At 45.9% G+C, this 1,117,531-nt stretch overlaps 26 protein-coding genes, 5 long non-coding RNA genes, 3 other non-coding genes and 2 pseudogenes across 71 annotated transcripts; 19 read left to right on the forward strand and 17 right to left on the reverse strand.

The window, feature by feature from the left end:
- Positions 1-4,099: 4,099 nt before the first annotated feature.
- Positions 4,100-83,450, reverse strand: PAFAH1B1 (platelet activating factor acetylhydrolase 1b regulatory subunit 1). 3 transcript variants are annotated; one of them, XM_086686326.1, is made up of 12 exons: positions 83,313-83,440; positions 47,902-47,985; positions 44,195-44,415; positions 28,704-28,788; positions 28,379-28,453; positions 26,927-27,133; positions 20,494-20,662; positions 17,728-17,830; positions 16,747-16,975; positions 13,118-13,219; positions 8,926-9,082; positions 4,100-8,066 (listed from the first exon to the last, which is right to left on the reverse strand). In XM_086686326.1, the coding sequence occupies exons 3-12, from the start codon at positions 44,224-44,226 to the stop codon at positions 7,993-7,995; spliced, it is 1,233 nt and encodes a 410-aa protein (XP_086542452.1). In that variant the 5' UTR covers positions 44,227-44,415; positions 47,902-47,985; positions 83,313-83,440; the 3' UTR covers positions 4,100-7,992. The 3 variants fall into 3 exon arrangements, with proteins under 3 accessions (XP_086542452.1, XP_025775025.1, XP_086542453.1); XM_025919240.2 differs by lacking the exon at positions 47,902-47,985 and having other exon boundaries at positions 83,313-83,450; XM_086686327.1 differs by lacking the exons at positions 44,195-44,415; positions 47,902-47,985; positions 83,313-83,440 and adding an exon at positions 30,231-30,386.
- An 11,318-nt stretch (positions 83,451-94,768) lies between these two features.
- LOC147574134 (uncharacterized) lies at positions 94,769-95,775 on the reverse strand. Its single transcript, XR_015243709.1, has 2 exons — positions 95,702-95,775; positions 94,769-95,149 (listed from the first exon to the last, which is right to left on the reverse strand). It is a non-coding gene; the product is annotated as an uncharacterized LOC147574134 (long non-coding RNA).
- An 8,669-nt stretch (positions 95,776-104,444) lies between these two features.
- On the reverse strand, positions 104,445-160,696 carry LOC147574135 (uncharacterized). Of its 2 annotated transcripts, none has more exons than XR_015243929.1 (4): positions 160,362-160,696; positions 118,271-118,451; positions 114,979-116,171; positions 104,445-104,723 (listed from the first exon to the last, which is right to left on the reverse strand). It is a non-coding gene; the product is annotated as an uncharacterized LOC147574135 (long non-coding RNA). The 2 variants fall into 2 exon arrangements; XR_015243930.1 differs by lacking the exon at positions 160,362-160,696 and adding an exon at positions 156,491-156,781.
- Positions 160,697-166,351: 5,655 nt separating this feature from the next.
- On the forward strand, positions 166,352-249,631 carry METTL16 (methyltransferase 16, RNA N6-adenosine). Of its 2 annotated transcripts, XM_086686355.1 has the most exons (11): positions 166,352-166,497; positions 167,374-167,462; positions 174,040-174,167; positions 197,344-197,543; positions 203,215-203,355; positions 205,251-205,366; positions 207,290-207,432; positions 226,848-226,917; positions 227,990-228,079; positions 237,683-237,856; positions 237,979-249,631. In XM_086686355.1, the coding sequence occupies exons 3-11, from the start codon at positions 174,040-174,042 to the stop codon at positions 238,600-238,602; spliced, it is 1,686 nt and encodes a 561-aa protein (XP_086542481.1). In that variant the 5' UTR covers positions 166,352-166,497; positions 167,374-167,462; the 3' UTR covers positions 238,603-249,631. The 2 variants fall into 2 exon arrangements, with proteins under 2 accessions (XP_086542481.1, XP_025773404.1); XM_025917619.2 differs by lacking the exon at positions 167,374-167,462.
- A 4,000-nt stretch (positions 249,632-253,631) lies between these two features.
- Positions 253,632-270,069, forward strand: MNT (MAX network transcriptional repressor). Its single transcript, XM_086686349.1, has 6 exons — positions 253,632-254,111; positions 259,409-259,988; positions 260,602-260,643; positions 260,789-260,900; positions 266,186-266,378; positions 266,516-270,069. Exons 1-6 carry the CDS (start codon positions 254,039-254,041, stop codon positions 267,271-267,273), a joined length of 1,758 nt encoding a protein of 585 aa, XP_086542475.1. The 5' UTR covers positions 253,632-254,038; the 3' UTR covers positions 267,274-270,069.
- Positions 269,915-308,319, reverse strand: SGSM2 (small G protein signaling modulator 2). 9 transcript variants are annotated; one of them, XM_086686335.1, is made up of 24 exons: positions 308,058-308,318; positions 304,542-304,617; positions 290,165-290,327; positions 289,732-289,893; positions 289,351-289,418; positions 289,107-289,252; positions 288,636-288,770; positions 287,987-288,111; positions 287,519-287,586; positions 287,151-287,311; positions 286,854-286,980; positions 285,128-285,262; positions 281,368-281,521; positions 280,502-280,566; positions 280,270-280,415; positions 279,655-279,783; positions 279,263-279,445; positions 276,875-277,264; positions 276,496-276,620; positions 275,964-276,046; positions 275,642-275,751; positions 275,133-275,229; positions 274,445-274,612; positions 269,915-270,666 (listed from the first exon to the last, which is right to left on the reverse strand). In XM_086686335.1, exons 1-24 carry the CDS (start codon positions 308,112-308,114, stop codon positions 270,653-270,655), a joined length of 3,087 nt encoding a protein of 1,028 aa, XP_086542461.1. In that variant the 5' UTR covers positions 308,115-308,318; the 3' UTR covers positions 269,915-270,652. The 9 variants fall into 9 exon arrangements, with proteins under 9 accessions (XP_086542461.1, XP_086542460.1, XP_086542459.1 ...); XM_086686334.1 differs by lacking the exon at positions 269,915-270,666 and adding an exon at positions 272,634-274,224; XM_086686333.1 differs by lacking the exon at positions 269,915-270,666 and adding an exon at positions 272,634-274,239.
- Positions 308,320-309,385: 1,066 nt separating this feature from the next.
- Positions 309,386-320,775, forward strand: TSR1 (TSR1 ribosome maturation factor). The gene is made up of 15 exons (XM_086686344.1): positions 309,386-309,532; positions 309,950-310,053; positions 310,378-310,597; positions 310,714-310,848; positions 311,242-311,663; positions 312,668-312,827; positions 313,736-313,890; positions 314,149-314,345; positions 315,014-315,176; positions 315,519-315,629; positions 316,341-316,473; positions 317,811-317,927; positions 318,582-318,722; positions 318,827-318,901; positions 319,031-320,775. Exons 1-15 carry the CDS (start codon positions 309,436-309,438, stop codon positions 319,207-319,209), a joined length of 2,409 nt encoding a protein of 802 aa, XP_086542470.1. The 5' UTR covers positions 309,386-309,435; the 3' UTR covers positions 319,210-320,775.
- LOC112855948 (small nucleolar RNA SNORD91 family) lies at positions 315,772-315,861 on the forward strand. Its single transcript, XR_003223068.1, has one exon. It is a non-coding gene; the product is annotated as a small nucleolar RNA SNORD91 family (small nucleolar RNA).
- LOC112855942 (small nucleolar RNA SNORD91 family) lies at positions 316,612-316,706 on the forward strand. Its single transcript, XR_003223067.1, has one exon. It is a non-coding gene; the product is annotated as a small nucleolar RNA SNORD91 family (small nucleolar RNA).
- On the reverse strand, positions 319,443-336,596 carry SRR (serine racemase). 3 transcript variants are annotated; one of them, XM_025917449.2, is made up of 8 exons: positions 336,349-336,449; positions 325,463-325,634; positions 323,081-323,207; positions 322,783-322,886; positions 321,268-321,387; positions 321,070-321,144; positions 320,105-320,314; positions 319,443-319,764 (listed from the first exon to the last, which is right to left on the reverse strand). In XM_025917449.2, the coding sequence occupies exons 2-8, from the start codon at positions 325,628-325,630 to the stop codon at positions 319,549-319,551; spliced, it is 1,020 nt and encodes a 339-aa protein (XP_025773234.1). In that variant the 5' UTR covers positions 325,631-325,634; positions 336,349-336,449; the 3' UTR covers positions 319,443-319,548. The 3 variants fall into 3 exon arrangements, 2 of the variants coding, with proteins under 2 accessions (XP_025773234.1, XP_086542482.1); XM_086686356.1 differs by lacking the exons at positions 322,783-322,886; positions 323,081-323,207; XR_015243932.1 differs by lacking the exons at positions 319,443-319,764; positions 320,105-320,314; positions 321,070-321,144; ... (2 more) ...; positions 323,081-323,207; positions 325,463-325,634 and adding an exon at positions 331,509-331,834 and having other exon boundaries at positions 336,349-336,596.
- On the forward strand, positions 336,527-567,355 carry SMG6 (SMG6 nonsense mediated mRNA decay factor). Of its 3 annotated transcripts, none has more exons than XM_025916024.2 (19): positions 336,527-336,712; positions 338,853-340,593; positions 341,099-341,291; positions 341,969-342,079; positions 345,264-345,370; positions 345,625-345,703; positions 353,563-353,673; positions 354,045-354,257; positions 386,630-386,691; positions 393,653-393,798; positions 439,426-439,542; positions 441,140-441,308; positions 452,874-453,075; positions 544,463-544,639; positions 548,428-548,574; positions 558,589-558,742; positions 561,690-561,901; positions 562,210-562,291; positions 565,505-567,355. In XM_025916024.2, exons 1-19 carry the CDS (start codon positions 336,625-336,627, stop codon positions 565,633-565,635), a joined length of 4,242 nt encoding a protein of 1,413 aa, XP_025771809.1. In that variant the 5' UTR covers positions 336,527-336,624; the 3' UTR covers positions 565,636-567,355. The 3 variants fall into 3 exon arrangements, with proteins under 3 accessions (XP_025771809.1, XP_086542456.1, XP_086542457.1); XM_086686330.1 differs by lacking the exon at positions 336,527-336,712 and adding an exon at positions 336,814-336,968; XM_086686331.1 differs by lacking the exon at positions 336,527-336,712 and adding an exon at positions 337,020-337,568.
- On the reverse strand, positions 380,623-381,317 carry LOC112852532 (ubiquitin-ribosomal protein eL40 fusion protein pseudogene; annotated as a pseudogene).
- LOC112855780 (U6 spliceosomal RNA) lies at positions 469,417-469,522 on the reverse strand. Its single transcript, XR_003223050.1, has one exon. It is a non-coding gene; the product is annotated as a U6 spliceosomal RNA (small nuclear RNA).
- LOC112852539 (dolichyl-diphosphooligosaccharide--protein glycosyltransferase subunit 4) lies at positions 480,104-480,396 on the reverse strand. Its single transcript, XM_025916049.2, is given in 2 exon segments — positions 480,104-480,323; positions 480,325-480,396. Coding segments are annotated over 2 exon segments (108 nt in total). The 3' UTR covers positions 480,104-480,287.
- A 144-nt stretch (positions 567,356-567,499) lies between the features above and the next one.
- Positions 567,500-572,129, reverse strand: HIC1 (HIC ZBTB transcriptional repressor 1). Of its 2 annotated transcripts, none has more exons than XM_086686346.1 (2): positions 571,972-572,129; positions 567,500-570,504 (listed from the first exon to the last, which is right to left on the reverse strand). In XM_086686346.1, exon 2 carries the CDS (start codon positions 570,482-570,484, stop codon positions 568,343-568,345), a length of 2,142 nt encoding a protein of 713 aa, XP_086542472.1. In that variant the 5' UTR covers positions 570,485-570,504; positions 571,972-572,129; the 3' UTR covers positions 567,500-568,342. The 2 variants fall into 2 exon arrangements, with proteins under 2 accessions (XP_086542472.1, XP_086542471.1); XM_086686345.1 differs by lacking the exon at positions 571,972-572,129 and adding an exon at positions 570,855-571,129.
- An 8,550-nt stretch (positions 572,130-580,679) lies between these two features.
- On the reverse strand, positions 580,680-582,200 carry OVCA2 (OVCA2 serine hydrolase domain containing). The gene is made up of 2 exons (XM_025917178.2): positions 581,852-582,200; positions 580,680-581,511 (listed from the first exon to the last, which is right to left on the reverse strand). The coding sequence occupies exons 1-2, from the start codon at positions 582,051-582,053 to the stop codon at positions 581,012-581,014; spliced, it is 702 nt and encodes a 233-aa protein (XP_025772963.1). The 5' UTR covers positions 582,054-582,200; the 3' UTR covers positions 580,680-581,011.
- On the reverse strand, positions 581,382-591,583 carry DPH1 (diphthamide biosynthesis 1). Its single transcript, XM_086686328.1, has 14 exons — positions 591,566-591,583; positions 590,975-591,071; positions 588,743-588,895; positions 588,556-588,619; positions 586,774-586,895; positions 586,198-586,355; positions 585,948-586,069; positions 584,297-584,365; positions 583,737-583,893; positions 583,504-583,604; positions 582,921-582,999; positions 582,502-582,642; positions 582,224-582,330; positions 581,382-581,511 (listed from the first exon to the last, which is right to left on the reverse strand). Exons 2-13 carry the CDS (start codon positions 591,033-591,035, stop codon positions 582,241-582,243), a joined length of 1,317 nt encoding a protein of 438 aa, XP_086542454.1. The 5' UTR covers positions 591,036-591,071; positions 591,566-591,583; the 3' UTR covers positions 581,382-581,511; positions 582,224-582,240.
- Positions 591,584-595,232: 3,649 nt separating this feature from the next.
- On the forward strand, positions 595,233-668,368 carry RTN4RL1 (reticulon 4 receptor like 1). The gene is made up of 2 exons (XM_086686329.1): positions 595,233-595,748; positions 665,256-668,368. The coding sequence occupies exons 1-2, from the start codon at positions 595,736-595,738 to the stop codon at positions 666,578-666,580; spliced, it is 1,338 nt and encodes a 445-aa protein (XP_086542455.1). The 5' UTR covers positions 595,233-595,735; the 3' UTR covers positions 666,581-668,368.
- Positions 595,755-604,234, forward strand: LOC147574137 (uncharacterized). Its single transcript, XR_015243931.1, has 2 exons — positions 595,755-597,022; positions 598,481-604,234. It is a non-coding gene; the product is annotated as an uncharacterized LOC147574137 (long non-coding RNA).
- Positions 660,764-664,480, forward strand: LOC147574138 (uncharacterized; annotated as a pseudogene).
- Positions 668,369-694,945: 26,577 nt separating the features above from the next.
- RPA1 (replication protein A1) lies at positions 694,946-769,291 on the reverse strand. 2 transcript variants are annotated; one of them, XM_086686348.1, is made up of 18 exons: positions 769,134-769,237; positions 758,254-758,427; positions 752,291-752,341; positions 750,707-750,785; positions 749,937-750,045; positions 740,027-740,115; positions 717,858-717,950; positions 714,701-714,836; positions 712,992-713,094; positions 710,582-710,650; positions 710,250-710,442; positions 709,952-710,091; positions 708,844-708,992; positions 706,523-706,655; positions 703,355-703,531; positions 701,067-701,174; positions 697,478-697,564; positions 694,946-695,961 (listed from the first exon to the last, which is right to left on the reverse strand). In XM_086686348.1, the coding sequence occupies exons 3-18, from the start codon at positions 752,333-752,335 to the stop codon at positions 695,854-695,856; spliced, it is 1,818 nt and encodes a 605-aa protein (XP_086542474.1). In that variant the 5' UTR covers positions 752,336-752,341; positions 758,254-758,427; positions 769,134-769,237; the 3' UTR covers positions 694,946-695,853. The 2 variants fall into 2 exon arrangements, with proteins under 2 accessions (XP_086542474.1, XP_086542473.1); XM_086686347.1 differs by lacking the exon at positions 758,254-758,427 and having other exon boundaries at positions 769,134-769,291.
- A 131-nt stretch (positions 769,292-769,422) lies between these two features.
- Positions 769,423-838,808, forward strand: SMYD4 (SET and MYND domain containing 4). Of its 3 annotated transcripts, none has more exons than XM_086686343.1 (11): positions 769,423-769,671; positions 771,035-771,180; positions 788,168-788,312; positions 795,714-795,803; positions 797,300-798,434; positions 810,936-811,118; positions 812,031-812,194; positions 814,138-814,270; positions 815,107-815,223; positions 815,414-815,537; positions 838,435-838,808. In XM_086686343.1, the coding sequence occupies exons 2-11, from the start codon at positions 771,047-771,049 to the stop codon at positions 838,592-838,594; spliced, it is 2,385 nt and encodes a 794-aa protein (XP_086542469.1). In that variant the 5' UTR covers positions 769,423-769,671; positions 771,035-771,046; the 3' UTR covers positions 838,595-838,808. The 3 variants fall into 3 exon arrangements, with proteins under 3 accessions (XP_086542469.1, XP_086542468.1, XP_025773213.1); XM_086686342.1 differs by lacking the exon at positions 838,435-838,808 and adding an exon at positions 830,560-830,783; XM_025917428.2 differs by lacking the exon at positions 838,435-838,808 and adding an exon at positions 816,637-817,327 and having other exon boundaries at positions 769,427-769,671.
- SERPINF1 (serpin family F member 1) lies at positions 818,943-829,866 on the reverse strand. The gene is made up of 8 exons (XM_025916279.2): positions 829,732-829,866; positions 825,736-825,824; positions 823,953-824,151; positions 823,134-823,289; positions 822,522-822,725; positions 821,311-821,453; positions 819,774-819,984; positions 818,943-819,330 (listed from the first exon to the last, which is right to left on the reverse strand). The coding sequence occupies exons 2-8, from the start codon at positions 825,814-825,816 to the stop codon at positions 819,071-819,073; spliced, it is 1,254 nt and encodes a 417-aa protein (XP_025772064.1). The 5' UTR covers positions 825,817-825,824; positions 829,732-829,866; the 3' UTR covers positions 818,943-819,070.
- On the reverse strand, positions 835,321-843,049 carry SERPINF2 (serpin family F member 2). Of its 4 annotated transcripts, none has more exons than XM_086686352.1 (11): positions 842,917-843,021; positions 842,345-842,553; positions 841,658-841,727; positions 841,446-841,484; positions 841,264-841,326; positions 840,766-840,967; positions 840,136-840,279; positions 839,818-840,021; positions 839,183-839,325; positions 837,084-837,288; positions 835,321-836,447 (listed from the first exon to the last, which is right to left on the reverse strand). In XM_086686352.1, the coding sequence occupies exons 3-11, from the start codon at positions 841,721-841,723 to the stop codon at positions 836,035-836,037; spliced, it is 1,479 nt and encodes a 492-aa protein (XP_086542478.1). In that variant the 5' UTR covers positions 841,724-841,727; positions 842,345-842,553; positions 842,917-843,021; the 3' UTR covers positions 835,321-836,034. The 4 variants fall into 4 exon arrangements, with proteins under 4 accessions (XP_086542478.1, XP_086542477.1, XP_086542476.1 ...); XM_086686351.1 differs by lacking the exon at positions 842,917-843,021 and adding an exon at positions 842,870-842,885; XM_086686350.1 differs by lacking the exon at positions 842,345-842,553 and having other exon boundaries at positions 842,917-843,049.
- A 755-nt stretch (positions 843,050-843,804) lies between these two features.
- On the reverse strand, positions 843,805-857,940 carry WDR81 (WD repeat domain 81). Its single transcript, XM_025917254.2, has 10 exons — positions 854,132-857,940; positions 850,215-850,322; positions 849,764-849,954; positions 849,455-849,645; positions 848,978-849,143; positions 848,724-848,889; positions 847,366-848,052; positions 846,550-846,695; positions 846,090-846,269; positions 843,805-845,043 (listed from the first exon to the last, which is right to left on the reverse strand). The coding sequence occupies exons 1-10, from the start codon at positions 857,805-857,807 to the stop codon at positions 844,723-844,725; spliced, it is 5,832 nt and encodes a 1,943-aa protein (XP_025773039.2). The 5' UTR covers positions 857,808-857,940; the 3' UTR covers positions 843,805-844,722.
- A 4,757-nt stretch (positions 857,941-862,697) lies between these two features.
- Positions 862,698-876,349, forward strand: TLCD2 (TLC domain containing 2). Its single transcript, XM_025918109.2, has 5 exons — positions 862,698-863,761; positions 865,800-869,884; positions 870,344-870,426; positions 870,631-870,713; positions 871,278-876,349. The coding sequence occupies exons 2-5, from the start codon at positions 869,715-869,717 to the stop codon at positions 871,728-871,730; spliced, it is 789 nt and encodes a 262-aa protein (XP_025773894.1). The 5' UTR covers positions 862,698-863,761; positions 865,800-869,714; the 3' UTR covers positions 871,731-876,349.
- A 14,793-nt stretch (positions 876,350-891,142) lies between these two features.
- On the forward strand, positions 891,143-923,904 carry PRPF8 (pre-mRNA processing factor 8). The gene is made up of 43 exons (XM_025915840.2): positions 891,143-891,263; positions 891,454-891,564; positions 892,060-892,228; positions 893,595-893,759; positions 893,838-894,056; positions 894,184-894,396; positions 894,523-894,648; positions 894,729-894,834; positions 895,729-895,919; positions 896,049-896,168; positions 896,259-896,448; positions 896,584-896,703; positions 896,813-896,947; positions 897,305-897,434; positions 897,826-898,022; positions 898,540-898,746; positions 898,871-899,034; positions 899,187-899,313; positions 899,442-899,634; positions 899,910-900,097; positions 900,263-900,501; positions 900,736-900,882; positions 901,073-901,283; positions 901,486-901,602; positions 913,851-914,098; positions 914,200-914,379; positions 914,574-914,709; positions 914,829-914,998; positions 915,144-915,273; positions 915,398-915,544; positions 916,033-916,193; positions 916,382-916,573; positions 916,878-917,115; positions 917,247-917,375; positions 918,495-918,608; positions 918,688-918,861; positions 919,150-919,343; positions 920,065-920,304; positions 920,399-920,540; positions 922,700-922,840; positions 922,977-923,116; positions 923,221-923,423; positions 923,568-923,904. The coding sequence occupies exons 2-43, from the start codon at positions 891,465-891,467 to the stop codon at positions 923,720-923,722; spliced, it is 7,008 nt and encodes a 2,335-aa protein (XP_025771625.1). The 5' UTR covers positions 891,143-891,263; positions 891,454-891,464; the 3' UTR covers positions 923,723-923,904.
- A 725-nt stretch (positions 923,905-924,629) lies between these two features.
- Positions 924,630-928,291, forward strand: RILP (Rab interacting lysosomal protein). Its single transcript, XM_086686360.1, has 8 exons — positions 924,630-925,123; positions 925,198-925,291; positions 925,376-925,482; positions 925,574-925,819; positions 926,124-926,251; positions 926,632-926,754; positions 927,436-927,519; positions 927,794-928,291. The coding sequence occupies exons 1-8, from the start codon at positions 924,896-924,898 to the stop codon at positions 927,936-927,938; spliced, it is 1,155 nt and encodes a 384-aa protein (XP_086542486.1). The 5' UTR covers positions 924,630-924,895; the 3' UTR covers positions 927,939-928,291.
- Positions 928,292-928,419: 128 nt separating this feature from the next.
- SCARF1 (scavenger receptor class F member 1) lies at positions 928,420-939,886 on the forward strand. 3 transcript variants are annotated; one of them, XM_086686357.1, is made up of 11 exons: positions 928,420-928,863; positions 929,185-929,246; positions 929,505-929,606; positions 930,481-931,006; positions 932,974-933,192; positions 933,600-933,728; positions 934,540-934,643; positions 935,138-935,258; positions 936,523-936,644; positions 936,729-936,875; positions 937,525-939,886. In XM_086686357.1, exons 1-11 carry the CDS (start codon positions 928,646-928,648, stop codon positions 938,382-938,384), a joined length of 2,610 nt encoding a protein of 869 aa, XP_086542483.1. In that variant the 5' UTR covers positions 928,420-928,645; the 3' UTR covers positions 938,385-939,886. The 3 variants fall into 3 exon arrangements, with proteins under 3 accessions (XP_086542483.1, XP_086542485.1, XP_086542484.1); XM_086686359.1 differs by having other exon boundaries at positions 936,766-936,875; positions 937,525-937,782; XM_086686358.1 differs by having other exon boundaries at positions 928,725-928,863; positions 929,078-929,246.
- Positions 939,887-946,501: 6,615 nt separating this feature from the next.
- On the forward strand, positions 946,502-984,160 carry SLC43A2 (solute carrier family 43 member 2). 4 transcript variants are annotated; one of them, XM_086686363.1, is made up of 14 exons: positions 946,502-946,648; positions 947,520-947,717; positions 956,445-956,652; positions 957,956-958,011; positions 959,160-959,236; positions 970,808-970,900; positions 972,298-972,431; positions 972,515-972,717; positions 973,180-973,349; positions 976,466-976,593; positions 977,893-978,022; positions 980,062-980,135; positions 981,435-981,558; positions 982,073-984,160. In XM_086686363.1, the coding sequence occupies exons 2-14, from the start codon at positions 947,558-947,560 to the stop codon at positions 982,232-982,234; spliced, it is 1,719 nt and encodes a 572-aa protein (XP_086542489.1). In that variant the 5' UTR covers positions 946,502-946,648; positions 947,520-947,557; the 3' UTR covers positions 982,235-984,160. The 4 variants fall into 4 exon arrangements, with proteins under 4 accessions (XP_086542489.1, XP_086542487.1, XP_025774785.2 ...); XM_086686361.1 differs by lacking the exon at positions 946,502-946,648 and adding an exon at positions 946,738-947,128; XM_025919000.2 differs by lacking the exon at positions 946,502-946,648 and adding an exon at positions 946,742-947,128 and having other exon boundaries at positions 973,180-973,326; positions 976,455-976,593.
- A 10,723-nt stretch (positions 984,161-994,883) lies between these two features.
- On the forward strand, positions 994,884-1,035,282 carry PITPNA (phosphatidylinositol transfer protein alpha). The gene is made up of 12 exons (XM_025915829.2): positions 994,884-995,131; positions 998,816-998,846; positions 1,003,657-1,003,802; positions 1,007,844-1,007,935; positions 1,012,001-1,012,008; positions 1,013,065-1,013,139; positions 1,015,290-1,015,373; positions 1,017,274-1,017,351; positions 1,017,502-1,017,612; positions 1,018,395-1,018,517; positions 1,031,553-1,031,621; positions 1,032,672-1,035,282. The coding sequence occupies exons 1-11, from the start codon at positions 995,112-995,114 to the stop codon at positions 1,031,595-1,031,597; spliced, it is 813 nt and encodes a 270-aa protein (XP_025771614.1). The 5' UTR covers positions 994,884-995,111; the 3' UTR covers positions 1,031,598-1,031,621; positions 1,032,672-1,035,282.
- On the reverse strand, positions 1,035,171-1,036,466 carry LOC147574139 (uncharacterized). The gene is made up of 2 exons (XR_015243936.1): positions 1,035,965-1,036,466; positions 1,035,171-1,035,422 (listed from the first exon to the last, which is right to left on the reverse strand). It is a non-coding gene; the product is annotated as an uncharacterized LOC147574139 (long non-coding RNA).
- On the forward strand, positions 1,036,335-1,055,284 carry INPP5K (inositol polyphosphate-5-phosphatase K). 4 transcript variants are annotated; one of them, XM_025916440.2, is made up of 12 exons: positions 1,036,344-1,036,630; positions 1,038,444-1,038,551; positions 1,038,867-1,038,975; positions 1,042,874-1,042,990; positions 1,043,306-1,043,481; positions 1,043,996-1,044,107; positions 1,044,761-1,044,870; positions 1,051,980-1,052,166; positions 1,053,038-1,053,175; positions 1,053,439-1,053,522; positions 1,053,691-1,053,795; positions 1,053,992-1,055,284. In XM_025916440.2, the coding sequence occupies exons 1-12, from the start codon at positions 1,036,578-1,036,580 to the stop codon at positions 1,054,049-1,054,051; spliced, it is 1,359 nt and encodes a 452-aa protein (XP_025772225.2). In that variant the 5' UTR covers positions 1,036,344-1,036,577; the 3' UTR covers positions 1,054,052-1,055,284. The 4 variants fall into 4 exon arrangements, with proteins under 4 accessions (XP_086542495.1, XP_025772225.2, XP_025772241.1 ...); XM_025916456.2 differs by having other exon boundaries at positions 1,036,480-1,036,630; positions 1,038,874-1,038,975; XM_025916433.2 differs by lacking the exon at positions 1,036,344-1,036,630 and adding an exon at positions 1,038,175-1,038,311.
- Positions 1,055,285-1,057,283: 1,999 nt separating this feature from the next.
- Positions 1,057,284-1,080,695, forward strand: MYO1C (myosin IC). Of its 5 annotated transcripts, none has more exons than XM_086686364.1 (32): positions 1,057,284-1,057,526; positions 1,064,512-1,064,667; positions 1,064,784-1,064,899; positions 1,065,465-1,065,663; positions 1,065,744-1,065,824; positions 1,067,222-1,067,401; positions 1,067,483-1,067,581; positions 1,067,783-1,067,896; positions 1,067,983-1,068,054; positions 1,068,339-1,068,458; positions 1,068,582-1,068,664; positions 1,068,886-1,068,991; positions 1,069,109-1,069,189; positions 1,069,492-1,069,583; positions 1,071,726-1,071,820; positions 1,071,901-1,071,947; positions 1,072,056-1,072,136; positions 1,074,373-1,074,478; positions 1,074,587-1,074,704; positions 1,075,797-1,075,910; positions 1,075,990-1,076,066; positions 1,076,418-1,076,486; positions 1,076,585-1,076,669; positions 1,076,765-1,076,924; positions 1,077,207-1,077,290; positions 1,078,018-1,078,111; positions 1,078,206-1,078,261; positions 1,078,388-1,078,523; positions 1,078,601-1,078,671; positions 1,078,761-1,078,858; positions 1,078,933-1,079,032; positions 1,079,485-1,080,695. In XM_086686364.1, exons 1-32 carry the CDS (start codon positions 1,057,452-1,057,454, stop codon positions 1,079,509-1,079,511), a joined length of 3,192 nt encoding a protein of 1,063 aa, XP_086542490.1. In that variant the 5' UTR covers positions 1,057,284-1,057,451; the 3' UTR covers positions 1,079,512-1,080,695. The 5 variants fall into 5 exon arrangements, with proteins under 5 accessions (XP_086542490.1, XP_086542492.1, XP_086542494.1 ...); XM_086686366.1 differs by lacking the exon at positions 1,057,284-1,057,526 and adding an exon at positions 1,058,332-1,058,487; XM_086686368.1 differs by lacking the exon at positions 1,057,284-1,057,526 and adding an exon at positions 1,061,794-1,061,817.
- A 436-nt stretch (positions 1,080,696-1,081,131) lies between these two features.
- Positions 1,081,132-1,087,075, reverse strand: LOC147574140 (uncharacterized). Of its 3 annotated transcripts, none has more exons than XR_015243934.1 (3): positions 1,086,281-1,087,075; positions 1,081,802-1,082,975; positions 1,081,132-1,081,575 (listed from the first exon to the last, which is right to left on the reverse strand). It is a non-coding gene; the product is annotated as an uncharacterized LOC147574140 (long non-coding RNA). The 3 variants fall into 3 exon arrangements; XR_015243935.1 differs by lacking the exon at positions 1,086,281-1,087,075 and adding an exon at positions 1,084,637-1,085,139; XR_015243933.1 differs by lacking the exon at positions 1,086,281-1,087,075 and having other exon boundaries at positions 1,081,802-1,083,752.
- Positions 1,087,006-1,113,667, forward strand: CRK (CRK proto-oncogene, adaptor protein). Its single transcript, XM_025917673.2, has 3 exons — positions 1,087,006-1,087,396; positions 1,097,628-1,098,163; positions 1,110,079-1,113,667. The coding sequence occupies exons 1-3, from the start codon at positions 1,087,156-1,087,158 to the stop codon at positions 1,110,214-1,110,216; spliced, it is 915 nt and encodes a 304-aa protein (XP_025773458.1). The 5' UTR covers positions 1,087,006-1,087,155; the 3' UTR covers positions 1,110,217-1,113,667.
- The last annotated feature ends 3,864 nt before the right edge of the window (positions 1,113,668-1,117,531 follow it).

A 1,117,531-nucleotide genomic window follows, 5' to 3' on the forward strand; every position in this document is an offset into this window, starting at 1 on the left:
GTGCTGTGGGGTGGGGGCCCAGGCCCTGTGCCTGCTGGCCCAGATGGGTTGCTGAACACCAGATTTGTGGCATCTACTCTTGTCCCTTCGTCGGAGTCAGGAGAACTGGGAGCACCCCCCAAGGGACTAGGAGCCCTGGAACGGAGGGGGGCCTGAGGGTTGCCACCCTAGGGTTAAGTTTCAGGTCAGCCAGGTCTCAGGGGAAGGGGTTACCATGTAGGTGGGCTCGAGGGGCAGGGCCTCGGAGATGGGAGGGTGCCTGTGAGGGGCCTGCTGCCAAGAAGAGGGGAGGTCTCCTAACTGGCGGCTGCTTTTGGCCAGCTTGAGCGGGTGGGCTCAGCAACATGCATACTTCAGTATCTTTTTGAATTCTTGGAGAGTTTGTGTGTGTGTGTGTGTGTGTGTGTGTGTGTGTCTCTGATATTCTCTGAAAGAAAAATGAAGTTCTAACATCTGTTCCTTTTCCTGAGCCAACTGAAGACATTCTTGACCTTGAGGTGTTTTTAAATTTTTTTAAGACGTTTTATTTTGAGAGAGAGCAAAAGTGTAAGTGGGGGAGAGACAGGGGAGAGGACAGAGAATCCCAGGCGGGGTCCACGCTGTCAACACAGAGCCCGATGTGGGGCTCGAACTCACAAAAATCATGAGATCACGACCTGAGCCTAGATCAAGAGTCGGACGCTTAACCAACTGAGCCACCCAGGCGCCTCCGACCTTGAAATTTTCTAAGCAATGCCATCGAGTCACCGTTGATGCTTGATGTTTGCTTGCTCCCCACACCCCCCACCACTTTCCTTGACAGTCTCAAGGTCGTGTTCTGAACATTCCTTCCTATAGCCTTTATCCTGTGAACACCAGCCATGTGTTTCATGGCACTTCTCGAATGGGGGCATCGTCTTGGAAACCTGAGGAATGGATCGGGCTTAATTACCACTGTACCTACCAGTCACCTGAGAGGACTGTTTTCATGGTTGATCCCTCACGTGTATTAGTGCTGTCTGCTACCTTTGACAACCCAGATGACAAGGGACTGTTTAAAGGAAACAAAAGCCTCTAAATGTGAAATCCACCCTTTTCCCTTATCTTAGTTGACAGATTATAATTTTTTTTTTTTTTTTTTTTTTTTAAAAAGGGTGAAGAATGGTGTCCAGAAAGGGTTAGCGTGAGAACTAGCATTTTGGGTCCTGGTCTGTGTTGATGGGCAGCTGTTCAGGATCTGAAATTAATTTGCGTGAGCCACAACTCCCCTCTCTCACGGATGCCATGCTAGCCTTTCGCTTTCCAAAACTCTGTATTTGGGTTTTTTTAACATATGCACGTTACTTTTCCAAGTTAAATATCTTAAAAAACAAAAACAAAAAAACTATTATCACCAAGTTAAGCTTTTAAGGTTGTATCTGTCTCCACTCCTGCCCTCCAAACTGCCATTGTGAAATGAGTATTAGGAGAACTTGGACTTCACCAAGGAATTCCTATATATCCTGAAGCTGAGAATAAGTGGATTTCCACATTCCTGCTGCCAGAGTCTAAACTGTCAAATCAAACAAGGCAGGCATAATCAGGACACCTACAGAGGACAAGTGGCCCTCCTCAGATGCAAACTGAAATACCCCCACTAAATAGGCAAACCCATTGCTTAGAAAAGACACTAAAAAAATACCGAGATGCAGACCATGCAGGACCCAATTATCCTAATAAAGTCACCTCATATAGAATGGCTTAGGAGCTTTCCTTTAAAAAAAAAAAAAAAATCTTCCATGTTTATTTTTGAGAAGGAGAGAATGGGTAGGGGAGGGGCAGAGAGAGAGAAACCCAAGCAGGCTTCAAGCTGCCAGCACAGAGCCCAACACGAGACTTGAGCTTGTGACCTGAGCTGAAACCCAGAGTCGGGTGCTTAACCGACTGAGGCACCCAGGCGCCCCAGGAGTTTTTCCTAAATTACAAGTGTAAGCAAGGATAATCCTTGCTTACCGATTCCCAAGCTCCACCACTTCCTAATGGCCCTCCCACATGGTGCCAGTGGTAGAGGGCCTCAGGGATGGGATGAGGGTCATTCCTGCATTACTGAAGGTTAACAAGTTGAATGAAAGATGTCACAAGGTCCTTACACTTAGCTAATAAGATGCTTAACACGGGCAGAACCAGATAAAGGAAAGAACATATGCATTTGGGTTTGAGTCCCAACTCTCTAGATTAGCTTAATACCCTTGCTCTATGTCCTCACCTCAAGGGAACCTGTTTTCTTGCCCATAGAAATGTACTACTGTCCACCAGCAGGGAGAGTAAGTGTGTTGAAAATAAGGGTGTTGGCACCTAAGCATTCAAAATGTTAGGTTATTTTCCCTCCCCTAGACCCTCCACCTCCACTTTTTGTCTGGGGCAGAGAATCCCAAGCAGGCTCTGCACCATCAGCACTTGGGGTTTGAACCCACAACTGTGAGACCATGACCTGAGCCGAAATCGAGTCGGACGCTTAACCGACTGAGCCACCCAGGTGCCCCTGCACTTTTATTTTTAAATTTTTTAAAGTAAACTCTATGCCCAACATGGAGCTGGAACTCACGACCGCAAGAGTCACATGCTTCTCCAACTGAGCCAGCCCCTCCACTTCTATTGAAAGGCTAGCGACCCAAGTAGGAATGATCATACAGAATATTCACAAAGGCAAAACTCCACGTGTCAAAGTGATGGCGATCAAGAGTTCACATCATAGCTGTGGGGCCACTCGTCCCAATTTCTTATTCAAGGAGAAGTTGCTTGAATTAGTGGTTTTCAAGCTTGAACCTGCATCAGAATCATTTGGGTGGCTGGTTAAAACAGATTTTTCAGATAGATGTTTCAGATAGAGTATGTCTGAGCTGGAGCTCAAGAGCTTGCATTTCTAATGAGTTCCCAAGTGCTGCTGCTGGCCTGCTGGGAAACACTGAGAGTCATTTTCCTAGAGAATTCTGGTAGGTCTCTCAGCAGTAAAAAATTGCACGCAAACCAAAGCCGAAACAGCGACAGAGCTGCCACATCTAGGATGCAGCACCATTTCTCCACCAAGTCTTCCATTGCCTATCCCTCATCCTACCTCGGGGACACACCCAACCATGAATGTTGGAAGCTTGATGTGATAGACCAGTGAGTTAGTTTTGAATAGCTACCTGCATTTCAGAATCATGACACTACAGCTAGGATTCCCTACCCCTAGGGAAAGTGGTCAGGCTCACCTTCTGCATCTTAAGCTGGGGGTAAAGAGGAACCTGCGGGGAAAGGGAAAAGCTGCAAAAGCCAGAAAACTCGAACTAAGCAAATTACTTTTGTTGCTCTTGGCCCAGCTCCCCATGTGGGGGTGGGGAGGTAGGGGAGAGGCTACTCCCAACAGAAGGCAAGAAAACAACTGGGCTGGAAGTAAAGAGCCACCACATCATTCAACTTGTCCTTAAAGGCTAGAGACTTCATGGCCACTACAGGTGCCGAGCGGTAGTAGGGGACGGAAGGTAGGTCATAGGCAACATGTATAAAGCAGAGGGAAAGCCATGGGGCATCTGGGGCAAGAGTGAAGAGGATTTTGACATTTCAACCCAAATTTAAAATACTTAGAATCTTCCAAGAATCCAAGACCACTGGCCAGAACAAGAGGTTCATTCATTAATAGAACAAAGGGGACAGGACCCTTATCTCTGGGCCCTGACCACAAGAGGGGCAAGTCTTCTTGGGGGGAGACTTTTTTTGCGGCTTACAACAGGTCATTCCTGGCATCATCAGCTCTCCGGTGCCTGGGCAGAGGAGTCCCTGTCGGAAAGGGCTGCTGGAGGGGAGGGTGGTGCCTCAGAGAACAGTCTGAACTCTGCAAGTCCACCACCATGGCAAGAGCTCCTGCAGCCACCGCTCCTCGCTCCTGATCTCCTAATAAGGTGAAGGAAGCAGACAGTAAAGGCAGTGCCACCGCTGCCCTAGAGAAAAAGACTTCCATCAAGGCCCTGCCACCAATTTGCATCTTACTCTACGACAGGTGTTGAACACAGCCCCATCTGCAATGAGGACTCCACTAAAAAGCTTTAAGTCTCTGCACAGGGACACCAAAAAAAAAAAAAAAAAAAAAAAAAATCACATCTAGTTTTATAGGCATTTAATAGTTTACCAATTGGTACAATAGGATTTTTTAATATGCAGAAAACATGAATAAATTTTGTTTTACACAGTCTGAGAGCAACAAATCTTACTGTAAAACACAAGAGCAATATTATATACATTCCTTTACTGATTTTTTTTTTTTAATTGTGTCAATATCTTCAAGTTAACTCTTACAATCTGGGAAGTGTTTTCTCCAATCACCACCACCTCTGCAACATTCATATGAAATCAATGCTTGCCTTCATGTCAGTGTCAGATCAACTTCTAACTCGAAGATTTTGTGTTTGTTTCTATCTTCAGAGTGAGCTTTAGGGATGCCTGAAGGATAGGCAGGACAAGAAAGCAGCTACTTACATGATAGAGTGGAAAGATAAAAAGGCCAGTCCAGTCCAGTTGTGACTTGTAAATCCAGCTTGCCCTCCCCCCCACCCTACTGAAAAGAAAAAAAAAAAAAAAAAAAAACCCAAAACCTTTTTCACCAATTTTGTACATGTCGCTTCTCTACCAGGAGATTCTTCTTTGCATCATCTAGATTAATTAACACATTGGACTTATATACAGCTGGACAGAAAGAGTAACCATTTTAAGTGCCTTTTCCTTCAACAATTTTAACTTCAGTTGCTTAAGGATTATCAAGCCACCACTGTCAACAAAACAAAATATCCTTTACTTTTAAATAGTTTTTCTTTAAGTGAATTTAAAAGAAAACTATTTAATGCGTGATTTTACCTGGAAGTTCACACAGAAACAGAAAGAGGCAAACAGGAGAGCAGGGCACTGACAGTAAGGAGACCGGGCTTGGTGATCTAGAGCCAAAGCTTCCGAAGACTACAGCGAGCGCTCCACAGCCTGGACGACTTGCTAACACTAGTGATTTTTAGAGCAGTGCTCTGGGCACACCATTGGTCACACCACACATAGACAAAACAGGACGGTCTTAGTCTCCTAAAGTGCAAGATGCCATGTCAAAAAGCAACTATTCTCCAAGCAACGTCTAAAACCACAGTTTCTGTGGCTCGCACTTCCAAGAGTGCAGCTAGGACTTCTTGGGCACATTATATCAGGGTGGCACTGGAATGTCTTTTCACACACACAAAGTCAAATAATCATCTGAGGATGCAATTCTACCAGCTTTTTATTTCTTAAATTAAGTGACCAATTTGATTGAGAAAGTGACAAAGCAGCAGTGAACCTCTAAACCAGTTAATAAATTCCTCTACTTACAATCCAAACCAGTAACCTCATCATTGTACTTATCCCAGGCAAGGCACAGGGTTAGACAGCAGACAGAGAAAACGGAGGAAACGGGAAGAAAGGGCATCAACAGGGCAGCGTCAAACAACAGTGCAGGAAACCGCTGCACATCCGATTCCGGACTATGGATGGATCCACTCTCCCCCACCCCCCTTCATTATTCAAACAGGGCTCGTTACATTTGGATCCAGTTGAGGACCATCCCTGAGATTCAATGTTTGCTGCTTCTTAAACGGAGGATGTCTGGTAACTCAACTAAGCAGCAGGCTGTGGCAATCTCCCAAGTAAGGATAACTTTGTTTACAGAGTAATATTGTTTCTCCTCCTTTGTCAATGAAAGTCACTGTGTGCTGCAGGGGGGAAAACCCAGTGGACAGCAGCTTTGTTTCCTCCTAAATCGGTACCATTTTTTTCCTTTATTGTTCGTATCTATGAGTGATTTCTAGATGTTGTGGCTTACCCTTGAACAATTCGTGTTGCTACATGCTAAAAATGAATTAAAATACAAGACATTTATACATGTACAAACAAATGTTAAGATGCACCATTTCTATGTATTTATATTTCTTAAAATAGGACAGGAAATAGCAGCAAACGAGAACAAAGATATCTTCCATAGCATTTGTAGAAAAATCCAGTCAGAACAGCTAAAAAGAAACAAACAAACAAACAAACAAACAAACAAAAAAGACTTCTCAATGTGAGCAGGGTTGTGAGGCAATATTGTCCTGAAAGTTATTCTACTGTATGTAAGGAATTAGCTTAAGTTGTAATTTTTGTCTTCAAAAGTAGCCATTAGTTCTCAAAACACTTTTCCTTCCAGAGACGTCTCTCAGGAATTATTAAAAACAAAGCAAACAAACAAAAAGACACAAGTTAGACGTAAAGCTGCTTCTAGTAAACGTAAGGCCTAGTCTCTGTGTGTGTATCTACAGGACATTAACTCTAACCCTTTGTCTTTTTCAAGAACCAAATTTCCATTAAATACTAAAAAGGGACATTTTAAAAATCACATATTATGCAAATGAATAAAATGCAATTCAGAGTAAGTTTCTTTGTTAAACTGTCTTTGTTATTTCACTGTTCTGTTAACTTTTCAAATGACCTTAAAAAAAAGCTGTTGGTTAGCTAAGCAATAGAATTATTTAATAATCTGCAATGAAATATTGTTTCCAAAGTCATAGATAAAAATTCTCTTAAGCCTACTTGTAGTAACTTTGGATCACAATATACAATATATCAAGGATGCATAAAATGCTGAACAGCCAAATGGGGCGGGGGGGGGGGGGGGGTGCTTTTCCTTTTAGCTGGGAACAATTCCCACAGAGTCAGACCTAGTTTTCAGAAGCATTAGGATCAAAAAGGGTTTGTTCTAAAGCATGGTACTCCACGGCAAAATTTATTCTACTTGTACATTTTAGCACTTCTTCGAAAGCCCAGGACCCAAGGATATGGAGGTTGTATGTGTGTGATATACATATACAGACTTATCCACTTACAGATAGGCCCATATAACATTTATATATAAACAAAAGGTGAAAACACAGTACATTTTTATGCATGCTCCATTAAACCCTGTCTTGTTTTCAACTTGTAAGTTAAATACAGTTCAAATCAGTATCAGATTTGTGTTGAAGAACAAACTGCTGTATTTCTCCCACTCCCTTCAGATGGGCAAACATAACCTTTTCCGTATTTGTCATTATGTAATGCACATTGCACATCCCTAAAGAACATCGAAAACAAATAGTGATTTGTACCATGACACACTCAACGGGAAGATTAAATTCTACTTGGGAGTCACGTCACTGCACAGTCTAACAGTATGGAGAAGACAACTACAAGTGTGTCTAGTGTGAAAAATAGAAGCTTAGAGAATTACAGTGTTTTTCAACCTGTTTACAAAGCATTAGGACCCAAATGAAAGAAATGATTTGCTATTAGCTGCTGAGATTTTTCTTATTTGGAGATTTACAGTCATTTCCGTACATAAATATACCACTAGCCTCTGCCTGATAGGCTGCCAAAACAAATGTGTCCTATTGATTTGGCAAATGTGTCACGACAAAAATTCCAATGTGTAATCCCTATTAATTACATAGATGGTTCAGAAGATTTTGAATTGTAGCCTTATCATCTAACATCCTTAAAGAAGATTTATTAAGCACACTTAAGTGATGTTACATAGATACACATTTCAGAAAAAGCCCTAATAATCACCACTTTTCCCCAAATGAGGCCATCAAGTCAGGCACCAACAGATAGCAGAAAGAAAAACAGGAATTAATAATCCAACATAAAATGACACTGTCAACTATTCAGTTTAGTGCCCTAGTTCAATTTATTCAACTTCTGCCCTCTTAGGCCTGGTGTGACCAATGCCAGCCCAGGTTTTTAAACCCTATGGTACTTCTAGACAACGTATGTAAATTTACAGTATACAATTTGGATTCACCATGCATGAATACTTTGTGTGTAACATTTAATAAGCTCAATCTACATCCAGAATAATTTACATGAAAGGACAATATTTATTTAAACAGAGCTCAATGGGGTAACCATGGTATCATCAGAGTGCATCCAGAGGAAAAATGGGAGGAGGGGCCAAATGAGACTCAATCAACGGCACTCCCACACCTTTACTGTTTGATCTACACTGCCAGTAACCACATATGGTGCCGTCTTATGGAAATCTGAAAGAAAAAGAAAAGGCTTATTTTAAACCCAGATAAAATTTTTAACAAGCCACAAAATAAGCAAGTCCACGTGCCAGGAATGCTCATTTTTTTCTATACACACCCACACATACACCCCTGGGTTAGCGAAGCTGAGACTTAATGATTAAATCCTATATTAACACTTCAATAAAAATACCTACGCCCATTACCCCCATCCCAACTAAGGCTGAATGTTTCACTCGAATCTAACAACAAGGGTAGCTCTAATGTATCTACTTACTTAACTTACTATGTTCCAGGCTTAGTACTAATGCATTATATTCATGTTTAATTCTTTTAACAATCCTATGAGGTAGGCGTTGGCCCTATTCTACTGAGGCTTTATTTTTATCATTAGATCCATCATACCCTGGGTGTATTATATTTTTAATGTATTCACTATCTTATATTCTAGATTTAGGTCTAGATGACACTGAGGCTGTTTATTAGACTTAATTCAGTGAGTCCCCTGCCGGAGGGAAAAAGGCTGAGTAAGATTTCCTTTGAGAAACTTACAAACTAGTAGGGGAAGAAAATTACCCATCAGAGTGGTTAGTAAGCATCCTCTTCACAATCCTAGTTTCCAAAACCAATGTTGTGCAATGGAGAAAGTAATTTTTTTTTATTATAAGGCTGATGATGGAAAGAGAGAGTTAAGGAAAGGAGAATTTAAAACAAATGGTAGGAATCCACAAAGTTTTTAAACTGTCTTCTCTAGTCTGTCCTGAAAGCACAGGTCATTTCTTACCTGGAAAATTCCTCATGATTACATAAAACTGTTTGTGTCTCGCACTCCAAAATCTACTTGTTAAGAAATCTCCTTACTCGTACATACCCAAGGAGGTAACAAAGTGTTCATGCGCATTGAGGGTCTTCATGCATCGCTTGTTCTTGTAATCCCACACACGGAGGGTCTTGTCATCAGCACAACTCAAAATAAACTTCCCCCCAGAATGGAACAGAACTCCACGTACCCAGTTATCATGACCCACCTTAAAAACAAAAGGTGTTCAACTTAATAAAGGGATAAAATATTTAAACGGCATCTAAGAAAATAGTTCAGTCATTACTCAAAGCAGTGAAGCTACATGTACCCAAAACATCAATGCCAAAAAAGAACCCCACATCCCCCCAAAAAAGTGTAGGGAATTTTTCTAGATTAAAGGAAACTGGAAACTAATAAGGCATGACCAGTAAATATTATGTGTGATGCTTGACTGGCTCCTGGGTGGTGGCTACAATACAGTTATAAAGGGCACTAGTGGATAACTAGAGAAAATGTGAATATGTAGTATTAATGGTAAGTTTCTTTTCTTTTTTTTTAATCATGTTTTTAATGTCTACGCCCAATGTGGGTCTCAAACTCATGACCCCAAGATCAAGAGTCACGTGCTCTACCGACTGCGTCAGTCAGGCACCCCAATGTTGTTTCTTGAGTATAATCATTTTATTGTGGTTATATAGAACACCTTTATTCTTAGGAGACATATGTTAAAATATTTGGAGCCAAATATATATCCACCATATTCCTCTACATAGAAATTTAAGACAATGGCTTGGTGCTGAACAGTCCAACAGGGTAGCCATTTAGTCACATGTAGTTTTTAAAATATAAACTAAAATATTAATACTATCAGCAATTGAGTCCTCAGTCTCATTAGCCACATTTCAAGAGCTCAACAGCTGCATGTGGCTAGTAGCTATAATGATGGATAGTACAGATACAGAACATCATCACAGAGAGTTCTACTGGACAACCGTAGACTAAAAAAAGAAAACTTGGTAGGGGAGCCTAGGTGATTCAGTCAATGGTTTACGTGTCTGATTTCGGCTCAGGTCATGATCTCATGGTTCATGAGTTTGAGTTCCACGTTGGGCTCTGTGCTGACAGCTCGGAGCCTGGAGCCTGCTTTGGATTCTCTCTTTCAAAAATAAATAAACATTAAAAAAAAAGCAGGTGGGGGGTTGGGGGGAGGGGCATCTGGGTGGCTCAGTCAGTTAAGTGGCCAACTTCACAGCTCAGGTCATGATTTCGCACTCTGAGTTTGAGCCCCACACCAGGCTCTATGCTGATAGTTCAGAGCCTGGAGCCTGCTTCAGATTCTGTGTCTCCCTCTCTCTCTGCCCCTCCCCTGCCTGTACTCCGTCTCCCTCTCAAACATAAAAAAAATTAATTTAAAAAAAAAAAGAAAAGAGGGGCACCTGGATGGTTCAGTTAGTTAAGTTTCTGACATTGCCCAGGTCATGATCTCACGGTTGGTGAGTTTGAGCCCTGCATTGGGCTCTCTACTGTCAGCACAGAGTCCGCTTCAGATCCTTTGTCTCCTTCTCTCTCTGCCCCTACCCTGCTTGCTCCCTCTCTCAAAATAAGTAAATAAACTTAAACAAACTTGGTAGGTTTTATTAGGTATGACAGAGCTGTATATGGGTGATTTTTATTTTCTTCTTTTAGCTTTTCTGTATATTTCTAATTTTTCTATAATGTAAATAACCATACTGCTTTTATAAAAGAACCCAAGGGGAGTTTAAAAAAAAAAAAAAAAAGAAAGAAGAAAGAAAAACAAAAAAAGACAGATGACCAACATAACATATTCTTTGACCAGGGTGCCTGGATGGCTCAGTCGGGTAAGCATCCAACTCTTGGTTTCAGCCCAGGTCATGAGCTCACAGTTCGTGGGATCCAGGCCCACATCAGGCTCTGCACAGTGTGGAGCCTGCTTGGGATTCTTCCACTCTCTCTGTGCCCTTGCCCTGCACCCACTTTCTCTCAAAATAAACTTAAATAAATAAATAAAATACCTTGTTCTACTGTAGTGACCTATAAAAGTCACCAATGATGAGAGGTAGAAGTCTCAACAAAAGTTAAGTACAAAATCTATTTAAAACAATTTTTTTTTAATGTTTATTTATTTTTGAGGGAGAGAGAGAGAGACAGTGTCAGCAGGGGAGGGACAGAGAGAGAGGGGGAGAGGGAGAGAGAGAGAGAGAGAGAGAGAGAGAGAGAGAGAGAGAGAGAGGTACAGAATCAGAAGCAGGCTGTGAGCTGTCAGCACAAAGCCTGATGCAGGGCTCAAACTCATGAACTGAGAGATCGTGACCTGAGTCAAAGTTGGATGGTTAACTGACTGAGCCACCCAGGCACCCCAATACAAAATGTATTTTAAAAGTAAAATACAGGGGCGCCTGGGTGGCGCAGTTGGTTAAACGTCCGACTTCAGCCAGGTCACGATCTCGCGGTCCGTGGGTTCGAGCCCCGCGTCGGGCTCTGGGCTGATGGCTCAGAGCCTGGAGCCTGTTTCCGATTCTGTGTCTCCCTCTCTCTCTGCCCCTCCCCCGTTCATGCTCTGTCTCTCTCTGTCCCAAAAATAAACGTTGGAAAAAAAAAAAAGTAAAATACAAAATCACATTTCCGTGACCAAAATAAAGCAGTAAAAAGTACTATCCTTCAGGTGAAAAACAGGAGCCAGAAACCTCGGGAGAAATTAAGGTGACCTCTGTTCTTACAGGGGAGGAGAGCACATGCTTCCCTTTTCTTTAAGATTTTATTTTAAATATTCATTTTTGAAAGAGAGTCAGAGAGAGAGGGAGACAGAGGATCCGAAATGGGTTCTGTGCTGACAGCAGAGAACCTGATGCAGGGCTCAAATTCACAAATCGTGAGATCATGACCTGGGCCAAAGTGAGACACTCAAAGTCAGACCAAGCCACCCAGGTCCCCTAAGATTTTATTTTTAAGCAATCTCTACACCCAATGTGGGTCCCAAACACATAATCCTGAGGTCAAGAGCCGCATGCTCTACCAACTGAGCCAGCCAGGTAGCTCTGCAGATCACCTTTTTAAATAGTGATACAGTGTATCTGAACTCAGCTCAGAATACTGTTAGAGGAGAGTTTAATTTTCTAGTCAATTCTTGATGATACTTCCAAAGTGTCTACCATATCTTACAGAGACCATCACTTCAAGGTATGGTTAGTACCTAAAACGTCTCTAAAACAAACGGATGCCAAATTACAAAAATTGTTAATAAAAATTGTTAATGCCCACAGATCCCCTTATTGCTCCCTTAGGCAAATAAAAATGCCCACAATCTTGTACTATCATTTATATATCCTAATATTAAATTCTGGCACTCCTGAAATGAAATAAACATTTCTAAGCCGTGAAGCTAGGTAACAACATTAACGTCACAATGGTAAAATAAAACAAAGAAGACCATATGAACAAATATGTCAATAGGATTCATATTAAAATTAAATACAGTGATGGGTGGCGCAGTCGGTTAAGCGTCCGACTTCAGCTCAGGTCACGATCTCGCGGTCCGGGAGTTCGAGCCCCGCGTCAGGCTCTGGGCTGATGGCTCAGAGCCTGGAGCCTGTTTCCGATTCTGTGTCTCCCTCTCTCTCTGCCCCTCCCCCGTTCATGCTCTGTCTCTCTCTGTCCCAAAAATAAATAAACGTTGAAAAAAAAAATTAAAAAAAAAATTAAATACAGTGAAATACAGAATCAAACACTTTAAAAAATGAATGGGTCTGTAATAATACTATTTTTCCCCATAGGAGATATAGAATTTTTAAAGAAAAAGTGAGCTAGGATCTCCCTCCTAGCATTAATGGCTTTGTAGATCCTTTTTATAACATGACATTCTACAGGAGTAATTTTCTTTTATCTTTTTAAGTGTTTATTTTTGAAAGAAAGAGTGCAAGTGGGGAAGGAGCAGAGAGAGGGACCGAGGATCCGAAGCAGAGAGCCTGATGCGGGACTCAAACTTATGAAATGTGAGATCATGACCTGAGCCAAAGTTGGAAGCTTAACCTACTGAGCCATCCAAGCATCCCTACAGGAATAACTTTCATTTCACTGTTAACAATGGAATTACAAAAGTTTAAGAAAAATTATCTTTATAAAGAAGTTATTTTAAAGCCTGGACTAATTCAGATTATTTAGTAAGATATCACAAGGCATCTAACCCCCCAAAATATAAACATAGTAAGCTTCAAAAGAAGCAGTTAATATTATGCAAACTTACTAGGGTCATAAGGCACATGCCAGTACTGACGTCCCACATCTTAATAGTCTTGTCTCTGGATCCAGACAGTAAGAATGGCCCAGGCTTGCCACTTTTTTTAGTCTATAGAAAACATACAAAAATTAAGTTTCCCATGTAAGAAGTTAAGTGAAGACTTTAGATGACTTCTAACAATGATCTATATTTTCAATTTTACAGAAATGCAATTTTGGGAGACAAATAAATATTGTGTATGTTTACTATACACAATTTGATACTGAGATACATATACATGGTAAAATGATCATCATAATCAGGTTAGTTAACATATCCATTGCCTCGTATAACCATCCCCCGCTTTAGAGCTACCCTTTTAGCAAATTTCACATATACACAACACAGTATTGTTAACTATAGTCACCAAGCTGTACAATTAGATCTCCAGGACTTACTCATTTTATTTTCCTCTATCGAAATACAGAAGTCTTTTTTGACATATGTAGGCTACACAGGAAGGACCCAGATAATATGAAAATAGAAAATCTCCATTTAGGTTAAGACTCAGTTTCTATGATACTAACAGATGATAAATTTATTGCTCAAGACTTCTGGAATCAAGAAAAAAATTGAAAACTAATTCAGTCTTTATATAACATCCAAGCCAGAATCAACTTTATGACATGGTAAGTAACCACCACCAGAGGGCAGTAAAAAGAATTTGAAAATGCAACCAAACAGCCAGCCAAAATTTAAGAGATTACTACAGAAGTTTCATTTCAGAAAAATAATTTTGGGGGGTGAAGGGTGGGGGTAGGGGAAGAAGATTCTTTTCATTCATTTATTAAAATATAATTAAAATATCCACGATAGGACTGTCTCTATAAAAAAGGAACATGGTCAATTTTGGCTCATATAATTTATTCAAAGAAACAATAGTCTGTAATTTATTAAGTTATTAATCATAAAAATTGAAATCATGAAAAGTAAAAGTTAAGAACCATGACGAAATATAAAACTCCTGAGTAGAAAGCCCAAAAGACTCCACCAAAAAATTTCTAGAACTGATAAGCAAATTCAGTAAAGTTGCAGGATACCAAAAAAAAAAAAAAAAGTACAGAAATCTGTTGCATTTCTAAAAGCCAATAATGAAGCAGCAGAAAGACAAATTAAGAAAACAATCCCATTTACAATGGCACCAAAAAATAATAAGATACCTAGGAATAAACCTAACCAAAGAGGTGAAAGATCTGTACTCTGAAAACCAGAAAACGGTGAAAGAAATTGAAGACAACACAAAGAAATGGAATGACATTCCATGTTCACGGACTGAGCACATATTGTTAAAATGTCTAAAAAGACCCCAAACAGCCAAAGCAATCCCGAAAAAGAACAGCAAAGCTGGGGAGGCATCACAATTCCAGACTTCAAGTTTTATCACAAAGTTGTAGTAAGCAAAACACTATGGTACTGGCACAAAAATAGACATACAGATCAATGGAAAAGAATAGAAAATCCAGAAACAAACCCACAATTATATGGCCAATTAATCTCTGACAAAGCTGGAAAGAATACCCAAAGGGAAATATAGTCTCTTCAACAAATGGTGTTGGGAAAACTGGACAGCAGCATGCAAAAGAATGAAACTGGGCCACTTTCTTATACCACACACAAAAATAAATTCAAAATGGATTAAAGACCTAAATATGAGATCTGAAATCATAAAAATTGTAGAAGAAAACATAGGCAGTAATTTCTCTGACACTGGCTGTATCACCTTTTTTCTAAATAGGTCCCCTGAGGCAAAGAAAAAGAAACAAAAGCAAAAATAAATTACTGGGACTATATATCAAAATAAAAAGCTCCTGCACAGCAAAGGAAACAATAAAACAAAAAGGCAACCTACCGAATGGGAGAAGGTATCTGCAAAATGACATATCTGATACAGAGTTAGTACCCCCAAAATATAAAGAACTTCTATAACTCAACACCCCAAAAAACAAATCCAGTTAAAAAATGAGGTGACACGAACAGACACTTCTCCAAAGAAGACATACAGTTGGCCAACACACGTATGAAAAGATGCTCACCATCACTATCATTAGGGGAATGCAAATCAAAACTACAATGAGGTATCCCCTCACACCTGTCAGAATGGCTAAAATAAAAGACACAAGAAACAACAGGTGTTGGCAAGGACATAGAGAAAGGGGAACCCTCTTGCACTATTGGTGGGAATGCAAACTGGTGCAGCCACTCTGGAAAACAGTATGGAAGTTCCTCAAAAAGTATAAAATAGAACAACTTATGATCCAGTAATTGTAAATTGTACTACTGGGTATTTACCCAAAGAATAGAAAGAAAAGAAAAGAAAAGAAAAGAAAAGAAAAGAAAAGAAAAGAAAAGAAAAGAAAAGGAAAGAAGGAAGGAAGGAAGGAAGGAAGGAAGGAAGGAAGGAAGGAAGGAAGAAAGAAAAGAAAGAAAAAAGAAAGAAAAAAAAATTCCACTAATTCAAAGGGACATACATGCACCCTTACAGCAGCATTGTTTATAATAGCCAAGATATGGAAGCAACCCAAGTGTACATCAACTGATGAATGGATAAAGAAGATATATATACATACATACACACACAATGGAATATTATTCATCCACAAAAAAGAATGAAATCTTGCCATTTGCAATGACATGGATGGAGCTAGAGAGTATAATACTAAGTGAAATAAGTCAGAGAAAAACAAATACCGTAAGATTTCACTTGCATGTGGAATTTAAATGAGCAAAGGAGGGGAAAAAAGAGAGCAACAAACCAAGAAACAGATTCTTTTTTTTTTTTTTTTTTTAATTTTTTTTTTCAACGTTTATTTTATTTTTGGGACAGAGAGAGACATAGCATGAACGGGGGAGGGGCAGAGAGAGAGGGAGACACAGAATCGGAAACAGGCTCCAGGCTCTGAGCTATCAGCCCAGAGCCCGACGCGGGGCTCGAACTCACGGACCGCGAGATCGTGACCTGGCTGAAGTCGGACGCTTAACCGACTGCGCCACCCAGGCGCCCCAAGAAACAGATTCTTAACTACAGAGAACAAACTGATGGCTACCAGAGGGGAGATGGGTGGAGGATGGGTGATTCAAATAAAAACTTAAAACACACAAATAAATAAAACTCCAGACAGATTCAGCTAGTGCTTCTAGTGATCAAGAGTATCAAGAGGCCTTCATATGAAATATTCTGTTTAAAATAAATATTTAAATACTGAACTGCATTCCACCATAAATTTATAAATAATTACGCTCATTAAAGAAGGCTATTCTTCTAAAAGATAACTTTTAACTTCTCCCGTAAGTTTTATTTTGCACCAGCTGCTATACTCTTATAACAATGACATTTCTTATAAATTTAATGACCACTTTTACTCTTCAGGCGGGTCCACCATCCCCAGCCCAAATCACGGGTCAGCTGACAGCAATAATAATCACTAGTTAAAAAATATAAACATTTCTGCAAGTTCAAAAGAGTAAAGAGTTTCAAGATTCAGAATTCTGGGATACAGATTTTTCAATGCATTAACTGCCCTGAAACTGAGAATCAGAAGTTATCTAAGATTCTGATACCAGCAATCAAATCATGAAATGATATATAAATCACATACCTCAGATCCTGTTGCTTCAGAGATGGAAGAATATGAGCTTTCTGGAGCCCAGGAAATACATTCTACCACATGCTCATGTTCTCGAAGCTCAGCCTTGCATTCCTTTGTTGCTACGACCCATACGCGCACGGTCTGATCATTTGAACAGCTGGCTATCAGAGTGCCATCCTGATTTGGCCGCACCATACGTACCCATTCTCTGTGTCCTGTGAATGTCTTCACACAGTAGCTGTCAAAATAAATAATAATCTACATGATGAATGGCAATCACTGGGATACTTCCCAGGAGCAATATAAAACTAGCTACGTATGTACTGGAATAAAGAGGACGGCACCATGTTAGGGTAATCATATGTGAGTCAGCACAATAAATGTACATTCATGGTTAATGAAAGATGGGGACAGGTCGGAAAATCAAACATCAGTCAAAATAAGCTGATGGAAGTATCATTAAGGAGCTAACCAATCAACACATTCTAGAAGGTAAAATATAGAGAGAAATAAAATCTTCTAAAACTAAACACACACAATAAACCTAACAAAAATATTTATAGCTTTGTTGAGACAAAGGCATACTCTACTAATCTGGGTAAAACTACTTAGTAGTAGGTTAAGATTTTATTATAACAATCATGTGTGATTCTAAGCACAACCAAATTAAGCCTAACAGGGGCCTACCTGCACAAATGTTATTTACATTTTATTTCAACCCATAGAGAAATCACCTAAAAGAAGACCACAGAGATAATAAGCCATTGCATAGAAAATGGCTCTCGAGGACACGAAATTTTTTTTTTTTGTTAATAATTTCTCTATTCCTTTTTGGGAAACATTTAGAGATTCAAACCTCATTTTACAGTATATAACACAACGAGCACCATAATTATTTTGGGTTAAAGTCAAAATAACTGGTTCAGAACACATTTCGTTTGGTTGTTTAATATCTCTTTAGCTGACACCATTTCAACCAAACCTACTTACCCAGTTTGCACCTCCCACATTTTTATAGTTTTATCCCTTGAGGCAGACACTATATGATCTCCATTGGGCATGATGGCTACTGAAGAGACATTGTGGTCATGGCCTAAAACATAACACAGCAATGTATTAAGTGATCTATAGCATAATTAAATCTCAGTTTACCATGAGATTTCACCATGGGATTTCAAATACCACAGCAACTTTAAATACACTGGATTTTAATAAATTTGATAAGAAACTTTGGATTTACACACAAAAAAGTTTAGGAATTAGCAACTTAATAAAATAATCCACAATGAAATAGCAGCTAGCTATTAAAATAATAGCTTATTAAAATAATCCACAATGAAAAGCAGCTAGCTCAATTTAGGACCACAAAACTGTTTTAACATCAGTGTCATTAGCATTTGGATATATTAATATGCTGAATGTTTATATATGAACAGTAGAAAAACACAAAAATTTCCATGGTTGATATCCTAAGATATAAATTGGAGATAAGATTTACAAAGCTAAACAGAAGAATAAGAAAAATGGAGATTTGGTTTCATATTTAAATTTTTTAAAAATGTTTTTATTTATTTTTGAGACAGAAAGAGAGCATGAGCAGGGGAGGGGCAGAGAGAGAGGGAGACACAAAATCCGAAGCAGGCTCCACGCTCTGAGCTGTCAGCACAGAGCCTGATGCAGGGCTCGAACTCCCAGACTGTGAGATCATGACCTGAGCCAAAGGCGGACGCTGAACCAACTAAGCCACCCAGGTGCCCCACATTTGGTTCCATATTTAAAATAGTGGTCCAAGGCATCTGGGTGGCCTAGTGGGTTAAGTGTTTGACTCTTGATTTTGGCTCAGGTCATGATCTCATGGTTCGTGGGATTGAGCCTTACGATGGGCTCCTCTCTCCCTCTCTCTCTGCCCCTCCTCCACTCACTCTCTCTTCTCCCTCAAAATAGGTAAACATTTCCCCAAAAAATAGTGTTTGAAAAATTTTGTTGATGTCAATGGGGGTAAAAAAGAAATGCATTATTCTATATGCATTATTCCTAATTAGTTATCCTTTGTGGAAAAAGCCCTAGAGAATCCTCATAAATATCATTATTTTAAGGAACATATACAATGGTTAGAAAGAACTCTTTTTTTTTTTTTAATGTTTATTTATTTTTGAGAGAGACAGAGTGCTAGCAGGGGATGAGCAGAGAGAGAGGGAGACACAGAATGTGAAGCAGGCTCCAGGCTCTGAGCTGTCAGCACAAAGCCCCACGCGGGGCTTAAACTCACAAAGTATGAGATCATGACCTGAGCCAAAGTCAGATGTTTAACTGACTGAGCCACTCAGGCACCCCAAGAACTCTTCTTAAAAAAAAAAATTGGGGGCGCCTGGGTGGCGCAGTCGGTTAAGCGTCCGACTTCAGCCAGGTCACGATCTCGCGGTCCGTGAGTTCGAGCCCCGCGTCAGGCTCTGGGCGGATGGCTCGGAGCCTGGAGCCTGTTTCCGATTCTGTGTCTCCCTCTCTCTCTGCCCCTCCCCCGTTCATGCTCTGTCTCTCTCTGTCCCAAAAATAAATAAACGTTGAAAAAAAATTAAAAAAAAAAATTGTTTTTGAGTATAGTTGACACATAATGTTACATTAGTTTCAGTTGAGAAGTTTATACATTATGCTATGTTCATCACAAGCGTAGCTGCCATCTGTCACTATACATTATTACAGTGTCTTTAACTATATTCCTCATACTGTGCCTTTTATTCCCTTGACTTACTCATTCCGTAACAGGAGGCCTCTATCTCCTACTTTCTTTCTTCATTAAGTCAGAGCAACAAGACACAGGCTACTTAAAGAAACATAAACACTAGTTTTTATGAAAGGATTCAACAGAATTCCTTTAACTGGTAAGCTTCCCCATTTAATATGGGGGGAAACACACCCTTCAAATTACACTTTCTATGTAAACACATAGCTTACATCACTGAATTATCTATTAAAAAAAAAAACAAAAAATTTTATTACCAACACAGAATGTATTCCTTATACAAAATCCAGACGTTCAAATTTTATCATGGTCAACGAAACAAAAATCCTTATTTAGTGAGCACCCCTAATGTGCCAGATACTAAACCAAGATGATTTATGTATATGATCTCATTTTATCCTCACAACAATCCTATGACAGGTATTATTACCTCTACCTTGCATATGAAAGAAGCTGAAATTTCCTAATGCCACAAGTAAACAAGTAGGGATCTGAACCCAGATATCTGATTCTAAAGCCCATGTTCTTCCCACAAAGCCCAAGTGCCTCAGAGAATAGTCTCTATGACAAGAACCAGGAAAGCAAGCTCACATTCTACAGTGTATGTACAACATTATAAAGTGAGCAAGAAATGCTAGGTTCCAGCTTTTACTGTATCTACTTTCTATGAACTTGTTTCCCAGGTGAGAAAATGAAAAGCAAAACAAAAAATTCCCCAATAACTTCATTTTTCTTTTTTTCTTGAAGACAGATGTCCCAGCAGTTTTTCTTATCCAAAAATATTCCTGAAAGCGAATTAACTATTTTATATAAACCACTAAGAGATACTTAAAACCTTATAACTGAAACAACTCTCAACTACTGTGGTTTATCCACGGGCTACACATCATATGCTCTTCCACCGATACAATTAAGAATCAAATGTAGTGAACCCGCACACTATCAGAAAACAATATTCTTTTCTCTGGAATGTCACATTACAAATCACTATCAAAATATTATCCTCTACCCCTTACCGTGCATGGTTCTGATGCATTCAAAGCCCTGAAAATCCCATAGTTTAATGGTCATATCTGCAGAACAGGAAGCCAGAAGCTTGCCACTGTGGTCAAACGAAATATCCTGTACAGAGTCTGTATGCCCCTTAAGGGTTCGCTCAAAATCTCCAGTCTCATAATCCCACACCTGTCAAATAATCAGAAAGTTAGTTAACATCAACCCATCCCTTCTTTCTTGTTTCACATTAGCACTCAGCAGGCCAGTATGAGCAAGTGACAAAGGGTAACTATCTTAGAAATAGCAATCTTCAAGTGTAAATTGGTCTTTTCTCTATAGAGAAACTGAAGTTGTAATTACTAAAACACACTTCTAGTACATCATCTATCATATACCTAATAATACTAGCAGGTAGGTATATAAAGCCAAAAGACAAAGTTCATTCCCAGTCTGACAGGAGACAACAGACATGTAAACAAATAAATTTAAGGACTTAAGTTCTGGGGGGTGGTTATGAGAGGCATCTATATGTAGAATATTCGGGGACAATAAAAAGTGTTCAATTCTTTTTTTTTTTTAAATGTATGTTTATTTTTGAGAGGGACAGTGCAAGTGAGGGAGGGGTCAGGACAGAGCCCAACATGGGGCTCAAACTCCAACAGCGAGATCATGACCTGAGCTGACGCTGGACGCTTAACTGACTGAGCCACCTAGGTGCCCCAAGATTGCTCAATTCTAATACACAGCAGAACTCAGACATCTAAGAGGCAAAGGAAAGACTTCACAAGATGTTACTGCCAATGAATAAGTAAATTAACAAATGCATTATGTCATTTTGATGCAAAAATGGGAAGCCACTGCCACATCTTTTAAAGTTAGTTTTTTCTAAGATAATGGAAATAATGAGCTATCAAGAGTAAGTATTAGAAACAGACCTCAAGAACATACTAAACTTTCATTCTGGTGGCCAAATGTAGTCAATCTTTACCCAACACCAATTACATGCTCTAAAATCAAATGATTGATTCCATTCTTCCTATAATTTATTTATCATTAAACCTATTATAGGTTCAAATTTATCAGTAGTAGGATATATACCAACCAATTTAAAGAAACTTAGAAAATGCATTTTGAAGACTTGGAAACAATCTATCCAACATTAGGGGAATGGCCAAGCAGATACAAGATTTGCAATCATAAGGAACTTATGACACACACGTAATATAATAAAGTAAAAAAGAATACAAAAACCTCACCTAAGAAAAACCATCTTCTAAAACCCATTTCTTTTACAGAAAAATGTACATACTCTTCTTAATATAAACAGAGTTTTTGACCATATATTCAAGTACTTCTACACAGAAATGATTTCTAATTTTGCACATATTTTGTTACATTCATCCTTAGGTATTTTGGGGCTTTTTTGATGCGACTGTGTGACATTTTCAATTTTTAATTTTCAAATTATTCATTGCTACTTTATAGATATACAATTACCACTTGAATATTAACCCTGCATCCAGTGATTCTGTTAAATTCAGCCATAGTTCTAAGTAGCTTTTTTGTAGATTCTTTGGGTTTTCTACATAGAAGATCATGTTGTCTACAAATAAACAGTTTCATTTCTTCCTTCCCAATCTGTATGCTTTTTATTTTTCTTCCTTACTGCACTGGCAAGGCACTCTTGTACAAACATGAATATACGTGTGTTTGACACTGAACACCCTGGCCTTGGTTCCCAATAGGGGGAGGGAACATTCAGTTTTCCACCAATCCTGCACTCTGGGATAAACCCTACTTGGGTCATATTAATTAACCTTTTTATAAATTGCTGGATTTATGGGGCGCCTGGGTGGCTCAGTCGGTTAAGCGTCCGACTTCAACTCAGGTCACGATCTCGAGGTCCGTGGGTTCGAGCCCCGCATCGGGCTCTGGGCTGATGGCTCAGAGCCTGGAGCCTGCTTCCGATTCTGTGTCTCCCTCTCTCTCTGCCCCTCCCCCGTTCATGCTCTGTCTCTCTCTGTCTCAAAAATAAATAACCGTTAAAAAAAACAATTAAAAAAAAATAAATTGCTGGATTTAACTTGTAATTTGTTAAGGATTTTGCATATGTGTTCATGAATGATACTATACTGGTCAATAATTTTTTTTGTAAGATTTTTGTCCCATTTAGTTTAATTTTGACACTAAGAATTCAGTGAATACCTGACATGCTAAAAATAAATAAGGTGGGATCAGTTAACTTTCCTTCCATGCATTTGTCAAATAACACTAGAGCATTTTCTCTAAAATAAATATATCCATAAAATGAACTGGGTCTCTTCATAAATGGTGAGCAAACAAGGCATTTTAGTTATAGTTTGTAAATATCAAGAATTAGTAAGAATTAATTTTATTTTTCCTTTACTTGATATTTACCTTTTGTATGATCATAAAATAAATGCTCATGATAAACCATTTATAATGTACTTACATAAAGGCAATAAAAAATATCCATTATCCTACCCAAGGCATGGTTTTTCCATTCTTTCTACATTATTTTTAAGCATAATGACGGTGTTGTACTTCATTATCCCATTTTCCCTTTGCTTCCCACCATGAGGATTTTTCCATACAATTAAAAACTTGACAAACATCTTTTTTTTTTAAGATTTAAAAAAAAATTTTTTTTTTTAATGTTTATTTATTTTTGAGACAGAGAGAAACAGAGCATGAGCAGGGGAGGGGCAGAGAGAGAGGGAGACACAGAATCTGAAGCAGGCTCCAGGCTCTGAGCTGTTAGCACAGAGCCCGATGAGGTGCTCGAACTCACAAACTGTGAGATCATGACCTGAGCCGAAGTCAAACGCTTAACTGACTGAGCCACCCAGGCGCCCCTTAAGATTTTATTTTTAAGTAATCTCTACACCATTGTGGGGCTCAAACGCACAACCCCAAGATCCAGAGTCGCAGGCTTCGCCTAATGAGCCAGCCAGACGCTGCACCCCCACTTTTGGGGCAAACACCTTTTTTTTTTTTTAATTTTTTTTTTTTCAACATTTATTTATTTTTGGGACAGAGAGAGACAGAGCATGAATGGGGGAGGGGCAGAGAGAGAGGGAGACACAGAATCGGAAACAGGCTCCAGGCTCTGAGCCATCAGCCCAGAGCCTGACGCGGGGCTCGAACTCACGGACCGCGAGATCGTGACCTGGCTGAAGTCGGACGCTTAACCGACTGCGCCACCCAGGCGCCCCAAGGGCAAACACCTTTTTTAAAGGAATTCCTGTTGCTGGCTAAAAATTTTCATTATCACAGAAAACATTCTGTAAGCGAAAATCTGGTGAAAAAGAATTTTGGGTCAAAAAATATAAACTTAAAAAAAAAGTATCAACTTTTTAGGGGTGCCTAGGTAGGTCCAGTCAGCTGAATGTGCAACTCTCAATCTCGGGATTGGACCCCATGTTGGGTGTGAAGATTACTTAAAAATGAAATTAAAATAAATAAATAAATGACCTTTCAGAAATTTAAATGATGAAATTGAAAATACTATTATGAATTATTCCAAGTATCTATCCTCCATTTTCCCTAAAGTTTAAAGGTTGGTGATGTAAATGAATTACTCTGAAACAAAAACAAAAATAAACAACAACAAGAAAAAAACCCCCAAAAAAAGCCCACACCAAACCGTTGTGTTTACCAAATGTACAAGGGACTTAATATAAGATTTTTTTTTTTAATGTTAATTTATTTTTGAGAGAGACAGAGATAGAATGCAAGTGGGTTAGGGACAAAGAGAGAGAGAGAGAGAGAGAGAGAGAGAGAGAGAGAGAGAGAGACACAGAAGCAGAAGCAGGCTCCAGGCTCTGAGCTGTCAGCACAGAGCCCGACGTGGGGCTTGAACTCATGGACCACAAGATCATGACCTGAGCCAAAGTCAGACACCCAACCAACTGAGCCACCCAGGCACCCCTAATAAAAGATTTTTGTCGGGGTGTCTGGGTGGCTCAGTTGGTTGAGCGTCTGACTCTCGATTTCGGCTCAGGTCATGATCTCATGGTACGGAGATCAAACCCCTAGTTGGGCTCTACACTGCGTGTGGAACCTGTTTAAGATTCTCTCTCCCTCTCCCTCTGCCCTTCCCCCATGCACTTGAATGATCCCTCTCTCTCTCTCTCTCTCAAAACTAAACATTAAAAAAAAAAGCACCTTAAAACTTCCATTTGTAAATTTTATTTTTTTAAGTAGGCTCCATACTTGACATGGGGCTTGAACTCAGGACGCTGAGATCAAGAGTCACACATTATACAGAGCCTGAGCCAGCCAGGCACCCCAATTTGTAACAGGTTCATTCAATATATATATATATTTTTAATGTTTACTTATTTTTTAAAGAGAGAGAGCATGAGTGGGGGAGGGGCAGAGAGAGAGGGAGACACAGAATCCGAAGCAGGCTCTAGGCTCTGAGCTGTCAACACAGAGCCCGACACAGGGCTCGAACTCACAGACCGAGAGATCATGGACCTGAGCTGAAGTCGGACACTCAACCGACTGAGCCACCCAGGCGCCCCTCAATAGATGTATTTTAAGATGGCACGTTAACAATTTTGTTTATACTTTTATACCACTGCTACAAAATTCACCCTTACGCCTCATGACAGCAGTATAGTTTTATAGTACACAAGACTATCATGAAATCAGTAATTTAAATTCATGTCTACTTATATTGGAAAAATAGCAATAGGTTACTGTATTAAGTATTTTCAGCCTACACCATATACATGTGATTTTAAGACTCTTTTCCAGTTACTCTGCCATCCACAGCATGGATCACCAACCCACAGGATGGAAGGAAGCCATGGATTTAGAAACTAAAGCAACCACATAAGGAAAACATAAAACAATGTTTAATTTGAAGAACAAATTAAATATAGTCACGTTTAAGTCATTCCTGTATTTTATGCTGGGCTGCTGCTAAGTGACATATGTCTAGTCTTAACAAACTGATACTCGTTAAAAAAAAAAAAACACAAAACCTGATATTCATGTTTTCTTAGTTATACCTCTATAAATGAAACTTCTTAAAATCTAGAACTTAATCTGAAATAAGCCTTAAAACAGAGAAATCTACAGGCCCCTGAGTGACTCAGTCAGTTGAGCGTCTGACTCTTGATTTTGGCTCAGGTCGTGATCTCACCATCTGTGGGAATGAGCCCCGTGTCAGACTCTGCACTGACAGCACAGGACCTGCTTGGACTTCTCTCTCCCTCTACCCCGCTTCAGTGCTCTCTCTCTCCAAAATAAACAAATAAAATTAAATGAATGAATGAATAAATTAATTTACCCAAACCTTTCAACTATATTTTACTTAGCTTTCTGCAGATAGTTTATACAACTGTCACTGCACTATGTCTGAATCAAAGGGAATTATAAAAACGTTTTTCTGGACAAAAAGATAAAACATTAGGAGCACTTGTGTGACTCAGTCGTTAAGTGGCCAAGTCTTGATTTTAGCTCAGGTAATGATCTCACCGCTCATGAGTTTGAGCCCTGCATTGGGCTCTGTGCTGACACTGTGTAGTCTACTTGGGCTTCTCTGTCTCCCTTACTCTCTGACCCTCCCTCTCTCTCAAAAATAAATAAAAAACATTAAAAAAAATTAGTACCAACACTGGATTAAAAAAAAAAAAAAAGAACACTGAAATGTGTACACTTCCTGTAAAAAAAATAGAAAAATGAGAGAAATATATAACTTACAAAGTGAAAACCTCCCATATTCCCACACCCCTGAAGAGAACAAAGCCAGTATTTAAAATACATCAAGAAGAGGGGCGCCTGGGTGTTTCAGTCAGTCAAGTGTCCAACTTTGGCTTAGGTCATGATCTCATGGTTTGTGAGTTCAAGCCTTGCATCGGGGCTCACTGTTTTGAGTGTGGAGCCCGCTTTGGATCCTCTGTCCTCCTCTCTCTGCCCCTCCTCCACTCGTGCTCTCTCTCTCAAATTAAATAAATAAATAGATAGATAGATAGATAAAACACAACAAGGAGAGTCCAATTTAAATAAGTAAATTCTTTTGCACAATATATTCACCCTCTGAAGAACTAATTTTGTAACCTTGTATTTTCATCTATCATCTCTGCTTAAAAGCAAGGCACATGTATATCTTCATTCTCCAAAAACAAAAATTATTACTCACATACTAGGTGACTTATGCAACACTAAACTAGTGACACCCAATTTTCTCAAATTCATCAGTGAACTTAGTTGGCAGCTTGCCTCTCAGGAGCTATAATGAAATTTTATTCTAATTCTGTCTAAGGCTTAGAACCAATCACAGTTTTGAAGAGTCCTTCCTCTCTTTCCTGTCCTATACAGGTCTTCATCTTCAGGATCGTTTTATTTCTTTTACCCAATTAATGTTAATCTGCTTTTAATAATTATCCTATTGTACATCTTTAATTTTGAAAAAGTTACCTTAATTGTAGCATCCTCTGAAGCAGAGACCATAACACTGAACACAGGATGGAAAATTACTCGAGTGACTGGACTCCTATGACCACTCAATGCGTATTTTTCTGGTGGACGGGGAATCCATTCTTTTGGGTCTCGTTTCTGACCAAGCGGTCCACCCGACGTAAATTCTTCTTTTGCTTCATTTAGTTTTGATTCTAGTTCCATAACCTTAAGAAGGAACACATAGTTATATACAGATAGATTCTGATAAAAAGAAGATATTTGATATTTTTAAAAAATCAGTTTGCAGGATTCTTGAAAAAATTCTGGTAATTTACAAAGCATTCATCAATTTTAACTGAAAATGATCTATATGATATGCTACCAAAATTTTAGTAGTGTGATACAACTGAAACTTGAGAAAAATTCACTCCAATTGTGTCAAATATTTAACTGAAAAAAAATATTTTTCAATTTATATCTACCAATTAAAGGAAGGACAGTGCACCTTTATAAAAGCTAACATGCATCTATGTGTTGGCTACTTTTCTAAGAGCATTTTCTGGATTAACTCATGTTATAAAAATGGTATTTATTTATTCTAACTTCGCCCACTAAGGGTATAAATTTTAGGACAAGAATATTATTTGCTGCCTTCACTTTACAGATAAAAATAAAAGCTCAGCAGGGTGTCCAACTCCAGCTCAGGTCATGTTCTCACAGTTCATGAGTTCAATCCCCACATTGGGCTCTGTGCTGAAAGCTTCAGATCCTGTCTCCTCTCTTTACCCCTCCCCTGCTCACTCCCTCTTCTTTCTCAACAATAAACATTAAAAAAAACACACAAATAAATAAAAAAATAAAAGCTCTGGGGCGCCTGGGTGGCGCAGTTGGTTAAGCGTCCGACTTCAGCCAGGTCACGATCTTGCGGTCCGTGGGTTCGAGCCCCGCGTCAGGCTCTGGCTCTGGGCTGATGGCTCAGAGCCTGGAGCCTGTTTCCGATTCTGTGTCTCCCTCTCTCTCTGCCCCTCCCCCGTTCATGCTCTGTCTCTCTCTGTCCCACAAATAAACGTTGAAAAAAAAAAAAAATTAAAAATAAATAAATAAATAAAAGCTCAGAGATGAAAATGACTTGTCTAAGAGCACACTTTAGTGTTCTTTCCCCAACATCATGTTGGCTACATGCTTTCTTCCCTTCTAAGTGCACAAATGAGTTCTTTTTGGTATCAATTCCCTGAAGTCAGGGTTGTGTAGATTACATGGAGCCAATACCTGGGATGCATGATTTAGCATGTATCAGCAATGACCTGCCTAGGTCAAAGTTTTTAATGAATAAAAATGTATTTTCATTTACCTTTCAAGATTAAATATAATTATTAATTAATGCAGAATAACTGATGTTAATATTTTCAGAAAGTTTATATAGTTAACACTCCGAATACAAGTGACTTTAAAGAAAGAAGATACAGATACCTTCTTTTGTAATCTAATGACGGATGTCCACTTTTTTTCCAAAAGACCAGCATATTTCTTATCTAATTCTTCATTCTAGAGAAAAAAATGAGAACCTTTTGAAAAATGGCTCACCTACAATAGTTCAAACCATACAGACCATTCATCTAAGCCCAAATGTTAATAAATATCTGATTATACCAAAAAGGGGGGGTGAAAACCTAGTACCAAAGTAAACCACAATAACAAAAGATTTATGAACAGCTGAGGTGACTGTTAACCTCTAATACTTGAGTAAAAATCCACCTATTAAATACTATATGAATAATTGTAAGGTCAAACATACCATATCTAATTCAGCTTCCTTTTTAAAAACTGAATATGCCTCTTCATAGCCATTTGAACGAAGATAATCTGCTATAGCTCGATTTCTGAAAGAAAACAAATTCAAATTTTTACTTCTACCAAATCTGATTTCCATGTTAAAGAAATATTTCATTTAAAATCTCATAAATCTTATGACATTCTTTTAAGAGTATTCCCTTCCAAATCCAAGTCTTTCACAAAAAAGGAACCTTCCCCAAAAGCCTCTAAAACATTTAGCCCTGCCATAGTACGTCCAAAATACTGTAACATTATTCCTGAGCTTTTAGTTGTAAGTTTCTAATGTACTGCTTACCTTACAAGATGTGGGCATTCTATGGATCAAGATATGGCTTATATAACAGCTATCAATTTGTGACAGTAATCATCAATTTTTTTCATGTTTACATTTAGCCTTCCTTTACTACTTGTTATGTTTAGCAGATGCTCAAGGACTAGCAAATGAAATTTAGTTGTACACAGAATTGTTCTGATAAATTATAATTAATATGCATTTAATATTAGAGATAACTTTAAACCATTAGAGTGGACAAAAAAGGTGGCACAGGCTATAAACTTAGTACAATATCACAGTATGAGACATTCATTTAGAATTAGAAAGAACTCAAAGGTTAGAAAAGCTGAATTAGCAGATGCCTCTTTACGCTCTCCTTATAATTTTTCAAAGAGAAAATCAACTACCTCCCTCCTAAAGCAACCTATTCCAATGTCTCTCAACTTTTTTGAGCCCTAACTACCACTGTAACAAATAGTTGTTTGTTAGAGATTTCCTGTAAAACATTTTCATTTAAATAATTTGAAAGTTAATATGTATGCAAGGTTAAACAAAATTTAAACATATAAGTACACAATAAAATATCCTTTCCACCACTGACCTCCCTAAGGTAACCACTTTATTAGTGTTTTGCAAGTACACAATAAAATATCCTTTCCACCAATGACCTCCCTGAGGTAACCACTTTATTAGTGTTTTGCATATTCAGAGACAATCTACCTATACACACACATTCCTGCATATTCTTCTAGAGGTAATCGATATTTGTTTTTTAAAACAGAATGCAATACACTATATACAAAAGTCTTACACACAATATCCCATACACCCACTTAATCTTAACCATCATTCTTTATCAGCAGATATAAATCTGCCTTTTAAAAAAATATTGTATTCCATTATAGAGACATATGCTTTTACTACCACAAACAATGATGCTATGACTACCCTTTCAAAGCCACTGCCCACCTAATGCTTTAGGAAATAAAAACACTCTAGTAGTATTGTAGAATTGGTGGAATCCAGTTTTAATTCAATGGCATGCTAAAAATAAAGCAAACAGTAGAGAAAGATAATAGGGAGTTATATCAAACACTTTATATATTCCAGGTAATTATTAGCATACCAAAAATTAAAGCATTAATAACTAGTGGAAGATAGGGTCAAGCACATCACATTCATGAACACAGGGGCTGAGGAAAGGTAAATTCTTACTATTACTGTGAGTCTGTGTCTGTGTGCTGCTCATATCATAGCCTGTACCTTCTGGCCTGTTCTACTAATGGATAACTTGATTCGTAAGAAGTGTCTTCTTTACATGGAGCTGAAATCTACTTCGTTTTAATTTCCACCACGTAGTTCTACTTGGGCCTTCCGAAAGAATACAAAATAGGAAGGCAGTGGATCTCTCAAAATATTCCATCAAATATTGTGTTGTCAAAGCCTGTGTTACAAACCTTCAACAAAAGTAAATTTCCCTTTGGTTAGAATATCCCAAATAATAAGGGAAACAAAGAAGTTAAAAGACATACCTATTTCTTAGCTTTATTTTCTTCTTAAAAAATGTCAAGGGTAAACAAATAATATATAGAACTTGTAAATACTTAATGTTCCTACCTAGCTCTTACCTCAGGGTCAAGCCCTAATTCCTGAAACTGCCCAAACATACTGCACACAGCTTACAACCTTGAAGTTCATAAAACATGTAATATGCACATGTAATACATGGCACAAATTATAACAATTATGATCTTAATGAGCTTATTTTTTTTGTAAAGATACATAAATGGTGGTACTTTTCAGGTAAGAATAGTAAAAGGAGAAAAATGCAAAACGACTATTCCTTTTCCTTATTAAAAAAAAAAAAGTCCCAACATTTTCAGATTACCACTGCTAACCCTTCATTCAGTATAGTCTTCTCATACCATGTTCTCTGCCCATACATTCACATCACCATGGATACGTATGTATGGCTTTTAATTAAATAAATTATCTGTTAATTTTGTTCACGTCATGAAAATCTTAACCTTGTCAGTAAATGTTCATCCATGACATCCTAGTTATTTAATACTCAAACACAATACTCCATGATGTAGATGGACCAAATTTTATTCAAGCAATTACCTATTGCTGGACTTTCAAGGCTATTTCTAATTTTTCATCATCATAAGCAATGTTGTAAACAAACACTCATATAAAGCCTTTCTCACATCTTTACATTTGAGTCAAATGATGCTACAAATTGAATGCTATGTGTGTTATCCTCCTATATCCACCTACCCCAATTCTTACACTTAAACCTAATATTTGGGGACGGGACTTTTGGAGGTGCTTAGGTCATGAGAGCAGAGCCCTCATGAATGAGATTAATGCCCTTATAAAAAAAAGACTATGAACCAGGAAGCAAAAGACTATGAACCAGGAAGCAAGCATCACCAGACACTAAATCTGCCAAGTGCCTTGATCTTGGACTTTCCAGACTCTAGAACTGTAAGAAATAAATCTCTATTGTTTATAAGCCTCCTAGTTTACAGTATTTTATTACAGTAGCCTAGACAAAGACAAAAATTATATACATTTTTAGGACATTTTGATAGCTACTTTCAAATTGCTCTCCATAGTTGTACCAATTTATGTTCCTAACAGCAGTTATGAATGTCATCCCTTCACCATCTTTACTTTTCAAATATTTGGTTTAGCCTTTACTGATTAAAAAACAAAACAAAACAGTTTTGGGGTGCCTGGGTGGCTCAGTCGGTTAAGGGTCCAGCTCTTGATTTCGGCTCGGGTCATGATCTCACGGTTCTTGAGTTCAAGCCTCACATCTGGCTCCGTGCTCACAGTGTGGAGCCTGCTTGGGATTCTCTCTCTTGCTTCCTCTCTCTCTCAAAATAAATAAATAAACTTTAGAAACAAACAAAAAACCAACAGTTTTTATCCTTTGATTCTGTTTATGTAACTTTTATAAAAAGTGAATTAAATGTTAAATTTTTAAAACTTGTGCAACATTTTTCTAAGGTCTGTGTGGCTTAACCCAAAATTTGCATTTTAAAAAGTTATGTGGCGGGGCGCCTGGGTGGCGCAGTCGGTTAAGCGCCGACTTCAGCCAGGTCACGATCTCACGGTCTGTGAGTTCGAGCCCCGCGTCAGGCTCTGGGCTGATGGCTCAGAGCCTGGAGCCTGTTTCCGATTCTGTGTCTCCCTCTCTCTCTGCCCCTCCCCCATTCATGCTCTGTCTCTCTCTGTCCCAAAAAATAAAATAAAACGTTGAAAAAAAAAATAAAAAGTTATGTGGGAAATGTAATCAATTAGAATTTGTAGATGACTCCAAATATGCATAAAGCAGCACCTCATTATAGTTGTATGTCACACTTACAGGTTTTGTTTTTTTTTTTAATTTTTTTTTAAACATTTATTTATTTTTGAGACAGAGAGAGACAGAGCATGAGCAGGGGAGGGTCAGAGAGAGAGGGAGACACAGAATCTGAAACAGGCTCCAGGCTCTGAGCTGTCAGCACAGAGCCCGACGCGGGGCTTGAACTCACGGACCGTGAGATCACGACCTGAGCCAAAGTCGGACGCTTAACTGACTGAGCCACCCAGGCGCCCCTACAGGTTTTTGTTTTTTTTTTTTTTTAAAGTAGGCTCCACATCCAGCACAGTGACCAACATGGGCCCCAAACTCAGAACTCTCAGATCAAGACCTGAGGTGAGATCAAGATTCAGAAGCTTAACTGACTGAACCACCCAGGCACCACCACATTTATACTTTTTAAAAAATGTTAAATCCTGTTTAAAAACATTCGCTGTCTCTTTTGATCCTAAAAAAATTCTACTAAAGTAGGTACAAAAGCATATTACCCCTGAATTATATATTGGTAGACTGATTTATCTAAGGCCACAAAACTAGCATGTAGTGAAATAATTTAGGATAATAATTCTAAAAAACATTTACTGAGTGGATGGGGAAGAAACTAGCTAAGCAGGTGGAGCTCTGCACCTCCCTCCTTTAACTGGAGCTGTCCCATATTTATATACTTCCATATATTGTATTTTTCATAAGTGCTTTAAAAATGGACTTACACTGCTCTTTAAAAAGCCCTACACCCAAATCCTGGAAACCAAAAATGACTCACACTCTTAACCACTAGGCTTTTGTTTTGGTAACTGACTAGATGTGAGAGACAGGAGAACACAGTTGATTCATAAGTTTCTAGTGAATTGTAGTACCACTCACTTGGACAGACAGGGGAAAAAGAGAACGAAGAAAAAGAGGCAGGCATATGACAAGTTCAGTTTTAAACCTTCTTACTTGAAGTAGCTATAAGATATTTAAGTAAAGATACATGATATAAGAGGTAACTAGACGTACAGGTGACATGTTTGAGAAAGAGACCTGACATAAGAAGAGGACTGGGAAAATCAGCAAACAGGCAGCAGTGATTTGAACAATGTAAGTGGTGACAGACAATTCAGAAGAAGGTATATATTGGGGGGCGGAGGGGAGGACTAGAATGTAACTGATGGAACTTTGACAGATACCAACATTCAAGAAGTAAGACAATTAAGAGATGTCAGCAAGCCAATGAAGATGGAAGTTTCAAAGAAATGGAGATGTGTAACAGTGACAAAGATCTGAGAGAGGTCATCCAGAGTCTAAAAAGTGTCCAAGTAATCTGGCTACTAAGATGTCCCTGCCTGTCTACTTTACCAAGTACAGTGTCACAACCTAAGTGGCCTCAGTATTCCATTCTACACTAAGGTTTCAAATGAGCACTGGAGTCAGGGAGCAGCAATGAGTTGAGAATATCAGGGATGGGTTCTCTTTTTATTGTTAAAGGTTTCATTAATACTACGATATCTACGAAAGTTTGGAAAGAGAGATCACATAGCATTACTAATATAACAAAGAACCACCAAAGAGCAAGATACATATACGAAAATATAGCAAACAAATTAGAACCTAAGTTTAAATGAGTCTGACGCCATTAGGGATAGCTGAACCCAGTGAATGTGGAACCTCTGTCAGGGAAGGTGTATCACAATCACTTAACCTAAGAATAAATTAAGACAGACGAATCTCTAGGTTCTAACAGCCTAATGGTGCTTCCAGAGTTTCAGGTGTTGATCTAGAGTTGATTTTCAGCAGTTTTATTAAGGTTGGAAGACTGGACATCGAGGCACAAGTTTATAATCATCTCTCCAACAAACTCCATATACATGATTTAAATTAATCTATTAAGTCTCAAGAGATGCAGAAAAACAACTAATCACTAGAATCAAAGCAGGATTCATGCAGAACATAAAAGGTAATTCTGAGTAGATCCAAACCAGTAACCTCATATACAAATCAGAGAAAATGGTTAAAATCAAAGGGAAGAACTGAGATGAAGGACTTTTATCCATGAACGAACAGAATGGCTACACAGAGCTTAGCTTACATATGGAAATACTCTAGTGAAACTATCACAAGTGAGATCTGTGTGTGCTTTCTACTTTTTTTTTAATGTTTATTTATTTCTGAGACAGAGAGAGACAGAGCATGAGTGGGGGAGGGGCAGAGAGCAAGGGAGACACAGAATCTGAAGCAGGCTCCAGGCTCTGAGCTGTCAGCACAGAGCCCGATGCGGGGCTGGAACTCACAAACCGTGAGATCATGACTTGAGCTGAAGTCGGTCGCTCAACCAACTGAGCCACCCAGGCTCAAAGCCACCCAGGACAAAGTCCTTTCCTACCAAAGGCTGTACTTTTTTCTACCACTTTTATATTGTTACTTTAACACTTGGGCTTTCACATCCTTTGGATTCAAGTTTTATTTAGTACAACTTACGGTACTATTTGCTGAACAGTACTTTTTCCTATCGATGTGAAATGCCATGTAACATATACTAAATTTCCATACATAAAATGAGCTTGTCTCTGAATATTATTTGTTCCCCTAACCTATGAGCCTATTACAAAAATATTTTACTTACTACTTTTACAGCAATGTTTGGGTATCTGGTACAATTAGTTCCTTTCTCACTAATCCTTTAAATTTTTCCTTAACTATTTTTCTGCATTTTCCTCCTCCAGATGAACTTCAGAATCAATCTGGTCAAATTCAGAAAAATTCTGTTTAGATTTTAATTGGGATTGTATTTGATTTTATTAATAATTTGGGAGCTCTGACATCTTTCCACTATTCATTTATTTTCACTAGAAACAGGGCAAAGAAGTCTTTTCTACAACATTACCCCAAAACAAAAACGACTTAATTCTAACTACTGATTTTTTAATTTTTTTTTAACGTAATCTCTATACCCAACATGGGCCTTGAACTCACAACCTCAAGGTCAAGAGTTGCATGCTCTACCAACTGAGCTAGCCAAGTGCCCTTCCTCTGAGTTCATTTTATGTTGCCTTTTTTGTTACTGTACTGTTCATTTATGTCTTTTCTCTTTATTCATCAGTTTTATTTTATGCTCTTTGTTTCTTTAATTTATATTTTATTTTATGGTCTTTCTTAAAAGATAGTTTTTAATTTTGCCAATCAAGTTTACCAGGTTATATTTTCTATTTTATTAATTTCTGCTTTTAAAAAAATTAATTCTTTCCCTCTGCTTCCGTTGGGCTTATTTTATTGTCTTATTCTTGAACTGAATGTGTGGTTCATTTCTGACCTTTGTTTTTTTTAAAATATTCATTAGACTATCTAATTTTCTGTATGCTCTGTTGGCTACACCCTACAGGTTTTTATTGTAAGTACGCTCATTATTATCAATGTCTTCATTTATTAAGTTACATGCTGTTCTTTGAACTTCAAGTATTTAGAAGTACATTTTAAAAAAATATTTAGAGAGAGAGAAGGGGGGGAGAGGGAGAGAGAGAGAGAGAATGAATCCCAAGCAGGCTCCATGCTGTCAGTACAGAGCCCAACGTGGGGCTTGAACTCATGAATTGTGAGATCATAACCTGAGCCAAAATTAAGAGTCAGATGCTTAACCAACTAAGCTACCCAGCTGTCCCTAGAAGTACATTTTAACATTTTTTTAAAGTTCATTTATTTATTTTGAGAGAGAGAGAGAGAGAGCATACAATCAGAGAGAGGGAGAGGGAGAGGGAGAGGGAGAGGGAGAGGGGGAGAGGGAGAGAGAGAGAGAGAGAGAGAGAGAGAGAGAGAGAGAATCCCAAACAGACTCTGCATCACCAGCACAGAGCCCAATGCAGGGCTGGAACTCATGAACTTTGAGATCATAACCTGAGCTGAAGTTGGATGCTTAAACGACTGAGCCACTCAGGTGCCCCTAGAATTACATTTTAAAACATCCACATGGATAGATTTCTCTTAGCTCTCCTTTTCCTACTAATTTTCATTTTATTTCATTACAGTCAGCAAATGAGTCCTATGAGATTTCTGCATTTTTGGAATTTGAGATTTTTCTTTGCAGTCCTATCCATGGGAACTTTTTCCTTAGTATCTGTAACTCTAAGTGGGAAAAGTGTGTAACTTAAGAACTGTTCATTCAACTTTTACTTGCCATTCACTTATGGAAGAAAAAAAAAAAATTAACCCCTAACATGTAAAAAAGGCTCACAGAAATCCATTTAGGAGCCCATCTTGAAAAAGGTATGTAATGACAAAATCCACCCAACTAACACAGTAATCAAAAGAAGAATAGGAAAATGTTCTAAACTTGGGGCGCCTGGGTGGCTCGGTCGGTTAAGCGTCCAACTTTGGATCAGGTCATGATCTCATGGCTTAGGAGTTCAAGCCCCGCATCAGGTTCTGTGCCCACAGCTCAGAACCTAGAACCTGCTTCAGATTCTGTGTCTCCCCCTGCCCCCAGCTCCTCTCCCACCCACGGTCTATCTCTCAAAAATAAATAAACATTAAAAAAAAAAATTAGCAAAATGTTTCAAACTCAACAAATGGCATACATTAAATATGTACAGTTCTTTGTGTCAATTATACTACAATATAGCTGTTAACCAAAAAAGGAATGCAAGAATGGGAAAGTTGTGGAAAAAAAGAATTAGGGGTGAGCAACAAATCAAACAAAGTACAAATATTATCAACCAGGACAACCTAAAACAAAACAAAACAGACTTTCTTCATCTTTCATGGAGAAAGATCAATGGGTAAAATCTCATACAAAAATAGAGGTGTAAGCTTATTTTGTTAAGAGTTAACTATGAGATGAACCAACAGGTAATATCATTTCCAAATTCACAGAGTGACAAAAAATACTAAAAAGAGATTGTAAAGTATAATTCTATTTTACAAATCTTAAGAAAAAAAGATGCTCATGAAATTTTTGCAAATACTTGAAAAATATCTGAAAAGACTATAATATACAGGCAATGGGGGCCACCATTGGAAAATGGGACTGAAAAACTGAGGAGGGAGCAATGTTTGCATTTTGACACATGTTAATTCTGGTGATAGAACTGTGTTTAATGAATAGTGAACTTAAAATTAGGAAACTCATTCTGACTCTAATACTAGTCATGAAACTGGTAATTTTAATTTCTCCCATCCTCAATTTATCTGTAAAAGAAAGATATTTGTCATATCCACATAAATGTTTTTGTTATTATTCAATATTTGTATGCCCCAGAGTGGTAAAAACAAAGAAGGCAGGCAATATACATTTGCTGAGTTGAGTCACACTTATTAGTAACGATCAAATTATTGTTTTCCAGTACATCAAAATTCTTTTCATTTTTTACCCCCAAAATACCTCATCCTGTTAATTTTTTAAAATTTATTTATTTTGAGAGAGAGAGAGAGAGAGAGAGAGAGCGCACACGTGCACAGGGTAGGGGCAGAGAGAAAGGAGGAGAGAAGATCTCAAGCAGGCTCTGCACTACCAGCAGAGCCTGATGCGGGGCTTGAACTCACAAACTCTGACGACATGACCTGAGCCGAAACCAAGAGTCCGATGCTTAACTGACTGGACACCACCCAAGCAACTCCAACTTACTTATTCTTTTTAAAAAACGTTTATTATTTATTTTGAGAGAGGGCGGGAGAGACAGAGAGGGAGAAACATGAGCAGGGGAGGGATAGAGAGAGAGAATCCTAAGCAGGCTCCACAGCATCAGCACAGAACCTGATGCAGGGCTCAATCTCAGGAACCATGATATCACGATCTGAGCCGAAATCAAGAGTCAGATGCTTAACTGACTGAGGCACCCAGGCAGGCGCCTCTATTTATTCTTTTTAAAGTTTACTTATTTACTTTTGAGAGGGGTAGGCAGAGAGAGGAAAGAGGGAGGGTCCCAAGCAGGCCCTGCACTGTCAGAGCAGAACTTGATGTGGGGCTTGAAACCAGGAACCATGAATCACAACCTGAGCCGAAATCAAGAATCATAAAGAGTCAGACCCTTAACCAACTGAGCCACCCAGGTGCCCCTCCAAGAATTTTAAAAGCTAATTGGTGCTGGACTTCAAGCTGTATTACAAAGCTGTAGTCATCAAGACAGTATGGTACTGGCACAGGAACAGACACTTAGATCAATGGAACAGAACAGAGAATCCCAAAACGGACCCACAAATGTATGGCCAACTAATCTTTGACAGAGCAGGAAAGAATATCCAATGGAATAAAGACAGTCTCTTCAGCAAGTGGTGCTGGGAAAACTGGACAGTGACATGCAGAAAAATGAACCTGCACCACTTTCTTACACCATACACAAAAATAACCTCAAAATGGATGGAAGACCTAAATTTAAGACAGGAAGCCATCAAAATCCTCGAGGAGAAAGCAAGCAAAAACCGCTCTGATCTTGGCCGCAGCAACTTCTTACTCAACACGTCTCCGGAGGCAAGGAAACAAAAGCAAAAATGAACTATTGGGACCTCATCAAATTAAAAAACCTTCTGCACAGTGAAGCAAACAATCAGCAAAACTGAAAGGCAACCGATAGAATGGGAGAAGATATTTGCAAACGACATATCAGATAAAGGGTTAGTATCCAAAATCTATAAACAACTTATCAAACTCAACACCCAAAAAACAAATAATCCAGTGACAAAATGGGCACAAGACATGAATAGACACTTCTCCAAAGAAGACATCCAGATGCCCAACCGACACATGAAAACATGCTCAACATCACTCATCATCAGGGAAATACAAATCAAAACCACAATGAGATACCACCTCACACCTGTCAGAATGGCAAACATTAACAACTCAGGCAACAACAGATGTTGGCGAGGATGCGGAGAGACAGAATCTCTTTTGTGCTGCTGGTGGGAATGTAAGCTGGTGCAGCCACTCTGGAAAACCGTATGGAGGTGCCTCAAAAAATTAAAAATAGAACTACCCTACGACCCAGCAATTGCACTACTAGGCATTTATCCACGGGATACAGAAGGGGCACATGCACCCCAATGTTTTTAGCAACACTATCAACAATAGCCAAAGTATGGAAAGAGCCTAAATGTCCACTGGTGGATGAATGGATAAAGAAGATGTGGTATACATCTACAACGGAGTATTACTCGGCAACTAAAGAATGAAATTTTGCCATTTGCAACTACATGGATGGAACTAGAAGGTATTATCCTAAGCAAAATTAGAGAAAGACAAACATCATATGACTTCATTCATATGAGGACTTTAAGATACAAAACAGATGAACATAAGGGAAGGGAAAGGAAGTAAAAATAATATAAAAATGGGGAGGGGGACAAAAACATTAGAGCCTCTTAAATATGGAGAACAAACAGAGGGTTACAGGAAGGGTTGTGGGAGGAGGGATGGGCTAAATGGGTAAGGGGCATTAAGGAATCTACTCCTGAAATCATTGTTGCACTACATGCTAACTTGAATGTAAATTGAAAAAATAAATACGGGCACCTGGGTGGCTTAGTCGGTTAAGCGTCCAACTTCGGCTCAGGTCATGATCTCACGACTCGTGAGTTCGAGCCCCATGTCAGGCTCTGCTGACACCTCAGAGTTTGGAGCCTGCTTTGGATTCTGTGTCTCCCTCTCCCTGCCCCTCCCCTCTTCGTTCTTTGTCTCTCTCAAAATTAATTAATACTACTCAAAATTAATTAATACTAATTGGTATCCAACCTGTTAGAAATGCTAAAATGTTACAAAGGCAAACTGAATTCCAAAATGTATCTTACTTGTAAGAAGTATATAAACATTTGTTTCTGCCTCTCATAATATATATTCCATAATACTTGCTAAAATGGTAGAAAAAGCAAAAACCATTTTATTTCCTTACTAAAAACTCCAAGATTTTTTCTATTCCCCAAATTCCTAAATGTAAATTCCCTAAATTTACATTTATATCTAAGACAAATATTCTTTGCTTAATGAGCACTTTTAGGTCAATTCTTCCCTAAAATTCTCTACAAATTTAGCCACCTGAAATTAGGTTCTCTCATCAATTGATTTTTATTCAAATTAAAATCCTTATTTTTGGCCATAATGTTTAAATATTAATCTTGATTATGAGGGTAATAAGGCACACACAAGGCATCTAGAAGAAAAAAGTCTGAACTGACTTAGAAACAAGAATGACTAAAAACCAGACATACCTTCAATAACACAAAAGTACATATGCAGATTTATTACTTATAATATTTCTAATTACAAAATAGTGGAAACTACCTAAATGTTCAAATATGGGCGAATGGTTGAAAAAACTATGGTATATACAGAGTAGAGTACTATCTAGCTGTTAAAAGGGGAAAAAAAAAAAAAAAGAGGATCTCTATGAACTGATACAGAGTGAGTTGCAGGAGATACTGCTAACTGAAAAAAAGCCAAGTGCAAAAGAGCACTTATAGTATGCTACCTATTGCTTAAGAAAGGAGAAACAAGAAAACATACATGTATCTCTCTTATTTTTATTAAACAATGCATGAAGTTGGTTCCTACATGGGGCAAGGAGGGAGGAACTTAGAAGGGATTCAGAAGAGTAATACTTCTGAGTATACATTTTTGTGCAGATAATGTTCTAAATATCCAAAATATTAAATTAACAAGGATGGGAAGGCAGAGGAAATGCAAAACACACAAAGCTAAAAAAACTAGAACCTATGAACCCAACTACATTTCAAATGAATAACAAAACCATGGGAAGAGGGAGAGAAACCAGGGTGAGTTTCCAACTAATCCAAGTAATTTACAAACACAGCAGAGTGGAATGGGGGGGGGGGGCGGGCAGTGGGGAGAAAAAAAACTACATACAAATTCTAAACCCTTTCCAGGATGTGTAGTGAGAGTGTAACAACTCTGAAACTATTTTGGACTTACTACAGGATTGAGCAAATGAGTCAAAGCCTTGCTATTGCTGGCAGACAGGGTCTTGCTACAGAAGAAAGATACAAATATGGTAGGGAGGAAAACAAGAAACAACATAGTGAGAATAGACTGAAAATTAGAAGTATCAGGATAGCCTAATGATTTCTAAAATAAGTATGTGTACATGCCTTTGTGTATCAGTGGTTCTCAACTGGGGGAGATTTTGCCCTCCCCCGCCAAGAGGAGAGTTGGCAATGTCTGGAGACATTTTTATTGTGGCATTTAGTAGAGGCATCCTTGGGTAGAGGCCAAGGATGTTGCTAAACAACCAGCAGTGTACAGGACAGATCCCACACCAAGGAATTATTCAGCCCAACACGTTAACAATGCCAAGAGTGAGAAACCTTAATACACATGTGTACCAAGGTACCTGTATATGTGTTTACAAATACATATTTCTTGGTTCTGTCTACTTTAAGGACCAAGAAGCAAACACCCCAGTAGCAGTAAGTATACTTAGTACCCATATCTTGATGTCTAATACCATTCTCCACTAAGAGAAACCAAGGCTTATTGGAGCAATGACTGATTCTAGGATTAATGCAGGATGGGTGCACAATAAGCCTGGAACACCTTGTGATGCTAGAAAGTAAGAAAGTGACCACAGACAGGGCCATATATAAGAGCCAACTGAAGGGGCTCCTATGGAAGTCTGGAATATCCAAACAGCAAAAGTATAAGAAAAGTAATGAATGATAAGAGCTACTGAAAATTTAGAGGAGTTCATACCAATAATGAATGAACAAGTAAATAAAAAGGAGTAGAAGAAAAGTCCCTTGATTACAGTAAAATGCAGAGTGATGACTAGTAAATGTGGAATGAGTGGTTGTGTAAAGAATATCATCACTTTGCAACCACTATAGTAAAGAATGGTTCAGGCAAGAACTATCCATGCATGTTAAATCTAGTGGGGGAATATGTGATGGAAATAAGAATGTTTTGCATGGTCTGCTTATATTTATGGAAAAGTAAATAATAGTAACTATACACTATACAGTGGAGAAATCAGGCATCTTGACTAAGGGATCAAAATTAGCATCACTACAGAGGGGCAGATAGACATGATGCGTCTCTAGACATGATATCCTAAAAAGACAAATTACTTATGTAGTTTTCTGGCCAAGAATATATACCCTGAATCTAATCATGAAGAAACATTAGATACAAAATGAGAAACACGCTATTAAAAAAACCCAAAAAACAAAAACTATTCTTCAAAACTATTAACGTCCTCAACAACAAAGAAAGGTTGAGGAAATGTTCCAGATTAAATAAGACTAAAGAGTGGGGCACCTGGGTGGCTCAGTCAGTTAAGCATCTGACTTCGGCTCAAGTCATGATCTCACAGTCCATGAGTTCGAGACCCGCATCGGGCTCTGTGCTGACAGCTCAGAGCCTGGAGCCTGCTTCGGATTCTGTGTCTCCCTCTCTCTCTGCCCCTCCCCTGCTCATGCTCTGTCTCTCTCTGTCTCAAAAATAAATAAAAAAACATTAAAAAAAAAAAAGACTAAGGAGATATTCAAATAAATGTCTAAATACATTACCTAACCCTGGACTGGGTTACTAGAGAATATACTAGAGAGAAAAGAGGTGGGGGGTGAGAGGGAAACTTTGCCATAACGACATTATTGGGTCAACTGACAAAACTGGAATATGCAAAGCAGATTAAATCAATAAATGTATCAATGTTAAATTTACACAAATGGCTAACTGTCCTGTGGTTTTATAGAATATCCTTAGTCTTAGGAACTGCACACCCAAGTATCTGGAATAAAGACCTTTTTTTTTTTTTTAAGTTTATTTATTGAGAGAGAGAGAGAGAGAGAGAGAGAGAGAGCGAGCATGCAAGCATGGGAGGGGGAGTGAGAGAGACAGAGAATCCCAGGCAGGCTCTGCACTGCCAGCATGGGGCTCAAAGTCACCAAGTGTGAGATCATGACCTGAGCCTAAATCAAGAGTCGGATACTTTGCCGACTGAGCCACCCAGGTGCCCCTGGGGTAAAGATCCTTAATGTATGCAACCTACTCCCAAATGGTTTAAGAAAAAACACTGCACATGTACACACACACACACACACACACACACACACACACACACACACACACACGGGTGCAGATTGCAAATGATAAAACAAATGTTACAAAAATGGTACAAAACAACAAGTGAAATGGATAAAATGTAATTAAGTATTCTTTGTACCAATCTTACAACTTACCTCTAAATTTGAAATTATTTCCAACTAAAGTTTTATAAAAAGCCACAGAAAATTTTTTTTAAAAATTTAGAACATGAAGCTAAAGTACTCCTCTATATTCTTTACCTTATAAAAATAGAATGCTATAAAATATGGGATGCTATAAGATACTATAAAATAGCAGTGGTCAAATCATCTTATGCCTCTCATTAATGCATTTGCATTAATACTATGTTATCCACCTCATAAAGATCAAATTCTCTAATAGCCACTGGCTGATAAAAGATAAAAAATACAAGAAGGCAAAGGAAAGGCATTAGCCACAACAAAAAAAGCTTTCATTTTCCGAATACACAGATTCTAGACAAAAAAAAATTTAGAAGAGCTTTGAATCCTCTATCTTCCTACTGAACATATTTAAGACAAGCTTAGGATAAAACTTATCCCAAGTAACTTACTTGTCTGTTCTGCTTTAAACTTCTACACAACAAAGTCGTAAGGGTAAATAACACTATTTCAAATTAAGACCCAGTTTTTTCTGCCCAAACCAGTATCTGAACACTAACAATACTTTAGGAATCTAAGAATAGATCTCCCAAATCTGTTATTTTAACTAACTACTTTGTCTTTTATGAAAGGAGTTTTTTAAAAAACACAAAACAGAGAGACTTACAGTTCATCTCGTTGTCTCTGGGACAGCACCATTTTGGCTGTAATATCAAGCTTCTTTGATATAGTGGTATGTCCCTCCTTTGGGAAATCAAAAAGCGTTGTGATCCCTGGATTTATAATTAAATATGCCACTAAGTGGCGTCCACACAGGAGAAGACGATTCTTTTACAAGTGAATCCAACCAGTAATCAGGAGACAGTCAACAAATAGGGTTCATTCCACCTAAGGAGAAAAAGAGAGAAAGAGAGAAGATAATTTCTTTCACTTAGAATTTAAATTATTTCTGCATTACTATTTGCAGTTTATACTTTCAAAGACGATTTACTGTGATGCTAATGAATGGCAGGGGACGTTTTGTTATGATCATATTAGTACATATTTTAAACTATCTTTTTACTGGGCTTAAACAGCACTATTTTCAAATTTACCCATTCCCAACGATGTCACCAGCCAGATAATATAGATATCAATTTTGTTAAAATTCAAATATTAACATATAACTTCTCTAGGCTATAATTCTCCCTCAAAGTAAAAAAATCAGGGTGTGTGGTGGAACATGTGACTCTTAATCTTGGGGTTATAGGTTCAAGCCCAATGTTGGGTGTAGAGATTACTTAAAAATAAAATCTTAAAAAAGACAAAAAAATACAAATTCTGGGGCGCCTGGGTGGCTCAGTCGGTTGAGCATCCGACTTCAGCTCAGGTCACGATCTCGCGGTCCGTGAGTTCGAGCCCCGCGTCAGGCTCTGGGCTGATGGCTCAGAGCCTGGAGCCTGCTTCCGATTCTGTGTCTCCCTCTCTCTCTGCCCCTCCCCCATTCATGCTCTGTCTCTCTCTGTCTCAAAAATAAATAAATGTTAAAAAAAAAATTAAAAAAAATACAAATTCTAATTTACAAAAAACACATAATCTGAAAAAAGGAGGATTTCAATGTCCACAAGCCAAAGAAGTTAACCGTAACTGATAATCTTCAAGACTGAGTATTAGTCACTAATAATCTTAGTTGATATTATTTATAATGTAAATTACTTAGCAATCACATGCCCTCTTAACTAATGCATTTAATGGAAGAAACAATTTAATTTTATTTCAACTTACTTTGTGTTCTTTAGAGGCATGTGTTTTAGGGGCACCTGGATGGCTCAGTCAGTTAAGCATCTGACTCTTGGTTTCGGCTCAGGAGTTCAAGCCCTGCATTGGGCTCTGCGCTGGTGGGGCGGAGCCTGCTTAGGATTCATTCTCCTTCTCTCTACCCCTCTCCCACTTGGGCTGTCTCTCAAATAAATAAATAAACTTAAAAAACAAGGAACAACAAAAACCTTAATGGACTACCCCCTAGAGTCTATGTACTCACATAGTAATTCAATTTCTCTAACCTAGTTTTTGGATAATATTACCCAATATTTCAGAGTCTTTCCTTTATATTTGTAACAAAATAAAATCAATTTCTACTTAACATCTAAAAAGTATTGTAATCAGTTCAATCAGAGTAAATGTAGGTGAAAGTTAAGAAAACTCAAAGAATTACTTCTTAAAAAATTATTCTTCAAGTTTCCTATTTTACAAAACAAGTTTTGTTTGCTTTATCACACTGTACAAAAATATATTTGAGGGGCGCCTGGTTGGCTCAGATGGTTAAGCGTCCAACTTTGGCTCAGGTCATGATCTCACAGTTCGTGGGTTTGAGCCCAGCATCTGGCTCTCTGTTGACAGCTCGGAGCCTGGAGCCTGCTTCATTCAGATTCTGTGTTTCCCTCTCTCTCTGCCTTCCCCCGCTGGCACTCAGTCTCTCTCTCAAAAAATAAACATTAAAAAAAATTTTTTTTTAAAGAAACAAGAAATCAGGGGCGCCTGGGTGGCTCAGTTGGTTGGGCGTCCAACTTTGGCTCAGGTCATGATCTCGTGGCTCGTGAGTTCATGCCCCGCGTCGGGCTCTGTGCTGACAGCTCAGAGCCTGGAGGCTGCTTCATGTTCTATGTTTCCCTCTCTCTCTCTGCCCTTCCCCCGCTCATGCTGTCTCTCAAAAATAAATAAACATTAAAAACAATTAAAGAAAAAAGAAACAGGAGATCATCCTCTAAATAAAATGAAATTAACATCTAATGAAAGGCCTGCGGGACCACCTATCAAGAGACAAATCATGGGCAGAAGAGACCATTTCTTGAGTACCTTTTTCATACCATGCCAGCCACACTATTCCATGCGCAGGGGATATACATAGTGGCAAATAAGCCAGTCAAGGAGGAAAAATGAGAACAAACCCTGGTTTTAAATACAAGCCCCGAGTCAAAAAGTGAGTGCTCAGATGTTCCCAATGGTAGCTACTGACTTTGATGAAGGTCCTTCTCTGTTTAGCAATTCTAGTATATATAATCTGGAATTTATTTTATCATCTTTAATGATTCTTCCAACCTAGAGATTAGCTGGCTAAAATGACAGCTGAAAACCACCACATCTGTTTAAATCCAGAAAAAATATGACTAATGTCAGCAATAAGTAGTGGAATGAGAACCAAACACAATGGACAACCCAGAAAACTATCTCTCTTTGGTATTTAACAACTTCTAACTATTTAAGCCTCACTTTTCTAAGTATTAACCCTCACCAAGCCAAGCTATCTAGGAACTCATGTTAGGGTGAGGCTTATCTGATGGTGGCGAGTATCTGAACTGCCTACAGGCTTCTATTATCTGGGACAATGGTAACCCACAGGTCCACTTTAATGATGGAGAGACCACCTCTAGCCAATAAACCTTATCAATGTACATGAATAACAATACTTCTGGAATACTAGGATGATCTAATAACAATAAAACCAAGGCACAAACAAATCACTGAACGTGTAATTGTGCCCTGCACAACTTATTAATTCAACATTTGCCAAACACTTACTATGTACCAGGCACCAGGTTTAATAAGGTAAAATACTTGGTCTTTACCCTCAAGAAGTTCACAGTCTACTGGAACAGTCAGCCAAGATACAGGCAGCTGACATAGTAAAAAAGCAGAACAAGTATTACCACATAGGGAGAGATGATTCAGGATGAAGCTGAGAAGGTAAGCAGGGTGTATATCACAAAACAAGCTCAGGTCTTCTTTACATTTATCCTCAGGGCAATGGACAGCTTTTAAAAAAAATTTTAATGTTTATTTATCTTTGCAAGAGAGACAGACACAGAGAGACAGAGAGACAGAGAGCGTGAGCATGGGAGGGACAGAGAGAGATAGAGACACAGAATCCAAAGCAGGCTCCAGGCTCTGAGCTGTCAGCATAGAGCCCGACATGGGGCTCGAACTCAATGGACCGCAAGATCATGGCCTGAGCTGAAGTCAAAGGCTTAACCAATTGAGTCACCCAGGCGCCCCACAATGGGGTACCTTTAGGTAAGTTTTTCATAAAAACTATTCTTGCTTATATAGTGAAGAATGGACCAAAAAGACAGGAAAGGAAGAGACCAGACAGGAGACTTACAGTAATGAAGGTGACAGATGATGGAGATTCACAGTAGCATAGCAGTAGTGAATGAAGAGAATTAGATGGATTTAAATCATTTACCAGGTCTTACAGGATTGGTGACTAGATGTGGGTAGCAAGAAGGTGAGAAAGATCAGGCAAGGAGTCAAGGATAACTTCCAGAGATTTCTGGCTTAGAACTAAGTTGAACAGGAAATTCCTGTGTGTGAGGGGATGAGGAAAGTAGGACTTACTCCATTTTCGGTATGTTGATTCCAAGGTGCCTGAGATTTTTAGTAGGGAGTAGTACAAACAAGTCTGCCCTGAAGAGAACTGACCTACAAAAAAAAAAAAAAAAAAAAAAAAAAGGTCTGGTACTTATCAGCTTAGGGATGGTATAACTGAAGCCCATGACAATGGAGGACCCACGGAGAACGCATAGAGCTAGATGAGCAGAGGGACTAGTAGAGCCAGGCAGAACAACACCAACACTTAAAAAAAAAAAAAAAAAAAAGTCTACAACCGAGGCTAAGAGAAGGAGTCAAAGAGGAAAAAATAAAAACAGGAGCGAGTATGTCACAGAAGCCAAGGGAGTATTTCATGAAGAAGAGGCAATCAACAGTATCCAAAAGTATCCAACTATTAAGCAAAATAAGGTCTGAAATGGGTCTGCTCCATTCAGACTAGAGCTCTGATAACCTTGACGAGAATGGTTTCAATAAAATGATAAGGATATGGTTTAACATGCAGAAACCATGTTTAAATTAGCTGATGAGGGAGATGAAGTAAAGATAGTACCATAAATAAATATCTTAGAAATAGCTGGAAATGCTGAAAAGGAGTTTTTCTCAAGCAAATGAGATGCTTAAATGCTACTGGTGGAGGAAAAAAAGACACAGGAGAAATGAAGAAGGGAATGAAGAATTTTAATATCAATATTTTCACCCCCTAATCAACCAAAGGCAAACAGACAACCAGACACGATGTATCCCTTGACAAAATAACACTAAACCACCTATAAAATATTCTTGCTTCAAATCAAATCTGAATCTGTTTAAGTCTCTGGCTCCAACCATCTATTTGCAAGAAGTACAGAGGAAAGAGGAATATGTTAAAGACATCATGGGGATATAACCACCAATACCTGTGAAGCTTTATAAAATACTGTAAAAAGTCTTATAAAATAAATGACCCAGTTTTCTCAAATTCCAAGGAAAGGAAGAAAAAAAAGTCAGAAAGGGAAACCTACAGATTAAAAGACACAAGTGACATATCAACCAAGTGCAATTTACAGACCTTATTTATATCTGGATTTAAAAAAAACTGAAGAGTAAGCAACTGCTGGGGTGCCTGGGTAGTGGAGTCAGTTAAGTATCCAACCCTTGATCTTGGGTCAGGTCATGATCTCACAGTTTGTGAGTTCGAGTCCTGCATTAGGTTCTGCGCTGATGGCGCAGAGCCTGCTTGGGATTCTGTCTCCCTCTCTCTCTGCCCTTTCCCCGCTTGTGCTCACTCGCTCTCTCAAATAAATGATAAACTTAAAAAAAACCTGCAAATCAATGAACAAAACTTGGGGGACAATGAACACTGGATGGATGTCTGATGATATTAAAGAATAATTATGAATTTTTCAAGAGTCAATGTGGTATTGTGCTTATTTTAAAAAATCTTTTGGAAATATACAACAAAAAATTTATCAATAAAATGTTATGTCTGGAATATGCATGAAAAAATGTGAGTGGTGGGGCACCTAGCTTGCTTATTAGTCAGTGGAGCATGTGGCTCTTAATCTCGAGGTTGTGAGTTTGAGCCCCACACTGGGTGTAGAGATTACTTAAAAATAAAATCTTAAAAAAAAAAAAAAAAAAACTGGGGTGGAAAGAGTGTGCATGGAAGATACAGGGAACACGACTGATCTTGGTTGGTAACTGTTGAAGCTGGGTAATGGTACAAAGAGGATTCATTACAGTATTCTCTAACTTTATTTATGTACTGACATGTTCTGTAATAAAGTCTGTTTTTAAAACCAGAAGAGGGAAATACTTAATGAAACAAGGAACTAAGGGAAGAGGATGAGAAAGGAATGAGATCCCACAAGGAGAAGTCTTACACATACAGATAGGTCGCCTCTTCCACTGTGTCAGAAAGAAAGGAGCGGCACCTGGGTGGCTCAGTTGGTCAAGGGTTCGACTTCAGCTCAGGTCATGATCTCACAGTTGGTGAGTTCAAGCCCCGCGTGAGGCTTTGTGCTGACAGTTCAGAGCCTGGAGCCTGCTTCGGATTCCGTGTCTCCCTCTCTCTCTGCCCCTCCCCTGCTCACACTTTCTCTCAAAAATAGATGCAAATATGTTTCATTATATTTTGAGTAAATAGGAAGTAAGGTCATTTGCTGAGTAGGGAGAGTAAGAAAGAAAGCATTAAGTTTAGAGACTTGAAACAGCTGCTGTGAAGAATGAGGACAAAGAAATGGAATAGAAAGTACATTTTTTTAGATTGGAGACTGAATTTTTAGTGGTCCTCATCTACAAAGATATGTGATTCTTGTTTAGCAAATATATAAGCTCTGCCTGAAGACACAAAATCACACATTTAGAGATCCAGGGTTGGGCTGAGGGTCTGCAAGGTTTGTGCGATGAATGGATGATGAGAGTCAAAATAATGGATCTAAGAGCTTAAACTGCATTGTACAGAAACTGAAAACAGGAAAGGCAAATTGAGAGTAGAGGGATCAAGAAAGCAGAGGTCTCTATATTCTGGGAGAACACCCTAAGACTGTAATCAGAGAATACAAAATAGGATGATTAAATCTAAGACTTCCTAATTTGTTATTAGCTATTATTATCTTCATGTTATTATTAACTATATGTTAATAACGCTTTTATCACAAGGTAAGTATTGATGACAAATGGTAAAGAGAGACAATGAATATGATGAGCACTAGATGCATATTAAGAAGATGCGGGTTTAAGTCTGTCATCAACTCTATAACCCTGAGTAATTCATCTAACATTCCCAGAAAGTAGATAACATCTACTTATTTCATCCTCTATCAATTTCCTACATATATAATATATGGCTATCAGAAATCACAAGTATGTAATTGAGCTATTATACCTAAGAATATAATGTAAAGTATTTCTGATTTACCTTCTGTTAACTTTTAGCGTAATATTTTAATATATAATTGCAAAATACCACATGACAACACAAATAAATGGTTTTCAAATGGAGCAAAACAGATAGTTTAGAATATGTTGCAATGAACAATCCATACTTATAACCAACAGTATAAATAAACCAAGCAATATTTTCATACCACCTGGTAAAAGAATTCTTAATCTTTTTTTTTTTTTTTGGAGGGGAGGGAGTGTCAATAAAGTCAAGACCTCTTCCCTCAAAGAAGCACATATAAACTATTACTATGCATTTTAAGGCAGTTTACAAATCCTTCTAAAAGTCAACATAATGAATGAAAAGACTTAACATTTTGAAATGTATTTTGGCAGCACTTCAATAATCCCTTCTAAGCTACTTGTATATATTACAAACATATTTCAAAGAGGAGTCTCATTTATTCATTTGCATGTCAATATCCAGACGTTCTTAGAGATGGGATCTGTGTTGCCTAAGCACTAGAAACTGAAGCTTCAGTAGGTTTTTTGGAATGAAGAATTCTTAACCATTGTATATTCTAATGTTACACCTGCTTATCTACTACACAAATGCAACTCTCCTAGGCAAAAATGTTTACTGCCTGTGTTAAGTACCTCACCAAAGAAAGAGGAAAGGGGGAGGGGCACCTGGGTGGCTCAACTGGTTAAGCTCTTGGTTTCAACTCAGGTCACGATCTCATGGTTCCTGGGTTCGAGCCCAGGCTTGCACTGTCAATGCAGTCTGTCACTCTCTCTGCCCCCTTCCCAGCTCGCTCTCTCTGCCTCTCTCTCAACATAACTTTCAAAATTTAAAAATAAACAAACATTTAAAAAATACATTATTTTCTTTTTCAGTTTCCATGTGTTAACAACATAGGTTTCACACTTATCTAAACAAGCTTTATGACATATTTCATTAAGAATTTATTTTGTACATTGTTACCTACCAACCCTGAGTTTAGGAAAATACAGAAAAGAAAGGATGTGTGTAAGGGAAAACATAAAAATAACAGTACACATTAACATAAAAAGTAGAAATCATCAGATTTATTTATTATTATATGTAGATCTAAGAGTTTAGGAGAGCCACCAAAAAGGGGCACCTGGGTGGCCCACTCGGTTAAGCATCCAATTCTTGATTTCAGCTCAGGTCATGATCTCACAGTTCTTGAGTTCAAGCCCTGCATCAGGCTTTGTGCTGGCAGTATGGAGCCTGCTTAGGATTCTCTCTCTGTCCCTCTCTCTACCCCTCCGCAGCTCTCTCTCTCAAAGTAAGTAAACTTAAAAAAAAAAAAAAAAAGGAGAGCCACCAAAGTCATATACTACAGTAACTGGAGTATGGCTCCAGCTGGCTCCAATGGCTCCTGCTCTCATGAAATTGTCACTTGACAATGCTTTATTTAAAAAGGGTTAGCAGATTATCTACCTTGCTTGAATAGCACATATTAAATTATAGCTCTTAATCCTAACCCAAACAATATTGTCCACATACAGCAATGAAGCAAGGCAGAAACTACTGTCAATCAAGATTTACTGAGTACCTTTGCACAACAGTTAATTTTCAGAAGTTCAATAAAATTTGTTGTTTCCCAATTAACTGCATGCTACATGGTACTCTACAAATCATTAGGTTTATAGCAAAGTAACAAAAAATAGAATTTTTCTCAAAGTCAATAATGGGACGTAAGATATTTTATTAAACTGCGTTACTATTTCATATTACAAATATGCCCGTCTTGATACTTACAACTATTTTTATCATTTTATCCTAATATCCTCACATAGATTTCATACACAATAATCCAATTAAGCAAAATAAAGCTAACCTTTTTTTTTTTTTTACAAGGTGGTAAAAAAGGATGAAAAAATTATTGTCTATAATTTAATGAATTAAGATCTCAATTTGACTTAGAAAACTAAAAGCTACTTTCTTAGTTATGCTGGCCACGCATTATGTTTCAAAAGAATTGGACCAAGGTTTTTTTAAAGAGCACAGATAACCGGCATCCAACAAAAAAAGACATCAAGTCGTCTATTCATGTTGTATGTCATAATGTTCCTACTTAATAAACTGGTTTTTAAATTTTTTTTAAATTTTATTTTAGAGAGACAGAGCAGGGGAGAGGGACAGAAGGGGAGAGGAAGGGTGGGGGGAGAGAGAAGGTGGGGAGGGAGGGAGGGAAAGAGAGAGAGAGAGAGAGAGAGAGAGAGAGAGAGAGAGAGAGAATGAATACCTTAAGCAGGCTCCATGCTCAGTGTGGAGCCCGACACAGGGCTAGATCCCACCAAGCTGGGATCACGACCTGAGCCAAAACCAGGAGTCAGACACCCAACCAACTGAGCCACCCAGGTGCCCCATGACACAAGCTTTCTTATCAAAGTTCTTGTTACTTAATTTTTGACAATTTTATATAGTATAATGAAGAATGTGTATGATCTGGTTAGTGCCACATGACTGATGTTCTATAAATTCTGAGAAATGAAAACTGAAACAATCCTCTCCCAAAACACACACGGTCTTGCCCTCTGGAAAAGAATTTTTTTTTCACTTGTGCCATGTTCTTTTCCCCTCGCTGTCTCTGAACTGTCTGCACCATCCAAATCATTCTGATCTATGCGTAACTAACCTATCAGAACATACATATGTGTTTTGATTTGCACAGTTCCCATGGTATGGGCTAAAAGAAGGAACATCTCTCACTTAAATAACTAGTGGTGGGTATTTTGAGTGTTCCTGAAAATTATCACTTTATCATGATGATGCTCCTTAACACGACATCAGACTTAATACCAGATTATATGTTTCTTTAAATTCTCAATATTTGAGTCTGAGTATTATTCTAGGTAAAAATACTTAAAATTGCATCATTAGTGCTATACACAATGCAAATAATGAAAAAAGAAATAAACTTATCTATGAAGTCAGTGCACTGAATATGCTGAAAAATACCCCAGTATATAGTTTAAATCCATGAGATCACATATAAAAAGGACCTAAGAGGACCTTCATTTCCTTAAATTAATCTTTATAATTTCCTTACTTTCCCATCTACAGAGATAAGTTTCTAGAGTTCTGAAATCATTTTCTAATAAAAATGAAGGTGGTAAAATTAACCAAAATTTTAATTCCTTGCAGTATCTTGTGCTCTGTGTGAAAAATTAAGTATAAAGCTTCTCCCATGCCCACAATTTGAAAATATTAGATCACTGATTGTTTTTAATCAAACATCTGGGCTTTAATGTCTACTTGTTCTTACTCTGCTTCAGCCTGGAGGCCCATGATTCATTGGGACTTAGTGTTGGCAGGCAATAACAAAAACAAGACTAGGTTGATTCATCACTGAGGGACAGACTAAGCTCAGGCACACAGTTCACTGAAAAAGTAAAAGTCTTCAAACAGCTACACCACCTCCTCACTTCCTATCAGTTACAGCCAACAACTACATCTCAATTTGAAAGATTTAAATCACTCATCAGATAAGTATCTGGGTACATATAAAATATCTTGCATTTTTCAGTTAGCCTTTGGCCAATAATTAAGATACCACTTTTTCACTGAAAATTATTCCTACCAATCTCAACCCTAGTAACTCTAATATTAAAGGCAAGTGTTGCAAATAGATGCTCCATAGCTAGATTATGAATCTAAAGAAACAAAGCAGAAATAGTTTTTGAACTTTGAAATCCAACAGACTTAGATTTAAGTAACACAATATAAATCATATCTAGATGCCCATCTTAGGATCAATCTTTTTTGCCTTTGTTTTTTGCTTGTCACTACAAGACTGAAATCATGCTATGAGATGGTTTCTATTATACCTCCCATGATGGTTAATTTTATGTGTCAACTTGGCCAGGCCACAGTACCCAGATATTTGGTCAAGCACTTGTTTAGATATTGCTATGAAGGCATTTTTTTAGACGAGATTAACATTTAAATCAGCTGATTTTGAGTAAAGCAGATTACCCACTCCCCCCAACCTCATAATGTAGATGGGTTTCATCCAAGCAGTTGAACACCTGAGGAGAAAAGACCTACATTACCCGAGGAAGAGGGAATTTTGACAGCAGACTGTCTTTGGACTCTAGATGCAACTGAACTTTTCCCTGGATCTCCATCCAGGCAGCCTACCCTGTAAATTCTGGACTTGCCAACCTTCACAATCATGTAAGCCAATTCCTTAAAATCTAACCAACCCCCACCCCCCCCCCCCCACCCCCGCCAAGAGTCAGAGACCGAGAGACAGAGACACACAGAGAGAGATTGTTACTTCTTCCTTTTAAACATATATATAACGTTCTGTTGGTTCTCTTTCTCTGGAGTACCCTAATATATCCCCATATCCTCAGTTCTGTTGTAATATAGCAGCCTTTATTATTATAGACTTGGTCAATGAACTCTACTTGAATGAATACTCTTCACCCCTCACAGTGCTCAAACTCTACACCCTGGATACCCTCCAGGCAAATTAAAGCCTTCAAGGGTTACCAAAAGTAAAAAACTGCTTCCAACCTACATCAAACAAGAAAGATATCCAAATAAGGGCTACTGACATGCAAAATAGGTAACTGAGAACTCATCCTACCCCCTCTTTATTTTCATCATACTCTCCACGAAGTTTTTGATATTCACTACCATTAGAATTTATAAGCACCATCTCATTACTGCTGATGTTTCCTCTTTTTTTTCCTCCCGGTTTCTTCTTTCTTGGCTTGTCTCCCTCACCATTTCTTAGTTCTCCCTTTATGGACATTGATCAGGATGCATCTTCACATTCCCATGGCACACCCATCAAACACGCTAGATATAACCTTCATCAGAGCAGTATTCACTTGTTGATGAGTGCTCTAATACTGCTTCTTCACAGATTAAAAAAAAGTTTCCAGAGCACCTGGGTGGCTCAGTCGGTTACGTGTCCAACTTTGACTCAGGTCATGATCTCACGGTTCATGGGTTTGAGCCCCACATCGGGCTCTGTGCTGACAGCCCAGAGCCTGGAGCCTGTTTCAGATTCTGTGTCTTCCTCTCTCTCTGCCCCTCCCTGGCTTTGCTGGTACTCCCTCTCTCTCTCTCTAATAAATAAGCATTTAAATAAATAAACAAATAAAGGTTTCCTTCTCTTCTTTGACTTAAGGCATGTAGCCACTTTGAACAGCTGAAGGTTCCAAAGAAACAAATTCTGATTTACTTGGATTTTATTGTATATAGTTTCCAGTGCTTTTTATCGCAAACCAGCTGTTCTGTATGGTACAACTGTGCATGCCTATCAACAGTAAAAGGGAATGTGAAAAAAGACAAACATTTCTTGTTTTAATATGATTTTAGAGATTTGTGGGTCATTTTTTTTCTTGTAAATTTACTTAAATGAAAACAAAAACATCTATTTATATGGCTATTTTACAGACACACAGCCTGATAAGAACACTGACAAAACAAAATGGTTCTCAAATATAAATAAATTATTCCTCCTAAAAATGTTTGTTTCCTGTAAGTTGTGTTTTACTTTATCAAATTCATTATTTCCAGATTCTCTGGGATTCCATGACGCCAAATAAATATCTTATAAAAATGAAGAATACTGAATTATACTTCTTGCTCTCTAATATAAATATCTTTCAACTTGCATTCTATTACATGATTAAGTAACATCAAAAGAAAATGAATTCAACAAATGGATGCCACTGACCTCTGCAAGTTTGTACCAATTTAGACAATGATTCTTTAGATTGAAAAACATCTATGGGAAACAGAACAATAAATGTCACACACATATTTTTGTCAAATTGGACTTATTAAAATAGTTGAAGAAGGAAGTAACCAGGAGTGTACATTAGAACCACTTGAAGAATTTCCTAAAGATAATTATGGTAAAGGGCCTTATCCAGAGATTCTGAAGAGGCATCTAAATTTTTTAAATGTCTCCAAGTGATTCTGATGCACATCCTCAGTAGAGAACCATACCCTCAACAGTATAAACCACATCCAGTCCTAGAGGGTCAAAAGCAAAATTATGAATATTTCATCAAGAAATCATCAGTGTCAGAAAATGGCATCTGGGCTCTAAAGTCAAAAATCAAATTACAAGGTCCAGGTACTCAGATTTAATTGATAATTCCAACTGCCACTCAAATTCAAAAAAATATTTACAAGGGGCGCCTGGGTGGTTCAGTCTGTTAAGCATCTAACTCTTGATTTCGGCTCACGTCATGATCTCAGTCTTGAGATGGATTCCTGCATTGGGCTTCACCCTGGGCATGGAACCTGCTTAAGATTCTCTTTCTTCCTCTGCCCCTCCCCTCCACATGCGCGCGAGCACACACACATGCACTTTCTTTCTCTCTCAAAAAAAACCAAAAACAAATAACATAATATACATATTTACAAGACTCCTCAGATATACCTTGAAGAGATATTAACAGGAAAAAGACATCAGTCCAACATTTTGAAATAAGCAAGCATTTTTCATTACAGTTAAGCTTCTGTTGAAGATTTCTAAAAAATTTTTCAATAAGAAAATACAGCTGACTTATTCATTATATAACTAGTCTTCCTGGTATGTTCTAATAAAGACACATTCTTTTGCATCTATATTAATTTTATTACCTTTTATTTTTAAACAATTTGTTTTAAGTTTATTGATTTATTTTGAGAGAGACAGAGATGGTATGGGGGCGGGAGGAGGCACAGAGAGTGGGAGAGAATCCCAAGCAGGCTCCCACACTGTCAGCGCAGAGCCAATGGAGTGCTCAAACTCAAGGACTGTGAGACAGATCATGACCTGAGCCAAAACCAGGAGTTGGACACTTAACCAAGTGAGCCACCCAGGCGCCCCACCTTTTATTTTAATCGTATCTTCTCCCCTATTTACCTAGACCAGGGGGTAAGCAAACTTTCTGTAATGAGCCAGAAAGTAAATATTTTAGGTTTTGCTAACCTTAGAGTTTCTGTAGCAAGAAAACAACAATAAACAATATGTAAAAGCCATTTGCAAGGACACAGATGAAGCTAGAGAGTATTATGCTAAGTGAAATAAGTCAAAGAAAGACAAATACTGTACAATTTCACTCATATGTGGAATTTAAGAAACAAATGAGCAAAGGGGGAAAAAGAGAGAGGCAAACCAAGAAACAGGTTTGTGGTTAAATAGGTGATGGAGATTAAGGAGTGTACTTGTGATAAGCACAGGGTATGTATTTAAGTGTTGAATCACTATACTGTACACCTGAAACTAGTATTACACTGTATGTTAACTGGAATTTTTAAATAAAAACTTAAAAAAAAAGATGATTAAAAAAACCCAATGTGAAAAGAAATAGGTTGTTTCTGTTCCTAAAACTTTACGGACATTGAATTTCATGCAATCTTTTAAAATAAAATTTTACAAAATATTCTTTTGCTTTTTCAACCATTAAAAATTGTAAAAACCATGCTCAGCTCAGCTCACAGGCTGTACAAAAATAAGTAGCAGAGGCAGGATTTGGTTTGCCAGCCACAGTTTGCAAACTCCCTTAGCCAAACAAATTAAGTTAACTGATACAGGCTACTTTTACTAATAGTATCTCTTTCACAGAACTGTCAGACAGATTAAAAGAGTTGATTACATGTAAAGTGCTTACAACACTGATTGGTATACAGTAAGTGTTATATGATTTTATGTATCTATACCTTAATTTCTTTCTATATCTCCCCCACTTTAATACTCCTTCAATGTATTTGTCTATCACACTGAAATGTTTTGTCTAAAATCTGATTGTTATAGGTACACCTGGATGGCTCAGTCGGTTGAACATCCAACTCTTGATTTTGGCTCAGTCAGAATCCCAGAGTTGATTGAGCCTCCTGTCGGGCTCTGCACTGAGCACGGAGCCTGCTTGGGATTCTCTCTCTCTCTCTCTCTCTCTCTCTCTCTCTCTGTGCCTCCCCCCCCCATACCATCTCTGTCTCTCTCAAAATAAATCTCTTTCTCTCTCTCCACTTCAACCCCCCACTCTCCCTGGCTTGTGCGTGCTCTCTCCAAAACCTAAAAATAAAAAAATAAACAAGATATAAATTAAAAACAAATAATAAAATCGGATTTATATAAAAAAAAAATCCTTCATTGCTGAGGTAGAAAAAAGTATCCAATCATGATTCACTAAGAGCGCCTGGGTGGCTCAGTCAATTAAGCTTCCAACTTCAGCTAAGTGAGTTTGAGCCCTGCATTGGGCTCTCTGCTCTCAGCACAGAGCCCACTTTGGATCCTCTGTCCGCCCCCGTCTCTCTGCCCCTTCCCTGCTCACATTCTCTCTCTCTCTCTCTCTCTCTCTCTCTCTCTCTCTCTCTCTCTCTGTCAAAAATAAATAACACAAGGGGCGCCTGGGTGGCGCAGTCGGTTAAGCGTCCGACTTCAGCCAGGTCACGATCTCGCGGTCCGTGAGTTCGAGCCCCGCGTCGGGCTCTGGGCTGATGGCTCGGAGCCTGGAGCCTGTTTCCGATTCTGTGTCTCCCTCTCTCTCTGCCCCTCCCCCGTTCATGCTCTGTCTCTCTCTGTCCCAAAAATAAATAAACGTTGAAAAAAATAAATAAATAAATAAATAAATAAATAACACAAAATAATAATAATAATAATGATTCAATAGTTTTTCCTAGAAACTAACATTCTAGCTCTCTTTCCAAAAAATCTAAAGCAAATATCTACCTGCAATTTATCCATAGCAGCAGTCCCATTAACTGCAATCTCAGGCAAAAAACAACCCTTACCTACATACTAAGACCTCAGAGGAGGACATAAAGATTCCTAATTCCCAACACACTAATGCAATTACATTTAGGAAGGACTTGCCTATGGGGTGCCTGGGTGGCTCAGTCAGTTGAGCATCTGACTCAGTTTTCGCTTAGGTCACGCTCTCACGGTTTGTGAGTTCGAGCCCCATGTCTGGCTCTGTGCTGACAGCACAGAGACTGCTTGGGATTTCTCTCCCTCTCTCTCTCTGACCTTCCCCAGCTTGTTCTCTCTCTCTCTCAAAAAATGAATAAAAATTTTTTTAAAAAAGGACTTCCCTGTAAATGCACCATTACATTATAACCAAGGCATGGTTTACAAATTCAGGTTTAGGGTACTTTTTTTCCTTTAGTTAAGTAATCAGTTTAACTAGCTAGCTAAAGAAAGTTAGTGATTCTTACTCTGGCCTGGCCCGGCCCAGACTAATACTAAAATGTGAGTCAAAGAATGTAAGGAAATGCTACCTAGAACACAGGTGAGGTCATTATCTCCAAAAAGGTGTAATGAGGCAGATTCCACATGTCCAAGTCTTCATTAAAATGTTTTATTTGGGGTACACACCCTTTACCATGTTTTGCAATTTTCCTCCCCTTCAAGATTCAGCCTGAAAGCAGTATATCACTACCTCTGTGAGGCCTTCCCTGGCTAACCCACCCCCCTTGTCAGAAGTAGGTTTCTTCTTTTTTAAAGTCTCACCGTGCCATCTATGTTATAATCCTAATTACCGTTTACTGACATGACATGCTACGCCTCTTTCCTAAAATGTTTAATTCCTACAATACCCAGCAAAAAAACTAATATCCTCGTTCAACAGATAAAGAAGTCATGTATCCAAGGTTAAACAGGTGGATAGTGGCAGGGCCAGGATTCAAGCCAGGTTTGCTTTGGACTCCCACAGCAATGGTTTCAAACAGCAGGAATGTGAACAGAGAGGAGGCCAGGTAGGCAAAATTCTCTTTTTATCTGCTTATATATTGAGTTTCTGCATAAGAGATTTTTGGGGGAAAGTTCCCACTGTTAAGATAAATTTGAAAAATCACTGATGCTACCTTGTGCTGCCTCTCACATTCTTTTTAAGTAACTATATACATGCTGTCTCTAGTACCACACTGACCTCTTTAGGCAAACACTGAACTGATTTCTTTGCCTCTCTAGAACCAGGCATAGGGTCTTAGCACTCAACAAATGTTTGTAAGGAATCAAGCTTTGAAAGCAAAACTTTCCAAATTAATTAACTGTATTTCCACAGTCATAAGCAATTATAAAATAATTTATAATTGCATAGCAATTTATACTTAATGAAATTCTTTCATATATTTTCTTTTTTTTTTTTAAGTTTATTTATTTTGAGAAACAGAGTACCTGAGCAGGGAAGGGGCTGAGAGAGAAGGTGGGGGAGAGAGAGAATCCCAAGCAGGCTCCGTGTAGTGCACTGTCACAGCACAGAGCCCAATGTGGGGCTCAAACTCATGGAACATGAGATGCATGACCTGAGCCAAAGTCAACACTTAACTGACCAAGCCACACAGGCACCCCCATATATAATATAATATCTTCTTAAAAAGAGAAACCAAGCTGGAGTTTTTAAAATGTTTTCCAAAATGGCATTTATTCAATAGTCAAGGCTTTATTTTAACAGAATATCAATTATTCAACAACTATCAAACAGTATTGGCAAAAGCCATTAACCATGTTTTAACTGCCATACCAAAATACTATTAGGGTTAAACCATATTAAATCGCCAATAATGGCAATTACACAGGTTCAACCTAGTACTTATTAAGGGTATTTAAAGAGCATCAGGGGGGCGCCTGGGTGGCTCAGTCGGTTGGGCGGCCGACTTCGGCTCAGGTCATGATCTCACGGTCCGTGGGTTCTAGCCCCGTGTCGGGCTCTGTGCTGACAGCTCAGAGCCTGGAGCCTGTTTCAGATTCTGTGTCTCCCTCTCTCTGACCCTCCCCCGTTCATGCTCTGTCTCTCTCTCTGTCTCAAAAATAAATAAATGTTTTAAAAAAAAAAAAATTTAAAGAGCATCAGGGGCGCCTGGGTGGCGCAGTCGGTTAAGCGTCCGACTTCAGCCAGGTCATGATCTCGCAGTCCGTGAGTTCGAGCCCCGCGTCAGGCTCTGGGCTGATGGCTCGGAGCCTGGAGCCTGTTTCCGATTCTGTGTCTCCCTCTCTCTCTGCCCCTCCCCCGTTCATGCTCTGTCTCTCTCTGTCCCAAAAATAAATTAAAAAAACGTTGAAAAAAAAATTAAAAAAAAAAAATAATAATAATAAAGAGCATTAGCAGGGCGCCTGGGTGACTCAGTCGGTTAAGCATCCAACTTTTGATTTCGGCTCAGGTTGTGATCTCATGGTTCGTGGGCTTGAGCCCCAAGTCTGGGTCTGTGCTGACAGCACAGAGCCTGCTTGGGGTTCTTACTCTCCCTCTCTCTCTGCCCATCCCTTGCTCACGCTCTCTCTCCAAATAAATAAACAAACATTAAAAAAAAAGAACATTAGCAAAGTTACAGTAGCTAGCATAAATAGCAGAACTTGAGGAATTTATTTACAGTTTTAACCAAAAACTTAAGCAGAGTAACTCCCTCTTCTGTGATTTCATAGTTATGCATACACATAGTTAACAATTCTCACACTACACTGTAATCATCTGCCTTGATGTTTCCTCAACAATACTCCTCCAAAGCCCCAACCTTGACATATTCCTCATTGTTATCTCTATCAAATATCACGGTAATTGACACACAATTGGTATCTAATATATGTTTCTAAATGACTTCTACAGGTATCGTAGTAAAACAGATTAAAATCTACTGTGTTCAGGGAAGTAAAGGTGCACTGTATCACTTTACTCTCATCCTTCTTTTTTAAAATTCCAAACAATTTAAATTCTGAAATATGGGCAAAAGTCAAAGTCCAGCTCCCTGGGGCTGGTTTCCATATAATTTTTTTCTTTTTAAAGGCTGAACACTGATGGGGCGCCTGGGTGGCGCCGTCGGTTGAGCGTCCGACTTCAGCCAGGTCACGATCTCGCGGTCCGTGAGTTCGAGCCCCGCGTCGGGCTCTGGGCTGATGGCTCACAGCCTGGAGCCTGTTTCCGATTCTGTGTCTCCCTCTCTCTCTGCCCCTCCCCCGTTCATGCTCTGTCTCTCTCTGTCCCAAAAATAAATAAACGTTGAAAAAAAAAAAAAAAAAAGAAAAAAAAGAAAAAAAAGAAAGGCTGAACACTGATTAATATTTATCAGATAAAGTACATCAATTTTAAAATCCTATAGAAAATCAATTGGCTGTCTCAACTTTATACTAAAACTTTAAAAATTAAAGACCTTTTTACATTCTAACATGCATATTTTCTGGTTTCTGCTTACAAATGCTAATCAGGGAACAATTAAGCAAGCACAGCTACAACAGTTTTTAAGTTAAAACTAAGTCACACACACAAAAAATCCAAATCCATTGCTGTAACACAAGAAAACAGTTTTCTAATACTTCCAGTCATACAAATAATAGAAGACTCACTGTGCTATGTGCCATTTTTTTTTTTTTTTTTAGCATAAGATCTGGTGAATCCTAATGCAGATAGCCCGAAGGAATTTTGACAATGCAGAAAACACTGCAATTTTTCAAAAAATGTTTATTTTTGAGAGAGAGCACAAGCAGAGGAGGACAGAGAGAGAGGGAGACACAGAATCTGAAGCAGGCTCCAGGCTCTAAGCTGTCAGCACAGAGCCTGATGTGGGGCTCAAACCATGAACTGTGAGATCATGACCTGAGCCGAAGTCGAACACTTAATCAACTGAGCCACCCAGGTGCCCCGAAAACACTGCAATTCTTAAGCAAAGGAACAATGTTCTAAAATTGGTATTTCACGGTGATTGTTTTGGAGATAATACATAAGACATATTAAAGCAAGGGAAAGCTGAAAGTAGAAGATGACAGAGGCCTGGACTGGGATGGAAGCAATGGGAATTTTTTTTTTTTTAATGTTTTTTTACTTTGAAAGAGAGAGAGAGAGGCAGATAGAGAGGGACAGAGAGAGAATCCCGAGCAGGCTCTGTACTGTCAGCGAGGAGCCCAACTCAGGGCTAGATACCAGGAACCATGAAATCATGACCTAAACCTAAATCAAGAGTTGGACACTTAACCGACTGAGCCACCAATGGGAATGATTTTTTTTTAAAAAGAGCTTTATGGTCAAACTGCAATTAAGCAAAAGTGGAATTTTTTTTTTTTTTTTGGACACGGTCCATTATTTGCTCTTGGTCTTGAAGAGGACCTTCTCTGGTCCTAAAAGCAGATCCCCTGTTTACATCCAAGGACAACTGCCCAGGTGTTATGACAACACACTGGAAAACCTGCAGTGTCTCTCAACTGATTTCCAGTTTACTATTATCCACAGCAATGTTTATCTCTGCTGAAACGGATACATGAGAACTATATTCTTGGGTATCAATTATTCAATTTGTTTACCGAGGATCTACCAAGTACCCAGTATTCAAACCCAACAATACATATCTGTGTCCCATGTAGCTCACCACACAGGAGTTACATGTGACATAAAAGCAATGTTAAGAAATAGTTCCTGCCCATAAGAAACCTATATAAATGGAATATAATTAGAAGACGTGAGCTATACATATCCTTTAACTCATTCATTAACCATTATGTTAGGCTCAGTGCTATGAGGTTTTAAGATGACAGATGAAAGAAATGCAATCCATCCTTAAATGAATGTACAATCTATTAAAAATAAAGTGGGAAGGAGGGGACAGGAAAGAAGGTGATAAAGAGAATATAACATGAGCTAAAGACTAAGTTAGCTTTATAAACTGAAAGACTAAAAAAATGGAAGTGACTGGAAATTTTTTGAGGCAGGGTTTGGAAGAAGGAAAAATAATGTTAAATAAAATAGGACAATAAAATATCCAAAGGCAAAATTATTTTAAGCAGTTGGAAAATACAATATTGCTGAAAGCTGAGGCTAAAGATGGCAAACTGAGAAATACAAAGGGCACTCATCAGAAAATAGGTTTTGACCCTGAATTCAAAAGATTCAGTAGTGAAGGTAACAAGATACAGAACTGCAGTTCTACTACAGCTGAAGGAAAAAAAATCTTTTTAAGGGGCAAAGCCATATAGTATATTTCTTGAGGGTAGAGACCATATATATTACAAACATAAATAAAAATACCTCCTTACATTTAATCTATGCAAAAACTATCATGAGTCCTGATCCATTAGAATGGTCTTCTGCTGGGGCACTTGGGTGGCTCAGTTAGTTAAGCGTCTGACTTTGGCTCAGGTCATGATCTCGCACTTAGTGGTTCCCATGTTGGGCTCTGTGCCGACAGCTCCAAGCCTTGAGCCTACTTCAGATTCTGTGTCTCCCTCACTCTCTCCCCCTCCCCCAGTCACACTCTGTTGTCTCTCTCTCAAAAAAATAAAATAGGGGCGCCTGGGTGGCTCAGTCGGTTGAGCATCCAACTTTGGCTCAGGTCATGATCTTGCCATTTGTGAGTTCGAGCCCCACGTTGGGTCTGTGCTGACAGCTCAGAGCCTGGAGCCTGCTTCGGATTCTGTGTCCCCCCCGTCTCTGCCCCTCCCCGACTCACACTCTGTCTCTCTCTCCTTCAAAAATAAAAAAACATTAAAAAAAAAATTAAAAAAATAAAAATAAAAATAAAATAAAATAAAATAAAAGTAAAAAATGGTCTGCTGAGTCAATTTCCAGCAGCATAAAATAGGGTTGTGTACTGTCCCCTTTTTTCTTTAATGATTTTCTTAATGATTTTACCATTTGGAGATACTCTGGAAGAATACTGCTTTGTGTACCTTCAAACAAGAGAGTTGTGTAGCAGATTTAAAATTTCTAAGAAAAACCTTAAGCTTCAAGCATTCACACAAATTCTATCTGGGTAAAACTTAGTTTTCACAAAAACATTTAAATCCTACATATATAGGGGTGTCTGGATGGCTCAGTTGGTTAAGCATCCAACTCTTAGTTTTGGCTCAGGTCATGATCTCATGGTTCGTGGGATCCAGCCCTATGTCAGACTCCTCACTGACAGCATGCAGCCTGCTTGGTATTCTTTCTCCCTCTCTCTGTGCCCCTCCCCCACTCATGCACACACGCTCTCGCTCTCTCTCAAAATAAATAAATAAACTTAAAAAAAGATAAATCTTACATTATAAATGGTCTGTATTTGATGTATGCAACATCTGCACTCTAGGTACATGCCAATGATTTACAATCTCAATATGTATCAAAACCTGGGTTAAGAGAAATTATATCCATTGGTCAGACACCAAAGGACAATCTACACACTTTTTCAGACTGACTCTCACATGATCGGGTTGGTCTTTCCATATTATTATTAAATACTAAACATCCATCTACCTTAGAGATGTTGATGAGGGTAATGAAAACAGTACATGATCCTCATTATGAAGACCCTTATGAGAAATTCTAATCTGATAGTGCCAAGTGGTTAGTTATCCTTTTGAATTAACTAGCTTACTTTTACTGTAAGAACATTGTGAAAATAACCTTAACAGTTTTTTTTTTCTCCTGCTAGCTCACAGAAAGCTAAGACTTAAATTTGTGCTCTGCCTGTAGCAAGAACATTGTAATATACCTTTTTGCCCTAGATTCTGATTACATTTTATCCTTACCCTTTATTTTTGTTTCTTCTTTCTCTTTACTTTTAATAATCTGTGGTATTTTGCAGTTTGTGCATCTTTATCAACTGCCTTAAAGGATTACAAATCAAATACAGAGAATAGGTAAAAGTGCAAATCAGCTAAAAATAAGACAACAGTGATAGAACTGGGTTTTTAATATAAGTTTAATTAAAAATAAAATGACTGAGGGGCACCTGGGTGGCTCACTTGGTGTGCATCCAACTCTTGATTTTAGCTCAGGTCATGATTCCAGGGTTGTGGGAACAAGCCCCGCATTGGGCTTTGCACTGAGCATGGTGCCTACTTGGGATTCTCTCTCTCCCACTCTGCTACTCCCCCATGCTCACACTCTCTAAAAAAGAAATAATAATAATTTTAAAAAATAATAGAAGACTGAGCAGACGAAACATGTTTGTGATCCAAACCCTGGATCTAGGGTGCCTGGCTGGCTTGGTTGGTGGAGTTTGTGACTCAATCTTAGGGTTGCGAGTTCAAGCCCTGTGTTGGGTGTAGAGATTACTTTAAAAAAAAAAAAAAATCCTAAAAAAAGAAAACTCTGGACCATCCACTTGTAGCCTCTGGATAAGGTACTTAATAAATATACTTGGTAAAAGGTAGGATCGTTGAGGACATTAAACCAGTTTTCAACCCCTGTTGTTTAAAACCTTTCTAGAACAAGGGTATATATAACACAGGTTAAAAAAACAAACAAAACAGGTATATATCTTGCATTTATTTGCACAGAACTTCATGATTTATAAACTGTCTTCATATCTTTTTGATCTTCACCTGCACCGTGCAGCAGTTCTCACAGCTACTTACACAAAAATGCAGAGATCACAAGCACATGTCTACAGAGAACAATGCAGGTGATATAAATGATAGCAAGATTATAATCTTTCCATACAAGACTCATTTTGTTTGCATATAAATCATATTACAATATATTCACTTTCCAGAGATATATGCTCTATTCTACTTTTCTTGACTATTGCAGTCATCCCACTATACTTTTTTTTTTTTTTTCATCCCACTATACTTTTTTCCATTTTTAAAAATATTTATTTTGTAAGCACACACGTGCGGGGTACGTGCAGAGAGAGAGACAGAGAGACAGAATCCCAAGAAGGGATTCAACACAGGGCTCAATCTCACAAACCATGAGATCATGACCTGAGCCAAAATCAAGAGTTGATCACTTAACTGACTGAGCCATCCAGGTGCCCCATTTTTTCCCATGTTTTATAGAAACACCAACAGAGAAGTATTTCTTCACCATAAAAAACAGTGCAAGGGCAATAATAAACAGTAATAAATGGTAGGAACTTGTTTCACTGGCGAGCTTATGCCCATCTAAAGGAGGGCAGTTTGATGCAGCTTAGGCCAAATGTTGTCACGGGAAAATGTGGGCCTCACAGTTGCAAGAGCTTTTAATTTTTCAGGATAATCCAAAAATAGAGACTTTATGCAAAATAGCTAATTTTTAAATGTTAACTTAAAATAATTTTTTTAACAACGCAAGGCAAAGAGAAATGCATTTACAGATTTCATTCTGCCTAAAGGCAGCCAACCAATGTGCAAATCCCCAGCTCAGTACTGATTTGATATGGTTTTTGAACAGTTGAAGAGACTGAAGTAGAACAGGATTTAGGAATTTATGCTTAAAAAAAAAAAAAAATGCCAACAATACAATCTGTTCTATTTATTCAATTAAAAGCATAAAAATTATGGAAGAACAAATATTTATTTAACCTTAGGATAAATTCTGTAATGCAAAACCAAATAAAAAGCTATTTTATCATGTTATCCACAGACACTTTCACGTTTACTGAAGCACTATCTGTAACAGGAAAAATTTAGAAACAACCTAAATGCCTATTTCTGTAGTATAAAGAAACTACAGTATAAGCGTATATAATAAATTATACAACAAAATAAGTTAGATCTACATATACTAATAACACATCTAGAAAACATTTTGTTAGGTTAAAAACATCGAGTTGTACAATAATATTTACATTTACATATAACATTCATGCAAATTTTAAGCATCATTATATATAGTTTATGGATACATATATGTGTAGTAAAAGTATAAAGACAGATCAAAGGATATATATACAAACTTTAAGAGAACTTTACCACTGTGAAGAGCAAGGGAGGGGAAAGGGATTAGAAAGAGGTATAAAAGGGACATCAACTGTGACTATCATAATGCATTCTTTTTTCTTTTAAGTTTGTTTTTCAGAGAGAGAGAGAGAAAAAAAACGCAAGTGGAGGAGGGGCAGAGAGAGAGGGGGAAAGAACGAGAATCCCAAGCAGGCTCCATGCTGTCAGTGTGGAGCCCGATGCAGGGCTCAAACCCACCAACTGTGAGAAGTACTAAACAGAACCTGAACTGAAGTCAGACGTTTAACCAACTGAGCCACGCAGGTGCCCCAATAATGCTTTATTTCTTAAACTACAGCAAATATGACAAAAACATTAACATCTGTCAATTCTGATAGTAGTTTGTGTGGATTTTTTTTTTTACATTACTACAGGTACTTTTCCTGCATGTTTGATATATTCCATAATTAAACTGGAAATATGTGAAAGAAAAAACAAAAAGCACTTTTCTGACTATACGTCCCATGATAGGCCCTCTGATTATGTAAATGATATGAAAGTACTGAAGGAATAAATCCTACACTTTTGAGGTCCCACTGTGCAGTATTTTGGAGTCAAATAGTGGAGGTTCAAATATCAACTTGGCCAGTTATAAACTATGTGAACTTGGGCAAATTTTCAAATTTCCTAAGCCTATTTGATTATTTATAAAAGAAGCTCTACTACCCACATCAAAGAGTTGTGGCAAAGCGTAATGAGATAATCAGTGTTAAGGACTTGTCTACCATTTCAGCTACCTCAACAGAGCTCAGGAATAGTGAAGATAGAGGTAATTTCACCTTGAAGACGACAATATGATGCAGTACTTTTGCACTTTTACATACATAAGCAAAGTAAAAGAGACACTGCTTTCCTAGTGTCCAAGACAAGAATAAATCAGTTTTGCCATCACAAGATGGCAGAAAGTAAAGGTGGACTGCCCTATTACTATTATTAACTCATCTAAATCATCTTCATCATCACCATAATAACAATGACCAACATTTACTGTCTAGTGAGTACTAGGCACCATTCTAGGCTTTTTAAATGCATTAGCTCATTTGATACATCAGATAAACTTTGACGTAAGCTAGAACAAGAGAAAAAGTAACACATGCCATAAGATGATGAACTCAAAGGAAAACAAAATTTCTTTCAGGTGAAAAAAATTAGGGAAAGTTGCCTGGAAAAGGACAATCTGGTATATGCACACTTTCAAAAGATAGGCAGAGGATACAGAGAGGAAAAGAGAAAAGGAGTGGTAAAGAGTGAAAACACCTTAAGCAACGAAGTATCTTCATAAGGCTGAATCACAGGATACATGGCAGGCAATAAGAAAAAGGATGAGACGATGAGCCAGAACACAAGAAAAGTCCTTTAGCACCTACTTGGGATTAAGCTGATATCTATTAAATGCCATGTGTCCAGCAATGTGTGCTTTGCATTTTCATGTTTTTGATCACTAAAGACAGTAAAAAGCTGGGTTTGGGCCAAGTATTTCAGAACTATGGTTCAGGAAAATTAATCTGGCTGCTTTAACATCCCACATAATTCCTCCTCTTATTCTCTATGGCTAGCAACACCCAGTTTCTCAATTTTACCCAGACACCCAAGCTACAAATCTGAGATGTCTTCTGATACTTCCCTCTCCCCATCACACTACTCATTCACAATTCTTCCTCCTAAACCTTTCTACCATCAGTAACCTTCACTGTCATGATCTTATTTCAAGCACTAATCATTCTTTCCTGAGAAAGCCTCCCAAGTGACCTTCAAACTCCAATCTATATCCCTCACTCCACCCACATAAACTATCTAAAATACACATCTGATCATAATGCTCATCTTTGCTTGGAACTGTTTGTTGACTTCCAAATTGCCTACAATGTATGTATATAGAATACAATTTTACACAGTCTATCAATCTGACTCATGTACCTTTCCAGCCTCATATCTATACATACCCTACAAATCCCCTCTACCAAACTACTTTCCAGAATACACATCATCTTTTTTCATGCTTTTGTACCTGTGTATGTTGCTGTTCCCTCTACCTAAAATGTTCCATGTCCACTCCAATTATTCATTCAAGAGTCAGTTTAAATATCATTTTTCTCAACTCTCTTTAGCGGGGAGATTTGATGGGCCTGCAACACCCTAAGGGACAGATACTCTATAATCCAGGACCCAGATTTAAAATACTACATAAAGGAGTAAAAAAAAAAAAAAAAAACTACATAAGGATACTAAATTTCCTATAATTTAATTATTTCACTAATAATCTAGAGAAAATTCAAATCCAAAAGTTCTAATTTCAATCAAGTTCCCCCCCGCCACTTTATATAAAAACGGGCCAAAAAAAAAAAAAAAAAGCCATTCTTAAAATCTGACAAATCGTTACATTTGAAACTAATACTGGGGGCACCTGGGTGGCTCAGTCAGTTGGGCGTCTGACTTCAGCTCAGGTCACGATCTCGTGGTCCATGAGTTCGAGCCCCGCGTCGGGCTCTGGGCTGATGGCTCAGAGCCTGGAGCCTGCTTCCGACTCTGTGTCTCCCTCTCTCTCTGCCCCTTCCCTGTTCATGCTCTGTCTCTCTCTCTCTGTCTCAAAAATAAATAAACGTTAAAAAAAAGTTTAAAAAAAAAAAAGAAACATACTGTAGGTTAACTATACTGGAATTAAAATTAATATGGGGCGCCTGGGTGGCGCAGTCGGTTAAGCGTCCGACTTCAGCCAGGTCACAATCTCGCGGTCCGTGAGTTCGAGCCCCGCGTCAGGCTCTGGGCTGATGGCTCAGAGCCTGGAGCCTGTTTCCGATTCTGTGTCTCCCTCTCTCTCTGCCCCTCCCCCGTTCATGCTCTGTCTCTCTCTGTCCCAAAAATAAATAAACGTTGAAAAAAAAATTTAAAATTAATAATAATAAAAAATAAAATACCCCCCTCCCCAAACCTAACAAATCTAGAAATAGGGAGGCAAGCTAAGATTTACCCAAGAAATGAATGTGATTAAATATTCTGGCTATCAAAGTTTATTTATCAAAAAAAGCTTATTTATCACGTGAATAAACAATGAAAAAATTGGATGTAATAGAACTAACAAATTTTAATGGTATTTTTAATGTTTATTTATTTATTTTTAGGAGAGAGAGAGAGAGAGAGCGAGCGAGCACGCAGGAGAGGGGCAGAGGGAAAGAATCCCAAGCAGACTCTGCACTGTCAGCCCAGGGCCTGATGCAGGGCTCAAATTTATAAATCATGAGATCGTGACCTGAGCTGAAATCAAGAGTTGGACATTTTAAACTGACTGAACCATCCAGGGACCTCAAATTTTAATCTTTTTTTTAAAGTGTATGTATTTGAGAGAGAAAGTGTGAGTGGGGGAGGGGCAGAGAGAAAGAGAGAGAATCCCAAACAGGCTCTGCACTGTGAGCACGAAGCCCAGCGCAGAGCTTGAACTCTCGAATTGTGAGATCATGACCTGAGCTGAAGTCAGATGCTTAACCAACTGAGCCATCCAAGCGTCCCCCAAATTGTAATGTTTTCAAAGACTGAACAGTACTTCAAATTTTTAAAGTATTACACCATGGTGCTATTATCTTTATAATCACAAATCTCAACATAAAGAGAACACAGAAAATATATAATAATATTATTCAAGATTTCCGGCTCTTTGGACTTGACCTAAGTAAAGTAAGTTTTCTGCCTAACAGTATATTCTTTAAGAAAAATTTATCTCTATTGACTAAGAAGAAAACAAAAGCCTATTAATTTACAGAAATTAAAAAATATGACCACTCATTTTTTTAAAAGTTTATTTGTTTTGAGAGAGAGTGAGCAGGGGAGGGGCAGGGAGAGAGGGAGACAGAATCTGAAGTAAGCTTCACACTGCCAGTGCAGAGCCCGATGCGGGGCTTGAACCCACAAACGGTGAGATCATGACCTGAGCTGAAATCAAGAGTTGGATGCTTAAATGACTGAGCCACTCAGGCACCCCATTAGTTCTCATTTTTTTTTTTTAATTTTTTTTTTCAACGTTTATTTATTTTTGGGACAGAGAGAGACAGAGCATGAACGGGGGAGGGGCAGAGACAGAGGGAGACACAGAATCCGAAGCAGGCTCCAAGCTCTGAGCCATCAGCCCAGAGCCTGACGCGGGGCTCGAACTCACGGACCGTGAGATCGTAACCTGGCTGAAGTCGGACGCTCAACCGACTGCGCCACCCAGGCGCCCCTAGTTCTCATTTTTATGGAAGCTTACAACATACCCCCAAAGCTTCAAATACCACTAGTACAGAGAATAGCTAAGATCCAAGGTACTTTAAAAAGTATCCCTTGGGGCACCTGGGTGGCTCAGTCGGTTAAGCGGCCGACTTCGGCTCAGGTCATGATCTCACGGTCAGTGAGTTCAAGCCCCACGTCGGGCTCTGTGCTGACAGCTCAGAGCCTGGAGCCTGTTTCAGATTCTGTGTCTCCCTCTCTCTGACCCTCCCCCGTTCATGCTCTGTCTCTCTCTGTCTCAAAAATAAATAAACGTTAAAAAAAAATTTTTTTTTAAAAAGCTATAAAAAAAAAGTATCCCTTTAGAAATGTTAGAAATAATACTTTATATGGCAGTCAACCTTAACTCTTTTATTTCTTCCTCTATAACCAACTACCTTGATCTGTCAAATTTACCTCCTCAATATTTGTTGAGTTATCCTGTCTATCCTTACCACTACTACCATAGTTCATACCATCACCTCTCACTTGGACTAATTTCAACAGGTCTACCTAAATCCAGTCTTGGCCTGTTAACATCTATCTTCTATAGAGCTCCCAAAGCCATCTATTTAAAGTACAATCTGACCATATCACTTCTCTACTTAAAAACAAACCTTCATAGGCTCCCTATTTTTTATTTACATAGCACTCACTATATGCTAGTCACTGCTTTAAGTTATTTTACAAGTGTTCATCTACTTCTCACAACTACCTATGAGAATTTAAATAACTAGCTTTTATTTAGTGTGCATGTGTGTGTACACACACACGTGTAAAATATAAATAACACGGCTATGTAAGCAGCAGAGCTGAAAGTTGAACCCAGCATCTGGGCTCCATAATCAGGCCTCTTAATCACTGAACTATGCTGCCTCCCTACTTCCTAAAGTCTACATGCTTTAAAACAGTTTATAAGGCCTTCGATTAGTAGCTGGTCCCTGCCCACATTTCAAGTCTCATTTCTAATCAAGCCCCACTTTGCTCACACACTGACCATCATGAAATGTAGGTCTTCCTTCTCCCCACATTGTGACCTTTATGATTCTACTTCTGCTGTCCCCTGTCTGGAGCACCTTCTAGTACCTCAGCATGGTTCCTACAACAGAGTACACTGAATACATTCCGATTAGAGAATCAATTTTTTAATGCCTCATAACGTTGTAAGCAATAAAAAACAAAAATTCTCTATTATTAATTACACTGGTAAACATATGAAACACAAAAACACCAAAGGTTTTAGAACTCAAGTCTCCAGTACACCTAACGGTTACCCAGTTAAAACACACACAAGCAACCATAACAAAAAAACCTTCCTCAACCTAGATCCTCTCTCAACTCTTCCTTGTTCCTTCTTGACATTCTCTCAATAGCCCAAATCAAAACAAAATACTTCAATTCTTCACTTCCCTCATCTTCCTCACTTCCCATTATCTAACTGGTTACTAATATTAAACAGACTGAATCTCTCAAATCTACTCTTTCAATCTGCACTACCACTTAAACTGTCTCCTCACAGGTCTGTCTGCCTCCATCCACTCCACAGTTGCATCTTACACATTGCTGACAGCAGCTTTTCTTAAAGAAAGGCACTTAGGGGTGCCTGGGTGGCTCAGTTGGTTAAGCGGCCGACTTTGGCTCAGGTCATGATCTCGCGGTCCGTGAGTTCGAGCCCCCCGTCAGGCTCTGTGCTGATAGCTCAGAGCCTGGAGCCTGCTTCGGATTCTGTGTCTTCCTCTCTCTCTGACCCTCTCCTGCTCGCACTCTTGTCTCTCTCCCTCAAAAATAAATAAACATTAAAAAAAAAATTTTTTTTAAAGAAAGGCACTTACCATAACAAAATCCTCCACTGGCAGTTCAAGAGCAGAAACAGTGGTTCTCAATCAACTAGGAAGCTTACTGAAAATCCAAATTAAAAAGAAAAAGAAAAAAGAAAATGCTGATACCCCAGGTGCTCCCCATGGAATTTTTATTGCTTAAGTCTACGATGGAGCCTGGAAATTTCCATTTTTAATAGATAAAAACCTACATCTGATGAAGACGGTCCATGTAACACCCTACTTTATAGGCCAGATCAATGTCATCAGGCCAGATCAACTCCTTTATACTAACCCATCACTCCAGCCATACTTAACTACTTGGGACCTTTCCTCACCAACCAAGGTATACTCATGAGACTGGGCACAAATCACTTCCTCTGCCTGGAACCCCAAACAATGTGACAAGGTTTCTTCAAATATGTTCATCATCTGGCCAACAGGCACATGAAAAGATGTTCAGTGTCGCTCCTTATCAGGGAAATACAAATCAAAACCACACTCAGGTATCACCTCACGCCAGTCAGAGTGGCCCAAATGAACAAATCAGGAGACTATAGATGCTGGAGAGGATGTGGAGAAACGGGAACCCTCTTGCACTGTTGGTGGGAATGCAAATTGGTGCAGCCGCTCTGGAAAGCAGTGTGGAGGTTCCTCAGAAAATTAAAAATAGACCTACCCTATGACCCAGCAATAGCACTGCTAGGAATTTATCCAAGGGATACAGGAGTACTGATGCATAGGGGCACTTGTACCCCAATGTTCATAGCAGCACTCTCAACAATAGCCAAATTATGGAAAGAGCCTAGATGTCCATCAACTGATGAATGGATAAAGAAATTGTGGTTTATATACACAATGGAATACTACGTGGCAATGAGAAAAAATGAAATATGGCCTTTTGTAGCAACGTGGATGGAACTGGAGAGTGTGATGCTAAGTGAAATAAGCCATACAGAGAAAGGCAGATACCATATGGTTTCACTCTTATGTGGATCCTGAGAAACTTAACAGGAACCCATGGGGGAGGGGGAGGAAAAAAGAAAAAAAAAAAAAAAAAAGAGGTTAGAGTGGGAGAAAGCCAAAGCATAAGAGACTGTTAAAAACTGAGAACAAACTGAGGGTTGATGGGGGGTGGGAGGGAGGAGAGGGTGAGTGATGGGTATTGAGGAGGGCACCTTTTGGGATGAGCACTGGGTGTTGTATGGAAACCAATTTGACAATAAATTTCATGTATTTTAAAAAAAAAATGTTCATCATCTTTGTGAAGACTTCCTTGAAAATTCTGGACTCTCATTGCACCAAGTACATATTTTGGTTATAGCACTATTGTGCTACCTTTGCATATTAAATATATATTTATATACTTTAAGATCTTTGAGGGCAGGGACTGACAATCATGTTTGTATCCTCAGCACCTGGGATACAATATAGATAAATGTTTGCTGGACAGAAAAATTGATAAACATTTAGAAGAAAAAGATATGTAATGGTGCTGGATACTTTTTAAATAGAAACCCAAGGACACCTGAGTGGCTCAGTTGGTTAAGTGTCTGTCTGATTTCAGCTCAAGTCATGATCTCGCGGTTTGTAAGTTCACAGCCTGGAGCCTGCTTTGAATTCTGTCCCCCTCTTTCTCTCTGCCCCTCCCCCAATTGCACTGTCTCTCTCTCTCTCTCTCAATAAATAGACATTAAAAAAAAAAAAGGAAACCAGGCAAAATTTAGGATTAATATTTAAAATCCTAAACAAAATTTTTCTGATAGTCAAAGATGTAAATTTTTTAATAAATGGAGAAGAGGAGATGAAGAATTTCAATTAACATATGTAAACGCTGCTCACCCTCTACATGGAATTTGGCTAGCTTCCAAAGGATAAAGTAAGAAAAAGAAAAAACAGTAAGTTTAGGGTACAGAAAATGGGCACACACTACATTAACCAAATGATGAAGGTTAACACCACCAGTGATGTTTAGTGAGTATCATGTAGCCTTTGACATGATGTGATGAGAAGTGACATTTACCTCCGTGGTATTTCTTCCAAAAACCTATAGCCCCAGTCTAATAAAAAAACACCAGACAAACCCAGCTTGGGAGACATTTTACTGGATACCTGACCAGAACTACTCAAGACTGTCAAGATAGTACTGGAAAACAAGGAACCACTGAGAAACTGTCACAGACCAGAAGAGACTGGAGTGACATAATCAAATGCAATTTGGTACCCTGGGTTGGATCTGGAGCAGAAAGAGTACATTAATGGAAAAACTAGTCAAATCCACATAAAGTCTGGAGTGTAGCCAATGGTAATTACCAAGATTGACAAATGTACCTCAAAAACGTAAGGTATTAACAATGGGGAAAACCGGGCTCAGGGATATATGAACTCTCTGCACTATCTTTACAACTTGTCTGTAGATCTAAAATTATTCCAAAATAAAAACTTTGTTAAAAAAAAAAAAATAGGAAAAATGTGGGATTATTTAAATTAATAATACTTAACAGTACAAACAAAAATATTGATTGTTAAAATAGATTGTAAACCATATTTCAGTTTAAATAAAATGCTCATTTGCAACATGCTTTTTACATTTAAAAAAAAGTATTCCACTTAGCATTGATTTACATAGCACTCTTTACCTATTATGAAACTCTGAAGCCATTACAGGATTCAGATACACATAATGGATACCAAAGAAGGGGAAAAAAAACCCAATACTAATTCTTAAGAAATATACTTACAACTATAAAACCTACTATATTAATATATTAATGACTGTTTACTTGATTAAACTGTATGTTATATTCTCTTTCTTAAAAAAAGGTCTCCAACAATAAAAATAGTTATGAAGGGTTTACAGGCCATTCATCATTCAACAGTAGCCATTATTTTGTGAGTTAGATACTGTCAATATTATCCATTTATAGAAAAGGAAATCGAAGCTTCTACTCAAAGCACATAGCTGGCAAATTGTGGAGTTAGGACTACTAAAATATTCATATATGGTTTAGTCAACACCTTAATTTATTTTCTGTGATAATACTAAATGTACAGAACTTTCCCCACCCTTAAAAAATAAAAATTAACCAAAAAAGGTAAATAATCAATAACACTGATTCATCTTCACCTTCCCTTCTTTTGCAGTCAGCATAATTTTTCTTAAAGTTTTTATTTTATTTACTAATTTAAGTAATCTCTACACCCAATGTGGGGCTCGAACTCACGAGCCCAAGATCAAGAGTCACACACTCTTCCAACTGAGCCAACCAGGTGTCCTGCAGTCAGCATATTTTTGATAAAATAAAAACAAATACAGAAAGATGAATAGACAAAATATATGCCTTATGCATACAGAGCAATAAAAATCATAAAACATATCCTTCTATCTTTGCCAGAGACTAAAAGTGGATTAAACAATATGCAAAATCTTAATAAACACGAAACTTTTGTATGGTTTTAAAAATTAAAGTCTTTGGGGGGCGCCTGGGTGGCGCAGTCGGTTAAGCGTCCGACTTCAGCCAGGTCACGATCTCACGGTCCGTGAGTTCGAGCCCCGCATCAGGCTCTGGGCTGATGGCTCGGAGCCTGGAGCCTGTTTCCGATTCTGTATCTCCCTCTCTCTCTGCTCCTCCCCCGTTCATGCTCTGTCTCTCTCTGTCCCAAAAATAAATAAACGTTGAAAAAAAAAATTTTTTTTTAAATAAAAAAAAAAATTAAAGTCTTTGGAAATTTCCCAGATTCTTACTTAATTTTATGACTATCAAAAGACAGTCTCTCAGAAAATTTGTTATTAACAGCCTTAGTTAACTGGCAATAACTCTTGTCAACACATAAGAGCTCAAAGATAATCAAAATGCAAAGAACAAGTAACTACAAGATGCAAATGTAAGGTACCCAGGTGGGTTAATTCACTAAGTTGAGAATTTTGTGGCCCTGATACAAGTATGTCAGGAACATGTCTCTGTTCCGTGGGACACATGAAATTTCTGTAAAGGAAGGATAAACACCTCTCCCACCTTCACTTCAATTCCTGAAAGATCGCTGGAAGTTAGCTATTACAAAGAACTACAACACAGCACATTTCCTTTCACATAATCCTGCATTCAATCTATTGCAACAAGAATTTATTTACTTATTAATACTACTTATGTATTTACTTAAATATTTAATATTAAATATTATTTAATTAACATTTGCTTATTAATACTACCTGCATGTATGCACCAAGTATTTATTTACTTATTAATACTACTGTAAAGCTGTAGTAGACAATTTCTGGGAGTCCCTACTCAAATGCCTAAAGCCTTATGCAAGCAAAATAGTTAACAAGACTGAAAGTTAATAAATGCAAATTTATATGATGCAGACAATAAATGCTACGGATTTTCACCATTTTCAAAAAGAAAGAAATTCACAAACACATAAGAAGGGTCCGTTTTGTCAAAGGAATAAGGAATGTTTCTTTGATCACGCAAGGCAATAAATACCCAAGTGGTTCAGTGCTTATATTTACTTCATTCTAGCTGCTAACCCAACAGGTGACCTTAGGGAAAGACATTCTCTAAATTTTAGTTCTCTCATCCATAAAAATACCAATCTGCCCAAAAGTAGCTGACAGAACAAATGAAAATAAGTACTACATTCAATATATTTACAAAGTTCGAGGGAAATGTTTATGGCAATGTTAAATGACAGTAACTTTAGAGGATACCTTTCCAGAAGTATCCTTAATGAATACACACATCAATGTTAACTAGGTATGTTTCAACCAAAAGCCACCATCTTTTAAAGAGAAAGCAATAAATCTAAATAATAAGCACTTATGATGCCCACATCCAATGAGTATAAAGCATTTCACAAATATCAATTAACTCTAACTGCCATGGCAAAGTTAAAAATTATACACATAGCATTTATACACATAAAACACAGTTCTATTTAATAACTACCCGAAAGTGTCATGCCAAACCAGCAACAAAGCTAAAGTAATCCAAAAAGCCTTCACTGCAGTTAACTATTAGGCTTATATTATAGTATCTTTCTTCATGAAGTACAGATTTCTCAAAACACTTGGCCTTCAGCAACTAGGATTCACTTTACAGCTTAATATCTTCAGCATAGGTTTTCCTTTATCTTTTCAGAACTCACTGCATACCATTAGTTTTATTTTAAATAGAGCAACATTTTAGGTAAAAACAAAACAATTACAGTCCTATTGTAGAAGACTTAAGAACAGTGGCAAAGAATTTCCATTTCAATTTAACTATTTCTCTTTTTCCAACATATATGATACGAAAACAGGTTACCTGTCATGATATATTCAAAACAGAGACTTAAAAGCAAATTAAAAAATCTCTCTTAGGACCACAGAAGACATGGCTAGCTCAGTTCAAAACCAACTGGGCCTTAAGTCTCTTTGGCAAAACAGTGTGTGACTCACTGCCGCAGAATTCAATGGAAAGAATTGGAAAATTCATTCTGATTGCCCTAAGATTTCGCCCAGAGTTTTTTAAAGATACATCCATACTAATGTTGTCAACTTCCATATAGTTTCTATCACTTGTTTAAGATGACAAGATGTGAATAAGGGGAGCCACATGTGAACAAAAAGTAAGGTCCTATTTTTTTCTGGGTACCTACGATATGAGCCATACGGCGTATATGCATGTTATCTATGTATGTGTATTATTGAGTACATAGGAGGGAAACATTTACATTGAAAAAAAAAATACAACGAAACATGGATGTTCTAGCTATAAAATGAAAAATTGTGATACTGATTTTTCCCTTCCAGAAACATCTCCAAATTTCTTATGTAGTAAAGTTATCTCATCTGGAAAATAGATACCAAATAATTCTACAAAAAAAAGAAAAAAGAAAAAAGAAATCTATCCCAATCTCATAAAAGTTTTATAAATACAGGATTATGAAGAATTTTAAAAATTGATCTCTAAATTAAGCTAAAGATCCTATCACATGTATCAAAAACATTCATATATTCATAGATATATATTTGGAGCTACAGCTCTCTTATTTAAGTTAAATTATTTTACGCTCTTGAGTAATTAATAGTCTACTGAAAAATCACCACTCTTAGTGCGCTTTTATACCTTAAAATACTAGGATGGGAATATGTCACATAACATAGTGAATTACCATCCTTAACCTTACCCATCCTTCACCATATGAATCCTTCTACCTTCTAATCACATTAAAAATAACAAAAGTGTAAAAATATATCATACAGTCTTAAGGCTCATCAAAATCATATTTACCACATGAATGTGACATTCTTTGAAGATGTCTATTCACATGAATGCCCAATGCAAGATGTTAAAGTGACCTACCCTCTCTTATGGTAGTACCTTACAAAAGGTCCCTTTCAAGGGACAACACAAGAAGAAAGCCTTTATAAATACGCTTTAACACAAATTATCTTATCCCTTTTTACTCAGTGATGTTATTTGAAAAATCATAGATTTAATGTTTCAGTGCAAACTAAAGTAAAAGAAGACATATACAGTATTCTCATTTAGATTTTTGCCGTATTTTCTACCACTATTTCTCACCAAATATTTCTGGCATTCATTAACTTACACTTACTTTACTAAAAGAATAAAAAACATTAACAAGGGTTGTATGTGTGTGTGTATACACACAAATACAGAGAGACAATAAGTGTCTGCTTAAGAGTAGGGGCATTGCTTTTTACCCCAATCGTTCAACACTCACCTTGCAAAAATGGTCAAAACTAAAAACAACAGATTTTAAGATTTACCACAGAGAAATGCCTTTGTTGTAGCACCAATTAGTATCAAATAACCTTACAAAACATAAGCAAGAGAAAAATGCTATGAAAGGGCAATCTAGCATTTCACAGCTTCTGCTCTTACTCCACCCAGTCTCCTCAGCTCAATGGCTGTTCACAGCATCCACAAATATTAGTCCATTTTTAAAAGGGGAGGGAGTGGGTACCAAAACAGGGCAATCTTTCTCAAAATTAATACACACAGAAATATTTTGTGAGAAATTGTGTTCCTTCCTTTGATTTATAAAAAATAACAGGTTCAGATTTGTTTTCAGAGATCCTCCCCTTCTGAACAGTTCAAACAATGATCATTTATAATAGAACAAGAATAAATCACCCTAAATACAGATTACACTTCTGCTTTAATAAAAACTGCAATTTGCAATTGCCAGTTATTTTGCAAAATTGTGTCCTGAAAGATACCCATGAGAGATTAAAAGCTAGCTAATATCTTGGAACCAAATCAGAATTTTTTAAGTAAAAGCTTTTTATACAGTCAATATTATATCACTGCCGACATAACCCAGGCAGGAAATTTTCTTGAATAAGAGGCTGAACCCTGCAGCAATCAAGCCCTGCTGCAGAAAAGAGGAAAAAAAAAAAAAAAAAAGGATAAAAAGAAAGAAGAAAAAAATTTTAAGTAAATACTACTGAGGCAAAAGGAGATGGATGACATTACTGGTATTAAAGGCCCAAGCTCTGTCTCCTCCGCCCTACACTCAAAATGAAATTCACACAAAACAACCCACCTACCAACAAAAATAGAATTTCCAAAAATGGCCCAAATTTGTTTACCCTTTAAAACGTTATGAATGTCGAGGGCTACGTGTTAAAGTAGAGGTCAGAACAACAGTAATATCTTTATTCTCTCCCGATTGCCTCTTAAGGAAAGGGGGGGGGGGGGGGACCTTGGCATGACATCGCCCATTGAGAATGAAACCACAAATCTGGTTCTTCTCTTCAAAAGTACAAATTCTTAACCAAAGGATTGATGTAATCTGGACTCAAACCCCAACCCCAAAAGAAAATCTCCTGCCCTCCTCCCAGGGAGTTTCTTGCTAAGTCACTGAAGAAAAGCAGAAAAACAAATAAAGCCAAGGCACCCTGCTCTCTCTTATCTAAGACACTGAAAACCTCTTTCTCTTCTCTAATGTTGAGAGAGAGAGTTAAAATCTGCCCACCACCTCAAAGACATTCTCTATTTTCTCAGCTGGGAGACTAAAGAAGACACTGCGTTTCCTAAAGGAGTGGGGAGATAGATGAAGGGGAATGGCTGAGGGCCTCGAAGCTGTGTTACAACGTCAAAAGGCAACTCCCGTTTCAGGAGCCAGTGGCAGAAAAGAAAATCCTGCCTGATTTGGTGGGTGGACGCTGCGGATGGTTCGGTGGGTCGGCCGCTCCTCTTTAGTGGATGTAGAGCCTGGACCACCGCACAGAGGGACCAGAGAAGGGCTGGGCCAGCCTCCTTAGGTCAATCCCATCCTAAGGACAGGTGGGGGACGGAACGCCTGAAGGCCTATGGGTGCCGAGGCCGCGCGGGGCTGAGCCCGGTCCCCAAGCCGCCAACCACGGGTGGGGTGGGGACTGCGGTGCTCGCCTTCCGCGGCCAGGGAGAGGAGGGCCGAACCCTTTCCCCAAGATCAGAGAGCGACCTGCTCTCCACGCCCTTCCTACCCAAGAATACTTTTCTTGCTAAGTCACTGAGGGAGGAGGGCGATCTCCTCCCGGGGAGGGCCGCGGGTGGAGTCGGGGCAGCCCCGGCACCCCCCGAACCCGGGCCGGGGAGGAGGGGAGCGAGGACAGCGCCCTCCCCGGCCTGTCCCCCCTCCTCCCGTGTCTCTCACTCAACGGCCGTCGCGGCCGCCATTTTGAGAGCGAGGAGAGGAGAAGAAGAAGGAGGAGGCGGCGGCAGGGGGAGGGGAGAATGGGAGGGAGGGGACCGGCGCAGCCACCTCGTCAGGCCGCCCGGCCCGGCCCGCAGCAGCCCGAGCGCGGAGGAGAAGACAGAGGGGAGAGCGCAGACCCTCGCCGCCTTACCGGAGCGCTGCACCGCCGCCTCCGCAGGGCCTCTTCCGTCCTTCACTCCCATCCACCGGCGGGGGAGGGGGAGAGGGAGAGGGAAGGGAGGAAGGAGGGAGGGAGGGAAGGAGGGAGGGGGAGGATGGCGCGCTGGGCCCGGTCCCGGGGAGGGGGAGGGGAGGGGAGCGGGCGGGCTCCTCAGCCGTTCCGGGGCTCGAGCCCAAGCCTGGCGCTCGCGGTCCCTCTCGCTCGCGCCCGAGCGCTCCTCCTTCTCTTTCTCGCTTCTTGAGCCCCGGGATCGCTGCTCGTTCGCTCGCTCACTCGCTATCTCAGCCGCCGGACTCCGCCGCCGCCCCGCCGCTCCAGCTCCGTCTGTCACAGGAGCTGCCCCAACGCCCTGACGTCACCGCGCCGCCGCCGCCGCCGCCCCAGACCCGCCGGGATGAGGGAGGGAGGGGGGCCGGGAGAGGAGAGGAGCTGCGGCGCATGCGCAGGCCTGGGCCGAGCCCTGAGCCGCGCTGCCTTCCGCTTAGCGGGCGCGCTGGCTCTGCGGTTTGGCGGTACCGAGTGGCGGGAGGGCTAGCTTGCTCCCCTTCTCGCGCTCTGCTTGCCTCTGGAACCTTGGTCTCCCATTACCTAGACCCTCGTTTGCCTATTCAGGCATCTCATGAACTCCGGCTCTGTTCACCTCCCCGCCCTGCTCTTGTCCACAAACGGAGCTCTCCCCGCTTCTCCCGGCCAACAGCGGGGACCCGTTGGTACCCATGGATTCCGGGCCCCGATAGGTTTCAGAATAAAGTGGAGCCCCGGCCAGGCTGAGGCCCCTTCTACCTCCGGCCTTCGGATTTATTTCCCAGTTTGGTGGGGGCAAAGAGGAGGGAAGTAGGTTGGGTTGGCTTGGAGACAAGAGCTGTCGAGGGTAAAAGGCTGATGGGATGGAATGCCTAATTGTCTCTCTCTCTCTCTTTTTTTTTTTTTTTTTTTTTTTATAGATTTTTAATTGGGAGGATTCGCTTTTAGCAGTGATTCAGCTATTCTTTTCCTTAGTCACACACACATTTGAGATGCTTGAAGTCTGGAAACTGACGCCCAAAGAAAGACCTGGAACTTTATCCTCACAAGGTGTTCGCGCGCGCGCGCCTGTGTGTGCGCGCCCGCTTGCTAAATTATGAGTTGATCTACTGATGACAAAGAAGTCTTGGGGATTTGTAGTCTCTTTATTCCGCACCGGGATATTTGATTTAAAACAGGCCAGATTTGAGGTTCTGAATCTTTCAATATGGAATATACTCTTAATAAGAGGTATCTGGTGTGATTATCTAATTATTAATTTATATTGTACAAGGAAACTCTTTTCCTAAAACATAGGTTTAAGCTTACGTTTACTGATTTTATTACTTCCCATTATGTAGGTAAATGTAAACGCTGCCTTTGAGAGGCAGCTGAGTTAATGAAAGAGATAACTTGGGTGTATGTATCTTGGATCAGCCACTTAGCAGAAGTGTGACCTTGACTAAATTACTCTCTGGCCTGAGTTTCTCTATAAAACAGACCTAATAAATAGCTAATTCATAAGGCTTCTGTGAGAAATGGAGAGGTGACGCTGCATGTGTAAGATATTGCCGTGGTGAGGAACGTAAGTATCTCATGTCACCATTACTGTTGCTTGATACCAAAGCAAAGTTTCCTTTTGTAAAGAAAGGTTGTCTCTATCCTTGAGGTGTTCAGGAAGAGCATGAGTGGGGTTGGTTGCCTGGAGGGTTTGGGTTTTTCTTCTTCATGAAGCCAGGGAGGGATATCAAAGGGTCTCTGGAAGGTCTTTTCCAGGTTTACAGCTTTGGAATTCTCAAATTGGACAAGGACAGCAAGAGGAGGCACAGGGGTTTGGTTTGTGCTATGTCCAGTAACAGTCAGTAAACATGAAATAGATTAACCTCTCTTGTTCGAAGAATCCACTTTTGGTTCATTTTTACCTTTTAAAATATTTATTATTGTGTGATATCACACTGCTTAATATTTAATCAGCTGAGTAAATCAGTTATTTTTAAAATGAATATTTCAAAAGCCAACAAAATTGCCCAGAAATCAGAATCACATTGATAAACACTGATTTAATACAAATAGGTAGTACTAACTGCTATAAACCTTGAGCTCATAGACTCCTGTATTTAGAATCTTTAAAATCTGTTATTATGTAATTACACACTAAATTGAGATCAAGTTTTATTTCTGTAGCAATCCTTTAAAATACAGACTCCCTTGGGAGGAATGTATAAAAACTTTTCTTGAGTTATAATTTTTCCAAACAGAAATAAAACCGTGTTATGTGCTTAACTTGATGTGGAGTGATGTGTTATGGTTCTATGCACTTTCTTTTCAGTTGCTGAAATGATAGATCCGTCTTAATAAACACTTGTCTTTTGAGAATGGAGAATTAGGATATCTATGCTATCAATCATAATCCATGAAGACTTATATAGAACCTGCTACATCCATCCAGGAAACTTTTAATAATGAATTTTTTGGATGATGTTTCTTGAAAAAAAAATTTAAGTATAAACATCCATTTTACTTACCACAATGTAACAACCTCCCCATTCATTTGAATTGCAGATCTTTATTTTTTCCAGCATTTTCAAAATGGAAACATTTGTTTCAATTGCTACAGTAAAATTAGTGTTAGTTTAAACAATTCTGCAAATAAGCTGACTGGAAGAACCACTCCAAAAATACTGCTATTGGGAAAAGGACAAAATGTCTTCTAAAATCTGTTCACAATGAGCATAATTTTTTTCTTTTTAAAATATTACTTTTTAATTTTATTTTAATTCCAGCATAGTTAATATACAGTGTTATATTAGTTTTAGGTGTGACAATCACCACACACGTTAAAACTTTATTTTGAGAATTAAAGTGTCCTCTGTTTATAGGCAAATGCACATTGCTATATGTTCATATTTGATAGGAAGCAATTAGCAAATGGTGACAAGAGTGCTTTCAGGTATATAAGTTATGTGAATCAAAGCCCCATTTGAAAGAGAACCATGACCCAACTGGCAAGAGACGCACTGTAGGAGATTTTAGCTGATTAATTTGTGTACCTGCATTTCCCCAAAGCATGGACATGTCAATGAGGGCAAGTCCCACTAAACCAGTCATTCTTCATCTCAGCATCATGACATCCTCATGTGTCATGAATGCTGGGAGGCCATAGAAACAAAGACTATTAAAAAAGGTGAAACTCTCAACCTGGACGTAGAAAACATGTTTAGAAGCAGCACTTCGTAATCTGAAACCTTTTAAAATTTAGATAGAAAAATAATTTGCAAAATGTTAACATAAAGAAACAATACAGGGCACCTAGGTGCCGCAGTCAGTTAGGCATCTGACTCTTGATTTTGGCTCAGGTCATGGTCTCATGGTTCAAGAGATTGAGCCCCGCACCAGGGCTCAATCAGTGCAGAGTCTGCTTGGGATTCTCTGTCTCCCTCACTCTCCGCTCCTCCCCAGCTTGCGCTCGCTCACTCTCTCTCTCGAAATAAATAAACAAAAAAGAAAAGAAAAAATACAAAAGGACATACCAGATTTATTCTAGATGTCACTACAATAGACCATGAGAAAAGTAAAACAGGCCAGCTTCCCCTTTATGTCTGTTTGTAAACCTAGTAGAGTAAAAAGATTCTCACCAAGAGGACTCAAAGAAGGCTTTATGATGGAGGTGATTTAAAGCAGGCCTTAAAAAAGGCTAGAATTATAATTCATTCAGCAAATATTTATTGAGTGCCTTCTATGTACCAGACACAATGACCAGGACAAACAATCCCTGAGATCATGGAGTTTGTATTCTGGTAAAAGACACAGAAAAAAGGTGACAAAGCTCTGAGAGCAATAAAAGTATTGAGATGGTTAAAATATGAATGACTATATTAGTGAGGGTGGTAAGGGAAAACATTTCTGAGGAATGAATGACATTTAAGCTAAGATTTGGGTAGCCAAGGGACTCCAGATTAAGGAATAACTGCAAAGGCCCTGAGGCAGGAAAATGCTTGCTGTGTCCCAGGAAATGAAAGAAGGTCCAGGCAGACAGAGTGAAATGGTGAGGAGGAAGGCAGCTTCTAGACTACACTGGTCTAGGGGACACCATTCGCATTTTATTCTCTGAATAGCCCAGAAGAGGAAAGAAGTAGACAAGATCAGAAAGACAAGTAGGAATCAGACCAGGACCTTGAGAACACAGGAGAGAACTTGGATTTCATTTTTGTAGCTGTGGATAAAGACAAAAAACAAACACATTTTGACCCTGACTTTTGATTTCAAAGACTTAAAAAAAAATTATGTTGGGGCACCTGGGTGGCTCGTTGGTTAAGCATCTGACTCTTGTTTTCAGGTCAGGTCATGATCTCACAGTTTGTGAAATCGAGCACCATGTGGGGCTCTGTGCTGACAGCATGGAACCTGCTTGGGATTCTATCTCTCTCTCTGCCCCCCCCCCCTACTTGCACTTTCTCTGTCTCTGAAAATAAATAAATAAACTTTAAAAAAATAATTGTTATTATTTTACCTTTTCAATATGTAAAATTTCAGATATATATAAAAGTAGCATGATATAATGAACCCTCATAAACCCATCACCAGGTTTGACAATTATAAACTCATGGCCAATCTTGTTTCATATATAATGCCATTCATTCCCATATATATATATATATATATATATATATATATATATATATATATATATATATGTTGGGGTTTTTTTTAAGTAAACTCTATGCCCAACATGGGGTCTGAACTCATGATCCCGAGATCATGGCACCAGCCAGGTGCCCTGCCATATTATTTTGAAGTGCATTCTAGATATCACATTATTTCACTCATTAATAGTTTAGTATCTCTAGGGGCCCTTGAGTGGCTCAATCAGTTAAGCTTCTGACTTTGGCTCAGCTCATGATCTCCCCGTTCATGAGTTCAAGCCCCACATCAGGCTCACTGCTGTCAGTGCAGTGCCAGCTTTGGGTCCTCTGTCCCCCTCTCCCTGATCCTCCCCCATTTGTACTCTCTCAAAAATAAATAAACATTAAAATTTAAAAAAAATAGTATGTCTAGAAGAAAAAAACCTTAATCCTGATACCATTATTATGCTTAAAAGAATAATAACAATCATTCCTTAAGGATATTTTGACCCTGTCCTTTGATCTTTGCCTCACCAAAACCATGGAGTGATCAGAAGTTACAGAGAAATTGGACAAGCAATTCAGTTAAGCAATCTTGGACAAAAGAACTATCCTAGGGGGGCACGTAGGTAGCTCAGTCGGTTAGGTGTCTGATTCTTAATTTCAGCTCAGGTCATGATCTCACAGTTCTGAGTTTGAGCCCCACGTCAGGGTCTGCACTAACAGTTTGGAGCCTGCTTGGGATTCTCTGTCTCCCCTCTTTCTCTGCCTCTCTCTCTGTCAAAAATAAATACTAAATTAAAAAAAATTTTTTTAAAGGAACTATCCTCGATCACTTGAGATCTACCCACAACTTTCCATGGATTACTTTAAAAATTCGTGCGAATGATTGGTCTTATATCCAATTAAAATGAATATTACTATAGAAGTGATTTGCACAGCATGTAAGTGGCAATGGCTAAAATAGCAAACAGTAAAAAAAAACTTTTAATGTTTCTTTAATTTTGAGAGAGAGAGAGAGAGGGAGAGAGAGAGAGAACTAGTGGAGAAGGAGCAGAGAGAAAGGGGGAGACAGAGAATCCGAAGCAGGCTTTTCAATAAGCAGGCTCCACGCTATCATCGCAAAGCCAGACATGGGGCTCGAACTCATGAACCTGAGCTGAAGTCGGACACTCAACAGACTGAGCCACCCAGGAGCTGGAGTAAATTTTTTGTCTATAAAATTTGACCCAGGAAAATTGCATATGATCAAAATCATGACCACAAAAGGATATTCACAGTAATAGAAAACATAAAAAAAAGAGACTATAAAAAAACCTTGACAAGTCAAATTTCCTTTGTAAAATTATTAGAAGAAAGAACCGATGCCAATGAAAATAATTTCATTAAAATAAAAATGAAAATAGAAAAATTGGAGATGGTTTAACTCTGCTAAATAGAGAATTGATCAAATAATTACATTGCTTAAGTAGAGTGTGTTCTGATAAATATACTTTCCCTGAAAATTTCCTGAAGATGGTATAATTCTGATTAAATCACTTGGATTTGCAAATGCTGAGGTATCATGTTCTTAAGGTCAATATATAAGGGTCAAAACTTTCTGGGTCTAGGGTAGCACTGTCTGATAGATATATAATATAAACCATAAGTGTAAATTTAAATTCTGTGGTAGCCACGTTTTTAAAAGTAAAAAGAGGGGCGCCTGGGTGGCTCAGTCGGCTGAGTGGCCGACTTCAGCTCAGGTCACGATCTCGCGGTCCGTGGGTTCGAGCCCCGCGTCGGGCTCTGGGCTGATAGCTCGGAGCCTGGAGCCTGCTTCCGATTCTGTGTCTCCCTCTCTCTCTGCCCCTCCCCCGTTCATGCTCTGTCTCTCTCTGTCTCAAAAATAAATAAAATGTTAAAAAAAAAAAAGTAAAAAGAGATGGAATTCATTTTCTCTTTTTTCATACTCTGAAATCTGTTGTATACTTACATCTATAGCATATCTCAATCCACACTAGCCACATTTCAAGTTTTTAATATCCCATACTAGACAGTACAGTCTAGGTAGAAAGAAGGACTCGAACAAGGATATGGAGCTATAAATGTGGAAGGCAAGTTCTGGGAACAAAAAATGGCTCTGGTGTAGCTGAAAAGGAATTTGGTGCATGTGAGAGAGGCATGGAAGGCAGATGGAGGGTTGGAGAGGGAAGAAGGGAGAAATACATGGGTTGTAAGACTGGAAAGGTAATGTGGACTGCAAGGTCTTGAGTATCTTGATGGCTAGAGTGTCCTGTTGGCTATTGGGCTACTTATATTGTTTTTGTGTAAGATCATAAACCAATAGCCTTCATCTTCCAAAGAGAACTTTCCTGACTCCCTTCAATAGTATACTTTTTCTCTCTCAGTTGCTATTTCTACTGTCTCTCCTTCCCCTATTGACTGTGCAGAAAAAGGAAGGACTGAATTTTGAGTCTCCAAATGATGGTCCAGAAAAACCACTAATGCTAAGTTATAACCCTAAATCATGGTTTTTGTACTTTCTTTTTCTCCAAAGCTTATTTTTTCTTTTTTTATGTTTATTTATTTTGAGAGAAGGAAAGAGAGGGGGGAGGGGCAGAGAGAGAGGAAGAGAGAGAATACCAACTCGGGGCTTGATCCCACGATCATGACCTGAGCTGAAATCAAGTCAGACATTCAACTGACCAAGCCCCCCACGTGCCGCAAGGCTTATTTTTTCAAACAAAGTATTATATAGAATGTCTGTATATATAAAAATAAACAAAAAACAGAGCTTCCCTGTTTGAAGTAGGGGTTTAGGGACACAAACTGACACCCCCTCCATCATACTACACCAACAGAGGGAAGTTTCTATCATCTCACTGTGTATCTTTGACAACATTGACAACTCACACCACATTCATTTCTTCATTAAAAAAAAATTAGTACACTAACTCAATCCTTTTTTAAAGGTGAGTAGGTTATGACTACATATCTAGAATTTATTATTTCTTCCTGGATTCCAGTGTACAATACTTAAAATAATATTATTTTCCTTACAATCCCTTTGGACACATCTATATTTGAAAGCAGGTAAAATTTTGGGGTGCACGGCTGGCTCAGTCAGTAGAGCATGCAATTCTTGATCTCGGGTTTGTAAGTTCAAGCCCCACATTGGGTATAGAGATTACTTAAAATAAAATATTAAATAAATACAGATCAAAAGCATGTAAAATTTTGTCCCAGACTTCTTCCTTGTAAAATTGGAGTGTTTTGTTTTTTTTTTTAAGGTTGTATTACTGTTTTTCACAGGACCACTATTGGCATTTTGGATGGGACAGTTCTCTATTTTTATATTTTTAATTAAAGTTTTTATTTTCAGATATAGATTGACACACAGTTGTAAAAAATAACAGAGAGATCCCTTATACCCCACCCCAGTTGTGATATTGTACTATAATTTTGGTAACATCCTACAAAATTATAGTATAGTATCACAACTAGGGTATTGACATTGATACAATCAAGATACAGAACATTTCCATCAGCAGGAGAATCCCTCCTGTTACCCTTATATAGTTCCCACCCATCCCACCCCCTTTCCTAACCTTTGACAACCACAAATCTGTTCTTCATTTCTAGAATTTTGTTCACTTAAGAATGTTTTATAAATGGGACTCAATAGTATATAAGCCATTTTTTTTGAGATTGGCTTTTGTTTCACTCAGCATAATTCTCTGGAGATTAATCTAGACTGCTGTGCATATTCGGTAGTTCATTCCTTTTTATTGCTGAGTGTTACTCCCACTGTATGGATATAATAACACAGTTTAACAACTCACCTGTCAAAGACCATCTGGTTGTTTTCAGTTTGGTACCATTATGAGTTAAGCAACTCTGGGGTGCCTGGGTGGCTCAGTTGGTTATGCATCCGACTCTGGATTTCAGCTCAGATCATGATCTCACAGTTTGTGAGTTCAAGCCCTGAATCTGGTTCTGCACTAACAGTGCAGAGCCTGCTTGGGATTCTCTTTCTCTGCCCCTCCCCTGCTCGTGCTTGGTCTCTCTCTCTTTCAGAATAAATAAATGAACTTTAAAAAAAAGGAGTTAAGCAGCTCTGAAATTTGTGTGAAGTTTTTGTTTGAACATTTTCATTTCTCTTAATTTTCATTAAGTTTTCATTTCTCTGGGAGTGCTTGAGTGGCTCAGTTGGTTAAGCATCCGACTTCTTCCCAGGTTGAGCCCCACGTGAGGCTCTGTGCTGAGAGCTCAGAGCCTGAAGCCTGCTTCGGAATCTGTCTCCCTCTCTCTCTGCCCCTCCCCGACTCGGTCACTCGCACCCGCACGCTCGCGCACGCTCTCTCTCTCTCTCTCTCTCTCTCTCTCTCTGTCTTTCAAAAATAAATAAACATAAAAAAAATCTTAATTTTTTTTTTTCATTTTTCTAGGACAAATGTCCAGGAGTGCAATTGCTGGATCACATGATAGTTGCATGCTTCGTTTAAAAAAAAAAAAAAAAATTGGTTCTTCAGTATTCAGTACTGTATGAACCAATTTAGTACATTGGTTCTTCATGTATTTTGCCCACTTTCTAATTGGTTTGTATTTTACAGTTAAATTTAAGACTTCTTTATATATTCTAGATACTAGTCCTCTGATACGTGGTTTGCAAATACTTTATCAGAGTTAGTAACTTCTCTTTTCATGTTCCCACGGTGTTTCAAAGAGCAAAAGATTTTAACGTTGATGAAATCCAATTTATCAATCTTCCCTTTTATAAACTGTGTTATTTGGCGTCAAGCTTAAGACCTCTGCCTAGCCCTAGGTCGGAAGGATTTTCTCTTATTTTTTTTTCCCCTGGAATTACTATAGTTTTATATTTAAGTTTGTGACCCATTTTAAGTTACTTTTTGCATAAAGTGTGAGAATTAGGTTGATGCCCCTTTTTTCTTTCTTTTTTTTTTTTTTTTTTTTTGACAAATGTTCAATAGCTCTAGCCCCATTTATTGAAAAGACTATCTTTTCTCTACTGAATTGTTTCTTATACCTTTGTCAAAAATCAGTTGTGTGAGTCTATTTCTTGGTTCTTTATTGATCTACATAGACCAGTCCATCAATACTACGCAGTCTTGATTATGTAGCTACATGATAAAACTTAATGTTGAGGGGCGCCTGGGTGACTCAGTCAATTAAGCATCCAACTCTTGATTTCAGCTTAGGTCATGATCTCAGTTTGTGAGTTCAAGCCTCACATCTGGTTCCATGCTGACAGTGTGGAACCTGCTTGGGATTCTCTCTCTCCTCCCCTCCCTCTCCTTTCCTCTCTCTTTCTCTGTCTCTCTCAAAATAAATAGATAAACAAAAAAAAAAACCCAAAAAACAAAAACAAAAGCAAAATTTAACATTGAGACAAGTGATTCCTCTTACTTTATTCTACTTTTTCAAGATTGTTTTAGCTCTTCTAGCTCCTCTGCCTTTCCATATTAATTATAGAAGAATCTTATCTGTATCTACAAAAAAAAAAAAAAAGAATCTTGTTGGGATTTTAGTAGTAATTGCATTAAACCTGTATATCAATTTGGAGAGAATGGACATCTTTACTTTGAGTCTTCCAATTCATGAACATCATATGTCTTTCCTTTTCTTTATGTCCTTTTTCCTTCAGCAGTTTGTAGTTTTTAGTATATAAGTCCTGTACACATTTTGTTAGACTTACACTTATGTAATTCACGTTTTTGGAGTGATTATAAATGCACTGTATTTTTAATTTTGGTAACTACTGTTGCTAGTATACATAAATGCAACTGATCTTTGTATGTTTATCTTTTATTCTCAAACTTTGCTGAAGTCATTGATTAGTCTGGATGTTTTCTTTGGAGATTCCTTGGGATTTCTATGCAGACAATTATGTTATATGAAATAGAGACATTTTTATTTCTTCCTTCATGATTTTTTGCTTTCTATTTCTTTTTCATGCCTGTTGCATTTACAGAACTACGTTGATTAAGAGTGATAAAAGCAGACATCTTCACTTGTTCCCAGTCTTTGGAGGAAAGCATTTAGGCTTTCTGTAGGTTTCTTCATCAATTGAGGAAGTTCTCCTCTATTCCTATTTTTGTGATTTTAATCATGAGTATTGTATTTTTTCAAATGATTTTTCTGCACTAATTATTATGATCGTGTGATTTTTCTTCTTTAACCTGTTAATATAGTAGATTATATTCATTTCATATATTGAGACAGCCTTGCATTCCTGGGATAAATCCCACTTGGTCATGATGTATAATTATTTTTATATGTTCCTGAATTCTATTTGCTAATATTTTGTTAAAGGTTTTTGGGTTTGTATTCATGAGGGATATTGGTGTATAGTTTTTTTGTTTTTGGTGTTTTTTTTTTGTTTTTATATATACTGTCTCTTCTGGTTTGGGGACAAGGATAATACTTGCTTCATAAAATGAAATAGGAAGTGTTCCCTTCTACTTCCTAGAATAGATTATGGAGGACTGATGTTAATTTTTCTTTAAAAGTTTGATTTCCATTTGGGCCTGGAAATATATTTTTGGAAGTCTTAAAGTTATAATAAAGTGAGAAGACACAATTTACCAATATCAGAAATGAAAAAAGGGATATAATTACAGACTCTGAAGACACCAAAGAGATAATAAGGGAATATTATGAAAGATTCTATGCACATAAATTTGACAGCTTAGATGAAACGGACCAGTTCCTCTAAAAGCAGAAACTACCCCAATTCACCCAATGTGAAATAGACAATTCAAATAGCCCTACTAGGGATATTGAATTTATAATTTACAAACGTCAAGTCCAAAATGGTCTTTGATTTATTTTGAGATAATTTGTGTATATGGTGTAAGGTAAGGGTCCAATTTAATTCTTTTGTACACGGATGTTCAGTTTTCCCACCACTATTTGTTGAAAAGACTGTACCTTCAACATTGCAGGATCATGGCACCCCACTGAAGATCAACTGATCGTATATGCATCAGTTTCTGGGTTCTTTCTTCTGTTTCATTGATCTACGTGTCTTTCCTTCTGCCAGTTTCACAGGGTTTTGATTACTGTGGCTTTGTAGTAAATTTTGACATTATGAAGTGCAAGTCCTCCAATTTTGCTCTTGTTTTTTGTCTATTTGGGGTTCCTTATGATGCCACATGGATTTTAGGATGGATTTTTCTATGTCTGCAAAAATAGTAAAGAAGCATATAAAAAGATAGTCGACATAACTAATCATGAGAAATGCAGATCAAAACCACAGTGAGGTATCATCGCACATTTATTAGGATGGCTGCTATCAAAAAAATAGGGAAATAAGTGTTGGCAAAAATGTGGAGAAATTGGAAAGTGGAACCCTTACACACTGTTGGTGACAGGTTGTAAAATGGTGCAACCACTGTGGAAAACAGTGCAGTGGGTCCTTAAAAAATTAAAAATAGGGGCGCCTGGGTGGCGCAGTCGGTTAAGCGTCCGACTTCAGCCAGGTCACGATCTCGCGGTCCATGAGTTCGAGCCCCGCATCGGGCTCTGGGCTGATGGCTCAGAGCCTGGAGCCTGTTTCCGATTCTGTGTCTCCCTCTCTCTCTGCCCCTCCCCCGTTCATGCTCTGTCTCTCTCTGTCCCAAAAAAAAAAAAAAAGTTGAAAAAAAAATTAAAAATAGATCTTCTATGTGATCCAGTAATCCTACTTTTGGGTGTCCAAAAGAATTGAAAGCAGGGTCTTGGAGAGATATTTACCATGTTCATAGCAGCACTGCTCACAATAGCTGAGAGGCGGAAGCAACCGAAATGTCCATGGATGGATGAAAGAATAAAGAAACTGTAATATATACATACAAAGACATATTATTCAGGCTGAAAACGGGAAGGAAATGCCATCACATACTACAACATGGATGAACCTTGAGAACATTGTGCTAAGTAAAATAAACCAATCCCAAGAACACAAATACTGTATGATTCCACTTTATGAGCTATCTAAAGCAGCCAAATTTATAGAAACAGAAAGTAGAATGGTGGTTACCAGAGGCTGGGGAGAAGGAGAAAAGGAGAATAGTTCTTTAATGGGTATATCAGTTTTGCAAGATGAAAAGTTCTGGAGATCTATTTCACAACATGAATATACTTAACACTTCTCAACTGTTTGCTTAAAAATGGTTATGTTGTGTATTTTTAGCATATCAAATATTATCATATCAATATTAGCATATCAAATTTATCAAGTACCTTAAAAATAATAACACTATCACCAACAATTATTTATTCTATAGGATTGTTTCACATTTGAAAATGTAGTAATATAATTCATAATACTATTTTACCTTAAGGAGAAAACTACATGATCACCATGATGGATGACAAGAAAAAATCCTTAATAAAACTCAATAAATGTATCCAATAAAAATCTCCTACTTGAATAAGAATAGCAGGGTACTGGGGAGCCTGGGTGGCTCAGTTAAGTGTCCAACTTCAGCTCAGGTCGTGATCCACAGTTCGTGGGTTCGAGCCTGGAGTCAGGCTCTGTGCGGACAGCTCAGAGCCTGGAGCCTGCTTCGGATTCTGTGTCTCCCTCTCTCTCTGCCCCTCCCCCGCTCATGCTCTGTCTCTCTCTCTCTCTCTCTCTGTCAAAAATAAATAAACATTAAAAAAATTAAAAAATAAAATTGGGATCATAATATATTATTATCCTGCAATATATTTTCTAAACTTAACAAAATAACATGGATTGAGTTCCAGTTTGCTACTAGAGATTTACCTTATTCTTTTTTAATGACTGCACAGTATTTCTTTTTTTTTTTTTTTAATGTTTATTTATTTTTGAGAGAGAGAGAGAGAGAGTGCAAGCAGGGGAGGGGCAGAGGGAGAAGGAGACAGAATCTGAAGCAGGCTTCAGTCTCTGAGCTGTCATTACAGAGCCAGACGCTGGGCTCAAACTCACAAACTGTGAGATCATGACCTGAGGCAAAGTCAGACACTTAACCTACTGAGCCACCCAGGTGCCCCATGGTTACACAGTATATCATAGCATAAATGTACTATAATTCACCTAACTATATTCTACTAATGAGTTTTAAGTTGTTTTAGTTTTTTTACTATTAAAAAAGTGCTTCAATGAAACCTTTATACATACATCTTTGTTCACTGTGAAAGATAGCCTTTTCGAATTGAAATTGCTAGGTCAAAGGATATGCAATTTAACATTTTTCACAGATACTCTCAATTTATCCTTTAAAAATTCTTCCCAGTTATAGGGTTTGAAAGCATCCATCTATCCATATTCTCATCAACAAAGATATATTATAAAATCTTGCAGCTTTTGCCCATCTGGCAGATACAGGAAAAAACAAAGTCATGGATGTGAGGGCGATCTTGGCTGTGACATCTGTCACCCCATTGATCGCCAGGGTTAATTCAAGTGATCTGGCTGGCTAGATGTGTGTCCCCTTCCTCCCTCACTGTTTCATGTGCGTCCCTCTAGAAGCTGCACTTTTGGTTGAAGAGGATGACCTTTCCCAACGGATGAGGACTGTTTGCTAGTCAAGAGTATATATACGCTGCTGCGCTCCCCTGCTAGAACCTCCAAACAAGCTCTCAAGGTCTATTTGTAGGAGAACGTAGGGTATTCAAGCTTCCAAGACTCGAGACACATCCAAACGAGGTGCTGCATGTGGCAGTCTGCCTTCTAAAAAAGAAAAAAAAAATTCATTATTTGCATTATTTGTAGATTATATGATCACTTACCTGGAAAAAAAAATTACCTGAGTGATGTTTAGACCAGATTGCTGGGTGTGTTTGAAGGAAAACACTCTCATACCTGGAGGAAGTATATATTATACTCTAGAAGGCAGTATTTCAGTATGAGTCAAAAACACTAAAAATATGCATCACATCTGATCGAGCAATCAAAATCCAGGATTTCTTTCCAAGGGAAATAAGGAAATATACAAAGATTTAGCTACAATAATTTTGTTTTTAATTTTTTTTTTCAACGTTTATTTATTTTTGGGACAGAGAGAGACAGAGCATGAACGGGGGAGGGGCAGAGAGAGAGGGAGACACAGAATCGGAAACAGGCTCCAGACTCTGAGCCATCAGCCCAGAGCCTGACGCGGGGCTCGAACTCACGGACCGCGAGATCGTGACCTAGCTGAAGTGGGACGCTTAACCGACTGCGCCACCCAGGCGCCCCTAGCTACAATAATTTTTACTGAAGCATGGTTTATAGCTATGAAAAACTGAAAACAACCTAAATGTCCAACAAGGGACTAGTTATATAAATGATGGTTCATTCATACAGTCATACACAACACATCTATTAGTAGTTATATTGTAGATTAAAGTTTGTTGACAATTTCATATTTTCATATTATACTGCTCAATGAAAAATATCATAAAACTGCATATCAATATGATACCAATATAAACATAGATTCTTCTAAATTACCCATCAATTTATTTTGTTCAAAGTTTGTCTAAAGGTAAATCATTTATTTTTTAACATTTTTATGTATTTTTGGGAGACAGAGAAGTAGTGGGAGAGGGGCAGAGAGAGAGGGAGACACAGAATCCGAAGCAGGTTCCAGGCTCTGAGACGTCAGCGCAGAGCCTGATGGGGGCTAGCACTCATGAACTGTGAGATCACGACCTGAGCTTAATCGACTGAGCTTACCTTAATAATCAAGGTAAATTATTTTTGAAGGCCAACCCAAAACATCAATCCAATGTAAGCTTAGCACCTGACATCCCAGCTAAGTTACCAGGAGTGAATGCAAATATAAAACTTGGAGATAATCCTGACATAAAAATAAATGCCTGCGGGGCGCCTGGGTGGCGCAGTCGGTTGAGCGTCCGACTTCAGCTCAGGTCACGATCTCGCGGTCCGTGAGTTCGAGCCCCCCGTCGGGCTCTGGGCTGATGGCTCAGAGCCTGGAGCCTGTTTCCGATTCTGTGTCTCCCTCTCTCTCTGCCCCTCCCCCGTTCATGCTCTGTCTCTCTCTGTCCCAAATAAATAAATAAACGTTGAAAAAAAAATTTTTTTTTAATAAAAATAAAAATAAATGCCTGTTTGGGGAACTTACAGTGAGACTTCTTAATGAAATTAAGGGCTATTTGAATAACCTCTCTCTATCTGTTCACAAAGATCACAAGCTCTGCCAGGGTATCTCAGGATTGTTTTAGGTGCCCCTGGGGACTCTGGGAACCCTGGGAACCCCATATTGTGCCTGTCATTTAGATGCTTATCCACTGGTTGGAAGAATCCAAACAAGATGCTTTCAGCCAAACATTGCAGTGTCCCCAGCAAAAAGGAGGGCCAGTGTTTCCTCTGTGACAATTCCCTGTTTTCCCAAACCATGAATCAGCCTCATTGTCCCACCCGTTTCTTTGCATCATTTATTTTGTTCATCAAAGTTAATGGCAAAGGCAGGAACATGGCAAAAAAAAAAAAAAAAAAAAACCCACACAACAACAAAAAACTGAGACTCTGGGCAAAGAGGAGAACACAAGGCCACAGTATTTAGTTCTGCCTGTAAAGAAAGAGTCAGGATCTCACAGAGGCTGCTTCAGAAAAATGGCTGGAAATGTGTCAGAAGGCTAATTTCACAGAGAGCATCTAATTTACAAAATAATACTTGGCAGTTGATCAGCATTTTTCATCCAAAGGTAAAGGGGTCTCCAAATGTAAATGTATAAAACCTTTCTGGGCACTACATCATGTCAGACTTTTCTTTCCTTCCTCCACTCACTGCCTTCCCTCCCACCCTACTTTTTTTCTTCCTCCTCCTCCCTACTCCTTCCCAGTGGGAAACAAATGATAATTCGACCTGGATAACACTCTCCATTTCCTCATTGTATAAGCTGATGCTCACTCAGTTGGCCCAAACCTTTCATGCAATTTATATTATAAAGAATAAAGGGTGGGGGGATTTTTTTTCTCCCAGTTATAGCACCCATTGTCCCAAAAGTCAGCTCTGTTTTTAGACGCCCATTAACCAGTTCAAGGTCATATCTTCCTACTCCCTGATAATTTACCACTGTTGTACTAGTTAGGATTCTTTGGTTATAAGTAGCTTAAGAAAAAAAGGAGCAACTTTTAAAGGATAGGGAGAGGTGCTTTCACAGCACCAAAGGACAGGTGTGCAGTGAAGCCACCAAGATAGTCTGAAATCAGAAACAGTAAAGCTGGGTAAACCCTACTTCTCCTCCTAAAGAAGTAAACCCTACTTCTCCCTCCCTACTTCATTCCTTTTCTCTCTGTGTATCTGTTTTTCTCTCTGCGTATCTGCCTTAATTTCTTCTCTGATTCACGTGACAGACGGACTATGGCTGCAGTGCATCTCCCAGTGCATAAGTTAAAATCCCAGCCAACAGCAGGCTGATGATCTGTTTCTCAGTCCAATCCTAAATTCTCCAAAGAAACAATCTAATTATCACCCTGAGCGACATGTCCACCCCTGGTACAAACAGCCCTGGGCACAAAGACAGAATCAGGTGGTAGCACAATGGCTCCCAAGAGCCCATGCCAATGATGTGATGTGTGAGTATGCTTCCCAAAGAGAGGGGGATGGTAGGGGGCTGAAGAAATGACCAAAACATGAACCAATTGGACTATTTGGCTACAAATTGTTTCTTGATGAAGCTCAGTAATATTTTAAAGAAAAGATTTCTGATTGCATTTTTATAGAATAAAGTTTGCATGACTATGGCCAGTTCACAAAGCAGGGTTGAGATATGTGACCCCTCCTTATGGGTGGTCCAAATGACCATCCTTACACCAAATATCTTAGCCTTTCCAGTTTTCAAAGACTGATAAACTCAAAATTAAGCAATGGGTAGTGACTTTTGCTTCCAGTGTTCCTGAGTAACTGGGAAGAGCTGTGGGAATACCTTGGATCTTGGAAAAGGCAGCTCAGTGTTTATGGATGGTTGATAATGTTTTGAACGTAGCACCAAAAGCTTTGTCATCTCGGTCAAACACAGTTTCTCTGGGCCTCTTCATTGTAATTGTTGATTGTGGTTCAAAATGAGGTCATAGAATCGAAAGCACTGTGTAAGCTGTGAAGAATAGTACAAGTATCACCTGTATATCTCCAAGCCTCATCAGATTTTGGTACAAATGAGAAGAGATTTATTACAACATAATATGGTAGTTAAGAACAGGTTGGTTTCAGGGTATCTGGGTGGCTCACCTGGTTAAGCATCCGACTCTTGATTTTGGATCAGGTCATGATGTTATGGTCATGGGATCAAGCCCTTGTGGGGCTTCATGCAGAGCTTGGAGCCTGCTTGGAACTCTCTCTCTCCCTTTCTCTCTGCCCTGCCCCCTGCTCATGCTTGCTCTCTCTCTCTTTCTCTGTCTCTTTCAAACAAACAAATAAATAGGTTGATTTCAATAAATTGTGCAAAAAAAAAAAAAAAAAAAAAAGAACCTTGATACATACCTTATACCATATACAAAAATGAACTTGAAATAAATCATAGACCTAAATGTAAACCTAAAACAATAAGCCTTCTGGAATAAAATAGAGGAGAAAATATTTGTGGTTTAAAGTTAGGCAAAACTTCATAAATAAGAAACAAAAAGCACCGGGGCACCTGGGTGGCTCAGTCTGTTAAGCGTACAACTGGCTCAGGTCATGATGTCATGGTTCGTGAGTTCAAGCCCAACACTGGGCTCTCTGCTGTCAGGGCAGAACCTGCTTTGGATCCTCTGATCCCTCACTCTCTGCCCTTCCCCTGCTCATGCTCTCTCTCAAAAATAAATAAACACTAAAAAAAAGAAACAAAAGGCATGAACTATAAAAGAAAAAATGGTAAGTTAGATTTATTAAAATGAAAACTTCTGCTCTTAAAGAGACACTTAAGAAAATGAAAAGACAAGACACAGAATGGAAAAACATATTTGCAAAACACACATCTGATAAAAAGATATGTATACGGAATATATAAAGAACTTCAGTACTCAACAATATGGAAACAACCCAACTCAAAAATGGGAAAAAGATTTGAATAGACACTTCACCAAGTAAGATGGTAAGTAAGTAGCATATAGAAAAAATTTTAACATCATTAGCCATTAGAGATATGAAGGATGAAAGCTATAATGAAATACCACATCACATACCTATTAAAATGGCTAAAATGAAAGTAAATTAACACTACCAAATGTCATAGTGGATACAGAACAAGTGAAACTCTCATACATGCTGGTGGGAATGCAAAGCTGGTAGTTTCTCACAAAACAGATAGGCAGTTTAAAGTAGTTAAGCATACACTTGCCATACAACCCAGAAATCCTGCTCTGACTTATTTATTTGGAGAAATTAGAGCACAGGTGTGCAAAGTGAACTACGGGAAAATATCTCCAGCAGCATGATTCATTATTGCCATAAACTAAAGACAAACCAAATATCCATCTACTGGTGAATTGGATAAACACATGTGGTACATCCATACAAGAGAGTACTGTTGCCTATTAAAAGGAGCGAATTTTGGGAGCACCTGGGGGGCTCAGTCGGTTGAGCCTCCGACTCTTGATTTTGACAGCACAGAGCCTGCTTAAGATTATCCCTCTCCCTCTGGCCTTTTCTCCCACTTGCACTCTTTCTCTCTAAAACTTAAAAAAAATTTTTTTTAATTAAAAAAAAAATAAAAGGAGCAAATTATTGATACACCAACATAGATGACTCTCAGATCAACTGTGCTCAATGAAAGAAGCCAGGCTCCAATGATTCCATTTGTATGACATTCTGGGAAAGTCAAAGTATAGGAAAAGAAATTAGATCAGCAGCTGACAGGTGTATGAGCTTGGTATAGACTACAGAGGGATCTTTTTGGGGTAATGGTACTGTTCTATCCCTTGATGTGGTGGTAGTTACACGATTCATGTGTTGGAAAATGCTCATAAAATTGTACACCTAAAAATTGAATTTTACTGAGTGTAAATTATTCCTTAATAAACCTGACTTTTTTTTTAATGTTTATTTATTTTGAGAGAGACAGAGAGAAAGAGAGAATGCATGCAAGTGGGGGTGGGGCAGAGAGAGAGAGAATCCCAAGGATGCTCTGTGTTGTCAGCACAGAGCCCAACTCAGGGCTCATTCTCATGACCCTGGGATCATGACCTGAGTCAAAATCAACAGTTGGATGCTGAACCAACTGAGCCACCCAAGTGCCCCTAAAACTTGACTTTTATAAATGGAACAAGAGGGCGCCTGGGTGGCTCCGTTGATTGAGCTGCACTTCGGCTCCAATCATGATCTCACAGTTCAGTGCCAGAGTTTGAGCTCCGAATCTAGCTCTTTGCTGTGCTATCAGCACAGAGCCTGCTTCAGATCCTGTCCCTACCTCTCTCTGCCCTTCCCCTGCTTGCGTTTTCTCTCTCTCTCTCAAAAATAAATAAACTTTTCTCTTGTAAATCAAGTTTGTTAGGGCGCCTGGGTGGCTCAGTAGGTTAAGTGTCTGACTCTTGATCTCAGCTCAGGTCATGATCTCCCAGTTGGTGAGTTGGAGCCTTGCGTCAGGCTCTACTCCGAAGGTGCAGAGTCTGCTTGGGATTCTGTCTCTCCTTCTCTCTGTCCTTCCCCTGCTTGTGTGCTCTCTTTCTCTCGCGCGCAAAATAAGCAATAAATAAACATTAAAAAATAAAAACATTTAAAAAAAATAAATAAAAATCAAGTTCGTTAAAAAAAAAAAAAAAAAAAAACAGTTAACCGTAGAATTAGCATATGGTCTAGTGGTTCTGCCTCTAGGTACATACCCAACAGGAGTGAAAGCAGGGACTCAGACATAGCAGCATTACTCACATTAGCCAAAAGGCAGAAACAATCCAGATGTCCATCAAAAGATAAATGGATCGACAAAATGTGGTGTTTACATACAATGGCATATCATTCAACCATAAAAAGGAAGGAAATTCTGATACAAGCCACTATACAACATGGGTGAGCCTTGAAAACATGCTAAGTAAAGTAAGCTACATGCAAAAAGGACAAATATTGTATGATTCTATTTACATGAGTTACCTAGAATGGGCAAACTGATAGAGACAGGAAGTAGAGTAGTGGTCACGGGGTGGGGGGAGGGGTAGGGAAAGAGGAATGGGAGTTATTGTTTACTGGGTACATAGTTTCTTTTTGGTGTGATGAAAAAGTTCTGGAAGTGAAAAGTGGCGATGGTTGTACAACATTGTGAATGTACTTCGTGCCACTGAATTGTTCACTTAAAAACGGTTTAAATGGTAAATTTTATGTTATCTATATTTTACTACCTCTAAAAAAGAGCACAGGTGGAGCTGGGTTTGAATTTGGGCTTTGCCATGTACCAGCTGTGATTCCTTGGGTAAGTTATGCAAACCCACTTGGATATGTTAGAGTAGCCAGGTTGTGCTACAGCTAAAACCAAAGCAACAAAACAAAACACCAAAATATTGGTAGCACAATAAAGATTTCTTTCTTATTTACATTGTATATCTGATATGCAATACGGATGGTGGAAGACATGGGGGGCTCTGCTCTGAAATACTCTCAAAGTACCAGGTTGATGGAAGCTCCACCACCCTGTGCATTACCTCATCTGGACACCACCCTTCTAGGCACCATGCAGGGAAGGAGAAGAGTGGGAGAATCATGCACAGGCTTTACTTTGCCAGCACCTCCGGTCCCACCCAACTGCAAGGGGCTGGGGCATGCGGGAGAGCAGGTAGAACTTTGGATGAGCAATGCTGTCTCGGTCATACTTCTCAGTGCTTCGATTTCCGCATCTAGAAAATAAGCATAGGAATTTAAAAAATTACGGTATAATTGGCACATAACATTATATTAATTCCAGGTGCAACAACATAATGATACAATATTTGCATAACTACAGGAAAATTTTAATCTCAGGTTGTTTTGATAAAATGATATGATATATGTAAAGCACTTAGTATACATAGTGAACATTCATTAAGATATTATGTTTCAAGGGGAGCCTGGGTGGTTCTGTCGGTGGTTAAGCGTCTGACTTTGGCTCAGGTCATGATCTCCTGGTTCGTGGGTTCGAGCCCCACATCGGACTCTGTGCTGACAGCTCAGAGCCTGGAGCCTGCTTCGGATTCTGTGTCTCCCTCTCTCTCTGCCCCTCCCCCACTCATTCTCTCTCTCTCTCTCTCTCTCTCTCTCTCTCTCTCTCAAAAATAAACATGAAAAAAATTTTTTAACAGTTATGTTACAAAAAAACTAAAAATAGGACTACCATACAACCCAGCAATCTCATTTCATACCCAGAATGAAATGAAAGCAGATGATTGAAAAGATATCTGCACACCTATGTTCATTGCAGCATTATTCACAATAGCCAAGATTTGCAAACAACCTAAGTGTCCATCAAAGATGAATGGATAAAGATGTGGTTCATATATACACAATGACATACTATTCACCATAAGAGAGAAGGAAATCCTGCTAGTTGCAACATGCAGAGAGCTTGAGAACATTATGCTGAATGAGATAAGACAGAGGAAGACAAATACCGCATGATATCCTACATTTGTGAAATGTTAAACAACAACAAAAAGCCTCAGAAAAAGAGTGGAATGGTGTTTACTAGACACTGAGGGGTAGGGGAAAGGGCAAGATGTTGTTCAAGGGTACATGCTTGCAACTAGCAGATAAATAAATCCCAGAGATCGAATACACAGTATGATACACAAAGCTGTATTATCAATGTTAAATTTGCTAAGAGCCTAGATCTTAATGTCCCCACCACTAGAAGAAACACTTATGTGACGCAATAGAGGTTATTAGCTGAGAACGGCAATCATTGCAATTTCAACTATGAAATCGGTATGTTGTGTACCTTAAACTTACACAATATTATATGCCAATCGTATCTCAATTTAAAAAGTGTTATGTTCTGGGGAGCCTGGGTGGCTCAGTCGGTTAAGCGTCTGATTCTTGATTTCAGCTCAGGTCTCAATCTCACGAATCCCAGGCTCTGCCTGGGACTCTCTCTCCCTCTCTCTCCTCCTCCTCCACTCACCGAGCACAAGCTGTCTCTTTCTCAAAATAAATAAATAAACTTAAAAAAAGGAAAAAAGGGTTATGTTCCATCCAGCTCCATAATTTTATCCTGAGGATCGGGATCTGCTTTGAAAGTGTCTGCTATTGGCCTCCAGATATACGTAAGCAACCATTTGCCTTTGTCTCAGCAACGCTGTGTTTTAGTCAGAGCTCTTTTGGGTTTTCAGAACATCTCCCCCTCTGTTTATTTGTAATCTCTTTTTTTGCTTGTTTATTTGTAATCTCTTTTTTGCTTGTTTATTTGTTAATATTCTTGGTGCATTTTTCTACTGCTGTATCTACCTTTTCCTTGTTGATCAGTAACAGATTATTAACCATTGGTCTATTGCATATGTTGCAAATATTTCTCCCAGTTTGTCATTTGTATATTAACTTTGAATGTGGTGAGATTTGGCATAAAGACATTTTTATGTTTGGGGTTATTTTTGTTTGTTTGTTTGTTTTTTTGTAGTCTGAACTATTATCTTTTCCTTCATGTTTTCCACCCTTAGGGTCATATTTAGAAAGTCTTCCTGCTCCCCCAGATTATAATAATACTCAATTTATTTTCTTTCTGGAATGTTTATGGTTTCATTTTGCACATTACTTTGCATGTGGTATGGGGTAGAAATAATAACAGCTAACATTTATGAGGCACATTTTATGTGACAGGCACCATGTTTTTATTTTTCAACACCTATTACTTTTTTTAATCCTCACAATGATGTACTTGCTTTTATTACTTTGTTTTTAAATCTGGGCAAAATGAAGTTTAGGGAGGTTAAGTATCTTGTCTGCAGTTACACAGCTAAACAGTGGCAAAACTGGCATTCAAACCCTACGTCTATCTAGTTACACATCTTAATTATCACGGTATATATTTTCTACACTTGATTTTAGCCAAAAGGCCGAGAAGCAATTATCGCTGTATCTATTTTCTAATTCCCTCCCCCAAAATCATTAGCCAATTTTGCAAACACATTTTGCTGTGAAATTCAGCATCTCCCTCACCGATGGGAATGCCACTCTTACCATCAAGTTTTTGCTAAGTTCTTGGGTCTATTTCCTCCCTTTATGTCCTTTCTATTGATTGTCCTGTCCATCCTTGTGCCAGTAACATACTCTTATGGTGACTGCTGCATTATTTATACATTGTACTATCTGGGAGGCCAACTCATCACTAGATGCTCTTCTTTCCCAAGGTTTTCTGATCTTTTCTTCACTACTTATTCTTTTGGAAAAATTTTAGAATTATGTCGCCAAGTCCGCAAGAAATTCCACTGAGAGTTTTGCTGAAAATAGCGGGGGCTGGGGAGGCCTTGCATGATGAGAGTAGAGTTCATCAGATTCCTCAGTTCATAGTACACATGGTCTGTGTAAGGCATGTTAGCCCTCCCTTATTCTTAACATTAACCCACAGTTATGTGTTTGAAATGCGCCTCTGGATGTGTTAATGTATGTATATGTTCTCGTAAAATACATACGGCTGTTTTGTGCAGATGTTTAAATTGACAGAATAGTAATGGTCTAAGGATGGTTTTATTTCTTTGCCCAATACTGTTTTTATGACCTGCTCATGCTGCTGCATGTACAGCTAGTTCACAGGTCCACGGCTGAAGAGCACAGGACGCACCCCAGTATTTCAGTAGTGACAGACACCTTGGATGTCCCCAAATCCTCCTTTTCACAACAGAGCTGCAGCGAATATCCTTGTATGTGATCCCTTATAGACCTGGAAACTCTCTGAAGTACATACCCTGGATTGGGACTGCTGGTTGTTGATTCTGCATCTTTGATGTCCTCAATTCTGCCAGATTTCCTTCCAGAATATCTGTACCAGTTTGTACTCCCATAATGACACGGGAGGATTTTCATTTCTCTGATTCTCCCCATCACTTGCTGTTTTTTAACTCTCCAATTTTTGCCCCTGATAGGTATAAAATGATATCTCATTGTTTTAACTTGCATTTCATTGATTACCAAGGGAGTTTGAACATCTCTTCTTATTCTTGTGAATTATTTGCATTTCCCCATCTGTGAGGTACCCATTACTCTAGTAACCCATTACTTTAGTGGGTTTCCTGTCTGTGTGTCTGTGTGTGTGTGCGTGTTAACTGTTTTTTATTTTAAGGACAATTACTCCTCAATGTGGGGCTTGAACTCATGACCCCAAGATCAAGAGTCACACACTGTACTGACCAAGCCAGCCAGGCACCCTTTTCGTGTTCTTTTAGCTGTCACATATAGATATTCAATTCCCTGGAGTAGTAGGTAATAGGAATCATACTTTATTTTTCTCCAAATACTGAGACAGTTTTCCTGATAACATCTACTGGGAAATTCATCCTTTCCATATTGACTTGTGGTGTCGTCTTTATCTGATATCAAATTCTTATAGATATATGGGTCTGTTTCTGAGCTCTCAACTCTGTTGCTCTGGTTGATCCATCCATTCCTGTAGCATTGCCATTCTGGTTTTACGACTATTATAGTATATCATAAAATGTGATTGAGACAATCCCCCCTTGTTGCTTTGTCTCTAAAATTAATTTAGGTATTCTAGCAAGAATACATTTGTTCAATTTCTCAAAAAATTCAGATGGAATTTTGGTTTGGTTGGAATTGCATTTAATTTATAGGTAAATTTTGGGAGAATTGACTTTTAAAGTAGTAAAAGTCCATAAATTTTAAAATAAAATAAAACTAGGGGCTCTGACTGGCTCAGTCAGAGGAGTGTGTGACTCTTGATTGCAGAGTCATGAGTTCAAGCCCCACATGGGATGTAGAGACTACTTAAATAAAACTTAAAAGATAAAATAAAATAAAATAAAATAAAATAAAATAAAATAAAGGGGTGCCTGGGTGGCTCCGTCAGTTGAGTGTCCTATTTTTGATTTTTCTCAGGTCATGATCTCACAGTTCGTGGGATTGAGCCCCGTGTCTGGCTCAGCCCTAACAGCACAGAGCCTGCTTGGGATTCTTTCTCTTCTTTGTGTGTCCTTCCCCCTGCTCTCTCTCTTTCTCTCTCTCCCTCAAAATAAATAAACTAAACTGAACTAAAATAAAATGAAAATAAAATAAAATAATAAGGTTCATAATAAAGTTCAGCTGTTCCTCGCTCTATCCCTCCCTGACCCTAAGTTCCATTCCCCAGAAACTACCACTTGTATCTTCTTAGCTCCTTCTTCTGCTATGTCTCTCTATACCTCTAAAGAAGATATTTACACTGTCATTTTTAAGTATTCCTATTTAAAAAAATTTTTCTAATGTTTATTTATTTTTGAGAGAGAGAGACAGACAGACCATGAGTGGGGTAAGGGCAGAGAGAGAGAGGGAGACACAGAATCCAAAGAAGGCTCCAGGCTCCATGCTGTCAGCACAGAGCCTGATGCAGGGCTCGAACTCACAAACTGTGAGATTGTGACCTGAGCCAAAGTCAGACACTTAACCGACTGAGCCACCAAGGCGCCTCTTAAGTATTCCTATTTTAGATGTTACCTACTGACCCCTTACTATAGAAATAAAATTTTGCTCCATTTTATAGCTGATAGAGACGTGCAGATACACACTCACATACACATCTTCCCAATATAGTTTTATTACCATTTTAAAAATTGGCACTCAGTGCTTATCTTGTTATAACCATGTAATGTTGTTCACAGCTGAGCCGTATTGTATGCTATGTCTTTTCTTTGACAACTTCGTATTTTACCTGGCATTAAAAATGACCTCACTTAGTTTGTTTTTCTAGGTACCTATCACATGCTCCAAGTCTGCAGAATACCTCTAAAACTGCTCTCCATCTAAGTGAAACACAGGTGTCTTGGTAATGCTACCACTGAAAGTTTCCATCCTCCTGCTCCAACATAGATCAGTTACTTTGAAGACCTCCTGCACTATTATCCCGGACTTCCTCACATGTCCACCCTTGGTCCCTAATGTATGCTGGACATAACATCACTCTGCCCCTCTTTTTCTCTTTCACTTACAAGTACTCTTGTGATTACATTGACCCACCCAGATGATCCAAGATACTCTCATCTCAAACTCCTCAAAGTAATCACATCTGCAAAGTCCCTTTTGGCATGAAAGGCAACAGTCATAAATTCTGGGGACTAGGGCATGGACATCTTTGGGAGCTATCATTCTATCTACCACACCTTCAAATCCTTATACTTCTAATTTTCAAATTTTTCCTGTTTTGTTGGTAAAGACACAAATTGTTGACCACCAATAGCATTAGTAGGTACCCTTGTTTTATTCATGATCTTAAAAGGAATGTTATCTAAAGTTTCTCTGTTATGTATTATGTTTGTACATTGTAGATGTTTGATGGATAAGCAAAGTTATGGAAGTTCTGTTCTAAGATTTCTGGGAATTCTTGTGATAAACAGGTATTGAAGTTTATCGAATTATTTTCTGCATTTATTTAGATAATCCCATGCTTTACTTTATTTAGTTTGTTAATGAATTACCTTGCTAGGTTTTCTAATGCCATATCATCTTTATATTCCTAATTGATCATGATGTATTATTACTTCTACATACAACTGGATTTTGTTAGTTAATATTTTATTTAAGAGTTTCATATTTATGTTCCTAAGTGACATAGATCTTAGTTTTTTTGTGGTGTGTGTGTGTGTGTGTGTGTGTGTGTGTGTGTGTGTGTTTTAATTGTCATCATCTGAATTAGAAACATAGTGTAGGAGCCTGGGTGACTCAATAGAGCATGTGACTCTTGACCTTGGGACCGTGAGTTTGAGCTCCACATTGGGTGTAGAACTTACTTTAAAACAAACAAACAAACAAACAAACAAACAAACGTAATGATATTAAGCCCTAAGATGAGTTAAAAAGTTTTCAGTCTATTTTCTAATTTCTGGAACAACTTGTTTCTATTTTGTTTATTTTATCTTATTACTTTTATTTAGTTTTATTCTTGTATCTATTATTTTAATACTTGATGGAACTCACCTGCAAAACTGTTGGAATCTGGATTGCTTCAGGTGGATAAAAGTAGGTAGAGGTGTTTTATTACCTGTTTTTGTTTTTGTTTTTTTTTACTGATGCTTATTCTACTCAAGTTTTCTATTTTTCTTATAACAATTTTATCATTTTAGATTTTGCCAGAAATGTATTTACTTTTATCTAGTTATAAAATTTATCAGCACACATTTATTTATAATATTCTTTAATTATTTGTAAAATATTTATTGTGGCTGTATTATTTTCCCTTTTATGTTTTTATTTTATCTGTATCATCTCTTTCATGAGCAGCCTAAGCAGAGATTTTGTAGTATTAAAAAAAACTTTTTTTAACATCTTTTATTTTAGGGGGTAGGCGTCGAGGGAGAAAGGGAGAGAATCTTAAGTAGGCTCCGTGCCATCAGTGCAGAGCCTGATGTGGGGCTTGACCTCACTACCATGAGATCACGACCTGAGTAAAATCAAGAGTCAGACACTTAACTGAGCCACCCAGGCGCCCCTATTATTTTTTCTTAGGTAGGCTCCACGCCCAGCACAGAGCCCAATACAGGGCTTACTCATGACCCTGAGATCAAGACCTGAGGCTGAGATCAAGAGTTGAGACCTAACAGACTGAGCCACCCAGGTACCCCTAGTATTCATATGTTTTGAAAAACCATCATTTGTTTTTTTATTAATCTTCTCTCTTGTGATAACCCGTTTTATTAATCTATTATCTTTGCGTTCCTTCTTTCTTGTTCCTTTGGGTTTACTCTGTTACTTTTTTCTAACATCTTACTTTTATTTTTTTAATTTTTTAAAAATTTTATTTATTTTGAGATAGAGAGTATGTGTGTGCACATACAAGTGGTGGAGGGGCAGAGAGAGAGAGAGAGAGAATCCCAGGCAGGCTCTGCTCTGCTGATGTGGGGCTCAAACTCACAAACCATGAGATCCTGACCCGAGATGAAGTCAAACGCTTAACCGACTGAGCCACCCAGATGCTCCTTAGCTTATTTACTTTCTAATAAATGTACATAAAACTAAAAGGCTACATATTTTCCTCTATTTATTTAACTATGTTCTGTATATTTTGATGTATATTGTTTTGTCATTCAAATCTAAGTATTTCATAAATACAAATTACAATTTTCCTTTTGACACAAGATGCATTTAGTGGTATAAATTTTAGTTTTCAGACATGAGCATCTTTTATGTTATCTTTTTACTGATTTTTCTTTTTATTGCATTCTGGCCAGAAATCTTAGTATATGTGATATTGAGGTTTTCTTAAAGACATGATACCTTATTAGTGTTGCCAACATTCCTAGTGTGCTTAAAAAGATTGTATACTTTTGAGGGTGTTATTTTGGGGAGAGGCATGTACATATAATACATATATTACCATATTTATTTATTTATACACATATACTAGTTTGAGTTGATTAATTACTTTATCCAAATCATCTGTATCCTTACTTATTTTTTTCTGCTTGAATTACGAGTTCCTAAGTGGTGCTGATGTATCTGTTAGTGATTGTAGTTCTGCCAGTTATTACTTTATAGAATTTGAGGCTATATAATTAGGTGCATGTATGTTAGTAGTTATTATACCTTCTTGATCTATTGTCTCTTTCTGTTCTTGTTTGCCTCTTACTATCATTTTTTTTCCCTTGAACTCTGTTTTGTCTATTTTATTTTATTTTTTTTTTTTAATTTTTTTTTTCAACATTTATTTATTTTTTGGGACAGAGAGAGACAGAGCATGAACGGGGGAGGGGCAGAGAGAGAGGGAGACACAGAATCGGAAACAGGCTCCAGGCTCTGAGCCATCAGCCCAGAGCCCGACGCGGGGCTTGAACTCACGGACCGCGAGATCGTGACCTGGCTGAAGTCGGATGCTTAACCGACTGCGCCACCCAGGTGCCCCTGTTTTGTCTATTTTAATATTAAAATTGTTACCATGGCTTCCCTTTGTTTCATATTTCTACGTTTAACTTTTTTTATTCTTGTACTTTCAACTTTACAGTATTATTAAAAAAAAAAAAAAAACAAAAAACTTTGGGGCACCTGGGTGGCTCAGTCAGTTAAGCCTCTAACTTCAGCTCAGGTCACGATCTCATGGTTTGTGAGTCCAAGCCCCACATTGGGTGAGCCCCCTTTGGGCTGCATGCTCTCTCCCCTTCTTTCTCCCCCTCTCTCTCTCTGTCCCTCGTGGAATTTTCTCTTTCCCTCTCTCTCTGCCTCTTATTTACTTGTGCTCTCTTTCTCTCAAAAATAAACAAATAAATAAATAATAAAAAAATAAGTCTTTTGTGGATAGCACTTGCTTGATTTGTTTGATTTAATACAACTTGAGTTAATACAGCTACAATCTCTTTTGATAGATGAGTTCAATACATTTATAGTTATTACAAATAAATATTTATATTATAAATAAATTATTTCTGCCTCTTAATTTGTATTTTCTTTTTTTTTTTTAATGTTTATTTATTTATTTTGAGAGAGAGAGAGAGTGAGCAGGGAAGGGGCAGAGAGAGGAGAGAGAGAGAATTCCAAGAAGGCTCTGCACTGTTAATGCAAAGCTCAATGGGGGGGTTCGATCTCAAGAACCTTGAGATCATGACCTGAGCAGAAATCAAGAGTTGGATGCTTAACCTACTGAGTCACCCAGGTGCCCTTTAATTTGTGTTTTCTACTTATCATATTTCTTTTTTTCTTCTTATTGTTAGTGCCTTATGTTGTATAGACTAAATTCTCTATTGTTGATTTAGAAGATACATCTATTGGGGCAATTGGGTGACTCAGTCAGTTAAGCATCCTACTTTGGCTCAGGTCATGATCTCACTGTTCAGTGGGTTTGAGCTCCGCATCAGGCTCTGTGCTGACAGCTCAGAACCTGGAGCCTGCTTCAGATTCCGTGTCTCCCTCTCTCTCTGCCCCTTCCCCGCTCCCACTCTGTCTCTCTCTCTCTCTGTCTCAAAAATTAAAATAAATAAATAAATAAATAAATAAATAAATAAATAAATGATACATCTATTTTTATTTTCCTTGTGGTTACCCTTAAATAGCACAGTGCTAGCAAATCTTTTCTAGTTGGTTCTTGGGGGTGGGAAGGATGCCCTGATTTGTAGTGTTTTCCAATTTCTACGGTATAAATACTCCCATCATGGCCAATTTGAGGCTTCCAAAATGACATCACTGAACATGGAGTTGGGAAGAGTGGTACAACAGCACACCATTATATATTTAATATATGATTAATAATATAATAACATTATATTATATCCCACAAGCTAGATGAGCCAGTCCAGCACACCTGTGCACCTAAAATAGTAAAATCAAAGCTTATATTTATTTTCCCTGACAAATTTTGAGTTTTATTGAGATATAAGTGACATACAAATAAGATGCACATATTTAAAGTACACAGTTTTGTAAGTTTTGACATGTGTGTGTGTATGTGTGTGTGCATGTGTGCGTGTGAAAATATTACCACCATAGGGGTGCCTGGGTGGCTCGGTCAGTTAAACAGCTGACTCTTGGTTTCGGCTCAGGTCATGATCTCCTGGTTTGTGAGTTTGAGCCCAGTGTCGAGCTCTCTGCTGACAGCTCAGAGCCTGGAGCTTGCTTCGGATTCTGTGTCTCCCTCTCTCTGCCCCTCCCTCATTTGCACTCTGACTTTCTCTCTCTCTCTCTCAAAAATGAATAAACAAACATTTTTTAAAAAAAAGAAAAATTACCACCATTAAGCCTATCAAAATTTTAGGCTGGAAAGAAAATCAAAATGTCTACTACACTTTGATACAGAATTTTCGTTTCTAAGAATTTTTGCCACTGAAAATATCTACTTGCTGCTACAAGAAGAAAGTGAATAGTCTGGGCAGCAAAACCAAGAGGTAGCCACTAAAGGTCAAGTAGGAAGAGAAACCGTACAAAGGAAGAATCGCTTATAAAATTGCTTCAATGGCAGGTATCTATTGCTGCATTGTAAACCACCCCTAAACTTACTGGCTTGTTCATGATTCCGTGGGTCAGCGACTCGGGCTGGTATCATCTGGGCTGTTCTTCTGCTGGTCTTGTCTGGAGTCATTCATCTGTCTGTAGTCATCTGGGATCTTAAATGGGGCTGATGGTCGAAGGTGGCCTCACCCACTTGTCCACAGTTGGCCAGTTGGATACAGGCGGCCTGCTGTCCGGCGTGCTTAGTTCTCCTGCATATGGCCTCTGTGGAACTTGCTCGGGTTTGTTCACATCCCAGTCTCAGGGTTACGGACACAGACGAAAAGGGGCCAGCCCTTTTGTGCAAGCGGCTCTTAAGCTTCCGCTTGCATCACATTTGCTAACGTCCATTGGCCGAGCCCAGATTCAAGGAGTGAAGGACTAACTCCCACCCCTCGACGGGGAGTGCAGAGTCACCGCAGATGGACTGGCGGGTAGGATGGGAAAAATTATTGCAGCCATCTTTGTAAACAAATGACCACCCCTACCACCTACTCAATATGTTTTTTATTTAGTAAATATCATGTGCCATATGCTAGGACCTAGTGAGAAGACAAAACATTTTCTGTCCTCAAGAAGGTCTAATGTAGGGAAGAACACACAGACAGCTAAGCTAACAGCACAATGCGGTGCAATTGGAGCCACAACAACGTTTAGAGGACACCATGCAAGCAGGTGGGGGACGCATGAGGCACAGTGGGTGACAAACATAGGCAAAACTGCCTGGTGGAAGTGACTGCCAAGGAGTCTTGCGACCCTCTCTACTGTGGCTTCTCAATGGGTAGAAAGGGAGGGGGAGGATGAGGGGAACGCTGAGAAACGAAGTCAAAGACCTACCAACTTCAATCGGCTTTCAAATTCCAATCAGCTTCCTTTCACGCATTAAACATGGAATCACAAAATCAAGACAGAACTCTGAAGTCGAGCAGAACAAAAGAAATATGACAAGGCCATTTTTCCTGAGGCTCCCCAGTCTCCCAGATCACATTCTTCATAAAAGATCACATTCCCAGTCTCATCAGATCACATTCTTCATAAAAGATCCTTTGTGGAAGTGATTTTCCCAGATTGAGGTTGTGGACAGAGTGCCTACTGCTCACAGCTTTGGGTCTGGAGCACAGTCTTTTTCATTCATTCTCAGGAATGCCACCTGTCACGTGTTTCCGGAAGAAGGCCATGATCAGCATCATGGCCAAAACGCCCTAGAAGACAACAGAAGAACGGCATTGAAAATGTAACAATGAGGGGCGCCTGGGTGGCACAGTCGGTTAAGCGTCCGACTTCAGCCAGGTCACGATCTCGCGCTCCGTGAGTTCGAGCCCCGCGTCGGGCTCTGGGCTGATGGCTCGGAGCCTGGAGCCTGTTTCCGATTCTGTGTCTCCCTCTCTCTCTGCCCCTCCCCCGTTCATGCTCTGTCTCTCTCTGTCCCAAAAATAAATAAACATTGAAAAAAAAAATTTTTTTTAAATAAAAAAAAAAGAAAATGTAACAATGAGGGGCGCCTGGGTGGCTCGACCAGTTAAGTGTCCGACTTCCACTCAGGTCATGATCTCACGGTTCATGTGAATTCCAGCCCAGCATTGAACTCTCTGCTGTCACGGTGGAGCCCACTTCAAATTCTCTGTCCCCTTCTCTCTCTGCCCCTCCTCTGCTCATGCTCTCTCTCCCTGTCTCTCTCTCAGAAATAAATTAAAAAACATTAAAAAAATTTTTAAATGTAATGATACAAAGTACATGGTTGGTGCTCAATGAATGATTCAAAATTTTTAAAAATGGGGGGCGCGCCTGGGTGGCTCAATTGGTTAAGCCTCTGACTTCATGTCAGGACATTATCTCGTGGTCCGTGGGTTGGAGCCCCGTGTTGGGCTCTGTGTGGACAGCTCAGAGCCTGCAGCCTGCTTCGGATTCTGTATCTCTCTCTATCTCTGCCCCTCCCCCACCCTCAAAAATGAATGAGTTAAAAAAGTTTTTGGTTTTTTTTTTTTTAAATGCTTAGAAGTGGGGCGCCTGGGTGGCGCAGTCAGTTAAGCGTCCGACTTCAGCCAGGTCACGATCTCGCGGTCCGTGAGTTCGAGCCCCGCGTCAGGCTCTGGGCTGATGGCTCAGAGCCTGGAGCCTGTTTCCGATTCTGTGTCTCCCTCTCTCTCTGCCCCTCCCCCGTTCGTGCTCTGTCTCTCTCTGTCCCAAAAATAAATAAACGTTGAAAAAAAAATTTTTTTAAAAATAAATAAATAAATAAATAAATGCTTAGAAGAAAGGACATACACCTAACAGTAATCTGTGTTTATCTCTGGTCTAGTCACTGGAATGTAACGGGGACAGTTGCTTTCATTTCCAATATTTACTTCCATATTGTTTGAATGTTCTACCATCAGCAGATAGGACTGCTAGTGCCGTAAGTTTAAAAATGAAAAAAGAGCCAAAGGTCTGAAGCATTTCCATCTGATGCTACCACTACTACCAATAATGAAAACTCTCAGTGAGGGCCACCTGGGTGGCTCCGCCAGTTAAGCACCTGACCCCGGATTTCAGCTCGGATCGTGATCTCATGGTTGGTGGAGTTCGAGCTCCCCATCTGGCTCTGCACTGACAGCACAGAGCCTACTTAGAATTCTCTCTCCCTCCCTCTCTCTCTGCCCTTCCCTTGCTCGCGTTCACTCTCTCTCTCTCTCAAAATAAATAAATAAACTTAAAAAAAAAAACACCTCTTATTGACTACTTTGTATGTGCTAAGCATTTTTTTAAGTATTTAACACATAACGAACTCTATGAGTTAGGTACAATCATTTTTCTTGTTTTATAGATTAGGAAACGGAGACTCAGCCAGGTTATATAATTTGCCCAAGATGACATAGCTAAGCAATGTCAGAGCAAGAGTCTGATTCTGGGCTGTTTGGTTTGAGAGGTTTATTTATAATCACTATGTTATGCTCAAATACCACTGTTAGCAGGGGAACGGGACAAATATCCCTGGAAACCTGAGAGTAAGACCCCAAGCAGACCCCAAGTACAATCTCATAAAAGCTTTATATTTTATCTTTTTTTTTTTAATGTTTATTTTTGAGACAGAAAGAGAGAGACAGAGTGTGAACAGAGGAGGGGCAGAGAGAGAGGGGGAGACACAGAACCCGAAGCAGGATCCAAGCTGTGAGTTGTCAGCACAGAGCCCAACACGGGGCTCGAACTCACAACCTGTAAAACTATGAACTGAGCGGAAGTCGGACGCTTCACCGACTCAGCCACCCCGGCGCCCCTATATTTTACCTTCTAACTTCATAACATACTTTCTGTCTCCAAATACCTATACATTTATTTGAAAATGAAAGCAAGCCAACTGTTTCCCATCACGTCCATCCTGGGGCTTTGTGTGTCGGGGTCGCGCCACTGTGAATGTCCAGAGAACGGTGTCGCGCACAAAATCCGTTCTTCGCGTCTCTCGCATTCTCTGGTAGATCAACCAGCGAGCGATGTTTTCCTAAGACCTTGGAAGAGACCAAACATCAGTTAACTTCAGTTTCTACCCTGGTTCCCGTTCAGGAGATGCATTCTTTCTGCCTATTAAGTAAAATATACCAGATGACCTGTCTGGTGACCCTGACTGATCGGCAGTGCCGCTGACCCAGGGCGTGACATTCCTCAGACTGGCCCCAGCTGTCTCTGACGTGGTCGTCTCCTCCACACGTCCCACAGTCTACTTTCTAGGAATTTGTACACAATCTCGGCTACAATGATTCGGTTCAAGCCAAGACAACAGTTGGTAAATGATTACTAAGTGCAAAAGGTCATTCACAAAAAAAAAAAAAAAAAAAAAAAGGAAATAGATAGTAGAAATGGTTGCACAACATGGTGTATGTTATTAAAGCCACTGAATCGCACACTTAAAATAGCTACAGTGACAAATGTTATCTTCTATATTTTACCACAACAATGAAATAGCTCAAAAAGAAAGAGCAAACAAACAAATTTATTCACAATATTTGGTCCCGGCCTCAAGGATGTTCTGGGGCTGGGGGATGCTAACTGTGTTCCTGGTGTTTGCAACCACTAGCCTCAGGGAGAGCAAGTCTGACCCCGCAACCCCTCGCTGAAACCCCTTCTGTGGCTTCCCATTACTCTTGGAATAAAGACAAAAGCCTTAGCAGACTGACTGGGCCTTATGTGGTCATTTTTCTGACCTCATTTTGTGCCACTTCCCTCCTTGCTTTTTTTGTCCCAACCATCCTGGCCTTCCTCCTCTTCCTTCCAATGCGCCCAAGCTCTTTTCCACTTCAGGGTCTTTGCATGGGACTTTCTCTTTGCTTGAAAACCTTTTGCATCCCACTCCCTTTTGGGCTAACTCAACTCAAGCATCACCTCCTCAGAGAAGCCCTCCAGTATGGGTCAGGTTCCATGTTATACACGCTTAAAACCACCTATCGTCCCTTACTGCGGCATATCACGGAAAAACGCCAAATACAATGGCTTAAACGAAACCAAAGCTCATTTCTCTCTTGCATTCAGAAATCTTGGGCTCCATAGTGCCCTTCTATCTTGTTACTCCACTACCCATGACTTTCATTCCCAAGGTCCCCTATTGACCCAGGAGAACAGCTGGAGCTCCAGCCATTACATCCACATTCTCACAAGCAGGAAGAAGAAAGAGCGGAAAACGCAAGCATCCAGCGTTTAAAAACATTTCCTGGAAGTAATACCCACCACTTCTGCTTACATCCCATTGATTGGAATTTACCACATGACCACACCTAGTTGCAAGAGGGCTGGTAAATGCAGTCTTTATTCTAGGTAACTATATGTCCACCTGGAAATGGAGAGTTCTATTACTCATCAAGAAGAGCAGAGTGGGTATTGAGGGACTACTAGAGTCTCTGCTGCAGTAGCCTTTATCTTGTTTTGTAATCATACTCTCAAATTTAAGGTGATCATTCAGCTAAAATCTTCCCTCTCACTAGATTAGAAACTCCATGAGAGCTGGCCCTTGTCTGATTTTGTTCATCACTGTGTCTCCTGTGCCTAGTGTGGTGCTTTCCGCAAGGATTTGTGGACCAAGTGTGGAAAGGAGGCTGTCTTAGGTCAGGCTGCTATGACAAAATACCACAGGCTGAGAACATTAATAGACATTTAATTCTCACAGTCCTGGAGGCTGGGAAGTCCAAGATGAAGGTGCCAGCAGATTCACCTTCTGGTGAGAGCTCGCTTCCTGGTTCACAGACGGCCATCTTTATACCACAGCCTCACATTGTGGAAGGGGTGAGGGGTCTTTCTGGAATCTTTTATAATGGCACTAATCTCATTTATGAGGGCTAATGACCCTCATGACCTAATCACTTCCCAAGGCTCCACCCCTTAATATCATCACCTTGGGGTTAGGATTCAACCTATGAATTTTGGAGGGACACCGACATTCAGACCACAGCAGGGGCCTTGGTGCCATTTGGGCGGACCTAAAAACTATAGCGCTTCCTGGCCAGAGTTAACAGAAACAAATGACATGTACTGAGTACCCGCTGTGTTCTAGGCATTGTCACCTAAACCTTAGAACTGCTCTAGAAGGGAGGTTTCAGGTTATCCGTTTGTTTAGAGGAGGAGGCTGCGGTGCAAAGAGGCTGACGTCTTGCTCCAGGTCACAGGCTGGGAGAAAGCAGAATGAGGACTTGAACCGGGCTCTGGCACAGAAATCAGAGCTGCCAGCCATCACTCAAGCCCCTTTCGGGACTGGGCTGCAAAGTGGCAAATTCTACCTCCTCTACTCCTCCTGCCCGCCCGTCCCCGGTCAGCCCAGCACCCCCCAGTGCAGGCTGGGCACCTCAGACCGCCTCAGACCACTGCAGCCTAATTCAACCCACAGTCTTTCGTTATAACTAAGCCACTCCTAGAACAAGTAGGAAGGGATAGTGAAAAAAAATCAGTGCTCGCACCCACTGGGATGGCTATTTTTAAAACCAAACCAAACCCCCCGAAACAGACACCAGTGTTGGCAAGGGTGTGGAGAAATCGGGACTTTCGTTCATGGCTGGTGGGAACGCGGAATGATGCACCCACCATGAAAACCAGTATGGCAATGCCTCGAAAATCGAACACAAATTACCATATGATCCAGCAACTCCATTTCTGGGAAAATACTCAAAAGGGGTGAAAGCAGGACAGGAAACAGATACACCTGTGTTAACGGCAGCATTATTCGCAAGAGCCAAAAAGTGGAAGTAAGCCAACCGCCCATGGAAAGATGGAACAAAATGTGGTATATGCCCATAATGGGACGTTACCCAGTCTTGCAAAGGAAAGACATTCTGACAGGCGCTGCACCGCGGGTGAACCTTGGAGAGATGATGCCGAGTGAAAGAAGCCGGATACGAAAGGACAAAGGCAGTGGGATTCCACTTACACGAGTTTCCTAGAGTAACTTCATAGAAACAGAAAGCAGAATGCTATTTGCCGGGGGTTTGGGGAAGGGGAGAACGGGCGGTTATTGTTTAATGGATATAGAGTTTCGGTTTGAGAGGATGAACACGTTCTGGAGAAGGATGGTAATGATGGTGGCACAACAATATGGAGGCACCTAATGCCACAGACGTGCACACTTAAGAAGGATTACGATGCTTCATTGTATGTTATACATACTTTGTGACACACACATACCAAAAAAAAAAAAAAAAAGTGTTTTCCGGCAGGACTCCTAGGCTGGGCTTCCGGGGGTGGAGAAAGTGAAAAAGCAGGAAGAGAAGATCTGTCCAGGCAGCTTGTCTTGTCTTCCTTAGGCACTCTGCCTCCAGTGAGGTTGGGTGAGGAGAAGGGACTGGATCATCCAGGGAGGACGTGGTGAATTTGCCCTGGTCTCTGGATTCTTCATCAGGGGGAGCAGACACGCACTAGATCCTGTCTGTTGCCCTGTCTGGGCCCCAGTGAGGTGTGCAGGGCCTGGAGAGTTAGCTGACAGAACTATACCTGGGCTTCTTCCTTCCTCTACATTCCTGCCACTGTCCTCTGGCCGTAGGGTTCCTCCCGAGAGTGACAGTCCTGCTGCTATATAAGCCGTAGCAATTTGATCGTCTTGTGGAAAAGCCCTCTGCAGGGAGTGTGGCTGCCTGAGCAAGACAAGACTCAGAACCCAAGGCATGCGTGTGGGGAAGTCCTTTCCCGCCCTCTTAGTCAGTCAACCTGCGTGGGTGAGGTGTCCCATCCTGGTCACCATCCCTGACAAAAATGTGACCCAACCAGGACTAGAGCAGGAAGCAGGGATCCATTTGACATCACCAGAAGAGAAAGCCAAGGTAGTGCCACACCTGTTTTCTGGTCATGGAAGGGATTTTTTTTTTTTTTAATTCCGCTAAAATTTTTTTATCTTTCATAAAATAATATGGGTACAGAGAGTTAAAAAGCGAAAAAGTCAAATAGAAGAAAAAGGCTTAAAGGAAAAACAGCAGCCTTGTGCTCTCTCACTCCCACCTCAAGTCCAGCAGGTCAGATCCAGCCACTTTTAATTCCTTATTAGCTGTTTCTTCTGGCTTTACACACATAACCTCTAGTAACAAGCTTATTTCTGAAAATTTCATTTGCAGAATGGGCTCCCTGTTAAGGACTTGAAGGATTTAACTCTCCACCTCTTCCTCTCCCTTCTCAATGTCTTTTAACACAATTTCAGTTAAAGCCATACATCCTGGCTTCACTATTAGAACGGTAAATATCGACGATGACAGACTGAAGTACATTTCTCTTTTGTTTTCCCTGGAGTTAATTCTCTTTTTGTCACACGCTCAGCTTTGTTTGAATCTGTGAGTCTTCCCAGATCCTCCAAGGACTCCGTAAAGCCCTCTCAATCCAATTTTCTGCACAGTCAAACTTGTCGGATAATCCCTCAATTCCACTCACCCCCACCACTCCCGGTGCACCCCTCTTGCAGCCCCTCCCCCCACCTGGACAGTTTGCAAAGCTCCTTTCCTGAGTCTTTCCTTTGCTGACCTCAAATTCTGAAGAGAATTGTTCTATAACTATTTTATATGATTCCACAAGTCTGACTTGCTCATTGTGGAAAAATGTAAAAGGCGTAAGAAAGAAAATAAAGGTGATATATAATTCTCCTACCTAAACATCACCGTTAACACTTTGCTATATATCTTCTTGATCTTTTTTGTGCATGCATAGCAATATACATCAAAGAGAGGAAAATACGATCCAGGAAACAAAGGCTGGGACAGCTACATTTCTGCCCCTAGGAGAGTAGCATGACTCCCGTCTGAGCGGTGATTCTTTCGTGGAAGAAAACGGTTTGCTGGGCCCCATGAGTGAGAGGATGAATACCAACTGTCACTCCACTCCTCTGCCTGCCTCCACCCCTGTCCCTGCAGAACATGGTTTGAAGACAAGGAAAGTGTTTTTGAAAAAGCAAAAACAAAACAAACAAACAAACAAAAAAACAAAGAAAATGAGGACAAAGTGGTAGAAATTAAGGCATTGAAACATTAAATTTAAAAATCAAGGGATTGAAAAAACTGATAGTTTGAGAGAGAAGGGTCTAGTGCCACACTGATCAATATGCTAGGCACTAGCCATAGGAGGCTCTTAAAATTTATTTATTTATTTATTTATTTACTTATTTATTTTTTTTTTTGAGGCTCTTAAAATTTAATGAAATCAAAAATTCAGTTCCTCAGTTGCACCAGCCCCATTTCAAGTACTCAACAAGATACATGTGGCTGGGACTACCGTACTGGACAGCACACACCAGAACATTCCATCATCGTAGAAGACTGTTGGATTGCACTGGGCTCTAACGAAGATCAAAACTTGCAAAGCATGGGCGAAATTTAGTACATAGTGGCAAAGCATGATGTTTAAGAGGTAGTCTCTAGAGCCAGATGCCCAAGTTCAAATCTCGCTTCTGCCACTTATTATCCATATGACTTTGGGCAACTTAATCTCTCTGCCTCATTTTTTTTTTTTATGTCTAAAGTACAGATAATGATAGTAACCACCTCATAGGTGTTATAAAGACCAAATAATTAATATCTCTAAGGTGCTTAAGGAAGTAAGTGCATTAGTGACATATAGTGAGTACTTAATAAATACTTTTTAAAAAATCAATAGTTTGATTTGCCTATTAGTTATTAATAAATGGAGTTTGAAATGAAAACCTAGGTTTCTGGCTTTTTTTTTTTCTTCTGCAAAGCCTGGCAACGCTACCTTGCATTTCTACAGTGCTACAATTGGCCAGAATGGAGTAGCAGCTGCCCAGGTAAGTTGGAGTATAAACTCTCCAGTCGCCCACACGTTCTTGCCCACACACGTTCGTTTTGGGCCGGTGTTACCTCAACCCCACTCAGAGGAGGCATCTTTTTCTAATTGGCATGAAGTCACCATGTAGGCTAGTGGGCAGGCGTGGGGAAAATGGCAAACACACGGACATCAAGAAATGCCTTCAGCTGGGGGAATGGCAGGTGGCTCTCTAGGGCACTGGTGTCTAATGCTCAATTCTGAGCCGGAACCCAGACTGTAAAGTGTTGCGATTCTTACCTCAAATCTTCAGTAAAGTCTGCTGCACACAGAGTTTTTGGCATACAGTGTTTTTGGTGAAATGAAAGAATGAAGGTGTTCAGCAAGGCACAAAAATGATGATGGTGAAAATTGAGAATTTTGCAGCATCCTGGAGAAGAGCAAGCCCCTTGAACAAATGTAGGAGCTTTTCTTTTTAATTCTTTTAATGTTTGTTTATTTTTGAGAGAGACAGAGTGTGAGTGGGGGAGAGGCAGAGAGAGAGAGAGAGAGAGAGAGAGAGAGGGAGAGAGAGAGACACATGGAATCTGAAGCAGGCTCCAGGCTCTGAGCTGTCAGCACAGACCAGCGTGGGGCTTGAACTCCGAGATCATGACCTGAGCTGAAGTCCCATGCTTAACTGACTGAGCCACCCAGGTGCCCCAGGATGTGATATCATTTCTCTGGAGACATCAAGAAGGGAGGGGACAGTCATTTATTTTGGACTGTTAAGACATTTACCAGCCTAGAAGCTGGGAACAGAGTATTGATTCATTGTCATTTTCTGCTCTAACATTTGGCAATTGTCTGGCCTGGATGATACAGATAAACAAATCATTCACAGGTATCTTTCAGAATTGCAAACTATCTACAAAGAAGACAATGCTGATTTCAAAATATTCTGCCCTTTAATAAAATGAAACATTAGACCTCAGTCTTAATATTTTATTTGGAAAATGTGGTCACCATAACACCCTCAAACTCAGCCTAAATTTTCCTCCTAACACACACACACACACACACACACACACACACACACACACACACATCCTAGCTTTAGCTCTACCTCTCACTTACTCGTTCATAGGTGAGATGTTTATTCTTTAACACCAACATCCACAGATGCTGGGTCACTCATCTTTCCAGGAATTGAACACAAGAACAGTCAGTTAAAAGAAAGACAACAGAGGGGCAGAGAGTAGTTATCTGCTGAAGGAGTTCCTGGTGACTATGTACACCTGGAGACATAGAACTGCTTTCCATGGTTCTCAGTCCTTGTTGGCTAAGAATCTGGGGAGTCAGTAATAGAAATAGCTGTGGATAAACCAGAGATGTGGCTCTGAAACTGGACAGCCAAGTGACTCTGGGTAATCTCTCTGGGCCTCAGTTTCTCATTTGTAAAATAGGTTAGATCCATTTATTTTCTAGTTTTGATGGCTTACAGTCATCAGAGTAAGATGACACAAAGCATAAGACAGTTTGCTTTAGAAATGCTCCATTTGTGGGGTGCCTGGGTGGCTCAGTCGGTTAAGCATCTGACTCTGGATTTCAGCTCAGGTCATGATCTCTCAGTTCGGGAGTTTGAGCTCCGCATCAGACTCCGCGCTGACAGCAGGAAGCCTACCTGGGATTCTCTCTCTCTCTCTCTCTCTCTCCCCCTCTGTGTCTCTGCTTCTCCCCAGCTCACTTGTGCATGTGTGCGCGTGCTCTCTCCCTCAAAATGAATAAATAAACACTTTTTTAAAGATTATAAAAAAGAAATATCCCATTTGTGAATAAGATAAATGGAATTATACTAACGCAAGAGCTCTTGAGATGTGAGCTAGGAGATGTGAAATCTGGGCTCTGTACGTGCTGCATCATAAACTGAGCATCACTGGGCAGGTCACCCTGCTTCTCTGTGCTGTAAAGGGAGAGGCTTGGAGAAGATGATGTCTGATGGCCTTTCCAGTGCTGAGGTCCTATATGAGCCTACGATCCAAAGTCACCACGAAGGCGTCAGCCCTATTTTTCTGGAGAAGTAAATCAGAAGGGAAAGCGAATGCCCTCAGTGGGTGAAGGGGCTGCATCTGAGAGGTTTGATCCCCTCCTGTATTCACAGGAGGTGTCCCTCCTAGTTGTCCCGCCCTCACTCCCAGGTTCCGGGTTTAAGGGCAGGAGCTGGCACATCTGACGCCCAAAGCCAGCTGAATGAGCAGAACCTTGAGTTCTGCTGAGTCCTCCCATGGCCGGAGTCCAAGGGTTGAAGACCAACTTTCCTACCAGCTTATCAGGGCCCATTACTGGCCCAGCCCAGGTGACTACTTGGCAGTGGACTTTGGTTATTTCTCCTCCTCCCCAAAAGGGCCACTTTGGCTGGTAGACTTGTCCATGCCAGGCACACTGCAGGGGACTTGTGACTTCCAAGTCTGGCTGCAGTGAAGGTCAGTAAAGGGCAACGATCCTTGGAGATTTCCCAGGCTGAGCCACTTCAGAGTGGTGTCACAAGAGGGCAAGGCCCACTTTCCAAAAGAATGTGGACTAAGGAAGGCTGGCTGGAATAGAACAGGGGCTCCTGTATGGAAGGAGGCAGAGGCAAGGAAGGGACAAGAGTAGAGAACTCTGGAGTTAGCTCAAAGGAAGACCAGGGCTTGAGCTGCATAAAGTGAAAAGAGGCATAGAGTCCAAGAACTCTATTTCAGTGCAGGTAGAATTTTGTGTGAATAACAGATTAGAAGGTATAAAATAACATATTCCAAGTAGCCTAATTACATATGCTACCTTTCTGTGTTCCCTCCCCTCCCCCACTCTAGGTTTAAAAAGTAAGGTGCCTCGTTAGCGCAGTAGGTAGCACTCAGTCTCATAAAAAGTAATGTAAGGCAAAAAATATGGAAAAGAGTAAATAAGAAAAGAGAAATCAGCATAATCCTACCACCTACTGATAACCACCATCAATACGTTGATATATTTCTTTCTGGTTTTTTATTTTATGCATATGTACACTATATAATTTTTTAAGTTTGTTTATTTTTGAGAGATAGACCACAAGATGGGGAGGGGGAGAGAGAGAGTCCCAGGTAGGCTCCATATTGTCAGCACAGAGCCCCACACGGGACTTGAACTCATGAAGCGTGAGGTCATCACCTGAGCTGAAACCAAGAGTCAGAAGCTTAACCAACTGAGCCACAGGGGCTCCTACGCTATATAATTTTTTGAAAGATAATACTGTACATGCTTTTTTCTAATCTGCTCTTTTCACTGAGCATTATATTATGAATATTTTTTCTTCTCAGTCAATATTATTATCATTTTTAAATGTTTATTTATTTTTAATTTTTTAATGTTTATTTATTTTTGAGAAAGAGAGACAGAGTGCTAGCAGGGGAGGGGCAGAGACAGAGGGAGACACAGAATGTGAAGCAGGCTCCAGGCTCTGAGCTGTCAGCACAGAGCCCGATGCGGGGCTTGAACCCACGAACTGTGAGATGATGACCTGAGCTGAAGTTGGACGCTTAACCGACTGAGCCACCCAGGTGCCCCTAATGTTTATCTATTTTTGAGAGAGAGAGAGAGAGAGCACAAGCAGGGAAGGGGCAGAGAGAGAAGGAGACACAGAATCCAAAGCAGGCTCCAGGCTCTGGGCTGTCAGCACAGAGCCCGATGTGGGGGTTGGACTCACAAGCCATGAGATCATGACCTGAGCCAAAGTTGGACATTTAATCGACTGAGTCACTCAGGCACCCCATTTTCTTATCATCATTTTTAATGATGGCATGTTCTTCGTTCATGTGGATGTACTATTTTTATGCAACAACCCTTTATTAACTATTTGAATAATGTCTATTTTTTAACTGTTATAAACATGCTTCTTTGAACATCCTAGCACATACATCCTTCCTTCCAATAAATTTCCCAGAGTGGAGGTGCTAGGTCAAATAGTGGTATATATTGACATATTGACAAATTTCCCTGCAGAAAGATTGTACCAATTAAATCTCTGTACCAATGTCTGATGCTTGATCACCCTTTGTTTTTGTTTTTGTTTTTAATTTTTTTAATGTTTTAAAATTTATTATTATTATTTTGAGACAGAGAGAGACAGAGCGCGAGCAGGGGAGGGGCAGAGAGAGAGGGAGACACAGAATCCAAAGCAGGCTCCAGGCTCTGAGCTGTCAGCACAGAGCCCGATGCGGGGCTCGAACTCACAGACTGCGAGATCATGACCTGAGCCGAAGTCAGACGCCCAACCAACTGAGCCACCCAGGCACCCTTTGTTTTGTTTGTTTGTTTGTTTTCTTTTTTTTTTTTATCACCTTTTGGGATTTAACAGCTTTGGCATTTTTTGTACTAAGACCATATATTAAGCCACATACCATGGCTGTCCATCTCTTCTTTAACATCAAAATTATACAAGCTTTCTCCTTTGACTCAGTACTTCCACTCTTGGGAAATATTTAAAGAAAGGGTCTAAACTACACACATATAAAAAGTATGTGTTGATAGGTAGATAAATAATAGGTAGGTACACAACAGATTTTGGGAATCGGGGGCTGTGTGAGTAAACCAATTGCTTTGGACAATTGCTTTGAAGATCCTCACTGTCCCTGTGCGTTGGGAAGGGCATTCTTGTGTTAGGGCCTTCTGTCCTTGCTCAAAGGGAGGAGGGGCAGGGGATTCCTCATCATACCTAGGACAGTGCCGCCAATGTTCAAAGGATGGACCCCCTGCTTTTGCCACTCTGTGTACCCTCAGCCTCCAGAACCTCCCCTACCTTCCTCGATGACATGAGGCTTTAGTTCATACACAGTTGTCTGCCCCGCTCTTTCAAAGGTCGCTGGTGACATGTGCCCATTTGCAGCATTGTTTATTAGGAAGGATAATGATCTGATGATAACTGGTGTTTTCTTTCCCTTTCCCCAAATTCTTTTTAATCCAATACCACCACCCTCCCTTTTAGTTTGTAAGGCTTGACGCCATGTAAAGAATTTGCAGAACAGAACCCCAGAAGAAATTCAGCAACATTTCAGCCTTTAAACTCAAAGCCATGTGTTTAAATGTGAGACCAAGAGACGTAGGAAGAGACCTGTCAAAACATGTCCAAACCCCACCTCCACTCCAGAGAAGATAAGACCTTATTACAGAATAAGACAGGTGGAGAGTTGGAAGCGGAAGCAAAACTAACGGGGGCTATGCACCCGGCCCCATCTGGAGTTTGGCACACCACTTTCATTGGGGATTGAAAAGACCTTGATTCTGGGGCAAGGCCTTGTCAGGCAGTAAGCCTTCTCTACAAATCTCCCAGCATTATGGCACAGATTCCACATGGAACTGAAATGAGAGCTTGGCCTGGCAAGGCTTGAGATCAGGAACAGATTCCCCTAGATTTTCCTCCTCGTGGGAGGAAGGGCTGGAGGGGTTCCCGGATGGGTTAGGAGGATGCCACATGGACAGATGAGGAGGTGGCTATATATCAGCAGATTGTCAGCATAGAGGAGGGACGCTTCCCAACTCCCACTGCCACACCACCACCACTGTGGCCTGTCCACGAGCAGGACAGGGGTGGCTTGCCTGCTCCATTGAAACAGGAGGCCGCCATGGGACAAAGCAGATGAAAATCAAGAGGTTGTCCCCTCCCCATTTACTTCTTGGTGACATTTCCTTACGTGTCTCAGTAATCGAGAGGTAAAGAGCTGAGAGGAGCAGAAAGATTCTGAGTATGACTGAGTTTACCTGGAAGTAACCTACCTAGATTTTTTGTTTCTAGAGACTGGGAGCTTAAGAAGGAAATTTGTTCAGGGGCGCCTGGGTGGCTCAGTCGTTTGGGTGACTGACTTTGGCTCAGGTCATGATCTCACGGTTTGTGGGTTCAGGCCCTGCATCAGGCTCTGTGCTGACAGCTCAGAGCCTGGAGCCTGCTTCGGATTCTGTGTCTCCTTCTCTCTCTGCCCCTCCCCCACTCGTGCTCTGTCTCTCAAAAATAAATAAATGTTAAAAAAAATTTTTTTTAAAAAGAAGGAAACTTGTTCAGTTATAAGAAATAAAGTTAGGGGCACCTGGGTGGCTCCGTTGGTTAAGTGTCCGACTTCAGCTCAGGCCACGATCTAGCGGTTCACAAGTTCAAGTCCCATGTCCGGCTCTGTGCTGACCGCTCAGAGCCTGGAGCCTGCTTCACCCTCTGTGTCTCCCTCTCTCTTTGCCCTCACCTGCTCCCACTGTCTCCCTCTCAAAAGTAAATAAACATTAAAAATTAAAAAAAAAAAAAAAAGAAAAAAGTTCTGTTTTTCCTCACCTGATTTCTTGTAACTGTGAAGTTTGGACCTCCTTTTACAATAGTGAAAAATTAAGAAAACTGGAACATTAAGAGGGGAACTTTGCAGAGTTATGCAATCATTTGATTTTTTCTAATTTTTTTTTAAGGGAGAGAGAGAGAGAACCTAAGTGGAGGGTGGTAGAGGGAGAGAGAGGGAGAGCGAGAGAGAGAGAGAGAGAGAGAGAGAGAGAATCCCAAGGAGGCTCCACACCCAGTGCAGAGTCCCACAAGGGGCTGGGACTGGAAGATCATGACCTGAACCAGAATCAAGAGTCAAACACTTAACTGTTCCACTCACTACCACCCAGACTCCCCTAATGTTTACAAATACTATATAATAATATAAAAATATTTATGATATAATGTTAAGTGAAAAAGCAGTATACAAAAATGTGTGTCCTTTTTTTTTTTTTTTTTAAATTTTTTTTTCAACGTTTTTTTTTTTTTTATTTATTTTTGGGACAGAGAGAGACAGAGCATGAACAGGGGAGGGGCAGAGAGAGAGGGAGACACAGAATCAGAAACAGGCTCCAGGCTCCGAGCCATCAGCCCAGAGCCCGACGCGGGGCTCGAACTCACGGACCGCGAGATCGTGACCTGGCTGAAGTCGGACGCTTAACCGACTGCGCCACCCAGGCGCCCCAAAAATGTGTGTCCTTTTTGATAACAACAGTGTTTTAAAGAAAAACCTCAGGGCGCCTGGTGGCTCAGTTAGTTGGTTGGGCGTCTGACTTCTGCTCAGGTCATGATCTCCCGGTTCATGAGTTTGAGCCCGGCGTCAGCCTCTGTGCTAACAGCTCAGAGCCTGGAGTCTGCTTTGGATTCCGTGTCTCCCACTCTCTCTGCCCTTCCCCTGCTCGTGCTCTCTCTCTCTCCCTCAAAATGAATAAAACACTTAAAAAAGAAAAAAGAAAAACCTCCAAACATACAGTTAAAATAAAATTCAAAAAGTCAATATACAAAAATATTAAGTGAGTATCTTTGGGTGGGAAAACCGTGGGTGATTAAATTTTTTTTTCCTCTTTCTACTTTTTCTTAATTCTCCTCCATGAGCACAATTTTCTGTACAATGAAATTTATGTATTTAAATATGTATGTGTGTGCATTAGTTTAAGCATGGCTTGATCCATGGCCTAGAGCTTTTTTTAAATTGAAGTGTAGTTGACTTATTTGTTATTTATTCTTAGTTTTTTTATTACAATGGCCTAGAGCTTTGAAAAGGTTGGAGACAAGGGGGAGGAAGGTAAAGGGGATTTTCTGGGCCCTGTTTAACTGTACTGCTGAGTGGCTAAGTTGGTCATCACTTGTCTTCTTCTTCTTGCCGGGTAAGTCAGTGTTGGGTGATGTCACGGGCAGAATGAGCCAAGAAATGACAGGTTAAGATGAATGGGAGCCTCTGTTCAAGGGAAACACAGGAAGGCCCATATAGTTGAAATCTGAAGTCAGTGGTTCTCAAAGTGTGATCCTCAGATCAGCAAAGTCAGCATTGCTTATTAGAAATGCAACCTGTCTGGCCCCACCCCAGACCAACTGAATCACTACTCTGGGAGCAGGGCCCAGCGAGGTGTATTTTAACAAGGCCTCCAGGGGATTCTGATGCCTGCTACAGTTTGAGAACCACTTCCTTTTTTAACGTTTTATTTATTTTATTTTTTTAAGTAGGCAGGGCTTGAATCCACGACCCTGAGATCGAGACCCAAGCCTAGATCAAGAGTTGGATGCTTTCACCGACTGAGCCACCCAAGTGCCCCAAGTTTTATTTTAATTTATTTTTAAGATTGGGTTTTTTAAATATTTTGTTTAGCACTTTCAGTTTTGCAGAAAACTTGTGAAGATAGTACAAAGAGTTCCCCTTCCCCCCCCACCCCCCAGTTTCCCCTATTATCAACATCTTACATTAATATGATCTATTTGGAGAACTGATCTATTTGGAGAACCACTTTTCTTTTTTCTTAATTTTTGTTTTAATGTTTATTTATTATTGAGAGACAGAGCATGAGCATTGGAGAGGCAGAGAGAGGGGGGAGACACAGAAACACAGGCAAGCTCCAGGCTCTGTGCAAGCTGTCAGCACAGAGCCCGATGCGGGGCTCGAACCCGCAAACTGCGAGATCATGCCCTGAGCCGAAGTTGGTCGCTTAACCCGCTGAGCCACCCAGGTGCCCCCTGGAGAACCACTTTTCTAATGGATAATCACTGAAGAGCTCGCATAAGATTGGTTACCACGGGGCAGGTATCAGCCCTGAGGCTGGAAGGAGCTAAGAGAGGAGTTTATCATCACCATCACCAATATTCACATTTGAATAAGACTTTAAGATGGGTCATTTCATTGGATTCTTAATAGAAGCCTTTGAAATGAGCCAAGGAAGTTATCCCCACTTTACAGATGAAGAAGAAAAAAAAAACAAAACTGGGGATCAAAAAGATGAAAGGATTTTTCCCATGATCACACAACTGATAATAATTCATATTTATTGAGCTTTCCCCATGGGCTAAATCTTGTTGATAATGTATCAACAAGATATATTATGTATCAACAATATTATATATATTGATATTATCGATATTATATATATACCATTTTATTGATATATAATATATAATGTCAATATTGATAGGTATACATAACATACTGATATACAGTATCAACAGCTAACATATACTATCTCATTTAAACCTCACACAAATCTAAGGTAAGTCCTATTTTCATTTTATAGACAAGGAAACTGAGGCACAAAAAGACTAAGTAACTTACTCTTGGACGCACAGCTTGAGTTAAAGGAACTGTGATTCAAAGCTGGGAAATCGGACTTCCAGGACATGTGTTCATAACCATTAAGGTATAGAGTTAAGTTTGACGGCTTGGCTAGGCTGAATTACATTTCCCAGAATTCCCCTTCCAGTCTGTTTCCAATTAGCATGGGCCACAAGAGCGATTCTTGTTGGAGCTTCAGAGGGCGGAAGTGAAGCAGCAGCCATTTTGTGGCTGACACATGTTGCCAATTAACTGCTGTCTCATCTCATTAGCATGGGGCAGTGGGCATGCATGTAACTGCTTTGCCTTCTCCTGAATCTTCCTTCACCTTCTCCGACTCCTGGGCCAGGTGTGGGTGATTAGCTCCGTGCAGAGAGCCCTGGCTTCTGTAGCACACCCACACCATCAACACTAGAGGCAACAAGAACTGATGTGGGCTTCAGCCGGTCCTCATGGGCCTCAGCTCACACTTGGCGAGTAACAGTTTATTCGTGGTCTCCTCCACTTTATATCCATTGTCCATTCTCAAATGCCTGCCCTTTAGATTTCAAGCTGCATCAGATGTGAAGACAACAGCTTTCCAGAAACTGCTTAACCAGCTAACAATTAAATAAGGTCAAATCTCTGTAATAAATATATACAGGCAGTCTTTGCTTTGCATGGTAATGCAGGACTGTAAAAAGGACAGTGCAAGCTGAAACCTTTCAAAGCCATCTGAATAGTCAGTGAGAAAAAGTAGGATTGTTCTATGACCTTTAAATATTTTGGTCAAAACATTAAAAACTACTGTTAAAAGTATATTAGGAAAATGAAAAAAGAAAAGTTAATATTTATTTAGCACACAGTTGTTTAGAAACATTGAAAAATTAAAATGTTTTATTTCTTTGTAAAAAACAACAGTGCTTGCCTTCTAATCATGTAACTTATAGAGCAAGCATCTTCTCTATGGCTTATTGAACTGTCAGATTCCTTTCTAAGTTTGGGTCTGTTTCCAACACTTTATCCTCTGAGCTTTCAGTGTCATGAAATCTCTCTGAGAGCTCCCTTAACATTCACTCTTTTTTGCCAACATCATTTCCTCGATGACATATTCATGTTTTTGTCACAACTACCTGCCTTGGAATCGGGGTGCAAATTTCACAGCAGCACCCTTCTCTGAACTAGTAGTCTCACCAGTTTAGCTTAATATTAATTCATACTGATTTCTGAAATGGTAGAACCAGCCATTACCAGCAGTCGAGGGTTTTTCTTCAGTCTCCTTGCAATGATCGTTTTCTTCCAGTGTGGCTATTAACTTCAATGCTCTGGCCTGAACGCTAGCCAAACTGATTCAGAAAAAATTATTATGTTCTTCAATCGAAAGTGCAAATAGGGGCACTTGGGTGGCTTAGTCGGTTAAGCATCCGACTTCAGCTCAGGTCATGATCTCTCAGTTGGAGGGTTCGAGTCCCATGTCAGGCTCTGTGTTGGCAGCTCAGAACCTGGAGCGTGCTTTGGATTCTGTGTCTCCCTCTCTCTCTACCCCTCCCCTACTCATGCTCTGTTTCTCTCTCAAAAATTAATAAACATCAAAAAAAGTGCAAATAAATGGCTTTCTGTTTCTTGTGCTATTTATTTATTTAGAGGGAGAGAGAACACACGTGCACATGGGGAAGGGCAGAGGGAGAATCAGGTTTTTTTTTTTTTTATGTTTATTTTTGAGGGGGGGACAGAGAGACAGGGTCAGAGAGAGAGAGAGAGACAGAATCTGAGCCAGGTTCCAGGCTCTGAGCTGTCAGCACAGAGCCCGATGCAGGGCTCAAACCCATGAACCATGAGATCATGACCTGAGCCAAAGTCAGATGCTTAACCAACTGAGCCACCCAGGTGCCTCCGTTTCTTGTGCAGTTTAAACTAAAAGCTGTTAAAGTGCCTTTACCTGTTTTTTTCATGTTCATCAAGATTTTTTCAGTCTGATTTGCAGTATAGCTTCATACAGGTCTAGGTCTCGTTCTATCTTTGCTTTGCTGTCACTATCTTCAAATCTAATCACATCCTGGGGCGCCTGGGTGGCGCAGTTGGTTAAGCGTCCGACTTCAGCCAGGTCACGATCTCGCGGTCCGTGAGTTCGAGCCCCGCGTCGGGCTCTGGGCTGATGGCTCAGAGCCTGGAGCCTGTTTCCGATTCTGTGTCTCCCTCTCTCTCTGCCCCTCCCCCGTTCATGCTCTGTCTCTCTCTGTCCCAAAAATAAATAAACGTTGAAAAAAAATTAAAAAAAAAAAAATCTAATCACATCCAGTTTCACTGCTAACATTTTCATTTCTAGTTTCTTTGTTTCACTTTCATTTTGTTGGCCAATTCTCTCTTTCGATTTTCCATTTTTGTAAAAACATCGTACATGTTTGTCCCTGGGAGACAAGGAGGAAACACAGGTACAGGTTTTGCTGGCTGTGAGTGAATTGAATAACAGATATACAATGACCAGTCACCAACAGATTTTGAAAGAAGTGACAGGACTAGTCACTGATCATGATGTGCACCTTATTCACATGGTGATTTATGGACTAAATCACTAGCAGTGAAGTTTGTACTTTATACAATTAATTACTCACCAGTAATAAACTGTGGCAAGTAAAATTAGAACTATGTTGTTGAGGCACCGGTATTATTTAATTAAACCATGGTAACTGAAATTCATGCATGTTGGAACTGTGTAGGGTGAGGATCAGCTGTGTGTGTGTGTGTGTTTGCATACGTGTAGTCTTGGTAGCAATCTCATAGAATAACCGTTCCTTCTCCACAGTCTCAGCAAAATCCCAAGGTAAAGATTATCTAGAGAAGACTTGTGGATATAGCTTTTGTCTAAGGGAGTGAAATTCCAATAATAGATCAATAATAGACCCACAAAAAAATTTAAATTATTATATTGGCAGAAATACTGCCAGTTTGGACTGAATGGGACCAAGACCACATAAAATGAAAAGAGGCCTGTGGGCAACCCCTCCCCACCCAAATCTACTAGCAGTAAGAAAGGGGAAAAAACTATTCCGTTAAAAATACAATCTATCTTTCGTGGATGAAAAAGGATGACTTAGATGGCAGAAACAAGAGTTTAGTGGAGCCAGGAATCATGCAGGATTATTCTGAGACCTTAAGTCCTAATCAAGGAGCTACCAGCTTGTGCCCAGCTGAATTTCAGAATTTGTATGGTCCATCGACTCCTGGGTGCCTCCTGTTTCTCCCCCTTTCTGAATGGGAGAGTCTGTAGCAATTACCCTCTGACGCCGTATGTTGAATCTTTGGAGGCCTATCTCTTTACTCCACAGGCTTTCCAATGGAGAGGAGCTATACTTGAGAAGCCAGACCCAAGGAGCTTTATGTGCACTGGATCTAATTTAAATGATGACAGTCTTGACCTGGAATTGATGCTGTAACAGGTTGAGACTTTGGGGGACCATAGAAGAGTAAATGCATTTTGCATGTATGAGAAATATAAATAATTGATGACCAGAGGGATGGCAGTGGTTTTCAGATATATCCACACTCTTTTTGACTGCTTCTCCTTTCAAAAGGTGGAGCCTAATTTCCTTTGTCTTAAGTGACTTAGTGACTCGCTTCTAATTAACATATATAATTGGAGGTGATAGTCTGTGACTCCTGAGAGCAGATCATGAAAGACCACACACATGTTTCCTTGCTTTCTCTCTTGGGTTATTCACTCTGGGAGAGTGCCAGAGTGCCAGCTGCCATGTTGTGAGGACACTCAAACAGTCCCCTGGAAAGGAAGTGAGGCCTCCTGCCAACAGCCATGTGACTGAGATATCACAGAAGTGAATCCTTCTGTTCTAGTCAAGTCTTCAGGTGATTGTAGCCTTCACCGATATCTTGACTGAAACCTCATGAGAATTCTTGACACACAGAAACTGTGTGGGACAAGAAATGTTTATTGCGGTCGAAGTCATTAAATTTGGGGGTAATTTGTAATGCAGCAATAGGTAATAATTAGTAATTATAATTAGGCTAAATACTCCAATTAAAAGAAAAAGATTCTCCAACTAGATTTTTTAAAAAGTTTTATTATTTATTTAATTTTTTTTGAGGGGGGGAGAGTGCAAGTGAATGAGGGGCAGAGAGGGGGGACAGAGGATCTGAAGCAGGCTCTGTGCTGATAGGCTGACAGCAGCGAACCCAATGTGGCTCAAACTCATGAACCTCGAAATCATGACCTGAGCCAAAGTCGGATGCTCAACCGACTGAGCCACCCAGGTGCCCCTAAAAAAGTTTTATTTATTTTTAAGTAATATCTATACTCAGTGTGGGGCTTGAACTTGTGACCTCAAGGTCAAGAGTCACTTGCTCTTTCAACTCAGCCAGCCAGGCGCCCCTCAAACTAGATTTTTTAAAAAGCTTATGCTTCTTACAAAAGGCACACCTTAAATATAAAGGTACAGAAAGGATGGAAATAAAAGAATGCAAAAACCATGCACTCAGCAACAGCAACAATAACAAAACAAACAATCCAATTTAAAAATAAGCAAAGGCTCAAATAGACATTTGTCCAGATAAAATATACAAATGGCCAAAAAGCAAACAAAAATATATGCAATGTCGTAATCACTAGGGAAAGGCAAATCAAAACCACAATGATATAATACCTCACACCCATTAGGATGGCTACTCTTAAAAAAACTCAAAACAGAAAACAAGTGTTGGCAAGGATGTAGAGAAATTGGAATTCTTGTGTATCATTTGTAGGAATAGAAAATGGTGGAGAGCAGTATGGTGGTTCCTCAAAATATTAAGAATAGAATTACCATGTGATCCAGCAATTCCACTTCTGAGTATATATATCCTGAAGAATTAAAAGCAGGGCCTCAAAGGGATATTTGTACACCCATATTCACAGCAGCGTTATTCACAATAGCTGAAAGGTGGAAGCAACCCAAGTGTTCATCAACCGATGAATGGAAAAGCAAAATGTGGTAAAAATGTGGTATGTACACACACACACACACACACACACACACACACACACAGGAATATTACTGAACCTTAAAAAGGGATGAAATTCTGGGCTGCCTGGGTGTCTCAGTCGGCTCAGGTCATGATCTTACAGTTCATGAGTTTGAGCCCCGCATTAGGCTCTGTGCTGACAGCTCAGAGCCTGGAGCCTGCTTTGGATTCTATGTCCCCTTCTCTCTCTACCTCTCTCCCCTTCTCCCTCTTTCAAAAATAAATAAACATAAAATTTTTTAAAAAGGGAGGAAATTCTGACATATTCTACTACATGAATGAACCTAGAGGACACTATGCTAGGTGAAATGAATCAGTCACAAAAATACAAATAGTGTATGATTCCTCTTATGTGAGATACCTAGAATAGTCAAATTCATAGAGATAGAAGTAGAATGGTTGTTGTTAGGGGCTGGGGGGAGGAAGAAGGGGCAGTACTGGGTAAAGAGTTTCAGTTTATAAGGTAAAAAGAGTTCTCAAGATTGGTTTCACAATAATGTGAATGTACTTAATGTCATTGAATTGTACACTTAAAAATGGTTAAGATGACTCTTCTGGGGATGGTGTCCATAGGCATTGATATGGTCCAGCATATGATAGACCATCGTAGTCTGTCCTACGATAGAGCCTCTAGCAAAGCTAGGCTGTCCTGAATCCTTGGTAATAAAATCGTGTACCTTTATATCAAGAAGTGTGGGACAGCACCCAAATCCACATGTGGTGTGTGGAGTTCACGACTTAGGGGAGTTCATGCTCTGACATGAGCTTATGAGGCTGTCTAAAATGAAGCACACATCAGCAGGGCCTATGGTGGTTCCATGTGTGCTAAGTGTGTTTGTGGCAGGATTAAATGTGCTTTCCTTACTGAGAAACGGAAAATCATTGTGAAAGTGTTCAAGGCATAAGCACAGAGTCCGAAAACTAAATTTAAAAATGAAGCTTTTTTAAGAAAAAAAATAAAAAAATCTTCCTCTGTTAAAAAAAAAATCGGTTAAGATGAAAACTATAAAACATTGAGAAAGACATTGAAGAAGACATAAACAAATGGAAAGATATTCCATCCTCATGGAATGGAAGAACCAATACTGTTAAAGCACCCATACATCCCAAAACAATCTACAGATTTAATGCAATCCTTATCAAAAAATCAACAACGTTTTTCACCAAACCCAAAATTTGTATAGAACCATAAAAGACCCAAAAAAGTCAAAGCAATCTTGAAAAAGAAGAACAATGCTGAAGGTATCACAATCCCAAATCCTAGGATATACTAAAAGGTGTAGTAATCAAAACAGTATGGTACTGGCACAAAATAGACATGTAGATCAATGGAACAGAATAGAGAATCCAGAAATAAATCCATGCATTTATGGTCAATTAATTAATGACAAAGAGGCGAGAATGTACAATGGAAAAAAGAATCTCTTCAACAAATGGTGTTGGGAAAACTGGACAGCTACATGCAAAAGAATAAAACTGGGCCACTTTCCTACACCAAACATAAAGATAAACTAAAAATGGCCTAAAGACTTAAATATGAGACATGAAACCATAAAATTCCGAGAAGAAAACATAGGCAGTAATTTCTTTGGCGTTACCAGTAGAAACTTTTTAAAAAATGTTTATTTATTTATTTTGAGAGACAGAGTGAGAGAAAGGGAGCATGAGTGGGGGGCGGGGCAGACAGAGAGGTGAGAGAGAATCCCAAGTAGGTTCCATGCTGTCAGTGCAGAGCCCAGTGCAGGGCTCGATTCCATGAACCATGAGATCAAGACCTGAGCCTAAATCAAGAGTCAGACACTCAATGAACTGAGCCCCCCAGGACCCCTGGAAACTTTTTTTAAGTGGGCTCCATGTCCAACGTGGAGCCCAATGTGGAGCTTGAGCTCATGACCCTGAGATCAAGATCTGAGTTGAGATCAAGAGTCGGATGCTTAACTAACTGAACCACCCAGGCAACCCAGAAACATTTTTCTAAATATGTGTCATAAGGTAAAGATAACAAAAGCAAAATTAAACTATTGGAACTACACCAAAATAGAAAGCTTTTGCACAGCAAAGGAAACCATCAATAAAACAAAAAGGCAACCAACTGAATGAGAGAAGATATTTGTAAATGATATATCCAATAGGAGTTAATATCCAAAATACATAAAAAATTTATACAACTCAACACCAAAAACCAAATAATCCAATTTTAAAAATGGGCAGAAGACATGAACAGACCAAAGAAGGCATAGAGATAGTCAACAGACACATGAAAAGATGCTTAGCATCACTGATCATCAGGGAAATGCAAATCAAAACCATAATAAGCTATCACTTCACACCTGTCAGAATGGCTAAAACAAAAACAAAAATAAAAACAAACAAACAAAAAACACTAGAAATAACAAATGTTGGCAAGGATGTGGAGAAAAAGTAACTCTCCTGCACTATTGGTGGGAATATAAATTGGTGCAGACACTGTGGAAAACAGTACAGAGGTTCCTCAAAAAATTAAAAATAGAATTACCATCTGACCCAGTAATTCCACTACTGTGTATTTACCCAAAGAAAACAGAAACACTAATTCAAAAAGATGTGTGCACCCCTATGTTTATTGCAGTATATGAAAGCAACCCAAGTGTCCATTGATAGATAAATAAGGAATATGTGTGTATGTATACACAACAGAATGTTACTCATCCATAGAAAAGAATGAAATCTTGTCATTTGTAATGACATGGATGGAGCTATAATTATATAATTATTTATTTATAATTATTTCACTTAGCTATAATGCTACATATTATTAGCTATAATGTTAAGTGAAACAAATCAGAGAGAGACAAATACTATTTGGTTTCACTCACATGTGGAAGTTCAGAAACAAAACAAATGAACAAATGAAAAAAGAGACAGACAGAAAACAGACTCTTAAATACAGAGAAACATATTTGTTTCAAACAAGTTGCCAGAGGGGAGGTGGGGGGGGGGGGATGAGTGAAATAGGTAAATGGGATTTAAGAGTACACTTATCTTGAGCGCTGAGAAATGTATAGAATTGTTGAACCATTATATTGTACACCTGAAATGAAAATAACACTGTACGCTAATTATACTTGAGTTTAAAAAATATATATAGGGGTACCCGGGTGGTGCAGTTAGTTAAACGTCAGACTCTTGATCTCGGCTTGGGTCACGATTTTGGGGTTCTTGAGTTCCAGCACATCAGGCTGTGTGCTGATGGCATGGAGCCTGCTTGGGATTCTGTCTCTCCTTTTCTCTGCTCCTCCCCCACTTGTGCGTATGCTTTCTCTCTCTCTCTCTCTCTCTCTCTCTCTCTTTCTCAAAATAAATAAACTTTAAAAACACTTTTAAAAATGACTATAAGTTACAATATATATATTAAGATTATAAATTACTATATATTAATATATATTTATTATATATTATATTAATTATATTAATTAATTAATTATATTAATATAATATATAATACCTTATAGTATATAAGCCTATAACTTATATATATATACTATATATAAGCTATATATATAAACTATATATAATAACTATATATAATAACTATATATAATATAATATAATATAATATAATATAATATAATATAATATAATATATATTATACCTTATAGTATATAAGCCTATAGCTTATATGTATACTAGATATATATATATCTTTTTTAAAAAATTTTTTTTTTCAACGTTTATTTATTTTTGGGACAGAGAGAGACAGAGCATGAACGGGGGAGGGTCAGAGAGAGAGGGAGACACAGAATCGGAAACAGGCTCCAGGCTCCGAGCCATCAGCCCAGAGCCCGACGCGGGGCTCGAACTCACGGAGCGCGAGATCGTGACCTGGCTGAAGTCGGACGCTTAACCGACTGCGCCACCCAGGCGCCCCTAGATATATATATATCTTAGGCGCCTGGGTGGCTCAGTTGGTTGAGTGCCTGACTTTTAATTTCAGCTCAGTTCATGATCCCAGGGCTTTGGGATACAGCTCCGCATTGGACTCCATGCTGAGCATGGACCCTGCTTGGGATTTTCTCTTTCTCCCTCTGCCCCTCTTCCCTGCTCAAGCACTCTCTCTCTCTCTCTCTCTCTCTCAAATAAAAAATGAAAAAAATTAAAATATATATATAAGTTAAAAAATAAAGGTGATGAAACAAAGGTAAAAAACGGTTAAGATGGCAAAATCTGTGTTATATGTATTTTACCACAATAAAAAATTTAAAAAAATTTATTTTATTTTTTTAAGTAGGCTACATGCCCAGGATGGAGCCCAATGCTGGGATCAAACCCATGACCCTAAGATTAATGGTGAGTCGCTCAACTGACTGACCCACCCAGGAACCCCAAAATAGAAAAAAAATTTTTTTTTTAATTTTTTTTTTTCAACGTTTATTTATTTTTGGGACAGAGAGAGACACAGCATGAACGGGGGAGGGGCAGAGAGAGAGGGAGACACAGAATCAGAAACAGGCTCCAGGCTCTGAGCCATCAGCCCAGAGCCCGACGCGGGGCTCGAACCCACGGACCGCGAGATCGTGACCTGGCTGAAGTCGGACGCTCAACCGACTGCGCCACCCAGGCGCCCCTAGAAAATTTTTAAAAGAAGAAAAGCAGGACCACCTGGCTGGCTCAGTTGGTGGAGTGTGCCTCTTTTTTTCTTTATAGTATTTATTTATTTTTATTCAAATCAAATAGTAAATAATGTGCTGCTGAGTGTGTGACTCTTTTTTTTTTTAATTTTTTTTTAACGTTTATTTACTTTTGAGACAGAGAGAGACAGAGCATGAACGGGGGAGGGTCAGAGAGAGAGGGAGACACAGAATCGGAAGCAGGCTCCAGGCTCTGAGCTGTCAGCACAGAGCCCGACGCGGAGCTCGAACTCACAGACGGCGAGATCGCTCATGACCTGAGCCGAAGTCATACGCTTAACCGACTGAGCCACCCAGGCGCCCCTGAGTGTGTGACTCTTGATGTTGAGGTCTTGAGTTTGAGCCCCACGTTGAGTATGGAAATTACTTAAAAATAAAATCTTTAGAAAGAAGAAAGAAAGAAAGAAAGAAAGAAAGAAAGAAAGAAAGAAAGAAAGAAAGAAAGAAAAAGAGGTAAATAGACCACCAAAAATTAAAAATGGGAGGGGAGCCTGGGTGACTCAGTAGGTTAAGCATCAGACTCTTGATTTAGGCTCAAGTCATACGAAAGCCCCGCATCGGGCTCTACGCGGAGTGTGAGCCAGGAGCCTCTTGGCATTCTCTCTCTGTCCCTCCCCTGCTTGTGCTCTCGTGCTCTCTCTCTCTCCCAAAATAAATAAATAAACATTTTATTTTATTTTTAATTTTTTAAATGTTTACTTATTATTTTGAGAGAGATACAGCACAAGCAGGGGAGGGGCAGACAGAGAAGGAGACACAGAATCCAAAGCAGGCTCCAGGCTCTGCACGTCAGCACAGAGCCCGGCATGGGGTTCAAACTCACGTAACCTGAGTTGAAGTCAGGGGCTTGAGGGACTGAGCCACCCAGGTGCCCCTAAATAAATATTTTACAAAGAGAGAGAGAGATAAAAATTAAAAATGGAAAATGTCTTTAATTGTTATCTATTTTTAACTTGCTAATTGGATCACATAATGAATTTAAATGTTTAAAAAGGAAAGTGAAATTGTGCACTTCAAATAAAAAAAAAGATACAACATGCAGATGTCAACAAGAACCATAAAATCTGGTGTAGCTATCTTACTATCAGACAAAGGAGACTTTAAGGCAAAAAGCATCACTGGAGATAAATAAGGACGTTTCAAATAATGAAATATTCAACTATCTGGACAATGTAACAATTCTAAATTTCCGTGCTCTTAATAACATAGTCTCAAAATACAGCAAACAAAAATTAATGCACCAAAAAGCAAAAATTGATAAATCTACACTCATAATTGGAAGTTTTAATACCCCCTCTTAGTAACTAAAGAAGAAGCAAATGAGAAAATCAGATATAAAAGTTATAAAAGATTTCAAAAACCAATTTAAAAACTTGCTTTCTTTAACACATGTAGAATACTCAACAATTGGAGAATACAAATTACTATATATTAGGCAGATGAAACATTTACCAAATTGAATAAATTGGCAATATTTGTATCAACAAATTTTAAAATATTTAAATCATTTAGAGTATTTTCACTGAGCACAGTGTAATTAAACTCAAAATGAATAACAGAAAGTTTAATGAGGAAATCTCTGTATGCTTAAATATTTTTAAATACACTTCTAAATAATCTATAGGTCAAAGAAGAACTCTCAATGGAAATGAGAAATAATTTCAATTAAATGATAATATAAATATGACATACCAAAGCTTGTGGGATGTAACTGTGCTAACAGAAAGTGTATAGCCTGAGTACATATGTTAGAAAGGAAGAAAGACTAAGAATCAATGTTTGAAGCAGTCATGTCAAAAAGTATTTTTCTTTTTTTCTTTTTTCCTATTTATTTATTTATTTATTTATTTATTTATTCATTCATTCATATGTTTGTTTATTTAATTTTACAGGGAGAGTGTGTGAACAAGGGAGAGGAGCGGGGGTGGGGGAAGAGAGAGAGAGAGACAGAGAGAGACAGAGAGAGAGAGAGAGAGAGAGAGAATCTTAAGCAGGCTCCATGCTCAGCACAGATCTGGACACAGGGCTCGATCCCCCAACCCTGGGATCATGACTTGAGCCGAAATCAAGAGTCAACTGACTGAGCCACCCAGGTGCCCCAAGAAGTATTTTTAAATGACAGATTAAACCCACAGAAAACGGGGGGGCGCCTGGGTGGCTCAGTTGGTTAAGCATCCAACTTCAGCTCAGGTCATGATCTCACGGTTTATGGGTTGGAGCCCCGTGTCCGGCTCTGTGCTGAAAGCTCAGAGCCTGGAGCCTGTCTCAGATTCTGTGTCGCCCTCTCTCTCTCTCTGCCCCTCCCCTGTTCGCACTCTGTCTCTGTCTCAAAAATAAATAAATATAAAAAAAAATTTTAAACCCACAGAAAACAGAAGAAACAATTATTAAGAGCAGAACTTAATGCAGAAGGCAAACATACAACAGAGAATATTAATAATGACAAATGTTAGTGTTTTGAAAGGACTAATTGCTAAACCCTTGGTACAACTGATCAAGAAAGAGAAGAGAAAATGTTTATTTATTTTATTGTTTTGAAGTTTTACTTACTTATTTTGAGAGAGAAAGTGTGTGTGAGCAAGGGAAGGGGAAAGAGAGAGGGAGAGAGAGAGTCCTGAGCAGGTCCAACGTAGGGCTCTATCCCACAAACTGTGAGATCATGACCTGAGCCGAAATCAAGAATCAGACACTTAACCGACTGAGCCACCCAGGTGCCCCAAGAAGAGAAACTGTTTAAATAGCGATTATCGGGAATTTAAAAAATGCACATCACTATAGAGTTGACAAATTTTTTTTAAATGATATTACAAACAACTTTATTCCAGTAATTTCTACATTTCGTTGAAATGGGCAGATTATGAGAAAAAAATAAGACTTACAAAATGGACACAAGAAGAAATGGAAAATTTTTAATTCTACACTTATGATTTAAAAAACATTCCCATAAGTCACTCCAGGCCCAGATGGCTTTATCATTGAATTCTACCAACATCATTGAGGAAGAAACAATGCTGATTTTACACTAACTTCATCTCCTGGGCCTTAGTTTCCTCGTCCGTAATAGGCAGGTGTTGAACCAGCCAACCTCAGAAGTGTCTTCCAGTGTGAGTCCTTATTCACTCTCTTGATGCTCCCTCTGGCAGGCCCGGGTCAAGAGGGAAGTTGAGGATGTTTGGCTTTGATGAGAAAAGATTTCAGAATTCTGAGGTTTAGGACTCCCTGACCACCACCAGATGGGTGGGAGTCAACTGGACTCCGTTCTCCATGCTCTACAACTTGCTATTGATGTGGCTATCTGAACTGAGATGGGTTCTCCTCCAGTGGTCCCAACATCCACTCCCCTTGCCCTTTACTCCCAGAGGAGTAATTTTTATTTTAATTATCTTGCCTGTTTTAATCATCTTGTTGGAAATCATGCTAAATATTCTACATCCTTCTTCCTAAGTATAGGTTAACAAGCATGCATTATTTAGTTTTTTCTTCAGAATATAGGGTCATAGAGATGAATATCAGTTATTATGTAATCTCAAAGAGGCAATTAAGGAAATTAAAGTACATATAGTTATTTGCTTCTATACCAACTAAATCCTTCCAATTTTCCATAGTTTTTGAATTCTTGTCTCCCTTAAAAAAATCCCCCTATATTTCAGGCTGTTCGCAGTCTACTTAGGTATCATAAGTGTGTTTTCTTAGCAGCTACAATCTCTTTTTCTTTTTAAAATATCTTTAATGTGTATTTATTTTTGAGAGAGAGAGAGAAAGAAAGAGCATGATCATGGGAGAAGGAAAGAAAGAGGGAGACACAGAATCCAAAGTAGGCTTCAGGCTCTGAGCTGTCAGCACAGAGCCCAATGCAGGGCTCAAAACTGACAAATTGTTGAGATCATGACCCTTAACCGAAGTCAGACGCTCAACCGACTGAGCCACCCAGGCGCCCCTACGATCCCTTTTTCTAATGTACTGCTTCTATTTTTTTGTGAGGTAATTAAAGAGATTATCAGACATAATAGGATTGTACGTAAACTGGGAGAAAATAAACCCCAGTGAAGGTAAAATGGGAAAGTTTCCCTGAGATATTAACCTTGCACGACTCTTCCCCTTCGTTCAAGCAGATAATAGGTCTTGTGCTACTGGTCTCAGGAATCGTTCGTGGCTTCTATTGAAGAAATAGGGATTGAGAAGGGATGGATTTCTTCTGACAAGGGTTTCTTATGACCTGAGGCCCTTGAACTTGGGTGGGAAAAAAATTACATCTTTATTTTCACCAATGTGTACCTGAAATGTAATATTTCCTTCAATTATGTATGCAGGCGACAAACCACTGTTGTGCTAACGGTACCTGCGCATTTGTCATCAGCCGAAATCAACAATTTTCATATCCTATTTATGGTTGCTGCGATATGTTCAAATATCGTCTATGTTTGTCACTGCTTCAAAAGTATAAAGTTATTATATCCATCACTAGATCTTGGTATTTAATGTACTTTAAAAAAAATCCATACCTTATTATGTCAGAGGCCTGGTTTTAAAATATTTTGATAATCCTACATCCGTGTTTCCCCCCAGGCTAATGAAAGGAAAGAAAGAAAGAGCAGAGGGCTGAGAGTCTGTGATACCTCTGGGAGGGCGTGGCTGCTCCCTGCACCGGGAGACAGAGTCCCATGTCGCCCTGTTGGGAATGGAAACAGGTGCCAGAACCGCTGTGACCTGTGGGGACCACTGCTTGCAAGCCCAATGGAGGCCCCAACAAAAAATCCTCCCCAAACAGTATATAATTCATGGGACCCCCCCCAAAAAAAACACCTAACTAAGCTCTCTTTCTTATACAACTGAGTTTGAAGGCTGAAGTTTGTGGCAATTACAAAGGCTCCTCTAGTGACTGAAAAGCAAGGCCTCAATTACAGAACTTCTGTCCATTGGAGACAGAAACAACGTGGAAAAGTTGAAATACCTGTGTTCAGATTGTAAGATCTAGCCCAGACTTGCTGTATATATTGCAGTATTAAGTGAAAAAAACTCCCTTTTGTATTACAGTCATGTGTATGACCGTTAAATAATTTTTTTAAGTCTAACTGCTCAGGGGCCTTTGATGGAATTCCTGAATAATAGCTATGTTTCAGATGGGGGCTGAAGTGTGGCAGTCTGTGTGCGTGTCAGGGCTGTGAGAGGTCATGTGTAGTCCCGGCCTCATCGTTTGCTGCCTCACAGGTCAGGGGACCAAATTGGGACCCCAGACATCTTCGCACTGAGTCAGTCTCCACTGCCTCCATTAGATTCTACACTGGCAGCCTCCTGTGCCAACTCAGCTCCTCTGTCTCACCTCCCATTTCTCCATTTCATAGACGAACTCTCAACCCATGAGCTGAAGGAAGGAGCAAGCCAAAAGCTTCTTCCTCCTCCTTTCTACCTTGTCCATAAATTCTCTTCCCAAAATAGAAGACCCCTTTGACGGTGAGGAGGAGGACTAGCCCCGCTCCCCTTCAACTCTTGCAGAGAGCTTGCTTCCCCACCCCTGCTTCTCTTTGGGCCTCTCTTACCCTCAATGTACCCCAGCCCCTGTGGGGAGGGCGGGTAGGGTCTGAGAGAGAGGTACAGGTAGTGCCCGATTTTTTAGTATTCTCTGCACCCTGACCTTTCCTCTCTACAGCTGGGCCTTACGTGGGAAGAGCCTCAGGTCTCAGCTTGCCAGATTATGCAATGGACCAGCTGATAGGTGAGGCAGGCTCCTTCCGCCCCCAGATCGTGTCAGCCTCATTAGCAGTTTCAAAAGCAACATCTTCTAAGAGTTGAGTGTCTTGGCCTTGGATGGAGCTGGGACAGGACTAAGTTAAGTGGCTGCATGTCCTCCTCCCTCACCTTTATGCCTCAGCAAGCCACAGGGAGACAAGATAATGGAAAGACAGGAGGCCTGGCTTCTACTCTAATATCTGCCATTAAATCATTCCTAGCCCATCCAGGTCTCTTCCCCAACTTACCCTTAGTTTTTCTTTAAGACGAGTGGGTTAAACTAGATGAACTTTAAGTTCTTTTCCACTTCTTAGTGGTCCTGGCACATTATCAACATCCCAAAAGACAATGTTCTCCGTCTCTTAGGCAAACGATAGGCTCCCTGGGAATGAGGCACCCACCCCAAGTCACACAATCAGGAGGCAAGTGGAGGGGGGGGTTGGAACTTGCCTATTTAGAATTCCTAATCCATTCAACTGCATTAGTCAAGGAAAAACCTCACCTCAGGAGCTCTGCCTCTCTTCCAAAGGCTCAGTGGTCTTTGAATTAGGAAACATGGCAGAGGGAGAACCGTCAAGGCCCAGGAGACCCCAAGGCCTGCTGCTGAGCTCAGAGGCCATGAGGAAGGGAGTGGAAGACGACCATCACTGGAGATTCAAAAGGAAGCTTGATGACCCAGCCGGATGTGAGACTGGTGAATGGAAAAGAGTGGGTGCTAGCGATGCATTAAGATAAGAAAAAGGAAGTGCTAAGATGCCTTGCTTGTTCAGAAAACGATGTCCCAAGCACAGTACTATTGTCACAGAGAAATGCCATACTAGCTAAATATGCGATCATATTTGGCTGCATATTTGGCTGGGAAAAGAGGCCTTTACTTAGTGACAGGTATGGTCTATGAGAAACAGACTGAGATGGGGCAGAAGAGGTGAATAGGTCTCTGAATGGTGAGATGGAGGTAGATTTTTGCAAGCTTGTATTGGCCTCTTCAGGCTTGATATCTTACTTCCTGGTCCACAGTGCCTGTTGGAGGAGAAATGGGGTGGGTACAAAGGATAAATCACTTTGAGAGACCACAGTAGTGGCCAGGGGATTTCAAATTTCTTTCTATTTTTTATAGTTTAAAATATTTGATATAGCCAAAAGAATGTTATATACATATACAGTCATGTGCATAATAATAAAACAAACACCTGTGAGCCCACCCCCCCAGTTAACTAGAACAGTACCAGTGCTCAAATGTTTCATCCCCTGCCTGACCCAGAGGTGACCACTCTTCTGAATTTGTCCCACAATATTTTACTTTTCTTTCTATTTTTTTTCACACACAAGTCTCCAAGCAATATAATGTTTATTTTTATTTTTTGTTTTATTTTATTTTATCTTATTGATTTTGAGAGAGAGAGAGAGAGCATGCACACTCAAGCAGGGGAGGGACAGAGAGAGAAGGAAAGAGAGAGAATCCCAAGCAGGCTCTGCACTGTCAGCACAGAGCCGGGTGGGGGGCTTGAACTCACGAACTGTGAGATCATGACCTGAGCTGAAATCAAGAGTCAGTCACTCAACAACTGAGCCACCCAGGTGCCCCTAGTTTTATTTTAAATTTAACAGGAATGTATTTATTCTATGAATTACTTTTTCACATATTATTGTTCTGAGATTCATCCATGCTGATGTGTATACAGTTTGTTCATTTGTACTATGTACAGTATTCCATCGTGTGAATACACTACAATGAATTTAGCTATTCTTTTATCCAAGGGCATTTGGATTCTTTCCAGTTTTTTGCTGTTTTCAACAATGCTGCTAAAAACTCCTGGATGTTTATGTTTCCTGCAGCCCAAGTGTAAGAGTTTCTCTGGGGTATATACCCTGGAGTGGAATCACTGAGTCAAACTGTTTTTCAGAGTGGTTGGACCAATTTATGTTCCACTTCTGAGTGTTGTTGTTGCACGACATCCTCGCCAAGACTTGGTGTTGTTCTTTTGTCTCTCAAAAATGAATAAACGTTAAAAAAAATAAAAAAAGAAAGAAAGAAAGAAAAGGGGCACCTAGGTGACTCAGTCGGTTGAGCGTCCTACTTCGGCTCAGGTCAGGATCTTGCAGTTTGTGAGTTCGAGCCCCGTGTCGGGCTCTGTGCTGACAGCTCAAAGCCTGGAGCCTATTTTGGATTCTGTGTCTCCCTCTCCCTGCCCCTTCCCCGCTCATGCTCTGTCTCTCTCTGCCTCTCAAAAACGAATAAATGTTAAAAAATAAAAGTAAAAAAAAAAAAAGGCTTGGTGTTGTTCTCCCACTTTCCAGCAGCATCCCTAACCTTGGTTATCTCTGCTGATGACCTGGGGTGGCCCCCACCTTTCCCAGCCAGAGCTCCAGGAGGGAGGGGGAACATGCTAAGATGTTTCTATGTACTCCTGTATTCTTAACTGAATAACATTGACCACAAGGGAGGGGAGGAAAGTTTAGGGGTAGACTAGGGAACTTGAGGTCTGTCTACATGACTATCAGAATCACTGGATCCTTTTAGAGAACAAAGGCCAGCTGGTGAAGTTAGTTCTGCCCTAACCCAAAGCACACTGGAGACTGATCTCCTGGGATGACCAAAGATGCTTAATTAATTATCCTCCCTATCAGCCCCCACAGCCCCTCCTGTTCCTCGGTGAACGCTATTTACCTCTCCGCACTTTTCCCTCTGTCAATATTTCTCCAAGTGTGGCCATCTACATCAGAATCGGCTGTGGTGCTTGTTTAAAATGAAAATTCTCGGGGCGCCTGGGTGGCGCAGTCGGTTAAGCGTCCGACTTCAGCCAGGTCACGATCTCGCGGTCTGTGAGTTCGAGCCCCGCGTCGGGCTCTGGGCTGATGGCTCAGAGCCTGGAGCCTGTTTCCAATTCTGTGTCTCCCTCTCTCTCTGCCCCTCCCCCGTTCATGCTCTGCCTCTCTCTGTCCCAAAAATAAATAAACGTTGAAAAAAAAAAAAAAAAAAAATTTAAAAAAAAAAAATGAAAATTCTCAGAACTCTCTTCAGACTGAATCAGACTCTCTGAGGTGTAGCTTGGGAAGCAAGTTTCTCAGATGATCCATGTACACATTGAGGTTTGTGAACTGCTGCTCTAAGCACTGCCATTAGGGAGGTCAGGCCAAGGTCATCTCTGGGCAGGTTCAGACAGTCTCCAAACAGCTTCTCCTTGAGAGCCAAGTTGAATCTCATCTTCCCAAGACCCTTCCCCTACCTCCACTGTCCCTGAGGGCAGCAGAGGTAAGGAGACCACTTTAACTGAAGCATCTGTGTGTACAAGACATGCACCCCAGCATCATTTACGGTTAAGAGAAACCAAAAATCACTGCCTGCTAGTAGAGGCCTGGTCAAATTCATAATGGCACAGCTTTTTGATGGAATGCTAAGCAACTATTAAAAGCGACTTTAGGGGTGCCTGGGTGGCTCAGTGGGTTGAGCGTCTGACTTCAGCTCAGGTCATGATCTCATAGCTCGTGAGTTCGAGCCCCACATTGGGCTCTGTGCTGACGGCTCAGAGCCTGGAGCCTGCTTCGGATTCTGTGTCTCCCTCTCCCTCTGCCCCTCCCCCATTCACACACACTCTCTCTCTGTTTCAAAAAGTAAATAAACATTAAAAATTAAAACAAAAAAGTGACTTTAGGGGTGCCTGGGTGGCTCAGTCAGTTAAGTGTCCGACTTCAGCTCAGGTCATGATCTTGCAGTTTGTGAGTTCGAGCCCTGAGTCAGTCGCTGTGACACTTCAGAGACTGGAGCCTGCTTCTGATCCTGTGTCTCCCTCTCTCTCTGTCCCTCCCCCACTCATGCTCTTTCTCTCTCACAATAAAATCAACATTAAAAAAATTTTTTAAAGTGACTTTATGTTTTTATTATTGCAGTTCCACTTTCATCAAATCTTTAAAAAGTATGTTAAATTTTATAGCTTCCAGTATTGTTTGAGTTTTCTACATAAGTGTGCATTTATCTTTATAATCAGAAAAGCACAACAAAACACAAAACACAGAAACATCCAGAAGCATTTGCTGGATATTATTTATAAAAAATTCTTTTAACATTTATTTATTTTTGAGAGACAGAGAGACACAGAAAGAGGGAGACACGGAATCCAAAGCAGGCTCCAGGCTCTGAGTTGTCAGCACAGAGCCCAACGTGGGGCTCGAACTCACAAACCATGAGATCCTGACCTGAGCCGAAGTCGGACGCTCAAACCGACTGAGCCACCCAGGTGTCCCTCTTTTGCTGGATATTTATGAAGGAGCTGGTTTAGATTATTCCACAAACCCTGATAACAAGAATCTCTTTAAATTATCAAAGGAGATACTATAGGAAATACTTCCATAGCTGACAAACCTGGGATTCTAGACTGAAAGAGTTCACCAAGAGGCACAACAAACTGTTGTTTAATGACTTTGTTTAATGATGCAGGTATTTGTCCTCACCACGGATAAATTTTTGTTAACTTTTATTATTTTATTATTTTTATTTCAGAACACCAAGAATGAAGATGAAGAGATCCTAAAAGCTTCGAAAGAGAAAAAAGGAAAAACAGGCCAAAGATAAGAAAGATAAGAAATGAGAGTGGCGGGGCGCCTGGGTGGCTCAGTCGGTTAAGCATCCGACTTCGGCTCAGGTCATGATCTCATGGTCCGTGAGTTCGAGCCCCACGTCAGGCTCTGTGCTGACAGCTCAGAGCCTGGAGCCTGCTTCAGATTCTGTGTCTCCCTCTCTCTCTGACCTTCCCCCATTCATGCTCTGTCTCAAAAATAAATAAACATTTAAAAAAATTAAAAAAAAAAAAAGAAATGAGAGTGGCATTGGGCTTCCTCAGAGGCGTTGGGTATTAGAAGACCATGAAGCTTTGCTTTGGAAACAATGGTGGTCCCTGGCAGAGTCGGTAGAGGATGCAACTCTCGGCATTGTGAGTTAGAGCCCCACATTGGCATAGAGATGACTTCAAAAGAAGAAAAGAAAATCCAAAATAATCAGGAGAAAAATGATTTCTGTATCTATTCTAAACTGCTTAGCATGTGTACTAGTAGAATAAAGACTTTCTGGGACATACAAGGGTTCCAATATTTAATTTCCCAAACAATCTTAGCATACTCCTGGAGGATGCATTTTAGCAAAATGAGGATATACAACATGAAAGAGAAAGCTATGGACCCTGCAAGCTGAAGAGCCAACCCAGGACGCTGGTGAGGGTAGGTCCAGCAGGGCCAAGGTGTGTTCAGGCCCTAGGTGGGCACAGCTAGTCCAAACTGGGGAAGGAGCAGGGGGCTCAGGGATAGATGCCTCCAGAATAAAAAATGCAAATGAAATCAACAAAGGCTTCAAACTGTGTCTGAGTATATAGCAAAATTATTGACAGTCATGTGACAGACTCTTTTTGGGGCATTTGTGGAGAAGCTGTGAAATAGAGACAGGCACATAGAAAACTAAGCAGATGAAAACATGGAAACCGATAATTTCAGGAAAACCAAAGAGTTGTAGAAGGAAGAAAACACAGAGTACTGTAAGTCACCATAATGTTTAAAATTGATAAACTGTGAAACTGTAACATGATGCGTATTATTTTAAAATATGGAGAAAAACGAGGCAAAGGAACAGTTAAAAGAGTTGGAAGTGTCGGTCTCTTGGGAATGAGACAGGGGATTAGGTAAACACAGTTGTGTTTTGCCATAAGCCTGCTAGCAACAGTTTTTTAAACTAGGCATACTGATTATTTTCATAATAACATTGGGAACACTCATACGCTGCTGATTGAATGCAAAAGGATGCAGCCATTTTAAACACATTTTAAACTTTAAAAAGTTAAACACAGAGTTACCCCATGACCTAACATTTCCACTCCTGAGAATATACTCGAGATTTGCAACCAGGCCTTCAAACAAAAATTTGTACAGGACTCGTTCAGCATTATTCACAACAGCCAAAACAGTGGTAAATGTCCACAAACTAATGAATGGCTAAGAAAAATGTGACATATCTATATAAAATATGATTCAGCCATAAAAAAGGAAGTACTGATACATGCTACCACAAGGATGAACCTTGAAAGCATTACCCTAAGTGAAAGAAGCCAGTTACAAAAGGTCACATATTGTATGATTCCATTTATATGAAATGTTCAGAAAAGGCAAATCCATAGAAGCAGAAACGAGATTGATTAGTGGTTCCCTGGGGCTAGTGGGAGGGGAGAAGAGGAGTGATTGTTCAATGGGTATGGAGTTTCTTCTGCGGGGGAGACGAAATGTTCTGCTGATGGTTGCCCAACATTGTGAATAGATGAAGAACCACTGAATTGTACACTTTAACATGATCAAATGGCGAATTTTATCTTATGTAAATTTTGTCTCAATGAAGATACATTTGGTTGTAACAGAACACCCAATTCAAGCTGCCTTAAACAATAAGATTTGTTCTGAGTTGAAACTGTTTTGTTTTGTTTGTTTGTTTAAACCACCACCCAGTGTACCTATTTTCCCTTCACTCTTCCAGGGCCTAAGATCCACTTGGCCCCAAGACCCCTGCACAGAGGACCTGCAGAGGTGCTGGGGCGGACAGTACATTGTAGCGGTAAATGGGCGCCTGAGAGCCAGGCAGTCGGGGTTAGAGTTCTGGTTCCTCCACTGACTTGCTGCCAGACCTTAAGCAAAATTAATTTTTCTTCTTCTTTTATTTAATCTTTGTTTTTGAGAGAGGGAGAGAGACAGAGAGACAGAGCATGAGTGGTGGAGGGACACAGAGAGAGGAGACACAGAATCCTAAGCAAGCTCCAGGCTCTGAGCTGTCAGTTCAGAGCCCAATGTCAATCCGGGGGGTGGTGGTAGGGGTGGGGAGGTGGGGGGTGGGGGTGTGGGGGGGAGGTGGAGGGAGGTGGAGGGAGGTGGGGGGGGGGGGGCTCGAACTCACAGCGTGCGATCGTGACCCGAGCCGCAGTCCGATACCTAACCGACTGAGCCACCTAGGAGCCCCCAGAATTAATTCTTAATCTAAGTGTTTGTTTCCTCAACACTAAAATGGGCAGATAACGGTCCCTATCTTATCCGGCGCTTGTGAAAATTAGAGATAACGTTTTTAAAGCCCCGGCACAGTGCCAGGCCTATAGTAAACCTTCAGATGAGCTATTTGGGGGGAACGTTCTCCTTCCAGGATGAGCAGTTTCATTAAGCAGGTGGCAGGAGAGGATTTCAGGAAAAAACAATACTATCTAATATGGATTGAGCGCCTACTCGGCGGCAGACCCTGTTCCAAGGCCTTTCTGAGCATTAGCTCGCCTCCCTAGCGCACCCGGGCCGGCCCGCCGACCCCTGCCAGGGAGCGGTGCCCGCGGGGCCTGAGCTGCGGGCGGCCGCGACCGCGCCCCAGCGACAGGAAGGAGGCAAGCTGGCGCCCGGGCGACAGGGCCTGCTGCGCTCTGCGGCCCTCGTCCTGCAGCCTCAGCTGGGCCGGCGCTCGGGGCCGGGGAGCACCAGCCTGCTTCGCCCTGCGCAGCGCGGCCCGCGGGGAAGACCTACACGGACTTGGGTGCTGGCGAGGAGTCGGGATACGGGGATCCGAGACCCGAGGCCGGAGCCGGGCGCCGGCGGCACGGAGGCCGGAGGAGGCGGGAATCTGGGGATTCGAGGGCTGTGGGGGCGTGGAGGCCAAAGGGTGCTGAGACCTGAGGGTGCAGAGGGCGCGGGGGTACCTGGAGGAACCCGGGATGCTGTAGGCGTCTCAGGAACCAAAGGGGGCCGGGAAACAGCCCCTGACCGCGCCCTGCCCCCTTCGTTTAGAGGGCAACATTCGGCTCCGCGCTAACCCATCTGTTCCCAGTGGTAGGTTTACTCACTTGTCTTCTCCACTAGTCTGAAATTGCGTGCGAAGTTGCTTTTTCTTCGTTTGAAACAGTGGACAAAGGATCCAAACTGTGTCCCTCTCTGTGAGGTCCTTGAAGGCAGGGCTTGGTCTATTGTCTGTGTATCCCCACTGCCTGGCACATGATAGGCTCTCAGTAGATGGTGGTTGGATACATATGAAATGGCTGTGTGATTAAACTGCCTTCCTGGAGATACAGATCTCACTCATGGGACTCTAGTAGCAGAAGTGGAGGGCTGTGGTAGGATCCCTGGGACTAACAGCTAGTGTAATCCCCCGTATGGGTATGTTGATGGACAATGTGAAAGCACACTCATTGCTTTTTTTTTTTTTTTTTTCCTGAGCCTCACACTATCCTTGGAAAGTAGAAGTGGCTAATGCTATTATTTTCATTTTACCGATGAGGAAACCAAGATTCAGAGGAGTAGTCCAGCTATATGTTATGCAAAATCCAGTCTTGCCTGCTTTCTGGGGCCCGGCTTCCTGGAGTTCCTGCACCAGGCTTGTAGCTATGGATACCCATAGGGCTGATATTTCTCCTGATTTTCCTTTGCCCACTGAAGCATCCAGGCTGCAGAGTGCAAAGGGAGGGTCCTGGGCTGATGACTATGGCCAATAGTAGGTTGTATGGTTGTAAGAGTATTAAAATAGGGAAAGTAACATTGCCATTTAATACCAGTCCTGGTTTGATCAATGTACGTATACTTACCAAATCTTTACTGGGCTATGTACTTGGGGAGGCATGTAATGATAAATCAGACACAGGTCTTGCACTCAAGGAACCAAAACTTGGTAGGACCATAGCCACATATATATGATATTCAGGAATTCATGAAGTTTAACTAAAAACAGTGGTTTGCAGAGTTTCAAAGCATACCTGTGGAGAATTTTAAGTATACACATGCAAAATATTGATGTCAGAGCCCCACCTCAGGCCTACCGAGTCAGAATTTCTTGAAAGGGGATGAAAGCAAGTGGTCTTTAAAAAAGCTTTCCCTGGATTCTAATGGGCCCTCTTCATTGAAACCTGTTGCTCTAATGCATAACTGTTGATTGTGGACCAATAAGAGAACAACACAAATAACAAGAGAGAGAAAATTGGGGTGGGCACCTTAATAAAGTAACACACTTTTTTTTACCCCTATGGAGTTTCAAGTCACATGTGGATGAAGGAATCAGGAAGTATTAGGGTGATATGGCAATTTGTGATGGGACATAAAGTATGTGTAGGATGTGGACCAGGGGTGCCTGGGTGGCTCTGTCGGTTAAGTGTCCCACTTCAGCTCAGGTCATGATTTCACAGTTTATGAGTTCAAGCCCTGAGTTGGGCTCTGTGCTGTCAGCTCAGAGCCTAGAGCCTGCTTCCAATTCTGTGTTTCCCTTGATCTCTGCCCCTCCCCCGCTCACACTCTATCTCTCTCTCAAAAATAAACATTAAAAAAAATTATTTAAAAAAAGGATGTGGACCAGTAGAAATTATGAGGAGGAGAAGAGGAGGACATTTCAGGATGAGAGACCAGGCAGAGAGGCAGAAAAGAAAGAAAGAGAGGCAGAAAAGAACATGAAGCATTAAATGTGTTTGGGGACCCGATCACAGTGAGTTTGACTGGAAGGAGACTAAACGTGGCCGAGAAAGGAAGGATGGGACTCTGCTGCAAATGGTCTTGTATGCTAGTATGAAGTCTTATTAAATATAAGTGCAAGAGGGGCACCTGAGAGGCTCAGTCAGTTCAGCATCTGACTCTTGATCTCAGCTCAGGTCTTGATCTCAGGGTCGTGAGTTCAAGCCCTGCATTGGGCTCCGCACTGGGCATGCAGTCTACTTAAAACAGAACAAAACAAAAAAACAAATGGAAGAGTCAATATTGTGGAGATGCTAATCTTCTCAAAATTGATCTGTATATTTAATGTAATGACAATAAAAACCAAAAAACTAAAAAAATTAAAAAAAGGATTTTTGTAGAAAATTTAACAAAATGGTTCTAGAGTTTATCTGGAAGCATAAACATGTGAGAAAAGTTAGAAAATAGAAAGCTGCAATAATTAAAACAAATGTGTACGTGTATAGAAGTAGGCAGACAGATCAAGAAAACAAGTCTAGAAATAAACTGAAGCATATGTGGGGACTACATGAATTACCAAAAGGACAAATCAGTGGATTAAAAATGATATTCAAATGAGATAAGCCAGTCACAAAAAGACAAATACTATATGATTCCACTTATATAAACTTTCTAAAATAGTCAAAGTCATAGAAACAGAAAGTAGAATGGTGGTTACCAAGGCCTGGAGGGAGGAGGAAAAGGGGAGTTGTTGTTTAATGGATATAGGGTTTTAGTTTTGCAAGTTGAAAAAGTTCCAGATCTGTTTCACAGCCATGGTCAAGGTTAATGCTACTTTTATTTTTTTAAGGAAAATTTGACTTTAAAAAAAAAAAAAAAGTTTATTTATTTATTTTGAGAGAGAGAGACCCCATGCATGGGGCGGGAAGGGCACACAGAAAGGGAGAAAGAGAATCCCAAGCAGGCTCTGCACTGTCAGCACAGAACCCTACTTGGGGCAAGATATCACAAAGTGTGAGATCATGACCTGAGCCAAAATCGAGTCAGATACTTAACTGACTGAGCCACCAAGTCTCTCTAACTCTACTTACTTTATTATTTTGGAAACACTTCCAAATTCATTCTATGAGGCCAGCAATAACCTGATACCCAAATTAAAGATACTACAAAACAGGGGCGCCTGGGTGGCGCAGTCGGTTGGCGTCCGACTTCAGCCAGGTCACGATCTCGTGGTCCATGAGTTCGAGCCCCACGTCGGGCTCTGGGCTGATGGCTCAGAGCCTGGAGCCTGTTTCCGATTCTGTGTCTCCCTCTCTCTCTGCCCCTCCCCCGTTCATGCTCTGTCTCTCTCTGTCCCAAAAATAAATAAACGTTGAAAAAAAAATTAAAAAAAAAAAAGATACTACAAAACAAAAACAAACAAAAACCCCACAGATCAATGTCTTTTATTTTATTTTAATTTTTAAATTTTTTAAAGAGAGAGACAGAGACAGAGTACAAGTGGGGGAGGGGCAGAGAGAGGGGGAGACACAGAATCGGAAGTAGGCTCCAGGCTCTGAGCTGTCAGCACAGAGCCCGACGCGGGGCTCAAACTCACAAACTGCGAGATCATGACCTGAGCTGAAGACGGATGCTTAACCAACTGAGCCACCCAGGCGCCCCAGATCAATGTCTTTTATAAATACCAATGCCAACATCCTCAACCAAATACAAGCAAATTGAATTCAATAGCATATGAAAAGGATTATACACCATGACCAAGTGGGTCTATTCCTGGAAAGCAGGGATGGTTTAACATGAAAGTCAATCAATTAATACACCACATCAACAGAATGAAGGGGAAAAAAACCCACATCATCTCAACCGGTACAGGAAAAGCACTTGACAAATGTTGACACCCATTCTTGACAAAAACCCTCAACAAACTAAAAATAGAAGGAAATTATCTCAACATAACAAAGGCTATGTATGAAAAGCCCACAACTAATGTCATACTCAATGGTTAAAGACCAAATGCTTTCCTTTAAGATTAACAAGACAAAAGTGCCTGCTTTTACACACAGGCATGCCTGTTTATCACACAAAAATCAGTTGCATTTTTGTATATTAACAACGAACAATCTGAAAAGGAAATTAAGAAAACAATTCCATTTACAATAGCAACAAAAAGGATAAAATACTTAATAATAAATGTAACCAAGTAGGCTGTATTCCTTAGCTAGGGTTGCTCTAACAAAATACTAACGCAGACTAAGTGGCCTATTAACAACAAAATTTTCTCACAATTCTGGAGGCTAGAAGTCCAAGATCAAAGTGTTGGCAGATTTTGTTTCTTCTGAGGCCTCTCTCCTTGGTTCATAAATGGCTGCCTTTTTGCTGTGTCCTTATATGGTTGCTCCTCTGTGTTGTCTGTGATCTAATCTCCTCTCCTTATAAGGACATCAGTCACATTGGACTAGAGTCCATACTAACAACTTGACATGGTGTGGGTCTTTTAAAATTCATTCAGTTTAGGGGCTCCTGGGTGGCTCAGTCCGTTGAGCGTCCGACTTCAGCTCAGGTCATGATCTCACAGTTCATGAGTTCGAGACCCTCACCAGGCTCTGTGCTGACAGCTCAGAGCCTGGAGCCTGCTTCGAATTCTGTGTCTCCCTCGCTCTCTGCCCCTCCCCGACTCACACTCTGTCTCCCTTTGTCTCACAAATAAACATTTTTTAAAAATTTAAAATTCATTCAGTTTAGTACCAGTGAACTCTTTCAATCTGAAGACTTCTATCATTCTCAGCTTTAGGAAATTTTCTTCCATTATTCTTCCCCCCCCCCCCCCCCCCATGATTCTTTCATTTTCTGTGTTCTCACCTTCTAGAACTCCTACTAAACAGAGTTAGAGCTTCTGGATATATCTTCTAATTAAATTTTTTTTTAATTTTTAATGTTTATTTTTGAGAGAGAGAGAGAGAGCGAGCGCGCACAAGTGGGAGAGGGGCAGAGACACAGGATCTGAAACAGGTTCCAGGCTCTGAGCTGTCAGCACAGAGCCCGATGCAGGGCTCAAACCCACAGAATGTGAGATCATGACCTGAGTTGAAGTTGAAAGCTTACCCGACTGAGCCACCCAGGCACCCCTGGATATGTCTACTAAATGTCTTTATTTTTTATTTGAGAGAGAGAGAGAGAGAGAGAGAGAGAGAGAGAGAGAGAGAGCGCACATGCATGTGAACAGGGGAGAGGGGCAGAGGGAAAGAGAGAGAGAGAATCTCAAAATCTTAAGCAGGCTCCACCCTCAGTGTGGAGCCCAACATGGGGCTAGATCCCAAGACCCTGGGATCATGACTTGAGCTGAAATCAAGAGTCAGATGCTCAACTGACTAAGCCACCCAGACGCCCCTCTTCTAAATCTCTTTCATCTCATGGGCACCTGGGTGGCTCAGTTGGTTAAGTGTTGTACTTTGGCTCAGGTCATGATCTCGAGTTCATGGGTTCCAGCCCCATGTCGGGCTCTGTGCTGACAGCTCAGAGCCTGGAGCCTGCTTCAGATTCTCTCTCTCCCTCTCTCTCTGACCCTCCTCAGCTTGCACTCTTTTTGTCTCTCTCAAAAATAAATAAAACATTAAAAAAATAAAAATAAAAAAGTAAATTCTTTAAATAAAAGAAATAAATCTCTTTTATCTCTTATTAGATAAACATTCTTGGAATGTTGCTGCCATGTGAGTAAACCCAGTCTATGCTACTGGAGGGTGAGAAACCATGTGAAGCAGAGACAAGCACTCCCAGCTTAGGCCTCCTAACCAGGGGTTGGCAACCTTTTTCTGTATAGGGCCACATGAGAAATATTTTCAGCTTTGTGGGCTATATGGCCTTTCTTGCAACTACTCAACTCTGCTGTTTCCGTAAACCGTATGTAAATAAATTGGTGTGGCCAGATTTGGCCCACTGGCAGTAGTTTCCTGACCCTGACCCTACACCAACCAGCCTCCTAACTGCCAGACATGTAAGGTCATCTCAGATCATCCAAGCCTCAGCTTAACATCTAGAAAACTGCAGATATCAGTGAACCTCAATAACTACTCAGCTGATATACAGAATTGTAATAATTAATGCCTGTTGTTTTAAGCCACTAAGTTTTAGGATGGCTTGTTACACAGCAAAAACTAACTAACACACTAACCTTTGCCATGGTTGGACATTATCAATATTTTTTATTTTTATTAATATGATGTGTTCAAAGTGGTACTTACAGTTATTTAACTCTACCTTTGTATGATTATTTATGCATTTGAGAACTTTTAATATATTTTCATAGGTCAACTACATATGGTCTTTTGTGAATTTCTTTTTCGTATAGATCAATCATTTTAACATTGGATTATTGATTTGATGTTGTTTGAGAACGTATCTTAGATATTAACTCTGTTATATATATCACAAATATTTTCTGTTTATTGTCAATTATTTGTAGTATCTTTTGTTATATTGAATTTTTTAATTAAAAAAAAATTTTTTTTAACGTTTATTTATTTTTGAGACAGAGAGAGACAGAGGATGAACAGGGGAGGGTCAGAGAGAGGAAGACACAGAATCCGAAACAGGCTCCAGGCTCTGAGCTGTCAGCACAGAGCCCGAAGCGGGGCTCGAACTCACGGACCGCGAGATCATGACCTGAGCCGAAGTCGGCCGCTCAACTGACTGAGCCACCCAGGCGCCCCTGAATTTTTTAATTTTTATGTAACCAAATTTAGCAACCTTTATGGTTGTTGAGCTTTGTGTCTTTAGGAGACCCTCCCTATTCTTTTTATAAAAACATTTTTCTGCATTCTTCTAACACTTCTATAGTTAATTTTGTTTTTATGATTGTTTTATTATCCATATGGGGTTCATTTTATGTGTGGTATAATTTTTTCCAAGTGGAAAACACTATTATTAGCTATTGTTGCACATTTTGTTTTCCAGATATATTTCAAAATCATCTGCATTTCCCTATAAAAAACGCCTTGGCATTTTAGTTGTTATTCCTATCCGTGTCCTGGTTTTTCAGAATATCCCCAATTTTCTGATCCGTCAATGGCGTTATTTCTGGTTTTCAGTCCTATTTGGAATTTATTGTTTTTAAATTAATATATTCTGTTTTATGCAACTTTGAACAGGAAGTAGTCAAATGTACATTTAGATCCAGTTCTTCTTCCAGCTATTAATTTTTGAAATTTACTTTTCGAGTCTTCAAAGAATTCAACATTTATAAAAATGAAAAATATGGTGTCCTAAATATAAAGCATCACTTGAGCAGCTCTCTCAGTTATGTAAATGTAAGGCTGAGAAACAGTCATTGTTTTGGGATAAGGGCATAGTTCTTACGACTTAATTAAGGTGGCCATTAGATTTTTGAAATATTAACTTGGTCCCTAAAAAGGAGCTGAATACATTGACATAAGGAGGCCATGGTCTTCTGGGAATTGACATTCAATCATTACTCCCTAAGACACGAAGTTAGGGAGATGTGTGGATGTTGACTGTCTAGTCCTGGCCAAAGGAGAGTGGCAGGGTAGAGTAACTAGGTCTTGGAAATAATTAACTTCAGTAAAATGGGAATTCAGGATGATGCCCTCAAGGGTTGACTTCAGCCCAGGAGATGGCTGATGCTGAAAGCAGATCTGGTACCAAATATGTAAAATTTCAGAATTAGCAGCATTACCCACTAAATGTGCAGAATCAATTTCCTACTACAAAGAGGCAGCAAAAAGCAAAGAATGTAATAGACTAATTGAACTCCTATACTGTGTTGAAGTTGGACAGACTTCTCTTACAAGATTAAATTCCTGGGAATTTGAGGGTAAGTCAGAGAGATAAGCCATAGGAATCTGATGTTGAGTATGTTATTAATCAATTTTGTGGAGTCTCTAGACAATTTTAACATAAAAAAAAGTTTTAAAGGAGATGTAGTCATCATTGTATCATAAGAGCAGGCCAATCTATGTTCACCTATAGGGAAAATAGTTTCAAAAAATTGTGGCACATCCATAAAATGGAATACTATGGACCCATCGCATTAATATAGAACTATATTAATTGAGGTAGGAGAACCTCCAAGATTTATATCTGAGAAAAAATATATAAAAATTGTTTAGTTATATATCCTTATGAAAACAGAGGTCTGGAAGTAAGGTTATCAACTTCTGGTAATTGGCTCTAGGTGGTGAGATTTTTAGATACTTTTTGCTTTCTTTCTCATATTTTCCTGTATTATTTAAAATTTTTACAAATTTTCTATAGTGAACATGTTTTATCATTATTAAATAATTTTTTTAAATTTTTCAATGTTTTTATTTATTTTTGACAGAGAGAGAGAGAGACAGAGCATGAGCGGGGGAGGGGCAGAGAGAGAGGGAGACTCAGAATCCGAAGCAGGCTCCAGGCTCTGAGCTGTCAGCACAGAGCCTGATGCGGGGCTTGAACCCACAAACTGTGAGATCATGACCTGAGCTGAAGTTGAACACTTAACCGACTGAGCCACCCAGGCGCCCCTGAAATAATTTTTTAAAAATGGAAACTGACAAAGAAATTATAAGGAATAATAATAGTAATAATGATAACTTACTATGTGCTAGAAACTATCCTACTTTATATGCATTATCTGATTTAATTCTCACAACAACCATATGAGATTACTACCCTGTTTGGCAATATTGAGAAAACTCAGGCTTGGATATTGTAAGTAAATTGTCCATCATCATGGGGTTAGTAAGTGATCGGGGGCATGATTTAAACCCCATAAAGCTAGGATCTCTCTGCTCTGACCCACAGGGGAATCAGATCTCTGTTTGGAGCTAACAGAGAAATTCACCAGCATCTTACAACCCTACCAGTCATACCTCCCAAACCATTTTCTCTTTCACCTTTCCAGAAGCCAGCACTAAATACTGTAAAAATAACCAGTACCAAAGTCACTACAACTAAAGAGAAAACTTTCTGTGGTTTTCTATTCATTGGTAGATCAGCAAACCACAGCTTCCAGTATTGAGAGTATAACCTGGAACTCCAGGATACCTTCCTCTTGAATCTGGCTGGCCCTTTGATCTGCTTTAACAAATAGAATTTAGTGAATAATGAAAGCACCGGTTCTGGGCCTAAGCCTCAAGAAGGCCCAGAAGCTTACACTTTTGCCTTTTTGGGATCTCTGAGCTAATATGTAAGAAGTCTGGCTACTCTGCTGGAGAAATTATATGGAAAGGTCACATGGAGAGGGAGAAAATTTGAGACTACAGGGAGAGGGGGGCCCAGTCACTCCAGCTGAACCAGCCACCAGCTGATGCTACCATGAACAGCAAGGACAGAACAAGAACAGATGGACTAATTCCAGCCTAGACTGAAGAACAGTGAGTAAATAAAACTGTTGTTTTAAGCTATATATTTTAAGGTGGTGTGTTTGAGAGCACCTCCTCACCTTTCCTTGGGTGACTGCCTATACACTTTGTTCTGCATAAAGCTGAAGTCTCCATTTCTTAGCCTCTGTCTCTCAATTTTACAGCAGCACTTTGCCAGAAGCTTTCATATTAATTACTAGGACTCAGGCAATCTTTAATGGAAAAAGTTACTACGTGAGGGCCCAGAGGATGACTTTAGTCCTAGCTTAAGTTGTATACCTTTTTAAAGTGGTTTATCTTTTTGTCTCCATTATGAAATGAGACTAATGCTTACTCTACATACCAGAGGGTGAAAGTATAACCGAGTTGAAAAGAAAAATGAAAAGCATTTAATAGAGCTTCCAGCTCAAGTGGCAGGTGAGGAGACAAAGAACACGGACTTAGTGTCATCCGATGTGAGATCTTGAACAAACGACTTAATATTTCTGACCCCCAGTTTTGAGGCTGTAAATGCGATTACGCCTTCCCACACCACAGGTTCATCAGTCATGATTAAATGAGGCAACATACGAAGAGAGAGACCTGTTGCACAATAAACGACGCTAACTGCTCGCCATCAAATCCTAAAGTCCCCTCCCCCCGCCGTTCTCATATTCCTGCCCAACCCCCGAGAGTGATTTAGGAAGTCTGAAGTGGGACCCAGAAAGCTACATTTTTAAAAATCTACATTAAAAAACAGACAAACGAAAAACAAGTTCTCAAACCGATTTTACGCCAGGTACCCCCACGCAAAAACACCCCGCTTGCTACCACGCCCCTTCCTTGTGTCAGGAGCCTCAAACTCCAGATATCGCGACGGTTCTTTCTTTCTTCAGACTCTGCTACAGGTCGCGCGAGAGTGCTTCGTCCAATCACGAGGCTAAATGGCTGCCCAACATGGCGGCGCACTTGGAGCGTAACATCTGCGTTTCTAGGCGCTTCGCTCTGCGGGTGGTTTAAGACTCTAGGGTTAAAGAGGCCTACTCCAGACTGGTCTTCTTGAAGAAACGTTGACTTCAGATGTGAGTCATTTAATATTTCTTGGGCGGGAGGAGAGGTCATTTAACCAATGTACGGCCCGAGTTCCTTATTCTCGGGTCCTGGGCTGGTGAGTTGCTGACTTCGGGCCTGGGGAGACAGACCCGATGGGTGTATGTATGTGTGTGTGTGTTTGCGTGCGCGCGCGCGGATTCTGCACCTGTGAGGTACTGACTTTGGGTCTAGGGGGACAGACCACATGGGTGAGTGAACGGTTTGGGTGGGTGGGTGCGCGCGCGCGCGCACGTGGAGGGGGTAATGGTGGTGGGGCGGCTGGGAGGAGTTGGCGTATAGAATGGAGGCTAGGATTGAAGTGAGAGAGGTCCCAGGGGCTGAGGACGTTTAGAGAGATCCGAAACTGAGGCTGGAAGACTGGGTGGATAAGATGAATGTGTGGGAGGAGTGGAGGAGATAGAGAACTGGCAATGGCGGAACTAGAGGAAAAAGAGTTATGAATGAAGGAAGGCAAAGTGAGAAAACGGAGATTGGGGTTGAACTGGGAGAAATTTATGCAGAAGAAATTTCGAGTTGGAAGCGGAAATTTGAATTCGAAGCGGAATTTAGATTCTTTTGTGTTAAGATAAACGGTAGTTTAAGACTGTTATTAAGAGGGTTAGGAGAAACCAAGGAAACAGCATGGAGATGGCAAAGATCAAAGAAAAGCGAAGCCTCAGTGTCAAGGGTGTGCTCCTTTGGCTTTCTGGACTGACCCGGGTAACCCACAAGAGACATCCTTTTTGAGTGTCCAGTTGAGGGCTGTTCTACAAAGAATGAGAGTGCTGTGTTTTAGTGTTCTGGGACAGTGAAGAGTTTCGTCGTGTGTTCAGTCAACAAATACTTACGAGTGTCTACTCTCCCAGGCCCTAATTTAGGCGCGGGGATATCACAGTGAACAAGATAGACAAAATATTTTCCCACATGAAGTTTACTGGCAGGGCAGTTTTGAAAAGTAAGTAAATGCTGTGTATGGAATATCGGATGGGTAAGTTCTATGTAGAGTACCGAAACTATTAAGGGAGTGGAGTGTGTTAACTCACTGCACTGAGGAAAGGCATCAGGGGCGCCTTGGCTGGCTCAGTTGATAGAGCATGCTACTTTTGATAGAGGGGTGGTTACTTCAGACCCCACGTTGGGCATGGAGCATACTTTAAAAAATAATAATTTTTAAAAAGTGGGAAAGGCATCAGTGAGAAGGTGAGGTTTTGTCAAAGGCCTGAAAAAGGTGAGGCACCTTATATGTATGTATTTCTGGGGGAAGAGCAGTCTATACAGACCAAGTACAAAAGCCCTGAGTCAGGAGTGTGCCAGATTTGATTAAAAAACAAACAAACAAACAAGGAGGGCAGTGTGACTGGATAAGAATGAGCCAGGAAGAGAAAGATTAAGTTAGGGAGAAGTGGGAAGTGACAATGTTTATTCCAGCTAAGTGTTGATACTCAGAAGAATAAGATTTAGCTAAGACCCCATTGCCTGCGTTAGGAGATTGGTTAGCAAAAGGGTGGCTTTATTGATTTTTTCTGTATGTATTCTAATCAGAAGGGTTGATTAATGTAGGACATGAATTGAATTTGCTGTATCTGTAATTTAATTTGTTCCACATATGTTCAGAGTGTCGTGTGTACACTGATGTCATGCATGCAGTCTTTAGAATCTTAAATGTGTTGCAGAGCCTTACATACCAATGTCTCTTGAAATTACTGTTAGGGTACTTTTCTTTTGTTGCTTGCCAGAATCACAAGAAAGGAGAACATTTTCCTTTTTTTTTAAATTAAATTTAATTTGTTTATTAAAAATATTTTTGGGGGGCGCCTGGGTGGCTCAGTCGGTTGAGCGTCCGACTCCGCTCAGGTCACGATCTCACGGTCCGTGAGTTCGAGCCCTGCATCAGGCTCTGTGCTGACAGCTCAGAGCCTGGAGCCTGCTTCAGATTCTGTGTCTCCCTCTCTCTCTGGCCCTCCCCCTGTTCATGCTCTGTCTCTCTCTGTCTCAAAAATAAATAAATGTTAAAAAAAAAATTTTTTTTTTTAAATATTTTTTGATGTTTATTTACTCTTTTTGAAAAAATTTTTTTAATGTTTTATTTATATTTGAGAAAGAGACAGAGCATGAGTGGGGAAGGGGCAGAGAGAGACGGAGACAGAATCTGAAGCAAGCTCCAGGCTCTGAGCTGTCAGCACAGAGCCCGATGTGGGTCTTGAACTCATGAACCACGAGATCATGACCTGAGCTGAAGTCAGACGCTTAACCTACTGAGCCACCCAGGCGCCCCTGATGTTTATTTACTCTTGAAGGAGAGAGATAGAACATGAGTGGGGGAGGGGCAGAGAGAGAGGGAGACACAGAATCCAAAGCAGGCTTCAGGCTCTGAGCTGTCAGCACAGAGCCGGATGAGGGGCTCAAACTCATGATCTGTGAGATCATGACCTGGGTGGAGTTGGTTGCCCAACAGACTGAGCCACCCAGGCGCCCCTTAATTTTATTATTTATTTATTTACTTTATTTTATTTTTTTAATTAAAAAAAATTTTTTACAATTCTTTTAATCTTTTTTAAATTTTATTTTTAAGTAATCTTTACACCCAACATAGGGCTTGAACTTACAACCCCAAGATCAAGAGTCACATGTTGTACTGACTGAGCCAGCCAGGTGCCCCTTATATAACTTTTTCATGGGGACGGGTTCTTGTCCTAGTTTTATGCTCCCCTCTTTCTTGATAGTCTGTAAGGGCATATTAATGTTAGGAAATTAAAACTTGTATGTAGTGAGTTTCTGTGATAATGTTAGGGGCAAGAGGTGGTAGTTTAGTATGCTGAAAAGCTTTCAGGTGACTATTAATTCCCCTGAATTCTGAATTATTCATTGACGTAACAAATATTTATTGTATGCCAGTTGCTGGTGGATGGAATAAACAATAAGATGGACATGGTTGCAGCTTGGGAGGTGGGGTGGGGGATAGGACAGACAAATGTAAACTAAAGAACTTTGAGGGAAAAGCCTAGAATGCTTTGAAAGTTGGGGTGCCTGGGTATCTCAGTTGGTTAAGTGTCTGACTTCGGCTCAGGTCATGATCTCACGGTTCGTGGGTTTGAGCCCCATGTCGGGCTCTGTGCTCACAGCTCAGAGCCTGGATCCTGCTTTGGATTCTGTGTCTCCCTCTTTCTCTGCCCCTCCCCCGGCTTGCACATGTCTCTCTCAAAAATAAATAAACACTAAAAATTTTTTTAAAAGGTATATATTTTTAAAAAGGTGTATATATACATGATGGAATATTACTCAGCTATTAAAAAGGATGAAATCTTGGGGCACCTGGGTGGCTCAGTTGGTTAAACATCCAACTTCCACTCAGGTCATGGTCTTTTGGTGGTTCACGTGTTTAAGCCCTGCATCGGGCTTTGTACTGACAGCACAGAACCTGGAGCTTGCTTCGGATTCTGTGTCTCCCTCCCTCTGTCTCTCTCTCTCTCTCTCTCTCTCTTTCTCTCTTTCTCTCTCTTTCTCTCTCCCTCCCTCCCCCACACTCCCACTCGCACTTGGTCTCTGTCTCTCAAAAGTAAATAAAAACATTAAAAAAATTTAAAAAAGAATGAAATCTTGCCATTTGCAACAACATGGGTGGACCTAGAGGATATAGTGCTAAGTGAGATAAGTCAAAGAAAGACAAATACCATATGATTTCACTCATGTGGAATTTAAAGAAACAAAAAAAAGGGAGATGAGCAAAAAAAGACTCTTTTCTTTTAGATGTTTATTTTTGAGAGAGAGAGAGAGAGAGAGAGCACGCGCGAGTGCGCGTGCATGTCTGTAGAGGAGGGGGTGGGGAGAGACAATTCCAAGCAGGCTCCACGTTCAGCTCAGCTCAGAGCCTGGCTTAGGGCTCTATCCCACGACTATGAGATCAGGACCTGAGCTGAAATCAGGAGTTGGACGCTTAACAGACTGAACCACCCAAGTGCCTCCCAAAAAACAGACTCTTAAATGCAAACAACAAACTGGTGGTTGCCAGAGGGGAGGTGGGGAGGTGGGTGGGGGGGATTAAGAATACACTTACTTTGGGGCGCCTGGGTGGCTCAGTTGGTTAAGCGGCTGACTTCGGCTCAGGTCTGGTCTCGCGGTCCGTGAGTTCGAGCCCCGTGTCGGGCTCTGTGCTGACAGCTCAGAGCCTGGAGCCTGTTTCAGATTCGGTGTCCCCCTCTCTCTCTGACCCTCCCCCATTCATGCTCTGTCTCAAAAATAAATAAACGTTAAAAATAAAATTAAAAAAAAAAAAAGAGTACACTTACTTTGATGAGCCCAGGGGAATATTTATAATTGTTGAACCATTATATCATACACCTGAAACTAATATAACATTATGCTAATTATACTTGAATTAAAAAATTAACAATTTTTTTTCAGTGTAGAAAGCTGTCAAAAACCTGAAATAGAGTGTTAGATCCATTACTGTGTAAAGTTACATCTCTAATAAGCCTACAAAGGAAAGGTGCTTGTTGCCAGGAGACACTATAATAAGGGAATATGATTTAACTAGTGAGATTAGGGAAGAAACACTTTCCTGAAGGAGAGATGTTTGAACTGTAAGAGTAAAAATGAGTAGGAGGGGCGCCTGGGTGGCTCAATCTATTAAGCGTCTGACTCTTGATATCCGTTCCGGTCATGATCTCGCAGTTGGGTTAGAGAATTGCAGCCTCACATCAGGCTCTGTGCTGACAGTGTGGAGCCTGCTTAGGATTCTTGTTTTCTCTGTCCCTCTCCCACTTGCTGGCTGCACTCTGGCTGTGCTCTCTCTCAAAAATAAATAAATAAAAACTTAAAGGATAAGTAGGAATTCAGTAGGTGAAGAGGAGGAAAGAACATTACAAAGGGAATAAACTGTGTAAAGACCCTGTTGCCAGAGTGGAGGGACAGAAAGAAGAGCAAGGATAGGTGTGACATAAACTGATGGTGAAAAACTAGGAAAGGCCGTGCTGTACTGGGCCTAATATGTATGCTAAAGTGATGAGTTTGAGATAGCAAGCCTGTGCGAAGGGGTGGGGGGTGGGGGCAGAGGAAGAGAGAATCTTAAGCAGCCTTCCTGACTGGAGCTGAAATCAAGATATCAAGAGTCAGAGGCTTAACTTTAACCAACTGAGCCACCCAGGCACCCTAGTGGTTTTTGTTTTTAATCCTCTGAGTAAAGATTTGAACAGGTGAGCATAGGAGAAGACATAATGAGATTTGTGTTTAGGAGATGATCTCTGCAAGGTGGAAAAGGAAAATTGTAAGAGTTGATTTCGTGTGGCCAAGTAGGAGGTTGTTAATTTGTACTGGGCTGATACCTGTGAAGATAGGGAGGAATAGATGGATTTGAGAGGTATTTAGCAGGTAAAAATCCTCATGACTGTTGATTTTGGGGGATATGAGAGGAGTATAGAACTAGCAAGTGATGCCTAAGATTCTGACTTACATAATTTTGTTTAGGTGAATGCGCCTTATAAAAAACAATGGAAAATACAGAGTGATAAAAAGAAAATACAAATCAGTTGCCACTGAGATATACACTAAAATATTTTTTTAGGGACGCCTGGGTGGCTCGGTAAGCGTCCGACTTCGGCTCAGGCCATGATCTCTCAGTTCGTGGGTTTGAGCCCCATGTCGGGCTCCGTGCTGACAGCTCAGAGCCTGGAGCCTGCTTTGGATTCTGTGTCTCCCTCTGTCTCTGTCCTTCCCCCACTCATGCTCTGTCTTTGTCTTTCAAAAATAAACAAGCATAAAAAAATTATTTTTTCAAATTACCAACTGCACAATTTACTAAACCACTACAATGGCTTTTCTTCCAGTGTTTGTCTTGCAATATAAATGCATTAACTTTTTTTCCCTTTTTGTAATCTGGAAGAAGACAAAATTGTTTGTTTTCATTTGGTTTTTAGCTACCTAGGACTGACAAGACTGAAATCTATAAAATAGAAAGTGTATTTTGAAACATTAGTGACTTTATGGTGTACTACCAAATATTCAGTCCATACAAGAACACTGTAAAAAGTACCTCTGACTATTACTTCTTGGCTGTAGATTATACTGCCTTCTACCCCTTTGATGCTTTCAAAAGAATAGTTTCCGGTTTTCTTACCATGGTTTAAAAAAAAAAAAAAATCATATGTTGCATACATTTTTCAAACTGTGATAAAATATACATAACATAAAAGTTAACCATTTTAACCATTTTTAAGTGTACTATTCAGTGGCATTAAGTGCATTCAGTGTTGTGTAACCATCACCACTGTCCATTTCTAGAAGTTTTTCCTCATCCTAAACAGAAACCGTGTACCCATTAAGTAATAATTCAACATTCCTACCTCCCTCCCAAACCCTGGTAACCTCTATTCTGCTCTCTATATGAATTTGCCTATTCTTGCTACTATAAGTGGGAAAATACAACGTTTGTCTTTTTTGAAATTTTTTTTTTCAACGTTTATTTATTTTTGGGACAGAGAGAGACAGAGCATGAACGGGGGAGGGGCAGAGAGAGAGGGAGACACAGAATCGGAAACAGGCTCCAGGCTCCGAGCCATCAGCCCAGAGCCTGACGCGGGGCTCGAACTCATGGACCGCGAGATCGTGACCTGGCTGAAGTCGGACGCTTAACTGACTGCGCCACCCAGGCGCCCCCGTTTGTCTTTTTTGTACGTGGCTTGTTTCCCTTACATAATGTTTTTAAGGTTCATCCATGTTGTAGGGTGTATCAGAAATTTATTCCTTTTTATGACTGAATAATATTCCATTGTATGTATGTACCACATTTGGTTTATCCATTTATGGACATTTGGGATTGTTTCTACCTTTCGGCTGTTATGAATAATGCTGCTGTGAACACTGATGTGCAAATATCTCTTTGAATCCATGCTTTCACTTTTCTTGGGTATATGAGGAGGGGAGTTGCTGGATCATGTGGCAATTCTACTTTTTAAAGAACCGCCAAACTTTCCACAGCAGTTGTACACATTCCTCCCTGCAGTGCGTGAAGGCTCCAGTTTCCTAACATCCTCACCAACGTTTATCTTTTTTTTTCTTTTTTTTTTTTAACTTTTTAAAATGTTTATTTATTTTAGAGAGTGCGAGCAGGGGAGGGTCAGAGAGAGAGAGAGGGGGACACAGAATCTGAAGCAGGTTCCAAGCTGTTAGCACAGAGCCTGATGTGGGGCTTGAACTCATGAACCATGAGGTCGTGACCTGAGCCAAAGTCCAACGCTTAACTAACTGAGCCACCCAGGCACCCCTCTTTTTTTTCCTTTTTAATAATAGTCATCCTAATGGGTATGAAGTGATACTGTGGTTTTGATTTGCATTTCCCTAATGATTCATGGTGATGTTAAGCATCTTTTCATATGCTTATTTGCTGTGTACATTTAAAAAATGTAACTCTACTTTCTCAGTTGATTAGCAGAAATATATTGGCTATAACTGTTGACTTGGCAACCACAGCTTTTTCCCACTAATTTTTTTTAAACTAAAATATGCTGACTTTTTTCCTTTTTTTTTTCTTTTTAAAGATGGCTCTGAGTAAATCAATGCATGCAAGGAATAGATACAAGGACAAACCTCCTGACTTTGCGTATCTGGCATCCAAATATCCAGATTTTAAGCAGCATGTTCAGATAAATCTGAATGGAAGAGTGAGGTAGGTAACAGATGAAGAATTCTTGATAACTGTATTATTCTAGTGTAATCTGAAAGGACACAAGTGTAGTGGAAAGCATACTGGGCCAATACTATACCTGAATGCTAATCCTAGACTTTTCCTTAAATTTCTCATCTGATCTTGGACAAATCACTTAACCTGTCTGGGTTGCATCTTTTTAAACTGTAAAATGAGAGGATTGGACCAAATACTTTCAAGTTTCTTTCTGGCTTTAAGAAAACTTGATCTCCGAATTATTGCTTACCCAACAGAGATTTCAGAGTAAGTGCAGAAACCTTGAGATTGTGCTCTAAAACTTGGTGCTGATGAGGGTCTAGAGTCCTTATTTTAAGTGTATGTTTATTTTGATGTAGTAGGAAAATCATCAGGCATCAAAACTGATTTCACAGATACTTAGGATGTCGTCAGATTTAAAGTTAAATTTGGTAAAAATGTTGATTTTTAAAATTAAGGAAATAATAATATGAGTACTTAGGGAAATAGCAAAATTATGGTGATGGTTTGGGAATAACTGATGTGTATGTTATACCTTTGAGAAGGAAATATTTCACTGCATTCCTAAACTCTATGGGAGTTATAGACTAGAAATTCCAAGCCTTCTTGGGGACAGGTGTGGTGATTCAACTGGGGAGGAGGAGGAGCAGGATTGTGGAGAAAAGGGAAGGTAAGGAATAATAGGATAATAGGGCCTGAGACATTTTGATGACCTCTTCTACTAGCAGTCTCTTTATGGCTTTAAAAATGGAAGCCCTAGGGCAGGACTTAACCTGAAGGCCGAGATACCCTAGAAATCTTATAAAAGTTTAAAAATAATGTATATTTATGCTCATTTTTCTGGGAGATAATTCTTAGTTTCTATCAGATTCTGAAAGCGATCAAGGCCCCCTTCAACAATACACAAAGGTTGAGATCAAATACCCTAGAACTATGGTTTCCAAGCTTTTTTTGTCACTCAGTTAAAAGTTGAGGACCACCCCATATATGAATGCTTGTACAATTCACTGTGTTACTATATTAAGCACATTAGATGCCATAATATGAAATAGAAATAAAAAGCATTTAAATAAGAGTTCCAGTATTTTCTTTACATGCTCTAAAGAATTATTTTTGGCATCTTACTGTGGAGATGGTCTAGAGAGATTGAGTTAGTATTTCTCTTGGTGTAGATCATCTCTACCATCGTGCTTAAATCTTCATTTCATAGTTATATATGTGGATGTTTTATTTGTCCATGTAGCTTTAGGACAGATACAGTTTTTTTATTCTTGGTTTCCTGTGTGTTCCTATCATTGTACTTAATTACTTAACAAAATGTCTGTTGATTAACCATTTTGTGCTAAATTCTTGGAAAAGCCATAATAAAGAAGAAAGACAGTGACTTCGCATTTGGAGTTTACATGCTAGTAGGGGAAGTGGACAAATAAACACATTTGGTGTGGCAGAATCTGTGGGATGTATGGTAGAATCACATAGAAGGGAGACCCAACTGTGACTTTGGGACTTAGAGAATGATTTGAAACAAAAGTGGTGTCATGGTTGTGCTGAAGAATGACTAGGAGTTAGCCGGATAGAAGAGTGTTACAAGTAGAGGGAACAGTATGTGCAGAGCACTGAGCAGTAGGGGAACTGGAAAAGCAGAGTGTGCCTGAGATATAGTGGACAGATGAGTCTGGAGATGATTATGCTGGTAGTACTTTACAAGACCCACTTAGGAGTTTGGAATTTATTTTAAGGACATGCATCAAGGGTTCTTGTATCTTCAGAGCTACCCACCCCCATCCTTATCCACTAACATTTAAAAGTAGAGGAATAACATGTTCAGAATTGTGTTTAGACAGAAGTAGTCTAGGAGCATTGTGGAGGATAGGTTGCAGGGGAAATTAAGATTGGAGGTATAGGGAGGTAAGTAGGAAATGGTTTCAGTAATCCAGATTAGACATTGGTGGCCTAACTAGGTAGAGGCAGGAGGGATAGAAATCACTGATGAATTTGAGAAAAATTCATGAATAGAATGAGCAGAACGTGGTAGAAATTAAGGAGTGTGAGCCAGGTGTGGTGCTTTGGATTCTAATTTAGCAAGAGTCTAGGTGGTAGCACCTGGTTTATTGAGTTAGGGATCAAGGGGGAATGAGCTTGTTTTTGGGGAGATGAGATTTTCGGTTTGGGTTATATGCAATCTGAGAAAGCTGTGGGATATTCGAGTACGGTTATTTAGTAGGCAATTGAAAATGGAAGTCAGAAGAGCAGGACAAAGCAGTGATACGGGGTGATGTTAGTAGAGGCCTTGGGTCTTTGAACTGAATCCTGAAGACTGAATAGAAGGGGGAAGGAGGGGCACCTGGGTGGCTCAGTCAGTTGAGTGTCTGACTTCGGTTAACTGTCTGAGTTTGAGCCCTGCATCAGGCTCTGTGCTGACAGCTCAGAGCCTAAAGCCTGCTTTGGATTCTGTGTCTCCCTCTCTTTGTCCCTCCCCCATTTGTGCTCTGTCTTAAAAATAAACAAACATTAAAAAAAAAAAAAAAGGGTGGGGGAAAGAATTCCAAGTACAGAGAACAGAATTTTGTGAAGGGTGTGGAAAGTTTGGAGAATTGCACGTAGGTGGGGCTGAAGTGGACATAGGATAGCAGGTTGGGGAGTAACAAGATGAAAAAAAGAACAGGTCATGAAGAGCCTGTCATAGCATGCAAATTAACTTGGTTGCTCAGACACAGAGGAACCAGAGGAGGATTTTTAAGATGGCTTAAGATTTATATTTTTTAAAGTAATAGCTCAGAGAAGACCAGACAGATTTGTTATTACAGCATATCTGAATGTATTAAAGGTGCCTGGCAAGTAATAGACATGCAAAAAATGTATTGAATTCACGAGAGTTAATTCCTCTGTAAACTCTAACTCTGTGCCATTTACAAATGGCAAACTTACTTTTTCTCTAAGTTTGTATTTAAATTCCATCTAGTTAACATACAGTGGAATATTAGTTTCAGCTGTAGAATTTAGTGATTTATCATTTACATACACCTGGTGCTCATCACAAGTGCCTTCCTTACTACCCATCACCTGTTTTTTGTTATTGTTTTTGGTGCAGATAGATGATTTTATTAAAGCACAGGGACAGACCTATGGACAGAAAGAGCTGCCTACTCATCACCTGTCTAACCCATTGCCTACCCCTCCTCCTCCCCCTGTCCACCTCACAAGTGACCTACTTAAATTATGGATTAATGGAAAATTAAAGGGATGAACAAAAATTTTCTAGGCAAATGAGAGTTCCCCCAAATTAGAAAAAGTAAAATAGAAGATAAGAAAGCATCAAATTGGAAAAAAAAGGACTAGTTTATGTTAATAAAAACAATAATTTTCATTGAAAGTTAAAAAAAATGAAGGTCACCTGGGTGGCTCAGTTGGTTAAGCATCCAACTTTGGCTCACATCATGATGTCATGGTTTGTGGGTTTGAGCTTCACATTGGGCTCTGTGCTGACAGCTCAGAGCCTGGAGCCTGCTTCGAATTCTGTGTCTCCCTCTCTCTCTGCTCCTCCCCCACTCATTCTCTCTCTCTCTCTCTCTCTCTCTCTCTCTCTTTCTCAAAAATAAACAAAGGCTTCAGCATTTTGAAAAATATAACAGAAATATCTTTTAATAAGTGTTTAACATGGGGCACCTGGGTGACTGTCAGTTGAGCATCCAACTCGATTTCAGCTCAGGGCATGATCCCAGCGTCGTGGGACTGAGCCCCAAATTGAGCTCCATGCTGCGCATGGATCCTGCTTGAGATTCATTCTCTCTCTCTCCCCCTCCCTCTCTCCCTTTCTCTCTCTCCCTCCCCCCCTACTTGTGAGCTGTGAGAGCGCTCTCTAAAAAAATTAAAAAGTGTTTAACATAATTTGGAGACACTTTTCCTTGTATTTCTAACCAAGTAGACAAAAGTAAACAGGGAAATAACCTTAGGGACTTTCAGAGGATTCACAAATGCCTTGAAAACAATTAGATAAAAATACTTGAGTTGGAGGCACGTCTGGCTGGCTCAGTCTCTAGGCTATTGATCTTAGGGTCATGAGTGGAAGTCCCATGGTGGCCATAGAGCTTACTTTAAAAAACAAACAAAAAAAAAATGGTATATTTTTTTTCTTGAGGAGATAGGGTTCAAAACTTTGACCTGTAATTTAGAACTTCACTTTTAAAAAGGGTCATTGACCCAAAAACCATTAAGTACTGCTGATAGGAAGTCTAAACAATACATTCAATAAATTTGATTTAATTATATGTTTCGAACTTTTAAAAATTTTTTTATTAAAAAAATTTTTTTAACACTTATTCATTATTGAGAGACAGAGGGAGACAGAGCATGAGCAGGGGAGGGGCAGAGAATGGGGGAGACACAGAATCTGAAGCAGGCTCCAGGCTCTGAGCTGTCAGCACAGAGCCCGACACGGGGCTTGAACTCTCAAATCGAGAGATCATGAGCTGAGCTGAAGTTGGACACTCAACTGACTGAGCCACCCAGGCACCCCTGTTTTGAACTTTTAAAAAACTATTTTTATTTATTTTTGAGAGAGTATAAACGGGGGAGGGGTAGAGAGAGAGGGACAGATGATCAGAAAAGCAGGCTCTGCACTGACAGCGGTGAGCCCAATGTGGGGCTCGAACTCAACGAACTGTGAGATCATGACCTGAGCCGAAGTCGGACACTCAGCCAACTGAGGCACCCAAGTGCCCTTATGTTTTGAATTTTTAACCTATAAACATGAATGCGTGTTTTTTTTCTTTTAAGTTTTATATATTCAAGTAATCTCTACACCCCACGAAGAGCTCAAACTCATGACCCTGAGATCAAAATTTGCAAGGTCTACTGACTGAGCCAGTGAGGCACCCCATATTTGCTCACCTCTTAAGCAGGGTGTGTGTGGTATGGAGAGGGGGTATTTCTGAGTCAGTCACTCTAAGGACTGGTCTTGAGGTGCCACTTAGCAGCTCTGGAGGTTTTAGATAATTAACTTCACGGAGACTGAATTTCCTCATCTAAAGAACACAGGGATAAAAAGACATATTTTGGTATTTGTCATAAGGGTTAGTGATAATGCATGTGAAGTGACACATTATAAACACTTAGCAAATGATAGGTACCCTTATTTTTGTTACGCTTGGTGTAATTGATAAGGTGACGAGGATTTCTAGTGTAATCTCCCTTTCTATTTTTCTTCTCTGCATCCATCACTGCCTTGTTGTAATCATGTCTGACCTTTGCAATTAGATTTTAGTTTGTACTTTTTCACAGTAACCAGCCCCTTGGGGATATGCAACTGAGTTGAGCCCTGTCAGTTGAGTTTGGTTAGAGTGTGACACTTAACTGATTTGTTTTTAAGCCAAAGAGCCAGCATTGAAGGGTTTTGTCATACTTTATAACAGTACATATTTAAAAAAAAATTTTTTTTTTAACATGTATTTATTTTTGAGACAGAGACAGAGCATGAATGGGGGAGGGGCAGAGAGAGAGGGAGACACAGAATCGGAAACAGGCTCCAGGCTCTGAGCCATCAGCCCAGAGCCTGACGCGGGGCTTGAACTCCCGGACCGCGAGATTGTGACCTGAGCTGAAGTCGGACGCTCAACCGACTGAGCCACCCAGGCGCCCCTATAACAGTACATATTTAACCTCTTGGTGAAGATCTAATGAATAGAAACCAAGTCAGAAAATTAGGTTGGGGGGCTTTAGCCTTTGTTGTTGTTACATGAGGTTCAGTCCTACAGTGTTAGAATGATTGTTATTTCAACCATTGGTCACAGAATGTATCCTTCCAAACTCCATCTATAATGGTAATATTGTATTCATTAGTAGCAGAGCAGGAGTTATTCTGGGGAAATCGGACATGGACTTGCTGACAATAGGCTATTTTGTGAAGCTGGATGTGTTAAACAACAAAGACTGATCGAATAAATTACTAATTTCCACGTGAGAGCTAATTTTAGTTCTTGTGATCTCAGAAACGAGAATGAAAAAAGATCTTGCCTGTGTTCAGGAATTTTTAATGTCCCAGGGTGCTACAGTGACCTACATATTTAACCAGTAAAGCTGAATGACTAGACTTTGTCCTACAAAAGGATTTCTAACCCTCAGAGTAGTGTCTGTGTTTTCTTAGAGGTAAGAGAATGAACACTTGTCTTGCTAACAAAGTGTAAGAATCAGCTCTTTGTTGTTTTTTTCCGTTTCTTTAATTAGAATAACCTCTGCTTGATATCTTGTACATTTTGGTGATTAGGATGTAATTTCTTATTAATAAATTATATACTCTAGTCCATCAAGGTGAATATATGTATATTTTTTAATAACAAGAATTGTTGATATAAATAACAACTCTGTTTGAAGGCACTAAGAAAACATTAATTATAATGCTGTTTCCCTTGCTCCGAGTGTTTTATAAAGCTATGTAATTAATGCTTCAGCTGTAGTACTGTCTTTTGTGATTGCTGTCACCGTGGGAAATAATCCTAGTTTGGTTTCCAACAGAATTGTCCCTCTTTCATGGAAAAGTATTCTGAAACCATGGGCCTGTTTTCCTTTTTTGAAAAGAGGATTTTGTTTTTTATTTTTTTATTTGTTAAAAAAATTTTTTTTAATGTTTGTGTGTGTGACAGAGAGAGTGAGCAAGCAAGCAGCAGAGGGGCAGAGAGAGACAGAGACACAGAATCCAAAGCAGTCTCCAGGCTCTGAGCTGTCAGCACAGAGCCTGATGCAGGGCTAGAACTCATGAGCTGTGAAATCAAGACCTGAGCTGAAGTCAGATGCTCAACCTACTCAGCTACCCAGGCACCCCTGGTTTTTGTTTTTGTTTTTAATTATACAGACATTATAGAACGCTTAATGGAAAATTATAGAAATATATCCTTCGTAACTACATTTATGATGGTAATGTTGCAAACATAAAATAAAAAGTCACAGTTTTTACACCCCCAGAAGATGTAAGTACTTTATGTGTCTTTCTAAGTCTTTGTCCTTATACATACATAGTATTTTTTGTGATTGTAATTTTGATAGATACAATAATAGGACTTTTTTTTTTTACCCCCACTTGACATTATAAGCATTTTGCATATAGTTAGAAAACACTGCTGTGAAAATTATTTTATGTAAAACGTATTCAGATAAAAGAAAAATAATGAAGAGAATGAAGGTGTGTGTCTACCCTATTCACCCCACCCACCATTTCCACATCCAGGAGTGGCTTTTACACTTCCAGAGTTTTCTATGCATATACATACATGGGATCTTTTTTGTTTGGTTTTTGTCTTTTATACAAGAATGCGGTCATAATGTACATATGTGATTTTATTCAAAGTTGTGCTTTTTTTTTTTTTAAATATATCAAGGAACCCTCTTCATAAAAGCACAGCCCATTCTTCTTTAATGATTACAGAGTATTCTCTTGTGTGGAGGTATTATAGTTTATTCATCCAACTCCTTAATGATTACTTTTAGATTGTTCCTAAATTCTGTAATACAAAACAAATTTATTTAAGGGTCTCTTACTACTGACTTTTTTTAAGTTTATTTATTTTGAGAGAAAGGGTGGGGGAGGGGCAGAGAGAGGGAGAGAATCCCAAGCAGGCTTCATGCTGTCAGCACAGAGCTTGATGCAGGGCTCCATCTCGCGAACTGTGAGATCATGACCTGAGCTGGTACGAAGAGTTGGACGCTGAACCAACTGAGCCACCCAGATGCCCCTTACTACTGAATTTTTTAAAAGCTTTTTTTTTTTTTTCTTTAAGTGAATTTAGGGTAAGTCACTGGGGTTTGCTTAGAAAATTGCAATACTTTTAACGGTACTTGGAAGGCCAGAGAGGTGTTTGGATGACTGGATTTTTCTTTCGTGTCATCTGCTTCTTGGCTAGCACAGAGATCTGCATTTAAGAGATCAATATGAGGGGCGCCTGGGTGACTCAGTGGTTTGAGCGTGAGTGTCTGACTTCAGCTCAGGTCATGATCTCACAGTTTGTGAGTTTGAGCCCCACATCAGACTGTCTGCTGTCTGTCACACAGAGCCCGCTTTAGAGCCTTTGTCCCCCATGCTCTCTGCCCTTGCCCCACTCACGCCCTCTCTCTCAAAAATGAATAAACATTTAATAAAAAAAAAAAGAGAGGTCAATTTGATCAGGGTAGTTTCTTAACATTTTGCAAGTAGGATTTGGGTTCTTTGGTTAGCCTAAGGTTGTCAGTAATGGTCATTTCCACTGTTTCAGGATCTTTATTTTTTTATGTTACTGTCTAATTGCTTATTTGACCCATGAGATGTTAAAATAAAAAAATTAAATCAGTTGTGGATAACTGTGAATTGGTGGAAAACACAGCAAAAGACCATGGGTCTGCTTTTGGTTTTGTTGGACAAATGTTGTTATTCATGATTCTATTACTATTATTATTACTATATTCTAATCAGAGCTGTCCTTTGGATCCCATACTCTCCTCTCATCCCAGGAACCTCAGTCTGGTTTTCCTTTTCCTAATGACTTAATCTCTGTCACCTAGCTTCTTCTCTTTAACTTTTTGGAAATTTGAGATATCATTCACATACTATAAAATCATTTTAAAATGTATGGTTGTGTTGTTCTTAGTATGTTCGCAGGGTTGTGCAAGCATCACCACTAGTTCCAGAACATTTTTGTCATCCCCGAAATAAACCTATTCAGCAGTCACTCCCAACTCCTTTCTCTCTTCAGCCCTTGGCAACCACTAATCTCCTTTCTTTCTCTACATATTTGCATCTTTTGGACATTTCATATAAATGGAATCATAATATGTGGTCTTTGTGACTTTCCATTGACTTTTAAACATGTTTAAATCTTTAATTTAAAAATTATTAATAAAATCTCTCCATCAACCCTCTCACTTCCACTGCCCTATCTCACTTCTCCCTTGCACAACTCACTTGTATTTTGCACAACTCACCTTCTTGAAGAATTGTCTGATTTTACAGTCTTCATTTTTTCCACACTATACTTAACCTTCAGCTTGTTCTATGGTGGTTTCTGATTCCACCACTACCAAAGCAGCTCTTGAAAAGGTCTCCATTGATCTGTTGTCATTAAATGCAGTTTTGGTTTTCAGTTGACTTCTGAGAAGCAGGTTACTCCGCCCATGCTGTCCTTCATGGACACCCTCTTTCCTTGGCTTCCTGGGCACCACACTTTATTCCACCCTTTCTGTATCCTTGCATAGCTTCCTTTGTAATGATTATATCTACAACCATTAAAGGGGACTTCAAGGCTTAATGCAGCGTTCTCTTTGCTTCTGATTTTCCCCTTAAGAATTCTCATCACTCATCTCTCACTTGTTTGTGTGCATTTCACTTATTCTTTTGTTTCCCCAGACCAATTTTCTGGGCTCTGTACCTGGAGATCACTGCTTACTCACTATCTCTGCTTAGATGTCTCAGATTCAGCTCAGATTTATGATATTTCTCCTAAAAGTCATTCTCTGTCAGAGTTCACAGTTTTAGAGAATGGCACTGTCTGTCCTGTTAACAAGCCAGAACCTGAGAGGACATCTATGAATACTTGTCCATCACCAAATCTTTTTAAGTTTCCCCTTTTGAAAATATCTTCATTCTTTTCACTTTCCCCAAGCTTTGCCACTGCCACCTTTATCCAGCCTCTTAAGTCGGATAAAGGAATCACTTTCTAACTGGTGTCTCTGCTTCCACTTTGGTCTGTCTGTGTTTCATACCAGACGTAAGTCCTTAGCATAGGTTATAATTTTCTTGGTGTGATGAATAGGTTTTAGTGTTGCTTTCAGTAGAGTCCCAGATTAGATGATAAAATGATATTGTTGCCCTAATTATAAGGCCCTGCATAATCTGGTTCCTATCTTCCTGTTTAGCCTCATCTGAAACTATACATGCTTACCTTGCCCTCCCCATTCTAGACACCGTGGCTGTCTCAGTATCTGGAATGCCCCATGAATTCAGAAAGAAGCTTTTAATTTTGATGAGGTCCCAGTAGTCCATTTTTGCTTTTGTTTCCCTCGCCTCTGGAGACATGTTGAGTAAGAAGTTGCTGCGGCCAAGGTCAAAGTGGTTTTTGCCTGCTTTCTCCTCGAGGATTTTGATGGCTTCCTGTCTTAAATTTAGGTCTTTCATCCATTTTGAGTTTCTTTTTGTGTATGGTGTAAGAAAGTGGTCCAGGTTCATTCTTTTGCATGTTGCTGTCCAGTTTTCCCAGCACTGCTTGCTGAAGAGACTGTCTTTATTCCATTGGATATTCTTTCCTGCTTTGTCAAAGATTAGTTGGGCATATGTTTGTGGGTCCATTTCTGGGTTCTCTGTTCTGTTCCATTGATCTGAGTGTCTGTTCTTGTGCCAGTACCATACTGCTTTATGATTACAGCTTTGTAATACAGCTTGAAGTCTGGGATTGTGATGCCTCCTGCATTGGTTTTCTTTTTCAAGATTGCTTTGGCTATTCGGGGTCTTTTCTGGTTCCATACAAATTTTAGGATTGTTTGTTCTAGCTCTGTGAAGAATGCTGGTGTTATTTTGATAGGGATTGCATTGAATATGTAGATTGCTTTGGGTAATATTGACATTTTAACAATATTTGTTCTTCCTATCCAGGAGCCTAGAATATTTTTCCATTTTTTTGTGTCTTCAATTTCTTTCATAAGCTTTCTATAGTTTTCAGTGTATAGATTTTTCACTTTTTTGGTTAGATTTATTCCTAGGTATTTTATGGTTTTTGGTGCAATTGTAAATGGGATCGATTCCTTCACTTCTCTTTCTGTTGCTTCATTGTTGGTTTGTAGGAATGCAACCGATTTCTGTGCATTGATTTTATATCCTGCAACTTTGCCGAATTCATGAATCAGTTCTAGAAGTTTTCTGGTGGACTTTTCTGACCTTTCTAAGGTTCCACTAATTACACAGGTTCCTCAGCACCTTGTACCTATCTTTTACAGCATTTGTCACAGTGACAATTTTACATGTGTTTGGGTGCTTCTTGGATGAATACCTACCCTTTACCACACTATCACCTTCATGAAGGGAGAGATCATGTCTGTATTTGCAAGTCTCTGGCATTTTGTGCAATGCCTACTACATAGTTGATACATGATAAATATCTGTTGAATGAATAAAGGAATGAATCCCCACTGTCACAACTTCTTAAAAATTCTAACCTATTTCTTATAAGTTAGCTGAGCAAAGTAGTGCTCAAAGAAAGTGAAACTTTTTTTTTGAAGATTTTAAGTAATCTTTAAACCCAGTGTGTGGGTCAAATTCACATCCCTGAGATTGAGAGTCCCACGCCTCACTGACTGGGGTAGTCAGGCACCCTGAGAGTGAAACTTTTTTTTTTAATGTTTATTTATTTTGAGAGACAGAGAGAGAGAGAGAGAGAGAGAGAGCACGAGCAGGGGAGGGGCAGAGAGAATCCCAAGCAGACTCTGCACTGCACCATCAGTGCAGAGCCTGACATGGGGCTTGATCTCATGAAGTACGAGATCATGACCTGAGCCGAAATCAAGAGCTGGACACTCAACCAACTTAGCCACCCAGAGAGTGAAACATTTTTATACTTCATCTTTAAAAGTATAAGGTGGGGGTGCCTGGATGGTTCAGTCAGTTGAGCATCTGACTTCAACTCGGGTCATGATCTCGCGGTTCATGGGTTCAGGCCCCACATCAGGCTTGCTGCTGTCAGTGCAGATTCTCTGTCCTTCTCCCACTTGTACTCTCTTCCTCTCTCTCAAAACAAAAAATGAAGAAACAAAAAACATTAAAAGTATAAGGTAACCAAGTATTTCAGCTATTTTTTTTTCTTTTTTTTTTTTTATAATTCCACTGTTTACAGTATGGGGTGCAACCTGTCAGCCTGTGAATTTTGTAAGGCTTGCAGTTGTTTCTTGCCCACATAGATTTTAAGAATCAGGAAAACTTCATATAAAATTATGGGTTATTGGTTTCCTTTGGAAATTTTAGAGATCTGGCAAAACTGGACTGACAAACTTGACATTAATTACCTGGAACTACATGGTAATCATACCCTTTGAATTGGCCTTTTGTGTCATCTGGTGTAATGCTACTAAAAGGGTGGTTATTGAACTAGCTGCTCAGCCACAAACTATTTGCCACAAACAGAGATAAGCTACAAACAGAGATAAGCACCTTATGCTACATGTCTGTTTAGCAGACATTTCTTTGGTTGAATGACTTTCTTCAGTATACTGATTTTCAGGCATGCACAGGCTCCATATCTTGTTAGGGACTGGCATTTTGAGTAGCACCTTGTAAGTATTTGAGTTTGCAATCCCTGATTTTCATAATTTTATTTAAAGTGCCAGTGCAAAGTAACACTCAGAAGTTGTAGGGTAGTAACTATGTCAGGATGTACTTCACTTCTGTTAACACTGTTCAAGGTAATACTGTTCCAAGTTTATTTTTTTTTTAATGTTTTTTTTTTTTAATGTTTACTTTTGAGAGAGAGGGAGTGAGTGAGTGAATGCAGGGCAGAGAGAGGGAGGCACAGAATCCAAAGCAGGCTCCATGCTTTGAGCTGTCAGCACAGAGCCCGATGCAGGACTCAAACTCACAAACCACGAGATCATGACCTGAGCCAAAGTTGGACACTTAACCGACTGAGCCACCCAGGTGCCCCGTTCCAAGTTTATTTATAAGGTATCTAGGCTATTAAGTTTCTTTGATAGAAAAATTGGAAGTTTTACATTTCAGATTTTTAGGCTTTGAACATAGATATTATATTGGGATATAATTCTGTTTGTGTGTTTAGCAGTGAAGCCTGATAGATTGGGCTACTGTTATAGAATAAAGAATATGAATTCATTTGAATGCCTTAGTCTGGTACTCAGATGTGAACATCTTTCCATGTGTAAAAAATTAAAAAAATTTTAATGTTTATTTTTGAGAGAGAGAGAGACAGCGTGAGCAGGGAAGGGACAGAGAGAGGTAGACACAGAATCCAAAGCAAGCTGCAGGCTCTGAGCTGCCAGCACAGAGCCCGACACGGGGCTCGAACGCACAAACCGTGAGATCATGATCTAAGCCAAAGTCAGATGCTTAATTGACTGAGCCACGCAGGCACCCCACCCACGTGTAAAAATTCGATTCCCATTCTGTTACTGAGGGAAATGGAGTTGGCCCGTCTTTTCACACACTTGATGGGTTTCACAGGAGTAAAATCCAATATTCTTTTTAGAATTAAAAGTAAAGTTTTTATAGATTTAATACCCCCTTTTTTATGCTACATCATTTATCTTGTTGAACTTGAGATTGTACTGCTTTTATTTGAAGAAATACAAAGGTAATGAAAGTTCTTTTTTAACGAATTAATTTTCTTAGTAATCTCTGTATCTCTGCACCCAGTTTAGGGCTTGAACTCACAACCTTGAGATCAAGAGTCTACCATCTGAGCCAGCCCAGAACCCCCATTGTGTGTGTGTGTGTGTGTGTGTGTGTGTGTGTGTGTGTGTGTGTGTGTGTTAATGTTGTGTGATTGAGTGAAGCAGAAATGTGTTCATCATCGCTTTCTTATAGATTCTCTTTTATCGGCCCCACAAATTACAAAACTAATATATATCTATTTAGATTTCTAGGAATAGACTTAATACTTAATTCCCCTTTAAATGCACGTAATATATTTTAATGACACTTTTTTTGCTTGCATATATTTATACAATAAACTTCTACTTCCACTGTTTTGTGGAAACTGGTTTTTAAAATCTCAAAAATCCCCACCTAAATGTGAAGGGGTAATTATTTTTTGAATTAGTATCCGCTTGGGATGCTTGGCTGGCTGTCAGCAAAGCATGCAGACTTTTGATCTTGGTGTTGTCAGTTTGAGCCCCAAGTTGGAGTAGAGTTTACTTTAAAAAGGCAGGGGACAGGAGGTAGAAATTAGCCATCCTCCCAACTTTGCTGTGGCATTTTGTATTTTTGACGGTTCCTGCACAGTCACTGCTGTTTCTCATTCAGTGCTTTTTATCCTTCTAAATTGATGGTGATCTAGTGTAAGGTAATACCTGCTGTTTTCTCTTTTACTTTCACTTAAACTTTTACTTTCAATCTTTGGATCACTATGTTTGTTTGTTTTTTTTTTAATGTTTGTTTATTTTTGAGAGACAGAGTGCAAGTGGGGGAGGGGCAGAGAGAGAGAGAGGGAGACACAGAATCTTAAACAGGCTCCAGGTTCTGAGCTGGCAGCACAGAGCCAGATGCGTGGCTTGAACTCACGAACTGTGAGATCATGACCCGAGCCGAAGTCAGATGCTTAACCGACTGAGACACCCATGTGCCCCTGGATCACTATGTTTTGGCATAGTCTTTGTTTACAGCATAGTTTTTTGGTTTTGTCTTTGTGATCTAACCTGAGAGTTTTAGAATAGATTTGACCATTTACATTTATTTTATATTGTGCTTTGTTTTGGTTGCTTCTTTTTTTTTCCTTTACTCTGTGTGATTTGGCTTTCATCTCCCTTTTCTTTACCACTTGATTTTATTCGATTATATTGTTTCTCTTAATTTTTCTAGTGTTTATATTCTTAAATGTATACCTTATATCTCTGCTACCTACTTTATCAGTTTTGGATGAAATCTTCTGACCCACGTTGAGGAAATAATGTACTTAATTACCTCTTCCTTTTCCCCTCCTTAATTTTAATTGTGTGTACGCTATTAATGGTTTACAAACATTTATATCCTGTTGTGTGGCCACAGTTCACAGGTGTTTTAATCTTTTCTCCAGTTAAAATAGCTTCACTGCTCACTGCTAGTCTATTGCTATAGTTTGTTTCTTGGTTGTTGAATTTTTCCATTAGGGATTTTTTGTTTGTTTGTTTTTTCACAAAGGGATCGTGGAAACCTATGTTCCTTGAGTTGTTATATGCTTAAAAACATTTATCTGTTGTCATTATACTTGAAATACAATTTTGCTGAGTATAAAATTGTTAGGTAACATTCTTTTCCTCTAAGGGCTTTGTAGTCTGTGTCCTTCTGTTTTCTGCTATTAAATAGTGCTGTTGCGTGGAAGTCTGAAGTCAGTCTTTTTTTTTTTAAGATTTTATTTTGGGGCATCTGGGTGGCTCAGTCACTTAAGCATCTGACTCTTGGTTTTGGCTCAGGTCATGATCTTGCGGTTTGTGAGTTTGAGACCCTGTCGGGGTCTGCTTGGGATTCTCTGTCTCCCTCTCTCTCTGCTCCTTCTGTGCTCTCGTCATCCTCCCAAAGTAAATAAACTTTTTAAAAAGATTTTATTTTATTTTTTAAATATTTATTATTTTTGAGAGAGAGAAAATGTGCAAGCAAGGGAGGGGCAGAGAGAGAGGGAGATAAAGGATCTGAAGCAGGCTCTGTACTGACAGCAGAGAGACCAGTGTAGGGCTCAGACTCGTGAACTGCGAGATCATGACCTGAGCTGAAGTTGGATGCTTAAGCGACTGAGCCACCCAGGTGCCCCTATTTATTTTTGAGAGAGAGAGAGAGGGGAGGGAGGGAGAGAGGGAGAGAGAGAATCCCAAGCAGGCTCTGTGGTGTCAGTGCAGAGCCAGACTCAGGGCTTAATGTAATGAACTGCAAGATCATAACTCAACCTGAAACCAAGAGTTGGACACTTAACTGACTGAGCCACCCAGGTGCCCCTACTTATTAATTTTTTAAGTTCATTTATTTATTTTGAGAGAAAGAGGGAGAGAACACATGTGTGCAAGTGTGGGAGGGGCATTCATAGAAAGAGGGAGAGAGAGAATCCCAAGCAGGCTCCACACCTGTAGCACAAAAGCCTGACACAGGACTCAAAACTCACAAACCGTGAGATCATGACCTGAGCCCAAAACCAAGAGTCGGACTCTTTTTTTTTTTTTTAATTTTTTTTTCAACGTTTATTTATTTTTGGGACAGAGAGAGACAGAGCATGAACGGGGGAGGGGCAGAGAGAGAGAGGGAGACACAGAATCTGAAACAGGCTCCAGGCTCTGAGCCATCAGCCCAGAGCCTGACGCGGGGCTCGAACTCACGGACCGCGAGATCGTGACCTGGCTGAAGTCGGACGCTTAACCGACTGCGCCACCCAGGCGCCCCCCAAGAGTCGGACTCTTAACCAACTGAGCCATCCAGGTGCCCCTAAAGATTTTATTTTTTAGTAATCTTTATGTCCATTGTGGGCTCAAACTTAAGAAATCTGAGATCAAGAGTCGCATGTGTCACCAACTGTACCAGCCAGGTGTTCCCTGAAGCCATTTTTTTCTTTTTACCCTGTTGCCCCTCTTCCCCCAGTAGGTGGTTTAACTTTTTTGCCAAGGTGTAAAAACGATTTTTTTCTTTTAATCCTTAAAGTCTAGTAACTTTTTTGGTACATGTGTTAGTATTGCTAATTCTGAATTGGTTTTTCAGTATTGCTAATTCTGAATTGCTAATTCACTGAAGATTCAGTGAATCTTCTTGTGGGGGCAGGGGATTATTTTGAATAATTTCTTTGTTTTCCTCCTTTGGTTTTCTTATTCAGGAAGACCAATTAAGTGTATGAGGGGTCTCTGTTATCTGCTTCTCCCATATTTTTTTTTTTCTAATTTTTTAACTTCTTGTTCATTTCATTTGTTCTGATATAGTTAACTACTGTAAAATTCCCCCTCTGTACTGTATAAATCAGTGGTTTTTAGTTTTTAGTTGTGGACAGTATTGTGTCATCATCCCCACAATCTCATTCCTCAATTCCATTTCATTTTTGCGTGCTTTTTTAAGTCTTGTTTTCTTTGTCCTGTTTTGTCCTTATGCATCACTGAAGCCTATGATGTTAACTTTGATCACTTGTTTAAGGTGGTATCCATCAGATTTCGTCATTACAGAGTTACTGTTTTCTCCTTTGTAATTGATAATTTGTGGGGAAGTACCTTGAGACCATGTAAATATTCTGTTTCTCATTGAACTTTGTACTATTTTTAGCATCCATTGATGATTTAAAAAAAATTTTTTTTTAATGTTTATTTTTGAGAGAGAGAGAGAGAGGCAGAGTTGACTGGGGGAGTGGTAGAGAAAGGGGGAGAAAGAATCTGAAGCAGGCTCTAGGCTCTGAGCTGTCAGCACAGAGTCTGATGTGGGGCTTGAACACACGAATGGTGAGACCATGACCTGAGCGCTCCCCCCGGCTTCTTAAAAAATTTTTTAACGTTATTTTTTTGAGAGAGAGCATGGGTCGGGGAGGAGCATAGAGAGAGAGGGAGTCACAGAATCTGAAGCAGGCTCCAGGCTCTGAGCTGTCAGCACAGAGCCTGATGCAGGGCTCAAACCCACAAATGGTGAGATCGTGACCTGAGCCGAAGTCAGACGTCTGACCGACTGAGCCACCCAAGTGCTCTGAGCCCCCCTCTCCCCACTTCAAAAAAAAAATTTTTTTTTTTATTTAAAATTTTTTTTTCAACGTTTTTTATTTATTTTTTGGGGGACAGAGAGAGAGCATGAACGGGGGAGGGTCAGAGAGAGAGGGAGACACAGAATCGGAAACAGGCTCCAGGCTCCGAGCCATCAGCCCAGAGCTTGACGCGGGGCTCGAACTCCCAGACCCCGAGATCGTGACCTGGCTGAAGTCGGACGCTTAACCGACTGCGCCACCCAGGCGCCCCCCAAAAAATTTTTTTTTCTTTTTTTTTTAACGTTTTTATTTATTTTTGAGACAGAGAGAGACAGAGCATGAATGGGGGAGGGGCAGAGAGAGAGGGAGACACAGAATCGGAAGCAGGCTCCAGGCTCTGAGCCGTCAGCCCAGAGCCCGACGCGGGGCTTGAACTCGCGGACCGCGAGATCGTGACCTGAGCTGAAGTCGGACGCTTAACCGACTGAGCCACCCAGGCGCCCCCCAAAAAAATTTTTTAATGTTTGTTTACTTTTGAGAGAGACAGAATGTGAGTACGGGAGGGGCAGAGAGAGGGAGCCACTGATGATTCTTAATTGAAACATTAGCATTGTGATTGCCAAGTATAATTTTCTACTCCTTCGTTACTTCTACACATTTGGTAATTATTCTATTGTAAATAAAAGCTGTCCTTTCTCCCCCATTTATTTATCTATTTGTGTAAGTATAGACTCATGTATATTTTTCTTTTACTCTGGGGATATAATCCCTTGATGGCATTCTTCATTCAGATTGTCCCAGATTTGGTCAGTGGGTGCCCCCTTAACTGGCCCACGTCCTTGTGACTTTCCTCATCTTTGAGTATGTCCTATTTTCTGATACAACGAAATGTTCTAGGTTTATCTTATACTTTCTCCTACTTCAAACCTGGAATAGCCATTCAACTAAGGAACTCTGATTCATTTTAGTGGGAATGGTATTTGGAAACTAAGATGTGGAACACTAGTTATGCTCATTGCTTCTAGGTTCTGATTATATCTCTTGAGATTCCCCTATAGCCATCTTCTTTAGATTATATTAAAGTTCCATTTCTTTAAATTGAGGTATAATTGACATATACCCGTTTTAGGTATATAATCTAATGATTCAATATTTGTATATGTTAAAAATGAACACATTGGAGTGCCTGGGTGGCTCAGTTAAACGTTGTACCCTTGGTTGTGGCTCATGTCATGATCTCGCGGTGTATGAGTTTGAGCCCCGCGTGGGGCTCTGCACTGACAGTGGGGAGCCTGCTTGGAATTCTCTCTCTCCCCCCACACCCTGCCCCTACCCTCCTTCCTCTTTCAAACAAATAAATAAACTTAAATTTTTTTTTTTTTCCAACGTTTATTTATTTTTAGGACAGAGAGAGACAGAGCATGAACGGGGGAGGGGCAGAGAGAGAGGGAGACACAGAATCGGAAACAGGCTCCAGGCTCTGAGCCATCAGCCCAGGGCCTGACGCGGGGCTCGAACTCCCGGACCGCGAGATCGTGACCTGGCTGAAGTCGGACGCTTAACCGACTGCGCCACCCAGGCGCCCCGACTTAAATTTTTTTTAATGAACACATTAAGTCTGCTTAATATCTGTCATCATATAGTCACATTTGTTTTCTTGTGATGAGAATTTTTTTTTTAAGTTTACTTATTTTTGAGAGAAAGGCAGAGAGAGTGAGTGAGAGGAGGAGGGGCAGAGAGAGAGAGGGAGAAAGAGAATCTCTAGCAGGCTCCATATTGTCAGCACGGAGTCCGATGTGGGTCTTGAACTCACAAGCCATGAGATCATGACCTGAGCTGAAACAGAGTTGGATGCTTATCTGACTGAGCCACCCAGGTGCCCCCATTTTGTGATGAGAACTTTTAAGATTCTCTTAGCAACTTTAAAATTTGCAATATGGTATTATTTACTATAGCTACCATGCTGTACATTACATCTCCATAACTTCCTTATTTTATAACTGAAAATGTATACATTTTGGCCCCCTTCACCCCTTCACTGTTGTTACAAATGACAGGTTTTTATTTTCTTTTTTTTTAATGTTTATTTTAATTTTTTTTTATTTCTAAGAATATTTTTATTATTAATTTATTTATTTATTCTTTTTTACATAACAATATTTCCTTTATTCCGGACTCTGATACCACTTTCCTGATTCTTTCAGCTTTCACAAACAGGTACTGCTCTTTCCCACCGGGTCCCAAAGTCAATGTAACATGTTTAAAAAAAATTTTTTTTATAACTTGTTTTATTTTTTATTTTTTTTAATTTACATCCAAATTAGCGTATAGTGCAACAATTATTTCAGGAGTAGATTCCTTAGTGCCCCTTACCCATTTAGCCCATCCCCCCTCCCACAACCCCTCCAGCAACCCCCTGTTTGTTCTCCACATTTATGAGTCTCTTCTGTTTTGTCTCCCTCCCTGTTTTTATATTACTTTTGTTTCCCTTCCCTTATGTTCATCTGTTTTGTCTCTTAAAATCCTCATATGAATGAAGTCATATGATTTTTGTCTTTCTCTGACTAATTTCACTTGGCATAATACCTCCAGTTCCATCCACGTAGTTGCAAATGGCAAGATTTCATTATTTTTGATTGCCGAGTAATACTCCATCGTATATGTATACCACATCTTCTTTATCCATTCATCAGTCAATGGACATTTGGGCTCCTTCCATACTTTGGCTATCGTTGATAGTGCTGCTATAAACATTGGAGTGCATGTGCCCCTTCGAAAACAGCACACCTGTATCCTGTGGATAAATGCCTAATAATGCAATTGCTGGGTCGTAGGGTAGTTCTATTTTTAATTTTTTGAGGAACCTGCATACTGTTTTCCAGAGTGGCTGCCCCAATTTGCATTCCCACCAGCAGTGCCAGAGAGATCCTCTTTCTCCACTTCCCTGCCAACGTCTATTGTTGCTTGAGTTGTTAATGTGAGCCATTCTGACAGGTGTAAGGTGGTATCTCATTGTGGTTTTGATTTGTATTTCCCTGATGATAAGTGACGTTGAGATGTTTATTTATTTTTGAGAGATAGCAAGAGCCAACGTGAGTCAGGAGGGGCAGAGAGAGAGGGAGACCGAGGATTTGAAGCGGACTCTGTGCTGACAGCAGACAGCCCGATGCAGGGCTGGAACCCAGTGAACTGTGAGATCACGACCTGAGCCAAAGTCAGATGCTTAACTGACTGATCCACCCAGGTGCCCCAGATTTTTTTCATTTTTATGGCTGAGTAATATTCTTCTGGGTGCGTGCGTGCGTATGTGTGAGATTTCACATTTTGAGTTAATGTTTTCATTTTCTTTGAATAAATACTCAAGTGGAATTGCTAGACCATATGGTAGTTGTATTTTTTTTTTAATTCGTGTGTAGTTAACATACAATGTTATATTAGTTTCAGGTGTACTATAATAGTGATTCAGCAGTTCTATACCTATTCAGAGCACATCATGTCAAGTGCATTACTTAATCCCTATCACCTATTTCACCCCTCCCCTCTGGTAACCATCAGTTTGTTCTCTGTAGTTAAGAGTCTGTTTCTTGGTTTATCTCTCTGTGTCTCCCTTTCAGTAGTTCTATTTTTAATCTTTTGAGGCACCACCATTACTGTTTTCCATAGTGGCTGCACCAGTTTACACTTTCAGTGAAAGCTTTGTTCTTAATCTCATTTTTTCCTACAAACTAGTACGCTAAAACATTTTTTTTTTTAATTAATCTTTATTTTTGAGAGAGAGAGAGACAGAGCTTGAGCAGGGGAGGGACAGAGAGAGGGAGACACAGAATCCAAAGTAGGCTCCAGGCTCTGAGCTGTCAATGCAGAGCCCGACGTGGGGCTCGAACTTACGAGCCGTGAGATCATGACCTGAGTCAAAGTCAGACACTTAACCGATTGAGCCACCCAGGTGTTTCCCCCCACCCGCCCCCCAAAGCATTCTTAAAGGTATAAGAAATAGTTATATTCAACTATATTGTGCAGTTTTTGTATAGATAACAAACAGACCTGTATTCCTAAAATCTAATCCTGCCCATCATCACTCTTTGTAAATTCTTTTACTATTAAAATTGTGTTTGGGGTGTCGGGTGGCTCAGTTGGTTAAGCATCTGACTCTTGATTTCGGCTCAGGTCATGATCTTGTGGTTCTTGAGTTCAGGCCCTGTGTCAGGCCCTGCAGTGTCAGCACAGAACCTGCTTGGAAGTCTCCTCCTCTCTGCCCCTACCCTGTGTGCTCACTCTTTTTCTCAAAATAAATAAATAAACTTAAAAAAAAACTAAAGTTGTGTTTTTTTAACAGTTGTTTGTTTTTGGTTTGTTTATTTTGAGAGAGTGAGAGCAAGCAAGCAGAGGAGGGCAGAGGGACAGGGAGAGACAGAATCCCAAGTGGGGCTCTGTGCTGACAGCATGGAGCCTGCTTGGGATTCCATTCTACAGCTCTGGGGTCATGACCTGAGCTGAAATCAAGAGTTGGACGCTTAACGGACAGAGCCACCCAGGTGTCTCTCTGAACAGTTTTTCTTTTAATTTTTTTTTTAATGTTTATTTAGTTTTTTGAGACAGAGAGAGACAGAGCATGAACGGGGGAGGGTCAGGGAGAGAGGGAGACACAGAATCTGAAGCAGGCTCCAAGCTCTGAGCTGTCGGCACAGAGCCCGACGCGGGGCTCGAACTCACAGACTGTGAGATCATGACCTGAGCCGAAGTCAGATGTTCAACCGACTGAGCCACCCAGGCGCCCCTGAACAGTTTTTTTTTAAAAGTAGATCATGTCATCTTTAACCGCTGATTGTATATTCCTCAATATGTGTTCAATAGTGTTACTGTATGCTTAGTATCACAGAGCAGAATAAAGAATTTGTTAGGTGTCAGACTGGAAGATAATGGAAATGTTTACTGTTGCTTGGTTATTCTGTGTCTTCAATAATTGTCTTGATTGTTCATGCCTCTATAATTTGCTCTACAAATATTTGAGTACTATTGTACTTAATTCATAGTATGCTTCATAAACCCTTAAAATTTTACCTGGAACGACCCATAGATTTTGTATTTTTTTATTAGAGAGAGGAGGCGGAGGGGGGGGAGAGAGAGAGGGAGGGAGGGAGGGAGAATCCCAAGCAGCCTCCATGCTCAGCAAGAAGCCTGACGCTGGGCTCAGTCCCACCACCCTGGTATTATGACCTGAGCTGAAATCAAGAGTTGGATGCTTATTTGACGGAGGCACCCAGGTGCCCCTCTAATCCTGTTTTCATTATCAAGCATTTTATATTGCTTTCTGCTTTTAAACATGATTTTCAAAAAGTGCTAATGTCAAATGATGTTAATAATAGTAAAAACAGGCTAGGGTTTGTAAAATAGTTACTATGTACTGGGCATGATGCTAACTACTTTTCTCAGTTTATCTCACAGCAAAACTATGATATAGATGCTGTTATCCCCATAGCTGAGGAAACAGTCTCATGGAGGTGAGATAACTTGTCCAAAGTCACATAACTAAGTAAGGAGATAATCAGGCAGGAATTGGAACAGAGGCACTCTTGTCCTCTATGCTCCTTGTATGAAAATGCAATACTTTTGGTGGAAATTTATACTGCCTTTCATAAACTGTAATTGTATTAAACACCCATATATGTATGCCACTGTGAATGTTCCGCATAGTTATTTATGTGTGATCTAGAAAATTCAAATGGGTGTTTGGTATTGTGTGGCTGACATAGAACTTGTATAGCATAGTAAATCTTCCTAATCAGTTTTGTTTCTTTTTCTCCACTCCTCAGTCTTAATTTTAAAGACCCCGAAGCAGTCAGAGCTCTGACTTGTACTCTTCTAAAGGAAGATTTTGGACTTTCCATTGATATTCCATTGGAAAGACTGATTCCTACAGTTCCCTTGAGACTCAACTACATTCATTGGGTAGAAGATCTGATTGGTCATCAGGACTCTGACAAAAGTACTCTCCGAAGAGGAATTGACATAGGTATGTATATATGGTTTTAAATTCTTTTTTAGCTGAACATAAGTTTCATAAATTTTGCAATGTCCGTTTCTTTGTAAACTTCTCTTCTGGGTATTTGTGTGTGAAAGAAGCTGGCTACAGATATTACTGTTCTTTTTTGCTACACTTGGGGTTTTCTGCCATTTATTTCTCTTGAGAAGGGATTTTCAGCACCAAACAGGGAGCAGGGGTATAACAGTGCAGAACGCAAGTGAGGCTCTTGTTTTCTTACCTTTTCAGATTACCGTATTGATGTCTGTGTCTTTGGGGCATTATTTTTACTCTGAATTATTTGGTGTTAATGCAGTAGTCCCCATATTGGGATACTGTGTGATAGCCATTTAATAAAAGATCATGTGGGCTGAATACTTTAAGGAATCTCTCTCTCTTTTAGAGAGAGTGCAAGAGCAGTGAAGGGGCAGAGAGAGAGGGAGACACAGAATCTGAAGCAGGCTTCAGGCTCTGAGCTGTCAGCAGAGAGCCCGATGCGGGGCTAGAACCCACAAACCGTGAGATCATGACCTGAGCCAAAGGCGGAGGCTTAACCGAACTGAGCCACCCAGGTGCCCCAGGAATCTCTTTATTAATAGAGGACATTTAATCCAAAATCAAAGAGAGGGGAAAAAGTCATCGATTTAAATTAAGATGTTCTCTTAGTTGTAAACTTGTAACAGTGGAAAGGACTATCTGTTCATTTGGGAGATTAAGTGGAAATACAGAAGGAAATAAAGCCAGGGTATGTTTTGCAATTATAAGTGTATTGTATGTTTATCATAGCCAGTGTTTTATTTTATGGGGGGGGGGGGGCACCAGTGAGCAAGGGGCAGAGAGAGAGAGAGAGAGAAAGAAAGAAACAAACAGGGAGGGGCTTGTGGTTTACCCGAAGTGGGGCTTGTGCTCACCTGTTGTGGAACTCAAACTGGGGAACTGTGAGATCATGACCTGAGCCAAAGTCAGATGCTTAATGGCTGAGCTACCCAGGTGCCATATCATAGCCAATGTTTTAATTTGATAGGGTTAAGAAAATTATTTAATTCATAGCGCCTGGATGGCTTTGTTGGTTAAGCGTCCTTTTGATTTTAGCTCAGGTCAAGATCTCTTTGTTGTGAGGTCGAGCCCTGCATCAGGCTCTCTGCTCTCTGCTGGGAGTGGAGCCTGCTTAAGATTCTCTCTCTCTCCTCCCTCTGCCCCTCCCCTCCCCAGATAAAAAGTAAAGGAAAAAAAAATTGTTTTAATGTTTTACTTTATATTTGAGAGAGGGAGAGGGAGATGGAATCTGAAGCAGGCTACAGGCTCCAAGCTGTCATCACAGAGCTTGATGTGGGGTTTGAGCAGTGAGATCATGATCTGAGCCAAAGTCAGACACTTAACTGACTGAGCCACCCAGACACCCCCAGAAAAATAAAGAATAAATTTTAATCCTTTGGCCTTTACTAGTCCTTTATGGGAGCAAAGCTCTGTGGCCCTATTTCAAACTATAGTTAATAGGAAACATACTTTCTAGATAGTAGTAGATGTTTAACTTTGACTTTTTTTTTTTTAACTTTGACTTTTGTATGCATTTTCAGCGAACATTTTCAGTCTTCCTCATACATGACCTTTTTAGGTCATTTATTGACTCCTCCATTCTCCTTTATGCATGTTCCTCCATGGGCTTCCTCTGGTTTTCCTCTTTCCCTTCTAGTCACTCTTCTCCCCTTTTAGGCTTGCTTTCCTCTGTGTGGCCATTAGATGTTGAGAATCCTTAGAGCTCAATCTTTAGCCCTTTTCCTATTGAGCATCCTACTTCTGGGCAATTTCACCCACATCTGTGACTGTTTCCCACCTCCAATCAAATAACCCACAAATTTATATATTCTGCCAACTTGGATTATCTTGAGCTGTAGTCTCTTATGTCGGCAATACAGATTTCTCAAGAACATCTCAGACTTTGCCATGTCCAAGACCAGACTCATTGTCTTTTCTTGCTCATCTTGGTCCTTTTTCTTCATTCCTTATTTTCAGTGGATCCACCACAATCCACTTTCTTTTTTTTTTTTTTTAATTTATTGTCAAATTGGTTTCCATACAACACCCAGTGCTCACCCCAAAAGATGCCCTCCTCAATACCCATCACCCACCCTCCCCTCCCTCCCACCCCGCCATCAACCCTCAGTTTGTTCTCAGTTTTTAAGAGTCTCTTATGCTTTGGCTCTCTCCCACTCTAACCTCTTTGTTTTTTCCTTCCCCTCCCCCATGGGTTTCTGTTAAGTTTCTCAGGATCCACTTAAGAGTGAAAACATATGGTATCTGTCTTTCTCTGTATGGCTTATTTCACTTAGCATCACACTCTCCAGTTCCATCCACGTTGCTACAAAGGGCCATATTTCATTCTTTCTCATTGCCACGTAGTACTCCATTGTGTATATAAACCACAATTTCTTTATCCATTCATCAGTTGATGGACATTTAGGTTCTTTCATAATTTGGCTATTGTTGAGAGTGCTGCTATAAACATTGGGGTACAAGTGCCCCTATGCATCAGTACTCCTGTATCCCTTGGGTAAATTCCTAGCAGTGCTACTGCTGGGTCATAGGGTAGGTCTATTTTTAATTTTTTGAGGAACCTCCACACTGTTTTCCAGAGTGGCTGCACCAATTTGCATTCCCACCAACAGTGCAAGAGGGTTCCCGTTTCTCCACATCCTCTCCAGCATCTATAGTCTCCTGATCACAATCCACTTTCATCCTTGATATTCTTTGATAGGTCTCTCCATTCTCACCGAGAATGTGTATCATTTCCTGTTGGTTTTGTTTCTTTTTTTTTTTTTTTTTTTTTTTTAATTTTTTTTTTCAACGTTTATTTATTTTTTGGGACAGAGAGAGACAGAGCATGAACGGGGGAGGGGCAGAGAGAGAGGGAGACACAGAATCGGAAACAGGCTCCAGGCTCCGAGCCATCAGCCCAGAGCCCGACGCGGGGCTCGAACTCACGGACCGCGAGATCGTGACCTGGCTGAAGTCGGATGCTTAACCGACTGCGCCACCCAGGCGCCCCGGTTTTGTTTCTTAAATATTTCTTCAATTATCTACTTTCTCCATTTCCGCTGCAGCCATCTCAGTCCAAGTCACTGTTCTGTCCCCTGGTCTACAGATTACTTTTTAACTATTCTTCTCATCTACTCTGTTGCCTCTCCATTTCATTCTCCAGAAAGTATGTATAAATCCATACATACTTGGTCACATCTTTATGGCTTTAATGGCTTCTTATTGCTTCTGTGATAAACACCCAATATCCTGACTTAGGCTGTTAAAACATCCATTGTCTGTTCCCTACCCTCTTCTCTGGGCCTCTCTAAGTCTCATCCAGTGTGGTTTTCTTCCTTATTTTCTACAGTTTTGGTCTTTAGTCCTTCTAATAAGGCACCGTGAATGTACACGTTGTTCCCTCTACCTGGAACTTCCCCATCGTCACCTTGTTAGAATCTCACATATACTGTAGTTGTCAACTCCAGCCTTATTTTCTCAAGAAAGCCTTCTCTGACCTTCTAGCATGAGACAAGTTCCTTGATTATAAGCTTTAGAAAACCATGTTTCTTCCTTCAGGGTATTTGTTGTAATTTTTAACACACTTTGACTTGTCTGAATAATGTCTTTCTTGGTCACTAGATTGCAAAGTGCAGAACCTGTTAACTTTTTTTGCTTACTATACTATCCCAAGGCCTAACAAAGTTTCTAGCTTTCTAGTAGGTGTCTGATAATAATTCGTTGAATGTTCATAGATAAATACATCATTCTTTCAACATTCAAAATTCTGAACATCCCATATGAGCTAAGCAGTATGTAAAAATGAGGGGTTTAGCTAATGCTCTGCCCTTTTATGTTCATGGCAGAAGATTGGTTGATGGGTTATAGAAAACTCAAGAGCCTACTTGGTACTAATTTATTTTAATTATGCCCCAAACTGTCTAAAATAACACTTGGGGATATAGGAGGTTAATGGATTTTAGCTCTTCACAAGGGGCGCTCTAGCTGAAATCACATTCATTCTAATTAGGGTTTTATATAAATTCTTCCCCCAGACTCCATCAGTTTGCTCTAATTTTATGATTATACACTTTCCATTTTTATTTATAATTACAAGTGTTATTATCCATTAAAAAATGTCATTCAGCTTTCTGAGGAGACTAGGATGTTAGAATTCAAGTTTTTTAGTCTTAAGAATTGAGCAACTTAATTTTTTTTTGGGGGGGGGTGCAAAAAACAGGTCTTTACCTGTGTTTATTATCCTGGAGGTAGCTGAAGGAAAGTGTACTTTCTTCTTTTTGCTCTTCGCTTTTGAATGAATTGAAGTGTGAAGAGAGAGGCTGTTGTGTGAGAATCAAGGGCCTGGTATCTGGTCCAGATATTTTTTCCTACGGAGCTTCTTAAATTTCCTTACTGTGAATGATTCTGACTTACCAGAATGGCTAGCAGGGACTCAGTAATTGTGGCCTCTGAGAGGAGCATGAGTTCCCTTCACCACCCCTTCCTTTGCTACCTCATACATTCCCAAGGGGGTGTTTGCCCAGTAGCACCAGGGCCAGGATGCTGTTAGGTAAACATGATAGAAAGTATAGCAATCATGGTGACTGTCAAAGGGCTGTTAGTTATGGTCGTGTCTTTTATCAGTCTGTTAGAATACTTCATGAGGAAGCAGTAAGAGACCCTGGGTTGCCTCTGGGTGAGAGGTATCCCTAGCCCCATCTCTTCTGGCCACATCCTTAGAAGACTAGACTGGCACCTAGATGTAGTCCGAGGAAAGCAGGCCTGGAGTGGCCTGGTAGAGGCTGACTGCTATAGGCCTTCAAGATAAACACTGGCTTTTCTTCTCTTGAACATGTGCTTTTGGATCTTACTGGCCAAGATTAGTCAGTGGTCATAAAACAGTATTTGTGGTTAGTATATACATAGTTCAGTTCATGGTTAGGGGATCTACATACAAGTTGAGGACCAAACCCTAGTTGTCTTTGCCTGGAACATTTGCCTTTGAATATCTCCCTTGAAACTGTAGCAGGGGAAGGCAATGATTGGTGTTTTACATCTAGATCAAATGTCTTTCCATGTCATCGCATCTAAGAGATCTAGTTTTTTGTTGTTGTTGTTGTTGTTTGTTTGTTTTTAACTTCTGATTTCCTTCAAGTAACAGCTTACAGATATTTGAGCATTGGTCATTTAAATAATCATAAGAATACCCTGTGTATTTTTTTTTCTGCTTTTGGGGAGTGGGATGTACATTGATTTCTTTTAAGCATTGATTTTAAGAAAATCAAGTTTTGTGTGAGATTTAAAATGAAAAATTGTATAAAGTAAATGAACTTATTTTGACCATTTTTAGTTTATAAGTTTTGTAGTCCTTGATCACCAGCCAGTTGTGTGCACTTCATTACATACAACACACAAAAGAGCAAGGTTTCTGTCCTCCAGGAAATTTGAATCCAATTATGAGGTAAGACTGACACCTGAAATGACTAAAGACCCCAGCAGCTACCGTTTGTGTACGATCAGGTACCAGCTTGGGATTTACACTGTTAAGGTTATAAGAATTCTAAGAAGGGGAAGAATGGTGTTTGGCTTGTTGTTCTCACCTCTGTCTCTGGTGTGTGCAATGTGTTTTGAATTTTCATTATACTAGGTACAGGGGCATCCTGCATTTACCCTTTACTTGGAACAACCTTAAATGGCTGGTATTTCCTTGCAACGGAAGTGGATGATATGTGCTTCAACTATGCAAAGAAAAACGTGGAACAGAATAATTTATCTGATCTTATAAAAGGTTAGCTCTACAGAATAAATACCTCTTTCAAGCACTTGTGTTAACCTGTCTTTATAATTTAATACATCTAATTTTTTGCTTTAACATACAGACTTTGGGGTGCCTGGGTGGCTCAGTTAGTTAAGTGTCCGACTTCAGCTCAGTTTGTGAGTTCGAGACCTACATCGGGCTCTGTGCTGACAGCTCGGATCCTGGAGCCTGTTTCAGTGTCTGTCTTGCTGTCTGTCTCTCTCTCTCTCTGCCCCTACCCCTGCTCATGCTCTCTTTCTCTCTCGAATATTAATAAATGTTAAAAAAATATATTTTTTAATATATAGACTTCGGTAATTCTTAAAAATATGGTACAAAACATTGTAATGGAGTTTACAGCTTTGTTATCAGTATTAATGCAGAAGGAAATATGGTAAATACAGTTGATCCTGTATACACAAAATCCATAATTTTGTGGATTTTATATTTGTGAATTTGCCTGTTTGCTAAATTTGCATACTTGGCGTTATATTTAACCCCCAGATCAATACCTCTGGTACTTTTTATGGTCATTCACAGATCTGTGCAGAGTGGCAAAAATTTTGAGTCACCCAACATACATGTTTCCAGCAGAAGTTGTACAGGGTGCTGATCTGTCTTCTTGTTTCAGCTCTCTGCTGTAAACAGGTGTCATTTTCATAGTCTATGTAGTGCCACATTTTTGGCATTATTGTGTTTTTTTCTTGGCGACTTTGCTGTTTAAACATAGTGTTAAATGCAATCTAGTTGTTATTTAAATACAAGAAGACTGTGATGCACCTTTCAGGAAATACGTGTATTAGATTAAGTCTCATCAGACATGAGTTCTAGTGTTGCGGGCGTGATTTCAGTGTAAATGAATCAGCAGTATATATTAAATAAGGTGTTTTTAAACAGAAACACAAAACAACATTGTATGTTGAGTAGTTGATGAGACTGTTTGACCAGAGGCTTGTTCACAGTTACCTAACCCTAGATATTTCTCTCAGGAGCCATTTGTTCCAATTCAGTATTCACGTTGACTTTATAGACCGTAACTACCATGAATGTTGGGTATCAACTATATATGAAGTGACCTAATCACCAGGATTTTAGAAGAGAAACCCTGCTGTTGATTAAAGTATATCATTTTTTAATTTCAGAATATGGAACTGTGCTACCAATAATCAAGTCCCCTTAGTGACCAGTTACTTTTTAATATTTGTGCTTACTATATATTTAAAGAGCTGTTCATTTTTTCTTTTTTTAATTGAAGAGAATTTATGTCACTTCCTGGAAGAACTAGACTTTTCTCACTAGTGTTAAACATATTATTCTAAGGGGAGATACTAATAATGTGTTCTTCATTTACCCATTCCTGTAGTACACATTACTCCAAAATCTAGCAACTTTAAAACAGTAAATATTTATGTCATGGTTCGTACGGGCCGAAAATTTGGGCATGGCCTAGTTAGGTGGTTCTGTTTCAGTCTTTCATGAGGTTGTAGTCATCTGAAGGATTCACTGGGAGTAGAGATTTGCTTCCAAAAGCCATTCGCTTACATGGCTGTTGATAGGAAGCCTTGGTTCGTTCATGTGGATCTTTCCTCTAGGCCAGTTGACTATCCTTATGGCATATCAGCTGGCTTCTCTTAGTGCAGGTAATTCAAGAAATAGGGCAAGAAAAAGGGCAATTTTTCTTTTATGACATAGCCTCAGGAGTGACACCTTATCACTTCATCACATTCATTTTATTCAATAAAAGTGAGTCACTGGGTGCAGCCTATACTCAAGGAGAGGGATATTAAACTCCACCTCTTAAAGGAACTAGTGTCATAGAATCTGTGGTCATATTTGAAAACTGCCAGTGCATTAAGAGTAGTTAACAGTTCTATATTTTCTCCTAGTGGTAAAAGTACCACAGAAGACGCTCCTGATGGATGCTCTTAAAGAAGAATCTGAGATAATCTATGATTTTTGCATGTGCAACCCACCCTTTTTTGCAAATCAGTTGGAAGCCAAGGTAAAATATCTCCTGCTTTAAAACAATTGAATATTTATCTAAGTTGTTGATGTTTGCAAAGATAAGAGCAAAGAACAACTTTTATTTTGGAGGCTGTATCAGGATGCTTCTGGTATCAAGCACCTGAAGAGTCAATTCAGATTGACTTAATAAAGGAAGTTTATTGGCTTACATATCTGAGAAATCAGTATATTTATGTATATATGAACGTATATATGTTTATATACGTATTATATATATACATAACATATACAAGTATGCATGCCGTAAGTGTAAATTGGATTTTCCAAAGTGAACACTCCTATGGAACCAGCATCCAGATGAAGAAATAGAGTACGACTACCACTACAACTAAATTTCTTTTTATAACAGTTTTATTGATATAATTCACATGCCATACAATTCACTCACTTAAAGGGTAGAATTTAATTATTCTTAGTATATTCACAGAGTTTTGCAGCTATCACTGCAGTCAATTTTAGAACATTTTCCTCACTCCCCAACTCCTCCCTCTGCCACTAAGAAAAACCCCTCTCCATTAGTTACTGTCAGTTTCCCACAGCTCCTACAGTCCTAGGTAACTACCAGTGGACTTCCTGTTTTTATGGATTTGCCTGCTTTGGACATTTCATGTAAATGGAATCATATAATATGTGACTGATTCTTTTCACTAAGCATAATATATTTTCAAGTTTCATCCATATTGTGGCATGTGTCAGTACTTAATTTCTTTTTATTGCCAAATAATATTTCATTGTATGGAAATACCATATTTTCCTTATCTATTGATGGACATTTGGGTTGTCTCTGCTTTTTGGTTGTTACGAATAATGCTACTGTGAGCATGCATGTACAAATGTTTGTGTAGGAGTGGAATTACTGGGTCATATGATCACTGTGTTTAGTTGTTTGAGGAACTGCCAGACTTGTTTTCCAAAGTGGCTGCGCCATTTTACATTCCACCAGCTCCAGTGTGTGAGGCTTCCAATTTCCAGTTTCTCCACGTCCTTGTCAACACTTTTGTCATATGTCCTCTTGATTATAGCCATCATAGTGGGTATGAAGTGGTATAAAGTGATATCCCATCTTGGTTTTGATGTTTATTTTCCCGGTGGCTAATTATGTTGAACATCTTTTCACATGTTTATTGATAACTTGTATATCTTCTTGGGAGAAATGCCAATTCAGATCCTTTACCCATTTAAAAATTGGATTATTTTTTAAATTATTATTGTAAGAATTCTTTATGTATTCTAATCACAAGTCCCTTATTAGATTTATTGTTTGCAGACATTTTCTCCTATTTTGTGGGATGTCTTTTCACTTTCTTGTTGGAATCCTTTGCAGCTCAGAAGTTTAATTTTGAGGAGTCCACTTTCTCTAAGAAACCATTGTGTAGGCCAAGGCCATGAAGATATACTCCTATGTTTTCTTCAAAGAGTTTTATAATTACACCTTTTATATTTAGATCTTTGATCTGTTTGAGTTAATTTTTCAATTTGGTTTGTGGTAGGAGTGGATTAAATATTTAAATTTAAAAAATGAAACCCTAAGAGTACTAGAAGAAAACATGGTAAATATTTATATAATCTTTGGGTGGAATATTTTCTGTGCATGGTACCAAGACAAAACGTAAAAAGTGACAGATTAGGCTATGTAAGAGGGGTAAAATTTTTGTTCGTTTAATCACAAAGATGGAAGGTAAAAGACCTTGGGGAAGAATATTAGTGTGAATGCAGTTGTTTAAGATGTAATATTACAATTACTTTATGATTTTTAAATCCTAGATCTACCGTGATGATTTGGAAACTAAAATTACATCTAAGCATTCTTATTTAGAACTAGATTACAGTCAAAGAGTTAGTCTTATGGTGTAAAAATTTTTCACCAGTTGTTGTTGTTGTTGTTCTTGTTCTTGTGCAGGGAGTAAACTCTCGAAATCCTCGGAGACCTCCACCTAGTTCTGTAAATACAGGAGGTATCACAGAAATCATGGCAGAAGGAGGTGAATTAGAGTTTGTTAAAAGGATCATCCATGACAGTTTACAACTTAAAAAAAGATTAAGGTAAGTTAGTTATTACAACATGGGACTATTTTTTCCCTATGTAATTCTGAAAGAAACAACCTCACTTAGAGGAAATGTAATCACAGTAGCCTGAAGAATAAATAGATAAAAATGGAAATGGTTGCAGATCCTACAATCCGCAAAGACCCTGTTTCTGAGGATGCTCTCGTGGCCTTAATTGATTTGTGTTTCTTGTAATCATCTGCACTACATGGATAGAAAGGAAAATATCGTATGATTGTATTGCTCCCATTGGTACGATACTGTGGTGGAACAAAACTGATTCAAATATGGCTTTTGATTAGAAAACAGATGGGTTCAGATCTGTCCCATGAACCAGAATAAATTTGTTGCCTAGTCCTTGAAGCAATTTATGTTCTTGGAATCAGTCTCCCAAACAATGACAGATGTGAGGACATTGAGCTGTCAAGAACTTAATGAAGGGAAACTGAGATCACTAACCAGTGCCAGAGGAGAGTTAAAGCTGTTCCTTTTTAAAAGCTAATTATTTCGGACAACACGCCTGTCATTAAGCAACATAAGGTACTCGAAAAGTGCTATTTGTCTCGCTTGACTTCTCACTCTGCCAAGTGTTGTTGAAATGATGGATAATGTGGTAGTTCAAAAGTAAAAGGTCTTTTAACCCTAGCATTTAGCTTTGGGATGTAGAGATGATTTTTTAAATTGTGATAAAATATGTATGACATACAATTTATAGGTATAGGTTTTGGTTTTTGTGTGTGTGTGTGTGTTTTTTTTTTTTTTTTTTTAGAGCAAAAGAGAGCTTGTGCAAGTGGGGGAGGTGCAGAGGGAGGAAAAGAATCTTAGTAGATTCCACGCTCAGCGTGGAGCCCAATGTGGGGCTCAGTCCCACCACCCTGTAATCATGACCTGAGCTGAAATCAAGATTCAGATGCTCAACTGACTGAGCCACCCAGACACCCCCAAAACTTACATTTTAACATAAAACTATACATTTTAAAGTGTATAGTTTAGGGGTACCTGGGTGGCTCAGTGGATTGAGAGTCCGACTTGGCTAATGTCATGATCTCAACTCATGGGTTTGAGCTCCACATCAGGCTCTGTTCTGGAACCTGCTTTGGATTTTTGTCTTCCCCCTCTCTCTGCCCCTCCATCACTTGCGCTCTGTCTCTCTCTCTCAAAAATAAACATTAAAAAAAATAAAGTGTATAGTTTAGTAGTGTTAAGTACATTTATATTGTAATGCAGCTAATCTCCAGAACTCTTTCTTGTAAAACTGAAACTCCCTACCCATTAAACTAAACAACAATCCCTCTTTCCCCGCCTTTCACCCCAGTCTCTGGCAAACAGCATTCTTTGTCTCTATGAATTTGACTATTGTAGGGACTTTGTATAGTATTTGTCCTTTTGTGACTGGCTTCTTTCACTTAGCATAATGTCCTCAATGTTCATCCATGTTATAGCATGTGTCACAATTTCCTTCCTTTTTAAGGCTGAATAATATTGATATTCCATTGTATAGTGTATATACCACATTGTTTTTTTTTTTTTAATTTTTTTTTTTAACGTTTATTTATTTTTGAGACAGAGAGAAACAGAGCATGAATGGGGGAGGGTCAGAGAGAGGGAGACACAGAATCCGAAACAGGCTCCAGGCTCTGAGCTGTCAGCACAGAGCCCGACGCGGGGCTCGAACCCACGGACCGTGAGATCATGACCTGAGCCGAAGTCGGCCGCTTAACCGACTGAGCCAGCCAGGCGCCCCTATACCACATTGTTTATTCATTTATCTGGTGATGGGCACTTGGGTTGTTTCTCTCTTTTATCTATTGTGAATAATGACGGTATGAACACAGGTGTGCAAGTATCTCGTAAGACCCTGCTTATAATTCTTTTGGGTATAAACCCAGAGTGAAATTGCTGAATAAGGAAGACTTTTTTTCTCCTTCTTTTGGATTTATATGTGTTTAATGCTGCTTATCTTAGTAAAAGGCCAATTCCAAAACCAATGGATATCTTAATTTTTTAAATGTGAGTTTATAGATTTGTGGAAAGCGACTGGATTTTTGGGTGGTCTGCCTCTCAGAGGATTTATTTATACCTTGTTGAAGCCAAAGGTTAATAAGTTTCTGCTTTAAATTGATTTGTTCAAAGACAGATTAGGGTATAAAGAAGAAAGTGACTTAAGTTACACTGAGCATTGGGAAGAGTCTGAATGAGTAAAGTAAACTTAAGGTAACAGAGCACTGAAACTTATGAAAAGAGGTACACAGGGCCATGTAGCCATTTCAGAATCTGTCAGCTTTTGAGGGGATGGGAGCCAACCAGGAAAATGAGGAAAGTTGTTTTCAGTAGGTCTGTTACTGAAGTCCCACGTGAACTACAAAAATATGTTTTATAGGAACACCATTCTAAGAGAAATTGATCAATATGTTCCAGATCTGCCTATACCTGGTTCTGGCTGCCCCCCGATTGAATGAAAGGTACACATTTGCTAAGAAGGATAAATTGCAAGAGTTCATCATACTTCTGGAGAGCTGACCATTTTGAGCTTGGTATCACAGATGGGAAACATTACCCATTTATGATTGATTTGAAAATAGGGTTCAGCAATCCTGTCCACTCTGTTAGGATTCATGCAGATTGAGAGGGATAATTAGGAAGAGAAGAACTCATTTTTACTGAAAAGAGAATAAAGCAGTATGTTTTGAGAGTATTGCTCATAAATCTTGTTTATAATATCACATTGTTCCATTTTGACTTTTCATTTGTACATAGTACCAGTTCATGTCCTCCTACATATTTTTATAGTTGACATAATGTTTAAACCACTATGCAACTCTGAAAACTGTACGCACATATACCTTGGATATACTGTGGGTTCAGTTCTAGACCACCGCAGTGAAGTGAATATCGTGATATTAAGCAAGTCAAATGAATTGTTTGGTTTCCTGGTACATATAAAAGTTACATGCATGTACAGCTATACTACAGTAAATGTTCAGCAGCATTATATTATATATTTTAAAAATGTATATACCTTAATTAAAAAATACTTGAATGCTAAAAAATGCTGACTATGTGGGCATTTTCCCTCAACATCAGTGAGTTGTAATGTCTCTGCTGGTGGGGGCGATCTCAGTGTTGATGGCCACTGACTGTTGGTGGCTGAAGCTGGGGTGCTGTGTCAATTTCTTTAAATAAGAACAATGAAGTTTGCTGCATCAACTGACTCTTTCAAACAGTTTCTCTGTAGCATGTGATGCTGTCTGAAAACATTCCACTCACAGCAGACTTCTAAAATTGGAGTCAGTTCTCTCAAACCCTACTTCTGCTTACATACTAAGTTTATGGAATATTCTAAATCCTTTGTTGTCATTTCAACAGTCTTCACAGCATCTTCCCCAGAAGTAGATTCCATCTCAAGAAACTACTTTCTTTACTCATCCACAAGAAGCATCTCCTCATCCATTCAAGGGTCATTTATGAGATTGCAGCAACTGAGTCCCATCTTCAAGTTCTACTTCTAATTCTGGTTCTTTTGCTGTTTCCACCACAACTTTGGCTACTTTCTCCACTGAAGTCTGGAACTCCTTAAAGTCATTCATGCAGGATGGAATCAACTTCTTTCCAAACTTCTGTTAATGTTGATATTGCGACCTCTTCCCGTGAATCCCAAATGTTCTTAGTGGCATCTGGAATGGTGAATCCTTTCCAGAAGGTTTTCTTTCTTTAAAAAAAAAAAAAAAATTTAAGTTTATTAATTTTGAGAGAGACAAAGCAAATGAGTGGGGGAGGAGCAGAGGGAGAAACCCAAGCAGGCTCTGCACTTGTCAGCACAGAGCCTGATGCAGGGCTTGAACTCATGAAATGCGAGATCATGACCTGAGCCGAAACCAAGAGTCAGATCCTTAACCAACTGAGCCACCCAGGCTCCCCCAGAAGGTTTTCAATATACTTTGCCCAGCTCCATGAGAGGAATCACTGTCTGTGGCAGCTATAGCCTTATGAAAGGTATTTTCTTAAATGTAAGGTTTGAAAGTCCTTAATACTTCTTGGTCCATGGGCTCCAGAATGGATGTTATGTTAGTAGGCATGAAAACATTTATCTCATTGTGTGTCTCCATCAGGGCTCTTGGATGATGAGGTGCATTGTCAGTGAGCAGCAGGATTTTGAAAGGAATCTTTTTTTTCTGAGCAGTAGGTCTCAACAGTGGGGTTAAAATAGTAAACTATGTTATAAACATTGTGCCGTCATCCAGGCTTTGGTCCATTTATAGAGCTCAAACAGGATAAATTTAGCATAATTCTTAAGGGCCGTAGGATTTTCTGAATGTTCAGTGAGCATTGGCTTCAACTTAAATCACCAGCTGCATTAGCCCCTGACAAGAGGATCAGCCTGTCCTTTAAAGCTCTCTAGCTATGAAAGTCCTAGATGATATCTTGTTTCAATATAAGGCTGTTTCATCTACATGGAAATCTGTTGTCTAATGTAGCCACCTTCATTCATTATGTTAGCTAGATCTTCAGGATAACTTGCTGCCGCTTCTGCATCAACACTTGGCTGCTTCACCTTACAGTTGTGTGTTATGGGGATGGCTTCTTTCCTTAAACCTCGTGAAGGAGCCTCTGCTAGCTTCAGGCTTTGCTTCTGCAGCTTCATTACCTTTCTCAACCTTCATAGAATTGAAGAGAAATTCTGGATTAGTTCTGGATTAGCCTTTGGCTTAGGGGAATGTTGCGGCTGGTGTGATCTTCTGTCCCGACCACTAAAACTCTCTCTCTGTCAGCAGTAACACTGTTTGCTTTCTTATTATTCATGAGTTCACTTGAGTAGCACTTCTGGTTTCCTTCAAGAACTTGTTTTTACAACTTGGCTGACAGTCACAGAAGGCCTAGCTTTTGGCCTGTCTTGGCTTTCGACAGGCTTTCTTCACTAAGCTTAATCATCTCTAGCTTTTGATTTACAGTGAGAGATGTGGACCCTCCTTTCACTGGAACACTTAGAGACCCTTGTTAGGGTTATTAATTAGCCTAATTTCGATATCGTAGTGTCTCAGGGAATAGGAAGGAGAGGGAAAGAGACAGGGGAACAGTGGTTGGTGGAACAGTCAGAGCACACACAAGTTACTGGTTAAGTTCACCATCTTACATGGGTGCGACTCGTGGCACCTCAGAACAGTTACAGTAGTACCAACACAGATCATCATGGCAAATACTGTAATAATGAAAAAGTTTGAAATATTGGGAGAACTCCCAAAAAGTGACAGAGAGACACAAAATGAGCGCTGGTGGTTGAAAAAATGATGCCAATAGAGTTGCTCAATGCAGGATTGCCACAAACTTCAATTTGTAAAAAAAAAAAAAAAACACAGTTGTCTATGAAGTGCAGTAAAGGGAGGCATGCTAAAATGAGGTGTACTTGTATTTTGAAGCTCTGAAAAATAAGGGATTAAAAACAAGTATTTTAACCCTACCATCTGCTTCTTACCCATCTAGAATTTTTTTCTTATTCCTGAAAAAGTGTAGGAACTCAGCAGGGTTTTTAACATTATGGAGTTAAATTTGTTGCACTCATCTCCGTGATGGCACTCAAGATGCCTCACCTCCCTGTTACGATTCATGCCTCACCTAAGTCATGCACAGCAGCACCTGCATGCATGTGTTTTATTTTGTATCTTAAAGGATTTTGCAGCTGGGATGCCTTTGGGAGGTAAAGGTATCCAGTATCTTAGTTTTACAGATTAGAAACTTGGGACCCAGATATCCTGATTTCTAGTCTAGTAGCCTGCAACATATGCAGTCCTAGCGTACAGTTGGACTTCTAAGTAGACAGCCTTTTTGTTGTTGATGAAGTTGCAAATGCTTTTCAGCCTTACCTTTCATTTTTGTGCCTGTGACTTAAGCTTACTTAATACCATTGTCTTTTGGGGGTGCCTGCGTGGCTCAGTTGGCTAAGTGGCCACTTCAGCTGAGGCCATGATGTCTCGGTTCGTGAGTTTAGGCCCTGCGTTGGGCTCTGTGCTGACAGCTCAGAGCCTGGAGCCTCCTTCGGATTCTGTTTCCCTCTTTCTCTACCCCTCTCCCACTTGCTCTGTCTCTCAAAAATAAATGAAACGTTAAAAAGAAAATTAAAAAAAAAGAGCACTGTCTTTTTTAGAGACTCACCCAACCTTCTAAATAGATCAGTCGATATATTTGCAGATCTATTTATAATCAGTTTCACTTAATCAAACTCCTTATGACCTGAATTTCAGTCTTGTAATTCATTGCTTATTAGGTCTGTAGTTCATTCCTTTTATGGCAATTATTTTATGATTTTTCAGGAGTCAGAGATCTGTATCTCACAAAGTTCCAACTTAATACTGGTTTCACCACTTTTCCTCTTCATGCTTTTTCCTTTCTGTTCCCTACTCCCTGCCAGATGATGGATACTTCCTGGGTTTGTATATACAGTCCGTATATTTGGTGATGGGCAACAAATTGAATAATCTGTGCCTTTTTTTTTTTTTTAAGTTTATTTATTTATTTTGAGAGAGAAAGAATGTGAGGTGGGGATAGGCGGAGAGAGGGGGAGAGAATCTTAAGCAGCCTCCATGCTGCGGCACAGAGTCCGACGCAGTGCCCGAACCCATGAAACTGTGAGACCATGACCTGAGCTCTTATCAGGAGTCAGATGCCCAACCACTTGAGCCACCCAGGCACCCCTGTGCCTTTTGAATGTGATTCTTTAATCACATTCTTAATCACCAAACGTAAACTTCGTTTTTTATTGGTAAATGGGATAATAATAGCTACTTTAGATCTCATATTAAATAGGATCATTTTAACTCGACTGTTCCAGGAGTTCAGTAGATTTACATGCTGGTCCACTATGTTGAAAGAAAATGTTACAAATAACTTTGTTACGTTTTTTTAATAAAAAGCCCCTCCCCGTCCCCTTCTTTTTTTTTTTTTAAAGTAGATGCTAGTATAGTTATGGGGTACTATAAATAATAATTGCAGGGTACAATTGTAGATTTTATCCCTGAGCCTTTAGTTAATTCTCCAGCTGAAAGACTCCCAACTTTGGAGATAATACCTCCTATAGCTGTTCAGAGAATGAAGAGAAATTACATATGAATATACATGTAGACTGAAGTGCTATCTAAATGTTAGATGTTCCTATTATTTGTGATTTTATCTCTTAAACAATATAATCACACAGAAAATTAGCAAATGGAGAAAACATTGATCTCAGCACTTTGATGCAACTATTAGCTTATTTTGGGTGCATTTCCTACCAGTTCCCCCTTTTTTTTATTCCCGTGGTTATAATCATAAATACCACTAATTTTGTTTTCTGCTCTTGATTTTTTTTCATTCCTGTGTTTCTTTGTGGCTAATGGTATGTGCATAGCAGTAATTTTAAATAGCTTGACAACAGTCCACAATTAACTAATTCCTTATTATTGGGCACTATATTCTTTTTTTCAGTGTTACAAAGAACATACCACTTCTCATTTGTTACTGAACCTCCACAGATACATCTAATGAATCTGTAACGTGGGTGGCTATCTTTGACCTCTGATTTCATCTTTGATTAGGACCCATCATAGGGTTGCCGATCAGTAAAAGGGTTTCTTGGGTGTCATTAGAAAGAAATGTACCCCTTGCTCCAGTGTACCAACTCACTACACAGATAAAGAATGTAGGGATGTATTGGGGATCAGATAATATACCAGCCTGTTCTCCGGTAGAAGACGATTTTCTCAGTTAAAAACCTAAAATGTATGTCTTAGTTTTGAGCTCCACAGGAAGTAGGTACTGGTATTTTGATTTTTTACTTCCTGCTAAAGTAAGAAGATAGAGAATTAAGCAGCCTGAAAGATAAGGGGCTACTTTTTTTTAATGAATTAGATTATGTGCTTCTCATAACCTTAGTTTAGGTATCATGCATACATGCGTAGTTACATTCTCTTTCAAGTTTTAAGGGGGCAGAGCCTCATTGATTGGTGACTACTCTAAGGTCTTAGGGAGAAAAGGTTGAATCCAGTGGTTCATGCTGTGACAAGCTAGCTGTGTCAGCTTTCATAGCATATCTACCTATAATAGGTAGACACTGCTTAGTGCTTAGTGCTACTTTCAGTAGTCGAAGTAGAGAGTTGTTAAAATCAACAAGCATGTATTTTTAGTACATCAGGCAGTTATAAAAAGGAATACCAAAGAATGAAAAGCCTTGGTCCCACTACCTTGGAGAATCTTATTGCAGTGTTTCTTGTACTTGTAAAAATGTATGTGAATCATTAAAGCTACTTTTTAAGAAGAACGGAAGATAAAAGTTTATTTTTAGTCATGTAGATTTGTAATGTGTGGTAGTTTAAATGATAAATTTTGAGATCAGGTGGACATTAGGGCTGTTCTGCATGTCGAGGGGCATTTATTCTGGTAATTCAATATAGGCAGCGAAATGTTAGGTTCCACAACTAGGGAAATTTTTAGACTATGCTCATGTCCACTTTACATGCCAAACTTCTGCTTCTGTCTGTTTTTCTGTATTACGCTTTAGTTTAAGCTTTGGTGTTTTAAAAAGGTTTTTTTTTGTTTTTTTTTGTTTTTTTAATTTTTTTTTTTCAACGTTTATTTATTTTTGGGACAGAGAGAGACAGAGCATGAACGGGGGAGGGGCAGAGAGAGAGGGAGACACAGAATCGGAAACAGGCTCCAGGCTCTGAGCCATCAGCCCAGAGCCTGACGCGGGGCTCGAACTCACGGAGCGCGAGATCGTGACCTGGCTGAAGTCGGACGCTTAACCGACTGCGCCACCCAGGCGCCCCTAAAAAGTTTTAAAATAACCAGTCCCCACTAAAAAGAACCAGTAGGGGCGCCTGGGTGGTTCAGTTGGTTCAGCATCTGACTTCAGCTCAGGTCGTGATCTCATGATTTGTGAGTTCAAGCCCTGCATCAGGCTGTGTGTTGACAGTTCAGGGCATGGAGCCCCTGCCTTGGATTCTGTGTCTCCCTCTCTCTCTGCCCCTCCCCATTCATGTTCGCTCACACAGTCTCTCCCTCTCTCTCTCTCTCTCTCTCTCTCTCTCAAAAGTAAATAAACATTAAAAAAATGTTTTTAGGGGCGCCTGGGTGGCGCAGTCGGTTAGGCGTCCGACTTCAGCCAGGTCACGATCTCGCAGTCCGTGAGTTCGAGCCCTGCGTCAGGCTCTGGGCTGATGGCTCAGAGCCTGGAGCCTGTTTCCGATTCTGTGTCTCCCTCTCTCTCTGCCCCTCCCCCGTTCATGCTCTGTCTCTCTCTGTCCCAAAAATAAATAAACGTTGAAAAAAAAAAATTAAAAAAAAAATGTTTTTAACAAAAAACATAAATAAAAAGAACCAGGCGCCTTGGAGAAATGGGTGATTCCACTGCTAGGTAAGTATAAGTTTAAGAAGAGCCTGGAATATTTTATGGTATCAAAAAGTAAGGGAGTGTTCAAAAAATGACCTGTCAGAAGCATACAAGAGGTAGCCCAAGCCAAATCTGAGACAATATGATTTCAAAATAAATAATGATAATAATTGATTTTAACCTATTAAATAAAATAAGCAAATGAAATACATAAAGGGGATAGAGGAAAAGTTCTTTGTCACAGTATCCCAACTAGTACATGCAGAAGGAACAATAAAGTGAGAAAAATCACCATTTTGTCATCATTATTATAATAATTGATTCATGGAAAATCAACAATGGAAAATTTGAGGAGGGACAGGATGTTAACAATTTCAGAGTATCTCCCCACAGATGACTTAACAATCACAAAGAAATAACGGTAACATTATAGTAGAGAAGCCTGGGGGACCCCGCCTTAAGCAGGTAATCACCTTCTGATGTGCTGCACCCAGGACACTACAGCACCCTGTGTTCTTCATGCCCAGCGTGTATAACTTGAACCTAACTCTGAGGAAACTCCAGACAAACCAATTGGAGGGGTTTTGTAAAACATTTCTTCAGAAATAGAAGGGTCATGAAAGTTACAAAAACAAACAAAAAAAGGGCTGAGGAACTGTTGCGGATTGAAGGAGACTAAAGAGACTTGACACGTAAATGAAATGCAGATCTTAGATCTTGCATCAGGGGAGAAAATTGCCATGAAGGACATTATTGGGATAATTGGTGAAATTTGAAAATGGACTGTATTCCAGATAATAGTATTGTATGAGTGTTAAATTTTCTCAATTTGATAATTGTTCTGTAGTTATGAAGGAGAAGGTCCTTGTTTTTAAAATGTGCATGCCAAAATATTAAGGGTTAAAGGGGCATGATGATGACTGTAGCCAACACTCAAATATTGAAAACAAAACTAAACACACATACAGAACAAGCAAATGGAGGAAATGTTGATTGATGAATCTGGGTGAAGAGTATACTGGAATCATTTGTACTAATTTTGCAACTCTTCTGTATGTTTGAAATTATTTCAGAATACTTTTTCTTGAAGCTGCTATCTCAGAGGAATTACTAAATGTTGTAATGAGTACAGTGTTACTTGCATCATTAAAATAGTATAATGGGTTCAAAGTCTCCTGGGTAGCTAGATCTTCCTTTTGTTCATCTTTTTTCTACTTGCATTTTGATTAGTTGTCACAAGATGTTTGTGAGAGTAGCTAGGATCTGATGGGTAGGCATTTCTTAAAGTGAAGTCAGCTTAGAATTTTTTTTAATACATGCTATAACTTTGTCCTATAAGAAATATAAGTGTTTCAGGAAACAGTTAAGTATACTGATGAGATTAAATCTTAGATTCACAAGTCTAGTATTCAGTTTACAGCAAGGGTTAAAAGAAATATGTACTTTGCCAAGTGTATGTTAACTACCGATGACATATTTAACCATAACAAGCCTTACTTATCTAAATATTTGCTTCCCTTCATCTCCTGAGGAAATTTAGAATATCTTTGATTTGTCTCTGTTCTGGACTGTTTCTTGGTTTCTGGTGACTCTGATCTACAGGAATGGTAACCTTAAAGGAAAGGTCTTCACCTATTTTATACTGTTACTATTTGAGCACTAATTGCTCTTAATTTCTTTTTTTGTATCTTGTTCCTAAAATACCAAAGGCTTTTAATTCCTGGTTAATGATTTCTCCATTTATATACTGTCTTCTTAAAGGGAGCATATTGTTTTTATCCTAAACATTTTAAATTTTTTTTTCAACGTTTATTTATTTTTGGGACAGAGAGAGACAGAGCATGAACGGGGGAGGGGCAGAGAGAGAGGGAGACACAGAATCGGAAACAGGCCAGGCTCTGAGCCATCAGCCCAGAGCCCGACGCGGGGCTCGAACTCACGGAGCGCGAGATCGTGACCTGGCTGAAGTCGGACGCTTAACCGACTGCGCCACCCAGGCGCCCCGTGTCCTAAACATTTTAAAACCACCAAATGGAATTGATTGTGCTTTAAGTAAATTTACCCAGGTTTGTTTAAAGTGGTTTAGGTAAAACAATTATTTCTTTGTATTTTCAAAGGGGAAAATGATTGACTAAACAAAATAGGGGCAGTCACCTGTTGTTGAGCCCACAAATAATGAAAACAAAATAGTAGTGCATACTATTTCTAGAGCAGTATAATGGTATTTCTCATACTTCTGTAAACATTAAGATTTTCATTTATATTATTTAATGTATTAAGTTGGAACCATATGAAATGGCCACTGTATTTATGATACAAACCCGGATACAAAAACATTCTGTGCCTGCATTTATATCAAAGTCTAAAGAGGCAAAATTATTAAGACAGAATGACCAGGGGTCACTGGAGGCTGGGGTAGGATGGGAGAAGACTGCAAAGGGGCACAAGGGGACTATTTAGGGTGCTGTAAATGTTCTATATCTTTTTTTAAAAAAATTTTATGTTTATTCATTTTTGAAAGACAGAGAGAGACAGAGCACAAGCAGGGGTGGGGTGGAGAGAGAAGGAGACACAGAATCTGAAACAGGCTCCAGGCTCTGAGCTGTCAGCACAGAGCCTGACACGGGGCTCGAACTCACAAACCGCGAGATCAAGACCTGAGCTGAAGTCAGACGCTCAACTGACTGAGCCACCCAGGCGCCCCTAAATGTTCTATATCTTGATTGTGATGGTGGTATTATACGCATTTGTCAAAATTCACTGAACTACATACTTAAAATTAGATTTTAAAAAAGGCGTGCCTGTGGGAATGCAAGCTGGTGCAGCCACTCTGGAAAAGTTTGGAGGTTCCTCAAAAAATTAATAATAGAACTATCCTAGACCCAGCAATTACACTACTAGGTATTTATCCAAGGGATACAGGTGTGCTGTTTTGAAGGGACATATGCACCCCAGTGTTTATAGCAGCACTATCAACAATAGCCAAAGTATGGAAAGAGCCCAAATGTCCATCGATGGATGAATGGATAAAGAAGATGTGGTGTGTGTGTGTGTGTGTGTGTGTGTGTGTGTGTGTGTGTGTGTACACACACAATGGAGTATTACTTGGCAATCAAAAAGAATGAAATCTTGCTATTTGCAACTACGTGGATGGAATTGGAGGGTATTACGCAAAGTGAAATTAGTCAGAGAAAGACAAAAATCATATGACTTCACTCATGAGGATTTTAAGTGACAAAACAGATGAACATAAGGGAAGGGAAACAAAAATAATATAAAAACAGGGAGAGGGATGAAACAGAAGAGACTCTTAAATATGGAAAACAAAGAGGCTTACTGGAGGGGGTGTGGGAGGGGAGATGGGCTAAATGGGTAAGGGGCACTAAGGAATCTACTCCTGAAATCATTGTTGCACTATATGCTAATTTGGATGTAAATTTAAAAAAAAATAGGGGTGCCTGGGTGGCGCAGTCGGTTAAGCGTCCGACTTCAGCCAGGTCACGATCTCGCGGTCTGTGAGTTTGAGCCCCGCGTCAGGCTCTGGGCTGATGGCTCGGAGCCTGGATCCTGTTTCCGATTCTGTGTCTCCCTCTCTCTCTGCCCCTCCCCCGTTCATGCTCTGTCTCTCTCTGTCCCAAAAATAAATAAACGTTGAAAAAAAAAATTAAAAAAAAATAAATAATCTAGCACACAGAAAAAAGGGGGGGGTGCCTGGGTGGCTCAGTCAAGTGTCCAACTCTTGATCTCAGCTCAGGTCTTGCTCTCAGGGTCATGAGTTGAAGCCCCACATTGGGCTCTGCACTGGGCATGAAACCTACTTAAGAAAAAAATAAAATAGGGGCACCTAGGTGGCTCAGTCAGTTAGGTGGCTGACTTCAGCTCAGGTCATGATCTCCCGGTCCATGGGTTCGAGCCCCGCACTGGGCTCTGTACTGACAGCTCAAAGCCTGGAGCCTGCTTCCGATTCTGTGTCTCCCTCTCTCTCTGCCCCTCCCCTGCTTGCAGTCTGCCTCTCTGTCTCTCAAAAATAAATAAAAACATTTAAAAAATAAAATAAAATAGCAAAATTTTACTGTATACAAGTTAAATCCCAATAAAGCTGATGTAAATGTAAAAATTCCCCTCGTGTCCCTTCTATTTTTGTTGTCATTCATTTATACGTATGCATATTCATAAGCATACATAATCAAATATGTTGTTGGTGATTTTTTTTAAATGTTTATTTCTTTATTTTGAGAGAGAGGGAGAGAGAGAATCCCAAGCAGGCTCCACACTGTCAGCACAGAGCCCAGTGCGGGGCTGGATCCCACTAACCACGAGATCATGACCTGAGCCAAAATCGAGTTGGATGCTTAATCGACTAAGCCACCCAGGTGCCCATGGTATTATTTTTAACAAACTGTTACCTGTGGCTTAATTAAGAATTTTAAAAGTTTTAGGGTATCTGCATGGCTCAGTCGGTTAAGCATCTAACTCTTGATTTTGGCTCAAGTCATGATCTCACAGTTTGTGGAATCAAGCCCTACTTCGGGCTCTATGCAGACAGTGTGGAGCCTGCTTGAGATTCTCCCTCCCTGTCTCTGCCCCTCCCCTGCTTGTGTGTGCTCGCTATAAACAAACAAACAAACAAACAAACAAACAAAAAATTTTAGAAAAAGAATTTTTAAAGTTTTGATTTTTTTGTTTTTTCAACTTCCACTTATTTTTTTCTCCCTTGTTCTTCATTTTATATAGATCTGAGTTTCTGACTGATATAATTATCCTTCTTGTAAGGCCTTGCAAATGTTAAAGAGAAGTTCTCTAGAAAAGGAACTGGCAATAAATTCCCTCAATTTCTGTTTGTCTGAGAAAGTCTTATTTCACCTTCACTTTTGAAGGATAATGTTGCAGAGTACAGAATTCTAGCTAGGTTGGTGGGTTTTTTCCTCTCAACATTTTAAACATTTCACTCTACTCTCGCATGGCTCCTTTTTTTTCTTTCTTTTTTTTCTTTTCTTAAGTTTCTTTATTTATTTTGAGAGAGAGCTGGTGTGGGGAAGCAGAGAGAGAGAGGAAAGAGAATCACAAGCAGACTCCGTGCTGTCAGTGCAGAGCCCAGTGTAGGGCTCCATCTCACAAACCTGAGAGCCCCACACTGGGCTCCATCTCACAGACTGTGAGATCATGACCTGAGCTGAAACCAGCAGTCAGATGCTTAACTGACTGAGCCACTCAGGTGCCCCCCTGTGTTGTTTCTTAAGATGAGTTTGATGTAATTCTTTCTTTGTTCCTCTATAGATAATGTGGCTTTTTCCCTTTGGCTTCTTTTAGAATTTTTTTCTTTATCTTTGGTTTTCCATATTTTGGAAATCTCATGCCTTAGTTGTAAATTGTGTGTGTGTGTGTGTGTGTGTGTGTGTGTGTGTGTTTCCTGTTCAGTGATCTCTTACCTTCCCAAATCTGTGGTTTCGTGTCTGGCATTAATTTGGGGGAAATTCCCGGTCGTTAGTGTTTCAAATGATTTTTCTGTGCCTTTCTGTCTTTTCTTTTTGGAATTCCAATTATACATATTTTACACCTTTTGTAGTTGTCCCACAGTTCCTGGATATTGTATTCTGTTTCCCTGCCCAGTGCTTTTTCTCTTTACTTTTCAGTTTTGGCAGTTTTGCTGAGCTATCCTCACACTCAGAGATTCTTTCTTCATCTGTGTCCAGTCTCCTGATGAGCCCATCAAAGGCATTCTTCTTTCCATTACAGAGGTTTTGACTTGTAGCATTTCTTTTTCATTTTCTTAGGATTTCCATTTCTGCTTACATTGCCCATCTGTTCTTACATGCTGTCTGTTTTATCCATTAGAGCCCTTAGTATCTTAATCATGGTTGTTTTAAATTCCTGGTCTCATAACTCCCACATTCTTGCCATATGTGGTTCTGATGCTTGCTCTGTGTCTTCAAACTGTTTTTTGCCTTTTAGTATGTTTTGTTAGTTTTCTTAATAGAAACACATAATATACTGCGTAAAAGGAACTGCTGTAAATAGACCTTTAGTAATGTGTTGGGTGAGGTATGGAGAGAGGGGAGATATTCTGTAGTGTGAATAGATCAGTCTTTTAGTGAGCCTGTCCCTCTGGACTGTGAACTTCACACTTGCTTCTCAGTCCCTCCTTATTCTCTTCCCCTCCATCCTGGTGGGACAGGATGGCTAGAGTAGGCTGGAGTTGGATGATGCCATTCCTGTATGTCAGTTAGGCTCTGATAATACCTTAACAGGTTAAGATCTGGTTAACTAGTTTCTCTTGAGGGCAGGCCTCGTTAAGAACAGGATGCTCTAGAGGATTACTCCTTTTCCCTTTTCCCTGCTGGAAGCACAGAGAATTTTTCTCCCATATTCACTGTTGAGAACCTGGTCAAGCTCTTGGATGTAAAATTGATAAAAGTTTTGGGGTCCTGATGACAGAGTCCTCCTGGGTTTTTTCTCTCTCAGACCTGTCCCTGCTGAGTCTCCAGCAATTTGTCAGCTGCAGTTCAGTTTCCCTACCTCAGCACTGATTCCCATGGAGGTTTTGCTCCGGGATTTTTGTTCTGGTGAGTTGTGATTCTTTGTATTCACCTGTTGGTTTCTCTAATTTTAGAGTCCGTGGTTTCCCCTGTGAATAGTTGCTTCTGTGATGGATATAGGAAGAGTTAATTTTTTAGTTGGTTCAGCCTTTTACTTAAACAGTGTGGCAACTTCCAGCTTCTTAACATGTTGGACTAGAAACTAGAAGTCTCCCTATATATTTTTATCTGTTTATTAATCTTAACTGAGTTGTAGGAGTTCCTTATATAATGTTGAATACAAGTCTTTTATAGGATGTATTTTGCAAGTATTTCCTCCCTGTCTGTGGTCTGCCTTTTTATTTTTATAACCATGTGTTTTGAAGAGCAAGCCTTGGGTACCTTTGTTTAATCACCTGCTCATAGGGCACTCCTGGGTGGCTCAGTCAGTTAAGCATCTAACTTTAGCTTAGGTCATGATCTCGCGGTTTGTGAGTTCGAGCCCTGCATCGGGCTCTGTGCTGACGGCTTGGAGCCTGGATCTTGCTTTGGATTCTAAGTCTCCTTCTCTCTCTTCCCCTCCCCTGCTCTCTCTCTGTCTTGCAAAAATAAATAAAATGTTAAAAAAAAAAAAAAGTTTTTTTAAAAATCACCTGATCATATAAGCGAGTCTGTTTCTGGACTATATTCCATTGTCTTGATCTGTATGTCTATATTTATGCCATTACCATATTGTCTTGATTATCGGAGCTTTATACTAAGTCTTGAATTCAGGTGGTGTAAGCCCTCCAGTTTTGTTCTTTTCCAAAAAAAAATTGTTTTGGATATTTGAATTCTTTTCTCTTTTTTTTAAAGAAAAAAGTTTTTTAAAGTTTTTTCATTTATTTACTTTGAGAGAGAGTGCATGAGCATATACCAGGGAGGGACGGAGAGGAGGGGTAGAGAATCCCAAGCAGGCTCTGCTGTCAGCACAGAGCCTGATGCAGTGCTCAATCCCATGAACCATGAGATCATGACCTGAAAACTATGATTCTCTTACTGTTTTCTAGTCTAATTAGTTATTACAGCCTGAGACCATATTTTGTATTATTCTAATCCTTTAAAAGTGTTCTAAGACTTGTGGGTCCTGGCTGGCTTAGTCAGTAAGGCTGTGGCTTTTGATCCCAGGGTTGTAAGTTTGAACCCCATGTTGCATGAAGAGATAGATTACTTAAAAATAAAATCTTTTTTTACAGAAGTGTCTCCAGCCTCTCTGTACTTTTAAGATTTTCTCTTTATCTCTGATTTTCAGTAATTTAAATATTTTTTTTAATATTTATTTACTTTTGAGAGAAAGAGGGAGAGAGAGCATGTATGTGTGTGAGTAGGGGAAGGGCAGAGAGAGAGAGGGAGACATAGAATCCAAAGCAGGTTCCAGGCTCTGAGCTGTCTGCAAAGAGCCCAACTCAGGGCTCGAACTCATGAACCGTGAGATCATGACCTGAGCCAAAGTCCGTTGCTTAACAGACTGAGCCACCCAGGCTCCCCTGATTTTCAGTGATTTAATTGTGAGGTACCCTGATAGCATTTTCCTTATGTTTCTTTGTGGGGTTCATTAGACTTTGTGTGTGTAGACTTATAATTTTTTTCAATTTTGGAAGAAATTGGCCCTTTTTTCAAATATTTTTTGTCTCTTCTTCCCTTTTCTGAAATGCCACTTATGTGTATTGCTTGATACTGTCCCACAGGTCATAGGTGCTATGTGTATTTTTTTTCCCCATGTGTTTTATTTTGGGTAGTTTCTGTTGGTATGTATTCAGGTTCACAGGTCTTTTGCAGAATCTCATATGTTGTTAATCCTGTCCAGTGAAATTTTAATTCTAGGTATCATAATTTTCATGTCTAGAAGTTCCATTTGGTTGGTTTTGATATCTTCCTTTATACTCCGTACTATGTCCATGTTTTGTCTTGGAGCATATTTCTAAGAGCTGTTTTAATGTCATCATCTGCTAACTTCATCATCTCTCTTTTCTTGATCTGTTTCTAATAATTGATTTTTTTTTTTTTTTATCCTGGTTGTAAGTCATTTTCCTGCCCCCCCCCCCTTTTTTTTTTCTGCCTGTTTTAATGTCTGGTCATTTTTGGTTGGATGCTACATATTGCAAATCTTATGTTTTGGGGTGCTGCATTTCATTGTGTTCCTTTAAAGAGTGTTGGATTGGGTCGCCTGGGTGGCGCAGTCGGTTAAGCGTCCGACTTCAGCCAGGTCACGATCTCGTGGTCCGTGAGTTCGAGCCCCGCGTCGGGCTCTGGGCTGATGGCTCAGAGCCTGGAGCCTGTTTCCGATTCTGTGTCTCCCTCTCTCTCTGCCCCTCCCCTGTTCATGCTCTGTCTCTCTCTGTCCCAAAAAAATGAATAAACGTTAAAAAAAAAAAAATTAAAAAAAAATAAAGAGTGTTGGATTTTGTACTGATGTTTACTTAAGTTATCTGTGATCACTTTGGTCCTTTTGAGTCTTGCTTTTAATTTTAAGCTTCATTAGGGTAAAGATAGACTAGCCTCTAGCCCCATTACAAAGCAGCATCCTTTCTAGGACTCTGCCAGATGCCCCTTTATTAACAAGGGTTTTTTGCTTTGGCCAGTAGAACTACAAACTAGTCCAGCTCTGTCTGGACTCTAGGAATTGTTCAGCTGACTGCTTTCTGGGAATTCTTTCCCTAGCCTCACAGAGTTCCACCTCACACACATGCAGATCATTATTCTGCAGAATATTCCAGGGAACTCTTCTGCAGATGGCCATAATTCTCTATGCACCTCCTTCCTTTCTTGTATTTTGCCCTTCAGATTCTTACTGTGTGGGTTTCTGAAATCCATCTCTCCCTCATTAATTCAGCAAGATTATTGGGATCTGTTTGCATGACCTTTCCCTGCATTGCTGCTTGGAAAATTTCCTTCAGGCAGTAAGCTCTGGCAATTATGGGGCTCACCTCATCTGTCTGAGATCATAGGTCTTCACTGTAGTCCAATGTCTGAAAAACAGTTGTTACGTATATTTTGTCAAGTTTCCTAGTTGCTTGTGATGGAAAGCATAGTAGTTAATCCTTCATAGGCTAAATTCTATTCTTTTACCTTTTAACCAGTTCACTCCATCTTCTCCCCACTCCTTCTTCTAGATTTGTATTTTCTATAGAAGAAATTGACTTCGTGTTCTTTTGAAACACTAATATAATATCCTTTAATTATTTGCAGGTTAAGCCATCTCAAAATACAGGTTCATGCCAGATTTTATAATTTCTGTTAAAATGGTATAGGTGGTGTTTTGGAGAGGCTAAGTGGGTTTTGTTTTTTGGGTTTTTTTTTTTTTTTGCTTTGGGCTTGTTTTCATTTGTTAGGTTTGTTTTTTTCCTAAATACATGATGTATAATTTTTGCTATTGTCACTTGGAACTTAACTCAGAATTTTTTATGTCTGTTCTCATTTTGTTCGCTTGAGAAATACTTAATTAAAAAATGTAACCATATGAAACAGTGTTTTACTTCTGCTTTTTTTTTTCCCCCTAGGTGGTACAGCTGTATGCTGGGGAAAAAATGCAGCTTGGCTCCTCTAAAGGAAGAACTTCGCATACAAGGGGTAAGGCTTTATCATTGCTGTTCTGGTGTATCTACTTGTGATGGCAGAGTGTAGAATTTGCTTTTATACTTTAAAACTCTAAATTTGTTTTTTTGTTTGTTTATTTTTGAATTTTGTAATTCTGGGGCTAAAAGAGGCTTTTTATAAATTATTTTTATAAGGCCTTCTTTGACAATTATAACAGGAAAGATGGGGAAAACAGGATGAGAGCTCCCAGAAATGAAAAAAACCTGGTGCCATCTGCCACCGACGCCACATCGGATTCCTTTGTAATTACAGAAACTGAAGTCTACATAAGTTAAGGGGCTTGTTCTAGGTCACATGCCTAGTTATCAAAGATCAGCTATAACTAGAATGGTCTTCAATCAAGTGTGGTTCCCTTTATGGTACAATCCACATGAGTTCAGACCCTTGCTTCTGTTTTGAAAAGCAGGTGGCAAATTAATACTGCCCCCTGACTTCTCTCCCAGTTTATGAAGTTTTGGCACAAGTAAGCATGAGCCAGGTGAGTTTTCAGAGAAGGGGGTCAGATGTGTGATCAGTGGCAGAAACCAAGGTTCTGATTTCTGGTTTCTCTCTGACATTGTACTCATCCTGTTTTCCCTATCACACCTTTTCTTTGTTAAAGTTGTAACAGCTGCAAAGTAATTTCATTTTTTTCCCATAAAATCCAATAGATAAAAGGGAGACTACATAGCTGTATCTAGCCAGGCTTTGGTGGCTCTCTTTCCTTAAAAAAGAAAGAAAAGATAACAACAACAACAACAAAAATATTTGAATCATTTACCAGTGGTTTTCTGAAGGAGTTGTGTTATTTTGGGTGTTTTGTATATTTGGACCTTCAAGCCAGAACTGTAAATTCTCTATAATGTTTTAGGAGAGGAAAACATCCACAACTTTGTTGAGAGATAATTTATTCATTGATTGTTAGATAACTGTGCATAACTGGGGATAGTAGTGTTTGTTAACTGATAAAAAGAAAAACCAACACATAATTAACATGAGGCAGGAGCCAAAAACATATTGGTAGAATGACTTCAGTTTGATGAGATGACATGTTTCTTGGTTTCAGGTTCCTAAAGTCACCTACACTGAATTCTGTCAAGGCCGGACAATGAGATGGGCTTTAGCTTGGAGTTTTTATGATGATGTTACAGTGCCCGTAAGTAGAGACTTTGTTATAGCTTTTTCAAATGCCAGCACATGGTGGGTTTCAGTAGGTCATAAATAAATCTGTACTGTCTTGTTTCCCTCAAGTTTGCCCTAGATGCTTATGTCAGAATGGGAAGTGTTACAAAATAAGGCACAGTCCTATAAGGCTGACTGGTGACCATGGAGCCTTTCTCTGTGGGTTTGGGCAGCACCGTGAATCTTGTTTAGCAAATATAAATGAATTAGAAATGCGTCTTTTGGGAATTAAAAATTTAGATCATATAACCTGTAGAAATACCTTGCAGGTATAATTATTCTGTTGGCTATTCCTTTAGAATTGAAATTGAAGTCTGTTTATTTTTCTTTATTATTGATATGCTTTCTTTCATAGGGTAGCTGTCTCTTGGGGTTATGGGTGAATACAGAAATTGCCATTTTGTGTTGCAGGCTTTTGATGTGTAACACTTAGGGATTATTCCAGTAAAGGGTTCTGTCTTAGCTTTAAGATTACCACTAGAATATTGATCAGTTTTGAAGCTGGGTATAGGTTATTATCCTAGTCTCTCTACTTTGCATATGCCTAAGCTTGAACATTTTCTGGAATAGAACGTTTTAACAAATGATTTGTTCCACAAATTTCTCTGTCCTTTGTGCTATTATATGTAAAGGAACAATACTTCTGAAGTGGTTAGACTGAGTAATTTTTCTGGGCTGTACTGAGAGGTGATAATAGGAAAGCATCTGTTCTCACATTTCCTTCACAAGAGTGATCAGCCTTGTCACCTGGAGTCTCCTGTCTTAAGTTTATGCACACATTGCTGGGCACTGTGCCCCTTCTTCCCATAGTAATTATGGAGGCCTAGTACCTGGTCCTTCAGGTCTGTGATCCCCTATCCATACAATAGGCTTATTATGGGTGCTCCTTTCCCAAAGTCTTGATTGCTCTTGGTCTTTCAAGTCTTAAATGTTGCTGTGTCTGTGAGCCTCTTCCCCTTCTCTCCTAGGACAGAGGAGTACAGGGGACAATTTGCAGATGTTTCTGTATACATGGGCTCAGATTTAAAACTGAGCCTGTCCTCCATGTACTCTGCTACTAGGTGCGCTGCTGGGTTGAAATAAGTGTCCCAGTCAAGTTTGAATGGCCTATCCTGTGGAAGCCTATGCCTCCCTCTGTACAATGCAATATAGAGAGACTAGAGGTCAGTGTTTGAAATGTTCACTGTTTTGTTTTTGTTTAAGTTTATTTATTTTGAGAGAGAGAGAGTGTGTGTGTGTGTGTGTGTGTGTGTGTGTGTGTGTGTGTGTGTGTATGCGCACGAGCTGGGGAGGGGCAGAGAGAGAGGGAGAAAGAATCCCAAGCAGGCTCTGAGCTGCTCAGAGAAATCAAGAGTCAGACGCTTAACTGAGCCACCTAGGTGCCCCTGAAATGTTCACTGTTTATTATTATTTATTTTCTAATGTTTATGTTTGAGAGAGAGAGAGCACATGTGCGCATGAGTGGAGGAGGGGCAGAGAGAGAGGGAGACAGAGAATTGGAAGCAGGCCCCAGGCTCTGAGCTGTCAGCACAGAGCTTGACGTGGGGCTCAAACTCACAAACTGTAAGATCATGACCTGAGCTGAAATCAGATGCTTAACCAACTGAGCCACCCAGGCGCCCCAAAATGTTCACTATTTAAAAAGATGTTTCTGGGTTTTTGTTTTTTTTTTTTACTTTCCTGACAGATTATTCTTTCTGTCATTTTCTAGAATATTGGGGCTTTCACACCAAATGGTTAAAATCATTAGTAATGCCCTAGATTGTCCCTGCACAGACACTGGGTTATCCCTGTGCAGATATTAACAGTTGCAGGAAGGTGGAACTGTATCTGTTTCCAAATGATTTCTCTTTAACCTGCTTCCCACATTTGTTGGCACCACAGGTGGAAGAGCTTATAATGGGCTCTGGGCACATTCCATGCCATCTCAGAACCCAGAGTCCCCTTTGCCCTCTTGGATTAGTAGCTGTCTCAGATGAAAATATCAAAGGGCACTATGTTTCTGTGTTAGCAAAATCAGCTTATTTTGAAAAGGATCCTTCTCCCTCCCTTTTAGGCCATCCTTGAGCTCTGTTCATAGCTTCAACCATCAAAGAATGCCTTTTGCAAAGGGCCTCAGGTTCTCCCATACCAGAATACTCCTCCCACCCCACCGCTCTCCTCAATCCAAAGCTGTTAATAACATGTTCCCAAGTGTTCCATTAGGTGCACTTAAACCACTACAGGGAAAATGGCAATTTCTGATTTGCAGTAACCCAGCAACAGTTTCTTAGCACTGGTGCCCTTGATCAGCAACTGCTTTCCCAGGGGTGGTCCCAGGGCACTGGCAAGGTTTTCAGTGAGCTGTCTTCTTGGTTCTCCTTTCATCTACCTGGACCTCTTCCCACCTCTTGCATTTTGAAATGCTCACCTGGCTTTCTCCCTCTTGCTCCTGTTAGGGGTGGGTAGGTAGGAGGATGCTGCTTTCGATGAGGAGAGGAAGCCAAGGACTAGAGCTAGTTAAGTAGAAATATTGACCTACTTCCCCACCCCACCCCCACTCCTGCCTTTTTAGGGTAAATGTGCAAGTTACTATGGCAACTTCTATTTTCACTTATCTCGGGCCCACTAACTCGTTGCTGTTGGTGCTGAATGCTAAAAAAAATTCTGATTCAAGTGCCTACACTAAGTCCATTGCTCTTAGCTGGATTTATTTTAGCAACAAAAGGATGAGTCCTGGTGTTGATAGAATTTTTGTACAATCATTCCTGACTGATGATGTATATAAGGAAGCATATTGTGAGGACTGTTCTTTACGGATTTAACAAGCCACTTAGAATGCCTCTTTGTCCCAGCTTCTCGTCTAATTGCTCAGGATGTTATTTTAGCTTTGCTTTGCTTTCAGAAGTTTAACACTTGTCAAAACAAGAAGGACAGGGGCGCCTGGGTGGCGCAGTCGGTTAAGCGTCCGACTTCAGCCAGGTCACGATCTCGCGGTCCGGGAGTTCGAGCCCCGCGTCGGGCTCTGGGCTGATGGCTCAGAGCCTGGAGCCTGTTTCCGATTCTGTGTCTCCCTCTCTCTCTGCCCCTCCCCCGTTCATGCTCTGTCTCTCTCTGTCCCAAAAATAAATAAACGTTGAAAAAAAAAAATTTTTTTTTTAAATAATAAAAGTAAAAAAAAAAAAACAAGAAGGACAAATAGTGTGGCCCCAGCAAGTTGTGCACTCTTAGTTATGACCATTGCCCTGGAATTCTGGTTAAAAAAAAAATTATCCCTCTGCATACAAGACATTTCTTTCCTGTCTAAGGAAGTAAAGCTAGAAGGCTTTTGGAAAGCAGATGGAGGGAAGGGGTCAAATTAATCAGGTAACCTTGTTAGTGTCACAGCTGGGGTCTCCTGACAGTGCTCTCTTTACTACTGCATAGGTTTGCAAACTGGTTCTAGATAGGTTAGGGATTCTGTGTAGGGTGCCACAGGGAGATGACAGCTGGGGCAGATGTCAGGTTGGAACTTCAGGCTTTGCTGTCATTTTAACCAGAGATGATCTGATTACATCAATATTACTTACTGACTTTATTTCTTGAAGAGATTCTGCTATTAAATGGCTTGAAAACCAGCACTGTACCAGGCTATACAGCAGGCTGTAAAACAGATTGGATTAAGGAACTGAGCTTTTGAGCAAAATCAGAGCTAAGGACCCTTTGCTTAGTTACTTATCTTATTAAGTATGATCTTCATTGTGATAACACCAAAGAAAGAAGACACCATTTTCTATCCTTATGGTGATTAGTCTTATGGGAGGGAAACGCACACACAGCATTGCTACAGAATTATGTCTGAGTAAGTGCTGAAATGAATGGTCAGGAGTTAGGGAGCTCCTAAAATGAAAGCAGTTCCGGCTGGCTAGTCAGAGCTGACTTCATGGAGGAGTTGTTATGTGAATCATCACACATGTTATGTCATTTTATTTAAACTTAACAAGTGAAGTATTGTCCCCACTTGCTAGATGAGGAAATTGGGGGCTCTAAAAAGTCAGCCTAATCCTCAACCATGCTAACATAATTATTCATTTGTTTTGACCCACAGTTCACCACAACAGTCTCAGGATTAACATCATCAACAAAATGACTTGTGAAAGTAACTATTTTGTCGTTTTTTCATTTCTTTTGTCCGTGGGGACTGTCTCGTGATAGATTTTAAAGTCATTTGGAATGTTTCCTCTTTGCGGGTTTATGCCACCAAGCCCATTCATTTCATTTCTTAGGGATTCCTTTTTGTGTGTTATTCAATTTTGTAATTGTGAAAAATACATGATTTCAAAATCATATCTCATATATATATATACACACACACACACACTTAGTAATCTAGCTTGTCTTGTGTGTTTGAAACCTCACTGCTGCATGGGTCGCTATTTACACAGTTTTATAATTTATCCTTCCATTGTTTGTTTTTTTAGAGTAAGGAAATACAGATGTAGGGTTAAAACCACCCCTTCTTGGGATACCTGGTTGGCTCAGTTGGTAGAGCATGCGACTCTTGATCTTGGGTTAGTGAGTTTGAGCCCCACAGTGGGTGTAGAAATTACTTAAAAATAAAATCATTTTTTTTAAAAAAAGAGGCACATGTTCTACCTACTCAGCCAGCCAGGCACCCCAATTTCAGGACATTTTAAAGAGTAACCTGTCAGATTAAGATAGCAATAGAAATGCCCACTGAACTGTTAATAGGAAAGCTGCACTCTTGGACAACAAAATATTCAGTCCACTTCATGGCAGCAGAGCTGATACACATTTAAATAAGGCATAGTTGGTGAGGTAATCTGGCTGTCCTTCCCAGCACACCTCCTGTCTGTATTCTAGTCAGGCGTCAGTGTTGGCCCCTTGGCTCTGTTTCTCCAGATAATGATAGTCTGTGCAGAATAATAGCTCACAGGCATTCTGCTGGTTTCTGGAGGACTTAGGGCAGCAGCCATTCAGAGCGCAGCAGAACAGCAAAGCCTCCACTGCAGTGGCCGAGAGCAAGAAGAGCCCTCCTTTCCCCTCAGGACCAGTCTGGAGCTTGTTCTGTCAAAACGAGGAGGCTGTGGCTACCTGCTCAGCACATCTGTAGTGAATGACTCCCTTCTTTTCCTGCAGATACTGGGGAGAACTTAATGGTTTCCTGTAGCCTGTGGCTTCTTTGACACAGTTTTTGCCTTAGCCATAGTTAACAACAGAGCTTTGGCAGCATAGCAGATGCTACATGGATTTGTGTCACGTTACACCTCATTTGAAAGTCTCTTGACTGATTGCACCACTGAGATGTAGAAATGAAAGTAAGAGTGAGGATTTAAGAAATTTATCTACAGCCCTGTTAGGTAAAGCATATTTTAAAATTTAAGAACTGTTTTTAGGGGCACCTGGGTGGCTCAGTGGGTTGGGCACCGACTTCGGCTCAGGTCACGATCTCACGGTTTGTGAGTTTGAGCCCGCATCGGGCTCTGTGCCGACAGCTTGGAGGCTGGAGCCTGTTTCAGAATCTGTGTTCCCTCTCTCTCTCTCTCTGCCCCTCTCCCACTCATACTCTGTCTGTCTGTCTCTCTCTCTTTCAAAAATAAATAAACATTAAAAAAAAATTTTTTTTTAAAAACTGTTTTTGTTCAGGGGCGCCTGGGTGGCTCAGTCAGTTAAGGTTCCGACTTTGGCTCAGGTCATGATCACAGTTCATGGGCTCGAGCCCCGTGTCGGGCTCTGTGCTGACAGCTAGGAGCCTGGAGCCTGCTTCAGATTCTGTCTCCCTCTCCTTCTGCCCATCACCCGCTCATGCTTTGTCTCTGTCTCTCAAAAATAAATAATAAACATTAAAAAAGAACTGTTTTTCTATTTATATTTTCAATCCAATGTATTCTTTTTTAAAAATTTTTTTTCTTTTACATTTATTTATTTATTTATTTTATTTTATTTTTTGAGAGAGAGACAGAGCACAAGTGGGGGAGGGGCAGAGAGAGAGAAGGAGACACAGAATCCCAAGCAGGCTCCAGGCTCCAAGCTGACAGCACAGAGCCTGACGTGGGGCTCGAACTCACAAACCGTGAGCTCATGACCTGAGCCGAGGTCTCAACCCAACCCACTGAGCCACCCAGGTGCCCCTCAATCTAATGTATTCTTAAATGCTGCAACAAAATAACATTCGAGGTCCCACCCCCTGTTGATTGTTATTCATTAAATCCTTGCAATTCAAAAAATACAAAACTAGTATCCCCTATGGAGTTTACAGTTCCTCACCAAACTTCTTTCACATTGTCCTTTCAGCTGGGGAATATAGTAGTATATTTTCTAATGCAAAATCAGTTGTAAATTCACTTTCTGGTTCTTCACATTAAACTGAATAAACCATGGTAAATAAGTGATTTTGTTTTACATTTTAAAATGTTAAATTATTGATGTTATTTTGCCGCTTAAACTAGATGATGACAGTTTGAGTGTGGCACCCTTTGTTGAAAACACTTGTGATTTGAGATTATAAGCATATTTGCAATAAGTTATCTCTGTTGGGGGAAAACAGCTTCTAGTGTTGTGGCAGGGTATAAGATTACCTGCTGTTGGGGACCTATGGGGTTGAGTTTAGTTACTAATTTCTCAAGGCCTGCTCCTGTATTTTACTCTAGCCCTGCCTGCTAAGAAATTTCAGTACAGGGGCACCTGGGTGGCTTACTCAGTTGAGCGTCCGACTTGGGCTTAGGTCATGATCTCATGGTTCACGAGTTCAGACCTCACATGGGGCTCATTGCTGTCAGCTCACAGCCCACTTTGGATCCTCTGTCCCCTCCTCCGCTTGCACATGCGCACTCTCTCTCTCTCAAAAATAAAACATTAAAAAAAAAAAAAATTTCAAGGGCACCTGGGTGCCTCAGTCACTTGAGCAGCCAACTTTGGCTCAGGTAATGTTTTCACAGTTTGTGGGTTCAAGCCCCACATCAGGCTCTCTGCTGTCAGTGTGAAGCCAGTTTCCAGATCTTCTCTGCTCCCCTCCCTCTGCCCTTCCCCCACTCTCATTCTCTCAAAAATAAATTTTTTTTTTAACGCTTATTTATTTTTGAGACAGAGAGAGACAGAGCATGAACAGGGGAGGGGCAGAGAGAGAGGGAGACACAGAATCTGAAACAGGCTCCAGGCTCTGAGCTGTCAGCACAGAGCCTGACGCGGGGCTCGAACTCACGGACTGTGAGATCGTGACCTGAGCCGAAGTTGGACGCCTCACCGACCGAGCCACCTAGGCGCCCCAAAAATAAACTTATAAAAAAGAAGGTAGGGGGGGATAAAAAGGAATATCAGTACAAATAAGAGGGGGAAAGGAATGATTGCTGTAAGCCAAGCCTATGTTAGACTTTAATCATTTAAAACCCTAAGAATTTCTGGACTATAAATTATCTGTCTTTTGAGTGCCTAGTTTCTATAATAGAGTAAAACTAAAACAGTCTTGGGAGGACTGTGTATGTGTATGTGTGTATTAAAGTAATTCACTAAGAATATTCAGAAATACCAGATTTATCAGTTGGCCATTACATATGGAAAACTGGGACCAGAATGTAAGGTAAAGGAACCATATTTGAGAGGCAGAAGTTTTCATTTTCATCCTGGGGTAATAGGGTAATAAATTGTCTATTTTGTTATTTCTGATTCCCTCGGAACTTGGAAAGTGGATCCTTGATAGAGGTCTTGTTAGGTTCGGTGAGGACACATTTCTCTCCTTTAATTTCTAGAAATGATGGTGAGTCCATTCTTTCTTTTGGAGAAAGAGTATTGTAGGCCAGCTCCAGCATGACCAATCGAGAAACGGCAAAATCTTCACTTTGCTGGTTTGAATTTGTAAACACAAATGATTACCATCTCTGTCAGAAGAGATAGCAGGCACTGTCCTTTTAGCCATATTTCTGGGTGACCTTTAGTGTGCTGGGTGGGCTGTCAGGGATGCTCCTGTTACAGTGAACTGTCCATAGTAACAGCCTTGGATGCTGGGAAGTGGAATGGGGAATCTGGTTCTTCTCTCCCATTCCCCCCCTACACACCATTATCTTTCTTCCTCCACAGCTTAATCGTCATGTTTTAAACTCCTTAATGGAAAGTGTTAGGCTCTCGGTAGACTATAGAAAATATGTTTCTTAGGCTGGGTGATTGATTAATAGCAATACTACTGTGTGAATATCAATATGAATTTGTCTCATCTTGTCTGAGACATTAATTGAACAAGTTCAGACTTAGAGCTTGGAGTCCATGATTTGTTTTTCAAGAGCAGGTTCTTACTCATATATGTACCCTTTGTTTTTGGTCCTTTTCTTCTAAACTTGTTTTCTAGTGTTCTCTAATTCCGCCCCCCCCCCTTTTTTTTTAAATGTCTTGGTATAAAGGGAAAATATAGATTGTTTCTTAGAAATACGATCTAGAAGTTTTCTAGCATGGAATAAACTGGCTGTTTTGTTGTGTGCATGTGGGATGTGGAGTTGCTGATTATTCCTTACAAGACCTCACCCAGGAAGTGGACCTGACAGTGTGTATATGCATGTGCTCTGTCACCATTGCCAGGCAGAATTGCAGTTAACGGCAACACCACTATCGGCGACTGCTTTTTGCAGGAAAGGGGCTTTCAACCTGACTAAAGTGTTTTCTCTTTATGAGCCTTTCTCCTTATAATCTCCACCTGCTCACTTTGACCCTGACCCTTAGAATTATCTTAATTTTTTAAAGTTTTGATAAATTTTGTTAACAGGTAGAAGTCTGCCTCTTAAAGTGTTCATAATATATCTAGCCTGAACTAAGAATCATTTAAAAAATTTAGTAAATATTTAAAGAAACAAATTTTAAATATATGTCATTTAGTTTTTAAAATGGAACTTGAGTCCCTCTAGTGGGTAGAGTACAATTCACTTTCTAAGCTTGAAATAGAAAGATGAGAGTCTTGAATTGTGTGGAACCAACTTTCAAATCCACTCTTCTCATCACCACTGGTATCTCTTCTTCCAGCAGAGAGGCAGTGCACAGCTAGCCATTGGCTTGGTCCCAACATTAGCCAAGATGCAGCAGGCCTCCTTCTCTGCCCATGTGATCCTAGTTGACCCTGGTCATTCCTCACATGTGATCTTCAAGCCTCAACAAGTATAAAGTTGGACTACAAGTAGGCAATTTTAAACCATGCAGTTCTTATTTTTTTAATTTTAATTTTTTAACTAAGCTTCATGCCCAGCCTGGGGCTTGAACTCACAACCCTGAGACCAAGAGTCACATGCTCTACCAACTGAGCCAGCCAGACGCCCCCATGCAGTTCTTGATAGAATAGAACACAGAGTCCCCAGGGTCCTTGAGTTGCTATGAAATAAATAATCATACAGGTGTGTGCTGGGCACAACACATAGATGAGGGACATTCAGTAATTGGAGGCTGTTATATGCTGATAGCCTGACCATAGGCAGCATGGTATGGCATGCAAAGGTCTTTGCATTTTTTAGTGCTCTACATTTGGTAGTAGAAGTCATGGAAATGTCCCTAGCTGAGTTCATTATAATACATGAAATTTCATTAGTTGGATAACTTCTTCCCCCATGCCTTCTTTTTCTTTCAGTCACCACCCAGTAAGCGAAGAAAATTAGAGAAGTCAAGGAAACCCATCACGTTCGTGGTGTTAGAGTCTGTGATGAAAGAATTATCCCTCAAAGCATCATCTTTGGGCTCTGAGACAGTGGAAGGCATAGTAGTTGTGACAACGTGGATTGAAAAAATCCTCACCGATCTGAAGGTACTTTGTTAAGCACATTGATGACTTCCTTAACAATAATCTTTTTTCTTTTCTTTTCTTTTTTGTTTTTGAAGTTTTGAGAAAAGTGATTTTCTATCAAATTCTGTTTTTCCTCCGAATAGGTTCAGCATAAACGAGTCCCCTGTGGAAAGGAAGAGGTTAGCCTTTTCCTAACAGCAATAGAAAACTCCTGGATTCATTTAAGGAGAAAGAAACGGGAGCGAGTGAGACAGTTGAGAGAAGTTCCGCGAGCTCCTGAGGACGTCATCCAAGCTTTGGAAGAGAAGAAGTCTACCCCGAGAGAGTCTGGCAGTAGCCAGGATTTGGCCCAGGGCCCCCGGGAGGGCGCCCTGTGTGGGCCTGCTGCACAGGAAGGCGAATCCTCCACTCTTGAGGGCCATTCCTCAAACCAGGATCTGCTTTCCCAGGATGAAAACCCAGAACCTGTGGAGGATGAAAGGAGTGAGGAAAAGGGAGGGATGGAGGCTTCAGAAAATTGTAAAGGCTCTAGCAATGGGGCCCAGGACCGAGAGGCATCTGAGCAGTTCAGCAGCCCGGTGTCTGAAAAAGGAAGCCATCTCCAAGGAGTGGCTGGACATTACCTATTCAAGTGTTTGATAAATGTAAAGAAGGAGGTAGATGATGCTTTAGTTGAAATGCATTGGGTTGAGGGCCAGAATAGGGATTTGATGAACCAGCTTTGTACCTATATACGTAACCAAATTTTCAGGCTTGTTGCTAGTTAAATTCTTGCACAGCTGGGAAGTTTCTATAAAGTAGCTTGCCTTGGTGTGCCAAGAGGTATTCCACCATAGGCCCATTGGTCATTACGTGCAGTTTTCTTAAAAAAAAAAAAAAAAAAAAGAAAGAAAGAAAGAAAAGAAACAAATTAATCTATTTTTAACCCCTGCCCAATCCCCCTTATTAAAGTCACTGGGCATTAGTATGGTAATTCATGAGGATAAATTGTGGTTACCAGCATCAATAAAAAGCCATCAGTAAATTCAGGAGGGATTTAAACCTGACTTAAGCTGATCACCTTAGCTTAGCCGAGGCCAAAAGGATTGTTTTTGGAGTCTGGTCTGGGTCAGAACTACAGAGCATCATGCTGTCTCTGTCATCCATAGTTGCTTTTTGAGGAGGGGTGGCTTTCTCATTCTCTGAATAGAGGCAGTACAGCGGGCAGATAGGCCCTGTGCCCACTTCTGGAGTCACCTGCAAGACTTCTCTGGGTACATAGGCTTGATGACCCCTGTATCAGTCCTGAGGAAGGAACTGGCCTAGTGTTAGGTGGGGGGGGAGAAAGCTTAGTGATGCCAAGAAGAAGGGCTGACCTGGGAGGGCTCCTGGAAACGTCACATTCCTGATTCATAGCTGTTTTGATGCTGCTTATTTCAGAAATAATTAGGTAAGCAAAACTCCCAGATGTGACTGAGATACAACAGAATGAAGCCATAACCCTACCTCCAAACTATTTGAAAGTAGTGTTTTGTAGTAGTTTTACTGATATATGGTTTGAGTTTGTTTTGTTTTTTTGACATACAAAGTGGAGCTTTGTTTTATTTTTAATGTAACAGTATTCAGAATTGAAATCTGTCCATCCTGTTTGAATCCTGCGATTGGGGGAAATATTTTCATTGCTTTGAATGGAGAAATGATTGATGATAGAAATAAGAAATTGGGGGGGTGGAGCGCCTGGGTGGCTCAGTCGGTTGAGCATCCGACTCTTGATTTGAGCTCAGGTCATGATCCCAGGGTCATGGGATCGAGCCCTGCATTGGGCTCTGCACTGAGTGTAGAGCCTACTTAAGATTCTCTCTCTCTCAAGTAAAAAATAAAAAAGTAAAAACAAATAAATGGAGCGAGATAGTTATGAGCAGTATGTTGCTTAAGAAAGTCTCATCTATTGGCAGAGAATTTGTAGTTGATCAAATAATGTTTTTTGTGGGTCCCCTTGTAATCCCTTCTGTGCTTACCTGTTTGCCTTAGAGAATTCTGAGGCCAGGGTAACCATGTTCTTAAAACATGTTTCTCACTGGAATGTCAGGGTTCAGCAGGAATGCCTCTGGAAAAAGAGTATTTTTGTTGTTGTTGTTCTCTTGGTGTCTCAGTTACCCTCTGCTGTACTTAAACTTTCACACCTTGATTTTGATTCTACACCAGTAGTCTCATATTCTGTTTAGACTGAACTTGTTGTATGGTGCTCCTTCCTATCTGCAAAGCAAATGGGGGCTGAGCAGTTAAGCCATGCTTTTGAAAGGTGGCTAGGGGCTCCTGGGTGGGTCTAAAAGTTGAGCATCCGACTTCAGCTCAGGTCATGATCTCATGGTTTGTGAGTTTGAGTCCCGCGCTGGGCTGTCTGCTATCAGCACAGAGCCTGCTTCAGATCCGCTGTCCTCCCCCACCCTTCTCTCTGCCCCTCTCCCGCTCATGTGCGCACTCTCTCAAAAATAAACATTAAAAAGTTTTTTCTTGAAAAGTGGCTGTTGGTTAGGGCAAAAAACTGATGACCTTGGCATATTTTGGCAACACCTAGACCCAGCCCTCAGCAAAGATTCAAGAAATGAAAATAGGACCATATTATACTTCCCTCTGTCATTGGAGACAGAGCTGCAGAAGAGAACAGATTAACCAGTGTTCTTGACCCGGTCCAAGGACCTCTAGAGAGTCCATAAAACTCCTGGATTATTTCTAAAAGCTCTGTGAACACCCACCACCACCACCACTTCTCCGGAAATAAGGATCTCTGACTTAGAGGGGTCAGTGAGCCACTGAGGATTAGGAAGCACTGGCCCAACCTCTCATTTGACAGGATGAGGAAATCAATACCCAGGTTCACACAGAGCCAAGATTGAATTCATGCCCTTGAATTCCTCTGGTTCAGTAATCTTCTCTTGTGCCTCCTCCCCCCGCCCCCCCCCCCCCCACCAAACCTCCCCGTCCTGACACATTTAAATCCTATGCAGGCCCCAAACCTTGTGTCTTATCTTGATAGAATTTTAGGATAATTGAATTAGGTTGTAATTATTCATTTGATAAATGGTCAATACGTATTGTTTGCATATTTGCTTCATTGTAAAAGAGTAGCGTGTACTCATTAAAGATTTGGAAAATCAAAGTCAAAAACAGCAACAAAATCACCCCAGTCACATTCTTCTCAGTTATGACCACTGTTGGTGTTTAATGTTTTCCTTCTAGTCTGTCGATGGGAGGTGCATGAGTGTGTGGGTTTAACTTTGTACTCATGCTGTATATTTAATTTTATATTACGCTTCTCTTCATTTAACGTCTTGTATTTTTCTGTGTTAGATGAGTGGTATGTTTACATACACTCCTTGCCCGTGCACTTTGGGCACAGTATTAGCCTTCATTTGAGTCTGGTACCAAGGTGTGACCGGAGGCACAAAAGATGTGTCTTGCGTCTCTGTGTGTTGCAGTGCCCCAGGTTTAAGGCTCGGTGTCCTGGAGGAGGTTTTATAGGTGGTCAGCTCACCCTTTTAGAATTTAAAAACTGTATGATGAGGGAAGCTTCCAGCTAGAGCTCTGAGTGCCTTCTTTGCACTTGGTTGTCTTCGTTTTCTTCTCTGAGAAGAAAAGTTTATTTCTGTCTAATGAGAGAACATTGAAAACGTTTTTTTAAAACATCTAAAAATTATTTTCATTATGCGTATATTTTATAATTGTGTGATGTGTGATACATACACCTCTGGTATAAGGGAAAAGGGAATTTTGTCTTTAAAGAAATAGGTTATTAACCCATGTATGATAAGGTTGAGTGGTGCTTGCCTTAAGGGTCTGGAGGTCAAGTTCATGTTGACGGATTGTATGGACTTAAATCTTTGTGGTATTATCTTATTTTCTTTTTTGGTCCCTGGCATTGGCTTCTGTTCTCTTGATAACTAAGGTAGAAACAGAAGCTGAACTTGTTTTCCAAGAGGGACTAAAGCTGCTTTTGTTCTTTGGAATCTGCTTTGCTTCCAACAACTGGGTTCTTTCACCCCCCCCATCCTTGCCCTGCTCTTCACACACCAGGGCGCTGCTGTGAGTCCTACAAGGTTCATGTCACCGTGGTGGAGTTTCAGCCGATCTTAAGGGTTGGTGTTGATTACTTAAAGTTTTAGTGTGTATTTTTCGAAATACGAAACCTCTCTTCTCTTGATGGACATGATGTGAGAACACCAGCCTCAAGCTTTGACAAGTAATAAAATTGCAAGTTGTGGAAAAGATGCAAAAGCCCATGGAAAATCCAAGGCCTCTTAAAGAAGGGAGTGTGTGTCCCTTCCATCTTTCTTAAACCACAGCATTTTCCTTTCTAGCCACATGGGGGCATCTTTGGCCCTTTTATCAACTTAACTTTGCTGTGAATGAATAAAATTGTGCCCTTGGTATTTTCTTGAAATATCCCTTTACTACGCAGAGAGTATTTTTTATGTAAACAAGTACATTTTCACATAAATAAAATTTGAAAAATAAAAGTAGAAAAATAGAAAAACCTAGTACTCCATGATCTTTTTTATGGATTTTCAACCTTTTTATGTTTCTTTATGGTCCCAATTGACTGTTTTATTTCCATGTGTCCTGCTACTCTAAAATATATACAGGCTGGGTCAGTCCTTTGGATTAACTTTTTATTAGTATCTAGTTAATGGGGGTACTGTAGGGGAATGTTTAGTTACCTTAAACAGTAATTTTTCAGAAGTCTTATGTTCCAGGTAGAGTTAACATAGAGAGTTCTAAGAAACATTTCACTGTTCCTTTGTCTTTTAATTCTTGTTTTGGTTTATCTGGCTGGTGGACCAGCATGCATGTAGTATGTTGTTTACATCAAAAGTTGACACAGTTGGCTCTGTGTTATATATATTTTATAGGTTAGCTGGGCCTTGTTTCCCATACAGGATGTTTCTGTGTAGAACATACGTATTACTAACTCGGGTCTGTGTTGGTTCACAGAAAAGTTCCATCTATTATGGCACAGGGATCAGAGGTGATGGGCCCAGCAGATCTGCACAGTAGGAGGAAAAGGGTCCAGCTTGGTAGTCAGGAGCCCACTGGGAGAAGGAAAGTCTCAAAGGTGCATCACATTTATAGCCACCCAGGAGGTGCCCTTAGGAAAGGGATGTGACCTCATCTTTAGAGAAGTTGGTGCCTAGGAGATTTGGTTTGCTGAATGGGCACTAACCCCAGTAACACCCAGAAGAGGTTTACTAGTGAGAAAGAATTGGCTTTTGCCTTCTGGAGTAGAGCATTGATGGTCTTGAACCTTTCTAAATGCTCCCAAGTACAAAGTCTGGGTGCTCGTGCCAGCACAATATTAGAAAGCCCTGCGTGGAGCTCACCCCACTAGCAGCAGGGCCTCACACGCATACCAGAGAGTTCCCACTCTGCTCTGGAAAGACATTGAGATCCTCTGCTGTGACTCACCCAAATGACTAAAACATCAGTTTATTTTTTTAATTACTGGTTGGAACAGCTAATGCTCCCTTTTGGAACAGCTAATGCTGCCTTTTGGAGGCTGTGCTTTTACTGCAGGGGGCCGTGTTGTGACTGAGCAAAGGCCTTGCACCTCTGCATGCCCTTTGAGGTGTGGCCTATCTGTCTGTCTCTGTCCAAGCAGAAACTTTAGGGACTCCAGGCTCTCCATGGGGAAGTGGAGGGTCATGGGTGCTCATTATGAGCCAAGAAGCTGAGGTAAGATGGAGTAGACCAGAATCTGCAGTTGGGCTTGGCAGAATTGGCTTGTATATGATGTTCCCAGGAGGTCAAAGGATCTATAAATCCCAGAGGCTTCTCCAGCCTCCCTAGGGGAATGAAAAGCAGAAAAGAGACTTTGCAGTCATCAGACCTGGGTTTATGTTCCAGTTCCACTAGAGGGGTAAATCTGTTTCACTAAGCCTTGGCATCCTCACACAAATGATGAAGGATTCTTGCTTCACAACAGCAGCCGTTAGGTGAAAGTATGAAAGTGAGAGCGGTACTAAGACACCTGGAGGAGTGCATGAGCATAGTGGGCTTCTCAACTTGCTCTTCTATTTGTATTCTTTGAGTTGTCCATTTCTGGTCAGAAAATCTACCAGTAGACTCCCGTCAAAGGTCCAAGACCTCAAGTATATAACTGCAGGTGTGGAGTTCCACTTGACCAAAAACAAAGCCCATGCTTCCATGTACCAGAGTGACAAACAGGGAACCAGATTGATTGGCCATCTTCTGACATAAATTGTCTCCTTAAATAACCCAGCACAGTGGTGTATGTCCCTCTGTTGATAGCTTAAAGAAACGGAAGCTCAGAGAGCTTAAGTGACTTGCCCTAAGGTCATTCACAGAGCTAAGTCACTGAGATATGGGGGTCGAACTCAGGCGCAGAGATCTGAGACTAGGTTCTTGTACCAGATCTGAAGATTCGTAACAAATGCTACACTTAATATGGAAATGGACTTTTGGGCTCATTTGACCTGCCTCTAGGGAAGAGAGAAAAAGCCTCTCTCACCGAGCTTCACAGTTGAAGGTAACATTATTCTCCAGCCTATGATCAATGAGTAAGATTTGATAAATGAAATTGCTTATAATTAGTTCTTAATTTATGCTACCAAATCTTCATAGAATTTTGTATTTGGCAGGAGTGCAGATAATTAAGTAGTTAGGGAAACCACATAATAAAATGTCTAGTACAAGCACATGTTGGATCAGAATCAATGTAAAATAACTGATAATTAGGTAATGACTCTTTGACAATACATAATTGTATAATAATGGAAGAAGGGTTTTACTTTTTTTATAGTTTAATAGGCAGCTCCAAATATTTCACTCACAGAATTGATGTGCTTTTTGATCTTACTGGAGAAGGTAGCAGTCGTCAGAAAAACGGCAAGTCCTCTTCCCCAGGTAGGGTGAATGAACTCGTGTAAATCGGGAGGAAAGAAAAAGGCTGCCTGCCATCTGGTGGACCCATTCAGGGAGTGTGGCCCAAGAGTCTAGAAACTAGAGCCAGGAAATTCCCAGCTAGGGGACTTGGCTGGCTTTAGCAGCCAATCAGCCCCCAGGGAAATGGCAGCTTGTGCTACTGCTGTCCAAAAAGAGAAGACTATGCAGAGAGCACTGTGGGGCCAGGCCCTTCCTGGGAGAGTGGATGAGGCATGGGCCTGCCCCTGTAGATTTTGCGAGTCAAGAGATTTGATGTCTCTTGCTGGGAAAGGGGGGTTCCCAGTCTGCTCTGGCAAAGGATCCTTCATTCAGCTATGTTTGTCCCAGGATTTCTGCCTTCAGGGTCAAGTGTGGAGCTTTATGAACCAAACTCTAGCCTGTATTTCTCTGAACTCTAGGTGAGCACCAATAGGACTTTATTCATTCACAAAGGGAATCATGTTTTCTCATCCTCTACGGCAAGGGCCAGACAAGATGGAATAGCTCATGTTCTGACTAAAAGGGAGTAGCTTTTATTCGATCCCTGTTGGTTGTTGCCATGCAAAAATGGTGTTTGTTGGATGTTCTGAATTTTTGCAGGAAGCCAGAAATCCAGATTTGTGAGAAGTTTACTTGGTTGTAAATCCTGACAGTTAATTCAGTATTCTGTCAAAACCTGGTAGACCGTCAGTTCGTGACCTCTTCCACCACCAGGGGGTGGAACTGTTTACATATTTACTGCCTCCACTTCCCTAAGTCTCATTTACCTCAGCTCCTCAAGTCGGCTTCCTGCCTGCCCCCGCTTTTTTAGAGTGTTTCTCATCTCTTAAGAGAGAATCCCGAAGATTCTGTCCAAGTTCCTCGTTTGCTCTTTGCTCCTAGCACTTCAGGCTGGCCGCATCCATTCCCATGACTTCAACTGCTGCTCACCTATAGATTCATCATTCCTGAGTCTAGACCTTTCTTGAACTTTCAACACCCACATACCTAACCACCTGTTGGACATCTCCCCCAGGACCATGGTAGTGTCAAACTCAATCTATACCTGGTTCTCTCCTATCTTCTTGGTCACAGTCCATCCAGCTGTCCAGATGAGACATTTCTGTTCCTCTCTCTCCTTTGCCACCAGAGACTAAAATCTTTCATCTTTACAAATACCTCCCCAATCAGCCCACCCTCTCCATCCTGAGTGCCACCACCTTAGTGCTCTTCCTCATCTCTCACCTGGATTGGAAGGGTCGCCTGAACCATTTCTGGGGAACTTGCGAGCTGAGCAGCAGAAAGAGATTTAGATAGGTTTGGTGGTGAGGAGGGAGATGAAGAAACCCACTTTGGGGGGTGAAACAGGAGCGCTTTCAGAAGAAGGACCAGGATGGAAAGTAGATCCGTAGGAACAGGTCACAGTTGAGATCAAGAGAGAGGAGTCCTTTCCTGAGAAAGCACAGGAGAACTTTTTTCCCCTTTAACAATTTCATAATAGTTACAAAAGTAATGCATTTTCACTATAAGAATTTAGAAAATAATAAAACTTTATACTTCCACTACTCAAATGGAGTTATTTTACATGTCGTTATCTTAGTATTTTTATATGCATATATATTTTTTAATAACAAATGTGGGATCATGTTGTATATGACTGTTTTATACTTTTCATGTAGCAATATATTGTGATAACCTTCTGATTATAAAACTAGTGTCTGTCGGAAGACTTATAAAAAGTTAAAATAACCAGATAGCACACTGTCCAGAGACAGCCACTTATATTTTGGGTTTATTAACAGCGTGTTTTCTTTACATGTCATCTTGAGAGTGTTCCTTCACTAAACCAGTTGTTCCTTGCTGGAAATTTTCTATTTTTCACTATTGTAAATAATGCTTTCATGGACATGTTTGTATAAAAATCCTCATGTGTCGCCTGGCTGGCTCGGTCAGTAGAGCATGCCACTCTTAATCTTGAGGGTCGTGAGTTCAGGCCCACATTAGGTATAGAATTTAGTTTAAAAAATCTGATGTGTTTTCTTACTGCTTTAGGATAAACTTCTGTAAGAATTACTGAAGCAGGGGTGCCCGGGTAGCTCACTCGGTTGAGCATCTGACTTGATTTCGGCTCAGGTCATGATCTCACGGTTTGTGGGTTCGAGGGCTGCATCGGGCTCTGCGCTGACAGCACAGAACCTGCTTAGGATTCTGTCTCCCTCTGTCTCTGCACCTCCACTGCTCACACTCTGTCTCAAAATAAATAAACATTAAAATTACTGAAGGCAGAGGATATGACCTTTTTAAAGGCTCTTTGTGTATATTGCCAATTTGGTCACTAACAAGATTGTGCTAGTTTACATTTCCATACATGCCAGTTTTAACCACTCCTTTGATAGCTCTACAGGGCTGATTTTTTTAATCCTTTATTGGGGTGCCTGGCTGGCTGGTAGAGTGTATAGCTTTTGATCTCGGGGTTGTAGGTTTGAGCCCCACGTTGGGTATAGAGATTACTTAAAATCTTTAAAAAAAAAATCCTTTATCAATTGATAGACAAAAATATTTTCATTGTTTTAATTTTGTAGTATTAGCGAGACCAGACATTTTCGTATACGTATACATATTTCTGTTATATATTTATCTCCTATATTTTATAAAATTTAAATTATGTTCTGTGTTCATTTTTCCATAACGTGTTATTTTTGTTACTGAACTGCAAGGACACATTTGCCAATATTTACCTCCATTTTGTCCTATACCTTTTTATTTGTGGTGATTTTGTTTCGGTGTTACAGTTAGTGGCTTGTAGAGGGTTTATGTAATCAAATCTGTCATTCTCTGCCTTTATATTTTCTTTGTTTCCTTTAAGGGTAGAAATCTCTTTCACCACCCGTGGAGCAGAAAAAATGTTTGCCTGTATTTTATTATGGCTCTTTTTGGCATTATTTTTTACATGTAACACTTGAATTTGTATTGGTGTATGATCTGCAGTTTAAGAACCTAACTGTGTTAAACGAATGGTTCCAAGTTATCACAGAGTAACTGTTCAGAGAGATGACTGGTAAGCTCCAGCACTGCCAACTGAGGTGATGGGAAAGGTACTCAAGCCCGCTGGGGGTTGAGGATGGGCTCATGTACTGGTATCATCAGTCCCCAGCCTAGAAGTGGGAAGAGAGGCACAGGCTAGTATGTGGCTCCTAGAGTGTCCCCACCACTGGCCAGTACACACTCTCCCAGTGAGCCCTGGGGCTTTAGAAAGAAGTCCAGTTGTGAGAGTGGACGGAGCCCTGGATCTAGGCACTCCAGCCAGTGACAGGCCACTACTCCACTCCTTACGTACTATTCTGAGAAGGCATCGGTTCAGGGCACAGGTAGCTGGTCTCTCTTGGGTTTTACAGTCTTGATTCTGCAGCCTGCGTCTTAGGTGTGAGCCTGGTTTGCTGGGACAGTAGACCTCTGTCTTTTCTGTGGGGCATCACAGCCCAGCCCCTCTGCCCTGGGGGGCCTCCCCTGTCATGGACACCCCCTGCCTCCACTTGACCCAGCTGGCTCTTGACTCACATTACAAGACTACCCCTCGTTCTGTTCACAGCCTTGCCCAGTCTCACTCCCATTGACCTGAATTCATTTTCTCTCATAAAGACACTTTTTTTTCTTTAGAGGAATAGCTGAAGTTCTCATCCTTTCCCTCATGCCTTTCCAGTTTGATCAGCTTCCTCCTCCAAGTCCTCTATAGCCCCCATCTCTAGCTGTAGCCTTTAGCTAGCTTGGTTTCTCAGAAAAGCTCAAAGTGCGTGGCTCCTCCCTTTTTGCTTCCGAGCTGCATTTCTTTCCTTATTACTCAGTGTCCACACCCAGGGCGGTTGCCTGGATAAAAATCTGCCCCCTTTCCCCCAGTCACCTTTTCAGCCTGGACACAAACACCAGTGAGGAATGGCTATCTACCTAGGGCCAGTTAGAAGCTCTTAATTCCTCAGTGGCCTGACGCAGTTCAGTATCCTCAGGCCATCTGAGCCTCTGGATCCTCAGTCTGATTCTCTTTCCTTGCCTTCTCACTCACCTGCTAAGCTTGTTTATTGGGCACCACTAAGCAAAGTTAATGATTATCCCTGTCTGTAGCCAAAAGGGGTGAAGTTATCTATCATCACCCATTTCTGTGAGGTTTTCAAGGACTCTGGACGCACTTCCCCAGGCTTGCCTGTCCCATGGAGTCAAGGGAGAACCAGGCCACTTACTCATGCCAGCTGACACTAAGCAGCTTTGTGACCTTGGATAAGACACCTTCTCTTGGGAGGTTTGGCTAGATAATCTCAACTCTTCCAGCTGTGAGGTCATGTGAGGCAAGGAAGAGGGGGAAGTACATGACTTGGTTTTACCTGTTCTGTAGGTTCAGGAGGAGTCCTTTACTCAGTGGGAGTGGAGGAAGGTAGGTGAGGACTTCGGTGGAAACTTACAGCTCCGAGGAGCCTGCTTCATTGATGACTGAATGAGTACCACATTGGATACATCTCTATCCGAGCAATTCAGAATCCTGCTCATCAGTCAGACTGGGCTCATCAGTCAGTCAGGAATCAGGTTCAGTCCACTTAAGTGGACCAAATTAAAGTCCATTTAATTGCTTCTTACACCTTCTTAGAAAAGTATGATTATCTGGGAACCTAGCCTAAAAGAGTACATCAGCATTCTTAGGAGTCTTTGTGTGGTCATATGATCTCTTGAGCTATATCCAGCATGGTGGTAGAGGGCAAAGCTAACCTTTTCCAGGTATTACTGTGGAGTTGAGTTCTGCTCTGACCTTTTACCCCACCCTGGCTTTCCAAATGTCAGCTGGCCTTGGCTACAAGGATACCTAGCCCCGTGCCTGGCACATGTCAGGCACACAATAAATATTTGTTAAACGAATGTTGTCTGCTGTGTCCCTGAGTGTCTTACTCTTCATCCTGACTATCTCCCTTTGGTCTTGGTTTAATTGTGATATGTGAAAAACTTCCTAAAACCACTTGCAAAATTTGAGAAGTTGGGCCTGAACAATTAGGACATCTTCCGGGATCTAATGTAAATACCTGTACTTTGGCTTTGTTTTTGCCGTTATTATGTATGCATCGTAGGGGTCAGGAAACTGATTTTAATAGCTCTTAGGGTTGCATATGTATGTAATGCTTTGTTGGGGTGGGGGCGGTATGGGTGGAAGATAGCCTCATCAAAGGAATGTCTCTATCTCAGCATATTAAAAAATGGAGGGATTTAAATTGGGCATCAGGATGCACAAGATTTGAGGAGGAAGGCTGAAAACAGAAGTCCTTTAAAGGTACACAATGATTGGGGTACCTGGGTGGTTCAGTTGGTTAAGCGTCCAACTCTTGATTTTGGCTCAGGTCATGATCTCACGGTTCGTGAGTTCAAGCCCTGCATCGGGCTCTGTGCTGGCAGCACGGAGCCTGCTTGGGATTCTCTCTCTTCCTTTCTCTCTGCCCCTCCCCACCTTGCTCTCCCTCCCTCTGTCCCTCTCTCAAAATAAATGAATGAACTTAAAAAAAAAAAAAAAAGCTAAAAGTACACAATGATGGGTGGCCCAAGTGTCCTGCTCCAAAGGTACTAAGCACGTAGAAGCCATTAAAAAAAACTTGAGCAACTTTTTGGAAATGGCTGGGCTTTGGATCATTGCCACAGAGTGCTCACCTTTCTGGTGAAACATCAGAAAACTTTTCTCTTTCCTTTGAATGAATACAGTTGCCAGCTTTTACCCCAGTTCCATCCCTTTGGAGCAGGAAGCTGGGGCTAAAATGTTAAATGGCTCTTCTATCCATTCCCCTCTTCTTTTATACCCTGCTTGTAGGTTATCTCCCCCAACTGTCCATTCCCCAACTGGGGAAACCCTGGCTGATGAGAAATTCTGTTTAGCCATTTTCAGGCTGCTGTAGGCAACAGCAGGCTCAGAAAAAGCCTCCTTTCTAAACCCTTGCTTTTGCCTAACATCCCCTGGCTGCTGTCCCCACATGACCCAAATAAACAGATGATCATGTGAAGCCAGTAAGGCTGTTTGTTTTAAATAGCAAGCATCTCCACTAAGCTCTGGAGCAGATGGGATATTGGGGGCAAGGGAGAGGCCGGCATTTGACTCTGTTCACCCCACTTCTCTCTCTCCCACCCCTGAAGGAAAAGGCGTCTTCAGTATGTTCCTTTTCAAAAGGGTGCTGCTTTCATGGGATAGAGCTCATTCCTGACAAGAAAAGTCAAAAGTTGGACTTCAGCCTCTACAAGAGACTTCAGGGCTACATGAGTGCTATGAGCACCTGAGAAAGGCGGAAGGTACAGCTGGATGGAGCTCTCTGAGCATCTTGGGCCACTGGACAGAATGGTAGTGCTGACCCCAAACAAAACAAGAAGTTGGTCAACATTATTTTAGGTCACTATTATGTGTATTATATATATTGTTTAGCACCCCACCCCATCACACACAGCTATGTATTGTCTTTTTTTTTTTTTTAAATGTCTTATTTATTTGAGAGACAGAGTGCAAGCGTGGTGGGGGCGGGGGCAGGCAGAGAGACAGACACAGAATCTGAAGCAGGCTCCAGGTTGTAAGCTGTCAACACAGAGCCCAATGCTGGGCTCTAACTCATGATCATGACCTGAGCCTTTGGACATTTAACTGACTGAGCCACCCAGGTGCCCCTATGTATTGCCTTTAAACTTACCATTTTCTTTGGTTGTACAAGTGAGCCAGGCCCAACCACACTAGTAGCAGGTGGCAGACACCTGAAAGGAAGCAATGTCAGGACCCACACAGATCTCACCCTCCCAGGAAAAGGGCATTCAAGCATTCATCTCCGGGCGGAGGGACAACTGGGCTGAGTTGTCCCCACCCCTTCCCCACTACCTTCCTTTCCAGCTCCATCATAAGCAAAGCTAGTGACACCTGAAGTGTGTGATGGCCTCTATGCTCAGCTACAGACACTGCGTAAAGATCAGAGCCCTTATGTAGACTGCTGTTGGCAAACACCCCCCCTTCCTTCTGTTGGTTCTTGATTTCCAGGATCTGTGCAGATTTTCTTAGTATGCATTATGCCCCTGCCGGCTTTCTGTACAAATTTGGGGCCTTTTTTAGACCTCAAAATAGGAACATAACCCTCTAAGGGCACAGTGGGGATGGGATGGGATGGGACGAGATGAATTGGCAGGGTGGTCTGCCACTCAGCCGTCCTCATTAAGGTTTGCTTTGTGGTTCTGTATAATGGCGAAGCCCAGGCTGCAGGATCCTGAACCCAACTGACATTGCCCCCCTCTGTTCGAACCGGTAGCAAAGAAAGGAATCTGAGACTAGGACCTGGGGGCCGTAGGACTGCTGGCTTTGAGGCATTGGAGCAGCAGAGCTGTACATGGTCCAGGGTGCTGCAAAAGTGCCTTCAGCCGGGCTTTGTATTGCTACCAACTGTACCATTGGGGTTTGTGTGGCCCGAACCAAAGAAGCAGAACAGCAGGGTTTCAGGTGAAGATTTTGGAGGCCCCGATTACCATATATTAAGTGGGCAGACCACTTCCCATGCGGGCAGTTTGATATTCCTCCATGATTTTTTTCGAATTCGGTACCCTGCCCCAGAACTGCCTTCACAAAAGAGTCGTCCACGGGGTCAGGGATAAATGCTCCTCCCTATGGGGGGTGAATAGTGAGTGACTTTCGACAAGTCCTTTCTCATCTCTGGGCCTCAGTTTCCTTATCTGCAAAATGAGAGGTTTGGGGTAAATTGACAAAGTCTAACTTTCTGATTGTACCCGGAGGCTCCTCCAAACCGGAGCTTTAGAAGAGGCGGCAGCAAGCGCCAGCCGGGGGTCCCGCCCTCTGGGTGAGCTCGGTCGAGGCCGGGCGTTGCGTCCGGACCCCGAGCCCCGCCAGCGGTCTCACTAGCCCAGCGGCTGGCAGGGCCAGGCTTCCGCCCTCCACGTTGTTGTTCCCGATTTGAGCCACGCCCCCTTAGTCTGGGCTGTGGACGCCTTGCCTTAACTGCCCCCGCCCCGGCCCCAGTTCAAAGGGTGGCCTGTGGGTGGCACAGTTCGACACGCGTGGACAAAGACAAGAATTTAGGGGAAGAAAAGAGAGAGACTTGGTTTTAAAGGGAAGGTGGTGAAAAGTAAAGGGTCGGCCAGGGCACAACTGCGGAATTTCCCTCTCAGCGTCCCACCCTCCGTTCTTACAGTGGACCCATCCGCACCCACGAATGTGACCGTGTTAGACACTGGCCCTTTAAACGGAAGGCTGGCGGCGCGGGGTGTCCATGTGGAGCTGCTCCATGCCGTGTTGTCCTGCCCGCCCATTGGCCCGCGGCCCGGTGACGTCGCCTAATAGGATGCGAACGCACTGCGGGGGGAGGAACGGAGACAAAACGCGGAACCGGATCGCCACTCCGCTCCCTCCGGCTGTTCTCTGGCAGAGTCCTGCCGTCAGCTCCGCCCACGGGCGGATCCCGGGGGAATTGCGACAGCCGGATGGTTGCAGGAATTAGGTCACGTGTGGGTAGGGAGCGGAGACCCTGGGGTCAGGCCAGTCTGTACCATCCTAAGGTTTCCCTGACCTGGAATATCCTTATTTGAGCTAACTTAAGTCTTAAATTCTCCACCCTTCCTTTCCTCCAGCAGGACAAATTTCGTTGTGAAAGACCGCAACACGCAGCCCTTGCTCAACTTGTGGCTTGCCATCGGGGCGGGGCGAGGAGAGAAAGCGGAAATGCAGGGCGCGAACGAGGCTGGAGATTCTCCCACCCCCACCCCGGCCACGTGTGCGCGCGCCGTCTGTAGTGGGCGGGGCCAGCTCGCTCGGGACCCCGCCCCTCCCTTCCTGAGACGCCGCGGCCCTGCGGGCGGGGGCTCCGGTCCGGGCTTTGGCTGCGGCCCCGGTGTAGTAGCGGGGGCGGCGGCCGGGGGCAGCGCGGCTCCTTCCCTTGTTGTGTGTGTCGGTGCCTCCTCGCCATCTTGTTGCAAAGCCTTTTCTTGTCGGCGGGACTCCCGGGGGCCGCGGGGCGGGAGGCATCTGAAGGGAAGAAGAGAGGGAGGGGAAGGAGGGAGGCAGTGCTGCCTTTTGTTTTTTTGCATCAAAATTTTTAAAATTTGCAAATTATATTTTGCAAATATTTTGGGAAACATTAATTTTTGTCTCCGTGCTCTCCCGTTCTTCCCTGCGGAGTGCGCTGCGCCGCCCAGCCCTGTCGCCCCCCGGAGGTGATCCCTCCCTCCTGCCTGCCCGCCAGCCTGACCTGTGCCCGGCTCGCGGGCCGCAGTCTCGGCCCCGGCGCGCCCCCGGCAGCTCTCGGCGCGATGAGCATAGAGACGCTACTGGAGGCGGCCCGCTTCCTGGAATGGCAAGCGCAGCAACAACAGAGAGCACGTGGTGAGCGGCCGGGTTGGGCCCCTGGGGCACCGGGGAAGGGGAGACGAGCGACCCTGGTCTCCGAGCCCACGCGAAACCGCGGACACGACCCCCTCCCGAGCGGCCCGCGAAGCCGGGCAGCGCAAGGTTCGCACAAGAGCCGCCGCCTGGAGAGGAGTGTTGGGGGCAGTAAAATTAATTAATGAATACATTAACATTCAGTGAGGGACCCGGCTCCTGTGGGCGCCACCTCAGCTGCCTGCCACCCGGTGTGCACCTTTCGTGGGGGCTTCTTTCGCGTGGGCCAGGGGCGCCCTCGGTAGAGCTGAGGATGTGTGAGCCGGTGGGGGGTGGGGTGCGGAATGGTGTTGCGTGGGGGTGGCAGACCCGCGTGTGCGTGCGTGTGTGCAGAGGGGATTGTGATGTGAGCCTCGAGGAGAGCGGATGAACGGACGTGTACACGGGCGAGTGTATAGTGCACACGAGTGGGCGTGTGTGTAACGGAGTGGGGGGTGGGAATTACTCTACGCCGAGCGGCTCCCCGGCTTCCCTGGCCCTGTGGGAAGGGTGCGGGGGGCGCTTCTGGACGATCTACGCGCCGCTTGGGGCGGAGGCGGCCTTTGCAGAATGAAATGACATCGCGTGTCTTATGATCCAGGCCAGCCCCGCCTGACCCCGCCTCCCAGAGCTGGGCTGGGTCGCGCTTCAGGGATTTGGGTGAGAGCCGGGCTGATTGGGTGTCTGCGAAAAGGCCTGCAGGTCGCTGGGGGCAGTCCCCGGGCCCCCCTTGCTGCGCCCCACTTTAGCCGGTGTGGAATGTGGCGTGTCTGCGCGTTCCAAACCCGCTCTCGGCTGGAATGTTGCGTGTGCCTGCGTTCCAAGCCCGTTGGTTACACCGGGTGGTGACGTGGACAGGCCCCGCCTCCGACCACGTGCACGGGGGACACTCCCGCTGGGGACGGAGCGGCCCGGCCCCTCCCGGCTGCCTCGCGCTGGGCCGGGGGCGGGGCCTGGGCGGGGCTGGCGAGTGGCCTTGCGCCGGGTTGGGCCCTGGCTCCGGCCGCCGGGCACCTCCCCGGGAGAGCCTGTGCGCTGGAAGGAGGAGCCGCCGAACTCACCTGTCCATTCTCTCCCTAACCTCCTGTTTTTGATCCTGGGGCAAGGGAAACCCTCAGACTTGCAAGGCGACAGGACATTTAGAGCTCACATATTCCCACTGACGTTTGGGGGAACGTTCTCACCAGGACCTCCTGACAATACCCCTGGCCACATTGTGGAGTGAACCAGGCTTGAGAAGGGGCAAACTTTGACGTTCCCTCGACAGGAAAGGAAGATTTCAGATGCTTTCCGTCCCACCCGCCCTGTCGGTGGTCCCAGGCTTCAGGGTCAGGAATAGGGGTTGGAGGTAAACACCTCCGTTTTCCGGACCATTGCGAGGGCCTCGGACCCGGATCGGTGTGTGTGCAGTATCCGGGGACTCCTGTCCCCTCCACCTCCCCTCCCCAACCCTTCTGCCGAGTTGGTTGTGGTAGAGAGAGTGCTTCGCCCTCCTTTCCTTTCTCTCTGCCTATTGTTGCTTCAATGATGAGTCATGCAGGAGGTAGTAGTGTGTGTTGTGTGCGCGCGCGCCCTGCAGCTAGCTTGTGCCGCGGCAGCGGCGGAGGGGGTGGGGTGGGGGGAGCAGCAGCGGGCCAGGGGCGGGGGAGCAGCGGGTCCGCCCGGCCAACCCGGCCGACAGGCCTCTCAAGGTCAGGAGCCACTCGAGATATGTGAGACTGACATGCTTGGATTTTGCGGAATTGATGGGCCAGGACATCAGCCCACGTGCCCCTCCCCCTTGTTTTCGGGGTCCTGAGCAGGGCCAGGCCCTGACAGTACTGGTGGTGGCCGAGAATGTCCTGCTTTCAAGCCCAGCGACTGGGCGTGGAGGGGAGGGCAGCGTGCACAAGAATTGGAGAGACTTGAGTCACCTGCTGCCACCATCAACACAGTGCAATTCAGGAGTACCTATTGTGTCCTTGCCGCGCATCAGGCACTGTGCTAGAGGTGAACAGGGTTGACCCTGCTGTTGCCCCAAGGGAACACTCACATCACCTTCGTTTTACCTTCAGGCTGATTGGCCTTCTGGGGAAGGGGAGAAGACCCTGTGCCCTCTTCTCTTCCACCCTTTCCCAAATAATAAGGCCAGAGCTGGCTGTAAGAAGGACAGTGATGAGAGAGAGAGAGAGAGAGAGACAGCGCGGGCGCGCGCGCGAGAGAGCGCCCCTCCCCCACGTGGTGAGAACTGAGGGCAGGGAGCTGAGTAGAGGCCTAGTTTAACTGACCAGTCACAGGTCCTTCTTCGCGTGGCAGGAGGTCTTAGGGGATGGATGGTGCAAAGCCACATCTACTCCAAAAGCTCACATACAGATGGCTAGACCTGGCCACAGTGGTTAATCTCAAATTCATATTTTTTTTCTCCTCCTTGAGGTTCTGTCCTCTGACTTGGGGTGGGAAAAATGGGAGCAAAGGGGTGGTGTGTGGACCTGCTGACCAGAACTGCTTTCCTGGGTATGTACCTGATGAGCAGCTCTGAACAGGGATCCTGTTGTCCATGCCCTGGTTCAATCTCAAGGGTGGATTTCCTGACCTAGACCAGCCAGATTGCTCACGTGATGAACCTGAGGATGTGTGTGCACATGTGTGTGTGAGAGGAAAGAGAGGCCATCCTGGTGGTCAGGTGGGGGGGGAGGGGGTCTGGTCATTTCCAGCATTCATGGAGGTAGCTCAAATGGGAGCCTCTTCTACCTGACCTACTTACACCCTGGGAGGGGAGGGGGGGCTGCCTTATGTATTTAGCTCCCTATTAGCATGAAGAAGGGGAGGACTCCTGAACAATGGGGGCTACCTAGTGTAGATTCCTCAGGTCCCAGCCCTGAGCCTGCTGTGGCCCCTGAATCAACCCAGAACGGTCAGGCTAACTTCCCTGGGGCCAGCCTCTGGGCAGAGCCCAGGGAGGGTGTCAGAGTGCATTCATGTTTGGGAGTGCTGCATAGGTGCATTATTTTAAAGAGTCTAAACCTGTATTCTTGAGGGAGGCCCTTGAGTGACTGCCACTTTGCTGTCCCCACTGGGTTTCCCCCTCCCCAGGGCATAGGAGGAGGGTTGCTGCTGGTGGGGAGGAGGCAGGAAGCTTTGGTGGGCTGGATCTGGCTTGGGACACCCCCTCTTCTTCGCCACCAGTCAAGATTTCTCATGCCAATCCAGGTGTGATAGAGTTTGGACATTCACCTGGGTCCTTCCTGGTACCTGCCTGGCTCTGGAAGAGAGGGTAGGTGAGAAGGAGGTTGCCATCTCCTGGACCAGCTGTGTGGAGTTACTTTAAAATATGGGGAATGAGTTTTACTTTCAGGCTGAGTTCCCAGGACACCTGTCTTTGGGGCTTGGGGTCCCCTCTGTCCCACTGCTAATGGGAGAATGGAACACCGACCCCCACACCTGTGAAAGTTTGGGCCCTGGCTCAAAGGAATGAAGGTGGGCTGTGTTGGGCCCTGACCTCCAGGGCCTTGCCTTGGGGATGGGTGGGGGGTGGACTGGGTAGGTGGTAGGTGGAACTCTTTGCCAGTGTAGTCTCTGGGAAGCTGGAGAGCAGAGAGCTGGCTTTCCCCGGAGCTGTAATATTAACCAGGGCCTTTGGAAGGCCTGGGAGACCAATGCCTCCCCTCATTGGAGCAGGCCCACACCGGCCTGGCAGCTCCCCTTCCAGAAGGGCAGGGGAGATACGGAAGAGGCCCCGTGCTGCTGGGAAACCGCCGAGTGCTTCCCCTCTCACAACACTCTCTACTTCCTCCTTCGCCTCTTCTCCCCTGCGGGAGGGAGGGGCCTGGAGCAGGCCTGGCTCACACTCAAATTGTTGGTTGGCCAAAGGGCCCTGAGGCCTCAGGTTTTCTGGGGCCCTGAGCCCCAAAGGCCAGTGTGGGGTTGATGCCCTCCTCCACAAGGGGCTCTTAGCCAACCTTGTTCCCCACCCCCAACCCCACCCACCGTGGGGTGGTGTGTTTGGGGCGTGTCTGCCCGCTACTGCTGTCAGCTCAGTCAGTCAGCAGTGTGGCCAATCCGGGATGGGCAGGAGGGCTGGTGGACCAGCCTGCTCCCTGGCCTGGGGGCTACAGCTGCTCCCCAGAGATCCTGCCCAGCCCTGTAGCCAGGGAACCTGAATGGTGGGGCCCAGAGAGCATGGGGCTGGGTGGAGATGGAGAGGTGCTTCTGGATCAGGAAGGGTGTTCTCAGCCAGCTCCTGAGCAGGCCTCACCTGGCAGCAGGTCTTTCAGCAGAGATGCTGAACTGACCGGTGCGAGGCTGCCCTTCTTTCCCGCCTGCCTCTTTGCTTCCTGGTTGTCCCGCTGGTGGTGGGGACAAGAGGGATGTGGGAACGATGAGTTCTAGCACCACAAAGGGCAGAGAAGGTCTCTGAGGAAATCAGACACTGGGACCTGGCCTGGGAGTCCTGGGCCTGATTTCCTCATGTGTGAACTGAAGCTGATGTCCCTGCCCTGCCTGTGGTGTGGACTCTTGTGAGGATCCACAGGTGTGTGTGTGTGTACAGACACCTAGTGAGCAGATGCTGACACAGCAAGTATAGGTATACGCCGGGTGTCTGGATTCCTGGCTGGGTGTAGTTTCAGTAATACCTGTGACTTGCTGTGTGGTCCTCAACAAATCACTTTGCCTCTCTGAGCTAATTTATTTCATCTGTGAAGTGGAGGTGCCGCCTGCCCTCTGGAAAGTACTTGGTAAATACTTTCGAAGGCCTTCCCCAGAAGCTATGATCCACCTACCTCCCGCCCCCCCATTCTTCTCTGGTAGCCTGTGAGGTCTTTGCTGACTGGCCTCTGCCCACCTTATCTATCACCCCATTCCCCTCAGCCTTGTTCCTGAACTTTCCTGCTCATCACCAGCCTAACCTCTGAACTTTCAGGTTGCCAGACCTCCAGCATCCTCTCTGACAGCCCCTGCTCTGTCTTTCCACAGCCCCTCTCCTCTCTCAGCCTGGGTTGTTATCCTCTGTAACTTGTCCTTCCCCTCAACGCCTCTAGGCCTTGAGCTCCCCAACGCAGAGACTAGGTCTGTTTTAATTGTTCGCCGCTGTGTCCCCAGCACTTAACCCCAGTGCCTGTCTGGTTGTGGATGGGGATTTGTGGTGTCTCAGGCTGAGCGGGGGTGTCACTGAGCACTAACTGGGACAGGGTCAGAGGATGTGTTATGGTTGGAAGACTTCAGAAGCTGGGACCCAGGACTGCTGGCCCACTGAGAAAACCCCTTGTGTTCTCTCTGCGTAGAGGAGCAGGAGCGGCTTCGCTTGGAGCGGGAGAGGGAGCAGGAGCAGAAGAAGGCCAGCAGCCTGGCCAGGCTGGCCCATGCCCTGCCCGTGGAGGAGCCCCGCATTGAAGCACCACCCCTACCTCTGTCCCCTCCGGCACCCCCGCCAGCACCCCCACCCCCACTTGCCACCCCCACCCCACTGACTGTCATTCCTATTCCAGTAGTGACCAACTCTCCTCAACCTCTGCCCCCACCCCCACCACTGCCTCCTGCAGCCCAGCCTCTGCCCCTGGCGCCCCGCCAGCCAGCCCTGGTTAGCACCCCTGGACTCAGCATTAAGGAGGCTGCCCCCCTGCCCACCAGGCCACAGGTGCCCACCCCTGCTCCCCTGCTGCCGGACTCCAAGACCACCCTTCCGCCCACTGGCAGCCCTAAGCCTCTGCAGCCCCTCCCCACCCCTATCCTGACCATAGCACCACACCCTGGAGTCCAGCCCCAGCTGGCCCCCCAGCAGCCACCCCCACCTACTCTTGGGACCCTGAAGTTGGCACCAGCAGAAGAAGTCAAATCCAGCGAACAGAAGAAGAGGCCTGGGGGGTGAGTGAGGTGTGGCAGAGTCTGGGCTGGTGGGGTGGAGAACTGCCCGAATCCTGGGCTGTGTGTGGAAGAGAAAGTACCCCCCCCCCCCCCCCCGCCCTCTCCTGAGCCAGTCCTTCAAAGCTATGTCCTACCTCCCTATCTGAGAAGCACGGTATTTTATTTGGACAGTTTGCACTGTGCCTGTGCCTGTCCCCACCCTGGGAGTGGGGAATGGCCATTGCCCTCTGTTTTCTCAGGCTTCTGTGTCCTCTGACCCCCTCAAGGATGGGCCGATGGCATTTCCAAGCCTTTGGACAGAGTATTGGATTGGGGAACTCTTGGGTGAGGGCTGGGGTCAACTGGCTATTTCTCTGAGCCCCAGGAGACCTTATATCTCCTCTTAGGTGGAAGGGGCAGGATGGAGGGTTAATGGGTTGTGAATTACGAGCATACGTGTGCCCTCCAGGGAGTATAAGCACATCTGAACAGGGTGAACATCTCCCATTGCTGCTTTTTGTACAGAGAATGTGGGGGGCAAGATGCCTGTGACATTTGGGGAGTGGGGGCAGGGGGCGGGAAGGCCACCTAATTGGGCCCTCCTCCCTAAGCCTCCTGTCTGTCTGGGTTTCAGGATCGGAACCAGAGAAGTCCACAACAAATTGGAGAAGAACAGGTGTGTGTGCGTGCGTGTGTGTCTCTGGGCTCCCCCTGCCCGCTCCGGGGACAGGTCCCACCCTTGTTTTCCTGGGGCCTTCCCTCCCCGCCCTGGCCCCCGGCCCCCCAGGCGCTGGCTAACTGGCGCCTCTCCCTCTCCCCAGGAGGGCCCATCTGAAAGAATGCTTTGAGACCCTGAAGCGCAACATCCCCAACGTGGACGACAAGAAGACGTCGAATCTGAGTGTGCTGCGGACGGCGCTGCGGTACATCCAGGTACGGGGGAGGGAAGCGCGGCGGAGAGGACGGCGGGCGGCGGCCTCTGCGCCAGCTTCCTCCTCACTCCTCCCGCCCTCTTCCCCTCGCCGCGGCCCCGCCCCGCCCTCGCTCCCTCTCCCGCTCCCCCGCCCGCCTCCACGCGGGCGCTGAGCACATGGCCCGGCTGACGTCAGCGGGGCTCCCCGCCCGCGAGGGGGCGGGAGGACGGGCGCGCGTGCGCGGGGGAGGGCGGCCGCGGCGTTCCCTTCTCCGCCCCCCCCCTTTTCCCGTTCGGCCGCCCCGCGGAGCCCCGCCATCTGCGCCGTCTCCGCAGCTCGGTTTTCAGACCCGGTGCCCGGGCCCGCGTTACAGCCTGGCGCTCTTAGTGCCCCCGCGGGTGAGAAGGGCGTGGAGCCGCCCCGGCGCCTCCAGCCCGCCCGCAGTGCCTGGGCGGGAACCCGGATTTAGCCCGAGAATCTGTCGCTCGTGATGGGGTGGGGAGTCCCCTGGGCGTGGCTCCTTGCACGCGGCGGCGCGCCGGTGAGGCCCCACCCCGTTTTACCCCCAAAGGGTTAAGAGCCTTCCAGTGAGCGCATTGAGGTGCCACGACTCAATTTTGGGGGTTAATCCTGGAGGCTGTGGAAATGTCTGAGTAACCAGTCCTCGGGTCGCCGAACCTTCAAAAATTAGGCTCTCCTCATGCCTGGGATTTTAAAAACCCCTTTTCAAGGGGCCCTCCTGTCTGTGTGGACCTCCCCTCTTTGGACATTGGCTTCCCTCTGCAGTACGGGGTGGGGGGCGCCCTCCAGATAAGACAGTTGCCATGACGGCCCCGTGTTTCGGTTTCCTTGGAAACCGGCCGAGGGTTCCGCGTGCCGGAAAGGAGGCTGTGGGGGTGGGGCGCGCGGCCACGCTCGGCTGCCGCGGAGACGGAGTCCGAATGGAGCCGTTGGGGAGTGGGAGGGACTTAGGGCTCCCTGCCTGGCGGGGGCGGGGGCAGCTTGCGGTCCCCCTATCGGCGCGCTTCGACAGCTGGGGGGTCGGGCAGCATTAAGGTTCCTGTGGGAAGGGTAGCAAAGAGGATCTGACCGAGCTTTGAGCCGGGGCCGGGCGCCACCCCTCCCCCGGCCAGTACTGCGGGGTCACAGCCCTGAGGTAACCGGAGCCTGACTTGTTCAGGGGGCGGAGGCGCTGCTTCGCGACTGCTCCCAGCCGTCTGCTCCCTCCCAAGCTCCCGCGAACGCGCGCCCTTCCGCCCGCCCTGCGGGTGAGGGGGAGGGGCTGGCGCGCCTCCAGGCCGCTTCCCGGCACCCTGGAGGGGAGGGGTCGGGCTCGAAGATTGGTGGAAACGGGGTGGGGGCGGGGCTTCCGTGCTCCGAGGGGAGGGTGCAGCCGGCAGGGAGTGACGCTGCAAGGCCGGGTCCGCGTGGGTGCGCGCGTGCTCTGGGAGGGGCGGGGCCTCGCTGTTGGCCTGACTGGCTTAGAAAGAGGAGAGGCCCGAGGGGGTCGGCTTCGGAGGGTCTCCAGGAGGCCTACTTCTGACATATTTTTGCAGAACTTGGGCTTGAGAATGTTCCCGGTCCTTCAGTCATAGGCAATTATGTGTCCTGGAAGCAAATCCTTGTCCAAATGCTGTGACGTTTTTTATGACTCTCAGTTTCTTTTGTACTGCCATTTTGCTAAATGGGAAGAAATAGTAGCATCTTCATCATAGGAATGTTCAGATTGGTCCTCTATAAACACCAACTTAATAATTCTTGAGAAGTAGAAAGAATAGGATGGCACATTCCACTTTATAGACACATACTTAGGAAAGCCTTGCTTGCAATGATACCTGGATTTGAAAATAAATCAGAAATAGAGACTTAGTAGAACCAGCAGACATGAGCCTGGGCTGAGGAGGCAGCGAGGTGTGAGGTGTACCCAGGCTGTTCATAAGAGAAATTTGTCCTGGGGCTGGTAATGGAAGCAGAAACAAAAGTTACAAGGCTATCTCAATCCTCAGTCTCATTCGTTTATTCACTCAGGTACTTTGGACAGCTCTGTGTCTGATTCTGAGGATGAAGCAGGGACCAAAGAAATAAGCGTGGGTCTGTCTTCATAGGTTTGGTCTTGGTGGCAGATTATAAATACTGTGCCATGAGAATGTAATAGGGACAGGGATCAGAGGATCTGTTTTGAGGAGTGCCGGAGGTTGTTGCTGAGGAAGGGGCATCTGAACTGAGACCTGAAGGTTCCAGGGTGACCTGGGCAAAGCAGAGGGCAGAAAGCCCAGCTCAGGCTGAAATTTCTCCAGCAAGAGGGAGCAGGATTCAGTTTTGGAACTTAAAGGTGGCCGTGGGGGTTACCACGTGGAGAGTAGAGATGGGCCAGGGGCTGGGGGGGGGGGGCAGCAGGGCACTAGATAGGAGTCAAAATGGAATAGTAGAGAGACCAATAAGGTGTGTAGACTGAAAGCATTCGTTGTTTGCTGAGGGGGGAAGGCTGTAGCTCCCAGCCAGACTCAGAGTGGCGTGGAAGATTTTAAGAAAGCCACAGTGAGGTGGACAAAAACAGGAAGAGGAATAGGCAGGTACCAAACTATGCATCCAAGCAGTTTTAGGAAGTATGTTTAAAATGAAGCAATGTGGACAAAAGCTGGACCCTGGAGAAACTTTCCGGGGGCCTCTAGGCCTGTGGATAACTGAGCTGGGTAAGAAAAAGAGGTTTTGGCCTCTGAGTTTCTCCCTAAGTCAGAAATCTACTCTTCCTGCTGGTAGGTAGAGTTCAGGACACCACTTCCAGCCCCCAGCAGCCAGGTTCAAGTGAGAGCTGACTCACCACAGGCCCCATCATTGATATGGCCTCATCTGATGTCATGTCCAGCACTGGCCTCTCAGGGTAGAGCCAGGTGAGAAGCCAGCTGTGTGTGTGTGTGTGTGTGTGTGAGGGAGGGATCTTTCTGGCAGAAATATAGAGGGAAACAGGTTAAATCTCAAAACCAGGATAGAGAAGGCTGTGTGTGGCCTGGGACTGCTAGCAGAATTGTAAAACTACCAGGTTTCAGGCCAGAACATTGCATGGTTGTGTCTGGGTTATGTGTTGGCAGGTACTAGTGGTTTGAGGCATTTCTTACTGGTGAGGTCAGAAACACAGGAGTTTGGGGCTGCACGAGGAAGCGTAGGGAAATTGGGCCTAGTTTAGTGGGCGAACTTGAAGACATTGCCATGCCCAAGAGGGACAAGTGAACAGTCAGGAAGGCTGCTATAAAACTGCTTGTAGAAATAGAGTCAGGGGAAACTTATGTCTAATGTGACTGTGATTCTGTGATACAGCAGAGAGACAGGATAGAGGTGGGAACCAACATGCTCACATCCTCACAGATCCTTCCCCTGGAGCTAAGATGTGCATAATTCTGTCCTGGACACTGGTTGGGTCAGGGGATAAAGCTGATAATAAAACAGTCCTTGCCTTTACTCACAGCGTTGGACAAGGAACAGTGTGTATGGAGGTAGAAGGACAAAATACGAAGCTTTTAGGGATAATATGAGCTAGTGTCTGATTAAGTACTACCCGACAGTCTTATTAAATGCTCAAGAGTGTTGTGCGGTGCCAAGAAGGGCTCAAGGTCAAGAAGATGCACTGGTCAGGGCATGAGATGGGATGGGTGGTGGGAGTCGGATGTGGTCTCGGAGCACAAGCACATATGATGTAGAGGGATGAGAAGGGACCATCTGTGTGTGAGACCGGGTTCAGAGAGGAAAACTAAGACAAGCTGGATAGTTTGGTGTAGGAAGAGTCGGTGGGTTCTGTACCTGGCCGTAACCGGCCAGCCTTAGAAGCCAGGAGCTCAGGAATAGTTCAGGTTAAGAGACTCAGGATGCAGCAGGGCAAAAGTATCCATGTTTGGTGGACCCAGCACTCCTGACATGTCTGGGCCAAAGAGAAACTGGCAACAGGGAGGTCTCCAAGACTTAGAGGAGTCAGTTTTAATAAAGTGTCAGCTTCAGGAGGTCATGGAGGATAGGAGCTGAGGCATAGGACACAAGCTGGCCTTTTGGGGATATAAAACACTTTTTTTTTTTTTTTTTTTTAGAGAGAAAGTACATATGCCAACTGGGGGAGAGAGGCGGAGGGAGAGAGAGGATGTTGAGCCAGCTCTGTGCTGAGCGGTTGATCCCACGACCCTGGGATCCTGACCTGAGCTGACATTAAGAGTTGGACGCTCAACCGACTGAGCCACCCACATGCCCCTCGAGACACTTCTGATAGGGGAGCAGTGCCACAGTCTGGGAGGCATGGCATCCAGCACCAACATGAGTGGTGAACCTAAGAGGCTGTGGGCCTGGAGGAGTTGAGGCAGGGATGGCTCTGTGGACAAGGGAACTCCCTGTTGGTGTTCTTAGTGAGGTGGGTGGCATCAGTGTCATGGGGGCAGGAGCAATGTGGAACCTGTGGTGAAGGACAGAAGTGTCTCCAGCGGTGCTCCATGTCAGAGGTGCCATTGAGCCATTTCTCCTTGGTCAGTGCAGCTCAGCTACAGGTGTGGAAGGAGGGGCACGTTCCAGGGCTTAGGGATCGATCATTCAGCAGCCTGGGGAATCTGGAGGGCTCTGGGCAGGGTGAAAATGGAGAGTGTGGTTGAGAGGCAGCACAGGTAGGTGCCACGGAGAGTAGCCCAGGTCAGAGCAGAGGGCAGAGCCAACAGCTGCTGGGGATGAGATGGAGGCAGGTCAAGAAGAAATTCAGGGGGTTGGAGGCCATGCCACAAAGTCTGAGAGGCATCCTCAGGGACATTGAAGTTAAGACTAGTGAATGATGCTGTGGAGCAAAGGGCAGGATTGTTTGGGGTTCTTTGGGGAATGAGTTCCAAGGAGGGTAGCCTGTGGCATGGTGACTGACAGCATGGTATGAGTGGTGGCGGGGCCTTGAGCGTCACGGAGAAGTCTGTTACCCTTCTGTCCTCTGCAGAATGGAGGCAGGTGGCTGCCAGGAGGGTGGATAGAGCCAGAGGCCATGAAGCCCCTCAGGACACAGTTGATGTGGGGGTGGGGGAAGGCTTTCATCCTAGAGTGGGGCTGGCCTGGATCTGTGCTTTTTTTCAATGGTGCCTGCTGGAGAGCCCACAGTCCCCAGGATGCAGGGCCTCACAGGACAAAGCCATGGACCAGCAGTGGGTGTGGTCCCCCGCGGCCCCATCACTGCAGACTGCCCCTGGGTGCTAAGTGACCTGGAGGCCAGGGTGGCAGCGGGAAGGGATTGCGGTACTGGGGACCCTGTGGCCTCTGCTCAGGGTATCCTTCCGTCTCTTGGCTGTTGTCCAGTCTCTGAAGAGGAAGGAGAAGGAATACGAGCATGAGATGGAGCGGCTGGCACGGGAGAAGATCGCCACACAGCAGCGGCTGGCGGAGCTCAAGCATGAGCTGAGCCAGTGGATGGACGTGCTGGAGATCGACCGTGTGCTTCGGCAGACTGGCCAGCCGGAGGACGACCAGGCCTCCACCTCTACGGCCTCTGGTGAGCCCCACCTGCCCCTCCCTGGTCAGGCCCTTGCCCCCCAGCTCCATGCCCCCAGACCCCAGGGGCATCTACTACTCCAGCCTCTTGTTTCGCGAGCCTTTCTGACCTGTCCCTGTCCCCGTGTCCCCCCACAGAGGGTGAGGACAACATAGACGAGGATATGGAGGAGGATCAGGCCGGCCTGGGCCCACCTAAACTGAGCCATCGCCCCCACCCGGAGCTGCCGAAGCCACCGCCCAGCACCGCCCCCGCACCTCTGCCTCCCCATCCACACCCCCACTCCCAGCCTGTGGCCCTGTCTCCTGTCCACCTGCCTGGGCAGCAGCCGCCACCACAGCAGAAGACACCTCTGCCAGCCCCTCCTCCCCCACCGGCTGCCCCTGCCCAGACGCTGGTGCCCGCTCCAGCCCATCTGGTGGCTGCAGCTGGTGGAGGTTCCACGGTCATCGCCCACACGGCCACCACCCACGCCTCAGTCATCCAGACTGTGAACCACGTTCTACAGGGGCCGGGCGGCAAGCACATCGCCCACATTGCCCCCTCGGCCCCCAGCCCTGCTGTGCAGCTGGCACCTGCCACACCCCCCATTGGCCACATCACAGTGCACCCTGCCACCCTCAACCATGTGGCCCACCTCGGCTCCCAGCTGCCCCTGTATCCACAGCCCGTGGCAGTGAGCCAGCCCGTGGCGGTGAGCCACATTGCCCACACCCTCTCACACCAGCAAGTGAATGGCACAGCGGGGCTGGGACCCCCAGCCACTGTCATGGCAAAGCCAGCTGTGGGGGCTCAGGTGGTGCACCACCCCCAGCTGGTGGGCCAGACAGTGCTCAACCCCGTGACCATGGTCACCATGCCCTCCTTCCCGGTCAGCACACTCAAGCTGGCTTGAGGATGAGGCCACTCAGAGGCCCCCAGTGGGGGCAGGGAGGGGGACCTGTCCCCCACTCTCCCACCCACCAGCTCCACACATTCCAGCCAGGCCAAGGCCCGCCCCACCCACACCCACCCCCAGGCCTCCTAGGGGAAGGGGGTGCAGAGACTCTGAGCCAGGGGAGGGAGGGCCCCCCCCCAGGGAGCTGGGCACAGGGCAGGGGGTTACCCCACTGCACTAGGACTTGATAAATTGATGAGACACTCTGGTGAATGTGCCACTCGTCCGGCCTGGTGCCAGCTCCAGTGCCGTTCCCGCCTCCCCACCTTGTCCCCTGCAACCAGTGAGAAGTGGGTGTTGTGTTCTCCGGCTTCCCCGACCCTGCCTGCCTTCCTGTGCTGCTGCTGCTATTGCTGTCTGATGAGGTGGCTGAGTGCCGGGTCCTCTGTCCTGAGCCTCGGCCTTCTCTCCCCAGGCCTTTGGAGGGGACGGGGAGAGGGAGCAGAACTGAAGCAACTTGGCCCAGAAAGCTGGGTACCGTGGGGTGAGGGGGTGCTCTGCTCTGAGTCACGTGACAGATCCTAAGACGTGGCTGCTCTGCAGTCCCACCCACACAGGTGGGCGCCAGCCTACGGTTCAACCCAGCTGCGGTCACTGGCTCGTCACAGCAGAAGCTAGTTAAGAGGAGTCTCTATCAACAACTGAACCCGTGCTGTTGCTAAGTTCCCTGAGCGCCCCAATCCTTGCCACTGGGCTCCTGACCTCAGGAGGGTAGGCTGAAGGTGGGTGGGGACTGGGAAGGAAGGGCTTAGCGGTCCTGCCCCTCCCCCCCTCCCGCCAGCCTGGGTACGGATGGGGAGAGAGCTTCTCTGGACCCGTCAGTCCCCATCCCTGGTTCCCTGGCCTCTGCTCAGTGCTGTGCACTCCCGAGGGATGGGTGTGCCTGAGTGCCTCCCGCAGCCTCAGAGAAGTGGATTAATAGCTATCTGGTCTGGGTTCCAGGTGCCTGAAGCCACACTGCTGAGGAAGTTAAAAATCCAGGGCCTGGGCCCAACCAAGCTCCTTCCCTGCTGCTCTGGGGACCTGTAGAGAAGGGAGGAGGGCTGCTACTCCTGCCCCAACTCCTGTCTCTGCCATCATCTCTCTCTTTCCCCCTGAACATCCACTTTTTCCCAGTGGGCTGTTCTGAGTGTATACTCGGTGGAGGCTGCTGCGTGCCACAACTTTCCTCTGAGGAAGGTCCTTGGTCGGACCTCGGGCAGGGCTGAGCTTGGGGTGGGGAGTCAGGGAGGGGGCCTGTGTGTGTGGTGGTGGGGGGGCATGCTTCTTTCTCTGCCTCGGCAGACCGCTTTGGCTTCTCTTTTTATGTGGGTATTTATTACAAGTGGCCTTGTGTCAGACACACTCAGTTGTGCACTCGGCTCCCCACCTGGACACAAGATGGCCTTTCAGTGTGGGGAGAGGAAGCCAGTGTCCCTAGGTGTGAAGTTTGCTTTGACAGGCTGGGGGCAGGAGGAGTGGCCTGCAGTGTTCTGAGGAGGCTGGCAAAGGTCTTGAACAGGTTTGGACACCTAAGAACCCCCTTTCAGTCCCTTCCTGGTCCTGGAGACTTCCCAGGGGACTGCTCTCCTTTGTCTCTCCTGGGGTGGGGAAAGGGAGGGCCTGTGGACACCCTAGAGGCCTCTAAGAGGGAGCCCCACACCCATCCCGGCACAGCACTCACACCTCACAAGCTCGCTGCCTTCCTGCCCCTGCAGCCACCACCTGCCACCCTGGTTCTTGGGGAGACCAGTTTCCACTCTTCCTTGAGTGATTAGAACCGAAAGAGCAGAGGGAGCCCGATCAGCCTGGCGCCCAGGGAACAGAGAAACGTTGGGGAACCTGCCCTCCCTCTCAAGCTCTGTTCACCTCCCTGCATCCTGAGGCCATTCCAGAAAGTGTGTCAACCAGTGGCCTCTCGGGCCTGCACAGATACCTCATCCGCCTGTTCACCGCCCCTGCCCCTCCCCACCCCTAGCAGTGGGGGCCTTCGAATCTAGTGCCGAATGACTATGTCCAGATTGGTGACGATGGGTGTTGTTGCTGTTGTTTTTGTTGTTTGTGAACGCTGTGATGCCGTGTGCCCGAGAGGGCAGCCGCCGCCCAGCCCTTCCTTGGGCATCTCCCCTCTGAGAGCTGTCAGGACCATATCTGTCCTCACCCTGTGGGACCGCCTGCCCCTCCCCTCCCTAGCCTTTCCAGCCTGGGGGACGCGTGCGTGTGCGCACACATACACACACACATACACACACACACACACCTTACCTCTCATGCGTGTTTTACTTTTTGATGTTAAGAGTGGTTCACTGGCTGGGAGCCTTTACCTCGGGGAGAGGGGGAGGTTGGTTCCTTGGGGGGCCAAAGAAGGGCAGGGAGTGCCTGGAGGGGAATTAGGGGTCACCATACCCCTGCTCTCCAGGAACAGCTTCTCCCCCATCCCAGGGTTCCATCCCCATCCCCTAAAGAGGTGGCCCTTGTTTACAGTGAGGACTCGGTCACTGTGTCTCCGTTTCCTGAAATATAAACCGTAGCGACCCCAGACTGTAGAGATTTTTATGTGTTTGGATACATCTGCTGTGTGGGAAAAAAAAAAAAAAAAAAAAAAACCCTACAAAAACCCTAATTTTGTACATATTGTATTTTTACTATTGAACTGTATTCTAGTGGCTGTTCATGCTCCAAGACTTTAGGTATTGAGACATGAATACTATCCATGTAATAAGCACTTGCCTGGAATAAAATATAAAACTGAAATAAACCTGCACTGAAACCAGAGATGGGGCTGTCAGGCTGCAGCATCTGGGTCACTTTGTTGCAACAGGAGGCAGAGCCTTTTAGGGAAAGTCCTCTAGCAAGCATCGGGGTTCTTAACCCTGTGGACATTTGAGGGGCATGGGTCCTCGAGCAGCTTCGGTGCTGGTCAGTTTTAGAAGATTTGGGGCCTTCCAGTTCTGATGCCAGTGTTCGATCCTAAACGGGCTCTGAGGACTGCAATTCTGGTCTTCCTTATACTTTTGCAATACTTCATACTTCCTCAAAACCATTTTTACAAACACTATCTTGTTTCATCTCTTAAAAGCATGGCGGAGTAAACGAGCCAAGAACTAGCCCTGTTCTGGCAGATAAGGAAACAGGTTCGAGGTGGCTTGGTATGGCCACACAGCTAGCCTGCAGTCCAATCTGTCAACTCCATGCAGAGTTCCCCAACATGTGCCACCCTGCCCTGGGCCTGCTGTAGAGTTGTGAATCCTGAACTTTATCAAGTTCCAGTAGGAAAGGTGGAGGGGAACCGCCTCAAGACCTGTGCGCAGAAGGGTGAGAGGCTTTCTTAGAGGGCAATGCACTTCTGAAGTTGTAGTTAGGACGGGTCATCTGGGGAATCCATAAGGGAAAGGAACAAAAAGAGGAAGAAGTTTGAAGGTCAGGACTCAAAGAACCATGTTCTAAGATGGGCCCGGAAGACCCTTGTCCCTATAACGACATCTCTCCCAGTTTAGGGGAAACCAGCCCTTTGGCAGGCTGTCTCAGGAGGAAGTGGGGAGGTAAGGAAGAGGCCCAACTATAGACCAGGCAGGCTGCCTTGTCGAATGCCCCAGCGACACGTTCCCCACTCCCAGCCCCAGCCAGAGGAATGGACTCCACTTCTCTTCCTGGGGTGGGCTATCCTTAGGGAAGGAAGTGGTCACCAATGTCTTGGGTCCCATTCTCTTGAAGAAGCACCAGCTCAATAAAGGCCAGGCCCAGTGTCCCTCTGTGCTATAATCCTGCCAGTCCTTTCACTTGCGAGATGCTGGCTCCCCCTGCTGGTAGCTCCAGGAAGAGATGAGTCCCCTGACCTTAGGGAAGGCTTTAGGGTTAGGACTAGTATTTCCTATGTGCCTATTCAGTGTCAGACACTGTCAAACACTGGGGACAAAGATGAAGACTCTGCCCCTGGTAGTGATGACCCAGTATCATCTCGGGGATATCACTATCTTTAAAAAAAAAAAATTTATGAAAGAGAGAGGGTGTGAGCAGGGGAGGGGCGGAGAGAGAGGGACACAGAATCTGAAGCAGGCTCCAGGCTCCGAACTGTCAGCATAGAGCCCGATGTGGGGCTCAAACTCACGAGCCTCGAGATCATGACCTGAGCTGAAGTAGGATGCTTAACCGACTTGAGCGCCCGGGGCTAGCACTGTATATTAAGGGTAGGCAGAAACTCCCCCAGCTCAGCTGGAGCCTGCAAGAGGGGGCCTGTGATCAGAGTAACAGAAAACAAAAATCCCGATTTAGGAATCCAGGTGCTTCCATTCAGCAGCTCTGTGTGAGAGGAAGACTTCAGGGGTTGGAGGGTTCCCTGAGGTGGGGTTCCTACTCGCGCTTCTTGCTCTTACTCTGCACGTGGCATTGCCCTCCGTGGACCCATCACTTTGGCTGCTGGCCTCTGGTCCTAGAAGCCGACCCAGGAGGATGGGGAGTGCCCACACTTCTGGGTGGAGAGGAAGGTGGGAGTATGTAAAGGAACCAGACCACTCCCAGGCTAGTTTATATGGAGCCTTGGTGAAGTCACAGCACCGGGAATTCAGACTGCTCCAGGCAACAGTGGGGGAAGTGTTGCCTTGAGGGGTTTATAAGGTTCCCTGGACCCAGATTTCCCTGTGCCAACTAGTTTCCTTGCCTTGGCAGCTCTGAGTTGATAACAGGCCCTGATGCCAGAAAGCCTGTGTCCTCTAGACCAGAGCACATGCTGATGGCCGGAGCCCTCTCCCAGGAGCCGTTGATGATGGCGGCAGTGGCCCTCTAGGGTGGGGGAAGACAGGTGGGAACCTACTATTCCAGTGGGGCCCTCAGCAGGTCTGATCCCTCCTGACACTTTCCTCATGCCCCATCCTGGAGCAGGCATCGCAGAGTGCTCCGTGGCCAGGAGCCAGGGCCAGAGGGGCTGGGTCCTTCCCCACCAGCTGGAGGGGCCGGGAAGCTCCTGCAGATTCCAATTCAGGCTCCAACTCATCATTATAGCTGGTCAAGAGGGCAGGCAGGCTGGGGAAGCGGTGGGACAGGGACCTATACTCATCCAGAGGCTGGTCAAGTCATTGGTTGGTCTGAGATAGGAACACTGGCTCTGGGGTGAAGTCGCCCCACTGAGTATTCGGGGTCTAGCTATCCCCTGCTCCTGACCAGCCCACAGCTGAGGTCCCTCTCTCCTGGAAACTTTGGTTCTCTTTTTTCACCGTCCTTGCCTTGTGGGGCTGGCCCTCTGTACAGTTCAATTGTGGAGCTTCCAGAATTTGCCAGTACACAAAGTCACTTACTGTCCAGTGAGTGTCCACTGCCCACTCAGCAGCCCCCAGAGCCACAAGGATTGCCAAATGCTGTGTTTATTGGTCTGTTAACAACACTGAAGAGTATAGTTTCTGAACCAAAAAACATATACACTCTGCTTCTCACAAAACCAGAGTCACTAAGGCAGGCACACAATGGCCACCATGCTTGGTGGAGGCTGAGGATTCACGGACAAGGGTAGGCAATGGGGCAGCTGGCCCTCAGACAGGCCATGCAGTGCCCAGGACAGGGGTGGGTTGAGGAGACTGCAGGATGCCCAAGGACCGCTGGGCCCTTTTCATGTTTCTCAAAGGCAGGGAGTCTCCAGACCTAAGTGACTGCTGGACAGGCCCCTGTGGCAGAATGGCCCCAGGGCAGAGCCTTAGCCTTATGTGTTTAGGGGTGGGGGGGCAAGTAGGGATGACAGAGCAAGCAGTGTGCTTAGGCCTGGGATCAGGAGCTGGGCCCTTCCCGACATCTCTATGAGTGAGGCTCCTCCAGGGGGCTTCGGGTCTCCAGGCTTCTTGGCATCCTGAGGAGCATGGGGCAGGCAGGGCTGGCCTTGCTCCTCACCAGGGACAAACAGGGATGACCCAAGCATCCTCCCCTCCCCCCCCACCCCCCACCAGACTGAGGGACCCAGTGGGTGCCTGAGACAGGCGATGGGCTGTCCCAAAGCTCTGGGGCCTGTCCCTGAGAGGAGGCTATCACAGGATTTCCTCCCTAAAGAATCACCCTGGGATTCCTCTCAAGGGCAATGCTCCCACTGCGTTTCCAGGTCATCCAGTGGGCAAAAGTGTCATTTTTCAGGGGGGCATCTAATGCATAAAGCAAGAACTAGGTGGCGAGAGTGAAACTGTACAGGTACACGTAGGTGCCCTGTACGGGCTGGGGAGCGCACAGGGTCACCCCAGGTGGCCAAAGGCAGTGGCAGTGCTGCTGAGGTGGGCTTCTCCCACTGGGCCCGCATCTTCTGACTGCCTCAAGGTCTCCTGCACCCAGAACGCATGCCCGAACCGGCAGCTGTTCTGGCTGCCCCCACTGGGGCTGCGCTGGGCATATGCACTATGCCTGCAAGAGGACTCGAAGAAGAGATACAGCACAGAGTCCCTTTGCCCACACGACCCATGCCAGGTGGGGCCAGGCAACTACGGCCCGTTATATCTATACGGCCCCAGGCTGACCTAGGAGAGGCCAGGAGGAGCAGTCTGGGCTGAGGCTGCAGGTGACAGTGGGGCTATTTCCAGGTGTTTGAGAGGGGAGCAGAGTAGGTGTCCCCCAGGGGAGCCACTCCCTGAGGCCAACCTCTCCCATCCCATCCCTGGCCTGAGGGCATCCAGGCCCCTGACTTGCCCTGCAGGGCCAGCACTGCCTAGAGTCCGATCCCAGGCTCACAAACGCTTTGTTAGGAACACGGGTGGGCAGGCAGGGTTGGCTGGGGCTCGGGCAGTCTCCGCTGCACTGCCCTGCGCCTCTGCCCGCGGGGGCCGGGGGCCCGGAGTCCAGGCTCCAGTCAGCTGCCGCTTCCTGGCCACAGCCCTCACTTGTTCTCTATGAGCATCTGCACCTTGTGGACGAGGTCCCGGGCAATCTGCAGGATCTCCTGGGCATCGTGATGCTCAGCCCGTTCTGGGGGAGACAGAACTGTGGGGATGCTGGGGCAGGGGCAGTAGTCTGCGAGGAGCCCTGTGGTGGCCCACCCTGCTGTTTCCACCTGCTGGACTCGGGACATCTGCCTACGGGGAAGGGACTGGAGATTTCTGAGAGCCCCTCCAACCCTTCCTGGGCCAGAAGTGGAGCCTCCCAAACCCCTGCAGGGGGCAGCCGGGATGGCTGGAGCGGCTCCTACCATTGAAGAACTTGATGATGTCGGTGAAGTCCATGTTGTTGTCCCGGATAATCTCACGGTAGGCCTCTACCAGGGCCAGGGCAATGAACAGGACAAAGTGCTCTGATGAGATGTGCCGGGCCGCCCAGATCACCTCCCACACGGCAAACACGTCCTCGTACAGCAGCTCTGGGGACAGTTAGGGGCTAAGGCTGAGCCTGGCTCCCCATGGGCCTCTAGGTAGAGCCAAATGCAGAGACAGAACTCCAGAGGCCTAGGTCCTGGGGTTCTCCCTGTTCCACAGAGCCCTGTCCAAGCAGAGGGTTCCAAGCCCCAGGTCGAGACCCTGCCCTTCTCCTTGGTGATTCCCGCACACTGGACTTGGGCAGCCTTCACACCTGTGCTCTTGTCAGCTGCTCTTTATAAGCCTTGCTGCTTGAGAAGATTTGGTTTGGAAACAGTCCCCAAAACCACTGGCTTAGGGTAACTGCTGGCGGCACTTTGGAATCACGTAAGGAGCTTTTAAAATTGTGGATGCCCAGGCAGCCACACTTCATTAAGTCTGGGGCTGGGTGAGCCCGTGACGCTGGCATGTCTAAAAGGCTCCCTGGTGGTTCCAAAGTGCAATTAGGGTTAGGAACCACTGACTTTGGGGGAGAAGGATCTCCCACTGCCTTGACCCTAGTCCCACCATCAACCCATCTCTTACCTCTCTTAAAATCCAGGAGGAACCAGCGGTAACAGAAGTAAAAGTGGGTGTAGTCTCCATTCTGATGCATCAGCTCAAACAGCTCTGAGTCCAGGATCTTGCAGAAGTAGAGAAAAGGAGGCCAACTGAGCTGATGCTGCCTCTCCCAGCCTCCCCTGCCCACTGTGCGGGCTGCTGGCATTGCTCCCGAGACCCTCCGGTCTCCTTGGGTGGAGGCTGCCCTCTGCTGCCCCATCCGTCTCTCTGGGAGTTGCTCTCTTTGCAATTATACCACTTTCTGGGTGTTTGATTCACTGTCACCTGTACTACTCACCAACACTTTCACGGGCACAGTATTCCCATACTGACATCCCCCTCAATTTGCAACACTGAAAACAATGATTTCTCAAGTGATAGAAATTAAGCTTATACATAAAGGACATTTCTGGAATGCTCCCTGGCCTCCCTGTGGATTATGGACGAGCCTGGAGGTGCCTGGTCACGAGCCCACAGGCAGCTGCACACCTCACCTGGATGAGGGAACGCATGTTGGCAAAGTGGGTGTCCATGGCGCCCCCGTTGGGGAAGTTCTGGCTCATCCTCTTCATGAGGTGGCTGAAACAGCTGTAGGCCAGCTGATCTGAGGGGAGATGGGGAGTGAGGCCGGCAAGGCAGCAGACCCCAATGCCTCATCTCACAGGAGGTGTCCTGTGGTCCGGACGACAGGGTTGACCTACATTCCCACCCTTCTAGAACTAGTGGTCTTCTTTTCCTTTCTCCAGCTGATCTCAGCCCAATCCCAATACCATTCTGGGAATACTCTCAACCCCCACCCCCGGCCCAGTCCCTCACCATCATCGAGGATGACCAGGAGAGGTGCCAGCAGGTCGCACATGCCCTGCACATAGCCCACGTCCAGGTGCTCCCACACGTAGCTGAAATGACGGGGAGAGAGCCACTGTGGTTGTGTGCCATCCTCTGCTCCCCGCAGGGACCCCTAGGGAGATGGTCCCTAGAGCGGCCTGCTACCCAGAAGTCAGCCTTTCCATGACCCTAAAGTTCAGGGAGTATAGTGGTAACCCACAGTCTCTGTCCTCAAGGCACCCAGGGGCTCAGGGAAAGACAATAAACGGCTTTCACCGCTCGGTTTGCTCGGGTGAGGGCAATCAGCTAGGCTTCCTGGAGAAGTATGGCCGAGGCTGAGATCTGAAAGACCCCTAAGAAAGAAGAGGGGTGGGGTGGGGGGCACAGCGGGGAAGTGTTCCAGATGGAGAGAGCTGAGTGTGCTTCAGTGCAGGGCAGAGGAGCAGGGCACCTGCCAGACCTAACCTTCCACAGAGCAGGGTCCCTGCCTCCCTCCCTGAACCCTGCCCCACAGTGGCACCTGCACATGACGTCTCTGAGCCTCTCCAGGTTGGGGGGTGTGAAGTACCAGTAATTGCGGTCACATCGCTGCACATCCTTGTCTATGCGGTGCAGATTTAAGGCCATAGTATCCAGTAATTCTATCTGAAAGAGTGGGGGGCCCTCAGGAATGAGTTGGGGGCCAGAAGTGGTGCCTACATAAAGGGATGCAGCAAAGGCAGGAACCAAGAGACTCTGAAAACAGAGCCCCCAGGGATGCTGAGAGATGAGCTCAGCACCCCCTGCAGGACAGTGAGGGTAGCCCCACCTTCCACCCACCAGCCCGTCCCCACGCCTCAGGGATGTCAGGAGGGCCTCTGGGGCTGGCTGAGAACAGTCCCTGGGGAATGTCCACATACAGTGTAGGCAGCAGCGCACACGGCCGCAAGCTCCTCCCCTGCCTCCAGCTCGCGAGCCCGCGAGGCCTTCTCCTGGCTGGGATCTTGGGGCTCGGAGAAAACACGGGCTGCCAGGACCGGCCCGTCGGAGCCTTCCTCCCCACCGCCATCGTCCTCCTCCTCGAAGCCCATGCTCTGCCCCTCGTCTATGCTCGACTGGATGCCCGAGGCCACGGAGTAATTGCGAGAGGATGGCAGTCCCGAGTCTGGAGAGTCAAACTCCACTGACTGCTGCTGTTCCACCATGGTGGTGCCGGGGGGCCCTGCTCCCGGCTCCTGCTCAGGCTCGGGTCTGGGATCTTCAGTGCCTGGGGGCTTTGGGGGCTCCAGGTCATCCACAGAGAGAAATACCTGGTAGGGGTGAAGAGATGGTGGGGCTCACACCTATACTCCAGCACCTTCCCTCAGCTCACCGTTTCCTTCCTGGGGTCCGAACAAGAGGGATGGAGAATTCTACAACTCCATGGCCTCCACACTGCCTCACCCACCACCCCCAGGTTGCCAAGCCTCCCCTCTGACCCACACAATCAGGGGGAGAGCAATCAGGCTCCGCGCAAACACGGAGACACCATCTTTTAGCCCCATCCAGTCCCCCTCCTCAGGCCTCTCTCTGGGGCCTGAGAAAAAGTGTGAAGCACTGCAGGACTACCTGTGGCTGCTGCAGGGAAGGGGAACTAGAAGCTTAGACACCTGATGGCGGATGTGAGTTACATGTAACTCTACTAACGCCTGAAGACGTGAGGCTGCCTCCAGTTAAGAGAGCTTGGTACTGGGGCGCCTGGGTGGCGCAGTCGGTTAAGCGTCCGACTTCAACCAGGTCACGATCTCGCGGTCCGGGAGTTCGAGCCCCGCGTCAGGCTCTGGGCTGATGGCTCAGAGCCTGGAGCCTGTTTCCGATTCTGTGTCTCCCTCTCTCTCTGCCCCTCCCCCGTTCATGCTCTGTCTCTCACTGTCCCAAAAATAAATAAACGTTGAAAAAAAAAAAAAATTAAAAAAAAAAAAAAAAAAAAAAGAGAGCTTGGTACTAATGAAGGCTGGCACTAGACTTGGTGTGGCTGCTAGGGCAGCCTGGTGGGCGGCAGGCTGGGGGTGTTAGGAAAACAAGTTCTCCCTTATTTTCCATTGACTGGCAGAACAAGACAGGAAACTTCTCTAGCAAGTGCCTAATCAGTTATATTAGTTTCACACACATGCTCAGGAGGGGACAACTGGCAAGGTAACCTGTTCTGCTGATTAGAAACAGTCCACCTCTGTGGACAACTCCCAGAGAGAATCAAAGAGACATATACGGATTTTCTTTTTCTATTTGGGCTATGTAGGGAAAGGGATACTAAAAGGAGTTTTCACTTTGGCAAGAAGCATGAAGTGTTGGGTTAGAATCAGGCAAGGCCATGATTCTAAGGCGACACAGAGCCTCAGATTAGTGCCAGCAAAGGAAAGCTACTGCTGTTCATGTGCTAAGCATCTGGGGCGCTGGTTCAGACTCAGGACTGTACAAAACCCAAAGCCAGAGAGAAAGAGAATACGCTCATGAATAGGGGAGTAAGAACAAAGCACATGGAAAGGAGCACAAAGTTATATTTCTCCAGCTTCAGTTTTCTGTTAACGCTGGTAAGCATTTAGTAAAGTGACAAGAATGTATGTTATCAAGAGAGACAATTTTAGAGAAAAAAAAAAACCATGTAAGTTAATAAAAGGATATCCCTAAAACGGAAACTTATCCTTTCTGTTTCAGCCAGCAAGCCACGTTTTGTCACCTGCTGTTCATCTAAAGGCAGGGGTGATGCCAGAAGAACTACACAGGCTCTGAACTAGCTTTGCCTGGTTAATTCCACTAGGGGATGGAAAACACCACAGAGGGAGGGAGATCTCCAGACACCAATGGGACCTGAGAGCTGTTCTGGTCTCTGACCAGTAGCTCTTGGTGAAATCTCCACAGTCAGAGGCGACAGGGGACACCAAGGCCCAAAGAAAAGAAGTTACTCAGCTTGTTGGCAGCGGACCTGGGACTCGAACCCAGGCTGCCTGTCCCTAGCCTTGAGATGTCTCTACAAGGATGGAGGGCTTCCCTAAATCCTGATATACCCTTCTTTCCCTTCTTGTCCATTAAAACAGAACATAGTTCACTATCTCATTTTATTCCTGCAACACTCAGAGAAATGGGCAGCAGGGGGACAGTCACCCGGTTTTTCAGTAGAAGAAAATGAGACACAGACACATTAAGCCATTCTCCCAGGGCACCGGTGCCAGTGACTACTAGAGGTCGGGCTGGTGCTCAGGACTCCATGTTACTCCTATAAAACGCCGGTGGCCCCTGCCCCTGGCTGCCCCGGGTCCCGTCAGGCTCACGTCATTGCTGATGGTGGAATCTCGGTGGATGAGGCGCTGCACATGGCTGTCAATGCTGCTGCCCGAGGAGAACTTGGTGAGTGTGGCTGGCTGCGCGTCCCTCTCCCGCTGCCTCACTGCCACCTCGCAGGCCTTCCACTCTGCCAGCACCCGCTTGTACCTTGCTGCCACTGCTGAGTCCACCTGTCTCAGAGCATACCGTGACCATGGAGGGAGGGGTGTCCTGGGACAGCAGGGGTGAAGACTGCGGGGCTGCTCTCTGCTAACATCTTCCTGTGCCATGTTCCTTTCTGTCTGGGAAGGGGCCAAGGCTTCAGGGGTCCCTCCCTGGGGTCCCCTGGCTCAGCTCATCTCCCTATCCCCACGGGAGGTGGGGGGGGGGGTCCCCTTACCTGCTCCATCTCCTTCTTGCTCATGCCAAACTTGTAGTGGCCAAGCAGAAAGGGCCAGACATCCTTACGGATCTCGTGCTGCACACCTCCATAGTAAACTTGCCGTAGCAGCTCCAACTCCTTGTAGTTCTGTGGGACCCAGGAGGTAAAGGTCATATAGCCCCCATGGTAACTGCGGCCCAGCTGGGTGGCCCTATCTCCATCCATCCCATGGAGAGCTAGGGCCGGGGCAGTGATTCAGTCACTCTGCTGAAGCCCAGACAGACTCTGCTTTGGGAGGGTCACATCCTCCCTGCCCCAGACTACAGCTGGATGAGATCCAGTTCAACCTCTCTTCCTTCCAGGATAGGCAACGGAGCAGAGAGGCAGAGATTTGTCCAAGATTTCAGAATAATGTGGAAGCAGACAAGAACCAGTCCAGTCCCCTTCCTATGGAGACCCACAGACCCAGCTGTCTGACCTGGGCCACTCCAAGGCCATTGGTCCTGGCCCTACTACGTTTTACCTGAATGCCCATCTGGTCTATGCAAGCTGCTCCCAGAGCAGGCTGCTCTGCACTCACTGCTGCTCCCCACCCCACCCCGGCCCCTAGCCCTGGCATCCCAGAGTGTGCACCTTTTCATCCTTCTGATACTTGCTCCACACGTCCTTGGTGAGGCCCCCGGAGGCTCCTGGGGGCCGGGCAGGCGGGATGATGCTGTGACGCACGAGCGCTGACAGATGCGTCCTCACCGTGGACAGGTGGCGGCAGTAAGCCAGCCCTGTGGGGGCAGGGGAGCCAGAACACCGTCAAGTGGTGCCTCCCACAGCCCCCACCCCTCACGACCCCACCTCACCCTGCACTCACAGCCGTAGAAGGCCCGGGACACGATTTGCCTCTTCATGCTCTCACACAGCAGCCTGAGGGGCAACCTGTGGAAATAACTTGGTTCAGAGAGGAGGGGCTACGGCCCCTCTGGTTGGGGGAGGTTGAGAGAGAAGGACATCCTGTGTGGGGGACAGGTAAGGTGCTCGGGCAGTACGAGGAGCAGGATCCACAGCCCAGCGACACGTCTGTGGGTTCCCTGTGTCTGGCAGCCACCCTAGGTGGTGCTGCTGGGGACCCAGCCTGGCCCCAACCACCCAAGGGACCTTGAGCAACTAACTTCACTTCATGTTAGTGAATCTGGGTTTCCTCATGTGAAAATGGAGAGAACCACCTCAGGTCATTAGGAGTAACAGGTAAAAGAGAGCACCTTGCAAAAGCATCAAGTGCTGGCAATGTGACCTGCACACAAATGCCATTCACGCACCATTCCTGGCACCTGGCAGATGCCCAGATATCTGGTGTGTCCTCAGATGTACAGCCTGATGGCAGAATCTGCATCCACATTAGGAAGGGGAGCTCGCAAGTACTGCGTACCTACCGTGGTGCCAGGCACAGCTCTGGGCACTCGTATGAGTCATACACCTCATTTAATCCTTACAGGTACCTTACGAACCAGGTGGTATTATTCCCATTTTACAGATGAGGAAACAGAGGCTCAGAAATGTAGAGGCCCACAGAGACTCAATAACTTGCCAAAGTCACATAGGTAGCAGAAGTGAAATTCGAACCCAGGTCTGTCCAACTTGAGGCCACCCTGTCAGACAAGTGACATAGCCCTGAAGGGCAGAATGCCCACACACAGACACACCCACAGGGAGCTGGTGTTCTGGGCCCTGCCCACTCACCGGTCAGGGACACGGCTGCAATGGCTGGGGGCTGCATATGGGGAGCTGCTGGTGGAGCAGGAGAGGCAGGAGGGGCCCTGGCGGCACAGGGCCTCCAGGTGCCAGGTTGGCAGGCCGGGCCCAAAGCCCTGCATTTCAATCATGTCACCAGCATCTGAGGACAGGAAGGGGGCCCTGGTCAGGGCCTGGCAGGCCTCGTCCCCCAAGCACCCTGAAGCACGCCCACCTCTGTGCCCAGAGCTGCAGCACGGAGTCACCCGTTGGTAGCAAATCCATAGGGTGGTGCCTGCCTGGTGCGGAGCCCAGAGATGGAAATGGTGGAGTGCCTGACATTTCCTGCCCTCCACCTAGTCTTTCTGCATGTGGGTAAGTGTGTCTGTTCTCTCCAACTTGCTAGCAGCAACGGAACGAACGCTTGCTTTTCTAGAGGGAGAAGAAAAAAGAGAAGGAACGAAAGCCTAAGCTCTCTAAAACACTGCTAGCTGGCTTGGCTTTTGAGGATTCAGCCTGGTTCTCTTGGACAAACTCTGAGATGCGCAGGAAGGTGCCTGCAATCCTGCATACTTTGAACCTCTCCACACCTGGAGTCTCCCCTGATCAAAGCTCCTAAGGATCCCGGAGCCACTTGTCCTGGTCCCCAGACCTCACCCCTCCGAGGATTCTAGATCTTGTGGTTAAGGAGGAGCAGTGCTCCCCTCCAGGCCAGGTGCCCCCACTGCCAGCTCACATGGGTTCGTCCTGAGTTCTCCATCCTCGCCTTGCCTGAATTTAGCATGGTGGCCTCCTCCAAATACACAGGTGAGCCGGCAGGAAGAGCAAAATTCCCGGGGCTGCCAGGCCACTGAGGAGGTGGTGGCTGGGCACACAGTTCCACTGTCCAGAAGAATGTGCCAGGTGCAGCCTCAGAAGATGGTTCCTTGGACGCATCTACACCGCCAGCAGATTGGGCCAGCTCAGCTGGTCTGAATCAGAACTCAAGACCCTTCAGAGCTCCCAGGGCCTGAGTGGGGCAGAATACCGCTCATAAGGGGTCTCTGGCAGGTCCAGTGAGTCACAAAGATGAAGCAAAGTGAGGGCAGAAAGTGTAAGGACCAGGAGATGACGCCAGGAGGGAGGGGGAGAGCACAGAAGAGGGAAGAGGAGGAAAGAGAGACATGTGAAGAGACTTTTCAAGTAGCTTTTTTTCCTACGAATCACAGCCTGGGCCCTGGCCCTGCCAGGAGTCTGGAGCAGACCTAGGACTGGTTTTTGCAGGAGCCGGACTCCAGCTCTGGGTGTGCCTTGGTGGGGAGGGCTGAGCTGAGCCCTCTCCACTCCCCTCAAAGGATGCCCTGTCTTGGCCTGAGGCTCTCTTCCCAGACCCACAGCTGGGATTTTTGTAGATATTTGGCCCTTCAGCTCCACCAGGAGGCAAATTAAGGGAACATATTTGGTATAGGGGGGCTGCGGCTCTGGGAGTGAGGAGTTGCAAGCCATGCCCAAAAGTGGGAAGAGGGAGGGGATAAATGCAGGTGGGATGGGGCAGGAGCCCAGCTCATGCCCCTGCAGCAGGCAGGAGAGAGGCCGATCGTGGGAGGGGGGCAGGAGCGGGCCCAGCCAGGCAGGCAGCAGGCAACAGGCGGGAAGGTGGGGGCGCCACAGGTGCAGAGGATGAAGGGGGGGGGCACACAGGGAAACAAGCTCATGCCCAGAAAGTAGGGCCCAACCAAGGCAAGACTCCTGGGTCAATGCTCTTCACCTTAATTCTCCAGGAAGGAGCTGAACCAGCCAGCATTGAACACCACATCTCTGAATTAACCCAGTGCAGACAGCTGGAGCTCTGGAGTGACTGGGTGAGGGGCAGCAGGCTGGACATTGGGTGGGGGGAGGGGTCTGCTGGGCCAGCTTTGACTCTGACTCTCTCCTCTGAGCATGAGGAAAGTTTGAAGCAAAAACAATCAGGGTGGTTGAACCCCACAGCCCCTAAGACTCCGAGTGAAAGGTGCCTGGCCTGGAGCAGAATTAGAGTGAACAGCATCTCTGCTCTGTGGGGAGGCAGCAGGAAAAGGAGGAGAGGTGGGGGAGAGGGAGGAGAGTCTGGACACCCGCCACTTGAATCACATGCACAAGTCAAGCATGTCGCAGGCCTGAGAAGCAACGGCTAGTAGAACGGACTCAACAGTGTTGTCATTATGGACTGGGGTGGAGGTGGGGGCTCCCACGTCAAATCCCCAACCACCTGCCAATTCTCCTCTCATGCCTCCTCCCCTTTCCCAAGTACTGGGGCCCAGGAGCTGCCTACTGGGTTGGTCTGGCTCCTGAGTTCCCCAAGAGGAAGCCCTGACAAGCCCTGAGGCCTCGGGTCCCCATGTACATGGAGGCTTCTCTGACCCTGGAGGCCCTAAGACTAGTCGGGGACAGGCTTCCTGGTGCCAAGTCTGCCAGGACAGGGCCTCTGCTGGGACCCCCAGCCTAAGCCTGACATCAGTTCCTGGGGATCCCTGTCCTTCTTGGCTCAGCCTTCCCAAACTGCTCAAAGTCCATTATCCCATAAATAAGCATCAGCCCCAAGCCCAGGTTTGCAAGGGGCCAGACGGCAGTCTGTCTGGCTCCCCTGCACTCCTGCCCGGGCTGGTCTGTGGGTCCTACCAGGAGGGCTGGCAGGGAGGTGCAAGGGCAGGCATGTGGTGGGTAGGGGGCAGCTGGTAGGGCTGTGCTAAGGGTGTGCTAAATGTGTGCTAGGCCATGGACTTGGTTTCCCAGGAAGGGGGGAGACCCATGGCTGCTTTGGTGGCTGGGGTGTCACATATTCTTAGATACATTCTGTAGGGAAGGGAAAGGGGAGAAGAAGTAAATTCTGTGGCATGGGAATGGGTGGGGACAGGGAAGTTCCCCTAAACTCCAAGAGAGCTGGCCCTTCATAACCAATTTTCCCTTGAGCATCCCGGCCTAGCCTTCTCAGGTCCCCTGGCCAGTCACTTTCTAAAAAAAGAGCAGGATTCCCTCTCTACCAGCCTAGCTCTGTGCTAAGAAAGATGGGTGGTACACAGAGGAACAAATGCTGAGGGGCCATGGGCACTGTGCTGTGTCATTTACAACGAAGGGACCTCTGTACCTGTGGATTCCGGGCTCTGTGAAGGCAGGAAACACCTATCTTATATCCCTGGCACATTTATTTCCAGATTTCATGCTGAAGCACCAGGCAGTACCTGCCGGAGCCCTCAGCCCTGCTGGGTAAACCCACCCCTAGGTCCCTTCCCGTGGTGGCTCCAGCACCTCATCCTGAGCCACAGGACTCATTCGTGTGAGCTATCCAGCCTCCACCCCCCCCCCCCCAAGAAGGGGCCTGGTGCCCCTATCCTGTTTCTGTCAAGTCAGGGACCAGAGGTCCAGGGCTGAGGGTCCAGCCTTCCCTGCCAGCAGGGCACAAAGAGACACTGCCTCAGGTTTGCCAGCATGACCCCCTGGAGTGGGAACAGTGCTCGGAGAGCCATTCAGGGCTCCCAATAGTCAGACCTTCCTAGCAGACGATCCTCCCTCTCAGGCATGAAGCCCTCTCCTTACACTACACCAAGTGGGGAGCCCAGAGCCACCTGCTCTTTGTACCATCCCCTCTTTTTAACGGCACCTCTTTCCACCCTCCCTGACCTGCCTCCTGATGGGGGACCGCCCTGGGTACCAGTCCCATAATGCCAACACTGCCGTCCGAGCCCCTGCGGTGGGTGGCAGGTGGGCCAGGGGGTGGGGCGGGGCAGGGCAGGAGAGGGGCAGGGATAAAAACCTTTCATCGGATTGGGAGCTGTGAGGTTCCGCGAGCAGATCATTGAGAGCATCGCGTGCAGTTTATCCTCCTCTTCCTCATCATCGTCCACCGAGGCCGCGCGGCTGGCCGCTAGGTGGTGGTAGTTAATAGTGACTGCTCAAAGAGAACAGCGAGAGAGGCAGAGGCATGAGGACCCTGGTCCAGGCAGGAGGGACCAGACTCCCTCCTTATGGGGAGGGAGCAGAGTCTGGGTCACCTGGAATCTGCCTGGCACGGAGAAGGGGATGTGGGATGGAAAGCTCTCTGGACCATTTATTGGGGACAGTATGGAAGAAAGTGAGGGAAAGCGGCAGCTCCAGAGCTCCACTGGAGACCCTCTCTAGGAAGAACAGAAGACAGAACTGATGGGGGAGCAAGGGTAGTGAAAGACAGGGACCAGTTGGGACAGGCAGGCGGCTCAGGAGCTCCCCAGCCCTGGCCAAGGCTGGGTACGACTGTCGGCAGATGGATCCTGATCATTCTTTAGCTCGCATCACGGTCAGGCTAGACCAAATTTGAAGATTACCCAAACCCCCTCTTCAGACTGTAAATCCAAAGTTCTCCAAGGTTTGCCCTGAGCTGCTCTTGAGGAGCCTGAGTCACTCGGCTGGGTTTCAGCTCCTGGGGCCCTGGCTTGCCCTTTGGGGAAGCAGTCCTTGAAGCAAAGTGACCAGAATTGGGAAATGCCAAGGCTTAAAGAGGGGAAGCGGAGACTAAGTAATCTAAGCCGAGCAACAGCCCAAGATTAAATGCCAGGTTTGCAAACACATTCTAACACAAGACATGACTCCTAGTTAGGTACCTCTGGAAGGGGAATCCCCCCGTCTTGTACCCTTCAAGCCTGTTGGGGCTGGTTGTGCCATGGCTGTGTGTTAGCAGGCTGGGTAATCTGTCCACTAATACAGAAACAACTTGCTCACAACTTATTGGCACAAGTTGGGAAATTCAGGGAGCAGGTGGTCCAGCTGGCAGCAAATGCTCCACACTGGTAAATTCTCTGACCTTATCCCCACGATTGGCGAGTCTGGCCTATAGGGCGTACCAGCACTCAGACCAGAAAAGAAACTCTGGTGTCACCAGATACCTATGCACAGGCCCCATGGGCCCAAAGGTGTGCAGGCAGGGCAGGACCCATGAGCGCCAAGCCACCTTTTCAGCCCCCAAGTCCCCAAGGTCCCCCAGGCAGCTCCAAGTTTCACCTTCTTCAGATGCATCCCTACTCCAGTTAAAGCTCTTCTCATCAGTAGCTAGTTTGAGAAGGGCTCTGGCTCTGGAGGAGTCAGTGAACAATTTGCACCGTCCATAAAGAAGCACTGATTCTGCACCCAGGCTGCCTTGTGGAGGTCAGGTTGTGGGCCAAGGAGGAATGTAGAGTTCTCCATCTTCTATTTCTGGTCTCACCACATTTTTTTTCCCTTGGGGCAGGGAAGGAAAGGCTAAGAGGATACTGTACAATATCGGCTGAGCCAAGAATCTTGGGGTAACGAGGCGGAGGAAGACAGCTAGGGGAAGAGACAGGCAGCTTCTCAGAGGGATGATGTGCAAGGGATGGTCTGGGGAGAGGCTGAGTAATGAACCCCTCCTCTCAACCTGGCCTGGTCAGTGAGTGGACCCTGCCTGTAGCCCCTCCTGGGTCTCACTGTACTCCCCTACCTCCCTGAGCATCTTTCTCCCTTCCTCCACGGATGAGGCCTGGGATACTCACTGTGCTCGTGCCTGTGGCCGGGGTAAATGATCCGGAACACGTAGTCTGTGGCCCTCCCGGTGCCCATCTCCTCCACATCCACAGTCCGCATGCTGCTGCGTTTCCGTAGCTTGGGGAACACTTTCCCCTGCGGAGGGAAGGGTGGGTGGTCAGCCTGTGCAGAGCAGAGTCTGATCCAAGGTCCCACCCAAGGCAGCCTCTAAATTGGAGAGGCTTTCCTGGAGAAAGGAAGGAAGGTGAGCAGAGAACCCCCCTCACACATCCCTTTACTCCAGAGTGTTCCAAGCCCTGAGGTACCTTCCCCTGCTGGGTCCAGAGCGGGGGCTCTAGCTGTCCTCGGGGCAGAAGTCCATTCTCCAGGCAGGACAGAAAGGACAGCAGGTGTCCTCCCTGTGGGAAGTGCAGTGGTGGCCTCTGGATGCCATCCTGGCTCACCAGCACGAGTGTGCCGCCGCTCTCTGTGGGGTGTATGTGGGCGAGTGAGGCTGGGCCTCCCTGAGACCTCTTGGCCATCACCACAGCCCAGTCAGCCAGGCCTCCCGGTTAGGTGAAGCACGGGGATGACAGGAGGAGGATAGGATATCCAATGGGCCATGCACAGCATGTGGCTGGGAGAAGGCGGTCTTTTTCCCCTCAACCCTGTACCCAGGACAAGGGAGGCTCACTTTGCTGGTGGCAGTGGATGCAGACAATCTGACTGAAGGGCACAACCAGGGCATAGTCCCAGTAAACGCTGGAAATGAACCAGATTGGTGTCACTGTGTCCCAAGACCTGTCATCCCGCTTTTTTCATCTCCCACCACCAATACCTGTGAAACTACCCTGAAGACAGGAGGACCATAGCCGAGAAGTGACCTCAGCCAGCCATGTCCCTCTGGGCCCCGTGCTGTCATGGCACAGAGCCCGGCAGTCTCAGCTGCCTAGAGCTTGGCTCAGGCAAACCTCTTCATGCCAGGCCTGGCTTGATCTTAGAGAGCTCTCTCCAGGCAGCCTATTCCTGCAGTTCTTGGCATCAGGATAAGGAGTGAGACCTGCCTCCTGGAGTAAGCTGAGTATGTCCACCCACCTTTCCCCCCAGGCAGGCCCCCCCCAACCCTTCCCTGGCTTCTGGGAGGGAGTCCCAGAGCCCCCACCTTTTCTCCAGCTCGGAGTCCCCCAAAGTCCCGTTCATGAGTTGGTTGGGAGTCCATTTCAGAGTTAGGCTCTCTGCGGACTGGTGCAGGGAGAGGTAGCCAGGGACAGCCTCCATGTCCTCCTTCTAGGGGGAGGAGACACAGCAGAAGGGAGAGGTGATAAGGGGTCAAGGCTCCCAAGGGAGGCCTATGGGAAATAAGCTCCAGGCGGGAGCTGGGGAGGCTGATCTAGCATAGTCACAGGATCCTGGAATGGAGGCCAGGAGGAAGTAGGGGAGAATACAAGTGACATGTAGATGTGGGCACCTCCTCTCCCTGGCTGGCCTGGTGCTGCTACTGGTTCTGTCTTGTTAGTCTCCTGGATGCCAGGTACATCCTGGGCCAGCCATCCTGTTCGTCCTGTCTTCTGGCTGCCATTCCCACTTTTGGATAGCCTGGTTCTCAGTTATCCAGGGCAGATGACATTCCTGCCTCCTGCCAACTCAAGGCTGGGCACAAGGCTTGTGAAACTGTGAAGTGGGGGGCAGGGCCCTTTCTCCCCCTTCTCGCTAGTCAAACCCCTGAAGAACGGGACAAACGTGACTGGAAGGTTCCAATCCTGGGGCCTTCAGGAGAGGGAAAGGACGGGTGGGCATTAAAGTTTTCTTACTGGCTGCACTAGCACGTTGTTCTTGCCGTAGAGCAACCGTGTTCTTGAATTCTGGTGCAGGGACTCCACATACTCGCGGGCACAGGCAGCTAGCCTGTCCTCTGATGCATTGCCACTTGAGTGCCGCTTCCGAATCTGTGCAGAAAGGCACGGCTCAGCCCCCAGCCCTGGGAATCAGCCTCAGGGAATGTTAAGATTCCACACAGACCCTCTAGCTGACCCAGGGGTCCACTCTGTCCTGGGTCTGCTCTTGGCCGCCCTCTTCTCTCCAGCCATGGACCATTGGTGCTCCTGGCATTTATATGTTAAGTGCCAGTGTGGATAAAAGGCTCTCCTGAGGTAACCAGTACCTTGGTGCATCTCCAAGGCCCAGATTGCGTCTGCAAAGAATATGGAGGCCAAACTGCCCTTCCATACAGGCTCATGGGCATAGCCTGGATAAGTATGAGGGGTGGGGAGAGGGATACCTACTCCTAGGGCTGGGCGCTTTGCAGGGGAGTCCTGGCGATTAGGGGGACCCCGGATACGGTGCCTCTGGACTAGCTCATCAGCAGAGGGGTCAGTCCAGTAGTGATCAGCAGTCTTGAGCTTGGTGTACTCCAAGGCACAAGGTCCCACTGTGAAGACAGGGACAGTCAGCTCACACGGTGCCCCTTTAGCACCTGTCCCTCAGCCCCCACTAGCCCAGCACCAGCCTCTCTGCTCTTAGGCTCACCTAGAAGAGAGGCCAAGATGGGGCCAAATACAGGATCTGCCAGTAACGCTTCCTTCTCGTAGTACTTGCTGCCAGGGGGAGAGACAGACAGCAGGACTCATTCCAGGGCAGTCAAACTTACCAAGCAGGGACATCTCCACAAAGACCACATTCATGTGAATCACTAAGAAGTGAGTACATAAGGACTGAGCTCTTTGTGGGGTGCCTGGTGTGGTCTACCCAGGTGGGGTGCCTGGTGTAGCACCCTTTGGGGTGCTAGAGGGGAAGACGGGGCAAGTCTATAGACTATTGTGAACAATCAAGCCTGCTGAGGCGTAGGGGTGCAGGGCTGCTCAGGAGGTGGGCCCCAAGGAGGGGCTGCCTGGGGGATGGGGCAGTCACCTGCAGTTTTCCACGAGGTACTGCATGACCCTGTCCAACACTTTCTCGATGAGCGCTGTGCGTACCCATATGTGTTTTAAGGCCTGTAGGCTGAGAGCCGGGGCCTTCCCGCTGGCAGAGCCCTGTCTCCGCAGGGCATCCTGGTTGCCCGCTGAGGGTTTCCTGCAAAGAAAGTGTGAGGGCTTGGGGGTAGGCCCTGGACTGGTGGCATTGGGAGCAGAGTTTGGTGCCACAAGAACCCAGAGGACTAAAATGAGGGGTTGAAGTGGGGGACAGCGCATTGTGTCTAAAAGGAGCCAACCCCCACCCTTAGGCTGGTCTTTCACCCAAGGGGCCCGGCAAGAGATGAGCCCAGGAAGCCAACCTGGGAAGTAGCAAATGCCAAGTTCAAAAAGCAGAAGAGAGGGATGGGAGGAGCTGGCCTGGGGCTCACCTGCCCTCTACTTGTTGCTGTAGCTCCTGTACCTTGTGGCAAATCTCCCCAGCCACTGGGCATGTCTTCCCCACCTTGGTGAACAGGGCTGCCATCTTGTCACTGCGCAGGAAGCCGGCAGCACGGCGTCTCAGCTGATGTAGCAGGCAAGCCTCCACTGCACCTGAGCCACAGAGGGAACGAGCACCTGAGCCCAGGTGAGAGGGGGAAAGGGAGAAACACTCCTCTTCCTCATACCGATGGAGAGCAGAGGGGCAAGGGCGGGCTCTGACCCATGCAGGGATGAGGGGGAGGGGTTTCAGTCTGAGGCAAGCCATGGAGACATACCCTGACCGCCTTCCAAAATTCCCCTCCCAGTCTCTCTGCCCCTGGCCAGGGTGGACCTGCAGGGGCTGACATGCCATACCGTCCCTCTCCCTGTCCCTCGCCTGGTGTGTCCATGCCTCCTGTATGCAGCATCGCCCCTGGGACTGTGAGGCCCAAAGCTGCCAGTCCGAGTGGCTCCTCACCTGCCCACGAGGGCAAGCACGGACTGCACCTATACAACAGGGACTGCAGGGAGCACAAAGCCCAGCAGCCCTCCTGGAAAGCATGGATGATGTGGTTGCTAAGGAACAGAGCTCTGGGAAGGAGCTGAAATATTGATGAGGCCACTGCAGAGATCAGACCCAACATCAGCCCCTGAATTATTGATGAGCCCTGCAGCCAAGAGTGAGAGGTTTCTATTTCCCATGCTGGGAGGATTTCCCTTCACTCATTCATGTTTTTAGGGGCTAGTTTTATTCTCTCCATCTGTATCCTGTAGGAAGGGCTTGGTGGGAAAGGGCGGGGAGTTGCCCTGGTATATATAGAGCCTACAAAGATTAGTATGTGAGGGGGCGGTGCTTGGCCATTATCAAGGAGGGAAAGCCCTAGAAAGGGGAAGGGATTTGACTGTAGTCACACAGTGGCAGAGCCAGGACCATGACCCAGGACCCCAAATCCTAGCCCAGACCCTTTCACCTTCTCCAGGTATGTTGGGGGTGCCACAGGTGTGAGGAGGGCTCCCCTCATGTCACAGGTGCTCTTTCTGCATGGATTGACAAGTGCTGTGCTGGAGGGGGGAGTCAGAACAGGGTCTGGAGCTTAGCATGGCCACTCGCTACCCCTAGGAAACGTGGGTGATAATGCTCTGGGCCCACTGTCATCTGTGAAATGGGGCTACTTAGGATTGGCGTGAAACGTTACATGAGATGAAGGGCATAAAGCCCTTGCACAAGTCTGGCACACGGGAGGCACTCGGTCTTTGCCGGTGCCTGAGCCCTCAGCCCTTTTTGGCAAGATCCTATTCCACAGTTAAGCTGCAAGGGCTGGGTTTTTACAAGACCTCTCCCTGGCAGGAAGGGGAGAGGGCACATTAGAGAGAGGGCCGCAGGCTGTCCAGAGGTGGGTGGAGATGCTATTCTCTCAGGAACAGGGGAACTGAGGCCCCTCAAGTCGACTGTGACTAGTGCTGTTAGAATATGAAGCCTGAGCTTAGGAAACGACCAGTGACCCTGGGCTCTCACCTGGTTTTCGTCTTCATTTTTAGTAACTGGAAGGCAGTCACTGCTGTGCTATAAGGGCTTTGTCTGGCCTGCTCCTGTACTGAAGTCAAGAAGTTGGAGAGAGTCCCTGGGACCAACCTGCAGGCCAGACCCAGTGAGAACACCCCAAGGGAGGGGAAACAAAACAGGACCCTCCTCCTACTTGTTTCCTTCTGGGCTCTTCCCTGGTTGGGCCTCAGAGGACTTTATTTTACAAGGCACAGCCTTTCCTTCACAGCACGTTCATACACGTATGTGCACATGTGTATACAGACGTATCTACATATTTACTTGTATGGGGCATGTGAGGGAATCTCTGCTTAAATGTCCACATACTCTACTCCATGGCTGTCCCCTTGGTCTCTGGAGGTCCTGTGTGGCCCTGTGGTACACAGGTGAATGAGTCCCAGTCTCTTGGTCCTGGGGCTGCAGCGCCTGTAGGAAAGTGGTGACCGTTTCCCGGGATTGTATGCCCCATTCAGAGTGCTCTGGAGAGAAGCGGCACTGAACACAGCCAGAGTGGCAGCTGGTGGCACCAGTCCTGCAAGGAATCATGTGCCTCAGTGATGTGACTAATTGCTGGCATAATGAGACATTAGCCTTCCCACCTTCCCCAGGAGACAGCAAATGCAGCCAGGCTGGGGAGCCTGGGAATGGCAGGGAGCAGCACTCCCATCCCGCCTGGCCTCACCCACCCTCTCAGGCAGCCTCTGAACACAGGCATTAGGGCTCTCTGGGGTGAGTGGAGGCATTCCTCAGCAATTACTGCAGGTAGAGAAGCCCAAACATCACGCCTAGTACCCTCCTGCTCACCCCACAGCCCATACGTTCCTTCTGTGAAATGCAGGCAAGATGCCAGGCAATGTCTGGGGAGGGAGAAATCCCTCTCAACTCTCTACTTTCCAAGCAAAGTAAATGATCCTCTATGCCAGGTATATCCTAATCCAGTTCCATGGGCTCCTTGGCCAGTGGCTGTTCAAACTACACTTGTTCTTTCCCATTCCCACAGGGCTGTCCACCGCAGAAAGTCAGCACGCGCAATGAAAAATACTGTGTGCAGCATATAGGCAAGACAGTAATATGATGATAGTAACACTAACAATGATCGAGAATTGAGGGTTTGTGGGTGGGCTTCTGGGCCTTCCAAAGACCCCCAAATATTGCATACAAAATTGTTGGTGTGCTCCAGTATGACTAGGTGAGTGCTCTTTGTCTGGATAAAGGATCCAAGATTTTTAGCTTCTAAAAGGAATACATGACCCCCAAAAGTTCTAGAATCCCTGCTCTAAGACTTTTGGGTTGCGCTGAACCACAGATGGTTCCACTGGTCGAAACTCAGAGATGCAAGAATACTCTCCCTGCCCCACAATGTACAGTGCAACACCACTCAGAACTCGGTTGCAGAGCCATCAGCCACAAGGCCCAACTCTCCTGCTGCCCTCAGTCTCCAGAGAGGGCCTCTCACAGACTGTCAAGCACCCTTTCCCAGCAGAAACCAGCCAGAGGCCCATGTCTCTCCTCTCCTGACTGAAAGCCCAGAGCACCAGGCAGAACTCCAGCTCCTTATTCAGCTTTCTGTCCCAGACTGCCACCATGACCATTCCCTAGGGTGGAGGCCTGTGGCAGGAGATGCCAATCATGGCTCAAGCACCAAGTCAGCTGAACCTCTCCTCCTCCTAAGTGAAGGTTCAGGAGCCCCTGTCCCACTGGGTCCTGGTACCACCCACAGCCACTCTGGATCCGCCAGAAGAGGGGTGAGATATCCCTGACAATATCCAGCTCAGTGTACTAATTAATAAAAATCAACACTGGTTTTGGTCATTGGTTGGGGTGGAAAGGTTTGGGTAAATGAATTGAAACAGAGAAACAGACATGATTCAACAAGCATAACCCTCTCACCCCTCACCTTGCTCTTGGAACTTTGGAGTCATGGTGCCCTCTCTACTCTGTCATCCCATACGACTGACAAGAAGGCCCAGGGAACTGCAAGAACTTTGCTGTGGACATTTCCTCTCCCAAAAGGTCTGGTACTATCTACCAAGGGAAAAGCTGGGAATTACAAGCCCAGACTAGCCCTGGAACTTTCCCTCACCAGCCTCTGATGTGCCAATAAAGTCTGTTAAGCTATGGGGCTTAACAAAGGCTAAATGGGCTGGAGAGCCCAAGTGCTAACAGAATCCTAAAGGGCCCCTCCCACAACTCCTTACATACCAATTTAACCATTCCCAGGAGTCCAATTTAGAACAGAGAAGACACGGGTAGATAGAGATGGCAGGGACCCAGGAAGTTACTAAATCTTCTCAGACCGTACTGGGAGGAGAGCTGACTGGCACCACTCCGGTGGAGGTAGGGTGGCACTGTCTATCACCATTGCAAATAACCTCTGACCTTCTTCTGAGAATCTAGCTTACAGATGTAACTGCAAGAGTACTTAAGTTACAACAGCAAAAGACTGGAAACTATCCTCATGTCCATCAATGTGGACAGGTTAAGTATACATGGGGCATTCATACAACAGATTATTAAACAACTCTGCAAAAGAATGAGGATGTTTTCTAGGAGCTAACAATGAAAAGTCTCCGAAAGCAAGATGCAGAACACTATGACTGGATACCTTTTCATTACAAAAAGGGTACGTGGGCAGTAAACAAAGAATGTAATTTCTTTTATTAGGATAAAAAACTCTGGAAGGATATATAAGAAACAAAAGTGGTAGTGGTTACCTGTGTGGGAACAGGTAAGTGGGGGGCAAGTGGGTAAATGGCGGCAGGAAAAGGAGTCAACTTTTCACTGTATCTCTTCGGTACAGTTTTGATAAAAAAAAATTTTTTTTTACATTTATTTATTTTTTGAGAGACATAGAGACACAGAGCACAAATTGGGGAGGGGCAGAGAGAGAAGGAGACACAGACTCCAAAGCAGCCTCCAGGCTCCGAGCTGTCAGCACAGAGCCTGACGTGGGGCTTGAACTCACAAACCATGAGATCATGACCTGAGCCAAAGTCGGACGCCCAACTGACTGAGCCACCCAGGTGCACCTGTACAGTTTTGATTTTTGAACCAGGTAACACGTTACCAATTCAGAATAATAACAAACAGGTGACCATCCAACCCAGATACCATGATTCTATCATGAGACGATGTTAGAGACTTTTTCTAGCCTGCGAAATCAAAACTCACAAAACTCAGAAAGGCTGGGTCTGTCCATGGGCACCCAGTCCTTCACCAGTTCCCGCAGCATTCCTCCCAATTGGCTTGGTTCCCCACCCCCACAGGAATACCTGGGCTCTGCTTAGGGAAGCCACAAGTGATCTGAGCTGGGCAAGGACCAGAGAAACAATTCAGTGGGCTAGCACAAGCTGAGATGTCACAAGAATGGACTAAAACTGGGGTGCTTAGGTGGCTCAGTTGGTTGAGCGTCCGACTCTTGATTTTGGCTCCGGTTGCGATCTCATGGTTTGTGAGTTCAAGCCCGCATCATCAGGCTTTGTGCTAACAGCACAGAGCCTGCTTGAGATTCTCTCTCCACCTCCCACTGAAAATAAATAAAACATTTAAAAAATTTTTAAAAATGGACTAAAACTATGGCTGTGCAGCACACACAGCAGTGATTGTTGAAGGGTCCTCAGCCAGCCTAGGGAGCCTCAGCAGCAACCCTGGCTATCACATACATACCTATGTTGAAAGTTGTGCTCAGCAGCCCAGAGGCCTGGTAATAGGGGGAGCCACTGAATGGCCTTCAGAGAACTAGGCCAGTTGGCTGAGATATAGGGACACTATATCCAGAGTTAGCACAGCCTAACAGGAAGGCTAAGCCCAAGGCACTGAGCCAAGAAGGGATGGTAATGGGAGGAGCAGGTGTGGAAAGTAACTCCTGCTCCCCCACCTCTGCCGTCTGCCATCTGTGCAACGGGGGAGTTCGGTTGTAGTTGCCATAGAGAACCTAAGCGAGGAAAGTGCAGGGTGGAGCAGCTAGACAGGTGGCTGCTTTGGGTCCTGGAGTTTTGAGGATACTACTTAGAGCAGAATTTTTATTTTTATTTTTTTTTATTATTTTTATTTAAAACAACTTTTTAAAAGTAATCTCTAGGGGCGCCTGGGTGGCTCAGTCGGTTGGGCGGCCGACTTCAGCTCAGGTCATGATCTCACGGTCCGTGGGTTCGAGCCCTGCGTCGGGCTCTGTGCTGACAGCTCAGAGCCTGGAGCCTGCTTCAGATTCTGTGTCTCCCTCTCTCTCTGTCCCTCCCCCTCCCCCACTCACACTCACTCTTTCTCAAAAATAAATAAACATTAAAAAAAAATTTTTAGTAGGAACTTCTTCCAACTGCTAATGGGAGAAGTCAGTGTATTGTATGTAGCAGATGAAGTGGGAAGGGCAAAAAGGAGAGGCAAGGCATCATCCACCGCTCTCCTTCCCACTTCCCTGGCTGGCTATTTCACCCATGGATTTGTAACAGTTGCTTCTACCTGGAATGAGCATTTGTATGGTAACTAGAGTACATTTTCTCTCAAACTGCATTAGTGACGCTGACTGTTTGCTTCAGCTTTTGAGGGCAGTCAGCCTTGTTCAATGCCCTGAAACAAGAAAGCAACTCTCCCCTCCAGACTTTCATTAGGAGGAGAAGGCACTGCTCTGATATTCCAGAAAGCAGCAGGTGAGGGAAATGAAATTCCTAACACATACACCTTTCTTCTTTGCCCTGATGGAGATGCAGGGCAGAATCTGAGTGTATAGTGCTCACAATGGCTTCCCACGGACCAGGCCAGCGTTGGCCTCACTCAGTTCAGCAAGGGGTTCACTGTCTCCCGGAGTATCTCTGGCCACCAGGAGTCCACTGTTTGGTGACGTGAGCTACATCTCCATAAGGGCCAACTGTTCCTCAATACCTCACACCACAAGGCTCCTCTCCTAGGTAGGCTACACAGATAGACCCATTCCTGGGCAGCACAGGCTTTGGAGCAAGACACATGTGGGTTCAAACTCTGGCTCCTTTCCCTATCTATTTGACTTGGTCCAAACCACTAAATCTCTCTGAGCTTCAGCAGCAACTGGGAAAAGAACAGGTCCCATCTCAGTAGGTTTTGAGTGACTACAAGCCACAGGCTATGCAGAGGTGCAAAAGGCTCCTTGCTTTCTTCTCGAGTACACTGAAGGTGATCATGAACATTGGTGCTTTCTTCTCTGCACCTCATGCCCATCCCCTGCCTTCTCTTCTGTCTCTCCAGATGGGCTGGCTATGTTCCTAAGGCCACCTACACACTGGGTTCCAGCCCCTTTTACCTCTCAAGGACATCATTCCAACAAACATCACTTCTCTTCCCTGTATCTTTAATATTTCCCTATTAGATACTACCCATTTGTACATAAACATAAAAAAAAAAAAACCCACCTACGACCAATACCACCTCCCTTGGTCCTATATCCCCCATTCAGGTATTGAACCATTTAGCTAGTCCCCTTTATGTAAAATTTCTCAGGACAGTTGTCTATACTCACTTTATCTCTTCCTCTTCCCATCCGCTCCCCCTGGTTTTCCAACTTTCTTTTCTTTTCTTTTCTTTTCTTTTTTTTTTAAGTAGGCTTCGCGCCCTTCACACCCAGCATGGAGCCCAACACAAGGCTTAAACTCACGACCCTGAGATCAAAACCTGAGCTGATATCAAGAGTCAGACGCTCAACCAACTGACTGAGCCACCGAGGCACCCCTCCTCCTTTAAAAAAATCATTATGGGGCACCTGGGTAGCTTAGTGGGTTAAGCATCTGACTACAGCTCAGGTCATGATTTCATGGTTCATGAGTTCGAGCCCTGCATCAGGCTCTCTGCTGTAAGCACAGAGCCACTTAGGATCCTCTGCCCCCTCTATCTGTCCTGCTCATGTGCTCTCTCTCTCTCTCAAAAATAAATAAACATTAAAAAATAATCATTATGGAAAATTCCAAACATATACAAAAGTAAAGAGGACGAAAGAATTAACCCCATGTACCCATCACCTAACCCAAACAATGGTCAAGTCATGACCCATCTTGTTTCAGCTGTATCACCTCCAACCACTTTTTCACTTATCCCCAGATTATTTTGAAGTGAATTTTAAATATTATATATTTTTATCTATAAATATTTCAGTAGGTATCTGTAAAAGATGACTCTTTGAAAAAGATGTATATAATACCTTGATTGTACCTACAAGATTAATAAAAATTTCCTAATATTATAAAGGTTCCCTGATTGAGTTCCTAGAGTTCAAATTTCTCTAATTATCTAGATACTCCTCACAGAATCATGGATTCTCAGATGAAATCCTGGAGAAGGTTCTAGGAGACTTGATGGGGAAGGTTTTAGGGTCACTTTTTTTTTTAAGTTTATTTATTTTGAGAGAGAGAAAGAGAGAGAACAAATGGGAGAGGAGCAGAGAGAGAATCCCAAGCATGCTCTGCACTGCCAGGACAGAGCCAGACTTGAGGCTCGAACCCACAAACTATGAGATCATAACCAGAGCAAAGATCAAGAGTTGGTTGGATGCTTAACCGACTGAGCCAGGCATCACTTTTTTTTACAAAAATTCAAGTGTAATATATTTTAGTTTCAGGTGTGCAACACAATGATTCAACATTACTCAGTGCTCAGGATGGTAAGCGTACTCTTAATCCCCTTCACCAAATTCACCCATCCCTGCTCCCTGTAGGATCACTTTCAAGTACAAAGAAGAAAGTTTCTGTGGGTCATTGTGGTGGTGATGGCAACATTTATTGAGCACCTGCTGGCTCCATGCTGTGTGCTTTACCTGTGTCACTCCTTTAGTCCTTACACCAATCTTCCGGGGTAGGTTCAGAGTTCTTTGGGGCTGCTGTGGCCATGGTCACACACTTAGTGTCTCAGCTACCGATCACCACCATATGCCCTCAGCTTTGCTCCAAGACAGGGTGAGAGGAGCCACTTCCCCAGAGGGCCTTCCTTCCTACTGGATTGTTTCCAGATGGAAGGCAGAAGGCAGATATCCTGAGAGTGAGCTGTTGATTCAGTATGGGTGGGAAGAAGAGAAAAGGAATCCCTTTCACTGAAAAGAGACAGACCAAAAACTGCCTGGAGCCTGAATCTCAGAATGTGCCGAAAGTATCTCTGGCTGCAACATCTCAGGTGAAACGCAAATCTTTCCACAGCACCTGTTTCTCACCCAGCTCATTAGCATCTCCTTGCCATACCCCAGAGGAGCTCACCGCAGCCACAGCCGACCTTCCAGGCTAACGAAAGCTGCTTAGCAACAGGGAGCGGGTGGTTAATAAAGCCCTGATGCCGTTCCCAGCTCCATAGGCCCCACCCCTGTCTCCCATTTACAGCTCATCTTTAGCCTGAAGCAACAACCCTCAGGTTGAGGATCTAAAGACCGGTGTGGGGAGAGCTAGGAACTGGGAGACTGAGGGGCAGGGCTGACTTCCCCCTGGGCTCTGATCCCAATGCCTTCTGAGGAGAGGAGACATTGAGAGTCTGAGAACCTGCTGTGCCAGGAACCTCTCTGTAAACCTGCTCTACCCACCAAACTTTAAAATCCAAACTCAGGGGGCGCCTGGGTGGCGCAGTCGGTTAAGCGTCCGACTTCAGCCAGGTCACGATCTCGCGGTCCGTGAGTTCGAGCCCCGCGTCAGGCTCTGGGCTGATGGCTCAGAGCCTGGAGCCTGTTTCAGATTCTGTGTCTCCCTCTCTCTCTGCCCCTCCCCCGTTCATGCTCTGTCTCTCTCTGTCCCAAAAATAAATAAACGTTGAAAAAAAAAAATTTTTAAATCCAAACTCAGCACCCAATCAGAATAGAGCACACAGAAATACTGTGGAGGCAGCCACACCCAGACATGAAAGAAGGGCAGGTCCAGAGAAATGGTGGCTTCTCTGGTGCTCCAGGGTTGATGCCTGAATTACTTCAGGAAGAGAGCGAATGAGTTCTCTTAAAGCATGTGTATTATTATTTTGAATGCAAAGTTGAAAGGCTAAAGCTGGGACAGTTTGTTTACTTTAACCTTGAGTTTCCCACAAACAAAAGTTAAAAGCACCTTGCCCTTGGGGAGAGGGGGTGGCAGGAGATATCAGACTATACCTGGAGGTTTAAGAAGCCACAAGGAAAACAAGGAGAATTTGATTCAAAAGTCTTTACATTTAAATAAAAATTTCAGGGGCGCCTAGGTGGCTCAGTCGATTTAGCATCTAACTCTTGATTTTGGCTCAGATCATGATCTCGTGGTTCATGGGATCGAGCCCCACGTCAGGCTCCTCACTGATGGACATGGAGCCTGCTTGGGATTCTCTCTCTCTGTCCACTCCCTCGCAATGCATGCTCTCTCTCTTTCTCAAAATAAATAAACTTAAAAATAATAATAATAAAAGTTTCAAAGACCATATCATGGAACAAAATGCAAACTTGACAAGACTTTTTAAAGACAAAAAGGTGGTATCAGTGGTAGGTTTGGGTTTACTCTCCAAGCCTCAGCCTCTGCCTGTGGGAGTGGGCAGTCACATAGGCCAGATCCTCTGACAGCCATGCTCTGTGGTTGGAGAACAGCACACAGAGAACCACTCCCTGCCAACCAGGGGTTGCCAGCAAAGCTTCCACACAAGATTTCCTCACAAGGTTTCTACCTATAGGAGCCTGACCAGCTTCTGGACAAACAGGTTTAGGAACAACCACAACACACACACGTGCACACGCAAGACACATTTCTTACCAGTCCTGGGAGTCTCCCTCCTCCTGTGGATAATAGGAACAGGGGTCTGGTGCAACTTTCCTGGGTTTGCCCAGGGTCAGGACTCAACTCAGGGATTCTTCAATTCCCTTTCTAAGGCTCTCCAGGAAGATTCTGTTTCCAGTTCAAATGTCTCTATTCTAAGGAAGCTCAGAGGAGCTCATCTTGCCGAGGCCTTGCCCTCCTCTGCCAAGAACAGAGGGGCCAGGGCAGAGTAGAGGGGCCCAGGGCCTCAGTACTGTCCAAACTCCAGGAAATGTGGCTATTCTGTGGTTGATCCAGCCTCCACAACCTCTGCTCTGCTCACCTCTCTCCTCATCTTCCCTGCACTCCAATTCCTTCCAGAACAAAGCTGGATTCTGAACAAGGCCAGGACAATAGCACAACCCAGTCAGTATAAGACTGGATCTACTTTAGACTAGAAATTCATTTCAGAGCATTTGCCCAGGGGTGAAGGAGACCGACATATTAGAATCTCCAAAATGCCAGAGGGGTGGAGTTTTCCATCAATACTTACCTATTCTTCCCTGCCTCTTCCCAAGAATCCCTGATTACCATTCTACTGTGTGATGCATGTAAACGGCTTGCAGACAGGAACAAAGTTTGATAATCACTGCTTTAAACGTATCTTATTTTGAACCCAAACTGGGATTTACCTCACCACCGAATACCAATTTTGACGAAGCCTAAGGATTCCTTTTCCCTGTGGGCTTGACTTAGCTTTATACAGCTTTATACTTAGCTTCACAGCCCCTACTGCTAGCATTCTCCTCAGTGTATGCACCGAGCCCAAGGCAGGGGCAGCCGACTGGCAGAGGCTCAGAGATGCCTTTTGTTTGGCCCACAGATTTTTTAAAAATGGGAATTAGTTGGGGCATCTGGGTGGCTCAGTTGGTTAAGCGTCTGGCTTCAGTTCGGGTCATGATCTCAAGGTTTGTGGGTTCAAGCCCCACATCAGGCTCCATGCTGGCAGTGTGGAGCTGCTTGGGAGTCTCTCTGTGTCCCTCTCTTTCTGTCCCTCCCTCACACGCGCTTTCTCTCTCTCTCAAAATAAATAAATAAACATAAAGTATATAAAAATGGGAAATAGTTGGGGTACCTGGGTGGCTCAGTCGGTTAAATGTCTGACTTCGGCTCAGGTCATGATCTCACAGTTCGTGGCTTCGAACCCTGCGTCGGGCTCTGTGCTGACAGCTCAGAGTCTGGAGCCTGCTTGGGATTCTGTGTGTGTGTGTGTGTGTGTCTCTCTCTCTGCCCTTCTCCCACTCACGCTCTGTCTCTCAAAAATAAATAAACATTAAAAAAATTATTTTAATGGGAATTAGTTATTAGCCTTTAAAAATTGGGGAATTTCAGAGGTGCCTGGGTAGCTCATTTGGTTAGGCAACCAACTTTGGCTCAGGTCATGATCTCGTGTTTCGTGAATTCAAGCCCCACACTGGGCTCTGCAGTAACAGTTCAGAGTCTGGAGCCTGCTTTGGATCCTGTGTCTCCCTCTCTCTCTGCACCACCCTGACTTGTGTTTCTCTTTCTCTCAAAGATAAATAAATAAACATTAAAAAAATAAAAATTGGGAAATTTCATATAAAAACCCAGACTTCTGTCTTCTCTTAAGAAAAAAACAAAGGCCATGGCAAGCCTGGGCTGGCATTCCTGCAGGAGCTGAATAGTGGCAAGCAATATTCAGTCCATCCCAGTCCCCACCACCACTGCCTGCAGCGTCACACCCAGACAGCTTCTTGTGTGGACCTTTTCCATCTGACTGTAGACATTATTTAAGTTTGTGCTAGCAGACCTAAAGCACCTCCTGAGATCCAGCAGAACGGGGCTCCTCTTGCTCCTGGGCTGACTTTACAATCCTGGAGACTTGGGTTTATTTCATAGACCCTTGCTCGGTTTCAGCAACCAAAACTGGCTGAAAGGAGAAGCAGCATTCCTTTTGAGGGTAATATTCCTGCTTGCTGGGAAGAGCCCGGGGAGGGGGGGTGGGGGGTGGGGGGGCTTCTAGGCAAGAGACAAAAGCAAAGCGAAAGCTCCATTGCTTCCTGGGGGCCTCTGCAATCAATGATCACAGGAGAGCTGACAGTTTCTTCTCATCCCAATTGGCCTGAATGTGAGATACCCACAACTTTTCTCTCTGCCTCTCTTTCCCCTATTCCCCCTTGGCCACCCACGTGTGGCGCCCATGCACAAGCTGTTTGCACTATTTTGTTCTGTTTTCTGTTTGTTGAATGTGCTCTGGATAAGGAATTAAGCCATGCATAATTGGGCCACCAGCAAAGCCCTTCTGGTGACAACAACAAATAGTGGCTAATGTTAGGAGCACACAACACAGGTGGAAAGGAGTAGGGGTCTAATATTCTTCAAAGCCACTTACTGAAAGACTACCATGCTTCTCCCCTAACATAGGTTCTGCCTGAGAAAAGGTGAGATGAGATTGTTCCTTGTAACCCTGAGAATCATAACATATCTTAAAGAACCAGGAAACACCCAAAGGGAGGTGTTGGGAACTGAAATCCTGCAAACCTAGTTTCATCCTCAACATCCAAAGGAGAAGGAAAGACAGACATTTCCTGAGCTCTTCCAATGCTAGAAATGTTCTCATGCATCATCTCAATCCCTCCAAAAATTCCTAGAGGTAGGAATCACCACCCTTTTTTAGGAGAGCAAACTAAGGGTGATGGAAGCTAAGAAACTTGTCCAAGATAACTTAGCAGAGCACCAAGATTCACTTGCATCAGTGTGTCACTCAGGCTGGGTCCACAGGCCATCTCTTCCCGATAGCTGTCCCTTATCTCTCAGCTTTTATTTTCTCCACACCTTTACCATACAGGATATATTTATGTGTGCACGTGTCTCCTGTCCCCAAAGAATGTAAGCCCTTGGGGGCAGAGACTCTGTCCATCTTGTGACTGCTATTTCCCTATGCAGAAACAGGATCTAGCACATGGTGGACCCACAGCATTTGTTGCTGGACTGATGGCAGGCAGCTTTATATGCCTCACCATGCTACTGTCTGCTCCTCTCACTCCAAAACACACAGCCTCTCTTCACAAATTCCCAACACCAATCTCAGAAGCCAAGGAAAACAACACAGAGATGGCAAACTGTTCTTTAGAAAGGGAGTTGAAAGGAAGATAAAAGTCCTGGAAATCCAAGAAAACTCTATTGTGTATAGAGACTAGCTTGCCCCTGTAAAGGCAGAAGTCTTCAGGAGAGGAGGAAGTGATGGTTTATTACCAACGTTCTCCCTTTTAAGGTGGGAAGGCTTTGGGTTTCCCTCCTGTTGTAGCTCATGCTGTTTTGCCCCCAATCCAGGGTCTGGAGAACTGAGAATGCCAGAGCAACACAAGTGGGATTAGTTAGAAAGTTGAGGGGCGCCTGGGTGGCTCAGTCGGTTGAGCGTCCGACTTCAGCTCAGGTCATGATCTCGCAGTTTGTGAGTTGGAGCCTGCATTAGGCTCTGTGCTGACAGCTCAGAGCCTGGAGCCTGCTTCGGATTCTGTGTCTCCCTCTCTCTCTGTCCCTCTCCCCCTCACGTTCTCTTTCTCTCAAAAATAAATAAACGTTAAAAAACTTTTTTTTAAATAAAAAAGAAAGTAGATGTGGCACAGAAAGCATCCCAAAACACAAACCCTTCCCCAAAGTTAAACATAAACCAGAGCAGCAGTTCCCAGACCAGAATCACCTAGGTCAGTGGTTCTCAAGGCGTGGTCCCTGGACCAGCAGCTCAGAACCATGTGTGAACTTGTCAGAAATGCCAATTCTCAGGCCCACCCCAGACCTATCAGAATCAGAAATTCCAGGGTTGGGACCCAGGAATCTGTGTTTTAACAAGTTCTTTGGGTGACTCACATGCATACCAAAGACCAAGGGAACTAAATACATATACAAATCCTTTGGCCCTGGAGATCCTAATTCAGTAGGTTGGGGACAGGGCCCAGGGAGAGCACAAGTACTTCACAGCTGATTCTAATTTGTAGCCACATTTGAAAACTACTAAACCTGAGCACTCCTCTTTCCCTGGCCCCAGGACAGTGTCCTCAGTTCTAAACCCTCTTCCCACTGCCCCCAGTCACTCACCACACAGAGCAATGATGTGGCTGCTATCTTCATGCACAAACTTCCTGGTGACAGCTTCCTCCATGATTTGCTTCACCTGTGGACAAACGGGCAGCATCTTACTGATTTTTCTGATCAAAGGGTTGTGGGCAAGTAAATAGCTTGGCTCCGCTCTCCTGGTCTATCTCCTACTCTACTTGCAGATTAGATAGTAAATAGGGATGGGAGCGGTGGGGAAGCTAAGCGTCTTCTTGGAAAGGCAACCAGGAAGAGAGATGTCATCCACCAAGCAATCAGTGCAGATGTTCCAGTCCAGGAGGAAGTGCCTTGCTGTGGAGAAGATGGACAGGATGCCATTTGCTCATGTGTACTTAGCTGGAGAAGAGCTTTTGGGCAGACAAACTGTCCGTTAGGAACAAACTAGCTCATTATAGGCTGTAGATAAACAACCTGCCCCTCATTTACTTCTTCAATGTTCACCCAGGCCTCAGAGACACTCTCCACACGCTTGCAAGCCCAGACTTCTTTCTGTCTAGATAGAACCCTGATGTTTTGGGTTCCTACATGGATATAAAAGTTTCCAAGTACCTTGTAAGATGAGCAGTTACATCTGTCTTTAAGAAAGCCCTTTTTAAAAAGCACATACACACAACTTTTTTATTGATGTACATAAAACTACAGAAAAGGGTATATGTCATAATTACACAGCCTGATGGATTTTCACAAGCTGAATCCACCTGTGAAACCAGCATCCAGATGAAGAGACAGAACATGTGACCAGCATCCCTGAACACCTCCCACTGTCATGTTTCCTTCCACTCACTACTCTCCTCAGGGACATGTGCTATCCTGACTTCTAACAGCATAGAGTCTCTTTATGGGTTTTCATACTGTTGATAGATAAAATCACTGTGTGTAGTGTTTTGTGACTGGATTTCTTTCTGTTATAAGATGTGTTCACATTGTATGTACTTGTGGATTGTTCATTCTCCATTATGTTAACACACAATGAACTGTGTGTAGGTAGTTTCCAATTTGGGGCTGTCATGAATAGTGCTACGATGAACATTAAAAATATGTTTTTTAGTAAACATAGGTGCTCATTTTTTGCATTTATATTTCCAGACAAGGCATTTCTGATATGTATATTCCGCTTCACTAGATTTTGCCAAATAGCTCTCCAAAGTGGTTGTACCAATTTACACTCCCATCAGCAATGTATGAGGTTTTAGTTGCTCCCAACATAGAAGTCAAGCACTTTTGATGTCCTGGGGGGATTTGCCAAGAAACAGATACTAATACTGGAGATTAGAGAGATGGATTACCTCAACCCCACTGTAAAATCTTATATGAAGTAAGCTCTGGGCAGAGCGTGTCTTTGTCATTCTCTGGACAAGGCATACAGTGTTCCGATGCTGCCCTTGCAGTTTGGAGAGTGGTAAAGCTTCTAAAGCCTGCAGAGGAGGTAGGGAGGACCTGGAGGCTTCTCCCTATTGAAACTGCTCACAGTGAGCAGTTAAGTAGAGGGGAATCAGATTGATCCTGCACTCTAAATTGTTAAAAGCTTCCTAGGTTACTTGCCAAGCGGTGTTTGTATTAAACAGAGCATAAAGTCACAGTTTAAAGACCTGCGGGCATCTGAAACAGGCCGGTGGGGCAGATTTGGGGGTTAGAAGGACATACAGAGGACTCTAGAATTGTATCAGAAATTCTGTATTGAAAGTCCAGCCTTGCCTACAATTATCCCCACTTCCTCTACTTGTGGAAGAGGAAGGATATATTTCTCTCTAAATCAAGTGCTGAAGGGAGAAGGGAACTAAGAATTCAGAGCAGGTTAAACTTTGTCAGGTAATATACATAGCTGTGGCATATTTTGGGCATTTCTCATATTTGTTTAGGAATCATTCTTAGAGCAGTATAAAAAGCCTTCTAAGTATTGAAAAAAAGAATCATGGTATCAGAAATCTTTCCTACGTCCCTGACCAACTCTAAATTTGGAGCACAGCAACAATCCTGGCACATCCATCCATGGTTTAGGTATGGCTACTTTTTTCTTCTTGTTTATACTGTTCATATGAGCCTCTGTCACTAGACTGCTTGTTTCCCGAGGATAATCACTATGACTTGGGATTTCCCTTTTGCTTGGGGAGACCAGGGTTTAGTTGAAATGCTGATTTGATGTACTCCTGACCTAAAATGCTTTCTTGGCCACTTCACACAAAAGTGGTGAGGCAGCTTCTCACACACAGCTGGAAAGGTGAGGACTTTGACTACTTTGCCAACAAGAGGGAAGGGCACAAATAAATGTTAGGTAGGGCACAGTAGCCAGGCCACACTTAATGCAGGAGAACCATCTAGGGCCTTCCAGGAGTTTATGAGAACACATAGTCTTCTCCAATCCTGAAATTCTAGGAAGAGGTAAAGGAACCATTATGGCACACTTTAATATATGAGATACATATCATCATCCTTCTTTCAGAGATGAATAAAATAAGACTCAGGTTAAGTAACTTCTTCAAGTCACACAGAGTTAGGTCCAGAGTATTCCAAGGTTACACATCCCTACAGATCTTGCAGTCTCTAAAATCAGTAGATTTATTTACCAAATACTCATTGAATGTCTACTGTGTGCCAGGTCCTGGATACAGAATAGTGGACAAAACAGACTGGTTTCCTGCCCTCATGGAGTTTGCACATCTGGTAGAAGACAGCCACAAAGGTAGTTGCAAGGAGTTCATGGTTCCCGAGGCCTAATCCATTCTAATCCATACTGCAGGTTTGAGCTCTCCAGCTCTCATGTGCGGTGAGTCATTCATATGGGTACCCGCCCCCCCCCCCCCAACACGATGAAACTGAAATGGGCTTTAGGGCAGGGTCAAGGTGAAGGACGTTAGTAGAGGGGAGAGCTTTTTTCTCTTTCTGACATTTGGGGTGGGGCGGGAATCCTTAAACGGGGAAAAAAATCTTGAGTCTTAAAAAAAGCATTCTTAACCTCCCCCCCCCCCCCCCCATGGTCTCTGGGTAGGGAGGTGGGCGTGGAGAAGCAGCGAGGTGTGCGACGAACCTCCTGCAGCCGCGATTCAGTTCCCAGAGGGATCCCTGAATCTTGGGTGTAGGGCAAACCAAAGCTAAGCCCCCAAACCACGCGTTTAGCGCTGAGGCCCTCGCGGGGCCCCGCCCCTGCCCATTCGGCTTGGGCAATGAAAGGGCAGCACCACTTCTCCAGAAATCGCCACCACCCCTCCCCCGACCTTGGTCTCCCAGCGCTGTTGCCGTCACAGGGCGGGGAACTGCGGGATCGCGGAGCAAACAAGCGCCGGAGCGCCGGCCTGGCTCCTCGGACGGAGGGGTGCTGCCCCAGATCCGGGAGAGAGCCGGTAGCCGCAGCCAGTCCAGGACCCCGCCCCCGCCCGGCCCAGGCCCGCGGGCGCTGGTGCCGGCGGGGGGGGGGGGGGGGGTACGGACCTTTCCGCGTCCCCCCCGCCGGGCAGCGCGGGCAGGGACGTGAGTCTCCGGGGGTCTTTGCTCCTACTTTACCTCCTTCTTTACGTTCCACAGCAGTTTCTCTTTGACTGCGTCCTCCGCGCTGCCCATGGTGTGGCGGGTGGCAGAGAGGCAACGCCGAGCTGTTCCCCAAGCCCCCCGTGCGCTCTCGCTTCCTCCGCGCCTCTCCGCTCAGCGCCCCACGCGCAAGGCGGAGCCCCCGTCCGCCGCGCTCCCCGCCCGCCGCCACCACCGCCGCCGCAGCCACTGCCCCGTGCTGGGCTCCGCAGCCATCTTCCGAGCCCCGCACAGACGTCAGGAGGCTGGCCCGGCCCCTTCCCACAGTCGGGGGCGGGAGGGGGGGGTGCGCTCAGCGACGGGGGGGTCGGGGCGGGGGTGAGGCTGCGCGCGCCCGGGGGCGGTGGGCCCCCGGGCGCGCGCCTAGCCGGCCGCTGTCATGGCAACGCGCCCGCTCCCGCCCCGAGGGCGCGAACCCTCATTGTGAGCTCCCGCAGCCAGTTCCGCGCCGCACTGCGCGCGGTAGCTGGCGCGCTCTGGACCCCGTGGCTGAGGGAAAGTCACTCGCATCGGAGCTGGCCTCAACCCAGCTAGACGCTCCCTGATTTCTACCCACTCGTTTTCCCGACGGGAAGGGCTGGGCCATTCGCTCCTCGAGTCTGGCTCTCTAGGAAACTAGCGTTAGTCTCCTGGCTGAAAGGCCAGAGCTCCATCATTCCTCTAAATCCCCCTGCCAGCCGGTGGCCCTCAGTTGCAAGACTTGTGGGAAGAGGAGCTGGAGCACAGTCACCCCGAGATTGAAGAGGCTGAGTTGCCTGTGAGGGCTCGCCTGTCAAGGCCAGTTCTCCCTGTCTGGTACCGTCCTGCCTTCAGCTCTGCTGGAGCGGGGGGCGCGGGTTGGGATAACGGTGATCAGCGGGAACTTGTACGGAGCCTTCCACGCGATTTTCCCTCTAGACCTCAGCAGGCCATAAGAGGAAGAAAAGATTGCTCAAAGTGGTAACACCTGCTGCTGCAAACTGAGGCGTGGAGTGCACAAATCTAGGTGACAGGAAGGGCTTAGCCCTCTTCCACACGAATGGAAAAACTTCAACAGCTGCCTAAGGTGATGCAACTAGATAGCGCAAAAAATGAAAATACAGGTAGCAAAAAAAGCCCTCCGGGGCTGAGAGGCTAAACCTCGAGTCTACATCCAGCTTTTTAAACCCCCCAGCCGTAGACCGCCGCGTGGGAAAAGTTTACTCCGCGGTTTTGCTGAGACGCCGGAGTCTTATTTCTGAGCCTGGTTGGAAGGACTCTCGCGAGAGGACGCGGTGAGCCCCGCCCCGCCACGGGGAGGGAGGGGCAAGGAGGGGGCCGGAAGCGCTCCGTCCGGCCCGGAAGTAGTGCTGACTAGGTACACGTGAGCGGCGGCATGGCGGCCCACCGTTCTGGCCCTCTTAAGCAGAAGAATAAAGCTCATAAAGGCGGGCGGCATCGGGGTCGGGGATCCGCGCAGCGGGACGGCAAGGGTGAGAAGATAGGGTTGGAGGAAGAAGGGTTATTTTAGATGTTAGCTGCTTTTCTTTGTGTGCAGACAGTTCCTATCTCCGGCCTGGACCGCGCGCAAAAGGCTCTAAGATGGGCGGAGAGGGTCCCCTTTCTGGACTCTCTGGTACCTTGCATAAGAGCCCTTTTTTTTTTTTTTTAATTTTTTTTTTCACGTTTATTTATTTTTGGGACAGAGAGAGACAGAGCATGAACGGGGGAGGGGCAGAGAGAGAGGGAGACACAGAATCGGAAACAGGCTCCAGGCTCTGAGCCATCAGCCCAGAGCCCGACGCGGGGCTCGAACTCACGGACCGCGAGATCATGACCTGGCTGAAGTCGGACGCTTAACCGACTGCGCCACCCAGGCGCCCCCATAAGAGCCCTTTTTAATCTTCTAGGCCGTCTAGCACTGAAGGTCCTAAGCAGGAAAGTGAGAAAAGAGCTCAGCAGAGTAGACCAGAGGCATCGCGCCAGCCAGCTCCGAAAGCAGAAGAAGGAGGCGGTGAGAGGAGCAGGGATTGGGGAGTGGTGTGGTTTCACAGCTGTTCTAGGCGGTAATGCCTCGAACTGAAAAATGTGACCCTGGGAAGGGGCCGGAGATGGAAAAATAATTCTCGGGCACAGGTCAGGCATGCAGATCTAGATTCATGCTAGGACATTCTTTGTTTTGGTGCAGGCTTCTGCCCACTCTCCCGGCCTACGTGCCTTTTACAAGAAAGATGCGGTGGACTGGGAGTGGGGAGTGGGGGGTAAGGAAGGGGCGTCCATACTATGGGAAATGCAATACTGAAATGAAGTACTGGAACATTGATCTTTCTATTCTCAGGTTCTGTCAGAGAAAAGACAGCTGGGCAGCAAGGATGGTCCTCCTCATCAGGTGCTGGTAGTGCCTCTGCATGACAGGATTTCCTTGCCAGAGGCCTTTAGGCTGCTTCAGGATAAGGACACTGGAACAGTACACTTGAATGAGTGGGGAAGCACCCATAGCTTTGTGCTGTTATGCCCCCGCTTGAAACATCGGTGGTATTTCACATCTGCAAGGCCAGGTTGGAGCATACAACAGTGTTTTCTATTGTTGTATTCTGAGTAGTAGTAATATTCTTTTAGTATGATGTGCTGGTGCCAAACACCTCTTCCCACTAACTTTGTCTTTTATCTCCAGGGGATCTGCACGCTGTGTTAGATATGGCTAAAGTGGCGGATACCATCCTTTTTCTCCTTGATCCACTAGAAGGCTGGGACAGCACTGGGGATTACTGCCTTTCCTGCCTTTTTGCCCAGGGCCTTCCTACCTATAGTAAGTGAGTTAGGAGTATTAGAGGTAACGGGGGGAAGTGAATTAGCATTTATTATGCATCTATAATTTTCCAGGCACTCTGTCTGACACTTGATACAGGAACACAACTGGTGGGTTGTATTTGGCTGGTGGCGAGTTGTACATGTATGGCTTAAGTTGGTCCATCATTTAGAAATTATCTATCAAGCTGCTTTTTATTTCTGGACTACTCTTTGCCCAGAGGAAGAAGAGTATGAACTTTGGTTTCACTATGAAAATTTTTTAGGGTAGTTCAGTGTTCAGTTTCTCAGTGATCTCTGGTCTCACAACTGAACTGTTAGCTTGTTTGTGAACTACGGTGGGGATTTACATGTGGTAAAGTAAGTAACAAAGCCCTTTCTCTCTTGCTCACAGCACTAGCTGTCCAGGGGATTTCTGGCCTCCCACCAAGGAAACAAATAGATGCCAGAAAGAAGCTAAGTAAAGCAGTGGAGAAGCGCTTTCCTGATGACAAACTTCTCCTGTTAGACACACAACAGGAGGCACAGATGCTGCTCAGGCAGTTGGCTAACCAAAAGCAACGACATCTTGCCTTTCGAGATCGACGGGCCTACATGTTTGCTCATGCTGCTGACTTTGTGCCTAGTGAAGAAAATAACTTGGTGGGCACCTTGAAAATCTCAGGCTATATTCGTGGACAGACTTTGAATGTAAATAGCTTGCTGCATATCATTGGACAGGGTGATTTCCAGATGAAACAGATAGATGCTCCTATAGACCCTTTCCTTTTAAATCCTAGAGTGGTCAAATCACAGGACTCTGGAGCTGCAATGGAGGTAAGAGTGATGTTCTTAAAAACTATGTGTTGTAGGGGTGCGTGGGTGGCTCAGTCGCTTAAGCGTCTGACTCTTGATTTCGGCTCAGCTCACGATCTCACGATTTGTGAGCTCGAGCCCTGTGTCAGGCTCAACGCTGATGGCACAGAGCCAGCTTGGGATTTTCTCTCTCTCCCTCTATCTTTGCCCCTTCCCCACTCGTTCTCTCTCTCTCTCTCCTTCTCTCTCTCTCTCAAAATAAGTAAACATTAAATGTTTTTTAAACGACTTGTAGATTTATGTGTAAACTGGTGTAGGATGTGAATAACATCAGAGGAGGTAGTCTGCACTCTTAGACAACTATACTAGCTTCTGGAGGTGACTGCTAGTTTGAAGTAAGACAGTAGTCAACTGAATATGTTGATATCCTGTATTCAGCACTTTATAGGTACCTCACATAGCAATTGGCTTTGAGTGTATAAAAGACACAAGATGCAGTCTCTTTCCTTGGACAGCCTAATTACATCAGAAAAAATGGCAAACATCAAAGATTGAAAAAGTGTGGTTGAGGGATAGAGACCTGCTGTGTAAGTTGAGAAAGTAGACTAGCAAGCTTCACAGAAGAGCTCAGACTTGAGCCAGGTGTTGAGATGGATGAATATGACTTATGAGATGAAGAGAGATGAAACTGTCGAAGAAGATAGAGACAACATGAATTTAGTCCCAGGGATAGATCAGATGGTTTCTTTGAAGAAATCAGCTTAATGGGAGTAAGGTAGGTAATAAATGTGTAGGAGTGAGAGCAGATTATGAAAGGCCTCAAAAGCAAGTAGAGGTATGGACTAAAATGCTAGGAAATTGAAATGGTTGAAAGATTTGACCAGTTGGGCTCACTGTTTCATTCTGTTTTTATTTTATTTTATTTATTTATTTTGAGGACTGTGTTATTTCTGAATCTTTTTGGTTACCATGTTAGATTTAGTAGATTTTGGGTAACGTTTGGTGTCAACTATTCTGGTTTTCAGATTTGTGCTATGGATGCTGTGGTTGATATGGAGGAAGACCTTAAGGTCCTAATGAAGGCAGACCCTGAAAGACAAGAATCTTTGCAAACAGAGGTTATCCCAGATCCAATGGAGGGGGAGCAAACCTGGCCCACAGAGGAGGAACTGAATGAGGCAAATGGTTGGTATTGGCAAACTTGTTTGTATTTCATATGGCCTAGAATTGTGCATTTTCTCTAGCTGCGCACAGGGTAGGGTGGGATGAGATGTATTTGGAGGTTAGTTTTCCCCTCTATCTCTAAAGGCTGTATGTTTGCACCAAGCAAACATTGGACATAGCTTTGCTCCATTTTTCAAAATTACTTGTGTTGTTGTTTTCTCATAAACAGATAAACAACTTTGATTTGTTGCAAAGCTTATTGGGCTGTGTAAGTGTCGCTAGTTCTGAGGCAGCTGAATTAAATTTGGAAGTAGTCTGTTCTACTCATAGTGTCTGCTAGAGTTTCTGGTGTTGGTAGCAATGTCTGGTATCATCTTGCCTAGGTGAGAATACGGGAGTAATAGGGGAAAGGTGTGTATGTGTACGTATGTGTATACACGTGTGTGCGTATATGTAAGTATATGTATGTATATACTTTTTAAATTTTTTTTTTTTTCAACGTTTATTTATTTTTGGGACAGAGAGAGACAGAGCATGAATGGGGGAGGGGCAGAGAGAGAGGGAGACACAGAATCTGAAACAGGCTCCAGGCTCTGAGCCATCAGCCCAGAGCCTGACGCGGGGCTCGAACTCACGGACCGCGAGATCGTGACCTGGCTGAAGTCGGACGCTTAACCGACTGCGCCACCCAGGCACCCCTGTATGTATATACTTTTTTAAGAGAGTGCGTAAGAGGGGTGGAGGGGAAAAGGGAAAGAGAGAGAAACTTAGGCAGTCTCTATGTTCAGTGCTGAACCCGACGCAGGGCTCAATCTCACAACCCTGGGATCATGACCTGAGCCAAAATCAAGAGTCAGATGCTCACCTGACTGAGCCACCCAGGTTCCCAGAGGTATATAATTTAACTTAACTCATTTGGGCTTCTACAGACTGCTTGAAGGAAAGTTCCAAGGTGGTAAAGAAGGTTCCCAAAGGGACATCCAGTTACCAAGCTGAATGGATTTTGGATGAGGATGGTGAAAGTGGTGGGGAAGATGAATATGATGATACAGAACATGAGGATTTTATTGAAGAGGAATCTCAGGTAAAGATATGAATCCTTAGGCCACTTCTGCGTACAGCCCCAAATGCAAGGCAAAGTGCAATCCTGACCTTGAGGGTTGTGTGTGATCAGTTTCCTAGGAATGACTTAGAGCTGCCAGAAGTGAGACTTTCTTTTATAACTTAATCTCTATTAGAATTGATACTGATTTTGACTAGGTGTCTAGTAAAACTAATTTACTTATAGTTTAATGGTCTTTAGGGTAGAGACGGGTGTGAAACTGTAATCTTTATTCTATAGGATGAGAGCAGTGAAAAGGAAGAGGAGGAAGAATGTGAAACTATGACTATAGGAGAGTCTGTGCATGATGATCTGTATGATGAGAATGTGGATGAAGAGGCTGAAGAAAAAATGTTGGAGAAATATAAACAAGAAAGACTGCAAGAGATGTTTCCAGATGAAGTAGATACCCCCCGTGATGTGGCTGCAAGAATTCGGTTAGTCAACAAGTCTAAAATCAGTGTTTTTATTTAAAATTCACGTGGCTCAGAAGTGTGTCAGTGTGATAAAAAAAAAACACAACACATTGTCCCCGTTTCTGAAGGGCTAACATTCTATATGGGAAGGTAAGACATACATACAGAAACAGTAATATGTAATCAAGTTCCAGACTGTGTGGTGCAGACTAACAATGTCACAGTACTTTAACGAAGGGGAAATACTAAGGTTAATCGGCAAGTGCTTCCTATAGGAGCTAATACTGAAAGTATAAAACATTTTGGGGATTTGAGGGAGTTTGGGCAAGAATAAAAGCGTGAAGATGTAGATGATGTCTTCCCTGGAGATGAGTCTAATTAAAGCCAGAGGGTTTACATTGGATATTAGGGATGTAATATTTTTGTCAAGGACCTTGTTTGCCAGGTTAAAGAGCCACTCCCTGAAGGAGCCACTCTAAGTACTTTGTCCTTTATCAGTGAGGGGCTGGGGTTTGGTTCTGAAATACTTGTTATGAGTTGTTTTGGAGTGTGGTTTTAGGCTGTTAAATTATTTTGAGAGATAGTGGGAGAATTTTTTTAAGTTAGAGTCTTAGCCATTTTAGAAGTGACTTGAGTGAAAAAGTAGCACCATATAAATTTGACTATTTTTTAAAATCTTCTTTATCTAGATTTCAGAAATACAGAGGCCTCAAGAGCTTCCGGACATCTCCATGGGATCCTAAGGAAAACCTTCCTCAAGATTATGCTCGGATCTTTCAGTTTCAGAACTTTACTAATACTAGGAAACGCATTTTTAAAGAAATTGAAGAAAAAGAGGTTGAAGGAGCTGAGGTATCTGCCTTACTTTGTCCATCCCTGTAATTTGCTGTTTGCCAAGGTGCCCTCTCCTTTATTCCTCCTCTTGGCATGAGTACCTTATTTAGTTTTGTGCTGCCCATAGCTGAATTAGAGGAGCCACTGAGTCACTGGTGAGAGTGATATTGAGAACAAAGAGGTATCAGATGTTAACTGAAAAGTTTAATCTGTGTAGTTGAGGCATCTGTGAAAGGCAGTTTTAAAGGGTGAGGATGGGCTTTAGGGTAGTTTAAGAGACTTCTGACATATTTGGAGAAATGCTTCATCATTGTCGAGACCTTAAGGGTAAATGATTATTTTCTACTTTCTTTTTGGCAGGTTGGCTGGTATGTCACACTTCATGTCTCTGAAGTCCCTATCTCAGTGATTGAATACTTTAAGCGAGGGGCACCCTTGATTGTATTTTCTTTACTACCTCATGAACAGAAGGTGAGTTAGTATTTTGTGGGAAATGGGGACTTGAGAAACTTTCCAACCAGTTTTGTATGATAGTCTGAAATTTTATGTGACCGACATTTTACTCATTGGGATGTAAACAATCTGCCTTTGGATGAAGAATCAGAGAATATGATGGTGAAGTCAATGATGGAGTTACACAACATGTCTGAACCTGTCTGAAGCATCTCAGTGATGCACTCTGAGTTCTGAGACTTCTCTGTCAGATTAGATTTTAAACCAAGGGTTGGCAGCCTTAAGTGGGGGGTGGGGGGGGGTGCGGGAAGGAGTGGTTGGGCCACGCGTAGGTCTCTTTCTTGATGGCCAGTACTCGTGTGTATTGCGTGTATGCGAGAGCTCTGGCCTTTGGTCAGTGGAAGAGTTTGGGAGGTAACTGTCCTGAATGAGTAGTTTTGAGGTGTGTGGTGAGTTGAGTGACTTGAAGGCACTGCATTTGTGGCAGATGTTGAGCTTCTGCATTGTTAGACACGGGAAGGTTAGCTAACACAGAAGGCTGCGTGAAAGCCCCAAAAACCAGCCTATATGTAACTTGAATGCCAGTTGTTGGTAAAGGTAAAAGGTAAATCTTATTTACTGTAAATGAGTATTAGAGCGAATTTGGATCTGCTAGTTTAGTTTGTCTTCTTTCAGTTTAGGCTGCTCTATTCCAGATAGGAAGGTCTGTTTTTCTTATGTGGTTCCCAGATGTCAGTACTGAATATGGTGGTGAGCCGGCACCCTGGCAACACTGAGCCTGTGAAAGCTAAGGAGGAGCTGATCTTCCACTGTGGGTTCAGGCGCTTCCGAGCCTCACCTTTGTTCTCTCAGCACACTGCAGGTAAAGCAGTGGGAAAGATTCTGGGTTCTTGTCCATCTTAATGTCTTTTGGGGGGACTATTGATTTTTAGTGCGGGTGTGTAGAATACACAATTTCAAACTCTGGGTTTCTGGGTTAAGGGTATTTTCACTACTCTGGTCTAGGAGCCAATGATGTTTTTATTCACGATGTCTGAACCTGTCTGAAGCATCCCAGTGATGCAACCTCTGTGTGGTGCTGAGGCTTCTCTGCCATGAGTATTTGTTCCAAAGTGGTTTTGAATGGGAGTTGGTGGCTCTATAAAATGGTGTCACAAAGTGTAGAACCCTTGGCATCTGATGGCCGGTGGCAGTGTGGGTGAAGGATAGGGGTGGCCCACAGTTGGGTAAAACAAGTATGTGGCTTCTGAGATGTTGGGATAAGATGTTGAAGAGTGGTGACCAGGGACACTTTTATGGCAAAAATGATTGGACTCCTATACATTAGGAGTGGGAAGATATTTGGAGGCTTCTGAACATTACCACACACACTCAGCTTTCAGCAGTGGCTGGAGGAAGATGATGAAGGCAGTATTAATGGGTACTCTGGATAATTTCTGTTCTTACTAGCCATATGTTAATCAGCTATGCTATCTAAATGAGGAATTATCTTCTCTTTCCCTTAAAATATTTTATTTCTCTGTAAATTCAGTATTAAGCAGGAGGGAGAGTTGCATTGAAGATAAAAGCAGAAGCTCAGGTAGTCCTCAAGATCAGAGATCAGCTAAGTATGGCCCTTAGGCCAGATCTGCCCCACTGCTTGTTTTTGTTAAATAAAATTTTGTTGGAACACAGTTGTGGGTTGTTGGGGTTTTTTTTTTCCTTCTTTTTTCCCCCTTTTTTTCTCATGTGTTGTCTGTGGCTGCTTTTTTGCTATAGTGGCATAGCTGAGTAGTAGTTGGAACAGAAAGACTGTATGGCCACAGGCCTAAAATACTATCTTGCCCTTTATAGAAAATATTTGCCAATTCTTGCTCATGACTACAGGCTTTTGATTTAGTGGAGGTGTTTTCTGTAAAGCATTGCTTCCTAAACAAGGTAGGGATAATGAGTGTCAGAATCACCTGGAGAACTTTTTCAAACCCCAAATATAGTCCAAGCTCCAAGATTCTGCCTCCCTGTTGAAAAATCACTGTGAAGGACTGAGTTGTATCTCACAGTTGTATTGAAGTAGGAAAATATTTTGAGAACTAGTGGGGCAAAGAAACATAAGTTGCCTTAGATTTGAGTTGCAATGATACAGCTTTTCACAGGCTTCTGGATTACCTATGGCTTCTCAAAATGTTTTTACTTTTTATTTTTTAACCCTTATTATCACAGCGGATAAACATAAATTTCAGAGATTCCTGACTGCTGATGTGGCCTTGGTAGCGACAGTATATGGCCCAATCACGTTTCCTCCTGCATCTGTACTGCTTTTTAAACAGAATAGCAATGGTAAGTTAAGTTCACAGAGGTGAACAGACCTGTAGGTCCTTAATAGGTTTTTTAAAATTTTTTTTTTTTTTTTCAACGTTTTATTTTATTTTTGGGACAGAGAGAGACAGAGCATGAACAGGGGAGGGGCAGAGAGAGAGGGAGACACAGAATCGGAAACAGGCTCCAGGCTCTGAGCCATCAGCCCAGAGCCTGACGCGGGGCTCGAACTCACGGACCGCGAGATCGTGACCTGGCTGAAGTCGGACGCTTAACCGACTGCGCCACCCAGGCGCCCCAATAGGTTTAAAACTATTTCCTGTATTTAGATTTGAGAGTCATATGGTATGAAGAACGTAATAATAGTTTTCAAAATATCCCAATCTCAGCCTCAGACTGGGTCTGAGACAAGGATGACAAACGGAACTTTATCTTGCTTATAAACCATAGCCAGTTGATAGGTGCTGCTCAGACTGCTGTATTTAGGATAGGTTCTCACAACAGGCGTAGAGGGAATATCATTTAATGATCTTTGCATGGACCCAGGAGGGCAGCATAATATATCCTTACTTTAAGGTTTCTCTAAAAAGATCTTGTTTGGGTCTTTAAGTGGACGGGGGCAATCAGTGAAGGCTTTGGCTTGTAGACTCCTGTTGCTCTGCTTTTGCTGCATAGGAATGCACAGCCTCATTGCCACAGGCCATCTGTTGTCAGTGGATCCAGACAGAATGGTCATCAAGAGAGTTGTTTTGAGTGGTCATCCTTTCAAAATTTTTACTAAGATGGCAGTAGTGCGCTACATGTTCTTCAACAGAGGTGGGTGTGAAGGATGGGATCAGATTGCCTTTGTGGGGTGAGGGTTGAGTTTACCCTTTGTGGGTACATGTTTCATCTTGGTCTTCTCTTTGTTTCTTTCTAAGAGGATGTGTTGTGGTTTAAACCAGTGGAACTGAGAACAAAGTGGGGCCGCAGGGGACACATCAAGGAGCCTTTAGGTAAGAGAATGTGGGATTTGGTACCTTGTCTAGGTTTCTCCAGTGCTACTAAATGACTGTTGGGTTAGAAGACTACTGCTTTAACGTTTTCTATTTTAATTTGACCAACTTGCTCTGTTTTCTTTCTAGGTACTCATGGCCACATGAAGTGCAGTTTTGATGGGAAGCTAAAATCTCAGGACACAGTACTGATGAACCTCTATAAACGAGTTTTCCCCAAATGGACTTATGATCCATATGTACCAGAACCAGTACCATGGATGAAAAGTGAGATCTCTTCAACAGTGCCTGAGGTGGATATGGAGTAATGGATTCACTGGGATTCTGTCTCATTGCTGCTAGTTAGCACTCTAGGGATGGGATCCTACAGGTTGTAATTGGACAAAGTTTGTTTTCTACTTTAGCCTAGAGGTCTGCTGCCAGTTTTGGCAAAAGGCTTTTCTTGGCCCTGATAAGTTGTCTCAGTAAACTATGGATGTTTTTCTCTTGCTACTTACTTAGTAAACAAAACAAAACTATTACTGAAACATCCACTTTCCAGTAGGATTTTGAAAGCTGTTTAAGAGGGGAAGATAGGAAGTTAAAGTAACCAAGAAACAAAATTTCCAAGTATCTCAAGACACTGAATCCCATCTCTTTTGCATAAACTAAACAGAAACAGATTGATAAGGAGCTGGCCTTTCAGCCTGCTTCACCCAAGTTAGGGAGGTTAAGTCTACATTTCCGCCACTGAGTACAATACAAATGTTCTTCACTTCTGGGGAAACTGTTTGAAAATGCTGAGACAGCACAGCGGCCACTCCAACACCAGCTGTAGGTTCAATAAGCAGTTTCATCCTCTCCCACACCAGCTGGGTTGCATACTGTTGGTATGAAAAGGAGTAAGAATTAGTGAAATGGGAGAAGGAGAAAGAGCCTCGTTGGTTGGCCTTTACAGTTAAAGGCCAGATGGGGTTATATGCCCAGTCTGAATTTTCTTCTTGGCCATATGTATATGCTTGCCAGGGAAGGGCAGGGCTTTTTTCCCATCCTTACTCTGCTTCTGTTGAGAGGATTGTCTAGTACATCTGGGGCACCCTCCTACATGTCATGAAGTCATCTAGTCAAGTCCCCAGGGAGTCAGTTTCTACTTAAAACAGAAGATTCTTTTGCCTAAGAAGTTGATCCATTGTTTTATATTTTCCTTTTCTATTGGAGCCTCACCTTAATTTCATCCTCTGTGACCGTGAAGACATCATCCACGAGGTCCCTTATAATAGGCCAGGTGTTTAAGCCAATGCTGGATTTGACACCATCTGCTATGGTTTCTGGAGGATAGGGATTGGGGGTCAGTTCCCCTTTCAGCTTGGACTGGTAGCAGTCATCTGCATTCAAGGGTTCAGCAGCATATACCTTCACGCTAGGTCTCAGAGCCTGGGAAGAGGAATATTAGATATTTTACAACTAGCCACAGCATTTTGCTTTGCATGCGTGCAGTAAAATAGGCAACATAGGTAACACATTTCTGTTAAGTAAGAGCCTTTCCTTTGATTGATGTAATGAAAATAGACCTTTAAGCATTTTAAATTGTATCCCTAATACTGGCCTTAAGTTGCTTAGATCATATCTGGTTCCATTGATAACTTGGGGAAAGAGTAGCCCCTGGATAGTGGGTTGTTGAGGTGGAATTCAGGGAAAGAACTATGAGGGTGTCACTCATTGTAACTGCTTTTGTGCTGTCCAGTTGTTATGGACTAAGAACAAGGTAGTGAGGCAGAGAAGAGCCTTCCATTTCAAGTGCCAAGGGATGATGGGAAGGAATAGCAATTGGGAGGAATGTTGAACCAAGTATCCATAGTGTAGTATGATGTAAAATAAAATTTGCTATGCCTGAAGTGGGGAGTCCTCCAGAAGCTATTTTCTTTCTTTCTTTTTTTTTTTTTGAAGCTATTTTTCTTTCTTTTTTTTTTTTTAGGGTTTATTTATTTTTGAGAGACAGAGACAGAGCATGAGCAGGGAGGGCAGTGGGAGAGGGAGACACAGAATCTGAAGCAGACTCCAGGCTCTAAACTGTCAGCATAGAGCCCAGTGTGGGGTTCAAACTCATGAACTGTGAGATCATGACCTGAGCGGAAGTTGGATGTTGAACCAACTGAGCACCGAGGCACCCCCAGAAGCTGTTTTCTTACCTTAACTGTAATTGCTATTCCAGCAACCATTCCTCCTCCTCCTACAGGAACCACCAGTGCATCTATCAAGGGTATCTTTAGTGAAAAGAACGTAAAGTATAAATAGGTCTATCAATAACCAGTTTTATATATATGTAAAATAGACTACAGCCAGATATCAGCTTTACCAGTGGTTAAACAAGAATTAACAGCTCTCACCTGGTTTAGCACTTCCATGGCAATCGTCCCTTGCCCAGCTATCACTGCAGGCTCCTGGTTGGGATGTACCATGATGCCTTCTGTTTCTTCCAAAATTCTTCTTGTAACATTTTCTCTGGACTGAAAGAGTACATTAATGTAGCTCACTCCATTTATACTGAATAGAGTTCCCAACAAGTTAGATTCAGTCATTTAACATTTTATTGGCCATCCTTATTTCAGACTATTTTTGGGCACTGGGGATATAACCGTGAACAAAATGATCATTGTGCTCAGTGGATTTATGTTCCAATATGGTGGGAAGGGGTGCATATAAGTAAATATATGGTATGTCTAACTGCTATGGAGAAAAGTAAGTTTGTTTTCGATAGGGTGCTCAGGAAGGGCCTCTGGTCATGTGACATTTTAATAGGTTTGAACAAGTCTTGTGAATCTCCAGAATATTCCAGGAAGAGAGTAATCGCAAGTGCAAAGACTACAAAACAGAAGTGCTTGGCCTTTCTGAGAAAAGGCTAATAAGTTAGTTTGGTTGGTGTGGAGTGTTTGGGGGACAGTAATAGTGGGAGATGATGTCAGATATGATTGGAATGGGCCATTTCATCCAGGTGTTAGATAATTGTGTGAATTTTGGTTACTACTGTGTGTGAGAGAAACCACTGGAGGATTTTCAGCTGACAAGAGACAAGTTCTAACTTATTAAATGGATAGTTCTGCTTGGTCTCTAGAAAACAGACTAGTGGGGCAAGGGTGGAAGAAGTAGAGAAACCAGTTAGGATACTGTATCTAGTTGAGAACTGATGTTGGTTTGAATCAGGGTGTTGATGGTAGAGGCTGTTAGAAGTAGTTGGATAATGGAAATGATTTGAAAGTAGGACTAAGATTTGGATGTAGGGTGTGGGAGAGTTCTCAAAGATGACTTCATTTACTTTGAACACCTAGAAGGATACAAGTTGTCATTTATTGAGATAGAGAAGACTGGAAGAGGAGCAGTTTTGGGGAGGAAGTTCAGGAATTTTTTTTTTTTTTTTTAATGTTTATTTTTGAGAGAGAGAGAGCGAACAGGGGAGGGACAGAGAGAGGGAGACGGGAGACAAAGAATCCCAAGCAGGCTCCTCGCTGTCAGCACAGAGCAGGGGTCAAACTCATGAACCGCAAGATCACTTGAGACGAAATCAAGAGTCAGACACTTAACTGACTGAGCCACCCAGCTTCCCCAGGAGTTTGGTTTTAGAGTACATTTGAGATGCCTATTAAGACATTCCGAGTGGGAATATCAGGTAATTGTTGGATATACAAGTCTGGGTTAAGGGCAAAGATCAGGACTGGAGTTAAGAGTATAAGTGATATTTTAAACTCGTAGATTAATGATGTCACCTGAGTGAGTATAGAGAAAAAGTTGGGCATGTTAACATTGAGAGATGAAGAGGAAACATAGGAGACAGAATAGCCAGTAAGCTAGGATGAGAAGTTTCATTTGACAGTCAAGGTGACACTGAGCACTGCCCTCTTCTTTACCTCATCACTGTGTTCACTGTATACTATGGAGGCTCCATAGGCTTGTATTGCCAATTTTTTACAGTTGGGAGCTGTTTGGGGCACCACAATGTAAGCAGGAATCCCTGGGAGAGAGAACCATGTGTAGTTAGTACAAATCAGAATTTAGAATAGAAACTTCTGTCAGTTTGCTTATATAATCAGATAGGAACTTGGAAATATCCTTCCCACAATTATCACCAGTCTCACTGGGAGTAAGAATACTTTTCCACTCTTATCTGATGATCCTACCCAGTACCCTGAGAAGTTAATCAAATACCTTCCAATTTGGCAGCATAAGCAAGAGCCTGGCCATGGTTTCCACTGCTGTGAGTAACCACAGCTTTGGGCTTCTCTTCTGAGGTGGCAGGAATCAAGCCTTTGATTGCATTAAGGGCACCACGAATCTGGAAAAGGATGGTGAATCCATGGATTTGATGGAAAAGTTTCTTTTTAAAACACCAAAGAGCTTTCATGAGTTTTCTCTTCCTAACACCACACATCCATTCCATCACGAAATCTCACTGATTCTACCTCAGAAATATCTCATGTGTCTTTGCCACTACCTTGGTGAAGCTTCATTTCTCAACTTGCATTGTATCAAACCTCAACTGATCCTCCAAGGCTCATTCTCTAATATTTCCACTAGATTATGAAATTGGCCTTTTTAAAATTAGTTTTTTGTTTTTTTGTTTTTAATTTTCAGAGAGCTTGAGCAGGTGAGAGGGGCAAGGGAGAGGGGGCGGAGAGAGAATTCCAGTCAGGCTCCACACCTAGCACTGAGCCCGATGAGCGTCTCGATCCCACGACCCTGGAATCATGACATGAGCTGAGATCAGGAGTCGTTGAGCAACTGATTGAGCCACCCAGGTGCCCCTGAAAGTGACCTTTTAAAAACAAATGTTGGGGCGCCTGGGTGGCGCAGTCGGTTAAGCGTCCGACTTCAGCCAGGTCACGATCTCGCGGTCCGTGAGTTTGAGCCCCGCGTCAGGCTCTGGGCTGATGGCTCAGAGCCTGGAGCCTGTTTCCGATTCTGTGTCTCCCTCTCTCTCTGCCCCTCCCCCGTTCATGCTCTGTCTCTCTCTGTCCCAAAAATAAATAAACGTTGAATAAAAACAAATGTTACCTTTTTTCATTGACTGGCTATTTTGTAAGAAGTACAGATTCCTTGTAAGTTGTGGTCTTTCTAAAACATATTTCCTGCTTTCGTCACTGTTCTAGCCATCCTAAATTGCTTCCAGTTTCCCTCCTACCAGGTTAGCCCATACCCCCGTACCTCTCAGCATGCTGGTACCCCTAAGTCTAGTTCTTTTCCTTCATTCCTTGATCTGGCTAAAAGTGCTCACCTGTAAGACTTGGGTCAAACAGCATTTGGTTCAACTTATTGATCTCCCAGGCAGAATTAGGCATTTCAATCCATGGCGTTTTATTTGTATCTGTCTTACATTACTTGTCATTAACCTGTTTGTTGACTAGCTTGTCTTCCCTTGTAAGTGTGGATAATAGCACAAGACCTACTGTATATATGTGTGTATGTGTATATATATGTTCCTAGTAAGTGAAAATAAGTGTTTGATGTCTAATGAATAAAAAATAAAACCATAGCAGAAGCAAAGGGCAAAAGAGAATAGTGTTTTGTTTAACATAAAAGTGCTCATTAATGGGTGGGGAAAAAGGTCCTAAAGCTACCACTTAATGGGTACTAATACCTGTCAGGCATAGGGCTAAATGCGGCTTTCAGATTTTTAACTGAAAGGATCTTAAAGAAGCTCAACTGTCAGAAATTATAGTAGCGAATCAACACAGAAGTTTAACTTTTTAAAAAAATTTTTTTAAGTTTTTAAAAATTTAATCTCTACACCCATGGGGCTCAATCTCACAACCCCCAAATCGAGTTAGTTGCATGCTCTTCTGACTGAGCCAGCCAGATGCCCCCAAAAGTCTATCTTTTATGCAAAGGGAAGGCTCTGACATATTTTATAGAAAAAGATCTTATTGTGTGAAGGTTTAGCCGGGTTTAGATCTTTTATATTCACAATAAGGTATCAAGGAATAACAAGCTGACACACAGCGAATGCCTAAACTAGGTTATATACACAGTGATCACCCTTGCCCATTTTGCCTTGCAATAATCCAGGTTAATGTCTGTTGTCTGGGTTTAATCCCGAGTTACCCCTTCTCAAATACGCTCTAGTTTGGACAGTAAAATATATGATCACCCCAATTATAAGAAAATTTGAGATTGGGGAGCCTTGGTGGCTCAGTCGGTTAAGCATCTGACTTTGGCTCAGGTCATGATCTCCGGATATGTGGGTTCAAGCCCCACATGGGACTTGGTGCTGACAGTTTAGAGCCTGGAGCCTGCTTCGGATTCTGTGTCTGCCTCTCTTTCTGCCCCTCCCCTGGTCATGCTCTTTCTTCTCTCTCAAAAATAAACATTAAAAAAAATAAAGAAAATTTGAGATTAAGTAAATGTTCAAGTGGCTTGTAAACACTGATGCTAAGTAACCAGGACTTGATCAAAGGAAAATTTCTACAACCCTTTTTCTTCAGCTATAAAAATAGTTCTACCTGTTTTACTGGGTGGTCAGGAGGATCAAATAAATGTATATGCAAAAGGGGTTTGAGAAGATAATGATACACTAGCAAAAGGGATTGTTACCTTAAAAGATCCAGTTTTCTGGAAGAGTTCACATTTGAAGAAAAGATTGCGCCCTGTTACTTGATTCAAAATGAAGCTTGTTAGCACTGGTGTGAGGTGGATAAAATCTTGAATGTTGACACGAGCTTTCTCAACATCAGCAAAGGAGATGCAGTACTGAGCACACATGGTTCTGAAATCCAGGAATCAAAAAGAGGTTAAAGCCTGAGACAGTGTTTAATGAGAAGATTTTGAAAATGGCTTACAGACCCATAGAATGTGTAACAGCAAGAGTGAACCATAGTGTAAACCATGGACTTTGGGTGGTAATGATGGGTAATACAGGTTCAATTGTAACACCACCACTCTGGTGGGGGATGTTGGTAATGGGGGGAAGGGGCTCTGCTTTTGTGGGGGACATGGGATATATAGGAAGTCTCTAATTTCCCATCAATCTTGCTGTGAACCTTAAATTACTCTTAAAAAAATCTCAAAAAAGAGGGAGGAAAAAAGAAAATGTACAATACAGGAAAATATACCTGGGGCCTGTGATGTTAATGGAACTGTTTCCAGTACTGGGGCTCCAGAATCTCTATAGAAAACTTGTCTTGAAGCTGACTTAACTTTCTTTTATTTTTTAAAAATATTTTTCTACATTATCTGACTTTATTTATTTTTAATTATTTTTAGTTTTTTTTAATTTACATCCAAGTTAGTTAGTGCGATAATGATTTCAGGAGTAGATTCCAGTGATTCATCCCCTATGTATAATACCCAGTGCTCATCCCAACAAGTGTCTTCCTTAATACCTCTTACCCACTTAGCCCTTCCCTCCACCCATAGCCCTCAGTTTGTTCTCTATATTTAAGAGTGTCTTATGTTTTGTCCCCCTCCCTGTTTTTATATTATTTTTGTGTTCACCGGTTTTGTATTTTAAGTTCTCATATGAGTGAAGTGATACGATATTTCTTTCTCTAATTTCGCTTAGCATAATACCTTCTAGTTCCATCCACGTAGTTGCAAATGGCATTGAAGCCGACTTTCTTAGTAAATGTGTTAAGGTTTTATTTATTTATTTTTGTTCTGTTGTTTTCTGGTGAAGCTTTATAGGAAATAATTGGTGGTGATTTTTGAAGGCTTAAAGCTCACCCCTCATACACACCATCCGTTTCTTGGCACTGTCATTGGTCTCTACATTTTCATAATTGTGAAGTTTGAATGAACTGTGTTCAAAATGCTATAAATTTTTATTTAAAAAATATTTAAGGAGAAAAATTGCTTGCAATCTTACCATTTTGATAAATTATGTTCATTTTCCAGCTCCTGTTTTTTCAATATACATACATTATATGACAGCTAAAAGCATAGATAACATTTTGTTTACCCCTATTCCAGTTGGCTCAATTTCTTTAAAGTTTCTTTAGTTACTACTTTAAAGTTACTTTAGTTACTTCAATAACTTATGCTTCCATTTTTCACTATTTTTATTGTAGCATTTAAACATTAAGTTTCTTATTTTTCCTTATTAACAAAAGCAATGCATGTCCAGTGTAAAAAACAGAATTTGATCTGTTTCCTCCTCAAAGACAATTGCTATCTAACTTCTGGGATTTATCTTTCCAGGCCCACACACCTATATAAACAAAACTTTTTTGACAGATTTGATAACTTGCCTTTTCTTTTTCACTTTCTTTTTTTTTAATGTTCATTCATTTGAGAGAGTGAGTGGGGAGGGGCAGAGAGAGGGGGAGAGAGAAACCAAAGCAGGCTCCATGATGTCAGTGCAGAGCCTGATACAGGCACGAACCGTAAGATGATGACCTGAGCTGAAACCGAGTCCAGATAGATATTTAACCAACTGGGCCACCCAGGTGCCCCTCTTTTTTCTATTCTTTTTTTTTTTTTTTTTAAGATTTTATTTTTAACCTCTATACCCAGCGTGGGGCTTGAATTCATGATCCTGAAATCAAAAGTCCTATGATCTGAGCCAGCCAGATGCCCCTAGCTTGCTTTTTCTGAGACAATATGTGAATCTTTGCTTATCAATAGATATACAACATTTTAGATGGCTACTTCTTTTCACATAAATACCATAAAGTTTTTTTTGATGGGGGGGGGGGGTGGAATCTATATTAATGTAACAAAGAGACCTGTTGCAAGATCTTTTTGTCTGTATTTGTGTTTTGGGTAGATTGTGCCAAATGTATTTTGCATCAAAAGGCATGCACACTTATAAGACATTTGATACCCATTGCCAAACTGACTTCCAGAGGAGTTGTAGATTATATCAGTTTACATTCCCAACAGCAGTTTCTAAGGAATGCCCTTCTTCCTTCACCCAGTTGTGTCATTTTTAATCTGTCAATTTTTAAAATTTATTTTTGGGGGAGAGAGAAAGCAGGAGGGGGCAGAGAGAAAGGGAGACAGAGAATCCTAAGCAGGCACCATGCTGTCAGCACAGAGCCCTGCACATGGCTCAAACCCACAAACCGTGACAGCTGAAATCAAGAGCTGGACACTTAATTGACTGAGCCACCAAGGTGCCCCTTAGTCTGTCAATTTAATGAAATATGTCTAGTAGTTTGAATTTATATTTGTTAGTGATTGGACACTTTTTCTGTATATATTTATTGGCTACATTCTCTTGTGACCCTAACACACCACTTACCCAATCAATTTCCTCTGAAATGCCATGTTTATCAAAGATTAAATTTCTATTAACACTTGGGAGCTTTCCTGGACTTTGTATTTTGTTCCACTAATCAGACTGCCAATTCTTTTTCCAGTTCACTGTATTAATACGTTCTTCCATGATTATGCCAAAATGTATTGGCTTTTCTGGTTAAACCTCTGACCTTTTTTTTAAAAATATTTATTTATTTTGGGGAGACAGCATGTGAGGGGGAGGGGCAGAGGGAGAAGAGAACAGAAGATCTGAAGCAGGCTCTGTGCTGACAGCAGGGAGTCCAATGCGGGGCTTGAACCCATGAACTGTGAGATCATGATCTGAGCCAAAGTCAGATGCTTAACTGACTGAGCCACCCAGGCACCCCAAACCTCTGTCTGACTCTTGATTTCAGCTCAGGTCATGGAGATAGAGCCCCCAGTTGGGGGCTCTAAGTAGACAGCACAAAGCTTGCTTGGGATTCTCTCCCTCTCTCTCTGCCCCTCCCCTGCTTGTGCACATGTGGGCTCTCTCCCTCTCAGAGGAAAAAAAAAAATGTATTGGCTTTTCTCACACATTTCTTCCATAAACTTTCAAAATCCTTTATCAAGGTTGCCAGAAAATCCAGTTTAAGATATACAAATGAAGGGTATCTGAATGGCTCAGTCGCTTAAGTGACCAACTCTTGATTTGGGCTTGGGTAATGATCTCACAGTTTTAGTTTGAGCCCTGCATTAGGCTCTGCACTGACAGGGTAGAGCCTGCTTGGGATTCTGTCTCCCTCGCTCTCTGCCCCTCCCTCACTCGCACATGCTGTCTCAAAAATAAACATTTTTTAAGAATATGCAAATGAAGTGGGGGCATAATTGACATTTAAAAATACTGAGTCTTGGGGTGCCTGGGTGGCTCAGTGGGTTAAGTGTCTGACTTTGGCTCAGGTCATGATCTCACGGTTCGTGGGTTCTAGCCCTGTGTCGGGCTCAGTGCTGTTGGCTTGGAGCCTGGAGCGTGCTTCAGATTCTATGTCTCTCTCTCTCTCTGCCCCTCCCTCACTCATGCTCTGTCTCTTTCAAAAATAAATAAATATTAAAAAAAAATTTTTTTTTAAATAAAAATACTGAGTCTTCCTATCCATGAGCATGGGTGTCCTTCAATTTAGTAAAGCCTTTGTTTTAGGTTTCTAAGTAAGATTTTCATTATTTATGTCCTGTGTAGATCTGATTAAATTTATGCTTAAATAGAAAATATTTTTGTTGCTTTTGAAATAAGGTATTTTTTAATATTTTTTTGATTGCTTACTGATGATATATATGAAAGGTAATAATTTCTGTATATTTATCATGTAATAGGATACTTAGATTACCTTGTTAGATATAATAGTTTTATAGTTTATTCTCCAAACGACCATGCTATCTGTAAATAAAGATGATTTGTCTTTACCTTATAAGCATACCTCTGGTAACTTTTTCAGTAACTTCACAGCTAATTGGTTTATCTGGGTTTGCTGCTTTCTCCTGAATTTCAGTAATTTATATTTTTTGGGGGGAAATCATCTAATTTAAAATTTCAAATGGGTTAGTATAACGTTGAACATATTGATATTTCTGAGCATTTTTCCTATCTGGTATTCATTTATTCATCCAATCAAATATTGAGCACCTCTCTGTGTCAGATATTTGATCTGGGGATACAGTGTTAGAAAAATAGACTTGTCATTGCTCTTAAAATTTATAATCTAGTGGAGAGATATTTACAAATATTGATAGGTGGTATTAGGGAAGTGTGTTATGATAGGATACTACTATAATGGGAAGTTATGTAGATCAAGGATGAAGGAGATTAAGGAAGGTCCTGTATGGAGAAGTGAAATTTAAGTTATGACCCATAAGGTGAATGGGGAGAGTAGAGGGAAAAGTGTCTCAGGTGGAGGGAATATGTGTGAAGGCTTCAAGGAGGAAAATAACTTGGCATATTCCAGAAACTAAAAGAAGGCCAATGTATCTGAAAATAGTGATCAAAGGGGAGTGTGATAAGAAAGAAAGAGTGAAGGTGGCAAGGTCTACATCATAAGTGACCATGGCTCATGGATTTTTTTCTGAAGAGCAACAGAATGCCTTTGGATAATTCTGAGCAGGTAAGTGACATGTCAGAATTTGTATTTTCAGAAATTCACTCTGGCTCCATTGTGGTGAATGAAAAGGAAAGAAAGAAGATTGGAATCAGTCCATTTAGGAAGTACTGTTGTCTACATGAAAATCCACAGGTGCTTGGATGGTGCAAGTGAGGGTAGAAAAAATAATCATTCAAGATGTATTTTGGAAAGACAAATCTGATTTTAAAATGGGAAAAGGACTTGAATGGACATTTCTCCAAAGAAGATATAGAAATGGCCACAAGCACATGAAAAGTTGCTCAACATCACTAATCACTAGGGAAATTCAGATGAAAATCACAATGAGATACCACCTTACACCTATTAGGATGATTACTATTAAAATACAAACAAGTTGGGGCGCCTGGGTGGCGCAGTCGGTTAAGCGTCCGACTTCAGCCAGGTCACGATCTCGCGGTCCGTGAGTTCGAGCCCCGCGTCAGGCTCTGGGCTGATGGCTCGGAGCCTGGAGCCTGTTTCCGATTCTGTGTCTTCCTCTCTCTCTGCCCCTCCCCCGTTCATGCTCTGTCTCTCTCTGTCCCAAAATAAATAAAAAACGTTGGAAAAAAAAACTACAAGTATTGGGCAGGATATGGAGACACTGGAGCTTTAGTGTACTGTTGCTGTTCGTGGAAATATAAAATGGTGCAGCTGCTATGAAAAACAGTATGGTAGTTACTCAAAAAGTTAAACATAGAATTACCATATGATCCAGCAATTCCTCTTCTGGGTATATACCCAAAAGAATTCAGAGTGTTTCAAAGACGTATTTGTATACCTATGTTAGGAGCAGTAGGATTCATAATAGTCAAAAGGTAGGAGCAACCTAAGTATCTATCAACAGATGAATGAGTAAACAACATGTGGCATATACATACAATGGAATATCATTCAGCCTTAAAAAGGAAGGAAATTCTGACATGTTACATGGATGAATTTTGGGATATTATGCTAAGTGAAATAAGCCAGTCACAAACAAATATATGATTACATTTATGTGAGGTACCTAGAGTAGTCAGATGCACAGAAACTAAAATGGTGGTCGCCAGAGGCTGGGGGGAATTGGAAGTTGTTAAATGGATATAGTTTCAGTTTTGCAAGATAAGAAGAGTTCTGGAGATTGGTTGCACAACGTCAATGCACTTAACACTACTGAACTGTACACTTAAAAATGGTTACGATGGTATATTTCATGTAATGTGTACTTTACCACAATTAAAAAAAAACCACACACACACACACAAAAGAGATACATTTTGGAGATTATAATTAGGACTCTTGGTTGCAAGTCACAGAATCCCAATATGAATTGGCTTAGGCACAAGGTGGAGGTGACAGCATTTACTGGCTCACGGAATCCAAGAAGAGTTGAAACATGGGAAGGGCAGGAATATGGAGCTTCAGGAACAACTGGAACCAGGGACTTGAGATTTTTCCAGGACTTTCTCATTGTTTCTCACGTCTGCTGTTTTCTGCATGTTGGCTTCATTCTTTTTCATTGCAGACCAGCTGGTTCCACATGGCAGGACATTTGGCTGCTGACAGCTCCTGTGTTTTACATTTTATGGTTTCCACACTGGAAAGGGATTTTTTCCTTAGTTTCAGTTCAAAAATTCTGGGTAAGGATTCTGATTGCCACATCTTGGCCCAGGACCAGCAGTCAAGGGTGTGAAGTCATTTAAGATAATACTATGCAACAGTCAGAAGAAATTACAGAAACATGAAGAAGAAACAATGATTTCTATGACACAGTATCAATTATGCACATTTAAGACATGCACATGAAACTATTCAAAGATACATGTATATTCAAAGACATATATCAAACACATTAGACTGGCTACCTAAGAAGGGGGGAAGGAACATAAGTAACTGGTTTGAAGGGAAAAAAGATAAAATGAGAAAGGACTTGTTGATGACAAGGTGGACGAATAGCATGATTGCCTCAAATCTCTGCACCTGAGGGAAAAATAGCAAATGAAATAAGAAAAAAAGGAAAGACAAAAAGAAAAGGTACTTCCAAGTGAGAAGGGGGGGGGGGCACTTTTCAAGAGAAAAGGTGAGAATGTTGGGGTAATTAATTCCATAGCTGTCCACTGCAGAAATAAAAGAGACATGTCCTGATATTGGATTAAATGTGGGGAGTGGGGGAGGGGTAGGTATTAAGGGTAACTCCTGGGTTTTGACTTAGATGATGGCATAATTTACTGATATAAGACTGGTGAAGAAACAATCCCGAGATCAAGAGTTGCATGCTCTACCGACTGAGTCAGCCAGATGCTCCTGAAGTGTGTCTATTTTTTTTAAGTTTATTTATTTTGAGAGAGTGAGAGAGAACAAGGAGCAGAGAGGGAACAGAGAGAGGGAGAGAGAGAGAATCTCAAGCAGGCTTTGCACTGTGAGCGAGGAGCCCGATGCAGGGCTTGAACTCACAAACTGTGAGATCATGACCTGAGCCAAAATCAAGAGTAGGACACTTAAACAACTGAGCCACACAGGCACCTGGAAATGTGTCTATTTTTAATGTCTGTTTTATTTCTGAAGAATGAACTCTCCCATTTATTTATCAAGTGCTATTCTTTTTCTTTTATTAATCTCTGATTTCATCTTTATTTCTTCCATTTTCTACTCTTGTTTAATGCTTAGCATATTATTGTTCTTTAAAAATCTTAAGTTCTTAAAAGTTTTTATTTAAATGAAGTTTTTAATTTTAATTTCAGTGTAATTAACATAGCGTTATATTAGTTTCAGGTGTACAATATAGCGACTCAACAATTCTATACATTACTCAGTGCTCATCAGTATAAGTATACTCCTTAATCCTTCTTCATCACCTATTTCACCCATTCTCCCACCCACCTCCCCTCTAGTAACCATCAGTATGTTCTCTACAGTTATGAGTCTGCTTGGCCTCTTTTTTTTTTTTTCCATTTGCTCATTAGTTTCTTGAATTCCACATATAAATGAAATCATGTTATTTGTCTTTCTCTGACTTATTTCATTTAGCCTTATACTCTCTAGCTCCAACTATGTTGTTGCAAATGGCAAGATTTCATTCTTTATGGCTGAATAATATTCTATTATGTATTTACACACATATACATACACATATACGTGTGTGTGTATACACACACGCACGCGCACACACACACAATATCACATCTTTCTTCTCCATCTATCGATGGACACTTGGGCGGCTTCCATAGTTTGGTGATTGTAAATAATGCTGCAATAAACACAGGGATGGTGCATGTATCCCTTTTGAATTAGTCTTTTTGTATTTTTTGGGTAAATACCCAGTAGGGCATTTACTGGATTGCATCCTTTTAAAATTAGTAAGGGGCGCCTGGGTAGCTCAGTTAAACGTCCAACTTCAGCACAGGTTGTGATCTCGCAGCTCAGGAGTTCCAGCCCCTCGTAGGGCTCTGTGCTGACAGCTCAGAGCCTGGAGCCTAATTCAGATTCTGTTTCCCTCTCTCTCTCTCTCTCTCTCTCTGCCCCTCCCCTGCTCGCATTCTGTCTCTCTCAAATATAAATAAACATTAAAAAACAATTTTAATTAGTAATAAAAGCACTCAGGCTATAAATTTTCCTCTGAGTACTGCTTTAATGATACATTTTATTATGCAATATTTTCATTAATTTTAATTTTTAAAGAATCCACACTCGTAGCTTTATTTTTTTGACCTAGGAATTATTTAAAATTTATGTTTTAAGAAAATTCTAAGTGGGGCGCCTGGGTGGCGCAGTCGGTTAAGCGTCTGACTTCAGCCAGGTCACGATCTCGCGCTCCGTGAGTTCGAGCCCCGCGTCAGGCCCTGGGCTGATGGCTCAGAGCCTGGAGCCTGTTTCTGATTCTGTGTCTCCCTCTCTCTCTGCCCCTCCTCCGTTCATGCTCTGTCTCTCTCTGTCCCAAAAATAAATAAAAAACGTTGAAAAAAAAAAGAAAATTCTAAGTAGAATTTTGCTTAATTTGTGGTTATTTACTTCTAGTTTTACTACTTTGTGCTCAGCAAACGTGACCTGTAAAATTTTTGGTTTTAGAAATTGAATTCCTCCCTTTCCCATTATCCAAATGTTTTTTGTTTTTTGGATTACCCATATGTGACCAAATTCCTACTATAAGAATTAAAAACATAGAACTATAAAGATGTTTCAATCTCTCCCATTAAATCTACTCTCTTCTACAAAGACAACCACTATAATTAAAGTTTTGTTATGTACATAGTTCCATACCTTTTTGGATGTATTTATAGAGAAATATACATATGAAAAAATTTTTTTTGCTGCAACCCGATAAAACCATACTCTATATATTGTTCTGCAACTAGCTTAAAATTTTTTTAAATTATACATCTTGCTGTTACATGTCAAACACATTTGAATTTTTTAAACTCAGAAGCTTTCAGGGCGCCTGGGTGGCGCAGTCGGTTAAAGCGTCCGACTTCAGCCAGGTCACGATCTCGCGCTCCGTGAGTTCGAGCCCCGCGTCGGGCTCTGGGCTGATGGTTCAGAGCCTGGAGCCTGTTTCTGATTCTGTGTCTCCCTCTCTCTCTGCCCCTCCCCCGTTCATGCTCTGTCTCTCTCTGTCCCAAAAATAAATAAACGTTGAAAAAAAAATTAAAAAAAAAATAAAAATAAACTCAGAAGCTTTCATTGTAATACAGGTCTAACTATGATTGTTCATTTATTTTTACCTTGGTATTTCATGAATGCTTTAAATCTGAGGGCTAAATTTAAGTCTTAAATTCAAATTTTTTCATCAACTTAGTAAATTTTCTTCTATTATTTCTTTGATAACTGATCCTTCTCAGTCAGTTCCATTATGACCTTCCGGAACTTGTATTTATTATTAGTTTTCTGGATCCATTCTCCATGTCTTCTATTCTTGTTTCTTATAGTTTTATGTTCTACTTCCCTTCTGAGTTCTGGTAAATTCTCTTGAGTTGTTTAAACTTTTGGCATATCTCCTCTGCGGTACACTGTTGCATTAATTTGGCAATCATGTTTTTCCTCTCTAAGAAAGTATTGTTCAGATTGGTTTTCCATTTTTTGAAAAAAATTGATGCAATGTCCTAACTCCAATGTTAAAATGGCTAGGTTTTAATATTTTTTTCTTATTTTGTTCCTGTTTTAAAGATTGCCATTTGCTCTGACCACTCAAATCAATTTCCTTCTTTTGAATCATTGAATCTCTTCACATATCTTTTACCTTTCTCCACCTGCTTAACCTTCTGGTGGCTAAATCTGTGTCACATAATAGGGACTGAATTAGTTCTATCAGAGATTGTTCAAATCTTTTAGGCCCAGTCTAAGGAATAAGAATGTGTAACTATTCTTTGATGGTGTAGAGGTCCAACAGACTGTGTGGGACTGGTAAAGAGCAACAGGTGGAGGGAGTTTCACCACAGTTCTGAATAGGGGCTCAGGAACAAGAAGTTAAAGTACCAGTCTTCTGATCCAGTTACATTTTAAAGATGAAAAAAACAAAACAAAACAAAAACCCCAAAAAACAAAAACAAAGCAAAACAACAACCACAACCACAGAACCAGGGAAGTCAGCTAATTCTCCCAAAAATCCACAATGATACAGAACTTCCCAAATCAACTTACAATACCTCGATTTACTTCCACACAATCCCTTCCCTCAGCAGAAGCCAACTATACTGTATTTTTAAAAAGTCAGGAGGAAAAAAAGAAAAAAAGTCAGGGGTCTCGGGGAGGTAGTCCGCCATAAAGGAAAAGACATAAATGAAAAGACTTGATACTCTGGTAGCTAACCATTGTGTCACCCTGGTCAATTTGCTACGGTTCTCTAGGATTCAGTTTTCTCATCTACAAAAAAGGAGGGCGGGGTGCAGATAATAACTGCTCTTACAAGAGCTTAAGGTCCCCAAGTAAAAGACTGGGGCGCTAGTCCAGGCCTGTGGCGGGAGACCCTGGCCTAGGATGACTGGAGGCCGGATTGTGGGTGTCTCCGTCAGCCCAAAGTCCCGGTGTCCTCGATGGCCACCACAGCTGCAACAGCAGCCACTGCCACGAACGCCCGCCTGGCCTGGCCTGGTTTGGCCCGGTCTGGCCTCTCCTCACCTCACAGGCGCCGCGCTCCCAACTCCAGCCTCAGCTCACCTTCCCGACCACACCTCTGCGCACGCGCAGCGCCCGCCTCCCCAGCCCTCTGGAGTGGCTGAACTGGCGTTCAGAGCTTTTCCTCCCTGTGCGGCCACCGTCGTTAGGGGAGGAGGGCGGGAGGGGGCGGGGACACGGGTGGGAGGTGGGTAAGCGCGCGCACCGCCCGTCCGTCGTGGTTTCCTGGCTGCGCGCGGCGGTGGCGGAGTGGCTGCAGCTGTAGCAGCAGCCGCGAAGATGGCGGAGGGGTTGGAGCGTGTCCGGATCTCGGCGTCGGAGCTGCGAGGGATCCTGGCCGCTCTGGCTCCGCAGGCCGGGAGCAGAGGTGAGTCGCACCGCCCAGCTCCTGGGCTGGGCCTGCCCGCCCCGCCTCCCTCTCCTCCTCTGCCTCCTCCCTGCTCTGTCCGCGGCGCTCCGGAGCCCCCGCCCCTTCCCCCGGCAGTGGGGGCGGGGGCCGAGGGCGGTCCCGTGGCCGCCCCACCATCCCGGAGGCCGGTGTGGAGTCCGGCTCCGCCAGCTCCGGCCCCTTTCGGGAGAGCTCGACCTGAGTTCCTGCCTCCGCCCCCTTTCTCACCGCGAAGGTGACTGTTCCCCAATGCCCCAGCCTTCTCAGACCAGTCTGGATTTCCCAGCCGTCAGGAGATGCGGAGAGGAGTGGGCGCTGGGGTCTGGTGGAGGCCCCAGGGTGTATCGTTCCTAGAGGAAATCATCTGCATGCCTGCCCTGTCATCTCTTTATAGTTGGAGAGAAGGAACTGGGGAAATCGAGGAGAAAGATGGGACAGCTTGGGACTTCCTTGTTGAACTTTTTCCCCCAAGGAAGGCTGCGCCGCTGGAGGGATCCAGGACCTCCAGTAGAGAGCTGACTCTACTCTGGTTTGCCCTTGGCATGTGTAGGAGCAGTTTTTATCAGAGAGAATGCCCATCTTGCAAATTAAAGTCTCCATCCATAATAGGAAAGCTCCAAGGAAGATTCTAGTATCTCATCTCTCGTTTGTTAGGCAGTGGAGTTGTGTTAGAGTTGTGCTTCTCATGCTTGTGGCCAGAGTCCGTGAAATTGGTTTTCGTTGGTCATCTGAATGGGATTATTCAGGTCGTTTTCTCCCTCTGCTCTGAAAAGTAGTAGTAGCTCTTCTCATTCCTCTTCCCCACCTCTCACCTAAGTTACAAAGGCTGCTGAGGGTGAGTTATTCTGGAGGTAAACCGCTTTACCTTTATCTGTACTTGATGAAGTAGTGTTTTAAACTTTTGAAAATACTGTAGCAATATCTTACACTTCAGGGGTTTTTGTTTCTTTCTGCTTTGTTATACCCATGAGATGAAATGCTGGAGGGTGTTCCCTATCCCTGTTATGGGCTTGTTTGCATTGATGTTTATAGAACAATATGGGGATTTTATGTAGCATTCTGTTTTGAGTCCTCTGTAATCTCACTAATTCCTGTCAGTTTCCCATTGAAAAGTTTAGTGTCTATTTGTAGTAATCTCTCCCCTTAATAGATAAAGTGACAGATACAAAAAATAGATACTTGCCTATCTGTCATTCATTAAGTTTTTGGAGCCTGGAGAGGAGTTTCTAAAGTCCTGTACTGTTATTCTTGAGTGCTGCAGACCTGGGTATTTTGCGAGCATGTGACAATACTTCCGTTATCCTCCAGAGGAAGCTCCTTTATGGAACTTTTTCCTTCTCATATTCCACATCATAGTAGCAGTTAGTCCCAGTATTCTAATGATGATAGTCTAAGCAGTATTTCCTTAGAATGACTGCTAGCTGCTGTTAGAGAGTTGGTAAGCATGAGTGCAGTTGAAGAATGTGAAAGGAACTGCTTCCTGTTTGCTTCAACAGGAGGTACATGTTTGGGCAATTGGTATCCTAAAAGAAGAGGATTGTCCTGGCCAAGTTCAGAGACTGGAGTTGCAAATTTTTTCTTCAGAGATGTCCAGAACTGTGGATTGTTATGCATACCCCTCTTTTTCTCCTTTCCCATAAACTACTCCTATGTTAAAAAGGACTTAGCCACCCTGGAAAAATGTTGGAGGCACTAGAAGAAAAGATTCAGATGGATCCAAGGGCTCCATAGCAGAGAACAGTCTGATGCTTAAATGATCAGAGATCTTTTATTCTGGCAGTGAGGTAGTTTGGGGTCTTGGGGATCTGGATATGACTTGGGTAACACAAAAGAGTATGATTTTTTTTTTTTTTCCTGTTTCCCTAACCCAAGTGTAGGTAGCTCCAACATAATGAAGTTCTTAGCCTTGCCAGTTGCTGGATAAATATTGTACATCTAGTAGAATTTCTGCTTCTTTAGAAATTTCCTTTCATGTCCACCAGTATTAACATTTTCATGTGTAATTCTTGCTAGGCTTTTCTGTTACTTGACCGGAATGACAGTGTTTTTTTTTCCCTTCCCTCCCCTTTTATTCTTTTCTTCTACCTGTTCCTCCCCAACACTCTCTCCAACATTGCAGAAAACATGAAGGAGCCCAGGCAGCGCAAAGATAACAGGCGCCCAGATCTGGAAATCTATAAGCCTGGTCTTTCCCGGCTAAGGAACAAACCTAAAATCAAGGAACCTTCTGGGAGTGATGAATTTAAGGATGAAATTGTTAATGACAGAGATTGTTCTGCTGTTGGAAATGGTACACAGCTCATTAAAGATGTCTGCAAGGAACTGGATAATCAACACCAAAATGGTCCTGTAGATCCAGAAAATACTCGGGCACAGGAGTCCTTTCCTAGGACTTCTGGACAAGAGGATCGAAGTCTAAGAATTATCAAGAGAACAAAGAAACCTGACATGCAGATCTACCAGCCTGGAAGGCGTTTGCAGACTGTTACCAAAGAATCAACTAGCAGGGTGGGTGAGGAAGAAATCCTCAACCAGGTAGAACAACTGAGAGTAGAAGAAGATGAATATAGGGGAAATGTGAAAGAGGAGGTTGTGAATAAACCAGATAAAGATGAGGCAGAAAAGAGCCTCAATGGTGACAGAGTAAGGGTTGCAAAGGGAGAAAAAGGAAGGAGGATTGAAAAGGGGGAGGGGGTAAAGAAAGTGAATGATGACCCGGCACAGGGGAAGCCAGGTTCTGCAAAGCGCTACTCCCGCTCAGACAAACGGAGGAACCGATACCGCACTTGCAGTACCAGCTCAGCTGGCAGCAACAACAGTGCTGAGGGGGCTGGCCTGACTGATAACGCGTGTCGTCGCCGCCGACAGGATCGGACCAAGGAGAGACCACGACTGAAGAAGCAAGTATCTATGTCCTCAACTGATTCTTTAGACGAGGACAGAATTGATGAGTCTGATGGACCCAGGAGGAGCTCGGAAAGGAAGAAACATTTAGAAAGAAGCTGGTCTGGCCGGGGGGAGGGAGAGCAGAAAAGCAACGGCAAAGAAAACCGAGGCACACTTCATGTCACTTTTGATGCAGAAACCATGAACAAAGATTCCCCCATGGTGAGATCATCCAGGGAGGATGTGGATAGGATAAAGCCTGACAAAGGCTTGAGCAGTGGGGGCAAAGGCTCTGAGAAGCAAGAGTCCAAAAACCTGAAGCAAGAACTTCGGGGTCGGGGACGAGGCATTCTGATTCTGCCTGCCCATACCACCCTATCTGTCAATTCAGTCGGTTCTCCAGAATCTGCACCTTTGGGACCTCGGCTTTTATTTGGGTCTGGTAGTAAGGGATCTCGGAGTTGGGGCCGAGGAGGCACCACTCGACGATTATGGGACCCAAACAATCCTGATCAGAAACCTGCTCTAAAGAGCCAGACGCCCCAGCTACATTTCTTGGACACTGATGATGAAGTTAGCCCTACTTCTTGGGGTGACTCCCGCCAGGCCCAAGCATCTTACTATAAGTTTCAAAACTCTGACAACCCCTATTATTACCCCCGGACACCAGGTCCTGCCTCCCAGTATCCTTATACAGGCTATAGCCCTCTGCAGTACCCAGTGGGCCCTACGAATGGTGTGTACCCTGGGCCTTACTACCCGGGCTACCCGACTCCAGCAGGACAGTATGTTTGTGGCCCTCTTCCTGCCAGCACCATGAGTCCTGAGGAGATGGAACAGCATATGAGGAACATGCAGCAGCAGGAGCTGCATAGGCTTCTCCGGGTGGCTGACAACCAGGAACTGCAGCTCAGCAACCTGCTCTCCAGGGACCGCATCAGTCCGGAGGGCCTGGAGAAGATGGCTCAGCTCAGGTATGGTGTGTTCCATCCCGGCTAGAGGGGAATGGAGATAAGCTGGAGGCATATGGGCTCCTGTGGCTGAGGAAGGTAGAAACTTTTTAGGCAGGTCACTGGGTGAGTTGTATATGGAAGGGGCAGTTTCTAGTCTTAGAGATGATTATGCTTCCCACTTTTTCTTTAAGAAAAAAAAAAAAATCTTTAAGAGAACCTGGAATCTGGAAATGGAAAAGGAAACTTTCCAGAATGCCAAGAAGTGAACAGCATATAACTTGTGGTGGAGATCTTATTTCAGCTGTTAAATTTAGGTAGAGGCATATGGGGAAAAACTACTTTCCTAGACATAACTGTCTTTAGAATGACATTCTGCTGCAGAGTGGAAAGTCAAATGAGTACTGTACCTGGTGGCATTTTGGATTTCCTGCCAAGGAAGGTGTTTAATTTGCAAGAAGCTCAACTCTTGGGTCTAGCCTTTCCTGTGGTGTATTTGGAGCTAGAAGTTGCATGTATTTTATTCCAGAGCTGAACTGCTGCAGCTATATGAGCGCTGTATCCTATTAGATATTGAGTTCTCTGATAATCAGAATGTGGATCAGATCCTGTGGAAGAATGCTTTCTATCAGGTGATTGAGAAGTTCAGGCAGCTTCTCAAGGATCCGAATGTTGAGAACCCAGAGCAGATTCGGAACAGACTTTTGGAGCTCTTGGATGAGGTAAACCATCATCTTTTTGCCCTCAGGATAAAGGCTTCAGCATTCTGTAGTTGTGATGGGTTTTTATCACCGGAAATATGATTTATGGCGGAACATTGACGAAATACTTTATGCTCTTTTCATGGGTTTAGGCCTACCCTACCCTGTTGCTTCCTTGGGATCATAACTAACTGGCAGTTGGAGTTAGTTCTGAGCTTGGAAATTTTCTGAATGTCTTGTTTGGAGGGCGGGTGGCTGTTGGGAGAGAAAGCGTGTGTGTGTGTTTCATATTTTTCAACGTTTATTTTTGGGACAGAGAGAGACAGAGCATGAACGGGGGAGGGGCAGAGAGAGAGGGAGACACAGAATCGGAAACAGGCTCCAGGCTCTGAGCCATCAGCCCAAAGCCCGACGCGGGGCTCGAACTCACGGACCACGAGATCGTGACCTGGCTGAAGTCGGACGCTTAACCGACTGCGCCACCCAGGCGCCCCTCATATTTTTAAAACCATGGAGGGCTTATGCTATGGATTTGTCTTGTGTTTAGTTGGTGACCAGTAAATACTGTGTGTGCCTCTATTTACATGGGATGATTGAACATTAGCAGAACTGTGGACAGGTTACCTAACCCAGTTCCTGGTGGGTAGATTGGATCAGAACAGCCTGATTCAGCTGTTTCTTGTTTTTTGTCTTTATAGGGTAGTGACTTCTTTGATAGTTTGCTTCAGAAGCTGCAGGTTACTTACAAGTTCAAACTGGAGGACTACATGGATGGTCTTGCCATTCGCAGCAAGCCATTACGCAAGACAGTAAGCCAGCTTCTATATCTTAAATTTATTCATCCATTTAGTAAGCATTTATCCAGTGTTAGTTATGTGCTAAGCACTGTGCTGGGTGTTGAGGGTACAGAATGAAAGATACAGTCCAACGGGGGAACAGACTGATTAAACCAACAATTCTAATGTAATAAGTACTAATGTAATGTTATATATACAGTGTTGAAGGGGCACAGAGTGGAGTGGCTCTAATTCAGACTCGTGGGGTCAAGGAAAACTTCTGCGAGACTGTCAAGTCTTTTTAAAATTTTTTTTTTTTCAACGTTTTTTTTATTTATTTTTGGGACAGAGAGAGACAGAGCATGAACGGGGGAGGGGCAGAGAGAGAGGGAGACACAGAATCGGAAACAGGCTCCAGGCTCCGAGCCATCAGCCCAGAGCCCGACACGGGGCTCGAACTCACGGAGCGCGAGATCGTGACCTGGCTGAAGTCGGACGCTTAACCGACTGCACCACCCAGGCGCCCCAAGACTGTCAAGTCTTGAAACATGACCGGGAGTGGAAGGGGCAGTACAAGGTACAGCAAGAGAGAATTAGGCCTTGTTAGAAAGTGCAAGAAGTTCAGTATGCTGGTTTTTGTAATGTGGAGTCGGGCTGTTGTAGAAGGTAAAGCAAATGAAGTAGAAAGGGATAGATCAAAGACTTTTGTATGCCATAGTGAAGAGTTTGGACTTCATTTTGGAAAGCGGTGAGGAACCATTGATTGAACTTCAGTAAATGGATTTCTTCTTAGAACCAGTCACTCTGGCAAATGGATGAGTTTGGGCAAGAATGGAGGTAGGAGAGTCAGGTTGTGGGCCTGAACTAAGGTAGAAGTAATGGAGGTGGAAAAGAGGAAACAAATTGGAAAGATCTAAGGGAAATATAATTAACTCGCTGGCAGATTTGATGTGAGTGATGAGACAGGAGGCATAAAGAGTGTAGATCATTTTCCAGTTTGTGGCCTAGGAGAGTGGCTGGGAAGGAAGAGGTTAATAGTTCAGTTTTGGCTGTGTTTAAGTGGGAAAACTTAAAAATGCACAAAGAAGTATTCTGGTCTGTTTGAAGCTCAGGAGAAAGAGCTAAGCATGTGATATAGATTCAGAAGTCATCAATGTATAAGTGATAGTTGAAGGAGAAGTTGGGATGCTGGGATATATTGGCCAGTCAGCCAGAGAATAGGGGCGGATCAAATTTCTAGGTGGTAGTGGATAAAATTGGTAAAGTGCTGTAGAGTCATTGAATGTTAAGATTACTAAAAGTGTCCATTGGATGACTTTATTACAATTTATTTTCGTTGGAGAGGATAGAAGCCAGAGTATAGTGAATAAGAGGTGGGACAGTAGATAACAACGAAGGGAGGAATATGGACCATTCTTTTAAGAATCTTGGCTGCAAAGGCAAGGAGGGAAGATAGTAGTTAAAGGAGAACACAGTGTCAAGAGAAGTTTGTCTTTAACCTGGAAGAGGCTTAAGCATATTTGTATATTGGGAGGAAAGAGCCAAAAGAAAGGAAGAGGTTAAAGATTCATTAGAGAAAGGCATATGAATTATGGAGCACAGACTTCCTCTTGTTTTTCTATTTCTTCTGATGATTGCGGTGTACAAACTCTGTCATTAATCAACAAGTATTTGTTGAGTTCTTCCTACATGCCATGTGCCTTTCTAGGCACACATGATTCATTGTGGAACAAGAAAGCCATGATCCCAGCTCCTGGAGTTTAGAGTTTGATTAGGGGTGAGTACGGATGTTGGATTAGTAATTGCAGATGCAGTGACTTCGGCAGAGGATGTATGGTGTGGGTCTAATGTAAAGGGGTTTAGAGGATCCTAGAAGACTGAGGAAGTTGCGCTTAAGCTGGGGCTGAAGACCTGGGTTGTTAGCCAGATGAAGGTGTATGTGAAGATGCTAGAACATTCTCTGGAGAGGAAGTAGTATATATGCAGGTCCTGAAGTGGGAAAGAGCATGGTGTGTTAGGAAAACTGAGAGAAGTCTAATCTGACTGAGGCCCAGAGAGAGGCGGGAAGTGGTGTTGAAGAGATGAACAGAAGCTCAATTGTCTGGGACTTCATCCTAAGGAGAGCCTTTGCTGGAATTTGGTCTCCCCCCCCACCCCCACCCCTGTTGAGATGGCAGAGTGCTACATTATGGAAACAGAATTGGTTTTTTTGGTGTTTTATCAGTTAACTACCGAGGGTTCTTGGTGTTCATTCATAGAATGTGCAGAATAGTGAGGACTCTGAAGGTATGTGACATGTAGTGGTATGTAACTTTGCTGAGGCACGCATTTGTTATGTATTAGGAGGCTGATGTGCTGCAGCTAGTTATTGAGCTCGTGGATGAGCCTTGCTAAGGCATCAGAATCTACCTCTTCTTGAAGCTTTGTTCTTTACTTGTGATGTGTTAATTTCTTGTGTGTGGTGAAGCGGAGTGGAATTGTATGTTACAAAGTGATGCTCCTTAGGTTTTTTGGTTGGACATATGTCTTGGGATTGAGAAAACTCTTGTTTTCTCACTGAGTGACAGATTCCAAGCCCATTAGTGAGAAAACATACACGGAGAGGGAGAGAGAACTACAACTATGTTGTAGGTGTTTGGTAAAGGCTAACTATATTATTAGTTCTAGGGGATATTACTGTTTTTTGCAAAGTGAGTGTAAGGCAGTAACACAGTACAGTGATACTAATAGTTTGAGGAGAGAGAGACTATAATGATGACAGGAAAATAAAAGAATAAATAGTTATCTTACTATTTGTATATCACTTTATAATTTATGGAGTATTTAACACTTATTCTCTCCACTTACCCTGTGGAATATGTATTTCTACATTCAGATGAAGAAACTTGAGTCCTCCAAACAGTCCCAAAGACCTATGTAAAATCATACAACTCTGACATAGGTTTCCTGACTCCTAGTTTCAAAATGTTTTCTTCTTTTTACTTGGGACTTGAAATAAGAATGACACCCTCTTGTTTCTGCCATTCTTTCTCATTAAATTTTGCATCATGTTGTTGGCTGTTTTTTAGTAGCCAAGTTTAGACTGAAAATTTTTACTTTGTTCAGGACTACTAGTGCCTTATTAATGCTGCTCTTGTCACTTTGATCCCATCCCTGTCCTTTGGGGTTGAAGTTACAGTTTCTTGGGTACACTACTAACTGATCATTTTTTCTGAAGGTAAAATATGCTTTGATCAGTGCCCAGCGATGTATGATTTGCCAAGGAGATATCGCTAGGTATCGGGAACAAGCCAATGACACAGCAAACTACGGGAAAGCACGCAGGTACTTTTGCCTCTTGTTCATTGCTTCTCTTTCCTTGTGGCGTTAGGCTAAGCCCTATTAAGAGCAATGGGCCACCTGAGCTGCCTCCCATATGGAAGTCCTACAGTTGTCCCTATTGGTCTCTGTTACCAGGCTTTACCACTCCAGCGTTACATCTAACACTCCAGCTATGTCTTAAGCAGTAAGGGCTGTCAAGTGATGAAATGGAAAGAGTTGATGTGGAGCTAGCATTTTTCACTGTTTTTCTATTCCAGTTGGTACCTAAAGGCCCAGCATATTGCTCCCAAGAATGGGCGCCCCTATAACCAGTTGGCTCTGCTGGCAGTGTACACGGTAAGCAATCTTATGGACAGGGGAAGTGTTTCCAGGCAGTATCTTAGAAAGAATGGATTTTGATAGTATCAGCTCCTGGAGCTGGAATTCATCTGAACACTAAACCCAAAGAATATCCTTTGCTGCCTCCCATCCTCACCTTCCTTTTGTTCCTCTCAGAGGTAAGTTGTCAGTGATCCTTACTTCGGTTGAATCTGTACTTGATCCACTTTCATCGCCCTTCAGTTCCTAAGGGAGTGCTCATGCCCCAGCCAAACACCACTCTTTGTTTTTGACCAAGGCTTCTGCTCTGAATCTTAATCTTGTTGCTTCCCTTCCCTGTCCTGTTGAATGAGGTTACTCATTTCTAGAAGGAAAATAAGAATCCTTTTCACTTTTCCTTAAAGTCCTCACCTATCCTTAAGTAGTCAGATCCTTCTTTTCCGCAGATATTCCTCTTAGTTTTCCACCTAAGGAGCCCCCTTAGCAGAAGCACTTAGTTCCAAATTGTATCTTCCTAGATCTTACCAGACTTCTCTAAATGTACCTCTAACAGAGAGTCTTGGGAGCTGATAATGGCCCCTAGTAAGGAAGCTGAATTGAAGGGGGGGAAGGTCAGTGGTAGGTATCAAAGATTTAAGTGTAAAGTAGCTAACATGTCATTTAGCAGGTAGCGTTTTCATAATTTTGTAAAATTCATTGCCCAAATAAACAATGTTTGAATTAAAAAATTTTTTTTTGAATTAAAAATTTTTATTCCCCTTTACTCTACAAAAGATTCCAAAAAATTCCTACTATTTAATTATGGATTGAAATTATTGATTAAATAACGTGGTTTACAGATACACTTCCTTCAAAATCTATTGAATATCTTCACTCACTTTTTATTGTCTTTAGTACATTAACAGTATTGTGCAACCATCAACTCTGTCTAGTTCCAAGACATTTTCTTCACCCCAAAAGGAAACCCCATACCCATTACTCTCCATTCCTTCCACTTCTCAGCCTCTGGCAATCATTAGTTTATTTCTGTCTCAGGATCTATCTATTGAATGTTTCATGTAAATGGAATCATAGTATGTGACCTTTTATATCTGGCTTCTTTCATTTACCATAAAGTTTTTGAGGTTCATTTATGTTGTAGGATGTCTCAGCACTTCACTTGTATGGCCAAGTAATACTCTCATTGCATCGATATACCATACTTATTCATTAGTTGATGGACGTTTTGGTTGTTTTCAACTTTCATCTTTTGTGAATAGTGCTTTGTCAAGTACAGGTATTTGTTTGAATATCTGTTTTCAGTTCTTTTGAGTCTGTACCTAGGAATGGAGGAGCACCTGGGTGCCTTAGTCAGTTAAGCGTGTGACTGTTGGTTTCGGCTCAGGTCATGATCTCATGGTTCATGGGTTCGAGCCCCATGTTGAGCTGACAGTGCAGAGCCTGCTTGGGATTCTCTCTTTCTCCCTTTCCTTCTGCTCTTCCCCTGCCCATGTGCTCGCTCTCTCTCTCTCTTTCCCACTCTCTAAAAAAACAAAAAAACAAAACAAAACAAAAAAACAAAGAAACAAGCTAGGAGTGGAATTGCTGGGTTGTATGGTAATTCTGTGTTTAACTTTTTTTTTTTTTAATTTTTTTTTAACGTTTTATTTATTTTTGAGACAGAGAGAGACAGAGCATGAATGGGGGAGGGGCAGAGAGAGAGGGAGACACAGAATCGGAAACAGGCTCCAGGCTCTGAGCCATCAGCCCAGAGCCCGATGCGGGACTCGAACTCATGGACCGCGAGATCGTGATCTGAGCTGAAGTCGGACGCTTAACCGACTGAGCCACCCAGGCGCCCCTGTGTTTAACTTTTTTTTTTCAACGTTTATTTATTTTTGGGACAGAGAGAGACAGAGCATGAACGGGGGAGGGGCAGAGAGAGAGGGAGACACAGAATCGGAAACAGGCTCTAGGCTCTGAGCCATCAGCCCAGAGCCTGACGCGGGGCTCGAACTCACGGACCGCGAGATCGTGACCTGGCTGAAGTCGGACGCTTAACTGACTGCGCCACCCAGGCGCCCCTGTGTTTAACTTTTTAAGGGACCACCAAACTTCTTCATAGAGGCTGCACCATTTTACATTCCCACCAGCAATGTACAAGGGTTCCAGTTCCTCCACGTTCTCACCAACATTTGTTATTTTTCATTTTTTTGATTATGACCAGCCTAGTGAGTGTGAAGGGATATCTCTTTAATATTTTTTTTCTTATTTTTTAAATTTTTTGGTCAGTTTTAGGTTTGTAGAGAAGTAAGCAGAAAGTACAGAGTTCCTATATATTCCCTCAACTCTCCTCTCCTCCATTTTCCCAGTCATTAACATCTTGCATTAGTATAATACATTTGTTTGTAATTGATGAGACAGCACTGATACGTTATCACTAACTAAAGTCCATAGTGTACATTAGGTTTCACTTTTATATTTTGTGTACATTTTGTGGATTTGAACAAATCTGTAATGACATGTATCCATCATTGTAGTGTCATACAGAGTAAGTTCACTGTCCTAAAAATACCCTGTGTTCCACCTTCCACCCGTTCATCCCCCCTCACTCCCTGAACCTCTAGCAATCTTAATTTTTACTGTCTCTGTAGTTTTGCTTTTTCTTGAATGTCATATAGTTGGAACCATACAGTATGTAGACTTTTCAGCTTTGCCTCTTTCACTTGGTAATATGCATTTAGGTTTATTTTTGTGGCTTGATAGCTCTTTTCTTTTTATTGTTGAGTAATAGTACTCCATTGTATGGATGTACCGCAGTTGGTTTATCCATTCCCCTATGGAAAGACATCTTGGTTGCTTACGAGTTTTGGCAATTATGAATAAAAATGCTATAAATATTTGTGTGCAGGGCTTTGTGTGTACATAAGTTTTCATTTCATTTGAGTAAATACCAAAGGGTGTGATTGCTGGATTGTATGGTAAGAGCGGATGTAGTTTTGGAAGAAACTGCCAAATTGTCTTCTGAAGTGGCTGTGCCATTTTGCATTCCCGCTGGCCGTGGGTGAGAGTTCCCGTTGCTCTGCATCCTCATAAGCATTTAGTGTTATCAGTGTTTTGGATTTTGGTCATTCTGATGGGTGTGTAGTGTTATCTCATTTTACTTTGCAGTTCCCTAATGATATATGATGTGAGCATCTTTTCGTATGCTTATTTGCCATCTGTGTGCATCTTCTTTGTGAGGTGTGTTGATCTTTTGCCCATTTTTAAATTGGGTTGTTTTTTTTCTTACTGTTAAGTTTTAAGAGTATATTTTCGGGGTGACTGGGTGGCTCAGTCGGTTGAGCGTCTGACTTCAGCCCAGGTCATGATCCCGTGCTTTGTGGGTTCAAGCCCCGCGTTGGGCTCTGTGCTGACAGGCTCAGAGCCTGGAGCCTGCTTTGGATTCTGTGTCTCCCTCTCTCTCTCCCCCTCCCCCACTCTATCTCCCAAAAATAAATAAATATTAAAAAAATTATTTAAAGAGTATATTTTGAATTTTTTTTTAATTTTTCTTTTTTTTTTTTTTTTTTTTTTTTACATTTATTTATTTTTGAGAAACAGAGTGAGACAAAGCATGAGCAGGGGAGGGGCAGAGAGAGAAGGAGACACAGAATCTGAAGCAGGCTCCAGGCTCTGAGCAACTGGTCAGCACAGAGCCTGATGCAGGGCTCGAACCCACAAACTGTGAGGTCATGACCTGAGCCGAAGACCTGCTCAACCGACTGAGACACACAGGCACCCCTATTTTGAAATTTTTTTAATGTTTATTTATTCTTGAGAAAGAGAGGCAGAGCGTGAGTTGGGGAGGGGCAGAGAGAGAGGGAGACACAGAATCCAAAGCAGGCTCCAGGCTCTGAGCTGTCAGCACAGAGCCTGATGCCGGGCTCGAACTCATGAACCAAAAGATCATCACCTGAGCCCAAGTCAGATGCTTAACCAACTGAGCCACCCAGGCGCCCCCAAGAGTATATTTTGAATACCACTCTTTTATCAGATACGTGTTTTGCGAATGTTTTCTCTGTGTGTGGTTTATCTTTTCATTTTCTTTCTTTTTATTTTTTAATTAAAAAAATTTTTTTTAAGTTTATTTATTTATTTTTGAGAGAGAGACGGGGAGAGTGAGCGGGGGAGGGACAGAGAGAGAGAGAGAAAGAGAGAGAGAGCGAGAAAGAATCCCAAGCAGGCTCTGCACTGTCAGCATGGAGCCTGACATGGGGCTTGAACTCACAAACCATGAGATCATGACTTGAGCTGAAACCAAGAGCTGGACGCTTAACTGACTGAGCCACCCAGGTGCCCCATATCTTTTCATTTTCTCAGCACAGAATAAGATTTTTAATTTTAATGAAATCCATCTTATCAACTTTTTCTTTTGTGGATTGTGCTTATGATTTAATATCTAAGAACTCTTCACCAAACCCAAGGTTACCTAGATTTTCTCCTGTGTTATCTTCTAGGAGTTGTGTAGTTTTGCATTTTACATCTAGGTTCTGTGATCCATTTTGAGTTAATTGTTATGAAAGTTTTAAGGTCTGTGCAAGATCCATTGTTTTGCATGTAGATGTCCAGTTGTTTCAACTCCATTTGTTGAAAAGGTGATCCCTTCTCCATTGAATTGCCTTTCCTCCTCTGTCAAAGATCAGCTGACTATAACTGTGTGGGTCTCTTTCTGGGTTTTCTATTACATTCCATTGATCTATTTGGCTGTTCTTGGGCATACCGTTGTCTTGATTACTGTAGCTTTATAGTAAGTCTTGAAGTGAGGGAGTTTGGTCTTCTGACCATGTTCTTCTTTGTCAGTATTGTGTAGGCTATTCTGGATTTGCTTTTCTGTATTAGCTTTAGAATCAGTTTGTTGCTAACCTACAAATCTATTGATTTTGAAGTAGTATTTCATTGTGGTTTTTATTTGCATTTTCCTAATGACTAACGCTATTGAGCTGTACTTACTGGCCATTTGGAGAAATGTCTGTTCAAATCCTTTGCCCATTTTTTTCTTTAAAAAAATTTTTTTTTAAGTTTATAAACTTAGAGAGAGAGGAGCAAGGGAGGGGCAGAAAGAGAGGGAGAGAAAGAATCATAAGCAAGCTCTGCACTGACAGTGCAGAGCCCATTGTGGGGCTCAAACTCAGAAACTGTGAGATCATGACCTGAGCTGGAGTCAAGAGTCAGATGCTTAACCAACTGAACCACCCTGGTGCCCCTGTCTTTTCACTTTCTTGATAATGTCTTCTGATGCCCAAAAGTTTTAAATTTTGATGAAGTCCAATTTATTTATCTTTTCTTTTGTTGCTTGTGCTTTTGTGTCATAGCTTTGAAACTATTATCAAATTCAGAGTTAAGCTATGTTTTCTTCTAGGAGTTTTTATAGTTATGGCTTCTGTGTTTAGATCTTTGATCCATTTTTCATTAATTTTTGTAGTTGGTGTGAAATAGAGTCCAACTTCTGTCTTTTGCATATAGATATCAATCGTTCCAGTACCATTTGTTGAATGTTCTTTCCCTATTGCCTAGTCTTGGAATCCTTGTTCAAAATCATTTGGTGCATGGTTTATTTCTGGACTCTTAGTTCTCTTCCATGGACCCATATGTCCACCCTTATGCCAGCAATGCCAGCATTCTTTTAATTACTGTAGCTTTGTGGTCAGTTTTGAAATCAGGATATATGAGTTTTCCACCTTTATTCTTCTTTTTCAATATTATTTTTGCTATTTGGGGTTTCTTGTAATTCCATATGGATTTTCGGATCAGTTTTTTCATTTCTGCAAAAAGAGTCATTGGGATTTTCATAAGAATTATGTTGACCGTGTAGTTGCTTTGGGGAGTATTTACACAGATGTTTTTGATTTATTTAGATCTTCTTTAATTTCTTTCAGACACATTTTATAATCTTCAGTATATAAGTTTTACACGTTTACACTTGGTTATTAAATTCATTCCTAAGTATGTTATTCTTTTTGATGCTATTGTAAATGGAATTATTTTCTTAATTTCTCTTAAAGGTTGTTTATTACTAATGTATAGAAATATAATTGATTTTTGAGCATTGATCTTAGCCTTACAGCTTTACTGAATTCCCTCAATGGCTTTTTCCCATTCTGATTAAATTGGTATATTTTTCTTTCATAAATCTCTGACCTAAATTAGTAGTCCTTTCAAGTTCTTTTCCTCTGTCCCTCTTTTTCTGTCTGTCTTTTATCCTACTTGTCTTTTAGTGTCACTTTCTCAGTTTTCTATCAGTATTTCAGTGAATCTCAAGAATTCAATGAGAACATGCTTGTGCATAGTGCTTTGCTAGGTACTCTGAATGATGAATATGTGATATGATCTGAACAAAAGTATTGAAAAGACAAGTGAGGTGTGTAGACAGTGATACAAATTAGACTTCATGAAATGTGATGCGTTGATTGTTAAATGCACTGTTATTTTCTGGACCACTAAGAAAGAATATGTGAGTTATTGTAAATGAGATATAATGGTAGATATTGATTGTAAATCAATTTCAGAGATGTTAAAATATGAAAAAATCATTGTAGAATTGACAAAACAGCCTAAAATCAAGTGAGTGGTATAGACTGAGATTAGTATGGAATAGAATAATATTAAAAATAGCCCCCATTGGAGGCACCTGGCTGGCTCAGTCAGTAGAGCATGCAACTCTTGACCTAGGGGTTGTGAGTTTGAGCCCCACATTGGGTGTACTAGAGATTACTTAAACATAAAATCTTAAAAAAACAAATAGTCCCCATTGAACTGACTGTAATAGTATGTCAGATATACTGTTAAAGTGTATGCATTATATGAATTTTAATCTTTTTGGGAGCCATATGTGTGTAAACATCTCCATTTTACAGATAAGGAAACCTCTAGGTTGATTTCTTTTGAGTTATACCTAATAAATGGCAGGACCAGTTCAAACTCAGGCAGTTGACCTTAGAATGTGTATCTTTAACCATGCTAGCAGAATACAAGATGTAAGGTTTTTTGTTATTGTTGTTTGTTTGTTTAAAATGCAAGTTTTGAGGAATGAGTTACTGGGGAGAGAGAGAAGTTAGTATTCTAGATGCATTTTGAGACAGAAAAAAAGGGAAAAGTGTATATGAACTTGAAGAGAGAAAGGGTTTTTGACATTCCTTCTCCCTTTATTTCAGTGTTTTCTTTTTTTTTCTCCTTTCTGGCCTCTCTGTTTTACTTCTTTTCCTTATTAACTGGTTGTAAAACTGACTTGAAGTATTTATTTGCTGAATTCATTGGATAGTAGTTTGTATTTCCCTTCCTCAGTAGAGTCAGTGTGGTATAGTGAAAACGTGAACGTAGGAACCAGACAGTCCAAGGTTCATATATTGGCTTACCCGGGATTTGGCTTGGAGACCTTGTTGGACAACTTAGGTTGTTGGACAGCAATCTCTTTGAGCTTCCTTTTCCTCATTTCTAAAATGGGAATAATAATGCCTGTGGGGCAGTGTCCTTAGGCTTAGAGGTAAAATCTATAAATTGATGGTCACTTGTCTCACTATATTTAATCAGTGATGTTGCCATTGTTTATAATTTTTAAAATACTAATTAGTGAGCTGAACCTTGTATTTTTCTAAAACCAAAAGGTAACTGGATTTTATATTTCATGAGGCTCTTCATTCTTTTTCTCCCCCTTGTGAGCACTTGGCTCATAAGATACAGTACTGTGCAAGAAGAGCTCTCTGATGTAGTTGCCATGGCTTCTTCCGTGGATAGCATTCTGATTTTCTTATTGGAATTCCTCACAGCCTGGGAGAGATAGTAATTTTCTAGGTCAGCTGACTCGGGCTGGAGTCAGAAAAAGAATTGGTTGACTCGATGTCTTTGGCCTCTTTCTGCAGAGGAGGAAGCTTGATGCTGTCTATTACTATATGCGCAGTTTAGCTGCCAGCAACCCTATCCTGACTGCCAAGGAGAGTCTCATGAGCTTGTTTGAAGAGACCAAACGAAAGGTGAGTGGGGATGCAGGCAGACTCATTCCTTCCTAACAGAATGTGTTTCTCTTAGTGCCTCTGTGTCCTCAGGGGAATGACTTATGATGGCCTCAAGGGGTCCCACTGGGCTGTGCTGATGGAGTCAGTCAGCCTCTATGCAGAACCAAACTCATGTTTAGGAAAGTTCTCCAGGGCCCTTGGGTGTGCATCTTGTTTATGGAATTAACAACGCCTATGAGACAAAGCAGATGATACTTTGCTACTTTGGGACTATAGCAAAGTCTTTACTTTTTATAGCCCCTAGGCAACAAACTCAGGTGAGGTGAGTGCCTCTTTTTATTAGCTGAATTCCAGGAGAGTCTGAGCTTATGTGTTTGTATATTGTACAGGCAGAACAGATGGAAAAAAAGCAACATGAGGAGTTGGAACTGAGCCCTGACCAATGGCGGAAAGGAAAGAAGTCTACTTTCCGGCATGTTGGAGATGACACCACTCGCTTAGAGATCTGGATCCACCCATCACATCCTCGGTCCTCCCAGGGCACTGAATCTGGGAAGGATTCTGAGCAGGAGAATGGGCTGGGCAGCCTGAGCCCAAGTGATGTAAGTTGCTGAGGGTGATCTAATGAGCAAGACTAAGTAAACATGGGTGCCCCAGTACATGCAACTGGGAATCAGTGCACAGACATTTACCATTAATCACAGGGAAGGTAAATCACTTCAGGCTCTCTGATGTCATCTCTCACTTCCAGCTACACTTCTTTCACTTTATTATATGCTTCCCTCTCTCACCACTATGTGGCACTGTAGAATTTAGTAAAACTAGTTTTTCTAGAGGAAGATTTACTTAGTATAGGATGAGAATTTTTTGCTGCTTTGGATTTGGAGTCACCAATATGATGCTTTCGAATTCCGTTGTGATTTTGTGAAGCTAGAGAGAGAGCATAGTTGGAAAACTGCAAATGGCTGGTTCATTGTGCCTTGAGAGTAAAATTCATAGTGGAGTGAATGATGGTGTGATCTTACCCTTCTCCTGTCTACCCTTCTAATCTTACCCTTCTCCAAACTTTTCACAAAGCAGCCAGAGTTATATCTCTAAAATGTGTATCTGACAAATTACTTCTTAGAAATAAGAATGAGAGTTTGCTACAATAATCCAAGTAAGATGTGAAAAAGATCTGAACCAGGAAATAGCTCCGGAGATGGGGAGAAGTGAACAGATATACGATATATATTAATGAGGTAGAATCCAAAGGACCTGATTGGACATGGGGAGCTGAAGGACAAGAGGAAGTAAAAAGTAATACCTATTTAGGTGTTTCTGGCTTGGAAACCGGGTGAGTACTGGTCTATTCCTTGAGATAGGGAATAGAGGTAGAATTGGTTTTAGGAGAAAAACAGTGAGTTTAGTTTTGGACATGCTGGAATTTCTGTAGGACATGAAAAGAGATTTAAAGGCTAACATATCAAAAGTGGGGAGAGTGTTCTAAGTTAGAGATGAACATATTTGAAGGCATCCCCTTATAGATGGAATTGAAGTCATGAGAGTAGATTTAGTCACTTGAGGAGAAAACAGTGATAAATAGGCTGAAGGTCTAAGAGAGTAAGGAGATAGATGGCAGGGAGACGTCCTTGCAGAGGATTGGAAGGGAGTAGAATCTGGAGCACAAGTGCAGAGATTAGCCTGACTGAAGGTGAGAGATCCTTCTTACACTTGAGGGAGATGGGGGCAGGTAATTGGGGATCAGGTAAGTTTGTGGGTATTAGAGGAGAAAGATGTTTACTTTTTTCTCTTTGAAGTTGGAGACATTGTTGTCTGCTAAGAATGAATCAAAAGTAGTAGAATAGGAGGACTTCTTTGTGGTTTAATTTAAAATTGCCATTTTCTCTTTTTAGGTCCTTCTTTAGCTCTTTTCTGCATGACTTGGAAAGTAGACATTGCTTATGAATGAAACTTCCAGTTTGCTATGTGCCATGATTTGCATGGGGTGCTTCAGGGGAGACTGAAGGTAGACTGTCTCACTGTTGCCCTTTTCTAGTTTGGATATTGCAGCCCCAAATTGGAAGCCTGTATGAATAAGAGAGGAGTCATTCTATTGGGTTAGCTCCACTGTCTGTCTTTAAAATGAAAGCAGGGGGGTGTCTGGGTGGCTGTCGGTTAAGCATCCCACTTTGGCTCAGGTCACGATCTCACAGTTTCTGGGTTCGAGCCCTTTGTCGGGCTCTGTGCTGACAGCTCAGAGTCTGGAACCTGGAGCCTGCTTTGGATTCTGTGTCTCCCTCTCTCTCTGCCCTTCCCCTGCTTGTGCTGTATCTCTCTCTAAAAAAATAAATAAACGTTTAAATAAATAAATAAATAAATAAATAAATAAATAAATAAATAAATAAAATGAAAGCAGCAACAGCAATTTGAGAAAGCATTTTATGGCTTTCTTTGACCTTGGCCTCAAGGTTGGGGAGTATCCTGTGTAAAGGTTAAGGTTGTAACTAATACTCTATAGATCTCACTCTCCCATTGTGCCTCATTGATTTTTAAGTACTGTGTTTATAAGTTTATGTTTTTATTCTTTTTTTTTTTTTAATGTTTATTCAGTTTTGAAAGACAGAGAGAGACAGAGCACAAGCAGGGGTGGGGCGGAGAGAGAGGGGCACACAGAATCTGAAGCAGGCTCCAGGCTCTGAGCTGTTAGCACAGAGCCCGATGTGGGGCTCAAACTCACGAACCGGGAGATCATGCCCTGAGCCGAAGTCAGACGCTCAACCGACTCAGCTACCCAGGCGCCCCATTTATGTTTCTATTCTTGTTTGCATCTCAGAGAAGGCATTTTCAGTTTATGGGCTGTCATTAGGTGTATTAAGTTTTATTAATTATTTTATTTTTAATTTTACTAATAATATATGAATGTAAGTTTAGTAGAAATTTCAAATGATTAAAGATATAAGCGGAGTGAAGTGGTCATTTCTTTCGTAACTATTCATGTTGTTTATGTATTTTCAGCTTACTTATTCTTGGGTAATTACTTTCCTTAATTTCTCTTAAATTTACATCTGTGAGGTTGGGCTTTTAGTTTGAGACTGCCAGCACCAGGGGAAGAAGTCTGCAGTTTCATAGCTCTTCATTTATCCAGCCAGGAAACCTCCCTTCCTTTTTCACCTGCTTTCTCAGACCCTAAGTCTGCTTCCCATATTTTCTTTTTTAGAGAAGGCCCCAAGAACTTGGCTTGTTCTCTCCATTCCTTGGAACCTATAGTTGACAAGAAGTGGGGATTTAGTCACAGACATTTTAGTGATTAGGCATTGGGGATACAGATAGAGATTAAAACAACCAAAAACAACCAAAAATGATCTTTGACCTCAGGGAGCACTCAGTCATGTGGGGAAGACCAAAACATACATATGTGATTATAGTGCAGTGTGCCAAGTGCTATGATAAAGGGGAGCATGAGAGGCTACAGGAGAACAGGGTCAGGGCATCTAATTTGGGCAGGGTTTTGGAAGGGTTAGGCATTTTGCAGCTGAAGGATGATGTAAGGGCATTTCCTCTCTCAGACCTGAGGCTTGGGAACGGCAGTATGGCCGGAGGCTATACTATATATATACTTTTCTCGATTTCCACTACCACCATCCTAGTCCAAGCTCTCATCGGTAATCCACAGACTTTTGAAAAAGTTCCTAATGGTCTTTTCACATTTATTCTTGGTCCTCCTTTGACATTTATTTTTCTTTTTATCTTTTATTATTATTTTTTAATTAAAAAAATTTTTTTTAGAATTTTTTTTTTTTTTTTTTTTGAGAGTGAGCAAGGGAGAGGCAGGGAGAGAGAGAGAGGAGAGAGAGAATCCCAAGCAGGCTCTGCGCTGTCAGAGGAGAGCCCAACGTAGGGCTCAAACCCATGAACTATTAGATTATGACCTGAGCTGAAACCAACAGTCGGACACTTAACCTACTGAGCCACCCAGGTACCCCTTATTTTACTATTTTTTAATGTTTATTTATTTATTTTGATTGAGTGCATATGTGTGTGCACAAGCAAGAGTCAGGGGCAGAGAGATAGGAGAGAGAGAGAATTCCAAGCAGGCTCTGCGCTGTGAGTGCGAGACTTGATCCCATGGACCCTGAGATCATGACCTGAGCCAGAATCAAGAGTTGGACGCTTAACTGAATGAGCCACCAGGCACCCCAGGCTTTTTTTTAGATAGTAACCTAAGTGAGCTTCCAGATACACATTTTTGATTGAAAGTCTTCAGTTGTTTCTGTTTGTTCTCAGAGTCATGTCCAAAATCTGTACTGTAGTATACTGGGCCCCACATGATTTGGCCCCTGCAACTTCTGACCATACCTTCTCACCATACTTCTCTTCCGCCCTCCCACCCCCAGCCCTCTTGTACCGGTTTCTTCGTGAAGGGCCCAAGTTCTTTTCTGACCCTTGGCTATCACACATTCTCTCTTTCTGCAGTGCTCTTCTCTATCAGTCCCATTCTTATCCTTAAATTCTCAGTCTAAATATCATTTCCCTTTTCCAGGGAAGCTTTTTCTGATCCCTGAGCCTGGATGTTACCCCTTTGTAACCACATTTTTAATTAAGTACTTTTGGGTACAGTTTTGTTGTCGTTGGTTAAAATGTTTCCCTTGCTGGATTCATGGCTCTGTGAGAGGTCCATATCTAGTTGTTCACTTACTTTATCCCCAGTGCCCACATTTACAGGAATTTAAATAAATCTTAGTTGAATATATAAATGATGGAAGAAACTGAGGAATGAGGCTGGAGACGGTAGAGGGGAGCAGATCCTTCATAAATACTGAGGAATTTGGATATCAGGTATTAAGGATTTTAAGCAGTAGGATTTTAAGCTGGGACATAATCAGATTGTGTGATGATCCTCTTTTCAGTACTTCTCTTAGAACAGATTTATTTTTTTTAAAGGGGATTTTTTTTTTTAATTGCAGAAGTAATACCAATACGGATAGCACTGTATCTAAATCAGTGTCCATGAAGTTTAAAATGAGAGTCCCTTGTATTCTTGCCTTCAGAGACACCACTATTAACTATTTGATGGAGGCCCTTCCAGACCTTTTTTCCAAGCATTTATAAGTGTGTACACGTACACACATACCTGTAGACACATGGAATATATTTTTAACAAAAATGGGATTATCCTATGCACATGTCCCCTGCTATCTGAAAATAGAGCATTACTATGAAATGTTTTGTAAGCCAAAATGGCATAAAGCAAAGAAACCATTGCCATTAATTTGTATGGAAAATTTTTTCGACGTTCCCAGACCCCCAGAATACCCTCTTTTAGGCTGTTCTTTTCTTGTTATTTTTTTTTTTTTAATTTTTTTTTTCAACGTTTATTTATTTTTGAGACAGAGAGAGACAGAGCATGAACGGGGGAGGGGCAGAGAGAGAGGGAGACACAGAATCGGAAACCGGCTCCAGGCTCCGAGCCATCAGCCCAGAGCCTGACGCGGGGCTCGAACTCACGGACCGCGAGATCGTGACCTGGCTGAAGTCGGACGCTTAACCGACTGCGCCACCCAGGCGCCCCTCAGCTTTTTTATAAAAGCCAAAATCCCCTTTGGATTTCTTTCAGTTAACAAAAGTGGTACTATTGTAGGTCTTTCGTAAAAATAAAATGATACAGCATGAACTTTTGAAAAGCAAGGGATAACTGTATATACTAATGTATAGTTTGGTTTTTTAAATTATCAGCTGGACATAAAATCGGTTCTGTTATAATGTAACATACTTCCTAAAATTCCCTGTACTATGTAAAATCACACAGTAAAAACCACAGAGCTTATGGGGAAGATGGGGATGGGGCACAATACTCAAAAACTTCCTCAGTGATGTATTAAAAAAAAAGATATGAACCTAATAAGGCAGTTGTGCAATTTTATACATTATGCATTGATTAAGAAATAAAAAGATACTAGGGTGCCTGCATGGCTCAGTCAGTTGAGCATCAGACTTCGGCTCAGGTCATGATCTCGTGGTCCACAGTCCGTGGGTTCGAGCTCCACGTCAGGCTCTGTGCTGACGGGTTGGAGCCTTGGACCCTGCTTCGGATTCTGTGTCTCCTTCTTTCTCTGCCCCTCCCCCACTCATGCTCTGTGTCTGTCTCAAAATAATAAACATTAGAAAAAATTTAGAAGTACAAAAATACTATTTTGAAAAAGAAATGAACTTTGCCTACAGAAATGGGCTTCAGAAGGACTAAAGCTTCCCGTTCCACTTTTTTTTTTTTTTTTTTTTGGTGAGAGAGAGGGTGTGCGAGTGAGTGAGAAGCAGAGAGGGAATCCTGAAGCGGGGCTCAAGCTCACCCAATACAGGGCGGGCTCGAACTCACAAACTGTGAGACCTGCGCTGAAGACGCATGCTTAACCAACTGAGCCACCTGGGTGCCCCGTTACACTCTTTTTTAAAGAGAAGGATGATAGCTTATGGATTCTTGTGAAGTGATGGAGGGAAGGTTATTTGGAATTGTACGAGTAGGTATAACATCACAGGTGGGTAGGTTTAGCTTCTATGAATTCACATGGTGAACTGCAGTAGCTGGTAGATATTTGGAGAGAGAGAGCAAGTGAGCGTGTGAGCGTGTGAGCGTGTGAGCGTGTGAGCGTGTGTGTGTGTGTGTTTTATATTCCTGTGTAGCTGGGTTCAGCTGAGTGCAGTTTCCTATGTTCACCCAGTGTTTCTCATGAACAGAATCATGCATAAGGAGATGCAAAATTTGTGTTCTACTCAAAATGTTCCCTAATATATTTATCACAATGGAACAAACATATATTTTCAAAACAAGGATTATAGCAAAACAGACTCTATTTCTACTTGCCCAAGAGTATCTTTTCTTAGTATGTTCTTAGTGTGGCTGAATATTTCATTATGAAGGTATGTGTCATTTGCTTAACTTATCTGTGTAATTTAAATATTTGCTGAGCATTGCTTGTTCATTTTAGTTGTCTTTTTTGGATGATTAGCCTTAGTAAGAATTACTCCTTTGACAATTCCCATTTCTAGCACAAACTACTAAAATTTACATCCATGAATAAGAAACAGAAAGTTTGTAGTTTCAAGTAGTTGTTAGTAATGATAGTAGAGTCCCCACTAGTTTGTTCTCTCTCTGCCAAGCACAGGTTTTGGATCTCTCTCTGAGTGGCTGCAGGAGGTTAGCTTGTGGGTTGTTGGTTTTTAGCCTTGAGATGTGGTTTGGGTTGAACATGCTACCTGGGGAGGGACTGCCAACCTCAACTGTAAATGGCATCCTTTTAAACTAATTGAGACTTCTATTTAAACTCTACCCCTGACAGCTAGGCTACTCAAAATCGTTGTCACGAGGGTCCCAAGCATTCTTTATTTAGTGGGTGTGCCTTCTGCTATGCCTCAGGTCCCTTTGGAAATCAGAAAAAGGTACTGCTTAGCAAACAAGTTGTTGCAGACAGTGAGTTAATTAAGGAGATTATAGGATCAGAGACCGTTTTCACACTGAAAGGCCAGGGAACTGCTCTGTTTGTGTCTTGAATCCAATGTAACTTGTGTCTGTTGACTGGGGAAGAATGAGCAAGTGAGAATGGGAGTCGTTAACAGATGTTTGTCTCTCCAACTTCATTGAGTTCTCGTGTTTTGGCACGATTTGATTTCCTTTTCCCAGCTGACTGTGGTTACTGTATAACTTGTTTGGTGCCATGTGTGGAAAATGGCTTTAGGTAATGAAATGTCATTGTGTATTTGGCCAAACTCTTGACAAGCCTTCCTTCCTTTTGGCCCTTCAGAATGGTTTTGGGGTTCAGTCTGGACTGTACTTCAGTAGCTCCTAATAGCAATCATTTGGCCTTTCCTTATTTGAATCTCATATCCTATTTCATCCACCAAATGATATTGTTTGCCTTGTTTTTTTTTCCTTTTGTTCCTGTTCCTTCTGTCACATTCCAATATTTATTTTATTTCTTTGCATAGTTCCCCCCCCCCCCCAGGACTTGTTCATGTCCAGTCCAGAATTTACTGCAGTTATTCTTGAGATTTTGGAGCCTTCTGGGTCCAGTGTTTAACCAGACTAAAGGTTAGTTTACCTGTCCTATTGTGCCTCTGTTCTAGGGTTGTAAAGATGAATACAACATTGTTACTACCTCAAAGAGTTTACAGTCTAGTGCATGGGTCAGCAAGCCTTTCCTGTAAAAGACCATATAGTCAATATTTGAGGCTTTACAGGTCCTATGGTCTCTTTTACAACTACTCACCTCTGCAGTTGTAGTGCTAAAATAGCCATAGACGGTACCTAACTGAATGAGCATGGCTGTGTTCCAGTAAAACTTTATTTACAAAGACTGGTGGCAGCCTGCCTTTGGCCTGTGGGCCTCGTTTGCCAGCTTCTGATCTGCTGGAAGTAATGGCTATGTAAACAGAATGTTTCAGCATACAGTTGGTTATTGTCATTTGCAGTAGTTATGTGCTATAAAGTCACCACAGACACTGAATTAGTGAATACTGAACCATTGCTTCTAAAGGAAAAATAGAATTAGGTTTCTGTGAGCCTCTGGTTGTAAGAATTTCATCAGGTGATTAGTACATAATCTTGTTTTATGTAGGTTTCTGTTTAAAGTCACTTTATTTAATATATATTGGTGACTCCTGGCCGGCAGCACTATAACTTGTGCCTGAACAGATACACACATTTTCTCTGTAAGGCACATCCCAGCCTTCTTGCACTTAGGAACACTAGACAGCATTTCAAGCACTATGCTTGGAGGCCATTTTAAAGTGAAATCACCAACAAAAAGCACACAAATGTGAAAGGCATGGCACTAATAGACTATGAAAAGGGCCCTTGTTTAAAGTATGAGAACTTGAACAAAAAGGCAGAGAGTCACCTTGTTGGACCTCAGCTGGGAACAGGTGTATCAGGGAACTTGAATTTTTTGCCACTCTGTGTGTGTCCATGAGTGTCTGCAGAAACACCATGGGGATTGATTTTGGTGTTACTAATAAGTTTTAGCAAGTAGCTGAATTCACAAATATGAAGTCTACAAATAATGATGACCACGTATATTGTGGTAATGAGGGTCATGAGGGAGGTGTGCGTTGGGTACCGTCGAAGCATGGGGAAGGGCTACTTGGTTCAGTCCAGGTGGAAGCATGGGTTGTAGTGAGGAAAAGGGGAGTCACTTTGGAAGACTTCTTGGAAAAGTTAACTAGGCCAGGTGAGAAGAGAGTGTTCCAAGTAGAAGGGACAGCATGGGCAAAGGCAGAGGAGGTGTGGCACAGCAGAGGGTTTGCAGGTATCTAAACATACGGTAATTTGGAGGATCATGTGAGAAAGTTGGAGTAGGAGAGAGACTGAGCCTTCTGCAGGAACACTTTCTTGTTTGGTGCTGTGGTATATGTATGGGTAATGGTCAGTGGGCTGGGCCCAAATAATGTACTTCTGGATGCTGGAAATAATTTGTTTCTGGAATTTCTCATTGTTTACTTGCAATGTCTGTGTTGTTAATTCAACAAAAGCAGTACTGTTTCATTCACTAAATTAGGTAGGATGGAAATTGACTGAATTTTTTGTCCTGCAGTTTGTTGATTAAAATTTGAGGGCTACTCTTTTAGACGGTGCTTTAGGCATTGTGAACTCAAACATGCAGAAGATACTAGTGATGTTTCTTTGCGTCTTGGTTGTTGGAGGAAATTGCCAATGGCTTTAAGTAGGGCAAACCTCTTTTTCTTTTCATTTTGGTATTTTTATTGCCTTTAAAAAGTTACAAAGCCAACACATCCTTACTGTAAAAAATTTGAAAGTGCAGACAAACAATGTGTTTGTACCATCTAGTGTTGACCACTACTAACATCTTAGGGTTTGCTTTTCCTGCATGTTTAATGTTTATTTTTGACAGAGGGAGAGAGATGGAGCGTGAGCAGAGGGCGGGGGTGCAGAGAGAGAGGGAGACACAGAATCCGATGCAGGCTCCAGGCTCTGAGCTGTCAGCATAGAGCCTGACACAGGGCTCAAACCCACGAACTGTGAGAGCATGACCTGAGCAGAAGTCAGACGCTCAACCGACTGAGCCACCCAGGCGCCCCTCCTGCATGTTTATATAGGGCATAGCACATAGATTGGAAATGTCTAACACCCATTAACCTGGGGAGTCAAAAGAGAAAAATCCATGCCTAATTATCAACTCAGAACTGGGTTGGAAAAGTGGTATTCTAATTTCAGAAGTCAAACACAGATACCTGTATCTTGCTATTTATCCAAGTAGCACAGTGAGTGACACCATAATGTTCTCCCTTTCCTGTGTAAAGAGGAACTTCTCAAGCTACATCAATAAAGAAGAACAAGTTCAAGAAAGATTAGACATCTAATAGGACTCATTCTAGTTTTGAGAGATTGAGTATAAAAGGGTCCGTTTCATGAGGAAGCATCTTGAACTGGTAATAAATTGGGGCATGAGGGCTAATTTGAGGCCCTGTGGGCATAGAAGCTTTGTGACTTTGTTTGAAAAGCTGGGTTCTAGTTGGAAAAGTTTCTAGGTTGTGGTGTTGGGGGTGGCTTCTAGGTCAGTGGGAATAGAGATAAAAAGATCTAGCAGAGGAATAATTGCCTTTTCAAATATTTTAAAGCAATATTTAAAAAATTTTTTTTTTTCAATGTTTATTTATTTTTGGGACAGAGAGAGACAGAGCATGAACGGGGGAGGGGCAGAGAGAGAGGGAGACACAGAATCGGAAACAGGCTCCAGGCTCTGAGCCATCAGCCCAGAGCCTGACGCGGGGCACGAACCCACGGACCACGAGATCGTGACCTGGCTGAAGTTGGACGCTTAACCGACTGCGCCATCCAGGCGCCCCTAAAGCAATATTTTTAAATAGGTAAAACGTGTGTGTGTGTGTGTGTGTACATATAAACATGGTTCTCTCCCTTTTCTTACATTGTTAGGGCATGTCGTACATACTGTTATTCACCTTTGGTTGTTTTTCCCCCTTCATATTACTGTTGGACTTGGGAAATCCTTCCATGAGTGCTTGCCTACAAGTCCTTGTATCTCTCTTAGAGGCTGGCAGCGTGATAGATTTCATTAATTTTGTCCAGCATCTGATATGTCAGAGGCAGGATAGTGCAGAGGTTAACAGCTTGGGCTTTGGGAAGTCCTAAGTTCAAGTCCTAGTTTTATCAGTTATCAGCAGTGAGGCTTCGGGCATGAGCTGCAGTTTCTTCATCTGTAAGACGGTGATACTGATAGACTAAATGAGATAATGCATGTGAAGCACAATGAGTAGCATATGGTAACTTCTCATGTATTGTTGGTGGTAGTTCTTAATTACATACTTACATTTTTGTTATGATCTTTTAAGCTGTTAGGTTTATTTTTGCCTTTTTTACTGTTTCTAATTAAAGTGAACAGTGAAGCTTAATAGTTCACAAACTGGCTGTCTAAATGCAGACCTGTTTTGTTTGATGTGAAGAGTTTTATTTAATGATGACAAATTTCAAATACACACAAGACAAAATAATAAAATGAACCCCCATATTGTCACTGGTATTCAACAATTATCAAGACTTTCCCACATTTGTTTTAGCTTTCCCTCCTGCATGCTCCGCCCCTCCCCTGCCTCGGTTGAAGTATTTTAAAACAAACCCTAGATGTCACATCACTGCATCCCTACATATTTCACTTAAGTACACACCTTGTAAAAAATAATGGACTTTTTTGGGGGCACCTGGGTGGCTCAGTTGATTGAGCATCTGGCTCTTGATTTTGGCTCAGGTCATGAACCCAGGGTCGTGGGATCGAGCCCAGTGTCAGGCTCCGTGTTGAGTGTGGAGCTTGCTCTCTCTCCTTCTCCTGCCCCTCTCCTCTCTCTCTCTCTATTTCTTTTTTTTTTTTTAATTTTTTTTCAACGTTTTTAATTTATTTTTGGGACAGAGAGAGACAGAGCATGAACGGGGGAGGGGCAGAGAGAGAGGGAGACACAGAATCGGAAACAGGCTCCAGGCTCCGAGCCATCAGCCCAGAGCCTGACGCGGGGCTCGAACTCACGGACCGCGAGATCGTGACCTGGCTGAAGTCGGATGCTCAACCGACTGCGCCACCCAGGCGCCCCTCTCTCTCTCTATTTCCAAAATAAAGAGAAAAAAAAAGGTTTTTAAAGGACTTTTTTAATATGCCACGGTACCATTGCCATGTCTGTCTGTGGCATTCTGTATCTGATCCATAACTTCATTTCCCACATTATCTATCAAATGGCTTCTTAGATTTGGTTTGTTGAAATCAAGACCTACATGTTATGTTTGATTGTCTCGTCTTCTAAGTTTCTTTTAATCAAGAACAATTCTGCCTTCCCTTTGAAAGATGTTCTTCATGTTATAAGCTTGTTAAAGAAGCAGGTTAGTTGTGCTATAGAATTCCCACACTCTCAATTTGTCTGTCTCCTTGTGGTATCATTCAGCCTTTCCCTCTGTCCCCCATATTCCTATAAATGAGAATTAGCTCTAGAAACTTGGTTAGATTCAGGTTCACAGGTGAGCTGTGTGCCTCATTGTGCACTGCATTAGGAAGTGTCTGGTTATCTCACTTTTAGTGATGCTAAGGCTGATCAGATGGTTCAGGTGAGACAAATGGCGGGGTTTTGTTTGTTTTGTTTTAACATTTCAATCAGTTGCCAGCTAATTTACAAAAAAAAAATCAAGATCTGGCAACAGTTTGCCAGAGCCAAGTAGCAGCTACCCCCTTTTAATTGGGCTTGTGTTCTCCAATTTGCCACCGACCCCCCAACTCTCCTGGACTTACACACAGCCACTTTTGTCACCTGCCTTGCCTCTGTAGGCATTTGATTTTGTGATTAGTGCTTTAAGAGTGCCACCAACGTGGGTTATTGCATTCTAGGTTTTTAAGTTGTTTCTCAGAGATTCTGTTTAGGACGGGCAAGTCCCCCCAGACAGGCCTGATTTTGATTACGGTTTGGAAATGTCTTAATCATTGGACCATAAGTGTTGTTTTGTTTTCTCTTTTTTTAGGGAGGAGCGTAAGTGTTTTGCATGTGTTCACATGATATTGTCATTGGTGTTGACCCAGAAACTAGTTAGCTATGTGCCCTGCCACCAGGCTGGTTTACTCTTTGTGTATAGTCTAGTACTAGTGAGCCTAAGGAACCTGGAGGTATCACTTCTGTTTCCTAATGAAATTTGTACCTCTGGGAATGGAGGCCTACGTACAGAGCTCTGGGACAGTTCTTTCCTCAACATCCTGTTGCAGCCAAACTTGGTGAAAAGCAAGAAGTTATTCTTCCTCAGTGTGTGAACTGACAAGCTTCAGGCTGTGTTCTAGTAGAGTCTGAATGCCACCCATCAAACTGGTTGATTAAAAATAAACTTTTCTTGTCTCATGTAATTTTCCCTAACCCCAGGCTTTTTCATTGATCTGAGATCTCTGGCAGAGTGAGAACCTCGTTTCTCTAGGCTTGGAAATCATAGTTTTGGCCTGACACTTTGCCTGCTGCCCCTGCCCGAATCTCATGTGTCCATGTTTCCACGTTTTTAGTTTAGTTTTTTTTTTTGTTTTTTTTTTTCCTTAGAGGTGCTTTCATAAGTTGAGAATGATGATTTTCTTTCGTCTGAATGCATGGCTCTACGAGGCTGGGTAGTACATGTGTATATTTTTTTTCCTGCATTGAATCAAGTGTGTCCAGCAAAGTAAACACTGGCCCGCAAAGGAGCACAGCTTCACTGTGAGAAACCTGGGTCAGGTGGTCCAGAGCGCGAGCTTTCACATGCTCAACTTGTTACAGTTGTTTGAAGGCTTTCTTAATTTTTTTTTTTTAACCATATTTTGCAGGTGGCATTTTCTTCAGACCATTTGTCTTGCTTTTCAGTGCCCCTTTGCATAGTTTGTGCACCTGAGCTACTGCTGCTGCCACCACCACTGCCACTGCTGTGGTGAAAAGAAAGCTGTGGTGTGTGGGTGGCACACATCTAATAGCTCCACCTTCCCCTCACCCCCGCTGCCCCTGAACATGGCTGTAGTTCAGAGCTCGGTTTTAGAAGGCCTGCTTTCTTAGGCAAGATGTCTGGTCTCGTATTGGAGTGTTTTAATTCTTAGAGTAGTATTGTGAGCCTTTAGGTTGGCACTTCCAGAACTAGTGCCACGAAAAAGCTTTTGCCTGATTTTCCCTGGATGGCATAAGCACTGATTTAATCTACAGTGAGAGAAGCATTGAGGCTCTGTGCTAATAGGCAAATGTTTTCTGTCTGGTAACTCAATTATTTCATTACCCCGTATTTATCAAAGTTTGCTTAGCTTTTTGGCCTTATAAATACAAAGATGTCCTATCAGTAGGGGGGGTAGTATACAGTTATGCAGGGTTACTTTGGGGGTTCCATTAACATCACGTCATTCAGGTAGCTGTTTACTTTTGTAAAGTAGTGTGCAGCGTATTCCTCCACCCTGGAAGCTGTTTGGCCACGTAGGATGACAGGTGTTCCTGAGACCTTTTTCTTTTAGGAAGGGGCTACAGGTTGGCTCTCTTTTTCTTAGGCCATGAGGAACAGAACTTGGTGACGGTACTTCAGAGGTGGAACCAGGACTGGGTTTTTCAGATATTGATAATGTGAAGTGTTCTTTGAGATGCAGCCCCTAGCAGGCGGGGACTGGAGCCTGGACCACTGCTGGACTCTCGGACTGCTGTCTTTCTTTGTCTCTTTGTGGTTGGCAGTGAGTGGAAGTTTCTCAAAGTAAATTGGCCCTACCTACAAACCCTTAACGCCCTGTATGACCTCGGTCACCAAACCACTTCAGGGCTTTATTTTTATCCTAGCCGTTTCGTTTCAAGATGTGAGGTTGGTTTCTTTCCTCTAACAGAGCAAAGTTCTCTGGGGGAAGAAACAGAGTGCCAGGGTGCAGTTGAGGCTGGTTAAACACCAAAACCACACTCTTCATCTTTCTGGGCTTGAGACGTGACATAAGCCATGCTGCAAACACCAGCTTCCACACTGAAGAAACCTTGTCAGATACTGACTTCATTTCTTTTTTGTGTTTGTTTTGTTTGTATTTTTAGAGAAGTAGAAGGTGGGGGAAAAGAGGTGTTACCTGCCCATTCTGCTTTAGCCAGAAATCTAATTCTAAGAATGGACATTTTGTTGCAATCCAGTATTTCCGAGCTTAGGGCTTTTCATCTTCCCCACCAGTGTTGATGAGAACTCTCACAACTCACCAGGTCTCAGGAAACCGGATTACCAACATATCCTGTTCGCGTGCATGTGTGTATTCTGTGTTACCCACAGGCCACTTTCCACCCCACGTGACCTTTAGCTACCATCCGGAAAGTCAGGACCCAGATACCAGTCAGAATTTCCAGGCTTTGGTTTGGTTTAGACATTTCAGAAAATGTTAATAGTAGTAATTTTAAAGAGACTTACTGAGTGGCACACATACTGAATAGGAAGTAATGCATCCTGAGGAGAGGGGGAAAGGCAGGACCGGGGCTCTTTGAGAAACGTGTTTGAAAATAAACATTCAGGAGAAGACTTGCACAGCAGAGGAGGAGAGGACAGGGGGGAACTGTTTGATTAATTAGAAGTGAATAATGGTCCTATTTTTAGGTTTTAAGGCTCAATTCTGAAGCTCTCTTTACATTCGTTAAAATTGTAGTACACGTTATTAAAGTTGTTTACAACACACTTCATTGCATTTTATTTTAATCAGCATGTCTCAGTGTGAACAGACTGTGATGAGTCAGGTAACACACTGGAACAGGGGTAGATAAAAGACTGCCAGTGGCCTGCACGCCAAGAGTGGTTTATAGCATTCTTATGTAAGGACTTGTTTAAAAAGGAGACAGCATGTGACAGAGATGTATGTGGCCCACAAGGCCTAAACTATTTACTGTCTGGACCTTTACAGAAAATACTTGCCCACCACTGCTCTAGAAGCTGGGAAGGGCGAAGGCAGTTAATACAGTGGCGGCCCTTCATTTAGGACACTGATTGTTAATAAGGGTGTTACTGCCTTTTTGGGGGACAGTTCTTCGTTTTGTGGGACTGTCACTGCAGGATGTTTAGCATTCCTGGACCTGCCCACCAGATGCCAGTGGTGGCCCCCACACATTTCCAGGCACTCCCTGGAAGCAGTGGTACCGTTTTGGTTGGGAATCACCAATACAGGAGCTTGGTGACACCAGAAACACCTTGTTAAGGTTTCCTCCTCTTTCATTTCCTCTCAGTCAGAGAAACAGATTTGGGATTTGGCTGTTCATGGCATAAGGACCAACCATAGTGTGAGAGACAATGTGAGTAACTGGTGGAATGGGGAGAGTTCTCAGTAGGGTGTAATAAAGAGGTTTTAAGGAGGCCGTTTAATGAGTATGTTGCATGTTCACCCTTAAAAGGATTGTTGAGATTCATATATAGTTTACGAAAGCTTTGTTTTGATGTTGCCCGTGCTTTCAGAAGCATGTTGCTCTCTGTGTGAGAGGAAGAGTAGCCATCTTTGGCCTTAATGTCCAGATCGCTATGAGATCTGTGGGAATCTGTATGGTGTACTTGAGAGACTTGTTCAGAGCCAATGTAAGGACGTAGTTTTGGCATCTTGTGAATAACCTGATATGCAGACTTAAGCCAGAACTCTGGGGTTGGAGAATTTTCCAGCCTGGGAGAGTTGACTGAGAAAAGTCCTCCTTTGGCTCTTTACCAAGTTAGACAAGGGAGCAATCAGCTGCTGAGTTCTAGCCAACTGGAATGTATGTGAGGGTGTACTATATAAATCGTCCCTTAGGATCCAGCTCCTAGTCTGTGAAGAGCCTTCCAAATAAGAATGAGACCCTTACACAGGATCCTTGTCACTCTGCAGCTGCTTGAGGAAGGAATAGAGTAGTGATTTGATGTTACTGTGGGAGCAGCTCACTTTATATAGTAACATACTGCCTGTTGGTTGGGGTAAGAGATTGCAGTGACCTTTTTGTTTTCCCCCTGTTGCCTTTCTCACCAATTTCCTGTACTGTTTTTTATTTCTGACCATACTCTTGGGGAGATGTATCTGCAGTTCTATCATTCTGTAATCCCTCTCTACTCTTAAAGGTTCCAGAGATTCATCTGTCTACTCTGCTTTCACTGTCTTGGATGTGATGTTTGGGCTGAGATAGAGAATATGAAAAAGTTGTTTTCTTGGCTGGCGATCTTCTCCCAGTCGGCAGACTATTTGTTGGGCTTCAGGGGGAAACTCCAGGTTTTTCCCCCTCTTGGAAGCCGTTCACGTTACTCATAAATATTTAATATTGAAATTGCTGCTCAGTTTTATTTTTCCAAGTATTACTATATAGACATTAGACCAGAAGGAACTTAAGATACCATGGAGACTCTTTCTAATGCTTTGGTCTCTATAAAATGTATCTGCCACACATTTTTATTTTTGAGGGCTTCAGTGATATTTCTGGTTGTCTTCCCTCTGTCCACTGATCCAAAACTTTATTATCTCTGATGGAAATCACCAGGCATCTCCTACTTTTGTTCTTGCCATGTCATTCGTGCCTAGAACCATCTGAGAAGTGTGTACCTAGGTGACATACTGGTCTCTAGTAGCATTGCTTTGACTGAATTGTACTTTGGTGTAAGGTCAGCAGCCTATATTAAGACAAATAATAATACGGAGGTCTAGGGAATCATTGCCGTTTGCATCACGTGGTATCTTCTTTCTGGAAACCCATGGGAGAAATTTCTGCTTTTAGTGTCAGAGATAGTTGTGCTGTGTGGGCTTTTTTTTTTTTTTTTTTTAATTTAAATTCATGCACATTTATGAATTTGTTTTTAAGAATGATTCTGTCTTCATTGTTTCAGAGGTTAGCACTAAACTTGTAACTTCCTTTAGTAAATGTGAAGGACTTTCTGGCATGCATCTTGTGTCATGTCCTTACTACTAGTGACCTCTGATCTTTTTCTCTTTCATTTCTCTTTCTTGTTTTCAATTTATTTTATGCTGCAGTTCAGTATATGCCTTTGTATGTTGCCTTAAATAACGGGCTTTACGGTTTTATATGCACATTTTTTTCTTTTTCTCTTGATTATTCAGTTGTAAAACCTCTTTCTCAGGTCAGCTAGTCATTTCTGAGGGGATCAAGGTTTTTACTATCCCCATTCAAGTCTTTCCCATAAATATTTAGTGAGTACCTTTGTACATTAGTTATTATTCTAGGCACTGCACACAGAAAGGTAAATGATATTAATCTTTCCTTCAAAGATACAGTCTAGTAGGAAAAATGGATATGTAAATAAATACTTGTAATAAAGTGTTACAAAATAGAAATGTGTACATTGTACAGGGGTAACACAGAGGAGAAAAACATTAACTGATGATGAACAAGGAAAGCTACCAAGAAGGGTGATCTGTCCTTAATTTTGAAGGATAAAAGAAGTTCTTTAGGTAGATGTGAGTAGCCAACTTTTCTGGCAGAAGCAACAACATAGATAAAAATGTGGTATGGTTGGAAACTAAGTGGTTGCTTCTGGGATTCCTAGCCAAGAGTCTGTAATTAGAATATCTTAGGCCACAGTACAGACGTCCACATTGATGTTGTTTAATCAGTCAGCTGGAGCTGAAGATTCATCACAAAGTAGATATGTTGGGCTTTTGATTTGGCTGAAGCTTAGAAGTGGATCCTTCAGATAGTTCTTCTCTGCTTTATTTTATGCATTAGCAAAAGTTGAGTCATCCTAAAGTCATGCCTTCCATCATTCTGGGAAGCTTTCTGAGCCAGCGCTGGTTTGGCTTAGGAATAAGTTATGCTTTATGTGGTAACCATTGGCAATAAAAGTTCTGTTCTTGCCCTGCACACGCACAGTAGGACTGCAACTGCTGAACATGTGGGAATGAGGAGTTGGGATGATACCGTCTATGGATTTGCATTTTTCTGGGGTGTTTCTTGGTAAGGATGCTGCAACTTTACTCTGTCTAATGAGATTTTGAGCTGAATTGTGCCACAGATGTCTGAGATACTAGGTCCTAATTTGTAAAGCAAACTATGTGTAAGTCGGTTGACATTCTCTCTGAGGAATTTTTTTTTTGGCAGATTTTCCTTTAGACTTCTGGACAGATCGGTAAAACAGTATGGCTTTTAAAATACTTCAAAGTGACATATTGGTCACTTTGGTTGATTAAGGTACTAATAGATGCATGCCCTTGGCATCCCCAGTAAGCTGTCCCTTGTGGCTAATGGAGACTAGGAGTTACATCTTCTGGATACATTCCTAAATTGTTTTTTTATTTCTGAGAACACATTTTTTAATCTCTTTCTTTGTTTCTACATCTGTAAAACAAATATATCTACGCCATCAGCTGATCTGGTCTTTAACACCAGTGTAGCTTTCTGCACTTAGATGGAGCCCCAAACTTTTAGCACAGTCACCTTCATTTCTGCCACCTCAGAGTTAGAATCTTGGTGTGGGGGTTAGGACTTTTGGGGCAAAGGGTATTGGCTATGGAATAAAGGCTTTTTGTGGAACAGCAGAAAAAGTTGCGGTGATTTTTAAAAAATCTCATTATAATATACATACAGAAAAGTGTACATATCAAAGCCATACATTTGGGGCACCTAGGTGGTTTAGTCGGTCAAGTGTCAACTTCAGCTCAGGTCACGATCTCACAGTTTGTGAGTTTGAGCCCCACATCGGGCTTGGTGCTGGAGCCTGCTTCAGATTCTGTGTCTCCTTCTTTCTCTGCCCCTCTCCCACTTGTGCTCTCTCTCCCTCAAAAATAAATAAACATTAAAAAAAAAAAAAAAGAAGCCATACAGTTTGATAAATTGTCACAAACTAAGCATATACTTTTGTAACCAGCAGAGTAATTGCTTTTTGACTCATGTCACTTTTGTTCTTTTCTTCCTTTTTAACTCTAAACTCAGATTTTCCCCATACATTTAGCAGGAATAGTGACAGGGATAGAGCATTGTAAATAAGTGAGGAAGAAGTTAATGCTTATGTTTTCCCTTGCTAATGCTTTCTGGTATGCATAAGAATGTTTTTTTGTTTTGTTTTGTTTTGAGAGGAAAGGAGAATTGGAGTAAAGATCAGAGATTTTGAAGGTGTTTGCCCTATCGTTTGAACTAGATATTTTGGGTCTTGGGAACAAGTCCAAAAGGGACATGACTGACAAAAAACCAGATGGAAGCAGGCCTTGCCTCCAGTCACAGTGAAACTGAGTCTCTCACCAAAAGTGCTGTGGTTTGGCCTTAATGTCGAACTATCTGGCTGTTGGGGGGGTGGGGGGGGGGGAGTGACATCATGGCCTGCCTGCTTCTGGAGACGCTTGGATCCAGCTGGGATGTGGCGCCCCAGAAGTCCTGTGCTGCCATGTTCATAGCCTTGTCTTTGGCGTCCAGGTAAGTGCCAGGCTGTACCAGTTCACGTTGTCTGAGTGTAACCCATTTGTATTCTCTTTTTGCTAGCTAGACAAACCCAGTTTTCTTCTCTTTTTGCTGCTAGCTGACAGTGAGGTAGAGGTGCCTCTGTTGATAAAGAACAGATACAGAAGTTTGCATCCAAACCTGAATAACCATTTTTAACTTGAAACACTTTTCCTACGAGTTGACGCACCAGAATCCTTCCCTTATTTGGTGCCCTGCTTAAATCTGAAGCTTGCATGAGGTTGCCAGAGCTCCCTGTGTGCTGATTATTTGCTTTTTGGTACCCACAGCAGAGTGGTTTGTGAAACCTTCTTTGTGACCACATCTTTCTTAAACTGAAGCTTTGTTCTCCTTTGGGTTCTTAGATTAGTTCGTGCTCCTCCCTTTCCTGAGAGATTCGGGGGTTTTCCTGTATTGTGGTAGGTGGGTGGGCAGGAGAGTATGTTTTCAGATATTTTTTCTGGATTATGCACCGTCCCTTGATGATGGTGTGTGAATGTACATATGTTCTCTGACTCTTGAAGAACTATTTCTCTGTTAACCAGGCAGATTGTGGATCTGTCTAGAGAAAATGTTAGGGTTTTTGTTTTACTAGTTTTATTACTGCTGTTTTACTGTTATGGAAAGCAAGCTCTTACCTACTTTTCTCTTTTCTCTCTTTGGCCAGCGTTATCCTGGGGTGCATTTGTTAAGGGCTTCCACTGACTTGCAGGATAGGATCTGGACTGGAAGTATCTATTTCCCTTAATCTGTAAGACTTTGAACTAGTGGTCTCAGTGAGTGATAGCTGGAACCATTGGTGGGTTTTTGCTTGGGGTTGCTTTAGCTTTTGGCCTTTGTAAACATCCTTGGTGTCTGTCTTGTTTCTGCCCAAAAGGTTGCTTTCTGTGAGGCGCCTGGGTGGCTCAGATAGTTGGTCAGGCGTCCGACTTCGGCTCTGGTCATGATCTCACTGTTCATGGGTTTGAGCCCTGCATCAGGCTCCATGCGGACAGTGTGGAGCCTGCTTGCGATTCTCTCTGTCTCCCTCTCTCTCTCTGCCCCTTCCCCACTCATGCTCTCCCTGAAAATAAGAAAACGTAAAAGACAGAAAAAAGGTTGCCTGTTTTAAAGGCGAAAGATGGAAGAGCTCAGAGTCTGGAGTCAGACTGCCCGGGTTAACTTTGGGCAAGTCACGTAACCTCTCTGTGCTCTATTTTCTCATCCGTAATATAGAATTTATAGTATTACTAAACTCACAGGATTGTTGTAAGGTTAAATACATTAATAGACAAGGTGCTTAGAATAGTGCCATACGTATAGAAGGTGTTGTAGAAGTTTGGATTATTATTGTTAAGGTGCTTGGGTGTGTCACACTTGTTTTGTTCAGTTAGAAAACTTGAGTTCTTACTGTCTAAATTGTGTTTGAGTAGCTTGGGATACTTTTTTTTTTTTTTTTTCAACGTTTATTTATTTTTGGGACAGAGAGAGACAGAGCATGAACGGGGGAGGGGCAGAGAGAGAGGGAGACACAGAATCGGAAACAGGCTCCAGGCTCTGAGCCATCAGCCCAGAGCCCGACGCGGGGCTCGAACTCACGGACCGCGAGATCGTGACCTGGCTGAAGTCGGACGCTTAACCGACTGCGCCACCCAGGCACCCTGCTTGGGATACTTTTAACTCCTAAAGCACAGAGTGTGAATTCAACCTGTCCTCAGTTGGGGACTGTCCCTGAGCTTCTGAAAGGTACAGTCCAATTAGGTGTTAGGCCACACTCCCCCCACCCCACCCTTGCCCCCCATCGTGTGGGTTATAAGCTGGGTAGAATACTGGATAGGTTCTTTCAATTCTTTGTTCTCATTGGCTGAGCCTTATTTATGCTTCAAAGTATGTCTTTTGCTCCTATTACATGACAAGCCAGAAATTGTAAAAGTATGAGTGTTATGATCTTCAGAACCAACTCTCTCACGTCCATCCATCTATTTACCTGTCCATCACTATTGATAATTTCTGTGTCCTGGATTATAGAAGTGAATCATGAACTAAAGGATGCCATGGTCTAGAGCTGTGCTGACAGTACGGTAGTAGCCATACTGGCTATTTAGATTAATTAAAGTGAAACACAGTTAAAATTTTAGTTTCTTAGTCACACTAGCCACCTTTCAGATACTTATTACCCATATGTGGCTAGTGGCCGCTGTATTGGTCTGTGAAGATAAGGAACATATCTGTCATCCTGGACAGGAAGTTCTATGGACAGAGCTGGTCTAAAGACAGACACGGATGTATGTAAGATGTACTGTGGCGAATGAAATACTCTCTGAGGCTGCAGGATAAGGTGTAAGGTTCAGCCTGGAGGTAGAGGACAGGCAGAGCAAGGAAAAGTAGGACTGTACTAGATATAGAAAGTACATGAGAAGGGTTTAGATAGAGATTGGGGTAGACAGAAGGAACATGGTGAGTTTTGGGCACCACAAATAATTCTTTGTTGCTGAAAGGTAGGCCGTATTAGCAAGGATAGAGGCGGGAGGAACAGCCAAAGGCCAGACTAGAAAGGCTATTTATTCGCCAAGTATATTTATTGATTACCTTTTTTAAGCCCACTGTTGTGAACCAAGTACACAGAATCCTCCTCACTGTCATGGTGTGTGTGTGTGTAAATTGGTGATAAGTACTATAAAAACAGGATAAGCTTGAGCAGGGCTGCTCAAACTTTACTGCACAGTATAATCGCCTGGGGAGTTTTTAAAAATCCCAATGCTCAGGTCACACCCCAAGGTGTCACTGTGGGAATTAAATCAGTGTCTGGGGATGGAGGCCAGGCATCTGTATTTTTAAAAGATTTGCACGCCATCCCATTATGCTATAAAGTTTAGGAACCCTTGGACTAGGGACACAACTGGAAGCGTGCTTGGCACATTCAAGGGATAGGAGGCAACAGGAGTGGAGAGTGAGTATTATATAGGCCTTTTATAGGAGACTGTAAGGACTATGGCTTTTTTTGTGTGTTCAGATTTTATTTTTTATTTTTATTAAAAAAATTTTTTTAAGTTTATTTATTTTGAGGGGGGGAGCAAGCAGGGCAGGGGCAGAGAGAGGGGGAGAGAGAGAGAATCCCAAGCAGGCTCTGCACTGCACTCTGTGCTGCACACAGGTCAGCACAGAGCCCGATGCAGGGCTCAAACTCACGAACCATGAGATCATGAGTCGAAACCAAGACTTGGGTGCTTAACTGACTGAGTCCCAAATGTGGGACTTGAACTTACAACCCTGAAATCAAGAGTCATGTGCTCCACCAACTGAGCCAGCTGGGTGCCCTGAACTTTGACTTTTATTCTGATGTTAACTGTGGTCTCTTTTTGTCCCGTCTCTTGGGCTGGAATGTAGCAGATGGAACTGCTGTTACTCAGGATCATATTCCTTAATTGCTGATAGAACTCTGATTTTCTTTGACTACTTTTGTTTGGGTTTTGTCATATTACCCTCCAAAAAGAAATAGATTTAAATTCTCATAAATAGTGATGAACATGTTATTTCCCTACAGCATTAATATTAGTACTGCACTGTTTTTCTTGAGAGTTTTTTATATGTAGTACCTGGATAACCTATTTAATCACTATTAAATCTCTGTGTTTTATATGTTCTTCATTCAGCAACCACTTACTGAATATGTAATAAGGTACCAAATACCATGCTAGGCCATTTAAAAATATTGAAAGGAAATAAAAATATCCAAATTATCTCTAAAAGTGAAATCAGTGTTTCATTTAGTTTGGGACTTTTTCTAAAGACTCATGCTTGGTTCTGGGCCACTGCTGGTCTCTATAGATTGAGTTCTTTAGAACTAGAACCCCTGGGACTTAGGGATGGGATCATGATTGTCGATGAGTGTGGAATGACTACTTCCTTTACCTTCCCTTTCTTTTCCATCTCCCTTACCATTGAGGAGTGATTGCAGCAGCTTCTTAAGGGGTCTCCTGGCCTCCGCACATTTGACCCTGGCCAGTTACCCCTTAGAAAACTAAAATTTCTAAACCATAGCCAGAATGTCTTTTCAAAAATGGAGGTTTGTTCATGTCGCTTCCCTGCTCAACACTTTTCAGTAGCTTGATTAAGATCAGGCTGTTTAGTAAGGAGTACAACTTGTGCAGTTTGGCTCAGCTTGTATCTCCAGCCTCATTCTTGCAAAATCACCCACCTGGCCATGCCACTCTACCACATACCGCTCTTGGGACCAGCATACATGTTGTTCCATTTGCTTATGTCACATAGACAAGATACCCTACCTGCTCCAAAACTGTTTACTCAGCCATCAGGTTTCAACTCAAGGATCTCTTCCTCTGAGGTCTCTAATGCTCCTGCTGTGGAGGTACAGAGCATCCTGTACATCCCTAATCATGGTACTTTATAATTGTGTCACCCACAGAGCAGGGATCATCCCTGCCTTTGTTCATAGTTTGGGCAGAGCAGGGATCATGCCTGCCTTTGTTCATAGTTTGGGCAGTGTCATGTTCACAGAAGGTGGCAAGTAAGTTTTTGTCGAATGAATAGATGACCTTACCACTCTCACACTCTGTTGGCCTGTGAATTTCTAAGATGGGTTTGAGCTTGCGTATCTGCCTTTAGTGAACTGTTTTTCTCGTTGCCCACCTGATCACTGAGTGGGAGATTCAGCCGTTTCCTCTTCTCTCTTACTTTACGCAGTGCAGACACAAGGTGTCCCAGCTCACCTACTTTTCGGGTGGATGGGCATGAGAGTTCCCAGGCGCTGAGAGAGATGAGTCAGAAAGAAGAGTCATTCAGAAAGTAGTCCAGTCAGAGCAACAGTGCTGCCCTTTGGCTGAACTTTCTCTCTCTGTATACCTTGGGATGTCAAGCTGGTGGCACTTTTGAGCTGGTTGTTACAGATCGTCAGACCACAACACATGGATTCATAAACCTTAATCTGGCACTTTCCCTCGATTACGGATGTTTTGGGAAGTGTCCAAGGGCCCTCTGGCCTAAGAAAAACTTGATTGGCTTTGGGGGTGTTCTGTTTCCACTTGGTCACTTAGCCCCATAGTGGCATTGAAGGTGAAAACATGGAGGGCCCCATTTATATTTCTTTGAAGCCTTTGGGGCATTTGAGTTCAAAAGTTTTGAGAACAGATGTCTTTGGGCATTTGGTGGTTTGTTTGTTTGTTTGTTTGTTTGTTTGTTTGTTTTGGGGGGGTCCTGTCATCAAATGGGATGGTGCTTACTCAAAATTAAGAGAGGTTAGATTTAGTTAGAATGATACATTTGTGGGCTTTTAGAATTGGCAGGAACACTGTAGGTTGGTGGTTCCCCTGAGGTGGTAGGAGGTAAGTAGGTATCAGAGTATCCTGGGAGGTGGAGATTCTCTTAAACCACACTCCTCCTCACTACCCTTCTTCACCTCTCAGCCCATGAGAAACGTTACTGTTTCCAGTAGATGTGTGTGGTAGCTCTCAAGTGTTGTGCAGGTAGAAAAACTTTTGAGACCGCAGTGTTCTAGATCTAGCCCAGGGATCAGCAAACTTTTTTTCTGTAAAGGGCCAGATGATAAATACTATAGGTCTTGGGGCCATACACTCTCTGCCGAAGCTATTCACCTTGTCCTTTGTAGGGGGGTAACCACAGACAAGATATAAACAAGTGAGTGTGGCTGTATTTCAATAGAACTTTATTTGTGGATGCTGAAATTTAAATTTCTTTTTTTTTTTTTTTTCAACGTTTATTTTATTTTTGGGACAGAGAGAGACAGAGCATGAACGGGGGAGGGGCAGAGAGAGAGGGAGACACAGAATCGGAAACAGGCTCCAGGCTCTGAGCCATCAGCCCAGAGCCCGACGCGGGGCTCAAACTCACGGACCGCGAGATCGTGACCTGGCTGAAGTCGGACGCTTAACCGACTGCGCCACCCAGGCGCCCCTGAAATTTAAATTTCATATAATTTTCGTGTGTCATGAAATATTCTTTTGAATTTTGTTCAACCATGAAAACAGTATAAAAAACATTCTTAGCTCATGGTCCACATAGAAACAGGTGGCATTCTATCTGTTGACCTTCGGGCTGTAGTTTGCTGACCCCTGATCTAGCCCAGTGGTTCGTAAGTCTGGCTGCCTTTCAGAATTACGTGGAGACCTTTTAAAAATGCTGATTCGCAGTGACCTTCTCCCCTCCCCGAGGATTCTGATTCTGTAGGACTGGGGAATCTGTTTTTTAACAAAAGCTTTTCTTGTGATGCACACACACTCAGGGTTGTAGAATTACCATCACTGATCTCACTCAGCCTTCTCATTTTATAGTTGAAGAAACAGCCTTAGAAAGTTGATCTGACTACTCAGCAGTTATATAGCAAATAAATGGCACAACCAGAGTTTGAACCCAGGTCTTTAATTCTAAGATTAGTGGTCTCTGTTCATATCATTCTGTACTCATCTCTTTCCCCAATAAACAAACGAGCAGTAAATGTAGAATAGTCACAAACTCAGGGTTCCTTCTCCCCCCCCCCCTTTTTTTTTCCATGAAAGGGAAACTTTATTACAGTCCCAGGGCTTTGGGGCTCAGGCAGGAGGCCTCCCTGGGGACAAAGGAAGAGCCAGTGGAGGGGCTTCACTTGACCTTCTTGGAGCTCAGGTTGTTGGTGTGGCCGCACATCTTGCAGCAGTGACAGCGCAGGGGTGCAGGTGAGCCTAACTCTCGCGGCAGATTGTCTTGTTGCAGTTGTGTTTCTGGGCCAGCTGGTGAGGGAAGGCTCGGAGATGCCACCTCGCAGACAAAGCACCAAGTGCAGGCTCGACTCTTTCTGGATATTGTAACCTGAGAGAGTGCAGCCATCGTCCGGCTGTTTGCCCACAAAAGTAAGATGCTGTTGGTCACGCGAGATGCCCTCTTTTGTTTTGGATTTTGGCTCTGACATTCTCAGTGGTGTCACTGGGCTCGACCTCACGGGTGGTGGTCTTGCCCGTCAGGGTCTTCACAAAGGGCTGCATGTCTGCATCTGCGTCTGCCACGAGGCCACTGCCACCAAACCGCTCCGCCATCTCATCGACGAGGAAGAGCGGGGTTCCTTCTTATGCCTAGTGCCACTCTCCCTCCTGAGAGCCGAGCGGGGACTCTAAGTTCTGCTGTCCCTCTGTTTGTTGGCTGGGTTTTCTGGAGCTGACTCCTGATTTGACATTTAGCCTAATTTCCCTCCGGTCTGCTGGCTTTCAGGAGAGATAATGAAGTAATAGCAAGTAAATTGCTTTAATGTAAGACCGTGTTGAGGCGGCACTAAGCTGCAGTGTGAGGATGAGAGCCGTTGTTTCAAGGGGTGCATTTCTTGGAAGAGGTGGTTTTAAGAGGCACGTTTCACACTTGAATTCACATGGCTCAGATCCAGCTGTCTAAGTAGGACATCTCTACATGGAACTTGTTCTTAATTAGAGCTAATTGAGCTGTCATTTTGCCCAGAACGGTTCAGGAGTGGAGAAACTAAAGGTGAGGAGTAATCACTGTCCCTGCTGTGCCTCAGCCCTGGTGTGGCTCTTTGGTCCAAGTAAGAAATGGGAGCATGATTTTGATTTGCTCTGTCTTCCTATGAGGCATTTGAGTCATGTTACTTGGCTTGCCTGTACTTCTTTCTTTATATGTATCCTGGAAGGAGAAATACTGAAAGTCCTAAATGAATAATTTTTACCTTTATTAAATGATTACTGCATTACTGACTTACTGATAGGTTTCCACACTTGTGTTCCAGGCCCCCCTTCCTCACTTTCTGTATCATCTCCCTAGATCTCACTTCCTCCAAAGACTTTCCTGGCTGAGGTATAGTAACAAGGAGGGAAATAGAGTGCTTCCAGACACCTTCATAGCCGGTAGGCCTTGTCTTAGAATTTGGAGCATAAATGGGGAATTGGCAAGTTGGTATGCTATTTGTTTATCTTTTGCTCTTGGACTGCAAGTTCCTTGGCAGTGGGGACCCTGTCTTGTTGGTTTCTGCCTGATTGTGCCTGGCATAGGAGGAGCACAGGGATGAAAGTGGACAGCATCACTTCGGCGCTCACATTTTCCAGCACCCTGTGATCTTGGTGCTTTAGGGAGGCGGTAAATGGGCTTTGGTTGCATGCTCTGAAAGTCCTGGACATTTACTGACAGGTAATATTGAAATTTGGGTTTCCACCCATGTTGGCTCCTATTTAAGAGGACAGAGCCCCCCACTTTTTAAAACCTAATAAAGTTGTTGTTAATACTTGGCATATCTATAGAGGTGCTCCAGATGTTTAAGAGAATGATAATTTATGCTCCCCACAACCCTATAAAAATGCACATTGGAATTTCTTTTAATACTGAGTACTCTTACTGTTCTTAAAATAATTCACTTTTCAGAAATTCAGTTTTCCACACAGCTGTTCAGAAGAAGGAGCAACTATTTAGGAATTGAAATTGGGCAGATTTCAGACTTCTCTCCTGTGTTGTATTGCTGCTTCTGAGCACCTTTCTCCTTCCTTGCTCCATAGTTCACAGAGCACTTAGGCAGTTCTGAGTGACAGTTGCCAGGGCTTGTATCAAACATTTACACCTCAGAATGCTTTAATTTGTATTATTTCATTTTATCCTTTCAGCTCTGAGTTAGGTGGTGTCAGTGGTGGAAATTCCATTTTATAGTTGAGGAACAACCCAAACTATTTTACTCACAATTCCATAGTTAATGGCAGGACAGACTTCATTGTGAGGGTCCAGGAACCTACCCATTAATGGCTGCCGCCATTAATGCCTCTTTGGTCATTGCTTTTCGATGGTTTATAAGAGGCTCAGGAGTCCATAGTGAATTGGTTTTGAACTTGAACTGAAGAGCAAGAGCCCTTTAATAATTCTAACGTCCTCTTAGGGCTATACCCAAGAAGCATTTTTAGTTTTTGATGAACAGTATGTAAATATGTGAGGAAGACCTGGAAGCAGATACACTCACTGTTCAAAGAGTAACTTTTCTTTCTGTACCTGAGTGAGACCTGAGTGTATTCAGAATCAGAAAGTTGCCAAAATGGAAACCAGTACAGGGTGCTGTTTGGAGAAGGAGGAAGTTCAGACTAAGACTTTCCTACCTACTATGGACTTAGTATCAGTTAAGTTTCCCAAAAATTTTGCAGGAGTACTAGCTGACTTCATATTGTTACATGCAGTGTTGCTTAGGCCCAGTTGATCAACATGTAACAAATCTATTTCCTCAATATAACATGCCTTACCTCTCTCTAGAACACATCTGCTTTTTTAGCTTTTTTATGACTTGAAGTATTGTTGGTGACTATAGAGAGAAACTGTGTTTAGGGTGACAGATACTTCTAGACTAAAAATAAAGCAGTGGTTCTCATTAACCAAGCTCAGGGAGAATGTGTGTGCAGTTTGAAAAAGTTCCCTAAGATTCGCTTCACTCTCACTTGAAGCACAATGCGTTGAGATCTACTTTTTACTAGGTACAGTTGAAATATGATAATGGCAAGCATGAATTGTGGTCTTAAGTGGGCTTCATCTACTATCCTAAGTGAAGGATCTTTGGGAAGTATTACATAGAACCACAATATTAACAAAGCCTCTTGGTGCTCTCATTTTAATCTAGGAGGTATTATGGGCCATACAGTATGACTTTTCTACCTAATCGGAAACCTTAAAAGTAAAACTGAAGTGCTTTTAGTTACTCTTACTCCCTTATCATCCCTTCCTTTATGAATAAGCTCATCCATTCTTTTCCTGAGCTACTTGCATTATAAGGGAAGGAGAACTTAAAAAAAAAAATTTTTTTTTTTTTTTTTTTTTTACATTTATTCATTTTTGAAAGACCAAGAAAGACAGAGTACAAATGGGGAAGGGCTAGAGAGAGAGGGAGACACAGAATCCGAAGCAGGCGCCAGGCTCCGAGCTGTTAGCACAGAGCCTGACGTGGGGCTCGAACTCACAGACTGCGAGATCATGACCTGAGCTGAAGTCGGCTGCTTAACCGACTGAGCCACCCAGGCACCACCCCCCCTCTTTTTTTTGGAATCAGAAGACCTGAGTTCAAGTTCTAATTCTGCCATTTGCTGGCTTAAGTTGGTTAAATTTCTGAGCTGCCTTGGGGCTTTGGGGATGGTAATTGGCTTGAATGAGAGGAATTAATCTCATTCTGTGCCTACCAAAGTATGCTGTATGTATAAATATAACCAGTTATAAAGGATTCTTCCTGGTTATGGGTGAGTTAACTAGATTATGATTGATAGCTGTGGGAAAAGGGATAATTGAGTTAAAATTCGAATATATAGAGAGAATTTACATATTTTGCCTTTTTATTTTGAAATAATTTTATATCTGTAGAAAAGTTGTAAGAATAATCCAAAGAACTCTGTATATCCGTCACCCAGATTCTTCAGTTGTTCACATTTTACCACTTGCTTTATCATTCATTGGGAGAGAATGTTCAGCTAAAAGCTGAGTTTACAACATGTCGAGCATGCTTTTACTTGCCTTATCTCATGTGCCATTCTGTTAACATATGGGTACTGTTACCTACATTGTGTAGAAAGAAAAACTCAGAGAGGTTAGATCAGTTGCCTGGGATTCCACAGCAGGTAAATGGCAGAGGTTTGTTGTAGATCTAGAGATTTGCATTCTAGCCCAGGTTTTGCCACTAGCAGTGGTATAACCACTGGCAGTTTATTTTATAGCACTTCCTTTGTTTTCTAGCAGTTTCCCTTCATTTCATGGTACCCAGTGTCCCTGGCCCTGACTCACCTCACTATAGAGATAGGTTACTATTTATGAAGTATCTTGAGCTTTTTAGCTATATTAATCAGTGTTTGATCTAGCATTGCTGATTAAATATACTTTGTTTAAGCAAAAATAAAGACAAGGCCTTGTTTTAACAGTATTTTATTATTTTTTATTTTATTTTATTTTATTTTATTTTATTTTATTTTATTTTATTTTCAGGAATAGAATTTAGTGATTCATCACTTACATATAACATCCAGTGCTCATCCCAACAAGTGCCCCTCTTAGTGCCCATTACCCATTCAGCCCATCCCCCCACTTATCTCCCTTCCAGCAACCCTCAGTTAGTTCTCTGTATTTAGGAGTCTCTTATGGGGGTGCCTGGGTGGCTCAGTCGGTTGGGCATCCAACTTCAGCTGAGGTCATGATCTCATGGTTCGTGGGTTCTAGCCCCACGTCGGGCTCTGTGCTGACAGCTAGGAGCCTGGAGCCTGCTTCAGATTCTGTGTCTCCCCCTTTCTCTGCCCCTCCCCTGCTCATGCTCTCTCTCTCTCAATAATGAATAAGCGTTTTTTGTTTGTTTTTTTTTAAAAGATTCTCTTATGGTTTGCCTCCCTCTTGGTTTTCATCTTATTTTTGCTTCCCTTCCCCTATGTTCGTCTATTTTGTTTCTTAAATTTCACATATGAGTGAAATCATATGATATTTGTAAATACAAAACCTTGTATGCAGAGTTTGGTGTTGAAGTCATTGGTGACGTATGAGTATCCTCCTTTTCCCACATCTAGCTTCCATATGAGGTAGATGGAACTGCCATGATTTGAGGATAAACCAGAAGAGTTTTTCCTGTTAGGCGAAGTATCCAGGGGTGCTGGACTATTCCTTGTCCTGAGCACCCCCTTGACATCAGATTCTTGACCCTTCTTTCTGTCTGGCTACAGGGCCCTAAGCATTTTGGTTCTGTAAGACCAGGAAAAGTGACAACAAGGTTTGGTTTTCAGATTATCTCCACTTTCTTTGAGTTCCTCTCCCTCACCTCCTTCGTTTGATCAGAGGAATCTTTCTCCTCAGTTTTGATAGAAGTAGATTTTCTGGAACCTTGAACTGAAGACTATAAATTTGGTAGCTCCTGGGCCAGATGGGACCGGCAAATGTATGTTTTGACTTGCCTAACGTGTAAATTTTTTTCATTAGTAGCCAACATTTAAAAGCCAGAAGGTTTCATATAAAAACCAGCTTTTAACTTTTCCTTAAAAGGGGGCAGGTGGGGAGGGGGGGAAGAAATTATAAAACTGGGCCTACAAAGAGCAGACCTGGACTGGAACAGCCATAGAGCACTACTGTCCCCACCAGCCTGTTTTGTACCTGGCCCCTGTAGACAACTTGAATTTTCAGTTCCAGACCTAGAACTTGAATTTTTGTTTTAAAAGCTGGGCTTTTAAATGAGTTAGTTAGTTACCTTATCCTTGGTTACAAAAGAATCCTGCTTTCTTGGGTAGGTAGAAAAATAGCTTACAAATAAGATTAGGGCCTTACCAAAATCAGAGTATTTCCCCTGCCTTTTCACTGTTTCATTTCCATCATTGTGGGGCCAGATTGGCTCCTAGATCTCAGAGAGCTGCAGTCATCACTTCATTCCCTGCACAGAGGCACCACTGCCAGCAGAGGGTGCTGTCGGCTCACCGAGCCTGCTGTCATGTTGGCTCAGCTGATCAGCAGCTGTTGGGCATGTGCCCTGGGTCTGTTTGAGACATTGGGCATGTTCATTTGGTTCCCATCCCTAGTGCCCACCCCTTAGACCCTGGCCAGGTTATTGTGTCACTAGGGACTCTGTTCAGTAACAGGAAACTGGGGAAAGTTTAATTGTTTTCTCCTCTCTCTTTTTCCCATGCAGCTGAACAAAAGGTTCATCCTCAGTTTTCTCCATGCCCATGGGAAGCTGTTTACCCGGATTGGGTAAGTGTGCAGGATGTTTATTTTATTTTCCTACATTACAAGTCATTTTGGAATTTAATATTGTTAGCAACTAGACTGTGTTTGTAACTGAGGGCACAGGGTGTGAATTCTTAGAGGGCTCCACCTTCTCTTCCCTTCACTCACTCTGCTCATGAAGTTTGGGAAATATTATTCTGCATCCGTCTGTCTCTTCTTTCTCTACCTTTACTAAAGCCCCCTTTAAACACCCATCCCCCACTGCTAGTCCCTCTGGTTTCTCTTTCCTTTGCCTTTCAGCCCAGCCCCTAGTGATCTCCTTAAGGAAGTCATACTCAATCCCAGGGGTCCTCCTTAGGGAGACTAGTGTCCATTAATTTTCCCTTAAAGAGGAGGGTAACATTTGCTTTCCTCTAACATTTTCTCTTCCTTCTGAACCATACCCCTTTCTTGTCTGCTCAGGCTCCTGCCCCATATTGCTGATCCCTGTAAATGCCGAGATTTTTCTATGGTTTTCCCATCCGCCATGGTTTTACATATAAATCTCAGGGAAAGTGGTGTGTGCAAAACCCCTGTTACTTCACGCATTAAGTCCCTGGAAAGAGATTAGGTTTTGAGTATTCCTTTGGTGGATCAGAGTTTTTCCTTGCTGTATAAAACTAGGGATCCTAAAGTCTGATGTATGCCTGCATACCAGAATTGAGGTGTGCTGAGGGCCCTTATAGTCGAGGAGAGGAATAAGTGGCAGTGCTCTCTGATCAGTCTTCTACTGCGTTTTAGTATTTTCTGAATTGGAGGTTTTATTAGGAGCTACCTTTGAGGTGATATCTTTTGGATTATAGATCCCCCAGGTTGTTGTTAGTATTTCCCTCTCACTTTCTGCCATAACCTTCTATCTATGATGCTCTAGAACATTTTCCTAGTGGGAGAAGCTGAAAGGCTTTGTCCCGTTTTAAGAAACACTATTCCATGGATGGTGAACTAGAAAGTGTGCTTATTACATACTCATTTGTCACCAACCTGGGCAAGAGTGACAGTGATGGCCAGCACAGGGGGTACTCTTGATTTTGAAATCACTTGGGAAACCTAGAGCAGTGCTAATAGATGCATCTCTAGTAGGAGAACTAAGTGTGAAGTAATTCACTCGTGAAAAGGAAATCAGGTGTGTCAGTAGCTCCTCCCCACCCCCCCTCCCCCCCACCTTGTAAGCTCTACTCTGGCAGTTTTTACTCAACACTGTTGTATCCCTAGTGCCTGGCATATGGTACCTACAGCACATATTTACTGAATGAATGAGTAAATCTTTACAAGAAATGGATAGGTTGTGAAAGACTAGAGAGAAGGTTCCTAGTGTTCTAGGAGGTAATAGTAGACCCAGTCCAATCACCAGTGAGTCATGTAAAGCTACAGTTACAAGGTAGGCAAGATGATACCAATATCGTTTCATAAAATTAACCCATCATAGCAGGAAATACTGTTATGCTGCACCTAAAATCGGAACTATGGTTCCTTATCTCTTTGTTATCTTTTTTAGTTATCATTTTATTTATTTATTTTTTTTTAATTTTTTTTTCAACGTTTATTTATTTTTGGGACAGAGAGAGACAGAGCATGAACGGGGGAGGGGCAGAGAGAGAGGAAGACACAGAATCAGAAACAGGCTCCAGGCTGTGAGCCATCAGCCCAGAGCCTGACGCGGGGCTCGAACTCACGGACCGCGAGATCGTGACCTGGCTGAAGTCGGACGCTTAACCGACTGCGCCACCCAGGCGCCCCTTTAATTATCATTTTAAAAATCTTTCATTCCCTTACTACCTTTCCACTCCATATTTCTCTCCTTCTCTCATTTTCCTGTGTTTTTTCTTTAAATGTTCATGTACCGTGTTGTTCCAAGTCAGTATTTTTCAACCTTCATACCGTTGATATTTTGAGCCTTAGAATTCTCTGTTGTTGGAGGCTGTCCTGTGCATCGTTACGATGCACATCTTATGATGGTTTAACAGCATCCCAGACTTCTACCCACTCCATGCCAATAGTGTCCCTTCCTCTTCTCACCAGTCATGATACTTATAAATGTCGCCAGACAATGCCACATGTTCCCTCCGGGGAAAAAAAATTGCTCCTGGTTGGGAACCACTGTTCTGTTAGAGATTTTGGCTAAAGAAGTTATAAATCTTGGTCCAGAACGTAGAAATATTTAGGATATATTTTTGTCAGGTTTAAGTATTAGGTAGAACTTTACTTTTGTTGTCTTTAAAAATTCTCATAGATATTTTGGAGGATGTCAGGGAAAGAACCACAATAATGATTTAAAAGCTAGAAAATAATTTCTGAGAGGAGAAATTAATCTTAAGAAAATTAAGGTAAGGGGTGCCTGGCTGGCTCAGTCAGTGGAGCATGTGACTCTTGATCTCAGGGTTGTGGGTTCGAGCCCCATAGTAGGAGGAGAGATTGCTTAAAAATAAAATCTTAAAAAAATTAAGGTAAAAAAAAAGGTCTAGAGACAGCTGTGGGGTACCCTAACTGTATTTAAATATAAAAGAGTCATAACCAGATAGTTTTGATTCCTGTGGGATGACAGCAAGAGAAAATAGGCTTATGTTACAGCTGAAGAGACTTGGTTTAGGTGTAAGACAATTTCACAGAGAGAAGATGTTTGGGAATTTTCTTCTCGGGAAGCCTTTGAAAAAGAATAGATTATCTCATTTGTCAGAGGTGGTTTGTTGTGGTCCAGATTATTTTTCAGGACCTCTTCCATTTTTGCACGTAACACATTCTGTTGGCAAAAAGATAAGTCCAGTCTAGTTTCACCTTCATAAAAAATGAGTTACAGTCGTGTTCGCATAAGGAAAATATATGTAAATTACAGGCAGTCCAGCCCCCTTGATGAGTATTCTTCTTGTGCAGACCTAGAGGTAAAAGAATTGAGCCCCATATTTATTCTGGAAGGCAGAAACAGAAGTAACTTCTATTGGGGGAAAAAAGAAGTATAGTAGTCTGTAAGACTAGAAAAGCAGGGAGCCCAAACCACACACAACAACATGGACTGGTGCCTAATTACCAAGAAGATGTGAAATGTGGGAGGCGTTGAAAACGAATTAAGAGTGAGGAGATTGTAATGGGGAGCAGCTGAAGACACATCCACTGTCCCGCCTGCCTTTTGAGAAAAGCCCCGGGTTACGTTGCTCTCCGGGCCTGTGTCTTCTCTGTGCCAGGTGTCCCAAATGGCATCCATATCTGCTTGAGTGCCTACTGTGTGCATCATGGCCCTCCTTCCTCAGTGTCCAGGGGAAAAGAGCATTAGATGGCCTCAGGTGCCAACAAGAGTTTTTGTTTTGTTTTGTTTTGTTTTGTTTTGTTTTGTTTTGTTTTGTTTTGTTTTTGTTTTTGTTTTTTACCACTGACTAAATACAAGACCTCGAGAGGGAACAAGTCAAAGCCTCCTTGGACTTCAGTTTCCTTATCAGTAGTTCAAATAGATGATGTCCAAGGTCCACTCCAGTCCTTATGTTCTACAGCACTATGAAATTTTTTTTTCTCTCGTTTTTACCCTGTCACATGGCTTAGTTTTGTTTGTTTTTGTTTTGCTACTGGATTGCTCCTTATCTTGTTTAGTTTTTAAAAATTAAGAAGTTGAGAAAAGTTAAGGAGCTTGATTCTTTTCTGCAGAGAGTGTCATCTAGCCCCTCTGTGTTCCTCAGCATTGGAGAGGTTGGGTCCTGCCCAGTTAGTCACTGTCTGAGTCACTCCCGATTTAGGTCCCAGTGTTGTCTGCAAGACAACTTTCTTGAAACGGCCATTCAAATGAGACAAGGTGTCTCTAGAGATCATTTCAGAAAGCAGTCTGTAAACACTCATCCTGAAATTTATTGTATCTTCTGTAGTTTTTAAGGATAGGGACCGAATCCTTTCAGGCGCAGGAGAGGGATTGAGTCAGGGATCCCATATGGTTCCTCACAGACACTTGCTTTCCTGGTGAGAGGCTGATCAGACCTGCATCTTGACTCCCCTGAGAGAGGTTGGGAAGCCGGCAGCCTGTGGACTTTTGATTTGTGACAAATAGAATGATTTTGCCTCCCATTATTGCCTTGGTTAAAGTTACCACTTTAACTTTTACTTACTTGCCTAGTCACGCTGTTTGCACAACTTCAAGGTCTCTTGGAATTCAAAGCCTGATATATTTATTTTGGTCTTTGAATTGTGAAAAATGCAATGTTTATGTCTTGATTTATTTTTAAAATTATAAATGTTTTATATACAAAGGCCAGACACATTCATTGTAGGGAAAATCTATTTACTGCCTATAGTGCTCGGTGTAAAATACTAAGAAAGCCCAACAAGAGAAGAAATAAAAAATTGCCCATATTCTCACTATCCAGAGATAACTCTCCATCCTTAACACTTGGCATATATTTTTATATTTTTTTCTATACATATCCCCCCCACATTTATTTTTTTTTTTTTACAAATATGCTTAACAAGGGATATTAAACTACTTTAAAACTGTTTTCATTTAATATATATTGAACTTACCCCCACATGATTAAAAAATGTAATACAACTTTTAAAAAATAGAATTCAGTTATATGGATGTGCCATCTTAATAATCGGCTATTGTTGGGCATTTTAGGCTGTTTCCAATTTTTTGCCGTTATAAATTACCATCTTATGCTTTCTGTCTTCCTCCTCTGCTGCTACTGTTGCTGCTGCTTTTATAATTTTATAAAACTTTAAACATAAATTGTATGTTGTATTTATCTCCACTTTAATATAATTTTTGTTCTGTGATATGGGTGGAGCAAAGAGAAACATAAAACTGCTTACAGGTAGTTTGAGGCCAAAATCAGCAATTTAGTGACAAAATTGGGAACTAGAAACCCTGTGATTGAGTCCAGAGGAAAGATCTTTTATCTGTGCATCCCTCAGTTACTGCCTGAGCTGATGTAGTCTGAGTGGATTCATCTTCCTTCTTGTAGCTCAGAATTGAAGTATTCTAATTTATATCCTTATGTATTTGATGTTTACTTTTGTTTTAATCATGTTGAACTAGTTGAAAGGCAAAGGGAGGATTTTATTGTAATTAAAAAAAAAAAAAAAGATGTGGACATTTGACCTGGTGCTCGTTTGAGATTCCAGTCTGACCTAGGGAGTTAATGGATCTGTTTCAATTTCCACCCCAGGGAAGAGGCTTCCTCAGACACAGCTTCGAAGCAGGACTGTCCCACGTGACACTTCTGTCATGTCATTCCGTGCTGGCTCTCTACTGCTTTTCAACACGGAGACACATGGCTCTGAAACTTGCCCATTGTGGCTGCTTTTCAAGCAGAGTGAACACTGCTATTCTCGTAATGAGAAGTGCTAGCCCCCTCCCCACCTCCAACCAGAAAGAGTGCTGCACAGTGTCAAGATTTAAAATGAAACCTTTGTTATAGCCCATGGGGAAAAATGGATCCATTCCAGCCCCAAACATATCACTCTCTGCCATTCCAAACCTACCAAGAGTTTTAATGGTTCTGAAACTTCTGGAAGGAAAAACAAGGTTCTTTTTTTTCCCCTCTTGTTTTTTGGGGAGGAGGGGCACTGAAATGGCACGTTGGGGAAAAAAGCAAATACATGGCATGTTTTGTGCCAATGAAAATGAGGACAGCTCAGCAGAGAAGGGAACTGAAGTATAAACTGTAATTGACCCATAGCTGTGGCATGACTCCTGGGTACCAGGAGGTCAGTAATAGGAGTTGCCATCCAAGGGCAAGGAATGAAGATTGCTAAAATGCCAGAAAGCTCTGGAGCTTCTTTCCTAACCCATGGAGGCTACTATTCAGTGGGGAAAGGGCCAAGGTTCAGGTGAAACCAGGAGCACCTTTCTCTAGGACCTGAAACTGTTGTATCTTTTGAGAAGGATTCCCTTCCCTGTGGCTTTCCAGAAGCTATTTATTAATCCCTCCTGGAGCTATTCCTCACCCCCACCCCCCTACCCCAGTGTACCACAAGGAGTTTGTTTGTTTGGGGGGGGGTGGGGGTTGAGGATGGATAAAAGATACTTTGCTGACCACGAATTGTTCGGCATGGCTCTAAGGCCCATGTGCCTGGTTTCTCTCTCTAGCACCAAGTCTGAATTTGCTTTTTATTTTCTGAGGACTTGGGCTGTGGTTTGTTCGTGTTGCCAAAGGAGCTCCAGGCATGCACCACTGTTTGGGATCCAGTGGCCACATTTGGCAAGCAGTGGTTTGAATGACCTCTCTTTAGGAGCCCTAGGTCACTGGCTGGATTTCTACCTCCCTACATTACAGGCTCTTCCTGTATTGGGAGTGGCAGTTGGCCAGGGCATTATATTTCCACTGGCCTGAAAACATACAGACCCTGATGAGCAGAGGCTTGTGAGAGGGAGGAGGACAGCAACACAGGAAAGACTGAAACACATCATTAGGGCCCTTGGGCTAGGGATTCTTCAAGGGGAAGTTTGGGATCCTTAGGTGGAGCAGTTAGTGCGATAGTACCTGAAACACAGCAGCAGAGCTCGGTCTGGTTTCCTGAAGCGAAGCCTCGAGTGAGGACTCGCTAGATTCATGAACCTCTTTTTATAGAATAGTTTTCATACCAGAGAGTTTGGGGAATATGTAGGTTTTAGAGCTTAAAGAAAATTCGTTCACTGTTCACAAAAACCGATTGTTTCACAGAGAAACTTTGACTTCAGCTTGAATCCACTTACTGCCAGGGGTTAGGAAATAGCATACCAGAGCATAATAACTCAGAGCAACTTATTCAGAGGTTGAGTTGTTTCCATCCCTGATCAATTCTTTCTCTTAAATGTGGTCGCCACCTTAGGATACCAGGAAGGTTTGTGAAAGAAAACGTCCTAGGCATTAGTTGTCTGCTTTCAGAGAGACACCGTGGGATGGGACGGGGGGGCCGATTTTGTGTGTGCGCGTACACGCCAACTGCTGTTGGGCACATACCTCCCTGAATGAGCTGGCTGTGTTTGTAGGATGGAGACATTCCCTGCGGTAGCTGAGAAGGTCCTCAAGGAGTTCCAGGTGTTGCTGCAGCATAGCCCCTCTCCTATTGGAAGTACCCGCATGCTGCAGCTTATGACCATCAACATGTTCGCTGTGCACAACTCTCAGTTGAAAGGTAAGGAAAGTCTCGTTTCTTTATCTACACAGGTAAAGATTAATCTAGCTTCTTTCCTATGGTACCATATCACTCCATTCACCTGATACACACACACACACACACACTTCTCTATCAGTGTCTCTCCGATTTTCAATCTACTCTCTGAAATCTGTATGACTCTCTAGTGCTTGGGTGGGATGAAAGGAGGGAATCATGGGTATGGAGCTTAATTTGCAAACCCAGAGATGCTGTTGCACATCTGGCCATGCTGAAGGCAGCAGCAAGGCCTCTTGGAGGCTGCAGACCCAGAGCCTCTCCCAGGGGAGAGGCATTGCTGAAATGTTTCATTGCAGAGACCATACGCTTGGCAGGGATTGGGAATAGCTGTTTCTGGACTCATGTACCCTGTTTGTTCGATATGGAAAAGTCTAGTTCCCTATGGGCTATCCCTTGTGGGAGCCTGCCAGGGAGTACGAACAGTGAATTGATGAGCTTTGGTGACTCAAGCTGGAAGCACAAAAATCACCAGGCCCAGAATTTGGCTATCATACTGGTGTGCATTCTGAAATGCTTTTCTGAACACTGGGGTTTTTAACACTGGGGAGGGAGGGGCTGATTGGCAGGAGTTTTAAATGTTCTGAGGACCAGGTCACAGTTGAAGGATGTTACCAGGATCCCTCCCCTCCACCCCACTTAGGTAAGGATGATGTGGTTTGACTTGACGGAGCTATGCAGCGCGAGGGTGACATTGTTTTGTGTGTTTATTTGGTCCATGCTGCCAAAGAACCGTTTCGGAGCATTGACAGAGACAGTTTGGTCTCAGCGCTTGTTATCGGAAATGCCAAGAAGTGGGATTTGTCCCGTGCAGACTCTGCTGTAAAACAGACCTGGCCTTTCTGGACAGAGTGTTGCCAGTTCTCTTGTTATATCTCTTCTTAGTGCTTTCTCCCTCTGAGGTGGATTTACTTCCCTTCCCATTTGTGTTTGGGGGTTATGCTTCAGCTCGCTGGTGTTTGGGGGGGGGGGAGTGGATTTCTCCCCAGATGAGAATGTATGCCACACTTGCCCTCAACACTTGGCTCCTCCTGGGACACTCTGCAAGGTCCTCTGCTGCTCCGCCTGCGTTTTCAGTCATATCTGAATCTTAGAGGATTTTCTCATCTCGTGCTGCCTGCTACAGCATTTAGAATTCCCAGCAGAAGTCGAGATGCAGAGGCTTGGGTGCCTTTTGGAGGCTGGCTCGTTATTTCTGAGAACACCTCTGAGGAAGCACGCACTCCTGAGGAGGCAGCGGGAGTTTCCAGGAAGGAGGAAATAAAGTTTGTGAAGTGCTGTCATCGTGAGGCTTGAAGTCCAGAGGGGAGGGGGATTGATTCCTTCACCGTTGCTCTGCTGGTTCTGTCGAGTGGGAGGCTCACCAGACTCGGGAGATGCCCTCCTGTTTATTTTCCTGCTTCCCTCCAGCAGCAACACGGAGTTCAGGGAGTTGCCTGTCACAGAACTGCAGCCTCTGCCAAGGTGTGGTTCCGGCCTCAGGTGACCTGTGGTCTCAGGAGGTGTGAATGTAAAGGACCTGCAACTCTTGCCTGTGAAGCATCTGTTGTCAGCAGCTTCTGCTCCATGAAAAGGAATGCCTTGGCCTTTTCATAGGCCACGAGTGAGTCCTTTTCTTGTAGCTGCTATTACATAAAGGTTAAGAAAATATGGGTGAAAGGAAGGTGAGATGGTGAGAACGGAGAAAGAAGAAAATAGGTGGTTCTCCCATTTGAGGCCAAGGTTCTTTTTTTTAGGACTCTTCCATCCGTGGTCAGTCATAATGAGGACCCGCTAGCCAAGAAGGACATGTCAAAGCCTGTGCTTGACTTGAGACCCTTCTCGTTTCTGGCCTCGTCCTGACGCTTACCTCCATGAGGCAGCTGGGGCCAAGGGGAGTAGGAGCTGAGGTGGTCAGAAGCTCCAAGAGCGTTTCAGGGAAAAACAGCCCGGGCCACAGGATATAACACTCAGCTGGGACAGAGAGCTCTGCGGACGTGCTGCCAAGTACCCGGTGTGCAGTTGAGGCGGCCGTCCAGACCCCACTGTGTGGGCTGCCATTGGGAGAGGGGTGAGCAGAGCACTCAGCGGGGCTGGTTGGTGGGAAGATGCACTTTTCCATTTCCCAGCACATGAGTCATCTTCTCTGGGCCCCTGTGCTGTGCTTGCACGGACAGTGGCAAGAAGGGGGTGTTGTGGCTGAGTAGCAGCATCTGTGCCGGGGGTGGAGAGGGAAGGGGGTTGGGGACAGGGTAAAGATTTAAATCCTTCACTAATCAGCAGCAGTTTGAATCACATTTTTATGAGTAAGGAAGTGATAAATCAGCCCTGAGTGTTCAGCCCGCAAGTCCTGTCAGCTGGTGCCCTTCTAAAGGCTTCTCTCCAGGCCAGTCTGCTTGCTGTCAGAGTCGCCACCCAGACACGGAACCCTGACTGTCTGAGACCGGGAAGCAAGGGCCTGATGCTGCTTGGCCCTCCCAGGTGCTTGGGGTCTTGGTGATTTGGCAGTCACTGCAAGTTACAGAACATCTGGGCCATCATTTTTCTTTCCATTCCTTCTTGGACATGTCCTTCTGGGTGGGTGTTTGCGTATGTCAGTTCCTGGACTCTGTGGAGAAGGAACATTCCAGCCTGAAGCAGAGGTGATCTGTGGCCCCCAAGGCAGTCGCGATCCTTTCAGTCTGTGCCTGGGCCTTCCTTGTAGATGTGGTACCTTAGGAGTGTGATTTGAAGAGCAACAGGGACGTCCTTACTAAAAAGTATGTTCTTTGTTAATGCCTCTAATTCATTTTGTGTGTCTGTGTATGTGTGTTCAGTGCCACCCTTGTATTGCTCTCCTCTTTTCAAAATACCAATAGTTGAGGGATAGAAATGATACTGTTACTAACTCTGTAGTGTGATCACTTTTTAAATGTGCTTTCCTTGTGGTCAAGAGAGACACAAAACTGTTGAAAAGCTTTGGATGCCTCCCCAGTTAAAATGGAGGCGAAAAACTTAGCAAGTGGTGAGTTAAAGGCATCTTTCCCCTTTTCCTAGGTTATAGTTTACCCTGGCGCTCAGGAAGGTGGAGGATGAAGGTCAGATTTGCCCTCTTTGCACAGGGGAAAATAAATTGAGTTTTGGCACATCATTTAAAATCCATCTAAACTTTCCGATCTCCGCATTGATCTTCAAATTCGCGGGTTGAGGGATGCCTGGCTGGCTCAGTAGGTGGAGCACGCAGCTCTTGATCTCAGGGCTGTGAGTTCGAGTCCCATGTTGAGTATAGAGATAACTTAAAAATAAGATCTTAAAAAAAAAAAATGCATGGGTTGAGGGCCATTGGTGGGGGGAGACCTTTATCTCCTCCTCTCATATGGACCTTTGCAAAAATTCTGCCTCAGTGGAACTATAGAGTCTAGAATCCTGCACAGAAGTGATTGGGGACAGATGAATTTGAAGGATGTTTGGGGGCTCTTAGCAAAGTGCCTGCTATTTATTAGGCACTAAGCCTTTGTTGAATGCATAGATGAAGGCGGCCATAGTTCTGGGCAAGCCAGCTCTCATTGAACAGTGTGTTCCTTACTTGGCCCATGTCCAAAATTGTCCTTTGGCGAGTGATGGGTGGTGGTGAGATAGGTGGTTCCCAGAGTGATGTCACAATTGGTAATGTCTCTACAGCATTCTTGAGCCTGAAGGGAGAAATGGGGCTTCTCCACGTGCCTCAGCATTTAACACTTCAGTGGCCATCTGACTGACTGACGTGATGCTGGAGGGTGAACTGTTGATCTAAACCACAAACACTCCAAGAATTTTAATTTTTTTAAAATTTTGTAATTTAAGGAAATAAACTGGAGTTTCTTGAAGAGGAATAATTGAAGCAACGTTTGTGGTAGGGCATCACTGAAACCCATTGCATCCCCCCATCTGTGCCCAATTTGGTCCAATCTGGCCTTCCCCCCCCCCCTTCCTTTTTTTTTTTTTTCACCCCCTCTTGGTCTCTCTGTTTTTAAAAAAAAATATGTTTTATAATTCCTGGAATCAAAACCATCTCAGGCACACACTGTTTTATTTTACTGTATTATTGGATTATACTTCCTATAAATCATTGGATGTTATTCATTGGCCACCACTGGAATAACTTCCCTTTTCTGTGCCCTGGCCCCCTCTTTTTCCTCCTCCTTTTCCTCCTCTGCCAGTTCGTAGACTAGGCCTCCATTTCAGCCCTGCAGAAATGGTGCTCTGGTGGCAGCAAGAGGGCACCCAAGAGACACTTCTTGTGTGTGCCGTCGGTGCTCCCTGCTTTTAGGGAACATGTAGGGGCTGGGATTGAGGTAGGGCTGGACTGGCGTTATCATTTATGCTTGCTCTTATGGTTTGTTAGGAATCCTAAATTGGAGGCGGTAGAGGGAGTGCCACATGTGTGTCTCCAAAGGGATGGAGAGTCACAGCTAGGACCGATAGTGGCTAACCTAGGTGTTGGGATGCTTGAGGTGGAGACCCACCCCTTCAGGCTGCTGTTGTGTATGCAGATTGAGTCTAGTTGAGAAGTTTGCTTCACAACCAAAGTTCCTTTGATTTCCAGCTACATCCACCTTACAGCCCTTGAGTACAGCAGTCTGCTCCTCTGTGGCAGTTCACTTCTGTCTGAGTCTCTTACCAAAGCAAAATGTATGAAGTGCCTAATCCTCTGCTTGTCAGAACAGTTGTACAGGAAATCCACCTTTCATAAGGGGTTAGGCTTGAGTTTAGCTGTACAAACTGTCCCTCTCATTTCTCCTTCTATATCTCTAGTGCTAGAAGCCCTTGGGCTTTTTCTCCTAAAGGATCTATGGGTAGATTTCTCCACGTAATCAGCACTGCCTGACCTTCACTTTCCGAACTGCTCAGTTTAGAGTAAATTAACAAAGAGAGAGCCAGCTTAGCCAACAAATTTTTGTGAGAAATAGATTTGGAGGTCAGAAGAGGCTAGGCTTTAGAAGGCAGGCCAGAGGAGGACACGTCCTTCAGCTATGCCCTCTATCCCTCTGGGGGAGATATAACTATCAACAGGTTGCTTAGCACAGCCTTCTTCCCTTAGAATTCCCTGGAAAAGAGGAAAAGTTAAAGAAGTGAGTATGTCAAGGGACCTCCCTATCTTTCTTGACTCTGATTTCCAGGGTCCTTGTTTTTAGAACGACTGTTACTTTAGGCTGGGAAAGAGAAACAGTTATGAAAAGCTAAAGAAATGAGAAAATTCAGTCATATCAACAAAAGTAAGCCTCTTATGTGTCAGTTGAAGAAATGATTTCTGTGTTTGCCCCAGTGTGACACTGTGGGTTGGTGTCTTTGGTTCTTTGGTTTGGAGTGCTGACGTGTAACATCCCATCATAACCCGGGAGCTGAAATGGGCCAGATAGCTCATCTCTCCTGCCGTTTTACAGCTTCCCAATTTGATTTTCTTTTGCTCCATGAAGAACTTGTTCTGAAAGGAAGACATTACTGACCGGAATGTTGGCAGCAGGACTCCCAGCTGCCTTTCCTGAGTTCTCTTTAAGCTTTTCCTGGGGAGAAAAATTCTAAATGGGTAGGTTACAGGGGACTCGGGCCAGATAGGTACTATGTGTTGAAGACACAGGGGAAGTAGGTGTGTTCTGGGGATGCGGTTAGAGGGAGTAAGTTGTACTTTGTATCCTAATCAACTAGATGATGGTCTGAGGAAGAATTGTGGCTTTCAGAGGTAGTGACCAATAACGGCAACAACAAAACGGCACCGCGTTAATACTTGATGACATTTTATAGTTACTATGTATGTATTTTCATTTGATTTCTCCTATCAGCTGTCTGAGACAGGTGGGACAGATATTTTGTATCTTACTTTATAGATGACCTGAAAGGGAACAGAAAGTTTTAGTAACTTAATCAAGGTTGCATGGCTAGTAAATTACATAAATTACACCCAGGTCTTAAGTGTCCAGCCTTCCCTATCAGAAGACAGAAAAACTTCCCTGGACTTATTTGAGACAGTTAAACAATGAAAGCATCCCCTGATACCCCACCAGAATCTGAGCAGCTGCTGTTCTTTGATGCAAAAAGTGGTCCTGGAGTCTGATTTGAGACTGAAGAGGAGCAAGTAGAGATGAAGGAGTTGGGGGGTCAGAATTCTCCTAGGCTACTTGAGCCTCTAGTGGGACCACGGATAATAAGCTGGCAGAAGGATATGGTTTAGGGATATCAAGATTGTTGTTGAGGTTCCATATTTACTACTCTCATGGATAAGAGGGAATCTCCCTCTCACAATGGAAAGCATTAAAAAATTTTTCTTTAACGTTTATTTCTTTTTGAGAGAGAGAGAGACAGAGTGAGAGCAGGGGAGGGGCAGAGAGAGAGGGAGACACAGAGTCTGAAGCAGGCTCCAGGCTCTGAGCTGTCAGCACAGAGCCTGATGTGGGACTCGAACTCACAAACCACAAGATCATGACCTGAGCCGAAGTCACACACTCAACCCACTGAGCCACTAGACGCCCCTGGAAAGCATTGTTAATGACCGATTGGTAAAAGTAATTTTCTGTCTTTCTCTTGTTTTGAGAAATGTAGTGCCTGTGTTTCTATCTCTGTCTTTTAAAGGACTTTTTAGGAGCATTGTTTCTTACTGTCACAATCTTTTCTAATATCCCTCTTGCTTTTAAAATAGAGGCTTTTCAGAGCGCCTGGGTGGCTCACTCAGTTAAGCGGCCAACTCTTGGTTTCAGCTCAGGTCATGATCTCACGGTTTGTGATTTTGAGCCCCATGTCAGGCTCTGCACTGACAAGCAGAGTCTGCTTGGGATTCTCTCTCTCACCCTTTCTCTCTGCCTCTCCTGCACTCTCTCTCTCAAATAAATAAAACTTAAAAAATTAAAATAAATTCAAAAGAGGCTTTTCAACATGCCATTCTCTTTTTTTTTTTTAAGTTTTTTAATGTTTATTTATTTTAGAGAGAGACAGTACGAGCAGAGGAGGGGCAGAGAAAAAGAGGGAGACACAGAATCTGAGGCAGGCTCCAGTCTCCAGGCTCTGAACTGTCAGCACAGAGCCCTATGTGGGGCTCGAACTCACGTAACCCTGAGATCATGACCTGAGCAGAAGTCAGACACTTAACCGACTGAGGAGCCCCTCACATGCCATTCTTAGAAGAGACTGTGATTCTTATTTTTGGCCTAGGGAAAAATGGATATATTGTTCATGCAGAAAAGAGGATGAGAGAATAAAGCATTTGAAAGGATGATAAAGTGAATACACATGGAACCCCTACCTAGATTAAGAAATAAAATCTTGTTAGCACCTCAGAAATTCCCTGTTGTGTTTTGTGTGCACCCTTCCAGGTAATTGTCCCTCACCCTTCCAGGTAATCGTCAACCTGACCTGTGGAGTTCATCCCCTTACTTTTCTTTATAGTGTTGTTATAAGTACGTCCTCTTAAACAAAACATAGTTTGGTTTTGCTTGCGTATAAATGGAATCATGCTTAATCATGTTATTTACATTCTTTTTTTCTCTGGCTTATTTTGTTCCATACAATGTTTGTGAATTCTGTCCATGTTGATGTGTGTGGTTGTAGTTTATCCATTTTCATTGCTACAATACTACATTTTATTCATTTATTACAGTTTACCCATTCTTATGTTTAAGGGCATTTGAGTTTTCTCTTTGGGGTTGTTATGAACACTGAATCCGTTGACAGTTATTGTAATTATTAGAGTATTTGGATTTATATATACTGTCTATTTCTTTTTTTAAGTTTATTTATTTTGAGAGAGAGAAAGAGAGAGAGGGACTGGGGTAGGGGCACAGTGTGAGGGGAGAGAGAGAATTCCAAGCAGGCTCCACACTGTTAGTGCAGAGCTGGACACGGGGCTTGAACTCACAAACTGTGAGATCATGACCTGAGCTGAAACCAAGAGTCAGACGCCCAACTGAGTGAGCCACTCAGGCACCCCTATACGGTCTTATTTTTTAAAAATAAGCTTTTACTGAGGTAAAGTATATACACAATAAAATGAACCCATGTTAAGAATGTATTTAAATGAGTTTGACCCATTTATATACCTAGGTAACTAATGTTCACAATCAAAATACAGAACATTCCATCATCCTGAAAAGTTTTCTTTGTGCTCATGCCAGTTGACCTCCGTTCCTACCCCTGGCCCCAGGCAGACTACCGACCCGCTTTCTGTCACCATACACTGGATGTGCCTTTTCTAGAGTTTCATATAAATGGAATCAGTGTGTACTCTTTCGTGTTTTGCTCAGCTTCACGTGTCTGAGATTTATTCATGTTGTTTCTGTGTATCAGTACTGCATTCCCTTATATTACTGAATAGTATTCTACTGTGAGGGTATAATACCATTTTGTTTATCTAGTTACCTGTTGATAAATGTTTGGGTTGTTTCTACTGTTGGGCTATTATGAACAAAACTGCCACGAATGTTTGTATGAAAGCCTTTTTGTAAACGTATATTTTAATCACTTGGGTAAATACCCTGGAGTAGATGTTCTGGGTCATACAGTAAAGTATATGTTTAACTTCATAAGAAACTGCTAAATTGTTTTCCAAAGTAGTTGAGCCATTTTACATTCCTTGCAGCAAGGTGTAGGAGCTCCAATTTCTTTGCATCCTTGCCAATATTGGGTATTGTCAGTCTTCTTTACTTAGTGGTTCTGGTGGGTATGTGGTGCCATTTCATTTTGGTTTTAATTTCGTTTTGTGTTTCCCTGATGACTGAGGATGATGAGTGAGTTTTCATGTACTTATTTACTATTTGTATATCTTCTTTGGTAAGTATCTACTTAAATCGTTTGCCCATTGAAAAATCAAGTTGTTTGCCTTTATTATTAAGTTTCAACATTTCTCTCTGTGATCTGAATATAAGCCCCTTATCAGATATATATTTTGCAGATATTTTCCCCTAATGCTTTCCCATTCTTATACCCATTTTGTTCCCTTTTTTCTTCTTTCTTACTTTCTTTTGGATTTTTTTCCCCACTCTTTCTTCTCCTTTCCCTACTAGTTTCTCTTTATTTTATTAGTGATTAACCCTAGGAATGAGAGCATATACACTTACCTTGCCAAAAGTCAGGTTATTCAGTATTTTCATTCTCTTCCGAAATAATACAAGGGCCATGGAATACTTAAATTCTATACTGTATCTCTCCAGTTTATAAGCTGCTTTGTCATGTATTTGAATTGTCTTTTTCCTTTCAAACCCTATAAGACAAATTGTTGCTGTTTGTTGTTGTTGTTGTTATTATGTTGTTGGTAAATGCTTGTTTAGATCCACTCATATTTACTATGAGTAAATTTTTCTTTTCATTCTTTTTTGCATTTCATAACCTCCACCTGGGATCATTTTCTTTCTGCCTCAAGTATATTCTTTAGAATTTATTTAGTGAAGTTCTTTTGATGACAGATTTTTTCGGTTTTTATTTGTCTACAAGGCTTTATTTTCCTTATTCCTTTCTTAATAAATAAATTATTAACTTAATTTTTTTAAGTTTATTTATTTATTTTGAGAACGATGGAGAGCATGGGTGGGGTAGGGGCAGAGAGAGCAGGAAAAAGAATTCTAAGCTGACTCCACGCTGACACAGTGTGGAGCCCAGCGTGGGGTTGGAACTCAGGAACGGTGAGACCGTGATCTGAGCCGAAACCAAGGGTTGGTTGCTTAACTGACTGAGCCACCCAGGCACCCCTATTTTCCTTATTCCTGAAGGATCTATATTCACTGGTAATAGGGTTCTAGGTTAATAGCTATTGTTCTTCAGTCCCCATTTAAGATAATTTATTGTCTCTGGGCTTTCACCGTTGCTGATTGAAAGCCAACCATCAGTCAAATTGTTTCTCTTTTAAAAATAATCTGTTCTTTCTGGTTGCTTTCCAGGTCTTTTAAAAATTACAAAAAAAAATTTTTTTTAATTATTTGATGTTTTGCAGTTCTAATGATTTGTCTAAGCTTGGATTTATTTTTTATTCTTCCTGCTAGAGATTTGTTGGGCTTCACATATCTGTGAGTTGATTTCAGCAGTTTTGGAAAATTCTTAGCTGCTCTTTTTTATTTAAATGTTTATTATTGAGAGACAGAGAGAGAGAGAGAGACAGAACATGAACACGGGAGGGGCAGAGACAGGAGGAAATGCAGAATCCGAAGCAGGCTCCAGGCTCCAAGCTGTCCGCACAGAGCCCGACGCGGGGCTCGAACTCACAAACTGCGAGATCATGACCTGAGCTGAAGTCGGATGCTTAACTGACTGAGCCACCCAGGCGCCCCTTTTAGCTGCTTTTAAAAAATATGACATCAGCCCATGCTTTCTCTTCCCCTTCTGTGACTCTAGTTAGTCAGAGGTTAGACCTTACTCTATGTCTTTAGTCTTAAACCTCTTTCAGTTTTATGACTTTTTGTGTTGTGCTCTGCATTCCAGATCATTTCCTTAACTCTGTCTTTCAGTTCACGAATCTTTCCTTAGCTGTATCTAATCTGCTAAATATGCCCCACTGAGTTTTTTGTTTACTTCAGTTATATGCTTTTATTTCCAGATATATTTTGTTCAAATCTACTCTTTTTTTTTTTTTTTTGTAGTTTCTTGTTCCCTGGACGTATTTGTGAGCTTGTCTTTTATTTCTTTAAAATATACTAAACATGGTTATTTAAAACTCTATGAATAAGGGGTCCTTTTAGATAACTTTCTGCTAAACTCTTATTTTTGCTGGTTGTCATTCCTGTGCCTTGTTTCCTGTGCAATTAAATTTTTTTTCTTATTTTCTTTGGAATTCATTATTGGGAGTGCTTGGAAATCTGGGATGAAAATTGGGAAAAGGACTTGAGTTTGCTTTTGTCCACAGCCCATTGTGGGCAATCTAAAATAATCACTCTAAATTAAAATACCTGCTTGAGGGTTTACAGACCACTCAGGTTATGTGAATTCAGGCTGCATACTCCTGTGAGGGCTAGGGCATGGTCCATATTTTCAGTGTAATATTTTTCCTCTTCTATTCAGCCCTACGGTTTAACATAGTCAGTTTTCCAACTGTCTTATCAAGGGGCCATGGGTTAGTTCTTTTTTTTTTTTTTAATGTTTATTTATTTTTGAGAGAGAGGCACACAGAGAGTGCAAGCAGGGGAGGCGCAGAGAGAGAGGGAGACACAGAATCTGAAGCAGGCTCCAGGCTCTGAGCTGTCGGCACAGAGCCCGACGCAGGGCTAGAGCTCACGAACTGCGAGATCACATATGACTTGAGCTGAAGTCGGACGACCAGCTGACTGAGCCACCCGGGTGCCCCATGGGGCCGAGGGTTATTTCTGATTCACTCTCACACCTTGGATGTAGTGCTCTAGGATCCCAGCTTAATGGCAGAGATTTTGGGCACCCTCTTAGGCTAGCTGTACCCATGAAGCTTTGGAAACCAAAGCTCAAGTTCATCAGGTGGCAAATGGTCTTAGGGTAAAGTCTGCCTGTATTGCATGCACACTTTTATCTCTAGTTTCCCATCTTTACACAATCTCTGACCAGAAGATTCCGTTTTAATTTCCTAACTCGTGTATGCTTTCTAAAAAGATTTTTAAAATACCTTTTCCAGGATAATTAGTTGTTTCCTTGGGAGAGTAGATCAAGGTACCTAATCTGCCGGGCATGTTACTAGAGAAAATGCTGCGACACCTTTTTTCTTTTTACCATCAGACTTGAGCATTTGTTTAGCTCTGCCTGGAGCAGTGTGACGGGGGCACCCATATTCAGGGTGGCAAGGGCATGTGGGCTGCTTTCCAAAGAGTAGCTCTTTTTCCAGCTCCTACAGTCTAATTTTATGGCAGATGGTGTTACTGGGTTCACATTTTAAAATTTTTCCAAGGGGTGTTCAAGGTGTAGACTACTGGGAAGACTACTTGGGTGGGGAAGGAAGGTAAAGAGAGGCTTGCAGCTGAAATGATAGAAACCATTTATTACCAAAAGGGTCTGAACTAGAGATCTGGAAAAGAGTGCTCTCTAGTTTCAGCCACATTACATTACATATCTGGTGAACCCTTGTTGGCCCATAAAATCTTTTCCATTAGTCAGGGTGCTCTGTGCTTTTGTTCTTGACTTCTGCTGTTCTTAGAGCTGTTTTGTTGGCTTGTATGTCTCAGTTTAGAAGTCAGATTGTCACATATTTAGAATTTTATTTACTGTAATTGCAGTTTTCTGGCTTCTTTAGGCCCTCTTCAGATACAGGACTCCCATCTTGAAGCTTATTTCAGAAAATGCCCCTGTGATCCCTTGCCCCAAGTGCCAACAGCAGATGCAACAGTTGACACGCGGAAGGGAATTTCCAACTGCTGGGCAGGTTTCTGAAATCCAGACACGTGCTGTTCACACTTTGGCTTCTGAGGCAGGGATCAGTGGTTGAAGAGGGGAGGGGCTGGCAGGGGACTGGAGGGAGAAAGATCTTACAGTGCCTGCCCAAGGCTTATGGCTGTGTCAGCTTTCTTCATCCCTTCTCCAGCTGGCGTTGGCAGGGTAGAGTAAATCACTGTAGAGTGGTTATGAGCCGAACTCACTGGGGGCTTCTTTGAGGCACACCTGTGACGTCAGCCTGTTATCACTGCTTGTTCTGCATAACCTCTTTTCACCTCTCCCTTGAGAAAGGGTGATGCCCAGAACTCGTGTCAGGGCAGTGAGTAGAGAGAAATGTTTGGTAATCATTATTTTGAGATGCCTGCTAAGACACAATTGCAGGCCATTGACACATTCAAGATTCCACATTGGAAGAGAAAATCCTGTTTGTAAACATGGCCTGCATACCTCATAAACTTCTTTTTAAACATGAAGGAAAAGACAATCCAGAAAGACTTGAAACTCCTAAGTGGTCTCTCTTGATCCCCCTCTAAACACACACACACACACACACACACACACACACACACACACACACACACACACTCAGACACACTTAGACACACACACACACTGCTCTCTATACGGCAGTGATTCTTTCAGAAACATCAGATCATGTCACTGTGTTCGGAATCCTCCACTGGCTTCCCATTTCAGTCAGAGCAAAGCCATAGTCTCTACAAGAAAACTCCCCCTCCTCCCCACCCTCCCACATCGCCTCTCTCTGACCTCATTTGCCGCTACTGTTCTCCCCCTGGCTTGCTTACTCTGCTTCAGCCACACTGGCCTTCTTGCAGGTCCTCTGATAAGCCAGGGATTCTTCCACCTTTGAACTTTTGCATTAGCAGTTTTCTCTACTTGGAATGCTCTGCTGCCAGCTGTCTGCATGGCAGATCCCTCACCTCCTGCAGGTCTGCTGAAATGATATCACCGTGAGGCCTGCCCCAATCATCTTATCAACAGTGCTGCACTCCCACCCTGTACCCCTTGATTACCTCTGATCCTGCTTGATTTTCTTTTTTCACAGCTTATATTCTCAATACTAGGAAACTCGTTTTGGAGGCATATGTTTATTACTCATTTTCTCCTACTGCTCCTCTTCAAGAACATAAACTGCCTGCAGTTAGGGATCCTTACCCTGCTTTATTCACTGATGCATTATGAACCTCTAGAATAGTGCCTGGTGTGCTATAAGTTGTCAATAAACGTGTTCAACAAGTCAGTCTGGGCAATGCAGATTGAAAGGTAAGGCCTGGGTATCTGTTATCTGGGGTCATTGTTGATAATCTTACTGTCTTCCGTGTTTTTTCTTTTTTCCTTGTTTTTTTCTGACACCTCAGAAAATGTAATTTCCAAATACATATTTTGTATCCTGGCGTTAAATTAAAATACATTAAATGTGTTTTGGTATTTACTGTTAATCCTGGAATCTATGTCTTTGGGGCTCTGGAAAGCAAAATTTCTTGGAGAACAGCATAAGTTCTGTCCTTTCTCATCTCCTAAATCTTCCATCATTTATTCTCTGTCCTTTCTTCCTGCACATAATGTTCTTTTAGTTCTCCTTTACTGTATTTTCATTCTCATTTAACTAGAGCAATTTGTCCTCTTTATGTAAACTAATTTTTTAACTTAATTAATTTTGAGAGAGAGAGAGAGAGGTCGGGAGGGACAGAAAGGGAGAGAGAGAGAATCCCAAGCAGGGTCTGCACTGTCAGCGCAGAGGCCAATGCGGGGCTCGAACTCACAAACCATGAGATCATGGCCTGAGCTGAAACCAGGAGTTGTATGCTTAACCAACTGAGACACCCAGGCACCCCTACATATTTTTTAAAAAAGATTTAACATTTTTGTTTTTGTTGAGAGTACTAAAAAAATAGGAAAAAAGCTGGAAGCCACCTGTAAACTTCCCAGCAATGACATTCATTCCTACATGTATATATGAATATTCAAGCTTTTCATAACACAGTTGAAAAAATACTGAATATAAAGACGTTTGATTCTACTGTTTTCACTTAGAGGTATTCAAAGTTATAAAATCCTTTATAATCCTGTTTAATGGCTGAATATCATTCTCATACGAATATGTTAAAATTCACTTAATCCGTATCCTGGTTTTGGACATTTTCCCCCACTTTTCTAGTATTGTGAATAATGCTATAATTAACATCTTTGTACATAAAACCGTTGTCTGCATTTCATATTGTTTTGTTAGAACATATTTTTAGAAGCTCAGATTTTGAGTTAAAGAGTTTGAAGTCTTTTAATGCTTTTGATACATGATGCTGGATTACTTATTAAGAAGTTGTGCCAGCTTACACTCTTTAACAGGAGTGTTTGAGAATGCCCAGCTACCACCTCTTACTGGCATTAAAGTATTTTTAATGTTTTATAGTTCTTGGCATAATGTAAACATTCATGTATTTGTTGAGTAAATGATAGATGAAAACCCATCTTTTTTTTTTTTTTTAATAGACTTTGATTTTTAGAGAAGTTTTAGGTTCATAGCAAAATTGATCAGGAAGACCAGAGAGTTCCCATATATCTCCTGCCCCCAAAACATGCACCATCTCCTCCACTATCAACACTGGGAACCAGAGTGGTACAGTGGTTACGATTGATGAACATATATTGATAAATCATTATCAGCTCTAGCCCATAGTTTACATTAAGGGTCTACTTTTGATCTTGTACATTCTGTGCGTTTTGAGAAATGTGTACTGACATGTATCCAGCATTATAGTATCATACAGAGTAAGTTCATTGCCCTAAAACTCCTCTGTGCTCTGCCTGTTCATCTCTTCCTCTCCCTAACTTCTGGTAACCACTGATCTTTTTACTGTCTCCATAGTTTTGCCTTTTCCAGACTGTCATATAGTTGGAATCATGTAGTGGGTAGCCTTTTCAAATTGACTTCTTTCATTTACTAATATACATTTAAGGTTCCTCCACATCTTTTCAGGGCTTGATAGCTCATTCCTTTTGAGTATTGAATGATCTCCATTGTCTGAATATACCACAGTTTATTTGCCAGTTAGCCTACTGAAGGACATCTTGGTTGCTCTAAGTTTTGGCAGTTATGAATAAAGCTACTATAAACATCTGTGCAGGTTTTTGGGTGGACATAGTTTTCAGCTCATTTGGGTAAATACCAAGCAATGAGATTACTAGATCATATGGTAAGACTGTGTTTAGTTTTGTAAGAAACTGCTAAACTGTTTTCCAACTTATCTTGTTTTAAATTGCATTTCTTTGATTACTGATGAGAATGGGCATTTTTTTCTGTTTTATTGTTTATAGTTCTGTTTGTAGTCTCTGCTCATTTTTCCATTCCAACCTAGTATCTTTCGTGTCAATTTATTTGAGCTTTATTTTTACATTTATTTATTTAATCTGTATGTTAGAAGGAGACACAGAGAGAGCATGAGTGGAGAAGGGGGCAGAGGGAGAGAGAGAGACAGAGAGAGAGAAAGAATATCCCAAGCAGGCTCCACGTTCACGAGGCGGAGCTTGATGCAGGGCTCAGTCTCATAACCGTGAGATCATGACCTGAGCCGAGGTCAAGGGTCGGCCGCTTAACCAGCTGAGCCACCCAGGTACCCCTATTGGAGCTTTGGAGATGGTAAATATAATGAGTCCTTTCTGTGTTCACTGGTAATTTTCTTATTTGTGTGTGATTTTTTAAGTATGTTTATGGTTTTTTAAATGTACAAAAGTTTTAAATTTTTATTTAGTTAAAAATGTCATTCTTTTTCCTTTGTAATTTATTCCATTGTTCTTAAGCTTTATTAGGGCTTTCTACTGGAGAAGTTTTTTTTTTACTAGATCTGCAAATATATTTTCATTTCTATCAGCTGGAGGGAATTCTAGCACTATTTGTCAGGTAATTTCATTCAGTTGGTAAGAGATGTGAGGAACCCTACATCCTTACTAATGTGATAGCAACATTGTCAAACTAGATCTTTTGCATCATATAAAGTTCCTAACCAGCAGATAAGCCTGGTGTATATATTACTTTGACTGAGGTAAGGTTGGAGTCATCATGAACTGCATTGTCAGGGTCAGACCTTTTACTGCACCTCACCTCACCAGGTGAAAACTTGTCAGCTGGGAATAGTTTAAGCTTGGAAAGTTAGCATGGGTATGTCAGTGAGTAGTCTTGTCTTGCCATTTCAGGGAGGAAAGAATTTGGTTGCCTTTTGTGGCTCTCCCACTTTTCACTAACTAATAATTCATCTGTACATTAATAGACTATTTCTACTGAGGAAGTACATCTTTCTTTTGGAGTAAAAACTCTTGAAATAAACCATGTTTTGAGTTGAGTATTAAGGGAGTAAGGCTGTGCCAGTTGGGGCCCTCAACACTGGCTCATGGGACCATACTCAGCCAGAGACATTTGCATACAGATGTTTCCCGTAATCTCTGGTGGCCCTTTTCATTGGTTAGTCTTGGCTTTGGAAGCATTATGAAAGGTGTATTTAGGGCAGCATTTCTGCTGAGCAAGTCAGTGCCCCTGACTGTCCTGGGCCCAGGGATGTGCAGGCAGAGAGTCGTAGTAATGAGATATTTCTGAAATTTCTTTGGCTTAAGGAATTCAGAGAGAGGTATAGGGGTGGAGCAGATGTATGCTGCCCAGTATGGAGAGTCAGGTCATGACATTTGTATTTTCTGGGTGATAGATCTTGGGCGTGGGGTCATCTGCCAAAAATGTGATCTCTCTTTCTCTGAAAGTCATGTGATCTCATGGTTATGAACTTTGCAATTAATCACATTTTGTAAAATTATACATATTATACATATGTTTACTTAAAAAGACTGGTGGATGTACCTCAGAACTTAATCATAATTCTCTAGGATGGTGGAATTAATGAGTGTTTTAAATTTTCTTTTGCTTTCTCTGTTTTTTTGTTTGTTTTTAGTTTTTTGTCACGATCACATTTTTGTCATAGAAGTGTGTTCTTAGAAATTGTAATGACAAAAATATTTGAAGTTAAATAAAACTAGGTTCTAATTCTGACTGTGTCTTTTGCTATATCGTCCAAATTACTTAGCCACTTCTCTGTTTCTACACCTAGTATCTTGTGCATAGAAGACGTTTAAGAAGTATTAAACGAATTAAACCTCCTTGCTGTATATAGTATGTTTGCCACTGATTTGCCATTATTTGTCGCCTTCCCTTAAGGGGAGATTATTTTCTCTTTTGAACTTTGAATTTCAAACAAAGCAACTTTGGTTTTGAGGGTTTACCAACTGTATTGTTTCCTTTGACATTGCTGATTCTTCAAACTCTCTTCATTCATTCCAGAGGAACCAACATCCTGATAGGTGAACTAGAGAATATTCACCTAATTCTAGAAAGTGCAATCATTTTGGCTTCATAAAGTGCATAGGTCACTCAACTAGAGTATATACTCCATGAGGACAAAAGACTATAAGGTATTTTATCAAATCCCTAACAGTGTTCAAGGCAGATTTCAAAATTAGGCACTTAATTAATAATGGTTGGTTGATTGATTATCAGGGTCTGGAGTTGTGTAAAATGAGTTTCAGCATATAAGAAATTATATTTAAGTTATACCTGTATATCTGAGTTTATATATAATGAGTTTAGGCATATTAAAATTATATTTACATTCTTTTAAACTGCCTTATGCAAAGCTCCATGCTGATAAAGCCATCAGAGAACTCTCTTTGAGATGGTAATGCTCCAGGAGACTGCTTTGAGAAAGCAAGATTAGAATCTGTGATATACTTTTGCCCCTTTTTTCTAGCTCCAGACTATGGGAATCTCTCCCTCTGAAGACATTAGGAAGCCAAATTGATAAAGAAATTCATATTAATTAACTAATGCTCTTTAGCTACTCACTGATGCTCCTTTGCAAAGGAGACTGAAGCAGTTCATTCAGCTGCCTGGTACCTGCCTTCCGAGTTTCACCCTTACTTTGAGGCCCTTAAAGGCAAAGAGAGTCCTCTTAGGAAGTGGTGGAAGTGCCTCCACATATGTGTGCTATTTCTTTAAAAGAAAGTCTAACGGAAGTGATGCTGTAGGGAACATCTGCACTTGGGGCTGAGTGGAGAGAGCGAGATGCGCTGCAGCTGGTGTAAGGCCCTGGCAGGCTGAGGCGCTGCTGTCTATTGGGGTTTACTTCTGTCTACATTGAAACATGGCTTGGGAGGGGGTTGGTGGCCTGCTGCCAGCCTCAGTTAGCCTGCCCTTCTCTTTCCTCTTTCCTCCTCACCACCAACCCCCCCCCCCAACTCCCCTCCCTCATGCTTTAAAGTCACATTTCCAGGCCAGACGTAGAATTAATCTCTGGGCACTTCACATTGCTGGCAGCTGAAAGCAGGATGTGGGATCTTTTTTTTTTTTCTCTCTTTCTCTCTCTCTGCGTCTTGGCTGACTTTTTTACCTCTCGAAGAATTTGGAAGGCCGTGAGATCCCCCCCCCCCAAGTACTGTGGAGTTTTTCAGCACGCTGATCACCCTGCTGCGGCTTCACCCTAATAGACTTCATATGTTGATGCAGTTGACATCAGTATCAAACTATTTTACATGTGATCTGGTGTATTTCCTGAGGAAATCTGCAAGATATTTATTAAGAACTAATAAAATAAACCTCTCCATGAGTTTTTAGGTAGTTTTCAATTTTTCATGTCTCTCTCGTTTCCTCTTATCAATGAGTTGCTATTTTCTCTCTACTCTGACCATCACAAAAGGAAACAAAAATAAATGTTTTAAACTGTTCCTGAAGGGACAGAGAGAGAATAGTTCTGCCATGATGTATCAGCCGGGGCTATATTTTTAGTGCCGCATTGTAGAAACTAAAAATATCCTGTTATAGTGGATCCTTTTTATAGGTCTGTGTGTGTGTGTGTATGTGTGTGTTTATAATGTTGTACGCACAAGTGCCTTTGTGCATCGGCAGCCGCTCTCCCCATTACAGCTGGACTCCATTAGTCCTTGAAAATTAATGTAATCCCAGTTAAGAAAAAAATTAATTACTCTACCAGAGCTGCATTTTATCCAAAGCTAGTGTTAGCTCCTTAGCTGGCAGCTTAGTTTTTGAGAGGCTCCAGGGGCCCGTGGAGTTGTGGCTATGGTATCACAGCATTTGCTGCTGTGTTTTTCCTGTTGAGAGCAAGCATTCCTCAGTTCTTTAGGGTTGGACACGTGGCATGCAGAGAGTAACTGCAGACCCCTCTGCCTCAGTGAAATACCATGTTCCATTCTGGTCATCCCCCACAGCGTTGTCTGCCACAGGTTTAACTCACCTGCCATAGCAGCTTTTCTTATCAGGATTTTGTTAAAAAGAGATTCTTTGGCAGTGGCTGATTCTTTTAGTGTTCTCTGGAGGAGAAATACCGTTTATTAAAGTCCAGGAGATGCATGGGATTTGCCTAGGAGGGTTCTTTGTGGACAATTAAGAATGAAGGTCATGTTTTGTCCTTACTTTTTGTCTGAAGTTGGACTGGTCTGTTTAATACACACCTCTTATTATAAATGAGTGTGTCAGAGTTGACTGCTGGCTTCTAGTAAGACTTCTCAGCACCAGCCTGGATGAGGGGCTTCCTGGCTCAGCGTGTGAGTAACGTCTCCAGCTCTGTAATCAGTGTTCTGGGATGAGGTGCAGGGCACAGCCCAGAAGTTGCTGCAGTCCGCCTCGTTTCGTGATACAGCTCTTGTGCAATTGCCTGCATTTGTTGTTGTTGTTTTGTTTGTTTTTCCTCTTTGGGGGCCTGGGTTGGGGTGGAAGGGTAGAGTGATGGATAGGTGGGAAGGACGGTTGTTTGTTTCCTTACGGGTCAGACTCCCCAGACTCTCTGCTGAGAGCCCGGCCACGGTCCATCTGTGTTGGATTGCAGTTCTCTTTTTGAACTGAGCTGGGGCGTGGGCAGCATAGGCCTGTGTACCTCGTGACAGGCCTTCCCAAATCCCATGATGGCATGGATCCTCACGATGCTGTTCAGAACAAAAACAGGGTTAGTGCCCTTTTGTTTCTTTTTGGGCATGGGTTCGGAGGCGCGTCTGTGGACCTCATGTTCTCTCCTGCTGGTGACTCCAGGTCCTCTCCTGATCCCCTCCCCGTCATCCCCTAGCTGACAACTAGTTGAGCCCTTGGCTTCCTGTACTTGATCCCCAGGCAGTGTAGTTCAGTAAAAGTAGTAATTAGGCCTTTTACAAATTTATTTTATTAGTGAAGAGAGTTGGTAGGTAATGGGCTGTAACTCTAACACAGCCAGTTTGGAGATTAATAAAAAATTTAAAAAGAGCAGTTTTTACCAGAGGCAGCGGGCCTGTTACTTCGAGTCCTCAGCTGAGCCGAAATCAGAGCGGCGTGGGACCCATGGCAGACTGGCTGCTGAGAGATGCAGAGCCACGTTCCTTGTTGTTACAGTCTGTGCAGTGCCCGTCCTTGAGGGTGTTTTACGCTGGCATTGGAAAAAAGGAAACCTTGTTTTCCAAGAACTCTGCTCTCTCTCAGCTTGATAAGCATTTAAAAATAAAAGCTGCACAATTGAAATTGGCAGTGCATCCTCATTCTTTTGTCTCTCTGTTTATTTTTTTCCCTCATCCCTCAACATGTGTGCTACAGCCCATGGTTATTACACCCTCAAGAATGATGGCCTGGAACTCAGCAAACTTGCACCAGGGTCTGCCCGCCCTCCATTCGGCTGTTTGAAGCTGGCTGAGGCACCAGGACCCGGCACTGAGCGGTCTGGTGGATCAGCCTCAACAGCTCCATCTGTGGCACATTTCCCTTTTCCCCTGAAGCTGCCGCCTGGAATTTTTAGCTTCTCCAGAATCCTGATTGTCAGCTCGATCTTTCTTGTTAGTTTTTGCAGTTAACTTAATTGATTTGTTTACCTCTCCATTGGAGGAGCTCCGAAAGAAAGTGCTTTGGCACTAATCAGGAGCAGTCCTGGCTTTTTAAAAAGACTCTTGTGAGCTAAAATCTTACAACACTGACCCGGGGAGAAAAAAAGCTCCTATGGTTTGGGCGAGGGTGACAGTAAGCCCTGGTTTGCCCAGACATAGACCCTGTTTAGGAATTATTTAGCAGCACACCATTTAGATCTCACAAATATCCCAGTTTAGGAGATAAATTTTAGCATCACCCTAGCTTAGATGAATTTAGCAAAGAACAAACAAACAAAATAAGTCACTTGCTACAAACTGTTAAGACTTTGTCTAGAAATGTAATGGATTGTAAGTCAGTGCCAAACCCTGCCCTAAGCATTGCATGCAGATTCCACTGGAGTCATGCACATGTGACCTCAGAAAGAATTGCTATATCTCTGGCTCTGTGAGTGAGGACTGGCCTTCCTTCTGCTTGAGTAGGTCCTGGTAAAGCCAACTTTGAAACACCATGTCACTTGTTTTAGCACTTCTGGTTATCATTGCCTAGTTGGTTGAGTCAGAACCTGGAGTTCGTTTTTTCGTGGGGTGTGGTTTCAGGTTTGCAGACTTCCTGGTTGATGCCTGTGAAGGGTTGGTGCCTGATGTAACTAAATAGGGTGTTACTTCAGGTTAGTAGTCCTTGTTTTTGCTTGGCTGGTTGGGCTGAACCTGGTATTACCGTTTCCCAAAGAATATTTTTGGTTTGAAAACTGAAGGTCAGCAGTTCGCAAGTGCCGAACTGAAAGCCAACTCTGTGGTTTGTCTTGTGCCACTGGGCCAGCAGCACTGCAGCCCTGATCGATTGATCTGCAACAGTATGAGACCACGAACAGCAACTGCCAGACAAAACTCCATTTCACCCCATTTCCCTGTCCAACCTGTGTCTCTGCCCAGATCCCCTTTCTTTTTCCTTGTATGTCTGTCTCACTCTTGGTTATGTAGTTCACTTTTTTGAGTCTATCTTTTTCCATCTCCCTGTCTCTTTCCATAACAGTTTTTAATAATGTTTTAGTTAGTTCCAGCCTTTTCCCTGAATGGATCCCATTGGAAAATGCATTTGAAAGGAAACAGTTATACACTTCCCTTCCTTTGAAAGTCTGTTGGCACCTTTTCCAGTGCAGTAAACCATACAACATGTATTTTCAGAGTTTCCAAACACAGACATGCTGGCGTTAAATTTATGAAAAAATATTTTATTCAGCTGTATGGTAACTGTGACTTTTAGAGATGCTGATCAGATTTGAAATTGGTACTGACTTTTGGGACGCTAACAGGTTTATAGATCTCTGCAGGATATATAGCTACACTGGCTCCTGGGGAGTCCATGATGCATTGTGCCATGGCCTTTGATTGCAGGTTGGGCAGGAGGAGCTGGGGCAAGAGATGTAGATGTGGGGTTCCCCCCAGCCACACCCAGAGAAAAACAGAGAAAGTCAGTGAGTCACTGATGAATATTGCATAGCGTTGTTGTGCACAGAAGCAGAAGGTAAATTCCTTCTATTCATAGAAGGTAAGTCTTTTTCTTTTTATTACTCCAGCCACGGACTGGAGGTCAAATAACACCTGTTTGTGTGGTATGTTATTTACTTTAGAATGCTTTGTATTCAAAGCAGTGATGATATTTCTAATGTCTATGAGTGATTATGTCACTCCTCCCTTTTTATACCTTTAGGCCAGTGCCAAAAAAAAAAGTTAGAACCAGTCCTCTGTATTTAAACATCTGTGGGTTTGACTGAGGTTTGAATTTGGTCCATAAGGACAGTGGCCCTTCTCAAGGATCCTGGCTGTTTGTTCAGAAGATCGCTGGGAATGCTATTCAAAGAAGCCTTTCAGATAGGGGTTTCTTCCAAATTGCTCAAGCATCTCAACTTTGTATTGGCTCACTTAGATTTATGCACTATGACGTTTCAACTTTCCTTTGCTTGTCAGCCTAACAGGGGGCCTGCTGCAGGGTGTTCAGGTGGATTCTGTGCCTGCCGCCATAGGACAGAGGCTGCCAAAGACAACCCGACAAAAAGCTGAGCATCCTTCAGGCTGCATGTCCCACTCAATTCAGTTAACAAGGGTTTGTTAAGCATCCATTCTGTGTCTCATTCTTCTTAGCTTTTTTGGTGGCATTTGCCTTTGTTGACTGCAGACTTTCCAGAAAGGCTTTCAGTGATCATAACAATATTCTCTGTGTTCTCCTATTCCTCTTCACCTGTTTCTTGGGTCTTCCCTTTCTAATCCAGCATCCTAAATGTCAGCACTGACTAAAGATATCCCCTTGGCTCTCCTCTCTGTAGTCTTTTCCCTATTTGGTGTATTGTAAAATCTCATGGTTGTAACTGTCACCTCTCGGTGGATTGCTCCCGAATCTCTTTTCTGCCAGATCTTTTTCCTGAGCTTTAGCCCACATTTCTACCCTCTGGGACATTATCACCAGGAATCTCAAGCTTATTAAAAAATTACGCATCCTCTGGGGCACTTGGATGGCTCAGTCAATGAAGCCTCCGACTTCGGCTCAGGTCATGATCTCGCAGTTCATGAGTTCAAGCCCCGCGTTGGGCTCTGTGCTGACAGCTCAGAGCCTGGAGCCTGCTTCGGATTCTGTGACTCCCTCTCTCTCTGCCCCTCCCCCGCTCATGCTCTCTCTGTCTCTCAAAAAATAAATAAACTTAAACAAAAATTGTACATCCTGTTTTTCATGTGTTGTAAGTCAGGCTTCCCAGGAAGCAAACTCTTGAGGTGTAGATTTGCATCCCCCGGAAGCTGATTGGGGAATGCTCTCAGGGTCAGTACCTGCGAGGACATGGAAAAAGCAGGATGAGGCGCAGGGAGAAGTCGAACTGCACTGCAGCTGTTACAGAGGCGTTCCTATAGGGATCTCTTCAGAATAGTCCCAATTGGACCAAAGGGGCTAGACCTTTATGCCCTTTTATACCCCCTCCATCAATCAGCGAGTGGATAAGAGTTACCCCTGGGAAGGGGGGAGATTCACATTTCTTTAGCTGAGAGTGAGCCGGGGAGAAGGATCATCTGAGATTTGCTGCCAACACTCTTGGTAGTGGGAGAATGAGTGCTGTAGTCCTGGGCAGTGCACCAAACCATCTCCTGCCCCACCAGAACCATTCTCCCATGCACGATCCTTCTGTTCTTCCTCCCCACGTCCTCCATATTCTCAGGCTGTCTCAGCCTCACTGTTTCTACTACGTTGAGGTGTAATTCACGCAGAACAATAATGCACAGATTTTAAGTGTTCAGTTTGATGGGTTTTTACAAATGCCAACCCCACTTTTTATTCTTTTTCTCCTTTACCCTGTATGTTAGGAGTGTTTGAAAATAACAAGAACCATCTTGAAATAGCTTAAACAAGAAAGGAAATGTATTGTGAAGAATACATTCAAGTGAAGAACTTGAGGACAAGGATATAGCTAGGCCTGTCGAAGGGTTTGGAACCAGGAAAGCTTTTTCTTCTCCTCTGCTTCCTTCTGCGTATTTCTTGCTGTTGTACTTCCTCCCCTTCCTGGCATATTAATTATTACATCATTTTTGTGTAATGCATTTTTACAAATAAAGTTATTTCACCCTTTTCAATGGTTCTCTCTTCCATTGTATGTATGTCCTATAATTAATTAATTTTTAAAATGTTTATTCATTTATTTTGAGAGAGAAACAGAGAGCACGCACATGAGCAGGGGAGGGGCAGAGAGAGAGAAGGGGGAGAGAGAATCCCAGGCAGGCTCTGCATTGTCAATGCAGAGCCCAACACGGGGCTCGATCCCATGAACTGTGAGATCGTGACCTGAGCCAAAATCAAGAGTCGGACACTTAACTGACTGAGTCACCAAGGTGCCCCTGTCCTGTATTTATTTAAGAAATCCTCTATTCATGGACATCTAGGTTGTTTGCAGGCTTTTCTTGTCCAAACTGTAGTAGTGAATTTCCTCATTCATATCATTTCATACATTATCTTTACACCTAAAGATATTTTTCACTTTCTTTTTTGATTTATGGTTAGCTACTTGTGTGAATCCTGTTAGACTCCAACTCCTTGGGGGTCCAGTTCATATCTGATTCATCTTTGAAAGCAAAATGCCTAACACAGGGCCTTGCATATAGTAGCCACTTAGTAAAGGCTGACTGTGTGAATAAGGAATTGAACCGATCCAGTACTTAGTGAAGTACCACCCAGAACAGATCATCTCAGTGACTAGGCCCTGTGGCAAGTAAGTGTTTGGGAGTTCCTGGAGTCTGTATCCTGCCTCAGTGGGTTGTTGAGCCTAGTGAGGGAGGCTTGATGGATTGTGAATCCTGTTCTAGGACAGCTTTGAGCCATGTGCCCACTGTGTGTTGTAGAGAGAATAGGAGCCCTACCAGGCGGCCCAGTACAGGTTTCTTTTTAGGGGTCGAGGGGGGGAATTTTGTGTTTATTTTTTCAGAAAGCCGTATAAGGAGCACCAGAACATATAACTGGCTCCAGGACCCCTTTACTGGACACTAATTCAAAGGTAGACTCCGGATGTCCTCTGACTCTGAGAACCAACTGAATTGCATTTCTCTAGACTCCTGACTTGGCCCAAAGGAGGGATAAGTGGAGTGAAGAGAGAAGATGGTGACGATGTGAGAGGGAACAGAGATGGCAGGGGAGGGGCTAATGGTGGCATGGATGACAGGGAAAGGCTAAAAAGATGCTTATGGAGGACTTGTGTCCTATAGGTGGACTGGAAAGCTTCTCGTGGAAGGTCAGGGCAGGTCAGGGATCACCTGCACACTCTGAAGACAGATGGAAATAGTTTGGGGATGGGCTCCATGGCTCTGACTGATGCAGTGGTTTCCATACCTCCACATTAGCCCTGGCCTTCTTCAAAAAACACCAAGTGTCACCTGGTTGAAGATGAACTCCATTCCCTCCTTCTGCTGGCCGACAGTCTTCAGAAGCTCAGCTGGGCTCTGAAGGAGACTCTCTTGTTTGGATAGTTTGGTTCTTAGCTCCAGAATTTCCCTTTTCATGAAATCTCCCTTTTAGTTCCTGATCTTTAGGACCTGGGGGACTGAGAAGGCAGAATGATATTTGGGACAGAACCAGTGAGGGATTGTGTCTCTCACCTTGTCCCCAGGCAGCACAGGGCTGTGAGTACAGCAAGGCTGAGTTGCAGGGAGAGGGAGGAGGAGTGGTTAACACAAAATGTCTGGAGAGAAGATGGAGGACGCTGAGAGGGAGAAAGAACTTAAAGAAAGGACTTAGATAATGAGGAGGGAACAGGCGGGGTTTGGAGAATAAGGGTGGGAGAATGCCATTTGGGGCCACAGAGGCAGGTTTGCCGTTTTATTTCTTGGCTCTTGTCATTCCCTATCTTTTGGTGTGCCTCCCCTTTCTAATTTTTTTCCCGGTTTTATTGAGAAATAATTGACATACATTACTGTATAAGTTTAAAGTGTACAACGTGATGGTCTGATTTACATATATTGCAAAATGATTACCACAGTAGGTTCAGCTAACATAAACATAAAATAAGAAAAGAATTAAGGAAAAATAAAATTTATTCTTGTGATGAGAACTCTTAGGATTTATGCTCTTAACAACTTTCCTGTAAGTCATACAGCAGTGTTAGTTATTGTCATCAGGTTGTACATAGCTTCCTAGTACTTATTTATCTTACCATACGAAGTTTGTACCTTTTCACCACCTTCTCCAATCTCCCCACCCCTCAAACCCTCACCTGGAGTAACCACAAGTTTGATCTTTTTTCTATGAGCTTGTTGTGGCATTTTTGTTGTTGTTTCTTTTTTTGTTGTTGTTTTTGCTTTAGATTCTACATATAAGTGAAATTGTACAGTATTTGTCCTTCTCTGATTTATTTCACTTAGCATAATTCCTTTCTAGGTCCATCCATGTTGCAAGTGGTAGGATTCCCTATTTCCATTTTCTTATGCTGAATATTATTCCTGTGTGTGTGTGTGTGTGTGTGTGTGTGTGTGTGTGTGTATATACTACTTTATTCATTCATCTATCGATGAACACTTAGGTTGTTTCTATGTCTTGACTGTTGTAAATAATGTTGTTTTGAACATGGGGATGCAGGTATCTTTTTGAGTTAGTGTTTTCATTACCTTTGGATATACGATATTTCCAGAAAGGAATTGCTGGGTCATATGGTAGTTTATTTTTAATTTTTTGAGGATCCTCCATACTGGTTTCCACAGTGCACCAAGGGTTCCCTTTCTTCCACATCCACATCAGCATTTGTTATATCTGGTCTTTTGGATGTTGGCCATTCTAACAGGTGTGAGGTGATATCTCATTGTGGTTTTATTTGTATTTCCGTAATGACTAGTGATGTAGAGCAATTTCCATGGACCTATTGGCCTTTCTTATATCTTCTTCAGCGAAATGTCTATTTAGGTCATTTGCCCATTTTTTTATTATTTATTTATTTTTATTCTGATGCCATAAAGATTTTTAATTTAATTAATTAATTTTTAAATTTATATTAAATTTACATCCGAGTTAGTTAGCATAGAGTAGAATAATTATTTCAGGACTAGATTCCAGTGATTCATCCCATATGTATAACATCCAGTGCTCATCCCAACAAGTGTCTTCCTTAATTTTCTTTACCCATTTAGCCCAACCCCTACCCACTATACCTATTTTTTAATTGTTTTATTTGGTTTTTTGCTGTTGGGTGATATGAGTTTTTAATTTTTATTTTATTTATTTTTGTATGGGTTTTTTATATGTTTTAGATATTAACCCATTATGAGATATATGGTTTATTTTTCATTCCTTAAGTTGTCTTTTCAGTTTGTGGATGATTTCTTTTGCTGTGCAGCAGTTTTTTATTTTTTATTTAAATTTTTTTTTTTAAAAACTTTAACGTTTATTCATTTTTGAGAGACACAGAGAGACAGAGCATGAGTGGTGGAGGGGTAGAGAGAGAGGGAGGCACAGAATCTGAAGCAGGCTCCAGGCTCTGAGCTGTCAGCACAGACCTGATGCAGGGCTTGAACTCACAAATTGTGAGATCATGACCTGAGCCTAAGTTGGAAACTTAATTGACTGAGCCACCCATTTGCCCCTGTGCAGAAGCTTTTTAATTTGATGTAATCCTTCTTGTTTGTTTTTGCTTCTGTTGCTTGTACTTTAGGTGTCATATCCAAAAAATTACCAAACTCCATGTCAAGGAGCTTTGTACCTGTGTTTTCTTCCAGGAGTTTCATAGTTTCAGGTCTTACATTTAAGTCTTTGACCCATTTTCTTTTCTTTTCTTTTCTTTTCTTGTTTCGTTTCATTTCTTTCTTTCTTTCTTTCTTTCTTTCTTTCTTTCTTTCTTTCTTTCTTTTTTTCTTTCTTTCTTTCTTTCTTTATGGCTTTAATCCATTTGAGGTAATTTTTGTGAGTGGTGTAAGATATGGGTCCAGTTTCATTCCTTTACAGGTGAATATTCAGTTACTTCAGCACCATTATTGAAGAGACTTTTTTCCATTGGGTATTTTTGGCTTTGTCAAATGTTAGTTGACTGTATATGCTTGGGTATATTTCTGGGCTCTCGATTCTGTTCCATTGGCCCATTTATCTGTTTTTATGCCAATACCACACTGTTTTGATGACTCTAATTTTATAATACACTTAAAATCAGGAAGTGTGATAATCCTACTTTGTTCTTTTTCTTCTCTGGATTTCTTTGGCAATTTGGGGTCTTTTGTGGTTCCATATAAATTTTTTTTTTCCTACTATAAAAAATGCCATTGGAATCTTGATAAGGATTGCATTGAATCTATAGATGGCTTTTGGTAGTAGTGACTTTTTAACAATATTAATTCTTCCAGTACATGAACACAGGATACCTTTTCCATTTTTTGTGTCTTCTTTTATTTTTTTATCATTTTCTTAAGTTTCCAGTGTAGAGATCTTTCACTTCTTTAGTTAAATTTATTCCTAAGTATTTTATTGTTTTTCATGCTATTATAAATGGGATCATTTTTTTTATTTTTCAGAAATTTTGTTGTTTGTATATAGAATGCTATTGGGTTTTGTATGTTAACTTTACTGAATTTATTAATTTTATCTAACAGTTTTTTATTGAGTCACTAGGATTTTCTCTATATAAAATCACGTTGTCTACAAATAGAGACGCTTTTACTTCTTCTTTCCAATTTTGATACCTTTTATTTCTTTTTCTTACCTAATTGCTCTAGCTAGGATATCCAGCACTATATGAAATAGGAGTGATGAGAGTGGGCACCCTCATCTTGTTCTTGATCTTAGAGGAAGAGCTTTCATCCTTTTAGCACTGAGTATGATGTTAGCTGTGGACTTGTCATGTATGGCCTTTACTATGTTGAGATATGTCCTTCTGTGCCTAATTATTAAGAATTTTTATCATGACTGGATATTGAATTTTGTTGAATGCTTTTTCTACATCTGTTGAAATAATCATATGATTCTTTCATTTTATTAATGTGATGTATGGCATTGCTTGATTTGCATATGTTGAACCATCCTTGCATCCTGAGGATAAATCCCACCTGATCATGGTGAATGATCCGTTTAATGTGCTGCTGAATTCGGTTTGCTAGTATTTTATTGAGAGTTTTTGCATCTATATTCATTAGGGATATTGGCCTATAGTTTTATTTTCAGTAGTCTTCTTTTCTGGTTTTGCTATCGGGATGATACTGGCCTCATAAAATGAGTTTGGAAGTATTCCCTCCTCTTTGGTTTTTTGGAACAGTTTGAAGAAGGATTGGTGTTAATTCTCCTTCAAATGTTTGGTAAAATTCACAAGTGAAGTGATGTAGTCCTGGGCTTTTCTTTGCTGGGAGATTTTTGATTACCGATTCAGTCTCCTTGCTAGTAATTGGTCTAGTCAGCTTTTCTGTTTCTTCCTGATTCAGTCTTGGTAAGTTGTAGGTTTCTAAGAATTTTTCCATTTCTTCTAAGTTGCCCAATTTGTTGGTGGATAGCCTCTCACAATCCTTTGAATTTCTGTGTTATCATTGTAATGTCTCTTTTTCATTTATAATTTTATTGATTTAGATCCTTTCTCTTTTTTCTTTGATTAGTTTAGCTAAGAAGAGTGTGCCAATTTTATCTTTTCAAAGAAACAACTCTACAGTGTCCCTTCCCCATTTAGCCCATCCCCCCTCCCACAACCCCTCCAGTAACCCTCTGTTTGTTCTCCATATTTAAGAGTCTCTTCTGTTTTGTCCCCCTCCCTGTTTTTATATTATTTTTGCTTCCCTTCCCTTATGTTCATGTGTTCTGTGTCTTAAAGTCCTCATGAGTGAAGTCATATGATATTTGTCTTTCTCTGACTGACTAATTTCGCTTAGCATAATACCCTCTAGTTCCATCCACATAGTTGCAAATGACAAGATTTCATTCTTTTTAATTGCTGAGTAATACTCCAATGTATATATGTACCACATCTTCTTTATCCATTCATCCATTGATGGACATTTGGACTCTTTCCATACTTTGGCTATTGTTGATAGTGCTGCTGAAAACATTGGGATGCATGTGTCCCTTTGAAACAGCCTTTTAGTAAGTCCTTCTTAAGAAATAGGACAAGGCCGTGTAATACATGTTAGGTCTTTTGAACTAGGCAGAAGCAGGTCAATTCTGTCCTCCAAGTGTGGGAAATCTCACCAAGAAAATGAATGAATTGGTGTTTAAAAACTGTCTATTTGGTAGGGAGTGCTAATCCCAAAATTATATAGCTTTGTTCTCTGTACCAATGTTCAAATATTAAGTTTAGCTTTTAAATCTGTTTGCTTCATAGCATGCTGTTGAACTTTCTGTTTTGAAAATACCCCAAAATGTACATAAATCTAATTTTACAGATTTGACAATTTCCCTTTTATATCTGTTTGTATATATATAATTATATATATTTATATTATAAATTAAATTGTTTATATTTTTATTATATGTACATTTATTTTTAATAGCACATATATTTTAATATGTCACTTGGTCCTTTAAAACAAGAATCTTTTATAGCATATGTCACTTTCTCATTCGTAGGGATTTTCTTTTAAGATTTTAGAATACTTCAGTCTTTAGTCATCATATAGCATATGCACTTGGGCTTCTCTGATTGTCACAGACTTAATGTTGGGCAAACAAATGCATTGGGCATCCTGGGTCTCTGTGCTTCAAGAATCTACACAGATTCTTTTGAAATAAGAATCATCATCTCAAATTGAATTGTTATTTCAACTTAGTTTTAAAGATTTTCTTAAAGCACTATATACCTATCAGTATGTAAAATATTCCTATATCTATGTTTTTGGAAAAACATTCTTAGATTGTGATACTTACATATCTTGTCTCCCCATACAGATAACTTCATGATAATTTTTCTTGGGTATCTTTTAACAGTATGCAGTATAAGGCCATAGGCTGTAAAGACCTTTTAAGATTATTCTTCATTTTTTTCACACAGTATCCCTTGCAGAGAGTCCAGTTAAAAAAATGATTTTAGGACTCAGTGCTGAGAAAAGATTTGTTTTTCCCAAAGAACTGATACATATATTCCTTTCCAATAATGACAGCTGTATAATTGTTGGTGTTTCCCTTTTTGCTTTGGCTGCCAGAAAAATCAGAGGCAAATTTAAAGTTCATTCGTGGCACATGATCGACATGTTAGTATTTTTATTTTTCTAGGTCCTAATTTTCTACATCTACTTTAATGTTATTTAATTGTAGGTGATTTTGCCCTAAGCTGTCACAAGTCTTTTGTGGAATGAGGTATAAAACAATAATTATAAACAAAACAATTTAAATTTAGTTTAAAATAATGTTTATAGGTTTTAGTTTGTATTGTTGGCAAATTAGCCAGTCAGCCAACTGATTACAAATCTGGAAGGGCTGTTACTAAAGGAGATGTTCTTTGTAGAGCCTCTACGTCAGAGGTCTAGCTGATGCCTCATTGGATTTCCAGTCACCTTCATTGAGTCCTACCTTCCTTGGCATAATTGCTTTATTTAGCTGTTATCCTGCTGATCTCCTTTCTACTTTAAAACTACATGATCCACAGTGGATGGGGCTGGATGAAGTCATTGCTTACTCGATCTAGTTTGGGCATTGATCTTGGATTATAAAGCTTTGAGGAACTTTTTTTTTTTTTTTTAATTTTTTTTTTTCAACGTTTATTTATTTTTGGGACAGAGAGAGACAGAGCATGAACGGGGGAGGGGCAGAGAGAGAGGGAGACACAGAATCGGAAACAGGCTCCAGGCTCTGAGCCATCAGCCCAGAGCCCGACGCGGGGCTCGAACTCACGGACCATGAGATCGTGACCTGGCTGAAGTCGGACGCTTAACCGACTGCGCCACCCAGGCGCCCCAAGGAACTTTTTTAAAAGAGTGAGTTGCTGGAGCAGAGCAGGATGTGAATGTGCTGATTTGGATATTCACAAGGAATCCACACAAGAATTATGTCTTATCACTGGCCTCTTTTTTAGTACTGACTCTTCAAGATTTGTTTGATGGCTCTAATCTTTGCATTCTGGAAGCTTCTCAGGAGTCCAAGAGATCCTTCCTGTCCTGGGTACCTCTGTGCCCTCCCTATCTCAGAATTTTCTTATTTTAGCATTGTTTACAAACTGTCATACTATTTTAAAAATGCTTCAGGGGGTTGCCAGGGTGGCTCAGTCGGTTAAGCATCTGACTTCGGCTCAGGTCATGATCTCACGGTTCATGAGTTCGAGCCCCAAGTCAGGCTCTCTGCTGGCCAGCACAGAGCTCGCTTCATATCCTCTGTCCCCCTCTTTCTCTGCCCTTCCCCTGCTTGCATGTGCATGCTCTCTCTCTCTCAAGATAAATAAATAAACTTAAAAAAAAAAAAAAAGCAGAGTGTCCTTTAAAAAAACGCTTTAGGAAGGCATAAAATGAAAAGAAATTGAGTTAATCTGTTAAAAGAGAAGCTGAGCACTTCTCTCTGCCCTCTGCCTGCCATATCAGAGGAGCTTTCTCTGGATCAGGTTGTCTGCAGACATTATCTCTCATTAACTTTAGTCTCACAGTGCTCCTGAAGCTTCATACCAACAGAGACAGGGTTCAAGCTGTTTGTCTAAATCAGCTGCCAGACCTGCATACTCTGTCAGAAGGGATGTAGCTGTGTTAATGCCTTCTCACTGTTGCAGCAAAAGTTTCCTTCTAGGTTGGCTAATGGGTATGACTTTGAGCAAGCCTCCTTCACTTCTCTTCTCCTCCACAACCCTAAATAATTTCTGACACAAGTCACCCTAGTTCTCCTGGTAAGATTCCATAGGGACACTTACCTGGCTGATGTAATTAAGAAGCTGCTACTCTTTTTTTTTTTTTTTTTTTTTACTCCTCCTTTGCTCTCCCCAAATATTGTGAGAGAAGCAAGGCTTGCAAAACCTCTAGTAAGCAGTGTAGAAACAGAAACTCTGCCCCTCAAGACTTACTTGTAATTCTTCCAGATGAGATGTTGGAATGGCAGGCCCACTTATGCTGGGCCCCATCCCTGAGGGACTTGGCTGGTGCCAGCATGCCATTCTGCTTGCAGCAGTCTTCTTGCCCAGGAGGGAACATGTATTTGAATAACCCTGGAATCAGGCAGGAAATTCTGAGTGACAAAAATATCAATCCAGAGACATAGCTAAATTGGAAATGGCCAGAGTGTGTTTTCACTGGTTGCCCATTCACCCTCCCTTCTTCTCTCTCTCTCCCCCCCCCCCTTCCCTGCCCTTCCTTCCCATCCTTCCATCCATCCATCCATGGGTATAATCTGGAAAGAGCTAAGCACTCATTTAGGAGTTGTTTTCATTTTTCCTTGTAGAGAGTAGAAATGGTTTGCTGTCTGTCTTGCCAAGATGTTTTGATAGAGCCCCCAGGACATTTCCTGGCCCTAGAGCTCCATATAAAGGAGGAGGATAAGCCAAGCTGTCTTCTGGAGAAGGCCCAGCACTTCTGGAGATCATTTTCTCACCTTTAGAAGGTAGCAGTTGTATTGTAATGGCATAAAGAAAGAGCTTTGGAATCATCCAGATCAAAGATCTGAACTCTCTTCTCAGCCATTTACCAGCTGTTTGACCTTGATGAAGAAAATTAACTTATCCTCTCTGAGGCTTAGTTTCCTTGTCTGTAATCTGTGAATATTGGTGCTAGTTTGCAAGGTTTTTCTGAGCGTCAAATTATGTATTAGGCACTCAGTAGATGTCCAGCTTTATCAAATCAGCCTCTAAGTTATGAATTCCTAGTCTTAAAATGATGAGTCAGACTAATGGCCTTTTAATGTGATTCCCCTGTTTTTTAAAAAAAAAGTCTTTTTAACAGTTTTATTGAGACCCAGTTGATGTATTTTAGACTATACATATAGTAGAGTGTACAATTTGATGGATTTTGACATATGTATGCATTTGTGAAACCATCACCATAATCAAGATGGGGAACATATCCTTCACTCACAGAAGTTTCCTTGTGCCCCTTTTCTAATCCATTCTTCTCTAACCTTTCCTCCCAGTCCCCAGGCAACCACTGATCTGCTTTCTGTCACTGTAGATTAGTTTGCATTTTCTAGAATTTGACAGTATTTTCTCTTTCTCTGTCTCTCTGTCTTTTGGCTGGTCTTTTTTTACTCCACATGGATCATTTTGACATTTATCCGTGTTGCTGAACGATTCAGTAGTTTGTTCCTTTTTGTCGCTAGTAGTCTCCCATTGTATGGATATACCACAGTTTGTTTTTTCCAGTTTTTAGCTGTTGTGAATAAAACTGCTGTGGACATTCGAGTGTAAATCTTTGTGTGGACATATGCTTTCATTACCTTAAATAAATTCCTAGGAGTGGTATAGCTAGGTCATTTTGTACATGAGTACGAAACCTTTAAAAATGCTTTTTTTTTTTTTTTTTGAGAGTGAAAGAAAGAGAGAAGTTGAGAGAGAGAATCCCAAGCAGGCTCCACTGTGGACTACGAGATCATAACCTGAGCGAAAATCAAGAGTTGGACGCTTAACCGACTGAGCCATCCAGGCGCCCCTGTTTAAAAAAATTTTTTTTAATTTTTTTTAACATTTATTTATTATTGAGAGACAGAGAGACACAGAGCATGAGCAGGGGAGGGATAGGGAGAGGGGAGACACAGAATCTGAAGTAGGCTCCAGGCTACTCACGAACTGTAAGATCATGACCTGAGCCGAAGTCGGTCACCTAACCAACTGAGCCACCCAGGCGGCCCTAAAAAAAATTTTTTTTTTTTTTAATGTTTGTTTATTTTTGAGAGACAGAGTGCAAGGGGTGGGGTGGGCAGTGAGAGAGGAAGACAGATTCCAAAGCAGGCTCCAGGCTATGAGCTGTCAGCACAGAGCCCAACGCGGGTCTCTAACCCACAGACTGTGAGATCATGACCTGAGCTGAAGTCAGAGATTTAACCAACTGAGCCAGGGTGCCCCCAGACGCCCCTGTTTTAACTTTTTAAGAAACTCCCCAGCTGTTTGCCAAAGCGGTTATAATCATTTTATATTCCCAAAGCAGTACATGAGAGTTCCAGTTTCTCCATGGCCTCACCAGCACTTGTTTATTTTCTTTTTGTTGCAGCATCCTGGTGGGTATAGAGTATTTGTGGTTTTGATTTCCATAAAGATAATAACTTTGAGCATTTTATCATAAGAAGATGTTGAGCATGCACTTATTTGCCATCCATAGATCTTCTTTGTTCCTTTTTTTTTTGTTTACTATTAAGTTGAAAGAGTCCTTTATATTTTCTAGATATGAGTCCTTTTGTCAGGTATGTGTTTTGCAAATATTTTCTCCCAGTGAGAAAATTCTCTCTGTGGCTTCTGTCTTCATTTTTGTCTTTTGAAGACAAGTGTGTGTGTGTGTTTTGATGAAGTTTTTTTTTAAGGTTTGGTCTACAGATTGATTCACAAAGACAGTTTATCATGGTATTGAAGCTGATAACTGCCAATTAAAAGTAAACTTCTGTCTGTTTGATGGTCCAGAGCATCGCACACTGAAAATGCACAAGCAGCTTCATTTATGAAGAAAACAGTGCCAAGCAACACGTTTTAAGTAACTTTTCCCTCCTACTGTCCTTCTTTGAAGATTGCACATACCACTGATTGAGATTTATACCTTTCCTTATTTTTTGAGCAGCAAGAACATGTTTAAACAGCTCATTTAGCTTCTGCAATTTGTTCTTCTTGTCATCTTTCTTCGCTTTCTCATCACCTTCACTTTGTGCTGCTTGACATGGATTTTACTGATCCAATGAGTCATAGCCTTGAAAATGAAGTTCTCTTGCTTTACTCCTTATTCCTTAGACAGAAGTTCTGTCTTCAGTGAACTTTCCCTTCTTTCTTCTTATTTTCTTTTTGGTTGCCCCTGGCAATTTCTTGCTCAGTCCAGATAAGAAGCCACAGTAGCCTCCAGTAGCTCAGGCCAGGCAGCACAAGATGAGAACGAGGGACTGCAGCATCTGCACAGAGTAATCAGCTAATTGGGAAAATGTCCCCCAAATGGCTAAGCAGCCCTGTTCTCTGTAAAAGAGAAATGTTTCTGGAATCCTAGGTTAGATCTTGGGGTTTTGTTTACTTGTTTTACAGTGCATAGTTTGAAAGAAGTATAGACTTACAGGAAATTGTAAAAAAAAAAAAAATGTGCAGAGAGGTCCTGTGCACCCTTCATCCCTCCTTCCCTAATGTTAGCATCTTGTAGAACTGTAGTGCAGTGTTAATGCCATGAAATTGACATTGGTACAATCCACAGACTCAGATTTCACCAGTTCTACATTTATACAATTACACATTCACCAGCTATACATTTGTGATTGTGTGTATGTATAGTTCTGTGCAATTTTATCACACAAGTAGCTTCATGTACCTGCTATACAATCAAGGTGCAGAACTGTTCCATCACTGCAGAGCTCCCTCAGGCTACTTCTTTAGAAACACTTCTGTCCCCTTCCATCCCCAGATTTTAACCCCTGTTTTCCCATCTCTATACTTACATTATTCCAAGAATATTCTATAAATAGGATCATACCGTATGTAACCTTTTGAAATTGGCTTTTTTCACTCCACATAATTCCCTGATGGTCTATCTAAGTTGTTGTGTGCATCACTTTTCTTTTTATGGCTGAGTAGTATTCTGTGCTATGGATGTTCCACAGCCTGTTTAACTGTTCATCCATTGAAGGACATTTGGGCTGTTTCCAGATTTAGGCTGTTATGAATAAAGCTGCTCTGGACATTTGTGTACAGATTTTTGTGCAAACATAAGTTTTCATTTCTCTGTGATAAATGCCCAAGATAATTGCTGGATCATATCATAAGTACATTTTTAGTTTCAGAAGAAACTGCCAAACTATTTTCCAGAATGGCTGTACCATTTTTACATTCCAGTCAGCTAGGAATGTGTGATCCCAATTCCTCCACATCCTCACCAGCTTTTTGGTGTTGTTACTATTTTTTTATTTTAGCCATTCTGATCGGTGTTTAGTGATGTCTCATTGTAGTTTTATGTTTCATTTTCCTAGTGGCTAATGATATTGAATATCTTTTCATGTGCTTATATTTCATCTGTATCCCCTTTTTTGGTGAAATGTCTGCTCATGTGTTTTGTCCATTTTCTAATTAGATTGTTTGTTTTCTTACTGTTGAGTTTTGAGAGTTCTTTATATAATCTAGATACCAGCCCTTTGTATGATACATAGTTTGCGAATATATTTTCTCAGTCTGTAACCAGCCTTTTCATCCTCTTACAGGTTTTTTTGCAGAACAAAAGTGTTTAATTTTTATGAGGTTCAGTATATCAATTTTCTTTTTATAGATTGTGCTTTTGGCATTAGGTCCAAGAATTCTTCACTTAGTCCTAGGTCCTGAAGATTTTCTTCAATTTTTTCTACAAGTTTTATGGTCTTATGTTTAAGTCTAAGTCTTTGATCCATTTTCAGTTATTTTTTTGTATTAGGTGTGGGACTTAGGTCAGTGTTCAGTTTTGGGCCTGTGGATGTCTAATTGGTCTAGCACCATTTGTTGCAAAGGCTAACCTTCTTTGACTTTACATTGGCAAGATGATCCCTCCCATTTTGTTCTTTAGCTATCCTAAGTCCTTTGCTTTTCCATGTAAATTTTAGGATAAGGTTGTCTTTGTCTATAAGAAACTTTGCTGAGATTTTGATTGTAGTTGCATTAAATCTGTAGATCTGTGTGGGGAGATTTGACGTCTCTGCAATGTTGAGTCTTCCAATTTATGAACGTGGTAAATCTCTCCAGTTATTTAGATCTTCTGTGATTCTTTCATTTTTTTTGTAATTTTCAGCAAAAGAGATCCTGTATATATTTTGTTAAATTTAATATTTAAAATATCTAATATTTTATATTTAAGTATTTTGTGTCCTTTGGTGTTATTATAAGTGGGATAGTGTATTTTATTTTATTCCACATAGTTGTTATCTCAGAGCTTTTTGTGCAGAACTTATGGAGTACTCTGAGGTTTTCACATTCATAGAAAGGGGAGAGGAAGAGTTGAAATTTGTGGCTTGAATCACAGGCATTGTGAAAACCAGGTATGGAAATAGTGTGAGTACAAAAGCAGACAGACTCCAATTTAAGTCCCACTTCTGACACTACTGGCTTTTTGTGACTTTGGGCAAGTCATTTAACTTCTCTGACTCTGTTTCTTCAATTGTCAGAGGGAAAATAATACCTCCTGTGCAAATCTTTTGTAAAGCTTTGAGATTGTGTGTGTGTGTGTGTGTGTGTGTGTGTGTGTGTGTGTGTTTGTGTGTGTCTGCGCGCACGCCAAACACCGGTCTCAATATAACTTTGTTCAGGCTACAGTGGAATCGTGTAGTTTATGGTTAGGATTCACAAATGAGAGGCAAAGTGTACCTACTGTTGTGAACAGTCTTAAACCCTTCATGGTGCTAATTTTCAAGGATGTGAAGTCTTGACATAACTCTTGTCCTCAAGGGGCTTATAATTTTGTTGAGGAAGCATGCTGTGTGTATAAAAATTCCAGGACAGGGTATCACTTGTGAGTTCAAAATGTATGGGGCAGACAGTGGGTGCATCAGAAAACTTTGTCTTCCTGGGTTTTGTTTGCTCTTTTGTACCCTGTTCAGTGAGGTAGCTTTGGGATGTTGTTGATGAGAGAGTGTGGGGGTGGGAGGGGGTGTGTACAGATTTAGGGGAAGGGATTCATGTGGGAATATGTAATTAATTTTTATACTTTCCCCAGTAAACCATCGACCCTTTTTATGATGTCATGAGGGATTCCTTAATTTTGCAGCTGCTTCCTGATTACGTCAGAGAGGAGCCTCTCACCCCACAGCCTGGAGCTGCACTCATACAAGAATTGGAAACAAATGAAGTGCTGAATATCTAATGGCTTCCACAGGGAGAGCCAGTTCAGACTTCCCAGGCCTCCTTTTGCAAGGTCTTCCTCAAGTATTTCTGACCCCCTGAAGTGTCTTTGTTCTGGAAAGACAGAACTGGCTGAGAGCCAAGTGGGCAGGAGCTTGGGGACTCCTTGATGCAGACCTCAGTCCCTCCAGGTGTTCTGCAATCCCGAACTGCTGCCCCTTTCCTGGGTCTCCTTTGGTAGGTGTTACCCTTTTCGAGGCCCCAGGATCCTCTGGAATCTGCCGAGATTATTAGTGAGAGAGAGTCCTTGGCCTGTTCAGTGAATCCCTTCCCTCCCACACATCATCTCCACCTTCTTTTGATTTTCTCTCTGCAGCATTTCTCATATCCGTGCACTCCTGTCCATTCCCTCTTCTAGCTCCTATAAGAAAGATGTTACGTTTACTTGGCATTAAAAAGTTTACGAAGTGCACTACATAGAATTTCTCTCAGTTCAAACAAGTTCATGCCCTGTTGGCTTCCCAGCCAGTCTCCCTTCCTGTTCTATTTTTCCAGCTACCCGAATCTGTCCTAAATGTTTTAACTAGATTATCCTTCATGAAACACTCACCCGTGCTTCATTCAGAAACCATGAGTGAGTGCTAGGGGTGCCTGGGTGGCTCAGTTGGTTAAGCGACCGACTTCGGCTCAGGTCATGATCTCTCAGTTTGTGAGTTCGAGCCCTGCGTCGGGCTCTGTGCTGACAGCTCAGAGCCTGGAGCCTGCTTCAGATTCTGTGTGTCTCTCTCTCTCTGCCCCTCCCATGCTCACACTCTGTGTCTCTCTGTCCCTTAATAATAAATAAACGTTAAAAAAAAATTAAAAAGAATGAAAGAAACCTTGAGTGAGTGCTCTTCTCACTGCCTGCCAAATCAGGTCTGTGTTCCTTGCTGTGGCATCTCAGACCCTCTGCTTTGTGGTCCCTGTCACAAAGTGTGGCACCCTAGTGCATTGCTTTGCTTGTCTTGTGGGAGTCTGCCTGATGTACCCCTATCTGCACGCCTCCTTAACAACACTCCCATCTCTCCTTCATCCCCCAATTCCATCTTTGTTCATTTTTTGCAGCCTTGCTCATAAGTGCTCTCTTCCATGAAACCTTTTCTGATATATTCTAGCTGGAAGTGATTTTCTCTCCCTCTGGTCAAAGAAAGCATCTTACTTCCATCTTCCTTGAATTATAGTTATTTGGGTCTGTGTATCCTTCCTGTCTTCCTCGTTAGATTATCATCTTCTTACGGATGGATCCCATTTTCCTTTGTATCTTCCACCGTTGGGATGAATAAATAACTTTGGAACCAGTGGGAGAGGTCACTTTGTTAAGAGGTTTGGATTTCCTTTGCCCTCATAAGTACCCACTAAAAGAAGTTTTACAGAGTTTTACAATCCTAGAAAATCCCAAAAAAGTAGCGGGTATGACAGGAGGGGCTCTTAGGGAGGAAACACTGGCTTCCACGTTCCTCTGTCTTTTCGCAGCTCTACCCTGTTTGGGGATATGTCATTCATGACCGGCCTTCAGTCAGCCTAACTGTTCTGCCATTATGCTTGAATAATTTGCTTGGGTGTATTAGTGCCTGACTTTTCTGATTCATTTATTTTATTTCTCAGGGAATAAAGTGATGCCCTGATGGCATGGACATCTCTGCTTTTGCTCTGAGATTTTATCTGGTTTCTCTACAATGGCTGCCTCTTCCACACACACCCCTCCAACCCCACCCCTCCAGTCAGCAACTGCCACAGGGAACTCTGTAGCCCAAACAGCAACAGTCGCAAGATGCTCTCACTGCCCACTTCCTGTACACTAGGAGGTTTTGGTGGGCTGCTCAGGAACTGTGCCAGCCCTGTGTCTGACTGGTGACTGACTCATGAGAAAAGCAGCCTTATGTCTGAAAGATAAGAGCCAGCAAATCGCCTCCAGGTGGTGTTAGTTTGGAGGTGACTGACCATTCATTTCCTGTCTTTGGGAGGAGCCGGTGGGGAGGGAGTCTGTGAATAAGTGGTCTTGCCTGCATTTTTCTCCAGCTATTAGTGAAGCAGCCGAGCAAATAGTTGGTTCTCCCTCCCGAAACGGCTAGTGGACCCCAGTGCCTGCCGAATCCGTCCGTTGCTCTCAGGGTACCAGAGCTCTGTGTCATCCGTCCTGTGCCTCCCCGTCAGCGCTCTTCTCATCGTCTTGCCAGGAAGCTGGCTGTGCGCATCAGGGAAACTCTGCTGGTCTCAGTGCTGCCAGATTTTTCTGTGACCAGCCAAACCTCATCCCTCCCGGTACTAGTTTCCTCCAGATCTCTCCCTGACCTAGGAGTTGATCAGAAGTGATGGTTCTGAACCACTGTCCCTTGGCTGGGCGTGGAGGGTCCCGGCAGGTGGGCCTGCCTCTCCCCCACTCCCCTCCCCTCTCCCCCTCCTCCTGCCTCATTCCCATTTCCTGCAGGAGGATGCTTTGCCATCCTGGAGCCGTCAAGCACAGCTTTGCTTTGGCAGCACCGTCGCGCACACACTGGTGGGAGAGGGGACGTGTTTATCACTTTTCCTGGAGATTATCTGTTTAAGCACTTCTCTGACAGTTACAATAACAAGGGCAGTGTGTTGTGTTTCCCAGCAGAAGGACACTTGCTGTTGAAAGATGTATAGCACTAATTAGAAATACATAACATCCGGCCACATGGCAGCCTTCTCCCGGCCGCTCCATTTCCTGATTTCATACAACTTTGACGACAGTTGGTTTATGTTTTCCATGAATATGTTCTGAGAAAAATGAGAAAGTCTCCCTGTTACACAGGAGTGAGAAGACTATTTCTGCCTGAGCAGGTATTTGGGCACAGGAATAGTGGGAGCTGTGGTCACCTGCCCGTCCAAGAGCATGTGGGAAGAAGGGGCAGAATCAAGTTCAGACCTCAGGTGACTTTCTTGGTAAGAAACATTTCTGTCTGACTTGCGTAGCCAAAACCATCCCCCTAAACCCTTGAGCAAGCCTGCTTTTGGAAAGAAGGGGAAAGGCTGTTTCACAGTGTTAATGAGTTCCTCAGCTCATGTCAGCCTCCTGCTACCTGACACCGAGCCAGAGGAACCCAGGCAAATACCAAGGCAAACAATGCTCTTTCCTTCCCCACCCCACATCATTTGTCGGTCTGGCCCAGCCCAACTCTGGGGATATGTGTGGGTATCTGTCAAGCCTCGGGCCAGTTCCCTAGCTCTAGCCCCAGATTGGTGGGCTCTGGGAATCTGGCTACTGTTTTCCCTACTCAGTTGTATGAGAATCAGTACTTCTCAAGGAGTGGCATCTTAGGGCTTCTAGCCTGCAAAAGCCTAAGTAAAGCAAAGAGTATCTCCGAAGATGCCATAACACTCAATGTATTTCTCACTGGAGGCACTGGGTCTGCATTGCCATGGTTACTTAGGTAAATAGCAGTTTTTTTTTTTCCCCACCCAACTGAAAGTTCCTAAGGTTGCAGGGACTGTGTTTTATTTGTGGCTGTGTTCTCCACAATACACAGCACAGGGTAAAGCTCACCATAGATGCTCAGTGTGTGCTTGTGGTACCATAGAGCCGTGGAGGAGGACAGGCCTTCCAAAAAGTGCTCTCTGTGACGTGGCCAGAAGACTGACTGAGACCTAGGCATTCTGACCCCCATAGAGCTGTGATATCATCACCTGCCTGATCAGAGCAGAACAGCTTCCTGGTTTGTAACTCCCAGACCACTGCAGGAAGTACTGACAGGCCCTTTATGGAGAGGCGGGAAGAGGTAAAGGTTTAAGGTGCCATAACCATGGCTAAGAACAGAGCATTCATGAAGCTACCTTTTCAGCTGCTGCTCTGAGAGGTAGTTGAGCCCTTCTGCACTCACAGCAAAGACGCTCCCGTTGTTGCTACCCTGCATGGTCTCCAGACCTTATTGCAGGAGGCTTAAAAAGGGAGCCAACCTGGACTCCCCAGAGGCCACAAATGTCATTGTTTTTAAGCAGTTCGTTCTCCCCCTTTGAGCCCTAGTCCAAACTTTCGCTCGAGAAATAGCCTAGCCTGAGATTGCCATTTGTCCTAAAAATAGAAATGGGCTTGGTGAAAGTAATCTCCCTTTGCCCATCTTAACCTTATCCGGGCTAATGAGAGTATCTTATTGTAGTCTTGGGCTTCTCAAGATGCCAGTCTCTTTGAGCTAAGACACCCCCTTTCATGCCTTTTAAGGACCTTCTGTGTGCAGGTAACTTCTGCCTAAGATGCCCAGTTGATAAGGGGACACTAATGTCAGCTACCAAGATGTGGCCTCCCCTTCTCCTGTTCTAGCTTCCTCTGTTCTGTACTTACTGCCCCAGTCTGGGCTGGCCTCGTTGCTAATTAGAGGCAGGCTGCTGGCAGTGCCTGGCAAGCCCTTAGGCTCAGCTGGGGCGGTACAGACAGTGCTGCTGCCCCTGGTTAGGGGTGGAGGGGAGAAGTTGGCAAGGTTTTTTTAGGATGGCTTGCACATCTTCCCCTTCCCTGATTTCTACACTCTCTCCCCTTGGTTGTTGGATGCTTGCATCTTGGTCTCTCTAGCAGAGGTTTGGGGTCTTACCAGAAGAAGAATCAGAGTGGTGACCTATTCTAATCGCATGGACTCTTACCACTTCCTTACTGCCTGCCGCAGTTGGGTTGGAAAGTTAGAGGGTGACATTTGGGACCAGTGGGCATCTGGAGGGATGGCAGGAAAGCCACAATAGATGAATACTTTGCTACACTGATGCTATTCATATGTTGGGATCTTCTGAGCAGCAGCCTGTTCCTTCTCACTCCCAGGGTTCTCTAAAGTGGTTTGGGGCTGGCTTTGTATACTCCAATCATGTTTGCTCCTGTGGCTAGGGCGGTTTTGGAATAACTGTGGTTGTGTAGCATCTCCTGGAGTAAAGACTTCAATTAGGCCCCATTGACAAGACTAGTGTCAATGAGGAGAAAGTCAAGAGGGCTTTCCTCTGGCTACTGAGGTTAAAATGCAGGCAGGCACAGAGATCAAACATGTGGCTAATTATCCTTTTAACACTTGGAGATTCAGAGAGTTCTCATGTATTACAGAGGGAATTAACAGATTAGTTGCTGCCAGAGCAAGTGACCGGGCACCCGATTTCATCTCGTGTGTGTATTCGGTGTCTCCTCCTCTGAGGCTGCAGGTTGGACTTTTGCCTTCTGTTTGTCTCCGATTCCTTTCAGGTCTGGGTGAAGTGGCTATCAGGGCAGTCCACTGACAAGCAAGAGGTACAGACAACGGTTTGAGAGTGTGTCTGTCGCCTCTGCCAAAGAATGGCTCTAGCCACCATGAAGGTGGCTCCTTTCACTGAGACCTGCAGCTAGAAGGAAGTTAACCAGGCTGAGAAAGTGAGGGGCAGAAGGTGCTGGTATTGGGAGCCAGATTTATTGTTTAGCCCTAGGGGAAAGAATTTGTGAAAGAAAAAAGAAAGTACTTCTGGCTGAGTGCTTATTATATGCCCATTTTCCTATGTAAAATGAACTCATTCAGTGAAAATAGGTTATTTGTAAGTGGAGGATTAACAGGAGGTAAGGATGGAACCAAAGTTGGTGATTCAAGAAGATAATTTAAATTTGTATTTTTCTTCTCTTAATTGATGTTTGTACTCCTGCTATCTATACATTAGAGAGACTGAGTTCATTAAATATGACTTCTTGTTACTATAGCTTCACATTATTAGTAGGCTACTAAGTACAGTGACGTGCAGCTCTGGCTCAGACTGTCCACCCTGGGGCCCCTGGTCTTGGGGAAGTGATGCAGAATTTGCACAGGGGGTCCCTATAATAAGGTTATCAAGCGCTTACCCATACACCAGCCATCGCAGTAATGATTTTATTTAACCTTATAGCTATCCTTCGAGGGAGGAAATATTGCTGGCCCTAGTCTCAGATGAGGAAAGGGAGCCGAGTGACGTGACCGAGTATGTGCACCTAGTGAGGTAGGGAAGAGTAGCCCTTGGCCCCCAGGGCACTGATGGAGTGTCATTTGCCTCTCCTCAGACTGCTTCTCAGAGGAGTGTCGCTCTGTGATCCAGGAGCAAGCGGCAGCGCTGGGCCTGGCCATGTTTTCTCTCCTGGTGCGGCGCTGCACCTGCTTACTTAAGGAGTCTGCCAAAGGTAAGGAGATGAGGGGCCCCCTGACTGATGGCCTTTCCCCTGCCTGGGCCCTGTCCAGACAAGTTCAGGATGCTACGCTGCCTTCCAGCGTCTCCTCCCTCTACTTGACATTCTTCCTCCTCCCAGCAATCCCCTTCCTTCTGCCCACCTAACTAGTCCTGCCTCCTTTTGCATTCTGTGTACCTCTGTGGCCCTCTGTCCTTGGGGGAACTATCCCCTCCCCCCTTTCTCTAGTAGTTAAGATTTTCACTGTACCTAAAAGCTGCTGCGGGTTCCTGCAGCTTTAGAAAACCAGCAAAGAGCGTTTCCTTTTTTGTTCATAATTGATGTTTTAGTTTCCCCCCTCTATCTCTATGTCCCTCTTTGTCTGGTACTGGTGATTGCTATAACCACTGTGGACCAGCCACCTTGTGAGACTCACTGAACCAGAGCAGGGGCTATTTTTAGCCCTTGCATTGAGCAGTGTCCCCATATCCATTAAGGCTGCCCTTAGAAATCTAAGCCTGATTGCTGAGCCGTATAAGGTAGGGCTGAAGGTTGCCCCTTTCTCTCAGCTCCTGGATCAGTATTGGTGTGTATTGAGGCCATGCTGTTGTCCCTCTGCCACTTCAACTTTGTGGGTGCCTCCAGACCCTGGAGCTGCTTTTTTTTTGGAGGGAGGGTTGGGGTATCTTTTTATTTTGAAACAATCTCAAATATATAGAAAAGTTGCAAGGATAATACAAAGAATTCTTACATACGCTTCACACAGATTCCCCATTTGTTTACATTTTACCATAGTTGCCTTTTAAGTTCTCTCTCTTTCTATACACATGCAAATATTTATGCTTATTATTATTTTTGTCCTGAACCATTTGATTGTAAGTTGTAGACATGTTAGCCCTTTACCCCCAAATACTTGACTAAATATTTCCAAATAACAAGGACATTCCCTTACATGACAGTGCAGTTATCAAAATCAGGAAGCCAACAATGATATACTACTGTTGTTGAATCTACAGACCGTATTGAGTTTGTATCAGTGTCCTAAAAAAAAAAAAAAAAAAGTCATTTTCTGGTATAGGACCCACTCCAGGATCACACATTGCAATTTAGATGTCGTGTCCGTTTTAGTTTCCTTCAATCTGGAATTGAATGGTTTCTTTAATGCTTTCTCAGTCTTCCTTTGTTTTTCATGACCTTGACATTTTTGAAGTGTGCAGGCCACTTTGTCGAATGTCCCACAGTTCGGTTTGTCTGATATTTCCTCATGGTCAAGTTCAGGTTATGCCGTTTTGGCAGGATCCCTGGTGCCATGTCAGAGCTGTGCTGAAGGAAAGCTAAAAGGGGGGGGCTAGAGGCCAGAGTGGCGACTTCAGCCAGGCCACAGGTGGAGCAGAAACAGCTGTCTGCAGGGGCAGACCCAGTGCACTGGTTCTCTCTTTGTCCTGCTTTTCAGAATCCTCTTAGGTGCTGGCACTTGTCCTCCGCTTCTGGGCCCAGCTTTCCTGTGGACTTGGTCTCCCTTCCCTAAGAGCTTGCTGCCGTCCCAGCGCCCCAGGCCTCACTCGTGGGCCACAGCAGACCTAGGCCCAGTTCTCACCCTTTGCCTCTGCAGCTCAGTTGTCCTCTCCTGAGGACGAGGATGACCAAGATGACATCAAGGTGTCTTCCTTCGTCCCGGACCTGAAGGAACTGCTCCCCAGTGTGAAAGTCTGGTCAGACTGGATGCTCGGCTACCCAGACACCTGGAACCCTCCGCCCACGTCCCTGGACCTGCCCTCACAGTGAGTCGGCCCGCTCGTTTCTCGGCACTGCTGACCTCGGCCCGCCTGTGCTCCCACGGCTCCCCTCCTGGTCCTCCGTGTGTCCTCCCACCCGCCACCTGTTTGTTCGTCTCGTCCCTCCTCATCTGAACTTTACTTTTCCCCTTCCTTGAACACCTTCCTTGTCCCCTGATGTTTTAGGCTGTTTTCCCTTGTTCTCGGGCCCGTTCCTCCTCCTCAGTCTGCCCTCCTCTCTCACTCCGAAGTTGCTGTTTTGTTCTCTGTCTTTGCCCTTGCTCTCTCGCTCTCACTTCATGTTGTTCATGCCCACCGTCTCTGTAGCGGCCTCTCGAGTCTGGCCGTGTGTCGGTGGCGTGAGGAGAGGCCTTATCTCTTCCTCTCTCTTCTAGTTTGTCTCCACGCATCCGTCGTGCTCTCGTCCTGCTGCTGCTTTTGCTGTCTTACGCATGCTGCTGCTCGGGCCTTCCTCTCACACGTTGTGATGTATGAGGAGGGTGACTGCACACACCTCTCTCTTTTGTTTACGTCACTTCCCATCTCCTTGTTTCTGGGTGTCAGTGTGCTGTCTGTCAGAGCATTTGTCGCTGTGAGGTGTGTCGGTCTGGGGAGTGGATGTGTCTGTGTGACTTTTTTCCTTCTTTTTAAAAGCTGTGGTAAAGCATATGTAACAAAATTTTTCATCTTAACCATTTTTAAGTATACAATTCAGTGCTATATTATATTTACATAGTTATGTAGCCATGCATGGCTGTTTCTTACGTCCGTATCTGTGTGTGGGTTCTATCTCTGTATGTGCCTCTTTGGCTCTGGTTGTCTGTGTGTGTCTGAGTGTGAGGGCCTTTGTCTGTCTAGGGGTCTGTCTAAGGGTCTTTGGTGTACCCGTCCATGTCTGTCCATGTATACGTGTCCATATGTTTCTCTGCGTTGTGTCCGTATCTGTGTCTGTGTCTCTCTGTTCTTGGGGATGGGGGGGTGGTCTCTTTGCAGGGCTCGTGCGCCTCCACGAAGGGGCTCTTTCAGTGTGTGTCTCTGTCCATCTCCATGTCTCTCTGTGTCTCTCTCTGATTGTAGGTCCGTGTCAGTGCATGTGTGCTGTAGTCCTGTCCATGTGTCTGTGTGTGTGACTGTGTCCTGTGGGAGTGTCTGTATGTGTTCCTGAATATCTGTGTTCAAGACTGCGTGTGTCTGCGTCTCTGCTTGTCCGTGACTGTGCCTCTGCGCGTAGGTCTGCATCTGTCTGTCGGAAAGCAAATCTCTGTGTATGAGGGTCTGCCTGTATCTACCTGCCTCTGCCTGCCTCGCCTGTGTCTCCCTACCCGCTTCACCTATTGCCTGCCCGTCTCTGCTTGTCTTGGCTTGTTCCTGCCTGCTTGCCTCTGTTTATCTGCCTCTGGGGTTTGTGTGTGTCTGTATCAGGGGTCAGCAAACTATGGCCCATGAGCTAAGAACGGTTTACACTTTTAAATGGCTGAAAAAAAAATCAAAAGACTACTATTTCATGACTTGTGAAAATTGTTAGAAAAGTCAAATCTCCGTGTCCATGAAGTTGTACTGGAACACAGCCATGCTTGTTTGTTTACACTTTGTCTATGGGTGCTTTCACACTGCAGCAGTTGAGCTGAGGAGTCACAGCAGAGGCGTTATAGTCTGCAAAGCCTAAAATGTTTACTCTAGCTGTTTACAGAAAGTTTGCCGGCTCTTGGTGTATATCTATGTTCCCATGCGTCCCGTTCTTTTCTTGTGTTAGCGTCACTGCGTGTGCTCACGTTTGCACAGTAGTTTTTTAACGCGTGTGCATATTGATGCCTGTTTCTGGTCAGCTCTGTTGATTGTCCATCTCTCTCTCTCTTCCTGTCTCTGCCTCTGCCTCTCTGTTTCTCTTTTCCTCTCTCTTTCTCTCGCCCTCCTGCCCCGTGCTGTCTTGTGGTCTCTGGCAGGTGCGGCATACTCAGAGCTCTGGGTGCTGCGCTGGGGGAGGGTGTGTGTTTGGGTGCGAGCGTCCTTAGCCAACACACCACCATTCTTCTCCACTGCTCTTCTCTGGGAAGGTCACACACTGGAGGGTAGAGTATGGAGACCTAGGCTGCTGCCGATGGCACTTCTGGGAATGGAGAGGGGCACTTCTCTGGGCTGGGTGCTGCCCACATGAGTCCCTCTAGACTCATGGGTGATCCACAGAGGGAAGGCTGCAGCAGAGGTTTCTGGCCAGTAGTTATTGACCTTTCTGTGTGGACTGTCTGCCTCTTTCCCCCCTTTTCTTCCTCAAATTTCTTCCCTGTTCCTCACATCAGGAAGCACCCCTGGACTGTCAGGCCCTCTCTCCCCAGTTCCCTTCCAGCTCTGGCTCTGTAACTGTGTGAGTGATGCTCACAACATCAGACAGTTCTCTGCATTCTCCTGTGAACCTTCCTAGGTTCCCAACATGTATCCCAGGCTGACGCCTTCTGAGCCAGGGTTGAGACCTGAGTGGGGCAGCTGGGGCCACGCAAAGGAATGGACTGATCTGCTGACCAGGGGTAGCTGTTTCCCAGCAGTGTTCCCTAAAGAGTTAACATGTACAGCCTCAGACTTTTCAGGCTGTTAATCTATAATGCCGACTAGGCAATTTGCAGTTTTGGAAAGAAACTGACAAGGAAGGGCTCAGCTCTCCAAGTATCTGAAGCCACTGCTTCTGAGCATGCACAGGGGTCACAGAGTGTTCCTCCCTTCCTCTCGGGGGGTGGGGAGGCAGACCATCTGTCCCTGGAGCTTGGGCCTTCTCTGGGTCACCTCACCTCACAACCACAGGTCCCTTAGATATGGTCCACCCAGCCCCTGTTTATCCATATCCCAGCCATCAGTCCTGTTAACGCTCTTCTGTGACCCGTCTCCCTTTATCCCTCCTCCCTCTGTCACTCCCTTTGGCTTTTGTTTGGCTGAGGAAATAGAAAGCTCACGCAGGAAGTGCTGGGCCTCATTTGCTTGAGGTGCCGAGTCTGTTTTCTCTTTGGATGCTGTAGCAAATGGCCCGTTGCCGGCATATGCAAGCTGCTGCCCATCTTTGGGCAAGGGCTCAATCTGCAGCTGGGCACGTGGTCCAAGCTACAGCCGTCCCCAGCTAGGCCTCACCTCTAAGGCCACAGAGAGGCAGAGGGGGTTGGGACACTTGAACAAATTTGCTTTTTCTTTTCAGACCGTTCTTCACAGGGAGAGCAGATTTGACCAAATAATAAATATTGAATCTGATTGCCTAGTAAACAAGTTCCTGGAGCAGTGGGCACCACTGATGAATCCAGTCTAGGCTGGAGCAGCCAGTGTGGTAGAGAATGGAGTCCCCTTCTGCACTGTCTCTGCAACCAGGATTAGCAGCTGGTTGTCTCTGGAATGCAAGTTTAAGCATAAAGGAGGAGCTCTTGCTGTCCTGGGGCCTGGCCACAAGGCATGGTGGTTTGAGGGCTGGGGCCTCTGTTGGACAGCGCAAACCTGGCCTGCCCACTACTGAGGGTAGTCCCACCTCATAGCTGTCAGGTGCTGGAAAAGTGGAATGAGAGTTTACTTCCCTCCTGTCCAGTTTCTCCTATAGCTGGCTAACACTCACTGAGTAAATACCATGGTGGAGAGATTGGCAAGGTATGGTGGTTCTCTTATGCTCACTGATCTTTCATACTCTGGAGCCTTTTCTTTTAAGGCCCTAGGGAATAACACACTCCAGATAGTTCTGCAGATGTCAGAACAGTAATCCCTGTGGCACTCTTAAGGTCCAGGTGCTGATCTTCATTTTGGAGGTTTTAGAAATGCACTCAAGAGACTAGGAAGGAAATGGGTTCTACCTGACATCTCTCCTTTGCATGTTTTCCTTGGTTTTTGCCTGTATTTGTTCTCTACAAAGACAGATCCATCCTTGATCCTAACATAAGGTGATCAGATAGCCTACATTTCAGTTTGCCTCTCCTCCAGAAACCCTCACTCCCAAATTATCTCCCTGACCCACTTGAACCTTTAATTAATCTAGCTCCCTTTGTTCCCTCCCTTTCTTTTCGTTGCCTTCCTTCCTTGTACAGTTAGAGAATCATTCCAAAGCTTTCTTTGGGGAATTCCAAAGCTCATCATAAGTCTCCTTGGTTCTCTCCTTTTTTGCCCATATTCCTCTTCTTTCCAGTCACATCTGCTTTCCCTAGGCAGTAGCCACCTAGCACGTATGGAACACCTCGGCTGGTGATGACACTGCAGAGTGATAAGGGCAGGATCTCAGGGCCACTTGTGCCTTCCCGCACAGTGGCATTAGTAGGTATGTGTGTTGGAGTCAGCATGTAAGTAGGTTGACTTCCCATTTGTACCTGTTAGGAGTTGTGATAGGATGGCTTTACATCCCAAGAGATTTTGGTGCAGAGGATTGTAGCCGAGTGTGGAAATTTGCCTTGGGTTGCTGTAAAAGACAGTGTAGGGTGCTTTGGTCTGTTTAGAACAGACCACAGTGTTTGGAGGGACCATCTACTTGTGGGGTGTGGGGGAGGAGTGGGGAACGTGGTTTCTGCACTAGGCCTCTTGTTAGCAGGGAGAGGTAGCTGCTCCCCGCTTTACCAAGTGAGCGTGAAGTAAGCCATGACTGTCAGGTGATGGAGAGGAGCAGAGCAGCAGGCTTTCACGAGCCTAAGCATAGTGACCCCTCACATCCCAAGACCTTTGGCAAGCTAGGGCAGCGGGACAGCCTACCTCATTTCATAGTCTCTGCCGAAGCCAAATCTTCCCTCATCTTGATCTCTAGTTCTCAGTAAGTGAAAGAGTCAGGGGACTTTGAGAACATCCAAACCTAGCCCAGCTGTGGCAGTTGGTTTATTGCTTTCAGCTGGTACTTGAACCCAGGTCCTGGTCTTGGAGGCTTTCCCAGGTTTAATCCCCAGAGCTTTCTCTGCAGCTGTATGACACTGCGCTGACCCCGAATGAGGATAGGAAAATAGAACCAGTGCCAAGCCAGAGTCTCTTTTTCATTTGGAGTCTGGCTGTCTGCCCATGACCAGGGTTACATAATGGGAAACATAGCTGGGGCTCTGGAGAGCCCGCGTTTCACCAGGCTGCCCAGACCTTCGCATTCTGATGCTATATATCTTCCTAATTGTAGCTCCGATGCATTTATCACACTGTTGGATTGGAGTACTGTTAAAAAAAAAAAAAAAAAAAAAAACCCTCCAGAAATTCCTGGACTTGCTACTTTCCATGCCTTGTCTTGTATAGTCTACAGAGCATGCTGGAAAAGGCTTGTAGGGAGCCCTGTGAGTGCTGTCACATAGGGAGACGTGGGGATGTGTAGGGAGTATGCAGTAAGCTGATTTCCTCAGGGAGCCTACATGTGTTGACCCTGTAGATGAGATAGACATTCTTGAGTTGAAAAACAGCTAGTTCACTCACCCTCACAGGGCAGGTCTGGAATAAGAACTAATCCCAAGTCTAATCGGCACCCCTTCAAGGACGCTTAATACGTCTTCCCAAAAGGGCATTTTAGGAGGTCACTAAGTAATGGTCCATCAGCACTTCCCTGAAGGAAGTGGTGGTGACTGTGGGAAGCCCCTTTGCTACCCTGGCTCCCCACCCAGTCTCCCTGGCTCCGGGTTGGGGCGTCAGCACTACAGCCTGGCACCAGGGGGTTCCTCTTCCTCCAAGTGCTGAGTGTGAGACACACGTGATCTCTCCCACGACAGGAGTCTTTGTCCCCTCCCAACTCCTCTCACAGGACTTGTGAGAGGAAGGGGTGTTGGCCTAAGGCTCCAGTCTGACCCCAACAGGGTACAGCAGCTGACCCCAGGGAGAGTACTTTCCAGCTCTGGGCTGAGGTTATTTGGGTCCAGTGTGTGCTAAACTAAGAAGACGTGTTGGAGTGGTTACAGCTAAAAATTTAAGAGAGGCAGGAACCGTGAGAATCCGCACCAGGGAGGCCACCAAGGGCTCCACTCATGCCGTGGAGATGCTGAGGTCCCCCGGGGGCTGCTCTTTCCCAAACACACAGTGCTGATGGGTTTAACACACCATAGTGATGCAACAGAGGCTATACGTGTTGAACGTAGCTTGGGAAAAGTGCAATCAAACAAGGCACTGACCTAGATAGAAGCTGAGGGAGACACAGTAGAGGTACTTGAGAAATCCTGGAATGAGGTTACTGTGACCTGTCGTTGGCCATAGGGCTCCAGCTGCACTGCTTAGAACATGAAGAAGTTTGTATTCTTGGAGTAGTGCAGGGTGACTGGGCTTCAGAATTCAATTTGCCCTATTGGGCAGACTTCATTTAAGTTGGACAGTCTCCCAGGGGCCCAAGTCGACTTGTTTGTATAAAGTAGAAAGGCAGAAGGGATTATCTTTTACTGAGTCTTCTATTCTTTAGTGGTCACCTAATAAACAGCTGTTATTCTCGGAGGATGACATCTTGCTGCCCATGTCTTACCTGCTAAAACAGTGATCTCTGACAGCCTTGTCTCCTCTTCATACTGTGGTGGCATCGAAAATACACTCTAGTTCCTAATCTCAGAGAGCTGCATAGATTCCCACCACCCTCACCTCCACCTCATCCCTGAACCTGTTGAGCTACTTTAGCATTGATACCAGACAAGATCCTCAGCCCACTGAAAACAGAGTTGGCCTGACATCTCAGCTTTTAAGGGCTTCCTATGCTATTTAAGCCCAGGTACTATCCTTTTGACTCTGCCAGCCCTGTTGGATTCCTTCAGGTCCATTTCTGCTATTAGCTGCTCACCGCCTGCAGTTTTCTCTGGTTGGGTGGGAAGTCCTTGGGGCTACAATGGTCTCATGTTTGCCATTGAACCCCCTGTGGAGAGTTGTGGGCTGGAACATAATGGTCCATAGGCAAACAGGTTTTTAAAGGTACATATTGCATATCTTATGAGCATGTCTCCTGTTGTGGCCTTTTGTCTTTCCCCTTTGTCTCTGTAGCCCACAGGCTTTGTCTTTTTCAGCTTCCTTGTGTCTAGTTTCTGTGCCACCTTGGCTACATCTCCAGAGCTCCTCATCCCAGGAACCAAAAGACCCAACTTGTTTCCCATCTGTACCACAACTCTGATCTTCCATAGCTCTGAAACACAATGCAGGGCTTCTTCTCACTCAACTCTTTCCGGGTTTGTTCTGCAGCTGTGGAGTTTGAATGTTAGTGTTTAAACAAGCTGGTATTACACAGGAAATGGCCACCTCCACAGGCCCCTGCAGGCTTGTAACATGGGGTCATTGTACTTGATATTAATCACCAGTCAGCCTGTTCCCCCAGTAAAAATATGAAGGGGTGTGTGAGGGCTCCGTCCTCCTTAGACTTGCCAGAAGGATGGCCTGAGCCCTGGTTGGACCTTAGCACTCCACTCTCCAAACTCTCCTTCCCTTGGCCCCGCCCCGGATGGAACTTGCAAAAAAGTTCTCACCTGACCTCTTCCCTATAAAGCTGGCAGATCTGCCTTGCTTTCTGAGTTCTAGGAAGGAGATATATTGTGGTATAACTTGCTCACCTATCTCACACCTTAACCTTTCAGGTGTTGAATGACACCTTGTGTGCCATTCAAAACTCCAAAAGCTCAAGAACACAGAAACCTATTAGTCTGTCTGACACCAGGGCTTCTCAGTTCCTTGGACTGAAGCTGCTTTTCTAGGGCTGTATGCAGAAAACAACTTCAGCCTGAAGGGTTAATATGATTCCCCAAGTCAATATCCCCCAAACAAGCAGCCAAGAGTGTGTGTTGGTTCATTTCTGTGAAATGTGTTTCCCCAGTCACCTGGGCTGGCCTGGGCTGCATTGTATCGGCCAGCAGCTGCACTGCACTCAAACTGACAGCTACATTAAACCTTGGAATTCTGAGGCAATAAAAAGTAAATTAACTCTTATTTTTTTCCTTTCCTGGTGGAGTAAGTGAATGCATGTCTGTAGGGAAGTGAGTGAGCCTTGGTCCTGAGTACATACCTCTAACTAGCCACTGCTGGTCTGTCCCAAGCTAGGATCTGGTGTTCAGACTCCAGCCAGGGGTCTGCTTTCCTGGTGTGTGGTGTTTCTGTGGGGTTGGGCCAGTGGGTCACCCAGCAACTGCTGATCCTTGCTCACTAATCACATTACAGCTGCTTGAGAGGTTCCCTTGCCACCATTCTGAGAGCCATAAACGGACTTGTTGGACACAGTTTCATATTCTCTGGCTGCTTTGTATCTGCTTGGTAAAGAATGCATCCTAACTTTCGTAGGATTTTGTGGGCTCTTGGAGCTTCCCCAAAATATGAGCTGGGACCAGAACAAGCCAGAGGCACTTGCCCAGGCTCATAGCATTCTAGAGGGTCTGTTCAGAACCAAAGGTTATTTGAGATTGTCTGAAAAACCTTTTGGAGAGTCATTTCCCCAGTGTTTCTAGAAGATTGGGAAAAAGCTTCTCGTAGCCACCAGAGTTTAACTTTGGGCTCCTCGGTCCAGGCTAACGTTGAACCCTTAGAACCCAAGGCATGAAGGTTGTGAGGCACTCCTAACTGGGGATAACGAGCTAGAGCAGGAAAAAGCCAAGCTTTTCCCCTTCTATTCATACAGGAAACCCTATGTTCACCCACAGAACTGACCTCTCAGCCTAGAGGCCTGGTTGAGGGTAAGCTGAGGTGATGATGCCCAGGTTCCAGGAATTACCTCATCCTTTTGCAAATATCTTAGCTTTTGAGCTCAGGCATCTCACCTAGTTTTTCTAAGTACCTCTCCCTTTTAGAACTAGTTTTCCTGCCACTCCCCTTCCCCTCCCTCTGTGGAGAGTCACCGGATGATACATGGGTGCCTAGTCAGTGTGTTCATGTCCATGGTTCTCAGTTGAGAGAGGAGATAACCAGTGATGAAATGTGAAGTGATCTCGGGCAATCCCACTGAGATACCAGAAGAAAGCAGCTACTCAGAATCAGAGTCCAAACACAAGACCGGTCTGAATGGATCGGGACAGAAATGACCTTTCATTGAAGCATTTTGTGTATTCCCTTGGTTCTGCTTAGTCTAGCGTGGCCCTTGGGCCCCTTTTTCGTTCTGAGTTGGGAACTCAGGACACTTCCTATGTCTTTTGGCACCAGCTGCTATCTTACAAACCAGCACTGGGGTAGGAACTCTCCTCCACTTCATTTTTGCAGTGAGCCTTAAGGTCTTGGCACAAGGTGGGTGGTAATGGGCAAAAGGCAGCTGTGGGCAGGGGTCCCTTGTGGTGGCCAGCAGTCTCTGGGAGGAGTCAGTTTTGGTTTATCTGAGCCTTAGGGGACAGGGGAGCATGGTAATGAGAACCACATGGTACCACATATTTCTTCGTCTTGGATCCAAGATGGTAGGGGTGGGAGGATGAGAGAGGGATGTGGGGCCTCCCACTGTGGCAGCCGTGGGTAATTTTCTTCTGCCTCTCCCTGACTGGGGATGCTGCTGCCCACACCTCCCTACCCCCCAACTATGTCCTGAAGCAGTCGGGTCCTTGACCTGCACAGCACCAACCAAGGCCCCCAAGCCAAGAATTCAGCTGGGAGACTTTTCACCTTCTTCCTTCTCACTGTCGTCTTTCCTGTTTATTTTCCAAATTGCTGCTCTGCAGCCGAGCAGTGCCTGTTGGCCAGAGCTCACGAGCGCTGTGGGATTGGACTCAGGCAGTGGGCTCAAGTGGCCAGCAGGGCACTGGGGGAGGAAGTGGGGAGCTGGAAGAGCCTCCCTGTGCGTCTCCCATGGGCAGCGCTAACCTCGGAGGCGGCCCTGAGCAGCCCTATCACATCCGGTGCTTGTCTCTGCAGCCGGGACCGGAGGATAAACTATCAGAGCTGTGGGGCAGTGCATCATTCCTCTTATTATTTTCTTCTCTGCAGATGGGGTCGTGGAGAGTTCAGTTCCTTTTAACCCTCCAAGTTCTGTTTATTCTACAGCTGGTAGCCTCAATGCCGCGTTTCCCATTACATCACAAAGGGGCTCAGGCAGATCTCTGCACAGAAACGTGTTGCAACTGTTTATTTTTTTCCATATTTAAACATTTCTGACAGCCAAACTCAGCTGAGCCAAAAGATGGAGCTTTGTGAATGAGTCTGGTTGTCGGTGTCTGTGCAGAGAGAAGGCTTTAGAAAACTCTTGTCCCTCCAGTGATTCTTCCCAAACATGTTCTTTTTCCTGGGCAAAGCCTGTGAAGCAAGTTACTTCTGCAGTACACGTGTGTTGATTATGTGCCGTTGTGTGATTAATGGGGCTGTGTTCCGCCTGGTTCCCAGGACACTCTTGAAAACAAGATGTTTCATTTCATTGCCTTTTCCTAGTGCAGTGATTACAGTAAATAAACCAGTGCAGGCTCCTTCCACCTGGAGCCAGTCAGGGAGTCCCCACACCCTACTCCACTTTCTCCCCCAGCATCACCTTCAGTGGCATGTCCCTTGCATGCCCTCTTTTCTGCCATCTCCCAAAGGCTCCTAGTCTCCAGGAGAAACAAATTGCTTAAGGCTGAGGCCCCTCCCTAGCAGATTTGGCTCATGCGCAGTAACTCCTCTGGGAAGATTCCAGGATGTAGCTCATTCGTAGTTCTCTTTGCTTCTCGCCTCTTGCCACCCCACCTCTTGACCCTAATTGTAAAGCCTTTCATTATAATTCTCCTATGCAACTCACTCCTTTTGAAGTACAACTTAGCATCCACAGGGTGTGAAAACTGGGACAGTCCCAGGCAAACCAGAATGGTTGGTCATCCTGTGTCTAACCTTCCACAAATGAGAGAAGGGGGTGGGGGGTTGTGGGATGGCCAAGACAGCACTGATACTGGTTCGTCTGCTGGGATGCATGGGAAGCTTTACTGTCCTGGGATGCTCTTGGCAGGCCAGGAATGAGGTTTTTGTTGGGGTGTGTGTGTGTGTGTGTGTGTGTGTGTGTGTGTGTGTGTGTATGTGTGTATGTGTTTAATTCCAATATAATTAATATACAGTGTTAGATTAGTTTCAAGTATACAATATAGTGATTCAACAATTGTATACATTACATAGCTCTCATCAAGATAAGTGTACTCTTAATCCCCTTCACCTATTTGTGTTTGTGTGTTTGTTTGTTTTCCTGCTTATATATAGGAAGAGATTTCTAAAGCATTATAAGTGGGGGGTGGGGGGGGAACACACGTGACTCTTCCCATGGCGTGACTGGCCCCTCTGGCTGTATGGGAGGAGGGGAGATTGGCGCTCTGTTACTGTCTTGTGGCATATACTTGGCTGGACAGAAGTGGGGGAATTCTGGGAGCTGCCTCAGGCCCTGGGTGTCTAGAGTGTTTGAGTAAGTGTCTCAGGCACACTGTCTGGAAAGGTGACAGGACCTGCATTAGGCAACTGATTCTCTCAATTCTTTTTCCTCTCTGGTTAGGATTTAAAAACTCCCCCTAATCAATTTCAACTTTGCATAGATGGACACTTGCCCACCAGATTGCTGCCATGGATGCAATTTTGTGCCCTAGCTTTTTGGGTAAGATTTCCTGGCAGATGCCAGCCATAGACAGCATTTGCCACCAGTACCTCTGTTCTCAGCAGTGCTTAAAATACTTTAACTGGTCCCTCTTTACAGCTGTTCTTCTTTTCTTACCTTATTTCTCACAGGGTTGCTATGGATGTGTGGTCGATGCTGGCTGATTTCTGTAACATATTGACTGCGGTGAATCAGTCTGAGGTGCCACTGTACAAGGACCCGGACGATGACCTCACCCTTCTTATCCTGGAAGAGGATCGGCTTCTCTCGGGCTTTGTCCCCTTGCTGGCTGCCCCTCAGGACCCCTGCTACGTGGAGAAAACCTCGGATAAGGTCAGCCCCAGGCCAAACATCCCTCCCCATTCACCCCTCCTCTTAATTCTCCAGACTTTTTTATTCTTGGGAAGTTTTCTGTGCAAACGGAACATGATTAAGTCATTGAGAAGGGTGTTAAGGGAAAATATCGACCTTTTAGCCGCTGACATCCAGCTCTGTGTCCTGAAAAAAAAAAGCCCTCTCGACTTCCTTTGGTGTGTGTGTGTGCTCGCTGGCATGTTGTATATACGATCATTTCCTCACTTGTTTAAATAGTGCAGCTTGTGTTGGCAGTGCTCTCACTCGGCTCCAAATGGTTTGCATCATGCTTAAAGCACCCTCCTTCCTCCCCCCTCTCCTCCTTCCCCCCAGCCACAAAACTCTGCACTAGGAAAACAGCCAGGGCTTTTTCCCTTCTCTAAGGAGGAGAGTGATAAATAGGTGACTAGAGAGAAGCAGACACCATGTGTTAACTTACAAAAAAAGCTTTTAGGAATATGAAGCATTCCCCGCTGCCTGGTTTCTATTTTTCTTCCTCTAAAGACTGTGTTTTAACCTGAACTTTTTTCTGGTCTGTTTATAGAAAACAAAGCTCGTTGCCTGTTGCCCTGGTGGGGACTGTGGAACTCTTAGTCTCTGCTTAACAGTTGGGTCTTTGGCCAGGTGTGGAGAGTAGGGCAGTCTGCTCTGCTTCGCATTCCCACGTAGCAGTTGCCAGGCTGGGGGAGTAGCACCCGCACACCCTGGGAGCAGAGTCTCCTGTGCTGAGCCGGGGAACCCTGTATCTGACCTCGTCACATCCTGGGGGAGAGGCCCTTGGGGAAGAGTCCTCAAACGGCTTTTTAGGTGGAAGCCTTCTGACCTAGATGAAGTATAGAGACGTAGGTAAGCGTTTTCTCAGAAAATGCCAGACAGTAAAAACTAAATCCCAACCATAAACTGCGAATATGAGAGATATTGTATTGAATATAAAATATTGCTGTATTGAATATTTTAAATGTTTAAACATGTGCTTAGTAGAAAAGAGTATATGTTCATTGTAAATAAGTAAAAAAAAAAAAAACAAAAAGGGAAAAAGGAAAATTTATCTGCAGTCCTTTTACCCAGTGCTAACATCACTGTTAATTTTTGCTAATCATAATCATATTTAACTTCTAGTGTACACACATACACGACTTTTTTTGTACAAAGCTAGGGGTCATTATACATACTGTTTGTAATCTGATTTTTTCCCTTTTTTAAAAAATTTTTTCTAATGTTTATTTATTTTTGAGAGAGAGGGAGACAGAGTGCGAGTGGAAGAGGGACAGTGAGAGGGAGAGATACAGAATCGGAAGCAGACTCCAGGCCCGGAGCTGTCAGCACAGAGCCCGATGCAGGGCTCGAAATCACAAGCTGGGAGATCATGACCTGAGCCGAAGTCAGACGCTTAACCTACTGAGCCACCCAGGCGCCCCTGTAATCTGGTTTTTTTCACTCAATATTTTTTAATGTATTCTTACATGGAATCATTTTTGATGATCACTTAGTATTCCTTTATATGCCAAGATTTCTTTAGCCAGTCTTTGCTTTATTGAACCAAGGGACTATTCTCAACTTCTGCCTTACTGCAAACAGTGACGTGGTTCCTTATAGCAGAATTGTTGCATAGATTGCCTTTGGTTGAATATATTGACGAATCAAAAACCCATACTTTGGGTGTGTTGGGTGACTGATAGGGATCTTGGGAATGTAGGAGCCTCTCTTTCTCAAGAAGAATACTCATTTTATGCTTTTCCAATGAAAAGTTGGAGTGAAATCCTGCTCTTCCGGTTTCAGAAGGGGGTGATGATGGGGAGTTGTAGTATGTGAGGCTGAGGACAGCTAACACAATGTTTACACTTTGTGGAAGATGGTAAGTTAGAAGAGAAACTGGGTAAGCATGGCTTGGGCAGTGGGATCCTAGTATTATTGTTCTGTGATCACAAGATGAGCTGGACTCTGGAGGGTACTTTTGGGAGTCAGCTGTTGGGTTAGCTGTTTTTGGTGCAGATCAAGGAAGGAGTCCTAACCAGCTGCAGCCGTACTGACCCTTCTCTTCTCATCAACTCTCCCAGTGGTAATGTCAGTATATGATACAGCATATGATACATTGCAACATATGATAAGTATATGATCTGGCCAGAGAAGACTACAGAACTAGCAGTCCGTGCTCTCAGCCTATAGTGGTGATTTACAGGCTACCCCAGGGCAGTTGCAGCTCATGGCAGCTCGAGACTAAGATAGTCTCCACCCCAAGGACTGTGAAATAGGTATGTCAGACATAACATCTCTTTTTTTTTTTTTTTTTTTAATTTTTTTTTTTCAACGTTTATTTATTTTTGGGACAGAGACAGAGCATGAACGGGGGAGGGGCAGAGAGAGAGGGAGACACAGAATCGGAAACAGGCCCCAGGCTCTGAGCCATCAGCCCAGAGCCCGACGCGGGGCTCGAACTCACGGACCGCGAGATCGTGACCTGGCTGAAGTCAGACGCTTAACCGACTGCGCCACCCAGGCGCCCCAGACATAACATCTCTAAATCCATACTCTCCCCTAAATCTGGTCTTTCTTTATTCTTCTCATCTTGGTAAATGGCAGCTTTGACTTTTGGGTAGCTTGTGTCAAAATTCTTGGGGTTATCCTTGACTCCTTTTTCTCACACCTCCATAGCTAGTTCATCAGCAGCTCATGTCTTCTTTACCTTCAAAATAAATGCAGATACAACTCTTTCTTACCACCACACTCTAGGCTAACTCGTTACAATGCCTTCTGACTAATTTCTCGAGTTCCTCCTTCCTCCTGCTCCCCAGTCTGTTTTCAGCACCACAATTGGAATGATCTTTTTAAAACATCAGTGAGGTCATGTCACTTCTTTGTTTAAAACCTTCTGATGGCTGCTGCTCTCACTGAGAGTAAAAGCCAAAGCTTTAACAACATCCTGCAACGCTCTGAATGATCTGAGACCAACTCCATCCCCCTTAACTCTGACTGCAGCTCCTGCTGCTCTCCTCCTACCTGATACACTCTAGTCACATTGGTATCCTTGCTGTTCCTCACACAAGCCAAGCACTCATGTCTAAGGGTCTTTGCGCTTGCTTTCCTCTTAACGTGTAGCACTGTGTCTGCAGAGCGCTGTGTGGCTGTAAGGGTGACACTCCCTTCTAAGTGTCACCTTGTTAGAGGGTCTTCCCTAGCTACTTTGTATAAGATGTTCCCTTCCTTTGTTTACTTTTCACTCCGCCTTATTCTCCATTGCAGGGAAAAATAACAACTCTTGGATATCTAGCATGTATTGGTCCCTGGAGTAGGTACTTGTATATAGTATTTCATGAAGTTCTCACAATAAGCCTGCCAAGTAGGTATTACCCCCTTTGATTTTTTTAAAAGAGGTGACTGAGGCTCAAGAGAAGATTGAAAACTGATGATAAACTCATACGAGGCATCTCCATGGCTGACCTAGAATATTAGTATATGGATGTGTCATCAGAGAGAATCTGTAGGAACTTTGACCATTTAGAAACCCTAAAAGATAGAGATTTTCTCCAGCTTCTAGTGGTCAATACTAAGAAACATAAAACGTCTCAAGGACTTGTCAGTAGCAGCAACATGTGCAATTTCATTGCTGGTCCAGATTGGTCACGTGTTCGGCCCCTCCTTGATGCCCATTCACCAGATACTTACTGAACATGTCTGTATTATACTGTCTTGCACACACAACAAGAAAGATCCAGACTTGTAAGGCAAACGTCCTAGTTTGGGAGGCAGTTTGTGGCGTGTACGAAGACGTGAGAAGCAACATAAGTTAATTTGAACCTTGTAATTAAGGAGGAACTCTTGAAATTTTGTTGAGCTGGTAGCATTCCAGTGAAGGCAGTGCTTCAGGAGCGCTGACTTAGCATTAACATATTATATTTCCTAAGCATGTCGTATGGAACTCTAGTTTTATAGGTTCTTAGTTGTTAGGTAAAAGAAAAAGAGTTTCATAATCATTTAAGTTATGGTAAAGCAATGTTAGAATCCAATACTGCAAGACTTATTGAAGCTTTTACTATAGTGTACACTGTGAGAATAGCCTTCACAGTCTTTCCCGAACTTTCTTCACCCTTAATCTTTTTTGATTTATTGAATATCTTGCAGGATATATTCAGTATTCAGCCATTAAAAAAAAAAAAGGTAAAAAACCTGGGTGTGGGATGAGCAAGAGGTTAGAAGACAGTTGCTATTGGGATTATCCAGAAGTAAAATAAAGAGTACAGATGAGGGTAAAAGCAGTAGAGTAGAGCTGGTTACATTTTGAGAGAAACATCGTAGACGTTGAAACCAACTAGAGCCAACCGGGGCAAAGAAGGTGATCTTAGATCACTTGTGTGGCTGCTAGGTGCCTAAATTCAGAAGGTTAAGTAATTTATTTACCCAAGGTCGTGGAGCTAGTAAAGCAGTGGAAGATTAGAGCCCTTCCTTTTCTTTTTTTTTAACATTTATTTATTTTTGAGACAGAGAGAGACAAAGCATGAACGGGGGAGGGTCAGAGTGAGGGAGACACAGAATCTGAAACAGGCTCCAGGCTCTGAGCTGTCAGCACAGAGCCCGACGCGGGGCTCGAACTCACAGACCGCGAGATCGTTACCTGAGCCGAAGTCGGACGCTTAACCGACTGAGCCACCCAGGCGCCCCGAGCCCTTCCTTTTCTGTTGGACTTTAAAACTTCATGTTCTGGGGTGCCTGGCTGGCTCAGTCGGTGGAGTATGCAACTCTTGATCTCAGGGTCGTGAGTTCGAATCCCACGCTGGGCATAGTGTTTACTTAAGAAAAATAAATTTAAAGAGGTGCCTGGGTAGCTCAGTAAGTTAAGCATCCATCTCTTGATTTCAGCTCAGGTCATGATCTAATGGTTCGTGAGTTTGGGCTCTGCACTGACAGTGTCTTCTGACTGACACTGACCGCCCTCCCTCTCAAAATAAGTAAATAAACTTAAAAAAAAAAGGAATTAAAACAAATTAAAAAAAAAAACCCTCATGTTCTAATGAATGGTTTGATGTCTAGGATTTGCTTCAAAATAATTTGTGGATAGGGGCACCTGGGTGGCTCACTTAAGTGTCCGACTCTTGATTTAGGCTCAGGTCATTATCCTAGGGTCGTGGGACCGAGCCTTATGTCAGGCTCCTTGCTGATCGAAGAGCCTGCTTAAGATTTTCTGTCTCTCTGTCTCTCTGTCTCTCTCTCTCTGCCCCTCTCCCCTGCTCGTGTTCTCTCTCTGTCTAAAATAAAATAAAATAAAATAAAATAAAATAAAATAAAATAAAATAAAATTTGTGGATAGAAGTATAAATGAAAAAAAGAGGCCAAATACTGATTATTAAATCTGAGTAATGGATTCATTGAATTCATTATAGTATTCTACTTTTGTATATGCATGAAATTTTCTATAGTAAGTTGTGGTTAAAGGAGTAATAAATAGTCATCCTGAAAGGAAGCAAAACAAAATTCTGTGTCCTTTCTGCTGCATTATAGTGCCTAAATGATTGGAAAATAACTGAACTATAGTATTTATGAAGTTAAGCTCTTGTAGGCACTAACCATTTTCCAGGCACTGTGCTAAGCTCTTTACTTGCATTTTCTCATTGAAACCCCAATAAACCTATATGCAGATTGGGGAAATGATGAAAAGGAAAGATGTTGAGTTCATGTTATGGCTTAGTGTAAAAAAAAGCTTAATTATCATCTTCAAAATACATGTGTGTGACTGTATAGCTCTAGGTAATACTAACCAAGGATCTGTTTAGCAACAGGTCCTCTCTTTCCTTAGACTCTAAAGAGCTTTCCTAAAGCTCTAATTAGTTAATGGTACCAAGCATTTATGTCATAAATAGATGTAAGCAGTGCTTATTCTGGCATCCCCAGGTAGATTAAGCTTTGTGATCTTCTTTGTCTTCCTCCCCATGTTGTCTGACCAAGAACTAAGTGAAGAACTTTTCAACAAGCTACCGCTGGAGCCACTCTGGCTTGACTGGGGAATGAATTATTGTAAGTCACATTATAAAGTCAGTGTTTTAAGTCTCACGTCACATCCCATTCATCCTTCCAGGCATCTTTACTTTCTTTCTGGATGTAGGAGCCTAGGAAACTTCATCATTCATAAAATAGGTTGTTGAGATTAAAGATGGGGCTTAAATTGTCCAGCTTTTGGAACTGCTGGCTTTTGTCTCCTTGTTTATTTGTTCAATGACATCTTTGGAGTGATGTTTATTGTATACATAATTGCCCCAAAATGTTTTAAATGGAAAATATAGAAAAGCACAAGAGAGTAAAAATCACCTGCAAACTACCACCTAAAATTAAATAGTGTTAATAGTTTAGTTTATATCCTTCCAGTCTTTTTCCCCCTTGTGCTTATATATCTGTACTTACTCTTTTCTTTTCATAAAATTGGGACTGTACGGTATATGCTTTGTTCCTTTTTAATGTTTTTTATATACTCTTTGTGTGTGTGTGTGTGTGTGTGTGTGTGTGTGTGTGTGTGTGTGTATACATGTATACCCACGTACATGCACACACATCTACATAGTTTTCGGGGAAATATTGCCTTTGTTGTTTGGTTGTCTTGAAAATATTTATTTTCAGGGCTACCAGTCACTAATTTATTGAAAAGCATACTTGATCTTCTATTTTCAAAGTATCAACATGAGGAATTTTTGAAAAGCCAAAACTATTGACCTATACTTAAGACGTAGAAATTAGGACTGCTTACCAATATGTATTTTCTTTTTCACACAATTGTATTTTATTTCTAAATTTACAATAATTATTAAGAATTAATTTTATATTAAGTGTTTTCAGTGCTCACCATCAGTCCTTTTACTCTATGGCTTTTCCATTCTTACTATGTTCTTTGATTCATCTGTTATTATTATTTTTTTAATGTTTATTTATTTATTTTTTTTTTTTTTTCAACGTTTATTTATTTTTGGGACAGAGAGAGACAGAGCATGAACGGGCGAGGGGCAGAGAGAGAGGGAGACACAGAATCGGAAACAGGCTCCAGGCTCTGAGCCATCAGCCCAGAGCCCGACGCGGGGCTCGAACTCACGGACCGCGAGATCGTGACCTGGCTGAAGTCAGACGCTTAACCGACTGCGCCACCCAGGCGCCCCTGTTCATTTATTTTTGAGAGAGAGACAGCATGCGAGCAGGTGAGGGGCAGAGAGAGAGGGAAACACAGAATCGGAAGCAGGCTCCAGGCTCTGAGCTGTCAGCACAGAGCCCGACGTGGGGCTCGAACTCACAAACTGTGAGATCATGACCTAAGCCAAAAATCAGATGCCTAACCGACTGAGCCACCCAGGTGTCCTGATTCACCTGTTATTCAAATGTTATTCATTTGAGGAATGTTTTCATCAAAGATGACGTGGATGCTTTTTAAAATTTTTTTTTTAACGTTTATTTATTTATTTTTGGGACAGAGAGACACAGAGCATGAACGGGGGAGGGGCAGAGAGAGAGGGAGACACAGAATCGGAAACAGGCTCCGAGCCATCAGCCCAGAGCCCGACGCGGGGCTCGAACTCACGGACCGCAAGATCGTGACCTGGCTGAAGTCGGACGCTCAACCGACTGCGCCACCCAGGCGCCCCAACGTGGATGCTTTTTAAACATTAAGGTGACTTTTATAAAATGTAGTAGTAATACACATACTTATGCAAAGGAATCAGATGATTCACAAAAATATTTAAAGTCAAAGACTACACTCCAGGGATAACTGCTGTTAACAATTTGGTATTTACCTTTTTCTTTATTTTTTTAAGTTAATTGTTTTATTTTGAGGGGGAGAGAGAGAGCATGTGCAAGCAGGGGAGGGGCAGAGAGAGAGGGAGAGAGAGAATCCCAAGCAGGCTTCATGCTCAGCCTGGGAGCCTGAGGTGGGGTTCGATCTTACAACCATGAGATCATGACCTGAGCTGATATCAAGAGTCGGACATTTAACCAACCTAGCCACCCAGACACCCCCAAAACAAGCTTTTGTTTTTTTTTAATGTTTTAATGTTTATTTTTGAGAGAGAGAGAGAGAAAGCGAAAGCATGAGCAGGGGAGGGATGGCAGAGAGAAAGGGAGACACCGAATCTGAAGCAGGCTCCAGGGTCTGAGCTGTCAGCACAGAGCCCCACGTGGGGCTCGAACTCACAAACCATGAGATCGTGACCTGAGCCGAAGTCAGAAGCTTAACTGACTGAGCCACCCAGGTGCCCCAAAACGAGCTTTTTAATAAGCAGATACAGTTCTGTCTTTGGACTAGAAAAGTTTTCATTTCTTGTGTCCTTATTTGCTAATATTATGTTTATTATTTTCTTCGTTGTCTTCTACATCTCTTTTTCTGTCATCATTGTAATCTCATTTTGCTTTGCCGCTGCATCCCCAAAGAGCTTCTCAAGTTTATCCTTTCTGTAATTGATTCGGATTTTTATAATGCTGATTCTACTTTTCACTGCTTCTAATTTGGTTTTTAAGACTGCTATTGCATTATATGTTCTTTTACATTATTTCCCCGTCTTATCCTATAACCTTTATATTTTTGCCTGCCTTTTCTCCAGGTCCCTTTAACTTTGGTTTGTCATTTTTCTTTTATCATACTTCACAATGTCTATGATTTTAAACATCAGATATAAGAATATCTTTTTCATTTTACATTACCTCCCACAAACTGTGGTACACTCCTTTCATAGACCCCAACTTGGATTTCTACAGTCTGATTCTGGCCATTTATATTTCTTTGAACAAAGAAAGGTTTCTTCAGATCTCATATTTGCTCCAAAATAGGTTATGTTGATTCTTTTTTTTTTTTTAATTTTTTTTTTTTAATGTTTATTTTTGAGACAGAGAGAGACAGAGCGTGAATGGGGGAGGGGCAGAGAGAGAGGGAGACACAGAATCGGAAGCAGGCTCCAGGCTCTGAGCCATCAGCCCAGAGCCCGACGCGGGGCTCGAACTCACAGACCGTGAGATCGTGACCTGAGCTGAAGTCGGGCGCTCAACTGACTGAGCCACCCAGGCGCCCCAGATTATGTTGATTCTTATGTGACTCCTTCTTTGTCTACAAATACTCTTTAGAATCTCCTTCTCAAGTCTACAACTGCTTGATAGAAGTTTATATTACCGAGTCACCACCCTGAAGAGAGTGGGGAGGAAGTCAGGTGGTATGCAATCTTAACAAATGAATTTATTTTCTACATTTTCTATTCTGTATAAAGTGGAGCTACTATACCAGAGCTGTTTCCTGTGTCTGATTTCTGTTTCACATAAATGATATGGCAGTTTCTGACCTCCTCCTTGGAGCTGTAGCCTACCATGTCAAGAAGAAATTCTACTCTCTGGTCACTTCCCATTTAGTATGGTAGTTTCCCTTGAGCTTGTCTGAACTGCTGATTGTGAGTGGTACTGATTTATAGTGGTGAAAAAGCTGCCAAGTGGCATTCTGCCTCTGCCCCCATGTCCTCACACTTTGTGGTAGACAGAATAATGGCCCCTTAAAGATGGTCCACGTCTTAATTCCTGAAACCTGTTCAATGTTACCTTACAAGGCAAAAATGCCTTTGCAGGTGTGATTAAGTGTCTTGAGGTGGGAAGATGATCCTAGGTTTCCGAGGTTGATTAATGTAATCATAAAAGTCCTTATAAGGAGGCAGGGGTGTCAAGAGTCAGAAAAAGGAGATGTGATGATGGAACTAGTGGTCTAGAGAGAGGGATTTGGAGACAGTATACTGCTGGCCTTGAACATGGGGGAAGGGACTGTGAGCCAAGGAATGCAGGTGGCCTCTAGATGCTAGAAAAGGCAGGGAAGCATATTCTCCTGCAGAGCCTCCAGAAAGAACACTGTCAACACGTCGACTGACAAAACTGACAACACCCTGTGAACACCTTGATGTTAGGATCTCTGACCTTTAGAACTGTAAGGTAATACATTGTATTGCAGCAATAGGAAACTAACATACCCTTCCATACTGGAGAATTTTGCCAGTCTCTTCATTGTTTACTTCTCCCGCTACTTTCTTTTTCTTTTTGAACCTTTTTAATTATGCAAGATACATGTGGAAATACATTAAACAAAAAGAATTCGAAGTGAGGAACTATATAACCACCAAGCCGGTCTAGAAATAGAACAACACAAGGGTAGTAATTATCAGTTACATTCAGTTTATGTTGGAGGTCCTAGCCAGTACAGGAAGGCAGGAAAAGGAAAGTATTAAAAAGGTGATTGGAAAGGGAAAAAAAAGTTGTCTTTATTTGCAAATAATGTGATGAATACTTAGAAAATCTGAAAGAAAATAAGGATAAATTAATAGGATTAAGTGAATTTAGCAAAGTTGATTGATCATAAAGTCAGTATACAAAAATCAGTTCCAGGGGCGCCTGAGTGGCTCACTCAGTGAAGCGTCCAGCTCTTGACTTTGGCTCCAGTCATGATCTTGTGGTTCCTGAGATCAAGCCTCGTGTCAGACTCCATGCTGACAGCATGGAGCCTGCTTGGGATTCTCTCTCTCTGTCTCTCTCTGCCTGCTCTCTCTCCCTGCTCACATGCACACACATTCTAAACAAACAAACCAGCACCTTAAAAAATCAATTCCATATCTACATACTGACATCAAATGAATTTTTTTTAAGTTGATTTCTTAAAAAATAGAAAATAAAAGTGGATTTGTTAGGAATGCAGGCTGTCAATTGGCTCTTAATGACCTGCTTCCAATTGTCTTCTATCCATCTGGCAGTAATTCTTTATGATTTATGGGAGATGGATGGCATTTTCTCATTTAAGAGCTATTGACTGTCTGCCATGCATCAGGCACCATTCTGGATACCACAACCATAGCAGCAAACACAGTAGACAAAGGAGGGATCACAAGGCATATGGAGGAGCTATTCTGTGTATTCAGTTTGGGCACTTCAGTTGAGATATTGGAAGTAGAATTATTTAACTCTGAGGTCTATAGTTTTTAAGTGTTTTGTTTTTTTTACAAAAATAACCTCTCGGGGCGCCTGGGTGGCGCAGTCGGTTAAGCGTCCGACTTCAGCCAGGTCACGATCTCGCGGTCCGTGAGTTCGAGCCCCGCGTCGGGCTCTGGGCTGATGGCTCAGAGCCTGGAGCCTGTTTCCGATTCTGTGTCTCCCTCTCTCTCTGCCCCTCCCCCATTCATGCTCTGTCTCTCTCTCTGTCCCAAAAATAAACGTTGAAAAAAAAAAAATTAAAAAAAAAAAATAACCTCTCTTTGTATTATAAAATAGGTGTTCATCTTAGAAATACTAGAAAAATCAAGATTATCAATAAGGGAAAGAAAAGACTCTGTGATCCTTCTGGTTGGATGGATGGACAGACAGACAGACATGTGAACTCTTTTTGCTTTTTAGCAGAAATAGGATCAAACCATATATATACTGTTTTGTAATCCACTTTGTTCACTTAGCAATAAATATATTCTGCATATGTTTCCATGTTCACCTATAACATGAATTTTAATGGCTGTGTTATATTAACTGGCATGGACATACCATAATATTTGCTGAGTCCTCAACCATTAGGCATTTTGGGAAGTTACTGACTTTTCAGTTTTATAAATGATGCCTTCTCAGGCAGAAGTCTTTATATACACCTTTTGTTCATTTTTGAAGTACAATTACTAGGTCAAGGAGGGTATGCAGATTTTAAGACTTTTGATAGATAATGCTACATTGCCCTCCAAAAAAAGATTGTATGCCATGTAAACTGCAGAATATAAGAGTATTTATTTTCTAGCTTCCTCATCAAGGTTGAATGATTTAATTTTTCCCGACTTTGCCAGAGATGGGCAAAAAACGATATTTCATTGTTTTGATTTTCCTTCTTTGATTACCAATAGGGTAATTATGCTTGGGGCGCCTGGGTGGCGCAGTCGGTTAAGCGTCCGACTTCAGCCAGGTCACGATCTCGCGGTCCGTGAGTTTGAGCCCCGCGTCGGGCTCTGGGCTGATGGCTCAGAGCCTGGAGCCTGTTTCCGATTCTGTGTCTCCCTCTCTCTCTGCCCCTCCCCCGTTCATGCTCTGTCTCTCTCTGTCCCAAAAATAAAAATTTAAAAAAAAAAAAAAAAAGTTGAAAAAAAATAAAAGTATTATGCTTATTGGTTATATAATTGGTATTATATTTCTTATAAACTGCCTTATGTTCTTTGCCCATTTTACTATTAGAATACTCACCCATTTTTTCTTTTTTCTTTTTTTTTTTTAATGTTTATTTATTAGAGAGAGAGAGAGAGAGAGAGAGAGAGCGCATGAGCATGGGAGGGGCAGAGAAAGGAGAAGACGCAGAATCTGAATCAGGCTCCAGGCTCTAGGCTCTGAGCTGTCAGCACAGTAGGGCTCAAACCCACAAACCGCGAGATCATGACCTGAGCCGATGTCAGACGCTCAACCGACTGAGCCACCCAGGCACCCCATCACCCATTTTTTTCTTAATGTTTTGCAGTAGCTGTATACGAATAACTTTTGAACTTTTCTTTGGTTACCCTTGTACAGGAGGTGTTTTCTCTGTATATTGAATGAGATGAGAACTTTTGGATACTTGGAGAGGCACAGCATTCTATTTTTTAGGTAATAAGAACATGGATGTCCCTTTGTCACACCATGCTAGATTAGATCTTTTGTTTGTTTTCACCCTTTGAGTCAGTTTCTCCTCATACTTCCCTATCAGTCCATAGACATCTAAAGAAAAATCATGTCCAGCCAGATATTTAGAATAAACTGTGAACTGTATCTACTTCCTTTTCTGTTTTGCCTATTTAATTGAAGGAGCCCTTGAGATGGGTATAAACTAGGTAAAATTGTATGGTGTTTTGAGAAGTCCTCTGGTTTCTATCTAGCAAATGTTGTAAAACTTTTTCCCCTTCTCACTGTAAGTGCAGTAAATACCTCGATGGCTTACTTTATTTGATGATTCATTCCACCAGTGGCCCCTTGGCACTAACTGTTTGTATCATGTATATCTCTGCCTACCTCATTTTTGCCCTCCCTCACCTTTTTTGTGCTCTCTCTCACCTCTTTACTAATTGCTTTTAAATTTGTAGAATTACTGATTACTACTTCCATTTACTCCAGTACTTTCAGATTTATTAGTTACTCCCTAATTTACAAATTACAAATCTCATTCCCCAAACGGGCTCTGTTGAACTCGGCTACCTTACGTTCATGCTGTGGATAGGTCATGAGTAGGTGTTCTTTTCTGTAATTCTTAAACTTTAGCATTCATCACAATCACCTGAAGGGCTTGTTAAAATACGCAGTTGCTGGACCCAATCCCCAGTGTTTTTTTGATTGTTTGAGAGGAAAAAAGGTAGAAAAATTGCATTTCTAACAAGTTCCCAGGTGATGCCGATGGTTTGGGTTCCACACTTTGAGAACCACTGGTTTTTAGGAACTTGGTAGCTTCCAAGGTTGTAGTTATCAGGCAAAGATTTGGGCCCAGGTAAAAATAATAAAGATTTCTGTTATAAATAGTCTTCCTCGGGGCACCTGGGTGGCTCAGTCAGTTGAGCGTCTGGCTTCGTTCAGGTCATGATCTCACAGTTGGTGGGTTTGAGCCCCGCGTCGGGCTCTGTGCTTGACAGCTCAGAGCCTGGAGCCTGTTTCAGATTCTGTGTCTCACTCTCTCTCTGCCCCTCCCCTGTTCACACTCTGTCTCTGTCTCAAGAATAAATAAACATTAAAAAAAATTAAAAAAAAAATAGTCTTCCTCATTCTATCTTTAACTTTGGAATGTAGGGCATATTACCTAAGAGTGCATATACTTTGCCTCCATATTGCCAGACAGCTTTCTGAGCTCTTCAGAAAGAAGTTATATTCAGAATGCTATAAATATGTTTTTCCTGAGTATATATGAAGAGTCACATGTCTGGATTTCTTTTCCCAAGAGGACCCTGAGGGAACCATCTGACTTTTAAGGAGTGTCTCTCATGTGCTAGATACTGTTTTAATGCTTTACATTATCTCATTTAAATGTCACAAAAGCCCCATGGGAATTTGAACTTTATGAAAGAACTTGCCCAGGATGACACAGGTAAGAATGAAGGAATCAAATCCAAGCAAGTCACACACACTCTTAATTGAATAAAAATGCAGTAATACACTGGTTGAACAAACAGTTGTTAGTACCTTCAGTTCTCTTCATAACTTTGACAGTTCTTTTATTTTCACTTGGAACTTGACTCCTCACCATGAGCTTGGGAATTTTTTACCTGGTTTAGGGATATTACCTGATCTCCCATAATAGTTCTTCAAAATGAACAAAGAAGGAAAAGTTCACAGGAGAATGGATGTTCAGAATGAATTTATCTACTTCTTTCTCTCTGTGTTGGATGTTCTTCAAATCTTGGAATGCCCTGGAGTCCAAAAGTACCTTAGTGTCTAGAATATGAGTCTTTGGAGAGAGAACTTGATTTATTTTTGGCAAACCCTTGAGTGTTCTCTAAGAGGGACTGAATATATGCAAAGGATGATCTACATCATTTTGGAAGGGTGTCCGAGGACAAAAAAAAATCTAAGAGTAGTGATAGTGCAACTTGTAAGGACCAAAAAATTGGAACAACGTCCTGGGCTACAAACTTTGCCGCCAGGATTGTTTGTAGATGAACAGGGATTCATGGATTTGGCTGATGGGGGTAACTGATGCATAAAAACCTGAAGGTCAGCAATGGAAGTTTGCCTACCTATCTATATGCATACATATAAACCATCTTTGGCTCAAGACTTAATGAATATGGGCCATAATAAAAAATAACTTTGAAACGGGTAAGAAGAAAAAGTATGATACCTAGAGAGAGGACTTTGCTATTGACATAAACTTCTGCCTCTATACTTCCTGCCCCACCCTTTATTTTCTTTAATGTACTTCTCATATATGTAAAAGAATATTGTTTTTACTTCATAATTTTAGATATCTGAAAAAAGTAATCTTTATTGGTAATACTTTTACTTTTATTAGTCAACTTGTTTATGTATAATTTACATACAATAAAATCATACATTCGAATGTATTGATAGTATATATATCCCTGTGTAATGACCACCCCAATCAAAATACAGAATGTCTCCATCCCCCAAAATGTTCCTTAAGTGCCCCTTTACAGTTAATCTCCTCAGTCCAACTCCCCATCCTAGGCAACCACTGATCTAATTATTCTTATTAAAGATTAGTTTTGCCTATTTTAGAATTTCATATAAGTGGAATCATAAAGTATATGCTTTTATGTCTTTGTTCTTTCACTCAGCATATCTATGAGATTCATCCATGTTGTGTTCTTCTAGCAATTCATTCCCTTTATTGAGGAGTAGTATTCCATTATATGGATATATCACATTCTGTTTATTCATTCACTTTGGGCTCAGACACATTTGGGTTTTTATTTTTTGGCTGTTATGAATAAAGATGCTGTGAACAAATGTACAAGTCTTTTTGTGGACATAATGTTTTCATTTCTCTGGGGGCAAATAGCTAGAAGTAGAATTGCTCAAATGATTAAGTATATTGTAAACTTCAAGGAAACTACCAAACTGTTTTCCAACGTGATTGTACCACGTTATACTCTCACTAGCCATGCCTGAGAATTCCAGTTGTTTCAGATCCTTGCCAACATTTGGTATTTCTGGTCTTTAGAGTTTTAGCCATTCTAGTAAAGTGTGACAGGGTCTTATGCTAGTTTTGTTGGCATTTGTGTAATTAATGATGAGCATCTTTTCATGTGGTTTGTTAGTACTTCATCCTCATTTGAGAAATGGCCAAATCTATAGCCCATTTTTAAAGTTTGGGATATTGATGTTTTCTTAGAGAGTGGTAAAAGTTCCTTGTGTATTCTGTGCACAAGTCCTTGTCAGATAGGTGTCCTGTGAATATTTTTTTCACTGTGTATGGCTAGCCTTTTTTTTTTTTTTAAGACAGAATCTTGGAAAGCAAATGTTTTTAATTTTGATAAAATTCAGTTTTTTAAGATTTTCCTTTAAGGATTATCACCTTTTCTGTTTTTTTGTTTTGTTTTTGTTTTAATTTTAATGTTTATTTATTTTTGAAAGAGAGAAAGCGAGAGAGACAGTGCACGAGCGGGGGGAAGGGCAGAGAGAGAGGGAGACACAGAATCTGAAGCAGGCTCCAGGCTCTGCTTTATCAGAGAGCCTCTGAAGGCACCTGGTTTCTGTTGAATATTTTTAAAAAGGCAGTAAAATGGCAACTGTAAGGTTGCATGATGGGTAGCAATAAGGCAGGGGGTGCAGGGGAGATTCATGGAGATGTTTGGGGAGGAGACACATGGGGAGAAGTGGGTATGGAAATATAAAAATATGGAACGCTTCACGAATTGTGTGTAATCCTTGCGCAGGGGCCATGCCGGTCTTCTCTGTTTCGTTCCAGTATTAGTACATGTGCTGTGGAAACAAGCACAGTATTGTACCTTTTTACACTTCACACCTACACACCTGTTCTTCTTGTTTCCTGCTTTGCACTTTACAAATGTAGCAATCTTGGGGCGGCTGGGTGGCTCAGTTGGTTGAGCATCTGACTTCAGCCCAGGGCACGATCTCACAGTTCGTGGGTTCGCACCCTGCATTGGGCTCTGTGCTGACAGCTCAGAACCTGGAGCCTGCTTTGGATTCTGTGTCTCCTTCTCTCTCTGTCCCTCCCCTGCTTGTGCACTCTCTCTCTCTCTCTCTCTCTCTCTCTAAAATAAATAAACATTAAAAAATTAAAAAAACAAAAACAAATGTAGCAATCTTTAAACAGTATAATTCCATTTACCCATTCCCTCTTGGTTAGTGTGATTGTCTTCTGTTTGACTTTTCATATGGTATGAATCCTACCATACCCTATTATTATTTTTACTTAAATAGTTTTCTTTTAAGTAAATTACAAACAAAAAGAAAATACAGACTTTTCTATTTATCTACTTATTTACTGGTGCTCTTCATTCTTTTCAGTAGATCCGAGTTTCCAGCTGATAATTATTTCTCTTGAGCCTATAGGACACAAGCAGGTGGCTGGTGACAAATTCCTGTAGCTTTTGTTTAGCTAAAAATGCCTCTCTCTCTCTCTCTCTCTCTTTTTTATCTTTGGTTCTGAAGGATTTTTTAAAAAACTGGATATAGAATTCTGGATTGAAGTTTTTTTCTTTCAGCATCTTTGAAATGTGGTTCTCTTATTACCTGGCACCCACTGTTTTCTCGTGAGAAATCAGCATTCATATGTCTCTTTGTATAATGTATCTTGTGGGGGGAGGCTGCTTTGAATATTTTCTTTTTATCTTTGGTTTTCAGAAGTTTGGTTGAGATGTGCACAGGTGTAGTTCTTTTTACATGAATCCTCCTTAATGTTCAGTGACCTTTTTGGATCTGTAAGTTGGTGTTTTTCATCAAATTCAGGGTATCTTCCAGTCATTATTCTTTTTTCTGCCCTACTTACCCTGTCTTCTCTTTCTGGAATTCCTATTATGTATATGTTAGAAATTTTTAGATAGTCTCACACATTTGTGAGGCTCTATCTTTTTTTTAATTTCAAAAAATGTTTATCTTTGAGAGAGAGAGCGCGCTAGTGGGAGAGGGCAGAGAGAGAGGGAGACAGAATCCGAAGCGGGCTCCAGGCTCTGAGCTGTCAGCACAGAGACCAACGCGGGACTTGAACCCATGGACCACGAGATCATGACCTGAGCTGATGTTGGACACTTAACCGACTGAGCCACCCAGGGGCCCCTTAAATTTTTGATGTTTATTTTTGAGAGAGAGAGAGACAGAGCGTGAGAGATGGAGGGGCAGAGAGAGAGGGAGACACAGAATCCGAAGCAGGCTCCAGGCTCTGAGTTGTCACCACAGAGCCCTCTGTGACGCTGAAACCCATGAACCGGGAGATCATGACCTGGAGGCTCTATTTATCTTTAGTGTTTTTTCTCTCTAGTCTTCCAATTACTTAGTTTCTATTGATCTGTCTTTTTAAGTTAATGGACTGTTCCTTTTCCATTTTCAATATAATGTAAAACTTATCGAGTGAACTCTTTATTTCACTACTTTTCAGTTTAAGAATTTCTACTTGGTTCTTTTTGATAATTACTTTTCTTGGCTGACATTTTCTATTGGTTTACTCATTAAGGCCATATTTCCCTTTAATTCTTTGAACATCTTATTAATACTTTGGACTTGTTTATAATTAGCTGTTTTAGTCTTTGCCTATCAATTCCAACATGTAGGCCATCTCACATTCAATTTCTGTTGAATGTAGATTGCATTTACCTGTTTCTTTGTGTCTAGTGGGTTTTGTTTATAGTCATTGGCACTGGCTAATTTGTTAGATTCTGGATCTTGTTACCTTCTTCTGGAGAGTATTGGTTTTTTGGGCGGGAGGGTTTTTTTTTTTGTTCGTTTGTTTTTCCTTAAAAAGGCAATTACATCACTGCTTGATCATCTTGAACTTCTGTATGCTTGGTTTTTTTACATATTATTAGGGCAGCTACTTAGGAACCTAGGATGTCCCCAAGCCCCAGCAATGTGGTGATAGTCAACCTCCAAGCCCTGTCTTCCCTGCAGATTTTGTTTTAGTCTGGGTTTTAGGATCTAATTAATGCAAATTTAGATTAACTCCCACTCTAGGGTGTGGCCTCTCTGGAGATTCAGCTGGTTGCCAGGGCATGTTAACAAGGTGTTAAAACCTCTCTACTCTGGCAGTTTTGGAACTCCCAACTCCTCCGTCCTAAGGCAGTGCTATTTCTACACTGTTGGATCTCTAACATCTTTCTGTACCACTCTCAACCCTGTAGCAGCTGCCTTCTGGTCAGCCCCTGGTGGTCTTGGCTGCATAGGTACAGTCCAGCCTTCACCCCATTATTCACTGAAGATTCTCACATGTGTTTCATGCTCTTTCTTTGTATAACTTCTTCCTGTCCATTTCCCTACTTGCTGATTCCGGCCCCTTCAGCTACCTCAAATTCTGCCTCTGCCTCCTCAACTCAACAGGACCACCATAATTTCCTTGGGATTCAGCTTTCTGTATCATGGTTGGAAAATTATTCCCAAGCAGAGGACTAAGTGATCAAGAGATCATTTTGTGAGTTTTTCTTCTCTCAGAGGTCACAGCCTTTTTTTCCCCCCTCATGAAAGGGGAACAGACTTTAATCATAAAAAAATATTTCTAGTATTTTTTCTCCCCGTTTATTGAGAACTAATTGACGTACATCATTGTACATGTTTAAGGTATGCAGCACGATGGTTTGATTTGCGTATATTTTAAAATGATTACCACAGTGAGTTTAGTTAATATCCATGCTCTCCTACAGACACAATGAAAAGCAAAGAAGAAAAATTTCTCCTTGTGATGTATCATACGGCAGTGTTAGCTGTAGTCATTGTGCTGTACGTTATATCCCTACTACTTGTCTTATAACTGGAAGTTGGTACCTTTTGGCCACCTCCCTCTAGTCACCCTCTCCCTACCCCTACCTCTGATAACCACAGATCTGAACTCTTTCTCCATGGGTTTGGTGTTTTAGGGATCACCGTTTTGCACTGCCTGTTGTTCACTGCCTACAAACAGCTGCCTCAGATATTGTATAGTTGTTTATGGTGGGAGGACTAGTCCAGTACCACCTACTTCATCTCATGCTGAGAAACAGAAGGCAGACTGTCCTTACTTGTTAATTACAGAAGTAATCCATGCTCTCTGAAATAATATTAAAATCATATAGAACTGTAGAAAATGAGAATACCAGCCCCTCTTTCCCTTCCAGAAACGATTGCTAATAACGGTGTGGTAACCATTCTTGCGAACATACATACACAGAATATTAACTTTTCTCATACAAATGCATGTTGTGATACATTACTCTTTTTTTGCTTAATATTCATACCTTGTAACTGCTTCTGAATCACGGTGTATAAATCTACATTCTTTTTCAAGTTGCATCATGTTCCATTGTGTAGATACAATTTATACATCTTATTTTATTGAAGTATAATTGACATACAGTGTTCTGTTAGTTTCAGGTGTACATCAAAGTGATTTGATATTTTTATACATTGTGAAATCCCATGATAAGTCTAGTTCATTTGTCACCACACAGTTATTACAATATTATTGACTATATGCCCTACGCTGTACTTTTCATCCCTGTGACTTACTTATTTTATAACTGGAAGTTTGTACCTCTTAATCCCATTTACCTGTTTCGTCCGCCTCCCTCCTCAACCCCTCGCCTCTCTGGTAACCAGCAATTTGTTTTCTGTATCTTTGAGTTGGTTTCTGTTTTGATTGTTCATTTGTTTTGTTTTTTACATTACCCATATAAGTGAAATCATCCACTATTTGTCTTTCTCTGACTCATTTCACTATAGCAGGATTTCATTACTTATGGCTGGATGGTAATCCATTGTATACATACATCACATCTTCTTTATCCATTTCCGTATCAATGGACACTTAGGTTGTTTCCATATCTTAGCTGTTGGAAATAATGCTGCAGTGCACATAGGAGTGCTTATATTTCTTCAGATTGGTGTTTTCATTTTCTTCAGATAAACACCCAGAAGTGAAATTGCTGGATCGTAGGGTAGTTCTATTTTTAATTGTTTGAGGAACCTCCATAGTGGTTTCCATATTGGCTGCACCAGTATACATTCCCACCATCTGTCTTTTAGGTGATAACTGAGTTATGTCCCTTTTTTGTCATCACATACAGTGCTAAAATGAACTTCTTCATACTTAAATCCTTGTATGTTTATAAGACTGTTGTTTTAGAATAGATTCCTACAAGTGAAATTGCTTTGTCAAAAGATATATAAATTTTACTGTTTTTACAAATACTGCCAAAGTGCCCCCAAAATGATCATACCAATTTACACTCCCATTAGCAGTATACAAGTGTCTGTTTTTTCATACTTTTACAAATACTGTGTATTTGTAAAAATTACAGCAATATTTTAATTTCTGCTAATTTTCTGGGTTAAAAAGTGCATCTCACTTTAGCTTGCATTTGTTTACTAGTGGAATAAAGGATCTTTCTGTATATTTACTGTCTGTTTATATTTTTCCATTCTGACTTGCATATTTATGGCCCTGCTCGTTTTTATATTGTTATTTGTGATTGATATGCAGAGTTCTTATACACTGTAGATAGTTATATTTTATTTTATATGTTGCAAATATTATCTCCCGGTTTGTAGCTTGTTTTATAATCTTCTTTATATTTTTTACAGTGTACAGCTTAAAATTTTTATGAAGTCAAATCTATCTTTTCCTGCATGACCTCTGGGTTTTCTTGTCATGCTTTCCTCATCTTTGTATACACCTGTTATTGTTCTTGCTGATCGCTTAACAAGATTTCTCTCAAAAGAAAGGTTTGTAGTTAATAAAATACACTTTGATATACCCAGGCTGCTGTTGGAATTTTGGCTGTAAAGTAGGGACTGCTACTTTTAAGTACTCCAAATATTCCAGAATGGCAACCATTTGGAACAAAGGATTTTGAAGGTCTAATGTTTTCATGGACAATTTTTTGTGATATCATTATTGTCAGTGACAGGAAAAAATGAATCTTTAGCTGTCCAAGAGTAAATCCAAATGTTTCCTAACTCCCAGTAAACTCAGAAACAACCAGATGAAATAATGTAAAACCTCATTTGTAGTGAATGCTTATCTAGCAATAGATATTTTTTTTTCCTTGTGCACATAGACCCCCTAAAGTGAAGAAGAGAAAAATCAGAAACTGTTCTTAATTCTAGAATGCAGTGGAAAACGTGGTTTGCATATGTGCAGCAAAAAGCTTTGGAGGGTTGGAATTGCACAATGAGTGAAGGCTGAGCAATTGCTTAATAAGGCGTCCACATTGGGGGGTGTCCTTTGCTCTTGTGCAATTAGGGAACTCCAGAGCTGCCTGAATAGGGGATTTCCTTTTGTTTCTTACATGCCATTTTAAAAATTCACTTTTTCCCTTCTTTTCAGTGTTCATTCTTTTTTTCTTTAATTGTTGCTTTGAATTCTTATTTGTAGTTTTCTTCTTTTTTCTAAGGAAGAGATGAATTAGCCGTACATCCACATGTCCCTACCTCTGTGACTGATTAGAAATGAACCTGGGCCAGGTTCTACAGACAGTTGCTGATGGTTTAAAGATTTCTGGTTCAGCTTCTTCTCACAGTTGCAATACTCAGCTGGTTCTGAGTGTTTGAAATATGGGTTCCTGATCAGCCAGCATTCGTTTTTCAGTACTGGAATTTTGCACATTTTGTAATGAGTTTTCTGAGGTTTTTGCCTGTTTTGCTTTAATGGCGACCGACACCTCCTGATGGAGCTCAGCTGCAGACTTACTAGAAGGTAAAGCCAAACTTTAAGCTGAAAGCATAGGAGCCAACCAGTAAGAGCTGGAGCCTTACAGTACTTATTTCTCTCTTGGCCAAGGAAACGTCCTTGTTTTCTCCCTCTTCCCTCTAGCTTGCTCAATGATACTCGTGTTAGATAGTACTTACTTAGTAAGCATGCTTCTGATTCTGATTCTGTTCCCCTTACCTTTGTGCTGGGGGTACTACTCTTTTCTCTCAATTTTGCTCTGTTCCAGGGGAACAGGAGAGGTAGTTGGGTCTGAGTGCCAGAAAAGCAGAAGTTAAGTATGTGGATTTCATAGCCGCATGTATGAGTGTTTGTGGGGCAGGGAACTTCTAATGGAAAACATTTGTGTTGCATCGAAAACAGAGCAAGGCCTGGTTAGAGTCTGTCTGCTCTGTCTGTCAGTCTGTTCCCCACCAGCACTAGTCATTGTTCTCCTGGGAGTCTCAGGCGTATTGTGGTTTCTTCTGCTCTTGCTATCCTCTAATCTTGCCAGAGTTTTTGTGTCACGGGTGGCCCCTTTCGCAGTTTGGAGCAAGGCTGCAAGGGTGGTGACTAATGGCTTTGAAGACACTCAAGCCCACATACTGGCTTGGAGACCCTTTCTAGGGTGACCCTCAGGAGAGGGAAGGGTCTCCAGCACAGACGGTGGGACAAATGTGCTTGGACTCACTCAGATGGCGTTTTTAGTCCCTGATTTTAGTTCTAGCAAAGCACAAACCAGAAGAACGGAGACCAGAGGCAAAGGCTTACGTTTGGGCTTGCCATTTCATTTGTAAATGCTCCGTAAGGGATGCACCTGGATGCCCAAGCTTGTCTCTGAAGGGCTGATATCAATCAGGTTGTGTGGCTGGATCTCCTTTGGGAAATAGAGAAGAGAAAGTACTAATTTCCCTGAGGATAGTGTCACTCCAAGATACGAGGGCCCTGTAACTTGAGCTGTTTCTTTTTTCCCCCTCCAGACCCTCTGAAATTCACATTTGTTCATCATTTTAAAAGAAAGAAAAAAAGAAAGAAAACAATAAAAAAAGCAGCAGCTCAGAGTTTTCTGGGTCCCCAAGAAGGCACTTTACCAATGTGGTTTTCACATTTTCAGGTTTTTGGCTGGTGAATAAGATTGAGCAGAAATGCTTCTTCCCCTGATAACAATACATTCAGATGCAGGATCAGGAGCGTGTGGATTAAAACCAGACGGTGGATGATTAATATTTTTGCTTATAGAGGTGGACATGGCAGCTTCCTCCATTTAAATGAAAAAGCTCCTTCTCTGCATTTGTATGTGTGCCTATCCTTACATGCTTGGGCTCTTCGGAGGCGGGAGCTAAGAGTTTCTAGTTCAGTTATAGTTTCCAAGTACCCTTTCCTTCCTCTCACTTGAAGCACCCAAGAAGTAGTACTAAGGATTAAGCTGTGAAGCAGAGGTGTGAAGATAAGCTACTAAGACAAGAGCAGGAATGTGCTCTCTTTTCCAAGCTGACTGCTTTCACGGCTCTCCAGGTACTGATGGAACACACATCTTTAGCCACTCAACCTTGTCGCTCCCTGTGGACCTGTGACCACATTATAAGAGGTATAATTTTCCTTTGAAAATATTGCCCCTTTGGAGGTGCCCATCCCCATCATTTCACTATTAGATAATGATATGAAAGGAAACTTTATTATTACAGGTATACTTTGTATTTTGACCTCACTCAGTGGCAACACAACAGAGATTTCGTGGAGAATACTTTTAATTAGAGCTTGACAGGTGTTTATTATTTTTAAAAAATGTTTCAGGATTTAGTTTTTTGTTAGGTTCTGTGCACCTTAACCTGTTCAGACCAAGAGGCCTCCAGTTAGCCTAGATCTCTGCTTTCTCCCACAACCTTTAAACTTGAGTCTACTTTGCCCTCTGTAGAAACAGAGATCTCTGCCCAAATGAAACAGGAAATGAAAGGGGAGGAGGAAAACCAGGCCGGGACTTGGTATCTTTTTATCTGCGTTAAAGAAGATTGCATTGTCCCAGCAACAATGAAAAGTGTTGGGGACAAAGAGTATATAAAGTTCTTTTTATGCCAACAGAAATCTGGGTCTGTGTTAATGTCGCCTCTAATTTCAGGGTGAAAATGGGCTCTGTGTCCAGCCCTGTCACACTTTAACTGCATGCGTTCCCAGTTGTCCCTGATCACAGAGTGCGGCGATGTGTCCCTAGTTCATTCCCATCCCCAGAGACCCAAATATGTTTGTTTACACACATTAAAATCCACTCTTTGTGGGGCGCCTGGGTGGCTCGATTAGTTAAGAATCTGACTTCGGGGGCGCCTGGGTGGCGCAGTCGGTTGAGCGTCCGACTTCAGCCAGGTCACGATCTCGCGGTCCGTGAGTTCGAGCCCCGCGTCAGGCTCTGGGCTGATGGCTCAGAGCCTGGAGCCTGTTTCCGATTCTGTGTCTCCCTCTCTCTCTGCCCCTCCCCCGTTCATGCTCTGTCTCTCTCTGTCCCAAAAATAAATAAATGTTGAAAAAAAAAAAAAATTAAAAAAAAAAAAAAAAAAAAAGAATCTGACTTCGGCTCAGGTCAGGTCATGATCTCACAGTTCGTGAGCTCGAGCCCTGCGTCGGGCTCTGTGCTGACAGCTCAGAGCCTGGAGCTTGTTTTGGATTCTGTGTCTCCCTCTCTTTCTGCCCCAACCCTCCCCGCCTTCAAAAACAAATAAACATTAAAAACATTTTTTTTTTTAATTTTTTTTTTCAACGTTTTATTTTTATTTTTGGGACAGAGAGAGACAGAGCATGAACGGGCGAGGGGCAGAGAGAGAGGGAGACACAGAATCGGAAACAGGCTCCAGGCTCTGAGCCATCAGCCCAGAGCCCGACGTGGGGCTCGAACTCACGGACCGCGAGATCGTGACCTGGCTGAAGTCGGACGCTTTAACCGACTGCGCCACCCAGGCGCCCCTAAAAACATTTTTTTTTAATCGATTCTTTGTTACACAGTTTCTGACATACAGTCATGTAACTGTCACCACAATTAAGATACAGAGCATTTCTGTCATCCACAAAAACCCCCTCATGCAACCAACCCCTTCACCCCTAGTCACCTCTGATCTTTTTTTCTGTCATAGGGATGACTTTGCCTTTTCCAGAATGTCATATACATTAAACCGGAGAGTAGTTAGCTTTCGAGGCTTCATTCACTTAGCATAATGCATATGAGATTCATCCATGCTGTTGCCTAGATCAGTAATCCGTTCCTTTTTTGTTTCAGAGTAGTATTCCATTATATGAATAGACCACAATTTGCTTATCCATTCACCAGTTGATGAACATTTGGGTTGTTTGCAGTTTAGGCGATTATGAATGAACTACTACAAACATTCATGTATAGGTTTTTATGGGAACTTAAGTTTTCATTGCACTTGGGTAAATAGCTAGGAATGAATGTGTGCGTCAGTTGGTAAGTGTATGTTTAATTTTGTTACAAACTGCCAAACTTTTCCAAGGTGGCTGTACCATTTCACATTCCCACCAGGCGTGTATGAGAATTCCAGTTCGTCCACAGCCTTGCCAGCACTTGATTCCACATTTTATGTGTGTGTGTATGTGTTTAAGTCATTCTACTAGATATCTCATTGTGGTTTTAATTTGCATCTCTCTGATGGCTAATGATGTTGAGCATCTCTTCGTGTGTTTATTTGCCCTCTGTATATCTTTGGTAAAGTATCTTCAGATCTTTTGCCTATTTTTAAATTGTATTGTTTGTTTTCTGACTGAGTTTTGAGAGGTCTTTATATAATCTGGATGCAAGTCCTTCATCTGCTATATATGTGTCATAAATATTCTCTTGGTCTAGCTTGTCTTTTCACTTAGAGACTAGGTTTTGACTGATTAAATGCTGAGAGCTAGAGGTTTCAGGCTCTCTTGGTAGAGGAAAGTAAGGAAATCGAGACCTTAGTCAGCAGAAAGATGTGAGGACCACCCCTTTTGAAGCTGTTTATTTAAAATAAAAGAAGGGGGAGACGGGTGGGCCAAGATGGAATTGTGCAGACAGATGTCTGAAGCTTTTTAAAATCCCTTCTCTCTCTCCTGTCCCTACCTACGATGTGGATTTGGGGCTCTTGCCTTCAACTGGGTTCTTCAGTTTCTGCCATCACTCCAAATCCAGCTCTGCACACTCCAGTGGAACGCCCAAGAGGGCAGACCAGCTGCCTCCCCAGAATGTATTCCAGACTGAAGGCGGTTTTGATAAGTAATCATTCCCAAGCCCTAAAGTGATAGCCTCCGAGGAGTCACCCACTTTGAAGAGCTTCTTTCATCTCCAGCTGGACTCTTTTCCAAACAAGCATCGGCAGAGCCTAGTCAGGGCTCTGCCACACAGGGTTCTGCCATGAGAAGCAAATTGGCAGCAACAGGCAGCCCCCTGAGGCAGTGGAATTCAGTTCTTAGAACATGCATTAAATGTGGACGAGATATTTATTTATCATGGGACTCTTTCATGTTGCATGGAATTCTTTCCACAAGGCAGCCCACTTAGGTACAGGGGAGGAGATATGTCATGCCCCATTGGACAAAAGACAAGAAAAGGTAGTATTTGTAATCTCGTCCCTTTTGGAAAAAGTATATCTATATTTTTATACTGCAGAGAGGGAGTAGAAAAGAAAGCCTCTATACAGGACCTTACTTGGCGGCAGCTTCTTGTTCTGTAGGGTTCAGGAAGACTTTGAGGAAATGCAGGTTGTTTGGAAAGATCCAGTTATAGCTGCTTTGTATATTGTGATGGGTGGAGGGATGAAGTGAAGTGTGAAGGCCCCTCCCACCCTCCATCTTGCCTCAGACTACGTCCTGGAGCCCCAGGGCAGAGAAGCCACTTTCATTCCTATTTCTTGGGATTGTTGACAGCCACGTAGTGATAAGAGAACAACCAGCAGGATGAGCAACACACCCAGCACGTTGGCGAAAAAGGCGAGCTGCACTTCTGTGATCATCCTGATCGGCTGGGCTTGCTCCCGGACTCTTGCCACTTTTTAATTGCTGACACTTTTTTTTTTTTTAATTTTTATTTTTAAGTAATCTCTACACCCACCGTGGGGCTCGAACCCACAACCCCGAGATCAAGAGTCGCCTGTTCCACTGACTGAACCAGTCAGGTGGCCCCTAATTGCTGACACTCTTAAAGTCTTTATTTTTCTTAAAGAGCATTTGCCACTGACTAGACGCTAGCAGAGTTTCTTTCCTTTCTGCACATGACATGGGTCACACTGCATGTGATGGTCAGAGAAAGCCTGCTTTAGCTCTAGAGGTCTGTCCAGTTCTCCAGGATAATGTAGTCTGGTCAAGGCTTTGTGGCTTTTGACCCCAAGAGGAGTGATGTATAGAGAGAGAAGAATTTCTGACCCGTTACTAATCTCAGTTATTTATTCAAATACATTTATTCAAATGTCTTTTTGTAAACAAAACATCTTTTAATCAGGCTTACAACTGTTTCTGCTCACGTAGGTACAAATTTCTCACTTTACTAAGGACAAATAAATTCAATTAAAGATAAAATTGTACTGTAGAATAACAGTTCAGGCTTTAAAAACAAAGGGAGGGGTTAAAAACAAGTTCTGCAATAAATCTGCAAGTGTGGAATCTAAGGGAAATGATCCCATCTGGAAAACTCTACCAGTGGTGCCGCGGCTGGTTTGTGGAGCAGTGCGGATCGCAGAGTGAAAAAAGACCCTGCAGTCTTGAAAGATGACAGGCTTCTTAATTGATGTCCATTTCAGCTGGTGCTGTGCCAGCTTATGTTGGCCCCAGTCCAGCGTTCCTGTAATTTGGGAGCCAGGTGTGAAGCATTTTTGTTCCATCTTGTTCCCCAGCATCTACAGAAGCCTCACGCATCTCACTTGAGGCAGCAGCACTCTGTAGGAAACAGATGTACAGGTAGAGATGGAAGGAAGTGTCACAGCTGGGTTATGGATATTAAAAAAAAAAAAAAAAATCCTCCTCCACACTCCAGTGAGATCTGGGCTTGCAAGTTAGGGGAAAGAGTATTTCACCACCTCAGTATGAGGTGTAACTACCAAGTATAGCCTGATTACGCCAATACTCATTTTTGATTTTTTAAAAACATGTCTTACTACCTTAGAGTTAAATTTCGTATAGGCAGAGATCTGTAGTGATTTGCCTTCTCACTCTAGGAACAGCGTATAAAGAATATCTCGAGATGGCCATCAGAGTTGGGTCTGATCACTTCCATAGCATCTAGGAGTCAAGAGAACAAAACCTTCTGAACGACTAGCTACTCCTGACTAGGTGGGGACACAGCTGTGTTCTTTTGGGGGATCTTGATGAACACAATAAAAAGTTCTAACATCATCTGTCTGATGCATTGATACTAGGCCCTCGATGCTCAAGAGTATGGAAGGGTTGTCCCCCACCCCCCAAGAACTCATCTCAGAATTCAGTCTATGTCCTTTCTAGCCCTTGGGTTAAACTTAACATAAAAGAACAGGCATTTCTGCCTTTCAGAATTACCAACATGAGCAGGACCCTCCCTGTGAGAATGTTAAAGTCCTGTGGACATGGAACTTAAATATTGGAATTAGTGTTTTGCCACTGGCTTACATTTTGATATAAGGTAAGTTTTAGCCTTTGAGAACTAAGAGTCAGCTCTGTTTCCTGGAGGGCCCAACTCATAAGCAGATGACTGAAGAGAGGCTTTGTCGTTCCTTCCTTTAACTCGGAATTTCACACAGACAAGAGTCGAAGATCGTTTTTGGCCTTGAGAATCAGACCATGAAGTCAAAGAGTAACTACAAGCCTGCATAGGTTGCTTTTTTGCTCCAAATATGCCAGGGTCATAGGGCAGTTGTTGGTTCACTGATAGCTTTAGTCTGTTCTTCCTTACGTTGTCAATGCCAGGAGCTGGAAAATGGCTATACCAGACATTTCAAGAGGGTGAGGAACTAGGAAGGAAGGTTTTCCTTTAATCAAAGTTTTATTTAAAGCAAGCTCATTTTGGGGCACTTGGGTGGTTCAGTTCATTGAATGTTCAACTCTTGATTTCGGCTCAGGTCACGATCCCAGGGTCATGGGATCAAGCCTCATGTCGGGGCTCAGTGTGGAGCCTGCTTAAGATTCTCTCTCTCTCGGGGCACCTGGGTGGCTCAGTCGGTTAAGTGGCCGACTTTGGCTCAGGTCTTGATCTCACAGTTTGTGAGTTCAAGCCCCGCGTCAGGCTCTGTGCTGATAGCTCAGAGCCTGGAGCCTACTTCAGATTCTGTGTCTCCCCCTCTCTCTGCCCCTCCTCTGTGTCTCTCTGTCTCTCAATAATAAATAAACGTTTAAAAAAAAAAAAAAGATTCTCTCTCTCTCTCTCTCTCTCTCTCTCTCTGTACCTGGGTGGCTCAATGGCTTAAGCATCCGACTTTGGCCTCAGGTCATGATCTCGCAGTGTGTGAGTTTGAGCCTCGTGTCGGGCTCTGTGCTGACAGCTCAGAGCCTGAAGCCTGCTTCAGATTTCTATGTCTCCCTCTCTCCCAGCCCCTCCCCTGCTCATGCTCTGTTTCTCTCTCTCTCTCCCTCTCCCTCTCTCCCCTGCTCGTCTCTCTCTCTCTCCCTCTCCCCTGCTCATATAAACGTGCTGTCTCTCTCTCAAAAAAAAAAAAAGACAGTTATTCCATTTTTAAAATTGTAATTGTTAAAATATACATAATACACAATTTACCATTTTTAAGTGTACAGTTCTGTGGCATTAAATATATTCATGTTGTTTTGCAACCACCACCACCATCCATCTCCAGGATTTTTTCATTTTCCCCAGCTGAAACTATACCCATTAAACACCAACTCCCCATTTCCTCCCTCTCCCAGCCTCTGGCAACCATCATTTTATTTCTGCTCTGAATTTGACTACAAACCTCATATAAGTGAAATCATTCAATATTTGTCTTTTCGTGACTGGCTTATTTTACTTAGCATAACATCTTTAAGGTTCATCCTGTTGTGGTACATGTCAAAATTTCTGCCTTTTTTAAGGCTGAGTAATATTCCCTTGTGTATATACACTATATTTTGTATCTGTTCCATGGGATGGACGTTTGGGTTGCTTCTACCTTTTGGCAATTGTGAATAATGTTGCTGTGAACATGGCCAGCATACAAATAACCTGTTCCAGCCCTTGCTTTCACATCTTTCGGATGTGTACACAGAAGTGGAATAGCCAGATCATATGGTGCTTCTGTGTTGAGTTGGAGGACTTGCCATAACTGCTTTCCACGGGTCTGCACCATTTAAATTCCTACCAGCAGTACACAAGGATTCCAGTTTTTCCACATCTTCACCAACACTTTATTTTCTGGTTTTTTGATAATAGCCATCCTAATGGGTGTGAAGTGATATCCCTGTGTGGCTTTGACGTGCGTTTCCTTAATGACTAATAATGTTGAATGTCTTTATTATGTGCTTACTTAATTGTATACATTTAAAAAATACAGTTTCTACTTTCTCACTTGATTGCCTGTGGGATACCTTAGCATTAGTTTTTTCCCTCTGAGCCAAAGGAAGGCAAAGTAGAATAAAAGAAAGTGTCAAATGTGAGCTCTGATCCTGACTGCTATAGGCTGATTGTGTGGTCTTGGACAATTTATATAACCTCTCTGGGCTTTTGTCTTTTTGAATAAAACTAGGAAACCTTTAACTACCTTACCGATCTCAAAGAGGATAAAAAGGGATGATAAGGTCTGTGAAAGTATTTTGTAAAGATTTTATAAAAGTGGGGAAATGTGTATTCAGATAGTTTGCCCATTTTAAAAATTGCATTGTCTTTTATTGTTGAGTTGTAGGAGTTCTTTTTATATTCTGGATAAAGTCCATTATCAGACATATGATTTGCAAATATTTTTTCCCTTTCAATGGGCTGATTGTCTTTTCACTTTGTTGAAAATTTTTAAATTTTTAAATTTTGATGAGATCTATTTTATTTAGTTTTTCTTATGTTGCACTTTGGTGTTACAAAGACTTTTTCTTTAATGTTTATTTTTGAGAGAGAGAGAGAGAGAGAGAGTGAGAGCACATGCATGTGCAGGTAGGGGTGGGGCAGAGAGCGAGGGAGAGAGAATCACAAGCAAGGCTCTGTGCTATCAGCACAGAGTCTGACATGGGGCATGGCCTGAGCTGAAATCAAGAGTCATGTGTTCAACCGACTGAGCCACCCAGGCTTTAATACTGACACGTCTTAGCAAATGTGAAATTCCCCTTAAGTTTTCTCTTCTTTGGGCTAAACATTCACCAGAGAAATCAAATAGATCCTTTTTTTTTTATTATTATTATTTATTTAAGTAATCTCTATACCCAATATGGGGCTCAAACTCATGACCCTGAGATCAAGAGTTGTACACTCTTCCGACTGAGCCAGGTGCCCCAAAATCAAATAGATTCTTGACCAACACTATCCCATAGAACTGTGATAATAGAACTGATCTGTTTCCACAGTATCCTATCCTATATGGTAACCACTAGACACTTGTGACTCTTGAGTACTTGAAATGTGACTAGTGCAGCTGACAAACAGAGATTTGAATTAAATTGAAATATCCACATGTGGCTAGTGGCTAGTGTATTGGACATTTCAATTCTAGATTGAAATTCTCTTGGCCACATTCCTCTATACCACTGGTTCTCAAATTGTAGTACTAGGACCAGCAGCATGAGATCCCCCTGAGAACATGTTAAATGTGTAATGTTTTAGAGCCGTGAATCAGAAACTCTGACAGGGGAGCCCAGCAATCACTTTCAACAAGTTTCTTCTGGTGATTCCAGTGCAATGACACTTGAAAGCTAATTCTAGTTCTTCAGAGTTCCTTTTGAAAGCAACACTCAGACATGGTCTGACGTGCGTGGATTTCACCTGAAGAATGTTTCAGTGGCTTAAAAAATACTTTGAATACTATTACCTAGATAGCACATTGACTGGTATGTTGTAAAATAAATAAAACATGGTTATGCAGAATTTTTTTTTTTAAATAAAGTACCAGCTGCGATTCAAAAGAAGAACAGTTAATGAGAACTTTCCTATAAATCTCACACACAGTCTTATATAGTGCTGGAATTAGAACCCGGAGCTTCTGATTATCAGCCTGGTATGCTTTCCACCTATCAGGCCGGGGTTCATGAAATAGGCCCCACTGTTGGTTGGGTTTGGTGTCTGTCTCCCAGAAGAGAAAAAGCTCATTCCTCAGCATGTATTTCACCCTACCCCCTTTGGGGGGCGTTCCTGCCTGCTCTTGTACCACTTCCCTTTTGTTAGGGTGCCTCCGTAGTCACAACTGATGCCTTGGAAACTTCTCCCCTCTTCAGGGTTTAACAGACTTCACCTATATAGTTATCTTCTTTTAATATGATTTCTGTCCTCTTATACTTAAACCCTAGAAGAGGAGCTGGCTTGTTCTGTTGCTGGCCTTGAGCCAGATGTCATAACTTCAGGCAGTGCCACGCTGCATATCTCCAGCAGTTTGAAATGGAGAACGGAGTTAGAGATAAGATCAGCAGCTTTAGGTGATGGCATTGTTTCAAATAAACCATGCATGACCCAAAGCTTCCACTTCAAATGGGGAATGAAATTGCTTCATCCTTTGACAGCTTGCTCCATGAAAGAAATTTATCTTCACTTAATTGCTTTAGATCCCAAGAGGCTACATACAGTAATTTCTAGGAGATAATTATATCAATTTTTAAAAATACGTGACTGTGAACGTGAATATGCAACTGCAGCGGACAAGGAGGGAAAGCATTGGAGGACCACAGGTCCTGGTGCACTTTGCTGGTGGGGTTCTGTTCTCATTCTTGGAGTCCCCTTGGGTCTCAGTCCACTCTCTGAATCTACTGATTGAGATGCGGGGGCCTAGGTATAGCTCCGTGCCGCTAGGGTTAAACTATCTTGCCTACTACTCATAGCCGGGTAGCATTTTGCTCAAACCCCTCCCAAGGCTGGGAGGGGTTGGGCTGGCTGGCTGACTTCCGGCTACATGTCTTCATCTAGTCCGGCTGGGCACAGTCTGTCTACACTGTGGGCCAGAGCCACTGGGGGTTCCGGTCAGTGGCAGCTGAAAACCAGCAAACTTGTTGATTTTAAAACATGACTATTTAGATGTTAGGGATAAACTTCCTGTAGATGGGACGGGCTCCTTAATCTAGGCATGTTTCAATTTCCAGGCCTCCTCCTTTCACTGGCCTTTATATTTGAGAGTCTAAAACTTCCACTCTGTCATTTTCATTAATCCCAACTACTACCTGCCTTTACTCCACATTTTTTTCCTCTCATTTCTCAAATTCCAGGGTTTCCCACTACCTCCTACTTAATAACTGTTTCCGTGTTGTGGTACAACAACTCCTAGAAAGATCAGCGGTATTTTCTGAGTGTGGACACAGTTCTTCTGGGTCCCCTCTCACCCCTTTCTGCCTGCATCTGCCTTTAAGACTACAAACAGAACATTAAGTTGCGAGTTCCTTGAAACTGCTCTCTCATAGACATCCCTGAGTGTCTAGTGTGGTGCTACAGATCTCAGGAGGGCTTGATAAATATTTTCTATGTGAGTAAGAGCCAGTGTGGCATAACTGGATGACATGGTTTACAGGCACTCCTGCCCTAAATACCAGGGAGAGCTCGCTTAGAGGTCTAGGGGACTTTTGGATTCTGTACGAAGATCAACGAATACCTGAGCTAACTTAGGAGGGGGAGGGGTTGCCAAAATCAAGTTGGTCCAACTCAAGCAAGAATCTGCAAAGCCACAGATTTCCATTTCTTATCAAGTTCTGTCCCAACCAGTCCTGTGGACTTTTCTCACAGGGGTCATTCTCCGGGTGTCCTTTGTCCCTCCTCACTTAGTCCAGGTTCACCATACTCTTCAGATCAGAGCATAGTGATGTCTTTTCTTTAAACTCCTCCCCAAGAAACCTGACAGCTAATTTGCATTTGAAAAAGGTCATACTGGTATGCCTCCAAGGGAAATCTGCAGCAAGTACTGTCACATCATTTCTTGGATTCACATCAAGGAGTTTTTGAAGGAATTACACTTTTGCTCACATCTAAAACATGAGCACCTGAGTAGCAGCCTGGAGGGGTCATCAGGGTCAGGGTATTTGTTCTAGTGTGTGTTTTTGAAACTAGAAAGACATTTGTCTGTATTATCACCACCTCTGGGACCCTCTTCCTCTGGAGCTTCTTCTCTGTCTTGCCCATCAGATTAATAGTAGACACTTAAGAGAATTTTCCTAGTCCTAAAATGAAACATATCGATCTTACTTAGAAATGCCTAGAGTTGTCCAGGCAGACAGAGCAAGCCAGTAAATTGTTGAGTTTTACTTCATGAGACTGAATTTGCATTGTTGAGAGGTACCAGTCCTTCATAGGAACTTAAATTACCTGCACTATGATTTTAGCCAACCTCCCATCCCCCATCACGAAGATACTAATTCCTCAACTTGACAGATTGCTTATTTTGACAGCTTTATTTACTATACCAAGCCTTCCATGGTCAGTAACATTGCTTCAGGCCATTTCTTTTAGTTTGATCTTCTCTGAGGAGCAGAGAAGCTCTGCTCTGATCTGCTCTGAGGAGCAGGAGAAACAGGTGCCTGTTTCTCCACCTGTTTTAATTTAAAAACATACTAGACGTATATTGGATATATAAGGACTTATCAAGAAGGGTAATTGAACTTCTGATGTCTTTAGACCACAGAGCCAGGGGTGCCTGGGTGGCTCAGTTAGTTGAGCATCTGACTCTTGATTTTTTTCAGCTCAGGTCATGATCCCAAGGTCGTGGGATTGAGCCCCATGTCAGGCTCTGCACTGAGCTTCTCTCTCTCTCTCTCTCTGTCTCTCTCTCTCTCTCTCCTTCCCTCTCCCCCCCACCCTTCCACTATTCTCCTCCCCGCTCCCCAACTTGTGCATTCTCTCTTAAATAAATTAAATAATAAATAGACCACAGAGCCTAAAAAGAGTCTATCCTTTTCAGGGAAGTAATCCTCTTTTGTACATTTTTTGGTGGATTCACTGAATCCAGTCATTCTGGCATGTTTGATAAAGCTTTCCGGAAGGACGTTTGTCTCACTCAGGACTGTGTGTGTGTGTGTGTGTGTGTGTGTGTGTGTGTGTGTGTGTGCGCGCGCGCGCGCGTGCGTATTGGACAAATGTGCTTATCCCTCTGAAAAGAAGGTAATAATTACCCAAATCCCAAATAGGGAAATTGGGACTCTCCAAGGATTTAGGGCCATCAGGAATAGGCTAAGAAAAAGCTTTTTAGCATAGGTATTGTGAAGAAATGAGATCAAATAGGAATGAGGAAATGACACAATTTCCTTCTCTTTCCTAGAGCTTTCTCTGCAGACTGCACTCTCCAGAAACAGTAGCCACTTAGCCATGTGAGTCTATTTAAATTTAAATTACTTAAAATTAAATAAAATTCAAAATTTAGTTCTTCAGTCACACTAGCCACATTTCAAGTGGTTGATAGCAACGTGTGACTAATGGCTACCATATTGTTGAGAGCAGGCATAGAAAATTTTTATCATTGGTAGAAAGTTTTGTTAGACAGCTCTGCTTTGTGATAAAGTCAAGAAGTATGACTTGATTGTTAAGATTGGGGGTAATGACAGGAAGAATATAGAAAGGGAGACACTGGGATTTGAAGGGCAAAATTCATCTAATTAGGAATGATTCAGGATCACAGATAGTGGACTCCAAAGAATGGTAGATAACGAGATTCCTATTGAGATAATTTAATAATGTATTTTATAGGATGCAGGATACAGGTTATTTCTCCTGAGTGATCAGCTTTCATGATCTTCTGTAAGAACTTTTCATAGTCAAATAAGCACAATGTCTATTCCTGGACTTTTTCTAATCCTTTTCTTTTTTTTTTTTTTTTTTTTAAATTTTTTTTTTCAACGTTTATTTATTTTTTTTGAGACAGAGAGAGACAGAGCATGAACGGGGGAGGGGCAGAGAGAGAGGGAGACACAGAATCGGAAACAGGCTCCAGGCTCTGAGCCATCAGCCCAGAGCCTGACGCGGGGCTCGAACTCACAGACCGCGAGATCGTGACCTGGCTGAAGTCGGACGCTTAACCGACTGCGCCACCCAGGCGCCCCTCTAATCCTTTTCTAAGTCTGTATCTTTGTGTTTCCCATCTATCATTATCATACCTGGTTTCCTTTTTGAGTGTCTCTCTTGTTTCCATTGATAACAATTACATTATCCATTTACATAGTGTTATTATGATGTGTTGTTTCGCTTGATTTCCACTACTCTATAAAGTATTATCCACATTTTATAGGAGAGAAAACTAAGACCAGTTTATCTACAAGTGTATTATAGTAATAGGTCAGAACCGAGATATATCATTAAGTTTGAATGTGTGTGGGACTCCAAAGTCCTACACACATAAAATTTTATTCTCTCACATGAGTCCAGAACTAGGCAGTCCAAGGCTAGTGTGAAGGCTCCACCAAGTTGGGAGATGCTGAGGCCTCTTGCAGCTCACTACGCCAATATCCTAGGATGTGGCCTCATCCCAGGATGGCTGCTAGGGCATCAGTGGGCAGCACAATGGAGGAAGAGGACAAGTTCTTTTACTAAAGAGGAGGAGACTGGGTATTGGGAGTTAACTGGCAATCTCTGCCCTAACAGGCATTTTGAATTTTGGTCTAGTGCTTTTGCACTGTTTCCTGTTGCCTCTGTTTCATTAGCTAATGATTTAGTCATCCAAGTCTCCAGGGCAAGCAGTTCTTCCAAAGAATTAAACATAAGGCCCCTCTCTTCCAGATGAACAATTACAATAAAAGCTACCATTTATTGAGGGTTTGCTATTCTGAGAGCTTTACATGCATGAAAACATTTCATCCTCACAACCCTATGCAGTAGGTACCTTTATTAGCCACCATTTTACTTAAGGAGACTGAAGTATAGAACCATTAATTGGCTTGCCCAAGGTTGCACAGGTAGAAAATGGCAGAGTTAGAATTCAAGCCCAAGAACTCTAACCCCAGAGCCCATTTGAACCACTGCTACTGTACGGAGCTTCTGGAGGAGGTGCCGTAATTGCCTAAAGGTGGATGGTGGCCCCCATCACAGCCCAGGGGAAGAGCTTTTCCAGACACATCCTACAGGCATGCCATTCTCCTCCTTGGGATTATTCGGAAGCTGTGCTAATAAAAGCAATACATTTGATGTGTCTTCTTGTTTTTTCATTCCCTGTTCCCTTTCCTCTTCTGTTCTTCTCCAAAACCGGAGCCTGGAAAAAGAGATTAAGTGGCATGCTTTATTTAGGTTTTTAGAAAGTTCATATCCCTGAACTCATGTTGGAACTTGCATGAGAAGATTGTGCTGGGAAATTAATTAGGTGTCTGTAGAGAATCCAGAGGCTTGAAGTTTCTATATCTTGTTACTAGAAATTTTGTTTCCAAATTTACATTTGTATTTTCTCTTCACTCTCAAGCCCCCTGTTTCAGTGTTCTAGTTGTGACTGTGGCTGGACTCTTCCCATGGACCCCCCAGAGAGATTGGTGCTTGAACTTACAGTCCATATTTAACCTGGGCTTCTGCGCAAGGGCTGGACATCTCCCCTTAACATACTCTGGTAGTCTTGACTCCTGACATTAATTGAACATAAGATATTTATTGAGCACTTACTGTTTGCCAGGCACTATTCATAGTACTAGGAATTCTGTAGTGAATGAGACAGATACTGTCTCTTACCTCATGGATCTTATGTCCTAAAGGGAGACAGGCAAAATCTAGTAAAGAAATAAGCCAAATATTTTCTTTTTATTTTTTTTTAACGTTTATTTATTTTTGAGACAGAGAGAGACAGAGCATGAATGGGGGAGGGTCACAGAGAGGGAGACACAGAATCTGAAACAGGCTCCAGACTCTGAGCTGTCAGCACAGAGCCCGATGCGGGGCTCGAACTCACGGACCGCGAGATCATGACCTGAGCCGAAGTCGGCCACTTAACCGACTGAGCCACCTAGGCACCCCGAAATAAGCCAAATAAATTCAGCTTATGTTAAATACCATGGAGGAAATAAAATGGGGAAATTTGATGAAAGACTGACTGGGGGAGTGGATTGAATCTGTCACATAACCTGTTCCACATAACCTACTACTTTGAGCTACTGTTTTACCACCCTTAGAGTAGAAGAGCTGATGGTGAATGGTGATCACAAGCAGAGGCTGACCTCCATCCACCTTGGTGCAACTTAGAACTATCTTGGTAACAGTCGTGATCTCTACTCAGTTGTTTGGGATTTTTTTTTTTGTTTTGGTTTGGTTTTGGTTTTTTGGTTTTTTGTTTTTTTAAGCAATTCTTACGTAAAGAAAAAACAGAATAGTTAACAAACACCTGGGTACATTCCACTCATTTTTAAAAGAAATAATACATTATAGATACAGTTAAAACTCCTTCTTTATCCCTCTAGGATCCCATTTCTCTTTCTCCTTCCCTAAAGGTAGCCACCATCCTGAATTCATTGTATCTGTATATCTTTTATATTTATATATATAAATATATATATCCATAAACAATATAGTATGATTTTTGCATGTTTAGACTTTATACACATGACCTACTGTGATTATCATCTACTTTGCTTTTCTTACTCAGCATTACAACTTCTAGATTTATTTATGTTGATGTGCGTCGTTCTGTTTCTTTCATTTTAACTGATGTATACTAATCCATTGTATGAATATACCACAACTTATTGAACTGTATTACAGATGCATGATTTTTTAGAACTGCCAACAATACTGCAGTCTCTTGGTATAATATAGGAGCTTCTCTAAAAAATGTATCTGGAAGCAGAGCTGCCACGTTGTAAGGCATGCTCACCATCAGCTTTGCTAGCCATTGCCAGATTGCTTTTCAAGGTGATCATACCACTTCACACTACCTAGAAAAGCAGATGAGTTCCAACTCTTCTACATTCTCACCAAAACTAGGCATTTTCCAAACTTAATTTTTGCCAATTTGATGGTTTTAAAACCTGTCATGCTTTATTTTTTGTTTTCCTTATTACTAGAGGGGTTAAACATTTCTTCATTTATTAATTAGCGATTTGAATTCCCTTGTTAAATTCCATTTTCACAGGGTGCCTGGGTGGCTTAGTCAGCTAAGCATCCTTCTTTCGATTTCAGCTCAGGTCATGATGTCACGGTTTCCTGAGTTCAAGCCCTGCGTCAGGCTCTGTGCACTGGCCCTGGGGAGTCTGCTTGGGATTCTCTCTCCTCTCCTTCTGACCTCTTCCCCCACACACACTGTCTCTGTCTCTCTCAAAATAAATAAACAAACTTAAAAAAAATTCCATGTTTATATTTTCTACCCATTTTTCTCTACTTAAATTTTCTGATTGGTTCTTACTGATTTGCAGGTATGGATATGAATCCTCTGTCAGCTAAGTGCATTGCAAATCTTCCAACCTATAGTTTATCTTTTAAATTCACCTATTTTCATTTGTATGGAAATTCCTTTTCTGACAAATTTGTCAATTAGTTCCTTTATGCTTTATGTCTTATTTAAAAAATTCTTCCCAGGGGCGCCTGGGTGGCGCAGTCGGTTAAGCGTCCGACTTCAGCCAGGTCACGATCTCGCGGTCCGTGAGTTCGAGCCCCGCGTCAGGCTCTGGGCTGATGGCTCGGAGCCTGGAGCCTGTTTCCTATTCTGTGTCTCCCTCTCTCTCTGCCCCTCCCCCGTTCATGCTCTGTCTCTCTCTGTCCCAAAAATGAATAAACGTTGAAAAAAAAAAAATTTTAAAAATTCTTCCCAGATATACATACAGTATTGTCCATGTGTTGCTAATTGAGGCTGGGTAGTGGTCATCAGATTTACTTATTATAATAGTTCCCACTTTTGTATATGTTTGAAATACTCCAAAATTAAAAAATTTAGAATAAGTCCGCCGGAATGCATTTAGTAGCAAATGTGCTTTAAGTTTTATCGTATAGAAAAATCAGTTGCCCTGCTAATAAGCCAAATTTTGTAATTTGGTGAGGTAAAAGGGTTACTTTGATCTCTGTATAAAATTTGTCACTTGATCTTTTTTTTTAAAAATCACTTTGTTGTTAGGTTAAATTGTCGACAAGAAGAATTGCAATTCTACCTGAAAAAAAAAGTAAAAAGAAAGAAAGAAAGCCTTATCCACCCTGCAGTCACAAGAAACATATATGTACATTTTTTTCTCCTTTAAGTTTTATTTTACTTTATACATTTACATCTTTGATCTGTCTGGAATTTATATTTGTAAATCAGGTTTCTCTATATGTGGGTCACTTTCATGGTTCTCTGTTCGTTTTTTTTGTTTTTTTTTTTAATGTTTATTTATTTATTTTGAGAGAGAGAGAGAGCGCGCACATGCAGGGTAGGGGCAGAGAGAGAGGGAGAAAGAAAATCCCAAGCAGTCTCTACACTGTCAGCACAGAGCCCAATGTGGGACTCAAACCCATAAACCACAAGATTGTGACCTGAGCTAAAATCAAGAGTCGGATGCTTAACCGACTGGGCTACCCAGGCACCCTGTCTCTGTTCTGATTCATTGAGCCAGTGGGCCAGTCAATACCACCATTCTGGTTTATAAGTCTTTAAAACTACAAGGACAAGTCTTCCCACTTTTTTCTTGTTTTACAGAAATGTCTGGACTTCCTAGTTCTTCTTCCAGATGAGATCAACTTTTCAGATTCCTCCAAAAACTCTGTAGGGATTTTGTTTGTAATTGCACTGCATTAAAAAATTAATTTGGGGAGACTTGCCATATTTATAGTATTAAGTCTTTCCATCCATGAACATGATATGCTATCGATTTAATTCAGATCTTTGAGGATGTTTTGTGATCTTTTCCATAAAAACCCTGCACAGCTTTTGTTACTAATTTGAATATTATATTTTCCAGTTGACTATTAATGGTATAAATGTGAGTGCTATTTTTTCTGTTGATCTTCTGTCCACCAACTCTACTATAATTTGTTCTAATAATAGTTGCCATTAGAGAAATTTTTTACTTTGTTTCTGACCATAATAGCAATGCTTCTAAAGTTGTGTCATTAAATCTGCGTTTGCCATGGGTTTCTGATAAATATCTTTTATCAGTTTAAGGATATTCTCTTCGGGGGCGCCTGGGTGGCTCAGTCGGTTGAGCGTCCAACTTCGGCTCAGGTCATGATCTCACAGTTCATGAGTTCGAGCCCCGCATCGGGCTCTGTGCTGACAGCTCAGAGCCTGGAGCCTGCTTCTGATTCTGTGTCTCCCTCTCTCTCTGCCCCTTCTCCACTCGCACTCTGTCTATCTCAAAAATAAATTAAAACATTAAAAAAAAAAAAAAAAAGGATATTCCCTTCTATTCCTGGTTTGCTGAAGTTTTTTTTTTTTTTGAAGTTATTTTTAATTTTAAATGAATGAGGGTTAAATTTTATTAAATATTTTTCTTCATCTATTGATGATCATGTGGTCTTCCTTTTTGACCTATTACTATGGGGATATAAATTAATAAGTTTCTAATACATAACTATCATTTCCTTCCTAAAATAGTGTGTTCTCCTTATTCTCCCATCCCCCAAAAGAACATATTCTTGGGGCGCCTGGGTGGCTCAGTCGGTTAAGTGTCTGACTTCAGCTCAGGTCATGATCTCGCGGTCCGTGAGTTCAAGCCCCGCATCGGGCTCTGTGCTGACAGCTCAGAGCCTGGAGCCTGTTTCAGATTCTGTGTCTCCCTCTCTGTGACCCTCCCCCGTTCATGCTCTGTCTCTCTCTGTCTCAAAAATAAATAAAAGTTAAAAAAAAATTTTTTAAAAAAAGAACATATTTTTTACCATACTTTTTTCATAGGTGATAAATCTTTTCATTTATTTTCTTAGGTGTTTTATTCTGTCTGCCTGCCATTTATTCTTTCTGTCCATATTATTTGAGCGACAACTATATGTTTATACCATTCATTGTGCTAAGGGAATAGAAGAGAAGAAACCTGAATCAAATAGGGGTATGCTACAGTTAAAGGACAACCTTAGCTTAGTGAGGATTTGTGGGAAATCAATTTTATTATTTTTTTAATTGTTTTTAATGTTTATTTTTGAGACAGAGACAGACAGAGCATGAACAGGGGAGGGTCAGAGAGAGGGAGACACAGAATCCGAAGCAGGCTCCAGGCTCTGAGCTGTCAGCACAGAGCCCGACGTGGGGCTCGAACTCACGAACTGTGAGATCATGACCTGAGCCAAAGCCGGACGCTCAACCGACTGAGCCACCCAGGCGCCCCGGGAAATCAATTTTAAAGGTATAAAAAAAGAGGGGCACCTGGGTGGTTCAGTCAGTTGAGCATCTGACTCTTGATTTTGGCTCAGGTCATGATCTCACAGTTTGTGAGATTGAGCCCCCGCGTTGGGCTCTGCACTGACAGCACGGAGCCTGCTTGCAATTCTCTCTCTCCCCTCCCCCACTCTCATGCACACGTGTGTGCTCACACACTCTCTCTCTCAAAATAAATACTTTTTAAAAAGTGTTAAAAAAATACTTTAGGGGTGCCTGGCTGGCTCATTCGGTAGAGCATGTGAGTCTTGACCTGAGAGTCATGAGCTCAAGCCCTACCTTGGGCATGGAGCCTACTTAAGAACAACAAGTTTATCCTTAAAAAATATTTGTATATAAAAACAAATGTTGGGGAATAGCATGACAGAATTGGAGATACAGAGGACTAATCTGGTGGCAATATTTAGAAGGGGAGGAACAGTACAAGCAAGAAGCCAGTTAGCAGTGTAAGGTCTAGGATTATGGTGACAACAGTCTAGCTCAGACTAGCATCCATAGTAACAAAAGGTAGGGGATGGATGTGAGGGCTGCATTACAGTATAACTTGGTACTTGTTTAAATATAAATAGGATAAGGGAGGAGAGTAGTGAATATTTTCACAAAATTTTGAGGCTAAATAGCTAGAAAATTTGAGCCACTGTTGTTGATTAAAATGGGGAAGTTGGAAAAGGAAGCCTTTGGGGATACATGTTTGAGGTTGGATACTCCTAAGTTGATGATGATCACCTCTGTACAGCCTCCAGGATATTCTCATAGCAGCTCAGTGAATGCTTTTTGGTAATGTCAGCATGATGAAAACAACAAATCCCTCTGAGAGGCAGTGCGATGTGGAGGTAGAAAGAACACAAAATTCAAAATCAAGAGTTTGAATCCCAACCACACTTACAAAACTATGGACCTTAGTTTTTATATCTAGGAAAAAGTAGTACCACCACCACCACCAGTCAGTTGTTTTGAATATTAAGTGAAATGGCATTTGGGAAATAATATTGTAAACTTTCAAATTTACAATATTAAGGGAGTTTACAGTGGTTAAAGAGGCTGCTAGACGAGTAGGCAGGATAGTGGTGTGCTGGAACGAGGGACAAGGCAGCTAGAGGTAGTACGTAGGGTGGTGCTTCTGAAAACAGGATCAGATGGTCTTTAAGATAGTTCTTGAGCAGCACCTTCCAATAGGACTTTCTGCAGTGATGGGAATAAGTTACTCCATATTGTCCAATATGGTAGCTACTAGCTACATGTAGCTGTTGAGCACTTGAAATGTGGCTGGCGCCACCTGAGGAAATGGTTTAAATTTTTTTTTTAATTGTGGTGAAATATACATAACATAAAACTTACCGTTTTAACCATCTTTAAATGTACAATATGTGACATTAAGTGTTGCACAGTGCTCACCGCTGTCCATTTCCAGAACCTTTTCATCATTCCAACAAAAACTCTGTATGCATTAAACAAGAACCTCATTCTTCCCTCTCCCGAGCCTCTGGTAGCATCTAGTCTACTTTCTGTCTTTATGAATTTGCCTGTTGAAAGTACCTTATACAAGTGGAATCATATAGGGGCGCCTGGGTGGCTCAGTCGTTAGGCATCTGACTTTAGCTCAGGTCATGATCTCGCTGTTCTGTGGGTTCGAGCTCCATGTCAGGCTCTGTGCTGACAGCTCAGAGTCTGGAGCCTGCTTCAGATTCTGTGTCTCCCTCTCTCTCTACCCCTCCCGCCTCATACTCTGTCTGTCTCTCTCTCAAAAATAAATAAACATTAAAAAATTAAAAAAAAAAAAACGTAGAATCATATAATATCCTTTTGTGTTGTTCATATTTCTTCTTTTTTTAATGTTTATTTATGAGAGAGAAAGAGCAAGCGAGCAGAGGAGGGGCAGAGAGAGGGAGACACAGAATCCAAAGCAGGCTCCAGGCTCTGTCAGCACAGAGCCCGATGCGGGGCTCGAAGTTACGAACTCTGAGATCATGACTGGAGCTGAAGTCAGACACTTAACCGACTGAGCCACCCAGGCACCCCTTGCTGTGCATATGTCAACCGACCATAATGTTTTCAAAGCTCATCCATATGTCAGAATTCAGCTCCTTTCTTTTTTTTTTTTACGTTTATTTATTTTGAAAGAATGAGAGTGTGTGCGTGCGTGAGGTAGAAGCAGAGAGAGAGGAAGAGAGAGAATCCCCTGCCGGCTCCAAGCTGCCAGTGCAGAGCCCAATGCGGGATTCTGTCCCCCGAACTGCCAAGATCATGACCTCAGCTGAAACCAAGAGTCCAATGCTTAACCAACTGAGCCACCCAGGCACCCTGAATTTAGCTCCTTCTTATGATTGAGTAATAATCAAATGTATGTATATACCACATTTTGTTTCCTCATTTATATGTTGATGGACACTTGGGTTGCCTTTATGTTGGCTATTGTGAATGGTGCTCCTATGAATGGTGCTCCTCGTGATGTCCAGTATTTTGGGGGGTATATGCCTAAAAGTGGAATCGCTGAATCATATGGTAATTCTGTGTTTAAATTGTTTTTTAAGTTTATTTATTTATTTATTGAGAGAGAGTGTGCACACAAGCAGAGGAGAGGGAGATCAAGAATCCCAAGCACAGAACCCGACACGGCGCTCAATCCCACAAATTGTGAGCCAAAATCAAGAGTCAGATGTTCAACTGACTGAGCCACCAGCACCTTCTATGTTTAAATTTTTGAGAAACCACCAAACTATTTTCCACAGCAGCTGCATCAGTTTACATTTCCACCAGCAACATACAAGGCTTCCAGTTTCTCTGTGTTCTCTCCAAAACTCAGTATTTTTTGGTTTTCTTCATAATAGACATCCTAATGGCTGTGAAGTGATATCTCATTGTGTTTTGAGTTTGCATTTTCCTAATGACTAATGATGTTGAACATCTTTTTACATACTTATGCCATGTGCCTGTTTTATTTGGAAAAAAGTCTTTTCTAGTCCTTTGCCTATTTTTGAATCAGATTGTTTTTGTTGTTGTGGTGGTGGTGGTTGTTGTTTAGTTGTAGGAGTTCTTTATATATTTTGGACATCAGTCCCTTAGCAGCTACTTGGTTTGCAAATATTTTCTCCCATTCAGTGGGTTGTCTTTCCACTCTGTTGTTAGTGTGCTTTGATATACAAATGTTTTTAATTTTGGTAAGTCTTTTTTAATTTGTTATCTCCTAAAAATTAAGAAAAAAATTTTATTGAAGTATAGTTGATATACAATGTTACATTAATTTTGGGTGTACAACATAGTGATTCAGCAGCTCTATACAGTATGCTGTGCTCATCACAAGTGTAGCTTTCATCAGTCACTACAATACTATTACAACACCACTAACTATATTCCCCATGTTGTTCCTTTCATCCCCATGACTTATTTATTCCATAACTGGAAGGAAACCTATACCTTCCCCTCCCTTTCACCCCTTTTAGCCTATCTTCCTAGCCCCTTCCCTCTGGCAACCACCAGTTTGTTCTCTGTATTTATGAGTCTACTTTTTAAATTTATTTTTTCGATTCCACATATAAGTGAAATCATATGGTATTTGTCTTTCTCTGTTTGACTTATTTCACTTAGCGTAATACCCTCTAGATCCATCCATGTTGTCTCATATGGCAAGATCTCATTCTTTTTTATGGCTGAGTCATGTTCCATTGAATATGTATGCCATATCTTCTGTATCCATTCATCTCTCGATGGACACTTGGGCTGCTTCCATATCTTGGCTGTTGTAAATAATGCTGAAATAAACATAGGAGAGCATATATCTTTTCAAATTGGTGTTTTTGTTTTCTTTGGGTAAATGCCCCATAGTGGAATTACTGGATCATATGGTATTTCTATTTTGAATGTTTTGAAGAACCTCTGTGCTGTTTTCCACAATGGCTGCACCAATTTACATTCCCACCAGCAGTGCATGAGAGTTCCTTTTTTTCTACATCCTCACCAACACTTGTAATTCCTTATCTTTTTGATACTTGCCATTCTGAGAGGTGTAAGGTGATATTTCATTGTATTTTTGATCTGTATTTCCCTGATTAGTGATGTTAAGCATCTTTTCATATATCTGTTTGCCACCTGTATGTCTTCTTTGGAAAATGTCTGTTCAGGTCCTCTGTTCATTTTTTAATCAGATTATATTTTTGGTGTTGAGTTGTGTACATTCTTTATATGTTTTGGATATTAACCCCTTATTGATTACACAATTTTCAAATATCTTCTGCCATTCAGTAGGTTGCCTTTTCATTTTGCTAATGGTTTTCTTCACTATCCAAAAGCTTTTTTTTTTTTTTTTTGGTGTAGTCCCAATAGTTTTTTTTTTTTTTTTTTTTTTTTTTTTGCTATTGCTTTCCTTGCCTCAAGAGGATGAATCTGTTTTATTTATTTTTTATTTTGTTGCCTATGCTTTTAGTGTTAGATCCAAGACATTGCCAAATCCAGTGTAATGAAGATTTCCCCTGTGTATTCTTTTAATAATATTCTGGTTTTAGGGGCATCTGGGTAGCTCAGTCAGTTAAGCATCCAGCTCTTGGTTTCAGCTCAGATCATGATCTCGCAGTTTGTGGATTCGAGCCCCACATCATGCTCTGCGCTGTCAGTGTGGAGCCTGCTTGGGATTCTCTCTCTCTCCCTCTCTCTCTGTCCCTCCCCTGCTCACGCTGTCTCTCAAAATAAATAAATACACTTTAAAAAAAATCCTGGTTTTAGCTGTTACATTTAGGTCTTTGATCCATTTCGAATTAATTTTTAATATGGTGTAAGGAAAGGGTCCAACTTCATTCTTTTGCATAGGAATATCCAGCTTTACCAACAGTATTTGTTGACAGCTGTCCTTTCCCCATTGAATGGCTTTGGCACCTTTGTCAAAAATCTATTGACCGTATAAGTGAAAGTTTATTTCTGGGTTCTCTATTCTGTTTAGTCTGTATGTCCTTATGACAGTACCACACTGTTTGGATTGCTGTAGCTTTGTAGTAGGTTTTGAAATCGAGAAATGTGAGTTCTCTAATTTTTATTCTTCTTTTCCAAAATTGTTTTGGTTACTTGGGGTCCCTTGAAATTCCGTATGAATTTTAGTATCTGTTTTTTCTGTTTCTGCAAATAATGCCACTGGGATTTTGATGGGGATTGCATTAAATCTGTAGATCACTTTGGGTAGTATTGTTATCATAACAACATTGAGTCTTTCAATCCATGAACATGGGATATCTTTCTGTTTATTGAAACAGAATTTTTAGTTACATTTAATTTTAGGTAATTTAAATTTAAGTTTATAAAAAGCCCCATGTGGCTAATGGCTACCATATTGGATAGCATGGCTCTAGAGACTCATCTTCAGATTTACTTTTCTTTCTAAAACATTGAACTACAGTAACATCTGCAGAGACTTTGTAGTACATGAATCATCATTGGTCTCAGGATAACTGCACCATATGGAAAGCATGGTTAGAGAGACCTGGAGATCTGAGATGGCCACAAGTCACACTGCACCAGACTCTGTCTCTTCCTCTGTTTTCCTTTTGAAAAATCTGCCTTCCTCCAGAAGCAGAGAACCTATTGCTTTCAAAAGAAATTAGCAGAAAGACAAACTCTACCTGTGGCAGAAATGGAATTTCTTGTGCCTTTTCCTACTTCCGTATAAGCAGAGACCATGTACCCTAAATGGGGTATTTTAAAAGAAATTCCTGCTCTAAATGAGCATGATGATTATATTAAAGCACATACACTTTGTTCATCATTCTGCTGCTGTTCTTATGGGAACAACAACAAAAGAACGCCTTTAGGCATTGTGCATCCAATTCCATTTTCAGAAGATAGACACTTTAGTTCGTACCTTTGTTAAACTGAGAAACCTCCTTGCCCTGTTTCTTTTTCCTGCCAGGTAAGAAGTAATATGAAGTTACAGAACAGCTAGGTCCTTAGTACTCTTCACAGCAGTCTCCCTGCCGCCCCCTCTGTAGTGTCGCTCTAAAGACTCCCTAGGGAGATCTGTAGACCTTCTTGAAGTAAACAGGAAAACTCAATAAATAAAATCGGGAGTCTTAAAACCTAAAGGCTGTCAGACACAGCTCTCTAGGAAGAAGATGCCTTTGGCCTTGGACAGTCAGGAACAGTAGGTTTGTGGTGTTTTGTATAAACATTCTGTCATGACTCTGTTGCAGAGGAGTCCTGCAATCAGTTCTTAGACCAAAAATGGAACTTACATGTCCTGGCCTGCCCATAACCACTCTGCATCAGCTTCTCCTGCAAAGAGGCTGGAACATCCCTGTGTATGCAGCATTAGACTAGCTCAGCAAGCACCCAGTTCTCTAAAAATGATTTCTCCACCTTATTGTCCTATAGTCTACACCCCACCCTCATTCTCACCCCTCTCCTTGTACAGAGATAAAGCTCTTTATTACAGCGTTTGGGTTTTCCCACACTGGAATTAATCTATCACCACTCTACCAAAATGCCTATGCTAACCACTTGGGTGTTCTGGTATCAGAACGTAGAAGTGTCCCAAGTGTCCCACCCAGCCTCCTCAGCTCTCTTCCCTCTCCTGGGTTGTTATGCTGGAATGATATTCCTCTTGGATTTCAGTATGTGCAGTCTTACTTGGGTGGAGCCTTGAGCTGTTCACAGGAGTGCTGGTAATGTCTGGCCTTCAGCGCTGCCAAAGGCAAAAAGCTGGCCTCGCCTCAGTTTAAAGCACATAGTTGGATTACTGGGCCAGTGTTAGATGGAGGGCGGGGTGAGCAAATACCACTGTCTTCCTACTGTGTCTTCAGGAAATGATTATAAAGCAGCTATAAGTGCAAATGAAATAAAAAAAAATGGATTGGCGCACGCGTGAGGGCGCGCGCACACACACACACACACACACACACACACTCCTACACTCCTTTAAGTTCCATCCCAGGTCCACACCCTTATTGTTCCGCTGGACTTAACTTTGCTGCTATTTCAGAGCAAAGAACCTTTGTTAAACTATCTCCATTCTCTTCCCTGGAAGAGAATTTAGCCATAGCCTGCTGAATGAGGGCTGAACTTCCCTTTAGGCAAACTGGGGGTTCCACTTCCCTGTCTTCTTCCTTTCCAAGAGGAGTGTGGGCAGAAGCATATAGATGGGAGGAATAGCCAATGCCAAGATTTAATCTCTCTGTTAGGGAGTGGGGTTTTCAGAACTGGTAGTAAAATTGTTTGCGGAGACGGTTGTCAGTGAAAGGAATCTCTGTCCCATCAACATACTTCATTCCTTCCTTCCAGCTGCTTCTTTTCCTTTCACCTGGTACCTTCGTCGGGTTTTAGCCATATGGCTCTTAATGAATCTTGTCTGGAGTGTCTGAAAGTGGCAGATTGTGCTGCGCAGAGCACAGTACCCCTGGGTCTGCCTCTCCCCTCTCAGCAGCTGTTTGCCACTGACCAAGGTGGCGACTGAGCCTGTGTGTGTGGCCAGAGTCAGTGATGAGACTCCCACCCAGGCCTGGGGAAACCCTCAGCCAGTGTGGTTCCTGTGGGAGCAGCCAAATACGCCAGAGCTCTTCATACCTTCAGGCTGTGGTGTAACAGCCAGCTTTATGCGGTGGCATTGTTTAGTGTTGGTTGACTTGACTTCTCTGTCCCCACCCTCTGTTTAAGGGAATCTGGCCATGGCTCAGTAGAGAAGAAGCTGGCATTAGCAGAGTGGCTTCCTGCTGCCTCTCTTGTAGACTAGGAGCCAGGACCACCTTCCATCGCTGCCTCCCTACCCGTGTGGCAATGGCAAAGGGCCTCTGTGTTCAGCCTCCCGTTGTGGGGTTTCAAGTTGCCTAAGATCAGAACACGGCTATCTGCCAGGTTATCTGCCCAGATAAACATTTATTGTTTACAGGGACGTGTTTCAGCTGCTCTGGCTGATCCCACTGGTGAGATCTTCGAGTTTCTGGAGGTTTTTAAGCCAGTATGTGGGGCTGACATCCAGACACAGAACTGCTGGAGAAGTGACCAGCCACTTCTAGCCTAGCTTAGCTGTTGCCTCCTCCCTACCCAAGGCTAGAGCCAAATTTATATCTCTCAATTCCCAGTCCTGCCTCAGGATATTGTAACTGCCTCTTCATTTTCAACATTTCTGGCCTTTAGAATTTGGAGATTTATATAAGAGCCAATGTTATGACACAAACAGCTGAAGACTTCTTTTAGGTGGCAAAACCAGCATTCTGACACTTGTGTTTTCTTTAATAGCTAGTGAGGCCAATGTTTGGGAAAGGCGACAGGGATAAAGAGATTTTCTTTAATCCAAACAGCCATGTCCTCTGCATCCAAATGTATGTTGTCTTTTTATTTTTTAGTGATATAACAGATTTCTAACATTTTATTATACTACAAAGTTGAAAGAATTTTACAGTGAACTCACTTACTCTTAGCATCTAGATTCTGTCATTCTCATTATTTCACTATACTTGCTTTGTCATATATCTATACATCTCCCTCTCCATCCACCATCAGTGCCTTTTTTTCTTTAAGTAATCTCTACACTCAACGTGGGCTCAAACTCACAGCCCAAGATTAAGAGTAATATGCTCTACCAACTAAGCCAGCCATGCGCCCCTTTCGTCAATTACCCTTTTATTTATGTCATCAATACATTTTCTCTAAATCCTTCAGCATGCATATAGATCATTAACTAGAGTTCAGTATTTGCTTATGGCTTTTTCTTTTGAGGTACAATTTACATAAAATGAAATGCACAAATATCAAGTGTACCATTGCTAAGTTCTGACAAATGCATGTAATCCAAAACCTATCAAAATATAGAATCTTCTGGGGCGCCTGGGTGGCGCAGTCGGTTGAGCGTCCGACTTCAGCCAGGTCACGATCTCGCGGTCCGGGAGTTCGAGCCCCGCGTCGGGCTCTGGGCTGATGGCTCAGAGCCTGGAGCCTGTTTCCGATTCTGCGTCTCCCTCTCTCTCTGCCCCTCCCCCGTTCATGCTCTGTCTCTCTCTGTCCCAAAAATAAATAAATGTTGAAAAAAAAATTAAAAAAAAAATATATAGAATCTTCCTATCATGATCCCTTGTGTCTGCCTAAATCCCCAGAGGCAGGCTCTATTCTAATGTTTTCCACCATAGCTTAGATTTGCTTTTTTTAGAATTTCATATAAATGGAATCATACGGCATATAATCTATTTAGAAGGGCTTCTTTTGTTTATTGTACAGTTTGTGAGATTCTTCCGTGTTTTTACATTTATTGGTAGTTTATTTGTTTCTATTGCTGAGTGGTGTTCCATTTTATGAATATGTCACAGTTTATCCATTCTCTAACTGATGGATTGCTTGATGGACATCTAGCCTATTTCCATTTGAGGACTATTAAGAATAAAGTTGCTATGAATAGTTAGACACAAATCTTTTTGTGGACATGTGTGTTCTCTTGGGTATATGCCTAGGATTAGAATTGCTGAGTCAAAGGATAGATGTATGGTTTTTCGGGGGGGTTTTTTGTTTGTTTGTTTGTTTGTTTGGGTTTTTTGGGGTTTTTTTATTGGAGATTGCTAGCCCTTTTTCCAAAGGTGATTGCACCATATTACACACCAGCAGTGTGTAAGAGTTCCTGTTGCTCTATATCCCCGTGGTAGTTGCTGGGGCTGGGGGGGTTGATAATATCATTTCAGCTTTAATTTACATTTCCCTGGTGACTAATATGGAAGCTGCATATTTTTTCATCACCTTATTGGCCATTTGTGTATCTTTGTGTAGGGTCTGTTCATATCTTTTGCCCATTTTCTTTAATTGAGTTGTTTCGTTGTTACTGAGTTATAAGATATCTTTATATATTCTGGAAACAAGTATTTTGTCAGATATATCTTTTGTGAATATTTTCACTCAGTCCATGGCTTATCTGTTTCTTTCTTTCCTTTTTTTTTAATCCAGAGTAGGCAGTTGTCTTTTTTTTTTTTTTTTAATGTTTATTTATTTTTGAGAGACAGAGAGAGAGACAGCACAGGCAGAGGAGAGACAGAGAGAGAGATAGAGACACAGAATCCAAAGCAGGCTCCAGGCTCTGAGCCGTCAGCACAGAGCCTGACACAGGGCTCGAACCCATGAACTGCAAGATCATGACCTGAGCTGAAGTTGGACCCTTAACCAAATGAGCCACCCAGCGCCACTTCTTTTTTATTTTTTTTTTAATGTTTAATTTTTTTGAGAGAGGGAGAAGCAGAGTGAGAGGGAGAGAGAGAATCTCAAGCAGGCTCCATGCTGTCAGCACAGAGCGGGACTGAATCCCACCAACTGCAGGATCATGACCTGAGCCGAGATCAAGAGTCTGGATGCTTGACTGAGCTACCCCCTGTTTATTTTCTTAAAACGTTGCCTTGGTGAACAGAAATTGTTCATTTTTATGAAATCGAGGTTTTTTTTTAATGTTTATTTATTTTTTAGAGAACGCAAGTGGGGAAAGTACAGAGGGTGGGAGAGTACAGAGGATCTGAAGTAAGCTCTGCCCTGACAACAGAGAGACTGATGCGGGGCTCAAACTCACGAGACATGAGATCACGATCTGAGCTGAAGTCGAAGTTGGGCACTAACCAACCAAGCCATCCAGGCTCCCCTTGATGAAATCTAGTTTATCATGTTTTTCTTTTAGGGCTATTACTTTGTGAGAGCTAAAAGACTCAAATCATAGACACTCTCTCCCCTGCCACACCCCCCTCCCCCTCCCCAACAGTTTCTACTATTAATAGCATCTTGCATTAGTGTGGTGCATCTGTTACAACTGGTGAGTGGATATTGATACATTATTATTAACTGAAGTTCATAGTTTACATCAGGGTTCATTCTTTGTGTTTTGTGAGTTCTGTGGGTTTTGATAAATGTATAATGACATGTATCCACCATTACAGTATCAATACAGAATAGTTTCACTGCCCTAAATACCCTGTGCTCTCCCCATCCATTCCTTCCCTCCATCATCTCCAGCCCCTAGTAGCCACTCATCTTAACTACTGTCTCTGTAGTTTTGCCTTTTCAAGAATGCCATATAATTAGAATCCTAGAGTATGTAGTCTTTTCAGATTGACTTCTTTCACTAAGTGATATGCATTTAAGGTTAGCTCATTTCTTTTTATTTCTGAATAATATTCCACTGTATGGATGAACCAGTTTTTTATTCATTCACCTATTGAAAGAAGTCTTGATTGCTCCCAAATTTTGGCAGTTATGAATAAAGCTGCTGTAAATTATGAATCAAGCTGCTCTTTTTATGTGCAGAATTTTGTGTGAATATGTTTTCAACTCATTTGGGTAAATACCTAATTTTACCCAAATCTACCAATTGCTAGATCATATAGTAAAAATATGTTTAGCTTCGTAAGAAACTGCCAAACTGCCTTTAAAGTAGCTGTACCATTTTGCATCCTACCAGCAATGAATGAAAGTTCCTATTCCTCCACATCCTTAACTAGCATTTGGTGTTGTCTGTGTTTTGGATTTTAGCTGTTTAGATAGCTGTACAGTGGTATCTTGTGTTTGTTTTAAGTTGCAATTCCTTAATGGCTTATGATATTGAGCATCTTCTCATATGCTTATTTGTCATCTGTATATCTAGTTCTGTGAGGTGTCTGTTCAGGTCTTTTGCCCATTTAATTGTGTTGGTTGTTTTCCCAAAATTAAGTTTTAGGAGTCAGTGATGGATTTTTAAAATTTTTTTTAATGTTTGTTTATTTTTGAGAGAGAGACAGAACACAAGCAGGGGAGGGGCAGAGACCCAACCATATGTTGTCAATAAGAGACGTATTTTATTTATTTAATTTTTAATTTTTATTTATTTTAATGTTTAATCATTTTTGGGAGAGAGAGAGATACACAGTGTGAGTGCGGGAGAGGCAGAGAGAGAGGGAGACACAGAATAGCTCAAAGCAGGCTCCAGGCTCTGAGCTAGCAGCACAGAGCCCAACGCGGGGCTCAGACTCACAAACCGTGAGATCATGACCTGAGCTGAAGTTGGATGTTCAACTGAGCCACCCAGGTGCCCCTGGGTTTTTAAATGTTTAAACAACCTTGGCTTATTTGAATAAACCCTATTTGCTACATTGGATTTGCCAGCATTTTTGGTAAGGATCTTTGTGTTCATGAGAGATTTTTATAATTTTGTTGTTGTTAAACCTTGTCAGGTTTTGGCATTAGAGTTATGCTGACCTCATTAAATGACTTGGAAGTATAACTTCTAGCTTCTCCATTTTCTGAGTTTATGTAATATTGGTGTTAATTCTTCCTTAAATATTTGATAGAATTTACTGCTAAAACCTCCTTGATCTAGAGTTCCTGTAATGGATACAGGATAATTTGATAATGAATTCCATCCATTTATTTAATGTATGTAAATATTCATATTTTCTGTTTTATCTTGTATAAAAACCTTAGATAAGTTGAAGGTTTCAAGGAATTTGTCCATTTCATCTAAGTTGTCAAATTGTTGGTATAAATGATTCATAATAATTCCTTGCTGTCATTTTGATGTCTGTAGGATCTATAGTGACATGTTCATTTTTAGAAGTGTGTTACTTCATTTCTAGATATTTGGGGGTTTCCTGGGTATCTTGGTGTTACTGATTCCTGATTTAATTCCACTGTGATCAGAGAACATACTCTTCATTATTCAGTTCCCTAAAAACTATTGAGACTTGTTTTATGGGACAGTACATTTGTGTCTTGAAGAACATAGTATATGTATATGAAAAGAATGTATTCCATAATTACTGGGTGTAGTGATTTAGAAATACCAGTTAGAACAAGGTAGTTGATAGTGGTCAGATCCTCTATGTCTTTACTAATATTTTATCTAGGTGCTCTATTAATTTCTGAGAGAGGAGTGTCAACATCTCCAAATATGATTGTAGATATTTTTCTTTTTTTAGTTCTGTCAATTTTTGCTTCCTATATTTTGGTGTTCTGTTACTAGGCACATACACAATTATGATAGTTTTAGCTTCCTGATAAATTGATTGTTTTATAATTGTGAAATATCTTTCTTTTTTCTCTGGTAATACTTTGCCTTGAAATCTTTTTTTTTTTTTTCTTTTTTCTTTTTGGGTATTAACATAGCCACTCTAGCCTTCTTAAGTTTATTATTTGCATGGTGTATCTTTTCCCATCCATGTGCTTTTAACCAGTCTGTGTCTTTATATATAAAATGTGTCTCTTTTTTTTTTTTTAATTTTTTTAATGTTTATTTATCTTTGAGAGAAAGAGACAGAGCGTGAGTGGGAGATGGAGAGAGAGGGAGACACAGAATCCAAAGCCGGCTCCAGGCTCTGAGCTGTCAGCACAGAACCAGACGTGAGGCTTGAACCTGTGAACAGCAAGATCATGACCTGAGCCGAAGTTGGATGCTCAATCGACTGAGCCACCCAGGTGCCCCTATAAAATACATCTCTTATTGGGGTTCCTGTAAAAAGCGTTCCAGTAAAGCGTCCAACTTCAGCTTAGGGCATGATCTCGCAGTCTATGAGTTCAAGCCCCACGTCGGGCTCCGTGCTGACAGCTCAGAGCCTGGAGCCTGCTTTGGATTCTGTGTCTCCCTCTCTCTCTGCCTCTCCCCCACTCACACTGTGTATCTCTCTCTCTTCCAAAAATGAATAAACATTAAAATAAATAAAAATTAAAAATTAAATAAATAAAATATGTCTCTTATTGACAACATATGGTTGGGTCTTACTTTTTAATCCATCCTGACAATCTCTTCTTTTTAATTGGGGTATTTAGTTTTTAACATTTGATACAATTATCCTTGTGATTGAGTTTAGACTTACAGTTTTGTTATCTGTTTTGTTTGTCCCTTCTGATTTTTGTTCTCTCTCTTTTTTTTTAATGTTTATTTATTTATTTTTGAGAGAGTGCATAGTGCACTCTCTCAAAAGGGGAGGGGCAGAGAGAGAGGGATACAGAGAATCCGAAGCAGGCTCTGCACTGACAGCTTGGAACCCTACACAGGGCTCAAACTCACAAACCGTGAGATCATGACCTGAGCAGAAGTCAGACACTTAACCAACTAAGCCACCCAGGCACCCCATTGTTCCTCCGTTTTGTACCATTTTTACCTCCTTTCCTAACTTCTTTTAGATTATTTGAATTGTTTTTTAGGATTCCACTTTAACTTACTCACTGGCTTTTAGCTATATCTCTTTACAATTTGTTTAGTTGTGGGTCTGTAGATCATAGCAGACATCCTTAACTTTTCAGTCTACTTAGAGATACTGTTGTACCACTGCACATAACACATAAAAACCTTGTAACCATACAGTTCCAGTTAGCACCTGCTCTGTATTTTATTATTATGGTTGCTGTATAGTATATACCAGAACATACATATGTATACAACATATACATTATAAACCCCACATGACAGTGTCAGGAAGTTGTTTTGTTGTTTTTGTTTCAAAGACATGCAAACTTTATTCCCACTAATTTAAAATTAGAAAATGTGTTAAATAACACTAAAGCCCATGCTGATAAGGTTGTTTGTGGTAAAATATACATAACATAAAATTTACCATTTTATGTTTTTTCCTTTGTTGTGTGTGCTTTTGGTGTCATATGTAATAAATCATTGCCAAATCCAGTGTCATGAAGATTTTCCCCTATGTTTTAGGAGTTTTGTAGTTTTGGTTCATAAGTTTAGATCTTTGATCCTTTTTTTATTTTTTTTTTTAGATCTTTGATCCATTTTGAGTTCACATTTGTATTTGGTGTTATGTAGGGATCCAACTGAGTTCTTTAGCATGTGGATATCCAGTTTTCTCAGCACCATTTGTAACATGTTATAATTTTGTTTTAAACATATCTATATATCTTTTGTAGGGGCGCCAGGTGGCTCAGTTGGTTGAGCATCTGACTCTTGATTTCGGCTCGGGTCATGATCTCACAGTTCCTGGTTTCGAGCACCACATTGGGCTCTGTGCTAACAGCACAGAGCCTGCTTGGGATTCTCTCTCACTCTCTCTGCCCCTCCCCCCACTCATGCGGTCTCTCCCTCTCTCAAAATCAACAAATAAACTTTTAAAAAAATAATAAACATACCTATATATCTCTTTTAATTTAAGAGAATGGAAAAATTGTTGTCTTTGTGAAGAGCCAAGTATCCAAGTGATATCACTTTCCTCTGGTTTGAAAAGCTTTTAACTTTTCATATAGGGCACGTCTGCTGGCAACAAATTCTCTTAGTGTACTTTTATCAGAAAATGTCTTTATTTCACTTCTTAAAAGGTGTCTTCACTCAATATAGAAATTTTTCAATACTTTACACATGTCTGTCCATTGTCTTATGACGTGTGTGTATGTGTGTAATGGAATATTGCTCGGCAATCAAAAAAATATATATATAGGGGTGCCTGAGTGGCTCAGTCGGTTGAGCATCCAACTTCAGCTCAGGTCATGATCTCACAGTCCGTAAGTTCAAGCCCCGCATCAGGCTCTGTGCTGATAGCTCAGAGCCTGGAGCCTGCTTCGGATTCTGTGTCTCCCTTTCTCTCTGCCCCTCCACTGCCTCTGTCTCTCTCTGTCTCAAAAATAAATTTAAAAAAACATTAAAAAAATATACATACACACACACACACACACACACACCACATCTTTATCCATTCATCAGTCAATAGACATTTGGGCTCTTTCCATAATTTGGCTATTGTTGATAGCACTGCTATAAATATTGGAATATATGTGCCCCTTCGAATCAGCATTTTTGTATCCTTTGGATAAATACCTAGTAATGCAATTGCTGGGTCATGGGGTTAGCTCTATTTATAATTTTTTGAGGAACCTCCATACTGTTTTCCAGAGTGGCTGCACCAGTTTGCATTCCCACCAGCAGTGCAAAAGTGTTTTTCTTTCTCCACATCCTCACCATCGTCTGTTGTTTCTTGAGTTAATTTTAACCATTCTGACAGGTGTGAGGTGGTATCTCATTATGGGTTTGCATTGTATTTCCCTGATGATGAGTGATGTTGAGCTTCTTTTCATGTGTCTGTTAGCCATTTGGATGTCGTCTTTGGAAAAGTGTCTATTCGTGTCTTCTGCCCATTTCTTGCTGGATTGTTTGTTTTTTGGGTGTCGTTGTAGTTGTATTTTAATGGTCTGCTAAATTTGATTTGCTGTTATTTTATTCAGGTTATTTACATCCATTTCCATAGTGGGCCTGGTCTCTTCTTTCTATGTTTGCTCTCATTTGAGTATTAGGTTGTGCTGACTTTATAAAAAGAATGGGAAGCAGCTTTGCTTTTTCTGTGACCTGGAAGGTGCACATTACTTTGAGAGTCATTCTTGACTCTTTCTCTCAGATTCTGCCTCAGGCTTTTAGCAGGTAACATTCTACCTATCATTCTACCTTAACAGGTATCATTCCACCTTTAAAATACATGCAGAATCCATTTCCACCAGCACCACCCTGGTCTAAAATGTTCCTTTCTCTTATTACAAGAAGCTTGTTCTGATCTTTGCCCCCTTCCATTGAGTCACAACACAGCAGCCACAGTGATCTTTTAAGATGTAAGTTGGATTATTTAACACCACTGTTCCAAGCCCCTCCAGAGGGTTCCTCTCACTCAAAGAGAAATATCAAGTACTGACTGGGGCCTACTTCCTTTCTGACCTCACCTCCTACCACTCTTTCGCAGACTCCTCTCTGGCCAAACCCGCCTACTCATTCTTCAGTCATGCCAAACAAGTCACGCTCCGGGCCTTTGCACTTCTGCTGAATTCACTGCTATCCCACTGCGTAGTTTACTTTCTGTGCCCTTCAGGTCTCTGTTCAGGAGTCAGCCTTATCAAAAAGTTCTTTACCCGTGATCTATAGAAATGAACACTCTACCCCAGGCACTCTCTGTCCCCTACTTCATTTCTTAGCACTTAACATCACCTGACAGCAGGCTTTGTTTTTGCTTTTGCTTTGCTTATCTTTTGTCCCCCAGTAGGATGTAAAAACTTTATTTTTATTTACTGTATTCACCTCCCGTGCTTAAAATAGTTCCTGGAGACTAGACCCCTTCCTATACCACTAATAAATATTTATTGACTGAACACATGAATGAATTGAAGGAACTCAGCCTGTAGTAGTTTTGGAAAGAAAAACTTTGACACCTTCCTCCTTTTTCTGTTTTTTCCCTTATTCTTTCAAAAGGTTTTTTTAGTTCTTGTGTCAAATGTTTAGGCAGAATTATTGAGATACAACAAACACATAGAATAAGTAACTCACTAGCTTTTTAAAAATGTTTATTTACTTTGTGAGAGAGAGAGAAGGGGACAGAGGATCCAAAGGGGTCTCTGTGCTGACAGCAGACAGCCTGATGTGGGGCTCAAACTCACAAACTGTGAGATCATGACCTGAGCCACCCAGATGCCCCAGTAATTCACTAGCTTTAAAATATTCAATTGGATCCATTTGCAACTGTGTGGATGGAACTAGAGGGTATTATGCTAAGTGTAATTAGAGAAAGATAAATATCATATGACTTCACTCATATGAGGACTTTAAGACACAGAAGAGATGAACATAAGGGAAGGAAAGCAAAAATAATATAAAAACAGTGAGAGGGACAAAACAAACCCTCTATGGAGAATAAACAGAGGGTTACTGGAGGGGGTGTGGGAGGGGGGATGGGCTAAATGGGGAAGGGGCACTAAGGAATCTACTTCTGAAATCATTGTTGCACTATATGCTAACTAATTTGGATGTAAATTTAAAAAATTAAAATAATATAAAATAAAACAGTACAAAAAAAATAAGTAAATAAAATGTTCAATTGGATGAGTCTGGCAAAAATATACATTAGTGTAAATGCCACCACAATCGTGATATGGAACATTGTCATCACTTCTTGTATCAATTTTGTTAACCTACTTTATTCAGAAAATCATCCATTTGTCTAAGATCTTCACATTTTTTTAATGTCCTTACTAACAACAACAAAAAAAATTAAGGCTACATTGTGATATCCACGTTCCATTGCTAATTTATGTTCTTTCGTTTTTTTCTTAAATTCGTTAGCAGTATGCATTTCTTAGTTTTCAAAAACTAGCTCTTATATTTATTATTCTGTAATTTTTATTTTTATCTTTATTTTCTTTTATTTGTCTTAGACATGGTTCTATTTTGTTGAATCTTTTTGTTTTTTATTAGTTTACTTAAAAACTTTATGGCTTTGAATATACCATTACTAATACTTTGGCCACATTCTAATCCATTTAGATGTGTAGTATTCTAATGATTGTTTTCTAAATAGGCTTTATCATTTTGATTTTTTTGTCTCTTTGATTCTAAAGTTATTTGGGAAAATTTTATGGATTTTTTTTCAGTTAGATTTCTTAAACTTTTTTTTTATTAATTTCTACTTGGGGATGTTTTTAAAAATTTCTGTGGGGGCATCTGGGTGGCTCAGTCAGTTAAGCGTCCGACTTCAGCTCAGGTCATGATCTCGCGGTTTGTGGGTTCAAGCCCCGCATCGGGCTCTGTGCTGACATCTTAGAGCCTGATGCCTGCTCCAGATTGTTTCTCCCTCTCTTCCTCCCCCTCTCCCGTGCTTGCTCTCTCTCTCTCTCTCTCTCTCTCTCTCGCTCTCTCTCTCTCTCAAAAATAAACATTAAAAAAATTAAAAATTTCTGTGACTCATTTGTGGGTTCAAGCCCCGCATCAGGTCCTGTACTGACAACTCAGAGCCTGGAGCCTGCTTCAGATTCTGTATCTCCCTCTCTCTCTCTGCCCCTCCCCTGCTCATGCTCTGTCTGTCTCTCTCAAAAATAAATAAACACTTAAAAAATTTTTTTTTAATTTCTGTGACACAGTAGGTAATACTTTTTTTTCTTTGAAGTTTTATGTATTTTGAGAAGAATATATTTTTGTAGCATACAAAATTCAGTATATAGCTATTGAATTATCATTAATTACACTATTCTAATTGTCTGTATTATTTTTACCTGGTTGATATGTTAAAGAATGAAAGTAATTAGTCTACCACTACAATTGTGTTTTTGTCAGTTTCTTCTTGTATTTCAAAGGTTTTTTTTGTTTTCATTTCAGTTCATTCTAACCTTGAATCCTACTTTGGTGTTTTGTTTTGTTTTGGTATTTGTCTTTGCCTGATAGATTTTGTCCTATCTTCCCCTTCACCCCCTTTTGTCTAAATCTCATTGTTGTTTTTTAAGTTTATTTGTTTTGAGAGAGAGAGAGTGAGCGGGGTGGGGGGGGGAGAGAGAGAAGAGAGGGAGGGAGGGAGGGAGAATCACAAGCAGGCTCTGCACTGCCAGTGCAGAGCCCAATGTAGGGCTTGATCTCATGAACCATGAGACTAAGACCTGAGCCGAAATCAGGAGTCAGACACTTAACCAACTGAGCCACTGAGGCGCCCCTCTAAATTTCATTGTTTAGGTATGTCTCTTCTAAACTGTATTTACAACATTGCATTAAAAAAATTATTAAGATGAACTTCATATATTCATATAACATAAAACTAGCCACTTAAATGAATAATTCACTGACATTTAGAACATTTATGGTTTTGTGCAACCACTATCTCTATAGTCATTGCATTTTAATTCCCTTCATTTAGCTTTAATTTTTAAAATACTACAATGCTTTAAATAATTTTTTCCTACTTACTAAGTAGAAGAATTAAGCAGGATATAACAGTCTCTCATTTTAGTGAGGATTATGTTCAGCTGCAAGAAACAGAAAATTCCAAAATACAGTAATAGTAACTTAAATAAGATAGTAGATTTTCCCCTCAAGTGAAAGAAGCCCAGAGGTTTTCTGGCTTGGCACTTCCTGGTGTCATGGACCAAGGCTCTTTCTATTTTGTTCCTCTGCTGTATATGGCTTTCATTTCCAAGGGCCCCTGAAGTCTCAGATGGCTATTGGAATGCCAGCCATTTCATCTGCATACAATCCTGTGGGAAGTAGAAACAGTTAAAAGGAGGAATGTAATTGTAAAAAAAAAAAAATTTTTTAAGATGCCTCTCCTTTTAAGTACCTATCCTGAGAGCATACTCACTTCTGCCTAATTCTGTTGGCCAGAACTGAGTCACATGGCCAAACCTAGTTGCAGTGTTGACTGGGAAATAGTTTTATTCTAGGCAACTGTATGCATAACTGAAAAATCAAGAGTCCAATTACAGAGAAAGAGTAGCAGAAAAAATCATAGGAAACAACTTGCTGTTTCTGTCACACCTCCCTTGCATATGTGTAGGACTTCCTCGGGGCACCTGAGTGGCTTAGTCGGTTAAAGGACCTACTCTCGATTTCAGCTCAGGTCATGATCTTGAAGTTGTGAGATGGAGCCACATTGGGTTGAGTATGGTGCTGGGCATGGAGCCTGCCTAGGATGCTCTCTGTCCCTCCCCTGCTCGCGCTCTCTCTCTCTCTCTCTCTCTCAATAAATAAAATATTTTAAAATAAAATAAAATAAATATCCCCCTTCTCTCACCACTCCTCCACTTCCTAATTTTTATAGATGTCAGTGAGATTTTACATAATAGTAGCTATTTATTTAGGCTTACATTGTGTCAGTATTTAATCTTCACAACAGTGGTAAGTACTGTTATAGCTCCCATTTTAAAGTTAAAGAAGCTAAGACTCAGATTAAGCACTTTACCTAAGGGCATACATCTAGTAATTCAAACCCATGCTGTAGTGTTCAGATTACCCATTTTACACACTCAACTCTATTGTCCTTAAATGTTTTTATACTGTGTGTACATTGTGTATCATCTCTTTAAAGTTTGTACTCTTTAACACTTGTACTATTTTTAGAATCCTGTTAATATCGCTAATATAGAATGAAATTTTTTTACTTTTTTTGGGTTTTGTTTTCTGTTGGGTTTTGTTGTTGAAATTTTCATACATACAAGACATACAAGAAAGTAGAGAGACATACAAGAAAAGTAGAGAGAATAATATAATGAATCATCATGTAGCTTGAGCAGGTGTCAACATTTTGCCAGTATTTTCAATCATTCTCCTTGTCCCCCTGCCAAATTTTTATTCTTGGAATTTTTTTTTTAACCATTTATTCACTTTTGAGAGATGGAGAGAGACAGAGCATGAGTGGCAGAGGGGCAGAGAGAGAGGGAGACACAGAATCTGAAGCAGGCTCCAGGCTTTGAGCTGTCAGCATAGAGCCCGATGCAGGGCTCGAACCCACAGACTGCAAGATCATGACCTGGCCGAAGTTGTACGCTCAACCAGTCGGATGCCTGAGCCACCCAGGCGCGCGCCCCTTATTCTTGGAAGTTTTAAATCAAACCCCATTCATTTAAAATACTTGAGTAGCTATCTTATAAGGCTATAAGGCTTTTTTTTCCCTAACATAACTTCTATAATATGGTTATACATGTCAAAATTAATTTTAAGTCCATTTTCAGATTCTCCAGATTATCTCAAAAATGCCATTTCACTGGCTAAAATAAAAAAGACAAGAAACATGTGTTGGTGAGGATGTGGAGAAACAGGAACGCTTGTGCACTGTTGGTGAAAATGCAAACTGGAGAAGCCACTCTGGAAAACAGTATGGAGGTTCCTCAAAAAATTAAAAATAAAACTACCATATGATCCAGTAATTTCACTCCTGAGTATTTACCCAAAGAATATGAAAACACTAATTAGAAAAGATACATCCACCCCTATGTTTGTAGCAGCATTATTTACAATAGCTAGATTATGGAAGCAACTCAGGTGTCCATTGATAGATGAAGGCTAGATAAAGAAGAGGTTATATATATGTGTGTGTATACACACACACACACACACACACTGGAATATTTCTCAGCCATAAAAAATGAAACCTTGCCATTTAAAACAACGTGGGTGGATATATAGAATGAGTGAAATAAGTCAAAGACAAATGCTAAAAGATTTTATTTACTTGTATGTGGAATTTAAAAAACAAAACAAAACAAGAGACAAACCAAAAAAAAAACCTCTTAACTGTAGAGAACAAACTGATGATTACCAGAGGGGAGGTGGAGACGGGGATGGGTGAAATAGGGGAAGGGGATTAAGAGTGCACCTGTCACATTGAGCAATGAGAAATAGAACTGTTGAGTCACTATATTGTACACCTGAATTAATATAACACTGAATATTAACTATACTGGAATTAAACTTTTTTTTAGTGCCATTTCACAGTAGCTTCATCAGAATTAAGATCTGATAGGCAAGCTCCATACCTTTGTATTTGGGTGATAGGATATCAAGGCCCTTTTAATGTGTAAGTTTCCCCGCCTTCCTTTTTAAAATGCCATTTAATGCTATTTGTTGAAGATATTCTTGATTTCTTTTTCAACAATGTTCTTGGGTTTTTACTGATATCTTGTTTTAGTGGTATACATTATTTAAGTAAGATTTTTTTCTGAAAGAAAAATGTTTATTATCTCTCTAAATCTTAGTTTATCTGAGAATGCTTTTTCTTTTGCCCTCTACATGCATGGCTAACTAGCATTTGGGCAGAAAAGTCTGAGGCCAATCAGGTTTGTGTGTGTGCTCTTTTTTTTTTTTTAATACTTATAGGATTATCTTTTTCTCATTATCCTTGGAAATTAAAGACTGAACCAAGATATGTCTGGCAGATGGCTAATAGGTGTCCTTTCATTCCATGCCAACGATACAGGCATTACAAATTGATCCCAGCACTCTTTCCCAGCTGAACACAAACGGAAGCTGCAGATTTGCCACCCTTTATGAAGGTGTTGGTCTCTTATTAAGTTTCTTAACATGCCCTTAGGATGTTCAGGCTCTAAATCTTTCACTCAGAAGTTCCTTCTCTCTCTCTCTTTTAACCCTTTCTCATTTTTCACATCATTTTTTTTAATATTTTTTTTCAACTTTTTTTTTTTTAATTTATTTTTGGGACAGAGAGAGACAGAGAATGAATGGGGGAGGGGCAGAGAGAGAGGGAGACACAGAATCGGAAACAGGCTTCAGGCTCCGAGCCATCAGCCCAGAGCCTGACGCGGGGCTCGAACTCACGGACCGCGAGATTGTGACCTGGCTGAAGTCGGACGCTTAACCGACTGCGCCACCCAGGCGCCCCACATCATTTTTTTTTAATGTTTGTTTTTGAGAGAGCGCACACAAGCAGGCGAGGGGCAGAGAGAGGGAGGGTACGGAGGATTCGAAGAGCGCTCCATGCTGACAGCAGAAAGCCCTATGCGGGGCTCGAACTCATGGACCGTGAGATCATGACCTGAGCCGAAGTCAGATGCTTAACCAACTGAGCCACTCAGGTGCCCCTTCTTTCTCTTTTGAGATTATGCTCTTTTCCTGTCTTGATCTCTCTGGAGTAGCTTTTTTTTTTTTTTTTTTTTGGAGAGAGAGTGCAGGGGAGGGGCAGAGGAAGAGGGAGAAGAGAGAATCTAAACAGGCTCCCAGCCCAGAGCAGAGCCGACATGAGCTCCATCTCATGAACTGCAAGATCATGACCTGAGCTGAAATTAAGAGACGCTTAACCGACTTAACCACCAGCTAGCTGCCCCTCTCTGGATTGTCTTTTAAAGATAAGGGATCTGGGGCACCTAGGTGACTCAGTCAAGTAAGTGTCAACTCGATCTCAGCTCAGTTCTTGATCTCAGGGTCATGAGTTCAAGCCCTGTGTTGGGCTCCATGCTGGGCATGAAGCCTACTTAAAACGTAAAAAAATATGGAACACTTGGGTAGCTTAGCCAGTTAAGTGTCTGACTTCGGCTCAGGTCATGATCTCACGGTTTGTGGGTCCGAGCCCCGTGTCAGGCTCTGTGCTGACAGCTCAGAGCCTGGAGCCTGCTTCAGATTCTGTGTCTCCCTCTCTCTCTGCCCCTCCCCTGCTCACACTCTGTCTCTTGTTATCAAAAATAAATATTAAAGTTTCTTTTTATAAATAAATAAATAAATAAATAAATACATACATACATACATACATACATACATACATACATACATACGATTAGGGATCTGTCTCCACATTACTTGACTTTCATCTCTAATTCTGTGTTGTAGGAGAGGCTCAAGCAAGTGTTCTGTTTTGTTGTTTTTGGTTTTCTGTTATATTTAACTGCTACTTACTGCCTTACCTGTAATTTTTCCTGATCATTTTCACATGACTAATGCAATTTAGTATGTGTGGTTTTTTTGACTTTTTTAATTGAGATTTAACCTTCATAAAGTAATGTACACTCCTCTTAAGGGTTTCTTTTTTTTTTAAGTTATTTTGAGAGAGAGAGCAAAAGTGGGGAGGGGCAGAGAGAGAGGGAGAGAGAGAGAAAATCCCAAGCAGGCTCTGCACTGTCAGCACAGAGCCAAATGCAGACTTGAACTCCCAAACCCTGAGATCACAACCTGAGCTGAAGTCGGATGCTTAACCGACTAAGCCACCTAGATGCCCCACACTATTCTTAAGTTCAGTACATTTTTATATGTGCTTCTATCATGCTAACTGCCACCTAGATCAAGATTTAGAATATTTCTGGCATCCTAGTAGGTTCCTTTATGCCCCCTCTTATGAATACTCTCCTTCATACAGGTAACCATCATTCTGAGCAGTTTGTTTTGCCTGTTTTGAACTGTATATAAATGGAATCATATAGTACATAGCATTTGTGTCCAGCTTCTTTTGTTCAACACAGCCCCTGTGAAAGATTCATTCATATTGCTGCCTATAAGTAGTTCATTCTTCATGATTGCTATGTAGTATATTTTTTGTATGAATATACCACAATTTGTTTATTCTTTTTTTTTATATAATTTATTGTCAAGTTAGCTAATACACAATGTATATAGTATGCTCTTGGCTTCGGGAGTAGATTCCTATGATTCATCACTTACATGCAACAACCAGTGTGCATCCCAACAAGTGCCCTCCTCAGTGCCCATCACCTGTTTTCCCTGCCCACCCCCCTTCCAACCTCAGTTTGTTCTCTGTATTTAAAAGTCTCTTATGGTTTGCCTCCCTTTCTGTAACTAATTTTTTTTTCTTTCCCTTCCCCCCATGGCCTTCTGTTAAGTTTCTCAACTTCCACATATGAGTGAAAACATAAGATACCTGTCTTTCTCTGACTGACTTATTTCACTTAGCATAATACCCTCCAGTTCCATCCACGTTGTTGCAAATGGCCAGGTTTCATTCTTTTTCATTGCCGAGTAGTATTCCATTGTATATACATACATACATCTTCTTTATCCATTCATCAGTTGATGGACATTTGGGCTCTTTTCATAATTTGGCTATTATTGATAGTGCTACTGTAAACATTGGGGTATATGTGCTCCTATGAATCAGCACTCCTATATCCTTTACATAAATTCCTAGTAGTGTTATTGCTGGGTCGTAGGGTAATTCTATCTTTAATTTTTTGAGGAACTTCCACACTGTTTTTCAGAGTGTCTGCACCAGTTTGCATGCCCACCAACAATGCAAGAGTTCCCTTTCTCCACATCCTCACCAACATCTGTTGTTTCCTGAGCTCTTAATTTTAGCCACTCTGACCAGTGTGAGGTAGTATCTCAATGTAATTTGATTTGTATCTCCCTGATGATGAGTGATGTTGAGTGTCTTTTCATATGTCTGTTAGCCATTTGGTGTCTTCTTTGGAAAAATGTCTATTCATGTCTTCTGCGCATTTCTTCACTGGCTTGTTTTTCTGGTGTTGAGTTTGTTAAGTTCTTTATAGATTTTGGTTACTAACCCTTTATCCAATATGTCACTTGCAAATATCTTCTCCCATTCTGTCGGTTGCCTTTTAGTTTTGTTGATTGTTTCCTTTGCTGTGCAGAAGCTTTTTATCTTGATGAGGTCCCAGTAGTTCATTTTTGCTTTTATTTCCCTTGCCTTCGGAGACGTGTCAAATAAGAAGTTGCTGTGGCCAAAGTCAAAGAGGTTGTTGCCTGTTTTCTCTTCTAGGATTTTGATGGTTTCCTGTCTTCACATTTAGGTCTTTCATCTATTTTGAATTCATTTTTGTGTATGTGTAAGAGAGTGGTCCAGTTTCATTCTTCTGCATGTTGCTATCCAGTTCTCCCACCACCATTTGGTAAAGAGACTGTCTTTCTTCCATTGGATACTCTTTCTGGCTTTGTCAAAGGTTAGTTGGCTATACATTTGTGGGTCCAGTTCCGGGTTCTCTATTCTATTCCATTGGTCTGTGTGTCTGTTTTTGTGTCAATACCATACTGTCTTGATGATTACAGCTTTATAGTATTCTACTGTTTTTTTTAATGTTTATTTTGAGAGAGAGAGAGACAGAACATGAGTGGGGGAGGGGCAGAGAGAAAGGGAGACGCAGATCGGAAGCAGGCTCCAGGCGCTGAGCTGTCAGCACAGCTGCAGATGGGACTGCAGATGGGCTCTGACAGCTCAGAGCCCAACGCGGGGCTCGAACTGACAAATCGTGAGATCATGACCTGAGCCGAAGTTGGACACTTAACCAACTAAGCCACCTAGGCATCCCTATTTATTCTACTATTGATGAAAATGTGTTTCTTTTACCAGTCTTGGCTATTATGACTAAAGCTACCATGAACATTTTTATGTGTCTTTTGGTGGACTTACACTCTTTATTTATTTCTCTTTGATATATACCTAACAATGGGATTGTTCGGGCATAAGGTAGGTGTATGTTACTTTAGTAGATACCGCCTAACAGATTTCCGGTGTGGTTGTAGCAATACACAGGACCATCAACAGTGTATGAGAGTTTCAGTTATTCTGCATCTTTGGCAACACTTGTTTGGTTTTGGTTATTTTAGCCATTCTGGTGGATATGTAGAAATATCTCATTGTAATTTTTTTTTCTCATTGTAATTTTATTTTTTTTTCAACGTTTTTTTATTTATTTTTGGGACAGAGAGAGACAGAGCATGAACGGGGGGGGGGGGGGGGGGGGGAGGGGCAGAGAGAGAGGGAGACACAGAATCGGAAACAGGCTCCAGGCTCCGAGCCATCAGCCCAGAGCCTGACGCGGGGCTCGAACTCACGGACATGCGAGATCGTGACCTGGCTGAAGTCGGACGCTTAACCGACTGCCCCACCCAGGCGCCCCTTCTCATTGTAATTTTAATTTGCATTTCGCTGGTGAATAATGATGCTGAGTACCTTTTCTTCTGCTGTAGGCCATTTGGATATCCTCTTCTATGGAGTACCTGTTCTTGCCTTTTACCCATTTTTTTCTGTGGGTGGTTTGTCTTTTTATTGATTTGTAGGATTATTTTTTTAATATTCTGAATATTAAGTCCTATGTTGGTTGTATATATTGAAAATATCTCATGGAGCACCCGGGTGGCTCAGTTGGTTAAGCATCCAACTCTTGATTTAGGCTCAGGTCATGATCTCATGGTTAGTGAAATTGAGCCCCACCTCAGGCTCTGCACTGACAGCATATTGCCTTCTTGAGATTCACTCTCTCTGTCTTTTTCTGTCTCTCTCTCTCTCTCTCTCAAAAAATAAAATAAACAAACTTAAAAAAATATCTTCTCTTAGTCTGTGGCTCATATTTTTACTCTCAGTGGTGTCTTTTGATGAACACAAGTTCTTAATTTAAATGAAGTCAAATTTTTTTCTTTTGTGGTTGTGCTTTTTATGTCTTTTTTTTTTTAAGTTTATTTATTTATTTGAGAGAGACAGAGACAGCATGAGTGAGGAAGGGGCAGAGAGAATCCCAAGCAGGCTCCATGCTGCCAACACAGAACCTAATAATGGGGCTTGAACTCGCAAAACCATGAGATCATGACCTGAGCTAAAACCAAGAGTCAGACGCTTAACCCACTGAGCCACCCAGGTGCTCCTTTTTTTATGTCCTATTTAAGAAATGTTTGCCTACTCCAAGATCATGAAGATATTCTGTATTTTCTTCTATAAGCTATTTTATCTTTAACATTTAGGTCTGTAGTCTATGTCAAATTTTTGTTTAAGGCATGAGGTAGAAGGAAGGTTACTTTTTCCCAGATGCCTGGTTGATCCAGCACCATTTATTGAAAGTTCCATTTTCTCCACCAAACTGCAGTAGTGTTTTGTCATAAGTTGGGTGATTGTGTATGTTTGGGTCTTTTTCTAACTTTCTGTTCTGCTTCAATGGTCTGTTTATCTGTCTTTGTGCAATTACTGTTAACTCTTAATTAGTATTAATTTAAAAGTCTGCAAAATTTTCACAGTGACTCTGCTAGAGAGATATTTACTTCTTACTTTTGTATCCTTCTGTTCAATTGTAATACCTTTTCTTTCTTTCTTTTTTTTTCTTTTCTTTAAGTAATCTCTACACCCAGTGTGGGGCTCAAACTCACAACCCTGAGATCAAGAGTCACATGCTGTACCGACTAAGCCAGCCAGGCGCCCCCAACTGTAACACCTTTTCATATGTTAGGTGGTTGGGCTTTTTTTGTGGTTTGTTTGTTTGTTTGTTTGTTTGTTTCATCCTTATTGGAGCAGTCCCTTGGGAATTTTGACGGGTCTCTTCAAGATTTTCAGGTACAGATAAAGAGAAACATTTTCTGGTGGAGTAGAGAAGGGAAACTAGAGGCAGAGATAGTTATAGCTGAGAGCAAAAAACCCTTGTTTTCTGTGGTAGACAAGGTCTCTTAACTTAGCGTTCTTGTTTTGGGTTGTTGGCCTCTTTTAGAAAGAAGCCAACCTCAGCTTTGTCTTTCTTCTGCCTCACGTGGGCACCCACACCAGTTATAAGCCAGCAACTGCTAAGTTCTTCTGATACCCTGGTAGGATCCAGTTGTGCCCTTCTAAGTGTACCATGACCCATCTTGGCTCTTGTCCTAGTTGCTCCAAGATGAGGGCATTTAACGGGGCACTGCTGCCAAGGTCTCATCTCCGTACTTATCAAACAGGCAGAGGATTGAACATCAGTTATGCTTTTCTACATTCCAGTCCCATCTGCATTTTGTCTTGCAGAAAATTCCTTATACTTTCTGGTATGTGATTGCCTAGGTCTGATATATTCATGTCAGTGGAAAACTGGAAGGATGGACAAAATATTTAGAAGCATGTGCTTAAAGCCATTCTAATTACAAGCCAGTGCTAGTTTTGTTTTGTTTTTTAATAAGTTTTTGGCCTTCCAAGCTGAAGACTTTGAAAGTCATGTTCATTTTATTAAGGTGAGCGTTGTTCTTAAAACGTACTTGCGTGTATTTATGTGTGTGTGACCTAATACTTCATAGCAAGTAGCTGTACTACTCTCCTGTAAAATGCAGGAAGAAACAATCCAGTGGTTCATGAAGATGTCTCTTAAGTCTTTCTGTGTTGGGACCCAAGTCTCTTGGCCTGCATGTGAGTAGCCCAAAGATTCAGTAAGCTGCACTGAGAAAGACGAAGGCAATGTCAGGTATCCAGAATGGGGTAGGAATGGTTGTTTTGAAACTCAAGAGTTTCAGATGATGTGCCTGTGTGCCTTTATTTGATCCTGCGTGGATCTCTTGCCAGCTGGGTGAAAGACACTGGCCCTGGGATGAGGGATAACCCAGAATTCTGCGTTCTTGCGGAGCCAGAGCCCTTGCTCAAGCCAGCTAGTGGAGATGCAGCTGGGGAGAAAAGTCACTCTGTAACTCTTGCACTGGTTGTAATTCTTAGGAATTGGTATGTAAATAAGGACGTACATCTAGAAGCTTGGAGCTCATTACACCTGGCTTCTTTTGTTTATTCATGTTGCTTTTTAATGTGGGAAGAGTATGTAGATAGTTACTAAGTTTTGTTTTTTATCCTCTAGTGGGGGGAAACACAGAAGTTTTTTAATTTTTACATTGTAATTCAAATACAAGAACTCAGAACTGACCCTCCAGTGATGTTTTTTGAGGAGGAAAGCAGTAATAGGATATTTAATTAGGAAGACCCTATACTTCAGTTGTAAAGATATCTTCTTTCTCCAAGAATTAGGCCTGATTAGGGCTCGCATTCAGTAATACAGAGTGAGAGGGGGTAAATCACAACTAAAAACCTTGGCACTTCTATAAGAAATTTAAATAACAGGCAGACATATAGAGATTCGTAAATATGTGCTTGGTGCCAGCTAAACCGCAGAGAAGATACTGCATTTGTGGTCCAGGGAAGTTAAATATTTGTGGTCAACTTAAAATTCAACATAAAACTCTCATCTGTGATGGAAACTATCCAGAAACTGCATGGAGGGCGTGCAAGTTGCATAAACTCACAAAGGCCTCTCCTCTCTCACGCAGCTGGGCTAGAAGAGCCTGTTCTCCCTTTACCCTGTGTGGCTGGCAAGCCCTTCTAAGGCTGTCTCTGCCTAGTGGCTCACCCCTTCACGTCTGCTCTAATGGCACTTTTTCCGGAAGCCTTTCCCTGCTCATCTTCTATAAAATAGCAGTCCTCTCCCCACCCTGTTACTCTCTGGCCCTCTTCCCCTACTTAATTTTTTCCATAGGACTTCCCACTTGTCCTGTGTTTATTTGCTTATTTGTTTCTCAGTCTCACAAGAACAGTAAGCTTTACGGACAGCAGGAATATTGTTATATTCATTGCTCTATTCCTTATGTCTTGAATAAGGCTGGCACACATAGCAGGTACTTAATTAATATTTATTGAATGAATTCAGTGGAATATCTTAAAATGTAGCAAAAAGTTACAGCCTGCCCTAGTAGAGGGTACTTTTACACAGTGGAACCTCAGACTGTGAGACCAGCCTGAAACACCTCAAATATCTTACTTTCTGTTCAGTAGTAGCTTCATATTGTCCCTAACTGAGACTAGTACTTGCAGGCGATGCCTGAGCCTTCAGATGTACAAGTGCTTCTTGCCATAACATCTGGGTTACACTTAGAGATGAAATTAACACAATTTACTGTTTCAGTAAAAAATGTTACAGTGTTTGTTTCTGGCCTTCACATTTGATGAAGACCCTCCTGATGTTGATTTACTCTGGTAAAGTAAGCTAGAGAAAATCAGGGGCGCCTGGGTGGCTCGGTCATTTAAACGTTTAAACGTCCGACTCTTCGTTTAAATGTCCGACTCTGTTTCAGCTTAGCTCATGATTTGGCGGCTTGTGAGTTCAAGCCCTGTGTTGGGCTCTGCCCTGACCATGGAGCCTGTTTGAAATCCTCTCTCTGCCCCTCCAGTGCTTGCATGCTCACTTGCTCTCTCTCTCTCTCTCTCTCTCTCTCTCTCAAAATAAATGAACTTAAGAAAAAATCATAAGGGAAGAGAAAGTACACTTACAATACTGTATACTGTATTTATTAGAAAAAATCTGCATATAAGTGGACCTATGTTGCTCAAACCTGTATTTTTCAAGGATTATAGTTGATGATTGTTTGCATGTCTATGTGTGTGCTTCAGAAAAAGCACTGTTTCTGGGCAGCATGCAGACTGGAGCACATACATACACTTCATAATCTTTTGTGATATGTAAATGCAGCTTCTTTGGCCCAACCTCTTTGTCATTTGAGACCATGCCGGGTTGTGGGGTCTCTTGTTACTGACCACTCCCAGACCTGATGGACTTGACTAACAAACAGCTATTTTCTCCAGTCTGCTTTGTTTTGCTTCCTTTTCTAGGTTTTTTAGTCCTCCCAACACAGAGAAACTCTGTTGCAATAAACATGTTAAGTTTTCTGGATGTGTTCCAGAACTTTATTGTTGATGATCTTTAGCATTTGGTATGAAATGTGTTTCACAAATGATGTTGATGATCTCTAAGATATGCTGTTAAGTTTTTAAACATGGCAAAGTACATAACCATTTATATCAATATATTTATAAGAAGTATAGGGAGAGCCCACAGTTCATCATGTATGGCAGTATATGCATATATCTCTGAGGGACACGACAGAAGCTGGCACAGGGCTGGGGAACAGAGGGTCTAGAAATCAGAATGAGAAGATTTTGTTTTTAAAATTCAGCCTTTTGTACTATTTGTTTGTTTTTACCATGTGCCATGTGTTTACACATCACTAAGCAGCTTCAGTTTGGCCTGTAGGTGCCACCGTATCTTCAGTGGAAGAAGCCACTTTGGAAGCCGAGATGCCACCATATCTTCAGTGCCTCCTAGAAGATGCTCTCATTGAGCTTCTCTTCTGCTTTGTCAGCAGCAAGAGTGGCTTTAGTCTAAATAGCAGAATTCATTGATAGCTTTTAATTCTGTGTTGTCAGTTTTAAAAAAGGTGAGGCTGTGTGGGGCTTCCCTAGTACACGCTGGTACAGAAATTTTGTCTGTCTTACCAGTGTGAAGCAGTGAAACTGTACCACAAAGTTCAGTTGACCATTGAACAACACAGGCCTTAGGGCTGCTGACCCCCTGCACAGTTGAAAATATGCATAAAACTTGGCTCGCCAGGGGCGCCTGGGTGGCTCAGTTGGCTAAGCGTCTGACTTTGGCTCAGGTCATGATCTCACCGTTTGTGGGCTCGAGCCCTGCGTCAGGCTCTGCGCTGACAGCTCAGAGCCTGGAGCCTGCTTCAGATTCTGTGTCTCCTCTCTCTCTGACCCTCCCTGCTTATGCTCTGTCTCTTTCTCAAAAATAAACAAACATTAAAAAAGAAAAAATCTTGGTTCCCCCCCAAACTTTACTAATAGCCCACTGTTGATCAGAAGCCTTACCAGTAATATAAACAGTCGATTAACACGTATTTTGTATGTTATGTGTATTCTATATTGTATTCTGACAATAAAGTAAGCTAGAGAAGAAAATGTTAAGAAAATCATAAGGAACCATATATACCATATATGTTAACTAACTAGAATTTAAATAAAAACTTGAAATAAGGGGAAAAAAAACATAAGAGAAAATACAGTACTATACTGTATTTATCAGAAAAAATCTGCATATAAGTGGACCCCACGCAATTCAAACCTGTGTTGTTCAAGGGTCAGCTGCAGTCTGTGATTGTTTGCATGTATTTCTGTGTATGTGCTTTAGAAGTAGGATACACAGCATTCATAGTTACTGGCTTGCTACCTCCAAGCCTGTTCTTAGTCCAATGACCTGGAGTTATTTAGTAAAGAACCGGAAATATATTCTGACAACAGCTTTTTGGACTCTTTTGCAAATCCTATGAGGATATACTACATAGGCTTGGTGATCAGAAATGGGTCAGGTGAGATACCATCAAGTCCAGTGTTGTTTTGCCAGAACGACCTGCAGAAAAATAAATCTCCCTGAATTAGATGGAAGTCACAGTCTTCATTCTGTTCTGTTTTGGTCATAAGAAAACTCCATGTAAGTTATTTATTTTGTCTGGGCTTAAGTTTACTCTCTATAAAATAGAGGGTGAAAGTAGTCTGTCCCATCATGATAGCTCATTAAGAATTAAATGAGATATTATAAGTGAAAATGTCTAGATTTTGAAAATAAAAGTCTCTCGATTTATATGTTCTTCATAGTGAGTGGAGAGGCAGTTAAGAAGACTCTAAACAAATAACCAGTTACAGTTTAGTCCCACACCAGATTCCCATATCTCTTCCAGATCATCCTGCAGTCTCTGTTGCTGTTTTCTGTAATTCATAAAGATTTCCTCAGACCTTCCACCGTCTCCGTTTTCTACCCTTTCAGCCGTTGCCATTATCTTGTGGCTTTGGATGTAGAAAACCTGTTGGATTTACCTTTGAAGCTAGGATTCAGGCCCAGTGTGAAATTAGGCAGGATTCAGAAGGCAAGGCAGGTGTGCTTACACTTGCGTTATCCCAGGACCCTCCTATAATGGTAACCCTCAAGTGAGGGTATGTGAGCCCTTCAGAGAACAACAAAACACTTTGAAAAGAAAATCGTGCTGTCCTGGGTGTTCCAGAGCTTCCCATACTGGCCCCCTTCCGGCACCATTCCTTTCTGCAATCCCACCCCACTGTCAGCCCTGGCACGTAGTCTCACGAACATGCCACCTGCCTTTCTCTCTCTCTCTCTGGCCCCATCCTTTGGCTGCTCAGTTTATTTTTTCCACATCCTCACCCTCTTCCAGTTCCAAGCTAAATAACCCTCACAGATGGCTTGTTCCATCAGAGCTGTTTAAGAACACAGGACAGTGAACTGGGGTCCAGAAGGAGCTGCCAAAGCCCAAGGCTGCCCTTCCTACAGAGGTCCAAGACAACTTTGTCATCAGCTCTTTAGAAGTCCATGGACAGTGAGCAGAAAGGCTGGCAGGTTGGGTGGTGGAATATCTCTTTAACAGTATAATCCTCTAGCAGCTAGCAACTAGTTCTCACTTAGATTTACAAGTCAGAACCTGGAGCCGGATACATTGCATACTCCATTTTCCACAGAAGACAGAGCACTTTGTAGTTGGCATTTCTCCCCCACTTTTTTACAGCATGGAAACCCAACAGGAAATGGCAGTCCCATTTGTGTTTTGGATCGTGGTTTGAGTCCTTACTGAACCTCTTTGTGAACTCCTGGAGAGGTCTAGACCCCTGCCCTGCCTGACCTGAAGGGCAGTATTCCCAGCTGTCAGCACATCCTTGGGAAGAGGGTGAACTTCAGACGCCTATTAGAAATCCTGCAGATGAGAGGAGACCCAGAATTTCACTATTTCTTTCCTGTCAGCAAGGACATGTAAGTTTCCTGTCTGCCTTGTCATCAGCTTTGGAACACTTTTCTCCTACATCCCTTCGTGCATGCAATGGTCTGTAAGCTTCTGCCCCCATTCATTATCCCAGCACCCTCCTTCCCTCTGTCCTAATCAGATGGGTCTGGTTAATTTTGCCCTCATGACAAGACAGCCTTTTCCTCATCCTCACAGTTATTCCTGTGGGACATAAAACCTCTCTGATCATGGTCTCCCTCTCTTTTCCCTTCCTTCTCTGTCCCCCTCTAACTGTACCCTTTGTAAGTCAGTTCCTCTGAGGTCACTGAGGAAGGGCAGTCTGTGCCATTTGCCACTATAGGAGTCTCTTTTTCCTCGGTAAGCAGAGTTCCCTTGAGAGACCCCTTCCCTTCCTCTGCTGAAAGCCATGTTGGCGGCTTCTCTGCCTGAACTCAGGCATAACGGGGCAGGGAACAATGGCATGTGTGTAGCGTCCTGGCTAGACAAAGGGAAGTTAACTCTTAGCCAGAGAGAGCAGACAGTTGAGGAGGCTTCCCCCGAAAAGAAGAGAGAAGGCAAGGAAAGACAAAATTCTGTGGCAGGGCGGTACTCCCGGAGAACTCGGGCAGAAATCAGCATCTCCTCCCTAAGCCTGATCTTTCGACTGAGAACCAAATTATTGCTCTGTCTCTTCTCTGCCTTCACGTCTTGCTCCAAGACCAAGAGCTGCCAGATGAACAACACACCCTGTTGCTTGCACAGTGAAAGTGTCTCAGGCCAATGGATTCGTGGAGCCTTGGGGTGCCAGGTGGAAGGAGACGACTTTGATTTCCTTTTTCTTGTCCCCATGCTCCCTGGTGGACTTGCCTCTTTACAGTACATCCAGAGTTCAAGACTGTGTAGTACAGAGAACTTGGGGGCACTCATATGTAGGTCTTAAGTTGGCACCCAGCAGTGACTAGTTTCCCATATCCATTCATTTCATCAACTGACCGGCTAAGGTCTTGCCCCTACTGTGTCCAGAGAAATGGAATTAATCTGAAGGATGTAACTCCTTTTAAGACGGGTACGCTGAGAAATGTTAAATTGCATTACCTTTATTCTTGCCTATGGCTTAACCAAGCATCCGTTTGGTTTGTGTTCATCTGAACGCAGCCTCATCAGAACTGTTTATTTTGTCCTGGGATTGGGCCTTTGGGCTGCTGCTGAGCGGGGCTGGGGGTGGGAGGCATCCCTTAGTGAAAAGGACTTGAACTTAAGTCCTCTTCCCCAAAAGTACCATTTCCTTCTAAGAGGCTACAAAGTATAATGAACACAGACTTTGGAATAACACGAATCTGGGTTCAAATCCCAGCTTCACCACTTACTAGATGTTCGTTTCCTCTGAGCTTCAGTTTCCTCTTCCTCTTTCTGTCTCAAAGGATTACTGTGATAGTCAAATGAAATAACATAATGCCTGGCAACCAGCAGTTACCAGTTCATCTCCACCGCAGCTTTCCCAGTACAATGGGATATTTCAGCCACTGGGAAGCTGTGGGCAGTGAAAATTGCAGAGGAAGTAAAATGCCGACTTGTTCTACATGTTGCTACCCTGAACCTCCCTGATGGGTTTCTTGCATGCTCATGAGTTTTTGCTTCTAGAATGTGCCCTACCCTGAGTTTGTATTCTGATCTCCAGAGACCACTTCTTACCTCTTTGCCCCTTGACTTTTCTTAAAGGGCCCTTCTTGGCTTTGGATCTGGCGAGAAGTTAGCCAGAAAGCTTGCCCTCCGCCTCCCGTGGGGAGGCTCGTAGTTTTGGCTCATACCCTCCAAGTGGCCTGGAGAGAGTTACAGGGTGTCGGAGATGGCCATGGGAAAGAAATGGCTCACAAAAAGATGACGGTGTGTGAGCCAGCAGCTCCCCACTGCCTGCTGGAGCAAAAGCTCAGTGAGGCCGCCGACAAGAGTCTTCAGAACACTAAACAGGTGATTAAAACATCAGTATGAGTCTTTCCAAACTTCACAGAAAGCCAAAAACTTAGTTTGGACACCAACAGAAATTTTCCGCTCTGGAGCTTTATAAACTGGTCTGCTGTTTCTTCCTCTGCTCTGTGGCCAGAGGGGAGCTCTGTGCTAATGATTCCATAAAACCCTCCAAGTCTTCCTGAGTGGCTTATCATATGAGAAGAGCCGATACCACCTTTTTCCATCATGAGTTGTCTCTAGCCTCTCACTGTTAGTTCAGATTCTGAAGCTTCAGCCCTTCTGAGAAGGCCAAGCCCAACTCTTGGCACTGACCCCTGTGACAGAGCTGAACTCCAGCATCAAGGTCAGTGGCAGAACTGTCTTTCCTCTCCTCCTTTCCAAGATGACTGCCCAGAATCATAGAAACGTTTAAGAATGGAAAGAGACCTTCAGAATCATCTGCATTTTGCAAACAAGCTTCAGTAAGTTAGCCAAGATCACATGAGTTAGGAAAGCATGAAGTGAACTTTCCTCTAGACCCTGCTCTCCCCAGACTCATGCCATGTCAGCCGCCTGTGGGAAGAGTGCCTCACCCAAAGGAGGTCAGTCTTCAAGCAGTGAGCATGAAGAGACTGCCCGCTCTGAGTTCCTGTACGAAATCAGACTTTTCCCCTTGCGGGGATTGTGAGAATCTCTGCCTGAAGCACAGGTAGACCTTCTGGGTTCATAGAGAGCTGCGGGCAGTTGGAACGCTGGTTACGAGCAGAGGCACACGGGTGGGTGCGGAGCAAATAGGGGATGCGGATTAAAGAGTACACTTACCATGAGGAGCCCTGAATAACATACACGGTATTGTTGAATTACTGTACTATACACCTAAACTAATGTAACACTGTGTTAACTATAGGGTAATTAAAATTAAAACCTTGATTACAAAAAAAGAGCAGAGGCACATTTTAGCTCCTCCATTTACTAGTTGTATAGCCTTGAGCAAGTTACTTCTCTGTGCCTTGGTTTCCTCGTCTGTAAAATTGACATGATGACAGCACCTGCTTCATGGGGCCGTGGGGATTAGAGGAGTTGTGTATGGACCGTATCTGGCACGGTGCCTGGCATGTAGCAGCCGTTCACTAAGCGTTAGCTGTAGCTGTCAGGGTGAAGGAAGCACGCAGCGGATTTTGTTGTTATGGCTAAAGCCCTGTGGCATAAAGCTGTCCCGGGAAGTGGCTCTGGTGAGGGGGCATGAACACAAGGCTAGGAACTCCTTTCATCTGGCTTCACATCTCATTTAATTTACTCAAGTTTCAGTTTCTTCTTCTCTATAATCAGTACCTGAATGTAATAGTAGCTGCTTCAGAGTCACCTGGCTGGCTCAGTCAGAGGAGCGTGCAGCTCTTGATCCTGGGGTTGTGAGTGTAGAGATTACTTGAAAGTAGAACCTTTAAATAATAACAATAACAACAACAACAACTGCTTCCGGGGCACCTGGAGGCTCGGTCAGTTAAGCATCCAACTCGACTCTGGCTCAGGTCATGATCTCATGGTCCATGGGGACTTCCTGTAGTCTTCCACCCTTTAAAGCACTGACTCTCAAACTTCAGTGTTCGCTTATTTAGAGTACACATTCCAAGCCCCTATCCCTAGAAACACTAATTTAGTGCAAAGTGGAATCCAGGAGTATGCATTTTTAACAGACTCACTATGTGATTTTGATGCAGGTGGTGGTTTTGTTTTGGGGTTTTTGTTGTTTTTTTTTTTAATGTTTATTTTTGAGAGAGAGACAGAGCAAGAGCTGGGGAGGGGCAGAGAGAGGGAGACGCAGGATCCGAAGCACATTCTAGGCTCCGGGCTATCAGCACAGAGCCCAACACAGGGCTCGAACCCACAAACTGCAGGATCATGACCTGAGCTTGTCAGACCCTTAACCGACTGAGCCACCCAGGCGCCCAAGATGCAGGTGGTTTTTAAAAACGCTTTTAGTGTTGGGTGCCTGGGTGGCTCAGTTGATTAAGGCTCTGACCACCTCAGGTCATGATCTCACAGTTCATGAGTTCGAGTCTCACATCAAGTGAGCTCTAGCCCTGCTTTGGGTGAGCCCCACTTCTCCCTCTTTCTCTCACTTTCCCTCTCTCTCTCTGACCCTCACTCACTTGCGCTCTCTCTCTCTCTGTCTCTCAAAAAAAATGCTTTTTAGTGTTTAGAGGTATAGAAAAGGGAACTGATATTTATTGAATTTCTTCTGCATCCCAGACATTTACCTTACTTACACCTTATCTCAAACTATGGATGGACTTTAGTTAGTTAGCTTTAGTTAGCCACGCTTGAGGCATGGGCCATGTGTAAGATTCAGGACTCTGGGTGTAGAATCTGAAAATACAACTTAAAGTGGCTTTCTACCTCAGCCCTAATCTCAGAATTTCTGTGTGCCATATTTTTAATATGCCATGAGGATTCTTGAGATATGGCTGCAGTTTTTTTTCTCAGAGCACCACATTGGTGCTTTGAAGAACTTAGGTCTTACCCCTTGCTGAGGTGTGTTATACCCTGTCCAGGGGCAACAGCCTCTAGTTAAGACAAGGCAAAACGTGCCCAGAGCTTGGCTTGTTGTGGTATCTTATTTCAAACCCAAAACTCAGTAGGCAACCTGTCAAAAGAGAGTACCTGTGTTTTATTGAGCCCAAACCTCCACAGGGAGCACTATCCAAAGCAGAGAGTAGCATCTCTGAGTTTATCCAGGGTGTCTGTGTTGCACAACACAGAGTATGACTCACATATTGTACAGTGTGGCTGTCTCCCATCTGTGATCATGTCATCCACACTATCCACGTACTCAGTGTGTGTTAGATGCTACAGATAGATTTTTCTTTAAATGTGTGTGTGTGTGTGTGTGTGTGTGTGTGTGTGTGTGTGTGTGTGTGTACAAATTATGGTGCCTACCTTCAGGAATCTTACTTAGGGGAGAAAACAGGACAGACTGATGGGAGAAAGATACTGAGAAGCATTAACAAATCAACAGATCAGATTTGTAGATGTCATGAATTTGAGAGGGAACACATTCTCAGGTGACAAATGTAGGATCCAAATAAAACTTGATAGGTTACAATGAAAGAAGTAAATAACAAGATGAAATCAACTAGGAATAAAGGTAGAATCCTACCTTATCCAAAAAGTCAGCTGCACATAGCAAGTAGCACGCAGCGCAATCATAAGTAAACGGGGTTTTTTTAATAGCATGGGGAGGCCTCAGTGAAGGAATGTTTAAAAGGGAACAGTGGAGGACTTGCACTTAGTGGGGGGAGAGATTATTTAGCCATTTATGTGGAAACACTTTGGGGATTTGTTGATTAAAAAGCTCACAATGTGTCCTTAGTACAAGGTGGTGAACAAGAAAACCAGTACAGTTTTGGCCTCAATTCATAGGACGGAGGTATCCAGAATGGAACAAGGAGGAGATGTTCCGTCTGTTTTCAGCTGCCGGCTCACACGTGGGCACTCGCTCTCAAAGACACATTAGTCTCAGTGAAAGTCTTGGTGAAAGAATAAGCAGGATGTTGAGACAGTTGAAGTGAAGAGCAGTTGAAGGAAGTGGGGCTGTTCAGCCTAGGGAAGGTATAATACAATCGACTTCAAACCATCCGAGGCCAGTCAGGTAGAAGCAGAATTTGGGGGTTTTTATGTGGCCCCCGGGAACAGAATTAGAAGCACCAGGAGGCAAATTTGGGCTTAAAAGAGATAGACGTTTCTACCAATTAGAAAAGTCCAAAAATGGAATGGGCTCCCTGGTAGAAAATGAACCCCCTTGTAGAGTCAGAATAGTAACAGACCTCTCATACAGCGTCGTCAATACTGGAAGATAACAGGAAAAACAAAGAAATCCATTAAGTAGGTAACAATAAAAATTACTCCCACGTTTCTTAAGCATTTGATGGTTTTAAATCCACAGTCTTGAATCCTCCCCACTTGAAATATTCAGGAAAGGGTTGGATCACTGGGAGATGATATGGAGGAGGTTCCGGTTGTGGCAGCGTGGCTCTGAAAGACAGGCGACTCTTCGTGGAAGCAGTACACATGCTGAGGGCTGCTAGTGAGGTCAGAGAAGGTGAATGAAGTGTTGGCCTAGGCTACAGGTGCTGAAGGGACCACCTGTGGACTTGGGAGAGTTAGCATAGGTTGCTGTGGAATCCCTCTCTAGTTGAAAGTTCTGTGAGGTCAAGGATGGCGTCTGCCTTGTTCTCCCTTATGTGCCCAAAATGTCTAACACATAGTAGAGCCTTAGGAAAAATGTGTGGGCGGTGGGCTGGCACATTGAGTAAGACTTCTTAAGAAAGACTTTGTATCAAACATAAAGGAAGACGAGGGAATGAACTGATTGAATAACAGCAAAACCTCAGAGGTGCAAAAGGGAGCCAACAGCATATGGGGGGATATCAAACAGGGTTGCCTGGGGCCTTGAATTGAGGATTAGGGAATAATAGCAAGAAGGGAGAGTGGTGATACACAGTGGGGAGGGGACGGTGGGTGGCAGAGGGCTCAGACAAGTCAGGGAAAGCGTTAAGAGAGATCGGGATTTCATCTAGTAGTGAGGCTGAGCCCGAGGGAATTAATTCTCCATCCTGACTTCCTGAGGACCCGTCACCTAAAAGGGATAAAGGAGCGCTGTGCCAGGTCTCCTGGGGCTGTTTCTTCCTCCTCCTTGAGGGAAGAGGAATGAGGATTCTGCCACCCTGCGTGCTGCAGGTCATAAGGCCAGGGTGACGGATTTCTCTCTTAGGACAGAGGCAGAGAGTCTTCCATATACCTGATCTGAATGTGACCCACCACCCACTGGAGCCACCGGGGACTTTGTTTTCTACTGAATCCTCAGGGCCTGGAACAGTGCCTAATGCACACAGTAGGCATTTAGAAAATATTTGTTGAATTGACTGTTGACTAAGTGTGTCGAGTGCTGCAGATATCTCAGAGAGGGTATTCTCCCCCACACACGTGAAGTAAAACTAGGAACAAATTTGGTGAAGGAACCTGAACACAAACCTAAAGGGTGGTCTCCTGATCCTGGCCATCTGGAAGCAAATAAGAATGTAGCTCAGCGTAACTGGAGCCCAAGATAAGTGCTCCTAGCCCAGAACTAACTGGCAATGTAGAAACAGACTGCATGCGGGTATTTGCAGACTGAGACAGACATGAGGACTTTCATCCCCAGGGGCTGAGCTTGTAGCCTCCCCTGCTGGTTCAGTAAGTGAGGGCCCCAGCGCCTGTGTTCCAGGTTTCAGACCAGCTGAAGCCAGCCAGACCTGAAAGGCTTGTGTTGGCAGTGCCAGTATCCGCCCCTGACTCCTGCCGATGTGGGTGGCTGCTCTCAGAGCACTCTGCAGGGGAAGCGGATTGGACTGCAGCCCAAGCTACTGCTGCCTATAGTTTGCTCTCTGCAACGGGCTCATGTTGAGAATGCACCTTGCTCGTACAGCCGGAGCTCAGAGCTCTAGAAAAGAATAGTTTCTTTCCACGAGGGAACCGTTGGAGAAGAGCAAGCTGTACTTTACACAGGAAAATCCAGACTCCTCTCTCTGGCTTTGTTCAGAATTCCAAGCTCAGGAAATTCAGGTGGGTAGAAAATGCCACATTGGGGATTTTCTCATCATTTCTTTTGTATTGAGGAACCTGGAGCAAGGATCCAGCTGGGTCTCATTTAAGGAGGATAGTGCTAAAAAGACAAAGCCACCACACAACCCCAGTATGAAGTAGCTAGATGGACAAGGCAGTCTTGATATTCAGTACAGGATTTTAGTTCTGTTGTGTGCACTAATGCCTTGTTTATCCTAAAGCCCAGGTCCTCGAGGCCTCTCTAGAGTCCCACAGAATGCGTGTCTGTGGTTAGGCCTAAGAATCTCTGTGGAGATTAGGAGGAGGGACAGCTAGAGAGAGGCCAGGCCTTGCTTCCACCAAGTGGCCTACCCAGCAGCCTGGATCCAGCACCTTAGTTCTGAGTAAGATATTCCAGCAGCCTCAACAGCCAGGTGAACATTCCAGAGGAGTGCCAGCCCCATGTTTCCTTCTTCATTACCTCTGAGTCTGGCTTCCACGCACGTCTGAGCAGAGTGAGGCAGCAAGGAAGAAGAAAAAAGAACAGCCATTCATTAATTGAGCACTTGGCCCGGGCACCTTGCTGAATGTTTGATAATGCATTATCTCTTTTAAACCTCAGAACAACTTGAGCAAACAGAGGCTCAGAGATGCTAAGTAACTTGTCTGTAGACACACAGCTAGGAAGTCGTAGTTAAGACAAGTCTCGCAAGTCTCTCTGACTGTGAAGCCCACGCTCTTGATCAACCCCGTTTATTGCCTCAACTTGCCTCTTTCCAGAATGGACCCGTTGTTTCTACTGTATTTATCTTCTCAGTGCCAGGGTATGCTCCACAATTCTGTTCCCTCGACTCTCCCTCCAGGGTGAACATAATCTGCCTCCCAGTAGCCAGGTACCTGCACCTTTTGGAATATAGCCAGGGTATGCTCCACAATTCTGTTCCCTCGACTCTCCCTCCAGGGTGAACATAATCTGCCTCCCAGTAGCCAGGTACCTGCACCTTTTGGAATATACAGTAAGACTATTAGGGTAGCCTCTTCCCTGTCCCTGAAGTCTTCTACCTAACCATTTTCCAGTTCCCACCCATCCCTCTCTAGGAGACTTCAGGGCAGTGCAGGGGTGCAACTGCACACACGCACACACACGCACACACACACAGTAGAGGTGGGTGTGGCGAGCGGCTGCCATACCACTCTGAACAGGCATCTGCGTGTTGTCAGCCGATGGGTAGCGCCCCCCATTGCCTCCACTGTGAAAAAAACACAGCTGTTGGGACCAGACATGTGGAATGGGGTGACTGCTGTGGGCTGGTCGACGATGTTAACATCTCATTTTGTGATTCATTGACCTCTCAACTAACACAGACTAACCATATAGGACTAAGGAGTGCTGGGTCTGGACATTGGGATCGAAAGTGACTGCAAGAGAGGCCTGCATTTAGCTGCGTTGCATAGAAATGGGGCCCCGCTGCAGCAGGGATAGGGAAATGGTGAAGTGCTGAGTGACTCCCTTGACAGTGTGCCCAGGGCTTTTCAGGTTATGTGTCTAGCACAGGGACCCGTGCCTCTTCTCCCTCTGCCCCCTTTGTCATTCAGCACCTGCACAGGTTCTTCCTTTCTTTCCCCTCTGACCCGCCACCATCTCTCATAGTCCAGTACCAATTCACTCTGATTCAGGTAGGCTGCGAATGTCTGTCTCCCCATCGTAAGCTACTCCCTGTGTCTTCAGAGTGAATGTGCATCCTTATGGCCAGCTCCCTCCTGCCTCTGGAGTCCGCTCCCTGCCTGGAAACCCCTCCCTCTAGGAATGTGAATGAACCACTTCCTCTGTCCTCCCAGCTCCAGAGGATTCCCTGTGTCTGAACTTTCATTGGCAGGCCTCTTTGTAGGCTGACCCACCCTTGGCCACTACAGAATTGTCCTTCCCACCCTGTAGTCTCCTGTGAGGGTGAGTCGTGAATAACCAGAGGTTCCCAGTTTGTGAAAACGCTTTAGTCTGACTTTAGCTTCTTGTAGCCAATCTGTAGGCTTGGCTTATTAAAGATGATAATTAACCCATTGCTAATTGACCTCAGAAGCCAGCCAAACAGCCTATATTCACCAGCCTTGGTGGTGGATTTGCAGGCTATTTTAAGCTTTCTTAATAATCTCCGCAAGACTTCACTTTCTGTCTGCATCTTATTTGCTCTAAGGACATTCTGTAAAATTAACAAGCTATAAAATTTGATTGAAGGTTTCAACAAATGTGAGAATAATTGGCTCCATTTAGAGAAACAAGAAAAACAACCTGTAAACTTCAGTTTGTAGAGGAAAACCCATGTGATTTTTTCTCTTTAACCAGAGGAGCAGTAGCAAGCAGGACTTTTTAAGACCAGAAAAAAATAGAGAACTGGCTGATAGTACAGGTTTAAATTCTGGTTCCCCCAAACCAAGAGTTCAGAAAAAAGAAACTACAAAATCAAACCAGCCCCTGTTGTGCTTGTGCCTTCCAAGAGGCCCGTTTGGAGATAACAGGGACCCCAATAAAGATGGAGTGAGTGCCTCATTCCCTAGAACTTGCATCCAGAGGCCTGGTTCTCAGAGCTCTCTTGGCTACACGGGCGCAGGGAAGGGAGGAGTGTTCTCCTTTCTCTGTGGCAGCTCTGAGGTGTTGAGTCTTGCAACTCAGAGGACATCAGTCAGTCTGTGGTACCTGGTGCTCAGTTCCTTTTCTCTGTCTGTCGCCCTCCCCCACAGTCCATAAGACAGATCTCTTTTTCTGTTCCTTCCAGGGCATCTCTGCCCAGGCCGGGCTTGTCTCCTGCCAAGTGGCTGTAGAACACTCCATTCCTTGCTTATCAACCCCACCTAAGGTACCCCAGACCAGTAGCTCGGTCTGCCTTCCCTCTTCTCTCTTGACCTAGAGGTTTCTTCCTGCTTTCCACAAGACCTAACTTTCCACATAGCTCCAAGCTCCACTTACCCCATGCATGCTCTCATTATACCTCTAAGGAACTGAGCCTGTGACAGGACAGACTCCTGTGTGGCCTTGCCACATCTTGCTTTCAGTCCTCCTTTCTGCTTGGTTCTTTGCGTGTGGACCTGATCCAGTGATAACCGGAGCCCTGAAGCTAGAGGTTTCAGTTCCCACTGGTGGGGCACGCTGCCTCAGATGGTTTTCAGGGGAACGGAAAGGGGCTTTCTCTGGGCGCCTTTCTTTTAGCTCTTCCCTGACCTAAAACCCCAGTTTTCTTTTCAAAGCTGACTAGAGTGATTTGTGTGAGACACTTTGTCCATCAGTGTTGGAGTTCCTGGTAATCTCCTACACAGTGAGTCTCCCTCCAGAAGGGCCAGAACTGCTACTGAGAAGGTGCTGGGTCCCAGGTTCCCTGGGGTAGTCCCTGGCCAGCAGCCCTTTTACTTACCTCTAGCCTGTTAACAGCCCATGACAGAGGCCTCCCCTGCCCAGCTCTGTCTCCTCTAGAGAATCTAGAGTTTGCCCAGAGCTGCAATGTACAGGCCGCTTACATTCTGTGTTTTTCATTGATATAGAACGGAAAAATGTACTCATGAACAGAGCTGTTGTGAGGATTATGTCATAGACTTCAGCTGGACTCCTTCCTCTCCAAGCAGGGAGCCCAGCTTTAACCCCTGTCCTACCAGGAAGTCCTTCTTGGCCAGCCAAAGAGCATCTTGGAGTTGGCTCTTTATGGGTGGTTCGAAGGGCTTCTTCCATCACGGTGTCCCTTATTAACCACATTTAAACTTTTTCCCCAACTCAAGTGCTGGCGTCTTTGTCTGGGAGAATATTCCCATAACCCTCTTGTAAACTACAGGACCAAGAGAACTGTGGTCCTCATTCTGCTGGGCTCATTCCTCTGGCCTTAAAGTGGAATGCTTTACCAGATAGGCCAGAAGGCTGGAGACAGAAGTTTCTCTATGCCCCTGGGCAAGCCCTAGACTTTCTCTCTCAGTTCCCCCATCTACTATATAACTAGAAGCCCATTTCTCACTCACTTTGGAAACCTAAGGAGACAGCACAACCTTGGCTGTCCTCCCTGCTAGTTGGATTGCAAAGGAGGGAGTTTGCAATTCCAAAAGGCTGGGTAGCTTGTCTCTCTGCAGACACCTAGAATTCTCTTTAGATCTTTTAGTGGCATCTCAGAGATCCCAGTGGATCGAAACCCTTGAGAATCATCCAGGAGTGCCCTCGCCCTAGGGAAGGAACTAACTGGCCATAGCAGACAAAATCCCCAAAGAAACCTTGTTCCTTCTAAACATTAGAGGGACAATCAAAAAAGGGGGTGGGGGGGACACGACACGTCTTTTTGCTTTTGTGTCCGTGTGAATGACAATCCCCACTGATCCCCTAAGGATGTGCTGCAGGCAGACTCAGGATGTCTGCATCCTTGGGGCCCCCCTGCTGTGCCCTGGAAATCCCCATCTCAGGAGTCCCACGTCCATAATGTGCCCTTTCTCCCTCTTGGCCACTAATCACACTTTCTTCCTGAGCCTTTGAGCATGCCACCAAGCCCATGCTGTAAACAGCAGGAACTCTTCTCACTGCCTATCAGCGGGCACACACAGCCATGGACATGCTCTGCTCTTCTGGGCACATTTCTGCTGCATATTCAGCAAGAGTCCTGGCATACTTCTTACCATCCAGGTGATGCCAAGGACCATGGCAAGCTTTTCCTCTGTCTTCCTCTCACCCCTTAACCCCCACCTCCTCTCCATTCACTGGTAGCAGCCTCACACTGAAAAAGGAAAGTCCTGGACCCATTACATAATTCTCCATAGTGCAAGCAGTAGCTGGGGCATAAGGTCAGAGGTCATAGTGGGGTCAGGTGGCTGACACACACTGTAACGACAAGGTGGTTAAAATTAGACCACAGAGAGGAAACTGGCAGTCTTGTGGAAATGCAGAAGTTTCCTCTGCAAGTGAGAGGCTGGGGATGCAGGGAGGCCACTGTGCGTGCTGCCTGCCAGGCCATTACTCACTGCAGCTCTGTTCTTTAATGCTTTTTAGCCCCTGCTTCTGTATTCCTAGCCTTTCTCATGACATGTTTGAACAAACACACGCAGTGGAACCTATGGCTACCTGCCCTGGCCCAAGTCCAGGACCTGGCACCCCAAGTTCAAGATGGCTGTCCTTTCCTAAGCTTTCTCTGGGTAGCTGAGCACCTGTTAAGTCAGCTTCTCAGGTGGAGGTGGTCGAGACTTAGCCTGAGATTCAGGCCTATAACGCTACCAGGGCCATTGGTGAGGGTGAGCAGGGGGCACTCATAGGCAGGGAGAATAGCAGGTTTGGCTGGGAGAGGCAGCAAAGGATAGAGTCACAGAGTTGGAGTCACAGCTGACTGGTGCATCCTGCACTTGCCCTGGCCAGCCAGCTGGCACAGTAGCGCTCAGCTCCACAGTGTCCTAGAAGACTTGGATCACACCTGCCTCATGTTCCCCTGTGCCTGTCGGTCCTTACTGCGAGCCTCCTGTGTGCCCCACTTGCCCTTAGCACCCCCTGGTAGAGAAGCACAAAAAGTGCAAGATGTATCCCTTTGCTACCAGTGGGGTTATTGTCCAGGTGAGGGGCATATGCACCTGTAAAACAAGGAACAAACAAGCAAAGCCAGTCTCCAAGTTTGTACTTTACTATGTGATACAGACGTAGAGGTCCCTTTCGTGGTCTGGAATGGGAAAGCATGGTGGAGGGCACTCTCCAGGGGCTAAGGTTAGTGCTGATGAAGCAGTGATGGCCTTCACCAGTTTCCAAGCTCCAGATCAAGCACTTCCTTGGTACATGCCCTGCCAGTAAGGAGGAAAGGACCCCAGAGGCCAGAGATGAAGAGCAGGGCATGCGAGGGTGCCAGCAATGCAGACGGGTTTACAGGTGAGGACACACCTGTGTGGTCTCACAGGAGAAGGACCCCAGACAGAGTGACTATGGAAACTTCCTCTAAGACACTTACAAATTTGACAATTGCTCAAGATATTGAATTTCATTTCAGCTAAATCAGCCCCAGTTTCTCTGACAGCACTGGCTTGTGTGCTGATGTGGCCACATGGGAGCAGGATGGCGTGGACCCCTGGAGGAGCAGAGCTTTGGTGAAACACCCCCTACCTGCTTTGCCTGTCTCCCTTCTCCTGACAACAATTTCCTGCCTGGCCCCAGTCTCTTGAGCACGAGAAGCTCTTAGGTGGAGCAGGAACCTGTCAGGGGAAGCCTGAAGTGATCTAGCTGAAATGAAACAGCCAAGAAAGCCCTCATCATTCATTTTGCACTCAGGCCAGAAGGGCTCCTCTTGGGAACCGAGAGAGAGGGGAGCCGGGAGGAGAATGGAGTGGCCGTGAGGGTACCAGGAAGCTGTATTCTCTGTGAAAGCCAGTGTTCTGTGCTCCCTCCTTCCTTCTATCAATTAAATGCTAAACTTAGAAGAATCTAGTGTATTCTTTTTTTATATCAGGACCTCAGTAGAAGAAAGGCAAAGCCCAGAGGGCCTTGATCGTGGGGTTGTCTGCTCCCCAGAGATGACCTAAGAGAGGTAGTGGTGCTCTCTTCCTCCAGAGGACCTTGACCTCAACCCCCTTGCCCTGGCCCTCCTTCACAGTCTCACACACGCTCAAACTCCCGCTCGTTCACCCCACAGCCTTGTCGGGTAACTTTGACACACTTGTCACGTGCCCCTCTGCCAGCAAACAGTGCCTGTCATCTTCATCTTCCCTTTCAAAAAATGCTGTTTTGCTTCTCTCCCTCTCGCCCTGTAGGTTATTGCAGCCGACTGCAAAAGGGTCACAGTGCTGAAGTATTTTCTGGAAGCCCTTTGTGGACAAGAAGAGCCTCTGCTGGCATTCAAGGGTGGAAAATATGTGTCAGTGGCACCCGTCCCAGACACCATGGGAAAGGAAATGGGAAGCCAAGAGGGAAAACAACTGGAAGATGAGGTACTATGCGGGGAGAGCCCGCTGTGGCAGAGGGAAGGCTCCCCTCCCCGCCCCCAACCGTGCTCTGCCCATGGCTGCTGCTCTTACCCTGGTTATTTATAACCGCTCACAGCAGTATGGATGTGGACGTGACCAGCCAACTTCTCAAGAGTGCACTCTGCTGGTGCCCCTTCCTGCCAGTCCCACCCCAGTGTCTCCATCTCACTCTGCTACGAGTTCCAGATGCTTCTTTTTAATGTTGCATTGGAGGAGAAGGGAGGGAAAGAAAGAGTTTAATAATGTGCAGCTCGGGAGGCTTAGGAAAGGGAGTTGGGGGTGGGGGGTGTTAGGGTTCAGGCTGAGGATCAAGTTTATAGATGTGTGGAGCTCAGCGCAGCACAGGCCTGAACTCCAGCCTCCAGCACACATACAGGAAGAGCTGACATTGCTGGCCCCGTGTGGAAAATCACCCCCTCCCCCGGCCTACTCTCCCTCCCTCGCTCACTCGCTCCCTCCCTCCCTCCTGCACATCCTGATGTGATTAAGGAATTCTCCTCTTGTTTGTTTGCCCTTGGTTGTTCCTGTAGCCCTTGCTTCACTCCAGACCATGTGTATATGTGTGTGTGTATGCGCGTGCGCACGAGACCGTGTACACACCCCTGCTAAGCCCCACCACCGGTTGCCCTCCTGTCCACGTATGTGTCTTCTTGAGGGGGATTGTTGTCACAGGTCTGTGTGTGCTGGGTTTGTGTGTTAGTTGAAACAGAACTCTGCCGCCGGCTGCCCTGCTGGCTGTGGGTTCTGAGTAAATGTGAGTGTGTGGTGATGCCGGCACATGCATGCGTTTCCTATAGCTGCCAGCTGCCCTGCTGTCTGTCTGGGTGTGGGTAGCTCTGTCTGGGTGTATACACACACACAGTTCACTTATGCCTGAAGGTTGACTCTCCTTTTTTCCTCTGCAGCGTTAAAGACAGAGGAGACTTAGGTGGGAAGGAACGTGGGACTTCAAGAAGGGACGGAAGTGATTGTAGCCAGAGGCCAGGTCACCCGTAGGCCAACACAGTCATTTGGCCCACAGCAGTCTCAAGCGCCTGGTGGAGCAGGGTGGGGTGCAGGGATGAAATCAGCAACAGGCCAGGGAAGCCAGATGTCAGCTGGAAGCTGTCGTTTGTGATCTGAAGCAGTGATAGAGTGGCCACCTTTGGTTCAGAGTCTTCAGAGCAGCAGAGTCTTGGACTGGCTTCATTAGAATAGCTGGAGAACCCCACCCCACCCCTGATGACACAGGGCTCAGCTTCCAGGACAGAGGTGGTTCCAGGGATAAAGCTGAGCCCATGATTCCAGACTCCAGATGAAACCTGGGCAGGGAATAACGGGAAAGAATGAGCTGTCAGTATGGGAGGAGGCGGTGGGTTGCTAAAGCCATCGGGGTGTCCAGGCTTGAGGTGGGACGGAGCATGCCACCCAAGCCCTGGGTGCTGTGCAGGGAAGCATGGGTGGGGCAGCGCCTCAGCCAGCTGTCTCACCCACACTTCAAGGCTGAGGCAGACAGTGGAAAGTAAGCAAGGCCAGCATCCAGGACTGCTGTGAGAGATGTCCTCTGGCCGGTGGAGCCCACAGTACCAAATCCGGTACCAAATCTCACCTCAAGTGAGGCCCGGAGAGAAGGGCACAATGTAAATGCCAAGGGGGGCCTCCTCCACTCTTAGGAGGATCAGACCAGCTCTCCAGGCCCAGAGTTTGGCTGTGCCACTCTCTCTCTCCTTCTAAGGCTTATTGACCAAACAAAGGTTATGACCCACACCATGCTGCCCACTTCTTCCTTTTCCCACGAGCCTCCTGGGTTCCTTTATGTTAGTGGCCCCTGGGAAACCCTGCTTACCCTGGTCTTTGTAATTTCATAACCCCACACTTCCTCGTTTGCTGTGAGAGCTGAGTGAACCTCAGACAAGCCTCACTGACCCCCTTTTGACCTCAGTCAAGCTTACTCCAAGCCCCGTGATAACCCTGTGGATCTCTGATCAGAGCAGGCAGAGGCAGTGTTCCCCCAACAGGTTAGTTAGCCATCCTGTCCCACTGACTCTGGTCCAGGTTAACCTCACGAACAAGGAAGCAAATGTGTAGACCGAGTCTTCCTCCTCATGGCCTGGGCCTCCCAGAAATGAATAGTCTGTGGGTCGTCAGATGCATGGTGACTGTGGACAGCGTCCCAGACCCCTGAGACTTCTTGGATAGTGACAGTTCTAACCCCATCCTGAGACCCCCATCTCTCCCTAAACTGAAAGACTGGATCACTGAAGCTGGTTGGGGGAGGAAGAAGGAGACGGTGATTCTTTGTTTCCTCAGGCATCATTCTTCATGAGCAGAAGAGAGTCCCATTCCTTAGAGATGCTACCAAAACACCTGTCTTCCTGCCCCTAGATTTTGCTCCCAAGACAAAAGTATCACCTATGCACCCACACACTATACCAACCACTTTCAGCCCAAAGAATCCTTCAGAATATCATCTTGAGATGGACAGTTAGAGGAGAGAGCAAGACTCTAATGAACAGGTCCCGGGTGGGCTTAGTGGAAGCCTGAGCCATTCAGGGCTGGTCTGGCCTTACTGTCTAGATTCAAGACCCCAGCCTTGTTGGTAAGAGCACATACTTTGGAGTCTGTCCCACTGGAATTTGAATCCCTGATCTGCCACTTATTACCTTTGACCTTGAGCAAACTGTTTAACTCTCTAAACCTCAGTGTACTCATTTATAAAGAAGGGATGATAGTGACACCTATTTCACAGACCATCGTGAGTATTAAATGAGTTGATACGTGAAAAACACTTAGCCTAGTTATCTGACCAACAATAAGCATTCAGTAAATGGTAGCTGTTATTGTCATAATCATTGTCATTATTATCATCATCTAGTTAGAAACACAGGAATCTTCTCCTACTAAATCACTCCCTGTTACCCATGCTAATGCTGTCCCTCAGAGGACACTGTCTTGGGCAGCTGCATGTTCTCTGCTGACCAAGGTCAGAAGTGAGAGAGTGAGGAATGGAGCCTGGGACCACCCGGGGAGTGGGGGCTTCTGAGAGCTGAGGCTGCAGGCGGGGAGGGGCCATCCCTGGGGAAGGCTCCACCAGCCTGGCAGGAGGCTCCTGAAGCTAGCCAGCCATCTCCTAGCCTGCCCAGACCCGAGAGGGCAGCCGAGCAAGGTCATGTCATGTGAATTCCTGTAATGGGGCTCAGCAGCCCCCACACCGCCAGGCTGTGGTCTTAAAAAGAAACCAGGGCAAGGTCTGCTGAGCTACAGCATCTGCTCCCTGAAGCTATCTCGGGGGCAGGGGAGCTTCCACGCCTAACTCACAGCTCTTGGCCAGAATTGATTCCTATCAGATCGTTAGCAGGAATTAGGTCTAAATTGAGTGGTTCAGCTTTCTCTGTTGTTTTCCCCTTTGGTGATTTCAAAAGGAAAATATGTTCTAAGCAAGACTTGGTGAGTGTGTGCAAAGGAGAATGGAGAGCTGTGTGTATAAGCATGGAAGTATATGTGTGTGTGAGTCACTTCTCCTGTGGACATATGACTCTCCAAGAGGAAAGAGCCTGGAGTGCAAAAGGGAGCAGTTGCTGTAGGGCAAGGTGGCAGCTTCTGTCGACTCCCTCTCTGCCTGAGTTGAAGGAAGCACACACCTTGGGGTCCTTTGTAAGGAAAGGCCATTCTTTCCATGGAGTTGGGAGTGCTAGGAGGACAGAAGGGTGGGGCTGGGAAGGGCCATGGGCTCACAGTCTCCTCTCTCCCCTGGTCTGCTCCACCGCCCAAAGGAGGAGGACGTGGTGATTGAAGACTTTGAGGAAGATTCAGAGGCCGAAGGCAGCGGGGGTGAGGATGACATCAGGGAACTTCGGGCCAAGAAGCTGGCTTTGGCCAGGAAGATAGCCGAGCAGCAGCGTCGCCAAGAAAAGATCCAGGTGGGGCCTGCCTGGGGAGGGTGGTTCCCATCAGGGTGGTGGCTGTGTAGGGCATGGGGGGGGGGGGGGGGAGTGTGAGTCACAAGTAGAGATAAGAAGGACCCTCTCAGGAAGAGACGGTCTTGCAGTGTCCTTACTGGTCCCACCCATTTTCTTTCTCCATCACCAAATTCTGGTAGCATTTTTGGTGCCTGGAGTCTCCCTTCTCGTGGACTCCAAGGCAGAAGCAGGTTCTTCTCAGAGAATCTGCTGAAAGCTTCTTCTCCAGTGATGATCTGTGAATACACACCTACACATATACAGTCTTCCACACAATTTCAGGGTTTCAGAGTCCCCTTAAACCTTATCCAGGCACTCCTGGAGAGGTCATAGGTGCTCTGTTGAGAACACCACTTCTCAGGGAAGAGAATGTCATAGCCACAGTCTGCTTATCTGGATTCCCAGTGTAATGGCTGAGCCCCTCTGGACAGGACACACTAAACCCTCCTGGAGAGAAACCACTTCATCTCCACACACGGTTCCTCCACCATCAGCTCTGCTGTGGACCCATACCTGCACTTGCGGCAAGTTTTTCTCTATGGCTCTCCCAAGTCTGTCCTTTTACACTGTGTAAGCTCACTTCCTCTTATCTGGGGCTCAGGGCAGACAGAGAAGAGCCAGTCGTGTTCCTCCCTTTAAAGACTTTAAAGACCGTAAGCATGGGGAAGCATCGGGCCTCTTTAGGAATGTCTTGTTTCTAGTCCTCGCTTCAGCCGCCCCTTGCCTTTGGCACAGGGCTTAATGTTCTGTGGTCAGGCAGACCTGATCACATTCTGGGCTCCACCACTTACTGGTTTTGTGACTTCGGGGACATTAACTTCTCAGAGCCCGTTTCCCCATCTGTAAGATGTAAGTGGTAGTAGCGCCTGCCTCCTAGAATTGCCGTGAGGCCTACAGGAACCAGTGCGTGTAAAGCGCATAACACAATGAATGGCACAAGGTGTGTGCTCCGTAAGTGGTCACTGTGGCCTGATACTTGTCTAAACACTGACCAGAACTCTGCCCCGGGAAGGGGAATGAATACCATTTGGGATCCGTTGCTCTTGACGTATTCGTGTCCCTTGGCTGCTTGAAATCAAGTGTGTGGTACCTCCTACCAGGTCACTGTCACGGTGTGGCTGCCTCCTCAGCCCTTCTGGGGTCTGTGTGTAACCCTCTGTTGTGGCCTGCAAGGCAGCTTCATCCTCAGGCTGTCTTTCTTCCTGTCCTGTGGTTATTTTCTTCCTCACCGTCAGTCTTCCCAAAGGTTCTGTCTATACTCGCCGCCTCCATGTCCTGACCCTCAACCCAGCAGTTATGGGAACCGTGGTGTCAGAAGTCACCAAGTACCTGTCTTCATCGAGTCTCGATCCCCGTCATACTTGATGTCCCTGTAGCTTTAGGCCCTGAAGCCCCCTTCCTGCAGCCGCAGTCGAGCACAAGCAAGCCCTCTGTTGGCCACACCTCCCTCCTAGGCTTCCTCACCACCATTCTCTTCTTGGCCTCCTCCTTCCTGTCACTTCTTAGTCTCAGTGTGCAGAGTTGGCGCTCAGCAGATATTTGTTCAGTGACTTAATAGACAGTAGCAACTAGACAATCCTCTTAAATTCCTCACTGGCTTTTAACCCCTTCTGCTCATTTATTCCCTTCTCTCCTGTCTGTTCCCATTGCCACAGCTGCTGCTCTAGGCCATGTACTGACTTGGATTAGAGCAGTCAGAGCCCACGCATTGCACAACTCCAGGGGGTGCTGTTTACTCGGTAGTCTGCGAACGTGCCGTCCGCACACCAGGATCCTCGCTGCCTCCAGGGCACCTTACGTGTGGTCATCCTTCTCTTCCCAAAAGAACTGCTCCCCTGCTCAGAAATCATCTGTGCCTCTGCTTCACTAGTAAAATCTAATTCCTTCCTATGGCATTTAAGGTTTTCTTGTCTGTTCCCAGTGTTTTCTCAGCCTCTTCTTCTCTCGCCCGTGAGCCTTACGGGCTGTGTGGCATTGGGCAAATTATTTAACTTCTCTAAAACTGTTTCCTCATCTATGAAACGAAAGTGGTAACAGCACCTACCTCAGAATGACAGTGCGTGTAAAGTGCCTGTCCAGACACTAGTGCCCTTCTGCCCGGACCACAACACTAACCGTCCTCTCCTCTCACTGTCCCCTGACGTGCTCTACCCTGTCCCACTCTCGGGTCTCAGTCCATGCTGTTCCCTCAGACCAGAATACCCTTTTCCTGCTCCACATTTCCTATTACCTGTTGAAACTCTAGTCTTCCTTCAGTCCTCAGATGAAACTTCATCTCCCCAGTGAAGCCTTCCCTGATACCCCTCAGGAGGAATTCATCCCTCTCTGCTCAGTGTTCCTGTGGCACTGATTTATGCTTCATTTCTGAAACTTGTATCATGTCTCGTATTACAGTTATTTCTGGACTTGTTCCCCACCCACCCCACCCCCACTGTTGTACTGTGAACTCCTTAGAAGCAAGTACCATGTCTCCATCTCAGTGTGTAATAAGTGGTAGTGGAGCATCTGCTAGGCTAGGGGTCGGGGGACACAGGACCGAACCAAAGAAGTCCTGCCGCAGAAGGTGCAGGGTGTACAGTGAATGGAGGAGCCAGTGATTTGAGGCGTCAGCGTGCACTGTGGCCAAAGGGAAGTACAGGATGCTGTGGGAGCACATGCCACGGGGACATGGCCTCGTCAAGAGCGCCTTGCTCAGCTTGGCCTCTCCAGCAACAGGCAGTACATTGCAAACCGGAGGTCTTGTATGAATCTTGCTTGACGTCTGGTGCCTGGGGCTGCCCCTGCTCGGGAGCTTTGTTCCCCTGTCACCTCCTTCAGAGCAGGCTGCTCGGGCCTGGGCACCACAGGCCTGCTATGGGCCAGCTGGGGTTTGGGTTGCTGTGGCCCCTTTAAGAACAGGCCCCACATGCACCACTGCTGGCGGCCCTGCCTCCTGTCAGCCTTCTTCCTCCAGCCTCACAGCCACAGGAGGATTTCTCAGCAGAGGAAAAATTCCCCCCTTCCTTCACCCCCCCTTTTAATGCCCGGGGCCCTTCACTTCCATAATTCTTCATTTTCCAGCCTTGAACGTAAGCCAGACACATCTGTCTGGCCATATGCGTGAACCCTGGAGTCTGTGCCGAGGTGGCTGTAAAACAGGGCCGGTGAAGGCCCTTCTGGGAGAGCACACACATGTGTGTGCCCTCGGGCCATTGGCTCCCTGCCCAGAACCACGGGGCTGCAGCACTCCAAACCCATGTTAACCTTTTCTTATTTTTCCTCTTTTTGTTTAATTTAAGGGGGGAAAATCCCAAGGAAAAGGTATAAATTGTCCTGGGAGTGGGGGAGAGGCTCCTAGCTGGAGAGGCCATTATTGTTGGCAGGTACCTGGGTCACACTAATACAATAAGGAAGAGAGGAGCATCGGGTGAATTAAGATTGGAGAGATGGGCTGTAAATTACACTGCTCTGAACTCCATCAGTCTCCAGGGGTGTTAACCGAGAGGTGTAAGGCAAGTCCCCAGCTCCCGGCGCCTTTTACAGATGCAGCAAAACAGGAACCACACATGTTTGGGGAAGGGGATATGAAGATGGAGTTGAAAAAATCCTCCTGGCCCCCATGATGGCTATAAAGTCCAACTGAGATCTGGGGCTGTAGCCACACCCCCACTTCCCTTCTCCCACCTAGACCCCTGGGCCCAAGCTCATCTGTGGGATGGGGGAGGTGAGGCCTAGCCTCCCTCTGCAGCCTGTCCCTCCCCGCTTCCGGCCTTGCACAGAGGCTGGTGAGTGGGGCCGACTGGAGGTCAGAAAAGGGGTGTGGGCAGCTCTCCGGGCCTGTGCAGCTGGAGCCACGGCACCCAGGCAAGTCCCTGAATACTGAGGGGCCAAGACCGCCCACCTGGGACTTTGAGGCCATGCTCTCTGGCTCACCCCAGGCTTTGCCTGTTGCCTGAGACACCTCTTCACATTAGGTCGGTTCTGCCCACCTGGATGCTTTCTGACCGAGTCCTTTTCATTCCCGTTGCCATTCTTGGGAGGTGTCTGGAGACCAGAGTGCCAGGTACATGGTTTGTCTGGGCAATTGGTCTGAGGTGTTTCAGTCCTAATCAGGCCCCTAGGGCTAAGCAGTCACTGAAAATCCGCCTCTAGGCATGAGGCGTGGCCTCTTGGCACCTCATCCTGGCCCTGTGAATCCCCCCCCCCCCCCCCCCGCCCCCCTGCTTCCACGAGGCTTTGCTGTGATTTGTGCTGCTGTCGGGCGGGGTCGGGTTTCCTGAGCAGTTGCAAACATCCCACCTGAAACATAACAGGCTCTTCCTCTGGCCACAGCTATTGTTTCCCTCGGCATTATGGCCACAGTCTTGCTCTGTAGCCAGCAATGACATGTGTTCTGAAAATAGCTTGGCTCCCCTGTCCCCTTCCCGCCCACCCACCCTCCTGAAGATGCAGTCACTCCTTTGTGGTGGCCCCAGGAGTTTCACTCTAAATATAGCTGCGGCCCATTCACACTGCCACCCAGCTGGGGGAGGGTGGTGCTGTGGAACAATGGGGCACACACAGAGCCCCCCACACCTGTATGGAAGCTAGCGGAAGGCAGACACTCAGCCCTGGCTCCTAGCTGTCGGAGGCAGGGTGGGAGCCACTGCACTACCAGGCCAGGGGCACGTTCACGCCAAGGCAGGAAAGCACATCAGCCTGCAGAGCCGGGCAGCCACCCGCCCTACTCAAGCCATTCCAGAGCCCGCTCCAGCTTCTCCACAAGCCGTGGCGCTGGGTCTCCAGTTTGCTGCAGCCACTCTCGCCTCCCTGGCTCCTGCAGCATCCACAAGGTCCCGACCTCCTACAGAATGAACCCATGGGCTGTTGGCTGGAGCAGCACCCTTAGGCTAGTACTGCTTGGAGCAAGCCCAGAGGTGTCATGCTCACCCTGCCACTCCCTCTCCGTCAGGAAAAGGCACACCTCCTGGGCATTCTCAGAACAAGAGAGTTATCAGATAAAATTCAAGTCGGATTAGCCATAAGATGCCCTCCAGCTCTGAGATTCTGTGATTGAGCTCGTGGAGCGAGGTATTGTTGAAGAAACTATAGGAAAAGAAGACCATTCTCTTTGAGCTCTTTACAGTCTAGTTTGAAAATAAAATCAGTCCTCATAAAACTATAAGAAGCAGCAAGCAACTCATCCTGATCATAACTTTTTTGGGTGGTTTTTGGTTTTTGTTTTGGTTTTTTTGTTTGGTTTTTGTTTGGTTTTTGTTTTTTCTGATTGTAACTTTTGAAAAGAAAGCAGGCACACGTTAAGTTCTGTGGCACTGACTGAACATCCAGAGAAGGGATCCTAAACGGAGACTTCCCCATGAGCACCCACCCTACATGACGATGTTTATCATGCCAGGGGTTTACCAGCCCCTGGTGCTGCCTGCTCTCTTTTGATAGCAAATGCAATATCTGCTCCCTTTGGTTTCTGTGGCTCGAGAAGGAACTGCCTGCCTGCACTGTCAGTGGTTATCTCACCAACTATTCCTATTTTTTATTTCATTTCCATTTTTCCATTTTTCATTTTTAAAAAAGCTTTCTATGTCATTAAAGAAAAAAAAGACAATAAGAGTACCATGAGTCTTATCATCTTATCACAGAAGTTAACAACCCTGTCTCGGGGCGCCTGGGTGGCGCAGTCGGTTAAGCGTCCGACTTCAGCCAGGTCACGATCTCGCGGTCCGTGAGTTCGAGCCCCACGTCAGGCGCTGGGCTGATGGCTCAGAGCCTGGAGCCTGTTTCCGATTCTGTGTCTCCCTCTCTCTCTGCCCCTCCCCCGTTCATGCTCTGTCTCTCTCTGTCCCAAAAATAAATGTTGAAAAAAAAATTTTTTTTTTTAATAAAAAAAAAAATAAAAAAAAACAACCCTGTCTCTCTCCCCTCCCCATCTCCAGCTCTGCTCCCGAGTGGTTTCCCCAGATAGTTACCCTCCTGGATAATCTAAGAGGTGAAAAATGGAGCTGGTCAGGAGGAAGGGAAACTGACACTTGTGAGGTTATTAATTCATGTATCAGGCAGTTTCCTAGACACTTTCACATACAAAATGAGCACAGAAATTTGCTGTGGCACAGAACTTCTTGTTTCTGGTGAAGACATTGCTCTGGCCAGAGAGGCCCAGGGATAAATGATTCCATCACCCAGTAGAGGGACGGGAGCAGCCACACTCCCTGTGGAGTCCTAAGCGGAAGGAAGACTTAAGAGGGCCTTCTCTCAATGTGGCTCTGCTTCGTGACTTGGGTTCTTCAAGTTCCACAGCTCCTGTGTGAGCTAATTGCAATACCTTTTATTTGTAATTCTCAGTGTCCCAATTTTCAGTGGGTCAGCATCCCCAAAACATCCCCACAGTCTAGAAGGAACTTAACCTATAAAGAGCCCTTCTCCCAAGCCTGTTAGCTTCCTCATTAGATGTTACTGTGGATTATCTCTTTCCCAGATCCCCACTGCCTTGCTCAAGGATGCTCTCATACCTCAGAGAAAGTTGGCTACTTAGCACCTTCCAGAAACAGAATTGAGTTCTTTTTTTCCTTCCACACTTGATGACAACTCGGTTCCTACTACCACTGGTGTGATTCAAAGTGTCCGTGCTTTCCTTGGGTTCCCAGTTCATTATCCAGGGACCATCGTGGCCCAACCTTAGCTGCAACGAGAAGGGTTCCTGTGGACCTCTCCTTCCGGGTCAGCACACTTGACTCCAGGCCAGGGCCAGTCTGTCTGAATCACAGCATTCCAGTTGAGCCCCCCTCACCCCCACCAGAGGCTTCTGCAGCTTTTTACTCATACAAACAAAAATAAATCTCACTACCGGCCTCTGAACTCCACAGCAGCTTGCTTCCCCCGTCTCCCCAAGCGTCCCATGGCTGTGAGTGGGGACTTGGCACTCTCCCCACCGACATCACTTTTTCACTCCCTGCGCATCCTGTGTCCTTCTCTCACCGTGCGACCCAGAGATCGGAATGGGACGTGACGGCCGGCACAGGCGCCGTGCACAGCTGCCAGGAATCTGACGGGTAAAATCTGGAAAAGTTAGGAGGGCAAATGCTAAACACACACACACACACACACACACACACACACACACAGCACCACTCAGAGAGGGCCGGAAACACAGACACCCGCAGAAGAGGGCCTGCAGACTCCCGGTCCCTCTTCCGTCTGCCATTCTTTTGAAAGGTACTGGGCCAGTCTCATGACCCAGGTATGACACCCCCCAGAGGCCCACAGGTACCCCAGGAGAAGGGGGAGCAGCTTCATTTAACCTCCTGAGACTCCGTGAGGGCATGTGGGGAACAGGAAGCAGTTGTGTGGTGACTCACTAGGCAGAGCCAGGTTAAGGGAAGTTGTCTGCGGGCGTCCCTGGGACCGGATGATGGCAGCACAGCTCCAACCACCCTCATACAGCTTGACCCCACCCCACCCCTGGGGAACCAACAAGGTTGCCACCTCCCTGAGAGCCCGCACGGCCTTTGTTCACCTTTCTGGCCCTGAGCCAGAGGTCTGAGAACTCAGACAGTTAGAGCTTCCCTGTACCCTGCTCCTAGGTGTTTCTTCCGTCCTGTCATCAGAACACACAAGCAGGCTGTTAGCCCTCGGCCTCCCTTGGTCACCTGGCTTAAAAAGGCCAGCTTTCTAAAGGTGGGATGGTTCAGGGTCTCAGGAGCTCATTATTGTTCACTCAGGGTGAGGAATGGCAGCCAGGTCCTCTTCTTTAGAGTCAGAGCAGAGCTGGCCTATCATTTCTGCAGGCAGGAAAACTAAGATGTGAAGAGTCTCGGTGGGGCGGTGGCAGAGATCTAGTGCTCAGGTCCCTGAGCCCCTGTCCTCTTCCCAGCCAGGTCTCTGTTCTGTTCCTTCTCCCCCAGAAACACAGAGATTTGGGGGCTTGTGATACCAGGAAGAATGTTCCTGGCAGTGGAAAAGCTGGATAGAGAACAGCAAGATCTGGGGAAATGAACAGCTGGAATGCCACCGCTCCCCATGAGGAGGAAGAGTAGAGCCCCTGTTCTTCTTCTTTCTTTAATTTTTTTTTTTTTTTTAACATTTATTCAGTTTTGAGAGAGCACAAGCGGGGTAGGGGCAGAGAGGGAGACACAGAATCCTAAGCAGGCCCCAGGGTCTGAGCTGTCAGCACAGAGCCCGATGTGGGCCTCAAACTCACAAACTGCGAGATCATGACCTGAGCCGAAGTAGAATACCCAACCAACTGAACCACCCAGGCGCCCCCATTAGAGTGCCTGTTCTTACAGAACACCCGTGCCGCTAAATAGTGGCCTATGTTAATTCGATATGAAGAAAAAATAAAATTTTAAAAAAATGCCACAAGGGGAGTTTAGTGGACTGGGTATCATCGTGCAATTGGTCACCCCACAGGGAGGGACTGCCACCCGAATCCCCCGAGAAGATGGCCGGCAGCGGGGGTGCTTTCCCCTGCTGAGGCGACAGCAGCAGGATGACTTCGTCAGACTGGGCCTCTCAGCTGCGTTTCTCATGCCTGCCTGTGGCCTGTGGCCTGTGCCTTCCACCAGCTGTGGTGGCAGTGGCAGCAACGACTTACTCATAGGAAGAGGTCCCCAGTAGGTCACAGAGAAGCCACCCCCAGCATTCAGAGGCATGCCCTTTCAGTTTTACTGTCGTTGCCAGTGAAACCTGAGCGCCTTCCTCCCTGACTGTTAGCGGCCGGGGCCAGCACTGTGGGACCCGTCTCGGTTGGCACGCACACCAGTCCCCCTGCTCTGAGCCTGTGTCTGTGTCCTTGCTGGTTGGCGTGTGGCAGAAGATCAGGAGAGGGCGGGACAGGGCCGGGACCTGCTGGCCTGGTCCCTGCCAGATTTGTGTCGGTGCCCTCCTGCTGTGCACCCAGGGAGCACACCGTCTGGGCAGATGCCAGCAAATCATTTTGCTTCTTGGCCATGGTCGCCACAAGAGGAAGCAGCACAATAGTGACCATGTTCTGTAGTGACAGACCCAGGGCCTATCTCAGAGGGCCGCTGCCACTCCGGGCTGTGTCAGACTTGAGAAAGTCAGGCTTTCACAGATGTGCGTGGAGCGTCCCTGAAAGATGTGAACGTCCATCAGACAGACAAGCCTCCAGGCCATGTGGTCTTCGAGGGGTGGTGCCCAGACCACTGGTGCTGAGTGAGTTGGTTTTTTAGCGGCGCACAGGAGATGCTTTGGCTTTTTATTGTGCAAGTATAGCTTGCACTAGTAAGCTTAAGAAGAGGCTAAGCCAAAAATAGTTGCCTTAAAGTCAGTTTCATGAAAAAACACCAAGTAAATAATCATACAGGTTGTGCAGAGCAGCGGCAAAGGAGCACAGGTAGAACACAGGACTGATGTTGAGGAAACACTGCTGCTGGGCGGGGGGGCGGCTGATCTCATCAGCCTGGGTGTTGCTCTCTGTGAGCATGTGAGTTGGGTCCAAATCCATCACACCGTATGGACTCCTGCTGCTGTGGGCATTAATAATTCGTTGTCAGCATCACTGTTTTTATATTGCCTTTGAGCATAACCTTTGTTTTCTGGCCATCCAATGAAGTAAACTGAAATAACAAATGCACTCTATATACAGTGTTCACGCTGAGCAGTACCCCTCTATATGCTGCCTAGGTAATGTGTGTGAAACCACTTTCCTATCCAGGGAAGCTGACTCCCCCTTGGTGATTTTTAGCCCAGGGTCTGTCTTTCAGAAACCTGTAACTTTTAATACCATCGGGGCTTTCTCTGGCCGAGGCAGGGTTTTAGTCACACGCTGTTCCTCAGGCCATCTAGTCTGTGTTGATTGTTATTCCAGTACTTTGCCCAGTCCTTGGGCCCGTCCCTCAGGCCTGACAGGGACTGGCTGTCCCTCTGGAGCGGGGAGAGTTTCAGGAGGCAGGATGCTGACACACTGTGTAGTCAGGGCCCTGGCTCGTCCACCCACTTGCCTACTCACTCTGGCTCACTCACCGTTCTGTGTCCCTGTAGGCTGTCCTGGAGGACCAGAGTCAGATGAGGCAGATGGAGCTCGAGATCAGACCCTTGTTCCTTGTACCAGACACCAACGGCTTCATTGACCACCTGGCCAGTCTGGCACGGCTGCTGGAGAGCAGGAAGTACATCCTGGTGGTGCCCCTCATCGGTGAGTCAGGCCTGAGCAACCCTGCACGTGCGCAGCAGGCCCCTCTACACACATGCCCCACGGCCCAGGGGGCTACACAGGCAAGGGAGCCCCGCGGCGTGCGTATGACAGGATTTGCAGGGAAGTAGGGTGTGCGTGGGGCAAGGAAAATTGTTTAATAATCAGAGCAGTTCAAATTATTATGGCTGATCCATGGCTTAAACTGCTTGAGCAAATGGACTCCTGTGTCCCAGCAACCAGAGGCTGCATGAGCCCAGCCCTTGTTTTTATCCTTATAAAGCTTGCAGTAAAACAGCAAAGCTGGTTCCCGTTATTGGTAAACACTCAGCCCTGGCAGATAACGGCAGTGCTGCTGGGTGGTCTGGCAGGGAGGCTGGGAGGATTTTGAAGTGGTTAGATGCCTTTGGTCTGATTGTCTTGTAGCTTTTCATGATCATTCTGTTGGTTCGAGGTAGCATTCTTCTGGCCGGTGTCACCCTAAGGCCAGGCTGATGGAAACCCTCCAGAGCAAGCCCTTGGCTCATGCCTGTGGATTCCTGCCACTTGGGCCCTTACCGCTGTCTGGTCACTGGTGCTGGTGCAGGGTCAGCATCTCAGGACCCAGCTAGCTTGCTTCCACCCTCAGGCCAGAAGAGCCCAGCTGGGCTGTCTCCAAGGGACTGTCTAGGCACTGTCTTAGTTCTTGGAGCTCTATGGTGGGTCAGCCTGAGGATGGGCTGTGGGCTCTGGGCGCCTGGTATCCCTAATAGAGCTCATATAGCTTATGGCCATCCTGTGGAGGGAGAGGGCCTGGAAGGTGACTGGCTTTTCAGTGTCCCCTTCTCAGCAGCTGCTGGGAGCCAGTTCGGGATCCTTGTCCTCTGGAAAAGCTGCCAGACTGGCAGTCTGCCTGCCAAGCCACCTCTGACATCCATGCCAAGATGTTCCATTGGGCCTCCCCTCCTAGTCCCAAGTGTCTTAGTGCCAGATGAGGGTGGAAACAAAGGGCAGGAAACATCCGCCCCTGCAGAGGCTATAGAACCCTGGGGGGTTGTGGGAAACACGTTAGCACCACCTGAGAATGTTGGCACTGAAGCAGCCCTCGTCCCGCCTCCACCCTCCCTGTCTTCCTTCCCCCTCCCCATGTGGCCTGGCCAGAACCTCTAAAACCCAGGCCTTTAGACCTAAGGGAAGGCTTTCTGTTCTTCAAAAGTAGAGCAGCAAGACCATCAAGTTTTTCCAGCTTTCCCTCTTTCCTCACAGCGTCCTGGGGTGGGGCGGCTATCAGGATAACATGTCTTCGTGCTTTCCTATCCAGGAGAGTTTTAGGGGGAAGAAAGTGAGTAAGTGGTCATTTGTTTTGCTAATGGTCAGGAAATGGTATAAACTGACAGAGGTTGACATCTCAGGAGCCCCCCTAAGACTTGGAAGGAGACTCAGACACCATCCGAGGCTAGCAGGGGTTTTGGTCACCAGCACCATCTGTGCCCCTACGGTGTGCTCAGGCTCCTTGTCCCTGAGGGATCTCACGGAAGGCAGAGCTTCAAGACCTTGGCCTTGAGGAGCTTGTGGTTCAGTAGGGAAAGCCAGATATGGTAGGGAGGGAGCAAATATATGAGAAAACCCATAGGAGAGGGACACATGTAGAATAAATTGATGGCCCCCGTTGTTGCTGGGAAATGACAGCGCCACTACAGCAGTGAGGGCCAGCCTCTTTGAACCTTCTTCAGCTGGGCAGGGCCCTCGAATCTCAGGAGCTGTAAAGAGCACTCCTGTTCAGTGAGGCTCCCTCAGTGGATTCCCGCCCCGTGTCCAGAGCACAAAGGGTTAAGCAGACAGCTTTCCCTGCTTGTTTCTTGTGCTCTTTAACCTGCTCCTGCTCCTTAGGCCTGACCCTAGCATCAAGAAGCCCCGCCTGGTGCAGAAGCACAAACAAGCTTCCCCTTTGAAGCCTGTTTAGTTTGGAAGCAGGAAAGGAGATTTTGGGATGGAATACCAGTTTTTCGTGTTTGATGTTCTGTTTGCCGTACCATACACCCGTCCACCACCACTTCCCAGCCTCAACCATACATTGTGTGGACATGTAGCAGCCTCAAGTTGCTGAAAGCGTGGGCATTGTGTGTGTGTGTGTGTGTGTGTGTGTGTGTGTGTGTGCATTCCCACATGGGCCCTTTCCAGAAAGTGTCTCTGAATACCCAGACAGTGAGTGCCAGGCTCACCATGGAACAGCATGCTCATGCCGACTCCCCGAGCCATGAATCATTGCACTGAGGAGAGGCCTCAGACCCCAAACTCTCCCGGAGCCCCCAAGGAGTGCATATTTCCCACTTGACCTCAGGCTTTTGGCTGGAATTTTGGAAAGAATCTTCACCAGAAAATGAAGCCGTGTCCCAGACACATAGGCAGGCAGACACATACACACACACACACATACACACACACAAACACGTGCAGTATCAGCAGAGTGTCTGTGCCAAGGGCATGGTTTGAGGGAATACCACGGCCCCTGCAAGTAAGGCCGTGACTGTTGCTTCCCACTTGGTGACCTGCCTGCACTGTGCCAGGGGATAGTGTGTAGAACTCTGCCCCTTGTGAACTTCTGTGGTTGGGGGTCCAGGTTGATGAGGGGGCTGCCTCTTGTCTTGTAGCAGCTACCCTTGCCTCTCTTGAGAAACTCTTTCAATTTGATCCTATAACTAAGGAATGTGATGGAGGGGCCAGGTTTCTTCTTCTGAATACAGCAGCTCCAGAAAATCCGTGTAAGTTCCTTCTTGGAGGAGGGCGGGGCCCGGGGGAAGGCACAGAAAGATAGAACTCTGTGTAAAGTCTGGGACACTTCTTGCCTCCCAAGTTCTCCTAAGCATCATTGGAAGACTCCTTTGGGCAAGATGGATTCTGTGGTCTGGGAAGGGGCTGGCTGGGAGTGAGCCTAGGGAGCTGATAAACTTGTGGAACTATGTCTCATCAGTGATCAATGAGCTGGATGGCCTGGCCAAGGGGCAGGAGACAGACCACCGGGCTGGGGGCTATGCCCGTGTGGTGCAGGAAAAGGCCCGGAAGTCCATCGAGTTCCTCGAGCGGCGATTTGAGAGTCGGGACTCTTGTCTGCGGGCCCTGACCAGCCGTGGCAATGAACTGGAATCCATCGCCTTCCGCAGCGAGGACATTACTGGCCAACTGGTAAGACCTGTGGCAGAAAGGGAGAGCCCACAGTCTACCTCAGAACAGGGTCTCCGGGAAGTCAGGCAGCTCAGGCAGCCTAGGCAGCTGAGGGGGGCAGCCACCATTGAGGCCCAGGAGGGGCAGTTCTGTGTCCCCTAGATCACTCTTGGCACAGTTGGACCCAACCAAGCAGGGCCTGACGTGTATGGGAGGGACTCCGGGATGTGATCCTCCCCAGGAACCCCAGAGGCAAAAAGTATACCTGTGCCGCCTCCGAATGGCGCCCCCTCCTGCCCAATGGCCCTTCTCACACTTTCTTCCTCCAGGGTAACAACGATGACCTGATCCTCTCCTGCTGCCTCCACTACTGCAAAGACAAGGCTAAGGACTTCATGCCCACCAACAAAGGTACAGCTTTGCCTCTGCCTCGGGATCATCCACCCCCATGCCCTACCATCCTCAGCCCTAGGAAAGGGTTCCTCCACCACCAACTCTGGCCTGGGAAGTTTGATAAATCAGAGGTCAGGTTTGATGCAAGCCTGAGGCCAGACTCTGGAAATCCAACTTCCCTGTCACAGCTTCCCCCACTCCCCGGTGGACCCTGAGCCAACTAGGGGTGGACCTAGCCCAGGAAGCAAGGCTCTAGGCAGGGAGCTTTCCCACTCGGCATGGATCCATTTCCTTTCTTGGGTCCTCAGTGAGTTCTCTGACAGCAAGAATGTCTTTATGATTCAGTGTAGCTTATTCTGGCCATGGTCTCCTGAGCCCAGCCCTCTGCAGCTCTGAGAGGACAGTCCCCAGTGGTCCCTGGGGCCCAGCTCCCTTTTCTTGGCCGTGTTCACACTCTCAGTTCATCCCTGAATGTTTGCCCTCTGTCAGGCCGGTGACGGAGGTACTTCCCTAGTGAGTAGTGGGCCTTCTCTTCCTGTCTCGGTGTCATATGCCATCACACTTTGGGGGCAGGTGACAGCTTGAGGACTGAGCCCTCAGCCCAATTTTCAAGACCTCTTTGGTGACTGGAGTCCTGTCTTTGGCCCAAAGACCCACCTTGGGATGCTTTTCCAGGGGCTTGAGCACCTCATTCTCAACCCAGAATGCTTTCCTGCATGGCCCCTCGGAGTCAGCAAGGCTCAGGTGTTTTCTGCTCCTGGCTTCCAGGGGTCTGATGTTTCCTCCTAGGATGTCCTAGCTCCATGTCGTCTACAGACTTGGTCATTCTTACCACTTGGTCTCTGTCTATGTATAGGTAACTACATCCTGTCCTTTTCCTTTAGCCGTTGTTGCTCATCTCCCTTCCCTGCTCAGTTTCCTACCCTGGCTTCCAGACTAGTCAGGGCACTGTCTTCTCCCCTGCTGCCCCTACCCGAGTCTCTGCACCAGGGGCTGGTAATGAACCCACAGGTGCTGTTCAGAGGGGTCCTGCCATGTGGCTTGTACATTCTGGCCCTCAGAGCCAGACCTGGAGCAGTGAAGTGATAAAAAGGAGTCCTGGCTGAACCAAACGGGGGAGCTTGTGTTCTGCTCCCAGGCAGCTTCCTAGAGGGGCACCTTCTGAGAGAGAGGTAGGCAGGACTGCAGGCCTTGTTGGGAAGTGTAGTTCAGATACTGCTGCGGCCCCACCCAGCCTCAGAGCTGTTTCTTTCTCAGCAGAGACAAATTTTGGCTTTCACCCTACTAGTCTCTCCACCCCCCACACACACTTCACCCTAAACAGCCTACAGGAACCCATTGCCATCCTGGGGACCGCCCCTATCAGAATTACATCAGCAACGGCTAGTGTAATCAAACCCCATTTGTCAGTGTGAATTCTTAGCAGATTAACTTGTCAGATTCACAGAGAAACCGTCACTAAATGTTTATGTGTAAACGATGTTGAATTTTAAAATCATGTGGATTATGGCGGATGGGGCCTGACAAGATGACAGTCTCTGGTTTCTAACAAAGTGAAGTTACCAGTGTCAAAACAGAGGATGTTTATTGTTAAAAATGTCTGAAAGTATCCACAGAAACCCCTGCAGACCCCTGCCGGCAACGCAGGGCCTTAGTCAACTGACCTAAGGTCTGGGACTCTCTTGGTCCGAGCCCCAGGGCAGGAGCGGTGGGGCTGCCTTGAGCAGCCAGCTGGGAACCCCACATTAGCACAGGCCAGCACCACCACGCCAGAGGGCCCAGGCCCAGGCAGTTGAGCTCCAGCTCCAGGCCTCCTCTCTGCTCAGGCGGCCATCCTCTCCCCATCTGCCCACCGCAGCCCCTCACCTCCCACCCCTCCTCCTTCCACCTCTCCCCTCTGCTCCCCACCCCTCCTCCTTCCACCTCTCCCCTCTGCTCACCAGCGTCCTCAGCCTCTCCCTCCCTCTTCCCCCAAACTCCTCCCAGGCTGACGGCCAGTTCTCAGCCTCCCTGCCTGGAGCTGGCAAGCCTGAAACCGTTCAGGTCTGACCTGGACATTTGCGATTGCCCAGCCCCGCCAGCCCCCCGCAGTCAGCAAGCCCCGCAGGACATTTCCTGTGCCTCACTGTCTGCCGGACCTCCGTCAGGAAATACCCAGCCTGGGACTGAGGGGTGGGCCTGCCACCAAGCGGCCTGCCCAGGGGTGGGGATGTCACTTGTGTGGGTACTTGGCCCTGGTTGAATCTCCCCAGTACATTAAGAGGTTAGGAAATTAGGGGAAGAGAGGTAGTGGAAGACATCTTGCTAAGAGGTCATCTAAAAAGAACAAAGGCTGCCTGTGCTGATATAGAAAGAGCTTTAAAATATGTAAAATTTGAATAAAGTAAATATGGCTAGTATGATTATAATGTAGGAAAAAAGCTTATGTAACAAGTATACGTACTCACATGTGCATAAAGAAATCCGAAAGCACGCACAGATCGAGCCCTCGGGAGCAAGACAGAGACACATGAAGGGAGACAGCTGGATGGATGACTGTGACTTTTCCTTTCCTTTGTTGTCCTCTTCTCTACTGTTCAAGGTTCTCACCATTTACGTGGATTACTTTCATGTAATGGAGGAAATCATTGGACTCTAGTTCAGGGCCACCTTGGCCGCGGCTCTGCCAGGGACCCTGGCCCTCCTTTCCTTAGAGCTCTCCTAAACTAACCCCTCTTCTCACATCTGGGAGCCTGGATACACTGTGGATTCCATCTTGAGCTTTCTACCTCTTAATACGTAAAGCATTGGCCCGCTAGCCTCGGAGGGAGAGGATGTGCAAAAAGAGAGTAGTAATTGTGAGTCCAGGACCAGCCATACAGTCAGAAGGAGTAGAAGGAAAGGGGCTCCTTCTACCCCTTCAGTTCAGCATCCTGGGAGAAGGGTCTGTGGAGACCAGTGGCTCAGGCAGATCTCTAGGCAGGAGGCAACACAGCCCTGTGCTGGAGGCGGGGGTCTGAAGCACAAGGCCAGCGCTGGCCCAGCATGGTCCTCTCTAAGCCGATAGGGGAGGGGTACCCTCAGCCGATTGCGTGAGGGAAAGACTTACAGAAGGGCCAGGAAATGACCGTCCCTGACCCCTACGGGACCACATCCCCCCGCCCCCCACCCCAACCTCCAGAGAGAGGAGAGGCAGCCTGTGCCTCTGCCTCCTGCCCTCATTGAAGTCCTTCTGCTCTCTCCTGCCTACAGAGGAGCCAATCCGGCTACTGCGGGAGGTGGTGCTGTTGACGGATGACCGCAACCTGCGTGTGAAGGCACTGACGAGGAATGTGCCTGTGCGGGACATCCCGGCCTTCCTCACGTGGGCCCAGGTGGGCTGAGAGGGCCGCATCGGGGTCTCCCCCCGGAACCATTCCTGAGAGGCCACCAGGCGCCCAGTGTAGCAACGAAGATGCCCACGTGCCTGAGCCACCAATCCACCCAGACAATAAACCATCCTCTTCCAACCCACGCCGTGGCCGTGCTGTGGGGGAGCTGCTCCTCACAGAGCCCCTCCTGAGGGTCAGGCGGAAGCTGCTGGGACCCTCCTGGGCTGCCAAGATTTAGCAGGGAGGTGGCTGGCTGCAGTGACAGCAGGTGGGTGAGCCAGATAGGCCACCCATGGTCTCAGCCTTTCTCCCTCCCCCTGTCTAGTTCAAGGGCTGGGGGAAGGCCTTCTCAGCACAGGGACTCAGACACTTTCTCAGCTGGAGATAGGGTAGGGGTTGCATTTCCATCAGGTGCAGGCGAAATGATGGGTCCCTTCAATCTTCAGAACCCCTGTCCTGAATGTGTCCCACGAGGCTTTGGTCATGCCATGAAGAGAGTGCCCAGGGTGTGTGTCTCTCTCGGAGGCCTGGATTCCCCTAGGGACCCAGGTTGGGTTCTGGACACTAGATCCCAAACAGCAGCCCTAGGCCCCACCTTTCCTACCCCCTACCCCCAAACACACATCCATCCTGCTGCTCTTCCTGTCCTTATCCATCGGAGTCCGTTACACTTTGCCACTCGTTTCCCCTTGGATGGTCATGGGTCTAGAGGGAGGGGACATATGGTCTCAGGCTCATGCTTCCTGGGTGGCCTTTGCCTGCTCCTCTCCCTCATTGGCCTTCCTTTTGTTCTAGTTCCCATTTCATGAAGTTTCTTCAGACTTTTCTCAGTCCCTCCCCCCCTCCTCTCTCTCTCTCTCTCTCTCTCTCTCTCTCTCTCTCTCTCTCTCTCTTTCCCCCTCTCTCTCCTGAATCCTCCCCTTGCCCCCCTTCCCTTTCTGGTGATGCCTCTCACCTCCCTGATCCCCTCAAGTTCTTCACCTCAGGTCCTTGCCATGGGGGTTCCCACTCTGAATCTTCCTCCTCTGGTACCTCCTCTGATACCTCTTCCTTCTCTGTGGCAGGACCCTAATAAAGTGTTCCTGCCCAAACCTTTCTCAGGCCCCTGTGCTCTGAGAAACTTCCAGGCTCCTGCAGCACCACGTGAGGGTAGGATGGGCCAGTGCCTGAGAGGGGCATTGCCAAGCCTGGAGTTTTCACCCTTTCTAGCTTTGCCCTAGAAGAACTTGACACAGGGGCCTTTTGGCCTTTGAGGTTTTTGTTGCCTCTTAAGCTGGCACCTGTGTCCAAAGCCTCACTCGAGAGGCTTCCTACTGGGAATGGGTTCTCCCAAGCCAGGGACAGGGATGAGAGGAACTTGGAGGAAGACAGGGCCTTGAGGAGGAGCCAGGAGTAAATTTTGATGGGACCAGAGGGGGAATCCCCCAAAGCTCCCTGTCTGGACTGTACAGCCTGGCCAGAGGATGGGAATGAAGCTGTACCCTCCCTGAGGCCCCAAGATTATACCTGAATAAGGGGGTACTATGCAGGAGAGCCACCAGTGGTTCAGGGGGATGAGTGCCCCAGAGCCTCAGAAGACGGACTCTTTGGGGTACAGGGTCCCAGCCTCTCCTTTGAGATCCTCTCCCCTGGATGAAGGCCAATGACTGGGTGGGTGGGAGACCTGTCTCTCCTTTCTGCCCCATTTGCAGCACTGGTTTTGTTTCCCTTAATAAATTTTTAGTTATGAACATGCCTGACCTCTTGCCCATCTGTCTCTGGGATCGGGGAGGGAAGAAGGCGCAAGTTTCTCTCTGCACCTGTATGAGGGGTGTGTCTGGCCCCTCCACCCACCCAGGTCCTTATGCAGGGCAGAAGAGAGGAGCCGGGTCCAGGGTCCTTGGTTACTGCTTTATTGCTGTTTGGTTCGAGTATAGAAAATGGAAGCGGCTCTGGAAGAGCCTGTGTACAAGGTAGGAAATATACAAACTGGGGAGGAGGGAGCTAAAGAGACCACGTTCCAGCCCAGCCCAGCCTGGGCTCGAGGTGGGGGGCCGCCCGGGGCGCATGCAATAAATATGGTCCGGGGCCCCAGGGGAGGGGGGAGGACACCGCGGGAGTGGGAGACCGGTAGGCCAGGGCTGTCTCAGCCCTCGGACTCCAGAGGGAGGGAAGGGTTGGCCCTGGGGCTAGTGCCACTTGTGCAAAATGAGGAACTTCACATTATCAGTCCCGGGGCGGGCGGGAGCGGGGGGCGGAGGGGGGGCCCTCCGGCCGGCTCAGTCCCCTCCCCACTCCCCAACTCTGCCCGACGCTCCGACCCCAGCAGGGAGATTCACAGTGAGAATGGGTGTGGTCGCAAGGGCCGGAGGTAGGGCTGGGAGCGCCCCATCAGTGACACCCCTCCCTCCAAGAGCAGCGCGGAGCCAGGGGAGGGGGCCAACGAACCACAGGAAGAGGCGGAGAAGGGCCGGGGGTCTCCTTTGGTCAAAGCTGATATCAAAAATATAAATCTCCCTTCCCCATCCCACCCCCGTCCCGGGGTTTCACCCCCCACCCCAACCCCCGGGCTAAGGCACAAAGCAGTGAGGCCAGGTGGGGCCGCCGCCACCGCGGCGACGCTGCCGCTGCTACTACAGTTGTCCGGCGCGGTGTGCCTGCTCGCGGCTGCCGCCACCGCTCCCTAGGGCCACGGGCCGGGGCCACGCGGCGGCGGCAAGTCGGGCCGGCATGAGGCGCTCTAGGTCGGGGAAAAACGGTCGATGGTCCGGCCGTCGGGTCCGGCGGCCAGGTGCGCTCCCTGGCTCAGCACCTCGGCCGCCTTGTCGGGGCTGAGGCCCAGCTCCGCGGTGAACTTAGCCAGCGGGTAGAGGCTCTCCAGCGCCACCTTGGGGTCGTGCAGGAAGTGCGTGGTCTGCGCCAGCAGCTCGGCCGCGGCTGCCTTGTCCTGCTGCTTCAGGCTCAGCTGTTCGGCCGTGAGGCGGGCCACAGCAAAGACTCCCTCGGGAAAGTCGAGCTTGCCCTTGCCGTCGGGGCCGGGGACGCCGGGTAGCCCCCCCAGACCCGCCAGCGCCCCGGCTGCGCCTGCCGCGCCACCCACGGCGTGCATTTTCATGTGGCTGATGAGGTTGCGTTGCTGTGCGAACTTGCCGCCGCACACCTGGCACTCGTAAGGCTTCTCGCCCGAGTGGATGCGCATGTGCTCTGTCAGGCGGTACTGGCGCGTGAAGCGCATGCCGCACGCGTCGCACGCGAAGGGTTTGAGGCCCAGGTGGCTGCGCATGTGGCGCGTCATGGTCCCGCGCTGCGTGAACTTCTTCCCGCAGATGGTGCACGGATAGGGCCGGGTCAGCCAGTGCGTCTTCTCGTGCTGCCGCAGCGTGGCCGGGTCCTTGTAGCTCTTGTCGCACGACGCGCAGCGGTAAGGCCGCAGCAGCTCTCCCAGGCCGCCCGGAGCCCCAGCGACCTTGTCCCCACTGCCTCCAAAAGGGGGCCCCAAGCCGGCGGCCCCCGCCGCTACCTCAGCCGCCTCGGCCCTGCCGTACAGCGCTTCCTCCTCCTCCACGTGAGCTTCCACGTGCGCATTTAGCTGCTCCGAGCTGGGGAAGCCCTTGCCGCACGGAATGCACACGTACAGGTTGTCACCGAAGCTCTCAGGCTCGCCATAGGCCAGGTGCGGGCATGGGTAGCCCTCGAGGTGGCCGCCGGGCGGGCTGGGGTCCTCGCTGCTGCCCGTCTCCTCGCTGCTGCTCTTGTAGTCGTCGCCGTCGCCGCCCGCGCCTGGCCCGTCCAAGCTGCCCTGGTAGCGCGGCGGCGCCAGGCCCAGTGGGGGTACCCCGGGCGAAGCGGCCGGGTCCCCGCCGCGCTCCTCGCAGCGCTCGCTGGGGGAGCCGCGCTCCCGGCCCAGCTCGTCGCCGTAGCTGCCCAGGCCTGGCTCGTGCTTCATCCAGCGATAGAGAAGGCTGGGTCCGTCGGGGCGGCCCGGGGGCTCGGGTCCCGGGCTGCCGCCGCCGCCACGGAACGGGTCCGGAGGCGGTACAGCCTCCTCCAGCTTCTGGAAGGGCAGCGGCGGCAGCGGTGGCAGGGCGAGCGGTGGCTCTTTGTAGGCTGCGGGGCCGGCGCTGGGAGGACTGTCTGGGCGCGGGGGCAGTTCGCGCTCGCCCGGCGGCCGCTCTGGAGGCGCGGAGCCCGGCGGGCTTTTCTTGGACAGGTCCAGGCCGCAGAGCGGGGAGCAGCGGCGCTCCGGAGCGCAGAGCGCCGAGGCCGGGCCGGGGCCCGAGGCGTACAGCTCTGCGCAGTGCGTGTTCACTGCGGCCTCGGGGCCCGAAGACGGCTCGGCGGCGGGTGGCGGCGGAGGCCCGGCTGGGGACGAGTAGCAGGCCTGGATGACGGGCGTGGCGGCCCGAAGGCCACGGCCCGGCCTCCCGTAGGGTGCATAACCGCCGCCGCCGCCCCCGCCGCCCCGCAGGTGGCAGTACTTGCCGTGGCGCTTGAGGCGCTTTTTGCACAACGCCACGAGGTCGGGGATCTGCAGGTAGCTGGCGGCGGCCAGCACGGCGCCCAGGCTCGGCTCAGCCCCCGGGGCCACGGCCGCTGCCGCCGCTGCCTCTGCGCCATCAGCCAGGCGGCCGGTGTAGATGAAGTCCAGCACCAGACGGAACACCGCCGGGCTCACCATGTCATGGTCCAGGTTGAGCAGGTTGTCATGCACCACCAGGGACTTGAGGTAGGCGCTGCTGGCCGCCAGCACGTTCTTGTGCGCGCGGAAGAGGGCGTTCTGCACCACGATGATCACGTCGCACAAGAAGCCCTTGGTGCGCTGGTTGTTGAGCTGCAGCAGCAGCTGCCTCGAGTGGCCCGGCGCCTCCATCGTGTCCAGCATCGTCTGCCCAGCACACTCTCCTGCAGGGACACACAGCAGCCGGGTCAGAGCCTCACGGAGCCCCCGCTGCCTGTATCCAGCTGGGCACTTCTCCCCCACCCCCCACCCACTTCCCCTTCCCCGTCCCCTCAGCTAGGCAGGGGCATCGAGCACCGCGGCCTGGGCATTAGCAGAGGATCGGCGGCCTCCTAGTGTGGAAGCCTGGGCCGGTGGCCTGGACCAGAAGAAGGCGTAGGAGAGTGGCTGGTGGAGAGGGGGCCAGACTGGCCTGCACGCCCAGGCCCGGAGGCCACCGGGCCCAGGGGCTGGGTCCTGGGGACTTCCGAGGAGAAAACTGTTTGGGGGAAGTGACCCCTTCGGAGACAGTTACCCGATTTGAGGAAAATGTCCGCTTCAGGAAAAGTCATTCAGGGCCGAGAAGTTTGCCCAACTGGGATATTAGGGAGCCGAGTAAAAAGCGCCTCCCGCCTCGGGAGAAGTTGCCCCAGCTGGGGGAAGTGATCCAGTGGAGGGGAGCGCGGTGCCCGCCGTGGCGCCGCCCTGCCTGGGGGCTGTCAGGCCCTCAGTTGGGGCCGGGGCGCGGCCGCCGCGCGGGGATCGGAGGCAGAGGCTGCCGTGGCGGGCAGAGCACGAAGGCCGGCCCCGGCGCGGGGAGGGCGTTATATCGGGGCAGGAGGCTGAGGCAGGAAGCAGGTGGGGGGGAGGGGGGAGCCACGCAGCTCCCAGGGGAGGGAGGGGGCAGCGCCCCGGGCGGGCACGGCGCACAGCCGGCTGCGGCCCTGACCCCGGCCTGCGCCCCACCCGCATCCCGGCCCCGGCCTCGGCCTCAGCTCTGCATTCGCGGGCCCGCGCCTCCCTCCCCAGCTCCCTTCGGCCCCTTCTCCGCGGGAACTCCGCCGCCCCAAACTTGGGGAAAAGTTTCCTAACTTCAGACAGGCCGGGAGAAGCGCGCCAGCCCCAGTCCCTCGACTCTCAGCTTTTCCTCTCGGCCCCCAATTTCGGCAGCCAGGCGGCCCTGGGGCCTGGGCCGAGCCCTGAACTCCCCTGCCCGCTCGTTCGTCTGCCCACCCTGTTCCCCGCCTGGCCCGCAGGGCCTCGCGGCCCGTTACCTGCGGCCGCTGCCCGACCCGGCTTCCCTCCCCGTGGCGGTGGCAGCTCCTAGCCGGCGCCCCACCCGCCCCGCTGCCAGGCGCCGAGCTGTGCCAGGGCAGCGCCCCTGCCAGCCCCGCCCGCCAGCTCCCCTTCCCTTCCCTTCGCCTCTCCAGCCCATGTGCGGGCAGAGTCGGCCCCGGGCCGCTGACCCCGCCGTGAACCCGGCGCAGAGCAGCAGCCCGGCAGTCCTGAGTCCTCTAGGGGCGACACCCGGAGTCCTGAACGCCAGCCGCGTTGGGGCTCCCGCGCCGGAGGATGCGCCCGAGGCGGCCAGCGCGTGAGGACCGGGCTGTCCGGGTCCCCTGTCCCTCCCGGTCCCGAGTCTGAGGACCCACCTGGGGGGCATGTCGGAAGCCCCGGGCCCGGCTGCCGGCGGATCCAGGGGGGACGTGGCTGCGCTGCGCTGCCCTCCGCCCGCCGGGCCCCCGGTCGGTCTGTCCTGATGGTCCGTCCTCCCCGCGTCCTGGTCGCGTCTCAGCCCCGCCGCGCTTTCCGCACACTCTTATCTGGAGCGGCCCGGGCCAGCTCGCGCTGCTGCAGCTATGGCGCCACCTCGCGGCCGTGCGAGGCTCTGCACGACACAGCCGCCACCTCCCTCCCGTGCACCTGGGTTGCGAAGCTGTACCGGGGAATGAGGTCTACTCGCAGGTTCACCCCCCAGATGTGCCCACGTGAGAACCCAGGCTCCAGAACTTAGAGCCCCCACAAACTCTGGGGTTTTGAGCTAAACGCTCCCATGTACATTGCCTCGGCTTGGAGAAGTCCTGCCCACATGGAGGGGACACTGGTGACAGTAGATGGGGGGGGGGGGGGGGGGGAGGAGGGCGCGGTTATAGAAGTCCTAAGACAAAAGAAGGTAGACAAGATCTTCGGAGGTTCTCCTGACACATTCCTGGATGGGACTGTCCATTTATACCCACCCCACCCCCCAACACACCCAGCTTCACTCAGCCACATGAGTTAGGTACACACAGACAGAATAAACCTATTTGCACCCAGACCCTCTCCAGGCACTGACACCTGCGGGCACGCATGTTGGCACAAACACACACCTGCCCCCTTCTTAAGTTCAAGTCCTGGCTCTCTGGGATACTCAGGAGGCCGTCACATAGGGCCCTCCACGAGCCTGGGTAGAGCTAATCAGCCCCCCCTGAACTTGTAGGTTTCTGGAGAGACCCCAGGATATCCGACTGGGAATAGCTGGACAGCGCCTCTTGGTGGTCCCGCAGAATCGACCCCAGCCCATAGATTCCCCGTGTGAGCCATTTTGAGGGACCTGCTTGCACTTGTCTCCAACACACTAACCCCAAACGTGACAGCAGGGCCGGCAACCGGGGATCCCCGGGCAAAGTTCTGCACCCCACCGAGAAGGCCCGGTTCTTGAGGTGATGCCCCTTCTGGGAGGGAGGAGATCCCGCACTGGCGCGTGGGCACTCGCACGGCTACTCCGGAAGTGGCCCCGCGTGGCCCCGCCGCCGCACCGGGCCTGTGAGTGAGTGCCAGGTCTCCACGGCCGCTGCTACGCCTCCTCCCCGCACCTTCTGACCCCTGCCCACACGTGGGGGGTGGGGGGGTGGGTAGTGGGTCCCGGAGAACGCCTGCAGCTTCTGATTGGCTGCGCCTCTCTCAGCTGTCGCGAGCGAGAGGCTGGGACGCAGAGTTACCATAGTAACCGATGAGGTTCGCCCAGATCGCGTCTCTCTAAGGCCTTGGAGAGCTTAGCAACCGCCTAGGGCCGCTGGGCGGGTGGGTGCCGCGCTTGCCGCCCCTCGCGCGGTCCTCCACCCCCACGCCCCCGCCAGAGTAGTAGCTGAGTCACTCACTGAGGGGCCGCTGGCGCGGCCACTCGCGGTCCCTGACAGACACTAAGGTCTCGGGCGCCCCCAAGAGGCTCTCTTTCCTTCGCTGCCATCTTCACGGCCTCGGGGCCATGGTCCCCGCCGGTCCTAAAGACTCCCACTGCGTTCTGACTCTGCCCTCACCCTGTTTCTACTCCGTGTTCTGGATTCATTTTAGTCCAGTCCTTTCCTCCATCTCCCCACGGTCCCCTCGCTAGGGTTGCAGTGAGCTTCCAAGAATGAAAACGGTAGGTTCCGGAGCTGCCGCCTCTAGGGGAGATGGCCCCCAACATGTTGGCCGAGGGATGGATGTGTTCTGCACTGAGGTGGGGGGAAAAATAAAAAGGTGTATGGAGTGCTGGAGAAAGGCAGAAAGGCTCCTCAGAAAACCACTCTTTAAAGATGGGCTTTGATGGATGAATAGGAGTTCTCCCCCCAGGTAGAAAGGCAGTCCTGGAGAAGAGAACCACAGGGACAAAGGTTGGAGGCAAAAAAAAAAAAAAAAAAAAAAACCAAAAAACAAAAAACAAAAAACAGGGGGCGGGGTGGGCGGGGATTCCAGGAGGCTAGATTCCAAAGGTTGTGCAGGACCTCTCCTGTAATCTTGAGGGGACCAGATCCTAGCCCCAAAAGGAGCCCCTCAGCCCAGTGTCTCTTTTGTGCAGTGTCCATTGTGCCCACTGTCTTTGATTTTCTTCAACACTCTCCAGGGATCCCCACTCCCTAAGTCGACTCATTGGCTCCATCCCTACCCTCAAGCTGTCCTTACATCTGTATGGGAGGATTTTACAGCCCTGCCACTAGCTTTGCTGTCTTCCTGTGGCCTTCACTCTTCTTCAGTCTTTGACCTTTCCCTCCCTCCCTAGTTTTTACCTACCCTACTAGCCTGGCACTGCTCCCCCGGCCCCCAATCCATCTCCTCCCTCTGAACACATTCACCCTCCAACATTTAGAACTTCCCTCAACTGATGGAGCCAGGATCATACATTTCCCTGTTCTTGTTCAGGGGAATTCTGCCCCACATGGCATAGGCCCTTCCTGTCAACTCATACCTCCAGAAATTCTAACTCCTCCGGGAAGTGGTCTTGCCCCTCCACCCTCTGGAGACCTCTCTCTGCCCTCCAAGCTGCTGAGCCCTTGGTCTCCCTCACTCATTATAACCCTCATATGAGCTCTGCCAGTGCCCACAAACGGGTCCTAAATGGGGTCTGCTCGGGGCCAGGCTCTGAAACTGACACCTCCAACCTGCCTTCCTCCCCTTCATTTGCTGAGGCTTCCTCTTCCACTCACCCCCGTCTGCCACCTTTCCCACAGATCCCCCATGGAGGAACCCCTTGCTCAATTTCTGGGGGGTCCAAGCCACTTTCCTCAACTTTTGTGGGATCTCCAGCTCCCGACTGGTACCTGGACAACCCCCCCGCCCCCCCCCCCCCCAATAGGCCTTCCTTTCTAGGCCCAGACTCCTTCTAAAAGCTTCTGAAAGCCCTGGGCTCCTCCACTCTTCTTCCCTCATCTCCCCGACGCCACAGTTCTACATGCTGCCTTAGCCCCTCCTCGGATGTAGCTTCCTCTCCTGTACCTCCTGCCCCAAGGTGACGGCACTGCAGTGGCCATGCGGGGTATAACGCCGCCGAGGGTCATCTTGCGACGCCACAGAGCCGTCGGGTTCAGGAACTGAGGAGTGGGAATGGGGGCTACCCGGAAGGCAGGGCGCTAGGTGGGATTGCACCTCCAGGTGTCCCTGAGTGAATAAAGGAGTAACGGACCGTGCGCCCTCCCTGCACCATCCTCCAGCCGGCCCCCAGCCCGCAGTTCCGGAAAGTTAACCCTTTGTAGGCTGGCACAGGGGCCCGGGCGCCCCCTCCCTGTTCCTGCTTCCGTGCGCCTTCCTCCCCCTCCCAGCTCCCCGTCGCCTTGGTCCCCCCCCCCAACCCCCCGCCTTGCCACTATAAATAGCCCCTCTTCCCGTTTCCTAAATTCCCTGCTGACGTCTGCAGCGCGTCAGTGTGTAGGAGCCGCGGCCGCATGAATGAGCCGCCGCACGAGTACTACGCGCGCCTATAAAAGCGGCGGCGCCAGCCCGGCTGCAGGAGGCGAGCGGGAGCGGGCGCGACGCGGCCCGACAGGTAAGTGGGACTGACCGGCCGACGGGCTACCGATGGACCGATGTACGGACACGGACGGGAGGGCAATGAGGAGACCGGCAGGCGACAGGTTGGAGGCCCCCTACGGGGTGGGGTTGGGAGCAGGGTGGGGAACGAGGATCCCCACGCAGCTGGTGGAGCCGGCCGGAGGCGTACCCAGAACCCCGTGCAGCAACCTGCCCGCGCCCGGATGAAGACGCAGCCACTTCGGAGGAGCATCGAAGAGAGGACGGACCCCAGAGTCCCCGCGACATTTCCTGGGGCTCCTGCGCCATCCTCCCAAGAAAGTGGGGCGAAGGTGCTGACGCCCCAGGCGAGGCGCCCCCTCCTCCCCCTCCCCGCAGCGCGGTGACTCAGCCTTGCTGCCCCCGGCCGGCTGAGCCGGGCCGCCGGCAAAAGACAGACGCCCACCTTCCCGCCGACCCAGCCACGGCTCTCTCGGGACCCCCACCCCGCATCCAGCCGGGCACCCCCTCCCCGTCCCATCCCGTCGGGCTAGTCCCTTAGCGCCCCCGAATTCCCGCCTCTGCGCGAGGAGCTGTCCTCTCAGGACCAGGCGGGGGCGGGGCCTCAGACGGACTGCCCCGCTCCACCCCCACTGACCCCTCCCCCGCCGCCGGAAGTGCCTCTCCGCAGGGACATATTTGACGTCACAGGGCTTTGACGTCAAGGGCCGCGTGCCTGTCTGCAAGCGCTGGGCCGAGAAAGGCGGGAGACGCGGGGGAGGAAGAGCAGCAGCGCCCCCAGCTGTGGGCGACGGAGGCACCCCCGCCCGGGCAGCGCGCCGGCACCTTGGCTCTAGACTGCTTACTGCCCGGGCCGCCCTCAGTAACAGTCTCCAGTCACGGCCACCGACGCCTGGCCCCGCCCCAGGACCGCGGACCCGGCCACCTGCCGCGCCCCCGGCCCCTCTGTCCCCCAGGGTCCCTCAGCTCTGCGCGCGCTGCCCGCGCCGCCGCTGTCCGCGGTGCTGATCCAGCGCAGGGGCTACGATCCTGCCGTCAGGTCCCTGGTCACCAGAGGCTGCGAGGGCCGGCCGGCTTACACGCACATCGCACAGCCCCCGAGCCAGGTCCCCGTCGCGCGCGCTACCCCCGCTCCCCCCTTCCCCAAAATTCTCTGCCCTGACGACTGCCTAACGGGAGCTGCCGCGGTGCCGTCAGCAGCGCGCGCCCCGCCCCCGCGTCTCCAGGGCAACCGTGGCTTTCGATTGTTACTGTGGGAACCGGAGGTAACAGTCTACAGCCATGGTCGCCCCGCAGCACGCCCACGCGCCGCACCGCGCTGGGATCTGCCAGCCCCGGAGGGGGGAGACCAGGAGGAGCAGGAGGAAGCGGGGGCGGCAAGTCAAGATCGGATGTATCTGCCGGGGCGGAGGGAGGTGCGGTTCTGCGGGGCGGGCTACCGTGGGGTCTGACTGCTTGCGCATCTACCAAGGCAGAGAAGGCACGGTCTGGGGCGTATGTCTGACCGTCCGCCTCAGTGACCATCCTGTTTTCTTAGCCAAGAGGGTTGCAGCCAGGGGATGGCGAGAGAAGGGGTAGCTCTGAGATTTGTGTTCTTTTTATCTCCTCGGTGGGAGGGAGACTACTGGGACCTGAAGGCCTGGGGACTGAATGGAATAGACGGAGGAAAGTTTTTCTAAATATGCCACAACTTCATTCTTCCAGGACCCCCTCGCTGGGTAGGCAGAAAGCAAGACTAATCCTTGAACTCATTTCCTGATGGAGTCACAGCCTTCCCTCACTCTTCTCCCCACTCGTTCTTCCTCTATTCCGTGTAGGATGATAAGGATTCCCAAGCCTCAGGAAGCCAGTGTGCTTGTAAAGGTAACCCGGTCAGTAAAGCATTGTCTGAATGTATCAGCAGCCTCACCTCAATCTGTGCTGGATTCCAATTTGAGATAGTGACTCAAATTAGCCCTAAAGTGGGGGAGCGAATGTGAGAAGGGCTGAAGTCCTATTGGTCCGGGGAAGTGTGAGGAACGACTTCTTCAAAACCATGCTTATGTCATCTGCCACCACCATCACCACCCACTGCAGGGGTTGACTGATGGGTATTGGGTGCTGGACCTCCCTAGGGACAGTGCTGGGGAGTGGTTAGTGCAACCTAGTCCTGCCGCTCATTAATCAATTTTTTGTTACTTCTCCATACCCCCTCCTTTGCTAAACTACTTTTAAGACAATTGGTGCTGGTCTCATAGCTAGTCAATGCCCACATGCTTCCTTCCTCCCACTCGAGGACCCTGGTCTTAGATTAAAGGTACTTGATTCTGGAATCCAGTGGACATCTGTGGGCAGACTGTAGTGTATGCAGATATGAGTAGTGCACTGGGAAATAGGAGGTCCAACCTGGCTTCATCACCAACTGGTTATTATTTAAGGGGCCATGTTGTTTCTGAGCCTTGTGCAACATGGGATAATGATCCTTCCTTCTTGGCAGACTTGTGAGGATCAAATAGGATCAGGTGAGTAAAAGCCTTTGGAAACCGCAGAATGCAATTTCAACCTAAAGTATTCTACTGGGCTGCTATGTCTTTGTGAGGGTGTGGTGGCACTGGCAAGACCCCAACACTGGGCACTTAGGCAGAATAACGGGAGGGGAGCACACCTTTCTGAGCAGATCTGGGACTGGGGCTGTTGAGGGGTTCTTTGCTCAGGGACTCTCTCAAGAGCTTTAGGTATCTAAGATGGAGTGAGAGGTAGAAAAGAGAAATGGTAGGGATATTCTGAAAATACCAAGTTGATTGCAATTCTAACCTATCTGGAGAAGATGGTCAGGGGAGGAGAAACCAGACGACTGATAGTACAGTTTTTTAGTATCTTAGAACTCATCGAGTGCACCCCACCCCCAACCTATTTTATGGTAGGAAGGTGAGACCCAGACCACATATAGCCCAACAGTAGTGAGTGGTGGGTGCCCTCTGTTCATCTTCTATGGTGCAGGATAGAAAAACAATGACTAGCAAAGGTCAGGAAATGTGAGTTCTGGATCTGAATCCAAGATTGGGTAAGTTACTTAGCTTCTGTGCCTGTTTACTCAGTTGTAAAATTAATAACAGTATCCACCTCAGGAAGTTGTGAGATTAAATTGGGCAACTCAGAAGATTGTGCTTATCACAGTATCTGGCCAGTTAGCACTCAATAAATGGTATTCCCTTTTCTGTCCTCTGGACATTTCCCTTAGTTATAAATTGAAACTATTAGAATAATTCTTACCTGGAGAGCTTTCTCTCCCTCCCTAGTAGAGTGCATGACAATCACGTGGGTTCCTCCCCCCTCCACCAATAGCACATATTTACCAGGCTTTTATTCTAAGGCAGTGGTTTTCAAAAGTTGTGTTGCATGGTAATATCCAGAGAGTTTGCCAAAGTGCAGATTCCTGGGTCCCAGTGATTGACTCAGTAGGTCAGGAGCTGGCCCCAGGAATCTAAGTTTTGACATGATTCTGACACAAGTGGTCCACAGAATGTGTGTGTGGTGGGGGGCAATAACCCCTAACAGACTCCGTTGTTCCTGAAGGACATGACAGGACAGGATGTATCTCATTTGTTTGGGACCAGGGGACATTTTCTGTTCTTGAAGCAGGAGGTGAGGGAAGGAGAATTCTCCTCACACCGAACATGAAGACTTCCGCCCCACCTAATACTGTTCTCTACTGTCATCCTTCTAATTTTAAGCCCTGACTAAAAATTCATTCCCCACTATTACCTTGCCCTCTCTCCCTTAGTCCTCAAAATAATTCAAAGTAGCAACTGCTGTGGTAGCAATTGTCATCATTTTCATACCTCAGGACGTTGCTAAAAGGGGCAGCCCACGACTGCCATGGGGGCATGTGAGCTCTGAACTGCAGATCCATTGTATTCCATTCTGAACTGCTTATTTCCAGAGAAGCCAGGAATCTGATTTGTGTGGGTGAAATTCTGAAAACCTTAAGTATCAAAAATTGAGTATTTTTAAAAATCCAATAGGCCAAATCCAACAGGTCTGTAGGAGCAATTCAGTTCATTTCTGAGTCTCCTTTTTTTTTTTTTTTTTGCCAAAAAAGGGATCCCTTTAAACACCAAGAGCAAGGCAGAGTTAGACTGTAGCAAGGGAGAACTATCCTCCCATCCTGTTTCTGCTGTAAAGGTCCTAAATCCAGTAAGCTGGGTGCCTGGTGGTGACTGGGGGGAAGGGGGGTTGGTAACTCCAGCTTTTTCATCTTAGACAAGTGCTATGTGTAGTGAAGAACTCAGGATTAGGGGCAATTTAAGGGATGTTAGTCTGATTGGCTCAGGGCAGGCTGGAGTATTTGTGCTGTATCCCCTAATCCTAATTCCTACTCAATTACTAACCTCCCTGGGGGCAACCGTGCATGAGGGTTAGACCAGGGCCTCCTGTAATCTTTCAGAAAAGGAACAGGTTGGTGAACCTGCAGAGGCAGGGCTGAAATCAGTGCAGGGTGGGCCACAGGTGGAGGCACCAGAAGTAGGGCAAATAGCAAAAGTGGACCTAGTGACAGCTTAGGAACAACTAACTGTACTCAAAAACTGGAGGGGCTCCTTAGGCCTTGGCTGGATCCTTGTGGAGTAACATCAACCCCAGAAACTCTGTAGATGAGGTCAGGGCTGTAATAGGGTTTCTTCTGTGCAGGCTTGGGCCTCTACCCAAGGTTGAGCATCATCCCACCCTTCAAGCTGGTAGTTCAGAGGGTCTACAGCAGTTCTGGAGGAGAAAGCAGAGAACCCAAGACACCAGAGTCTGACAGGAGACTAGCACACAACCCTCAGGGATCAGGACGGAGAACCCTAACTCTGTAGCCCAGGCAGAACCATGCCAGGGGACCTCTTCCCAAAACTTCTCAGATGTAAACTCTTCCAACTCAGCCACCAAGGCCTCCTTCCCTTCAGCTTGGGACTTAAGACTTCTACCAAACGTGTGCACTCACAAGCTTGTCCTGGAGACTCACAACTGCAAACACTTCCCTGTTTGGTGCTTCCCTGGAGGTTGTATGGAAGGCCAGAAATCCAGACTTCGGTTTCAAAATGGGTTTTTCTGTATAAGGAAAAGATGCTCAAAATCCAAATCACCACTTTATTATGTGGCAGTCACAGTGCCAGCCCCTGCTTTTCCCATGCCACCCTCCACTCATCCAGGGGTCCACTGGCCTTTTTCACATTTGAGTATCAGATGTCATGTTTGAGTATCCTGCTCCCTTTTTTCTTGAGTGCAGAGCTGGGCTTATAATAATTTGAGTCTAAAAAACTGATATGTCTCTTAATTGGTGATAGTGAGGAACACTACAGCACTTGAGCTCCCAGAACAGGGGAAAGACGGGGAGGCTGGAGTCCAGAGGCTGCCCCAAGGTCATGTGGGGGTAGGGGATGTAGGGGCAGAGCCCCTGTTCATCTTTCACTCTGCAAACTGGTCCAAGAACTTGAGGTAGACCTGGCGCTGGGCTGCAGCTGCTGGAATGAAATGGCCACCGGAGTGGGTGAGGTTGATGGCTCCAGTGAATCGGCTAGCCAGTTGCATACTTTCCTCAGGGGGGATGACACAGTCAGTGTCCCCGAAAACATGGAGGGAAGGCAGCGACAAGGGGCCCTGCAGGATGGGTTCTTTGAGTCCAAGGCCCCGGGGACAGAAACCAGACACCAGGATGATAAACCTTGGCAAGGGAAAGCGAGGATCTCCCGCTTGGCCAAGGGCGCACACAAGGGCTGCTAGCGCGGCCCCCTGGCTGAAACCAAGGAGCCCATCAAAAGGCCCCAGTTTCTTCAGTGCCTGTGCCACGGTTCCCAAGGCTTCCTCCAGACCTCTGCACACTGTGGGATGGCTCAGGGCGTTGAAAACGTCTGCTTCCTGTTCTGAAAACCACCAGCCTCGAGGCTGCTCCTCCGGAAGGCAGGGCTCTAAAGTGATATAGGGGAAAGGATGGGGTTAGAGCAAGCGGGTATCTAGGGGAGAAGAAATGAAAAAGAGAGGCACAGAGGATTTGGGAGTGACAGGAAAGAGAGGCGGCTGAGGGGAAGGGAGAAAGTCTGGGGGAAATGAGGTGGAGAACAGGGTGGCACGGAGAAAGGGGGATGGCACATCAAGGCGGAAGCCTGTGAGGCTGGGAAGGAAGAAATGAAGGGTACGGGCAGAGGGAAGGAATGAGGCGAGGATACAGCGTGGGGGTATGCCAAAGGGTGTCGTGGAGACGACGCTAGATAAAAGACTCCGTGCTTTTCTTGGGCAGGGCCGTCTCACCGGGCAGGGCCGTCTCGCCGGAGGCTGGCCCGACGCTCTCGGGGCCCGCGGCATTCGCGACCAGGTGCGGGCCGCTGAGGCACACGAGCTCGGCGCGGCCCCGCAGCGCCTTCCTCAGGGCTCCCGTCTTCTCGCGGAAGGCCCGCTCGCTCTGTCGGAAGCCCGCCAGCCCCAACACCCGCAGCGGCCGCCGCGCCGCCATCTTGCCGGGCAACGCGCCAGGGGCCGGAAGCAGACTTTCCCCGAGCGGAAGTCGAATATGTAAGGGGCGGGATCAAATGCTGGCACCACCCCGAAGGCGGGCCATAGAGCGAGCGGGCGTTCCCAGAACAACCCGGAGGGGAAAGGTGTGGCCGGAGGAGGGGTGGATACCTGAGACCAAGGAGGGTCTACGGAATGAGGGGCGCTCCCTTTTCTTCTCGGCAGCTGCAATCGTCGCAGGCCGCTGCTGGAGTAGGGCGCGTGGGCTCCTCCTGCATCTGAGGTCCCAGACTTTGGTCAGGGTCTCAATTCTGCGACGTCCTCCACCCTGCTCCCGTGCATTCTCCGCAGCGGCCGCACGGCGGCGGCCTCGGCTCGCGTCGCTAGGGAGGCGGCCAGTGCGAGGCCGCGCCTTTGGTCTGTCCTCCTTGCTTGCAGTCCCTGCCTACCTTCGTCAGCGACGGCCGGCCCAGGGCCTGGGGGGGGCGGTTCCGTCCGTGGTTCACTGTCCACGGCCCCAAGGAACTGCCGGCGTAGAAGTCCATGGGGTAGGGTTGCTGCCAGGAAATGTCCCTCAGGGCCACCACTGCCTAGTGGGGGACAACAGGACAATAACATTTGCTGACTTTTTCTGGGCAGGATTTCTTAATTCAGTCTTCACGAAGGCCTATGAAGGTCCTATTATCCCCATGCCACAGAAAGGAAATGTGAGGCTCAGAGGGGTTAAAGGACTTGCCCAAAGCCACATAGCTAGGAAGTGACTCAGCTGTAACTAAGTGCTGTTCACCCACCCCACTCCAGATCCCTCCCTTGACAGAACCAGTGCAAAGCCCACTCTACCTCAGGGATTTTCACAACTTGGTGTTACCTCATAGGGTGTCAGCAGTGGCTTGGGGAAGGCTGTGCCCCAGTCAATGGAAAGGCGTGGACATGCCACCTGCACCCACCTGGAAAGGGAAGTCAGGTCAAACCCAAGGAGGGGAGTGCTCTCCTTCTCCTGGGCAGCAGGATGAAAAACATGACTGTGTCCCCAGCACACCCAATGAATGCTTACTATTCATTCTAAAGTAAAGATTGTCACCTAATGCTGTTTAGAATAACACTCCAGCATTGCTTGTTTTCTCCTGTTTCCTCCAGTGACTATGAGCTTTCTGAGGGCAGGGCCTGGGCAGCTCATCTGTGATAATATCCCCAGAATCAAATTCTGCAGGTGCCAACCACTCCTCAAACTCATCTCGCACGTTATAATTGCAGCTACCTGTGAGCCCCCACGCTAGAGTGGGGTGACCCATAGCCAAGGGTAGCCCCTGCTGAGTGAGTGCTCTGTAAACATTAAAATTTCACGGAAGCAATTCCCATTCACTCCAGCCTTCAATGTGTGCTGGGCAGGACTCAGATCTAAGCTTTCTTAGCCAGAGTCATAGCTAGAGAGGTAAGGGGAAGAAACTTACACATCCACCTCAGGAAACAGGCTAAGCTTGCTGGGGAAGATCTCAGAGAGCAGCAGCCTCATGAACGGAAGTCCCAAGGCTTGGAGCCGAGATTCCAGGTGCTGTTGGAAGAGGGAGGCCAAGCTCAGGTCACCATAATCAAGCAGCCAAGTCTAAATTTGTTAGCCTACTCATTTTCCCAGCTGGGTTTCTAGTCAGTTCCCTCTTCTAGAGGCCATCCCAAACCCTCTGACCTCCAGAATCTTGGGGCTGCCCTGGCGGCCCAAAGTGCCCAGGATAAGGCCCCAGGATTTAGCTGAGCGGGCTGTGGTTATGGCTTCTTGGCGGTTGGCCTGCATGCGCTGGTGGTCATAGTGCTCTCTGGATAAGACTTTGCTGTATGGGTCATATCTGGAAAAGAAGTTATCAGGGTCACAGTGACAGCCATTCACAGTACATGTTGTACACATAGCTCCCTGGCCCAGCTCCTTGGTCTGCTGAACCTTCAGGCTCCATGCAGGTAATTAGGAACAGAGGCAAGAGCAGAGACGGTCATTGGAAAGATCAGTCCCATAGCTGGAACAGGCAAAGGTGGGAGAGGGGTTTACGATCTCATTGTAAATACCAGGGGATGGGTGGGTACTGGGGAGCAGCAGCCCGGGTCCGACCCCCAGATTCAGAACCCAAGTACCTTAGATCCTTAGGGCTGCTGGCTGTGAAGTGCCAGAGAATGAGGAAGTTTTGGCCAATTGAGGACCTCAGTGGCAGGGAGTCCCACCCCCTCCCTAGTGGGTCATCCCAGCTCAGCCCATACCGGTAAGCGGGGACACTAGGGTTAGCAATCATGACAGACTCCAGATGGAAGCGGCCATCTCCAAGATATCTGCAATGGGTAGAAAGGGGATGGTAAGCGTGGAGTGGAAAGGAAGGCATTGGCTTGGAGGTCCAGACTGAGTTCTTGGCCAGCTGTGCTGGTGTGTGTGTGTGTGTGTGTGTGAGAGAGAGACAGAGGGAACTGGCATTTATTTCACCTCCCGTGAGGCCTTGGTTTCCTCACATGCAAAATAAGGAGTTTAAATCAGAGGAGTGTAAGGCCCCTCTAGTTATGTAATGCAGAATCTAAGAACTGCTCCCCACTGCTCAACCTTATGGAGGAAGGGTAGAGGGGCAGCCAGGACCATGGGAAGGCCAGTCAGGGGTCCAGAGATCCTAACTTGGAGGTGGTAGGACAGGTTCTCCCTCACCTAGCTCAACACAAACCTGGCAAGTAGTGTTCAGGGTATCAATGATGCTGTAAACATGGTTTCAGGGTAGACATTGGGTCTCTCCGCCCAAACTGGCTCTCAGGTCCTGTTACTGAGTTGTAACAACTACCGTATTGGATTTGTGCCTTGTGCACACCAGGCCTGGGCTAAGCACTTGACATGTAGGACTTCACTCAGTCTTATCAAATAATCCTCCAAGCTACCTATAGTGTCTCTCTCCATTTTACAAGAGATACAACGGATGTTCAGGGATGTTAAGAAACTTGCCCAAAGTCACACAGCTATTAAGCAGTCTATTTGGACTTGATTCTAGGTTTAACCACCAGGATGTATTCAAGCATGCCCTGAGAGATACTGTCCTTAAAAGTAGCTTCCCAGGCCATGGAGAAGCCAGAGACAAAGGACAATCTGCCATGGCAGCTCCTTCTTTCTTGGAGAGCACACTGAATTGTGATGAATGGCCAACACTCAAGAGTGTCCCTCCCTCCAACACACACCTTGAAGCCCCCAAGGGTAGGTGTCTATGAGCTCAGAATTATGCGGGCACAGGCACAGGGGGAATGCCCCTGGGGAGTAGGGCTGCAAGGTCTGGGCTGGGGAAGGCCCTGATGTGGGCCTGTCTAGGGGCAGGAGTGTTCTGTGTGGGAGCAGCAAGGCCTGTGGGGCCAGCATCTGCAGCCCCAGAGGTGGGGCTGAGTCAGGGGAGTGCCCCTCCCTGTTTCATTCCATTAGCCAGGAATGGGGCTCCCCTCCCCAGTCCCAGCCGGGGGAGCTGTCGGCTCTGAGGCTGGCTGCATTCACACAACATTAAGCATTTCCATTACCTAAAATAATTAGGCAGCAGGAGACATGCTGCTCCTGCTTGTTAGCTGTCCGGATGCTAAATTAATGGGGCTGCAGCCTGGGCGTGCCCATCTATCTTCTCCAATTATATTCCCACCATTTCTAGCCCACCTTCAGCCCCTGCTGTGAGGCCCCCTGACTCCTGCCCACTCTGGGCCTAGCCTCCTAGATGGACAGAGCACCTGAGAGGGAGACAGGAAACCTGAAACCCTATGTGGTCCCCATTTTATATGGTGACCTTGAGCAAACAGTTAAGGAGCTTTAGACTCCGTTTTCTTTCCTATATGATGAACATCAGGCTCCCTTCTAGGGTACACTTCTTATGTCTCTATAACTGGCCCCCCATTTTTCACTTACACAACAGCCTCCACCTCTTTGGGCAGGTAGGAGGACGTACAGCCCAGAATCTCCCCAGGAGATAGGGGCTTGCACTGTGGGACACTCACACGATACTCAGCTTTCAGCTCCTGGGCAGCTGCCTGTAGGGATAATGACAGAAGGGAAGCAAGTGGGTGAGGGGAGAGAGCCAGAGCCAGATGACCAGCCTGGAGCACCTCACATGGGACCCCAGGAATAGCCTGGAGGATGGTGCTATCTGTCCACTTACCTGCAAGGTTGACACAAACTGAATGGTGCTGACCAAGGCAAGGGAACTGGCTGGGGGGAAGGTGAGGCGGATAGAATCCAGGAGGTGGGTAGTATCTATCCGGATGTCCACAAAGACGTACAGCACCCGGAAGTCTTGGACCGAGGTGTCCATGGGAACTGGGAGGAGGGTAGAGATCAGGAGACTATTTTGGAAAGCCAGAGGGGCAGAGGGCCTGCCAGGGCCAAAGCCTCTGTGCAGCCAGGACCAGTGGCTTCAGCCTAGGGATAAAAGGAGGGGGTGTGAGGGGGGTGGCGGTCACAGGTCCCTCAGAAGCTCCTTCTCTGTCACTCGGCCAGGGGCCCAGCCTGCTCTACCACCAACAGCCTTTCAAACACCCACATCTGGGACAGCAACACTGTTTCCAAGGCAACCAAATCCAAAGGAAAGATCCACCTGCAGAGCAGGAAGGCCAAGGCCATCCCAGAAACTGGGAGGGACCTCCTGCCTGCAAGCAAGACAAGAAGGCACTGTGATGGAGGATTAGCATGCAGTTCTGCCCCTCTGCCTCCCTGCCAAGATCCTGGCCCACCGTACCCAGGCAGCTGTGGCCATAGTGCACCAGGAAGTCAGCTCCCAGGGCCCTTGCAGTAAAGTCATCCACACAGCAGGCCCCATACGTCACATCACCCATCACCATCGCTTCGGCCTCTGTGAACCTGTGGGGGGGACGGGGTGGGGTGGGGGGAGTGGAGCCAGGGGGAACAATGAAATGGTGACACAAGGGTGAGGTGGGAGAGAGACCTACCCCTGTGGGGTATCTCAGGGCCCAGCTCCTCTCTCCCTACCCCCCACAATCACTTGGGCTGGCAGCTGCCACTTCTGCCAACAAAGAGTAGGAGGAACCCAGCTGCCACATCCCCCAGTCCTGGCAGCAGCTCCTGGAACTGTGTAGCTCTATGAGGATGGTCTCTGTAGCACCCAGTTCCTCTGTCCAAGCTCAGATTGCAGAAAGGACCCCCACCCCTCAGCTGGGCATACACGGGGTCAAATACAGACCTCTGATGCCCCGATCATCCCACCCAGAGCAATGAGTGCGTATACACATGCAAAGGCACCCACTCCCAGGCCTTGACACTGTGGTGTGCGCGGGCAGGCACGTATGGGTACACACAGCCTCCCTGTCACCCAGACCCCCTGCTACAGGCTGGGATCCCCACCCTTAGTTAGGGCCCTCTGTGCCCAGGATGGGGGGACCCATGAACAGCTCCCCCACAGCACATGGCACCACCCACATACCTCGTGCGTCAGAAAGAGTGGGCTCTGGCCAACACATTGCCATAAGATCTGCTGCCAGGCCTGAATCACTAGGGGACAGGGGTGGGTGGGGAAGACCCCACACTCCCCAAATTCACCATGGTAATGCAACTGGAGGACCAGTTCTTCCCTGAGAGACCCACCCCTGGGGCGTGGGGCCTGGCTTGGTGACCAGAGTCTCCCCATTCCTCTCCTGGGGGGTGTGGTGGGGAAAGCTGAGCTACTGTCAGTCAGCATCCGCCCCTCCTCCCCCTTCCCCAAATCAGTCTGTGCACAGAAGCAGATTATTCAACTCCTTAAAATGCAGCCCAGGCATCTGAGTCAGCCAGAGCACTTAATTTTTTATAGATTAAAATGTATGCAAATTGGCCTGAGCCCCAGAGAGCATCCCCAAGGGGCAAGAGGGTGGGAGCTGGGAAGTGAGTCTGTGGCAGCAGGATGAGAAGCAGGGTGGGGGAGGGCAGCAGCAGGGAAGTGGGAGGTTCCCATCACGAGATGACCTCCCCTTTCTCCATTCCCCCTCCCTGTTCCAGTGCTGGTTCCAGATGGCTGAGCACTCTCCACCCCCGACCCCCAAGGATGTCTCATTGTAATGAAGAAACTTAGAGGCAAGAGGAACTGAATACCATCTCCTAGACATTTCTCCCGCACCAAGCCCCTCTTTGCCCTACTCCCGCAAGTGTGCCAGAGAAAAAAGTTCACCCTGGCTAGACCTGATGCTGACAACTGAGCTCATTCTGGGTCAGCACCAAGGATTCTTAGGTTCCTCTTCAGACCCCACCACCTGCTCTGGACTCAGCTTTGAAGATACTGGAATTGACTCATTCCTCCCCCCTAAATATTTTAGGGAAAGAGAGTTATATGGACAAAACCAAGCAGGACAGGCTGGGATCTCAGCAGGCTGGGAGTTTAGTTTTGGCTTTTTCCCTTTGTGTGTGTATGGTTATGGGAGGGGATAGGGTAAGGTCAAGGTCCAGAAGGAAAAAAATGTCAACAGGCAGAGCTGTAACAGGCATGGGGAAAACCTTGGCTCAGCTTCTTCTCCAGTGCCCCAGGCCTCACCTTTCCAAGATATCCACAATGGTGCAGGCAAAAAGGAGAAGGCCTTCAGGCATTTGCAAGGCCACTGAAAGACAAGAGCAGAGACATGAGAGCCGAGGGCTGGAAAAATGCTGGGATGGGGCTACTACCCCTGACTGAGCCAAGCAACCTCACCACCCCTACCCCATCTCAAAGCTTGAGGGCTCACCCTTCTTGGCCTGAGCCTGTTGAATCCTCCAGATGGTCTTGGGAATCTCAAAGTTATAGTTGGAAGGCAAGACTTGAATGGCTGCCTGCAGGTGGGGGTTGTTCAGGATCTCAGGGGGGATCTGATTGGCCAAGCGTCCCCGAGGTGCTCGACCTAGGACAACGCAAGGCCTGAGTTGGCTCCTGGCCTAAAACAGAGCCAGACCCAGCTAAGCTGTTAACACCACCCAAGTTTCAAGCCCAGATCCCAGATGCCAAGGGGCTTGGCCCAGCCTTCTTCCCCACTGAATTCATTCTGAAGCTGGAAAGAGAATCCATTAAGCAAGGAAGACAGCTGCATAATTAGTTTCCAGGTTGAGAGATTACTGGCATCAGAAACTTAAGCCCATGAATGGGGCATAGTTCATACCTTACCTCTGGAGAACAGAAATGATACCAGGAGACTGTACTGAGGACAAACAGAAAAAAGTCCACACAACTGCTCCTTGATAAAGAACAACTCTGAGGGAAAGCCTAGCCACCCTAGCACCCTGGGAAAATGTCTCTCTTCCCTTAGTCCCTGAGAACACCTTGAAGTTCTGAGGTCCTAAATATGAGATGTATAAGCCAACTGTTACAAGTACTACAAGTACTATTTTAAAAGACTACCCTCTTTTATTTTTTTAAGTTTATTTATTTATTTTGAGAGAGAGCTCACAAGCCAGCAGAATCCCAAGGCGCCCCAAAAGACTGCTCTCTTTACTCATGTCCCACTGACTAGGTCTACACGGATGAATTCCTACACTCTTCCCTCTCCTCATTTAAAAGAGAAATAAATGGGGCGCCTGGGGGGCTCAATCAGTTGAGTATCCGATTCTTGATTTTGGTTCAGGTCATAATCCCAGGATTGTGGGATTGAGCCCCACATCTGGCTCAGCGATGAGCATGGGGCCTGCTTAGGATTCTCTTTCTCCCTCTGCCCCTCTTTGCACTCTCTAAAAAAAATGAAATAAAGTTAATAATAATGATAATTAAATTAGATTAAATTTTTTAAAAAAGGGAAACAAACAACAAACATTTAACTGACTTAACAAGTTCCCTAGTCCCATAGTTCCACCCCAGGAAAGATGGAAAGAACACACTCTAATTAGGACTGGGGGCAAACAGGTAAAGACAGAGAAGTGATTTTGCCCTTTAGGGGCTGGTAGTCTAGTGGGAGCAAATGCAGGTATGCAAATTACAACCCTTTGATTAAAGAAAACAGTGTAGCCCATAGCAAAACTGCAGCCCTTAATTTGCATCCTACTCTCCACAGTTCAGTTTAGCTCAACCCCTATTATATCTTTAGGAACCAGATAGTTTGGGAATGTGACAAGGAAGGCAAGAAATGTATTGAATGAATATTTACTGAACCTGTAGTTTGTGCCAGAACTTCTGCTAGGGCCCTTGACTACTATGGGAGGGTTGCTCCTAGACATGACCCTTCACCCTCTGCCTGTGGATGGATGGTGGTAGTGATGATGGTGCAGTGGAGAATTAGCATGGCAGGCTGGGATCCTGAGACCAGAGGTGAATGTTACCCCTGCCATCGTTTTTGTTCAGTTGTTTCGAAGGCCTTCGAACAACCAGCTCAGAACCCTGGGCCCCTCACAAAAGCTCCTCTGACAGGGCCAAGTCCTTTGTGGTCTTGGGGGTGTGGGAGCTGCTGGCCTTAGTAGCTCAATTAGTCCCCAGGACCAGTAGGCTCCTCCTCCTTTATCACGTGCCTGTAATCTTATGTTTACATCAGCATTCTCCGGTAGACAGAGGTCCTGGAGGGCAGGACTGTCGTCTAGTCCCTCCATCCAGTAGAGGCCTGGCATTCAGTGGGCCCTCAGTAAGTGCCTGGTGAATGAAACCCGCTTCTTTCCTGAAAGCACTGCCTGAGGGCCCACTTGTTCTTTTCCTCCCGGTCGGGTCCGCCTTATCCGTGAGTCCTCCTGAGCCTGTCTGCCCGCCAAGGCAGGAGGGCAGCGTTTCCGGCGTGAGCACTACAGGCTCCTAGGAAGGGCTGCTCCCGATCGAGCCCGAAGACTGCAAAAAGGAAGACCGGTCCCTCTGGGCTCCAGCGAAAGCCGCGGTACCCAGTGACCGCGGGGCCCTCGGGGTCCGGTGGAGAAAGGCCGCCGCTGTTAGAGGGGGCTGGTTCTGTCCCTAACTTGAGGGCCCTAACCTGCGATGTGAGGTCTTGCGGCCGCAGAATGGTAGTACTTACCTCTGCCAGGGCCGCTTCGACCGCCGGACTCTGCAGCCACCGACTCCACCAGCGCCGCCATCACTGGCCTGCCCACGTGGAGATCAAAAAGGCAGCGCTAGAAGAACGCGGAGAGCTCAGACATTGCGATCAACCGCCGATCGCTAGCGAGGGGCGGGAATTTGCTGGGCGGGGACCAGGAAGGAGATGATAGGGGCGGGGCTATCGCAAGTCCCTCTTAGCCCGGAAGGACGGGGCTCTCCCAAGCCTCCAGAACACAGCAGTTACGCTCTCCTGGCTGCCCAGGCTCCTCCGCTCAGCTCCCGGCCCGCCCGACCTGGCATTCCCAGGCCAGTGCTCCTCTATTTGCCGACTCCTTGCCCGAATTCTACAGTCTGTCTTGTGAATGGTGACACCCCCCCCCCCCCCCCAAGTCTCCCTTCTGCTCCTCTCCCAGTATCCCCTCCTGGTAAGCAGTGGAGGCCATGTAGGTAGGCCACATTCTCTAACTCAGAGGACCCCACTGCCCAAACAAGACAGAACTCAGCTCCACTCAGCCCAGCTCCAAATTGAGTCCTGGTGCTGATTTCAGGAGCACCAGAGGGCTCTTACCTTTAGAACCAAGTGTGGAAGGTTCCCATATGAAAAACTACCAATTTGGGAAGACCCCAGATCTGAGGGTGCTTTCCTGGGGCAGGGAGACGGTCCAAGGATTTGAACAGCCTAAACTGTTTGGATTCTGGCCAACATAGCTCTGCCTAGGCTGCCCCACAAGCCTAGATAGTCTTTCTCTGGCTTGGGCCTGGGCTCCTGTGATCCCAAAGAGAAGGCAGAGTGGCCAGTGAGGCAGCCTTGACGTTTGGAAGAGCAGAGTACCTGCAGGACTGGCCCTCAACAAGGTCTGCCCTAGAGAGCAAAGGTCCCCCAGGGCTGTTTGCCCATCCAGCCCTCTGGCACCATCTTCCTCTTTTGGTGGTGGTGATGTGAGCACTGCTGGCCCTTTAAGGTAGCTCTGTGGCCTCAGGCTCCCCTGGAGGCCCTCCTTGCTTGGAAACTCCTAATTAAAGTGCATGGAGAAGTGAAAAACAAGCAGCCAGGGACAGGGCCTGCCTGGGAGGCTGCCCAGAGAAGAGGGATATATGGGCTGGCTGAGAGTGAGCAGCCAAGAGGAGGGCCAGAAAGGGTCGATGCTCTGCCCCTCAGGCCACTGACCGATGCTCTTAGGACAGTTACAACTTTGGACTGAACTGTGGCCAACATCGGTCTCAGGAACACCCCTCTTGCCTTGATAAGAGTGCAGCCCGGAATGTCCCTGGTTCTTTGGACCCCGAGGGTGCAAGATCTCAATTCCAGGGATCCCCTGAGTCCAGCCCTTCCCCCTTCAGGACACGAAGTCCCAGCCAACGGGCAGCTTTAGTTCGGGCTGCAGCTGTGAGTTTGGCAAGGGGGTGGGTGGGGATTGACTCTAGCAGAGTAGTGGCTTCTCCCTAGCAAGCACACCACCCCTTAGGGTCTTTCCCTAGGCAGAGGTGGGGCCTGTTGATGATGGAAGGCCCCCATCCTCATAACATTGCCCTACAGCCTCTGTGCTGAATGAGCTGTTCTTGCACCCATTAGGAAACCAGGTGAGGTCTAGAAGAACTAACATGTCCCCCAAGATACTGCAGTGAAGGACATTGAGGGCTGCCATTCAACTTGGGCTGAGAACACCTCCATCTGTTTGTGGGGGGTCTCCCTGCCTGAGTTACTCAGCAGTCTGAGTAATTACTGCCTGACAAGAAGGCAGGCACAGTGCACCCCCACGTTACACCACAACACCCGCCTACAGTCACCCCCACCCCCTGGCTGGACTCCAAAGCAGCATCCAGCCCTCCTGAGGCCTGAAATAACTCTGCTTCTCACACTCACGCCCAGCCCCAGCCAACTTTGCCTAAGATGCTAGAGTTTGTGGGGCAAGGGGGTTATGGGGAGGCAGCTCATGGAGTTGGAAGGAGGATTAGCATACCCTGATTCAGGCCTACACTTTGGCACTGATCTGCTCTGTGACATTGAGCAAGTTGTTCAGACTCCCTGAGCCTCAGTTAACTCATGGAGAGCCTCTGCAGTGCCCAGTGCCTTAAGTTCAGCTTTAATGTCTGCCTGGCAGGGCTCAGGCAGGGTGTGAGGTCAGTCCAGCCCTGCAGCTGGTCAAAGCTAAGAGAATGCCTCACCTTCAGTTCATCCCAAGATGGACCAATCTTTTTTTATTTTTTTATTTTTATTTATTTTATTTTATTTTATTTTAATTTTTTCATGTTTTATTTCTGAGAGACAAAGAGAGCGAGCACAAGTAGGGGAGGGCAGAGAGGAGGAGACAGGATCTGAGGCAGGCTCTGTGCTGAGAGCAGAGAAGCCAATGTGGGGCTTGAACTCACGAACCATGAGATCATGACCTGAGGGCAAGTCAGACGCTTAACCGGCTGAGCCACCCAGGCGCCCCTTTTTTTATTTTTTTAAAGTTTATTTTGAGAGCGAGAGAGAGCAAGAGACAGCACATGTGAGCAGAGGAGGGGCCAAAAGAGAGGGAGAGAGACTCCCAAGCAGGTTCCACACTGTCAGTGTGGAGCCCAACATGGGGCTCGAACTCATGAACTGTGAGATCATGACCTGAGCTGAAGCCAAGAGTCAGACGCTTAACCGACTGAGCCACCCAGGCACCCCCATGATGGACCAATCTTCTTAATCTTCAGAACAGAGTTACTTTTTCCACTACCAAGCATTTGCACATTCTCTTCTGCCTGGAATGTCCTTTTTCCTTCTCCGCCCTCAAGACCCAACCTAAATGGCATCTCTTTAGTGAAGATTTCCTTGATGGTCCTTCACCCCCTTACAAAGCTAGCAGAGCCCCCTCCCACACTTGATGTCTCCTCGTCATATTCTAAGATGGCTTGTGGGTCTTTCTTCCTAAACTATGCCATAAGCTTCTGGAAGTCCGTATCTATGTAGTTAGCTCAAATACAGAGCCTGGGTGCCATTGAATGCACGTGTGAATGAATGATACTGGCCTTCTTTTGAACCTTCCTATCATACCAAGTTTTTCTCCATGGAATCACAACTCATTCTCACTTCAGTTAGCTCTCTTAGACATCACCTGCTCAAAGCAGCACTCCCTGACCCCCTCATATCAACTCTGTACTATATCCTGCTTTTCTTCCAAGCACTGCCTGATCTCGACTTTTTTCATTTGCTCTCTATTAACTATAAACTCCAAAAAGGCAGAGACCTTGTCTTTTCCATTGGCTGAATCCCTAGGAATAGTAGTGTCCCACAGGATAGACCCTCAATAAATGTGTATTGAATGAGTGACTTAGCCCACTTTTTCCTTTCCTAGGACCCCTCTTATCCCAGGCCAGTAGGGGGTGCCGCCTCCACCCAGGATCTCTCCAGGCCTGAACCTTCTCAGCTCAACTCAACTGGCCCCCCATGGGGCCAGCTTTCTAGGCGGTGCCTCCACCATCTTTCAGGAAGCCCCGGGCGGGGTCTGTGTAGACTGAAGGAGACCAGGGAACCCCCTAGGCGGGGATAGCCTACTTGAGCCCCACTTTGGTTCTTCTCTTTCTCTAGGATTTACAACTGGGCCTCACTGAATGCTTGCTGAATGGACTAGACCAGCCTGGGCGTTCGCCACACCTCCCCCCGCCAAAAGAATAGTATCGGGGGACGGTGGATGTGAAGCGGCTGGGTCCGCGGAAGCTGTCCTGGGCGAGGAGGAGCCGTCGAGCCTCCGAGAAGCAAGCGGAGCCGGCTAGAGAGGATATGGGCAGGGGTGCTGACTTGTGACTGGGGTCTCATGGCGGTTGTCTTCCTGCCCCAGCTGGTGGGCAGAGCGCACGCTTCCAGCCGCCTGTCTCGGTGACCTCCAGCCGGGAAGGGCGAGCGGGCGGGGGTTGGGCTGCGGGTGCGAGCTCCGGGAAGCCCGAGGGGCCCGGGAGGGGCTTTCGAGTGACCCGACGGCCGGCCCGGGGCTGGGGCAGGTACTTGGACCAACGCGGGCCAAAGATCGTCCCCGGGGGCGGGCGCCGCGAAAACACCTTGGGAGGCGGCGCCGTGCGGCTGAGCGCCGCTGCCCTGGGAATAGGACGGCGCTCGGCACCGCGAGCTGAGAGCACTTTCATAAATTTTGTATGGGAGGCGCTCCGTGAGCGGGGGCGGGGAGCGGAGCGAGAGGGAGGGAGCTAGCGAGCGAGCGAGGGAAGGAGGGAGGGAGGAGGAAAGGTGGGGGAAGCCGGGGGGTTGGGGGGAGGAAGGGAGGCGCCCCGCTCCGCCGATCACCGGGTCCTGCAAACGCGCGCCGGGCGCTTTCCCCGGAGCTCGGCGGTGCGTGCGAGCGCCCTTTTGCAGCAGCCGCGGCGGCGGCGGCCCGAGGGGGCGGAAAGGAGGGGGCCGCAGCCCGGCGGCCGGGCGGCCGGGGGGCGGCGTCCCCTCTCAAAACCGCCTGCAAAGAGCTCGGGGCTGCAGAGGCAGGCCGCCGGCTCCGCGGAGCAAGCCGCTTGTCCCGGGGCTGAACGAGCGCGCCGGGCTGCCAGGCAGCGCCGCGGTTGCTAGTGGGCGCCGGTGCCCTCGGCGCGGGGCTCGGGCTCACCATGCCCCTGAGGGGCCTGGCTGCCGGGCACAAGCGGATCCCCGGCTTGCCCCCGCCTCGACGCGCTCGGATTAGCTGCAGCCGGCGCCCAAGGATTTGAATCCGGACTCCGGGAGGGAGCGCGCCTAGGCCGACCTCGGAGTGGCGGCCCCACGGCCAACATGCTTCGCAAAGGTGAGTTGGAGCTGAAGGGGCAAGTTGGAGTTGAGTGTGCACGGGACAGAGCCGCGAGGCTGGGAGCCGCCTGAGAGCTGCCCGGCGCCGGGGCTCCTGGCCGGGGAAGCAGCCCCTGGCGGGCTGGCGGGCTTTGCGGGGACGCACCTGCGGAGGGGTTGCTGCTGGAGCTCAAGCCCCTGTCGGTGACCAGTTGCGAGACACGGGATTTGCTCCGTGGATCTAGCGGCCAGGCCTAGGGATCTGGCTCGGCGAGGTCATTTAGAGACCACAGTGAGCTGCCCATGATGGAAGGGGAGGTGGCCTTCTGGGACCTTTGCTTTGCCATTATAAAGTTTTGCAGTTGCAGGCTCCATCCCCTGCGCGGGCACATGCTGCCAGTTCTGCCGCTTTGACCGTGCCGGGTGTAGCCCGCGCTCCAGTGCGGCCAGCGGTCAGTGACCGCGGGCCCGGGCGCTCACTGCGCGCCCTCGCTTCTCAGGCGGGGCCCGGACACGGGCACCTTTCCTGCAGTCTGCTTTGGTCCTCAGGGACGGGCTCTGGGTACCCAGCAGCCGAGGGAAGGTGGCCAGCGCCTGATGTCCGGTTCTTCAAAGTTTCCTCTCTGACTGGAGCAGAAAAAAGCGAAGGCGGGGGGCAGCGCGGGTTGCGTGCGCGGCAGGTGCCAGGCTCAACTTGAGGGGAGCTGGCCCCGCGCGACCACCTAACCACGACCCTCCTTCTCCCTCCGCCGCCCGGCTCATTGCAGAGCGTTGCAAAGTTGGCGCGGGTGCTGGGGAAGTCCCGCCGCGCCCCCACGTGGCTGCCGCGCGGGGAGCTGTCCCCAGGGCCCAGGGAGGGCAGGTGACCACGCCGTGAGCCCGCAAGCCCCGTCTCCAGCTACCCCGGCCTCTGCGTCTGCCTCCCTCCCTTTCCAGGTCCGGGCGAACTGCGGCGCTCCGCCGGGACCCTCCCGTCCCTGGACCCGGCCGGGTGGCCGGCGAGTCTCGGCGCCTGTGTCTGGCGACCCGGGCCCTGCGGGAGCCGGTTGAGGCGAGAGCTCAGGTAGCTGAGGGGCCTGATCCCTGCGCTCAGCGCTCCTGCCTTAATCCGCCCCTGTTTCCATGGCAACAGACCGAGGTGTCGTAAGCACAGGATTCTGACCTCACAGTAGGATAGGGAAGGAGAAAACGGGCAGGGGGAGGTGGCGGAGGAATGGGAAGCGAAGCCTCAAGATGGGCGGAGAGGAGCAGGCGTGGGGGTCACGGAGGAGACCCCACTAGCAGGTGGGACAGGTGGGTGAAGAAACCACACCTTCGCTGGACGCAGTAAAGGCTCTGTGGTGGTCCAGGCTTGCTCAGGCCTACCGGGAAGCCTTGGTTGCCCCATCGTGTCAATAGTCACAAACTTGTGTGTGACTTGTGTCTTCCACGTGGGCCTGGGCAGTGCGGGGGAAACGCTGGCTGCCTTTTACCGTGGTGTGGGAAAAGTCCCTGCGGCTGTTTGGAGAAACCACTTCACGGATACACCCAGTTCCTTTTCTCTGCAGAAAGAGACTAAAAGTCCTTTCAGCAGCTAGCGGTGCTGGCCTGAGTGCACACAGAAGGGGCTTTTTACAGAACTGAGCAGAAGCCCAGGTCTGAGAAGCTTCGGCCTGGAGTGTGTAGACTTGCCCTGGTGCGTAAGGCTTCCCAGGCAGTTTTAAAAAGCCGCCATGTCTGGGTTGCCTCGTCTGTGATGGAGATAATAGAGGGAAACTGACATCTCATTTTCCTTTTGGTCTGTGTTGTCTTTTGGCAGTTTCTAGTTTAAAGTGAGCCACAAAGCAGCCCATGCACTTCATTTATATGGCTTAGGTGCCCAGGGAGGCTTGAGTAACCTCCAGGAGCCTGTCTTTCCCATCCAGAGACCCAACCTGGAATGAGCCCAGTGCATCCTGGGGGCTGCTCCCCTTGGAGGAGACTCACTTACCCTGCTCAAGAGGTGGCTGCTGGAGGCTTGGCAGTCATATGTGTTCACCACTTGGGCTATTTTTCCCTTCCTTCATGGCTTGGTTGATGAGAGAGTTTCTTCCAGCAGAGAGTTTCTTCCAGCAAAGAGGTTTCCACCTGGATTGACCAGGGGAAAACAGAGCAGAAAAACCTTTTGCTGGGCTATGCTCGACTCCAGTGGCCTGCAGCCTTCTGCTGGGACATTGTGTGGGCAAAGTACTTTTATTTTGGTCCTTTGCTGGACACTCTTCTCTCTCTGTCCCTGATTGTGATCACCAGGACTTGTTTCTTTTGCACACATGTACAAGACACTTGGATTCTCCGTGTGGATTCTAGGTATGTGCTGAAAGCCAAAGGTATGCCTGAGGCCAATGCCAAGGGAGGTGGCCATTGAAGTGTTTGCTTCTCGGATTGTTCCCCAAAGCTCCAAGCAAAATGTTACAGGGTGGGTTCAGACAATTGTTGCAGTTTCCCTGCCTATCAGCTGCAGGGCCCTGCATGGGGTCCTAGACCGGAGGGAGTTTTATAGTCCAGCTTTGGAAGAGGGTTTGAAAAAAGAAAGAGCTGCCATTCCTAGATCCTGGGAGCAGGGTGGAAGAGAAAAACCCTCTTTTCTGTAAAGGGTTGGGCTCGTGGGCTTGACAATGGAGTGCTTTGTGGATTTAGGAGGCTCAATGTCTGAAGCCCCAGAGGAGGAAGGCAGTGAGCGTAGGCATTCGGTCATGAGGGTCATTGCTCTGATTTCTGGTTGTCCTGTTACAGCAAGCTGGGTCCTGTCTTCTGGCAGGACATTTTAGGAATTGCGTGCGCTGCATCCCTTCAGGAAAGGACTCTACTGGCCACAGCCCCACCTCTGTGAACCAGAACAGCCTGAGTCGTCAGTGGATCCTGCTGCTGACAGTGCTAGTAGCTGAAGGCTTCAGCTGCTGCCTGCCCTCTTTTCCATCTCCTGGCCTACCCTGGCAGAACCAGGGATATAAAAAGCAAGCCTCTGGTCAGAGATGAGAGGCAGGCAGAGCAAGCCAGGCCCCGAGCCACCCAGCACCATCCAGGAAGAAAGAGCAGCCCTGTTGGGGGTTTTGCTTTGCCAGAAGTGGCCTGCTTAAGGTCAGGATCTATGGTTTTCATTTTTAGAGCTATAAAAACAGAATGCAAATCAACAGCCTCTGGGCTAATAAAGAACCTGTCCTTAAAGTTTTTGTCTTGTTAAGCAAGGAAATAGAGTGCCAAATAGGCTTTGTTAAGTGGCAGTCTAATTAATAATTTAAAATCTTGTAGCTGTCTTTCATTAGAATTTATCTGTACATCAACCACAAAATCAGTCAAACACACTCATTTATAAGTTAATGCCATCTTTGAATAATTCAGCAAGAGCTAGATGAAGGTCTGCAATCCAGTAAGATGCATTTTGTTCTTTTGGTTTCCATAGCCAGATGGGCTGGCCTGGTGGCTGGATTGGGTCTCCTTTGTGTAAAGAAGGAGGGGAGGCCGAGGGAGGAAGGGACCATGGGGTTGTCAGTGCTTCGTCCATTTGATCCCTGAGGTTCCCTAGGTGACCTGAGAGTCTCCGTGTGGCCAGGGGTGAGCAGGCTCCATCTCCTGGAGCTATCCATAACATGGCCCTCTTTAGCTCTGATGGAGAGGAGAAGGGAGGAGTGTTCCACCAACAGCCAAGACACTTCTCTTTCCGCTGCAGAGGAAGTGTAGAGCGGAAACACAAGAGCCCTGCTGGAGAGGGTTGAGATATGAGGCTTTTGTATCCCAAACCCCGGTGCAGAAGTGGAATTTCGGTCTTCCCAGCCTAATTCTGTCCCGCTCAGGGAATGCAGCCTGGTGGAACCAATGTCACCAAAACAGCTTCTATCATTGGGAGCCTCTGGGCTGCTTCTTTCCTCAAAGTTCCTCGTCCTTGTGCCGGGAAAGAGAAGCCAAGAGGAGGAGTTTTAGGGGAGCACCGGGACACAACCAACAGAAGAAGAGAGGCAGAGCGGGTTGCTAAATAAAGCCCATGCATGCATTTTCTCATCAGGAGCCAGAATAAAAGCAAGGAAGGCAGCGTATTGTTTCCCTTGTGAGCTCAGACCACACAGAAAATGTGTTTTGGTTCGATTCCTGTCATGCCAATACGTGGCCAAATCCTCATTGCAGCTCTCAGGTCCATTTTTGACAGACAAGCTGTTCCAGACCCAAACTCCGAGCATGGGCACACAGGCTCCTGCACTGCAGGAAGGAATCCCGGAGTTTGTGGTCTCCATCTCGGGCTGCTGCTCCTGAGCCCTCTAGAGGGTTCAAGGGCACTATTTATGGACACCAGGTAGATAACTGGAGCAGACGGTGGACTTGACACCAGCAGAGGTTCTTGGCCAGGTTCGAAAAGGGGAAGTCTTGTTAGGAAGAGGAAAATGCAGGTGTCTGTCCCCTGACCTGTGGCATAGTTGACAGCAGATGAGGCTGAGGAGGGAGGCTTGTGGGGTGAATTCAACTCTGAGCTTTGGAGTCACAGCCTGAAAAAGGACACAGCAGAAGTTCCCTTGCTGGAGATGAGAAGGAGGGGGCAGGCATCATGAAGGATGTCAAGAACGGATCTGTTTGGTACCATCTGCAGCAAAGTAGTGGTTAAGGTTAAAACAGAGAGGAGATGACAGGGAGAGAACAGATGGCCAAGGAAGCAAAATAGCTGGTGAAACAGGAACAGAGCCTCCAGGGACAGCAGAAGGCAGGACCTCCGCGCAGAGTGCCGGAAGCAGCCCTTTCTCGGGTGCGCTGGCCAGGCCACCCTGAGTAGAAGTGAGTCGGAGAGAAGAGTGGGACAGGGACTTCAGGGTGAGGGTTTCCTCAAGGCCTGGGAGAAGACCCAGGGAGACATTAGCTCCAAGGTTAAGGGGCCCAGAGCAGGGACTTCCTTGGATGCCTTTGAATTGGGGAGAGGAGGCACGCTGACTTGGTTGGTGTCCATCACCACAGCAAGGCAAAGCCACCTTGGGTCTTAGAGCATGCATGGTTGAACCCACTGGGAGGAGGTATGCATGCTGGCTGGAAACAGGGGCAGCAAAGATCCACTTGTGCCCATCCGTGTCCATGCAGTGGCAATAGCTGCTTGTAATTACTGATGGGCCGGGCTAAGTGACGCCACACCTTATGTCACGTGATCTCCATAATCACCCTTTGAGGTCAGTCTGTACTTGCCCCTGCTATACAGATATGGAAACTGAGGCATGACAAATGAAGTCCCTTGTCCTGGGTCACTCAGCTGGCACACTGTTGAGTCAGAATGCAATCCCAGATCTGTCTGCCACCACACTCTTTCACTTGTTCTCTTGACCCCTAAACTCCACTGTCTCACGTGCCCATCTGCCTTGAATTCCTATGACATTTGTTTTGCGGGATGCTGGACACTGATGAATCATTTGTATCTTGTTACAGAGCTCCCTGGTAGTTCCCAGGCACTCCCCTTCTGGTCTACCCCCAGGAGCATCTCCGGCTGGGGCCTGGGGCTCGAGGACCCTGAGTCATTGTCCCACCTGTCCTCTTCTTCCCTGCCCCTCTTTGTATTTGGGCAGATACGCCCTCACCTACTGCCTTCTGCTGTGGTTTCTTCATGACACAGATGGGACAGTGGGCCAGCACCATCCTGCCTGCTTTCCTGCCCTTGAGAAAGGCCGGGACGTGGTTTATTTGGGGGCTGGATCTTGCCACTATGTTGCTCTTCCTGGCTAACCTCGTAGACCTGTGAACAGCCACCCTCCAGACTGGCTGGTGCTTGTGTGGAGAGCAACGGCCCCAGGATGTGGCTCAGGTGGATGGTAGTGGCAGGTCCCTCCACCTGTATCTGCCCCCCACCTCTGGGGTTCTCCCTCCCTCCTGGGGTGGCACTCCCATGGCCCAGCCCTAGTCTGTTAGCTGGTCTGTAATACAGAGCTCAGAGTGGTCTTCTAGAAGGGACTTCTCCTGCCCCCTTCAGAACATGTTTGAATCCTCTGAGTGAGAGCTCTCATCCACCATGGTGAGGCAAGGTGTCTGATCTCACAGATAGGCTGGTGCTTCTGAGCCTGTGATTATTGTCTAATCAGTCAGCGAAGTTGGGATCCAAAACAGCAAACAGCTCTGCTATCTGATTCAGAAGAGTTGCCCTGGAGGCCTCCGTGTTGGCACAATACTGTGTGTGTGTGTGTGTGTGTGTGTGTGTGTGTGTGCGCGCAGAAACACACCTGGCAAGTGTGCAACAAGCTCCGGACGTGTGCGAGCCAGAAGTGTGCTGAGTGCATGTGCCCGACCTACTGGCCCTGGAGCCTATGTCAGCACCCGCACCTTGGGTCCGCCGGTGCCTCGTTGGTGCCGTTGGTGAGCTGGCGAACTGCTCAGTGGGGGACTCCAGGGGTGAGTGGGCCAGTGCTCCGTGCACTGCACGTCGGTGACCAGGCTCGGGGAGCAGGTATGTGGCTCCCCTGCACGGCTGGGGGCGCCAAGTGGCTTCTAGGGGACAGACCTCCGCAGGCCCTGGACCTGGGCCTCTTGGCGGCTCCCTGGGCTGATCCCAGAGGGCCGTGGCAGCATAGTCAGGGTGCGTCCACGGGAAATGGAGGAAGAGCCTTCTTCACGTCAGAGAAAAGCTGGGCTCCCGGCTCTCAGCCCACTGAGGTGGTATGAAAGTTTGCTTCTGCCTCTAAAATTGCCCTCGCAGAGCCTGCCATCTCTCTCCGGGCTCTTGTGCCAACACATAGTGAAGGGGGCCTTTACATATGCTTGTATAGAGAGATTCATGAGGCCCTGGGGGGAAAGTTGGCATTCTTCTCAGAATGATTTATTTATAGGGCGATTGGATGATGGGGATATGGAGGCTAAGGTGCCTCCATTAGCGAGAAGCACACAAGGCAGGAAGGCTTGCTCTGTATTTGACATTTAGTGGGGCGACTCCTACCAGGGAGCTGCTTTCTCTTTTAGAAGGTTTTGCCTTTAATGTTCTATTCATGGGCTTGTCTGAGCAGGCTGGGAGAAGGAAGGAGCGTGCAGGGCAGTGGGTTGCCCGGCTGAGGCTGGCCAGCCTAGGGGGCGGCAGGGCCCGGTAGGTCACGCTGTGGCCGATGTGGGGCAGGCTGGGCAGGCCTGACGCTGGGGGCCAGCGGCTCTGTTCCCGCGCCAAGGGCCACCTCGTTGGTATGTGCTGTGCTCAGTGTGTCATTTGGTGTTTCCTCTCCTGTCTGTCTCTATTTTCACCGGCCCCCAGGCTCTGCCTCGAACAGCGGCTCTGTGTGACCCCGGCTTCGGCTTGGCCGTGGCCCTTTTCTTCCTAGGGACTGTGGGGTTGTAGAAAGAATACCAAAGTTGGAGTCCCAGGGCTGTGTTAGGTTCCATCTCTGTGGCTGACTCCCTAGGACCCTGGGTACGTTTCTTCCTCTCTGGGCCTCCGTTTCCCCATCTGTAACCTGACTAGATTGATGACTTTTCAAGTGTTTTTTGGAAGTAGAGCAGTTTCCTCGAATGATAGCCACTGACAGAGCCCAGAGTATAAAACAGATAAGCGTATGTGGCCCTGATCAGAGCTGGGGACAGGGGCCTCCAGCTCTGGCCTCCCTGCCATCCCAACAGCCCCTCCAGGAGATCAGGGAGTCTCCTGTGGTCCCGTTTGGCAAGGCAGCGCCCACAGGAAGGCCACTGGGTGTGCTGTGTGTTGCGTGTTAACAAAGGGACCCAACACTGCCTGCAGGACCGGAGGCCCAGCGCTCTCCTGCGTGGGAGGGGTTGTTTCCCCGCTCTCCTTTTGGACCCGCTGTGACTCTGAGAGGCGCTGTCTACACGTGGTGTCTCCTTGCCCTCACCTCCCTCTTACTCCTCCACCCAGACTTCCGCTGTGTCCTCTGTCACTCGACTGTGGCTTGATGCTGACCCTACCAGACATTTTCCTGGGCTCATCTGACCTTCTGGTGGCATTTGACTCTGTTGGCCACAGTTTCCCCTTGGCTTCCCTGATGGCAGCTCCCCTGGTCTTTCCCTACTTTGCTCGCCCACAGAGCAGGCTGCTCCTTCTCAGCCTACTTTGCCAACCCCACTACTTCCTGCCATCCTCAAGCGTGGCGCCTCCCCAAGCATCGCCCTGGGCGCTGTCTCACCCCCTCTCTCACCTCTGGGGGGACTTCTGCATGCCCATGGCCGCAGCTCCTGCTTGCTAACTCCCGCACATCCATCTCAGCCGAGGTGTTGCTTCTGCTGTCCGGGGCCATCCATTCCACCGCGCCCACCCCCCTGCGCCCAGCGCTGCTTCCGCTGGCAGCCGCACAGACCCCTCCTACTCAACGTGTTTGAAACTCTCCTCCTACTTCTACCTGAGCTCGCAGCAAACCCACTCCTTCCCCACATACCCCCACCATCTTGGCATCTGGCACCATCAACCTCCCAGGCACCCTCAGCTCAAGAACCGGGCCCACGATGATGACCCCTCTCACCTCACCCCTTCCCATCAGTCCGTCTCAAAGTGCCACCCTTCCCCCCTCAGCAGCCTTCACACCTGCCCCTCTCCCTGCCTCCACCCTAGCCCAGACTGCCTTCTTCTCCCTGACCTTATGGGCAGCTCCCTGCCACCTCTCTTGCCTTCACCCAATCCAGGTTTTACGCTGTGGCCACATTCTACAATGCCACCTGCTCTCATCCCCTCCCATGCTTAAACACCTTCAGGGATTTCTTTTCCTTCGGGGGATGGTCCAGACTTTTCAGTTGGGCGTCCTATCATTTTCTGTGCTTCCTAGTCATTGTACTCAACCTATTTGATTACAATTGCTTTTACATTATCTGCCCTCCTCATTGGAAGGTAAGTTCAGTGAGGAGACCGGTTACTCTTTACCCCCTGGCCCTCCAGATCTGCTCTCTGTCGCAGGAGGTTGGCCTGTCCAACGTCAGCAAATGAGCTCCCACCCTCTCGCTTCCAGTTGGGTTCAACCCATGGTGAGTCACTGTGAGCTCTAATGTCCCTCCATCATCCCCCAAAGATTTTCCCAGAAGCGCAGCCTGAGAAGAGGATTCAAGTTTAAGATGTATATTTGGGAGGCATCCTAGAAAATGCCAGTAGGCGAGTCGGAAGTGTGACAGAGAAGGGAAGAAGCCAATAATGGGCCTGTGGTTGAGCAAATTAACACTGTGGGCAACCAGAACTCAAGCCCACCGGGGAATTTGGGGATACAGTCTTAGAACACGCACCTCAAAGTTCCCTCCACACAAGGGAGGGAGGGAGTAGGGGTGTTTATACGCGGCTCCTATCCATCATTGGCTGAGTGTTGTTCCTGGTGTAGGGATTCATTCCCCCCTCACTGTTGGCCTGCTCTGTGGGTGAGCACAGCCAGCCCCACTGCTAGAAAAAGCCCTCCGGCAAAGAAATGCAGGTTCTGCTAGTTGGAAGTCAGGCTGGTGCGTGCTGAAATGCTGAAAGCCAGGGATAGGCAGGCCTTCACAGCATCTGCTACACAGCTCCTGCCAGGGAGGCTCCAGGTCCAAGAGAGCCTCCTCCCCTCAGCCCCAGGGTGGGGTGGAGGTGGGGCGAATGGCATTATCTCTTGGGGTTTCCCTACCCAGGTTCTCTGACTACTATGCACTCATCTAATTAATCTGAGCATGCGCTCTGCTGTTCCTATCAGGACGCGATTAAAACAGCATCGGGCACAAAATAAAATGTAGCACATAGTGACACTTGGTGAATAGTGTTGAATCAGTAACTAATGTCATGTCTTCATGAATTGTTTGGAAATGTTGATTCAAGGGAGCCTGGGTGGCTCAGTCAGCTGAGCGTCTGACTCTTGATTTCAGCTCAGGTCATGATCCTGGGGTTGTGGGATCGAGCCTCTGCTGCTTAGGATTCTCTCTCTCCCTCTGCTCCTTTCCCCCGCTCACACACTCTCTCTCTCTCTCTCTGCCCCTCTCCCCCACTATCACATACACACTCTCTCTTTCTCAAATTAAAAAAAAAGAAAGAAAGAAAAAGAAAGAAAGAAAGAAAGAAATGTTGATTCAATATTGTACACATAAGTTGGAACCCAAAAAACTTAGTACTAAAACCTAACTTTTAAGTTGTTTTAAAACCTAATTTTTAGGGGCGCCTGGGTGGCTCAGTTGACTAAGCGTCTGATTCAGCTCAGGTCATGATCTCACAGTTTGTGGTTTTGAGCCCCGCGTCGGGCTCTGTGCTGACAGCTCAGAGCCTGGAGCCTGCTTCAGATTCTGTGTCTCCCTCTCTCTCTCTGCCCCTCCCTGACTCATGCTCTGTCTGTCTCTCAAAAATAAACATTAAAAAAAATTTTTTTAAACCTAATTTTTAAATTGTTCTGTAACCATAAAAAAATCAAACCATGATAATCTGGAGCTTAAAAAATAGAAAAAGAGGGACACATGGATGGCTCAGTTGGTTAAGCATCCAACTCTTGATTTTAGCTCAGGTCATGATCTCATGGTTTGTGAGATAAAGCCCTGTGTCAGGCTCTGTGCAGAGCCTGTTTGGGATATTCTCTCTCTCTCTCTCTCTCTCTCTGCCCCTACCCTGCTCATGCTCTCTCTCTCTCTCTCTCTCTCAAAATAAAAACATAAATATTTAAAAAGAAAGAAAAGAAAAAAGAACAGAGACTAAGTAAGGTGAGGGAGAGCTCTTTGCAGCTATCCAAGCTGCTTCTACTTTGGAAGAGCTCTCCAGGCAGAGGGAACAGCAAGTGCAAAGGCCCTGAGGCAGGAGCATTTTTTGATACAATACCTGACTGCTTCTGGGCTACGGCTTTAGTACCAGCAACCAAGAAGACACACATTTTTTTCTCCCCAAGTCTTACAGCTTTCCCTGTTCAGTGACTCATTAAAAAAATTTTTTTAACGTTTATTTATTTTGAAAGAGAGAGAGAGAGAGAGAGAGAGAGAAAATGGTGGTGGGGGGAGGGGCAGAGAGAGGGAGACAGAATCCAAAGCAGGCTCCAGGCTCCGAGCTGTCAGCACAGAGCCCAACGTGGGGATGGAACCCACGAGCTGTGAGATCACGACATGAGCCAAAGTGCTCAACTGACTGAGCCACCCAGGTGCCCCCGCAGTGCCTCGTTAAAAGCAGAAAAGGCAGGGCAGGTCCTACTGGCCCCAGGTTACAGATGAGGACACTGAGTCTCAGAGGGGCTACATGGCTGGTCCAGGGCCCAGGGTTGCTGCTGCCTCACCCCAGCCCAGCTCTGTTCCTCTGTGGCCCCAGGAAGCAAGGAGGTACAGAAAGACGGGCCAGCTGGACCACAGAGGACATCTAACAGGACTGGAGCTGTGTTGGGAAAAGAAATAGCACTCTCACTCTGAAAAGTTTAAGGTTGTACTTGGCAGATTTTTATAGAACAAAATTTGCACTATTGATTCTGTGGCAAATAAAAACCTCTTGTGGACGCTCTGGGCTTCAGAGATCTGAAATGTTTAAATGAGACTGGCCGAACACGAGGAGATAAGCCCAGCTCAGGTGGTGCCTGGGGTGAGGAGCCGGCCTCTTTTGTCTTCTCTCCCATCTGTGAAAATGACTTGTTACTTTGAACTGCTTCTTCTCCTCGAAGGGAGGGAGGGCTCCCAGGTTGTTGTCCAGGCCCCAGGCCTGCAATCTAAATAAAACCTCTGAGCAGAGGGAGAGGCCAAGGCAGTTCACGGGGCCACACTTAGGAGAATGCACCAGGCAAGGGGGACATTGTGCCACCAAATCGTGGGCCCTGGGGCTGCCTCGAGGTAGCGGCGGGTTCGCATCTTCCTGTAATTGGCCCACCGCCCCTGGTGGGCTGCTATTTCTGCTCCCTCCAGTGGACAGATCTGATTGCAGGGGTTCAAGGTAGCTGGCTGGAAATGGGAGGTTATTGCAAGGAGATGAGAGAGTGGGACTCCAGAAGCCTCCAGGAAAGGGAGGAGCTCTAGGAGGCCGCGGCCTCTCTGTGGTGCCTCTCCTTCCCCCCAGCCCAGCTGCCCCGGCTTCTGCCCCACTGTCTGCACCCATGACTTGTCACCTTGGACAAAGCCCAATATGGTCTCCCAGGGCTGCTTGCTCTTTAAGATGGCCTTTTACCTCCTCCCGCTGCTAATCGCCTCACATTCTTTGTATCCCAGAAGGAAGACCCCAGTTGAGCCAGCCACGTTTACCATGTTATAGATCCCAGTCACCTATGAATTGTCTATCTATCCAGGGAGGTGCTGGCTGTCTTTTATCCTGCCAGCCAAGAGGAGTATGGGAGGGTCTCTCCATTGACAAACATTTAACAGCCATTGAGTACCTCCCTACTGCTGGCGTGGCTCTAAGGATGAATAAAACCAAGTCTTCTCTTCTTATTGAGCCTCCTGGTGGGGGGAGAGAGAGACAATGAATGGCTTTTTTCTGTCAAGTAGGGATAGGTGCTTAGGAGAAAAGCCTGTTAGGGGCGCTTGGGTGGCTCAGTGGATCAAGCGTCCAACTCTTGATTTGGGCTCAGGTCCTGATCTCATGAACCATGGGATTGAACCCCGCAGCCTGCTTGGGATTCGCTCTCTCTCCCTCTCTCTCTGCTCCTACCCTGCTCGCACTATCTCTTTCCCTCAAAACAAGTAAACAAACATTAAAAAAAAAAAAAAAGAAAGAAAAGAAAAGCCTGTTAGAGGGTTAATTAAGGAACAGAGCGTGACCAGAGAGGTATTTTAGAATGACTGGGAATCTTTTCTGATAAAGGCGACATTTGAACAGAGGCCCAAGTAAAGTGAGGGAGGGCTCTCTGCAGCTATCTGAGCTCCTTCTGCTTGGGAAGAGCTCTCCAGGCAGAGGGAACCGCAAGTGCAAGGCCCTGAGGTGGGAGTGTTCTTGATACAATACCTGGCTGCCTTGGGCTGGGGCTGGGGCTGGGGCTGGGGCTGGGGCTGGGGCTGGGGCTGTAGGCAGGGCTGGCATTCGGGTATAGCCCGGGGAGTAGTTTCAAGTTCCTTTGGAGAGGACTAGAGCTTGGTGTCAGTTCCAAGTCCGTTAGCCACTTGGCTAGGGGGAGGAGCCAAAGCACAAACCAAAGCAACATTATGGCAGGAAGAGGAGTGGTGGGTCTAAGGCGTCCCTCTTTCTCACTGAGATCAGACACCTCTCCTTATCGGCCGTTAACGCGGCCCAGTCTGCAGCCTGAGTACAAGGTCACAGATCAGTTCCCATAAGCTCTTCCCTTTTATTCCAAAGCATGAAACACAGAACTTAATTCTGTGTATGGTCTTGTCTTTTTCATTTTATACATCAGCCTTTTCTCCCCAATTAGACCCTCATCTCAGACCAGGCCTGAGCCCCTGTGCTCTCTTGTATTTGTTTCCTAAATAACCAAACTCTCACTCTGGACCAGGTACTGTGGGGAGTGAGCGACCCATCCCCACTCAGGAAATCTACCATCTGATGGGAGAGAGAAGCCACACACCGGAAGTGAAAGGCCAGGGTAGGGTGACAGAGAAGGTGTTTTCAAGCCCGTGAGGCAGGTGGCTCAAAGGCTTTGTGGGCAGAGGAGGGCCCGGAAGGAATTGGCAGGTTGGAAAGATTGGAGAGCGAGGGACAAGTGTACATAGACCATGATGGCTGTTCGTGGCATGGGGCGGTGGCCTCTCAGTTGTAGAACAGAATGGGGGAGCCCGATTGTTGCAGAAACCTAAGAACCAGGGAGGAGGAGGGTCGGTTGACTCATCAGCCACTGAGTAGAATTTTTGAACTCCCCAAATAATGCATACCCATGACAGAAAACATTGGATTGGCAAAAGGAAGAAAATCACTGTAATCCCACACCCCGAGAATGAAGTGTGGGGTATCCTGTGCCGCTTCCCCACATTCATGCAAATGGGCCCTGTCTTGTTGAATCTACAGTGTATCTCAAACATTAGGGTGAGTAATTTCCAGGTTGGTAATTCTCTCTCTCTCTCTTTTTTATTTAAAAATTTTTTTAATGTTTATTTCTGAGACAGAGAAAGACAGAGCATGAGTGGGGGAGGGGCAGAGAAAGAGAGAGACACAGAATCCGAAGCAGGCTCCAGGCTCTGAGCTGTCAGCACAGAGCCCGACACGGGGCTCGAACTCACAAACTACGAGATCGTGACCTGAGCCGAAGTCAGTCGCTCAACCAACTGAGCCACCCAGGTGCCCCAGCTCTTTTTTTTTTTTTTTTTTTTCAAGTTTTATTTATTTAAGTAACCTCTACACCCAACGTGGGGCTCGAACTTACAACCCCGAGACTGAGTCGCACACCCTTCCAACTGAGCCAGCCAGGCGCCCCTCTAGGTTGGTAATTCTAAACCTATTTTAATGGCTGCAAAATGTTCCATTGTATGACTGCCCATCCCCTCAGGTTGTGCACAGAGGCTGTTTCCAGCTTTTTGCTGTTAGAGGTGTTAGCCAACACCTGTGCCCATGCCTTAGTCCATGTATGGACTGCTGAGCTGGAGAAGGAAAGAAGGGTGAGAGGTCAAGGTCTTTACAGACAGCCAGGTGTGTGGAGGCCATCGAGCAGTGTCAGTGACACCTGTTAGGTGGGCAGGCTTGATACTACCCCAAGTAGCAGCCAGCTAGACCTGAAGCCTTCTGGCTATTTGCAGAGGAGGAAGGTCCGTGTGTGTGTGTGTGTGTGTGTGTGTTTGTGTGTGTACACGTGTGTTGTGGCCATGAACATGGCCTAGGTCTCTAGTGAAACAGGCTTTGGGTGAACCAGAGGGGAAGATGTATAGAGGCTTTAGTTTTCCTTGGGTTTGGGGTAGAACCAAAAACTCCTGAGGATGGACTTTGAGGAAGAGCATTCTCTTTGCTCCTGATTTGGACCAGGGGATTTGTGTGGTTTTGACAGTTTTGTAGGCCTTTTCATATTTGGTGCTGGAAGGGACCTTATATAGCTCAGCTGAGGAGACCAAAGCCCAGAGAATGGCTGTGGCTTGCCCAACATCGTACAACATTAGGAGTGGTTGGCTGATGAGTACTCCAGAATGTCCAAAGCAGGCTGCTTGCTGGCCGGTAACATTAGTAACGTGCCCCATATCTATCCAGGACCCTGTCCCCAGTCTCTTCCTGCTCCTGTAACCCAGCGGAGGACACAGTGCTAGTGGCTCTCCTTGCTTAGTGGAGGCCAGTAGGGAGGGCTCGTTGCAGGGGTCAGTGGACAAGCCCTTCCCTTCCTAGTGGGTTGGCTAGGCACACAGGATCTGGCCAGACCCAGTTCAAGTCCTGGGAATGACCTGATTTCTCTGAACTTAAGTTTTTCCAAAATGGGACAACTGATAAGATACCTGCCTTGTTGGGGCACCTGGGTGGCTCAGTCGATTGAGCGTCCGACTTTGGCTCAGGTCATGATCTCGCGGTCTGTAGAGTTTGAGCCCCGCGTCGGGCTCTGTGCTGCTCTGTGCGTCAGGCCTGGAGCCTGCTTCGGATTCTGTGTCTCCCTCTCTCTCTGCCCCTCCCCCACTTGTGCTCTGTCTCTCTCTGTCAAGAATAAAAAAAAAGAGTACCTGCCTTGTAAGGTGGTAAAGATGAAACAAGCTAATCCTGATAAAGTTCTTGGCACTTGACTGAGACAGGGGCTCAGCAAATGCCCTCAATGTTAGTAGTAACATTGTGTCATCCTGTGTCATCCTTCCTGCAGACCAGATCTCAATACCCTGTGAAGTTTTGCCTCTTTGTGACCAGAGCTGAGTCAGAGTGGTCAGGCTGACACAGGCCAGCCGTGGCCAGGAGCAAGAGTCTCAGGACCAGAGGGGATGGCTCACCTTGGGCAGAGAGGGCTACTCTGTCGGGGGAGGACTGACTCTGTCCTGACCTCCCTGACCCCTCTGCCTAGGGTCAGGAGAAGGCCCCTGAGACAATGCAGGGGGAACAATGGAAAGCATCACCCAGCAACCACCTGCCTAAGCCCTCACCTCTACTCAGTGGCTTCTTCCTTCTCTTCCAAACAAGGTCTCCCCAGTCAGAGAGGAAAACCCAGTCCCAGCCCAGGGCCTTCATCTCCGGATCTGTGAAATAGTCACTGTTTTTTGCCTGGTTCCTCTGGAACTTATTTCTGGTCTTCCCAGGCTTCCTTGCTGTCTCTGTATCTTGAGCTAAGTAGATGAGACCAAGAGCTGTGGAGTAGGACAAGTGGGAACCAGGGCCCTGCTCTGCCACTTAACCAGCTGCCTGACCTTGCCTGACCAAATGCTTTTAATCCTGCGGGCCTCAGTTTCATCATCTGAAATATGGGGCTAATGCGACCTGCCTCTTGGGGTTCTGAGAATTCTTTTTTTTTTTTTTTTTTTTTTTTTAAATTTTTTTTTTCAACGTTTATTTATTTTTGGGACAGAGAGAGACAGAGCATGAACGGGGGAGGAGCAGAGAGAGAGGGAGACACAGAATCGGAAACAGGCTCCAGGCTCTGAGCCATCAGCCCAGAGCCTGATGCGGGGCTCGAACTCACGGACCGCGAGATCATGACCTGGCTGAAGTCGGACGCTTAACCGACTGCGCCACCCAGGCGCCCCATGAGAATTCTTGACAAATGGTTGTAAAGTGCCTTCCAGGCATGTAGCAAGGCCTCAGTGAGACAATGCTGTTGTTCTGTCTTTATCATCCAATGCCTCTTATTCAATAGCCATATGCCAGGGCCTACTGTGTGCCAGGCTCTGTGGGGACGCTGAGAACCGAAACGAATGCTATAGTCCTCTTCTCATGGCCTTTTTCCTCATTGTAGATCCCTCTCTGCTTGCTTCTAGGCCCCACCTAGGAAGATGGGGGTGTTAACCTCTTGGGTATCAGGCCTTAGGGGGCCCTGGTACTGCCGGATGCCTCTGTATCTTTGCACTAGGCTGACCACCTGACCCCTTTTCAACAGGCTGATACAATCATGGGAGGAGAAGGGTGTGTCTGGGGAGCTGGCCCTGCTTGAAGCCCGCAGAAGCTCCAGGGCGAGTTCTGTCACCTCCCCTAGGAAGGAGCCCAGAATGGATTTCTCTCTCTGGCTACTTCCTTAAAAAGAACGGGAACACTGAGAGCAGTGGAGGGAGAGAAAGAGCTAAGGACACCTGCCTGCCACGGGTCCAGCCTATGCAGCCCAAAATGGGACACACCGACCCCTCCCACCCCACCCCCTCCCTCCACTGCGATAAAGCGTGGGCTCTTCCCTGTACCTGGGGTGTAGAGGTTCTGCTCACCTGTCTAGTACCACAGCCTTCTTCCACCCACTGGAAACTGGCCAGGGTGGTTTTCCTAACAGGCTAGCCACATTACAATCTCAACACAATTAACCAAAAAAAAAAAAAAAAAAAAAAAAATAGAGGGAGAGAGAAAAGAGAAAGAAAAGAAAATAGTCCTTGTGCAAATACTGCTGCAGTGTCTGTCAGGACCTAAGATCTGGTACTATCTATTTTTTAATAATTGAGGGTAATAAATATGTATTTCTTTCTCCTCGCCACCCCCCCTCCATCCTCCACAGCTTGTCAGCTCCCTGCGTCTCTCCTCTGATCAGACCAAGTCTTCCCCAAGCAAAAAAAAAAATCCTTTAAGCAAAAAGGATTAAAGCCTTGAAAGTAGGTCTGCCTGAGCTCTCCCCCACCCTCTCCCTTCCCCTTCCCCAGGGCTGGTGGAGAAAGGCCCCTCTGGGGAGCTAGGGACAGGGGGGGAGGGGGGAGGGAGGAGGCGGTGGGTGGATGCAGCAAGTGGGGTGGGGGGAGGGATGGGGGCCGGTGGGGGCCTCTGGAACTGGGGACCATGCCACACTCCCTCCCTGCAGCCATCCAGTTCCAGTCTCTGGCTAGCCTGGGAGAAGCAGCCCCACCCACCCTCCTCTGCCCAGAGGACCAGGGTCCCCCAGTCCCCCAGAGTATCGGACGCAGGAAAGAGGGTTTTAGTCTCAGACAGCCCCAGCTTGGCTCTGCAACCTGGCTTTGTACTTTAGGGGCCTGTGTGACCTGGGGGCAAGCAACTGAATCTCAGTCGCTCAATCTGTAAAATGGAAATATAAGCTAGCTACCTAACAGGATCAAATAAGCCAGCCCAGTGCCTAGCACATGGTAAATACCAAATAAACGAAATAAGTTATCATGGTTACTTTGATCAGTAATCTCCCCCATCCCATGGTGCTCCACCGTTCCCAAGGGCCTGCCAGGCACACCTATTGTTCACGCAGCATTGCCCACACCATGTGCAGAGGGGGTTGAACCCAAGGCTGGGTGGTGTGTTAGGAGCCCTGCTCGAGGATGTTGGGGCTGGTAGGTGACAGAACTGGAACTTAAAATGGGACTTGTATCCCCTCCTCCACTTCCTGTCCTGATATGCTTTCCTCCACCCTGTGAGGCTTCCTGCCACCCAGTTTCCCCCACTCTGGGCCCAAGAACGAAACCAGGAACCAATCTAGGGAAGGTCTGGCCTGGCTGGGAAGACCAAGACCAGGGCAGGCGTGGCCGTGGCCGATGCTTGGTGGACCCGCCTTCCTCTCCCTGCAGCTGCCAGCCTTCCAGTTCTGCTGAGGCAGCAGCCCAGGCCCAAGTCGGCCTTCCTCCCTCCGAGCTGGGCACATGCACACAGGGCTGGCTGCAGACGGGGGGGCCCAGTGTCCCTGCACCCACCCAGGCCCAGAGCCCCTGGCCTGCTCCAGTAGTCAGTGCTTGGCCACATGGCCTCTAGGGCCCCACTGCCAGCCCCCGGGGACAGCCCTGCCCTCGCTGCTGTGGGCTTGAGCTGGGAGAGGAGAGGCAAGGCCGGGAGGCCGGAGGGCAGGAAAAGCTGGGAGGGAGGTGGCTATTTATAGCCAGCTTTGCTTTTGTTCCTTTTCCAGCAATGCTTCTCTTTAAATAGGAGCAGGGCTGAAGGCTGCAGCTCTTCCCCAGCCGCCTGTAGTCAGAGCGCATGCGTGCTGTGTGTGTGTGTGTGTGTGTGTGTGTGTGTGTGTGTGTGCGCGCGCGCGTGCTCACGTCTGTGCGTGCACAGGGGTGTCACACATGTATAGGGATGGAGTGGGGGTGGACACTTTGGTGCACGTGTGTGAGTGTGTGCCGGGATGAGGGAATGGTCCGCTCTGTGTGCATGTTATGCCAGCATGTACAGAGGTACAGATGGGTGTTCTTTGGGTGTAAATGTGTGTGTGCTGGCATATACACATGCACGTATAGGGGATGGGGCAGCTCTTAGTATGTATGCACGTGAGCGTGTTTATAAGGTGGGCACACGCGAGACAGTCGGGCGGCCTCTCCTTAATTGATGTGTGCGTGTGTGTATGCATATGTACCCATATGTGTATAGAGGGGTGGTGTGGACAAGTGTGTGTCTCCATGTGTAGAATGTGGTGTAAGCAGCTCTTTACGGGAGTGTACATCCATGTAATAGGATTGTGGGAGGGTGGTCATGCCCTTGTGTGTGCATGGGAGTTAGTGTGGTAGTGTATGTGGGAGTGGAGGGACCAGAAGGGCAGCTCTTACTGTGTGTATTCTCACTGCGCTGGGGGAGGGCACGGCTGTGTTCTCCACCTCCCATGGGCCTATTCCATGTGTGGAATAGTAAATGGGTGACTAGCAGGTGTGTGTGTGCCCACGTAAAGGGACTCCGGGGTCCTATCTGGCTGCCGAAGGAGGGTGTCAAACCCGCCCCCCCGGCAGGCAGTTTCGGAGCACTCCCAGAGCCACCCCCTCCCCGTTGGGTCCCTGCCAGGCTAGACCACTTGCTTTCTCACTCCCTGCTTCCAAGCCTGCCAGGCCGGTGGGCAGAGCGTGGGGTGAGCCAGATGAGGAAACCATCGGGCCTTGGGGTGGACCTGGGTGCCCAGTCTGGCTCCGCATCGACCCTTCCCTACCTCGATTTCACATCTGTAGAATGGGAGAGTGGAGCCCTCTGGGGGCTGCTGTTGGGCTAGGAGAGATCGCACTAGTGGTGCGGTTTAGCATAGCTTGGGCTCTGGGGACCGTGGCCTGTCGGGGCGGGTCGCGTGGGGCCGGGGCCGGGTTCCCAAGTCCGCCGGCAGGACCTTCGGGCGGGCGGCGGCGGGGTTAGCAGAGCGCGGGGCGTCGCTCGCGGCCCTCGCCCGGCCTTGGCGCCCGAGAGGTGGGAATCGTTTCCAGGGCGGGCGGCGGCTCCCCGCGCGGTAACCCAGATCTGTCAGCGCGGACCGGCGGCTCGGCAGTGAGCGATCCTCGCCCCGGGAGGGGTCGGGCCCGGGCCCGGGGGCGCTCTCTGCCCGGCCCGCCCCGGGGAGGCTCCGGGGGCTCGGGGCCTGGGCTCCGCCCTCGCCTCCAGCCCGGCCGGGCCTCGCCCGCAGCTCGGGATCGATGAGACCGCCCTCCCCGCCCCTCCCCCAAAGGCCAAACAAAACATAGTAAATATTTAATCCGGGCCAGGGAGCCAAGGAGGCCTCCCCACCCCCTCCGCAGCCGTCTGGCTCCTCTGCCAGCCCCGGCAGCTCTCTTCGGCAATAAGGCCGGAGTGGCAGGGATCGATCGCGTCCCGGGTGTGTGGGGGTGAGGGTGGGGGACCTGTGCCCTCGGGTGGCATCGCTGTCCACCCCAGGCCCCGGACCCGGGAGGCCCGAGCAGACCAATGCCCATGCTTTTCCAGGAAGGCCTTAGGAGGGCTTAGGATCCAGAGCCCCCCCACCAGCCGCCTCTGCCCACCCCCATTCTAGAGTCCTTGTTTGCGCTTGTTGGGGGAGCGGAGGCGGAGAGGAAGAGGCAGCCCTGGGGAAGGGAGCCGTGAAAGCGGAAGGACATCCCAGTTCCCAGGCCAGACCTGGCCTCCCGAGGCCCAGAACCCAAAGCCTGCAAGGGGCCTCCCGTGAGGTGGAAGCGGGGTAGCCAGGGAGGCCAAATAGAGGGGCTGGCAAGGTATTTCTGCCGCGGTGTGCTCCAGGCCTCCTGGGCGTTGCCCTGGAAGGTCAGACATCTTGTTGTTCTTTCATGCAGCGGTTAATTATTGAGCACCTATTATGTGCCGGTCATAGGCTGTACCCAAGGAGGCCCACAAGTCTGGGTCTGCAGAGAGATTACATTCCAAACAGCTAATAAGTGAGCACATAAGGTGATTTCAGAGAGTGGCTGAACTTCGTGCAGACAAGGAACTGTATTATGATCGTGTGTTTGGCTAGGGAGGACAGCAACACTAACTGGCGTGGTCTGAGAGCTGAACCATGACAGTGGGTTGAGGCCAGAGCATCCCAGGCAGTTTACGGGGAGTGCAAAGGCCCAGAGACAGAAAAGAGACGGGTGTTCTAGGTCTGGGGAGAAGGCCGGGGAGGCAGTAGCGAGTGGGGGAGAACTAAGCAGTGGCTTATCCCCGAGGGTTCTGTAGGCCACGGGAGGAGTTCAGATTTTATTCTAAGTGCAGTACGAAGGCATTAGAGGTTTTAAGCAAAGGAATGGCATGATCTGATTTACATTTTTAAAAGCTTCCGCTGGCTGCAGTATGGAGAATAGAAGGTAGGGAGTTAAGGGTGGAGGCAGAGAGGCCAAGTTTGGTGGGGGGAGGTGTAACAGCAGTGGTGTATGAGAGGGAGAGTGGGCCCTGCCTGGCTTGGGCAGTGCCTATTAAGTGGCCACTTAAGCTTCTACAAATAACAGGGCCCCCCAGCAGCAGGAACAGCTTGCTCCTGAGCCTCTGGGCTCCTGACTTGGAAAGTCCCATGGGGCCTGAGCAGAGGCCAAGACCAGAGTCGCCTCCATCCTATCTCCCAGACCCAGACTCCACAGTGGGCAGCCCAGGAAGTTTTTTGAGGAGCATTAGAAAATGTTGACATGTTTTTTGAAACAATTTCAGATCTGATATCTCCGCCAGATTGAGTTTGTAACCAGCTTTATTGTTTAAGCCTGCTGGGATTTCATCAAAGGCGGCTGCTGTTTACCCAGAACCATTTCATTGGAGAAAACAGCAAACAGACCTGCATTTCTATCTGATTTCACTTTTTCCCTTTTCTCATGAATTTAAGTGCTTGTGAAAAGCAAGGCTGATAAGGCAAAGCGGTGAGGATCAAACCCCAAAGAGGGGGCTCAGAAGGATCTCAGCTGAGGTTTATTAATAGAGCAGAGGAAAGTTCGGGGTGGCTGGCCACCACTCTGGAGGGTGAGAGGCACTCCTGGCCAGCAGCTAGCCCTCCACAGGGTGGCACTGGGGAGTGAGGGCAGGTTGGGAGGGCTGCTCTCCACCCCCACCCTGGCCAAGACTTCTAGGCCATCTCCTGGTGTGTGTTGTCTTTACCAGTCTCCAGACCGTTTCAGACACTGGCAACAACAAAAGGCTGAACGTCAGCTCCCACCTGGAAAGCAGCGGTCACCCAGCCTCAGAGATGGGTTCAGTGAGATAGAGCCGAGCTTTCCTGGGGAAAGGCCGAGTGAGGAAACAGATCGAAAGGCAATGTAAGCCAGATCATGAGAGTGCCGGGAAGAGTGCCTTCCTGTACGTCTTCTGCCAGCACTTGGGACGCAGTCCCTTCTCCTGCCAGGCGGCCTGAACCAGGGCAGGGCAAGGCCTAGGGACTCTGGTCACAGGCTCTGTGCTCCCTCTGCTTCCCCAAGGAGTCTACACTAGGCTTATCACCACCCGCCTGATAGGATCCGATGCCTTCAAGCAGGCCTGTTGACCCAGCAAATGCTTTAGCCCAATGGGGGAAACGCTGGTTCGGCAGCCTATCAGGGAAGGTGTTCTGAGAAATTTGGGTTAATGTGCCTTGTTCAGTCGCTTGAGCGACAGCTAGTTAAGTGCACGGGTTGCTCAGCATACAGGCCACCCCATTGTACATTAGACCCACTTATAAGGTCAATCGATTTGAACCAATTAGCAAGAGGATAAGGACTTGTTTATCTTTAATAGACTGTAGATCTTGCAGCAAACCATCTAAGCGGGATGATACAGACACAGAGGTGTTTTTTCAGGGCTGAGTACGGGGCATAACCATTGTGCCCTACTGCTTTCTGGAAGATGTACTTCCCATCGACAGCAAGAGTCGAGCCCCCTCATGTCTGGGATGAGCCTACCGGGAGGTGAGCTGGGGAAGGCCAAAGGTCTTGTGTTCACAGAGCCAGTTCTGTGCTCTCCTTGTGGAGGCTCCCCTCCCCTGCCCTCCTTTCGCAGAGCCCAGTGGGCTGCTGGGACCTTGGTGGCTCGTTTCGTCCCTGTCAGCTCAGAGCATGGTCCCAGGCTTCCTGTGAGAGGGAGGAGCCACACACTGCAGGTACCGGGCCTGCATCCAAGGGCCTCGGGGGTATTTGCTGCCATGGGTGGAGGGCATGCATCATCTCATTTAATCTTTATAAGCCCCTTCCTGACAGCCACCCCCAACCCGAGTAGGTATTATGTCCTTCCCTAGATGAGAAAACAGGCCTGGAGGTGGGAGGCCGCAGACCCTACTTGTGCCACCCGAGCGATCTGCACACAGACCGACATGGCTGCTCCGGAGTTCAGTGTCTTTTCGCTTGGCTGTGCTGCCTGCGGCCTTCTACAGGTTAGCCAGGGGCAGGGGCTGTTTGCACATTGTGGGTTTGGGAGCCCGTGAGCCGGCAACGAGAGGATGCAGTGAGTGGGTCCTTTGGCATTTTCTGGCCTGAGACTATCTGGGGATGAAGCTGAGGAAACGCAGAACACAGGAGATGTTTGCCCTGCCTTTGCCCTAGGAGGGGCCAAGAGGGTCTCTGGCTGTTGGTGGGGCTGTTGTAACAAAGTGGGTGTGGGCACAGGGGAGATGCCGTTCTCTGCTCCCTGAAGCATCCCATCTCCAACCCAGAATCCCTGGCTCCTTAGTCAGTATCCCCTTAAAGATGGAGGGGAGGCCACTCCATCCCCTCAAACTCTTGCCCGCCACTTCCCTCTCAATGCCTTCTCCTCACACCCAGTGTCTCCGACTGCCACCCGAGCCCATACTTCAGAGGCAGCAACATCTGCTTTTACCCCAGAGACAGGGCAATGTGAGCCACAGAGGGGGGCCAGGGAGCAGGGAGCTGGTTCTTCCTACAAAGAGGTTTCCGACTGTAAGTGTCCCAAGGAAGGGGCCGGTTCAAAGTAGTCGGGAGCGGGTGGAGAGCTTCGCTCTTACTCCAGTTCTGCTGCGCCAGCTCAAAACAGTTGACGAGTCCTTCCTGGGAAATTGCTTCAGATCTCACAACATTTTCCTCTTAATAGCCTCGGTGGTGGCGAATCCTTGACCTTTGAGGGTCGGTTTGATTTTTTGGAAAAGGCCAAAAGTAATTTGAAGCTGTGTGTTGTGAATAAAAGGAATGAGCAATTTGCAGAGTGTGGTTTGTTTTGTTGTTGGGATTCATTTTTTTTTTTTTTTTAAGGTTTTAAAACAAGATGGGACTCAAGTATTTAGCTAGTTTTCTCACAAGGACGTTCCAGAAGTGTTTCCAGTGATGGCAGCACCCTGAAACGGGGGGCTTGGATCCGAAAGTGACCACTTTGCTAGAAGCTCAGGGGAAGGGAACTGATGCCTTATTGAGCCGCTACTATGTGCCAGACACTTTACATACATTATCTCAACTGCCTGAAATCATTTTTGGAATAAGGCCAGTCTATAAAAAAAATCATAAATAATCCATTATCTTGTTTACTCTTCACAGTAATCCTATTAGAACAAGCACTTTAGCCCATTTCACAGGTGAGGAAATGAAGGCCCAAAGAAGTTAAACACCTTTCCAAGGCCACAGGGCTTGTAAGTGGCAGAACTGGGATTTGAACCCAGGTCTGACTGGCTCCACACTCAAGGCCAATTCTTTTTTTGGGGTGTATAGAGTTCTGGTATACCTTCCACACTCCTCCTTGCCCTCGATAACACACACATTTAGTTTCATTATGTCACGGCGACATCATTCGGGCTGTATTCACCCCTTAAAAAAGAAAGCGGGTCATAAAGGAGCCATGTGCCAAGGCGAAATGCTGACTGTGTGCCGTGGCAGACGTCAGCAGGCGTCGGGGGATGCGTGGGTGACAATGGCAAGGAATGAAGTATGGTGTTTATTAGGTACTCTGGCAAAGGCCTGGGAATTCTGGATGCCAAGCAGTGATGAGTGGAACGGGCTGGCTCAGCTCTCACCCAGCCCCAAATGCTGGGCAGGTTCTGGTTTGGTGCTTTGAGTCTACTGGACTGTTGAACAGACAAACTCTGGGAGCTTACCTGACCACTGACAAGACAAGGCTCCTTCTGGATGATGATGATGATGATGATAATGGTACCAGTAGAAGCTCACGCTGATGGAGCATTGTGTTAAATGTCTTACCATTAAGCTTTGATCCCTTTACACACTCTTGGCCCCTGACTGGAGGGGGTCTGCATACTCTTAGTTCCCACTGGGTCCCCAGCCACACAGGTTGGTTCTCTCAGAATCCAGAGAGGGGCTCTTTCCCTGGATGCCGTGGCTGCATGTGACAGGCTCGTGTGTACTAGAAGGCTGGTGGTTTGAGGCTCTGTACATACCCTCTCCTCTCCTGGAGAGACAACAGCTCCAACAGGACTCCTCAACCACAATCCCAGACACAGCTGTCTAAATACAGCAATTCCACATCCAGGCATTTATTCTACGGATACCCTTGCACCTGTGGGCAGAAACACATATACAAGAGCAGGCATGTTATCATTGACTATAATAGCAGAAACTGGAAACAACCTAAATGTCCATCGGTAGGGGAGCGATCGGGTAGATTACAATACCCCCACACAACGGGATTCCGTGCTCCAAAGAATGGATGACTTTGTATGCACTGATATGGGACGGATGCCAACATGTATTGCTAAGTGAAAAAGCAGTGGTAATATACTGCACTACCGTTTGCTTTTAAAAAGAAAGATATACTTGTACGTGATAGAAATTTTCTGGAAAGACACAAAAGAAACTGTTAACAGTAGGATGCCTCTGAAGAAAGGTACGAGGGACTGGAGGTCTGGGAGAGGAAAGGAGACTTATTTTTCATTGTATACCCTTTTGTGCTCTTTGAAAAAAAAATTTTTTTTTTACTATGTGCATACATTATCTTTTCGATTAAAAAGGAGGTAGGGGGAGGTTTAGAAAAAAAGAAATCTCCAGGCTTTATCTGGCTTTTCAGTCTGCATGCCTTCCCTGTCTGCAGCCAGGTCCTGCCGCCCTGACTTCGGGGCCATTTCTCAGCTCCTTTCCCTCGGCCCCAGCCCATGGCCACCACTCCCCAAGGCATCCATTACCGCCTCTTACAAGTACTTAAAACCTGCCCTTTACCTTGAAATACAAATAACTCTAATATGGAGACAAGGCTGAGCTTCGTTGCACTTCTAGAACAGACAGGAATCGGTTGGCGCTGAGAGGCTTGATAAATGTTTGCTGAATTGAATTGAATCTGTGACTCGGTTGGTTACACCGAGCAAGGTACTAATTGGCCAAGGTCAGACATCCAAATCCCATATAGGTTGGCTCTTTCTTAGGTTGCTCCCATGGGCACTGTCGTGAGGGAAGGAGTGCCCCCATGTGCAAGGATGGAGGGTGAGTGCGGGATAAGGTGGGGACACCCTCTCATTTCCTGGAGACACAACTCAGAGTGACTTTAGGAGGCAGTACTGAACACGGTGTGATAGGCAGGAAGGCCCAGCTCTGGAAAGATTCGCCTCAGAAGAACATCTGTGGTGAGGTCCAAAAGCTCCACGATGGCTTAAAAAAAAAAAAAAAAAAAAAAATTAGCCTGTGTGATATTACCCAGTTTATTCTAAGAACTTTCTAATAGAGATACAAAAGATGGAATCCACTAAGCATGGTAGTGAATTGTCTGTTGTGGTGGTTGTTCAACCATAGGCCGGAAGACAGCCAGCTGACAGGCATTTTGTGGGAGAAATGAAAGCATGAGGTACTTGATTATTTCAATGGACTATAAGGTTCTTTTTAATTATATACTTTGTTATACATAACGCCAAATTTACCATTTAAACTTGAGGGAGAAAGAGAGAATCCCAAGCAGGCTCCATGCCCAGCACAGAGCCTGGTATGGGGCTTGATCCCATGACCCTGGGATCATGACCTGAGCCGAAATTTAAGAGTCGACGCTCAACCAACTGAGCCACCCAGGTGCCCCCTATTTAAACCATTTTTTATTTTTTTTATTTTTTTTATTTAAAAAAAATTTTTTTTTTCAACGTTTTTATTTATTTTTGGGACAGAGAGAGACAGAGCATGAACGGGGGAGGGGCAGAGAGAGAGGGAGACACAGAATCAGAAACAGGCTCCAGGCTCTGAGCCATCAGCCCAGAGCCCGACGCGGGGCTCGAACTCACGAGCCGTGAGATCGTGACCTGGCTGAAGTCGGACGCTTAACCGACTGCGCCACCCAGGCGCCCCCCCTATTTAAACCATTTTTAAGTGTCCAGTTCTCTGGCATAAAGTACAGTCACATTGTTGTGCAACCCGTGATGATCAGTTATAATGGTGCCACTAGCAAAGTTGTTAATAGGGAAAGCCTGAGAAATGCCTCTGTGGCCTTTGATTTCTGCCTAAGGAGGGTATCCTTGCTCAGACTTGGCCAGCGTTCCACTTACATCTTCCACACGCCAGCTTTTGGAACCTCCACCTCAATGAATTCCTTCTCTGGCGTCTGGAATCATGGAGTGCATTGGCAGTCCGGTAGAACATGGGTAGTGGTCATGGAAACCTCTAGAAGCAGAGATCTAGGTAGTATAGCGTGGTGACATTTCTCCTACTATTTCTTTTTTCTCATGTCAAATATTCACTAGCCTGGAGGAAGTGAGAGAGTGTATATCTCTTGCCCATGACTATTTTTCATTCTTGAAATGAAATTCCCCCAGTGGTTCTCTGGCCTCAGCCAGAGTGTGATGTCCTGGCACCTTTCTCTCCAGGCTGTGATCCAGCAGCTCCCCACGGCCCCGGGACCCAACCAGCTCACTCACAGCAAAGACTTCTTGTCCTGTAAGGGTTATTATGATGAGAAAGCATTTGCCTGCAGGCACAGTGAGTCAGAAAGTTTGATGTGCCTTCCAAAAACAACCCCCACCTCCCCCACCCCCCACCAAAACATCATCTATAATCTTTGGTCACATTAATAGAAGCGTTCAAATCCGGGACGTGAAGGACTTGCTTCCCTCTCTGCTGAGCACCCAGTGAGTCATCCTCTCTTGCCATCTTCTACCAATCCAGTCCGTCACCACCACGATCCTTAAATTCATCCCCTGCTCTCCATTTCCCCTGCCTCTACCATCTCAAACCCGGGTCCCACATCTCTTGCTTAGACTGTTGCAGTAGCCTCCTGATGGTGCTCTAGCTTCTTGCCTTCAGGCTCCATGCTGCAGACAGGTGATGTTAGGGAACATAATCTAATCATATCATTCTGATTTCTTAAACTCCTTCAGGCTTCTCACAACTTTGGCAGTAAAGGCCTGATTTTTTTCTTTTAAATATTTTATTTTACTCATTTTTTAATGTTTGTTTATTTTTGAGAGAGAGAGAGACAGGGTGCGTGTGCGTGCGTGCACAGGCAGGGGAAGGGCAGAGAGAGGGGGAGAGAAAATCCCCAGCAGGCTCTGTGCTGATAGCAGAGAGCCCGATGTGGGGCTCAAACTCAAGAAACGTGAGATCATGACCCAAGCCAAAGTCAGGTGCCCCTGACTGAGCCAGCCAGGTGCCCCTAGACACCCGATTTTTAACAGGGTTTTCGAGGCCTCATGTCTGCAGGGCCCCTGCTAGCCCTTTGACATCACCTCACACCACTTGTTTCCTTGGAGCTCACACCCCTGTAGCAGTGGAGAGGGGGCCAAGTCATGGACGAGAAAGCAAAGGTAGGGCTGATGAAGACCAGGGAGGTGGGGGCACAGACAGTGAGGGAGGGAGTTTGGGACAGTGTGCTCAAGGAAGCCTCATGAGGAGATGACATTGATCAGAGACCTGGTGAGATGAAGGAAGGAGCCTATGGAGGCCGGGCCAAGAGAGGAGCGGGGCTGAGGAGATAACCGGTTAGCGCAAAGCCCCTGAGAGCGTGTGTGCTTGGTGCGTCCCAGCAAGACAGCCCCCAGGGGCTGGGAGGGGAGCAAGGAAGGCGGCAGTGTGGTCGGTGTGGTCAGATCCTGCAGATTGATGCTCAGTATGATGGGGAGCCATAGAAAAGGCTGGTTTACATTTTCATATTTTTGGAAGACCACCCTGACTGCCAAGTAGGAAAGAGACTCTGAGGAGGAAGAATGGAAGAGAACAGAAAAGTTAGGCGACTACAGGGACTACAGTGTCCCTGAGGAGAGTGGTCATTCGGACCAGCAGCCACTTGGTGGTATCTATTTAGTGCTATAATTAGTCATGCACACCTCTGGACTGTGAGCTGTGTGTGGACGGGGGTTATATCCGCTTATGTATTTTGTATCCCTAGCTCTCGCCTGGGCCTGGCATGTATTAAGTGCTCAGTAAATACCTGTTGAATGGCCTGGGTTATCTTAGGAACTCCCGAAGGAGCCGAGTAAGTGCTTGCCCTGAAGAAGACACGTGGGGGCCACCATCTTCAGAGGCATAAAGGAGCTAAACTCAAGGGCACCTGGCTGGCTCAGTTGGTAGAGCATGTGACTCTTGATTTCAGGGTTGTGGGTTCAAGCCCCATGTTGAGTGTAGAGCTTACTTTAAAAAAAATTTTTTTGTGGGGGGCACCTGGGTGGCTCAGTCAGTTATGCATCCTTTTTCGGCTCAAGTCTTGATGTTGCCGTTTAGGAGTTCGAGCCCCACATCGGGCTCTGTGCTGACAACTCAAAGCCTGGAGCCTACTTCATATCTGTGTCTCCTTCTCTCTCTTCTCCTCCCCCACTCGCTCGTGTGTGTGTGTGTGTGTGTGTGTGTGTGTGTGTGCGCGTGCGCATGCACGTGTGCACTTTCTCTGTCTCTCTCAAAAATAAATAAACGTTAAAAAAAAAAAAAAACTTCCATAAACTTAAAAAAAAAAGGAGCTAGGCACAGAGGCTCCTGGGTATTACCTCGAAGACTCCAAGAAGAGTTTGGTCAGGCGTGATCTGGACCCCAGGTGACCAGGAGCCTCCTAAGAGGGCTGTCAAGAAGTGCAGGCTTCATGATCTCTTGTCAGAGATGCTGGGGGGAATCGTGTGTGGAAAGGACACATGTCCGTGCATGCCTGTGAGCTCACACACAACCCACAATCCACAGGTATGGATTGCAGGCACTGCAGATTTTTCTGGCCCTGAAATCACACACTTCACAGCTAGAAAGACGCTTGGAAATGGGCATGACTGGTAACCTGAGGTTTGGGAGTCTCTGGTTACAAATGACAGAAACCCAGAACTGTTGGGACAAACAAGGGATCTTACAAGCTCCTGAAACTAAAAAGATTCACCTTCAGGTGCAACCTGATCGCGCAGTATCACCAGGACCTGGTCCCTTCTTCTCAGCTTCTTGGCGTGACTTCCCCTGATTTGACATCATACTCAGAAGGTTCCAGAAGCTCTGTGTTCACATTTCCCTCCCCTCAGAAAGAGAGAGCTTCTTCCCGCCCCCCCCCCCAACACTGAGAACATATTTGTGGGCCCGTTGTCATCGGCCCACAAACCAGTCCTGAGGCCTGGGAGCCTGTGCTGACTGGGTGCCTGCCTGGAAGGTGGGTGCCGAGATCAGCTCCTGGGTGGAAAGTTGAGGAGAACCAGTTCCCCGAAGGTAAAATCAGGGTGCTGCATCCAGAAAGAGGGGAATATACCGTGGGCGGCCAGAAACCCACACAAATTGTAGGCTTTAGGTGGTTTGCTAAGTGCTTTCTTTGTACCCGTCTTCCTCAGAACTCCATTTGTCCTGTTGCTCTGGAAGCCCCTGAGGCACCCCACTTTTGCTGTCGAACCCCTTCATTCTGCAGATGAACAGACTGAGGCTTAACAACTTTCTCAAGGCCCTACAGCTCGATTGCGGTGGAGACAGGACTGGCACCCAGGTCCTGGGGCCTGGCAGCATCGCCTGGCGGGACAGACCTGAGTCTGGGGTCAGCCTGCCAGATCTGAATCCTCTGGCATTGCTGTTTGTTGTCTGGGAGGCTGGATTCATTTCCTAGGGCTGCCGTAACAAATTGCCACAAATTTAGGGGCTTAAGAGAGCAGAAATTTATTTATTTATTTATTTATAAAAATTTTTTTAAATCTTTATTTATTTTTGAGACAGTGAGAGAAAGACAGAGTGAGAGCAGGGGAGGAACAGAGAGAGAGGGAGACACAGAATCGGAAGCAGGCTCCAGGCTCCCAGCTGTCAGCACAGAGTCCGACGCGGGGCTTGAACTCACCAACTGTGAGATCGTGACCTGAGCTGAAGTCAGATGCTTAACCAACTGAGCCACCCAGGCACCTTATTTATTTATTTATTTATTTATTTATTTATTTATTTTAAAGTTTACTTTATTTTGAGAGAGAGGGAAAAAGCACGAGTGGGGGAGAGGCAGAGAGAGAGAGAGAGAGAAGCCCAAGCAGGCTCTGGGCTATCAGTGCAGGACCTGATGTGGGGATTAATTCCACGACCGTGAGATCATGACCTGAGCTGAAGTCAGATGCTTAACCGACTGAGCCACCCAGGTGCCCCCCCAAAACAGCAGAAATTTATACCCTCACAGTTCTGGAGGCCAGAAATCCGAAATCTAGGTGCTGGCAGGGCCGTGTTCCCTTCAAAGGCTCCACTCCTTGCTGTTCCCAGCTTCCCGTGGTGGTTGGCACTTCCTGTGGCCACGTCACTCCAATCTCTGCCTCCGTCTTCCCGAGGCTTCACTCTGTCTTCTTTTCTGTCTCTATAAGGACATTTGTCATTAAATTTGGGCCCCGTGTAGGTAATCAAGGATGATCTCATCTCAAGATCCTTAACTGCATCTGCAAAGACTCTTTTTCCCAAATAAGCTAACAGTTTATTTCGCAGGTTCCAGTGGACATACTTTTTTGGAGGCCACCATCCAACACATTCCAGGAACCTTGGGGAAGTCACTTAACCTCCTCAAACCTCAGTTTGTCAGCTATAATGTGGGGATGATATCAGTGCCTACTTCATAAGGTTATTGTGTGGGATCATCCTTGTTGAGTCCTTCACCGAAGGCCGGGCACTTAGTAAGTGCTCAGTAAATGTTAGCTGTTGTTATAGTCTTCAGACTCCAGGTCCAGCCTGCTCTTCCTTCTCCGAGGTGCCTTTCTTTACACGTAGGCTTACCTCCCCTCAGCTAGTAGTTGTGGAGACAAGACAGGGAGTTGACATCTTGGTGGAGACAGAGCTGTCAAGGTTAAGCTGGTGTCCTTAGGCTTGCTTCCTCCGTGAGGCCTGTTGTCTGAGCAGACCCTGTTCCCCAGGCTTGAGGCTGGGAGGCGGGGCAGCCTGAGGAGGCCTCCTGCCAATCAACCTCTCACCCTGGCCAGGCTAGCTTGGGAACCCTAGGATTTAGAGCGATAGATGTAAATTGCAGATTCCACGCTTCTGTTGCTTCCGTGTGTTGGGCTGAGATCCCATCAGCATCTCATTCCCCTTACCTTGGGGCCCCTCCAGGTCTCATTCGGTAGATTCTGTCGGCAGAGCACCTCCTCGGCGACCACGACGGCTTGCTACCTACATCTATCACACCTGCACTGTGACAGTGTAATTTTTATCTCTGGTTGTTTATTTCTCCGATGGAACTACTTGTAAATTCCAAGAAGAAAATATATCCGTGTGTGTGACAGAACCAGCCCAGGGAGATTAATCTGGGCTTTTAAGCTGGGGATGCAAACCAGGCTGATGCTGCTCTGTGCCTAAGTGTCCAGTAATCAACCCCCAGCCGTCAATTGTCCCCCAAGGAAGCAAAGGCCTGGGAGGAGTCAGGCTCAGTAGGGTTTGATCCAGCTGGGAGGGAATGGGGTCCTCGTTTCTTCCAGGTAGCTAGCAGGCCCTGAGGACAGAAAGTGGGAGGCAGGTGACTTGAAGCCAAGAAGTGCAAGAGGTAGACAGAAAGCCCCATATTTCAATGCAGAGTTGACAGTGGTGTGAGAAGGAGGGGACCAAAGGGGTTGGTTGTGGCCACTGGTATAGGCACAGGCTTGTGCAGTTCAAGACACCCAGTATCGTTTTTTTTTTGTTTTTTTTTTTTTATGTTTATTTTTGAGAGAGAGCAAGCTGGGGAGGGACAGAGGGAAGGGGATAGAGGATCCCAAGCAGGCTCTGTGCTGACAGCTTGAACTCACAAACTGCAAGGTCATGACCTGCGCCGAACAAAGTTGGATGCTCAACCAACTAAGCCACCCAGGAGCCCCGAGACCCAGTTTCACATCCGAGCCCCACCACTCGCCACACACCTTGGGGGGAGTTCCTTTACCCCACATGCAGACAGAGGGATCTCTTGATCTACAAATTGGAGCAAAGGATATTTGTTCCACAGAGTGATTGAGAGAATTAAATGAGCAGTGTATGAAAAATGCTTGTTGCGTATATCATGGAAATCGGAATTCTAGAATTGGGAGGAATTTAGGGAACACTTATTTTTTTTTTTTTAATTTTTTTTAACGTTTATTTATTTTTGAGACAGAGAGAGACAGAGCATGAATGGGGGAGGGTCAGAGAGAGGGAGACACAGAATCTGAAACAGGCTCCAGGCTCTGAGCTGTCAGCACAGAGCCCGACGCGGGGCTCGAACTCACGGACCGCGAGATCATGACCTGAGCTGAAGTCAGCCGCTTAACCGACTGAGCCACCCAGGCGCCCCGAATTTAGGGAACACTTAATGCAAAGCCCAGTGGAGGTTTGGGGAAGTGAAGGAACTTAGAAGCCGGGATGGAGCCCACATCACCCATTGTCCATGGTCATATCATGCTGTCTCCATAGCAGGGGCCCGGCCCGGCCTTCTCCAATTCCTAGAGACTCAACTGATGGTCCTCAGGCATCCATAACCCCCGAAAATGATAAGTACTGTTTCATGTGCGGGTACGTCTTAGAGCATCAGGGCTTTCATTCTCAAGAAGGTCCCCCACTCGAGACGATTAAGAACCCACTGGACTCTGATAATGTGACTACATGAGGGTCTGTATTGGTGGATACATGGCCTCAATTATGACTGAGACCTGACTGTCACTGGGCTTCAGGGCCCCCACCAACCCTTGTCATTAGGGCGTGGTTTTCAATTTCTTTCCCTGGGAAGGCTGGCGAACCCGTGCCAGCACGGAGCAGGGTGTGGGCCTCGTTACAGGCAGAGGGAGTTTCCAGCTTTAGGCATCCTGAGCCAGATCCAGATTTCATGAAGCCTGAAGCTTAGACAATTCAGGGGCCCCTTCTATGAAAAAGCACAAGTAAGTCATGAATACAGAATTAGGTTGCATGGCCTTGGGAGGGGCTGTGGCTGCTGTTAGCATTGGCCTTCACTGGTGCCATTAGCTGGACAAGTGTCCTCAGAAGAATGTGGGATATCAGCATAGCTCACCCACCAGATGGCCCCTTGTTGGCCCCCAGAGGCATTTATCCAGTTTTCTGGTTGCTGCCCCCCCCCCACCAATCTCCCCCCCCCCCCCCCCGCCCCGCGTACTTGAGATTGAATTGTGAAAAGACCAGCCTTGCCTTCAAGAAGCTCCCAGTAAAGGGAGACCCAGTTTACCAGTAAACAATGACTTACCAGCCATTACTCCTCTGCTTTCACTTTGCTGCCCGCTGAGCCTCCCCCTTCCACATTCCCCTAGTTCAGCAAGTTGCTGGCCTCCCTCACTCCACTCTCAGCAGACTGGTGATACGGGGGAGCCCTGGCAGCCTACCTCTGAGCAAGAAGAGGCGAGGGCTTCCTGCCGGGCATCCACGGAAGGGTCTCCGTGTTTGTGCTTAACCCCCTTCCATTCATCTCTGTTGGGATTGAGCACAGTATGGCTGTTTGTCCAAGCCCAGGCTTTGGGCGGGTCCACTGGAAGGTGGAAGGTTGGGGCGTAGAAACCGTGGGCTGCCTCCGTCCCTGCCTTGTTCAGTCTCCTCACGTTCGTGAGCAAGAGGGTGACCCCAGAGAATCTGGCTTTGGCTCTTGCTCTTCCACTTTCTACCTGTGGGTATTACAGCAGCCTCTGATTCTCTTTGAGCTCCAAGTTTGTCATCTAGAAGACAAACAATAACACCCACCTTGCTGGGGTATTGGGAAGTTAAGGATTTCACATACATAGGGCTGAGCCCAGTGCCTGTCCTACAGTTATTTTGGAAGAGCTGAGAAGTTTACACCCTTTCCTCTCTAGCATCCTGGTAAGTCTCCTTTTCTGTAGGGTCCCAGAGCTTCCTGGGTCAAGGCTCATCAAGGCTGGTCAAGGCTGGTATCTCCTGGGGCAGCGTCTTAGGCAGCATTAGCCGCATCAGGCTGGAGGCAGGCTGAGCTGGGAAGGAGCAGAGACCTGTGTGGAGTGGCTCAGGACAGACAGATGAGGCAGCTTCAGGGATGAGAGAGGGATACCCCCAGCAGCAGCCCATTTCCCTAACGTCCCTGGAGAGACAGGGCTGAGCAAAGGGAAATAGCAGGATGGAGTCAGCTTCATTTCTAGGCCTCATAAGAGGGCAGTTTCTGGCTGGTGACCTGGGCAGGTGACTCCCAGGAAACTGCTGACCTCTTGCCACCCACTGTGACCACAGCCATTCCTGCTGGGGTCAGATCAAGGCTCATCTGGAGCACTTTGTCCCATCAGGGCCTCCCTGCCCTTCCTGCCCCGTGTGGCTCCAGGAAGCATCCCAGAGCCAGGAACTGGGACTGGTTCTGACCCCCTGGGGAAACCCTGCTACATTTCCAATAAGGATTTGAACAGGTTGCTGAGCGGGCCCAGTAATTAATCTTTTGTTTTTGTTTGTTTATTTTGACTACAAAAGTAAAACATGCCATCTGTGGAACATTTGAAAAGTACAGAAAACGATAGAGGCAGGGAGGAGAAGCCCATACACCCAAGCAGAGTCAAGCACAACTGTTAACATGTTAATATGTTGGCTTCCCACTGAAAAGCAGAAGCTTTTAGAAACCCCATGTAAACATCAATGTCAAAGACTGCCTGGGATTCCATGGATTAATCTTTTTAAGAAAACACATCTGAGCCAAGTGGATCTGGAGTTCAGGGATTTGGAGGCACCCCTAGGCAGGGGAGTGCGGGACAAAGTCTGGGTCTTCAGCCCCTGGGGTTCAGCAAGGCTTCCCCGGAGACTCCAGAAGGTTGGATGAGGTTGGCCTCAGTCACTGATTTCCTTCTCCACGCACTTCCCGGCAGGAGCGCTTTCACACTTGGCCTGCCTGCGTGCCTGCCTGTCAGCAAGTGGAAGGCAGTAAAGGGTAGAAGTTGGAAGGAAGAGCGTGGGGGAGGCAGTCTCCAGAGAGAAGTGCCCCACCTGGCAAAGGATGGGAGTGGGCTTGTGTTCCCTTTTCTCTCCTGAAGGGGTGTGTGTGTGTATGTGTTGGGGGAAAGTGGCCGGTCCTGCTGAATTGCATGTAAGCAGCCTCTGCAGAGGGAAGGAGCGTCATTAGTGCAGGTTGATGAGGACCCCGTGGAGCTTGCCACCTTGGAGAGAGAAAAGGCAGGGCCAGGAGAGGGTGGAGCGAGTCAGGCAGAAATCTCGAGGGCCCACACCCACTGCCCCCTCATTTAGCATTTCTATAGGAGGCAGCCAATGCGGGGGCCCTGACTTCTGCTGCCTGGGCTTGGTCACCACATGGGGAGCAGAGTGACCCATTGTCCTTCACTGGGCCCCACCACTGAGAAGCCACCTGCAGAAGTGACTAGAAGAGGGGGTGGGGTGGGAGTCTCCCCAGCAACTCCGTGACTTGTTCCTGGTGGCAATGGCTTCCAGGCCCTAATGGAACCATTTTTCTGAAAATGAGGACTAAGAATTTGCCAAGCACCATGCTTAATGTTCTGTATGTATAACTTAATCTGCACAGCAGCCCTGTAAGGTCTGTTCCTCCCCCCCCCCCCCCGCCACCCCCCCATTTTACCGGTGAGCAAACTGAGAGGTTACATGGCTTGCTTAAGGTTACTTAGCCGGTCAGCGCCTAGCTGGAATCCGAATGCAGGCCTAATTTCAAGCCAGCTCTCTTGGCCACCATTTCTAGCTGTTGGTGCTGGGAGGCAAGCTGCAGAACCACCTGGATGCTTCTGCAGGAGTCCACCAGATCACCCCTCCGAAGGCTTCTGCTCCATAAGCACTTTCTCTGGGGACGGAGGGAAGTGTATCTATGTGCTAAACGAGAGTCCAGATCCCAGAGAGGGAGGTGTCGCCTGTCCCCATTCTTGGGTTTCTCTGAAATGCGTGGTTTGGGCTCAAGTGTGTGTGCAGGGGGCGGGCAGGAGGCCGCCTTGCACCAGGTCAGGGCTCCTGGCTTTTGATCCTGAAGCCGGTGTGACCCAACACCGGCTACAGGCGGCAGTGGAGACAGGAACACGGGTGCCGGGGCCTGGCAGCCGCCCCAACCTCGGCCGCCGGAGGCAACGGCAGCGCCTCCCTCTCGGAGGGGGCAGGAGGAGGGGCAGCAGAAGGGTGGCGGGGTGCCGCGGGCGGCTGCGGCTGCGGGCCCCTCCCCCCACCGGCCCCCACCTGGGCAGGCCCGGCCGGCGCCGGTTGGCTCCCCGGGAGCGCCGCTCGCCCTATCACACACCTGCGCGGTTGCCAGGCAACCGAGACTGAGTTGTAACACCTCGGTGGCGAGAGCCAGGATGGTGTTTTATTTCCTAGCTGCTCCAAGTCTCTCCTTAGAAGTTGTAGAAGGATGGCATTTGGTTTCCCTCCTGAAAGGGACCGCATCCCGCACACTCCCCCTGTCCTCAATCCCCAGACCAGCGGTCTCTGGCCAGACTCGCCTCAAGATCCGTGATTCACTCCTGGAGCCCAGGCCCCCCAAGAGACAGTCAGGCAAGGGGCCCCTTGGCGGCTCTTCACTGATGCCCTCATTTTGAGAAAGTCATCCTCAGGGAAGCTGGGGACTTCCACCTGGACGAGATGGTCTGTCCAAAGAAGGGGAGGAAGGGGAGACTCCAAGGTCCCCCGCCTCTGAACAACCTCGGGATGGCCATGGGGTAGACGTGGGGTACAGCTTGGGCCTCGCTTCTGGCTTTACACGCAGGTTATTTTCTTGGGGTTTCTCAGACTTCAGCCTCTGCCGCACACCTTCCCAGCGTCTCACCCATCTTTGCACCACGGGGCACTATTTTTTCACTCTTTTTCCTTCTCTATGTTGACCCACTTTAGCTTAAATGAATGTGTTTAAAAAGGAAAGGATAACACTTCTATAAATGGAAACTCAGTATCACTTGCCATAAATAGAAACTAACTACAAAAATAAATACAAGGAAACAATGTTATTAAATTTTAGTACATTAAGTCTGATCTGGAAGGGCCATAATGATAACAGAAGAACTGCTTCTTAAGCATCTATGCTGTGTCAGGCAGGAGCTAAGCACTTTGCATGAATTAGCTCATTTGATTTGGTACCACATATTAACATTCCCATTTCACAGATGGGAAAACTGAGGGTCACAGAAGCTAAGGGTCATGGGGCATATAGAGACTGAATGATGAGCTGAGATTCAAAGCGGAGTCCCATCCAAAACCTGGGCTTTCAGCCATGGCCTGTGCTATTTTCTGCATAGTGGCCATCTCTGGCTCCCTGCCCTGGTGATTGGGTGGTGGCCCTTTCCAGGAGCGGGGTGATGATTTGAGAGTCCCAGCTGCAGTGGTTTTTGCCTGTCCTCGGGGAGTATAACCCTTTAGGTGCTCTAACAGATAAACCACACTTTCTCCCCAAAGCCCTGTCAAGTGTCTCATTCTACGGCTTAGAGGCCTGAAGCTCAGTGAGGCCAAGCCACCTGCCCAAAGTCACACTGTTGCAGAGTGGCAAGTCTGGAACATGTGTCCTGTCTCCCTCTGCAGCGCTCAGAGGGAGTGCGCTTTGCACCTCTTTGTACCTCATTCAACCTCGTATAGAAAGAGGAATCTTTTGGGGCCCCTAGGTGGCTCAGTCTGTTGAGCCTCCGACTTCAGCTTAGGTCATCATCTCACGTTTTGGGAGTTCAAGCCCCACATCAGGCTCGCTGTGGTCAGCCTGTCAGCACAGAGCCCGCTTCAGATCCTCTTTCCCCCTCTCTCTGCCCCTCCCCTGCTTGTGCTCTTCCAAAAGTAAATAAATATTTTTTTAAAAAAGAAAAAGAGGGGCGCCTGGGTGGCTCAGTCGGTTAAGCGTCCGACTTCAACTCAGGTCATTATCTCGCGGTCCGTGAGTTCGAGCCCCGCGTCGGGCTCTGGGCTGACGGCTCAGAGCCTGGAGCCTGCTTCGGATTCTGTGTCTTCCTCTCTCTCTCTGCCCCTCCCCTGTTCATGCTCTGTCTCTCTCTGTCTCAAAGATAAATAAACGTTAAAAAAAAATTAAAGAAACTCTGCAGCTTTAAAAAATAATAATAAAAAATAAAAAGAAAAAAAGAAAAGAAAAAGGAATCTTTTATTCTGAGCAAACCTGACAGCGAACAAGCCTCCCCCTCCTCCTCGCAGGGGATCAGATATACCCTGAGAGAGGTGGGCATTTGTTGAACTCAGCCTTGGCTGTGGATAGACACCTCCTCAGAGCCAGGTCTGCTGGCTGGCATTGTGGCCTTTTGTGGGTCAGGGAAGGTCCCGGGGGGGCCAGCCCCCAGTACGTGGGCCTCCCCACACCCAGCAAGCCTCCTGCACCAGTGGGCAGGGATGTTTGTTTGGCTTTCTTATCTGCCTTCCTGGAAACATAGTCCATCATCCACTATCAAAATGAGCAAATTTCTCACTCCAGAGCTGGCTCATTCTTACCTGGAAGAGAAAGAACAAGGGGGCCTTTGGAGAGGGAGGAAAATCATATGTTATTTTTAAAAGGCATTTTGAGTGAGTGCTGAATAGGGTTCAAGAAAATTGCCTTAAAGACCTGCTCTCCGCAGGGATGGTGTTTCTCTTGGCTCCCAAGTATTTGGAAACTTAATTGCACGTTTGTATGGGCTACTGTTTTTATTTCTTTCTGGTCTCAGAGGTGGGCTTTGAAGGTTGCGGGCTCTCTCTGTAATGGTTTTCTTTATCTCAAATAAATTTTGCACACCTGCAAGGTAGAAGTGCTTGAAAGAAACCGTGTCAGAATTGGCTCTCGATTTAATAAATCTGCAAATGGAATGGGGTGCTGTGAGATGATGTGGCGTTAGGTCACCCCGAGCTTCCTGTCACAGGGGTGCAGCCTAACCCTGCCCCTGAAGGGGTTGTGCCATGTGCTCGTTCTCTGAACTGCAGAGCCTCAGCCCACACCTGTGCCGAAACCCTTTCTCTACCCCAAGCTGGAAGCCAGTCAGGGTGGGGGAGACCCAGTTCTGTGTGGGTGTCCGGGCCCTTTTAGGCCAAGATGCTAACAAAAGGCTTTTAGGTTAATTGTAGAAGCGCAGCTCCCCTCTGCTGGGGACTTCCTCAAACCTCCCACACCACATCTTCTCAAAGCACTAGAAAGTCCGCTTTGGGGCAGTGAGGGCCCTCAGACTTGTGTGCACCCCCCTTGGGCCTCTCTGGCTTCCAGCCCATGGAAATATGGCAGTGGAAGGGTTAAATATTTGGCCTTGGCAGGCAGTCAAGTCTTCGTGGCCGTCTCTGCCACTTCCCAGTTGGTGCAGGTGCTACAGGATTCCACTTGCCCCCTCCCTATGGCCAGGGGCTGACCTGTACATATATATTTGATGTTTTATTTATTTTTGAGGCAGCACAAGCCAGGGAGGGGCAGAGAGAGATGGGGACAGAGGGTCTGAAGCAGGCTCTGAGCTGACAGTGTCAGCGAGCCCGATGTGGGGCTTGAACTCATGATCCGCAAGATCGTGACCTGAGCCGAAGTTGGATGCTCAACCAACTAAGCCATCCAGGCGCCCCGGGGCTGGCCTGTGTATCAACACCTGTGGGCTCCTGCCCTCTGACTTCCCATTCAGGAGGCACTGGCAGGTGATCAGAGGGAGGAAGGAGAGTGGTTGCTGGGTATTTATCCCCCTCCCTACAGGCTGCTCTCAGCTCTTGTCAAGGGGTGCTCTCCACACAGCTTCTCTGTTCTGGGTTCTGATTGCCAGTCCCCTCCCTCCCCACGCCAGGCTAAGGGGTGGTGACACTCACCGGTGCTTTCTTGCCTGTTATCTGTTATCCCCGTGGATTCCCTAGGCCCTGCCTACACCTTTGTCAATTATCTCTATTAAACTGTCCTCAGAGCACCTAATGACACTCGACTAAAACAGCGGTCCTGGGCAAGTCATTTACTTAGAGCTTTGTGGCCCTCACCTACAAAATGCATTTTACTATTAAAACTGTTTGCTTGTGTTGTTGTAATGAGTACAGCGTGATTGACCCATGGCCTGGAAAATAGTAACCTTAACCTCCAGGCTGATCATGAGGGGCAGGGGCCAGCCCACAAGGACAGAAATGGTGTATATGAGGTGTAGGAATTGTGTGTGGGGGGGTGTCAGTCACCTCTGTCCTTGGGTCTCCGGTAGTCTTACACTCTGCTCTCTGCTTTCCGTCCATGAACTCGGCACAGCTGAGCACCGCTGACCCACTGTGGGTGGAGGGTGCCATACGAACAGAATCTCATGGGATTCTGGAAGCTGGTGTTTCTTTTGTCTTGTGATCTCTCCTAGAAGCTGTCCGTCTGACCAACATGGGCACACTCTTTTCCATCTGTATTCATTCTTATCGGGAAATCCACGTTGCACGGATTTCCTGCAACATGCTGTCCCCTGAGAATGCAAAAGAAAGAAACAGATGCCACGAGATATCCCTGCTGGAGTGACCAAGCAGGGATGGGGCCCTGGCTAGGTTCCAAAACTGCATTTCAGCTGTTGCTTCTCTGCTGAAAGGAGACACATCCTTTCTCTGGCCTGGTCCACTCTGGGGTCTCATTCAGCTCTGGGGTTTGAGGATCCAGAAACCAAAAAGAACAGAGAAAATAGGCCTGGGGGGAGTCTGTGAGCAGTTAGTGTTTACATGAGTGTCTGTCTAGGAAGGCGAGAAAGATGGGAGGAGGGTGGGTCTCTGATCTCAAGGTGATCACAACTAGGTTGGGAAGTTAGCACTTATTCAGGAAATGATAAGAACCCCCAAGCAGATGAGGGAATAAGTCTGGGGCAGACTATCAGGGAAAGCATCAGAAGAAGACAGCCTCAACTTTTGGGTGATGACCAAGAGGAGAGAGAGCATTTCAGAGGAGGGGCCAGGAGGGGAGGAGGGTCAGGTGGCCAGGCTGAAGGCAGCACTAGGTATGCTCAGAGTAGCCAGCCAGCCAGTGGGAAGCAAAGTGTGGGGTTGGCTTATTTAGGGTCTTGAGGCCAGGTAGGATACTTCAGTCAGGAAGTAAGACTCTGGGGCCACCTGGGTGGCTCAGTCGGTTAAGCGTCCGACTCTTGGTTTTGGCCCGGGTCATGCTCTCACGGTTCCTGAGTTCAAGCCCCGCATCAGGCTCTGCACTGACAGTGTGGAGCCTGCTTGGGATTCTTTCTCCCTCTCTGCCCCTCCCCTGCTCACTCTTTATCTCTCTCTCTCAAAAAAAAAAAAAAAAAAGAAAAGAAAAACAAAAAAGGAAGTAAGACTCTAGGAACTCTTAGAGAGGAGTTCTTAATCCGAGGTTCACAGCTGGCCTTCAGAGCATCCTGGAACCCCCTGAAACTATAAGGTGCACTGCTGGGGTGCGTCGGGGCTTTGGGGTCAGAACTGCCTGCTCTGAGTCCCAGGGCCACTTTTTACTTATTCCTTGACATTTTTTTTTTTTTTAATTTTTTTTTTTCAACGTTTATTTATTTTGGGGACAGAGAGAGACAGAGCATGAACGGGGGAGGGGCAGAGAGAGAGGGAGACACAGAATTGGAAACAGGCTCCAGGCTCTGAGCCATCAGCCCAGAGCCTGACGCGGGGCTCGAACTCACGGACCGCGAGATCGTGACCTGGCTGAAGTCGGACGCTTAACCGACTGCGCCACCCAGGCGCCCCGACATTTTTTTTTAATGTTTATTTATTTTTGAGAGAGAACATGAGCAGGGGAGGGGTAGGGAGGGGTGGGGGTGGGGGTGGGGGAGGCACAGAGGATCCCAAGCAGGCTTTGTGCTGACAGCAGAGAGCCCGATGTGGGGCTCTAACTCACAAACCGTGAGATCGTGAATTGAGTCAAAGTCAGGCACTTACCCACTGAGCCACCCAGGCGCCCCATTCCTTAACCTTTTTGAGCCTCGGCTTTCTCATCTATAAAATGGAACGAAATGGTAGGATCCACCTTGCAGCACGTTTGGGGCGAGAAGCCCAGGTAACAGTCACGCCGCACTGCACATCGTCGCTGGCAGCACGCGGTAAAGATCTCAGAGACGCGCAGCTGTCATTAGTGTGCTGCAGAAGTGTGAGGGATTTTATGGAGGCGCTCTTCTCTAGGGAGAGGGTCTCCCGCAGCTTTCATGAGATTCCCTAAGGGGTCCTGATGCAAAAAATGTTAAGCACTACTCACTGCTTGAGAGGTTTAAAAATAGAGGAGAATTAAGCAGCAGAGAGCAGTGTTTATGTGAAGGAAACGTGGCGGTGTGGGCCGGGGGGCAGGGAAGCCAGTATGAGGCCTCTCTGTCCATCTACCGGCCCACCATCCTTCCATCCATTCACTGGGTCATTCAGCCTTGCTGAGCACTGACTCAGTCTGGCCCCCAGCTCGATGCCGAGGGCCCAGAGACCAAGAACAGTGTCAGTCCCCGAGCTCCGGGCTATTGTGTCCTTGTGAGGGTCCCTCCCCACAAGGAATCGGGCTGGCCTGCGTCTTGATGTAGCCAGTGGGAGGCAATAGAGTGGAGGCTGTGCCATTTGCGGGCCTCAGCCCGAAGCGAGCCAGCAGCCTCGTTTCTGTGGTCTTGGGAGATCGAGCCACCACGGAAGACGTAGGGCTGCTCTGCTAGAAAGGTCACATGCAGGAACCGCACTGAGCGAACTCTCGGGATCACTCGGAGCCGGGGAGAGGCTAAGGTGTCCCAGCATCTTAGTTCAGGTGACCCCAGTGCTTGCAACCATCTGACTGCAGCCACGTGAGAAACCCCAAGTGAGAACAATAGAAGAAGCATCCTGTGGAACCCATGGCCCACGGAGCCATGAGGTCATAAAATGGTTTTATTTTAAGCCGTCAAATCTAGAATGGTTTGTTACACATATGGAAATAAACGGAGACCTACCGAATGAGAACAGGGAAAGGCTATTTATTCAGAGCATGCTATTCTTCCAAGGGAGTCAGCCACCGTCACTTACATCCTGGCAGAGGCTCAAAGTCAGGCAGAGGAGTGGAAAAGTTTTCGTGTGAAAGAGAAAAGTCGCCGGGTGTGTCCTGATTGGACGGGTGTCGTGATGGGGAAAACTGGACCCGGGAGAAGGGGGAGTGAGGCATTCTCACTGACTGGTTAGGGGACCACGTTTGGCTTTCTCTTCTTGGTTGGTCCTGAGTTGGAAGTGGGGACAAAAATTAGGGAAGCTTATCGAGTCCTGGACATTTTGGATTGATTGCCACAGGAGTGACCGTGGTCCTATTAGAGATGTGGTCCAATGTCCTACGGATCTGATTTCCAACAAGGAGTAGGCTGGCTTCCTGGGCTGGTTACTACAGATAATGGGATGGTGTCTTGGGCTGGTTATCGTAGATTGGGAGTCAGAGTTCTGCTGATATATGTGGTCTGACATTTGTATATTCACTCTTCTATACAACAAGAGATACCTACATGCAAACTGACAATGTTGAGGCCCTGTTGAGTGAACACAGTGATCTAGGTAAGCCCAAAGTGGGGAGAACCCCCCTGGCCAAGTGAGAATTAGCAGGCAGGTGAAGGAACGAGGGACGTCCCAGGCAGAGGGACCCAAGCATGACCCAAGGCCTATGAACGGAAGAGAATGCAGTGTATTCAAGAGACTACAGCAGGTCAACATGGCTGGGCTCCTGACCAGAGGGGAATGTGGGCTTAGGACCTGGGACAGTAGACAAAGAGTTAGACACCCTCCTGAAAGAAGGGTCACAGACATTCGGAGTGATGCAATCAGAGCCAAGTTTAAGAAAAGCTCTTCAGACGGAGGAAGACAGCACAGGGCAAGGGTAAGGCAGGAGATTAGCCAGAGGTAGCTGCCCCATCCAGAGAGAGCTCCCAAGGCAGAAGCTGTAAGACCTGGCGAGCTGAACCCAAGGGAGAAGGAGAAGGCAGAATCCAGGTGTTTTGCAAACTGAGGAGGTAGTGGCCCCCAAGAAGGCGACCCGGGATAGAGGAGAGGAAGCTTGGAGAGTCATGTCTATTTTGTGAATACCTAGGAGCAAGAGTCTGGGAGATCCAGGGAGCATGTTCAGGGAGGCATTGGAGACTGAGATTTGGAGCCCAGAGAGAGCCAAGCACGGATGAAGTTGCCTGGGTCATGGTGGCCCCCGGGGACTGTGGATACAATGAGAAGGGGAAGAGGTGGCCAGGACAGGGGCTGAGAAAGAATGGCCAGAGTGGCCCACGTCGGAGTGCACCCAGGAGAGAGCTATGTCAAGGAAATCGGGGCGGGAGAAGATTTGAAGGGGCGCTTTGGCCCCAGGAGCAGTTGAGGCAAGCAGGGGACTGGAAGCTTGGATTTGGGCACAAGCTGGGAGTTTGTGTGCGAGAAGGGGTGAAATGCCAGGTGCCGGGGCTTGAGAGAGAGAGACAGGAGAGGAAGGGGGCCCACTGCACTGCGGTTTGCCTGGGATGGAGGGAAGTGGTAGCTGGGTAGCTGCAGGAAGATTCTGGTTAGGCTGGAAGTGGGAGAGACCTGAGCGAGTCTGTAGGCAGAGAGGGAGCAGCATGGCTGGGGACTGAAGAGTCAGGGAGTGGGGCCCGGGACTGGGAGGCAGCTATCAGAAAGCCTGGCTCAGGGGCAATCAGGCTGTAAGAGTTGTGTTTGTTTTGTTCTTTGTTTTGTTGTATTTGCTGCCAGCCGATTGGCCGATTGTATTTTTTTAAAAAAAGGAAAAAAAAAAAAAAAAAAAGCCTGATTTCCAGCCTCTGGCAAAATCAAAAGACCTAATAACCCAGGGCCTCCCTTCTTTCAGGGCAACGCTTGGCCAGAGCCTGGGGCCCTCGAGATAAGCCTGGCTTCCAGATTGCCACCTGAGCCTGTACCCTTTCTGTAGAGGTAGGGTCTATCTCTACCCTTTTCTGTTTCCTGCTTGGCCCCGGTAGGTATTTGAATTGAAACCTTGGGATGGGGATGGTAAGAGGGCAGGGCCAGAGCCAGCCTCAGGCAGGAGGCCTGAGGACTTCAGGCCTGAGGCTGGATGTCTGAGGGTTCTGTGAAGGTGAGGGGTCAGGCAGGGAGGTCAAGGGTAGGGATTCAAGGAGAGAAGGGAAGGTTTGCAATGGCCACAGAGGGGGGCAGGACAGAAAGCTGTGAAGACCACATAGAACGAGGCCGATGCAGCTGGACCCTTAGCTGAGTCTGGTTAAGATTGTGAGCCTGGGCCCTGCAGAGGCTCCGACTCACATCGTGGGTGATGGAACAAAGGCTGGAGGGAGAGGAGGGGCCGGGGAGCGTGCCCCGTCCTCCAGGAGCTTCCATAGTGTCCCGTGGCTCTGTTGGTGGGGGTGGGCAGTGCCTGAGACTCAGAGCCACACCGGGCTCCAGAAGACAGCCTGTCCTCTCCCATCCCAGGGACTCTGCCAGGCTGGGAACACGCTGAGAGACTGCACTTGGCATGGGGAAGGAATCAATCCAAGGGAGCCCTGCATTAAGTTGGAATACTCCTGAGATTCCTGATCAGAATCCTGTCCCATTCCTTGTTACAGGCTCTCAGGAAACACACATACCCCACCCCACAGCTTCCCTCCCTTTGAAGTCTCTCCCGTCTGTCCCTGTCTGGCCTCAGGGCTAGTTCTGGCCATCACCCTGGAATGAGGCTTGCCCTTGACCTAGAGGAGGGTGTCATCCCAGGGCCTTCCCAGGAAACAGCTCTCAGCGCACACTTCAAGATTAAAACATTGCTGTTCGCACCTCTGCAGGAACACTCTCCTCGCGGTCTTATTGGGAATTGTGTGTGTGGCTTGGACACATGTCACTGTATCACGTAGAGCTGGAATGTAATTAGGCGGTGTTGGGGAAAAATTCCGTCTGTCTCCTGGGAATACTGGAATAATGAGCCATCACAAGAGGACCAGGGAGGCTGGTGGGGGACTGCTGACCTGAGCCAAAGGCTCAGATCATTCATTAGCTCTGGAGGTGCTCCTGATTTGTTCCTCATCCTGGCTGCATGAACTGAGCTGGCCCTGTTCTGGAGCAGGAAGCGGGGGCTTTGGTGGAGAGCCTAACAGGGCGCTGTGGGCTTTGAAGCAGGAAAGAGAGCAAGTTGTCCCTTTCTGGGGTCGGGGGAAGACAGAAGCCACAGTCCTCCACGGTGGCATGTGTCCATGAGGCCTGGGGCAAGGGCACAGAAGGTCCAGAGGTCTTCACCAGGAGAGGCCCCAGGCCAGCTCTGCCCTGAACATCTGGGAGGGTCAGCCAGATCTACTCTGAAGTGTTCCCAACCCACCTTCCTCCTCCCTGAGGGCTCCTGGGACACATGGAGAAGGAGGCAACCAAGAGGCCAGCCTCCCCAGCCTGGCCTGCCCCAGGGGTCCCATTACAGCCCCTCCTTCTCATCAAGCCCCCGCACCCCACCCCACTCATCCCCACATGGTGCCACCCACGTCTCCCAGTTTTATCGAGAATGGTGTTACCCCTGGCAGCCTCCTACCACCCCACCGCCCTCGCTGTTCCCATGCAAAAGCAAGCCTCCAGTCAGCTTCTTCGGCCCCGTTCTGGGCATTCTGTCACCACCACTCAGACCTTGGAACCAAAGCGGTTCTCCGCACCAGAGCCACACCCCTCATGGGCATCTCTCCCTCTCTCCTCTCCTTCTTCTATCTTTATTTCCCCTTCCTCTTCTCTCTTTCTCCCTCTCCTCTTTCCCTTCTCAGGTCTGTGGCATTCCAGCTTGGGGATCTGCCATGCCAACTTTCCCAGAGAGTTCTGTTTGCTCTCTCTGCTCAGAGCCACCTCCTGGGGCTCTCCAATTCCTGGGTGCACCCCTGCCGCTGCCCCTCCCCCCAGGGGCCACAGGGAGCCACCTGTGGGTCTGCCGCCCCACGACAGCGTGAGCCACCCCAAGGGTCTGTGCTGCCCACAGCTGCATCTGCAGTGCCCGGGCAGCACCTGGCACCAGGTAGGTGCTGAAGAGGTGCCGTGCTAGAGGAACAGCGAGGGACAGCCAAGGCCTTCCCCTGCTGCCCGCCCCAGGCCACGCCCCTTCCTGGGGGCCGTCCTTCAGCGGTCCTCCAGCTGTGCTCCTTTAGGGGAGCCCTTTGAGTGGGTGTCAGGACTGGTTTCCTCCAAGCAGGTCCACGGTTTGGATGGCCCTGCTCGGGCCCTCTTCCTGTTGTCCCCCTCCCCAAAGGGCAAGGAGTCCGTGGAGATGTGCCCACCTGGAGCCCGTGCCCATCACTCAAGAGCAGTGCTGACAGAAATGCAAGCCACGGGTACTGTAAGTCTTCTACCAGCTACATGAAAAAAGGAAAAAGCAACAAGTGAACTTCATTTAAGATATTTTTATTTTTATTTAACCCAATATATTTAAAGTAGTATCGTTTCAACACGCAATCAATATAGCAAGCCTTTTTTGAACTAAGCCTGTGAGATAGCCACATTTCAAGTGCTCAGAAGCCACACGTAGGTAGCAGCCACTGCATTGGACAGCTGGCTCTAAACCACACTCTACGTGTTTGAGACTTCAGAGTTCTCCGCTCAGATGGCCCCAGCCTGCGTCCAGGGCCTCTTTCCCATTAGGACTTCTATTTATTTATTTATTTTTATTTTTATTTTTTAACATATATTTTTACTTTTGAGAGACAGGACGAGACGCAGAGCGTGAGTGGGAGAGGGGCAGAGAGAGAGAGGGAGACACAGCATCCGAAGCAGGCACCAGGCTGTGAGCCGTCAGCACAGAGCCTGACGTGGGGCTTGAACCCACGAACCAGAAGATCATGACTTGAGCCGAAGTTGGACGCTTAACTGACTGAGCCACCCAGGTGCCCCCATGAGGACTTCTAGGGGCAGATTATACTCAGAAGTTTGAGGGGTGGGAAGGCAAAGAGTCTGGCTTGTCTTTGAGGAGGGGCTGAATTCCTCATAGTCTGGCTTTCCTCCTCAGCTCAAAATCCACTCTGACCCTAGAGGCAGGGGTGATGGGAGCTATGGGACACTGAGGGACAGAGGAGACTGGGAACAGACCAGGGGCAGCAGGGGGCCCTTGGGATGGCGGGAGGCTGGAATGTGGCAGAGGCAGCCTGGACAGGCCGGCTGACAGAGGGGAGAGGGAGTGGGAGCATCAAAGTCCACAGACAGGTTAATGGCTCCTGCCTTGCACACAATTGAATTTGCCCTCCTGAGCCTACTAGCTTTGGGGAAGGGCCTCTCCTCCTGGGAGCTCAGCTGGACTCCCAGAGCCACAGGGCCTGGGTCAGCTGGGCCTGATTCGATCAGGAGAAATAAAAGACACAGGGCTCTCAGACAGCCCAGTACCCAGAGGGGACAGTGGCCTAGTCCAGAAAGATTAGGGCAGTGAGGAGGGCACCCGTGGGGGTGCTACAGGTCCACCCTAGCTCTGCCTCCCTCCTGAGAGGCCCCCCCGTCCTCAAAACACAGTTGACAATGTATAATATACATCATCGAGTTCTCCCACCTTTCCATCTCTCTCTCTTTTTAAAAAATATTTTATTTATCTATTTAAAATATATTTATTTTTTTTCAAAGAGACAAGCAAGGAAGGGGCAGAGAGAGAGGGAGACACAGAATCTGAAGCAGGCTCAGGCTCTGAGCGATCAGCACAGAGCCCGACGCGGGGCTGGAGCTCACGAACTGCGAGATCATGACCTGAGCCGAGGTCAGACGCTTAACCGACTGAGCCACCCAGGTGCCCCAAAGATTTCTTTCTTTTTATTTTTTTTAATGCTTATTAATTTTGAGAGAGAGAGACAGAATGTGAGCAGTGGAGGGGCTGAGAGAGAGGGAGACACAGAATCCAAAGCAGGCTCCAGGCTGCCGACCAACACAGAGCCCGACACGGGACTTGAACTCACAAACCTCAAGATCATGACCTGAGCTGAAGTTGGACGCTTAGCCGACTGAGCCACCCGCGCGCCCCTTAAAGATTTTATTTTTAACTAATCTCTTACCCTTAGTGTGGGCCTCGAACTCACAACCTGAGATTAAGAGGCGCATGCTCTCACAACTGAGCCAGCCGGGTGCCCCTTTCCGTCTCTCTTAAAGGTGGTTGCAGGGTGACTCCAAAATCAGAAAACCTGGAACCAGTCTGTTTTCTTTTGTGTCTGTGAGGGTGTCCCGCACATGCTGAAACCAGGGTGGGAGAAACAAATGAAACAGACTCCACCCTTTCTTCCCTGCCAGGACCTCACATCTTGTATCAAAACCAACACCCAGCCGTATATGATGTCTTCTCTGCGGGAGGCTGGGAAGCAATCAGGGGACAAATTGCAAACTAGAGAAGATAGCACAGGCCTCCAAACTGGACATGTTCTCTCGTGCCTCCAGGCCTTTGACCGTGCAGTTCCTTCTACCAGAATGTCCTACCCCTTCCGCCACCCCCCACCCCCCAATGCCCTTGGAGGTTGCCTTCCCGCTGGGACTCCACTCAGGGCTGCACTGCTTGCTTTCTTCCTCATCCACGTTTCCATAGCATTGTAGACACTCCATCACAGGACCGGTAGTGCCCTGGTTCATTCAATCCACAGATAATTGCCCCGAAAGCGCCTCTTGGGTGCCCGGCACTGTCCTGGAGGCTGGGGACATCACAGCGAACAGGCAGGCAAGGGGGAAGACGATAAACATGTAAACAAATAATTAAACAAGACGCTCGCAGTGAGTGTTATGCCCTAAGAGGGAAATAGAGCAGGGTACTTATGTAATCAAGAGGGACTAGGAGAAAAAAAAAAAAAAGAGGGACCAGAGCTGATAGGGGCATCTGCATTAAACTGAGAGGTGATGTTTGAGCTGAGGCCTGAATGTGAAGAAGAAGGAGGTGGTCCTGCAAGGGCCTGGGGGCCTTGTTTGGAAGGGAACAGTCAGTGCTCACACTCCCAGACAAACATATTGTATCACTCCATTTGTATGAAGTATCCAGAAGAGGTAAATCCACAGAGACAGAAAGCAGATTAATGGTTGCCAGGGGCCGGGGGGAGGAAGAATGGGGAGTGACTGCTAATGGGTATGGGATTTCTCTTTGGGATGATGAAAATGTTCTAGAACTACATAGTGGTGATGTTTGCACAACACTGTGAATGTACTAAATGCCTCAGAATCATACGCTTTAAGACGGTTAAAATGGTACATTTTATGTTATGTGTACTTTACCATAAAATAAAGCAAAAGAATGAGCTTGCCGTGGTCTAGGAACAGGAAGGCTAGTGCAGCCAGTGATGGCGAGAATGGTGCAGGGTGGGGCTGGAGAAGTGGTGGGGGCCGGTCAGGAGGATGCTCTGGGTTGGTAGGGAGTTTGCATTTTGTTTGGTGCAGTGGAAAGCCACTGGGAGACTTCAGGCAGGAAAGTAACATGATAGCTCTTACTGTTTTCAAAGATCCTCGTGGCTGTGATGTGGGCTGTGGGTGGTGATGGAGCTGAGATAAAAGCAGGGAGACCAGCTAGCAAGACCACTGTAGCGGTCCAGGGGAGAGAGGATGGCGGCTTGGGATGGGGCGCCGGCAGTGGGGGTCTAGTGATGTGGACAGATTTGGGAGATGTTTCAAGACTAGAACAAACGGGACTTGATGGATTAAAGGAAAAGAGAACAGAGGAAAAGGAGGAACATGGAATCATGTTCATCCTGAGCAACCAGAAGGATGGGGTTGTCAGTTACTAAGATGGGGAAGCCTGTGTGGGAAACACCTTCAGGGCACGTCGGGTGGAGCTGCCTGTCAGATATCCACGTGGTAATGTCACCTGGGCTGGTCTGGGGTTCCGGACTGAGACGTGTATCTTGGCCTTCGTCCCCCTGGAGATTGTACTTAACACCTGGGCCTGGGTGAGCACCCCGATTGATGCTAGGGATAGATGTGGACCCTTGGAAGGTCCAAGTGCTGAGTGCTGGGGAATCGGGATATGCAGAGACCAGGCAGGGGAGGGACGGCCAGCAGAGCAGACCGAGAAGAGCCGCCAGCCAGGTAGGAGAAGAAAGGGCAGAGCCCTGTCTCTGACGTAAAGAGAAGACAGTGCTTCCAAAAGGGAGGGCCAGCTGTGTCCAGTGCTCTCAAGAGTGTGAGTGGATGAGGAGTGACGAAAGGTCACTATTGGATTCAGCAATATGACCGTTGATCGGCCTGTGTGGTGCATCTGTGCTCCCGTGTTGACACTTGTTAAAGGCTGAGGACTTGAGGCGATCATGCTGTGTAGCATGCGGCATAGACTGCCCAGAGCATAGGGGTTTGAGCAAGAAACCAGGTGTCACGGGGAAGTAACCGAGGGACTTGGACCAGCCAGCAACCATTGCCAAGGGGAGGCTGGGGGAGGCTGGGGGAGCCCAAAGCAGCACACAAGTGCAGTTCACCCACCAGCACATTTTAAAAGGGCCTTCCCTCGGCTGCTTTTCCCTTTTTCCTCTCAGGAGAGGTGATTCATATTTCAATATATTCCAGCTGAAAAAGGATCAGATTTTGAGCAGGTGGTAAGTCAGTACACGGAAATTTGATATATTTTGACTAATGCAGTTTGAAATTTGAAAACTGCAGACGATTTTATTCAAGATCCATTTTTATACCAACTCATTATTGGGGGGGGAAAGGCAAGATTCCAGGTTTCCGGGGGAGGACATGTGAACCCAAGCCTGTCACCACCCAGCCCCGTTAAGCAGGCTTGACCCAGCCGGCCGGCCAGCATGCTACCCGCTGCTGCCTCAGCCACTAGCATTCCTGCTGGAAACGCTTTCTTTAGCAACCTCTTTCAAGTATCCCCCTGGGGTTACTAGTCCAATTTAATCTGACCTTCAGCCCCACCTCTGTTGCACCAACTCCAGCAAATCCCTGGGGCTGGCACTTAAGACAAGTTTTGTGATACAGATGATGGTATTACACAGAATTTCCACTTCCTTCCCCATCTGCCTCGTCCATTTTCCCAGCCTCATGAGTGTGAAGCACCAGGAGAAAAAATAAATAATGAAGACGGGGGCAGGAATGAAGTTATTGGCAAGGGAGCAAGCACACAGTTCATGGGAGGTAGGGGGGCTGCCTGTTGGGTGCTGGAGGGAAAGAGGCTGGTGGAGGGCCTGGGAGAGAGCAGTGGCCTTAAAAGAGAGATCTTGGTTTGAATCCCGGCTCCACCATCTTGGGCGAATGCCCACATTTTATCGAGCCTTATTTTTCTTGACTGTAAAATGGGGATATTAATACTTTTTTTTAAATGTTTGTTTATTTTTGAGAAGGGGAGGCAGAGAGAGAGAGGAAGACAGAGAATCCCAAGCAGGCTCTCACTGTCAGCTCAGAGCCTGAAGCGGGTCTCGAACTCACAGACCACGAGATCGTGACCTGAGCCGAAACCAAGAGTCAGATGCTTAACCAACTGAGCCACCCAGGTGCCCCAGGTACTAATACTTTCGTAATAAGTTCTTGGGGGAAGATTCAATGAATGTATGTTGTGCCCCCAGTTATGGGTGGGTCTGACCAACACAGGAGGGATTCAACACACATTTCTGACCTTTGCTTCCCCACCCCAGAGATCTCTTCTCCATATGAACCACACAGCTCTTGTCTCTTCTGAGTAGTTCAGTCTAGTTGGGAAGGCAAATGGGGAAGTGTGGGGTCCCTGAAAGTCCCCAAGGCTGGTGGTCTTCTGGGTATAGGACTTAAGGCTCTGTGAGCAAAACTGTCCGGAAGGTGACTTAAGAGACTTTGGCCCAATGAATATGATTTAGGGAAAGGCTGAAAAATTCAGACAAAGCTTTATACACAAAGATGTTCACTCCAACATTATTTACTTTAACTGACTCTTAAAAGAATCAATAAATACATTCACATGGCAATAAACCAAACGTTCCTGACAGGTATACAGTGAAGTTCCCCTCTCCCTAGTCCTTGAGCTTCTTCTTTTTTTTTTTTTTTTTAACTTTTTTTTTGAGAGAGAGAGAGCACGTGTGTGTATGCGCACAAGTTGGGGAGGGGCAGAGAGAGGGAGACAGAGGATCCAAAGCAGGCTCGGGTGTGTGAGCACAGAGCCCAATGTGGGACTTGAACCCACGAACTGTGAGACCATAACCTGAGCCAAAATCAAGAGTCGGCTGCCTAAGCAACTGAGCCCTGCAGGTGCCCCTAGTCCCCGAGCTTATGATAGCCCTCCCAGGAGGCAACTAATGTTACCAATTTTGCCATGATAAGTTATAACCATGAAAAATGAGAAATGCTCTAAATGTTCCACAGATAAATAAATTATGGTCTGTCCATACAGAAGGATACTCCGCAGCCCCTACAAATCATGCCTGTTACCACACCGTTCTTCTGTTACTTAAACTGTGTTTTCTCTGGCCTCGGGCCTTCAGCACATGCTGTTCCCTCTGCCTGGAATCCTGCTCCCCGCCCCCCAGTGGAGTCCTTCTCAATCTTGAGAGTCTTCTAGCCTTCCCCCTCCCACTGACAAGGGGGGCCCCCACATTCCTCATAGCTCCTCAGACCTCTCTCTCTGTACTTCTCCTTTTGGAGTGTGATAATATGTGTATGTGGCCATTTGATGAGTATCTGTTTCAGACTGTACTCTCCTGGAGGGTGGGGTCACTCTGCCTGCTGAGCACCCCGTGGCTGCCTTAGTGTAGAGCCTCACAGAGGAAGGCACCTGGCGAGCTGCTGAATGGATGAATGATCTAAGTTAAGCAGAAAACGCAGAGAACAGAGCTCATATATAGCATGATCCCAATTTTATTGCTTTAAATAAAATTTTTATTTAAATTTTATATATCCCTACATAAATGAAGGAAGTACAGGAAGAAGGCACAGCAAGGCACTCTCGATGGTTGTCAAAGCTAATGGGGTTGTGATGATTTTTCTTCCTTTTTACTTCCCCACTTTCCACATTTTCCACAGTTGGCAAGTATTATTTTTAAATTAAAATAAATGACGAAGAGTGGCTTAAAAAAAAAAAAAGAACCGGGGCGCCTGGGTGGCTCAGTCGGTTAAGCGGCCGACTTTGGCTCAGGTCATGATCTCGCGGTCCGTGAGTTCGAGCCCCGCATCGGGTTCTGTGCTGACAGCTCAGAGCCTGGACCCTGTTTCAGATTCTGTGTCTCCCTCTCTCTGACCCTCCCCCATTCATGCTCTGTCTCTCTCTGTCTCATAAATAAATAAATGTTAAAAAAAATTTAAAAAACAAAAAAAACAAAAAAACCTTATGGGGCACCTGGGTGGCTCAGTCGGTTGAGCATCCAACTTTGGCTCAGGCAGTGATCTCAGGGTTCGTGAGTTCAAGCCCCACCCACATCGGTCTTGCTGCTGTCAGCACAGAGCCTGCTTCGGGTCCTCTGTCCCCCTTTCTCTCTGTCCCTCCCCCACTCACACTCTGTCTATCTCAAAAAAAAACAAAAACAAAAAAAACCCATAAAAAAGAAAACCCAAAAACTTAGGATGCCTGGGTGCCTCAGTCGGTTAAGCATCCAACTTCGGCTCAGGTCATGATCTCGCAGTCTGTGAGTTCAAGCCCCGCGTCGGGCTCTGTGCTGACAGCTCAGAGCCTGGAGCCTGCTTCAGATTCTATGTCTCCCTCTCTGCCCCTCCCCCACTTGTGCTCTGTCTCTCAAAAATGAATAAATGTTAAAAAAAAAAAAAAAAAAAAAAACTTATGGGGAAAAATAGTTCCTGGGGTCCACACCAGGAAGCCTGTGCCTCCTCTACCTGGGTCAAAGCTCCCCGGCCTGGGGTTAGAGGCTGAAATGTGTAAGTGGCCAGCTGGAGGTAGGCCCCTGGAGAAAGTGCGGGACTCAAGACAGCAGGGAGGAGGCAAGTCAAGGCCTGGCACCTAAGATTCTTAGCTAGACTCTGCAAGGTGTCTTTTTTTTTTTTTTTCCTCTATGATGTATTTCTTTTATTAAATATTAAATGCATGCATCAAAATATAGTATGTTTAAGGTATAGAGGATAAGAAAACTAACATCCCTGAGTCTACTGCTCAGATTAAGACACAGAACACCACAAATACACTTGAAGCATTCCCTGCAGGGTGTCTTAAGTGGCCGATCAGGAGGCACTCTGCAGAGGGGTCAAAAGGGAAAAGCCTGTGAGGCAAGGCCTGAGATGCCCCGTAAACTCATTTATCCTCTTAGGTATGAGGCGCCTGGGATCCTATGGCTGCTAAAACTTATTGTATATCTACATCTACCCAAAATAAAGCTGCTTCAGCTAACGAAGGCACCTGGTTTCTTTGGCTTTTGGTGAGAATTACATCAGCTAAATCATGCATTCGTTCACTTTCCAGACACATATGGATGAGTTCCATGTATCCGTTGGGCACCCCAGCAGTGCCACACCTCCAGTGCTGGAGGCAGGTGACTTTAAGACACTGGTGAGTGCCTTGAAAGGAGGCAGCTCTGAGGAGGGTGGAGGGTCTAACGAGGCTTCCTGGAAGAGGTCCCATGTGAGCCAAGTCATGTGCGTGACAGGTACACAAGTTAGACTTCTTTGGTTGCAAGCAAGAGAAATCTGACTAAGCAAAAGAGGAACCCATTGGAAGGTGTTTTGGGGCTGTAATTGAAAACCCACCTCAAAACGGCTAAAACAAGGGGCACCTGGATGGCTCTGTGGGTTGAGCTTCTGACTTCGGCTCATGGTTCGTGAGTTAGAGCCCCACACCGGGCACGCTGCTGTCAGCGCAGAGCCTGCTTTGGATCCTCTGTCTCCCTCTTTCTCTGTCCTTTCTCTCTCTCTCTCAAAAATAAATAAACATTAAAATTTAAAAAATGACTAAAACAAGATTTATTATGTCTTATCAGAAGTTTGGAGGGGCTCCTGGGTTGAGCGTCTGACTCTTGGTTTCTGCTCAGGTCAGATCTCACACTTCATGAGATTGAGCACCACAGCTGTCCAGCTATGCACTGACAATGCGGAGCCTAAGCTTGGGATGTTCTCTCTCCTCTCTCTCTGCCCCTCGCCCAGCTCATGCTCTTCCTCTCTCTCAAAATAAATAAATAGACTTAAACAAAAAAAATTTTAATTAAAGAAAATGGTTGGAAATCCCAGTATTGGTTGACTCATTGACTTAAGAAAGTCATTACGATTCAGGTTCTCTCCATCTTTTTGCTCCATAGTCTTTGGTAAACTGGTTTGGTCTTTAGGTAGTCCCCTCATGGCCAAAAGATAGCGTGTCAGCACCAGGCATTTCACCCACTCACACTCAGAGGCAGGAAAGAGAACGCCCCTTCCTCGTGTCCCTTCTCAGGAGGAAAAAGACACGTACACACCCCTCCTCCCCAAATCCTTCACTTGACTTTCTTTGTGTCTCATTGGTCAGAATGGAGTCACATGCTCCTATCTCAACCAGTCACTGACAATGGAGTAGCCTAATAAAGTAGACTCCCTCCCTCCATACCCAGCTCCTCTAGAGTACATGGCTACCTGGTAGCTGAATGAAATCTGGATCCCGATAGCCAAGAAGAGGGATGTTAGGTGGACCACTGCAGAAAGAAAATGGGACCCAAAGAAGAAGCTGAACAACCCAGGTCTGGGAAGGGCAAGAACCACGGTGGCTCTGGAAGTCTTGGTGGAAAAACTACTAGGCAGTATCCCCCGGATGGACCCACCTGGGTGAAACAGCTCAAGCTGAGTCACTTGGCTTCAAGTTCAGGTTGAAATTCCTAGAAGACAGTCTAATTTGTCTGAGCCTGGCCACTTGACTGAATCCTGAATTCACTTGCAGTGGGGAAGGGATGGTCTCCCAAGGGAACTTGGGGAGCTGCTTCCCCAAGAAGGCAGGGAGAGGGGAGCAGAAAGCCTATGGGCTGAGATGAGGGGGCAGAGCGGGAATGAGAGGAGCAGAGCCAGACCATGGATGGACTTGTAAGCCATGCTCAGCTGGAGGGACCTCACATCAGTGAGGATTCTTATTTGCAAGCAACAGACATCCAGCCTTGACTAATTTAAATAAAAAGCCCATCTATTTAAAAGTAACCCACAGACTCTCCCAGAGGGTTGGGGACTCCGCAGACAGGAGCAATGCCCCAAACAAAGACAGACACCTCCAGCTTGTATTTCCAATATTCCTATCATAGCCGCTGCCCCACTGGCTCTGTCATTGCCACTGCCTCTGTCCTTGTAGGTCCATGCTTATTTGCATCGCTAACTCCCACTTCAAAGTCTGGGTTACTGGCCTTGCCCAATCTTCCAGGAAGGATGGGAAAGTGAGGACTTGACCTTTCTAGTTTCCAGAGGGAGGGAAGGACTCATCTATATAAATTGGGAGATCTCCCAAATTCAGGAAGAGGCTTAAGCAGTTGGGTGGCCAAGAGGAGTGACAGATGTCCACAACATACTATCCTGAAGGCACCTGGGGGAAGACTGCCAGCTCCTGGGAACCAGGAACTGGGTCTTTTGTCCCCAGTGCCCTCCTGGCATGCTGCCTGGCCCGTAGGAAGGGGTGGAGTGAATGTTTGCTGAACTAATGCATGGTCTGTCAGCCAGGGAGTGACGTGAGCAGACTTCATCAGAGGAGCCAATCGCCCCCAAGTCCAGCAGGAGGTGAGGGGGACTTGGGCTGAGGCCAAGGGAGCGGGCACTGGAGAGCTGTGTTTGCAAACACCTACCTCCTCGTCCCCCACAAACCTCTCATGTGACTGGGGGAGCTTGGTTTCCCACCAAATGGAATCCTGCCTCCTTCTGACTTCTTTCTCTTCAAATTCCCACCCTCCTCCCTACCTTCGCTCTCAGCTAATGACTCCCTTTTACTTCAGGGAGAAAAGAAACCTGGGAGGCTAACTCCATCATCTTGTCATTTGAACATATGGGATTCCCTCCTGTTGCGGCCTGAGAGGTAGTCCTTCAGCGCTGCTCTGGGTCTGTTGCTTTGGCCCCCTCACTCCTATTGCTTCCGTTTTTGTTCCTCTCTCTCCTCCTGAATCATGCCTACAAGCATGCAAACAGGCTCTAGTTTCTTCTGTCTTCAAAAAACAAACACCTGGGGCACCTGGGTGGCTCAGTCTGTTGAGCATCCGACTTTGGCTCAGGTCATGATCTTACGGTTTGTCGGTTCGAGCCCTGCGTCAGGCTCTGCGCTGACAGCTTTGAGTCTGCTTGGGATTCTCTCTCCCTCTCTCTCTGCCCCTCCCTCCCCCTCATTCAAAATAAACAATAAGTTTTAGGGGCACCTGGGTGGTTCAGTCAGCTGGGCGTCAGACTTTGGCTCAGGTCATGATCGCACCATTTGTGAGTTTGAGCCCCACGTCGGGTTCTCTGCTGTCAGCACAGAGCCTGCTTCTGATTCTCTCTCCGCCTCCCCCTTTCTGTCCCTCCCCCACTCGTGCTCCCCCCTCCCCCGCCAAATCAATAAACTTTAAACAACAACAGCTTCCCAGGACTCCACGCCCCTCCAGGTGCTGCCCTGCTTCTCTGCCCCCTTCATAGCCAAGTTTCTGAATGAGTGGCCTCTGGGTGCTCCCTGACATCCCCACCCCACCCCAGTATTCTTCCCTATCCATCTGAGGACAGGCTGGGCCATGTGACTGATGTGAGTAGGAGTGCTATGTCCTGCTTGAAACAAAAGGCAGTAGTTGGCCATGTCCTCTGTCCCCTCTGCCACGAGACAGGCAGGGTTCTGGGCAGACGATGTGTTCTCTGCCCAGATCCCTGAGCAGAGCCCCTGCTGTCCCACCTGAGCAAGAAACCAGCCTCTGTCGTGAGCCACTGAGACCCCCCCCCAAGGGCCACTTGTGTCCTAACTTGTCCTGACTGACACAGTGCAGTCTCCCCATAGATTCCTCCCACTCTAGTATGCACTCTGTCCCGAACTTTCTCCCAGAAAGGAACTTTCTGGCATTACCAATCACCTCCATGTTGCCAGAGGACCGCACCTCTCTGTCCTCACGTAAACCCTCACAGCCTTCCTCTCAGCAGAGGCCACCTTTCTTCTTGAAACACTCTCGGCTTCGGTCACACCGCATGCCCTGGCTTTCCTTTGACGCCACGGGCCATGCCTTCTTTACATTCTAGAACCGTGTTCCCGGAGGCTGCCATCCTGTATCTCCTCTCTTGACTCTCACAGGTGACCTCATCCATTCCCACAGATTTGAATACCATCTCTAGGCTCATGAGTCCCAAGTATACTTCTCGCCTCTGGGCTCCAGTTGGACAGCCAGCTGCCACCAGCTGAATATCTCTGTAAGTCTCCTCAGACTTTGTGTATCCTCAATGGAGCTCCTGTTGGCCCCTACCCCTGCTTTCCCAGGCTCCTCCAGTCTCACTGTACCCTCATCCTCTGGAACCACTCACTGTCCCTCACACTGGTCCCCCGTGTGTCCGGCCAGTTCTGCATCCTAGACATTTCTCCTTCTGTCCACTGCTCTGTGACTCCATGGCCTCGCCCCCTTCAGGCCCCCCCCCATCTCTCACAGATGACAACCGCAGGCTTCTCTGCCCCTCCTCTGGCTCCCCTCTAATCCATGCTCCAACAGCAGCCCCCCCCCCCCCCCGCCCAAGTTCTATCATATTGCTCCCACTTCAGGCTCTTCAGTGGCTGCTTGCCACACCCAGAATTAGATCCAAACTCTTCAACTGAAGCTTTCAAGGCCCTCCAAAGCCTGCCTGTTGCCTTTCTAACGGCATCTCCTGCCCTTCCCTTCTTCTCTCATCTATACCAAGTTTGGTCCTGTCCCAGGGCCTTTGCACCTGCTGTTCCCTCTGTTCTTTGGCTCCTTCCTTTCCTTTAGGTTTCAGCTCAGGTGTCCCTGCTCAGGGAGGCCCTTCATGAGCACACAAGCGAATGTCAGTCTCCTTCCCTCCCATTTGTCTCCGTCTTAACTCCCTCATTGTGTCCACAGTGTCAACTACCCTGTGTCCGTTTGGGCTTGTCTGTTTCCTTTTGCTTAATCATCTCCCAGCTAGAACGTGTAGGTTCCATGAGGGAAAGGGCTGGATCCTACTATTGCAGCACCAAGCACAGAGCTGTTGTCAAATGAATGAAAGAGTCAGGGGGCAGATCCAGAACAGGGTGATCCACAGCCCGGATGTGCATTCTGAATGCCTTTCTTTCACTGGCAGCGAGGAAAGGGTGGCTGTTCCGGGAACTAGGAACGAGGGCTCCTGGAAGAGACTTCGGCACCTGCTTTGCAAAGGCTGGGTCCCATCTCCTGTTTTGTGTCACCCAGTGCCAGGGCCTTCAGGATTTGGTAGATCCCCACCCCTACTCTCTCTCCCTCACCTCCCTTCAATGTCCCCCAGGCAGGCAATAGACACTTGCCCCTGAGGACAGTCCCATCCCCACAGAAGTTCACCTGCCCCACCAAATACACCTAAGATACCACTCCAGTTTCGGTGAGCCTGTCTGGTGCAGGTGGGTCCACAGTTTGCTGTGGTTTGGGAGGGAAGGACGGTAGCCTCCAGGGTTTGGAGGGAGGAGGCAGGATGCAGACCCTCCTCAAAACCTCCTGGGAAAAGCTGGCTCTCAGAGGCCCTTGGCCTTCAGCCTTGAGCTGCCACTGCCCAGATTCTGGGGCTCCCAAACTGAGGAGCAAATCTGAGTAACAGGACACATTTTATGAGCCCCAGAGGGACTTCCCGAGGTAAAGGCAGAACCTACATATCCTGGGCATTCTGCACAGAGCTGGCAGCTCCAGCTGGGGAGGGATGGACTGGGAGAAAGGCCAAAGTAGAGGGGTCAAGATCCCATCCCCACCCGCTGTGTCCTGGGGACAGCCAAGGCCTGGCAGGGAACTTGAACCTGGGTCTGAGCCTCGACTCAGTGTCCCATCTCGCAGGTCCCTCTGCCAGGCTTCTGGGGCCCAAGAGCACCAGGGTGGGTGTGGTGAAGGCCAGAGTCCGCTGGGGGTTGGGGAGAGCACACAGTCCTCCCCCTCATGAATGCCTCCTCTACAGCTCCCCCTGGGCTACAGTTCAGGGGCACAGCCTACCCGAGTGTTTCCAACACCCAATAAAGCAGGTGCTCTGCCTCCCAGTTCCCGGACTAAGAAACTGAGGCTTTGGAAGCTTAGTGATCTGTCCGAGGTGGCCCAGCTGAAATGTCTCTCGGTGGGGCTGCTCCAGAGGCCAGACAGTACCAGGGTACCCCCCCCAGGGAGGCACCCCACATCGAGAAGGTGGCAAACACAGCAAAGCAAAGATGGGGAGCCTGGTTGCTCCAGTGAGGCCTCCTGAGAGCACGGCAGCCCAGTTAGCGTGGCATCCCGGCCAGGCCTGTGCAGGGGGCTAGCCACGGCAGATGGAAGCCAAGGACTGTTCCAGTAAGGGGCCGCCCGCTTCCCAGCCAGGAGTGATCCCGGAGTAAGGATGTAATGCAGCACATCAGGAAGAGAGCAGGAGCTAAAAGCAAAGCAAGAGTGAGTGCCGAGATAAGACGCGGATATCACAGACCCGGGCCCTCTCTCTGGGCCGGAGCTCAGGGATGCTGCAGGATGAAAGGACCCAGGCTGCCAGCCCGTTGGTGGCATCCAGAGACAAATATGTGCTTGCATACACACATGTGCCTACGCAGATGCTGTGAACACGTGCACACCTGGCCGTGTACACACACAGGTAAACGCACAGAAGCACACATGTGCATAGGCATGCCCAGACCCATGTGCACACATATACGCATGCTCTGTCTAGGCCCAGGCCTGCCTCCGGGGCTGCAGGCACTAGACCTGAGGTGTGGGTGTGGGTGCCTAGAGAACATTCCTGCTTCATGCCTGCCTGCTTGTCCCCTCCCCTGCCTGTGCCCAGAGATTTTTTGTGTGTGTTTGGGGGGGGGGGGTGCAATTTGGCCCTAGGTAGGGTGACTGACTTGTGCTGGTTTGTTTGGGACTTTACGGTTTTAGCACTGAAAATCCGGAGTCCTGGGCAAAGCCACATTGATCACCTGCCCCACGTGTTGGACAGGCCTGATGTGTATGTGCCCCTGCAGAGTGCTCCTCACCATCTGTCCCCTTGTGATGGCCCAGGGGCCCTCCAGAGAAAGCCAAGGCCCAATCTACTCTTATTAGAGACCTCAGTACTAATGAGAACCACTATGTTTATTGAGCACCTACTATGAGCCAGGCCCTTGGCCTAGGGTTTTCTTCTTCTTCTTCTTCTTTTTAATGTTTACTGATTTTTGAGAGAGACAGAGAAGGACAGGCAGAGAGAGAGGGAGATACAGAATCCAAAGGAGGCTCCAGGCTCTGAGCTGTCAGCACAGAGTCCTACACGGGGCTTGAACTCACAGATGGTGAGATCCTGACCTGAGCGAACTCTGACCCCCAACCGACTGAGCCACCCAGGAGCCCCGTAGGGTTTTCTTCTTAAAAGAAACACATAGCAAGCTCCTGGGTGGTTCAGTTGGCTAAGCATCCGACTTTGGCTCGGGTCATGATCTCAAGGTCTGTGGGTTCAAGCCCTGTGTCGGGCTCTGTGCTGACAGCTCAGACCCTGGAGCCTGTTTCAGATTCTGTGTCTCCCCCTCTCCCTTTCTGCCCCTCCCCTGCTCACTCTCTGTCTCTCTCAAAAATAAATAAGTAAATTAATAAATAAACAAACGTACATGAAAGAAAGAAAGAAAGAAAGAAAGAAAGAAAGAAAGAAAGAAAGAAAAACATGACTGTGTTCTAGGCACCGTTTTAGGCCCTAGGGCACAGCAGGGAACATACCAGACAAAATCACCGTCAGTGGGAAGGGACAGAAAAGGAACAAGAGAAATAAATAAGTGATGTACTTTATTAGAAGAGCATAAATATTAGGGAGGAAAATTAAACTGAAGGAGACCATTTAAAATAGGCTGCTGGGGATGTGCCTGGGTGGCTCAGTCAGCTGAGCAATCGACTTGATTTCACCTTGGGTGGTGATCCCAGGGTCGTGGGATCAAGCCCCGTATCGGGCTCCAGGCTGAGCATGGAACCTGCTTGGGATTCTCTCTCTTCCTCTCTCTCTCTCTCCCTCTATCCTTCTCCCCCTCTCCCCAGCTTGTGGTGTCTCTCTCTAAAAAAATGTAAAAAATAAATAAGACAGGCTGCTAAGGAAGGCCTGACTGAGAAAGTGACTCTGTGAGAGACCCCAATGTTGGGGTGAGGGCAGGGGCCCCACAGGTATCCTGGAGCATGGGCAGTGCTCCAGAAGGAGAGAGCAGCAAAAGGCTGGAGGCAGGACGCGCCCAGCACGTGAAAAGAGGGAGAAGAAAAGGCTGGGGGAGGGAGGAGAGGCGGCGGCCAGGGCCCTAGTGACGACTAGAAGGTCTTACTGAGCACGATGGGGCCAAGGGGGTTTGATCAGAGGCGCCACGTGCTCTGACTCAGACTTCTGCTGCTGTGTCAGTGGAGATGTAGGGGCAAGGGTGGGAGCCCGGGGACCACGCAGGAGACTATGGCGATGGGCCAGGCAAGAGATGATGGCGGCCCAGGCTGGGGTGGTGGCCGGGAGACAAGGGTGGGTTCTGGGTATGTCCTGAAGCTGAGCCCACAGGGCTCCCGGCAGACTGGGTATGAGGTGAGAGAGAGGAGTCGGCGTGACTCTGAGGTTCTCACCCCAGCTGCCAGAATGAAGGAGCCGCCTTCACCTGAGACGGAGAAGATGCGTGTGGAGGAGGCCTGGGGGGCCGGGGAACGGCGGCTCACCTTCGGACAGATTGCGTGGGATGGACGGAGAGATGGGGAGGCAGGTGGATTACAGGCATCTGCAGCGGGGGCCCGCGGAGGGAAGCCCTGCTCTGCCCAGGCTGGCTGCCTCGTCTCCGGGGCTGGGCCGGGCGGGGGCGCTATAGGAAGTGGCCTGCACTTGGGTGTGGCGTGCAGGGACAGTGCCAAGTGGCCTGGGGCGCCAGTCGCTCTGTGAGCACAGCCAGCCTGGCCCGAGGCTGTTATCTGACCGGCAGAGCCATTTGGTTAGCATCGATTGGCTTAGAGAGGAGCAGCTGGCAAGGCCCGGGCAGGAGGGAGGGGATGCCTGGCCCTGTGCAGAGGGAGGGCGGGCTGTGGAGCCGGAAGGATAGGCCACATGGCTGACAAGTCTCTGAGGCTCAGAGAGCCCCTAGGGACCTGCCTGGGGGCCTTGGGGGGATTCCAGTCCATGGGGCTGTCCCTGCGGGGGTGTCGACAGAGGTGGCCGCTTTGGTGCCAGCAGGTGGCAGACTCAGGTCAGGGGGAGGTCTGATGAGGTCTGACTCAGGTCAGATGAGGCTGCCCTGCCTGCCCCATGCAACTTGGAGCTCCTGGATTTGAGGTCAGGGGCGTGAGGCCTGCTCTCCCACCCTCTTCACCAGCTGTGTGGCCACTTCTCTGCGGGTGCCTCATTTCCTCTGCAGTGGTGTGGTAGTATGGGGCTTCCATGTAAAGAACCTGGTGCATGTTTAGGAGTGGGTCCTCATTGGTTAGCTCCCTTCCTGGGGGGAAGCTGAGGACCCCTGCCATTCTAGACATTTCTAAACATCTGGCCTGGGACGGGAGCAGGGGTCCTGTCAGTGCTGGTTCCAATGGGGACCTTTCTGGCCTCCCCAGGCCTGGGTTTCCCCAGCCTAGCAGGGCTGGTGTTACAGCTTCTTTGGGATCTCTGGCTACTTGGGGGCTGATTGAGGGGGACTGGGGTAAGATGTGGGCACACTGCCGGTTTCCATACTTCAGTGCCTTTGTACACACTGTGCCTTCTTCCTGTTATGCCTTTCCCACCCACCCCGCTAGGTCCAGCCCCACAGGGACATGCATAAGCACATCTGGGGCTGCCGAATAGACTGGGTGAGGTGCTGACCATGCTCAGGCCACTCACCCGCTGCCCAGCGGGTGAAGGGTTTTGGGGTTTGGAGGAAGGAGAACTTGCATACAATAGAATCTGTACTGTGTATCCTCTATACTGGCAGGGGAGCAGAGGGCTTAGTGGAGGAGGTGGTGTAGGGGTGGCAGGGATGTTTCCTGAGCTTCTTACACACACACACACACACACACACACACACACACACACCCATTAGCACCTGCTCTGGGCCCCGGCACCTGGTCAGACTGCCTGGTATTGTGAGACCTCCTATCTGCTAATGAACCCAGGAGGACTCACCCTGGCTCATCCCTGGGCTCCTCCTTGCCCTATCACATTGGACATTCTAGGACTTGAGGCAAATATTGAATGGAGGAAGGAATGAATGAGGCAGAGGAGCCTCAGGTGAGCTCAGATGGGGGGGGGGGCAGGAGCTTGGGAGTCCGGGTGCATGCCCCTGGAGGAGAGCTGAAGGAGGAGAGCCTGAGGAAGGGGGAGCCCAGCCTGGCTTTCTTCAGCCCCCTCAGGCAGAGCAACCCCTGCCGCACCCAGGAGGGGGCTGAGGAAGCAGATGGGAGGGGGCGCAAGGCTCCTCCTCAGAGACTTACATGGCTGCTAATTTGCAGTCTTAAAATGCACGGCAAAGGCACCGGCCTCGGTGTTAGTACATTAATCAGGCAATCAGTGGGTTGGGGCTCCCACCAGCACACGGAGGGGGCACAGGAGAAGCTGTAGCTACTGCCTGGAAAGAAACCCAGCAGGTTTCCAGACCCGGGGCACCCGCCGGCTCAGGCAGGGGTGCCAGAGGTGGGTGAGCTTGTCTGGGAGGGCTAGTCTGGGGCCTTGGAGATGTGACCAGCTTCCGGGGTGGAGAAGCAGACTCAGCTGAGACCCACCCCAGCACCCAGTGGAAGGGGGCAGGGGTAGTGCAAGGGCAGCTTCCCTGGCCTGGGTCCCTGGCATCTGGGCAGTACTGAAGGACAGAGAGCAGCTCCAAGCATTGGCCGGGGCCCCTGCCTCCTTCTGGGACCCTCTGGGAGGAAGGGAATGGGTGGCTCCTGCCCTGGGTCTTGCATTTACCCAACACACCTGCCAAAGTGTGTTCACAAGCTGGCCGCTCTGCCCCGACCTGGATTTTTGGGCATTTGGCTTTTCCCCGAAATGGGGATCTCCGCCTAGTTTCCCTGTACCCCAACATTCCCTGGGGCACCTGTCTAAGGAAAGGGTGTGGCTCTCCATGGGGTCCCCCAGCTTTTCTGGGGACATTTGAGAGAACCCCAGCCCAGGGGCCTCACAGAGACATAGCCACAACAGCAGGGAGAAGGGTCGTCTGCCCCCATCAGGTCAGGGGGCAGGAGAACCCCCTACGACCACACAGTAATTCTGAGGATCAGAGCATCGCGAGCAGAAGCACTTTGTAAACTTCATAAGCTGCACAAATGTCGAGCGGTATTAGTGCTAAGCCTGCCACAGCTTACCCCTGCCCCCACAGTGAGTGTCCCTCTGCTGCCAGACTTCAGGAAAAGCCTCTTTCTTTGCAGTCCCACCCCCCGCCCCCAGGGTCTGGTGTGGCACTGTGTGTCCCACAACCACAGGTGCGTGGCCGTGGCCTGGTCCCTTTCAGCACAGTGAGCACTGTGATCGCCCCACCGAGCGGCAGAGCAGGGGCCGCTTCCCGGGGGCAGGGACCCTGGGAGACAGCAGCCTGGCCAGGGGTAAGGAGTGCGAGCTGAGAGTAGGGAAAGGGAGTGTCAGTCTCTGTGGAAGGTGCAGACAGTGTGAGTTGGGCCTTCATCCCAGCCCTGGCTTTTGGTGGCTCGAGGCATCGGGCAGGCTCCCCGAGAGTCAGCTGAAGCTTGGGGTCCAGGCTCCTGTCCCCCCCTGTCCACACTCTTGCTTCCCCCTGCGGGGCTGGGACCCCCCCCCCCACCAGACCAAGGTGGGGAGTGGGGGGGCCTGGAGGTCAGACCCGAGCCTCCACGTGGGGCAGGCTAGCATAGCGATCATCTCCTACCCACGTTACAGAGAGGGAAACTGAGGCTGCGGAGGCACCAGCCTCAGGCTTAGCCTGCAGGCTGTGCAATGGTCGTGGTGACTGAAGACACTGCAGGAGCCACATGGAGCGCAGGAGCCCAGCCCAGGAAGGTTCCTCACAGCTGCACTGCCACCGCCACCACTGCCACCGAGGTCATAATTGCTCTGAAATCGCAACCGAACCCAATTATGCAAAAACAAAATTATATGCGATGATTTTTATGTTGGAAACGTTTGGTGGAAGCCGGGTGATTACAGGGGGACGGGAAGCAGCTGCCACTCTCTGGGAGCCCATAACTCCCAACAGCTGGGAACTGTCACTTATTTACGATGCCATTTCTGCCAGGAACGAGGGGGTGGTGGCTAGGCCTGCCTGAGCCTGACCATCAGACTAGGGCAGCAGCAGGGCCTCAGAGCCTGGCCCAGTGGCCCCTCTGAGGCTGGGAGTGGGGCGGGTCTGAGATCGGCCGGGAGGGTAGGTTCTTTCTACATGCTCTGGGCATCGCTGACGGCAGCGAGACTCGGCTGAGCTGCCGGCAGCCCTGACCTCTCCCCAGAGGCCCGGCTGGCCAAGCTGGAAGGGACGGGCAAGAGGCCAACCCAGGCGGGGATGAGGTGGCTGCCGGGCCCTGCGGGGTGGGGCTCTACCAGCCTGGAGCCTGTCTTTCCCACGCCGGCGCGCCTGCCGGGCAGCCTGGGGCAGCTGCGACCCTGGAAAAAGGCAGGTAATGATGATCGTCCATAATGAGGCTGCTCCGATAATGAGCACGGGGCTATTATCCGACCACAGGCTGGACACATCCGAAAATAAATTATTTTAAGGATCCATTAACGAATGCCTAATTAATGCCCAATTAGAGGGAAGCTACAGAGGAAATGCTCGGGACAGTCGAGAGGCGAGGCCTGGTTTGCAGCCACAGCCTGGGAGTTTAGGTGGGGAGAGGGGAGAGGCCAGAAGGTGGACCTGATGGGGGGCAGCAGCTAGCTCCTGGTTGGGGGGGAGTGGGGGTGGTGCAGAGCCTGGCCACCCTGATGCCTCCCCCAGTCCACACACATGGGTCCTCTTAGTACATCCTCACGGCACTGGAGGGGACAACTAGTATTATTTAGAAACTGAGGCCCAGAGAGTTTGTCACATATTTGAGGATGCGGGAGGCATGGTAAATGAGACCTCTTTTGAGATGAACTTTGGTATCGTGCATGCATGCTTGCCTTGTTATTGAGAATAAATACAGAGACTCCTCAGGCCTCCGTATGTTTACTTTGCTAGACCCGGAGTCTGCCCCACTATCTGTTCATGTGGATAACAGCGAGTGAGTGACAGAGCTGGAACAGGAACCAGAGGCTGGCTTCTGTGGCCTGGGGTTGTGACCCCCACCCCCCACCCCCCGCAGGGCTGACAGAGCCTGAGGGGGCAGGACTAAGGATGGCGGGCAGCCCAGGCTGGGGAATAGAACCCCCAGTACAGGTGCAGGGCCCCAGTGTTATCTCACGCCAGGTGCGGGCCTGGCTTGGGCTTGAGCCCTGCCTTCCTCCCATCTGGAGCCTCCCCCAGGGGACTGCCGTCCCAGACTGCCGAGTTCGGCGCAGGCCAGGACAGAGCCTGGCCTGGGAGGGTGGCACACCCACCAGCCCCGCACTCCGTCTGTCCCCCGCGTCCCCCCGCCGACCCTGACCTGGCTGTGCTCTGTCTCCCCGCCAGGGTGCTGTGTGGAACTGTTGCTGCTGCTGCTAGCCGGGGAGCTGCCCCTGGGCGGCGGCTGCCCGCGGGACTGCGTGTGCTACCCGGCACCCATGACGGTCAGCTGCCAGGCGCACAACTTTGCCGCCATCCCCGAGGGCATCCCGGAGGATAGCGAACGCATCTTCCTGCAGAACAATCGCATCACCCTCCTCCAGCAGGGCCACTTCAGCCCCGCTATGGTCACCCTGTGGATCTACTCCAACAACATCACCTACATTGACCCCAACACCTTCGAGGGCTTCGTGCACCTGGAGGAGCTGGACCTTGGCGACAACCGGCAGCTGCGGACGCTGGCCCCGGAGACCTTCCAGGGCCTGGTGAAGCTCCACGCCCTCTACCTCTATAAGTGCGGGCTCAGTGCCCTGCCGGCAGGCATATTCAGTGGCCTGCACAGCCTGCAGTACCTCTACCTGCAGGACAATCACATCGAGTACCTCCAGGACGACATCTTTGTGGACCTGGTCAACCTCAGCCACCTGTTTCTCCATGGCAACAAGCTGTGGAGCCTGGGCCAGGACACCTTCCGGGGGCTGGTGAACCTGGACCGGCTCCTGCTGCACGAGAACCAGCTGCGGTGGGTCCACCACAAGGCTTTCCACGACCTCCGCAGGCTGACCACCCTCTTTCTCTTCAACAACAGTCTCTCCGAGCTGCAGGGCGACTGCTTGGCGCCCCTGGCTGCCCTGGAGTTCCTCCGCCTCAACGGGAATGCTTGGGACTGCGGCTGCCGGGCGCACTCCCTGTGGGAATGGCTGCGGAGGTTCCGCGGCTCCAGCTCTGCTGTCCCCTGTGTGTCCCCCGAGTCACGGCAAGGCCAGGACCTGAAGCTGCTGAGGGCCGAGGACTTCCGGAACTGCACGGGGCCGGCGTCCCCGCACCAGATCAAGTCACACACGCTCACCACCACCGACAGGGCCGCCCGCAAGGAACACTACCCGCCCCACGGCCCCGCCAGGGACAAGGGTCACCCGCACGGCCATCTGCCGGGCTCCCGGCCGGGCTACAGGAAGCCCGGCAAGAACTGCACCAGCCACAGGAATCGCAACCAGGTGTCCAAGGCAGGCGCCGGGAAGCAGACCCCCGAGCTGCAGGACTACGCCCCCGACTACCAGCACAAGTTCAGCTTTGACATCATGCCCACGGCGCGGCCCAAGCGGAAGGGCAAGTGTGCCCGCAGGACCCCCATCCGTGCCCCCAGCGGGGTGCAGCAGGCCTCCTCGGGCCGTGCCCTGGGAGCCTCGCTCCTGGCCTGGATACTGGGGCTGGTGGTCACTCTCCGCTGAGGACCTGCGGCCCCAGCACCCAGCACTGCCAATGTCCACCAAGGAACAGAATTTCTTTTCTTTTTTTTAACAAGCGGAGGATCTGCTGGGTTTCAGGCAAAGGCTGGTAAAGCCTTTGGCTGCTGTCTGGGCCCTGCCCGGTGGATTATAAACCCACAGTGTACAGCCCCAAGTGGGAAGGGATTAGCGCATCACATCCTGCTGTCCCGGCCAGGCCCTGCCGAGCACCCATGGACAGCACCCATCCAGCAAGGCGGTTAAAGCACGCAAAGTGAATCCTTCATTAGCAACCATGGGACGGTGCCCCACAGGAGCTGGGCTCTGTGGAATCCCGGTCGTTGGAGAGGTCTGAAGGGCCCCCCGCCACTCCTGGAGGAAGCAGGACTCAGGAGAACAGACGAGGCTCACCCAAAAGGCTGGCTCCACCAGCCACCTGGGAGCACAGGAGCAGGTAGCATTTTGGCTCTTGCCTGAGGCCACGTAGTCAGCCTGCCCTAAATCCAACCCTCAGTCCCTCCCTCGGGGGTAAGGCCTCATTCCTGACGTCTCAGGCTACCCTGGCAGACCCAGGCCTAGCTGCTGGGCTCCAAGAACCAGTTACCAAAGGAAAGATCATCAGAGGCTGAAATTTAGAACTGCGTCAAGTGCAGTGAGGCTCTCACAGGAGGTGCAGTTTTATAACTACGTCCACTTATATATATACACACTCTCTACATATATATACACACAAATGCACAGCACCGCCCCCCCCCCCCGCCCCACTCCCCTACCGGACTGTATGTCTTCTCATGTTTATAAACTATACGGAAAACTATTATCTGTTGAACTAAGGATTGTACTGGTGATTTCTAGCAAGAAAAGAGTCACAGGATTTTTTGTCTAGAATCCCAACCTGGCAACAACAGTCACCCTGTAACCTGGGCTTGCCAGGGCCTAGGGCAAAGGGTCAGTGGGAGGGGTCAGGGAGAAGGGGAGGCAGCAAGAATCACTTCAGGGGACCAATCTTCTTAGATGTTCAGAGCATCACCTTGTTTTTATATGCAACACGAGTCCGGCTGCCGCCCCAGAGCATCCCATAACCCCCACCGTACTAGCTAGCTGTTGTCGTCAGGGCGAGAAGTGAGAAGCAGCTCATTGGACATCAGGGAGCCAGGCCCGGGGGCCGGGCTTGACGGAGAAGGGGAAGGAAGGGACTTTGGGTCTCTTTTGCTGACGGGCAGGAAGCATCCACAGTGTTAGCCCAACAGGCTGGACAGTGTCGTCAGCCTAGCGCTTTGCCAGCAACGGTCTGGACAGGCCAGGGAGACTCTGGGCATGAGCCCAGGCCTCCAACATGGCTCAGCTGCTGAATTTTTCCTTGAGGCTCTTTGATGGCCATCCCAGCAAGGGTCCTGTATAGGTGGCAGGAGGGAAAGCATCAGGTGGCCTTAGCAGAAGGGGGACAAGAGGGCATTTCAAGAACCATCTCAGGCACTTCTGCATTAACGGAGGCCCCATCCCTCCTGGCCCTTCTGAAGATGCCCAGAGACGGGCAGAGGTTGGGGGGGGCCAGACTCAGGGGTCAGGAATGGGGACGTGCAGGGAGTGGGCAGGCAAGCCCAAATAGGGGACAGCGGCTCTGGTCAAGTCTGGCCATGCTGCCGGCCAGGGCCCCTGGAGACACAATCTCCTTTGAGCTTTCCACAAACCTGAACTCCCCACCAGAGAGGATGTGTGTGAGGAACAAGAAAACACTGAATCCAATTAAGAGAGAAAAATAATAATAATAAAATTTCTCTTGGACAAGAACCCTGTTTCTCATTTCCTAACCCTGCATTCCTGAAATGGTGGCAGATCCCAGATTTTGGTGGGGTGGGCGAGGCTGGCCGGGCACAGCACGTTTGTTGGTGGGAGGAGCCGTGTGGGGCAGAGGCACACTGACTCACTGGGATGCACACGTGCACACGCGTGCGAGCACGCACACACACACACACACACACACACACACGCTTGTTCTCTGTTCCATGGTCCTTCCCTCGCCCTCACAGACATGACTCACTTCCTACACTCTGGCTGCGCTGGGTCAGCCCAATCTCCGTGGCTCTCCCTGGAGCAGGCCGGTCCTGGATCCTTCCTGGCCTGTGCCCAAGAGCCTCACCTGCGGCACCTGAGCTGTTGACTGTTCGGGGGCTCAGGAGTGCCTGGAAGGGAGCTGCCAGTTCCCGGGGCCCACTGGGGTTTCCAGGAGGCTAGGGACCAACCCAGACGGCAGCAGACGGGGTCTGGAGGCTGTCCCTGCCTCTCTTGCTTCAGAGAAAGGAGGCAGTTCTCCAGATAAAGAGGGGAGGGCTGTGTTTTCAGGCCTGGCTGAACAAATCTTTCTCAGTCCAAAGCTGGAAACATGCACTAAAGGGAGTTCGGTGACGGCAGAACAAATCGTCCGCTCTCCGGTGGCCTGCCTGCTCTTACCCAGGCGGGTGTCAGGGCCCAGCTGTCCCTTGGAACCCGAGGATGTTGTTATTTTGTTGACTTCATTTCCAACTTTAGACAGCAAGGCCCTCAGTGGGAAAATCGAGTCCGAGCACTTTATTAATTTTTTTTTTTAAAGACTTAGTCCTGTAATATGAAAGTGAAATGTCAGTACGAGAAATGCTAATGTTTTTTAAATGATCCACTTCTGTCAAGTGCAGCACGGTCTCTGGTTGCCGACTGTTGTTAGAGGCAAGGCAGAGGGGCCCAGGACGCCAGGTATATTTTTAGCAGCTCTCTCCTCTAAGAGGTAGAGGGAATAAAAGCAGCTCTATTGTGGATGACATCACTTGTCACTCAGAGGCTCACACGCTACGCAGTTACGATGACACCATTGCCCAGAGCGCCAGAGCAAGTTGACAAGCCAAGGGCTGGACGCAGCGTCCCTCCTGGGTGGTTCACGGAAGGGCGATGTGGGTTCTTGCCCCTGGGAATCCTGTCCTCCTCCGAGGGGCTGAGGCCACCCCTTCATCGTTCCCCATGGGGCCAGCCCCTCCACCATCTTCGCTCAGCACATTCCCTGCGCCCTGGAAGAGAGCCATCTCCCCTCCTCCCTCTCTCCCCTCCTGCCACACAGTCCTCCACTTTAGGGAGTGGCCTGGGAGAGGGGCTGGGTGGCCACTGGTGGTCTTAGTGGCTCTCCATGGAAGCTCTTCCCTTGACCCCAGAGCTCAGTTGGTTCCTTACCTTTCATTCAACAAGTGCTGATCAAGGGCCTACATGTGCCAGCCATTGGCCTAGGCTCTGGGGACATAAAAGTGGGAAGATGTGACTCTCCTATTAGGAGCACAGGGTCTGGATGTGGAAACAGGTATGAGACTGGTGCCTCTGTTAGCACCCCGAATCATGAGAAAGTCAACTGAGGACAGTCTAGGAGGACTTCAAGGAGGAGGTGACACCCCGTGGCTCTCAGAGGATGAGGAGGTGGCCAAAGAAGAGTGTGGGGAGTATTTCAGGCAGAGGGCTGGAGGGCCACAGCAGCCCCATGCTGGTTTGGGGTATCAGCAAAGAGCTGTGAGTCAAGGGCTGGAAACCCTGGGTGGGGGGGCATGGGAGGCAAGACTGGCAATGGGAAGGCTGGGGGGAATCCTACTCAGGGACTTGGATTTGCTCGGCAGTGGAGGTGTGGCCCCCTCTGCAGTCCTCTTCCCTACCCCCCCCCACCCCCCAGCGTTTCTCCAGGCACGCGGTCCCCACTCGTGGCATGCTTGCCAATGTTCCTCAACAGTGGGTTTCATCATCCCAACTTGCCTCTTCTGCTCAGCCAGATCCTTCCCTCGTGCCAGCAAGCTGGAGCGCTCCCTGGAAATCTGCCTGGGCCGGAGTCCCATTCCCAGACACCTGCTGCTTCCAAGCTCAGAAAGTATCCCGCAGCCGCTTCATCTCCCGTGCCCCCCCCTTTCCCATCCATGAGGGGCTCAGCCCTCAGCCCCTCCCTTGCTTCCAGGCGTGGCCACCCAACACCCCCGCGGCCACGTCTATCTGTGCCTGCTTTGGCTGACCGTCAGCAATCCCTAGAACCACCCCCCCCAACCTCACCCCAGACTGCATCTTCCCTTTTCTCTCCTGGTAGGTGCTGTTCATTACCAGGGAGCCAAGAATCCCATTAAGCAAATGTTAACTTGTCACCTAACTAATCACCCAGCACTCTGCCACCATGGCAAATGCAGTTCCAGAAGGCCTGCGGGCGAGTTCGAGAGGGCCGGCGGGGGTGGCCAGGAAAGCTTCTCAGAGGATGAGATGTAGGGCTGGGGGTTGGAGAGGACACGTTTGCTGGGAGGGCTCCCTGGAGGCAGCAGCAAATCTTTCGTCATATTTTCACCACCACCACTCCCAAGGTTGTCCCTGCTGGTCCCTTCTGGGACCCAGCTCCGCAGGGCCCTACTCCACACTGACCCAGGGGATGCCAGCCTTTCTCTGTCCATATTCTTTGATTGACTGAGGTGAGTGCCCATTTTGGTGGTGTCCAGGCCAACATCTATTGTTGAACCTCTTGACCTGGCTGTGCCTACATTCTGGCTCATGTCCTCCCAGTCTGCTCTCTGGGCTCACCTTCCTCTACGTAGGACTTTAGCCCGTTCCTCCACCCCATGTCACCAATCCCCCACTATCAGCTTGTAATCGGCCAATTTTCTTATACCTTCTGTCGACTTGGAAAATATCTCAAGAACTCTTTGTGCATTAAAATATCCTTTACAGCTCCATGCTCGATATCTCTTTCTGCTCCCCTAATTGTCCCTTTTAACTCACTGCACTTTTGGAATAAATCTCATGGTCTCCCCTTTGCAGGCTGTGAATAAACATAGGCTCTAAGAAAACATACATAAACATCTATTGTTGGCTGAAGAACTCCCCACACCATCAAAAAGGCAGGAACAAAAGGGAGGCTCAACACAAGGCATGGCCACCTGTACCTTTTCCCTCAGACTGTCCTCACCTGTCTCGTTCAAAGGGACCGCTGGACCCAGGGAGGCTTATGGCCCTAAAATGTTCCCTGGGCGAAGGGACCAAGGATGCCCCAGGGGAAAGCGAAGTCAGTAGCCGTGTGCCCTGTTGACAGGGCTCCCTCCCAGAGCAGCGAGGGAGAGGTGAGAACAAAGAGACCCCTGTGCAGGCAGCAGTGGCTAATTCAAGTGGCATTTCAGTGGGCTGGTCCACAAGGCCCCTTACCTCCAAAAGAAGTGGGTCAGCCTCCTCCAAGAGCAGCAGCAGCCTGCTCTGATGCGGCCTGCCCCCTATCTCTCTCATTTCAGCTCTCATTGCTCATTAGAGCTGTTAGTTTCTAAGCACCGGCAGGGTGGGGAAGGCTGTGCCTTTTGTGTCGCGGATTACTGTGTGGCAGTGTGCACGCTAATGGCATGCCCGAATGGCAGAATTTGACATTAGTGCTGCAAAATGTGCTTGGGTCACAGTGCTTTCCAAATTGGCTGAGACTCCACGCCACCCCCTCCTCCTTCACCCAGGCATCCCAGGGGGACCCTGCCAGCCGCAGCTTCTGCTGCTTCCTCTCAGGGCCTCAGAAAAGAGAGAGGAAGCGAGAGATGTAGGAAACTCTTCAAGCTCTGTAAGTACCATTTCCCAGGAGGCGGGCTGTAAGGAAGAAGGACACGCAGGTGCCCCGGGTCTAAACAGGTGGGAGGCCTCTGAGGCCCCCGGCTCCACATCATGAGACCTCCCCCACCCAGGCTCGGGCACGATCACCGGCAAGACAGCGATGCCCTCCGAGTGGCAGCTGACTGGACATTGAGATGTGAAGCCCCCAAGTGGCCACTAACCTTCCAGCCAGAGAGAGGGGACAGGACAGGGTTAGTCACCAAGGAAGACCTTCGTGGTGAGGAGGGGTCAGCAGGACAAGTCCAGAGAGGGACCCGTGGGGACAGGGGAAGGGGTCGGGCGTGGACTGGACGGGCAAGGGAAGGTGGAATCTGAGCGAGACCCCAAAGGGTGCACACATAGTGTCACTAGGAGACATGAAGAAGCACAGCGCTAGGGGGCAGTCATGTCACCAGTGGGTCAGAGGCAGAGAAAGATGCAGACAGGACGGTGCAGAGACATTTTGCACACGCAGGCACACGCACATCGCGTGGCCACCACGTCCTGTCCCTGTCCCTTGTGTAGCTGAGCGTGGGACCTTCACCCCGTCCACGGGTCTGATCTCCAACCACGTGCAAGGCCCAGACAGGCCCTGAAATGCCAGGAACAAGAATGCCCATCTACGAGGGGCTTGCCTTCTGGCTGATAGCCCCTTTTATTTGATTACACAGGGGGTGATCAGGAGAGGGGCAGAGGGCCGCCTCTCCCCACCCACTGGTGACCATCCATCAGGGATGAGGGAGCAGATTCTGGTCTGAGCCATGGGGCCTCCACATTTCCCATTGGGCCTTGACCCTGAAGGGTTTTGTCCAGCTCCCAGCACCACGGAGGTTCTGAAGAGGCCGAGAGCCCTTAATCTCCGACCCTGTGCCTGTCCAGCACGTGCCTCTGAGCTCTGAGCTCCCGGCCAGCTGGGCTGCATTGACATTCTCCCCCCACACTCAGGTCACAGGGGTCTCCAAGGTGTTTTTATTCTTTATCCTGGCGTCTGAGCCTCAGAGGCCCAGTTCCCTGACCCCTCGTCTCGCCTGCCACCCGGAGAGTCTCACACTTTTTATCTGTAGCATTTAAAGTGCCACCAAGCGTCTGGCACTTTGCAAGCCTAAGACACAGGCTTTTCTAAATTTCGACACCAGCCCCCTTTCCAGAAGCTCCCGCAGGCTCGCCTCCTCACCTGTGTCCCTGCCAGCCGTGACCTGAGTTCACGGGAAAGAGGCTCACACCCACCCTGGGTGGGCCCCACTTTGCTCCCAGCTCCATGCCCACAGAAGGGGGACGGGTGGGGACTGGCTTCTGCCGGAAGTCGCCATGGGTGCAGCTGCCGTGACCACCACGTCTCCGAGCTGCCCCTAATCCCAGATCTGTCCCCCTGTCCTTCCGTCTCTGCTCCACCGCCCCACAGAACGACCCTCCTGGCCTCACAGGCGGTGCATGCGGGGCATTGGGATCCAGCTCCTATGGATCCCAGCTTCACACTGGGTTCAGCACTGGCAGCGGCCTCCCCAGGGCCCGGTCAGGAGCTGCCTCCTTTGCTCCCCCCCCCACACACACACTGGCCTTCTCACTCACAGATGCTTCATCCCTCGGTCTCTGACCCACTTCAGCTGCTGACATGGCTCCTGCCAGGCCACAGCCCTGTCTTCCTGCAGATCTTTCCTCCTCAGGAACTGGGTAGTATTTCTGATTTTTTTAAAGCCCCCTGGGAGACACAACCTCATTACTAACTGGGAAGTGTCACCTCTGAGGAGGTTTGATTGGAACCCCCATTTTACAGATGGAGAAGTGGCCCTCCTGGTTATTCAAACCTGTGCTTCTAAGTCCAAGGCAGGGGCTCTTCTCCAGCACGGTCCCGTGCTGCCTTCTCCCACCAGTGGAAGATCCCACCCCATGTGACCCATGGCTAAGAGTGGGATCACTCTGGGGGGGGGGCATCACGTCCTTCCCACCCCCAGGAACTTCAAGCTCAGAAGAATTGATTTGCAAAAGTCCTGGAGAAGAAGTCAGAAGTTTTTCCTAGCAGTTCTCTGCTCTCCTGAGCCCTTAAACTTTCCCAAACTAGGTCACTGGTCAGGCCATCTGCAGTGGCAGAAAACTCCCACGATGGCCTGAGTGGTGTCAACCGTTCCCTTCTTTCTTCCTTTCCTTCTCTCTTTCTTTATGAGTTGTTTTTTTTTTTTTTTTTTTTTTTTGAGAGAGAGAGAGAGAGAGAGAGAGGGAGGGAGGGAGGGAGGGGCAGAGAGAAAGGGAGACAGACAATCCCAAGCAGGTTCTGCGCTATCAGAGCTGAGCCCCATGTGGGGCTCAATTCCACGAACCGCGAGATCATGACCTGAGCCGAGATCAAGAGTTGGACCCTCAACTGACTGAGCCACCCAGGTGCCCCTAAAGATTTTATTTTTAAATAATCTCTACATCCGATATGGGGCTTGAACTCACAGCCCTGAGATCAAGAGTGGCTTTCCCCACCAACTGAGCCAGCCAGACGCCCTCAACAGTTTCTTGACAGCTGTAGCTGGGTCCCTGTTTCTGAAAGGACCCATAAAGTGCAGTGGACTCCAATAGTGAGAGCGGAGACAGAAGACCTGGCCCCATGGTCCTTCCCCCTGCAGGCGCCATGCTGGGGGGCAAAAGGAAGACAGTGGGCAAAGGGATACTGGAAGCTGACAATCTTCCCCTTGGGCGTTCCTGTGTATAAACAGAAAGCAGGTAGCTACCTGGTGGGCCCCCTCAAGTGGTTGCATTTTTTACAACTGTTTGTGCTTCAAGCATTTTTGATCATTGATTTCCAGCCTCGACTCATAGTTTGTTGTGAGCCTTAAGTCTGTTCTGGGAATCCGTGTTTTCTTTCCATTGTTCTCATTCATTTGGAAAATTAATTTAAAATCGTCATAATAATTTTCCGTCAAATATGTCTGCTTTGCTTGTTTGGAATATTTTCATGAATTTTAAAATTTTGTATCCAATTCTAAACTAGTAGGAAATTGGCTGAAGAAATGAACAGGCAACCACTGGTTCATATATTAATTTATCCTAGGTGATATTATAACTTTTTACAATTTATTTTCGGAAAACTCTTTTCCTTCCTTTTTTATTTATTTTTTTTTAAGTAGGCTGCACACCCAGTGTGGGGCTTGAACTCACCAGCCTGAGATCGAGAGTCGCATGCTATACAGACTGGGCCAGCCAGGCGTCCCAACTCTATTCCATTAAAAAAAAAATTTTATTTGGAAATAATTTTAGGTGCATAGGAAGTTGTCCCCCCACCAAAAAAAGATACAGGGAAGTTCCATATATCTTCACCTTGTTTTCCCCAATGGTAACTTCGTGTATAACATCATGTTATTTTGTCTTTTCCATTCTAAATTTATTTAGCTAATGATATTTACTTTACCTATTTAGGTGGACTTTTCTTTTTCTTTTTTTTTTTTTTTAATGTTTATTTATTTTTGAGAGAGAGACAGCATGAGCGGGGGAGAGGCAGAGAGAGAGGGAGACACAAAATCCAAAGCAGGCTCCAGGCTCTGAGCTGTCAGCACAGAGCCTGACCCGGGGCTCAAACTCACGAACCGTGAGATCATGACCTGAGTTGAAGTTGGATGCTTAACCGACTGAGCCACCCAGGCACCCCATCTTTTTTTAATGTTTACTTATTTGAGAGAGAGAGAGAGAGAGAGAGAGAGAGAGAGACCTAGAATCCGAAGCAGGCTCCAGGCTCTGAGCTGTCAGCACGGAGCCCAATGCAGGGCTCAAACTCGTGAACTCCGAGATCATGACCTGAGCCAAAGTTGGATGCTTAACTGACTGAGCCACCCAGATGCCCCTAGAGAGAGCTTTTCATCAGACTCTGGGAAAGGTTACAGACTTGGGGCTTAGACACTGCCTAAGCACACCTTCAGGTAGTCCTCGGCGTCACTGCAGCTTCCCACCCTGACCCACAGGTGGCGCTCTGCCTTTGGGATGATGTCACTGGCTGCAAGGGCAACCTGGGCCCGAAAAGCCACGAAGGCTGTGGTGGAAATACTCGTTCTTTTCTTTTTTTCTTTTTTAATGTTTATTTATTTTTGAGAGACAGAGAATGAGAAGGGGAGGGGCAGAGAGGGAGGGAGACACAGAATCCGCAGCAGGCTCCAGGCTCCGAGATGTCAGCACAGAGCTCCATGCGGGGCTCGAACTCAAGAGCGGTGAGATCATGGCCTGAGCCGAAGTCAGCCGCTTGACAGACTGAGCCACCCAGGGGCCCTGGAAATAGTCATTCTTTTTTTTTTTTTTTTTTTAATTTTTTTTTTCAACGTTTTATTTATTTTTGGGACAGAGAGAGACAGAGCATGAACGGGGGAGGGGCAGAGAGAGAGGGAGACACAGAATCGGAAACAGGCTCCAGGCTCCGAGCCATCAGCCCAGAGCCTGACGCGGGGCTCGAACTCACGGACCGCGAGATCGTGACCTGGCTGAAGTCGGACGCTTAACCGACTGCGCCACCCAGGCGCCCCTGGAAATAGTCATTCTTGACTAATTTGTCCTTTCAACTCATTTGGCTCTGACCAAATTGTCTACTTCCCCACTCTCTCTCATATACACAAGGGAAAGGGGGTGAAACCTGGAAGAAGATGGCAACAGCATTTTAAACCCCGGCCCTCTGCTTCCTCTTTATTCCGAAGAGCTGCGGCCACAGGGCAGAAGCGGCAGCGGGTGGTTTCCAGACGCCAGTTGGAAGACCAGAGGGGCCTGGGATCCCGATTCTACCGATCTGCAATGAAATATTAATGTAGTGAGCTTTTCATTAAGCCAAATTTATTCAATCTAAAGATAATCCTTTATTCTGAAACTGTGTCCCTGTTTTTGGGTGAGAGAGGGAGGGGGTGTCCTAAAAAGAGATTTCTTTCATAAACTAATGTTTGGTGCATAACAGTTTGCCGCTTCTCAGTGTCTCCAGTTGGCCAAATAAACGTTGTCCACCCCAGGTAGGCCCTCCAAATTCTTTCTGCAGGCTCACTGCTTTGGGAAACTCTGGGAATGGTGGCTTTGGAGGAGCCAGAAGTGCAGTCCTTGCCTTAAACTCTCCGCCCCAACCTCGCCCCACTCAGGGCATGGAGCCTGCTTACCAGTGTGAGCCTCTTTGAACAGCCCCCTTCCTCTTTCTTACCTGCCTCTCCATTATCTGCAGACACTTATCTGCCAAAAATAACCAGTTACCCGTAAAGACAGTTTTACTTTTCCATCAGCAAACACTGATGTTCTTTTCTCGGGTCTTTTGATGAATGCAATATTGAGGAGACGCTTATTGACATAAAGCCAAATGGTTCCCTTTGAGGAGGGTTTGGGTTCAACATTAAAGCTGGCAAATCTTGGGGCGCCTGGGTGGCTCAGTCGGTTAGGCGTCCAGCTTCAGCTCAGGTCGTGATTGTCACGGTTCGTGGGTTCGAGCCCCACATCCGACTCTGTGCCGACAACTCAGAGCCTGGAGCCTGCTTCGGATTCTGTGTCTCCCTCTCTCTCTTCCCCTTCCCCAGCTTGTGCTCTCTCTCTCTCTCAAAAATAAACATTAAAAACAAAAGTTTACAAATCTTGACTGGGGCTGGGGGCTGGGGCTGATGGTCAGAAATGGAGTCGGGAGGACTTTTTCCCTTTTGAAACAAGAGGTGCTGCTCTAAAAGGCAAGGCGCCCAGGGGGCCTAGTACAGCGTGCCCCTGCTGCTGCCCACGGTAATGAGATCTAAAAGTATCCGTGCGAAGAGCTCAGCCCCGCCAGTGAAATCATTCAGAAGTGCGATCCTCGTTCTGTGCCTGCCTCTCACTGACCACAGCTTAACCCCCTCAAGCCCCCAGCCACCTCTGGGGACCTCCAGAGCTAATCGCTTCAGGGAGCTTGATTGAAATGTGCTCCTCAGCCTCGGCTGCTCATAAAAGCTTTATCCCCGGCAAAGGCTGACCCAGAATGAATGGAGGCGTCCTCCGAGTCAGGAGACCAGAGGGGCTGGCCGAGGCAGGATCTAGGCTTGCAGAGATAACTCCTTTAGGGTTGTTGTATTAGAAAGGGGGGAGAGCTGCAATTTTGTCTCCTCACAAGTGCCCCTTTCTTTATGGTTCAGACCATACCTTGTGGCTATTTGTACTTGACTCATTCTCGCGGGCAAAACAATAGCAAAATGCAGTTTCCTTCCAAGTCAGAAAAAAAAAACAACCTTAAAGTCTGCTCCTGCTGGGTTTATAAAGAGCTGTTTTCTTCCTGAGCTCTATGGCTTGGTGGCTCTAATCTGAAATTTCCTTTTAATCACAGCAGGAGTCCCAATTAGCGTGTTGGGTAATCTTTCAAGTAGAACTGGGAGCTCCGTGACCATAGAGAGCAGAGGAAATATTACATGTGAAGCCCCCGAGGAACAGGTCAGAGAAGGCAGAGCTGCCGGGCCTGTGCACATACATGCATGGAAATAAACCTGGCTATCTGCAGGCTGGCCTCCCGCTCACAAGACCAGGTGTGTGTACCTCGGGTCCCTTAAATCCCAACACTGGGACCAGGACAGAGTAGAGTGTTGCCCTGAGTACAGGAACCCCAGCCTTGCTCCATTCGTGGAGCAGGTGTGCAAGCACACACTACACGTGCACATACCTACCCTTCCACCTAAGAACACAGGGTGGGGACCAACTCCACCTGCAAGGCAGCCGGCACAAAGTTTGGGGCGTCCCTCTTCGGTCCATGAGACGGGCACACCCCTGACTCAGCTGACACCAGGGCGCAGCTCCGACCTGGAACTGCCAGTGACCTACTTTCCTTTGTTGTTGTTTTTGGAAGTGCTGATGTCAATGCAGAATTCAGCAGAGAGGCGAGCGCGAGGAAAACACGAGAGAGCGAAGATGGGAAGGAGTGGAAGAGGGGAGCGGGAGCGGGTGCACGTCAGATAGCTATAATGGTGGCGAGTACCCGCCACAGCGCTAAGCGCGTACCATTACGTCCCCACAGGGCCTGCCCGATATAGCCGGGATCAGTCTGGGCCCTGCTGCTTTGGGCTAAGTAAGCAGGGGTGAGGCTTGCAACAGCTTCCTCTCCCCTTCATGGACACACAAGGGGTGGAAGTGATGGCCCGGCGGGCGTGCCCAGGTGTGTCTTCCTTCGGGCGCCTGGGGGTGCTGGTTTGCACCCATCTGCCATGCCATCGGTGAGGCGCCGAGCCACAGCCACCCTGACGCGTGGCACTTGGTGCTGGCTGCACACTTGCTGGTGCTGGAGGACATTGGCCTTCGGGGACGTGGCAGGCAGTTTCCTCTGTTCAACTGCTCCTTGGTAACGCACATGACGGAGCTTCCACCCGCAACCCGTCTGCTCTCACCTCCTGTTCCCGGGCACCCAGGAGAGCTAGGGGGCTGCCGAGAGTCCTGGACGGTCCAGTACAGGCAACAGAGCTGCAGAGAATTATTCCCACGCGCCGCCCCTCCTGTGTCCGAATCTCCTCCTCTCCTCACTTCCTGGCTTTCCCAAGCTACGGTCAGTCGGTCGGTTGAACTCCAGGCCTGGGATGACAAAGACTCAGGCACTTCCCACCCATTTGCAAACCCCAGCTGCTGCTGTCCCACTGCCTCAGCAGGGCTGCTGAGCAGAACCCACGGGCCAGGCCGAAGCATCTGGCTACCTCTCCCCGGCTCAGCCCTTCCTCACGACACTTGGTCAACATATTCCTAATGAGAAAACAATTTCGGATCCGTATTTTCATGAAACCCCAGGCCATAAGCCTCAGGATTCCGCCTATAGAATGCATTTCCCCTTTCAAGTGTTCATCCACGTGGGGCTGGGGGCTGACGGTTGGCGGGGTGGGGGTGGGGGGTCAGATCCTCCTGCTCTCTCTCGCTTGAACCCTCCTTTCCCAGACAAGCTTGGCGCATGGTTAGCATCGTCCTTTCCCTCTCCATAAACTCATACATTTTTCAGGCAAAGAAATATACGGAGGAGACAAAGTCCTCATATGCTGAAATTAGCCCCCGAAAAATAGGTTACCTGACAATTACTTGCTTCTAAGTGGAGCATGATCTAGTGGCGGAGACACGCGATGTGCGGCTGGGACTGCCGTCTTCCACTCCCCACTCACTGCCTCTTAGCCTCTCTCGGCCCCTCGCTTTAGAGAAAGGATAATAACTCTCCCACCTCCGCCCTCCATGGGCGCTGGACGGCGTAATGAATCAACGTCTGAAGGGCCCTGAAGAGGCCAGGCTCGAGACGCTGTGTAAGTACACAGCATCACCAGCCACCTCTCGAATCTACATCGGGCTGATTTATTTACTTCCCGTGAAAGAGACAACAATCATCATATTTACACTTCGTGCCGTAGTTTCCTGCCTCTCCCTCCAGCGCCCCTCCCTCTGCCACGGCTGAGGACTCCATTAAAGATGCTTCTGTCCAGGGCAGGAGACTGCCTCTCTCCCAGCATCTCTCCCGCCCCGGGGATCACAACCCTCGCCCCCAAATCACAATCTGTTGCCACAAAATGTGTCACCCCTCTGTGTGAGGCCACAGCACGTGCACAGGGTCGGGGGTGGGGGAGGGGGTGGGGGTAATGGGTTCCATGGGCCAAAGAGGCCTCCTTGGAAGTCAAACGCTGCCAATAATTAAGAAGTGAAGCAGAGGTGTGTGAAAGGGACATGGAAGCAGTTTAAACGTTGCATTATTTGGGGAGTACCCTGGTGCCCACACTCCTCACCACCACACAGGGCTGTGGATCGGTGGCATTTGGGCTGGCACAGGCCCTCCGTCCCGCAGAGTGGTGGGGACAGGTCACGACGCACCTTTCAGCCGTGGCGGCTGGGGGTGACTTTGATTTTTCCCTTCCTTTCTGACTTTTTGACAGCTCCCTTCATTTTTAGCAGCATTCAGTGCTTGGTGCTTTCACACAGACAGAAAAGAATATTAAAAGGGAAGAAAAAAAAAAAAAAAAAGAGCAAAAGGTTTGAAAGGTTCATATTAGTCCCGAGAATGAGAAAGGCCGCTACTCCTCAGACATCGGAGCCTGGCTGGGAGAATCCGCAACAACCAGAGTGTTTGACATTCTGTAGCGACAGGGTCCAACGCAGGAGCTCCTTGGGTACCACCTGCCAGGAGACGGGATGAATGTATCCTCTCTCCTCAGAGCACAGCCCAGGGACTGATTCCCCAATACTGATGTGTGAAGGAGATGTCAACAGAGGTCCCCTAAAGAATGATGTCTCTATTTCCATGCTAATCCCGGGCTGCACATAGAAGAAACGCGTCTTCTGCCGAAGCAGGATGGGCCACCATAGCTCAAAGAAGCACACCCAGGGGTTCTGGTGCTCTCTCCAGGAGAAAGCAGGAGCGAGGGTGGGGGCTGCGGTGGGTGGGAGGGGAGAGCCCAGCGTCCCCACCCCTGCTGCGGGGCTGCCTCCAGACCCCTGGCGGGCGGATCTGCAGCTCCTGGAAAACAGTGTTGGCTCTGTTAGTCTCCAAAGGAATGTCACTGCCGGGCCTTCCAGCTTATGTCCCTAGTGTTTTCGAGATCAAAACCCCCAAACTCGTTAGCTAAAAACTTTGCTGAGAGAACAATACCCACCAAGGCATAGGACGACGTGGTGCCAACTCTCTCATTAAAGTGTCTTTCCACATGGAAACTCACTGCCAATGACAATGGGCACTTGGCCGCTGCCAGTTCACAAGAAGACGCCGAAGAAAAGAGAGGGAAACAGCTGTGTCCAGGTCAAAACAGATTAAATTTGTGGCTGGCAGACTGTGGCTGAAAGCTGTTTATTGCGTGCTCGGTGCCACTTTTTTATTTTTTTAGGTGATTTTCAAAAATGTTCTTCTGGTTGGGGATGTGCCTTTTTTTGCATGGGGCACAGGCCTTGTGCTAATGGCCCCGTGTTCCCTCATGCTGTGGCTCAGACATCATTAAGCAATAAAACCCCAGCCGTTAACAATACAACAGCATTGTACCTGGTGTGGAAGAAAGCGGATACCAGGAAGTATTTGGGGACAGAGAAGAGGGAGCACTGAGCTGAGGAGACTAACTGAACAGCCCCAGGAACGACGGATCACAGTTGGTCCCAGAATACGATGGAAATGAGGGCCCCACAGCGCCACTCGCTGACCCAGCCGAAAGGGCGTGAGAGAATTCAAGATGGCAGAACAACAGCTGTATTGGTTTCCTAGGGCTGTGGGGCAAACGACACAAACTGGCTGGCTACAGACAACAGCAATTTATTCTGTCCGGTCTGGAGGCCAGAAGTCTGAAATCCAGGTGTCAGTAAGGTTGTTTCCTTCCTGAGGCTCTGAGGGAGATCTGTTCCGTGCCTCTCTCTGTTTCTGGTGGCGGCCAGCTGTCCTCGGTGCTCCTTGGCTTGTAGACACATACAGATTGTAGCTACAATCTCTGCTCTGTCTTCACATCCCCGTCTCTGTCGGCCTTCTCTCCTCTTCTAAGGACAAATGTCATCAGATTTCATGTCCACCCGTATACACAGGAAGATGTCACCTAGAGACCCCTAACACATTACATCGGAAAAGACCTTTTTTTTCTTAATTTTTTATTTTATTTTGAGAGAGAGAGTGTGTGCCCAAGCAGGGGAGGAGCAGAGAGAGAGAGAGGGAGACAGAATCCCAAGGAGGCTCCTCACTGTCAGTGCAGAGCCTGATGCGGGCCTTGAAGTCACAAACTTCGAGATCATGACCTGAGCCAAAATCAAGAGTCTGATGTTTAACCGACTGAGCCACCCAGGAGCCCCGAGACCCTTTTTCCAATGAGGTCACATTCGCAGTTTCCTTTAGACGTATCTTTTGGGGAGCTGTCATTCAACCCACCATGACAGCCAACGCCATCTGGAGAGCTGCTCCCAGGACAAAGCCATCTCTCGAGGACCAGGCCACCTCCCACTGGACCCTCTGCCTACCCTTGAGATGCCTGCAATTTGGGCTCTGTAACAAAGCCACAGGGATACCGAGCCTCTCCTCAAAGCCAGGCCTCTCTTCTCAAAACCATTTCCTGTCTCAGAGTGCCACTTGGCCCCGAAAGCCTTGTGAGGCAGTTTCTACAATGGCAGACCACGGCAGAGCTTTGTGCCCACAAGGCATCCCAGGGGACCAGAAGGGGAGTGCTGGGCCAAACGCTGTAGCCAGGATGTCCCTGCTCGCTGTCGGTCCATGGCCCGAAGCCTTGAGTTGCAAGGGCCAAGCACTGGGCTCCTCTCCTACAGGGGCTCTGCAAATGTTTAACAGCCGTCCCTTAGTGGAAAAGGGATGGAAGTTCATTATATCCTAGAGTGACCTATTATGTCATTGGTCGGCTCTAATAATGAGAAAACACTTTCTTTTTTTTTTTTAATTTTTTTAAAATATTTAACTGTGAGATCATGACCTGAGCCGAAGTCGGACGCTCAACCGACTGAGCCACCCAGGCGCCCCGAGAAAACACTTTCCTTCGGTTGAGTCAAGACTGACCTACCCGTGATGCCATCCACACCCAGTGTCCCAGATTTGCCTTCAGGAACTCTAGACATGAAGGTCACCAAGCTGCCTCATTCTCATCAGCTGAGGGGATGAAAATATCCCCCCAGAGGTCACAGAGCGCCGGCAGCGGGGCCAGACCAAGCGGAGGAATTGCAGTGCTTCCACAAGCCTGGGGGGCAACTAGCCCTGCAGGCTTTGAATTTAGTCCCCTATATGCTAGGGGCTTTATGTATATTATTTCTACTTGTCACAACAGGCCTGAAAGGCACGCATTGTTCTCAACCTTGTCTTGTAGGCAAGGGAATGAATTCTGAGGTCCGGTAGGTAGAAGACGTGGGATTTGAACCCAGATCCGTCTGACCACATGTTGTGTCCCCAGCACCTGCCATGCCACCTGTCCTCACACATGAAAGGACAGTCCTATGCCTGGGGGCTGGAGAGGGGGGAAAGGACTAAAGACCTCAGAGGAGGGTTAAAATGAAGCAGAAACTTCAGTTTCACATCTAAACCAAACAATAATGTTTTATTTCAATTTCCCTGAACATACAGTTCAGTTACCCTTGGTTTAAAAAAAAAAAAAAAAAAAAAAAAGGCACAACCAGCGCCGGAGAAATGTCAAGTATTACATTTCAGCGGACGTGTACAGAACAATCAAAATGTTGAACATCCCCAAACAGGTGCAAACCTTCACCAAAGTTATCTTGCAGAGGCACATCACCGAGGTTTGAAAAGAGCAGTCATGTTGCCAGCCCAGCTGATTTTTCTAGAGTAGGCGCTCCCTACCTCCAAAGTCTGGATCACCCAGAGGAGAAAATATAATAATAATTATTGTTGTGTCTTTTAAAAATTCTTTAATGTTTATTTTGAGACAGAGAGAGAGAGAGAGAGAGCTGACCTGAACCGAAATCAAGAGTCGGCCACTTAACCAATTATTGTTGTATCTTTATGGAATGTTTTATGCTTTCTCTTTCCCACAAACCATCGCATTTGATCATCACTTCCGCCCTATGAGGCAGGAGCGGGGGCAGATGTTGCCCTCACTGCCAAGGTAGGGACACCAGGAGTCTGCCCAACAGGGAATCTCGGGGCAAGGCAGGCTTGTAACCAAGGCGCCTCTTTCTCTGCGCCCCTCTTTGCAGGAATTCCACCGTCCCTTTGCAAGCTTCAGAGTCCTAGGAAAGATGTGACAGGTGGAGATCCCACCAATGAGTGGGTGTAGGAAGAGACGGGAGAGGGAACAGAAGGTCCGAGGCAAGACCCAGGAAGAGGGGCCGTGGCCGCTAAAGCTGTGGCAGGTCAGGTCAGAGACCTGACTACAGCTTCTGCCAGGGCCAAGGGAGGTGAACACAACGGCCGTGCTCCTTCAAGGAGGTGGAACCAGGAGTCTTTGGAAATTAAATGTTCTGCCCACTTATGAGACCTTTTCCTCGGGACCGTGAGCTTGCCCTCGACAATGACAACGCCTGCTCCAGACGTATCTGGAAGGCTCCAGACAGAGCTCCAAGGCTGGCAGCAATTAGTCCCCTCTGGTGTGTCTGTGGTCAGAAGAGATCTTAGATGCAGGTGCTTCTCTGAGGTCATACTGTCTAATGAATTAAGGTTAACAGCCGAACAGCGAAAGAAAGGGCACTGAACTTGACTCTGCTACCACTTTGCTTCTAAGAAAATACTTCAGGGATTGCCTCACTTAGTCATCAAATGCCAGTATTTCCACCGAACAAGTTGATGGCAGCCGATAGGCCTTCAGAATATGTGAGCGGAACCATCCTTCCTTGAGAGGGTCAGACTGGTCTTTGCCTTATGCAAAACCTAAAGACACAGAAAAGGTGAACAGCCACACTTAAAAAATTCTGTTGGCTTAATAATTTCCACCAAGAAGGGCACTGGCTCCCACAGCAATGGACCCCTAGAACTCGGCCCCTTCCCCTGGTGACCCGAGAGAGCCTTCCCTGCAGAAGAATTCCCCATAGCCCACACTTCTATTTTGGGGGGGCCACTCTGCCCTGGTGCGTGCAAAAAGGAAGAGTTGAGGTTTGCATGGTCATTTTTGTTATAGTAATGAAAGCCTTGAAATGATCACAAAAGGAAAAGAGGGAAATATGCCTCCTAAAAAGAGCTGAGGCAAATTATTATAGCAACCGAATCCTAAAAGGAATTTTCAAGTAAAAATATGGCTCATGTGAAGTTGTTATGGCAACTGACATTTAAAAGTAACTGGATTTGGGCAAGTTTCTTCCTCCACCCTCTCTGCAAAGTCTTGCAGGAACTTCATGCTAAAATTATGCTTTAATTTTAATTAGCCGAATAGGTCATAAATATAGCTTATTCCCAAATCTTTACAATTTCTACCCTGCAAGCAGCCGATCTAATAATGAGAAAATATTTCTACAAAAACCCACTTACCATTAAAACATCCTATCCAATATTTTTCTAATACAATTTATCAATTTAAACACATTGCATAATGTGATATTCTGTAGCGTTCCATTAAAATGATAAATAGCAGTGTGTGGGGTGGGTGGGGGGCACCAAGAGATTAAACATATTGCAAGCGGTGTAACTGTATTTAAATAACCTGGGCCATACCGAGAAAAGCACACTGCTCTCATCCTCAAACACAATCTAAACTCAGCTGCAGATTCCTGACTGTAAGGGTATTAATAGGACAGAAGAAGGGGGGCAATAAGAAATGACAGGCAACTTCAGAAGAAATAAAATTTCTATTAGGCTTTGTTATAAGATTACATCAAAGCAATTCATATGTTTTAATCTGGGGAGAGAAAAAGCAACTACTTGGGGTTTGTGCCTGGGGGCTGCCTCTGTGTGTTGAACCAGACAGTTTGCATAATGAACAATTTTCATTCAATCAGGATCTCAGCAGAGATAGCTCCCACTCAAAGGTCCTAGGCACTGGCTCAGAGTTTCTATTCTCCCAGCTCCCCCTGCTGGAGAAACAACATTTGGCAGGAAAGAAAGGATGCGGGGCAGCTTTTCCAAGCTATTACTCTACATTCAGGTTCATAAAGTTAAAGAGTTCGCTTTAAACTCCCAGAGCCCGAAGAGCCTCGAAGGAGCCTCTGTAAGATGCTGGAGGGCGCCCCCTTTAACAATGACTTGTAGGAGGAGGGAGGCTCCAGGGCTGTGGCATGAAAACCTTTGCCTTTTCCACCCTCTGCTGACTTGGGGATTTTAGAAATTGCTGTTTACATTCCGGGCCAAACATCAGGGAGACTGAAGTTGCGGGAAGGGAGTTTGCCCTGAATGACTGGGGAACACGTTCACCCGTTTAAAATACCACACGTGGTTCTTACCTGGCTAGTCATCTTTCAAGTCTCCCCACTGTCCAGCTTCATAAAATAAAAGAAAGAAAGAAAAAAAAAACAAACAAACCCAAACCAAAGAAACACACACACACACACACACACACACACACACACACACCCCAAATGGAATTGCCTTTTCATGCACAATGGAAAACTTAAAGGCTGAACAAATCGTTTTTGAAAAACTGGCACAGACAACATTGGCGCGGATGAAGGAAAGTCCTGGGCAAGCTGGCTGAGCCGGGACCCGGGGCTGCAGCCTAATCCCCCTTTATCCAAGGCTTTAGCGCGCCCCCGCCGTCCCTCTCTGGGCGCACAAGCCGCAGAGCTATGCTCCGCCAGGCTCCATCTCGAGCGCGGCCGCCCGGCTGCCTTCCCGGGGTGGGGGGAGGGGGAGCGACGCGAATTCGCGTGAAAACTGTTTTCAAAAACCTGGATGATCATTTAAATGTTTAAAATATGCACATGGTAATTCAAAACTAATTACCCTGAGCACATTTGAAACATTTATGCTATCATCTCTGGATCCTGCGTCCTGATTGTGCGCCACAGCTCACTCCGGTGTTTCTATAAACCGCTCCAGCGATTTCAACTTCCAGGCTAAATCAGGCAGTGGCAGGCCCTGCCTTCCGCCCCTGGTTGGTGGAGAGACCCCTTCCCGGACTTCCAGGAGAGGAGGTTGAGCCCCGTTTCCCAGGAGAGCCATTAGTCATGGTCTTGTGTAGTTCCGGCTGCCCAATCATTGCCCTCGTTGCCGTTGCCGTTCGTAATTGTCATTCCCGTTATTTAATTTGGGTTAACAATAACCTCTTTCCCACCTATGCCTTTTTTTCTCCTAGTCCCTCCCCTTTTCCCCTGCCTCTGCCTCGGCATGTGGCTTCCACTTGCCTAATTAACGTACACCAAAAAGTTGCCTTGACAGTGACCTGCCTACTTCTCCATTTGGGGGTGACTAGGAGACATTTTCAGTTATGAAAAGGGTTTTAAGGGGGCCACGTCCACCAGCTCTCTTGAGAGCAGGGCTGAAGTGGGCCAGCGTGAAGGAACAGCAGCCATTGCTGCGCACATCTTCTTGTGGCCAAGGGCACCCACGCTCACGTGCCACACGCACGTGCACACGCACACCATACATGTGCACACACGCCTCAGACACGGAGCAAGGCCTGCTTACAGACTGGACTCGTTAGACCTAGGCAGGTCCTGAAGCAAATTCATTTCCCCATTTTCCAGAATAAAAGGAGTAGCTCTTCCACTGGGGGCGTTAAACCAGCATGCCAGCAGCAAGAGACGGCCAAGGGGGAGGCTGTAGCCGAAATGACTTGGACTTCCCAAGTTTATCCGAGGAGACTGACCTTGGGCTGGGGAGCTGGAACGGGAAGACGCACCATTCTAGAGTCAGGAAATGAGCACTGCCTTCCACATATGCTCCAGGAAACAGCCGAGAGCCGGCCAGCTCCTTATTAGCACTCTGAAGATGCCAGTGGCGTGTTTTAGACGTTTATGAATACGAATCTGGGTTAGATTCCCACAGCCGGCTGAAGGTTGATAGAGCGATATTACCAGGTTTAACTAGAGCCATTAAGAGACTCTTCATTATCCCCACAGCACCGCCACCAAAGTTATCACATGAGCCATAACGCAAGAGAGAATTTTCATTCCATCAACAAGAGAGGGAGCCAGTCTATCTTTGTCCAGAGAAAATGAGCAGCCCAGCATGAAGCCTGTGAGGAATGGAGTGCACAACACTCCAATAACAGCCCCTGCAGGATTTCTTCAGCCCTTTAGTTGGCTAAGCAGACAGGCTGCACCAGAGCAATCTTCCCTTGTACCTGGCTTGCCAGAACACGGGCTCTCGGAGCAACTCAAAGGGCAATTAAAGACAAAGGACACTCGCTGAGACCTGCATTCCAAAGGGCTTAAGCATTAAGCTCCAAGAAAATCGAGGTCCAGGCTGCGCTCCTGATGTTCCGGCCATCTCCTTTTTTATTTCTCGACCAAAGTCTACCCCTGGAACCAAACTAATTTCCTGGGGATCACCCACGCCAGGTTCACGTTCTCCTACTCCCGTGCCTGTGCCGTGTGCCATTCCTCCACCCTGAGGAGTCCCTCTGCTTTCTCCCTGCCGGGCCATTCTTGGCACCTTTACAATGACAACTCAGAAGTTTTGTGACTGCCTCTACCAGATTCCGTTTCCTCCTCTCCAACACCGTGTACTCAGTCTGCTCTGTGTGATTTTGCTTGTTTATAAAAAGCGTGCTTCCATTTTGTGGGGTTTCCCGTCATGGATTAAAATTTAGAAATTTAAAATTTAATTAAAATTAAAATGGACCAGCTCTTCCATTTCCTTTGCATTTCTTGTGGCATCTCAGATGTAGGGTTTTCACATTAGAGACACCCATGCTGGACATACCGACTCACCTAGTGGTTTTATAGCTGGAGTCAGAAGACCTGTAAGATGACCCAGCATACCCCCCCGCACACCAAGCAAAAATTGCACCCCTCATTCAGATGTTCTCGGCATCCTACAACTTGCCCAAAGCCAGATTTATTGCTCCCGCTGTAAAGTGTATCTTCTCTAAGCCTCACTTAAAAGCTACCACTTGGCAGAAGATCAAGTTAGAAGTGCAGGATAGCAGGTGATGGTGAGGGTAGGAGGGGGCGGGGAGGGCGGGGTGGAGGAAATAATTGAAGCTCTGAGAACTACCAGCTCAATATTTAACCTAACTGGTAATTTGCTGTGACAATTATGCCACGAACGGAGCACAACTACTATGCGAGAATGTCGCTCTCTAATTAAGAGGGCTCTGCTTTTCCTAGCCACCCGCAATTTAATCACACACACAAAATGAGACTTGGCTCCAGAAGCCGAAGGTTCTATTAGGAGGCATGTGCGGCATGCACACCAGGCCGTGAGCGGTGCGGCCGGGTAAGCCTGCTAACACCTTCAATTCCCCCTCGGACAGAGGGGAGAGCCGTGCAGGCCTCTCACCACCCGAGACCCATCTGACTGACAGGCATCTTCCCTGAAAGCCTGCGCGTGCCTCCACTGCAAATCGACGCACATCCCCACAGCACCACTCTCCAACCAGGAAGGCTCGGCGTGGGTTTGATCCTGAAAGAGTAACTTTAATAAGGATTTTCATAAAAATGAGGGTCCACAGAAACGGGTCTTCCTCTCAAAAATGGAGAGCAAGACAGGAACAGGGACACACCCGCCCACACAGACCCTAACCACTGGCGGAGAGACAGAACAGTGTTCTTAAAAATCATAGCTATAAAGAAGGATGTTGCCATCTTCTAAACTGACTGCTAGATTCATGGAACGTGGCTAAGCAAGACAAACCGTTTTCTGCTTAATTAGTGGCTCCTTTATGGAAGGTCTGCTGCCTGGAGAGGACCCATTACAGGAGGAGAGCTCATTTACAGGGATGCACCTCCTAAAGCTATTCAAATTTTAAATAAATAGCGGAGAAGGAAATGGTGGTGGTGGGAGAAGGGATGCTATGGAGACGGCAAGCCTCCTGCAGAAGACAGGCTTTGCATTTCAAGCCTAAGTGCTGGGGAGATCAGCTTTCCCAGGCAAACATATAAGCCTCTAAAATTTTAGGCCAATAGAAATGACCTCTGCACCATGGCTGACTGAAGATATAAATAAACTTCGACATGAACAGCAGTGTCAACTGTGAGAGGAAAGAGGAGAGTCCAATTGGGGCTTATTTTTGAAAAGTCCTGGTTGTTCTGACTCCTCTCGGGGCAGGGCATTCACGAGCTCGCTCCCTGCGGCGAGCTCCCCTGCTCTCCCAGGCACCAGCCCCGGGTTACCTAACCATGGAAAGGAAGCTGCCCCCCACACAAGATAAATATAGGCTGAGTTATCTGCATTTTACAAGCACCAAGAATGTTATCTGAGGAAGCTGTCATTTTTAATGACAGCACAAACTTCCAATTACCAACTGGGTAATACACTAGGGAGCAGGTATGGTTTTATAAGAATGGCTCACAATTATTAAAAGTTTACATGATAACTTTTGAATAGGATATAAATACTTCTCACAAGGCAGGTGGGATTAAGTTTCTCATGTGGTCTGCAGTCAAGGCTGGAAAAAAAGAAAACTGTTTTCTTGAAGATTATACCTTTTGAGGTTTATCAACAGCTAAGAAGCAGGGGGGTGCAAGGGGATAGTCATCAAGAGCCTCGCAAAGCCGAAAGGCTGCGAAAATGGCCCGTTGGTTGGTTCAAAGTCTCAAGTACACCCACGAGTTCACTGGCAAATCACAAACTCTGACAGGTCAGATGCAAGAGTTAGGGAGCCGGCAATAGAAAACGTTAGTCCCTTCCACCGCCACGGGTCAAACATTATTCACAGAAGGAACTCCGAGGCCAGCTACCTTTAGTGGCATCTACACGCTTCATCTGCCGTCACACAGAACCACCACTGCCAGGTGCGACACGTGCTCCTCCACGTAGATTGGACAGCCCCTGATCTAGAAGAAGGCTACGATCTGTGAGTCTGAAATCACCCAATTCTTTGTGAAGTCCTTCCTGAAGACTCCAGTCTCCAGTGATCTCTCCATTTACTGAAAAAAATTTTTTTATTCCCTTAAGTAATCTCTATGCCCGACGTGGGGCTTGAACTCACCGCCCGGAAATCAAGAGTCACATGCTCTACTGACTGAGCCAGCCGGACACCCCTCCACTTACTGAATTTTAATTTGACTTGTGATATTACTACTTAGCCCCAAGCCTTGCTCCAGACAGACCAGGGTTCCTGGGGACAAGGTGTCTTGATTTCAAATCACTTATAAGGCAATCAATGAAGACAAGTGCTACATACTCTCCTTAACAACAAAGCCGTCGTCACAAATATAATTAAAAGATTTAAAAATCATTAACTAATAGCTGTGGGTGAAGAATCATTGATATATACTGATTTACGAAGCAAGTCAAATGTGTTCTCAAGCGGCCATTTCTGCCACACTGGCAGAACACTGGAGGATCTGGGGCCTCTTCACAGCCGCCACCCATGGAGGGAGGGTAGAGCTGCCTATGGCTTCGGAGCCTTCCTTTCCCCTCCCGTCCCTACATTAATCTACCTGCTTTTGCTCCAGAGGATTCTAGGGCTTGCTCAAATTACCTGCCAGTCTTTGATGGTACACAGGGTTAGAGGAGTTATCATTGGAATAAGACACGGAGAAAGCCATCAGGAAAGCTAACACAACAAGAAGGCATACATTTTCATAGTGCCACAAAGGATAAATGTTCCTGCCCATCAAAAGCTAAGTTTATGATAGCAATTAGGAAGTATATGTAACTCTAAGATGAACACATGTTATATGCCAGTCATATCTTTAAAAAAATTTTTTTTAAATATTTATTTATTTTAGAGAGAGGCAGAGCACACGCAGGGGAGGGGCAGAGAGAGGGAGACGCAGAATCCAAAGCTGGCTCCAGGCTCCGGGCTGTCAGCACAGAGCCCGACACGGGGATGCGGGTCTCAAATCCATGAACCCCGCAAGATCATGATCTGAGCCGAAGTTGGCCGCTTAACTGACTGAGCCACCCAGGCGCTCCTATGCCAATCATATCTTAACAAAAATAAAGTTTAAAAATAATCGGAAAGTATAAGCATCCAGCAAGTGAATTGGCTCAATAAATTTATACTTCCACATAGCCAAATACCAGTTAAAATTATGCAGATCTATTTTTATTGAAATAGCAAAGATGTCCATCCTATCATGCTAGGGGAAAAGCGTTACAGAATAGTATGCATAGTGTAATCCTATTTCAATTAAAACCACATTTCTATGCACATATGCATCGAAAAATCAGTTCTACAAGTGGCTACTGCTGATTTGTGGGATTATGGGTAATTTTGTTTTTTCTTATCTATAAGTTATTTTTCTCTAACAAACACAGATTACTTACATAAGAGATAATGGTCCAAAGAGTCCCCATTCCTTTCCTTTTCAACAGACATTAACAACACTTCTCAGCTTAATAACAATATACTTAGTTGAGGTTTTTCTCAATGAAAATAAAACATCTATACTCTAACCTTTTTGAGAAAAGCTGATTATTTCCAAAAGTGTTTAATAAAAACCAGAACTCCACCAATAAAGAGTGGATTATAAGACTAAGAGCTAACAAACCACATAAAAAGGTGGGGGGGGGTGGGGTGGGGGAGAGAAATCCTCTCTGAGATAAGGAAACAATCAATTGACTAGGGGAGCAGTGGCCTTCTAACAAGTGAAAAGGAAAGGAGACTCAACAACCTGTTTCATTTTCTATAAATAAAACCTTAGAAGGCATATTGCCAAAGAAACACAAGTCAATATAAACCTTTATACACTGGGCTGCCAAACTTCACTTTTAGACAGTATATTAATTATGTAGTCAATAACCACGGGTTTCATTAGTGTATTAAATACCACGATCAATATTATTTATACTTTTCCAAGACAGGCCACTCAGGAAAAAAAAAAAAAAAAAAAAAAAAGCAGGGGAAGGGGAAATTTTGACCCTGCAGTTCAAAAAAGAATAGCACACTAGAGATTAGCAAGGCTTTAATGGAAGGCATAAAACACTGAAAATATGGACAGAAATCAGATTATTATCCTTTTATTTATTTTTTTTTGTCTCTCACAGTGATACTGGAGGGAATCCAAGAACCATTTAAAATGAAGGCAAATGATTAGATTTTCCCTAATTGCTTAACGCTGATGTCATGGTGTACGCAAAATAAACATTGATCTCGGAGCGAAGAGAAATAGAACATGAACAGCCTTTCGAGGTAAACCATATCCAAGAGAATTCCAAGAACCGTGGGCCAGAATCTATTTAGGAAATCCTCAGGGACCCACTTCTCTTAACAGCGTAACCGTGGAGCCAATTTCTGATGCTCCTCTACTGGTGATCTGATTTTTAGAAGGAGAATCTGCTAAGCATCCTCCCTCCAGGAGGCTGCCCTTCCCCAGAGCACCTCCATGGATTTGCTGGTTTGATCACGTGGTCACGGAGATGGAGCGAGCGGCAACTGATACAATGGTGTCGAGTCAGGGCAAGGTGGGAGGTCAGCGCTCTTCACGGGCAGGGCCCGTGAGCAGAGGGCAGGGCGCCCGGCACTGGTAGATGGGAGACTGGTTACTGGGCTGAACGCTAGATGACCACCTCCAACCCACAATTTGTCAATCCAGAATCGTGCTGAAGACTGTAATTTTCTAGTCCGTGCTTTATAAGCAAGGTCAGACAGAAAAGAGCTTCCATAAAAATGGTTGAGGCCCCAGCCAAAAAGGGAAGTACAGCCCGACGACCGTCCTCTGAGACCAGAATGTGTCCAAACAGTCAGTGGGCCTGAGAAAGGCCCTCTCTGTCTGTGCTGAGGAACAGGAGTCATCTCGCCTAGAGCTGGCCGCTTCCTCCCAAAAGAGGACAGGTAAAGATGAGACCCACAGGACAGCCTCATTCTCCACCTCCACAGAGGGCCGCCATACGCCTCACCGGCACGAATCAAAAACCAGGTCCTCCCGCTGCAGGCTGCCTGCAACACTGCCTGGGTGCTCGGGGAGGGATGTGCAGCAAATGCCAAGTGGTGGGTCGCGGCAACCGGATAGATAATTAATATGATTAGGAACACACAGAGCAAGCATGCTCTCGCTGACTGAAAAGCTCAGTCGCATAATTACTGTTTTCTTACTGGCTCACTGTCTGTACACATTTCAAAGCCTGGTTGGTGTTAGACTGCTGTGTAAACATCAATAAAATCCCAAAGTGCCAGATCATCGGCATTCCTGGGTACAATGGCTTTTTGTTTCTAGTTTTTTCACTCTTTTAAAGATGCATCTTAGGGTTGCAAACATTAGGAAGAATGATCTCTACGCTTTGGACTAATCTGTGAGTCTGTAATGAGTTAACATCTCCCCCAAGTGAACACTTATTATGAAGGCTAATTAATTGCTTTCCAGTTACAAGAACCTTTGCATTCAAAGAAAGTAGGATTCACACACAGAGAAGCTTCTGTTTATTAAAACAAAGCAGGGGAAACAAAGAGCTTCTTCCTTCAAAATCCCTTCTATTTAACATAGCTTTAATCAAGAAATGAAACCTACAAATGCAAAAAATATGTACAGGTAGAAAAAGTATACGTTCGCCAACCAAAATGCAACATTAATTGAAGTAAAAACTAAAGCAATGCTTTGTAGTTGCCTGGATGTCCCTGGGGGACAGCAAGTCAATGCTTATCAGCCTTCCTCAGAAGAGACAATTTTGATTAATATCAGACCCATCTGACTCAGTCTATTAAACCCTGAAGGAAGGATATTCTTCAGATATAAAAGACATCTCTTTGATTAATAATTCTACCCTATTGCCATTCCAAGCATTAACAACTCTGTGGCATCTCTAGAAAGGAAAGCCTTTGAATTCTAGAAAGACACACTAAAATACAGGTTCCGCACAGCCCCTTTTCGGTTCTCCCTCCGGAGAAGGAACCCAAGTTGTGAAGGTGTCACCACTGGAGAGGCGGAAACCCGAGCTACATAATTTATTTCACTGTCTGCAGATTTAGGGTCAATTACTTCTGACATAATTCCTGCTTGAAGATAATGAAATCTTAGTATCACTGACAAAAGCCTGAAGACAGAGGGACTGGCACTACACCTCCCGCCAGCTGACCCGCTAGGTCGGACACAGTTTACACCTCAGCCACCTGAGCACACTGTCCTTTGCCTACCAATGGGTTCCAAGATGTGCCTGAGAGAGGAAGCGCCTAGTCCGCCGCAGAGAGGCTCTATGCACTGGGGACCTAATGTGGAATTGTCACAAGGGGGGGTTGGGGGGGGGGCTGCGGGCAGGAGTCTGTTTCATTTCAACTCTGCTTTTTCAAACTTCTGCCCAATCAGCACTGCTCTGCTCACATCATCAGTGCGTTTCTCTTGATGTTCATGATCAGCCTTTTGCCATATTCTCTGTAGTCCACGGGCTTCACGTCCATCACAGTGGCCTTAATTCGAGACTCATCCTTTGAGAAGAGAAAAGCAGTTCGTAAACAAAGGAAAGCCCGTGGCATGGAGCAGTGGTGATAACTCCCTTTGCTTTAGAGGTTTCAATGATCCCGGCAGGAGAAAACACAAAGGCATGCTGGATTTAGTAGTGTTCAGTAATTCCAATACAGAAAAAGTCACAAGTGAGAGCCAAGTCCAGAATTCTGGGGCTGGGAGAGTGGGGAGAAGCCCCTCTCCTTCCCTCATCCTTCCCTCATGCTCCCGAGCACTCAGAAACCTAGAATCCAAATGGGATGGACCTAAGCGGGCTTATCAAGGCCGATTTATTTTCTTTGCCAAGGTGGAAACAGGAGCCCCGAGACGATGAGTGATGCGCTTAAAGCTACACAGTTAGTTCTGCAAGCGGTGTGAAAGCAAAGGCACCTGAGGCAGAGGAGGGACACCTGGCCTGGGTCCCATCTCGGCTCTGCAACAGACCACCTCTCTGTGCCTCACCTTCCCGTCCATACCATGAGAGGCTGAATGACCCTTCAAATGGCCCCTGGATCTCACCTCAGACACTCTATCAGACATTTGCCTTCCTACTCATTTAATGCCCATAGAAATGAACACATCTGTTAGCAGAATACATCCATCAGGGTTAAGGTCTAATAGTGAAAAAGAATGGGGAAACCCCAAAATAAGCAGAGATGTTTTCAGAAGCCTCCCTCCTCACTCGTTCATCAGGACTGTGCAGTGTCTTTAGAGGAAGCATGATGTGATACCCAGAAAGGATACACGGTGTAGTGCAGGGGCTCACACGCTCGAGTGTGTGTGCTCAGTAATCACTAGTCCGATTTATAAGCACGGTTAAGAACAAAGCTCTGAAGCTGGGGGCTGGAATCTTAGTTCTGCCACGTGCTGGCACAGGACTTGGGCAAATGACTTGTTCTCTGTAAGCCTACAGTTTCTCAGTGGTAAAACAGGGATAACAATAGTTCCTATACGTCCAGGTTACTGGCAGGACCAAGTGAGATGATATATACAGTAAAAGGTGTAGAACAGTAACTGGCAGATAATAAGTGCCCAATAAATGCTGTTATATTATGACTATACAATTACATGATGTTACAGGCAACTTAAAGGAATTTTCAAGGTAATTTTAACTATGTGTGTTCTTTGTTTCATACACTAACTTTGGAGCTTAAACCTCATGGAAGATGTGAACCCACTAAACACCTTACCATTCTTTGTCAATACACAAACAAAAAACCCCAGGTTTTAACTGAAAAGACCATAAGCATTTTCTCCCCAGATGCTAGACACTGGACAAAACACTCAACCTCTCTAAGTTAGGTTATTCCTCTGAAAATGGAGATAATAACAGTACCTCAGTGCTGGGCAGACTCGAGGAGTGATAAACGCAGGGCACTTAGTACTAAGTCTGGCACACAGCAAGCAATGATGTGACAGCTGTCACTGCACTGTTGTTGTGGGTGACAAACAGTAGCATCCCACTGCTAGCCCTCCTGCATCCCAGGTGACCTCACTTACATTGTAGGTCTCTAGTTTCACCCTGATCTTGAATATGAAAGTTCGGAAGTTGGCATTCTGGAAAACTTCCTCAAATGCTTGCTCATTCTGCAAAAACAAATGTAAAACTTTAGGCATGGAAGCTACCAGACCATTTGAAAATATCTATTAAGATTTTTGAAGGGGCGCCTGGCTGGCTCAGTCGGAAGAGCGTGTGACTCCTGATCTTGGGGTTGTAGGTTCAAGCCCCACATTAGGTGTAGAGATTACTTAAAATCTTTAGGATTTTGTTTTTAAAAAAGAGTTTTGAAAAGACTTTTGAGAAAAATCTCTCTCAAAAAAAAAAAGTACCCCCAGTGGTTTGAATAGGAATGACTACTCTAAAGGCGATATTTCATTACATAAAACTGTTTGGGTAGAATTTTATTAAAAAAATTAAGGGGCGCCTGGGTGGCGCAGTCGGTTAAGCGTCCGACTTCAGCCAGGTCACGATCTCGCGGTCCGTGAGTTCGAGCCCCGTGTCAGGCTCTGGACTGATGGCTCGGAGCCTGGAGCCTGTTTCCGATTCTGTGTCTCCCTCTCTCTCTGCCCCTCCCCCGTTCATGCTCTGTCTCTCTCTGTCCCAAAAATAAATAAAAAACGTTGAAAAAAAAAAAAGAAAAAAAAATTAAAATACTCTACCTACAGTAGTCAAATTAATAGAGACAGAAAGTAGAATGGCTGCCGGTAGGGAGTGGGGGGACGCCTGGGTGGCTCAGTCTGTTAAGTGTCTGACTTCAGCTCAGGTCATGATCTCACGGCTCATGAGTTTGAGCCCCACATCAGGCTCTCTGCTGTCAGCACAGAGCCCACTTCAGATCCTCTGTCAGATCCTCAAAAATAAACAAACATTAAAAAAAAAAAAAAAAAGGAAGAATGGTTGCCAGGGGCTGGGGGAAGGGGAAATGGAGTTACTATTTAATGCATGCACTGAACTTACACTTAAAAATGGTAAATTTTAGGTTATGCATATTTCAACATAATATAACAAAACGAAACCCAAAAAACACTTAGAATTTTTTTTAAATGTTTATTTATTTTTGAGAGAGAGAGAGAGACAGAGAGACATAATGTGAGCTGGGGAGGGGCAGAGAGAGGGAGACACAGAATCAGAAGCAGACTCCAGGCTCTGAGCTGTCAGCACAGAGCCTGACGCGGGGCTCGAACCCACAAACTGAGAGATCATGACCTGAGCAGAAGTCAGACACTTAACCAACTGAACCACCTAGGCGCCCCCCAAAAATCACACTTCTAAACTTTAAAAGTTTGTGATGGAATAGGGGCACCTGGGTGGCTCAGTTCATTGAGCGTCTGACTCTTGATTTCAGCTCAGGTCATAATCTCAGGGTTGGTGGGTTCGAGCCCTGCCTCAGGTTCTGTTCTGAGTGTGGAGCCTGCTTGGGATTCTTTCTCTCCCTCTGCCCTCCATCCCTCAAAATAAATAAATAAACTTAAAAAAAAAAAAAGTTTGTGATGAAATACATCTGAGGCTCAGCATGTTCATCGTAAATTAAGAATGGGGGGTGCACAGTAAGAAAAAAGCTCAAGTTGTTATACATGGTTTAAACCTCTACATTTACAGTGATTTGTGAGCAAATGAAGCCAGGGAGGTGGGGTGGGTAAAGACTAGGGAAAGTATGAAAAACAGTTCTCTCCTTCTTTATCTTACCCGTCAAATACTATTTAAACTTTTGTACCTTTAAAAAAAATTTTATTTATTTATTTTGAGAGAGAGAGAGAGAGAGAGAGAGAGAGAGAGAGAGGGAGGGAGGGAGGGAGGGAGGTGGGTGGAGAAAGGGAGAGAGAGAATCCCAGGCAGGCTCCATGCTAACAGCATGGAGTCCGATGCCGGGCTCGATCTCATGAGTCACAACCTGACCTGAAATCAAGGGTCAGACACATAACCAGCTGAGCCACCCAGGTGCCCCTCCCTTTTTTGTTTTTTAAAATATTTTTTTAATGTTTATTTTTGAGCAAGAGTATGAGTTGGGGCGGGGGGGAGGGAAGGACACAGAATCTGAAGCAGGCTCCATGCTCTGAGCTGTCAGTACAGAGCTCAACGTGGGGCTCGAACTCATGAACCATGAGATCATGACCTGAGCTGAAGTCAGACTCTTAACCAATTGAGCCGCCCAGGCACCACTGCCCACCCCTCCCCCTGCCTTTTTTTTAAAGCAATCTCTACACACAATGTGGGGCTTGAACTCACAACCCCAAAGATCAAGAGTCACAGGCTCCACCAGACTGGGCCAGCCAGGTGCCCACTAATTACACTTATTTAAAGAAAAAAAAAAAAAAAAAGTCTGGGAAACAGAGAGGGATCACAGAAAGCATTTAATGTATATAAATATGCATAAAATAAATTTGCAGTCCTCTGGGCCTTCAGATATATAAATAAAACAATGTGTTAAATCTTAAGAAAATTATATCAGCTGTCATTATTCTTCTAAGATTAGGGAAAGGCTGGAGTGCATACTCCAAGAATATCATGGTTCCTGAGGGAAGAGTTTCTTCTGTATGTCCTCATTCACCAGCAGTAAAAACAGTCAAATGTAATAAGCTCATAAAAAACCCTGAAAAGCTGCCTCAAGCCTTAAAATCTGATATGAAAATAAAGAACCAGGCAAAACAGATAAAAGACACCATCATATTTTAAAGTCAATTCCAGTTATTTCTATAAAAGGGCTTGTTGGCATTATTTTCAGAGATCTCACAAACAATTTAAAAAAGAGGTGTGTAGGGGGGAGCCGAATGGACAGAACTGAAGATAGGAAAGAATAAGAGAAAAATGTGCCAAAACAAATGACAAATCTTTATTCTTAGTGGTTTTTACAAGTATTCTACCCAATCTGGACGAAGTCGGAGAAAAATACACAGATAGATGCTAATTTGTGTGGCCCAGAAAACACAGCTTTCATTGGTCATCTTTATACATTTTATCTAAGTATCTTTCCTACATTTAGCATAATTAGTAATCTATTCCCTACATTAAATAAACCAAATATGTGAAAATAAGCATTTATCAAAATAAAACATAAAGTTACCTTATGAAAGTAAGTTACTTCATAAAATTCCATCTGAAGACCTAAAGTAGCAAGTACCTTCTATCTGAATTTAAACCAGGATTTGACTCAACTTTTCAGGATGGTGTATGTTAAAAGGGCACATCTGTACTTCAGGTTTCTTCAGAAGATGTCAAGTGACTGAGGGCACACCAACTTTTGTGTGCTAACAGTAACAGGAGAAATAAGTGGTTTACACTTGTAAAATGCTGCTTTTAAAGCACTTATTTTTTAATTTTTTTTTTTTAAAGTAGGCTCCACACCCAACATGGGGCTTGAACTCACAATCCTAAGCCAGCCAGGCACCCTTAAAACACTTTTATATACATTGCCTGATTACCTCATTGTTAGTACACCCAAAGTGGACAAATTTGACAGAATTAGATGAGTTTCAAATAATCATCAGACTGAGAAACTATATACAACACCCAAGAGAAATTTAAAAAAACTTAAAGAGCAAAAGGGTGTTATTGGCAACTGTTACACTAATAATAAAAGAGGGGGCCAACCTTCTCTTTTAACTCCCCAATATAAGCAGTGGTTTGTCCAATGATGGCCTCCGCAGACTCCTGGAAACAGGTGACCCACTGATTCTCTTGAAAATCAGCAATATTTGCCTAAAAAACACATTACATATTAATTTAGCAAAGAAATAATAAAAGGAAGACACACTCAGGAGACTAGAAGATTAACTTTTTCCATTCATTAAAATAATTCCCAGGGGGAAAAAACCCCATTACTACCACATATGCTATATTCTTTCCAAAGAGTGTGAAAAATATCAAAGAAAGAATTTAAAATGTAAGTCTGGATCACAGCAGGAACACGATATGCTGTGGGTATGTGATTTCAGATCTCAGTGGAGATAACAACCCAACTAAACTCTCCTTCAGACATGGAATCCAGGCACCCTGGACTTAGTTCCTTCCCCTCCAGCCGCAATGGCCTCTGGACTAAAGGTTCTGAATGAGCCTCCAATGAGTGAGGGCAGGTTCTCTGCATTTCAAGCTGTACATCCTTCAGTCACTAGTTCTATAAGGCAATTCTCAGTCACTGCTGAGCACCCCAGACTATTTAAAAGCCTGAGTCAGGGGCCTTCCTCCAGTGGCCAAACTTACCTAGCAAAAGAAAGGAGCTTGGATCAACTGTCTCCAATTGGACCACGATGTAAAATTAAATAGGGGAGAGTCAAGGAAGAAAGTGGATCACAAAGAATCCATTTGCTGAAGTAAAAGTCTTAGTAGAAATAAGAAAGCACAGTTTTTTTTTTAAGGTGTCATTTGATGAGTCTACATTTTCACTTGGCATATACATAGAGCTTTAATATCAAAGTTATGATGGAAAAGTAAGGGGACAAGAAAAGTTACAAACACTCACATACACAAGAGAATGTGTCTCATCCCAGTTCACACCTATAGTCTGCTTACCGTGTGCCAATATCCTAGAGGCAGAGCAGCCTCAACAGGGTTGAGAATGGCACAATGAAGGGAACACGCTGGGTCCGCACCTTGTGAAACCAGGGCCCTGGGGTTCCACTATCTACAAGCCTCACAGAAAGGCTGATCAGCCATCTAGACAACCTTCTCCATTCTGGTTTGATGGAGTTTATGGTTTACAGGAATATAAAGCTTAAATGTAGAACTTTCCTGCTGAACTAACATTTTGAGGGGCAATTAGAATATAGAAAGGACAAGTAAAATCTTTTTTTTTTTTTATCTGAAAAGATTAAAAAAAATTTTTTTCTATCACAAGAGTTTTCACTGCAGGGGGAAAAAAAAAAGGAAAATGCAGAAGAAACTAGAAATCAACCAGAAATAACCTCTATCAACAGTATGGTATTTGCCCGCTCAAGTCTGTTTTCTGTGTGTGTACATACCTCAAGACTATATCAAACATATGATTTAAAATTTGCCATTTTCAATTAATAACCTGAACATTTATTCATGTCATCTTCAAATACTTTAACTGTGGAAAACTGTCAAACAAATGGCAAATTCTGATGCCTGCGTGGTATTCCACTCCACAGATAAAATAACGGAATTAACCACTATAATATTAAGGAAGTTAAGTTGTATTGAACTTTTCAACATAACAGAGTAACAGATAACTTTACACAACTGTAACAACTCTGATGATTTCTTGGAAGAAATTCTCTCCAAGTGTTTAATGTGCCAGAAAACATCCTGATATGTTACTGCCAAATCACCTTCTAGAAAAATAGGAGGATGCCTATTTTTCTTATACCTTTATTATCATTCAGTATTATCATTTTTTTAAAGCACACCCTTCACTTTAAAGGTTTTAAAACCGAAAGAAACAATTCTTACAATGCAAAAAAGCCACACTCCCACATCAGCACACAGTCACATTCCCGAGAAGTCAGCTCTACCGAGGGCTAAGAGGAATAGATTATCTACAAGAAAAATAACTAAATACACGCATTGGCTGTATAATTACTGCTCTCCAGAAATGCCATTTCAAATTAATTTATCTTCATAACAGTTAGCAGGAGAGTGTCACCAATGCTGTAACTGTACTACATGCACAGCAACTGAAATCAGCTGGGCATCTAAATGCAACTCTCTGGTATGAAAAAAAGCTTTTAGTAGGAGAAAACAGACTGCTATTCAGTTGAGCGAAAGGCCCCTTACTTTTGTTCTTGTAGAATAAGAAGCTCTTTAGCACTTACTCGTCTGCAGGCTTCCTACCACAAGAGATCTTGTTTTGGCCCTCGTCTCTACTGTGGCGGGCGGGCACGTGGTAGGGACTCGCGAAACACTAGTGTTTTTTTACTTACTGACAGGATCATGCGGTACTTGAAGCTGGGAAATTCACTATCACACTTCTCACAGCGGTACAATCCATTCTGTTGATCAATCACTTTCTTAAAGCAGTCCTGAGCTGGGCAGGCTTGATACATACAGTTCTCTTTGCGAAGAAACACAACTGTCGCCACACAGCTAAAATAGTCGGCCTTGAGGAGAAAAGAGTGACATGAGAGACCTGGAACACAGGGCCTACGTTCAAGAGGGACTCAGGGGCAGCCCAAGCTTGCCCTGACATATAAGTGGTAAGTGTTCACATATATGAATCCTTAAGATCACAATGTGATTACAGGGAACGATTCATGCTATAGTTTCTGAAGTCACTTGTGCGGACTGCAAAACCTACAAAGGTAATAAACTAAGCTTTAAAGCAGATTATTCCTAGGGTGACTAGGCTCAGTCCGACTTCGGCTTGCGTCAAAATCTCCAGGTTTGTGAGTTTGAGCCCCGCCCGCAATCAGTCTCTGTGCTGACAGTTCAGAGCCTGGGCCTGCTTTGGATTCTGTGTCTCCCTCTCTCTCTGCCCTCCCCAGCTCACGCTCTCTCTCTCAAAATTAGACATTAAAATAATAATAATAATAATAATAATAATAATAATAATAATAATAATAAAGCACATTATTCCTTAACGAGAAAAGTGAATCCTAAAGTAGACTAAATTAATTAAAAACAGAAAAAGACTATATGAAAAATAAAGATGTCAGGAGACACAGATTTGTTTCTCCCATTCCTCTGACCCTCCAAAGGTTAACATCTAGGAAATACAGCGCAAGGCAGGAAAATCTAGTGCAGCGACGTTCAACCATCCTCCCACATTAAGAACAATAGTAGTGGTTTCTGGGGCCTGGAGTCACCTTCATCTTTGTCTAGGTCACAGTGGCAAACGTTTTCTGTAGAAAGCCAGACGGGAAATACTTTAGGCTTTACGAGCCTTTTGGTCAGAGTCCCTGTTGCAGCTACTCAACTCTGCTGCTGTGGCACAGAAGCATCCACAGACAATATGCAAATGAGCGCATGCGGCTGTGTGTCAACCCCTGGTCTAAGCCATCCGGGTGGAGAAATCACTGATAAGTAAATGTAGCAAAGGACTAAGTCATGTGCTTGGACTTTATGTTGTTGTTATTGGTTTTGCTTTTTAACTCTCACAGAAAGGATACAGGGTAAATAATTTTGAGGGGTGAGCAGTTCCCTCTGGGTGTACTCTGAATTCGGAGCCAGGTCAGCAATCTCTGGGGCTTCCCAATGTCTTAGAACAAAGAAGGCAAAGCCCAATAATATGGATATTTAAAGAGATTTGTTGAGCCCTCTATCTAGAAGGCTCTAGAGAAAATAAGTCTCCTAGGAGAATGCCTATAGAATTTTCTGTATTTTTAGATAAGGTCCAGATTCAATTCATGACTTTATTTATTTATTTTTTTAATTTTTTTTTTTTTTTAACGTTTATTTATTTTTGAGACAGAGAGAGACAGAGCATGAACGGGGGAGGGACAGAGAGAGAGGGAGACACAGAATATGAAACAGGCTCCGGGGTCTGAGCAGTCAGCACAGGGCCCGGTGCGGGGCTCGAACTCACGGACCGCGAGATCGTGACCTGAGCCAAAGTCGGACGCTTAACCGACTGAGCCACCCAGGTGCCCCAATTCATGACTTTAAAGTACAGGTACAGGGGCGCCTGGGTGGCTCAGTCGGTTAAGCGTCCGACTTTGGCTCAGGTCACGATCTCGCGGTCCGTGAGTTCGAGCCCCGCACCGGGCCCTGTGCTGACTGCTCAGACCCCGGAGCCTGTTTCATATTCTGTGTCTCCCTCTCTCTCTGTCCCTCCTCTGCTCGCACTCTCTCTCTCTCAAAAATAAACATTAAAAAAAAAATTAAAAAAATAAAGTTTAGGTACAAATGGGTACTCTCCAGGCATGATTTTTCTTTTCTTCTTCCTCTTCTTCTTTTTAATGTTTACTTACTGGGAGGAAGGGAGGGAGGGAGGGAGGGAGAGAGAGGCAGAGAGAGAGGGAGGGGCAGAGAGGGAAGGAGAGAGAGAGAATCCCAAGCAGGTTATGTGCTATGAGCACAGAGCGCAACGTGGGCTCAGTCCCACAACCGTAAGATCATGACCTGAGCTGATATCAAGAATCAGATGCTTAACTGACCGAGCCACCCAAGCATCCCTGATTTCTTTTTCTTTCTTTTTTTTTTAAAGTAATCTCTACACCCAATGTAGGACCCAAGATCAAGAGTCACCTGCTCTTCTGATTGAGCCAGCCAGGTGCCCACAGGCCTGATTTATTACACACAGTCTACCTGTAGATCTAAGAAGAAAATTGGGAAAAGAGAACCTGAAGAGTGGCTGTTCCTATGACAAGACAATACCTATCTGTCTAATGTTTAAGTCTCAAGATGCCATATGACAGCATCATCAGATGCTGTTGACGACAATGAGGGATAAGGGAGTATAGTGAAACGAGGGGGAAAGGAATAAAAACTGTATTATATAATATGAAAACAATAAAAGTAGGAATTGCTCTTTTGGGGAGCATAAAGGAGAAATAAATGACTTAAATAATGAACTGCTGGCAGAATACAGGTTTAGATCAAGACAGGAAGAGAGTCATTACATACAAACATTGAAAGGAAGCTGCAACTGAAGTCAAATACCAGAGCCGATTCCCATCAGAGAACAGTGGCAAAATCTCAGCCCGTGAGAGTTTAATACTGTACAGCCAGTGAGGGCACGTGTGAACTGCCTGATGTCTGACCCTGAGCCTGACTAATGCTCAGTGTTAGCTATAACCTCAAAACCTACCTTCTTGGTGTGTGGGCACTTCAACTTGCAGGAACAATCAGCAAAAACAAACATAGACCCGAAGTTATTACCACTTCATCAGGATCCCTCTAAGAATTAACTCTCTAAGTCAGTTTCTAATGTTTTTCTGCCACAGGATATCTGAGGGATATGACATAGCCTATTAGTAAGCACGACTCCCTCACTCTGGTGATTCTCAACTGTCATGCCATGCTCTGGTCAGACCTCCAGGTAAGAATCACAGCTCTGAATGAACGTCTGACAGGTGGTACCAGAAATCAGGTTGGAAAACTCATCCTTCTGCACACTCTATATGCTTTTGTGAAGACAGTTAGGAATGTACCTTGTCACCATGGCCTAGGTTCTCTGATTTAACCTCATACAGAGTTTTCCAGTTGGTGTTGCTACCTCCTGTTCCTCCACTCTTTAGATCAGAGATGGAAACACCATCTAAGGCTTGTCCTTCAGAGTCAAACCTGAAAAATAAACAAAGAACAACAGGTACTTTATTATACTTATTGAATATGCTACTTGTTTCTAGACATCAGAGGCTATTCACTAGCCCCCCCACCTGTCCTACATTCATAGGTCGTGGTCACATGGGCTGAAATGATTATGTTCCTCCTTGTATCTTAAGCCAACTGCAGGAAGTGAATGACCTCTTTTCATCTCAATTGCTCTGATGCCCCCCAGTGGTCAAGAAAGACAGTGCCAGAATATCACAGAACCTTTTCTTAAATTAGCATCTGTTATACACAGTTCTTTAGGCTACTGATGCTCATTCTCAGCAAGTAGCCACATTTTTATCATCACTGAACTGTATCAGTATAGAAAGTGACAGTCAGCATATTGACTGTCACGTTTTTTGTGGCAAAAAAAAAAATTTCATGGTAAAAGATCTTATAAGCCTGACAGAGAATCTAAAGATTACGTAACCCGAAGTAATTTAAGATATTATCTATTTTCTCGTAGATTTATCTTAGTGAGGTTCTACCTATGCCAATATTAAAATTAACATTAATTTGTGTTGCATTATGATTAAAACTGATTATATTTCCTGAACACATATCAGCTGACATGAAGGAAAACAGCTCAGAAACATACTTGGGGGAGGGAGGAGTCAGTCTGAGATTAAAAACATGCCAATGTCATCTAAAAGGAGGATAAGTGAAAGATAACCACAGAGAGAGCAGGCTCCTTAAAAAGGGACCATGTCACAGAATGGGTGCTGCCCTAAGCTGCAGACAATTGCCTTCACATTCTGTCAGGGAAGCGGCTAAATCCGTCACAGAAGCACAGCAAGGTCCATAAATCCGTTTCACCACTATCTACACCAGTTTACGGTTTCAAAAACTCCAAGGAGACATTTGCCACCAAAGATAGCTCATCAGGAATCAACAGAGCAAAGACTGAAGCAGCCCTTCTTACAATAAAAAAATTCCACATTGGAAAAAAAAAAAAGAAAACAACAAAAACCCTTCCACATTGTTACAACCAAGATCAAACCTCTCCAACCCATGCCTAGGTGGGGTGTGTGCAGTGAACTTCTCTTTGATCAACGGCAGGTTATTTTATTCTGGAGACAGCCATGTCTTTTTATGTTGACCAGGATCACTGTTACTGACAAGTAAAATATGAAGACCTTAATGTGGGCATGCCATTAACCTGGGGTCAAGCTCTAGAGCCTGAAAGAAAATCAAGCGAGAAGGACAGACCACAGCTGTGGTTATTTCTGGTCAGACTATGAGCGGGACCTGCCTTATAATGCAATGCCAGCTACCAGATTAGTTAAATATAGATACGTGTGGACCATACTCAGGAGGCTGGCTTAAGTGTCACGAACACTCTAGTAGATGTTTCATGAAACTACTCAAACACTAGTGCTACTACTGGTTCACATTACACTCAAAATAAAAGTGAGAAGTATGTCACAGGAGCGAATTCTTTAATCACTAAAACGCTAAGACATAGGTGGAAACCGATACAATCCCCTGGGACTACAGCTACACAAATTATTTAAGCTCAAGCTAAAGTGTTTTTCCCTAACCACATCAATTCTTGCAAACTATGTTTCAGTTTGAAGTGCTCTTTAAAGGCAGAGTTTTAACACCCTAAAACGCCAGATATAGTGCGATCTTAACAGGCTCTCATCCAAGTGCCTGGGAATAACAATGCAGTGCCAACAAGAGCCCACTGTTTCCATTGCACTTTATCAGAGTCCAGTGAACACACCGGAAGATGTGCTCAGCACCAACAACTGGACAGAACAGGGAAGTACACTCTATGCCCACACCACAGAAGCCCACAGCTTTAAACCTAGGAAAGAAAGCTGGCTCTAGCTTACGGTCCCTCGGGTCCCGGCTGGAACAGCCTGGCCCCACCCTACTTTGGCAGGATAAAGGTCAGCATGTGGCACATAAATGCTAACTGCCTCCTCCGGAATCTCTGGGTTTGTCATGGGATTACAGGCTTGTCAGTTTAAGGGCTTTAAAGCCATCCTCTCAGAAGGCATAACGCCTCCGAGAAATATAGGAACTGCTCCATTCGGTAACACAGCCCTCTGTTCTGCAGACAGCTCACATACTGATCATAAGAACCAAAAGAGCCACTTCTTCTCAAAGGCCAGGCTCAAATGACCCCTTGGTTTAGCCCCCAAATACCTACCATCCACGAAGCTTATAGGCCTCCGGGATGTCAGGATTCACAATGACCGTGCTTGAAGACAGTACAGAGAGGCTCCGTCCACCAAAATCAGAAACTCTGGCTCCTTTGATAGCCATCACAGGTTGTCTAGAACCATCAAATCTATCAGCCTGGGTAACAACAAAAACACCAATCAAATACAGTGAACAGGTGTCACTGTCAGGAAGAACACACAGAACATTTTTATAGAAAACAAGGAACACAGTCAATAGTAGAATAAATGCAATAAAATAGTACATGGAATCTATCCAAGTTAACCTCACTCACAGGAATCTGTTCAAAGATACATTAAAACTAATCTAGGATTAGAAGTAAGATCACCTCTCTGTATAAAACTTGAATCATAGCATACCTCACAAAAGTAAATCAAATAAAGAATTTCAAATATTCCCTAGACAGCTCAATCCTTCATTAGGAAGGGCCTACATGGCCAAGGCCCCACAACTCTTTTTTTTTTTTTATTTTATTTTTTTAAATTTACATCCAAATTAGTTAGCGTATGGTGCAACAATGATTTCAGGAGTAGATTCCTTAGTGCCCCTTCCCCATTTAGCCCATCCCCCCTCCCACAACCCCTCCAGTAACCCTCTGTTTTCCATATTTAAGAGTCTCTTCTGTTTTTGTCCCCCTCCCTGTTTTTATATTATTTTTGTTTCCCTTCCCTTATGTTCATCTGTTTTGTCTCTTAAAATCCTCATATGAGTGGGGCGCCTGGGTGGCTCAGTCGGTTAAGCGTCCGACTTCAGCCCAGGTCACGATCTCGCGGTCCGTGAGTTCAAGCCCCGCGTCGGGCTCTGGGCTGATGGCTCAGAGCCTGGAGCCTGCTTCCGATTCTGTGTCTCCCTCTCTCTCTGACCCTCCCCCATTCATGCTCTGTCTCTCTCTGTCTCAAAAATAAATAAACGTTAAAAAAAAAAAAAAAAAATCCTCATATGAGTGAAATCATATGATATTTGTCTTCCTCTAATTTCTCTTAGCATAACCCACAACTCTTAAGACAAGACAGCCACCCAGCTCTCTACATCTCTGACTTCTGCACACGCTCTGACTGCTCAGTACAAATGCTTACATCTTCTCCCCACAGAGTAGCGGTCACCACTTTCCCTGACATGTCCATCAAATAGATGTCTCTCTTCGAAACTTCTCTGTTGTTAGATTTCACTGTGATTTTGGTGGCATCTTCATAGCTCTTGCAGATCCCAATTATGTCTAAAATACAGGCACAATGTGTTAGCAAAAAACGGTCAAAGCTCCATTACAGCATGATCCAAGGTTGAATGGCGAGCACTTAAGTCTTACATTTCCCTTACATGTTGCAAACAAAAACTAATAATCCCAACTCTCTTTGCTCTCATTTGCAGACTTACCTATCAGAGAATCTTTAGACTTATTCTCCAGGTCACCAATCGCTGTGAAATCAAACTGAACTGTTGGTAAATGATGACCATCTTCACAGGGCATGACGGAAGTCTCATTATTGAAGGTCATCTCATAGTCATTTTTAACAGCTGTGAACTGTTTGTTAGCAATCTTCAGGGTGCCTTTAGAGATGTAATAGACCTGCAAAAGAGGCAAGCTGTGGAACATGGGTAGTCTATCAGATTAAACCACAAATTCCTTACCACTACGCAGTTCTCTGAAGGACGAGAGTCCCCCATGCCACTCAACTGTTTCAGTTCTCAACGCGACACCACCATACCTTGTTCATGTCAATAAGGGGAAAAAACTTGTCCACTTGCTCGTTGAAAGCAGTAGCTCTGATTTCACCCTGCAGAAACAAGCAAGAACCGGTTAGAATTGTGTCCATCAAGTTTTACCACTGAAAAGCAGGACACCGTGGTGTCAAAATGACATCTTTAAGCAGTAACACAAGCACAAATGGGATGTGTGAGAGGTCTACAGATGCCCCAGGAACACGTATTTTGTGGTCACACATTCAAGCTATTAACCCCAGCCAACAACTTGGGTTTAACTAGCTGATCCTGTTACGGTGCTTTATGAACCTCAAATTAGAACCCTAAAAACAAGGCAAAACAAAAAAACCCACAATGAACCTAGTGATTTTAATATTCTGACAACAGAAATAAAAACAAATTTTGAACACTGACACGAATGAAGCCCATAAGGAAGCGTGATGAGCCAAATGAATCACCAGCTGCCCTCACGTTGGCGCCAAGCGAGGGATGGATATATTCGGGAGTCACTGTCAAAATGTTACAATAAGTCACGTTTTCAAGTTGCTTGTGATTTGATTTTCACTTTACTTTTCCGTCAGTCAAAATACTGTAGATGGGGACACCCAGCTGGCTCGTTGGTGGAGCACATGACTCTTGATCTCGGGGTTATGAATTTAAGCCCCACGCTGGGTGTAGAGATTACTTAAAAATAAAATCTTCACTTAAAAAACAAAAACAAACTATAGATGGATAAGAAACTTAAAAAAGGCTCAAATTTTTGCCAACTGACAGATCAGACCAATAATTTGGTAAAAAATTAGGTTCTGGGGGCGCCTGGGTGGCGCAGTCGGTTAAGCGTCCGACTTCAGCCAGGTCACGATCTCGCGGTCCGCGAGTTCGAGCCCCGCGTCAGGCTCTGGGCTGATGGCTCGGAGCCTGGAGCCTGTTTCCGATTCTGTGTCTCCCTCTCTCTCTGCCCCTCCCCCGTTCATGCTCTGTCTCTCTCTGTCCCAAAAATAAATAAACGTTGAAAAAAAAAAAAAATTAAAAAAAAAAAAAAAATTAGGTTCTGATACTGATTCTGCCATCACACAGTCAATACATTTGGGATATCACTCCATCTTCCAAAAACTAAAAACCCAAAACAAACCACCAATTTTTCCCCCGCCCTTGCAGAAGTTTGAACCAATAGGAAATAGGCAGCAGTTTGAAAACAATGTGTGAAGTACATACTAGGAATTATAAATAAAACTAACAAACAGCTAACGAGACTGTCAAGAGATTCCACAACTTGGATGTTTTGTCTCTTCATCATGCTTTGGTTTTGTTTAAGTATAGAGTTTGCACAGCCAGAATCCATCTCCCACAAAACCACTCACTTTTCTTTAAAAAAAAAAAAATTTTTTTTAACGTTTATTTATTTTTGAGACAGAGAGCGAGCGAGCATGAACGGGGGAGGGTCAGAGAGAGAGGGAGACACAGAATCCCAAACAGGCTCCAGGCTCTGAGCGGTCAGCACAGAGCCTGACGTGGGGCTCAAACTCACGGACCGTGAGATCATGACCTGAGCCGAAGTCGGCCGCTTAACCGACTGAGCCACCCAGGCGCCCCAACCACTCACTTTTCAAGGTGGCTGCTGTATGCCTTCTGCTGTGGCCCAAAGCAACACTTTGCTCATAATCAGACATCACCTCTCAGGGCTTCAACTTAGCCTGCTAACAAGTCAGACAGAGTGTCTCTGCTTTCTACTGCTCATGAGGCTGCTTATACATTTAAAAAACTAATTATTGGGCACCCTGGGTGGCTCAGTTGTTAAGCATCTGACTTCAGCTCAGGTCATGTTCTCACGGTTCGTGAGTTCAAGTCCAACATTGGTTGAGCACGAGCCCCGCTTCTCTCTCTCTCAGCCCCTTGCTCACCTGCCTCCACCCCCAAACAAACAAACAAATAAATTTCTACAAATGCTTTCCTTTAAAATCAAGGATTTTAGAAGTGCCTGGTTGGTTCAGTTGGTACAGCACGTGGCTTTTTTTTTTTAAGTAATCTCATCTCTACACCCAACATGGGGCTCAAACTCACTACACCGAGATCAAGAGTCACATGCTCCATCGAATGAGTCAGCTGGGTTCCCCGAGCATGTGACTCTTGATCTCAGGGTCATGAATTCCAGGCCCCTGTTGGGTGTGAAGCCTATCTAAAAACAATAATTAAAAAAAATTGCTTTTCAATAAAGTAAAATAAAACGAAGGATTTTATTTAAGACCTTTAACCCTTTGCACACAGAGAGCCAGCAAAAGAATACAGACAGGAAAAACCACAATAACAATCATGTTTATTTTTGGCCTACTACTGTTCCTCATCTCATAGGCCTGCACAGAGATGAGCCCTCTGTTTCTTAGGCTCCTCCTATTTCCCCACTTGACAAATACTCACACTTTCATCAACCAGTTCTAGGGAGAAGAGCTTCCCTTCCCCCCGGGAATTACTCCAGGTACGGATCTGACTTTTGTTGGTAACTCGAGCACAGATAGTCCACCTAGAAACCAAACAGATTATGTTAGTGCTCAGTCTTACGTGGGAAATGTCTAAAAGGGTGCCCTATTATCTTCCTATAGTCTTTCTTATCTTATGCATATTCCATTTTTCAATATAAGCTGTATTTTAATCCAGCTAATTAAAACCCCAAGAGGACATACAGGTTTGACAGTTTATAGAATAAGCAAGTAGTAAAACATACGAGATGATTTAACACTAACTCATTCTCCTGTCAAAGTAGTAAATTTATAAACCCTCTCCCTTCTCCAAAAAGCATCACCAAGGCAACGGTATCCCCTTAATGAAAGAAAATGCAGAATACCAGCAATTATATTTTGCCACTATTTTCAATTATGGGAACTGATAAAACTAGTGTCAAACTTCTGTCTCCATTCTAACACACACTGAATATAAATACAAAATTATGGAACACGGTATTGGTGAGCTACCAAAGGAAAACACACCGAAGTAGTATGACCTCAGACAGAGGCCACTAAAAAAAGGAGGCACAAGATTCAATCAATATCCAGTCTTGGTGCCTATCCTGGTTGACACGTGTTGGGCACATTAGTTACCTTACTCCTTACCCCTGCACTGCAAAGAATTGAAGAATGAATAAAAACATAGCTGAAAGAACTCTGAAAAGAGAATTCACTCATTCTCAACTGCTAAAATCAAATGGAAAAGAATTATATATAAGAAATATCCAGGGGTGCCTGAGTGGCTCAGTTGGTTAAGCGTCTGACTTTGACTCAGGTCATGATCTCATGGTTCGTGAGTTCGAGCCCTGTGTCGGGCTCTGTGCTGACAGCTCAGAGCCTGGAGCCCACTTTGGATTCTGTGTCTCCCTCTCTCTCTGCCCCTCCCCCGCTCATGAGCTGGCTGTCTCTCTCTCTCTCTCTCTCCCCTTCAAAAATAAATACACATTAAAAAAAAAAAGAAATATCCATTCAGGGTATAGTAATGCAGTTATACTAATAGTACAGATTTTTTTAGTCACCTAAACCATACTAACAATTTTTAGACTAAAAGTCACTTATTTATATGATGAGAAGATGAAATGTCTTCTGAATTACAACAAATATTTATTTTTTACTCCTGATGATAAATGGATTCTTTAAGGCATTAAATATTTTTCAAATCAAATTCTTTCAAAATTAATGAAACCCCATAATCTACAGTAGATTGCTTTTCTTGCCTTTTTTTTTTTTTTAACATTTATTTATTTTTGAGAAAGAGTAAGCCGGGGAGAGGCAAGACAGAGAAGGAGATACAGAATCTGAAGCAAGCTCCAGACTCTGAGCTGTCAGCACAGAGCCCAACGTGGGGCTCGAACTCACAGAGCGTGAGATCATGACCTGAGCTGAAGCCGGATGCTTAACCGACTAAGCCACCCAGGAGCCCCATTCTTGCCATTCTTTCATGATAAGAGAGTTAATGGTTGCCACAATTTGTACCCTCTTCCCCCTCTGGAGGGAAAAAAAGAGATGAAACTTACTTTATGTATGATAGCCCTGAAGTTCGCATACACATAATGCAAGAGCCCATAATAACCCCTAGCATCATACTGTAAGTACATTCTGAACGTACTCTATGGAAAAACTCACTTGGATTGGTAAGGGGTGAGGCTGGCGATGGGTACCACTTTGACCTGTGTTCCTCCAGAACCTGTGTTCGCTAGGTTGGTAGCTCCAGCTTTTCCAAATGTCTTTGAGGCACCATAAGTCTTAGATGCAGTGGAACCTTTAAAAACAAACACAAAGAAGGGCAATCATTGTTCTACATAAATTTTATGTGAGTTTTGTACAACTCTCAATTACTGAGGTGTTGCTCATGAAATCATACAAAATTAGAGGCCACGAGTTTTTCCTTTTTATCAATCAAGAGATATGGACATCGGAGACCAAAACAGGCAGCTAGAAAAGAGATGGAGAATGAAGGCTGGGCACACAGAAGCTTACTACTTTATTTGCTGACTTAAGCTATGACTGAGGTCAATAGTGAGTCCAGACACTGCTCTTTCAGAGGCCTGTCCTTTTTAACTTTTTTTTTTTTTTCAACGTTTATTTATTTTTGGGACAGAGAGAGACAGAGCATGAACGGGGGAGGGGCAGAGAGAGAGGGAGACACAGAATCGGAAACAGGCTCCAGGCTCTGAGCCATCAGCCCAGAGCCCGACGCGGGGCTCGAACTCACGGACCGCGAGATCGTGACCTGGCTGAAGTCGGACGCTTAACCGACTGCGCCACCCAGGCGCCCCTTAACTTTTTTTAAAAATTTATTTTGGGAGAGAGAGAGAGAGAGAGAGAGACAGACAGACAATCCCAAGAAGGCTCCACACTGCCAATGCAGAGCCCGACACAGGGCTCAAACCCACAAACTGTAAGATCAAGAATCGAAATCAAGAGTTGGATGCTCAACTGACTGAGCTGAGACTCATCCTTCTTAAACTATCTTATTGTATCAACGGGAGAGATAATGGGTCAGAGAAAGAAAATCAACCAACATCCTTGACTGGTCAAACCAACGGCAAGTCACTGCATGTATAAGAAAAAAAAAAACAGAAGCGGGGCGCCTGGGTGACTCAGTTAAGTGTCCGACTTCAGCTCAGATCATGATCTCACCATTCATGAGTCTGAGCCCCGCATCGGGCTCTGTGCTGAGAGCTCAGCCTGGGGTTGCTTTGGATTCTGTGTGTGTGTCTCTCTTTCCGCCCCACCTCTGCTCGGTCTCTCTCTCAAAAATAAACATTAAGAAAAAAAAGCAGAAGAAAAGGTTAGGAGGTGAAGGACACAGTAGATGAACCATCTGAGGTGAAGGACACCAATACCTATCACAAATATTTTACCTCAAAACATCTTCAGAAAACTCACTGTTCTCAACTGGTCTATAGGACTGAAAGGTCTACACTGAAGTCTATGTGACTGGGTTTAGTTGGGGGCAAAGGGCAACAATCAGTTTTTGGTTCAAGACAACCAGGTGGCTGGGAACCAAGATCCCTTCTGCCTCTTTACCCAAGCCTAAGCAGCTACTGTGCACTTGGAAAAAAACAGGTAATTAAAGCTTATAAACACAGGAATTCCTTTATATGCACAGTTTCTATAAAGTTTCAACCTCCAAATTCAGAAAATGTAATTTAGTCCAATTACTTCAAATCTTCTCTATCAAAACATTTCTTTAGAATGGAATTTTGCTAGAGATGTAAACCTACCATTTTCAGCATTTATTTACTGAGTTTGTACAACCTGTAAGACATTATTCTAGGTATTTGTAGCATTAAAAAAAAAAATTTTTTTTTTTTAATTTTAGAGAGAGCATGTGCGTGAGCCAGGGAGTGAGAAGAGAAATAACCTTAAGCAGGCTGCACGCTCAGCCTGAAATCCGATGAAGGGCTCCTTCCCACAACGCTGGGATCACGACCTGAGCCAAAATTAAGAGATAGACACAACTGACTGAGCCACTCAGGTGCCCCAGTATTTGCAGCATTTAATAAAAACCATACAGACTGTCCTAGATCTTAACATTTCCTATTCTAACTGAGGAGTCAAGAGAGAACTACACATACAACAGTAATAATTGTGTCAAGATTATGCAAAGAAGCAAGTGCACTTCGCAGAATGCATGTGTATATGCATACCTAATATCATCAAGAAGATAGTTATACAAAACATGCTTCCCCTCAATACACACCCAGTCTTTTTTTCTTTCACCACCCAGTTGATGTGTGTTTAAAAAGCATTAACTGACTTTTAAAAATAAATGTTAATACAAGCCAAAGACAGACAACTGGGAAAATAAATCTGTGAGAAGGAAAGGAACAATATACGATTTGCATTTCAGGCTTAAGGAAGTGACTTTTACATTATTTACCATGTTAGTATATCTATGCCACTACCTCCTTCAACAGAACATAATTTGAGAGTTGTGTATAAATAGATACACGTATACAGGGGAGCTAGATGGAAGGTAGATTGACAGATATTGCAAGATAGATAAAAACATCAAAGAACAATGAAGTCCCATGTCCTGAAAGTTTCACAGCCACCTTAGTGATGCCTTAACCTTGTTTTTCTTAAAATCTCAGCATTTAAAATTAGCAATTAATAGTTGAGAGGAAGAGAGGAGGGGGTGTATGAGACACTGTGACAGAAAAAAAGGACCTCTAAAAACAAATCCAACCAAATTCCACACATCATCATTCTCAATAGTAGTTCCTAAAGTGAAGGCCAGAAAGTAAACAAAATGATTCCATTATAGCCTCTCAGGACCTACTGCAGAGAGTTAAAGGAAGAAATGATTTCTCATCCATGAGACTGAGAAGCAGAACCTATGACCGGTATAAATGATACCGTCTTCACATTAAGATAAATACCCGTGAGGGCCCCAAATGGGAAACTTGGAGAGAGACAAGCGAAATTCAGTTAAGTGGATTCCAAATAGTTAAAAGGTGCAAATTTAAAAGATATGTAAATTCACAAGTCAAGAGAGTGCAAAACGTAAGATGTGAGAAACCACCAGATAAACTATTAACAGAGAACAGTGTATCATTCTGATTAAAACAGGCATATGAAGTATCTTTAAAAGGCTATCTTTAATCATTTTTTCAATCACATACTTTACTGTAAGAATTCGAACTATCCTTTGCAAGAAGCAAATATCATGAATGACATTTTGAAAACTCCCTTTAGTCCCAGATTAAATTTCTAAACACTACTCAGAGGCCTGATACATATAATCAGCACGTGTCCTCACACAGTAGCTTACCCATCCCTGAGCTCCCATTCTGTTGCTGGGGCTTGCTGGCTGGTGGGTTGGCTGCTGAGGCCGGAGAAGGAACTACCTGCTGCTGCCCGTGTCCTGGGAACCCCAAAAAAGACAACTTTAGTGCAAATAATTCAGCTTAAAAGATTTCAACTTAAGCAGAAGAAATACTCCAAGAAAGTGTAATTTTTTTATTTCGTTAAAGACTCTCATGGGTCAGAATTCATGCTGTTGCATTCAACTGCATGCAGTCAATTTGCTAGGGGTTCACTTTTGTTTTCATTATATGAAAGGTTGGCTCCATTCACCTTTCACCTGTTTATAATTGATAGCTTTCAGTTTTAATGAGGTTCTCCCCTAAGGCCTTGCCCATTTCTCCTGCCTGAACCTGAAGTCAAGTCACTGGGCTGAATCTGTGACATTACCACTATTTCCATAGCAACAAATCGATGTCATCAACAGAACTGTGTTCACGGCAGGATCTATCAGAAGCAAAAGCTGGGTGGTAAGAAAAACCTAAAAGCAGTTCAATTGTCTCTGAAGTGCTCCTGCTTCAAAGGAAAAGGAGACATTCAGAAAGGATTCTACCCTTTCCCTCCCAAACAAAGCCACCTTATTTTGAAACCGACAGTTGGTGGAAAATAAGAGTTGAAAGAAGCTTAGGTACCGTGAAGTGCTAGTGAACTGTCACAGCAGGGAGAGATGAGATGGGGTTCAGAAGCAGGTGTGTCAAGGAAACAGGAAGATTAAAAGGAAAGGAGGGGAAACGAACATGTCTCTCAAGCAGAAAATAAGAAATACCATACCACGAGAGTATTTATTTGCCCTTCACCCTTTCTACAAATGCTTTAGGAGTTGAAAAATGTTAAAACTGCAAAATATACCTAATGTAAAAAAAATAATAGATTTATGGAATTTGATTTTGCCTTTGTGGCGGGCACTAATTTAGGCTGTTCACACAAATACAGCTCAAAAAGATTTCCTAGAAAGTCCTACAAACAAACATGGTGAGCGCTGCTGAAAAGGCTCCCCACCCACCACCTTGTCTCTGCCTTCTCCAATCACTAGGCTTATTCCTGCTGGGCTTCCCAAGGCTGTACCTCGAACGGGCCTATTACACCCTGACTTCATTTCCTTCTGCCAATATTCTCTTAACTAGTATAACGAAGAGTTAACCGTGCCATTTGAGTAAAATAAATTTAGCATAAAATTAAAAAGGTTAAAACAATTTCTTATTCTTTACTTCTTCCTACGGAGAGAAACATTGAGACCTTGCTTATTTCTTTTCTTTAATCCCAATTACCTATTTCACTCATTCCCCCCTCCACCTCCTTTCTGGTCACCATCAATTTGTTCTCTGTGGTTGAATCTATTTCTTGTTCTCTTTTTTTTATTTTTCTTTCTTAAATTCTACACATGAATGATATAATATGGTGTTTGTCTTTCTCCTACTCAGTTCACTTAGCATTATACTCTCTAGCTCACTCCATGTCGTTGTGAATGACAAGATTTCAATCTTTCCATAGCTGAATAACATTCCATCGTACATATGTGCATACACACACACACCCCACATCTTCTTTATCCATTTATCTATCAATGGACACTTGGGCTGCTTCCATAACTTGGCTACTGTAAATAATACGGCAATAAACACAGGGGTGCTTGTATCCTTCTGAATGTTTTTGTATTTCTTTGGATAATACCTAGTAGTGCTATTACTGGATCCCAAGGTAGTTCTATTTTTAACTTCTTGAGGGAACCGCCATAAGGTTTTCCACAGTAGCTGCCCAGTTTGCATTCCCACCAACAGGGCAAGACAGTTCCTTTTACTCCTCATCCTTGCCAACACTTGTTTCTTGTGTTGTTGGTTTTAGCCATTCTGACACGGTATGAGGTGATACCTCATTGTAGTTTTGATTTGCATTTCCCTGATGATGAGTGATGTTGAGCATCTTTTCATGTGTTGGCCATCTGTACGTCTCTTTTGGAGAAATGTCTGTTTATATCTTCTGCCTGTTTTTTGGCTGTTGAGTTCTTTATATAGTTTGGATACTACGCCTTTCTTGGGTATATCATTTGCAAATATCTTCTCTCATTCCCTAGATTGTTTTTTAGTTTTCTTGACTATTTCCTTCAGTATGCCAAAGCTTTTTATTTATAAACTGTAGTCCTAACAGTTTATTTTTGTTTTTATTTCCCTTGTCTCAGGAGACACATTTAGAAAAATGTTGCTATGGCCAATGTCAAAGAAATTCCTGCTTATGCTCTCTTCAGGTCTCACAACAGGTCTTTAATCCATTTTGAGTTTATTTTCATGTATGGTGTAAGAAAGTGGTCCAGTTTTCCCAACACCATTTGTTGGAGAGACTGTCTTTTTTCCATTGTATAGTCTTTCCTCCTTTGTTGAAGATTAACTGATCACATACTTATGGGTTTATTTGTGGGTTTTCTTTTCTGCTCCACTGATCTGTGTGCCCATCTTTGTGCCAGTACTATACTGTTTTGATTACTACAATTTGTAGTATAACTTGAAGTCTGAAATCATGATACCTCCAGTTTTTTCTCTTTCAAGGCTGCTTTAGTTATTCAGAGTCTTTTGTAAACATTCCACACAGATTTGAGGATTATTTGTTCTAGTTCTATGAAAATTGCTACTGGTATTTCGACAAGGATTGCATTAAATCTGTAGATTGCTTTGGGTGGTATAGACATTTTAACAATATTTGTTCTCCTAATCCATGAACATGGAATGCCTTTGCATTTCTCTGTGTCATCTTCAATTTCTTTCATCAGGGTTTTATAGTTTTCAGGATCCGGGTCTTTCACCTCTTTCATTCAGTCTATCCTAGGTATTTTATTATTTTTGGTGCAATTGTAAATGGGGTTGTTTTCTTAATTTCTCTTTCTGCTGCTTCATTATTAGTGTATACAGATTTCTGTACAATGATTTTGTATCCTGTGACTTCACCAAATTCATGTATCAATGCTAGCAGTTTTTGGTGGAGTCTTTAGGAAAGTTTTATTTCTTCCTTACCAATCTGGATGCCTTTTATTTCTTTTTGTTCTGAGAGACCTTACTTACATAGAAAAAAAGAGCCTAGATTTTTTTTTTTTTTTTAAGTAGACTTCACACAGGGCTTGAACCTCATGACCTTGAGATCAAGACCTGAGCTGAGATCAAGAGTTGGATGCTTAACTGACTGAGCCACCCAGGTTCCCCAAGAGACTAGATTATTGATAATGAGTTTTTGTGATACTTTTTAGTTTTTCCATCATCTCTGAATTTACCAAGTGTCATATGAAATTGCATGGGAAAACTGCCCTTCTTTGACAATGTATCTAGTAATGGAACATTTTGAAATTTTAAAGTAAACTGTTTCTTAAATCGGTAGGGAACAATAACTGGAAAAAATAAAACTATACTTACTGGGGCTAAGTAACTGGAAAAAATAAAACTATACTTATGTGCTTCAAGAAATATATTCGAAAGAATCAAAAGATTTAAATATTTAAAGATGGAGCCATGTGCTTCAAGAAATATATTCGAAAGAATCAAAAGATTTAAATATTTAAAGATGGAGCCATAAAAATATACAAACTCCACTCCACCTAGTTCCACTGTTTCAAACCCATCTCAAGTCCCTTCTTCAGTATCATGCCTGCTTCTTCCAGTATCTTGCGGAATAGGACATGGTCATGGGATCATGCTGATCTCTTAACATTTAATTTCTATCACAACATAACCAACCTTTATGAGGTAACTAGAGTGATCAACTTACAGTGACAGAAAACACAACAGTGTTTAGTAGGGACTGGCAGGAGTAGGGAATGGGGGATTATGGTTTAATGGTTAGAGTTTCAGCTTGAGATGATGACTGAAAAAGTTCTGTAGGGGTGCCTGGCTAGTCAGTCCTGTCAGTGGAGCATGTGACTCTTGATCTCAGGGTTGTGAGATGGGGCCCCATGCTGGGTGTAGAGATTACTTAAAATAAAATGTTAAAAAAAAGTTCTGGAGATGGATGGTGGCGATACTTGCACAACTATGAATGCACTGAATGCCACCAAACTGCACTTAAAAGATGTAAATTTTTTTCTGAGTATTTTACCATAATTTTCAATAATATAACTTGCCTATTTACCTATTCTAGGTTGTACTTTTTTAGATATTTTAACATATGAGTTAAAGCATTATTTTTTTTTCATGCTAGGGATTTTTAAAAATGTTAATTCATTGGGGCGCCTGGGTGGCGCAGTCGGTTAAGCGTCCGACTTCAGCCAGGTCACGATCTCGCGGTCCGTGAGTTCGAGCCCCGCGTCGGGCTCTGGGCTGATGGCTCAGAGCCTGGAGCCTGTTTCCAATTCTGTGTCTCCCTCTCTCTCTGCCCCTCCCCCGTTCATGCTCTGTCTCTCTCTGTCCCAAAAAATAAATAAATGTTGAAAAAAAAAATTAAAAAAAAAAATGTTAATTCATTTTCGGGGTGCCTGGGTGGCTCAGTCAGTTGAGCATCCGACTTCGGCTCAGGTCATGATCTCATAGTTTGTGAGTTTGAGCCCCATGTAGGGCTCTGTGGTGACAGCTCAGAGTTTGAAGCCTGTGTGTGTGTGTGTGTGTGTGTGTGTGTCTGCCCCTCCCCCACTAGTGCCCTGTCTCTCAAAAATAAATGTAAAAAAACCTTTTTTAAAAATGTTTATTTTTGAGAGAGAGCACGCGCATGAATGGGGGAGGGGCAAAGAGACAGAAGAGGACAGAGGATCTGAAGTGGGCTCTGGGCTGACAGCAGGGAGTCCAATGTTTTCCCCTCTTATTTCAACTATTTGGAAATATTTTATATTTGGGTAAGTTGTCTAGCTATATACTTTGCATTTCTCTATTTTTTTCTTATCCTTACTGGAAATGGGGGTGAACAACTTAAATACCAAACTGGTATTTGAAAGGAGAGTGTATAAGGCATATGGTAAAAAGTGGGGTTGGGAGAGAGAAGATTTGATAGATTATTAGCAACTGCAAATGAAATACATATATTTTTTAATTATCTAAATTTAGACTGGCAGACATTTAAACGTGGATGACTAGGATTTTTATGTGTGTTCAGCGGGAGCTTCTGAACAAAGACCAGCTGAGTCCCTCCCAGTACTCTGGTAGCTGTTTCTCCAGCAGCCGTGACTCTAGTTTAGCTGGTTTACTGTAATCAACAGTATTTTGTGGGTTTTTTTTAAGTTTATTTATTTTGAGAGAGACAGCATGAGCAGGGAAGGGGCAGAGGTGGGGGCGGGGGAGAGAGAGAATTCCAAGCAGGCTCCACGCTGCCAGCTGTGGAGCCTGACACGGGGCTTGAACCCATAAACCACCAGATCATGACCAGAGCCAAAACCAAGAGCCAGACACTTAACCAACTGAGCCACCCAGGCACCCCATATTTTGTGTAATTTTGTTTGCTTATTAAAAATCCCCAACACCAAAGAACGCCTGCCTGGGTGGCTCAGTTGGTTAAGCGGCTGACTTCAGCTCGGGTCACGATCTCACAGTTCGTGGGTTTGAGCCCCGCACTGGGCTCTGTGCTGACCGCTCAGAGCCTGGAGCCTGCTTCGGATTCTGTGTCTCCCTCTCTCCCTGCCCTTCCCTCGCTCATACTCTGTTTCTCCCTCTCTCAAAAAATAAATAAACATTTTTAAAAAAGTGTAATGAATGTCTTGTGTGTGTTTACAGGTACTAAATCTGACGCCACACAGAACTACAGTATACAAGAAGCTACAGCAGTTATGCTAGCACATCAAAGTGGTTTTTTTTTTCTTTTTATTTAAGTTTACTTATTTTGAGAGAGCAGGAGAGAGTGCAAGCGGGGAAGGGGCAGAGAGAGAGAGCCAGAATCCCAAGCGGGCTCCGAGCTATCAGCACAGAACCTGATGTGGGGCTCAAACTCAGATCATGACCTGAACCAAGAGCAAGAGTCAGATGCTTAACTGACTGGGCCACCCAGGTGCCCCTAATGCCTTTTTTTCTTTTTAAGTTTATTTATTTATTTTGAGAGAGAGTGGGAAAGAGAGCGCATGTGCACAAGCTTGGGAAGGGCAAAGAGGGAGGAAAAGAGAGAATCCCAAGCAGGCTCCACTCTGTCAGCACAGAGCTCAATCCCCTGAACCGTGAGATCATGACCTGAACTGAAATCAAAAGTTGGACACAAAAGTGACGGAGCCACCCAGGCACCCCACTTTTTCTTTTTTTCAAGTAAGCTCCAGGCCTTGAGCTTGGGCTTGAACTCAGGACCCCAAGATCAAGAGTCGCGTGGTCCACCAACTGAGCCAGCCAGGTGACCCCAAAGCATATTTCTTTCAATAAAAAATTGACAGAATGTACTTTTTACATTTTAAGGGAGATTAGTAAGGAAGCAGATACAAAACAATTCCATGGGAGCTAAAAAGGATGGCTGATTTGAACTTGATGAGGTTGAGAACCAGAGGAGAGTATAAAGGGTGGGAAGCAAGGGATTTGTCAGGATTCAAAACGACAAGGTGATCAATCCCAAAGGCAAACTGCAGATCCCAGATAAAATCCAATAGGCGATCTAACTGTTATAATTTCTTATCAGTATATAATTTACTGGTACAGTCAATTACACTCATTGGATTCTCAGACTCAATAAAGCACAGTGTTTTTAACAAGACACCAATTAAGCTATATTAATAACAGCTATAATCTTTGAGTGCTTACTATGCACCAGGTACATGGTTAATCTTCAGGACTATGACAAAGGCACTATTACTATCTTCATTTAACAGATGAAAAAACTGGGTTAAAGAGGGCAAGTGACTTGCCCAAAGTCACACAGAGCTAGGAGGAGGCAGAATCCAGTCCTGATCCACGTTTGTCTGACCAGATCCACCCACTTCACCACCATCCAGTTAATTTTTAATTGTAAGCAACCTATTCTGGCAGCCCAAACTCTAGTTATATAGAACATAACTAATAACGGAAACATCTAAGTCACCAATCTTGTTAGGGCAATCTTAAACTCCTGCATTGGCCCACACTTGCAAATCTGGCACAGGAGACAAGAGACAGTCCTGAAACCAAATGGATGACAAGAGTCCTGGTGCATTCTAAATTGCAACAATCACCCTTCAATTTAATGCGCTACAACACAGCTGCTGACCACAAAACCCGAAATTAGTCCACGGCTAAATAAAAATCTTTCTAAAAACTGAAATTATACCCCCAAACAGCAATACAGAGAATCAACTGCTAATCTTCGGTTTTGTGCCACCTGCAAATGAAACCATCCCACTTAAGATGAATCAAGGTCCTAATTCTTATTAGACTCTTTTGCTCTGTGCTAGCTTTAACCACTGTCTCTGAACCAGGGGGAAATAGGACATTAAAAGACTCTAGCGGGGCGCCTGGGTGGTTCAGTCCGGTTAAGCATCTGACTTCAGCTCAGGTCATGATCTCACAGTTCGTGAGTTCAAGTCCCGCATCAGGCTTTGTGCTGACAGCTCAGAGCCTGGAACCTGTATTCTGTGTCTCCCTCTTTCTCTACCCCTCTCCCTGCTTGCACTCTGTCTCTCTCTCTCTCAACAATAAAACATTAAAAAAAAAGAAAAAAAGAAAAAAGAAAGAAAGAAAGAAGAAAAATACTCTAGCTTCTCAAGTTACTTGCATTTACACCTATCATTTCTATTATCATTATAATGGTACATTTGGCTGACTTAGTTGGTGGAGCATGCTACTCTTTTTCAATAACTTTAAAAAAATGTTTATTTTTGAAAGAGAGAGCGTGAGGAAGAAGGGGCAGAGAGAGAGTGAGACACAGAATCCAAAGCAGGGTTCAGGCTCTGAGATGTCAGCACAGAGCCGAACATGGGGCTCGAACCCACGAACTGTGAGATCATGACCTGAGCCAAAGTCAGATGCTTAACCGACTGAGCCACCCAGGTACCCCATGGAGCATGCTACTCTTAATCTCAGGGTCATGAGTTCAAGCCCCACATTGGGTACAGAGATTATTTAAAAAACTTTCTTTTTAAATATATATCAGGAGCACCTGGTTGGCTCAGGCATTTGAGCATCCAACTCTTGATTTTGGCTTAGGTCATGATCTCACAGGTGATGGGATCAAGCCCCACAATGGGCTCCACTCAGCACGGAGCCTGCTTGGGATTCTCTCCCCCTCTCTGTATCTCTCCCCCATTCATGCTTGTGCTCTCTCTCAAATAAATAAACATTAAAAAAAATTTTTAAAATATATAGTGGTAAATGAGCCACCAGCTGAGAAAAATTAGCTAACAACCACAGAATATACAGAGTAACAAAAACTCAATTTCTACTAGCAAGTACCTTCTTAATAACCAGAAAAAGAAAAAAAAGTCAACCCATTAGTTAAAAATTCCTGTTGGCATAATATGATTGGAATAAGGCTGAAAAAAGTTCCAACTTCTACCTTTCAATAATAAATAATGCTAGTAACTATGTATCATATAAGAAACTTAAGTCTAAGTAAAATGTTATAAACACTGTAAGTATGCAGTAGTAATATACATAGTGACAAAAATATATAGTGATAGATATGGGAGTTTAAAATCATCCAATCCAATATTATATGAAACATGAATTACGTTTGAAGTTTTATTTCTCATGTTTGGAAAATTCTGTTAAGTATCTGTACTTAATGTGGTACTAGTTCCAAACAATTTCAATGCACATTTTGTAATTCCTCTGCCTATTTCCCAGTTGGGTTTAGTCAATTAATTTCACAGCTCACCTGATATGTCACAGGTTCTGGGTTAAGTGCTTGGAGGATACAAATCTAACTTTATTTCCCTCCTCACTAGTAACAGTTTCCTTGCCTTCACAATAGACAATTAGAAACCATTTGTGTGAAATACACCACAATGCAATAGCCACTGTAACAAAGCTATTTCCACCATGGCCCAAGTAACAAAGTGTTATTGATCTGGTTACAATGAAATTCAATAGCAAATAATCCTGGACAGCAAAATCTTCCCTCATCCCTCTGCACTTTAACAGGCCCTGAAGAAAAAGAAGAGCGAGTGGAATGGCCTATTGAGACAAAGGAGTTTTTCAGCTAGTTCTATAGTCCTGACCCCAAGCGATAATTACCTTTCAACCCTTTCAGCTCCAGCTTTATCTCAAATACTTTTCCCCTGAAACACAAAATGTCCACAGCAACCACTCAATTAAATACAACATAAAAAAACATTAGAAATCTGGACAAAGGTGATAAAGTTGGGCACAATGATCTCTCCCTCAACCCTTCTGCATCCAAAGATTTCATAGAGATGCTAAACACTGTTTTGTCCTGAAAGCTTGAGAGGATAAGCAATGTGCTCATTTTAACAGAACTTTACTACTGCAAAACAAATGCGATGTTCCAATTTAAGATTTTAGGACTTTACCTACATAAGCTTCAGCTTTCCTTCTCCAATTTATTTATTTATTTTTTCAGTTTACTTATTCATTTTTAGAGAGAGAGAGAGAGAGGCAGAGAGAGAGGGACAGACAGAATCCCAGGTAGGCTCCACGCTGCCAGCACCGAGCCCAATGTGGAGCTTGAACTCACAAACCCAAAGCAGAAATCAAGAGTCAGACGCTTAACCAACTTAACCCAGGTGCCCCCTTCTCCAATTTAAAATACCAAATTACTATGTTTTGTATAGGTAAACATTAAAATCTAGAAGGGTCCATTTTTGGAAGAAGCACAATTAACCAAATTTTCCCACTTCTAAAAATCATACAGAGCATAAAGGAGAAAGAATATATACTCTACACACAAACGCCCCACATAGAGACTACATCTTTAGTGAAATGAAGGAGCAGAGAAAACCCATAAATTCCAAATTACATGAAAAGTGAAGCTCAAAACACCACAAATCAAGAAACCAATTGTAAGACAGAAGTGGCAATCATGATTTAAATATAGAAAATGTAATTGTGTAGATACTAGAATAAAACATGGGGCACGTGGGTGGCTTAGTCAGTTAAGTGTCAGACTTCGGGCTCAGGTGATGATCTCACGGTTAGTGAGTTCAAGCCCCATATCCTGCTCCCGTGCTGACAGCTTGGAGCCTGGAGCCTGCTTCAGATTCTCTCTCCCTCTCTTTCTGCTCCTCCCCTGCTTGCGTTCAGTCTCTCTCACTCTCAAAAATAAACATTAAAAAAAATATCTTTTTTTAAGTAACATTTGAACATATTCAATGGCCATAGTAAAAGGTAGAAGGTTGGTGGTGGCCCCTGGGTGGCTCAGTGGGTTAACCGTTCAACTTCAGCTCAGGTCCTGATCTCAGTTTGTGGGTCAGAGCCCCGCGCTGGGCTCTGTGCTGACAGCTCAGAGTCTGCTTGGCATTTTCTCTCCCTCTCTCTCTCTCTCTGTCCCGCCGCCGACCTCTCTCTAAGTAAATATATGTAAAAAAAAAAAAAGGGTGAATACTTTAATAACTTTGGAGTAAGGAAGGCCTTCCTCATTTTTTTTTAATGAAAAAAAATTTTTTTTTAGGTAGGCTCCATACTCAATGTGGGCCTGAACTCACAACCCCAAGATCAAGAGTTGCATGCTCTACCAGTTGAGCCAGCTAGAAACCCTTAAAGACCTTTCTAATGATGGTTCAAAATTCCAAAGTCATTTAAAAAAGACTGGAAAATTTAACCTCATAAAAACAGCAACAAAAAAATTGCTTGTGGCAAAAAGCCACCATAACCAAGTAAAGAAGGCTTTTTATAACTCATATCAGAGACAAAGGACTAATCTCCCTACTCTTTAAAGAACTGTTAAAAATGGAGAAGAAAAAGACGAACAACCCAAGAGAAAAATGGAGGATACACAGTTCACAGAGAATCAAAAGCCCTTAAATATTTAAAAGGATGCTCATCTTGCTGAGAATACAAATTAAACACTACACTGAGATCTCAGCTTTCATCTATGAGACTGGTGAAAATTCAAAAGATTGATAACGTACTCTGTTGGTACAGCTGAGAAGAAACTAGTACTTTCATGCACTGCTGGTGGGAATGCAGAATGTTACCATGCTACAGAGGGGAATCCTACCATATCTACCTACCACTGATGCATTTATCCACTGATCCAAGCAATCTTACTTCTGGCAACCAAACCACCTCTGTCAATATACCCACATATGTACAAAGTTACTCACTGCAGTACTGTTTTCATTGCTACAGCATGCAAACAAGCCATAATGTAACAAGGCTGGTTACACTATGGAACAGCTACACAACAGAACACTCTTTAATTGTTTTGTTTTGTTTTTTTTTATTTTTTTTTTATTTTAAAAAAAAAAAATTTTTTTTCAACGTTTTATTTATTTTTGGGACAGAGAGAGACAGAGCATGAACGGGGGAGGGGCAGAGAGAGAGGGAGACACAGAATCAGAAACAGGCTCCAGGCTCCGAGCCATCAGCCCAGAGCCCGACGCAGGGCTTGAACTCACGGACCGCGAGATCGTGACCTGGCTGAAGTTGGACGCTTAACCGACTGCGCCACCCAGGCGCCCCTGTTTTGTTTTTTAAATAAGGAAGATCTCTAAGTGTATATACATGGAAATATCTCTAAGCTAAAAAAAAATTTTAAAGCAGGATCAAAAAAGGGAAGGGGCACCTGGGTGGCTCAGTTGGTTAAGCATCTGACTTTGGCTCAGGTCATGATCCCACAGTTCATAGGTTCAAACCCTGTGCCAGGCTCTGCACTGATAGCTCAGAGCTTGGAGCCTGCTTCAGATTCTGTGTTTCTCTCTCTCTGCTCCTCCCCTCCTTGTGCTCTCTCTCCCTCTCTCAAAAATAAATAAACATTAAAAAAATGTTTTTAATAATAGAAAATTTTTAAAAAGGTTATCCTACCTTTTGTGTAAGCAAACTGGAGCACAGAATAAAAATATATAATATTTTTATTTGGTATATATTTGCATAAAGAAACACCCAAAGGATAAAAAGAAACTCCTAAAGTTGGTTACCTATACAGGTCAGCAGTGGATACAAACACGGCATTAGCCGGCGGCAGGGGTAGCAGTAAGATTTTCCTAAATATATAATTTTGTACTTTTCACTTTGGAAACATGTAATTATATTATCTATTCAAAAGTTGCAAGGAAATTAATGTTTATAAAAAACAGATGTCTGATTACCTTAATTATATTTCCATTTTTAAAATTATACAAGTTTGGGGGCACCTGGGTGACTCAGTTGGTTAAGTGTCCCACTCAGGATTTTGGCTCAGGTCATGATCTCATGGTTCATGAGTTTGAGCCCCACATCAGGCTCTGTGCTGACAGCATGGAACCTGCTTGGAATTCTCTCTCTCCCCCCTCTCTGCACCCCCCACTCATGCAGGCACACTCTTTCTCTCAACATAAATTAAAAAAAAATAAAATTATACATGTTTTAATGGACAAATATACTAACATGAATTAGACTACTTCTGATTATATATACACACAGAAACATTCCTATAATAGATTCAACTCACACACTCTATTAACTAAAATACAATTTTCGTAATAGGCAAAAATTTTGATATGAAGGTTAATCTTTGAAGGTCTGGGTACAATGGAAAGCATCTTCACCTGGAAATCAGGAATAATGAGTCTCATCTGTTGAAGTGACTCACCTGCTGTGTAATTTTTAACTTGCTCTGCAATCTTGGCCAAGTCACTTATCACCTCCTTCACTTTCATTCTGTCTTATGATTAACACAACTGATCTCTAAAACAGTTCCTTCTATCTCTTAACGTTCTGTGATTGTGCAGCAGGCCTGAGCATCTCAAACTTTCCTTTCCTTTCCATTAACTCCACTGAGGTGAAGACCAGAACTAAGTCCCAGATAGGAAAACAAGGACAGGATGCAGTTTGCTTCTAGCACAAAAATTACTGGGATCACATTTATCCTTCTTAAGCAAAAGCTTGACTAGTAATTTTTGATTAATGATAAATTGAAGAATTATGCTTGATAAGTTTAAATTTAGACAGTGAATTAGTGTACTTTAGTAGAAACCACCTAAGCACCTTTCTTTATTAGGACCAACAGAAACGGTTTAATTTTAACCAGAACAGTTATTTCTCTAAGTTAAAAACAAACACCTATTGGGAATGCAAGCTGGTGCAGCCACTCTGGAAAACAGTACGGAGGTTCCTCAAAAAACTAAAAATAGAACTACCCTACGACCCAGCAATTGCACTACTAGGCATTTATCCAAGGGATACAGGTGTGCTCTTTCGAAGGAACACATGCACCCCCGTGTTTATAGCAGCACTATCAACAAGAGCCACAGTATGGAAAGAGCCCAAATGTCCATGGATGGATGAATGGATAAAGAAGATGTGGTGTATGTATACAATGGAGTATTACTCAGCAATCAAAAAGAATCAAAAGAAATCTTGTCATTTACAACTACGTGGATGGAACTGGAGGGTATAATGCTAAGTGAAATTAGTCAGAGAAAGACAAAAATCATATGACTTCACTCATATGAGGACTTTAAGAGACAAAACAGATGAACCTAAGGGAAGGGACACAAAAATAATATAAAAACAGGGAGGGGGACAAAACAGAAGAGACTCATAAATATGGAGAACAAACTGAGGGTTACTGGAGGGGTTGTGGGAGGCGGATGGGCTAAATGGGTAAGGGGCATTAAGGAATCTACTCCTGAAATCATTGTTTTACTACATGCTAACTAATTTGGATGTATATTTTAAAAAATAAAAAATTAAATTAAAAAAAAAAGAACAAACCAAAAAACCAAACACCTATTTAATTTCCTACTGTGAAATCAATTGGGAAAGAGAAAGAAATACATAATGGAAAACTTTAAATAAGGTAAGTCATATACAGCTTTTGGCATCCTTTATACTGACCAGCTGAAAAGTCATTTTTAATTTTTGTATGTGTATATTTATTTTTGAGGTGCAGGGGAGAGAGACAGAAGATCCAAAGTGGGCTCCATGCTGACAGCAGAGAGCCTGATGCAGGGTATGAACTCATAAATCGTGAGACCATGACCTGAGCCAAAGTTGGACACTTAACCAACTGAGACATCCAGGCACTCCCATTTAAAATTTTTAAACATGTTTATAATTAAAATAGCTAATAAAAACTATTAACTTAATAAATTATATAAGCTCTTAAAATTATTCCATACATTTCCTTAAACATATATATTTCTCATAAATTGTGTCAGAAATTCTTTTCCAAATATTCATGACTGATCATCATCTCTTCAGATTTAGTTAAATAATTAACTGATGGGGCACCTGGGTGGCTCAGTCCGTTAAGCGTCTGACTTCGGCTAAGGTCATGATCTCATGGTTCACGAGTTTGAGCCCCATGTAAGGCTCTGTGCTGACAGCTCTGAGCATGGAGCCTACTTTAGAGTCTGTGTCTCCCTCTCTCTCTCTGGCTCTCTTCCTCACACTCTGTCTCTCTCAAAAACAAATAAAAACATTAAAAAAACATTAAAAAAATTAACTGATAATGAAAAACAAATAATCCAATTAAAAATGGGCAACAAACACGAAAAGACATATTTCCAAAGAAGACATTCAGATGGCCAACAGACACGAAAAGATGTTCAACATCACTCATCATCAGGGAAATGCAAATCAGAATTACAATGAGATGTCACCTCACACCTATCAGAACGGCTAAAATCAACAACACAAGAAACAACAGGTGTTGGTGAGAACGTAGAGAAAAAAGGAATCTGCATGCATTGTTGGCAGGATTGAAAGTTGGTGCAGCTACTGTGGAAGACAATTGGGAGGGTCAAAATATTAAAAATAGAACTACCAGAACAAGTGCCAAGAAGAGAGAGCTGGGAGGTGACCAAAGCCACATAATATCAATGGGGAAGGTCACTGGAACAGCAATACAATGCAAAAACCGGCTAAGCTAAAGTGAGAGTGACCAGGCTCATTTTGGATCCCTATTTATTGAAGTATTTTAATCAGTGAAAAATCTACTCTGCTCACAATGCTCTTCAGCAGTGCACACTGGGGAATACTGTGCTTCTCAAAGCTCTACCCATCCCATGAACAAAGCATGTGGAACATGAACAGGCCGAGATATTTTCAAAGCTGGACAAATGACTGGAAAACCCCGTGCAGGAACTATGTACCTAGAAAGCCCAGTCGGCTTGGAAACCACCTGTCTAATCAAAAATCTGGAAGAACTCAATAGCTCTTTAGCACAGTGGAGGAGGACTGGAAGAAGGAGCCACAGGGAAAGACGATGAGTTAAGTTTGCTTTATGGAAAAAGACATTTTTCTAAGTTTCATTATAAACTGTCCAATTTCTTTTCTGGTATTTATGGAAAAGTTAGAAGTAAATGAAGTAAAGGCGTTGCTAAAATTTTTCATACAAGTTTAATGTCATATTTTAAATTTCCTTTTCATTGGACATACTTTCCTCTTACAGTAAGTGTGCCGGTAGCAATCCCCTGTATTGTTTTGTAAGCTCAACAGCTGATAAGGCATAACTTTTTTCATTAGAAGAAATCTCATATTTACTTAGAATCTTTATTTGGGGAGGAAAAAATGTTTTGATATCATGAAACAGATACGATCACATTAAGTGAATATTTATTTTTGATGGCATATATTAAAAATTAATTAAATTTTTTTCTCTGATTTAACCAATTACAAATGGAAATAATCAACAGTCTGATTAGGGGCAGACTTTATCAGATTAAAGTCTGCATCTGGGGCACCTGAGGGGCTCAGTTGGTTAAGCATCTGGCTCTTGATTTTGGCTCAGGTCATGACCTCACAGTTTGTGGGGTCAAGCCCTGTGTCCAGTTCTGCACCAACAGCATGGAGCCTGCTTGGAATTCTCTCTCTTTCTGAAAAATAAATAAATAAACCTAAAAAAATAAAGTGCATTAATAAGCATGTTAACACGTAGAAAATAAAACTTAAAAATTCAAAAAAAAAAAAAAAAAAAAAGAATAAAACTCCCATATGATCCTGTATTTCCACTACTGGACATTTACCCAAAGAATATGAAAACATTAATTCGAAAAGATATATGCACCCCTATGCCTATTGCAGCATTATTTACAATAGCCAAATTATGGAAACAGTCCAAGTGTCCATTGATAGACGAATGGATAAAGAAAAGGTGGCATTATTCAGCCATAAAAAAATAAAATAAAATCTTGCCATTTGCAACACCATGGATTGAGCTAGAGAGTACAAGGCTAAGTAAAATAAGTGTGTCAGAGAAAGACAAATATCATCTCACTCATATGTGGAATTTAAGAAACAAAACAAATAAAGAAAAAAAGGGACAACTCGGAAAACAGACTCTGAACTATAGAGAACAAACAGAGGGTGGTGGGTGGGAAGATGGATAAAAGAGGTGGGGATTAAGAGCACACTTATCATGATGAGCACTGGGTAATGTATAGAATTGTACACTATATTTTACACCTGAAATCACTATATTGTACGCCTGAAAATAATAGAACACTGTATGTTAATACAGTAACTATATGTTACTGACTTCACCATAGTGTGAAGTCAGTAAACAAATGTCTACACTGAAAAATAAAGAAAGAACAGCATAAATGTTATTTAAAAATATGGAAATAAATATGGGGAAAAATATGGAAGAAATAGCTTAAAATTTGAAAAGACTGCCTTTGGACAGGAGTTAGAGGCCAAAGAAAAATAAGGCAGGGAAATGTTATTTACTTGGTTTTGTTTTAAAGTGTACACAAAACCATTTGACTTTTTTTTCAAGTTTATTTATTTTGAGAGAGAGCGTGCGTGTGCATCCATGCAGGGGAAGCACAGAGAGAAAATCCCAAGTAGGCTCTGCGCTGTCAGCAGAGCCCGACCTGGGGTTCATTCTCACGAAAGGTCGGACCATGACCTAAGCCAAAATCAAGAGTAGGATGCCTAAATGACTGAGCCACCCAGGCACCCCAGAAAGTACTCTGAATGGAATAAAACTTGTAACACCAGAATGTGCTTGACATTGTTAAAGCAGTGCTTAGGGGTAAATTCGTAACATCAAATGCCTCTAATTTTAGAAAAGAAGAAAGGTCATAATCAATGAGCCAGCATTCATCTAAAGAAATGGTGAGAAAGAACATATTAAGCCCAAAATAAACAGAGGAAAGGAAACATTAAAGATCAATGCATAGGGGCACCTGGGTGGCTCAGACCATTAAGCACTGAATCTTGACTTCAGCTCAGGTCATGATCTCACAGTTTCATGAAATGGAGCCCCAGGTCATCTGACAGCGTGCAGCCTGCTTAGGATTCTCCCTCTCTCTCTGCCCCTCCCTAGCTTGTGCTCTCTCAAAATAAATAAATGAACTTAAAAAAAAAATGTTTTTTAAATCAAAGTAATACAGAAAATATAAAAAGAGGAAAAAAAATCAATGAAACCAAAAGGTGGTTCTTTGGAAAGATTAACAAAATTGATAAATCATCTAGCCAGACTGATCATGGGGAAAAAAAAGAATACAAATTATGAATATCAAGTATGAGAGAAATGACATCACTACAGCCTTTCACAGACACCAAAAGGCTAATACTACATTTATTTGATTCAATCTGATAATTTCTGCCACTTAATTGGGGTTTTTAGGCTACTTACCATTATTTATTTATTTAAAAGACTTTACTTTTAAGTAATCTCTACACCCAAAGTGGGTCTCGAATTTATAACCTCGAGATCAAGAGTCACATGCTCTACTGACTGAGCCAGTCAGGCACCCCAAGACTATTTACTTTTATAGAGGCCAATAAACCCAACAACTTAAATGACATGGTCAAATTTCTTAAAACACAATCTACTACAGCTCACTCAAAAGGGAACAGATTATCTGGATAACCCTATACGTATCTGTTAAAGAAATTGCATTTGTAGTTTAAAAACCTTTCTAAAAAATATATCAGTCCCAGATGGCTTCACTGGTAAACTCTACTGAACATTTAAGTAAAAAGTAATAATTCCACATGAACTACTGTAGAAAATTTAAGAGGGAACACTTTCTAATTCATTCTGTAAGGCCAGGATTACTATGACAACAAAATTAGACAAAAAGTATCACAAGAAAATAATAGACAAATGTCCCTCATAATATAGATGTAAAAATTCTACACAAAATCAAGTTGGTTTGTTAAATCAAGCAAATTCAGAAAATGAGATCCAACAATATATAAAAAGTATTAATAGATCGTGATGACATAACATATCCCGGAAACCACAAATTGGTTTAGCATTCAAAAATCATTGAATGTAACTCACCATATTAACCAATAAAAAAGAAAAAACCATACAATCATCAATAGATACCGAAAAAAACACTGGACAAAATATTCACCATCCTATTCCTGATACAAACCCTCAGCAAACTACGAATTAAAAGTAAACATCTTCGGGGCGCCTGGGTGGCGCAGTCGGTTAAGCGTCCGACTTCAGCCAGGTCACGATCTCGCGGTCCGTGAGTTCGAGCCCCGCGTCGGGCTCTGGGCTGATGGCTCAAAGCCTGGAGCCTGTTTCCGATTCTGTGTCTCCCTCTCTCTCTGCCCCTCCCCTGTTCATGCTCTGTGTCTCTCTGTCCCAAAAATAAGTAAACGTTGAAAAAAAAAATTTTTTTTAAAAGTAAACATCTTCATAATGATAAAAAAATACATATGAAAACCTACAGCTAACATAATACTTAATGGAAAAAGACAATGCTATCTCCCTAAGACCAGGAGCAAGACAAAAACAACCAGTAAGGCTAAATATTTTTTGTTATGTATTGGCTATTTGTTTTGTTTTGTTTTTAAGTAAACTCTGCCTCCAATGTGAAGCTCAAATTCATGATCCTGAGATCAAGAATCACATACTCTACTGACTGAGCCAGCCAGGTGCCTCTATCAGTCTCATCTTCTATAAGTATTTTATCCTAGTTTAAGTTTACATACCTTCCTACTTTTACCATGTGAAATTTTATTTCAATGTAATCATGTAGTCATTGTGAATTATCCCAATCCGTATGCAGCCCCATCCTCTTTATTATTTTTGATGGTTTCATTTTCTTTTTTAAATGTTTATTTTTGAGAGAGACAGAGACAGAGACAGAGTGTGAGGAGGGGAGGTGCAGACAGACAGGGAGACACAGAATGCAAAGCAGGCTGCAGGCTCTGAGTTGTCAGCACAGAGCCTGATGCGAGGCTTGAAGTCATAAACTGCGAGACGCTTAACCAACTGAGCCACCCAGGCACCCTTATTTTCTAATTTTTAAAACAAATCTGGAAATTTATTTTGGTGAACAGTGAGGCTTTACTTTTTTTTTTTTCTTCCTAAAGTAGGTTCTATGCCCTGCATAGGGCTCAAACTCATGATCCTGAAATCAAGAGTCACATGCTCTACCGACTGAGCCAGCCAGGCACCCCTTTTTATTTAACTAATTATTTTTAATTTTATTTTTATTAGACTTGGTAGAGGAACAGATGAGCCATTTCTTTTAACAGGGTCAGTGATTTACAATTCTTTGTCTTTTTCTAGAATTATCATTGTCTCTCGTTTAAAGTAATTAAATCATTCTTTCATTGTGCTTTTCTATGTATTTTCACAAGAAAATAAAACTCATTATCAACAGATACTCACTGTTTAGGAAGTACTAGGAATCTCTCTTAACCTAAACTATAATTGCACTGGCGGAATCTGTCTGATACAACTATTTTGGAATGTGGGAGTCTCCTGAAGGCTTGCAACTTCCAGGAGAAGATCTGGATGGCAAATTACAGTCAATTCCAGCTCTTAGCACAGTAACAGCTACCTACCTCTGGGCCCTCAGCTAAATGGCAGGCAGCTAGCTGTGCACCTTTTCCTTTTTTTCTCCCCCATGTGTATTTATTTTTGAGAGGGAGACAGAGCGTGAGCAGAAGGGCAGAGAGAAAAGGAGACACAGAATCCGAAGCAGGCTCCAGGCTCTGAGCTGTCAGCACAGAGCCCAAGGCAGGGTTTGAATTCACAAACCGTGAGATCATGACCTGAGCCAAAATCGGATGCTTAACTGACTGAGCCACCCAGGAGCCCCTGTGCACATTTTCCTAAAGCATTGTGCACACAGTTCTGGAGAAACGAGGTAGGCAAAAAGGACCCTGTCCTCCAAATACTGGGGATCTGTGCTCTGAAAGCTGCTTCTGATCACAGAGGTGCAAAAGGGTGGGTGGCCACTGTTTTGCATTTTATTTAATAAAAATGAAAAATAAATAAAAATAAAAGTTAGGCATGAGGGACACAACAAAGAACAAAATATGGTCTGTACCTTCAGGGAGTTTATTCGTGGCCTGGCAATAAACACAGAAATTATTTTAAAAACTACTGGGTGTGGTGAGCTATCAAAAGAGTACCAATTACACGCTTTACATTTTTTATTTATTTTTAAATATTTTATTTTTTACTTTTTTTTTTGAGAGAGCGAGCGAGAGAGTGACAGTGCATGAGCAGGGCAGGGGCAGAGAGAGAGGGATAGGGGGACAGAGGACCTAGAGCGAGCTCTTCACTGACAGTGGAGGCCAATGTGGGGGTTGAACTCATGAACTGTGAGATCATGACCTGAGTGAAGGCAGGCACTTAACCGACTGAGCCACCCAGGTACCCCTGAAGATTTTATTTTTAATAACGTCTACACCCAATGTAGGGCTCAAACTCACAACCTCGAGATCAAGAGTTGATTGTTCTACCGACAACCAGGCGCCCCTGCTTTACATTTTTTAAAAACAAAAATAAAATAAAAACAAAAATGTGCGTAAGAATGATCTTAAGAAAGTACATTTGTCAGGGCACCTGGGTGGCTCAGTCGGTTGAGCTTCCGTCTGCAGCTCAGGTCACGATCTCATGGTTTGTTGAGTTTGAGCCCCACACAGGGCTCTGTGCTGACAGCTTGGGGCCTGGAGCCTGCTTCAGATTGTGTCTCTTTCTCTCTGCCCACCCCCCAACTCTTCCTGTTGGTCTCTCTCTCAAAACTAAATAAAACATTTTTTTAAAAATTAAAAAAAAAAAAAAAAGAAAGCACACTTCTCATTAACACTTCAATGTATTTGTTATTTTTAATCTATTGTAAGTGGGACTTTTTTCTATTCTTTCATTTTCCCTCTTTTCCTAATGCAAGCTTGTGATATTGTGATACATAAGAAATATTTTTTTGACCTTCATTCATGGTTCCTGGCACAGAGCTCTCAAAACCCTTACAACTTCCTAAGTAATAAGAGGAATTAAGGGTATCTTATTTATAAAAAGCCCATTTCAACCACACCTAAGTATCAACACAGTGACTTCTGTAAAGCTCCTAACAATGGGATGGTTGCCAGGGGAACCAACCATGTGATGAGAGTTGGAACTTTCAGCACCCACTCCCCACCTCTGGGGAAAGGAGAGAGGTTGGAGGTGGAACCAATCACCCAACAACAATGATGTAATCCAACATGTCTATGGAGGCCTCCATGCAAACCCAAAAGGATGGGGTTTGGGGCACTTCTGTTGGTGAACACATGGAGGCACTGGGAGGACAGTGCACCCCGAGAGAGTACGGAAGCTCTGTACCCCTCCCACACACCTTGTCCAATGCACCTCTCCCATCTGGCTGTTCTCTGAGTTCTGTGAACCGCTCTAGCTCATTAATCTAATGGAACCTGAGGAGGGGATTGTGGGAACCTTCAATTACAGCCAGTTGGTCAGAAGCAGAGGGAACTACCTAGACTTTTGACTGGCATCCGAACTGGGGTTTGGCGGTGGTGGAGGGGTGCGGAGGCAGCCTTGCGGGACTCTGTCTTTATCTGTGGAATCTGAAGCTAACTTTGGATAGGTAGTATCAGAACTCAACTGGCACTGTAGGACAACCGGCTCTCGTCCACAGAGAATTAGAGACTTGCTTAGTGTGAGACAAACCCCACACTTTTGGTAACAGACAAGCCAGAAGTATGAAGGAAGTTGTGTGTTGAGAAAAACAGAGAGAGTTTTCCTTTTGGAGTCCTACCATCATTTCTTCCGTACTAAAAAACCTGAAAGAATAACCTGGTTCCTAAACCTCCAAATCATGAGTTTTAGTAAGACTAACAAATCAAACTGAAACCAAATGGTAGAATTCTGGATCTATAAAGAGGTATTCTATCGAGTGCTACAACCTATAAAAAAGCCTTTTACCTTCATTATAGGGCACGGGATTGCCAATCTTTAATCCAACTGCTTCGGCTGATTTCAAAATGTCTAACTCCATCAAAATAATTACTCTCCTACAAAGGCAAAGAAATAGAAACAAGTTAGAAAAAATCAATTCAGAACCTTTCAAATGACAAGCTACTTAAAAAGCTCTCCCCCAATAATCATTTTGATAAAACTATTTCCGTTTGTCAACAGGTTTTCATTACTGAATAACTTGAGAAATATATGGTATCAATTCCTGTGTAAATATTTCCCTTAATCTTTCACTGTATCATTATCAAGGCTTTTTATGATTGCAGGATTTTCATTTTCCATCTAGTCCTTTAATTAAAATGCAGTGCCCTTACCACAAACCGTGCCATCAAGGAGTAAATGACACAATCAGAATTTAGATTAAACACAATAATATATGGCACAACAACAGATGATCTGTTCTCAGAAACATATACCCATCTAAACAATTACCTTTTCCCAGTGAAAACCATTACAACTGTAGCTATTTTTTAATGTAATTATGATCTAAGAACTTATAGTTCTTTTACCTAGCTTTAACTCTAATTAAAACCTTTCAATAACTTCCCAAGAACCTTAGCCCAAAACTGAAACCTTTCACATACCCTACAGGCTCTGTGAGATCTGGTCTTGCTGATCTCTTTCTAGTTCACCTCATACCGCTTCCCAGAAACACTGCTCTCCAGCAGTTCTGTTTGCTTTCAATTCCTGGTATATGCCATGTTTTCTCTTGCCACCCTCTCTCCTGCCACAAAGCCTTTGTATATGCTGCTCACTGACTGTGATGACCTTCTCTCATTCTGCCGTCAGCTAGCACTCATTTTTTGCTCTCATCTCAAATATCATTTCTTTTTTTTTTGTAAAGTTTATTTACTGGGGCACCTGGGTGGCTCAGCTGGTTAAGTGTCCCACTCTTGATTTCAGCTCAGGTCATGATCCCATGGTTCACGAGTTCAAGCCTCATGTAAGGCTTTGTGCCAGGCATGGAGACTGCTTGAGATTCTCTCTCTCTCTCTCTCTCTCTCTCCCTCTCCCTCTGCCCCTTCCCTGCTCTAAAATTTTTAAAAATTAAAAAAATTAAAAATAGTTTTAAATGCTGTATCACAAGACACCATAAGCAAGTTATGATAAAGTGGGATAAAATATTTGAAACAGCTAAAAAGTAGTTGATATCTCTGGTTTACAAAGATCTCCCAGGAAACAAAAACATGCACAAAGTACATATATAAAAAGCTATTCAGAAAAGAACTACAAAGAATAAACAAGTACCTGAAAAGACATTTGAGCTCACGAATATGGAAATGTAAATTAATGATAATTAACAATTATTTTTAAAAATTAGTAGCATACAGGCACCTGGGTGGCTCAGTTGGTTAAGTATCTGACTTTGGCTCAGGTCATGATCTCACAGCTCGTGAATTCGAGCCCCACGTCGGGCTCTGTGCTGACAGCTCAGAGCCTGGAGCCTGCTTTGGATTCTGTCTGTGTCTCTGTCCCTCCCCCACTCGCACTGTGTCTCTCTTTCAAAAATAAACATTTAAGGGGCGCCTGGGTGGCGCAGTCGGTTAAGCGTCCGACTTCAGCCAGGTCACGATCTCGCGGTCCGTGAGTTCGAGCCCCGCGTCAGGCTCTGGGCTGATGGCTCGGAGCCTGGAGCCTGTTTCCGATTCTGTGTCTCCCTCTCTCTCTGCCCCTCCCCCGTTCATGCTCTGTCTCTCTCTGTCCCAAAAAAAATAAAATAAAAACGTTGAAAAAAAAAAAATTAAAAAAATAAAATAAAATAAAATAAAATAAACATTTAAAAAAAATTAGTAGTATCCAATATGTTGACAAGGTTAAGGGGAACTTCCTTCCTTCCTTCCTCCCTCCCTCCCTCCCTTCCTTTCTTTTTCTTTCTTTACAGGTTTTTGAGATATCATTCACATACCACTCCATTTCCCCACCCATGCAGAACCACTAATTTGTTTCCTTGGATTTGTTTATTCAGAAGCACTCTTACACAAAGTTACTGGGTGTATTAATTGGTATATTTTCTGTTAAGAGATGTCGTTTGACCCCCACAACACTAACTCAAGCAATCTGCTCTTCAGAAGTAATAGCACGAACACATAAAGATAAATTTGCAAGGATGATTGCTAAAGCCCAGTTTGGAATAAAGCTAAATGTCCATCAAAAAATTAAGGGGTAAATAAGCTGGGATGTATGGACACAGATTGTCAACAGAGGTAGGAAAGAGTACAAGACATGCCACCATCGTGAGATGGTAGAAAGAGGCAAAGCCCGTGGGACTGAAACTCTATCCCTGACTGTAGAGAACCAAGCCTAAGTTGTTGCACTCAACCCCAGCACAGCACTCCATCTTCTCCCATAACCATACCCCAGAGGACAGAAAAGTGGATAAAAAGAACCACTCAAGCACTCAAAGGTAGCCTGGAGTGGAAGATAATAGATCCCAAGTGGGAAGGTTGGCAAAGAGATGTATCCAGCTTAAACTATGTCGGAGCGAATATGAAGTCTGACAGAACCATCCACGTTAAGCATGAAAAAGATAAAAAGAAATGACATGGCAACAATGCAACATGCAAAAATGTATAAAAATACGAGGAACAAAAAAGGCAGAGACAATTAGAGAATCCAATCTAGAAGAAAGCATAAGCCAAGAAAGGGAATAATACTTCCCAAGAGAGATTTGGAAAATAAGACTAAGAATTCAATAAAATAAAACTCAAAAGATGAGATGAGAGATTGAGAAGAAAAAGGAACTTAAGACAAAAACAGAACAAAAGTAATACCATTATACATCTAACACTTAAAGATTATAAACACCAAGAGACAGCAAGGAGAAAGCTAAAAACTGAACTACTAGTATGTTGAAAAATCTTGACTTAATCCAACATATGCATTAGAAAATAAACTAAAACAAATTGAAGACACAAAGGGAAGACAGTTATCCACAATGTAAATAAAAACTAGAACCAAATGAAATAGAAAACAGCATTAAGGAATAACACACAGAAAAATTGAATTGAAAAGAAATAAATCTGCAGACTGAAAGGGCATACCATGGACCAGAAAAAAAAAAAAAAAAAAAAGGAAGAACAATGGACATTAAGACACAGCCTGGTTAAAGGGCACGTGGATGGCTCAGTCAGTTAAGCGGTTAAGCATCCTACTTCAGCTCAGGTCATCTCACAGTTTGAGTTCCAGTCCCACATCGGGCTCTGTGCTGACAGCTTGGAGCCTGCAGCCTGCTTCAAGTTCTGTATCTCCCTCTCTCTGCCCCTCCCCACTCATGCTCTGTTTCTGCTCTTTCAAAAATAAACATTAAAAAAAAAAAGACATAGCCTGGTTAAGTCACTGAACTTGAAACATAATGAAAGAATTTTTCGATAATCCACAGAACCTATTTAAGTTTTATCAACTGTCTAAATGATGTCCTTAATAATCCAGACCAGGATCACTTGTTATATTTAATTATCAAATCTCTTAAGACTCCTTCAATCTGGAACAGTCTTTCAGTGTACACAATTTTTTTACTTTCATGCTTGAGATTTGAAAATCAGAGGTCACTTATTTTGTAGGATATCCCTTAATTTACCTGAGGTTTCTTCATGATTAGATATAGATTGTGTATCTTTCGCAAAAATATACTATTAGTGATGCTGTGTTATTCTCATTGCATCTTATCAGGTAATACACGATTTCTATTTGTCCCATTACTGGTAATGTTAACCTTAATCACTGGAATAAGGTACTGTCTGCCAGGTTCCTCCACTATGAAGTTGCCTCTGTTCCATTTACTATTAGTAATTATGTTGTGGGGAAGTACTTTAACCCCATAAAAAAACCTGTTACTCTGCAAACTTTCACCACTTGTTTCAGCATCTGCAGTAGACTGAATCCCCCACACCAAAAGATATCCATGTCGTAACCCCTGAAACCTGTGAGCGGGACAACAAAGGACTTTGCAAATGTGATGAAGTTAATGACTGAAATGGCAAGATTATTCCTGAATCCTCAGATGAGCCCTAAAAGAAATGGCATGTATCCTTTAAGAGGGAGGCAGATCTGAAACAGACAGAAGGCAATGTGACCATGGAGGCAGAGACTGGGCTGATGCAGCAAAAAGCCAAGGAATTCTAACCACCACCAGAAGCTGGAAGAGGGAAAGAATGGATTCTTCCAGACAGCTTCCAGAGGGAGCATGCCCCTGCCAACACCAGGATCTCAGCCCAGTGAAACTGATTTCAACTTCCAACCTCCAGGGAGAATAATTTCTGTTGTTTTCAACCACTAAGTTTGTGTTAATTTGTTAGAGCAGTCAAAGCACCCATTGATGTTTCGTGCATGAACTAATATTGTGATGATTACCAAATGGCGACTTTCTATTCCATCATTCCTTCTACATTTATTAGATGGCATTCTATGTTAAGAAGAACCTTTATCTTCCCCCCATGTATTCATTTATTCAGTACAGACTTACGAACTCCTATTGTATTCAACAGGTTGTAATCTGTTTGCACTTTTATTGTGGTTTATAAATTATCTTAGATTGGCAAGTGTGAGATTTCTGCCAGCCTTTTGACAGGGTCCCCTCTCCCTTTGAGCACTTCCTTACCAACTGACACATTAAGATAGTCCAGGCTCGACTTATAATTTCCAAGCCCATAACAAGCCATCCTCCAAGGAGCCTTGGTTCTTTTTGGCATTCAGAAACCAAGATGTGCTAAGTGGGCTCACAGCTATTGTGCTGTTGCTGCTCCAAAGCTCTCTTGGTAGACAGACCTAGGCAAGACAGACAGACAGACAGACAGACACAGACACACACACTGCACAATATATGTATACTCCTACACCAACCAGATGTGAAGAGACAGTTTTCAAAAGAAGACATACCTAGACAAGAGATACAGGAAAAGATACTCTACTTCATGAATCAGGGAAATAGAAATCAAAACCACAATAAGACATCACCTCATTCATATCTGTCAGAATAGCAATTATCAAAAAGACTAGAAATAACAAGTGTTGGCGAGAATATGGAGAAAAGGGAACCCTTGTACAGCTGTTGGTGAAAATGTAAATTGGTGCAGCCACTATGGAAAACGCTATGCAAGCTCCTCAAAAAGTTAAAACTAGAACTACCATATGATCCAGCAATTCCACTTATGGGCATTTATCCAAAGAAAACAAAAGTAGTAACTTGAAAAGATAACTACACCCCCATGTTCACTGCAGCACTATTTATAATAGCCAAGATACGGAAACAACCTAAGTGTCCACCAATAGATGAATGCATAAACAAACTGTGGTACACACACACACACACACACACACACACACACACACACCACACCACACACACACACAATTATTCAGCCATTTAAAGAAAAGGAGGATCTTGCCATTTGTGAAAACATGGATAGGCTTCCAAGGCATTATGCTAAGTCAGACAAAGAAAGGCAATTACCATTTGATCTCTCATATGTGGAAATAAGCTCATAGATACAAAGAACAAACTGATTGGTGGTTGTTAGAGGCAAGGGGAAGGGGGTGGGAGAAATGGGAGAACTGTTTTTGTTTTTAGTTTAAATAAATTGAATAACAATAAAATAAAAATAAAATAAAATAGAACTTTATTTTTTTATCAATTTTCTTTATGTTTTTATTTTATTTTTGAGAGACAGATAGAGTGTGAGTGGGGGAGGAGCAGAGAGAAAGGGAGAACACAGAATCTGAAGCAGGCTCCAGGCTCTGAGCTGTCAGCACAGAGCCCAAAGCGGGGCTCGAACTCACAGACTGTGAGATCATGCCCTGAGCCAAAGTTGGATGCTTAACCAACTGAGCCACCCAGGCGACCCAATAAAATAGAACTTTAAAACCCCAAACTAATTATCTATATCTGTATCTACATCTACCTATCAAAAACATTGAGTTCACTCTGAAACCTCCAGTTCCAATCCAGAATCACAGATTTCTCCCTTGGCTAGCTCTCACTGCCCTCAACATATTTATTAAATCAATTCCCCTCATATGTCACCACCTGCCACTGCTGCACCCACGGACATCCTCCTCCCGATGCTCAAGTTCCATACCTAGTTCTAAGATTACCACCATCCCATTACAAACAAGCACCCTCCTCTCCCCATTGGTTCTGACACTCATGCTGGGCTATCACCACTTCTTGCAGACCCCCTCCTTATTCTGCTTGGCCTCCCTCCTTATCCCACCCAGTCTCCAACAACATGCTGCTGTCCCCTGACCCCCACACTCCCAGATGGCTTCATCCCTTGCTCAGGATCCAACGGCCACACAGACTCTTGCCTCACCCTACTCAGGCTCCGACAACCCATTCTGGGCCGCAGCCATTCTCCCCTCGTGTGTGTTCTCCTTACCTGCTGGGGCTCCAGCACCCTGTCCAGCTCACAAAGACCCCGTCCTCACTTTGTTTGGGCTAATACCTGGTTCCAGACCACCACCACCACCACCCCTCCCTTGTAAACACCTACCTTGCTTGACCCCACCTAATGGTTTTGGACCCAATTATACAGGAAGGAAGAGAGCAGTAACAGTGTTTATATTGTCATTCCACTACCAAGATGATTTCCATCGATTCACCAATTATTGATAAATATGCATGGTGAGATTTTTGGAATGATACTCATTAAATCATAATATAGTTATTTCTAGGTTGTATCAATTTTAGACCATTTTTTCCCCTTCTTTGTACCTTGTTTTGCATTGCTTGAATTGGTGATTCTGTGTGTTGTTTTTATTAAAATGATCGTCTTCTCTAAAAATCTGAATACACAAAGAGCTACAAATATATTCTAAGGAACACTGGTGATAAACTTTAAATAGTGAAATACTGTGTAATATTAAATGTTAACTAAATTAAAGTAAACTTATACAATGACATGCTAAGTAATATATGACATAGAGGTTTATCTAGGAACATGTAAAACAACAACCATAAACTTAAAAAAGAATTTTATAAAACTATATTATGAAGTTTTTTTTAAGGAAAATACAAATTTATAAGTACTCATGTTTACAGAAAAATTCTGGAAGGATTACAACAAAATGTTACTAATAGTTACTTCTAGGCAGTGGGATTACAGTTATTTTTATTTATGTGAATTTTATAATGTACGTATGACAAAAGTCTTTTTTACAAAGCACCAGGACAAGGGGCGCCTGGGTGGCTCAGTCAGTTGAGCGTTCGACTTCGGCTCAGGTCATGATCTTATGGTTCATGGGTTCGAGCCCCGTGTCAGGCTCTGAGATGATAGCTCAGAACCTGTAGCCTGCTTCGGATTCTGTGTCTCCCTCTCTCTCTGCCCCTCCCCTGCTCATGCGCTGTCCTCTCTCTGTCTCAAAAATGAATATAAACATTAAAAAAAAAATTTTTTTTTCAAAGCACCAGGACAAGAACACAAAATTCTATCAGGGTGAAAATAATAACAGGAACTAAGTTCACTGTCAACCTAGAATTCTATACTTAAACTGAGAGTGAAACAGACATTTTTATTTTTTAAATTTTATTTCTTTGTTTAAGTAATCTCTACACTCAAAGTGGGGTTCATGGGGCACCTGGGTGGCGCAGTCGGTTAAGCGTCCAACTTCAGCCAGGTCACGATCTCACGGTCCGTGAGTTCGAGCCCCGCGTCAGGCTCTGGGCTGATGGCTCGGAGCCTGGAGCCTGTTTCTGATTCTGTGTCTCCCTCTCTCTCTCTGCCCCTCCCCCGTTCATGCTCTGTCTCTCTCTGTCCCAAAAATAAATAAAAAACGTTGAAAAAAAAAATTAAAAAAAAAAAAAAAAAAAGTGGGGTTCAAACTCATGACCCTGAGATCAAGAGTCACACATTCTACCGAGTGAGCCAGCCAGGAGTCCGGCAACAGACATTTTTAGATGACAGATTTTTATCATTCACAAACTTTCTCCATAAGAGCTGCTCAAAGATATTCTTCAGGAAAATGAGAACTGAACTAAAAAGGAAGGAGTATGATGAAGGAGACAAACGGGAGCTAACAAACTATGGGTAAATATAAGTAATGGCTGTCTGTGTAGAGAATGCTAATCAGAAGAAATAAAAACAAAATTGAACACTAAACACAGATCATTTTGAGACCTTTGTTTTATTTGAGAGGATGGTAAAAATACTGACCTATTTTAGAATTTCTGTTAATTTACATATGGATTTTTAAATTTTTTTTTTTTTACATTTATTTTTGAGAGACAAAGTGTGACCGGGGGAGGGGCAGAGAGAGGAGACACAGAATCCAAAGCAGGCTCCAGGCTCCGAGCAAGCTGTCACCACAGAGCTGGATGCGGGGCTTGAACACATGAAACATGAGATCATGACCTGAACTGAAGTCGGACACTCAACTGACTGAGCCACCCAGGTGCCCCCAGGATTTTTTTTAAATGTGAGAGTACCCACAAAAAACAAACAAACCAAACAAACAAAAACACAGCACAAATAGAATGTCTCTCAAACCAGCAGAGGCAAAAAAGAGGATTAAGGAAAAATCCAATCAATCCAAGGCAAGAAAAAAATAAATCAAAAAACATGGTGAAAACACAAAAATTAGAAAAAATCAATAATAAGTTAAGCAGAATAAACTCACCAACTAAATCTCAAAATGATTTCTAGGGGCGCCTGGGTGGCTCAGTCGGTTGAGCGTCTGACTTCGGCTCAGGTCATGATCTCACGGTCCGTGAGTTCGAGCCCCATGTTGGGCTCTGTGCTGACAGCTCAGAGCCTGGAGCCTGTTTCAGATTCTGTGTCTCCCTCTCTCTCTGACCCTCCCCGTTCATGCTCTGTCTCTCTCTGTCTCAAAAATAAATAAAACATTAAAAAAAAATTTTTTTTTAAATGATTTCTAAAACTATATGCTGCTGGGGCGCCTGGGTGGTGCAGTCGGTTAAGTGTCTGACTCTTGATCTCGGCGCAGTCATGATCTCACAGTTCATGAATTCGAGCCCCACATCAGGCTCTGTGCTGATGGCACAGAGCCTGCTTGGGATTCTGTCTCTCCTTCTCCCTGCCCCTCCCCTGCTTGTGCATACTCTCTCTCTCTCTCAAAATAATAAAACATTTAATATTTTTTAATAAAAATTAAAAAGTAAATAAATAAAAGTATACACTATTTATAAAAGACACCCAAGATTAAGAACAGAAGTTGAAAGTTAAAAGAAGGACAATGATATAGCAAACAAATATAAAGCAAAAGTTACTTGGAAATGTACAGATAATACTATTGTAACATACACTGACATACCCTTAAGATGGGAATGCTTGCCATATTTGTTTCTCATGTGTTCTGTGACTGAAAATAAAGACCTTAAAAGCCTCTCCCCAACAAAAAGGTCCTATTTTAGCAACGGTTAACAGTGTGCTCACCGCTGCACCTCTAGCGTGTAGCATCTGTAAGTCCTCACCATGCTCTGTATTGGCTGAATAATTTACGATGAAAGATTCAAGGTTGTAGAAAAGGAGCAGTGTTACATAATTAAATACAGCTCTTTTGCTCTTTATAAGTGACCCCTTTTCATTAAAAGATGCTTTAAAAGAGAATGCTAAAAACAGGGCTTCTGAAGAGATTAGAAATAAGAGTTCTGTGTTTGGCTTTAATCTCCTGCTTTGAAATTTCCAATTTGTTTCCATATTTCTCTCCCTTTGGTGCCATGTTTTAGTCACCCGAGTTCAAATCTCAATAGCTGTAAACTCTTAGCTGGAAGCTCATCATTGTCTTTTTGAAATTCCTAAGTGAATTTTGGTATCCAAAGGACTTCTCTGTTCAAAAATTAGTCCCCATTCCAAAACACAATAAAACCAAAGAAAACTCTAAAAAGCAAAAATAACCCACCACATACCTTCCATCTTTCAGAGTGTTAACAATAAATCGGTTAATCTGGCAAATACAGTTGCTAGACAATTGTTCTCCCTCAACAAGATGGTTCAACTGTGTTGCCAACATGAAAGCTGAAAAGCACAAAGATTTCTTTAGTTCCCACAACATTTCAGTCATAACAATCTGAACTAGCACTGATCACACGTGGACTAGCAAAGAAAAACAATGCCTTGAATGTTTCTGAAACTAAAACTATTCAGATTCTGCACAGTGAAAAACAGTATGATTTACTATGCATTAAACATCTGCTGCTACTCTGAAATGTAAGAATTTCTTAAATTGCCCAGAATCATTTTTTCCATCATTCAGGTTTCATGATGAAGACTAAAAAAATCTTTTCTACGTTCTTCACCTTGTGACTAGAGATAGCAAGCACATATTCTGAAAACTGTCTTTCTTGCTTGTGAAGTTTCCAACACTGAAATAAAAGCCTAAAAAGGCAAGTATAGGACAGCTAACCCATTATATTCACTAAATGTCAATATCATCCTGAGGGAAATTAATCAAAGAAAACAGCGCACCAGTTAGAGAAAATTAATTAAGCCAAGTGGCAGCTTTCCACTAGATCCAGTCTATTGTTAGAATGCTCTCTGCCGGCTGCAATTCTGTCTGAATGAAGTGCACGGTCAGGCAAATGTACACTTCTGAAATGCCCCAAATTATTGCAACCAAAGTGCTGGATGTGCTTTTATTATTTGAATACAAATTCCTGGATTTATACATCATACTCACAGGAGAGAGTGTTCAATCCATCACTCATAAGCAGTCGATAACGGGGTGGACTATTCCCTGTAGTGATGGGACGGATGTTCTAAGATAGAAAACATGATTCATTAGACAGACTGTCTCCCCAGTCCCCAGAGATAATTACTTCTAAGTGGCAGCAGAGTGGGTCTGTCATTATTTCAGCAAACACTGAACTGCTTGCCCATTCTCCTGACACCTACGTCCAAGCAAAAGAAACTTGGATATGACGATTTTCCCACCAGCTTCTCTCTAACATTATTAAGCACAACACAGATGAGAATAAAATGAGTTGCCAATACTCGTGTTCTCTCTCCCCAGCTCAAATTTAATTGAAAATCAATTAAAAAAAAAAAAAAAAGAATGATAAGGCACCTAACAATGCAAGGTGCTATGTAGAAAACATGTTAAAAATACAAAACAAAAAAAACAAAAAATCCTTGCCCTGAAGGGGCTTACAAGTGTGGTGGAGACAAAGGCAAAGAGATATAAGAGATGTGTGCACATGACATGGGGGCACAGCCAAGGCATTTATCACAACTTACAGGAAATCAGAAGCTGCTCTCCACAGGAAGTGAAATACAGAAACGGAGCCTTATGATGACCAGCAGCGAGTCTGGGAGTCACAAGGAGATCACCAGGCCTACTGACTCAGAATCCACAGAATGATCCAGGATCCTGCTTCTATTCATTTTTTAAGTTCCCACTAAAATTTGAAACACCTTTGGAGTACTTGGGTGGCTCAGTTGGTCAAGCATCCAACTCTTGGCTTTGGCTCAGGTCATGATCTCACAGTTTGTGGATTCAAGCCCTGCATCGGGCTCCATGCTGAGAGTGCGCAGCTTGCTTGGGATTCTCTCCCTCTCTCTCTGCCCCTCCCCTGCTCATTCTGTCTCCCTCTCTCAAAAATAAATAGATAAACTTAAAAAAAAAATTTGGAAAACCCTTAAATGGGGGCGCCTGGGTGGCTCAGTTGGTTGAGTGTCCGACTTTGGCTCAGGTCATGATCTCATGGCTGAGCCCCGCGTCGGGCTCTGTGCTGACAGCTCAGAGCCTGGAGCCTGCTTCAGATTCTGTCTCCCTCTCTCTCTGCCCCTCCCCCACCACTCACACGCTGTCTCTCTCTTTCAAAAATAAACAAACATTAAAAAAAGATTTTTTTTTAATTTTAAATGAATGATAGGGTTAATGAAGAATTTTAAGCAGACACATTCATTGTAGGCCCATATAAGGCAGATTTAAGAAAGACAAACCTCAGGGCAGGAAGAAAAAAGTAAGGAGGCAATACTAATGATGTGTAGCACTATAGCCTCCATCAATTATGGCAAGAATAGAAAGGCGAAGGCTCAAATCTAAACCCCCAAGTCTAACTCTGGCTAACTTATATTGAAGAAGAAAAAAACCCAGCCCTAGCTGCTCTCCTGCAGTTACTACAGAACAGGCCTATTTTTTGTGATGAGGGAGAGAATTTCCTAAAATGGACATGAAATTGACACGTGCTTCATCAAACATAATGTATAATTACATAGAAGTTTTTAAAATGCTTGACATAAAACATACACAGGTACTCACAATGACCTGGAGGACAGGTTTTATGGAAGTGTCTCCCTGTTGCATTATGGCCTGAAAGAGTAAACACAGAATGAGATCTACATTCAAATTATGACCAAATCTGACATATTTTTACAGTTTGGTATTTGTAATAAACCACAGATAACATTATTAAAGAGACTTTTTGGAGCATGTCATCTGAAAATCTAATAAAGTTTTATCACTTGGATAAAATCATAAAAGCATAAAAGTGCAATACTTGGCTTAACAAGAATACAATTACTGCATCCAAAATACAGGCATCACATTTGTGCTCATTATTCAGAACAGCACATTAATTTGCCTATAGGGCCCATTAATAGACAATTAGAGGGGCGCCTGAGTGCGCGTCTGACTTCAGCTCAGGTCGTGATCTCACGGTTTGTGAGTTCGAGCCCTGTGTCGGGCTCTGTGCTGATAGCCTGGAGCCTGCTTCGGATTCTGTGTCTCCTTCTCTCTCTGCCCATCCCCCACTTCCCTCTCTGTCTCTCAAAAATAAGTAAATAAATGGAAAAATAAAAAAAATAATAATTAGGTAAGTATGGGAAATCTTTAAAATAATATTATGCAGCCTTAAAGAGATGTGTATGTAACATTGGTTGCCTCTTTTGAGAGAACTGGCGAGTAGGGCCGTAGGTGGGAGGCAGACCTCACACTGAATCCAATTTTTATATCTTTTGCATTTTTTTTTTTTAAGTAAGCTTCACGCCCAGACAGAGCCCAATGGGGGACTTGAATTCACAATCCTGAGATCAAGACCTAAGCTAAGATCAAGAGTCGGACGCTCAACTGACTGAGCCACCTAAGCACCCAAAACCGTTTGGATTTTAAATCTCATGTCTCTGGGGCGCCTGGGTGGCGCAGTCGGTTAAGCGTCCGACTTCAGCCAGGTCACGATCTCGCGGTCCATGGGTTCGAGCCCCGCGTCGGGCTCTGGGCTGATGGCTCAGAGCCTGAAGCCTGTTTCCGATTCTGTGTCTCCCTCTCTCTCTGCCCCTCCCCCGTTCATGCTCTGTCTCTCTCTGTCCCAAAAATAAATAAACGTTGAAAAAACTAAATAAATAAATAAATAAATAAATCTCATGTCTCTATTAGCAATTATGAAAATAGTATCTACAAAAAACAGACCACCAATCAGGTTTTTAGTTTGTTTTTAAAAAGCCACCATTTAAAGGTAACCATCAGAGGGATCCCTGGCTGGCTCAGTCGGTGGAACATGCAACTCTTGATCTCAGGGTCGTGAGTTTGAGCCCCACATTGGCCCTGAAGCCTACTTATAAATAAAAAAGTAAAAAATCCGTTTAAGAAATTTAAAAAAATAAATAAAGGTAATCATCAGAAAAAAACCAACAGCAGTGAATACTGGTTCTCTGACCTCTGCTCTTGCCCATGCTGAAATAAACAGCACCACCAACGAAAAAACTGGACAAAAATACATAAACCTTTCAAATACTGGACAACAGGCAGAGCAAGACTGTGGTCCCTGAAAAAAGAGAAACGAATGAGGGGAACACTACAATCCTCCTGGCTTTCTGCATGGAGGCACTCTTGGATCACAGCGTGGAGAGGGAACCCAAGAAGAACGTGGCAGTCCTACTGAGCACAGAGTTCAGGGAGGCAACTTAGTTGGATTTCGTGGATGCAGAATGCCAGAAAAGACAAGCTACACAGAGTTAGAGCCTCAATAACCCACACAGGGGTTCCCAGGAGTCTCTGGCTGACTTCTAAGTTATGGATACACAAAATGAGACTCCACATGGCCAGGCAAAGATTAAGTATTAGCTATAAACTGAAAAATGAGTGGAGCTCACACAGGCTAGAACACAGCTGAGCTCTCACCAGCCTGAGTGGAGAAAACTCAATAAACACCTGCTGCTTTCAGTAGAAACCCCAGAAAGGTCATGCTTCAGAAACAGGACTAAACTAGACCCAAAGTAAAAGCTATTCTGGACCCATTCCAATCTCCAAGGGATCAGCTGATTTGCAAGTCAATCAATCAACAACCTGCCAAAACAACTCCATATTCTTTATAAAAAATTTTAAATATTCTGTGGAACAACATGGGAAGTAGGCAAAAAGTACTTCTGCCACATACTGGAGTACTGGCTGTCACCACTTGTGCAACTGTTTGAGCTGTGAGTTGAACTAGCCACTTTTTTCTCGGAACATCATTTTTACTTGAAAGGCCAAATGACAAACTGGTTATTCAAACTTTGGAACCGAGTAAATCTTTTCTCAAAAAATAAATAAAGTGACGGGCACTTAGGTGGCTCAGTCAGTTATGCATCTGACTTCTGCTCAGGTCATGATCTCGCAGTTCACTGAGTTAGAGCCCTGCAGGAGCCCGCTTCAGATCCTCTGTCCCCTCCTCTCTCTGCCCCCCACCCCCCCGTCGCGCTTGTGCACGCTAAACATTAAAAAATCAAAGAAAAGTATTCTAAGATCAAAACATTCAATGGTGAGTACAGCATAACATGGAGACTTGTCCAATTGCTGTGCTGTACACCTAAAACATTAATATAACATTGTGTATCAACCATACTTCAATTAAAAAAGAGAGAGGGGGCTCCTGGGTGGCTCAGTTAGTTAAGCATCTGACTCTCGATTTTGGCTGAAGTCACAATCTCAAGGTTTGTGGGATCGAATCCCTCATAGGGCTCTGCAATGATAGTGCAGAGCCCGCTTGGGATTCTCTCCCTCTCTCTGCCCCTCCCCTACTTGTGCTCTGTCTCTGTTTCTCAAAATAAATAAAATGAAGAAATAAAAAATAAATTATAAAAAAACAAGAAGAGAACCACCATGTTTTAGACTATTTGTGTCCCACCTCCCCAAATTCATATGTTGAAGCCCAAACCCCCAATGTGATGACATTAGAAGGTGGGGCCTTTGGAGGTAATTTGTTTTAATAAGGCCATGAAGGTGGAGCCCCCACATTGGAATTCATGCCCTTAGAAGAAGAGACACCTTGGGGCACCTGGGTGGCTCAGTCATTTGGGCATGGCAGCAGGGGTGTCAGCACAGAGTCTGCTTGGGTTTCTCTCCCTCTCTCTCTGTCCCCCCCCCCCAGCTTGCACGCACACACATGCGCTCTCTCTCTCTCTCTCTCTCAAAATAAACAGACATAAAAAAAAAAAAAAAAAGGAGAGAGACACCAGAGCTCTCTCTTCCCATATACAAAGAAGAGGTCATGTGGGCACATGGTGAGATGGTAGCTGCAAGCCAGAAACACAGCCCTCACCCAGAAATGAATCTGCTGACACCTCAATCTTGGGTTTCCCAACCTCTGGAGTTGTGAGAAACCAATCTGTTGTCTACACCATCCAGTCTAAAGTATTTTGTAATAGGGGCGCCTGACTGACTCAGTTGGAAGAGCATGTGACTCTTGATCGCGGCGTTGTGAGTTCAAGCCCCACATTTGGTGAAGCAAATACTTAGAACAACAGAACTTGAAGAAAAAAAAAAGTGTTTTGTAATGGTTTGTCCAAACTAAGATGAACTGCTCTAAAGCACTCCTTAAAAAAAAGTATAGCTCATAAATCAATAGTGGAAATCAATTCAAATCATAAAAAAATACTCAAATAATCCACAAGTCAGGAAAAGCTAAACAACAAAACAACAACCAACAGATGGGACAAAGAGAAAACAAGTAACAAAACAAAAAACTTACACCCAAACATGTAACTATACTAAGTACAAATGGTTCAAGTACTCCAAGTAAAAGGCAAAAATTGTCAAAATGAATAAGATCCAACTATCTGCTGTCTACAAGAACTGCACTTCAAATATAAAGACACAGGTTAAAAATTAAACACTGGAAAAAGCTGCATCATTACTGGCAGGCAAAGAAGGCTTCAGGACAAAGAATATTACCAGGGATAAAAAAGGACATTTCCTAATAATGGGGTTGATTCCTGTAGAAGGCACAACAATGATAAATATATACACCTAATAACAAAGTTTCAAAAGACATGAAGCAAAAATCTACAGAGTTAAGAGAAATAGACAAGTCCATCATTATAATTGGTGGTCTCAACTTCCTTCCCTCAGGATGGAAAAAGCAAAGAGATAAAAAAAAAAAAATATGTAGAACATAAAAGATTAAACTATTAACCAACTTGACCTAATTAGATCATCTAACAATTGCAGAATAAACATTCTTTTTAAGTGCCCCTGGAACATTTTCATCAAGGTTCCATAAGTTGGGCAATATAACAAGTCTCAATGAATGTTAAAAGACTGAATTCAGAGAGCACGTTATCTGACCACACCGGAATGAAACTAAAAATCCTAACAATAGGATATCTACAAAATTTCCAAATACTTGGGAACTAAGCAGTAAACTTCTATTTTTTTTAAATCCAACGTGGGGCTCAAAATCACAACCCCCGAGATCAAGAGTCGCATGCTCTACCTACTGAGCCAGCCAGGTGCCCCGTGAACAATGAACTTCTTTAATAACCCATCTATTGAGAAAGAAATCACAAGAGAAATTAGAAAGTATTATTAACAGAATGAAAATGAAAATACAATCTATCTAAACTTATAGGATTTGCTAGAGTAATGCTTCAAGGGAAAATTACAGCTTTAATGCTTAGAGAAGAAAAATATCCAAAATCAATTATATAACCTTCTACCAGAAGAAGCCAGAAAAGAATAAACTAAACTCAAGCACACAGAAGGAAGGAAATAATAAAAGAGCAAAAAATCAACAAAATAGAAAATGGATAAACAACAGGAAAAAACAATTGAACTAAAAGCTGGTTCTTTGAAAATATCAATAAAATTGATAAACCTCTAGCTAGTCTGGCCAAGAAAAAGAAACAAATATTCTCAATATCAGAAATGAAAAATGCATCACTATATATCATATACATTAGATTATATATACAAGAGATAATGGAATATTAGGAACAACTTTATGAAAAAGATAAAATGGCTAAGTCCCTTGAAAAACACAAATTATCAAAACTGACATACAAAATGCAGAGAATCTAGACAGTACCATAACCATTAAAAAAAACCTGATTTTATAATTTAAAATATTCCAACGGAGGGGGTGTATGCGTAGTTCAGTGGGTTAAGCATCCAATTTGATCTCAACTCTGGTCTTGATCTCAGGGTCATGAGCTGAAACCCCATGTTTGGCATACAGCCTACTAAAAAAAAAAGTTGGGGGAGGTTTCCTGGGTGGCTCAGTCAATTAAGCACCAAGCTCTTGATTTTGGCTCAGGTCACGATCTCATGGTTCTTGAGATCGAGCCCCACATCAGACTCTGGGCTGACAGCACAGAACCTGCTTGGGATTCTCTCTCTCTCTGCCCCTCCCCTGCTCGTGTGCTCTCTCTCTCAAAATAAATAAATATATATTTTTTAATAAAGAAAAAAAAATACTAATCTTGCATAAACTGTCAAGAAATAGAAGAGAACACTTTTGAACTCATTTTATGTCATTAGGTTTACCAGACAGAAAAAAACAAAGTCGTTCTAAGAGAAAAAACACAGATCTATATTCCACTACAAAATAAAACTACACATTCACTAGGATGGTTAAACTTAAAAAGACTGACAAAATTAAGTGTTGGCAAAGATATGGAGCAACTAGAATTCTCACAATCGATTTAGAGAAGTCTAGCAATTTCTTATGAACATTCACTGAACATGTAACTCAGCAATTACATTCCTAAGTATTTATCCCAGAGAAATAAAAATATATTTCTACAAAAAGATTTGTATGTGAATGTTCACAGCATCTTCATTCGTAATGGCCAAAAAATGAAAATAACCCAAATGTTTAACAACAGGTAAATTAAACAAATTGATTATTCACAAAAGGCAAAAAAAGGCTCAAACTATTGAAACAACATGGATAAATCTCAAAAAACATTTTGCTAGACAAAGAAGCCAGACACACATTTATATGAAGTTTTAGAATAGTCAAGGGGCACCTGGGTGGCTCAGTCAGTTAGGCGTCCGACTCTTGGTTTTGGCTCAGGTCATGGTCTTGCATTTCGTGGGTTTGATCCCCGCATTGGGCTCTGTGCTGACAGTGCAGAGCCTGCTTGAGATTCTCTCTCTCTGCCCCTTCCCTGCTTGCTCTGTCTCTCTCAAAAATAAATAAACTTAAAAAAAAAAAAAAAAGAACAGTTAAAACTAGGGGTGCCTGGGTGGCTCAGTTGGTTAAGCGTCCGACTTCAGCTCACGAGTTTGAGCCCCGCATCAGACTCTGTGCTGACAGTTCAGAGACTGCAGCCTGCTTTGGATTCTGTGTCTCCCTCTCTCTCTGCCCCTCCCCTGCTCACACTCTGTCTCTCAAAAATAAACACTAAAACAAAAATTTGTAGGATAGTTAAAACTAACCTATAAAGATAAAAAACAGAAGTTAAAACTCTGGTTTGCCTAGGTTGGCATTACGAGATGGGGAATTTGCCAAAGCTTGTCAAACTGCACACATCTTGAGCTTTGTTATATATATTTATTATACATATCAATATCACAGTTCTATGGTGTGTAAATCACACTGAATTTCAATACAGTTTGAATTTTTAAAAGTTTCTAGGGAACAGAACTGGGGCAGGGTGGGGCCAAACATCAATAATTTCATCAAACACCTTCCTGTTCTATTTCATTTAAAAACCACATGCATGAAATTATAGCAGAAAACTTTCCCAACCTGGGGAAAGAGACAGACATCAAAAATCCAGGAGATACAGAGAACTACCATTTAGATTCAACAAAACCAACCATCAACAAGGCATATCATAGTCAAATTCGCAAAACACACAGGCAAGGAAAGAATTACGAAAGTGGCAAGGGAAAAAAAGTCCTTAACCTATAAGGGAAGACAGATCAGGTTCGCAGCAGACCTATCCACAAAAAGTTGGCAGGCCAGAAAGGAATGGCAGGATATATTCAACGTGCTGAATTGGAAAAATACGCAGCCAAGAATTCTCTATCCAGCAAGGCTGTCACTCAAGATAGGAGAGATAAAGAGTTTCCCAGACAAACAAACACTAAAGGAGTTTGTGACCACTAAACCAGCTCTGCAAGAAATTTCCAGGAGGACTCTCTGAGGGGAGAAAAGATGAAACAAAACAAAAAGGACCAAAAGCAACAAAGACTAGAAAGGACCAGAGAACACCACCAGAAACTCCCAACTCCACAGGCAACACAATGGCAGCAAATTCCTATCTTTCAGTACTCACTGTAAATGCCAATGCACTAAATGCTCCAATCAAAAGTAACAGAATGGATAAGAAAACAAGATCCATCTCTATATTGTTTACAAGAAACCCATTTTAGACCTAAAGACACCTCCAGATTGAAAGTATCTTCAAAGGGGCACTAAGGAATCTACTCCTGAAATCACTGTTGCACTACATGCTAACGAATTTGGATGTAAATTTTATTTTTTTTTTTTAATTTTTTTTTTTTCAACGTTTATTTATTTTTGGGACAGAGAGAGACAGAGCATGAACGGGGGAGGGGCAGAGAGAGAGGGAGACACAGAATCGGAAACAGGCTCCAGGCTCTGAGCCATCAGCCCAGAGCCTGACGCGGGGCTCGAACTCGCGGACGGCAAGATCGTGACCTGGCTGAAGTCGGACGCTTAACCGACTGCGCCACCCAGGCGCCCCTGGATGTAAATTTTAAAAAAATAAAAAAGAAAATTAAAAGAAAAAATGAAAAAAAAAGAAAAAAAAAAGTATCTTCAGATGGAGAACCATCTATCATACTAATGGTTGCCAAAAGAAAGCCAAATAGCCATACTTGTATCAGACAATCTAGATTTTAAAATAAAGACTGTAACAAGAGATGAAGAAGGGCATTACATTACAATTAAGGAGTCTATCCACCAAGAAGATCTAACAACTACAAACATTTATGCCCCCAACATGGAACTCCCAAATATATAAACCAATGAATCAGAAACATAAACTCATTGACAATAATACCATAATAATAGGGGACTTCAACACCCCACTTATAGCAATGGACAGATAATATAAACAGAAAATCAACAAGGAAACAATGGCTCTGAATGACACACCAGACCAGATGGACTTAACAGATATATTCAGAACATTTCATCCTAAAGCAGTAGAATACGCATTTTTCTTGAGTGCACACAGAATATTCTCCAGAACAGATCACATACTGGGACACAAATCAGCCCTTAACAAGTACAAAAAGATTGAGAACATACCATGCATATTTCCAGACCACAATGCTATGAAACTCAAAATCAACCACAATAAAAAATTCGGAAAGACAACAAATACTTGGGAGATTAAAGAACATCCTACTAAATAATGAATGGGTTAGCCAAGAAGTTAAAGAGGAAATTAAGAAGTACATGGAAGACAATGAAAATGGTAACACCGCAGCCCAAAACCTCTGGGACGCAGCAAAGGCAGTCATAAGAGGGAGGTATACAGCAATCCAGGCCTTCCTAAAAAAGAATAAAGGTCTCAGGTATACAATCTAATTTTACATCTTAAAGAGCTGGAAAAAGAACAGCAAATAAAACCCAAAGCCAGCAGAAGACAGGAAATAGTAAAGATTAGAGCAGAAATCAATGATATCAAAACCAAAAATATAGAATAGATCAATGAAACCAGGAGCTGGTTCTTTGAAAGAATTAACAAAATTGATAAACCCTAGCCAGTTTGATCAAAAAGAAAAAGGAAAGGACCCAAATAAATAAAATCAAGAATGAAAGAGGAGAGATCACAACACGGCAGAAAGACAAACAATAATACGAGAATATTATAAGCAATTATATGCCAATAAATTGAGCAATCTGGAAGAAATGGACAAATTCCTAGAAACATATAAACTACCAAAACTGAAACCAAAACTGTGAAGAAATCGCAAATCTGAACTGAATTAGTAATCAAAAATCTCCCAAATAAACAAGAGTCCAGGGCCAGATAGCTTTCCAGGGGAATTCCATCAACCATGTAAAGAAAGGTAAGACCTATTCTTTTGAAGCTGCTCCAGAAAATAGAAATGGAAGGAAAACTTCCAAACTCATTCCATGAGGCCAGCATTACCTGATTCCAAAACCAGACAAAGACCCCACTAAAAAGGAGAACTACAGAAAAATTTCCCTGATGAACAGGGATGCAAAAATCCTCAACAAGGTACCAGCCAGCCAGATCCAACAACACATTAAAAGAATTATTCACCACGATCAAGTGGGATTTATACCTGGGACTCAGGGCTGGTTCAATATCTGCAAATCAATCAATGTGATACATCACATTAATAAAAGAAAGGACAGGAACCACATGATCCTCTCAGTAGATAAAGAGAAAGCATTTGACAAAATACAGCATCCTTTCTTAATAAAAACCCTTAAGAAAGTAGGGATAGAAGGATCATACCTCAAGATCATAAAAGCCATATACAAAAGACCCACCACTAATATTATCCTCCATAGGGAAAAACTGAGAGCTTTCCCCCTAAGGTCAGGAACATGACAGGGATGTCCACTCTTGCCAGTTATTCAACACAGTATTCGAAGTCCTGGCCTCAGCAGTCAGACAACACAAAGAAATAAAAGGCATCCAAATCGGCCAGGAGGAAGTCAAACTTTCACCTTCACAGAAGACATGATACCCTATGTGGAAAACCCAAAGATTCCACCAAAAAATTGCCAGAACTGATCCATGAATTCAGCAAAGTTGCAGGATATAAAATCAATGCAGAGAAATCGGTTGCATTTCTATACACTAATAATGAAGCAGCAGAAAGAGAAATCAAGGAATTGATCCCATTTACAATTACACCAAAAACAACAAAAATACCTAGGAATAAACCTAACCAAAGAGGAGAAAAATCTACACACTGAAAACTATAGAAAGTTTATGAAAGAAATTGAAGATACCAAAAAATGGAAAATATTTCATGCTCACTGATTGGAAGAAAAAATATTGTTAAAATGTCAATACTGCCCAAAGCAATCTACATGTTCAATGCAATCGCTATCAAACTAACACCAGCATTCTTCACAGAGCTAGAACAAACAATCCTAAAATTTGTATGGAACCAAAAAAGACCCCAAATAGCCAAATCAATCCTGAAAAAGAAAACCAAAGCTGGAGGCATCATAATCCCGGACTTCAAGATGTATTACAAAGCTGTAATCATCAAGACAGTATGAAACTGGCACAAAAACAGACACTCAGATCAACAGAACAGAATACAGAACCCAGAAATGGACCCACAAATGTATGGCCAACTGATCTTTCACAAAACAGGGAAGACTATACAATGGAATACAGTCTCTTCAGCAAATGGTGCTGGGAAAACTGGACAGCAACATGCAGAAAAATGAACCTGGACCACTTTCTTAAACCATACACAAAAATAAACTCAAAATAGATGAAAGACAAATGTAAGACAGGAAGCCATCAAAATCCTCAAGGAGAAAGCAAGCAAAAACCTCTTTGATCTTGGCCACAGCAACTTCTTACTCAACACGTCTCCAGAGGCAAGAGAAACAAAAGCAAAAATGAACTACTGGGACCTCATCAAAATAAAAAGCTTCTGCACAGCGAAGGAAACAATCAGCAAAACTAAAAGGCAACCACCAGAATAGGAGAAGATATTTGCAAACGACATATCAGATAAAGGGTTAGTATCCAGAACCTATAAAGAACTTACCAAACTCAACACCCAAAACACATATAATCCAGTGAAGAAATGGGCAAAAGACATGAATAGACACTTCTCCAAAGAAGACATCCAGACGGCTAACACATGAAAAAAGGTTCAATATCACTCATTATGAGGGAAATACAAATTAAAACCGCAATAAGATACCACCTCACACCTGTCAGAATGGTTCACATTAACAACTCAGGCAACAACAGATGTTGGCGAGGATGCAGAGAAAGAGGATCTCTTTTCCACTGCTGGTGGGAATGCAAACTGGTGCAGTCACTCTGGAAAACAGTATGGAGGTGCCTCAAAAATTTAAAAATAGAATTACCCCACGACCCAGCAATTGCACTAGTAGGTATTTATCCCAGGGATACAGGTATGCTGTTTTGAAGGGGCACATGCACCCCAATGTTTATAGTAGTGCTATCGACAACAAAGTATGGAAAGAGCCCAATGTCCATCGACAGAAGAATTTTGATAAAGATGATGTGGTATATATATACAATGGAGTATTACCCAGCAATCAAAAAGAACAAAATCTTGCCATTTGCAACTATGTGGATGGAACTAGAGGGTATTATGCTAAGCAAAATTAGTCAGAAAAAGACAAATATCATGACTTCATTCATATGGAATTTAAGATACAAAACAGATGAGGGGCACCCAGGTGGCTCGGTCGGTTAAGCGTCCGACTTCAGCTCAGGTCATGATCTCACAGTTTGTGAGTTCGAGCGCTGCATCAGGCCCTGTGCTGACAGCTTGGAGCCTGGAGCCTGGAGCCTGCTTTGGATTCTGTGTCTCCCTCTCTCTCTATCCCTCCCTCCCCCACACTCACTCTGTCTCTCTCTTGAAATAAACATTAAAAAAAAAACAACAGATGAACATAAGGGAAGGGAAGCAAAAATAATATAAAAACAAGAAGGGGGACAAAACATAAGAGACTCTTAAATACAAAGAACAAACTAAAGGTTGCTGGAGGGGTTGGGGGATGGGCTAAATGGGCAAGGGGCATTAAGGAAGACACTTGTTGAGATGAGCACTGGGTGTTATACATAGGGGATGAATCCCTGTAATCTACTCCTGAAATCATGATTGCACTATATGCTAACTTGGATGTAAATTTTAAAAAATAATAAAAACCACATGCATATACTAACTTATTACTGTTTAATTTGTGTCATCATAAATAGTGCATATAAGATTAAATCTTCTAGGACATATAACATGATATGTACATTTAAAATAAAATTGCCTCGGGACACCTTGGCTCAGTATGTTGATAATCCAACTCTTTGATTCTGGCTCAGGTCATGATCTCGTAGTTTGCAGGATCCAACCTCACACTGGGCTCCATGCTGGGTTGGAGCCTGCTTGGGATTCTCTCTCTCCACCCAACCCCCCACCCTCCCGCTGTGTGTGTCTGTGTGTCTGTGTCTCTCAAAATAAATTTTAAAAACATTAAAAAAAATACAAAGCAACAACCCAATTAAAAAATGGGCAAAAGACTTTAGAATAGACACTTTCCCAAAGACACAGAGATGGCCAACAGATATATAGGATCCTCAACATCACTAATCATCATGGGAATGCAAATCAAAATCACAGATTGGCTACTCAAAAACACAAAAAATATGAAGTGTTGGCAAAGATGTGGACTAAAGGGAACTCTGGTACACTGTTGGTGGGGAATGTAAATTGGTGCAGTCACAACAGAAAACAGTGTGGAGGCCCATCAAAAAAATAAAAATCAAACTACCATATGACCCAGCAATTCCACTTCTGGGTAGGTACCTGAAGAAAATAAAAATACCAATTCAAAAAGACATATGCACCATTATGTTCAAAAAGCATTATTTACAATAGCAAAGATAAGGAAGGAAACCACATGTCCATAAATAGATGAACAAAGATACAGATATAGACACACACACACACACACACACACACACACACACACACACACACAGAGGAATATTACTCAACCATAAAAAAGAAAGAAATTTTGCCATTTGTGACAACATGATTAGACCTAGACAGTATTATGCTAAATGAAATAAGCCTGACAGAGAAGACAAATAACATGATGTCACTTACATGTTGAATCTATAAAATACAAAATAGAAACAGACAGAAACAGGGAACAAACTATTGATTACAAGAGTGAGGAATGATTGGGGCTGTGGGTGAAATTTGTGAAGAGGATTAAGAGGTTCAGGCTTCCAGATTTAAAAAAAGAAAAAAGGGTCATGGGGATGTAATGTACAACACAGGGAATTTAGTAACAATGTAATAACTTTGTATGGTGACAGACAGTAACCAGATTTATCATAGGGATCATAGTTCCTAACCTATAAAAATACCAAATCACTAAGATGAACACCTAAAACTAATAGAATATTGTGTGTCAATTGTACTTAAATTTAAAAAACTACAAACCAACAGAATGTAGTAGTCAAGGGCACATCCATCCAAATCTTCACCCCATTGACAAATTATTTAACCTCTCTGCACTTTAATTTCAGTGCAGATGCAGGTAATTATAAAAATCTACCTTATGGGGTTACTGTAAGTACTGACTATTATACATAAAGTATCTGGCACAATGGAAATGGCAAAAATATTAGTTCCCTTCTCCTTTCCTTATATTACCCAGTAACTTAAGATACAAATGCTATTTATCCTGTTTACCACAGTAGTTACATGCATAATCTCTTCTTTTATGATGTTAGCTCTTGCCCCAAATGTCTCTCCTATTTATGTGTCAGTTGCTTACCCTTTGGGCCTGTGTCTTTTGAACGAAAATGATACTACTTGCTTTAGCTGATAATCAGAGTTCGCAAAGGTGCTCCACACTCAGTCACCACAAACACAAAAATTTTTTTTGCCGGGTTACCTGGGTGGCTCAGTCAGTTAAGCGTCTGACTCTTGATTTCAGCTTAGGTCATGATCTCAGTTTGTGAGTTCAAGTCCCACATCAGGCTCTGCACTGACAGCAGGGAGCCTGCTTGGTATTCTTTCTCCGGATCTCTCTGCCCCTCTCCAGTTCATACATAAGTGCACACTCTCTCTAAATAAATAAATAAAATTTTTTTTTCAACGTTTATTTATTTTTGGGACAGAGAGAGACAGAGCATGAACGGGCGAGGGGCAGAGAGAGAGGGAGACACAGAATCGGAAACAGGCTCCAGGCTCTGAGCCATCAGCCCAGAGCCCGACGCGGGGCTCGAACTCACGGACCGCGAGATCGTGACCTGGCTGAAGTCGGACGCTTAACCGACTGCGCCACCCAGGCGCCCCTCTAAATAAATAAATAAATAAATAAACTGTAATAAAAGAATTTTTCTTCTTGGGGCATCTGGGTGGCTCAGTTGGTTAAGCATCTGACTTCAGTTCAGGTCATGATCTCATGGTCTGTGAGTCTGAGCCCTGCATCAGGCTCTCTGCTGTCGGCATAGAGCCCACTTCAGATCTTCTGTGTCCCCTGCCCCATCTCCCCCTCCCCCACTGGTTCTATCTCTCTCCCTCCCTCTCAAAAGTAAATAAATAGGGGCACCTGGGTGGCTCGGTCAGTCAAGGGTCCAACTTCAGCTCAGGTCATGATCTCCCGGTCTATGAGTTCAAGCCCCACGTTGGGCTCTCTGCTGTCAGCTCAGAGACTTCAGATCCTCTGTCTCCCTCTCTCTCCCTCTTCCCCTCCCCCGCTCATTCTCCCTCTCTCTCTCAAAATAAATAAATAAACTTTAAAAAAACCCACAAGTACTTTAAAATAATAATATTTTCTCTGACATAGGCCATAGCAACATCTTGCTGGCTATGTCTCATGAGGCAAGAGAAAGAAAAGCAAAAATAAACTATTGGGACTACATCAAAACAAAAAGTTCCTGCCCAGCTAAGGAAACAACAAAACTAAAAGGCAACCTACTGAACTGGAGAAGATATTTGCAAATAACATCCAATAAAGGCTTAGTATCCAAAGTATATAAAAAACTGATACAACTCAACACCAAAACCCAAATAATCCAATTTAAAAATGGGCAGAAGATATGGACAGACGTTTCTCCAAGGAAGACATACAGATGGCCAACGTGCAAAAATGCTTAGTATTACTCATCATCAGGTTAATGCAAATCAAAACCACAATGAGATATCACCTCACACCTATTTGAGGATAAGGTGAGAAAGGAATCCTCATGCACTGTTGGTGGGAATGCAAACTGCTGCAGCCACTATGGAAAACAGTATGGAGGTTCCTCAAAAAGTTTAAATAGAACTACCTTAGGATCCAGTAATGGCACTACTGGGTAGTTACCCAAAAAATATGAAAACACTAATTCAAAAGGATATATGAACCCCATGTTTACTGCAGCATTATTTACAATGGTCAAATTATGGAAACAGCCCAAGTGTCCATTGGTAAATGAATGGATAAAGAAGATATGGTACGTATATATATGATGGAATATTATTCAGCCATAAAAAAGAATGAAATCTTGCCATCTGCAACAACATGGATGGAGCTAGACGGTATAATGCTAGGCGAAATAAGTCAGTCAGAGAAAGACAAATACCATACGATTTCACTCATGTAGAACTTAAGAAACAAAACAAATGAGCAAATGAAACAAAGAGAAAGAGAGAGAGAGAGAGACAAACCAAGAAACGGGCTCTTAATTATAGAGAACTGACGGTTACCAGAGAGGAGGTGGTGGGGGGATGGGGGAAATAGGTGATGGGGATTAACAGTGCACTTATCATGATGAGCACTGAGTAATGTATAGAATTGTTGAATCACTATATTGTACACTTAAAACTAACAGAAGTATGTTAACTACACCAGAATTAAAATTAAAAAAAAAAAACTTTTTAAAAGCTGGAAAGGAAGCAAGAACAAGAGGGAATATGCAATGATGGGAATGGGGGGGGGGGGTACACTGGGTGGAAGTGAGTAGTCCAGGCAAGAAATGATGATGCCAGAGTGGATGAAAGAGAAGTAGATGTATTTAAGAGAAATGTGTGGAGGTAAAACCAAATTTGGTGATGGACTGGACATCTAAAGTGATGGGAGTCTGCAAGAAGAATGATTCCACAATTTCGGGCTAGCATACCTTAGTGGATAATGGTGCCATTCATCCCTATAGGGAACACCAAGAGGCCCCAACTTACTAAAATAATGGACCTACTTTGGGATATGTTGAATTTAAAATCTCTTTGAGGTATCGGGTGGGCAGACAGAAAATAGAGGTTTGTCTTTCAGATAAAGGTGGCTCCAGAGGTGCCCGGGTGGCTCTGTTAGGCAACTTACTCTTCGTTAAGTCACAACTCACAACTTGTGAGTCCAGGCCCTGCATGAGCCCTGCACAGGGCTCTGTGCTGACAGCCCAGAGCCTACTTGGGATTCTCTGTCTCCCTCCCTCTCTGCCCCTCTCCCGCTAGCGTTCTGTCTCTCAAAAACAAATAAACAAAAAATTTTTAAAGGTGGTTCCGGACAAAGACACTTGTGTGCAACTGACATACAGATGGTAATGGTATGTCTTGGTAGAAGAGGGCCTAGAACATAACCTTGAGTAAACAACCTACAATGAGGGACCTGCAAACAAGACGAGGAAAGATCGGGCAAGCCAAGCCAAAAAAGCCGAAACTAAGTTAAGAAGTAATGCTCAACACACTCAAACGCTGCTGAGAACTCTGTTGGTTCAGTTGAAAACTCAAAAGTGGCTGTTGAATTTAACGACTAGGAGGCACTGTTAACTTCAGCCAGCGTTCTTTCTATAGCGATCGAAGGGAACGAAGGATTGGAGTCTGTTAATGGGTTAACCCGAGGTGTGCTGAAACGACAACTCTCGAGAAGTTTGCTGTGGACAAGGGGAGGGGCGGAGACAGAGACTAGCCAAAGGAGGGAGATGGAGGACAAACAAGTTCATTTTGCTTCGTTTTCTTAAGTACAAAAAACACGGGCATATTTAAAAGAGGACAGGAAAACTCCTTCGAAGAGAGGGTGATGATTTTAGGGAGTCACCCGACGGTTTCCTGTCCCACCCCCGTTATCTTCTCCCGCGTTCTCTCCCCATAGCCTCCAGCCTCTCTCTCCTTCTCCACCCCGACACGGCCAGGGCCCACAGCTACCCCGCGGCCCGCTGGCCCGCAGGCGTCTCCTCACCGCAATGGCCCCCTCGCTCAGGTGGCCCACCATGCCTTCGCCGCACCAACTCCCGCGCTCCGGATCCTCCGCAGCCCCTGTTTCACTCCCGGGGCCCCGCGCGCTCCAAAGCTATTGGGCCAAGGAGCTACAGGCACCACCCCCGCTTTCCGACATGCGCAGGGCACGGAGGCGGGCTTAAGGGCGGAGCAGCCACCGCGTTGGCCGAGGAGCTGCGAGCAGCCCACGTGACACGCCTGAGCACTGGTTCAGGACCTAGTCTCCCAATGCGGCCAGGGGCGGGGCCTGGGCCGCGGGGCGCGCGGAGGATGACGCGAGCGCTAACCAAGGGCGCGAGGTGCAGTTCCGGAAGCTTGCCGAGAGGCTTCTCGGTGGAAAGCCTGGCTCGGCCTTTGGCGGGCCGACTGGAAGAGAGAGCTGTTCCCTGATAACCCTGCTGCTGACCATAGTCAAGCAGTAACTAGACTACTTTCTCAACCCAGGGCGGAGCTCCCGCCGGTGCTAGACCTTGAGCTTGGCACAGTGGGGATCTCTGAAGGTAAATAGAATCCAGTCCCTGCCCTCTGAGGAGAGTATGGTCTGTCCAGGGAGTTACCACAGTGAGGGGTCCTCACTCCAAGTAGACATGATATGGGCCTCAGGAGAGACACGAAGTGTGCTGCGATCACAGATGGAAAATCAGGGAAGGCTTCCCAAAGGAGGTGCCATTCAAACTGAGCCCTGAAGGGTGTGTGCAGGTTTGTCAGGTGGACTGTAAGTGAGGATAAGGATGCGCCTGGATGAATGCGAAGACTATGCACAAACTAGAGAGGTGAATAGCCTGGCAAGCTGGGGATAGCTTTAAGTAGCTCAGGATAGTGGGTTACAGAGGAAGATGACTTAGGCATTAGAAAATGAGCCAGGGGTAGGGGTGCCTGGGTGGCTCAGTCAGTTAAGCATCTGACTCTTGATTTTGGCCCAGGTCACGATCTATCTCACAGTTGGTGAGTTCAAGCCGTTTGTCAAGCGCCTCGCTGACAGTATTGAACCTGCTTGGGAGTCTCTGCCCCTCGCCTCCTCGCTCTTTCAAAATAAATAAATAAAATTAAAAAAAAATTTTTTTTCAGCGTTTATTTTTATTTTTGGGACAGAGAGAGACAGAGCATGAACGGGGGAGGGGCAGAGAGAGAGGGAGACACAGAATCAGAAACAGGCTCCAGGCTCTGAGCCATCAGCCCAGAGCCTGACGCGGGGCTCGAACTCCCGGACCGCGAGATCGTGACCTGGCTGAAGTCGGACGCTTAACCGACTGCGCCACCCAGGCGCCCCTAAATAAATAAATTTTGAAAAAAAAAAAAGGAAGAAAACAAGCCCCAGGTCAAATAGTGAAGGATTTGTACTGGGCTTCCCTAAATGCTTGGAGGAGCATTGATTAATTTAAGGCAGAGGATGGACATCTGTCTCAATATGAAGGATGAATTGAATTTAGAAAGCCGGGTAGGGGACTGAGGGCATGGAAACTAGTTACACCAGACAAGAGATGGTGAGGACTTGAACTAAAGGAATGACCTGGGGATTGAAAGAAAAAAACTGAACTATACATAGAAACATTTGTTAACTTAATAGTTGCTGAGGAGAGAGAAAGAAAAACCTGGGACGTCTCAGTTTCTGACTTGAGCATCTTGGGAGATGGAGGTCTAAGAGGCAAGTGTCCTTTGTGGAACAAAGTAGGCCTTCAATAAATATTTCTGAATAAAAGGATGTTCAGTGTGAGAGAATATAAATCCTCAGCATGTAAAGTACAGAAAAAGACCACAAGAATTGATTTGGTTGTTTCCCATTTGCTTGAGTGAAATCTTGATTTTTCTAGGATTGTGCATTTGTAGAAATCTGAATCCTTTATTTTCTTATTCATTTTATAGACCTAAAGTAGGATGGATCTGCCTGTGGATGAGTGGAAATCATATGTATTTCAGAAGTGGTCTTTGCTCCCGAAGTCCATTCAGGTCACGATCTCTACCGCAGAGACTTTGAGCGATATCTTTCTTCACTCCTCTTTGCTTCTTCAGTAAGTGAATGAAAGCTTTACCCAGGGAAATGTTGGTCTAGAAAATGTTCTCTTTTGTCATTTTCTCTCAATTTCTATCTCTTTTTCATGGAAGGATTAAGTTCAGATTTTTTACATTTTGGAGCATTCAGCAGTTCTTGCTATTTCCAGTTTTCCCTAACCTACTGTTATAGAACAGACAAGATAGCTTTTTTTGGTGTTTTGGTTTCAATAAGCAATGCTGTGCTGTGGAAAGTAGGCTGTGAACTTTGCCATCTCCCAAAAGATATAGTGGAGATTTACTAGCTGCATATAGAAATTTATAAGTGCTCACATTTAGAAAGGACTTTAGAAGTCATATATTCAAACTCTCTTGACTACCATCCTCAATAAGAAATTCTATTTTATATCATAACCTAGTACATACATACGTATACAGAAAATTACAACAAGAGTTTCCCTAAACTTCATTCAGCGAATTTTTATTGATCACCTGTTTTGTGTCAGACACTGTGCTATATGCTTAGTGAACAAAAAATACATCAATGAGGGGTGCCTGGCTGGCTCAGTCAGTAGAGCATGTGACTCTTAATCTCAAGGTCATTCAAGCTCCACATTGGGCAGTAGAGCTTACTTTAAAAAATGAGGAGGGGGGGTGGTGTGCGGGCCTGGGTGGCTCAGTCGGTTGAGCATCCGACTTCAGCTTAGGTCATGATCTCACGGTTTGTGAGTTCAAGCCCTGCTCTGGGCTCTGTGCTGACAGCTCGGAGCCTGGAGCCTGCTTTGGACTCTGTGTCTCCCTCTCTCTCTGCCCCTCCCCTGTTTATGTTGTCTGTCTGTCTGTCTCTCTCTCTCTCTCTCTCTCTCAAAAATAAATAACCATTAAAAATTATTTTTAAATAAATAAAATTTATTTTAAAAAAATTTTTTTAACGTTTATTTATTTTTGAGAAGAGAGAGACAGAGCATGAGCGGGGGAGGAGAGAGAAAGAGGGAGACACAGAATCTGAAACAGGCTCCAGGCTCTGAGCTGTCAGCACAGAGCCCGATGCGGGGCTCGAACTCACGGACTGCGAGATCATGACTTGAGCTGAAGTAGGATGCTTAACTGACTGAGCCACCCAGGCGCCCCTAAATAAATAAAATTTAAAAAGGGGGGTGCCTGGGTGGCTCAGTCAGGTAGGCAACAGACTCTTGATTGTGCAGAGGCTGCTTGGAATTCTCTCTCCCTCTCTGCCCCCCCACCACGTGCACATGCTCACTCTCTCTCAAAATAAATAAATAAACTTAAAGAAAAAAAGAAAAGAACCTTACCACTTAAAAAGAAAGAAAGAAAAATACATTAGTGAATCCAAAATAGACACAGAGCCTTACCCTTAAGGAGCATAATTGTGGCAAGGAGAGACAGACAATAAACATAAATAAGCACATATAAGGATATAGTATGTTAAAGGTGCTAAGTATAGTAGAAAAAAAACAAAAATAGAACAAGATAAGGGAAATAGGCAGTGCCAGGAGTGAGAGTGCAGGTTGTGGTATTAAACAGTGTGATCAGGGGCACATGGGTGACTAAGTCAGTTAAGTGTCCGACTTTGGCTCAGGTCATGATCTCACTTTACGAGTTCGAGCCTCTCATCAGGTGCTATGCTGACAGTGCGGAACCTGCTTGGGATCCTGTCTCTCTCTGACCCTCCCCCATTTGTGCTCACTCTTTCTCTCTTTCAAAAATAAATGAATAAACTTAAAAAAAAACACCTCTGAATAGTGTGATCAGATATGGTCTCATTGAAAAAGTGGAAGTTGAGCAAAGTCTTGGAGATACAGGAGTTAACAAATTAGATATTTGAGAGAAGAGTACTCCAGACAGAGATCCCAAGGTGGGATGTGTCTGGCATGTTTAAGCAACAGCAAGAAGACTAGTGTGCATGAACAGAGTAAACCAGAGGGAGAGGAGCAGGAAATAATATCAAAGAGGTAATGAGACATGCATGGAGGTTGGGGGACAGCAAGTGGTACAAGTCATGTTGGCCCTCCTACGTGCCTTTTCTTTTTACTCTGAGTAGGAAATTATTGCAAGGTATGGTAGGCAGACTTCTAAAGATGATGCCCCCTCCCCAACACTCCCAAGTCAGTTGACCTTGATACACAATTATCTGAGTGGGTCTGACCTAATCAGGTGACCCCTTTAAAAGCAGAGCGTTTTTCCCAGCTGGTAGCATAAAGGAACATCAAAAAGATTCAAACCATGAGATACGCATGTGCTTTTAATGACTTTAAAGATGGAGGGAGACCACATGACAAGGAATGCAGGCAGCCTCTTCAAGCTAAGAGCAGTTCCTGGCTGATAGCCAGCAAGGAAGTGAGGACCTCAGACTTACAATTGGAAAGAACTGGCTTGATTTCAGCCTTGTGAAACCCTATTCAGAGAATTCAGCGAGACTCACCTGCACTTCTGATCAACAGACTGTGAGGATAATAAACGGGTGTCTTAAGCTGCTGAAGTTGTGGTAATTTGTTACCCAACAGTAGAAAACTAATTCCCAGGGTTTTGAGAGAACAATATGATCTGATTATATTTTAAAGCAGGGGTCAGCAAACTACAGCCTGCAGGGTAAATCCGTCCTGCTGCCTGTTTTTTTTTTTTTTTTAACATTTATTTATTTTTGAGACAGAGAGAGACAGAGCATGAACGGGGGGAGGGCCAGAGACAGAGGGAGACACAGAATCTGAAGCAGGCTCCAGGCTCTGAGCTGTCAGCACAGAGCCTGATGCGGGGCTCGAACTCACGGACCGTGAGATCGTGACCTGAGCGAAGTCGGACACTCAACCGACTGAGCCACCCAGGCGCCCCATTTTTTTTTTTTTTTTTTTTTTTTTTTTTTTTAGCATTTATTTATTTTTGAGACAGAGACACAGCATGAACGGGGGAGGATCAGAGAGAGAGGGAGACACAGAATCCAAAGCAGGCTCCGGGCTCTGAGCCGTCAGCACAGAGCCCGACGTGGGGCTTGAACTCACGGACTGTGAGATTATGACCTGAGCCAAAGTCGGACGCTTAACTGATTGAGCCACCCGGGCGCCCCTGCTGCCTGTTTTTATATGACCATCAACTAAGAATGGTTTTTACAGATAAGCATTTACAGTTGATTTGATGATTTGGGAACACTGGCTTTGAATCCCAATTAAGTAAAATTCATTAAAAAAAAAAAAAATCCATTCTCATTAGTAGACCTATATTACGCAGGGTGCCTGGCCTGCTCAGTCAGAAGAACTTGTGACTCTTGATCTCGGGAAGGGGGGCCAGAGGATGGGGGGGGAACCAACTTAAAAAAAAAAGTAGACTGGTATTACAAAACATTATACTCAATTATTTTTTAAGTTGTATCAATAAAAATTTTATAGAAATTTGTTTTTTCTTATAGAGCTACCTCTGTAAGAGCCTCAATTTTACCTCTTGGCCCACAAAACCTAAATATTTACTCTCAGACTCTCCACAGACAAAGTTTGCTAACTCCTGTTTCAAGGGATTACTCTGACCACAGTGTTGAGGATAGACTGTAGGACAAGCAAGGGTGGAATTAGAGAAACCTGTTGGGAGGCTGTCGCATTAATCCAGGTGAAAAATGAGGTGATGATAATTTGGACCAGGGTGGTGGTGGTGGGGTTGACGAGAAATGGTTGGATTCTGAAAGTAGACTTCATAGCATTCCTTGAAAGATAGAATGTGATATATTAGAGGATGAGAGAAAAAGTGACTCTAGGGATTTAGGCCTAAGAAAGATGAAATTACCATCACCTGGGAAGACTGCTTTGGAACAGTTTTGGAAAAGAAGATCAGGGGTTCTTAGTTCAGTTTGAGATGTCTAGTAGACATCCAGGTGGAGGTGTCTAAGTCAGCACGACATTTAGGAGAGAGCGCTGGGCTGGAGATAGAAATTTGGGAGTCATACATGGTATTTTGAGCTGCAGACTGGGTAAGTTCACCATGGTAGAGAGTATAAATGCTTACTGCGTATGATGTGCCTTGATATTTTCCTTTCTATTTATCTCATTTAAAAAATAATCAAGACCCACTAAACTGATTTCATGACCCACTGAGTCATGACCTACAGTTTGAAAAATAATGTCTAAATCTTTTTGGGATCTGTGGATTCCTTTTACAGAGTTTCTAAAAATGATAGACAACTATTGATGAAAATAGTAATGGTAGCAGAGTTATCCCAAGGTAGTTGGATATGGCTTACTAACACCAAGATGTCCTAATCCACAAGAATCATTTGAAGTTTTGGTGCATGGAAAGGAATATAAATGAAGAGGGTTTGCTTGGTCATTTACTATTGGAGTTCCTCAAGACTCCAACCTAGGCTCTTTTTCCTTTCCACTCTGTATCCTCAACTGATACAGTCTCATGTACACCCATGACATCAGTTACCTCCTCTGTATGTTGATTATCCTTAAAATTTTATGTCCAGCCCTCACCTCCCTTCTGAGACTCAAATCTCTAAATCCAGCTGACTACTTAAAAGTCCCAAAGATACTTAAAATTGAACATATCCAGAGGCAACTGGGTGGCTCAGTTGGTTGAGCGCCTGACTCTTGATTTTGGCTCCGGTCATAATCTCATGGGTTTGTGAGTTCAAGCCCCACGTGGGTCTCCACACTAAGCATGGAGCCTGCTTGAGATTCTCTCTCTGCCTCTTTCTCTCCCCGCACCCCCGACTCTTTTTCTCTCTCTCGCTGAAAAAAAAAAATTCAACATATTCAAAATCAAACTCACAGTCCCTTCCAGTGGTCCCTATCTTAGTGAATTGCACTACCTTATTTCAGTTCTTAAAGCTAAGAACCTATGAACCATTCTATATTTAAAAATAACTCATGGCGAGGAGGGGCATCTGGCTGGTTCAGTTGGTGCAACCTGCAAATCTTAATCTCGGGGTTGTGAGTTTGAGCCCCATGTTGGGTATGGTGATTAATTAAAAATAAAAACTTTAAAAAATTGTTTTTTTAAATAGATAAATACAACTCACAGGGCTCCTGGCTGGCACAGCTGGTAGAACATGTGACTCTTGATCTTGGGGTTGTAAGTTTGAGCCCCATGTTGGATGTAGATTTACTTAAAAATAAAATCTTTAAAAAAATAAACACATAAATAAAAACAAAATCTTAAAAAAAACAAAAACAAAAAAATAGCTCATGAGGGTGTCTGGCTGGCTCAGTCAGTAGAGCATGCAACTCTTGATCCCAGGGTTGTGAATTCAAGACCTACATTGGGTGTAGAGATTACTAAAAAATAATAATAATAAATAAGGTTTTAAAAAATAATTAAACTAAATATAAAATAAGAACTCATGATCACATGATAGTAGTACAAATGGAAAGATGGGCAAATGGAGGTAAATTGTTGTAAGGTTCTTCTATTGTTTGGGAAATGACAAAAGTACTAACTGAAGATAGTAAATAAATCAGGGATTCATTTTTTAATCTCCAAGATAACCACAAAACAAATATTTAAACATTTATAATAAGAGGTGCCTGGGTGGCTCAGTTGATTTAACTTCTGACTCTTAATTTCATCTCAGGTCATGATCCCAGGGTCATGGGATCGAGCCCTGTACTGGTCTCCATGCTGAGCCTAGAGTCTGCTTGGGATTCTCTCTCTCTCTCTCTCTCTCTCTCTCTCTCTCTCTCTCTCTCTCTTCCCCCCCTGCTCATGCGCTCTCCCTCTCTCAAAAAAACAAAAAACTGTGATAATCTCCCTCTTTTCCTGTGTGGTATATATAATACTACATAATACATCCCAAAGTTGTCTGCATCCTAATTCCTGGAATTTGTGAATGTGTTAGGTTACATGGTAAGGAGAAATTAAGTTTGCAGATGGAATTAAGGTTGCTAACGAGCCAGTTTTAAGATAGGCAGAGTAGCCTGGATTACCCATTAGCCCAGTGTAATCACAAGAATCCTTGAAAGTGGAGAAAGGAAGCAGAAGAGTCCGAGGGAGATATAACTATGAAAGAATTGTCAAGATAGATGCAGGATTGCCAGTTTTGAAGGTAAAGAAAGAGAGCCACGAGCCAAAGAATGTAGGCAGCTTCTAGAAACTGGAAAAGGTGAGGCCACAGAGTCTCCCCTGGAGCCAGAAAGCAACATGTCTTTACCAACACCTTGATTTTAGCCTACTGAGACCCATGTCGGAATTGTAAGAGAACACATTTTTGTTTGTATCAAGCCACTAATTTTGTAGGAATTTGTTACAGCAGTGACAAAAACCAACACGTTCCCTTTACCTCCCTAATCCAAATTACTATCAGTAGCTAGAATACTACCAACTGGTTCCCCAAATGCATATTTGCCTCCCTCCAAACTATTTCCTACACCACAACAGAAATCCTTTTTCAAAACACAAATCAGATTATATTGCTCTCACTTAAAATCTTTCAGGAGTTTCTTTCGGTCTTACAATAAAGACTAAAATTCTCAACCTAATGTAGCCAGTAAGACATTGCAGTCTGCCCATTGCCCGTGGCCTCCTCTTACCACACTCCTATTTCCAGCATATTGTTGACATTCTTTCAGTTCTTTTTTCTTAATTTTTTTTTTCAACGTTCATTTATCTTTGAGACAGAGAGAGACAGAGCATGAACGGGGGAGGGGCAGAGAGAGGGAGACACAGAATCTGAAGCAGGCTCCAGGCTCCGAGCCATCAGCCCAGAGCCCGACGCGGGGCTCGAACTCACGGACCGCGAGATCGTGACCTGAGCTGAAGTCGGACACTCAACCGACTGAGCCACCCAGGCGCCCCATGACCTTCTTTCAGTTCTTAATGTACACTGTGCTTCTTGTCACGTGGCCTTTACTTCCTGTATCTCTTCTGCCTGAAATGCTTTCCCTGGCTTCTCTCTACTCCTCCGCGCCCTAATTAAGTTCTACTTATCCTTCAGGGTCAGCTAGATCTTTCCTCAGGAAAGCCTCCTGAGTCCCAGCTCAGTATATATTAACAACATCACGTAGCTTTCCTTTCCAGGTTCGTGTAATCATTTGATTGACATCTGTCTTCACTGTAGACTATAAACTCCATGAGGGCAAAGATGTTGTCTGTGTTTGTGTTTGTGTAGACAAGAGCAGTGCTGTGTCAAAACAAAACAAAACAAAACAACAGGCATTTAATAAATACTGATTGAATGTCAATCTGGAAATATGTCTAAAGCTCTTCACCAACTGGCACGTATTTATGCTCAATAAGACTCATACATGACAGCCTCATATACATGCAGATACATAAACACATACCTTTCAGGTTCAATGTTAACGTCTTTATCTTTGTGCCAACAACTGCCGATAGTCTGGCACATAGTGGGCACTCAGATTTTAGTTGAATGAAATGATGAGTGCAGTGTTGAGCCTTGCCAGTTCAGGTACTAACCAGGTACAATTAGCATTTTACTTGTTTTGGGGTTTTTTTTTTTTTTTTTGATACTTGTTTTTCTTTATGATAAATGTTGACAAGATCAAATTCATTCTCATCGTATTTGAAATGATATTTAATGAAGTTTAACGGGAAGGTTTCCCCTTTACCGTCTCTTTATTCAATTCTACAGAAACAGCCACAGTTTATTGGAATTTTTTGGTCCTTTTTGTGTATTCTCATACAATTGTAGATATATCTACATTTCTTTTTCTTTATTCTGTCATATTATGTGCTTTGTTCTAGGAGGTTTTCTCCGATGTCACACCTTAATCTTTCTAGCAACCGCATGATATTGCTTATGTAGTTATACCACAATGTAGTTATTCTTTTCCCTGTTGAGGGGCAATTACATTATTTCCAAGTTGTTGCATTTTTACTGTTACAAACAATGCTGCAGTAAGCAACTTTTTTGTATGTTTTTTGTACACATATATTCTTAGAAGATAAATAGCTATATCAGTCATTATGAGCATTTTATTTATTTTTTTATTATTGTTTTTAATGTTTATTTATTTTTGTGAGAGAGAGACAGAGCAAGTGGGGGAGGGGCAGAGAGAGAGGGAGACACAGAATCTGAAGCAGGCTCCAGCCTCTGAGCTGTCAGTGCAGAGCCCGATACAGGGCTCGAACCCATGAACCATGAGATCGTGATCTGAGCTGAAGTTGGACATTCAACCGGCAGAGCCACCCAGGGCATTTTAAAATGTGATGAATACTGACAAATTGTCTTCCAAAAAGACATTACCGGTACTTTCCTATATCCGCACCAGCACTAGAAAGCAGTAGTCTTTAATTCTGCCAGACTTCAGGACAAAAATACCTTGTTTTTGTTTTGTTTTGTTGCATTTTTCTAATTACTAGTGAAAGAATGCATTATTTCTGATGTTACAACCCGTTTATATTTCTTATGCAAACTGTTCGTTTGTGTCTTTTGCCTATTTTCCCTCTAGGTTGTCTGTCTTTCTCTTATGAATTTATAAGAGATCTTCAAAAATCTGGTCCTATAATTCTTTGCTATATTTGTGACTAATTTTCCCCCCAACCTATTATTTATCTTTACTTGCAGTGTTTTGCATTGTATATAAATTGTGCGTGCTTTAACTTCTATACACCTATATCTTTTTTTTTTTCTGGTTTCTGAGTTATGTGTCTTGCAAATAGTCTTTATTTTCTTCTAACTCCTTTTGTAGTTTTGTGTTTTAGTTTTCACTCAAAACTCCATCTGGAATTTATTTTTGTTCCAATTCTAGTATATGTGCTGCCGAAGCGAGCACTGGAATTTATTTTTGTATGTGATGTAAGAGAATGTGCTAACTTTTTTCCAGATGATTTTTCCTAGGCATTTATTGAATAGTCCGTGATATCCTTAGTGCCTCAAAACGCCATATTCGTTAAAAATTGAATTCCCACTTGCCACAAATTTGTTCCTAGACTCTATTTCTATGTCAAAACCAAAGGGTTTTTACTGTGACTTTATAGTATCATACTAGAATTCTTTCAGTTTCAAGTGACAGAAACCCAGCTCACATTAGGAAATTTATGCACTATGAAACTAGGATGTCCAAGGCAGATCTGTTTGCAAGCAGAGTTGTGTCCAGGGGCTCAGATGTCATCAGACTGTAGCTCTTCATCTTGCAGGTAAATTGCACACCTGGCGGGCATAATCAACACTGGTAGCCTTGGACACGTCCTGCAAGCTTAACAACCACAAGAAAAGAGGCCATCTTTCCTGAGAGTTTGGGCAGAAAAGGTCTAGATCAACCTAATTGTGGACTCCAGTCCACCTAATTTTGACTGCCTGATGCATCCTTCCAACCACAAGCGTGAGGCCTTTCTGATTGGCCAGGCCTATAGCACGGTGCTCAACCCTATTGCCACATTAGGGTCTTCCCTACTTCAGCCACAAGAAATGGTTTCCTCCCTGAGATTTTATTACCAGAAGTGGAAGGAAGGAACACTGGAAAGCATGGAAGGCTCGTATAGATGTGGCTTTGCTGTCTGGTAGGCCAAGTTCCCACACAGTCATATACTTCTTCTTTTTCAAGAATGTCTTGGCTAGGGGCGCCTGGTGGCCTAGTCGGTTAGGCGTCCGACTCCAGCTCAGGTCGTGATCTCACAGTTGGTGAGTTCGAGCCCCACATCGGGCTCTGTGCTGTCGTCAAAGAGCCTGCTTCTAATCCTCTGTCCCCCTCTCTCTCTCTCTCTCTGCCCCTCCCCCTGCGCTTGCACACGTGCTTTCTCTCTCGAAAATAAATAAATACTTTCTAAAAAATGTTGTTGGATGTTTGATGCAGATTGTGTTGAACTTACAGATTCATTTAGGGAGACTTGACACCTTTACAATGTTAAATTTCCTCCTCCAAGTAAAAGGTATGTCTTGCCATTTGCTTAGGGCTTCCTTCATATCCTTAAGTAAAGTTCTATCATTTTCTTTGTATAGGTCTTGCACATTCCCTCTTAGATTTATTCTTCCTTATTGTAAGATTATTGTTATCGTGAATAAGACTTTTTTTTCGCCCAATTACATTCTCTGACGATTGGTGTATAAAGGCTAGGAATTTTTGTATCCTACAGCTGCCTAACTGTATTTTCACAATATTTTATTGTTTTTATGCCAATTCACTTGGAATTTTTAGGTAAGTAGCTATATCTGCAAATAGCAATCCTCCTTTCCAATATTTTTACCTCTCATTTTATCTTTTGATTATAACATTAGTTAGACCTCCAATGCAGTATTGAATAGTAACAGCCATTTAGGACATTTGCCATAGGTTTATAGTACATACCCATTTTTAATTTAAGGAAGTTGTCTATATCATAAATAGGTCTTGAATTTTTTTTTAATGTTTATTTTTGAGAGAGAGAGAGAGACAGAGTGTGAGTGGGAGAGGGGCAGAGAGAGAGGGGTAGACACAGAATCCAAAGCAGGCTCCCGCCTCTGAGCTGTCAGCACAGAACTTGACGCGGGGCTCCAACTCACCGCAAGATCATGACCTGAGCCACCCAGGCACCCCCAAAAAAATTTTTTTAGGTATAGAATGTTCTTATTCTTAGCAGAGGTCTGCTGAAATGTGTAGAGGTGAACTTTTATGATGGCTGTACTTACTTCAAATGGCTCCGAAAAAACATGTATATACAGACGTGTGGGAGTTAACACACTATTGTTTCTCAGCTCCATTCTCAATCCTCTGTACTCTGTGGAACTTGATGCATTGCCAGTTGACTCCATGAGAGGCCCTCAGTAGGGCTCCAGAGACAGAAGGCAAGACTGGAAGAAGGAACTCAGTTCTGTCTGCTCCCTAATTAGCATCCACATGAAAAAAACACAGTTAGACTTTTCACCTTATACCATATATAAAAGCTAACTCAAAATAGCCCAAGGACCTAAACTTCAGAGCTAAAATTATAAAACCTTTAGAAGAAAACCTAAGGTGGAAGCTTATGACATTGGCTGGCAATGATTTCTAGGCTATAACAGCAAAGACACTGGCAACAAAAGTAGACAATTTTGAAAATTAAAACAGTTTGTGCATAAAAAGACAATATCAACAGAGTAAAAAAGGCAACCCACAGAAGGGCACCTGGCTGGCTCAGTGGGTAAGAGAGGACATGTGACTCTTGATCTTGTGTCGTGAGTTTGAGCCCTATGTTAGGTGGAGAGATTACTTAAATAAAAATAAAAGATTTTTTTTAAAAAAGGCAAGCCACATAATGGGAGGAAATATTAGCAAATCATGTACCCGATAAGGAGAACTCCTAAAACTCAATAAGAGAACAAACAACCTGATTTTAAAAATGGGCAAAGGATTTGAATAGAGATTTCTCCAAAAAGGATATATCAATAGCCAACAAGCACATGGAGAGGTGCTCTCTTTTTTTTTTTTTCTGTTTATTTATTTCTGAGAGAGAGACAGACATGAGTGGGGCAGGGGCAGAGAGAGAGGGAGACACAGAATCCGAACCAGTCTCCAGGCTCCAAGCCGTCAACACAGAGCCTAATGTGGGGCTCGAACCCATGAACCGCGAGATCATGACCTGAGCCAAAGTCAGACGCTTAACTGACTGAGCCACCCCGGCACCCCTGGAGAGGTGCTCTTAACATCACTAATAACTAGGGAAATGCAAATCCAAACTACAGTGAGATACCACCTCACATTCATTAGGATGGTTACTAGGAAAAAACAAACAAACAAACAGAAAATAGCTCATGTTGGTGAGGATGCGGAGAACCTGGAGGCCTTGTGCACTGCTAGTGGGAATGTAAAATAGTGTAGCTACTATGGAAACCAGTGTCATTCCTCAAAAATTAAAACTAGAATTAATATATGGTCCAGCAACCCTACTTCTGCATGGATACCCCAGAGAATTGAAAACAGAACTCAAACAGATATTTGCACACCAGTGTTCATGGCAGTATTTTTCATAATAGCCAGAAATGGAAACAGCCCAAATGTTGTCCATCCACGGATGAATGGATAAACAAAATGTGGTATCTACATACAATAGAGTATTATTCATCCATAAGAGGAAATGAAATTCTGGTACATGCTACAACATGGATGAATCTGGGAACAGTATGCTAAGTGAAATTAGCTAGGCATAAAAAGGATAAATATTATATGATTATACTTATCTGAGTTACCTAGAGTAGACATTCATAGAGACAGAACATAGAATAGAGGTTAGCAGAGGCTAGGAAGAGGGAGGAATGGGGAGTTATCAAATTATTTTTTTTTAAGTTTATTTATTTATTTTTAGAGACACACAGAGCACAAGCAGGAGAGGAGCGGGGGGAGGGGGGGGACAGAGGATCCAAAGCAGGCTCTGTGCTGACAGCAGGGTGCCTGACATTGAATTTGAACTCACGAACCATGAGATCATGACCTGAGCCGAAGTCAGATGCTTTACCCACTAAGCCGCCCAGGCACCCCTGAGGAGTTATTTTTTAATGAGGACAGAGTTTTCAGTTTGGGATGGTGACAAAGTTATGGAAATGGATAGTGGTGACAATTGCGTAATATTGTTAATGTACTTAATGCCACTGAACTGTATACTTAAAAATAGTTAAAGTGTCAATTTTGTCATGTGTATTTTACCACAGTAAAAATAATTAGAAAAATTGTTTTTTCTAATTGTTTTGGCATACCTGGGTGGCTCAGTTGGTTGAGCATCTGACTTCAGCTCAGGTCATGATCTCATGGTTTATGAGTTCGAGCCCTGCGCTGACAGTTTAGAGCCTAGAGCCTGCTTCAGATTCTGATTCTCTCTGCCCCTCCCCCACTTGTGCTCTGTCTCTCAAAAATAAATAAATGTAAAAAAAAAAATTATTTGTTTTGGGGCACCTGGGTGACTCAGTCGGTTTAGTGTCCAACTCTTGATTTCACCTCAGGTCATGATCTCAGGATTGTGGGATCATGCTGGGTGTGAAGCCTGCTTGAGATTCTCTCTCTCTCCCTCTAGCACTCTCTCTCAAAAAAACAAAAACAAAAACAATAGGGGTGACCAGGTGGCTCAGTGGGTTAAGCGTCCAACTTCAGCGCAGGTCATGATCTCACGGTTTGTGAGTTCAAGCCCCACATCAGGCTCTGTGCTCACAGCTCAGAGCCTGGAGCCTACTTCAGATTCTGTGTCTCTCTCTCTCTCTCTGTTCCTCCCCCACTCACACTCTGTCTCTCAAAGAATAAATAAACATTAAAAAAAATTTTTTTAATCTTCAAAATATATATATATATAAATATATTTTTTAAGAAAGAAAAATTGTTTTATCTCACTTCCTCAAATTTTTTATCATACTATTCCAGAAGAAAATTTGGAATATGAAAAAGAAAAAGAACATCCATTTGCTTTTCAAAACTTTGAATCAATTACTGAGTTAACTTGGTGCCTGAAGAAAAGAATGAATTATTGCAGCTTAGTTCTTAATTGCACTAAAGAACAATTATACAACACTGAATTTATCATCATTTTGGATTAAGATAAAGAGTATCCATTGTTAGGCAAGAAGAGTTTTGCTATAATTATTATTCACCACAATCTTTTTTGCTTGAACTAGGATTTTCAGATTTACCCTAATTTGAAACAAAACAAAAACAAACAGGAAAAAAAAACCACAACAGACTCTATGGTTCACCAGATACGCATAGGGTATTATCCTCGTATTGTTTTTAGACTGGAATAAACTTAGAACAGGCAAGCACACCTTTTAAATTAAAATTTTTTAATTAAAATTTCTAATTTTCCTTTTTATATTATTTCTTTTGATATTTTTCTATATTGTATCTAAATACTAATAAAATATTTGATATTAACTCATACATAGTAAAGATAATGTTTTGTGAAATTTCAATACATCTGTACATAGACACATCAGACTGAATCACAGTGTAAAAGATATTTCTTATTATGGGTCTTTGTAAACAAAAATTTGAAAAACATTCTACACTTCTGATCTCAATTTCTTTGAGAAGAAATGCTTAAGAGAATTTTTAGTTTTCAGGGCACCTGGGTGGCTTAGTCAGTTAAGCTTCTGAGTGGGCTCAGGTCATGATCTCATGATTTGTGAGATTGAGCCCTGCGTCAGGCTCTGCACTGACAGCACAGAGCTTGCTTGGGATTCTCTCTCTCCTGCTATCTCTGCCCCTCCCCCACTCATGCTTGCTTGCTTACTCACTCTCTCAAATAAATACATATTTTAAAAATTAAAAAAAATTGGGGGGTACCTGGGTGGCTCAGTTGGTTGAGCGTCTGACTTCAGCCCAGGTCATGATCCCACGCTTCGTGGGTTCGAGCCCCACGTCAGGCTCTGTGCTGACGGCTCAGAGCCTGGAGCCTGCTTCGGATTCTGTCTCTCTCTCTCTCTCTCTCTCTCTCTCTCTCTCTCTCTGCCCCTCCCCCACTCTGTCTCTTTGTCTCCCAAAAATAAACAAAAACTTTTTTTAATGTTTATTTTTGAGAGAGAAAGAGAGAGCAGAAGCAAGCGGGGGGGGGGGGGGGGGCGGGGAGCAGAGAGAGAGGGAGACACGGAATCTGAAGCAGGCTCCAGGCTCTGAGCTGTCAGCACAGAGCCTGACACGGCTCAAATCCATGAACCGTGAGATCATGACCTGAGCCAAAGTTGGACGCTTAACCCACTGAGCCACATAGTCACCCCTAAAGAATTTTTTAAAAAGGGAATTTTTATTTTTCACATTATGCATATTTTACTTTCTTTACAGTTAAAGAGAGAGTCTAGGGTATTCTGTTTCTCCTTGTTGGCAGAATGGTGTATTCTCCGTTGCCAGTGTGTGTGTTTATTTGTGGGGTTTTTTATGTTTATTAATTTATTTTTGAGAGAGAGAGCAGGAGAGGAGCAGAACAAGAAAGAGAGAAAGAATCTCAAGCAGGCTTCGCATTGTCAACACAGAGCCCAATGCAGTGTTCAAACTCACAGACCGTGAGATCATGACCCCTGCCTAAACCAAGAGTTAGACACTTAGCCTTTTCAGTTTGAAATAATTTCAGAATTATTTGTAAAATAGTAATTTTACAATAGTAGTAGTAATTTTTACAATAAAATTTATAAAAATAGTACAAATAATTGCTGTGTAATATACTTTGTTAAGTATATTTTAAAAAGTATATACTTTTAAGAAGTATATACTTTGTTAAGTATATTAAGTATAACAAAGTAATATACTTTGTTAAGTAACAAAAATTCAATCAAGTAAATTTTTTTAAGTTCATTTATGTATTTATGAGAGAGAGAGAGAGATTGAGAGAGAGAATACCAAGCAGGCTCCTAGCTGACAGCACAGAGCCCATGCAGGGCTCAAACTCACAAACTGTGAGATCATGACCTGAGCCAAAATCAGGAGTCAGACACTTAACCGACTGAGTCACCCAGATGCCCCAACCAAGAAAATTTTATTTTGTTTTATTTTACTTTATTTTTATTTTTAAAAATTTTAATGTTTATTTTTGAGAGAGAGAGAGCACACATGCACACACGAGCATGGGGGAGGAGCAGATTGAGGGAGAGACAGGATCCCAAACAGGCTCCTCTCTGACAGCAGAGAAACTGATGTGGGTCTCAAACTCATAGACTGCGAGATCATGACCTGAGCCTAAGTCAAATACCCCTCAACCAACTAAATTTTAATGATCTAGTTGGCTTTGTTAATTGATTCATGAATTGAGCAGCATCCCAACTAGCAAGTAGAAGGGAGCTCCAAAGGGCTATGGAAAAGGGAAGGTTTTTAAAAGTAGAGGGACGCCTGGGTGGCTCAGTCAGCTAAGCCTCCGACTTTGGCTCAGGTCATGATCTCACAGTTCCTGGGTTTGAGCCTCTCGCCCAGTTCTGCGCTGACAGCTCAAAGTAGGGAGGATGTGGGTGCCTGGGTGGCTCAGTCGGTTAAGTGCCCCACTCTTGATTTCGGCTCAGGTCATGATCTCAGGGTCATCATATCATGGTCCTGATCTCACAGTCGTGAGATCTGAGCCCTCATCGGGCTCCTTGCTGACAGCTTGGAGCCTGCTTGAGATCCTCATTCATTCTCCCTCTCTCTCTCTCTCTCTCTCTCCCCCTATCCCTCTCTCTGTCTTAAAATAAACAAACATTTAGGGATGCCTGGGTGGCTTGGTTGGTTGGGCGTCTGACTTTTGGTTTTGGTTCAGGTGGTGATCTCACAGTTTGTGGTTTCTAGCCCCTTGTGAGGCTCTTCGCTGACGGCGAGAGCCTGTTTGGGATTCTCTGTCTCCCTCTTTCTCTGTTCCTCTCTCCCTCTCTCTCTCTCAAATAAATAAATATTTAAAAATAAATAAATAAACTTAAAAAAATAAAGGTAGAGAGAGTGTGGAGAAAAAGGAAATTATTAGCAAAGAATCCATTGTTTTAGGCAAGGTCACCCTCCTAAGGCGAATGGAAGGGGTCTGTCAGTAAACTTACTAGTGCTGACCAGTAAATTCCTATCTGGAGGTTAAAGGTTACATTTCTGGGGTCTTGCAACTGCAGTCAGCTTAGGTATTAAGTCTTGGTTTACTGACTTGGGTCCTTAACAAGTGATACCATTTGGGGCCTGTGACTTTCTTTTCAGTATTTTCTTTCAGATTCCTCAAATGTTAATACTTTACTACATTTACTTTATGATTCATTTTCATTTTCTCTTTCTCTTTCCCTACCTCTCCCTCCCTCTTCCCCTCTCTTTCCTCCTTCTGTCAGCCATTCACTCAAGTATTTTCAACACAGTTTAAGTGGAGAATACTCTGCTACAAAACCATGTATTATGTTATTCTCCACACCTAAGCTTTTTTATGATACATTATCGTAGGGGTGGTAATTATAAAATAAATAATTAGCATTCTGTCCTCTAAATAGAAATTCTGGTATCTATGCCTCTGAGGCCATAAGATTCCCACCCCCCCATTCACATTACACGATACAGACAACCTCATGTGTCCCTGTGTTTTGCAGGTAGGTACTCACGACGTTTCAAGTGCAGTGGTTAAGGTACTTCCCTTGAAATAACAAATGTGTGCTTTTTTTGTTTTGTTTCTTTCTTCATGAAGACCCGAGGATGAGATGTTTTTACAAAATCTGTCTAGGGGCTACCTGGTGGAAAAGGACCCCAACGCTCCCCTTTTCTACAGAGAAGAAGGAAACAAAAAATTTCAGCAGAAGGATTATATGGGAGCCACAGTGCTGTACTCTAAGGTAAGGCACCGCATCTCAGCAGGAGGGGCTACCAACGATTCCGCGATGCGTAGTTCTTCAGGTCACAGAACCTTACTGCTGACTTGTGTAGCCAGTGGTTCCCTTGTTTACAATTTGTGAACTGAATTTGAAAAAGAAAACTGGCAGAATTCTGCCGTTGGTTATATGCCAAAACAAAGGCATATACGCGCCCTGAATTCCATCAAGAAACTTCTATTCCTGAATTCCCTCAGATACCCTGTAGCAATAGGCTTATTGGACCCATGGCTCTGCCTTGCCCGGGTCTGTCAGCTGTCACTGAATTGTGTGCCCTTTGTATCAGAATGACTGAGGAGGCTGTTGGTTTGATAGTCCCAATTTAGAGGCCAGCTAGGTGTTTGGTCAGCCGCAGTGTTCGCTTACAACCGGTATGACTTAGGTTCACTTGGAAAGGAAAATAAGCCCAACTGCCACAGCCTATTTAAATCCCATCTTGAAGGTTGTCAATAGATACAGCAGTACCTAGGAGATGACTACCACGATGAAGCAAATATCTCAATAAAGCTAGCCAAATGAATTTCTTGGCTTCCCAGTTATGTTCACACTACACTATTTATTGTCTACTAAGTGTGCCATAGCATTATATCAAAAAAATGTGCATACCTTAAATTAAAAGTACTCTATTGCTAAAAAAAAAAGCTAACTGTCAGCTGAGCTTTCAGCAATTCGTGATCACTGATCACAGCTCATCGTAATGAATATAATGATGAAAGTTTGAAATATGGCAAGAATTGCCAAAATGTAACACAGAGACACAATGAACAATGTGAGCAAAGGCTATCAAATGGTGCTGATAGACATGCTCAATGCAGGATTACCACAAACCTTTACTTTGTAATAAAAAAAAAAAAAACGCCATGTGTGTGAAGCACATTAAAATGAGGTATGCCTAGGGGCGCCTGGGTGGCTTGGTCGGTTAAGCGTCTGACTTCAGCTCAGGTCATGATCTCACACTCCGTGAGTTCGAGCCCCGCGTCAGGCTCTGTGCTGACGGCTCAGAGCCTGGAGCCTGTTTCAGATTCTGTGTCCCCCTCTCTCTCTGCCCCTCCCCTGTTCATGCTCTCTCTCCATCTCAAAAATAAACGTTAAAAAAAAAAAAATTTTTTTTAAATGAGGTATGCCTATATTTATTTTTTAATATTTATTTGAGAGAGAGAGAGAGCATGAGTCGGGGAGGGGCAGAGAGAAGAGGGAGACACAGAATCTGAAGCAGGCTTCAGGCCCTGAGCTGTCAGTACAGAGCCTGACGCAGGACTCAGACTCACAAACCATGAGATCATGACCTGAGCCGAAGTTGGATGCTTAACCAACTGAGCCACCCAGGCGCCCGAAATAAATAAACTTTAAAAAATGACGGGGCGCCTCGGTGGCGCAGTCGGTTGAGCGTCCGACTTCATCCAGGTCACGATCTCGCGGTCCGTGAGTTCGAGCCCCGCGTCAGGCTCTGGGCTGATGGCTCAGAGCCTGGAGCCTGTTTCCGATTCTGTGTCTCCCTCTCTCTCTGCCCCTCCCCCGTTCATGCTCTGTCTCTCTCTATCCCAAAAATAAATAAACGTTGAAAAAAAAATTAAAAAAAAAAAAAAAATGAAATGAGGGGCGCCTGGGTGGCGCAGTCGGTTAGGCGTCCGACTTCAGCCAGGTCACGATCTCGCGGTCCGTGAGTTCGAGCCCCGCGTCAGGCTCTGGGCTGATGGCTCAGAGCCTGGAGCCTGTTTCTGATTCTGTGTCTCCCTCTCTCTCTGCCCCTCCCCCGTTCATGCTCTGTCTCTCTCTGTCCCAAAAATAAATAAACGTTGAAAAAAAAAATTAAAAAAAAAAAAAAAAGAAATGAAATAAAATAAAATAAAATAAAATAAAATAAAATAAAATAAAATAAAATAAAAACTAAGCATCACTGAGCTAGATTTTGATCAGGAGAGTGGCTTTTAACAATCTGAGGCTTTTATTGTCCTGCTTCCATCATAGAAACTGAAACAAGATCCCTGAGAGACTTCCGTCCATAATTTTTAAGAGATAAATATGGGCTTAAAGCAGGAATGTACCAATCCTCTCACCATGTCTGTGATCTTGTATATTTAAAAGAATGAGTGTAGGGGCACCTGGGTGGCTCAGTCAGTTAAGCATCTGACTTCAGCTCCGGTCATGATCTCACGGCTTGTGAGTTCAAGGCCGGTGTTGGGCTCTGTGCCGACAGCTCAGAGCCTGGAGCCTTTTCAGATTCTGTGTCTTTCTCTCTCTCTCTGCCCCTCCTCCACTCACACTCTGTCTCTCAAAAATAAATAAACATAGGGGCGCCTGGGTGGCGCAGTCGGTTAAGCGTCCGACTTCAGCCAGGTCACGATCTCGCGGTCCGTGAGTTCGAGCCCCGCGTCAGGCTCTGGACTGATGGCTCAGAGCCTGGAGCCTGTTTCCGATTCTGTGTCTCCCTCTCTCTCTGCCCCTCCCAGTTCATGCTCTGTCTCTCTCTGTCCCAAAAATAAATAAACGTTGAAAAAAATAAATAAATAAATAAACATTAATTTTTTTTTTTTAAATAAAAGAATGAGTGTAAATTTGAAGGGTAAACACCTTTACTCTGAATCTTTAACAGGGCTAAGCTTAACATTTGGAATTAGTTTTCCAACAACTCTCAGACTTCTTTTTTTTTTTTTTTTTTTTTTCAACGTTTATTTATTTTTGGGACAGAGAGAGACAGAGCATGAATGGGGGAGGGGCAGAGAGAGAGGGAGACACAGAATCGGAAACAGGCTCCAGGCTCTGAGCCATCAGCCCAGAGCCCGACACGGGGCTCGAACTCACGGACCGCAAGATCGTGACCTGGCTGAAGTCGGACGCTTAGCCGACTGCGCCACCCAGGCGCCCCAACAACTCTCAGACTTCTAACAATAGCCTCTATAACTGATAAGAGCCCTAAATTGTAATGTTATAAAGTATTTAGTTGAATAATGTGAATTCATGATTCCTGATGAATTAAGTAACGATCCACTGATAAGTGGCTTAATAGTTCCTTTTTACAGAGCTAATCTCTTCAAGTTTATGCATGTGCATCAGAAATGTGATCATATGGGAAGTTGTTCAAGGAAAACAAGTAAAATAAAAAGGGAAATCAGACAAAAAATTAAGGTTTGCTCTGTATGTGAAAGGAGATGAGCCTTCCTATTTCATGAAGCTAGTATTTTGGGGATTATGGTACTTTGCAATTTTCTACAAACCTGCTATTTTCTCTTTTTTTAAATAATATTTGTTGTTTCTATCTGATTATAAAAGTACTATGTTTTGTAAGTTACTTGGAAAATATAGAGAAGCATAAGGAGTAAAAAAGTCACATAGTCAGGGATAGGCACTGTTAACATTTTTGCTTATATCCATCCCAACACTTTTTCCTCTGAAAATATGTTTTTCTTTTACAAAATTGGTATAATGCTGCACTTACTGTTTTGTAATCTGCTTTTTTCCCTCAACAATTTATTGTGACCATTTTCTCGTGTTATTAAATTTTCCACTAGCACATGATTTTTTTATGGCTAGTTTAGTGTTCCATTACAGAGAACTATGCTTGATTTAACATCTCCTAATGTTGACAGATTGCTTGGTATCACAAGGCTACAAGGAGTGTCTTTCTATGTAAATATTTTTACGCATCTGATTACTTCCTTAGGATAAATTCCTAGAAGAGAATTTGCTGGGTCAATTTAAATGTATTATTCTAAGCCTTTGGTACTTGGTGCTGGATTGTTCTCTAGGAAAGAACTAGTTAACAACCCTTCTAGTAGAATATGGGAATGTTCATTTCTCTGAATCCTCAGCAATACTAGTTTTTAAGATTTTGTTATTATTTTAGCTATTTATTTTTAATATGAAATGTGTCTACATAGTTAAAATTCAAAAGGTACAAGAATATATACACAGTGTAGTCTATTTCTTCTGTCTCCTGGCCACCACTTTACCTAACACTAGAACCCAGCACTGTTAAATGTGTCTTCCAGAGGTATTTAGCATATATAAATAAATACAAACAATCTCCCATTCCTGCACGCACATACACTTTAAAAAAAAAAATTATTTTTATTTGTTAAAAATGTTTATGTATTTTGAGAGAGAGAGAGCTTACACACATACGAGCGGGGGAGGAGCAGAGAGAGAGAGGGAGAGAGAGAATCCCAAGCAGGCTCCACACTGTCAGCACAGAGCCCTACTCCAGGCTGGATACCATGAACCTCTAGATCATGACCTGAGCCGAAATCAAGAGTTGGACGCTTAACCAACTGAGCCACCCAGGAGCCCCCACACACATACACTTTTTACATAAATATACACTGTTCAGCCCCATGCTTTTTTCACTTAATAATATCTTGAAGATCATTCCACCTCAGAACATTAAGAGCTTCCTCATTCTTACAGCTGCATGGTATTACCTAATATGGATGTGTAGTAATTTATTTAGCCAGCATCTTATAGATCAATATGTAATTGATCTAAGTTGTTCTTTATCTTTGGCTATTTCAAACAACTCTATGCTGAGAAACTTTGCATGTATGTTATTTTGTACCTATCATTGGGGTAAAAGAGGGGCTCCTGGGTGGCTCAGTCAGTTAAGCATTGGGGTAAAAGATTATATCTGTAGGATAAATTCCTAGCAGAGGAGTTGCTGGTTTAATGGAGATATAAATGATACAGATATATATATGAAATACATATATATGTTGCTAACTTGCCCTTCATAATCATGAGACCAGCTTATACTCCCACTGGCAACATATGAGAATGCTCATTTTCCCACTCCTTTGATGACTCCATGTGCTATCGGCTTTATTTATCTTTGCCAATCTGATAGCTAAAAAATGGTTTCTCAGTATAGTCGGGTTTTTTTTTTTTTCCAATTTATCAGATGGAAACTTTTTTTACTCTGGTAAAATATACATTACATAAAATGTTCCATTGTAACCATTTTTAAGTATACAATGCAGTGATGTTAAGTACACTTACAGTGCTGTTTAACTGATGTGGAAATGTTGGGGTTTGCAGCAAATGGTCAAGAAAGAATTGAAGCATCTTCAGGGCAATAATGGTGGTTTTTATTAAAGCACAGGGACAGGACACGTGGGCAGAAAGAGCTGCACTAGGGTTGTGAAGAGCCCTTGACTATGTATCTTCAAGTTGGGAGGGGGTGAGGGGTAGAATAAGTCTCTAAGGAGTGTGGAAGCAAGGTTTCCAGGACCTTGAGGGGGCTAGCTCTTGTTAGGAGAAGGTAATTTATTATTGTTTAGTAAAAACTCAGTCTTGAGATCCTTCAGATGTGTATCAGTGGGCCATAAGCTTGGAGGATGATTGCCAACATATATCTCGGGGTGTTAGAGAGAAAGGAAGTTTCCAAAGGAATTTTTATATGTTAAAGAAGACTTACAGGATCCTGGAGGTCGGGCTAATGCTAAGCTAAGCCTTTTGCCCTTAGCAAAGTATTAGCATCCAGGCAGTTGAGTTCCTAGAGGAGGGTTGCTCGGCCTGTCTCAAGGACATGTCAATGGGCAGTAAGTAGTAAGGAAATTTTAATTTTTTTCCTTTTGCCTTTGTTTCCCACATCACAACCATCATCATACATTTCCAGAACTTTCTCATCAACCAAAACCAACTCTGTGCCCCTTAAACAGTATCTCTCCATACCTCCCTCCCCCTCACCGCAGACAATCGCTGTTCTGTTTCTGTCTCTATGTTATTGCCTATTCCAGGTACCTCATGTAAGTGGAATCATACAATATTTGTCCTTTTGTTTCTGGCTTATTTCGCTTAGCATAATGTTTTCAAGGTCCAGTAGAGTTTTAATTTGCATTTTGCTGATCATGAATGAGGCTGAGCGTTTTTTCATATGTTTATGAGCCATTTCTATTTCCCATTAGAACTCTCTATTCATATCATTTGCTTATTTTCCTGTTGAATTATTGGTCATCATCTTATTGATCTGCAGGAACTATCATAAAGTAAAGAAATGAGCCCTTTGCCTGTGACATGAGTTACAGATATTTTTTCCGGTTCAATGTTTGCCTTTTGATATTGCTTTTATTGGTTTGCTGTAAAGAAATGTGTTTTTTTAATAGTTGTTTAATGTATTTATTTATTTTTGGGGGGGCAGAGAGAGGGGGACAGAGGATCGCAAGCAGGCTCCACATTGACAGCAGAGAACCTGATGTGGGGCTTGAACTCACAAACAGTGAGATCATGATCTGAACCAAAGTCAGACACTTAACTGACTGAGCCACCCAGGTGCCTCAAGAAATAATTTACGTACTCACATTTATTAACCTTTTGTGACTTCTGGGTTTTGTGTCATAGTTACAAAGGGATTCCTCACTCCAACATCGCTTTAGATTTTTCCTATAGTTTCTTCTAGTGCTCTGAGAGCTTCATTTTTTACATTAAGGTTTTGATCCGTTGAGAATTTGTCCTAATTAAAGGTTTATCATAAATAGAGGGCCAACTTTATTTCTCTTCCTACTTGTCACAATACTTTTATTGAATAATCCCTTTTTTTTCTCCAGTGATTTGAGATGCTACCTTTATGATAATTCTTAATCCTTGCCAATTTGGTGGTAGAAGGAAAGGAGCCCTGTGTGCTTTCATTTGCATATATTTTACTATCCACAAATAAATTAACTATTTGTTTTCTAAGAAATAAGTATCATTAGTGTTTCTTCTTTTGTGAATTTCTATTTGTGCCACTCACCCTTTGTTGTGTGCAGGATCGTGCTTGCAATATTTTCCTCCATTTTCATTTACCTTTAGGATTGTTTGTGGCTGAAGTGGTGTTTGATGCTGCTATCTTCAAAGTGCTTTGAATATTTATTTCCTCACTCGATCTTCACAGCTTTGCTCTGAGATAATTAAAAATGAAGCTGAAGCACAAAAAGATCCAGTAACTTTCCGAATTTCATACCATCTTTCATAGCAGAGCCCTTATCTGGAAGAAAGAAAAAAAAAACCAAAACCTTTAGAAATGCTTGTTTTCTGGGTGCCTGGCTGGCTCAGTTGGTATAGCACATGACTATTGATCTCGGAGTCGTGTGTTGGAACCCCACATTGGGTGTAGAGATTTTTTTTTTTTTCAACATTTATTTATTTTTGGGACAGAGAGAGACAGAGCATGAACAGGGGAGGGGCAGAGAGAGAGGGAGACACAGAATTTGAAACAGGCTCCAGGCTCCGAGCCATCAGCCCAGAGCCTGACGCGGGGCTCAAACTCACGGACCGCGAGATCGTGACCTGGCTGAAGTCGGACGCTTAACCGACTGCGCCACCCAGGCGCCCCTAGAGATTTTTTTTTTAATGCTATTTCCCATTTATACTTTTAACCGGTTCATTGTTTTGCAGGGAATATCACATTCAAGGCCTCACACTGCAGACATTTCACTGTGTTATGCCAATCGCTCTGCAGCCCTCTTCCACCTGGGTCAGCATGAAGTGAGTATCAGGGTGCATGGTGTGATTGGAGAGGATCTGGAGGGGGTACCCTGGAAGACTAGACTGTCTGCTCTGCTCCTACCTTAGAGCACTAAACCTAGGCCATACTGCAGTCAGTTGAATTGGAAGAAAATTGGTATCCTCCCAAATTTATTCTTCCCCGATTCATTTTTTTCTCTCCTGATTCATTTTACCTAACACAGGTGATTATGTGGGGCAGTATTGGTTGACAAGAAAGAGTCATGGCACGTGGCACAGGGCCATGGACTATATCCAGTGGGTCAGCAGTTCTCAGTGTTGAGATCAGCAGTGAGATATGTTGCTAATAATACTTCGGGTTCCAAGTGTTTGCAAACAATTTACTTGTTTGTTTGTTTGTTTGTTTTTAATGAGTAGAGCATGTTCAAGATTATCCCTTCAATAATGCAGCTCACCCTCAATATGCCTTTTGAAAGGGCAGGTCCAAGTTGCGCTGAAATGCCTGTGTATGCCTCTGAGGAAGTGGGCTTTATATGGGCGACTTTTTTCTCATTCCCTAGTTGAGGTCTAAGGACAAGCTCTCAAACGTCATTTTGGCATGTCCTTTTTTGGAATACCACAGAAATGTAAAATATTCCCTATAATTAAGAACTTTTTGGGGGCGCCTGGGTGGCTCAGTCAATTGAGCGTCTGACTTCGGCGCAGGTCATGATCTCGCGGCTCATGAGTTCGAGCCCGGTGTCACGTTCTGTGCTGGCAGCACAGAGCCTGGAGCCTGCTTCGGATTCGGTGTCTCTGTCTCTCTCTGGCCCTCCCCTGCTCACTCTCTCTCTCTCACTCTTAAAAATAAGTAAACATTAAAAAAAATTTTTTTAAGAACTTTTTGAATACTCACAAGTTCATACCTATTGCCCTTTGAACTAAAAGAGACAAGCAAGAATTTAACTCCAGACCCTGAGCAAAAAAGTCCTGGACAATTGAGGACAACAATTGCAAGAACTTGTGTAATATGTAACCCTTCATAACTTTCCCTATATTGGTTATTTCTATTCCCTTCTTGCAGCAGTGATCATCATACATTGAACACATACGATGCCCCATGCATTCTTTTCAACCTTAGGTGTATTACCTTATTTCATCCTTAAAACAACCCTGTGAGGTTGTCCCTATTTTTCAGATGAGAACACCAAGACACTTAGAAATGAAGTTCCTTACACAGGGTCCCACAGCTCATAAGAGGCAGTCAGTAGTAGAATGCGGATCTGTCTGACTTCTGTGTGTAAGACTTTTCTTCCTCAAAACAGGAATATTCAATAAGACAAAACACAATATCCTCGGCAAGTATTAATCACTCAAAACATCACACGGTAGAATATGATTTAAAGAAATTAGCACGTGGTTATAGTTGCTGCATCTGTAATAATCTTGTAAGTTTCCTGTAGATTTTTGTTACCATTTGCAATAGACACTGAAAGGAGGGACCAAGGGTCATTTGGGGATCTCCTTTCTGTTTGCAGATGTGTCTTAAAGACATCATGAGAGCGCAGATGCACGGGTATCCAGAGAGACTGCAACCCAAGATGATGTTGCGTAAGGCCGAATGTCTGGTGACCCTGGGGAGACGACAGGAGGCGAGCCAGACCATCAGTGATCTTGAAAGTAGCTTTGCTGCCAAACCAACCCTCGCAGCTGCCCAGTTTCAGATTCTGCAGACAAACCTCTGTCGTCTGAAAATGAAGGCACAAGAAAAGGAGAGTCTCACAGAAACCTTCCCCGCAGCTCTAACCAAAGCCTTGGAGGATATGGACCTAAAGGGAGAGAATGGACAAGTCCCCAGCGCATCGTCATCTGTCAGCTTACGCACAGACCCTTTAAGAGGCCGCTATTTGGTTGCCACAAAAGATATTCTCCCAGGAGAGCTCTTGGTGAAGGAGGACGCTTTTGTGAGCGTCCTTCACCCGGGAGAGATGCCACCGCTACGTCACCTAGAGAGCAAGTGGGATACCAGGGTTACCAACGGGGACCTCTACTGTCACCGATGTTTGGACCACACTTTGGCCACAGTTCCCTGTGATGGGTGCAGCTATGCCAAATACTGCAGCCATGACTGTATGCAGCAGGCCTGGGACCTGTACCATAGTGTGGAGTGTTCTCTAGGGGGGCTGCTTCTCACACTGGGTGTCTTCTGCCACATTGCCCTGAGGTCCACTCTCGTAGCTAGATTTGAGGATGCAAGCGAAGTCATAAGGAAGCTTTGCGGTGAGATTAGGAACAGAGACACATGTTCACCTGAAAGAGAGACTCTGGTGCAAACACTCACTTGTGACCTGGGAGGGGAGAGTGAGAACAAAGGCAAAATGCTCGAGCCCCCAGTTCCAGGATGTGATCTGAATGGGAAATATGAAAGTAATTATAATGCCGTCTTCCACCTCCTGCCACATACTGGAAACCATAGCCCGGAGCACAGATTTCTCTGTGCTCTAAGTGTGTCTGCACTGTGCAGGCGACTTGAAGCAGCCAGTTGCTACAAGCCAGCGGCGGCTGTGCCTCCTGGGTCGGGTTCAGAGTTGGATGTCTGGGGAGTGGCCATGCTGAAACACGTGCTGCAGCTGCACTGTAACGCTCAGGCGATCACCACCATTCAGCACACAGGTAGGAGGGAAGCTGTTCTTGCCTTACGGTACTGTCCTTGATGTAGCTAATATCTGGGGAGAAAGAACTGTGAGTGGAAACGGCAGCCTTCAAATCAGCGGTCTGATGGGAAAACACCGCTGGCTACCTCGTGTTGTCGTGATTATGGCATTGAGAAGCTACGTGGCCTTAACAAATTATTTGATTCCACTCTGCCTCGGTTTTCTTATCTCTAAAATGGGTAGTTTATGGGTTTTTTTTTTTTTTAAGTTTATTTATTCATTTGAAAAAGAGAGAGAGTAAGCACGAGCAGAGGAGGGGCAGAGACAGACACAGGACTCAAACTGAAAAACCGTGAGAGCATGACCTGAGCCGAAATCCAGAGTCGGACGCTTAACCGACTGAGCCACCCAGACACCCCACTAAAATGGCTAGTTTAATCCCACCTAACTTTACTGAGTTGTGAAGAATACCTTTGTAGTTTGTAAAAATACCTTAAAAACCCAATTGCTAAGGAGGACTTTATTATGAAATAGTAATCAAAGAAGACTGCAGAAAGAAGGTCTATGGTTGAGTTAGCATATCAGAATCTTATTCATGTGACTCAGCCACTCGGTCTCTTCCCTTTCCAATTGACAGATTTCCCCCAATCTTCTGTTTTAAATTTCCAAGAGAGAGATCTGGCCAAGCACAACTTTTCACACAATACTACCGTGAACTGTTGGTCCTTTGGTGCATGGCCAATAATCTAGGGGCCACCCCTAGACACAGACCAGCCTCACCCTGCTTGGCTGAAACATGTCCTATAGATAAGGCTATTTAAGGCAGATGGAGAGACTGGATGTGCCCAGCATCACAGTGACACTGTATTGACAACAGATACTATTAGAAAAGAGATGGTGTTTCCAGCATTTCTATCGTATGATCTCCATTTTAACAGATTAGGTAATCTAGAATTTTGTCAACCTTTTGTATGCATGTTTTTATCTTAAAGTTTAATTCAGCTGCCAAGTGTTATGATGTATAGGCATTTCAGTAGAGGTGTTTTGGAGGAAGACTCTCTTCCCCATCCTGAAGCACATGGAACATCCAAAAATAGCACTGGATTCATCCCATAATACTAGGAAATCCTATTGCAAGCTAGTCTCTGTTTTCTTCTCTGCTTTCTTTTGCTTCTTTGAGCCATTGCTACCTTCTAAAATACATCTATCTGTTGAGTGTTTTTCCAGAATTTTGTTTTCCCTTGGGTACATTCCCTGGCATTTTAAAAAAATACTATTTTCATTGAGTTCTGTTTTTGCGAATATAAAAATATAGTATAGGGGGCTTCCAGATTATAATGGCAGAAAGTTACCAACTCCTGATTTTATTGTGTCGTGCTCCTAAAGTACTTAATAGAACAGACAAAAAAGGTAGAAATGTCAGTAGCTCTAAGAACTGTAGAAACTCTTGTCTGGGTAGACAATGGCAGGCTGACTCCCGGAGCCAGAATGGCAGAGGAGTTTTCCATCCGCTTCCCTCCATGCCCTGTTCCGCACCATCAAACAATCTTAACCCAAATGTTTTGCTCCATGTGCATGACATCTCATTATAGTCAGGCTTTTATTTGTATAGCAAGTTTGGGGTAAAAATTTTCATAAGTTCAGAATAAACTTTTGGGTAGCAACCAATTGAGCCACCCAGGTGCCCCTATCTATGAGGTTCTATATTTTATGCATAATTTATTCTTATTTACATGATGTTTAAAAATAGAAAAAAAAATGACTAAATGCAAAAAATTCCAAAATCTTAACAGTAATCAATTCTGAAAGTGGAGATATGGGTGATTGCTACTTTCTTCTTTGAACTTCTTTATGTGTGTGTGTGTGTGTGTGTGTGTGTGTGTGTGTGTGTATATAAAGATTATATGGTTTTTTTGTTTGTTTGTTTTTCCCTATGTAGGCTTCATGCCTACCAACACGGGGCTTGAACTCATACCCTGAGATCAAGACCCTAGCTGAGATTCACCTAGGCACCCATGAAGTTTTTCTATATTTTTAAAATTAAAAACACTGATTCACACAGTAGTAACGTTATTCTAGTAAATTTAAAATGGATTGTATACTTCCTTATTATTCTCTGGGAGATTTTTTAAAAACAAGTTAACTGAGCAAAAAGATGATAAAGATGGTAAAATGAGTTTTTAAGTAATTATAAATGGGCTAAACTCTAAACGAATCTTTCAAAATGAGTAAAAATAATTTAGGGGCATCTGGGTGGCTCAGTCAGTCAAGTGTCTGACTTCGGCTGAGGTCATGATCTCGTGTTTTGTGAGTTCAAGCCCCACGTCGGGCTCTGTGCTGACAGCTCAGAGTCTGGAACCTGCTTCAGATTCTGTGTCTCCCTCTCTCTCTGCCCCACCCCTGTTCATGCTCTGTCTCTCTTCATCTTTCAAAATTGAATAAATGTTAAACAAAAATTTTTTTTTTTTTAATTTTTTTTCAACATTTATTTATTTTTGGGACAGAGAGAGACAGAGCATGAACGGGCGAGGGGCAGAGAGAGAGGGAGACACAGAATCGGAAACAGGCTCCAGGCTCTGAGCCATCAGCCCAGAGCCCGACGCGGGGCTCGAACTCACAGACCGCGAGATCGTGACCTGGCTGAAGTCGGACGCTTAACCGACTGCGCCACCCAGGCGCCCCAAACAAAAATTTTTTAATACAATAAAATAATAAGGCTCTAGAAGCCAAGATAACTACTGTACATAATATCAGTACATATTATCCATCAAAACTTGTGTCCTATAGACCAGGGTGATGTGATGTGGGCCAGGAACCAATGGTCAAAAAAGAATTGAGACATTTTCAGCACAAAAAGGTGTGTTTTTGTTTTTGTTTTTGTTTTTAATTAAAGCATGGGATAGGACCCATGGGCTTAAAGAACTACACTGGGATTGTGAGGAGGGATTGATTATATACTACTTTTAAATTGATTGTATACTTTTAAGTTAGAGATAAAGGAAGTTTCCGACAGGATTTTCCAATGTTAAAGGAAATTTACAGAATCCTGGAGGTCTGGCTATTATCACGCTAAGGCTGCTTTTTGCCTGTAGCAAAGCATTACCATTAGGCAGTCGTGGGCTCCTTGAGGATTGTCCTACTCTGCCTGTCAATGGGCTGCAAGTTGTAAGGAAATGTAATTTTATCTACATTTCTTTTGCCTTTGTTCTCCTTACCTCAGGGCTCAGCAAACTTTTCCTGTAAAGGGGCAAATAGTAAATATTTTAGGCTTTGCAGGCCATCATGTCTCCTTTGCAGCCACACAGCTCTGTCGTTGTAGCACCAAAGCAGCAATTGACAATGCACATCTGAATGAGTATGGCTGGGTTCCAATAAAACTTTCTAATGGACTCTGAAATTTGTATTTCTTATAACGTTTCACAACATGAGCATTATTCTTTTCATTTTTTTCCAACCACTTAAAAAGGTGAAGACGGTTCTCAGACCACAGTCTGTATAAAAGCAAGCAGCAGGCAGGATATGACCCACAGGTTATAGTTTACAGACCCCTGATATAAACAAAGAGTTGACAAATGTAATGATGAAATCTATTTAGAAAAAAAAAAAAAAAAAAAAGCCTGGGGGGTGCCCAGTTGGCTCAGTCAGTTAAGCAATCCAACTAATGTTCAGAGCATGATCTCACGGTTCCTGAGTTCGAGCCTCCCATCAGGCTCTGTGCTGACAGCTCAGAGCCTGGAGCCTGGTTCAGATTCTGTGTGTCTTTCCCTCTCTGCCCCTCCCCTGCTCCCATTCTCTCTCTATCTGTCTCAAAAATAAATAAACATTAAAAAAAGAAAAGAAAAGAAAAAGCCCACAAAATTAGGAACAATGAATATAGCCAATAATATAATTTTTTTTTAACTTTAAGCAAATATTTAATATGATTTTAGACTATTAAACTTGAAAACATTAAGTAGAAAACTTTGTAGGGTTGCCTGGGCGGCCTCTAACTCTTGATCTCAGCTCAGGTCTTGATCTCATGGTCGTGATGTCAAGCCCTGCATTGGGCTCTGCGTTTGGTGTGGAGCCTACTTACAAAACAAAAGGAAGGGAAAACTTTGTAGAAAATATAAATTGCCACGATTTTCTGAGGAGAACACTTCAAAAGTCCAGTGATTGTGGAAGAAATTGAAAAAGATTATGAAAATATTTCCATAAAAACAAGCCAGACCAACTCTTTTCCAGATAAGTTCTTTAAAATTTTTAAGGACCATATTTAGGCCACTTTTTTGTTTGTTTGTTTTGTTTTTTTTAATTTTAGAGAGCGAGTGTGTGCACAGGCTGTGGAGGAAGGTTGGGGGGAGAGAGAGAGAGAGAGAAAGAGAAAATCTTAAGCAGGCTCCACGCTCAGCACAAGAAGGGGGCTAGATCCCACCACCTTGGGATTGTGACCTGAGCCGAAATCAAGACTGGCACACTCAGTCGACTGAGCCAGCCAGTCACCCCTAGCCACGATTTTTTTTTTTAAATAAAGAAAGCAAAGAAAAAATGATCTTCTAAGGAAAAGATCATTTTTATATACTATAAAGTGTTCCAGGGCATGGGGGAATCTGGAACCCTTTCCCACTCATTTTGTAAAGCCAAGAAGAAAAACTATAGACTAGTCTCACTTGTGAATATAGCTGTTAGAACCCTGAAAAAAATCACTGCCATATCACATCCAGTAGTTTACTGACGGAACAGTACTATAAGACCAAGTAGGCTTTCTTCCAGAAATGCAAGGATATTTTAATTTAGAGGGATGTACAAGAAGGCTGTGTAAATGCAGAGACAGGCCATATTCTTAGATGGAAAGACAGAAAACTAAACATGGCAGTTCCCCCACATTCCCCAAATCAGCATAATGCAATTTCACACAAAATTACAACTGGATTTTTCCTGGAATTTGACAGTGATTCTAAAGTTCATCTCAAATAAGCGATGAGAATGGCCTTTTTGTAAGAGTACCGAACTCTTTTACCGGGTCCTTCCGAGCAAGCTAAGGCAGCAGCTGGGGTGAGGCCCTCCCTTCCTGCACAGAGCAGCACGTCCTGCAGCGTCTGCTTGGCACTCGCCCACCCAGGACCTCGGTGTCCGAGCTGGCCTGCATCTCCCCTGCCCTCAGCCTGTATGACCTGACCTAGTGGTGGTCAGGAAGGCTAAGGTCAATGCCCCCATTAGAGCAGAGGGTCCTTTGAGAAGTTGGAGCTGATGGACCCGCCCCAGCAGCTGGCGTTGCACCCGCAGGAGGTCCTGCCCCGCCACCACTGCTGCCCATCTGAAGAGAAGGAGGTGGAAGCAAAGAAAGAAGAGCCTGAGGAGACTGGGGGCGCCTGGGTGGCTCAGTTGATTAAGTGTCCGACTTTGGCTCGGGTTCAGATCCTCTGTCCCCCTCTCTCTGCCCCTCCCCCACTCATTCACTCTCACTCTCGCTCTCGCTCTCTTTCTCTCTCTCAAAAATAAATCAACATTTAAAAAAAAGAAGAATCAGAGGAGTCTGATGATCATGTGGATGTAGTTGGTCTTTTTTGACTAAACCTCTTCTGTAACCTGTTTAATAAAATCTGAACTCTTAAGAAGAAGAATACATACATACATACATACATACATACATACATACATACATACTGAAAGGGCTTGGTACTGATATGATAGCCCCCCTAAAAAAGTATTAAATTCTTTCTCTGAATCATTAAGTTTAAATAGTGAAGCATTAAACCATAAAATATCTCAAAAAAGATAAGTGAACACTTATATGGTCTTGGGGTGAGAGAAGCTTTTTAAAGCATTGGTATCCAATTTTGATAATTAAAAGATAGCTAGATTTAACCTAAATACCAAATATCAAAAACACCAGAATCAATAAAGAAGATAGAGAATGGAGGTGAAAGAGGTCCTTGAAGGGATGAAAATATGGGACTGGAGGCAACAGACCTGAGTTTCCATTCTGCTAAATCTAACCACTAACTTTCCATATGAACTTAGATTATTTAACCTCTCTGTGTCTCACTCAGTATTATTATATTTTTAATTCCAGTGTAGTTAACACACAGTTCTGTATTCATCTCAGGTGTACAACAGTGTGATTCAACAATTGTACACGTTACTCAATGCTCATGAAGACAGGTGCACTCTTAATCTAATCCCCATCACCTATTTCCCCCATCCCCCCACCCACCTCCCTTCAGGTAACTATCAGTTCTGTATAGTTAAGAGTTGGTTTCTTGGTTTGTCTCTTTTTTTTCCTTTGTCCGTTTGTTTTGTTTCTTTTTCTTTTTTTTTAATCTCTTTTTAAAGGTTACTTATTTATTTTGAGAGAGAGAGAGAGAGAGTATAAATAAGGGAGGGCCAGAGAGAGGGGGGGAGAGAGAGAGAGAGAAAGAGAATCCCAAGCAGGCTCCGCACTGAGGCACGGAGCATGACGCAGGGCTCAGACCCACAAATCTGAGCCAAAACCAAGAGTTGGACGCTTAACCAACTGAGCTGCCCAGGCTCCTCACATTTGTTCTGTTTCTTAAATTCCACAGGCGAGTGAAATCATACATTTTTCTTTCTCTGACTGGCATACTTCGCATAGCATTATACTTTCTAGCTCCATCTATGTTGTTGGATATGGCAAGACATCATTCTTTTTTATGGCTGAATAGTATTCCATTTGTGTGTGTGTGTGTGTGTGTGTGTGTGTGTGTGTGTACACATACACACCACTTCTTTATCCATTCATCTATCCATAGACACTTGGACTGCTTCCATAGTTTGGCTATTATAAATAATGTTGCAATAAACATAGGGGTGCATATATCCCTTCGAATTAGTGTTTTCTGTTTTTAAAAACCTTTTTTAAACTTTTTTTTAAAAGTTTATTAATTTGAGGGGCTCCTGGGTGGCTCAGTTGGTTGAGCATCCGACTTCAGCTCAGGTCATGATCTCACAGTTCATGGGTTCAAGCCCCTCATCGGGCTCTGTGCTGACAGCTAAGAGCCTGGAGCCTGTTTCGGATTCTGTGTCTCCCTCGTTTTCTACCCCTCTCCAACTCATGCTCTGTCTCTGTCTCTAAAAAATGAATAAACCTTAAAAAAATTTTTTTTAAGTTTATTAATTTGAGAGAGAGAAAGAGAGAGAGAGAAAGAGAATGGGGGAGGGACAGAGACAGGGAGAGAGAGAGAATCCCAAGCTGGCTCCTCTTGTCAGCACAGAGCCTGATGTGGGGCTCAATCCCACGAACTGTGAGATTGTGAGCTGAGATCAAGAGTCGGGGACACATAACCAACCAAGCCATCCAGACGCCCCGACTTAGTGCTTTCATATTCCTTGGGTAGTACAATTACTGGATCATAGGATAGTTCTATTTTTAACTTTTTGAGGAACCTCCCAACTGTCTTGCACAGTGGTTGCACCAGTTTGCATTACCCCAACAGTGCACGAGGATTCCTTTTTCTCTACAACCTCACCAACACTTGTTGATCCTTGAGTTTTTCATTTTAGCCATTGTGGCAGGTGTAAGGTTTTGATTTGCATTTCCCTCAATGACGAGTGATGTTGAGCATCTTTTCATGTGTCCGTTAGCCTTCCATATGTCTTCTTTAGAGAAATCTCTATTCTTCTCCCCATTTTTTACTTGGATTTTTTGTTTGGGGTGTTGAGTTATATCAGTTCTTTATATATTTTGGATACTAACCCTTATCAGATCTGTGATTTGCAGATATCTGCTCCCATTCAGTGGGTTGCCTTTTAGTTTTGTTGGTTGTTTTCTTTTGTTGTGCAAAAGCTTTTTATTTTGCTTTTGTTCCCCTTACCTCAGGAGACATATCTAGAAAGATATGTCAGAGAAATTTCACCCAGTATTCTTGTTTTTTTTAAATGTTTATTTACTTTGAAAGAGAGAGCACAAGCAGGGGAGGGACAGAGAGACAGCCAGACAGACAGACAGAATCTGAAGCAGGCTCCAGGCTCCAAGCTGTCAGCGTAGAGCCCGACACAGGGCTCGAACTCAGGAACCGCGAGATCATGACCTCAGCTGAGGTCAGACGCTTAACCAACTGAGCCACCCAGGCGCCCCTCACTCAGTATTCTTATATGGATAATGAGAGGGCTGGGTGAACCTCCAGGCCTCTGGGGAGGACTGTTTGCAAAGACGACCCCAACAATTTTGCCCATCCCTATGTTTGCCCCTTTACCACTTGACATTAGTTTTTCTCCGATCAAGAGGTAGAGTCTGTTTCCTGTGCCCTTGAATCTGGGCCAGCCCTGTAACTTACTTTGACCCATGGGATGCAGTAGAAGTGACATTATGTGACTTTTGAGTCTAAGCTTTAAGGTGCCTTGTAGCTTCCGTGTCATTTTCTTGGAATAATTGTGTAGCCACATAAACAAGCCTAGGCTAGCCTTCTTGCGGGTAAAAGACTGCCAGACAAATGCAATCATGTGAGTAATCCGGGGCAAGACCAGCAGAAAAAAGTGTTCAGGTAAACTCTGGGCAAAGTTGCTGGCACACAGCACTATAAGCAAATGAAATAGTTGTTATTTTAACAGCAAACCACCCCCAGGAAGGAAAAAAAAAAACATAAACAAAACTAAAATGTGCATGACAAAATGAGAGAGTGTATCTAACAACTGTGCAAATCTTAAAATCAAATCTTTAGGAATCAGTCTTTAAAAATATGCATAGTGGTGGGACGCCTGGGTGACTCAGTTAAGCTTCTGACTCTTGATTTCTGCTCAGGTCATGATTTCACGGTTCGTGAGCTTGAGTCCTGAGCCAGGCTCTGCACTGACAGGAGCCTGCTTGAAATTCTCTCTCTCTCTGCCCCTCCCCTGCTTGTGCATGCTCTCTCTTTCTCTCTCAGAAATAAACATTTTCTAATAAATATACATTAAAAAATAAATAATAAAATAATAAAAATAAATTCATGTCTCTATTGTAATTAAAACTGGGTACCATTTTTTTTCCCTGTCAGATTGGCAAAGTTGCTTTGTTGGGTTTGGGGGATTTGTTTGTTTGTTTGTTTTAACTGTGATAAGGATTTTAGGTTAGAGTATAAAGAAATGGCCATGATATGTTAAGTGAAAAGAAGTAGCCGATAAATCGCTATGTGTACCACGTGGCCAATGACACGAAAAATTTCATGCATGAGGCTAGAAAGAGGACTACAAGAAAATGCCTCTGCCTGGTAGGCTTATAGATGATTTATTTTCTCTACAATTTTCACTGTGTAATTTCTTTCTGACTACCACGTGTTCCTTTTGTAATGTTGATTAGTTTTCTAAATAACAAAAATAATTCAAACAATGGGAACTTTATTTGTATGAGCATTTGTCTCTCTGATTTTGAGAGACAGAACTCAAGAGGGCCAGAGAGAGAGAGAGAGAGAGAGAGAGAGAGAGAGAGAGAGAGAGGAGGAATCCCAAGCAGGCTCTGTGCTGTTGGTGCAGAGCCCGAGACCTGAGCCAAAATCAAGGATCGGACACTTAAGGGACTGAGCCACCCAGGCGCCCCGTATGAACATTTTTAAGACACTTGATACATATTGGGAATTTGCCCTCCAGGAAAGTTGTACCAGTTACCAGCCTACCAGTGATGTTCACTTTCATTTTTGAATCCAACTGATTTTGTTTTAGTCTGCTCATATTTCTAATCTTGTTATATCCCTTTTTATTATTTCTTTGGGGTTCTGACACCTCTCAGTTTAGTGTTCTCGTTGAATTTCATTAGCAGCTCTTTCATTAGTAGCACAGAAGGATTAAAGTGTTAACTAGGATAGACTTTGACCAAAACCTATGAAAAGTATGTTATTATCTTTGTATGAATCCTATTTAATCAAAGTTCATCAGAAACCTCTCTTTGGTACTCATCTTAAGGCACAGAACTGGCCACAGATGATATTCTAGACCCTGATATGTGTGCTTCTATCTCAGTGGGAATGGCAGATTCCAGAGGTATCTGGATTCATCACAAGGCTTAACGAGGTTCCATGCAGGTTCAGATTAATTCACTGCCCTTTGCTTTCACTCTTCAACAACCAAGGAATCTACCTCCAGTTTGGATCCTTGATTATCTGTGTGCTATACACACAAATTTCTTTTGTTATAAAATACCTACCGGAATAGGTATAGTCTGGAAGTCTGGGACAAATCTCTTTTTCTGTACTTGAACCCCATTGTAAATGCACTAGGGATATTACTAAGGTACACTTTTGGTAAAATAAAGAATCACTCCCTCTTTTGTTTTCGTTTTCGTTTTATGCACAAATGTCACATATTAAATTTGGTTGATAAGGTACATATATATTCTCACTTTCCATTATCTCTCCTAGCAGATGACTAATGTAAAATATTGGGTAATTTTTTTAAATCAATACTTCATTTTTAGAAATAATTAGAGGGAGACTCAACTCCGACATAAATATTCACCCCACTCAGTTCCTGGACCTACTTATGTTAGAGGATAATCTATAAATAATTCACAAAGCTGCCATTACTCACCGTATTGTGATAATTTTTTCTGGGAAAATTTTAACAACTGTGCTAATATAGCCTGCCAGTTATCAGTAGTTGGGAATGCAAGTCAACTTTTAATTATGCAGAGGCTGATTATTCAGACAACAAACTGTTCGTGCCCTGTTCTGCTCCTTCTCGCTGCCTACCCTGTAGCATTTTTACTGCTCATTAGCACATATACCAGAAGGTAGGCATTGGCCAGGGGGAAAAGGAAGGGAAACTAAAATCTGCTAAATACTGAAGACAAGCTCTGATGAAATATTTCAATACAATTTGTAGAACTGGTGACTAAAATTGAGTCATTTAGATTCCCTGCGAATTTTATTTACTTGTTCTTTTCTTGCCCTCCATAGCAACAGATAAAAGGATTGTCTGCAGAGAGACAACATTATTCCTATATTTAACGTTTTCCTTTCTAAGACATTTTCACATGATGGATCATGATATTTTCTTTATTCATCACATTTGCACCTAGACCGCTTCATTTCTTCGGCAACTGGTGTGTTGGGATTCCTGGCATAGGCCATGATACCTCAATTAGCCGATGGTTTTTCAGGTTTCCAGAAAACTGAAGGTTTCCCTTGAAGTACCGGCAGCTTTCATATTTCAGCCGGTTTCGGTGAGAATACGATTTCCTCACGCTTACACCAAGGCCACTGAACACAATTTAAGCCTTTCTGGATGCCCAGGGTCATCTGCCTTTGCACACATATTCCCGAGCCGTGCATGGCTATTACAAAACCCATGTCGGTATGCCGTCAGTCTAGGAACCTCTGGTTAAGGGAAGTGTTACACCGGTAGTAAAACTTGAATGGTACTAGTGTTTTTGTTTGCCCTCGGGCTGTTATTCTTATATAAGTTTTCTACCTCCCTCTCCTGTCTGTCACCTGTCTCCTTTGCCGTTGTCATAAAACCTGCCTCTTATTAGTTCTCTGTTTCTGGGCTGCTGTGGGCTGAGAAACTGAATAACTAAGGCAGCTATAACTGTGGCTAAAATAAGAGCAAATAGGACCACATGAGAGCATAAAGAACTCATCTATGAGTATCAGTCGCGAGCTTTGGTGCAGAAATAGCCTCCCCGCTTAGAGGCCTTTTCCTTCCTTCCTAATTTTCAATCACATAGTTAAATTGCTGGCTAATTGTGCTTCAAAGAAGAGATCGTGTGGGACATGTGACTGTCTTGAATTAGAGCTTTTCCAGAGAGGTTTTTTCAGTGACTGATTTCCCATAAAGTTGGGACAGAGGGCAGAACGAATAGGTAAGCATAAGGAACATGATTTTTTTAAATATATTATATCACCTGTCTAGTTTGGGATAGTGATCAGGTGACTTGTTCTATTAACTAACCAGAGACCGGTTAAACAAAAGCGGCATCGACTATAAAAGTCTTTGGGAAATCATCTCACCAGGCACTCTGATTTCTGTGTCCTGGTGAACATTATGAAACTGTCTACCTAGAAGGCTCCCGGCTGATAATTCCTTTTTTATTCTTTTTTTTTTTAATAAGTTCTAATCTTTGGGGGCGCCTGGGTGGCTCAGTCAGTTGAGCGTCTGACATCGGCTCAGGTCATGATCTCGCGGTTTGTGAGTTTGAGCCCCGCATCGCGCTCTGTGCTGACAGCTGGGAGCCTGGAGCCTGCTTCAGATTCTGTGTCTCCCCCTCTCTCTGCCCCTCCCCTGCTCATGCTCTGTCTCTCCCTCTCTCTCTGTCAAAAATAAACATTAAAAAAAAAAAATAAGTTCTAATCTTTGGATTTTTCTGGTATCGAGACGCAATGGTTGGGTTCCGGGATTCAGTGGACTTTTCATGTGTTCGTTTGCTTTGCTTCCTGAGGACGAGAGTTTGCTGTGAGTCATGTTTCATCTGATATGTATCAGATCCGGCTATGGAGCTATGACTCAGACGGGGCTTCAGGCCCAGTTGCCCAGCTCATCTTCTGAGGAATCGACAGTGAGGCCAAGACTACTGTCCTGACACATTTTTCCTTTCCTCTTGCTCTTTCAGGATCTAAAGAGAACAGCGTGACCAACAGCAGGCAGGTCCGCCTTGCCACGGGCATCTTCCCTGTCATCAGCCTCCTGAACCATTCCTGCAGCCCCAACACCAGCGTGTCCTTCATTAGCACCGTCGCCACCGTTCGGGCATCACAGCAGATTGGAAAAGGGCAAGAGATTCTCCACTGCTATGGTGAGCCCTCCCTGCCTCGCCACTGTCCACGTTTCTCTGGCAGGAAAGGACAGGGTGAATCAGAATGGGCAAACCAATGGACAGGTGAAGGCAGTGCATACTTGGGCCAGAAAAAGAAAAGGCCTCCTGGCCTCCTTCCTTGGCCCTATTGTGTCTAAGCTATCACGTATCTCACTGCTTAATCCCATAAACTTTCTCTGCCAAAAATGGGCTCAGAATAACTTTTTGGGTTTTTTTCCTTCCTATCCTTCCAACTTGGAAGCTTCTTTCTTTCTTTCTTTCTTTTTTTAATTAAATATTTTTTAACATTTATTTATTTTTGAGAGACAGAATGCATGCAAGCGGGGGAGGGACAGAGAGAGGAGACAGAATCTGAAGCAGGCTCCAGGCTCTGTCTGATATTTCCACACAGAGCCCGACTCGGGGCTCGAACCCACGAACTGTGAGATCATGACCTGAGCTGAAGTCAGACACTCAACTGATTGAGCCACCCAGGCACCCCAGAAGCTCATTTCTATATCTAGTTCCACAAATGTTTGAGTAAAAGGCATCTGTCACATGATGAATAATTGACCGGATCCTCTGCTAAGCTGAAGGGTTTTTTTTTTTTTTTTCATTTTTATTTTATTTTAAAGTTTGTTCATTTATTTTGAGAGAACGAGAGAGTGCAAGCAGGAAAGGGGCAGAGAGAGGGACAGACAGAATCCCAAGCAGGCTCCGTGCTGCACTGTCAGTGCAGAGCCCAGTGCGGCGCTTGAACTCACAAACCCATGAGATCATGACCTGAGCCGAGATGAAGAGTCAGATGCTTAACTGACTGAGCCACTCAGACGCCCCTAAACTGAAGTTTTTTGAGTTTAGTGCTTGACTCCCTCTTGCCTTCACTATTGGCCACATGTGGTCTCTCTGCAGGGCCTCACCAGAGCAGGATGCGTGCTGCTGAAAGGCAACAGAAGCTGAGATCACAGTATTTCTTTGACTGCAGTTGCGCAGCTTGTCAGAACGAGAAGCACTCAGCTGCCACAGGGCCCCGGTGGGAGGCGTTCTGCTGTAGGAGCTGCGGGGCGCTCATGCAGGTAAATCTCTCTTCTTGCTTCTCTACTTTGGCTGGAGGTCAGTCATCCAGCCCAGAGGCCATAAATCTTCAGGAGAAGCCTGGAGGCTTCTCAGGGGAGGCTGAGAGCAAGTCTCTTCCCCTTCAGCTCATCTTCCCCGCACACTGGTTACCCCTCCACAGGAACCACAGGAAACATTGGATTTAGTAATCTGTATCTTGCAAATAACAGAAAATCCCACCTAAACTGGTGTGAGGGAGAGGGAAGGGGGGGAAAAAAAGACTGGGCATGTATTTGCTCAATAAATCACTAAAAGGTCCCAGGATGGGGGTACTTCAGATAACAACTGGATCCAGGGACTCAGATAATGTCACCAAGACCGATTTCTCTCTCTCCCTCCCTCCTTCCCTCAGCTCCACTTTCTCAGCGAGGCGATCCTCGGACAGACTTCCCTCTGGTGGTGGTGGCGAGATAGCTACCGGCAGTTCCAACCTCACATCCTCCTGGTCCGGGAGGATAAAGACACGCGCTCCTCTCACAGCAGTATAGGCCAAAATTGTGCTTCATTTCATTGGCCCGATCCCTGTGGCTGGTGGAAAATCAGTCACATAGTTTTCCTCCAGCCATTTGGCCCAGAGGAATGGGTCAGATTGGAGCCACATGACCACCCCCTCAGCCACGGGGTCCTGAGTGGGGGAGGGTAGGAGAGGATCCTCAGGAGAAATCACGTTGCTATTGCCAAATGAGGGTGTAGATACTGGCATTTATTTTTTTTAATTAAAAAAAATTTATTTAATGTTTATTTTTGAGAGAGAGAGAGAGAGAGAGAGAGAGAGAGACAGAGAGACAGAGCACGAGCAGAGGAGGGGCAGAGAGAGAGAGGGAGACAGAATCTAAAGCAGACTCCAAGCCCTGAGCTGTCAGCACAGAGCCCAGCGCGGGGCTTGAACCCATGAACCGCGAGATCATGACCTGAGCTGAAGTCGGACGCTTAACCGACTAAGCCACCCAGGGGCCCCGATACTGGCATTTAAAAACCAGCAAATGTTCACCTCGGAGATTTTCTCCTCTGCCAGAGGACACAGTATTCTTAGGGGAACCATAAGTGTAATGTAGAGCTGGTTGTGTTGGAAAGCTGAAGTTACAAACCCAAGGTCACCTGGCACCTCTTCCTTTGGTTTTCTTATGGCTTTTGCTTTTTTAAAATTGAAGTATAGTTGACACACAATGTCACATTAATTTCAGATGCACAACAAAGTGATTCAACAACCCTGTACTCTTTTTATTTTATTTTTTAATTTGAGAGAGAAAGAGCCGGGGAGAGGGGCAGAGGGAGAGAAAGAGAGAATCCCAAGCAGACTCCACACTCAGCACAGAGCCCAATGCAGGGCTTGATTCATCCCATGACCCTGGGTTGTGGGAACATGACCTAAGCCACAATCAAGAGTCAGACACTCAACTGACTGAACCACTCAGACACCCCCTTTAAAAAAAAAAATAGGCTTCACGCCCAGCACTGAGCCCCACATGGGGCTTGAACTCACAACCCTGAGATCAAGACCTCAGCTGAGATCAAGAGTCCGATGCTTAAACAGCTGAGCCACCCAGATGCCCCCAACAACTCTGTACTCATATGGCCTTTTCATAACCACTAGGAATGTGTCTGTCATCCAAAGCTCTGACCCTAAAGAGAGATAAGAAAGGAGTCTAGAGATGGGAAGAAACTGTGAATTGTAATACCAGTTTAATTTTGGTTGCAAAAATTAAATCTTAGGGTGGGATCATCTACTGCTTTCAGTAGAGTTGCTGCTGTCAAACCGAAGTGAGTCAGGCTTTGGTCATGGTGTATTATTGCCGACATCTCTTTGGGGTCAGAAGCTGTGGAGTGACCCTATAATGTAAGGCACATGCAATGTTGCTAACCGACTGTGGTACAGGAATAAAGACAAAACTGACTTCCACAGGGAGACGATGTACTGATCTGTGGCAGCACGTCCTGTACGGAGTCAGTCAGCAGAGATCACCTCATCTCTCGGTTACAGGACCTTCAGCAGCAGGTTGGGATGGCCCGGAAGCTTCTCAGAAATGATGAACCAGGTGAGACTGGCTCCCTGCTTTGGTCCTCCAGCCCCTTCCTTTTTATTCATTCTGAGATCACCTTGGACTCAAGGAGACTCAGTGATGATGGAAGAATTACATTTAATTATCCCCATGCCAGCCACAAGATGGCTATGCAGGCCAATGAGACCAAACCCTAACCAGCTGAATTTGTGTGGTGTCCTTGAAAAAGGGCCAGAGGATTTAAGCTGTTGTTCTCTTGTGCATCAGAGAGCTGAGTTAAAATACCCCCATGATAACTAAAGGGTTATCTCTGACACCCATGATCTTTGTGCATATCCAGAAATTCAGTGGATTTATTTTTAATTCCAGGGCCTAATGACTTAATTTTCTAAAGAGATTCTCTGCTCTCATCAGAGCCTCATCTCTTGTAGAGAGTAGTGGAGCGTGTGTCCAATGGATGGAAGTATCCTGCTTTCTTCAGAGAGACGGTTGTAGAATTCCACATCACCCTTGCAAACTCTGCCTTCGAACTTGATGTCATAGGAATTTATTTACTGAACTTTGTGGAAGCTGACCTTTAACCTAGATTTCAGTGTCAAGAGAAATCATGGTCATAAGTGGAATCTAGGCCACTGAAGTTGGAAACCCAGAGTAAATGTGGAGAGGCCTCACCTAGCACCTTTTTCTATAGAAAGAGAAAACATAAGAGAACAACAGCTTTACTGGAACAAACATTGTGGGTTGGTCACAACCGAAGGAGACAAAGTAGGGTTTCCACATTCAACCCAGCTAATATAGAACTTAAAAGCTGGGTTCACATTTCCAGGACTGGGTTTGTGTGGTAATGAGGCCACTTTCCTTTACATTGATAGAGCGAGCCATTCAGCTATTGTTGGGGTGCCAGCGTGATGCCCAGAGCTTCCTGTCAGGAGAACACAGTCTGGTGGGAGAAATGGAGGATGACTTGGCCCAGGCCTATGCCGCCTTAGGTATGACTTGTGTCTTCATTTTCTGTTCTGAGGAACAAGTTTGCCTTGTGTGTTTGGTCATGACCCTAGCCTACCTCTTAGCCTTCAGCTAAAGCTGTTCTCCCTCCTACTGAGCTTTCCACACCCTGAAAACATTCATCCACAGTTGACTGTGATTCTCTCCTGGAACCAGATTTTTGTGTCTCTGCAGGGGACTGGCAAAAGTCAGCTACCCATCTACAGAAGAGTCTCCAAGTGGTTGAGGTTCGCCATGGGCCGTCCAGTGTTGAAATGGGCCATGAGCTCTTCAAACTGGCCCAACTCTTCTTCAACGGGTAAGTCTTTCTCTTTTTTCCTGACACTTTCCAGGCCACTCCCTGTCTTTCATTAGGTTCTTCTGTCCTTTACCTTTTTTCTGTGGTGCCGTTAAGCATGTTGAAACTTCTTCGTTTCCCCTTTAGGAGAGATCCTTTCCTTCTGTTTTATGGAAAAATGGAAGCTTTAGAATCTCCTCCTGAGAGATATGGGGAAAGCTCTTAGCTCTGAAAGGAGATTCCTAGGGAGAAGTTGCCAAGCAGTCCCCCCACCTGCACGTGGCCCCTCTTCTCAGTCCTTGGGTTCCTCACACCTCTCTCACTGCCCTCACTCTCGCAACTTCAAGTCCAGGAGCTCTTCCTCCTCCCTATCCTGTTCCTCTTAAAGCAGCTCTTCTCAACCAGGAGTAATTTTGCCCCCAGGAGATGTCTGGCAATGTCTGGAGACAGTTGGTTGTCACAATTCAGGGTAGAGACCAGAGATGCTGTTACCACAGCTAAGAATTGTCCAGCCCAAAATGCCGATAGTGTCAGGGTTGAGAAACCCTGCTTTGGAGGTTTCACGGAAGGAGCAGTAGGGCTGATGTCATCTACCTTTGCGGCTGAGATCACTGGGAGGCCCTATTTCTAGATGGAATACTTACTTCCAGCCTTGCTAAAGCTGCCATCAGTGCACCCTGGCTGAGGCAGTGTTTGAAGCTTGATCCTAAGATTACGAATGGTTTGTGGATCTGATACCCAAGACACAGAGGTCACCCATTTGGTCAGAGAGAGAGAGAGAGAGAGAACAGGGCTACAGAGGCAGGTCAGGGATGGACTTGGTTACCTGGAGACGAAGGCTCCTGAGTAAACCGTGGCATAAACACCAGATTAACACTTTGAGATTTTCCCCTTTCTCAGGACCTTGGAACCTTCGTGCTTTTTCTGATAACTTTGTTTTCAATCTCTGCCTTGCCGTGTGTTCGTGAAAGTCTCTCACCAACCCTTCCAGACTGTAAGATCCTTGAGGAGAAATTGACCTTCTATAACTTTGTATTTTTCACAGGGTGCGAGTAGACCCTTGATTAAAGTTTGCTTGGTTGAATGGGTGGATTTACTCCTTTTACCTCCCGTGGTTCAGGTTTGCGATACCAGAGGCGCTGAATACAATCCAAAGGGCAGAAAGGGTTCTGATGGTGCACTATGGCCCTTGGAATGATGAGATCCAGGAGCTACGAAAGATGAAATCTTGCTTATTGGACTTACCACCCATCCCTGCAGGGCCTTCTGTGTAGGGTCCAAATGTTTTCTTCCAATAGTTAACTACCCTCCCATAAAAACTCCCAGTTCCCGGAAAAGACTTAAAACTAGTGTCTGGAGAGTCTAAGCACTTTAAAAGGATTTTAGCTCATCTGCAGGCATCTGGAAGTTAGCCTGGGGTTTTGGCTAGACTCCACCTCACTAAATGATGATAGTCTGTTTCCCTGGAACATTCCTATGGTTTCTAGTAGTAATGAAATGTTATGTACCACTCCAGTGGGAACTTAAGCTCTTGGTAGTTGGTAGTTGTATTGTAATTGAAAAATAATTATAAAGCAAGAAATCACCGAGGCTCCTTACCTCTATCTAGAGTCACCATTTCCTGTATGATATCTAGCTTTCTCGAATCCTTTGTTAAAACTGGTACAGTGTAAATTGTAAATAGAGAAATAAATATGGGGCCACTTTACTGTTGATCAGTTTCTTCCTGTCCTTATTATCTGCCTCTCATTCTATGCTCATGGCAGACTCACTGACCAAACACTAATAAAATCGAGCTTATAGTAATGACATGCGCGCCTCCGTTCTCAGTTGTGTTTATTAGCAAGCCTGAAAAGAGACTCCTTTCTACCAGACCTCCCCAAGCTGGTAAATACAGACTGCATATGTACTGAGACATTGGGGGCGGGGGGGCTTCAAATGATGCTGAGGGTACAGGCGTTGCTGCTTGTGGTTTCAAACTTGAGGGACAAAAGGTAGGGATGACGGCTCTTTTCTACCTGGATAGGTAGCAATATTCTAGATTCCATCCTGTTCAGGAGGCTAGGAGACTCTGTTCTGAGCCCTGGTTGCTATATAGCACCATCGGTGACCAAGTGGTTTCGATGAGTTAGTGGAAAAGAATGTCAGGTCCACAGTGCTTTGAGAGCTTGCCCACCCTGGCCATGACCAGGAAGTGTCCATTGCTTGCCTCAGCATTATAATCTGGAAACGATTAGCCCTGAAGATGTCTGGCAGTAGCTTTTCAGGAAGCTGAGTGTTTAAATTTTTTTTTTAATTTTTTAAATGTTTATTTATTTTTGAGAGAGAGAGAGACAGAACGTGAGTGGGCAAGAGGCAGAGAGAGAGGGAGACACAGAATCTGAAGCAGGCTCCAGCCTCTGAGCTGTCAGCACAGAGCCCAACGCAGGGCTTGAACTCATGAACCATGAGATCGTGACCTAAGCTTCAGCTTAGGTTCAGCTTAAGTTGGACACTTAACTAATTGAGCCACCCAGGCACCCCAGGAAGCTGAGTGTTTAGAACACAGTTTGCATTCAAACATTTGAATGAAGGTCAGGCAGAATCTCATTTATCCAAATTCTCTCTACTAATTCACTGTGGCAAGACAGTGGCCAGTTAGGTTTTTGTTGTTGTTTGTTTGTTTGTTTCATAGAGATAAATTTTTCTTCTTGAAAATTTAGTCCTGAGGACAGTTCTGTATTCTGTTCCAAACACTTGACATGTCTCATGTTCCTAAAAAAAGGTCCTGTTATACTGTGTAAAATAGACATACTCCCCGAAAAAGAATACATTTAGAATTTTTCACATATCAGGTCCCATTTTAGGTGTACTTGGGAGCTCTCTTTAAATGCTTTATGAAATATTTCCTGAAGTTACAAATTACCTCCCTTATCTGTCTGTGTTATCCTGTGTTGTCAGGTGATACTAGCTTGACTGGGGACTATCTGTGCTTGCATTAAAACCTAAAGTTTGGTTTATTTAAGAGCATGCCCCACTGAGTATAAGTTATAAGTTATATACTGAGTATAAGTTATACTCTTATAAACCGTGACTTCTGGGGCGCCTGGGTGGCCCAGTCAGTTAGGCGTTCGACTTTGGCTCAGGTCATGATCTCATGATTCATGGGTTTGAGCCCTGCATTGGGCTCTGTGCTGACAGCTCAGAGCCTGGAGCCTGCTTCAGATTCTGTGTCTCCGTCTCTCTCTGCACCTCCCCTGCTTGCTTGCTCTCTCTTTCTCTGAAAACTAAGTAAACATTAAAAAAAAATTTTTTTTAAATGGTGACTTTCTGCAGAGTTTAGACAGACCCAGGCTATAACTATAGTACCAGAAAATTACTAAAGGGCTATTTATCTTAATATTAAACTTAACGTAGCTCAAAATAGGAGGAACAGGGCAACAATAGTTAAGGATAAAGCACGTTTATTGCAAAGTATACATTGAAACATGATAGGGGCAGCCTTCGTGTAATATGTAATCAGCCACCCCCTAGGCTTTTCTTTTTCTGGGATATTTGAACTTGAAACTGGAGCATTAAATGCCCCTGGGGTCCAGAATTTTGCCTATGAAGAGAAGGGCCCCTGTGTCTGTGTCTCTCAGTACGAAAATGAAAGGTTGGTTAAGGTGATAGTCCAGGGGAAAGGTGAGGCGGGCAGGCTGGAGCCCTGCGCTGGGGGCAGTGCTGGCCCCATCCTCATTCCACTCGAAGCCACCTCGATGTTCCACTTGAGTAAGTTTAATAGGTTTGCCTGTGATCTTGCTAAAGTCTGGCGAATCAAACAAGGATTGTAGTTCTGCAGAGATTGAGAGAGATTTCCGTTAAAACCCTGCCTTACCCAACACCCCGAGGAAGAATATGCTCCTGATTCTTAAGTCCTGATTCTCAAGAAGGCAGGCAAGCTGGGAGTAGAACACCACTTTGGACATTCTGTGAGGTATGAACACAGACCTCTGGGCTGGGTAGAGAGTAAGTGACTTGCCCAAGAGCACACAGCAAGCGAGGTTAAGATTAGAAACCAGCTCAACAGACCTGTCTTGAGATGCAGCGTTCTATTAAAAGATGCATGCTTCTGGGGCTGAGGAATGTGTCTGATAAGGAAGGCAGTTCAGTCTTCCCCAGTCATCCCTGGCTTCCCTACTCAAGGGCCATGGAGCCCTTGAGTTCTGCTTATCAAGGTGGAAGGCTCCAAGGCTCAACCCCATGCACCCCAAGAGCAAGGGGGTCTTGCGGACATACTCATCTCCTGCAGGGACTTAGTGACTTCGCCTTCATAACTCAGCTTCAGCTTGGGGATGGTCAGGACGGCTTGAATAGTCTTCAGCTCTCGGTCTATGTCATGAATGAATTCAGAGGTGAGGCTCTCTTCTATCATGGTCAGGTTCTGGGTTACTTTCAGAGGCAGGAAAAAGATGATGCTCATGCTGCCGGTCAAGGGCAGCTGGGCAATCTGCAACAACAAAGAAGGAGTACAGGGGTTAGTGCTTTGGAGCCCAAGAGCCCAGGGCTAGACACATACTCGAGGATGCCTTCTCCTCTCCTGTTTGGGTCCCTGGCCATGCCTTCCCCGGCCCCTAATCTATTTAACAACTGTCCTTCTAGGCCACTGCTTTCTGGCAGCAAGATATCTACTCTGTTCCTTCCAAAGAGTAGACTCTTGTCTTTTCTTACCTCAGCCTAATACCAACTAAAGTTATGTGCTGAAAGAATTTTCTCCTGTGGTTCTAAGGAGCTAGGATTGAATCCCAGGTCCGTATTTTCTCCTGAGGATTGTCTGCCAATAGTTACTGATCATCTGTTATGTACAGAGCCCTGGACTAGAAGGTGGGGGCGTTGAGCACAGCAACACAGAAGCAGTAATAAAATGAGTCTTTTGAGCAGAGGTTGTGAACCTAAGGTCCATGGGACAAACAGCATCAGGAGTCCTAACGGCCCCTGAAACCACATACAGAAATGTGTGCATGGGTATACGTGGCTTTTCTCTCCAGTGTTTTGGGCGTTCTGTCAGATTCCCAAAGAAAAAGGTTTAAGAACTACTGATTTAGAATTAAAAGATGTCTAGTATATGTGAAAGATTTAGAATGCCAGCAATTCGGAGTTTGTGACAGTTTGTTTTTTAATTTTTTAATGTTTAGTTACTTTTGAGAGAGAGAGAGAGAGAGAGAGCAGGGAAGGGGTAGAGAGAGAGAATCTGAAGCAGGCTCCAGGCTCTGAGCCGTCAGCACAGAGCTCGATGCGGGGCTCAAACTCAACAGGGTGCAAGATCATGACCTGAGCTGAAGTGGGGCACTTAACCAACTGAGCCACCCAGGCGCCTGAGTTTGTGACAGTTTTTTAAAGTTTCGCTTTGAATTCTAGAAATAAAAGATCTCCCCAAAGAGAGAAAAGGAGAAAGAGAGAGGAAGATGGGGGAAAAAAGACAAGAAAACACCAACATTTGAGTTGTCCACTCTTGGCCCATTTCGCATTATCTTCTCTCTTTTTTTTTTTTTTTTTTAAAGTAGACCCCATGCCCAACGTGAGGCTCAACTCACGACCCTGAGATCAAGAGTCGACGGCTTTACCTACTGAGTCGACGGCTTGACCCTGAGAGGATAAGTTTCAATACCTGTCCTTCTTCATTTTAAGAAGAAAGGCTCAGAGAAGCTGTTGACTTGCTGAAAGTCCCACAGAATTTAGACAGCTATCACATCTCAAAGGTCATCTTATTTCCACTATACCATCCTGCCTGTCTCGGTCCCCCCGGCACCCACCACTCACCCTACCCCCTACAGACCTTGCAACTGAGATCAGAGTCCAAGCCGTAGCGTAAAGTGGCCTTAGGGTCTGACATCATGGGGACTCTCACGGTCCTCTCCTCATCCAAATGGAAATCTTCAAGGGAAGTCTTTCTGGGGTCAAACTTTGTTACCCACTGCCCTGGAATGAAACAAATGGGGTGCCCTGAGCCCCGGGAGACCAGACAGGCATTGGGACCATGGTGTGAGACCAAAGCATATTGTGGAAAGCTGCCTGGCTAAAGCAACCGCTCCAGAATGTGCAGGCTGGACCACAATATGTCTAGGATCTGAACACCTTCCGTATATAGACTCAGGAGGAAGGAAATACATTGATTTTAGTGATTTGATGGTCTGGATTATACAATAATATCCTCCTGTGATAGCCCAGGGGGAAAAGTAAACTGGTATCTACTTCTGCAGTGAGGTGTCTGGGAGACAGCATCGAAGGAGGTCAGAGCTGTAAGGGACCTCAGCATCACCCCCTCACATCTGAAAAAGCGCCGAAGCCCAGAGGGGTGAAGGCACTTGGCAGTACAGCGATGTGATAACCAAGCTCCCTTAGTCTGATGTGACCTTCTGGAGATCAGTGCTTCAAGGAGGGCTTTTCTCAAGGTTAGGGGTCCACTGTTGCTACCGCCCGAGAGTTGGTTGTAAAGCATCGGAGGTTGTCCAAATCCCACCCAAGTCTTATCTGAATGGGGCCAGCCTCGCATGGCGAACAACGGTTTGTCGAATACTTGCCGTGTCCTGGGCACAGTGCTCTGGTCGATGTGAAGATAGGAGACGATACAGACAGAGGGCCTCTGACGTGTGTCATCCCGTGTTAGAGGTGAGGGAATAGGCCCAGGAAGGCTGTGAGGCCTGCGCAGGGCTCTGCAGCCGGGAAAGGCCGAGCTGGGCTTTGACCCTCCTGTGACTCCAGCCCAAATCTAACGGTGCCCGCCCCAAACAGGCACAAGAGTGGTAGCGCTCTCTTGTCTGAGCTGGTCTTTCTGCATAAGCCTCTTCGCTATGTAGGCACTCCCCACGTTTGCCTGGGATTAGGTGACGAGCACAGAGCTCTCAGGCAAGGGTGTTTCCCGGGTCATCCTCTGGCTGTTCGCCTCTGGGTTCATGCTGAGCTCCATCTCTGACGTCCCGCCCTTCCCCAGCCCCTCGGACACCCACCATCCACCCTTGGCCAAATGAGAGGTGGAGGAGCCCTCACCCTTGAAGTAAGCCACACCGAGAAGGAGAATGCTGATTTCACTGGGTATCTCCCGTGTGGACCTAGCAATTTTCCCTTTCATCTGGGCCTGCACCCAGTTGTTAACCTCCTGAAGGTCCAAGCGAGAGTTGCCGGTCAGGATTCTGGGCCTGGTGCCGTAGGACTTTTCCAGTGGCGCGACAAAGCTGGATTTTATCCGCAGCTCTGGGGAGACATGGAGAGAGAATGTGCTCTGAGAGCTAACCAGCATCCGCTGTTTGAGAGCATGCCAGGCTCAGGTTCTGGTTTACCACTCAGCAGGCCCCTACTTCCTGCCTAGTGACTTCCCGTGACTTGCCGGGACTTTGTGCCAGCTTCCCCAGGCGCTGGACAGGGAACAACGAATTTCTCTCATTGTCATTTCTCTTTGCGTTACCGCCCTCCCCCAACCCTCCCGCTGTCTCCCTCAGGCCACTTCCTCTTTCTGATCCTCTTTGAGCTCACGGGCCCCTTCCTGCCCACCAGTGCCAGCCCCAGCCTGGGCAGATGTGATCTAGTGTTTAGAATGAAGCCCCCATGTGGAGGAGAGAGCTCTGTATTCCTCGGGCATCCCTAGCTAGCAAGGTGACTCACTCCTCTCAAAGATGATCCGGGAAGCACTCTTGAAGTTCTTCTGGGGGGCAGTGACGGCAGCAAGGAGCTCCTTATAGGTGCCGTGGATGTCCGGGTTGCTGATCAGATCATAGTAGAGAGCCCGGTGAATGGTGGATTCTGTCCTCTGTTCTGCTCCTGCCAGAGAGACATGGGTGGGAGCCTCACTAACTGCCCACCGGGGCCCAGATCAGGCCAGATCCCAGGACAGGCCACCACACTCTAGTCTTTTACTGCTCATACTGGAAACATCTTAGACTGGCAAGAAATTTGAAGGCAATGGAAGAAAAATGTTTTTTTTTCTAATGCAGGCTAAGGTCATCAGGCCTAGAGAGCGCAATAAGGGTAGGACTGAGGGGTACAAGCCCCTGTGCATCTCCATCACAGCTGTTACCAGAACGTTTTGTGGTTACCTGTTTATTAGTCTTAGCTAATAGAGACTCATTAGCTCAGCTAATATGAACTCAGCTGTGAGCCGAGGGCGGGCAGAGACCACGCCTGCTTGTGTGCGGTTGAACCCCCATAATCTAGCCGGATGGCTGGTATGCAGAAGCTTTTTGAAGGAATGAATGAGTGTTGAAGTCACCCCGTCTATAAGTGGTCCCGAGGCCTCACCCCTGAGTCAGCAGTGCTCAGCGCCTCCGGGGAGCGAGGAAGGGATTGTATGTGCACATGCAGGGGACCTCAGCAGGCCAGTCTCTCAAGCACCTCTTCGCCCCTTCCTGAGGGGAAGAGTGTCTAGGACTTAGAGAGGCATGTACACGCAGAGGATTCTGGGGCCGTCTGCGTCTGAGAACTCACCCAGTGAGAGGGCAGAGAGAGCAGTGGCCACGCTGAGTGGAGACAGCAGCACATTGGCAGTAGGGCTCAGGCTGGACCTCACACGGTACAGATCATAGCCGAAGTTGGAGATGGCCGCTGCCAGCTTGTTCACGGGGACCTTGAAGAAGGGGTCCTCCTCCTCCACCGGCACCCCTGTGGTGTCAGGAGCTGGGGAGTCCTGGATTTGAGTAAAAAGGGCCATTAGAGATGAGCCGTGGATGACTGGTCTCGTTGCTTTGATTGGGATTGTCATTCTGGCCCCTTACAGCCATCCCGCCTGAGGACCGTCCATGTAGCCTAACTTTGGAATGTGTCTGTGCTCCCTGATCATGCAGGAGCTCTCTGCTTTGGACAGACAGCCCCAGATGGAAATCAGTTGACCACATTTAAACACTGGTGACCTGTGAGCCTCAGGCCTATAATAATTTTAAAAAAGAGAGAAAGAAGAGCCTCCTGCCTTCCAAGGAGCTCTGTTCTCAGGCTAGAGCAAAAGCTACCTGTCTGTCCCCCCTTGCTTACTGCTCCCAGGTCTCTACCTGGACCCTCCTTGCCTTTCACGGTCTTGATCACATATCATCTCCTCCACCACAGACTTTCCCTCATTGCCCCAAAGTGAAGGCGCTTTTTGGTTTTCTGAACTTTTTACAGAGTCAACTACCACTTACATATGAACCACCTACCATGTACTGGGCTCTGTGCTAGTTCTTTTCATTTGAGGTACTTTATTTCTTGCTTATTGATGTATTCCATGCCTCAAAAGGCCGAGTGCCTTGAAGGCAAGAACTGAGTCTTTGATGTTTCCGCCCATCCCCAGCCCCTACAGAGCAGGTATTCAGTAGGTAGAAAGTGAGTGACTGACCACAACGGCCCTGTAAGGGTAGGTGTTTTTAAACCCACTTTATCGATAAGATAGAGACAGACTCAGGTGACAGTGACTTGTCTAAGGTAACCAAGCTAGGGGCACCTGGGAGGCTCAGTGGGTTAAGCGTCTGATTTCAGTGAGGTCATGATGCCGTGCTTCACGGTTTCGAGCCCCACGTCAGGCTCTGTGCTGACAGCTCAGAGCTTGGAGCCTGCTTTGGATTCTGTGTCTCCCTCTCTCTCTGCTCCTCCCCTGCTTGCATTCTGTCTCCCAAAAACAAATAAACATAAAAAAATTTTTTTAGAAAGAAAGAAAGAAAGAAAGAAAAGAAAGAAAGAAAGAAAGAAAGAAAGAAAGAAAGAAAGAAAGAAAGAAAGAAAAAGAAAGAACAAGGTAACCAAGCTAAATGAGAGGTAGAGCCAGAACTCAAACTCAGAACTCACAATGAAGTCCAGGGCTTCGGTCATTATGCCCGTGCAGCCCTGGTCCCTCACTGTCACTCAGTATTAGCTTCTCAGCATCTGCCTTTGCAGTCTGAGGCCTTCCACACTCATATCTCTGCCGCACCCTGGTTGGTATCTGCACAAGTATCCAGGAACTCACCCAGTCAGTGAGACCCACAGTCCCACAAGGTAATGAGAAAAGGCCTTCACCAAAGGGACCACCCTGGTCCCTGGGGTTTGTTAGACTGCCTTCACCTTTCACCTTCTGGGATCTTATTTCTGTCTCCACTAGGTTCTCTGAAAGGCAGGGCAAGATGCTTTCTGTCTGTTTTGCTGATGTCTATATGTAAAGGCCAGAGCCTGGCCTGGAACCTGGGTGTCTGTCCTGTCTCTCATGCTGCCTGCTAAGGAGGGGCTGGGATTGCTGATGTCCCCACCTCACCCCACCCCCACTGACCTCCAGGCTGCCCGCATTGTCCTGGCAGCTGCCTGGCCCGAGGAGGGCTCCAGCCCAGAGGAGTAGCATGAGGGCCTGCATCCTGGGGCCTGCAAGAAAGCAAGGGGCAGTGAGCTGTTTCCCTCACCCACTGCCCTGCTCCACCAGCCACCCTGGACAGGGAGCAGGAGCTCCATAGGACCAGCCACCTCGCCTCTGACTTCCCCAGGCTGGAAGTGGCCCCTCAACTTGACGGTCCCTCCCTCTCATCACCTCCCCTCTCCTCCACCTGCCTCAAGGCCTACCGTCCCAGGGTGAACCTGCGCTTTCCTCTGCTGTGTCAGGAGACCTACCTTTGGACCCAAAGCTCCAGGGCCATGGAGATCAAGTCGTGGGCCCCTCTGTGTGGATATGGCCTAGCACAAATGCACAGCAAGGCATTTCCCTAGAGGCACCCAGCCAGCTCATTACATAGGATTTGGGGTAATGTCAGAAGGGGGCAGAACCGAGGTCCCATATGTAGAATGACAGAATACAGAGAATGGAGGCATCTGGTCGAGCCCCTGCTTTCCCCAGGAAGTTCTCAGACTCTCCCCTTGAATTCCTCTGGTCTAGAACCTGTGGCCGCATAAGGGACTCATTCCCTTCCCAGTTCTCTGTTGAGAGCTCTTAGTCTCCTAGTTAGGAGCACTGGCCCTAGGGTCAAACAACTGGGTACAAATCTCAGTTTGTCTTAATACCTCTCTAAATCACAGTGTCTTCTCTTGTGAAATGGAGATCAAATAGTTCTTACCTATTGTGATGATGATTAAATTGGATAATGTCTCCATAGACCTGAACAGGGCAAAGGCAGGTGAGCTCTCCAGCAATCCCTGAGCTGAAGTGGGTCTCCCTACACCTGGAACCCCAGGGCGCCCCTTCATCCTAGGGAGACAGGTCCTCTTCCAGCCACCAGCTCAAAAATAGCTCTTACACCCTCAGGGCTTTCTTTGCTTCAGGTTAAACAACCGGTTTCTTAGTAGGGCCCCCCAAGTCCATTCACCTCCCCAGCAGTGGCCTCCTCTGGACCCACTCTCTCTGGCCCCTGGACCACGAGGGAAACAGGAAATCTGGGTCCAGAGCTGTATGCGTGCCACCATCCCTCACCCTCCTGCACTTGCTGCATCCGTGAGCTCACCCCTGGGAGTCTGGGTGTGGGGTGGGAGGGGCGGAAGGCAGCTAAGGGGGCGTCACGGGTAGGATCTTCTAAGAGGCCCTCTGTTCAAAAAGTGGGAGAAGGGGGGCACCTGGGTGGCTCAGTTGGTTAGGTGTCCAACTTCAGCTCAGGTCATGATCTCACGGTTCATGGGTTCGAGCCCCGCGTCGGGCTCTGTGCTGACAGCTCGGAGTCTGGAGCCTGCTTCAGATTCTGTGTCTCCCTCTCTCTCTGCCCCTTCCCTTTGCACTCTCTGTCTGTGTCTCTCTCTCAAAAATAAATAAACATTAAAAAATATTTTAATAAAAAATAAAAAGTGGGAGAAGGCCTCAGAAGCTAGGACCTCTGGTTGGTCTGTGACCTCCCTCTGTCCATACTGCCAAGTCAACCATTTGTAATCTGCCTTCCCTGCCCCTCACCTCCCTGACACACGCACAGGCCAAGGGTCTTGAGCACTTTCCTTGTCATCCTCTCATATACCCAGAAATACCCTCCCACACGCACAACACACATACTTTCCTGACTTTTCAGAACAAATAGGAAAGTCGGGAGTGCGGTGTGTGATTTTTGGCCAAAGTCCTTAGAATCAAGCCAGATAATCCACCAGACAACACCGTAGAGATGAAAAGCAATGAAAGAGGCCACCTCCAGAGTCTGCCCAGCTCATGGCTGGACTGCGGGTGGGAGCGAGCCTGGCTGTCTTCCCAAACTCTGATAGGGAGCTGCGTCCCAGGGTGAGCCCCACAGACCCTCGTTCTCAGCCAGCTGCCCTCCTATACAGCTGCGGCTGGCGCTCAGGGAGAAATATTACGTTGAGGCAACAGGAAAAGCTTTCTGTGGTACCAGATCGAAACCTTTAACACCATCCAGGCTCACAGCTGCTCTCTCCACCCGCCAGCCCCACCCCAGAGCTGGCGGAGCCTTCTCGCCTGAGCCTCAGCAGACTGGTTTATCAGAGACCCAAAATTCCAGGAGATTCACAGGCAGCAAGGCTAAAGGATAAGCCGTTAGCTCTAGTCCCTCTGGCCGGGGGAGGTGGGGGCATCCTGGCATAGTGTCTAAGGAAGCTACGTTTACAGTTCGAATGCATTTGAAGGTCAGACCTTCCCCACGGGAGTCCCTACAGAATCAGCCTAAGCTCCGCGGTCATGTGATCACTGTCCCCATGTGGGTGGGCTGAAGAGAAGTGAGGGACCCTGGCAGTGAAAGGCACATGGGTCCCCAGCCGGCCCAGAGCCAGTCGCTGGGACATGTACTATTAATGGCACCTCTGAATCTTCTATCTCAAGCCCTGGGGATGAGGGAAGAGGAGAGATTATTGAGAGCCCCCTACAAGGGCACTGAGAGAGCAGAGAGAAAGAGTCTGTGTGGGGTTGGGGGGCCCTCTGAGCCCACTCACTGCCCTGTCCAAGGTGATTGTTCTGTGGGCTGAGGGCAGGCAGCCGCTGCCTGGCCAGGGGCACAGGGACAATGATGCCATCCTGTCCAAAGGGCAGTATCCAAGCCAGACTCCTGTCATACCAGGAAGGGGAGGGCATGGGGAGGAGGTAGATACGCTCCCCGTTGGGCCAAGGTCAGGCCTTCCTTGCTGCCACATTTACTCAAATCAAGAGACACAAGGAACTGGGATTTTGTGATCTTGCCTTCAAGCTGGGAGGATAAATTTGAGCCAATACATGTGTTTCAGATTAAATCCAGCTGTGAGACAAACACCATCCCTCCTCCTTCCAGCACCACACAGCCTAAAGCCACATGGCAGTGGACCTCCTGGGCAGCACAGGGAAGGGCACCACCCTCTCTCCTGGGAGAGAGGCTCCGAGGGTCCCCTCCAGGCCCACTCCACCCATGGGGACCCTGCCAGTCCCCGGGAAGCCTTCCTTCTGAAGCCTGGGAGCCTGAATGAGTGGGGCCACAGTGCCCATGAGTTTCACCTCCCCACGCCCCAGAAGGGCCAGCCCTAGAAGCAGAACTGTCTGGGCCCCTTCCCCTCCCACCCTGAACTCCTGGTGACAGGCATGGGCCAGACAGTGATGGGATTTCTGGGAAGCCTGCGGCTTTTGTTTGGCCCAGACCCGCTCCTTGCTGTGGTGTACCCCAGGGAGCAGAAAGGATGCGGGCAGCCAATCTCTCCAGACCCCATACGCTGGCTGGACTAAAGAGTGGTCATTGTTTGCGAGAGGCCAAAGCCCCACTGGTCTCCCATCCCAGCCTTTACTGGAAGCTAATTTGGCCGAAGAGGAAGGATGGCGACTGGATAGAAGGACCCAGCCGTCCCTCGTCCCAGTCTTCTGTAGGGCTCAACAGGTCAGCTGCTTGGCGGTGTAGGAAGTTACCTCTGAAATCGGCACCAATTGATTTTGAAAAAGCAGCAGGGAGCTGAGCCCAAGCCAAGGCTGGGCTGGAGGGGGTTGGGGGGCTGCCTCGTAAATACCCCCAGGGAAGCAGTGCTCCGGGACAGCCTCCTTCCCTTAGGTCTGCGGAGCCCCTTGGAGGTGCTGCTCAGACCCGGCCCAGCAGCTGAGCCCTCTGTTTCTTTCCACTACCGCCCTCCTCCATTGCTTCCCACCCACTTCATTCAAAGGTCTTTCCAGCCTCTTCTTCCAGTGGTGCAGTGGGGTTTGGGGATAACTGGGCCCTGGCCTTCTACCCCCAACCCCCTCTGCCCTCTCTTATCCTCTCACCCCCGTGCCCAAGCTGCAGGAGCTCTTGGCTCCCCACCTCCTCTCCCTCGCACCCCTCTTTTCTGCTCCCTGCCTGTCTCAACCCCGGGGAGCCTCTCCAGTCTTCCCCTGACACTCGCACCAGCCAGGGAGCTGCTTTACCTGTGGGTGCACCGCAGCTCCGTGCCAGCCTCTGCACACCGAGGGGCTCCAGCAAGCACAAGAGCTATTGCAGCCGCCTCCCGACCCAGCGCCCAGCAAGCTTCAGATTACAGCTACTCCTTTCTTAAAGCGACCTGCACTCAGTTTGGATTCTGTGATTGCATCACTGCCTGGTGTTAACTTTAACCCACTGCTGCCCTTCCACCACACACCCCCAACACACACACACACACACACACACACATTCCCACACCGACTCCACCAGACCGTCCTCTGGGACCCTGGCCTTCCTCCTGCCTGCGGTCCCACCCCCAGAGGGCACCCTGGCCAACTCGGGTGGGAGACAGGCCTGAGGAAGGAAGAGACTTGCAGGAGGAGGCCCTGGAGGCAGGCTAGAGCAGAGAGGGGGGAAAAAAAAAAACAACCCTGCCCAGTGCTAGGACTCTAGGTTTTTCCTGGTCCTTGGCTCTGGCACTAGCTGGGATTTGGGGCAAGACAACTCTCCCAGCTCCTGCCTTGCCTTGGCTGAAAAATGGAGAAATGGAACTGGGATGTCTGTCTGCTTTTTCAGCCCTGGAATTTCTGTGATTTCTAAAGATCCGAAAGGGCAGTGGGGGAAATATCCGACCAGAGGAAGAACTGGGCTGTGCTAGAACCGTTAGTCCTGAGGGGAGGCCAAGAGTGTGCTGGGCACCTGCTAGGCACAATACAGGTCCTCTAGATGGGGGAACACCTGGGCCCTGCTCAGCTGGGATGTTTAGGACCTTGCAATGTGGTTGTGAACCTAAAATACTGACATGGGAAATAACGTAACAAAACGCTTTCCAGGCAGGTAGGAGTGCTGGCCGAGAGCCCAGTGGTCATCCGGAGAAGAGATCAGGGAAGGAACGGGGAACGCCTGGAATATTTAGCTGGAGGAAGAGAAAATTCCAGAGAAGAGATCAGGGAAGGAACAGGGAACGCCCTGGAATATTTAGCTGGAGGAAGAGAAAATTCCAGAAAACACCATCACCTCCTGTGAGGCTCCAGGGAGCAGAACTAGAGCCCCTGGGTAGAACTTTCCAATGGGTTCAGCTTTATATAAGAAAACTCTCTCAACAGTCAGAGTTCAAGCCTTTCAACAAAAAAAGTTGAGTACCTCTATGCAAGTCGCTGGCTAGGTATGCAGAGGAGGAGAAGGATATAGATGTATAAGGCTCAGTGCCACACTCCAGAAACTTACTGGCTAATAATAAGAGGCTGGTACGAGAACAGATTGTTCCACCATAATGTGGCACATTCTGTGATAGCAGGCTCTACAACCCCGCCGTCCAGTACAATAGTCACTAACCATGTGGCCACAGAGCACTTGAAATGTGGCTAGTCTGATAGCCTGTAAGTGTAATATACACAGCAGATTGTGGATATTTCATATGAAAAAAAAATACTGTAAAGTATCTCAGTAGTTTTTACACTGATTATATGTATTGGGTTAAATGCAATATATTACTAAAATTAATTTCACCTATTTCTTTTTTAATGTGGCTACTAGAAAATCTTAAATTACGTATGTAGTTTGCATTGTATTTCTATCGGACAGCACTGTTCTGAAGGGTATTGTGGCAATGTGGTTGCAATATATGAATCTAAGCTGTCTTGAAGGGTGAATAAGAAGGAGCTAAGCATGGAAACGCAGGAAGGGTGCAAGTATCCATGTGGACAAGTTAAAACTGGATCCCTATCTCACACCATTCACAAAAAGTAGCTCTAGCTACATTAGGGATTAAATGTGAAAAACAATTTCTGTTTTTGAAGAAACTTTGTTTTTTAATTTTTTTTAGATATTTATTTTATTTTTGACAGAGAGAGAGCATGAGCAGGGGAGGGGCAGAGAGAGAGGGGGGACACAGAATCTGAAGCAGGCTCCAGGCTCTGAGCTGTCAGCACAGGGCCTGATGCGGGGCTCGAACTCACGGACCGCGAGATCATGACCTGAGCCGAAGTCGGCCGCTGCCGCTTAACGGACTGAGCCACCCAGGCGCCCCCAGATCAGCAAAATTTAAACATCTGACAAGACCCAGTGTTGGTGAGGATGTGGACAACCAGGATCTCTTAATGCCCTGCTGTTGAGAATGTGAGAATGTAAATTGATACAACCACCTCGAAGAACAATGTGGCAACAAATGGCAAAGCTGTGCATGACCATAGGGGGCAGCCCTGGCAGTTAAAGATGGGAAGACCCAAACTGCAACCCAGCAATTCCAATCCTAAACATGCAAGCTGGCAAGATTCCACATGTGTGCACAAGGAAGTATGTATGGTCAAGAATGTTATAGCAGGACTATTTATAGTGACAAAAAGAAACAAAGTAATAGGATGCCTGGGTGACTCAGATCATGATCTCAAGGTTCATGGGTTCGAGCCCCGAACCAGCTCTGTGCTGACAGCTCAGAGCCTGGAGCCTGCTTCGGATTCTGTGTCTCCCTCTCTCTCTGCCCTTCCCCTGCTTGTGCTCTGTCTCTGTCTCTCAAGAATAAATAAACGTTAAAGAAAAAACAAACAAACAAAAAAAAAGTAGATGCATGTCTATCAACAGGAGACTAGAGATGGAAAAGTCTTCCAGCCCTGAGAAAGTGAAGGGAAGTCATTTGTATCAACACAGACCTGTCTCAGAGGGTGAAGTGATACAAGTTGCAGAAACATGCAAACTGCAGGACACAGTTACATAAGGCTTAAAAACACACACTATATACTACCCAAGGATAAAAAAAATTCGTGTGATCACAGTAAAAGAAATACATGAAAATAATAGAAACCAAATTCAGGATGACAGTTATGGGAGTAGAGGAGGGATCGTGGAAGGACTTGTAAAGCTGTCGCTATATTGAGAATATTTTAATGGCATTATGCAATTCATTGCACCTTTTGTCTGTCCCAATGATTTCATGATAATTTATGAAGAAAGATTTCTCTCTCCTCCGATTACCGTGAGAGGTGTCCCGCTCCATTCCCTCCTCAACTTCAAACTTGCTTCTGTGCCCAGCTCTCTTTCGAAACAGCTGTAGCCAAGTTCACGGGTGACCTTCATGTTGACCACCAAAGTGACGTCTCTTCCCTTGACAACAGGCAGCAGAGCAGATGGTTCCTCCTTCTTGAAACTCTGCCTCTCCACACACCCCCATTCCCCACTCCACTCCCCACCAACCCCCTGCCACCCCTGCCTCACACACTGCATCTTTTCTGTCTCCTTTGCTGGCTCGATCCAGGGACCCCTTTTCCTCACCATCGACATCTCCTCTTAGGTGATTTCCCCTAGTTCCATGACTTTCAATGCATCTGTATGCTCCCAGATACTTCCAAGTGTGTATTCCTGACCAAGATACCCAATAGCCTATTTGACAAATCCACATGGATGCCGAGTAGGTAGGATGAACATACAATTTACCATCCAAACACTCCTCGGAACAAAAGTAGAACCACAGACGTAACCTGAACTGTCCCAGGTAGACGATGTTAGTCTACATTAATGTGGTAGTTCAGTCACAACATGTTCAAACTAGAAATCTCCAGTTGGGGCGCCTGGCTGGCTCAGTCAGTGGAGTGTGCAACTCTTGATCGCGGGGTTGTGGGTTCAAGCCACACGTCGGGTGTAGAGATAACTTAAAAATATTTTTTTTAAAAAAAAAGGAAAGAAAGAAAGAAGGAAGGAAGGAAAGAAGGAAAGGGAGAAACCTCCGACCTATGCTAAAATCTGTCCCTTACTCTGATTCCCATCTCCGTGAAACCCATTTTCTCAAAACAGAAATCCAGGAATCTGAACTATGAACCCCACCATCCTTGAGCCTTTCCTTTCCATCATGTCCCATACAATCTATCCACAGAACCTACAGCATCTACCTGCAAAATACCCACACCCCGTGTCTCTTGCCTGCTAACCCACGCTTGTCCCTCTACATTCCGTTCTCCACACAGCAGCCAAAGGGAGCCTTCTAGAACTCAACATCAGACCACGGCACCCCTCACTTAAAAGCCTTCCACAGTGAGTGGATTATTGCCATCCACAGCAACACAGACGAATGTCACAAACAGGAGGTTGAACAAAAGAAGCTAGACCCAACAGAGCAGACCCTATAATTCCTTTATATGAAGTTCAAAACCAGGAAAGACGAATCTGTTCCTGGAAGTCAGGAGAGTGAGTACCATTTCTTGATGCAGGTGCTGGTTGCACAGGGGTATTGGGTTCATGAGAAAATTCATTAAGCTCATGTACAGTTGAGACTTGTGCACTTTGCATACTATATTTCAACACAAGATTTTCACTTGTTTATTGTCTAGATCACTCTACCACCGATTTAGGCTCCGGTGGGTAGGGATCTTGTCTGCTGGCTCATTGCCGTATCCCCAGAGCTCGACGCACTGCTGGACACACAGGCTCTGACAAGGACTTGTAGGGGGATGCAGTCAGACCAGCAGCAGGGAGAACCTAGGAGGTGAGGGCAGGTGACCCGTGGGAGTGATGACCAGATCCAAACCGTGGCTAAAGCCAGAATGGAGAGGAGGAGAGAGCGGAGAAGGATTTAGAAGGTGAAATTAAGTTGGTAGACTGCTGATTTAACTTTCCAATTACTTCTTACTCCAAAGATAAAAACAACACTCTTTACAGTGACCTTAAGGTCTTAACGCGATGGGTCTCCAGTTCCCCTCTGACCCCTCCCCACCCCCACCCCCGCCCCAGCCTTGTGGAGCTCCTGCTCATACTGAACCTTCTGAGCATGCTCCCACTTCTGCCCTTGCTCCTCCTCTGCCCGGGAAGCTCCTCCCCAAGATTTCCATGGTGCCTGCCCTCCCCTGCTTCCAGTCTCTGCTCCCACACCACCTATAGGGGAGGCCTTCCCTGCTTTCTTTCTCCCCATAGCCCTTGCCAGCCTCTGACACAACACCTATTTCGCTTGTTTTATTTATTACCTGTCTCCCCACACTGCCAGTTTGTTAGAAGCAAGAGTCTATCCCAGGCACTTGCTCTTAACCAGTGTTCTTCAGGGTCGCAGGCGGCCACTGCACAGACACCCTGCGCTCAAAGACAAGGGCCCACCCACGTGGACACCCGCGCTGCCCCCAGTCCGGTACCGGTGCCGGTGCCGCGGTGCGCGCAACCACTCCCCCCAGATCTCGGGCGCTGACAGCCTCCAGCTGGAGCCAGCGCTTCCTGCAGCCTGCCCCCCCCCCCCTCCCCGGCTGGCGGGCGCCTGCTCCTGGCAGAAGGACCCGCATGTAATTAGAAACTCCAGAAGCTCCCTAATTGCCAGTTCTCCCAAACTGGGAGGCCGGCGCTATTTCTGAGCCGCCCTTGTTGCCAGCTGCTGGAGGTCCCTAGAGGGGAAGAGGCTGAGAGCAGAGCCAGGCTGGCGTGGAGGCGGCCCTGGAGACGGCTGGCGAGGTCAGAGGGGACTGCGCGGAGAAGGGCGGGCGAGTGGTCAGAGCACAAACGTGGCGGAGAGGGCTGCCTGCCCTCAGGCACCAGCCGGGTGCTCAGTGCAGCCTGTGGCCTCCTCCCACCTTCCTCCGCCCTCATGCTCCCACTCATGCCCAGAATAGTGACAGCAAAGCAGCCAGGGCCATTCATTCTTTATTCGCGTGGCATAAAAATCATTACAAAAACTTTACAAAAGAGCCTCAGGGAACTATCCCCCTCCTCTCCCACTGCAGCCCCTGAGACACCTGGGTAGAGGAGGGAGCGGAGGGAAGGAGAGTCCTGGCAATGTGGGTATGTCCAAGGAGCGGTGGGGGGACTGAGGTGACAGAACATCAGGGTGGGCGGAGGGCTGAGGGCCTTAGGGAGGTTAAGGCCGAAGCAGGGACTGGAAGGCCCAACTCCCACCCACACAGTGGGACAAGGCTCCACCCCCAGGGTCTGTCAGTTCTCTCCCCAGCCAAGGCATCCATTCCCTCCTGTCCCCACCCCCCTCTGGTAAACAAATGTGGAAGTGCCACCGCCAACTTAGGGAATAACCTCCCTCCCTTCCTGACAAAAGTGGATCTCTCTAGCTGCCCCTCTGCCCAAGCCCCAAACAAGGACAGCCTCCTAGCCGCTTTGGAAGAAATGATGTGGGATCCAGGCCTGTGATTCCCTGACGCCCGCCCACCTCCTGGCCCCACCCACCCCAAACTCCCCGAGAGAGGAGAGGAGCGGGGAGAAAACAGCTCCTCTCCGCTCCCAGACCGCCCACCCAGACCCCTGCCCTAATCCACGAAGCTGTTTGGAAAGAGTCTCAGGAGTTGAGAAGTTGGTCCAGGCAGGGACTCAGGATGCTGGCAGCTAGCCTCTCACTTGGGGCTATTAGGCTGGGGGTAATCCTCCTCTGAGGGGGGCGCAAGTTTCAAGTCAGGGCCGAAGGGCTTGTCTCCACGGGGGAAGGCTTTCTGGTTCAGGAAGGAGTCCCTGTCATCCGGGGAATCCTGCTGTTCCTTGCGCTCCCACTGCGCGCTGGGGTTGGGGTTCCTCACGCTGCCCACGAAGAGGGGCATGCTTGTTGTGTCCTCGAGGATGAAGAAGACAAAGGGGCGGTTCACGATGAAGGAGGAGAGAGACATGCGGGACATGGCAGTGCCCGTTGCCGCGGCCGCCTCCACGCCAGCCTCGCTGAGCTCCAGAGTGGACTGATGCTGCACGCTGGACACCACCAGCCTCTGGTCAGAGATCCCGCGTAGGTCTGGGGCCTGGAACAGTTCCTGCAGGCCTGCCCAGGGCAGGGGATTGCTGCTCAGAGCTGCCTGCTGCCCCCCAGGCCGCCTGGGCACCCGGGAGGGTGTCTGGCATCCTGGCCAGGGAACACCTCCAACCCACAGGTCCCCGGTTAACTCTTATTTAACCTCCAAGTATCAGCTTAAAAGTCCCTTCCTCCAGGAAGCCCTCCCTGATCCCCTGCCCGCGCAAATCCCGAGAACTGGAGAGAAGCCCCTCCCTCTTTTCACTCATACTGAATTGTAAGTACCTGATTCCTTATCTGTCCACTCCATCTGACGGAGCTCTTGGTACACGGTGGGCTCCCAGTGCCTAGTACAGTGCCCCTTGCAGGACAGCCAGAAAGGCTCACATGCCACCCAGGCTCTCTAGCAGGGATTCTCTGCAATGCTCAGTCTTGGATGGAGCAGGTCCTCATTCCCTGGGCCACCCCAGCCCACCCCAGGACAGATGGTCCAGGGGCTCATAGGAAATGCTCTTGCCTCCCGAAGCCCCAGAAAAGGCTGGGACCCAAAGCTAGGGTGCCCCACTGCCAGCTTGGGGTGGGGGTGGGGGTTCCTCCTCACCCACTCTGGCTGTCCCATGCCCTAGCCTGACCTGGGGGGAGCTGTCCCATGCCCAGCCTCCTTACCCAGCTGGTTGAGGGTGGCCACCAGGTCCAGCTGGTATTTCAGATGCAGCTTAGGCAGCTGGACCTTGGTGGGTTTCTCTCGCAGTAAGGGCTGGTGCAGGATGTCCCAGCTCAGGTTGGCCAGCACCTGGGACACGTTCCACTCAAAGTGGGTCGGCATAATGACCACAAAGCTCATGTTGTTCTTAAAGGGGAAATGAGCCACCTACGGAAAAGGAAAGGCGACGTGAGGACCAGTAAGCGCCCAGACCCGATGGGGTCTGGGCCAGCACATGCTGCTGAGACAGATGGACAAGGGGTTCCAGGCTATTCTCAGGTTGTGTTCGGCCTCCCTGAGCCTCCATTTCCTCACTTGTGAAGTGGAATAATACTACCTGCCCACGTTGCAGGGTGATGTGTGACACACACAGAGAGGAGAGAGAGAGAGCCTTTTAAAGCTTCTAGCAGAGGGGCACTTGGGTGGCTCGGTCAGTTAGGCGTCCGACTTGGGCTCAGGTCATGATCTCACGGTTTGTGAGTTCAAGCCCCGCATCGGGCTCTCTGCTGTCCGCGCAGAGCCCACTTCGGATCCCTGTCTCCCTCTGTCTCTGCCCCTCCCCTGCTAGCACTCTCTTTCTCAAACATAAATAAACATGTAAAGCTTCTAACAGAGTATCAGCACATAGGCAGTGCTCAATAAATGGTGACTTTCTCTCTCTTCACCTGCTACCAGTGACTTGGGTTGAGCAAGGCCCCCGTGTCGGCCTCTCAGTTTCTCCATGTGAACAATGGCCTGCGTTGTTCATGTCCAAACCACCCTGGGTTCTGTAGAGGAGCCACCGCAAAGGGCGGTTCCCTCCCCACCCCCCAACCTTCAACAATGACTGCCCGGGTGTGTATAACACTGTGGTTTGAGGTAAGATTTCACGTCAATGGGGTTTCTGCAGCTACGCAAGTGTGGAAAGCACTGGGCTCGATGGCCTCTGGCAGCTGTTACCCCCTCAGGCTCCAGGCAGAGCAGCCAGGGAGCAGGAGCCCTGGCAGGGGGGTGGGGGCAGCCCCACCTCTGGCTGCCCAGGGCCTACCTGCAGAGTGCATGAGGAAGAGGAGGCCCGAGGGCCAGGAACAGAGGCAGAGGGTAAAGGAGGAGGGGCAGGACACAGCCTAGAGAGCAGGAACAGCACGAAGGGCACAGGTGGGGAGGTGAACAAGACGGTCTACCTGTCAGGGTGGAAGGGAGAAGCGGGACGCTGCTCCAAGGGTCCGCCTCAACCACAGGCCCACAGCCCCTCTCAGGAGGGCCAACAGAAGCAGCTGAGGTCTGTGCCGGGCCGTCTTGTGAAACTAACCAACACTGCCGTCTCTGCCACAGCTCACGGGCCCTGGGATCCACGCTCAAGCCAAGAGGACCACATTTGGGCCAGAAGCAAGGGAGGCCTCATCTGAGACAGCTTGGCATTGCACTCCATGCGATCAGAATGTTCCAGCAGGATACTGACAAATCCATCCCAACCAGACCCTTATTTCTCTAAGGAGCACTGTGACAGCCAGGTCACATCGCCCAGGCTTGGGGATGCTGAGGCTGAGTGGCTCTACAGCTGTTGAGTGGCCCCTGTGCTGCCCAACAACCCATGGGCCTTTGTAATAAACCCTTATCACCAAAGATCACCTGGGTTTCCACCCAAGGCCCCTCCTCAAAGAACGCTCCCTGACCACTGTATCTAAAATATCTTCCCCAGCCACCGATCAATCACTTTTTTTTTTCCTTCGCAGCACTCACCACTCTCTGAAACTATGTTTGTTCGTGTATTCTGTGTCTTCCCTCCTGAGAGCGGGGACCAGATCCCCCTTGTGCTCCCGGAGCCTAGAACAGGATCTGGCCTGCAGCACATGCCCCCACATACTTTTGCCAAATTAATGAACTTCGAAGAGACTGGAACCTCAGTCCCCACTGGGTCGGGGCACGGTGAGACCTTCCAGAGCCACCTGTCTCAGCGACAGAACTGCAAGGAAGATGGGCCACAGCCCCCTCTACCCCTGAGCCTGCTCCACAGCCCCGCCCCCTCCTTTCCCCGCCTCCCAGCAGTCAGGCCCAGCCTGGGTGGGTGATCAAAGGTGACCTGTATCTCAGGCTGCTCCAGCAGGAACCAGCGCAGGGGATACGTGCGGGCTTGCATCATGTCCACTGGCACCGTGAACTCCTCATTCAGGTGGAAACTGTCTCTCTGGGTGAGGCTCGGGTCGAACTTGCTCCGCCAGAAACCTATATCCAGCAGAGGGCAGGGGCCACGTAGACTGGGACACCACCAGCCTCTTCCCTATTCCACCCAGAACCCGTTCAAGGGACAAAAGGTAGAGTCAAACCCCCAAGGGACACTGTGCCAGTGCATACCCAGCTGATCTAAGGTGTCTTCCCTGTAGCATTTTGGAAATCTGGAATTGCATTCTTCCCATGCCCTGCCATGCTCCCAGGAGCGTCCCACCTGCCCCCCACCCCCACCCGCCCATCCTTTCAGACTCAGTTTCCTGCTAGGGCACTCTCTTCACAACAGCCCTATCCAGTTCCTGGCCCCCTCTTTGGCAAACCATCACCTGTTTCCCACCCTCCCCCAAGCCACAACCCAGAGATCTCCCTGCCTCCTGGCCCAGCCCTGAGGAGAAAAACCCTGAGGACAAAGGTTTCGAAGCCCAGCTCAGCCTACAGGGCAGGGGTACCAGCTGAGGGGTGGGGGACCCAAGGAGAGGACAAACGCACCCTGGAAGTGGATGGCATTGAGGAGAAGCAACACTGTGTCATCTGGCAGCTCTGAAAGGAAATCCTCAATCTTCCCCTCTGTGGCCTCCTTCACCCATTGGTTGATGTTCACCAGATCATCCCTCTTCCTTCCTGTCAGGCTCACGGGCTTTGCGCCAAAGAGCTGTTCTGATTGTTCCAGGAAGTCTTCTTTGATGGGAAATCCTACACAGGAGGGGCCACAAGCTGTTCCTAACCCTAACCTAGGCCAAGCCCATCTCCATCAACCCCGTCCACCCCAGGGCACTACCTAGGGAGCTCCAAACCACCAGCACCTACCTTTCTGCAGGTACATTCTAGCAGCCAGTCGGAATGCCCCAGGGCCCAGGTCCTGGCAAAGGTGGCTCAGCAGGTGGGGGAGGCAGGGCCCTGAGTCCGCGTGCAGCACCTGTAGTAACTTCTGCAGCGTTTGGTTCTGAGCACCTGGAGAGGACCACATCCGCTGTGGCCTGGGGCCGGGGTTCTTTCCCGCCCTGCTGCCCACTCTAGCCCCTGTTAAACCCCCATGGTGAGCACGCCCACAGCATCACATTCTCTTCCCATATCCACTGAACTGGTCTGAATGACAGTACTCCCTAAGTTTTACTTTCCTCTCTGCTGCTGGCGGTCTGGGTGACCTCACCTCATCCAAGTTGTTTTCCCTCTCTGAACCTCGGTTTCCCACCATGAGAGCATCCAGTCCAGTGAAGACATCGTAGCTCTCAAACCCTTGCATAAAAATCACCAGAAGCATATCCTTAGGCCCAATCCCTGGGAATCTGATTCACAGAGACTGGAGGTGTGCCAAGGAATCTGCATTTTTACCAAACATCCAAGTGACCCTGATGGAAGAAGCACCCACTAGTAAACTCTGGAGTATGGAGTTCCTACTGGCCTCCCAGCTCTGCTGGTCTGGAGAGGTCACAGTACCTAGTGCCAGGTGAGACAATGCCAGGGCCACACTCAGAGGCGACAGGATGAGGTTGGGGCTGGTGGCCCTTTGGGCCACCAGGGAGAACAGATCTGTGGTGAAGGCCATCATGGCCTGGGCCAACTTGCGGGTCTCCTCCGGGGTTGGGGCTCCCTTGCAGTCTCTTGGGGCCTTCTTCAGGGCAATATGGCCACTGGGCTCCTACAGGGACAGATCAGAGGGTCAGTAGGGTCAAGGGGTCAGCTCTGTGTGGAAAGATCCCTTTCATAGGCCCTGTGCCTGGGAACAGCAGGGCTTCGTCCCAGTCCTGACACGAGAGGGAGAGTCACGTGGGCAATAGCCTTCTGAAGACCCCGTCCTTTCCTTTCGTCCCTCCCTCCCACCCTCTCCCTTTAGGTCTCAGCCTCATGACCACGCCCCCGGGTCCCTCGCCCCTGCTGATTGGCCCTCCTCCCTCGGACCCCGCCCACTCTTCCCCCAGCCCCACCTGGTTGTACCTGGTTGCCCAACTTGAGGAGGATAAGCGGGGGCAGCTTCTCCTGGGCCGGCCCGCTCATTAGCTGAAGAAGGGAGGAAGCGAATGGAGCGGGACCCTTCCCACACGTCCCCCACCCTGCAAGAGCCACAGGTGAGGCCCCTCAAGGCCTTCCTCCCCCTCTCGCCCCTCACTCCCCAGTACCTGCTGGTCCAAGGGCTCCATGGCACTCGCCGCGGAGAACTGTCGAGAAAGGGATGAGGAGAGGAGAGGGAACGCCCTCAGAGCCAAAGCCACCCTCGACTCAGCCCCCTCCTCTTCCCGCCCAGACCCCCCCCCACACACACACACACACCCGACCCCCGGCGTGGCCCCACCTGCCTCCCCGCCCCACCCTGACCGAGGCCCAGGCTCACCACCAGGCAGGGGCCTTGCAGGCAGGACAAGCCGAGCAGCAGGAGCCCCCGGAGCAGCAGCGCCATGTTCCTGTGCGGGACAGGGAGCCTGCGTCCCCAGCTCGCCTACGCTCCCGCGCGGGATCCCACCCACACGTTGCCTGGCCTGGCAACTCCTGAGCCTCTACGGCTGAGGGTCAACCCAGCAAGCGCCTGCACACCCACCCGAAAACACACTGGCCCTGGCTCCCATCTCTCAGGGGTGGGGAGCTCCCCCTAATTGCTTTTAACCCCTTCTTACTTTCCGGTTTTTCCCATTTCGTGCACTGAAAATGTTCAGGTTTATAGGGCAAATATCAAAACAAGAGCAGTCCTCATTCTTCAAGGCCCCATGTTGTGAGTCAGCCGTGGTTTAGAATCCACATCCTGCCTCTTCTCAGAGGACCTGAGATAGATCTCCCATACCCCTCTGGGCTTTGCCTTTTCTTGTCAAATGGTAGCAGAAGTCCCTACCTCCTCCCACTGTTTATTGTGAGGACCAAAATAAGACCGTCTTTGTGAGCCCTGATTACAATGCCTGGCACTCAGTCACATGGCTGTTGTCAGCCTAGCCCAGGGCCCCTCTTCTGGGAAGCCTGCCCCGAAGCCTCCTCCATACTGGGGCCCCTTTCCCAGAGCTCCTATCCAACCTGCTGTTCAGTGGCCCACCTTTTCTGGCTCGTCTGGTCTTGACCACCAACGTGGACAGGCCCGTGAGGCCCTGAGGTCTCAGCAGCGTTGGTGAGATGGGCTGGAGAGCCACGTTGTTGACCCAGCAACAGAGCCCAATGAATGGCTCCCAGCAGAGCCACCTTTGGACTTACGGGAAGCACAGGCCTTGCCCCCCACTCTGTCCAGGTCAGCTCCGGGAAGCCAGGCTGGCGGGTGGGGATGGGCAGGTCTAGATCTGTCCCAGAGCGGGTCCCACACACTCCAACCCTACCCCCACCTCAGGACCAGTCCTTCTATCACCCCTGGCCCCACCCCCCATCACGCACAAGGACCCTTGGCCAGGGCTCTGATCTCCAACCTGGGCTTTTGAAACTTCCTGGCAAGAAAAGACCTCTAGTTTGAAGTCCCAGGGAGACTCCTGCCAGAACCCCCACCTTGGGTCTTCATCACCCAGGATGCTGGGAAATAAGAAACCTGAATAAATTCACCCCAGACCCCCTCATCCAGGTAGGCAGCTCTTACCTCCTCTCCTGCCCAAAGAGCAGGCCGAGCCACCCCTCCCTTCGTACCTCTGCAGGCTCCTCGCTGCTGCACACACTGTCCCTCTGGCCCCACTGGGGTGCTCCCCACACTCTGCCCAGGCTCCAGCCAGCCCAGCTGAGCCCTCCCCTCCCACCAGGAGGACCTTTGCTCTCAGCCAACCCCGGTTCAAATTGCTTTCTCGTCTGGTAAATATTGACCTGCACATCCGGTTAAACATTGATATTGGGGCCGGAAGCCCCATTCCCACCAGGGCATCTAACCCTGAGATAGCTACCTGGAGCCCTCATGGATTTGAGTCCCACCTGAGTCTGAAGAAAGGAGGTTCAGGAAACGGTTGAGGAGACTGTCCTCATCTGTAGGGCAGATCCAGGAAGGGCCTCCCCCCAAACCCCATGGGGTGGGGGTTCATCCCCATTTTAGTGGGGCTCAGAGAGTCTATGCGACATGCCCAAGGACACAGCTGGGCTCAGAGCCACCTCCAGCTTCTCACTTCCAATGTCCTTTTCTCTCCCCCGTCCTAAGGGTAAGGAAGGGGAAGCTATGGGAGCCTCTGTGGGGAACCCAAGATAAGATGCCCATCCCCAATCCCTACAAGCCCAGGATCCTGATTGGCTGCTTTCAGTCTGGGTTTGGAAGGGGTGGAGAGAAGAGAGAGGGCCATGGCCTCTGCCAGCATCCTCCCTCAGCAGGATCAAAGAAAGCCTCCTTACCTTCCCCCAAGCTGAGGGTTCAGGAAAACTGACCTGGGGCTGCATGAACCAGAAGCCCTGTACCCCGTGGTGCCCAAGAGCAATGATCAGGCTGTCTCCCACCTTCCTCCCGCCCTACTTCTCACTCTCCTCACTGCCCTGGAAGCTGCTGGGTCTCAATTTTTTCCCACCCTGATAACCATCATCAAGAAAAGCCTCACTCAGTTCCATGGCTCTTCCAAAAGATTTATTGGTCATATTAACATCTATTGCAAATAGTGAAGAGGCAGTAAGGGCCCAGGCTCAGACCTCATCTCTGCTCTAGAATGTGAGGGTCCGGGGATGCCTGGGTCTTCCTGTCCCCTGGGAGAGACCTGAGATGCAGAGATCATTCCTGCCCCTTCTCTCAGGGTGTTGGACCACTCCCCAAGGGTTCTGGGCCCAGGGGCTGCCTCTTCAGTTCAAGGCACAAACACTGTGGTTGGGGATGGGCAGGCAAGGCATGGGGTCACTCCTGGCAGGCACCAGCTGGACCAGTCCATCTTCCCTCCCCTGGTCCTGCCCTCTTTCTTCTCCTACTGGTCCCATACTGGGCAGGGCCTGGCTGGGTGGACACTTAAACACCACCCCAAGGCCCCTAACTCCTGGACCAGGACCAGCCCTCCTTAGAGGCTGGAGTCCAAGCACCATCAGTGTCCTGGACTGGAGCGGCTTCCCTGCCCTTGTGAGATAGGGGCACAGAGGGCTCACAAGGGGAGGTGGGGGTGGGGGCGTCCTTGGCTGGACACTGGCTGGACAAGGCCAGTCTCCCTTCTCCTTCTCAGAGCTTCCCTGTCCCCATGGGGACCCAGGGGGCAGAGCTGGGGAGAAGAGAGGGCAGCGATGCTTTCCTGTGCTCCCTCTCTTGCTTCCTGCTGACTCGGGGCAACATCTCCCCAAGCCACAAATGAGATCCCTTCTGGCAGCACTGGTGGCTCTGGCGGTTCAGGAACCTGGACCCCTGCCTCACTGTGGCTGGCAGGCCATGTGGGCACAGAGTGTGGGGCCTGAGGCCTGCCCAGAGGGAGCTGCTGGGGAGACAAGGGTAAGGGATGGACTCCCGGGGGATGTCTGCCCACCCTCGTTGGCCAGCCCCACCTTGGCCTAGGCCAGGAGGCGGATGACCCCATTGTCCGAGCCCAGCAAGAGGTGGCGTTTAGTGGGCAGCAAGGCCAGGCTGGTGAGCGTGCCTCGGAAGTTCTCAGAGCTGAGCTTCGTGGTGGCCTGGGAGGGCGGCTCAAGCAGGGAGCAGACGCCGATCTTGTTGGCCACGGTGCCGGTGACCACCTCGCTGCCGTACAGGTCGAAGGTGTGGATGGGGTCAGATGCTGATTTGTAGTGGTGCGTGGGCTTCTGTTCCAGCTCCTTCCACACAGTCAAGGAGTGGTCAGAGGAGGAGCTGACCAGGACACTGCCCTCCACCGCCTGCTCAGGGAGAAGAGAGCCTCAGCAGGGCCTGGGCCCTCCCATGTGCCCACCGAGCTCCAAGGTCTTCTGTTTACTCGCACTGTATCTCCCAGGAAGACAGGGGATCCCGGGCAGGGGACCAGCTGCCCGCCCTCCCCCCCCCCACCACATTACATTAACACTAGTTAATATGTTAAAGTGTCTTTAACCTAGTCATCACTATCATTTGAGCACTTACTGTATCTAGGCATTTTGTTAGGCATGCCATATTGCCACATTTAATTTTCATAACAACTCTATGACGTAAATGCTGTTGTTCCCATTTTATAGAGAAAAAACATGAGGCTAAGAAAAATTAAGTAATCCTACCAAGGTCACAGAGCCAGTAAGTGGCATTGCCAGATAATACCCAGGCTGACCCCAAAGCCTTCCTTGGAAGGTCAGAACTTAGAGGTGCCTGAAGCTCTGGGGCCCCGGACAGAGTTGGGGGCAGCCTGCCCTTAGTATTGGCAGTGCATGTCCCCTGGCTCCAGTCAGGATAGGGAGGGGGTGCCAGTTGCCTGGAAAAATCCTCCCACATACAGTCCTGTTCCTCCTCCTGGTCCCTCCCTGGGCAGTTCCCCAAGGTCTGTGACTGAGAATGGGCGGGGGTAGGGGCAGGATCCCCATGCCCGGGTGTCCCTACCCCCACCAGGGCAGCCCAGCACGGGCCATGGACTCTGCTCAGTGGTCGGGGGCAGTAAACACCCTCCCAGCTGAGCTTTATTTAACCTGAACTGGGTCATGGACAGGACCCGACCCCTGATCCTCCAAGCAAGACAAATATGGACAAGGGTTACTCATTAGAACATCCCCAGGGAACAGCAGGGTCAGCTCGCCCCCTGGTTCCCGCCCCCGTGGCCTGCCTGCCGCCAGGGCCCCCTGCAGAAGAGCTGGCTCCTAACCCTCTCCGCCCATCAGCCATGGGGCATGTACGAGGGAGCCGGTCCTGGGTGGGCCCTAAGAGGGCCTGGAGCAGGGGCTGGGCTGGGCAGTGAGGAGGGAAAGGGGACCACGTCAGTCACCTTGATCTGCAGGATGTCCCCCTCATGGGCTGGCCAGCCACGCAAAACCAGGCCTGTACGGGTGTCCAGGAGCACCATGAAGCCCGAGGAGAAGCCAGCCACGACGCTACGGCCACTGGGGCTGACGGCCAAGGAGCGGACAAGCCCCGGGTTCAGCCCGCCACCCAGGCGGAACTCATGCTGCAGACAGAGGGAGATGAGCTAAAGCACTGCCACCCACTCCAACCCATTTCTCCCTGAGGTCCTGTTCACCCCAAGCCCACACGGCTAAAAGGCCTGAGCCTCTATGCCCCATCGAGGGGAGGGCACCCCTTCATCCCAGATCAGAGTCCCACCCCCCAGCGTTTGCTGCTGTGGGTGATTTGTCTCCAAAGAGAAACTACACCCTGCTTCTCTCTTCAGGGTCTTTCCTCCCTGCTGGGCATCCAAGCCAGGGCTCAGGGAACCGAACGCCCCTGACCTGCAGGCCGGGCTTCCTGCAGTCCACAAAGCGCAGGGTCGAGTCAGAGCTGGCCATGGTGATGCTGGTATGGGGGGCAGGCATGACAGCCACAGCAGTCAGGGGCACCCGGCTGTCCCATGGCTCTATTACGCGAAGGGTCTTCCCTGGGAAGGAAAGGCACAGTGGATCTAGGGTCCCAGTAGCAGATGGAAGAACCCCAACCCTTCCTATCTCCCTGACATACCCTGTAACTGCCTCTCATCTCCCAGGGGACCTAAGAAAATACTAAAGATGATTTTTGACCCCCCCACCTTCCTGCATCCATGGCCAGGCCAGGCTCCTGTCCCCAAACTCTTCACACAGCACCCCCTGACCAAATGCTACCTCTCCTCGGTCTACCTCGATGCCACTCCATCCCCTCCCCCTTTAAAAACCTTATTAACCTTATTTCTCCCTAACACGATGCCAAAAAATCATCAAGCAACTCTCTGCCAAACTTGTATGACATGTTATGTGTTAAGCCAAACCCCTATGTGCATTATCTTCTAAACCAGTTCTGATTCCTGTTTTACAGATGGGAAGCACTAACGCTTCCAGCATCAAAGTGACTTGAGCAAGGTAACTCTGCAAATAAGTTGGCAGAACCAATTCAAACTTAAGGCTAATGGATTCCAACTCAGGTCTAACTGCTCCTCTGTGCAGCCTCGCTGGGTTGTCCCACATCATATACCAAGACACCCCAACCGCCCAACCCTGGGTCCCCGCACCCAGAGGCCTGGCCTGGCAGGGCACAGCATGGCAGCAACAGAACAGGCCTCACCTGGGCCCACTCACCTGTGAAGGGGTCCCAGACGTGCACAGCCCCGTCACAGCTCACCACATACTGCGGGGCCTCAAGCTGGCCCACAAAGAAGACGCTCTTGCGGTGCTGGGCGTAGACGAGGCGTGGGGCCATCTCGCTGGTGCCATCCCCAGAGTTGTAGAGTGGCCAGAGGCGCACCGTGCGGTCCTTGCTGCCACTCAGGAAGAAGTCCTCGCTGCTCAGGGGCGCCACGCACTTGACAGCCCCCGAGTGGCCTGGGAAGCTCTGCAGGCGGATCTGATGGAAGTGGAAGTGGGCATCCTGCTGGCTCACGCCGATCTCGTACTGCCAGTACGCCAGCCAGTTCCCGCTTAGCCCGTGGGCGCTCCGCGGCAGCTCCCGCTTCAGCGCGTTGTCCTCCTCGCTGCTGGGGCCCCCACTGCCAGCGCCAGGGATGGGGCCCAGCAAGCCGGGGCTCTCAGGCTGAGAGTCATCGGGAATCTGGATGCGGTTCCCGACCAGCACGCTCCCAAAAGTCCCCGAGTGGCCGTCGTCCCGGGAGCAGCCCCCACTCTGGGGGTCCCACTCAGGGCCGGCGCTGGGCACCGTGGGCTCCACGCCGGCAGGGCTGCGACTGCTCGGACTGATGGTCTCCAAATACAGCCCTGCCAGCTCCCCAACCAGCTCGTGGTTGGGGATGATTTTCCGGATGATGTCACCTGGATGGAAGTGGGAGAGGTCCTCAGATTAGGGAAGATGGAAGGCCACTGCCACCACCCATCCAAGGCTTGGGAACCACAGAACACAGAGCAGGTCCTGGCTGTGCAACTCTGGGCAAGTAACTCTTCATCTCCGAGCCTATTTTCTTCCACAGAGAAAGGTAGATCCATTCACACGAACATCTTCTATGTGTGCCGGGCTTTACGCAGGGCATCAGAAATAGAATGGTAAAAGCCAGGGGGTGCTTTCCCTCCCAGGGCTTATATTTCAGTAGAGGGACGATGACATATCTGACCACAGGGCTGTCCATCCTATTTAAGATGATAACACACATAATTGCTCGGCAGTGCCAGGCCCATAGGGGAGGCTACAGAAATGGTGGGCAGCTTATTCCTCTCAGACAGCTCCAGGAGATGTCAGTACGTCAGCCTGGTGGCCCTGCCGTCCCCAGGGATACTCTAGGCCAGCTCCTGTGCCTCCTTGCTGGCTAATGCTCAGTCCCTGTTTATACAGCACCTTGGAACTCTGAGGTCCAAGGCCAAATCCCTTTGCTCTGACCCAGAACACTGAATGCTCATTACTGATTCTGGGGGCAAGGGGAGCATGGGGCCCTCCCCAGAGAAGAGACATAGCCACAGAGGCTTTGCGAGGGAACGTGATGGGGCAGTACCCAACAGGCAGGAGAAGGGCACGTAGATTGTGTACGCCATCTCCAAGGTGAACACCTTCTGCAGCTCGTCCAGCAGGGTAGGGTCCACCAGCCGCTGCTGCCCATCGGAGAAGGCCACCTCTGGCAGCTGGCCCTCACTGCGGCCCACGGGATCCAGCTTCAGCTCCTGTGGGCAGGGAGGCCCAGGGAGTCAGCCGAGTTCACGGCCCCTGCCCAGCCCAACCCAGCCAGGTAAGGGGGGTAGGTCTGCCCACCTGGTGCCGAAGCTCATGCAGCTGAGAGAAGACTTGAAAGAAGGTGGCCACAGGTTCACTCAGGTGCTGCTGGACCATCTCCTGTCCAATGCGCAGGCATATGAGGGCAATGAGGCTGATGGTTTTCACGCACAGGACAGTCCGGGCCTGGGCCCCACTCGGGAACCTGGAAAGAGAGTTCATGAGCTCCAGCACCCCCCACCTCTCCACAACTCTGCGGGACTTGCCCAGAATCTATGAAAAGCTTTAAGTGAAAAGAACTATAAGACAAATTTGATCCAAACCAGACGAGAGGAACCGGAGGCACGGAAAGAAGATGTGGCTTGCTCAGGGTCACACAGCTGGATCAGAACCAGGAATCCTGATAACCAAGACTCCTGACACCCAGTCCGGTCTCACCCCCAAGCTTCCCAGCCCCTCCTGGGTAGCTCCCTCAGCTGAGCTACTCCCCTGCACAGGGGTGGGGCAGGAGCCTACCCAGTGACGAGGGAAGTGAGGAAGCTGAGCACGGGCAGCAAGACCTCGTGGCTGATTCGGGGCAGGATGTCCATGAGGGTGGTGTCCGAGAGGTACACGATGATCTTCTGGGTCAGAGTCACCGCTGCCAGCAGCCCCGCCTCCTTACGGCTGTTCAGTCTACTGGGGCCTGAGGTGCCACCTGGGGCCACCTAGGGCCATAGAGAAGGTGAGGGCCAGGCTGTCCACGGACCCCCTGGGGCCCCCAGGGATCCCAGGTCCGCCCGCAAGCTCCTTGACCTCCCCTGGGACTGCCAATCAGTAACTGACCAGGTAGCTGATGTAGGGCAGGTACTGGTAGGTGAGGACAGGCTCCCCATACAGATGAGCAATGTGGAGGAGGCAGCTGAGCACGGGCCCCGACACTATATCACCCAGCACCGGTCTCTTCTGATAGATGTTGCCAGCGCTCAGAGGGGGACTCTCACCACTGCTCACGGTGAACTGTTGCCGAGTGGGCCCTGCCGAGGAAGAACCAGCAGCCTTGAGTAGCTAACAGCAGGCAGGAGGCAGGGCGGCCTTCCAGGAACTGTGGTAGCCACTCCTCGTCACCCTAGCCTGGGGGCCACCCCATGCCTTACCCAAGGAAGGAAGTAGCTTACAGACGGGGACCCAGGACCTGCCTGGGAGGTGGAAGTAGGAAGGATCCCCTGCAGCGGGCTGAAGATAGACAGAGGGGCTGGGACGAAGCCCCATCTCCAGCACCAACCACAGGCCTTACCAACGTAACAAGATGTCAGCAGGCGGAGCAGGTTCCGGGCCACGTAGCGAGAGGCCACTGTGGGACCAAGCTTGGCAGATAGCCAGCGGACCATCTTGCAGGCTGTATCTGCAGGGCAGGAACGGGCCCTGAGCTCATCAGATAATGGTGACTTGCCACGCCTCCCACCCCACCCCAGGGCACCTCTCCTGGCCAGCCCGGCTGCAGACCTGCCGAGGGGCCCAGTCAAAGCCGGGTGCCCCACACCACCACCCTCTATTTAGCAGTGGCAGAGGTGGCCTGTGGCTTTGGGACAGCCCCCACGTGGCCCTGGCTTTGGGGCTACTCCAGGCTCCTTTCCTTCAGCACACCTGGCAGGAAGGTTATCCTTTCAGCGAATCTTCTTAAGCTGCTAAATGAGGCCTGGCCAGGCCCTGGCTCCCTCACCCTATGGCCTGTGCTCCTTCTTCTTCCTTCCACTCTCTCTGTCTAAACTTCCTAGGTTTGCACTGATTCTTTTTTTTTCTTCAAACTTTTATTTAAATTCTAGTTAGTTAAAATACAGTACGATAAGGGCGCCTGGGTGGCTCAGTTGGTTAAGCGACCGACTTCGGCTCAGGTCATGATCTTGCAGTCTGTGAGTTTGAGCCCCGCGTCGGGCTCTGTGCTGACCGCTCAGAGCCTGGAGCCTGCTTTAGATTCTATGTCTCCCTCTCTCTCTACCCCTCCTCTGCTCATGCTCTGTGTCTCTCTGTCTCTCAATAATAAATAAACATTAAAAAAATTTTTTTAAAAATACAGTACAATATTGGGTTCAGGAGCAGAATTCAGTCCCTGATTCTTCAATGGAACCATGACAACCTTAGAGCCTCACACATGCTGTTCCCACTGCCTGGTATGCTCTTCCCACTGTAAACCCTACCATTTCACTTGCTATCTCCTATTCATTGGACCTCAACCAGCCCTACTTTCATGGGACCCTGAAAACTAGATCTAAGCCCCATTTATATTCCCTCATAGCAGCCAGTCATGTTCTTTACAGCACTAACATGACATTTACATGACACTGTCTACAGTGTGGCATCTCCTCGGCTACAGGTGAGCTCCAAGAGGGCAGGCCCACATCTGTGCTGTGTGTGAATGTGCTGCACCCACCGCTTAGCAGAGAGTAGGTACTCAGAAATGTTGAATGAAAACCAGAGTAAAGAAAAGCTAATACCTATTCTTCTGAAACTATTCCAAAAAATAAAAGAGGAAGGACAACTTCCAAATTCATTCTGTGAGGCAGCGTTATCCAGATAAAGACACAAAGAGAACAACAGGCCATTATCTCTGTTGCACACAGATGCAAATATCCTCAACAAAATGCTAGCCAACTGAATCCAACAATACATTAAGAAAATCATTCACCGTGATCAAGTGGGATTTACTCCTTGGGATGCAAGGGTGGTTCAATAGTCACAAATCAATCATCATGATACATCACATCAATAAAAGAAAGGATAAAAGCCATATGATCATTCCAACCGATGCATAAAAAGCACCTGACAAAGTACAATGTGCATTCATAAAACCCTCAACAAAGTAGGTCCAGAGGAAACATACCTCAACATAATAAAGGCCATATATGAAAACCCCACAGCAAATGTCATCCTCAATGGGGAAGAACTAGGAGCTCTTCCCCTAAGGTCAGAAACAAGACAAATATTTCCACTCTCACCACTGGAAGTCTTAGCCACAGCCATTAGACAACAAAAAGAAATAAAAATCATCCAAACTGGTAAAGGAAGTAAAACTTCCATTATTTGCTGATGACATGATACTATTTATAGAAAACCCTAAAGACCCCACCAAAAAAACTATTAGAACGGACACATGAATTCAGTGAAGTCACAGGATACAAAATCAATGTACAGAAATCTGTTGCATTTCTATACACTAAGAATTAAACAGCAAAAAGAGAAATTAAGAAAACAATCCCGTTTACAATTGCACCCAAAACAGTAAAATACCTAGGAATAAAATGAAACAAAGAGGTGAAAGACCTGTACCCTGAAAACTATAAAACATGGATGAAAGAAATTGAAGATGACACAAAGGAATGGAAGGTTCTTCCATGGATTGGAAGAATGGATATTGTTGAAATGTCTATACTAGCCAAAACAATCTACACATTTAATGCAACCCCTATCAAAATACCAACAGCATTCTTCACAGAATTAGAACAAACAATCCTAAAACTTGTATGGAATCACAAAAGACCCTGAATAGCCAAAGCAATCTTGAAAAAGTGGAGGTATCACAATTCCATACTTCAGGTTATATTAATTACAAAACTGTAGTAATCAAAACAGTATGGTACTGGCACAAAAATAAACACATCAATGGAACAGAACAGAAAACCCAGAAAAAAGCCCACAATTATATGGCCAATTAATCTTTGACAAAAGAAAGAATATACAACCGGAAAAAGTCTCTTCAGCAAATGGTATTGGAAAAACTGGACAGTTACATGCAAAAGAATCATGCTGGACCACTTTCTTATACCATATGCAAAAAGAAACTCAAGATGGATTAAAGTCCTAAACATGAGACCTGAAACCATAAAAATCCTAGAAGAGAGCATAGGCAGTATTTTTCTGACATCAGCCATAGCAACATCTTTCTAGCTATGTCTCCTGAGGCAAGGGAAACAAAGGCAAAAATAAACTTTTGGGACTACATCAAAATAAAAAGGTTCTGCATAGCTAAGGAAATGATCAACAAAACTAAAAGGCAACCTTCTGAATGGGAGAAGATATTTGCAAATGACATATCCGATAAAGGCTTAGTATCCAAAATATATTAAGAACTGATACAACCCAACAGCCAAAAAACAAATAATCCAATTTAAAAAAAGGCAGAAGACATGAACAGACATTTCTCCAAAGAAGACATCCAGATGGCCAACAGACACATGAAAAGATGCTCAACATCACTCATCATCAGGGAAATGCAAATCAAAACTACAATGAGATACCACCTCACACCTGTCAGAATGGCTAACATCAACAACACAAAAAACAGTTAAGTGTTGGCGAAGATGTGGAGAAATGTGCAGTGCTGGAGGGAATGCAAACTGGTGCAACCACTGTGGAAGGTGCTTGGGAGGTACTTCAAAAAGTTAAAAACAAAACCACTCTATGATCCAGTAATTGGACTACTGGTAGTTACTCCCAAAATATGTAAACACTATTTCCAAGGGACACACACACCCCTATATTTACTGCAGCATTATTTACAAGAGCCAAACTATGTGCAGCCCAAGCGTCCATCGACAGATGAATGGATAAAGAAGATGTGGTACACATGTACAATGGAATATTACTCAGCCATAAAAACGAATGGTATCTCGCCATTTGCAACAACATGGACGGCGCTAGAGAGTATTATGCTACGCAAAACAAGTCAGTCAGAGACAGACAAATTCCACATGATTTCACTCATGTGTGGAATTTAAGAAACAAAACAAACAAGCAAGGACAAAGGGAGAGAGAAAAAGAGTGAGAGGAAGAAACCAAGAAACAGACTCTTACCTACAGAGAACTGATGATTACCAGAGGGGAGGTGGATGGGGAAATGGGTGAAATAGGTGATGGGGATTAAAGTGCACTTGCTGTGAGGAGCACTGAGCAATGTATAGAATTGTTGAATCACTACATTGCACCCCTGAAACTAATAGAACACTGTATGTTAACTATATCGGAATCAAAAGACAAAACAGAACCCTGAGGCACCTGGCTGGCTCAGTGAGAACATGCGACTTGATCTCAGGGTCATGAGTTTAAGTCCCACGTTTGGGTGTAGACATTATGCAAATAAATAAATAATACGATAAGATAAAAAGACAAAACAAACCAGAGGACTGTTTTACAACACCTCGAGGCCTGAGAACTCACCAAGAAGGATCTTCTGTTCTTTGCCCTCCGACTGCTCAGTTAGTGGTTCCTCCTCTTCCTCCCCATCTGTGTCACCACCACGGGCCACGACAGTATCCATGGACAGCACCGTGTCAGAGAGAGTGAGCTCAGACGCCCTGGTGATGTCGTCTTGCTCCCCCTCTCCCTCCTCCTCCTCCAACACCACACAGCCTTCCTCCTCCTCCTCTTCCTCCTCTGAGCCTTCGCTTTGCTTCAAGTCCTGGCTGCTGTCACCTGACCTGAGGCTGCTCTTGTCCACAGGAGCACCCCCCTCATCTGCAGCCCGCTCCTCGCCCAGGGAGGTCTCACTGGTGCTGCTCTTGTCGCTCAGCCGGCCTAGGCTCACAGCCTCAGCTTCCTGGGGCTGTGGGGACTCGGCCACATAGAGCCCAGCTTGGAAGTCTTCGGTCTCAGGGAGGTAGGCCTGGTCATGGAAGCTGACACCAGACGTGTAGTCTGGGAGCCCCAGGCCCGAGGAAGCAGCAGGCTCACCATCCATCTGAATTTCCTCCCCAAAAGCACAGGGGCTGGGCCTAGCCCCTGGGAGCTCACTCTCCTCATCCTCAGTGGCCCCCACCAGGCCCTTGCTTTCCTCCTGGGAGGCCTCCACACCAGCCAGCACCTGGAGGACGTGGGGCAGCAGGTGGATGAGAAAGGCCTGCAGGCCCAGCCGCACCATCAGCTGGGCCACAAAGCAGTCAGTGTACAAGTAGAAGCGGCCGTGTAACCGGCAGGGGCTCTCATAGGCACCAATGAGGGGCTTCAGTAGGTACTTATTGGCATTTTTGGGGCCCAGGGCCTTAGCGACAGGTTCAAATAGGTACCAGGCTGTGTACACAGCCGTGTGCTCCTCAGACATGAGTGACAGCACGAAGGGCAGCAGGATCTCCAGGCCCTCCGGGGTGATGTCACTCAGCACTGCACCTAGTTGCTGCCACAGAGCAAACACCAGCTCCCGCCCCTGGGCCTCGTCCTCCACGCGTCTCGCCTGATACAGGAGGATGAACTTGTGCAGCGCCGGGAAGTACGGAGGGAAGGGAACCACGGAGCTGAAGGGGCTGAGGAGCTGGGCCGGACAGGGTGGAGGCAATCCCCGGGAGATGGGCCTGTACTCAAAGAGTGGGGCCAGCTTGCCCCTCCCTGCTGCCACAGGGCCTTCGGGTCCACTGAGCTGCAGGAGCATGTCCAGCACGGGCTGCAGAGACACGGGGATCTCCTTGGGGTGGCGTGTGCAGAGGCCCCGAACGGCCTCGAAGCGTACCCACAAAGGCGCGTCAGGCTGCATTGTCCGGACCCTGGTGGCAAACACCATCTCAGCCAACAGGACACCCAGCGCCTGCATGTCCCGATGGAAGAGGTCCTGCAGCTGCACGGGTGGCTGGACCTGGGCATGCTCAGGCACCTCCAATTGGCCCCCTAGGCCTTTGGTCAGGAAGTTGCCTAGTTTCTCCAGCCCTTCCAGAGCCTGCACAGGATTGAAACCCTCGGGAAGAAGAATCTTCCCCTCCTCACCTTCCCCAGGGTCGGCCCCAGCAGCTTTGTTCCTGCGGCCTGCTCGAGAGGCCGAGGCCACTGAGAAAGACAAAAGGCCTGGGGAGGCTTGACTGGAGGAAGATGCGGAAGAGCCCAGCTGGTCACCTGCTTTCCCTGCGAGGGAGATAGAATCCAGAGCTTCTGTGGCCTGTTCCAAGTCATCTTCCCCTGCCACGGGCCTCTCCCTGGCCCAGCCAGCCTCACAGGGAGTGGCCTCCAAAACCAGCCTGCCCACCCCGTTTGTAAGCTGTCCTGGTAAGTCCTCCCGGCCTATGCTCTCCTGGATGGTCTGGAACAACACTCTGGGGATGAGTGGAGGCTCAGGGGCCAGGGCAGGAGCCCCAGCCAGGCGTTGGGGGTGTGGCTGATCGAAGAGCTGCACCACGCCATAGCTGGTCAGGTGTGTGTGGGCATCCACCAGGTGCAGGCACACATTCTTCTCTTTCACAGCCTCCTTGCCCTGGAGTTTGTAGCCAAATGTGAGGTCAATCCAGTGGTGTAGGTCCTGGGACACCTCTCGGCTCTCCAACAGTGCCCGGTGTGCAGACACGAACTCCTGACTGGAGCCACACCAGGCTGGCACATCTAGGTCAGGCATGTCAGGGTGGATGGAACAGAAGATAGAGGGATCGGTGTAGAACTCAGGAATGCACTCGTCGGGTGTCCAGTTCTGCATACGTTCCATGCTGGCGGGATACTCATGGGGCTCCCACTGCGCCCGCACATGTCCACAGAGCACCGACCGGGGTGTCCTCCGAGCCTTGTACACATAATATGTGATGTCGGAAAGCACGTCCGAGATGTGGTGAGGAACGTGAGGTGGCTCCCCGCCACCCGCACCACCTGCTACAAATGCCTGCCGCGTCATCTCGTATGTGAAGTCCAGCTGCTTATCCCCCTTGTTGAGGCGGAACTTGGACTTGCGCAGGTCTCGAAAGCGCCCGTGGGGTGTGGTGAAGTCCACCACCCAGGGCAGCACTGGGTGGTAGTTGGGATCCCCCTGCCGCCGACCTGCCAGCCTATTTAGCTGCATGAGGTAGTGAAAGTTGCTGATGCGGCCATGGACCCAATCCAACACAAGGCCTCTAAGTTCCTCCCGGCAGGTGGGACACCCAGCCCCCCCACCTCCCTCCTCTCCAAGTTCAGTGCCTGGCCCAGCCCTTGATACAGGGGTCTCCTCATTCTCTTCCTCCCTGGGCCTCTCGTAAGCACTCAGGTCCAGCCGGAGTTCGCTGCAAAGCTTCTCATCCACAGCAATGTGGTGCAAAGTTAGGGCCCCGCAGGCCAGTCCCTGGCGGTGACAGGCATCCATAGCCCTCAGCACACGGAAGAGAATGAAGAGCACCTTGGCTTGGCTGTTGGTCAGCTTGGCAGGGCTGAAGGTGACCACATCGTGCAGGGAAAACTGCACATAAGGGTGCACCACGTACAGCATCTCTGGCGACTCCAGCAGGGCCTCAGCTCGCAAAAGACTGGGACAGGCCAAGCTGCCCCGAGGGGGACAGGGACCATCTCTCGTATATGATGGGCACTGGGTAAATTCACCCACTGACAGGAAGGAACAACCATAGACCCTCTGCAGAGCCTGTCGTACTAAGTCCAGGGCAGGGACAGCTGAAGGGGCAGGGCTATGACTATACGGCTGCCCATAAGTACGATAAGCATGGCGCCACAGGTTGCGATAATTCTGGGCAGCCACATCCTGCATGAAGCGAGTGAGGGTCTCAGGGCTGCCGGACCCTTCCTCGAAAGGCAAGCCGCCACGGAGGGGGTAGGACAGCCTCCGCTTCCGCAGCCCGTGCACCTCCACGCGCGTCCAGCCGGGGGGCAGCTTCTGCACGGAGCGTTGCAGAAGAGTCCTCACTTCCGCCTCGCTCAGGCCCTCTGCCCGGGGGCAGGGTCCCAGGGGCAGCCGGCGCTCGCGGAGGCTGGCCAGCCAGCGCGCGGGCACTAAGGCCACCACGTGGGTGCCCCCCGGGGCCGCAGCCAGCTGCCGGGCATCGATGTTCAGGTCCCTCTCCACGCTCTGGACCAGCTCCTCCATGTCGGGGCTTGGGGGCGGGGACCAGCCTTCGGCCCCGTTGGTAAGAGCGACTTCCCGCCCCCTGCTCCCCGAGGCCATCCTCTCCTGGCCGCCTGGGGGCAGCGCGGGGCTGAGCCCGGCCACGGCCCTTCCCGCGACGGCTTCCGGGGTGCCAGGCCGGGCGGGTAGGGACGGGCGAGGGACCCGGGCTGAGGCAGAGGCGGGGGCGGGGGGGCCGGGGACAGAGGAGGGGAGGGCGGGGACGCTCTTACCCCACTGCAGGGTCCTGCGCTCCGGGCACAGCCGGGCAGGGGCTGCGGGGCGCCCGAGCCTGGCTCTGCCGTGACCGGTCAGCTGACTCGGCTCACGTGATCGCCCCGGCACGGAAACAACCGCACGTGGCTCAAATGGGCCGGTCGGACCGCGCCTCCCGCCGGCGCCACCGCCTGGCAGGCCTCGGTGCCCTCCCTCCCAGTGCAGTTGCGGCTTCGCTTTCTCGGGGTGCAGGAGAGGGGGATGCTGAACAGCCCATGAGATTTCCCTCCCTGCTTCCTCCTGCACGCACCAGGACGTGGATTTAGGAAGGATTTTGCCGGAGATCCCAGCCTTTAGCTGGCTGATACCACCGCCCCTCTGGTTTTACAGATAAGAAACCGATGGCAGAGCCGGGCTTTTGACATTAAGTCCCTTCAGCGCCTCCATGCTGCCTACCAAGAGAAGGAGCTTTTAATTTTCCAACACATTTAATCAGTAGCATTCCATTTGGCTTTTACAACACCCCTAAAATACAGAAGACAGTTAATACTCTTTATATTTCACAAGTCATAACGAAGAGCCGCCAAAGAGACTTGCCCAAGTGGCAGAATGGCAACTTAGAAGCTGGTGCACACCTTTCTGTCCTACAGTCCTCCCCCCTCCCCAGCCCTCTCAGGGCTCTTTCTTTCTCTCTTTCAAATTCTGAGCCATCTGAGAGGGAGAAAAGTGGCCCAGGCCCAGAGGCCTGTAGTTCTTGGGAGGAAAGGTTCCCCCAAGACTTCCCGTTGAAGATCTGCCTCTGAGGTGCCAGAGCCTGCCTGCTGTGGTCAGAGCCTTGCAGTTGCTACCTTGGCTAGGGGAACGGTGCAGCACAGGACAGGGAGCAGAAACCAGACAGCTGGTGCCAAAACTATCCGGGGGTCTCGGTTCTGACCCATTTGAGGACATTGTAGCAAAACCACTGGCTCTGTTTTTTTGAGTCTCACTCCTAGGAGATTTTGCCTCAAGTAGGAGTTTGGTGTAGAGGGAGGAATCCATAAAGGCACTCAAGAAAAACTACTGTCCCGGGGCGCCTGGGTGGCTCAGGCGGTTAAGCATCCATCTCCATTTCGGCTCGGGTCATGATCTCATGGTTCATGGGTTCGAGCCCCACATCGGGCTCTGTGCTGCACTGAGTCTGCTTGGGATTCTCTCTCTCCCTCTCTCTGCCTCTCCCTTGCTCATGCTCTCTCTCTCTTTCAAAAGTAAATAAATAAAACTTAAAAACAGTTTTTTTTTTTAATTTTTTTTTTCACGTTTATTCATTTTTGGGATAGAGAGAGACAGAGCATGAACGGGGGAGGGGCAGAGAGAGAGGGAGACACAGAATTGGAAACAGGCTCCAGGCTCTGAGCCATTAGCCCAGAGCCTGACGCGGGGCTCGAACTCACGGACCGCGAGATCGTGACCTGGCTGAAGTCGGACGCTTAACTGACTGCGCCACCCAGGCGCCCCAAAAACAGTTTTTTAATTTAAAAAAAAAAAAAAGAAAAACTACAGTCCTAATTAGAGAGGAAACAAATGGTTCAGCTATGATCTGATTCAATCTGCATCCTCTTGAAGATACAGTGGGAGCCCCGGATGTGCTTGTTCACATGGCCTTGGGCAGTTATAACTTACAACCATCATTCATGGAGCACTGATTAGGAGCCAGGCACCCGGCTAACACTTTGCATATCTTGTTTTGTTTAAGGAGATATTTTTATAACCATTTAGGATGAGGAAGCTGACTACCTTAGGCAACTTGCCCAAGGTCACACTGCTAAGAGTTGGTAGAGCCAAATTTCAAACCCAAAGTATCTCATTCTAAAACCAATGTTCACTGTGCTCCTTGGTCTGAAGTTTTATTTTTTCACCTGAGAAATTAGGCGTTCTTTGACAATCTCGCATCCCGAACTTTGGTCTGAGTACCTGAGGCCAGAGAACGGGTTTTGATGGTCAGTGGGTAGTGCCTGCTTCTTAGTACCAATAAAATTGGGTCCACCTGGTCTTTGCTCGGGTTTGTTTACCTAGTCTGAATAGGCACTACTTTTTCTTTCTGTAAGTTCGTGTATGCCCTGCCCTCTAGTGGTTTTGGCTTGCAATACAACAATGACCTTGAGTGTAACTAACCTTAAGAATTCTTTTCTTCCTTTGAATAGGATGTCCTTACAATGCTGGGCACTAAGATTTCTGGGGCACTGACACCTTCCCCAACCTGAGGCCTAAAACAGTGGTTTTCAAACTTTATGATGTACTTCTGATTCAGTAGTCTGGAATGAGACCCAGGGACCCAAATTTTTAACAAGCACCCCAGTTAATTCTGATGCAGGCAATCTGCAGGCCACATCTTGATATAATGCTCTGTAACAGCTCAATTCCCAAATTTCCCTGGAATCCCAACCCAAGCACCCTTGGGCTTTGGAGAATCTGGGACCAAATTAGCCACTCCCTTTCGCCAACTTCAATATTGAGTTTCCTGGAGGTCATGGCTTGGATAGTCAAGCAGGGAAGTTGCAGCTGCCCCGGCAGTCAGCCCATGCTGAGTGAGGTTAGTTTTTGCTGATCTGGCAGTGAGAAAAGTGAAGGAAGCTAACATTTAGTGTGCCAACTGTGGGCCAGTGGGCCAGGTACTGTGCTAGGTGTTTTTGAACATAATCCTTTTCGGGGCACCACCCAGGTTTAAGCATTTGACTTCAGCTCAGGTCATGATCTCACCATTCATGAGTTCAAGCCCCTCACTGGGCTCTCTGCTGTCAACACAGAGCCTGCTTCAGATCCTCTGTCTCCTCTCTTTCTGCTCCTCCCCCCTCATGTGTGTTCTCTCTCTCTCTCTCTCTCTCTCTCAAAAATAAACATTTTAAAAATTTTTAATAAAAACAACATAATCCTTTTTTAATCCCTACAATAAACTCTGAATTTATTATTCACTCTATTTTGTGGATGAGGAAATTGAGGTGCAGAGATGTTGAGCATCTTCAAGTTCAGAGCTGGTAAGAGCTGGAATCTGAATCCAAGTTTGTTGATTTCGGTAGTTCTCAACTGGGGGAGATTTTGGCCCTCAGGGGACATCTGGTAATGTCCTGAGACATTCGTGGTTGTCATAACTGCAGGGTGGGGGTGTTGCTTATTCCATCTAGTGGACCAGGGATACTGCTAAAATATGCTACAAACGACAGCCCCCACAACAAGAAATTATCTAGCCCAAAATGTCAATACTGCTGAGGTTGAGAAACCCTGGACTCAAAGCCTGTACTTTTGCCCAATGGGGTGGGAGGGGTGAGGGGGAATGGAGAGTTAGCAGAACAAAATGGACATGGGCCTACTCCGAGGGTCTTGGATAAGAAGGGAATGAGACTTCCACTGTAAGGATAATGGATAATGGGGGCAGCTGGTGAGGTTCCTCTTTCTTCCAAGCTTGGCCAAGGCCCTGCTCAGTTTCTCCCAACCTTGCCAAGTCAGTCCTGGGACTTAACACTAAGCTTGTCCTGGAATGACCCTGACTCCCTGCTCAGGGCTGGGGTAAAAATATTTACCTGGGTCTTCCTGAAGGACTGCCCAGCCAAAGCCTCTGGTTTCTGGGATCAGTGCATTCCACTTGCAGTCTCTGGGAGGCTCCACATTAGCACGCCTGCTGTGGAGGGTGAGAGTGTAAATAAAACAAGGGCCAGGTGGCATCTAAGTTATAAGTGGAGTGAATGGGTGAAGCCAAGAGAGTCCCATTAGCTAGTCCCAGTGTGGGAAGGAATAAGGCAACTTGAGTAGGGAGTAGGGGGCAAATGGCCTGGGGAGCAGGTTTCTGGCCCCAGGAAGCGTTCTTTCCATGGCTATTCCTCTCCTCTAGGTTTGGTTTGCAGCTTCGCTGGACCTTTCCCAGTACCATTCCTGGAGCACCCACACACCCAGCCAGCCACCATTCTGAGCCTCCCCAATACTGGCCTCCTTCTAGACCTGGGAAGGCGGGTATGAGCTGAGTGTGAACTGGCTGTGCAGACAGGAAATACCGTTGGTTCCAAGCTCAGACCTCTGAAGAGCTAAACAGCAGATGGGGGGTTGGAGGGGGGGAGATAGTCTTGGAGTGAAAGAGGAAAGAACATACAAGCAGGTCCCCCATATTTAGGGTTCCATCTCCTCTCTTTCCTGAAGACCCAGGAGGGTTGGGGCGGAGGTAGAGTGGGGGGTGGGGGGTGGGGTGGGGATAAGGGGATGGAGGAGGGCAGGCCAGGAGGAGGATGTGGTAACAGCTGATTCGTCCCCTGAGGTCACACTTTCCAGCAATCAGCTGTTACTGGGGTGGAAGGCAGGAAGTTTCCTTAAAGGCACATTGTTCTGAACACAGGCTGGGAATTCTGGAGTTCCTAGGAACCACAGCAATTACTTGGTGGAGCCTGTATTTGATACAGAGGAACTGTCTCTCACCTCAGGCTGATCCTTTTCGGTATCCTCATACTCAACTGGGAGTCTATGGAAAAGTCACGGATCCTGTCTACACGTTTCTCTTTTATGGAACGGGCGGGGGTGGGGGTGATAAATTGCGACGCGTCCCAGACTCGGCCCTTTAAAAAAGCGGTTTAGCAGCTTTTGCCAAGTCATTGGGTTCCTCTTCGTTTTGCCCATCCCCCGCCCCCCTAGGCTCTGATTGGCCCCTGGAGAAAGGGGCAGCCTCCCCATTGGTCTCTACCTTTGAAATCTCTTCCTAAGTAGGCCTGAGTCAGTGAAAGGCTTCTGGAGGGCGGGACAGAATAGGGGTATTAGGCGGAGGATGGGGTTACTTACCAGTTGACACTCTGGCAAGACCCATCCCCTAGTTTCCCACCACTAGTCTTGCTTCTACCCTCAAGTGAGGACTGTACTATGAATCTTTTGTTAGGAAGCTGCTGCTTGAGAGGCTCTGCCTCTATGCGACTGGGACGAGACCTACTCTACAAGAAAAATCTCCTGGTTAGTAAGAGCCCGCCAGGAGAGGAGGACTAGATCTCTCCAGTGAAAGCTGGGACGAGGAGAGGTGGACAGTTTTTCCTCCCCCAAAAGCCCTCAAGAGTCATCCAATGGAAGAGTCTGCTGCCCGGGAGGCTGATTTCCATCTTCAGTTCTACCCACTCCTGCTTCGCCTGCTCCACCTTTCCCTAAAGAACTATCGCCTCATACGCAGAGGTCAGCGAATCCATTTTGGGGTAGTTTAAAACAAGCACGCACGGCCCAAAAAAGGAGGGGCTGTAGCCCTTTAAGAACTTCGCCAGGATGGATTCGGAGAGGAGTTTAAAAATGCCAACTCACAGAGCGCGCTGGATTCTGGGAACGAGGTGCCAGACCGAGAACTACATTGACCAGTGTGCAACGCAAACACACACGCCTTTACTTCCTTTTGCTCTTTAGGACTCTGGTTTGACGTAGCGCTCCTCAAAGCAAGCTGTCTTAGGCTTATGGCTCAGCCACACCCTTTCACCTATTGGTGAGCTCGTGAGTTGGTGGGCGTGGCCTAGCGCAGCTCACCCAGGCAAAGGGGTGGCCTCCTTGCCAATCAGAGCTAAGACGGCCGGAGAGGCGGGACCTGGGCGAAGTGCTGGCGCCCCAGAGTGGGTGTGGTCATGCTGCCCAGCAGTGGGCGGTGATTGGCCCTGGGCGGTGCAATCGCAGCTTGTGCGTCACGACGCCGCCAGCTGATCGGAGCCTGGAGCCGGTGTGTGCTGGGCGCAGGGAAGACACAGCGCCGCCGGCCGTGGGGGACGGACGCACTGATTTGCTCCCCTACCCTCAGCAGCCCCCCCACCCAGCACCAGGTGGGTGTGAGCTGGGGTCTCCGCCGCACAGGAGGGAACCGTGCTAACAGGGTAACGGGGGAAAGTAGGGTCCTGGTGGCCACACCCTGCCCTTCCGGGGGAGGGGAGAGGGGGCGGCGGGGGTAGGGGAGCTTTGGGGCAGAGGGGCCTGAACTGACTGGAGTAGTGTGGCAGGAGGTTTAAAGAAGGAGCCAGGACAGCAGTAGTGGCGGAAGGTTTTGCAGAGTGGCTAAAAGGGAGACGAGGAGCTGGAGGGCTGGGGGCAGCTAACCTGGGCGCCCCCTGGTCAAAGGATATGAGAACTGGCCTTCTAGCTTGCGGAGGGTTTGGACCCGGCGGGTAGTGAGGAGGTAGTTTTCCTTTACTGGCAGTCAGTGGGTCAGGGCCAATTGAGCGCCCTGGCAGGGAAGGGGTCTCTGGGCGGGCCGGCCCCTCCTCTCGTTCCCTCCAGGGGATGTTATGTAAGGGGGGAGGGGAGAGGAGTAGGGGGCGGCGGTGCGGGGGCCTTATGCAACCCAAAGGTTAGGGTTTCACCGCGGTTGGTGGGGGAAGCGGGCTGGAGGAGGACCTGGAAACTCTAACCCCCCCTCCCCAGCCTAACTGGCCGTCTTGGGCCCAGAGAAGGTCACCTCTGCACCTCCCCCCAGCATGTCCGGTTGTGGGGCCCCTAGCCCAGGCCTGGCCCTGACCGCCTGGGAAGCCGGCTGACTGGGTGGGGCGCCTGGGTTAGTCATCACTGGGCTCCCTCTCTCCCCACCTCTCGGCCAACTCTTGGCCCCTCCCTATGGCCTCTCGCTAGGCTATCGCCCCCACCTCCCTCCGGCCCTAGTTACAGCCTCCAACTCATTTGGCCTGTCATCCTGGCTGTCAGATTGGGCTAGGAATTGTCAGGGTGCCAAAGGGTTGATGGAGCAGCTGGTCAGAGGGTCAGTGCCCTGGGCCCACCCCGCCCTGCAGCCAAGGGCACCTGCTTGGCACAGACTCTGAGCAGCCGCTGAGTCCTATGGGCTGAACAGAGCTGGCTCAGACAGAGGAGAGTGGGAAGGAGTTGGACTGGTCACCTGGGGGAAGGAAGATACCACAAAGTTCATGTCTCCCAAGAGGGTTTTGTAATTTGAAAACCTCCCACCCCCACCCTAGTCTTTCTTATCCTCTGAGTATAGAAGTCTGAAAGCAAGACCGCCTTGGCCGCTCACACTGGCATGGGCCATGCCCTTGGACTGAGTGTCAGCACAGACCCGCCCTCCCCAGCTCACAGCCCTCTAGCCTGCCACGCCCCCAGCCCCCTCCCTGGGCCATGCTGCAGGGCCCGGCTTTTCCTGCTGATTCATGCGTTGGAACTGTGGGGGCGGGGCTTGGAACTTGGAACAAAGTTCAGACATGGAGGGGCCGGCAGACAGCCTGGAATTCATACCAGATGTACCCGGAATGCGCAAGCGGAATGCCTGGCATTTGAGAGTCTTGGGGAAGCTGCCCATCCACCCTGCCCATACCTCCCTCCCCTCCAGCCTTTGGTCCCCTGTCCTCTCCTCACAGTCCCTGGAGCCTCTGCTGACCTTCCAAACACTTCCTTACTCTTCCCCAGATGTAGGCCCCCAAAACTCTTCTAGCTGAACTCTTTGGGAACAAGTCAGTTGGGCTGATCACTGAACTCACATTTTTGGACCTAAGGTACAACTTCTCACCAAGTACCTGGGCGATTGGTGGGATGTGTCCAAGGTTCTAAGTCCTGCCCTCTCTGAATGCTGAAGAGGAGGGGCCCTCCGTGGGTAGCTGAGGCAAGGGGTGGGGGGTGGGGTGAGAGCAGGCCTGGGTCTCTACAGCCTTCAGTTCTGGAAAGAGGTGCAAGGAGGTATGTTTAGAGCTGCCTCTTGCTTCTCACTGAAGTTAACCGCTCCTGCAGGCCCAAGTCAAAGCCAAGAACCCTTTGTTACAAGGTTGAGCATCTGTTGGAGCTGGACTTTGATGCCAGTGGGACAGTGTCCCTGTGACATGGCCCTGCTCAGATCCTTCCCATTTTTCTTCCCTTTCCTTTTAGGAGCCTGTCCCTCCCACATCCTCAACTGGCTGAGCCGCAGTAGTTCTTCAGTGGCAAGCTTTATGTCCTGACCCAGCTAAAGCTGCCAGTTGAAGAACTGTTGCCCTCTGCCCCTGGCTTCAAGGAGGAGGAGGAAGAGGAGAAGGAGCTGCTTTCCCCCTCATCTGGAAGGTGACGGAACTGGGGCTGGGAAGGTCAGAACAGCGGGAGTGGTGATGCCTTTTGGAAAAGGGAACCTTGTTCAGCTGGAGACCCTTCAGCCAGATTGGCCCAGCAAGAGAGAACGGTTGTAGATTAGAGACCCTCGTTGGGCTGGGGACTAGATGGCTGTGACTACCCAAGGTTAGTTGGTCTACATCAGTGTGTGACAAAGGGAAGACAATGGGAGCAAAGAAAACGGGCAACACCTTTACTCAGATGTCTTTCTTGACCCTCCTTCCTGTCTCCCTTTCTTTCCTACTGCCTTTCCAGGTGAGGTCCAAAGTAAATTTCATCTTCAGGGAAGAGGTCATACTGAAACTCCCATCTGAGTAGTCAACCCCATGCTCTTAGCTTTCCCTGTATTTCCTCAGACTGGCCTAGACTCCAGTTACAGGGATAAATCACCTATATGTGGGACCCTTGGGCCTCTTGCCTCAGCTTCAACACCTGTGAGATGCAGAATCATACAGTTGAATGTGCGGGAGGGAATCAGAGGCCTACTGTGCAGACTCAGAGCCTGGGCTCTCTTCTCCCTGTGGGTGGGAACAAAACAGCTTTTCATATAAGCTGTTGCCCCTCCCCCCATCCCTAACCAACACAACCCCAGGAGCTGGGGGTGGGGGGAGGATTAGAGGGAGGGGGCTAGAGTTAGAGCAGGGCTAGGGGCTGGAGGAGCTCAGTCTCTACATTGACTTCCCACCATACAAAGGTGGCCCCAGGTTTCCTCTGCCACCCAAAACAGAACTGCAGCCCCTGATGGGGTTCCAACTGCTGTTCCTCTGTTTCTTCTCTCACTTTACCTTCCAGGATAATTTGTGAGACTCAGCTCAGGCTTATGAGGCAGGAAATTCTCTCCAGCAACCAGGCGAGATGGGTTGTGGGATGTGACCCCCTCTGGGGAATCAAGCTGTGTAAACCTAGCACCCCTGGCTCCTGATGCCATGTAACTCTTGGGGCTCAGGCTCTGGTGTGGTTCAACCGTGGCCCAGCCTCCCTGCCTGAAGGTGGCCAAATTCAGGGGCTGCAGAAAGCTGTCCCGCTGTGGGGCACAAGATGTACAGGTAGCTGGGTCCTTTTCTCCACTTATGAGAGAGATTTAGGGGAGAGTAGATCATTGAACCCACCCTTCTGCAGCCTAGGCTGGATGTGTGTGGGACTGCGGTGGAGGGGGTGGGTAGACTGGGTCCACTCATAGGCTGCAACAAAGATTGTTCTGTCCCTGGACATTGCTTCCGTCCTTTCTTCCCCTCTCCGCTTCACTGGCCACAGTGTCTCCCTCCAGCCCTGGGTATGTGGCTCTGCCATCCTCACCCGTCATGGAGCAGAGATGAGGAAGAGCAGCCTGGGAACACAGAGGCAGGCAGAAGACCAGTGAAGGACCAGGCCCGGAGAGCACAGGGCCCTGTCTGGGCACCCCGCAGAGGGGACCCATAAAGGCCAGGAGCACCCCAGGAGGAGGGAGGACGGCCAGCCTCCATCAAGAACAAGCTCCCGGCCACTGGCTTCATTCACTATTTCTCTCCAGTGTCACTACCTCCCTGAGATATGAGACTGTGTTAAAATGTCCTGTTGCTTCATCCTCCTACTTCTACACCCTACCCTATAGAGTGATATAAAGCAGCCTCAAGGAGCAAGAACCAGCTGTGAAAGGACATATGTAGGGAATTCATAGAAGAAATTCAAATGGATAAAACCATGAAAAACAATGTGTGCTTCATTAGTAATTAAAGAAAGACAAGCATAGCTGAAAGCATTTTTCCCTCGGCAAACTATATTTTAAAAAATAAAAAGAAGAAGACCCAGTATCGGCAAAGGAGCACTAAAATAACACTCCCATACCTTGCATATGGGGGTGCGAATTGGTATAGCCTTCCTGGATGTCAGTTTGGTAGTATGTGTCAAACACTCTAAAAGTGTCCATCGCCTTTGACCTAGTGATTCTACACTTGGGAATTTATCCTAAGAAAATAATTAAAGATTCAGTTACAAGATGCTCACCCCAGCATTGCAATAGAAAAAATGAGAAGCAGTTGTCTGATTGGGAATTCACTTCTTCTTTGCTGTAATGAAAATTTGCAATGGGGGATTGCTTAAGTAAATCATTGTATATCCATCCAGATGGTGGAGTACTGCACAGCCATTAGAAGTCATGTAGAAGAACATTTGACTGGAAAGAAAAATGCTCTTTTGAATATTAAAAAGGTTATGAAAATAGTGTGTATTATGTGATCTCAATTTTTTTTAGTATGGGTATATTCTTGTATATATAAAACAGATAAAGACTAAGGACATAACTCTTAAATGTTAATGATAGTGATTATCTTTGGATGGTGGAACAAAATCATTGTGATTTTCCTCTTTGGCTTTTCTATTTTAAAATTTTCTACATTGTGTATGGTTCTCATATAATAAATAAAATTTAGAAGAATCAGTGTAATTGTTTTAAAAACTTGGAGAGGTGGGTGTGGAGGAATGAAGGGATGCCCCTAACCCCTTGGACGAAATGGGGTTTTGGTGAAGAAAAGGGGTTGTGAGAATGTGAAGAACTTCATTCTCCAGGAGTAAGTAGCTGGAATCTACCCCTCTCCACCTACGAGAAACAGCTCTCTGAATTGCTGGCTTTCAGCCAGCTGAAGAGGTGTGGTGTGGAGTAAGGAAAACAGTAAAAACCTGTCACTCTTCAGGAGATGGAAGGTGGGGGCGTCGGGGAAGATTTTATCTCCAGGCTGAAAGGTTCTAGAATCCTATCAGTCTTTGATTTTCTCTTTGATTCTGCCCCAACCTGGAGGTGACCCTGCGTGACCTCTCCTTGCCACCTCAGATTGGAAGAGAGAATTCTATTCACCTAACTTGTACCAAGCCCTGGGGGGAGGGGTGCTTTTCAAGACTTGAGTGCTAAGTGGTTTCCTTTTCCCTCCCCTCCTAATAGCAAGGGTCCTCTGTAGGGCCCCCAAAAGCGGTTGGGGGGAGGAGTCCCCAGCGGGTCGCTTCTCCAAAATGGGAGCTGTTGTTCCATTTGAAGGCACTGTGTAAGGGGACAGGACTATTGGGATTAATAGGGTTGCCATGTGTTAAAGGTCTGGAAACCTCGGAAAGTGGAAAGGGTGGCTCGAAGGAAATGAGGTACCCCCACAGCTGAGACGGGGTGGGGGTGATGTGGGGCAGTGCGGTGGCGATGTTCAAGCAAGTGGGAGTGGGTGTGCGCTGGCCTCTACCTTCAGGTCGGTGAGGGTGCCAAGAGTGGAATGACCAGCAGGTGAAAGGTTAGTATAGGGAAGAGGAGGTGAAAGACAATGGGGCGGGGCCTCTGGGGGTGTCAGGTGAGTTTAGCGACCTATTTCGGGAGTTTCGAAGGGTTTGGGACACAGGAGTTGGGGAAGAACCCTGTTGACAGCCTGGAAGTCCCCCTGAGCTCCGTTGCAAGGCGTGGTCCCCAGGAGCCCCCAACCCGCCACCCACCCTAGGGCGGGACAGGATCTGTTGGCTGTAGCTCCGGGGCGTGGCTCCCCGGCTGCTCCAATCACCACCTAGCCGAGTGATGGGGGCGTGGTCGAAGCCTAGAAAAGTTAAAGCGGATTCCAAAGGCGCGGTGGGCTGGGGAAGCCAAAGACCCGTTCTTGCGCGAAAACCAACTCACAGCCCCCGCAGCTGACATTGGGTGCGTCCCAGCTGAGAGCGCCGGCGCCCAAGGGACTAAATCGGACCTGCCAGGCCATGTGGGGGCTCCTTGTGACCGGCGCCTCCTTCGCCGCCTTCCGGGGGCTGCACTGGGCGCTGCAGCTGCTGCCCACGCCGGGATCTGCTGCCCAGGACCGTTGGAAGTGGCGGAACATCTGTGTCTCCCTGGTGCACAGCCTGCTCACAGGGGTCGGGGCGCTGCTCGGGTGCGGGGCTTAGAGGTTCGGGAGGCACCGGGGTGAGGGGGAGCGGTCGAAAGTTGAGATTAAAAAACCCATGGGGGCACCTTCAAGAATCGAAGCAGGACCTTAAACAACCCTTTTTCCTTTTCCTTTTCCTTTTCCCTTCTCCTCCTTCTTCTCCTTCTCCTTCTCCTTCTCCTTCTCCTTCTCCTTCTCCTTCTCCTTCTCCTTCTCCTTCTCCTTCTCTTCTCTTCTCTTCTCTTCTCTTCTCTTCTCTTCTCTTCTCTTCTCTTTTTTGTTCTCTTCTCTTCTCGTCTCTTCTCTTTCCTTTTCTCTTCTTTCCAAGTAGGCTTCACTCCCTCGAAGCGGGACCTTGAAAGTCTGACACTGGGTGGGGGCTGTGAATGGGTGGGTGAGCGTGCACAACGGGAGAATGGGGTCTGAGTCTGCATGATGCTGACTATGGTCCCCCATCTCCTACAGGCTCTCGCTGTACCCTCAGATGGCTGCCGACCCGATTCACGGCCACCCGTTCTGGGCCCTGGTGCTGGTGGCTGTGTCCGTGGGTGAGTCTGCAGGGAAGGTTGGGCCGGCTTGGTGGGGAACAACCTTCCGGATGGTAATTCCAGGTCCCCAGGGCTCAAATGTTTCTGGCAGCTTTGCTGAAGGAAACTAAAGACCTGGAAAAAGGAGGGGATGAAGATTCCTCTCCAAGAGGTACAACAACTTGGGGAGGCCTAATGGTCCTCCCCCTCATACCATGCCCATAGGTTATTTCTTGGCGGATGGAGCTGACATGCTGTGCAACCAGACCTTGGGCCAGGCGTGGGAACTTCTCTGTCATCATTTGGTGGTGAGACTTGGGGAAAGGGAGACAGGAAGGGTGGTGTGCTCGGGGTGGGGGTCCCCAATCTCTCTTCAGGTTTCTGTCCAGTGACTTTCCAGAGTCTCTGACCCTGTTGGGGCTTGATCCTCCCAACTTTGGGCTGGTTTGGGGGGAGAGGATTGACTGCTAGCCACAGCTGGAGTCTGAGCACTGCCTAGGTAGCTTGGATTCCCTCAGGTGGCTCATAGATTGCAGAAATGTTGAATAGGGAGATTTTCTGAGAAGGGGGAGTCCCAGTACAGGGAGTGGGGATGGGGCATCAAAACCCAGGATTGGAAATCAGGGCGGGGTGGGGGGTACACTGTGCAGACGCTGCTGCTGCCCCAGGGGAGACAACCTCTGGGCCGAGGGTTATTATGGAAGAGTTATTTTAATGCCATTTAGGCCCCAACGTAAGGGTAAGCCTAAAGGGCAGGTTTTTGATAGCATACCACAAAATGTTTAGGAGCCCCTGTCTTAGGGATTGAGATGTTGGCAATGATGGTCAGTAGTTCCTGGAAGGTCCTCTGACCTCTGACCCCTGTTCCCTAGGTAGTGAGCTGCCTCAGCACCGCCATTCTGTCCAGCCACTATGTAGGCCTCTCTATGGTGTCTTTGCTCCTGGAGCTGAACTCTGCCTGCCTGCACCTACGAAAATTGCTGCTGCTTTCCCACCAGGCCCCATCCCTGGCCTTCAGCATGGCCAGCTGGGCCACCCTGGCCACCCTGGCCCTCTTCCGCCTGGTGCCTCTGGGGTGGATAAGTCTGTGGCTGATCCGGCAGCAACACCAGGTGCCTCCTGCTCTGGTCATCCTTGGTGGAACTGGACTGGTGACTGTGGGTGCCATGAGCATCATACTGGGTGTCCGTATTTTGGTCAGTGATGTCCTACGGTCTCGGCACCGCCCGCCCATCCCTGGGCACAAGGAAACCAGGGACACAAGGAGATGTTGTGATGGTGAGCTTGTCACTAGGGATGGCTCCATTCTCAGCCTGAAAGACTAGAGAGAAGCGTCAGGCTCCTCTCCGGCCAGTCCTGGGGGAGACATGGCCAGGACAAGGACATGGTGGTCTACAGTGCACTGTCCCTCGATGGGGTAAGGACCGAAAGGAATTTTCAGTATCTCAATTCCTTTTCCGGCTAACTCACACCCTTCCCCATTCTTAGGATCTAAGAAGAAATGCTGATGCTTATGATGGGTGGGAAACCGGGATCCTGGGCTATTGTTCACTGAATCCCATCATCAGATGACCGCTTCGTCCAGCAGACTAACTCAAGAGGTACAGCCAGTTCTACCAATAAGAGGTGGCAGGAGGCATGAAGCTAAATGAAACTACCAATGAAATCCTTTGCTTTAGCATGGGAACAGGTGAAGAAAGGTGAGGTCCTGTTAGGATCAGAGAGATCTGGCATGGAGGGGGTGGGGTCAGAGGAAGAAAGACCTCAACTGTGACCAAATTCTAGCAATGGGAGGAGGCCACACAGGTGCTATCAGTAGCCAGTGGGGGTGGACATAATAGTCACCAAGAGACAGAAGAACTGGGCCACTACAATTGCTGCTGATATTTCTGGTTCTCAAAGCCACACTACTGTGTTTGTACTTAATGTTAGTTCTACTGCCTTAAAAAAAATTTTTTTTTAAGAGAGAGAGAGAGAGAGAGTGGGGGGGAGGGGCATAGAGAGAGAATATTTTTGTAATGTTTCTGTATTTTGAGAGAGTGCATGCGAGCAGGGGAGGGGCAGAGAGAGAGGGAGAGAGAGAGGATCTCAAGCAGGTTCCGTGCTGCCAGCACAGAGCCTGATGTAAGCCTCCATCTCACAAACCGTGAGATCACAAGCAGAGCTGAAATCCAAGAGTCCGACGCTTAGCTGACTGAGCCACCCAGGCACTGAGAGAGAGAGAGAGAGAGAGAGAGAGAGAGAGAGAGAGAGAGAATCTTAAGCAGGCTCCGCACTCAGTGTAGAGCCCAATTTAGGGCTCAATCTCACGACCCTAGGATCATGACCTGAGCCGAAATCAAGAATTAGATGCTCAACGCACTGAGCCACCAGGTGCCCCTGCCTTCATAATTTTTAAGAAGTCCAGCATCTTTCTTTTAAATTTTCTTAGTATCTTCTGATCTTTTCAAAGAAAATGCAGATTCTTCTTTTTTAATTTTTTTAAATGTTTATTTAGTTTTGAGAGAAAGAGAGTGTGAGCAGGGGCGGGGCAGAGAGAGAGGGAGACACGGAATCCAAAGCAGGCTCCTGGCTGTGAGCTGTCAGCACAGAGCCCGACGCAGGGCTCGAACTCAAGAACCGCGAGATCATGACCTGAGCCAAAGTCAGATGCTTAACCGACTGAGCCACCCAGGTGCCCACCAGGTCTGTCTTCTTAGGACAGCACTAAAGCCCAGAGCCACGGCAGGGACTCAAACACCTGATCTGGGTGCCGACTATAGGGTTTTCCCAGGCCCTGTCTTTCATGGAAGAATGAAGGCAGAGGCAGAAGTAGATGAGGGAAAGCTTCCACTTGGCTGCAGAGGGACTAAGGTGTATCTGACTCCCTTCCAGGATTCCTTTGCTAGCTCTCCCTCTCCTTTCTCCCCTAGCACTTCTGCTGCGCTTTTGTTTTTCACCACACAAAATCTCTTTTCTTCAGGCAGAACAGCCAGGTTATGGGAAGTGTAGAGCAGATTAAGTTTACTATTCTACAAAGCAATGGACAGAAAGAGATAACCCTTAATCATCCACAGAAAAAATACATGAGCAGAAGCAAGAGACAGGAAAATTAAAACAAAAAAATCCTGCCCCAAAGCTGAGCTAGAGAAAAGGGATAGTAGAAGTGGACATACATAGATCAACGGACAAATAAAAGGATCACCTGTATGGAAGAGACAGAGGTGAAGACAGATGGAGGGCAAGACAGGGAATCTTTGGCAGAAACGCTGAGAAAGACCCTCATGGTTGCTGACAGGAAGCAGTCACAGAACTGGTAAAATGGTCATAAACGAAGAGGATGAAGAAAATCAGTATAAAAGCTGACAGGAAGGGCCCCCAAGGGTGCAAGGCACAGATGGTTTAGACAGAGAAATAGAGTGAGTGACAAGGAGGAACGACCCGACTCAGGAGAGATGGAGGTAATAGAAGCCTTTAGAAAGGTTCGCAGAGCGAGAGAAGAGAGAGGTGGAGATAGAGGCTGAGGGGGATTCGTCAGGGGAGCTGAGAAGCAAAAGAACAGAAGGTGAAGAGGCACTCAATGGGAAGATTCACTGGCAGAAAAAGAAAGTAGGAAATATGTGGAGTTGGGGACAGAAAGACAAAGGACAAACGGCTACACTGTATAACACAAAGCCAGAGACTGCCAGGAACTGTTAGGCAGAGACTGGTAGGAAGATGAGGAAAAATAAGAATCAGGGATGTAAATTGAGATAGAAGAATAGGCAAAGGGACTGAGGAGAACCACAGAGAGTGAAAGAAGGGGGAGGGGTGGGTGGAGAGGGGAGCAGACTGAGTAAATAAACATCCAAAGGAAGGGGCACCTGGCTGGCTCAGTTGATGGAGGATGCGTGATCTCAGAGCTGTGAGTTCGAGCCCCACGCTGGGTGTAGATATTACTTAAAAAAAAAAAAAAATCTAGGTGTGCCTGGGTGGCTCAGTTGGTTAAGCGTCCAACTTCAGTTCAGGTCGTGGTCCCAGGGTTTGTGGGTTTGAGCCCCACATCAGGATCTCTGCTGTCAGCACACAGCCTGCTTTGGATTCTTTGTCCCCCTCTCTCTGCCCCTACCCCACTTGCTCTCTCTCTCTCTCTCTCCCCCTCTCTCAAAAATAAATTAAAAAAAAATTAAAAAATAAATAAAATCTAAAACAAACAAAAATGCCCCAAACCAAACCAACAAAACATCCAAAGGAAAAATCAAGGAGAAGGAGGGAACAGATGAAGAAAGAAAGAAAGAAAGAAAGAAAGAAAGAAAGAAAGAAAGAAAGAAAGAAAGAAAGAAAAAAGAAAGAATAGAGATAGGGAAAAAAGGAAGGAGGGATAGTGACAGATACCCATCAGAGATCATTAAAGCACAAAGTGGGTGGGGCACCTGGCTGGCTCAGTTGGAAGAGGATTCAACCCTTGACCTCAGGGCCAAGAGGTTTTTTGTTTTTTGGGTTTTTTTAATGTTTATTTATTTTGAGAGAGAGAGACAGAGCACAAGCAGGGGAGGAGCAGAGAGGGAGAGGGAGACACAGAATCTGAAGCAGGCTCCAGGTTCTGAGCTGTCAGCACAGAGCCCTACGCAGGGCTCGAACTCACAAATCGTGAGATCGTGACCTGAGCCAAACTTAGATGCTTAACTGACAGAGTCACCCAGGTGCCCCTCCGGGTTGAGAGTTTGAACCCCATGTTGGGACTAGAGATTCCTTTACAAAATTAAAACATCTTTTTTTAAAAAGTTTATGTATTTATATCTCTAAGTTTATGTATTTATTTATTTATTTATTTGGGGGACAAACAGAGAGAGGGAAAGAGAGGCTCTTAAGCAGGCTCTGCACTGTCAGCAGCTCAAACTCACGAACCACAAGATCGTGACCTGAGCCAAAATCAAGAGTTGGACGCCTAACTGACTGAACCACCCAGGCACCCCCAAAATTTGAAAATCTTAAAAATTTCCAAAAGCACAAAGGGAAAGAACAACACATAGAGGCTGAGAAGAAATCGCCACAGTTGGAAGCAAACACAGGCAGACAATAAGAGCAGAGACATCAAATGTAATCAGACAAAAGCCAGAGAGGCAAAGGTATAGAAGTTGAGACAGAAACAAAACAGAGTTGTGTCAGAGAGGTTGTCCTTGATAGAAGCAGTATCTTCAAAACTTAATTTGCCATCTTAACTGAATACCTTCATTAACAAAAACACCATCTTGAGTTTTCAAAGCAAAAGAAATGCGACAAACTCACGGAAGAAATCCGTTCCCTAAGTATGTGTTGAAGTCAATATTGATTTGTTCCAAGCCCTGCATGTTTTTTTGTGCCGCCGACACAAGTTTATGGTTCAAGCGAGTACTCCTCAAGTGACTAATTGATAGTATCTTGTGAGAGATGTCAAGACCTTGACCATTATGGAAATATAGCTGTTCCTGTGGGTTAACTAGTAAAACTTGTACAGGAAGGGTAAGATTAGCTACTAGGTAGGGGTAGGACATAAGCAAACACCTGAAGAATTTGGAATCAGACAAATTTTCATCACAGTGACCCAGTGAAACTTCAGGAAGGCAAGACTGCATTATGATTGTAATTGATTAAGTAGATATCTCATCACAGAGACCAGTTATAGATGGTGTGGACCAGATATAGATGATGGGAATTGGAGAGACATGGTCAGTTGGGTCCCTAGAAAAGAGAAACTCAAAAATGCAGAGGTTGGCAAATGCTGCATTTGGTACAATGAGTTGGGTCACCGTGGCAGTGACCTGTCAGACCTCACCATGGCCTAGTGAAGTGGCCCTCAAGACTGACTCCATGCCTACCAAGCTATTGGCTGATGAATTATTTGTCCTCTGGCACAAGGGAGTGGCTTCCGGGATGGGAGACATTGATATTTTATAGTCTTGAAACACTATCCTGATCATAAATTAATAAATTGCTATGCACATAATTGCAGTCTTTTATGTATGCGGTTTCTTTGAGTCATGTTTTCTTGGTTCCAATGGCGGTCTGATTTATAATGAAATGCTGGACTGTGGAAGCTTTGCTTTGGGAAGGTCTCGTCTTGGCACCAACTTTTTGACCTACAAAGCCCTAAAGTGTTGGAAGATCCTCTACTATCAAGAAGCAAACCCAGAGCACCTGGATGGCTCACTCTGCTAAGCGTTCGACTTGGGCTCGGATCATGATCTCACGGTTGGTGAGTTTGAGCCCTGCGTTGGGCTCTGTGCTGAGAGCTCAGAGCCTGGCGCCTGCTTCGGATTCTGTGTCTCCCTCCCTCTGCCCCTCCCCCACTCGTGCTCTGTCTCTCTGTCTCTCTCTGCCTCACAACAATAAATAAATGTTAAAAAAAAAAAAAAAAAAAACAACAAACCAAAACCCAATTTATTCAATAGAATGGGCTTAGAGCAAGAGAATGGAATCAGACCATTTAGAGTGATTTGTCAATGCCAAGGTTTGAAACCGAAAGAATCTTTTAGCCAAATTAATCTTGAATTAAGAAAATTAACAGAAATCTCTATAACTGAATTGTCAAGGCTTTATCGTATATAAAATCTGGATTTCTCAGGCTGAAAATTAGGAGCCCTCACTAGACAGGAAATTACATAAGGGAAGTTACTCTTTTTTTTAATGTTTATTTTATTTTTAAGAGAGAGAAAGACAGAGCACGAGTAGGGGAGGGGCAGAGAGAGAGGGAGACATAGAATTTGAAGCAGGCTTCAGGCTCTGAGCTGTCAGCACAGAGCCTGACAAGGGAGCTTGAACCCAAGAACCGCAAGATCATGACCTGAGCCGAAGTCAGATGCTGAACAGACTGAGCCACCCAGGCACCCCAGGGGAAGTTATTCTTTAAAAAGTTGCACTTACAGGGGCGCCTGGGTGGCGCAGTCGGTTAAGCGGCCGACTTCAGCCAGGTCACGATCTCGCAGTCTGTGAGTTCGAGCCCCGCGTCGGGCTCTGGGCTGATGGCTCAGAGCCTGGAGCCTGTTTCCGATTCTGTGTCTCCCTCTCTCTCTGCCCCTCCCCCATTCATGCTCTGTCTCTCTCTGTCCCAAAAATAAATAAAAAACGTTGAAAAAAAAAATTTTAAAAGTTGCACTTACATTGAAATGTTTATTAGAGTCACTAACTTAAAGTCACAGCTTCCCAAACTAAACATTTGCCGTGCCTCCACCAAGTCATCAGTCACCTTTTATGCTTTATCCTATCTAACCCCACTCAACAGAGATGAATCCCATTATTTAGTTGAGAAAACAAAGGCTCAGAGAGGTTGAATAATTTGCTCAGGTTTAACTAGCTAGCTAGTGGCAGGGTCTGGACTCAAACCCATTTTTTTCCTATGATCCCACCTGTGGTCAACATCTGCTATTTTTGCCTGCCTAGCAGTGTAGAGATTTTCCTTAGAAAACCCTCCTCTCTCACTCCCCTCTCAATGGGCATGTGACCTAAGCCTAGCCCATCAAAACACCATATCCTCTTTCCCTGAAATGAATGCTTAACACATAAGCAGAGCTTTTGAGCCTCAGCACCTTGACTTCTGCTCGACGTTTTAGCTACGTGCATGATGTGTGCTAACATTGCTAAGCCAGTAGGATGTGAGGGAGCATCCCTGAACATGAAGCCACCACAAAAAAGAGGGGTCAGAGATGGAGATCTCTAACATCACCTGAGTGTCTAGATCAAGCTCTGCCTGAAGCCAGAACTTTTCTCCTGGACAATTCAGTTACAAAGCCAAAAAACTCCTGATTTGCTTAAGTGAGTATGAATTGAGTTTTGTTTTGTTTTTTCACTCGTAACAGTGAGTCTTTGTTAATACATCACCTTCAAGACTATTCAGTCTTCCTATTTCAATTTGCAGGAAATTGAAACCTAGAAAAGTTAAGTGACCCATCTAAGTACACCCAGCCAGTTTGTGGCACGGCCAGACTTAGAATCCAGGTCTCTGCTTTGGTTCAGGCCTCGTTGTTACACGCTATGTTGTCTTTTTCTTTATAGAAAGGCTGAGGAAGGGAGAAACATCAAGGTAAAAAGATAGGAGGCAGCTGACAACTGAAGATCTATCAGATCAGATAAATTGCCTCTGGAGTGGCTGTTTCTAAGTCAGAATGCTTCCGTTTGAAAGCCAGACTTTTATATTCACCAGGTATTGATCCCTGTGCTTTTCAGGAATGTAGCAACTGCCTCTCAGAGGTGCATTTCAGCTTTCCCCTACAAATAAGAACACCACTTAACTCCATGGTGTGAGCATATTCTTTCCCCACCTCTAGCCAGGTGGGAAACCGCCCTTCTTGCCACATCTTCTGCAGGAACTTTCTGCAGGAATGTGTAGGTTTGACACAGGTGAAAGGTTATTAGACACGCCATTGTGCCATAAGGATTATTCTGAGCTGAAGTCAATTGAGAAACAGATACAGGAAAAGTTGTCTGTCCTCTCCATATCTGCCTAGAGGCAGAATGTAAATTTCCCTTTGTTTTTTTTTTTTTAATTAATTAATTTATTTATTATTTTTTTTTTAATTTTTTTTTTCAACGTTTATTTGTTTTTGGGACAGAGAGAGACAGAGCATGAATGGGGGAGGGGCAGAGAGAGAGGGAGACACAGAATCGGAAACAGGCTCCAGGCTCTGAGCCATCAGCCCAGAGCCCGACGCGGGGCTCGAACTCACGGACCACGAGATCGTGACCTGGCTGAAGTCGAACGCTTAACCGACTGTGCCACCCAGGCGCCCCATTAAATTTATTTATTTTTGAGATGGAGAGAGCACGAACGGGGGAGGGTCAGAGAGAGAGAGACACAGAAACCGAAACAGGCTCCAGGCTCTGAGCTGTCAACACAGAGCCCGACGCGGGGCTCGAACTCACGGACCGCGAAATCGAAGTCAGCCGCCCAACCGACTGAGCCACCCAGGCGCCCTGTAAATTTCCCTTTGTGAAGGTGTGAAGGTGTCCACCCCGCCCGGCGCCCACCCCCCACATCTTTTATCAGGAAGGGGAGAATGACTCCTAATCACCAGAGACACTCTTATCACACAGGAGGTTGAATAAGATTTAATAAGGTCTGCATAGCAGACCTTACGCAAATAACCCTTATTATCGCGGAAGTGATTCTTAGACTGGGCTCAACTGAGGATGCAGGCCACGTGACCTTTGGGGGGTGGGGAGAAGAATGGGAGTTCGTTTGTGCAGTGCGACAGGAGGGTCCCTGCAAAGGGCTCCCTGCCTACCACCATCCAACCCCCAACTCCCCACTCTGGGGTAGTATCTGACCTTCCAAAGGACCCCTTCGCCTCCTTGAACTTCACTGGTTGGCATTGTGCAATCCTGGGAGCTGAGAGACTGACGTGGTGTGTGCCACAGATCCCAGGTTGGGGCATGGCTGCAGGAGGACTGAGGGGCCTGAAGCACGGGGCTGCCACAAATTCCTGCTGCTACTCTGCTGTTGTTCCCTAACCCTAACTCTTCACAAAGTCCAAAGGATTCCAGGACAGCAAGCAACGGTGAGGAGCCAGGGAGATGACAGAAACGGGGGGGGGGGGGGGGGGGGGGGGCAGGGACACAGGGGGCACTGCCCAGGGAGGGCAGCTACAGCAGCACTGCCTCGACCTGTATTAAATTTTAGACATTCAGGTGAACTTTGCATCCTGCTTCAAAGTCTGTTCATATCCGTTTTAATATATAATACCATTTGAAATTACTTAGGGGTTATGGTCTGTGATTTTAAAAATTTTTACAAAATGTCAAGTGAAATTGTCGGTTTTACCATCCAGGAGGATGTGCCATCGTTTTTAAAGTTTATTTTATTTTTTTTTGAGAAAGAGAGAGAGAGAAAAAAAATGATTGGGTGGGGGAGGGGCAGAGAGAGAGAGGAAGAGAGACAATCCCAAGCAGGCTCCGTGCTGGTGGTGTGGGACCTGATGTGGGGCTTGAAACCATGAACCATGAGATCATGACCCTAAACCAAGAGTCAGGTGCCTAACCGGCTGAGCCACCCAGGTGCCCTGGAGATGTGCCATTTTATTCTGTGGCTCCAACAATCAATGGCATGCTTCACTGTTTCTTTATTTCTCCTTTCAACAAGAACTTATAAAGTATAACATTGAGTAAACAAGCCATATATCTCGCAGGCTAGGGGAAGCCTGCAACCGGGATTTTGTTAAAGTGGGAAATTGGGAAAGAAAGAATCATCCGGCGGAGGGAGACCAGGGGTAAGAAATGTAGAAACAGATCACCGTGAGACTGAGAACAGACAAACGACGTACAGGGAGATTGGGATTGTTGCATTCTGACATCCGAGAGGTTGTCCAGAACCTAACTCGGGATCTTTCTTCCCAGACCTGCATCCTTCCCAGTGTTCTCCTAGTCTCCCAGTCTCCCGGTGCATGGCACCGCCATCAACTCACTGTAGAAGTCAGGAATTTAGAATCGTCCTCAAGTATGCCACCCCATGTCCACCCCATACATACGTATCTGATTATCACTCAGTTGGGCATGGATCCCACATCCATTCATTCCTTTTTATTTCCTGCTTTCCCACCCTGGTCAAAGTCACCACCATCTCTAGCCTGGGTGACATGACAATGACTTCATAACTATCCTCCACGTAGCAGCCAGCCTGGGATTGTTAAAATGCAGATCTGATCCTGTCATTCCCCTGCTTCATACCATCCGGGTGCTCCTCCTTCTTTTTAAGATAAAGGCATGACTCCGGGCACCTGGGTGGCTCAGTCAGGTAAGTGTCCGACTTTGTGAGCTCAGGTCATGATCTCATGATTTGTGAGTGCAAGCCCATGGTCAGGCTCTGTGCTGACAGCTTGGAGCCTGGAGCCTGCTTCGGATACTGTCTCCTTCTCTTTCTGCCCCTCCCCCTCCCTCAAAAAAGAAATATACATACATACATACATAAAGATAAAGGCATGACTCAGGGGCTGTCCTATCGTGTTCTGCATAATCTCCCCTTGTCTACTCTCTGGACTCTTGGGACTTTCTGTTTGACTCTTTGTCTCATGCTTCTTTCTCAGGACCTTGCACAATGGCCAATGCCTGGTAGGCTTCCCATTATCCCCTGCTCCTGTCTTTCTGGCTGCCCTCCTCCTACTGCACCCCCTGTATCTTATACACTCTCTTTTCTTTCTCTCTCCCTCTCTCTCTCTCTCCCTCTCTCTCTCTCTCTCTTTTTTTTTTTACATTCTTACTTTTCAGTGCTCATTTCCAACATGTCTTTTTCCGAGGAAAGTTCCATGACCCTCCCCCTATAATTAGGTCAAATCTCTCTGTACTTTTCACTGGAAGCACTTATTACAAGTTTAATTGAAGAACCGATCGTGCTATTTTGAGGAAAGCCTCTAACATGATACATATAGAAAAAGAAAAGGGAAAACACACAAAAAGCAAAGACTGCATGGAGAATAAAACTTCAGAAAAGCTCTTAATTGTTTTCCTCAGATAGACAAGAGAATATATTGCAACCAAGACATAAGAACATACTAGCAAAAAAGAAAGAAAGAAAAGCATTCAGAGAAAACCAAAGAGAATATTTTGAAATTAAAAATGTGACACCGGAGGGGCTCCTGGGTGGCACAGTTGTTTGGGCTTCTAACTCTTGATCTCGGCTCAGGTCACGATCTCATGGTTCAGGAGTCTGAGCCCCGCATCAGGCTCTCTGTTTTGGATTCCGTGTCTCCCTCTATCTTCCTCTCCCCTATTTGTGCTCGCTCTCTCTCTCTCTCGCTCTCTTAAAATAAATAAATAAACTTAAAAAAATGTGATACTGGAAATGAAAAATTTATGGAGGAGTTGGAAGATGAAGTTGAGTGAATCTCCCAGAATTAGGACAGAAAAGATGAGACAATCATGGGACCAGTCCAGGAGATCCAACATCAAAATAATGGAAAGGGGCGCCTGGCTGGCTCAGTCAGTAGAGCCTGTGACTCTTGATCTCAGGGTTATGAGTTCAAATCCCATGTTGGGCATCGAGTTTACTTAAAAAAATAATAGGGGCGCCTGAGTGGCTCTGTCAGTTGAGCATCTGACACTTGATTTTGGTTCAGGTCACGATCCCAGGGTCATGGGATTGAACCCCACGTTGGGTTCCGTGCTGAGTGTAGAGCCTGCTTAAGATTCTCTCTCTCTTAGGGTGCCTGGGTAGCGCAGTCAGTTAAGCATCTGACTTCGGCTCAGGTCATGATCTCATGGTTTGTGAGTTTGAGCCCGACTTTGAGCCCTGCGCTGGGAGTGTGGAGCTTGCATGGATCTCTCTCTCTCCCTCTCTCGCTCTCTGCCCCTCACTTACTCTTGCTGTCTCTCAAAAGTAAACTTAAAAAAGATTCTCTCTCTCTCCCTCCCTCTGCTCCTCTCCCCCACTCATGCTCTCTCGCTCTCTAATTCTATAATTAAAAGAGAAATAGTAATAATAATGGGAATCCCAGAAAGAGAGGACTGAGGAAAGAAAGACAATCATCAATGAAGTAATAAAAGAAAATTCCTCAAAACCAAAGAACACGAGCTGCAGGTACTACATATGGATGGGTCCGTGGACCAGTGAAAGAAAATAGGCTCACATCAAGCAACATTATAGGTAAATTTCAGGACATTGAGATTAATGGTCCAGTGGGGAGGGAAAAGTTATATACAAACACCAGGCTGGGTGGCTCAGTCTGTTGAATGTCCGACTCTTGATTTCAGCTCAGATCATTTCACTGTTCATGAGACCAAACCCTGTGTTGGGCTCCATGCTCAGCATGGATTCTTTTTCTCCCTCTCCCTCTGCCCCTCCCTGTCTCATGCATCTGCGTACTCTCTCCCTCAAAATAAATAAGTAAACATTTTATTTTATTTTTTTAATTTTTTTAATGTTTTATTTATTCTTGACAGAGAGACAGACAGCATGAACGGGGGAAGAGCAGAGCAAGAGAGGGAGACACAGAAGCTGAAGCAGGCTCTAGGCTCTGAGCTGTCAGCACAGAGCCCGATGCGGGGCTCGAACTCACAAACCGTGAGATCATGACCTGAGCCGAAGTCGGATGCCCAACTGACTGAGCCACCCAGGCGCCCCGTAAACATTTTATTTTAATTTTTTAATATTTATTTATTTTTGAGACAGAGAGAGTGTGAGCAGGGGAGGGACAGAGAGAGAGAGAGAGGGACAGAGGTTATGAAGTGGGCTGTGAGCTGACAGCAACGAGCCCAATGTGGGGATCAAACTCATGAACTGCTAGATCCTGACCTGAGCTGAAGTCAGACACTCAACCAACGGAGCCACCCAGGCTTCCCAACAAATAAACATTAAAACAAAAAAAAAGACTTTGGACATCTAAACAGCACATGGGAACTAAACAGTAATGGAGTGATGTCACCAAAAATCTGAAGGAAAATTATTTCAAACTAGGATTTGATACCGAGCCAAACTACCAATCGGGTGCGAGGGTTGTCCTCCAAAATTTATTTTCCATGCACCATTCAGAGAAAGCTACTGGAAGATACACTCCACCAAAAAGAGGGAGTTAAACAAGAAAGAAGAATACACGGATAATGAAAACAGGAGATTCAACATAAAAGAGAAGAACGGACTTCGCAGGATAATGTTGAATGGGGATCCTAGGAAGAGAGCTGTATGGTAAGCAAGTAGAGAGGGAAACAGGTGCATTCTACAGCGGGTCATAAATCTCCAGAAGATACTTTTTTGGGAGACTATCTTAAATGTCTGAATATTTGGGAAGAGATTTAAAAACTAATGAGGAGCCAGGGGAAACATTGCGAGAATCTATAGAAAATTGAGTAAATGCATCTGTCAATTATAGACAAAATGAACAGTTGCTTAGGAAAGGAAATGCAATCACAGTTTATTACATGAATGAGCCGCAGATCCATGGGTACTATTTGCATAGGCAGGCACAATAACGTTTTCTTGTTTGGTGGGTTTTATTTTTATTTTGTTTCGTTTTGTTTTACATTAAAACCTTGTGTAAATTACTGATGATAGACACACAAATGGCAGCTGGAGGTGAGTACAGTAAACGGGGGGATAGGAGAGGTAATAACTTACAGGGAAGGTTCAGGGGAGGTATAGATTCCCCCCTATTTTTCTGAGTCCCAGTATCTTCATCTGTGCAATGGAATGACAGTAATAGGATTATCATGAGAATTAAATGAATTGACATGTGCAGTGTGCTTAGACAAGGGTCTAACACAGACTACATGCTATGTAGTGCTATTGATATTGCATGCACAATTACATAAGCTTGCTTGTTAATGTTGCCAAAATTATAATATAAGCAGGCGGGGAGAATGAGGTAGTGGGAAGGGCATACATATGTATGGGAGGCTAGGGGGAGTTGGATCTCCATTTTCTACAGTGGGAAGTGAGTGGATTATCTCTAAAAGCAAAAAGTCAAGTGGCTCAGTTGGTTGAGCAACCGATTCTTAGTTTTGGCTCAAGTCATGATCTCAGGGTTGTGGGATCAAGCCCTGCTTTGGGATCTGCGTTGGGTGTTAAGATTCTCTTAAGATTCTCTCTCCCTTTCCCTCTGCCCCTCCTCCTACTGGTGCATGCACATGCTCTCTCTCTCTCTCTCTCTCTAAAAAAATAAAATAAAATTGGGACACCTGGGTGGCTCAGTTGGTTAAGTGTGTGACTTTGGCTCACGTCATGATCTCACGGTGCATGAGTTTCAGCCCCACATCAGATTCTCTGGTGCAAAGCCTGCTTTGGATCCTCTGTCCCCTGTCTCTGCTGCTTCCCCACTGGTTCTCTCTATGTCAAAATAAATTTAAAAACTTAAAACAATTTTTTTTTTTTGAGAGAGAGATAGAGAGTGAGCTGAAGAGGAGCAGAGAGAGAGGGAGACACAGAATCCGAAGCAGGCTCCAGGCTCTGAGCCGTCAGCACAGAGCCTGACCCGGGGCTCGAACTCACTAGTCATGAGATCATGACCTGAGCCAAAGTCAGATGCTTAACCAACTGAGCCACCCAGGCGCCCCTCAAAATGATTAAATAGACTTAAAAAAAATAAAAGCAAAAAGTCAAAAAGTAGCAATACACACTTGTTTGGAGATATGAGAATAAATGCCAAATTAATCAGCTAAAATTGATAGCTGGGAAAGGAGAAATGGGCAGGGGAAGCATAGGCAGCTGTTCTTTGTCACAGATTCTATGAGACTATATAACTTTGTAAAAACTGAAACTACAAACATTCATCGTATAACTAGCTGTTTAATATCCGCAGGCAAGCTCTGAGCAGGCACGGCCTGGGTCTGGTTGGCTGTCTTCTGTACCCTGGCACCCTGGCAAGGCCAGCACCTGGAGGTGTGTATTCAACTTTTGTAGAAATAAATCTTTAAGGGCAGGTATGCTTTGGAAAGACTTACTGGATTGAATAGGAGTTTGGACAAGATGATCTCTGATGTCTCTGCCAGTTCTGTGATTTTAATCTACTTTGCCTCTTATCTCAGTTTCTCTCTCTCTCTCTTTTTTAAATGCTTATTTATTTTTGAGACAAAGAGAGACAGAGCATGAACAGGGAAGGGTCAGGGAGAGAGGGAAACACAGAATCCGAAGCAGGCTCCAGGCTCTGAGCTGTCAGCACAGAGCCCGACGCGGGGCTCGAACTCACAGACCGTGAGATCATGACCTGAGCCGAAGTCAGACGCTTAACCAACTGAGCCACCCAGGAGCCCCTTATTTCTGTTTTTCTTAACCCTCTTGCTACAGTCCAAATTCTTGTCTTTCTTTTATGCCCAAATTTTCAAATGAATGGTTGATACCCATTGTCTCCGTAGGAACCTCCTTGGCAACCAGCAACCTTATTGTCCCATAATTCTTCTGAAACTGCTCTCCGAGGTCAGAGAATTCTTTCTTGCCAAGATCGTGACTTTTCTTAGTCTTCCTCTACTTGCATCATCTAACATGGTAGAGGGCTTCCTTTTCTTGAAGCTCTTCCTTCCTGTGGGCCTCTCCCAAATTTTCCAGCTATTACTTCCCCAGCTTTTTCTGGCATCCTCCTGTTCCAGACTGTGTGTCCAGGCTTTCTCATCTGCTTTTCTGTTATTCTTTTCATGGCTTTACTATCTATCAGCTTTGGTCTGTCGATTGAACCTCTGGTCTGAGCTCCTAGACTTCACACTTGTGTATTTCTAGCCAGAGGACTCCTTCATTTATATGACCCACAGTCACCTTCAAGTCCAGTTTTAAACTCCTTAAAGAATGAGGAGATTGGTTTGGCTGCAATGAATGGGTCCATAATAATGGCAGCCAATATTGTCCCTTCAGATCTGTTCCCGGCTTTGTCACTTTGCTACTCAACTGAGCTCCATCAGACTAACTCAAGCTATGTTTGACCGGTGAAGAGAACTTAAGAGAAGTTCTTAATTCTTTAAGTCTTAAAGTTTCTTCATTTGTAAATTATTTCTTTTTTTTAATATTTTATTTTTATTTTTTAATGTTTTTAGAAATAGAATTTCGTGATCCATCAATTACATGTAAGGATGTACCCTGTGTTCATCCCAACAAGCATCCTCCTAGTGCCTCTTGCCCACTTAATGTAAATTACTCAATTTGCACAAATGTTTTCCAGCTTTAAAAGAAAAAGCTTGGAAAACATTGGCAAATAGATAGAATCATTGGTAAAAAGTCAAAGTGCTGCCTGAGCTCTGGAATTCAAGACCAGCTACAATTTAGCCCAAATTTTCCCATCCAACAATATGCTTCTTGGCATGACCATAGAAGTTGATGTAGCAGTATGGTCAAGAACATAAGCCCCCTGGGCACCTGGCTGGTTCAGTCGGTAGAGCGTGCAACTCTTAATCTCAGGGTCGTGAGTTTGAGCCCCATGTTGGGGGTAGAGTTTACTTAAAAAACAAACAAACAAAAAGCCTATAAGCTCTGGATCCAGTCGCTTAGGGTGAGACGGAGGCTTCATTATTTACTCTCTGTGGGGACATTATTTACTGTCTGTGAGCAAGTTGTCAGTTTCTTTATCTAGAAATGAGACTAATAAGAGTAACTACCCTGTTGTATTATTGTGACAATCAGGTGAACTAATGCATATAAAGTTGTTAGAACCTACACATACTTCATGTAATTAGCCATGTAACCCAAGACAGATTACTCGACCATTCTGAGCTTGGGTTTCTCATCATTAAAATAGGGATAATATTAACATCTATCTTGTAAGGTTGTTTTGAGGATTAAAGTCGCTTATTTATTTATTAACTTAAAAAATAATGTTAGGCTCACATGAAATTTGCAAAAATAGCACAGAGAGCGCATAAAGAGAAACATATAGATCAATGGAATAAAACTGAGAGTCAAGGAACGAACAAATGGTCAACCGATTTTTGTCAAGGGAGCCAAGACAATTCAAAGGGGAAAGAATAGTCTTTTTAACAAATGGTCCTGGGACAACTGGATATCCACATGCAAAAGAATTCATTTGGACTCCTATCTCTCACCACACGTAAAAATTAACTCAGTGACTCAGTGTGAATCGTAGACCTACCTACATGTAAGAGCTAAAACTATACAACTCTTAGGAAAAAACATAGGAGTTCATGTTTGTGAGTTGGATTAGGCAATAATTTCTTTCATTTTTTTTCCAATATTATTCAGGTTTTTTTAGGTTTATTTAGAGAGTGAGAGAGCACGCACGTGAGCTCACATATACCTGTGTGAGAGCATGCACTGGAGGGGGGAGGGGCAGAGAGAGAGGGACAGAGAGAATCCTAAGCAGGCTCTGTGGAGTGAGACAATGTGCTGTCAGTGAGGAGCCCAACTCAGAGCTTGAACTCATGAATCGTGAGATCATGACATGAACCAAAATCAAGAGTCTGATGTTTAACTGACTGGGCCACACATGTGCCCCTAATTAGGCAATAATTTCTCCAAGATTTGTTGCCAAAATCATAAGCAATAGAAGATTTGATAAGCTGAACTTCATCCAAATTAAAAACCTTTTTTCTTAGGGGCGCCTGGGTGGCGCAGTCGGTTAAGCGTCCGACTTCAGCCGGGTCACGATCTCGCGGTCCGGGAGTTCGAGCCCCGCGTCAGGCTCTGGGCTGATGGCTCAGAGCCTGGAGCATGTTTCCGATTCTGTGTCTCCCTCTTTCTCTGCCCCTCCCCCGTTCATGCTCTGTCTCTCTCTGTCCCCAAAAAAATAAATAAACGTTGAAAAAAAAATTTTTTTAAAACCTTTGTTCTTCAAAGAACACCATGAAGAAAATGAAAAGATAACCCTAAGAATGAAAGAAAATTTTTGCAAATCATGTAAAGGACTTATATCTAGGATAAAGAACTTCCAGAACACAATAATAAAAAGACAACGCAATTTCAATATGGGCAAAGGATCTGAATAGACATTTCTCCAGAGAAGATTTTGTATATATGTATATGTATGTATAGGTATACATATGTGTGTGTGTATGTATGTATGTGTATATTTTGAGGACGAACCTCAAAAACATGCTAAGTAAAAGAAGCCAGTCACAAAGGATCACCATTCTATGATACTAATGATGAGAAATGTCTAGATCAGGCAAAAAACTATAGACACAGAAAATAAATTAGTGGTTGCCTAGGGCTGAGGGGTAGGAGGTAGGAGGAAATGGGCAGTGAGTGCTAATGGCTATGAGGTTTGTTTTGGGGATGATGAAAATGTTCTGGAACTAGATAGTAATGATAATTTCATGACTCTATAAATATGCCCAAAGTCACTGGATTGTACACTTTAAAAGAGGTGAACTTTATGGAATGTAAATTATATCTTAATAATGCTGTTTAGAAATAGTACAGGGGCTCCTGGCTTGGTCAGTTGATGGAGAACATGACTCTTGGCCTTGAGGTTATTAGTTTAAGCCCCAGTTGGATGTAGATTACGTAAAAGTAAAATCTTTTTTTTTTTTTTAAATAAAGAAATAGTACAGGGAATTCCCAGCAGCTTGCTACCTTTCACCCAGTAGCAAACTTCTTACATGACAATAGCAGAACAACTGAAACCAGAAGTTGACATTGGTACTATTGACAAAACTATACACAATACTAGTGATAGGAAAAAATCTGTTACATGATGGCCGACAGTACTGATAAGGGAATTTCAGTCCCTGCCTGAAGACTTCCCTTCTGGGTTCTTCTTCCACCCTGCTTGCCTCAGGCTCCAAATCACTACTAATGAGGAATGCAGGAGTAACAGACTATAACTTGTCCCCTCTATTGATGTTCTGGGTTCAGACCTCTGGAGAATGATCTCCTCTGAACCCACCGGTGTAAAATAAACCTCCTGCCTTCTAAGCTCTCCAAGTGCCACTTGGTTCTTCTGTCAGGTGATCCAGACCAGTTTCCATAACACTTGGATATTACCAGGGTTTAGAACAATACCTCCCACCCAACCTTATGCAGGTGGAAGGACTCCACAACAATGACAATGATGAACATAATAATGACAAGAGTGGAATTTCTACTGCTGCCAGATTGATTGGCTGTTTTCAGAGCATGCCATATTGGTTCCTCTTTTTTTTTTTTTTTTTATAAGTTTATTTATTTATTTTGAGAGAGAGAGAGCGAGTGCACATTAGCTGGGGAGAGGCAGAGAGAATCGCAAGCAGGCAGAGCCTGATGTGGGTCTCAAACCCACAAACTGTGAGATCATGACCTGAGCCAAAGCCAAGAGCCAGATGCTTAACCGACTGAGCCACCAGGCACCCCTATTGGTTCTCCTTTCTAAACGTCAACTCTAGCAGTTTCCACCACCTGGGATTTCTTTCTCCTTCCTCTTTCTTTACCCCCATCAAATCCCTCACATCTACCCATTTCCATCAAATCTTTACTAATCTTTACTTGTCTGGACTCTCCTTTGCATTTTTCTCTAATCATTTCACCTTTGAGTCCTACATTTTCAACCAGTTTGAGAGGTTGTATGGGTTACAATTCCTCTGCATACTCCACAGTAGACTGTGTGAGTTCAAACAAACTTACCTGTTGACTAAGTCAGATTTAAGGTTGTTAGGATGCAATAAGAGAGATAGAAAGTGAAACCAGGATGGCAGGAGATGGAAAGCAATCCAAGTAGCAAGACACAGGCAGAGCCTGAGGGAATCAAGAAGCATTTATGTCCAGTATATACTCCATGGTGTGATCATTGCCAGAGAGAGAGAAAGAGAGAGAGAGAAAAGAATGGAGGAGGGGAAAGGTCACCCAGCAATGTTGATCTCCATGGCCTCTTTATTGTTCTAGGTGCATTGACTAACTCCTTGACTTCACTGGCAGGGTTAAAATGTCCTGCCCCTGAACTCCCATCACATTGCATTACAAGATCCTGGGTCCTTTGGCCGCTACCCTGTGAGTTCCATGAGGTTGGCTTCCCCTCCCCCCTGCTGTTTACAACCCCTGATACATATTGAGCACTCAATAGATGGCTTAGTGAACGAATGCATGCATGAACAAAAGAAGGATGGACTCCGAGCTAGCGGACCTCAAACCTACATTTATGAAACTAGACACAGTATAACGTGCAGATTGTTACAAATTTATTTTTCAAAACTAAGGTCTGCGTAGTCTGATGGACCCCAATCGCAGATTAAAGTCTAGATCCATCTACCCCAGGTCCCAAAAGCAGCCCGAAAAAGGAGGGAGGCGGGGCTTGCGCCTACCCGACCCCACCCTCTTGCGTTTTAATATTTCCGCCTATGGACCGCCCCCTCTGGTCCTATGTGCAACTCTAATTGGTGAGCTCTCTAATCCGTCTGGGCACTTGGGCGCCTATTGGATCGACTGTTGAACGAGAGTTGCGTACTTCCCGGCGTTGGGAACGCACAGCGGACGTAGGCTTGCCGCCATTGTGCTGCGAAGAAAGCGGCTACCTGTGTGGGGGCCTTTGGGGGTTCGTGGCGGGCTTTAAGGGCTGTGTTGCGGGAGGTGTGAGGGGGTCGGGCTGAAAGGCTTGAGGGTTGGGCTGGGCCGGGCTGGGCATACTTTGAGCAAGGAGGAACTGCAGGTCGGGGGTGTTGACGCGTTCCTGCTGGGCCCGGGCCCTATTGCTCGATACAGTTTTAATTTCTCTGCCCCCCCAGATCCTCCGGGAATGGCCGGAGTATTTCCTTACCGAGGGCCGGGTAACCCGGTGCCCGGCCCTCTAGCCCCGTTGCCAGACTACATGTCGGAGGAGAAGCTGCAGGAGAAAGGTGAATGAAGAACGCGTGCGGGACCGGCGCCTGCGGGCCGGGAGGCTTAGGGCGGGTGTGCGCGTGCGCGCAGCGGGTTTGCTTCTTTTCCCCGTTTTGTTAAGTCGGCATGAGGTGTCAGCTCACTTATAACCCCATTTATTTTTTAATCTAATAGGGTAGTTAAAGGTATCTGTTATTTACAGGCACTGATCCAATGGGGAAACAATTGCAATGGAAAAAAAAAGCCCTACTCTGATAAGGGTTAAGTTGCAATGAGTGAGGTAGACAATAAAAAACTTAAACATGTGTAACAAGAATGTCAGACAGTCATAAATGTGATGAAGGAGATAAAGGAAAAAATAAAGCAGAGGGAGGTAAGAGAATTGGCAAGGAGTGCATCTACTGTATGCCCACCCCTTCCTCATACATCCAGACAGGAGCTTACCCTGGGGCAAGAGGTGGGGATGATTAGGCTGAGGGTGTGTAGATCTTTAAACTGAGTTGTCTTTGTAGCCCGAAAATGGCAGCAATTACAGGCCAAGCGCTATGCAGAAAAGCGGAAGTTTGGATTTGTGGATGCTCAGAAGGAAGACATGCCCCCAGAACACGTTAGGAAGATCATTCGAGACCATGGAGACATGACCAACAGGAAGTTCCGCCATGACAAAAGGGTCTACTTGGGGTAAGGAACCTCTTGGAATTATTTCATTTACAGTTTGGCCCCTCTCCTTTGTTCCTGTCTGGATAGCAGCTCTCATTTGGGGACAGGAATCCTCAATGACAGCCCATCTTGGTGGTTATAAGCAAAGGGAGAAAACTAGGATTCTGTGATAATTTTCAGATCTTGCAGTTATTCTCTTAAAAAACATTTTTTTCTTAACATTTATTTATTTTTGAGACAGAGAGAGAGCATGAATAGGGGAGGGTCAGAGAAAGAGGGAGACACAGAATCTGAAACAGGCTCCAGGCTCTGAGACGTGGGGCTCAAACCCACAGACCGCGAGATCATGACCTGAGCCGAAGTCGGACGCTTAACCGACTGAGCCACCCAGGCGCCCCTTGCAGTTATTCCCTTGATTGCCCTGATTTCTTTTCTTGATCTGCCTCTAATTCGTCCTGTTGAAGCTATGTTAAGCTGTCCCTATCTTTGAAGGGGTTGGAACTCAGAACAGGACACTTCATTCTTATTGTTAGTAACTCCTCAGTGACCAGAATCCTGAAGTTCGGGATATTTAACTCCTGAAGCCTCTATACTCTTGTTTTTCTCTGCTCCCAAGCTGAGTAAATACAGGTATAAGTGCCTTAGCAAATCTCCTTTCTATTTGGACACAAAAATGTTAGCCACTTAATGGTCTAAGGTGGCCATCTAAAAAAAAGAGGGCCATATGTTTTGGTTATAAAAAGTATTTTTTGAGAACTGTGCTAGGGATAGAGCAGTGAATAGGATGTAATGGCCTTTCTGGATCTTATAGTCTAGTGGCATGGCCGATATGAGACAGATGGTTACAATAAAGTATGACAAATATTTTATTATTTTTTTAAGATGAATAATTTTACTTAATATTGGTTTCTTTTATTTACGTTTTTAATTTGGGAGCAATAGACTGCAAGTGGAGGAAAGGGGTAGAGAGAGAGAGAGAATCTCAGCACAGAGCCTGACATGGGGCTCAATCCAATGACCCTAGGATCATGATCTGAGCTGAAATCAAGAGTTGGACGCTCAACTGAGACACTCAGGCGCCTCTTATTGTTATTATTTATGGGAAGGTACAGAGAACGTAGAATGTGTGACAGCCCGAAAACGATCTCTAGAGGAAAAGAAACCCAATACTGTAGGACTGTGAAGTTGAAGAGGAAGAGTGGCACAATTGGAGAGGAGGAGGCAGGGCTTCTAGTCAAGGAAGGCCTGTGTGCTAAGTTTGGGAGTTTGGACTGTAAGGCAGGCTTTTCTGTGGAATGCTGTACTCTGATAGCATGTGGCTTCTCTGCATGGCACAGGTAGCAGAACACCTTGTCACTTACAATCGTCTTTCTCCCTAATGTTGCAGTGCCCTAAAGTATATGCCCCATGCAGTACTGAAACTCCTGGAGAACATGCCTATGCCTTGGGAGCAGATTCGAGATGTGCCTGTGCTGTACCACATCACTGGAGCCATTTCTTTTGTCAATGAGATTCCCTGGGTCATTGAGCCTGTCTACATCTCCCAGTGGGGGTAAGAAGGGCTGGAATGGGGGGAGGGTGGTTTGGGGACAGTGAACAGAAACCATAGTATGACATTTTTGGCTTCTAGGTCAATGTGGATTATGATGCGCCGTGAAAAAAGAGACAGGAGGCATTTCAAGAGGATGCGTTTCCCCCCTTTTGATGATGAAGAGCCACCTTTGGATTATGCTGACAACATCCTAGATGTTGAGCCACTGGAGGCCATTCAGCTAGAGCTGGACCCTGAAGAGGATGCCCCTGTATTGGATTGGTTCTATGACCACCAGCCACTGAGGGACAGCCGGAAGTGAGTGATGGTTAAGTTACTGCTCCTGTGAGAGTTTTGGAATTCCAGGAGTCCTGGGAGAGCAATAGGTAGAATGGCTTGGCTAGCTGGTATACCTAACTGACAGAGGCCTGTCTTTTTTTCCTAGGTATGTGAATGGCTCCACTTACCAGCGCTGGCAGTTCACACTGCCCATGATGTCCACTCTCTATCGCCTGGCCAATCAGCTCCTGACAGACTTAGTAGATGACAACTATTTCTATCTGTTTGATTTGAAGGCCTTCTTTACCTCCAAGGCACTCAATATGGCCATTCCTGGAGGCCCCAAATTTGAACCTCTTGTTCGAGACATCAACCTCCAGTAAGTTGAAGAGAGTGGGGATTTTAGGTACTTTGGGTTGAATAAGATCTAATCTTGATCCTTGAGAAACGTTTGTAGTTTCCAAATTCCCCAGCTGGTCTGCTCATCCTTGATTTTGTACCCTAGGGATGAAGACTGGAATGAATTCAATGATATTAACAAGATCATCATCCGGCAGCCTATCCGCACTGAATACAAGATTGCTTTCCCTTATCTGTACAATAATCTTCCACACCATGTCCACCTCACCTGGTGAGAGCTAGAATACATGTTGGGGAAAAGAGAAGGCTGGAGAGTCAGGAGAACTTGAGCTGATTGTTCTTCCATTTTAGGTACCATACTCCTAACGTTGTGTTCATCAAAACTGAGGATCCTGATCTGCCAGCTTTCTACTTTGATCCTTTAATCAACCCAATTTCTCATAGGCACTCTGTCAAGGTGAGAAGAAGGAACATTTGACCTTCGTTCTTGCAAGAGAAATTTCATGACTGTGGCTTAAGATGGAAATCAGCTAGAGGGAGACGTGTTTGTCATCTGCTTTAGTGTTCCCCTTGAGCTTGAAGCTAATTGGACACTTTGGCACTTGGCTCAAACGAAGTTATTGGTGTTTAATTTGTGTTTCTGTGATTGGGGCTTTCTGTATAGTCTGTTCTGGTCCGTTTGCATTATGGCTTTTTTTGGAATCCTTTTATTAAGATAGAGTTCACGTATCATGTAACTCACCTATTTAAAGTGTACAGTTCAGTGGTTTTTAGTGTATTCTGAGTAGTTCAGCCATCTGTACAGGCAATTTTAGGACATTTTCATCATCCCAGAAATTCCTGCACCATTAGTAGTCACTCTCTATTTCTGTTGAACCTCCCTTGCCTAGGCAACTACTAATCTTTCTGTAGATTTGCCTATTCTGGAGATTTCATATAAATGGAATCTTTCAGTGTGTGATCTTTTGTGATTGACCTTTTATACTTGAAATAATGTTTTTGATGTTTACCCATGTTCCATAGTGTTCTTAACAGACCTCCTTCCCCCGGCTCAGGTTTTGGAGCTTGGGCAGGAGGTGATTGCATTGTGTAAGGTACTGGGGCTCCTTGGGAGGCCCTTGGGGATGAGCCATTTGGGGTGTGAGGAGTGATGCTTGCTTTCCTGATTGGCCCTGGCTTGTTCTCTGCTCCCTTGGCCCCCTTTGCCCTGGCTCTTTAGGGCTTTTCTTGTCTGGCAGCCTAGTTTCCATGGCAGATGTAGCCACTGTGCTTGGCCCCAGAGAGTTTTCTTCTCATCCCAATTTTCTTCCGAGTTCAGTGGGAGCTGAACTCTTGGGGATTCTCGTTTCAGAGCCAGGAACCGTTGCCTGATGATGATGAGGAGTTTGAGCTCCCAGAGTTTGTGGAGCCCTTCCTGAAGGACACACCCCTCTACACAGACAATACAGCCAATGGCATTGCTCTCCTCTGGGCCCCACGGCCCTTCAACCTACGCTCTGGTCGCACCCGCCGGGCCCTGGATATCCCCCTTGTCAAGAACTGGTAAGGTTTCTGTCTGGGGGGATGGTAATGAATGTATTGGAGAGAACACTACAACTGGGTGGGATTGCAGCCTTTACCAGAGGGACTGGAAGGAGAGATGGGCTAACTCTGCTTGGCTTGTTTTCCCAGGTATCGAGAGCATTGTCCTGCTGGGCAGCCTGTGAAAGTGAGAGTCTCCTACCAGAAACTGCTTAAGTACTATGTGCTGAATGCCCTGAAGCACCGGCCCCCTAAAGCCCAAAAGAAGAGGTAAGGTGCCTGAGGGTCATTTCTCAGACTTCTTTTGTTCCAAACATAATCAGGAGCTAACTCTCACTCTCCCTCTTATTCCCACCCCAGATACCTGTTCCGTTCCTTCAAAGCCACCAAATTCTTTCAGTCCACGAAGCTGGACTGGGTGGAGGTGGGGCTACAGGTTTGCCGCCAGGGCTACAACATGCTCAACCTTCTCATTCACCGTAAAAACCTCAACTATCTGCACCTGGATTACAACTTCAATCTTAAGCCTGTGAAGACCCTCACCACCAAGGTGTCTGCATTTCACCTTAAGGGTCTTCTGGGTTTGAGGGATGTTACTCGTTTTGCTCTGTCCTCTGGGGAAGGAGTACATCTAGTTTGGACCATTGCTAATTAATGTTTTTTGTATTTTTGGTATCTTCTCCAGGAAAGAAAGAAATCTCGTTTTGGGAATGCTTTCCATCTCTGTCGAGAAGTTCTGCGTTTAACTAAGCTGGTGGTAGACAGTCATGTGCAGTATCGTTTGGGCAATGTGGATGCCTTCCAGGTGAGGCTAGGTATCCTTGATCCCTGCCCCAGGGGGGAAGCTGAGTGAAGCCTGATCTCATCATGGAACTGACTCTAGCTTAAAGCCTGATGGGGTAATTGTGTTGCAGCTGGCAGATGGGTTGCAGTATATCTTTGCCCATGTGGGGCAGCTGACGGGCATGTACCGCTACAAGTACAAGCTGATGCGGCAGATTCGCATGTGCAAGGACCTAAAACATCTCATCTATTACCGCTTCAACACGGTGGGACCCTGCCCTCATGCACGCACTTTCTCCAATCCATTTTAATTTTTATGTCTAGTCAGGGCTTTTTCCAGGGACCTGTTTGGAGAGAGGCCTTAAGTATGTCCTTACTTGCCCTCACTGTGTGTACTTTAACACTTCCCCTAAAAGCCCACCTTTAAATAGGGAATTTCAGTTACTGGTTTGTACCTTAGAATTTCTCACCTATTCTATTTTAGATGTTGAAGTCCAGGAGTTTTGCCTCTTTTCCTTTTATTGTCTTTGATATGTTTCCCATGACCCTACCTGTGCCCAGTTTTCAGTTGCTCTCTAAAAGAATTGCTAACTTACTTTCTTGATTTCTGCTTGGGGCCACAGGGCCCTGTAGGGAAGGGCCCTGGCTGTGGCTTCTGGGCTGCAGGCTGGCGGGTCTGGCTGTTTTTCATGCGTGGCATCACCCCTTTGTTGGAGCGGTGGCTAGGCAACCTCCTGGCCCGACAGTTTGAAGGTGAGTGGTTTTCTCTGTGTCCAACATTTTTTTTTTTAATCCCTTCAAGGGTAGATCATATGTTCCCATCATGTCCCCTCCCCTTGTTTGAGACTGAGAATTCCTTTCTGCTGGATTGCCTCTAAGTCCCGCTCTTCAGTGATTCTGACTTGGCACTGTGTTTCTTGGGCTTCTCTCCGGGGCCTTGAGGCTATCTTGGATTTGTAGGATGGAAATTTCTCAGAAGCATTGTTGTGACTATCTGAGGTAGCTTGTCATTTTTGCATGTGCTGGGTGTGTGGTCACTTTGTTTATACTTGTTGATTTCAGTGTACCCATGGTTAACGAGGGGACATGATGGTAGAGACTCACTGAGAGCAATGAATCTTGCCTTTAATCAATTCACTTCTAGGCCGACACTCTAAGGGGGTGGCAAAGACTGTAACAAAGCAGCGAGTGGAGTCACATTTTGACCTTGAGCTTCGGGCAGCTGTGATGCATGACATTCTGGACATGATGCCTGAGGGAATTAAACAGAACAAGGCGCGGACGATCCTGCAGCACCTCAGTGAAGCCTGGCGCTGCTGGAAGGCCAACATTCCCTGGAAGGTGGGTGTCACCCCAACTCTGAGAAGGCAGGAACATCATTTTCCTAGGGTTAGGGTTACCGCTCCGGGGACACCTGGTGAGCTCGATTGAGCATCCGACTCTTGATTTCAGCTCCGGTCATGAACCAGGGTTGTGGGATGGAGCCCTGCATTGGGCTTCTCTCTCCCTCTTCCACTCTCTGTCTGTCTGTCTCTTTCTCTCTCTTAAAAGAAAAAAAAAACTTTGGTGGGGGTGGTGCCTGGGTTGCTTAGTTGGTTGAGTGTCTGACATCAGCTTAGGTCATGATCTCACAGTCTGTGTGTTCAAGTCCTGCCTCAGGCTCTGTGCTGACAGCTCAGAGCCTGGAGCCTACTTCAGTTTCTGTGTCTTCCCTTCTCTTTGCCACTCCCCCGCTCACACTCTTTCTGTCTCAGAAATAAATAAATGTTAAAAAAAAAAAAAAGATTATCATTCTCAGACTCCCTTTGGGAGCTATGTGGCTCCTGTCACTTTCTCACTGTGCCTTTTGCACTTTCAGGTACCTGGGCTGCCAACACCCATAGAGAATATGATCCTTCGATATGTGAAGGCCAAGGCTGATTGGTGGACTAACACTGCCCACTACAACCGAGAACGGATCCGCCGTGGAGCCACTGTGGACAAGACTGTTTGCAAAAAGAACCTGGGCCGCCTCACTCGGCTCTACCTGAAGGCAGAACAGGAGCGGCAGCACAACTACCTGAAGGTTGGGCAGCTTAGGCTGGGCTGGGTGTGGGGAGTGGGCAGGAGAATAGACCGCAGAATTGGGACTATGCCTTGTCCCGTGGGGATTAGGCTACACTGGGGGGCTAATTATGTCTCCTTTGCAGGATGGGCCGTACATCACAGCGGAGGAGGCGGTGGCAGTGTATACCACCACTGTGCACTGGCTGGAGAGCCGGAGGTTCTCACCCATCCCGTTCCCCCCACTCTCCTACAAGCATGATACCAAGTTGCTCATCTTGGCCTTGGAGCGGCTCAAAGAAGCTTACAGGTAAAGAGTAGAGAGTGGATTCCTTTGGGAAGGTGAGAGCGGGAAGGACAGCATCATTGTCACAGTCCAAAGAAAGAAGGTTTAGCTTCCATGGTTTCTGGTTTTGGTTTCCTTCTTGGTTTTTCCATTCATCTTTCCTGTTTCCTTATCAGTGTGAAGTCTCGGTTAAACCAGTCTCAGAGGGAGGAGCTAGGTCTGATCGAGCAAGCCTATGACAACCCCCATGAGGCATTGTCCCGCATCAAACGTCACCTCCTCACTCAGAGAGCCTTTAAAGAAGTAAGATGCTCCCCCCCACCCAAGTTGTCTATTGCTATTCGTTCATGGCACCAAGAGTAGTGGGTTGCTACCAAGAGTAGTAGTAAGTGATTGGTGGATCCGTGTAAGCCAGCTTCCCTGTTCTGCAGGTGGGCATTGAGTTCATGGATCTCTATAGCCACTTGGTGCCGGTTTATGATGTGGAGCCACTGGAGAAGATCACTGACGCCTACCTGGACCAGTACCTGTGGTATGAAGCTGACAAGCGCCGCCTTTTCCCACCGTGGATCAAGCCTGCTGACACAGAACCACCCCCTCTGCTTGTTTACAAGTGGTGCCAAGGTAAAGTTTTTCTGGGTTTGCCCTTGGGAATTGAGGTGAGTTGGGTTGATTTGAGGTGAATTGAGTTCTACATTAAAGTTCTCATCCAGGTGGTGTAGCTGACTCTTGCTGCGTAGTGCCAAGGAAATAGTATTGACGTGAAACTGAGCAACACTGGCACTCCTATCAGTCCACACGTGTGAATGGAGGGCAGTGTGATGAGGTTATGGACTGTGGTAGCTACTACGGGATGGGAATTTCTAACCTGCTGGACACCTGTCTTGACTACTTCTCAGGCATCAATAATCTGCAGGATGTGTGGGAGACAAGTGAGGGTGAGTGCAATGTCATGCTGGAATCACGCTTTGAAAAGATGTATGAAAAGATCGACTTGACCCTGCTTAATAGGCTGCTGCGACTCATCGTAGACCACAACATAGCCGACTACATGACTGCCAAGAACAACGTGGTCATCAACTATAAGGTATGTCTTAGGGGCAGGGTAGCAAGGAATTGGGGAAGGGGTGTGTCTGGCTCCCTGCGTTAGGATTTGCTGAAGGGAGGACAAAAGAGGATAAGCCCCCAGAGAGGCTTCAGACATGGCCTTGGGTTAAGAATTGCCAAGAGTTTGTAAATCTTTTCTTTCTAGGACATGAACCATACAAATTCTTACGGGATCATCAGAGGCCTGCAGTTTGCCTCATTCATTGTGCAGTACTATGGCCTGGTGATGGATTTGCTTGTGTTGGGATTACATCGGGCCAGTGAGATGGCTGGGCCCCCTCAGATGCCAAATGACTTTCTCAGTTTCCAGGATATAGCCACCGAGGCTGCCCACCCCATCCGTCTCTTCTGCAGATACATTGATCGCATACATATTTTCTTCAGGTGAGGACCTTGCCTGGAGTCTTATCTTTGCAGGGCATCAAGACATATGCCCAGCCTCTGGACACAGCTTTTGTTCCTTAGTTGAGGAACTAAGGTTCCTGCTGCTGGATCGGGGCTCTAAAATGGAATGAAGTCCCGTGAGTAGGATGGGGGTTGGAGGTGGGTTCTACAAAGCTGTAGGTCTCATGAGGTTCCAGTTTATTTGGGTCTCAGCCACACATCTCGCTGGTATAGGTTCACAGCAGATGAGGCTCGGGACCTGATCCAGCGTTACCTGACAGAGCATCCTGATCCCAACAATGAAAATATCGTTGGCTATAATAACAAGAAGTGCTGGCCCCGAGATGCCCGCATGCGCCTCATGAAGCACGATGTCAACTTGTGAGTTTAAGTTGGGGGCTGTGGAAGCTGGAAGGACATTGGTCTGAGGGACCCAGAAAACAGGGAATTTATGACTTTGTGTCCTGTGTGGGAGGAGTGTACTCTGTTAGGATATTGTCAGTCTGGCCTTCTGAGGGAAATTCCTTCAAGTTCCAGGAGACTAATGTGACCATATGTTCCCTGTGAGCAGGGGTCGGGCAGTGTTCTGGGACATCAAGAACCGTCTGCCACGATCAGTGACTACAGTTCAGTGGGAGAACAGCTTCGTATCTGTGTACAGTAAGGACAACCCCAACCTGCTGTTCAACATGTGTGGCTTTGAGTGCCGCATCCTGCCTAAATGCCGCACCAGCTATGAGGAGTTCACTCACAAGGATGGGGTCTGGAACCTACAGAATGAGGTACAGTCCGGAAAGGGGCTAGAAGTAGCATTTCCACCCCCATACCTTCGGGATACATAGGGTGAGGAACATCACACCTTTTCGTTATCAGTCATTTGAGCTTTGTTGGGTGGTAGGGCTTAGTGAGGGGTTGTGGTGTCAGAGTTGGTCCTTGCTCCCATAACAGTATCAGAGACAAATTAACCTTGACCTTGTGGTTTAGGTTACTAAAGAGCGGACAGCTCAGTGTTTCCTGCGAGTGGATGATGAGTCAATGCAGCGTTTCCACAACCGCGTGCGTCAGATTCTGATGGCCTCTGGCTCCACCACCTTCACCAAGGTATATAAGTCAGTCAGCCCCAACCTCCTTCACGTCCTCTATCCATCTCCTATCCTTTTGAACTCTTCCCTTGGTTTGCTCTCCTTTTTTCCCAGCTTGGCTCAGTGTACCAGTTTCTATGCTTTATGATATAGAACCTTAGAGTGTCAAATCAACTCAGTTCCTTTCTGAGAATACCCTGTAGGGATTGTCCGTGTGATGACTGAGTTAAGGTAAGAGTAGAAGTGGGATTCTTTAATTGGGACAAAACTTGACGTTTTTTACATCTTCCCAGGGGGCTTATTGTCTATTCATATAGCTCATTTTTTAACCACTAACAGTGTGTATGTTAAAAAGCAAGTATAACTAGTATTCATTTTCCCCTTCAGTTGCTTCCAGACACCCACCTGAAGGCAGCTGGAGTTAAGAAAAAATAATCTGGAAATTTGTTAACAGTGCATATCTAAGCTTCTGCGAGGTTTAAAACGTCACCTTGTTCTTCCTGCTGTCTTTCCATGGTGTCGTAAAGGTGCACATAATGTCTTGGCTGATGCTCTCAAGAACATCAATAATGCCAAAAAGAGAAATTCAGGTTCTTACTAGGCTGTGCTCCAAACAGTGCTTTTAGGGATACATTTCTGTATCTTAGCTTTTATGTCTTATGTAAGTAATCTCTATACCCAACTTGGGGCTCAGACTGTTCACCTTGAGATCAAGAATCGCATGCTCTTCTGGCTAGGTCAACCATGAGCCCCTTAGTATTTCTTAAAATTTCTTACCCATTTTGAGTATAGTACAAGGGGAGAGTTTACCTTTTCAGGTCTCTCTAAGGGTCAGGTAACAAGAATTCCGTAACTCATTCATTCCATTGGTGTTTATTGATAACTACTGCGTTCAAGGCTCTGTGCACACTGCATGTACTTTTGAGCTCACCTACCTAGTTGGAGAGACAAGATCCATAGAGAAGAGAACTATACTAGGATGTAGTGTTTATAAAGCTATGGTGTTATTTGGGAATCTGTGAGAACACTCAAGTTAATGACTAGCCCAGTCTGGGAGAAGGAGAGGAGAGTCTTCCTGGAAGACGTAATGTGTGATGAGGTAGATGAGGGAGGGCCTTCCTTCACCCTTAGGTATGGAGAGGTAACTAGCATGAAATGTGTGGAGCTGTGCAAATTCAGGGTTTACTGGAGTATAGTTATGGAGTAGGGACTGTTAGGAGATGGGGGCGAGACAGATCACCAAGAGCCAGATCATGGAGGGGATTGCATGGCTTGTTAAGAATCCTGTGAGGGTTTTTTTTTTTTTAATGTTTATTTATTTATTTTGAAAGAGAGCACTTGCACCCGTGTGAGCGGGAGAGGGGCTGAGAGAAAGGGGGAGAGAGAATCTCAAGTGGTTCTGTGCTGTCCAGCACAGAGCCTGATGTGGGGCTCGATCTCATGAACTGTGAGATCATGACTTGAGCCAAAATCAAGAGTCCGATGCTTAACCAGCTGAGCCTTCCAGGTGTCTAAAGAATCCTACGAGGTTCTTAAGCATGGGAATGATTTTCCCAGCTTTCTGTGTTAGGTCCTTCACTCTTGTAGCTGTGGGGAAGATGGGTTTAGAGAAATTGGGTGGGAGATCAAGTTTGGGGATTTCTGCTGAAGTCCTGATGATAGAGATGAGAGCAGTGAGGAGACAGGAGTAGATCTGAGAAGTAGTTAGCAGGTGAAATCAGCAGCCTCATTTTGGTGGGACGCCAGAGGGAAAGGAAAATAACACTCAGTTTTTGGCATGGATATTGGCACTGCCAACTGGAAGAGTACAGGAAGAAGAGCAGGTTTAGAAGGGAAGATAAATGGATTTCGTTCAGGATGTAAAAAGTTTGAGGTTCCTAGGAATATCCAGATGGAGCTGTTTGGCAGGCACTTCTTATATCCTCTGTTTTCAATTCCAAAATGAGTGTGTGTGTATGTGTGTATATGTATATGTATGTATATATACAAATGTATACACACACACACGTGCGTGTGTTTTTTCCACCCTAGTGATGCCTATTAAATTGATAATCTCTTAGATTTGCTGTAAAATACTTTGAGCTTGAAGCTTCAGAGAGAGAAATGAAGTGAGAAAATGAGAGCAGTCAGGGGTAACTTCGAGGCTCCTGTAGGATGTCCGAGTGGAGATATTTTGCAGTCTGAAGCTTGGAGAAGATATCTGGGTTGAAGATGTAGGTTTAGGAGTCTGGTGGTTTAGGAGGTGGTTTAAAACTCAAGAGCGAGCAAGATTTCGCAGGGTAAGGAATGAGAAGAGCAGAGGGACAGGTTTGGAACCATAGGATACACTGAGCAATAGCATGGCCAGACTGGGAGAGTGCTGGGTCATGGGAGCCAAGGATGTCAGGAATTGGGGCGGGCATTTAACAGTGTCAGTTGCCTAAGAGTCTTTCAGTTAGATAAGGCCTGAAAAGTATCCATTGGATTTGGCAGTCAGGACGTCATTGGTGACCTTAGCAAGAGCTGTTTCAGAAATAGTGGGGATAGAAGCCAGATTGCAGTGGGTGAGGCTTTATGGGAAGTGAGTTAGTGGAGACAGCAAGGACCTTCAAATTGCCAGAGCTAGAAAAAGGAAGGGCATGAGATGCCACCTAGAGGGAGATATAGGTCAAGGCAGTATTTTTAAATGGTATTGAGTGAAGAATGTTCTAATTAGGAAGGAGCCAGGAGCAGTTCAGGGTGCAGTAGACCAGTGTAGTAAGTGATGGAGCAGCGTTCCCCAGAGTTGAGTGGGGGCAGAGTAAAGGGGAGGAAGCAGAGGGAACCCTCCTCTAAACCTAAAAGAAAAGAGGTCTGGATATATGTGAATGTAAGGTTGAGTGGGAAGTTATAACAAATACTGAATTTTTCAGCTTTGCCTGGGTTGGTCACAGTGGTGAGGGTATGATACAGTTTTTGAAGAAACTGTGTGCTCCAGGTGAGTTTCAAGAAAATAGAAGACAGCTGTGAGTGTGAGTTCTTCCCAGAAGCACTCAGCTACTCAGTGACAGGATGGGCAAAGTGGATATATTCTGTTGGTAGTTCAGGTTTTGGGCTTTTGCTGTAGACTGTTGTGGAGTGGTAAGGGATTGAATGCAGGAGAATCAAGAGTGCTGGCCCCTATTGGGATCCTGGATTATTGGGGGTAGCGGGGAGTGAGTAGGAAGAGACTAGAAGAGGCCAGTGGTCTTGAGTTGTAGGGATCGAGGGAGTAGATGTGTGAGAGGTGAGAGCCTGAGTAATGTCAGAGATTAGGGAGGCGACTTACTATAGTGGTTAGAAGTCAGATTGGAGTTCAGATCATAGCTCTGTCACATAACTAGTTGAGATCTTGGATAAGTCACCCACTTTGGGCCTCAGTTCTCTCTATAGAATGGGGATACCAATGATGGGGTGCCTGGCTGGCTCAGTAGAACATGGAACTCTTGATCTCGGGGTTGTGAGTTTGAGTCCAATGTTGGGTGTAGAGATTACGTAAGTAGATACACTTTTTAAAAAAAATGGGAGGCAAACCATAAGAGACTCTAAAAAACAGAGAACAAACTGAGAATTTTGGAGGGGTGTTGGGTGGGGAGATGTGCTAAATGGGGGTGGGCACTGGGTGTTCTGTGTAAGTGATGAATCACTAAATTGTCCTGAAACCATTTTTATACTATATGTTAACTTGGGTTTAAATAACATTTCAAAAAAGTAAATTAAACCAAGAATACTGGGGCACCTGGGTGGCTCAGTCAGTTAAGCATCCGACTTCAGCTCAGGCCATGATCTCACAGTTTGTGGGTTTGAGCCCCGCATCAGGCTCTGTGTTGATAGTTTAGAGCCTGGACCCTGCTTTTGGATTCTGTGTCTCCTTCTATCTCTGCTCCTCCCCGCCTTGTGCTCTGTCTCTCAAAAATAAATAAATGTAAAAGAAAAAACAAAAAACAGGAATACTGATGTATTACCTAGCTCTGAGGGCTTATTGTGAGAATGAAATAGCAAATGTAGTAAGTTAAATTATTTAGTAAATTGTTCAGTAAATGTTTGCTTTCATCAAGTAGAGGGATCCGGGTTTTGATCAGGTAGTAGAATATTGGAATTTGTTTCCTGAGGTGTGTTAAGGTAAAATAGTTCTTGTAACACTTCCAAGGTTGATAATAGAAGGGAAGTATCCATTAGGGTGAGAGGTGGCTGCACCTTGTGGCCCTGTTCTTGTCCTCTAAAATTGGACTCTTGCAGTCATTGCCACCACTGCCACTTTAGGTGCTCTCACCATCCTTGCTTTTGGGTGTGTGCAGCACACTAGCCCAAGCGTGCAGGCAGGGACCCTTCTCTTCGGTCCCAGTGGGAGCTAGAAAATAAGGCTGGAACGTTTAAGCAGGGCTTTCATAAGGGCCAGGCATAACCAGGAACACAGAGATGGGCATAGATAGTCTGACTTACAAGGTGCAGCCTACTTAGCTTCAGGTTCCGAAGGGCCTTACTGCTGCCTTCCTGCCTCTTTCACTACCTTCCCAATACGGCAGTCCCTGTTTCCCTCACCAAGGTGTCCCTTTCACCATGTCCGGATGACTTGAAGTCTAAAGCCTGAGGCAAAGGCCTCAAGAGAACATCTTCGCTTGGCAGGAGATGTATTTCTCTGTTCTTTTTTTTTGAGTTTCGTTTTGACTTCTATTTTACATTATTTATTTTGAGACTTAATTTTTTTTTTTTTTTTTAATTTTTTTTTTCAACGTTTATTTATTTTGGGACAGAGAGAGACAGAGCATGAACGGGGGAGGGGCAGAGAGAGAGGGAGACACAGAATCGGAAACAGGCTCCAGGCTCTGAGCCATCAGCCCAGAGCCCGACGCGGGGCTCGAACTCACGGACCGCGAGATCGTGACCTGGCTGAAGTCAGACGCTTAACCGACTGCGCCACCCAGGCGCCCCGAGACTTAATTTTTTAAAACAATTCAAAAAAGGGCACCTGGGTGGCTCAGTCAGTAAAGTGTCTGACTTCGACTCGGGTCATGATCTCACGATTCATGAGTTTGAGCCCCATGTTGGGCTCTGTGCTGACAGCTCGGAGCCTGGAGCCTGCTTCAGAATCCATGTCTCCCTCTCTCCATGCCTCTGTCTCTCTCAAAAATAAATAAATGTTGGGGCGCCTGGGTGGCGCAGTCGGTTAAGCGTCCGACTTCAGCCAGGTCACGATCTCGCGGTCCGTGAGTTCGAGCCCCACGTCGGGCTCTGGGCTGATGGCTCAGAGCCTGGAACCTGTTTCTGATTCTGTGTCTCCCTCTCTCTCTGCCCCTCCCCCATTCATGCTCTGTCTCTCTCTGTCCCAAAAAAATTAAAAAAAAAAAAATAAATGTTAAATTAAAAAAAAAAAATTTTTAAACTAAAACAATTTTAGTTTTATAGTGAAATAGGGAGGGACAGACTTCTCATGAACTCCCTATCCCCGTACATGCAAGCCTCCCCTATTAACATCACGCACCAGAGTGGTACGTTTTTTACCAAGAATAAACCTACACTAACGCATCACGATCATCCAAAAGCCATAGTATACTTTCGGGTTCCATCTTGGTGGTATATATTCTGTGGGTTTGGATAAATGTATAATGACATAATCGATTATTAAAACATATAAAGTGTTTTTGCTACCGTGAAAATACTAACAAGACCTAGAAAGTATCTAGAATCCTGTTGTCCTAACATCAGTTTTTATTTTTCCACATTCGTTTCGGGTCATGAGGTGTGTTGAGCAAGTTGGTAGAAGTTGAATTTGTTTCTTTTATGAAGACTTAAAGGCATAATGAGTGTAAAGTTCTTAACCTTGGTACCTAGTAGCACATGTAGTCACTGATGCATTTTCTTTCCTGCCTCCCTGAATCCCCAGCAACTCTGGCTACTCTTTTTTTTTTTTTTTTTTTAAGGCTTTTTTGTTTGTTTGTTTTTTATGTTTTATTTACTGATTTTAAGAAAGAAAGAGAGCAGGGGTTGGGGGGTGGAGAGGGAATTCCAAGCTCCAAGTGTGGAGCGTGACATGGGGCTCCAGCTCACAAACTGTGAGATTATTACCTGAGCTGAAATCAAGAGTTGGATGCTTAACCGACTGAGCCGCCCAGGGACCTGCTATTGTAAAGGAATGTAGAATACTCCTGTTATTCATAAAGGACTGTGGTACTTCTTGGGAATTCAGACTTACTCCCCTCCAGAAATAAAGCACTGGTAACTGCAGAATACAACTGGTGTGTTTTGTGATAAAAACCATGCAGCTGGCAGTTCCTAGAGCCAATTATAGTCGAAGAGCTTACTGAGCCTCACAGTTGTCCTACTCAAGTCTGTTTGACTTTACTCCCAGATCCAGCCCATTCTGGCCCATGGCCTTCCTTTCTGTTCGTCTGTTGTTTTTGTTGGTTCATCTTGAGTACAAGCTAGATGCTCAGTGTAGCTTTTGTGATTTGGTTCACGCTGTTACCTAACTCTAGAAAGTCCCTTTTTTTTTTTTTTTTTTTTTTAACGTTTATTTATTTTTGAGACAGAGAGCATGAATGGGGGAGGGTCAGAGAGAGAGGGAGACACAGAATCGGAAGCAGGCTCCAGGCTCCGAGCTGTCAGCACAGAGCCCGACACGGGGCTCGAACTCACGGACCGTGAGATCATGACCTGAGCCGAAGTCGGACGCTCAACCGACTGAGCCACCCAGGCGCCCCTAGAAAGTCCCTTTTATCTTACCTATCTGAAGACGGCTATTTGCTCAAGACTAATTTCCATGGTTACTCCAGCCAATGTGATCTTGCACTTCAGTAATTGTCCAGAAAACATAGTCCTTACCTTAAAATCTTGATTATATCATTTGGTATTTTGTAGTTTGCCTTTTTTTTTTTTTTTTTTTAATCTTAAAGAACCAGCTTTGGTTTCATTGATTTTTCTCTGTTCTGTTTGTTTTCAAAATGCTCTTATAGTATTTTTCCTTTTGTTTACAGTTGGGTGTAATTTGCTTTAAAGTTTTCTGGTTTAAGGTAAAAAGTTAGATCAATTTGGGATCTTTTTAAATATAAGCATTCACTGCTGTAAATTTCCCTCTTAGTACTACTTCAAGCTGCATCCCTCAAATTTTGATTAAGTTGGGTTATTTTCATTCAGTTAAAAATATTTTCTAATTTCCCTTGAGAGTTTTTATTTTACCCATATGTTATTTAGAAGTATGCTGTTTAGGGGTGCCTGGGTGGCTCAGTTAGTTAAGTGTCTGTCTTGAGCTCAGGTCATGATCTTGTGGTTTGTGGTTTTGAACCCCGTGTGGGGCTCTGTGCTGACAGCTCAGAGCCTGGAGCTTCCTTCAGATTCTGTCTCCCTCTCCCTCTGCCCTTCCCCCTGCTTGTGCTCTGTCTCTCTCTCAAAAATAAACAAACATTAAAAAATTAAAAAAAAAAATAGAAGTATGCTGTTTAATTTTAAAATATTTGAGGGTTTTCCAGATATTTTTGTTATTAGTTGCTAGTAATTGTTATAGTCAGAAAATATATTTTTTATGATCTTCGTTTTTCCAGATGTCTTAATACTTGTTTTATGGTTGTGAACTTGAAAAGAATCTGTATTCTGCTTTTGGGTAGAGTGTTTTATAAATGTCAGTTAGGTCCAGTAGGTTGAATGATTGTGTTGTTCAAGTCTTTGTATATTTGTAATAACTTTTTTGTTTACTGTCAATTACTGAGAGAAGAGTCTTGGAAATCTCCAACTATAATTGTGGATTTATTTATTTCCTCTTTCAGGTCCATTTTTTTGTGGTTGGGGTTTTTTTGTTTTGTTTGTGGAAGGGGTTATTCAGAGACACGGTTAACTTTATTAGAGACATCCAAACTTTTAGCATAAAGCCACGTGACATTTTTCAAGAAGATTGTATATTTTTTGAGCATGAAGAATTTCTGAAGTTCAGAAATCTGGAATTCTTAAAATACTTAGTCAAAACAAAATGACTCATATAGGTTGTAATTGTATAAAAAGGCAAATGATCAGGACGTTTTGTTGAACATACTTGAAAGTTGGGCAAAATGTATTGGCTTGCAGATGGAAAACCAACAAGGAATTCATCTAAGATATTAGGCTTAGGGGAGAGGGGAGCCATTGCATTGATATCAAAATGCAAACTGACAAACCTTTTGTCCAAGGAACATTGAGCCTGCATACAAATGATGACCAGGGGAGTGTGCCAGATGGAGTGTTGTCATGTACCTAAAGAGACAGCTGAAATTAGAATTGGGCCTTACAGTGGAAACACATAGATACTTCTGTACATACAAGCAACTCTGTTGATACCCCTGAAAGGAATATGTAGTGTTCATGATTATTTTTGAGTTTCTGCTTCAACATCCACCTGTTTTTACTTTATATAAACAGTTTAGAAGCTCTGTAATTAGGTATGAAATGTATTTAGGGTTAACATATATACATATACATATTTTTTTTAACACTCTTCAAACATTTTGGTGGGGGTGGGGGGGAAGAGGGGGAGAGAGAGAATCCCAAGCTGTCTCCACACTGTCAGCGCAGAGCCCGATGTTGGGCTCAAACCCACAAACCATGAGATGATGACCTGAGCCAAAACCAAGAGTTGGATGCTTAACTGACGGAGCCATCCAGGTGCCCCAAGGATTATTATATCTTCTTAATTGACTTTCTTATCATTATGAAATGTTCTTCTTAATTCATGGTAATATTTTCTGTCCTAAAGTCTACTTTGTCTGATAGTAGTGCTACTCAGACTTTGTGTTTGCATGGGTGTCTTTTTTCCATCTTTAAGCTTTTTTTTATTTAAAAAAAATACATATTTTTTACATTTATTCATTTTTGAGAGAGCACGAGCGGGGGAAGGGCAGAGAGAGAGGGATACACAGAATCTGAAGCACGCTCCAGGCTCCAACCTGTCAGCACAGTCTGACGTGGGGCTCGAACTCACAAACGTGACATCGTGACCTGAGCCGCAGTCGGATGCCCAACTGACTGAGCCACCCAGGCGCCCCAGATTTTATTTTTCTTAAGTAATCTCTACACCCAACTTAGGGCTTGAACTCCTAACCCTAAGGTCAAGAGTGGCATGCTTCATGCTCCACCAGCTGAGCCAGCCAGGCACCCTGAGTGGGCTTGTTTATTTCACTCTTTGCTTAGTAACTACATTTTTTTTTTTTTTTTAAATTTATGATTTAATTTTTTTTATTTTTTTTATTTAAAAAAAAAATTTTTTTTTTTTAACGTTTATTTATTTTTGGGACAGAAAGAGACAGAGCATGAACGGGGAAGGGGCAGAGAGAGGGGGAGACACAGAATCGGAAACAGGCTCCAGGCTCTGAGCCATCAGCCCAGAGCCTGACGCGGGGCTCAAACTCACAGACCGCGAGATCGTGACCTGAGCTGAAGTCGGACGCTTAACCGACTGCGCCACCCAGGCGCCCCTAAGATTTATTTTTAAGGAATCTCTACACCCAACATGAAGCTCAAACTTATAACCCCGAGACCAAGGGTTGCATGCTCTAATGACTGAGCCAGCCAGGCGCCCCTACGCTTTTTCTTTTTCTTTTTTTTTTTTTAATTGGTTGCTCGGTACATCACTGACTTACCATGGTCTACTGTCACCATTAGTCTTCTACTAAGATCACTTTACATATAGTGTAAGAACCACACATTACACTTCCATTTCCCCCTTCATTCTTTGTAGTATTTTTGTCATATGTTTTAACTTTACCTGTATTATAAATACATTACTTTGTTGCTAATTTTGTTCTAAACAGACTTTATTTTTTTACAGAAACTACAAAATGAGCAAAAATATCTTTTACATTTTACTCACATACTTTTTCTGGTATTCTCTGTTACTTGATGTAGATCCAGATTTCCATCTGGTGTTGTTTTCATGGTGCTTAAAGAATTTCCTTTAACATTTCTTATAGTAATGATCTATTGGCAGTGAATGCATTCTGCTTTTGTCTGTCTGGGAAAGTGTTTATTTTGTCTAATTTCTGTTAATGTAAATCATTGTTTTCTTTTGCAGTTTTACAGAGTCATTCCATCGGTGTATTTTTTTTATTTCAGATATTATGATTTTCATCTCTGGAAAGTTCCATCGAGGTGTTTAGTATCTTCTCTCCTTATTATGTTCATATTTTCCTTTATATACTCCAGTGTAATTATAAGATTTTTTAAATGCTGTTTTATAGTCCTTGGTTACTAATTTTATCACCTGTGTTATTGCTAGGTCTATTTCTATTGATTGATTTTTCTTCTGGTTATGGATAATTCATTCTTTTTGCATGAATGATCATTTTTATTACATGCTAGAAATTTTGAATTTTACATTATTTATAGGTTTTGTTATGTTTTGTTAAAGAGTATTGAGTTGTGTTCTGGTGTGCAGTTCATAACTTGTGGGTTAGTTTGGTCCTTTGAAGGCTTGCTTTTAAGCGTAGTTATAGCAACTCTATAGCACCCTTTGTTCTGGGGCTAATGAATCTCTGCTGCTGGGTTGATAACCTTCTGGGGACTCTACCCAATTCCCATGTATTACAGGTTCTCTCTAGTTGGCTGGTGGGAACACAAACTGCTGCCAACCTTATATGACCTGTGGGACTTGCTCAGCTTTCTGATCTCGGGTGTTCTTGGAGTTTTACTCCATACACATTGGTACTCATCCAAAATCATGGGGAATCCCTTCATGGATCTCCAGAAATCTCTTTTGGAGACCTTGCTTCTCTCCAGTACCTCTGCCCCACAAATTGTAGCTGCCTTGGCCTCCTGAATTCTAATCTTGATCTCTTCAATTGAGCGAGACTATTGGGCCCTGTTTCTGTTACTCCTCTATGTGTATGCTGCAGCTTAGAAACGGCAGTAAGTTGTGGGGGACTGTCGTGGAGTTGACTTCATTTGTTTCCTTTTCCTCAAGGGTCATGGCCCTTAGGCCTATGTTGCCTATTTGTCAGTTGTCTGAAGATACTGTTTTATACCTTTTGTTCAGTTTTCTAGTTGTTTATAGTAGAAGGCAATTTCTGTGGCCCCATTAGTTTTTATTCCCTTTATTAATTTTTAGTAGTTTTTCTCATCCCTTTTTCTCCCCCACCCACCCCAGGATTACTTACTATATTTGCTCTTAAGTGTTTATGTTGCCTTAGTTGATTTTTTTATTGAGATGAAATTCACATTGTAAAAAAAAAAAAAAAAAAAAAAGTACAGTTCCGGGACACCTGGTGGCTCAGTCGGTTAAGCGTCCGACTCTTGACTTCAGCTCAGGTCAGGATCTCAAAGTTCATGAGTTTGAGCCCCACGTTGGGCTTTGTGCTCACAGCACGAAGTCTGCTTCAGATCCTCTGTCTCCCTCTTTGCTTTGTGGCCCTCTCTTGCTCACACACCCTCTCTCTCAAAAATAAATAAACGTTAAAATTTTTTTTAATAAAAATTAAAATAATGTACAGTTCTTTGGTTTTCGGTATATTCATAAAATTGTGCACCTGTCCCCACTGTCTAATTCTAGAATATTTTCATTACCCCAGAAAGAAACCCTGTATCCATTAGCAGTCATTCGCTCCCCATTGCTCCCCACCATTCAGCTCTTGGCAAGCATGAGTGTACTTTCTGTCTATATGGATTTGCCTGTTCTGGATATTTCATACAAATGGAATTGTACAATATGTGACCTTTTTTGGTCTGGTTTCTTTCACCTAACATGTTTTCAAGATTCATCTACATTGTGGCATGTATTAATACTTGAAGAATCCTTTTCACAGGTGAATAATATTCTGTTATACGGATATACCATATTTTGTTTATCTTTGTCAGTTGGTGGACATTTGAGTTTTTTCTACTTTTTGGCTGTTATGAATAATGTTTTCATGAACATTTGGTACAGATTTTTGTGCAGATGAATCTTTTCATTTCTCTTGGTTATATACTTAAGAGTAGAATTACTGGATCACACAGTAATTCTCTTAAACCTTTTAAGCTACCAGGTTGTTATTCAAAGTGATTGCACCAGTACACGTTCCCACCAGCAATAGTAGAGGAGTGTTCCATTTTCTTCACATTCTTGCTAACAGTTGTCATTGTTCTGTAGCCATTCCTGTGGGTGTTAAACAGATTCTCACAGTGGTTTTGACTTATGTATACTTCCCTAATGACACTGAGCTCAAGTCTTCCTTGAGAACTAGGAAGAGTGTAATCAACTGGACCAAGTAGTCCCCACCACTTGTCCCCCTCCCATGGCTCACCTATAATTTACCTTTTCCCCACTATTTTCAGATTGTGAATAAGTGGAACACTGCTCTTATTGGCCTTATGACATATTTTCGGGAAGCTGTAGTGAACACCCAGGAGCTCCTGGACTTGCTAGTGAAGTGTGAGAACAAGATCCAGACACGTATCAAGATTGGCCTCAATTCCAAGATGCCGAGTCGTTTCCCTCCTGTTGTGTTCTATACCCCTAAGGAGTTGGGTGGACTTGGCATGCTCTCAATGGGCCATGTACTCATCCCCCAGTCTGACCTCAGGTAGGACTTGCTTGAAAACCTTCTAGATCCTGAGGGAAGGGGATGTTTCTTTACTTTTAGGTTTTATTTTTTTCTCTAATCTTGGTTGTGCCCCCAAACAGGTGGTCCAAGCAGACAGATGTAGGTATCACACACTTTCGTTCAGGAATGAGCCATGAAGAAGACCAGCTGATTCCCAACTTGTACCGCTACATACAACCATGGGAGAGCGAGTTCATTGATTCTCAGAGGGTCTGGGCTGAGTATGCACTGAAGAGACAAGAGGCCATTGCTCAGAACAGGTACACATCCAGGAAGGCATAGCAGTCCTGTCAGGGGTGTGCAGCCTTGCATGGAGGTCAGGAACAGAGCGTGCTGTATTTTAATGGAGACCAGGGAAGTAGGTTCTACATCTGACCCATCGGTCCTTGGCCAGGGAGGAATGCTAAATAAACTTTGTGTGAGCACATATTTGACTTCAGTGTTTTTTTGACAGACGACTGACCTTAGAAGATCTAGAGGATTCATGGGATCGTGGCATTCCTCGAATCAACACCCTTTTCCAGAAGGACCGGCACACGTTGGCGTATGATAAAGGCTGGCGCGTTCGAACTGACTTTAAGCAGTACCAGGTACATGGAGGGGATAGTACAGAGATTTCCCCTGCATTAGAGGAACCCACGACTGTGCCAGGAATCTGGCTGGAGCAGTAGGCTCCCAGAAGCTTGATGGTGCTTGCTTTGCCATCTAGGTCTTGAAGCAGAACCCTTTCTGGTGGACACACCAGCGGCATGATGGGAAGCTCTGGAACCTGAACAACTACCGTACAGACATGATCCAGGCCCTGGGTGGTGTGGAAGGCATTCTGGAACACACACTCTTCAAGGGCACTTACTTCCCTACCTGGGAGGGGCTTTTCTGGTGAGGATTCTCTTCTCCCCTTACGGTAACCTGTCATAACCCTCTGAGCTCATCCCTATTGTGCCTTTGTGTTCTGTGGCGTTTACCAGAGACCAGTGCTCTGGGAGATGGCAGGGTATCACTTTACCTGGTCTCTTTTTCCCAGGGAGAAGGCCAGTGGTTTTGAGGAGTCGATGAAGTGGAAGAAGCTAACCAATGCTCAGCGATCGGGATTGAACCAGATTCCCAATCGTAGATTCACCCTCTGGTGGTCCCCAACCATCAACCGAGCCAATGTGAGTGTGATTGCTAGACCTGGAAGACAGGAAGCTAAAAACAAGAGTTTCTGTTTCCTTCATTGTGTTCTGAAAACAAGTGTCTTGATGTCTGGGTTCACTTTCACTCGCTTTTTCCCGTCAGGTATATGTAGGCTTTCAGGTGCAGCTGGACCTGACCGGTATCTTCATGCATGGCAAGATCCCCACACTGAAGATCTCTCTCATCCAGATCTTCCGAGCTCACTTATGGCAGAAGATCCACGAGAGCATTGTGATGGACTTGTGTCAGGTGGGCCAGAAGTGAGGGGAGAGGGTACCATGAGAAGTCAGGTCAGCTCGGGCTCAGTCAGTTAAACATTTGACTCTTGGTCTTGGCCCAGGTCTTGAGTCATGGTTGTGAGTTCAAACTCCACCTTGGGCTCTGTGCTGGGTATGGAGCCTACTTAAAGAGAAAAGAAAAAAAGGAAAACTGTATTTGGGGTGCCTGGATGGCTCAGTCAGTTAAGGACTCTTGATCTCAGGTCATGATTTCAGAGTCATGAGTGCAAGCCCTACATTGCACTCCATGCTGGATATGACGCCTACTTTAAAAAAAAAAAGAAAGAAAGAAAGGAAAAGAAATGAAAAAGCTCACTCTTGGTATGGGAAGTCCACCCTGGAAGCACCAAGGAGGAGACCTGCATTGTGGTGCCAGGTGCCACATTATCTGGACTCCTACAAGTCTCGTTTTAAGTGGGCTCCCATAAGCAGTCATAACCTTTCTACCTTTGCCTTCAGGTATTTGATCAGGAACTGGATGCACTAGAAATTGAGACAGTACAAAAGGAGACAATTCACCCCCGAAAGTCCTATAAGATGAATTCTTCCTGTGCAGATATCCTGCTTTTTGCCTCCTATAAGTGGAATGTCTCCCGGCCCTCATTGCTGGCAGACTCCAAGTAAGTGCATTATAACCCAGCCCTTGGCATCCAAGAAGCTCGTTTACTGTTCTACCTGTGCTACTTTGGAAACTTTCCTTTCCTTTTTGAGAGTTAGATGTAGCGATTGAGAGTTCATGTAGTTGTAGGACATTGGTTGTGTCAGTGGCTTCCTAACGCCTGGATTCCTAACCTCTCTCCACCCTCAGGGATGTGATGGATAGTACCACCACTCAGAAGTATTGGATTGATATCCAGTTGCGCTGGGGGGACTATGACTCCCATGACATTGAACGCTATGCCCGGGCCAAGTTCCTGGACTACACCACAGACAACATGAGTATCTATCCTTCACCCACTGGTGTGCTCATTGCCATTGACCTGGCCTATAACCTGCATAGGTAAGTTGGTGTTCAGAAGCATGTATGTAATGTCAGCCCCATTCTTTATTTTTAAATTTTATTTATTTACGTAAACTCTGTAGCCAGTCTGGAGCTCAAACTCAACAACTCTGAGACCAAGAGTCACATGTTCTGACTGCACCAGCCAGGCACCCAGTCGGCCCCATACTTTACACGTTTTTTTAGTTTGCCTGTGTGGCCCTTTCCTCTTCTGGGTCATTGACCTTTTCTTCTTGCCTCTGTGTACATGGGCAGACACTTGTCAGCCTGGTCTTCACTCTTCTTGCCTCTTCTATTCTCATAGTGCCTATGGAAACTGGTTCCCAGGCAGCAAGCCTCTCATACAGCAGGCCATGGCCAAGATCATGAAGGCAAACCCTGCCTTGTATGTGTTACGTGAACGGATCCGCAAGGGGCTGCAGCTCTATTCATCTGAGCCCACTGAGCCCTATCTGTCCTCTCAGAACTATGGTGAGCTCTTCTCCAACCAAATTATCTGGTTTGTGGATGACACTAATGTCTACAGAGTGACTATTCACAAGGTGAGAATTAGAAACAACCTAGGGGTGTGGGACTATATATGCCTGTGAGAGGGTGATGAGGCAAATGTGTGCATATGGGAAGGTAGGGTGGATGTGTCTAGGCCGCACTAACTGATGATATCATTCTTTAGACCTTTGAAGGGAATTTGACAACCAAACCTATCAATGGGGCCATCTTCATCTTCAATCCACGCACAGGGCAGCTGTTCCTCAAGATAATCCACACATCTGTGTGGGCTGGACAGAAGCGTCTGGGGCAGGTGAGCTGGTTAAAGGGTAGAGAGGCTGTGGAACCTTGCTGCCCCTTTTTCTTTGGGGAGCAGGGAGCCAGGGCACATCCTCCTGTTTCTCTCTGTGAGAGATTATGTCTCATTTGAACCTTTGCTCCAAATTACTTAACTTGGGGAGTACTCTACAGGGGGCCCAGCAGTATGTGAGGTCCTTCATTACCTACCAGTTGGTCTCTCTGTTTCTTGCATCTCCCATCTCTAACCTACCTTGAACAAGACTACCAAGAATCATCTTTCTAAAGGGAACCAAGTATGCTTAAGACCTCATTTTTGCTAAATGTCTACCTCTATCTATCTAACTCTTTTTTTGCTGAATTAACTATTTTCTGGCTTCCTAGACACTTGATAATTTGGCTGAGCTACCACCTGTCCACCCATGGTTTTTCTTCCTTTAAAACCTGCTTCCTGGGGCACCTGGGTGGCTCAGTTGGTTGAGCGTCCGACTTCGGCTCAGGTCATGATCTCGCGGTCTGTGAGTTCAAGCCCCGCGTCAGGCTCTGTGCTGACAGCTCAGAGCCTGGAGCCTGTTTCGGATTCTGTGTCTCCCTCTCTCTCTGCCCCTCCCCTGCTCATGCTCTGTCTCTCTCTGTCTCAAAAATAAATAAAACATTAAAAAAAAATTTTTTTTAATAAAAAATATAAAAATAAATAAAACCTACTTCCTCCTAGTATCCCCAAACTCTGACATCCATTTCCACTTCTGTGGCTTTGCTCATGTATCTTTCTTTCTAGAATGATCTCTTCCCTTTACTCTGTTAATCAAGTCTTCCTTATCCCTTAAGACCTGTTTCTTTGTATAGCTTTTTATCAGTTTTAGCCTTAATTTATTTTGTCCCAGACACTTGGTATTATATAATCAAATACCGGCTTGTGGTATATCTTGTGTGAGTTTTGTCTGGCCAGCTAGGTTGAAAAACCCTTTTGGGCAAAGCCATCTGACACTTCTTTTGCACCTCCAAAGTACCTAACATTCAGTAGTGGTGTACAACAGAAACATAGGTTGATTATCTCAAGACCTAGGCTGTTTTGTTCTAGTTAACCTGTGGTGATAGACACTCAATTTCCATTTCCTCCCCTCTTCCTTTTTAGCTGGCTAAGTGGAAGACGGCTGAGGAGGTGGCTGCCCTGATCCGATCTCTGCCTGTGGAGGAGCAGCCCAAGCAGATCATTGTCACTAGGAAGGGCATGCTGGACCCATTGGAGGTGAGAGGTGGATGAGGTAGAAGAAAGGAGGGCTGAGACGTATAGGCAGTTTCTAATCTTGGACTTGATCTTGTCTCAGGTGCACTTGCTGGACTTCCCCAATATTGTGATCAAAGGATCGGAGCTCCAGCTCCCTTTCCAGGCTTGTCTCAAGGTGGAAAAGTTTGGGGACCTCATCCTTAAAGCCACTGAACCCCAGATGGTTCTTTTTAATCTCTATGATGACTGGCTCAAGACTATCTCATCTTATACGGTATGAAACTACCTAACAAAGAAGGTCACTCTAAGAGGAGTGGGTTTGGGGTCATAAGACAATCCTTAAGTTTTCCCCAGGTCCCCTATGGGGCCATTTTCACATCTTCAGCCTGTGGATGAGACAGCAGTTCTGTGCTCTACATAAAAAGTTGACTGGGAGAGCGATGGAGGCTCTACCTTAGAGTTTGAAATCAATTTCTGGGTTCCCTGAAAGAACAGAATCGAGGAAACGGGGAGGACCTCAGTGTCTGACCCCCCCGCCCTTTGTTGCCATACCTCTTCTCAGGCTTTCTCCCGCCTCATCTTGATTCTGCGTGCCTTGCACGTGAACAATGACCGGGCAAAGGTGATCCTGAAGCCAGACAAGACGACTATTACAGAGCCACACCATATCTGGCCCACTCTGACTGACGAGGAATGGATCAAGGTGGAAGTGCAGCTCAAAGATCTGATCTTGGCCGACTACGGCAAGAAAAACAAGTGAGCGCTGGTGGTTGGGAGACATCCTAAAAGGGTGAAATGAATGGTTCGGTGTGTGGTTTCTGGGTTTTTTGAAATATTTAAGGCTCAGAAATTTCTCAAGGAATTGTCCTGGAGATGCCTACAGAAAAAAGATAGTGTCTTCAGATAATGTAGAAAATGTCAGTGTTTCAGGGTTTCCGTCTGATTCTTGGGCATTGTTTCATGTTGCCATTTTGAGCAGGGCATTTCTTTACCGTTCATGTTACAGGCAGTTTTAACATCCACATCCCCAGGTACCACTGCTAACAGCACACACACCCCTTCCTTCCCTCTTCCTGTCATTTTGGCAACCAAGAAGAAAAATGTCCATAGATGTCCAGGTACCCCCCCCCCCCCAGGATGAACTGAGGTGACTGACAGTACCAGCAATGATTGAGAACGTGTTCTAAGGGTTTCTGTTTTTGAAAATTGTTCTATAAACCAGGGCACTTCTTGTCAAGGAAAAGAGGGAGGTATGGCTACTGAGCAGGTTTGAGTGTTGCCGAAAGGGTGTACATGCTCAGGGCCATCCTGGGCTGTGATAAATCTTAACCGGTATTGGGACATCTCCACTATACACTTGAGGATCGTCTGGGGTAAGGGTATGGAGTCCCTTGTCCTACCGAGTTACACTCTTGCCATTGAGGCATAGTTGACCAAGGGAAGGGATCTTGTGGTGTGACCAATGCTGTCCCCGCAGTGTGAATGTGGCATCACTGACACAATCGGAAATTCGAGACATCATCCTGGGTATGGAGATCTCGGCACCATCACAGCAGCGGCAGCAGATAGCAGAGATCGAGAAGCAGACCAAGGAACAGTCACAGCTGACAGCAACACAGACTCGTACTGTCAACAAGCATGGTGATGAGATCATTACTTCTACCACCAGCAACTATGAGACGCAGACTTTCTCCTCTAAGACTGAATGGCGGGTTAGGTACTGTAAGGGGAAGAGGTAGGGATGGCAAAGCCTACTGATGCTGCCTGTGGTGCTCGGCCTGAGAAATGCTTACATTCCTCACCATTTGTAGGGCCATCTCTGCTGCCAACCTTCACCTGAGGACCAATCATATCTATGTTTCATCTGATGACATCAAGGAGACTGGTTATACCTATATCCTTCCCAAGAACGTGCTTAAGAAGTTCATCTGCATATCTGACCTGCGGGCCCAAGTGAGTAAGTGTGCTCAACTAAGCCGTAGTGTGTGCCTGGCATTTTACATGCCTAAAACTCACCTGAGACTGCCTGGAACGCAAGGTACATAAGAGTGGCCGAAACAGCAAGGAGGGTTTTGGCTCCTACCAAATATTAAAACGTTATAAAGCTATGGCAGTTAAGAGTTCCAAAAGTTGGGGTGCCTGGGTGGCGCAGTCGGTTGAGCGTCTGACTTCAGCCAGGTCACGATCTCGCGGTCCGTGAGTTCGAGCCCCACGTCAGGCTCTGGGCTGATGGCTCAGAGCCTGGAGCCTGTTTCCGATTCTGTGTCTCCCTCTCTCTCTGCCCCTCCCCCGTTCATGCTCTGTCTCTCTCTGTCCCCCAAAAAATAAATAAACGTTGAAAAAATAAAAAATTCAAAAAAAAAAAGAGTTCCAAAAGTTTTTGGAAGAGAATAGCATATAGTCAGAAAGGGATTCCTGTGTACATAATAAATGTGTATCAGATCTGTAGGATTAAGGATGCTTTGTGGCACTGGAACAGCCAGAATCCTGCCTCACAGCACTTAAAAAATGCAGGTGGAGTAAAGACCTGAATATAAAATACTAAGCTGTAGAGTATTAGAAGAAAATATCTATTATTGTAATGCTGAGATCGCCTTTTTTTTTTTTTTAAAGTTTATTTATTTATTTTGAGAGAGACAAAGACAGCCTGAATTGGGGAGGGGCAGAGAGAGAAAGGATCCCAAGCCCACAGCCCAGAGCCCAACGTGGGGCTCGAACTCAAGAAACCATAAGATCATGACCTGAGCTAAAACTAAGAGTCAGACGCTTAACCAACTGAGCCACCCAGGCAGCCCCAAGATAGCCTTCTTAAGATACAAAACCATGGGGCACCTGGGTGGCTCAAGTTGGTTGAGCATCTAACTTTGGCTCAGGTCATGATCTCATGGTTCATGGGTTCAAGCGCTGTATCAGGCTCTGTGCTGACAGCTTGGCGCCTGGAGCCTGCTTCGGCTTCTGTGTCTCCCTCTATCTCTGTCCCTCCCCTGCTCACTGTCTGTCTCAAAACCAAACATTAAAAATTTTTTAAAAAGGACACAAAACCATAATCAAAATCAATAACTTGTGTGTGACAAAGGGTGCTGCAAAAGACACACTAAAAACAGGAAGAAAATTTTGCATAATTCTAAAATAAGGTGGATTAGAATCTAGAACAGGGAAGTTGATTTTTAAAAGTAATTGTAGGGGCGCATGAGTGGCTCAGTCAGTTGAGCATCCAACTCTTGATTACAGCTCAGGTCGTGATCCCAGGGTTGTGAGATTGAGCCCTGCATGGGGCTCCACACTTAGTATGGAGCTTCTCTCTCTAAAATAAAAATAAAATAAAAAAATAACTAGAAGAATAGGCAAGGAATATGAAGGTAGTTCAGAAATGGAACTACAAATGGCAAATGTCATATGAAAAGATGATTAGGGGGGTGCCTGGGTGGCTCAGTCTTGATTTCAGCTCAGGTCATGATCTCACAGTTTGTGAGTTTGAGCCCCATGTCGGGCTCTGTACTGACAGTGCAGAGCCTGCTTGGGATTTTCTCTCTCTCTCCCTTTCTCTCTGCCTCTTCCCTGCTTATGCTCACACTCCGTTTCTCTCTCAAAAATAAACAAACTACCTTGAAAAGATGTTTAGCCTTACTAGTAATCAGGTAATTCATATTGTATACAATATCCAATTTGTGGCCTCAGGTTGGTGAATTTGAGAAGATTGTTAATAGAAGATTGCGGGTGGGTTTATAGGACACAGGTCCTCTTTGTCGATGGCCGGTAAAATTCAAAATACCACCTAGTGGTGGACTTAAAGATGTATTCATCTTGTGAAAATTCATGAGCTGTGTGTTGGTGTGCTCATTTATTTATGGATTCTGTTTAATCGATTGGGGAGTGTGTGAGCAATGCAGATTCTTGGACCCCACTTGAGATTCTGATGTGATAAGTCCGAGATGAGGGCCGTGTTTAACATTTCAAACAAGCACCCCAGGCTACTCTGATGCAAGAGATTCTGACCACATTTTGAGAAGCTCTTCTTTGTTCTTGGGGAAGGGAATGAAACACAGGGCTGACAGCCCAGAGTCTGGAATGGTACTAAGAATCGTTTTGGTTCTTGACCCCTTTGTTTCCAGATTGCAGGATACCTGTATGGGGTCAGCCCACCGGATAACCCCCAGGTGAAGGAGATCCGCTGCATCGTGATGGTACCGCAGTGGGGCACTCACCAAACCGTGCATCTGCCTGGCCAGCTGCCCCAGCATGAGTACCTCAAGGTCAGTGGGGGGTGTGGGAGAATGGGAGCTTTCTTCTGTGAGAGTGGTGGAAGGAAGGCAGCTATGTTGTTCTCATGGGGTGATTCCCGTCTGCAGATGCGGCTCCAGATAACTTTTCACCTCTCTTTGCCTATAGGAAATGGAACCCTTAGGATGGATCCACACTCAGCCCAATGAGTCCCCCCAGCTGTCACCCCAGGATGTCACCACCCATGCTAAGATCATGGCTGACAACCCATCTTGGGATGGTGAGAAGACGATTATCATCACCTGCAGGTAGACTTGGGCCCCTTTGGGAGGAAATGGGGTGCGGCAGGCATTGCAGCACAGGGCCTAGAACGGTGGCCTGAGCTCTGACTCTGTCTTCATCGCTCTGTCAGCTTCACACCAGGCTCCTGCACACTGACAGCCTATAAGCTGACCCCCAGTGGCTATGAATGGGGTCGCCAGAACACAGACAAGGGCAACAATCCCAAGGGCTATCTACCCTCGCATTATGAAAGGGTCCAGATGCTGCTGTCAGACCGCTTCCTTGGCTTTTTTATGGTCCCTGCCCAGTCCTCATGGAACTACAACTTTATGGGTAAGTTCAGCATGGGGAAGTGGGGCTGGTGTAGGCCATCCCCCTTAGCACTTGGGGCTTGACTCTGGTTTGGAGATGGCCAGGGTCCAGGCTGGGTGAGGCAGGTGCACCTTGTTAACACTAGACCATTCCTTCTACCCCAAGGTGTGCGGCATGATCCCAACATGAAGTATGAGTTGCAGCTGGCAAACCCCAAAGAGTTCTACCACGAGGTGCACAGACCTTCCCACTTCCTCAACTTCGCTCTCCTGCAAGAGGGCGAGGTCTACTCCGCGGATCGAGAGGACCTCTATGCCTAGTTGTATCCTCACCTCCCCCTGCTTCAGACGCTCCACAGGCTGGAGTCTTTTACCCCGAAAGACAAGCTGGTGACATTCAGCAGCTTGGCCCCATTTTCCTGTCTTTGTGCTTCTTGTGTTATTGATCTCTGGTGGCTTGTAGTCCTGAGTAAAGTGTAATAATAAATTTTGTATAAATAGGAGTTTTTGAGTTGTTGTTGTTTTCCTCCTGAGCTCAAATTCTGGATGTAGGGAGGCTGGACTTGTTCATAGCAACGTGCTGGCCTCAACCTTAAAGGGGCATGAGCCTCCTTTTCATGGACTGTGGGACTAAGTAAGTATCCCTTAGATTCCGGGAACTGAGGTGGGGTTGGGCTTTCACACCCTTACTGCTTGACCCCATTTGTCAACATCCCTTCAAAATATTTGCAAACCGGGGCACCTGGGTGGCTCAGTCAGTTAAGTGTCCCGACTCTTGATTTTGGCTCAGGTCACGATCTCATAGCTGTGAGATCAAGCTCTCTGCGCTGGGTCTGGACCTGCTTAAGATTCTCTTTTTCTCTTTCTGCCTATCCCTGCTCTTGCATGTGTGTGCACTCGTATTCGTTCTCTCTCTCTCTCTGCAAACCAAATCACTCCTATTCAACATCCTTTGGAACAGTTGCTGCCATTTTCTGAGTCTGGAAGCTTGTGGATTTGCCCCTCCAACTGTGGTGCCCAGCCTAGCCCCTTAAGCTTTGTGTCACTCCTGGTTGGGGAAATAGGCACGTGGCTTCACAGATGACTGTCTCTGAGACCAGGGACAACCCTCCTACCTCTCACCTCTTGCCTGTAGTGCTTGGCTGCCAAGTGGAGCCTCATGACACCAGACACTGGGGTGGAGCCTGGACTGGAGGCTGTGGGGAGGGATTGACGAAAGTGACCACTTAGGGCCCTGAGCCTTAGCCCTGGGACGCCTGGCTGGAAGCAGGCAGTCCTGCTTCCTGTGACCTTGGGGGATCCGAACAGGACAGGGCCCAGGGGACCCAGTGCACTACCTCCTTCCCCACGCCTTTTCCCTTAATCGCTCCTCCTCTGTCGCCTCTTCCCCGCCCTCTACTGCCCTAAACTGCTTCCTGGGCCGAAACTGTTTGGCTTTTTCCTGCCCTAGTTAGGGTTGGAGAGGGGTGTCGCAGCCCTTGGCCTTGTGGAACCATGGAGCCCAGGGGGACGATACCTGGGGTGCCTGGCTGCGGGCCTCGAGTGGCCGCCGGGTCAGGGACGGCCGCGGAGCTCGTGTACCATCTAGCAGGGGCCCTGGGCACGGAGCTGAAGGAGCTGGCGCGCCGCTTCGGGCCGGAGGCGGCGGCCAGGCTAGTGCCGCTCGTGGTTCGGGCGCTGGAGCTCCTGGAAAAGGCTGCCGTGGGGCCCGACCCGGACTCAGTGAGTCACCGCCCCCTCCCCTCGCCACCCGCAGGGCTGATGGGAGCGTAGCCCTCACAGCCCGGACTCCCCAGCTGCAGGTGTCAGCGCAGCAGGCCGAACTAGAGCTGCGGCGGCTGCGCGAGGAGAACGAGAACCTCCGCAGACAGCTGCACTCTGGGCCACACGGTGAGTGCGGGCACGACCAGGGTGTGGGGTGGGCCGGCTCAGGGCCCCCACCCCAAGCCGCTGCTAAGTTCGCCCCTTCCTCAGAGGAGCGCGCTCTTCTGCGGCAGCTCAAGGAGGTGACCGACCGCCAGCGAGACGAGCTCCGGGCGCACAACCGCGACCTGCTGCAGCGCAGCCAGGAGACGGAGGCGGTGAGGGCGGGGCGGGACGAGGGGCGAGGGGCGGGGCTCTCCACCTCACCCACCGACACCCCGCCTACCTTCTCTTTTGCCCCGCCCCCAGCTGCAGGAGCAGCTGCAGCGCCTCCTGCTGGTGAATTCAGAGCTGCGGCACAAACTGGCCGCGGTGCAAACCCAGCTGCGTGCCGCGAGGGACCGCGAGGGCGAGCGGGAGCTACAGCGCCAGGGGGCAGTGGAGCTGGCTCAGGAGCCGGCGCAGGACCAGGCCAGGGGGGCTGGGTACGAGCAGAGGCAGGAGCCCGAGCGGGCAACCGCTGAGGCGGGAGCCCCAGGGACCCCTGAGGACCCGGTGAGTGCCCGTCGTAGTATTCGCAGGTCTGGTACTTGGTGGGCACTCGGGAAAGGTTTGCTGTGCGGCGTTAGCAGGTCCACCGGGAAATTGGAAGGTGGCATACAAGTGTGCGCCCCCCCCCCCCCCCCACCAGCCGGCCTCTGCTCTCACTCTCAGCCAGAGCACTGGTCTGTCATCTGTTGCAGCGCCCTTGCCTCCCAAGTCTCCCTGCCAGTCACTTGCTCTAGCATTCCTGGGATGGCCCCGGGGGGACAGGGGAACGCCAGCAGAGGCACCCCCATCGACCAAACCTGTCCTTCAGCCAGGGCGCCCCTCCAAGGTAGGACAGTGCAGCTTCAGTCGAGAGGAACTTGAGCAGATCCTTCAGGAGAGGAATGAACTCAAAGCCAACGTGTTCCTGCTGAAGGAGGAGTTGGCCTACTTCCAGAGGTGAGGGCGGTGGGCGGGGGCTGGGAAGCTGGGGATGGGGGCGCTCCACTCACACCCGTTCCCAGGTCTCAAGTCACCAGCTTCATTTTTTGGCTCACTGATATATCCACAGTGACATGTGCCAGGCACTGTGCGGGACACTGGGAGGACACAGCACCTGCCCTCCAGGAACTTCTTCCAAATGAGGGAGGAGGTGGTACAGAGTCACAGCAGTGGTCAAAGAAGTACTCCTAGGAAAGGGCAACAACTAAGCTAAGGTCTGAGGGGTGTTAGCAAGGCGGAGTGTTTTAAAAAGGGGGGGACAACATGCACAGGTACTTGGGATGAGACCTACTGTTGGCATTCCCACTGCTTACTCGGCCCCTCTCCCTCCTCTGCAGGGAGCTGCTCACGGACCACCGGGTCCCTGGGCTTCTGGTTGAAGCCATGAAGGTGGCTGTCAAGAAGCAGCGGAAGAAGATCAAGGCCAAGATGTTAGGGATTCCAGAGGAAGCAGAGAGCAGGTAAGTCCCTGCCTCCATTCCCACTGAGCCAGCTCTCTCTTCCTCTTTCTGTTGAGCCTGATGTCCCAGCCTGGTCATGCTCTAACCCAGCCTAGTCACCCCTTGAGCTTACCACCTTAGCCTCCTTATTCCCTGAGCCTGTCACCTAGTTACGGCTTAAACCTGCTAACCTGGCCTGGTTACCCCCTGAGCCTGCTGTCCTGTCTGTTCTGCTGAACCTACCACTCTGGCCTGGTCACCCCCTGGACCTGCCATCCAGCCTGTCCTGTTGGGCCTTCCATTCTGGCCTGGGCACACCCTAGCCTGCCACCCTTCCCTCTGGATTGCACTGCACCCACGTGCCGTGCTCACTGTACCTCCTGGCAAAGAAACCTGGTAATGCTGCTTCTCCACATGAGTTTTTCAGTTTCCTGTCTTGGCTGGATCTGTTTGTTCTCAGAAGTTTCAGACTGTAGTTCCAGCTATGTCAGGGCCGGCCGTCAGGCTGTAAAGTAAAAGCCTCAAGATGTCTTTCATCTCCCCAGCACCATCTTCTCTTCAGCCTTGAGGGGCCCAGGGTCACTCTGTCCTCCCTTGGCCATTCCTGGGTGCTGTGCAGAGGCCTGAACATAGCTGGACTCCTGGTGTCCCCTAGGGCCTTGATTAATGACCCCTACATCTCCTCTCTCCTCTTTGCCTCAGTGACGATGAAGACAGCTCATGGCTCCTACTCTCCAGTGATAAGGGAGCCCACCCTCCACCCACTGAGTCCCGAATACAGAGTTTGTATGTTGGGAGAAGAGGAAGGGGAAAGGTTGTGGGGGTGAAGGAGGGGCCCCACCTTTGTTCTTTCCCCCTTTCCTGCTCCACTGATATTCGTTTTGCTGCCCTGAGCTCTGAGCATGCCGCCCCACATTGGCCCCGGCCCCTTTGCCCCCTCAATACCTCACGCTGCCCTTTCTTCCTGTTGTATCCCTTTTCTCACCAGCCCCTGCCCTCAGCCCATATCGTTGACCTCTCTGGCATCCAAGCTCAGCATGCCTCTTGATTCTCCCCCCAGCTTTGGCCTGTCCTATCGGGGTGAAACAGCGGCCCCTGAAGCCCAGACCAGCAGCATGGCCCCCAGTAAGCTAGGGGGAGAAGAGGAGACCCCACAGCCACCCCACTTGGAGCCTGTGGGCAGCCCCACAGTCCTCAACTCCTGACCAGCCGTGCTCTGCACTCGATGAACATCTTTGTCTCAGCTGCCCCAGAGACCTGACTTTGGAATCTGGCTATGGGTAGATGTGTGGCCTCAAATGAGGACAGGGCTCCCTCCTTCTCAGCCCTCCCCAGGCACTTTCGCGATCCTGGCCTGAGCCAGGGGATGATGAAGAGCTCAGCCTACCTTCCTTCCCTGTATCTCTGTGCCAAGCCTCCGGGGTCACATGAAAGTGCTTCCTCCCTGAGTCTCCGTTTTCCCATTCGTAAAATTGGAGAGCGGGCTACCTACCTCCCAAGGGTCTATGCGAACGGCCTAAGCCAATGTAATAAAGCCGCTGCCCACGATACCCAGAAACTGCTTCATGTCTGTGTGTGACTGGTCTGCCCCCGCCTGACTCTGCCAGGACCAAAGGCAGGCTGAGGTTTCCTCACAGGGTCTTGTTGGTTGTTAGTGGGTGGGGAGGAGTCTCCCAGCTAGGGCCTCAGTTGGGTAACATGACCTAATGGAAAGATGTGGCTCCCACTCGCACCCCACACCCTCGCCTGTCCCCAGTACCCTGGGATTTGCAGCTTCATCTTCCTGCCCCCTCCACACTGAGACCAGCCCCTTAAAGCCCCGACTCAGCCTTTGCCCTCGGCTTTCCTTTTCATTTCTCTGGCGTCTGGTCTTCCCAGCACCCACCCGCCCGCCCTCTCAGGGAGGTGCCTCATGGCAGCCCGCCTCTCGGCACTGGTTTCCTCAGGAAAGGCCTTGGAAGGAAGCAGGGAGGGGGTTGGGAGCCGTGGGGGCCAGACTAACCCAAGCCCTCCCGCTGGACTGGCCGCCATGGGGCTGAGGCTGCTGGTCTCACTGTTGCTGCTCTGGACACAGGGGACCCAGGGGTCCAACCTGGACCCCAACGGGCGGCATGTCTGCACGGCCGGCAGGTGGGTCTTTGTAGGAATCTGATGGGGGGGGGGGGTGCCTGAACTGGTATTGCGGCATTGCAGGGAAGGAGGACATGAGGGAAGAGGTCATGGGCTGAAGGGAGGGGGGCTTGGGGACAGCCTAGAAGGTGGTGGGTAGTCAAGACAGAAGGTGGGAGGGCCAGGGAAGGAAAGGGAAGGAATTGGGGACACTGGGGCTGTGACTCTTGGCTAGGCCTGCCTGATGGGGCTGAGGCAGCCTCCCATATCTCAGCCAGAGACAGTGATCCACCTGCGGAGCCAGTCTGTCTGTCCCCCGGCTGACCCCTCTCTGCCCCACAGCCCCTCTGCTGAGCTCCAGTGCTGCCCAGGCTGGAGGCAGAAAGACCAAGAATGCACTATCCGTGAGTAGCCAGAACGGATCCCCACCTGAGAAGAAAGGAGAACATAGTCCAGTGACCCTTCCTTCCTGCCTCCCCTCCTGGGGCCTCCTATTTCCCCTTCTGAGCCCTAGAGCTAGGGTCCATCCTGACACCCCCACCCCCCGCCCTGAGGGAATGGCTCTTGACGGGGCAGGGCGCTGGGAGCCAGTGAGAGGGGCAGAGTGTCCCCTGGTTGGTGCCATGCCACCGTCCTTCCCACCTGGGTGGGGTGTTTTTCAGCCATCTGTGAGGGGCTGGATGCTTGCCGGGAAGATGAAGTGTGCGTGAAACCAGGCCTCTGTCGATGCAAACCTGGATTCTTTGGGGCCCAGTGCAACTCCCGTGAGTCCTGAGTTTCATCTGGAGGATGAAGTTGTCAGGCGGAACCAGGGAGGGGAGCGGGGAGGCAAAGCGGGTAGAAATGTGATCTTAAAACGGCAGAGCCAGAATCCCTCCAAGCCTCACTGAGGAAATTGAGGCCCAGAGTCAGGAAGTGACGCATTCCTGGAAGATGCCCTGAGTCATCTGGTTTTTACCCATATCCACAAAGCCCTACCCACACTTTCAGTTCTGGGCCCTTCACCATCCACAACTTCTCAGAAAAGATGGTGGTTACCCCTGTTGATCACAAAATGCACACGTTCTCTGTCTCCTTCGTGTGCACTTTATACACGTGTGGAGGAGGGTGGAAGGAGATAATCTGGCAGGGCTCTGCCCTGTCCTGGTGGGCAGGATGGCCAGAGAGCAGCCACCAGGAATCAGGGCTGAGAGGAGACACAAGGGGGGAAATGTGGCTTCTCTTGTGACCCTCATGGTCAGTATCCAGGCAGGGGTGGACACTGGGATGCCCTGTCATCTCTAGTGGGGTGGGGGTGGAGGGAAGGGGGATGGGCATGAGAGAGAGGAAGGGACGTGAATGAAATCCTACTGCTGTGTGACTCTGGGCAAACCTTTCCCACTCAGGAACTTTAAGTGTGTTCTGGAGTATGAAGTGGGAGTCTGGGCCACTCCAAAGGCTTTCTGTAGTTCGTGAGTCTGAGGCAGGAAGTGAGCTGTGCCCCAGGAGGTTAGGCTGCCAGATGTTCAAGGGTCTGTCTCCGGCTCTTGGAGGGTGGGCCTGGCGCCTCTCTTCCTTGTGGAAGGGCGCGCAGGGCAGAGATCCGCGCCTGGCCCTGAGCCCACTGACCCCTCTATGTTCCCCACCCGACTCCTGCAGGCTGCCCGAGTCAGTACTGGGGCCCAGATTGCCGTGAGACCTGCGCCTGCCACCCACACGGCCAGTGCGAGCCGGCCACGGGCGTGTGCCACTGCCAGGCGGAACGCTGGGGCAGCCGTTGCGAGTTCCAGTGCGACTGCGGCCCCCACGGGCGTTGCGACGCCGCGACGGGCGCGTGCCGCTGCGAGCCCGGCTGGTGGTCACCCACTTGCCGCCGGCCGTGCCAGTGCAACCCGGCGGTGGCGCGCTGCGATCAAACCAACGGCTCCTGCCGCTGCGAGCCGGGCTGGTGGGGCCGCCGCTGCAGCTTCCGCTGCGCCTGCCACGGCTCGCCGTGCGCGCAGGAGACCGGCCGCTGCGTCTGCCGGCCGGGCCGGTGGGGTCCCGAGTGCCGGTATGAGTGCGAGTGCGTGCGCGGCCGCTGCAACGCCGTCTCCGGACTGTGCGCCTGCCCGCCCGGCTTCCGCGGCGCGCGCTGCGAGCTGCCCTGCCCCGCCGGCAGCTACGGGCCGCACTGCCGCGACAGGTGAGCGGGGGCCGCGGGGCTGCGGCTAGGCTGCGGGGCGGGCGTGCGGGGGGCGGGTGCTGACGGGGCTCACGCAGGAAGCCGGGCAGAGGGACGGGCCGCCGGCGGTGGGGGTGCGGACAGAGCGCGGGGAGGGCGGGCGAAGGAGCTGAAGGGAACCGGAGAGAAAAGGGGATGGGCCCGGCAGGGGCGGGGGCGCAGGGGGAGCGTCGCGCGGTGCCCTCGGCAAAAACATACAGGGACGGGATGAAAGGGGGAAAAAGACCCCCGATGCCCCTAGGTCCGGCCTCGCCCACCCTACGTCCGGTTACTGTTAAACGGACAATAGGAGTACTAGCAAGCTCTACTTAGAAGCAGAGAAAGGATGAACCACGTGACGAAATGATTGCAGGGTCCCTTTTAGACCTCGTGGCTTTCAAACTTTGGCCGGCCCCACCCACAATAAGAAATGGGTTTTAGGAGTGCCTGGCCGGCTCGTAGGTAGAGCATTTGGCTCTTGATCTGGGGGTTGTGAGTTCAAGCCCCATGTTGGGCGCTGGGGATGGCGCTTACTTAAAAACAAATAAAACGAGCAAAACAACAACAAAAAGAAATGCGTGATACATCCCCCCTATCTCATTCACACCCCTCTGTGGTAAAAGCTTAACAACATATACTTATCTTTGCTTCATATATATAATATATATTACATATGTGTGTATAGATACACATATGTGTGTACAGATACACACATATGTGTATATATACTGTAATGTTTTTATTTTTCTTTTTTTGATGCTGGTCTGCTAAGTTGATTTTATGAACAAATGAGTCTGATCCAAGCATATGACTCCAAATAATTATCTGGGGGGAACCTTGTCAAGAAACTGTTAAGAATCAATAAGAAATTAGAATAAGGTAAACCTTGTTGGAAAAGTTGCTAAGAGAGTAGATCCTAAGAGTTTGCATCACAAAGAAAAAAGCCATTGTTTTCCCTTTTTTGTACCTATATGAGATGAGGGATATTAACTAAACCTACTGTGGTAATCATTTCACACTATATGTAAGTCAAGTCATTATCCTGTACACTTTAAAGTTGCATACTATTGGGGCACCTGGGTGGCTCAGTCGGTTAAGCGTCCAGCTCAGGTCGTGATCTCGCGGTCCGTGAGTTCGAGCCCCGCGTCGGGCTCTGTGCTGACAGCTCAGAGCCTGGAGCCTATTTCAGGTTCTGTGTCTCCCTCTCTCTGACCCTCCCCCGTTCATGCTCTGTCTCTCTCTGTCTCAAAAATAAATAAACATTAAAAAAAAATTTTTTTTAAGTTGCATACTGTCAGTTATATCTCCAAAAAACTAGGGAAAGCATTTTTTAATATATTTTTTAAGTTATTTATTTTGAGAGAGAGAGAGAGAGAGAGGAATAGGGGCAGAGAGGGAGGGGAGAGAGACTCTGCACTGTCAGCCCAGACCCCGATGGGGGGCTCAAACTCACAAACTGTGAGATCATGACCTGAGCCGAGATCAAGAGTCCGAGACTTAACTCCCTGAGCCACCCAGGTGCCCCAGCATTTTTTTTCAAACATAAGATAAACTTGAAATTATAATGATGAAAACACACATGTTTTAATTTTTATGGATCTTTATGTTACGAGATAGAAGAGTCACATTCAGACCAGACCTCAGAGATGGCGTGGGTAGGAGGAAGAGAGGAGAAAGGATAGGAGGGAGAAGGTTGGCCAAGGTATCTTGGCTGCTCTGCCTGGGCTAATCCTGGGACCCTGGGAAGGATGGGTCCTGGAATGGGAAGTTGGAAGGAGAGGGCTGGAATCCTACGGAGATCATCTGTCCGGCCTTTTTGTTGTACAACATGGGGAAACTGAGGCTGAGACCTGCCTGAGTGTCCTGGATGCTCTCCAGTGTCCCTGGAGGCTGGGTGGGCATTCCATCCATGGGCTCCTCAGTGCTCCCATGACTCCTTCTCTTCGCAGCTGCGGCCACTGCAAGCAGAACGAGCCATGCTCTGCAGATACAGGCAGCTGTGAGTCCTGCGAGCCGGGCTGGAATGGAACCCAGTGCCACCAGCCCTGCCCACCCGGCACCTTTGGCGAGAGCTGCCGGAAGCAGTGCCCCCACTGCCGGCTTGGGGAGGCCTGTCAGGCAGACACTGGGCACTGTCAGCGCTGTGACCCTGGGTGGCTGGGGCCCAGGTGAGGGGGCCAGCCTGCTCAGGGTGGGGGGCCCCCCTCCTTCAGGGTCCTCATTCCAGCCCTGGGATAGCTGGCCCCTCCCCCACGGGGGGCCTGCCTCCTGGCCAAGACTGACGGAAGAGAGAGGGGTGCTGATGAGGCCCCGGGCAGGCTTCTCTTCCAGCTCCCTCACCGCTCAGGTATCCTGCTCTCTTCCCCCTCCAGGGATCTGTAGTCTTGTCACCTATGGGATTTGGCCCCAGGTTCAAGGCCCTGTTAACACCTGAGCTTCATTGCTGAGGCATAGACAGTTGGGGCCCTGAGTCCAGAAGCATGGGGGAAGACACATAGGACCTTTTTGTGGGGGGGGGGGGTCTGCCCTGCCGGACCTGTCCTGCCCTCCTCTTCCGAGTCTCGCCTCACCTCAGATGTGAAGACCCCTGCCCGCTCGGCACCTTTGGGGAAGGCTGCACCTCTACCTGCCCCACCTGTGTTCAGGGGGCCTGTGATGCCGTGACTGGGGAATGTGTCTGTGACGTTGGCTACTGGGGACCCAGGTGAGAACTGGGGCCCTGGCAGGGAGGCACGGGCCTCGGTCAGGCCTCAGTGCAATCTGTTTCCTAAACTTCCCTTCTCGGGGCTTCTCCGCCTGCCTGCCTCCCCGATACCTACCCAGCAAGCTCTTAATGAAGAAGTATTCCTCCTGTTGTGAGGTCTGCACCTTCTGAAGAAGGGTCAGAGCGATCTAATCTTAATCTCAAAGGCCTGGCTCCGGAACTAGGCTGGGGAAGTTATTTAGGGGTGGGACTCCCAACTCCATTGTTGTTCCCGTGAGGCCTTCATGTGGTGAAACATAATCAAGGTCAATGTCTCCAATGTCAGGTTTGTGCCTCTAGGACAGAATGTAGTATCAAATGGAAGAGACCTCATCTCATAGAAGAGAGGACCAAGGCCCAGAGAGTTTGGGGCAGGCCCGGACTCAGACCTCCAGACCCTGAGGACGTTTCTCTGGATGCCGTTGGCATCTTGCTTATTTCACATTAGTGTTGGATGGGCCAGGGACGAGCATCATGAGGGGTGGACCTTGCCCTATACTCTGGGGTATATGCTGGGGGGCTGGGGACCAAGGGGCAGCTTGTGGGGTGGCCTCTCTGGAAGATGGGCTTAGGGGCTAGGGGATTCTCCCAGACATGGCCAGGGGTACTTAGAATGTCTTCAGAGGTCGGAGGAGTCTGCTTGGGCATCCTCAAGGGAAGTCTGCATGATAGGGGTTGGGGAGCAGTGCCCAGAAATCCACCTTCCCCTGTCCCCTGCCCACCCCATCCCTTCTCACCAAGCCTTCAGCCTGTTTCTCTTGTCACCCCATAGCTGCAACACTTCATGCCCATCTGGCTTCCATGGCAACAACTGCTCTATTCCCTGTGAATGCCCAGGGGGATCCTGCCACCCTGTCTCTGGGGCCTGCCAGCTGGGTAAGGTGAAAAGGAGGGTGTGGGGTGCAGTGACCAGGGAAAATGGGCCCTTTATATGGCTTCAGGGACCTATCACTTGCCAGGGAGGCTGGGCTCACTTCAGAGACATTCCCTATACCTGAAATCTGTATGGATGCTCTGGAGACCCCTGAAGATATGATACGGCCCTTGCCTGCTGAGATGCCAGGCTCGCATCCAGGGCTGGCATCCGTGAGCAGGCAGGTCTGGACACCGGGATGTGTATCAGGCGTGACAGTTGGGAGCAAGAGCTTGTGGAACATGGGCCGTGAAGAGGGGACAGGGTAGCAGAGAGGCTGCCTTGGGGAGAGGGCCTCCAGGCTGAGCAGAGCCTGTCTCTCTCAGAAGAAGGGGAGGGACCCAGGTGGAAAATTCCGGGGGGGCGGGGGGGAGAGGCAACTCAGAGCTGGAGATGAGATGCGATGTGTGGAAGACAGGAAAGCCCTGAACTTTCGGCCATTCCCCGCTCTCCCCAGGGCCTCACGGTCAAGATGCCGCCCTCATCGCAGGCATCCTTGTGCCTCTGCTGCTGCTGCTCCTGGGCATCGCCTTCTGTGCCTGCTGCTGCTGGGCCGCCCGGTTGGACCCCAAGGACAGGTGAATGCCGGCTCACCCCTTCCCCACCCCCAGCTCAGGCCACAGGGTGGGAGCAAGGTGGCATCTGCTTTCCTTTCAGCGGCGGGGAAGGGCTGGTCTTGTCGCACACTTAGAGGGCATGAGGTAGTTGGCAGTGGCCATGGCCTGGAGACACCAGGTCGGCTGCCCGCCTTCCCTGCGAGTGTCCGAGTTGCATGAGTGTGCGCAGTGGGCGCTGGGCACCAGGATGGCAAATCTCAAACCTGCAGCAGGAGGCCGAGGGTTTAGGGACCAGAGGGGGAATTCGGGGAAGGCAGAAGCAGCAGGGCAGCTCTGGGCAGGGAGGGGAAGAGACGAGGCCTCAACACCCTCCACCACCCTCGAAGGAGAGCACAGAAGTCTGAGCAGTGCCTTAGCAGAGATGGTAGCTTCCTGAGAAAAGGAGATAATAGGAAGGATTTGGGCTTGCGGGGGCCTGCTGCAGGGGAATGTTGCTTGCACAGGGCTTTGTTCCTTTACAAAATCCCTTGGAGACTCACAGCAGCAAGGTTTAAAGCAGGGAATGTGGGGGCAGGAGGATTAGCGTTCTCAATTCACAGAGGAGGACATGGAGGCCCGAGGTGACCCAGCCTGTCACTAGCACGCACAAAGCCCCTGCTCTGTTGTTCTGGATTCTCTGTCTGGTGCTCTCTTATTACTTCGTGCACTGAGCCTTGAACACGTCCTCCTCTGTGCTATGGGGGATTCACAGAGGAGCAGACCCAATAGCCCCTCCCCTGGGGGTGGGGAAGAAGCCACTCACTGGAGGCCAGGAATGACAAAGGCCGTCAGAGGGTTGGTAACAATTAAGCAGCTTGGGGATGGGGTCAAGGACAGGCTTCCTGGAGGTGGTGCCACTTCCAGAAACATAGCTGAGCTGGGGACTCAGCCAGATGATAACACAAAGCTGCATTTGGGGGAACCTCAGCAGGTGCCTGGAGCTATACTGGGTCCTGAAAAAGAGTCTCAGAGCTGGGAGTTGTCCCCACTTTACAGATGAGGAAACTGAGGCCCGGAGAGTGGGAAGCCGGAACCAGAGTTGCTACCCAGTTCTATTTGAGCTATGCTGCCCTCTCTGACAGGCCCAAATCCCAGGCTCAATGGTTTGGGTTTTACTCTGTCGTCAAAGGGCACCGCCGAGGTAGACAGTCGCTGTGTCAGCCTGCCTCTCTCACATCGTTCTCTCCTGCCCCCACGCTGCCCCAACCGGTGGTCTTGTGCACTGACTGCCCTCCTTTCCCCTCAGGCCAGCGAGAGATGAAGCCGCCGTGTCCAGGGTGAAGATGCAGGTCTGGGGGGCGCTGACCAGCCTCGGCTCGGCGCTACCCTGTGGTTCCCTCAGCAGCCACAAGCTTCCCTGGGTGACAGGTGAGTGTGGGTGCTGCAGGTCAGGGGCTGGGACGGGACAAGGTCTTCCATGGAGCTCCGTGCCTGACCCAGAGCCCCCTGCAGTCTCACACCACGACCCGGAGATCCCCTTCAATCACAGCTTCATTGAGCCGCCCTCCGCCGGCTGGGCCTCGGACGACTCCTTCTCTTCTGATCCTGAGTCTGGCGAGGAGGACGAGGGCCCTGCCTACTGCGTGCCACCCCAAGAAGGTAACCAACCCCTCAACAGCCCGCGTGGCCCCGAGCAGCCCGGCCCACTACTTCTTTATTCCTTCAGCAAACGTGTATCAGGTGCCCATTCAAGTGCAGGTCACTGTTGCTGGCTGGGGGACATAGTAAAGAGCAACACGGATTCCCATCCTTGCCAACCTTCTAGTGTGGTGGGCAGGAATAAGACACGTGTAGGACCGGGTGATGCATGCTTTGATGGGGGACATACACGTAGGGGCTCGTAATCCAGCCATGTCAGGGGTGATTAGGGGCAGGGAAGATGTCTCCGTGTTTGTGATATTGGAACTGAGCCTGCTAGACTCAGGAGTCAGGAGTCAACAAAGCGCAAGTTGAGGAGGGATGGGAACGGTGTTTCAGGAGGACGGAACAGTGCACGTGAAGGTCCAAGGTGAGAGGGACATGACTGTGTGGCACTGAAAGAACGTTAGCTTGGTTAGAGTGTGGCATTAGTTCAAAGTGGGAAGGGGTGGGGAGAAAAGTGTGTAGATGGAGTAGGCTCTTCTCCTGTCTCTGTGCCCTCGCCCTCTTCCTTGCCCCACTGATGAGGATCCCCAGAAGATGCTAAACATCTGGACGGATTGGGGTGGCCAGCCCAGTTTTGGCCAAGCTCTTCTGTCTCCTCTGCCAGGGATGGCCACTGTGGCGCATGGAGAGTTTCCAGAGGCCAGCCTGGCTGGAGGTCCCATCCCTCCCCCTGAGGACGCCTCCACACCATTCCCTATCCCACGCACTTCCAGCCTAGCACGGGCCAAGCGGCCATCAGTCTCCTTTGCTGAAGGCACCAAGTTTGCACCACAGAGTCGCCAAAGCTCAGGGGAGCTCTCCAGTCCTCTTCGAAAGCCCAAGAGGCTCTCCCGTGGGGCCCCGCTGAGTCCGGAAAGCCAGGAGGCTGAGGAGTCCATGGGCCCGGAGAAAGCAGAAACGGATGAGACCCTTCCTGGTGCTGCCAGCCCCAGGGATCCAGCCATTGGCCGCCGCCGGCTCCCACTTGGTGGCCGGACAGTGGCTGAGCGTGTGGAAGCCATTGAAGGCAGTGTCTCAGAGGGCTCAGGCTCCGTGACCACGATCTACATGCTGGCAGGGACACCCCAGGTATCTGAGGGCCCCGTCCGGTCTGTTCTCCGTCGTTTTGGTAGCTTCCAGAAAGGCCAGGCAGAGCCCAAGGTCAAGAGTGCCATCCCCAAGCCGCCACGACGGGCCCTGAGTCGAAATAAGGACAGCCCCGGGCTGGTCTCCGGCACTGCCAGTCAGAGCCCCAACTTAGCCCCGAACCATGAGCTCACTAGGGCCTTAGAGTCTGCAGGAACTGGACCAGAGGAAGTGGCCAGGGGACTAGGCGATGGCACCAAGAACTCGGGGAGGGCCCAGGAGCTGGCCCCTGAGGGTGGCCCCCAGGAACAGGATCCCCAGAAGCTGTCTGATGAAGAGGGGCAGGAGGAGCCCCAGTATGAGAATGTTGCACCCATCTCTGGGCCACCAGCACCCTGAGAACCTTGAACTGGGGGAGAAGGAAGACTATGGATGGAGGGTAGGCATACGAACTGCCCCTGGCTCAGATTGTGTTTTGCTGGAAAAAGATCCCAGGGCCAGGAAAGACATACCAGAGCCTCTGCCCTTTCATGGGGAAACGTCAGAGTTGGAGGCCAGTTGGCTCTGGGCCCTGGCAGTGCTCTGGGAGTGGTCTCGAAGGCCTGGGCAGCGACCCCATTGGGTGTGGTCAGGAAGGGGAAAGAGATGACCGTGGGGACTTTTTCTCTGTTGTCCTGGACTCTGTTTGCCCCCAAAGGCTATTCTTTTCTTCATTTGGAAAACATTTTTCTGAAATGGGAAACAACTTAAATATTCAATGATAGAAGATTGGCTAAAGCAAGATTGCTTATGATACTTTCCTAAACAACCATGAAAAATCATGTTGTGCAAGAAGATTTAATATGGGAAATATGGGAGACTGTTTATGCTTTACTGTTAAGTGTAAAAAAGTAAGTTTTCTTCTTATAAATTTCATTTCCTTTTCCTTCACGATACATGTTTAGAATCCTTCCGTTTTGTGTGTGTTTTGTGATTGTTTTGCAAACTTTTTTTTTTGTATATGCATAAAAAAGATTCAGAGGAACAGCATCAAGTGGCATTTTTTTTCTGGGAGATGAGATAGTGGCTGATATTTATTTTCTTCCTTCGTAAACTTCTGTATAATTTGTAAATGTTCTATAGTGAACATTCTTTTTACTTTTCTCCCTAGATTTAATTTTTTTTTTACAAAAAAATATAAAAAAACAATGTTGTTAAAAATAAAAAAAGTACGGGGGCGCCTGGGTGGCTCAGTCGGTTGAGTGTCCGACTTCAGCCCGGGTCACGATCTCGCGGTCTGTGAGTTCGAGCCCTGCGTCGGGCTCTGGGCTGGTGGCTCAGAGCCTGGAGCCTGCTTCCGATTCTGTGTCTCCCTCTCTCTCTGCCCCTCCCCCGTTCATGCTCTGTCTCTCTGTCTCAAGAATAAATAAACGTTAAAAAAAAAATTTTTTTTTAAATAAAATAAAATTTAAAAAGTACTAACATTACAGATATGTATAGAGTAGAAAGGAGATTCCCCCTTTCCCCAGAGGAGTCTGAGGGACAGGGGAGGGGCCAGACTTACTTGTCATTGAATGCCTTTTGGTTCTGAATTCTTTTCTCACATACTTGAATTACCCAGTCAGGACAGAAACAGCAGCTCCACCTTCCATCCCAGAGCTCAGAGAATCTTGCAGACAGCTTAGATCCTTCCTTTCAGAGGTTTTCCTGTGCGCATATCGTTGTAGAGTTTGGTTTTTTACTTAAATATACTCTGGATATCTTCTGATGTCAGTAATTATAAAGCTACCTCTTTTCATTACAAAATGGCTGCATGGGATTCCATCATGTGGAACTAACACAGGTTATTTAAACCATCCCCTACCCATGGGAAGTTGGGTCATTTCTAATTGTTTTGATACAATAAATGATTCGGTGTACAACTTTGTCCGTATTTCTTTCTGCACTCATGGAAGTTTTTTCTGTAGAAGAGATTCCTACAAGCAGAATTGCTAGGTTATAGGGTAAGAACATTAAACAATTGAGTACTGGGGTGCCTGGATGGCTCAGTCACTTAAGCGTCCGACTTTGGCTCAGGTTGTGATTTCACGGCTTGTGAGTTCCGGCCCCTCGTCGGGCTCTGTGCTGACAACTCAGAGCCTGGAGCCTGCTTCCGATTCGGTGTCTGCTTCTCTCTCTGCCCTTCCCCGCCTTGTTCTCTCTCTCTCTCTCTCTCTCTCTCTCTCTCTCTCTCTCGTAAAAATGAATAAACATTAAAAAAAAAAGTAACCATTTGGGTACTTACTCCAAATTACCGTCCAAAAAAGTTATGTGGTTTTGCATTCTCGCAAATGATGATAGGAACTGTGTTCCCACACCCAGTCTAATAGGTTGAAATGGTGTCTCATTATTATTATTATTACTATTAATTTTATTTTTTTTAATTTACGTCCAAATTAGCGTATACTGCAACAATGATTTCAGGAGTAGTTTCCTCAATGCCCCTTCCCCATTTACCCCATTCCTCCTCCCACACCCCCTCTAATAACCCTCAGTTTGTTCTCCATATTTATGAGTCTCTTCTGTTTTGTCCCCCTCCCTGTTTTTGTATTATTTTTGTTTCCCTTCCCTTATGTTCATCCGTTTTGTCTCTTAAAATCCTCATATGAAGGAAGTCATATGATATTTGTCTTTCTCTGACTGACTAATTTCACTTAGCATAATACCCTCCAGTTCCATCCACATAGTTGCAAATGGCAAGATTTCATTCTTTTTGAGTGCCGAGTAATACTCATATATATATATATATATATATATATATATGTATATATATATATATATATATGTATATATATATATATACACACACACACGCACATACACACACACCACATCTTCTTTATCCATTCATCCATTGATGGACATTTGGGCTTTTTCCATACTTTGGCTATTGTTGATAGTGCTGCTATAAACATGGGGGGGCATGTGTCCCTTCGAAACAGCACACCTGTATCCCTTGGATAAATGCCTAGTAGTGCAATGGCTGGGTCGTAGGGTAGTTCTATTTTTAGTTTTTTGAGGAACCTCCATACTGTTTTCCAGAGTGGCTGCACCAGCTTGCGTTCGCAGGTGTCTCATTATTTTAGCACAATAAGAATAATAAAGTGATAACATGCTAAAGCTTCTTAAAAAGTTAACATCTTTGTACAGATAAAGTTTTTTTTTTGCTTTTGTCTTTTTAGCCATCAAAAATTATATCATTAAAATGTAAATTTCTATGATTATTCTAAGGTTGAGCTGCTTCTTGTATCTTTAATAATTACTTGTATTTTTTCCTATGAGCTATCTGATTATATTCTTTCCACTATTTTATTTTATTATTTTATTTTTTTAATGTTTTTATTTTTGAGACAGAGAGAGACAGAGCATGAACAGGCGAGGGGCAGAGAGAGGGAGACACAGAATCCGAAGCAGGCTCCAGGCTCCGAGCTGTCAGCACAGAGCCTGATGCGGGGATCGAACTCACAGACTGTGAAATCATGACCTGAGCCGAAGTCGGACGCTCAACTGACTGAGCCACCCAGGCGCCCCATATTTTTTTAGATGTTTATTTTTGAGGGAGAGTGTGTGAGTGGGGCAGGGGCAGAGAGAGAGGGAGACAGGGGATTCAAACCAGGCTCCAGGCTCTGACAGCAGAGAGCCTGATTAGGGGCCTGAACCCACAAACAGTGGGATCATGACCTGAGCTGATGTCAGATGCCTAACCTACTGAGCCACCTGGGTGCCCCTCTTTCCTCAGTTTTCAGGTGAGGTGTTTCTCTTTTCCTCACTGATTTATAATTGCCTTTATGTGTATCAAGGATATGAATTCTTTGCCCCATTTGTGATTGGTCGGTTAATGGTGTTTATAGTTTTTTTTTTTTCCCTCTGTAGAAATTTAAAGTTTAAAAAAAAATTTTTAACATTTATTTATTTTTGAGAAATAGAGACAGAACATGAGCGGGGGAGGGGCAGAGAGAGAGACACACACACACAGAATCCAAAGCAGGATCCAGGCTCTGAGCTGTCAGCACAGAGCACGATGTGGGGCTGTGAGATCATGACCTGAGCCAAAGTTGGATGCTTAATCAACTTAGCCACCCAGGCACCCCAGAAGTTAAAAAAAAAAAAAAATTTAATGTTTATTTTAGAGAGAGAGAGCAGAATGCAAGCAGGGAAGGGGCAGAGAGAGAGGGAGACAGAATCTGATGCAGGCTCACGGCTCTGAGCTGTCAGCACAAAGCCTGATCCAGGGCTCAAACTTGTGAACCAAGAGATCGTGACCTGAGCCGAAATCAGCTGTTCAACCGACTGAGCCACCCAAGTGCCCCAGTGCCCCAGAAATTTAAAATTTTAATTTAGACAGTCTTTTTGTCTTATGAGTTTCATGTCATTTTTAGTGGAAAGGTCTTCTCTACCCTAAAACTAGTGAAACAATCATCTGCATTTTATTCTAGTACTTTAAGTGATTTTATTTCTTTATGATTTGCCAGCAGTGCTGGTTTTGGAGTTTTAACATCCTTGATAAAAAGACTGAAAAAAGGGGCACCTGGGTGGCTCAGTCGGTTGAGTGTCCGACTTTGCCTCAGGTCATGATCAAGTCCCGCAACGGGCTGTCTCCTGTCAGGGAGGATCCTCTGTCTCTCTCTTTCTCTGCCCTTCCCCCTCTGTAAGCTCGCACTCTCTCTCTCAAAAATAAATAAACATTAAAAAGACTTAAAACAAACAAACAAACCCAGAATTTCATTCAAATAGCTATGGATTCAAATCTCAGTTCTGATATACTTGTTTTGTGACTTTGGAATGGGGTTAATGGCCATCTCCCAGAGTTATGGAGGGGATTAAATGCCACAAACTAAAGCACCTAGTAAATTTTTAATTCTCAATGAAGGGTAATTATTATAGTCATTACCATCATTCTCCCAGCTTTGAATCCTTTGTCCCTAGAAGCATGTACCTTCCACCCCTTTTCATTTGTTCATGTTTTCACTCAGTCACAGTATTGTGCATCTGCTTCATGCTTCCGTGTTAAGGGGGGTGGTGATTTGAAGTTGAGTAAGACCTAAATAGTTCACAGTCAGTGGGGAAAGGGAGAGACAAACAGATGAACTGATGGTTATAAAACAGTGCAATCAGTAGACTAAGATAGTGAATATTTTTGGGAGTGGTTAGGGAAGGCTTCCTGAAGGAGGTGCTATCGAAGAAGAGGGTATGTTTGAGGGCCAGAGGTGAGAGAACAGCATGCGCAGGAACTACAAGCAATTCCCTGTGATTGAAGCGTCAACTGGCCTCTAGGGGGTGGGAGACTGGTGGGGAGGAGTCTGTGGGTCAGGCTGAAGAACTTGAACTTTACCCTACAGGACAAATAGTAGAGTTTCTGAAGGATTTTAGCAGAAGTCACATTTACTAAAGTTAGATTTACATTTCCCACAGCTCACTGGGATGGCGTTGGGTAAAGAAATGGATTTGAGGGGCTGAGATTGGAGGCTGGATGAACAGCAGTTGCAATCCTTCGGACACAGATGATTTTTTTTTTTTTTCAAATATCATATATAAATATTTTATTTTTTTAACTTTTTTATTTTTTAAAATTTACATCCAAATTAGCATATAGTGAAGCAATGATTTCAGGAGTAGATTCTTTAGTGCCCCTTACCCATTTAGCCCATCCCCCCTCCCATAACCCCTCCAGTAACCCTCTGTTTGTTCTCCATATTTAAGTCTCTTAGGTTTTGTTCCCCTCCCTGTTTTTATATTATTTTTGCTTCCCTTCCCTTGTATTCATCTGTTTTGTCCCTTAAAGTCCTCATATGAGTGAAGTCATAAGATCTTTGTCTTTCTCTGACTGATTAATTTCACTTAGCATAATACCCTCCAGTTCCATCCACATAGTTGCAAATGGCAAGATTTCATTCTTTTTGATTGCCGAGTAATACTCCATTGTATATGTATACCACATCTTCTTTATCCAGTGATCCATCGATGGACATTTGGGCTCTTTCCATACTTTGGCTATTGTTGATGGTGCTGCTATAAACATGGGGGTGCATGTGTCCCTTCAAAACAGCACACCTGTATCCTGTGGATTAATCCCTAGTAGTGCAATTGCTGGGTCGTGGGGTAGACCTATTTTTAGTTTTTTGAGGAACCTCCATACTGTTTTCCAGAGTGGCTGCACCAGCTTGCATTCCCACCAACAATGCAAAAGAGATCCTCTTTCTCCACATCCTCGCCAACATTTGTTGTTGCCTGAGTTGTTAAAGTTAGCCATTCTGACAGGTGTGAGGTGGTATCTCATTGTGGTTTCGATTTGTATTTCCCTGAGGATGAGTATTGTTGAGCATTTTTTCATGTGTCGGTTGGCCATCTGGATGTCTTCTTTGGAGAAGTGTCTATTCATGTCTTTTGCCCATTTCTTCACTGGATTATTTGGGGTTTTTTTTGGGTGTTGAGTTTGATAACTTCTTTGTATATTTTGGATACTAACCCTTTATCTGATATGTCATTTGCAAATATCTTCTCCCTTTCTGTCGGCTGCCTTTTAGTTTTGCTGATTGTTTCCTTTGCTGTGCAGAAGCTTTTCATTTTGATGAGGTCCAAGTAGTGCATTTTTACTTTCGATTCCCTTGCCTCTGGAGATGTGTTGAGTAAGAAGTTGCTGCAGCCAAGATCAAAGAGGTTTTTGCCTGCTTTCTCCTCGAGGATTTTGATGGCTTTCTGTCTTACATTTAGGTCTTCCATCCATTTTGAGTTTATTTTTGTGTATGGTGTAAGAAAGTGATCCAGGTTCATTTTTCTGCATGTCGCTGTCCAGTTTTCCCAGCACCACTTGCTGAAGAGACTGTCTTTATTCCATTGGATATTCTTTCCTGCTTTGTCAAAGATTAGTTGGCCATACGTTTGTGGGTCCATTTCTGGGTTCTCTATTCTGTTCCATTGATCTGAGTGTCTGTTCTTGTGCCAGTACACAGATGATAAATATTTAGGAGATACGGCTGTATTGGTGGGGTGGGGATGGGGTGAAGGAGAGGGAGAATAACAGCAGTTGCCCAATAAATATTTGTTGAAAAGATGGTTTTATGGTAGTGATGCTATTATCTGAGAAAGAATGGGAGGGACAGTTTTGGGGGTAGAGAGTGAATCATTTTTGATGGTTTTTGAAACAGTTCAGAGATGTCTATCGAACAGCTGCCTGAAGACGTCCCTTAGACAGGTGGAAGTAGGAGGGAGAGAAGGACTGAAGTTTATCAAATGACAGTCGCAAGTGAGGAGTGAGTGGGTGAGATTCTGTGAGGGTGGGTAACCTGATAGGTAACCAGCCAGTATCTCCCCCAAGCCCACAGCGCCAGGCGTGGTGTGAGCAAGGTTGCCAGCGGTGGGTTCATGGCGGCAGGGGGCGCACTCGGATTCAAGGACATGAAAGGGGAGGCTGTTGAGGCTCCCAGAGCCCTGGAATAAGCCAGCTCCCAAAGCGAGCCGAGGGAGACCAAGCTGAATCTGGGGGAGCCCGAGGGTCCTCAGAGATCGGGCTGGCAACTCCGATCCGGAAGACGCATCTGGGCTGCTGAACCTCCCCAGTGCCGGGGCTCCATCTCCCTGCCCTAGCAGTCCTGGGGACAGGTCCAGCTCTGATCAGACTGGAAGCCCAGAGTCCTCCCGATTCCACGCGCTTTCCCCGAGGCGCTGCCCGCCGCGTCACCAGAGAGGGCCCTTAAAGGAGACGTCCGGGAATGGGGCGTAAGGGGGTGGTGGCGGCACAGGACAATGGGGATGGGATGGACAACTCTGGGTAGGGGTCCCCAAGGGGACCAAGGACAGCAGGAACGGGTGGGCGAGGGATCAGTGGATGGGAGAAAACCGTCCTAGGGTATAGACAAGCCCCAAACTCCCACCTAGGGATCCCCCAAGAGCATCTTCTAGGGATCGGGCAGATGGCACCCAGGAGAAGGGTCGATGAATCAGGAGAGCAGGGAAGAGGCATAGCACGCCTGCACAGGAGTCCGGGGATCCGGGATGTGCAGACAGCGCCTGGATGGAGAACACTGGGGACAGGAGAGCGAGAAATCAGAACACAAAGCCCGAGGGCAGCCGGGGATGGCAGCGTTGCGTGGGAGAGGCAATGGAGACGGCAGGAGCGAACGACCCACACGGAGCCAGGGCATCGGGACGTGGCGCCCAGGACAGAGGGGAAGCTGGGGACTATGTAGCGGGCTGGAGTAGAACGGAGTGCAAGAGCCCAGCTGGGTGTGCGAGGGAGGCAGGCATGCAGTCCACCAGAACATCCACAGAGGGGACCGAACCCAGGGTCAGAGCTTCGGAGTAAGGCTCTAGAGAGACGCTGGGGCAATGCCCCGGGGAATTCCCAGCCCGGCTGTTACTCCAGTTTAAGGCAGCAGTAGCAGTAGAGGCAACCCACCGCTGCCCCCGGCAACCCCCCCCCCCCCCCTCCCCAGCTCTCTTGTTTGTCTCTCAAGTCCGGCCGGAACCGGCTTCTGCTCGCCGCCGGGCGGGCGGGTAGCTGCTGATTGGCCAATGCCTGTTTCCAGCCCCCACTCAGCCAATCAGCGTGCGACAGTGTTTTCGTCTTGGGGTCGAAATAAAAGCTCTGGAATAAAAGGAGGCAGAAAAGGCGCCGGCCGGGCCCGATACACGCTAGTAGAAGCCGGGTGAGCTGGGTCTTGGGGATCTGGGAAAAGGTGCTACGGGGACAGAAGGCGCACGAATAGGGGCATAGGGAGAAGATGTATAACTATGAGAGGAAACAGATTGGATGAAGGTCTGCCAGGGAAGAGATGACGAATGGAGGAGGCAGCTCGGAGATGGAGGGACGGGGGGGTCCGCTTCCATGGGAACAGACTAAATGGCGCGGAAGCAGCCGGAATGGGGGTCGTGCAGGTGGCTCGCGCCGCCGGTTTGAACCGGCTTCGCCTCTCCCATGCGGGGTTCGCGTGGCCGCAGCGCCTAGCGACCTAGACAGCGGCCAATGGCGCAGCAGTTCCTAGCCGTCCAGCCTATGAGCGGGCCGGGGGCGGGCCGTTCCGGATTCCCTGCGCTGATCTTGTGGTTGAAGGAACCAGCTCTGGGGAAGGGTCTCGAGTGCGGGCGGGAGGGCTCCTGTCAGGGTCCCAGGGAGTGGCAGTCCTCAGGTATGGCCCTGCCCAGGTATCCGGACCTGAAGGTGCCTCCCCTGACAGTCCCCAAGCTATGTCAGTCCTGCGGAGAGCCAGGATTAATTCCACGTCCCTGAGCATGCGTTAGTCCCTCCTGTTTTCATGCTTCAGGTTTCCTCGGGATGAGCCAAGGGAGAGGTCTCCCTGCCTGGCCGGGGCCGCTGTCCCGTAGCTGAGGGCAGACGTACGAGCCAGCCGCGGACAGGTTGGCCTGGGACCCAGGCAGGGCTGGGGCTTCCTTCGCTGTGCGCACCCACGGTCCGGGCCACGGAGGGGTGACAAGCTGCGCGCGCTGCGGCAGCGGCCCGGGTTGGCCACACAGGCTGGGCAGGGCCGGGCGCTGACGCTGACTGGGGTCTGTGTGCAGGTGGCTGCAGAGCCGGAGCAGGGCCGCCGCGCCGCGCCATGGCGCCCACCTTGGCCACTGCCCATCGGCGCCGCTGGTGGATGGCCTGCACAGCCGTGTTGGAAAACCTCCTCTTCTCGGCAGTCCTCCTGGGCTGGGGCTCGCTGCTCATCATGCTCAAGTCGGAGGGCTTCTACTCATACCTGTGTACTGAGCCAGGTGAGACGGGCGTCTCGGGCTCGGGGTGGTTCCCGGAGTGGGAGCTTTGGGAGAGGGCGAGATGGCAGTGAGGACCCGGCCCGCAATACCGCCTCGCTGCGCAGCGCCTCCCATTTAGCAAAAGCCCCATTTGATCGTCAGCCAGCTCAGCTGGGTACATATCATTGTCCCTGTTTTGTGGGTGAAGAAACTGAGGCTCAGACAGATCTGCTGACTTGTCCAAGGCCACACAGTTGAGGACTCTGGTAGTTCCAGAACCTCCAGGTCCGGGATGTTCTTTCTGCCACCTAGGAACCTTGCTGGATTTCTCTCCTCCTGGTGTCTGGCGTATCACTTGACTTGAACTAAATATGTTGCTCTCTGACTGTGAGAAAGAGGAACTCCTGACTCAATGGTTGGGGTGCAGCAAGAGAGAGAGGAAGTGGCTTGGCCTCCACCCCATCGAAGTTTCGTCTAGAATCTAGATGTTTTTTAGGCCATTATGGAGTCTCTTAAGGGCATGTCAGCTACAATTTCTTGTCTGTTTTTGCTGCTTTATGATTTTCCAAAGGACATTTCTCCCACAGGCCATGAGAATGTCTCTGTGGCCTTCTATCTGCCTATCATGGTAGGGGAAGGCAAGGGGAGTATTTAAGGAAATAACACTAGTTCTGTCCTCTCCCTTTGCTGCATCATTGGTGTTGCTGAACGCAGGTTGAGGATGCTTGTCTACAAGGAGTGTAACCCCCACTCCTACCCTCACATGCCCCCTGACCCTGTTTAAGGATCCTAATTGCTATAGGCCAGTAGATTAAGCCAAGAAGTGGGACCCAAGTCCCCACCTCTACCCTGCATCCCCTTTCTTAGGTAACCTTGATAGGAAATGTTTCCCTCTGCCCTCCTGTTGTCCCCAACAGGGGCTATCTAATAGTTGAACTCTGGAATATCTCTTCCCAGTTCCTTTGTCAGCCAACCCCTGTGCGAGTCCCCTTAGAGGGAAATAGCTTAAGTCTGTCCCTCTGAATCACACCGCTGGCATGCCTTTTCTTCCTAGAGTTCTAAATTGAGGGGGAGAGAAAACTTTGGACCAGCTCACGCTGCCTGGAACCCCATGTAGAATCCTCCTTGTTTCCCTCTCCTGACAGTCCCAAGAGATCCCCAAGTGTTTCAGTCTCTAGGCAAGCTTTGCGGGACAAGTTTAGAGCAGGAGAAATGGAGGAGATGTAGAGGCCACCTGGGAGAGAGGACAGAGAGTATGTCATTTATAACCTTTAGCCTTTAGCTACTCAGAAATATTTCCAATAGCCTAAAGGTTCTTGGCAGAACTTTCCCCACATCAGCAAGAAATCTTGGGAGATGGGAGAGTCATTCAGACCTTGTTCCTTGAACGAGCTTTCTGCTTTGCCCAAGAGATGTTAGCAGATTAAGGACTATCTGGAAGGAGCAGGTTGGAGTGTTTGGCTCCTTCCCCGCCCTCCTGCTTTAGATCATGACCCTTCCTGCTTGCCTCTTTGATGGATTCTTTCAAGGTACAGCGAGGGTTTTAAGAACAGCAAGAAACATCATCATCCCCAGATGAAGCTTTTAGCATCTCGTCCAGACTGAGGGACTGTTGTGGTCGATTTTTTTTTTTTTTTTTGGACCTCTTGTGGAAGGTCCGATTCTAGGGTTTTATCCCCCAGATTGTCCACTGCTTAATTATTTTATGGTATTGGCAGCATCGAGGCTGGTCATTTCATTCCTGCCTCGACCTTGGCTTCTTCCTTCGTTAAAATGGGAGGAGTCCTGGAGATTGTGCCGACACAGTGCTGAGTTGGTGTTTAAGCCCTAGAGAAGCTTGACCCGTCCCTTCTATAAAGCAAAGTGAAGGTGAAGGGTCAGGTTGTAGGTTGAACATCAACTTCTTATCCCGTGCCTTTGCTCCTGCCTTTGATTTTGTTTTTTCTGACTACCTGGCAAACCTGCTGACCCAGCATCCTTGACGGACAGGCCTGCCGGTTCCACTTAGCTTATCTCTGGCCTCGCTGCTCCTTGCTTCTTGGAGTCCAAGCAGCCTGTTGCCTTTGGGGGCCAGGAGTCTCCTCCATGCCTAACTGGGAGTGTCTGGAGGATTTAGGGTCAAGGTTTCTGCTTAGGCCTAATATTTTCAAACTTGGTAGGTGGCTGAACTACACAGAAGCCTTTGGGCCATTTATTGAATTAGACTGTGAAAAACATACTGGTCTACATCTGATTGAGATGCAAATTTGTCAGCTTTTGGTTGCTTTTAGGACCTTTGATTTAGTTTGTTCTCTAAAGAAAATTTGCCTGAACCTGTTGAAAGGTTCTTGGGACTCCAGCCAGAATCTCACCACAGACACGGTGTTGGGTTCCAGCATAGTGAGGTGGGAGAAGGAAAGAAAATGTGCGTTTCTCTGTTGCCTCTCAGCTCTTTTTGCCTTGCCCACCAGACAGGATTGATAAGGACTGGGGGTGGGCCTTTGGGCTTTGCCTTCTGGTGTGGATAGGAAGCTGACTGGCTTCCCAGCCCAGGAAGAACAGGGCTTTTCCAGAACCGTATCCTTCTGGCCTCCAGATGGCTGTCATACCTACCCACTCTTGACCTCTTTCTTCGTTCTCTCTGTCATCTGATGGCCCTCTTGGACAGGGTCAGATCAGGGGGCTGTTAATCTCCTCTTCCTCTAACTTCCACGTTCAGTAAACATTTAATTGAGGTGCTGTGCTGGGGGTGTAGAGCAGTCCCGAGGGAGTCTGTAGTCTGCCAGCATTAAACACACAGACCATATAATTCCAAGAGGGGGTCAGAACTCCAGTGGAGAGCAGGGTGCCAGGAAGGAGAGCCACAGAGGGCACCTGGTTCAACTTGGGTGTCAGGGCCTCTCTGATGTTTAGAGGGCCAAGAGGGGTGAGTTGGGAGAGGAGGGGGCAAGGAGAGTGGGAAGGAGCCAAGGCCCATTGGGCCTAGGAGGCCACTTGGGGAAGTTGGATTTTATTTAATTAATTAATTATTAAAAAAAATTTTTTTTAATGTTTTTATATTTTATTTTTGAGACAGAGACAGAGCATGAGCAGGGGAGGGACAGAGAGAGAGAGGGAGACACAGAATCCTAAGCAGGCTCCAGGCTCTGAGCTGTCAGCACAGTGCCTGATGTGGGGCTCAAACCCATGAACCGTGAGATTCTGACCTGAGCCGAAGTCGGACGCTCAACCAACCGAGCCACCCAGGCGCCCTGGGAAGTTGGATTTTATTCTCAAGGCAGGAAGAAGAGACAGAGGCAGAAGAGGGTGACCATCACATTCACCTATTAGATTCTTAAAAATTGTTGAGGTCTTGCCACATTCTGGGCACGGGGTGGGGGATGGAGTCGCGGCCTCTGCCTGAGGAAGTCTCAGTCCAGCTCCTCCGTGGATGCCGAGGCAGATCCCAGTTCTGTGCTCTTGACCACTGCAGTCTCTCTGCCTGTGGTGGCAGGGGAGCTGAACCCCTCACGAAACAAAGCTGGGCCCTGAAGGGGCAGAGGTGCTGCTGTCACAGCAGGGAAGCAGAGCCAGGACTGGTCCCCTGCAGGTGGGCTGAAGCTGCAGATGTGGACAAGAGACATTCCCTGTTGCTTAGAGACCCTCTTTTAACGGTCTCTGCCTCACTCAAAGGCTGCTGGCCTTTGATAGCTTTTGAAAACCCACCCTTTTACTTGTATTGCTATGAATGTGACTGTTTCCATCCCTCCCACAACCCCCCCCCCCCCCCGCCCAGTGTATTTTGGATTAAAAAAAAAAAAAGTATTCTGTAGCAACGGGTAAGGTCTAAAGGCTGGTGCCCTCGGCCTCAGGATGCATCACAGAAAGGAGCTGGCGCCCTCAGCGTCCTTTCCTACCACCCCTGCCTTCCTCCTGCCCATTTCATGACCCAGTTTCCCTCCCCCACATCCGCTGGCCCCACCTGCCTTCGTGGTGTTGCATTAAGGTTCTGTTCAGCTTGGGTTGTCTTTCAGGGAGGATCTTGGGGACGGTCCCATTCACACTAGGTGTCATTAAGAGCCACCTGGTGCTGTCCCCGACACTGTGATAGCCTTGGGCTGTCTCCATTCCCTCAGCATATTTTCTCTGAAATGCCTCTAACTCAGGTGGTACAGCATCAGCACAGCCTGAAGGTTAAAAGCAGGAACTTTGGGGTCTGGCAGCCTGGATTCAAGTTCAGCTTCCCCATAATATACTGTCTGGGAGACCTTGGGCAAGCAACTTGCTGGTGTCCTCGTGTGGCATCTGGGTGGGGGTGAGAGGGCACTGAGTGAAACAGAACGAATACCACTGAATATAGCAGCCAGCATACACAGGCACTCCGGGACCGCAGCAAGGGGCTAGGCCCTGGCCTCCCCACGATGGCCCTCTGTCTGTGTCCTGCCTTTTGTTTGCTCTGTGTCTGAGACTGACCTCTCACCTACATCCCCCTGTTGGACTGAGATGCTGCTTCCTGTTGCCGGATAGACTAAGGATTTGGGAGACAGACAGGAGATCCTGGGGCAGGGACCATCAGCAGGGAGGTCCAGGGGCCTGCATCCTGGGTGGAGGGCCCAGTGAACAGCCAGTCAGAGAAGGGGGCTGCTCACAAATTTGGAGGGGTCTCCAGCCCCGTGTCCCTCGCTCCCTTAAGCATCATGCAATCAGCTGTTCTGTTCCTCATTCCCTTTGTTTCTCTGGGGTGGGGGGAGCTCCCTCTTTGACCCAGAGATGTCAGGGGAACCTGAGTGGGGTCACAGCACCCCCTTTTGTCCCCTACTTTCACTGTGCAGATTGTGTGCGAGTCTTCTGGGAGGAGGGCTGAACAGTGCAGGCTTTGTTCTCTCTTCCCTGCCCCTAAGCAGCCTTGAAGCTATTTTCTCAGCACACTCGGGCCACACCAATTCCTTGCCTGTCCTCTTGATTCACCTTCCCCTGCTGGGCTGGGCCAGGCCACCCTGGCCGCCCACTGCAGAGACATCTGTTTGATAAACAGGTGCAAGTGAGGTGCAGAGCAGGCCGGTTTGGAGTGAGGCCTGAGCTCTAGTCTGGGAGCAGAGGGGCACCCCAGGGCTTGACACTTCCTCTGTGCTTATCTGTTTGTGTCTTTCCTGGCCCACGGTGGCCCAGGTGAGAGCAGAGGGAGAGGTACAGCTTGGGTGTGGCTGTGTTTGGGCATCTCCTGGATCTGTGACTATTCACGTGGACTGTTTACTGCCAACAAAGCTTCTGGGCTCACCGAAGATTTAGTCCCCTCTAGGAGCAAGGGACACTTTTGAATTGCTTCATGGGCAGACGAAGAGAGGCCACTGGGACCCCCCACCCCAGGCTGACCTGTTGCTGGACATCCCTGCCTAGAGGCAGGAGGGCAGAGGGCCAGGCAGCCCTGTTGGCAGGGAATTTTTTAAGGAGAGAAAGCCAGTGGCCCAAGTTGTGTAAGGTCCCTGCTCCTGTGTGCAGTGATTGTAAGATGAAAGACGGGGGACAGATATCCTTCCCCCTGGTGTTGCCTTTCTCCTTATGAGCTTCTCTGTCTATCCATCTCTAAATAATTCGAGATGTTTCCGTGGACATCCCCAGTTATGGCAAATCAGGGAGACTGCTTTGGGTACATTGCCTTGGGATTTATCTTCTCTCTGTTGGTGAGTATCATCATGGATTTAGGAGTCCAGCTCTGGGGAAACTGAGGGTGGACACCCTGGGGCCTCTACCCAGAGATGGTGCTGCCTGGCTCCATCAGTTCTCGGTCCAGCTCTGGCTCCCTGCCTGTAGCAGCAGATCCTGCCGTGCTCCCGAGTCCTGAGTTATTTTGTGTCATTTATTTATTTATTTATTTATTTATTTATTTATTTATTTATTTTTAATGTTTATTTATTTGTGAGAGAGAGAGAGCACGCGCACATGTGTGAGCAGGGGAGGGTCAGAGAGAGACGGGACAGAGGATCTGAAGAGGGCTCTGCCAGCAGCGAGCCCGATGTGGAGTTTGAACTCACTAACCGAACCGTGAGGTCACGACCTGAGCCGAAGTCGGACACTCAGCCGACTGAGCCATCCAGGCCATTTCGTGTCCTTCAGTGCCGTCATGGGCTCCAGACCCTGCATGGCCGCAATCAGCATTCGCCAGCCAACGATCCTGGGCCCTGAGGGGCCTTCTGCACCCATCCAGCCTGTCACACGTGTGCTGCTTTGCCCCTATCTGCACACCAACGTGGGGATGGCCGTTGCTGTGTGGGGACCCCGTCCTCCTGCTTCCTGTTGCTGCTGGCCGAGCTGTCACCAGAAACCAGTGCCAGCCTGTGAGGCAGCCCGGCCTCTGCCGAGGCTATCCCACAGTGGATGAGCGGCTCGGGCCCGCTGGCTAAGGCAGGGTGTGTGGTGGTTCTGACCCGGACGCTGATGGACTCAGATGATCCTGTTTGTCCTGTGTTTGGGCTGTCAACATGGTGGGGCCTCTTTTGGAAAACTGGAAGTGGCAGAGATTGGGGGTGGGGGGAGAATCTGGCGTGCTGGGTCTTGTCTCTGTGGCTTTAGGAGGTTAGCAATGTGCCTGTCATCTCCGTGCGTCCCCTCTATTTTCATGGTTCCGTATGTCCTAGTTCCTTTCTTCTCTCTGGGGCCTTTTGGCTGTTGTGATCTGACTCCGTTGTTTTCATTCATTCAGTAAATAGCTACCATACACCAGGATCTGGGTGAGGTGCTGGGGACACGGCCCCCAGCCTAACAGGCGACTAGATGCAAATTCATGCTACGCACACACAGTTATGGGACCCTGCACCCAGTTACTTTGTCCAGCTCCGCCGCCACCCAGGTGCACCCTCCCAGGACTCCCATGATAGTAATAATAATAACTCATAACTATTGTTCATTGAGTACTTTCTACGGCCATGTGAGCCCCAGAGCGTTATCTGGATTTTCTCATTTATCTCCCGGGCAGACTCTAGGAGGTAGATACTGCTATTACGTTACGCCATTTTACACATAAAGAAACTGAGATAGAGTGGGATTAGGTCACTTTTCTGAGGTTATACAAGTAGGAAGTAGAGACACCAAAATTGGAACCCAGAGGCCAGGTTGTAGCACCTCACCCTCAACCTGTGTGCCCCCAGCAGGGCTTGTTGGTTAGGAGGTTGGCATATAGCATGATTCACCTTAAGTGCATCCTTTTCCGTGACCCTGGGGCAGCCCTGAGAGGCCTGGGCAGGCCTTTGCAGCCCTCAGCTTTATAGCCCTGGCGCCAGAGGGCCGCAATCCGGAGTCAGGCAGTTATCTGGAGAGAGGTGTTTCCTTGACTCTCCCGGTGTGACCTCGCATCTAATCAGAGGCTGCTCCTCGTGGGATTAGTCAGCATCTCTTAACTAGCAGTCAGGGAGGGAGGGCTTCTGTGCCGCCTTCCGGCCTGCACTCCACCCTCCAGCCCTCAGCTGCTTCAGTGCTTCTTCCTCCCTAGTTTTTGTTGTCTTGGTGCTGGGTGGATTTTGGAGAGGCCGTTAAGGGCTGAGATTGCAGCTCAAGATTGTGGTCACAGGGGACAGCAACACTTGACCCCCAGCAAGAAAAATAAGAAATGTGAACCTCAACGAGTGAAAGCAAGTAACTTGGGACTGTTTTAAAAAAATCTTTCCTGGGGTGCCTGGGTGGCTCAGTCGGTTGAGCGACCGACTTCCGCTCAGGTCATGATCTCACGGTTTGTGAGTTCGAGCCCCGCGTCTGGCTCTGTGCTGACAGCTCAGAGCCTGGAGCCTGCTTCGGATTCTGTGTCTCCCTCTCTCTCTGTCCCTCCCCTGCTCATGCTCTGTCTCTGTCTCAGAAATAAATAAATATAAAAAAAAAAAATTAAAAAAAAAAATCTTTCCTGGGGTGCCTGGGTGGCTCAGTCGGTTAAGCGTTCGACTTCGGCTCAGGTCATGATCTCACGGTTTGGGGGTTTCAGCCCCGCATCAGGCTCTGTGCTGACAGCTCAGAGCATGGAGACTGCTTCAGATTCTGTGTCTGTCTCTCTCTCTGACCCTCCTCCGCTCACTCTCTTTCTCTGTCTCTCAAAAATGAATAGACATTAACACATATGTTTTTTTTAATTGAAAAAATAAAAAAACCTTTCCCAGGGATTCTGTGACACAGTATGTGTGGTGGTCGATGCTGTGAAAATACCCGGGGGAGGTAGCAGGTGTAGGTATGAGAAGTCTCCTGTACTTAGCAGTAAAGGAGACCCGCTTACTCTTCCCTTTGGTTGACTGAGGAGAACCGGAGTGTTGCGGTGAGACCAGCAGCCTGTGCTTGCTAAGTGATCTAGGATCGACCGCCTACATACTGGCTGCTGTCCTTTTCCAGGGACAGAGCTGCTGAGGAGGTTTTAGCCCACCTGCGGCCCCACAGCCTACACTGGGTCCTGAGGCCTATTCTTCCAGAGCATAGGTTACTCTAGAATGGGACTCCCAAGCTGGGGCTTGTGTGTTTCAAGGGACACATAAATCTCCTCACACTGTGGACAACACTTCACATGCATTTTCTGAGGAGCAGGAGTAGAGCCTCCTCCGTTGGATTCTCCAAAGGGTTTGTGCCCTCCACAAAAGACCAGGGCCTCCACCTTATCGCTCCAGGGGGCTGGGACCAGATGGACAGCCACACCTGCTGTGGGGGAGCCAGAGCCAGCCCTGACATTTCCAGTGGGGTCTGAATGTGCATTTGCCCTCTGATCTTTGGGAATCCTGGCCTCAACCCTGTGGTCAAGTTTCCCTCCTTCTGCACACACAGAGAATGTCACCAACGGCACAGTGGGGGACACGGAAGAGCTGGAGCACGAGGAGGTCAGCTGGATGAATGGCTGGCTCAGCTGCAAGGCCCAGGATGAGATGCTAAACTTGGCCTTCACCGTAGGCTCCTTCCTGCTCAGCGCCATCACCCTACCTCTAGGCATCGTCATGGACAAGTATGGCCCGAGGAAGCTCAGGCTGCTGGGCAGGTCAGTGCAGGGATTGGGGGTGGGCAGGTGGGACTCCTGGGGCTGAGGTCCCCACTGTAGGGAATCCTTGTACCTGCTATCAGATGCACGGTGGACCTTCCTAAATGCCCACCCGGAGTGGGCTTCCTACTCATTCCACCACCAAATCAGTAGGTCCTGTGATCCTTGAGACATGCCAATACTGCATAAAAAAGGATCAGGCCCCCAGGCCCGCCTGGGAGGGTTTGGAGTTGCTTATCATTAAGAACATTGGTTTCCACCATCTTTTTGACCTCTCCCATCAGAAAAAAAAGATTTTGAACATGTACGTCCAATATAAGCATGGAATTATCAATTATATACACATATGCCATTTTTAATGTTTTATGTTGCTTTATGATGCATGTACAAAAAAATGTCAATTAAAGTGGCTAAGATTAAAAATGATAAAATAGTTTCAATTTTTAAAAATTGCAAAAAAAAAAAAAAAAATCACTGAATTCCAGTCCTGAAACCAATATTGCACTGTATGTTAGCTAGCTAAAATTGAAATTTAAAAAAATTTTGCAAAAAAAAAAAAAAAAAAAAAAGTGATAAAGCAGAAGTCCTCCTGTTTCCATCACCCCCCGGCACTGCAGTGGTTCATCTTGTGCACTTCCTGATATGGTCCGTAAAGCTCCAGTCTGCCAGACTCAGGGTCAGTCCACCAAGAAGCTAGCCCTCTCAGGCCAGCATCCTCCCCAGATCAGGCCCACTGGGAACGATCACATGGAGGGCAGTGGTTTGCAACGGGTGAGGCCTGTGACCGTGAAGGGCATGGGTAGGAGATCAGTTTCACTCATTCTTTGGAGCTTGAGAGGCCTCTGTCCCCAGGATGGAGCCAGGCAGCCAGGACTCAGAAACTGCCATTATCTCCCTCATGCTCAGTGCAGTTCTGTTCCTCCCCTGGCACGATGGGCAGAGGAATCTGGAGAATGGATTGTGCTCTCTCTCACTTCAGAGCTTTGGCCTCTCCAGTCTGAGGATGGGAGGGGAAGGCACAGGAGATAGTGGTATTTACCAGATCTGCCTTCGGGCCTTGAATTGCAGTTTAAGACACCTCCTAGCTATGAGACTTTTGAGAATGTAGTTTGTTTGTTTTTTTCTTTCTTTTTGTTTTATTTTCTTCATGAGTAAAACGGAGCCAATTATACTCCTTAGAAATGTTAAATTAAATGAGAGAATGTATATACATTTTCTGAAAACATCTGACCTATGGTAAATACTTCCAAATAACACTATTTACAATAATAATAAATAATGTACTATTTCTGCTTGTTTTTAGTGCCTGCTTTGCTGTCTCCTGCTTGCTGATTGCATATGGAGCAAGTAACCCAAACTGTGAGTATGCTTTTCCTCTACTCTTTGGTCAGGGACTGGAGAGAGAGTGCCCAGAGGTGCTCACAGGTCCATCTGCTCTAGGAAGCCATGCCAGGCCTTACTGCTCAAATTAGAGGGGATGCCTGTTAGGCCTTCACGCAGTTACTTATCTCAAACAGGTGGCTGGGTAAGACAGCAGTCCCCCAGACAGACGTCTGAGAGAAGCTCCCGGGGTGTACCATGCTCCCATCTCATCACAAGCCAAGCCAGTCCCTGATGGCTTCATTGATGCCAACCCCAGACAAGTTCTAAGAACCAGGCTAGCTGAGGGGTGTGTCCAGAAGTTGGGAGCTGAGTCCCCTGAGGCAGCCTAGGCCAGCACTGTGAAGTTGGCTTAAAAGCTGGGACACCTAGGGGGCGCCTGGGTGGCTCAGTCGGTTAAGCGTCCGACTTCGGCTCAGGTCACCATCTCATGGTTTGTGGGTTCGAGCCCTGCTTCAGGCTCTGTGCTGACAGCTCAGAGCCTGGAGCCTGCTTTGGATTCTGTGTCTCCCTCTCTCTCTGCCCCTCCCCTGCTCACACTCTGTCTGTCTGTCTGTCTCTCTCTCTCAATTAAAAAAAAAATTAAAAAAAAAAAAAAAAAGCTGGGACACCTGACTGGCTCAGTCAGAAGAGCGTGCAACTCTTGATCTCAGGTAGTGAGTTCAAGCCTCAAGTTGGGCATAGAGCCTACATTTTTAAAAAATGGCTTAGAATCCAACTGGTCCCCAACCCTGTTTAGGTGGAGCTGTTGCTTCAAAGACTTTCAGAACAAATACCAAAATAGAACTTGGGTTTCATCAAAATCTTAGCTGGGCTCATCTACTGATTTTTGAAGACCCGTATATTTGGTTTCGGTGAAGCAGCTTCTTTGGGCCTCTGGCTTGCTCTAAGGTTAATGGAGAAAGGAAGGGGTGGCGTCAGACCTTTAGCAGGAGTCCAAGTCCTGTAAAATCAAAGAGGAGGGGGGTGAGGAGGAAGAGGCTGTTCCAGCTCCCCCTCCCCGGGTGTCCGGCGCTAGCCCCCGATGGCCCGTCGTCCATTCTGCTTGCTCTCTGCGAGGCAGTGGGCCAGGCCTCCCTGAAGCTCAGCCGTGGTTCCCGGCTGATGAGCCTTCTGTTTCCTTCCAGCTCTGTCTGTGCTCATCTTCATCGCCCTGTCTCTGAATGGCTTTGGTGGGATGTGCATGACTTTCACCTCGTTAACAGTAAGTATTGATTTTTTAAAGCTCTCTCGTTTGGTCATCTCCTTGTGAATCTGAGGCAGCTTTTATTGGCTTCAGTTGCCCTGCTTTCCGTTGGCCTACCTGTGCCTGGACATCCCAAGCAGGAGAGGCTGCTGGTGATGAAGCGGCCTAGCAAAGCCAGTCATGGCCTCCTGGGCTGGGAGGTTCCGGAGGCAGGCAGAGCACAACTCTCGGAGTGAGCCCATCCCCTGCCTTCTGATCTTGGCTTAGGTACTGAGGAAGCCACCTCACTAGCCACGTACCCAGAGAAGACAGGAGCAGGAAGGAAAAAAGCTGCTGCCCACTTTCTTTCCTCTCCTTTTCCATGGCAACTCTGGCTAATAGTGCACTCTAGAAACAATCCTCCCTTGGAATCTCCTCGCCCTTCACCATTGCCTTTGTCCAGAATGGAATGGAAAGCTCAGGGGAGTACCCGGCTGCGTCTCTTCTTGGTTTTCTACATGCCAGGGCACAGCGAGCCGACCTGAGGAGGGAGATGTTTTCTTGGGATGCTTGAGCGCCTACCTTACCTATAGCAGTGGAACACCACAGAATGTGTTTCTTTTTGAGGTGAGAGTGGTTGCAGGAAGGTCCAGGTTGAAAGAAAGAGAGTCAAAGAAGGCCAAAAATGTCTTCCCCAGGAAGACGAAGGGAGCTCTCTGCAGGCTTGCCCTTCAGAGCTGGCTGATGGGAAAGAAGTGAGAATACTACGTTTCTCAGAGAGATTTCCACCCGACAACAAAGTCTGGCTTGCCTTAGTTTCCCCGTGAAAAACTTATATGATGTAATATCTACTGTCGCCATTCGCAGGGCACTCTGGTTTCTGATTTCCCTTTCTACTAGTGAGTCGAGTCATGCTATTGAGGGGCCCTGGGACTGCTGGTCTTCTTGGAAGGAGCTTAAATAGGTAGCTGGCATCTCCATGACCCCTCTACCTGCAGGCTGTGAGCCCATGGCCAGGCCCAGCCCAGGGCCTATCCTGTTCACTTTGCCTTATTAACTTTGTCCTGGTGGGAAGGGGTAACCGTCTGGTGGAGGCACATGGAAATGGGGAGTTCAGAGAGATCTGTGTTGGGTGAGAAAGGCACAGCACAGGGCTGTGTATGTGGGATGCTCAGGGTGTGGGTGACAACTCGGGTGTGGGTGACATGCACAAATCTGGGAACTCTGCTTGCCTTGCCCTCTGTGACAGGAGGGAGATTTACTCTGTACTCTTTTGTGCATTTTTATTTCTGTTTTTTTTTTTTAATTTTTTTTTTTAACGTTTATTTATTTTTGAGACAGAGAGCCAGAGCATGAATGGGGGAGGGTCAGAGAGAGAGGGAGACACAGAATCCGAAACAGGCTCCAGGCTCTGAGCGGTCAGCACAGAGCCCGACGCAGGGCTCGAACTCACGGACCGTGAGATCATGACCTGAGCCGAAGTCGGATGCTTAACCGACAGAGCCACCCAGGCGCCCCAGGTCCCCAGTCTTTCTGATTTATGATGATGCTAAGGTGCACACCCCCGTATGTATATTTCTGTAAAATAAACTCCCAGAAGTGGGATTGCTGGTCTTCCCCATACTGGTTCTGGTGGACCGGCAGGAGTAAGAGTGGCCCTTTCTCCACACCCCTTCCTGTGCCCTGTTATTAGTCTTTTAAACATTAGCCAGTCTGATCTGTTGAAAATGATATACCATGATTTTTTTTTAATTTGCCTTTAATTGTTTACGAGGCAGAACATCTTTCCACCTCTTTTTTTGTGATCTTTTGTATTCTGTGAATTGCTTCTTTGTGCGATTTGTCTGTTTTTCTACAGGTATGTTGATCTTTTTTAAGTGTTTTGTAAGAGCTCTTTTGTATATAAAAAAAAAAATTAGCTCTCTTTTTGGAGTGAGCGAGGGATCTTCCCCTAGGGTTTTGAGGCCTCCGGGTGATCATGAATAAACTTAAGGAGGACTGTACACCCCCTTAAAGTTGTATGCAAGCAAATTGTGTGTGCGTTTCTCCGCGGGAGGGTCTGTTGCCCTCATCAGCCTCTAACAGGTCTGTGTGTTAACACAGACCAAAAGCACTCACAGTCCAAAAGCACTGTAGCGGGAGCACTCCCATTGGCTCCTCACCCGCCCACTGGGAGGTCAAAGGTACAGAGGATACAGAGTGACCAGGCAAGAAAACCATCTGATTGTTACCTAAAGTGTTTGGTTAGCAGCTGTCTGTTTAAGGGAGGCTGGTGGCTTGTCTCCTAAGGTCTCCATTCTTGTGTCTAGAGCAGGGGTTAGCACACTGCTGCCCCTAGGCCAAATCCAGACCACTGCTGGGTGTGGGGCAACCGATCAGGTAGAGGCCAGGTGGAAGCCGGAGGCGAGGGCAGGGAAAGAATTCACCCAAGGCAGAACAAAGGAGATGGGAGTTTATTGAATACACTGCAAGGGAGCGGTGGGTGAACAGCCAAGGAGAGACATCTGCCAGGAGGCAGTGGTGGGGGGCTGTAGTTAAGGTGGGGAGTGAGGAGTTATGGGAATGTATGCTCCTTCTTCGGCACCTGTGCCCAGTTGTAAGTGGCCCATTGGTCAGCTGGGAGTTATGGCTATTTTGAGGTGGGTCACCTAATGGGCCTGTTTGTACTCAGCCCAGTGGTCACCGTGCGCCCTTTTCCCTTACTCAGGTTTCCATTGCTCAAGCCTGTTGCCTAAAAGAGGCCTCTACAGTGTGGGGTGCAGATTGTAAACAAAGTTTTTATTGGAACATAGCTGTGCCCACTTGTTTACTATTGTCCGTGGCTGCCTTTGTGCTGTAGGGGCAGAATGAGGGAGTTGTACAGAGACTATATGGCCTGCAAAACCTAAAATACATACTGTCGGGCGCTTTACAAGCTTTGGTGCAGGGCGCCAAGAAGCTGCTCAGTTACTATTCCTTGTCAGAAGGCAGGTGTTGCCCTCACCCCCTCATCCCCTCACCCCCATCCTACTGATCCCCCTCCTAGATACATGGGCCAACTCCCTAAACACTTTCTAAGTCATTCCCCGCCTCCACTACTGCCCCTGGCCCAAGGGATCTCAGTGGGCATTCTCTTGTCCCATGTGGTCTCAGATGGGGGCTCTTGTGGCTGTCCTTTCCAGAATAGACCCCAAAAGGGGAATGAGAAGCAGGTCAGTGAGGACAGAGCCAGAGCTCTTGGGCAATGTTTTAGGGCTGGCCGAGGCTTCTGCTGAGCAGAGCTCACTCTCTTTCTGACACAGCCCAGGCCTTTAAAAAGCAGAACTGCCAACATTGCCCCCCAAAGATGCCAAGCTAGCAGCACAACAGCACTTTCTGTTTTGTCTCCCACCCATGTTCTAATTTGGGGGACAAAGGAGTCTTTAGGGTCGCCTTTAGGAACTTCCTAAATCAAATCTCCTATCACTTCTTTGGGGCCGTGGATAATCACTCTGTGATAACCTGGGAATTTGGGGGAATGTGTTGCCATAGAAATGCTAATTTGGGGACTTTCTGAGTTCTAAGAAGTTTTGTGTAGTATGGGCTGTGGTATAAATAAAAATGACCAGGGGCTGTGAGCGGTCACCCCATTGGTGGAGAAGAGGCCCCAAAGTTGGCAAAATGCCTTTTCCCCACAGGCCAGGGCGAGATGGTCAATAGTGCCAGAGAGGCCTGTACTCCTGGGTGATCCTTCCTTCCAGAGCGGAGGCTCCAAAGGGCAAGACTGAAATCCCATGCCCGTGGGCTGCCAACAACCAGAACTGACTTTCCTGGGTCCCCACAGCAGAGGGCCTGAACCTCGTGACATCCTCAGGGGAGGGTGAGGTCATTCCATGGGAACAGAGCACTCCCCGAGGTGCAGAGCCCAGCCTTCCCGCTGGACATCTGGACAGAACACTTTGGTCTGTTTGCCCAATGTCTAGCGTTTGTACAACCCTTTAACTCGCTTCATTGGCTGGAGTGTAAATACCGGCCGGCGGCTGAGGCGGCATCTTTGGGTTGCCACCCTGCGATCCAGGGCCCGGGGTTGCTTAGAGATGGGAGCAGATGCGACCAACATTGTGAACATATCTTTTCCACTTCATTACTCTGCCCCCTGTCCCTGTCAGCGGGAGTGGGTTCTGAGCTGGAAACCTTGCAGCAAAGTGGTTCCAAACTGTTGTCAGGCTCCTTCATGAAAAATTTCTCTGTGGGCTTTTCCTATTTGATTCATTGAAGTCTGACTTTAATTCTGAGGAAGAAATGGTCCCATGGGAGTTGGGACTAGAGTTTGAGGAGAAGAGAATAAATATCCCTCTTTAAATACCAAGAAGAGGTGAGGCAAAGGAATCGGGCACAGCAGTGAAGCATGTGCCCCCTGGTGGGGGGATGGGAATTCGGCGTTGCTGCTCAGCTGGCCCATTTCTACCACCAGGAGAAAATCCCCACAGCACCCCAGCCAGCTCTCTGGGGGCCCACTTTGGGAGCCCAAAGTGCCAGGTGAGCAGGACTTTCAGTGCCCGGAGCCAGCTCTGTCTTTTAGCTTCTATCCCGGGCCTTGAGAGCCCACTAACCAGCTGATCGCCACCGACCTGGAAAAAATTCACCCATCCGAGAGTTCTGCCTTATGAATTTGTTCACCATGTGACATGTTCGGGGGCGAACAGAAGGTGTAGTGGAGGCATCGGCAGGGCTGGCCCTGGCTGGGAAGGCAAATGAGGTGGTTTCGGGAGTGGAACCCCTCCTCCCCACCCCTACAGCAGTGAAGCGGAAAGGTGACCACAAGGACCTTTTCCTGGCAGTGTGTGCTTGGAGCTGCCCGGTTGTTTGGGGTTAGGAAATAGCCTAGCTTTGCTGAGTCTGCTTGTCCAGACTGGTACCTGGATCCCAGCCTATACAAGTTGTACAGGGCTCTGGGTGTGTACACCAGCCACCTCTGGAAGGGGCCTTGTGTCTTTTCCCTGAGGGCCAGGGTGCACCCTTAGCTGGTGGGCTTGGGGGACCATGGATTTGGAAAGTCAGTTCCAGGGGCTATACGGTGGTCCTTCTGTCCCTGCCTGCCAGCCAAGGCCTGTCTTTGGGGCCCCTGAGTAGAGAGGCATCTTAAGGTCCTGCAAGGACGCTAGCCAGTCCTCACCATCACGGAGCCTAGGCCTCTGGGTCCTCTTGTCCAGTAGCCATGTTCTGTGGCCAGAACTCCAGGGGAGGGCCGCCTGCAGCTGCTGTTTTCCCCTCTGGGAAGGTCACAGAGCCAGGGCCTGTTTACAGTGCAGCCACGGGGCTGAGAATGAGTCACCACTGGTATCCCCGAGTAAGCTAGGCCGTGGGTTCTGCCCCGCGAGCTATTCCAGCCCCAGCCCTTGCAGAGACAGCAGAAGTGGCTATGGGAAGCACCCAGAGCCTGGGGAGGGGGCCTGCGCTCCCCACCTGTGAGTGCAGTTGTGAATCCAGAATCAGGAAACCGCTCCTGCTGAGTGTTTTCCCCTGTCGTCTGTCATTGTAGCCTGGCTCCAGCTTCCTACTTGGCAGATTGGGCTCGTTCTTCCCTCTCCACCTAGCGCTTGAGGCCCACACTAAGGCACTCTGCTCAGGGCCCAGCCGTCACTCCATCACCAGGGCTTCTGAGTAGCCATTATGTGCAGATGAGGTCATTTGGAGCCAGAAGGAGGGAGACGGTGGGAGGGAGGAGGAGACCAGAATGGGAGGAGACAGACATGAGGATGAAATAGGAGAAAGTCCAAGGGCAAGTGCAAGTCTACTTGAAGGTGTGGCCCTGGACCATGGGGAGGTCAAGAGGAGGGAAGGGGCAGGTAGGTCCAAAAGGAGCATCAGAAGGGACGTAAAAAAAACTCTAGTGGGGAGAGCAGACAGAGTGCTTAATAAGGAACAAATAGAAGCTTGAGAGGTGATGGTAATTGCCCTGGGGACCAAACTCAGATTTCCAAGAGGCAGAGTAGTCCAGTGGCTACGCACGGAAGCTTGACCTGCTTTGAATCCCAAATTTGACCCTTACCGGTTTGAGGGTGTCCCTCGACTTTTCTAATCCTAGAGTTTTATACCCGATAAGGGAGTGTGAAAAGTGACCCTTGGAACCTACCTTGGAAGGTTGTTTTGAGGGTTTTTAAGATAATACTTACAGTAGGTATTAAAAATCGTTGCTATTATTATGATAATGCTATTGTCTTATTATTATATGCTATTATACTAATATAATTATGCCATATTATTATATATTATTACTTAATAATAAGAAAAAATCATCTAATCAAGCTGCTTCTGGGCATGGCAAATGGGGAAAATCTCCTGGCAGGCATGACAGCTTTAGGAGGAAGGGAAGGAAGTGGCTTAAAGGAAAAACACAATTAGTATTAACATTTAAAAAATAATTAGCGTCCTTAGGGAAACCCTCTTTTCTCCTGTGCTTGCTATTCTTTTGTGACCACACATTGACATTGTCAGGATGTTTGTACTTTGGGGTTCATTGGTCAAGGTCACCCTTGATGTTCTTTTCAGAGAGATTTCATCTGACAGAAATGCTACGTAGGCCCTAAAAGCTGACACACACTTTGACTACCTATTTAAATACTTCTGTTGATCAAAAGAACACCATGAACTAAGAAGAAGGTAAAGTAATTAAGAAGTTAAATGACAAACTAGGAAAACATACCTGCACTCTATGGGCAAACCGTAACTGTCTTTAATATATAAAGAGCTTATACGAAATCAATATAAAAAGATTAACATCCTCATAGGAGAAAAGGACAAGTGAGGAATATAAATGGCTGATTTTAAAAATTATTGAAAATGTTGAAAGTCATTAGTAATCAATAAATGTAAATTTTTTAATTTCATTTTTTAGTCATGGAAAAATTTAAATATATACATGGTATTAGAATAGTATAATGATTCCATGTGTCCATCTTGAACTTCAACAATTATCAGCTCACAACCAGCCTTGCTTTGTTCCTGTCTCTACCCACCATCCAGACTATTTTGAAGCAAATATTACTCATTCATTTCATCCATATACACAAAGAAATGGATTTTAAAACAAGGATGTTGGTAAAGTGGCAAATATTAAAAATAACACGAAATGCCAGAGTGGATACAGTGAAATAGACACTCTACTGTGCTTCTGTTGGGAGTTACCAATTGGTGTCACTTTCTGGAGGGCAGTTTGGCACAGGATATCACAAAAACTTAAGAATGTGTATTCCCTTTTGCCTAATGATTCTACTTTTGGGAATTTACCTTAAGGGAATAATAGCTATGTGCACATAGGCTTATCTTTAAGAATGTTAATTAAAAAGGACTTGAATTCCAACATCAGAGAAGTGGTTGCATAAATTATAGACCATCCAGATAAGGAAATACCAGACAGTCATTACAAATTATGTTGAAGGTGAATACGAAGTTAGAAAGCGTTTATAGGGGTGCCTGGCTGGCTCAGTCAGTGGAGCATGCAATTTTTGATCTCAGAGTTGTGAGTTCGAGCCCCATGTTGGGTGTAGAGATTACTTAAAAGTTAAAAAAATAATAATAATAAAATTAAAAATCTTAAATAAATTTAAAAAGTAAGAAAACATACTATATCAAGTAAAAGGGAAAAATTGTAGAACGACATGTAGCATATGATCCCAGTTTTGTTTAAAAGCTACAGTTATTTATAAGACAAAGGTTAATGGGAAATATATAAAAAATAGTTAATGGGTATATCAGGGGGATTTTTATTTTATTCTTTCTTTATGTATACTTTGTTCCAAATGTTTTACAATGAACATACATTACTTTTGTAATCAGAAAAAAATAACCCTAATTTAAAATAAAGGATATAGGTGTTGGTGAGAACACTGTGTAGTACGGTTTGACCTGAGGCTATACTCCCCCTAGGTATCGCCCTACTGACCAAAATAACACGTTGGGGCAAATTTTCTTGGTGTCGCTAAGAGTGTTCTAGGCAGGGAGAAGTTGGGCAGCTAAAAAGCCACTGTCCTTGTCTAGGTATGAGGGCAAGGGCCTCGTCCATGGGCAGATGGGAAGTCAGTCCTCTTTCTCAGCTTCCTGTTCTTCCTGAATCTTTTCTGGGGAGAAGACTCCAGAAGATCAGGCCAGGGTTGTATGCTAGCCCGAGTCCATTGTTCTGTTGGCCTCTAGCATAGGTTAGGATTAAAGCAAACTTGAGCTTAAGAAGGAAAAAGGCTAGCTAGCAAGCTGTCTCCTTTTTAAGAGTATTCCCAGCCCTGTTGAAAAGTTGGGAGATACCTTTTTGTGCTTCAAGGTGACTACAGGCAACAAGAGTGTTTTTCTGGCTTGACTTTGTACCAAGTAGCCTTTCCTGTACCGGGCGCTTGGCCTCCATGCGCTCTTCTGGTTCGGTTCCAAGGCCTCTTTGATCCCTTTCTTCCTTTATTTCCCATGGCTGGAGTGGCATCCCAGGTTGGAACAGTTCCTTCCTTCCACATAAGCAGAACAAATCTTTGGATTCTCCCTGGGGCGGATATGACCCCAGAAATGCCTCCGCTGCAAGGTTGCCTTGCTGGGTGAGCCAGCACAGAGCAGCCCGAATATGTGAGCTCAGGAACAGAGGCATGTCGTCTGAACCGCAGCATACCTGGGAAGCAGGTGTGCAAAGAGTAAGATTAGGCACCTTTAGTAGTCACCTAGGTGTTCCCGGGCACACGTGAGCATTCACATTGCCTCTGTTTCCTGCTGGGGGGAATTTCAATATGCTCTCTATCCCCCTTTGATCCTATCTGAGAAGCCTGAGTGGACAGAGGGTCCACTCTATGTCAGGGCTGGAAGAAGAGCTCTTTGTGTGCTTGGAATTCTTAGGGGAGCCTAGATGGCCACCCTGGCCCTATGCCATAGAATGGCTTATTGGCCATACACTATAGATTTATTCATTTTCCTTTTTAATCCTGGGACCCCAAATCATCTTATGTATCTTACTCATGTATTTTTTAACAGTGATGTTGAGACAAATTTACATACCATACAATTCACCTAAAGTATACAATTGAGTGTTTTTAGTACATTCAGAGTTGTGCAGCCATCACTGTAATCAATTATATCACCCCAAATAGAAACCCTGTACCCATTGGCATTTCCTCCCTATACACTCCCAGCTTCCTCTACCCCAGCCCTGGGCAACCACTAATCTATTTTTTGTCTCTATGGATCTGCCCATTCTAGACATTTCGTATAAATGGAGTTATACGATATGTGGTCTTTTGTAACTTGTTTTTTTCATCTATCATAATATTCTCAGGGTTCATCCGTGTTGTAGTAGGTATCAGTACTTGATTTCTTCTTGTGGCTCAATAACGTTCCATTGCATAAATAGGCCACATTTTGTTTACCCATTCATCTACTGATGGACATTGGCCTTGTTTGCCCTTCTTTGTTATTGTGAAGAATGCTGCCACAATTTTTTTTTTTTAACATTTATTTGTTTTTGAAAGACAGAGTGAGACAGAGCACGAGTGGGGGAAGGGGAGAGGGGAGGGGGACACAGAATCCAAAGCAGGCTCCAGGCTCTGAGCTGTGTCAGCACAGAGCCCGACACGGGGCTCGGACTCACGGACTGCAAGATCATGACCTGAGCCGAAGTCGGACACTTAACTGACTGAGCCACTCAGGTGCCTCCCAATTTTTTTTTTTTTTTTTTTTTGAATGCTGCCACAATTTTGTGAGTCCATTTGTTTTCATTTCTTTTGGTATATACCTAGGAGTGAAGTTTCTAAGTCATATGGTAACTCTGTGTTGAACTGTTTGAGGAACTGCCAGACTTATCCAAAGTGGCTGTGTACCATCTGATATTTCCACTAGCAGTGGATCAGGGTTCTGATTTCCTATATATATCATCAACATTTGTTATTATTTGATTTTTTATTATAGCCACCCTAGGGGGCATGAAGTGATATCTCATTGTGGTTTCAACTTGCATTTCCCTAAGATTAATAATACTGAGTGGATTTTCATATGCTTATTGGCCATTTGTAGATCTTCTTTGGAGAAATGTCTGTTCAGATCTTTTGCCCATTTAAAAAATAGGTTATTTTTTTATTATTGAATTTTAGGAGTCTTTTATATATACATAGTGTATAGACACATGTCCCTTATCAGATGCATGATTTGCAGACGTTTTCTCTCTTTTGTGCATTGTCTTTTCCCTTTCTTCGTGGTGCCTTTTTTTAAAAAATTTTTTAATGTTTATTTATTTTTGAGAGAGAGACACAGAGTGCAAGCAGGGGACGGGCAGAGAGAGAGGGAGACACAGCATCCGAAGCAGGCTCCAGGCTCTGAGCTGTCGGCACAGAGCCCCAACGCAGGGCCCGAACTCACAAACCGTGAGATCATGACCTGAGCCGAAGTCGCGTGCTCAACCAGCTGAGCCACCCAGGAGCCCCTTGCTGGTGCCCTTTGAAGCACAAAAGCTTTTAATTTTGGTGATGTCCCTTCCTCATTTTTAATTGTGGGCAAAACAGGCAGAAATGATGAGGGGCAGGAAAGGCCAGTTCACACTGCCTGCACTCAGCAACAATGGATTGGCTCCCAGGCAGCAGTGTTCCGTGTTTAAGAAAACCCCAATGTGATTCCGGACAAATGGGAGAGGGGGTCATAGATTAGGTCCATATGAACAGCCTGAATTCAGTGAAGCAGGTTGGATAGCTACACAGAGAGTGATCTCGATGCTCTGGACACTGTGGATGTGGGACGGGAGAGCTTCACAGCATGGCAGTTCCGTCTCTTTGGAGGCAAGGGAGAGGAGATACAAACTGGCTATTTGGGAGGATGTACTTTGCCCTAGGTCTGTTTGCCTCTGTGACTGTGTTGTCACATTTACTGTGCCTGGATTTGTGTAGAATCGCGGGCTGGGTGGGTCTGAGCTTTGAAGTTGTGGCGGTAGGCCCAGAATGAGCTGATAGGAGGTGTGTGAGCGACCTCACTGGGACAAGAGAATGAGTCTTTCTTGCCATCGGTCTCCTCCGATGCCCATCACTGGGGTAAAATGTGAGACGGAGAGGGAGGGCTCTCCTTGCACTTAGAAACCAGAAGCAGGAATCCCAGACTAGGCTGGCTCCCCTGTCAGCCCTGAGGAACTGTAGAATTCAGATTGGCACCTTCCAGAAGCCTACTGTCTTAGAACCAAAAGCAGCTTTTGCTGACATCTGGTCCTTCTGGGACACTGATATTTTTATGTATACAGTGACACTCTCATCCCCAAATAGATTCTTACTTTTAACAGGCTTGCTCCCTTTGAGGGATGCCTGAGGCTCCCGACTTTGCTCGCTGGCATCTCAATGAAACCCTGCAAAGACGCAGAGGCTCCTGGCATGAGCAAAGAGGAGGGACACTCACCAGCCAGGAAGTCCAACAGCTCAGAGTCTGACCCGGTCTCTGAGTTCTGCATTAATCTCCCCTCCCTTTATCAAACTAAGTCCCAGATGAAAAGCCGTAATTACCCACTCCCCACACCACCCCCTCAATGACACAGGAAGGAGAGCTGATAAGAAATGGAACCTGAGGATACCTTGATTCCTTCCCCCACGCCTCCCCCACCAGTCCGCTGCCCATTCCCTCAGCAGGTCTCCCTTGCTTCTTGTCTTTCAGCTACCCAACATGTTTGGTGACCTTCGGTCCACGTTTATTGCCTTGATGATTGGATCCTATGCCTCCTCAGCAGTCACCTTCCCAGGAATCAAGGTGAGGGTGTGACCAGCCTCACCCTCTTGTCCTAATGTCTGAGCAGAGCCCTCTCCCAAGGCTCTTTCAGCCTCCTCTGAAGAGGGAAGTAATTGTGGGTTCTGGGGTTCGCCCCTCCCCACCACCCACACCTGGGAGGATGCACCTGGCCACCACAAGAGTAAGAAAAGAAAACCACTGAGCCATGGGAGACGGAAAATTCAAGCATATCACACAGGGTGTTACTGCAGGCCGCCTTTGCATTTCTGGGCTGGGGTAGAGAAGAGGGATGGGTGAGTTTGTCCCAGGTCACCCCACCCCCAGGTCTGTTGTTGTTGGGCTGTTACTCCTCATTAGCCAGAGCGCTGCTCTTGGCTAAGTTGGTTCAGCTGTTTCCCTCCCAGGCAGGATTCTGAACCTGTGGAAGTCACGCAGGGTCAGGAGGAAGCAAACACCTCACAGTCTGTCACCCCCGGCACCCGCTCCAAATACTGTTGCCCCTGCCAAGTCTTCGAAAGGGGCTTGTCCCACCTGTGGTCTCAGCACCAAATCGAAACCCCTTTCCTGCGATACATGGCGGGGAGGCCATGGATTAGGAGGAGGAGTCATAGACTCGGGCTGGCCTCTGGGGAATCAAGGTACCTGGAGGGTGAGGAGCCAGCCATGCTGTGGCCTCCTAGGCGTTCTCACCCTTCCGGAGTGTGGAGAAGTCTACAAGTTCCTCCTCCACCTCTTCTTGCTGTCTAACCACTGGTCCCCTCCCTGGGGAGCTGGGCAGCTGTCTGCCAGGATGCTGGCGACTCTTGTGCTGGAAATAAATGGTAACAGTGACAACAACGACTAATATGCTTGCTCAGCAGGCTTCCCACCTGCCAGGCCCTGTACTGAGCACTCTGGGGATCACACCTGCAGCTCCTTGAGGCTACGGGACAGTGTTATGCCCATTTCAGAGAGGAGCAAAGTGAGACATCCATCTGCTTGTTGGGTGTCTGGGGCACCTGCCACGTGCACCCTTCAAGGCACATCCGTGAACAAGACTAGCAGGTTCCCGTTCTCAAGGAGCTGGACTAGTAACGGACTAGGAAAGTAATCAAGAAGTCAGTAATCTCAGCCAGGGCCGTTCACTGTGAACTTGTGAGGTGACAGTGACAGAAGCAGTCAGAGAAGGCCTCTCCAGGGAGGTGACATGTGGTCCAAGTTGGAGGCACAGGGGGTTAACGACGTGCCAGGGCAAGCTGGGATTGCTGGGATGCGGGGCCTCTGACGACCAGACACCCAGACTGGCGGAGCCGTGCCTCCTTACGCAGCTCAGCGCAGGAAGAGCAGGGCTGACAGATGCCCCCTGCCTGCCGCCTGCCGTGGCTTCCCTCTGCTAACTCTGCCCCCTGGCCCTGCGCCTACCCCATTGTGCCTGTCAGGTCATCTATGACTTTGGTGCCTCCTTCATCATCATCCTCGTGGTCTGGGCCGGCTGCTCCGGATTGGTTTTCCTCAACTGCTTCTTGAACTGGCCCCTGGAGCCTTTCCCAGGGCCGGAGGACATGGACTACTCGTAAGTGGATGTGCCGTCTGCCCCACCCCCGCCCTGGCCAGGGTCCCGGGCAGCACCGATGGACACTCTCCTGTGGCCTCCAGGGTGAAGATCAAGTTCAGCTGGCTGGGCTTTGACCACAAGATCACAGGGAAGCAGTTCTACAAGCAGGTGACCACGGTGGGGCGCCGCCTCAGCGTGGGCAGCTCCATGAGGAGCAGCAAGGAGCAAGCGGCACTGCAGGAGGGCCATAAGCTGTGCCTGTCCACCATTGACCTGGAGGTGAAGTGCCAGCCAGACACCGCAGGTACCTGCTTCATGACCTCACCTTCAGGGCCTGCCTAGGACGTCGGCGGGGCCGTCTGCACCCAAACCCGCACCTCGGCGGCGGGGAGGAGGCGGCCAACCCATCCCGGAAATCCCTTCACCCGGGGCCAGCAGCAACTGAGGGCTTCGTGGGTGCCATCTCACTTAATTCCCACTTGATCCCCAGAGGGCAGGCGGCACCCTGCACCCGGGCTGACAGATGAGCACACTGAGGCCCAGAATGGGGAAGGGATTCTTCCAACTCACTTCACACCCCTGGGTGACCCAAGTCCAGCACCCACACATTTAACCTCCCCCAGGCCCATCCCTGCATCCAGCATAGGGTGATCTGGTCAGCAAATCAGGCTTCCCCTGGACGGTGGGTAGGCTGTGGGCCGGGGGGGTGGGGGGTGGCGGGTAGGGGCATCGGTTCTCCTGAGCACCCCTGGTCTTCTCCCCGCAGCGGCCCCCTCCTTCATGCACAGCGTGTTCAGCCCCATCCTGCTGCTCAGCCTGGTCACCATGTGCATCACACAGCTACGGCTCATCTTCTACATGGGCGCCATGAACAATATCCTCAAGTTCCTGGTCAGCGGTGATCAGGATGTAGGTAGGTGGCCCCCCCCCCCCGACCTCGATGCATTTCCCCACAAGAGGGCACCCCGCGATCCGTGCTCATTCCTACCCGCCTGAGGTTAAGCCCACCGCCTGGAAGATACTAGTCCGGAAAATGGCAGGCTCCGAAGGATTCACTGCTGATGAGAGCCATTTCACCCCAGCCAGCCCCCACTGTTCTCTCCCGTTGCCATTAGAATTTCCCGGTTTAGAGGCGGGGGAGGGGGACTAAAATAATTACATGTGTTCAGGGTGTGGGGCGTATGTTTTTCATTGCCTCGGGGCCGTTGGCAAGCCTGTTTGTGAATGAAAACACTGTGGGGGACGGAGTACTCCACCTGAGAACTTGTTGAAAGACAGGCAGTCAGCCCCGTTGCCAAGGGTCTCCCTGCCCTGGGACACCGCAGGCGCGGCCGTGGAGAGGCTCTGTGCGAAGGGGCAGGGGTGGCCCACACCGCTGGGTACTCAGGGTCTGCGCCCAGAACTGGGAGGCAAGGCTGGGCGGCGGCTTCCTTGTGCGTGTGATCCAGTCGAGGCTTGTCAAGTTCGGTAAACAGAGCTGATAACGCACACACCACTTTTCTAAAACAGCACAGAAGGTCTTCAGCTGATTAGAGGTTTTGATTCTACAAAGAAAATCAGTACTTCCTCAGGGCCTGAGCTGAGTCAGCTTTAGTCATCCCTAAGCTGGACAAACACAGTCGGTAAATCCTTTTTATTGGCATTCTCACTGGTGTGCAACTGTTTGTTGGTTTAGTTGGTTTTCCCCAGGGGTAGTTACACTAGGGATTACAAGGAATCAAATACAGGTTTTTTGGTGTGTTTTATTTTTATTTTTTTAAATTTTTTGAGAGCTCGTCCGCACAAGTGGGGGAAGGGCAGAGGGAGAGGGAGAGAGGGAATCATAAGGAGGCTGCACGCCCATCTCCCGATGAGGGGCTCCATCCCACGACCGTGGGATTATGAGCTGAGCCACAAACAGGAGTCGGACGCTCAACTGACTGAGCCACGCAGGTGCCCCTGAAATACAGTTTTTAAAGGGGATGAGTCAGTGAGCAGCCTGCCTGGAATTCTCTCTCTCCTTCCTGTCTCTCTCTTCCCCTACCCCATGTACATGTGCACTCTTGCGCTCTCCCTCTCTCTCTCTTAAAATAAATTGTATAAACTTAAAAAAAGAGAGGGGTGCCTGGGTGGCTCAGTCGGTTGAGCGTCCGACCTCGGCTCAGGTCATGATCTCACAGTTCATGAGTTCGAGCCCCGTGTCGGGCTCTGTGCTGACAGCTCAGAGCCTGGAACCTACTTTGGATTCTGTTGTCTCCCTCTCTGCCCCTTCCCTGCTCACACTCTGCCTCTGTCTCTCTCTCTCACTCTCTCTCTCAAAAATAAATTAAAAAACAGCTTTAACAAAAGGGAAAGATGACAAAGGGACCTGGACAACACTGGTTCCACTGTGAAAATGAATGTCCTGTGGTGAAGTTACCATGTGCCCTTGCAAAATTTCATGATGGACGCTGACACAGTAAAGGCCCTAAGAGAGCCCTATAGGAAAACATAACCTATTTAACTTTGTTTTGTCCAATGATTTTTCCCCAAACTTCCACCACAGGAACATTGTTATGGTATAACGCTCATTAAAATCTGTGGACCACACTTTGGGGAAAGCTGATCTATCGTGTCTAAACACCCTCTGTTATAAACTCAGGGCCCGAGAAGTGAAGTGAGGGCCCACTGGCTCTTAGAAGGCAAATCTCCCTGCTGCTGAGTCGTGGACTTTCACTCCAGTTCTCTAAGAAATCTTTTGCTGCTCAAGAGGATTTTTTTTTTTTTTCCCAACTGTTTCCCACATTCAAAAAGTCAGCTTTAAGAAGTAGAGGAAGTTGGGCCAGGAAATCCAATCTGCAGCTGACAGGGCATCGGTTTTCCCCACTCTGCTCCTGTGAGCTGTTGTTCCCGACCCCCACAGCCCCGGCTGTCCCCAGAGGGGCTGCTTCAGGCTCAGGGAGCTGGTGGAATAGAAGGGACCGGCTCTGGCTGTCGGAGGGAGACCCATGGTGTCAGTGTTTGGCTGGGGGTCAGGACGGATTCTTTGACCTCTCCTTCCCTTGGAGAGCAGTAGGAGGTGCGACAGAGTATGACAGGGCAGGGTACATGAGGGGCCCTGGTTGGCCGGGTCTTCGGCACCCACGCCACTTCCCCCTCCTGGTCCTCGGCAAGCACCGCAGGCCTGATTCACCAGCCTGCCTGTGACGAGGCCCCGGCTGCACGTGACTGAGGCCACAGCAGACCGGAAACCATCAACAGATGCCCGTGCTGGGCCTCACCCGCCTGCACTCCCAGAAGCCTGACTCAAGCTGGGCGTCCCCTGGATGCTCTAAGAGTCTGGTCTTGGTGGGAAATGGCATGTGTGTGCTGGGCCCAGAGATGGCCTGCTACCACGCCCCATCTCCGTATAATAACCATTGAGATCTCTGCTGCTAACCTCTCTCCTTTCTGCTTTTTTACTTTTGCTTTCCTGATGCAGTGATGGCTACCGGTAAGCCAGGGGGATTGTCGAAGAACACTGCAACATCCCCACCAGCCAGTCTCTGACCAAGAAACATCCCTCTTGGCCAGAACTGTGGGTGGGGGAGGGGCAGTCAACCCTCAGCTTCTATTTGCCTAAAAAAAAAAAATCTCATCATAATTCTAAGGCTCTTTGAAGACTGGAGCCCTTACGTCAGAGCCCCTGTGAGTGGTGCCTTCCTGGTATATTTCTAGAGGCAGAAAACTAATGACTAGTCATACACAAAGCTTCAGTCCCAGGCATTGGTAATTTTGTGGTTCCCGAGTCATAGACGCTTCCTGGAGCCTCTGGGGGATGTCGTTGTGACATACTGGATTTCATTAGCTGTTTCTTGGAAATAAGCAGATGATTTGGAGAAGAGAACAGGGTGCCTGCCCCTTGCTCCACCTTTGATTTTGGAGTTCAAAGTCTCTGGGCTCCCCTCAAGGCGCACGGTGAGGGCTGGTGAGGGGTGGTCTGTGGAAGACCCCGGAAGGGCCTACGGGGTCTCAGGCTCTCCCAGCACCTGCCTCAGGCTTCTGCTAGGGGCCCCCCATGACGCAGCCCATTTTCCTCCCCAGTTGGCCTCTACACCTCCATCTTCGGTGTGCTCCAGCTGCTTTGCCTGCTGACAGCCCCTGTCATTGGCTACATCATGGACTGGAGGCTGAAGGAGTGTGAAGATGCCTCTGAGGAACCTGAGGAGAAAGACGCCAACCAGTGCGTAGACGGGGCCTGTCCCCTAGCTCCTGGCCCCAGAGTCAGCTGCTAGGCAGGAACCGGGTGGGTGGCCTAGCTTTTGAAGTCAGCGGGAGAGGCAAGAGGGGGCCGTGCCCAAAGCTATTCGTAAGGGCTTTCCGACACTCTCTCACTTAGCTCAGCACAGATTTGAGTGTATCACTTCGTTATGGAGATTCTTTGGTACCCGAAAGTTTGGAAAAGCACTGGGCTTGATGGAAGAATGGGAGAAACCGGAGGAAGGTCTGTGTGCAGACGCTGGGTGTCCAAGGACCCAGTCAGGAATAGCACAGTGGTAAACCGTGGTAAAGTCCTGCTTGCCTGCGAGGCTCACTCCACTCGGTGGGAGTAGTAGGCTGCTATAACCGCAGAACTGCTAGATCTGTTCATAATTGTCAGCATGAAACAAGGTACAGGAGCCCCGCGTTCGTAAAGGTTGGGCTCCAAGATCAGAGGGTGAGTTAAATGCTGTCTTCATGACTCCACCTTAATATAATAAGCCACTGTTTATTGCTCTGGGCCCCATGCCAAACACTTGATGCACAGTATCTCAGTCAAGCCTCCCAGCGCCTGGATGAGGCGCGTACTAGTGTTGAACCCATTTTTCAAATGCGGGAACTGAAGTTAGGACTTTGAGTAGCTTGCCTGGGGTCACATAGTGAGGAAGTGGTGGGTCTGGGACTCCCCGGGTCTCCAGCACTTGGCATTCATTGTTGCATGTCCTACAGTTGTCCGTGGGTTATCTGTGCGGGCAGTGGGACTGGGATCCCTAATAGTGAATTCACAAGGAAATAGCTACAGAGAATGCTCCGTTATCTAGGTCAGGTCCTAAAGCCATCTGATTCCATCTACTGCATATTTGTTTCTCCTTCACCCCTTCCTGCCCCCAAAGGGGAAATCCACTCCCTCCCTTGTTTGACTTATTATCTGGCTTATCATCAGCTCCCTGCGGGATCTGGGTGAAGTTGGAGTCCGCGGTGAAGCGGGGCTTCGCCACATCCTGACTTGGGTGTGCTCTGCTGCTTGCCTCCCCGTCAGTCTTCACTGAGGCAGCGCAGTGTGTTAATGACCTTGCATCCAACCTCTCCACTGCGGTTCACACCCAGCACTCAGTCCAGAGGGCGCAATGGGGGCGTCCCTAGGGGTGGTCTCGCCCTGACAGTCCCTCAGATGTGCTCGGGTGGTCTCCGAGTCTCGCATCGTCTGCAAGCTGTGACTTCCTGGGAGAGCCCATCCTCCTTCAGGGAGCTCCCAGCTCCGGTGTGTGCTCTGTCTCCACAGGGGCGAGAAGAAGAAGAAGCGAGACCGGCAGATCCAGAAAGTCACCAACGCCATGCGGGCCTTCGCCTTCACAAATGTGCTGCTTGTGGGCTTTGGGGTGACCTGTCTCATTCCCAACCTGCCTCTGCAGGTGGGTACGGGGAGAAGGAGAGGTCGGGTGGGATGTGGGACAGTGAGACCAGAAGGGACGTGATGTGTCATGGAAGCCATCAACAAAGACCATGGTGACTTTTCATTCATTTATTGCAACCAACAACCAACCAGCCCGCTGTTATTTACCAAGGGCTTCTTACTTGCCAGGTTCTGTGCTTAATGCAGGGGGTGAGCTCTAAATGAAACTGGGATTGCCTTTCACAGAAAACTCTTCTCTATGAAGGCATATCCTTCTTCATGGCCTTTTGAGCATCTTGCATGCCGTGAATACCACCACCATACCGTCCCCCAGAACTATGTGGGGTAGTTGTATGGCTCCTTGTTTTGCTTTTGCTCACACAGTTGAAACCTGAGGTCCAAAGAGGTCTAGCTAATCTGTGGCATTGATGGGACCATCTACTCTGGTACAAGAATGCCTACGGGGTATCTGTGTTGTAGAGAGTTGGGAAAGACTGTGATGATCACTGGGCATCAGGGTTCAAAAGTTTAATTCCTTTTCACAAGATTTCTGTTGCTTTTGAAAGCTGACTTTTGGCAGACATTGGAAGCAAAGTAGATTTTGTCACCTGCCCAGCTCTACCCTTACGTCCATGAAAGTGTTCTAGTGCCAGTCTCCAAGTTTGTTTATTTTTATTATGACGATTTTTAAATCCTCAAGTTTATGAACTTTGAAGGGACCTGAATAATGGCATTGCTTCCACATGGGTTAGCTCAAGTCCAGATAGTATCTTGGGCCAGGTCCAGAAGGAAAGCCAGAGTCTCTCTCTCTCTCTCTCTCTCTCTCTCTCTCTTTTTTTTTTTTTTGCAAGTGGCCATGTGTTGAAGTACATTGAACACCCAGCTGTGTACCACCCATGGGTACTATCATGTGCATGTGCCGACATTCTGTGTGAGACCAGAGTAAACCACTGGAGGCTTGTTCCAGTTCCCAGTGAGAGTGTCTTTGTATTCCTGGTGCCCTCCCAGCTTCCTGGTGGCTGTCCCCTCTTACAAGGCTGGTCGATAGATCCTTGCCTTGACCACCTTGTCTAATGAAGGGGCAATGCTCACTAGGGACAGTCTTCTGCTTTTTGTTTTATTTAGTTCTTGTTGAAAGAAAAGTTATGAAAAGGCAACAAGACACTTGAAGTGGAAAGGGGGAACCTGCACAAGGATGTGTGAGCAAGCATAGTTGGGCACAGCCCTCTTGCAACACTGCAGAGAGCAGCCCCTGCCCCCTCTGCCGCCCACATTCCTGGGAACAGGTCCTGGCTGCTAAGCAGGATGGCAGGGCCGTGTGCAAAGGGCGAATAAAGGGTCCCAGCGGCTGTGGCAAAATGGACACAGCTCTCTTGCTCCTGAGGAATTATCTACAAATGCTTCTTGGAGCTTGCCAAGCCGGCCAGCTGTGGCCTTTTTAAGAAGCTGAACTTTCGGGTAGGGAGAAGGAAAGCTATCAGCCATTAGGACCTGAGTGACCAGGCACAGAGACCTCTGGGCACCATCCTCAGGTCAGCAAAGGCAGGAGATCAAATCATGATTAATGACCTCCTATTTAGTGCTGTGTCAGTACATCTATAACTGCTGACTCTGGGTGGAGGCAGGAGGAGCCCTGACTCGGTGTTTGCCAATTTCCTTGGTGTAAATGCTTTCACCATGGCTGATTTCAACTGATATGACATCCCCAAATGTGCAGTTGAAAAGAGATTCACAATGACACGCCATCGTACAGTACTCCCACCGTACTAGACTATAAACGTAGAAACCCCCAGAGCACAGATAATTAAGAAATGGTGAATTCTGAGTATCCGTTACCTCTGTTTTTATATAATTTGTTTAATTCTAAGTCTTTATGAATTTAATTTTTCGTAGTGACTGTCTCATAGCTGGCTCACAAAATCCCTGACAACTCGGGCATTGGCCCTTGGAGAGCTGGTGTGAGCCAACACCAGTTGCCAGTGCTGCCATTGCTCAGGACCCCAAGGACTGTGGGGACCCTCACGTTTCTCTGCTCACACTCTGCTCTCCCTCTCTCAGATCCTCTCCTTTATCCTGCACACGATTGTGCGAGGATTCATCCACTCTGCCGTCGGGGGCCTGTATGCCGCCGTGTAAGTGCTGGTTGCCGGGGGTGGCCTGGGGCCGACAGTAAGGGAATGACCTGAGGGAGGTTCGTGGGAGGACCGAGGTCCTGGAGGGGGCCAGCCTGCCATCTGGGCTCATCTTCTTGTGCCAGGGGATGGGTACCGGGGCTTCTGTTGGGTGTGTCAAGGGAAGGTCACACCTGGCGGGAGGTGGGTCAGCGGGCCGACAGTTGGGTGCCCACAAGCCTTGGCATCTAACACGAAGTCAGTTCCCCTGCCAGGGTCAGTGCTCCCATGTAGCTTGTTATGCCTCGGGGATGGCTGCTCAGCTGAGCCCCGGGACTGCCCCTGGTTGCTCACGGGAAGGACAGGGGAGGGCTCTGGCTGCCCAGAACTACAGGGCCTTCCACAGGGGCAATGACATGGATAACTGAGCCCACAATGTGTCAGACTGTTCTCACCCAGAGTCTCAAAGGGCCTGGTTCTGCCACTGGCCTTTTTGGGCCTTGGCTAAAATGAAACCTGCCTCCTTTTCCAAGAGGCCACACATCCAGAAGGAACCACAGTTGTTTTTCCCCCTTGGGCTGGGGCTTGGCTCAAAAATGGAACTCCATGGGGGCGCCTGGCTGGCTCAGTCAGTAGAGGATGTGACTCTTGGTCTTGAGGTTCTGAGTTTGAGCCCCATATTGGGTGTAGAGATTAATTAAAAATAAAATCTTTAAAAAAAAAAAAAAAAAAAAGGAACTCAAACACCGTCTCCTGTGTGTCTCTGACCAAAGACTAGCCTGTTCCTCGCTGGGAGCCCCTTCTCACCTCCGGGGCCACAAAACCTGACATTTCGCTGAGATTTTCTCTCCCCTCCCATCAGCATCCCACGGGGGTCATTCCAGGTCTGCCTGTCGTCCCCCACTCCACCCGATGCCAGGAGGAAGTTGCTGCTGCCCTGGCAGAGTCTGAGAGTCCACCAAGAGTGTGATGCCGAGTTTCCGTGATTACACAATGCTCCTCTGGATGAGGGCGTAGCGGAGCCAGGGCCAGCCTCCAACCTGCTCCCTGGGCCTGTTTGCCAAGCCGCAGAGTCCTGCTGGCACCACTTTCCACTCAGCTCGTCCAGACACCCATGGACCTGGGGCACGCCTGGGTGGAGTGGGGTCCTCCCCAGAATCGGGGGTCTCACGCCGGTCTGAAAGAGAAATTCACAGTCACAGGACTGCTTGGCAGAAACTAATCCGAGGCAGGCACACCTGGGGCCAAGTTGAGGCCGAGGAGCATTGGGAAAGCCTGAGAGTGGCACCTGTGGTGACAGGTCCCCTGTCTTCCCGGCAGGTACCCCTCCACCCAGTTTGGCAGCCTCACAGGACTGCAGTCGCTGGTCAGTGCACTCTTCGCTCTCCTGCAGCAGCCCCTGTTTCTGGCCATGATGGGTCCCCTCCAAGGAGACCCTCTATGGGTAAGAAGGGTGTGGGGCAGTGGGGTATGGGCATCTGCCCACTCAGAGCTGGGAGGCATTGCTCAGGAGCTTCGAGGGCCCCAAGGAGAGGCAGTTTGGAACTTCGGTTAGGATGAACTCAGGGTCCCTCTGTGAGTGGTGGCTGTGTAGGAGAAGAAGAGTATCCTTTCTGGACCTGATTTTGGGGTAGCCCTCCTGCTGAGGGTTGGCATTTTTAACCAGGTACTGTGAACGTGCCCCACTCCTGGCCCCACCCCTGGATATTCACAACTGGAGGTCAGAGGTGGAGGGCCCAGTCCCCGAGGGCTTCTCAGCTGGGAATCCTGATACTGGAATGTGGAGCCACGGGCCCTGGGCCCTTCGTCCAGTTTCAGCTTTTCCTTTCCCCTCCTGTGACCTCCCCTCGTCCAAACCTGAGTGTGGGGAAGGCTCTTGAGTCGGGCTCTGCAAAGACCACAGCTCCTGCCCGGCCCCCTGCCTCATGTGACGGCAGCTCTCATTTCTGCTTCTCCAGGTGAATGTGGGGCTGCTTGCCCTGAGCATGCTGGGGTTCTGCCTCCCCCTCTACCTCGTCTGCTACCGGCGCCAGCTGGAGAGGCAGCTACAGCAGAAGAGGGAGGATGACAAGCTTTTCCTCAAGCTGAACGGCTCCTCCAACCCAGAGGCTTTCGTGTAGCGCTCGCCGCCTCGGAACTGTGGCCTCCTGCCCTTGCTTCAGTGACTCACCGGTGTCCTTCTCCCCATCCCAGAGGACCTCTGTGCACCCTCAGGATCCTCTCCTTCACCATTTTGGAGTCCACGCTCCCTCCCAGGACCCTGGTCCTGCCTTGGAGCTCTGCAGCGCTAGGACGGACGGGAGAGGGCCCGGATGTGCGATGTTCCTACTGCTGGAAGCAAGGGCTGGCCTGGGCTTTGCTCTGCCACTGTCGAGGGGCCCCGGAGCCTTGAGGCACAATGGTGCCTGCAGGAGGAGCAAGGAGGACCTCCAGCAGGCAGGCTCTCTCTCCCTTAAGTGTCTGGATTCTGCCTCTTGCCAAAGCAGAGGGGTCTGCCACCTACTGCCTGCCACCTGCCCCTCAGCTGCATGCCCACTGGCCACACCTGCCCAAGGACAAAGGCTTGCACTGTCTGCGCGCCCTCGCCTGGCCCCTCAACCTCCTCCCTGGCCAGTCTGAGGCTGCCTGAGGAAGGAAGGACCCGCTTCCTGTTGTTGGTGCTAACTCCTTTGTAATTCCAGCCCCCTGTGGCCTGTCCGTGACCTGTCCTCCTGTTATAGGCCTGTGGAGAAGCCCCCCTGGCTTAAAGCCTGGGGAGGGGACGGAGGGCTGGATAGTCATGCACGGCTAGGAGCCAAGGACAAGGCTGCTTAGCAGTCCCTCACCTCCTCCCTCAGGGCAGGGAGCAAGTTTCCACTGCCACCCTTCATCCAGTCTGTGACCCGAAGGGAATTAAAACAGCACCAACAGGGCACCCCCTACACACACAGCTGTTTTTATGGGGGTGGAAGCCAGGCTGCTGCTGACAGATGAGGAGGTCCAGGCCTGGCCGGGGAGATGGACGGTGAGGGGCCTAAGTGTGTGTGTGTTGTGTGTGTGTGTGTACATGTACATGTGTAAGTGGGATGTGTGACCCTGTGATACGTGTGAGGGATGTGTGTGGTGGGGTGATGGTAAGGTGTGGGCTCTGGGTGTCTGCCCTCATCTTCCTGGGGCCACCCAGGAGCCAGCCAGGCCTGCCACAGGCCCAGGGTCCTGGAGGCAGCCTCACTCTGGGCCTGGAGCTGGTCTGAGGCCGTGGGGCCACAGCGCCCCCTGCCGGCAGACTCCTCCAGGGCCCTGGAGCTGTTTACGGGAAGAGGCCGCCCTTCCTCTGCCAGGCGGGCCTGGCTTTCCAGCCCCCCACCTGACTGCCTCCAGAAATGTGTCTGAGACTTCCTGGGAGTGCTCAGCAGGGTGGGTTGATTTTTAGGTTTCTACTTTTGGGTTTTTTCTTTTAAGTTTTATCAGACTCCTTTTTATAAAGCAATAAATCCATTTTCCTCCTGGTAAGGGACGCCCCTGCTAAGCATTTCGGTTAATGGCTACACGTGCCTGTTTTGAGCTTGAGGAGAAAAGGCAAGACAAGATTTCTTGCCACTGAGCAGCCCCAGTCCTACCCAGCCAGCCACTCCCCATCTCTCTGGGTGATTGCCATCTTAGAAGCTACAGTGGGGCCAGGAAGAGACCTTACTCCCCACCCCACCCCCAAACAAACTGCGCTTGTACAGACATCTTAGAAGTGTGGGCCAGACTGCCTCTGCTGTTTATCCCAGCCAAACAGCGAGTCCTGATCCCTTCCATCCCCGACTCAGATTTCTTATTCCTGGATCCGCTGCCCTGAGGGTTCCTCCTGAGCTCAGGACACAAGGTGACCCAGGAGAACCTCAGGCTCAAAGAGACAGAAGCAGAAAGTGGTGAGGGAAACTGGTGGGGAACAGTAAAGGACAGACCCAGGCCCAAATTCGAGTCCTGCATTAACGGTCGAGCACCTTGAACACACCTAATTTTCCTAGATTTCAGTCCACTCAAACATTAAAAAACAAGATATTTGTTTGAAACAATTATTTTTACTGTTCTTAAAGTTTATTTTTGGAAGAGAGCAAGCGAGCAAGCCGGGAGGGGCAGAGGGAGAGAGGATCCCAAGCAGGCTGTGTGTTGTGGACGCAGAGCCCAACTCAGCGCTGCATCCTACAAACCATAAGATCGTGACCTGAGACAAAACCCAGAGTCGGACGCTTAACTGACTGAGCCACCCAGGCGCCCCTAAAACAAATAGTTTTAAAAAGGAGAGAGAACCAGATCAACATTTTCCAAACCGTTCTTCAGAACACTAGTTCTGTGAGATGTTAATTATTCAAAAAAAAAAAAAAAAACTTTCCTGGTCAGGGGCACATGGCTGGCTCAGTCAGTAGAGCATGTGACTCTTGATGTTGGGGTTGTGAGTTCAAGCCCCATGTTGGGCACAGAGCTTTCTTTTAAAAATAAATAAATGGTCAAATTTGGGAAATGCAGAGTTAAAGTCAGGCAGGTGTTGTACTTTTGTCATGTTCATGGACCTGTGGCTTCCAAGGCCAGGTGGGGTATGGTGTTAGCAGTCAGAGCCGTCCTCCACGGATGGTCCAATGACCACCGGCAGCAGGAACTCCTCGGGTGCTTGTTAAAAAGGTCGACGTCAGGTGTCGCCTCTGGCCCGGAGAATTGACAATCTACATTTTGCTAAGCCCCACCTGGTGATTCTGGGGCACCCAAATTTCAAGACCTAGGGACACAGAGGAGTACAATTTGGGGAGATGGCTAATTAGCAAGGGCCCTGCCGTATTGAGGTTGTACAGACCGGGCCCGTGTCATCCCCAGCAGCACCCAGGCCTGGCCAAAGGGAGCTGCTGCCTATCTCTCCCAACCCACCTGCAGGACATGGGCACTTTGTGAGAAGAAGCAGGCGTTGAGAAACTAGAGGGCAGGGTGGAAAAGAGTCCAAGGCCAACAGTGCATGGAGCAGTACCAGATGGGTCAGGTAACTGTGCCCCCACCCCCTTGTCGGGGGCCAGTCATTCTGCTCTGACAGTACGGAGTTGATGGGTTACATATTTTCCTGTTATCATCCTTGAATCATAATAACCCAGGAGTTAGATACTATCCCTATTTTATAGCTGGAAAACTCGAGGCCCGGGGGTGGAGTAACATGCTTAAGGTTAGAGCCAGGACTCCTGAAGTCATTAGAGCATCCAAGGCCCTCTAGGCCAGGACATTCCATTTGGAGCATCAGCCCCAGAGCCCACTGGGCCTTGGGAGCAGGGCAGCAACAGCCCAGGGAAAGGAAGCAAAAAGCCAGGCATGGTCTCCATTTCCCGGAGCCAAGAGCTTCCTCAGAGCCTGGATTGAGCTCTACTTAGTAGAGTCATCTTAGCCCTGGAGACTGATGGGTACAAGGGGGACCAAATCTCTGGTCACCCCCACCCTGAGAAGAGTGCCCTGGGGTGGGAAAGGGACCACGAGCTGGTCAAAGGCAGTGGACACCAAGTGGCCACAGCCCTCTGGTCTCGTCCCGCCCCCCCCAGCCTCCAGGCTCCTCGTGGGAAGGAGCAGGAAGTGATGCCTGGTCCTGCGCTTTTGGTCGGAGAGAGGAAGGGGGCTGGGCCGTCCTCAGGAACATTGCCAGGGGTCTCCTCCTATCTAGTCTTCCTGGACTCCTGTCTGGGAGTCTAGTCATTCCTTTGTGGTTGGCTTCCTGCAAACGCTGCTGGGGAAAGTTCCAACCCTTCTAAATCCCACAGTTATGGTTGCAGGCCCCTGTGGGTTCCTTTTGGTTTTGCTCCATCTCCTTTCCCTCTTGTATCCAGAATCGGCGTGGTCAAAGGAACTTCTGCTCAAGCCCCCATCGTCATGGCCCCTGGGCTATGCAGTCTGAGGGGGGCATCACTCTGCCCTGGGCCCCAAGGACACTGAAAATGGGGACACACCTGGTATTGGGGGTATATGTGCAGGACTGCCCCAGGCAGCAGCACATTCAGCTCCGTGGAGTTGTTGATGCACTTGCATCAGCCTGTGTGAGTCTGAGCAGACACGTAAGGTGGGGGTGTGGGGACGAGTGGTTGGCACTCTGTGGTCAGGAGCTCCTGTCAGAGAGCTCTGAGAAGTCTTCTCGACAGGATCGGGCTTCAGAGGCTGTTTAAACACCAGCTTCCCTCTTCTCTGAAGGAGAATATGATGGCTCCTCACAGGCTCTTGGGGTGGTGGGGCGCCTTACCTGTTCCAATTGCCAGGGGACCAGCTCAAGGGTGATAGCCCATTTTTCCCAAAACGGTATAGGTCGTGGGGTTGTGAGGATTAGGAGCCCAGGACCCCCAAAGTGAAAGAATTGGTTTTGCATAGGCTGCAGCCCCCACCCCGGTCCCCCAGGGTTGGGGGCAAGGTCAGGGTGAACAGGTAGGCTCTGTGAGGCTGTTTCCACGCATTTCCTAACTCACTCAAGCCCTGGGGTGAGGACACAGTGTCAAGAAGGAGGTGTGGCATCCTCCACGTGGGTAGCCTGCCACAGCGCCAGCCTCTCCCTGCCAGCAGGGGGCCACCACCTGTGCCCCTGGGTCTCTGCAGACAGCACGTTCACCTTTGAAGTCAGTCATTCTCAGCCTCCTGGGTGGATCCGAGACTGAACCCGGGCCCCTGGCAGCTCCCAGCCTCTTGACCCATCCCAGATAAGGCTCCATCTTCCCGTGCCAAGGAGGCAGTGAGAGGAGGAGCAGAGGTTAGAGGCCCCACGGCATATACTGTCTCCGTGGCCTTAGGCAAGTCTTGAGCCTCAGTTTCCTTACCTGTAAAATGGAGGTGATCCCCTCACTGGGAGGTAGGTGGACATGGGCATAAAGCACATGTACAGTGGTATACTGCGGATAGCACAGGGAACAAAGACCGTCCCCACCCTAACCCCATCCATACAACGGGACATCTATCTTAGGCAACTCTGACCGGAACAGACTTGTGGCCAACTAAAGGAAGTGAGGTCCGTTTCCGCTGACCTGTATCCCTCTCAGAACCCCTCTCGAAGCGAAAGCCTTAAGAAGTTGTCCCTTTGTTCATCTTGTTTGTTGTTATTTTTCGTTTATTTCTCACATTTTAGTAAGTGACTTGGCCCCAAAGCGTCTCAACATAATTTCTAAGTGGTGGGTGTTCAGGCGCCCCGACAGTTCATGCTAAGCGGGGTGACTCGGGTCACTGCATGTAGGTGGCACCTCCGTACCACCTCCTGCACAACTGCTTGGCTGTGCCTCAGTGTGTGCGTGTGTGCACGTGTGAGTTGAGATGTGCTCAGGCACATCGGGCACGTCAGGTGTGAACGCGTTTTGAGGAGCGTGTAGGAGCTTGTCTGTGTGCTGGAGAAGAGGGAGAGGGTCTTGCCTCGATGAATCCCTTTCCATGGCTGGGAAGGCCTAGGTCCTGAGTGGTGCCTGAAGGGTTCATTGGTTCCCTGTGTCAACCAGGGTCAATAGTGACACCACTCCTCAGTAACTGACCCTGACTCCCGGCCCTATTGCTGTTTCTGGCACCTGGCTTACTTCCTGGCACACAGTAAGCACTCAATAAATGTATGCTGAGAATGACTAACAACTACTTCCTCCTCTGCTCCTGTGTCTCTTCCTAAGTCCCCCGTCTTTCTGCCCCTTACCTTTTGCTCAGATTCTGTGTCACTTGTCTGACGTGTGCTCCCTGACCCCCACCCCTCCCCTGTGGTGCCCTTGCCATGGCCCAGCTTTGCTGGCTTGGCCTTCTGGGTGGCCATTTCAAGAGGTGGGGGAGGGACAGAGTGAGGGGCCTCTTGGGTGGGAAGACCAAGGCTTCTGGTGAATTCTGGTTCTAAAGGGAGCTCATCCTCGTCTCTTTTCTTCCGTACTAAGGTGGTGGTCATGGGCATGAGTGCTCCTTCTAAGATTTCCCACCATGCTGGCTGCCCTCCTGCCAGGGCCCTGGGCAGTGGCAGCGAGAGAGAGAAAGAGAGAGAGAGAGAGAGAGAGAGAGAGAGCGCCACTGGGCCTCTCCGGAGAAGCCACAAGGAGATCCCCACCCCAGGGAGGGAAGGGATGGCCTGGCCCCTCACCCTAATTGTGTGGAGGGGGCTTGAGGCCCAGGGGAGGGATGTGCATGGCCTCAGGGGCCAGCTGGGGAAAGGATGAGAGGGAATATTACCTGGGTATGTGTGGGAGCTCCTACCTGTCAGGATTGCAAATTCAAAAGCTAAGGCTCTGACACATCCCTTTGCTACCTTTCCTTTTCCCATGTTTGACTGAGAAAGCACAGAGAAATATTTCTCTAACGTAAGTAGAGCCACAGCATAAGGTGTCTGGTAATGCAGGCGTTGTTAGACCTTGACCTCCATGCCAGGGACACAGGAGGACTTGGTGGGGGGGGGGGGACTGGGGGGACCTGGAGGCCACAGCCTCCATCTAAAGGGCAGCCTTGACCCCACTCTATCGTGGCCACGTGGGAATGAGCCTAGTGTTGTCTGTCAGATCTTCTGAGTTTTTTGAGGAGAAGCTGAAAATCCTAAATTTTATTATTTTTTAAAAAATTATCTTTCTCGGGGCACCTGGGTGGCTCAGTGAGGTGAGCGTCCGACTCTTGATTTTGGCCACGTCACGATCCCAGGGTCATGGGATCGAGCCCAGCGTCAGGCCCTGCCCTGAGTGTGGAGCCTGCTTGGGATTCTCTCTTCCTCTGCCCCTCTCCCCCACTTGTGCTCTCTCTCTCTGTCTCTCAAATAAAAATTAAAAAAAATTTTTTTTTAATTCCCATTTTCTTTTTTTTTTTTTTTTTAATTTTTTTTTTCAACGTTTTTATTTATTTTTGGGACAGAGAGAGACACAGCATGAACAGGGGAGGGGCAGAGAGAGAGGGAGACACAGAATCGGAAACAGGCTCCAGGCTCCGAGCCATCAGCCCAGAGCCTGACGCGGGGCTCGAACTCACGGACCGCGAGATCGTGACCTGGCTGAAGTCGGACGCTTAACCGACTGCGCCACCCAGGCGCCCCTAATTCCCATTTTCAATTGTCAGCTCAAAACAATTTTTTAAAAACTCTCGTGGCTGCTCAAATAGCTTTCCACTGTATGCAGACCAAACACACCAGAGGTAAGGAGAGAGGAGAATGTGCAGGGCCTCCTTGCCTCTTTCGGGTGCCCAAAACAACTGCTTGTCTATTTCCTTGGCTCCAGCAGGTGACACGTTGGTCTTGCATCAGATTGTGGCCCTATCTGGCCTGGGACCTTTTCATTTTTCCCTTTGTCTCCCCCAAGCCTGGTGTATAATGAATGCTGTGGAGGGAGCAAGTGGGTTAAACACTCTAGTCTGGCTTCTAGAGGGGCCGAGTCTCCATTTAGGGGCAGGGAATTGTCAGGCAAAGTGCAGGGCAGAAGCAGCCCGCCCTTACTGGCTGAGTGCCTGCCCGTGGCCTGGACTGGCCGACACCCTCCTCCTCCCAGTGGGTCCAGCCCAGCAGCCAGGGTCACGCCTTTGTCTGTTTTCTTGTCCGGTGTCTGTCTCTCCACTAGAATGAATGCCTCTTGAAAGCTGCCCCATGCTCTGTCCTGGTCACTGCAATACTTCCAGGGCCCAGAATGGTGCCCGGCAAGGAACAGCGGCTCAATAAATATTTGGAAGATGAAATTTGAAAATGGAGAGAGACAGACAGAAATGAACTGAAAAGGGGCTGACACACACTAAGAAAGGGGAAGAGCATGCCCTCTCCAGCCAAGAAGGGACACAGCAGAAGACGGAAACAGTGAAACACAGTCTCCTCGAGATACCCAGAGGTGGGTTCCAGGTGTGGCTGTGGCCCAAGCAGTCACAGGGCCGGCCAGCCAGGAGGACCTGGGCGGGGGTCGGAGCTTTGAGATACACAGACGTGAGGATGAAGGCAGGAGGAAGTCCAAGGTGGAGCCAACAGCGCACAGGCCGGGGCAGGAGACCGCTGGGAAGAGAAGATGGCAAAAACACTGGCTGAAGGTCATCACCCAGACAGAGCAGTGTGACAAAGGGCAAACCAGAGGGCTGGGGAGAGGCAGAGAGAGGTCTGAAGAGGACAGGCAGGAGGAGAAGTGAAGAGAGACAGAGAGAGGAAAGACAGAGACAGAAAGATACAGAGAAACAGAGGGCAGAGAGAGACAGAACAGAGAGGGAGAAAAAGGTACAGAGAGATACAGAGACAGAGAGAGATACAAAGAGACAGGAGAGACAGAATTGGTGAGGGAGTATGGGAGGGAGAGAAGACAGAAATTCTGGTGCAGATAGAGATGGAAAGAGGGAGAGAAACAAAGAAGGAGACATGATAGGAGGTCAGTGTGACACTCAAGATTTTAAGCCTGGAGCCTGGAGAAGTAGTTTTTTAAATTATTTTTCATTTTCTTATTTGAGAGAGAGACGGGGGGGGGGGGGAGGGATGCAGAGGGAGAGAGAAAGAGAATCCCAAGCAGGCTCCACACTCATCGTGGAGTCTGACGCGGGGCTCGAACTCCTGAACTGTGAGATCGTAACCTGAGCCGAAACCAAGAGTGGGACGCCCAACCCACTGAGCCACCCAGATGCCATCGGAGAGGTAGATTTAAGGGGCGGTGGCGTCCATCCCTCTTTCCTCACAACACCCCTTCCCCAATAATGATGATATGGAAATGTGCCATGCACTGCACAAGATGGCCTCAAGGACACTGCCTCGTCTCCTGATTCCTAGCAGGCAGGCACAATCATTGCCCAGTTTTACAACTGAGGAAGCTGAGGCACAGAGACGTTAAGTACCTTGCCCAAGTTCATACAGGCGGAAGGACTGGAAAGCATGGGGCACCGGGGGGTCTGCTTCCACAGTGGGGCTGAGGACTCCCAGGGGGCCAAGCTAGAAAGTGCTGTGGCACCCGCATGTGAGGGCTAACTCTTAAACACACCCGAAGCAGAGCTTGCTAGAGTGGAAGATGTAAGAAACATCACAAAGCTAAAATGTGGGGGAAATGCAGACCTTGTTCAGACACTGAACTTATCTAAAAGCAACTGCAAAATATTTTTTAGATAATAAGAGAAATCTGAATATGAACTGGGTAGGAGATAATATCAAGAAATGATTAATTTGGGGTGCCTGGCTGGCTCAGTTGGTAGAGCATGTGACTCTTGATCTCAGGGTCATGAGTTCAAGCCCCACGTTGGGGGTCGATATTACTTAAAAAAAAAAAAAAAAAAAAAAAGAGGAGCATCTAGGAGGCTCAGTTGGTTGAGCATCTTGACTTTGGCTCAGGTCATGATCCCAGGGTCATGGGATCAAGCCCCGTGTCAGGCTCCAGGCTGAACATGGAGCCTGCTTAAAGATTCTCTCTCTCTTTCTCTCTGGCCCTCTCTCCCACTCATGCTATCTCTTTTTCTCTCTCTCAAAGGAAATAAATAAACATTAAAAAAAAAAAAATTGTTGGGGCGTCTTGGTGGTTCAGTCAGTTAAGCATCCACCTCGGCTCAGGTCATGATCTCAAGGTTCATAAGTTCCAGCCCCACATAGGGCTCTGTGCCGACAGCTCAGAGCCTGATGCCTGCTTCAGATTCTGTGTCTCCGTCTCTCTCTGCCCCTCCCCTGCTCATGGTCTGTCTGTCTCTCTCTCTCTCAAAAATAAATATTTAAAAAAAAGAAATTATTAATTTTTTTTTTTTTTTAAATTTTTTTTTTTTCAACGTTTATTTATTTTTGCGACAGAGAGAGACAGAGCATGAACGGGGGAGGGGCAGAGAGAGAGAGGGAGACACAGAATCGGAAACAGGCTCCAGGCTCCGAGCCATCAGCCCAGAGCCCGACGCGGGGCTCGAACTCACGGACCGCGAGATCGTGACCTGGCTGAAGTCGGACGCTTAACCGACTGCGCCACCCAGGCGCCCCAGAAATTATTAATTTTTTAAGTATGACAATGGCATGGGTTTTCGAGAAAATATTCCTATTCCTAGAATGCATACCAAAACATCGAGGGGTGAGGTGGTATGATGTCTGAGATCTGCTTTAAAATGTTTCAGAAAAGGGGTGACTGGGTGGCTTAGTTTGTTAAGCGTCTGACTTCAGCTCAGGTTGTGATCTCACGGTTTGTGACTTTAGTTCGAGCCCCGCATCAGGCTCTGTGCTGACAGTGCAGAGCCTGCTTCGGATCCTCTGTCCCCTCCTTCCCCTCTGCTCCTCCCCCGCTCACGTGCGTGCGCAATCTCTCTAAAAAATACGTAAACATTTAAAATAAAATGTTCCAGAAAAGAGATAAAGCATGAGCGGCAAAATCTCTCTAACCGTTGGATCTGGGTGACAAGGACTGGGGGTTCCTTAAGGCCCTGGGTGGCTGGCCCCTGTCCCCGGAACAGAGATACAGTTCTCTAGCTTGGCACTCAGTCCCACCTGTGTGCCCACGCAGAACACACTCGAATGCTAACCAGAGGCCCTCGTAGCATTCTGCCTCTGCACCTTTGCATGTCATAGTTTCCCTCTGGAGATGCCATTTCCTCTTCCAATGTGGCTCAAGTGCCTGTTGTCCCAGGATGCTTCCCACGCCTCTGCAGCCCAGAGAGGCCTCTCCTTGGACCTGTTCTTTGTGTCACACATGTTCCCCTTTGTCACAAGCTACCTTGTGTCACGAGTTACAGTTCTCCAAAACTGCAAGTCCTCCTCCCTGTGAGCGACTCAAGAGCAGGGGCTGTTTCTCAGGCATTTCGATTATTGTTTTGCTTCTTACTTTCCCCAGAGCCCAGCACAGCCCTCCAAGCCCCTTTGTCTCAGCTTTTGTTAACTAAGAGTCTGCTTAGCAATAATTCCTCTCATCATGGAGGGCTCAGTGTAAACCTCGCCTCCTCTAAGCGCCTTCCCTGACCACCCCATTAATGTCACCTGCCACTGCCCACAGTCACCATGTTCAGCCTCTCCGGAACATTTATCACTACTTGAAGTTATTTCTGTGTTTGTTTATACTCCACTCCCTCACTCTGAACAAGGGAAGGTCCTGGTTTTTCTAGGTCACCCCCCGTGTCCCAAGTGCTGAGAAAAAGGCCCAGGACAGGGCCAGGAGCTCAATCAGTATTTACTGAGTGAATTCACTAGTTGTCCCAACTAGACTTCAGGCTCCCAGAGGGCATGGTTCGGTTACTTTCTGGAGAGAACTAGCACATGGCGATTGTTAAACAACTATTCACTGCTATTATGTAGGAGAAAAAGCCCTCTACTGAAGGGTCAGGGGATCAGGGTCCAGTTCAACTTGGACTTTGGGTGGTAATATTTCTTCTCTTGGCCTTCCTTCAAGGGGCTTGGATTTCTGGGGCAATCCACGCACCTACTTTAGGATTTGATGAACGAGTGGCCAACATGGGCAATACTCAGAGCTGTCCTGGGGTACGAGTCATGGCTTGACAGCAATATGCCACCTACTCCACCCTCCCTTCCCAAATCCGTACAGTGGCAGCCCACCCACCATCACCTGGCTGTCCCTCAAGTCCAACCGTGGAGTCATTATCTTCTGCTGTGCAAATCTACCTTTCTGGTATTCTTCTGAAGACAGTACTGCCCACCCAGGCTCCCAGGCCAGAAACCTGGGTGGTTTTCTTCCTTTCTCCCTCAGCCAATTAGTCAACAAGCCTTGCTGATATTACCTCTTGAGCTGCTTCCCTCCACTGCCCTTTCCCATCACTGTCATCTTCACCTGGACTTCTGCAGAGGCCTCCTTACTGGTCACCCTGCCTCTGCTCTGGCCCCCGCCATCCCCTTTCCACCCACCGCTCAGAGTGAGCCTCCAAACACCAAACCTGCTTAAAACCCCTAAAAGACCCCAGCCCCCTTAGGATGGACTCCAAACAACTTATTATCACCTGTCAGGAACTGCATTATCTGCCCCCAACCCTCTCCGCACTCTGCCTGGTAAACCCTCCCTTTCCAAGCTCTCTGCAGACCTCAGCTTAGAACTTCCTCTTCCAGGGAGTGCCTGGCTGGTTCATTCCATAGAGCATGTGCCTCTTGATCTCAGGGTCGTGAGTTTGAGCCCCACGTTGGGTGTGGGGATTCCTTTATAAAAAAAAATCTTAAAAACAAAGTGAAAAAAATCAAACAAACCCTCTTCTTCCAGGAAAATTTTGAGGACTATACCTCCAGTGTAATCCCATCAAGCTTGTGTTTCACTATTCACGGGCCTTTTCTCATTTCTGCTCGGTTCATTCTCTCAAAAAAAGCACAGGTTTTGGTACACAGCAGGTACTCTACAAACACTTATTGGATGAATGACATCACACTAAGACTATTAGGTGAAAATCTCCATCACATGCTCTCTATGGACTTGAACAAGTCATTCATTCACTTTTGAGCAATTCCTTTAGCCTCTGCCTCCTCCTCCTCCTCCTCACCTGTAAATGCGGACAGTAATGGTAACTTTTTCCGGTAGAGTTGTTGTGAGGAGTCAAGCACTTAGAACAGCAGTTGCATGTAAATTTGGCTATTTTTAATATTTTCTTGGCACAACTGTTTCCTTGATCTCAACCCACCCCGCTGAGGGGGGCCAAACGTACAGGTGCAAAACAATCACACCTAGGTCCCCACGCGACACCTTGATGTCCGCTTCGCCTACTGCCCTGGGCGGGCGGCGGGGAGTTCTTGACCCCCGCTGGGGGCCCACCTCGGAAGAGGACGCAGACGCCACGGCCCACTTAAGGATGGAGGGGGCGGGCCCGAGAAGGCTCCGCCTTCGCGCTGAGGTCAGCGCGCACCGCTGCGTGTGACGCTCTGGTTGCCGCAGAGACGCCCCGCCCCCGCGCGGCGCTGCGGAACCGGAGCTCCGGGCGGCGTCGGCAGCGGCGCGGGAGGCGGCAAGGCCGGGGCGGCAGAAGCCGGCGCGGCGACCGCAGCGAGAGCGGCGGGGACGGAGCAGACCACGACGAAGGCGCGCAGGCAGCAGGGCCGGGCCGGGCCACGGGGAGAGCGGCCGCCGGGAAGCGGGCGGGAGGCCGGGCGGGCAGCGGGCAGCCGCCGAGCTGCGGAGCGACATGGTGCTGCTCAAGGAGTAGTGAGTGTCCGGCGCGCCGTGCGGAAGCGGGGAGGAAGGGAAAGTCGGGGATGACGACCAGGGAGCCTGATGGCTTGGCGGAGTGGATGCAGCGACCGGACGGGAATGGGGAGCAATGGATGGGCTGTTGGGCGGCCCAGCAGGGGCTGAGGGGACCGTGAGGGCCGGAAAGGGCCTGAGGTGGGGCCAACGGGGATAGAGAGATACGGACAGCTCCTGAGGTGGGGCCTGAGGGACAGTGAGGGCCGAATAGGCCTGAGAGAAGAGGCCAAAGGGACAATGAGGGCTGGACAGGGCCAGAGATGGGGTCAAGGGGACAGTGAGAGCCAGCAGGGCATGAGGAGGGGCTTGAGGGGATGGAGATGCGTGGTGGCCCTACAGTGGGGGCAGAGGGACGAAGGGGCCCGCCAGAACTACAGGAGTGGCCGCGGGGACTGGCGGGAGGAGGAGTCGGCTTCAGGGGCTGAGGAACAGTTAAGACAGCTTCAGGAATGGAGCTGAGATGGTGGAGAGGAGCGTGAGGGGGACCTGGAGTGTGAGGAGTGGCCGCCTTAGGCATGGGGAGGATTGTAAGGAAGTGCACACAGGGAAAGGTGCAGGGAGTTAGGGCCAGGCTTGGGTGACAGAGAAAGGGTCTAAGAAGATTGCAGAGGGCACTGGTGGCGTGACATGGTGCCTAAGTGGTAGGTGCAGGGGAGGAGGTACTTGGAAAGAAGCTTAGGATGTTTGCTTGGGACTTGGGGGACACTTGGGGAAGGCATCCAGAAAATATTGGGGAGGAGCTGGTTTGTGGGAGTTATAGTGCTGGAGAGGGCTGGGATGTTACCAGGGTAGAGGACAGTTTGGAGAGGGAGTAGGTTTGTGAATGTATGTAATAAATAAACGTATTGCAGTAGGGGTTAGGGGGCAGGGGCAGCCTGTCTCTAGGGCAATCTCAGTCTTGGTGCAAAGAGGGAAATTGCTTTGAGAAATTAAGGAGGTTCCCATAAAGCCATTACCTGAGGAAAGACAGTGAAGGGTGAGGGAGTTCTCGACTAGTGACTGGGGTGGAAAACTAGTGACTTCTGGTAGGTGTTGCAGGCAGAAGGCTTGCTCCTGAAATCCAGGGGATTGGATGACAGGTGGGGATGTGTAGATGGCTAAATCTTTCAAACACTAGATGACCCATCACTGAAGCTCATGGTTCCAAGTAAACATTTCAGGACTTCCTCCCTGCCCCCAAAGAGGAGAGATTGAATGCGTGTGTGCAGAATTTACAGTGAAACTGTGCTTCCCTGGAGAAGAGGGTGGGTGGGCAGCATTGGGTCAGAAGCCCAGGAAATCCAGAAGGGGGAGATGTCCCCATAGAGAGCAACTGGTGGAACTCACTTGGTAGCCAGGCAGGTGTGCGGAGGGCTGTTTCCATTCTGTCATTGAAAGCACTTTGCCCCATCCCATATGGCTTGCTCCTTGGAGGTGTTTAGGACATTTAGGACATAGTGTGGCGCTTTGGATAACAAAGGGAGCAGAGACCCAAGCTGTCGTCCCAGCTGGACACCTCATCTGAACAGCATTTTTTGGAGCCCCTCCACCTCTGGTTCTTGACATCCAGTCTGATGTTGATCCAGCCAGAGCTTGGAGCTTGGTATGGTGAGGAGGAAGAACCTTGGGATACCAATGGGAGCAGAGCATGGTGCACTTTGGCTTTTAACCTCGACCGTCCAGAAAACAGGCTTTTCCCATCCCATCCCACTCTCCTGATCTTTTTTATCTCTTCCCAAGTGAATTCCAGAGTCTGTAGAAACCTGTAGTTTTGTGAAGAAGGTCAGGCAGGGAAGGGACCTTCAGAAGAGATCTGAGTGAGTTTTGAAGAAAGGGCCTTCCTCCCCAGTCTTTGTTCTTCTACCCTTGAAGCCTATCAGGGAAAGGTCCAAGGTGCCGGGGCTGCAGAGCCTGCCTGGCATCTGCGTTTCCTTCCTGCCTGACTTGTGCCCCGCGTGTGCTCCGGCGAGTGTGTGCGTCCTGGGGCAGGGGCCGAGGAGGGGGGCATCCGAGACACTTGGCCGTGGCTGCAGTGCTGCAGCCCTGGGAAGGGTGGAAGTGAAGGTCACACTGAAGTGAGCACAGCTCCAGTCTCAGCCCAGCACTGCCCCTGTGGCCCTATCCTTTGGAATTGCACCCAATTGCTGCTAAAGTGGTTTTGCTCCTGAGGAGCCAGGGAGAGACGTCCGGGTGTGCGGCTGTCACGTAAGGCAGCCTCAGAGCATCCCATCAGGAGCTGGGGGAGACTTGGTGCCTACCCAGGGTCTGGCGGTTTCCCTGGTGATTTTTCTGACACTTCCTCTAACAGGATTCTCCTGGATTTGATTTCTGCAAATTCTTGGATGTGATTCTTACTGCTGTTCTTGCGGATAAAAGGCGTATTGTTTTCTAGGAAGTTTCTTCTGAGGGTGCAGAAATTGTGGCCTCCACGTTGGAAGTATTTTTCTGCGCTGTCGGCTTTCTCTAATGGGAGGAAGGGCATTCGCGGCAGCATCCAGTAACCTGCGGGATTTGTGTTATTTGAGTCATTCTGGAGGAGGGGGTTAGCAGGCAGTAAGCACTTGAAGCCCCTTTTGTTTTTCCTGCTCCTTTTCTGCCCCACACCTTGCCTTCAGTGTGATGTTTTTCTCGGACCCCTGTGTGTTTCTTGCTACCTGGGGGACCTTTGTGGATTTGGAAAATAGTGAGCGGACTGTTTAGCAGCCTGGAGCACAGATCCCAGTTGTCAGAAGCACTGCCTAGGAAGGAGAACATAGCAGCTCACGCTTCGCCAAGCGTGCGAGGTGCAGGAGGCTCCAGGGCGTTCCAGCTGGGGTCTGGGCACTGAGAACCTGAGCTCGGGAGCGGGCCTCGTCTGTATGAATACAACCAAGTGTTTTGGTCTCACCTTTCTGACCGCGCGGCTTTCAGCTGGGTCTTGGCTGTTGCTCTGCCACTAGCCCTCGCACCTCTGTGGAATGCTGACGGGCGTGCGACCTGGCTGGGCATGACTTGTTGGTCATGGCTTGTTGGCACCTCCCACAATCAGTGGTCGTTAAGATGGAGAAGAAGTAAAAGGAAACTGTCAATTGGGGTGCCTTTGGACAGCTTCTGGAGTTGAAGACACAAGTCGAGTGTCCTCTCTTGGTGACTTTGTGATAGTAGCTTGTATTGCAATATCCTGCCTCAGAGCAGAGATGGTTGGTGTGTGCTCTTGGGGTGATTAAGCTTTGAAGGAGCTTGGTCCCTTCCTAGCTTCCTACCTTGAGGGCCATCGTCAGGACATTGGGCCCGTAGAGATGAAATCCCCAGGGCCCGAGTCTTCAGGTCTGACTCCTCATCTTGGCTTCAGAGTTTGCTGGGGGGGGGGGGGGGGGGTCCTCGTTTTGCTGGGAAAGATATCAGTGGGGGAGAGGGAGAAGAAGACAGCTCCAAATGTGAGTCAGAGGCCTGCGAAGTAGCCCGTAGGGGGACAGGCTTGCACTGAATCACAGGTTCTAAGTTGGGGCTGAAGGGCACAGACGATCCTGCCTCATAGCACTCAGGGGGCCATTCTCTGCTGGGTTTTCGGCAGTGAGCATATGCTATGTGCAACAGAACATTTAAGACTGTTCTACAGTGGTGCTGTAATGGCCTTGGGTAGCATTCAGGCCTGAAGTTGATACTGTTTTCCCTCTCTTGTAGCCGAGTCATCCTGCCTGTGTCTGTAGATGAGGTAAGTTTTTTTTTCCTTTTTATTCATAGTTTCTTTTTATTCATATAATTGCTTGCGACCATTAGCTACGTTGGGCTACAAGTGGCCCACCCTCTTGGTGTGGTTTTCATGGTTGTTCTAACTTAGAGATACTCAGTATCTGATGAGAATTTTCCTAGTGCCACCTTTAGTCGAAGGAGGGCACCTATTTTGTATATCTGCAACCTGCCTCAAGCTGTCGGCATGCTAGGTAACTTTGAACGGAGACTTTGGATAGAGACTAAACCAGCCCCTTTTACCTGCTAAGACTGTGCCTGTTGGGGGACATTTTATTCAGGGGACTGAGTGTGTGAGGGGATTTCTGGGCCCTCCAGCACTTGACTGGGAAGCGTGCACGGCCCTCTCTCCGGTTGTGCAACAAACCAGTAGGGCGGGAAATCTCCGAGGCCCTCCCTAGCCATGCTCTAGGTGACCGCTGGGAAGACCAAGGCCCCGAACCCTTTTACGGAGGGCAAGGAATAACAAATGGGCTTGGCTTGCCCTCTGTCCTTTTATGGTTTTAGGCCCAACGTCCCTGTGTATGGGGATCTGGCAGGACCTGCCCCAAGAAGGTTCATAGGCCATGCTGACTCAGAATCGTGTCTTGGACAGCAGAAAACTGTCATAGAGCCTCCCTTGTTCCATCCTTTCTTTGAATCTCCTCCACTGTCTTCTCCTGTTGCAGCCTGTTCTTTGCACCCCCCAGCTTCTAGCCAGGCTCCAGTTTGGGTGAAGTGTGTCAGCCAGCGCGGTGCCCTCACTCACTGTCTTTCCTGTGGTGTCAGCATGAAGCTCCTGTGATAACTTACACTCTGTTCCAAATATGAAATGGACCTTTGAAAAATGAAATCAGGCCAACAGAGCCTGCAGCACACTTTAGATGAGACAGATATCCAAGCTTCTTGGACCCAAAGGGGGTGGGTAGGCATCGGCCCCCTAGAGGATCATCTCCAGTGGTGGGCTGTAATCTGATAAGAGCTGTGGAGACCTGGGGGTGGGAGCCAGAGGTGGTCCTCGAACATGCTCTGGGAGCTCTAGGAAAGGAGCTTGAGAGAAACCAGACTGGGGATGCAGGGCAAAGGGCATGGAAAGGATAGATGCTCCTATCCCTGGAAGCACCTGACGTGTACCTGGGGCCTGGGAACCCTGTGCTTAGGCTGACAGGTGTTGGGCTTGGGGGGCTCCTGTTAACCCACCTCCTTGGGGGTCTTGCCGTCTTTGTGAAAAATAAAAGTGATGATTTTCCAAATCAGGAGGCCAAGCGGGAAGGCTCGGCCTGTCCCTTACCCTGAAACTCAGCTCTTGGGAGTCCAGTAACCCTCTCTTTGCTGTACAGGATGATCCCACCCCCCCCACTCCCCCCCCCAGTCAGGAAGATGTCCCCCAGGAACTCCGGAGTACCTCAGTGTAGCATTTAGGGGCAAAATGGGTCTTTTCACAGGGAGTATCTTGATGGAACAAGGATGGGAATATTTGTGAGAAGTGTGGCCAACCCGGGAGAGCCAGCACTGTTCAGGAGCACCTATTGGCTACTCTGCAGCAAGGCTGGAGGTGACTTAGGATGGGGCCAAGAGTGGAGGGAAAGAGGAACTCACCTTGAGATCATCTGCAATTGGCAGTTTTTAGCTTGTGATTTTTTTTTTTTTTTTTTTTTTTTGCAGCATTGAGGAAGTGATGGGGCAGGGTGAACAGAGCCTAAAGTCTAAGCAGAAGCTTGGGAAGTAAGCTCTGCTAAGGATTCATCTGTCTGCCTGGGAATGGTCAGCCTTTTCTTAGCTAGAAACCACTGATGAGAAAGCAAGTACATGGCTTGGGTAGGGTGAAGCAGGTGCTGCTTCTCTAAGATTTTTTGTTTTTAAGTAACCTCTATGGCCCTAGTGTGGGTCTTGAACTTATAACCCCAAGATCAAGAATCCCTTGCTCCACCATCTGAGCCAGCAGGCACCCTGGAGCTGCTTTTCTGATGGCTTAAACCTTAGTTCCAGAGATCAGAAAATCTTGAATGGGGAAGCCAAAGAAGAAACAAGTAATGATCAACCTTTTCAGTCTTTATCAATAGACCCATCATGACTCATGGTTCCCATGGGAACAGCCCAGCATCATATGACTGTTGGATTTACTTCCTAATTGGAGGCCTTGATTTGAGGCCCTCGTGGCTTTCTTTCCTTTTTTTTTTAAAAAGTTTATTTATTTATGTAAGTGATCTGTATAGCCAACGTGGAGCTTAACTCAAGGCCTCAGGATCAAGAATTGCGTGCTCTTGTGACTGAGCCAGCCAGGCACCCTTCCTCAGGGCTTTCTGTTGTAAGTTGGGAAAGAGAAGAAGGAGAAAAGAGAAGACCATGTCTTTATAACGATCCTGATGGTGTGAATCAATATTTTGGGGCGGAATTAGCTTCTATCTGGCCAGAGCCTTTGGGTTAACACTGCACAGGGTTTCTAGGCCTTCTGCGGAGAAAGCCCTGGACGTTTGACAAGGGTGTGTCCACCGGTGGTTCCTGGCTTAGATAGGCCCACCCTCTTCCCTGTGGGCAGGGCTGTTTTACTTCCCATTTCCAGAAATGCATGTTACCATCCGCCTGTGGTACCTGGCCTGACACAGTCACGTGGATGGGGCCAACGGCTGTGCTGTTTTTCATGATAATATTGCCTGTCAGTGTTTCAGGCCCACCCACTGCATGTTCCTGGGCTCCCACTCCCAGGTTGCCTAAGTGGTAGAGTCTGTTTTTCTTAGCTGAGTGTCTTAGTTCTTTGGGACAAGGGCAGGCCTCATTGTCCTAGGCCTGAGGAGGCTGGAATCCTCAGATGGATAAGGGTTTTTTATCTGATTTAATGGTCTGCCCGCCCCCCCCACCCCCATCTGAGTGTGGCTGCTTTCCGCTTTCCCAAGGTGTGGCGCCACTTTGCCAAAGGGAACCCTCTGGCATGAAAAGTGTCCCTCACTTGTAGCTTCTGAAGGCCAGTCTTACTTAACCCCTTTGGATTAACAGAACGGCCTTCACTTGTCTCATTGGGATTAAAGGATCAGAATATCAAGAGAGATTAAAGGGGGAAGATGCCGGCCCAACAGACTGATCCTCTTAGAGCCTGCCCTCTGGTTCCTGTATCTGATGAGGAACCAAATGAAGGGGATTAGTGTCTGCGTGGGGGCCCCTCCCCAAGCAGCGCCACCAGCCGACAGCCCTGTCCCCTCCACCAGGCCCTTTCTTCAGCCTGTCCTTCAGGATTGCTGAGTCAGTGGTTAGATGTTATTATGACTCTTCTCTGAAACAATTAATGCTCCTTCTTAGGAACCCCTGTTTTAGCCCAACCCGGACCCACTTGAGGGGGTGGACTTGGAAAGGCACAGAGACAGCTTGGTGTTCCACGGGGGCATTGAGGCAGCACTGATGTTGTTCAGGATTAGCAAGGTCAAGGTGACTGGCTCTGTCCCAGATGTTTCTCTCTATGGGATTAACTGAGCCTTGATCACTTGCTTGGGCCTTTCTTTGGCATTTTATACTGGGTTTTTACTTTGGAAGTTAGGCCTCTAGGCGTTTGTCCTAGTGTGCTGCCTCCCCCAGACTCTGCCCAGAAATTTCCCTGCAGTGCTTCATTCTGAAGCTGCCTGGTAGAGCGGGCTTCCAAGTTTGAGGGGAAGTAGCCCTGGAAGCTGCCTCTGCTCCTTGCTGTTGCCGGGAGTGGGTTAAGTGGCAGCTGCTCAGAGACGCAGCCTCTCTCTTTTAATCTCCAAGGGAGGGAACCCCTTGTCTGTCTCTCCTGGGCGTAGCAGGAGTCTGGGGAGCAACGTAGAGGGTGAGGAAAACCTTTATACCCGCAGTGTGATTACGTACCTTTTTTTCTCATCCTCCCTGAATAGTTGTTCCTGGTGGCACTGGCAGTAAGAGGGAAAATGCATCCTCCGGTATAGACATAACTTCCTGCATTAACTACTGCCATTCGTTCTTTTTGCCTTATTTTTCCCTCCAAACAGCTTCACTCAGAAGGTTGCAGAAGGGCCAGGTCTGGGCAATGCCCAGGTCACTGGCCGTAACACTGGGTTGTCCTGAGGGGGTCAGAGGAGGCCAGTAACCTTGACTGGTGACTTGATAGGGTGGCAGATGACCAAATAAAGGAAAACCAGGTTCTTGCCATCTAGTAAAGGCACACACTGTGGGGTCGGAATCTCTGTCATCCAGTATGGGAAGCAGGCCACTTGCCCCAGCGCTACCAGGAATCTGGAAAGCATCAGGAGGTTTGGTCGCCTGTAAAACTGTTCTCTGAGCTGCTGGCAGGGTGACGAGCTGCCCGACACTGGAGAAAAAACAGGTAGATGAGTCAGTTTACAGCAGAGGTTGTGGACTGGGGCAACTTTCTTTGAAAAGAAGTCCTGTGTTAGGATCTGTTTGAATGAATGGGGTGAAGAGATTCTAGCGGCCGACCCAGATCTGGTTTTAGGGTCTTAATACCGGAGGCAGGTTCAGGGAAGAAGCTGCCTTGGACTCTGTAATCTGGTTCCTGGATAGTGGTGTGAAGTTAAGTATATTTACCTGGCTCCTTCAGCCTTGCTGGAAGATGGGAAAATGGGAAGGATGAAACGAAACACATCTGGTAGCTAAAGAGAGGCCACGGAGCAGCGTTCTTAGTCGCTGTGGGTGGATTTGGGCAAGGTCCCAGTGGAACTGCAGAATGAGGTCCTGGATGCAGGGGAATCCCAGAGTGATCTCACTGGACAGTTCCTGGCAACTGGACTCTGTGCGCTTGTCGAGAAGACTCTGCACTGACAAGGACTCCTGTCTCTCTGTTCCTCTAGTACCAAGTAGGGCAGCTGTATTCTGTGGCCGAGGCCAGTAAAAACGAAACGGGTGGTGGTGAAGGCGTGGAGGTCCTGGTGAATGAGCCCTACGAGAAGGATGGCGAGAAAGGCCAGTACACACACAAGATCTACCACCTACAGAGGTATGTGGCCGAGCAGCAGGGCCGGGAGGCAGGCAGGGATCGAAACAGAGATAGTGGATCACTGGGGTTTTTTTCCGGGTTCTCGGCTGGTTACGCGGGTTGCTTTACCTGTGAGAGTGTAAAGGACACTTCTTTGCTCGTTTAAAGGTTTTTTAGTTTATTTTTAATTTATTTTTTGGATTTTTTTTTTTTTTTTTAATACTTTCCCCGCCAGGTTCCTCGTCCCTAGAGGTGGTAGTGTTTAGTTTCTTGGAGGCTGTTCCATGGTCTGTGAATATAGGGGTGTGTGTGTGTGTGTGTGTGTGTGTGTGTGTGTGTGTGTGTATGGGTGTTCCATTTCCTTTATTGTTCTCTCATCCATGGGATCGAACTATACGCACGGATCTGGACTTGGCGCTTTTGTTACTTGTCATATCATAGCTGTCTTTGGCTGTCAGCATATTCTACCCTGTTCTTTTAGAGAGCACAGTGCTATGTCATACAGATGTGCTATAGTCTGCTTCACCAGTCCTCCCCTGCTGGACGGACAGTCATCCTTGCCAGATGTTACACAGATCTTTTGATGCACTTATGTGTATAAATCTATAGTACATGCTCCTAAAAGTGAAATTGGGGGCAGGTAGTATTTTAAATTCTGATACTGGGGAGTTGGTTACTAGAGAACTTGAAGCACCTCTTTTTGGATCAAAGGCATACGTATTTAATTAAAAGAAATTTTTTTTAATGTTTACTTATTTTTGAGAGAGAGAGAGAGAGAGAGAGAGACAGGGTGTGAGCTGGGGAGGGGCAGAGAGAGGGAAACCCAGAATCCGAAACAAGCTCCAGGCTCTGAGCTGTCAGCACAGAGCCCGAAGCAGGGCTCGAACCCACGCACTGTGAGATCATGACCTGAGCCGAAGTCGGACGCTTAACCGACTGAGCCACCCAGGTGCCCCAAAGGCATAAGTAAACGTGAGTCTGAGGGGTGCCTGGGTGGCTCAGTGGGTTAAATGCCAGACTTAGCTCAGGTCATGATCTCACAGTGCATGGGTTCGAGCCCCGTGTCCAAATTTGTGCTGACAGCTCAGAGCTTGGAGCCTGCTTCTGATTCTGGGTCTCCCTCTGTCTGCGCCTCCCCAGCTTACATGCTGTCTGTCTCTCTCTCAAAACTAAATAAACATTAAAAAAATAAATAAAAATAAAAGTGAGTCTTATTTGTATACCAAAATCCATAGCAAATCACATAGATTTGCTGAATCATATATTTCAGTAAACAGTCATATTTCAGTAAACTCTAGGCTGAACCAAAGGGCACTGAAAGCCATGGTAAACATACACCAGCTTGAATGGAAGTTGAACAAAGCTAGTTTTAGAAACTATGCAGTACTGGAAAAAATAAATCTTATCTATGCCTTTTTTTCCCCCCAAATCTATGTTTTTTAACTGTGGTAAAATACACAAAACACAAAATTCACCATTTTTAAGTTCAGTGGCAATAAGTACATTTACATTGCCATGTAACATAAACCGGAATCTTCATTTCCAGTCGCTGAACTGACTAGACATGAAATCAATTTCATTTTCGTCTGGTGAAATCCCTGACTTAATGTAGTCTGATGCTCTGGAGATGTAAAAGTGCTAGCCCAGAGCGGTCCAGGATTTTGTGAGTGCTGGAACCAGGAAGAGAGCAACACTGTAAAGTGGGGAAATCTCGCCATGATCCCATTTCCTTGCCGTTGTCTTCTTTCTCCTCCATGTCTCCTCTTCGTCTTCTTCCATCCCTACTCAGTTGACTGCCAACCAATCCTTACTGAGCCCTTCGCCGTTGGTTAGAATAAGACTCAGGATATGCCTTCCCCATAGCGTCTCTGTGTTTTCCTAAAGAGGACTTTGCAGAGATAGTGAGGTTGGGAGAAGAGACCAGCTGGTTTCTTACGACTCAGTTGGTCCAACCAAAGTGTCAGAGGGGAGATCTGTACATGTGGAGGGTGGGACATGTCTTACTCTCTTCCTTGAAAGAGAGGGGGTAAACTTTGGGCTGCCACCACCACTCTTGACTTAACTTCAACTGCAAAAACCAGGTGGAAACCAACAGTGCTGAATCCCGTGACCACCTTCCCTCATGAGGATCAAAGCCTTCCTGTCAGCCGTCTGGTTGCCCTGGTCAGAAATATGGGCTGCCCACTACCTTCTTCCTCGTCCCTCATATCACATCAAGTCCTTTTGACTCCATCTCCTTAGTACCTCCAGCATTTCCATTGCCTTCCATCATCTCTTGCCAGCCATCATCATCTCTTACTACAGCGCCTCCTAACTGTTCTCCCTGCTTTCCATTTCTCTGCTTCCAGTGTTCTGTCCAAAGATAGATCTATTGCTCCCCAGCTTAAAAGTTCTGGATGGGGACACCTAGGTGGCTCAGTCGGTTGAGCGTCCAACTTTGGCTCAGGTCATGATCTCACAGATTGTGAGTTCGAGCCCCATATTGGGCTCACTGTTGTTAACCTGTCAGCACAGAGCCCACTTTGGATTCTCTGTCCCCCTCTCTCTGTCCCTCCCCTGCTTGTGCTCTCCAAAAAATAAATAAATTAATTAAAAAAAAAAAAAAAAAGGTTCTGGATGGCTTCCCTATGCCCGAAAGTATGGATAAAGTCCATACTCCTTGATGTAACTTACAAGATCTTTTATGACCAGATTTTGCATCTTTTCTTTTCTTTTCTTTTTCATGTTTATTTATTTTTGAAGAGACAGAGACAGAGCATGAGTTGGGGAGGGGCAGAGAGAGAGGGAGACAGAGAATCCCAAACAGGCTCCAGACTCTGAGCTGTCAGCACAGAGCCTGACATGGGGCTCGAACTCATGAACCGTGGGATCATGACCTGAGCCGAAGTCGGCCGCTCAACCGACTGAGCCACCCAGGCACCCCATCATGTTTTCTTATATTTCCTGCCTCATACCTTATACCAGCTACTCCAATCTTCTCTTTCTCCTACCTTTTCTAACCTCACTTCTGACCTTTCTAGCTCAGTCCTACTCACACTCTATTCTGTGTTCGTGTAATTCTTATTTTCTCTGAGGAGCCTCCCCATGTCCCATGCCTCCCACACCGTGTTCTCCCCGCGCTCTGTCCCCCCAGAGCCCTGGGCTCACCCGTTATGGCATAGACACGTACGGTGCCGTCCTCTGCCTGGTTTGCTGGACTCCCTGCTCGCACGTAAGCTCCATGAAGTCAGGAGCCATGTCTGTGTGGTTTCTGTATGTGTCCTGGTGCCTGGCACACAGGAGTATTTCCCTGAATGAGTGTGTCAGTGAGTGAATGAATCTCAGAGGGTTGCTGAGTGCCTGAATCAGCTCTCTGCTGGACTTAGCTCTTTTGTCTTAGGCCCAGGCTCTAAAGCTGATGAGATCGTTGGAGCCTCTAAAGACTACATGGATTACCAGCTAAAAACGAAGGCAGAGGAACATATGCACCTTTAAAAACAGACAAACAAACAAAAATGGGCTCATACTGTACCTGCTGTTCTGTAACCTGAGATAAAATGAATTGATGAAATATTTTGTCCTGGGAGTCAGATGGCCCTGAGGCCCTTCTGGCCTCCCAGAACTGACGAAGCAGATCAGATTATCTTGGATCCCATATTCCAAGTTCATCAGCCTGTCAGTCACTCTGGCCCATAAGCCTAGACGGGTGAACTCTTGGAGTTATCACATCCTTGCGGGGTGTAGTATAATGCCCTGGGCCTGGTGAGCTAAAAAAAAATGGGTAATGATAATGTAAGGACTGCCAAGCCGTGGCAGGTAGCCCAGGGTCCCACCTGCTGTCCTGTTCTGATGGGTGGTGAGGTACTGGGGTGAGTAGTGGGTAGATGTTAGTAGCCAGCCGAGCCTGGGCGTCAGGCTCTGACAGGTGGCCTCACACACACAAGAGTAACCTGCTTATCTCATGGAAATTTGCTCGTCAACCCCACTGAAGAAGCTGGGGCTGTGGCCTGAAGAATGTGATATAAAAGCCCACTGTCTTTTCTCCTCTCCATTTTTCTTCACAATCCCTTTTTCTCACCACAGCAAAGTGCCCACGTTTGTTCGAATGCTAGCCCCAGAGGGAGCCCTGAATATACATGAAAAGGCATGGAATGCCTACCCTTACTGCAGAACTGGTAAGTGCAGACCTGGCCAGAGGCTGGAGTTTGAGCCCCAAGGTGGACCGAGGGTGTGGTCAAGTAGGCCCAGGGGTGGCGGTGATACCTTCATTTGCCAGATTAAGCCAGTGAAAGGATGAGCCTGGGGACTCCCTCCGGGCTGGTGGTGAGCATCCGTGCTGTCTAGTACAGTTTGGCAGCCAGCTGGGTGGGAACCACCAAGGAGTCACGGCCTGGATGGCATAGAACCAGTCCGCCTTGGTTGGGATGGTATAAATTGTTCATTTTTTACTCAGGACATTTCCCCTATCGCTATGTAGTCTACTGTTTTTTAAATTTGTAATGTCTGAATAGTATTTTATTCTGTGAGGGTACTGTGATCTTTTTAAACCACTCCCTTATTGTTAGACACTGAAATTTCCAGTTAAATATAACATATTTGGGTTTGGCTTGAAAAACAGCTTTGAGTCTGAGGAACTCTTGAGGGAGGCAGTCGTAGGAAAGGACCTATAAGGTGACCTTCTTGCCCTGGGGGAGGGTCAAGCCTGTGTGTGTGTGTGTGTGTGTGTGTGTGTGTGTGTGTGTGTGTGTCTGTATTATATAGATGTGTATAGAATCTATATACACATAGAATATACGTGCTAAGAGCCCTGAATTAAAGGCTTACACAAAATCAGCATGTTCTGTATTCAAGGTATGAGTAGGGGTGGAATTATTGTCTTAATCTTGGCTATCTGGAGTTTCTGGGAAGGAAAGACTTGTACCTCCACAGAGAACTTTCTCTTCTAGACATTCTGGGATTCCTGTTATGTAATTCAGACTCTTAGCATTCTAGGATTCTTAGGTCTTGAAGGCTCTTTAAGAGTAGAACTCTTGGAGGACCGAAGCCAGTACTGATCCAAATCTTGGAGGGGGGTGGGGGGTGTCCTTAGAGGTCCCCTGGAATTTGACTGTGAGTTAGTTGAGTGGTCTTTCCCCTGGCCAACCTGCATTTGTTGGCATAGACAGTCTGGCTGTGGGGCCCTCCTGCCAGCCTCTACTTACGTGTAGAGTTAACACCTGTCTCATTTGTTGGAACCCGGCACACCCTAAAGATTGTATCTGATGAGGATGTTCCACCCATGGAGTCCTTATCCTGTGGACTTTGGGAGTGACTAAAGGCTAGAGCACAGAGTCATTGCTCTCTCCAACCCTCAGTGGCCCTACAGAGGTTCAAGAACTTTGTTTCAGGCGATGGACAATCTTCGGTAGAACCCGGGATGTGTAACACTTAGAGTTTTATTGCAGTAGCTGACAGTGCAAATACCACAACTCCCTAAACAGTGCAGGGCATAAAATTGTTAAATTCTTGGAAAAGAGGCATGCACACACTTTCTTAAAAGACACTGCCCGGGGGCGCCTGGGTGGCGCAGTCGGTTAAGCGTCCGACTTCAGCCAGGTCACGATCTCACGGTCCGTGAGTTCGAGCCCCGCGTCAGGCTCTGAGCTGATGGCTCAGAGCCTGGAGCCTGTTTCCGATTCTGTGTCTCCCTCTCTCTCTGCCCCTCCCCCGTTCATGCTCTGTCTCTCTCTGTCCCAAAAATAAATAAACGTTGAAAAAAAAAAAAAAAAAAAAAAAATTAAAAAAAAAAAAAAAAAAAGACACTGCCCACTGTGGCTGGGTGTGTCTGGCCTAGGGTCAAAGGTGAATTTTCTTTATGTCCAAGAGAATTGCATGGAGCATGCATCATAAAAACCTTAACCAACATGGCATAACAGTGATAAACAGATAATGTGGACTCTTTCATGCCTGGGTCAGTGTTCTGCGTACAGAGCTTGTGTTGACTCAGAGACGCCTCTGTCCTCTGAGTAATTCTGGGGAGAGTGTGCTACAGCTGACACGGGCATTTTTCTAGATGCCAAGTGTCCATTCACATATTGTCCTGATCCTTAGCAAAAAAAAAAAAAAAGAAGAAGAAGAAGAATGTAATTTCTAAATATTCCATGAAGAGAAAAGGAGGGAGTTAGGGGAGTAAGGTTGGTTTCTTCAGTGGGTGCTGGTCTCATAGCCAGAACTCTCCATCATACGGAACGAATATGTTGAATCTTAGATCTGCTTAGTTAGACATTGTTTTTTGAAATTCAGAGATAGAAATAAGGAGCCAGAAATACTGGCCAGTTCTCTCTGGTAGGAGAAAGATCAATAGTTCAAACCCCTTAGCCTGGCTGAAGTAAAGTTTTAGGTGAGAATGGATAAAGGAGCATAGGGTGTCTTTTAGAAGGCTCTACCCCTGCTCTGAGTGGAATGAAAACGGATTTGTGATGCTCTCTTCACTGTCCGCTCTTTCCGTCCTCTGACCTTGTTTCTCTCTGTTTCTTTCCTCCTGTTGCTGATAAGGAGGGGTTAAGAGGGGGCTTGGCCTGTGATTGAAAGTAGGAAGAGGGAAATAAACGTTTCTCCTCTTGCCTCTCCTTCTAACCTTAACCCGGGCCTGAACACGGTCTCGGTAAGCCATGGTTTTAAAGTACCTGATAAGTCTTATTTGGAGAGCCGCATTTCCCAACTGCAAAGGGCTTCCCGAGACTCTTCCAGTATAGCTAGTGTTGTGCTTTGAAGAAAAGGGTCTGTTCTGAATGCAGAGGTGTTTGGAGGGACAGGGAGGACTAGAGAAGATTGGGGGAGCTTGTTTGGTCACCTGAGTTGACATTAAAGGCCAGGGAGGGTCATCACCCTCGTAGGTTCAGAAACCTAGTTTGTCAGAACTGAGTGGATCCTTTTCTCAGCGTATCAGAAAGACTAACGCATGAGAACCCCAAATGCTGATATATTAAGTTGTATTGAAATACAGAATTAACTAATGACACCGGGTATTCCTGTTTGCTGACTAGAGTGTTCTTTCCTTGGGGACCCCTCTACATGGGAAACCAGCGCTTACTCAGTACGCCAACACGCGGTAGAAATGTCCATTTGCTTAAGTGATTGGACTCTCGTGTCCATTGATGAGCATATTCTGTCCCCACGGAGGCCTGGCTACTAGAACATTGCTTGGAGTACACGGATTCAGGATCAGGTAGTTAGTTGGAGAACCTTAGTGGCTCGTGTCGTCAAACCAGCCCCGACTGACACCACTGTCTCCCCTGTAGAGACGGGGCTGACTAGATGTGCCCTGGAATTACTGCCACCGGTATAACACAGGAGAATTTCTGCCAAACGGGCCTCTTTGGCCTCCCGCTCAGTGGATATCATACCTATCATTTCCTTTTTTGTGAACTGATTTCCTTCAAGCTGATAACAGGACAGGCCACGTAGTTAATAATCTTAACCGGGTGCTTTCTTGCAAGTATCTTTCATCGGACTCAGGGAAATTACTAGTAGTCTCTTGGATTGTTTCTATACAAGGTGGGCCTTCTCTGTTATATTTCAGCGTTTCCTCATTTTAATCTCAGGGGTAACCTCAGTTTCAGTTTTGGAGTTATGGAGTTTGACTGTTAGCCCCATAAGCTGTCCAATATGGCCGTGTGACATACATCAGAACCTGAGATAGCTCCTAAATTCAGAGGGTACACAGTGACCTGGGCTGTTGTCAGGAGGAGAGCTAGTTTGTTCCCCAGTGACATTAGAGCTGCAGCCATTTTCTCTGGTAAATAATTGATCCGTGCTCTCCGAAGGGGTCTCATTACAATGAGCAGGAGTATAGAGGGCGCGAGATTTGGTTACAGTGACAGGAAGCGTGCAGAAGGCCGACAGACAGTGTCTGGCCGCAAGCGCCCTCTGTGCCCCGGGAGGCGGTGGGAGGTGACGCTCTGATGGCAGAGTGCTGGGTCTCAGGGGGCTTCAGCTCCTCAGAGCCGGCCCCCTTCCTTGCGCAGCTGGGAAGAATCCATTCCAGATTTGGTCTTTTGGGATTTTTGTATGAGTGAACCTTGAGGGTTGGTACATTTGAAGCGCCAGATGCACTCATGGGGCTTGAAGGGTGACCATGGCATAAGCCCCAGGGAGTGGAGAACTTTTTACTACCGTGGTCCCTGGGGATGAGGGGCAGATATTTATTGATCCTCATTAATCTTTTTCTCTCTTCTTTCCATGTCCTTGCCTTGGAGCAGTTATTACGGTAAGAATTTCCGAGGGGGGAGTGGAATTGCAGATGATTTATAAGAAAAGAGGAAATTAAAATATCACTACACTGGCGGTTCCTGGGTGTTCCTCTCTGTCAGTAGACATGGTGCTGTTGAGGCTTAATCCTTTTGCTCCTAATGAGGAATTTGTTAATTGGGAAAGTGGCCTCTTGCCGTAAGCTGCATTGGCATGTGGCTTTGTAGGTCCGGCAGTGAGGACCACGGGTCTCACGTGTACAGGATGACCCGAGGCTCTCTCCCGCCCTCCCCACGTCATGCCTTCTCAGGGTTTACGAAACCTCAGTTCAGCTGACTGATTGTGGCTTTCCCACGTGCGCACCTGTGGACCCCAGGCGGCACTGCCTGTTGGCAAAATTGTGAAGGCAACGGGGTGTCTTTTCCACGTCCGCCCCCCCATCATCACCCCTTCTCTTCACCCTTGGACACCACATCCGGGTGTCCGTCCCTGCTGCTCAGCGGAGGCGGCTTCTGCCCACCTCATGCCCGCTGAGGAGTTCGGGGTTAATGCGTGCCTCCTCCAAGTAGCACCATGTTTTAAACAGCATCAAGGGAGGAAGCACCAAGGGTTCATTTGCTGAGAAGAGAACTTCAGGCCTCGGCAAAAGTCTGGCTGGCGGATGGGGCGCCGGTGAACATTTGGTTGGTTAGGAATATTCCTTCTCACATTAACCATTGGCACCCTGTGCTTAAAGCAGGATGACTGAGTTGTTAATTACGTGGATTTTGAAGTCAGACCAATGTGGTTTTAAGGCCCAGCTCTGTCGGTGTCCCCGTGGCCTTGGACAAGTCACCTCCCCGCTTTGAACTTCGCTTTCCTCGTCTGTAAAATGAGGGTGATAGTACTACAGCCCTTGCAGACTGGGATAAGGAGTGAACAAGATAACACGCCCCTAGCATGTTGTGGGCGCCTCGTCAAGTTGGCTGTTACTGTAAGACAAGTTGGAGTCTCTCAACCGCCCGCGAGCAGTAATGGGAGATAGTTACTCTCCACCTTTGAGGCTGGTGACCGTAAGGTGTTTTCCCCCTTCCAGAATGAATACATGAAAGAAGACTTTCTGATTAAAATTGAAACCTGGCACAAACCAGATCTTGGCACCCAGGAGAATGTAAGTAGCACTTCCCAAGAGCCCAAGGACTTGCAGGCTGCAGAGTGGCGTTTGAGGTTCTGCCCAGAGCTTCTCCTTCACTGCCTTCCCCGTGGTCCCATTTTCCCTGGCCATGAAGGCAACAGCCTGTACCTAGACCCTTTCTACCAGCATGGGATTGCTCTAATTTGCCAAACATGATCTCCAAGACTCCTTTTTTCTTTTTTTTTTAATTTTTTAAATGTTTTTCTTTTATTTTTTGAGTCAGAGAGAGGGAAAGAGAGAGCACAAGTTGGGGAAGGGCAGACAGAGAGGGAGACACAGAATCCAAAGCAGGCTCCAGGCTCCGAATTGTCAGCCCAGAGCCTGATGCAGGGCTCAAACTCACGAACCATGAGGTCATGACCTGAGCCGAAGTCAGACGCTTAACTGACTGAGCCACCCAGGCGCCCCTCCAAGACTCCTTATAGGGCCTTCTCGTAGAGCTGAGATTGGTCTAAAATGCAACGCTTGGCACAGAGGAATTGTATTTTTAAACCACGAAGATTATAGGGGCGCCTGGGTGGCTCATTTGGTTAAGCAACTGACTCTTGATTTGGGCTCAGGTTGTAATCTTGCAGTTTGTGAGATCGAGCCCTGCATCGGGCTCTGAGCTGACAGCTTGGAGCCTGCTTGGAGTTCTTTCTCTGCCCCTTCCCTGCTCATATGTTGTCCCTCTCCCTCTCTCTCCAAATAAATATTTAAAAGATAAAGAGAATATTCTCTCTCCTCTCTCTCTCTCTCTCTCTCTCTCTCTCCTCTCTCTCTCTCTCGCTCCCTCCCTTGCTTGTTCTCTCTCTCACAAAATAAGTGAATAAACATTTTTTAAAAAGGTGGGGTGGCACCTGGGTGGCTCAGTCAGTTAAGCATCTGACTCTTGATTTCGGCTCAGGTCATGATCTCACCGTTTGTGAATTCAAGCCCCGCATCGTGCTCTGTGCTGACAGTGCGGAGTCTGCTTGGAATTCTCTGTCTCTTCTCTTCTCTCTCTCTCTCTCTCTCTGTCTCTCTCCCTCCCTCTCTCTCTCCTCCTCCCCCTCCCCCCTGCTTGTCCGTGCTCTCTCTCTCTCTCTCTCTCTCAAAATAAAATAAATATTTTTTAAAAATAAAACATGTTCACATAAAAACTTAAAAAAAAAACCAATAGAGAACAGTCTTCAAGGTAGACTGTTCAGTGAAAAAAAAAGCATGATGCAAAACTGTATATTTGTGTTACCATTTTTTGTTAAAAGAAAAATCTCTCTACATGGATGTTTGTGCATAGAATCTGGTGGTGGTGGTGTTACTCAGGAGGGGACTGGAAGATAAGCAAGAGAAAGTTTTTTAAAAGCATCAAAGTAAGCAGTATAGGGGCACCTGGGTGACTCAGTTAAGCGTCCGACTTTTGATTTTGGCTCAGGTCATGATCTCTGATTTGTAAGTTTTGAGTTTGAGCCCTACATCAGGCTCTGTGCTGGTAGCGTGGAGCCTGCTTGGGATTCCCTCCCTCTCTCTCTCCCTCTCCCTCTCTTTCTGCCCCTCCACTTCTCATTCTCTCTCTCTCTCTCTCTCTCTCAAAAATAAATAAATAAGCATTAAAAAAAAAAAAAACAAAACAGTATATGGCTAAACAGGGAACAAGTCCACAAGTGTTTGTAGTCTTTATAAAGGGGAACATACAGAAATAATGTTAGTGCTGTAAGTAGCCCTGTGTGTTCTGGCCTGCTGAAATCAGAGTGTTACTTCTCTCTTGTATATCTACTTAAAATCCTTCTCTTGTTCCTTTGGATAATTTTGTCTATAATTCCTTACTGGTAGGAATTGCACATCGATGACTACAGGAATAGCTGTTCCTAGGTGTTCATTCTGTTGTAATATTTATTTATTTTTGAGAGAGAGAGAGAGACAGAGCATAAGCAGGGGAGGAACAGAGAGAGAAGGAGACACAGAATCTGAAGCAAGCTCCAGGCTCTGAGCTGTCAGCACAGAGCCCGATGCGGGGCTCGAACCCATGAACTGGGAGATCATGGCCTGAGCCGAAGTCAGATGGATGCTTAACCAACTGAGCCACCCAGGCGCCCCCTAGGTGTTCATTCTGGATAAAGGGTGCTTTGTAGTTGACAAAACCTACACAGTGGTCCTTGTTCCTACAGGTGCACAAACTGGAGCCTGAGGCCTGGAAACACGTGGAAGCCATATATATAGACATTGCAGATCGAAGCCAAGTACTTAGCAAGGTAGGAACTGGTTAGCGACGTGGGCAGCCTTTGAGGTGCAGAAATGACTTCCAAGTGTCAGAGAAACCAGGGAACCGTACCCAACTTGGCTCAAAGGGAAGTTCTGTCTCAGCTATTGCTTATTTTATTTTTGTAAAGTAGTGTTAAGAATTCTCCTATCTTGACTTGGGGATTCCACCAGGAAGATAGTGGCCCGGATGTATGTGTCCTGTTTAGCCTCTGGGAATTATCACCGGACAGTGTAGGTGCTGAGGATAATTTGCTCAGCTGAAATGACACTTAGCCTGAAACTAGTTTTCAAATTAATGTTTCCAACCCAGTAATTAAAAAAACATTTATTGCCTGCCTGTTGTGTTTGGAAGACTGTGTTCTATGGATTCCAGCAGAAAAATGAAAAGACAGATGCCCTCCCCCCAAGAAGTTGGTGGTGGCTTGTCAGAGTAACACACATGGCAGCACATGCCCAGAAAAGGACAGTCACTACTAGACCATGAACTTGGAGAGAGCTGGGACCAGGTGTGTCCTGCTCAGTGCTGTGCTCCCAGGAAGTATTTGTTTAGGGAAGGAAAGTTTAGTTTCTTCCTCATTCACTACTCTTCCTATTTGACGGGGGATATTGGGATCAGGGCAGAGGAATTTGGCTCTCTGCCCATTGGTGGGAAGTAAGTGTTTGCTCTCCATATCCCAGGGGTACGACACCTCTTTCTTGGAGTCGCTCTCTGTGCTTCGATATTTTGATCTGTATGTCTCCAAAAAGACAGGAAAACCATCCTATGTTTCCTTGTGTAATAGCCTCACTTCCACCCTCAAAAGTTAGTGGCTTTTTCAAAAAGCTTTTTATTGAAGTATAGCATACAGCAAAGTTTATATATCCTAAGTGTGTAGCTTAATGGATTTTCTCAAACTGAGCATACCCAGATATTTCTCCAACAGAAATGCTAACAAAGACTATGGCTCTCTGAGGATTTTGTCAACTCTGGTGGTTTTGTGTGCATGGAGATAAGCAGAGGTGGGGAAAATATGAATAATTAATTTATTTGTTTTTATTTAAGTATAGTTGACACAAAAGGTTGATCTTTTTTTTTTTTTTAAAGCACACATAATTTTCATTTTGGGAAATACTTTATGACTCGTGTGTATGCATGTGATTTGTTTTCTTCAGTATTTTCGTTAAGTAGCTCTTGGAGTGAGTTTGCTTTTCTTAAGCCCATATTAGTCAGTGCAGAAGAATAGCCACAGATTAAACTTCTGTTATGGTTAATTCACACACAGCATTGACCGCATTATAATTAAGTGAAGTGAGACTAACAATGGTATACAAGAGGATAGGTTCCATACAATGAACGTTTCCAGTAATGATTTTATTAAAACAAGTCAGTTAAAAACAACAGAACCAGCAGGAGATTGGATGAGATTTCAGGTTCGACAAGCAGTTCTCATCTATGGCCAGGTTTTAGAATCACCTGCGGAGGCTTAAAACAAAAAAAAGAAAATCTGCCCTTACCTGCAAATATTCTTATTTGCTGGGTTTTAGGTGCAGCAGCCCAAAAATCTGTATTTTGAAAAAGCTTTCCATTCAGATGCTTATCCCAGGTTGAATATCTCTGTCTTAAGCTGGAAATATGTGCCTGCTCAGATAGTACTTGACTTGACACTTTCATACGCATAAAACTGAAAACAAACTGTGGCAGAGAAAATCACACAGAGCTCTCCTCAGAGGCAAATGTAAACGGTTCTATATCTTGTTTATAAAATTTTCCCATGTTTTCTATACACCAGCAGCTTCAACTGGTATGAAGTGTATTCTGATGGAAAAACCTAATCTCTGTGTCTCTCCCCCTCCCGCCTTCCCTCCTTCTCTCCCTTCCGACCCCAACTCCAATTCTACCACTTCTCTCAGGATTACAAGGCGGAGGAAGACCCAGCAAAATTTAAGTCTATCAAAACAGGCCGAGGACCCTTGGGACCCAATTGGAAGGTGCAGTTCACATCCTCACCACCAGGGGGCAGGGCACAGCACAGGCAGACCTCTGCCATTGAGGAGGGGAATGGCTAGGGTGGGCCGAGGGAGAGCCAGAGGTCTGCCCTCTTAGTTACCTGCCTGCCTATATGTGTGTTTCTAATACAGCAAGAACTTGTAAATCAGAAAGACTGCCCATACATGTGTGCATACAAACTGGTCACTGTCAAGTTTAAGTGGTGGGGCCTGCAGAACAAAGTGGAAAACTTTATACATAAGGTAAGTGACCAGGGTAAGACCTTTCCTGTGGCGGGGGGGGGGGGGGGGGGGGGGGGGGAGGTTGCCCAACAAGATAAGTGACTTTTATCCTCAGGTGGGTGACATCAGAATATTTCGGTTTGATTTCCCAGACCCCACTTCCCCTTTCACTTAACTGTCTTACAGTTGAATGCTGTCTGTCCAGGAGCACCACATGTTACAGGGAAGGAAACTGAAGCAACAAAAAGGAAACAGGAAGGGGTTTTCTATAACTGAGCTTCAAATAAAACTCAGTCTTTCTCTTTGCTTGAAGCCGAAAGGCAAGAGGCCCCATGAGCTAAATTCTCCAGCACCCTCAATTCCTGAACTGGACAGACCTAAGGCGTTTTTATAGCTTTTTCTCTGATGTGTTAGAGCCTCGCTCCTGGGCCACATTTCATAGCTGCTGGCCGGTTTTAACCTGGCCTTAGGCTCCAGAGACAAGAAGGGAAACTTGGCACAGTTTTTGGGGGGCCTTGGCCGAACTGTGAGCACATGCGCTGCCTGTCTTGCCAGCATTTTGGACACAGGGCCTAGGCTGTGGGGGGGCTCCCTCCTACCTGAGACGTTACCTGTTGTCATGTGAGGGCAAAAATCACTGACTTTTGGGACCCAAGGGCTCACCCATGTAAGCCAGCCGGGCACCACTCTTCCCCGCCCACCCCCGGAAAGTGGGGTTGTTGACACGATCGTGGGAGGGGAGCTGCAGCAGTGGCCTCTGCCTTCTGGTTCTAACTTCTAACTAGGTTCCCTCCTCTCTGTAGCAAGAAAGGCGTCTGTTTACAAACTTCCACAGGCAGCTGTTCTGTTGGCTCGATAAGTGGGTTGACCTGACCATGGACGACATCCGAAGGATGGAAGAAGAGACGAAGAGACAGCTGGATGAGGTAAGTGGGTGCCTGGAAGAGACTGGGCTCTCCACCCGGTCGATCCCCGAAGGAGACCGTCATGCGGGGCAGTTCACGAGGGCACCGCCTGCGGCTCTAGGAACGCATCAGTGTCCACGTGAGTAAGGTCTGGTGCCAGGTGGCATGGAAGGAGAGACAGCGAGCTGAGGCCTTGGCGTACTCGGAGAGACGAATATGGCAGCGTGTGCTGCGTGCCAAGTGAGCGCTTGCTGCCGTGGTTCTTTGGAACTGGATGGGTGGGGGGAGCCGTGCTGGGCTGCGACCTCGAGGGGGCCCCTGGGAGAAGGCAGGCTGGTCGGATCCGTGAGTACCACGCACATCCCCCACGGAGGACGGCAGCAGCGCACACACGCAGCTAACTACTGAAGAGGGTGGTCTTGAGCTATATTTAGAGTTTGGAGCCTTGGCTCTTTTGGGGGAAGCGGGGGCTTGGCGTGGATCCAAGGAGCCGGAGGCCTACCACTCGTGCCGCCTCATTTGGGGATGCTTCTCTGCAAGGCTCGCTCTGAGGAGATGGTCAGTAAACAATATTCAAGCACTGACTGTGTGTGAGGCACCATTCCAAGGGCTCTTAAATACGCCATCTCCTGAGATCCTCATGATACCGGTGAGGAGACGCCACTGTTGTTGCCACCCTCAGACGAGGCTCCGAGAGTCCAGCTCGTGATACGGGCAGGGTGATACGGGCAGGGTGAGAGCCATAGCTCCGGATCACTTGGCTGCTTTTCCTCCCTTAGATGCCATTTGGGGCCGTCCTGCCCTCTCGGGGCTAAAAATAAGGCAGGAAGCTCTGTTTCATAACTGCCGTCCATTTCTCCCTCCTTGCCCTGGGTGGGTTGGTGTGGAGCCAGATGTCGGGCAGACATTGCTTTGCCCAGCTTCACCCAGCTCCCCGGTAGTGCCTCCGGCGAGACCCAGGCCTGGGTGCCCGTGGTGCTCCCGCTCCACTGAGCTGGTCTTGGGTGCAGACTGGGCCCAGGCATTCTTCCTTCCCTAGTTCCTGTTGAAGGCAGATGTTCTGATTATTCATCCAGCTGCATTTGGCAGGGAAGTGGCAGGATTTTTGACACAATTCCTGATTCTTCTGCTAAGGATCTTCAAGGAAGTGGTAGATTTTTAACCTCCGGGACTATATGAGAGAGGCCGGAGTGTTTTGGTCACCCTAGTCCTGACAAAAGAAGGGAAAAAAATTACCAAACAAAGGAGTGTGGTGACTTCAGGGCTCAGCCTGGAGCTTCCGTCACCCACTGCCTGACAAGGTATACTGGGGCTCATGGAGGCGTTTGCGGACAGCCTTTCACTCTTTGGGCAGAATTTGAGTTCTTGGAGCTGGAGGAACTCTCCAGAGGAGCTCCTGGATCTGACTCTCAGATTCAAAGTTTGAGAGTCCTCACCATTAGGGAGTTCTTTTTTTTAATCCCCACCTCTCTCTGTGTGTTTCTCCATTCTGTGGAGAATTGTGCCAAAACCTTAGAAGACCGCTATCCTCCAGGCTAACTGCAAATTCAGGAAACCCATTTTAGAACTGGAATTTTAAATAGTTTGTAATAGAAGAAAAAGGGAAAACCAAGTCTGTGTCGTTGTGGGACATCTTTTGACCTCATCAGCAACTGTACCTCTGGCATACTTGTCTTTTTTCTCTTTTTTTCCCTCCTTCTAAAAATATTTTTATCAAAGTTTTATTTTTATAGTTATATTTATTAAAAAAAAACTTATTGGGGTATGATTGACACACAGAAAGCTGCACATATTTAATATATATATCTTGATGAGTTTCAGATAAGTATACATCTGTGAAACCATCACCACAGTTTTTGCGTGAACAAAAACATCACCTCCAAAAGCATTTTTATAGTTTTCAAACTCAGATGGCGTCCCCGGCTTATGAGGAAGAAGCTGTCCTCCTCTGCCCTGCCCCTGGAGTCCTGCCCCCAAGAAGCACCCCCTTGCAGTTCTTCGGGGTGTTTCTTTTGTTAATGACCTCCAGTATTTCCAAATAATATGCTTAGGTGCTTAATTCTCAATTTCTCAACTTTAGATATTAATGGTCGACTTTTCCTATGATTTAGTTCCTGTACTCCACCCATCATTCACTCTCTTCTCCCTCCTCCATTATCAGAATTTTGGGTTAATTTATTATTCTGTTTGTATTATTACAACTTTTTTGTTCATTTCCCCATCTGAGCACTTTAGTCTTCTGCTGATTTCCTTTCCTTTCTTGGGAAATTTTTTGTTTTTTAATAATACAGTTTGAAACTAGTATGTTAACGAACTGGAATTTAAATAAACACCTGGGGGGAAAAAAGATAAGAAGTTAGTAATTGCCTCCCTTCCTTTAGTTAGCTTAGTTTTATGTATCTGTGTCATTAAGTTTTGTTTTTGAATCTTTACGTGGGTGATCCCGTCTGGTCGTGTGGCGTGTGCCGTGTGATAACGTAGGTAATGTCGGTTCATCCTCGCCGATTTTGCTCCCCCCTCAACAGACACTCTGATCTCAAGATCTCCTCAGTTCTGGAAAATGTGTTTGTGTATCTATTTCATAATTTTTTCCCCTCTGTTTCCTTTATTCTTTTTTTCTGGAATTTTTATTAGGAGTCAGAAATCAGACTTAATGAAGTGACCTCATTTTCTTATGTTTTCTCTCCTTTTTTATCTGCCTTCTGAAGATATTTTCCAATGTTTGCTTCTCTCTCATCTATTGATTTTAAAAACATTTTCAAGCATTTCTTGCACCGTGTTGTTTTTCTTCAGTACTTTTTCTGTTTTTCTCTGTGCGTTATCTTCCTTTTCTGAGGCTTTGGCTTTTTGTTTTTGTGTTTGGTTTTTGAGGTTTCTCTGCCCCTCGTGTGTTCTTTGTTTCCCCTGAGCACCCTTCTCCTGTTGGACTCTGTGATTCGCCTTAGTGGCTTTCCTTAAATGACTAGCGGTCCTTGGCCATTCATTCACATCTAAGAGTGAGCATGCCATGGGATTGCTTGAACTTAACCCCTTGGTTAAGGGTTCCCCCCCCCCCACCCCCGCACTTGCTGAGCCCTTCACTGCTGCTACGATGTGACAGGAAGTGGGGTGATTGCTTGGATGTGAGAACTCAGGGAGGGAATACCAGGGCCAAACTGGGTTTTTTTTATTCTCACTTTCAAACAAGTCACCCATTTTCAACCCTGGCTGCACACCCACCCTCTAAGGTACCTGGTGCTTCCGGTTCCTGAGCCTCTGGAGAACTTGCAGCACAAGTGGGTCTGTTCCTCCTCAGCTCCCCTCCTCACAGGTACTTAGTGCCAGTCCTGCTGCTCTGCGAATTAGTCACTACTCGTCCATCCATGTTTCATCTTCCAGAATGGTGTTGCCATCTCTTGTCTGCTGTTGGCGCCTGTGTTTTTGTTGTCTTCATGGTTTTATATCTTTTGCTTATTCGTTTACTGTCATCGTAGTGGGGTTTGGGGGAGGAATAGCGATAGATGCAAGTTTACAACCTGCCATGGTTAACTGTAAATTTGCAAGAGGAATTATGACCCTTGCTCTCTGAATAATGCATAGCAGTCTAACGTGGGTGGATTTTCTCGGTGAATTATGAGGGGTCACTATAAGGCCACAGTCACCACTACTGTAACTCTGGTCCCAATGGGAGGGTGGACTTACCATTCTTGGGTGAGGTTCAAGGGTTTGAGAAACAAGGGATCAAGAGATCAGTCCTTTGCCCTAAAAAGAAACATGTCAGGATATGTGTGCCTGTAGGAGAGCAGTGTCTGTCTGTCTTCCTCCCTCCTTTCCTCTTTCCCTCCCTTCTTCCCTCTTTCTCCCTCTCCCTTGCTCTTGCTCTCTTAAGAGACTCATAGTCTTGAGGGGTGCCTGGGTGGCTCAGTCGGTTGAGCGTCCGACTTCGGCTCAGGTCATGATCTCACAGTCTGTGAGTTCGAGCCCCGCATCGGGCTCTGTGCTGATGGCTCAGAGCCTGGAGCCTGCTTCTGATTCTGTGTCTCCCTCTCTCTCTGCCCCTTCCCTGCTCATGCTCTGTCTCTCTCTGTCTCAAAAATAAATAAAAACACTAAGAAAAAAAAAATTTTTTTTTAAAAAGAGACTCATAATCTTGAAACTGAAAAAAAGCTCCTTAAAGCTCACTTAGTCCCGTTGCATGTCCAACGCTTGAGTCCTCTCTGCAGCTTCCCCACCAGCCTGTGCTTGATTGCTTCCTATAGTGGGGAACTCACTATCTCTTGAATGTGGTGGTAATAAAAAATATTTTCATTACTAATAGCTAATATTTTATTGAGGTCTTACTGTACGCCTGGCGTGTGTGGTCAGCATTTTCCATGAATTGCGTTATCAAATCCTCATGTCATCCTGTGCCATAGTATTTTCATCTTATAGGTAGAACAACTGAGGCTCAAAGAAGTTGAGGATACCTTCTAGTTCAGTATACAAGTGCCGCCTGAGCCTTTGGCCGGTAACTCTGTAGATAATGCACCTGGGAGAAGGGAACTCACTTTAAAACTTTTAAGAAAACTTGTTTCCTGATGTGCTGGACTCTAGAACATTTGCTGAAAAACAGCAAAGATACTGTTGTGTCAGTGCATGAGTAAGATTCTGTAGCATTTTCTTTCCCAGCCTTCCTTTGTGGGGGTTCCTTCTAAGTCCCTGTGGGCTCCATGATTCCTCTGGTCCCTCCATAGCCCATCCCTTCGTGATGGAGCCGAGAGGCCGCGTGACCCTCTTGCTCCGCAGGTCCACTTTGGGGGCTGTCTCTGAACCTCCTTGCAGTCAGTCTCCCTGTCCATGTGCTTACCTGTGAATGTGCCTTTCCCTTTCTCGTCTCCTCACTCTTGATGCAGAGGTCCCTTGCTCCATCCTTTGGCTTTCTGGCAGATGATTGCTGGTTCACCATCATTTTTAGATTTTTAAGTCTTAAACTCTGAACTGGTTCCCCTGAGACCACATAAGTGTCCCTGGGCAGTGAAATGCCTACTGTACCCCAAAGTTTCCAGTTTGTGATTATGGTAGACAGAAGTTTAGAGGGTTAAGCTGATCAACAGAAACCATTCAGAGCCTAGCTTACCTGCTGGGCCGCGGGACAGTGGGGCGTGAGATTCCAGTAGCATTGGCACAGGGCAGCACTAGCTCCGGCTCTTGAGGCTGCGGGATCCCTGCAGGTGGAGAACCATGTTGGCCCGTGGACTCTTAATTCCCTCTCATCTGCCCAACAGTGAGTGACCCCAGGGCAGACCGCCTGGAACTTTGGAACATCTTGAAATATGGAAGTAGATTTATTTACATTTTTTATGTATTTATTTGTTCATCAGTCATTCACTTATTAATGTTTGTTTATTTTTGAGAGAGAGCAAGAGGCAGAGTGCGAGCAGGGGTGGGGCAGAGAGAGAGGGAGACGCAGAATCCCAAGCAGGCTCCAGGCTCCGAGCTGTCAGCACAGACCCTGATGCGGGGCTCGAACTCACAAACTGTGGGATCATGTGACCTGAGCCAAGGTCGGAGGCTTAACCAACTGAGCTACCCAGGCAGGCGCCTCTTTCTTTTCTTTTCAAATACAGTCTCATTTTTCAATATTAGGGTAATGTATAAACATTAAACATTTTTTTGGAAAATAGTGGAAAGTAGAAAGAAAAAAAAATCACTTGTACTCTACTTAAAGATAACCTCCAAAACATGTGAAGTCTTTCTACACACTTTTTTAAAAAAAAATTTAATGTTTATTTTTGAGAGAGAGAGACACAGAGCATGAACAGAGGAGGGGCAGAGAGAGAGGGAGACACAGAATCTGAAGCAGGCCCCAGGCTCTGAGCTGTCAGCACAGAGCCCGATACGGGGCTTGAACTCACGAGAACCGTGAGATCATGACCTAGGCCAAAGTTGGATGCTTAACCGACTGAACCACCCAGGTGCCCCTTTCTACACACTTTTACTTAGTTATGATCATAGGACATATGCCAAATGGATAGCCTACTTTTTTCTCTGAACATTATAACAAATATGTAACATTATAACAAATGTTAACATTTTCCACCAAGAGTTTCTTCACACACAGGGTTCTGACCGCAGCATACACACTGCTCTGTGATCGGTCACTGCCCTGCATTGGGTTTTCCTTCATGTTCTCAGGTTCTCACTGTTGTCAGTAATGCTGGGATGAAAATTTCTGTGCATGCAGTGTTTTGGATTATTATTTGGATTTGGATTATGATTATTTCCTTAGAATAAATTCCTACTAATGGAATTAGAGAATTTAAGACTCTTGTTATTTATTACCAAATTTCTTTTCTGAAGGGCTTTCTTTTTTTTTTAATTTAATTTTCTTTTCAGTTTTATTTATTTAAGTAATCTCTGCACCCACCATGGAGCTTGAGCTCATGACCTGGAGATCAAGAGTCACGCGCCCCTCTGATTGAGTCAGCCAGGAACCCCTGCAAAGGGCTTTCTAAAGAGGTTCTAGGAACAATTTGCATGTGCCTCATGTTTGTGTTCCTTCAGGAATGCTTGGTCTCTGGTTGCTTTTCAGGGTCTTAAACTGATTTTTTTTTTTTTTTTTTTTTACTAGCTTTATTTCTTATTGAACTTTTTATTTTGAAATGATTATAAGATTCACATGTAGGGGCGCCTGGATGGCTCAGTCGGTTAAGCGTCCAGCTTCGGCTCAGGTCATGATCTCACAGCTTGTGAGTTCGAGCCCTTCATCAGGCTCTGTGCTGACAGCTTGGAGCCTGGAGCCTCTTCAGATTCTGTGTCTTTCTCTCTCTCTCTGCCCCTCCCCTGCTCACACTCTGTCTCTCAAAAATAAATAAACATTAAAAAAAATTAAATAAAAAAAAGATTCACATGCAGTTATAAGAAATAATACAGAGTGGGGTGCCTGGGTGGCTTAGTCAGTTAAGTGTACAACTCAATTTTGGCTCACATTGTGACCTCACAGTTTATGAGTTCAATTCCCACCTCTGGCTCTATGCTGACAGAGCAGAGCCTACTCGGGATTCTGTCTCCTTCTCTGTCTGCCACGTTCATGCATGCTCTCTCTCCCTCTCTCTAAAATAAATAAACTTAAAAAAAAGAATGCAAAGAGATCCATTTCTCCCAACGGCAACGTGTTGCAAAACTATAGTATAGTATCACAACCAGGATATTGACATTGATACTTTCACTAGTTTTTTTTTTTTGTTTTTTTTTTTTTAATCAAAGGAGTATTTCATACTTAATAGTAAAAATTTTCAAAAGATATACAAAATTAGGGACACCTGCCTGGCTTATTCGGTAGAGCATGTGACTCTTGATTTCATGGTTGTAAGTTTGAGCCCCATGTTAGGTGTAGAGATTAAAAATAAAATCTTTTTTTTTAAATGTTTTTTATTTTTGAGAGACAGAGAGACAGAACATGAGTGGGAGAAGGGCAGAGAGAGAGGGAGACACAGAATCTGAAGCAGGCTCCAGGCTCTGAGCTGTCAGCACAGAGCCCAACGCGGGGCTTGAACCCACGAACTGTGAGATCATGACCTGAGCTGAAGTCAGAGGCTTAACCGACTGAGCCACCCAGGGGCCCCAAAAATAAAATCTTAAAAATAAATAAATATGGAAAAATACAAAATTGAAGTCCAAATAAATAAATAAAATAAATAGATGAATAAAAGTTCCTTTCTTCCAATCCCTGGCCTTATTCCCTAGAGAAAATCACTGTTAAAAACAAACCAAGGGGGGCGCCTGGGTGGCTCAGTCGTTTGGGTGTCTGACTTCAGCTCAGGTCATGATCTCACGATCTGTGAATTAGACCCCCGCGTCGGGCTCTCTGCTGACAGCTCAGAGCCTGGAGCCTGCTTCAGATTCTGTGTCTTCTTCTCTCTCTGCCCCTCCCCTGATCATGCTCTGTCTCTCTCTCTTTCTCAAAAATAAATAAAAATATTAAAAAAACAAACAGAGGAGGGGTCAGCTCAGGTCATGATCTTGCACTCCGTGAGTTTGAGCCCCACATCAGGATCTGTGCTGACAGCTCGGAGCCTGGAGCCTGCTTCAGATTCTGTCTCCCTCTCTCTCTGTCCCTCCCCCGCTCATGCTCTGTCTCTCTTTCTCTGTCAAAAATAAACATTAAAATAAAAATTAAAAAACAAACAAACCAGGGGATGCCTAGTCCAACTGACATGGCTCAGTCAGATGAGCATCCGACTGCTGATTTCTGTTCAGGTCATGATCGACCCCAGGGTCTTGGGACTGAGCCCTGTATCAGGCTCTGCACTCAGCGTGGAGCCTGCTTAAGATTCTCTCTCTCCTTCCGCCCCGCTCCCTTGCTTGCGCACATGTGCGTGCGCACATGTGCATGCACACACGTTCTCTCTTTTTCTCAAACAAAACAAACAAACCAGGATTGGAGTTTGTATTTTCATATTCCTGGACTATATGCATCTACATAGCTTGATCGGAAGAACAAACATCAGATAAAACCTCTCGGTGTTATACAGGCCCCAAGAAACAGGAAATAAGCATTCTTAGAGCATTTCATTAGAAGAATGAAATAATGCATTTTTATTTCAGTGGCACCCTCTGAGGTGACCTTGTCTCTGAGAGTAGGGGAAGCTATCATGGTCTCTGATAGGAAGTTGCATCTTAAGCCGTAGGAAACAGGACCTGGCTTTAGTAAATTAAAGCAAGGCAATAAACTCTGAGGGTATACATGGATCTAGTTGGGGCCCAAGGAGCTTTGCTCCCCTGGTACTAAATCTTAGCCTCTCTCAAATCGAAAATTTATGTGAATGGTCATTAGTGAGCAAACAGTTAATGAATTCTTTTTTGTGTTTTTAAAAAAATTTATTTTGAGCTGAGATATGGAAACAACCTAAGTGTCCATCAATAGATGAATGGATAAAGAAGATGTGGTGTGTGTGTGTGTGTGTAAATAAAATGGATGGCATACGACTCAGCCATAAAAGGGAATGAAATCTTGCATTGTGACAACATGGATGGACCCTAAAGGGTATTACACTAAGTGAAATAAGTCAGACAGAAAAAGACAAATACCATATAATCTCACTGATAGGTGGAATCTAAAAAACAAAACAAATGAACAAACAAGAGAAACAGAGCCTCAAATATAGAGAACAAACTAGTGGTTCCCAAAGGGGAGGGTGGATTGGGAGGTGGGTGAAACAGTTATAAAATAAGTAGGTCACGGGGACCCTGGGTGGCTCAGTCAGTTAAGCGTCTGACTCTTGATTTCAGCTCGGGTCATGATCTCATAATTTGTGAGTTTGAGCTTCACATTGGGCTCTGTGCTGACAATGCAGAGCCTGCTTGGGATTCTCTCTCTCTCTCTCTCTCTCTCTCTCTCTCTCTCTCTGCCCCTCCCCTGCTCACACTTAAACGAACTTAAAAAAAAAATAAGTCACAGGATGAAAAATACAGCACAGGTAATACAGTCAATAGTAGTGGAATAATTTTGTATGTGACCAATGGCGACTACACTCACATGGTGAACATTTCCTAATGTATCTAGTTGTCGAATCATGTGTTGTACACAGAAACTAACATAATATTGTACATCAGCTATACTTTAATTTTTTTTTTTTTTTTTAATTTATTTTGACGGGCACCTGGGTGGCTCAGTTGGTTGAGTGGCCAACTCTTGATTTTGGCTCAGGTCATGATCCCAGAGTCATGGGGTAGAGCCCTGTCCACACTGAGCGTGGAGCCTGCTTAAGATTCTCTCTCTCCCCCTGCCCATCTTCCCTGCATGCATGTGATCTCTCTCTCTAAAATTAAAAAAAAATAAAATTAAAAATTAGTTTGAAAGAGTTTCAAACTTAGAGAAAATGACAAGAGAAACACAAAGAACTCTTGTATGCCCCCTTACACAGAGACCTCATTCCTTTTAAGTTTTTTTTTTTTTTTTTAAGTTTATTTCTTTCTTAGAGAGAAAGCGCCGGGGAGGGGCAGAGAGGGGGGAGAGAGAGAATCCCAAGCAGCTCTGCATCGACAGAGGGCTCAGCCCCAGGAACTGCAAGATCATGATCCCAGCTGAGATGAAAAGTTGGACATTTAACTGACTGAGCCACCCAGGCACCCCTATTTATTTATCTTGAGAGAGAGAGAGAGAGCAGTGGAGGGGCAGAGAGAGAGGGAGAGAATCCCAACACAGTGCTCAATCTCACATGTGAGATCATGACCTGAGCCAAAATCAAGAGTCAGATGCTTAACTGACTGAGCCACCCAGGCTTCCCAGAGACTTCTGTCCTTTCAAGCGGATACAGCCCAATGTCACACGCTGTACCCTTCTAGTCTCTTTCACTCTTATGCAATTCCTCAGTTTTCCTGGACTTCCATGACCTTGACATTTTTGAAGGTTATAGGCATAGGCAAATCATCATGTAAAATGTCTTTTGGTTTGGGTTTATGCAATGATTCTGCAGGATTAGATCCAGTTTATATATTTTAGGCCAGAATGTCACAGATTTGGTGTCCTTTCATTGCATTGTAGCTGTCTTTCCACTTAACTGCTCAGGTTACCTCTGTCCACTCAAAGCACAAGGCATCAGGGGTTTGTCTTTTTCTTCCCGTGACACAGCCTTGGGACCATGTCTCCAAGGACCCCTGGTTCCTTTCAGTGAAGGGTCCTGGGTGTGCTCGTTACTGCTGGGCTGTTGCTGCCCCCAGGCCTTCTCATCGGACAGAGCTGAGGAACTTTCACATCTGTAGTTATTTCCATATCTGTCTTACGTGTATGTTCACACAAATACTTCCAATTCCAGCCTAATCCTACAAGGCAAACTTTTTCTCGTTTTAAAAACATAACAGTGGGGCGTCTGAGTGGCTCAGTCGGTTAAGCCTCTGACTTCGGCTCAGGTCATGATCTCACGGTTCGTGAGTTCGAGCCCCGCGTTGGGCTCTGGGCTGACAGCTCGGAGCCTGGAGCCTGCTTCAGATTCTGTGTCTCCCTCTGTCTGCCCCTCCGCTGCTTGCACTCTGTCTCTTGCATTGTCTCAAAAATAAATAAACATTAAAAAAATGTTTTAAAACAGTGCCTTTATCCTTAACAGATTTCTATCATGTTGGAAAATCTTGAATTTGTTAAACTCCTATAAAGTAATATATTAACAGGCATTAATTGATATAGATAACTGAAGTTACAGAAGCAATAAAAATCGAAAGTCATCATTTGTGAAAGTGAGTTTAGAGCAAATCGACAGGGGATAGGCACCCAGGTGGAGGTAGGAATAAGCACATACTGGCTTTGTGTCAGAAAACAGATCTTCCTGTTTGGCACAGAGGATCTTTGCTGGGGATGGTAAGTGAGGCATGTAAGACTGACTGATTTGATGACTCACTTATTGTCTGTCCTCTGTAGGTCCTGACTTATCAGGTCTTGGGTCCAAGAATCTACAACAAGCAGTCTGGGCAATTCTTTTGCTCAAGTAGGAAACTCTGGCCCAAAAGACCAAGCTGAGACATTTGATGTAATTCCAGTAAAAGTTGTCAACAGGGAATGAATATCGGAACCTCCAGGAGAATTTTTTTTTTTTTTTTTTTTTTTTTTTTTTTACCATGTCCAGGTTCCACATGGATTCACTGAGTGTAATAATTGGGGGAAAGCAGGGAGTGTGAAAAATGGACACGAGTTCCAAATGTGGCGGGAAGAGTATTTTGAAAATATGTCCTAGTGGAGAACTGCTGCTTCTGAGGTAGAATCTCTGCAGACGTGGCAGTGTTAAAGTTTTAGCAAACGAAACAGAACTCTGAGGAGGAAGCGTAGGAGTCCAGTTTCCTCGGAGCTTGTGGGCACACACACACACACCCCCCCCCCCCACTTTGCTGCAGGGTGTTGCAGAGATCCCAGGTGGGGTGGACTGAGCGCATACTCTGGGCCAGCACTCTACCGCACTAAGTACTCTGCATGAATACCTTTACTTCATTTTCTACAGCCCCACGACGTAGTCGCTTTTATTATCTTCATTTTATTATCACAGACACTGAGGCTTAGAGTGCAGTGAGGTAACTTGTTCAGGGTCACATGTGGTGATGGCGCCAGAATACAATCCAGGCAGTTTGACTCCAGAGGCCCATTCTCTGAGGTGCTCACAATTTGTTGAATGAATAAAGAATGAGAGTTGAGCAGAACACTTATGGGTAGTGAAGAAATATCTGATGGGAAGTTAAAATACGCGTGTGTTGTAGGCATGCTGCAAATAGAGTGGAACTTGCGAGTTGGAAAGGATTTGAGGGAGATCACCTCTGCGGTCTCCCCACGAGAAGTTGTGTCCACTTCTGCTTGGAAGGTGCAGCTGACAGGGGCCACTCAGGGCTTCCAGAGAAGACCCCATCCTGTTTTCCGGCAGCCTCACACTTCTGCTGAGATCTACACCCCCTGCACTTTCAAGCCCTGCCTTCTCGTGCCACGCTCTGCCCATCTGACCGATGGCGCGGAGCCTCTCAGCAGAGCCCATGAAAGGGAATTGCCCTTCCCTCCACCTGCCCCCTCCAGGGAGCCACAGGACTTGCCACCTCGCTTCCTGCCGGTCTCTACTTAATGTCACTTGTCAGAGACCTTCCACAACCCGCTTCTCCAGGGTCATGCTCCATCCAAACAGCCCTTGGCCCCACCTGACATATTGGTTTGTTCTCCCTCACTTTGCCCCAGGATGTAAGCACCGGGAGGAGAGACTTGGTCTCTCCCTGGTTCACTGTTGAATCCTCAGGCCTGAAGCAGTTTTGTGCAGTTTCTAGCACAAAGGAGTTGCTTCATAGATATTTGTTGAATGAATGAATGAAGAAAGAGAGGAGCTTAAGAGCTATACCCCAGCACTGGGATGCAGGGCGAGGAACAGAAATCCTGGACAGTGGGACCAGTGACACGGAGCTATCCATGGTAGGGCTTTGGCCGTATGTATGCAGAATTCTCTTCTGATTAGCTTTGTGAACAAAAAATGCTCCACCCTCTTCATTGGCAGGACTGAAGAGAAGGCAGAATGTATTTGTGTTGGAGTTCCATCAGCAGCAAGAGCCTTCAGTTTTTCCTGTTTTTTTCTGTTCCAGATGAGACAAAAGGACCCAGTGAAAGGAATGACCGCAGATGACTAAAGCCACCCCTCCCCCTTCTGCACTGTATGTACTGAATACCCTCCCTTTGCATGTCATAGACGTGAAAGCCAGTTTGGGTCCTCGGGGCCTCAGCAGCTCGCTGTGGAGTCAGGAAGCACGCTTCGTTCATCATCCTGCCCTCCACTGATAACGATGGCTGCCATGCTAAACAGCTCTCAGCCCTCCACTGAAAAATCCTGTGATTATTAGGACATTTCAGGGATATGTGATTTTATAATGAACGGCCCAGACACATGGACCTGGGGGTGAGGAGTGGGGCTGTGTTGGTAGATACAGATTTGAAGCTTATCTGCAACTAATTCCTCTCCCTGTCATAGCTAGAGCCGTGTCAAGTTGCAGCTGGCATTCCGGGGTGCCCCCTGTGCCCCTGAGCTCGTTCCTAGCTCCCAGGCCAGCATTACCTGCCCCACCCTTGGAAAATCTGCGGGCCAGACAGCTTTTCCTAGGGTCCATCATTGTGTCTGGGGCATCGTTTCCTTGTTCTTTAGACCTCCTGATCCCATACTAAGTAGCTGTCCTCATCAGAGGCAGCATCTTTCAGATGCTTGGAGAGTATTTCTGCCCAGGTCATAGGACCAGAATGAGATGTTCCTTGTTTAATGCTGTCATTCTTGCCCAAGCCCTGTCCTTCTCTTAGCCCCCAGGGCCCTACATACCTCCCCAGACTCCTGGTATTCCAGCAGCTCAGAGCTGGCTTGGTCATGGCATTGAAAACCTGGCCCTGCTTCCCATCAGGCTCTGAGAGAAAATTATTTTATCAAATAAAATCTGGTTGTCCTCTACCACTAAGGAGCTGAGGAGGCCTGGGGTCTTAGCAGTAGCGTGGACCTCAGCTTGCTCTCCCTGCCTCATGTGCTTGAGAACTTCTGAGAGATAAAACAGTAAGATCAAGTGGATTGGTGCAATGCCAGCTGCTTGGGCCTTAGTTTTCTCCCCTGACCCCAACCCCCAACTGGCATCTTTCCTCCTTTTGAAATTCCCCCATCGATGACGATTTACAGTGTGCTTCTATTTTCCTCTGTTGCTTCCTTAATAATTGTATTTCTTTTCTAGTTTTGCAAGACAGTGGTCAACAGGAAGGCCCAGCAGCTCCACCCTCCCGAGTGACAGGCCATCTTCGGACGCAGCCTTTCTGTGCCCATTCTTCAGGCAACTTTCGATCCCTTACTGTAGCTAATTCTAGATGCCCTTCAATATTGTGAACAAATAGACCGTCTGGTATTATGAAGCCCGCGTGTACGGAAGCCTGCTCCTCTGAGATACATGGCCTGTAGGTTGCTGTGTTTACAGCTCCTCCCTCTCCAGCCATTGTGTTCTCAGCCCATTTCTGTGTGCCCCTCCCTTTATTTCCAAGTGACATTTTTAGTCTTTCAAAATAGCTGCCTTTTGTGATGTGGTGATTTAAATGATTTAAGTTTGTTTGTTTTCAACCTTGGGATAAACTGAGGTATTTCGCTTCCTGGGCAGATCTTTGCAAATTTGAGTGCTCACCTGGGGAGAGGAGATGAGTTGGAAATACAGTTTTTTCCTCCATTTCCACAGAACAGCAGTGTGGCTTCCTAACTGTGATCTCTGCTCTCAGTAACCCATTGTTCATGTGCTGTAAGCACCGAGGAAGTACCCAGGGCCCAGCCAGTCTGTTTTAAAAATTCAACAAATTCAGATAACCTCTGCCCCAGGCATCGCATCTCTGGTCACTAGTCTTAGAAACACCTATGGCTTCTCGGCCCTCCTGTTGCCCACTCTGTCTGAACCTCACAGAGCCCATGATACGCCCGGGTCAACTCTCCACCTGGAGGGACCTGTCCAGTGTGGCCCTTAGAACTGAGTCTGCCCTGTATGTACTAATTAGTGTGCCCACCCCCCTGAGGAGCTCTGTATGTCCATGCTCCTCTTCCCTTTTGGGCTGGTGCTGCCACTCAGCAATAATCCTCTTTTCTCTGTGCTTTCTCACATTCCTGCCCTGTCTTTGAGGCTGGTCAGGACAGAAGGGTCCTGATCTTTTTTTGCTGCACAAAACAAGCATGCAAAAATCTTTTCCCCAGCAGAACATGTTCCCTCTTGTCTCCAGCTACCGGAAAGGAATTTGGGGATCAAGGACTCAGCTCATCCCATCCCCATGCTGAGTTCTGTCCTGGACAATCAAAAGCAAGTAGTGATCGTGGTATAGAACTCTACCATAGTAGGCCAGTGAAAAAGTCGACTCCAAGGGAGGTAGAAGCTGCTGAGTGCTTCATGGTTTTGTACGACTTGGCAAAACCCAAGCATGCCTTCCCGGTGGGAGAATCCGAGATAGCTGTGGTGTCATCCGACATCTCCCAAGCCTTGTGAGGTATGTTGTTAGCCAAGCGTGTTGTGATCCAAGCCCATGCCAGCCTGGGTGGGGTGGCTGATTAAGAGACCAAATCTGTGTTGGGGGAGCAAGAAGTAGGATGGGATCATTTATCCTTATGTTCTTGTCAGTTTGTTTTGCCTTACTCATTTCTAAGTGCAATAAGGGAATGTTTCACAGGATTGCACCTGTGACATCCTGATGGATGCTTCCCTGTGGCCCTGTTGGGGCAACAGTGGATGGACTCAGACCCCTCAGTGTGGTTGTCTCCCACCTTCATTGAGGCCTCTTTGGGACCAGGAAATGTCCTGTTACACCTTCCTTTCAGTCTCCTCACCTTGTGGGGTCTACAGTAATGGATCTGGGGCAGTTCAGTTGGTTATTAGGATCCCAACTGCTGGTAGCTTCTCTTTGACTGGGAAAGTGAAGCATTACTACTGGAGAAAAATGTTAATGTTTTCCTACAAGCTCTGTATTAGCTGTAATTATATTTGTGCTTAACGTTTTCCCTTCTTCATTCATCATCTAAGTCCAGATGTGGGTCATCCTGGGAGAAACGAACCATGATGTTCTCAGCAGACAGGTAGTTTGAGGGTCCGCAGATGTTAGTCTCCTTGTTTCAGCTCTTCTCTTAAGATCCACACATACCACTCCAACTCCGTGGAGTTGGGGGCTTGCTCTTTATCTGGCTTTTCTGTGGCTCCTCCCACATCCACCTGTTGCCCCAGTTTGAAAGCATCCACATGAGCTGAGCTAGAATTTCCTGAGGTCAGCTGGATCTGGGGCTCCAACCCACAGAAACATAAGGAGGGGTGTCCCTGGTCTATTCTATCCCCACGGATAGTGTTGCTGCTGGGCAACAGTGTTGGCTTTTAAGTATCCCCCTTACCCTCTCACCCACCCCCCAAACTGACTAGCACCGAGAGGGGCTTCTGATGCAAGGCTCAGCTCCGGGGATAGTACCTGAGGGTGTGCCGTGCCCCTGCAGACTAGCTGCTTCCATTAGATTTCCAGGGTCATAGTCCCAGTTTGAAGCAGCAGTGCCTCTGTTAAGGGGGGATGCCGGGCTCTGGCCTTCTCGTCGAGAGAGGTCAGGGACGGGGTCAGTATTGTGGGCATGTGTATATCTTCCCAAGTCCTCTTATAGTCCCTGCTGGGACTCCCTGACTTATTTCGGTTGGTTCCTAGTGCTACTTCTTTTACAAAATACACTTTGTAGAACTGATTAGATTACCTTGTTTATTTAATGTGAGTTTGTGCCTTTTTGTCTCAATCTTCCGAAACAGGTATATTGGGGGGAGAAAAGCAGTCTAATAAAATCCTAGACAGAGATTTCTGGAGTCCAGCTTATTGGTGATGTCCTTATGTCCATTTTACAACTTAGATATGCTCCAACTTCTGCTGATGTCCTCCATTTTACCAGGATTAGAAAAAAATACAAGATGTCTCCAAAATTTTTTGCAGGCCAATTTCTGTAAATTAAAACATCCCCTCGTCATTGTACTTACGCAGACATCACGTATTTGAAAGGAATTCTGCCACTTTATATTGGCAGTATTTCCCTTTTGCTTTGGTCTCTCCTCCTCTTCACATCTCCCTCTTTTTTACCATCCTACCCATCAAAACATTTATTTAAAAAAAAAAAAGTCCCAGGTCTGTCAACCTCATAACACTTGTTTGTGAAATTGTGCGTTCTTCTGGGGAGTCATGGTTCTCATCGGATCCTCAAAGGAATCCCATGCACCGTCCTCCCCACTGCCAAAAAAGATTAAGAACCAGTTATCTGAAGAAAATCTGTGTTAATCTTTGGCAAAATAATCATCTGATATTTATCAAATATAGGGAGTGGTTTTTCATTCTTTGGTGGCTAATTTTTTTTTTTTTAAGAGTCCAGGAACCTCCAGCGTCTAACGTGTAATACATAACCTAATGAGTTTGAAAAGCGAGAAGCACTTTAAAGTGGGAGTGGAGAGGAACGACGGAGGAGCTCAATGACCAACATGAGAGCGATTACCTCTAGATGAGGGGCAGAGAGACTGGTTTACAGGCAGGACAGTGGCTGGGCTGCCACCCCACCCTCAACCTTCGCCTTTTGGGTCTCTGGGCGTTGGGGAGGTGGAGGGGCACAGCGCAGAGGTCAGAGACCCCATTTCCAACGATAGGGAGACGCGCCGGCTCGAGGTTGCTGGTGCGGGCCTCGCAGCAGCTTCCGCCGGAAGACAGCCCCTCCCGGCCGGCCTCGCGCGGGGCACCCTGGGAGCCGCGGGGGGGTGGGGGGGCGGTGACAGATGCCCGGCGCGCCGGGCGGGGCATCGTTGCGTCGGGTTCTGACGACACAGAGACGTGCCTGTCTTATGGCCCGGATCCCCCTAAGCCTCTCTCCTCGCAGCCTTTCGCCGTTTCGCGCTCGTTGGAGAGGCCCGCCTCTTCCCCCGGGCCAAGCCACTCAGAGCCCTTCGTGCCCTCAAGCCCCGCCTCTTACGGAAGCTGAGGCGGAGAGTCAGAATCCGGAAGGAAAACAATTGGTGAGAGTAAGCTGGCCGGGACCTCCTGCAGGAGGGAGGCGGATCGGGGCAGGAGCGGCTGTGGCGGGGACACACGAGGCGGCCGGGCCGCTGCTTGGGACGATGGCGGCTGTGAACCCACGGAAATTAACCGAACCGAGAGGCAAGACGCTTAGGTGAGGAAGGCGGCTGCGGGCAGGCCGGCCTGCTCTGGGCAGGATCACTGCCTCCTACCCATTCCGGGCTGCGGATCTGGGGTAGAACTAGACTGGGAGAGAAAGGACCAGGCCTACAGGGCTGATTCTAGTTCAGAGGCCCTCCCCAGTTCTCCCAAGCCGATGTCGAGTGGGCTGTTTTGGGCCCAAGTCCCGCGCCCCCTCCAAATTCAAGCCGCCGAGCTCGTTCCTATTTGGGTGCCCCAAGCAGGTGTCTCAGTTTGCTACTGGCGGAGGCAGCGGTGTCGGGCTGTCTGAAGTTAAAGACATAACAAGGCATTCTTCTGTCAGCTCTAGAGTAGAAATCTTGTTCTTTTGATCAGCACGTACATCACGGGGTCTGCCTGATCCCGTTGTGATCTCCTGAAATCCGAAATCAGATTTAGGTAAGATCCTTTAGCGAAGGGATATAGCCTGGTCCCATGCTTGCTCTTTAGCAAAGAACAGCGCTAATCACCAACTTAGTGCAAGTCACAATGCAGGGATTTGCTGCTAATCGTCGGATCTGAGAGTGAGGGCGAGAAATCCCGACTTTTGTTCTCCATCCATTTAGAGCTGGTCCGTGGGAAAACAAAGAGCCTTGCACTAAAAGGGTTGCTTTTCTTAATCCTTTGTTGGACAGCAGGGGGAGATCTTAAACTAACGTAGCCCAGAATCTCTGGCCGAATGCCTAGAAAGGTGGTTTGTGTATTGTTTTGTTGATGTTCATAGGGAGGGGCAGGAAGTTGTTTTAAAAAGGCCAAGAATTTCAAATTGTGCTTTTTAGAACACGGACCTCTGAGAACAGGATCTGGTGAAGAAGAGATGTTTTTAGACGTCCTGCCCTTCTCTCCCACCTCTTTCAACCCCCTTGTAGCTGCTCCCATTCTCGGTTTGCAGCTGCTGCAGATCCTCTCCTCATAGTGTCCCTAGGACTCACCTAGGGATTGGTGGCTGTCTTTGGTCTCTGCAGGGTTTGTAGCTCCTGCCTGCTCTGTACTGAGCAGAATCGGGCTCTCTGGGAGTATTGCTGTAACTATTCAATTAAAGAGATCTGCAAGTGTCTTTTCCCCGGAGCCTGTGATGTGATCCATTGTTATTGAGAGCTGCTGATCTAAGTTCTGTTGCTTCCCTAGCATGAAGCCAAGGTTGAGGATGTTATCCAACTGATGACTTTTCCCAAGAGAGGGTAGACTCTTGAGAGAGATGTTGAGAACCTTGTTATTTAGGATCTTCTCTTTGGGCTCCCTGAAATGTTTGGCAGAATTTGGTTATGCTCCAGGGACCTCCTAGGAAGAAGGAAGGAAGGGAATGTGGTATTGTTATCTCTGCTATTTTTGAAATTCTCCTGTCTTGTAGTGCCGAGGCCTCTTACAAGGTAAAAACTGAACCTCCAGAATCTTTCTGGTGGTCTTAGGAGCCCTGAGGTGTGAATGGCTGGTGGAATTATTAAGTTCCTGACGACCCACCTCATCCCCACCCCTTCCCTTGCCTGCCCCAGAAAACTTTGAGCAGCTTTGCTGATGTCAGCAGCACCCATGCTGCCAGGTGTGGGCAGCTGTGGGCCTGCATGGAGGAGCCAAAGCAGGATGGAAATGTCCTGCTTCAGGACGGAAGTCAGGATGAAGAGCCTGCAGTTCAGTGCACCTCTTCCCACACCCAGGTGCAGAAACACATTTCCCACTACGATTGCAGGGGATCGTGGTGCGGCCGTTAGCGGGCCTCGGCCCGTTTGTTACCGGGATAAGGTCTTACCCTCCTTCCTCCACGACTTCCCTTTGCATCCCTTCCACAGCATCCATGTTGTGACGTGGAACGTGGCCTCTGCAGCACCTCCTCTAAACCTCAGTGATCTTCTTCAGCTCAACAAAGAGAACCTGAGTGTGGACATGTATGTCATTGGGTAGGTGTCTGCAATGCCCCCTCACCCTTCCCCATATCTGAGATAGGTAAGCCCAGCCAGTCCCAAATCGTCCCCACGGGGAACTGTGACCTGTCCTCCCTTGCTCTGGAGTCTGAAGGCTAGGAGCTTTCAGCCAGTCAGTGTCTCTTGTCCTGAGTTAGTGATGGCGAAGGGTTGGCGATCAACAGCCAGGGGAGGGAGAGATCACGGTCACGAGTACCCAAGGTTTGAAAGTGCTGAGGGCAGTATTAAATGTCCGTGGCAGAGGCAGTACCCTCTAGGCCAGGGGGAGATCCTCTGACCTGGGATGGGCAGTTTGCAGGAAATGAACTGTGGGATCATGAGCCTCCTTTCTGACACTGCCTTTGAAGACCCATGGAGCAGTTTCTTCATGGATGTGCTTTCCCCTCTGACCTTCGTCAAGGTAACTTACAAGTTCATGGGCAGTTGGGAAATGTATCCCCCCTCTCCTCACTAACCCCCAGTCTTTTGGTCTCCCACTCAGGCTTTCATGCTGTTTCCATTTATTTAAAGGCCTGAACTTCAGTTGCACCTGGCTTCCTGGTGCTCCTGTCTGCCTTGTGTCTTTCCAATGTAGCTGGAGCTGAGCTGGGACCGCGGGGGTTAGTTTAACACCTTGATATTTTTCACATTGGGAGAATCCGGGGGGGTGGAGGGGGGAGCTTATTAACACCTCAGTGCCTACCCTACCGCCAGCCTCCATCTCTACTCACATGCCCAGCCTGAAGTCCCTGAATATAATAATAACTGCTAACATGTATCGAGTGCTTACTTGGTAGTAAGCATTGTAAATAAGCTTTCCATATACATTACTTAGAAACCATAACTCTTGAAATATGGCTATTTTACAGATAAAACCAAGACTCAGAGGTCACACAGGCTATCTGGGATTTAAATCCATATCTTTCAAACTTCATAACCCATGTTTTTGATTACTATACTTTAGTGCTATATTGGTGAGCTCTGAGGCTGACAGGTATCCCAAGGCTAGCCTGCTGGTATCCGAGGGTGTCCTCTGATCATAGAGGACCTGTGCCTCAACTTCTAGGGGCCCAGAGGTTAGGAGAGGGGAGATAGATGGGGAGGAAAATAGTTCTCAGTCTGAAAGGCCAGTATTCTTTGGGGAAACTAGACCATAGGAGACTCCACAGAAAGGCTCTAGATTGCTGCATCTTCACCTTTATGTCCTGCGCAGCTGAGGGATGAAGCATCCTCCCATTCAGAGCGCCTCATGCAGTGCTTCTGGGAAATACCAGAATTCCTCTATTCCTCTCCCTGGGCGACTGGATTTCTTCAGAATTGATTCTCTTACCCCAGTTTGCCTAAAGATGCCAAGGCAACAGATGTGAGTCCTCTTGAGGGCAGAGCCAGGAGGAGGGAATACAAGTTTTGTCCTGCTGCTGAGGCTAGAAAAGGCCAACCCCCAAGCCCTTGGTCTTCTCCAGATGAAACTCAGGCCTCTTTCTACAGACGAGGAGCTAGAGCCTCTGTGAGGGCAGAACCACTACTCTCACCACCCACTCTCTTCCCAAGATTGGAGGCCTCCTTGCGCCCCAGCTAACTGGCAAGGGATTGGTAGAATGGAATGGAGCCAAGGAAATTAGCTCAGCTTGTGGCAGGGACACAACCCATTCCACCCATGCAGCGTCCCGCGTTTGGGAGGACTGCCTGAGGGGCTGGCACCCAAAGCAGCTAGACGTCCCTCCTTCCCCTAGCCAAGAATTGAGGGGAAGGGGTGAGCCCTGCTTGCAGCCTCTTCCTTTGGCAGGAGTTTGCCAATTATAGGTTGAGAAGCCTGGGCCTGAGGCCCTCTGCCTGCTCCAGAGCCCCTATCTGCCTCCCTTTAGGCCCTTCCTTAGCTCCTCCTACTTCACTTCCTCCAACCCAACTTCCCCTCTCCCGCCTTCCCCCCCCCCCCCCCGTGGCCCCACCCTTTCTCCCAGTCTGAGGCTTTCCTGCCTCTGCCACCCCCCCCTTCCCCACCCGTCCCTGCTGCTTCACAGAGTGGACTGGTGCCTTTGTGCTGGGTCCCAGTGGCCCAGACCTGCTCCGTGGATTAGGATTAAGCTTGACAGCCCTTCCTGGATCTTTATCGGTTCCTTAGTCCGGTCCATTATCCTGTGCTTGTGAATGGGAGAGACCAAGACTGGGGCTGGAGGGTGGGGCTGAGGACACATCTGTAGCAACCTCTACCCAGCCCTAGGTTTCCACGCCTCCCTCACTCGTTTTTGGGTTTGGGGTTCTCCCTGCTTTGACTCCTCCACTGTGCCAAAGCTCCTGGCCTGCGGCATCAAGTTTCATAATTCCTGGAAGGCCCCAGTACACACTCCCCACCCGGGGATTTCCTCCTTGGCCTCTGCACCTCATGCTCCGGAAACAGCTACTCGGGTGGTAGGTGTAGACAGCCTGAAGCTGAGTGAGATGGTCACTGGCTAGGGCCCTTTCCCACCCCACCTCAAAGAGAGCAAGGATTTTGGTGATCCCAGACCTCTAATGCTGTTATCCAAGTAGTCCTACTGGTTCCTTAGTCTCCTTGAGCCTCAGCTTTCTATCTGCAGAGCAGGGACATTGGTGCAGAGGTTAAATGCGGTATGAAGGGTTTGTGTAGGTGGTGGCCGTTCTCCCCGGCCCGTAAACACATGTCCACTGTGCTTGCTCTCGTTGCCTTTGTGGAAACGCAACGAACCACAGGGTATAATTATTTTGTGGGGCATTTTCTTAATTTTCCATTGACCTATAATGTTTGCAAAATTAAGTGTATTTTTTATGGATTTTTATGTGTATATGCACCAATATTATCACCTGTCAAGTCAACAAGTCAAGATACAGAATACGTTTAGCACCCTAGAAGGCTCTCTCATGTTCTTTACCTGAATTTACTTTCTTTTTTTTTAAGTAGGCTCCACGCCCAACGTGAGGCTTGAACTCACAATCCTGAGATCAAGGTCACATGCTCTACCGACTGAGTCATCCAGGCACCCCTCCCTGAATTGACTTATATGTATTTTTTAATTTCGTAAAATGGTTATAAGAGGGAGGGAGGGAGACAAAGGGGCAGAGAGAAAGAATCAAGCAAGCTCCGTGCTGTCAGCGTAGAGACTGACTCAGGGCTTGATCTCACAACTGGTGAGATCATGACCTGAGCCAAAATTAAGAGTCATATGATTAAGTGACTGGAGCAGTCCCCTCCCCCTAAATTTACTTTTATTTATTTATGTATTAATGTATGTATGTATGTATTTATTTTTAAATGTTTATTTTTGAATGTGCATGTGCATGCTCACGGGGGAGGGGCAGAGAGAGGGGGACAGAGGATCCAAAAGAGGCTCTGTGCTGACAGCAGCAATCCCAGTGCGAGGCTCGAACTTACAAACCATAAGATCATAACGTGAGCCGAGGTCAGATGCTTAACTGACCAAGCCACCCTGCCACCCAATTTACTTTTAAAAACTTTAAATCAGGGGCACATGGCTGGTTCAATCAGAAGAGCCTGCGACTCTTGATCTCAGGGTCATGAGTTCAAGCCCCATTTTGGGTGTAGATTACTTAAAAAAAAAAAAAAAAAAAAAATCCATGGGATGCCTGGGTGGCTCCGTCGGTTGAGCGTCCGACTTCGGCTCAGGTCATGATCTTGCAGTTTGTGAGTTTGAGCCCCGCGTCAGGCTCTGTGCTGACAGCTCAGAGCCTGGAGCCTACTTCAGATTCTGTCTCCCTCTCTCTCTGCCCTTCCCCTGCTCATGCTCTGTCTCTCAATAATAAATGTTAAAAATAAAAAATAAATCCCTAAACCAGAAAATAGCAGCTACCAGTTAATCCTTCCAGCATCTGTGAGATAGATGAGATAGATTCCTGCTTTATCAATGATAAAATAGACTGAGACTTGGCCCAGTATCAAATACTCTTGGGCTTTGAACCCAGATCTGGCTAACTTCAAAGCCACTGCCCTTAGCCACTATCCTGCATTGTGCCATTCCTCTCTGAGGCCCTGGCCCACAGGGGTAGCAGCCCAGAGTGCCCAAAGGACCCACAGAGCATGGGTGAGAGGAGCCCCTGGGTTCCATGGGACTGGGACTGAAGAGTCAGTGCCCTCCTGATGGCAGGGTACCCTGGCAGCCTTGTCTTCCCTGCCTTCCACCCAAGCCCAAGAACAGAAACTGGAACTTGCTTAGTTCCCAGAATGCATCATTTGGCAGCTAAGGGGAGTAAGACTCGAGCTGAGATACCATTGACCTCAGGGCTGGGCAGGGTCGTGCTCAGCCAGTGCAGGGAAATGAATGACCATTGTCCCCCCTGTGCTGTAGGTCTCCAGTGTCCGCATGCAGGGGCTCCTCTTACTCTTCTTTGCCAAGCATCAGCATTTGCCCTTTGTCCAGATCCTCTCTACTAAATCCACCCCCACTGGCCTCTTCGGGTACTGGGTAAGGACCGAGCTGTGGTCTGAGTTGTGAGCTGGGAGGCCTCCTGCCACTGAGCCGGGGAGGGCTGGGTTCTTTAGAGGTGAGCAAATAAAAGAGGGGGTGAAATGAATCTTAGCATTCTTCCAGGCCAGTGCCCTACATATCTGCTCTCCTGCCCCTGGGAGCTTAGTACCCCTGAGACCTCAGACTGGGTGAGCTGGGCTCTTAGATGGAGACGTCGCTCCAGGGAGCTGAGTGTCTGGCCCTGCAATGGGAAAGGGGAGGTGATTCTCACCCAGAGCGACTTCCTACCCTTCTGCCCACCTGTTCCACCAGGGGAACAAAGGGGGCATCAACATCTGCCTGAAGCTTTATGGCTACTATGTCAGCATCATCAACTGCCACCTCCCCCCCCACATGGCCAACAATGACCAGCGGCTGCAGCACTTTGACCGGATCCTGGAGATGCAAAATTTTGAGGGACAGAACATCCCCAACATCCTGGACCATGAGTGAGCATGTGCTTGCGAACTGCTGCCCCTGCGGTCAGCCCAGGCTAGCATCCTCCTCAGGCAGCTTTGCTCCCCTCCCCCCCTTTCCCAGCCTCTTCCCTAACGCTCCATCTACTCTCCCATCCAGCTTTGCCTCCCTGGCCCGCCTAGGAGCTCTAGACACTTCTGAACACCCCAGATTGAGAAGGCCATGGTTCCTTGAGGTCACCCACAGGGAGCTGGTTCTCAGCCTTGCCTGGTGGCCAGTTGAGGGGGGAGTGGGAGGCCTAGAGCCTGCTCTGTATTTGCTACTTGCCCCCAGGGGCTGGCCTCTTTGGAGGACAAGGAAGTGGCCGTCAGAACAGCCCAGTAGGACCCGTGCCACGTCGTTACCATTACTGGCTCCTCTCCCAGCATCTGGCACCTCACCTGCCCCTCGAGCTCTGTGCCAGAGGAGTGAGCGGCCCCGGGGTCCATTGCTCCTGTCTTCTCTTACCTCATCATAGCCCTCAGCTGCCTTCTTTTCCCTCTGCAGCCTCATTCTCTGGTTTGGAGACATGAACTTTCGGATCGAGGACTTTGGGCTGCATTTTGTTCGGGAATCCATAAAAAATCGGTGCTACAGTGACCTGTGGGAGAAGGATCAGGTATCAAATGAAGGAAGGGTCCAGAGGGGTGATCTGAGCCCATTGTGGAGGCCTAATATCAAATGTGGGGAGTACTGCTCAGGTTCCTGAGCACCTGTCCTCCATTCCCAAGCCTCTGAAGTCCCCCCTTTGCACCCAGGGGCCTGGTCTTCGCCTGGAGGAGCTGCCGGGTGTGAAATAAGTTGGGGAACGAGAAGGGCTTCCGCCTGCCGTGGCCCCGCACCAGACACTGACTCTCCTATACCCTGTTGTCATTCCCATCCCCAGGCTTGCTTGCCTTCTGGAGGATGAGATACTACCCCTTTGGGGGCACCCTGGCTACCCAAGTACACTGTGATACATGTCTGCTAGTGGCTCCCAAACAGATGCAATTCAAAGCCTGCTCCCTAGAGTCCAAGGACTAGGAAATGGCAGGCATCTGCCTCTCGCGGGACTAGGGATCTCGCGTGATGTTTACAAAGGGATCCAGCTGCTTTCCTGGGGGTGGAGTGGGGATGGGGTGCTGAGGCTGCCACCGGGGCGGTGGTGAGGAAGGGAAGACGTGTTGCTGGACTCTTGCCTAGCGTGCCAGCACGTGCTCATCCCTTGAATGGAGTGTGTGCTGGGCCACTGGGTCAGGACTCCTAGGAGATGGGACTGTTCTTTCTCTCTAGCTCAGCATTGCCAAGAAACACGACCCGCTGCTCCGGGAGTTCCAGGAGGGCCCCCTGCTCTTCCCTCCCACCTACAAGTTTGATAAGAACTCCAACAACTACGATACCAGGTGAGGGGGCTCCACCAGGAGAGGGTCAGCCTGCCGCAGATTTGGAATTAGCCTGTGAGGAGGAAGTGCGGGGCCAGGAGGCCCGGGAAGTCGGGTTGTACGGGCCCTAGTGGCAGAGGGAGCTGCCTCACAGGAGAAGTGTTAGAAAGCGGGAACAGATCCAGCCAGCCACCACCTCGGGAATGGCACCTCCCACCCACCTCATGAGGCGCTGACCACGGGAGCTGCCCCAGATTGTCCTCGGAGAGCATGGAGGTGCTGACGAGGCTGCAGGGTGGGGGTGGGGGCAGGGCAGGTAGGGCAGGAGGAAGGGGGGAAGCAGCTCATTCCTCCCTTGGGAGGGACCGTATTTCAGCATTCTGGGCACCCTTGTCCACACTTCCCAGACCTTCTGGTCCCTCCCAGACAGGGGGACAGAAATGTCAGCTCAGCCAGTTACTGGTATGAAGTGTCCCTGCCCCAGCTGTGGGTGAATCAGGTACTATTTAGGAAGATGAAATAGTAGTTGTCGGGGCGGGGAGGAGTTTATGGGAAACAGTATAGAGACGGTGCAGCTGGCAGTCAGAGGTACAGCTCTGCCCCTCGCCGGCTGCGTGACCTTGGACAGGTGTTTAAGCCTCAGTCTTGTCATCTATAAAATGGGGGTGCTAACAGTACCCTCCTCATGGGTTGAGGATTGAACGAGACCTTGCATGTGCTTAGCCCGGTGCCTGGCACCTGGTAAGCACGGTGACGACTGCTGTTGTTAGATTCGTGCCTTCAGGTGGTAGTTTTACCAGAAATGTTTCTTTTTTTTAACGGTTTTTTTTTTTTGGGACAGAGAGAGACAGAGCATGAACGGGGGAGGGGCAGAGAGAGAGGGAGACACAGAATCGGAAACAGGCTCCAGGCTCCGAGCCATCAGCCCAGAGCCTGACGCGGGGCTCGAACTCACGGACCGCGAGATCGTGACCTGGCTAAAGTCGGACGCTTAACCGACTGCGCCACCCAGGCACCCCTATTTATTTATTTTTGAGACAGGGAGAGACAGAGCGTGAACAGGGGAGGGTCAGAGAGAGGGAGACACAGAATCTGAAACAGGCTCCAGGCTCTGAGCTGTCAGCACAGAGCCCGACGCGGGGCTCGAACTCACGGACCGCGAGATCATGACCTGAGCCGAAGTCGGCCGCTTAACCAACTGAGCCACCCAGGCACCCCCAGAAACGTTTCTAAGAAGCCAAGAAAGGGTCAGGTAACCACCAAAACTTTAAGCTCAGGCCAAGGGTCGAAAGCAGCTCCAGCATGGAGTCCCTGGCCCAGTTTGGCAAGGATTCTCATCTCTTTGAAGAAAAAGAATAGGGGCACCGGGCTGGCTCCATCGGTGGAGCGTACAACACTTGACCCCAGGGTTGTGAGTTCGAGCCCCACGTTGAGCGGGGAGACTACTTAAAGATCAAATGTTAAAAAAAGAAGAGAAAAAGAAGAACCCCTCACGTGTTCTGGGGGTTTCATTTCCCCTGGAGCAGCGGCTTCATTTATTCCTCACAGCGGGGCTGCCTTATGAGGGAGGCGGGAAGTGCCTCCAGGGCAGCGCCTCTGGAACTTAGGGAGTGAACAGGTATCTCCCCAGCCAGGCCAGGGAGACAGGTAGAACCGACGGCCCTGTGCCGGAAGGGGTATGGCAGAGCCACAGCGGCCCCTCCACAGAACGGGGAGAGGGTGAGCCATTTTAGGAGTGTGGAGCAAGACAGGGTGGGGTCATGGCCTGGGCAATGTACACAAGAAGAGGCCATGAACACTGGAAACAGAGTCCAGCCTGGGCAACAGAACAGGCTGGAAAAGAGGTAAGAGGGCAGGTTCTGGCTGGCCAGCTGGCCCGGGGCCACAGTGGCACGGAGAACGCCAGTCTCCGCAGCCATCCATTGGAAATGAGAGCTATCATGGAAATTGGGAGGCCTCGGTGGGACAGGCCCAAGCCTTGGGGCCTGGGACCCTCTGCCAGTTGACTTTAAATCCTCACTTGGCAGCGGGAAGAGAGCTGCTGGCAGGCCATGTGGCCAGGTGTCCCTCTGTCCCCACCCCGAGGTATGGTAGGGAAACCACCAGGAGACTAGGAATTATTACAGCTGAGTCTAGGCTGTGGTCAGCAGGGACTCAGATTGGCTAGAGAGGCCCTGAGGTGTTAAAGGACTTCAGAGGACTTCCCCAGGAAGCTCAGCCACTGGTGGCAGAGTTGGGGCTGAGACCTGACTCTGGACTCTGGTGGCCCATGATGCTTCCCTCTAGCCCGCAGTACCTCCGCAATCACAGCCGGTCTTGCCAGCAGCCGCAGAAAGGGCGGGATTGGGATAGCAAAGCCTTGCTAAGAAGGAAGCAGGTACTTCCACATGATAGATACAACCCACATTGTGGTCACCATTACTGAGCACTTGCCGTGTGTCTGTGTAACCAGACTGTTACTCATCCTTGAAAACTCAGTTCAGGCATCACGTCTGTTAGAAGGCCTTCCTTGACCCTCCCGCATCCCACCGAGAGTCCTCTCCTGCCGGCATGCCGCCTGAAAGCCCTGCACACATCATGCTTTCGGTATTGTTCTCAAGACACGGTGTGCTTTTCTTGCTCTACTCTGAATGCCTGAAGAGAGCTGATTTATGACCGTTTCTGGTATGTAGCATAGTGCCTGGCGTATGTTTGAATCAGGAGCCTGAGAGGACAAAAGGAAGAAAGATAAGTTATTTAAGGAGCAGCCAGCCTAGTAGAGAGACCCACCCATAGCAAGAGATCCAAATAAACACTCTCAAGTCCAAGAGTTGGCCAGTAAAAGGTTCTAGAGCTCTGTAAGTGCCGAAGGAAGTTGAGCGAATGGTAAGGAGACAGACAGCTGAAGCCAGGAGGAGTCAGTCAGAGCTGCTGTCAAGGAAGCAGCAGACTTTGGCAGAAAGAAGGGCAGACGTTCCGGTCAATCAGCAGCACCGATGAGAGGCACCTTGAGAAGAGGCTGACCAGCCATACAAAGTGGCTGCGAGTGAGTTGTATACAGGGCATAGTACGCACACGGCTCTGCCCAGCCACAGCAGCGTCCCTGAGCCAAGATGTAATGAGAAACGAGGTCAGCTCCATTACAGGGGAGGGTGAAAGGGCCCAGAGCGGGAAATCCTGTTAAAGTCAGGGATTGCGATAGGATTTTGTTACAGTCAACACGAGCCTGGTCAACCTCTCCACTAGGCGATGAGCAGAGGTTGTTATGCTCAATCTAGTCAAAACTCATGTCCAGAGTTCAGTGAGACACTTAGAAGCCATCTATAGGGAGCGGAAGGGAAAAGTCCATTTCTGACCTAGAAATGGAACACTTCCCTACTTTAGGGTCAGTAAATTGGCTCAATTTTCTAGCTCCTAAAGAGAAATTTGCAGAGTTACTCGGTTTTAATTTTTCAAAAATTAGGACACGGTAATATCCAGAAGCATTTCTTATACTCAGTCACACCATTCAGCCAAAAAGCAAAAGCGAGGTCCAGTTCTATACGGCATGCTCTGAGACAGTTCTGGCTGCTGGGAATTGGCCACAGGGGAGTGCCGTGGAAGGAGTGTGGACTTCGTAGACCTGGGCAAACGTCCGACTTCTGCCTGGACAGGGTGACCTCTGAACTTCAGGGTCTTGTAGAAGGAGGAAAATGCGCCCTGTGACATTCTTCCAGTGTTGAGAGGGTTAGAACAGTCCGTGAGACACCTGTCACGGTGTCTAATGCACAGAAGGACCCCATGTTTTGCTCTTGTTATTTTTAGAAATGGAGAACTGGGGGAATTTAATTTGTGCACACTCAACTTGCTTCCTGTCTTTTGTTTGTCAAACAAGCTCTTTGAGAACCTTGTGAATCCCATTTTTCAGGTCCCCAGTTGCCTGGCATATAATAAGCGCTCAGTAAATCTTTGTTGAAAGACTGAACAATACAGGTGCCCAGTGATAAGCCTGGGCCAGGCCATGGAAAAGGAAGAAAGGGAGACAGGCTGTGGTCAGGTCTTGGGGAAGATCTTGAAGTCACCATGATAGGGAAGTTGAGGAGGGGGAACACTTTGAAAGGAAGAGTGGTGTATTTATGTGGCGCATCACCAAGTATAAGCATTGCTGGGTACTGAATGTAGGTTCAGTAGGTTCTGAGATTCTGTTTACAGTCTCTGGGATGGAAATAGCACATTCTGGTGTGCTCTGACCAGTCCTCAGAAGAGTGAAAAGTTGAAACAACCCCAGGAGCCCCAAACAGATGTGCTTCAGCCAGTTAGCACTTTTTGACCACTCCCTTGACGCACATTAATTTATTTGGTCCTCACAATGTCTCTTTGAAGTAAGTACTGTTATCGCCCCATCTTAGAGTTGAAGAAACTGAGGCTTGGAGTAGTGAAGTCACTTGCCCAAGGGCACATAGCTTTCTCTCTCTCTCTCTTTTTTAAACTAAATTACCAGTTAATTATAAAAAGATGTAATTCAGGAACAGGCAGATGAAAGAGATGCGTAGGGCAAGGTATGGGGAGAGGGTGAGGAGCTTCCATGCCCTCTGAGCCCTCCACGCTCTTCAAATCACATGTTCACCAACCAGAACCATGTAGCTCTTAAATAACAGAGCAGGACCTTCCCCCAACTCCTGTTGTCTGATTCCAGAGTCAGAGTTTACCAGCAGGACACCATTCTGCCTCTGTTGCTGGAAGACTATTGCTGTTGAATTGACAACAGTACGTCGGAAATGTTCATTTAAAACAGTAAAAGGGGGCGGGGGGGCGGTGCCTGAGTTGCTCAGTTGGTTGAGCGACCGACTCTTGATTTCAGCTCGGGTCATGACCCGATTCATGAGATCAAGCCCAGCATGAGGCTCTGCGCTGACTGCAGAACCTGCTTGAGATTCTCTCTCTCTCTCTCTCTCTCTCTCTCTCTCTCTCACCCTCCACTCAAAAAAAAATAAACTTAAAAATAAATTAATCAATTAAAAACGGGATGAAACAGAAGACAAAAATAGCATTTCAAACTGGTTATCAACATCTGAAACCGTATACGTTAGGATTAGATGATCATTTTTGAGGAGAGAGATTGAGTTTGGGGTTTTAGTTAGTTTGAGTTCCATACACCATTGAGTACCTACTATGTGCCAGGCTCTGTACTAATGCTGAGAATACACAGGGGACTCAAGAGCCAGTCCTTGCCTTCCGAGCTCACGCTAAGCGACGTGCTGACTGGGAAACAAAACGGCCGTGCTGTATAACATAATTAGGGAAGCACCGATGTAAAATGCTTTGGAAGCAAAAAGGAGAGCTCAAAGCTGGCTTTATGACAAAGACAGCTTTGGAATTGGGCCTCTCCCTGTGAAGAAGTGTGTTCCGGGCAGCAAAAACCGCAAGAGTAAAGGTCCTGAGGCTTAAGAGTCACTGTGGCAGGCGGGTCTGGGACAGTGGTGGGAGACAAGGTAGGACAGGGGTGTGAGACTCCTGAGCGCCTTGAAAGCCATACTTGGGGACTTGAGCTTTATTTTGGAGGCATGAAGACTCCTTAAAGGTTTTAAAATGGGGGGGGGGGACGTTTTTAAAGTAGGGAACCATCTGACCAGGCTTGACCACTCTGGCTTCATTTAAAATAAAGGGGAAGGGGGAGGCGCCTGGGTGGCTCTGTTGGTAAAGCGTCTGACTTCGGCTCAGGTTATGATCTCACGGTTTGTGAGTTCAAGCCTCACGTCAGGCTCTGTGCTGACAGCTCAGAGCCTGGGGCCTGCTTCCGATTCTGTGTCCCTCTCACTCATCCCTCCCCCACTCATGCTCTGTCTCTCTGGCTTGCTCTCAAGAATAAATAAAAGGTTAAAAAAAAATTTTTTTTAATACATAAAATATAGGGGGAGGAGGCGCCTGGGTGACTCAGTCGGTTAAGTGTCCAACTCTTGATTTCGGCTCAGGTCATGATCTCACGGTTCATGAGTTCAAGCCCCCCATTGGGCTCTGTGATGACATTGTGGAGCCTGCTTGGGATTCTCTCTCTCTCTCTCTCTCTCTCTCTCTCTCTCTCTCCCCCCCACTCACTCTCTCTCTCAAAATAAATAAATTAAAAAAAAAAATAAAGGGGGGAGGAACCCAGAACAGCCACTGTTCCACCCCACCCCACCCCGTTCCAGGACTCAGGGTCCCCCTTTGGAGGGCAGGGCCTGGTTAGCCAGCCAGTCTTCAAGAACACCAGTAGCTGCCTGGGCATAGCTGTGTTAGGAGTGAGAGATTTGCCTGTCTTGGGGCTACTACAGTTACCTAGGGGAGGAGAGCACTCTTGTCTCCAGGGGCTGTACGGCCCCTCATGCCCTTCAAGGAAGCTTGTAAGCAAACAGGTGAGAGGTCCCTCAGTGGAGGACTCTTGAGAACAAAGAGTCATAATAGCCAGTGACTACAGAGAGTTTATTTTGTACCTACCGCCGTGCTAAATATTTTTTGTGCTTTATCTCATTTAATCACGTCAGCAACCCTTATTACCTTCATTTTACAGATGAGGAGGCTGAGGCCAGGAGGGGTTGGTGTGATGAAGAGCATGTGCTCTGTGGTCATGCTGCCTGCCCTTGAATCCTGGCTCCATGCTTGGTAGCTGGGTGACTTTGGGAAAGTTGCTTCCCCTCTAAATCTCAATTTCTCCACCTGTGGAGTGGAGAGTGGAACAAACAGTATCGGTGGCAGGCATAGACAGCTTCTCCAAATGCTTCCCTTTCCTTTCCTGAGGCCGTGCCTTTAGTGGGGGGGAAGCCAAAGTCAAGCTCACGTCTGACTCCCGAGTCCAGACCTCAGCTTTTTTGAGCTACTGCTGCTTTTGTTTAAGAAAGAAGAAAAGCTTTGAAAAGAAACGGTTCCGCATCACAATTTGATTCATACAAACGTAGACCAGACTGAAGGTCCTTGGCGGAGTCTGACAAAAGCCAACATACTTTTGATTCCCTTGGGCCCCCTCCAGTCTGCTGCCATGCCATACTCCAGCTGTGGCCCAGGGCTCTCAGGGCCACTGATAGCCCCTGGTGTTAGGGGCTCCAGCAAGCTTGTGGGGGGTAACTTCTTGCTCTCCTGCCAACCCTTCTCTCCTCCTCCTTTTTCTCCACCCCCCACCACCCCCCCCCCCCCCGCAGTGAGAAAAAACGCAAGCCCGCATGGACCGACCGCATCCTGTGGAGGTTGAAGCGGCAGCCCCAGGCCAACCCCCACACCCCGAGACTGCCAGCCCCCCACTTCTGCCTGACCCTGAGGAGCTACGTCAGCCACATGGTGTACTGCATCAGTGACCATAAGCCTGTCACCAGCACCTTTGACTTGGAGGTGAATTTCTGGGCTGCCTGGCACTTAACAGAGCACCCGTGCCAGGCCACCTCCCACACCCTCCAGCCCTGGATTCTAATGTCAGCAAACGTCCCAGGGGAGACCTGTAGGAGGACACCACTGCCACTCCTCCCAGGTCAGGTATCCCAGCTCTTAGAAGCTGTGGAGGGCTCTGTCAAAAACGTGTCCAGACCCTTTGTGAACAGGTTTCCATTTCCTCTTGGTACCGTCCCTTGGGGCTAATGAGTTCCATTATGCTTATTACCTACTATGTGAAGTAGGACTTCTCCTTTTTGTCCTAAACCTACCTGGATCAGGTTGCAAAGGGAGCTCCCTCCATCCTCGCATCTTGCCATCGAATGACCAAGGTGATGTTGACTTCCCTTGGTGACCCGCTGGCTGCCTTCAGCCTTCACTTTTTCATACTGGTTTGTCTGTCTGTATACCATTGTGTCCCTCCATATGCCTATAGCTGTTCTCCCCAGAGCCTTGGGGAGGGTTCCTTACAAACCCTAGAGGCCTGAGAGCAGCTCTCTGCCTTCTTTCTTAAACCTGTCATCAACTCCCCCGTTCTCCCCCACCATCACCCCTCAACACTTGACTCTCTGCGTGGTTACCCACCTGGCCCCCATCCCCATCTTCCCTGGCAGGGCCAGCCACCCCCAACAAGCCTTTGGCCCCTTCCTCCAGGTGGCCAGCCAGGGTCTGATACTTTCTCGGGGCAGCCGAGCGGAGTTCGATGCCCACCCCCTTGCGTGCCCTCTTTTCCCCTACTGACCCTGATGTGTTGGAAGGGCCCAGCAAGGACATTCGTCTCAGAGAAAGGAATGATGCTATGGGATTTCAACCCCTTTCCCACTCCTGCGTGTAGCTGAAGCCATTGGTGTCTGCCCCATTGATCACCCTGATACCTGAGGGCCTGTGGAACATGGAAAACGACATGTTGATCAGCTACTCCTTGACCCCAGACTTTCTCAGCAGCCCCTGGGACTGGATTGGACTATACAAGGTGATGTGGCAGGAAAGGCGTGGCGTCCATCAGCCATACTCCTCTGGCTTATCCATCCTGAGGGTTTACGGGAGCTGGGCACAGGCTGAAGAGCTCATGCTCATGCCCCATGGGGGTCCTTGCCCACCTAGGGGCTGGCAGTGAAGGGGAGGGTGCATACGCTACAATGGCCAGCCTGGGGAGTAAAACCGTCCTCTCCTTAGGACTTGCCATAGGTCCTGTGTCCTCCCAGACCACTGACTGCCCAATCCCCTCTCCCACAGGTGGGGCTGCGCCACATTAATGACTACGTGTCCTATGTCTGGGTCAGGGACAACCAGGTCTCCTTCAACGATGGGCTGAGCCAGGTACCTGCCCCCTTTTCTAAGCTAGGTATTCCACGTCTCCAGCATGAGGGCTTGCCTGAGCACCGCTCTGTCTTTGGAAGGAACCGAGGCTGGGATAATTTGTTGCTGAGCGCTGGGTGGGGCCCAGCCTGGGGAGGTGACCCCATTCCTATTCATCCTCCCCTCCAGGTATACTTCAATGTCAGCAATATCCCCGAGACTGAGGACCAGTTTCTCCTCTGTTACTATAGCAACAGTCTACATTCTGTGGTGGGGATAAGCAAACCCTTCAAGGTATGGGATGCTGGTGGGGAAGGGGACTGTCAGAGGACTTGAGCTCCTCGTCGGTTCTCCGAGGGCATGGGCTAGGAACCCACTTGTACCACGGAGCCGCATCCTTTGAGAATGGGAGTGATGGAAAGGCACAAAGGAAAACCTGCTCTTCCCCTCCCCCCCCTACTTCTACTCACCGCCTGTTTTATCCCTGCAGATCCAGCCTGGCTCCTCCTTGGCAGAGGACCTACTGGGTGAAGCCCAACCACATATCTGAGCCCGGATGAGAGTGGATCCAGGGCGGAGGCCAGAGCTGGCAGCCAGCTCTGCCTACCACTGCCAGGAGCGCTGGGGGCCCAGCCCCCAGAAGAGGCAGCAGGTACCCTCCACCTCCCAGGGGGAGCTCTCGCCACACACCTATGCTCTCTCTCCAGTCCAGATCTCTGGAATTGGCCACTTGAATACAGGTTTTTGTTGCTGAGATGTGAGTGCAACCAGCTGGTTTGTCAGCAGTGAGACCTGGGATAGTCCACTGGCTGTGGGAAGACCCTCCAGCCTGCATCTCGTTTCTTGATTTTCCCCACACACACTTCCAGTTCCGCCCAAGCAGGCCTGCCAGGCACATGCCCCATCTGGCACAGGCCTGCATTCTTGTCACGCCATCCTGGGCCTCAGGCTGCCTGGGGCGGGGGGGGGGGGGGGGGGGGGGGGGAGAAGAGATGCTCACATTTGCACAGGCTCTGTAGACTGGTTGGCACAAGCAGCCCTGGGTTCCAGGAGTCTTGGCATCTCATTGCCTGTCCCCCTGAGGGATAGGCAGAGGGCCTGGGGTCCCTGCTTTCAGCAAGGACTAAGTGGGTGGGATGGAGGGGCCCCTTCACCCAGGTTCTCATGTAAATGTTGTGGGCAAGACGATGACTGTCCTGCTGCCAGTACCCCCACCCCAGGATGTCCCAGGGCCGGAGCAGAAGATTGAACCCAGGTTCACTTCTGCTGGTGGGTCAGGCTCCATGCCCCAACCTGTCCTCTTGTGAAGGCACAGACTTTTCCAGGGTGTTCCTCGCCCATTCGTGCTCATCTGCCCCTACCCTTGCTGTGGTCACTGGCCAGAAACCTGCCCTCTCTCTAGAGTGCCCTAGCACCCGGAAGCGGAGGCCGGCAGAGAAGAGAGCCAGAATCTAGATGTTGGAGAATCTGACCTTGAGGGTGTTCAGAGAGCATTCTCTAGGTGCTGTGTGGGCACTCAGTCCCACCTCCCACCACTTGCCTCCAGCCACTGGTGATTCAACGGCCCTTCTCCCAGGAGAAGACACCTCAGGGAGCCTGCTCTGTGACCATCATGTCCATCCTATGACTTGAGACTGAGGGACGCTGCAGTCGCTCTATGATCCATACTCCACTCTGGGAGCCGTGTGTACCATGAAGAACTGTCCCCCTGGCTGCTAGCGGGCCATGGCTGTCTGTGCTCAGTGTCTGTTGTGTTGGGGGATAATTAGAAACATGACTTTTACGCTTGTGTGTGACTCCGTGGCACATAGTAACGGGCCCTTTCTAAACTCTGGGACGAGGGCCCTGTAGATCCAGACTAGACTTTCTGTGTCCAAGAGTGGCAGATATTGCCGGGATGGGAATGGGATGAGGTTCCAGGATGGTGGCCCTCTGGGTCCCTGGTGCAGTTGGGGCGAGCCACCTATGTGATTAGGCACTTAGTTTACTTTGCTGCGAAGCAGAATGCATTTCTGGCAGCCGACAACTCAGAAAAGGTGCTTACTCTGTACTCTGGTTCATCCCTCCTCACCTTAGTCTTGAGCCTTGGTCCCATGTCCAGTTATCCAAAGATGTCACCATCTTTTCTCTCTGCCCCACCTTTTCCCAGACCCTCCTGCCCCCAACGTCTCCATGGTAACCTCTGTTTCTGCCCCAACACACTCAACACCTGAGGAACCCCAAACATCCGCACTTGCCCGCCTCCTGCCTTCGTGCCTGCACAACCATCATGGGCTCTGCCACACGGCACCTGTCACTTGGCAAACAGAGAAACCAAAGCTCAAAGGAGTGGCGTGATCCTTCCAAAATTACACAAGCAGCTGTGGTGTCCTGCAGGGCCAGAAACCCAGGAATGAGGTCAAGACCCGGGTTTGAATCCGAGTTCCACCTCTTCCCACACAGGAATCTCGGCTGTCTGTAAAACACAAAGAATGAATCCATTCACAAGATTGTTGTGAGAACAATTGCAAAAACAACCAAAGCGACAGCATGCCTACCTCTTCGTTCTGATTAACGGAGCCCTGGGGCTGGGTCTCCGCGGTCCCCCCTTCTGCTTGTGGAGCATGCTTGTCCACGTGCCCACCTCTCCCCTTCCCTCCTTTAAGTCCTCACACATCCCTACCCCTGCCTCCTGTTGGGGGCCCCCTCCTGGCCCGGGGGTGAGGGTGAGTCCAGTGATTGAGAGGCCGGGAAAGGGAAGGGGGAGTGTTCTCCCTCCTCTTGGCCCCAGTCAGGATATGGTCGCTCTGGGCCCAGCCCTGACCCGCTGGGTGGAAACAGGAAATATGTGAGACTTGGTGTTCGCTGGGTCTCTGTGCCTGGCTCCACAGCTGATAAGGGCCATTGTGTGGCCACCGGGGATGAGCCTGCCCTAGATAGACATGCTGCTCAGAGGAAGGAAGGAAGCTTTGCTGGCCTTTCCTGGGCGGGGGAAGCCGTGGGGAGGGAAGGAAAGGGTGCCCCGGGGGGAAGGTGCCCATCCAGGGGGCTGTCAAGGCCAGCACCAGCCCGCTGGACTCCACCCCTCCCAGGCCAGTGCCTCTCTCTGGAAAGGTCACTTTTCCCCATCCTCTTTCCCTTCTCACTTCCGATAAGGAACGGCTGAAGACCTGAGGGCTCACTCCCAGGCCAGGAAAGTGTCAGCTGTGATTTAGCAACAATAAAGAAGAAAACAGGAACGCTGGGGGTGAGGGGCACCTGAGGGTGCTATGGAAAAGTAAGAAGCCGACAGGGCTACAGCTGCCCAGAGCCAAGGAGTCTGGGGACCAACTTCCCAAGCATTAAAGGCTCCAGAGGACGGTGGGACGGGGGCCTCCTCCCAGTGTCATCCTGCCTCTCTGGCTAAACCCCCTCTGTTCAACATGGCCAGCCCCCAGCAGCTCTGGCCTCTCAAACTTAAGGGGTTTGCCTGCTGCTGGGGGAGGTAGGCACGCTGGGGGAACATGCAGGAGGGGCAGTGCCTATCGATGGATCCTGTTGGCTTAGGGCGGGATGTGCTTCTGGTTTGGGGAACACTGAGCTCTGCGGCTGACACCGGTGAGTGGGCAGCAGGAGAGGCCTGGCCATGGAGCTGCTGCGGCGAAGGACCCTCCTAACCTTTGACCTGGAGGCCAGGGTCCGCCACGGGTGGCTGCATCAGCTCCTCTGGTTACCTGGGACAACAGGCATTTCCTCCATCCCTCGGCCCCTCCTCTTCCTGCCCCAACCCGCTGGGCCAAGAGGCCTCCCAATCAGACCTGGGCTGCTCCAGCTGTGTCCTGAGGAGCTGGACCAGACACATCCCCCGGGGCCGGAGTTGAAGCCGAACCAAGTGGCCATCCCAGTGTGAGACCAGATTCCTGACTCCGGGAGCAGCCAGAGCCAGTGGGCAGGCAGGCTTTTGCTCAGCACACTGGCTCTCCATCGGCAGAATGGCACTGCAAGTGGAGCTGATACCCACTGGGGAGATCATCCGCGTGGTTCATCCCCACAGGCCCTGCAAGCTTGTAAGCTGGGATGCCCTGGGCCGGGAGGAAGGGTGGCAGCATCTCCCCAGGGCCCAGCAGCTCCCTCTCAAGCAAGCCCCTCGGGAAAGAGGTGAGCAGTGGGGAGGGGTTCTGATCTTTGGCTGGACAGGAACAGACTGGACAAGAAGGGGTAAATGAAAGGAAGGGGTAAGAGCTTAAGCACCTCTAGGAGCAGGGTTTTTCTAAGCAGGATCTAGGTTTGAATCCCTTCTCTCCCAGCTCCCTGATCCTCAATAGGCTGGGCTATAAACTGGCCCTAACACGTAGGTGACAGGACTGCTCTGGGGCCAAAGGACGGGCGGTGCATGTAAAGCTCCAGACGCATAGTACAGGTTGAATTAATGCCTCCGCTTCATTCAGCCCAAAGAACCAGGACTGGCCAGCTCAGAGCGGTAGCTTGGGCAGGGAAGGAGGGGGAAGAGAGACAGGTAGGCACAAGTGGGGAAGAGCTGAGCTGGCCTGGCAAAAGCGGGGCGGGGGTCGGGTTTGCTCTGAGGATGCAAATTGGCCCTAGGATGAGGAAATGCATCCCCTCGATCCCAGCGCTGCAGCGAGTGGGCCAGGTGTGGAGAGAGTGTGTGTGTGTGTGTGTGTGTGTGTGTGTGTGTGAGTGAGAGAGAGAGAGAGAGAGAGAGAGAGAGAGAGAGAGAGTCCGCGTGTGGCTGTGACGCGCGCCCCGTCCCCGGAGCTGGTTGCGGAGTGTGCGGCACGGAGTCTCGGCGGACTCGGGCGGGGGCCGGGGCCGGGGCTGGCCGGGGCGGGGCGGGGCGGGAGGGTTCGCGCGCGCGCGCCCGGGCCTGGGCCCTGCCCGGGATGACGACAGGCAGCGGCCCGGCCCCGGGCGGGCCCTGGGCGGGGAGAGCGTGCCGGGGCCGCGGACTCCGGAGCCGGCCACGCCGCCCAGCCTGGCCCCCGCCTGCGCACCCGAAGAGCCGAGCCGGTGGGTACGGGGGGCGTGGGCGCACGGCGGGCAGCAGCCGCGTGGTCTCGGGAGGGGTCGGCCAGCGGGGGGAAAGGGGGAAAGGGCAGGTGGCCGAAAGCCGAGCCCAGCCCGGAGCTGCCGTGCGGGAAGGCGGGGGTCGCCGGCCTGGGGATCGCTGGGGCCGAGGGTCGGCCCGGGGCGGCCTGGCCCGGCCCGTGAGGGGTCCCAGAACTCGGCCTCGTGGAGATTTAGATTACTTGCAGGTAACGTGAGGGCGGGGAGGGGCGGCTGGGGTCACAGGATCCAGGCACCCTGTACCCTCTTTGGGCCCCTCCGGCAGCCGGGGCTGCCTCTGGGTTCCGGAGAGGACGCTCGAGTCCCGCCCCTTCCCGTACTCCGCCCCCGGGGCCCTGCAGTGCCAGCTTCCCCGCGCCTAGGCGCCCGTGAGTGCGGCGGCCGGGGTCTCGGAGGTGAACGAGAGAATGAATGGTTGGTCCACGGCCTTATTCAACTCCCGGCACGCTCTGGGCTCTGTGATTCGTTCATTCATACAGGCGTCCACGAGGGGTTACTGAGCCCCTACTGTCTGCCTAGCCGGGGTGTACGCCCTGGAGGGAGCAGTCTCCTGGGAGAGACTGACAAGGAAACTGGCGATTAGAGCACGATGAGATATGGAGGGGGCTATGTGTTGGGGGAGGCAGGAAGGGGTTCTGAAGGAGGTGATACCTGAGCTGAGTCTTCAAGGATGACTAAGAGTCAGTCAGGTGGGGAGAGGGAGGGTGCGCCCAACCAAGGAAGGTGCAGGTGCAAAGACAAGAAGCTTAGGGAGAGAGCGACGTGTGATAGGGATGGGGGCAGTTCCTCCTGGCTGTGTGTGGTAGTGAAAGAAGGGACTGGAGAGGACCACCCCTGTGGTCACACGGGAACATGGGCACATTGGGGTGAGCTGAGGACAGAGGGGGCTGCTGGAGTCTATATGCAGGTTCCTGGCAAGAAGCATTAGGTGTGAAGTATGGGCTTGGCACATAGAAGGGTGCCCTATAAACTTTCACTCCGTTAACATAAGATGTTAATTAATCAGACTTGCATTTGTAAATACTACAGGCTGTTGTGGGAAAATGGATTGGAGGGAGGAAGGCTGGGAGGACAGTGTGAAGGTTGCTGCCTGATCCAGGAGCACAACAGTGAAGGGGGAGCAGAGGGAAGGTTTTAGCAGGTGGTGACTCCTTGGTGTGAGAAATGGAGGGAAGTGAACAGGACTTTTGATGCCAGATGGTGATGACTAGCTGGAGGTGTCTTCCTCCTTTCTACATATAGGATATTGAACAAGGAGGATAGGTCAGGGGGGCAAAGTGCTCTGTTTACTTCCGCTGGACCCCCAAGCAGAGGTGTTTGGCAGGCCAGAGACCCATGATTCTAGAGCTAGAGTGTACAGCCCTTGACTGGGGCCCTGTGAATAATCGGGTAGAGCCCTTTAGTCCCCACCTTTCATCTCCCTTGCCCCTCACAACAGTTGCCTTAAGTCTGGAACAGTCCTTGGTGGGGCAGCCTGGGCCCAGATCTAAGATACATCCAATAAATGTAAACTGAGCATAATGAATATAAACTGAATATAAACTCTTCTGTGCCCAGCACTACACTGTGGGTGAGAGAGGCTATGATTCTGTTTCCCCAAAAGGCCAGGAGGCTACCTCGGTGGAAATCAGCTTTTAGCAGAAATCTGGGGATGCTCAAAACACCCTCTCCAGATCTGCATGGGTCCTTTGAGGCTCTTTGAACATCTGAGGCTGCCACTGCCTTCCCCACTCCTCCAGAGGCCAGTCTTGAGGGTACCTGGCCCACACTAGGTAAAGGGCACTGGATGACCTAGGTCTGCTGGGTCTGCCCCATCCCTGCCTTTAGAGGAAATGACACAGGTGGGAGGAAACCCAGAGGTAGTCTTGGGAAATAAGTCCTGGGTCACTCGTGTCCATGGCTTCTCACCAGCCTGCAGCCAGCCCCTAGGTGCAGGGCCATGCTGGGGGCCCAAAGGCAGTGGGTACTCCCTAGCTATTGCTCCTAAGGCCTACATATCAATAGTCACACAAAACCGACAGGGTTGTATACTGGGCACTGCAGTCACGGGGTTACTGAGGAAGGTCATAGCCTGCCAGGGCAGCGAGTTAACCCTTGCAGAGAAGCGGAAGGTTGGACATCCACCAGCCAGCGGGCGGGCCTGCCTCTCTCCTTCAGGGCAGCCCTGCAGAAGCAGTGAGTGCTGGCGTTGCCGGTTCCAACCCCACTCCTCCTTTTACTAGTCCTGGGATCTTGAACAAGTCATTCACCTGCCCAGACTCAGTTTCCCCGCCTATAGAATGGGGTAATAACACAGACCTAAAGGCTTGGCTTGGGAGCATGGAAGGGAGTACGGTAAGTCGGCGCTGAGAACGCAGGAAGCTCCAGGAGCTGCAGCCTTGGTCGCTGTGTCTCTCACACCCTCGGTTCCCCGCCTCCCTACCCCTCCCTGGGGCTGGCGCTTCCGTCCAGTGAGGCGGGGCGGGCGGGGGCCGGGACCCCGGCTGGGGCCGCCCCTCTGGCCTGCCCGGCAGCGAAGACGCCCCCTCCTTCCGCCGCCGGGCGGCGGCTGTGGGGGCGCCAGCGGGCATCCCGGGAATGCGGCGGCGCGGCTCCGGGGTGGGGGGTGGGGGGTGGCCGGCAGGACCCCTCCGCACGCGGATTCCCCTCATTCCAGCCGCTTGACGCGGCAGCGGGCGGGGCGGGCTCTGCGGCCGCGAGGCTCCTCCCGTTCTCCGCTCCTCCTCCCCGGTCCGCGAGCGGCCGCAGCGCCAGCCCTGTCGCCCCCTTACCGCAGGGAGCCATGCTGCTGGTGGGGGCTCGCTCGACCTCGTTCCCCCAGTATCCAAAGGCGCTCCCCACCCCGAGTGGGCTGGAAGCTGAGAACCCTCCCCGCTCCCGTTCCCTTCTGGATTTTAAACCTGGGACGCCGCAGAGGGCGCCCCCTTCCTCCCTGAGCCCGCCTCTGCCGGTGGCGTTTAATACCCCCCCTCCTCTCCCACCCATCTCCCAGCTGCGCACCCAGTCCCCTGGCCCCTCCGCAAGGCCCCATCTCCCAGCTGGTGCACCCCCCGCGGGGTCCCCCGGGCCGCGGCTCCGACCGGGCTGTTGTTCTCGAGGTAATGAGCCTCCCCACGAGGCTGCAGCCCTCACCTGCCGCAGCCTCACCCCCTCTCGGGGGAGCCTGGGTGCGAGGGGCATGCTGGGGCTTTAGGTCTCGGCCCCGCCTTTTCCTCTCTAGGACAAGTCCGCATTACTGTGCCTCAGGTTCCTTATCTGTCAGGTGGGAAACAGGTAAAGTTTACGAGAGCTGTCTGTATAACTGGCAGGCACGCCTGAGGGGCTTTCCCCACTATAGGAAGTGTGACCTATCTGGCCCAGGGCCTGGCTCTTAGTAGGTCTGTCCCAAGCACGTGTGGAATGAATGTCGGGCCGAGAGAGGGAAGTGCTTGTTGAGGGACTGGGAGGTGCCTTCGCGCTTTATCTTAGCCTTCCCAGCAATCTTTAAGGCAGGTATTAACCACATTTTAAGGATGCAGAGTTGGCTCTAGGAAACCGACTTGCTCCCATACAGCTCGTAAGAAATAGCCCAGCCTTTTGCAAGCACCAAAGCCTTTTAGCCATCACCACCTCTGCCAGCGGTGGGATCTGAGCTAGAGTTTGCCCCTCAAGTGCCTTTTAAGACCCCAGCGACTGTGGGGCTGCTTGGGGCTGGTTTGGGAGAAGAGTGTCCTGGGGGATCAAGAGGGAGAGGAGAGGAGCCCCTGAGCGAAGCACAGAGGCCCTCGTTAGGGTGTCTGGGATAGGGGAGAAGGGTATAGGCCCCAAATGCTGGAAGTCGGGTGTACATTTCCCAGATGGAAAAATGAGACCTCCGTAGGGACCAGACACACACCGCGCCCGGCAAAGGCTCCCTGTGGCCGTGGCTGTCCCTTGGGTGTGCGCTCCGTCGTGACTCGGAACCTAACGAGATTTTCTTGGGCCTTAAGGACATTGGGCCACCCCCCAGAGAGTATATAGGGGTGGACAGTGTCCTGCACCGAGGCTCCGCCCGCCTGGGCGCGCCGGCCGTATTTGGACATTTCGGTCTATTTTTAACTTTCCTGGGACTTGAGGTTGGGGTGAGGGGAGATGGAAATCCTGCCTCCTTCGGGACCCAAGGGCCTCAATCTTCGTCGTGCGCCTGGCCTGATGTGTAGTGTAGACACAGCCCGGAAGTCAGTTCCGGGTCCGTGTAGACGCGGCGGCCGTGCGGGTTCCGGGCCCCACCCTGGAACCAACAACGCCCCTCCTGGAAAACCTGACTCAGGCGGAGCCCCTGCCGGGCGGGGAGCTCCGTTCCCCCCCCCCCCCCATTTCCACCCCCGCACCGAAATCCCGCGTAGTTCCCACCCCACTCCCACCAGCTGCGCAGGAACCCCCGAGTGCGAACCCCGTGCGAGGCGGGGGCGGCCGGGGAGTCCCGCGCTTCTGAGGCTCGCGCAGGGGGCGGCGCGGGGGGCGGGCCGGCCCCTCCCTCGCTGACGCCGCCGCCGCCGCTGCCGCCGAGCCCCGGGCGGAGAGCACGGGCAGGGGAGCAGGGCGCCAGACCGGCCGGGCAGGATGCGCTACCGGGCGTCGGTGAGCGGAGGTGGCGGGCAGGGCGGGGGGTCCCGGGCGTCCCTCTCTGCCTCGCGGCGCCGCCTCGGCCCCGCCAGGAAGCGGGCGCGGCCCAGGAATTTCGGGTGGAAAAACGTCCCGGAAAGTTGCAGGGGGAAGAGGCGGAGGCAAAGAGGGCCGCGGGGCACTCGGACCCAGAGCCCGGCTGGCGGCTCTCAGGGAGGGCTGAGAGCACAGAGACCCGTCACCCAGAGGGCAAGGGGGCGGGAGCTTTGGCCAGATTTGGCAACAGCTTCGGGACAGGATTGGGGGGGGGGGCGGTTAAGGCGGCGAGGGACAAGCCTGGGAGAGGCAGGCCAGACCCAGAAGGGTGCCCCAGGCCAGAGATCTGGATGCTTTGTGGTTGGAGGAGAATTGATGGCCTCAGTGGGATCTACACCCCCCCTCCCACACTGCCACCTTGCTTTTCTCCGACCCTTGACACTCTTGACGTCAATTTCCTAGAGCCCCCTCTCCTCCTATGTGAAGAGTGTAACCTGGGGTGAGGGCCTTGTTGAGCCTGTGTTCTCTGGAGGCAGCTGGGCTTTCCATGGTAAAACCCCCACCCCCTTGAGGCTTCTGGGGCTCTCAGGAGGAGGGTGTCTGGGGAGGCTGGCAGCTGGAGGAGAGGGTGTGGCCCAGCTATGGGAAGGAGTCCCCCCCCCCCCCTCCCCTGCAACTTCTGGGGTGGGTGTTGAGTCCAGCTGGGACAGGAGGCCCTCTGGGGAAATCCCTCTCCTGTGGTCTGTTGGTGGCCTCTTGCTTGGTCCCTGACTCTCTTCTCCTGGAGATTTTGATGAGTGAGGGTGGCAGAGATGGCTCCACCCTGACTGCAGAATTCACTCTGAGCCATTTTGTCCTCCAAAGCACCTGTCACACGTGGCCCAGAACTAAGGGACTTGAGGTCACCTGGTCTAACTCAGCTCCTCCTTGAGGAGGAAACAACCCAGAGAGAGGAGGGGATTTGTCCAAGGTCAACAGAGCATTCTTTTTATTATTCCAGGGAGTTTCTTCTCATGACTCCTCTTTCTCTACACAAAAAGCAGTGCCTGCCTGGATTTAGTGGCCTTGCTTCACATTCCTCAGGGTCTTCTGTGCCCCAGTGTCCTGTGTCCAGGTGCCATGTGCCCCACATGGTCCTTGTTCTGTATGACCCATGTCTTCAATGTTCCATGTGCCAGCTTCCTGTGACCCTGCCCCTGTACCCAGCATGGTCCATCTCTTGGGTGTTCTCTTGTCCTGGGTGCATGTGCCCCTGGTTGCCCTCTTAGTCCCACAGGCTGAGGTGGAAGAGAAGCAGCCTTACCTTACCCTGCTGGCTCTGACCGTCCTGTGGTCCATTCCCTGCAGGCCCTGGGCAGTGACGGGGTGCGGGTGACCATGGAGAGTGCACTGACGGCCCGTGACCGGGTGGGGGTACAGGATTTCGTGCTGCTGGAGAACTTCACCAGTGAGGCAGCCTTCATCGAAAACCTGCGGCGACGCTTCCGGGAGAACCTCATTTACGTGAGCCCCAAGTGGGAAGAGAAGGGTTTCTGGGGGGCGCAGACACAGGTCTGAGGGGGAAAGAAGCACCAGGAGCCTCTGGGAGAGACTTCTGATTCTCCTCCCTCAACCCCCAGACCTATATTGGCCCCGTCCTGGTTTCTGTCAACCCCTACCGGGACCTACAGATCTACAGCCGGCAGCACATGGAACGTTACCGGGGTGTCAGCTTCTATGAGGTGCCACCCCACCTGTGAGTGAACCCCAGCCTCTCCAGGAGTGACCCCCCCCTCCACCTGAGATGACCCCACCTGAGATGACTCTCACTCTAGAATATCCCTGACCTCCAACCTGGGATGAATCATTATTTACATCTGTGAGGGGTCCTACAATCTCTCACCTTAGAGTGACCCTGATCCCCACTTGAGATGAATCTCTCAACCCCATCTGGGTGGGGCCTCCCCAGCCCCCACCCCACCTCACACCCCTAGCTCCTTGCCCCCAACTGTACCTGGGCATGGCTCCCCAACCTCAGTGACTCTGCGACCCCAATCTCTACCTGAATGACTTCCAGGACCCCCACCCGTGAGTGATCTCCTCAGTCCTCCATCTCAGAGTGACCCCCATTTCAGGGTGAAGGACCTTCCCTGACCCGCAGTCCTGAGGGTCCCCCAATCCCCATCTGTGAGGGTATGCCCAACTCCCACCCACAAATGAATTCCAAGCAAATATGAGAAATACGGGAATCCCTGTGCCCCATCCCCCTCCTACCTTGCCCCACTCCCATCCCTTAAGCTCCTGACAAGCCTCTGCCCCAGGTTTGCAGTGGCCGACACCGTGTACCGGGCACTGCGCACCGAGCGCCGGGATCAGGCGGTGATGATCTCTGGGGAGAGCGGGGCAGGCAAGACAGAGGCCACCAAGCGACTGCTGCAGTTCTACGCTGAGACCTGCCCAGCCCCCGAGAGGGGGGGTGCTGTACGTGACCGGCTGCTGCAGAGCAACCCGGTGCTGGAGGTAGGGGACAGCAGTGTCTGCAGGGAGGGAGGGGCAGGGAGAGAACACCAGATATCCCTCATACCCCCCTCCACTCCTAGGCCTTCGGAAATGCCAAGACCCTCCGGAACGATAACTCCAGCAGGTTTGGGAAGTACATGGATGTGCAGTTTGACTTCAAGGTACCTGTGGATGGGTCAAGGCAGGGGGAATGGGATTCCCAGGTAGTAGGCACCCACTCGCCAGGTCTTTGGTATCAGCAAATATTTATTGAGAGTCTACTCTGTGCCAGATGCTGTTCCAGGTGCCAGTGGTACAGCAGTGAAACAAAATAGACAAAAATCCTGCCTCCAGGGAGATAGACAATAAACAGAAAAATGTAATTTAGGTGACGAGTGCTATAGCAAAAAATAAAATGAAGTGAGGGGTGGGGCCAGTTGCTATTTTAAATAAGGCAGATAGGGTAGACCTCACTTAGAAGGTAGTATTTTGGTAAAAGCTTGATGGAGACAGGGGAGCAAGTTGTGCGGATACCTAGGGGAGAGAGTTCAGGCAGCGGGACTAACCAGTGCAAAGGCCCTGGGGTAGGAGGGTACCTGGTAAGGACAGCAAGGAGGCCAGAGAACAAGGTGCCCAGGAATAGGAGGGGAGACTGGATGGTGCAGGCACTTCTGGGTCTTTGTAAAAAGTTTAAAAGAAAACAACTCTGAGTAGGGGCGCGTGGGTGGCTCAGTCGGTTAAGCCTTTGACTTTGGCTCAGGCCATGATCTCATGGTTCATGAGTTTGAGCCCCGTGTCGGGCTCTGCGCTGACAGCTCGGAGCCTGGAGCTTGCTTTGGATTCTGTGTCTCCCTCTCTGTCTGCGCTGCCCCCCCCCACCCCCCCGGCACATGCTCTGTCTCTGTCTCTCTCAAAACTAAATAAAACAAAACAAGAAACTCTGAGTAGAAGGGGAGCTGTTGGAGGGTTTGGAACAGAAGTGCGTCATGATGTGACGTTGCTCTCCAACAGATCCCTCTAGTGCTTTGTCGAGAGTAGATGGTAGGAGAAGCAGGCTGAACAAGGAAACCAGTCCAGAGGCTGGTGGTTATTAAGCCGAGATGACAGATGACAGTGGCTGGGACCAGTGTGGTGGCAGTGTAGAGTTTTGGATGTTTTGAGGGTTAAAGCAGCAGGATTGGCTGCGTGGCGGGACATGAGGTTAGGGAGGAAAAGAGGCTTCCGAGAGGAGGGCAAACTTCTTGGGCCGAATACCTAGGGGGCGGAGTGGCCATTGACCAAGATGGGAAGAGAGGAGCTGGTCTGAGGAGGGGACACCACGAGTACAGGGTGCAGTTCCAGGCCTGTTGAGTGTAAGCGGCTCGTCGGACAGCCAAGTGGAGTGGCCAGGTAGATAGGGCCGGACGTGCTCATTTCCCAGATGAGAACACGGAGGCCAGAGGGGGTGGCTGGCTGAGCCCATGCAGCTAGTCGCAGCTCTAGAATTAGAGGCCAGGAGTGCAGAGGAAGGCAGGGGAGGGTGGGTTGGAGCCTATCCCCAGGCCCCCTGAACAGCCACCACGTCCTGCCCTGCCCACAGGGTGCACCTGTGGGTGGCCACATCCTCAGTTACCTGCTGGAGAAGTCCCGAGTGGTTCACCAGAACCACGGGGAGAGGAACTTCCACGTCTTCTACCAGCTGCTGGAAGGGGGCGAGGAGGAGTTGCTGCGCAGGCTGGGCTTGGAGCGGAACCCCCAGAGCTACCTGTACCTGGTCAAGGTGAGTCGCGAGTGGGCAGGGCGGGTGCCACCCAGGGAGCGCAGCGCCGGGGCTGGTGACCCAGCTCTGCCCTTCCCCCAGGGCCAGTGTGCCAAAGTCTCGTCCATCAATGACAAGAGTGACTGGAAAGTCGTCAGGAAGGCTCTGACGGTCATCGACTTCACTGAAGATGAAGTGGAGGTGAGGCTGGTGCTGGGGACGCCCCCCCCCCTTTCCTCCTGCCGCGCCTGGAAAACCTCCGTCCGCTTTTACAGCCCTTACAGCTCCCTTCTCTCAGACACTCCCCCACCTATTCCTTGCTCCATCTGACTGCTCACTGGTTGCCCTCTTTGGCTCTCTGCCCCTCCTGTGACCCCCACCCACCCCTCCCTGTTTGTCCAGGACCTGCTGAGTATTGTGGCCAGCGTCCTGCATTTGGGCAACATCCACTTTGCCGCTGATGAGGAGAGCAACGCCCAGGTCACCACCGAGAACCAGCTCAAGTATCTGACCAGGGTGAGTGGGGTGAGCAGAGGGCGAGGGCAGAGGGGCTGGGGTGAGGAGGAGTGCACCCCCACCATGCCCACCCCCTCCCTTGACAGCTGCTTGGTGTGGAAGGCTCGACGTTGCGGGAAGCCCTGACACACAGGAAGATCATCGCCAAGGGGGAGGAGGTGAGGCCAAGCCTTTGTCTCAGGATGTGGGGGGTGAAGGGGGTGCAGGTGCTCCAAGGCCTCTTCTGAGACTCCCACCTCCAGGAACGCAGCCTCCTGTCCTTACACCGTCTTCCCTCTGATGTGGCCACTGTGGCCTCTCCTGGTGTGTCCCACCCCCCAGGCTCACCAGGAGCCGGGAGGACAGAGTGGCCATGGTTTTCTGGTGCTCGGCCTGAGCCCATACGGGAGGCAGATGGAAAGGGGTCTGTGGCATTCATCTCCCGTCTCACCTTGGCTGGCAGCTCCTGAGCCCGCTGAACTTGGAACAGGCTGCGTATGCACGAGACGCTCTTGCCAAGGCCGTGTACAGCCGCACTTTTACCTGGCTGGTCAGGAAGATCAACAGGTCGCTGGCCTCCAAGGTGAGCTCGTGGCCGTTGGCCCATGCTGCTTCCGAGGCAGCAGAGAGGGCAGTCCAGGGAGGCCTGGGGCTGGGTGCTGGCAAACACCAGGACCCACGCTCTTTGTTGAACCGCTGGCCCTAGGATGCTGAGAGCCCCAGCTGGCGGAGTACCACGGTCCTTGGGCTCCTGGACATTTATGGCTTTGAAGTGTTTCAGCACAACAGGTCAGCCCCCCCGTCCACCTGCCCGTCTCTCCTCCCATCTCCCCTGTCCCGGTCCCTCTCCTCTTGCCCCTGCCTCTCGTATTCCTGACGAAGTCCCCGGCCACCTCGGGTCTTGCTCTGTGTACCTTCCCTTAGCTACTCCGAGTCCTCCCCGCATCTCTCCCCTGTCCTGATCCTGTGTCTCCCTTGAACTACCGTGGGCTCTTCTGTTTCCTTCACAGCTTTGAGCAGTTCTGCATCAATTACTGCAACGAGAAGCTTCAGCAGCTCTTCATCGAGCTCACCCTCAAGTCGGAGCAGGAGGAATATGAGGCAGAGGGCATCGCGGTGGGTGCGAGCCTACAGGTGTCCCTATGGACACCCCATAGGAAGCCAGGCACTGGGGTCCCCCGGACAAGGTGCTAGGACCCCATGATGATGCCGTCCTTCCCTTTTGCCCTTCAGTGGGAGCCCGTCCAGTATTTCAACAATAAGATCATCTGTGACCTGGTAGAGGAGAAGTTCAAGGGCATCATCTCCATTTTGGTGAGTCCTTTGCTCTTTCGAGGACTCATATTGGGGGCTGGGTGGGAGGATGTTACTCCATTCCCTGTTCTCTTAGGCCTGTCCATGGAGGGCCTGAGTTTGGTGTTGAGTAGGGACAGGGCAGGGCTGTGTGTGGAGGGTGAGGTGAGGTGCTGGTCTGGTCTGGAAGCTGTCTGTGGGAGGCTCCCTATGATCTGCCCCTGTCTGCTGCATCTCTGCTTCCTGGCACGATGCCCCTGAGTCTCCTGTGCCCTCTGGCTCCTTCCCTGATACATCCCTCATCCTCTGCCACACCCCCCCAGGATGAGGAATGTCTGCGCCCTGGGGAGGCCACGGATCTGACCTTCCTGGAGAAGTTGGAGGACACAGTCAAGCACCATCCGCACTTCCTGACGTAAGCGGGGTGGCCGAGCAGCTTAGGGGCAAGGGCTCGCTTGGGGAAGAGCCTGTGAAGCGCAGGATCCCCCTACAATCCTAAGACCCCAGTCATAAGGAGGGATGACCAGGGGAGTTGCTAAGCTGAGGACAGGTGCACAAAGCCACAGCTTGTGGTGCATCCACAAAGTAAGAAGCTAAGAGGAGCATGGCTGCCTCCTTATTCTTTTTTGAGAATGAAACTTAAGATTTTTTTAGCTTCCTTATTTGGAAGTTGCTCTTTCTTTAAGGATTCCCCTAATGTGGGAAGGGGAAGGAAAGAAGCAAGCACCTCTGCCCTGCATCTTTTGTGCACATCACCTCCTCTAACCTGAAGCAAGCCTGTAAGGAGGCATTCGTGGTGCTTTTTCCACTGTACTGAGGCTCCAAGAGGTGACATCATTTGCCTAAGGTTATCACACATTTAGTAAGTTGCAGAGCTAGGACTCAGGCCTGGAGCTGTTGAATGCCAAAGCCCTGAGCATTTTACCTTTTTATTTTTTTATTTTTATTTTTTGCTTAGTTGTAACCTTAAGGGGCACCTGGGTGGCTCAGTCGGTTAAAAGTCTGACTCTTTTTTTTAAAATTTTTTTTCTAATGTTTATTTATTTCTGAGACAGAGACAGAGCATGAGTGGGGGAGGGGCAGAGAGAGAGGGAGACCCAGAATCCGAAGCAGGCTCCAGGTTCTGAGCTGTCAACGCAGAGCCCGATGCAGGGCTTGAAGTCATAAACCGTGAGATCATGACCTGAGCCGAAATTGGTCATTCAACTGACTGAGCCACCCAGGCACCCCAAAAGTCTGACTCTTGATTTCAGCTCAGGTCATGATCTCACGGTTTGTGCGTTCAAACCCCGCATCAGGCTCTGCGCTGACAGTGCAGAACCTGCTTGGGATTCTCTCTCTCTCTCTCTCTCTCTGCCCCTCTCCTGCTCATACTCTCTCTCTTTCAATTTATTTATACATAAATAAACTTTAAATTAAAAAATCGTAACACTAAAAACCTCTTCCTGGGGGCGCCTGGGTGGCTCAGTCAGTTAAACATCCAACTTCGGCTCAGGTCATGATTTCAGGGTTCTCAGGGTGCAGCGCTGACGGTGTGGAACCTGCTTGGGATTCTCACTCTCTCCTCTCTCTCTGCCGCTGCCCCACTCACGCTTTCTCTCTCTCTCTCATAGTAAATAAATTAACATTTTTTTTTCTGATTGTAAAAATAATGATGCTCATTAGAGAAAAATTGGAATGTGTGCAAAAGCCACTTGTTATCTAGCTTAACACCCAGAGGTCATCACTGTTAACAATGTGAGGCATTTCCTTCCTGCCTTTTTCTATATGTTTTTTTTTCATAGTTGAAAACTTATTGTGTATAAGGTTCAGGATAATGTTATATCCTGAGTGTTTTCCTGTATCATCAAACAGAAAAATTTCCTCAAAACACTTCCTCCAGTGGCTCTAACTCACAGATATTCCAGTGCTCTCACCCAGCCTCTGGAGGCCCCTAGCCAGCCTCCAGGCTTCTGCTGGGGTAACAAGGCTGCAACAAACATCCTTGTGCTTTAAATCTCTCCCTGTATCTCTGGTTAGTTGCTTGGAATAGTTGTAGAAAATGGTGGGGGTGGGGGTGCGCCTGGCCGGCTCTGTCGGTGGACCATGTGACTCTTGATCTCGGAATTGTAAGTTTGAGTCCCATGTTAGGTATAGAGATTACTTAAAAAATAAAATCTTAAAAAAAAAGTAGACAATGGGTTAAAGGGTATAAATACACTTAAGTAATCTTTTGGGGCAGATTTCCATTCTTAAAATGCAGTGGGCAGCACTGAGCCTTCTGAGCAGAGTCACATAACAGCCACAGGCAATGAAAGGAGACCTCTGCCCCGTGAGCCCCAGCCGCGCAGAGGCCTGCATCCCGGTCCTGGCACTGTGTGACCCTGGGAAAGGCCGTCTGCCTCCCTGAGCCTCCGCAGCTGACAGCTCTGCCCTGTCTGTCGCCAGGCATAGAGGGTTGTGGCGTGGCCCAGGGCGTACCTGCTCCTTACTAGATGCCCGGTTCGTCTCTTGATCCTCTTCAGCAGGAAGGCGCATGGCTCAGGCCAGCAATCTGTAGCTTCCTCTCGTTCTCCAGGCACAAGCTGGCTGACCAGCGGACCAGGAAATCTCTGGGCCGTGGGGAGTTCCGCCTTCTGCACTATGCTGGAGAGGTGACCTACAGTGTGACCGGTGAGGATTCTGGAGCTGGGTCCCCACAGTGGGCAGGGAGAGGGGCTCTCCCTCACCTCGTGTCTGCTCCCCCCTCCCAGGGTTTCTGGATAAAAACAATGACCTTCTCTTCCGGAACCTGAAGGAGGTGAGAAAGACTGGGGAGAGGGATCGGGATCTGGGCACTGACTGACCTCTGCTCCAGGAACGGGTCCCACCTGTCCCTGTGCCCTGACTCCCTGCTTTGCCCTCACAGACCATGTGCAGCTCAGAAAATCCCATTATGAGCCAATGCTTCGACCGGAGTGAGCTCAGCGACAAGAAGCGGCCAGAGACGGTGTGGAGGCTGTGGGGACCTGAGGGGGCACGTGTGTGCACGTGTGTGTGGATGGGTGCCTGCGTGAGCCAGGAGTTGGCAGCGTGCATGTGAGCTACGTGTTCACTGGTACACATCTGTGTGCGTCTAGGAGGCTGCCCGTGGGTGCATCTGTGCTGGCTTCCATGTGTGCACCTGTCTCTACCTGTAGACCCACACATGAACCCCCGAGTCCTTGTGGGGATTGTACCTGTCTCTGCATCGGCACTTGCCTGCATTCACCCACTCGGCAGACATTCCTAGGCACTTAGGAGACCAAAATGAATAGGTGCTTTCATAGAAATGTGCACAGGGTGCTTTGGAAACAGAATAAGGAACAGCAAATTGCCTGAGGGAGTAGAAGTGGGGGGAGCAGTCTGGGAAGGCTTCCTAGAGGAAGCATCTGAGATAACTTGGGACTGAGTAAGTGCTTGTCAGAGGGACCTATGGGAGAGCACAGCAGGCAGAGGAAGGTCCAGCACAGACACGCAGAACCCAAAAAAAGACCAGGAGGTTGACAGGAGAGTGACATCATGGAGAGAGAGGCTGGGAAAGGCGGGTGCGGCCAGTAGTGCCTGATTCAGGGAGAGCTCCAGTGAGCTGAGGGCAGAGGTGTGGCTGTTGGGTGTGGCGGGAGGAGGCCCCGGGTCCCAGCAGGAGCGGGCTCAGTCTGAGGTAGAAGCTGGAGTACTGCAGGCTGAGACACGCTGGCAGGGAGGGTGCAGAAACCATGGGTTGCCCAGTGTCCCACTCCTCAGTCCCTTGTTCCCTGATGCATACCCCTCGCCCTCCCCACACACACACACCTCCCTTCGCAGGAAGGACACGCACCACTGTCCAGGCCTCTCCAGCAGGCTGCAGGTTCACGTATCCACTGATCTCCTCCAGTGCCTTCCAGGCAACCCACTGGTCTAAAATGGGCCCTTGATTGCACAGTGCCCCAGGCCTGCCCCTTCTGTGTCCCTAACTCAGGACGAGGATCACCCACCACCCAGTCTCACAGGCCAGAAACCTGGGCAACATCTGTGACTCTTCAGTCTCCCCCATCTCCCTCATCCAGACAACTACTGGATCTTGCTGGTTCCTGCTGCCTGAGTACTTCTCAGCTCCTTCCCCTCAGCCTGTCCCCATAACCACTGCTCCAGTTCAGTGCTCTGAGCCAGCCAGTGTCATCTCTGGTCTCCTCCTGGCTTCCTGGCTGCCCTTGCCACCCACCCTCCATATATTTGCTTAGAGGTCTTCCAAAATGCAGATCTGTGCCTGCTGTTCCCTCATTCCAGATTCCTCATTGGCTCCCTATTTCCCTCAGGAGAAGTCAGTCCCCCGAAAGTGACTCTCCAAGCCTGTCATGATACTGCATCTGCTTTCCTCTCTAATCCTATCTTGTTTACTCCCCATCTGGATCCTTTCACTGCTTATAGCTCCCTGGGTACATGAAACTTTTGCTCAGGCTGTCCCTCTGCCTGAATACCTTCCTCTCCTCTCTTCCTTCTGGCTATCTCCTACTTATCCTTTAAATCTCAGCCCAAAGGGCATTTCCTGATGCCCCTTACCCCACCGACTAGATTAGTTGCCCCTCCTTGATGCTTTTGGAACCCCCAGGCACACACCTCTGTCATTGATGGAATTGCGAATCTGTTGAGAAGTCTGCTTCTCCCGTAGGCCTGAGATCCTTGACGGTCTTGATGAGCAGTGTGCAGAGACAATGGTTGGATGCATAGGCATTAGGACACACTGGTAAAGAAGGTGGCCCTGAAATTCTAGAAGGAGAAAGAGTTGTCGTCAAAGGGAGATGTAGAATCGGGGTTGTGGGGATACCTGAACAAGTGTTTTTGTTTTTGGTTTTTTAAGTAATCTCTACAGCCAATGTGTAAAAGATTGGGTGTAGAGATTGGGTGTGGCTTGAGCCCACAAGAGTAGGTTCCAATGATTGAGTCTCAGCCTGGTGCCTCCTGAGCAGGGTTTTTAGATAGGAGTGAGGTTCCTAAGCTGATGTCTCTAGCCCAGCTGGAAGATGCCAGCAGTCTGGTCCCTCCCTCTACTGTGAGCTTGGGGAGGCAAAAGGAAGGGCCCAAGTAGGGCCCAGGGTAGCTGTGGGGACTGGCGCCACTCCACTCCAGGAAGGGGCGTCTGCAGGGTTCAGCAGCTTTGCCCCAGTGAGGGGCAGCTGCAGGGATCCACAGCCTTGGCCAACCTTCCATTCACTTTGGCTGCCCAGGTTGCCACCCAGTTCAAGATGAGCCTCCTGCAGCTGGTGGAGATCCTGCAGTCCAAAGAGCCCGCCTATGTCCGCTGCATCAAGCCCAATGATGCTAAACAGCCAGGTAGGTGCCTCTGCCCGCCATAGGCCTGTGGGGACTGGGTCAACCTGCAGGGGCAACAGGCTATCCATCCCTGAAAGTCCACTGACCACCCTGTTACCCCTCCCCCAGGCCGCTTTGACGAAGTGCTGATCAGGCACCAGGTGAAGTACCTGGGGTTGATGGAGAACTTGCGCGTGCGCAGAGCCGGCTTTGCCTATCGTCGCAAATACGAAGCTTTCCTGCAGAGGTGGGGGCGTGGCCTGGCTCAGCGCCAGGGAAAGGGGGTAGGAGGGTAGGAAATTTCTGGGTCCCGTGAGAGCAGACAGGGATTCTTAGCCCCATTTCAGAGACTAGGACACTGAGTCTCTGAGCTGCTGTGGGACGCATGCCAGGGGACCCTCCATGCTTGAAGGCCTAATATCAAGCTAGGTGGACAGGATGCCAGTGCTCCCAACCCCATCCCCCACCCCACCCGCTCAGGGACCTGCCCTCATAGAGCACCTGGTTAGGGGTCCATAGGCATGCATCCACATGCTTGTCACCAGGTGGCATGGTAAAAGTCTATGAAGAGGACAGAGTTTCCAATCAATTCAGAAAGGATAGAGCAGCTTTGTGGTTGGTCTAAGGGGCTGGAGAGTCAATCAGATTTGAATTCCTTCCCTGCCACTTTCTAGCCCTGTGGCCTTAGACAGATGAGGATACATCAGTTTCCTCCTCTTTAAAATGGATGCAGTGGTGGGGCGCCTGGGTGGCTCAGTTGGTTAAGTGTCCGACTTCAGCTCAGGTCATGATCTCATGGTTCGAGAGTTCGAGCCCCGCGTCGGGCTCTGTGCTGACAGCTCAGCGCCTGGAACCTGCTTTGGATTCTGTGTCTCCCTCTGTCTCTGCCTCTTCCCTGTTTGCTCGCTCTCTCTCTCTCTCTCTCTCTCTCTCTCCCTCTCTCAAAAATAAATAAACTTTAAAAAATTAAAAAAAAAAATGGATGCAGTGGGGCGCCTGGGTGGCTCAGTCGTTTAAGTGTCCTACTCTTGATTTTGGCTCACAGTCATGAGATCTGAGCCCCTGTGTTGGGCTCTTTGCTGAGTGTAGAGCCTGCTTAAGATCCTCTCTCTCCCTCTCCCTCTCTCTCTCTGCCCCTCTCCTGCTCACTCTCTCGAAAAATAAATAAATAAAATAAAATGGATATAGTGACAAAGTGACCTCTGAGGCTTTTCATGAGCTGCAAGTCATGGGTGGGAGTACCCAGCATGTACCCCAAAAAGCTGATTTGGGTCCCCAGGGGTGGGGGGGAATTGATTGGGGTGGGGCCTGGGTGCATTTCCGCTCCTCCTGTCTCCAGGTACAAGTCACTGTGTCCAGAGACATGGCCCACATGGGCAGGACGGCCCCAGGATGGGGTGGCTGTGCTGGTCAGGCACCTGGGCTACAAGCCGGAAGAGTACAAGATGGGCAGGTGAGTGGTACCCGCCCACACCCAGTGTTTGGGGTGCTAAGGGGTAGCAAGCAGGGGCTGATCACTGCTGCCTCCTCAGGACCAAGATCTTCATCCGCTTCCCCAAGACCCTGTTTGCCACAGAGGACGCCCTGGAGGTCCGGCGGCAGAGCCTGGGTAAGAGAGAGGCCGCACCTTCCTGTCCCAGTGGGGTCTGTTCTGGGGAGAAGGAAAGAAATCACTGCATTTGGGCCTTTTCTCCAGGAAGCCCAGTTCACTCACATTCAGCTCCCCTCCTCCTTACCAGCTCCAGTCCTGCTCCTGGATGCAAACTCTGAGCACATTCCCACCTTCCTTTGCTCCCTCCTTCACTCCTTCACGCACTGCATTCTCCTTCTCTTATGTATCCTCTCATTCAGTAGTTCCTTCAGCCACTCTCATTCGTGCCCCTCAGTGAGCTCTGACAGTTCCAGGCCCTCAGCTGGTTCCCCAGGGCTCTGGCCAAGTGACTTTCTTTCCCCACCACAGCCACGAAGATCCAGGCCGCCTGGAGGGGCTTTCACTGGCGGCAGAAATTCCTCCGTGTGAAGCGATCAGGTGCGGGGGCCCAGGGGTCCTCAGAAGGGGCAGGGTCTGGGGCTAGAGTGGGCCGCCATCATGAGGAGATTAAGGTCAGCCGTTTGTGGTCTCCGCAGCCATCTGCATCCAGTCGTGGTGGCGGGGAACGCTGGGCCGGAGGAAGGCAGCCAAGAGAAAGTGGGCCGCCCAGACGATCCGGCGGTGAGCACCGGGGCGCCACGAGGGGGTGGTGCAGAACAGGCGGTGGGGCGCTGCCAGGCCTCTCACCCCCACCCCTGGCGGGCCCACACCCCCAGGCTCATCCGTGGATTCATCCTGCGCCACGCACCCCGTTGCCCTGAGAATGCCTTCTTCCTGGACCACGTGCGCACCTCCTTTCTGCTCAACCTGCGGAAGCATCTGCCCCGGAATGTCTTGGACACTTCCTGGCCCACACCGCCACCTGCCCTGCGTGAGGTCCGTGGGCTTCCCTGCTGATCTGGGGACCGTGAAAGCACTCAGCGGAGGGGCCTACTGATCTTGTGGACGGAGAAGCATTGGAGGTCCCCCGAGGGAGAACTGGAGCTGGGCCACGGAGAATGAGTTCTTTTGAGAGAAACGGCTCAGGAATGGAAGGGATGTCCAGGTTGGGGGGGGGGGGTCACTCTGGCAAAGGCCCAGTAGTGGGCATATGCCTAGTGTCTTCAGAGGGAAGGGAGCCGGGCTGTGTAGGTGCCCTGACCTCCCTCGTACCCTCAGGCCTCAGAGCTTCTACGGGAGCTGTGCATGAAGAACATGGTGTGGAACTACTGTCGGAGCATCAGCCCGGAGTGGAAGCAGCAGGTATGGAGAGCGAGGAGGCAGGCGTGGACTGGGACTAGCCAGCGAGGTCGGGGCAGCGTTCTGGGAGGAGCACGTCACCCCCCCCCCCCGCCCCGGATTTACGGTGTGATGTCAGACGGATCCCGGGCCCTATTTGGCCTCGCGTGTGAGGTCAAGGCTGGAGTGGCTCCTGGGTGGCAAATAGAATTTGTCCTATGGGCCCACTCCACCGGAGTGGTAGAGGCTCCCCAGAGCCCTGTGTTGAAAAGGCTACAGAATCAGTCTGATCCGTTGGTAACGTCTGCCGTGGTTGCACGGGTGGACGTTGGTGGCTGATGTGCCTTGTGTTGGCCAAGTCACTATTGGATGATGCTGAAAGACCCACCAGCTCAGATAACCTGTTAGTAGTTTAGAGTATCAGCAATCAGCCAGCTTCAAGGTGCCAAGCTAGAGGTGAACGCCGGGGGCCCCAGGGCCTGATACGATGAGGAGTTAGCCCCCAGGTCGAGCCTAGCCCCTGGAAACGCTGTCTTGACCCTTCTGGAAAGCCTTCTGTCTTGTGAGTGGGGTTGGGGGCAAAGCAGAGGGAGAGGCCAACAGCAGGGTTGGTGGCAGGGCCTCGCCTCCTGGTGCTGGGGCCAGAGAGAAGGTGAGAGACTGTCTCAGTTCCTGGGGCTGGCCTGCCCCTTCCCGCTCCCTGATGGTTCCCACCCCTTGTAACCCCCACCTCCCGCCCTTGTCTCCTCAGCTGCAGCAAAAAGCCGTGGCTAGTGAGATCTTCAAGGGCAAGAAGGACAATTACCCCCAGAGTGTCCCCAGGCTCTTCATCAGCACTCGGCTTGGTGAGCCCCTTTCAGTGCTCCGACCCCCCAGCACCATCCAACTTAAGTCCCCTCTCCCCTCCCCTGACCTCTCTCTCCCCCGTCTGCGTTGCAGGTGCAGATGAGATCAGCCCCAAGGTACTGCAGGCCCTCGGCTCTGAGCCCATCCAGGTGAGACCACGGTTCTGCGGCCTGAGGGCTGCATGGGGGGTGCTCAGGGCCTGGGCAGAGAATGAGGGGCTGCCCTGGAGGCCCCGTAGCCCCTCCCCGAGCCCTCACCCCACCTTCCATCCGCAGTATGCGGTGCCTGTGGTGAAATACGACCGCAAGGGCTACAAAGCCCGCTCCCGGCAGCTGCTGCTGACACCCAGCGCCGTGGTCATCGTGGAGGACGCCAAAGTCAAGCAGAGGATTGACTACACCAACCTGACCGGTGAGCGAGAGCCCAGGGCTGCTTAGGGAGGGCCCCTGCTCTGACCCTTGACCCCTAACCTCTGCCCTTCTCCTCAGGAATCTCTGTCAGCAGCCTGAGCGACAGCCTCTTTGTGCTGCATGTGCAGCGGGAGGACAATAAGCAGAAGGTACCCTGTTGGGGCCTGGGCGGCAGGGCCGAGGTGGGTTCTCGAGCTTTGGGCAGGGCCTGACCCCTCTCTCTTCTGGACGCCCCCAGGGGGATGTGGTGCTGCAGAGTGACCACGTGATTGAGACACTGACCAAGACAGCCCTCAGTGCTGACCGTGTGAACAACATCAACATCAACCAGGGCAGGTGAGGCGGTCAGGGGTGATGAGGGGACCAGGCGTGCGTATGCAGACAGCCCTCACACACCCCCTTCCTTCCAGCATCACGTTTGCAGGGGGCCCCGGCAGGGATGGCATTATCGACTTCACGCCTGGCTCGGAACTGCTCATCACCAAGGCCAAGAACGGGCACCTGGCTGTGGTGAGTGGGGCCAGCAGGCAACAGCCCACCTCCCTACCAGTAGCCCTGGGGCTCAGGTGAGCCTCGGGTGCCGAGCTTCCTCGGCAGCTTGGCAGAGCCTGGGCAGCTCATCCATGGGTCTCCATCCGTGGGGCATCAAACCACCTTGTTCTTCCCATTGCCCATTGAGGGCCAGAGAGTGGGGCCATATGAGCCTCCACGGTGCAGAGGGTCATAAAGATGGCAGCATCGGGAGGTGGGGGAGGCCTGGGAGTCTCGAGGGGAGCTGTAGACAAGGCCCACTCTGGCAGGACGGGGAGTCCGATGGGAGTAGGATAGAGTCTCCAGGACTGAGGCCACCAGACGCCCACCCCTCAGACCGCCACTGCATTTATCTAATCCATGTAGACAAGCACCCAAAGCACCTGGGTCTGCTTCCTACTCACCACTTGGGCTTCTCTCTGCCCCCATAGGTGGCCCCACGGCTGAACTCTCGGTGATGAAGGCGCCCACTGGACCCCCTCCCACCTCCCAATGCTTTGCTTGTCCCCACCTCCCCTTCCCACTTACCAAAGACTCGAGCTTCTAGACAGGGACCCAGGGACACCTCGAAGCCCACTGACAAATTCCTGCCTTTTGCTCACCCCTCTCTTGAGGGAGCAGCGGGGGCCAGGGAGCTGCCCCAGAAGTGGGCCAGGCCGGGCCACAGCAATAGGAAAGCCGGGGACAGAGGCGGCCATGCCAGCCCCACTGCCGATGCCAAATATTTGAGAGAAGGGAACTTTTGCTGAGGTTTTCTCTGAGATTTTTTGATGCTTTATAAGAAACTATTTTTTAAAAAAGCTATTTTCCCACCCCAAGACACACTGGATGTGTTTTCCCTGATGCCAGCAGGGCAGGGAGTGTAGCCGAGGGGTTGGGTGGTCTGGGCCCCGGTGCCCTCTCCCTTGCCCAGGCCACTCTCTTCTCTTCATTCCCTTGGTACCTTTCTTTCTGCCTGCCTGCCCACCTGTACCCTTTGCAGCCCACTCTGCCATCCCCTTGGGGGCTGAGACCACCTCTGCCTGCCCCCTTCTTCCTGCCTTAAAAATACCCTTTCAAAATCATCACCCCGCCTGAGGACATCCTGGAGCGGGGGAAGGGGTCTTAGACCACAGAATTTGGAACACGCCGAGAGATCATCTAGTGTAAGCTTCCTGGTGTGACAGAGCAGGAGACAGAGGCCCAAGAGAAGGGATGTGCCCTTCATCCAGTAGGTTGGGGCAAAACCAGGACTGCAGTCCTGTCTTCAACACACCTCACTGCCTCTCCAGGGACAGATTCATGTCTTTAAGGGTGCGTGTGGCTCCCTAACCAGCAATCACCCTGGGGGCCAACAGGTGGGAGAAGCAGTCCTACCTGAGTCTATGCCTTAGGATGACAAACATCCTGTTTATATACTTTGGCCCCAATTCAAGGATGTAGGCCCTTTCCTGGCCCTTACGCCCTCCTGTCTGCGGAGCCCAGGGAAGGGGCTAGCCTTGGGAGGAGCTGCAGAGGCATCACCTCTTTCTGCTGTGTCCCCCCACCTCCCCAGAGGGCCTGAGCGCTGCCCAGCTGCCTCTGCCCTCCTGGGGGTCTCAGCCCACTGCTGATACTTCTGCAATCCAGAGAAACACTAAATAAAGCAATATGTGTTTGCCAACATTGGTCTGCTTGTGAATGTTAGGAAAAGGGACAGGACCCCTAAAGGCAACCCGGGATCTTGTGTTAGAATTTTTGCCTTGTCCACAGAAGGAAGAAGGCAGGGTGCCTTCCCGGAGGGAAAACAGAAGTAACCAGTAGCTGCAACAGACTTGCTTTTTCGTTAACTATCTACCGAAGGGCTGCTCAGCCTGGCCCACTGCTGTGGGCCAGGGGAAGATGCATCTCACACAGTCCCTGCCCAGTGGTCCTCAGCCCGGCGGAGAGAAACACAGCCCAGTGTGGGAAGTGCAGGCCCCAAGGGGCACACTGACTAGCGATGGACTCAGTGGGGGAGAAAGGCTATAAACACTTCACAGAGAAGATGACATCTGAGCTGGGTCCCAAAGGATAGGCTCCAAATTCTGTAGCAAGTGGCAAATAAAATCTAAATTGGCTTGGGCAGAAAAGGCATTTATTAGCATTAGCGACCTAATGGTCCCAGGGTAGGGCTGCTTGCAGGCACTCAAACAACATCGTTAAGAACATGTCTGGGACCGTCTCTTGGCTCAGCCTTCCTCTGCGGTGGCTCCACTGTCAAGCAGGTTCTGCCCCGTGGCATGGCGGCAACAGTCAGCAGCAGCTCTAGGCTTTCACTCTGTGAGTTGAGCATAAGGAGGTAGGAAAAAAGAGTGTCTTTCCCAGTAATTCAAAAGTCTCAGGGGGCGCCTGGGTGGCTCAGTCGGTGAAGCGTCCAACTTTGGCTCAGGTCATGATCTCGCCGTTCCAAGTTCAAGCTCCTCGTCGGGCTCTGTGCTGACAGCTCAGAGCCTGGAGCCTGCTTCAGATTCTGCGTCTCCCTTTCTTTCTGCTCCTCCCCCGCTCATGCTCTGTCTCTCTCCCTGTGTCTCAAAAATGAATAAACGTTAAAAAAAAAATGACAAAAAAAAAAGTCTCAGAGCCAATGCAGAGTAGACCAACTTGAATGAAGACCTTGAACTGGGTCTTCCCTGACCCAACTGTTGCAGTTAGGGAGAAGAGCACATTCTGTTCCGATAGGTGCCTGCCAGGTCTAGGTCATGCGTCTATCCCCTACCCCAGCCCAGACACCAGCAGCATGAACCACACCTGACTCATGGTCCAAGAGCGGGGGCAGATGGCTTCCCAAGAGATCATCAGAGTGGTGCCTCCAGGAGAAAGGGAATGAGTGTTGTAGGCAGCGTCCACAGAACTCCTTGGCAGATGGCTAAGAGTTTTCCCAAGTGGGACAGGCGTGGTGAGCAGAAGGAATGGCAAAGGAAGGGGTTAAAGGCAAGAAAAAGTTTAATTTGGGGTCAAGCTATCTGCCCAGGAGCTTAGATTCATCATCCGGGGCAGAAGTTCCCGATGAATGAGATACTGTGCAACGTGGGACTATCTTGGGCTTGACGCAATCCTGTGTGCACAACCTAGATTTGACACTCCCCCAACTACAGGAAAAAAAAAAAAAAAAGCACCACAATAATTTGTCCGCTCTATCAGTAGTAGCAGTGGCTGCAAGAAGCCGACAGATAAGATAAGCATTGTGCTGGGTGCAATTAGCAGCTTTAGAACCCAGCAACACGCCTTTCTCTAGCAAACTGCGATGCGTGCAAAGGCCACGTCGCAGACGTGACCCACGTGCGGCCCAGGAGCCCTGGCCTCTGGCGAGGCAGTCAAGAATGGTCTGCACCCCCAGCTCACGTCCTGCAGGAGGTCCAGTGCCCTCCAGGAGTTGCGTGCCAACTGTGGGAAGCTACATGGGGCCCTGGACAAGAGTCTCCACCCAAATCTCTGTCCATTCCTTCATTCAACCAGTATTTACTTAATGTCTATTATGTGCCAGGCTCTCTGCCAGGCGCTCGGGATATAGCAAGAACAAAAAGCACCCAAATCCTTGCTTTTACGGAGCTTATGTTTTAGAGGAGGAAAATAAATAAAGCAGAGAAGGAGGAGAAGCAGAGGTGGCTGCACCATTCGCCTTTGCAAATGGGCGGGTGAGGGAAGGTCTCCCTGAGGGGGCAACATGGGGCACAGACCTGGAGGAGGTGAGGGACTGACCGTGGGCCGCCAGTGGAGGGAACAGCAAGTGCAAAGTGCGGAGGCTCGTCAGAGGAGGAGGAAGAAGAATCAGAGGAGCCAGGGACAGGTGAGTAGGGGGAGACGACAAGACGGGCACGGTTGCATCTTGCCTCCTTCAGATGTTCTTGACTTCCTCAGCTTGGAGAGGATGGAGACAACGAAGGTGACACCTTCTCTTGGATGCCTCACTGCAAAGGCTTTCCTAAAGGATGGAGGCAGGGAGGGGCATTCACCTCGCAGCAAGGCACACAACGCATTCTGCTTTCTCTGTCTTTAAAAAAATTAAAAAAAAATTTTTTTTTCAACGTTTATTTATTTTTGGGACAGAGAGAGACAGAGCATGAACGGGGGAGGGGCAGAGAGAGAGGGAGACACAGAATCGGAAACAGGCTCCAGGCTCTGAGCCATCAGCCCAGAGCCTGACACGGGGCTCGAACTCCCGGACCGCGAGATCGTGACCTGGCTGAAGTCGGACGCTTAACCGACTGCGCCACCCAGGCGCCCCTAAAAAATTTTTTAATGTTTATTTATTTTTCAGAGAGACAGAGACAGAATGCGAGTGGGTTAGGGGCAGAGAGAGAGGGAGACACAGAATCCGAAGCAGGCTCCAGGCTCTGAGCTGTCAGCACAGAGCCCGACGCGGGGCTCGAACTCACGAGCTGTGAGATCATGACCTGAGCCGAAGTCGGACGCTCAACCGACTGAGCCACCCAGGCGCCCCATGTCTTTCTCTCTCTTTTTAAAAAGATTTTAAGTAATCTCTACACCCAACACGGGGCTCAAACTCACAACCCTGAGACCAAGAGTCGCATGCTCCACAGCCCGAGTCAGCCAGGCGCCCCCCACAACCTATTCTCACCAGTCCCACAGCACATCACCACATGGGAACATCTCACTGACTTTCCTGGGAAGGTCTGGCCTCCTGCCTCGGTTCCTAGCACACTCTCCTCTCCTAGGCCCTCCTGGAATCCCCTCACAATTCCTCACAGAGCTTCCCCCCCACCCCCCGCCCCGTGTCTGCCTCTAGATCTTATCTTTGAACATTTTAAGACCAGTCCTTGTCTCTGCAAAACTAAGGGCTACCCACTGGGAGGTGGGGCATTTCTCTTCATAGTTCAGAAACTCCAGCAGAGGTTTGGAGATTTTTGTGTCTCCTTCCTTTCCCCCAGTCTCCCTACATGGATGAGAACAGGGTAGAATGGTGGTTTTGTACTAATACAAATTGTGTCTCCACACACTCACCCACCTTTTCTTTCTCTCTCTTGCAAGGTGATCCTGTCAGTTTTCGCTCTAGATAGCAATATTTTTGTCGTCTTTGATACAAATCGTCTTTGTTTGCTTTTTTTTTTTTTTTAAGGCAAACTGTGTAATAGTAGTAACCCAACTCCAAGTGCTTCCTTACATAATAGTGTGGACTTATGCAGTGCACAGCCTGCACAGCTGTACGAGGCAGCTCTGATTACTTTAGGTAACTCAGTGCAGGCACACAAGCAGGTCACTGATCCCCTGCTCCTCCTCCCCTGCTAAAATAAGGAATGCCTTTCTCTGGTTAGGAGAGTTGGGAGTAAAGGACTTTGGTGTGTTTTTCTCTTGAATGGGGCAGGCTTCTCTTTCTTTTTCCTTCTGCTTCTCTTTCAGGTAACTCCCCCCCACCCCACCCCAGCACCAGGAGCCATTCCTAAGCAGGAAAGTCACATTCTTTGTAGGGCAAAGAATGGGGGGGGGGGGGGTGTGTGTGTGCAAAAGCCACCATTACAGCACAAATCCCTAATGTATGTAGGGGAGAGAAGGAGGAGAAGAGAAAGGACGGAGGCGCAGGATGGGTTCGCCTCCTCCTTGTTCCAAGGCCACTCCTGTTCCTACCTCATTGGCCTCTCTGTGCTCAAGAAAGAACACACGCGAGTAGCCCCTTGGGTCTAGGTCTCCTTCCTTGTCGATCTCCTTGCTTATAATCCAGTTTATGATCTGTTTCCTTCCTTCCTCTGTGCCTTCCTTCCTTCCTTTCCCTTTTTCTTCTTTTAAAGTACGTTTTCTGTCATATCCATATGCCCCAGAGAGAGGGTTTGGAGAAATGGCTTCAGAGCCCACAAGCAGCCTCCTGGTAAGGCTTTGCCTCAAGGCTCCGCCATTCTGGAGAAGCGAAGAGCAGGCACTCCTCTTTCCCAAAGGGCCAGAATTCACACTGGGATGATTTCTGCTGCTGGCTTGTGGTAACTTGGCTGTGACTAAGCCAGGGTCACGATGAGTCACCCACAGCATGGAAGGTGCCTTTGCTCTCCTTCCCTTCCCAGAGCAGGCCCAGGAGTGTGTGAAGTAGATCCGGAAGAGGTGTGCTGTTAAGACCAAAACCCAGGGCTGGCTGATTTTTTTTTTTTTAAACAATTTTTTTTTCAACATTTATTTATTTTTGGGACAGAGAGAGACAGAGCATGAACAGGGGAGGGGCAGAGAGAGAGGAAGACACAGAATCGGAAACAGGCTCCAGGCTCTGAGCCATCAGCCCAGAGCCTGACGCGGGGCTCGAACTCACGGACCGCGAGATCGTGACCTGGCTGAAGTCGGACGCATAACCGACTGCGCCACCCAGGCGCCCCTGGCTGATTTTTTTTTAATGCCTATTTCTGCCATCCTCCCCCAGCCTCGAGTCCCTCTCCGTTCCTATTCCAGGAGCCTGAGGATGTGGCACAAGGACCATAGCTCTCTGTTCCTTCCAGGATTTGAATGCCAGCTCCTCACTCGGCAGCCAGCCGTGTGTCTCTGGACAAATTACTTAACCTCCCTGAGCTTCATCTGTAAAATGGAGATAGCTGTAAAAGAGGTTGTTAAGAGGATTAAATGAGATGACCCGTATAAAGGCGGTTAGCAATTAGCACTCTGCCTAGCAGGTAGTATTCCCTGGATAAATGTGAGCCATTATCATAAAACATTTGTGTAGTGCCTCCTACACTAGATGCTTGGCCTTCGAGGAGCTCTAGTGTGGGACACGGACAGATCTGTAAACGAAAGGTTACAGTACAATGGGTAGGAACTGTAATGGAATTAATACGGACGCAGCGCTGTCGATGCAGAGAGGGAGGGATGGGTGGTCAAGGCCGGGACACATTTGAGTTTGAGATCTGGAAAGGACTGAAAAGGTATTCCAGGAAAAAGAAACACAAGGTTCACGCAGAAGCAGTTAAGAGGAGACTGTGGCCCCATTTTATGCTGGGAGCTACACCGAGTTTTCACACCTGGAGACCGCTCAAAGTTGCACACAGGGTGGCAACAGACTTAGAGCTGTAATTTAGAAAGCTGACGCTGGCAGATATGTGCAATGCACTTGGGGCAGCAAGACTATAGAGCACGAGTGAGCAGCTGTTCACAGGAATACAGATATAGATGCAGAATACAGAGATAGACATGCTCATGACAGCAGGGAAAGTACAGGATCCCCACGGCCACAATTAGGGTTTAGAAGAATCTGGGCAAATGACTTGAGAGATTGATTCAGTACAGAGAACTCCATACCTCTACCTCGCTTGGCACATTCTGCTTCCTTTGTGTTGAATGCTCTTCCCCCACTTGCCATTCAACATTCAGCTCAAGCCACCTCCTCTGGTAAGCCACTTCATATTGAATCCCTTTACAGACTGGATTAGCACCCCCACCCCCACCCCCCACCGTGCTCCTAGAGTCCCTTCTCGGTCCCCTATCACAGCACTTGGCATTCCTTTGTCATTGTTTCCTGGTTCCTCCCACTGGTGGTGAATTCGGTGAGGTCAAGGCCCAGCCTTGATCACCTTTGCACCCACAGTGGTGTCAATAACTGCTGAATGAATCAATGCAAACAAAAAACTTTAGCCAGTATAGACAAAAGCTGGAGGAACCACCAGAAAAAGACGGGTCTCCCGGAACTCAGGCCCTGGGGCCACATGCATCCTTTGTACTCCAGTTCTGGCCCGGAGTCGCCGCCTAGAAATTCTGGGCCTTCCAGGAACTTGAAGCCTGGTGCAGAGAAGAGCCTCGGGTCCCAAAGCACAAACATAAACCTCCGCCGACTCCTGGCTGAGCCCCTACCCCTCGTCCCAGACTTTGCCTGTCCATCCGCTGCAGTCCCGATCCCCGCCAGGTGGCGACGCACGTGAGAACGCACGCGCAGTGAGCGCGCGAGCCATACTTTGCCCTTCTCCCAATGGCGGGTGGCGGTCCCCTTCCCGGCATCCTCGAGGGGGGCAAAGCGCGCGTCATTTCCGGTGGGGAAGGCCCGCGGCCGCCGCCGCCATTTCAGGCGCTGCTGTGAGGCTGAGACCGGAGCCGGTCCGCTGGGCGGCGGGCGCCGGGGCAAGAGGGGCGCGCGCGCGGCGGCGGCGGCGGCGGCCCAGCGTATAGGCGCGGAGGCGGCCATGGCGGGCAACTTCGACTCGGAGGAGCGGAGTAGCTGGTACTGGGGGCGGCTGAGCCGGCAGGAGGCGGTGGCGCTGTTGCAGGGCCAGCGGCACGGGGTGTTTCTGGTGCGGGACTCGAGCACCAGCCCCGGGGACTATGTGCTCAGCGTCTCCGAGAACTCGCGCGTCTCCCACTACATCATCAACAGCAGCGGCCCGCGCCCGCCCGTGCCACCGTCGCCCGCCCAGCCTCCGCCCGGTGAGGACAGACGGGACGGGAGGCCCGGGGCGGGGGTGAGGGCCGCCGAACTCCCCAGCCTGGCTGGCTGCTCCTCGCGAGCTGACCTCCACGAGGGACACGGGCAGAGGGCTGGAGCGACCATGGCAGGGGGGCAGCCTGGTGCCCGGGCTCGTTCCCACCGACCAGCGGGCGTGTGTTGGGGGGTGGGGAGAGGAGGAGCCGCTGACCCAGGCCTCTGGGTGTGACTTGGGAGGACAGCCCGGGGGAAGGGGAACTGCTTCGGCCCCAGGGTGGGGCTAGCGGCGGGGCCAGGCACAAGGGCAGGGCCGGGCAACGTGGGGACAAAGAGCTGAGGGGGATGTTGGCACTGCGGGGGCATCACTTGGCACCGGTTCCCAGAATGAATCCGATAATCCTACAAGTGGCTTTTTAGGCTTGAAACATTTCCTGTAGTGTTAGAGAGCCGGGTTTGGTTTGGAGAGCTATTCTCCCCTGCTGGCCTTTGGTAGGAAGTCACCACATACTAGCCGGGAGGGATGGAGACACCCTCAGGAAACCGGTCAGCTTTTTCCTTTCTTGGGCATTTTTCCAAAATACTTTTACTGCCCTCTTCCCCCACAAAGGACGAAGGTGGTGAGCTAAGTGCCTTGGTGATAGAAGTAAGTCCTCTGTGATCAGCCCAGAACAAGTTGATGCCCAGCTGATAGTGTCCGAGAGATCTTAGCGTCCAGAGACTGTTCTCCACAATTACGGGTTCTAGTTTTCAAGGTATTTGGGGGAGGACATTCCCCCCCCTCCCCCCAGGAAATAAGCCAGTGGAAACCATCTTTTCCTTCAAAGTGAATGGACCTTGCAATTTCATTGGACTTAAACATTGTCAGTCTTGTAAGTCAGGGCCTCTCCTTTCTCAGTGACTTGGGGGCTGTGACCTAGGTTTTCCTTAGCAAGGATCATTGAGACGTGACTGTCTTATCAATGTCTTTGGAGAATGTTAACGAGATTTATGCACTTAGTACTTGAGATTTGTGAGGTGCAGAGTAATTCTGAGGTTACTATCCTCTTACCATCATCTGTGTCACAGCACGGAGAGGCTTCGTCTTTCTCATTGTTCCCAAATTGAAGCAGTTTCCTCCCGACCAGTTGAGGCAAGCTCTGGGCCAGTCTCAGTCAATTAGGAAGCTCCTGAGCCAGGCTTTGCAGACTTGCAAATTAGGTAGTCCTAATTTAGATTTATTCACTCTGGCCAGAAATGGGGACATAGGATAGTCCGTCTCTTTGTTGCTAACACATACCAATGCCTAAGTCTTTCTCAGTCTCTTTGGTTTAATAGCATAACATGAGACAGGAATGTTGATGTAACATAAATTTGCCCTAAACCAGATATATTCTACCTTTTACCACCTTCTTGGTATCTAGGTTTTTGCATTACAATGCAGTAATATGATGTCAAACTGGCACCAGAGCTTAATTTTCAACCTTTTTGTTTGCGTATCTGTTTTGCAAAATTTGGGAATGGCAGCAGGAAGGTTTGTTAGTTTGAGCTTTCTCCACACCTTGGTGTTATGACTTTGTATCTCTGCACTTACCTTGATATTGAGCTCCACCTTGTCATAACAGATACGAGTTCACATGCTTGTCCCAAGAGAGAAGGTGAAGATTGCCAAGGTTTGTAGATGGGGTGTGGAACATTCATGGGCATTGTGGTAATTCTTGTTTCTGGTAACGTGCCCACTTTTTCCACGTAGAGCAATTGATTGAGTTGCTGTCTTCATAAAGATTACTTAATCTTTGTTCTCCCCTTCCCCCATCAAGCTATTTTCTTTTGAAACTACACAGGAATTCTTGAGTTTTAGAAAAGCATGCACGGTATTAGCTAACATTTATTGACTGGTTATTCTATGCCAAGTACTTTGCTGAGTACTTTCTGTGCTTTATTTCATTCTCTGTCTGTAACAATCTGGGGAGAAAGTACTATGATTTCTATTTATTAAAGTGTTTTCATTTTAACAAAAAAATATTTTTTTTTCCATTTTATAGCTGAGGAAACAGAGTTAAAGATTCAGTAATTTGCCCAAGGTCACATAACTAGTAAATGACTGAGCCAGAATTTGAACCTTCGAATTCTGACCAGAGAGCTTACATTATTATACTATACTTCTTTCTCTTTCCTTTTAAGATCTCAACCATGCACATAGAGGATTCAACACTTCTGTCTCTGTCCTGGGGTTACAGGTTCTATTTAAAGACCAAAAGGAAAGGATGACAAGAAGAAACTAGCTTTAGCATTTAGATAATACACGTCTGCCATCTAAAAGTCAATGATGAAGCTTTAAAAATCCTTATTTGGTAATTTGAACATGAAAAATGAGATTTTTACGTAGGATTATATAGCATATTTTCTGGACATAATACATAGGTAGAAATTGTATAGAATGCCTTAGTTTTTAGAGTCATAGGGATAGGATGGAACAGGTATTCTCAACCTTTTCCCGTGAACCTATTTTTAACTTAGCTGTTCAGCCTCCATAGGCTGCCGTAGTCTGGGAGCAACCTGCCTTATGCCTCAGGGCCATAAGGCAAGGTTTGGTCAGGTCTGCTGGTCATACCTGGTCAGGTTAGACTTCAAGGTTGACCTCTTGGGAAGGCTTTGCGATCACTGATTCACACGTTTCTTCTTCAGACAATGAGGTATTACTTACTAGACCTTGATCGGTAGACAGTCAACAAAACGGAGTAAGTGTGACCTGGGAGAGTAGTTATAAGTTTGAGCTCTGGAGCTTGGATTTGAATCTTTCTTACCTGCCACTTACTACTTATATAACTTTGGTCAAGTTCTTTAACTTCTGTCTGTTTCCCCATCTGTAAAGAAGGGGGGAAATAGTAATACCTCATAGAGTATGATACCTCACTATGTTGTGAGGATTAAATGAGTTTACTATATTAAATACTTATGAATGGGGCCAACATATGGTAAGTACTCAGTAAGTATTAGATATATTAGTCTTATGAGGTTGGGAGAGCAGGACTTGGAGCCAAATTGAAAACTCTCAGCTTTGAGAGGCTCACAGGTAGGCACAGTGTGGATTGGTGGACACTGGCAGGTGCCTGGGTGGAGGGGAATGGGGTGCATCAAGAAGTGTGAAAAGGACCTTGGATCCAGGACGTGGAAATAAAGAAGACACCTGTTGTTACCTGCTTAACTCAGAGCCTTCTACCTGTTGCTCTAGTGGATGAAGGGAGCATAAAAGCTTGCCTCCTTTTGAGGGGGGAGGGGCAGAAGCTAAGGTGGTTATTGTTTGTGCTGCCTCTTCAACATGGTGTTGCACTAAGCCACTTTAGAGATCTTGTGGGACTGCTCATCACCCACTGCTCCTTTTTTTGTTCATCCACCATCAATGTTTCATTTGTTTACCTGGTCTTTGCGGTTCTGAAACCTGGTCCTCAGGTTTTATTCGTCAGTTACAGAGCATCCATCCATCCAGTGGTTCTGGGGGGAAGTTCTTCAGTGAGTTACTTCCACGTTTTACAAGAAAAGGATTCCATGGTAAAAGGAAGTAGGTTTATTTACTAGAGGACTTCTCTAAGCCTTTACTATGCTTATGTGAAATTAGTAGGTATTGGATACTGGGTTTTTCAAACATATTTGACCACAAGACTTTTTGAGAAGCATTTGAGATTCTGTAGAACCTTTTCTGGGAAACAGTATAGTGGACTTTGGGTTTGGGATTAATTGGAAATTTCTAAAGGAATTCAGAAGTTTGGGCAGGGTATTAAGCTGAATTTGCTTTTTATTAAGCACCTGTAAGGTACCAGCTACTTTTAGGAACTTTGTTGTAATAAAGTAGGTGTTTGGCCCCATGAGAAGTTAAATAACAGCTCATACAGCTAGTAAATGGCAGAGCCAGAATTCATCAAACCCAATCAGTCTGAGTCTGCAAAGTACCAGGCTGATAGCTAATAGCTACCATTTTTAGAAAGTTCTGTTTGCTTAGGAGACCAGACATTTGATACCTCTTTAGGAAACCTTCTCAGATGGAAGTCAGCAGCCTTTTTATCCCTTTGTATTAGACAGGTGGTGGGGTGTGTGTAAGCAATTTCTATAAATACCATAAGCAGAAGAGAAGGAGTGGGAATTAAGGAAAGGGAAAGGGAAAAAGGAAGTGCTGTGAGATCAAGGAGAGGATGATAATGGAGCTGCTGAGGTGGTACCCACGTCAGAAGTGACCTTGCCTGTCATAGCCCACAGAGCTCTTGGGTGTCCATATAACCTTCAGGGAGTCGTGTTGTAAAAACTGATGTAACCCAAGGGCTAAAATGCTTAGAAGTAATGAGTTGAGCATGTACAGAAACCAAAAGAATATCTAATTGCTTGCATTGATTGTGATTTCTGAACGTGTGTGTGCATAACTGCATGTTCAGAATACCAGCGCAGGTTTAGGTAGAACAAATCAGTGAGGTTTTCCAAGCTCCAGCAATGAGAACCTTTTCATTGGTTCTTTTCTCTAGACTGACTGTATCTCCTTCCTTTCCCGCCCTTCTATTTCCTGCCTTTGGCTCTTTGTGGTTGGAAGGAGATGGACTAGGGAAAAGGAACCAGAACACACAGCTGTAATGAGGTTTGGGCTTATCTGAAACTTACCTTTGTTCTCTTCCCTTCCCTTCCCTTCCTCTGGAGTTTGGATCGATGAAACTTGATAGTCTATATAATCTGATTGCTTCAGCAGTACACAAAAACAGGCATTCTTCTTGTGGTATTATTATAGTGTCATTAGAAGACAAAAAAATTTATGAGTAAGGAATATCTAAGATTTCCTTTGGTGTTTTGCTTATATTTCTGTGACTGCTGGGGTTGCCAAGCCAAGCCAAGAAAGAAGTCATAGTGGGCCCACTTTACACCATGTAGCAATTGAAGAAGAAATGAACAGCTTCCTACCTTTATGTTTATGGCAGAGGAGCTGCCAGTTTTTCCTTTTAGAATTCTCCCAGCGATCTTTCTAAGGGAATTGGTTTTGTGGTCTTGTTTGTTCTTCTAAACTCTTTTCCCCCAAAGAAACACAAACACAAACACAAAACACATTCTATTTGGGCTACTACAGTAATGGAGGAACTATAACAGTGGATAACAGGGAGTGGTACTTTCCTTTTTAGAGTGAAAAGAGTGCCTTGGAAATGTTCAGGCATGATCAAATCTTTCATCATGATCTTGTTGTATCTAAGAACACAGTTTGATGTTGCTACTGTTTTTTGTAAGAACACATCTCCCCTTCAGAGTGAAAGCAGGAAGTGGGGCGCCTGGATAGCTCAGTAAGTTAAGCGTCCGACTTTGGTTCAGGTCATGATCTCGCAGTTGTGAGTTCGAGCCCTGGTTGGGCTCTGTGCTGACAGCTCAGAGCCTAGAGTCTGTTTCAAATTCTGTGTGTCCCTCTCTCTCTGCCCCTCCCCCTGCTTGTGTGCGCGCGCTCTCTCTCTCTCTCTCTCTCTCTCTCTCTCTCTCAAAAATAAAACATTTACAAATTAAAAAAAAAAGTGGAAGCAGGGGGGAAATAATGTCTTCCTGCGATACACTGCTTTGGTTACACTGTGTACGCCTTTACATCCCCAGTTATGCTGTGAGCTTCTCAAAGCTGGGAACACACTTTCATTTTACTTCTTTACCTCACTTCAGAGTTTTGTTCATTAATAATATCTAACATTTATTGAGTATATACCATCTTCCAACCACTGTCCCAAAAAGGCAACTAGTGAAAACCATTTGGCTGTTGCACCTTGACATGTAGTTGTATAAACTCGAGCAAGGAAACTTTCCTCCCCAGGTGTCATTAGGACCATTTTCTAAGCCATGGATACTCTGCTGGTGTGAGAGTTCTCCCTACCACTCAGCCCTGAAGGCTTTCTTGAGCAGGCAGTGCTAAGTAGGTTTCCTTGGAGCTCACACTGACCCAATCCTTAACAGTTATGCAGGTCTAAAGGATCACTTAATTAGCCTAGTGGTGATAGGCAGAATGACCATGTGTCTCCCTGCCTACCAGACTTAAATAAGAACAGTTCCCCTTCATTGATCCCCTTTAGTGAAGAGAAACTCCAAAATATAGCACCACCGTGCTCTGGTGTATTCATAACCAAAATTCTCTTTCTAGTTCAATACTCAGAACTATCATGATTGTGCCTGCTAAGTGTTCTCCATAGATATGTAGTCCTGGGTCTGGACATCTATTTCAGCATCTTGAGTTGGAGAGACAGCATTACTGAATGTGGGCTATTAACTTGTTTTAGCTTACAGCTTGTTTAGCTTACAGCTCTTCATTCATTCATGTAAAAAGGGAAGGCATTCATTCATCAGAACTCATTCTGTATTGAGGACTTCAGGTTAACTTCCAAAGTTTATCTTCACTTCTCCTCACTACCGAATTTTAAGTGTACTTTTTCTGGTCATTCTAGAAGTGATTTCTAATAACAGAATAATTGGGTCTCGTTTCTTTTAGAATGCAAATTAATTTATACTTCTGAGCTACCGCAATATTGCTATTTCACCATATTAATCACTATGGCTTTTAGATGGTGGACCAGTGTTCTTGGGTGGAGAGCAGAAATTGACCATTTTCCCTTAACAAAGGACTTGAACAAGTAACCTTCCCCAAACAAGTACAAATAGTAAATTTGAAAAACACCAAATAATCAAAGATGATATTTAAAAAGAGATCACGTTTCTCATTAAATTGGCAGTGATTTTTTAAATGCTGTTTTGGCAAGAGTATGGGGGAAGTGGGAACTCATAAACCACTGGTGGGAGTGTAAAATTGTACAGATTTTTTGGAGGGCAATTTGGCAACATAAACCTTAATGGTTTTTTCTTTTTTCTTTTTCTTTTTTTTTTTTTTTTGAGGGAGAGCACATGTGTGCAAGGGAGAGAAGGAGAGAGAATCCCAAGCAGGCTCCACAGACATGGGGCTCTCACAACCACAAGATCATGCATGACCTGAGCCGAAATCAAGAATTGGATAGCTTAACCAACTGAGCCATCCAGACACGCCTAAACTTTAATGTTCTTACCCTTTGCTCCAGCCATTGCATTTCAAGGAATCTATCCTAAGGAAGTAATGAGAAAAAAGTTCATTAATAGTTAAGAAAAAAAATGCTCACAATAGGGGCACCTGGGTGGCTCAGTTGGTTAAGCATCCAACTCTTGGTTTTGGCTCAGGTCATGATCTCATTGTTTTGTGGGTTCGAGCCCCGAATCAGGCTCTGAGTACTGACCACGAGGATCCTGCTTGGGATTCTTCCTCTCCCTCTCTCTGCCCCTCCCCTGCTTACACTCTGTCTCTCTCAAAAGGAAATAAATTTAAAAAATTGCTTGTAGTAGCATTTTCACTAGCAAAAAGTTGGGAATACTTCATTTTTTTAATTTTAATTTTTTAAATCCATTATCAGCATTTATTCCATTATCTGTATTTATTTATTTTTAAAGTTTATTTTCAAAGAGGGAGCGTGTGAGCAGGGGAGGGGCTGGGAGGGAGAGAGAGAATCCTAAGCAGACTTCGCACTGTTAAGCGCAGAGCCAGATGCAGGGCTCCATCCACAAACCGTGAGTTCATGACCTAAACCGAAACCAAGAGTCAGATGCTTAACCAACTGAGGCACCCAGACACCCCTATTTGATTTATTTTGGTGTTTATTTTTCAGAGAGAGAGAATGCACGTGGTGTGCATGAGCTGGGGAGGGACAGAAAGAGAGGGAGACGGAGAATCCCAAGCATGCTCTGCACTGTCAGTGCATATCCTAATGTAGGGCTCAAACTAATGAACCATGAGATCATCACCTGAGCTGAAATCAAGAATCAGATGCCAACTAGTGAACCACCCAAGCACCTCAATTTATTTATTTTTAAGAAGGCTCCATGCCCAGTATGGAGCCCAATGTGGAGCTTGAAGTGATGATGCAGATCAAGATCTGAGCTGAGATCAGAGCCAGAAGCTTAAGGGACTGAGCCACCCAGGCGCCTGGGGAATACTTTGTAGCTATTAAAAGTCATGTTCTTGAAAAGAGAGAAAGTTTTTATTATATAAAATAAAATGTTTTCCATAGTATGAGAAAAGGCAAGATATAAAACTTTATAGCAACCTGGCTATGAAAACCTGTATAAATTTATGACACACACATACACACAGATCTATATTAAAATCTGGGAGGTTGTGGGCACCTGTCGTTAAGTGTCCAACTTCGGATCAGGTCATGATCTCACAGTTCGTGAGTTTGATCCCTGCTTTGGGCTCTGTGCTGACAGCTCAGCCTGGAGCCTGCTTCAGAATCTGTATCTCCCTCTCTCTCTCTGCCCCTCCTCCCGCTGGCACTCTTGTCTCTCTCTCCTCAAAAATGAATGAACATTAATTTTTTTTAAATCTGGGATGTTATAACTCAGTGCTGAGTGCCTGTAGGTTAAGGCTGATTGAAAAAAAAAAATCCAACCTCCACAAAATCCAGTTTTCTATAGAGTTATTTATTACTTTATCAGGAAGCCAAAGGTTAAAAATCCAATGAAGACAATTTGATATTTTGGCACTTAGCAGAGTGTAAGTTAGAGGTGCTCCTTACTAGAAACTTTGTTTCTCATTTGAACTGATACTATGTTAATTTATTCAATTCTAGAATCTCAGAATAAAGGGAATACATTCTTTTTTTTTTTTTTTTTTTTTTTAACATTTATTCACCCTTGAAAGATAGAGACAGAGCGCAAACGGGGGAGGGCCAGAGAGATTGGGAGACAGAGAGTCTGAAGCAGGCTCCAGGCTCCGAGCTGTCAGCACAGAGCCCGACGTGGGGCCGAACCCATGGGCCACGAGATCATGACCTGAGCCGAAGTTGGCAGCCCAACCGACTGAGCCACCCGGGCGCCCTGAGAGGGAATACATTCTGAGGTATGCCCTGTACGTCTAGGGCCATACACCTCTTTGCATCATATGAATTTTAAAGATTCCTAATGCATTTTCTCCTTGACCCTCAGGATGTCCTCAGAGGTTGAAAATTTTATTTTTATTTTTTAAAAGATTTTAAGTAATTTCTACACCCAACATGGGACTGGAACTCACAATCCTGAGATCAGGAGTCATGTGCTGTGAGTGAGCAAGCCAGGTACCCCTAGAGGTTGAGAATTTTAATGCTTCTTTATTTTTTCAAGCATCCTTATTTACTTTTTTTCGTGACCTGTTTGCCTCAAAGGGAACAATACTGTTTGCATGTTTTATTTCAATGAAGACATTAGGAATTGATTTTTAAGCAGCTTTTTAGTTTCTTTTTATAGGCTCCTTGATTCTTTTGCCTGATTAAGATTCTTCTTCTTTTTTTTTTTGGCTGTCAGAAATGAAATTGAAATCAGCAATCATAGATTAAAAAAGATAGTCGTGGGGTGCCTGGGTGGCTCAGTTGGTTGAGCATCCAGCTCAACCCAGGGTTGTGGGATCGAGCCCAGCATCAGGCTCTGTGCCAAGTGTGGAGCCTGCGTGGGATTCTCTTTCTGTTTGTCTCTCCCTGCCCTCCCCCCCCCCCCCCACATGCACGTGCACTCTCTCTCCCTCTCCCTCTCTCTTTCTAAAAAGTAGATTAAATGAAAAAACAATTTTTAAAGAGATAGTGCCTGCCTGGCTGACTCAGTCAGTAGAGCATGTGACTCTTGATCTCAGGGTCATAAATTTGAGCCCCACATTGGGCACAGAGCTCACTTAAAAAAACCAAAAAACAACCTTTTCTTAGCAATTGTACATTCTAAATGTGAAGAGAAGGAATGTATGAGCCTGGTATAGATAAATAGCAAGTTCTCCCCACCTCTTCTTGGAAAAGCTGCTGAGACCTGTGGAAAAGGAGAACTCGCTACATTTCCTGAGGTTGAAAAGAAGATTTTAACAAAACGTTAAGCCTTATGCTACTCTGTAAGTGGGATAGCACAGAACATTTTGGGAAAATGAACAAAGTCTCCATGTTGCTTTGTCTTTTATCCAGTATGAGAGTATGCCCCGACTGGTCTGGTCTCTTATGACCTTCTCTTCCTTTTCTGCTGCAGGTGGTGCTGGGCATCTTTTGAGGGTATGTTTTAGCTACAAAGTATTTCAGTTTACCATAAGGAGATGGGATTATCTTTTCTAGACTTTATTTTTTTTCTGATTACTGACTAAATGTGTTTGGGAAATGCTTAAAATCTGCATTTCATATCCTGTGTAATACATCTTTAAATAATAGCCTGCTCTGTTTTTTTTTCCAGGGGTGAGCCCCTCCAGACTCCGAATAGGAGATCAAGAGTTTGATTCATTGCCTGCTTTACTGGAATTCTACAAAATACATTATTTGGACACTACAACGTTGATAGAACCAGTTTCCAAATCCAGGCAGGGTAGTGGAGTGATTCTCAGGCAGGAGGAGGCTGAGTATGTGCGAGCCCTCTTTGACTTTAATGGGAATGATGAAGAAGATCTTCCCTTTAAGAAAGGAGACATCCTGAGAATCCGGGATAAGCCTGAAGAGCAGTGGTGGAATGCAGAGGACAGCGAAGGCAAGAGGGGGATGATTCCAGTCCCTTACGTCGAGAAGTATAGACCTGCCTCCGCCTCAGTATCGGCTCTGATTGGAGGTAACCAGGAGGGTTCCCACCCACAGCCACTGGGTGGGCCGGAGCCTGGGCCCTATGCCCAACCCAGCGTCAACACTCCGCTCCCTAACCTCCAGAATGGGCCCATTTATGCCAGGGTAATCCAGAAGCGAGTCCCTAATGCCTACGACAAGACAGCCTTGGCTTTGGAGGTACATAATGTGCAAAATGTAGAAAGAAGAGATCTGCTACAGGGTCTCCCTTTCAGACCTCTTAGAGCTTTATAGGAATGCTGAATACAAGCACCAGCATTGTGATGTTGTAGATGTCAAATCATTAAGTACTGATTTTGGCATTTAATGTTGGGTTTTCTCTTTTTTTGTAGAAAACCTATTTTGAAATGAGTAAGCTTAAAATTGTATAACTGAATGTTCTTATTGATCTACTAAACATACTTTGACCTCTTTAACTCCGCCTAAATTCACAGGAATTAACCTAAAATATTTTTTTCTCATCTGCATTCTAATCTGATTCTTTCTGTTTATCGGTGTTGAAAATAATAAGATGGGCTCTATTAAAGTACTTAAATGGAGTTTTCCCACAAAACCATAATGTTTTTACTTTAGAGGGCATGGGGTTCCTTAGCATTGACTGTGTTCATAAAGTAAGAATTCAGGAGGAACAGTGTAGCATAGTACAGGGGAGAAGAGATATGTACCTAAAAGCATACACTCCAAGGAGCAGCAGGTTTACTTGGCTTTTGTTGTTCGGTACCTTTGACAGGCGGGAAGCCAGTTCCTCCTGAGGAATAAATTCTTGCCTTTTACTGGTGAATAGTTAATCTCGGTAGCCCATCTCCTCTGGCCAACCGTTGCATTGTGTTTATTCTTTTATTCCTCTCTTTAGCACTCATAGCTTTGTCTCCCTGCCTTTCTGAGTTATGCAGAGCGAGGGGTTTAGTGTAAAAGCTTGTACAAAAGTGGTATGCTCTCCTGTCTTTCAGAGCTTACGATAGAATGTGAATTTAAGCAAGGAGCTACCTTTCATAAGCACAGACTGAAGTTATGTGAGTACTGACTAGCAGAGAAGGGGCCAAAGTGTGTTCTTATAAACTGAAATCTCTAAATGCTGTTTTCTTTGGGTTATGTTCATACACTGAGGAGTAAGAGCTGCTTAGAAGTGTTACCGATAGAATAAGCTAGGTTTTATTTGAATCAGTCTCTGATCATACTGGATTTGAAATTTTTCTTTTACATTCTGAATAGTGAATGCAAGAGGGTTAGCTGAGTCATACAGATTTTACTGAAAAATGTATTTTTAAAGTGCTTGTTTTTTGAGATTGTGCTGTGAGTTAAAAGTATTGTGTTTCTGCTTTGGCGAGAAACGAATGTGTGTTATCTAGGGCACACCACTTTTTCCCACTTTGAGTCTGGACATACAGCATGATGCTGGGCACATACATGACAGATGTAACTCTTGACGTTTACTGCAGACCTTGTTAGCACTGGGCTGGAGTATGAAAATAGCATTCATGAAACAAGCCAGCCAAGACCCTGGAAAGAATAATTATCACAGTACTTTTGTTTCCATTTGCATTTCCTTTTTTTTTTTTTTTTTTCTCTTTAAAGTAACCTTAGTACCCAACACGGGGCTCAAACTCACAACCCCAAGACCAAGAGTCACATGCTCTACTGACTAAGCCAGCCAGGCGCTCTTGCATTTCCATTCATTCATTCATTTGAGAGAGAGAGAGAGAGAGAGAGAGAGAGACTTTTAAGCAGGCTCCATGCTTGGTACGGAGCCTGATGCAGAGCTTGATCCCACTACCCTGGGGTCATGACCTGAGCCAAAATCAATAGTCAGACCCTCTACCTACTGAGCCACCCAGGTGCCCCTGCATTTCCTTTCTTGAAAGAGATTTCTTTTTAATGAAGTGTTGTTGTTTTTTTTAATTTTGTGAGAATGACAGAGTGGGGGAGGGGCAGAGAACGAGAGAAGGGAGTGAGAAAATCCCAAGCAGGCAATGTGCTGTCAGCTCAGAGCCCAATGTGGGGCTTGAGCCCTGAGCCATGAGATCATGACCTGAGCTGAAATCAAGAATTGGACGCTTAGCCAACTGAGCCACCCAGGCTCCCCAAGAGAATTGTTTTTAATGATGCCTGCCTTGACTAAGAGATTTTAGTGCTCAAAGTGGTTGAGTTGCTCTCCCTACTATGAAACATAAATCTTGTGAATAACTAAGTAGAAAATAATTTATAAAAAAAAAAAAAAAAAAAAGAAGGAAAGAAAATAATGTCTGATTTCAGTAAGTTTTGTTTTTTGGTCAGATACTGGTTTTAAGCCACATATATTGATTGCCGAAGATGGCCTCTTTCAAGTTCAATACCCCACAGTAATAGCTTCAAAATACCTCATGTGCTTAAAAACACAGTGTCAGTTTAGCATCATACAATTTTAGAGCTGGAAAGGACCTTAGATATCTTTGTTATATAAAAAGAACTGATGTTTAGACAGATTGGATTGTTCAGACTAATTGGAGGTAGAGCTATAATGAACCCAGATCTCATGTGGTACCTTTTCTACCATGCCCAATCTAATCTCTGATTCTTTTTGTTTTTTAACAGTGCCACTGCCCTTCTCAGTGTAGGTTTTGTGTGATTTCACTGACAGCATATCCTCACTTGTACTGTATGCAAGGATAGTTGTGCTCTCAGTACAGTACAGCTGTATCGTAGACAGTTGTCTACAGTTCTCCTTTCCCATGTCTAGTTTTTTATAAGCTGATGCCTTGTCCCTATTGAGGTGAGGCTGGGAGATAAGAGTAGGAGGCTGTGGTGTTCTGACCTTAGCATTCTGGTTTAATAAAAACAAAATAAAGTAAAACATTCATTGCTATATATGACCCACTAGAAATCAAGATCTGTAGACCAGCGAGGTACATTTTAGTGCAGTTTTACATTTAACTTGAAATTGATAAATTAGAATCCTTGCATTTTAGAATTGGTAGGGCCCTAGAGATACTGTATTAGACCAGCAGTCTTCATAAGTTTTTTTTTAAGTTTATTTATGTTTAAGAGAGAGCGAGCAGGGGGAGGGGCAGAGAGAATAGGAGACACAGAATCTGAAGCAGGCTCCAGGCTCTGAGCTGTCAGCACAGAGCCTGACGTGGGCCTCAAACTCACAGACTGCAAGATCATGACCTGAGCCAAAGTCAGATGCTCAATTAACTGAGTCACCCAGGCGCCCCTTCATAAATTTTTTTTAATGTTTATTTATTTTTGAGAGAGACAGACAGAACGTGAGTGGGGGAGGTACAGAGAGAGAGGGAGACACAATCTGAAGCAGACTCTAGGCTCTGAGCTGTCAGCACAGAGCTGGACGTGGGCCTTGAACTCATGCACTGCGAGATCATGACCTGAGCCAAAGTTGGACACTTAACTGACTGAGCCACCCAGGCGCCCCTAGACCAGCAGTCTTCAGACTGCTTCTCAGTGTCATAAGAGTCCCAAGAGGTATGTAGTGAGAGGGGGAATCGAAGGATGCAGGGCTCTGGCTTCAACCAAAGCAACTGTTTTTAACTGTGTTACATATTTGAATCTCTCTAAGATTTTCTTTGAAGAAAGGATTTCTGTACTTAAAAACATAAATTTAAAAAACAGAGTTCACAAACCACCTGCCCTCACCTTAAAGATGGAATTTTTCTGCATTAGTACATTTATTCTGACCACAGTCCTCAACTGGAAAATTATTAGATATTTTCTCTTTTGCTATGCACCAGATTTCTCTAGTAAGGTTGAAGGCTTTGGAAAGTAGGGATTGATTCCAGCTAACCACCAAAGTAAGGGTATTCCTCTGCCCACTATAGTTCTGTGGGTCAGTTGGTCATATCTGGGGGGAATATAACTAAATCAAATACCTTCTGTTCCATTCTGGAGCTCCTGAGATTTTAAACATACAAATATGCAGAGTGTTTTAAAGGAGAGATACTGGAAATAACATTAGGGTAGTGCAGTGGCACCTTTAATTTTTGTTCTTAGATTTTTGTGTAATGGTTCCTTGGGAGCTGGAATAGGATGAATCTTATTTTGTGAATTACAGATGTTAAAGTTAATTTGATGCCTCTATAGACTGTCGAAAATAATCACATTATCTTTAAATGTACTAATCACGTATCTTTCATTCTCTGATTCAACCTGGCATTTTGCCTTTGATAGATGATAAGACTTGAGAGTAATCAAGGAGCTTCTTAGGTATTCTTAGACTTGGACCTGTTCCTCAGGGCACAGATAGGAAAGGAGTAAATGTGCTTTGGGTCCCAGATTATATGCATTAGTGGCTACACCAACTCTACCTCCCCATGTGGAACTCTATGAAACCTAAGTTTTTTATTTTTTTTAATTATTTTTTTATTTTTTTATTTTAAAAAAAAATTTTTTTTGGGGCGCCTGGGTGGCGCAGTCGGTTAAGCGTCCGACTTCAGCCAGGTCACGATCTCGCGGTCCATGAGTTCGAGCCCCGCGTCGGGCTCTGGGCTGATGGCTCGGAGCCTGGAGCCTGTTTCCGATTCTGTGTCTCCCTCTCTCTCTGCCCCTCCCCCGTTCATGCTCTGTCTCTCTCTGTCCCAAAAATAAATAAACGTTGAAAAAAAAAAAAATTAAAAAAAAAAAATTTTTTTTACGTTTATTTATTTTTGAGACAGAGAGAGACAGAGCATGAACGGGGGAGGGGCAGAGAGAGAGGGAGACACAGAATCGGAAACAGGCTCCAGGCTCCGAGCCATCAGCCCAGAGCCCGACGCGGGGCTCGAACTCATGGACCGCGAGATCGTGACCTGGCTGAAGTCGGACGCTTAACCGACTGCGCCACCCAGGCGCCCCGAAACCTAAGTTTTTAAACTTTCCCTGTGTTAGAAAAAAAAAAAAAAAAATTGAGATCGGAAAGTGTAAGAACACGAGTGGCAGGTTCTTGCTGTGTCAGTTTAGTTTGTCTTTTCCTGGAATTGTAATTACAGATTTCTGTATTGCTTATTGAGACAGATGTCTACTTTTCCTCTTCTTTCCATTCTTCTTGGACATTACCTTTATTTCAGCTCATAGAATCTCAGTTGGAAAAGACTTTTGGAGGTAAACTAATCTAGCCTCTCAGGCATTAAAGGCAGATCTTCTGGTATCTTCACAGGTGATTTTTTAAGCATCTGCTTGGATATCTCTACTTTTGGGGAACTTGCTGTCAACACAGAAGTATAGTCCAGAGGTTCCAAACTTTCTTGGTTCGTAGCACCTATAGTGTCTCAGTAACATTTCACAGTGTCCCAGGCCAAAAGAAATACATGACAGTTGCATTTCTTTAGTAGATAGGTTAAAATTTTATATCCTAATAACTTAGTACCCATTTGAAAAATAATAAACATAGTGGAAAGAAAACAATATTTAAGAAAAAAAATTTTAAGTTTATTTTTTGAGAGAGAGAGCGGGGGAAGGGCAGAGAGAGATGGAGAGAGAGAATCCCAAGCAGGGTCTGCACCGTCAGCCTGGAGCCCAATGTGGGGCTTGAACTCACAAACCGTGAGGTCATGACCTGAGCTGAAACCAAGAGTCGGACACTTAACCAGTTGAGCCACCCAGGCTCCCCAAGAAAACAAGATTTTAATTTTAATCTCAAATAACTGCAATTACTTAACTATTAAGACATGTACATCTAGGGGTACCTGGGTGGCTCAATCGGTTAAGCATCCAACTTTGGCTCAGGTCATTATCTCACAGTTCGTGGGTTCAAGCCCTGCATTGGGCTGTTAGCGCAGAGCCTACTTCAGATCCTCTCTCTGCCTCCCTCTCTCTCTGTCCCTCCCTTGCTCATTCTCTTTTTCACTCTCTCTCTCAAAACTAAGTAAGAACATTAAAAAAAGAAAAAAAAAAAAAGACGTGTACATCTATTAGATGCCATATTGTTTCCAAACCTTGAGATCATTTAGAACACTGCCATTCTTGTTTCTTGTTCCACACTTACTACATGAGGTGCTTGTTTTTTATTGTAGCTTGCTGCCACCTGGTTTTGCAAAGAGATGACATCTTTGAAAGGAATGTTGTGCAGTCTAGTGTAGAAATTGTCAGCTGCCTTGAGCTAGTAGTTCACATGGCATAATAGATGTCAAGTATTGCTGTTTCCCTCAAAACTTTAACTGTGTCGCGGCACCCTCTGAATTTGCTGCAATGCCTCTCTCTGACACTACAGTTTGGGAACCTTAGGTCTAGTCCATTGTGTTGGTTTTTAGAAAATCCGTGGGGGGCCTGGCTGGCTGAGTTGGTTGAACATGAAGCTCTTTATCTTGGAGTTGTGAGTTTGAGCCCCACGTTGGGTCTAGAGATTACTTAAAAATAGAATCCTTAAGGGAGAGAAAAGAAGAGGAGCGCCTGGGTGGCTCAGTCAGTTAAGCATCTGATTCTTAATTTCTGGTCAGGTCATGATCTTATAGTTTATAGGATCAAGCTGACAGCACAGAGCCTGCTTGGGATTCTCTCTCTTCCTGTCTTTCTTTCCCTGTCTCTGCACCTCTTCCCTCTCCCCCTCAAAATAAATAAACTTTAAAAAGAAAAAAAAAAAAAAAAAGAAAATTCTTTACATTTAGCTAAAAATGTATCTAGTATATGTGGTTACCTCCCCAACTTGTACCAGGGGGATAGGGAACTTAGTTTTAGGTAGTATCGGCTGTGGAGCTAGAGAAGATCTGTTCTGACTTGGACTAGAATTAGGATGAGACCTATTTTCCAGGATTTGTTGAGATGCTTTTTCTTTTCATCCAAAAGCCTACCAGTTAAATCTCAAAGACCTGCCACTTTCTACCAATATAGCCCATGGCAATTTCAGTCCATCTCTGAGGCAAGTGAATCTTTAAGGCCGAACTGTCTGCAGTTGTTTCCATTGATTTGCAAGACTGTAGATGTACCCTAAATATTACCTATTCCCTTAGATCAGAGATCTGCAAACTTTTTCAGTAAAGGGCTTTTCAGACCATACGCTTTCTGTCACAACCACTCAACTGTCATTGTAGCAAGAAAGCAGCCATAGACAAAACAACAGATGAGTTTGCTGTGTTCTGAGAGAACTGTTTACAGAAACAGGGAGCAAGCTGGATTTGGCTCATGGACCGTAGCTTGCTGACCCCTGTCTTGGATTGCTGTCGTTTTCTTAACTTTTGTTCTCCTCCAGCCAAATCTGGAAGTATTTACTAAATGTGTTCTTGGTGTGTTCAAAAATGTTTGAAGACAAGGCCTCTGTATTCCATCTCTGTACGTACTTTTCTCTGGTTCTATTTATATGAATTTGTATGTGTTTTCTGTCAGATCTCCCTGGAATCCTACAGCAAGTCAGCATCAAAGGAACACTGGTGATTGTTGATGCCTTTCCTGTTAGATAGTAGGAACCGAAACTAGAAAAGTAGTCACCTGGAGTTACACCAGCAAAGGAAGGAGATCACACAGTTCCCTGATGTCTCCTCTATTTAGCGAGTACCAAAAATTAATGCTAATTGGGTTCCAGTATTTTTCTCACTATAATGGAAACTCACTGGTTAATATCGATTGGGTAGTCATTTGCTCCTGGACCAATTGTAGATCTGACTCATGTGTACCAAAATTGTGATTTACCTTGGGAACTACACAGAGCTAGGGAAGAAACCAGTATTCATCAAATTCCCTAGGAGTGAAAACACTGAAGTAACCACATTCAGTCCTCTTTATAGATGATGCCATGATTTACTTGCAGGCTTGTGTCTAAGTTCATGACCTAGGATTAGGAGAACTGACTGGACAATAGAACAGTACCTCAGTGAAAGAATCATCACTGTCTCTCCTTTACAGGGTGGTGATGAAGTCTGCCTCATAAAAAGAAAGGTTAACTGTCTCGTGTTTCAAATCCTTTATAAAGTCTTTCTTATTCATTGATAGGCAAATTAGGGTTTTTTCCATCTATAACTTGAATTTTGAAGTCAGTAGTGTTAGAACACAGTTATTACTGCACTTACTGATTAGTACATTCCTTTGTATCTTAAGATTATAGCAATTCTGGAGCAAGTACTCTGTTTTGCTTTCTTTGTCTTTGGAATAGCATGCCAAGCTTGAACCCATATCCATCCCCCTCATCCTCCTTGGTGTGGCCTTGGAAATCCTGCTTTAGTGAGTTGTTGCCTAACAGGAGGAGAAGCGTGAATTCTCGTGTTGTTTCTGATTTGGAGGAAGAACTGCACTTAGCGTAGCCCGTGTTTTCAGACTGCCCTGGCACCTTCTGAGCTCCCCCAGCCTGCATCCTCCAGGCTTGACAGCCACCTATTCTTCCAGACTACGGAAGTACTAGGGCCTCATGTGATCTAAGGATAGTCGTGTTGCCCTTGGGGTTTGCCTTTTCTTGACCCTAGGAATCCCCATGGGCTTTGAATATTGCAGTAGAAAAACTCCATAGGGTACAAAGGGTTATTTAATTTGATAAGATCTTCCTCGAAGTACTTGTACTTAAAGGCCACTTTGGACAGGTTAATTAGCCCAAATGACTGCTTACAATTTTTCTCTTTTATCCACTTAAATCAGAATTAAAAAAAAAAAGTTCGAATTGTTTTAGAGTTGTGCCATAGCCTTTGTTTCACTCCCTGATGTTTGGGCCTCTCTGCCAAGAACCTGATCGACTATAAAAAAAAGGTTTTGGATTTCAGAATATGGTGTGGTTTTCCAGAGCCTCTGTAGGGTAGAGCCAAGACACCATGTGCGTTAGAGATGGCTCTGGTGTGTCCCAAGGTCTAATCTGTACAGAATCCACCCCTCACCCCTACCAGTACCATCTTGCAATGTTTCTCCGTTTGACCTCTGAAAGAAGAAAAGTCTGAGGGCAGGTCAGCAGGTTCTGTCCTGCTTGTGGAGCAGCTGTTGTGTTTCTGTGGTACTGATAAAAGCAAGAGGCTGGGCTAGTCCACATTTCAACCTGTCCTTCACTTCTCAGAGCTCTGTGGGATGCGATTTGAGATAGCATGTTGAATGCTTAAAAATAAAGACAATGTGGGGCGCCTGGGTGGCGCAGTCGGTTAAGCGTCCGACTTCAGCCAGGTCACGATCTCGCGGTCCATGAGTTCGAGCCCCGCATCAGGCTCTGGGCTGATGGCTCGGAGCCTGGAGCCTGTTTCTGATTCTGTGTCTCCCTCTCTCTCTGCCCCTCCCCCATTCATGCTCTGTCTCTCTCTGTCCCAAAAATAAATAAAAACGTTGAAAAAAAAAATTAAAAAAAAAAAAATAAAGACAATGTAACATTGAGAGAAAAGTGTTTAAATCTAGATTTTGGGGGTGCATGGGTGGCTCAGTTGGTTAAGCATCTGACTTAGTTTTGGCTCAGGTCATGATCTCAGGGTTTGTGGGTTCAAGCCCTGCATTGGGCTCCGTGCTTGACAGCATGGGGTCTGCTTAAGATTCTCTCTTTCTCTCTCTGCCCCTCCCCCACTTGCTCTCTCTCAAAATAAAATAAACAAACTTGAAACAAAATGAATAAAATACACCTAGATTTTGCTATCAAGTAGAATGGTGGACTTAAGGGTATACCCTGAAGAACCATCTTCTAAAAAACGCAGAAAATGCGGGTAAAATATAACAAATTTTCATCTTTTCATTTAAATATGAAATCATTTGAGGGAGTGGGGTTAGGAGAAAAAAATATATGAAATCATTTGGTAAAAGGTACTGATCCTGAGTATACAGCTTGGAGTTTTACATGTGTATTCACCTATGTGATAACCACCCACGTGAAAGTATAAAACATTTCCAACACTCCAGAATGTTTCCTCATGTCTCTCTTGTGGGTTTTTAATATCAGTAAAATGATGGATTCAGATATGACAGCTGTTAGGGGTGTTAGATATTGTCAAACTAGCTTCCCCCCCACCCCCCAATGCCAAGTAAGCGCTTCACCCAACATGGGGCTTGAATTCACTACCCCGAGATCAATAGTCACATGCTCTACTGACTGAGCCAGCCGGGCACCCTGTCAAACCAACTTCTCAAACTGGCCCCTGTCCCCATCTGGAGGGGAACTTAATGTGAGTGGCAATTTAGACTTTTGACATGAGTGTACACATCCCCTAGGTCTATTATCCTATGTCTAGCTACCAGAATAGCACTTAGCACAACATGAGTGTTTTAGTAGAAAATACAAATAAATACTAAGATGGGGAAAAGAAGTCCTACACTCGATATAATTGACCTTAGCATAGCAAGAAGCTAGTGGTGTGATTGGGGGCTATAGGAACATCTTGACTTGTCATGGTTGGCTTGCTTGGACATCAGGAATTTTGAATTCAAAGATTGCTTGGAATAAAGAACCCTGGTGCTAGCAGCCTTGTAGGGACTGCATTGTGCATGTGGATGCAAGAATGGACGTGCAGCATCTTTTCTTCTCCCCTTAAACCATCAGCCTCAATCTTTACAACATCAGCAGACTACACTGCTGCCTTTTCTCACCCTTATATTTTATCCCTTTTTCTCAGATATTCTCTAGTTTCTGTCTTCCTTTTTTCCGCACCCTATGGTCCCCACAACCACCTTAGGCCTCTGTAGTTCTCAGATAGTTCTTCAGGAAATTATAGACAGACCAGTAGACAATCTGTTCTGTAAGATCAAGCTGGTTTTGCAGAAGGCTCTGGTCCTAAACTCGAGTTCACTTAAGCAAGTGGTTGACCTACAGACATTCTTAGGGAATCCTGAAGGTCGTGGGAGCATAATTTGAAAGTTCCTGCTGTGGTAGAAAGAGCATAAATTAATTGGCTTTGGAGCCAATACTTCTGGGCTCAAATCCCAGCCCTGCTCCTGGCTATGTGACCTCAGGTGTATCCTGTAATTGCTCTGAACCTCAGTTTTATCATCTATAAAATGAAAATTTTCTGTTTTACAAGGTTATTATAAGGACTACAAATAGTGTATATAAAATATTTTGTACAGTAGGGGTGCCTGGCTGGCTCAGTCAGTAGAGCATGTGATACTTGATCTCAGGGTTGTGAGTTCAAACCCCATGTTGGATCTTGGAGCTTACTTAAAAAAAAAAAAAAAAAAAAAATCCTCTACAGTACTTAATGAAAGTTCAGTAAATAGTAGCTATTAACTTAATAAAACCAAATGAACAGTTATGCTTAGAAACTTCTTGTATGCTGAGAACTCAGATGTTGATAATTAAAGGGTAAAGTTCTTTAGTCCAGTGTCATATGGGGCCTGATCTCACCATTTGTTCAATATTTTGCCACAGGATGAATCCATTCATCAGACTGATTTTGTCTTAAGTTTTATAGGAGAATAGACTATATCCTAGATTGTCAAAACTTTATAGTTGATGTTGAAAAGGAAAGTTTTTCATAACAGAAACGAAAACGTAATGTCTCCTTAATGAATAGGTACCAAGTGGCATTGAAGGAGCAACAAGGTCTGTTAGTACATGGTAGGGTGGGGGTGGAGAGCTGGCAGGCAGTGGCCTGCCAAGTAGAGCTTGATGAAGAAGATGGGGACTTTGCAGGGAGCTGATGGAATTTGGAGTTTTGGCCTATACCTGCCCAAGTGGGAAAAGCCTTGCCTTGATAGGAAGGTGATAGAACACTTCATTTTCTGGGACCAGATGAAGTTGATTTCCATGATTATTTTCTCTGCAAGCACTAGTAGGTAGTGATATGTATACACCAGTGGGTTGAGGGATTGTGCTGCTGCTTGTATGCCAGTAGGGGTGGGGGATCTCTCCTCCTAGGCCATGGCCTGGGGGGCAAGCAGGAATCTAAGGGCAGTGGGTACCAGAAAAAAGAATACCGGCTCATTCTGGTTGGGATTGCTCTTCCAGAGATGATTAAAATTTCCAAAAAGTGTCATTTTTTAGGGCCCTTTCTATTTTCTGTACTCTGTGTTTTTCTGCACTGCTAAAATCACTTCTTCCTTCTGCCTGCACTAACCACAAGTAATCAGTCTGGTGGCTGGGGCTTGGGAGGCAGCAAATAGCCATTTCTATAATGTCAGCCCTAGAGCAATCACGTGGGCAGGGTATGCCTAACCAGAGAATGGAGTTTTTCAGTTTGCATTCATAACACTGGAAATAAAGCGCTTTCCTTATTCTCCTCCTGCAGGTCGGTGAGCTGGTAAAGGTTACGAAGATTAATGTGAGTGGTCAGTGGGAAGGGGAGTGTAATGGCAAACGAGGTCACTTCCCATTCACACATGTCCGTCTGCTGGATCAACAGAATCCTGATGAGGACTTCAGCTGAGTATAGCTCAACAGTTTTGCTGACAGATGGGAACAATCTTTTTTTTTTTTTCCAATTGTCATCTATACGATTTTCTTACAGACGTCAAAGCAGTCTAGTTTATATAAGCATTCTGTTACCTGTGATCTTTTTTAGACTGAACTACTCCATCTCTAGTCTCATTTACCATATTCAGGGTACGAAACTGGAGGGCTCGTGTGTTAACTTCTGAATTGGCAATTTTAAGCGATAGCAGCCATGCCTGAGTGTATCAGAAGGGATGGGTATTTTGCCTCCTTTCCCTCAGGTAGTGCAGATCAACCTGTGGAAAACTGATGGACAGGAGAGGGCTATTGGACACTGCTTACCCTGATTTACTCAATGGTTTTGTTTTCATTTTGAAACCATGCTAGCAAATGGCAATAGACTGTTCCCTTCCACCCCCATGAAGTAATATTGCACCGTGTGAATAGGAAGTACCCAGTGGGATTGCTTTTTCATTTATAGAACATGACCACTGTGTGACTCATTCTGACAGTTCAGATCCTGAGATTTCTGAGGACACTACTAGAGGCATTTGTCTTCCTTCCTAGTCAATGCTTCATACTTTTTCTTGGGATTCTTTAAATCCTTGTCATTCTTTTCCCCTAAACCTACAAATAGGTTCATTCTTGAGAAAAGTATTTTTCATTCCAGATGACAAGCAGGATGTGCAGAGCACTTTATTCAGTGCATAGCTTTAAGCCAGTATTGGATTCACTGAGTGGACACCCAAACTCCCAGCTTTCTGCCTTCCCTCAAGGGGTCATAGGTTCACACTGCTACCACAACTAAACAGACTCCTGGCTAATGGGATCCAGTAGGGCCATTTCTTCTGAGTGCCAGTATCCTATTAGGGAACTCTCTGAAATTCTTAGCTTCTACTTGCTTGGAGTGGAAGGACCAATCACTTAGAATATTCCATAGAGGGTTGTAGGGCCAAATTCTGCCCTTTGCTTTATGTGCAACTTGTATACAAGTCAGATTAAAATTACATGAGTTTGGGGTAGGGTTAGCGCTTTTAAAAACATTTGAACCAATCATGAATTATGTAGTATTCATTTTACATGGCCAGAATAGTGCTTGAAGTGCATTACGTTATCAACTGCCTTCATTTTTGGCTCTTTTTCTTTGTGTTCCAGTTTAGTTTACAAATCCTTTCAAGTATGGAAGGTTTATGTGGGGTCAGGTGCTCCAAAGAATTGACTTCTGAGACCAAAAATGATCTAGGCTATTTAGACTACAATATGAAACCTTAAAAGTTAGTTCCCAGTCTAGAAAGGCACTTACTGGTCTATGGTGTGGTATGACCCATAGAAACACCTTATATTTTGCTTTGGGCCTCATTTTAGAAAAGTAATGTATCTTTCTCATTGTTTCTACATAGGTTAATGATTAATATGCATTCTTTGAACTATACCAAATCATGGTATCCCAGTGACTAGCACAATGCCTGGCATAGTCGGTGTGCAGATGTTTGTGTGAGTGAATGAGGGGTGTGCAGAAGCTCATACGGCACAGGGAAGCCAGCTGACACAGGATTACATACCACAAGCAAACTAATGAGTTGACGCTAATTTATTTTTACCTCACACTAAGGTAATGCTTGATAAATATATTAATACTTAACTTTTAAAAGTTAGCACAGTGCAATGCACGTAGTGGGTGCTCAATAATGTTAAATGAACATATTTGCAATACTAGACTTAATTCCATCTGACTACTCTTAAATTTTCAGTTAGAGCATAGATACTGTAAAATCCAAATCCAAATACGCATTAAATTAAATCTTGTTTTCCTGAAAGTATGACATCTAAAATACTTGTAGAAAAACCTTGTCATAAACTGATTTGAATGTTTGTATTTTCTTTTGCCTTTGACTTTGATATTGGCTTGGATATGTCTCTTTTCATCATATGTAATATTAGTGGAACATTCAACTCTACCCAAATCATAAGAATTTCTCAATGATCAGTTTGATCAGTTGTCTGAAGCCATTATATGAACTGTTGGGTTGGATTTGGCTGGGTGTGTCAGTTGTTAGACCTTAAATCAAAGGACTTCTAAAAAGTATCTTCCAAAAGCAAATGCTAGAATCCTATTCAAGTGCATATGTACATTGTCACAGAGCAAGTAAACTGTAATTGGCTGCTATATTTTATATAATCATTTCTGCAAAAGCCCAGTTTTTGGATACTAATATTTGACGTGGTTAATTCTTATTAATTTGTTGGAATTGTTTATTGTTAATAATGCAAATAGATAATTTTTAATTATCCTTAAGTAACATTTCACTATTAATGGTTTGAAATGGGTGGTCAGCAAACCAATTTGAAATAAAATATGAACATGTGCCATTGTATTATAACACTATACACTTTCTTGACAGTTAAATTTAAAAAAAAAAATGTTTTTTTGTAGCATGTATTGTATATGTTTATAGTATATGTAGTAAATAAAAATATGGCCAAATGTTTGGCTTGGTGATCTTTTGAAGAAAGTAATCCTTGAATATTTTTCACAAAAGAGCTAAATCTTTTATGCTTAGGGAATAAGAGGTGTGTACATTCAACAACCTACAAACAATCATATAATCGGATAAAGGAACAATTATGTATAATCTGTGGGTACTCATTAAAGATGAGGTTAATCATTGGTGATATTTTGAACAAGGGTCTCCAGAAGTTATGAAATAAATTGATTTGAAAGGAACATAAGAGATTATGTAATGATCAAAAAGCTGGAATAATGTGGACAGAGAACATCAAACTTGTCCAGAAATGGTTATATGTGGGTGTAGAGAAAGTAAGGATATGGTAGGGGACTTTATAAAGCAAATGAGAAATTTAGACGTTATATAATAGGTTTTAGAATGTTAGTGTGGATAGATACACAGTTTAATTTCTCCTTTTTTATGTAAGTAGCACATTTTCAGGATAGATAATTTAGTAAATACCAAAAAAAAAAAAAAAAGGTTAAACGTTATGTTTTTTCCATCCTTTCTCAAAGCACGTGTATATATCGAGACACACACAGTATGACACTATATATACCTAACAGGTTGACATTATCCTCTAGTTTTGTGTCCTATGGGTGGTGAAGTTTTAAAATGAAAAGGACAGGGACACCTGGGTGGCTCAGTCAGTAGAGCATGCAACTCTTGACCTTGGGGTTGTGAGTTTGAGCCCCAAGTTGGGTATAGAAATTACTTTCAAAAAATGAAATGAAAAGGACAAGCTTTGCCAATTACTTGGACCCAAAATAAAACGTCTCATTACCGCTGTAGACAAAGCAGATTGTCAACCCGGAGTTAAATAAAGGAATCTCCCCCAAAGGGAGCCAACTTTGGCATATACAAGCTTAACAGCAAGGTGATTTAAGTATGTTTTGACTTTTTATCAATAAAAAATAAAGTGTTAAAATCTTGTTTTAATATGTTGAGTGTTGGGTTCCTTCACATAATTTTGAGTGCCCATACCTACTCTTACGTTTATGACCCTGATTTTCAGATTAAATTCTATTCCTTTTACAGATAAGAAGAGAGAAGAAGCCCCCTCTGTAGAAGAAAATGCGAAAATAGGCCTCTTGAGTTTGACAGGAGGAAACCAAGTATTTGGAGCTCTACTACCATACATACCCTGAATATAGAAAGAAATGGGTGGAGGGCAAGCCAGAACTAACCATCAGGAAGTGAGGTTCATAATGGGAGCAATGGTTGAGGATCCTCTAGGGATACAGGATGAAAGCAAGCAAAAAAAATGAGCACCCAGCCTGGCTTCTGGTCAAAGGGATGCTTCCAGTATTTCTGTAGTTGGCCTGATATTCTTAGATTTGAGATTTGCATTGAATCTGCAAGGTGGGTACTAGAGTATTGACCAAATGGTCAAAGGTAAACTGACTTGGACAGATTTTTTTTTCTATCCTCCTACTTGAAATGGGAAGACTTTGGACATTTTAGCTTTCTGGGAGTGGGAGGGAGAGAGATTGTATATCAGACCTGTGGAGGTTGACTTGTTCCAAGCCTCCTCTCCTTAATTTGGGACAATTTTGTGGAGTTTTCTAGCTTCATTTCAAGCTGGTGGCCCTGGTGGGCTTCTGCAAGGTTCTGAGTACCAGTAAGGAAACTAGGAAAGTAGAGACCTGAGTTAAGATGTAAGATGGGCTCCTCCTTTCTCTTTTATGCCAGGAAAATACTGTGAGTGAAAACTTGGTACAATGTTAGGGTATAGGAATACTGTTTGTTGGATACCTCTGGGCTACCTTCATGTACTATGTAATGCAGGATTAACCTTCCTGAAGCTACTGTGTTTGTGCAGGTTTGTATACTCAATGCCACCTCTCTCCCCTTAGACCTCCATCCTGACCATAGGGGTCCCGTGAGCCCTTAACAGCTGGGAGCCCTAACACAAAGTCTTGACTGCCTTGGCTGGTGTCGCTATGGTGTCTAAAGATTACCTACTTGACCTCACTCATCGTTTTGTAATCTTTGTTTTTGAGAGAGTATCACATGAACCCAAGATGATACCTCTACTGCCACAGAAGGGAGCTATTCTAAATGTGAAGTATTTTAATAAATAAATATGAAGTACTCATCTGTTTTCACTAAAGGGAGAGATTGACTTCATATTTTGCAGGCTGTTGAGCTGTCAGGGCTAGCTGAGTGCTTCTGTGACTAGGTTTGATCAGATTATAGCAGCTCTAAGTGTGGTAGTTCCTATAGGATAGATCCTTGCCCTTGTGAATCTTACATTCTAGGAGAAGCAGGACAAAACCCACATCCATTGCCCCCATGGAGGCTGCTGGTGGCTTTCTGAAAGTGTTCTGTCAAGGTCACCAGTCACACAGCTTGGTGGGCAGTAGGAAGGCACTCCTTCCTCTTTGTGGACATGGCCCATGCCAGGCTCGTGGCTTGACAAGTCCAAACAAGAGTGTGATGTAGATTATAACCCCTCTTGCCTCCTCAACTGATTGCCCTTTTCTGATGCAGAACTGTACGTGGTACTCAGTAAATAGTTTGGGTTATTCTTTTTAATGTTTCAGTTGGCTGCCCATTTATAGGCGTCTCTCTTCCTCACATCCCCATCATCACCAAATCCTGTCTGCTCTGCCTCTAAAATATTCCCTGCATGCCTCTACCACCACCACCCAAGCAGCCATCTCTCCTGTAGACCACTGCAACATTCCCCTGGCCATGCACTTTCCCTAGTCTGTTCTTCAGAAAGCATCCAGGATGATCGTCCTTGGCAGACTTGAGCATGGCATTCCTTTGCTTAAAATCATTTAATGGCTTCTTCTTAATCATAAAATACAATCCGTATTCCATAGAATGGCCTACATGGGAATGCTGACCTTTTCCTTGGCGTATCTTATTCTCTGTGCTCCTGGCAGGCTTTCCTTTCAGCTTCTCAGATGAGGGGCACCTGGTTGGCTCAATTGGTAGAGTGTGTGACTGTTGATCTTGGAGTCTTGAGTTGGAGCCTCACGCTGGCCATAGAGGTTACTTAAAAAGGGGTGGGGAGCAAGTCAGCTCGGATAAAGAAGCCTTTGCCCATTCTAGGACCTCCCTTCCCCCAACTCTGATCTATTACTCTCTTGGTTCCAGCTTAAATGTCACTTCCTCAGAGATGCCTTCCCCAAACCCACAAATCTCATAATCAATCACATCATTCGCATTCACAGTGCTCATCTCAGATTGTGGTGGTATATTTCTGTGGTCATTTCATTCCATCTCCTCTGTTAGACTAGAAGTCAGCTCCAGCAGGGCGGGAGCTACGCATGATTTGGTCATTCCATCTTGAGAGCCCAGCACAGAACCCAGCTCACAGCCGATAATACACGTTTATTGAATGAAGAATGTTTCCTTCAGCAGAGTTTTTAGTGCTGGGGAATAGGGACCCACCCAACTACCTCTCAGCTGCTGTCTCTGGTTTCCCTGGTCTTGTGTATGCTCAAAGACTGTAGGTTCGTTTTAATATTAGACTAAAACCCATCAAGACAAGTGTATTCTTAATCCCACTCACCTATTTCCCCCACGCCCCCCCCCCCCACCTCCCTTCTGGTAAACATCAGTTGTTTGTACTTTATACTTAAGAGTTTGTTTTTTGGTTTGTGTCTTCCCCCCCCCCCCCCTTGTTTGTTTTGTTTCTTAAATTCCATATGAGTGAAATCATATGGTGGTTGTCTTTCTCTGACTGGCTTATTTTACTTAGCATTATACTCTCTGGATCCATCCATGTTGCTGCAAATGGCAAGATTTAATTATTTTCTATGGCTGAATAATATCCTGTGTGGTTATATATGTATATGTATGTGTATATATTATATATGTCTTACATCTTTATGCATTCATCTGTTGATGGACACTTGTTTTGTCCTGCTTCCATATCTTGGCTAATTGTAAATAATGTTGCAATAAGTGTAGAGGTGCACATATCTCTTCAAATTAGTGTTTTTGTACTCTTTGGGTAAATACCCAGTAGTGCAATTACTGGGTTGTAGGATAGTTCCATCTTTAACTTTTAAAAAAATGTGTATTTATTTGAGAGAGAGGGAGAGAGAAAACACAAGTGGGGGAGGGGCAGAGAGGGAGAGAGAGAGAATCCCAAGCAGGCTCTATGCTGCCAGTCCAGAGCCCATCTCGGGGCTCAAACTCACAAACTGTGAGATCATGACCTGAGCCAAAATCAAGAGGCCGACACTTCACTGACTGAGCCACTCAGGTGCCCCCCACCTTTAACTTTTTGAGGAACCTTCATAAGATCTTCAATAGTTGCTGCACCAGTCTGCATTCCTGCCAAGCAGTGCAGGGCATGGGGGGGGGGGGGGCTCCTCGCTAGTTGTAGCTTATTTTTAATATCTCGTTTTAGCAATACTTTCAAAAAGACTGAATCCCATGACCAAAAATGTCAAGGTTATGTGCAAATTATTTTGTTCTAAAATGCCAGTTCTAATGAAAGTAGCTTAATATATCCTAAACATTATTCAAAGTAATTAGTTCTTATCTTGCCATTTAGGTCTCAATAACATAGACTGTAGAGGCAGCAAGTCAAGAAAGCAGCTAATGGGTGAGGTCCCCGTGAATTCTTTCTGTAAAGTATATAGTAAAGGGCGTGACCCCATTCCAATGTCAAGGTGGATTGCAAGTAAAGAGAAAATTGGCCGAGTCTGGGGCCCAAATCCTTTTATGAGCCTTGTGATATAGCAAGAAACAAGAAGAAAGCCAGATCCCATCCCCAAAGAAAGAATGTAACAAGAGGAAGTGGTTTATTTAAATTTTTTGACCGCATCTTTTCTCTCA

Source organism: Puma concolor, chromosome E1 (assembly GCF_028749965.1).
Source record: "Puma concolor isolate L17-30 chromosome E1, mPumCon1.1.hap2, whole genome shotgun sequence".
Classification (NCBI taxonomy): Eukaryota; Metazoa; Chordata; class Mammalia; order Carnivora; family Felidae; genus Puma; species Puma concolor.

What these genes read in the sequence shown, in the direction of transcription:
- PAFAH1B1 (XM_025919240.2), bottom strand. Translation starts at nt 44,226, where the DNA reads ATGGTGCTGTCCCAGAGACAACGAGATGAACT. An exon ending in AGGAAGCTGAATTAGATATG is followed by an intron (nt 28,454 to 28,703) that starts GTATGTTTGACC and finishes TTTTTTCTCTAG; the next exon opens with AATGAAGAATTAGATAAGAA. An exon ending in TCATTAGATTACAAAAGAAG is followed by an intron (nt 27,134 to 28,378) that starts GTATCTGTATCT and finishes TTCCTTCTTAAG; the next exon opens with GTTATGGAACTAGAATCAAA.
- METTL16 (XM_086686355.1), top strand. Translation starts at nt 174,040, where the DNA reads ATGGCTCTGAGTAAATCAATGCATGCAAGGAATAGATACAAGGACAAA. An exon ending in AATCTGAATGGAAGAGTGAG is followed by an intron (nt 174,168 to 197,343) that starts GTAGGTAACAGA and finishes TCCACTCCTCAG; the next exon opens with TCTTAATTTTAAAGACCCCG. An exon ending in CCGAAGAGGAATTGACATAG is followed by an intron (nt 197,544 to 203,214) that starts GTATGTATATAT and finishes TCATTATACTAG; the next exon opens with GTACAGGGGCATCCTGCATT.
- MNT (XM_086686349.1), top strand. Translation starts at nt 254,039, where the DNA reads ATGAGCATAGAGACGCTACTGGAGGCGGCCCGCTTCCTGGAATGGCAA. An exon ending in GCAACAACAGAGAGCACGTG is followed by an intron (nt 254,112 to 259,408) that starts GTGAGCGGCCGG and finishes CTCTCTGCGTAG; the next exon opens with AGGAGCAGGAGCGGCTTCGC. An exon ending in CAGAAGAAGAGGCCTGGGGG is followed by an intron (nt 259,989 to 260,601) that starts GTGAGTGAGGTG and finishes TCTGGGTTTCAG; the next exon opens with GATCGGAACCAGAGAAGTCC.
- SGSM2 (XM_086686332.1), bottom strand. Translation starts at nt 308,114, where the DNA reads ATGGGCAGCGCGGAGGACGCAGTCAAAGAGAAACTGCTGTGGAACGTA. An exon ending in AGTATCAGAAGGATGAAAAG is followed by an intron (nt 279,784 to 280,269) that starts GTGCACACTCTG and finishes TGGGTCCCACAG; the next exon opens with AACTACAAGGAGTTGGAGCT. An exon ending in ACATGCGTTCCCTCATCCAG is followed by an intron (nt 275,230 to 275,641) that starts GTGAGGTGTGCA and finishes TACTTCTGCAAG; the next exon opens with ATCCTGGACTCAGAGCTGTT.
- TSR1 (XM_086686344.1), top strand. Translation starts at nt 309,436, where the DNA reads ATGGCGGCCCACCGTTCTGGCCCTCTTAAGCAGAAGAATAAAGCTCAT. An exon ending in CGCGCAGCGGGACGGCAAGG is followed by an intron (nt 309,533 to 309,949) that starts GTGAGAAGATAG and finishes TTAATCTTCTAG; the next exon opens with GCCGTCTAGCACTGAAGGTC. An exon ending in GATGTGGCTGCAAGAATTCG is followed by an intron (nt 314,346 to 315,013) that starts GTTAGTCAACAA and finishes TTCTTTATCTAG; the next exon opens with ATTTCAGAAATACAGAGGCC.
- SRR (XM_025917449.2), bottom strand. Translation starts at nt 325,630, where the DNA reads ATGTGTGCTCAGTACTGCATCTCCTTTGCTGATGTTGAGAAAGCTCGT. An exon ending in AGAAAACTGGATCTTTTAAG is followed by an intron (nt 323,208 to 325,462) that starts GTAACAATCCCT and finishes ATCCTTTTCCAG; the next exon opens with ATTCGTGGTGCCCTTAATGC. An exon ending in TCACAGAGGATGAAATTAAG is followed by an intron (nt 319,765 to 320,104) that starts GTGAGGCTCCAA and finishes TCATACCAACAG; the next exon opens with TATGCAACCCAGCTGGTGTG.
- SMG6 (XM_025916024.2), top strand. Translation starts at nt 336,625, where the DNA reads ATGGCGGAGGGGTTGGAGCGTGTCCGGATCTCGGCGTCGGAGCTGCGA. An exon ending in GAGAAGATGGCTCAGCTCAG is followed by an intron (nt 340,594 to 341,098) that starts GTATGGTGTGTT and finishes ATTTTATTCCAG; the next exon opens with AGCTGAACTGCTGCAGCTAT. An exon ending in GAAAACAACTGGAAGATGAG is followed by an intron (nt 544,640 to 548,427) that starts GTACTATGCGGG and finishes CACCGCCCAAAG; the next exon opens with GAGGAGGACGTGGTGATTGA.
- HIC1 (XM_086686345.1), bottom strand. Translation starts at nt 570,891, where the DNA reads ATGACTTTTCCTGAAGCGGACATTTTCCTCAAATCGG. An exon ending in GGACATTTTCCTCAAATCGG is followed by an intron (nt 570,505 to 570,854) that starts GTAACTGTCTCC and finishes GTGTCCCTGCAG; the next exon opens with GAGAGTGTGCTGGGCAGACG.
- OVCA2 (XM_025917178.2), bottom strand. Translation starts at nt 582,053, where the DNA reads ATGGCGGCGCGGCGGCCGCTGCGGGTGTTGGGGCTGGCGGGCTTCCGA. An exon ending in CGGCGAGACGGCCCTGCCCG is followed by an intron (nt 581,512 to 581,851) that starts GTGAGACGGCCC and finishes ATATCACTTTAG; the next exon opens with AGCCCTGCCTTCCGGAGGAG.
- DPH1 (XM_086686328.1), bottom strand. Translation starts at nt 591,035, where the DNA reads ATGGCGGCGCTGGTGGAGTCGGTGGCTGCAGAGTCCGGCGGTCGAAGC. An exon ending in CCTAGTGTCCCCGCTTACCG is followed by an intron (nt 583,894 to 584,296) that starts GTATGGGCTGAG and finishes CTTCTTTTCCAG; the next exon opens with ATATGACCCATACAGCAAAG. An exon ending in CACTGCTGACACCCTATGAG is followed by an intron (nt 582,643 to 582,920) that starts GTAACACCAAGT and finishes GTCCCCCACTAG; the next exon opens with GCAGTGGTGGCCCTGAGGGA.
- RPA1 (XM_086686347.1), bottom strand. Translation starts at nt 769,166, where the DNA reads ATGGTGGGCCACCTGAGCGAGGGGGCCATTGCG. An exon ending in TGAGCGAGGGGGCCATTGCG is followed by an intron (nt 752,342 to 769,133) that starts GTGAGGAGACGC and finishes TTACTCTTTCAG; the next exon opens with GCCATAATGCAACAGGGAGA. An exon ending in CTCACCCCTTACCAATCCAA is followed by an intron (nt 713,095 to 714,700) that starts GTGAGTTTTTCC and finishes TTTGGTTTCTAG; the next exon opens with GTGGACTATCTGTGCTCGAG.
- SMYD4 (XM_086686342.1), top strand. Translation starts at nt 771,047, where the DNA reads ATGGATCTGCCTGTGGATGAGTGGAAATCATATGTATTTCAGAAGTGG. An exon ending in TCCACCTGGGTCAGCATGAA is followed by an intron (nt 795,804 to 797,299) that starts GTGAGTATCAGG and finishes TTCTGTTTGCAG; the next exon opens with ATGTGTCTTAAAGACATCAT. An exon ending in GCTGCGGGGCGCTCATGCAG is followed by an intron (nt 812,195 to 814,137) that starts GTAAATCTCTCT and finishes TGACTTCCACAG; the next exon opens with GGAGACGATGTACTGATCTG.
- SERPINF1 (XM_025916279.2), bottom strand. Translation starts at nt 825,816, where the DNA reads ATGCAGGCCCTCATGCTACTCCTCTGGGCTGGAGCCCTCCTCGGGCCA. An exon ending in ACTCTGATCTCAGTTGCAAG is followed by an intron (nt 819,985 to 821,310) that starts GTCTGTAGGGGG and finishes TTGTTGTTGCAG; the next exon opens with ATTGCCCAGCTGCCCTTGAC. An exon ending in TAAGTCCCTGCAGGAGATGA is followed by an intron (nt 819,331 to 819,773) that starts GTATGTCCGCAA and finishes CAATCTCTGCAG; the next exon opens with AACTACAATCCTTGTTTGAT.
- SERPINF2 (XM_086686350.1), bottom strand. Translation starts at nt 841,723, where the DNA reads ATGGCGCTGCTGCTCCGGGGGCTCCTGCTGCTCGGCTTGTCCTGCCTG. An exon ending in TGGAGCCCTTGGACCAGCAG is followed by an intron (nt 841,327 to 841,445) that starts GTACTGGGGAGT and finishes TCCCTTCTTCAG; the next exon opens with CTAATGAGCGGGCCGGCCCA. An exon ending in TCCTCAAGTTGGGCAACCAG is followed by an intron (nt 840,968 to 841,263) that starts GTACAACCAGGT and finishes CTGTCCCTGTAG; the next exon opens with GAGCCCAGTGGCCATATTGC.
- WDR81 (XM_025917254.2), bottom strand. Translation starts at nt 857,807, where the DNA reads ATGGCCTCGGGGAGCAGGGGGCGGGAAGTCGCTCTTACCAACGGGGCC. An exon ending in AGAACAGAAGATCCTTCTTG is followed by an intron (nt 850,323 to 854,131) that starts GTGAGTTCTCAG and finishes CCTGCCCTGCAG; the next exon opens with ATACAGCCTGCAAGATGGTC. An exon ending in GGGACATCCTGCAGATCAAG is followed by an intron (nt 845,044 to 846,089) that starts GTGACTGACGTG and finishes CTCCCTGAGCAG; the next exon opens with GCGGTGGAGGGCAGTGTCCT.
- TLCD2 (XM_025918109.2), top strand. Translation starts at nt 869,715, where the DNA reads ATGTGGGGGCTCCTTGTGACCGGCGCCTCCTTCGCCGCCTTCCGGGGG. An exon ending in GGGGTCGGGGCGCTGCTCGG is followed by an intron (nt 869,885 to 870,343) that starts GTGCGGGGCTTA and finishes CATCTCCTACAG; the next exon opens with GCTCTCGCTGTACCCTCAGA. An exon ending in GCTGGTGGCTGTGTCCGTGG is followed by an intron (nt 870,427 to 870,630) that starts GTGAGTCTGCAG and finishes CCATGCCCATAG; the next exon opens with GTTATTTCTTGGCGGATGGA.
- PRPF8 (XM_025915840.2), top strand. Translation starts at nt 891,465, where the DNA reads ATGGCCGGAGTATTTCCTTACCGAGGGCCGGGTAACCCGGTGCCCGGC. An exon ending in GACAGAAGCGTCTGGGGCAG is followed by an intron (nt 917,376 to 918,494) that starts GTGAGCTGGTTA and finishes CTTCCTTTTTAG; the next exon opens with CTGGCTAAGTGGAAGACGGC. An exon ending in GACTACGGCAAGAAAAACAA is followed by an intron (nt 919,344 to 920,064) that starts GTGAGCGCTGGT and finishes CTGTCCCCGCAG; the next exon opens with TGTGAATGTGGCATCACTGA.
- RILP (XM_086686360.1), top strand. Translation starts at nt 924,896, where the DNA reads ATGGAGCCCAGGGGGACGATACCTGGGGTGCCTGGCTGCGGGCCTCGA. An exon ending in GCTGCACTCTGGGCCACACG is followed by an intron (nt 925,292 to 925,375) that starts GTGAGTGCGGGC and finishes CCCCTTCCTCAG; the next exon opens with AGGAGCGCGCTCTTCTGCGG. An exon ending in GAGTTGGCCTACTTCCAGAG is followed by an intron (nt 926,252 to 926,631) that starts GTGAGGGCGGTG and finishes CCTCCTCTGCAG; the next exon opens with GGAGCTGCTCACGGACCACC.
- SCARF1 (XM_086686357.1), top strand. Translation starts at nt 928,646, where the DNA reads ATGGCAGCCCGCCTCTCGGCACTGGTTTCCTCAGGAAAGGCCTTGGAA. An exon ending in CCTGGGTGGCTGGGGCCCAG is followed by an intron (nt 933,193 to 933,599) that starts GTGAGGGGGCCA and finishes GCCTCACCTCAG; the next exon opens with ATGTGAAGACCCCTGCCCGC. An exon ending in CAAGCTTCCCTGGGTGACAG is followed by an intron (nt 936,645 to 936,728) that starts GTGAGTGTGGGT and finishes AGCCCCCTGCAG; the next exon opens with TCTCACACCACGACCCGGAG.
- SLC43A2 (XM_086686361.1), top strand. Translation starts at nt 946,966, where the DNA reads ATGGCGCAGCAGTTCCTAGCCGTCCAGCCTATGAGCGGGCCGGGGGCG. An exon ending in TGGAGCAAGTAACCCAAACT is followed by an intron (nt 958,012 to 959,159) that starts GTGAGTATGCTT and finishes GTTTCCTTCCAG; the next exon opens with CTCTGTCTGTGCTCATCTTC. An exon ending in TTCCCAACCTGCCTCTGCAG is followed by an intron (nt 978,023 to 980,061) that starts GTGGGTACGGGG and finishes TCCCTCTCTCAG; the next exon opens with ATCCTCTCCTTTATCCTGCA.
- PITPNA (XM_025915829.2), top strand. Translation starts at nt 995,112, where the DNA reads ATGGTGCTGCTCAAGGAGTA. An exon ending in TGCCTGTGTCTGTAGATGAG is followed by an intron (nt 998,847 to 1,003,656) that starts GTAAGTTTTTTT and finishes CTGTTCCTCTAG; the next exon opens with TACCAAGTAGGGCAGCTGTA. An exon ending in CGAAGAGACAGCTGGATGAG is followed by an intron (nt 1,018,518 to 1,031,552) that starts GTAAGTGGGTGC and finishes TTTCTGTTCCAG; the next exon opens with ATGAGACAAAAGGACCCAGT.
- INPP5K (XM_025916433.2), top strand. Translation starts at nt 1,038,187, where the DNA reads ATGCTGCCAGGTGTGGGCAGCTGTGGGCCTGCATGGAGGAGCCAAAGC. An exon ending in GCACCTCTTCCCACACCCAG is followed by an intron (nt 1,038,312 to 1,038,443) that starts GTGCAGAAACAC and finishes TCCCTTCCACAG; the next exon opens with CATCCATGTTGTGACGTGGA. An exon ending in ACCTGTGGGAGAAGGATCAG is followed by an intron (nt 1,044,108 to 1,044,760) that starts GTATCAAATGAA and finishes CTTTCTCTCTAG; the next exon opens with CTCAGCATTGCCAAGAAACA.
- MYO1C (XM_086686364.1), top strand. Translation starts at nt 1,057,452, where the DNA reads ATGGCACTGCAAGTGGAGCTGATACCCACTGGGGAGATCATCCGCGTG. An exon ending in CCCACAGGCCCTGCAAGCTT is followed by an intron (nt 1,057,527 to 1,064,511) that starts GTAAGCTGGGAT and finishes CATTCCCTGCAG; the next exon opens with GCCCTGGGCAGTGACGGGGT. An exon ending in CGCCACCTGCCCTGCGTGAG is followed by an intron (nt 1,076,925 to 1,077,206) that starts GTCCGTGGGCTT and finishes TCGTACCCTCAG; the next exon opens with GCCTCAGAGCTTCTACGGGA.
- CRK (XM_025917673.2), top strand. Translation starts at nt 1,087,156, where the DNA reads ATGGCGGGCAACTTCGACTCGGAGGAGCGGAGTAGCTGGTACTGGGGG. An exon ending in GCCCGCCCAGCCTCCGCCCG is followed by an intron (nt 1,087,397 to 1,097,627) that starts GTGAGGACAGAC and finishes TTTTTTTTCCAG; the next exon opens with GGGTGAGCCCCTCCAGACTC. An exon ending in AGACAGCCTTGGCTTTGGAG is followed by an intron (nt 1,098,164 to 1,110,078) that starts GTACATAATGTG and finishes CTCCTCCTGCAG; the next exon opens with GTCGGTGAGCTGGTAAAGGT.